The following is a 1107586-nucleotide window of genomic DNA, read 5'->3' on the forward strand; positions in this document are numbered from 1 at the left end:
GAAAAAGGACAGAGTCTTCAATAAATGTGCTGGGAAAATTGGACAGCCACGTGCAGAAGAATGAAACTAGACCACTCTCTTACACCAGACACAAAGATAAACTCAGAATGGATGAGAGATCTAAATGTGAGACAAGAATCCATCAAACTCCTAGAGGAGAACACAGGCAACACCGTTTTGGACTTGGCCACAGCAACTTCTTGCAAGATACATCTATGAAGGCAAGGGAAACAAAAGCAAAAATGAATTGTTGGGACTTAAGATAAAAAGCTTCTGCACAGAGAAAGAAACAGTCAACAAAACTAAAAGACAACCTACAGAATGGGAGAAGATATTTGCAAATGACCTATCAGATAAAGGGCTAGTTTCCAAGATCTATAAAGAACTTATTAAACACAACAGGAAAGAAACAAACAATCTAATCCTGAAATGGGCAAAAGACATGAAGAGAAATCTCACAGAGGAAGACATAGACATGGCCAACATGCACATGAGAAAATGCTCCGCATCACCGGCCATCAGGGAAATACACATCAAACCCACAATGAGATCCCACCTCACACTGGTGAGAATGGTGAAAATTAGCAAGACAGGAAATGACAAATGTTGGAGAGGATGCGGAGAAAGGGGAAGCCTCTGCACTGTTGGTGGGAATGTGAACTGGTGCAGGCACTCTGGAAAACTGTGTGGAGGTTCCTCAAGGAGTTAAAAATAGATCTGCCCTATGACCCAGCAATTGCACTGCTGGGGATCAGTGCTGCTTTTGGATTACCCCAAAGATACGATGCAGTGTGAAACTCCGGGACACCTGCACCCCGATGTTTCTAGCAGCAATGTCCACAATAGCCAAACTGTGGAAGGAGCCTCAGTGTCCATTGAAAGATGATGGATAAAGAAGATGTGGTCTATGTATACAATGGAATATTCCTCAGCCATTAGAAATGGTGAACACCCACCGTTTGCTTCGACATGGATGGACCTGGAGGGTATTATGCTGAGTGAAATAAGTCAATCGGAGAAGGACAAACATTATATGGTCTCATTCATTTGGGGAATATAAAAAATAGTGAAAGGGAATAAAGGGGAAAGGAGAGAAAATGAGTGGGAAATATCAGTGAGGGAGACAGAACATGAGAGACACCTAACTCTGGGAAACGAACAAGGGGTAGTGGGAGGTGGGCAGGGGGTTGGGGTGACTGCGTGATGGGCACTGAGGGGGGCACTTGGCGGGATGAGCACTGGGTGTTATATGTTGGCAAATTGAACTCCAATAAAAAATTTAAAAAATTATAGTCATCATATTGCCATTTTAATTTGCAGTTTGTTGATGGCTAATGATGTTGAACATCTTTTCATCTGTTTAATAGCCATCTGTATCTTCTTTGGTGAAGTGTTCAAAATTTTTTTTACCTATTTCCACTGCTTTTTGTCTTATTTTGTGTTGTAAGAGTTCTTTATATGCTCTCTATATAAGTTCCTTAGCAGACATGTGCATAGCAAATATTTTCTCCCAGTTTATAGCTTACCTTTTCATTTTTAATAGGTCTTTTAACAAAGTTTTAAGTTTTTATAAAGTCCAATTTATGATTTTTTATTTTATTTTTTAAAGAGAGCATGTGCAAGTGGTAGGGGTTGGCAGAGGAAGAGAGAGAGACAGAATCTTAAGCAGGGATCAATCTTACAACCCTGAGATCATGACCTGATCTGAAAACTGAGAGTCATGATGCTTAACTGACTGAGCCACCCAGGCACCCCAATATATGAATTTGTTAATAGTTTATTACTTTTTATGAGAAATATTTTTTTCTGGCCTAATATCATGAAAGATTTCTCCTGTGACTCATTTTTAGCTCATTGTTTAACATGATTTCATGAAGAATCAGAGCTTATCTTTTCCATATGGATATCTAATTATTTTAACACCATTTCTTGGGGGACAAAATACCCTGCCCTTTCCACTAAAGAAATAGCTTAACATATTAGTTGAAAATCAGTTAATCATATATGTGAGCCTATTTCTGTGTTCTTAATTCTTTTCTATAAATTTATCTATTTATCTATGTCTATCCTTATGTCCTTAGGTCTTGATTAGTATTGCTTTACAATAAGTCTTGAAATTACGTGATGTAAGCCCTTCTTTTTGTTCTTTCTTTTTTAAAATTGTTCTGGCCCTTTCAGGTTCTTTGCATTTCTATATTAACGTTAACATCAACTTGTCAACTTCTATGTAAAAGCTTGCTTGGATTTTAATTGATATTGCACTGATCAGTTAGGGAGGAAATGAATTCTTACCAATATTGAATCTTCTGTCCAAATATATATCTATTTTGTTCTAGTTAATTTTTCCTTATAATGTTTTGTACTTTTGAGTATATATGGTTTTCACTGATATTGAATTTATTGCCAGCTATTTCAATTTTTGAAGACATAACTATTTTCTAATTTTAATTTTTTTGCTAACAAAAATTGTAATGAATACATGTAATACAAATTAATTGAAAAAATACAATTGATTTTTAAATATTGACTTTGTATCTGTGATTCAACCTCTAGTAACTTTTCTGTCAATTCCATAGATTTTAAACATTGACTACTATATCATCTGTGAATAAAGATAATTGTTTATCTTCTTTCTAATCTGAATTATTATTTTTTCTTTCTCTTGTTTCATGGCTAAGATCTCAAGTACAATGTTGAATAGAAATGGTGAAAATGGATACTTGTCTGGTTTCAAGGGCACTACTGTAGCACTGGCTCATAATAATACAAACAACAGGGGATCCCTGGGTGGCTCAATGGTTTGGCACCTACCTTCAGCCCAGGGCATGATCCTGGAGTCCTGGGATTGAGTCCCACGTCGGGCTCCCTGCATGGAGCCTGCTTCTCCCTCTGCCTATGTCTCTGTGTCTCTCATGAATAAATAAATAAGATCTTTAAAAAAAAAAACATGTTCATGCAGGTGCAGAGATCAGTTTTTATTTCAGATCTGCCTCTTTTTCTCTGTGTCTCTCATGAATAAATAAACAAAATCTTAAAAAAAAGAAATCCACCATGATCAAATGAGATTTCTGGGATGTAAGAATGCTTCAATATTCACAAATCAATGTGATACATCACATCAATAAGTGAAAGGGTAAAAAACATATGATAATTTCAATAGATGCAGAAAAAGCATCTGACAAAGTACAACATCCACTTATGACAAAAACTCTCAATGAAGTAAGTTTAGAGGGAATGTACTTCAACACAATAAAGGCCTTATATTAAAAAAAAAACCTACAGGGAAAATCATACTCAGTGGGGGAAATCTGAGAGCTTTCCTCCTAACATCAGGAACATGAAAAGGGTGTTTGCTTTCACCACTTTTGTTCAGAAAAAGAAATAAAGGGCATCTGAATTAGAAGCAAGAAGCAAAAAGTAAAATTGTCATTTTGGCAGATAACATGATAGTATATGTAGAGAATCCTAAAGACTCCACTAAAAAACTACTAGACTGATAAATTAATTCAATAAAGTTGCAGAATACAAAATCGATGTATAGAAATCTGTTGCATTTCTAAATATTAATAATGAAGTAGGAGAAAAATAAATTAGGAAAATGATTCCATTTACAGTTATACCAAAAATACAGTACCCAGGAATAAACTTAACTAAAGAGGTGAAAGTCCTGTACTCTGAAAAATAAAGCACTAATGAAAAAAATTGAAGATGACACAAATGGAAAGACATTACATGTTCATGGGTTGGAAGAACAAATATTATTAAAATGTCTATATTACCCAAGGTAATCTACAGATTTAATGTAATTGCTATAAATACCAATAGTATTCTTTTCAGAATTGGAATAAAAACATCCTACAATTCATATGGAACCAAAAAAAACCCAAAGAAACAAAAACAAATAGCCAAAGCAATCTTGAAAAAGAAGAACAGGGATCCCTGGGTGGCGCAGCGGTTTGGCGCCTGCCTTTGGCCCAGGGCGCGATCCTGGAGACCCGGGATCGAATCCCACGTCCGGCTCCCGGTGCATGGAGCCTGCTTCTCCCTCTGCCTGTGTCTCTGCCTCTCTCTCTCTCTGTGTGACTATCATAAATAAATAAAAAAATTTATAAAAAAAAAAAAAAGAAGAACAAAACTGGAGGTATCACAATTCCAGATTTCAAGTTACACTACAAAGCTATAGTAATCAAAACAGGATGGCACTGGTACCAAAATAGACATACATATCAATAGAACAAAATCAAAACCCAGAAAGAAACCTTGCAATTATATGGTCAGTTAATCTTTAACAAAGAAGGCAAGGGTATGAATAGGAAAAGACAATCTCTTCAACAAATGGTGTTGGGAAAACTGGACAGCCACATGTAAAAGGATGAAACTGGACCACTTTCTCTTACCATACACAAAATAGATTTAAAAAATGGATTAAAAGTCTAAATGTGAGACCTGAAACCATAAAAATCCTAAAAGAGAACACAGGCAGTAATTTCTCTGACATCAGCCATAGCAACATTTCTCTAGATAGGTCTCCTGAGGCAAAGGGAGTAAAAGCAAAAATAAGCAATTGGGACTACGTCAAAACAAAAAGTTTCTACACAGAGGTGGAAACAATCAACAAAGCTAAAAGGCTACCTACTGAATGGGAGAGGATATTTGCAAATAACATATCTGATAAAGGGTAAATATCCAAAATACACAAAGAACTTACACGATTCAAACCCCAAAAACAAATAATCCAATTAAAAAATAGGCAGAAGACATGAACAGACACTTCTCCAAAGAAGACATCCAGGTGGCCAACAGACACATGAAAAGAAACTCAACATCACTATCAGGGAAATGCAAATCAAAACTACAATGAAATATTACCTCCAATCTATCAGAATGGCTAAAATCAAGAACACAAGAAACAACAAGTATTGGTGAGGATGTGGAGATAAAGGAACCCTCAAGCACTGTTGGTGGGAATGCAAACTGGTGCAGTCACTGTGGAAAACTGTATAGAGGTTTCTCAAAAAAATTAAAAATAGAGCTGCCCTATTATCCAGCAATCTCAGTACTGGGTATTTATCCCAAAAATACAAAAACGCTAATTTAAAGGGATACATGCATCCCTATGTTTCGAGCAGCATTATTTACAATAGTCAAATGTGGAAGTAGGCCAAGTGTCCATTGACTAATGAATGGATAAAGACAATGAAATATATATATTTCATACATATATAATACATATATCATATATACTATGTATATATAGAGAGAAAGCAAGAGAGGAATATCATTCAGCCATAAAAAGAATAAATCTTACCATTTGTAATGACACGGATGGAACTAGAAAGTATAATGCTACGCAAAATAAGTCAGAGAAAGACAAATACCATATGATTTCACTCATAGGCAGAGTTTAAGAAACCAAACAAAGAAGCAAAGGAAAAAAAGAGACAAACCAAGAAATAGACTCAACCATAGCAAACAAACTGGCAGTTTCCAGAGAGGAGGCGAGTGGGGGATGAAACAGGGGATGGGGATTAAGGAGGGCAGTTCTTGGGATGAGCACCCAGGGCTGTACAAAGTGCTGAGTCACTATAGTGCACACCTAAAACTAATATAACAGTGCATGTTAACGACACTGACATTGACACAAAAACTTAATAAAAGAGATCACACAGCTAATAAGTAAGGATGTCACAAATTTCAGATCAAGGATTTCGAGTGGACTCCAGAGCTGCTGTGTACCATGGCATCTCTCAAAGCCCCAGATTAATAGAGCGGGAGAAGGGAGAGCAAAGAATTTGGCAAGAGACAACTTGGATATGAAGTCTTTCTCTGCATTGGTTCACTTCAGGTCCCTCACCTTTGAAAAGGATGATAATTTCATGCTGCAGGGTTAGTAGGAATATTAAATGAGTTAACATAAGAAAGCATGTGACATCAGCACTAGGTTTTTTTCCTTTATTTATCTAAGTTTAATGCTGTTTTGTCTCCAGTTGACTAAAAACTGTGCAATGTTTTTGATTCATGTCCTTCCAGTTCTCTGTTACCCCACTGACTTATCCCCAGTCTGCATCTCCTCCCAACCCAGGTAACACCAGCGTGAGCAGAAAGCGCACACAGCAGAGGGAAAAACTAAAAAAAAAAAAAAAAAAAAAAAAAAAATCAGAGTCGCCAGTTTTGGTATGACCAAATATGCAAATAGCTCAAGTGTTTTGTATACGTTTTTTACAAGGCACTAAAGGAATTTTTGTTATTTTGGTAAAGGGTCATCTCAATGCTTGACAATAATAGTTTTAGTAATATCAGGTATAGTACATGGAAGAGAAGCCACGTAGTTAGAATGGTGGGCTCGGGAAGCAGCGTACATTGAGTTCAAGTCCTTCCCTGGCCCCACTTGTTGACTGTGGAACTTTGGAGAAGCTGTTCAGTCTCTCTATATTTTGGTTTCTTCATCAATGGGAACATTACTAACTCTTAACCCTTTTCATTTTTAAGAGAATTAATTGTGGCTTATAGTAAGTGCTCAATTAAGAGTTAGCTTTTGAAACTCTTCAAAACTCATAAAACTCTTATTTTTTTCATAAAACTCATTTTAAAAGGTTTTACTTTATGTTCCTCTTTGAAGAGTTGTTACTTAACAGCATCATAATATTTCTAACTACACAAATAATATTTACATTTATTCCCATTACTAATAGAGTATTCTCTGTTTTCAAGCATGCCTCTGTTTCGCTTGAGTCGATTCTATAATTTTGTGCAGGATTTTATAACCTTCAGGTTGTAAAGCAGCCAGGAAATCTGTTCGTGTATTAGAAGTCAAAGTAACACAAGGCCTGATGTTGTCTATAAGCCTCTGCACTGTCAAGTAAGGCGACACTATTTGGGCTGCCTACAGATTTGGGTCAGCAATGGAAAAAGAATTCATGTTGATTTCATCAAGTTGCAAATCAAGGGATTTTGGTTGGCTTTTCTTTCCTTAAAATAAGTTGACGGACTGGTGAACTGATTAGCACGGTACACACCCTACATTCTTCTTTCCTAGCTCAAAAAGTGTTAACTATAAACTTAACCTTCCTTTAAACACATTTTTTTTCTTCCTTCAATTCCCCAGTTCTCCCTTTGCATTTCTCTCTGTAAATCCTACACATTTGTTAGATCCAGGTACAATTTGATTTTTTGCAATGATTTGGCTACAACACATTAGGACAAAGAAATAGGCATCTTTCTGTACTCTGATGGTGTATCGAGTTATTTTTAGAAAACACCTTGAAAATTGGTAGAAGAAATAGGAGTGACGTTAGTATTTCCAAGGCTCAAGAACTTCAGGTGACAGGAATGTAGGAAGCTGATTTGACTGTTTTAGGGTTCACCTGGATGTTCTTGATCAATAATTTACAACTAATTTGCTTGTTTGAAAGATTAAAACTGGGTTTAAAGGGGGCATTTTCATTTAATCTGCCTGGTGTTGCTCCAAGTGGTAAAGACAATACTGAAAAATCTCTCAAAAGATTATACTCCAAAGGAGGACTTTTGGGAGCTGGCGTGAGGCCAGTTTTTTTTTTTTTTTGTCCAGGACTGTAAAAGGGTTTTTGAAACTAAGCGATCAAGTATTGCAAGTGTTCCCAATTTCCCTCTCGAGGTGTTTGGTATAAAATTGCTCTCTGTATTTTTGGCTAAAAGATGTGTGCATCTGCCTCTCGAAGATTAAAATTGTGCCTGTTGACAAGAAATAGATACTGGGGAAGCATATTTGTTGTTAAGAGGCATGTTTTCCTTACATGAGGTGTTAAGGGAATGACAATAAATTAGCGCTCCCCTTCTTTGTGTCAAGCTCTTGAGTGAATTTTTGCGTATGACACTAATCTCAGGAGATAGGATGCGTTGATTAATAGAGAAGAGCGGAAGATCAAGAGAAAACCACTCTCCTGGCCTGGTAACCAACCTGGAACTGTAAAGTCATAAAACAGTCATTATTTGATCCTAAACCGTGCACTGTCTCCAATCACTAATCTCTTACTATTGATAGGTTTCTCAAGGGATATTTCATTCTTGTCTTTCCATTCCCAACTAAGATTCCTATGTAATCTCATAGAGGGCAACACAAAATTAATCAACAAGCCATTTCAATCAATAATTCCTTTTAAATCAGGTGTGTGTGCTTTTAAAATTGTTCAAAGGACAGTTTGATTTTGTTTTGACTTTTTGTTTCCTTCCTCTTCTAATTGCAGTTGTCCTTTGAATAACGTGGGTTTGAATGCATGGGCCCCCTTAAATGCAGAGTTTGGGGGATAAATACAGTGCAGTAACCATATTTTCTCAATAACATTTTCTTTTCTTGAGCTTGCTGTACTATAAGAATACAGCATATAGGGGATCTCTGGGTGGCTCAGCGGTTTAGCACCTGCCTTTGGCCCAGGGTGCGATCCTGGAGTCCCAGGATCGAGTCCCACGTCGGGCTCCCTGCATGGAGGCTGCTTCTCCCTCTGCCTGTGTCTCTGCCTCTCTCTGTGTGTCTCTCATGAATAAATAAATCTTAAAAAAAAAAAAAAAAGAATACAGCATATAATGTATATAACATACAAAATACATGTTAATCTACAGTTTATGTTATCAGTAAGGATCTGGTCAACAGTGGGCTACTAGTAGTTGAGGTTTTGAAAAGTCAAAAGTTGTGTACAGATTTTTCAACTACCAAGAAGGTCAGTGCCCATAACCTCTGCGTGGTTCAAAGGTCAATTGCATATATTGCCTTGATTTTTTTTTCCATATTCTAAGTATGAGGGGAAAGACAAATACTGGGAGAACTATCTTGAATGTTTTATTCACATTTTAAACATAAGAATTGAGAAATAATTCATTGACTACATATAAGCATTATTAAATAAAATTTAATAATTCAATAAAATTGTCACAAAAAAGTGACTAATATCTTCCTATTGAGAAGAAGGAATAAAGGGCAAGAGATGTGTACAGATAAAAATAGAGTTACTTTTGGACAAATGTACTGAAATACTACCTAAATACTTATATTTCAGAAATATGCGTAACTCAGTGGGTTAATAGAGAATCAGGAATGCAAACTCTGAAGTGAACATGACCGAAGTTTCAAATGTGAAGGGTTTCTCAGGTAGCATCTTTTCTGTTTAAATTTACTAAGAATTATAGACATTGTGTTAAGAAATGAGTTATAGAATTCAATTAAAATCATTAAAAACTAAGTGTTAATGTATTGTTTAATTTAAAATCAATTAATAAACATATGGTGTATTATTAGTTTCAGAGGTAGAGTTTAGTGATTAATCAGTTGCATATAACACTCAGTGCTCAAAAATTGATTACCAAAGATCTAACAAATTAAATTACATAATGAAGTTTTGAGATCACAGGATAGACGGCTAGGAGAATATGTTCTGGAACATATTTTTTTTTTGTTTTTTTTTTTTTTTGGTTGGTGGGGAGATTGTTCCTTTTACGAGTATTATGTTCCCTTCTTTGGCCCTTTCAATGTTGCTCACCATGCTATTTTATGTTTATAATTTGAATGTCGCTATATCAGTTTCTTTATGTTGGTATTTATTGAAACATTTATCCGTTTTATCTATTTTTGGGTAATTCTGGAAACAGCAGATAGATGGATCTATTTTTGCTAACTCTGAGAGCCTTTCAGAAGTTTGAGACTTTATATATTTTATGGTTCTTGTGTCTGCCATATTATATTATCTATCATACTTTTTATTCTTATCTTTTCTTGTTCTTTTTTCCTATCTTCTCTTCAGCTGATCAAGATTTTGTTTCCTCTTTCCCCTCCACTCATTTGGAAACTGTGCATTCTATTTCTTTTTTTCTTCCTTTTTAAGGTTGACCCTTATAATTTATAACATGTATAAATGTATGTATATCATGTATACATGCATATTTTCTTAATAAAGTCCTAAGTTAATTAGTATCTTTTTCCTCCTTGTGAAGAAGTCTATCTTAGCACACTCTACTTTTCTTCAAACTGTTCCCCAACTCCCATATAATTTTTGCTTGAGGAGCACCTGGGTGGTTCAGTCTGTTAAGTGTCTGCCTTTGGCTCAGGTCATGATCCCAGGGTTCTGGGGTCAATCTTTGAGTCGGACTCCCTTCTTAGTGGGGAATCTGCTTCTCCCTCTGCCTCTCTCCCTGGCTTGTGCTCTAATAAAAAAGGGGAGCCCTCAAAAAAAATAATTTTGCCTAAAATTCTAGACACATCTTATTGCTAAACATAAAACATTTTTTTGTTTATAAACATTCATTCGCATTTCCCTTATAGTTTCCTGATTCTTTGCTCACTTTTAATTCTCATATAGCATTACTCCTTCTAATTCTATAAATTTACTTAGCTGAAAAATAGGCTTTTGAAGTTCTTCTAATGATGGTTTTTATTTTAGAGGTGTATATATGCTTTAAAATATCTTTATAAAAAATAAAAAAAATATCTTTATAGTGGCACCCAGGTGGCTCAATTGGTTAAGTGTCTGCCTTCGGCTTGGGCCATGATCCTGGGGTCCTGGGATGGAGCCCCACTTCAGGCTCCCTGCTCAGCGGGGAATCTGCTTCTCCCTCTCCCCCTGCTTGTACTCTCTTGCTCTCTCTCAAATAAATAAAATCTTTAAAAAAATAAAAATATCTTTATAAATTATAGTTTGGCTGTAGAATTATAGTGTGGCTCTATTTTTCCTCCAGAAACTTTATAGATACCAGTCTACTTCCATAGGTAGCTATTTTTACTGAGAAAACTCTACAGCTAATCTGATTTTTATTTTTGTTTTGTAGGATTTTCACTTTATCTTACTATTCTGCAATTTTACTGTAACGTGTCTATATGTGAATTTTTAAACTGTATTTATCCCATTTTACAAGTGGTGGAATGTATCAGCTGGAGTACTCCTGTCTTTGGTTCTGAGACATTCTAGGCATTATCCCTTAAGGTGTTACTTTGTTCCCATTTTCCTTCTTCCTCCTTTTGGGGCTCCTGTTAGATTATACCAGGCCCATCACTTCAGCTGCTTGCGACTATAGATTTCTGTTTTTGTTTTTATCATTTTTATGGTAATATCTTGGTTTCTGCAACCATATGTTCCCCCTTTGTGTTGAGTGTGGCCAAGTGCTTTTCAATTCATAAAATATCTTTTACTTGTTATTTATGTGTGATTTGAGCTGAAGATGGGAATTTTAGTATTGCTTCCATTCACCATCCTGACTTGAAAGTTACCAGAACTTTTTTAAAGATTTTATTTACCTGAGAGAAAGAGAGCCAGAGAGCACAAGTGCAGGGAATGGCAGAGGGTGAGGGAGAAGCAGGCTCCCCGCTGAGCAGGGAGCCTGAGGCAAGGCTCCGTCCCAGGACTTGGGGATCATGACCTGAACGGAAGGCAGGTGCTCAACCGATAGCCACTCAGGTGTCCTGGAAGTTACCAGAACTTATTGAAAAGAGACAATAAAGAGTGTCCAGCGATACATGAAAATATAGTATGCTAAACTTATGGAACCAGTTACTTGATCCCAATCAATATTTCTCCCTCTGCCATAAAATAAGATGAAATTTTAAATAAGTCATTCTAACAGTTACTATTGAGTTGCAGAGACAATTTCATAGGCCCCCATTATTTACTCCTAACTGAAGAAGAGGAGAACTCCTTCTTCCTAATTCTCCCCAAGCAAAATATTTTCATCACTCAAATCCTATTTCCCTTGCAGTTCATATCCCTTCTAGATCTGCCAAGGAAAAAAGAGGATTATCTGAGACCAATGGCCAGTGGAACCATGTTGCTCAGCAGAAGAAACAAAGAGCAAGAAATGGCCTTTGATGCAGCAGAAGGTGAGAAATGAGAAAGGTACGTAGACCAGAGGAGGAAAATATTTGCCACTTCATAAGTCATAGCCAGGAAAAAGACTTTTGAATTATTACCTTACATTTGTATCATTCCAGGTAGGCTAGTAATAACAGTAGCTGTTGCCATGACAACCTACAGATGATGTTAGAGTTCTCCAAATCATGAGGCACTTATATTGTAAATAACAACGCCTAAAGGAAGCAACTTTGAGGTTTTTTACTTACTTTTAAAATTTTAACATTCTACTGACATCATCCCATGGGCATTATGCTCCCAAATGATTTTTATTTGTATCTGTCATAGTTACCTGAGGCAAGCTTAAATAACTGAATAGCTCTCACACAGAAATAAAGATATTCAGATACAAAGCAGTGAGATGCCTGGCCTGAATCCCAGAGAGAAGTCAGTGACATACCTGAGAATGAGGATCCTAGCACTTAAACATTCCTAATCCCCCAATCCTGAGATAGCAGTTCTGTACACAACATTAATCATTACACCTCAATACATTTTTTTAAATGACCCCTGAAGTCAACAAAGCCAAACTCCTAAAATAGGATCTTTCTTGGCAGAAGAAAAATATATAATTTGTTATCTGGTCTTTTCTTCAGATTATTTTCCAAGTGATAACTAAATTAATGTTTCAGGCTGCATTGAATGAGGTACACATCTAAAATCCTAGTTAAATTCCAGGAAAATAATTCTTGTTAGGATGGGGGAAGTCGGGAATGAAATATAAAACCCAAGATCTGGGACACCTGCGTGACTCAGATGGTTAAGCGTCTGCCCTGGGCTGGGGTCCCGATCTTGGGGTCCTGGAATTGAGCCCTGAGTTGGGCTCCCAGCTCAGTGGGAGTCTGCTTCTCCCCCTCCCTCTCCTCTGCCCACCCCCCACCAACTTGGTGCTTGTTCTCTCTCTCTCTCTCTCTCTGCCTTCCCTTGCTCTTTTTCTCTCAAATAAATAAATCTGAAAAAAATTAAACCCAAGATCTTATTCTCATCTCATGTTATAGAGAATAGAAATTAAAGATCAGAGAGTTTAAAGGATTTATCCAAGGCCACACAATTTGTGGACAGAGCCAAGAACAGAAGATCAGTTCTCCTCCCTTCCAGAGCAGTGCTCCTTCTTTATATTACACTGAATATGATGAGTGCCTTCCTTAACACAGGTGACAGAGCCTGATGGATTATTAGGTGGGTAGGAGTGAGTAATTTGCTGTGGTAGTCACCTTCTTCCTGTTATTGTCATATGTGGAACAGAAAGCCTAATTTTTGTTATGCTAAAAGTAGCATAATACAAATGAACTTTCAGTTAACAGTCTATATGTGCCTACTCTCTTTGTGGCAAGTAATTTTTCTATCTTAAAACTCAGATCATTAGGGAAATAGAGAATCTAATACTGGAGCGAATTCGAACACCGTTACTGATAAAGCAAAGAGAAAAATCCATGATTACAGCCAAAATTACCACCTTTAAATGACCTTCAGTAGTAACAGAGTAATCAACCCCATTTGGGAAATGCTTATTTGGCTCAGAAACCCAGGCTTGCAGTAGTTCAAATCATTGGTCTGACTCAGCTCTTGGTGATGTGGCCTTACAGCTATTATTTCATTTCCTGAAGGCTTATCAACAGGTAAAAAGACACGCAGCCCACCAAAACCGTTGATCATCTTAGCTGCTATTGTTTTTTTTCCCATTGCTCACTTTCAGTAAACATTTTAAAGAAACAGATTTGGCTTTTGGCTTCCACTGTGATCACCTGATGAGTCATGGCACATTGAGAAAGGAAAGATGTCAAGAATGTTTAATCAGCAGTGATTTAAACAAGGGACATATTTGAGAGAATTAACAAAATCAGCATGCTCGTTGCTCCAGGGTGATTTTTCTTGCTGGTAAGACTAAATGAAAATCAAAACCCAAAGCAGTAGAAGCCTTTCAGGTCCAATTCATGCTGCCAAAGTTAAGAGACTGCCAGGATGGAAGGCTGAATCACTCCCTATGCCAGTTACAGCTGTGTTTTTCATATTTATAATGAAATCTTGATTCCAGTGTTAAAAAAAATTCACTCATCTTCCCAAGTTTTATTCTTATCTCTTACCCTCCATCAATTCCCTTTCCCCCATCCCCACTCCACTGCTAAGAATTGATTGCGAAGCAGTTAAAGGCATTTAGTACAACATCAGTTCAGAATGTCCTAATTTAGCCTGATGTCAATGTCCTGAGGTAAAATATTCTGAAGGAAGGCTGAATCAATGAGTGGTGATTCTTCTTCCTAGTGAAGTCATCAAAGACAAGTGGGCCAGAACAAGTGCTTAAAACTAATAAGACAAAATATATTTGGAAAAAAAAAACTATGAAGTTAAGGTGTAGGTTTAAAAAATTGTGGGAGAGGGATCCCTGGGTGACGCAGTGGTTTGGCACCTGCCTTTGGCCCGGGGCCCGATCCTGGAGACCTGGGATGGACTCCCACGTTGGGCTCCCTGCATGGAGCCTGCTTCTCCCTCTGCCTGTGTCTCTGCCTCTCTGTCTCTCTGTGTGACTATCATGAATGAATAAAATCTTAAAAAAACCAAACCTTTTTAAAAAAAAAATTGTGGGAGAACCAATAACAACAGTTCATAGAAGGCTGTGAGTTTTGATGACTACAGGTCAAACTTCTGCTGCAGTATGAGAAGCCTGGTGTCCAAAAATAGTGAGCTAAAAGAGCTAATTTCCCCTTGCAATAATCATAGGACTTCTGGATCATTGTATATAGTTCTGGTAGTCAGGCTTTTATGTCCTTGATGTTTCTGGCTGGTATTCTTGGTCACTTCTTTGTTATATTCAATTTTCAGAAGGTGTGCCTCTGTCCACCAAGAACTAGTAGTACCAAACACTCAGAGAAAAAATGCCAACATATGAAGAAGGATCTAGCCACAGAAAGTGGGCCTATGAAAATCCGATTGTGAATTACAGCTGGACAATTGTTTCATAATGAAATTTCTTCTTCAAGTAACATGAAATAAGTTTCTGATGGAAATGAAATTAATCTTCAGCATCCTGCTTAGGCCTTCAGATAGGACTTCGGATCTCATGGATGCAAAATAAGCAATATCATGTTTATTCTCCTTATTATGATGGAAATCAAATGGGAATATCAAAGTGATATAGATACAGAATAGAAACCTGATGTCTTTCAGTATGTCTGGGGAATTCTATGGCTGCATTGTGTTAAATAATTTGCCATGTCCCAAATGTTTGTCAAAACCATCATACTCGTTCTATTAAAAGGTGATCGGTTTGATTATTTGTTTCTAGATTTGAATGTTTTAGCATGGGAGAGAAGAGAAGATATCCTGTAGCAGCAGTTGAGAGCTATTTGCTTCATGTGTGCTTATTGCTTCCTTTGTATGATGCAGGTCCTCCAGGGAGAAAACAGGACAAATTAAGGTGACTTGGCAGGATCGGGAAAGTAATTCAGGGTTATACCACCATCTTTTGAGCAGATTTAGGACAAGCAGGCTTAGTCACTCCCAGTGGCAACAAAGAAAATTCCCACAGACTACAGCCAAACAAAGGAGCAGTTGTTAATGGGTGCAGGAGCACAAGCCAAGGTTACCCTCCCAGGGTTCAGCAAAGAGGGAGCAGTCAAAACCACTCATCCCCTGGTCTTTCCCTGAAAGGAGTCTATCTACCTACTTTGAAAGCTGCTGCCTGAGAGTCAGGCTTCTAATTTAGCACACATCCAGGGGCTGCCTGTGATACCCCCTGAATACTGGGGAAACATGGGTGAATCTGGAAGGTACTATAGTAAGCAAAAGAAGCCAGATGGAGCAAGACAAATTCTGCATGATACTGTTTATATATGGAATCTTTAAAAGAAACAAAGTCAAATTCATAGAAACAGTGTAGAAAAGTGGTTGCCAGAGGCTAGGGGGAAGGGGTGGGCGTTGGGAAAAGGTACAAACTTAGTTATAAGACAAATAAGGTCAGAATCTAATGTATAACACGGTGACTATAGTTGGTAACCCTGTTACTGTACAGTTTAAATTTGCTAAAAGAGCTGAATTTAAATGTTCTCACCAAAACAAAAAGGGTAAATATGTGAGGTCGTAGATGTGATAATTCACCCAACACAGGCAATCCTTTTCCAATGTACGCATATATCAAATCACCACATTACCTCAATATAGCTAAAAAACTAATAATAAATAAGTGCTATTTGTATACAGAATCAGTGATCTGAATCAGCTCGGTTCATGGCCTTCTACTGAGTTAACTTCTACTAGAGTTAACATGCTTAGATCACAAGGGAACTTAGCTTACTGGCCTTCTTCTATTAAAATTGACATTTCTCAAGGTGAACTCTTCAACTTTAGAAGGGGAGAAGTTATTTGCAACTGTACCATTCTTTTTTTTTTTTTTAAGTCTTTTTATTTTATTTTATTTATGATAGTCAGAGAGAGAGAGAGAGAGAGAGAGAGAGAGAGGGAGGCAGAGACACAGGCAGAGGGAGAAGCAGGCTCCATGCACTGGGAGCCCGACGTGGGATTTGATCCGGGTCTCCAGGATCACACCCTGGGCCAAAGGCAGGCGCCAAACCGCTGCGCCACCCAGGGATCCCGCAACTGCACCATTCTTAAATGGTACTCTCTGTAGTGAGTTAAAGGTGAAGAGAGGGGAAGTTTTTTTAAGCAGAGGAAATGGAGTCAGAGGCCAAAGAGATGGAAGAGGAAATCACACTCGGAGAATTTAAAATAGTTCAGAATGGAGGGGATAAGAAATTAAGGGCAAGCAATGAGGATGGTCAGCTGAGTAGGATAGGGGCTGTCATGAAGAGCTCATTGGCCTTGCCAAGGAAAATGGATTTTTATCCCGAAGGTTATGAAAGATATTTAGGTGCTTTAAGCAGGTGAGTATCTTGACACAGATCTATCTTTCTTCTATCTATCTATCTATCTATCTATCTATCTATCTATCTATCTATCATTTATTCATTCAGAGAGACACGGAGAGAGAGGCAGAGACATAGGCAGAGGGAGAAGCAGGCTCTATGCAGGGAGCCCAACGTGGGACTTGTTCCCGGGGCTCTGGGATCACACCCTCGACCGAAGGTGGCACTAAACTGCCCAGGCCGCCCCCGCTCCCGCCCCCCTGGGCTGCCCTCAGATCTACAATTTAGAAAGCCCACTTTCCCTCCAGCCTGGAAAATGGGATAGCACTGGGCAAGCCACATCACAGTAAGGAGACCAAAGAGAATAGACATTTGTCCCAGTAAGTTGGACACTGTCACCAAGTTGAGTGGTAGAGATGACACAAAGAAATGAAGAGCATTAAGGAACTATTTAAAAGGTAGACTCATAGGAATTAGAGTTTAGTTTGATTTTGAGATGAGGGCAAGACAGGATTAAGGGTGACTTCCTGGTGTCTTGGGCAGTGATGCAGATGGAAGCTTCTTCACAGATGAGAATACAGGAAAGAAGGGCAAGTTTGGGGACATGAAGACAAAGAGAATATATTCAGTTTTAGATACGCTGAGTTCGAAGTGTCTGTGTGACATGCATGTAAGTGGAGATGTCTACTAGCAATTGAGAATATGTAACTGGAGGTCTGAAGAGAGAATGTGTCAGAACTCCAAATGTGGAAGTTCTCAGTGTAGATGAATGTTCGTTGGAGCCCAGGGAGAAGATGAGATCAAATAGGGAGCATCTATAGGATGAAAAGAAAGTAAGGGATAGAACCCTGAAGAACATGAACTTCTAAGTGGTTGTCAGAAAAAGGAACCCGTGGAGGAATTTGAGAAGGTGTAGCTTGAGAAAAAAGAACTAGCTGAGTATATGATCACGGAAACCTAGGACAGCATTTTAAGAAGGAAGACGTGAGAAACAATGACACACTTCTGAAAGGTCAAGTAAGGTAAGGACTAAAAGGAGCACCATTATATTGGCAGCCGTTGGACACAGCAATGACCTGGCCTTCAAGTTTTCTCCAACTTACCTGGCATTGGCAGGGAAGTGGTGAAACAACTACATGAGAAGAGACCAGAAATATAAGAACATGTAAATTACGCTGTGAGCATGTATATACATAAGAATTAAAATACTCTGAGTCACATTCTGCATAATTATTATCGAAAGGCTTAAAAATAGAATTTAAACAAGGTTTTGTAGGGGGGAGACATTTGGCTTGGTAGTAGATCCTCCCACAGGAGAAATGGAAAATGAATTCTGTTTCTGTAAAGTTTTGTGGGCCTGCTCTGAATTCTCCTCACATATTTCCCGTGTTCAAGGTAAGTTTCAAAACTGTAGCAATTTTATAGCAGTGATATATCATATTTGTGACACTTTGGATTCACTGACACATAATATGCAAGAGTTTTCTCCCTGTGGTCACCAGTGGTTTCATTTTGTATGTTGTCTTCAGGCTTATGGTCTTTGTTTTGGATTTTCCCCCACTGGCACAAAATAGGAAAATAAGATTTACTGAGCTGGAAGTCTTAGTCCCATCCTACCTTCATAGGGTAGGCTTTGCTGTTCCCATTTTATAGGTGGAGAAGTTGAGCCTCGGAGAAGTTAAGGTCACGATGAAGCCTAACTTTTTGTATCATAGTTTATCATGTTGTCTCTTCCTCTTGTCATTCTTCCTATATTGAAAAGTTGTCAATAAGATGCTGGCGAGCTTCCCATTCTTTCCTCCTAATAGGTCTTTGGTAATATTTATTCATTTCAATACTATCCCAATAACTAGATCAAAAATATTTGCATGTAAATGCTGCTCTAAAAGAAAATGAAGGCCAGAGTTCTTTACCTGATGACACTCTAAGCAATTGGAATAATTATTATTGTTATCTCCACCATCGTCACTGTTATTATCACACTGGGAATTTACTCAGACACCAATAAAATTTAAAGACCTTCTGAGTGGCTTAAAAATTTTTTAAAAAGGATGATTAAGGTCATTCTTATGTAGAAGAATAAGTAGTGTTTATGTGTTACAATCTCAGTGGACCAAGAAGGCATGTTTATTTCTTAAATGTCATTCCTGCCCACATGTATAGTTGCTGGTGTTTAAGTTTCTATTAATTTTAGTGTTTAAAATTCTAGTAACAGGGAATAAAACCTTTTGTCTCACAAAAGGGAGATGAGACTTAAGGACGTATACCTTTGGAAGAGCAAAACGCAATGAATAAAATTGACTCTAGGATATAATTTACTATTATAGTTAGATCTTTATGGTAAAGAATAGGTAAGAGAACAGAAGTCAGTTTATGACTGAGATATCGGGAGTTAGAGGACGCCACAAAAGGGCGGAGAGAATGAGAGGCTAAAATGACCAAAATTTGTAATTTCATATCATCCCTTAAAAGGCCTATGATTTCCTCTCCCTACATTTTGTAAAAAAGTGAAAGTAAGGCTCTTTTTCATTCTGAACTATAGATATCACTTTCTTTAGAAGCTTGCCTCTGGCTTCTACACCTCTAGATTTATTATGCAGTTCCTTACTTGTTGACATGTGTTTCAGCATGTTTATCCTTATTGATGGCTCTAAATTATAAATGCCTTGAGGCCAGGATTTAACTACCTTGCTTACCATAGCAGAATACTATTGGTACATGTCTGTTAAACAAATAACAAATATTGCTTCATTTGGTATGTGAAAATTAGGAGTATTTGTCCTTTGATTACTTCCCAGAGATGCTTCAAAGATTGGGAATGTAATGCAACCATTTTAGGTGCCTGTGAAAAAGGGCACTATCTTAATCAAAGAAAAGAGAAACAGAAGAATGAAGAAGTCAAGAAATAGTTTAGATGATTGAGACAAGTACTTCTAAGACTCAAATTGCTTCTAAGTAGGTGCTATAGGATTAAAAAAAAACCCTTTTTAAAAATCTCTTGAACTGACAAAGGTATAGACTTTGTCTATTTAAAGATTTTTCTTTTTCTCAAATCTTTGATGCTCATACTTTGTATATTACCTTCTGAGTAGTGAACACTTTTATTTATCCTTTTGACATTCCTTTCCTAGTGATTACTTCAAAAAGTTTTATTTGAAATGTCCCTGAATGAAAGTCACCTGAATATTGCAAGGAATGATTTTTTTTGATCAGAATATATCAAACAGTGTTTTATATTTTTTTAAAGGCTAGAGACACCTTAATGGAACATTCTTAGATTTTCTGACAAAGTATTGGAGCAATCTCCATTTGTCTTGATCAGATGAAGTCAACTATCAGGGTTGATCAGCCATAGGAAGGGAGAGATTTATCTGAAAGAGCAATAAAGCAGGATGCTATTTGGTTAGGGATTTTTTCACACTCTAAATTTGTCTAAGCATATTTTTTGGTAATGATCCTGAAAGGAACTGCCAGGAGAAATTCACAGAGAATACACAGAATGTAATGAAGACCACATAGTGGCCCTGTTTCAATGTGTACTAGCAGGCTCCCATTTCTATTTCCCACCATCCTCTCACTATTCCCATTTTTCCTATCCTTGGTCTTCTTTCATGTTGGTAAAGGCGATCAGGATTGAAAATGGTCAGCATGAACACTTGATGGAGAATAAGAGGAGTGGGCACTTTACAGTTATAGAAGTGAGATATAAGAGAAAGTCTTCAAGGTCTTCAGCCAATCCAATATTGTTTGGTACACCCTCGAGGAAGAAGGGATCTCTTACAGTTTTTCAATGGCCACTTTATTATCAATGTGACATACTTTAAGTTAGTCAAATATTGTATAAGGTGGGAAGTTTTCTCTTTGTGGATTCAGATTAAATCTAATACCTGATTTTTATCTTTCTGTTTCTAGCCACATTTTAAAACCAGGAATAATTTTATTGAAGATTTCATGAGCCCAGATTATAACTTAACCTATAAAGCATCTAAGTTAAGAAAAGAATCAGAATCATATACTTTAATAAAATCCCAATTAACCTGATTGAATTTAAAGCAGCAGGTATAATCTTTGGCAAGGAGAAGGATGAAATGAAATGAACACAGGCAGGCAGCTCACAGGAATAACTGACTCTACACCAGAAGTATAATGTGCTAAGCCTAACAAGCATTTTTAATCAAGAATCAGGCTAAAATTAAAAGAGATGACAGAGAAGATAAAATACAGAAGGTCTTTGGGCCATCTAAAGATGAAATTCTTTTTGAGGAAAACATTTTATTAAGACACTGCAAAATAAATTCATGAATTGAACAGCTGTGCTTTACTTCTAAAAGATTCCATGGAGAATTTATTAGTATGCATCCCATCTAAAAAGCCTGAAGTTTAATTACACAAAATTATTAAAGAAAGAAAACTTGTGTTTTTCTTCCTTTCAGTGAGAGAGAAAAATAAATGCTTAACTGGATACCTTCGGGGTCTTCCACAAGACCTTGGGAGCATCTTCACTTTATAATCTTGGACTCTCTCATTTCAATCTCTACCTCTTAGGAGAGAAAATGCATGTGTGGGGGGGAATGTGATAAAGTATGAGGTTAGCTACAACTCCACCTCTACCCTACCCCATACATATTTTTTTCCATGTTGATGGAGCCTTAGGCCAGAAACCTACAGTGGATATGAAAGGTAGATGAAGTTCATTTTCTCTTCACATCCCCCCTCCGCACCTCAGTGAGGGGAGAGCCTCAAACTATAAAGACCATGACATTAAAATTCCACAGCTTAGAGTTAAGGCCTATGATGAGAGGGATCCATGTTTCCAAAAACGGAAACTGTCTAGCAGCAGTAGACCAAGCTTGGCGGAGCTGTCCAGGGTCCTGACACCATCCTGCACCATCCGTGGCACGCTTTCTCCTTCCCTTTCTCTGTCTTGAACACTAATCATCTTGACTTTCCACATTCCTTCAAAAATGCTGACATCTCTTGCCTACTACTTCAGAGTGCTTCAAGACTTCCCTACCCAATATTACCTTAGAAAATCTTAGTAAATGTGGATTTCTGTCCCCCTCAACCTATGAATATCCAAGATAAGGATACTTCTAGGTTAAGGGCAGGCTTTGAGGACACTGGGGAAATTTAAGACCATTCACTTTTCCCCGTACAAACAATGTAATTTACTTATATTTTAAATTTATTTCCCAAATTGGACTCCTTGGTTATAAAAATATCCAGGATTTGATGCTCTTGTGCCCCAGTGACCATCAACATAATTAGTTATAAAAGACAAGGTGAGACAACATATCCTAGAAACAAGGCCAATGTAAAAAGGCCAATACAGCCATGGTCCCTGTTCATTCCAAAAATGTTCCCATGCTAGAGCAAATGCTGCTAAAGGGGAAACATGGTCAGATATTAATATAACACAGTCCAGTTACCAGGAGATATTACTGTAATACTTTCTGTCTAAAAGGAGAAGAGAGACCTAAGAAATGTCTGAAACTCCTTGCCAGGTAAGAATAGCTAATTGTATAATATTATTTAATGTCTATGATTTATATGGGATACCTGGGTGGTGCAGTCAATTGAGCATCCAACTCGGTTTTGGCCTGGGGAGTAATCTCAGGATCATGAGATTGAGCCCTGCCTTGGGCTCTGTGCTCAGTGCAGAGTCTGCTTGAGATTCTCTCCCCGCCTCCCTACTCCTCCCACTTGTGCATGCTTTCTTTCTCTAAAATAAGAAGATATTTAGAAAAAATATCATTTACAAATTTATAAATCTTTCTCTTGAATCCATAAATACTCACAAACCCCTCATATTTGTAATAAATATAACTTATGGTTGGACAGTATACATATTTTTTACTCTGGAGATTTAGATTATCATTGAAAATATTATAAACCCACATGGCAAATTTTCCAAAAGCTGTTTTTAAAATCCAGTAAATTTATTCTTAAATAATGCAACTTCTGACCTGCTTAGTATTCAAAACCAAAAACCAAAATTCTTCCCCCCTCTTCGCAGTCTATTGATTTGAGAACTACAGCTGCTGAAATTAAACTTTATTGTTAGCATAGAGCTTTCAGCTGAGGAAGCAATTTCAAATTGGTTTCTTTTCTAGTCCAGCTTAATATTAAGTAAATATGTGCCTATAAGTGTCTCTAGCAGATTATTACCTAAAGTGGTGCATGCAACTCTGCAGGTGTAGCTCTGAAAAACTAAAATCTACTTTGGTGATGTATCTTACAGCCCAATGGATAAACATTAGTTTTGAAAATGAATACACAGTTATCTTCAGAGCTCAAAGAGTGATTTCAAGTTAGAGCTCTCTTCATTTATTGCCCCCTTTTAATTTAGTGCACTAGAATATAGACATACAACAATGAAATGGCCATAGTTCCTGTACTTGAGGAGTGTCCCATCTAGAGAAAAGACAGAAATAGATATTATGATGTAACATGGCAATAAATAGATATGCACAGCATACTTTGGAAAGGCTTCTTATTCACAGAGGGGGCAGTTTTGGGGAAATGAGGAAGATCCCCTAGAGGAAATCAAGTAGAGATTGATGAGAAGGATGTCTTTGCTTTATTTCTCTAAAATAGCAAGTTCAATTTCCTGGTTCAAGAAATAGCTTTTATTCTCTAAAAATAATAAAATAATGTTCCCTCTGCTGGCATAAACACTAACTGAAGTAGCGGAAATAATAACCCATCATTTTATAGACATTCTGAAAGACAAGGGGGGAAATGAGGAAGAGAAGAAGAATATGAAGAGCTGTGAATTTTGAATAACAAGATCAGTAATGATATCACCTATTTTGATTTCAAATATATAGACAGTGAAATTTGGGGAGTTAAAGAAAAGATACGCAATGTCTTTTCATGGATGTCATATCTTTTAAAGAATATTCTGGCTTTCAAAGTTATGCCTTGAGGTAAAATGAACAAAACACACAGAAACGTGCCTTCAGAAGTCAATAACACTTGGCTTATATTGATATTGTGCCTATTTAAACTTATATCTGAGTTCTATCAGACTTCCCTTCTTAATAGAGAAAGCCATCATTACTAGCCTAAGTAAAAATAAATCTCTACCCCCTAAAATCTCATGCCAATTTACCCGCTGTGATGCATTTTTGTATCATAAAAAGGTGTGGCTGGGTTTTGAGTGCAACTAAGTGCAACTATTTGTAAAAACAAAACAAAAACAAAAAATAAAACAAGCCACTTTTATCAACTGACTGTCAAGAACAAGGAAAGACAGTACAAGCTATGTCCTATATCTATGTAACACAAACATGAATGAAAATTTGTCACTTTGCCATATGATTTGAACAAAGGAAAAAACTAATCTAGGTAATTCAGATAGATTAGGAGGCTGTGGTTGAGTTCTAGAGTACAACACTCAGGAATGAAGAATAAGAAAGGGAAACCACTATGTTACCCACAAGCCAGAGAGAAAATTATAAATGGTGACTAAACCGAGGGATAATTTTAGGTCCTAAAAAGAGTACTTGAGCTAAGCCACACACGTTCTTCTTTTTATACAGTGTGATCATCAGCAACACACTAATATTTACTCAGCATTTGCTCTGTGCCAGCACTATTCTAAATGATATAACTTTGTCTCTGCAACAACACCATGAAGGTTGTATTTCCATATTTCGCAGAGGATCTAAGACATCAGTGAGTGTGATACATGCCATTGTTTTATAAATGCACTGTTAAGAGAGTAAAGACAACCAAACTCTGATTTTCATTTCATTTAAGCCACATTTAGATTTTAAATTGTGAAATAATGTGCACTTGGAAATAAATGAAATTCAATACTCTGGCCCTTATTTTAAAGGGGAACAAACCAAAACCAGAGAGGCTATTGTAACTTTTCCAAGGTCATATAAAGAAAGTAGAGGAACTAGGCTATGAATCTGGAAATCAGGTGCCCTAACCAGGGCCACCCTCTGTTTTTATCATCTTAAATGACCAATGCTCCTCTGTGCACAGGTTCGCGGTCTTTGGAGTGGGGTTTTAAGTTTTAACTAGATTATCTCTAAGGTCCCTTTCAGCTCTCGCATCTTGGATTCTTTATCTTTACAAACAGGCAATGGTTTGGAATTTAATGAGGAAAAAAAAAACTGTTCACACCAGCCTAATTTTATGACCATGGAAATGAGAATGGGCTCTGAGAAATAACTCAGATTTGGGGGTAGCATAACATAGTGGAAGCAGCAATAGCTTTTGAGCCAAAAAGACCCAATTTCTATAACCAATGCCAATTCTCCTTTAGCTATGGGACACTGGGCAAGATGATTGGCCTTCTTAAACTGTAGTTTCTCTATCTAAACAAACAAACAAACAAAAAAACAAGGATATGCCTGCTTCAAAGCATTGTTGTGAAGGTGAACTAGCATAATAAAAGTCAGTCTCTGGACACGGAACATTTGCCCCATAAAGGCTACTTCTCCATACTCTCAAAAAATTGGTCTAAAATAAAATTATGGTTTAGGATCTGGCGGTGGATATTTTGGGGCTATATGTATTATCTCTGTATAAATGTCATATGGCAATGGTACTGGAAAGTTGAAAAGAATGGGGAAATTGTGTAATGTATTATTTAAAAGATAGTCATTTTAGAATGTGACAGTTGTAGATGTTTGCTATCTCCCCCCCATGTACACACAGTATCCATTTCCCCTTCTTCTGGTGATAGTACCATGGAGTCATTGTCTTTTTCATTCTCAGTCCAAGTGCTTTGAATGTAGTTGACTGAACACCTAACTCCATTGAGAGGCATGAGATCCAGACTTGGAAAATCAAGTATCTCATCAGATCTGAAGAGATGGTCTGGAGAGCTTTGTTGCAACTGTTGAGAGGAAGCATGTGCTCTTCATGTGCACTGGATTTGAACCTTGACACTTGAAGCAACTGGTAGTCATCTTGTTAGCATGAGAATATAAGAAACAACACAATGTAGTTCTGGGAAACAGAATTGAGAGATGGATAAACACCATGTCCTGATGGCATCACTTTAGTCCATCCAGTGGACCCAATCACACTGAAGCCATGCATGACTCCTTGGTTCAGACAGCTATAGCAAAGTAGATTGAGTAGCTTACAAACACAGAAATGTATTTCTCATATTTTTGTAAGCTAGAATTCTGAGGTCAGAGTGCCAGCATGGTTGGGTTCTGGTAAAGACCCTCTTCTGTGTTACAGATCCTCACGTGGTAAAAAGGGATGAGAGAGCTGTCTGTAGCTTTTCTATAGGGAACTAATTCCTTTCATGAGGGTTCCACCCTTGTGACCTGATCATTTCCCAAAGGCTCCACCTCCTAATGCTATCACATTGGGGGTTAAGATTTCAACATATGAATTTGGTGGGGGGTGACAAACATTCAGTCTGTTGTAACTCTTGTGAACTAATAAGTTCCTTTTTTGCGTAAGCCTATTTGGATTAGATTGTCTATTACTTGCAACCCAGAGATATCCTCAATAACTATAAATAAGATAATATTATTAGATTGCTTGAAGGAATTTGTCTGTTGAGAAGAGAAACTACTACAATTTCCTCACCTAATTCTTCTCCCAGGACTGGACAGAACCAAGACTACTGCTATCATTTTGCAAGCAACAATGACAAGAAGTCACACACAGAAGAACCACAGCATCTCCCCAGTTCCAATGTGGAGACAATCTGTACCTATATTGTTCCTAGAGGCACCACTTGTTTGTTTTCTGACACAATCATTTAATAATCAAGAACCATATTCTAGAGATTGCTTTCAGATATTTTCCCCCTCTAAACCTTCTAGTAAAACTGGAAAACCTAATGCACAAAATGGACTGGTATTAGTCCCATTTTTCTCTCATCTGTAAAAGCTCTGATGAAGAGGCCAGTGCAAAAGAAAAGCAGCTGAAGGAGGAGAGAGGCCACAGGATCAGGAAGAGCACCAGGGTAGGGGAAATCAGTTGTACAGAACACAGTCTATGTAAATTTGGAGTTGGTCCCTTTAAATCAGGACTTTCATTGGGTGCATTCTAAATACTATATGCGATTCGGATAAAATCCAAATGTATATCCATTCCATGTTCCTTAGCCTGGCATTTAAGGCTTTCCATTATCTGACTCTAAACTACTTTGCCAGCCTTACTCCCCCTCCTTCCCCATACTAACCAACTGTCTTAGCCAGACCCACCCACTCCCATCACTTGAACACATCCAGTAGTTCTCCTGTTGCTGTGACTTTGATCTTACCCCCTAAGGAAACCTCTCATCTCCTTTTAACTCTCCTAATTTCCACAGGGATCAAACCAATGCCCTTTGGTCTCATGAAGCCAAAAGGATTTTTTCTTTCAACACTTAGGGCATTCTTCTCCTATTCTCATTTGACCTGTACTTACATGTATTGCCTTGCACCATTAGCTGTCATTTACTGTGAATGCATTTTATTTCTCCAACTAGAGGGTTTATTCCTTGAGATCAAGCATGGTTGTACCTTATGTTTCATAATAAACCTGGTACTACCTGGCACAGTGATATGTACAGAGTAAATGTTTGAAAAATAATTTCTAGGTTAAGGATTGAGGCTGAGTAAAATGCTTCCCTATGTAAGTTTTTACTCACAGTTTCTCTTGGAATGGTGTTAGTAGCTGGGTATCAGATCTGAAAGAGGCAGAAATGCAGATATTTGGGAAGGAATGACAAACAGATAAGCATTAAAGGGAAAGGGATGAAGGGAGAGACCTGGTCAGTAGAGCTGAAATTCAATATAAATGATGGCAGGTATGGTATCTGTGCAGAAGCTTAATTTCCAGGACTCCTACAAACTGAACCTACACAAAACACAACTGCAGCAAGATTGTTCCCAATGTGTATACATGCCAGAAATTGTTCAATCCAAGTTATCTGTCCTCTTAATAATACTGAGGCATCTCTTTGCAGCTGGAAAATGATAAATCCTGAGAAGCCAATAATAGTTCAATATGTATATGAGAAAGTCAAATATTATTAAATATTACTTCACAAATGCAGATCACGAATAATTGCAAACCCTCCTCTTCTACTTGTCAACTGCCCCTTCTGTTCCCTTTCTCTGTCTCTCTTTCTGCATTTGTGGACAGGTGCATGGGGGTCACAGTATCACCCACTCTGTTCTGATCAGGTTGTGGATTCACTCTTCCCCTCCTCTGTACATTTTGTTTTCTTGTTACTTTCCATACACAGGAAGTCCTTGATGACTTTGCCTACCCGGTACGTGTTCGTTTTTAAAGCTCATCTAATTTCCTTGCTCCATAGTCTCCACCCTCCATCAATGCTGCTCACAGATCTTTCCATACCTGTGCTCCTTTATCAGTTAAATACACCAAACTATTCAGCACTGAATAAGTTCCTCCTTAACTTGCCTTTTAGTTGTTTAATATGTGGAACTCTTATCCTCTGCACTCAACTGTTTATCCTTGAAAGATGAAACCCCATTTTAAAGAAATGTTCAAGTAAGATCAACATACATGATACACACAAAAAATATCATTTTCGTTGCTTTAGACTGAGCACAGTCAGGGTTGCTTCTCCCATCTTCTAATCTCTAATAGCATCTAGCACAGAACTTGGCACAGAGAAGATGCCTAATAAACACATGATTAATGGAATTGAAAACTCTTCACTTTGTTTAGGTTGTGATGCCTGAACAAAAAACAGTAAATGCTATTCAATCAAGAATTTTCATCTGAAAAAAAAAAAAAAAGAATTTTCATCTGAAAATTCAAAGTGTGTCCCAATGAGCTTGATGTACTGGAACAGACAAGTGCAATTGAAAACAGCATACATAGCTAGCCAGAGACAAAATGGAAAAATACCAGGCTAGTCAAGAACCATTTCCAAGTTCTCTGTTTCCTTCACTGACCAAATTCATTCAATCCAGTGAAATAAGTACTTCAGTTGAATACCAGTGAGCTTCTTTCTACCCGGGGGAGGCAAAGGCTGAACTTGCCATCTTAGAAAAAGCCTACATGTGCATATTGACAAATTTCTCTTAGAATATTCGGCACAGAACAATTATCATTTCTACCTATCTCTTGTTTCTCTTGTTTGGAGGAGGTATTTTCATGCTAAGTCAGAGATTAAGTATAACATTTAATTTAATTTTCAGTTTTCCATTTCCTTTACAGCTTTGAAACAGAAATTACTTTTATTAAAGTCTGAGTTGAAAGTCAAAACAAAATGTGGCGGCAGAACTTTAAATTCAAGGATATATAAAAAGAGTCAAAAGGCAAGGAATTCATTTCCACATCTGAGAACTAAAGTGATTTGCCAGTAAACTAAAATGCAACTAGTAATAATTTCATTAATATTTTTAAGGGAGTGTAGCAGTTATCCATTAATAAAGGTGGAACATGCAGAGAAACTTCTTTATTTTTGTTATACAATAAATGTATGCTGATTAGGAAAAAATAGGAAATACAGTTGAATAAAAAGAAGAGTAAAAAGAAATACTTTTAAATCATCCCTAGGAGAAAAGAGCAACTATTGACATCTGGGGGTATACCCATTAATAATATGTATGCTGCAAACAAGATTAGTTAGATCCTTCCTGTTTTTCCAGTTGAGGCTAAGGGCCCTTGAGGATAAAAGTCTCATCACCTCACAATCTAACCATCAGCCTCTAAGGACAGCCTTCCCCCTGCAGCCTTCCTGGAAGGTACCAATGCAGTACCTAGTACCAACATCACTTCCTCCCTACTGACAGATTATATTAGATGAAGAGAAAAGGCAGGAGGATCCTTCTCCTCTCTCACATGAAGAAGAGGAAGTTGTTTTCTCCTCTCTGAAATTCAATGGGGGGAACCTCCAAAAGGATCATTAAAAACAAAAAAGGATAATCACTGAACATTAGGGGTGCCTATAAGTTGACCCACTAGCATCTTATTCATCTTATTCTCCAGGGGGGAGGCATCCATCATTCCAGTTGGATGATGACTCAGGGACAGACCCTTATACATCTGCGCAGGTGATGATGAGAACATGGTGAGAGAGTTCTTGGAATTCGGGGGCTCTGAGGATCTAGGAATAGGATACTGTGATTTGGTGTGCTTGAGGGTTGGAGGTATGCTCAGTTTGGAGAGTTCTCAAAGAGAATCATTGTGGGGAGACCATTTTTGGAAGCCCATATCAGTCAGCAGTGCGTGGCTGGAAGATAGATAGAAGAATGGTCCAAGTCCTATCCCATTCTGTTTTCTAGGTGCCTTATAGAGAACACGCGCACGCGCGTGCGCACACACACACACCACCACCACCACCAAACAAAAACAAAAACAAAAAAACCCTGGCAATTTTCCTGGCTCCACATGAAGGAGCATAGGCACTTTGAGACAGGGGCCTTAAGGCTGCCCAGATGTGTATTTTGAGGGTTACAGAATGAGGTATTCAAGTTTGACAGGGCATTGGGAATATATACAGCAAGTGAGCCAATAGGAGACATTCCTGTTCTGTGAAGGAGGCTCTTGAGCAATGGGAATGTCAGGTGAAGTCTAATGTCTCCTTGAGAAAAACCACACTCACAGCCTGTAAGGAGCTCTTCACAACAGTCGAGGCCCCCCAATATCAGATCAAACCAGATTGATCCAGGGCAAAGATAAGGTCTAGTTAACATTTGGATGAGGAGGATCCCTGGGTGGCCAGCGGTTTGGCGCCTGCCTTTGGCCCAGGGCGCGATCCTGGAGACCCGGGATCGAATCCCACATCAGGCTCCCGGTGCATGGAGCCTGCTTCTCCCTCCGCCTGTGTCTCTGCCTCTCTCTCTCTCTCTGTGACTATCATAAATAAATAAAAAATTAAAAAAAAAAAACATTTGGATGAGGAGACCTCTGTATCACCAACACTGAAAGAATTCATTCCTGAGAGAGGAAGGGGAAAAAGATGTCTTACAATCTAACCACATGGTCATACTATCCATTCTCTGCTCTAAGCAAGCAGGGAAAAGGGAAGACGTTGAACTTTGAACCAAGAATTAAGACCTATTATCTTAAATACAAAAATAAGATTTTTCTAGAAATTGAAAGTGACTAAAAAGTTATAGAAGGAGCAATAATACACATTTTTATAGCCCAATAAATTTCAAATTCTCAATAAGCCTCTGTGCGCGTGCGTGTGTGTATCCTGATAATATGTAGGACAAGGTTCATGCCAATTCTCCTGTTGAAAACAACTAAGAACACTGAATATAGTTTTTTAAAGTTTTTTTTAACCTTAAGAGCAAAATGTAAATGATTATTAAAATTTAAGTACAAGAAACAACTCAAAATGGTAAGTCAAGGATGAAGTCCCCTTTTGTCTTGAGGATATTTGCTTAAAGCAGAAGAAAATAAGCATAATTTTCACCACCTGGATAGCACAGGGAAGCAGTAGTCCCCTAAAACATACCCATCCCTCTATAAAACTCAGATTTCAAACAACTATACACTGTACACTTAATGTAAAAATAAATCATAAGAAATTTTCAAAAAACCGTGCCTACCACCTTTACAGAAAAAACATGAACCTGAAGATCTGCAAGAAACAGATAACTATGAAAAGTGATTTAGCTGATTTGAGAAAATGAATCTTTTGGAAAAAAAAGTTTATTTACTTATTTAGAGAGAACGAGCACAGTGGGGAAGGCCTAAAGGAGAGAAAATCTCAAGCAGAACCCCCACTGAGCACAGAGCCTGACTTGGGGCTCAGGACCTGGCATCATGATCTGAACCAAAATCAAGAGTTGTATGTTTACCCACTAAGCTACCCAGGCAATCTAATAGCAGGTTAGATACAGTTGAAAAGAAATTAGTGAACTAGAAGAAAGGTCAAAAAAAGTCATCCAAAATGCAGAACACAGCAAAAGATGAAAAATATGGAAGAGACGTTAAAAGTCATGGGAAATAAAGAAATCGAATATATATTTAATTGGAGTTCTAGAGGAGAGAGAATAAGACAGAGGGATATTTAGACAGATTATGACTGAAATTTTTCTAGAGATGTAAGCCACCAATCAACCCATTCTAAATGCCCAGCAAATCCTGAATGGGATAAATAAAAAGAAATTCACATCTCAACACACTAGAATAAAATTGCAGAAAGCCAAGCAAAGTAAATAATAAAATAGACATTTTTAAAAGAAAAATTACTTTTATAACAGCATCAGATATACTGACAAACTTCTCAAGAGTAATACTGGAAACCAGAAGACAGGAGAATGATGCATTAAATATGTTTGGGGAAAAACTCAACAGATTCCACACACAAAATGATCTTTTGAATGTTAAGGAAGAAATAAAGATATTTTCAGTTTAACAAAAACTGAAAGAGTGTGTGACCATTAGGCGTCTCAAAGGAAAATTCTCAAAGAATACTTCAAGCAGAAAGAAAATAATCCCAGAGAAAGGTCTGGGGTGCAAAAAGAAATGAGAACAAAGTGTTAAATAGGGAGTAGATTTCAATGACCACTGAATATTATAAACAACAATAATGTGTTTGGAGGTTAATAAGATGATAGCAGTAAAATACATTAAGAAAACAAAATAAGGGGATCCCTGGATGGCGCAGCGGTTTGGCGCCTGCCTTTGGCCAGGGGCGTGATCCTGGAGACCTGGGATCAAATCCCACGTCGGGCTCCCAGTGCATGGAGCCTGCTTCTCCCTCCATCTGTGTCTCTGCCTCTCTCTCTCTCTCTCTCTCTCTCTCTCTCTATCATAAATAAGTAAAAAAATAAAATAAAATAAAAATAAAATAAAATAACAATAAAAAAGAAATAAAAAAAAAGAAAACAAAATAAGATCATATGGGGGCTAATTGAAGTTAAAGTATTTTATCATTGTAAAAAGTCAAGGTATTTATTGAAACTTTACACATAAGTGAAAAAGTATGTATGTTGTAACTCTAGAGCAACAACTAAATTAATAGAAATAAAGTAAATAATATTACAACTTGTAGAAGAAAGTCCAAATGAGGCAACAAAGAGAAAAATAAAATAGACCTAGGTAGGACAAATTCTTTTTAAGCAATAAAATAGATAAAAAGAAACTAAATTATCAGCAAATACTCTAAATAAAGGATAAATATGGCCTGAAAATTTCTAATTATATGCTATTTACTAGGAATGTGTCCAAAATACAAAAATGCAAAAATAGTAAAAAAAAAAAAAAAGGAATATATATACATATAACTACTACTACTATGCCCCCCCTACAAAAGCTGATATAACAAATTAAAATTACAAAGAATGAATTCCAAGACAAAAAAATTAGAGATTAATATATCAGAAATATTACTTTTTCAAATTGGTATGAAATATTTAATATCATGGCAAAATTTATGAATCAAAAGTATAGAAAAATAACTTTTATGATCATAGTAGGAGCCTTTATTTATTTTTAGTAGGAGCCTTTAAACACACTTCTTTTAGTTATTTTTTCAACAAATAGACAAGAGTTTAGCAAAGAAATCGAAAATTTGAACATAATTAACAAACCTAACCTAGTGGGCATTTATAGAACAAATGTTCAACATATGCTGAATATATATTATTTTTAAAGTTACAGAAACGTTTATGCAATTGATTACTGACCCATCAACTTTTAAAGAGCTAAAATTATACAGTGTATATCTGACCACATTGCATTTCAGCTAGAAATAAAAACAAGAGAACTAGAAATTTTAAAAATATCTAAAACAATTCTCTATAATATTGTTTAAAAGAAATTGTAATGCAAATTAGAAAATATTTTAAACTAAATAATAAAAATACTATATAGGATATAGATAAAGCAATACAGGAGAGAAACATATACTCTTAAGTGCAAATATTAATAAAACAGGCTGATAATGAGCTAAGCATACATCTGAAGAAATGAAGAAGACCAAAATAAACCCAGAGAAAGAAGAAAGCAGGAATAGAATGAGTAGAAATCCATGAGATTAAAAATAAACGTATGAGAATCAACAAAGCCAAAATTGATTTTCTGATTTCAAACTATAAGACTATAATAATAGAAATGGTATGTTCCTGGCATAAAAACACAGACCAATGCAACAGAATCATGAGCCCAGAAATAAACTCATACATATATAATCAATTAATAGTAGAAAAAAGGAAGCCAAGATACTTAATAGGGTGAGGATTATGTCTTTAATAAATGGTATTAAGAAAACTGAACAGTCACATGCAAAAGAATGGAATTGGACTCCCATCTTACACAACTCACAACAATGAACTCAAAATCAATTAAAGATGTGATGATCACAGGGTGTAGTACGTAAGGATTGAATCACTAAACTATACACCTGAAACTAATATTACCCTTTATTCTACCTAACTGGAATTTAAATAAAAACTTGAAGAATAAACATAAGTGTAGATGCATATTGGGGAAAAAAAGACCTACATGTAAGACCTGAAACCATAAAATTCCTAGAAGAAAAACCAGAGGTCTTGGTAATAAGTTTTTTTAATGATATGACACCAAAATACAAGCAAAAAGAGCAAAAATAAACAAATGGGACTACATGAAACTAAAAAGCTTTTGTGGAGCAAAGGAAACCACCAATAAAATAAAAAGGTGACTTACCAAATACGAGAAAATATTTGCAAATCCTACATCTAATAAGGGGTTAATATTCAAAATATAAAGAAGCTCATACAACTCAACAGCAAGAAAACAAAGAATCTAATTTAAAAATGGGCAGAGAACCTGAATAGGTATTTTTCCAAAGACTTACAAATGGCCAATAAGTACTGGAATCATCAAGGAAATGCAAGTCAAAACCACAATGAGATTTCACCCCATCTGTCAGAATGGGCTACTATCAAAAAGATAAGAGATAACAAGTGTTGGCAAGGATATGGAGGAAAGAGTATCCTTGTACACCATTGGTAGGAATATATATTGTACAGCTACTATGGGAAAAGGTATGGAAGGGCCTTAAAAAATTAAAAATAGAGGTACAACATGATCCAGCAATCCCTGGATTCAAAGAAAATGAAACAGGATAACGTATATATTCAAAGATATGAGTATACCTGGGTATATATTCAAGGGTAATGAAAACAGGATAGCAAAGAGATATGCATACCCACATGTTCACTGCAGCACTATTCACAATAGCCACCTCGTAGAAATACTCTAAGGGTCCATTAATGGATGAATAGAGAAAGAAAATATGGCACACCCACTTGCAGGAATATTATTCAGCCATAAAAAGAAGTCAAAAAAAAAAAAAAAAAAGGAAAGTCTGTCGTTTGTGACCATACAGATGGACCTTGAGGATATTATGCCAAGTGAAATAAGTGAGACAAAGAAAAACAAATACCATATGATCTTTCTTTAAAAAGTTGAACTCGTTAAAATAGAGAGTAGAATGGTGGTTGCCACAAGCTATGGGGTGGAGTGGTGGGTGGGATTGGGGAGCTGTTGCTCAAAGGGCACAAACTTCCAGTTACAAGATGAATGAAGTCTAATGTACAGCAGGGTAGGGTGAATGTAGTTAACAATACTGTAATACATACTTTGAAAAGCTAAGAGAGTAGGTCTTTAACATTCTCATCACACACAAAAAAACCCAATAGTAATTATTTGAGGATATAGATATGTTAACTACCCTTATTGTGGTAATCATCTTAGGGTACACATGTACGAAATCATGTTGTACACCTTAAACTTACACAATGTTATATATTTGTTATATCTCAGGAAAGCTGGGGAGAAAAGACGACAAAAATCCCAAATAGTCCTATAACTATTAAATAAATTGACTCCACGAGACATCTGGGTGGCTCAGTCAGTTGGGCAGTTGTCTTTGGTTCAGGTCAAGATCTTGGCGTCCTGGGATTGAGCCCCGCTACAGGCTCCTTGCTCAGTAGGGAGCCTGCTTCTCCCTCTCTTTCTTACCTGTGCGCACATGCACATGCTCTCTCTCCAATAAATGAATAAAATCTTTAAAAATAAATAAATAGACCATAATCAAAATTTTCTACCAAGAAAAATCAGGATGAAATAGCTTCAAAGTTGAGTTCTCTCAAAAACTTTAAGAATAGTCCAAACTTATATAAACTCTTAGAGGAAATTTAAAATAGAGGGAACACTCCCCAATTCATGATGCTAGCAAAACCTTGACACCAGAACCTAAAAAGAGAATATAAAAAAATCATAGACTAATTTCACTCATGAAAAAGTATGCAAAACTCCTAAACAAAATATTTGCAAACCAAATTCAGCAATATGCAAAAATATAATCCATGAAACCAAGAAGCAGAAACAGTGTTTAATAAAATTCAACATCATTTCATGATAAAAATTCTTAGCAATCTATAAATAAAAGGCTGTTTTGTTAATCCACAGAAAGTGTCTACAAAACTACCTACTGTACACATCATAGTTAATAGTAACATTTTAAAAATTTTGCTTTGATAGTAGAAATGAGTCACCAGAGATACTTCCTATTCACTACCATCCCACTTTGTAGTGAAGGCCTTCAATATCCTTTAAGGGATATTGGGAAAAATGGTGAAGAGATCAGGCAAGAAAATACAAAATGGTAATTTTCATAGATGTGAGTATATGGATAGAAAATACCAAAGGATCTACTCATAAATTATTAGGATTAATAGAGTTTACCAAGTTTGCTGTGTACACAACAATGCAAAACTAAATTGTAGTTTCACATATAGGCAATACTTATGATTGACATCAAGAACAAAACTAAAGTTTCCAAAGGCATCAAAAATGTGAAGCGCCCAGGAATAAATCCAAAAGATGTTCATGCTTCTGGAGGGAAAAGTGTAAAATTTGAGTGAGAAACATTAAAGACCTAAATAAAAATAAGAAGTATGTCCTGTCCATAGACTGGCTGAACTCAATATTATGAAGATTTCAATCTTCCCTTAAGTGATTTATAGGTTCAATGTAAATCTCATCAAAATCCCCAATAGGCGCAACCTGGGTGGCCCAGTGGTTTAGCACTGCCTTCAGCCTAGGGCGTGATCCTGAAGACCAGGGATCGAGTCCCATGTCAGGTTCCCTGCATGGAGCCTGCTTCTCCCTCCGCCTGTGTCTCTGCTTCTGTGTGTGTGTCTTTCATGAATAAATAAAATCTTTAAAAAAAGAAACAATAGAGGTTTGTGTGTATGCATATAAGAAAATTTATTAGCTAATATTACATTTATATAAAAATACAAAGGGCTGTCATGACCTCTTCAGAAAGAAAAATAAAGGGGCACTTGGTTGGCTCAGTCAGTTAAATGACTGACTCTTGGTTTTGGCTCAGGTCATGATCTCCGGGTCATGAGATTGAGCCCCCAGTTGGAAGCTGTTCTCAGCATGGAGTCTGATTGCCCCTCACCCCCTCCCACTTCCTCCATTTCTAAAATAAATAAAATCTTTTTTAAAAAATGTATGAAGATTTGTCTATTGGATAGCAATACTTAATATAAAAGGTTGGGGGGGGTTGTCTGAGTGGCTAAGTCAGTTCAGTCTCAGACTCTTGGTTTCAGCTTGGGTCATGATCTCAGGGTTGTGGGACTGAGCCCCAGAGCGGACTCTGCTTAGAATTCTCTCTCCCTCCCCCTGCATCCTCCCTTCATCTCTGCTTGTGCTCCCTTTCAAATAAATAAGTAAAAAAAAATCTTAAAAAACATACATAAAAGGGTGGGAAAGATATTTAGCTCAGTGGAACCAAATGGAGTCCATAAATACCTGCAAGTGTGTGTATAGATGCTTGCTATATGCCAAGAAGCACTGTGAATCAGTGGATATGTTTGGAATATTCAATAAATGAGGCTAAAACAATGGTTATCCATATGGGAAAAAAAGATAATTAAACCACTACTTCACATCATACACAAAATCAAAGACCTATAGTTGGAAAAAAAAAACCCTAATAATACTTTAAAGGGACAACATAGGGGAACATCTTTATTTCATGGGCTTTGGAAGAGGGAAGGAATTATTTAACTATAGACAAATAGCAATAATCCTGGAGGAAAATAATTAAATTCATTTACATTTAAATGAAGAACATCTATTTGCCAAAAACATAGAAACAGTGGAAAGATGAATGCATAGGAGGAAAATATAACACATATAACTGGCAGAGGTATAGACAAGAGTGTAGTATTCATATAAACAATCCGTTTAAAAAGTTTGAGTATCTCCTACACAGCAGGCACTGGTCTAGGAAATGGGAATATATTCTAGTAGCAAACAAAGACAATAAAGTAGATAAAATATACGTAGTGTGTTAAACAATGGTCAATGTCTAGGGGGAAAAAACCCCAGCAAAGGGGCATCAAGCAAACATACACTTACATTGTCATTCATTCATTGTTCCAAGTCTGGGAGGTGTTGGGCCATCTGTAAGATTTACTTCGGCTTGGAGAAGGTGTCCTACCTGCACCCCATACCCCCCATACAGGTACCCACACCCTCCCCTGAGTGCACACACATACATATTTCACTCCCCTGCTTGTGCTTGTACGTAACTCCTTAAAAAGAAACAAAGCTTTTGCTTTTAAAATGCAAAGATGCCTTGGAGAGGTAACACTGTATTGGATTTACATTTAATTTCAAATTACCCATCTTAGACTTTTTTTTTTCCCCCCTTGAGAATATTTAAGGAGAGAAAAGTAAGAACTAATTTCTTGTGTTGGATGAATAGGAGGGCTGCGGAAACAAATAATCACACAACTTATCTTCCAGTTCCTAGATAGTTGATAAGTGTCCACCTATCCCGTTGCCGGGAACGTGTGTAGTGTATATGCTGGGGCTGGGTTTGAGGTCGACGCTGAGGCAGGGCATCCAAGTTTAAGATCATTTGAGATGAGAATGTTAAAAGGGTGTGTGGGAAGATACTGCAGGTGGGAGGACTTACCTGTAGTCACTGAGGCATTCTGTCCATTAGTACACGTACCTGGGGGAACCACCGTCCACCGTGAGCTCAGGTATCCTCACTGTGATGATTTGGGGCTGCCAGAATCTCAATAATAAGGTGGCCATAATCCAGAGCAGGATCAGTTGAGTTTCAGACTGCTGAATCTCTGACATGAGTTGGGCATAAGTCAATTTTCAACTCTTTTATTCAACGCTTTGAGTAAAATATTGCTTTTGTCAATAAAACAGACTTTCCTGTATCTGTGTCCTTTCAATTTCCTAGCAAACCGAAGCATACAATTTTTTTGATAACAAAAAGAGGAAGAGGTCCAAAGAATGAACTGAAATACTGCCCGAGCCTGAAAGTAGGAACCAGATATCATCCAGGCAAGAAAACATTCAGTAGAGAAAGTCTAGAGGCTTGAAATAAAATTTTGCTTACTGCATATTTTTTCAATGTACAAATATAGGTCCTGGCAAAGTCCTCCATTGTCCTCGCTTAGTCACTCTTTTCCTTCTACAATATTCTCCAAGGAGCTTCAACTCATGGTTTCAAAATGGAGGTAAATATGTGACATGGGCAGCATGGAAGCTGAAATCACTGGGAACCTCCTGTGGCTCGTCCTATTGTTCTCCAAATGCCTGCGTCATTGCATTTCATTCATGGACAGGATCAAGATCTTTGAAGTAATGCTGTTGTTACCAGGGCTGACTATCTTGGATTTGGATAATTTCTCACATTAACTCTACTCTTCCCCTCAAACAAGAAAAAGAGAGACATAGCAGTCATAGCTATCAAAATTCTGAATTCCTGGGATGCCTGGGTGGCTCAGTAGTTGATCACCTGCCTTCAGCCCAGGGCGTGATCCTGGAGTCCTGGGATGCAGTCCCACATGAGACTCCCTGCATGGAGCTGGCCTCTCTGTCCGTGTGTGTGTCTCATGAATAAATAAATAAAATCTGAAAAAAGAAAAATTCTGAATTCCTGTTTAGTTCTGAAAATCAAAAAGCTTTGAAAATTTGGTATTGCTCTTTCATTAATGTAAACACACCAAGGTCAATGAGAGCCTGGCACAGCATGTCCACATCTATTCCGTGGTACCACTGAGCTGATTTTGATTTGTTTTCATCAATCTGTGAGATCATTATTGTCCTGCTGTATAATTGAATGGTTCTGTATTAGCATCAAGCTTTCTCAAAATGAGTTCGCCAAGACTGAGTGAATGTTTGGTACTAACACTCATCTGGGTATATTTCTCTTTAGCAACTTCTCCTATGGAATGTTTGACTTATGTTGAAGAGTACAGTCTCATACTGATAGCTTTCACTAAATCTTCCTTTTCAATCTCCTTGCATCTCTCCATCATACGTACCAAAAATAAAAACCCAATTTTTGGAATGGATGAGTTAGCATATGGCAGTCTTTCTCTATATGATTGGCCCAAATCTTTGATGTCTGTAGTCCTTTCATTTGGGGTTTTTATATAAAACTGTCATTGACCTTGTAAGTACCAGCTGTCCTCTTGAAATATGAGGCTGGTAATGATGACATACAGGATTGATAATAACAAATGGTAGTTCATATTTCAGCTGAGTTGGGCTTTTATGCTCAGCTATTAGACCCAAAGTATTCCATATGGATGGAAAATATTAAAATACAATTCAATTGGCTAATCTCTTCTTTTTGCTACCAAGCAGGACATCTGGAATTGAAACCTACACTGACTCTGCTCACAAATCAGATCAGACCTGGCGTTGGGGTAAGGTGATGCTTTTAAACTAAGGATTTGAAGTTCTTGTTTGGGGAGATTAGATCATTATCTGGGATGGAGATTATTTTACCATGACTCTCAGCTCTGTCATAAATTCTGTGAGGGCAAACTCACAAAAACTGGGCTCTTTCATAGTTTAGAATGAAAATTGAGCCAAATTGGGGCCTTGGGAATAGCAAACCAGCAAGTAAACAAAAAAAATATTTGAGACTCAAATTAAGTCAAATCATTTTGACTGTAAAAGAGAATGTTTCTCTATACTATCTTGAGATACTGATCTTTGGTCAAGTTTTGCCTTGTTAAGCACATTCTTATGTAGACCTTCCTTCTGGTCATTAAGAGATACTGCTAATACTGCCTTTAAAATTTTGTTATGGCATGAATATAAAGAGAAATTATAAATATTTAGTTTTTCTTTAATTTTCAAAAAAAGACTTTTAAGATTCAAAAAAGAAATTCCTAAGGAAAACAGGACAGCATGAAAACGAAAATCATTGTGGTGGACATGGGCTATGCCCCAGGCCTCCCTCCCTCCCTTGCCCTAGCATCTAGAAGCACCATCAGCAGAGAGCCTTCAGCTGTCAGGTCCTTCAGAATTGCCCAGTTGCAGAGAGCTACCTCGTCTAAGGTCACAACTTTGTGAGATGGTCCAAATCCAGGGCTAATGTGGGAGTATAGAGACCTGGTCCTTTCATCCCATTGCAGGACCGCCAGGACCAGCCATTTTAGGTCCAGATGGCAGCCTAGGCAATTGTCAAGCTGCAAAACAGCTCTACTTCTTTTTTCCCAAATCCCATCCTCTTCCCTTTTTGCCACAGGTATGGATCCCAAGAGGACCCACCTAAGAATACTCTGCAAACCAATTTAGTTTTAGTACCCAATTTGCAACAATGATAAAACCATTAGAAAATAAAAGTGAAGGGTAGATGATATTGTCTCTGAAAATCTGATTGGAGTTTCTTGGTCAGGAAAAGAGAAGAAAAGCATGGTGCGCGCATGGGTGAGTGACCGGGCAACAGTGCAGGGGATGGGAGGAGGCGGAGGTAGCTTCCTACACAACACCAAGCAATTCTAGGATTCCAGCAGGCTGTCCAAGAATTCAACTCAATTATGACACCATCTACTTGGAGATAGTATCAGATTCCACAGGTTAAGGTTTATGAGACTGTGCCTCCCACCCTGCCCCTCCTCTGAGGCCAGTCACAAGTCCAGATTGTTACCTGTTCTTTAGACCCAGTGGCTATAAGTCAGAGGTTCCTAAGATGCCCTCCTTAGGTTTCACTAATTTACTAGAGTGGCTCACACCTCTAGATTACCTGTTTATTATAAAAGGATGTAATTTAGGAACAGAAGAGATGCACAAGGCAAATTATAGAGAAAGGGCGAGGAGCTCTACATCCTCTCCAGGTACAGCACTCTTCCCAAATCTCCACGTATTTACCAATCCAGAAACTTCAAATCCTGTGATTTTATGGAGGCTTTGACTAAATCATTGGTCACTGGCAATGAACTCAATCTCCAGCCCCTCTCCTCTCCTGGTGGTGGGGGAGAGAGACTAATCACTTGGTTGGTTCTCCAGGCAACAAGCCCCTCATCACCCCTAAGTTACCAAAGGGCTATCCAAAAGTCTCATTCCCATAACAGAAGACACTTTATCACTCTTATCCCAGGAAATTGTGAGTGTTTTAGGAGCTGTGAGCCAGGAATTGTAGACAAAGACCAACTCTATATGAAAAATATATTACAGTAATTTGAAAGAACAAGTATATATATTTTTTCTTATAAATCAGAGTATCTCAGAAGTCAACATTTATAGATTCCCAAGCACCTCTGGGTCAGCACCAGCAAGTCAGGTGAGGAAGAATCAAGCCTGCAAACCATTCATTTTGTCTTCGTGCAATTCTCCTTCTCTCCTCTGTATAGGAGTCTTGTTAGCAATATTGCTACTTGCAGTTGGGAGCATCTTGTGTGCTCACCTGTAGGTACACCGTTTCCAATTGCCCGAATCTTCAATAAGTTCTATCCATCAGAAGACGTTTCTCAACAGCAGTGGTGTGAGAGGGACTCACAGGGAGGAAATTTACCCACTGTACGCTAATGCGGGTCTCTTCCTTAAGACATCTCTACCACAGAATCAGTGGTGCACTTGCTCCAAAGACAAATACTAATGTTTTCCCCAGAGGTGCTCCTAACCAGAAGAAAAAGAAAACCACATAGCCTTGGTCTGAAACAGGAAATAAAATTCTTATGCTGGTTTCTGATTCCTGCTACACGGAACAAGGAAAACTGAAAGAACAATGCATGTTTGCCCTCCTTGTATATTAGCATGCCTAGTGACCTTGAGCTAGAATATTCAAGTATTAAAAAGACAACCATCTTAGAAATGGCTTAAGAAATAGGAAGGCTTTGCAGGCTGACAAAGAGAAGACATGAACTTTTCTATCAGAAAGTCTAATTAAATTCTGGAGTTTGCATTGAAGATATGTTAGGCTATATTACACAGTGTTCCCACTAGGAGAAAATTGCTTCTGAAAGAAAGAGGAGGAAGCAAAAGAAAATTTTAGAGGAAAATCCTTTTCATTTCAGCAATCAAGTGAAACAGATGGAGAAGGAATTTGTAAAGAGAATTTTTCTTTGCAAAACTTTTATTTAGAGTTTTAGTTGTTGTGAATCCCAAATCCAAGCTAAAGTATTCTTGCTATGGCTTGAAAGCAAATAATCATCTCATGGTCTAATGCTCTGATTATGGTTGTAGTGGTGATGATGATAATGATAATAAACCTTTTTCTGATAATAAACATTTTTTAATGCACTAGGCATTATTCTAACCAGATGAGCAAGCATGCCATGGCTTTTCATACATTTATTTATGCAGTAGAAGTAGTATACAAATTGTTCTGGACACTTAACCCAGGATGTAGATAAATGAACCATCTGATTTTCTATATCAGCATGTCTACTGTGAATTTCACCAACTCCTCTGTGGTCCTATTGAGATTTGGCTTATTTGGTTGTGGTAGGGAGTGAAGGATTGCACTTAATCTTTCACAGTCTTTACTATAGAATAAATATTTAATAATTGCTCAAAAAATTCTGAACACTTTACTAAATATACCTACACTTCTTTTGGCAGCCTTTTTGTTTCAATTCAACCCAACAAGCTATCATTTGCACCTGTGATGTAAGGATGCTGTGAACAGAGAAAAGATATGGGAGATAAGGTCCTCTGCCAAGACACTTGTAGTCAGCTTTAAGGAGAAAAGGCAAACACATGGAATGGGCAGGGAATGATCCAAGACAAGGCATTACTAAATTTCACAGTGTTCTAGGAGTTTTTAAGATTTTATTTATTTATTTATTTATTTATTTATTTATTTATCTATCTATCTATCTATCTATCTATTTATCTATTTATCTATTTCTTTATTTCTTTATTTCTTTATTTGAGAGACACACAGAGAGAGGCAGAGACACAGGCAGAGGGAGAAGCAGGCTCCCTGTGGGGATCCAGATGCAGGGACTCCATCCCCAGACCCTGAGATCATGACCTGAGCCAAAGGCAGATGCTCAACCACTGAACCACCCAGGCATCCCTGTGAGTTCTGATAAGGATGGAGAACAGCAATGACTGGAGCCAGAAGGGGAGAATAAAGTGAAGAGAGTTGATCAATGACTAAGAGGGGTAGCCGGATACTCCAGCAAGAGAAATTAATCACAATGAGACCTATGTGGTTGGAGCCCAGAATTTGCCGTTTCTGCAGGGATAAAATACCTTTGCTGAGAATTCTAATCTTCACAACACAGGATGTTAGATCATTAAAAACAAAACTTGACATATTACTTATTAATAATTCAAAACAATAAGAGTAAATATAGCATGTGCGTATTGTCCCCAAAATTTAAGGGAAAAATATAAATCCAGATTAACCTTTTATGTGTTAGAATACCTCATTAAAATATTTTAATTACTGAAGATGTTGAAATAAATTTTTTAAAAGTTATTTTTGGTTTCTGTTGCTGTTTAATAAAAGGTTGAAAAGATCTATAATCATAGATAGTTGTTACCTCCTTTGGGCTTCCATAACATTTTGTACTTAAATCATTTTTACATTAATTATATTGTGCAGAAGTTTCTTTTTAAACTGACTTCTGTTTAATTAAGTTACCAAAATAGATGATGCTCTCCATTCTGTCTATAAAACATGCTGACTGATGCTTATGACATTTAGTGCTTGAAGATTCAACTCTTCAAAATGCCCTCACCTACTCACACCAGTTGAACTGTTTGCTTATCAAGAGTCAGTTGGCCTGATTTCCAAAGCTCCTTTAAAAAAAAAAAAAAATTATTCATGAGAGAGAGAGAGAGGCAGAGACACAGGCAGAGGGAAAATCAGGCTCCCTGTGGGGAGCCCAATGTGGGACTCGATCCCAGGACCCCAGGATCATGCCCTGAGCCAAAGGCAGATGCTCAACCACTGAGCCCCCCAGAGGCTCCCCCCAAAGCTCTTTAATCCAGCTATACTTGTGATCGCAATTACAGACTTTAAATATTGTATCCACTAATAAAATATAGATACAAAAGGAGCCATTTCTGTGAAAAAATGATTTTAAAACTATTGATAAAAGCAAGTTACTAAAAATCCTGTTAACACAGATGTAAATGATAACTTTAAAACCTGAGTGAAGGGATCAGACTTGATTCTGCACTCAGATTGATGGCAAGTGCCTTTAAATTCCTACTCCAAAGAATTTGAAATTAAAGGTATTTATAAACCAAGTGATAGGCCCATACTTTTGTGACTCTACATCAAAATATTGGTGAATTAACATACATGCATCTGTATTGAGAAAAAAATAATCATATGTATCAGACTTTAAGTATCCCAGTTTCAATCTATTCTTTTCTATTAACTGACCACCACTAGTCCCAATTAAACATAAGGAATCTACTATCTTGTGATGTTTAGTTTATAAGCTCCTATGTGGTTGAAGCAGCCACCCGAGGTCAAAAGTTCTGACTTGAATGAGTGATTCCACTGCCAGGACACTGGAGACAGAAGATCACGGATTCTAGTAGGCTGCAGAGGATCTAGGCAAGGAGTTCATAGCTTTGGAGTGTCATGAACTGGGAAATTTTCAGTAACATTTTGTCAAGTAAAAGCATTAAAGAAGCCTACCAGGTGTCGTCACTAAAAGTTTATAGGACAATTTTAATCATCCAAAAAAGTTGAAACATCAGCTAATGGGCATTACTTCAAATGTAAAGTATTATTTAGTAGCATTCAAAATTTACTACATTGTCCTTGTTTGCCTCCTTTGCCTCAATTACATCAAACTTTCATTTGCAGTCGATGCCAATTCAAAGACCAGGAGTTAGGTTCTGAGAATGTAGTTTACTGTAGTGTTTTCTCTTTGAAAAGGGAAAGGCAAGCTCAGACACTCCCCTCCTCATGTTGCCTTACCTTAGTTTATTATAATGTAAAATAAATAGGCACATATTTTATGGGAATGTAAAAGAAATATGTGCTCATTCCTATCCAACTAAAAAACAAAAAGCAAGCTTAGAAATTAAATACTAACAAGACCACAAAACAATTAAAATTCAAATTAACAGTACTAATTTAATATAATACATGATGTTGTCTTCCTGGAACTGCATTGCTGATGTAGGCTTTAATATATAAGGACATAACCTCAGGTCAGATTTTATATATAGTCAATTTTTATATTTTGATTTCAATAATACTAATGCAAGAAAAAAGTGTGTGTTTTCTGAAGTACGATTTTATTTCCCAGCTTAGGATACATAGTCTTTCTGTATGATCAAAACTCCTCCATGGAATAATGGTCCTAGAATAATTTTCATGATGTGTCAACTCTGTAAATTGTTTAAGATAACTTTAACATTGTGACATTAAAAAAAAAATCTGTATATGGGTATTTCATCCAGCTCTGAAAATAATGAATACTTCATAGCATATTTATTGTTAATGAAATTTTCCTAGTTAGTATCTGAACAATATACCCACTTGTAAAATAAAATAAGCAGGACACCGATGCTACAGTATGGGTTTTCTTAATTCTGCATGGCTTCACCATCATATTCCAAGCAATGACCAAATTCTCCTACCACAACTCCCTATTCTTATGACCTTGAAACCTTCAGAAAGTCAACACTGATGCCATTTGATGCAAACACGGTCATAAATACAAACACAAGCTCAGGCGCTAGAATTATAAGGCATTACTTAGTTAGGCTGCTACCATTCCGGTAAGTCGGAATATGCTTACGTTAATTTTTAAGTTTATCGATGAAACAAAAACAAAGTTAAAATCCTTTTGCCAAAACCCAAGATTCCACAGAACATATCCATGCTTTCCCAGAGTTCCAAAGGCTAGTTTTCAAAACTCTGGTGCAGGGCATAGTGAAGGGAAGAAGACCAATGAAATTAAAAGGATTTTGGGTAATCACAAACTTTCTAGAATAAATCATCAATTGTCAATCACTTTTAAATGAAAAAAATTGGGGTAAAATAAGCATGGAAAATAAACATACGGGAAAAGACAGGTTCCTAGGGCAAAAACTAAACAAAGAGGAAGTCAAAAGCTAAAGACCAATAATGTGTTCCAAAAGAAAGATCCAAAAGATGGAAAAATTAACAGATAAACCAGTAAGGTCTAGGTGCTTAGGAGTTCGGCCTGAACGCTGTCAGACAAGGAGCCAGAAGAGTTCGAAGATCTCTGTGGAAGTTTCTAGTTCAGTATTTCCATCACCAAGTATCAAAGATAGGCACTGGTCCCATGTCTGTTTCCCTCTTTAGACTGTTGGCTCCTCAAGAGCTGGAGCACAGCCTTATTTGTCTCTGTCCCTTCACTACTTCAGTTTCAAACACACAGTACAGCTCAAGCAAAACATGTGGAATGGAAGAATTTCTGCATTAGAAGAAACATCAAAGATTCCCAGGCCAGTGTTTTGCAGCTTTCAAGCTACAGATCCATTGCTAAATTTCTACCTGTCTAGCAAAAGCTTCTGCTGTGTTTGACAACATGTATTGAGCATTACTCTTCAAACTCAAGTCTTTCTGGCTTTAGAGGCAGAATTGTTAACCATTTTGATATGCTACCTCCAAACAGGTTTTAAAGTCATCAGTCAAGTTATTAACTTATAAATACCTAATTTTTAAAAATCCACAAGATGGGGCATTACGGTGGAATTGACCAGCTGTCTACCAATTCATATTCCCCTTTGCATAGTATGGAATTGCTGGAAAGTGGCAAAGTGACTGCCCAGACACAAATGACATTTCTCAGCCCCACTTACATACATGGGAGGCTATGTGAGAGTTGCCCCTGAGTGCAAGATCGCCTTGGCACTTCTGGGCCAGGGCTTTAAGAAGCATTGTACCTTCTCCCGTCTAGATTCAGATGATTATTAGATCCTAAGGTAGGCATCAGCAAACTTTTTCTCTTAAAGTCCAGATAGTAAATAGTCTAGGCTTTGCAGGCCACAATATTTCTGTTACAATTCTTCAATTCTAACATAGTAACATGAAAGCAGCCATAGACAATTTATAAAAGAGTGGGCATGGCTGTGTTCCAATAATATTTTATTTACAAAAACAGGCAGTGGTCTGGATTTGGTCCACTGGCTATAGTTTGCAAAAACTATAGGAGGATAGGAGTTAGCAAAAACTCCTATCCCGGAGGAGTTACGGAGCCACAGTATTGAAGGAATCCAAATTCCTGTATCACTACACATTTCCTAATAGGAAATCCACTTTGGATTTGAGAAATACTTGAGTGAAAAATAAACTTCTATTTAGTTTGAGCTGATATGTATTTTTTAAGGGGATATATTTGTAGCAGTACCTATCATCCTATTAAACAAACTGATAAATTGAAGTGCAGTATTACCATAACCAAAACCAAAACACAAAACCCTAAAAATGTATGGTACCAGCTTAAAGGGCAGGTGGTGGGCACCAAGGAAGCAGTTGCCTAATGCTAGAATGAATAATGGAGACATAAAGTGGCAAAACATTTGGTAAAACTGTCATTTGCAATAGGTTGGAAAGAAGATGAAGTGCCTACTGAGTCTGCAGCTCTCAGTGCGTGGGTGGATGATAGGGAGGGGAGAGGATTGGAAAAAGCCAGAATCTTAGTGTGTATTGACAGTTGCATTAGTTGCTTGATTGCTGCCTTTAGTAAGATATTGCAAGAAAATTATAAGCTCTGGCCAAGAATGTCTGATTAGAGGGCAAGAAGTAAAAGACAAAACATGAGGCTTTCTAGCGTTGAAGAATGTTTCTAGACCTTAAAAGGAATAAGTTGGAAATAGATCTTGAATGACAAAGGTCCAACAAGACTCCTCAGTCAAATGAAGTGACTCAGCTCTACAGCAAACATACCACAGAGGGTACTGCCCCTTACTTAAGACTATGGCTTCAGAGGCCTCAAGGTAATTCTCATTAGATTGAGTGAGAAAGGCTTCTGGGAAATGGAGCTAGGAAACAAAACAGAGTTGAGAGCTATATGCGGGAAAGAACTTGGGTGTATTTATACTTGGAACTAACTGGAAGCAAATAGATTGACGCTTACTAAGTTTCTGGGGGATCTGCTAGATTGTATTATTGTCCGCTCCTTCTAATAATATTATATGACTCTTCCCACTGCCTTAAGATTGGCAGTGTCTCCCTGAGGGAGGAATATATTTCCCTAACCCATCAATAGCAGACTCTGGCCATTGGAATGTAAAAAAGAAATAATGAATGTCACTATGTTCTATCACAGGCCTTAGGAGCCATTACACGGTTCTGCTAATTCCAGATAGCAGCTGATCCCCTAGCCTGGATCCCAGAATGGGGTAACATAGAATAAAACTCTGCCAAACTAGAATTGACATTTAATGTGAGCAAAAAATAAGATTTTATTGTTGAAAGCTACTGAGTTGTGCTTATTACCACAACAAAAGTTGGCAACAGCTAACTTTCACATAAAGAAATGACAGCTTTATGGCTTAGTCGGTGAAGCATCCAACTTCAGCTCAGGCCATGGTCTCAGGGTTCTGGATCGAGCCCCATGTCCAGCTTTTTGGTCAGTGAGGAGTCTGCTTTTCCCTCTCCCCCATCCCCCTGCATGTACTCTTTCTCTCTCAAATGGAAGGAAGGAAGGAAGGAAGGAAGGAAGGAAGGAAGGAAGGAAGGAAGGAAGGAAGGAAGGGAAACTTAGCCCAAAATCTAAGACCATTTGAGCTTTAAAAAAAGAATGCCAGGTCCCAAAATTGCATGGGCAGGAAGAAGACTGTGAAATCTAGACAACTTCCCAACTCCAGAGAAAGAATGGCATACCCCTCAACATTTATTGCAGATGTGGGGCCAGAGGATAAAAGGAGGAACTCCAGAAGAAAAAGAGCCAACAGTGAAGCCTCTGTTCCTTGAGAGCAGCACCAAGGTCTAATTAAGGAACTTTCCCCATTCCCGAGGGAGGAGTTCCTCAACTTACCTCCCCAGTAGGACTCCATCACGCTCCTGGTCTATGATATCTGTGTGTCTCCCATTCTTACTTCATCCAAATGAGAACTTCAGTTGTGTGTATCCCACCCCTGCTCTACCATTGCAGACTTTCTTTTCCAATGTATAGATTGCCAGGCCAGAAGACGACCATTATTAGACCTAGTGAAGACGACTATGTACCACCAAGAGATCATGGAGTTAGAGCTTGTTGCAGAAAGTACGTGGTTCTGATGCACAATTTCCTTGGGGAGGAATAAGCATGTCCTATGGATGCAGAGGAAGGGGAGCATGTTTAGTGCTAGAGGGGCAGACTGTGCCTAATGCTAGGTACACACAAGTTTGAGCTTCCCCTCTTTGGAGCATGGAGTTGTCCCTCAGAAGGGAAAGTGTTTCTCTGTTCCCCTTACATCAAAGTGTGGGTAGAGAACTCGTTCTCCCCAGAGAAAGGATTGTGAAAATGATATGTAGCATTCTGGGCCAGGATTATCAGAAGTGGATGTACCTTCTTTTCCCCTTTCATTGTCTAGATGCACAAAATAAAACTGAGGACTTAGAGGATGATAGAACCACAAGATAGGGAAAACTGCCTACTGATCAGGAACTCTGCCTTGATGCATGAGTGAGAAATTAACTTTAAGCTATTTTAAATTTTTAGTCGATTTCTTGTGATGCCTGGTATTATTTACTACAGAGATTGTAGTAATTCTAGGAGTCTATATATTGGGAGGATTAAATGAAGTAAAGCAGTCCTGGTGGATCATGATGGTCAACCTCATGTGTCAACCCAACTGGGCCACAGAGTGCCTAGATGCTTTGAAAGATGGGATTTGGGGTGTGTCTGTAAGAGTGATTTTGGATGAGATTAACATTTAAGTTGGTAGACCAAGTAAAGCAGATTGTTCTCCCTAAATGGGTTTAGGCCTCTCATCCAGTCCAGTGAAGAGCTAAATAAAAGGGCTGAACCTCCCGGGAGTAAGAGGGAACTTGATCTGCCTAAATCCTTAGCTGGGAAATTGGTCTTTTCCTGCCTTTGGACTTGAACTGAAACATTGGCCTTTCTTGGGTCTTGAGCCTGCTGGCTTTTGGACTGGAATTTATACCATCAGCTCTCCTGGTCTCAGATCTTTGGGCTCAGGCTAGAACTATACTATTGGCTCTCCTTGATCTCCAGCTTGCTGACTGCAGATCTTGAGTCTTCCCAGTCTCCATAATCGCGTGAGCCAATAAATCTCTTTGTGTGTGTTGTGTGTATGTGAACAACAACATCCTGTTGTTTGTTTCTTTGGAGAATCCTATTACACATATATTAATTATTCAATAAATATACATTCATTCTATTTCTGAGTACAGCAATTAAATCCTATTTTCTTTTCTGCTACCTCAGTTCTGCTTGCTTTTATTCCCAGTGTATATGGCAGAGAATACTTGCTCTATTCTAGCCTATTTAAAGGAATCCTCCCTGTCCATGCAATAATGCACTAAAAGCTTATAAAAGCTAATCTCGGATATTAGCTTTGGTCTCTGGAATTCATCCAGAACACATCCTGGCATATTCATTCCTATGTATAAATATTTATTGTCACATTCCCTCACTTTGCAACTCCCTCCACTGAGTACTTTGCTACCCATTCCTGATTTTTAGTTCAAATTCTGATCTTTCATGCTGGATATACATTGAGCCTGTTGGACACAGTGATATTTGCCCCCTGGCACCATTCACTTCCACTTCTTGCTCTGTCCAACACTTTAGTCCCACTCACCATATCCATATTGAACCCTTCTGGAAAAGGAGATTTTTGTGTTCCATGGATTTAAAAGTGGCTTCCTCTTACATTTAGTTGAAGACTGATAGATTCAAGGATGTTGTGCAGCTACATGAATCATATCCTTACCCAGGAAGCTAAGATGTATACTTGACTAAATGCTATTACTGTGCACTACCAAATGCCACCTCCCTGCATTGAGCTGCATGCTGGAAAGCCTGCCAAGATATCAACAAACTAATGGGGTCCTTTAGCCATTACTAAAATTCCCTTTTATTTCTATCCTCTCATATTTAAAGATGTTAGCCATTTGAGGGTAGGGACTTTGGCTTGTTTGCTGCTATATTCTAAAATCCTAGAAAAGAGCTTAGCATATACATATTTGTTAAATAAGTGACTAAAGACCTATGCTCTGTGGCCCCTTTATCCTTTTATTTACCTTGAAACTCTGCCCCCAGCACTAGTAATACATTTATTAAGTCTTAATTTCACCTTCTCCTTATTCACTAAAGTTATCTAAGTTTGCAACAAACTGAGGGCCAGGGCACGTGATCTTGAGTAGTTCAAATGTGCAATAAGATCCCAGCAAAGGAGACAGGTTTGCCCTATTGCTCAAAACCAAGGCCTTCTGCAAGTTCCAAGACACTGACTATTATAATGGCCCCTCAAGTCCAACTTCTATAAGCGCATTGGGATTTTGTTAGGGTTACTATACCTAACAACACCATTTGAGATAGTTACTCTTGCTAATCCCTATTATAGACCAGTTCCATGTATCCTTGTGCTTGACAAAGTAAGACTTTTATAGCATCTACAGGTTTGGGCGAAACAGGAAGAATAATAAGTGATGACAGTTTTGCAGGAACATCTCAACCAGTTCGTGTATTTGGGGATACTGTTGAGCTGTTATGACAGCTCTACCTTCCAATGAGTCAGAAAGGGGATTCTCCATGAGTTTCTGGGTGAGATTTCTTTATGCATAGGACTTTCAAAGAACTTTGGGTTTAGTGTTGTAGCTGGGTCATATTTGGTCTAAAGTAGATGATCCAATGGTGCCAGAGAAAGTGAATGTTATTTTAATACAGGGGTACCCTACAAAAATCAAGAACTCCAGATAACTTCAAGTTTTTTTTTTCTGGATATACATGATTTCTAGAGTTTCCTGGTTATTTAGCACTAATTTCCTTAATCCAATGGCTGTCAAAGTGTATTCCCACACTAGCATCATCATTTAGGAACCTATTGGAAGGAAGTTCACATTCTCAGGTTCCACCCATCCCAGACCTATTTAGTCAAAAACTGGTGGGCATGGCCTGCCAATCTATGTTTAGCAAGTCCTGAAGATGATCCAGATAGATGCTCAAATGTGAGAACCACTGCTCTAACCTGACTATTCTTGTAGTCACGGGCAAAGGACTTTCTTGGTACCTATATGTGGCCATGGTACATATTTACACGTGCAAAAGGACTTTCTTGGTACCTATATGTGGCCATGGTCTCACAGTTATTTTAAAATCTTATTTATCTCGGGGATCCCTGAGTGGCTCCACAGTTTAGCACCTGCCATTGGCCCAGGGTGTGATCCTGGAGACCCGGGATTGAGTCCCACATCAGGCTCCCTGCATGGAGCCTGCTTCTCCCTCTGCCTGTGTCTCTGCCTCTCTCTCATGAATAAACAAAAGTTTTAAAAAAATCTTATTTATCTTACATTTAAACCTTACCTACTCTTGTTCTTCATTAACCTTCATGATACATCAAACATTATTTGGAGGAAAGTATATTATTTCAGAAGCAGATCCAAGCTCTGCTGGTCCTTGCTTTATGATTCTTCTAGAAGTTGACCCCAGTGTAAGCCAATTACTCTGCACAGGAACAGGTGGTATTAGCTAGCGATCATGGGGACCTTTGAAATGTGTAGACCTTCTTCTAAGGGACCCTGAATGATTGATGCTCCTAGACAAACATGAATAATTGAGGCACACCTGTAAACTCAGTTCATGCCCATTGAATGGACCACTTTATGCTATCTGTATTACATGCTATACAAACAGACCTGCCTGACTTCACTACAAAAGCCAGAATATCTGGGAACAGAAGACGGACCCAACCACAGTCAACCTCCTGACACCACTGCAATTAGTGAAGGTAATGGTCCTGAGGCAGAAATCCAATTCTGTGTTGGGATGGTCCTTAAGCCACGGAGTATTGGTAAACCCCTACATCCAGACTAAATATATCTAGTGCATAGAAACCACTTAAAATTTATAATGCAGTCCATCAGGATTTTTGTGGTCCCTCACCTTACTTGAAACCCTCTAGCACTTCTCTCCCTGCCATAAGTCATGGGTCAAGGGACCACTGGACTTGCTCACAAACACTTTTGCAACATCATCATCCTTCATTTTCAACTTTAGGCTTTTTCCCTAGCCACACTCCATCCTATAGATGAGGTACTCTATCTGTAAAAATGTCATTCTTTCCCCTTATTATCTCTCCCACCTAATAACCCTGGCTTAACAGAACATTATTACCATTTTGTTTATTTTCTATCTCTTAGTGCTCAGATATCTAGGTCAAATCTGTGGCTGTCTTCTCAGTGCTATCTTGCAAATATTGGTTAGACACCTAGTATTTACTTGGCATTGAGAATAAAAAATAAAGCCGATTATGCCTTTTTCTTTCCCTACCTCAGTTTTGAATTCATTTATTGAACACTAACTATGCACCAGCACGTGGCCGATGAATTTACACATTTTCTCAAATAACAGATGAGGCATGTAAAATTACTATCTTTACAGATAGGGCAATTAATGGTCAGATGACTATAGTGATGTTCCCAAGGCCAACAGCTGGTAATTGAAGGACTTTGGATTCCAGCTGAAGTCAGGGCTCATGTATAAAATACTGTGTTGGCTACTTTTATAAAGTCATTCCACTTTTTAGTGATTTGGTGAATTAGTTCAGCTTCTCCAGAATAGTTACTCCATCCTATCATGAGCCCTTTAAATGAATTTGAGTCAGCTGTGGAAGTATTAGATGAGCAAGAAGAGCTCATTGACTAATACAGATGGAACTTTTTTTTTTTTTTTTAACTCTTAGTCTTATGTCGTCTATTTGGATCAAAAACTCAACTAATTTTATTCCCCAGCTTCTGTTTGATTCTATATCAACCCCTTTGAATAATCTGATTTGGCTAGACCAGCATTTTTCCCTCAGATCTTGGCATTTGTCCTCAGATACCTAGCATTTTGCCGGTGGCTAAGTCACATTTCTCGACCCTCAATACTGTGGAAATGACTAGCCTGGCCAACTCTGAACAATTTCCCCACCAGGGAAGTGCTGAGCAGATGAAAAACTTACATAACTTTTCACTTTAAAAAACCGAGGTATATTGGAAAACTCTGCAGTAGTTCAACTTTGCTTGCATTGAATGTGGTTAATGCAATTACCTTAAGTCGTCCTCCAAGACATGTTTTACATGACCAAGTATGGAGATGTGGGTCACTCTATTTGTAGACAACCCTAACTTATCCTGGAATCCTACTAAATCTGTCCTGTGATGTTGTTGCTGCTGTTGTTGTTAACTCCATTTAGTTGTACAAAACAAATCTATTCCTTTTTGGATAGTACTGTTACTCAGATTTTTTTTTTTTAATCATCTGTCAGGTTCCTTGTTGTGCCAAGTCCTACTCCTCCTACCTCCAAGTCTTCTCAATTTGGCTAAAGTTCCCCAGTCCATTCAATGTTTCCTTCTATCAGGGTCTCTGGTCTCATCACTATTTGAGTTATTACCTTCTAACTACTCTCTAGTTTGTCCAAATCTCTCCTTAAATGTGGCATCCAGAATAGCACCTGATTGTCTAGGACTTTAAAGCACATCTTTCAGGCAGCCCTGGTGGCTCAGCAGTTTTGCACTGCCTTCAGCCCAGGTTGTGATCCTAGAGACCCGGGATTGAGTCCCATGTCAGGCTTCCTGAATGAAGCCTGCTTCTCCCTCTGTCTGTGTCTCTGCCTCTATCTCTCTGTCTCTTGTGAATAAATAAATAAAATCTTTTAAGAAAATTTAAAAAATAAAGCACATATTTCTTTTACTTGTGATTATGAAATATTCTAGACAAAAATGCATAAAGATTATAAATAACACCTACATATATCAAGTTCAAACAGATTATTAAATAGACAAAACCTCCTGTATAACCTTCCCTTCACCCTCCTCCTATCCTCCAGAGATAATTGCTAGAGGATATCATCATTATCATAAACAGAATGATAATCACTGTTTACCAATCCAATGCATTTTTTGTGCCAAAGATCCTTTTAAATTATTCTTTCTGCTGTTCATGCCATCTCAAGCTAATAACTATCAATCTTGTTTTTATAAACTTTCCAGAAGAGAGTTAGTATAAGCAATATTCTTTATCTGTGTTCCCAGCTTTTCATTACCATTCCTCCCAATTATTTTTAATTATTATGTTTAACTTAATTTCTTACTATTATCGGGTACAACAATTAAAACTAGAACTGACAACAGCAGAAAGGGAGAACACTTGTTCTCCATCTTCTGATGTAAACTTTTCATATCCTTTGAAGACCTGTTTTAAATCTTCTGTGCAAATATCTGTTAACAAACCTGGGTAGGTACTAAAACTACTTTATGTTTTCTTCTCAGAAAGTTTGAGCCATGAAAACTGTAATCGCTTCCCATTATCAAGGGGGTATTAGTTTGGTAGTCTGAGCCTCTCTTGGGAAAATTAGATTTTCTCCTATATCTCTGTAGTCCTGTAAGTCATCAATAGGTTAATCTTCAAGCTGGATCTAGCAGATATCTGTGAGCTTTCCTGAAGGAACTTAAGCGATTGCATATATAACATATTGTCTGTTCCATAGCTAGTAGCAATTGACTAAATTTCCCCATATTTAGGGACTGTTGATTATACTGAAATCTCACATCCTTCAAAGGAGTTGATCAATAAAATAGAATAGCTAGGGAGGTGATAAACAGCTTAAGACCTGTCTTTAACACAGTAGCTGCAACTATATTCTGAATATCTATTTTCGAAGAAAATATTTTCTTCTTTCTGCTGTTTAAAATAGACTCTTCAATGAAATAATGTTTGATTTAGATGCTCTTGGAACTGAAGTAAAACTAATTCTGGAAGTATTTTTTCCACATTAAAGAAAAATGGCTTTAGTTTCTGTTACCAAATGGATTCTATCTTCATTAGCTAGAAGATAGCAGACAAATCACTTTTGGCAGATGATACAAAAAGAAAGGAGTTAAATATAGTTTATACCCTTGAGAAAGATTATATCTGAACCTTTAATATTAAATAACCTGGAAAATGTACAAATTTCTGTAGTCATCAAAGTGAAATGCTAATCAAATGAATTATATAGCTTCAGCATTACTAATAAAGTTGTGCCCTTTATTTGTCCAAAAAAGAAGCCTATGAAAGAGAATTAAAAATTTCTGGAAAAATGGATTAGATTTGTAGGACCCTAATCCCACAATAGTTAAATAACCATGATTTTCCCTTTTTGGAAAGCTATTAAAATTTGGAAAAAAATGGGAGCACCAGGGTGGCTGTCAGTTGTGTCCAGCTCTTGGTTTCAGCTGGAGTCATCATCTCAGGGTCCTTGGATTGAGCTCCTTATCAGGCTTTGCACTCAGTAGAGTCTGCTTGTCCCTCTCCCTCTACCCTTCCCCCTCCTCCCCCACTCCCACCCCTCATATTCACACCACATATTCTCTGTCTCTCTCTGGAATAAACAATTTTTTTTAAATAGGAAAAAAAACCCAACTTCTATGTATTCATTACTGAAAATTAACAGATGCTATTAACATTTTTTGCTTCAGATTTTAAAATTTAATAAAGGAAATAAAGTATTTCAAATGAAGTTAAAATTCCCTTTGTCTTTCCCTCCCTCTCCCCAAGTTCCAGTCTCCTCTTCTCCTTCCCAGAGGCAATTTCTACCTCATTGATCATCAATGTGATATGTATCCTTTAGTCCATGTTTTTATATTCACTACTTTCATGTACTCTTTTTGTTTTTAATTTACACAAATGCCCTCATATTGTATCTATCATTTTTGAAATTTTTTTTGGGGGGGGGCATCCTGTTATTGAGAATTATCCATGTTGACTAGTATTGGTCTAGGTCACTCACTTTAAATATTGTTAGTATTTCATTTTCTCACACAATTCACTTATTAATGGGAAGTTAGGACATTTCTAATATGTTGCTATTTAAAGCACTGCCACAGTTGACATCTTTTACATGCCTTCTTGTGCATGTGTGCTGGAGTGTCTCCAGGAAAATATACCGTTAGGTGGGTGCAATTACCAAAATACGCTCCGTGTCCATTGTACCAATTACAGGACCACCCCAGAGTACTTGTTTCTCTGCATACTCTTCAGCATATGGTATTGTCAATGTAGTGAACATGTGTCATGCTTTTTGGCTCCCCGGCCTCTGAACATCCTTCTATTTGGAGAATCTCCAGTCATGAGTCTCCATCTCCCACTATAGACATCAATACTCTCTTCTCCATCCTTCCTAGACTTTGCTATTCAGACTCACCCATACCATATCAGGAATGGAAAGCCAGGGGCTTAGCAGGAAATAGGTGCTCTATGGAATCCACTGTTAAAGAAAAAAGTAAATAAATTTACACTACTGAGTAAATTTAAAGATCTAATTGGCTTTATTCATGATTCATGAATCAGGCAACATCTAACAAATGGAAGGGTGTTCTGAGTTGTGCAAAGTGGGAAGCTTTTGTAGGCAGAAATGGTAGGGAGCAGGGTGAGGAAGTTAGCACACAAAAAGAAAAATTGTTTCAGACAAGATCACTTTCCCTTAGAAGGAAGGGCCAGAAGTCTTATACAGTCTCCCTCACTATGCTGACCAGGAAATTCTGGGCTGATTGGTTTGAAATCCCACTTCTGGGTAAAGCAGAAGCTGCAGTCAGGTTAGGGATTAGTCTTGCTGGGGGCTTAGCATAAGTGACTCCATTTGGACCTGTGGCTTCTTAACACCACTCTTGTTGGCAGCAGCTATATCCATTTTTCAGAGGCCTCAGAAACAGAGGTTCCAGAAGCAACATTCTGGACTCGTATTGATAACGCAAACAGTGGTCAGTATTTAGGATTTCAGAATAGTTGTGGAGTTTCAGTGGCTTAAAACAGTTTCATCTGGGACATGGCTTCTGGTCCTGCCTCAGGATTATTAGAGTTTTCTAATAAGAAATTTAATGCATCTCAAAACAGCATAGACCTTGAAAACAGGCTGCCTACGTAAAAGCCATTCTTTTTTGACAAACTAACCTTGAGTAAATTAACCTCTCAGAGTCTCTGCTTTCTGTTCCATAGCAAGTGGGAAATGATTGCACCTGCCTTAAAGAGTTGTTGTGAGGATTTAATGAGCCAATATGTGTAAGACATTTAGAATTGCGCCTGCACATGGTAAGCAATGGGTCACCGTTAGTACTGTAATATGTTCTTTTTCTTCTTTAACTGTGCTGACTTCTGTAGCTTGTAACTACAAAATCATGTGTAATCGATTCAGATGTTTTTATTTTTTCCAATTTGATAGATGAGAAATCGTATCTTATGGATTTTATAGCATTTTCCTCAGGGCTAGTGGACCTAAGCTCTTTTTTTCCCCCTCATGTTTATTGGCCATTTGAATTTCATCTTCTGTGAATCGCCCGTTAGCAGCTTTTGTGCATTTTCTATTGGGTGATTTTTCTTTTTCTTATTGAATTGTAGGCTGTCTTTATATATTCTGGATACTAAACCTTCACTTTATGTGTTGCAAATATTGTCTGCCAGGCTGTCACTTGCGTTTAACTTTGTTTATAGTGTCTTTTATCATGCTGAAGTTTTAAATTTTGATGTGATCCAATTTATTAGGCTTTCTTTTATCAGTTAGGCTTTTTGTGCCTAATTGAAATTCTTTCCTATCCTGAGATCATAAATATATTATCCTATTTTTTTCTAAGAGGTTGAAAGCATTTTTTTTACATTTCAGTGTTTATAGTATAATGACCATGATTTTTAAAAATAAATTATGAAAACGGTTATAGCAAGAATAACTTTCCACTGTTTCTCAGCTGCTAGCTTATCGAGTACAGAATTGTCCATTCAGAAATTGCAGAGCCATCTTATAAGACACAGGCAGCAACGAGGCAGACTATTAGGAAAGACTGATCATACAAGCTGATGAGGGTCTAGTTTTTGAGGGTCTTATCTTTTGAAAAGCCCTTCCAATTACATGCAAGCACACCTCACACATGTTTTAGATATATCTATCTAACTAGAGGTCAGCAAATCAGGAGATAGTGCTTATGTCATGCTAAGATTAATTTTAATTTCCCCTAAGGAGATTTGAGGCTGCAGAGCGAAGGGCACAATGAAGGAGCAACACAGAAAAATCTTTGGAGGCTAAAGCAGCCAACAGCCTTGCTCTTGCCCTGCTCATGGACAGCATGATGTCCTCTAGCCACTGCATCAGTGCTCTTGACTCAGGCTTGAAATGGATTGTGTCATTTTAAATTAATCATTTCCAAACTTCTTTCCATATCTGTTTTGGCCCAGAATGGAAGCCCAGTGTTGCAGATTCTTTCTCCCACTTAAATACGACTATCTTCATTTGCTTCCATCTCTCTCATTCGGGGGTCCACATACAGTTGAATTTTGTGCACACACTATATAAATATTCCCTTACTTAAAACTAGGTTAGTTTTGCTTAAAGTTGAAATTGGTGAGGGTACCAGAGTGTAGCTGGAAAGACACAGCTGAGACATTTGGAAACACTTGGCAATTACATTGTGCCAGTCTGCTGGACTTGAAGTCCTACCAGTAGAGATTTGAGATTCATGCTAAGGAGTTAAGGCATTCATCTTCAGACTCTAGGTTGCATAAGAAACAGCTGTAGAGCTTATAAAAGGGTCTAATTCAGTGGGTTAAGAGCCAGGCATCTGCATTTTTACCTGTACTCCTAGTTAAAATGGTCCGTGAATCTCTCTGAGAAAATGTAGTTATATTATTTCATCTCTAGGAATCTTCTGTTGAGTTCTAAACACTCCATAGTGGAGTAACACATTATACATTAAGGTCAGTCAATTATCAGCTTTGCTAGTCACTTAAGATCCTTGGTGGAAAAGGATCTGAGAAAAAGTGCCTTTTGTTGAAGTGAATGGCAAAAGTAGAAATCAGTTTAGAGTGTAAAGAGCAGGCATTGTCTGGAAGGAAGTTTTGGTGGATCAGAAAGGTAAAGGTACTAGAAAAGGCACCAAAAAACACATCAGCTCTGTACATGGGAGTAGGGATGGGTCACTGAGCATGACTCAGTTGCTGATACAGACCTACAATTATGCTTGGTCCTGGACACTCTTTTCAAATGAAATTCTCTCTGTAGTTGATCTCACTTTGAATGGGTGGATTTTATGTCATGTGAATTATAGGTAGAGTTTATTTTTTCTTGCTTGTTTTTAAGCATATCGTATACAGCAAAAGACAAAACTTATAAACTCAAAAATGGTCAGTAGAACATGTCCAAAATTAAGTATGAAGAGCAATTTTTTAAAAAAAGATAACAGAGTAAAAGAGATATCAGGAGTAGGCCAGAAGACCTAACAAAGAGAGAAGATGGCAGTAGCAATATTTGGAGAAACATTTGTGCAGTTTGTGAGACTGTTAAAAAAATATTTAATCTGCAGACTCAAGAATTTCAGCAAATCAAAGCAACACAAATACAAAGAAAACAACATCTTGGCACATCATAAACTACTAAAAACCAGATAAAAGAATACTTAAAATATTGGAATTTCTCTTACCTGAATTTCACACCTTGGTTCTAGGAGTGGAAGCCAGAAAGGAAAGTATTGGGAGAGGCTGGACCAAGTGAGAACATTCTTCTTAAGATCAGTGAAGGACCTGGTGTAAAGGAAAACCTACTGTTTTCCACCTCCTATGTAGGAAAAATTCAGTTCTTCCCTACTGTATTTCTTTATCCTGTGTGCTCCTTTACAATTCACACAGAACACTTCACTTCCAGCATCGTGGTCACCAGACGTGTGGTGTTTTGTTTTGTTTTTTGACCCACAATGACAAGCAGCTGGTTGTCCTACAATTCAACTCAAATCTGGCACAATCTATTTGGAGATGGTGTCAGATTCCACATGAAAGGGCTACAGCCTCACAAAACAGTCTTCCAATCCCCCCACCTCAGACGCCAGTTGAAAGCCCAGGTGATCACTTGCGCTTCTGACCAACTGACTATATATTGGATGTTCCAAACACCCCTCCTCAGATTTGATTAATTTGCTAGAGTTGCTGGTAGAACTCAGGGAAACATGTTTACCAGCTTATTAAGGGAGACAGATAAACAGCCAGATGAAGAGGTACATAGGGTGAAGTCTGGGAGGGTCCTGAGCACAGGAGCTTCTGTCCCCGTGGAGTTGGGGTGCATCACCTTTCCGGTGTGCCTCATGTATTCACTCACCTGGAAGCTCTCAAACCCTATACTTTTGGGATTATATGGAGGCTTTGTCACGTAGGCGTGGTCAATCATTAACTCAATTTTCAGGCCTTCTTTCTCTAGGGGAGGTGGCGGTGGAGGAGGAGAACTAAAAATTCCAAACTTCTAATCATGGCTTGGTCTTTCTGGTGACCAGTCGTCATCCAGGGGCCCTCCAGGAACCTACCCAGAGTTGCCTCTTATAAAAGACAATCCTATCATCCCAGAAATTACAGGGTTTCAGGAGCTCTGTACCAGCAACCTGGGGCAAAGATGAAATATATATTTTCTACTATCTCACACCATATTTAAATACGGTTGAGAGAAATTAGAGCAAAATGAAGAGCCTTCTGAAAAGCCAGTTTGGAACATGTCTTCTGGAATAACCCAGCCTCAAGGACCTTGCAAACATGACCCCACTCTGAGCCCACTTTGGTGACCATGTTGGAATTTATGCTCATTGGTTTAAAACAATCACAGGGCTTCTAGTAATAGGATGATGATCCACAGATTTGGAAGGGAGGAGGATTACCTCCACAGAGACCTCACCTGAAGCACGTTGATAAAATAAAGACCGTTCTGAGCAGGAGAATGCAATGTGCTTTAGAACCATGCACAGCTGGGTTTGAATTCTAGCTCTAGCATTGACTGGCTATGTGGCTCTGAGACCTCACAAGTTTTGGTTTCTTCAACTGGCAAATGGAGATAATATTTATCTTGCAAAATTCTTGCAAAATATCTTGCGATGTATATTTTTTGTAAAATATATATACTTAAAATAGATGAGAATATATATAATCCTGGCATACTGGGTTGTCTACAACATTAGTTTGCCTTCAACTAGAAAAGAGAGGATTCAAGTTCCCAGGCTCTATTTTCTGCAACCGTATCAGAGCAAAACACTTAGCATATACTATGCCAGGGTTAATAAAAATCATCATTATTTTAAAAGAGATATTTTTATTTGGTATTTATCATATTCCCTAGAGATATGGCTTTTTCCAGTTAAGTCAAATTTGTTTGCTCTACCACTATAGTCTTGCTTAACAATTTTATTTCAAGACAAAATTTTAGCTTTTGTGTATCGTAATAGAACAGAATAAATGCATTTTAAAAATTATTTCCAAGGACCTTTCTTCAAAGGTCCTTTTAAGTTTTTTTTTTTTTTTTAAGTAAAATGCTGGGGCACCTGGGTGGCTCAGATGGTTAAGCATCTTCTGTCTTTGGCACAGGTCATGATCTCTGGGTCCTGGGATGGAGCCTCGAGTCAGGCTCCTTGCTCAGCAGGGAACCTGCTTCTACCTCTCCTTCTTGCCTGCCACTCCTCCTGCTTGTGCTTTGGTGCTCTCTTTGTCTCTGTCAAATAAATTTTAAAAATCTCTTTTTAAAAAAAAAAAAAGTAAATGCTTAAAATATACAATCTATAATGGATTGGCTACCTGAGTTTTATAATAAATATAATAGAACTCGTATCCCTTATGCCACTCCTCCAGTCTGTTGCTAGATAAACCATTGCCTTTTACTTGTAAAATTAGATTTAAAGAATAAAGCTTTCTCTATTCAACAGAAATTCTAATTCGGTGCTCATGATACTTGAACTTTATTCATTATAAATAATTTTCAGGTGTTTCTTTCAGAGTTCTGAATATTTTGGCAACCATTTTCCACTTCCTTGCAAGGGAATTCGAATCTGATTTGGATTTGTCTTTAGTCTTATGAAGATGACTCAAAGACAGCTTCCAGTGAACTTATCTCTGTAACATTTTCTGTATTAGATGCAATCTCTCTCCTACAAATATATTGCTTTATTTGAGGGGATTTTCCCCGACAATGTCAATTTCCTTCTATACATTTCAGTTGGTAAGTTTCCAAAAGATTGAAAGATCACTGGGATAAAAAAATCACGAAGATAGAGGAGCGTTTGTGCTTTCTGGATTGTGGGAAGCATTGAGTCTTTAAGCTCACTCCAACAATTATTTTCTCAAATCTCTTTGGTGTAATTTCATTGGTGACAGTGTTCTCTATAGTGGATAAAACATTTAAAAACACAGTTATTAGCTGGTAATTTATAAATTCTTAATTTTGAAAGTATAATGATCCCTTTTTTCTCTTTGTGGTCAATGTTGATGATTCTGTTATATGTGATTCAGCAAGCATATTAACCATAATGATGTTTGACAGTTAATCAGTATTTTCCTCCTGGGGAAGGTTCCAATCACTCTAGAAAGTTAAGAGAAGTGATAAACAAATCTCAGAGATCACAGCATTCACTCCTGAAATGTCTCCCCTAGAGTGAAATTGCCACTGCTTAATAGTGCAGAGTGATGTTTCATGCTGTTTAGAGGAAGTAAGCAAGAAAGCAGAGGCTGAGTCCCATTTCCAGGCAACTGAATAAGAATTCCTTATATTTCAGTAATGTATTCAAAATCTCTGGAGTATTCCAGGCTATGACTTAGGTCTCTGTCCTTTGTGTCCAATAGAAATGATATGGATAGCAGAGCTCACAGAATGTCAGACCTATATTAAAGCTTCATCTAGGACATGAAAGCTCAAGTCTCTACTTTGAGCCCATTTCTAGACTGGCAGAGTCAGATGGAGAATTTAATTCATAAGATAGAAAAAAATTTGGATATTTTAGAACAAACTTCTTAAGTAAACATTATTTTCTTGTTAGTTTTAGAGAGAAAATTATCTTCCAATGAAAATGAAATTATAGTGCAATACCACACTACACTCACTGTGGCTAACAGACTCTAAGATGACCCTCAATGATCCTGACCTGGTATGTACACTTCGGTGTTACTCTTTCCCCTTGACTGCAAAGAGGATTTGTTCCAACTGATAGAACATGGCAAAGATAGTGGGATATCATTCCTGTTACTATGGCATGTTTTATAAGGCCCTGTAAAGACATGCTTTATTTTATTATTTCATTTTGTTGTACTTTGCAGATATTGCATTTTTAAAATAAATTGAACATTTGTGGCAACCCTGTGTCAAGCAGGTCTATCAGTATTATTTTTCCAATAGCATTTGCTCAATTTGTGTCTTCGTGTCACACTTTGGTAATTCTCACAATATTTCAAACTTTTTCATTATGATTATGCTTATTATGTTGAAAACTGAGGTAGGCTGAAAGCTGGGCCCCTTCTGCTGAAGAGCAGCCAAGTTATGAATGCAAAGGTCAAGTTCCTGAAGGAAATTAAAAGCGCTACTCCAGTGAACACATGAGTGATAAGCAAAACAGCCTAATTGATCATTTGGAGAAGGTTGAGCAGTCCAGCCACACATTCCCTTAAGCCAAAGCCTAATCCAGAGCAAGGCCCTAACTGTCTTCAATTCTGTGAAGGTGAGGAAACCACAGAAGAAAAGTTTGAAGCTAGCAAATATATAAAGGTTTAAGGAAAGAAGCCATCTCCATAACATGAAAGTGCAAAGTGAAGCACAAATGCTGCTGTAAAAGCTGCAGCAAGTCATCCAGAAGCTCTTGCTAAAATAATCAATGAAGGTGGCTACACTAAACAACATATTTTCAATGTAGATGAAACAGCTGCCCATTGGAACAAGATGCTGCCTAGGACTTTCATAGCTAGAGAGAAGTCAATGCCTGGCCTCACAGCTTCAAGGACTGGCTGAGTCCCTTGTTAGGGGCTAATGCAGCTACTGACTTTCAGTTGAAGCCACTGTTCATTTACCATCCTGAAGAATCTATGGTTCTTAAGAACTGTGCTAAATCTATTTTTCCTGTGATCTGCAAATCCTCAAAGACAGCACGTGTGTTTATAGCATGATTTTCGGAATATTTTAAGCCCATTGTTGAGACGTACTGCTCAGAAAAAAAAAAAAAAAGAGTTTGCTTTCAAAAGATTACTGCTCATGGGCAATGTATCTGGTCACCCAAGGGCTCTGATGAAGATGGAAACAAGATCAATGCTGTTTTCATGCTGCTAACACATCATCCATTTTGTAGCCCAGGGACCAAGGAGTAATTCAACTTGCAAGTCTTATATTGAAGAAATACATTTAGTAAGGCTATAGCTACCATCTTAGAGAGTGATTCCTCTGAGGGATCTGGGCAAATTGAGAAACTTCTGGAAAAGACTCACCACACTAGATGCCACTAGGAACATTTTTGATTCATGGGAAGAGGTAAAAAAAAAAAATCCACATTAATAGGAGTTTTGAAAAAGTTGGATAACTTTGAAGGGTTTAAGACTTCAGTGGAGGCAGTAACTGCAGATTTGGTGGAAATAACAAGAGAACTAGAATTAGAAGTGGAGCTTGAAGATGTGACTGAATTGCTACAATCTCATGATGGAACTTGAATGGATGAGGAGTTTCTTCTCCTGGATGAGCACAGAAAGTGGTTTCCTGAGATGGGATCTACTCCTGGTGAAATGCTGTGAAGATTGTTGAAATGACACCAAACGATTTAGGATATTACACAAACATAGTTGATAATGCAGAGGCAGGGTTTGAGAAGATTGACTCCAATTTTGAAAGAAGTTCTGCAGTGGGAAAAATGCTATCAAACAGCATGACATGCTACAGAGAAATTGTTTGTGGAAGAGTCAATCAGTGCAGCAAACCTCATTGTCTTCTTCTAAGAAATCGGCATAGCCACCCCAACCTTCAACAACCTGCTCAATCAGCAGCCATCAACATTAAGGGAAGACCTTCCAACAGCAAAAAGATGACTTGCTGAAAGCTCAGATGATAATTACCATTTTTAGTAACAAAGTATTTTCTAATTAATAATTTCTAATTAATATTTCTAATTAATATTGTACATTTTTGGACCTAATTTTTTACATGTTTTACATTTTTTAGACCTACTGCTATTGCACACTAGACTGCACTATAGTGTAAATATAACTTCCTATGCACTGGGAAACCATTGAACTCACTTTGTTGCAATATCCACTTTATTGGAGTGGTCTGGAATTGAACCTACAATATCTTCAAGGTATGACCATATTACAACACTGAAAGTAATATTGTGAGCTTCACAGAGTAAGTAGCTGAGTTAGAAAAACCTACATAGCAAGGAACTGAGAGGGGCATCTAGTTATTGTGAACAACTTCTAAGACCTAAAAGCAGACTCCAGACAACAGCCAACAAAAACTAGGGCTCTCAGTCACACAGGAAGGAAATTAATTCCGCCAACAAGCTTGAATAAGCTTGGAAGCAGATTCTGGTCCAGTCAAGCCTCCAGATGAGAATGCAGCTTGGCTGATGTCTTGATTGCAACCTGGTGACTCTCTGAGCATAGGACTCAGTTAAATTGTATTCCTAATGCACAGAAATTGTGATATTGTATAAATTTGTATTGTATTAAACTACTAAGTTTGTGATAATTTGTTATGCAGTTATAGAAAAGTAATATACCCGCCAAAATGGCAAAAACATAACGGGAAATACCAAGTATTGACAAGGATTCGGAACAGTTGGAATTTTCATATCCTACTGGAGAGAATGTAAATTGGTTCAGCTACTTTAGAAAACTGGCAACAACACCTAAAACTGAATATATACATATCCTGTGACTCGGCAATTTCAGTCCTAGATATATAACTAAAATAAATGCATGCATGTTTACCAAAAGACATGTCCAATGATGTCCTTAGTCACATTATTTATAACAGTCCCAAGCTGGAAACAATCCAAATATCCATGGTCAGGAAAATGAAAGAATAAATTGTGGTTTATTTTTAAATAGAATGCTATATAGCAATGAAAATAAATGAACTACAAATACACACAACATGGAAATTGCAAAAAAACAATCTGGAGAGGAAAAAAAGCTAATGGTTTCTTTTTTATTTTATTTTTTTAAAAGATCTTATTTATTTATTCATGAGAGATGCACAGAGAGAGGTAGAGATGTAGGCAGAGGGAGAAGCAGGCTCCATGCAGAGAGCCTGATGCAGGACTCGAGCCGGGGCTCCTGGATCAGGCCCTGGGCCAAAGGCAGGTGCTAAACGGCTGAGCCACCCAGGGGGCCCCAATGGTTTAAATAACGCTTGAGGACAGGCAATACTAAACTACACTACTAGAAATCAGCATAGTGATTATTCTGGTGGGGGCAGCAACTAGAAAGGAACGTGAGAGAAGCTGCTGGGAGCCAGTAATATTCTATTCCTTGACTAGATGCTACATTATATATGCTATGGGTGTGTTCACTTAGTGGTAATTCATCGGATTACACATTATGTGTGTACTTTTTTTCCATGTGAATGTTATACTTTAACTAAAAAGCTCATGTAAAGATAATATTTCCTCTATATAGCCTCTCTAAAGCTTTTTTTTTTTTTTAAGATTCATTTATTTGTTCATGAGAGACAGAGAGAGACAGAGAGAGAGAGAGAAGATGCAGAGGGAGAAAGAAGCAGGCTCCTTGTAGGGAGCCCGATGTGGGACTCGATCCTGGATCCTGGGAGCAGGACCTGAGTCAGAGTCAGGCCACCGCTGAGCCACCCAGGCATCCTCTCTCTAAAGCTTTTATGGTTAGATCCAACTCACCTGTCCTTTTGTACTTAAGGTATAAAAGAAGAAAGTGATAGGGAAAAAAAAAATTTAAAAAGATAAGTGCTAAAACCAGGAAGCAAATCCCTGTCCCATATTTGTCAAATCTGACTCCAGGCTCTTATATATAGTTCTGGACTATGAGAGTGCAGATTATACACAGTATGCTCTTCTATCACTCCCTACTGTCATGTATTTTTTCTAAGAAAATAGATTGTTATATAAACCACAGTATAGTTACCAAATTCTAGAAATTTAACATGATCACAATAATTTTATTTAGCCACAGTTTATATTTTATCTATTTCTCAATAATGGGCTTTACAATATTTCCCTTCCTTTTTCTCTATTTATTTATTTACCTATTATCAGTTTGAACTCATGAGTTTTCAGTGACTAATAATTCATTGTCATCCTTAATTATTCTGAGGCTGTTTCCCCAGATTTGGCCAACAGAAGTCCTTTGAAACGGCCTTTGTGTCTTTTTTCATGATCCTTAAATTTTGAGCACTTCTTTAACTTCTCACAAAAGATATACTCGGCTCATATTTTATTTTCCCCGCCCCAGCCCTGGAATCAGCCTTTCTCCAAGGTACTCACGTTGTTTTCAGTGGAAAATGGCATTAGAAACCAAAATTGGGGTCCTAGGTGTGGTCACTATTACTAGGGTGCCTGACTTCTGGCCCTTTTGAGGAACAGATGGAGATGTATATACAAACATGTGCACACATCCACAGACACTTGGAGGTGAGAGAGAGGAACTAAATAAACAAACAGGGCTTCCTATCAGTCCTATTGCCTCCTTACTTACGAATTCCTAACCTTGCCCCTAGTATATCCAGCCAGGTCTTTCCACCATACCTAAATGCAATTATATAGTTTTTTGTAGTTTATGAGACACCTCCATGGACATCCTCTCCTTTGGTCCTCATAACTGCCCTCTGATAGAGCCAGGGAAATATCACTATCATCAATTTAGAGATGAGACAACCAAATCTCTTCAAAGTGACTACTTCACTCACATTGTTAATAAGGGCTAAAATCCCAAGTCTAGTTTGTATACTTTGCACACCTCTTTCCACACAGGGAAGTTCACTGGTCCTTGAACAGGGCTAGACACTTCTTCAGTACAGGTAACGTACGAGGAGGTCAGGAGCTCCCTTCACATCTACATGACTAGTCAATTCCCAGCTTAAGCCACACCTTCATACATGATGTGTGAGAAAATAGCTGTTTTATCTCTAAGCTTGTATTGAATAATATAGTTTCTCCTCCTCCTTAGTTTTTGTCCCAAATAATGTAGTAAGCAAATAATATATTGAAATCCATCATTTTGAAGGCAGGCAAAGCACTCTAGAGCTAATGAAAATATAGCATAGATGGAAATGCAGACAGTCTGCATATTTACAAAATCTTATCAGAAAGATCCCATGTTGAATCATTTATGAACCTAAGCAAGCCCAGCCAAAAATCCAACTTATGAAAATGTTACTTTTTAAAAATAATCCCAGATATTTGGAAATAATAATTTTAGAGCATCATGTTATTATAGAGAGTACATGCATGTCTTGTCTAATGTCAGGATCTCTACACAAGTCATGTTGAATTAATTTGGTCCTGTATCCATATTTACTCTTGGTTTTATAAACTTGATATGTATATGAAAGAATTTTATGTGACAGTTGTGAAAAATCATTACTTCTTATACCTGCAGTACATTTCTTCTAAGAGGAGATCTCCCATGAGTGTAGAAAATTGATTTGATTTATTTAAATAAAAGGGCAACTACAAAACCCCTCAGAGCTTCTAATACAGAGTAGCTTAGCTTGCAGGAGACCCATGGGCCTCCTCTGAGGAAAAAGAACCCCACCTCATATCCTTTATAATTGAAATAGTTGTGCTCTTCTAAGATTTCCTGGTTTACAGTATTATGAGCCGTTGGCTATTATTCCCCCATTTAGACTATAGGTAGCGTGTATCACTTTTTTCCTGATTCTATGGCAGCCATTGTTAATCGATTGTTTTCTTCTGACTTTTTTCTACCATTCATCATCATCCTTTCCAAACACCCTCCCTCCCCATAGTTAGTTCATATGAGGTCTCAAAGTTTATAGATGGAATATAGTTCAATAGGAAAAGCATAGCACTGGGAGACAGAAAACCTGGATTGTGTTACCACTTTTTCTAGAAGTATCTGTGTCACTTTGTGCCAGTCACTTCTTTGAGTTTCAATTATCCTCCATTGCCCACCAGCACCACCACCATCATCATCATCATCATCATGATCTTTGAAGTTATTCAAGCCCTGAAATTCTGGCTTTTGTTTCAATTATGAAGATATATCCTAGGGTTGCCGGGGCGGCTCAATGGTTGAGTGTCTGCTTTTGGCTCTGGAGTCCCACATAAGGCTCCCTGCAAGGAGCCTTCAATCTGTCTGTCTGTCTGTCATCTCTCTCTCTCTCTCTCTCTCTCTCTCATGAATAAAATCTTTTTTTAAAAAGGCACATGCTAGTTGAACAGTAACCAGTTTAATATGAGGAATCAATCCATTGTGCCTGATTCTGATATACATCTGTATACACACAAATATGGTGCCCAAATAAAGCTGAATATTATGATTTTGATTCATCAAATATTTATTGAGATATCACTATGAGTCAGCTATTCTTTCTAGGCATTGCAGATCCAACAGTAAACAAGAATGTTCAAGGACCCTGTTCTACAGAAGTTTCCATTTTAGAATGTGTGGAGGGACAAACAATAAACACATAAAAATATTAAAGGAAAAACACAAGCTCAAATAGTGACTATTACAATGAAAAGAGAAAAATCAGAAAAATGGGATGGAAAGGAGCCAAGAAGATGAGCAGGTAAGAATGATCAAGCAAGAGTTCTCTGGGGATGTCAGAGTTAAACTAAGCCTTCTGGCCAGTCATACAAAGTTCTGGGGACAGTACTTCCAAGCAAAGAAAGTAGCATGTATAAAGAAAGGTTTTCCAAGATGGCTTAGAATGGTTGGAGGAGGAGATTGAATGCCAGAGTCATTGCAGTGTAAAGATTCATAAAGGGACTTATTGGACCTGAGGTAAGAGAGGTGAGTTGGGCAGATGAGGAGTCTACCTGGAAAGGAGGACACCTTTCCTGCATGAGGCAGGCATGCTGCCTGCAGGGCAGTGGTCTTTCTCCTTTGGAAGAGACAAGAGTGTCACAATTGTGGGATCAAGTAACACCAACTGTCACACCAACAGGGCCAATCATTGATTTAGGTCTCTCTGACAACAATCCTAAATCCAATTGGAAGTCCAAAGGTAGAAATCCATGTTTCAGTCTAAGACATTCACTCTAGTTTTCCTCTAAAAACCCACTACATTTAAGAGAGGAAACCTCAGCCTTGCTACCCTGAAGGGTAGATCCTGAGAGATGGTGAGAGAGAGAGACCAATGACAGATGATGCAGAATTTCATGTAGCTCACTTTTTGCGAGGCTGGGAAGGCACTTTACCTCTCTTGATGTCTGTTTTGACAACTGTACAATGAAAGCTTAGACAAGATATTCTTGAAGTCCTTTTCCCATTCTAAGTTGGAATTGTTTATTTGTAACTCTAAGATTTATAAAATGATTTTTTCTTGCTATTTAAATAATCTCTGCCCTATCAGATTTAAATTTGAATAAAAAACAATTTTTCTAAAGCATTTTGTAGTTTATACTCTACCCCCAGTACAAAAGTAATTTATATCATTTAGATGCTTTCTTTCCATTAGCACATACATTCTCATTAAATCTCATTATGCTCATATTCTTAATGGGATAAATTGAAGACTGAGTTCTATAGCAATTGACCAGAGACCAACATTTGGGATCAGTCATTTAATCATATGGGAATCTGCATATCTCCTTTATCACCATTATATCATGGAAATTGGAGGACACTCATTTAATGGGGTGAGAATCTACATGCCTCCTTTATCGCTAGCATATCATGAAAATTCTACCTTTTTTTTTTCCTTTTGTAAAACTCAAGACAACATTTACAAGTTTCCAGATATCCAGAAACTCTCCTATTCTGCAAGATTTCTTAAAGATTAGTACTAATCCATAGTACTAGTACTTTGGTAATTAATTCAATGAGTCTCAAAAGGTTAAACATATTTGAAAGTAAACTCTGATGATCTCGATAGGATTTAATTCTTTCCTACCAAAGTTTAATCTACATTTCTGGTCTGGGCATCAATCACCATCACAAGGAATATAAAGGAAAATCAATATATTTTTATTCTTCTCTTCAAGTTAGATCCATTAAGAATGTCCTTTACTAATTTTTATAAATTTCAATTCTTTCTAGACCTTTATCTTTCTGATAATATAATTTGGCCCATGCCATCCCTTAATGTGTCTAAAACTATGTATGCTTCTTTTCATATTTTGTTTGCATCAAAATGCTGTTTTATTTAGGAGACAAAGGTTATCACATAGGCAGTTCACAAAAGGAGAATGGATAGGGATAAAACATGCAAATACATGATGTACCTCACTAGTAAAGTAATACAAATTGAAGCAATGAAAAGACATATTTTGCTGATCAAATTGGAGAAGTTTAACAGCTACTGTAGGTAAGGGTCAGGAGATCTGAAAACGATCCTATTCTGGTGGTCAGAAAATAAACTTGTATAGTCTTATCATAAGGCAGCATTTGATGTGTACTTTTGATCTGGTTCTTTCCTTTCAAATAATTTATCTTAAGGAAACAATCAGTAATGTGCACAAGATTATGCCCAGAAGGATTTTTTATTGTAGGGCTGTTCATAATTCAGAGCAATCTAAATGTCCAACAGCAAGGATTATGAATTGGGTTAAAGTAGTTGGGCTACATTCATTCTATGGAATTCCATAAACCTATTAAATTCTAAATATCGTGGAAAAAATTTAATGGTGGAGGAAATGTTCACAGCATAATACAAACACAGATTTCAAACCTGTGTTTACACTCTGACTTAATTATAATAATATTTGTATGTATGTATAAATAATTTAACTATTTATTCAGTCATGAGACCCTGAGTTAGACAATATATAAAATTAAGTTTTGAGCAACTTAACTATGATGTGCCAAGGTATGGTTATCTTCATGTTTCCTGTGCTTGAGGTTCATTTAGCTTCTTATATTTGAGGGTTTAAAGTTTTCATCAGTTTGAAAATTTTTTGATCATTGTTTTTCCAGACATTTTTCTGTTCTTTCATATTTTTCCTCTCCTTTGGAGACCCTAGTGATATGCACATTAGGCTGCGTGAAGTTGTCCTACAGCTTTTTGGTGCTTGCCATTTTAAAAAGTTTTCTGTGTTTCCTTTTGGATAGTTTCTATTGCTTTCTGTTTAAAAGTCGTTAAACTTTTCTGCAGTGTCTGATCAATCCTTAATCCCATCCAGTATATTTTCATCTCAGCCACTATAGTTTTAATTGCTAGAGATTTTATTTGGGGCTTCTTTTTTAGACCTTTCATGTCTCTACTTAACTTTTTGAACTCATGGAATATAGTTATAATAATTTTAAATATCCTTGTTTGCTAATTCTAATATCTGCATCTGTTCTGGGTCAATTTCAATTTATTGATTTTTCTTCTGATCATGGACAACATTTTCCTGCTTTTTCATGCCTGGTAATTATTTATCATATACCCAACACTGTGAACTCTATCTTGTTGGGCACTAGATATTTTTGTATCCCTATAAATATTCTTGAGCCTAGTTCTCAGATGCAATTAAGGTACTTGGAAAGAGTTTGATCCTTTGGTTTTTGTTGTTAAAATTTGTTAGGCAGCACTGAACAGCATTTAGTCTAGGGCTGGTTATACTTCACTATGAAAGCAAACTCTTCTGAGTGCTCCACCAATGCCCTGTGAATGATGAGGTTCTCCAGTCTGGCTGATGGTCATAGGTACTATTCCCAGCCTTGTGTTGGTAACAGGTACCATTCCATCCAAGCATTACGAATGGCTCTTTCCCATGCTCAGGCAGTTGCCTCACATGGGTGTGCTGATCAGAACCTTGCTGGGTGTGAGTGGTGACTCTCTGCAGACCTCTCTAGAGTTTAATCTGTGCTGATTTCTCTTCTCTGTTACTCTGTCTTGTGAATTCCAGCCCCCTGAAGTCTACCAAATCCTCACTTCGGTCAATTCAGACTTTACCTGGGCTCTCCTTTCCTGAACTGCAACCTGGAAATGTTCTTAAGGCAGCAATCTGGAGCAAATGTAGGGCTTGGCTCATATTTTACCCATCTCTTAGGGATCACTATCTTTAGTGGCCTGATGTCCAATTGCTTAAAAACAGCTTTTTCATATATTTTGTCCATTTGGTTGCTTCAGGTGAGAGAACAACTCCAGTTCTTGTTATTCCACACTTCCTTTCATACTTTAAAAATGTTCTCTAATAACTCATCAGAGACATTTCTTTGTAGTCACATTGATTTAGATGCCTCCCACTTGTCTTCCTCATTTATGGTAAAAGATTTCTGCAAATACTCTAATATTTAAAATACCTTCTTTATAATTTCAGTATGATTCATGATACTATCTTCCATTTAAAATCATAGATGTAAAAAAATGATAAAGTCAGATATTTTGACAGACATTTACCGTTCTTGGAATTTCTATTTGTTGGCCACATATCTTTGTGGTTAGGGTGGGTCATAAGACTACTTCTATTGAATGGGGAATGAGTGGAAGTGGCTTGTGTTGTTTTAGGTCAAAGATCTCAAAAGAGTGAGTTCTCTACTCACTCTCTTCAGTGGTACAGGGAAGGCTGAAATCACAAGTTCAGATAGCGGTACCACAAGATGATGGACATTCCATTAGTCTGAGTTCTTAGAGTAGAGCTCCTTTCCAAGCTGCCAATCAACATGTAGTGGTGACCAAGAATGAATGCTTGTTTGGTCTGTAAAACCACTAGGACCTGAGAGTTAATTTGTTAACACAGTAAAGATGGCCTAATGTGAAAAACACACTCTAAAATTATATAAATCTTTTCTATAAACAAATATATTTTCTTAATATCTATGTTGTCATAACAGAATTTCAGACAGATCTCAACTACTTGGAAATAGCAACAATATGTTTTTAAGCCCCTCCAAAATAATTCTGGAGCAAAGAAAATGTTATCTCAAACTACGTAGGAAATAACCACAATGAGAACATCTAATAAAATCTATATACAAAGAAATTATTAATAGCTGATTGAGTTTAATGCTAAAAAATGCATCATGACGAAGTAAGTTTATTACAAGAATGGTTAATATTAGGAAATATAAAGCATCCACACGAAAAGGTTAAAGAAGAAAAATAATCTCAAAGATTCAAAACAGAAAACTCTAATTTGATTTTTTTAAAAAAAACCTTAGCAAATGAGGATTAGGAAGGTGGTTCTTTAAAATTATAATGAAAAAATCTATCCCAAACCAATTACCAATATCATGCTTAATGAATAATTACAGACATTTCTTATTTTGAAATTATGAACGACAAAGACTTCCTCTATCAGCACTCTTATTTACCATTTTTCTGCAAATCTTAGCCATTATAAGACAATAAAAGCAAGAAAACAAAACTGTCAGAATCTGTTACCCAGAAAACTCAAGAAAATCAACTGAAAAAATTTTAGAAGCAATGAAAAAGTGTAGCAATATGACTATAAATAAATAAAAATTGGATTTTTATATGCCAGCAAAATCCAACTTTGAACAAAGGCAGATTGCCAGCGAGCACACAACAGGCCTCTGCAACAACACTTATTGAAGAAACTCCTAGAGATGGAAGCAGTAGCATGGTCTATGAGATTACCTTGCTCTTCACATTCTAAAAAAGTGCAAAGAGATCCAACAGGGTCAGATGTCAGATACTAGGAGAGGGATCCTGGCCTTAGGGATAGGGGACTTATAAACTTCTGAACTAGGGCAACACCAGCCCCTAGACAAGCATGGCCAACATTCTGACAGAAGCTTCTTCCCCAGCAGCGCACTGCCATATTAGCAGTCACTGGTTGGGAAGCATCAGTCCTTTCCTTTGGTATTATTTGGGTACTATGGCAGATTCTGTTATCCAAAAATAGCCACAGCAATATTTCTGATTCCAGATGCTCTTCTAGAAACTTGCCATACTCCATCAAGTGTAGGGTCTATCTAGCTTCTCTTGAGCTGGAGTATAGATGTGACTTCTCTGACCAACAGGATAAGGAAGAAATGATATTATATGACTTTTAAGGCTAGCACAACAATAGGACACAGATTCCAACTGCTGCTTTCTTTCTGAGAGGCTTGCATTGGGGAAACCAGCCACCATGCTACGAGAAAGCCCAGACTAGCCTACGTGGAGAGACCACATGGAGAGGCCAATATGGAGAAGAACTGAGCCCCCTTGACCCACCCCCCCACCCCCGCCCAACCAACAGAAACATTAACTATCAGACATGGGAGTTAACAAGTCTTCAGATGATTTCAGGTCCAAACTTCAGGTGTCCTAGCGGAACCACAGCCATCAAGAGCAGAGAGAAGCTATATTCACTGTATCCTGCCCAAATTTCTGATCTATGACTGTAAAAAGTTGTTGTTTTGTGTCACTGAACATTGGGGTAATTTGTCATGCAACCATAGTAACTAGAACAGCTACAAAAGTTTAAGTCTTACATGTGTAGCTTATATGACCAGGGCCCTGATCTACCACCACGATATTATGCCAGAACATTGATTGCTTTAACTCTTGGCTTTATCCAGGTTCCATGGAGCTCTGTAGGTCAATTTTCTGGGAACCAAATTTCAGTGTATCAGTCAAGATAACTATTACCTCTGAGCCACGTAGAAAATATAATGGGAAAAGATCACATTCATAATAACAGCAACAAAATATCCAGAAAACAGCAAGATATTTTTGTAGGGCCTACATAAAGAAAAAAACTTTCTTCTGAAAAACACAGAAGAGGACTGGTTTATCTAGAAGGACACATTCAATGTTGAAAATATGTTAACCTTCACAAATGAATGTGTAGGATTAATGTAAGTATAATGGAAGATCTTAAAGTGTTTTTCCTAAATTTTACATATTAATTCTAAAATTCATCTGAAAAATAAAAAGAGGATTTATGAAATTTTTGAAAAAGAATGGTATCATTCAGGGTCCAATCAGGAGACAGAAGCAAAATAATAATTAAAATAGGGAACATTTAATATTAATAATTATTAAGTATGAGAGAGGATTGGAGTAATGAATGAGTGTTTAGCTAATAAGAAGTAAAGAAAACTAAAGAATATAGTAGAGTAGAGCTACTAAGTCCAGGGCTGCAGGAGAAAGAGCCTTTCACAAGGATGTTTTGTTGTTTTCGGTTTTATTTTTGTTTTTTACCACAAAACTACCCAAGGGGGGTTCTGGAGGCATTTATTGGTCGTTGGTTCTCTAGACTACTGTGGATTGAAGGAGGGAGGCATCAGAGAGCCCTAAACTGCTGCAGACTGCTAAGCTGCACTCCAGAACTCAGGACCACCTCTTCTTGCAACATCTTTTTACCGCCCTCCACTGAGATGAAGATTAACATCATGCCAGCCGGCAAAGGAAAACACTGAAAGGACTCAACTCAATTTCCCAGAGCATTCAATGAAGGGTGAATTTGGAGCTGAGTAGCAGTAAATTGATTACTGGCAAAAGGTGATTTGGATGACCACTAATTGATATTAAAATATGCTTTAAAACCCTAATGATGCAAACAATATGAGAATGGCACGACACTAAGAAACTGATTAATGGAAGAGACTAAGAGAATAAAAAGCTCAGAAACAGATATATGCACATACATAAATATATGAACTTAATGTATTAAAGAGGTAGCATTTCAAATCATTGAGGAAAATTAGCATTATGAAAATTAGCAAAAGGTTAGATTTCCATTTCACACCATACACAAAAATAGATTTCAGATGTGTTGAAAAATTAAAATTAGGAAAGCTTGCTCCTTTATTTACTATCTCATCAATTCTTCCTGCCACCAATGCGACACAGGCCCCAGCACCACCCCCCACTTGCTAGCATCTATGACAACAAGCTGGGCTCTGCTAGAGAGAAGAGTCCTTTTTTGAGTCCCTTAAAGGAGCTTTACATGGAAATTAAGAGCTCCACCAGAAGAAAGTTTCAACAAGACACATCCAGGTTCCCGGGAAAACAATAAAGGTACAGATAGGAAAATGCAAGAGGATAACAACAATGCTGGCCTATAATATCAGCATACCACCCCAGGAAAACAGGTGCCTTGTGGGTTATAAGAATGCTAAATATATCATATATATATAAGAATGAAAATATTATGACAATAGAAACATCATAATGCCTGTTAGGAATGGGAATTATTTACTTCCTCTCCAGGTAGCCCCACTAGATGAAGCAGGAGATTTTGCTAAAGAAAATGGTGTGTTGCTCATTGTGACATCCACTCTAAATACCACAAAGTTAGAGTTGTTTTTTACCAACAGTCATTCTGGGATATTCCATATTATTTTTCAGAAACAAATGAAATAACCTTATAAACCCAAACAATATTATAAACCTAATTATGTTTAACCAGCTACTAATAAAAGATTCAAAGAACAGGGTGCCTGGGTGGCTCAGTCGGTTAAGCATCTGTCTTTGGCTCAGGTCGTAATCCCAGGGTCCTGGAACTGATCTCTGCATCAGGCTCCCTGCTCAGAGGGACATCTGCCTCTCTTTTCTCTCTGCCTCCCCCCTCCAAACATGCCCACTCTCTCTCTCAAATAAAATAAAATAAAATCTTTTTTTAGAAAGTTCAAAGGTACAGTGAGGTCATAACATATAAGTCAATTCTTTTCTTGCCTGGACTGCTGTGTATGATTTGATTTACATGTCGTTTTACAGTTGACCCTTGAACAACCCGGAGTGTAGGGGCACTGACACCCAAGTGTAGTCGAAAATCCATGTATAACTATTGACCTCCCTAAAACCTAACTACTAATAGTCTATTGTTGATCGGAAACCTTACTGATAACATAAACAACACGTATTTTGTATGGCATATGTATTATATACTGTATTCTTACAATAAAATCAGCTAGAAAAAAGAAAATGTTATTAAGAAAATCATAAGGAAGAGAAAATACATTGAAAGTACTATATTGTATCTACCAAAAAAAAAAACAATCCGTGTAAAAGTGGACTCACATGTTCAAACTTGTGTTGTTCAAGGGTCCATAGTACTGAAATATATGTAAGATACACAAAGCTAAAAAATAAATTTTAAAAGACAGTCTTTTAACATTTGCTAAAAAATAATACTAAATATTTTTTCTGAACTCAGAGAGAACACAGTGTCTTAACATAATAGCAAATTTTTAAAAACTAATACTAATAAAATACTAATTTGTTACCTAAAAATTTAAATCTCATAAAGACACCATGAAGAGAATTTTAAGGCCAAATTTTAGAAGAAAAATTTGAAAAATTCATGATAAATTTTGACTATCATTAACATGTAAAGAGTTCTTACAAATCAATAAGAAAAATTTTAAAACCAGAAGAAATTATGCTAAAAATATTATCAGGTATTTAAAAAAATAAATCTAAGTAGCCAACAGATTTATTACCTCATTAATAATCTAAGAAATTAAATTTAAAGAAAAAATTATTTTTTGTCAAATTGACAAACATTTTTAACAATATAATGTCTTAGAATTATTGCATACTCTTTAATTCAGCAATTTCATTTCTATAACTTTAAGGCCATAAAAATAGATATTCATAAAAGTGTATGGGCCAAGTTGTTAATGACAGCATTATTTATAATAGCCTAAAAATGTAAACTCTTTAGAAATCCAACAATAGAAGATGGGGGTAAGCCAATTTTGATAAATTCCTACAATAAAAGAAATACCATAATGTAGTAGTTAAGGGCACAGACTCTGGTTTTAAATTAGTGAGATTCAAATCTGAATTTTATAGTTTTTGCCTTTAGAGCCTTTGACGAGTTATTTATTTTCCCTAAATGTCAGTATAAAAGGGAATCCTAAAGGTATTTAGCATAATGATTGAAATGAGCATTCAATGAGATAGTCCAACAATGCATCTTTTGTGTAGCGTTTAGCATATAATGCCAATGAAAATTAACTTCATATTTTCTCTTAATAGGTTATCACATAGACATTAAAATAATGTCTCCATTGGCCGTGTAATAAAATGGGAAAGCTTTTATGATGTATTGTCAATGGGAGAAAGAAGAGTATGAATTTTAATATGGACTATAATACAAATTATATAACAATAGAAGCATAATACAGGTATTTAAAAGCTGGGAATGTACATGAAAATGTTAACAGTGCTATCTCTAGGTTACTACATTATTTTTTCCCTTGGTAACTGTCTACATTTTCTGCATTTCTCTGCAATGAGCACCTATTTCATAATAAAAATAATCATAAATAAAAATGTAATCTGATACATTGCTGAATATGTCTAGCTTTCTTCTCCTTGACTATCACAAGATATTATGCAACATCATTTTATTCTTACAAAGTTCTAGCACTTATACTTTATCAAAAAATTCTTTCTTGTAGGCTATGATTAGATCCAAAGTAGCATTTTCCCTTCACAGCTTTCCTTGTCATTTGGCAGATAGAATTATCAGGAAGGCATGTCAAGAATGTATATTCCTGGTAATAGCTGATTTAATGCCAGTGTCACATTTAAACTGGTGTTTTAATTTTTTTCCCCTTTGTATCCTGATTGGATTAAAGGTATAAAGACACTGTTGATTTGCCAATATTCAGAAGACATTTTTTCCTTTGTTAGCAATAAAGTAAAAAAAAAAAAAAAGTCAATGCAGCACTTACTTGCACATTTTAATATGAACTAAGTTGCCTAAAGAACAAACATAAAACAGTGCTGATAATAATAATATAATATTTTACGTGCCAAGCACATAATATACGGTCAACAAATATTTGTTTAATAAAATAGAACCAAAAGAGGTACTAGCCACTGTGTACAGAATATTCATATTTAAACTTGTTGAATTGTTCTTAAATTTTAGAGATGGTGTATATTTCACTATTTTTTAAAGAGAAGACTTCCATGAAACTTTTGCCTAGGGGACTTGGGGACCTATATTTTAACACTGTCACTGGACTAGTGTTAGGGCATCCTTGACAATAGCAGTGAGTGACACTTTTCTCCCCTTTATAATAAATATCCCTGCACTTTCTGCTCATCCTATAAAAAAGTCCCTGTCTCCACTGCTCATTCTCTTAGGCTTGGTTCATGCTTCTTATCACTGAGAGAGGATCTGTTCTTATCACTATCTACCTACATCAGTCATGATTAGGGTTGGTCCAGTATAACAGAAAACACAACATGGAGTAGCACTGGCTATTTTTTTTTTTTAAATTGGAGTTCAATTTGCCAACATACAACATATCACCCAGTGCTCATCCCGTCAAGTGCCCTCCTCCGTGCCCATCACCCAGTCATCCCAACCCCCCCTTTTAAGGAAGTTTAAGTTAAGGCAACAAGAGATAGGCAGTTTGTGACCAGTTAGGAAATTCCACAGTGTCTTCAGAAACTTCACAAGTTTCCTCCAACTCAATCTTCTGCCCTCCCTGGAGGGTTTCTATTGGAAAGTGGAGGAAGAACAGTAAAGTATCCTCCAGACTGGGAAGACATCCTTGAGAAAGAAAAATGAAGCAAGCCACTCCATATATGTACACAGAGTTTCGTTCAGCATACCTTATTGACAGGGGGAATAGGGTGAGTGGAGGATCCAAGTACCACGCAGCTATTCTCTACCCTCCCCATCTGGACCTTAATCCACAGATTTTAGAGGGTGAGAAGGCATCATGATGAGGTCAAAGGGTGGTTATCTAATGTGGCACCATCTGTGCACCAGTCATCTCTACTAGTTACCTCAAATAGCATCTTCTGTGCACCAGTTTAGGGAAAATCAGAACAAGCTCTCCTGCATTCTGGTCAGGGCATACATTAACCTCCAAGGGGCCGTGGAGGGAGACTTGAGGGAGGCCACTGCATGGGTGTGAGCAAGATGGAGGGCCAAAGATGGAGTCCGTGTCATCAACACTTCTAGAGTATCCTTGACTCCATGATCCAACATACCTGGTGGAGCTCCAGCACAGTCATGTTCCAAACAGCATGACACATAGTGGCTGTGCTTCTTTCTTTTAGGGGACTTTCTATGCACACTTTATGGCACTTCCTTAATACCTGTGTTAGTTATCTATTGCTGTGTAACAAATTATGCCAAAATTTTGCAGCTTTAAACAACAAACATGTATTAGCTGAGTTTCTGTGGGTCAGGAATCCATGTGCAATTGAGCTCAGTACTTCTGGCTCAGGATTTCTCACAAGGCTGCAATCACAATGTTGACTGGGTCTAGGTCATCTGAAGGCTTACTTCGGATGAACATGATTCTGAGATCACTCATCAAGTTGTTGGCCAGCCTCAGATCCTCACTAGCTATTGGCTGGAGACATCAGTTTCTTGCCATGAGCCCCTCCGAAGACCAGATCACAACATGGGAACTGGCTTTCCTCAGAGCAAAAGAGTGTGAGAGGACACCACAAGATGGAAGCCATAGTATCTTTGTAACCTAATCTTGGAAGTGACATTTTTTTTTCACTTTTGTCGTACTCCATTCATTAGAAGGCCTAGTTCATTCTCAAAAGGACACAATTGCATAGGGATCTTTGGGAACCATTTTAAAAGCTGCCTACCACAAAATCTCATTAAACGACATGTGGCCACATACAGATTTTCCTTGACTTATGATGGGTTATTTCCCAGTAAACACCACAGTTTAGGGACATCTGGATAGTTCAGATGGTAGTGGATGATCTGTCTTTGGCTCAGGTTGTGAACGTGGGGTCCTGGGATTGAGTCTTGCATCAGGCTCCCTCTGAGGAGTCTGTTTCTCCCTCTGCCTATGTCTCTGCCATTCTCTCTCTCTGTCTCTCATAAATAAATAAGTAAATAAATACATACATAAAATCTTTTTTTAAATAAAGAAAAACATCATAATTTAGGCTGGTCCAATTGTCATATGTCAGAGACCATCTGTACTATAAGGGAATTTGGAAATGTAGTTTTTAGTTGTGTACTAATAAACTCAGATAAAATTCTGTCTCTAAAAAAGCAGAGAAAATTGTTTGGCAACAATCCTATTCTCTACCACCTTCACTGACATTTTGCTCTTTGCCTCATGATCTCCCTTTTTTTCTTGTGTCCTTCTTTGCCTTCTTCTATTAGTCTCCATCCTAAGCCCTTTGTTCAACATGATAATATGAGAATATTGGGTACAAAAAACCATCCTCTTGACTTATTTTTATCAGAATGCTCATGAATTAGCAGTTTCATTCATTTACTTCCTAAACTTCTCTCCTAGATCGAACCTAATGTCAAAACAAGAAGCTCTCTCTTTGTAAAAATCTTTCGGAGCCATATTTCTTTTCATTCATACAGTAACTGCCTTTACATGATCCCTCAATATATTACATCTAAAGATAATTCCCTCCTTGCTTATAACTATCTCCTCCTTAAATTCATTCTAAGTGATCCTATAAGATGAATCTTTCTAAAGAGCTGCAGAAAGGCACAACAGGAGGAGCTCTTGGGTAGGATTTTGGGAACTTGGGATCTTGCCTTAGCTTGGCTCCTTACATACTGAGTGACTTCACAAAACCTACAAACTGCCCCAAGATTGAATTTCCTTTTCTGTGATTTTAAGACCAAGTAGTGGTGGGAACATGGTGAAGTTCCCCAGTGGTGGAAGAAATGAAAGTAGCATGCTTTCTCCTGCTCTCTCAGATGCCACACTTCTTAAGTGACAACATAATTCATCAGTGGCTTAAATCCAGGTGAGATATACCCCTAACCCAGCAGCTGGGGAAGGGGTAAGAGATGCCTCAAGCTTATCCCCCCGCGTGCGCTACATGTCCCCACCCCTCCCCCCGCGTGCGCTACATGTCCCCACCCCCTAACTCTTGTAGATTGCGTGCCTACCCGGTTTAGAGGCCATCGATGGCTTCCATTTGTCCATTCATTCAATTATTTAACAAATGTGTAGTGAGCACTTCCCTGTGCCGGAGTCTTTACTGGGTGCTTAGGGGGAGGAAGATGTCTTTAGAACATTTGAGTTTATTTGTGGGGGGGGGGCGGAATCACACAGTTTAAGAAGCAGTAGCAATAGAAAGTAATATATGTTTAATAAAAGGCATCAGGTGTGTGCTTACTAGGGGCATTTAACCTAGCCTAGGAAGACTACAGAAAGATTACCAGAGGATGAAGTCCAGACTCTTTTCCCCCCCCCCAAACTCTCCATGTTCAAATTTCACTTAAATTTGTTTTTGTTTCATTTTACTATATGTGCTACTCCCTCTTGCACCCCCTCCTCTCGAAACAAAATGGATTACCCATTCTGTGCTAAATGCACTGTATATGGTCATAAAACCACTGTCTTCTTCTACAGTACAATAATACATATCTTGGGATCCCTCTCTCCTTCCTATTACAGAGCCACTGATACTTCCAAGCAATATTTCAGACATAGGGAGCTTTTCATTCCAGCCTAGCAACAATGTTTTGGGGCCATATTTTTCTGGGCTGATTTTATAACTGATTTGTCTTTTTATTTTATTTTTTTTAACTTTTATTTATTTATGATAGTCACACACACACACACACAGAGAGAGGCAGAGACACAGGCAGAGGGAGAAGCAGGCTCCATGCACGGGGAGCCTGACATGGGATTCGATCCCGGGTCTCCAGGATCGCGCCCTGGGCCAAAGGCAGGCGCCAAACCGCTGCGCCACCCAGGGATCCCCTGATTTGTCTTTTTAAAACTCATTTCAAACTTTGCTGTACAGCTACCCCTGCACAGCAGCCTATAATCTACAAAATAACTTACTGGACTTGTTGTTCTAGCATACAATCATTTGCTCCAAGGAAGTTCATCGATGGCCCCCTCAAGGATTCTGGGGATATTTGAAGCCCAATGAGAGAGAGAGAGGAGTATTCTGGAGACTTAGAAACACAGTCTAATAATAGCATCGAGGTCCCTTGTTGTAATGTCAGGCATGGGTGCATAAAACAGATTGAGTCCAACTGTGCCCATTATGTACTTGTTCACACCATTAATGATGGGCAAGAAATCAAACCAAGCATTTTCAGCACTACCCCCAACAAGCCATTCCACCAGGAAATCACTTCCTTCAGTCAATCAGGCACTGTGAAGTCATTTCAGCCAAATGTTTGAAATTCTTCCAATACTACAAGACTTTCTGAAAAAGAGTTTAAGGTACAAATTGGCATTTGAAGGATCAGACAGGGCAGTGGTTGACCTCTGTGCTTAGCTTGGGTCCTGTCAGCCATTTGCTGCATGACTGTCACAAGACACCTGACCACTCACACCTTAATGAATTAGAAATTGATGGCTTTAGGGAGGTATCGGCCTAAAAGAGTGTCTATGAAACCCATGGAATGCTTTGAAGAGACTGTTACATAATTTAAGTTCATCCCTACTGATATTAATCATCCTCTTTTCTCGATGCATTATTCATGTCAATTAATTAATATAATTAGTAGGACTCAACTTTACCGTTCACAAGGAGCATAGCACCTCTGTTGTCTTTATTCTTTTTTATTATTATTTGCATTTAGTCTTCTACTTGGCAGTAATCAACCATATTTACTTCACTCAGAGAAAAAGCAACACATTAGTCATCACCAGACATTAAATAAATTCCTTCATTTTTGAGAAAAAGTCCTCCGCCCCCTCAACCCCAAAAAACAATCTCTACTCCCTGCCATGCTTCAGTACTGTGGATGTTGATAATTGTTCTTGCCATTTCTACCCATAAAAAGCTGAGAATCTGAAAGCCAACAACATTCAGTTACCTTTTTCATGCCTTATGCAACAGCTCATTTGCCCTGAAAACATTAGGATTGGCCTCAGTGATGGACTGAAAACACTCTTCAGGGCAACACAGAGGCATAGATGTAGCCTGAGGCAGTTTCAAGTTCTGACTTGGAATCTACATCAGACATTGGCCCCACCACTTGGTTGGGGGCTAGGGCAAGATTGAGCCAAAAATCATGTAGAAGATAAAAACCTTTGAATGCTGCCCTCCTACCTTCTGTTTTTATTCTATCTCAATATTTTCATACTGTCCATGGTTCCTTGTTTCTTTCAAGCACTGTGCCCTGCTTGCTTTTTTTGCCCTTCCCCTGAGAAGGCTCTTCCAATATTACCTAGAATCTTAGAATCTCAGTGATAGAAAAGAATACAAACTTCTCTGGTTCAAAGCAGTGCATCAACCTGCCTATAACATTTGCCAGGATATTTTCCAGACATGGAAAATTGACCAGCAAATTGTTATGGGGTAAGTGTTCATACAGGGGTCTGCTACTGTCACCATTCTTTCCCTCAAGTCATCCAAGCTGGAAACCAAGCCACCTTCTTTAATTGTCATGTATCATTTGACATATGATATGAGCCTGGATGATTTTGTCTGCAACAGATGTAACAAATCTTTTTTTTTTTTTTTTTCTCAATTCCCACTGCCTCTGCCTTAGATCAGAATTTCATGATGTCTGGACTCTTGTAATAGCTTCCTTCCACCCCTATCTGTACTTAGACTTCTTATTTCACTCTATTCCCAATGCTATCTTCAGATTCTTTCTTAAACACAACTCTAATTTACTAAAAATAACTCCAATAGCACTCTATTGCTTACTGAATAAAGTTAAATTGCTTAGTGCATCAATCAAAACTCAATACGGTGACCCCAGCCAATCTCCCATTACTCCCTGCACTTTAGTCACACCACACCAAATCCTTTCAGAGCTGTCCAGGTATCACTGATTCATTTAGTGATATTTGTTTTGCTAACATATTACAATAATGTGGTTAATTTATAGTTTTCATTCTTCCTCTTGCTCCATAGACTGCCAAGTACTTTCAGCCAATGAAATCCCAGTGTACTTTCCTTTCCTAAGTTATATCTATTCTATAACGTATGGGGCTAATTTCACTGTGGGCTCTTTGTCATCTCTTTTCATGATCTAGCAGAGTTTGGATCCATGATGGCTAACAAAGGGTATGCATGTTATATTCTTGAACAGATTGTGATGGAACAAAGGCAAAATAACTACCTGAACTGAACATGCAAGATCCTTTTTTAAATGTTTCTTTCCCAGCCTTATTGAGGAATACTTGACCAATAAAAATTATATATATATAAGACGTACAATATGTTTTGATATTTGTGTACATTGTAAAGTGATTACTATACTCAAGCTAATGAACATATCCATCACCTCACATCATTATAAGTTTTGTGCTGAGAACACTTAAGATCCACTCTCTTAGAAAATTCCAGGTATATGATACAATATTCTTAAGGTGTACAATGTGATAATTTGTTATAAGTATATATTACAAAGTGATTATCACAATAAGGATAGTTAACACATCCTTCACCTCACGTAATTACTATTTTTGTTGTTGTTGTGTTGAGAGTCTTAGCAGATCTCAAGCAACATTCAAGTATACAATACAATGTTGTTAACTATAGTTACCTTGATGTATGTTAAATCACCAGAACTTACTCTTCTTATAACAAGAAGTTTGTGCCCTTTGACAAAACTCTCCCCCATCCTCTGGTCCCTGGCAACCACCAATCCACCTTCTTTCTCTGAGTTCATTCATTTATTTTAGATTCAATATGTAAGTGAGATCATATGGTATACATGCAGATTCCAAGGAGGATCAAGACACTCCTTGAAGAAAGAGAGAATGAAAAAAAAAAAAAAGTAGCAATCATCAGATAATTAGGGATGGGTGAAAGTTCTTTGACATTTCAGAAGCACTATAATATTACTGGAGACCAGAAGTATTAACCATCTATTATTTAAGTTGGAAGATGCTTACGTTGGAGACACATCATGACTCCAGGGATTTGAGGACAAAGAAAGAGAAATAGCTGGTGGATGATATTGGAAAAACATTTTCCCCAATTTATGTGATAACAACATGATTTTATCTCTAAGGAATCCATCCCATCTTCAGATACTTATTGGCAAAAGCATATTTATTTTGAAGCCAATGAATCTTAAGCATAAGGACCTCCACCAATACAGGTCTTTTCTGAGGTTCTGTGACAAGGCCATAGCTACATGTTCATGTGGCTTTATCGGTATTTTTAATAGTTTAAAAGTGAGAGGATAATTGCAAAAATAGATGCATCACTATTATCCAGAGACCCAATTTCAGTTTTGTCAATTATCCCAATAATGTGCCTTATAGCAAAATGATTCAGTTTATGATTGTATGTTGAATTAGACTCCTTCAGTCCAGAGCTCTTCCTTAGTTTTTTCTTGACATTCATGACCTTGATGCTTTTGAAAATTATAGGCCAGATATTTTGCAAAACACCTCTCAGTGTGGGTTCATCTGATGTTTTCTCATAGTTAGATTCAGCTTATCCATCTCTAGCAGGGCCATTACAAAAGTGATTCTCTATCCTCGTCACATCTCTTCGGGTGGTACAGTATTTCCATTTGTCCAGTTAGTGGTGGTGATAGCTTCAATCACGATTGAGGTGGTAGTTGCTGGGTGTCTCTAAAGTTACCTTTTCCCTTTGTAATTAATGTATTTGGGGAAGGTATTTTGAGACTTTGTGCATTTCACTCACTGGTTTTAGCATTCATTAATGACTTGAATTATAACTATAATGGTTGCCAAAAGATGACTTTCTAATTCCCTCATTCCTCCTACATTTATTACTTGGCATTCTACTATAAGTAAAAGCTTTTTCTTTTCCTCATTTATTATTTAAGAATTAACTTATAGTGGTACAAGTTCATGATTGTTATTTTATTCAATGAACAATAATCTATTATCGTCATACTTTATTTTGACCTCAAGTTGTCCATGACTTGGCCAGTGGGAATCTCTTTAAGTTGGCTTCTGTGAATTTTGACACATTGTCATCATTCTTTGAGTATCTCTTGTTTTCTAAAAGAGCAATATTTCCAAGCTTATCTTATAATTTCCCTGCTCCAAACTTGCAATAGTTTTGATAAACCAAGATCTGAGCGCTAGGGGTGCTCACTGCTTCAGGGTATTGCTTTTCCCAAGCCTTCTGAGTGGAGAAGCTAAGGAATATATACATATGGTTACATCTCTATTTATTTTTATATCTTTCTCCTTTTTTTTAGTTTTTTATTTTTATTTATTTATTTGAGAGTGAGCGAGCATAAGTTGGGGTGGAGGTAACAGGGAGAGGGAGAAGGGAGCCCAATGCAGGGCTAGATCCCAGGACCCTGGCATCATGACCTGAGCTGAAGGCAGCCACCTAGGTGCCCCTATTTTTATATCTTTCTATATATGAGTTCACACTGGTACCTCCTATTGCAATCCAACACAAGGTTCATCTCAGCCGTCTCCATATTTATAACTTTGTTCTCTGACAGTGGGAAACCTGGCTACCAAACCTCAATTTATTTGCCTATTGGACCAATTTCCCTTTTCTGTAACCAATCTTCTCTCCAATACCTGCCACATGGATGCCCCCTCATCCCACTCCATGCCACATGCCACCTGACTATGCACCGGCTTTCTCCTCACCCAAATAAGCCCTTCTCTGGGCTGCCTCTACCACCCGATCCTACCTCACCCTGAGTTCAGATTTCCTCTTTCCCACTGTTGAACTTCAAAGTCTTCCACTGGCTTCATGGACAACCTCCTCATTCTTCTGGGGCTCTGACAGCCCGCATCTACCCATTCCCTCTCCCGCAGAAGATGCCACCTTCTTACATCCCCATGTGGTCTTTGATACCTCATTCTGCCACTACCACTCCTGATAGATACCTACTTTCTTCCCAGTCAATGCTTTTTGAACTAAATTGTTCAGAAAATGAGGGTGTAAAAGAGGTAGATTTTCATGTTTTCATAAAATAAGGATATTTTATAAATAGACTTTCATAAATTTGGCAAAGTAGGATATTTTGACCACCATCAGTTAAGAACACTGTGTGTCTTCCTACCACAACTTTCCTGTCCCATGACCCCCAGTGTTGAGTGGCACTGGAGCGGGCATAAGCATTTTGGGGATCTAGTTAAGGAGAACTTGACCTGCAGTTATATTTAGTTTGGGTATAGTAGAATATATTTATGTGGAATAAATAGTATATATTTATATTGGGCTTTATTTTGCCACCTGAAAAGCATTTATGTGTGACTTTAACAATGTGAAACCAATCTGGTTGATGGTAACCTGCTACTAGGCAACACTTAGAATCATTGTGACAACACACCTGCTATAAAAGGTGAGTGAAAAGATCTCACTACTGATCATTAATAAGCTTCCAGAATATGTACTGTATGCAGCTCACACTTTAATCCTGCTGGAACAAAACAAACAAACAAACGAAAAAACTTGGCCCCACAGTTCTCAAGGCTGTTGATTACTTTGATATCTGGTAAAAGTTCCATGTTTTCTGGTTCATCTCCTAGATAGTTAAATCCACATGCCAATTTGGTTTTCTTTACTTTAGACTAGATATAACCATTTGACCTGCCTCTTACAAAGAAAGCTGTTCAAGACTTGCAACATGGACACAAATAAGATGCAAAAAGTTTAAATGTTAGTAAAACTTGGGGGAACGCTGGTAGATCAGTCAGTTGAGCTTCGACTGGATTTCGGCTCAGACCATGATCTCAGGGTTGTAGGATGAGCTCCAGCTCCGCCTCTGTCCTCAGTGGGGAGTCGGCCTGGGATTCACTCTCTCCCTCTCCTCTACCCCATCCCCTATGTTCAGACGTGCACACTCTCTCTTAAATAAAAATTCTTAAAAATAAATAAATCAAATAAATGTAAAACTCAAAAATAGTGTTTTACTGTAACTTGGTAGTCATTTTATGCACATTTCAGTAGAACAAGTAAGATTCCTGATTTAAATATATGTGAACAGTATCTCCTTTTATATTTATTTATGAAAGAAAAGATTTAGGTGAAATTAATAAAATATGAAATGTGATAAAGATGAGGGATAAAATCTATAGAAATTATTTTGATACTGAAAAGTCATTCTTAAGAAGAGATAAATTTTAAATAAAAGTAATTTTAAAAACCTCATGAATAATTGTTTGATAATCCAATTAACGAAGAAGAGTGAGGCATGTAAATAGAGTGAAAAAAATGTTAAATTTCTTGCTGATTTGACACAAAATAACTGACATCAAGGAGACAAAATAAAACCCATGATATACCACCATAATGAAAATATTAATGACAACAAGATGATAATGTCATTAATGCAAAGAGATTAAAGACAATTCACTGGGAAAAAGAAATTAAAACACCCTAAAATCTTACAGCTCATGTATAAAAGAAACTGGATAGTGTCTTCCCAAATTTGATAGTGGCTCTAGAAAGTTAACATGGTATTAACACGAAAGAGTTCTGAAACATTTTTTTCTAAGCTGGTACCGGCAAAATTCAATTTTTTCAACCATCCTAGAAAAATTAACGAATTATCTTTCCTTTTTCCATACGTACTATATTGTATTGTTGCTATAGGAAGAGCCTCTCAGGGACACCTGAGAGCGTCTGCCTTTGGCTCAGGGCATGACCCCAAGGTTCTGGGATTGAGTCCCACATGGGGCTCCCCGCAGGGAGCCTGCTTCTCCCTCTGCCTGTGTCTCTGCCTCTCTCTGTGGGTCTGTCATGAATAAATACATTTAAAAAATCTTTTTTTAGATAAAGGAAGAGCTTCTCAGAGATTATAAACACCGAACTCCCCACCAAATGACAGTGGAAAGTATTACAGATTTATGCAAATTAATTCAACATTATTTTATTTTTTCTGATTTTGTGAGGTTAGTGATATTTTCCACCTTTTACATTTGTAAGCTGTCTTACAAAGGTAAGTCATCTATCTTCTCATTCTGAATAAACCTTCATTTTAATATTTTATTTCATGTTCATAATTTTTATTATTTTTGTTAAAGAGGATTTTCCAAATATAAAATCTCCAGGCTCCACTTGGTCTGGATCTGGCCCTTATTGAATTTATCGTATGCGGGTAGGCTTCCAAGCCTTCGCTCCTGCTGTTTCTTGTGCCTGGGCCTGCCCCTATCTTCTTTGTTACTTACTATTCAAGATGGGACTCACCCATAGCCTATTCTGGGAAACACTTCAGCCTCCACTTCTAGCCATCTCCCAGGCAGAGAACTTCCAGAGAACATTTATATGTCTCACTTGTGATAAGATAGATAATTATATCTTAATAGATATAGAAATGAGCTCTTTGAAGACAAGACAGTGTCACATTGTCCCCAGCTCCCCGCCTTACACCTGTTACTCAGGAAGATTTGGTGGGTGACCAGTGATTTTATGAATGAGTTGCAGTGTCACACAATATGGTGAAATTCTAAGACAGATAGTTGCCAATAACCAGAGACAGTATGGTGCTTCCTTTTTAAAATCTTGTTACTTAGATTTCTGGGCCTTTTCCTGAGCTCTTTTGTGCCTGTAATCCAGCTTGTATGGCAGGTCTTCTGTTGGTGGAGAAACACTTTTATTTTCTTAAGCTGTTGTTAAGGTATCTTTGATGAACAAGTAACTTATTAGGAGGGGGAAAGAAGAGGATGTTGGGTTCACAGTGCTCAGGGGAACCTACCATGTCTTTGTATTGTGGACAAAGGAACAGAAGCCTCTGTAAAAAAAAAAAAAAAAAAAAATTCATTTCCTGATCTATTCAGCAATCTATTAACTTCCTTTCCCTCATACACAGTGAGCTTTTTTTCTGCTCTCCCTCCATGGCCTATTTCATTTCCTCTCTCATATTTAGTACATTAGCACTTTCTCTAAGTTTTGACTCTCTTGCACTGCTTAGTATCAATGTACTGAAATGCAGGTGTCACTTTCAGGCCCGCCTGCTGCTGTTATTCCTATTTGTTCTCATCATTGGTTCCAGGCAGACCTGCACAAAGCCATACCTGTCTTTGCCCAGGCCTTTGATGTATATTGTGTTCTGTAACGGATGTACTACTGTGCCCAGAAATTGCCTGTCTGTCACCTTTTGCCGTGCATTGCAAAATTAGCTGGGGCCTCCATCGTTCACAAACAACATGCTCCGCATATTATATAACTCTGAACATTGCTTATTAAAATGAGGGCAGCCTATTATCACCAAGTGAGCTGTTTGATTATTGCCTTGTGCTTGCACTCAATATTCACTTATGCGCTCATTTATTCAACAAACTTCTTAGGTATCAGGGGCTATTAAGATCCTGGAGGTACAATTTATAGCATTGGATCTTTCCTGACCAAGAGTTCTGTGCAAATTTTAGAGTTCCAGAAAGCAGAGGGACTCTGAGCCAGAAAAGTTGGGTTTGTAACCAACCCTGCTCTGTCTCCAACCAGCCTGGAAGGGGTTTACCTGAAGGTCTTTAGTTTCTTTCATATGTAAAATGGGGAAACAACATCTATGTTCTGCTATAGTGGTTTGGATTGAATGATACAATTTTCTTTTTTTATATATATACTTTATTTATTTTTTATGAGTGACAGAGAGAGAGAAGAGAGAGAGAGAGGCAGAGACACAGGCAGAGGGAGAAGCAGGCTCTATGCAGGGAGCCAGACATGGGACTTGATCCCGGGACTCCAGGATCCCGCCCTGGGCCAAAAGGCAGATGCTTAACCGCTGAGCCACCCAGGGATCCCAGAATGATACAATTTTCAAAGCATCACTGAACGGTCGATTAGGGAAGGGAAGGTGAGGGCATGCCAATATCCCGGGGTTTTCTCTATTTCAGTTGGAAACATACCTTCTCCCTTTGAAGGAAAGGAAAGGGGTGGGGCTACCGAGCAGCACCTAAGACAAGGGAAGTAGCCCCAATGCCAGAGCCCAGCCCAGGCCTGAAAGAGGCCAGCCCAGCACTGGGAGGAAACACAGGCCTATTGCTTCCAAATCCTTCCCAATATCGGACCCCAGGCCTGGAGCTAGTAGCCATAGTGGCTAGCACTTGACCGTGAGCATGATTGGGAGAAGCACCAAAGACAAAGAAGCAGGTGAGAGCTGCCCACAGCATCAGACAACCCCCAAGAAGTGAAGATTCTGAAGATGGAGCAGTGTTCCTCAGATGCCAACTTCAGCACTGAGTGCAGTGAGCATGAGCATGACCTTGACATCCGCCCTTGGCCGCTGCAGGTGGAACTGATGGCCTACTTCTTGATTCAGAAGCAAAGCCACCTAGGATTAGGGGTACAGGAGGATAGCCAGAGGCCAGAATGATTCTTTGGGCATTGTCAGGAACTACTGGTTTCACTAAATTCTCTCATTTCCGATAACCACCCACCACACCTTTCCCCAGTTTTGTGGTTGATGAGATGCCTGCCCCCATGTGCTGAACCATGATCCTCCTGTACTGAGCGCTCTCTTTATGCCAGACGCCTTCCTAGATTTGACATATATATTCCACCGTCACAGGTCTTTAAGGTGAGTGTGATTCCCATCTCACAGGTGAGAAACCCAAGTTCAGAGAGAAGATAGGTACCTTTTCCATGATCACACACGGGGGATGTCGCATTTCTACCCGGGAGTCGGACTCACAGGGCCAGGCTGCTTCCAGCTCCCACTTTGTAGGTGCTTGGCTTCTGTTCCATGAATTTTGAATGAATCTTGGGCCTGCCTCCCTGTTCACGGGGCCCAAGAGAGATTCAAATATGAGCACTTACAGTTTTCATGGCTATTACTTACTTCCTCATCTCCTGAGGAGGGCCACGAAACTATGGATTGTACCATGGAGAATTGTCAGAGTGCGGCTCTATGACCTTGCTCCTCCACTTCAGATAACTGTGTGTGTGTGTGTGTGTGTGTGTGCGTGCACATGCGTCCTACTGCCTGAACTAATATCACTGGGGTTTCACAATCATGAGTAGAAAGGGCAATATTCCTTGCCGATGCCTTGATCACCTCATCTCTTCCAAACAACTTTTCCTGAGTGAAGCCACCAGGCTCTTCATTTTAAGGGCTATCTGGACTGCTTTCTCTTCATTTGCTCCGCTCGTTCCATTCTGCTTCGTATCCTTGAACATATGGTGACTCCCAAACTAGATTAAACAGCTCGGAAAGTAAAAGTCGGTTTTCAGGTTTGCTGGTATCCACACTGAATTCCACAGGTGCTCATTAAATGTCATCCCCTTTGGAGCTCTGTGCACGTGTCGAGGGTGGCAGGGGGGAACGGAGGGAAGCAAGCCATGAAGGGAGCTGGGATTTTTTAACAAAAGCCACTTACATATATAACCAGTACCTCCCCAGGTCCCACCAGCCTTGGGGAAGCAAGCAAGGCGACAGGATCAAGAGAGTTTCAACCAAAGAGTAGCATCTGTGTGGTCCCTCCAGATGAATCACAGGAAGCTCTGGCCCCATCTCAGGCCTGCTGGAGAGGCGAAGGAAATCCTTAGAGGCTGGGTCACTCTGTGGACCCCCAGATTGAATCCTCCTGCCTGGGACACAGCAGTCTTTGCCCTCCTCTTGTCCAGTAGTAGTTGCTTAGGTGTCAGGTTGTTGTGCCCGTATCCAGCAACCAGGTGGCTGGGGTCCTTGCTCTTTCACTCATTCAACATGGCCAAGGGGACCCCAGGTGGCTGATCTGAAAGGCATTCCCGGTGCATAACTGCTGCCAACACATGCCACCTGCCTGCAGGCTAAATGAGGAATGTACCCCACTGGTCGCTTGGGTTAGACTCTGAGAAGTCACAGAGCCAGGCTGCCCGACCTGGATTTCCTGGGTCTTACAATGATGCTGGTGACCAGCTTCTTATCAGACACTCTTCCTCCTGGGCCTTGGGCACTGGTGTCTGGGTGCGACGAGGGCCAGAGGGAAACATGAACCACATAAACCTTGTAAACCTCAGACTGCTCCTCCCCTCTGACAATGACCCATTGTCCTTGGGCCAGGTTGCACACCTCTACCTTCTTCGGGTGAATTCCTTCCCATGAGGCTCCATGGTTTCTCTTATAAATAAGCAGCACTGCCCTGCTGATCTTCCAGACGTGTGTGGAATAGCAGGATTTGCAGTGGCCTCCCAGGCCCTGGGTCTCCCTCCGGAACCCTGTAAGACATCAGCTCCCTTTGGCCATTTGGACGGTGATTTCTAAAGCTTTCTGTGCACCTGGGGGTGCTGCTCTCTCAAAAACCACTCCTCACCCCCTTTGCCCACATGAGAATTACAAGTAGTTTGGAATTTTTTTCAGGTTCTATCATAGGACTCCTGTTCAGAAAACGATTTCATTCCTAAATTTGTATTTTATTTTTAAAAATATTTTATTATTAATTCATGAGAGACACAGAGAGACAGAGACATAGACAGGGGGAGAAGCAGGCTTCCTGCGAGGAGCCTGATATGACTTGATCCCAGGATCCCAGGATCAGGACCTGAGCCAAAGGCAGAGTTTCAACCACTGAGCCACCAGGTGCCCCTAAATTGTTATTTTAAAAAGTAGTCTTTAAATTATTTAAGCAACTAATTCTTGATATGAAATTCCTCAGACTTAAGTATTTTATCCCAAATACATGTGAAATTAGATATTAATAAGGGTTGTGCCATCTGTGAAAAAAGTTCCTGAAAACTGGAAACTTGGCAGTCACCCAGGAGGGAGCAGCACACTTCAAGCCTTTATTTTTTTCCTTTGGAATAGGGGTTAAACTCTGCAGTTCTCAAAAGCCTACTAAAAGGGATTAATGGCATTCCCATGGAGGCCAAGATGAAAATTGGAGAAGCATTATTATCTTTGAGAATTTTGAAAAAGTCTCCACGTTAGGATCACTACCAAAAGGAAAATGAAATTTCAATTGCTTCTCCTAGAACTGTAATATGCCTTCCCAAACCTCTCCCTACAAAAAAAGAAAATTTATTTAGAATTGTGTTTAATTGGGGTGGCTGGGTGGCTCAGCAGTGGAGTGTCTGCCCTCAGCTCAGGGTGTGATCCCGGGGTCCTGGGATCGAATCCCACATCAGGCTCCCCGCAGGGAGCCTGCTTCTCCCTCTGCCTGTGTCCCTGCCTCTCTCTGTGTGTCTCATGAATAAATCAACCAAATCTTTAAAAAAATAATTTTGTTTAATTAAATCACAGACACAACACACAAAACAATCACAAATACACACAGAAAAATTCTTCTTCTTCTTCTTCTTCTTCTTCTTCTTCTTCTTCTTCTCCTTCTCCTTGGGCATTTTGAGGAGTTAACTTCAATTTTTAAAAATATTTAAATTATGTAACTGGAATCTTGAATGTATAATCTCAGTTGTTATAATGTGGCTAATCTCAGTTAAGCTTGTAATGTGTTGCTTGGAAAAAGACAACTTAATCTTCTTATTTCTTATCCCCAAGGAGAAGTTTATGCATATGTAATCAGAATAATCCTGACTAATAATTAAACTAAGGGTCTTCAAGCTTCATGATATTGTGAACTTGTCCTAAATTATTTCACTGTCTCCAGCAGTTCTCTTCATTTGGATCTTGTCTGTATGAAGTGTGTAGACGTGAATCGGGATATTTTGCATAATTTTTTTTCTCTCATTGTCACTGAACTAAATGAAACAAAGAGGAAAAATATCCAGGTTATGTGTTTATTTTAGTAGCTCAGTAGAGATAATCCAGATGAACAGTAAAAAAGGGTAAATGCCACATGGCTGTAGACTTTGGTGGCTTCATAAACCCATAGAAAATGGGCAAATGAAGGTCATTCTCTCAGAGAGGCCAAGAGAAATGGAGGCACACTGATAGCAGCTGGTTGACACCACACCTGAGGCTCATAGGCAGACTGTCGTTACATTAAATAATAATTTTAAAATAATTTATGCAAATTCAAGCATGCTCACCTAAAAGAGAGCCAGGTTAAAATAGCACTTGTCTGCTGTCCCCTCAGTGATCCTCGTCCCCAGAGTGAGACGAGATGTGAACCTGCCCTGACATAGTCTACTCCGTTCCCCTCCGCTCCTCTCATGGTGTTTGAATAGTTCAGGTGGCCCTATGATGCAGAGCAATCACTTTATCTGAGGCCCAACTAAAGAAACTGAAATCTACTCGAATACCAGAAGAACACCTGGCAGTGCTGAGGTCACGAGGGATGGCCTGCTGGTCTCCAGTGGGCACTTTGCGGAGGAATTGTCAAAGATAATTTTCCACATTTTCCTTAGGTCTTGAGCTGATTTCAGAATGCCACCCCTGAGTGATTTGCACTCCAGCATGCGGTCATCTCATTCCCATTTCCCTCCATCTCCACTCCCATCACTTCTAAGAGAAAACCTGTGATTCCTCTTCTCTGTTCCATGTACACTTGTTTTAAAATGTGAGCCTAAGTTGGAGGGAGGCAGGAGGCAGTGGAATGTGACTTGTCTCCAGAACTCTCCTGAGCCAGGCCTTGGTTCAGCAATGCCACCCAGGCCTGGGCCACTGTTTACCACATCCATGCACTATACTCTTTGTGGTCCTGCTCAATCCCATCTGATGGAGACTCTGATACCAACTTCTCCAGTCTGAGACTCTGGTGTCCCTTCTGCTGTGAGGCCCACCCTGAACAAGCTATTTACAACTGGGATGTCACATGTCACCATTCCCAGCGCCTCTTGTCTTACTGTCCTTTTTCCTTTTCCTCACAGCACTATCACCCTCTCACCTTTTAATTCTAGCTGTTTCATTCTGACTTTTATCCCGACCTCTGACTCTCTTAACATCTTATTATTTGTCTCCTGCCTCCACACCCCCGCTATCGTCACCCCCCACTAAGAGACAACTCTGTAAGGCGGAGATCCTTCTCTGTCCACTGATGCATCTCAACCACATAGAACAGCGCCTGGCCCGCCGTGTTTAATGAATGTGCTGAATGAATATGTGCGGATTCTACATCTGAATTCCCTGAAATAGTTTGAGGGGTCGTTATTAGCTCAGTGCAGGTCTTACATCTGTGCTCTGCTACATTCTTTAACTTTATCACCATAAAAACAGGCCACTGGTAATTAGCAAAATTTCCAAAAGTTGCTCATCAGTTACTACATGCATGTGAAGAGAGGTACAATGTCCAAAACAATTGACTATCTTTATAATGGATCAAAATCCATTACTGCAAATATATCTGGAGCAGAAATTTGTATGACAGAAATGTCTAAATCTAGCCAGTGGCCCATTTATTTTAAATTAAGTTCTTATCCACAAAATCCTATTACAGCAAAGTGATTTAAAGAGATTCTTCATCTTCTCTTTAATGTAACTTAACCTGGGTATTAAGAAGACTTCAATTAAATAGTTTGATGAGGAATCTACATTTTATAGACCATAAGAGTAATTTAAAACAAATGGCACTAAGAGAAGGAGGCAAACCAGAGACTCTTAACTATAGAGAACAAACTGAGGGCTGCAGGGGGAGGTGGGGGGATGCCCACCACTCGATGGGTATTAAGGAGGCCATGTGCTGTGATGAGCACTGGGTATCGTAAGGAAGTGATATTGTACATCACTCTGTTGTACACCTGAAACTAATATTATACTGTATGTGTAGTATTAAATTTAATATAAATTTAAATAAAAACTTGAAACAAAAAAATTAAACTGGCACTTCTTAAACTCTGCTATTATGAAAACTCTCAATCATGTCCGTCTCTTTCTTTCTTTTTTTTTTTTTTGTGTCCGTCTCTTTCTAAAGTGTTTTTAGTAGTGACATAGGCAAGACTTGAGTGTTTGCTACTTACCTTTCACCTGCCTGTGCCCCCAAAAGGGAAAAATATTTCTGAAGGTTTTGAAGAGTTACTTAAACACCAATCCACATTTTTCTTGACAACATTAGCAACATACCACTACCTCCTCCCTTTAGGTCTAACCATGATCTATCTGATGGAATTAAATTAGTAAATCAATGAAGTGCCATTTCAGCACTGCTGGTCACCATTTTCTCTTTTATTAAAAGTCGAGTTTGCCTATACTCTCATTTTTTTCATGTTCAGCCATTATAATCTGTACAGATGATTTGAGCCACAAATGTATGGAGAGCATATTTTCTGAAACAAAAGGTCTGCTGTAGCAATTTGGGGAATAAAACACACATCGATTAGTATTCTGGAATTACCCTGACCTTAGGCATGCTCTCTTTCAGGAGACTCAGTTTCTTCATCCATCAGATAAGTCTGTTCACACCCACTCTGCAGTATTACTAAGGTTAAATTTCCAGTAGCATCTGGCACATGGAGGCTATGTGCCATGAATTATAATCATAATCATTCATTTGCCTGACTTGACCATCTATTTATTTGAGAAGTTTACAAAGGCACAAAACATAAATAAATCTCTTTTAAGTATGTTTAATCAATAGTTTTCATTGAAAACACTACATGGAGTCAGTGTTATCTTAAAACTCGAGGTCATTGAGTCACTGTCTTTATAGGTCCTGATAGGTTTAAGCGAAGTGACATACATATGAACCAGTTCCTCACTGTTATGGATTGAATTATGTCCCCCCCGCACCCCCGCAAAAAGATGTTAGAGTTCTAAACCCCAGTACATGTGAATGTGACCTTATTTGGAAATGGAGCCTTTGCAGACAATAGGGGTAAGATGAGGTCATTGGGATAGGCCTAGTTCAATATGACAGTGTCCTTATAGTAAAGGGAAATTTGGACACAGATACAGAGGCCCACAGGGAGATCCCCACACGGAAATGAAGGCAGAGATCAGGGTGATGTTTCTGCAAGCCAAGGAATGCCAAATATTGCCAACAAAATGCCAGCAGCCAGGAGAGAGGCCTGGAACGGTCTGTCACTCGCAGCCTGGAAGAGAATAACTGTGCCCGACACCCCATTCTCAGATTTCTAGCCTCCAGAACCCCGAGATACGAAATTTCTGCTTCTTTTAAGCCACAGGTTTGTGGTACTTTGTAACAGCAGCCCCAGCAAACTAATATAGTCCCCCAGATACAGGTGGCTGTTGAGGGGACGGGGGTAGCACCCATGCTTTTCTCAGCACTGTTGCTACATCAGGGTGCTGACCTGCTAGCTCAGGGAGGGTGAGCAGAGAATGAGGTGGATTTTCCACCTGACAATCTACATTTACCTTGTTGCCTGGCATCCAGGTGGAGAGGGAAAGAAGGTAGGTTGAAGACCAGCAAGTGTGTCGGAACGTTGCCAGGGAGAGGGTGGAGGTTCAGAGGTTTCCCGGCCTCAGCTTCAGGGAGAGAACTCTTGCCACCATTAAGGCAGGGATTTGGGGTTATTTTCCTCTCTCTTTATCAAAAGAAAGAAAGCTTTAAGCATTCACCCTTTCCACAGCTGCTGTGTAAACCGAGCTGCACCAGCAGCAGCTGAGCGATTGCTGCAGGGCTATCCTTTATGGGCCAGTCTTCGCCTGCAAAGGACCGGGAGGGCCAGACGGAGATTCGACACTCCCCACCTCTCCTACCCCCACTCAAGGCCCTTCTGTGGCTCATGCACCTGGCAGGACCATCAGCTGTTGGTGCTTATTCTTAACCAAGTGAAGTAGTTGAGTAGTTGAGTAGTTAAGTTGGAAAACATCCATCCCAGCACACATTTGGGATCTCTAAACAATGTGGTTTGCTAGTAGTCATTGTTTGCTAGTGTATGCCAACACTGAGCCAAGCATTGTGCACGCATATTTAGCAGACATTCATTCAACAGTGACTAAGACAGTACTATGTGCAAATCATTACACGGGTACAGGACGTAAAAGGATGAATTAGGTACAATCCCTGCCTAGGGCAGGCTCAATCTTTTGCTCCCCAGATAGACACTACACCTTTCTTCCCCGATTTAGACTATGCAAAAATCTCACTCTCCCAGACTCCCTTGCACTTGAGAGTCTAAGCACCCAGTTATGACCAAGCTCAAGAATGGAAAATTTGCTTTCCCACTAAAATAAGATGGATGGGATTATCTTCATCATGTTTCCTTTCTTCCAACCTTGATTTGAAGGTGATGGTTGGAGCTGCAACAGCCATCTTGAACCCATGGAGTGAAGATCCAAAAAGTCAGCGATGTCCTGATATTGTTGAGCCTCTGGAACACTACCAGCAGCCATTACCTATGTACTTCTTTTTAGATGAAGAAGGTAAATCCCTATTTGTTTAAGCCACTGTTAGGTTTTCTGTTACTTGCTGAGTGTACTTCAAAACAGATACAACTTCCTTGATGAAGTTTATGCTCTGAGGAGACAGACACAACCAATTTCCATCACAACAATGATTTAACTGGCGTTGTGATGAGGAAGGAGAGTCACAGGGCACTCGGAGCACGTATAACAGTTCTATCCATTTCCAGAGTCTGTTGTCTGGGAGCAGAACTAGCCACTTACCAGCCATAACGTTGGGCAAATTATTCAACCTTCCTAAACCACAGTTACTTCTGTAATCTGTGAAATGATGAATACAGGGACTCTTGGATGGCTCAGCGGGTTGAGCGTCTGCCTTTGGCTTGGGCCCTGATCCCGAGATCCTGGATCGAGTCCCGCATCGGGTTCCTTGTGGGGAGCCTGCTCTGTCTCTGCCTCTCTCTCTCTGTGTGTCTCTCATGAATAAATAAAATCTTTAAAAAAAATGATGAATATAATGTTCTCTCTCACAGGTTTGTTGTGAGGATGAAATGATAAAATGCACATAAGCTGGCTTCTAAGTTATGGCACATACTAAGCATAATTATTAGTATAACTCATCATTATTATATTATGCTATTGTATATCACAGGCATGCTGACTGATATCGCATATGTGTATTAGATATGATTGCGGTAGGAAGAATTTTTAAATGTCCCCAAGATTCCTGCTCCTTCACATATAAGCCCTATATAGTCCCCTCCCACATTTGGACAGAACTTGTGAATTTGGTGATGTATCTTTCCCGTGACTATATTATCTAATATGGCCTTGATAGTGGAGGGTTATCAGGGTGGGCCTGGCCTATGCAGGCAAGCCCTCCTGTAGTAGAGTTTTCTCCAGACGGCAAGCATCTGAGCAAGAAGTCAGAGAGCTGTGCTTCCGATGGCCTGAAAGCAGCAGCGACAATTATGCTGTGACTACCTGTGGGGGCCACGTGGCAAGGAACTGTGGACAGCCTCCAGGAACCGAGAGGGGTCGCTGGCCTACAACCAGCAAGAAAACAGGGACCTCAGTCTCTAGCAGAAAGGAAATGCATTCCGTCAACAACACATGAGCTTGGAAGAGGACGCTGGGGCTTAGATGAGCTAGCAGCCCCCGCCAACACCTTCATTTCAGCCTGGAGAGATCCTGAACAGAGACCCCACCCAAGCATGAGCTAAAGGCCTGTGACATAATACATCTCTCTTGTTTTATGGCACCAAGTTTATGGTAATTTGTTTTATGTAGCTATAGAAGATGAATATAAATATACATATATTTTCTAGAAGCATGTATTGCACAATATATTGCATCAGCATAAAGTGTAAGAGGTCTTTTCAAAGAGAGCGAAAAAAACAGAGGCTTCGAGAACATTGGAGCTTGTTGCCCTCCCCCTCGGGAATCCTGAGTGAGCAGTGCAGGTCCAGGCCGCTTTGCTCTGCACCAGCATCTTGTGTCACCCTGGAGATCCCCCAGAAAGCCCTGTCCTCATCAGCAGGGTCAAAGGTAAGAACTGGGCACCTGGAGGAGTGTGCAGGAGACAAGGCTGAGAGCACTGATGTCGTTTTAAGCAAACGATGCGGGTGCCGCACTCATCACTTCTGCTCACATTCCATTTTTGAGGATTTAGTCTTATGGCCACCCTCATCTTGGGGTTGGATGGGGATATGCTCAGAAGAGGAGAGAATATTCTGGTCAGTGATGAATAGTTTCCACCACAAATATGATAAAATAATAGCAATCTCCACACTACACTGCCAAATTCCTCTCCAGCCTTGCTCCTGCTGAGCACTTTGTTTTGATTACTTCAGAGAGAGCCAAATCTGATTGCAGAGAAGATACCTCCCGGTTTTGTAATGCTGAGTCATTCATGTGGCAACGTTGACCTCCGCCTGGAATAGCAGTGGCACTAACATTACCAATGAGCACGCTGCTTACCTCTCATTATAGCAATTCACAACCAAATGTACTCTTCTTGGTGCTTTGCAAACTGATACAGCTGTGTTCCAATCGTTTGCTTTATCCACCTACCCATCCTCACCTGTGAAATGGTGGGGGGTGGGTGGGGGGTGATTAAAGAGCAGAATGCAGACACCCCGCTGCTATAGCCTGGCATTTCCCTGACCCTCGCCTTTTCCCCCTTCAGAGGTTCTGAGGAAGAGTAATTATACAAGATTTGGGCCATTTTGCTATGATTTAGTCAACAGGCTAAGAGGGTGTGCACTACTGGACAGTTTTTTACTTGTGGCAAGAAAGATCATGAAGGAAGCTTCAGATTTTCTTTGGGGATTAGGGTGATCAAAACACCCCCTCTCATGAGGCTCCCCCAGGGACTGCAAGAGGATGGGTGCTTTGCAGGATGTGGAGAGAGTAAATTTTATTTGGTTGATTGGATAGTCACCCAATCAATGTTAATGATGGCGGTCACAGTATACATACCAGTGTCATCCACTTTAAGGGAAGGGGGAAATTGTCTCACAGGTTTTCAGAATTCCTATCACAGAATCTTATTAATGCTTGATCTTTTTTTTTCTGAAGCTGGACCTTGGCTTCAGAGTTATTTTTCAAAATATCGTGTACTTTGCTAACTGTACATAGCTCCCTGTGTTATTTCATCCATAAAACTTGTTTCTTTCTTTCTTTTTTTAAGATTTATTTATTTATTTATAAGAAAGAGACAGACAGAGAAGCAGGCTCCTTGCAGGGGGCCCGTGGTGAGACTCGATCCCAGATCCCAGGATCAGGCCCTGAGTCAAAGGCAGACAATCAACCGCTGAGCCACCCAGGCATCTCATAAAAGTTGTTTCTAATGCTTTTTTTCTCCAGGCTCTAAGTTGATGACACCACCAGGCCTCCAGGAAAAGTCAGTCTTCTGATAGGATTGTTATTGGTCTGCAAAAGTTCTAGGATTCTGATGTCATCTTTTATAAAGGAACACAAAACATCTCCCCAAATAAGCCCCTTCTCTTATCCTGTTCTCTGCTCCCACAGCAAACAGGCCATGTAGGTCTTAGCAACTTTATTTATTTAATTACTTACTTACTTATTTGACAGAGAGAGAGCGCAAGCCGGAGGAGCAGCAGAAGGAGAGGAAGAAGCAGGCTCCCCGACTGAGCAGGGAGCCTGACGCAGGACTGGATCTCAGGACCTCAGGATCCTGACCTGAGCCAAAGGCAGACACTTAATTGACTGAGCCAGCCAGTTGCCCCACCACATTTTTTTAAAAAAGATTTTTATATGTATTCTTTTGAGAGAGTGAGTGAGCGAGAGCACAAGCAGGGCAGAGGGCTAGAGGGAGAGGGAGAAGCAGACTTCCTGCTGAGCTGGGTGCTTGACGTGAGACTCGATCCCAGGACCCTGGGTTCACGACCTGAGCTGGAGGCAGACACTTAACTGATTGGGCCACCCAGGCGCCCCTTTAGCAATGTCTGAATAGTAGCATTTAGTCTTTTGTTTTCTTCCAAGAATATTTCTCAAGCGGCAGAATCCATTTCATTTCAAGTTAACTCATCCCAATTAGTGGTCCAAATCTTCATACGCTCAATTCAATCTGTGCAGAGGCAGAAAGCTGGACTTTGTAATTTCTGACTAGGGCAGTCTTATATGCAAGGGGAGATGGTGAACCCTATGGGATAACTCAAAGTATGGTAGATCTGCTGGCCAGCAAACCTAAGAAGGGGGCTGTGTATGGCTAGATAAAGAAGAAGGGAGGAAGGAGTATGACCCCTGTTCCCATCTCTTTCCCAGCATTTCTTAATTCCAAGGGCAAGGGATGGACCTGGGCTTTATTAAAATATTAGGCAAGCATCCTGGTGAGGCTATGGCCACCAGCAGTGCTAGGTCTCTACTTAACCAGATACATGGAAGGAAGAAATTACTTTCTCTTGCAAGTTCCTGCAAACACACGTTGCAGGAACTTAGCAGGACCGAGAAGGAGTACTCATTCCCATTACGGTTTGAGCTTCCACCCAGCCCTGATGGGTTGCTGAGGCAAGTCTGATGGAGAACCAACAAACTAATGATACCTTGAATTAGCCTGGCCGTTTGCAGTCTTCACTGCATTTCATGTCTTTTCTCTCAGATGCTCCTTTTAGCAGCTCGTGGGAGTAATAATACTAAAGGGAGCTCTATCGCTGAGCATTTAATGTGTGCCAAGTGTATATATCCTCGCTCATGGACTCTTCATGACACTCCTCAGAGTCAGGTTCTATCATTAGTCCCGTTTCACAGATGCGGCTTAGAGAGATTGAGATGCCCAAGTTCACCCTTTGGTAACTGAAAGGATCAGCTCTGTGAACCTAGACAGTCTGGCTCTGAAGCTCAGATGCGAAACCACTTGCGCCATCAACTCTTTGGCTTTTAGAGAACATAAGCAAGCAGTAACCAGCAGCATTGGAACTAAGACCTATTTGCCCTGCCTCCTTCTTATTTCAGCATTCTGCTGATTTGGGGGCCTCTGAGGTTTGTGCTCTAGATAATCATCGCTTAGATGCATTGTGGCTGTGTTTCCCCCCTGTGGTTGCTCAAGAATCAACCTTTTCTCTAAGGTCAACTTCAGGATTTGAAACCTTTAATTTCCTTCAAGCTGACATTTTACCATTTCATAGTCCCCAAGCCTCCTGCAGCTTGTCAAGGAGTGATTTCAGATATCCACTCCCCACAGCTCTGAGAACAATTCATTTTAATATTGGGATATTGCCCAGAATTCAAGAAAATGAGCATGATCCTTCCAGTCTGGCTTTTCATTCCACCTATTGTCTAAAACTATCTACAGGCATAAACTACTAGGTTAGAGGTGAGGAAAAAAATTTTAGTGTTCCAGATGATAGTCTTTACCTGTTTTTGTCTGTGTGTGTGTGTGTGTGTCAGGAAAACAAGAAGCCCAGATAATTGATGAGTTTCTTTATCCATTTGGATATTTTGTGATCGTGTAAACAATGGAAAAAAAATGTTCCTTAAGGTTTCATCACCAGTTGAAGGAGAATAGTATAAACCCTCCCCAATCTATCATAGTAGAAGTTGTTCAGCAGATCTAAAAGAAGTCCCTTGGGTCTAGGAAAAAGAAAAGTTTTAATTATTTGTGCCCGAGAAAGGCTTTGGAAGATTAATGTTAGAGAAGGTTCTATAATGGTCCTTTGGTAACCCAAAAGGATATATAAAATGGAGACAACAAATGCAGTGAAAATGTCTTTGGTGACTTAGCTCGAAATGAACAAAATTACAGCATTCTCCTGGAGACTTGGTCTTGATTGGATGGCAATTGATCAAAGAGGATCTTGAAAAAGTTGTTAAAGGGGCTCCTGAGTTAAACATTTATTTTCCCTGTTCCTTAAATTTCTGTATCTTTATGATGGATGCCCTTTTTGAAAATCAGTCAAAATTTAGAGTTGTCAACAGCTAACCTAGTAAGACATTTAAAATTAAATACAATAATGAAGTTCTATTCTAGGAAACATTAGTCAAATGATTCCTTTAAAAATAAGCATAAATGCTCATGACTCAAAGTCAATAACAATTCTAAAGACTGCTCTTGTGAAAAATAGGGCTATTTTTTTTTTTACAGTGTCAAAGTGGAACAGTATTTGCAAATTTAATTAAAGTTTAATTAAGGGGCACCTGGATGGCTCAGCTGGTTAAGTGTCCGACTCTTGGTTTCTGCTCACATCATGAACTCAGGCTCACGGAATCAAGCCCCACATCATGCTGAGTGCAGGGTCTGCTTGAGATTCTCTCTCACCCTCTCCTTCTGCTCCTACCCCCCACACACTCTGTCTCTGCCTTTGTCTCTCTCAAAATAAATAAATAAATCTTTAAAATTTTAAAAAATTATATGCAAAGGATTTGGTCATCTCCAACATACTTTTTTTTTAAAAAAGATTTTATTTATTCATGAAAGACACAGAGAGAGAGGCAGAGACACAGGCAGAGGGAGAAGCAGGCTCCATGCAAGGAGCCTGATGTGGGACTCGATCCCGGGACTCCAGGATCACGCCCTGGGCCAAAGGCAGGTGCTAAACCACTGAGCCACGCAGGGATTCCCTCCAACATACTTGATACAAATAATTTGGAAAGAAGAAAGGCGTTAACTCTAGTGGGCAATAGCTATACTGAGGAATAATGTGAAAAAGGATAAAGATCTTTATGATACATAAGCAAAAAACATTGCAATCTATTCTCTTCCTCCATTATCTGCCAGTATCGTCACATACCATAGCCCACACAAAGCAGAGCCTTTCCTCAACCTGGACTTCTTATTTAAGGATTACAATGTATGAGGGAAATAAACTCGTCACACATTACATTTCCCCAATCCTCTGTAATTGTTTTTAAAGATTTCATTGTGAAGTGATCTCTACATCCAACATGGGGCTTGAGCTCACGACCTTGAGATCAAGAGTTATGCACTCCACCGACTGAGCCAGCCAGTTGCCCCTAATTCTCTCTATTTTTGGATCTCTTTGAAAAGGCGTCTTAGACTTTACCTGATGCAATGCCCTAGCTAATTGCTTTAGAATGATATCCTTGCCTTGCCCAAAAGAATTGACCTTTTGATATGTATCATTTAAGTTACTTGCTTCACGGAGGTCTGATGCCCAATCTATTGGCAGTGTTGAAAATCATGAAATAGAAAGAGACGAAAGTGTTTTGGACAAGATGACATTGTCAGGAAACTCTCTTCCATCTCACTTACTTCTGTGATGATGGGATAGGCTGCTACTGGGAAGACACTGGGCAAGGTATTGTCATATTTTGACTCATAAGAATTTCACAAAAACAACTCTTTCCCAAATAAGCTTGAACAGGTTGAGTATGTGACTTTCTTGGTGTGGGGCTGCCACATCCTAATAAAACCTCCCAAGTTTCTGCTATTCTGAGGTCTGTCAGTTTCATTTATTCCAGGACCATGAGTGGTCAAAAACAATCTTCAAAGGGAAAATGGGGCTCTTGGCTACTTTAATATTGTACTTTATGGTCCATTTTAAATTTCATTTTCACAACAATCCTTCAAGATAGATAATACTCGCTCATCTTCCAGATGATAAAACAAGCACTAAAGGACAAGAAACTTGCCAGAGGCTAGTGAGCTGGAAAGAAAAAAAACCAGGATTCGATCCAGGTGGGTTTGCCTCTAGTTTCCCCATTGACTCTTTCATCTTCCTCCTTTTGTGTCCCGTTGGCTCTCCTCTACCGCTGCCAAAGCTGGAGGTTGGCATTTAACAAGGGGTTGGGAAGGATGCCAAGACAAGAACAACACCAAGGGGATAGAACAGAGCTGCTTGTTAGAGGCGTCTCCCATTTGCTCAGGCTGTTCAATGAGATTGAGAGACAGAGTGTGTAATGGGAAAACAACTGGTCTTGAACACAGACCATGGTTCAAATTCCTTCTCCACTATTACTGAATGATACCAATGCCTGGAATCAGGTACATGTGACACTAGACTCCTAGGAGACCACATAACCAATGGGCCACAGCCCCTCTACTAAATCTACTGCATCTCTGTCCCTCCCAAGGATGTGCTCTGGTCTCCAATTCAACATTAAGGTTGAGCCTCTCCTGCTTTACTCGGTTGGTTATTAGTGGGCTCCGACACCTCTTTCCTAGTCCTTCTAGGCCTGAGAAGTCTTTGTGGTGGCAACTTACACACAACCTCCTTAGTTTTCAGCCTTTAACTTTTAGTCAGAATTAGAATTGGGCTTGTTGTGGCTTGAACTTCCTGACTTGGGCTGTAGATTCCTCCCTAGGACCATCCCAGTCCCTTTGTTCTCAGTTTTTTCTAATCCTGCTACTTTAGCAGTAGCTTTCTTTCTCCTCCCAGCTATAGCAAGGAACTAGCAGCTACATGGATGGCTGTGGCTCCCCAGATCATTTCCGAGGTGGCCCCGGGACACACACTGGGTTGCACTGGGCATTTAAGGGAACTTGTACTCACCTGAGATTTGCACAATTTGCCTTCAGCCTGGATCACCACATTCCTTTCTACTGTGGTGAGGACAAAACAGAAATTCTCCAAAATTAACAGATAAACCTGCTACTTCCCCAGTGAACACCTTTCTTCCCACCCACCAGTCATTCAATGTCTACATTTTAACAGACAGTATCATATTTTCTGAAGCTTTTTGGAGGAAAAGGAGATGAAATCGGGTTGAGAGTATCATTACACTCCTACAGAATAGATTCCATTTGATAGGCTATAATTTTTAGAATAAGCTTCTCTCTTGACACTAGAGTTCCTATTGCCTCTGCAGAGAAATGTATTATTTGCTGAATCGTTTTAAACTTTTTTATTATGAAAAATTTTAAGTGTATATATACCAAAGTGTAAAAACATGTATGATGAACTACCATCACCAGCTTCAATATTTGTCAATTCATGGCCAATCTCCTTTCATCTCTACCTTATCTCTATCCTCTATCTCCTGGATTATTTTTATACAAATCCAAGAGTTTATATCACTATATCTATGAATATTTTATATTGTTTAAAGATACGGATTCTTCTGAAAAAATAACCACAATGCTATTATTAGATCTAAAAGTTAGTAATAGTTCCCTAATATTATCAACTACCCAGTCTTTGGATTTGTTTCTTTTTTTTTTTTTAAAGATTTTATTTATTGATGAGAGAGAGAGAGAGAGAGAGAGAGAGAAAGCAGACTCTCCACTGAGCAGAAAGCCTGGGGCTTAATCCCAGGACCTGGAGATCAGACTTGAGCCAAAGGGACTGAGCCACCCAGGCACCCCTGCTTGTTTCCTAAGACGTTATTTGCTTACATTTGTTTTACTTTGTTCAAATCAGAAGCCAAAGGCGTATATTACACGTTAATATGTCTCTAAAGTTTTTCGTAATATACTATACGCGTCTCCTTTCCTTTTTTGTTTTTCTTGCAATTTATTGAAGAAAGCAGATAATGTTCCCTGTAGAATTTTTCACATTCTGGATTTTGCTGATTGCCTTTGTGTGATATCCTGTCTCCTGTGTTTCCTATAAAATTGGCAGTTGGATCTAGAGGCCTTGATAAGAATCTCTCCCAATTTTTTACAAGAATACTTTGTAGTTAGTGGTATGTGTGTGTGTGTATATCTATGTTTTTTTTTACATAAACATTCTTAGTTTATTAATCCTCTTATGAAAAAATCTGCACAATCACCACAGATAAAGTCACTGTAGAACCTTTACTTCTTCTGTTCTCCAGCCTCCACTCACTTTTTGCCAGCACTAACATTGGCTCTTACAGTTCCCTGACTTGCTTCATTCTGTTCTTGTGTTCCCTTGACTGTTTTCTTGAGGTATTCTTCTCATACAGGCTATGTTTTACAAGTCTATGTTTGGATTCATTTTTCTTTACGTTGTCCAAGGAATCGTAAATCATGCCAAAGCCAGCTGTCTTGCCATCACCAAAATGGGTTCTGAATCCAAATACAAAGGCGACATCTGGTGTGGTCTTGTACGTTTTGGCTAGTTTTTCCAGAATTTCTGTCTAAGGTACTGTCGCCCTTCCAGGGTAAAGAACATCAATGACCACTTGTTTCTGCTAAAGTAGTCAGTTGGTCATGAACTTCGTGGTCCAGATAGTTACTGTGTCATTAGTGATGGTGGCCAAGCTTCAAGCAGCCAGAGAGGAAGAGAGCTGCATATATATTTTTTGTGTCATCTGACGAGGCACTGAGGGTGTGGTTGTTTCCCTTTTTGTAATGTTAACTTCCACCAGTGGGTTCCAGTATTGTCAACTTGATCCAGTCTTTAGAAAGTTCCCCATTAGTTTTTCACTTAATGATTTTTCTTTAAAAGATTTTATTTATTTATTCATGAGAGACCAGAGAGAGAGAGAGAGAGGCAGAGACACAGGCAGAGGGAGAAGCAGGCTCCATGCAGGTCTCCAGGATCAGGCCCTGGGCTGAGGGTGGCGCTAAACCACTGAGCCACCCCAGGCTGCCCATTCACTTAATGATTTAAAAGCTATTGGGCAGCTCGGGTGGCTCAGGGGTTTAATGCCATGTTTGGCCCAGGGCCTGATCCTGGGGACCTGGGATCGAGTCCCACATCAGGCTCCCTGCATGGAGCCTGCTTCTCCCTCTGCCTGTGTCTCTGCCTCTTTCTCTCTCTCCTCTCTGCTGTGTTGTTCATAAATAAATAAAATCTTTTAAAAAAGTAAAATAAAAATAAAATAAAATAAAATAAAAGCTATCGATGGTCATTGCCCAGATTCTTTATTTTATTAGGAATTGCAAAATGGTAATATTTGAATCATATGGTCTTTTTTGCCTGTATCAGCTGCAACTCAGTAAAACAAAACAAACCTTCCCTCATCAATTCTTTCCATTACAGACCATGGAAAGGCAAGGGCCATATGCTAATCTAAATTGAGAAACTCTGGAAGCATAAAAAGGGATGCTGGCAGAAATGTGATCAAAGTTTGAAAAGTGGTCAACAACAACAACAAAAAACCCTGAAAGAACTAAAGTAGAACAGACAGGGTTGTGTAGAGCTACCCAAGGCTACAAACGCAGGAAGCAGGGAGATGGGGTCATGGAGCAGTAGAAATCTGACAGGGCAGACCAGAGAGAATGGAGGGCCACTGAATCAGCACCAGTGACCACAGTGAGAGGACTCTGGAACTAGAACTAAACAGGTAGGGCTGGGAGCCAGAGAGACAATCTTGAGTAAACGTGGGATCAAAGGGAAGAATGTGAGCCAGCAAACCCTGCAGCGAACCTCGAGAGGGAGCTTTTGAATGAGAGCAAGGGGTTAAACTACAAAACCTAATTTAAGTAAAAGCTACTGTGCATCCGTACATTGACCAACCACATACAGTGCGTGAGCTAAGATGTGTTCGCTTCTGTTGTTAGGTCATCCTGCTGGGCATGTGTCCCAACACAAAGTGGAGAAAGGGACAAGGGAGGGAAAGGCTTGGATTCAAGGATACAATATTTGGAAGGGAAACTTTTCAGTGCTTTCTTTTTCTCCGGCAGCAGCCCAAAGACACTAGGAAAATTCTTTAGAGATTGTGCAGAATCTATAATAATCCCAACAGAAAGTCATGGTTGACATAAATATTTTCATATTCTGCCTTAAGCTAATGTAATAGTGAATTCTACTTAACAATTATAATAAAATTTTTTACCATTTATTTTAAGGGAAAGTATAATAAAATCATCAGAAATTGTAGTGTTGTAAGAAAGGATCTTAAAGGTCAGATAGTTGTAGTCCTAGATGAGAATATTAAGACAAAATTCTCATTCTATTAAAAAAAAAAACAGTTGACATTTAGATGAACTAATTCAACAGAGGGCCAAGCTCTTGCCTTCTGGGCATAGAGAAATAACAGCTTTATGAAAGAGTTTTAATAATAAAAAGTAACAGGAAAAACAAACATAACTCACAAATATTGCACATTTTTTGCAAGAATTATTCTCATATTTTATGAAGTTGCCTACTTGATTTCCCTTTTAGAATCAGTTCAAGCCAACCTGCAAAATATTAATAGTGAGTCAAGAATCTAGCATGAACACAGAAGTATTTTGAACTGAAATAGAAAATCAAACATGAATTTGGAGAAGATTATATATATATTTTTATTAAACATAGCTTCAATAATCTACCCTTAACTAGAAGAGAGAAACATTATGCTTTTATTTTTATTTCTTCTTCCTCTTCTTTCTTCTTTCTTCTTCTCCTTCTTTTTTAGGTAGGCTCCATACCCAATGTGGGGCTTGAAGTCACCACCCTGAGAATGAGAGTTGCATCTTCTACTGAATGAGCCAGCCCAATGTACCCCTCACTTCTTTTTTGAGAAGTTTTATGTTTTTGAAAGATTTTTTTGGCCATTTTTATCCATCTTTTTATTTTAAATATGATATTAAGTCCACTGAGAAACAAAGCTTCCCAGACATTGCATATTTTCACCTAAATATTGTGATCATTTGTAACATGTATTATGACGGAATGGCCATAGCCTTAACCTCACCCTGTTTCTTCTACTTTTTTAACTACTAAAGGAAGCAACTTTTTCAAAATCACCTCCAAAAAAATCACTTTTAATGTTTTAAAAAGCATTTGAAAGTACTTTCACTTTCTCAAAAAGGCAAATCCTTATTATTAATATTGAGTATTTAGGGCAAGTTCACACAAGAAGTTGCAGCTCACTCTTCACAAACATTCCTCCCCTAGATATACAATCTATTGTCAGGGAAAGGCCAGAGGAACATCGATAAATGCATACATAAATCAGAAAATATGCATTTAAGCATAACATGTTAATCAAAATAATGTATTTGGGACAACCATTTTAATGGATATCTCCTAAGGCACTATCATCTCTTGAAATTATGTGTGTGTGCGCATGTGTGTTTGCTCAGATGATACCAGAATAGCCATTAAAATATGGGGCATTATTTTGACTATATAAATGAATAATTCTATAACTAGCCTCAGTAAATTTAGAGTTACTCTCTTCTCCCCTACGATAGTTTTAAAACATACTTTTAATTATGCTGTGCAGACACTTGTGAGCTTAAATGAACCAAATGTTGCTCTTGCATGTGTGTCAGACTAAGCCACAAATATTGAAGGTTCTACTCCAATAGAAATAAAACAAAGGTTCCTGGGTGGCTCAGTTCGTTGAGCAACCAACTCTTGGTTTCCGCTCAGGACATGATCTCATGGGCCCTGAGATAGAGCCCTGCCTCCACATTGGGTTCCCACTCAGTAGGGAGTCAGCTTCAAGATTCTCTCTGCCCCACCCCCTGAGTGCGAAAGGGTCTCTTTCTCTTTGTCTCTCTCACAAATAAATAAATCTCTAAAAAAAAATTGAAATAAGACAAGTTCTGAATACCTCACTGTTCTTATTTTAACAGAAATCATAATATATTTTACCTACATCTTGGGGATATTAGTCAATAGCCAATAATTTTGAAGTAGTTTTCACATCTAAATATGATATGACTTATCTGGACATGAAATCTGGACATGAAATCTCTTAAATAAGATATGACATATCTATAGAAGATATGATTACAAAACAGTCACATAAGCTCCAGCCAAGCTTGAAAACATGTCTTATTATTGTAGTGGGACTTCCTCTGAAGACCTGAGTTACTGTGTAACCGCCACCACCTCAACACTGCTCTAACCAAAGAAGCTAGCACTCATTAGAAATTGTTTGCTCTTGGGAATGATTGTCACATTTTTGGTTAAAGTTTAAAAAAAAAAGGTGTGTAAAAATGGACTGACCCGATTTAGAGAAGAATTGATCATTTCAAACTGCCCACCTTCTTTACTTTTGTGGAGAGAAGCAAAATGTGTAAGAGAGTGTGTGTGTGAGTGTGTGTGTTCCTGAAAGTTTACTTTAAACTGGAGATAAGGTTAGCAATTTTACAGAAAATAGCTCTGTGTTTTTCCATGGATCAGTGATATGGTCATTTTTGACCTCTTGCAGCGCAGCTCAAATAATGAAAAAAAAATTCAAGTTAGACTTGCCATTCATTCTAAAGCAAAACTGACTTTCAGATCATTATCAGAAAAAAAGCTCGGTAAACAAACTTTTGAACCATGAAACAACTAACTCCCAGGCGGTGCCTCCTAGAGCCAGGCAATTCTAGCCTTCATTTTGGAAAAAAAGAAAACAATCCTACCGCAGCAAGGCTGGGTCAGCATCTCGGTTCTCTCACCTTTTCCCTCTTCATGATAGGAGTAGGATGCTATCTCCACGTAGTTCTAGTTGAGCCTGGAAGTTGAGCCAGTTGAGCCTGGAAGCCCCCTTTCCCAATGTCTGTTGTTGTGTGTGATGTGTTCATAATCACTCCTCAAGAGATATTGAGCATTTTCGTGTAGCAATGTTTACTCTGAGGGATGTGGAAGGAAGAGGGGTGTGGGAATTAGTTTTCTGCTGCGTACTTTATAGGAGTAGAGCATGAGGTTTGGTTCATGTTTCCATGTTTACACATTTAATATGTTCCAATTTTTCTTTTTTTTTTGTTTCAATTTTTCAACTTTAAGTTTTTCCAATAAAAAAAAAAAAAAGATGAACTGCTGTGGGAAAGGATTTCATATGGCGAAGGGGTGAAGTGGCTATCAGTTGTCCTTGATCCCTTAAATGTATCTGATCATGTTGGAGTGTTTTCCGTCTTTGTGACATCTGTACTTTAAAGGAGCCCGTGAATATAAAGCCTACTCATCGGTGACATCAGAGTGTACCAAGAAAGATTAGGTTGCAGATTTTTCAGCATGATCTGGGGCCTAGTAACTACAGGTGATTTTTATCGGATTAAAAGTCTGGCAGTCTACTGATACATCGATATCAGAATTCCGTGCAATTCCAAACTTGTAAATAGAGCTTAAAAGAAAAAAACCTAAAAAAAAAAAACCTAAAAAAAACCTAAAAAAAAAAATAAATAAATAAAAAAGAAAAAAGAAAAAGAAAAAAACCTGACAGAAATGTTGTAAAGTTGTAGCTGTTAATGTTTTATTCTTTTTGCTGTGGACTTTGAATATATTATTTAAAGAACTGATTGGAGGACACCTGGGTGGCTCAGCGGTTAAGCATCTGACTTTGGCTCGGGTCATCATCCTGGAGTCCTGGGATCGAGTCCCACATTGGGCTCCCTGCAGGGAGACTGCCTCTCCCTCTGCCTGCGTCTCTGCCTCTCTGTGTGTGTCCCTCATGAATGAATAAATAAAATCTTAAAAAAAAAAAAAAAGAACTGATTGGAAAACAGTAGCCTCAGGAGAACGGAGAGGAATGGGGTTAGTCTCTGTAGGGCCCTTTCAATACTAGCTGATCTTGCGTTCCCATGTGGGGTGGCGTCCTCCTGCTGCCTCTTCAGGGACCTTCTCCAAGCCTTCCTTGTAAGTATGCCTCCTGAAGAACAACTCCAGGTCTGGGTTCTGCTCTCTCCCAGGTCTCCTGGAAATTTTTACCTGCTCGGCTGGTTGCTGGTTGGTGAAAAATGAATAAATCAATCTCTGATTATGTCATGAGTAAGTTAATGTGTGGCACGCCCCAAGTATGTTTCAACGTGGATTTCATGAGACCGTGACTTGACCCATGATTCTCTTTCTAGGAGTAGAAAGTGTAATCTCAGTAAAAAAAAAAAAAAAAAAAACTAACATTGCAGTGATCTCATGGTCTCACGATGATATTTAGAGGCAGAAAAAAAGAATTATTGCTCAGAAAAATACACGGTTTGGCAGGGATGTCAAGCGATCGGGATCCTTGAACAGAACAGGTGGAGAAGCAGCAATTACACTTCAATCTCCTGACCCCAACTATACTTTCTTTAACAGAAAGAAAGCTCTTTTAACACGCTTTAAGCCCTCTTTAAAGCATACATGCTAGAGTGAATCTTTTGGGGAAAAAAATTCTGTTTTGGTATCTCAATTAATCTAGAAGTATGGTATAATCATGAACAAGAAAGTCTTACTCTTGGTTTAGTAGATACAGCTTAATAAATTATATTCTCATGAAGTGCCGCTCAAAGCAGGAAAAATTGCTAGTCTTCCATTCTAACCGAAAGCCTTCCTCTGAACAAGTTGTTAGAACACGTTCAGAGATGCCTATCATGGGAACATATAATAGGATAAATTGACTGTGGGAGAAGAAGGCAGGGATTAGTCACTCACAAGTTGGCAGCATGAAGACCAGGTAAAGAACTGCACATCAACCTATCGGGAGGTGAACTGGCACGCCGCCCTGGTTTGGGTGGGCACTTATTTTTTAATGAATTAATAAGTTTTCCGTAGACTTTGTTAATGAAACTGCAGGAAAAAGAAATTTAAAATACAATTTAAAAAGGAGACCTAAGAGTTTCTCTATTCATGGCATATTCTTAGGGATATTAATTGCCCCATGAAGAAAACAACGATGAACTCCTTCGAATAAAGCCTGAAATTAGAAAGTGGACAAGGACCATATCAAGTATCAAATACAGACTTGATGGGCACACCCTTGTTTCCTGATGCAACCACTTACCCAAAACACCTGGTCTAGAGTAAATTCTCACTTGACAGCCATCCCGGTTTTCAAGTTCCAGGGATGCCCAAGATAACTAGTCTGCTTCCTATAAGGCTGCTTTCTTTACTTAGTGTTTCTGAGATAAGGCTTATGCCAGCAAATAGTTGATCACTAACCCACTCCTACTGATCTGCCCATATCCTATGCTTCATGGATGTAACCGTGTAGGAGGAGGATGAATCGGAAGTGATTTTAACCACCCGAGGAAGAAAAAGGTCCTTCTGAGGCTGAAGGAGTTTGGAGGCAGCAATGAATGAATGCTCAAAAAAGGAAATTATCTCTTTCTGGAACAGAGGTGGTGGGAGTGAATAAATGCAGATGCGGCCATTCTTAAAATTCCCAATCCATTCAGTGTTTGCAAAACCTGAGCACGGCCACATCTCCCCAGGATCACTGGTGTGTACACCAGAGGGGACGTATTCAGAAGACTAAAGACAAATTGCACGGTGATCTTTCCTCTTACCAGTCCTTTCTTGTTTCCCTCTCCTTAGCCTTGTTTAATCTGATGGAATGGGCTCCTAAATCTTGCTGGTTGCCTCAGCCAGGACCCAGTTCATTGTCCATTATTTCCTCAAGGCGTGATGGTTTTCTCCAGGAGACATGTAAGCACAATACAGAACACAGAAGTTTTCCACTGCCCCTGCCATGTAAACCCAATTACAAATTTCTTGTTAAATCTCATTACGAAATATGCAAACCTATATGAATATGTTTGGTGTTTTGTTGTATGCCCTTAATATTTTTTTTTGAAATTACCAGGAAAGAATAGATTCTAAAATGCAGTGGTTCATCCCTCAGACCTCATTATTCTGTCCTCACAATGTGCATCACAATGAAATGACTGACTAAGGACTCTGAATACAAGTAAATATAGAAGCTCTATGTAAATACGCTTGTCGAATCAGGAGAAAGAAAGAAAAGGCTCGGAGGAGTTGTTTATGCTTTCTTTCATCTGAAGTGCCATTTTCTCTGTACATCAGATAGCATATTGATTTTAGTGTACTTCAATTCTCAATTTTCCATAAACCATAAAAACCTTAATGGCTTCTCCAAAGCTCAAGTGAGAAACAATCAATTAATTTTCCCAGTAGTTCAACTCTGTCAAAATTAAAGTGCTATTTTAATGAATTTTTCAGACATTTAGGATCTACACAGCAGCAGCGTAATGCCAAAAAGGCTTTCTTTAACCATGGCAAGAAAAGTTTAAATATATACCAATTAAATAGGGGGTTCAAGTGTTTTAACCTTTATTATAGACACGAAAATGCAAGTCGCTTTACACTGCATTTTTCTAGGCTTTATCCTGAGTCCCCAGCAGCTCTGAACAGAACTGTTGCAGAATCATCTATAATAAAATAATCAAATGCATCAGCTACTACTCCTGGGACACATTCCTCTATATTGTGATTTGAAGAATAACAAAAAGGGCCGTCCTATTTTCTCCCACAGGCCCATAGCTTACCTTGGAATTCCCACTGCTAACACCACCTCTATGAAATGAGGCTTTTTTTTTTTTTTTTTGGAGGCCACAGTAAAATTCCTGGAAGGACAGAGGTCAGAGAGCTAACATGCTCTCATTTGCACAAACGTAGCCAACAGTACATTAGCATGGATTCGTTTATCAGATTGGTTAACTGTCACTGAAAAAGAAAAACACAGAGATTACAGAGGTGGAGACAGGTGCAGTTGGGGGAAGCTGGAGGGGAGGTGGGCCGGTCTCTGTCTCGAAGGGACAACCTGGACAGCTCCCGGGCGAGAGATCCAAGGGTGGTGATGGAAAGAAGGATGCTAATAAGGGTCAGGACTTGAAAAGGCTGTGGGCAGCCTCAAATACAATCTCTTTCAGGCTGCTCTGAGTATGACTAAGAAGGTAAAACACTAGAGCAGTAATTGGAATTGTGAAATGAGTTAAAAATAGGACTAATTACAGGCGGATAGGACCTCCTAGCCTGTTTCCTTAGGAGAATATGGACTGACAAATATTTGCCTGACAAAATTCACTCTGTGTGGGACATGAGGAAACTTTCTGTGATCCTGAGACAATGCCATTGTGGTGTCTCACCTGGGTGCTGTTCAGGTTTTGGTTTTTTTCTTTTTTTGGTTCTGTTTTTGTATTTTCTTCTTTGTTTCTTTTCCCACTTGGGTTATAATGTAAAACTCATTTAATAACTTAGTGAACTTAGGGAAGTTGTTTTGAGGAGTCTAACTGGTTTATAATGTCCTCATTTCAGGGGACTGGATCGCTTCTAGTTCCTTCACAAGGAGGAGGAGGCACTTAACCTCACACACAAGCATTAAGCAGACTCATTTGCCATTTGGCCTACTTCCGGTTAGATTTCAGGGTGGCTGTGGAGGGTCACATTTCTCCTGGCTCCTCTAGTCCATTGTTCATTAACATTTTGAAGTAATCCCTTTGTCTACCTGTGAGTCATCCATAGGCATTTCCAGAGTACAGGGGTTCTCTGATTTCCTAGTAGGAGGGGAGCTTCCAAGTCAAGCCCTGGCCCTCCTTCCTGCTTCCAATTTACAGAAAGTGGGTTGGGTATTTCTCCCAGGAAGCTGGGAGACTTGCCTGAGGGTTTCTAGGAGGAGCGAGCTATTGTCATTGTGAAATAAGTGCATTTATTTCTCCCCCACCTTCGTTTCCAGCCACAGAGTTTCTGGAAGTTTCAGCTACTATGTGGGTGGGCACATGGAAGGTGCTGATTATTATTCAGGGCATAAATAAAAATCAGAGGCAACCCAGTCACTGAGGGCAAGAAGGAAAATCACATCATAAATCTCCTAAGTTATTCTCCATTTACATAACCAGTAGCAAATATCACCGTAGCGCTTAAATAATGTAAATATAAACCGGGAGTGACTCTATCCATGGATCTTAATGAAACATCATATATAATAAGTGTGGAATAAAAAGGCTCATTGAACAGATTTTTTTAAGTCAAAGAGAATATAAACAAATGCTCATACATGCATAATACATATGTGTCAGGCACTTTGTGTTCAATGCTGTTTCAGGCTGTAAAAATAAATAAGTTTACAAATCCTTAAGGGACCTTTTTCTTTTTTTTTATCTTTTGGTACATCAAACAGCAACTGCTCTGAGGTTGGTGTTCCTGGGATTTCAATAGATTGACTGGGCGGGCTGGGCCTCACAGCTAGTGTAGAAATGAATGCTGCTTAGTGATACGGTAAAGGGGAGATAGATTTGTCTTCACAAAATGCTTTGTTCATGCTCTTTGCAGGGACTCCCTGCAATTATGATATAATCTATTTATTTCCTCCCAGATGTTCACTCACCGTTAACTTTGAAGTAGGCGAGTGAGCACTGTTGTGTATTTCTTACATATGGGAACACGAAAATTCTAGAAAACTCACATCATTCTCAAGTAGCTAGGCTGGCGGAAGCGAGAATGAAACTCAGACTTCTCAAATTCAATTTCTTAGCCTGTTTACTTCACAATCGCTGCTAGGTATTCTAACTCCAGAGTAGTTGGGGGAAAAAGATTCTCAAGTCTTTAGCATTTGTTTCCACTACTGTTTTTAGTTTCTAAGATTTTCCAATTAAAACTGTAATACTGTTTTTTAGAAAAATTGAAAAATACAAAAATTTATGATAAAACCAGAATAAAGTTCATAGATAATGTTAATACCCAGACAGAACATATTTTGATGTATCTCTTCCCTTCAAAAAAAAAAATTGGGTTCAAAAAAAAATTGAGTTCATACCGTACGTATATATTGCTTTTCATTAGTATAGTCGGTCATCTATATTAACACCTACCATTATTTTATGTACTGTCAGGAAACAAGAAAAAGAAAACTGCCAGTATTATGACACAATGCTTCACCATTTAGAATTATTATCTTATACTTACTGAAAGAAATTCTTTAAACATAATTTTATCAAATCTCTTGATTTATATAAATAAAAACTAAGTGACGCTAATTGGTTAGGCATTCCTAAAATTTTTTCATATTCAGAATAAACCTCAGTTCTTATGATTCATTCTGTGATTCAGACTTTACGATATGTATGTTTTTCTACAGTTCTCTTCTGTCTCCACTAGGGTGTTGGTGATACAGCATTTCTTCAAAGTTTTCTGCTATTGTCTCCAGAGCTTGCCTTGAAGCTGACGTTCCCCCATCTGCAAGTTCTAATATGCATGAAACTACAAGAAATATGATTTTAGATATGTAAAAATATGAAAAAGGATGCATCTTAGACTCTATGATATATCACGAATGGACTCCTTTTGTTCCCGTGAACTCTATATCATGAGAATTTACTGTTGTCTTTTAAATTCATGATATTTAAGGGCTTTACAATAGTTGGTATAATTTATGTAAACAATTCCCTATTATGGGACATTTAGGACCTCTTCAGTTTTTTGCCATCATAAATAAAGATATGCCACGCATCTCCGAATATCTTTGGCTACGTCTTTGATAGTTTCCTTAAGAGAGAGTCCTAAAAACAGCATAACTAGGTAAAATGACATGTAGTTTGCATGCCCTATATGTTGCCAAATTGCTTTCCAAAATGGTTGTATCCATCTGTATGCTAATCAGGAGAATATGTGGGCACACTGTGTTGTCTAACCAATGGTTTTCCCTATTCACCTACTGTACGTACAGGTTAAATCTTGCCTCTTGACCAATCTACCCTTTCCTTTCATTTCTTCCTTTATTTTTATTTATCACCTGTCAACATGATAAGTAACTCCTTTCCCTTTTTAGTACTTACACCTTTACTGATCCTGTGAATCTCAACCAGAAAGCTCTCAATCATTGCTTAGCCAATCTATCCTAGAGGTAGCTAGCTACCTTAATTTTTCCCTCTGAAGTCAGCTTCCTTAATCACTTCACTGTTCTAATTTTTTAGATACTCAAGGGGCTAAACCTGAATTCATTATTAGAAACTTTTTTTTATGAAGGTAGGAACCATCTATTTAATTTCCTTGATGAAATGCTTATTTATGTCTAGAACTCTATTTAGTCATTTTTGCTCTTGTTCATAATACTAATATTGATACTACTAATAAAAATCACTGCTCTCTATCCTGACCTAAAAGGTTGCTTTCTGAACCATTGTCAAGCCTTGTTGAAATAAGCTAGGTAAAATCATCCATCACTAGCATATTTACGGGCCGTGTCTTCATGATCATTGGATATGTATTTAGGAAATGAAAACTGTTCTTAATATGGATGCCTTCAGCAAGCTTCTATTGAGCACACACTATAACAAGTAATGCTTGATGCCTGTGGCAATGTCAAGAAGCAGAAGACTCCTGGCCCTGTGATAATAATATGTAAAATCTACTAGCTTCTTCCTGTGAGCCAGGCCCCGGTCTAAGTGCTTGATGTGCATAAACACATTTAAATCCACTCAACAATGATATGCGATTTGCCTTGTTAATATCTGTATTTTATAGATAAGGAAACAAAGCAGGGATAAGCAAGTGGCTGCCCAGGATCATACAGACGGATTTGAACCTAAACGATTTTATTTCAGAATTGGCTTGTTTAGCACAGGCTTTCCCGTAAAAACTTAGTGTGTAATAGGATAGATCAGACTTACACATAAGTTGCAATTAAATACTATAAACAGGAAGATATAGTAGTGTAGGGCGGTTGAGGAGATGAGAGAAATATAGATGCAAAGGAAAGGTAGGGTATGAATAGGACTCGAAAGATGGAAACAGTATGGTTTGGGAGAGAAATAAAAGTGGATGGTTTAGCATGGAGTGGAAAGATAAACTCTGGAACCCAACGTCCCTGGATTCATATTCTGACTACGATACCTATTAGTTTCAAGGCAACGTCCCCTGGCCTCAGGCACTCAACCCATCTTGGTTTTAATGAGCAAAGTTATGAAAGTTTGGAAGCATTATGGTATGTTCAGGGGATGAAAATAGTGAAAGGTAGAGTGAGTGCAAGGGGGGTATTGGGGCAACTTAACAAGTGAGGGAGGGAAAGAAGGGCAGGCATTTGTGTGGAGCATTGTAGCTGAAGACAAATGAAGTAGGTATGAGGAATTGTTGGAAGATTTGAGATGGAAGACAGATAACTTGTCATCATTTTACTAAGATGGAAACATAACAACAAGGTTGGCAGGGGTGTGGTTTGGAGTAAGGACAGGCTGAAGAAGTGAATACGGGAGAGGCTACTGATATGGCCCAGGTGAGAGATGATACAGGCATGAATCAGGGCAGGTTTCATGGAAAGGAAGGAGAGAGATTCCAGAATACTTTCAAAGGTAGATTTGAAAGAACGTGGTAACCAATTGGAGATTTGGGATTGAGTCAAAATGTTCCTCAGATTTTCACCCCAGGGGCCTGAAATGATGATAATGCCTTTTGCAGAGAGAAACTGCAGTTAATTTAGGAATGAATCAGAGTTGAAAATTTGGGTGTCAGCAGTATAGATGACTTTGCAAAGTTTGGATGCAAAGGGAAGGAGAAAGCTGGAACTTTGTCAGTAATCTTAAAGCTAATTTAGGAAGGTAAATCTCTTGGATTACTACTTTTAGTTAGCAAAACTAGAAATTAATTATATATTATGGAACCTTCTTTTCATTCTCATCAGGGACTTTTATTCTTTTTTTTTGGATGAGGCATTCCTTTGAGAACTTAACGAAGACTGTAGACTTTCTTGTATCCCCAAGTGTGTATGTGTAGGCGTGTATGGCGAGGGAGGGCGAGTCATAAGCATACACACACAATTTTGCATACAGTTTTAGGGAGTTCTAGTATTTTTTTTTAAAGATTTTATTTATTTTTTCATGAGAGACACAGAGAGAGAGAGAGAGGCAGAGACACAGGCAGAGGGAGAAGCAGGCTTCATGTAGGGAGCCTGACGTGGGACTCGATCCCGGGTCTCCAGGGTCACGCCCTGGGCTGAAAGCAGCACTAAACCACTGAGCCACCCAGGCTGCCCAGTTCTAGTATTTTTTGAGGCCAGGCCTGTGAAACCCAAGAGTCTGCTCTGCATAACTTTTTTTTTCACACATTAATATTTTTTCCAACTATAATTAACTGCCTGCCAGGTATTGTCTAAGTACTTTACCTATATTGGCTCATATGTCTCCATATAGGTATTACATTTCAAACAGGAGGGAACACAGAATTGGGTTAAATTGCCCAGAGATAGAAAGCTAGTGTGTGGTGAAGGCAGGGTTTGGAGAGGTCTCTGTATTAGGTTTCTAGAAGATAGAGAACCAATAGGGTGTGTGTGTGTGTGTGTGTGTATGTGTGTGTGTGTAAAGAGCTTTGGTCTCCTGAAATGGCTCATGTGATTATGGAAGCTGACAAGTCCCATGATTTGCAGTCCGCAAGCTGGCAACCCAGGAGAGCTGCTGTTTTAGTTCTTTTCTGAAGCCCAAGGCCTGAGACCCAAGAGATCCAGTGGTGTGGTTCCCAGTCAAAGGCTCGCAGCCTTGAGACCCAGGATGTTTCAGTTTAAGTCCAAAGGCAGGGAAAAGCTGATGTCCTAGTTCAAAGGCAGCTAGCCGGAGGAATTCTCTCTCACTCTGAGAAGAGTCAGCCTTTTTTGTTCTATTCAGACCTTCAACTGGTTGGATGAGGGCCACCCACATTAGGGAGAGCAATCTGCTTTACTCAGGCTACTGATTTAAATGTTAGCCTCATCCAAAAACACCCTTCCAGAAATACCTAGAATAATGTTTGGCTAAAGTACCTGGGCACCTCATAGCCTAGTCAAATTGAAACGTAAAACCACTGTTGTCTTTCTGACTCCAACTTCTTTGCCCAGTACTGTCATTTTAAAACACACCCTATTTTTCTTAGATGACCTTTTTTTTTTTTGCTTTCACACATGCCTTACTTAAATTATTCATGTTAGAGATTCTTCTCCCATGTTTTCCCTTTCCCCAGTTATGTTTCCCTAACTGAAGATTTTATTTTTAAATTTTTTAAAAGATTTTTATTTTTATTTATTCATGACTGACACAGAGAGATAGAGAGGCAGAGACACAGGCAGAGGGAGAAGCAGGCTCCATGCCGGGAGCCCAACACGGGACTCGACCCTGGGACCCCAGGATCACACCCTGAGCCAAGGCAGATGCTCAACCACTGAGCCACCCTAACCGAAGATTTTAAAATAAAAAAAAAACAACACTTGGATTCATTCTGTTTGCTTTCTGCTCTTTTTCTTCCCCCAAGAAGATGAACCATCTAAGGAAACTTCTTTCATTTTAAATGTTCAAAAGGGTTTTGCAGCTAAAAGGGAGTTAACAACATCTAAAAGACTCCATGGGTATCCACTCAAGTGCATTTCAGGTGTTAAAAAGAGTTTTCAAATTCACTGCATGCAGTAGAAAAGAAGTGCTGGTTTTTGGTTAGCGGGTGTTGAAACTTTCAGGTGGCTGCTTAGTATGCCATGTGTGTGTTCGTAAAAGTCAATGCACGATTAAAAAAAATATATTGTCGATGTTTTTAGGCCCTAGAGCAAATCCAAAATAACAGCTGGGATTTTACATCTCCCAGGGGACTCCTCACACTCATGAAATTCAGTCCCAAGAAGTCATAACACTCTGTTACAGTGAAGGCCCAGGAGGCTGGGAAGCTCACTTGTCAGAGCACTAAGGAAATGAAAGGGAAGCTGCTCGTTCTGTCACACACACTTTCAATTCTTTAATGGCCTGGGTGGATCCAAATAAGCTTGAAAAGGTGATCAAATACTAAAATTAAAGCTTTGGGTTTATAGGTCTTTTTCTCTTTTCTAGCAGGTGACGGAGGTACTAGTAGTAAGAGAACACATCTTCATTTTATTTTGAAGATTGTAAACAGAAAAGTAGGCAAAGTGAGACCCAGTTTAAAAATGTGTCATGTGGCCTGTACAATCAACTGTGCACACTAACTAAAACAATTAAAGTAAAATAATTAATTAAAGTAAAATGATTAAATTAAACTGAATTCTGGGGGAGCCTGGGTAGCTCGGACGCTTGAGCTTCTGGCTCTGCTTTCAGCTCAGGTCATGATATCGGGGTCTTGGGATCAAACCCCCCCATCGGGCTCCCCACTCAGTGTGGAGTCTGCTGGGGATTTGCTCTCTCCCTCTGCCCTGCAGCAATCCCCCTTTGCTTGTGCACGTGTGCGCTCTATTTCTCTCTCAATAAATAAATTGATAAAATCTTCGGAAAAAAAATAAACTGAGTTCTGTAAACCCAGACTGTAAACCCATTCAAACTGCACTGATAACTTGGTTGGGCAGATTTATGCTCAAAAAAGGAGCACAGGGCGCCTGCATGGCTCAGTTGGGGGGGTGTCTGCCTTGGGCTCAGGTCATGATCCTGGGGTGCTGGGATCGAGCCTCACTATGGGGTTCCCTGCTCATTGGGGAGCCTGTTTCTCTCTCTTCCTGCCTCCCATTTGCTATCTGTTACTCTCAAATGAATAAATAAAAAAAATTTTTAAAAAAGGAGCACAAATTCTTTTTCTATAATAGACTCCACACCCAATGTGGGACTTGAACTCAAGACTCTGAGATTGAGGGTCACATGCTCTACCAACTGAGCCAGCCAGGCACTCCCACAAAGTCTTAATGTAAGTGAATTGATGTCTAGAAGCAGACATTGCATTGTAATTGCAGTCTTTAAGAGGCATTGATTTTCAAATTTAATGAAGGAGAAAAATACTACAGCCCATATCCTACTGGCTGGTGGGCATCTTCCTCATAAAAGTCCCACTAGCACTACAATTTCCTTGGAACGGATTTTTATATAGAACGCTTGGAATATGAGATGACTTCAGACAATGGAACTAAGTTTTAAATGATTTAGATTTTTATTTTTTCTGGTTTGATATTAGCAAGTGATCTCAGTGATGAAATGATTTATTGGGGGCATGGGGTGATGTGCTAGACGTAGCCCAAGTGAGGTTAAACACCGTCACCATCAACCATCACTGACAAGCACTTACTGTCTCTGGATCTGGGGATACAAAGGGATAAGCCGGATTTGCCCCTCATTGAGCTTAGAGCCTAACTGATGACTTACATGTACCTACAAAGAAGACACCAGACATTGGATATTGATGAACAACTGTTTGGACGATACGTACCTTGAGGCGGGGTACATAGGAAGCCATCCTTAAGAGTTTCTTCACCCCAATAAAAATAAATTTATTTAAAAAAAAGTTTCTTCACCAATCTCAGTTGTACAATCTGTAAATAATATCTGGCCCTCACACACAGTAGAATGTATTAAATTGATCTTCCATTACCAAACTGTAATTTTTGTCCTGTATCTCAAGCCTTAGCCCAGAGTCTAACGCAGAGCAGGAATTTTGTGTCTCTGAGTTAAAATACTATCATTTTAACAGTTGTGAGCGGGAATTCCTTATCTACTATAATCCGTCACTTATCCTAGAGAAATCCTAGGAGGACAACTGCACCCCTGACTGCAAGCACGACTCAATCCACACCTTCGTACAGGTCTTCTGGGTTATGTTGTTAGAACAGCTACACACCTATAATAAGATGCTCCATAAGATGCCATTAAAACAGAAAGCAAGTACAGCCAATGTTGCGGTCGTTTCCATGTTGTCAAAACCTAGATCTCTGCCATATACACATCCTGGTTGTAGCTGGCCTTGGCCGGTTCCTTTGGGGAAATCAGTGATCAACCTGGGTCACGGTACTAGATCCTGAAACAAGATTCAGTCCAAAGCAGCCGAGGGGTCTTGTTTGTTTCAGGACAGAGGACGAACCATTAAGAGCAGCAGGTGTGACGTTCGGATTGATTTTTCTGGATTTTACTTCTCCAAGAGTCTGGAATGGAGATTTGAGCAGCTCAGACTGGATTTCTATGGATGACCCCCTGGGAGGCTTGCGCCCCACTCTCCCTCCCTCCAGCCCTCAAGTCCTTTACCTTTCCAGCTCCTGGGCCTGGGCCTCTCCTTAGGAGACGCTGCCACTTGTCTTTGGCAGCTGGTCAGTTCTGGAATGACAGCTGCCCCCCGCCCCCCCCCCCCCCCTCCCCGCCAAAGGGGCAGTGGCAGGAGCAAACATTGCAGCCTGATAAGTCTGATTATGCAGGGGCAAGGGGAAAAAAAGATCCTATCTTTCTGGGCTTTCTTTTTGTTTGTTTGGAGGTGAAGATGTGGGTGTCATGCAGCCAGGCCCCCACTCCCGGGGGCGGCAGTAGGAGGTCACAGCCCCACAGGGCGGACAGTCGCCCAGTGTCATCCTGAAGGCCGTCAGGAGCCCTTCCCAGGATGTCCCGGGACATCACCAGCCCCCCCCGCCCCGGGGGGTACCTTCCAGGCTGCCGTCCACCCCCATACAGCGCCGCTGTCCTACTGTGACCACAGGCAGCGACTGACCCTAAAACCTGGTCGGGAGACCCTTGCTGTTGTTGGGGACCGCGACTGACCCCTTAGCCCGGGTCCCCTGGCTTCATCGGAGACAAAAGAGGTTCTGCGCTCACGCCCTGCCCGCTCCGCCGGGATACGGGTTTCTGGGGGTCGCGCGGCCATCCCCAAAGTTGCTCTTCCCCTTAGTTGAGGGCGAAGTTAGCGAATCGGTGGCGGCGGAGCCTCCCCTCGGGGCGGGGGTGGGGGTGGGGAGGGGGTGCGGGCCAGGACCGGGGAGGGGGCGGGGGGGTGCGGGCCAGAGAGGGGGGCGGGGGAGGGGACCGCGGGGGGGAACTGGGGAGGGGGAGGGGTGCGGGCCAGAGAGGGGGGCGGGGGAGGGGGTGGGGGCCGGCGGGGGAGGCTGCGGGGCGGGGGTGGGGTGGGGTGGGGTGGGGGGGGCCCGGGGAGGGGGAAGGGGTGCGAGCCAGAGATGAGGGCCGAGGAGGGGGTGAGCGCCAGGGAGGGGGGCCGGGGGGGGGCCGCGGGGGGGAACTGGGGAGGGGGAGGGGGTGCGGGCCACGGTTGGGGGCCGGGTAGGGTGTGCGGGGCCAGGGAGGGGGGGCCGGGGAGGGGGTGAGGGCCGGGGGGGGGACTCGAGACGGGGAGGGGGTGCGGGCCAGGGAGCGGGGCTGGGGAGGGGGAGAGGGTCGGGCCAGGGAGAGGGAGGGGGTGCGGCCGGGGAGGGGGTGCGGGCCAGGGAGGGGGTGCGGGCCGGGGAGGGCGGGGAGGGCGGCGAGGGCTCCGCACCCGCGGCTCGGTGCCAGCTCGGCGCGGTACCTGGCGGCAGGCGGGCGGCCCCGGGCGCGCAGGCAGGGAGCGCCCCCGCCCCTCCCGCCCCTCCCGCCCGCGCCCCCGCCCGCGCCCCCGCCCCCCGCAGCCCCGCGCGCGTCTCGGGGAGGCTCGGCCGCCCGGCGCCCGGGGAGCCCGCAGCCTCAGTCCTGCCGAGCTTTGTGCGGCGGCGGCGGCCCGGGTCCCACCTGCTGGTGGCGGAGAGACAAGGAAGGGGAAGGAGGCGGAGGCGGAGGCGGAGGCGGAGGCGGAGGCGGAGGCGGAGGAGGAGGGGCGAGGCGGCGGCGCGAGCCCCCAACCCCGGCCCCGCCCGCGCCCCCCGCCCGCCCCCGGGGCTCCGCCGTCCGCCGCTCGGCCTGCGCGCCGCCCCCGCCCCGCCCCGCCCCGCCCGGCCCGGCCCGGCCTCCCGCGCACGCCGCCGCCGCCGCCGCCGCCGCCGCCAGCCCGGCCTCGGAGCCGCCGCCCGGCGCCGCCTGGATGTGCCCGGGAGCCGCCTGGGCGCCCCGGCCCCGCTGAGCCCCCGAGCCCCCGAGCCCCCGAGCCCCCGAGCCCCGGCCCCGGAGCCGGGAGAGCGAGCCCGAGCGCGAGCCGGCGGGCGGACACCATGCCGGGCTGGAAGAAGAACATCCCCATCTGCCTGCAGGCGGAGGAGCAGGAGCGAGGTGAGCGGGCGGCGGGAGCGGGAGCGGGAGCGGGAGCGGGAGCCGGAGCCGGAGCCGGAGCCGGAGCCGGAGCCGGGCCGCGGCCGCCCCGCCCCTCCCCCCGCGCCCGACCCGCCCGGCCGGCGGGGGAGGGGCGCCCTCCGGGGCCGCGGGGGGGCGAGGCGCCGAGCGGCGGGGTTTGGGGCGGGGGGCGCGGGCGCGGGCGCGGGCGGAGACGGGGGCGTGGAGGGCAGCCGGCGTCCCCGGGGCGCGCTCGCACGTGGAGCCCCGCGCGCCTGCCGACGGGCGGGTGCGGGGGGGTCCTGCGGGGTTTTAAGTGACTTTCCAAACTTTCCTCCTCCCGCGGCCTCCGGCTGGGCTTCGGCGGGGCTGCTGCGCCCGAAGTTGCCGGAGACTGAGCGGGGGCGCGGGGGCGCGGGGGCGCGGGGGCGCGGCCGCGGGGGGCCCGGGGTGACTTGTGCCCTGGCGCAGTCCCCGCTGTCAAGTTGGTTCCGCAGGACTGCGGGCTTTTCGCAGTCAGTGTCGGCTCCTTGGGTGAAGGCGCTGCTGGAGGACCTCGGGTGCTCCCGGCCCCGCAGACCGGGCTGGGCGCGCCGCCGCCTCCGGGGGCCCGACGGCAGGAAAGTTGGAGGCGCCTGCACCTGCCCCGGGCGCCTCGGGCCGTCGGGTCACGCCGTGCTGCCGGGATGCTGCGGAGCTCGGCCGGGGAGCCGGGGAGTCAGCTCGGTACCCTGCGGGCGGGCGATGCGCCGAGTGCACCAGAGCCCCCCCCACGGCACCCCGGGTGGGCTGCGGGCTCGGGAGCTGTGCGCCCCGCTGCGCTGGCCTCGGGGGGCCCGGCCGGCCGGATCCAGCAGGGTTGATCACCCCCGCGCCCCCCCGCTCCTCCCACCCGAGCTGGCCCTGGCTTCGAGGAAAAATGCTTTAGAATTGGCTGTGTTTCAGGATGCTGGGTCCGCATGGGCTGTGGCAACAGTCGGTGCCGAGGTTAAACGGTGCCTGCCGAGTGGGTGCCTGGCGGGTGGGTGGGGGGGGGGGTGAGGAAAGCAGGAGGCGGCAAATCTGGTGCGTGGAGAAGGCAGGGTTGTCAAGGGGAGCTTGAATCCAGCAGCTTGATGGGTTGGTGTGGAGGGTGGTTGGGTTACTGGGCATGCCAAAAGTTTCAGGGCGTTTGAAATCCTGCTGACTACTGAAGAGCCAATGTACGATTTCCAGTTTTTCTCTAGGTGGCACAACCTGTCTTTGGTTTATGTCGTGTTTAATGACTCAGGGAATTCATCCCTTTTTAACCACTTCCTTATTAGGTACGTGCATTCATTTTCCAGCGCCCTTCCCTGGCAGGTGACCTTAGGTTTACCCACTCAAAAGGCTGCCCCTGCTTTAGAGTTGCCCTTGCTTTTCCCTTCCGTAAGTCATATCATCATCCAGGTTGCAAATAGCGGTACCAATAATTCATAACCAGGTAAAAGCACTAAATGAGAGCACTCTGTCAAACACCGAGTGTCTGTCCTGTCAACTAGATGTCACCATGGACTTGGCGCTAACTGGGCCTGTTTGCTAAAAAACCACTGCAGTACCTCCGACAAGTTTTATCCAAATGCTGAAATGGGTAGATTTTTGGATTGTGACAAAATGTACTTGTATGTCTTTTAGAAATATATGGTAACTTTGCAAGATGATCGCCTAATCTGCTTGGTGCAGAGAAGACTGAATTTCCTCCAGAACATAGAAATCTGAGGCAGAAATTGCGTATTCCACTTTATCTTCTCCCATAGGAGAAATAGGGATGTTTGTGACTTGGTGTCTTTTTTTTACACCTTAAGGATTTCTTCTTGCTCATATCATGTGATGCTTTTCTGATTAGTATTGTTTCGGATTTAATTGTGGCATTTCTTGTCGAGGTCTTGATTCGTTGGGAATGCACAAATATATGTGATTTGTTTCTTTTAAAATCTCCTACCTGGTGTTTGTGTCTCAGTTACTTGTGAGTGCACATATATCCGTACATATTTAAATTGATTGAGCTGACTACATGATTTTTAATGCATGTATCAAAGGACACTGCTTATAATTGGCTTATATTTTGGAGGGTATTATTGTAATGAGCAATGTTTTCTATTTGCATTTGTAATCAGCTTGTATTTAGTCCCCCCTCCACCTTGGAATTTATGACTTTAAAGGATTCAAATAGTATTGGATTGGTTCTCGTTAAATATAAACAAATATATTGAACCATCAGGTTGGTCAGGAAAATAATGAACATAAAGGGAACAAGTACATTTTAAATTTTGTCTGGGGATCACATTGGCCAAAATGCTGATTTCTAATATCATTAGATTCTAAGGTTGGTTGTGCTCATACAACCATTGCTTTTTCCACATCCCTCTCTCCCCGCAACTGCAATTTACAGTTAAGCATTGTAAAACCTGTTACGGAGACTACTCTAGCATAACATTTTTTCATGTAGATTTTTTTTTAATTTTTTTTAAATTTTATTTATTTATGATAGGCACACAGTGAGAGAGAGAGAAGCAGAGACATAGGCAGAGGGAGAAGCAGGCTCCATGCACCGGGAGCCCGACGTGGGATTCGATCCCGGGTCTCCAGGATCGCGCCCCGGGCCAAAGGCAGGCGCCAAACCGCTGCGCCACCCAGGGATCCCTCATGTAGATTTTGTTTAGTTAAATCTCTTCCTGAAACTTAATGCAAATTAAGTTTAATTTAATTAAGTTTAATACAGACTGCTCGCTTCTTTAAGGACCGCATATTTGAACAACTATTTCTTAGCGTTTATTCTTTTTTAAAAAATTCTAATCTCAACTCAAAGATTTAGGGAAACTGCCTTCTTAGTATTATCACATACTAAGAGAGACTTGACCAATCTATAGGATTTCATGCCATACCTACACAGCATTCATAACTTGGGTTCATCTTGAAGGCTTCTGTCAAGATGATGTTGAGTGAACTATTGCTACTGCATGCGATGCTGAGCAGAGAAACCGTAACATATGGGTTGTTGCAGTTAATGCAGTCACTTCTACAATGACATGTTAAGATGCACCCATGTACGACGACGTACTATTAAAATTCAGGACACATTTCTCTGTCTTTCCCCTCCCCCGGTTTTCTGCTTGAGCTGATACACCCAATCCATTCAGAAGTCATCTAATACACTTTTGGGTAAATGTTTTAGGAGAAGAGAAATGATACTGAAAACTATTTAATAACCCACTTGAATTAAGTAATGTATTAGTTGTTTTAATCTGCTTCTTGGTTTCTCATGTGTAATAGAAATATGACTGTTAAGGAAAGTCTTAGTAATTAATGATGTTTCCTTTGCCTTGTAGCTTCCCTTCTGATTTCTGTGGCTTTGCTTAGTAAATGTTCACATGTGTATGTGTGTGGGTGTGTCTTCACCAGGGAGGAACGTATACATTTTATATAGCTCCCTTCCTCCTTGTGTTTCTGTTCTTAAGTTTTGGAGGTATACAGGTAAACTTGAGAACTTCCTTTTGGACTTCTGTAGAAATTATCATGTCTGGGATTTGGCTTCTGTTTTGTTGACTGAGTATTTGGATCTCTTAAGATACAAAGAACTTAATTTTTACAAAATATCTATGAGAAAGCACGGGGGCTTAAGTGGTGTGCATTATTATTATATCTTTGGTCCATTTCACTTTCATACCTCAAGGAGATTTGGTGACCTTATTCTATACAACCTACTTATCAAAAATTCCAGTTTGAAATTTGACTTTTGGCTGGGGAGTGCTGTGGGGAAGAGAGAAGAAATCAAAATGCATGGAGAGAATGCTATGTGTTGGGCATGGTTTTGGACACTTAACATGCATTATTTGGTACAATCCTTACCGCATTCCTTTAAGGTAGGTATTATTATTTCCCCTGACAGATGAAGAAACTGATGCTCACAGAATGAAAAAAAAAATGCCTGAAGTTATAAAGCCAAGACTTAGGGCACCACTTTCTGAAGAGCTACTTCAAAAAAAGAAGTTAAGTTACATTTTTTGACATGAAATTTTTAGCATTATATATGTATACATACATAACACACACAGACACTTCTATAAAACATGGATTTTTTGCATCTAATAAACTGACACTAAATCTTTCATCAAGAATTTGTCAGAAGAATTTTTAGTTTAGTGGGACAAAGCTTCCAAAGTATATTTTGGACATTTGACAAACTAACCAGATAGATTTATTAAACTCTAACAAGAAGGATTGAAATGTCAACATATTTTTAAGGACAATTGTTTGACTGCACTTAAAGATAGTCATTTAAGTGAATGACTTTCCCACCAATGATTGTATATATATCTCAAATTGCATAGTTTTCATTCTTTTTCAAAGAGTATTTGCCATGAAGGCAAGAATTAACAAGAATTTGGTATTTTCCCTCACTGCAATGATCGGGGAAACCACTGTATTGTTAATAGCCATTGTGCATTTGCTCTTTTGCCAACATTTTATTTAATTAAAGCCATCCATCTGAACTCTCAGCCTAGCTATCTATTAGAAGGCCCAGTAGCCAGACAAAGGGACTTCAGATAATGCTTTCTTCTGCAGTAACCCGATTGGTTTTTTTTCCACCAAGAAAAAGAAGTATCAACTTAAACTGGTAAAAGGATATCATAGTTTTAAAGACTGTTATATTAAATGTTGCATGATGGCTGATGGTTTAGGAACTTAGGATCTGATCAGCTTATTTTTACTTAAATTATGATAATAAGTAATATAAATAAGAAAGTAATAGTAATCCAAAGTAACATATCTAACCAAACGATTATTCAAATGCAAAAGCAAGACCTCGGTTTGAATGTCTTGTTTTATCTCTTATTAAAGTGTATGGCTTCATAAATTCAAGGGTTTCCTAATAGAATTAGAAAAACCTATCAATACAAATGTCCTTATTCAAGAAACCTGCTAGTTTAGGCATGTCAGTGACCAAACAGTGCTGTCAGTTTTATGGGAAATTTATTGTTCTTTAACTATATATGCTGATTAAAATGCACCTGACCGAATTTCTTACCGCCTTTCATTTCAACAGTGATTAAACTTTAAGCAGCAAATCAGGTGTTGAAAAGAATGTGATGACGTGGTTAGTATCCTAGATGGATTCCTTAGCTCCCACCCAGCACAGTGGTGGACAAGAAGGTACTAGAAGTTGAACAACAGTGGGTTTAAATCTCTTTGGCACTTCTAGCTCTGTGGTCTTTTAAGTTCTCAGACCTCTTGTATTCTCTTCTTGAAGATGAGGGCAAATAACATCTACCTCATGGGAGGACTAAATGAATGAACAAATGTGGAATTTATGTATGACAGCACCTTTCATATAGTGCCAGGCTCAGTAATAGCAATTCATTATTTGTATGATATCTTGATACAGATCTGTCGACTTAACACTTCAAGGTGTCCTGCTAAAGAAATGATGACTTTGTATTCTTTAAAAACTTCATAAACTAATAAAAGAAAAAAGCCCATCATTTTGTGAAAATGTACTAAATGTACATTTTAGTACATTTAGTACATTTAGTACATTTAGTACATAAATGTACTAAAACAGAGAATGTTATGAAGGCGAGGTCACTGGTATATGTCCTAGTCTGGCTGACACAAAGATGAAGAAGCTCTTAAGGCCACTTTTTTCATACATTTAGCAAACTTTTATTTACCACTAACTGCTGTGATGAGAAAATCAGGGTTCCCATGTTCAAGGAGATTATTATATATCTATAGTCAGAGAGTTGCGGATCTGACAAAGAACTCAATACAGCTCCTCTTCTGGAAAGATTAGTGCTGAGGGAGCAGAGAAGAGGGATTGACTGTGCTGAGGAGGTGGTACAGAGGAAGTGTTAAAAGACTTGAAGGCAGGAGAGGAACATAGAAGTTTGGGCTGGGATGTGAGGGTAGAGATTTCATGCAATGGACATGGCATGCTCCAAAGCATCATAGAATAGAATATGTCAGGAACCACTGTTGGCTTCTTAAGGGGCTGGATTCTGGGCTTTGACCATGCACATGGAGTGTAGAATATGAATATGCCCTTCCCCATAACGTGGGGAAGCTGGGTGGAGAAGATGAGACCTAGAGGGCCAGATTTAGAAAGACTTTGTATGTCAGATTGAAGAGTTCAGATTTTCTCCATCAGGCATTGAAATTGGGTCAGTTGAAGGATTTCTGATAGAGACGTGAAGGGATCAGGTTTATATCTTGGAAAAGTCACCCTGGAGGCGAGGAGAAAACATTGGAAAAGGGAGGGACTTGAGGGGTGGGGTCACTAGGAGGCTATGCCCTGTTTCAGGCCATGCAGAGGTACTCAGGAGGGGGATTTGGTATGCAGGTGAAGGTGGGAAACACCACCAGGTGTGGGGGCCCTGTAGGTAGTGATTAGAATCAGAGCCGTGTCTTACAACCCAGTGCCTTAAACCAGAGACTGCTTTCTTTCTACCTCATATTGCCTTTCTTTATTTCCTCTTCACCAAGTTTATGTAGGGGAAAAAATGTAAACACGTTCTGATAGAACAATGTGAAAATTGAGGGCCACCAAAGTGATTGGATCATGGTGAAAGCTTAACGTGCACTGTTTTTTTTTTAATTATGTAAAATTCATATACTGTCTAATCCTAAAGGAAAAAATAATTATTATCCTGTGCATTAATCTTCTATAACTAATAGGAAATTTTAAGTCATTTTTTTTTTAATTGAAAGAAAAGAGTGATAGTTATTATGTTGTGGAAATGTCTCTTGTAGTAATAGAATTCGGTGGGTTTTTAATATTATTATCTTCTGAAAACAGCTAAATGCTCTGTAAATAAAAGTTTAAAAACACTTCTTATATGAGACTCAAAATTAGAAAACTGGGATTCGGGGCCTCTTTTAGCCATGCTCCGAATTGTTTGGCCTAGCCACAGACTCCCCTCTGAACCTTCCTTTTCTCCTGAGAAGTTAGGATGATTCTTGACATGCTGACCTCCTGGGGTTATGTTATGGGAGTGAAAACTGTTATTGTTATATTACAAAGAGGAGAAGTAAAAATCTTAATTCTCAGAGCATCTTGTTGGCTTAGTGGGTAGAGCATGTGATGCTTGATCTTAGGGTTGTAAGTTTGAGCCCCATGTGGGGTGGAGAGATAACTTAAGAATTAAAAAAGATCTTAAAGAAATCTTAATTCTGTCTTCCAAAATGAAACTGTTATGAGGTTTCTCTGTTAGGCTCCCTTTGTTACAAAAGGACTCAAATGATGCGACTAAATTACAACATCTACAAAGCTGCGCAGTCTAGACAGCCTCTTTTCTGACTGCCCTTGGAAAAATCCAACTCAGATGCCGAGTAGACCTTGCCACCTGCGCCCTGTTATTCGGTTTCTGCCTCTCTCTCCAGTCCAGGCTTCTGATCTCAACCCAATATCCAAGGGACCCTCACTTCTCAAATTGAAATCATGTACAGAACCTTTTTATGGGAGAAAAAATGTCTTGCAGGTCTCTATTGCTGACTTCATTTTTATTATGCTACTTAAATATATACTGACATAAAACTAGGTGTAAACTCCTGATGCTTATGGCTCTCGTACAACCACAGAACCAAAGCACATTTTACGGATGAAATACAAACAAAACTACTAAAAAATCAATAACTTTCAAATTAACGACATTTATTTCATGTGACTTGATATTGTTTGCCTGAAACTAAATCTGCTCTCGGAGTGTGAATATGGTACTTGCCGCTGTGGAAAGTAACATTGTCACGTGCTGCTGTGGAAAGTTCTAGCTTCACTTTTTTTTTTTTTTTTTTTTCTGGCTGAACTCCTTTGGAACCGTGGTTTTAACAATGTTGTCCCTTGTTCTTTCCTGGGCATGAACACATCATTTACATGTGAAGTCCTCCATTCTTATTGGTCTGTTTTAAATATTTAAAAATTTTTTTAAATATTTTAAAAAATATTAAGTCTTCCATTCTTATTGGTGATCCTAAATATAGTTAGTAGCAATATTAGGCTGCATGCTTATCTACTTTAGTGCTTTTTTATTTTTTTTTTAATTTATTTTTTGGGATGCCTGGGTGGCTCAGTGGTTGAGTGTCTTTGGCTCAGGGCGTGATTCCAGAGTCCCTCCTGCGTGGAGTCTACTTCTCCCTCTGCCTGTGTCTCTGTCTCTCTCTCTGTGTGTGTGTCTCTCATGAATAAATAAACAAATAAATAAATAAATAAAATCTTTAAAAAAATTACAAAGTAAACATTTATTATTTGAGAGAGGGAGAGAGAGAGAGAGCACATGTGCACAACTGGGTGGAGGGGTAGAAGGAGAGGAGGGGGAGAGAGAGAGAGAGCTCAGTCTCACAACCCTGAGATCATGACCTGAGCTGAAGCCAAGAATCAGACGCCTAACCACCTGGGCCATCCAGGTGCCTCCCTATGTTAGCGCTTCCTAAGTTATTCCTGGTGAAGGAGTTTCTTCTTTTTTTCTTTTCTTTTCTTTTTTCTTTTTTTTCCTTTTTCTTTTTTAATCCTATTCTCTTATGTGGTCCTATATAGCACAGTGAGTGTACTGTGTCTCACCTGAGTCTCACCAAACCTGTATTTGTCTATACCCTGTTCAGTAAGATGAGCTCGTTAATCCCAGACTTGGATGTTGGAGCAATGCCAGATTGCTATATGAATTTCTAAACACCTATCTTCATTTTCAGCAGTTATCTAACCATGGACAGGTAATAAACAGTTTCCTGATCGGCACTGATCGCAGACCACACACTTGGAACACTACTAGTTTAGAATATGTTTATGTAGCTGGGGTTGGGGAGGAAGGTTCAGAAGGATGGAAGAAAGGTGTGTGTGTAAAAATGTACACACTACCTTTAAGATATGTAAATGAAGCAATTTATTTTCTATAGTTGCTTGCACCTTGCCTTTGAGATCCCATCCATATGGAAGATGGAAAACACCTGATCGTATTAATTAAGAGCATATTAGTCTTCAGATTAAAAACTCTTTGGTCATTGCTCTCATTTCTCAAGGGGTTTCTCCTCCCTCATTCTCTGAAGGGGAAAGCTTAGTATCTCCATGGCCCTGGGTGAAGGGCATTTTATTCATTGTGTGACCCGCACTGTGTCCACTGCTCTAGACTTGGCATGCTCGGTGACTGGGCGTTGTGCCCTGGTCTCCGCTGAAATGAGACTGTTCCCGTTTGGTCTTTGAATGTCATCCTGGCAGCTGATTTGGACTTCCTGGACCTTGCCATTGTATCTACTTGTGAGATCCTTGTAGCCTGTGACCTTCTTGTCAAAACTAAGCCTTTTCTAGGTACCAGTCCCGTCAGCATTTCTGTATCCCTCCTGGGAGCCAGCAAGCACTTAACTCTTTCCCTTGAAACATAATGGAGTTTGTGGGATTTTGGGAAAGGTGCCCTCATCTGGACCTGTCTTACAGCACCTTGTGCAGACATCACCATTGGATTGCTCCAGTGCCATGTTGAATGTGCCAGTGCTAAATAACCATCATGCTAGGTGATGAGGGTCATTGGTCAAAATGTGCACAGTGTCCGCAAAACCACACAGGCATTAGTTTTTCTTTCCTTTTGCACCTGTCAAGGAGTTTTCAATCCTTGCAGGGTATTGGACACTTCTATCTGATCCTGTGTCCCCCTACCCTTTCCTGTTTTTTTTTTTCCCATTCTCTGCTGTACCAGATATCTGGAGTGGCTTCAGTGACTTGAAGACTTAAAACTAGAAGGGACAGGAATCAGGAGGGCGAATGAATGATCACAGGGAAGAGTCCTGTTTCTATTTTAGGTGGACATCTCTTCCTAAGATCTGAATGTCAGACAAGAAAGAAAGAACAGTCCAGGGATGATGTAGCTGGAAGCGGGTGAGTAATTTGACCGGTACCTTCTGTTGGTCTACCTTGTAAGCACACCTCTCTCACTTAATAGCTTTACTAGAAATCTGCCCTTTATATTGCATCACCCAATGTGTGAACATGAGAACTGACAGATTTCTTCTCAAGACTGGGAGTGTAATTTCAATGTGCATTAACCACTAGATGTTGATGTGTTTTAAAGGCTTACTTTATATTTCGAATAAAGATGTGTAGAAGAGATCAGTAGGTATACTTGAGACTTCTTGGATGAATTAATGTTAGAATTATTATCATGCTAAGTATTTATTTTGTCTTCACAGTTGTTGAATATAGCAGACAATATGAAAAATTGACAGCATAAATTAGTAAAGCCTATGTTTCTGTAGATATGGTTCATTATTTGAGAAAAAGTTGAGGAATATAGATTTTACTTTAGTACATTAAACAACAAAAACAAAATGGTAAGAAATCACATAGGTGAGTATTCGGGTAATAACGTAGTACTTATTTGTTCTTTTTTCCTGATATATACACTGTGAACAGTTTTCCCCCTTGATATCTTCTAATGTCAAGTATTTATAACTCCAATTACTGATATTCATAAATTCCATGACAAAGACTGAGCTGGGTGCGCTGATATGCTCATGAAGTCACACTTTGACAGTCAGACAGATTTCTATATTGCGCTCTTCAGAAGTGTCAAGATTGTTGACTAGAGGAGAATGGTATTTAAAATTAGATTTTTCAGATGAATGCAAGTGTATCTTTTTAAATGTATAATTTTCTAGTATGTGCAGGGCACATTTTCATTAAATGAAAACCTTGAACAAAGCAATATAAATTTAGTTTGTGTGTGTGTGTGTGTTACTGTTTCACTTTTTCCCCTTATAATTTGAGTTAGGAGAATGAAAATTTTCCAGGCTAGAATCAGACACCTGTAGTGCTGCTGCATCTGCTGAGAAAGCACCTCATCTGGCTTTGTTCGTGAACTTCAATGCTGATACATCATGCGTGTGTGTGTGTGTGTGTGTGTGTGTGTGTGTGTAAAAGCCCTACCAATGAAGAGTAGTCTTATTTTTCCATCAACAATGTATATTATTATTGGGTGTGATCTGGGCTCTGAATTCAATGACTTCATTTATTCAAAACCCTACCCTTTCAGCCTCTACTCATCATACTGAAAAAGGCAGGAGGACAGTGTCTTAGTCTTCTTGGGATTTCGTAACAAAATACCACAGACTGGGTGGCTTAAACAACAGAAGTCTTTGTTTTTTTTTTTCCTCGCTGTTCTGGAGGCTAGAAGTCCTTGATCCAGGTGTCTTGTGTTTCTGGTGGCAGCTCTCTCCTTGGGTTGCCAACAGTGACCTTCCCACTGTGTGTGCTCACATGGCTGTTCCGTGGAGTATGCATGAGGTAGAGTGCAAGAGGTGGAGAGAACTCTGTCCTGTGTCTTCATATAAGGACACCAATCCTGTGGGATCAGAGCCCCACCTTTATGATGTCATCTAACCTTAATTCCTTCCTTAGAGGCCCTCCTTTCCAAATACAGCCATGCTGGGGGTAAGGGCTTCAACACGGGGACACAGACATTTAGTCCATAACAGGCAGGAACAGGAAATTCGTCAATGGTTTATATAATGTTCCTATACATTTCATCTTTCGGCATCTGGAAACTGCTCCTTTGGAATAGGAGATGATGTACTTAGAAGATGGCTTTAAAATACAGTTTTTTTTTTTGGACAGTTTCCCCATTGAGTGTCTGTGTTTCCTCCACTTGACTCTGGGGCAGGCTTGTAGTTGCATTAACCAGGAGGGCCTGCTGGACCGGATGCTGTTGCCTTCTGAGGCTGGGGTCTAACAGACCATGCAGCCTCCCCCTTGTTGGCTGGAGCACTTGTGTTTGGAGCTCTGGGCCACCGCCTGGCTCTTCTGCCTCCGAGGAGGTACCACGCTGTGAGGAAGTCCGTGCAGTTGGAGAGGCCGCACTCTGGTTGGCAACCCTGGTCTTCTGTCTCCCTGGCCTAGGCACCAGACATGTGAGTGGGGGAACCTTTAGTTGATTTGAGCCCTTGGTCGTTGAGTGCGCTGGCCTTCGAGTCTTCCTCGCTGGGGCCCCCAGACCACCCTGGAACCGTCGCAAACCATTCTCTCTGTGTCATGTCTGAATTCCTGACCCTGCAGATGTTATCAGCATAATTAAATGGTTCTGAAAAGGCAGCTAAGTTTCGAGGTAGTTTGTGACATGGCAGTAGTAAGTGGAACAGATGCCGTATGGCCCCTTTTTGGATCCCTCACCTGCTGTTCTATCACACTCTCTGGAACTCTTTGTTTATCATCAGCAAAGTCCTTTCTGGCCTCAGCCTCTCGGTGCACTTCCCTCTGCACTTTCTTGATGTAACTGAAACGTGGCTTTGTGTCAGGGCGTTCCTTCTTTTGTGCCCACTTGGGGGGTGGTGGTTTTCATTCGCAGGCTCCTGGAGAAGTTTCTAGAAGGTCCTCTCTGGCCTTCTTTGCCATTTCCAGCCTGTCTTCCTTCCTCAGCTCTAAGACTTCCTGAGTTTGGATCTCCTCCACTGCACCCTACAAACCGCAGTCCCTCCCTGCTGCAGTCACCTCCCTGCGCGGGGTGACCATTTTCACTCCTGGCTTACTGCCACTTGTTCCAGTACTATTTCTGTCACGGTTCTTGTGATTTTAATATTCATTTAAATTGTCCCTCTCGTTCCCTGGTTTCTCCATTCGGTGTCCTTCTCTCTTTCGCTTGTGTGGCCACCACTGTGCCTTGGCTTCTCGCTTCTGTGGCCACATCCCAGGCCCGCTCTTCTCACCAGGTCCAGTGGCCTCTGCGGCCTCTAAGACCTTTTCAGAGGGTCTGTGAGGTCAAAACTATTTCCATAATAACACAAAGACATTATTTGCCTTTTTAATTTCCTTGTCTTGGGAGAGCCCAGTGTAGTTTTCCAGAAGCTGCGTGATGTGATGAACATCTTCATTCTGGCAGCTCATGGAACGCATGCCTGCATATTCTTGTGTTTAAAATTTTTTCTGGTTTAATATTAATATGGTAAATACTAGTAGACATAACTCTCATAACCAAGAACTTTTTTTTCTTTTTTTTTTTTTTAAGATTTTATTTGAGGGTGCCTGGGTTGCTCAGTTGGTTGAGCGTCTGCCTTTGGCTTGGGTTATGATCCCAGGGTCCTGGGATCGAGTCCCCATATCCATTGGGCTCCTTGCTCAGTGGGAATGCCTGTATCTCTCTCTCCCTCTGTCTGCCCCTCCCCCTGCTTGTGCAAGAGCTCGCTCTCTCTGACAAATAAAAAATCTTAAAAAAAAAAAAAAAAAACTCCACTTGCTGCCACTCTAGTTTATTCCTTGCAATTTAATGTGGTTGGAGAAAAACGCTCTGTCAAGCTGACTGGTTTCACTTTAATTTTGTGATCACTAATCCTCAGTGGGCCCTTGGTGCTGCCGGCTTATTAGGCTGCATGTGTCGGTCAGTTCATTCATGCCTCTGCCCTCCTAGATGGCTGATGCCTCCTACTCGTTCTCATTTCCTCGAATCTTCGACACCTCCTCTTCCATTCTCCCCCTCAGCTGAAAACTTTGCTTCCTCTTTTGCTTGAAAAATAGAAGCAAATAGAAGAGAATTTCTGACTGTGTTTTTACTCCTGTTACTATGGTTGAACTCTGTGCTGCTGTGCGAGGCCAGCGTCCTACTGTGCACAGGATCCCATTCCCTCTTGCCCGCTCCAGGACACGGCTCTCTCTTCTCTCCAGCATTCTCCCCTCTGTTCATGCTCTCAGTCTCCCTCTCTGCCGCATTATCGCCATTCCCCATACATCGGGGATGGTACGTCACCTACTTTTTCACCTCTTTTGGCTCTCAGTCCCTCCAGTTACCATTACAACTTTTTCCTCCCCTTAATACCAAATCCCTTGAGAGATGTCTCTAAACTCACTCTGTAATAGTTCTTTATTCTCTCGTGAACCCAGTCCAACCCAGTTTTGGTGCCCTGTCCTATCTTCTACTACCAAGATAACCAGTGACCTCCATTTTGTTAAATCCATTAGCCAGTTCTCAATCACATATCACTTGACCAGTCAGTAGAATCTGAGGTAACTAACTACTGCCGTCCTGGAAACACTTCATTCACGGGGTCGTTGGGCTTTCACATTGTCCTACTTTTCCTCCTGCCTCATTAGCTACTCCCTTCTTGGTCTCTTTAGGTGTTTTTTCCTCAGCTCCTTGATGCCGGAATATTGGAGTGCACCAGCGTTTGGTTCATGTACCTCCTGTTCTTTTGTGCTTTCATCCAGTCTCATTGATATGCTGGCACTTCCCCAATTTATATCTTTAGCCTACTCCTTTCTCTTAACCCCGGCCTTCCAGATTCCCTGACTTTCAGCATCTATGTTTGAATGTCGACAGGCATCTTACGCCTGAAATATCCAAAATCAAATTCCTGACTTTATTCTTCAAACCTGCTCCTCTCTGGTGTTCTTCATTTTGTAAGTGGCGGATCCATTTTACTGCTCATGACAAAGCTTCTGGTAACTTCCTGGATTCTTCTACTTCTTCAGACTTCACATCTATTGTGTTAGGAAATCCGTTGATTCCACCTTCAAAATATATCTAGAATCTGGTCATCATCACCTACCTCTACCATGTCCAAATCAGTTAGCCACCATCATTTATGTTCACCTAGATTATGGCATTTTCCTCCTAACTGGATTTCTGTTCTCCCCTTGTCCTTTATTCTCATAACAATTCTCTGCAGAATGGCCAGAGTGATACTTTAAAAATATGTCAAATCTGCTCAAAACACTTCAATGGTGCCCCATCTCACCCAGCGTAAAAACCCAAGTATAAGGCCCTACGTAGTCTCTGTTACCCACTTATCCTTATTTCCCTTTCCTAGCCCCTCATTTAATCTACTGCAGTCACACTGGCCTTAGAAACACCCAATATATTCCTGTCTCAGGGTCTTTGCACCTGCTCCTCCCTTTGCTTGTACATCTTCCTCTCTCGCCTTCTTCAAGTCTTTGCATTATGCTGCTTTCCTTCTGAGGTCATCCCTTACTACCTTGTTTGAAATTACAACCTCCTCAACACTCCTTCTCTTTCTTGGTTTAATTTTTTCCATAGGATGATATGACATACTGCTTACTTTACTTATTTACTTGTCTACTCTATATTCCCATTGTTTATTATGAATGGATGCTCCCAGCAGGCAGGGACTTCTGTTTTGTTACTGCCGTATCCCTAACACACAGAAGAGTACTTGGCTCATAGTAGGTCCCGTGAATTGAGGTTCTGAGGCAGTGTTACTAAGGTAGCAAGAGAAATGATTTTCAGATGATAGGATAGTTAGGTTCACATGTAGGTTTTGCATTGCTTTTCAGGGCTTATGTTTGAACTTAAGGATTTTGATTCTAGGGGAAGAAGAACTGGGAACCATTTTAGTACTATATCATTCCTGGTCTCCCCCTATGGGGTTGAAGATTTGGGGACCTATATAAACTACTGCTACCCCAAGAAAGATAAGTAGCAGATGAACAGGGAGTTTCTCTTCTATCATTGGCAATCTATGGACTGGCCCTTGAAAAGTGCTCTCTCTCATATCTAAGGCTACAAATATTTTCTGCTAAAGTATGCCTCTGTTGATGATATACTAGGTGTTTTAAAGCAGAAGTGATAGAGGAATGTTTTCCAGTGAAAATCTTTTTCTTGGTATTTTGAAATACAGTGATTGTATCAGCACCTGTGTGATAATCGTCTTATTTGTGTTCACACTGCATATCATGAACAAGGCACTGTGCAGATACTTAATATTTGCTGAATGAATAAAGGGAACAAAATGGGTTGGCATTATGAAAAATCATGGTGGGAAGAGATAGGCCTATCTTCTCCCCTCCGTTTAGAGGCAAAAGCTATTAAAAGTGAAGAGTAGAGAAGATTATCACTTACCAGGACATACCACCAAATTACACCTTATAATTGCTTTAAGTAAAAACAAAACAGTACAAAACAAAAACTTTTGTTTTTGTTATGTGTGGCATTTGCTGAAGTTGTGCCAAAGACGAGGTGGTTTTTAAAAATGAATATGAATAGCGTACATATTTCCTTGTCTATACCATTTTTGTTTTCATTCTTGATTCTTAAGTACTGATGGCAACATCTTTCTAACAGCCTCTTTCTGGCCCTAGATGAGTCCAATTGGTTTTACTAGTGTGTGATAACATGCCAGTAAAACGAAGATTAGTATATTTTGCCCTGTTTTTTCTAAGCCAATTCATTGCACTCTAATGGAACGAAATAAAAAACGGCCTTTAATTGAATAATTTATTATGCCATTTGTTTTTTCTTAATATCAAATACGGGAAGTAGTACTTAATCAATTTCCTTGCTTATTACTGAAACCAAAGAGCTGCATAGTTATATGGCAAACCTATTAAGGAATGCTTATATATTTTTTAGGAAAACATTTATAATATTATTACATAGCATTGTACTTTGTTCCAAGGCTGCATTTCATATACACATGCATTCTTAACTACATCATTTTTTCTTTAGATACGGTTGATTGCATGGTAGATAATCTCAAATTTCATCATAATCATGAATCATACTTAGATTAAGGCAGTTGGTTTAATGCAATAGTTTTTCCCCTGAAAGCATCTCTTTAACAACTAATTTTCCCAGGCTCCTGTTTCACATAAACTGTCATTTGACTGTTGATCAGTGCTTCTCTGTCCTCATAAGATCCGTTCTCTATTTCTTCCTAAATTCCCAGAGTATCTTCTTGGTTTCTTCCCTTCTCCTTCAACACTGGAATATCAGAATAACAATAAATTCGGATACTCCGGTATGTTTTTTGTAATGCCTGGCAGGAAAAATCTCAGGCATTCAAAAAATACTTGTTGATTGATTGATCTAAACCCCTACTCCTCCTGGGGTTTAACCTAAGGAAGATTGAATGAGTCAAAGACCCCCCCCCCCCCCCACCATGGATTCCTTATCTTGTCAGTTAGGTTTGGAATATATGCAGTAGGTGTGGGAAAAATATTCGGTGACCAAAGCAATACTTTCTATTATGGAAAAGCAACTTGGGAAACGTGGTTTTACTGCAGGATAATTAGGGATAGGAGCTTTTAGAATCAGAAATGGATTTGAATGCTCAGTCCCACCCTAATTGGCTCTGTGGCTTTAGGCAAACTATTTGACCTCCCAGTTTCTTCCTTTGTAAAAGGACCCCTAATAACACCTACCTGGCATGGTGATCGTAGATTTCAAGAGTATCTGTAAAATAGATTTTAAGAGAATCTGTCGGCTATATATAGAACTGTGATGGCAGCTATATATAGAACTGTGAAATCTAGATGAGTGTACTAATTACAAGATCATATCCAAGAGAGGTTGAGCTTTTCCGGTTGTTGTGGGAATACAGTTGCCTGAGGACTGTTTTAGAAGGTGGTCCCGGGATGTTTGGAGATCCCTGTATCTCATGAGGAGAAGAGGGATGTTCCCAAATTTCTCATGCTAAAATAAATATTTGATAATGTTAACAATTGGTTACAAATACTTGAAAAAAATAATTATGAACATAGCCTAGAAACTTACCTATGCTAATTTACATCAGATTTAAGGGCCCTGAAGCCACTGTAGAACTATACATATGTAGATAAAAGGATTGGCTATAAAATCACATGCCACCATTTATTTTGTGGCTGATATGTGGTTCAGAGACATCAGGCTCTTGCATCACAACTTTTTAGTTCTCTTCCTGTCAGTGATTTGATTTGAACACCAGCTTTGTTCAGTGTCAGGCTTTCCCATATATGTTAAACCAAAATGATAAAATAAACATACCAACCAAGCTGTTATCTTTCAGTGTAGGGAACCTACAAAGATGTGATGATTTAGATTTTGTTTAAACGTTTCAAGTAATAACTTACAGATAAATACAGAACAAAACCAAGCAAAACAACCCTGCAGAGATGCTCTCTGACCTGAGGCTGTAGCAAACCTAACCTGGGGAGTTAGGGATTCCTTTTGCCAGTTCAGACCCCTTCTGCCTCAGGAACTTTGCATTATTTGTAGCTGCTCAGAGCCTCCTGGCTTCCCACTGAGGACTAGAGGTACCTCTGATTCCACCTTGTTCATGGTCAAGCTCAGTTCAGGTCTTCCAGGGGAACCTCTGCCTGGGAGGAACTTGGTTGATTATTGAAATCAGCACTGATGGCTCCTTGGACTGGGCACTCTGTTCCAGTGACTGGAGGTACCAGGAGTTGGCTGCAGGGGTACCAGCCTAATGGAAGCCCTGTGTCACTGAAATAAACCAAGACCATGGTGCAGGTTAACTCAAACCTTCACACATAACTCCTTCTGCCATAGTAGGCAGATCCTTGAGTGGAAAGTTTGAAGAATCTCTCTGCAGAGTGCATTGGCCTCGCCCCTAGTAAATGAGTGTTGAATGACCCGACCTGCCTGGGAAGCAAATGACTGGCGTCCATAGGAATCCCACCACATGTTGTGGTCCAGGCGGGCCCTTGGTGGTTGGAACTGACATTACTGCCAAGTCCCTTCATTCCATCTTCAGGCTCTGCCGGGGTTCTTGTTGCATGGTGCTTCCTTCTTGCCCACACCACCTCATGGCCTCGGTCCTGCCAATATCACCGCCTGCTCTGTGTCTCCTCCATTCGTGGGTCTTTTCCTGCGTCCCAAAGTGTGTTCTTTGTCCAGGATCTTCCTGAATCCCAGAATACTGATTTCAGCTTTTTACTAGGTAGGAGCCAGTGTTACCCTGGTTCCCTCCTGTCTGTCTGGGCCTCCCAGACAAACTCTGACCTTAGTTTCCTCTCTGTATCCTTTGAAAACTAGTACCTGCAGAATTTCTCAGAGCTTATTTCTGCAAAAGTCCATTGTGCCTCTGGTGTGTGTGTGTGTGTGTGTAGGGGGGTGTTGAGGGGAAGGGGTAAAGCCGTGTGCAGTGGTTGAATTTGTCTGACTGCAGAACACTTGCTGTTGGAGCATCTTGGCGAGTAGTAGCTCAGAACGCACTTAGGGAAGTGGTGCCAAACACAGTAGGTCAAGATATTTGGGGCTTAAAAAATGTGAAGAGCAGGTGTTATTCCCTCACCAACAGAAGAATATCAGTGCTGTAGAATATTTGGTTGTGAACTTTCTCGATGTTTTCTGTGCAGTACTGCAGTGTCACTCTAATTAAAAGCTTTCCTCCCAATTTTGAGGTTTGGTTACCGAGTTTACCCTTCCTGATTGCTCTTTTCTCTCTAATTGAGCAAATTCACATTTGTTGAGAACCTACTATGTGTCATAGGTTGTGCTAGTTGCCAGAAGCACAGATATAAGTTAGGTCTGCCCTTAAAAAACAAATTATAGTGTAAAATGAACATTTTATAAAGCCAGTTCTACATTAAGCCAATTATTTTGTTTTTCTTTCTTTCAAGCCCAAGACTTATTTAACAGGACTTTATTCTCTTTCTACTCCAGATGATAAAGGATCCCCTTAGGGCAGAAAAGGTATTTCTGAGCATGTTACCAAAAATAAAAAGTCGAATGAGTTGCACGAAAATTTAATATTTCTGCACATCAGAACCTACCATAAACAAAATTAAGAGGCAAATGGTAAACTAGGAAGACATTTGCAACACAAAAGTTTACTGTCCTTAAAGAAATGAGCACATAATACCTTTTAATAAGTAATTGTTGAGTGAAGGGATGAATGAATGAGTTCAAAACAGTAAGAGGGGAAAAAGCACCCTAATAGAAATAGGAAAAAGATGTGAAGCGATGTCATAGCATCTCTCTCTCCCTCTCTCAGTCTCTTACTCTCATACACATGTACACACACACACACACACACACACACACATCATGTACGCATGCATATGCACACAGACAGAAGTACAAATCCAAATATCAAAAATAAAGAAATGCAAATTAAAGCAAGGGAACCTTTTAATCTATCCCTCATTAATTTGATAAATGCTTATTAAGCACCCATTATTACCATACTGTTAAATTGCTTTGTAAGTTATATTATTTCATTTAATTTAAACAACGATTCACCTGAAGGAGGAATTGTTATCCTCATTGTACCAGTGAGCAAAGGGCCTAAAGAAGCTAAGTCTTGTAACATAGTTAAGCTTTTTGGAAGCAACATTTAAACTCAATGCCTGTATGTTTTCTCAGGTCCATGCTCTTATTTACCATAGCATTCTGTTATCATTAATAATATCATGAAGGGTGTTTGATGATAGAAAGTTATTGATGAAAGAGTTAAGTAAAAAAAAATTATAAAACAGTTTGCACCTATGATCCCACATACGTTCTTTTAAAAATGGTTATAGCATAAGGCAAAACTGGGAAAGATATATACCAGCGTGTGAATAGCGCTTATCTGTGACTTTTCTTTTTGCTTATACTTTCTAATTTTTCTACAATGTGTATGTATTATAAGCAACAATATTTTAAGTCTTCACAAATTTGTGTATGTGTATCTGTGTCTGTGTGTGAACATGACAATATATTTTTGGAGTTTATAAGAAAGAGTTAATGGACTTCAGTTTTTCCCCAAAAGAAGAATAAAGAGAAAGCATACTCAGGGAACAGAAGAATATGTACACGTTCTTCATGCGTACAGAGTGAATGAGTAAATTGGTCAGTGATATATGACTAAGCAACTCGGAGAATAGGAAGTGCAAATGTCTGCTACATATTTGGAGAAATAGTCAATAATAATAATTAAAGACCTACAAGTAGAACAATCATGAGATCACTATTTTCACTGTGAGGGCAGTACGGCTTTCTCAGAAGGAGTACTGAAATAGGAACTCTAAAGGTATGGCTTTGCAGAAAGCAATTTGATGAAAGAAGTCTTAAAATTGTTTGTACCAACCTTGACCCAGTCAGTGATCAACTCCTGGACTTTGATTGTAAGCAAATAATCCTAAATACTGAAAAATCTTTGTGCACCAAGATACATGGTACTACCCAGAATAGGGGAAAATGGGAGACAACCTAAATGTGTAGTGCTACAGTCAAGGGGTAATAAATGATAGGATAAATCATTTTTTGATTAATATATTCAACAAATAACCCTGATCACCCATACTGTGCCAAACACTGTCTCAAGGACACACTGGGCTAAGGACACAGCAGTGAAGAAAATCTCTCCCCCAAATAATTTTTTTCTCCCAAATAATGTTTGAAAAGAGGATTTCCATAACATTTTTAAATGTTAGGTATAAAAAATAAGGTATTAGATTGTGAATGTATTGACCTCAATGGTGTGAAAAATAAACAGAAAAAGTCTGTGTGAAAGGAGGTGCATGAAAATATTGACAGTTACTTTGTAATTGGGTTGTGGATGAATTTTTAAAAATATATTTTTCAGTATGTCCCAATATTTCTGCAATAAAAACTTATTCTTAACTTAGCAAAATAAATATAAAACTTAATTGCCATTATTTATTATATGTTTGTGATATCCTTTTTAAATAGCAAAATAGGAGCTTGTGTCTGAGCAATGATGGGAATTTAATAGATCTAATTAAAACTACCAGAACTTGTGATTTTATTGAGCTCCTAAAACATCTTTGGTTTTACTGATATGTTTAAAGCCTTTAAGATGCTACTTTCATTAAAAACACTTCTGTAGTAAATGGTAATTGTGTATTGAATAGATAAAAACTTACATTCAACAGATCAAAAAGTCCAACCCAATGTCAATTTGATTAGGTAAATGCAAATTTAACAGCCTAGTAATTCTTTAGACTTCTTATTTTACATGCCATGAAGAGTGGGATAATATAATTAAAATTCTGAAAATGGCTGTTTAGGATAATGGTGTGTTTTTCCCTTTTCCTCTTTTAAAGTAAGATGAGGGAATTTACATTTCCACTCAAGCATTATTTCCTATAGTGAAGGATCCCACTACTGTGGCTCTAAGTAAACTTTAATTATGTTCCATACTTATGTGTAAATTTATTTTGTGTAATTGGCTTGTGTTTTGAAATGTTTTAGATAGATTCCCTTAAGTTTCCGAATTGTTTTGGACTTTGTGTTTGAAAATCAGTTTGAATTAAAAATAAAGATATTTCAGATTTAATTTAAAGTGATGAAAGAGTTTAGTAGCAGCTTAAGATTTGAGCATAGGTCAGAAAACTCTGTATTTTGGTTGTATCAGGATTTGTTATGCATTACGTAAATGTACAGTGAGATTTAAAGTTCACAGCTCGCAGTTGCAATGATGTGAATGGAACTAGAGGGTATGATGCTCAAGCAAAAGAAGTCAGAGAAAGACAAATATCATGTGATCTCACTCACATGTGGAATTTAAGAAACAAAACATGAGCGTAGGGAAGGGAAGGAAAAAGGACGAAAACAGAGAGGGAGACAAACTGTAAGAGACTCTTAATCATAAGAAACAAACTGAGGGTTCCTGGAGGGGGGTGGGGGGACGGGGTAAGTGGGTGATGGGCCTGAGACAGCCCGTCTCACAGCCCTGCGTCGCCTCCGTCCTGCCCGCCCACCCTTCTCGGATGGTGAGGCTGACCCCATCTGGGAGAGGTGGGGGTCAACGGGGGGCTCAAGTTGGTTCCCCCCCACCCCGAGTTTTCTCAGGAAACCAAAGGGCGGCTGCCCCCTCTGTCCATGTCTTCTCCGTGGACCCCTTTTCTCCGCCAAGAGCTTGGGAAGGAAGGCCTCACCACAGGAGTGCGCCTCACGCATGGGAAGGTGCAGGAGAGAAAGTTCGCTGTGTTTCGGGCAACAGGGACAGCACCTTGTAAGGAGCCCGGCCAGCGTGAGCGCGTCCCTCCTCTCAGCGGGTCGGGCCTGGCTGCTGTCCTGGCTGGGACCGAAGCGCCCAGGGCCTAGCTGCCCCCGTCAAAGCTCTCACCTGGTGGGAGGTTCACACGTGCAAGGCCGGCCTCCAGCGTGGCTCAGACCCCCCACCCCCACCCCACTGCCGCTGTAGACATCATTTGACTTAATTTTCTTAATGTAGCCACACAACTGTGCGTCCAAACTTGAGACGGGTTCCTTAGTGCGCTCAGAATCCTGGGAGGTCCACGTTGGCTCCCTCAGATGCCCACTCGAAGCGTAGGGCTTGCCATCGCTGGTGCAGACTACGTGCAGGTGACTCCCCTTCCCTTCAGGGAACTAGAACAAAAGGATGACATTCTTTTCTTTTCTTTTTTTTTTAAAGATTTCTTTTATTTATTCATGACAGAGAGAGAGAGAGAGAGGGAGAAAGACAGAGAGACAGGCAGAGGGAGAAGCAGGCTCCACGCAGGGAGCCCGATGTGGGAGTGGATTCTGGGACCCCAGGATCATGCCCTAGGCCAAAGGCGGGCGCTAAACCGCTGAGCCACCCAGGTGTCCCAAGGATGACATTCTTAAGGGCCTTCCCTGGAAAGCTGCGGGCTGCAACAGACTTGCTCTGGCTTTGGAAGAGCAACACAGCAGAAAGAAAATTTTGTCAAGAAATACAGCTTTTCCTCTTACCTCACTTGAATTCTAAGCAGTGAGTGATCAGGATTTTCCTGTTTCCTCAAAACTATGCAAAAGTTGATGTACCAGGGCGCCCGGGTGGCTCAGAGCATCTGCCTTGTCTCAGGTCCTGATCCCCGAGTCCTGGGATCTAGCCCCACATTTGCTCCCTGCTCAGAGGGGAGCCTGCTTCTCCCCTCCCTCTGCTTCCCACTCCCCCTGCTTGTACTGTCTCTCTCTCTGTGTCAAATAAATAATATCTTTGGGAAGAAAAAAAAAGTTGACATAGGTTCTCTTTCTTTTTCTGTCGTTCACTTTCTCCCTCCCCAGCCTTGCCCTTATTCCACTCTCTTTCCCCTGACACAAGATCAACAGTGTTTTGCTTGCTAATTAAAAAAAAAAAATCTGAGAATAAGATGTCCCACTCTCGCCAGTATAGTTAGACACATCTTAATTTTTGTTCCTAAAACAAGATTTTAAATCCTATCTCCTCTGTGCTGTTCGATTTTCTCCATTGCGAGAGCCAAGGTTGGGCTTGAGAGCCCAGACCCTGGAGACCGCCCTCTTCCATTCAAATCCTGGCTCTGTGATCATAGATCATTACCATTTATGATCATAGGCAAGTCATTTAAGGCCTCCATGCCTCAGTTTTACTAATGGTTAAAATGGAGATAATTATGATATCTTCCTCATCTGGTTATTATGAGGATTAAATGAACTAACGTATCTAAAACACCTAGAACATAGTAAGCACTCAGAATTATTATGGTGCTGACCAACTCAGTATCTCCTTCTGGATTAATACAATGCAACATGTGTTTAAAAATATGTCCTTAGGGCATAGATTTTGTTGTTGAATTCTTTGAGGGTTTTTTTTTTTTTCCCGTAGAATAGTATATTACATGACTCTGAATTGGAATCTGTTTAAATTCTAAAACAGAAACATTATGACAGTCACTAGAGGAGAATTAGAAGTAGCTAGTGTCAGCTTGCACACAGCAGAATGAGATAAAGAGCAGTCGTGATACATAACACATCCTGGGAATCAACGGGAATTTTACAGTCATTATGATTATGACAACAGTTTTACTAGATTTTCACAGTAGCTTTTTATTTCAAAGATTTTCAAGGGAAATGTACAGCCACGTAGAAAAAAATCTGTATGAAAAATTTTTTAATCACTTTAATTTTCTATAGAAGGTGAATTTGAGCAAGAAGATGGTTGAGCGGTTTCCCTGGGGAATAATACCAAATCGATCAGGGGTAAATCTGAGCAGCTTAATTTCTGATTTACTTCTTTAGTATCTACAAATCCTAGTTCTCTCAAGATGGGAGCAATTTGCATGTGAAATTTAGGAGAAAAATTCTTTGGATTAAATTTCTTAAAAGAATCTAACATGGTTTCCTTCAGCAGAGATATTTAACTGGTGGAAGAAATGCCCTTGCCACCTCCCCACCCCTCAAACCACAACGCCTCAGGAACAAACTGACAGGAATAGCTCTTGGGGAAATTTCCAGTTCTTTTAGAGTTGAATATTCAGAATTTATAGGCAAATCCCTCAAGATTAAAACTCATTGCTCTATTATAAAGGGTTCTCACAGGTTCAGTTTTACCCATGGGTGGAGTGGGCCCTAAATAAGTTGTTTCATTTCAGGCTGATAAATGCCTTTGAATTCCCTCCAAATAGCTTATCTACTCACTGTTTGAAATTCCACATTAGAGAGTCTTCTAGCTTTGCTGTTTTTTTTTTTTTTTCTAACTTCAAGTTTTATATCTTCTGGAAATGCAGATATTGCAGGTATATCTAAGTAATAACACGCTCAGCCTTACAGGAACATGCTTGGGATTTTAGAAACTCTTTTTGGGGGGTACCTGGGTGGCTTAGTCAGTTAAGTGACAAAGCTCTTAATTTCGGCTCCAGTCATGATCTTGGGGTCCTGAGATTGTTTGGCGCTGGGTGTGGAGGCAGCTTAAGATTCTTTCTCTCCCTTCTCCCCAGGTCACTCCCCTCTCATTCTCATAAAAAACAAAAAAAAGAACCAAAAACCCCAAACAAACCCTTTTCTGGATTCTGGAGGTTTTGTTTGGCCTTAAATAGTAGTGAGTAGAGAGAGAGAGAGAGAGAGCAACATGATTCTTGGTTGTTGGGGGAAGGGGAGGGAGAATAAGGGGGTGATGGCCCCACTGTGAAAATGGGCGATGGGGCACATCAAAGAAAAGCTGGGTGACAGAAAGCCAAATGTCACCTGCTCCCTCCTTTGGCTCCGGGCTAGGCCTTCTCTTTTGATCTTTGAGTAAACAAACAAAAATCTCTAACTTTATGTCTCAGTACTTTTTAGTTGTGTCTTTAAGAGAGGCTGATATAATTTGCTCTTGATTAAGAGCTTGGGATCGCTCTCTCTTGTTCTCTGAAAGGAAAGAAGATGTTTGGGGACTGAACAATAATGGTTTTAGGGAAAGTGGGAAGATGTTCATGTGATTTTTCCAAGGTCCCCTTGCAGCTTTTGGGACTTTCCCCAGAGGTTAGCCATTCCTCCTTTTTTGCAGACCCCAGAAGATAATAACTCTATGTAATAAAAATGAATGTGTAATTCCTGGCTTTTAAGAGGATGAAAACCCCAGGAAGAATCTGTGCTTTATCAATTTCAGCAATGGTGGTGGGACTGCAAGGGCCCCCCAGAGGACCTCCCTCGCAGCTGCAGTCATGGCACCTGCCGAACCGGCCTTGGCCTCTGTCCGGGAAAAGCACGCACCTGCTAGCCTTTATCTTCCCCACACTAGTGAGGCCATTTAAAGCCAAGACAGCAGGCAGATGGCTCTGCCCTGGGATCCTTTGTCATTCCAAATTGTGCTGTCATGTGGACAAGTCCATTTGTCCCAGCGAGGCTCTTCTCTGCCCGTTTCCTTGCAACTTGCCTAGAAGATGTATTCTGCTCCTGTCCAGGTTGTCCCTGGACACTGACCCTTTCCTTCTTCCTCATACTGAGAGTCCAAGCCTGCCTTCATTCTGTCTCAGCTCCCGGTGCTCTGACTCCACTCACTGCCATGATTCATGGCCATGAGACACCTCTGTCCATCGGAACCGTCCCTTCAGTCTTCCAACCTGGTACCATCTTAATTGTCTTCATCATTAACTTGGCCTCAGTCCTGGACTCCCGAGCACTTGCAACCTGCTCTCTCACAGAGGTGGTGTTTCTGATGATTAAAGAAGTAAAGGTATTTAAAGCCAAAAACCAAGTAGGAGACTAGAAATTTAGGACACACAGCTATGAGAAATGAACAAGTCAAGAAATAAAATGCCTGGCAGAGAAATAAAGATATTTATATCCTGTGAGTTGAGATAGAATGAAATTACAGGGTTTTGGGATATCCTCTGACCCTCTGCTAAAGAAAAAATATGAAAAGAGATTGTGAAAGATTTCATACTTCAAAGACATGAAGCCAGTTTATTTTATTACCTTTCATAGACAAAGGGGTTTCATTTTATGATAGTTTCTTGAGCAAAACCTGGGTCATGGAAGCATATGCCTACAAAATCAGTCGGCACTAAGTGAATAATCATGTTACGATTACTGTAGTTTTTTGCTAGAAAGAAACAGGCATTGTATGTGCTCTTAAGGGGCTTACAGTGTAACAAAAATACAGCAATAAAACATAAAACAATTTACTAATTGAAGATATTTTGCTGTGACTTTTCTTCTTTAAAATTTCCTGTAAAAGAGAGACAGAAATATTTAAATCGTTAAATTTAATTGGAGATGGGTTTAAAGGGATATTTTGATACCAAGATGTGCTTGTATACCAGGTGAACTACTTTGGGACACTTACTTAGAAATCTGGTTTTGCTGAGGATTTTCCCATCCTTTTTTTTTTTTTTTAAATAAAAAGATTTTATCTATTTGTGATAGAGCAAGGAGGGGGGGGAGTAAGAGGGGGAGAGAAAGAGGGAGAAGCAAACTCCCTGCTGAGAGGGGAACCCGATGTGGAATTCAGTCCTAGGACCCTGAGATTGTGATCTGAGCCTAAGGCAGGTACTTAACCCATCCCATCCTTTATTATTATTATTATTATTTTGATTTGAAGAGTTTTGAGGACATTATGCTTTTCCGTTTCCATTATTGTTGAAATTAGAGGATGTCCAGTGTATTTGGTTTAATAACATAATAATGATGATGATTACAAATGGTATAATGGCAACTCAGAGTTTTCCATATATGTATGGGGAGAGGGAGAAAGAGAGATTGATTGGGGGGGAGGGAGAGATTTTAAGGAATTGGGTCATGAGATTATGGAGGTGTAGTGAGTCCAGTGTTGTCTCGCAGGCTAGAGGGAAGAGCCACAGTTTGAGTCCAAAGGAAGCCTGCTGACTGAATTTCCTCTTGCCTGGGGGAGGTCAGTCTTTGTTCTCTTAAGATCTTCAACTGTTGGATGAGGCCCACACACATTATGGAGGGCAGTCTGCTTTATTCAAAGTCCACCAATTTATTGTTTTCTCAGCCAAAAAAACAACTTCACAGAAACATCCAGAATAGGGTTTGGCCAAAATCTGGCCAAGCCAAGCTAACACATAAAAAGCATCATCACAGTAACTAGCCTTTATTGAACACATTCTGAGTGCCATTTCTTTCCGAACATTCAAGTCTTTTATTAACTCTATCAATTTGGTGTCTCCGTTTCACAGGAAGCCTAGGGATGAAGTGGGTCAATTACCTGCCCAGGGTCACACAGGTAGTAATGATGGAGATGGAGCTCATGTTTCTCACCTCTCAGCTTAAACATGAAAATGACAGGTGGCCTGAGAACTGTTGGGGGGGGGGGCTGTGAAGGGACATCTGAACTCTTACAGAGAGCTCTCTGTTCAAATTGTTCACTTAGTGAGATTGTGACTTGTTTCTACAATAGTGATTGAAATAAGGATTTATGACTTTGTGGAATGGAGCCTAGGGCAAGCCTCAGGAAGGTCATTTGAAAATGTTATTGACAGACTAAGAGGCACAAGCTCGGGTATATTTTATGTCTGAGGTTGAGACAGGTGCTTTCTCTAGTTATATTGAATCAAGGATTATTTCAGCTTGCTGAAATAGGGACTGGCCATGCACTATTGGAGCTCATGCATGACACCTTGATGGAGAGGGACAGTTATGTGGGCTAGAGTCCACATTGGCTGTAATCACTTTGCCAAGTATCTGGAACTTGGCTAATAAGCAGAGAGCCTGTGAAAACAGCTCATAGATGCCATAAAAATCATGGATTGTAACCTGGGCCTTGAGTCAGCCTGTTTGCTCTTACCTGAAACACTGGTTTCTAAAGTTAGGGCAGTGCAAGAGCCCATTCGACACAAAGGAGGGAGGGAGGAGGGGCTTTGCAGTGGGCAAACAGCTTGTGAGCAGGAAGAAACAAATAGCTGGGGATCTCTGGGTGGCAGCAGTTTAGCGCCTTCCTTCAGCCCAGGGCATGATCCTGAGGTCCTGGGATCAAGTCCCACATTGGGCTCCCTGCATGGAGCCTGCTTCTCTCTTTGCCTCTCTCTCTCTCTCTCTCTCATAAATAAATAAAATCTTAAAAAAAAAAAAAGAAACAAATAGCTGGTTGACTAAACTGAGCAGAGGCAGAAAGCTTAATGAAAGCAAACAGGGGCATCTGGGTGGCTCAGTTGGTTAAGCCACTGACTCTTGGTTTTGGCTCAGGTCATGATCTCAGGGTCATGGACTCAAGCCCCACTTGGGCTACAAGCTCATCAGGGAGTCTACTTGAGTCTCTCCCTCTCCCTCTGCTCCTTCTCAGCCCCCCAAGCCCCCAATAAATAAAATAAACCTTAAAAAAAAAAAAAAAAAAGCAAACATAAACCTGAAAGACACCACAACCAGAGTCCTGGTAGCATAAATTAAAATATCTCTTTACACCAAAGGCCATTGTTAGTGTCATTCATAGAGAGTCACTAGGATTTCAAATGAGGTTTTCAACAGTCTAGTTTAGAAGGCCTCAAAGTGTGCAGGACATTCTAGAAGGATCCTTTGGAAAATTGGTGAGATGTTTTAGTGCTCAAAGGAACAAGCCTTCAATTATCTAGAAAGAAATTTCTTCATAATATTTCATGCTCCTAGGGCTCTGGATAGATATCTTTATGACATGATAATCATTATTATGAGACTCCTTTGAATTCCTCCTACTGGTCCAGAACCAGTGTTGCAGTGCTTTGTGGGAAATGGAGCCATCGGCCTTAATTGACTTTTGACTAGCACCCATGTTGGCTGTAGTTTAAATAGAGTTAGAGAGCCCAGCTGTGCAGAACTCTTTTCCAGTGTTAGAACTCAAATTCCTACTGTCTGTGCAGCTAGCCTGACTGTCTTTTATCCTGTCTGAAACAAATTTATTTTCATTTTATATGCTTATAATAGAAGAGTCACTATTTAGAATTTTATTTTTTTCTGCCCATGTCTGATAGAATGTGGCTTGTAAAAAAGACGCAGGGTCTGCTTCTTTTTATCTGAACGTGTTTTTTCAGATGTCTGAGAATAAGCATGGGCGTATAAGCAGTAATTGAATTGGAAAGGTGTATACCGGTTGTGCTTTGGGGGAAATTCCCAAACAGTTAAAAATATAATATCCCACCCAACTCAAATATAAATCTCATCTAACTCTTGATTTTCAGGAGGGTTGTTTATGACTTTAAGTTTTCAGGACCTCGATTTTTCATTGTAAAATTGTTTGGGGGATAAATGCCAAGAGCGTATTATGTGGATGTGGTTTGTGGCTTTTTCTTCTTACGTATTTATAGAGATTTGGGGATGGGTTTGATCACATTACTGTTGTGCATATTAAGGCCTTGCTTAGGATTTCAGGCTATGTGTGTAGTATTGACTCGTGGCAAGTACAGAGTCATGCTACATTAAAGTATTGATTGATCATATTTTTAAAAGCCAGTAGTGGATCATCTAAGGTAAAATGTGTATTTCTGGTAATTGAACTCATTCTGAGGGGGGACATGCCCTTTTGATTTGCCTTTGAGGAGATGGAGTGGACAGATGCCTGTCTTATTATTTGTATTATTTCTGGGATTTCTTCCTCAAATCTTCCTTTCACAACTATACATGAGGTTAAATTTGAAGCACCTTGGTTGAAAAAACACATTGTACAGGTTTATACTAATGGATACATCATTGTTTTTCAAAATAGTTTCCATGAGGCACTAGCTCAAAGTTTGTTAGTAGATACCAAGGAGGAAAGTTTTACTGGTATACTAAGTTTCCAAAATACCTTGGAAGTTCTCTGATGCTTTATATTAACGTACACTGTAAGATGCTAAGGAGGGAGATACTTTTTTTAATAGTTAAATATATTTATTCCAAGCTACAGATACCAACTGGAGTTAAATCTAAAAGAATTTATGATAAGGACTCAGAGATGTCTCATGGAATGTGAAGGTGGGAATGGAGCTGGACCACAGGAACGGCCTAGAAAACCCCCCAGTTGACATGGGGGAACCTCTCCCCATGTCCTTAGTTGGCTTTTCTCAGTGCCTGTTTCTTTCTTTCTTTCTTTTTTTTTTTTTAAAGATTTTATTTATTTATTCATGAGAGACACAGAGAGAGAGAGAGAGGTAGAGACACAGGCAGAGGGAGAAGCAGGCCCCATGTAGGGAGCCCAATGTGGGCCTCGATCCCGGGACTCCAGGATCACGCCCTGGGCCGAAGGCAGGTGCTAAACCCCTGAGCCACCCGGGGATCCCCATCAGTGCCTGTTTCTTTCCTTTTCACAGTGCTGGCTCTATTTCTTCCTTGTCTCCGTTATTAGCCTTCTGTAGTGACTCTCCTTAGAAGTGCTTCTGCTTTTTTTTTTTTTTTTTGCTTCTGCTTTTAAAACAATGTAGGAAGGCTTTAAAAAAGTCATTGGTTAGTCTTGCATTAGCTAGGTTAGTACTGGGTACTCAGGCAGTGGTGACAAATATGAGACGGTCAGCGTGAATTGTACTGATGAGCTTGTATTTCTCATAAACTTGAAAATTTAAAGTTGACAAAAAGCTTTTGCCAATTTCAGTATATTTAGGATAATACATAGTTTAAAGTAGTTTTAGTCATATTAAAGCCTCTCTTTGGAGAGTCATTTAAAGAAAAACCTGGGTGAAGTTGTGGATGACCTAAAGTTTAGGAATCTAGACCAAACATGCTGGAGTGTAGGTAAAAGTCCCACTACCAGGCAGAAATATAATATGAAATAAAATTTATAATTTTAACATTTTGCTCGGGCACAAAAATTTGAGTAAAATTTTCTGGTCATAACTCATGATAAGATACAATTATACTTTAATGATTTGGGACCTACATTTTGTTTTTTACGTATAAAAAATGGTAAATATTTATTTTAACTGTTTTTGTTTGAAATATAGCTCATTTTCTTTATATCTGCTTTTCTTCAGAGGAAGAGCATCATAATTCCTCCTTGTCAAAATGCTATAAAATTCCATTTATTTAGCATCCAAGAGCTCAAATAATCATATTTTCCTTCTACAGCAATGTATAGGGAGAATCGATGTTCAAAATAGTGCCCTCCAGGCACTGCAAGAATTGGCTTCCGAATCTCCGAAGGAAGATTACATTATTTGGTATAGCATCAGCATTAGGGTATTTTATTCTTATTCATAGAACATTGGGACACTATTTAACTATGTATTCATATCCTCCAAACCATACTGGCTTACACACTTGTCAAAGACTGCAGGGTTTTCATGCCTCCAGAAATAGATATAATTTTTATTTTGTGTGTTTATATCTTTGGATTCATATTTAGTGGGGTTTGGAAGAATAGGGCAAGAGGTGGTAGGGAGATAACTTGATACCTTGTTGAAAGAAGTCAAGGCTTTAGGACTTGAAATGATAAGTAGAAAAGATATTGGGAGCCTTGGACTGCGAGCCTTGGATTTGGAAGCCAGCAGCTTATGAAAAAGATTTAATTATGATGCCACAGCCAAGTACTGTGAAGGTACAAAAGTGCTCATGACATCTTTTTTTCTCTATTATTGCCGTTCTACTCATTTCATAGAATACAAGGTAAGCAGGAGAGAACACTCATCTATTCTCATGATGATTATTTCAATAGAACTATAAAGTATAAGTGCAGAGTTGGCTTCTACAGTTTTAGTCTGAGTCCAGGCTAATTAATTTTAAGCCTTTGGGCAAGTCACTCAACCAACGCAAGGCTCCAGTGCTAGTGGTGAAGTTGAATTTGATATCATACGTACCTATTTAATAGTACATGATTTTTTTAATGAAAATGTAACATGAAGAAAAGTCATTTATTCCAGTTTTTGTCAGTATACATTGTCGTTTATTTCTACCCATTTCTTTAGCAGTTACTTTATTTTTCTAATTTTTTGAATTGAAGTTGATGCAACTAAAGATACTTTTTAAAAAATTTTTTTATTTATTTATGATAGTCACAGAGAGAGAGAGAGAGGCAGAGACACAGGTAGAGGGAGAAGCAGGCTCCATGCACCGGGAGCCTGATGTGGGATTTGATCCCAGGTCTCCAGGATCGCGCCCTGGGCCAAAGGCAGGCGCTAAACTGCTGCGCCACCCAGGGATCCCTAAAGATACTTTTTGAAGATGTATGCTATGAGGAGAAAGGAGGCACTGTTCTAGTGTTGGGGATATGATGTTATCTCTGCTGTCTTAGAAAGGAAGGTTTTGTTGGCAAAGGGGGTGCAGTGCTCACAAGTTAGAAAACCTACTTGTATGTATGATATGTCACAATAAGAGAAATGAGCTATTTTATTTTCTTTTATTTTGTTAAAGATTTTATTTGTTTATTTGAGAGAGAGGCAGAGATAGTGACAGAGAGCATAAGCAGGGAGGAGAGGGAGAAGCAGGCTCCCAGCTGATCAGGGAGCTCTACGTGGGGCTTGATCCCAGGACCCTGAGATCATGACGTGAGCCCAAGGCAGACGCTTCACCGCTTCACCGACTGAACCACCCTGATCCCCAGAAGTGAGCTGTTTTAGACAAGGTGGTTAGGGAAGTTGGTTTCCAATTTTCAAGTGGAATCCAATTTATTCACTCTCTCTTGTTTTTATGATATTTTGATGTCCTCTTGGCAGCCTCACGTCATTGCTAACCTCTCCACTCCACGGGACCACATTTTCCAGCAAACACACCATGAGCACTTATTTAAATGCCTAATCACTGGCAGCAATGCAGCTGTGTTCATCATTGTCAATTCAGATTTGTATGATGTTCCCATCCAAACATACCTCAGGGTACATTTGCACATCTAATTACAACATTAAAACTAATAATAGTCTGATAAAATACTACTCAGACAAATGTCTAAGCAAACAGCTGGCTGTTTCATTGTGTCCTGAAGGACAGGCACATTCAGACTTTGTTCCCTAACTGGAGGGCCTGAATTCCAAACTGCAAGCCCTCCTTCCGAATGAACACCCTGCGGAGGAAAGGCTTAGGCAGGAACTATCTCACTCAAAGGGATGTCTTTAGATAAAAGAGCCTCCATGAAACCAGAGCTTTATGGAACTGCATGCAGAGAAAAAGTGGCTGTCTTTCATTTTACCCAGATGAGGACTGTGACCAAATTCAAATGGGACCAAAACAAAACAGAATATTGGTACAAGATGTTATTCACGTGCCCACCTTTCTGCGGACCCGGAAACTTAATGTTTGAAATCTCCAAGGAAAGAAGGCTGAGGGACAATTTAATTGTGCTTTTCAGATATTTGAGGGAGTCGTGCTGTTACCACGTAGAAACCACATTAAGCTCTATTTTCCATGAGTGATTGGGTTTATGTGTGTATTGAGAGAGAGGAAATTTGGTAATACTGGCTTCATCTTACTGGCACAGTAAACCTTCTTATTTGCCAAACCAAGTAAAGATAGAGTACTTAGGAAATAGAAATAAATCCTTCTTCCATGGTAAGTTCCAGTGCAGGAAGCAGGTTATGACCCTACCCCGTTACATCATAAGGGATTCCTCCCCCAGGGTTCATGGGTGTCCTTTGGCAGGTTCTGTTTGCCCAGGTGCATTGAAGCTAATGATGGAGCTCTTTTTTGGTTCTTGAAACATGTAGGCCTGTGGGAAAACTTTTGGATGGTAAGAGTTGTCTCTTATTGGAATGTATTGTTGAGAGAGGTCTTAAAATCTTTTTCTTAAAGCTGTTAAATAACGGTTTAAGTTTTCATCAGCCTTGATAGGTTAGGAATAATACTCCTGAAGGGTAAGAATGGATTAAAATAAATCTCCAAGTGGCTTCTTACCTTCTGATTCTATTATGTGCTGTCCTTTTCAAATTCAACAAGTATTTAGGATCGCAGGCACACTGGGCCTGCTATCTGTGCATATGTTAATTCATTTGAGGTAATTCTCACAAAAATTTGCAAGGTAGATATCATTGTTCCCTTTGTAGATATAAAGAAATCAACGGTCTAAGAGGTGAAGCCACTCACTGAAAATTGCACATCTAGGAAAGGGTGGGGGAAGGGCTTGGAACCACAGCTGTGAACTTGGGTTCTGTCTTAGACTTCCATTAATGAGCTCTGAGATCTCAAGCCAATTTCTAGGGGTCCTGTGTAGACCCTAGTTTCTTTATTTGTAGAGTGGAGGGGTTGAGATGAGAAGATTTGGAATAAGTTTCTCTCCCCCTTTCGTAATGTATGACCTGGGAGAAATGAGAGAGATCAATATTTAATGAACAGTTTTTCTTGAACACTGTGGGAGCACCCTGTGTAGGGCACATAAATATATGTTATAGAATAATAGAGATATTATTTCTGGGTTGGGAATTTGGGGTGTGGGAGGCACAATGAAACTGGCATCTCTCTAGGACCCAATGATCAGATCCTGAGCTAGTGGAGTCGAATTCTCTTGCAGCCATTTCTTGATTTTCCTTTTCTTTTTTCACATCTACTTTCCGATCCCAGGCCTCCTATCATCTATTTCCTTTGAAATTTTCTGAGTTTATGACTGATCCTGAACTATGCTATATTCAATTATAGCTATAAATAATTAGGAGGCAAGCAAAGAGAAGATTTCTTTATTCTTGAAAAATGAGTCCTCATTGTAGAGAAAACTGTCTAGATCTGAGCTAACAGAGTAGTCACTAGCCACATGTGACTGTGAAGTGAATTAAGTATAACTGGTCTGAACTAATATGTGCTGTAAGTATAAAATACATACTGCATTTTGAAGTCTAGTAAGAACATTGAATATTTTATCAATACCTTTTTTATATTGCTCACATGTTGCAGTGATAATACTTTGAATATGTTGGGTTAAGTAAAATGTATTATGAAAAATTTAATCTGTTTCTTTTTATTTTAAAAATTTTTAAATTTATTTTTTAGAGAGAGAAAGAGAGAGAGAGAGAATGAATGATGGGTAGGTGGGGGGGAGGGGAAGGAAGAAGGAGAGAGAATCTTAAGCAGTCTCCACTCCCAGAGCAGAGCCTGACATGGGCCTCAATCTCACAACCCTGAGATCATGACTTGAGTCGAAATCAAGTTGGAAGCTTAACCTACTGAGCCACCCAGGTGCCCCATTTATTTTCATTTCTATTTATTATTATTATTTTTTAAAGATTTCATTTACTTATTCATGAGACACACACAGAGAGAGGCAGAGACACAGGTAGAGGGAGAAGCAGGCTCCACGCAGGGAGCCCGATGCAGGACTCAATCCCAGGACTCTAGGATCACGCCCCAGGCCAAAGGCAGGCACCAAAATGCTGAGCCACCCAGGCATCCCTATTTTCATTTTTAATTTTTTAAAAGATTTTATTTATTTATTCATAGAGACACAGAGAGAGGGAGAGAGAGGCAGAGACACAGGCAGAGGGAGAAGCAGGCTCCATGTAGAGAGCCTGACGCGGGACTCGATCCAGGGTCTCCAGGATCACGCCCTGGGCTGCAGGCGGCGCTAAACCGCTGCGCCACCGGGGCTGCCCTCCTATTTTCATTTTTAAATGTAACTTCTAGAATATTTAAAATTGCATACATAGTTTGCATTTATAACTGATTATATTTCTATATGGTAGTCCTGGTTGAAATTGGTGATTCCCGGCCACAGAGAATCCTCTTCCACCCACACTGACATCCATTCCCATCCAAGGTATGTTTAGGAATATTTAGAGACACTAGTGGTTGTCACAAGTGGGCACTGCTACAGCCGTGGCCAGAGATGCAGCTAAATGTCCTATGGTGTAGAGGGCAGACCCTCTTCTGACTCTGCAACAAAGGATTATCTGGTCCAAAATATCAATAGTGCTGGGGTTAAAAACTTCTGGTATAGATGGTTCAGAAAGGAGAAGTCGAGAAAAAACGATTGGGAATCAAGACTGCTTTTAGGTTACTCTAATTTGAAATATTATAATGAATGAGTATTCAGCAGCATTAAAGAAGGACTGCTCCTCTAGGAAAGAGTAAAAATACTGGAGACAGAAGATAAGCAGAAAAGCAACAGGTTTTGTTAACGATTTCAACAAAAATTTCTTGAATGACTGCAAATTGTTTTGGGAACAAGAGGAGGGAAGATTACATGTGTACAAACAACACACATTGAATTCTGATCGTATCCAGAGCTTCTACAGAGAAAATGAAGTTAAATAAAGTTGTGATTCCTGCCTTTGAAAAGCCTTTAGGTTAGTGGGGGATGGCATGAGAAGTTCACTGTCTTGGAAGGCAGCATATGATGTTGGAAGAGAGCTGGGAAAAGCAACAACAACAATGCAAATCATGGGTTTCAAAGGAAAATGTACCATGTTTGGTTGGGGAAATCAGGCAAAACTTCATCGAAGAGTTCTATCCAAAGTGTACCCTCAGTGGGCAGGATAACAACCCGTGTAGAGGTGGAAAGGCATATACAACGGACGAACAGCACAATCCTCTGCAAGGGGGAAGGGACAGATGGAGTGTGTTTGGGGAGTATTCAGTTGTCAAGGTGACTCAGATTCCCAGTGGGAAGCAGTTGGAAATAAGACCAAAAAACCAAAAACTGCCAACAAAAGAAATAAACAAACACAGATGAGCCTGAAGTTGTGTGTACCAGATTGGCAAGGTGAAAAAACAGAGAGGTGAGAGAGGCAAATAGAGGCAGCTTGTATTGGAGGGGGCAGTTCACTGGGTTTAGGGAAAGGAGAGGAGAGAATCAAAGGTGATCTTGGGGTGTTAAGCTTGGGTGTCTGGGGACTTTGGTTGGAACAGAGGTCTGGAGAATGGGTTGGCTTAACAAGAATGGAATGATGATGAGTTCTGAATCGCCTGGTTGCGTTTGAGGTAACAGTACATTACTCAGATGGTGGGGAGGTCGAGGAGGCCCCTGGGAACCTGACCTGGAGGCCACGAGAGTCCTGAGAACTAGAACTAGAGATTTTAGAATCGTCTCCAGCAAAGTGATCGCTGAGGCTTTGAGGATGGATGAATCGTCAGTTTTTTAAAATTGTCCAGTCAGGTGTCCAGTGAAAAGGACACACTTTTAGGTATGACTGTCTAGGTAATGAGATGAGGGAGGGAAGTCAGTGAAGGACGTAAAAGTTGAGGCTGAAGACACAGAAGCAGGACTTTGTGCAATTTAGCATCACAGAAGTTAAGAGAAGTTTCAAATGGGGTCGTTGCACAGTACTGGATGGTACTGACAGCGCACGGAGGATGGAGCTGAAAACATTTGGGACTTGGATGGAGCTCGTCATCCAAAGACTGCCGGTGGCCTTCTGGAAACGGGGCAAGGGGCAGGAAGCAGGTGGTATGGAATGATGAGGGATGGGGCACACTGCTTCTGCCCAGGTGGTCCCAGAGCCTCTGCTTGGAGAAAGGCACAGGCTCATTTGGTGACACTTTTCTCCTGGGTCATTCATTCCTTCGGCAGATAACTCCTTGAGCGGGTATTTATTATTTTACCTAATGTGGAGAGTGAGGGTAGGCATATGTAGAGAAATCTAAGATAAAAATCCCTTATCATCTCCACTTCTGGGCTCAGGAAAGCAGAGCTAACAATTGTGGTCATTGCTTGAGAAAAATGACAGAAGGAAATTTTTAGTCATGAGGCTCTAAGCCCCAGAACTTTGGGGTTGTCCCTATCTCTTCTCTGTCAACGCTCTTGACCCAGTCTTAGGGCTGACGTCCTAAGTAAGAGACTGTGTCTAATCTCCTTACCCGTACGCAGCTTTGGCTATGGAGAACATTTCTGATAAAATAGAAATGATTAGCTGGCAGTGGACAGGGGGTGCAGGGGGCATTTGGAGATAAGTCAACTTCCCCCAGCACGGATCGTCTTTTCATAGTTAGAGGTCATTTGAATTAATTTTATCTGTTGTTCTCAGGTTCTGATGAAAATGGAGGCCTAACTGCTTCATTGTAGTATTTATTATTGAGAGGGGTAGGGGAGATAGTTGAACAGATTTTTATGAATCAGAGAAAATAATAGTATAGTTCCAAACTGGGAACTTTTCCATTTGAATATTAAAAAAAAAAAAGTTAAATGGCTAATTTTGTGCTTTTCTACATGAATGTCATTTAACGTAGTGCCAAAGAGATGGGTGTTTCTCCATCCGGGCTGGTTGGGGATGATGCATCTGTATCTTCTCTTCAGGTTTATATCCCTCTGTTCCCTTACTGATGACAGCATTACTTCCCTGCAGCACTAATCTTCTGATGTCTTAAGGAAAGCTTATAGTAAAACTTCAGGTAAGAGTTTGATTTTTTTTCTATATTATTTTTATTGGGGACAAGTGGATAAAAACGTAAGCAATTCACATTTGAAGAACTTGAATGCGTTAAAGTACGACACCGTAGAAAAATACAAAAATAAGGACATAGTTTCTAGAAACTGCCAGCAGTATAAATAGTCAAGGTTTCAGCTTGACTGGCACACGTCAGTTACTGCTTTTGAGGAACTTTTATTCTAAAAATAGATGGAAAAAGTCAAAGCATTGTTATGTGGTTGTCATAATTTCAGTGTTGTCATCAAAATATATCAGCTTTACTTCTGGATTTGCTTAAGGGTTCATCATTACACCTTGATTAAATTTTATGTAGACCTATTTAATATTTAAGGCCAAGACTCCGTGTTTATAAAGTGAGAATACCAGTGAGTCTCATTTTGAGCTCCCCAGCGATGAAGTCTCCAGCTCTATCTTAGGTACTGCAAAAAATAACAATTGTAAAAATCTGAGAAATTCTATAACCGGTGTTCTCCACCAATGGTATTGACCAATTAATTTGGAAAATTGATTTGTGAAGTCCTGGTTCTGTAAAATTTAAAAAGAAACATTTGCTAGTACTGTAGTCAACACCACCGGGATTATTCAGAGTACTTGCTCTCCGCATATGGAACATATTACTTCTTAAATTATTGGCATTAAAAACATGGTATGGAGAAAAAAAGGAAGAAGAGGGAGTCATGGCATTTATTCACAAAAGATGTGGAACAGGTGGAAATTATTGAATAAAAAGAGTTCTTAACAACTATCCATAGATGTCTGTCAGGCACACTAGCTGTTTTCTGCATGAGAGCAGATAATAGGGATATGGGTGACATTTCCTTTTTCAGCAATCTTCACAACAGTTTCTACTTCTATGAGTGCTGAAAATTGCTGATGTAATTACGACTATCCACTTGATCCAAAATACGCTTGTGAAGAGACTCCTAAAAATACATCTATTTAAAAGTGGTCCTGTTCAAACACAGTTCTTTAATTGGCATGTTGAGTTTTCAGAAGGTAATATTTGAAACCTCTGTGTTTGGGGACCTGGGTGGCTCAGTGGTTGAGCATCTGCCTTTGGCTCCGGTCATGATACCAGGGTCCTGGGATCGAGTTCCACATCAGGCTCCCTGCATGAAGCCTGCTTCTCCCTCTGCCTGTGTCTCTGCCTCTCTCTCTCTCTCTCTGTGTGTGTGTGTCTCATGAATAAATAAATAAATCTTTTTTTAAAAAAAGGAAAGAAACCTCTGTATTTGGTGACTGGCATAGGTACAGGCCCCAGGATGATGAAACAGCTATCCCCCAAATCCTAGTGAGATGGCTGAAAGATAAAGAATTAGGGAGACATCAGCATTAACAGAGGAAGCCAGTAAAGGACACAGTCCCTGTGGCAGAAAGTAAGGGGAATTTTTGTTTGTGGTTCCTCAGTGGATCTGGATCGAAGAGTATCCCAGAGCCCCTTCCCCTCACTGGGTTGAGAAGATGACCAGGGGACCTGAGTGATGCAGTGTTCAGAAGTGAGGGCAGGTTGGGGGGAAACTGGTGCACATGTGGCCACAGCATCTTGATATCAGAATTGCCTTTGCTTATCTCCCCACATCCATCTTGCCCTCTTCCAATTTCTTCTGCTCACTAGACATACGTGAGCCTTTCGAGAGGCAGGTGTGTCATGTGATCCAAGGGTTTTGACTTTTTAGGATCAAGGCAGACATCCGGAACATGGACCTCTCCTGCCACCCTGTCTCATGGCCACCATGTCTTGTGCTACACTCACACTGACCTCTTGGGCACCACTGGCTCTGGTTCTTTCCATTGACCCCTAATGGGTTCCACTGCTTTGACATCCTTTTTGCTCCTGTTTCCTAGTTAATTCCTCATCATCTTTCAGGCCTTGCTCCATTATTACTTCCTTAGAGAGAGCCTGTGCTTTCGTGGCACTTTGTGATTCTAATTGGAGGGTCATTTTCATAATCATTTACGTGGTGTTTGTCCTTCTAGACTACAAGCTCCATGAGGGCATGGATGGTATCTGGCTTCCTACACCATTGTATCTCTGGCACTTAGCTCAATACCAGCACATATTGCTCGATTCTTATGGGATGAATGGATGGATGGATGGATTGGTGGATGGCAGCGTTTGGATTTCAGCAGCTATCTAGGATACCCCTGTCCTTTGCTCCCTACCCAGACAACCGCCATGAGCAGGGGTCCAGGCATGGTGATAGGAAAGCTCTACTTACTGCTCTTTGTGTAGCTGCCATATCAGGTGGTGGTTTTGGAAAATGAGGCGCTTCCCAAGGAGTAGGGTCTATGTTGGGGTCCAGGGATGGTCACTTTGTCCGTTTGCATGGACTGCTGGATGGCCTTACTGACAAAGCCCTGCCTTCTTCCTCTTCCACCTCCTCCAGACCGTTTTCCTTCAGTCCAGACAGAGATGTATCTTTGGGAAAGATAGATGGGAATCAACAAATTTTGCCAGAACTCCTCTTGGAAGATTATTTTATCAGAAAATAAGGCTCTCTCATGGATGCTCTTAAGAGATTCTGTTATTCAAAAGAAAGTAATCACTGTTTTCCTAAGGCTTCAGAGGAATTATTTTCTGTATAATAGATTGACCACGAGATATGAGACAGTCTTAGAAAATACTTGTTTTTATTTTTTTTTTTGCTTCCCACAACACTTGAGAAGATGCTGCATGTGTGAAATGACAGCTAAGCAGGCCATTAGGTAAAGGAGGAAGAGGCAGGATTACACAGAGTTACAGCTTGTACAAGCCAGCCTCAGTAGAAATCATGACAAGCGCTACCGTTTACTGAGCACTTGCTGGGGGCCTGGCATTGTCCTGAGGACCTGCGTGTTTCATCTCATAGAACCCTTAAAACAACCATTTGAGTGACATATGGTCATTAAAATCTTTGTAGGGGAATCGGTAGAAAACAGGACACTGAGAAATACCACAGGCAGTGACGTAGAAAACAACCTTGAGAAAAAATTTTCAAAAATGAGAGAGAAGGGACAGAAATGTAGAACTGGGGGTGGGGGTGGGGTGGGGTCATCTGTAGTCGCTTTTCACCGTGTTAGCTTGGAGTGGTGAGATTAGGGATAGGTTCTTTTTTCCCCTTTATACTTTTAAATATGTTTTAGCAGAGACTTTAAAAAAAGAATAAGACACTGTTCTTTCAACAGAGAGCAGAGTTGGGAGAAAGCATCGAAGGTTTTTAATAAATAATCGTAAGTAAGTCAATGAAAATTGAACTGCATTGGACACAGTGTGGAAGGAGGTAGGCAAGAGTGCGACAGCGCAGATGGAAAGTCAACCCACCTCCTAATTGGGAAGAGAAACCAGAGAGCATCGTACTGCTGAAGAAGCACCATGACTCTGCACTCTCATCCTCCCAGATGAACCAAAGGAGGAAAAAGAACAACACTGGCTAGTTAAGAGTATTTTGAGAATTCAGAGAAGAGTGCTGAGAAAGCACTGCTGTACATGATGATCATTAGAAGCTGGTTAATAATTTATGCTTGTAATTTTAATAATTTATTTATTTTTAAAGATGGGATGTGTATAATTGCCTGGATTATGCGTTCCCTCACTTATGCGCACCTGGGGTAGAAACCTCTTGGACTGACCCTTGTCATCATGAACCATGGTACCACCTGGTGGCAGGTGTACAAATTGCAAGGTAAAGCCCTAGGGGGCTTTCACCTGGGGGGAAATCAAGCTGGGAGGGTCCAGCCTTAGAAATTCAAACCCCTGAACACTAGGTATTACAAGACTCTGACATCTACCTCTGAAACCAATAATACATTATGTGTTAATTAATTGAATTTAAATTTTAAAAAAAAGAAAAGAAAAATCCAAACCCATGAAGTGCACCTAAAGGTGACATTTGAAAGTGCTAAGGACTGTCTTTGTAATGTACATTTATTTATTCTATCCCATATTTCTGTGGAAATAGAAGGTTAAAGTGTAAGCATGCCTAAAAGAAAAAAAAATTATAACCGAAATAGCTATGGAATTTAGCATTCCTTATTTTCTGTTTCTCTTCACTGTCTTCTGTTTTTTGAATTGCAGAACTTTTTTCACAGGCCATGTGATTGATTGTTCTTTTTGCTTATTCTCATAGAGGGGATTTTTGCTTTCTGCTAGTCAAATAGAGATGGGCTCGTCAGAAATTGGCATTGGTGCTCAGTTATGTCTTTTGGAGGAATACCCTGGACTGAATTAAAGAAAAAAATGGCAGTGAGGAAAATGTCTTAATTTCCTTAAATTGAAATGAGTTTATGAGTCGTCTTGGTAGGAGAACCATTGATTAAAAATAATTATGACAAGTGTATTATTTTAAAGATCTGTTGACTAAAATACATGCGTAGCAATCCATCATTTTATTATTTGTCTCTGGAATGAAGTCAAATTAAATGGGCAGAGTAGTCCTTTGTATTTCCAATCTTCTGTAAGTTTCTAAGAGATACAGAATTTGACAGATTCGAAGGGGTTCATACACCCTGATATCCATGGCAGCATTATCAACAATAGCCAAACTGGAGAGAGCCCAAATGTGCATGACTAATGAATGAGTAAAGAAGATGTGATGTATCTATATACACTGGAATATTACTCAGCCGTTAAAAAGAATGAAATCGGGCAGCCCTGGTAGCTGAGTGGTTTAGTGCTGCCTTCAATCCAGGGCGTGATCCTGCAGACCCGGGATTGAGGGCCATGTCAGGCTCCTTGCATGGAGCCTGCTTCTCCCTCTGCCTGTGTCTCTGCCTCTCTCTCTGTGTCTCTCATGAACAAATAAATAAAATCTTAAAAAAAAAAAAAAAAAGAATGAAATCTTGCCATTTGCAATTATATGGTTGGAGCTAGAATGTATCATGCTAAGTGAGATAAGGCCATTAGAGAAAGACAAATACCATATGATTTCACTCATATGTGGAATTTAAGAAACAAAACAGATGAACATATGGGAAGAGAGAGGGAGAAAAGGAAGAGAAGGAAAAACCATAAAAGACTCTTAATGACACGGAACAGATTGAGGGTTGATGGAGGGAGGGGGTTGGGGGATGGGCTAGATGGGTGATGGTATTAAAGAGGGAAATTGTTGTGATGAGCACGGGGTGTTGTATGTAAGAGATGAATCACTGGATTTTACTCCTGAAACCAATATTGTATGTTAATTACTGAAATTCCAATAAAAAATTTAAAAAGGGATATAGAGACTTAAAAATTTTTATATGTGAAGTGGTCAGGGTCATAATACTTCCCTATAATTTATAATTCACACTTTGCACTGAAAACACAAAGTAAATAAGGTGGTGAGGTTTTCTCTCTAATGGGTGTTTTATTATAGAGGCAGCCCCTGACCTATAGATAAGTCCTGGGCTGGCCAAGGGGCCTGTAGGAATGGTGCCCCAGTAAGTCCTGTTTCAGATATACTGCTTCTGCTAGGATTTCCTCTCTTCCTCCTTCCACTTCCACTTCATATGGCTAAAAGCACTCTTCCTTGTTTTCCCCCATGGTTTTTGTTACTTTCCCCTTCTCCAGTTTCTATGGCTGTAGGCTGGCCCTCTTCCTTCTATTCTTTCTTGTATTCGACCCTGTGTTGCCCCAGCCAGAACTCCGTTGAGACAGTTTCCTCCTCAGAAATGCACATGACTCTTCAGTTCTTTGAGCCATCATGGCCATAATCCTTTGTATTCCATCTTTCTCTAGAATTGTGGAAAGTAAAGAAAGGGACAGTGATGAATGATGGGAGAAAAATCCTGTTTTTGATGATTTATTTAGAAAGGGCCCAAAGATCCCCAAATGTGGACATTCTCAAAAGAGCCATTTGCTTGCTTCAGGGACCCAGAGTTGGGAAATGTTGTGAAGCTTGTTTCCAACCCTGGCTGGAAGGTGCTGGTGTTACCACTGGGAAGGGAAGCAGGGGAGCTAATCTATGGAAGGAAGGAAGGGAGGAAATTAGGAAGGGAAGAGGAAAGGAAGGGAAAAAGAAAAAAATCACAGAAAAGAAAGCAAAGAAAAAGGAGAGAAAAGAGAGAACTAGCCTCGGGTCCCCATGGAGACATATTAGTAGGAGACACCTTACCTCTGGTTGGAACTGCATTTCTCACCCTCCACACCTAGTCCCCCAAGGATGAGAGGCTAAAAGGAGGGAAGGAGGAAAGGATGAGAGCAGAGGTTGTTCAGGATTCCACCACCTTAGATTCCTTCTTCCTAGACAGAGCTATAGATTCAATGCAATTTCAATTAAAATTCTAGTAGATATTTTTTAAAATAGAAATTGACAAACCGATTCTAAAATTCTTTTGGAAATGCAGAGGACTTGGTATAGCCCCAAATAAGCAAAACTAAAAAAGAGTAAAGTTATATGATTAGTTAACTGACCTTAGCATTTATTATAATGTTACCATAATCAAGGCAGTGTGGTATTGGTATCAAGTTAGATGAATAAGTAAGTCAGTGGAGGAGAATGGATCATCCAGAAATAGATCTACACATATATGGACAGCTTCTTTTTGATGAAGATGCAAAGGCAATTACATGGAGAAAGGAGAGTCTTCAACAAATGGTGCTGAAAAAACTGGATATCTACATGTAAAATACGTGCTTCAGCCCACATCTTATATAATATTAAAAAAAATCAACTCCAAGTGTGTCATAGTCCTAAATGCAAAGCCTAAAACTATAATACTCCTGAAAGAAAACATAGGAGAAATCAGTTATGACTTTGATAAAAAAAATTTCTTAGATATATTACCAAAAGCACAATCTGATAACAAATTGATAAATTAAACTTTATTAAAAAGTCTACTCTTTGAAAGACATTATTAGTATGTGAAAAGACAGGCTACAGACTGGGAGAACTATTTGTGAGGCATATATCTAATTTGATATCCAGAATATGTAGAACTTTTAAAACTCAATAATAAGAAAACAACCTGATTTTTAAGAATGGACCAAAGGTTTGAACTGGCACACAAAGATAGAAGGATTGCCAGTAAGCACATACAGAGATGCTCAAATTTATCACTAGAGAAATGCAGATTAAACCCACAATGCCTTATTCATATACACCTCTTAGAATTGTTAAAATGAAGAAGACTGACCATACCAAGTGTTGACAAGGGAGTAGAGGAGTTGGAACCCTCATAGACTACTGAAGGGAATGTAAAATAGTGCAGTCACTATGGAAACCAGTTTGGCAGTTTCTTAAAAAGTTAAAATTTCACCTACTAACTCAAGCCATTCCACTCCTAGGTGTTTGTACAAGAGAAATAAAAAACGTGTACAGCATACCTTGTTCTATTGTGCTTCACTTTATTATGCTTTCCAGATACTTCCTTTTTTTTTAATTAAAAAAAATTTAAGATTTGTGGCAACCCTGTATTGAGCAAGACTCTGGGCACCATTTTTCAAACAGCATTTGCCTACTTCATGTCTCTGTGTCACATTTTGGTAATTTTCTCAATATCTCAAACTTCTTATTACTACATTTGTTATGGTGATCGGTGATCACTGAACTTTGATATTACTATTGTAATTGTTTGGGGGCACCACATACCCTGCCCAGGTAAGATGGCAAACTTAATTGATATATATTGCATGTGTTCCTGTTACTCCACCGACTGGCCACTTCCCCATTTCTCTCCCTCTTCTGGGCCTTTCCTATTCCTGAGGCACGACATTATTGAAATTGGGCCAAGTGATAACTTTACAGTGGCCTCTAAGTGTTCAAGTGAAAGGAAGAGTGGCGCATCTCTCACTTCCAATCAGAAGCTAGAAATGGATAAGCTTTGTGAGGAAGGCATGTTGAAAACCGAGATAGGCTGAAAGCTGGGCCCCTTGTGCCGAAGAGTTAGCCAAGTTGTGAATGCAAAAGACAAGTTCCCGAAGGAAATTAGAAGGGCTACTCCAGTGGACACATGAGTGATATGAAAGCCAAACAGCCTTATTGATGATTTGGAGAAAGTTTGAGTGGCTCGAATAGAAGCTCAGTCCAGCCACAATGCTCCCTTAAGCCAAAGCCTAATCTAGACCAAGGCCCTACTCTTCACTTTGGTGAAGGCTGAAAAAGGTGAGGGAGCTGCAGAAGAAAAGTTAGGAGCTGGCAGAGGTTGGTTCATGAGGTTTAAGGAAAGAAACCATACGTGTAACACAGAAGTGCAAGGTGAAGCAGTAGGCGCTGCTGTAGAAGCTACAGCAAGTTATCCAGAAGCTCTTGCTAAAATAATCAATGAAGGTGGCTACACTAAATAACAGATTTTCAATGTAGATGACACAGCCTTTCATTGGAAGAAGATTCCATCTTCCATCACCTTCACTAGAGAGGAGAAGTCAGTGCCTGGCTTCAAAGCTTCAAAAGACAGGCTGAGTCTCTTGTTGGGGGCTAATGCAGCTGGTGACCTTCAGTTGAAGCCAGTGCTCATTTGCCATTGTGGTAATCCCGGGGCCCTTAAGATTGGGCTAAATCTACTCTGCCTGTGCTCTATAAACAAAACAACAAAATATGGATGACAGCACATCTGTTTACAGCACATTTTACTGAGTATTTTAAGCCCACTTTTGAGACCTGTTGCTCAGAAAAAAAGATTCTTTGCAAAAGATCACTGCTCAGTGACGATGCACCTGGTCACCCAAGAGCCCTGCCAAAGATATACAAAGAGGTTAATGGTTTTGTTTTTTTTTAAGATTTTATTTATTCATGAGAGACACAGAGAAAGAGAAAGGCAGAGACACAGAAGGAGGGAGAAGCAGGCTCCATGCAGGGAGCCCAATGTGGGACTCGATCCCAGGACTCCAGGATCACGCCCTGGGCTGAAGGCAGTGCTAAACCACTGAGCCACCCAGGCGTCCCTACAATAAGGTTAATGCTGTTTTTATGCTTGCTAACACAAAGTCCATTCTGTAGCTCATGGATCAAGGAATAATTCAACTTTCAAGTTTTAAGGTTTAAGAAATACCTTCTGTAAGGCGGTAGCTGCCAGAGGTAGCAACTCCTCTGTTGGATCTGGGCAAAGCAAATTAAAAAGATTCTGGAAAAGATTCAGCACTCTAGATGCTACTAACATTCATGAGTCATGGGAAGAAGTCCAAATATCCTCATCAACAGGAATTTGGAAGAAGTTGAGTGCAACCCTCGTGGGTGACCTTGATGGGTTCAGGACTTCAGCGGAGGAAGTAACTGCAGGTGTGGTGGAAAAAGCAAGAGATTGAATTAGAAGTGGAGCCTGAAGATGGGAGTGAATTGCAGCAAACTTGTCATAAAACTTGAATGGATGAGGAGTTGCTTCTTATGGATGAGCATAACTCTTGTTGAATATGCTGTGAAGATCGTTGAAATGACAACAAAGGATTTCAAATATTATATGTACGTAATTGATAAACAGTGGCAGGGATTGAGAGGATGATTCCAATTAAAAAAATTCTGGGGTGGGTAAATTATTACTATCAGATTGGGAGGATTAGTCAACTGGTGCAGGAAACTTCATTGTTGTCTTATTTTAAGGAATTGCCACAGAAGGGGTGCCCAACTGGCTCAGTCAGTTGAGTGATTGACTCTTGGTTTCAGCTCAGGTTATAATTTTGGGTAGTGACTTCTGGTGGTGAGGTCAAACTGCGTGGGGCTTGAGCTCAGCCCAGAGTCTGCTGGAGATTCTCTCCTTCTCCCTCTCCCCCACCCTTTGCTCCTCTCCATTGTCTTTGCTTTCTCAAAGATATGTAACTGTGGGAGCTCCTGGGTGGCTCAGATGATTAAAAGTCTGCCTTTGGCTCAGATCATAATCTCAGAGTCCCAGGATTAAGCCCATGTGAGGCTTTCTGCTCAGCGGGGAGTCTGCTTCTCCCTCTTCCTCTGCACCCCCCCTTGTATGCTTTCTTGCTCTCTCTCTCAAATAAATAAATAAAATATTTTAAAAAAGAAATTGCCATAGTCCCCTCCACTTCCAGCATCCACCACCCTGGTCAGTCAGCAGCCATCAACCCTGAAGCAAGACCCTCCACCAGCAGAAAGATCAGACTCGGTGAAAGCTCAAATGATTGTTAGTGTGTTTTAGCAATAAAGTATTTTTCAATTAGTGTGTGCATGTTGTTATTGTTGTTTTTTAATCTAATGCTATTGTGTACCTAATAAACTACAGTATAGTGTAAACGTAGCTATGACGTGCATGAGGGAAACCAAAATATTCATTTGACTCACTATATTGTGATATTTGCTTTATCGTGATTTTCTGGAACTGAGCCCAGTGTCTCTGAACTATGCCTGCACATTCAGTCACTTGTACATGGATGTTCACATCAGCGTTATTTAGAGTAGTCAAGACTACAAACTACCAGAATATCTGTCAGCACATGAATGGATAAATAAACTGTGATTGCTCCATACAACAAACACTACTCAACAACAAAAAAGGAACGCACTATTGATATGTGCTACAATATGGATGCATCTCAAAATAATTATGTTAAATAAAAGAAGCCAGACACCCTTGCCCCTTCCCCCCCCCCATATGGTAATACTGTGTGATCTCATTTGTATAAATGTAAGAAAAAAAAAGGTGCAAGCATATCATTGTCTGCCTGGGGACAGGACAAGGGACAGAAGAAGACAGGCTATAGTGGGAGAAAGGGACTAATGAGAAAATCATGAGGAACCTTTCGGGGGGGACATGATGATTGTGTTGAGAATTTCTTGGGTGTAAAAACAAGTCAAAACATACCAGATTGTGCCTTTTAAGTGTATGCATCTTCTTGTATGTCAGTTAAACTTTAGAAAAGTTGATAAAAAATAAAAGAAAACAGACTATCTTAAGTTCAACTCACTGATGTGAGTTTACTCTTATTGGTTGAAATGTGCTTTTTTTTTTAAAGTTTCTGCTCTTTGGTTAACATTCTCTGCCAGTTGAAGTTGACAGTTTCTTTAGTGCTGGTGGTATTTAAATGTTTTTAGATTTTAAATGTTATGCACAGGCTCAAAATGACAAACATGGAAGGGCCAAAATTTCATGAGAGGGTCTGTGAAATAGAGCAAGATTAATGATTTATGAAATCAACTTTCCCCATATACCATTATAGAGAGTACACTGTAATCATTCCTCACGTATTTCTCTGTTAAGTTCCTTATGTTCATTTTATACATAAGGTGCAAAAAAGGAGGTCACACACAGAAAGAGCTGAGCTGGAGGGGTTCATCCCCCTGAGAGGGGTTGCAAAGATGAGATTTAGGTACATAATCAAGTAAGCCACATTTAAGGAAGATTTTCACTGAGATCAAGAGTAGGGTGGTTGACATTTGTTTCCTCCTTTTTCAGATATTGATTGAGAGATCAGATTTCTTCTGTGGAAAATCATGACACTTTGTCATGTTTCAGGTCTTTACACTAATCTTGCATGTGTATGTATTTTATCATGAAATACCTGTCTTTATTTTGGCAATTACAGCTGAAGATTATAAGAGATTTAATTCTAACATTTATTTTCCCTTTTAATATATTTACCCAAGACCTGATATGAAGATTGTTAATGCCACTGCTGGCTTAGTCATCCTCATTGGAAATGGCAGCAGTAACATTCAGTAATACCAGCATTTTTACAGACATTACTTCACCAGATGTAATCCTCCAGAAGGATTTTCTTTATTTGATTCATGTGAGGCCTGGAAGCTGAAGGTACTTTCTGGAGAAGTACCTCGCTTTTCTGTTTTGAGTGGCTTTACCACTCAAAAAGTGGCTCTTGTTTTGAGTGGCTTTACCATGACCATTTTTTATGCTATGCATCTTGAACATCTTTCCCGTCCTTTCCTTGCATTTCACTCCCTACTACTACAGCTGCGTGTCATCAGGGTCAGAGGAGGTGCTGAGCAGCCCTGGGCGCGTCCCTGGCTCTGAGGCCAGGTGGTTGAGAAGAGTCTGTATTCACAGCTGGTCATCACTTAGTGTCTCCTGAGGTGCCAGCTATGGTTGTTTGCATTGCACAACAGCTGAGCAGATTCTTGGCCCACCTGCTTCTCCTGGGAGAGAGGGAGACAAGAGAGACAGACAGAGAGACATATGTCTGCATGCTAGCTGTGGGCAACTTTATAAAGTAGAAGATTTGCCTTTTGGGCCTGAACCAGCATTTTTGAAATCATTTCTCTGTCCCCAACTCGGGGGCCCCTTTTTACTTCTTTTCAGGCTCACAGGCTTTATTGTCCTTATTAATACCTGCTTTTAGGGGGAAAAATCCTATCATCAGCTCCATTTATTTATTTATTTATTTATTTATTTATTTATTTATTTATTTAGATTTATTTATTTATTCATGAGAGACACAGAGACAGAGAGAGAGGCAGAGGGAGAAGCAGGCTCCATGCTGGGAGCCCGACGTGGGACCCGATCCCCGGTCTCTAGGATTACGCCCTGGGCCGAGGTGGTGTCAAACCACTGAGCCACCCGGGCTGCCCATCAGCTCCATTTAATATGAATTTAACTCAACTTTCTCTTGAGGTGTTTGCATTTTAAACTTTACCTCTGAGTGTGATGTGCAGGTTTTGCTTCCCTGAGGAGCATTCCAGGCTTCGAGGAAAGAAGAGAGAAGGAGGTTTGGGGAAGGGAGTGCTTGCTTGGTGGATCTGAAATTGACTGCGTTGGTGGTTTTCCAAGTGTTTTTAGTCACCACATCCCTTTCTGCTGAGCCTCAGTATATACACTTGGTTTTTAAAGATGGAGCTGCCTGGCCATAAAAAAGAAGGAAATCTTGCCATTTTGCAAAAACATGGATGGATCGAGAGGGTATAATGCTAAGTGAAGTCAGTCAGAGAAAGACAAATACCATATGATTTCATTCATATGTGGAATTTAAGAAACAAAACAAATGAACAAAGGGACAAAAGAGGAACCCCCCCCCCCAAAAAAAAGTAAACAGACTCTTAACTCTAGAGAACAAACTGATGGTTGCCAGAGGGGAGCAGGGTGGGGCTGTGGGGGGAAATAGGTGAAGGGGATGACGAGGACACGTGTTGTGATGAACACCGAGGAATGTATAGAATCTTGAATCACTATATTGTAGACCTGAAGCTAATATAACACGGTTTGTTAACGACCCTGGAATTTAAAACAAATGGAGCTGAGTGGCTAGACAGGAGTGGAGGGTTTGGAGGCTACTTACTCACCTTCGCCTTTTGCTGGGGGCTCCTCTGTGGACTTCCCAGAGGTCACTGGATCACAGGGTAAAAAGCAAGTGTGCACTTCTTGCTTCTGCCCTGATATGTGGAAGAAAGCTGACCCAAGGAGTTAATGTCACAACTCATAACTTTCCTTGAGCCCATCAGAGAGCTGAGGTGGCAACGACCAGTATAAAATTTGAGGACAAACAGGCATCTCCCAGGAGAGACTGAACGCAGACTTGGGCCAATCTCATAAGACCTCGGGAGGGAAGAAGGCAGGTCTGCCACAGAAGCAGGGAAGCTGAATTCAGCTACAACTGTTAAATTTCGAGAAGCTGAAGTGGGAGAGCCTGTGGAAGTCTTAGCCACCAGGAGAGTTGGCACCCCTTTGCAGGCTCTCCTCCACAGGCCTCACTGGGTGCTCATAAGGAAGACTGAAGACGGGGCAGGAGACCCGAGAAGCCTCCCCGGGTGGTGTAGCCCTGGAGGAGGAGAGGAGACCAGCTTGGGCCGAAGGCTTAGAGGGGCCTTCCACTGCTGGAGGAGGATCGGCTTCACTGAGAAAGCTCATCCCTCTGAGATGTAGGGACGCAGGGCTTTCCTAAGATTGAGGCTGCACAGGACAACAGAGGACACCCACCTCACCAAGCACACCTCCGCCAGGTGTTGAGTCCTGATGTTCTGCTCGCCCAGTGTTCCTCTATCTCTTGCAGCTTAGCAAACCACCTTAGAATTTTATCGGCCTCACACAGGAGCGATTTGTTAACTCTCAAAATTCTGTGACCCAGGCAGTCTGAGCAGTTCTTCTGCTCCCTGTGGGGTCCACTGGCCCTGGAATAGCCACAGTGGCTTCCCCGTTCCTAAACCGACACCTCCGCAGGGTTGCTGGGAGGAACTGCTGCCAGGCTGCTGTGGGCACGCACTTTCCCCTGCCTCTGTCTTTGGCTTTCTTGGTGGCTCTTCTCAAGAGCACAAAGCAGAAGGGTTCCCAGTCTCCTAAAGGCTAGATCTGGAGCTGGCACCATGTTACTTCCAGGGTATTCTGGTCAGGAGAGGTTGGGGGACAGCCGAGATTCAAGGGGAAGACAGACCCTCTATTGATGGGTAGACCAGTTCGCACAAATAAGGAGGGAGAGAATCCACGGCAGCCAACTCTGTAGATGATCTACTATACTAAATTTACCTTTTTTTTTTTTTCTCTCCTGCCTTTCTGTCTTTGGCTTTCTTGTTCCCTTCTCTCTATTAATATTCTCTTCCCAGATCTCCACCTGTTAAAATAGACCCCATCCTTTAAGGCTCAATCTAAATTTCACTGCCTTCTTGAAAAGGCTGATCATATAATCTATCAAGCAAATTGGGGTACCTTTGAGAGGAAGAGGCCACTAAAAGGAGAACAGGCATACTGGGGCTTCTAATAACTATTCATGAGCCTCTCCTTGAATTTTCCATTCATGAATGATCTTTCCCTTCTGATGGATTTGTTTGTATCTCTGATGGGATACGTGTCATTCTTCCTGGTACTTTGAGTGCAAATAAGTGTCAGCGCTCTCTTAAATTGTAAATTCCTAGAACACGGAATCACCGTCTTATTTATTTGCCTCTCCCAGAGCATTTGGCCCAGTGCTGCGCATATAGTAAGTACTTGGTTGTGAACTGAAGAAGAGAGCGAAAGACAGAAAAATACCAACACCGATGTTGTTCAGTCACTAAAAGTGTCTTACGGAATTGAATAGCCAGCATCAGGTGTAAGTTCTAGTAATTCCACTCTTTTCACGAACATTTCATATGACCCTGGGTAAGTGATTTAATGTCTAGGTATCTATCGTTCTTCATCTCAGAAATGGGGGAAATTATACCTGTGATGCATACTTTATGGGCCTATTGTAAAGGAAAAGAAAATGATGTATGCGGAAGCATTTTGAAATACTCTATGTGATAGTGCCTCTGTAGACACAAGGCAATATTCATATTCTGGTTTGTTTATTTGTTTCCAGTTGAGTGGTCCAGATAACCTCTTCATCAGTTCTTTTCAGATATCAATTCCTTTCCCCCCCACAGATTCTTAACTGGTGAAAATAAGGTGAAGGGGACAGGAGGTCAGGAGTAACCAGATGCAAGTCTCAGCCCAGACATTTCCATCTGCTCTTGTGCATGTGGGCAAGTCACTCAGCTTTTTTGAGTGGAATGAAATAAAATGAAATAATACCTACTCTGTCCAAGGGGATAGTGACAGGCTCAAATTAAATGTATATGGAAATCCTTCTGAAATAAGTGTAAAGGATCGTGGTATTAGTGATCGGAAGACTATGGCTTGCTGCTTTATGTTTCAATCTATGTATCTCTCTCTCTATCGATGTATCTATCACCTATCATTCTGTCTCTCTAGTGAGCTATCTAGCTCTCTAGCTATCATTATCTATCCATCCATCCACTTATCCATTCCTCCATTCATCTGTCCATCCTTCTGTATCTGTGAATTTGGAGTTATCAGATATTTGGAACTTTTGAGTGTCTTACCTGCTTTAATATCTGAAGTGTCTTCTTCTGTCTTTTTTTAGAGAAAGGCACAATTTTAACCTAATTTCTTACATTTACACAAAGACAAACTGAAGCAAAGTGTTATTTCCTCTCTCTCTCAAGGGACAGTCTCATGTGCCTCTTAAACAAATATGTAGGCAATTAAAACTACTACGGTACAAGTTGGGTGGAGGACCTTAGACCTCCGTGTAACCCCAGAATTACATGGTTCCGGGTTTAAGTAATAAGCTATGTGCCCTCAAATCCTCACTTCAGCCTCCTCAGAGGCCCCAGAAGCAGATGACAGCAGCCCTGGTGCTGGTGGTGGGGTCAGTGGTGAACCACAGCTGGGATTCCCGGTGGCCAGAACCCATTGTGATGAACAGTCAGGGTCATTTCTACTTCGTGCTCTATGCAAATGGAACTTAATTGTGGCCTCTCATATGGGGAGGATATTGCTTCTGAGGCCCAGCAGCGAATTTTCCAGTTTTTGTGCTAAAGGTTGCATTATCAGCTGCTGAGAATTCTCCTGAAGGATATATCATGATCCCCTCTCCTGTAGAAATCAAAGGGAAATTGTTCTCTGACCATCACAACATGGTTGAAGCCCTTAAGCCAGATTGTTTACACTCAGCGTTCATGGAGGATTATTTGTTTCCCTCCTTGCACGGCTTTGGGTATTTGATGCTCCAGTCAAGCCATGCATTCTCCCTCTGTCTTCAGTCTCTCAATTTCAGACGCCCAATGTGGAATATCTGTCAGAAGTCTTTTTAGAGTGATTCTCGAAAGCTCTGAGGACTTCCTGAATTATAGGAATTCACCAGGCTCCAGTAAAAAAAAAAAAAAGAATTCACCAGGCTCAAGTTGTGGTGAAGATGCTGGTCTGTCACACTGGAAGCAAGATTTACTTTAGGGCAACTCTGAAGCTTTTTGTTTTATTCTACTCTGAGTCAAGAGAACCCCTCTTGGGGACAGTGAAATATGCCCTGGCACATTTCTCCTGAGCACATGTTTATATTTCAGCATAAAAGAGCCCCCAAAGCTTACTAAGAATTTATCTAGCAAAGGTTGCAATTTCTCAAGTCCCTTGTAAAGTCATTGTGGTTGATGTGGCCTCTGGGATAATACACATCTTGAAATGTTGGAGAATATCAGTTTATACATTTCTTGATCAGCATAGAACCTCTAGTTAGACAAAATTACTGAGGTGTATGTGTGGGTGTTTGCAAAGCTTTTTTGTCTCTCTTAGATAATAGGACCTGTAACCTTCAAAAAGTAATAGCACCTTAGGAGGTACTATTTTACTAATGAGCTAGAGATTGTTTTTACCATTCTTATTAGTCATTTAGGAGAGGTGAGGTTTTCCTATTTATTTATACTTAAGATTTTAATCACTTTGTTTTTTTTTTTTAATTTTTCTTTATTTATGATAGGCACACAGTGAGAGAGAGAGAGAGAGAGAGGCAGAGACATAGGCAGAGGGAGAAGCAGGCTCCATGCACCGGGAGCCCGGCGTGGGATTCGATCCCGGGTCTCCAGGATCGCGCCCTGGGCCAAAGGCAGGCGCCAAACTGCTGTGCCACCCAGGGATCCCCAAGATTTTAATCACTTTGAAAGGAAGTCTTTCTAGAGTATGTTAAATACTTTTCGACTTTTCAAATCAAAAACAATAAATATAATGATGAGTTTTTTTTTTGGATGACTCAGAGTCATTAATTACTGACTAGAGCTTTTCCCAAGTTGGTGTCAGCAGAAAAGATATCAATGGGTATCTTAGAAACACAATTCTCTGTGATCAGATAAATTGGGCAAATACTAGGTAAACAAAATAGGTAATATTTTTTTTTTTCCAAGAGTACTCCGAGCCCTTAGCACTTTCTCACGTATTTTAGGCCTCCAAGGGGAATTGTGGAATTGAACTTTTCCCAATAACAGTGGACCAGAGAACCACCTATGTGTTTATATTTGTTTTAGTTCCTGAAGAAAATCTTTAGAACTTTTGGGGAAAAGTGCTGTTTTAGTGTGGTAGCCTCTAAATAAGGCTATCAATATATATGGGATTATTTGACTTTACATCGAATGGCCCCAGACTGCTGCTGAATTTTTATATTTCCCTTTAAAAGACATTTATGTGCATTCTTACTTTTTACTGCTTTCAGGTGTCGCTGTGAGTGTTTTGACCTCCCCTAACTGCCTAATACTCTTCCTTCATCCCACATCAGTTATGATTTGGGTGCCATATAATTGGTCATTCAAACCAGGATACTTTTGAAAGGGAGGAGGAACTCTTAGTAGTTATATGGGGACAATTGTTGTAAACTACAAGGCAAGCAAGGATTGTTATGGCTAACACAAAGTCCAGTACAAACTACTTTAATTCAACAGTAGAGGGGTTTCATGGCTCACGTGCCTGAAAACCCTGAGGCTTGAGTTGGCTCCTGATGCAGCTTGATCTAGAGACATGGCCTCATGAACCTGGCTCCATGTGTAAGGCTTACCCTAGGGCTGACCTGTTTCGTGGTACAACATAATTGCAGCTTTTTTTAGGTTTTACGTTTTGTCATTTGCGTTGCCGTTTGCCATCAGAATAGAAGAACATCTTTGCCAAGAATTGTTAGTAGAAATTCTGAGTTTGCAGGGACAGGACACAGTCCTGAACCAATCCCCAGGGAACTTGAACTGCTTGTTGGTTTAGATGTGATGCAGCGATTAGTGTGAAAAGGAGATGGGAATATTCCGGTATTACCGTGGTTATCAGAGAATGTTCCTGGAGGAGGGACTCAGGCCCAGGCAGGTAGAAGGGCTGTTTCCCATTGGAGATCAAACAGAATGGATGCTGGGGGGAGATAACCACGTTGTCTACTACATATCCCTTTTTGTTTGTTTCCCTGACTCTGTAGGAGATTTGGCAACCAGCTATCTATGCTTATTTGAATTCTTATTATTAAAATAATGAGAAGGGCTCAAAAGGTCCACCTGTAATGAATGTGCATGAACGCTGGGGTTGTCACATCTGTTTGGGCTGTTTAGGGGTGTTTATACTCCCTCCCTCATCCTCATCCCTGGTTGTGTGCTGGGTAGAGGAGGCCAAGTACATAAGTAGTAGGTAGAGGGAGTAATTAAGAAGGATTTGGTCAATAAAATTACTGAGAAAATATTAAGCAGTACATCTCTTGGTCAGATGGTTTTTGGCCATCTAATATCACAGGTAATATGTGCTCATCATTAAAAATATAGAAAAATAGATAAGCAGTTTGAAGATGGTAAAGACCATTTGTCATCCCATTGCTCTGACTTAAAAACAAAGTTAGTTTTTGAACTCCTTCTGAAAGAAAAACGGCCTATTTTTATGCAAGCACTTGTAAATGGAAATGGAAAGTCTGTTCTGTCTTTGAAAATCAGAAAAAACGGTATTTGTTCTTTGCCGTACCTGATATTTTCCTTCCCCAACAAATGTTACCCAAATTATGTGATGCAGTAATTTCTAATATTACCTAATACTTTAGCTATCTATTTTCCCTTCTGTGAAATGCGGATTGAAAAATAATAGGTTTTTCTCACAAAGGTGGAAACATTTCCCTTAGACATAAATTATTTTCTATTTACAAAGCTGTTATATTTATTCAGCATATCTTAAAGGAAAATTGTTTTCAAAAATGACTTTTTGAGACACACATTTCTTCCTCTTTCCCTCAGAGCCCTGTCATGAATTTGATGCAGACTGCTTTTTGAAGGGCTTAGCTTTCAGTCCTAAATATATAGGGACATGTTAGGAATTACATGTCTGTAATTTAGGGGTCTAAGTGTGGTGCTTGAGAAGGGCTGGTAAGGCTGGGCAGGCCCGTGAGCTCCAAGTCCTGGTTCTACCCCTTTATTTTAACACCTTTGAGTCTCCGCTTCTCTACAGCCTGAGGATAATCCCATGTGAACTTGAGGGTTGTTTCAGGAATTACATAAATCATGGCATTATAAAGCTTTTGTCACGAAGTAGGGACCTAGTCAATACATCATTGCTCCTAATGAGCAGGTCCTAAGTGATGGCTTAGATTCTTTAAGTTGGAAGGCATCTTGGAGGTCTTCTGGTCCAGCCTCCTGTCAATGCAAAAATCTGTCCTGCAGAGTTCCTGATAAATGGGTCTTCAGGCTCTCATTAAATAGCCCAAGGACCCCGTTGCCTCAGAAGACCGCCTGCACATGTTTCTGGACATCTCTAATTATTATTGATGACAGCACACATTTTGTTTATAATTTACAGAATGCTTTCATATCCATTATTTTAGCTAATCTGTATGGCAATTCCATATAGCTGGTAGAATTTTTAGGAAGTTTTTCTTCACATTGACCCCAAATGTGCTGTCCTATAACTTGTACTTACTGATCTGTAGAGCTCCATGGAGCACATTTTATATGATAGTCTTTCATATTGTGCTCATCCAACACCCGTTTTTGCGTAGCTGCTATATGCCAGGTACTTCCTAGGCGACAGAGCTACAGCAGTAAGAATAAAACAGTCATGCCCCTGCCTCCCTGGAAGGGAGGGTTAGTGCCGGGGTGTCCAGCTCCAGCCTTTCCTTCAAATGCAGCCCAAAGCCTGGTTCTGTAAATAAAGCTCCATCGGGACACAGCCATGCTCATTCTCTTACATACCATCTATGGCTGTTTTGTGCTACAGCAGCAAAGTTGAGAAGTTGCAGCCAAGACCCTGTGGCCTGGAAAGCCTAAAGTATTTACTTTTTGGCACTTGATAGAAAGATTTTGCGGATTCCTGGCCTGGGAGAAGGTAGATAGTCAATTCTTGAATATACCAATAAGTATGCTGTTTCAATTTTTTGCAGGGCAGGGTGCTATGGAAGAGCTAACAGGGTGAACCTAATGTGGGTGGGGCAGTAAGTAATGCCTCCCTGAAGAAGTGACATTTAAGCTGGGCCCCGGAGGATAAAAGAGCTGGATAAAAGAGCTGGAAGATTCTGAGGGTGTGAGGAGCAAATAGGTGGAGGGACTTGTTGTGTCAAGTCCTGCAGAAGGAAAAGAGCTTGGCACATTTGAAGAACTGAAGGAGGCCCGGAGTGGCTGGAGACAAGTGAGGAGGGCAGGCAGGTGGCTTGAGCTCCAAACAGAGAGGTAATTAGGAGCCAAATCAGGTAGAGCCTTTAAAAAATATTGTTATTTTCCTAAGTTCACTGCGATGTTACTGAAGGGATTTATTGATTTACTGATTGAAGATTTTATTTATTTATCTATGAGAGACATAGAGACACAGGCAGAGGGAGAAGCAGGCTTCCTGTGGGGAGCCCAGTGCGGGACTCGATCCCAGGACCCCAGGATCAGGACCTGAGCCAAAGGCAGATGCTCAACCACGGAGCCACCCAGGCATTCCATTTGAAAGGTTTTAAATAAATTTGCATTTTAAAGCAATTATATGGAGATAGAGAGAAATCATCAGATTAACTATGTGGTGAGCCAGTTGCTTTGCTATGTGAGCGGGGCAAGGACTCTAGGGGTGACTCCTAGTCATCCGATTTAAGCAAGTGAGTAAAGTTGCCATTTATGGGGAGCCCTGGAGGAGAAGTAGGCTTAGTGGGAGATAATAACGATATGAATTTTGGAGATGCTTAGTTTGAGATGGCCAGTGAAATACCTAAGTAGAAAGTGAAGAAGACAGTTGGATGTGCAAACGTGGAGCTGCGAGGAAAGAGACGGGTTCTAGTTAGAACTGGGAAGTCATTGGCAGTTAGGGTTCCTTGAGGCCCTGCTGGCAGGTGAGATTGCCTAGGGAGATGGCTACAGGGAGGAGAATACCAGGTTCAAGTCCTGAGGACTCCAGCATTTATAGTTTGGGTGGAGTTGGAGAGGGAGCTTCCAAGGGATACTGAGAACAAGCAGCTAGAGAAGCAGGAAGAAATCCAGGAGAATTGGTATCCTTACAAATTCATGGGGTTCCTATGCCCCATGCTGCTGCTGATGTAAGGTAAGGATGGAGAGGACATTAGGATGGAGACCTGCGCCACACTGGTCAGCTTAACAGTTGAGTGATGAGGGCAGAGGCGAGATTAGGGCAGATTGAAAGGTCCACGAGTAGGAATTGAGGATAAAGAGACATTTTTTCAAACCATTTGGCTGGGAAGGAGAGGAGAGAAGGCAGCTGCTAGAGCAGGAGAGGAAAGGTAGAGAAGTTTTATTTGTTTTTAAGATTTTGGGCCTTGGTGGAAAGTAGGAAAGAGCAGGGTGGGAGGAGTGGAGGGAAGGACAGAGAGTTAAAGGATAACAGACAAGTCTCTGGAGTTACTAGAGGGGAGGTAGGAGGTAACCAAGGAAAGTAGAGAATATAAGGTGGTGTCTTGGTGGATTCGGTGTTGATGTTCCCCAGAAGTGGGGGGGGGGCCCTAGGACGGAAGATGATTCGTTCATCTGCAGTCTAGACTGAAGGCCCAGGAGCTGTGTATGGGGCCTTGTGTTCCCCATCTCTGCGCTCAGCTCTTGTTGACAGCCCTTGGGTTAGCTACAACGAGAAGGCAGCCACGCTACCACCGGCTTCTTCCTGAGTGTTTTCTTCTGGTTAATATCGTAATTTCCTTTCGTCCTTTTTCATATCTGGTTTTGAAACTCCTTAACATTCTTATCACTTTCTGCAGGTATTTCCAGCTTGTCAGTGGCCACTGACAAATGTAGCACCAGGGACTGAACTCATCAGTTACTGGTGTGGTTGTAGCTCTTCACTAGAGAAAAGGACTATTGTGTTTTCTTGCTCTAGGCACTATTCTTTTAAAATTTAATTTCAGGTTGCTTTAGCTTTTTGGGTAGCTGTAATGCTGTTGTCTCTTATTTGGCTTGAAGGCAACTAAAATGCCTATATCTTTCTTTTTTTTTTTTTTGAAAAAAAAAAACACCCCACAAATTGCTATTAAGTCAAATCCTATACTTGTGCCATCAATTTTTTGAAATAGGAATGGAGAATTAAATTTAATCTCTATGTTTTGGCTCATTTATTTAGTCTATTGTCACCATTTTGACCTTGTTTTTTTTTTCTTTTATATTACCTGTTAGCTTTGCATTATCCACTATTTGATAAGTATATATATTTTTTATCTTCATCTGAATCACAAATGAAAACCATGGAAAAGGAAGGTTTGGAAGTAGTCGTGTGGTATACCCATGAAGACTTTGTCTAGGTTGACCCCAAACCATTCAAAAATACCCCGTGAGGTGATGATTCATGAGCCTAGAAATGCTTCCTTGGTTCCTCACACCTCTCCCTTGAGTAAAAACTCAGTGTGGAGATGTTATTTGCCAAAATAACAGAATCAAAAGAGAAGTAACCACCACCTGAGGGTATCATGAGAATGTGTTGAAATTCTGTTCCAAGTGATGGATCCTGATATTTGTTCTTCAGCTACAGTCTCTTTAGGATGGACTCAAATGCAGACCAGAGTACTTGAGGGTAGCATTCAGGTTCCCCTCATTCGAGTCTGCCCTTTGGCTAGGTGCACGCTTCAAATGTACAGCCTTCTCAGTAGCCTTCCTTGAGTCTTGTAAGCTTTCTTGGATGATGAGGATTAATAGGTTGTAGTCCATTTCAGTTAGATGGTCAGGATGAAGGACTCAACAGCAGATTGATCAAGCTCATGTGGTTAGGCTTCACTCCACAAGCAGAACCATAATTCAACATGAATTACAAACTGTTAATGCTTCTTAAGAGTCTGGGTCATTTTTAAACCATTCTGAGAATGATAGTAGTTAAGGATATGCTCTTTGTAGATCAAATTCCAATCCTAAATAATATAAGAAGCAGAATTGTCTTTTAGCCATCTTGACTTCCAACAGCATCAACTAAGTCAATATAGCTTTTAGGTGAACGGTGTGCATGCCCTCCTGTCAAAGTTAATTGAAAGATAAGCATCTTGCTCCTTGTCATTAGCAAGGCAGGTGAATGCGATGGCTAATTACTCTCAAAAAGAAAGCTAAATAATCCTCTCTGTCGAAATCTTCAGCGATTAGATGTACAATATCAAATAAATTACTTTTTTGCTTAATTCTCGGGGGAGAAACGATTTGTAGCTTTCAGTATGGGGACACAAGAGGATGCAGTTTTTAAAAATAGAATTTGTAATTAAAGTAGCCAGCTGGTAGTTCCTGCTCTTAAAATATTCCAGACCAAAGTCACTGCTTTCTGTTTCATGATGTAAAATTCTGTGTCTCAATTGCTGGGTTCTTGAAACAAATGCAGAAATACTTCCTGCGTCACATTTTCTCTCCCATTTGCAGGTTTTCTTATTGGCTGGTTTTGTGTCAAGAGGAAATGACTTTTTTCCTGGAGGTGGGAAGGGGTCAGGTTCTGTGATTTTCATAACTACACAGCACGCACATTTGTGTTAGTGGAAGCATATGGATTTTTTTTTTCATTTCTAAAAATAGTTAATAAGGATGACCTGGCAGTTTGGCGAGTCCTAAAATGTACTTCTTAATCACAAAATTAATAGCATCTTTCGTTTTTGAACACTTATTATTTGAACACAGCACAGTGCTGCCACTTTGTTACGTTACGTATGTTGTTTTACATGGTCTCCTGAGAGGTAGGTATTATTATCATTCTTGTTTTACAGGTGAGAAAATTGAGGACTAGTGATGTAAAGTAACCTGCTCAAGGTCACACAGCTAGGAAATTGTAGTGATCCCATCCTCTCTCCCTCCACAGTCTGGGCTCATAACTACTGGGCCAACCTGCTATTTTTACCATCTCTGATGTGATGTGCCTTTTATTGTACATTAAATTGAATTCCTTTTTGAAAGTAAGCAGAATGTAAATAATAATGTATTGAGTGGCCTTATGTTAAAATGAACTTACAGCCTTCATTTGGGAAGTCTCTAAGATAAATTTTTATATGCAATATGGTGAATGTATGTGAGACTTGCTTATCTAAACTGCACATTTTTCCTCAAAGAGTAGCTACTTCTGCAGATTTTTTTTTTTACTTTTTAAATTTCATTTGCGTGTGTGTGTAAAACTGTACTTTGAGCATTAATGGGGAAGTACCCCCAACCCCGCCCCATCCCCTACCACACGTACGAAGAAGCAGTGGGTGCTATCAGCGTTCAGCCTGGCAATATCTTTTCAATGGAGATGGAAGGTTTTGATGATATTATGTCATTTGTCAAAAAGAAAAGTTTAAATACATGCATATTATCCTATGTCATAGAAGCCTTTATTATGATTGATTCTTTCTGAAGCCATATACTATGCAGATGTTTTATTCATGAATTGTTATTTCGGCAAAAACTCTGTGGGTTCCTATTCATTTTCCTTGGCTGAATGTGCCATGATTTGTTTTGTTTTGTTTCCTTTTTTTTTTTTTTTTTTTTTGTTAAATTTATCCTTATAAAGGCAGTGTTATTTTTGAGATGTTAATGCACGTTGTAGGGTTGGGACACAGCTGTTTGTAAAACTTAATGACTGTTGACTGCAGTTAAATCTCCACGAGTTTATAGTATAGAGAGCAAAGGCACTGACTGTGCAAGGAAATCTTATCTTTGATTTATGTGGCAAGACCGCTCTCACACCATGACCCTAATTTTCCTGTGGTGGCCGACATGATGGTGGGGATGGCATTGGACATAAAAGATGTCACTAGTAAGAGTGATGGGAGGAATAAGGTATGTGAGTGAGCTCATCCGTCTAATAAGCTTTTAAATATCATATATTTACATGCCTGCATCTAGAGACCAATATCATCTTTGGCCATCGTTCTTTTGGTGGCCGCCTTCTTCCTTTTATTGGTGCGTGGAGGGATACCTCTTTGCGTGGCTTTCTGCTCATATAAGAAATGGATTATGAAAAATGATGAAGAAGATAGGTTGCATCTGCTGGGCACACATATTTTGGATATTACTTTTCTGAATAAATGCTGAGTAGATTCCTTTTCTTCTCTCATATGAATCTTGTTGCCCTAAGTTTTGGCAGATAAGCATATTGAATTCTGGCACAGAGTGTTCCTTTGTATTTTTTTTTTTTTTTAAGATTCCATTCATTCATTCGTGAGAGAGAGAGAGAGAGAGAGGCAGAGACACAGGCGGAGGGAGAAGCAGGCTCCATGTAGGGAGCCCGATGTAGGACTTGATCTCAGAACTCCAGGATCATGCCCTGGGCCGAAGGCAGATGCCCAACCGCTGAGCCACCCAGGCATCCTCTGTATTTTTTTTTAAAAGTTCTTTCTTTCTTTCTTTCTTTCTTTCTTTCTTTCTTTCTTTCTTTCTTTCTTTCTTTCTTTCTTCTTTCTTTCTTTCATCTGTTTAAAGAGAAATAGAGAGCGCACGTGTGCACGCGCACACAGGCAGGAGGGGCAGAGGGCAAGGGAGAGAGAATCTCCAGCAGACTCCATGTGAAACCCAACTTGGGGCTCGATCTCATGACCCTGAGATCATGACCTGAGCCAAAACTAAGAGTTGGATGATCAGCCACTTGTGCTACCCAGGGACCCCCCTTTTGATTTCTTGTGTGTGTGTGTGTGTGTGTGTGTGTGAGAGAGAGAGAGAGAGAGAGAGAGAGAGAGAGAGACAGCAGGAATAAAATCATAATCATTGAGCAATTTAAGGCATTTCTCCCCTCTCCTTGCCTATCATCACTGTGCTCTCCCTACTAAGGGTTTTTTGTCACCCATTCTAGACATTAAGGGGAAACTCAAAAGGGGAGTAGTGCTGGCCCTAACATGACCCCAGCTCTGAATTAATTGGAACTAAAGGAAACATTCCCATTGCATGTACTTGGCTCTACGAACCAAGACAAGAGATTGCCTTTATGACATTTCTCATGGTAAATGAGAACACAACACACTCATAGAGGTCTTTGGACCAGATTGTTTCCTCTGTCCCTCCTTTTGGAGACTGCTCCTTTCTGTCTTAGGTTTGTCCCAGGCAGCAATTTCTTAGACACACCCAAGAGTCACGTCAGCTGGGGGCTGGCAGTGTGGCTTTTCTGTTTTTTTGTTTTTGTTTTTGCTTTTGGAACTGCTGGTATCTACCTGACTGGATACAGGAAGCGGCGGGAGTGATTTTTGATTTGCTTTTGGTACTTATATGTTTTTCTGCCTCGTCTATGGATGCGTCTTTCTAGTCCTTTCCTCCTATATACTTACCCCTAGAGTATCAAGTCATTAGAAGGCCTGGCACTGTTTTTCCCAGTAAAATATATTAAAAGGGATGATGCTAGCTAATCCTTACTTTTGAAGCTGAGGAACTGGCATCTGGAGATAATGCAGAGGAGTCAAGGGGGATGGATGTTGAAGGTAGTCAGCCCTCCACAGGTTGATTAGATGACTGCATTCCCTTTCTGTACCTGGTCAGAGAAAGTCTTATTAAATGCAGCATAAGTCACTGGTCTTTATTATTGGGGTACTTGTCAAGTATGCTGCCTTTTGAATTCTCTTAGCTGTGCTTGAATGCTAATCTACCTTTTACATAATCTTGTTGTGTGGCAGCTTCCTTCACTGGTTTTAATAATGGTACCTCCCTTCTGGGGAGGTTGGGAGGCATACCTTCATGTATGTGTAGGATGCCTTAGGCAGCGTCGGCCCCCAGTAGGCATTCAGGAAGCGACTGGTGCTAATGCACAGCAGCAGCAATAGGTGAGTCCCACTCTGATTTTAACTCTCTGTGTTTGAATCCTGGCTCAACTACTTTTAGTTTTGGACTCTTGACTTTATATTCCATTGCTGTAAAATTTCTGTGCAAGTGGTACCATCCTCATAACATTTTTTTGATAACTTTAAAAAAAAAAGATTTTATTTATTCATGAGAGACCCAGAGAGAGGGGCAGAGATACGGGCAGAGGGAGAAGCAGGCTCCATCTGGGAAGCCCGATGTGGGACTCGATCCCAGGACCCAGGATCACGCCCTGAGCTGAAGGCAGATAGATGCTCAACCACTGAGCCACCCAGGTGTCCCATTTTTTAGGAGAACTTAAAGAAATCATCCAAGTTAAGTGCTTAGCACAGTGCTTGGCTGGTAGCAAGCTATCACTGAATGTCAGCTAATACTATCATTGTAGTGCATTTTTTGTTAATTCCGTTACTGTGTTCTTATTTCAGGGCTGTTCATAGTTTTGAGTTGTCAACACTGTGTCTATGATGGCTGGAAGATGTTATCACCAGACTGCTTTCTCTCTAGGTTGCAGATTCATATTAGATATAGAAGATGGGATGGAAATACAGCTTTTAAAATATTTTTTGTCTTCTGAGGTATTTGAATTTTGAAGGAGGGAGAGCAGCAAGTTGTAATATAGACTTTCCAGGTGGGCTGAAGAATCTATCCCATCTTGTAGTTATGACAAGACTGCTTTGGTTAGATCTTCATAAAACTTTAAGAATTTTTACTCTTATACTTCCTGTCCAGAGCGGTGATTAAAATAAATAGATATTTTGTCTTCTTCTTCTTCTTCTTCTTTTCTTCTTCTTCCTTCTTCCTTCTTCTTCTTCTTTAGAGAAAGAGAGGGTGGGGAGGGGCAGACGAAGAGGGAGAGAGAGGATCTTAAGCAGGCTCCACGCCCAGGATGGAGCCTGATCTGGGGCTCAATCTCACGACCCTAAGATCATGACCTGAGCTGAAATGAGGAGTTGGACGCTTAACCAACTGAGCCACCCAGGTGCCTGTATTTGTTTTCTTTTATTTTTTTTATTTTTATTTATTTATTTATTTTATTTGTTTTCTTTTAAAGTTAATGCAGCAAGGTCAGCTTTTGACCTTTAAAAAATGCACTTGCAGTTTCACTTGAAGATGGCTTTCTTCCATTGCTTTTAATCCTTTGATAATAACTTAAATTCCTCTCTTTCCAGTATGCATACATTTCAAATGTCCACAGTTCTTTTCTTGTCTTAGATAAAGCTTAACAAAATTAGTCATATACTCTGTTTTTCTCAAAAATGAATTCCACTCCCAGCTCTATTATACTTTTTCATTCCTTCCCTTTAAGCTCACAATATTACTATCTGCTGTCTTGCAGTGCTCAACATTTAGCTCATGGATTTTCCTGCGGTGTCCCAGGAAGAATATTTTGTTGCTTCTCTTCTTTTTCTTCATTCCCATTCAACTACAGTTGGGTGGATCAATTTCAACGTATTATATTCTCCTCTCTATAGCCAGGTTTGTTGGTTTTGTAATAATAGAATTGTTATCCTGTTCATGGAGTGCCTTCTAAATTGAGTCTTCATCAAGTTCTGTGAGGTGTAGTTGTACCCGTTGAATAATTTCTTCATTTAATCCAAGTCACTTTGCCATCCAGGTAATTTTCCAGATTGAGAATCTTGAATCTTTCAGTTACTAAGTGCTAGGGTTGACTGCTACCGCTGGGGCCTGTTTAGTAAGAATGTAGTATTTTTAATATGCTGTATCATTGAAAGATACCATGTCTCTGGCTAATGCTTTTCAGCTCATGAAGATATTCTTTTTTTTTTTTAATTTTTATTTATTTATGATAGTCACACAGAGAGAGAGAGAGAGGCAGAGACACAGGCAGAGGGAGAAGCAGGCTCCATTCACCGGGAGCCCGACGTGGGATTCGATCCCGGGTCTCCAGGATCGTGCCCTGGGCCAAAGGCAGGCGCCAAACCGCTGCGCCACCCAGGGATCCCTCATGAAGATATTCTTCGTGTAGTACCATGTTCATCTCACAGTGGGTTGAATGGTGGCCACCCCAAGAAATCAGATCCTAACTCCTGTAATTTATAACTGTTACTCTACTTCGATAAAAGGTCTTTGTAGATGCAGTCAAGGATCTTGGGAGGGGAAGATTACCCTGGATTATCTGGGTAAACCCTAAGGACCATCACAGGTGTCCCAATAAAAGAAGGCAGAGGGAGATGCCATGGACAGAGGAGAATGCCCTGCGAATATGAAAGCAGAGAGTAGAGTGACGCAGCCGCAGCCCAGGACCGCCAGGGCAGCCCCTATGAGCTGGCAGAGATAAGGAAGGATGCTCCATGGAGACCCTGGAGGAAGCATGGCCCTGCTGGATCCAGACTTCTGGCCTCCAGAACTGTGAGAGAGTAAACATCTGTTGTTTTAAGCTGCTGATGTGTGGTAATTTGTTACAGCAGCTTCAATAAACTAATACGCATCTATCCTCTCTCTCGATAATTTCATTCTAAAATAGATGGTGAAAAGAGGAGGGGAAAAGCCAGCGGTAGGGAGACACCAAGGTGCTGGTGGGCAGGTAGAAGCATGATGGATCACTAACTCTCTTTTCCCCCACATATTTTTTCCTGATGGCAAAAAGCCAACTGTAACTCTGATTTAACACTGATGGGGACAGAGGATGTTTTGCTTTAGAGAAGTCTCTAAAGGTAAAGATGGAAAGAAGAGGAAAAGGGAGAAACGGAAGGCAAAGAAATTAATAAAGAAAAAGACAAATAGAAAAGCATGAGTCTGATAAGTTCTACCAGAAAAGGAAAAAGGCAGGTCTGAGCTCTCTTAAAAATGACTGCATGGCTAAAAAATGAGGAAAGAAAGCAGGTCTTCAATCATGAACCTTATTAACTAATTGTGTATGGTTGTTACAATAAAATCGAATTGTTTCTTTAAACTGATTAGAGAATTTTAATTTACTTTGCTGGATGCATTGCCTTGTGTTAAAAGCCAGTGTCATCCCCTGTTTAGCACATTGGATAACAGAACCCTTGTGAGGTTGCAAGTTGAGGATGTTTGCCAAGTGAATGTGAGAGAATGTACTTCCCCAGGATTCTGTGTCGCGGTCTGTTCTGTTACTGGTGTGGGGTGTTTACCAATTGTTCCCTTGGTGTAATCCATGGCAGTGTCTCACTTACAGTCTTTGTTTTATTTGGGTGGGTGAATTTAGCCACGAAGACCCCACCGATTTCAATGCTTTGCTTCGGGTTGTCTTCACTTTTTGATAGATTGTACACACAAGCACTGTGTTTTGAGTCGGAAAACGGGTTGTCTACAATTCTTCTGAATGGGGCACATTGGTTGCATTTATCATTGCTCTAATAATAGGGAAAGTACTGCATTTGTTCCAGTTGAATTCAAATCAAATTCTGTTCATTTACTGTGCAGTACTTACAGGATTTACATTTCTTTCTTGATTTATAACTTGGCACACATTTTCCTCAGGATATTTTTTTCCTCATCTCATGTGCAAAGCTGTCTATCTTGGGTTGATTTCAGTTTTATTTTACATCTAGGCCAACACACTCTTCTGTGCAGGCAGGCATTGTACAAATGACTAGTAGGGACAATGGAAGGTTGGGACCTGCTAGGTGTGACATGCCTGAGTAGCTCATGAAACCTCTGCAGCTGAAAGGTAGAAACCAGGGTGGTTGGTCATATGGACATGTGAAAAGTGAAGGGTTGGTATGAGAGAGTACCAAATGCAGCCATGTGTATCATGGGATGCAGGTGAGAGAGTAGGGAGTGGTGGGGTCTTTGGTTTGGGGGTCTTGGGCTCTTCTTCACTTCCAGTTTCTAGTTATGTAGCAAGGCAAGCTCAGAGTTGCTGGATCTTTCTTTCTCCCCTCCCCCCAAGAGAAATTACAGTAAGAATTTTTAGGTACTATCCTGATTATTAAGTCTGGTTTATTAATTGAAAATTCTAGGAAACACCATAGCATCTCAAATCTGCTGCTGTCACAGGATTCTCTGTGACTGATGATGTATCTTGATTATTTTTTTTCCCTCTCTCTGTTACTCCTAGAGCCCATGGAAGAGAATTTAGGTAGCTTATAAGCCCGCAGTATAATTTATGTTGGGAAACACTGGTGGAGACTTGGTTCTTTTAAAGCAAAGAGCTGAGCTAGAGCAAAGTCTGAAGAGATAATCAGAACTGATTTTAAAAATCTCCAGTAGGAAAAAAAAAAAAAAAAATCTCCAGTAGGAACAGAGCTAGGGTAAGCAAGTAGAGTAAAAGTGGGATAGATTGGATTAGCCAGGAAGCATTTTACAAAAATACTGATTTAGGGAATGTGACATCAATGCTGAGTGAAGATGGTTCCAGAAATACAAGAAGTCTGATTTCTGTCTTCTAGGGTAGTGTTGCCAGAAGATGAAATACAGGGCACCCAGTTTTAAATTTGAATTTCAGATAAACAACAAATACTATTTTGGTATAAATATGTCCTAGACAATATTTGAAAAGTGTAAGTATGATTCAAACACTGCAAGAGGCATCTCTGTACTAAAATATTTTTTGTCGTTTTCTATAAGATTGAAATTGACCCTAGATTCTTGTTTCTGTATGTTTGTGTTTGCTACAGCTGGCAACCCTATCCACAGGCCAGGGTAAAGTTCAGAGTCCAGGCCAGAATATCCAAAATTCACAAGCTGGAATATAGTGAAGACCCGTAAAAAATTCTTTCAACAGTATTTGGACTGATTGTCTGATGTTGGCTTTATCTTTAAAATAACCTTACTGGAACTGCTGCAGGTGAGGAGGTGGACTGAGCTGTGTGCAAGTGGAGCTAACGTGGAAGTTTATGGGAGAAAACAGCTTAAATGTTTGTCCATGACTGGTCATTGGCTCTCCAAAGAGCTGACACTTTTAAGGATGCTTTGGAGGTTGATAGAAATAATTGGTTAGGCATATTCACAGACACACAATAATGGGAGGTTATTAGCTATTAATAATATCTAATTCCTATTATTTGGCTATGAAAGAAAGATTTAGAGAAATATATCTAATTTATATACATTATATGCTCTGTAGAAACATGTATTCTTTATTTATTTATTTTGATAACACTGTCCTAGATTTTAGATAACTAAGGTCATGTACTCTCTCCTTCCACTATTTACCCAGTTTATGTATAAGATACTGGGAGAGGCTCTGAGGAAAAAAAGAGATGCAGATAACAGAGTCTTCTCCCCCCAAATTTGGTACCGGTTTAGATTTTACAAACTTGGGAGAAGATAGAGTAATACATGATATAATGTGTGCTGTTAGATAGCTTGATACCCTGTGAGTTGTAGCAAGTTTTTGAAATCAAGGAGAGAAATCTTGGAGTTCGTAAATCTGGAAAAACATAATGGGAGGGAGGCAATAAAAGCTGGGGCTTTGACGGATGCCTGGGTGGCTCAGCGGTTGAGCATCTGCCTTTGGCTCAGGTTGTGATCCTGGGGTCCTGGGATCGAGCCCCACATTGGGCTCCCTGCATGGAGCCTGCTTCTCCCTAATAATAAATAAATAATTTATAAATAAATAAATAAATAATCTTAAAAAAAAAAAGCTGGGGCCTTGAAATGAAAATGACGTGAGGATAGTTATGGGTGAAGGGAGGGATAGGACAGATGGGGTGGTGAGTGTCCATGTGTGGGTCACCTGTGATTATCAGAACAGCTCACATTACAACCAAAAATCAACAAAAACTGTGAGCAGATGGATCCATGATACACATTTTTGCCATGATTGTCTACATTTTTATTTCTTGCTCTTTTTACTACATATTCTTGTGCATTTTTTTTCCTTTTAACATGTGTTTGCTCCCATGTGTGCATTAGTTATTTAGGTAGTTCTTTATCATACTTTTCCTTATTGATGAGTAATGCCGTTTAACATTATCTTACACCTTTAGTTGGTTTCAAGGTTCACTTCCTCAGTCTCCTCTTTCATGATTTGTAACTTTGTTTTGTGATGACTTGGTCCAAAACCTCAGTCAGCAAACAAACAAAAAGTGTATTTATGTACCTACTGTACAGAGAGGCAACAAAATATAGTGATTGAGAGCATGGGCTGTGGGGAAAGCCTGCTTGGACTTCACCTTGGCTTTTCCACTTACCTGTGTGGCCATGGGCAAGTTACACAACCTTCCTGGGTCTTGGTTTTTTTGGCCTATAAAATAAGGTATTAATAGTATGTTCCTTAAAGTCATGAAAACTGAATAAGAACCCATGCTTGGACCATGGTACACTAACTATTGTTATTGTATTATGGTTATCATTTGCTCCATTAGAGATGTGGGTTATCAATCAGCAGACAAGGTCTGTAGTATTGGAGCTATTTTTTTCTTCCTGATATAAGTGTTATGAAGAAAACATCCTAATGTTATAGAGACTATGGGCCTATGAGGTGTGGGCAGCTTTGCATAGGATGTTCAGCAAAGGGTACCTTGAGAAGGGGTCATTTGAGCTGAGTCCTGAATGAGTAGAGCAGAAAAAATAAGGTTATAGCTGGAGTGTTCAAACACTGTTTTTATTTTTCTTTTTTACTTTTAAAAAAAACCCTGAGGTATACTTGACATATGACATTATATTTGTTTCAGGTGTACAACACAATGATATTTGTATATATTGCAAAATGTTCCCCACAATGTCCAGTTAATGTTCATTATCCTGTATGGCTACAGAATTTTTTTTTTCTTGTGATGAAGACTTTTAAGATTTACTCTTTGAACAACTTTCAGGTATATAGTATTTTTTTTTTTCAGGTATATAGTATTAACTGTGGTTGCCATGCTATACATTATGTCTCCAGGACTTATTTATTTTATAACTGGAAGTTTGTACCTTTTGACCACTTTTACCCATTTGACTCACCTCTGGCAACCACCCATCTGTTCTCTGAACATATGAACTTGTAAATACCATTTACAAAGAAAGAAAAGAAAGAAAGAAAGAAAGAAAGCTTTGGAGCATGGTTTAATATGGGTGGGCAAGACCCAGTAGAGAGGGAGACATCCATGCTGCTCGGGAGAGAGGAATAATGGCAGAAGAGCCATCCCTGAAATGGCTGAAGAGTCAAGGTACAGCTGAAGAAGTTGATCTCTGTTAGCAGCTGGGTCTCTTCCTTATGTGTAAAATGTACATGGACTGGGTGCAGGTGGGTTCCTATGCAGTAGCTCTATTTTCTCTTTGCAGAACGAGGAGATGTCTTTGGTTGAGAGGGACCTGTGGAAATTGGAGAAGAGAAATGAGCAAGGAAGGGGATGGAAGGGTTGAGTTTGAAAGAAGAATTTGTAAAATGAACTTTTCAGGCATACATGATGGGGTTCCAGGCAGTTCTTATTGTCCATCGGAGAGCTGTGGTCATGAATTTAACATGAGACTAGTAAAGCAGGGTTGCATGCATAAACAAGCATTTTTCTCAGAAAGGTCCAGGGATAGTATATTTCCCGAGATTTATACAGAGCTAAAAAATATATATATTTTTTCTCTAACTTTCGAACAGAAATTCCAACTTCTCCATGCAATTGTTTGGTCAACAACTTTTACTCAAAATTTGATGGTCCAGCCTGTTCAATAGAGCTTTCTGCGGTGATAAAATGGTCAGTGTCTCTGCTGTGCAATATAGTAGCCACACGTGACTCTTGAGCACTTGAAATGTGGCTAGTGCCACTGGAGGACTAAAACTTGCATTTTATTTGCTTTCCATTAATTTAAGTAGCCACATGTGGCTGGAGGTTACAGCCTCATTGTAAACATTACTCCATTACCTTCTGGCATTTATTATTGCAGAGGAGAATCCAAACTCTGTCTTTCTTTTAGAAAATTGTAATTTCATAAATGATAGATGTGGCTTTTAGATTTTTTAAAACTGTAACTTGAGCTGAGCACACAGCAATTACCAGTTCCCTCCCAGGTTTTAAAAGTTTTCTTTTAGTTTATCTTTTGGAAGTTGTGATGGACAAAACAAAGAAAAAAAGAAAAGAAAAAAACAAACCATACATTTGGGGCCATACAAACCTGGGTTGTATCCCAGCTGAGAATGCTTTAACTTTTTTTCAGAATTATTTTCCTACCAGGGAAAAATCTGCTTAAAATAGAGGAGTCATTCCTTTTCCCCATTCTGAGAAATTCACTGCTTTGGTGGTTTCTACTTCAAGAATACCTGTTCTTCACAGACAGGATTTCTGATCAGACTTTCCAGATGGTTAGCTTCAGATGCATCCTTTTCATCTTTTGATTTGCTCTTTTGAGTACTTGGTCAAATTTGTTCTTCATCCACATTCCGTTCTCTGTGTGTTGAGTCTGTTTTACATTGCTTCCAGGGTGAATTTTACTTCTGCTGTACTTTTTATTTTACTGCTTGCTTTTCTTATTTTGTCCACTCTTATTTCATGGAAACATTTTCTAGAATCTTGGTGGGAGCAGCTCTCTCTGTATAACAAGTGCTCTATGTAGTACATGCCGGATGGTACAAATACTGAAGAAGAGGCTTTCACATTAGATTCTTAAACAAATGTCACTCTTGTGCTGCAGATTCTTCCAAAGGTTCCATTTCTTAAAGTTTTTGAGTAAAGGTGAGACTTCAGTATTTGGAGAACAGTCAAGATTTAAGGGATTCCCCTTTTTTTCTCTTCAGTCTCTCTGTTCAGGGATTGCCAGTGTTCAGGTCTTCTGCTGGAAGTCATGCGGTGAACTATCGCTGCGATTCTTGGGGTATGACAAGTCAGTGCTGGTTATTCTTTTCTTCTTTTTCTGTGGGTAGGCATTAGCAGATCTTCCTGGGAGTGAAGATTTTACTCAGGTTTGGAGTGAGATGTAAGAGTGCGAGAGCCTCTTTTGGTATGTGGAGTTTCTCTCCAAGGGAGTGGGTAAGTGAGAGAAATCCATGTAGTTCCAAAATACAGAGGAGATAATAGGAACAATGAGGATATAATTTTTGGTGATTCCCTAATTTCACTCTGCTGTATCTTCCAGGGTGGGCCAATCTCTATCTCTATGTACCAGGGACCTGTTCCTCTACCTCATGCCTTTTTCCCCCCCTTGTGGTAAGGGGAAGGGAAATCAGTGAGTGTTTTTATCCACTCATGCACCACGGTTGCTATTGGTGAGGTGGAGGTAATGATGGTGTGGAGGGGATGATTCAGCAGGGCTGCTCTTGAGATTCCAAGGCCATTAGGTAACACAGGTGCCATCAGACTCTCTCTTAGCCCTACTGCCTTGGCATAGGTGGCAGCTAGAACTTTTTTTTATGTAGTCAGAGGTCTCATTTTTCCCATTTTTTTGTATTGTCAAAGAGTTTCAGATTGCTAATTCACATTTTAACAGGTTTTTGAGGCATGATTCACATACACAATTCACCAGTTCACTCATTTAGAGTGTACCGAGGTGGCCGGGTGGCTCAGTTGGTTAAGTGTCTGCCTTCACCAGGGGTCATGATCTCGGGGTCCTGGAATGGAGCTCAGTGGGGAGTCTGCTCCCTCTGCCTCTCCCCCAACCACCCTGTCCCAGCTTATGAACGCACCCTCTCTCTTGCTCTCTCAAATGAATAAAAAATCTTAAAAAAAAAAACTGTACAATTCAGCGGTGTTAAGTATATTTATAGAGTTGTCACCACAGTCAATTTCAGAACATTTTCACTTCCCCAAAAAGAAAAATCCCATCCTCATTAAATAGCCACGAGCCTCCTGCCTCCCCACCAATTACCTGCCTTAGGCCACCACTAATCTCCTCTCCATCTTTATAGATTCGCCTATTCTGGTCACTTTATATACATAGAATCACCCAATATTTCGTCTTTTGTGACCGATTTCTTTGACTCAGCATAATGTTTTCAAAGTTCATCCATGTTCTAACATGTATCAACACTTCATTTTTATTGTCAAATAAAATATTCTGTTGTGTGGATAGACCACATTTTATTTATCGACTCTTCAGTTGATGGACATTTGGCTTCTTTTTACCTTTTAGCTATTATGAATAATGCTGGCATAGACATCAGTGCACAAATATTTGTGTGCATTAACTCTTCCTTAAATGTTTGGTAAAATTTACTGGTGAAGATATTTAGGCCTGAGCTTTACTTTGGGAGGTGTGTGTGTGTGTGTGTGTGTTAAGATTTTTATTTATTAGAGAGAGAGAGAGAGAACAAGTGGGAGGAGGGGCAGAGGGAGAGGCAGACTCCTTGCAGAGCAGGGAGCCCGACACAAAATTTGATTCCAGGACCCTGAGATCACGACCCCAATTGAAGGCAGACGCTTAACCAACTGAGTTACCCAAGCACCCCTCTTTGGGAGGGTTTTATTTTTATTTTTATTTTTTTAAAAAATATTATTTATTTATTTATGCATGAGAGACACAGAGAGAGAGAGAGGCAGAGACACAGGCAGAGGGAGAAGCAGGCTCCATGTGGGGAGCCTGATGCAGGACTTGATCTCGGGACCCCAGGATCACGCCCTGGGCCAAAGGCAGATGCTCAACCATTGAGCCACCTAGGCATTCCTTTGGGAGGTTTTTAAATTATAACTCACTCTTGGTATATAGGCCTATTCAAAATTTTTAAAAATTCTTGAATCAGTTTTGGTAGTTTGTATATTTCCAACGATTGTCTGTTTTATCTAGATTTTCTCTTTTGTCTGGCATACAGGTTTTTTTGTAGCATTCCTTTTATAATCCTTTTTATTTGTGTAAAGTTGTTAAGTGATGTCTGCTTTCATTCTTGATTTTAGTAATTTGAATCTTCTCTCTTTTTTTTCTTGGTCAATCTAGCTAAAGTTTGTAAATTGTATTGACCTTTTCAAAGATCCAACTTTTAGTTTTGTTTATTTTCTTTGTCTCTCTTTTGAACTGTTTTTTATTTCATTAATTTCTGTTCAAATCTTTATTTCCTTCCTTCTGCTTGCTATTGGTTTGCTTTTCATCTTTTCAGTCTTAAAGTGGAAGGTTATGTTATTGATTGGAGATGTTTTTTTCTTTTGGATATAGATGTTTCCAGCTCTAAATATCCCTCTGTGCACTGCTTTTGCTGTGCCCTGTAAGTTTGGTGCTTATTTTCATTTTCTTTCATTTTAAAGTATTTTCTGATTTCTCTTGTGATTTTTTCTTTGATCCATTGGTTAATTGGAAGGTTTTTAAAAAATTTCCACATATTTTTGATTTTTCCTAATTTGTGTCATTGAATTTCAGTTTCATTCTGTTTTGGCCAGAAAACATAGTTTGTATAATGTCTATTCCTTTAAATATAATTTGTAGGCTGGTTTTATGGTCTATCATGGGGAATATTTCATGTATACTTGAAAAGACTATGTATTTTACCATTTATTGAGTGTTCTATAGATGTATGTTAGGTATGGTTAGTTTATAGCACATGTCTTATCTTAAATATTTGTTAAATAGATTTTCCAAGCTTGTATTTGGGACTTATTGGTATTTAAATGTCTCTTAAAGAGCCAACTGCCAGTTTGGTTGTACTTTTTCTTTGAATTGAGATATATCCAAACACACTAAAATTGAAATTGTATTAAAAAGCTAAACAAAAAGATTTAAAACAAATCTTAAAATTATTGTTCTAAGATGTAGGCATTAGGCTTTCAGTGAGGACATGGTTGCCCAGTGCTGCCTACTTCTTCATGTTCTATTACTGAATTGTCTTAAAATTAATAGAATTATTGATTCTTTAAGAATTGTACAACACACTAAGCATAAATTCACAGTTCTAGAGGAAATTCACAGATTTTGATGAACATGAATCACGTTTTAAGTTTTTGCAGTTGTCCCAGAATTGTCTGCATTAGCAGACTATATAGCCCTTAGTGTGCATGGGAGTTAAGATTCAGCTGAATTCTTGGGGCGCCGGGGTGGCTCAGTTGTTTAAACATCTGACTCGGGATCCCTGGGTGGCGCAGCGGTTTGGCGCCTGCCTTTGGCCCAGGGCGCGATCCCGGAGACCCCGGATCGAATCCCACGTCGGGCTCCCGGTGCATGGAGCCTGCTTCTCCCTCTGCCTGTGTCTCTGCCTCTCTCTCTCTCTCTCTGTGACTATAATAAATAATAATAATAATAAAAAAAAAACATCTGACTCTTGATTTTGGCTCAGGTCATGGTCTGAGAGTTGTGAGATCAAGCTCCGAGTTGGGCTCTGTTATGGGTGTGAAGCCTGTTTAAGATTCTCTCCGTCTCCCTCTGCCCCTCCCTCACTCTCTCTCTCTTAAAAAAAGATTCTAGGGCAGCCTGGGTGGCTCAGCAGTTTAGTGCCACCTTCAGCTCAGGGCCTGATCCTGGAGACCTGGGATCGAGTCTCACGTCGGGCTCCCTGCATGGAGCCTGCTTCTCCCTCTGCCTGTGTCTCTGCCTCTCTCTCTCTCTCTCTCTCTGTGTGTGTGTGTCTCTCATGAATAAATAAATAAAATCTTAAAAAAAAAAAAAGATTCAACTGAGTTTAATCTATGCCTAAGAAAACATACCCACAACATTCTTGGAAATTTGAATATGGCTAAAAGTATCTTAGTACTACCATGGGATTTCTATTTATTTCAGTCATATTTTGAGTCATGTTTGAATGTGTCCTGTTCAGTGAAAGCATTTTCTCTTTCATGAAACTGCTGAAATTGAGGCCAAGAGCTCCCATTACTATAGTTAATTTGGAATCCAAATTGAGATGGGCTCTGGCTAAATACACCCTAGAGAGTCAAAAAAGGGTTCAATTTGACAAATTCCAGTGTTCTTATTGATGTAGTTAGTATCGATTAAAATATACTTATTATTATCACTAAGTATATTTTGGGATGAGTTAAATTGCTTTGCACAGATTTTATATCACTATTAAAAATCAAACTGGCTCTATTTCAGCATTGCTATTAATATATCATTTGGCTCGAACAATATGACTGTGAATATGCTGCCCATTATTAAAAAAGTTGGTTGTGCCCAAGCTTTCTTCAAGTGTCTTCATGTTTTCCTTTATGCTTTCATTCAGAAATAGTATTTACGTACAGAAATGAATAGAGTTTTTTTAACTAATGATTCCATGGTTTACTTTGACATCTGAGGTTCTTATGGATAACTTCCTGATTTCCCCTCACTCAGCTCTGTGAGAGAAATATTTCTTTCCTCCTCTGCCTACTGTGACCAGGCCTTATTCTCCTTGATTTGGAGATGAAGACACAGCTCTAATCATTACGAATCGATTTTTGTCTATTGCAAACGTTTTGTAGAGTTCAGGTAAATGAGAAGCCCATTATTCCTGAGCATGGTTTGTCCTACAGGCAACCCTTACCTCCCAGTCTGTTGTGTTCTATTTAGAGACATTTGTTTCAGTAGTGGAAAGAACAGATACAATGGTTTTAAATCCCAGCTTAACCACATTGCTATGTGATCCTGGGCAAGATACCCAATTTTTCTGAGCTTTGGTGAGCCTGTGTAAAATGGGAATTATTCTGGGAAAATAATGTAACATGGGAATAATTGTCCAGGTTGTTATGAATGTAAAATGAGCTCATGGCCGTGAAGTGCCTATTATAATACTTGATGTACAGAATTCTCAACCCTTGTTAGCTTCCTTTTCCTTCCTGTCTCTCCTTTTCAGTAGTAGATAAACTCCATTGTGTCCGTAGGTTTATATTAATTACCTCTGCATTTTTCAAACCTGGCCCAGAGCTGGAAACTTGTGTTAAATACATTATTTTGACACCTTTAACAGCATTTCTCCAGATATTCAAAACAAATCCACATCTCCCTAGGTTTCTCACTTTTCAGAATTTGAAGCAGTATTTCCCTCATCCTTGTTAGGGGCCATGCCTTTTAATGAAATATATTTGATATATTGCTAGTTGAGTACAAGCATAATATAACAAGCTTAGAACTAGCAACATTTTTCATTTATTTTAATTCTATGAAAGTTTAGCAAAAAAAAAAAAAAAAGAAAGAAAAAGAAAAAGAAATCTAACTGTAGATTTGCCCTTTTATCATTTTCCCTGGAATTTGTAGCTTCTTTTAAAACATCTACACGTTCCTGCCTGTATCCCTCGTTGGTGCAATCAGTAGAGCTGATTGTATTTACTTCTCCACTTGTAACTAAAATTCCATGAAAGGTTTGGATGCTTCCAGCCAGATGAGGCTGGAACCAGGGATCCCATTTCTCCCTAACAAACTAATATCTCCCATTATTTTTCTTCCTTGTGTAGTGACAGTATTTATTATTATTCCAAAGCAACCTTGAAGCTTAACTTTAGAAACATTGTATTTTCATCTGACCATATTAGACCAAAAAAGTTCTCTAAGCATGAGATACAGGTTTTCTGTTTAATGATGATTAATAACCTATTTAGATGTATTCATCTGAGGAGCTGAAGATAGTTTTGCCATTAGGCCATTTATATAAGGGCACAAACAGATGGGTTTTACTCTGAACCCTGAAGGCAAACAAATCAGACACCCCTTTAATTGCTTGTTGTTTTGGGGAAGATTTCCATGGCCATGGCTCCCTCCCAAGGACACACTGATCTTCACTGTGATAACTCTAAAATTTGATAATTTTCAAACAGGCAAAAACAAACAAACAAACAAAACAAAACAAAACAAAAAACCCCAACAAAATCTGACTGCATTTATTCAGTAAAAACTTCCCATATTGTGCTACAACTGGGTACTCAAGAGTCGCAACAAAGAAGGGTCTCCAGTGAATAAGTGCATTTTAATTGTGAAGCTGCAGCAAGTTTTCATACAAGGATATCAGATGAACAGAAACTTAGTATAGAACACTGGTTGGAGATTGCTCATGACTCTTGGGAATGACAGCTTTAAAGTTAGGAATTTGTGATTCATAGTACAGTCTTCTACAGCCTCTTGTCTCTTGTGTAATCTGTTCTATGGGATGAATAATACCTCACTAAGAGGGCAGTTTTGGAGGTGGAATATAAAGCCCTGATCCATAATAAATGCTCATCCAGTAGTAGTTACAATGACAATTAGTTCATGCATATATTTATAAGTGAAGGTTCTGATCACTGATTAGCTTGCCTATCCATTGTTCTAGTTCGTAGAGTCAAGGAAATCTCAAAAACTACTACACATCTTCCATTATAAAGTAGTCAAATCAATCCTCCTTTATTGAAGGATGAATCAGTAAGCATTTAGCTTTCTAACCGTCTCATGAATAACTAGATAAGCAAACAAACCATACAGTGTATCAGAATTTGGAACAAGAATCTGAAATTCCAAAACATGGATCAAAACTCAAGCAGTAAAAACAAAACAAAACACAACCCAAAACAAAACAAAACAAAACAAAACAAAACAAAACAAAAAACTCAAGCAGCTATCATCCATAAATGCAAGTTCTGGAACATAGGGAAGTAGCATAAAACTATGTATATAGTGAGTGCCTAGTTATTTATTTGGTCAAAGAAGTAAGTGGCCTACAAGACAATTACAAGACAGAATTAACTCACACCATTATTTTACACCATCAGAAAGATTATCGTTTAGAGTGTTTTCTTAATTACTTATTGATTCAAAGAATTTGTGTCTAGAAGAGACTATTAAGTTTACCTATTCCCAACCTCTGGTTTTAGAAATGAAGCAATAGAGATCGTGGGCGTTGAATGACCTGAGCCATAGGTAGCTACCTAGGGACTGAGGCAGGTGTGGAAATCAGGGTAGATTTACCAAGGGCATAAGGGTAGAGAAAAAGCCCATCTTGTGGCCTGCCAATTTAGTGCTATTTACTGGGCATTTCTGAAAGCAATAGTGGTTCTCCAGATGGGCAGAAAAGAGGGGAGCCAAAAGAAAGAGGAATTTTCTAACAAGAGTTCATTTATTTATTTTAAAGATTTTATTTATTTATTCATGAAAGATACACAGAGAGAGAGAGAGAGAGGCAGAGACACAGGCAGAGGGAGAAGCAGGCTCCATGCAGGGAGCCCTACGCGGGACTCGATTCTGGGTCTCCAGGATCACACCCTGGGCCGAAGGTGGCGCTAAACTGCTGAGCCACCTGGGCTGCCCTATAACAAGACTTTAAATGAAGGAAAACCCTCATTCTTACTAATTATTTGGTGGGTTCAGGAATAGGGGAAGATGTGCAAGTAGCACTCTCTGGTAACCACTCTGTGACCTTTTGACCTTACAAAAGGAAAATCAGCTTAAAAGACCAAGCTCTAGGTAATGCTCCTTTCCAAAAGGTGGGTACGTTTGCACTGGGGCTGCCACGATGACCTCTTATGTTGATGTGGGCAGATTTTCTCTGGGCAGATACTTCTTTGCATTGTAACGGGGAGACACAACCCCGCACTCCAGCTCTCTGGGCAGGGGAGGAGAGTAGCGTCCTACTCTGGCTGAGACTTGTGAGGAGGGAGACAGAATGGTGAGGTTGATAAGATGGCACGAAGTCTAAAACATAGGGTCTGCTATCGAAAGACTGAAAGCCTGGATTCCCATCTCTCATTGCATTTTATTTCCAGGATTACTACAATCCAGCAATGTCATTTATTCATTCATTCAACAAACAGATTGAGCATCAGCTACTTGTCAGGTTCTCCATGCTGCAGGCATCACAGCCAACAACCGACGACCAGCCTTGTCTTCACAGAGCTTACATTCTGGTTGGGGAGACAATAAATCCCATTTCTCCTTTCCCCAAGCTGTTCACCTTGATAACCTTCCCCCTAGGTTCTTATTCCTCCCCTGTTCCTGGAAACATCCTGGAGTTCAGCAGTATTCCAGTTCATTTTATCTCCTAAAGCCCCTGTTAAGTGTCACGTTGTGAAGCCATAAGGCTCAAATACTCTTGCCAAACCCTTTATTAATTTGCCTCACACGCCCTAAATAGCGGAAGCTCTTGTATAATGCCTCCTTTGCATTTGCACGGCATCGCTGAGCTTCTTGGAATTTCTACAGGCCTCTGAATCATTTTCAGATAAGAGGTTTACTAAAACAGGCGTACCTCTTGCGTGGCTTGTGGATGCATGTGTACTCAGGAGTAGAGCAATCAAGATTTGTGATCGAATTAGGTGATGCATGAGATTTAGGTCAGTTGGGGGAAGGGCACCTCAGGTTGGAAAACAGTGTATCTCAAGGGTGAAAGTGATGATGAAGAGAAAAAGTAAGCAGCACATTTAAAAAGATGACCCTGAATTTTAGACGCAAAAAATACTGAGCACTTTCAGTCAGAATGAAATCAATAGCCGCTGCTGACTGTTGACCAGAGGCACATGAGTTACGGTGATGGAGTTGTTCTCTAGTGTCCTCAGTGAAAGATCTACAAATGACATGCCATCTTGGTAAAGCAAAGTGAGATTTTGATTTACGGTGCTTTTTTAAGGCTGGATGAAATGTCTCAGAGGTAGTAAGGTGTTACTAAAAATGACATTTTATCTTGGAAAGCCTGAGTGGCAGCGCTTATTTTTCTAGTTTAACATGATAGAAAAATCCTAATCTTTCATGATATCAGTCATTATTTCCCTAACTATTCCCATTAGAGAGGTGATTCAACCTCAAATTTGGTCCCTAGGAAGTTGAAATTGGTTCACATACAATTACATTGTAAAATGAAATGGAGCTTTATAGCAGAAGGAAATTTAAACAGTGAAGATTTTATTTTTAAAGTAGCTCATAAGGTATTTAATTAGGATGTTGTTTAGATCTCTTTTTAATTTTTTTTAAAGTTTAATTTAAATTCCGGTTAGTTAAGATACAGTGTAGTATTAGTTCCAGGTGTACTATATAGCGATTCAACACTTCCATGCCACATTCATCACAACAAGTGCCCTCCTTAACCCCCATCACCTATTAACCCATTCCTCTACCCACCTCCCCTTTGGTAACCATCAGCTTGTTCTCTGTAGTTAAGAGTCTGTTTCTTGGTTTGCCCTTCTCTTTTCCCCTTTGCTCATTTTTTTCCTTAAATATGTGGATATGACTGAAATCATATGGTATTTGTCTTTCTATGATTGACCTGTTTTGCTTAGCATAATACTCTAGCTCTGTCCATGGTGTTGCAAATGGCAAGATTTCATTCTTTTTGATGGCTGAGTAATATTCTTTTTCTATGCACACATGTTTTTCACCTCTTGTTTTTTTTTTAATATTTATTTATTATTTTAGAGAGGGGGGAGTGGCAAAGGAGAGGGAGAGAGAGAGAATCTCAAGCAGACTCCTACCGGGCACCGAGCTTGATGGGCTTGATCTCATGATGGAGCTGAAATCAAGAGTTGGATACTTAACCAACAGAACCACCAGGTGCCCTAGTTTACCACCTCTTCTTTATCCATTCGTCAGTTGATGGACACTTGGGCTCTTTCCCTAACTTGGCTATTGTAGATAATGCTGCTTTAAACATCAGGGTGTGTGTAGCCTTTCAAATTAATATTTTTTGTATTCTTTGGGAAAATAACTATAGTGCGATTGCTGGATCAGGGTAGTTCTTTTTATAACTTTTATTTATTTATTTTTGAGAGGGAGAGAGAGAGAATGGGAGAGGGACAGATGGAGAGCGAGAGAGAGAATCTTAAGCAGGCTCCACTCCCAGTGTGGAGTCTGATGCAGGGCTTGATCTCATGACCCTGTGATCATGACCTGAGCTGAAGTCAAGAGTGGGATGCTTAGCCTTAAGGCCAGATGCCAGATGCCCCCCCTCTATTTTCAGCTCTTTGAGGAACCTCCATACTGTGTTCCAGAGCGGCTGCATTAGTTTGTATTCCTACCAACAGTACAAGAGGGTTCCCCTTTCTCTGCATCCTCTCCAACACCTGTTGTTTCTTGAGTTGTTGATTTTAGCCATTCTGACAGATGTGAGGTGATATCTCCTTGTAGTTTTCATTTGCATCTCCCTGATGATGAGTGAGGTTAAGCGTCTTTTCATGTGTCTTTTGGCCATCTGTGATGTTATCACTTATTTATTTTATTTATTTTGTAGGTCCATCCTATTTAGCTTTTGAAAAACAATAATTGCCGTATTGTAACAGATTGTATTTTCCAAAGATGGCTTCCACAAAAGATCTCATATTGCAAGCTTATTGTTACATATGACTTTGACACTCTTTCCATTGAGTGGTGGGATTTATGTCTCTTCTCTTTGAACCTGAGCCAACTTTATTATTGCCTTGACCAGTAGTTGGAAGTGATACTATATGATGTCTGAAGCTAAGTCATAAAAATGCCATCTATTCCGCCTTATTCTTTAAGGATCCTTATTCTTGGAATCTAACTTTCATGCTGTGAGGAAACATATAGGTAGATACACTGGCTGACTACCCAGGTTGAGATCCTATGTGACAGCTGGCAATCAACTAAATGAGTGAGTGAGTTTTCAGATGACTCCAGCCTGCAGGCATAGAGTCATGCTCTGCCCCAGCAGCTGCGTAGCCACCTCAGTTGACACTATGTGGAGCAGAGACATGCCCAGACTGCAGATTCATGAGCAACATAAAATGATTGTTTTAAACCACTAGGTTTGGGCTAGTTTGAGATAGTCCATTTCATGGCAGCAGATAATCAGAAAACATGACTGGCCTACCCAGACTTAAATAAGTAGACTTATTAATTTTTTTTTAATTTTTTATTTATTTGTGATAGTCACACAGAGAGAGAGAGAGAGGCAGAGACACAGGCAGAGTGAGAAGCAGGCTCCATGCACCGGGAGCCCGACATGGGATTCGATCCCGGGTCTCCAGGATCGCGCCCTGGGCCAAAGGCAGGCGCCAAACCACTGCGCCACCCAGGGATCCCCAATAAGTAGACTTATTAATCAAATTTCTATCCTAGTTTGATAAATACTTAGTTTGAATACTTAGTCTACACTAGAGAACAGTATCTTGATTCTAACACCCAGACAGAGTCCATGTGATCCAGTTAACATCATCAGTGTATCCTTAGTGTGATGGCTGAGAGCAAGTCCATCTATGCAGCTGTATCACCTCCTAGTTTATGGGCAGTTACTTGATTGCTTCATCTGTTAATTTGGGATGATACTAATACACTTAATTCGCAGAGTTGTGAGGATTTAAGGAGTTTTACATGTAAAGCACTTCAAACGACACTTGGCGCTTAGCACTCAATGAACGTTTGCATCATTGTAATTGTGATAGTTTATGAAGACAGTTCGAAGATTTGTTGGGAACAGTTGAACCTACGACTCATTATGACTGTCTCCTATTTTTCTACATGTTCTTACATATGATAAATTGTATATGCCATATAATGGCTTTTGATGTTAGTCTTAGGTTTCTCCTTAGTAAAGAGTCCTGGCAAGAGCCTTTCACCAGTGGGGACATGGAAATAATTTTGGCCTAGATTAGATCCTTTCTATGCTTTTGCATCTGCCAAGATGTCTGCTTTTTGCTGTAGGCTCATTATAACTGTGTCTTTCTCTTTTCTTATGGTCTTGAAAGACAGTCTTTAAGTATAGACTAGAGGTTTGATTTATCTGTGGATTTCTTAAGTGTGGCTTTGCTTTTTCTTGAGTTTGTTCTGCAAATTGCTGGCTGTGGTCACATAATGCTGTATCTCTAACTTGAACATCCCCATCTGTGTTTTCTTTGCTGTAATCGATGTCTTCTGTGTGCTGCAAAGATAGAGGCGGGTTTTAAATCTCCCTTGGTGGGAAGCGGTGCTTCCTGCCTGGAGTCTGATTTGAAAATAGATACCCCATTGTGCAAAAACACAGACACCATGAGACTTCCTGGGTAACACCATTAAGTATACCCTTGATAGCAGCAGCCAAGGGCAGTACTGTTTAAGTACTTCATGCCCAATAACCTGTAAGTTACGTTGATGATGCTGGCTGATGAGCTGTAGGTATTGAATCTAATTTGCTACCTATTGGGCTTATAGTTCAGATTTTTGGTGAATTATTTCGAAAGCATAGACACATCCTCATCAAATCCACATATAGTATAAGGGAGGAATATACAACTTTATGTTGGCTTTTATGATGGAGTTACATTAAATGAGAAACTTTATTATGGTATAATTATTAAAATAATTACCAACAAATAATTTGCTTTAGTTTTCAAAAACTTATTAGCATATTATTTTTAAAATATTGCTAAGAGTTAAAATTAAACATTATATATTGTCAGTAATGTTATACCTGGCCTTGTCATTAAATATTAATAATAATTTGAGTCTTAAAAATAGTAATAATGCCTTATATTTTTATTGCCTTTTATATTGCCTTTACAGAGAAAACAGATCTAGCCGTATTTGGAAAAGGAGTAAGTTCGAATCACCTTTGACTCTAAAGAATAACAAGACTCAAACAAGGTTTCTTTTTCCTTTGAAACAAAATGTCAAGGGGATGGCCTCTCTATGATGCCACGAAGGACCCAGTTCTTTCCTTTTTCTTCTCTGCCTTTCTTAGCATGTAGGCTTTGTGCTCCTGGTTATAAGATGATGGCTTCAACTTCAGGCATCACATTTACAATCCAAGAAGAAATAAGAGGAAGGGAAAAATGCCAAAAACTCATGACAGCTGTTTGCCCCTTTTTATCAAGAGCACAATTTTTCTAGTAGTTCCATTCATTAGACTTCTACATACATCTCAGAGGTCATATAGTCCCTACCAACCTCAGAGGGATGGTATTATCTATTGTTGCATAACAAATTAGCTTACCTTGGAAGCTGAAACCACAAACATTTATTATCTCCTAGTTTCCAGGGCTCAGGACAGAGGCTCAGCCATTAGAATACCTGCATCAATCAAAGTAGATGCTTCCATTATCTTTGAAAAAAATACAATTTTTTGTTTGTCTTTTTAAATAGAATCTTTATCTTTTTTAATTTGTCTATGGGTTAGTAATGGTACCTTACTGCAAGGCTAAATTTTTGTCTTTTCTGCTTTTCAACCTTAAATCTAACTTACAGTTTTTATACTAGATAGGAACATGATTCTTTTTTTTTTTTTAATTTTTATTTTATTATAGTCACAGAGAGAGAGAGAGAGAGAGAGAGAGAGATAGGCAGGCAGAAACACAGGCAGAGGGAGAAGCAGGCTCCATGCACCGGGAGCCCGATGTGGGATTCGATCCCGGGTCTCCAGGATCGCGCCCTGGGCCAAAGGCAAGCGCCAAACCACTGCGCCACCCAGGGATCCCGGAACATGATTCTTTAGGTGAAATTCCTTTATATCACTTTCAGTGGATTGAATGATCAATCTATATCTAGAATTCAGCATATTATTATGGTAGGATCAGTTGCCTAATATTATGGTTGTTATATATTTATCTAGTTACTCATTCAACACATGTATTTTGAGCCCCTGCTTTATGCACAAAACATCAAGGAAATTGTTGTGGGAGAGACAAACAAAATGTAGTTTTGATGGTAAAGATTTTTTAGTGCAAAAAGGGAAGTAACACATGAACACAGTTACAATAGAAGGTAGGTTCTGATAAACATCATAAGAAGCACTAAATGTTGGGGCGCCTGGGAGGTGCAGTCAGTAAAGTATCTGACTCTTGGTTTTGGCTCAGGTCATGATCTCAGGTCATGGGATTGAGCCCCAGTGTGGAGCCTGCTTAAGATTCTCTCTCTCCCTCTTCCTCTGCCCCCTGCCCCTCCAAAAAACCTCTCTCAAATAAATAAATAAATAAAATCTTGAAAAAAAAAATGGGACACTTGGGTGGCTCAGTGGTTGAGCATCTGCCTCAGCTCATGGTGTGATCCTGGGTCCAGGGATCAAGTTCCACTTTGGGCTCCCTGCAGGGAGCCTGCTTCTCCCTCTGCCTGAGTGCCTCTGTGTGTCTCTCATGAATAAATACAATCTTTTAAAAACAGGGAGCACTAAAGGTTAAAGGTTAAGGGTATTTAAAGAGAGGAAGGGACCATTTCCAGTTTGTGGATTTGGGAAAACCACTCTAGTGTATGGCCAACTCCTGATGAGGCATTATGTACATTCAGCATTGGAAAGGAAGACTTGCTGACATTCTTACCTTCTCTGCTTAAGTGCTTGGATGACATAAATAGGAGTTTTGTTTAATTCAATTGGAATGAAGGCCTTTTAAATCAAAATACTTAACCTCTTTGCCCTAGGAAAAGTAGGAAACTGCACATTTGCAGGAAGGACTCAGCTCTGCTATGCATAGGTCCTTTATGCAGCCTCCTGGTAATTTGGCCAATGCCCAAAATGGAATCACGGAGAACAAGGCAGGAAGAATGGAGAAAGACAAAAGGCACTGAGTAGAAACAGTAACCTAGAAAAGCTAAGTGGTCCAAACTTCATCTAGTGTGAATTTGTAATGGGGACAAGTTGCAAGCTGGTCCCTGCTCTGGAGTCAGACAGACGGCTAGGGTGTCAGACTGTGTTTGTGCTGCTTTCTAATTGTGCGACTGAGGCAAAAAGCAAATGCATTGCTTTTTGCCTCAGTTTTCTCCTTTATGTAAGAAGGATAACACTGTTATCATTTCATAGGGCTGTACTAATTAAATGAGGGAATACATATGAATTCTCAGAGGAGTGCCTGGCCCTTGGTAGACACTCAATATACAGTGGCTATTTGAAGAATGGTGAATTTCTGGAATGCCAATCACTCACGTTGAAATGTAAGTATAAAATGGCTTTGCAAAAGCAAATGCATTAACTTTTCAGTATTTCATCTCATCATGGAGAACTCAAGAGTTGAGGAAATTTAGTGCATGATAGTAGATTGTGACTATTCTGGTTGGAATCTAGAGTCTTATGAAAGAAGGGACATTATATGTTTTTTTTAAAAGAGTTATTTATTTGAGAGAAAGAGTGCAGGGGGTGGGGAGGGGCAGAGGTAGAGGGTGAGGGAGAGAGAGTCCTAAGCAGACTTTACGCTGAGCTCAGAGCCTAACGTGGGCCCTCAACCTCGTGACCCTGAGACCGTGACCCTGAGGTCGTGACCTGAGCCGAAACCAAGAGTTGGATGCTTAACTGACTGTGCCACCCCCACGCCCCAAGAAAAGGGGCTAACGTTACAGAAGCCTGGCTGGTGCTGTACCTAACATGCTCATCATCGTGTCCCATCAGCTCCCAGGACTGCCACAGCCAAGCACTACAACCTGGGTGACTTAAAAACAACATAAGTGTATTCTCTTAGAGTTCTGGGGGCTAGAATTTCAAAATTAACATGACAGCAAGGCCTCTGCCTCTGAGATTCTGGGTAGGATCCTTTCTTGCCTCTCTCTAGCTTCTGATGTCCGGTGATCCACCCCTGCTGTTCCTTGGCTTGCACCAAATCACCGTATTCTCTGTCTCTGCGGTACCTGGCCATCTCTCCGTGGGTCTCACATGGCATTTTCCTGTATAAGTCATATTGGGGTAGAACTTACCCTTATGACTTCATTAGAACTTGATTTACACCTGCAGAGACCCTGTTTCCCAATGAGGTCGTATTCCCATTCATAGGGACAGGCACATCTCTTTTTGGACACAATTCAGCCCGCGACACAGTATCTCTCAAAGTTGAGATGTGGAGCCCTAGAACACAGTGGGAGACGTTTTTGTGAGCTCATGAAGACAGGAGCTGTAGAGCTCTGACTGACTTTTTAGTGCTGCCCCAGTACAGGCTCGTGCCACATAAACCAGGTTAGCAAGTCTCTTTCACTCCTGGGTCTGCTCATTGAGTTTCTTTCCACCTTCCCAAAAATGTTTGAATTCATAAAAAAGCAAAAGTAATTCCAGAATTATCTAGTAGTGATGCAAGATGACATATTTTTCTTTTGTTCTCCCCTCTCCCCCTCTTTTTTTTTTTTTTTAATAGTGGAGGAGCTTTGTGGCTTTGGGGTTTTGTGTGAATCTTCAAGTAGTGTAATGGGGATCAAAATGTTTAGGATTTATTGCTGTTTAGGGAGGGCAGTGCATTTTCTATTTAATTCCTTGGGAAGAGTCACACATGGGATCACAGTGGGTTTCGTAAATCATATATCCTGGGGCAGCAACCCAGATGGCGTAAAGCTACTGACCTAGCACAGAATAGTGGAAGCATGCTGCCCAAGGCATAGAGCTTGGCCGGCTTCTGTGGGCTGAGCTGTGGCCATGTCACGGTCTACCACTTTGCCATTTGTCCCCGTGGATCCTGAAAGCTGCAGATAAAATTTTCAAAGGCTTAGCTGCCTGTAATTTAAGAATGAACTTGGTTAGAAGTCAAATCAAGTTAAAGAAAATGAAAATGTCATTGCACAAGAGAAAAATGAGCAATCTGGTGGAGATGCAGTATTTTAAAAATAGAGGTTTTTGTTTTCCTTTAGTTGTTTTTGTTTATTTTTTATCTTAGTTTTTAAGGAAAATACTTTTTGGCTTTAATCTAGTAACGTTTAATGGTTGGGGAAAAATAGAAAACAGCTGGTCTGAGACAGATGAAAGAAAGGAATGCTGAAGTGTGATGCATGGAGCGCGGAAGCCCTTACAGAAACATTGCCTCTTTGGGAAAAATATGACCAGTTTGGGGAAGATTGGAGCTGTTAGCATAATTGCCCAGGACAGAGGCTGATGGGGGACAAGGAGTGGTTGTTTCAAATTGCATAATTAAAAATAGGTAAATCAAAATGATGTGATTTTGATACAGGTGTATGATTTGATCTGCAATTCAGAAGCTTCTACAGTTCATTTCTATAGAATTGCTTTTACTTTTATTTATTTATCCTATAAGATTTTATTTAAATTCAAGTTAGTTAATACATGGTATAGTATTATTTTTTTAACACATTGGTACAGTATTAGTTTCAGGAGTAGAATTCAGTGATTCATCACATAGAATGCTCATCCCAAATGCCCTCCTTAATGCCCATCACCCAATTACCCCATCCCCTGCTCACCTCCTGTCCAGCAACCTTCAGTTTGTTCTCTACAATCAAGAGCCTCTTATGGTTTGCCTCCCTCTCAATTTGTATCTTATTTTTCCTTTCCTTCTCTTATGTTCATCTGTTTTGTTTCTTAAATTCCACGTATGAGTGAAAACATATGGTATTTGTCTTTCTCTGACAGACTTACTTCATTTAACATACTATATTCTAGTTCCATCCGCGTTGTTGCAAATGGCAAGATTTCATTACTTTTGATGGCTGAGTAATAGTCCATTTTGTGTGTGTGTGTGTGTGTGTGTGTGTGATACACCACATCTTTTTATCCATTCATCAGTCAATGGACATTTGGGCTCTTTCCACAGTTTGGCTATTGTTGATATTGCTGCTATAAACATGGAGGTGCATGTGCTCCTTCAAATCCATATTTTTGTATCCTTTGGAAAAATACCTAGTAGTGTAATTGCTGGGTCACAGGGTAGTATAGAATTGCTTTCAAATCAAACTTTCAAAAATTTTAAAGATTTATTTATTTGAAGGGGGGAGGTAGGGGAAAGGGAGAGGGAGAGAATCTCAAGCAGACTCCCCACTGAGCCCAGAGCCAGACAACATGAGGCTCCATCCTACTACCCTGAGATCATGACCTGACTGAAACCAAGTCAGATGTTCAACTGATTGAGCCACCAAGATGCCCCAAATTTTCAAAAATTTTAGAGTATAGGGCTTTATTATTACCTTTTTTTTTAGGGCCATAAAAGGTAGTTACTTTTTTGTATGTATGAGTATGTACTTTATCAAAAAATCATCCTAGTCACTCCTCTCCCCTCCCTCCCCTGGTTGAATCTATTTATTAACTTCTGTTGAGATAGTTTCTGGATTTGGATTTAAAGTCAAAAACATAAAACTTTATTGAAAAAAGAGCCCCTTGCTGGAAATAACTATAGTGACTAAAGGAAAGAATTCTTTAGTGATGTATTACACAACTTGAGTATTTGTTTTTTTTAATTTTATTTATTTATTCATGAGAAACAGAGAGAGAGAGAGGCAGAGACACAGGCAGAAGGAGAAGCAGACTCCACGCAGGGAGCCCGATGCAGGACTCGATCCTGGGACTCCAGGATCACACCCTGAGCCGAAGGCAGACGCTCAACCGCTGAGCCACCCATGCGTCCCCAATTTGAGTATTTGTATCATTATTTGGAACAATATAATTAGGAAAATAAGGAAGCCTGATGCAAAAAAAAAAATATATATATATATATATATTGAATAATGCCCATTTATATGAAGTTCAAACATAGGCAAAAGTAAACCATAATGTTAAAAATAAGAATAGTGGTGTACTTTGGGGAGGTATAGTGATGTGGAATGGGCACAATGAGGGCTCCTCAGCTTCTTGGCTCTGTCTCATAATCTGGGGGCTGATGACCATAGAGTGCTCATTTTGTGAAAATTCATCAAGCTGTATGCTTAATCATTTGTTTACTTTCCTACTACATTTATGTTACACATAGAGTTAAAATGATATGTTATAGAACTTAATGGACTTTCAGAACTTGCCTTAAGATGTTTTTCTCCTGAAGAAATTTAAATTTTGTAGGCTTGCTGATGTATCTTGATGAAAATTTGACCCGATCCTAAGCATAGGAGATTTGGGAATGTTCATGTTTATATTTTGTTTTTTCATAATTGCATCAAAATCGAGGAATCTTTCTCTGGGAGCTGTCCATTGATGTTCCTTGTAATTAGCAACCTGCTTCTCTTTCTGAAATTATATTTCCAATCATCATCTAAGTATATTCAAAGGCCTCAGTGGGGGTCAGAATTAGCTACAATTTATGTTCAGTTCAAAACATAGAAATTTGTTTCTCAAAGTTCTCATTAGCTCGTGGTTCATAAACCATGAATGTATTTATGTGTGTGTGAGTTTTAGGATTCTGAGGACTGACAAAAAAGAAATAAGAGAATATGGAGAAGGTTTGGAAGAGTTCAAGAGGAGTGAGAGTGAGTGGAAATCATGAAGACATGAATTTTCTGATGTTCATTTAAAAGCATGACAATGGATTATTCTTTTGGCCAGACATGTGATACATCCAGTGAGACATTTGTATTTAATTCCTATTGAGTGAATGAATTTAGCTGTTCAAACTATAGAAGTGGTAGTGATAGTAATGGTGGTGGTGGTGGTGGTTGTAGTTTACGGGTTTTGACTTTCTTTTAAATACTACTCATTTGAAAAGCTTTGGTTGAAGGGGAGTGGGGTGTACAGGTTTCCAGTCATAGAATAAATAGGTCATTGGGATGAAAGTTACACCACAGGGAATATAGTCAATGGTATTGTAATGGTGTTGCATGATGACAGATGGTAGCTATGCTTTTGGTGAGCACAGCACAATGTACAGAGTTGTCAAATCACTATGTTGTGCACCTGAAACTGATGTAATATTATGTGTCAACTATACTAAAATTTAAAAAATACTTTGGTTCTGTGCTAGATAAGGGGTATAAAATAGTATATAAAACACTGCAATATGTATCTGCTCATCAAGGTCTTTCCTGCCTATATTAAGAACTTATTCTGTAGTTGGAGAAACAAGGCCTTTAGAACTAAAATGTTTAAATGAAATATATGTGCAAGATGAGCATACATACACACAGTAACAATATTTGACAGTTATCGAGCATTGGGTGCCAGTCAAATCTACTACCTTTCTAGTAGAAAAATGCAGAAAAATTGGACCTGGACCAGGTCATCTATAAGGAAAGATTTGCAAATAGGCAACACATATATGGAGATATGTTCAGCATTACCAGTAGTCAAAGAATTACAGATTAAAATTTCATCTATCAGATGGGCCAAATTTGGAAAGAATAATAACAGCTAATGTTGATGAAATTTTAAGGAAACTGGAGTGTCAATTGCTGTAATCTTTCTAGTGGGAAATTAAGCAGCCTGCATCAGAATTTAAAATGTACAGAAATCTATGAGCAAAGGCAGATGTAAGGTTTGTGGAGTCTGGGGGTGTGTGTGGTATTTTATATTGTATTTTGTTTTGGGGGGGGGATTCTTTTAAAATAGAATTCTAAAGTTATGAATACAAAACTGGGTATGAAAGTACATAGTTTTGATGAGGAAAAAAGAGTAACAGTTTTTTCTGAAATTGGTTAATACCATAAACACCATAATCTACTATGTGGCAAACTTTGAATCAATCTGGCTCTAGGGCTTGGCTCATAACAGCTTTGCTCTGATTGCCTCAGAATGCATCACTATATATGTCTGTTGGCTGCTAAAGACCAAAATGCTTTTGCAACTTTTTGCCACCTCCCCCGCTGGTGCCCTGGCCTAAACCTCTGTCTTGTGCCCCTCAAATCACTGGCATAGCCTCCCTAACTGGTGTCAGTATTTCACCCTTGAACAGAGTGTACATATTATGTTTATTAACATTTTTAGTAATTAACATTCTGACATTCTTCTGTAATATTTTATCCCTTATATATTTATTATATCCTTTGGATTACCCTTTGATTATTTTTTTCATATGACACTGATTTTGTGACATTTTCTACAAAGGCACAAGAAAGATAATTAAGTTTTTTAACATGGTAGGTGGGGATTTCGTTTTATTATTAATAGCTGGGTTTCATAAAACTTGAAAGTTCATACACACACATATTTGCTATTTGTAGTATGGGTACAAGTTTGTTGTGTTTGTAATTGAATATATTCTATTACTGAATATATTCCAGGCACAGGATTCTTTCCATTTAGTTAGACTAATGAAAGCTAAATTGAATCCTTTGCTTACAATTTTGGACACCTGATGATTGGAAGAATTGGCTACATATTAGCTCTTGGTTCTGTACATTTCAAATCTTGTTAGTCCTCTACTACCAAGGGTGAATTGGAATGATGGGCAGTAGGAATGTTCCTGACCATTTCTAGTCTGCCACTGTCTTTGGAAGAGACCTCAAGGTCCATATGTAAACTGAAGTAAACTAAAATATAAAGTAAACTAAAATAAAATTTGCCCTTGCTGGAATCCAAAAAATGTCCATGGCTACTACAGGGTCACTCAATATAAGGGAAAGCCTGATGAAAGGGAAAGTGGAGTGGAAGGCAACAGCAGTCACAACAGATGCAGTTAAAGATCTTATTTTTACGAATTTTACAAAAACCTATGGCCATGTGAATATAATTTGAGGACTCTTTCATGTTTTGGAAGAGGCTTTAGCAAATGATGGGCTCTGAAGATTATACTTTATTAGGAACTTAATATGTATGTCTCTCTCTATGACAGGTGATTGCACTTTTCAAGAATCTATGCTAATGAAAGTCTGTATTAAGAATCAATAATAAAAAACAATTGTTGAATTATTTATTTTTGTTTTTTTAAATTTTATTCATGAGAGAAAGAGAGAGAGAAAGAGAGAGACAGGCGGAGGGAGAAGCAGGCTCCGTGCAGGGAGCCCAATGTGGGACTCGATCCCCGATCTCCAGGACCATACCTCGGGCTGAAGGTGGCGCCAAACCGCTGGGCCACCGGGGCTGCCCTATTTTTGTTTTGTTTTTTGAGAGAGAGAGCATGAGTGAGTAAGGAGGGGCAAAGGGAGAGAGAGAAAATCCCAAGCCGACTCTATGTTCAGCGTAACCCAGTATGGAGCTCAATCCAGTGATCCTAAGATCACCACCTGAGTCAAAAACCAAGAGACAGATGCTTAACAGACTAACCCAGACATCCCAGTGATTTTTGAGTTCTTAACTATATATGAGATTCTTTGTTAAGGCTTCATTTTGATTTTTTATGAGCATTTTGACTACTTTATAACTAAAAATTACATTTCTATGTTTTAAAAATGCCAGAGAATATCAGTATTTAAATGAGGATTTGAATTTAGACAATGTCAAAATTATGATCATTTTTGCTTTACCTTTTCACTCATCCTGTGTATGAACCTGTTGTTTAGATTTATGCAGCAACTACTTATTGAATGCAAAACAGCATTCTAGATCTGCAAATCCCTGCCTTCATGAAGCTTATATTCTAGTTGGGGGAGATACATAAATAAGTCAACAAATAAGATGAATAAGTAATGTCTTGAATACGTTAGATAGTTTTAAGTACTGAAGAAAAACAGTACAGGGCCTCTGGGTAGCTCAGTTGGTTAAGTAGCTGCCTTCAGCTCAGGTCATGATCCCAGGTCCTGGGATCAAAATCTGTGTCAGGCTCCCTGCTCAGTGGGGAGTCTGCTTCTCTCTCCCTCTGCCCCTCCCCCTGCTTGTCCTTTCTCTCTGGCTCTTTCAAATAAATAAATAAGAATCTTAAAAAAAAAGAAAACAGTATACCAGGCAAGGAAATAAGGAATGTATGTGTGTTGGAAATAAGGGTTGAGATTTAAATGGGTCAGTGCATGGAGAAGGTGACATTTGAGTAAAGACTTGAAGGAATGAGGCATCTTTATGGGTCATAGTAAGGATCTTGGCTTCTTCCTTGAGGGCAATGGGAATAACATGACCTGATTAGTGTTTTGAAAGCATCTCTCTGGCTGCTGGGTTGAAAGTAAAAGAGGTCAAGGGCAGAGTAGGGAGATGGGATCTGATGGGGGGTCATGGAGATATGGTCCAGGGAAGCAGTATTGTAGGTGTTGAGATGAAGCCAGGTTCTGTGGTCTTTCATAGTAAAATAATCATCTGAGTGGGAGATTCTAAGGTACTCACAGCACGGTTCTTAAGAGCCAACTCCAGACTCCATTGGTCAGACTGACTCCAAGTTCTGCTACTCATGATGATTTAGAGGGACTTTTGTTCATGTCTCATGGTTATTTCTTTCTTTAGAACTGGGAAGACAAAAATAGATGTTCTAAAGTTTGCGCAGAAAGATGTAATTACAAGAAGATAGATTCAAATCTTGCATGCCTTGTAGTCAATTGTTTTTTTTTTTTTAATTTTTTTTTAAATTTTTATTTATTTATGATAGTCACAGAGAGATAGAGAGAGAGGCAGAGACACAGGCAGAGGGAGAAGCAGGCTCCATGCACCAGGAGCCTGACGTGGGATTCGATCCCGGGTCTCCAGGATCGCGCCCTGGGCCAAAGGCAGGCGCCAAACCGCTGCGCCACCCAGGGATCCCCCCTTGTAGTCAATTGTTGTATTAAAAAAACTAACCTACAGGTATGGCGTAATGTCGGGATGGGGTATTCTTTTTCGTTTGTTTAAAATGTTTATATTGTAGCCACTGCAGTTGCTTGTTTAATATTTAAATAAGAGAGGAAAAGAAGACAAAGAAAAAAGAATGCCCTCAAACCCTGGAATCTAGGAAAACTCTAGACTTGAATATTCAATATGCCATAGGGTCTTCTTACGTAATTCTGATGCGTAGATTAAGTCAGGATGAAGAGAAGCCCCAGCTGTCCAAATAGATGAAGTACTCTTCCTTGATACATACCCTGGGAAAAGGCAATATGCTATCTGTAAAATTAGTTTAGAGTTATGTTATACCAGGTCTTTTATTGAATGGCATTGGAATGAATTGCCATTTAAGGTAACAGGATGGTGTTTCCTGGAGTTCTTTGAAAGCAGGATAAACACTGGCAGACTTGTGATGTTTTGATTTTGGTCAATAGAGGTCAGATTACTTGACAGACTGTAGGCCCTTTGATTTAGTAATATGAATCCATACAGAGTTCAAAAATCTTTTAAAAACATGCTCTTCTAATCTGGAGGCAGCAAGATCTGAACCCAGGGAATTGCAGATGTCTTCAGCAGACTGCAAGAAGTGTTTGAAGTGCATTCCCCCCCCCCCTTTTTTTTTAAAGTTGTCATGTCAGTCAGAAAAATAAATAAATAAAATAAGTATCCCAAGACTCTGAATAAGCTAGAGAGTTTTTTTGGTGGTGGTGGTGGTGTTAAAGCATGCCTTAAAAAAGTACTTCCAACCGTAGTTCTCCTGAAAATAACATAGTTTTACATGACATGTAGATTTATAAAAATTACATGTTACTGTGTTTATAGAAGAAGAATGATGCTTTTTTTTTTTTTGGAAAGAAATTGAAGCAACTTTTGCGTGAAAATACATAGGTGGTGTTGAAATAGAACTAAGACTGGGCTCTGGGGGTCCTAAGGTCGGCTTTCACTCAGCCTCTTAATAGTTATGTGATGTTTCAGAGCTAACTTTAAGGCTACTATTGTGTCTCATTTTCTTTTATCTTCCCCTCTCACTGTAGTGCCCTTTTGGGGGTCAGGGATTCCTTTGAGACTCTGAGGGCAGCCATGGAAGTCTCCCATCAAAAATGCACATATGCCCATAGCAGATTTACATGTAAATTCAGGGGGTGTTTCTAGAAACCATCTGTGGACCTCAACTGAGTGTGAGTGAATTAGAATGTGCCAGTAAGAACATGGGGCTACAAAATATGCCATGTGAGCAATGGTTAGAGCATCACAGTGTGATTAACTGAAAAGAAAAGCTTAGGAGACAGGCCAACAATGAGCTATCACACATATTTGAGGAGCTGTCATGTGGAAGGAATATATTTATTCGGGTTGCTTTACAGCGAGGCAGTCCAATACTGTAGCCATTGGCCACATGTGGCGATTTAAATTAAATTAAAATAAGGCAAAAACTAAATAAAAAATTAAATAATATAAACATTTCTTTCTTTTTTTTAAATATTGTATTTATTTATTCATGAGAAACACAGCGAGAGAGGCAGAGACATAGGCATAGGGAGAAGCAGGCTCCTTGTGAGGAGCCTGATGCAGGACCCTGGGATCATGACCTGAGCCGAAGACAGATGCTCAACCACTGAGCCACCCAGGTGCCCAAAAATTTCGATTCTCTAGTCAAAGCAGCCATATTTCAAGTGAGCAGTGGCTGCATGTGGGTAGTGGGTATAGAATCGAGCAGTGCAGAAACAGAATATTTCAGCATTGCAGAAAGATGTGTTGGTGTGTTGGGCAGAGCTGCGCTCATTTTAAACTTTAAACCGAGTGGATTATGGAAAGACAGATTTCAAGTCGTTATGAACAAAAGTATTCTATCAACTTAACTGTCCAGGGTTGGTTCTGTTGAGCTGGCTGCCTCAGAGAACAGTGAGCTTCCTGTCATTTGGTGGACTCATCCAGAGACTAGATTACTACTTATCTGGAGTGACGTAGAAGAGATTCCCTCTCAGAATCTTAGGGTGTTTAGATGGGAAGATGACTCACTGATCGAACTTTTTTTTTTTTTTTTTTAACTAAAGACGAAGAAAAAGGACTCCGAGAGAAGTGATTTTTGCCCACGGACCTACAGCTGGATGGCAGAGGCTAGGTATCTTCATGAGTCCCAGTACAGTGCTTGTTTTCAATCCACTCATGGTCTGATGTTGTCGTAACAAGGTCCTCTTGTTGGATCTTGTTGAACAACACATTTCTGATTTGGGTGTTAGCCTACTTTTTTGCTGTTCTTTCATACTACTCTGCAACAAAAGCTGTGCTGCAGCCAAGCTGTAATGGAACATGCTATTGTGTTGTATTGGCTGTGCTGGAACATGTTCTCCTCATTACTGCTTTCAAGTCTTTGCCATTGCTGTGCCCTTTATCAAAGTGACATTTCTTCACAACCTTAATTCTATTCATGTTCTGACTTCTGCACAAGCCCCAGAATACTTCAACTCACACCATTCCGTTTCTTTCCTCAAATATAGATGCTTTTTATGACTATTACATTTTGTTTTGTCACTCTGATTAGCTTCTTAAAGGCTGAGGTTACTATTTTTGTGTGTACATACTTTTCCTGTCTAACAAGAATGTAAGGTCTCTGAGAGCTGGGACCATAGCTTTCTGCTATCACATATCCCTACATGGCCTACTTAGTGCTTAGTAAATATTTGTTAAATGAATGCATGTTTTTTGAAAGATTTATTTATTTATTTTAGAGAGAGAGGGAGCAGGGGAGGGGCAGCGGGAGAGGAAGAGGGAGTCTTAAGCAGACTCTGCACTGAGTGTGGAGCCTGACATAGGGCTTGATCTTGTGACCTTGAGATCATGACCTGGGTTGAAACTAAGAGTCAGAAGCCTAACTGACTCCACCATCCACGTACCCAGAGTGAATGAATTTTTATCTTCCAGTGTACCTGGTGCTATAGTATGCTTGTCATAAGTCTTCAATAAATACTTTCCAGCCAAACATTTATGTTCTCTAATAAAAAACAGTAAAATATGAGTGTGAAAAGAATGTAAGGAACTCTAACATATAAAGAGCTTGGAAGTCCTCACTCCTGTTCTTACAATCAGAAAAAGTTGAACAAACTGAGATCAGTGACTTTTCTTGGATTCGTCGGTAGTCACAGAATAAATGCCACTGAAATCTGGAGAGATGTAAATCCAGGCAGTCACAAATAATTTTTACCTGCCTGAAGCTGAAGTGGAAGGAGTCACAACCTGGGGAGGGTGGGGACAGCAGAAATCGTGATTTTGAAGAATTACTGGAGGCTGAGTGTTGTTTAGCTTAATATTGAGAAATTCCTGGTCACAACAGTTTCAGTTTCAGAAGGGGTCTCACACTTATATGGATTTTGCTTCTAGGAACCCCATCAAGTTCTCACATAAAGAGCCAAGAAAGACTTCCTCTTGACTCTGGCAAGGAGAGAGAAAAAAAATAACCATTGTGAAATCCTCCCAGAGCATTCTCTAGAATAAAGGTCTATTCTCCAGGGGACATGACTATACCAGTCTTCTACCACTTAGTGAAAGGGTATTTCTCTGACTCAAGTTCTCTCTAGCTTTTCTGTATCCCCTAAGGGGGAAGGAGAAAAGCTAAGAAACACTTGTAAGGGTCACAACACAGCAACACAAGCCCACTAAAAGACTGAGATTTAATCATAAGATTCTAGAATACTTCCCCTTCCCCACTTCTTACCATCACACCAACAGAGCTCTCTTGTAACAGTAGATTACAGCTGAAAGAGCTGCAGGATACAGACTCTATCCAAGGAAGTATTCCTGGGAAAGCTCAAAGATAATAGGAGACACCTCATAAGGACACTAGAGGAATTTTACACTTCTGGCACCTGTATTTACAGCAAACATTAAACAGTGCGTCTCCTAGCTAGGTTCACATAAAAGTCTTATTTACCTCAGGTCCTGTTGTCTAATATATCATGTCTGGCTTTCAACAAAAAATTACAAGCCATGCTAAAAGGCAAGGAAAAACACAATCTAAAGAGACAAAGCAAGCATCAGAACCACACTTAGATGTGACACAGGTTTTGGAAGATTAGACAGGGAATTTAAAATAACTATGATTCGTAGGTTTTGGACTAATTTGTCTACAAATGTTATGTTATATACCACGTGAAAGAACAGATAGGTAATATAAGCAGAGAGATGGAAAATATAAGAAAGAATCAAAAACAAATGCCAGAAATAGGAAACACAGTAGCAGAAATGAAGAATACCTTTGATGGGCTCATCTGTTTCTCATCAGACTGAGAAAGTCTCAGTGAGTTTGAAGATAGGTCAGTAGACCCTTCTCACACTGAGATACAAAAAGATAATAAAGATAACCCAGAACAGAACACTCAATACCTCTGCTACAATTTCAGAAGGTGAAGCATACATATAATTAGAATATCAGAAGAAGAAAAAAGAGAGAATGGAACAGAAGAAATCTTTGAGGTGATTATGATTGGTGATTTTCTAGAACTAATGACAGACACCTCGCCTCAAATTCAGGAAGCTCAGAAAACACCAAGCAGTATAAGTACTGGAAAATCTATACCTAGGTATATGATATTCAAACTGCAGAAAACCAAAGACAAAGAGAAAATCTTGAAAGAAACCATAGGGCCAGGGTAGGGATAGGGAGACTTTACCTTTAGAAGAACAATAACAGGGCTCTTGTGTGGCTCAGGTGGTTAAGTGTTTGCCTTGGATCAGGTCATGATCCTGGAGTCCTGGCATTGAGTCTGGCGTTGGATTCCTGCTTAGCAAGGAGTCTTCTCCCTCTGCCCCTTCCCCAGCTCATGCTCTCTCTCTTTCTCTCTCTCAAATAAGTAAATAAAATCTTAGGAAAAAAAAAAGTACAAGAATAAGACCTACAATGGATCTCTCATCAGAAACCGCATAGGTGGAGTGAAATATTTAAAATGTCAAAAGGAAAATGCCCTGCCAACCTTGAGTCTACATCTAGAGAAATGATCCTTCAAAAGTGAAGGAGAAATACTTCCTCAGATAAGTGAAGCTAAGGGCCTTCATTACCAGCAGACCTGCCCTTCATGAAATGTTGAGTAATTTTTCAAAACAAAGGAAAATGAAAGAGTTTGGAAGTTTGAATCTACATAAAGAGGGGAAGTACCCCAGAGAAGGAGTAAATGAAGGTAAAAGAAAATCTCTTGTTTTTTTAAAATTAAGAAAACTATTTGCTTAATACTATTAATGATGTATTAGATGATTACAGCCTATGGAGAAGTAAAAAGAATGACAATAGTGTCATAGAGACAGGAGGTGGGATTGACAGTACTTTATTATAGGGTCCAGGCACTGTACATGGCATGGCATAGTGTTATTTGAAGGGGGGCTTGGATTAGTCTAAAATGCATATTGCAAACTCTATGGCAACCGCTAAAAAAAATTTAGAATTATAATTGATATGCTGAGAGAGGTGAAAAGTAGTATCATGTAAAATGCTCATTAATATAATGGAAGGCAGAAGAGGGGGAATGGAACAAAGAGAAAAAAATATAATGAATAGAAAACAGACGAAAACATGGTAGAAATTAATTCAACTGTATAATCAGCTTTAAATGTGACTATAATCAACTTTAAATGGACTAAATATACCAATTAGCCGATTAAAAGAGATTATCAGAGTAGATTAAAAAAAATAGAGGGTCACCTGGGTGGCTTAGTGGTTGAGCATCTGCCTTTGGCCCAGGGCGTAGTCCTAGAGTCCTGGATGAGTCCTGCATGGGGCTCCCTGCATGGAACCTGCTTCTCCCTCTGCCTGTGTCTCTGCCTCTCTGTGTCTCTGTATCTCTCATGAATAAATAAATAAAATCTTTAAAAAAATAGACTCCACTCTCTGTTTTCTACAAGAAACAAAGATGTCTTTCAGCAGATAAATGGGTAACAATCTGTAGCACACAGCCATACAGAAAATAAAATCATGGGGCAGAAGAGACAATCTCTGCAGAATTTGAGGTATTTATCTAGATATTTTACCCTCAAGAAGGTGGAATATGACTCTCTGCTCCTTAAGTGTAGGAAGTGCATAGTGATTTTGTTCCAAAGAGTATATTATGGAAAGGAAGAAAAATTAACTTTATGGTGGTTGCAGTCATTACAAACATACCTTAGCCACATGATCAAGATGGGCAGTAACAGTGATAAGTGGTGTTGATATTATCCACTGTTGACATGTGATGAAAATGCACTTTACTCCTATGGTCCCCTCCCCAAACCCATAAGTCCAGTCTTACCAAACAAATCTTGGTTGAGGGACATTCTACAAAAACAGAGGAAGTCTAGGAAATAGTTAGAGGCAAGAGGAGCCTCAGACATTACAACTAAATGAAATGTGTTATCTTGGGTGGAATCCTGGACAGAAAAGAGTCTTAGGTAAAAACAAAGAAAATCTGAAAAAGGTAGGGACTTCAGTTAATATTATATTGGTCCATTAATTATAGCTAATACTTGTGTAGGGTGTTAATAATCTGGGGCTATAGAAACTCAGTGTCTTCATAATTTTTCTGTAAATCTAAACTGTTTTTAAGTTACATTTTAGTTAAAACAACAACAACACAACAACGATGTAAGTACACCTACACGTTTCATTTGTAGAACTCTTACTCAAGGCCATTTATTCCACTTTCAAGAGTTCTGCTGATAAAATTTATGATATTCAGCTTATTTCTGGAATGCAGCAGTTATCTTATTTCCCCAAACATTTGCAAGGACAAAATTGTCTTTGAGCTGTTAAAATCCTGTGTCTTCCAAATGTTTTCCAATGCTCATGTTATTCATTGTCACTTTACGGCTTGCTATTTAAGGCCAAAATATGTAGAGTCACAGACGAAAAATAAAGTCCCTCTCTGTCATGTCTTCCTCATTTTAACATCACGTTATGAAGTGCCAGGATGGAGAAGGTGTTGCTTTGAAAGCAGACTGCGTTGCAGAAGCTGCATTTTGCAATGGTGTCATCCAAACTCTGGGGAGCTCTGTTATTCAGAAGTCTCCCTGGTTCATTCATGCATTAAGAGGATGAGCCTTGCCGCTTTCTCATCTTGACAGAAGAGAATGTTGCCATGACAGCTGTTCGGAGAGTGGAGATGCTGTAAAGAGCATCCATAATGAAAAGAGAAAACAGCCTGGTTTCTTGGATCTCACTGAAGAGGCATGGAATAACCTGCATGGATTCTAAAAATGCACCTTGAAAATTTGTTACCTTCATTTTAGGCATAATAGTTCGTGGGCACACACATACACATATATGCGTAGTTCTTCTTTCAGTAGGCTGAAGCAGCATGTAGAAAAATTAAATCTCAACTAAAAACACCCATAGATACTTCCACCTCCATCATTAGAGTGTAGCCTGAGATCTACCGTACTGAAGATTTAAAACATTTGTTTATTTTGTAAATGATTTATTTAAAGGAGAAACTTTTCCAGCAAGAGAGAATTTTTTTGTTAAAATACTGTTGTTCCTCCCAACCTGAAAAGATGTTAGGAAATAATCAGAGAGCTAAGTAGGACTCATCTCTTTTGTCCCCATGAGAAGACTGTATATATATTGTCTATCTAAATGCATTGAAGGAATATTTACTGATTAAAAGATATGATATCTTGCATTTTTTTCAAAATAATACGGGAATGGGGATATGGCTAGGGCTAAGGCACAATAGGATTGGCCATGAGTTGATTATAGAATAGTGTTAGAGGCCGAGTTGTGTTCTCCTCAACTTTATTGTTGAAGCCCTGACCCCCATATCACTATATTTAGAGATAGGGCCTTTGAAGACGTGGATAAGTTAAAATGAGGCCATTAGGGTGAGCCCTAATCCAATTTAACTGGTGTTCTTATGAGAAGAGGTGATTTGGACACCCAAAGAAACACCAAGGATGTGCATGCAGAGGAAAGACCGGGCCCAGCAAGAAGATGCCCACCCAAACCCAAGGAGAGGCCTCTGAAGAAATCAAGCCAACTGACACTTAGATCTTGGACTTCTAGCCTCCAGAACTGTGAGAAATAAATTTCTGTTGTTTAAGCCGCCTGGTCTGTGGTATTTTTTTTTTTAATTTTTATTTATTTATGAGAGAGAGAGAGAGAGAGAGAGAGAGAGAGAGAGAAGCAGAGACACAGGCAGAGGGAGAAGCAGGCTCCTTGCACTGGAACCCGATGTGGGACTTGATCCTGGGTCTCCAGGATCGCGCCCTGGGCCAAAGGCGGGCTCCAAACTGCTGCGCCACCCAGGGATCCCTGTGGTATTTTTTTTATGGCAGCTTTGATACAAATACCTATGTCGTCATCAGAGCACACATCCTCTGCTCTCTAAGCACTTATGAAATAGAGGGAAGACGGATGAATAACTGCAATAACGGTGGAAAAGGGGAAGCAAGTGGTAAAGGGGAAGTTGAAGTTGCTTTGGGAGCTCAGTGATGGGTGACAAAACCAGAACTGGGGAGATCAGGGAAGTCTTGCTAAAGGTAGGTAGGAGTTCGCATGGTGAAAAGGGCAGGGGAGAGAATGTTAAGTAGAACAGCATGGGCAGATGCCCGGATTTGGGAACATGGCATATTTGGGAAATCAAAAGTAGCTCAAAAGGGATGAAGTCGAGGGTGTGTGTGAATGAGGGAGTGGTAAGATTCCGCACCAGAGTAGTAAGCTCTTATCTAACACTCTCACTCTCTCTCTCTTTCTCACATTTTGTTTTAGTGTCAGTTGGTCTCTCTCCCTTAGAATGTAAAGCTCCATGATGCCTTTTTTGTCCCTTGCTCACTGTTGTATTTTCACTCGCTAGAATTGTACCTGGCACATAGAAGGTGTTAACGAAACAAAACGACCAAATACGTGAATTAGTAAAAATCATGATTTGTTCTTTTAAGAAATCACTTTGGCAGCCCAATGGAGAACCCAAGGGTCTGTGGGATCCCAAGGAGGGATAACAGTTGGGAGGCTGTTGGAATGGGCCTGCCCAAGCCAATGGCAGGGGCGTGGACAGAAGATTGCCTGATGGAGGAGTTATCTGGAGGTGAATCTCGAGAATTTTTCATTGGGTAGGTCACATGTAAGGCTTGAGGGATAAGAGAGGAGTCCAGGATCACGCCCACATTTCTGCCTTAGGCATTGAGAGAAAGACTGGGACATCTCCTGGGGCAGGAGAGAGAGGAAGGAAAGTAGATTGGGGGGCAGGTTGGTTGGAGGTGTTGAGTTCAGTTTTTGTGTCTGGCTTCAGGTAGCAGAGTGACATCCACATCAGCACGTCTTCTTGCCTGTGGCTGTAGAGAAGGGCTCTCTGGGCTGGACCTAGAGTTAGAATCTTCAACTTCGAGGCAAAACTAAAGCCATGGAAATGGATGCGGTTATTCCAGAAGAGCATGTAGACGCCCAAGAAAAGAACATGGCGTGTTGAGAATGAAATGGAAATAGGAGATCAGAACATGCAGGGAGAAGCTTAGTGCTCATCCCACACTTCGTGAAATCCATGTTGCTATGTTTGTTGTCACTTTATGGAACTTTAAGAAGAGCAGATAGGCTAAATTCTGGCTCTGAACGTACAGGCTTGGTAAGTTATTTAACCACTTCGTGCCTTACTCTTCCTCTTGTGTAGAAGGAGTCCGAGTAGAATACCTCCCTCCATCATAGGTGTTGTGAGGACTAGATAAGACATATGTGTAGCCTCTAGCAAATAGTGTGTACCCAGTATTGTTAGCTCTTACAAGTACCATTGTAAATTATATTATTCTGTTTCCGGTTGGGAACATCACTGTCTACAGCTTCTAAGATTGATCACAGATTTCTCCAGGAGGACAGTAGTCTAAGTGGAGTGTGATGGAGTGCCCCTTTATGGTGTGGATATGTGTGCATGTGAGTGACTAAAATACACAGGATACCTACCAGCTACTAAGTACAAATTGTAAACTCAATGATGTAAAACTTAAAGCAACATTGAATAGCAAACTCCAGAATAAAATTGTGTTATTGATTAAACCTTATTCACCTCTGTGTAATCCGGATATTATTGTTTTCTTCTTTTTGTTTTCAGATGGACCTTTGTATTAGTGCCTTGAGTGTCTGACAGTCCTGGAACCCCACGCATTTACTGGCTCATTGAAGTGTGTGTTTGCAGTTTTTAAAAATCTGTTTTCTTCTTTAATTGATATCTTGATGGCCTGGCTTCCTACAGGGTACTTAGTTCTTCCTGCCTGTTTTCTGTAGAAAAGTGGCTTTCATTCTCCAATATCATGCTTCGGTCTAAGTGGCACTGTTTAGCCATAAGAAAAGCATGTTACAAAGGCCTCATGCTTGAGTTCACTGTAAAATGCCCACCTATGACTATCTGTTTTAATAAGAAAAGTCCTCTCCGGGGGATCCCTCTGTGGCTCAGTGGTTTAGCACCTGCCTTTGGCCCAGGGAGTGATCCTGGAGTCCCAGGATCGAGTCCCACATCAGGCTCCCTGCATGGAGCCTGCTTCTATCTCTATGTCTCTGCCTCTCTCTCTCTCTCTCTCTCTCTCTCTCTCTGTGTCTCTCATGAATAAATAAATAAAATCTTTAAATAAAACAAAAACAAAAACAAAACAAGATAAGTCCTCTCCACCTGACCCACTTTTCTTGTCTTCATTCCTTTCCTCTTTGAAGTCCACAGTGAAAGTTTCTTTGCATGAAATTGTTTATGATAATACATTAATCCCTTTAGTAGGTTTTGTACATTTCAAAAACTTGCCTCTCTGGAAGATTCCCCTTTATTATTATTAAAGGGATACACTCTTGCTCCCTAAATGTTAAAACTGTTTGTTAGCTTGAGCTGTGCTTGCAAGCATCACCACTTCCGCAGCCATGGCAAAAAGAGTTGTTTTAATATCTGAAAAGGAGGAGGAGAAATATTACTATAAATGTATAGGTACCATTTGAACAAGGCCGACCTCAAGGGTAGGCTCTCAGGCAGGACTGGCCTATTTATGGGTGACCTTTCTGCATCAAAATATCATTTTTCACACTACCAGGCTACTTTCTAAAATGTTTATATGGTAATTCTGCATAAAAATTCACCCTTCTGAAATACATTAGAGTACACAAACATCATTTTAAAAATAGAAATATATTCATTCATTGGTTCATTATACATTCATTAATCAATTATTATTTCCTGGATGCCAGGGAGTAATGGCATTTTCTTAGCCTACAGGAGAGCAGAATAGACATGGTACTTGCAGTCATGGAGCTTAGCATTTATTTAGTGGGGGACACAGACGCTCAACAAATACCTATTTCAGTTTTCAGTAAGTATTTGATGAACAGATTAATTTTTGAATATTGGGATTGAGGGTTTTCCCAAGAAAGGAAAAGACGGGAGATATTTTTCAGACCCTCCTGAACCTCCTAATAAACTCCTGGCTTTCTACAGCTTGGGTTCTCATCAGTGTTAGCAGTTAATACAGGCAAAACAGCCCTTGTAGCTACCCCTTCAACTTAGCTTTTTTGACGTTGTGACTGAGGGAAGATGCATATGAATTCCAAATAAAACTTGAAATGATCATTTGGAACACTTCATATTTTTGTAAATGGGGCTTGCTTAGAAAACCTATAGTCATTCATCCTTTCTCCTCCCAAATTCCCTGCCTTCTCCTTCCCTAATCTTGCTCCTTGTAAAACAGCAGTGGGTCCCTCCCCTGTGAGGTTAGCATCTGAGAAATAGAAGAATTCAGGAAGGTGACCCAAATTGGGGATTAATGAAAAGTGATGCAAAAATTCCATTGCTCTTTCTATAAATGTATGTCTAATCTGTGGCCTGCTGAAAAATAGTACAGCTTTGAACATACTGTAGGGGAAATTATTTTAAAAATATTTTCTGCATGACTTAGACTCTGAACTAGTACAGTACTTGATTTTGCAACAGCAGCATTTGACGCTGTTTGTTGCCTGTGTCTTTGAGAATTCTCTTGTCCTGAAGTTCCTGGTACCAGGCACTCCCAGTGTTCCTCCTTCTATGGTTGCTCCTGACCCAGGCTCTGTTCCTGACCCAACTTCATCTTTGGGCTGATTTCCTAAAAGCCCTTATTTCATCACACTGTATGTCACATTTCTCAAGCTTTGGCACTATTGACATTTTGGTTTAGGTAATAACCTTTGGTGCGGGGGCCTGTCTTGTGCATTGTAGGATGTTCAGCAGGATCACTGTCTTCTCTTCATGAGATGACCCATTTGTGACAACCAGTAATGTCTTTAGACATTTTTGAATGTCCCCTGAGGGGTAAAATAGTAATTCCCCCTAACCCTGGTTGAGAACTGTTGCTTTATATTCTTTCCTTAGGCAACCCCACCAGCACACTTGGATTCAGTTATTATCTACATGTTAGTCATGCTCATTATATAACCTCAGTTCAGACCTTGTGCCTGAGCTCCAATGACAACATGTCTTTTTGGATATTTCAAAGGGTTGCAAAGCTAAAAGTAAAACATGCTACGTAGCACACTTCCTCTCTTAATGTTTCCTATCTCATGATAAGTAGTACCATCCATCCTTCACCCTCATTTCCTTTTTCTAGTCAATCCATAAGCATTGTCCAACTCTACCTCAGATCCATTTCCTCACCTCCAATTACCACCCCACTGCTGCATATCAAGCTGCCATCACATATTGCCCAGACCATTGACGACTCAACTCCAGACTTCAGGACTTTGTACTTTCCTTCAATCCATTCTCTGTATCACTCAGAGGATAGAATAAGAGTAAGACAATAAACCTGAATAAGTCACTTATGTGTGACTTCACCTTTAGGTTGAGGACCTAAATCCCTAATAAGATTAGATGGCCTGTATGGTCTGGCCCCTGCCTACCTTCCTTCCATTTCCTGAAAATACCGTATCTTTCCACTATCGTGTCTCAGCACATGACTAGAGTGTTCTCAGCCAGCTCTACCTCAATCCCACCCTTTTAATTCCTAATATTAGAAGTATTAGGAGTGTCTGTATTTTTTCTTCCCTTTCACTAATGCCACTGAAAGGAAGATGGCTTCATCAGTTTCTTTTTCTTTCTTTTTGGTATGTGCCTGTTTCTAATATTCAGAAAATTCCAATATGACACAAATTAACATGACAGCATGAATGTCTATATTGTATCCTTTTCTGAAAATGAGAAAAATATATTTATAAAGATATGAAACTAGAATGAGAGATAAGGAAGTGGAGATAGAATTGACCTTTGAGCTACCTCGGAATTGGGGGGCTGACCCCCATGTGGTCAAAACTTAGCACGTAACTTAAGACTTCCCCAGAAGGTAACTACTAATAGCCTAGTATTGGCCAGAAGCCTTACTGATGACATAGTCAGTTAACACATATTTTGTATGACATATGTATTATATAAGGTATCCTTATATAGAGAAAAAATATTAAGAAAATAATAAGGAAGAGGAAAAAATATTCACAGTATAGATTATCTGTATATAATCTACATATACGTAGAGCTCTGCAGTCCAAGCCCATATTGTTTAAGGGTCGCCTGTATTTGGAATTGCTTTAAAAAATGATGATTCTGGGATCCCTGGGTGGCTCAGCGGTGTGGTGCCACCTTCAGCCCAGGGCGTGATCCTGGAGTCCTGGGATTGAGTCCCATGTCAGGCTCCCTGCATGAAGCCTGCTTCTCCCTCTGCCTATGTCTCTGCCTCTCTCTCTCTCTGTCTCTCATGAATAAATAAATAAAATCTTTAAAAAAATGATGATTCTTATTTATCACTTGTTAGTGTATATTTTCTGTTTTTTGCATATATTTATTTATTTTTGATAAATATTAAGATGTGTGAAAAAATGTTCTGGCAAGAAAATGTAGTATATCATAAAGATTCAAAGGGAGATAATTTGTGGCTACTGAGCCAGAAATGTGTATGAGTCATAAATTAAACCTGACAAACCTGTCATAAAATGTAAGTTTTAATAGAAGCATAATCTGTTCTTTCATGAGTGTGTCAGAATCAATAATACATCATCAGCTCTTTTTTAGATTGGCTCACATAATGCAAAAATGTGAAAGTAAACACATTTTTTATAAGTCTGTGATCAAAATTATAAAATGTAAATGTGGCTTAGGGGAAAAATCTATAAATTAGTTTAAACCATAGAATATGGAATATGGAAAGTTATTGTTTAAAAACAAATATGCCATAAACCAAGTTAGAAGACAAATGACAAACTGTGAAAGATAGTTAAATATGTATATATGTATATAGACAGAGAGTTAATTTTGTTAGTACACAAACACTGTTGCATATTAATTAAAAAAAAATTTTACCAGAATAGAAAAAAATTTTTGAAAGGGAATTCAAGTGGCAAATAATTGTTCATTTTAGTTAGGGATCAATTACCACTACAGAGTAAGTTTTATCCATTAAGAAATGATAAAAAAATAGAAAACCAATAATGATAGATACCTGATATGCAGTGGGGAAGGGGATTCATTCTCTGTAAGTAGGACTTTGGAAGCCTCATAATATGCACCAAAAGCCCCAAACTCACAATTTCCAATTTGAGGACTTTATCCTAAGGAAATAGTCATAAGCATGATGATTTTGATGGAAGAAAGTTTATTCTAGCTTTGTTTAAAATACCAAGACAGCTAGAAATAATATAAATATCCATCAATACATGATATTATGGTTTATTTTACAGTGGAATATTATGCAGTTCAAAAAATGGTAATTTAAAGTGTTTATTCACACAGAAAATACTTATGATGAATCATTAGGTCAAAAAATATAGGCTACATCTAGCTCCCTCATCGTGGTTCCTAATATCATTCTCCAACAGAAGAAACCAGGGTTCCTTGGAGAAACAGCTGCTTCTAGGACTGGGTCAGAAAATGTACAGAATGGACCTGGAACATCTTGTAGTGCCAGGAAATAAGGAAGTATTTAAAAAAGTGAACAGAAAAACTCTACCAAAATACCAAAAAAATGAACCCTTCAATGATGAGTATTCAAAAGGACACAAGAACCAGTTGAAAGAGACAGCTCCCAATAGCCAAAGTTGGGAAGATTTGAGCAAGAAAATAAAGACGAATTGGATTATAATCCAACATATAAAACAAATATTCATGAGTGTATGCTAATATAAATAAATGATAGAATAATTGGAGAAAAAAACACAAGTCTCCAATGCAGAAAAATTCCAAATAATTTACTTCACCCTCAAAGCGGTGGAGTGTAACTCTCAAATCCTCAAGTGAGGTCTACTCTACACATGGTGACTTCCTTCCAAAGAGTACAGGAAGGGGGAGAAAAGAATAGTTTACAACGTGAGAAGTGCAAACTTCCAATTGTACCGGGACAAAAGAAAACAGGGAAAAAGCTCAACTTGAAGGACATGCTACAAAATACCTGAGCAGTTTGCTTCAGAAGCGTCAAGGTCATGAAAAACCAGGCAGGACGGAGAAAGTGGCACAGACCAGAGGAGAGGAAACGGGCACTGTTGACCAAATGCAGTGGGCTCCTCCAGACTGGAACATTCGTGGAAAAGCTGTGATGTCTGAACGAAGCCTGAATGTTAGTTAATAGTACTGTATCGGTGTTAATTTGTCAGTTCTGATAAATGTTTTTGAAGATGATAGCAATAGGGAAAGCTGCTTGAATTGTATCTGGGGATTCTTTATGCTTTCTTCATGACTCTTCTGTAAACCTAAAATTATTGTAAAATTGAAAGTCAAAAAAATGTAGGCTATGTGATAGTATTCACGCAAAAGCTATTTACTAAGTACTTCATGCATGCCGGGTGCTCATCTACGTCCTAAGAACTCCACAGTGAATAAAACAGTTAATATTCCTGACCTTGTAGAGCTTTCATTTTATTATCAATTGATCTTTTTTAAAAGAAGTGCATGTTGATTTGTAAATATATAATCTCTATGATATTCATTTTGCTCTTTGGCTTTATTGAGACAGTAAATGGAAACGTTTGGAAGAAGGTGCTGTTCTTTGAAAGACGAACTAACAGAGACCAGAGTAAGTGGTTTTGGAGACAGAAATGTTTTGCAGAGATTGCCTTGTTCCTCCAAGTCACTGGTTCTCCAGGTGTGCTCTGGGAACCAGTAGCATCAGCAGGGCCTTGAGAACTTGTTAGAAGTAAAAAATTCTCAGGCTGAACCCCAGTCACACCAGATTAGAAACTTTGGTGATGAGGCTCAGTGCTCTTGGGTTTTCACACAACCTCCGGGTGATCACACTGCCCCAGATCACAGGATCCTTGTCTGTAAAATGCAAACAGTAGTACTACCAACGTCATGCCTCTCACATGTAACGGAAGTGTGTAATGCAAGACAATTAGGCACTTGGCCTGGAACATTGTAAGTGGTTCAGTAAAAAGTACCAATTAAAGCCAGATAGCACCTCCCACCTCCCTTCCAATATCTTCATGTCTAACTCCCTTTCCTCCTTTGGGGCTGCTTAAATGGCATTTTATCAAGGAGGCCTTGTTTGTTTGTCCTTTTATAATTGCAAATGCCTCTCCCTCTTGCCCCCACTACCTGGAACTCCCAATTGTCTTTTCTCCTCCCCACCTTCCCCACCCCCCCAGGAGCACTCACCTCCATCTCATAAATTATATGGTTTATACATTCATTATTCACGTTTTTAAAATATGTGTCTTTCCATGCTCAGTTGTAACTCCTCAAGAGCAGGAGACCTTTGTTCTCTCTGAGGTCATCCTTGGATGACCTCTCACATCAGTGCCTAGCACATAAGTAGGTGCTTTAATATTTGTTTCAATGGTCAATGTTATTGTTTAATGAAATTGGGTATCCAGGCACTCTTCAAGCCCTTGAGGTGCTCTGCGTGTTTGATTTGACTTACAAAAAGCTTCCATGATTAGGCCATGCTTTTGGCAGTGGTTGATGGTCTCCATACTTGGGGAGCTGCTATGGTTGGGGCAGCACTGGGGTCCAGTGCCCTTGGCTGCCCCAGACACCCACCCTTCCCCTAGGAGTCCTTGAGTAGCTGGATTCCGGGAGGGCTTTCCCTGACAAGAGGACTCTGCAGCTAAGAGTGGGAAACTCACTTCTCTAAACCACTAAGTTAGGACGAGTTTGTGTTCCCAAGTCCTGCTGAACTCTGCGGCCACTTTTATTGGTGAGAGTGGCAGTTAAGAGCTATAAAGCTGTTCCCAGCAGAAGGAGGTGAGTCGAGGTGTCACGAGGAAAGAATTAAGAGCAGGGAAGAAATGAGATGGAGGGGATTTAGGTGGACCAGGCAGATGCAGCGGTAGTGGGAAATAAAGCCAGAGAGGTAATAAAGGCAAAGCCCACATGAGGAGGAGGCTTTGAAACCCAGTAAGAGAAACGTGAACTTTGTTCAGACGAATCAGCAGAGAATTCTGAGAGAGAAGAGTTGTGACAGCTACACATAAGATGAGTTTTGACAATGTTTTTTTAACGGATTTGGGAGTCGGGAAGAAGTATTGTTATCTGTTGAGCAAGAGACCAGACTTTGAGTGTGAAGTTTTATTGTAGGAGGTGAGGAAGGCCAGATCCTCGTTATTTAGGTTGTAGAGGACGTGTGCGTGTCACACTTTCTCTTTGGTCTGTCATCTAGTAGCCGATGCAGGGCTACCCGGTGTTACTCAGTTTTGTCTACTTTTATTCTCGCTTCTCTCTTCCTTTTTTATTTTCTTCTAATCTTTTAGGGTACTGCCTCCTTAATCTGTCATGCTTGGAAAGAACAGAGGCTTCACCAGAAGCCATGGGTCCCCATGAGCACCAACACAGTAGCAAAATCATAACCATAGTTTGGTGACAGCCTCCTCTCTTATTTCACTGAGCAGAGTTTACATTTTCTTGATGTCGCAGGATAACTGTTGTGAGCATTGAAATTTATGCTAAAAACCAAAAAAAGCAAAACCAAAGCACCACTCTAAGTATTAATGTTCTAAAATGAGGGGATCCCTGGGTGGCTCAGCGGTTTGGCGCCTTCCTTCCACCTAGGGTGTGATCCTGGAGTCCTGGGATGGAGTCCCTGCATGGAGCCTGCTTCTCCCTCTGCCTGTGTCTCTGCCTCTTTCTCTCTCTCTGTGTCTCTCATGAATAAATAAATAAAAATATTTTAAAAAGTTCTAAAATGAGAATAATTATATTATTACCCAATTCAGAGATTTACTGCGAGGATCAAGTGAGATGATCCTTATGGTGTTTCCAGAGGGTTGGGTGCAATGGTAGGTCCCAAATCATGATTCTCCAGCCCCCGAGACCGAGTCAGGAAACTCCGTCTACCGTCTAGTGTTTTCTTTCATACTCTTGGCACAGTTATAGTTTTCCTCACACACGGAACATGTCTGTCTGTTCACACCTGTGGTCTAGTGCCCAACAAAAGGTAGACGCTCAATAAATATTGACAAAAGGAATCAATGAATACATGACTATTTTTGATTTTTTTTTTTTTTTTTAGATTAAAGAGCATTCTCAAGAAAAAAGTCATTTTCCGTTTGTTGTTGGCTGAATGAGTTCTTTTGAGATGTGGTATAATTTCTGTGCTTTGAAAATGTATTCCAGTAAACATTTCCTCTTCTGATTTGGGTTGCAGTTATGCTCAACCAACTTTGGAATTTAAATTTCTATGTGTGACAGAGTCGAGCTATACAGAATATTTATAAAAGTCCTCATGTAACTCTGATTGTAAACTTGAATAAGTTTGCAAGTATGCACAATAAAAATGAACTAAAAATGGCATATGTTTGCTCATCAGAATCATGTCCCTTTCAGTATTCTAGGGTCTGGATCATGTATGCAATTTATGAAATCATTCATCCAGCAGCAAATAGAGAATGTTTTTAATGAGCTGTCAAATCAGATTGAATTGTGGTCATGAAAGATGTTGAGTATATTGAGTCAGAGAAATTTGAACTCTACTGAGATGAAACATTATGCTTTGTATTCAGATGAAAAAGTCAATGTTTATCTGCCATTCATATGTTGTTTTTAAGTCCAATTTCGCCATAACTAAGGGCAAGAGGATATGATCAATCATGGAAAAAAAGATGAACAAATTTTGGCGTTGTTGTTCCTTCTTTTGTTCTAAAAGGAGACTGGTGCTTACTTACCCTTTCACTGGGTACCAATAATAGGCCATTGAGCAATAATACTGTTTGTGATTTTCATTCATAAGCTGGAGCTTTGAAACTCTCAATATTTATATTGGAGAAACTCTCTTTTGTGATCACCCGATCTCCGATGGCCTCCATGTCCAAGATCTAAAGAATATTTTTCAGTTCTCATTTTGTTTAATCTCTAAATAGCATTCCATCTGAAGGCCACTCCCTCCTTAAAATGGTCTCTTCCTTTGACTTTGGCACATGGTTTTTCTTCCTACTTTCTATGTGCTCTTTCTCCGGCTGCTTTGCTGAACCATTCATCCTGTGGGCTCATTACTACCGCACTTCATCCTTCCCCCTTTTACTCCTCTGACCTCTCTTTTTCTCCCTACCCCTCTCTTTCCCTCTCATCTCTTCTCACTTTATACTTTTCCGCCCTAAGTAATCTCACCTACGGCCCTATTGTCAATTACCTGCGACTATGCTATTGACTCAAAAATCAGAATCTTCAGCCCAGACCTTTCCTCTGAACACCAGGCCTCCTATCCACAAAACCTCCCCTTTGCCTCTAGAACATGTCCATTCCCATATAAAACCCTCTTCCACATCTCCACTGTCCCCCCAGGTCTATATAGGTAGGAGACTTAGCTTGTATCCTAACAGGGCTTCTCTTTTCCTTACCCAGGTCTACTCAGCTGACCTGTCTATCTTACCCCCTTAATAGTTTCGCTTCATCATGTGTGCACCTGGCAGACACTCTAGGCCAACCCAGCAGAATCTTCCAGGTGGACCACACTATAGATCTATAGAGATTGTTATTACAGGCTAGAATAATCTCCAGATTTATTTTCTCACGTCCATTATTGTTCCTTCCTTAGGCTTTAATCACATTGCAGCCGGACTAATTTTTTCAAAACAGAAATTTGATTATGTATTGCCCTCTTTGTTAGGATCAAAATCTTTAACAAGGCCACAAGTTCTTCATGGTCTTGCTCTTACTTACTCCTGCAACCTCACTTCACAAGATGCTTCCTGTTGTGGCCTCTGTTACAGCCATTTTGTTATTTTTTTTCAGTAACCAGAAATGTGCCCTGTTGCCTCCTGCCACAGGACCTATGTACCTACTATTTCCTCTGCCTGGAATGTTATTCTCATTCCCCACAATGCTCACTACTTCATGTAGTTAATTACTTCTCATTCTTAAGATCTCAGTTTAAATATTTCCTCAAGAAAGTTAATATCACTTAGATATTGTTAATATCAATTAAATATTATATTATTATAAGATATTATCTATGATCATTAATATCATGATATTAGTAATTTATATTATTATTTCCTCAACCACGTGAAGCTTACTCATTATCTTTGTCACATTTCATAGCATTTAACTTCTATAATTAGATCTTAATTGTGTGTTTATTTCATTAACATTTGCTACACTGTAAGCCCAATGACAGCAGCTCACGATTTTGCTCACCATTTTTCTTCCTGTGCCTATTGTGGTGCCTTTATAAATTAGTCTTCATAAGTGCAGGCCACATGGCTGAATGAAAGCGAAAGATACTCAAGTATTTGCAAATTGCTCTACCAGCAAATTGCCAAGTGTTCAGCTGGACAATTTTTAGATTCAACATTTTGTAAGCAATTTCTATAGAAGCAGCTTCCTTCATCTTGCAGGATGAGCGTAGTGGCCAACCTACCTATTGCACACGGTCTCTAAGATACAGAAATGAATGACTGTCTACTCATCAACATTCAATAAAATTTGTCAGCGTGTTTTAGAACAGTATTTTTCCAAATTTTGGGGGCATGACTCAGGGTACCTCATGATTTGGTATAGATACACATCCAAACACAAAACTGAAATAAAACTTCAGAAATCAATATTTTCTATTGCTACCAGCAATTAATAGAAAATCTATTAATATTTCTTCTTTTCTATTTATGCTAATCTATCTTATTTATTTATCAATATTAGAACTTAATTGATTTCACAGTTGGAAAAGATTTTTAGAGAATATTTTATTTTTAAAGCTGTGGCCTTGGGCAGCCTCGGTGGCTCAGTGGTTTAGCACTGCGGTCGGCCTAGGGTGTGGTCCTGGAGACCCGGGATCGAGTCCCATGTCGGGCTCCCTGCAGGGAGCCTGCTTCTCCCTCTGCCTCTCTCTCTCTCTCTCTCTCTCTCTCTTTCTCTCTCTCTGTGTTTCTCATGAACAAATAAATAAAATCTTTAAAAAATAATAAATAAAGCTGTGGCCTTTTAATGGCTATAAATGTTAAAATCGAGTGGTGAATTGATTAATATTAGGTATGCATTTTCCCATTTTCCTTTTTAGACTTTTAAAATTTTGTTTTTAAATAATCTCTATCCCTGATGTGGGGCTTGAATTTATAGTCACTTGAGATTAAGAGTTGCATGCTCTACTGACTGAGCCAGCCAAGCACCCCTAATTCAAGAAAATTATTTTGACTAAGAAAAGAAAAATGTTTTTGAGAGTTGAGGACACTATCTCATTTTAAAATATGAGAGTTAATATACCAAAATTGTTTTCCAGCTTGCACTTTGAAATATTAATTTGAGAAATATTAGCTGTTTTGGAATTCCCTTTATTTTTGTATCTAAAAACATGTAATACAATATAGACATTAAATTTGGCTTTGAGTTCAGAAATCAGAAGGGTCAGGAAGGTTTTGATAAAGTTTTTTTTTTTTTTTAAGATTTTATTTATTCATTAGAGAGTGAGCGAGCATAGAGAGCATGTGCCCAAGCACAAGCAGGGAGTGGGGGGTGCAAAGGGAGAGGAAGAAGCAGACTCCCCCCCCCTGAGCAGGGAGCCCCAACACCTGCTGATACCAGGACTATGGGATCATGACCTGAGCCCCGAGGCAGATTCTTAACCGACTGAGCCACCAAGATGCCTCTTGATGAAGTTTGAGATGGGAAAGACAAACATGAAAAAATGATAGTTTCAAGGAAATAGAATTCTTATATCTGTTATTAACAGATATAAGAATTCTTATATCTGTTATATCTGATATAAGAATTCTTGTATCTGTTATTAATTAAGTTCATGACCTTAGATTTGTAGAGCTGACTTTTGAGGAGTGCTTAAAACACCTGATTGGTGGTATGCCATGGCCAGTCAGAGAAGTAAGGACGGTTAGCGTGAATATCCTTTCATGTCCACTTTTTGGAATCAGATACCGTTTGTCACTAAGACAGTTCAATTTTAAAAAGACATTCTTTTAGAAGAATTTTTAAAAGAAAAAGATACATTTCCATTTATATTTTGTTCTTTATCAGTTCGCTGTGACCATTAGCCCTTTGGCTTGCAAAGTCCCATTTTAGCCAAAATTTGCATTCACACAAGGTAGACCGTCAGTTAATTGTATATGGAGCTCTTGTTTGACTTCTCAGTCTAGTTGCTTAGAGTAAAACTGGAGGAAAATGGTTTATGACTCCTCCCCCAATCAGAAGGATGCTTCTCCCTGTTTTTTTTGTTTGTTTGTTTTATGTTTAAGTTTCCCTTTATAGGAAAGTCTCAGGAATTTTTCTCTAGGAACCAGATACAACTAGGTTAATATGCATACTTTTTCCCCCTAAAAGCTTCTTAAGGAATCAATAATTTAAAATTATAGTATAGGGTGCCCATAATTATGTCTTAAATCATTTTCGGAGCGAGCCCAAGTCCCCATTATAAATCATTTTCAACTAAATTTAAGCACTTGCTTTTTGATTAAACTCTTTTAATCAGGTTATTTTGGTGAAAAAGGAAATAATGCCTAACTGGAGGAAAAGATCTGTTTCTTTTGTTAATTTCTTCTCCTTTCAGGTCAGTTATGTGCTTCTAGTTTATGCTTCTAGTTGTAACACATCTTTAGTAATTTATAAGAGAGATTTCCTTATAATGGCTAAAAATGGAAGGGAAAGTAGACATAAAATTCTACAATTCCAACTTTCTATGGTCGGAATTTAGGAATTTGTCCTTGATGCAAATTGAAGAAAAGATAGAATCTGTATGAATATCTTTCCTTTCTCTCCCTTTCTTTTCTTCCATTTATGGATGTAGTCTCTGCAACCTAGCTCAAAGCCTCCATTTGAAGCCTTCTTCATGTCCCTAAGAAATTTGTTTCTCCATACCTGCTGTTCTCATGTGCTGTACTTACTCATCTGTTTCCACATCCTGTTTTATAGTAGTTCATCTAGTGGCATATCTGTCTCTCCCCCCAGACTATGGGCTTCATTAGACAGGTACCATCACTTAATTGTCTTGGGTACCTCTTTGTGTGACACTGTCCTGAAGATAGGATCTGCCCAGTAAAGTTTGATGATTGAATAAGTTTTCATGTCAAGAGTTCTTTATATACTCATGCCCCAGATCATTCAGCTAAATGAAGTAGAGAAGAACGAAGAGAACAAAGAACAGATAGATATATAGCAGACCCAGTGTTTGAGAAACTGACCCAATACTACCTTAGGACAAATCTTAAAGTCTGCCCTCCCCCACAAGGATCTGTGGCAGCAATTTGACGTATTAAAATATTGCTGATAGGGATCCCTGGGTGGCGCAGCGGTTTGGCGCCTGCCTTTGGCCCAGGGCGCGATCCTGGAGACCCAGGATCGAATCCCACGTCGGGCTCCCGGTGCATGGAGCCTGCTTCTCCCTCTGCCTGTGTCTCTGCCTCTCTCTCTCTCTCTCTCTCTCTCTCTCTCTGTGACTATCATAAATAAATAAAAATTAAAAAAAATTAAAAAAAAATAAATAAAATATTGCTGATATATAGAAACATCAATTTTATAAATCATTTATTTATTTACTTAATTATTATTATTATTTTTTATAAATCAGGTTTTTAATGTAAATTCTTAAACCCGGCCTTGGGAATAAACACATGCTCAGATTTTTAGCTTTAAGCTTTCTTTGCCACAGTGAGAGTGGTTTGTGTATCTTGATGTGATCTGACGCTCCGAAGTAAACTCACCTTACAAAGGGGTTTTGTGGGCCATTCTTTTATAAACAATGAGGTCCTGCAACCTTAGCGATGAACTCTGAAAATAACTAAGTGACAAGGGGACAGGAACATGGGTTTAGGAGTAACTCCCCTGACTACAGTGAACCGTGAAGGTGGTTCTTTAATTTCAGCTGCAAATGTTGCTTAGAGAGCCTACCACTGTGTGCCTTTATGTCTTATGCTTGGTTATCGATTAGGCTGGTGAATTTAAGGAATCCTACAGAAATAGCCTATCTCAGGAGAAATCTCTTTGCTGAAAAGACGTTGAATAGTTGATGCTGAACAATGGCTAAAATTGTGGTTACTGTGCTCATTTGCAATGCTTTGTCAGTGATGTCACGGAGCAGCCACCAAATCAGACCTCAGTCCTTTCTATGCCAGAAGTCACCCATCTGTCACCTGCTCAGAAGAGTACGGAAATCATTGCCACGTCTAAAAGCTAAACATGAAGCATCGTGAACAGCGTCAACTGTTTTCATCTCCTTTAAACTTCTCACTCTTTACATATTCTCCTCCGCCAGCATTCAGGAGTAATCAGCAACAATCACGGTGATTAAGGGGAAGCTATGGTGATGGAAAATGAGCATCATCTTTTAAACACTTCCACATTTATAATGTAAGGCCCGAGCATATCTTTCCCACTACTGCAATGACAGGGGTCTGGGAGGGATGATTAATATGCAGACCACACCAGCCCTCGCACAGTAGATCTCACAGGAAATAGAATTCGTGGGAACAGGATGATTCATCACCATATGTGGGCTGAAAGGGGACAGGTGAAAGTATTCGCTACCCACACCTTCACAGCAAGCTCCAGCCATTATGTTGGTAAAAGCACCCTATCGCTCTTCCTGCCCTCCTCAGGTGGACGGGAGAAAACTGTTAAACCAGTGGTTCCTAAAGGGACACAGTATTAGTCACTCCTGGAACATGGCTGAAGTGCAAATTTCTAAACCTACTGAAACCTAAGACCTTGGAGATGGGGCCCATCTGTGGTTTACCAAGCCCTCCAGTTGATTCTGATAAATGCTAAAATTTGAGAAGAACTGTATTAAAGTATATAAGAAAAAACATACTCTTGATACCAATTTCAGAAGTCATGATACTATGACTCTTGTTTAGAATTGATGTCCATCGTTTAGAGCACATATTTGAATATATATTTGTAGTGGAAAGTGTCATTATTTAAAACCATAACTACTACCTATCAACTGCCAGTCATTTTTATGGAAAGACTGTAATCTCAGGCTCTCTTCTGGTTTGGATTCTTCAAAGGTAGGCCTGCAATTAAATTTATAAGATAGGAGCAGAGAGGATTGAATTGCTCTAAATAATAAAAGGGGATTATATAGAATTTTCTTGGACATTGTGGGAAGCAGAGAAGAGAGGAGCAAGCAAAAGCGAGGCACCTAGATAGAATGGCCCCATGAAATTCTTGTGGGGAAGAGAGTAGAAAAGTTTTTTTAGGAAAAGGTTAAGTTGTTGACTGGGCAGTTCTATGCAGTAACATCTCCCCCTGACCCCACCATCTTTCTCTAAATGTTCTGCTAAGTGCAAGAATTCTAAATAATTCCATAGCAGGAAGAAGGTTCGGATCTGGTCAGCCCGGGTGGCTCAGCGGTTTGGCGCCTGCCTTCAGCCCAGGGAGTGATCCTGGAGATCCGGGATCGAGTCCCACCTCGGGCTCCCTGCATGGAGCCTGCTTCTCTCTCTGCCTGTGTCTCTGTGCCTCTCTCTCTCATGAATAAATAAATAAAAGTAAAAAAAAAAAAAAAAAAAAAAGAAGGCTTGGACCCCAGGGACTTCCATTTCTGGGTCTGTGGAGTAGTTGGGGAAAAGAAATGGCACAGGATCTCAAGCAGTGGATGAGAATTCAGCTGAAGTAGAAAATCAATCACATAAGTCTCCAAAACTTGCTGACATATGGAGGAGAATAGGGGATTATTTCTTAGAATGATCAGAAACAATCGGTTAATTAACTCATTAATCTGATGTTTGAGCCAAACATTTTGGGATTTTAAAAGGTATCATGGTTGAAGATGACACTTGGGCTCTATTTCTAATGTCTCAATGGCAGCCTTCTGAGTGACATCTGGGGCCCTGCAATCCAGGAGAAACCAGTCACCTTTCCCCTTCTGACCCTCTGAGTCACTCTCTGGTCATCTACTCCCCCCCCCCCCCCATCAGCTCATCCCAGTTCATGGGACTTTCTTGCCCATCTTGGAGTTCTGTAACTGACGCTGCCTTGCAGAGGTGCCCCCCTCCTTCCTCTTCAATGCCTAGAGTAGATGCAGTGGCCTCTGTGCAGCAGAGTGCCCCACTGAAAATGTACAGTGCTCTCACTAAAATGAATCAGTACTTTATTGATGCCAATTTCCAGCTATATATCACATTTACTTAAAAGGACATAGCCTTTTACAGGGGAAAGATAGACTTTTTATAGTAGCCTCAGGGTCAGGCTCTCTGTCATGCTAAAACTCTATAAAGAAGAAAACCAAGTCTTTCACAATTCATAGAAGCATAGCATTTGAGGGCTTTCGAGATTATAGAGTCTAACCTCTTTATCTAACAGATCAAGAGCCTGAGGGGTAAATGAGTTGCCTGAGCTAGGGAAGGGAGTGCTCTTCCACAGCACCACAGCTTCTCTACATCCTTTCTGTCTGCTGTGGAGAAAAGCATCTGATCACCTCTGGCACTGAAGCTCCAAGTAGAAGAATCCATGGTAACATCACAGTAACCCTTGAAAGCCTGGGGGTTGGGATTATTAATCATCTCAGGGTATTAGAGAAAGATTGAAGATGATAGATTTCAACACTACTAGTTTTTTCTTTCAGATTACCTGGGTCAAAGTGAACCCTAATAAATACTTAACCTATGAGGGTGTTAGAGAGGACCCAGCTGCCTGCCTTAAATGACTACAAAGGAAACTTTAAGAATATATATTGATTTAGGTTCTCCCACTGTTTCAGTAGGTTTTTATTCTGTGTCATTTTTAGGGATCAGTGAAGATCCTTTTTAATGAAAAAAAAAAAACACACACGAAGCAGAACACCTTGTAAATGGATTATGGCCCCCAAATTAAAAAAGATGATTATGATATCTATCAAATGAAAATTCACCGACAGAATGATCTATAAATGTACTTACTGCAATGCTGCTTCCCTTTTAAAACGTCAGGGACCTGCATGCTGCTTTCCTTTTGCATCTGTCATGAACTAAGGCAATTTCACAGAAAAGGGATATAGATAACATTAAACTCCAAATGTTTGTGATGCTATCTTTGTAATAAATATGTCTCCAATGCCTATATAACACTTCATAGAGGAAATTAATTTATGGATATCAGTTATGTTTTTACATATACTGTGGTTCCTCGTGTCACTCAAAGATCCTCTCATCAGACAGTTGTTTCTTGACCATGTTCCCTCTTTCCTTCCCAACCTAGTGCTTGTTCCTGGAATTCCCCAGAACTTCCCCACCCATCTTGGGGCCTTTGTGTATGCTGTGCCTTCTCTACTCTGCCCTTCTCTTCTCCAACTCAACCCTTAGTTGGCCTTCAGATGGGGCATTAACCAGGGAAATCCAGGATTAGTTCATTTTAGATGTGACAACAGGGAAGATGGAAAGATTCTGGCTAAGATTATAGGACAAAATTATCAACAGAGGAATCTTTGAAGTTTCACATTTGTGCCCCTCTTTACCAAATCACACACTCACGAAGCACCATCTGTAAAAGAAGTCTTCGGTGTCACAGCACACCCTGCTTATTCTGATCTGCCTTTCTTACCAGGGATTGCATCAAATGAAGGATGTCAGGCATGGTTAGTGACAGATACTCTGCAATAATATATCCCCTCTTCCCCAGACTATTTAAAACATACCTCACTGTTCAGGTCAAGTGTCAGGTCAAAGTTGGAATGCCCTTCTGCTGACCTTGGTCATTTTGTGTACAGGGGAGAAGAATTGAGTAAAAACAAAACAAAACAAAAAAGCAGGAAGAGCAAAAGTAGTAGTGTTATGCTATCTACGTATCTAGTAGTATGTTATCTACAAACTAATGTAAATTTGTGACTGAAGAAAACCTCACATTACTTAGCATTAGCAAAGACATTGGGGTGGCCAGGAAGTAATAGAGAAGCTGAAAGGAAAAATAAAAAGAGAAGCCTGGGAAAAGGAAGAAAACTATTTACTTTGAAATTCTTCCCTGAGGCTCTGGTGGCAGTACTACTGGCTTGGAGACCTGGGTAAATTCCCAAGATCTCTGGGACTTGGTTTCTTCATCAAAAGATAATGATTGAAAAAACACACACACACACACACACACACACACAAAAGATAATGATTGCAATAACACCTACCTATGGTCCTTGTGAGGACTAAGTAAAAAATCCATGAAAGCATGTAGAACTGTGCTTGACACACAGTAAAGGCTCAATAAAAGTTATTCAATAATAATACTATACCCCTTTTCAGTGTAGAAAGTCTGTTTTACCGATTCTTCTGTTGGTGGGATTTGCTATAGAGCCTAGTATAGGGCATGGAGTGTAGTTGGTGCTCATTAAATACTTGTATAAGTGGTTGGATGAATTCTGTCTTTGAATGTAAAAGGTGAAGAGATTTGATAATTCTGTTGATCGTTACAGATCTAGATTCTCTAGATAAATTCTCTTACTGAGGAGTGCCAGATTATTTCGGGAAGATCATTAATTGAGGAAGGTCATGGTTTTGCGACTGGTTTTCACTTAATTTTACGTCCTTCTATTGATCAGCCTATTTTTGATTCTGTTTTAAATACCTTGGGGTGGTATAAAATGAAAATCAAAAGATGGGAAGAGATGGGAAGATAGAAATGAGCAAGGGTTCTCAGATATGGTACCTCGATGATGCCCATAGCAACACCTCATGATAAAACCATATGAGTCGAAGGGATGTTTAGCCTGGAAATCCAAAGAGCACTGGGGGGACCAGCTATTTTACGGAGGAAGAATTAGTCATGTGCTGTGTGGCTCAGGACCCAGGGATAAAAATAACTGGGGAGAAGATTTAGATTCATTGTAAAGAAGACATTTCAGAAATGGCAGTGGTGACCTTATAAAATGAGTGAGTCACTGGAACTGTTAACCAGAGACCAAATAACCATGTGTCAAGAGTGTTATTGATGGGATTCCTGTGTCACCAGAGAGACTGAGACCAAATAACCTCCATTGGGGGTTCCAAAGCTAAGATTTTAAAGGTGGGGGCCGATGAATCAGCTGATGTGCTTTCTAGTCCACTTAGGAAGTGTGACTTTGGGCAAGTCGCCCTCTCAGGGTCTCCTCATTCACAAAGTTGGCTCTACCTATCCTGAGTGGATTATTTAAAAAATCCTATGAATTCGTGTACCATCTTGTCTTAGCATGTTGTTAAGGTGCAATTGCTTTAACTGCACATTCATTAAGTGCCCTCTTCACTGAAGACTGGACTCAGCATTGTGCTTTAAGCCAGTACATTATTGTTTTCCTTAGAAACTTTTTTTGGGGCAGCCTGGGTGGCCCAGGGCATGATCCTGGGGTCCCGGGATTAAGTCCCACATCAGGCTCCCTGCATGGAGCCTGCTTCTCCCTCTGCCTCTCTCTCTTCTCTCTCTCCTCTTTGTGTCTCTCATGAATAAATAAGTAAAATCTTAAAAAAAAGAAACATTTTTGAGGGGGGGATTGTATTTATTCAAATGAAAAAGGAGACTCTGATATCATATATGGAAAGTTTTACTAAATAAAAGTAAATTTATATTTCTTTCTACGGAATATTTAAGGCAAGCAATTTTTCTGATAAAAACACACCCTTTTTAGGGTTAAGACATTATTCCTTCTGTTGAATTTTAGATGGTTGGAATTTACAGGGTGATGTTTATGAGCCTTTATTCATGTTGATAAGGAGAAGATTCTCATCACAACTCTCTATAATTTGCTTTTTAGCTTTGTAGAAACTGAATCAATAGTCTGTGATGGCCAGGATGATTTGCCTGCTTCTCAAGGACTATTCAATTAGCTTGGATTAATTTTGCTAGAAGCAGTTAATTTTTAACAGAAATTAATGACATTTTTATTCTGGAAACATGTTCTTCCATTTTAATACACAGGATGTGGTTGACTGCCTTCAAAGGTTGCACTGACATCTTTAGGACAATAGTGCTCACTATGCCAATTGATGTAATTTTGTCCTTTTGGGGATACTTGGCCACAACCAGGAGGGAAAGTGAAGAATTGGAGAACAAACACTGATTGTGCACCTACTGTGTGCCAGAATGTTTATATTATGTTCACAGTATTGAGGAGTGTGTAGCACACTGCCTCCATGAAATTGAAGTTCTGGGATGTTGATTAACATTCCAAAGATTCTAAATTCAATAAGCCATGGAGGTGAGATTTGGATCTAGATTTCTGTGATTCTTTCTTTTTTTTTTTTTTTTTAAGATTTTATTCATTTATTCATGAGAGACACACACACACACACACACAGAGGCAGAGACACAGGCAGAGGGAGAAGCAGGCTTTTTGCAAGGAGCCTGACATGGGACTCGATCCTAGGACTCCAGGATCACGCTTTGGGTGGAAGGCAGGCACTAAACTGCTGAGCCACCCAGGGATCCCAACATTTCTCTGATTCTAATGCCCAGTGCCTCTATTTTTGCCACAAGTCTGTCCTAACCAGGATGAGCTCCAGAGATGATCAGTTCTTGGCCCAAATATGAATGTGCAACACCCCTCCCCAATATACGCACACACCACACACACACACACACACACACACACACACACACACACACACACGGTACACTGGTTGTTATCCACAGTTATCTTCACCTTTACTGTGGTGCCTTTGAAAAAAAATTAGAACCAAAAAGGTATACACAGGCTGATTTTTTTCTACTAAGGAGATTTTGCTGTTTCTTATACCTTTGGAAACTGACTATATCAAACAAACTGTATTATAATCTTTGAGGGAAAACAGGAAAATGAAAGAAATATTACTCTCCTTTGTAAGCATCTGACATCCTAAGATAGTGAAAGCAGGTAGCCTTACATGCACATTTTTTTTTTCACATTTTGTTTTATATAAAGACATCTGAAAATAATATTGCAGAATATATTTTATATATATTATATATATATAAAGTATATTTTAAAGTATTTTTTTAAGATTTTATTTATTTCACACAGAGAGAGAGAGAGAGAGAGAGCACACAAGCAGGGGGAGAGGCAAAAGGAGAGGGATAAGAGACTCTCCCCTGAACAGCGAGCCAGACATGGGGCTCGATCCCAGGACCCCAAGATCATGACCTGAGTCGAAGGCAGACACCCAACCAACTGAGCTCCCCAGGCGCCCTGGTATTTTTAAAATTTCTGCATAAAGTATAGTTACATTTTAAGTGAGAGAGTGCGAAGTACATTTGTAAACTTGTAAACTATCAGTTATTTTCCCTTTATATCTGCAAAAGTCTTATTTTTCTCCCCAGACAAAAGCTTTAATGTTTTTAGGTAAAAGAAGACATGACCCTTTTGTCGCTAGAGTTAAAATTGTGCTGATGGGCTATTTCTACGTTGTGTGCCCTAGTTGAAATGGCACACAGGACTTAAACTGTGTACATCTCATTCTTGGCTCTGACCTCAAGGCCTAGTTTATACTCAATTACTGTATTTGCCAGGAAATGTATTGGAATTTATCGATTTTCATATTCCTGTCTCTCCTACTGGCCTGAGAACAATTTGAAGCCAGGGACTTATTCATTTTTTAGATCCCTAGAGCCCAGGATGTATTAAGTCCTTAATAAATGTTTGTTGATTGTTGACTGCATTATAACTGGATGACTTATTCATCCAACCCATCTCCCAAAGGAAAGTTGGTCTTGACTAAAGGAAGTGCTCTTGGCTTTGGAACCAGCACGGAGTAGTTGAACTTCAGAGTCTCTACCTCTCCTGTGATTTACACATGGAGTCTGCCACGGATACATAAATTGTACTTTTTTTTTCTTCTTTTTTTTTAAATGGAGCTATAATTGACATATAATACTGTGCAAGTTTAAGGTGAACCACATGTTGATTTGTTACATTTATATATTGCAATATGATTATGGCCATAGTGTCAGCTAACACCTTTAGCATGTCCTTTCTTTCAAATAATCAATTTATATTTTCCCTGAGATGGGGTGCCTGGGGGGCTCAGTCAGTTGAGTGGCCAACTCTTGGTTTTTGGCCCAGGTCATGATCTCGGGGTCCTGGGATCTAGCCCTGTATTGGGCTCTGAACTCAGCTCTTGAGTTTGCTTGTGGATTCTCTCTCTTCCCTACCCCAGTTTGGTCTCTCTCTCTCCCTCTCTCTCTAAAATCAATCAATCAATCAATCAATCAATCAATCAATCAATCTTTATTTCCTCCCTAAGGTTAAAACTTTGCCTTCTTTGAAGACACCACTTCTTTAGCAAACTTCTCCAATGAGGGTCATGCCTTCTTTCATTTCTCCATATCCAGAGAGGCTGATATCAAATCTACAGAATTCTTCATACACCCGTGGACTGATGCTACTAATAGAAATATACTAGCCTTCATATGTAATTTTAAATGTTCTATTAGCCACATTAAAAAAAGAGTGAAAAGAAATAGGCGAAGTTAATTTTAATTATACATTTTATTTAGTCTAATATATCCCAAAATTATTTTAACATGTAGCTAATATAAACACTTCTTCCCCTTTAAGCGGGGGGGGGGCATGAGTTGTTGGGGGAGGGCAGAGGGAGAGGGAGAGAGAGAATCCCAAGCAAGCTCCCGGCCTGGCCCAGAGCTTGATATGGGACTTGATCCCAGGACACCGAGATTACAACTTGAGCTGGAATCAAGAGTTGGATGCTTAATGGACTGAGCCACCCAGGCACCCCCAACATAAACATTTCTAATGATATGTGTTACTTTTCTTATTCACAATAAGTCTTTCAAGTCTGGCATTCATTCAACACTTTTACAACACGCCTCAGTTCAGACTAGCCACATTTCAAGTGTTTACTAGCCTCTCGTGTCTAGTGGCTACATTTTGGGCAGTTTAACCTCTTGTTCCCATGAAATTTCTCAATATTTCAGAGCCTTTCTCTTATACCGCCTGTTTTCCATAACCTTTGCTGGGACCAAGAAGATAATTTCTCACTTTTCAGAGTTATTGAGGCATCGGTTGTTTTACAGTTTCCCCATTCCTTTCCGTGTTGTCTTCTTTGTAGATTCTAGTATCTGTGATCTCTCTCTCTCTCTCTCTCTCTCTCTCTCTCTCTCTCATGTCATTTCCACTTGACCTGTCATCATCATCTCCATTCTTTGATCCTTATCATCCCTCAGATCTCTTAACCTTATCATCCCTCAGATCTCTTAACCTTCAAAGCTCCTCTCTCTGACCACAGTTCCTAGCATTCTGTTACTACCTATACCATACCTTTGCTCCTAATCATTCTCAACTGTGGGGGAGTAACTTTTACAATTATTTCAGATATGAGCAAGTGGATTACTTAATTAAGCTGCTGTGCCTACCTGACCTCAAAAAAGCTAATCCTTGATTCATTTGTGAAATATTTATTAATATTCATTTTTGAGCTATTTGTTATGGACTTATAGATGTTGAATGTAAAGCTGTGGACAAACAGCAAAGGTCCTTGCCCTCATGGAGCTTCCATTCTCTTGAAAAAATAGATGAGAAAGAAGCCTTTGTCTTCTCTCTGCCACATCTACTGCAAAAATGAAGACCATCCTCAGCAATCAGACTATCAACATTCCTGAAAATGTCGACATCACGCTGAAGGGACAGACCATTACTGTGAAGGGCCCCAGAGGAACCCTGTGAAGAGACTTCAGTCACATCAATGTAGAACTCAGTCTCCTTGCAAAGAAAAAGAAGAACCTCCGAGGTGACAAATGGTGGGAAACAGAAGAGAGCTGGCTACTGTTTGCACTCTCTGTAGTCCTGTATAGACCATGGTCAAGGGCGTTACACTGGGCATCTGTTACACAATGAATGTCTGTGTGTGCCCCATCCACGGTGTTACTCAGGAGAATGGTTCTCTTGTTGAAATCTGAAGTTTCTTGGGTGAAAAATACATCCGCAGGGTGTGGATGAGGCCAGATGTTGCTTGTTCAGTATCTCAAGCCAAGAGTTTAAGTTAATTCTTGAAGGAAATGAATTGAACTCAGCTACGTTGATTCAGCAAGTCACAACAGTTAAAAACAAGGATATCAGAAAATTTGGGGATGGTGTCTATGTTTCTGAAAAAGGAACAGTTCAGCAGGCTAATGAGTAAGGTCTAAATTGTCTAGTTACAGTTGATACAGAAACAACAATATGCCAGATGATTTTTCAGATATTTATTTATTTATTTATTTGAGAGAGAGAGAGAGAGAGAGAGAGAGAGAGAGAGGGAGAGGGAGAAGCAGGCTCCATGCAGGGAGCCCGATGTGGGACTTGATCCTGGGACCCCGGGATCACACCCTGAGACCAAGACAGATGCTCAACTGCTGAGTCACCCAGGGATCCCTATTTATGATATTTTAAAGATGCAACAAATGCTATAGTGATTTGAGGGGGAAAAAGCCATTGTCATATATAGTAAATTAGTTCATGATGAATGTCATGGAGTAAGATAAAGCAGAGAAGGGAGTGACCAAGTGTCACAAATGGGTTTTAGATTATAGGTCACCTGGGCAGTGAGGATTAACAGAACCACGACATTTGGGTGGGAAAGCCTTGGAGAAAGTTAGCGTAAGGCATGCAGATCTCTGAGAGTAGGGTGTTCCAGGTAGAGGGAACAGCAAGGGCAAAGACCTTAAACCCACCTGTAAACCATTGCTCATAAGAGAAGCCTACAGATGAAAATGATTCAGAGGAAAAATTGCTCATTGGCTTCTCCAGACTGAGGCCTCCTGGGAGCAGTGTGAAGCTGAGAAATGGAAAAGCCCCTGAGTCCAGCTCCTCTCCCTGATGGGAACATTGATACTCAGAGCAGTTATGTGGCTTGTTCAAGATCACAGGGCTATTCAATGCCAGGTTTGACTCTGGACCCAGGTTCCCTGACACCGGGCCTGGCACTTTGTATTCATGCGGAATAAAGATGGTGATTGTGTGGCTACCATAGCAGGAGAGCGTGATACTGTAGTGCAGTTGTGATGCTAACCATCCCGAGGAGATTCCACGGGTTAAGGACAAAATTCCTCAAGGCTGTCCTCACTTCAGTTGCCAGCTGCAAACTTGGGGGGGCCCCAGGCCACTGGCACTTCTGACTAACTGGCTATAAATTCAGGATATCTTCAACCGCCTCAGGTTTGATAATTCACTAGAACAACTCACAGAAAACAGGAAAGCATGACACCTACAGTTACATTTTTTATTATAAAGGAGACAAATCAGAACTGGCCAAATGAAAAGACATATAGGGCAAGGTCTGGAAGGATCTTGGACACAGAATTTTCACGTGCTCTCGCTTTGGAATCAGGACATATTGCCTTCCAGACAAATCAATGTGATCACCTACCAGGAAGCTCATCAGAGCCTTGGCTCGAGGTCCCAACCCTCTCGTCCCACCGTTGGCCTTTCTACACTGCCCGCCCCCCTCCTGCACCTGTCCTGGGGCCCCCTGGAGCCGCTTCGTTAGCATAAACCCTGGTGTGGTCAGAGGACCTACTGTGAATAACAAGGACATTCCTGCCTCTCCATTCCAAATTTAGAAACTCAGTCCCAGGAACCTGGGACAGAGACCAGACACATACTTTATTATACAACAGACAGCAATTCAAAAATAATTTGACATATGAATCTTCCTACAATATAGCCGACCCAGAGATAAGAAGGAAGCAGCTGAGGCGAGAAACCTCCTGACTCGGAGGGGCATAGCCACAATCAGAGCTGAAGTTCATCTTTGAGTTAGAGGGGCATAAAGTCCTGGTAAATGAGCACGCGTGAGCTCATCTCTTTCCTCTGGGTCTCTTCTGGAGGACAGGGCATTGGAGATGGATTTAAATTGCTCAGGATAAAGTTGATGTCACCCACTCCTGCTTGAGGGCTCTGACAATTCCCTTTTCATTACCTCATAGGAGAAGGAAGATCTTTGCTAATGAAGTTCTTTCTGGTGTCTCCTGGGCAGAGGGTAAATCTCATAACAAATATTTGTTCAGTTGCTTACTGTGTTTCCTCTATCAACTTCCATGATCCCTGTAGGATTTTTCAAGTTTAAACAAGCATTCGCTTGTGTTTCATATCTAGTTAGAACAAAAAGCTACGTACATAAGCAGCTTGTGTTGAAAAATAAGAAAAACATTATAAACTTCACTCACTGAAAGCTATGAAAATGTTGTCCCTCCCTTTCTTCTACGCTGCCCATAAAACTCTATTACAAATTATAAAAAGAAGAAGACAAACATTAGATCGAGTGGAGAAATACTCTTTGGCGGAGGGATACTTGGTAACTTGTCATTTGCTATTTTTACTCTAAAAGTCTGTCGAAGTATGTTTTTTAAATATGTTCAAGCATGTATTCAGGGAACATGCCTTTTGGTGTCTGCCGTGTGCAAGGCAGTGTGTGAGACACTGGTCCCCAGACATGACCAGGACTCTGTTGCCCCTTTCAGGTCTCCTGTGAGATGATTACAATGCACTGTAGGTTGAATTACTGGTTTTTTTTTTCTCCTGCATTGTGCGAGCACAGAAGAAGAGAACTGAAGGGCCCCCAGGGAGGAGAGATACAAAGGTCAGAGAAAGTTTCTTGGAGGAGGTAGTGCCTGAACTAAGTATGAAAGGATGAATAAGTGCTTTGCCTGGTGGAGTGTGGCCGATGCGAGGTGGTGTGTTAAGCAGGAGCCAAGACCTGGAGGTGAGATGGAGCTGCAATGGGGAAACAAAAGCAATTCTGCGAAATAGAAAGTACCTTGTTGAGAAGTGACCTGGAAAGATGAGAAGTGATCACCTTGTATGCCACAGTAAGTAGATCTTGGAGATCTTTTAGAAGATGAGCTCAAGGACAAGAAAGCACCATTCAGAGCAAGGTGCTCTTAAGGGAGAAGGCAAACCCAACAGGGGACGTGTTAGTTCACTTTGGGACAAGGAGTGGCGCTGCTGGGGGAATGGTGGTGGGGTTAGGAATGGAAAAAGAAGACATCTGTGAAAGGTAACAAGGTCTGCAAGGGAGCAAACTGCTGTAAGGAGAAAAAAAGCTCAAGGAATATTATATGAATCTGGTAAGATTTAGGTCTGGGCTGTAGTTTAATACTGTGCAGAATAGAAGTTGCTTAGTGACATGTTTGGATCCCTGATACTGTTCAAATATTTCTAAGATTTCGGAAGGGGGGGCAGATTTCACTTTGATGAATAAACATTGCCACACTATATTTGTAGGGGGAACATTGGTATATCCATTCGTTGAAACATGAGATCCAAGCGGTCAGAGATGTCACTTTCTTCATTTCGTATCAATATGGTGTCTTCAGAGCCTATAACGGTGGCTTGTACCTAGTAGGGCCTCAGTTCATTTCTGTTGAATGAACCAAACATGCGGAAACTAAGATGAGTACGCTGGTGAAAGTGCATAGGGGAAGAAGTAAATAACAGATATTATGTGTTTAATATGATAAGTGAATTTTAAAACCAACAAAATGCTAAGCTGAGCTAAGCTATCCTAAGACTAGAGTTATGTTTGGGGAAAATGTCAGCAGTCATTTCCATATAACATAAGACAGAATTTATTTTTAGTTTAATTACATACGGTGATCTCATCTTTTATTGTAGATTTCTCTGGAGAATTAACATGTTGATGATCCTGAACCCTTGTGCAGCTCCTCTGGGAAGAGCTACTATCTTGGTCATGCCTTTAAATTGGAGAAGTGGTACCTTGTATTGACTACTCAAAAAAAAAAAAAAAAGGTTAGGTCAGATCATCAAAAGTAAATTTGTTGTGGAAACTTATGGTAGGCCAACATGGATACTTCTGGATACTTCTCAGTATCCAGAAGGAAGATTAGACTAAAGGCTAAAGGATGCCACACGTAGGAAAGATTATTAATAAAAATGAAAATTGTAGCCTGTAGGAATAATATCATCCCTTGCTAGGCTCACTGCCCCTAAACCACGTGGATAATCTATGAGTCTTTTTCTCCCTCTGATTTTAGCCTTTTGAGCTAATGTCTTAGATATTGTTTCTTTAGTATACATAATCTCTATTCTTCTGCCCACTTGATTGAGAGATCAATTCAGTGTCCACCTAAGGGATGTATTTGCTTAAGTCTCGGAGCCTGGTATATAGGGGTCCTCAATAAATACTCATTTGAGTGAGTCCCTCCGCCTACTTTTTTTTTTTTTTTTGAGAGAGAGAGAAAAAGAGAGGAAGAGATGAGTTGGTGGTGGGGAGAGGGAGACAGAGAATCTTAAGTGGGCTCCATGCCCAGAGCAGAGCCTAACATGTGGCTCGATCTCACCACCCTGAGATCGTGACCTGAGCCAAAATCAAGAGTTGATGCCTAATAGCCTGAACCACACAGGTGCCCCTGAATGAATCTCTCTAAAAGTTAAAATATTTAAGCAGTTGCTGGATGATTCTGATGATTCATTTCTGGGGCGAGAATTAATTCTTAGAGTGGTAGAGTTTCCAATTTGGTACCTTTCTCAAATGACTAATGAAGTAAAAACAATTAAGTACCAGTAGGTGGTTAGACTAATGGGGTGAATGTCTGCTAGTTTGTGCTTGTGTTGCTCCTGGATGGATGGAATCCTCATGAGGCTCTCTTTGGGGTTGCAGATTTTAACGGAGGCACGCAATACTCCTAGTTCTTGGGTTCCACTGCCTTTACCAAATTTGCTTGTGTTTAAGAGCCTTTATGTTTTCATGTAGTCTTGCTGGGTTGTGGTTGAAAAGAATAGCTTTTTGATGTTTTCAGAAGGTAAGATATGAAAGGAAGTATTAAAGGATTTGTCTTCACCTATAAAAATACATATGTTTTGTTCTCCAGTAATCTTGCTATTCAGTGGGTGTGGTAATGTCTAGCTAGCAAACTATATACAAATTGACTGTTTTATTTAGTTGTAGGAAGCCTTTAGAATTTGGCATATAACCTATAGTTGATATTGGGGCTGTATGACAATTTAACAAAATATTAAAAATAGTAGTCCAACAATTCCATGGTGATTTAGCAGAATTAAGGAAGAAATTTTGGGGTGCAGTGGTAGAAAGCTCATGGAGCCCTTCTTCACTGATATTTTATCCAATATTCTCAGATTTCTAATTTCTGAAATGGAATTCTCCCCCTCATTCTTCTGGTGTCCTTTTATTTTAAAAAGGATGTGCTTAAAAAAAAAAAAAAAAGATGTGCTTACTGGTTACACTCACTATTTTCTAAACCCATGATAGTCTTCCAAAAAAAGAAAATTAGGACAATTACTTTTACTTACAGATTTAAATAGTGCTTGCAGATTTTAACATCTCTCCTAAGATATTAAAATCGATGACTACTCCCTATTTCTCCCCTGTATTTCACTGTCAGGCTTCTTCCACAATAAGCCCTGGTTTCCCTTTCTTCATCATTCTACTCATTGCTTAATCACCTGCCAGAGTGATCCTCTTTGTTATCCTTCTGAAAATCTCAAGGACATCAGGAGCCTCCTAATCATGCAGTATTCATTCTTTTTTCTAGATGAAATCATTGATTTTGATGGTCACCCCATTGCAGTATTTCAGTGCTCCCTCTGCCACAAGTCATCTCTGTGGAATGACATAGTTACTGCTTAGCCCTCCGACTGCTGCTTCTTTCTCCCTCTTTCTCCGGTCCTTCAATTTAACAGTGTTTAAGGGTTCCTGACCCCTTGCTTTTTCCTTTTGTTTGATTTCCTGTTAAGACACTTTAATTCTGGTCCATCCACTTTCAGTGTCCATTTAAAGGCAGCGAATTCAGGAAACAAGGCAGAACTTAATGGAGAGGGGCCTGGAGGGGGGTGCATTGCATTTTAGGAAATTTTTACCCCGTGCATGCTGGTGGTTGTGGTTTTTCCTAGACTTCTGAGCTCCAGAACTAGGAGAAGATTCCAATACCTAGGTCCACTAGAGCTACTCTGAATTAGCCTAGAGCCTTAGAGCCAGGTTAGATCTTGTACATCAATCCTCCCTTTGCTTTACATCTGAGATGAGACTTGCTCCCTGGCAGACAGCCCCGAGGAGGGCCAAGAGCTCTCTGAATTATCTATTTGGTCAATATAGTATCTGGATAGACCTGCCCTCCTTCTAGGTTGAAAACACAGGGACCCCTAAATTTATAGCCCACAACATAATGATGCAGGTTAAAGGAAAGAAGTCTCAAGCTGAAGAATCAGAGGAAGAGAGTACATTTGAATATGATTTATTACAGGAAATAGCATACTATTTTGAATAACAGACATCCTACCTTGGGTACAAAGAGGCAGAGAATCTCAGTGAAAGAGCATAAAGCTCAGAGGAAATAACAGTTTGAGGTGGAAAAGAGAACCTGGATGAGCAAAAAATGACAAGGGAAAAAACACAAGTGATATGACAGGATTCAGATTTGCGTTGGAGTATGTAAGGAACAGAATTGACATAAGGGAAAATAGAGCCAATTAGGAGTAGGATAACCGAACAATGGTCTTTTAGAATATAGAGAAAAAGGGCACCGAGATGAGAAGGGCAAATGAGCAGCTGGCTGAAGGCGAGGACTGAGTTTAGAGGTCCACCCTGTGTTAGGATCTGGGAATACTAATGTTTGAATAAGACAGGGTCCCTGTCCTCAGTGTCCTCACAAGCAAGTCGGGTAAATAGAGCAAGGGGAGGCTTCCTGAAAGTTGTCAGATTTGAGTTGTTCTTAGGATGGGTAATACTTGAGCAGGCAAAGGTGAAGGAGCAAAGGCATTCTAAGTATGTGGCGGTTTGGGTAGAGGTAGAGAGGTGGGAGAGTGCACGGTATTCATGTACTATCAAACAGCATCTTTCAGGCATCTTCCATGTGTGAACCCCCCAACTGTAGCAGGAGCAATGAGCAAGACAGAAAGGATCTGTTCTTCTGTGGGATTTATATTCAAGAGGGAGGAAAGCAAATGATGTACAAGGGGAGAAATATGTAAGATAATTTCATATTGTGATATAGCCTATGAATCTGATTGCCAAGGTAGAGCTTAACCCGGGGCAGGAGAACCAGTTCAGGTTAGATGGCTAGGGAAAGCCTCCTCCCTAAGGGGGTGACATTTGAGCTGAGACAGGGATGCTGGGATGAAACCATCCATGCAGAGAGTTGGAAGAGCCTTCTAGAGGAAAGACATAGCAAATGCAAAGGCACCAAAGCTAGGAAATAAATGTTATGCATTGCTAATTTTAAATGCACTTGCAATATGGTGTCTATTATAATAGAAGTATTTTTATCTGATTTTTGCTATTTATTATCCTTTCCTGCTTTTCAGGTTGAGGAGGCATTATACGTGTTCATAAGTGTTTTTCTTTCCTTCTGATATAAAATTCTTACTTTGTTCCCATCGAAGGAACTCTTTAAGAATAAGGCAAAAATTAATTAAACTATTCTTAAAATGTCAAAAAAAAAAAACAACAACAAGAACAACTTATTAAACTTGTCTTGGCCTCAGTTCTCTGATCTGTGACATGAGGGTAATGGTCAGTAACTGTATGCTTGTACATACGGCTGTACACCATCTACCCCTGGAGAGACACAGTGGCGTATCAGCAGGGTCAACCCAAAGCCACAGGATCGACACTGGGCAACTTTCTGCACTTTCAGTTTCACTAAGGGTTTGAGGAAAATTATTTGTAAATAATATGATGCACTAGAACACAAATTTCCCTTGCATTTTTAAGTTTAAAAAGTAAAATGTTAAAGATATGTTCATGCTTTTTCACAGGCCACTTTATTTCTGTACTCATGAAAATGCTTCCATTGTGCACGTCAGTAAAAAAGTTTGAAAAGCATTAATCTAGACCCCGAAGTTTTTCAGCTACAAGTCTGTGATCCACTCTTCTTTTAAAAGTTCTTCATTCTTGAGTTATTTATTGTTAACCTCTTTCCCTCTGTGACTGAATGAATAATCAAATGTCGATTGTTTCATATTGGCTTTAAGGGCGCTCCTTTCAATTCAGAGAAAGAACTTCAAACCAAAGTATTTCTAAGAGTTCTGGATAGTATTAAATATCGTTTGGAGGAGGGAAGAGCACCTTATGGATTATTTGTTGCAAATATTGTTTTACCTCAGAACCGTATACAGATGCCTCATTTTCCAACTGGGTCTCAGAAGAAATATGCTGTCCTTATGATTGGAATTTACATTAAAAATATAATGTATTCAAAAGCATATTTTCTTCTCTCCTGGTTTGGGGTTCAACCAATGGCTTCCAATGATCATATCAGGATATTTTTAATTACAAGTAACAGATAACCCCACATAAACTGGCATAAGCAATAAGCAGAGATACTATCACACATAACCAGAAGCCAGAAGTAGGGTAGTCCCCATTCCATTTTACTAGGATGTCAGCTCTGTTTCCTTCCATGTGTCACCTTTTTTCTCAAGCTGGCTTCTACCGTGGTCACAAGATAATCACCTATACTGGCAGCGGTTGTCCTTAACTGTAGTGAAAGAAAGGGCTTGTTCTCCTCCTAAGACTGAACAGTCTGATTGGTTAACTTGAGTCATATGCTCACCCTTGAGCAATTAATACAAAGGCTAACGAGATGAGCATGGGAACTGTAGGCTATCTGGACTTAGCCTTGGGTCTGGGCATGGGATGGGTTTCCCTTAAGGACTGTGGCTGCCCTAAGAGGGGGAAAAACCTGACTTAAGTCATGGCTCCATTAGGGAAGAGGAAGGAGAAGGTTAGAAGGTGCGTGACACTCCTATAAGGTAGGAGTCTTTAGGGATCCCTGGGTGGTGCAGCGGTTTGGCGCCTGCCTTTGGCCCGGGGCGCGATCCTGGAGACCCGGGATCGAGTCCCATGTCGGGCTCCCGGTGCATGGAGCCTGCTTCTCCCTCTGCCTGTGTCTGTGCCTCTCTCTCTCTCTCTCTGTGACTATCATAAATAAATAAAAAATTTAAAAAAAAAGGTAAGAGTCTTTAGAAATGACTAAAAATCTTTCAGCAAGAAGTTTGGTTTGTTCTTTACTGGTGACAATTGAGTTCTTTTTTTTTTTTTTGACAATCGAGTTCTAAGGAGCATCAGTTTCCTTCCTGTGAACAGAAAAAGAGAGGTCCTGAAATGTCTTAATTAGAAAATATTTATTGGGTTCGCACCATGTTTCAAGAACTGAAATCCATGAGGTAGTCACATAAACACTTAATACTAGTGACAGGAATGGCCAAGAGCACAGGGTCATGTCTTATTGATCTTATTCACCTTTAATCAGTATCTGCTCAATGATAAGCTCTCTGGGAGTGGGAGCTTTTCCTACTGCTTTGCTCCCAGTGAATTCTTCAGCACCTGAGGTACTGCTTGACACGCAGTGAGCATGCCACACATACTTATTGAAATAATGTTTATCAGAACCAAAATCATTAATGATTTCTGAAAGGACAGTGGAGTAGTAGAGCATGTCCAACAGAAGCTTAGTCACATGCTCAAATAGGTGGAAGATTCTCTGTAAGGTAAGAAGCCTGAGGAGGTAAATTAATTCTTTCTCACTTGGAGGGTGTCAGCGTGTAATGAAGAACTTCTGATGCCCAAAGAGCTCTGAGACCTGATGTAATGGAACAAGTTAGGTGATGTCTACGTGGAAGGAAGCATTTTACTTGACAGGAATATTTAGCACAGCACCTCACACCTAGCACATATTCAATAAATAAATAATGAATGAGAGAATGGTGAGCTTTCTAATTAGATTTGGGAAAATAGTATGACTAGATTAAATAGTTCATATCCAACTGTGCCTTCACATTTTTTTTCTTTGCTTTTTGTGGTGTGATTCATGGTAATATTAGCTTTGTTATTTTAATGGAGAGCTGTATTTCTAATGGAAAAATGTAACTTAGTGAAATGTGCTTTGATTCACTATTCCACGTCAAAAGTCTGATTCTTTGGAGCAGAGATGCATAGATTTTGTACCTAACAAAATTGCCTCCTTAGTGTCTGACAGCGAATAACCTCAAGGCCTGCCAACCAAGTATGCAAATTGATGTCTAAAATTATAGAATAGTTTGATGGCATATTTGGAAAGGACTAGAAAGACCGTCTTGGTCCAACCCGTCCCAATCTGGAGATGGAAAACCTGAGCTCGGACAAGCAGGGTGATGGCCTCCTATTTCAGGGCTGGGTCAGGGGTAGAGGTGGAAATAGAACTCAGGTTTCTCTACTGAATTGCACTAGTTTGACCACGTGAGAAATTAGGGATAATGGAGAGCAGCAGGCTTATTTTAAAAGTTTGATTTTAGGTAGTGGCAGGCTTGGAGCTACGGGGGTCTTGCAAGTCCTGAATAGACCTTTATTTTGCTAATGGGCCATTTGGAATAGGAGGGGAAAAAAATTAAAGTAGCAGTCTCCTTAGGTGGTGGAGAACATTATTCCATGTAAAAGACTGCAGTTATTATCAGAGGAACTGGTAACATTGACCGTAAAACACTGAGAAATTTCAACAAAAACTCCTCAGTGACTCCTTGAGAAGAACATTGTGAGGTAATAACTTTGCTAACATTGAGAAAGGAGGCATTCCTTTGAGAATGCTGTTTTATTTGCCTGTGCTTGAATAGAGTCTGTCAATTTGCCTCTTCTCATTATTCCTACATTAATATGTCTAATAAACCTAGTCTATTAATTTATTATAATTCATACTTTCGTGCCATTTCTCTTTATTGTTTAGAAAATTTCTCGTAACAGGTTTGACTGTAACATGTGTGGTTTTCAGGATGTCTTCCGGGTTTAGAAATCCTGACATTCTGTATTCCCTCCATCTGACTTCAGGCAAATGACAACGGACTGTACGTTCATTCACTCTTCTATATAACGTAGAGGGGTAGTGTACTATACTTCTCATACTTGAGAATGTGTTTTTACTGCCTTTTGTCTTTTGCAACAGACTTTGTGTGTCCTGGTGTGTCATCGCTGACCTGACTCCTAGAAGGTTTGAGTAGTTTGCATACTGCTGGGCCATCTGCCCTGACCCCAGTTCATTGGTTCTCGTGCATTCTGTTTCACTTGTGGTCGTTGGTGTGTATGTAGAGATCTTTACGTAGCTATTTAAACAAAATCTCTGACTTGGATCTTTAAAAATCCTTTGGCATTGTTTCTTAGACTCATCTTGTAGTCCTGTGGACTTATTTACTTACATCCTCTTCCTAGAAATTTTATCTGCCCCAAATCTCAACTACTCAAAATCTGTTAGAAAAGCAAGAGTTTCATCACTCTTTTTAAAGTGAAATGTCTCTAATAACATAATTATTTTTTTAAATTTTAAATGAAAAAGTTTCTTATCTTGCTGTATTAATTTTTATCTGGTGACTCTTAGGAACTAAGCATCTGTTTTGTGATACCTCTCAATGTTCTTGCAATTAGTTGGTCCAATTCAAGATCATTGTTCAAATCAGCCAAATTAATTTCTATTCATTCTAAATTTCAATAATTTTGTTTATTTATTTTATTTATTTATTTTTTGCCTAGAGAAGACAAAAGGAATTCAGAGTATGTGATCCTCTCTGTCTGGTAATGGCACAACTCTGGATATATTACACATTATAGATGTGCAGACACATCTATATCTCTCTACCTGCAACGTGGGCTTGATTTATTTTTGAGAGATTTTCACTAGATTTTAAATGGAATTTGTTTAAAGCTATGTGTCAGGCTTTGTGCACTGTCACATATGTGACAGATATGGGGTAGACTTAATTACAATATGAGCTAGCATTGTTTTTCAGTGACTTCTTATGTTCCAAGCATTGTGTTAAAATATGTTAAAAATTTACTTCATTTAATTAACGTTTCGAAAGCTCATGAAGTACAGATATGATAATTTTCTAGATGACGAGTTGAAACTTAGGGTCAGGGATCTGCCCAGCATTTCTCAGCAAGTGGCTGAAATTCCAGTCAGGTCTTTCTGAATCCAGATGTGAGCTTTAAACCTGTATGGACTCATAAAAACACAAGGACATTTGAGGATTGGATACAAGGAGGTGTGCTGGCCCTTACCTGAGGATTTCTACTTTTTTTTTTTCCTAAAGTAAAAAATGAGATCTGCTGAGTATTTGGTAGGGTTAGGAAGAGGATAGGGGTTTGTGGAGAGCTGGGGAGACCCGTTGAGGAGGACGTGTGATGATGGTGGATGCTGAGCTGGGGCAGCAGGTATTCCCAAGGAATCAGCTGATGCTGTGGCCCATGAATTAGTGGTGCTATCAATGTGACAAATAATGTGCAGTGTTCTAAGAAAAATTTCTTAAAAAGGAGTCAAACAACCTAATAATTATTTGTATCAATTAGGATTCATTTCAGCTGCTGATAATAGAAACCTGAAATACTAGACATTTAAGACAGATGTTCGTTTTCTTTTCATGCAAAAAAAGTCTTAAGGTAGGTAGTCAAGGGCTTGTTTGATATCTGCACAGTCATCTGTGGCTCTGCTGTTTCCATCTTTTTGTTCCACCTTCCTAGGCCAGGCTTCCTGTCTCATCTTCACAAGGTAACTGCTGGGGTGCTGGCCATCAGGCCTGTATTCCAGGTGGGAGTGGGGGCAAACGCCGCCAGCGGATTCAGCCTCTCTGTAGCATTCTCCCAGAGGCCTGTCAATGACTTCTCGAATATTTAGTTACTCTTAAATACAAGGGAGTTTGGAAATTACAGTGGCTTTTTTGTTGTTGTTCATTTGTTTGATTTCAACCCAGGCACATAGCTGCCTATAATAATGTAGGGACCCGCTTTTAAAGAAAAAATGAAACGGGGTATTGAATAGATAGTTGCAGTCCCTGCAACACCTTTCTATTCCCAAATCCTCTGTCATAACCTTCAACGTTTGGGAATCTTAGATGAAAATTAGACATTAAAAAAATAAAAAAGAGAAAATTAGACATCAGATGAGTACGTTGTGGAATTCCCTCACAAGGTTAGACTCTAAATAGACACCACTGTTTTCTACTCTAAAATGACTTAAAAACGTGGAGTCATGATTTTAAAGAGGGTGGGTGCAAAAAGGCAAAATAAAAAAAAAAAAAGAGAGAGAGACACTTCCTCATTCCCCCCCAGGGCAAGGCTTGCACCATATAAATTGTTGTGGGGTTGATGTGGTTCTAGAGGCAGGAAGCTGTGTGTGTTAAAAAAGTGTTTACTGCTGATTGCTCTGTGTACTTATTAATTGGTTTTCTCCATTCATTCCCAAAGAGCTTTCACAGTTCTTGGTTCTTCTTGTAAGCAGTTGGTTTCTAAATGAAATATAAATCAGCTACACCCTTTATAAAAAGATACAATAGAAGAAACATGTTTGAAACAAACGTAATTTGTTTCATATTAATAATTTTCTGTATTTCTGTTCTTGGACGCAGTGGTGCTTTTTTCTGATTCTCTTTCCTTTCAGTGGTAAGCAAGTGGAGAAATTAGCAGGAGCTTCTGTAGCTGCTTTATGGCAACAAAGGGAAGAAATTAAAGATGGCCCGAAATTATAAGGATCTGTAGAGGAGGACATTTCAGAGCCTAGCAAAAAAGATAATACCTTCAGATCTATAGAATTGATTCTTCCAATATTTAAGTGCCTCCAGATCAAGCTTCCAGTTTCCCTGGGTGGTTTTAAGCAGATTCAGATTAATGATTTGTGTTTTCACTTTGGTTCTTTGCTGGTTGATGTTTGAGTCAGTGTTACATCTTGCCCCCAGGGTACAAATGACTGAGGGCACAGGTGAGCTACCTGTAGGGTCCACAATGTGCTGATCAGATTAGGATGGGGATGGGATGATAAGTTCAGCTGGGAATTAGAAACAAAGAGCAAGGTGCAGGAAATTGCTCAGGAGACTGGCCGGAAGGTAGCTCAGATGCCTTCAAATGATCCAGATGGTTGTTTTTGTTATTCTGTATTGATATGTCATTACTTAGGAGCCGGGAGCAATCCTCTTTCCCAGTACTTGGCATGGAATCTTGCATAGGGCTTTAAGCAGTTGACACATCTTGGGTAGTTTTCTTGGATATTTCATTTGCCTCCCAGGATGGCATATCAAGTCGGAGGCTATCACAGCATTTTCTTTGCTGTTATAAACAGTTGTCTGGGCTGAAAGGCTTCTTGAGCACATCTATTATTTCCCTGGGGTGGGAAGTGATGTCTGATGATTGGTAACAAAGGCTCACGTATCACCTGCCTTTAACAGTAACGTCAGGGCATCTCATTTCCCAGTAGTGCAACTTTAATTTCCTGTCATCTGGATAGCTGTATTCAGAGGCCAGGTTGCCCCATCCCAAATGAAAGAGAGTGACAGGAAGCATCCTCTCCTCATGTTACAGTTTGCCAGAAGGCACTCAGAAGTCCTTTTATGCCTTATTCCAAATGAGTGGATTTCACCAATGCATTTTCATTATTTGGTGGCGAGATAGGGGTGCTAGGGAGGTAGAGACTTGTTACATTCAAAATCAGTGGGTCTCTCAGCAGCGCAGCAGATACGGTCTTCGTGGTAAGGTGAGAAGATGTGAAGAGCAGTTGAATGGGATCAGAATGTCCAGAAGTTAATGCTCAAGTAAAGAAAAGGTGAAGAAGAAGCTGAATAGAGATCCTCCAATGTCATGAAATTCTAAGGAAAGTGTTTTGTGGTCCAGGCCTGATTAAGGCTCATCATGTCCATTGGTAACTAAACTATGTATTAATTACATAATTTCTTTTTTCTGGAATCATGGGCATATAGGACTATGCGTGGTAAATGATAGGGCGGTGCCTTCTGAACGAGACGCTAAAATATCTCCCTAGTCCCTGTGTGTCTTCCATCATTTCCCTGATGATACTTTCCACTCTGGACAACTTTTCTTGGTACCTTTGAGAGTCACTGGGTGGTGCTGAGTGCTCTTTTGAGCTTTGGGGACACAAACATGATGTGTGCTTTGTCATTGTGAGTGTGGCTTTTTGTTGTTGTTTTTAAGCTACTTTCAGTTGCTTGGGGGAGATAGAAGCACATGTTTGGGTGTAATCAAGGGGTCATGCTGTTGAGGAGGAAGGACTAGGATGGATGCAAAAGAGTGACTGCAGTAGTAGCCACGGGGCATGGAGCTAAGTAAGTAGGAGGGTGACAATATGAGAAAAGTGAAAAGTAAGTTTAACATACTGTGTTGCTGTAGGTGGAAGAGACCACTGTTCAATAATGCAGGACAAAGGTGATGTTAATATCTAATACAGGTCAGTCAAACTCTGGCATGTTTCATAGATTATTTTTTTTCTTGCCTTGTCCTAATTATTGATAAGCTTTATGGGTTTTATGATTCAAAATAATTTAAATTGTTAAAAATAGATGCAATCACAACCTGTTCTATGATAAATGTTCTTGATATATCTATAAAATATCATCTCCTTTGTGTTTATATTATTGATAATTTTTCCTTTTCTAGTATTTCTTTTTAATGGATATTTTTAAAAAGATATTATTTATTTATTCATGAGAGACAGAGGGTGGGGGGCAGAGACACAGGCAGAGGGAAAAGCAGGCCCCATGCAGGGAGCCCAACGTGCGATTCGATCCTGGGTCTCCAGGATCACGCCTCGGGCTGGCTGAAGGCGGCGCTAAACCCCTGAGCCACCTGGGCTGCCCTGCTTTTCTAGTATTTCTAATTAATATGCATTTCTTGATGAATTTACATATTATATTCAATATACAAATAAATATTTCCATCTAGAAGTATTTTAGCTTTACCAAGGTAAAAATTTACCTAAGGTAAAGTTTTTGTATGTAAGATCTAAAAAAGAATCTGTAATATCTTCTTAACACACTGACAGCTCTTTTGTTTATTCAGATGTCTACTGTAGTCTATTTTAGTGGAGAGGTGAGTCAACATTATACACTGTGACACTCGTTTCTGGCTTACTTCACTTCCTTATGCCTCTCATTGCAATGGATAATTGAGGTAATTATTTGGGGGCAATTCAAGCCCCAAACCAAATTCTTGCTTCATTTCACTGGTGTCATTGAGGTGCCTCCCTTTATATCATTAGGACACAGACGACAGTCTATTATGTAAGCTAAAATAAAAGAGAATGACGTAATGATAAGTGCAAACAAGTTCCTGTGTAGTCTGGAAAAGAAAAAAGTTGTTGCAGAGAAAGAATTTACAATTTTTCTCCAGCAACTGCCTAGAGGGCAGGTGTTCTGATTGTTAATGAGTCATCTTGCTCTTTATCCAAAAGTATCCCCAAGATAGAGAAGGGTTAGCTCATTGGGCTGCACCATTCAGATTCCCTAAGGAGTATCATAATCTTTGCTCTCTTTTGTTGTCACTAAGCCAGCTGTCAATTGCTAACTTTGCATGTGAACACCCTCCCTCCTGCTACCCCAGCCTTCAGCTCCCAGGAAGGACACTTCCATACAGACATATCCCTAGTTCTTGGGTCAAATAAAATCTTCCACTTAAATAATTGATGATTTGAGACTTCAATAGGTTTCTTTTTCATTAGATTATTGTGAATCCATTATACCTGTTAACAGCCTCAGGGAACCAAATACAGCTGCTTTTCTGAAACTGCAGATAAGTCAGATTATGGTGATGACAAAGGCAGTGCCCCCCTGAGAGCCTGAAGCCCCAGTGGCCTTCTGGCCTCACCCCTTCCTGAACCATCCATGGTGGACGTTCAATATGTGCGTTATTGTTTCTTACATGTGTTAAGGTTATTCCAAAAACCTTAAAGAAAATTTAAATTAGATTCTATGACATTTGTATTAATTTATTCATGTATACTTACTTTTCATTTTACATTTTTATAAACCATCTTTACCTTATAGCATTAATGATATTTTGGGAATTTGGGGGAGAAATTGCCAAATGAAGACTGATATTTGAATCGAGGCTTAACATTTTCTTTTAGTTGATCTTGGTGATAGCACTCTTTTATTGCAAACTCTCACAATATATGAGAAAGAAAGGATCATTTTTCTGCTTGAGAAGAAAACTTATTCCTGCTGATAAGGCTTTTCTGAATAATTTAGAATTTAATTGTTGTTTGGAGACATATTAATCCTCTAAAACTCTGAAATTGGAGAGAATTAGGGGAAAAAGGGAGCACATTTTGCCAAGCATTATTCTGGATGTTTCTGTGAGGGTGTTTGGATGAGAGTAACATTTAAATCACTGAAAAGAGTAAAGCAGGTTGCTTTTCCTCTTGTGGGTGGGTCTCAATCAAATCAGTTGAAGGCCTGAATAGAACAGAAAATCTGACTCTCCCAGGAGAAAGAGGGAACTTTCTGCACTTGACTGGCTTTTTTTTTTTTTTTAAAGAGAGAGAAAGCATAGGCTTAGTTGGGGATAGGGTGGGAATAGAAGATGGGTCAGAGGGAGAAAGAATCTTAAGCATGTAGGGCATGGAGCCTGGTCAGACTTGATCCCACCACCCTGAAATCATAACCTGAACTGAAATCGAGAGTCAGATGTTTAACCAACTGAGCCACCCAGTCACCCTCCACTTGACTGCCTTTGAAATGGGACATCAGCTTTTTCCTGCCTTGGACTCAAACAGAAACTTTAGCTCTTACTAGGTCATTCATGAGCCTGCTGGTCTTTGGACTAGAACTACACTATCAGCTCTTTTGGGTCTCTGCCTTCCCGACTCACCTTGCAGATCTTGGGAATTGTCACCTTCCATACTCATGTGAGGCAATTCCTTATAATAAATATTCCTCTTTAGGGATGGACTTCTGGGGAAGATAGCAGAGTAAGAGAGGATCCTGAGCTCACTTCATCCCATGGAAACAACTAGATAACACCCATATCAATGTAAATAACCCAGAAAATGACCTGAAGACTCACAGAACAGACTTCACAGTCAATTGGAAAGAAGAGGCCATACTGAAGAGGGTGGGAAGGGCAGAGATGTGGTTGGGACCTTCAGGACTAGCCTTGGGAGGGAGGGACTAGCTGGCCTGGAGAGGAGAGAGGAGCAGATCCCTATGCCAAGCACTCCAGGCACAGGGGCCCCACACAGGAAAGATGAATCCCCATAACATTTAGCTTTGAAAACCTGAGGGGCCTAACAATCAGTGGGGCTTAACACTTGGAACCTTAAAAATCAGAGGGCTGGCCTCTGGGAGAGCCTGGAGGGTAGAGTTCTTGCCTTTGAAGAGATGGCACAACAAACAACCCCACTGAGATAAAGCATAGAAGCAGCAGTTTGAAAAACACCTGTGGTATATAGAGATTTATTTACTAATCTCAGAGCAAGTGCTGGAGGGAGGGGGGCAGGAATCTTTGAGAGATATCTCTCAGAACAAAAGAACTGGCAGGCACCGATTCCCCCCCTCTAACCCCAGCCTAGATACATGGACACCTGTGGGAACTAGCTCAGCACCAATACTCTACCCAGCCAGCTAACAGCATGCCCCTCTCCCAAGCACTTTTGTGGATTTGCCCCCTCCAACCTGGCCAGCACGGCAGTTTTCCCAGGTGTGCCTACAGGTTGCCACCCAAAGTGGACTGGCATGGACCTTGCTGGTACTGTGCACCCTGCCCCTACATTCTTTGGACCTGCCTCCTCCAATATGCCCTTGGTTAAAACCCATTCAGAGTAGTGCCACCAGCTTGACAGTGCGCAAGCATCCCAGCAAGGGCCAGTGCCACTCCAAAGTGACTCCTGCTCTGAGAAGAGGGGAAGATACCCAAACAGACCAGTCCAACTCTGGCTTTAGCAGTGTGCTAAGGGCAGACATTGGGTCTGACTGCAGGCCCTGCACATAAATGAAAGCTTCTCAGGAGAAACCCAGGGAGAGCACCCTGCAGTTCAGTGCTGCTGTATCCCTGACAAAACACATGGTCTGACTCAACTCAAGCCCAAGGTTAGTCCCAGACTGACCCACTGACAGTACAGGGACCAAACCCTGCTTATAGCAGACAAAGAGAGCCATTGAAGCTGACCAGACTGAGGGCAAACATGGCTTAGCCACAATAGTAGGGTGCATGCAACACACAGAAGATATACCCCTAAGTGCCAGGTTCTGGTGAACAGGAGACATTGCACTGCAGGTCTCTACAAGACTTCTTCTTCATAAGGCTCCTACTTTCAAGAGCAGGAGATATTGTTGACTTTCCTAACACAGAAATAGACAGAAAATTAGACAAAATGAGGAGTCAGGTGAGTATGTCCCAAATGAAAGAACAGGGTAAAAATCCCAGCAAGAGAGCTAAATGAAATGGAGATAAGTAATATACCCAATAGAGAATTTAAAGTAGTGGTCATAAAGATATTCACTGGATTTGAGAAAAAAAATGGAGGACCTCCGTGAGACCTCAACAAGGAGATAGAAAGCATAAAAAAAGAACCAATCAGGGATGAAGACCTCAATAACTGAAATTTAAAATACACAAGAGGGAATAAATAATAGGCTAGGAGAAGCAGAAGAATAGATCGGTGACATGGAAGACAGAGTAGTGCAAAGCAATCAAACCAAATGAGAGAAAAAGATAATACATGAAAATAGGCAAGGGAACTCAGCAACACCATCAAATGTAAAAACATTCACGTTATAGGGATGCCAGGAGAAGAGGGAGAAAAGAGGGCAGAAAATTTATTTGAAGAAATAATAGCTGAAAAATGTTGAAGCTAGAAAGAAAACAAATCCAGATCCAGGAGGCACAGAGAGCCCTCAACAAAATCAACAAAAGCAGATCCACATTAAGACACACAGTAATTAAAATGGCAAAAAGTAGTGATAAAGAGTATTTTAAAAGCAGCAAAAGAAAAGAAAACAGTTACATACCAGGAAACCCCATAAGGCTGTCAGCTGATTTTTCAGCAGAAACTATTCAGGCTAGGAGGAGTGACATGATATATTCAAAATGCTGAAAGAAAAAAAAAAAAACCTGCAACCAAGAATACTCTATCCAGTAAGGCTATGGTTCGGAATAGAAGGAGAGAGAAAAAGTTTCCTGACCAACAAAAGTTAAAGGATTTCATGACCACTAAACCAGCTGTACAAGAAATGTTAATGACAACTCTTTGAGTGAAAAGAAAAGACCCTAAGTAGGAGTAAGAAAAATAGGAAGCACAAAAGCAGTAAAGTTAAGGATTGACAAAATAAAAGGATGTAAAAAAATGACACCATATACCTGAAACTTGACGGAGGAGGGGGTAAAGGATGAGTTCAAACTTAAGTGACCATCAATTTTATATAGGCTGTTATATGCATAAGATATTACATATGAACCTAATAGTTACCATAAATAAAAAACCAGCAATATATATGCAAAAAATGAAGAGAAAGGAATCCAAGTATATCACTAAAGAAAGTCAGAAAAAACATTCAAGAGAGCAAGTGAAGAAAGGAATAGAGGACTACAAAAACAACCACAAAACAAGTGACAAAATGGCAAAAAGTACATATCCATCAATGATTACTTTGAATGTAAATGGGCTAAATGCTCAATCAAAAGACATAAGATGATGTAGTGGATAAAAAAGCAAGACCTAAAAGAAAAAAAAAAAGCAAGACCTATCTTTATGCTACCTACAACAGACTCATTTCAGACCTAGAGACACATGCAGATTAAAAATGAAGGGATGGAAAAGAATTTATCATGCAAATAGAAGTGAAAAGAAAGCCAAGGTAGTAATAGTTACATTGTACAAAATAGACTTTAAAACAAATACTGTAACAAGAGATAAGGAAAGACTATATAATCATGAAGGGACCAAACCAACAGGAAGATACAACAATTGTAAATATTTATGTACTCAAGATGGGAGCACCCAAATACATAAAGCAGCTGATAAAAAACAAAGGAAGCAAATGATAGTAATACAGTAATAGTTGGAGACTTTAACACACTGTTTTTATCAATGGATAGATAATCCAAACAGAAAACAAGGAAACAGTGGCTTTGAATGACACATTGGACCAGATGGATCTAACAGGTATATTCAAAACATCCCATCCTAAAACACAGAATACACATTCCTTTTAAGTGTACTTGGAGCTTTCTCCAGAATAGATCACATGTTAGGCTGCAAAACAAGTCTCAACAAATTCAAAAAGTTTGAAGTCATACGATGCATTTTTCTGACAATAATTCTTTGAAACTAGAAATCAACCAGTAGAAAAAATCTGGAAAGAACACAAGTACATGGAAATTAAATAACATGCTACTAAACAATGGGTAGGTCAACCAAGAAATCAAAAAGGAAATAAAAATATAAGGAGACAAATGACAATGAAAACACAACAGTCCAGAATCTTTCAGACGCAGTAAAAGCTGTTTTAAGATGGAAGTTTATAGCACACAGGCCTACTTCAAGGAGCAAGAATAATCTCAAACAACCTAACCTTATGCCTAAAGGAGCTAGAAAAAGAACAAAAAAAAACAAAACTAGTAGAAGGAAGGGAATAATGAAAATTAAAGCAAAAATAAATGAAACAAACAAAAACCAATAGAACAGATCAATGAAACCAGGAGCTGATTCTTTGAAAATATCAACAAAATTGATAAACTTGTCCGAGAGAGAGAGAGAGAGAGAGGACTCAAACAAAATCAGAAATGAAAGTGGAGAAATGACAACCAACACCACAGAAATACAAAGGATTATGAAATCACATGCCAACAAGTTGGACTTTATAAAAGAAATGAATAAATTCCTGGAAACATGTAAGTTCCCAAAACTGAGGAAGAAATAGAAAATTTGAACAGACCAAGTACCAGCAATGAAATTGAATCAGTCATCAAAAACTCCCAATCAACAAAAGTCTAAGGTCAGACAGCTTCACAGGTGAATTCTACCAAACATTTAAAGAAGAGTTAATACTTGTTCTTCTCAAACTATTCCAAAAAATAGAACAGGAAGGAAAGCTTCCAAATTCATCCTATGAGGCCCTGATATCAAACCCAGACAAAGATACTACAAAAAAGGGGAGTCATAGGCCAATATCTCTGATGAACAGAGATGAAAAAATCCTCAGCAAAACATTAACAAATCATATGTAATAATACATTTAAAAAATCATTCACCACGATCAAATAGGATTTATTCCTGGGATGCAAGGGCAGTTCAGTATTCACAAATCATTAACATGATACATCACATCAACAAAAGAAAGAATAAAAACCATATGATCATTTAAATAGATATAAAAAAAGGCATTTGATAAAATACAGCATCCATTCATGATAAAAACTCTCAACAAAGTAGAGGGAACACACCTCAACATCATAAAGGCCATATATGAAAAACCCACAGCTCACATCATACTCAGTTGTGAAAACCTGAGAGCTTTTCCCATTAGATCAGGAACAAGACAAGGATGTCTACTCTTACCACTATTATTCAATAGAGTATTGAAAGTCCTAGCCACAGCAATCAGATAAGAAAAAGGAAAAAAAAAAAAGGCATCCAAATTGGTAAGGAAGAAAGAAGTCAAACTTTCACTATTTGCAGATGACATAATATTATGCATAGAAATCCTAAACACTCCACCAAAAAACTACTAGAACTGATAAATGACTTCAGTAAGATTGCAGCATACAAAATCAATATACAGAAACTCATTATATTTCTATACACCAGTGATGGAGTAGCCGAAAGAGAAATTAAGAAAATGATCCCATTTACAGTTGCTTTCAAAATAGTAAAATAACCAAGAATAAACAACCAGGGAGGTGAAAGACCTGTATTTTGAGAACTAGAGAATATTAATGAAAGCAATTGAAGACACCACAATCAAATGAAAAGACATTCTATATTCATAGGTTGGAATAACAAATATTGTTATAATATCTATTCTATTCAAAGCAATCTATAGATATAAGGCAATCCCTACAAAAATATCAACAAAATTTTTCACAGAACCATAACAAATAATTGTACAATTTGCATGGAACCACAAAAGATCCCAAATAGCCAACACTAGCATGAAAAAGAAGAAGAAAACTGGAAGTGTCACTATCCCAGATATCAAGGTATACTACAAAGGTGTAGTAATCAAAACAATATGGTACTGACACAGAAACAGACACATAGATCAATGGAAAAGAATAGAGTGCAGAAATAAACCCATGATCATATGGTCAATTAATCTCCAACAAAGGAGGCAAGAATATGCAATGGGAAAAAGGCACTCTCATCAACAAATGGTGTTGGGAAAACTGGACAGCTACATGAAAAGAATGAACTGGACTACCTTATTACGCCATACACAAAAATAAATTCAAAATGGATTAACAACCTAAATGTGAGGCTTGAAACCATAAAAATCCCAGAAGAGAGCACAGGCTATAATTTCTCTGACATCAGCCAGAGTAACATCTTTCTAGCGTATGTCTTCTGAGGCTTGGGAAAAATAAACTACTGGAAGGACATCAAAATAAAAAGCTTCTGCACAGCAAAGGAAACAACCAACAAAACCAAAAGACCTCCTGAATGGGAGAAGATTTTTGCATATGAAGATTTTTGCATTTTGTATCTGATAAAGGGTTAGTATCCAAAATATATAAAGAACTTATGCAACCAACAGCCAAAACCCAAGTAGTTGAATTACAAAATGGGCAGAAGACATGAACAGATATTTTTCCAAAGAAGGCATATGGATGAAAAAAAAAAAAAAGAAGAAGGCATATGGATGGCCAACAGACACATGAAAAGGTGCTCAACATCTCTCACCATCAGGAAATGTAAATCAAAATCACAGTGAGAGATCACCTCACATCTATCAGAATGGCTAAATTCAACACCCCAAGAAACAAGTGTTGGTGAGGATGGGGAGGAAAAGGAACCTCTTTGCACTGCTGTTGGGAATGCAAACTGGTGCAGCCACTGTGAGAAACAGTTTAGAGGTTCCTCAAAACATTAGAAATAGAACTACCCTATGATTCCGTTATTACACTACCGTATGTTTACTGTATATTTACCCAAATTATGGAAACAGTGATTCAAAAAGATACCTTGCACCTTTCTATTTATTGTAGCAGTATTTATAATAGCAAATTATGGAAGCCACCTATCGGTTGGTGAATGGATAAAGAAGATGTGTGTGTGTGTGTGTGTGTGTGTGTGTATGGAACAGAATATTATTCAGCCATAAGAAAGAATGAAATCTTGCCATTTGCAACAACATGGATGGATCTAGAGGATATTATGCTAAGTGAAATAAGTCAGTCAGAGAAAGACAAATACCAAAGGACTTCACTCCTGTGTGGAATTTAAGAAACAACAAATGAATAAAGAAAAAAAGAGAGGGGGGAGGGGTGAAATAGGTAAAGGGTACACTTATCATGTGAGCACTGAGTTATGTACAGAATTGTTGAATCCCTGTATTGTACACCTGAAACCAATATAACAATGCATGTAAACTATACTGGCATTAAAATTAAAAAATATGTTTTTCTCTCTATTTAGATGTCCTGTCTATTTATCTACCTACCTATGTCTTTATCCACATTCTATTGGTTCTGTTTCTCTCGAGAACTGTGACTAATGCAGTTGGACTAAGTAGTTTTGATTCATAGATATAAACACAGAGATGATAGAATGCAATTATTTTGAAAATTACAAACACCAGAGGGAACATTACACAAAATAACTTAATTTGTCCAGTTTCATGGTTTTCTGGAATATCTGATTTAAAAAGAACGATGCTGAGAAAACGGGGGAAATTGAAATAATGTTTTAAAAGTGGCTTAGAATGTTCTTTAAAATGTCTAGGGTTTGAAATTGCTGCAGTAGTTTTCCCCTCTGGCATATTTTAGGTATGGGATAAATAATGATTAAGATGAAGCATTACATTTGGCATGTGATGAAAGGAAATCCTGTCTTTACCTTTTGATTATCAATTAATTCATGCTTTAATTATATTTTCATGAAAATATACATCTGTAAACCCCAATTTATGCTTGATATGCATCAAACCCCAATTTATGCTTGATATGCATCATAGTTTTACCATACACAATTAAGAATAGGTCCTCTTTGACAAGATGTTTTCCCTTCCTAGTTCTTCTGATACTCAGCAATGACTTTTTGGATTAAGCAAAGTGGTTTCGCCATGTTTGGAAAACAACATTTTGCTCTGCAGAATGGACTGTGTTTGAAATCATGTTTTAGGCAGGTGTAGAGATCATTGGTTACTGGGTTTTGTTGATTTTGTTGTTGACTGAGAAGCCGCATGTGAATGTGTTCAAATTAGGAGTATGATCGTAAAAATATGGAAAGGTTGAAAATAAGCATAGATCAAACATGAGATGAAGAACTTGAAAATATTCTTTAAGTGTATGGGATATAATTTTAAGATTATGGACTGAGGAAACCCTCCCCACATTAAATTTTGTAAATATTTTGAATGTGCTACCAGTTACTTCAAAATACGTCTCAAAACTTGGAGCATTTGTCAGGAAAAGCTACTTTCTAGCCTTAATAAATAAGCAAAAAAATCCATTCTGATTTATTATATAAAGAGGCATTCCTAGCACGGTGTGATGTATATGTTATACCAGTTTAACATAGCAACAGAAATACAAGTGATCTCTTCAGAATATTAGGCCTCCATGTAAAGTAGATGCCTCTTGATCCTAGGCCAAAGGGCATAGTTTAAGAAACTGTAAGTATTTTATGTTAAGGTTTTTTTTCTACCCCAAAATCTTCAGTTCCTAGATTTTTCTTGACTGTTTTTCCTGATGCAGGCTCCCTTCACATTTGCACAAAAAAGAACAAAGATCTAAAAACTTTTTTTAATCCCCTAAGAAACTTGTTGGAATGTAAGAGTTTGATGTATGTGCATTTTGCTTTTTTAAAAAACATAGTGCTTCTAATACTTTTTATTTGAAAAAAAAATTTTTTTTTTAAACATGAAAGGCCCTTTATGGTACATTGGCAGCCTCTGAAGGGGGTTGCTGGAAGGCGAAGAGCTGAGACTGGTGTCTGTACAAAATCAGGACTTCCCCGGAGAGTGGAACTGTACGTGTCTAAACCTGAAGAGTTATAAGCTGTGTGTGGGTGGAGGGGAGCGTGAACCCAAGGGTTCTCTCACTCAGATTCCCAAACAGGAGCATTTCAGCCCCTTCCGGCTCCCTGCTGAGGACTCCAGCCCCAGACAGCAGATGCTCAGACGTCTCCTAGTTACCTGTACGGGCCAGAACCTTACAGGTCATGTAGGATGCTTGGTCTTTTAATTGTGAATTTTTACCATCAGTTCACTTGCTGTTTTCCCGTTTACCAGGCTTTCTTACAAGGTTGTTTTGCATAGTGAGCAGAGGTGGGGGTACTTAGGGCTCATGAGGACCACGCTGCACTAACCTGAGTGTGCCTGTGAGTGCCTCTGTGCCGGTGCCCTGTGGTAAGCCAAAGTTCAGGGTGTCCGGAACTCACCTGCCCTTCCTGCATGGAGCTTGCTTAGGTGTCTCTGGCCCCACCCACCAGGGCCTTGCAAACAGCTCCCAGGAGGAGTGCTCTGGACCCTGCCTCTCACTTCGCTTCCAGTTTCAATGGAATGTTCACAGGTGCAGAGCCACCTGAAGGTAGAGCTGTGTTTTCTTCTTCGTCTCAACCCGGTGCCTAGTGTGGTGCCTGGCCCCCTGATTTGTCTAGGGAGCCTGATCAGGGAACGGTCCTGAGGAAAGTTCAGGCTTGAGGCCTTGCCCCATCCTAGCTCATTCCACTTGCTAACATACCCATCCTTCTCATGGGGCGAAAGCCCTCTGGGGAGAAGCTTCCCAGTTGGGAGATCCGCACCGTGCCCAGAACCTGCCTGGGTGATGCTCACAGTGACCAACCGTGGCAGGCACCGGCTGCTCTGTCCCACTGCTGGTGGACTCCCTACGCCTAAAGTATGCTGAGAACATGGGCTCAGTGTGATTTTTTTTTTTTTCAAGAGAGAGAGAACATGGGGGAGGGGGAGGAAGAGGAGCAGAAAGGGGGGGAGGGGGAGGAAGAGGAGCAGAAAGGGAGGGAGGGGAAAGAATCTCAAAACAGATTTGGCGCTGAGCAGAGAGCCCAGTGCGGGGCTCGATCTCACGACCCTGAGACCATGAGCTGAAATCAAGAGTCAGTTGCTTAACTGGCTGAGCCACCCCAGTGCCCTGGACTCTGCGTGATTCTTACTCTTTCTGTCTTATTCTTCGTTGTCACAACATACTCCTTTTCTCTTCTAAAGCTAGCTGTCTCCCTGTCTAGACATCCCACTCCCTTCCATCTGCAGATGGCTTTATGTGGGAAGCCCACGGACTTTCCACCGAGAGCTTCCCCAGGATGCATAGGTAATTAAGCCAGTCTAACTCTTGAGGTGTTACTCCTGCTAGTAGGCATTTGCCAACTACGGAAGCCTTTGCCAAAATGAAAATGACAGTATTTTTCCTCTTTTAGTGAATTGTTTGCGGTGTTTACTCTTTTCAGTGGGCAAGATTCTTTATTTGGAGCATGTCAGGACGAGCATCTCAAAAACAAGGTTCTGGTCTGCCAAGCTTCCTGTCCGATTTTCTTGTCATTTGCCTACAGGGGCCCTGGATTTTAAAATTCCCTCAAGATCAGGTAAATTGAGAGGTACAAAACCAGGCCATCCAGAGGCATGATTCATGGCTCATGAAATAGGAAATCTTATTTCTTGCTCAGCTTTCGTCTGAATTTAATTCAGCCTTCTGATGAGACCTTCTCCTGCCAAGGTGCATGCGGAGTCTTTGGTTTCCAGGTCTCTGGGTCATGATCTTTATTTCCTCTGTGACCCCTCCAAAGCTCCTATCGGGGAAAAATTGGGACAGACAGGAGTATCCCAAGGGCAGTTCTTAATACAGTCAGTTCTTACGTACCAAGACATGATACACTAGTTCATCAGTTGTGTGGCTTGCTGGATCCATTGACAAATTCCAAGATTTGATAATGATTTCCTTTTTCATGCAGTTTAAAGCTGATTCTAATTTATTACTTTAATTCTGCTCATTGCTTTATGATATCTCTTCTCAGATGGAAAGAGAACTAGAAATAGCCAGTCTGCTGTGGTCATAGTTGATGTGTTAGTAAAAGTTTTGATAATTAACAATTATATCAATATCTACATCACATCCGTTAGCGAATTAGCAGACAAGATGATGATGCAAATAAAACTTGCAACAACATGATTCACACTTATTATAGTTTGAAAATCTATAAATTCTATGTACTCTAACTTGAAACAGTGAATATATTCTTATGCTTGTTCTTCAATAATGCATGTCTTTTGCTTAATTAACATCACCTGTGGAATAGCATTTGGGAAGAGACTCATGTTTAAAAAAAATATTTGAGATGAAAGTGAGTATATTTATTCACTTTTCCCCACAAATAGAGACAAAAATTTGAGGACTTTTAAATTGTAGCTTCCTGACCCATATGCCCATGAAATACTTTGATAAACACTATGGCTTCGGGAGCCTGGGTGGCTCAGTCGGTTAAGCATCCACCTGTTAGCTTCGGCTCAGGTCATGATCTCATGGGTCATGAGATCGATCCCGGATTTAATCCCTGAGTCAGGCTTCATGCTCAGTGGGGAGTCTGCTTCAAGATTCTCCCCTCTGCCTGTCTCCTCTCTCTCTCTCTCTCTTTCTCTCAAATAAATAAATCTTAAAAAGACACTAGGGCAAAAATTCTCTCTCACTCACTCTCAGTTGATTTCATCACAATTTAGTTTTGCCAAAAACAGATTGGGTTTTACAACATGCTGTGCTGCATGTGAATCTCATCTGTCATTGGTTAAGCAGGAATGGCCATAATACCAATCTCACAGGACTGGCATGAGAATTTAATGACCTGAATATACCATGACCTACAGTACAGTAGGTGTTGGCTATTATCAGTCTCGAGCCCAAGCTAGTAATGATTCTTCAAAATCAGTATTTTTCTTCTTTTCTTGATGACAGGAATGAACAGGAATTATCTACTAACAGACTAGATCTTAATACCCAATGATAGAAGCAGTATAAAATTTGAATGTCCTTCCGGTGTAATTTATCTTACTATCACAACTTTCAGATTCATTATTTAAATGACCTTCTGACATAATTGAGTAGAAAAACATTCCTCTTTGGGCTGACAACTCTGAATTTCCCTCTCCAGCCCTAGGAACAGTTGATCTCTGTTGTCACATCATTCTCCAAAGGAGCAGCTTTACATAATCTGTGCCAGAGCTATTGTTATGTTGTTAATAATTCTCCAACAATGATAAGCATTGCCTGCCTGAAACCTGATTTGTTCAGTTGCTGGGGAGCATATTTTAAGATTCATTTTGTGTGGAAGATGTTTGAGGAGTTGCTGATGACCAAACATTTTATTGGAACAGCATTGATTTGGGGGGTGGGGAGCTGAGGTGGGGATCCCCGTTTCCTAAAATATGGCTCATGGCATTTCTGGTGGTACTTGCCGAACTACGTTCAATGGCACGTTAGTCTTACAAGATGCTCCGAGAGGTGGTCTCCCTGTAGTCAGTCAACTGCACCCACTTTGGGAGGTCCACGCTGCACGTTAGCTAATGAAAAGCTCTGAGAAGTCTTGGAACAAAGAAACACTTGGAGAAACAATCGTCTTTGGTACAGTACTTTGAACTTTCAAACAAGTGGGTTTTCCAAGTACTTGAGGGGCTCTCCAGCTGTGTCTTGAGGCCACTTTTGGTCCTAGATGCTGCTGTGGCTGACCTGTGTGGCCATGGGGTGATCCTCTACCCAGGCAAGGATTAGGAACAGCTTTCCAGCTTTGGTAATGGGATGTTAACTTTGCACTTTGAGGTTTGGTATCCTGAGTTCTTCCTCTGGGCACAAACACGCGGTACCCACCCTACAGGCCTCTTCCTCAGTTTAACCTTGAGGTAGCTTCCATCTGTAACACTCTGATGGTTGCAGCCAGGGAAGAGAAATAGAGAATATGGTAGTCCCCTCTTTTCTATTAATCCGTTTCACTCATGAATGGCTGGTCACAGTTCATGAGAGAGCTACATTCCTTGGCTTCCTCAGGAGAGTTCTCCATAAAACGCCCTTACTAAATTATGTTAACACTGTGCCTTCAAATTCTATAGAAGATCCGTGTCACGTCGGACATTGTGAGGATCGTTTTCCAGTCTTCTGTTGTGTACCTTTGTTGAAGACCTGCGGATTGCTATATGTCCTTTGTTGAAATTGCCTCGATTAGTACTTCTTGATAAATTCTGTTTTGAGTTTAGTAATTTTTATCTTATCAAATGCAACCAAATATAATGAAATACCCTTTCATGTTTTCCTTTTTGCCTAGGCTGCTAGGAAGATCAACGTCAAATTTAATACACTGTAGTAATATCTGCATATGCTTTTCTTTAGGGAAAAATCAGACTTATAAAAAACAAATAATAAAAAATATATATTGCTTCCATTCCCTTTAGAAGGAAGTGGTAGTTAAATTTTATGTTAACAATGAAACGTACCTTTTATGCAAAGCCTCTGTTCAGAAAATTTACCTTCAAATCGTTTTAACTGATAATTTTTTAGTAGAGATAAATGCTTTTTGTGTTAGGTTTCACACCGGCTTTCAAACCTCCTTAATTCATTACATAGCAAAATTCCTGTGTATAGAAATTGTGGTTCTAAAAAAAAGGGAATACTGAAGTGCTTTATAAAATTAGGTATATAAAACACTTTGGAATATTACTTAAGCACCAGAATTTTCTATAGATTTCAGTAGTTAAGTAACGAATAAGTGAAATAGTAAAATATAATGAAAAATAGATGCTGGCCATGAAATCTACAAATGTAGGTCATATTATTTTATTTCTTAAAATTAATCTTCCTCGATTATTTGTAGAGCATGCTAAAGGTGTAGGTTTAGTCAGTGAAACTCAGAGGCACTATATGTTGGGCAACATATCTTAGATGTTTGTGCGGGTATTGATGAGAACCGTTAGTACATTGTGTTCATTCCAGTTTTGAACAGTATGTGAAACTATGCATTTTACTGCTATTTTTTATTTTCTTATTTTTAATTTTTAAAGATTTATTTATTTGAGAGAGAGAGAAAAAGAGAGAGTGCACATGTGTGTGCGCCAGGGGTGGGGAGGCAGGGGGAGAAAATCCTCAAGGAAACTCCCCACTGAGTGCAGAGCCTGATGCAGGGCTCAATTCCATGACCCATGAAGTCATGACCTGAGCCAAAACCAAGAGTCAGCCACCCAACCTACTGAGTTACTCAGGTACCCCTGAACTATGCATTTTAATGAGGGACAACACATTGAGCGTATCGTGTATTATTATGTAACATCAATAGGCCATTTTCTGCATGACTTTGGCCATCCTCTAGAAAGTTTCCAATGTTAGTAATGAAGAAAAATGAGCTTTAAAGATCTGTAGTCACATTTTATTATGTCTAATTTCATTTGCATATTTTTTCTTGCTTCTGGGAGGAGCATAGGACTGTTCTTAAAATTATCCCAAATAAAAGAAAAGTTTCGCATAGAAGGAGCCATTCCTTCGATCCTCAGTTCTCAAAAAAAACCTTCTCCCTTTTTGTCTTGACACAAATTCATAATATAATTGGGATAAATAAAGGCTGTATGCCTAGGGAGTAGAAAGTCAAGGGAAGGGGATGATGATTGAACTCAAATCTTAAAATGCAATCTTTTGGAAAAGGCTAATAAATCTAGCCTCTGTAGATAGAACTAGAGCCAGTGGATTGAAGCCAGAAGAACATAGATTTCAGCCCTAAAAAGAAAAATTTTTAATGATTACAATGTTAAAAATAGAATTGGCTACCTTATAGAATTACTGGATATGTTTAAGCAGAGCTTCAAAGCCAATTTTCAAATGTTAAAACATCTGTTTCATGGAATCTTAAAGCTCCCTGCTCTTGCCCTTGTCAGCATCTGATCACACACTCTACTCTGTGTTTTGTGTCATTTATCTGTCTCCCCATCTCCCAGAAGAACTCCTTGAAGGCAACAACCATGCATTACCTATATTTGTATCTCCATCCCAAAGCACAGTTCTTGGCACATAGTAGAAGCTCAGCAAATGTTTGTTGAATGACTACAGTTTGAAATAATGATTTTTGAACTTTTTTTTAACCTATCCTTCAAATGTAAGATCGAGTGTGTGAAAAGGATTTAAAAAAAAGGGATCTGTTCCGGTTAGGTGGAGTTCTAGGGCCTGGACACTTGCTCTTAAAGCACCTCTGAAGAACACAGGTTCAGAACCACTGATGTACAAACTTGAGCCTGCAAGATTTCTCTAGTTGACCTTTAGATCTCTAGTTCTTTGATACTTAATCCCTTCATTTCAAGTTTTCTGTGTTTCATTTTTAAACATTTTCTTGTCCTCAGAATGTTTTCTGAAGCGAAGAGCCAGATGCTAAATAAAAAACGCATGTGCTTGTATTCACCTCCAGACACAATTTCATAGATTCTTAAGGTGGAGAGGCTGTACGACACGTTTCCCAGTTCTTATTTAGACATTTTTGTCATGGGTTTTTGGTTTCCATACTTTTTGGGTGGTAATATCATGCCTTCCACGTTCTGGCCCCTGGCTGTGACTATGGATGAACTGGGAGCTTGGTAAACCCATGGTCATTACATGAAATTACATTTTATAGAAGCCAAGAAAATAAAAGAAAGGGAGGCCCAACCCTGCAGATGGAAGCAGGTGTCATAATGGCCACAGCCCTGCTACCTCCTTTGCATTTAGGCAGAGAGAGGGTGAGAACTGAGACTCCTGCCAGTGATGAACTCTGTCAGCAACTGACCAAGGAAATAGAGGAAAGGGGGGTAATGAATAGCAAGGAGAGAGAGATAGGTTCGTGGCCTGGGTGTTACTTCCCAGCAGGGGTGTTACTTCCTAATCCAAGGGCTTCCCTGTGTGGAATTCCATGTACTACCTATACTAGTCGTCCTATCACAGTGCTTTTCAACCATGGGCGTCCATTAAAAGACTTTGATTAAATGGATTGACCAGAGTTAGGAGAATACTATGATTGTGTATGATTAGATTAGATGCAGTAAGACATTCAAGTGATGGGAATAAGATAGTTTTGATGTGATCAGTTTATGGAAGGTCTTTGATCCGATTTTTAGGAGATTTAACACCATTATTGGAATAACTGGGAGCCATTTTATTGTGTTTCATCAGCTAACTAGAGATGGTATTTTAGATACATTAGACGAGAACTAGTGTAGGGTGAAGAGAAAGAGAAGGTAGAGGAAGGGCTTAAGAGAAACAAAGGGAGCAGAAGATGTTTGGAAGAACATCATAAACCTTGTTCCCATGTACCCTGTAGCCACCTCCAGTATAGCAGCCTTCACATATAATTACTTGAATGGCCAAAGGAATGCATTCAGTAGGCACTCAGCAAATCCTAGTTGGGTTTAAGTAAGAAAGAAGTAAAAGACATAATGGGTTACCGGCAACAAGGTTGGGGAGGATAAGAAGCCTTTAAATGACCTTGTGAGCTGATGATGAAACATCCCTGTTGAAATGTTCTATAAGCAGGTTTTAGGTTGAAACCGGTTTTGCATATGGAACAATTTTCAAAATCCTTATCAGTACCAAACAGGTGAGTAACCTATTTGTCTGAACCATTTTTGATTTAGCATTCACTGCAGACTGTGTGCTCCACATCACCTCCCCGTCCCTCAGCAGATGACCTTCTCTCAGACTTCGTAGAGAAGAATATCGGAAGGGTATGGTGGCTGGTGTTGGAGAGGCCATTTGAGGTGGAGGATGGAAGTACCAGAAGCTAATTTATCATAACGTGCTAACAGGGCGAAACAGTAAAACAAAGAATGTGAATGATAACAAGGACAGAGAGAAGGAATGAGATAAAGAAGATTAAGAGCATTGTTAGCAAGAAAAAATTTTTAAAATAAGACACTGAACAGTATTAGAAAAATAAATAAATAAATAAATAAATAAATAGAAAATTGCAAAAATATCAAGGGCTGTGCTAAAAAGGAAGGGGGGTATTTAGTGCTAGGCTAAGTTAGCACCTCAGTTGTGGGGTATAGTCACCATGTCTGAGGCAGAGACTATTTTTGTCGTGGTGGAGGTGACACTCACAATGCCTACTATTCTTCCCATTACTATAAAAATATGTTGAATTGAACAGATGAGATATACTAAGCAATTGGCCAAGTCCCACTTCATTTTTCCAGAGCCAGTGCAGGCTTCCTTGGGTCCTCTTAAATCTGGGGTTGGTTCGGGGGCCAGAAGTCCGAGGTGACCAGTGTTTGGGCAGACATCTTACATCCATTTCTCTTAGACCCACAAGAAAGATGTTTTCAGGGCTGGAAGTTTTCTGCAGTTGTCTTCAACTAGAGGAACCCCTGCAGAGGTACAGACCCTTTCCACAAGACTCTTCCAGGTCCTTCTCTTTGGCCTAGGAGCATACTGCCCTCCATAAAAAGATCTCCTCCATCCTGCTGTCAGTGCACTCCTATCTCACTCTTTGCCTCATACACAGACTCTCTGGAGGAGTGTTGCACGACGTACACTGTGTCTTCAGGTCACATTTCACCCCTCAGCTTGTTCTCTAATACAAGGGCCCACACCATGACTGCTTGGGAAGTATTCCAACCAAGGTCGCCATGACAGCTCCTTGCTAAGGGTCAGATTACAGGAGTCCTGTCAGTGCTCCTCTGGCCTCACCTCTGTGGGAAGGCGTGCTTCCTGATGGTCCTCTCCTTCCCCGATTCCTGAAGCCTCATTTCCTCCACACCTTTCGTGGTTCTCTGGCTGGGCCTGCTTCGGATCTTGCTGGGCCTCCAGTCTGCCACTCACGCCCTGTATATGAGCCTTCCATCGCCTTCTTGCCAGCCGTGTTCTGCACTCTTCCATTTATCTTGTGTTTCAATACCAAGTGTCATCAGAATCTGTATTTTCAGCCCAAAGCAGGAATCCTAGAAGCCATCAAGCCTGGTAATTTGAAGTGAAGATACTACTGAGTATTTAAAATAAGTTTCAAAGTCTAACAGAGTTCTTACCATTTCCATGCTGATGCTTTTTTTTTTTGGAAAACAATACATCTCTTTATTTTTCAAAATTTTATTTCTTACCTTCGGTACCCTAGTTTGCTAATATCCTAACCTTCATCATCTTGAAGGGTAATCCGACATCTTTCTTGTCCTCAGGTATCTCTTGATGCTTTGTAGACGTTAACTCTTACATTGGCATGACCTTTCTCCCTTCCCTTTGCTCCAGCCTTTCTTTTCCCAAATAACCAGAAAATGAACTTATTGTTACGCATTTGTTGTGCGAATCTCATCCTATTTTACTTTTTTGCCCACGTATTCTTTCTTTGCTCTTGAAGTTTCTCATCTTGTATACGACTGGAAGTTCCTCCTTCTCCAGCTCATTTAGTCTCTCTTCTTCCCACCACCCCCTTCCATCCTTTGTTCCCATGATGCAGAGTTTGAAGTTACTGGAATCTGACAGGTGCTCTTGACCCCAGGCATCTGCAGATGCTGTTCCCCCTTTTGGAACACCTTGTCCTTCATTCACCTGACTAATCCCTGGTTGGATCTCAGTTTTCTGCCGTTTCCTCCAGGGAATCTCCCCTCACCTCAGAGATGAAGTGAGATCCATTTGCAGAATGTTACCCAGCCCTCCTTACCTCCTCTTTGTAACACCCAATGGGCTTGTCAAGACCTGTTTCGTGCCCCATAAAATGCATAAGAGCAGAGACCATTTTTGTTGTGTTGGAGGCGACATTCACAATGCCTACTGTTCTTCCCATTGCTATAAATATATGTTGAAGGGAACAGATGAGATGTAAATAATGAATTGGCAAAGTCCCACTTCATTTTTCCAGACCCAGCTCGAATGTCATTTTTCTATGAAGCCTCCCCATCCCCAGGCAAGAACATAGTTCCCTCACGGAATTTACACTTTCCATTATGACTGTTCAGAAGTCAATGTCAGTCAAATGTCAGACAAGGAAAGGCTGAGGTACTGTCAGAGAATGCAGGAGACTAACGAGCCATGATGACTCAATGCAGCGTGGGATCCTCTGGTGGATCCCGGAACAGACAGACATTAGTGGAAAGAAATACCAGTGAGACTCAAATAAAGCGTGTAGGTTAGTTAACAGTATTCTACTGGGGTCAGTGTTTTAGTTTTGGTAATGGGCATGAAGATTATGCAAGATATTAACATTAGGGCGACCTGGGTGGAAGGCGTGTAGGGACCCAGTACAATTTTTAAGACTCTTCTCAAAATAAAAATTTATCTCAAAATGACAAAGTTGAGGGAAAAGTCAACCAAGAGCTTTCGATAGACAGAAACTATGTTTTAGTATAGACATAGTTGGATTCCTAACCCCTAGCTAGCATTGCTCAGCCTAGTAGGTGCTCAGTAGACACCAAATTAATTTACTGTTTCTTGTTCCACCTTTGGTTATTTGCCGTCTGTGTCTTCTCCTTGCCCTTCCTGCTTTACCTGGCAACAGCCTGGGGCCTTGAGGGAGGACCTGGTCCCACAGTGCATGTGCTTCAGAGGCCAGAATCCTGCCTTTTGGTGGCAGTGATGCTATACTAACTACAGTCATCCTACATATTGGCAATTTGCTTCTGTCAGGACTGAGGGTAAGTCAGAAGAGTTGTGCTGGAGAAGAACCCAAATAAATATGGGGAATCTTGTCTCTTTATATCTTGATTTTATTTTTTAATTTAATTTTATTTTTTTATATCTTGATTTTAAATTGTGTAGGTGTTAGCTTTGGATTTAAGATTGTTATTCATCTTGAATACCAAGATACTCCAGTGAGATCCCCAATTGATATTTTTTTCCTTTCTTTTCTTTTCTTTTTAATGATTTGGTACATTCTTTTTTTTTTTTAATTTTTATTTATTTATGATAGTCACAGAGAGATAGAGAGAGAGGCAGAGACACAGGCAGAGGGAGAAGCAGGCTCCATGCACCGGGAGCCCGACGTGGGATTCGATCCCGGGTCTCCAGGATCGCGCCCTGGGCCAAAGGCAGGCGCCAAACCGCTGCGCCACCCAGGGATCCCGATTTGGTACATTCTTATTTTATTTTACACACTGAGGACTGACTACCTTTTCACTAATAGCATCTCATCCCAAATTTTATGAAGAAAATGTCCTTTTAAAATGTTTAAAACTTGCTAAAGAATATCTTCATGCTTACCCATGGTGATAGACATCCAAACACTATGGTTGTTGAGATAACTTGTAGACTGACATAATGGTTAACACCTCAGAAATCGTGTCAGAACATCCCTGAGCGTTCCGAAGAGCACTCTAAACTTGATCCCTTACCTTAAAATGACGATATAATAGCACGTGTAATTAATAAAAAGCTATAACAAGACCTTCTAAACAGTAGGAAATTAAGTAGGATTTTCCAAAGATTCAATCATTTATAGAAATTTAGGGTCAGCGTGTAGTTATTTTCCTCCTGCTTTATAAAACTTTGGACTTGCAGTCATTGCTGTTGAAAACACGTGCTACTCCGTTTGAGCCATAACTGAGCTGCCACTTGCTCCCATCAGCCGTGCACCACTAACGACAGAGCTAATGTCGTCCTAGCAAAGTCCCTCTTGTCTGTTTCTTGGCGTACTCCCCTAGGGCTTTCTGCTTCACACAGCTGCCTACCTGTGTCTTTCTGTGGCATCTCCCATCTCTGTATCTAGGCACTCACACCTCACAAACACAAACATCCACAGGTGGAAAGTGTAGAGCCTGGAGCAGAGGCTTCCTACGGAGAAGGAATGATTTTTAAATTATTATTATTATTATTATTATTATTATTATTATTATTATTTTACAATGCAACAAAGCAACATGCCCCACACTTGTTCCTGTTGCATAAAATACTGGTAACTGAGTACAGGGGCAATGTCAACCAGAATTCGAAAGAAAAAAAACAAAACAAAACACAGAGCCCCAGTTTTCATTTACATGGCCATTTTGGAAACATTTATGAATACCCAGATGCTACCCCCTTTGTGAGGTGTCACAGATGCTTTTGTGGGGTCAGCAGGTGTAGCGCCTCAGGGACATTTGCATTTGCAGTATCTAAGGACAGTGGTGGTGGCATTGCCATTCTTGAGTACCCTGCAGACGTGGCCCACCTTCTAAGCTCTTTCCTTTTCCATTAAAAAGATGAACAAAGGGCAATATTTTACATTTTACATCTTTATGACCTTCTACATTTTAATGAGTTTTCTGTATTTAATGGTATGGGGCTTCCTTACACAAAGGCTTAAATATATGATGACATCCTTAATAAGATATATTTTTTATGCACACTCCTAGAATTGAAATTCCCAGCATTTCGTACAGTTCCTGATTTTTGTTGTTTTGATTCACATCAGTCAGCGCTGACTGATTTGCCATCTGAGAGCCTTGCTTCCTATCATTAGGACCGATGTTTTTCATGACTTCCATTTTTCTATGCTATTTTGTATGACAGAAAAAAAAAAAAAGAAAAGAAAAAAAATATGCTGCAATACTCAAACATGCACTGCTGCTCGTGTCAAGATGGTGCCACTGTCCAAACTTACGTCTTGGCCAGCAGGCAGCACCACCGTGCAGTGGTTTGAAATATTTGTTCCATTACCGATGTGCAAAAGTCTGGGTTACAGCAAGGTTGAAGACAAATCTATTAAGATTATACCACAGTGCCCTCTAGCCTATATAGCAGGAAGAATAATGTTTCCCCTCTGCTTTTCATTCCTGGAGGTACATTATTTAGCAGCAACCTTTAGCTATAGGCAGACTAAATGTATTTGTTGTATTGAGAATATTAACCTTCTATTAAGTACCCCTAAAATATTTTAATTTTTATTTTTTTAAAGATTTTATTTGTTTATTCATGAGAGACACACACACACACAGAGGCAGAGACAGGCAGAGGGAGAAGCAGGCTCCATGCAAGAAGCCCGATGTGAGACTCGATCCTGGGATCCCAGGATCACCCCCTGGGCCGAAGGCAGATGCTCAACCCCTGAGCCACCCAGGTGTCCCTATTTTTTTTTTTTTAATACAGGCATCAAGTCACTTTCTTGAAGAGCCACTGCCTTCTTGCAGAAGTAGCCAGTATTCTAACATGTAAACAAATGCAGAAACATAGAACTATTGTGTCTTGGGGCTCTATCATTAGAGCTGTTTGCCCGATGGAGTAAAAAGTAGGGGAGAGCTTTGCTTCCCACCTTTCCTCCTGTCCCCCAAGGAAAAGCAGCAATCCATAAACTGCATCCTTAACTGTGGCAACGACAGGCATGCTTGGTGCTATCTAATCATCATTGATCCCTAAATCATTATTGTCTATTACCCACATTCTCCTCCTTCATATTATTTTGGGAAAGAAAAGAAATCTATAGATTTAAGCCTTCTTGTCTATGTTTAAGTTCAATAAATAGACTTTCAAGAGAAAATTTAGTATTTCCTAGAATCTCTCTTTGATTATTTGTTTTCTATGGTTTTCTTCCTCCCCTCCCCTTCAAGGAGGAACCTTGAAAAACCAGAACTTTAACCCCAAGAGTTTCATTAAGTGAGGCCCAGAATACATACTTTTCTTCAAACCTTTTTTTTTTTTTAAATAAAGCATCTTTACCTTTAAAATCTCTAAACTGTAGAAGTAGGTGAACAGTAGAATGTAATTTATCTGCTCTGTCACTAAATAAGCTTGGAAGTTTTCTAGAAAGGCAGTCTCTTTCCTGGTTATAGAAAACATTTAATGGGAAAAAACACTCCTGAGGTTTGCATAACATATATACTTTTTAATTTAAAGAGATAAATCGTAGCACATTTACACTCTGCCATAAAATACTATAATGAATAATTAAAATAGAGCTAGAATTGTCAAAATATATGGTAACTCTGGATTGTGGTGCTCTTAATTTTTTTTTCATGCTTTTTTGTTCGTTCATTTGCATAGCATAGTAATAGGCAACAGACTTCCCCAGTCATTAAGTGCGAATTAACAAGAAAGGCTTTTAATGGATATTTTGGTTTCATTTCAGAGTTTGGCCAGTTATTTAATTCTATACTTTTCTCTTGCATTTTCTCTGAAAAATAACTTAGTTATTTGTATAAAAAATAAGTATTTAAAGGTGAACAGATCAGAACTCCATGGCTTGAAAAAAGAAAATTTAGCAATTAGTTTTTCACATAGACAGGAAGCTTTCCCTAGTGCTCGATTGTGAGCATTGAAGAAATGAACAATTCAGACAGAACATGTATCTTTACTATTAAATAATTCAAAAGCAGTAAAAACAATATATATCTAGGGTCTTTATATTTCATTTTGATGTATAAGCTCTTGAAACACCAACACTATTTCTACGTCTGTATCCAAGTAAATTAAATGATCTCTAAATGAATTTTTCCCAGAAGACTGTCACTAGGTCAGTTTTGGTACCAAAAACTCCAGGGTACTCTCACTTTCTGCCCATGTCTCTTTTGCAACGTTCCCAAGTAGCCTTACCTGGTGACTTTAACTTTGAGCTGACAAATGGGACCTTCCTAAAGGTTAAATCCTTATACCTTCCTACAGTCCTTGTGAACACCGTTGCTCAGGTCAGCCATTTCTTGGAGGTCTGGGCCCAATGTCACATTGCGAGGGAGAAGAAGTTCCTATCCATGGCTGTACTGTCATTAGCATCCTCATTTAACCTCACAATGTATTGTTATGATCAAACTGTGATAAGTATGTGAACCTAAATCCAAAACAGTGAATTGTTGACAGTGGGTAAAAGGGATGGAATAGGGATATGGGAGGGACAGAAAAATTCTAACATTTGTTTGACTACCTAGTAAGTGTCAGGTGGGCACTTACTACGCATGATCTCATCGAATCATTGCAGCATCATTGTAAGGAGGTAAAGCACTGGTTCCCCAGTTGTGCATGTGAAAAATGCTCATTGTGTTCCTAGTGTTACTCTTGCCCAGAAATTGTAGATCTTGGATTGCCAACCGGGTATTCTTGGCTCCAAACCTCCTATTTTCCCTACATATGCACATGCTCAGGTTTATCTCTGGAAGAAATACTTATTTTTGTTGTCGAGTGCACTACAATTTACAATTTTTGAGAAGACTTTATGTATAGGCGTGATCCCCAAGCATTACAGTACAATTGTGGAACATTATATGGACCTCCGGGTCATTACTATAGCGATAAGGCATCAAGGAAATAAGAAGAGCAGGTCTTTGCCTTCTTGTGGCTCCCTGTCTCTTGTCAGAGAGACACAGGCTTTCCCTTAGGCCAGCGAGAAGGCACGGACCTGTGGTTTAGGTGTTATTAGCAGGGCAATTATTGCTCCAGAAGAGTCTCAGTTGCTGATTTTAAAGGTCAGTCCAGGTTTATGAAGTCTCGCATACATGCCAGCTGTCTTGAAGTAGCCCCAAGTTCGAGTGCTTTTCTTCTTTGCCCTAGGAGCAGTCTCTTCACTGTGCTCCATCTCACCTTCGGGAGGCTATCCCATAGCTTGGCTCCCCTGTCAACCATAAAACCTGGTTTTCCCATTGAGATTATGTTCACTGTAATCCACAGGGTCTCAGGAAGCATAAGGACAACCAAGTGAGACACTTAGGACCTCCTTTTCCACCAGATGTGTCACACACAGGGTTGAATGAAGCCCATCCTCGTGTCAGCAAGAATGACACGTCTTAGGCTCCATTTTGCTTTCACTTTTTTTTTTTTTTTTGGTCTGTTGCTTAAAATAACTGAGCCTTATATTATTTTCCCTCATCATGTGAAATTGCAGATGTTTACTGGTTTCATTCTTTCTTTTGTTGAGCTAACTCCCCCTCTAATGGGTTTTTTTTGTTTTCAAAACAAAGCTCTACATTTCAATTTGAATAGCTCCCTCTGATATGATAAAGTTTCTGTTATTTTCCTTACATAACCAAGATTTCCATTCATTTCAAAGTCGAAAATGATCTAAAAGATATGAGTGACAGATTTCCACGCAAAGATTTAAATATCCCCGGTCTGTTTTCAAGCCATGTCTCTCCCCACCGCGCTGGGAAACATGTAGGTAGGTGTCCTCGCTGCTTTTGAGAAATATTAAGGGTCTGGGAAGCAAGACCAAAAAGTATTTGGTCTCAGCTTTCAGGGTAGGAACTACCAGTTGTCTACCCAATATCCATTCTACTTTTACTCCCAGGAACCTGCCCCCCCCCCCGCCCCCCGCCCAGTTGGCGAAACACCCTCATGGCTCAGTTTCCCTTGTGTTGCCGATGAGATTGAGCAGAAGGCACTGGGTGGTTTTCAGGAAGACTGTCCAGCAGACTGGCTCCACCAGGAGAGGCACCCCTTTTTGGTTCTTTGCTTCTTCCTCCTCTTTCTGTGTGACATGAGCATCTGGAGCTCCCCAGCCACCTTGGGCCTCAGCGATGAAAGCCCTGGGGAAGGGGTGGGTTCAGAGTCTGGGTGGTCATGGAGCTGACATCATCTGAGCAGGGAAATCAGCTTCTGCCTGGAGTAAGTCACAGATTTGGGGGCTCTGCTATGCACCCTCCATCCTGGCCCTACCCAATGCTGTCTTCTTCAGCTTCTCCGGAGGTGTGATGCAGAGACACATCTGGTCACACCTCACCGACCCTTCTCTTCTCCTCACTCCCATCCCTCTGCATCTCCTTCCTGCCAGCATCCAACAGGTCATTTTCAGACGGGAAGCACCTGCCTGAGAATCCCAGGGGCGGTGCTCAGCTATCTGTGAGATGCCTTCCTTTGTTCTTCTTTGAACACGAAGATCTCAGAGCCCCAGAGCCCCCAGAGTGTGAGCAGCACTGCCTGCAGGGCTGTGGGTAGGGCGTACATCTGGGGGCAGTTGCTCCCCCTGCATCAGCCCGGAGGCTGGAACCTGCGCTGCAGCAACAGAGGAGCTGGACCGGGTTAGAGACTCACCGGGGTGGGAAACCGTTGCTTTCCAGTGGTGTCTCCAGAAAGTCCAGTGTGCCCTTGCCAGCAGCGGTGCCTGGGGGAGCGTTTCACCCAACGAGACTGCCCTGCACTTCCCTGCGGCCTCCTCCACCTGCCTCCCAGCAGCCAATCTGGATGAGAACAGAGGTCAGGTGCGGCCTGGGCTTAAGGTGCAGGAGTTACTTGGTGAAAAGAAAACCCAACCTCATGAGGAAGCAGGCTAGACGTAAGTTGGGAAAGGTGGAGGAAGGTTCTCAGGCACACACACGAAGGGAAGGACCGGGATGCAGCTCACAGACAGCAGCATGGCTCCGGGGGGGGGGGGGGGGGGGGGGGGGGGGGGCCGAGCCCCTGGGGGGTGGGGTGATGCTATCCCTGCAGCTTGCTGCCTCCTCCCGCCAGGTCAGGGCGCTTGGTGCTGAGCCTCCCGGGAACATTGCTTCTCAGCAGCCCAGTCCCTGCAGGCACAGTCTGTTACCCCTGTAGGCCCCGAAGCCCTTGGCCTGCTTGTAGAGAGGAATTTCAAGGTGGATTATGGTTGTGAGTAATAAACACACGACATTGGGCACAAGCTGGACTGGGAAAGAGTATCATAAAAAGAAATCTGTGATGATAATGGATTGTAAGTTGATTAAGATCCTAACAAGATAAAGCTTTTGTTAAAATTATGAGTCCCTCTCATATAAAAGAATGAGGCAGGGGTGAGGGGAAGGTTATATCAGCCTTACTGGGCACATAGACCTCATTATAAGAGGGGTGTGTGTGTGTGTGTGTATAATATATAATATGTATGTAATATATATATTGCATATGTATATGATATACATGTATAATATGTATATAATATTTATGCATTTGGGAGGGCAACATCAAGAGCTTGCAAGAGGTTCAGAGAAAGGCAGATGCAATTATCGAAAAATAAGGACTTTTAACAAAAGGTTGAAGGAGTCGAATGCATTTAGCCTGGAGGAGAGGTGATTTAATAATTGTTAAAGAACTGTTATTAAAGAGGTCACTGACCCACACATTCTCTCACCATAGAGAACATAAATAAAAGGAATTGTTTAACATAGAGGGGAAGAGAGGGATTTAGATCAAGTAGTGGGAAGCATTTCTTGAACGTGAGCATCATTAAAGGAAAAAACGTCACAAACTATAACCAGTTATTGAGGGACGTTGGGGAATCTGTCTCAAGATGTTAGTGTCCCGCACGAAGCACAGGCCCTGAACTCGGAACTGGTTTTGAATCTCAGTTCTCGCCTGAGCTAACATGAATAAGATGATCTTTAGAGCTCCTCCACTCTGCAGGATTTGGGGGCATTATGGGACATAGTATTTGGACACGCATTTAGGTGATAAACATGATAAATAAACATTATTTTCCCCCTTAACTTCTAAACTATTATTTCTTTGAGATTTTATAGCTCAAGGGTGAGCCAATGTGTTCTTGTCAGCTTTGATTATTTTTCTGTATTTTGCAAGGATCTGGCTTTTAGAGAAAAACAGATCCTAGCTTTTGGTGGCAGGTGATTATTATTACTTGGTTTTGCAAAGCCATAACCTAGGTATGTGTGTATGTGTTTGGATTCATACTTACACCGCGGACAAAGCAATATAAGAAAGGTGTTTTGCAATCAATGTCAAGAAGAATTAGTGTTATAAGTCTCAAAAGGAAATCACTGGTCTAAAATGAACACTACATGCCTGAGGCTCAGTATTAATTTCCCCTGCCTTGCCATCCTGGATCTGTTCACATCGCCAGGCTTATTGTCACTTAGTCAACTCCTGGTAAAAACCTCTATGTCGAGGAAGCTCTGCTCTCTTCGATCTCACATGCCATCATCACTGACTCTCTTCCGTTCATTTATATGTTGGTCTTCGAGGTGAGGGTTCCGGACCTGCTGATTCCCTGCCTTGGCTGTAGGCTCTGGGTCATAATCGGTGCACCGGAGTGTATTTTTCTTGCCTTAATGATATTTAAGTGTGTGCAGATGCAAAATTAGTGTCAGTTTTCTGTGTCACCAGAAACGAATAAAAAGTCCAGAAAAGAAAGTCCAGAAATCCAAGAAAGCTCCTTGACCCTCACCTACCTTGGCAGGATCCAAGAGTCTTAGACTGGGACCCTAATTTTTCTTGCTAAGTTGCAGAGCATGATTCCTAGCTCTGAGGGCAGAGCTTCAGAGTACGTTCCACGAGCTGTTTCCTTTATATGATAAAGAGACCAAACACCTATTGAGTGTCTTCTTGGTCCCAGGTATCATCTCAGTGCTTCACGTGTATTAATCCACATCATCTTCCCAACAGTGCTGTGAAGTCGTACTAATGGTCACTGTTCGCATCGTATAGATAAGAATATGGAGACAGAGAATGCAGGTTGCATGCCAGGGGCTCGAAGCTGCCAGCAACTGAGCCAGCATGCGGATTCAAGCAAGCCAGCTCCGGAGCCTGCGTGCCCAACCGCCATGCCACCTGCCTCTCCATTTGAGCAGCTCCCAGTTGCTGGGCAAGCAGGAGTTTGGAAGTGTTTGGAAAATGTCTTGACACATTCTAATTATTTTTGCTTTATCATGGGGGATGCTTTTGAAGTTCTGGACCCAGCAAACTGCCAGGCTACCTTCCTTAATCCTCGTTTCACAACGCTTGACTTAGAATACAGGATTTATGATGGCTGGTTAACTTGGAGTTCTCTGGGTTCTAGAAACAGCATCCAGACTTCGTCTTCAGACCACCGAAGCTGTTCTTCAAGGAATCTTTTCTCCCCTTCCTGCCTCTGTTCATGCCACCGGGCCTTCACCTTATTGCACAGCCACCCGTCCATTCACAGGCAAAAGGATATCCCAAAAGGCAGTGTTAAGAGCCCTCCCTTGCTAGGATTCCCACAACACTGACTCACTCTCTCTTTTCTCTATGTTGTGGGGAATCCAAGGCCACCAAAGACTTTTTTTCTGGCAGAGGAGCACATTCCTGAGAGGCCATGTGCTCCCAGTGACTGGGAACATAGTACCTGTCAGGAACGTGCCCCTCCACCAGAGCCACTGAAGCCTTGGCCTCCCTGGATATTTTCTTTTTCTTTTTTTAAATTTTATTTATTTATTCATGAGAGACAGAGGCAGAGAGAGAAGCAGGCTCAGTGCAGGGAGCCCGATGTGGGACTCGATCCCCGGTCTCCAGGAGCAGACCCTGGGCTGAGGGCAGGCGCTAAACCGCTGAGCCACCCAGGGATCCCCTCCCTGGATATTTTCTTCCCTCTGTTCCATGTTCACCTATACCTGGCTTTTCATCTCAGGATTTCCCTGATTCCTCATACAAGGCATTTTTTAGGTGTAACAAGCTTTATGGAATGTTTGGGGGCCACGGGAGACAGTTAGCACTTCCATCGTCACAACACAAATAGCCTAGAATCAAATTTAGACATTCTTTTCCCTAATGTCCCTCGGCCACTCCATCCCGGAGGATTTCCTCACCAGTCACCCTCGTAGGAGGCCCCAGAATCCTGCTCATGCCCACCACACTCCAGTTCTCTCCGCACTTCAGATTCGGTTTTTCTCACTTCTTGTGCAGCGTTGTCTGTAGCCACAGCCCACTCTTCAGCCCCACGCCTGTCTTTGTCTTTGTCTGTCTAAGGGGGTCGTTACCACCTCGCTAAGCAAAAAGGGCCTTTCGTCTCCATCAGTGTAGGGGAACTGGCAGTGACTGGAATTCCAGCCTGCCTCTCCCTTCTCTGTCCCACTTCTTCGCTTCTGCTCAATTTCTGAACCTGGGAAAAGATCAGAGGGGAAAACATATCTTTTTCAATGATATGAATTTTGACTTTCCCATTAGATGGCAGAAATTGAGCTAGCCAGTTTGAGTTTTAAATACATTTATTCTTCGGGCTAACCTGGTAACAAGGACTATTACCACTATAATTAAGACACAGGATGGGAACCACAGGGCACTACTCTAAGATGTGTGTAGCATCCCTTCCTTCTGATAAATGACCATTAATGTGGAAGGAAGCCAGGAGCGGCTTACATTAACCGCAGGAGTTGGTGGCAGGTCTGGCGCTACCACTGCCTTTGAGGACAAATCCTTGAATGAGGCAATGGTTGGTAATCGAATCTCATTTTCGCTTATTAATGGTGCTCGGTAGAGCATGCAGCGAGCTTGAGACATACGGTCCCAGGGAGAAGCAGGAGACAGAACGGATTCAGACCAGATGAGGCTGTGACAACTGGGAGCTGCAGGGGCCTCTGAGTGATCCGAAGGTATGTGCAAAGAATTTGTGAGGTTAGGCAATCCATGGTCCTGGAAGTCGCCCGTCTGGCCTCCAAAGGGGGGAACCCGGGGGGCACCACGGGCATAGTCTGGCGTCGCTGAGCCACCTGTGAAGACCCTGTTCCTTCACAGTAGAGTCTCAGCCACTGACTGCCTGGGAGCAGCAGGACCCTGGAGGGGAAAGGGGTTATGTAGGGTGTGACATCTATGCCCAGGGGCTGGGGCTCTGGTCCTAGGGGAAGTCTGGCTTATTGGTCAGCCTATAACCATGAGTATGGGGAAAAAAATTGTCTTAAGAAGGTAGAAAAATCGCTACTGGGAGGCTTCCTGGATGCATACTGCTTGTCCCTCGTGGGGTCTGACAGTATAATTAAATTACGAGGGCTGTCTGAGAGGCTGTCTGTGCCTTCTGATCTAAATCTCTCGCCTTTTTCAGGATTAGCTCAGGAACCAGGGCAGGCTTGGGCCTCTGAGGACCTGGGAAGGCGAAGGACAAGGAAAGGGGGCAGGGAAGTGATCACAGAAGCCCGTTCAGAACAGTAGGATACAGGAGAACCTAGCTTGCTTTCCGGCTCATAGGCTGCTGGAAAGAACACCGTTCCAGGCCTCACAGTGAAAAAAATTAAAAATCATGTTGAACGGCAGGGTCCTGTATTTCCTCGAACTCCTGCCTTGAGGGGCGGCAGAAATTGGGGGAGTACACGCTCTGTTCATGGTTTTTCCCCAGGAGCTTGGATGGGCACTCACAGAAAGGCTTGGAAAATGAAGCTTAAGAGTCTTCTCTCTGGATAAAATAAAGCAGGAATGGGAGGCACTATAATTTTAAGGACTGGGCCTTGGAAATGAGGAAGCAAGGCACAAGGACTTCTGAGGGGTAAGTATTCAGGCCGAGGGAACAGCAGATACGAAGGCCCCGAGCTGCAGAGGCTTGGTTGGTGAGTTGAACAGAGCAGAGACTGGTTTGGCCAGAGCAGAGTGAGCAAGTGGTCAAATAATGAGAGGTGAGGTTAGAGAGGTAACCGGGGGGTGTGCAGATTGTGTAAGGTCAGATGAACGGGCTTTGGCTTTTATTGCAGTGAGACAAGAGCCACCAGAGGGTTTTGAGCAAGAAGTGACATCACATGACCTTTGGTTTAAAATGATCCTCAAAATGGTTTGGCCATTCCCAGTAAAGCTCAACATACCTTAAACCACATAACCTGCATTCACACTCCTCAGTGTTTATCCTAGAGAAATGGGTGCTGATGTTTGCCCAAAGTCCCATGCAGGAACGTTTGTGGCAGCTTTACTTGTAAAAGTCAAAAATTGGCAACAGCCTAAATGCCCCTCATTGCTCGATGGGTGAATGGAAAAAAACTTTGGTACCTTGCAGACTGTGAAATATGACTCAAGATTTAAGAGAAAGGACAGTGAAACACACCTACAACAGCTTGGATGGAGCTTAAGAACATTGCTCCGAGGAAAGCTCACCTCGGAACCTTTCATACCACATAATTCCATTTATATAGTCTGTTCAAAATGGCAAAATTATGGAAATGAAGAACAGATTGGTGGTTGTCGGGGTGAGGTTTGGGGTTGGCCGTGACTGTAAACAGTAGCACGGAGTTTCTCTGTGGTGGTGGCACAGTTTTGCATCATGATTGCGAGGGCGTTTGCACACATCCATACGTGTGTGACTATTTCGTACAACTCTAGAGTAAAAAATGAAGAAAGTGGTGGGATTCTAATGAGGCTCGTAGTTGAATGAGTCTTGCACTGAAGTCAGCTTCTCTTGTTTGGTAATATACTATAGATATGTAAAATTTAGTATTGGAAGAGCTGGGTGAAGGGTACACGGAGTCTCTCTACTATTTTTGCCACTTCCTTGTGAGTCTAAAATGATCTCTAACTAAAGTTAGACAAGGGTCTCCCTGGCAATTACTTTGAGTCAACACCGGAGGGACCAGGGGGCAGCAGGAGACCATCCACATCAGAGATGATGTGGGGGGATTGGCGGTGGAGCTCCTGGCTGTCCCTTCCGGGTTGTGGAAGGGGGAGGCTTTCAGAAGTGCCAGAGCCCCAGCCTGTCACTGCTGTGTTGCCATCTCTCCTGTCATCTCTGGATCCAGTCTCCTATCCACTGCTGATCCTCACACTACTGTTTGCCATTGCGGCTGACATTTGAGCCTCAGAGCCAGAGTGAGTACCACTGCCCTGCGTGATGCTTTACCGCGCCAGAATTTCCTGGGCCTTCCCAGGGCCTTGACTTCTGTTGTCCAAGCTGTATCTTCTCTGCTCATCTACTCAGAGGGAGACCACAACCTGCCCCATGTGGCGTGAACTGGACTGCTTCCCACTGGATGTGGATCATTTCCTGCTCTTTCCACCCCTTCTTTCTGAGGAAGCTTCTGATTCTTTTTCTGTGTCCATGGGGAAGAGTTCACCTGGGGTGTATTTCCCAATGAGGGTCCTCATCTTTCAGCTCTTTCTCAAGACACATTCCCAAGTGAGAGAAGGAAGGACAACCTCTGAGTTAAAGCATTTTCCTTCTTACTGGTCTAGTTTTATGGTATGTGTCCCCCTTAGAATTAGGGCTAGCTCAGTGTTCTGAGGATTACTGCATCCCAATTTCCATCCCCTATGATGCGGAGGATGCAGTTGCCCCATTTCTATTTTTGGCAACCAATCCTTCAGACATAGTTTTCCTATCAATGCACTGCCCCAGTCCCTTCTGGTGCATTTTTCCAGTGGGAGATAAATTCCTTCTCGTTATTTCTGGCTGCAGCCTCCTAGAAGCATATGCTGAAGGTTTTGTGAGCACTCAGATATGAACACTTTTCTAGGGCTGACAGTCCTGCCATGTCCTTGATATATAAAATTTACATTAAGTCCTTGAGCGCTTCTGCACCACTGAGTCATAACTGCAACCATTTCTTAGTAAGGTTATGTGAAGCCTTACATGAATTTTGAATCCTCATTGGCATTATCTCAAAAAAAAAAAAAAAAAAGATTGGGACTTTTGACTGTTGCTTTCCAAACAGAGACTCAACCTTTATGCAGAGATATAAAAGCTTTAGCTTGCTTTGAGATCCACCAACTTTTATTCCATTTAAAAAAAAAAAAAACTTTATCAAAGCATGCATGACTTCTAGGCACCTTACGACAATCATGAAATTGCTAGAAAACCAACTATATAAAATTTTTAGAGCAACGTTAAAAGATAGCAACACTTTACTTGTTTCCCCATTTCCCCTTGAAATCCATATGTTCTCTGTGATGTTACTCGGATCTCTAAGAAACACATCATAAAGTCATTGAGCATCCACTGGTAATCCTACAAGATGAAAGACCCACAGTCTTCGTTCCAGTTCCCACACTGATGCAATTCTTTCTAAATTTTTTTTTTTTTTAACTTTTATTTATTTATGATAGTCACAGAGAGATAGAGAGAGAGGCAGAGACACAGGCAGAGGGAGAAGCAGGCTCCATGCACTGGGAGCCCGACGTGGGATTCGATCCCGGGTCTCCAGGATCGCGCCCTGGGCCAAAGGCAGGCGCCAAACCGCTGCGCCACCCAGGGATCCCAGATGCAATTCTTTCTAGACATGGCACATCTGTCACCCTGCCCTCCTGCTAAAATTTATCTTTAGTCACATAATTTATTTTTCAGATCTAAAGATGGTTGAGCCATTAACATGTATAATAAACTTATTTGTATTCCAGTTACAATCATCTGAATTATTTGCATTTAAAATTTTTTTTCTCTATGCCTGTTTTTCTAATTTTAAATTCCCTGGTGCTCACTCTCAGGTACAGAGCAGATAATAGTATTTAGTTACAGGTGTATTGCTTCTGAACTCTGTGTCATCTTTCTCTGTCACTCAGAATAATAAGGAGATTCTTTGACATTATTACATTCAGGTTTTATCAGTGTTAATCTTCATCATCATCGGTTTTTTCTCAATTAGGGCTTTCTTCAACCTCAATTATACCTAAATTCAAAATTATCCAAAAATATTAATGTAATTTTACATCCAACAAAATTGAATTTTGAATGGTCTCAAAGTAATTATTCTAAGGCAGTAAAAATTTGTAGATCAAGCATTGGCTTTCTTTTTTTTTTTTTTTTAAGCATTGGCTTTCAGACAAAGGTGGTCTGCATTGGGATCCTTACTTTGCTACCAAATGGCTGCACTTGTGAGCACTTTGAGTTCTCTAAGCCTCAGTTTATGCATCTGTGAAATTTATATAATAATCTTAAAGGCTGTATATATAAAACATGTAATATAATGCATAGTATATGATAGGCACTCAATCGGTGGCAGTCATTATTGTTACAATAATAGTTTCAATATATGTTGTCATTGTGCAAAAGTGGTTCCAGATTCAATGATATGAAATAGATGAGCACATCGTAATACATGATTGGCACTTGCCATCATTCTCTACCCAGGAACATAGCCCAGGCCCCATAGGTGTCACACATTTGTGCTTTAAATATTATACATAAAATTAAACTTGAGAAAATTAGTATAATATAACTTTTATTGAAATTTGAAAGTCAGTTCACTATATCTATTCTTATCAGAAGCAAAGGATGTATTTTGGCTTACATCACTGACCATGTAGTATAGTCCCTTTGACTTTCATAGATGTATTTTGAAATATTCAATGTATATAACATAGAACAGACAATGTTCAGTATTGGACCAGAGTTCTTCAAATTTGGGAACACTGTTAAAAAAAATTATTGTGTGCATTCTGTGTACATGAAAGGAGTAGACTTCCGATAGAAGTGTGGCAAGGTTCGAAGAGACAGGTTTGATACAAGAGTCTGCTGCTGGCTTTGTTCCCACAGACGAATCATGTTCCTTCATAGAGCTTCACTTTTCTCCAGATCAACTGTGTTTTCTAGCATTACTTCTTCATTAACATCCTACTGTGGTTATACAAGACTTGAATGCTTATTCAAATGCAATCTTCAAAGCTTTTAGGGCCCTATTCCTCAGATCAAAATATGGTTTGATTTGTTCAAATGTGGCCTTTTAAGTCTGATTGAGAACAACTGTGTTATTCAGTAGAAAAACATCACAGAAACAAGATTTTTATCCCTATTAGCAAAACAGGAGCTTGGAAATCTAATTTTGGTCCATGGTTCTCGACCCTGAGTACATATTCCTATAAACTGAATAGGCTTTAAATTTTTTCAGTTCATTTTTTTAAAAGATTTTATTTTATTTTATTTATTTTTATTTTTTTATTTTATTATTTTATTTTATTTCATTTATTTATTCATGAGAGACAGAGAGAGAGGCAGAGACACAGGCAGAGCGAGAAGCAGGCTCCATGCAGGGAGCCTGATGGGGGACTCGATCCCTGGACCCCTGGGTCACGCCCTGAGCCAAAGGCAGACACTCAACCACTGAGCCACCCAGACGTCCCAAATTTTTTTTAGTTCTTGAATCCCACCCTTGACTGATAGATTCATCAGGGGCAGGACCTGGGCTCTGAGTTTATTTAAAACCTTAGGAAATATAGTCAATAATATTGTAATAACTTTGTATGGGACAGATGGTAACGACTTATTATGGATGATCATTTTGTAATGTATATAAATGTCAAATCACAATTCATTGTACACCTGAAACTAATATAATATTGTATGTCAACCACATTTCAATTAAAAAACAAAAACTCTCCAGAACCCTGATGATTCTGATGCACACAGAGGACAGAGAACTGCTGATTTAGGCCTGTCCTTATCTAAATTAAATTTACTTTTAATTAAAGTAGCTTTTTTATTTATTTTTTTGATAGGGAAGCACTGAGGAATAAATATCTTTACACAGTCTTATTGGTAAAAATCTTTGGTTCAGGGGAAGCACTTTAACTAGGAGTCACCTCTCTGTTTCTTTTAGTAAAGTGAACTTTAAAATTTATAAGGAAATATTTGTAATTACCATCATCACATCTTAATGGTTAGTTTCTTCAAAGATTTATATCTTAGAATAACACAATATGTAAAATACAACAGTGCAAACCCACTGTCAAATGTATGTCCTAGTCCACTCAAGCTGCTGTAACAAGTATATCATATAGCCTGAGTGGCTTAAAAATGATGGAAATTTAGTTCTCACTGCTCTGGAGGCTGGGCAGTCCAAGGTCAAGGCAGTGGCAGATTTGGTGTCTTGTGAGGGCCTATTTTTCATAGATGGGAGTCTTCTCACTGTGTCCTCACATGGTGGAAGGAGCAAGGGATTTCTCTTGGGTCTCTTTTATAGGAGCACTAATCCCATGTGTGCAGGTTCCACCCTCACGGCCTAATCACCTCCCAGAGATTCGACCTCCAGGTACTATCACCTTAGTGGTAGGATAAATTTTCAGGGAACACAAGCATTCAGTCTATAGTAATGTGTATAGAATTTTCAAAGTGGTTAAAAGGCAACAAAATGTCAGATACAAATATCCTTGACACCTAGGAAAAAAATGAAAAACAAAAGACCTGGAGGAGAATCTCCATAATTCCTTATTCTATCATTAAAATGATGAGCTACTAGCTAACATTAATGGGCTCTTGGTGTCCCAGATGTATTCCAACACCTTAAGGCAGGGTCTCATTCAGTCCTCACAAAAACCTATGAAGTAGGTACCATCTTGGCACATTTTACCCACGAGAACATTGAGACCACAATGGACAATTTTACATTTAAAATTCTCTATAAATTTTATCATCAGTAATTACAATTTAAATTCTAATTCTTTCTCAAAAATTTCTATACTTTAGTAGTCCTTATTATTTCTGAGTACTGTTAGATTTGAAATGCCAAGCTTTATTAAAATATGTCATGCTCCTAAGGCAAAGTCTTCAAAGCAATTTAATCTCCTATGCCGACATAGTTAACAAAGCTGAAGAAACAAAGGGTAAGATCAATTGTGGTTCATACACCACAATTATAATTGCTTTGCGTTCTCAATTCCCCAACTTTAAAGATTTGAAATTCACCTTGTATCTAGCAAGTGGCAACTGGGTGATAGTGAAGTCAGTGGAAAGAACACAGGGAGACTTGGACTTCTTGTTCCAGCTCTCACTGAAGGGTGTTACCTTGCAAAAACTCCCTGAACCTGTTGAGACCTCATGTATATGCCGTCAAATAGAAGAGAAGTGGTGGGAACAGCAGTGATTAACAAGGACAACAATACCTGCTGTGGCTCTTCACAGTATTATTGTCACAGTCAAATGAGATTATTTATCAGAGGGTCCTCGGGGCTATATAATGATATATAGATATTAGTTTTTCTTATTTCTATTATCTTCTTATTGTTACTATTATTATCTTGTTATTTTTGCTTATTATTGCCACAAACCCAAAATGATCTCCCCTTTCTAGAGTAGATAGAGGGGAGAACGAATGAGTGCTGGGGACAGGAGCCAGGCTCAGGCGTCTGTCCTTGTAAAACCATTGAGATTTTAAGCTTAGGAATATGAACACATTTTCAGTAGGGAAATCTCTTGCACTTGCTTTCAAAAAAGAATTTTTATTGCGGGGGTGGGGAGGTTGTAATTGGGCTTGAGGAGTAAGCAGAAATTGAAAAGCCATTCAAGATATTGATCACTGTTAATTTGTCAGTCCAAATGCACAGTTTTTCACTTTTTAAAACTAGTAATTTTATTCTATGTATTATGAGCATTGTTACCTTAAAAGCCTCTACTATATGATGTAAGGATCATTTTTTCTTTCCACAATTAGTTTGTATCAAGGACCAAATTCAGCTCTGAAATTAACTCTCAGCTTAATAATTTACTTCCAAGTTGAGTATTCTCATTTGAGTTAGAAAGAACCCACGCTAAAATGTTCATAATACCTTGTGGTGCTCGTACACATGCTCAATATTTGCTTAGAGGAGGTAGCAAACAAACTCTATAAACTTTGCAAATAAAAATAATCTTATTTCCAATATTGCTTCATTAGGATTCTGAAAGTTCAGTTTTTAGGTATTTTGAGACCTCAGTCAGTGTCAGGCATGTTCGTAGTGCACACGGTGAAGCACACACCAGAATTCTGTTGCTCGGCCTCTCCCCCTCTGATTTTCATGTGTTGACATCATGAAGTTTGATTCTGCTTTCAACAAAAAGAGAGCCTGGCCTCTGGGGAGTCAGAGACAGCTGGGTTTGAATCCCAGTTTTGCCACCGTTCAGAGGTGTGACCTTGTACACATTCCTTCACCTCTGTAAACCTTGGACTTTTTCATGAAGTGGGGAGGACAGCATACATGTCACGTCAGGAGGTTGTGGGGAGGATTGCATAGAGTGTATTGCAGTAGCGGAGCTGTTGAAGGCCTTCAGTATATTTTAGCGACCCCACCCCCACCCCCACCCCCAGTGTTCTATCTCCAATTTCTCTCTTTTTCGAAAAGAGATTTTATTTATTTATTTGAGAGGGTGAGAAAGCAAGAGCATGAGCAGGGGGAGGGGCAGAGGGAGAGAGTCCTAAGCAGACTCCTGGCTGAGCCCAGAGCTCTGCCTGGGGCTTGATTTCAAGACCCTGAGATCATCACCTGAGCTGAAACCAAGAGCCAGATGCTTGACCGACTGAGCGCCCAGGCCCCCCTGTATTGGAGGATGTGAAATTTCGAGTCTCATACCATGACTTTAATTTTCTCTAACCATGGCCCTTAAGTCTCCATTCCCCACTTCTTCACAGTTTTGCCCATGCAAGAGAACAAGTTAACTCACTTTTTGTTCACTTCAAGTGATATTTAAAGTTGCAGAGTTCTTTTCCTTTTCTCTGAGGTGGCACCTGGGTGGCAGAGTGGGACGTGGATTATGCAACCTGGGAGCCGTGAGAGGTGGAGGTTGGCTCATCAACTGTCTTCTCCTTCTCCCCGCCTTCCCTGTGGTGTCTCATCCCACCTGCTCTTTGGGTACTAGCTCCTGCTAGGAATGGACAGGAGGAAAGCAAGATGGCTAGTTCTTGGTGTAGAAATCTGCTCGCTGGCATTTCTACCCAGTTGTAACCTTCTTGAGTGATGTGGGCACCATCGAGACTTTTAGTTGCAAAGGGATCCTGAGTGTCCTTTGCTTTTGGGTGCTGAGTCTCTCTGAAGAGTTCCTGGGGTTTTGATCTCAGTGGGTGAAGGTCTACCACTCATAATGGAGAGTTTTATACTCAGTTGTAAGCGAGCCTTGGTATTTACAGCACATTTTTAGAGTCCAGGGCAAACCTCTAAGCACCCAGCTCCTACAAGGGAAAATCAAGGTCTTCATGATGTGTTTTAAGACAGGTCTCTGTTAAAGTCCAAGAAGGGCAATGGCTTCTTTTTGCTACCTGACCCTACCCTCTTCTTTATGTAAAAGATGCCTCAGCTTCGAAGAGTAGAAGACTTAGAGGCAGTAAGAATTGCTACGAATGATGCATAATTTAGATGATATTTCGAAATCTTCTTCAACTACCTGCACAAGTAATATTTTACTTTTTGTTTTATTTTCTGTTTTGTATTAATTTTCCCCCCATTTCTCTCACTTTTTGGCCCAGGAAATTGTGCATCAGATATTCATTGAGTAGGTCTTGAATTTAAGACTAAGCTCAATCTATGTGATATTTGCAACTTCTCTTTTTATAATCCATTGATAATTTTTGTCTCTTAAGCTTCTGTTTCTTATACCTTTTGCATTTCATGGTTCCCCCATTTCCAATTGGTGTCAATTCTGCTGAATAATAATATGTGAATCTGCATTAACCTTTCTTCTTGTTTCTTTTCTTTTTAAAGATTTATTTATGGGCAGCCCGGGTGGCTCAGTGGTTTGGCACTGCCTTCAGCCCAGGGTGTGACCCTGGGGACCTGGGATCGAGTCCCACGTCAGGCTCCCTGCGCGGAGCCTGCTTCTCCTTCTGCTTGTGTCTCTGCCTCTCTCTCTCTCTCTGTGTCTCTCATGAATAAATAAATAAAATCTTAAAAAAAAATAAAGATTTATTTATTTGGGGGAGAGAGAAAGAGATAGAGCTCGAATGGGAGGGGCAGAGGCAGGGAGAGAGAGAATCCCAAGCAGACTCTACACTAAACATGGAGCCCAACAGGGGGCTGGATTTCAGGACCCCAAGATCACTACCTGAGCCGAAACCAAGAGATGGACACAACCCACTGCACCACTCAGGCATCCCTTTTTCTTTTTATTTCTATGTATTTTGATTCTGATTCCTCTAAGAGAAATGTATCACTTATAAGAAGATTCTAGAAAGTAGGAGTCTTATTTTCTAGTCTTAACCTTGCTTACCAATTATAGATCCTCACTGATATGCTTTATGTTATTATTAGAGGCTGGAGAGAGGCAATTTCTCAAACAGGCTCTATTCTCTTGCGGCTGACAAGAGTTCTGATATAGCAGTGGGAGGTGCGGGTCTCTGCTCCCTCTTGTAAGCGAAAGCGCTAAGTGGTCTCACTTAAATTATTAACAGAATACACAGGTCAAGCATGCAGGCTTTTGTCCTGCTTTTCCCCATTTCTCTCTTACGAGTGCAATTGTAATGTTGCACAGAAGGCACTCATATGTGGTTTGAGTTAAAAACCTGATCAATTTGTTGCCAGAATGTGTTGGAGAGTTGACATTTAGTGATTGATTGCCTTTTTTTTTGTGTCCACACAGCCGCATCAGTGATGAAGGCCAGTGATAACAGTAGTAGCTACCACCTTGGAGCAATGTGCCAGGCATTATTAGGTTCATGACTTTGCATGCTGTGTCCCATTTAATTTGCACAATCCCGTGAAGTAGACACCCTTACCTTAACTATAAGTACTCTTGGTGGGGAGCTCTTAATCATTGAGACAGGAAAGGGAGACCCTGGAGCCCTTTCCACCATCCTTCCCCTCCAAGGTGTGAAAGCCCTCAGTCTCTCATCAGGCTCAGTTTTTGTACAAAGGAGGCAATTTCCCATAAATGGGCACACTGACGCAATCCCATGTAAACGTGGTCAGGGCCGTGCCCCTGTCCCTCTGTGTCTGCATCAGAGAGTTGCAGTTTGTGGGTGCAGCATCCATTTGTTGGGCGCTTGCCATGGGTGGGGTCATTTGATGAGCACTGGGAATGTATAATCTAGGGTGGGCACTGGGAATGTATAAGCTAGGGTGGAGATGAAAGCCGACGGCTTTGCAATAGGGCGAGCAGAGCTATGAGGGGGACAGGGGAGCACACGTGGTGTGACCAAGCCTGGAGGAGTCCATTTGGGGCCGATGAGGGGAGCCCCTGAAGGACGCTGATGTGATACTCGTTTTCACGTGGAGAAGGCTGTGAAGGGCAGAGATAGGACAGGCAGGATGACCAGGAAATGGTGCTTTCCGTTATCTGAGGGACAGAGGACAAAGGCCAGGCTAGTGAGGGTGGAATGGAGAGGAGAGAAATGAAGGCCACAAAGGGCAAGAATGAAGGCTGCACATACCTTGGCGATTGGTGGGATGTAAGAGGACAGAGGGGACGGACCCTTCCTCCCGCTTCTTGTTTCTTCCCTTGCTTGTGTGTTTGTCTCCCCACCCTCTGGAGCCAGAAGCCAGTGCAGGTGCTTCTGTAGTTGTGACCCTTGCCGAGAATGGCAGAGTGGAACAAGTACTGACAACAGCCAAAGTGAGAGCGGAGCAAGGTGCTTTTGGAGCCGAAAAGCAAACTATAAAATAAGCAGAATGCTATTATGATTAGTATTAGCATTTTACTTGGCACTCAGTACGTTCCTGACACTGTTCCCAGTGCTTTAGATGTATTGACTAAGTGATTTTCACACTGACCTTACTTTACAGATAAGGAAACTGAGACTCCGAGACGTTAGGCAGTTTTTCGGGATCACATAGTCAATGACCCGACATGACTTTTGGTTCAGACTTACTGGGTCCTCTTACTTTTTTCTCCTGCGCCACGATTGTCAGACCCCAAGTGCGATGTTCCCATGTGTTGGCAGCCAGCGTTTCTCTGGTGACTTTGAGGACTCTCCCCCGCCAGCCAGCTTTCCAGGCCTAGCTGCCCTTCCACTCGGTATTAACACAGCATTAGCTCAGGCGCTCTAACGTCTGCGTTAGGGCATGGGTGGCCTTGTAAGTGTTTCCACGGGTTGTGCAGGCCATTGGGCTCAAGGTTCAGGTCTTTGGTCAGTGTTCGATGTTGAGGTTCAATACTTGTTCTTTCTGCATGCCCCCAAAGGAACTAAAGGGTGCCTGTGCGCACGGTGGAAGGCATGAGAAGAGTCAGGGAGAAAAGGGAGGAAGGGGGCATATATAGGAAAAGAAAAAAAGTAGTATACATAGGAAAAGAAAAAAAACCACATACACAGAGGAAGACAAACAAAAAGTGAATCAATAAGGACTGGAAATAGGAATTAGAGGCTCCCTGGTTGATGGCGTGGAGGAACGGATGAAAGGACCTTCTCTGAGAACCTGCTGTGTAGCAGGTACACACAGGCCTTTTCATATTAATTATCTCAGTTAATCCTGACAACCACTCTGGTCTTTGTTGAAAATGCTGGCATCTGACCATCTTGTTAGAGCTGTGTTCTTACCCGCCTTTTATTTCTGACAGCCAACCGCCACGCGTTGCAATGTCAAGTTTTTCTTCTTCTCGCGGGGTCCAACAGTTCTTGAGTAGGCAACTTTTGCTGGGCATGTTTCAAGCTGCTCCGTCTTCCACAGCTTTGTGCTTGCCCCTCTTCCCCCCCTTTGCAAGAATGTCTGGGCTTTCATTTATTTCTGCAATCCTTGGATTCTTTTTAACAAGATCTTCGAAAGCTGCAAAGCTCAATGGTGCATGTGATGGATGGATGGTGCAGGAAAGGTGGTAGGAAGAGCTCTCTATCGATACGGGCTTCCAGGGAGGGAATGAGTAAGTCACAGGGATAAAAGGCACAGCGTAGGGAACATGGTCTATGGTATGGTCATAGTGCTGTCTGGCGACAGACGGTATCTACACTTGCGGAGGGCACAGCATCACCTGTGGAGATGCTGAATCCTATGCTGTGCACCTGAAACTACTGTAACATTGTGTGTCGACTACACTCAAATTAAAAAAAAAAAGAAAAATTAAAGTGAATACAGGTGTGCTGTACACCTGAAACTAATAAAATCTTGGATGTCATCTTTAATAATTAAAAAAAAAAATACAGAGAAAAAGTTCTCCATCCTCCTCCAGGTCCTGTGAAGGAAAAAGCGAATAATGGGTTAAGTAGAGCTCTGAAGTTATAAAAGTCACAATTATATATGCATGTAATTTTTAGCATAGAGATTTATTAATTTGCATTCAGATCATTAGAGCTAATTAGCAGCTACAGCTTCTCCCTCTATGCTTTAAGAATTTTACCCTTTACTTTCCTTGTGAACCCCAGAGCACATCTTTACAGATTGAGGCTTAAAACTGTCCCCCTGGTATTAGCATTGAGAAGAAGGGAGTTCTGTGCCACTACTGTACACAAAAGCTTCTGCTTCTCTTTTTATTTCTACCCACTGTTTTTTTTTTTTTTTTTTTTAAGGAAGTCTGTTTACCATTCATCAGATAGCCCATTTGGAGTGGGAGTGAAATCTGCAGGAATTAGTAAATGAAGGGGAAAGAAGTGAAAACCCTTTTGATCTTCCTTTTCCCACTTAAGTGAGATCCCTTCATTTGCAGGAAAGGAAGAGAACAGAAGAGCAGCAGAAATTATACCTGAAAACCCAACTGCTCGTACTGAGCCACCTGTGCAAACTGGGGATGTTTTTCTCACTCATCTCACCACTTACTTGGAAATGGTGCCTTTGGCGGGGGGGGGGAGGGGGGGGCGGCACACATCGGGTGAACCTTAAGAACCATTAATGAAAAGTCTACTTAATTTTTTTAAAGATTTTATTTATTTATTCATGAGGGACGCAGAGAGAGAGAGGCAGAGACACAGGCAGGCTCCATGCAGGGAGCCCGACATGGGACTCGATCCTAGGACCCCGGGGATCATGACCTGAGCCCAAGGCAGATGCTCAACCACTGAGTCACTCAGGTGCCCCAAGTCTACTTAATTTTTAAGGGTTTGCCTATGGAATGGTTCAGATCAGTTAATCAGAACAGCATTTTTGGGGGGTTCATTTGGCTAATTTCTGGCTACTATGAATTAGTTATATGTGTCCCTCCGTGTTCCCACTACTTACTGTCCATGGCGGGCATTTTCTTCCTGTGACTTTTGCTCGATTCCAGTTACAAAATTAGCTCTTTGAGTTAGAAACAACTCATTAGTCTATGTTCCTAATGACTACTAGCCATTGAATCCTTATAGATAATGTAAAAATTAGTCCAAGAATCAATCCATCATGCACAGCCCAGTTGTCTTTATTCCCTGGTTATTCCTGCAATCTCTGCTTCCATTCCTAAATGCTTGAGAATGGATCGGGATCCCCCAACCGTGATGTTGATCGACGTGTGCGCTGACTGACAAATCCAACGTCAAGGCACTTCGCCTTCACCACGTCCTCAGTTTTGTCAGGCTGCATTTATTTTGGGTCCCCTGTTAATTTCCTGTCAGTTTAATTAACATGAATATTTCTGACCTACTCTATCCTAAAGCTTTCTCCGGGCCCCACCTCCCTCTCTCCTAGCAGATGATGGTACACCCCCAGTTCTAGAAGATGTGACGTGCTCAGGCTTCATCTGCTCCCTCTCGTGCACACTAAGTTTGCTCTCAATTTCACCAGTCCTTAGCTCCTTCCTACCTTTGCATGGCCCACCATGCCCTTGAGGAACGGGCCTCTGCTCACCGCTCCTGCTTCATCTTTTGCAAATACTTAGAGCCCCCCTCCCTCTCCTCATATGAACCATGTGCATTTCTTCAACTGAGCCTTGGTGTAAACACATCCACATACACCTCAGCCTCTGCTCAGTTGGTTTCCACCTTAGCCATCTGAAATCGTCTCTGAAGTCCGTGTTCTAGGCGGGCCCCCCAGGGGCTCCCATGCCCTCTGCACATGTCTTTATGGTGGCACTAACCATACCACCTTGCAGTTGCCCAAAGCTGCCTTATCCACCCTTATATTGCTGCCTCTAGAATAGAGCCTGGCACATAAGCTTTGAGAAATATGTGTTAAAGGCTGAACACTGAACAAAAAGGAATGAATGAATGAATGAATCTTGTAACTAGTTGCGGTTCAACCCATTTTGCCTTGACACTACCTCTTAACTCCTTTGTCATCTTGGGCAGCCTCCCCCCACTCTTCAGTGTGCTCCCGCTCAAGCTATTATTTGTTTTTGGAGAGGCTACGTAGTTCAGTGGTTTTAAGTACTACAGTCTTTGGAACTTTGCTGCCTTGGTTTGGAGACCGTGTGGACTGCTCTGCTAGCTGTGTGGCCTTGTCTGAGTTACCTAGTCTCTGTGCCGTATGTATGTTGTTACCTGTACAAGAAAGAGAATAACCAGACTCCCTTGCACAGAGTTGTGGTATGGATTAGTTGATGTGGTTGCTGGGTATCCCTTAGTGCCTGGTGAGAGTAAATGGTAATCATAGTAATGTAATCACATAGGAATTATTTTAATTACTCCTACCTTCCGCATTTACGGTTGTCTTTTTTTAAAAATTTTTGTGAGCTATCTCAGACATGCAACTAGAAATAGGGATTAATATAGCAAACGCCTAGGTAACCCCTCCCTGGTGTAAGAAAGAGAACAATAAAAAGAGTAAGAGCCCCTTGAAGACCCTTTCCTATATCACCTTCCTTCCTCTTCCTCCCTTTTCTCCCTTCCTCTGTCTCAAGGATAACCACTTTTATCATTTGTAGGCATGTTTTTATACGTTGCTGTGTAGCTGGAAATCCTGAACACTGTATGATGTACGATGCATTTCTGCTGCTTCTTTAGTTACCCACCCCCACCCCCAGTGTACTCTGCAGATCAGTGATCCATATCGTTTCTGGAGCTGTCACCCCCAAATGCAAATCTCATGCTGTAGTGTTCACAATATCTCTTTTTAAAAGACTCTTTTTAGAGAGTTTTATTTTACAACAAAATCGAGATGAAGGTACAGAGATTTCCCATATACTTCCTGTTCCCACCCATGCAGAGCCTCTCCCACAATCAACATCACTCACCAGAATGGTACTTTTTTTTTTTTTTTAACCAACCATGAACCTACTTTCAATATCATAATCACCTAAAGTCCATAGTTTTACCTTAGAGTTCACCCTCGCTTGTGGCACACTCTGTGGGCATGGGCAAATGTATGATGACATATGTCAATCAGGACAATATCATCCAGAGAGTATTTCCACTGCCCTAAAACATCCTTTGTGCTCTGCCCATGCATCTCTCTCTCCGCCCACCAGTACCCACACATCTCTTTACTGTCTCCATAGTCCTGCCTTTTCCATCATATCATGTAGTTGGAATCCTATAGCTGGTAGCCTTTCCTGATTGGCTTCTTTCACTTAGCAATACGCACGTAAGGTAACCTCATGTCTTTTCGTGGCTCAGTAGTTCGTTTCTTTTTGGTCCATTATCTGATGCATCACAGTTTATCCATTCAGATACTGAAAGGAAGATGTCTTGGCTGCTTTCAAGTTTTGGCAACCACGAATAAAGCTGCTAGAATCATCCGTGTGCTGTTTTTCATGTGGACGTAAGTTTTTACCTCCTATGGGCAAAGACCAAGGAGTGTGGTCATTGGATTCTGTGTTTAAGAGTATGTTTGGTTCTGTCAGAAACGTCCAGACTGTCTTCCAAAGAGGCTGGACCATTTTGCATCTCCCCCAGCGAACAGTTCCCATTGCTCCATGTCCTTGTCAGCATTTGATATTGTCGGTGTTCCAGATTTTGGCCATTGAGTTACGTGGTGGGCATGATCTGTTCTTGAATCCCCATTCCATGTATTCCCCTCCTAGGAGCTGCTGTTGCAATGCTGCTTTCTCAGTGTGCCTCTCCTGGACATTCTAAACTGGAGGCTTCCGAGTCCTCTTCCCTTCTTCCTTCATCTCCCTAATACTCTTCATCCTGTCACACACTGTATGTTCTTTCTTATTTATCTTGTGCATTCCTCCAACCAAATACAGAAGCTCCATGAAATTTTCATCTGCCTTGTTTTCAGCTACGTCTCTACTGCCTAAAACAGAGTCAGATACATAGCAGGTGCTTGAACAGTCTGCTTAATGAATGTTCAATTTACAGAATGTAGCCTCAGTGCTCAACCCGGATTTTAAATATTATCTTTATTTAGGCCCCCTTCCGTGTCCCTTTTCCACCCCAATGCCATCACTCCCTGCCCCTATGTCTTCTCCTCTCCCAGGGCCTGGTTCAAGCTGTTCCTTTGTCTAGGCTTCCTCCCCTTCCCTGCTCATTTCTGTTTATCAAAGCTTTTCTTCTCCTCCCTCCAGCTCAGTTTAGATCCCACCCCTGGCCAAAAAGCCTTCTCAGATTCCCCCATTGAAATGAATCTTTCCCTCTCCCACGTTCCTTTAGCACCTGGTGCCCCTCATCATCTTTTTTCAGAGTTTTCCTTACTTCAGATTTAGGTATATATGTGTCCACCCGGAATGTGGAATGTAGGAATCTCCTAATTACCGCCGTCCTCCCTCGCACCCAGCCCAGTGCTCCGCCCTGAGTGCTCAGTCCATCTTTGTTTAGTTGGCTGAACTTGAAGGTGAGAAGGGACTTCAGAGAGGCCACACACAGCCCTCTGAAAAGAGTTCTGAACTCCTGTTTAATGACTGTGTGACAAAGGGAACTTTCCAGATGGCGAGGCACGGAGGAAACTTTAAACTCTCCCTTATTTAAAATATGATACTTCATTGTAATCCTCTGCATATTTCTATTATGTTGGCCCACAGTACAGAGTCATCAGATTACTTTAACTCCACACCATTTCTCTCACGTGCCATTCATTATTTCTGTTACTCCTCTCACTCACCTTTTAATATTTTTTCATTAAAAATTATTTTATGAGCATAGTCTAATTTCATTTTCTAATCCACCTGATTCTCTGCCAGGTGTGTTTTATGTGTAGGTTAAGAGGAAGAAAATGGATATGCAGGGATGGATGTGGAATGCCGTAGATTAGATTAAGAATGATTAAGAATGGCACTTCCTATTCTACAAATTTGCAAATTAGGGAAGTTCCAGAAATATAAGTGTGTGTTTTTTGAGCAGTAGTGCTAAGTAAGCAGGAGTGTGCTATTTGCTTTTGACTATAGTCACTTTTGTAGAGAAAAATCCCTGCTTATGGCTTTATTTAATAGGATGAAGTCGAATTTTAAAGCTGGGTGAGACCCTAGATACCCTAGATACCCTTGTCCAGAATTTCTTTTTTCTTTTTTTTCAGAATTTCTTTATCCCATCACAACCAGTGCGCCCTTTTTTGACAAATATTTAGTAATAGCAATTTTGTGACTTAAAATAAATTTCACCAATAATATAATCAACAGATATATGTTAAAAAATCAATATCATACTCTGACTGAAATGTAAAGGAAAATTAAAATAAGATAATGTCTAATAAAATTAAATGTGTGTATATAAAATTACATATGTATACTTAAGTAAAATTATGTATCATTTACATATAAATTGGGACACCTGGGTGGCTCAGTGATTGAGCATCTGTCTTTGGCTCAGGTCATAATCCCGGGGTCCTGGGATCAAGTCCCACATCGGGCTCCCCGCATGGAGCCTGCTTCTCTCTCTGCCTCTGTCTCTGCCTCTCTGTGTCTCTCATGAATAAATAAATAAAATCTTAAAAAGAATTTTTTATATAAATACAAATATATTTTATATAAATATAAATTTATATATAATTTTATATAAATATGAATTTATATTTATATAAATATAAATTTATATATAATTTTATATAAATATAAATTTATATATAATTTTATATAAATATGAATTTATATATTTATATAAATAAATAATTTATATATATTTATATAAATAAATAATTTATATAAAATTTATATAAATATAAAGTTTTTAATATAAATATAAATTATATTTATAACATATAAAAGTATATATGCATTGGTATCAATATATAAATGCTTGAGTATGACTTCTCTGGAAGACATATGAAGTAGTCAGATGTTTGTACCTGTATCATTGAAGCACCAGAAATGGAAGAGCCACAAATGCTTTCAGATTCAGGTATGTTGTATTGGCAACTCAAATACCATAATTGGCAGTAAGTCAATGGTACAATTTTCCCAGGTGGTGAACTATTACTGATAAAGTTCAAAATGAAGCAGGAGTCATTCATACACACACAGCCCACCCACACATACACATACCCTATAGCTGCATTCCTAGAAAGTCATTGTGTATTAAAATAGCAAAGTACTTCGTGTTTACATGTGAAAAAAGAGTTAATGTGCAGCCTCAAATAGTTAGGAAAAGTGTTTATCTAATATCTGAATGGCTGGTGGAACATTTGGAAAATGATGCAGAACATAGGACAGTTTTTCTTTTAGTGGAATTGCCCTCTCATTACAATCTCTGTGACCTACTCTTGACCACCAAATGCCCACAAGAGTGGCCCACGATCATTGTGATCCCACCTCCTCATAAATGTCCAGATTGTTCCCCAACAGTTGGTACTGGCCAGTTGCAAATCTCTAGCGTGGTCCTGCTGCCTCCTTGAGGAATTTGGGAACCAGAAAGTTTCATTTACCCAAAACTAGTCGCCTGTTTTATTAAGCTTCACGTAGCTCATGAGCTGCCGGACAGCTTTGTTCTGTTGATAGCTACTATGTCCATCAGTCCATCAGACATAGGGTCAGAAATATCTAGACAGATGATAATTATGAGGACATGTGAAATCAGACTGCTTGGAATTGGAACCTACCACTTATACAAGGTTGAGGCAAATAATTTGTGCTGGTTAACCTGTTTGGGCCTCAGTTTTTTCAAGAGTCAAGCACAGGTAATAATAAAACTGAACTCAGAGCTGTTTTGAGGATTAAATGAGAAAATATATATAAGGTGCTTGTCATAGAGTAAACATTTGGTAAAGGATAGTTGTGGTGGTGGTGGTGATGATGATGATGATGACAATGAGGACAGTGATAAAGAATTGTCTGAAATAAAAATGTTCTTTAACCTTGATTTTCTTTATAATTTAACTAGATTTTTTTTTCTTTAAGCAGCTAGATAGGCTGTTTTTTTTTTTTAGCTCCGCTTGATCCTTATTATCATTTTTGCAGATTTCTTTGTTTTAAGTTAAATGTTCATCCTGTTCCTTTTAGCTAATACTGTAATTTAAATTGCCTAGCCATTGAAACATTTTCTTCACGTACACACTGGAGATTTGCATACGTGACTTTAAATGAAGTTATACTAATAAAATCCTTTACACTGGTAGAGAATAAATATCTAATGTTATTGCACCACTATTTTTGAAAAGATATTTCCCTTCACTTTTGCAGAGGCTATATTCCCAGAACTTAGCTGCTATAATGATTTCTTTAGTAGCACACAAATTCTATATTAATCTCTCAGCAGTTTGCTCAGTTAAGTGCATTTTTATGCTTGGCAGGATTAGGGTAGTCTAGGAAAATTAGTTTTCTTTTCTTATTACTTTTCCTGTTTAATTTGTAACCGGTTAAAACACCACAATATGATGGATGATTGAGCCTAGTAAAATTGCAAAGTTAAGGGATAATTGGCAGACTTTGGTTAAGCAATGAAGTCTTCCACTACCTTTCAACAGCCTTTAAGACAACCTCGTTATTAAAATGTACATACTAGCAAAATTCTGGATGTGCATAGAATTTAATTACTATCTAACTAACCACAATGCCAGGGTTTTATTTTTATAGTGGTTGTGTAGTGTTTATGAAAGTAGTTTGGGGAATGGGTGAGCCCTAGCAATCCTAGCAATCATAGAGGAACTCTGTGAAAATGGAATTTTGCGGCTAGATAACTACATTCTGGTCACTTCCTGTTCATTTAACGTATCAGTGCGGCACTTGCAATTGTTCAGTCCAATCAAGGACCATTCCTGGGGACCTAGTTCAATTTACATAATTTGCTGATAGAAATTAAAACCTTTCTGGGGATGGAGGCCTAAGAATTTGAGCCAATTATTTTCTAAAGAAGGCAAGGTCCTATTTTGTAATAATGTGGGTATTACCAACTTAATTTTTAGGATGAGAATGGTTCATGAGAGAATGAATGAACAAGACAGGGAGACCTAAGATCCAAACATACCATTCTTTCATTTATTTAATCAATCACTGCATCATTTCACAAATGTTTATTGAATACCTATTCTGTTTGAGGCACTATGCTAGGAGGTGCAGGAAATGTGTAAGATAGACACGGGTCCTGTCTCATGGATCTTATCACCAATTCTGATGGATTTAACTTTGTAGCATACAGATAAGGTATGTATGTGTGAAGTGTAATAGATCTTCAAATGTGAATATTAATGATCATCTCAGAGAATGCCAGACACCAGAAGTTAAAAGTGTAAAATCCTAGTTAAATATTAAAAAGTCAGTATTGTTGTACATGAACCATATATTCATAGAGGTAATGTGTAATCATACAATTCTTGCCAACAGACATTTGTTGAACAAACACTACGTAAGTGTGCTGAACTGGGCGTCAATGGGTAAGACTCAAGCTCAAACCTTAAGGAACCAATGAACACTGCATTTAAAAATGGTGGATATATTTTCTTCTGGAAGGATTTGGTACCTTAAGAGTAGTAGCTCCCAGTAGTTAGCTTAGTAATCAGACAGTCAAAGGTTTTACATCTACCAAGAGAATAACTGATGAGCCTGTATCCTGGAACAGTCTCCCCTAGAACACATACTGATGAAGAGGAGAAATGTCCTTCAAGAATCTTAAGAGACTCTACGTAACAGAACCTATTTTTGCCTAGAAGGGACTTGGGAAAGATTTCAGTGCATCCTATGGCAGTGGTGTTAAAATGTAGAGAAATATAATTGAATTTTTCAATGAAAAGCTCAGTTGCAATGATCTGCTCAGTGAATATGATATAAATTATCATGCCATTATCAACAACCTCCTCCATCTATAAAACTAGAGGAAATACATGAGCATCATAAAAATCCTTTTATCGTCAAAAGGACTTTATATTCATGACATTGCTGTGAAAGCAAAACAGGATTTTTCAAGGGATCTTTAACTATTTTGCAGAGGAACCATAGCACCAGAGACTTAGGATAAGCTGGAAGAAAACACAAACTATATGTTAATTTGGACTATTACTGAGATACTTTAGTATTCAGAATATAGGTAGTCACCAGACTCTTCCATTTGAGTGTTCTATAGTCAAATTATGTACTGATGGATGAAAATAGGAAGCAAAATTGAGAAAGTCAGCTTATCCTTTTGAGACCTATAGCAGATGCAGAGTATTATGATAATATCAAGCCTCAAAATGCCGCAGCAGTTTAAATGTCTGTGACTCCTAGACACCCTTAAATTAACACTTAGATTCTAAATCCACTTTCCTAGCATCACTGCAGCAGATTTTATTTTCCAAAAAAATAATACTATGGTTACCATAGTACATCTTATCCCGCATGCTCTTCAACTTTGCCACTTCCCCATCAGGAGGTGGAGTCCAATTCCCCTCTCCTTGATTCTGGGCAGGCCCATGACTACTTTGGCCAGTAGATTCTCCTGGAATTAACAATAGGGTATGTGTCTTCTAAGATGGGTCATGAAAGGCAATGCACTGTCCTCTTTTTACACTTTAGCTGACAAGTGACAAGCCTGATTACCCTGAGGCCACTATATTGTGAGGGAGCCAGGAAACCTATAGGTGCTCCAGTCAGTAGTCCTAGTTTTTGAGTAGCTCAGGCTAAGCAACTGGGATGATCAAGGAAAAGGGAGTCTCCAGAGGTCCCAGACTTGTGGAACAGAAAGAAGGTATCTCCTCTGAGCCCTATCCAAATCTGGACCCACTGTATCTGTGAGCATAGCAAAACTGTTGTTTTAAGTCACTAAGTTTTGGGGTAGTTTATTTATTGGCTTACTAGAAAAAATTGGCTAATTTGGCTTATTTGGCTAACTAGAAAAATCATTGATAAGGTAAACTTGACATTACAATGACAAAGTATTATTGTCAACCGCAAAGGCCTAAACTAATAAGTCTTTCCTTCTCTGTAGAAGCCGTATTTATGGATAACTTTGGAGAAAAATTTTGCACATTTAGGGTAAACATAATTGTATCAACTGTAAAGTGTCATTTTTTAAAAAAGATTTTATTTATTCATTCATGAGAGACACACACACACACACACACAGAAGCAGAGACACAGGCAGAGGGAAAAGCAGGCTCCATGCAGGGAGCCCGATGTGGGACTGGATCCTGGGACTGCCCTGGGCTTAAGGCAGGCACTAAACTGCTGAGCCACCCAGGGATCCCCAGTGTTTGTCATATTTAAATAGCAGGTCTTATAACAGGAGATCTATCTGTCTGTCTATTTATCTGTCCACCCATCCATCCATCCACACATGCAAACTTTACTCATAGATGTAGCTGGAAGCAAACTAAGTTGGGCTGATCAACCAGAAAAGGATTTTATGATAAAGATATTAGGTAGCTCATAGAGTTGTGGGGAAGGCTGGAGTCCAAACATACAACAATAGTTGAATCTAAACTTACAGGAACAGCCCTAAAGCCTGCATCAACACCAGCCTGATGGGTAAACTGTAACTGTTGCTGCCCAGTGAACACAGGAGAGAACCCCTGGGCGAGCTGCCCCTGATTACCGGCTGCCTCTGCCGCCACAAAGCCAGCGAGATGGGCTCCTTCCAAAGTTTGTTTCCTTAAGTTGCTTGTTTGCAACCGAAGATTCAGGAGTATGTGACTGGCAAGCGAAATCTAGTACAAATGCTTGTATCTTATCTGCAAGGGAGTCTGGGAATTTGATATTTCTGGATTCTGCTCTGATGAAGCCAGATTCATAAAACTACTGATCTCTCAAACATAGTGGAAGGGTTTGGCAGGTGCCGGGTAGCTTGAAAACGTGACAGTTATGCACAGATGGGATGCACTGAAAAAAGACAGAGGTCCTGCTGACCACAACTCAGAAGATTGCATCATTCTGGTGGCACCAGAAAGCAAACCTAGAAACGGCGGATGGAGGATTCAGGTGTACCAGCAGGGTAGGTGCTAAATTTTGTACCAATGTGAATAGTTCAAGAAAAATCCCCGGCCCCAGGACAACATTGTTCAATCTTATTTTAATTTCAAGTCTCTCAGCAAAAGCACTGCTTGGCATGATATGGAGATAAGGGGTCTATTATGAGAAGAGATGAAATAAATAAGCTTAACTCCGCCATCTTTACACTTCAGGCTGGGGTGGGGGGGTCCCCTGGCCTAAGGTTCCTGCCACTTGGCCTAGTGCGATCCTGAGGACAAATGATGACAATGATGATGATGATGATACCAATTCTTAGGGATACTTACTGTGTGTCAGACTCTCTTGTAAGTACCTTACAGGTATTAGTTATTTTAAAGCCTTACAACAACCCTATGAAGTAGGTAATATATTATCTCATCTTATAGAGGAGAAAACTGGCACAAAGGAACAGCTAATGAGCACAGTGCTGGCATCTGGACTCCGGTGTTCTGACCCGAGATCTGCTTTCCTAAGTACTGATAGATCGGGACTTTCCTAGGTATCTTGGTGATTGTGCTTTCTCCCTCCGCCTTTTTTTTTTTGGTCCTGAGTGAATTCCAGGAATATATAGCCCTTATGTATTAACCAGGGGAAAAAGTGAGAAGTGTTCTGTAACAATTATCACAGGTTTTCATAAGGTGGTTCTGTTTGGAAAAAAAAAAAAAAAAGAAATGGCTAAGAAACTGCAACACTGTCTAAATTTTTCAAGAGTCTGCACTCCAGGGTGATCCCAGGAAACCTTTCTTCCTCCACTTACAATTCCAGTGGTTGCTTTCCACCTGTTTCCCTTCTTTAACACTCACACCCAGGCTGGGAGATAGGTCCTTTTTACACACGAAAAAAAATGAGTCTCAGAAGGTTGTGTTGTGGTCAAGATCACAGAGACCATCGATGGTAACCACATGCGCAGTCCTGGAATTTGGCTAACGGATGCCTGTTTGCGACAACTCTCTCAAGGAATCTTGATTTCTGTCGCGTGCTTATCAGATTTCCTCTGGAGCCGGGCCGTCTCCTGATCATAGCCAGACAGGTTTCCCCCTTGGAGCCTTTGGTGATGTCAGGAGTTGTCAGAACTGGGAGCGGGCACCCAGTGGAGAGAGGTCGAGGATGATGCTTGACCTTCTGCACCCCATAGCACCCCGCAGCAAACAGTCATCCCCCTGGGCCATGCTGCTGAGACCCCTGCTTTAGCTGTTGCTCTCCTGATCCTTTTCTACCCCAGCCGTCTTCAGACAGGGTCGCAGACTCAGGTTTGGTGCAAAAGGAAAATAGGGACGCCTGGGTGGCTCAGCAGTTGAGCATCTGACTTCGGCTCAGATCATGACCCTGGGGTCCCGGGATCGAGTCTCGCATCAGCGTCCCCGCAGGGAGCCTGCTTCTCCCTCTGCCTGTATCTCTGCTTCTCTCTGTGTGTCTCTCATGAATAAATAAATAAAATCTTAAAAAAAAAAAAAGGAAAATAGTACATGTTGTTCTTCCAAAATGCTGCCTGAGAATTACTTGGAAATTTGGGTCTGTGTGTTCAGAAAAATGCCTCGGAGTTTAGGCCCTTCATTGCTTTCCTGGATGCTTACCGACGGCTCGCAGTCCATCGTGCTCTCTATAATTTAGTCGTTAGTTTGTATTTGTCTTCAGTGAAGCACATCTGTCACTTTTCATTCCGCTCAACTCTTTGCCACTTTCTTTGCCATTTATGCTCATCAGCTTGACTTCTTATCTGCAATCTGGAACATTTTCTGGCTTCCTCAGCCAGATGATTTATATTTTCTTAAGATGTTAATTCAGGTCAGCTGCAACAGACTCTTTGTTGTCTGTGCCTTTTCATTTAGAGAAATTACGCACTTATCCTTCCTTCTTTACAGCTTTGAACCCGTTTTCCTCCCTTGACAAAACATTTTCCCCGTTAGCGACGCGATTCGGTTGGAAAAGTAGGTCCACGGGTTCTTCTCAGCCACTAACCGACGGCAGTTTCTTGAAGAATTCTAGTAGACCAGTGACCTAGTATTTCCCTCAACAGAAACCGCGGTTGCTTCTCCACCCAGCAGGTGTGCTTCCTGACGTGGGCAGGGGTTGATTCAACTAAATATTGAGTGGCTATGAAGTACAGGCCCGGAGGCCAGGCTGCCCAGGCAGAGGAGATGAGCAAGAGGTAGCCCTTGCCAAGCGTCCAGAAACATCGTCAGGAGGGTGAGCCATGTGCATAAATAACTGTAGAAAGAGATGCAAGAGAGATGCACTTGTGTGGTGTCCCTGAAGCTCCAGAGGGACCGAGCCTGCCTGCTGGTGAAAGTTCGAGTTGCTGACCTCGACCTCCAGACCCCGTAGCCTGTATTAGCATCATGCTGGGAGCCTCCCAGACTCCTTGCACAAGGATCGTTTTGTAAGTTTTGTAAGTGACAAGAGGTACATTTTGGCCTACTCTTTCCCTGGTTCATCCTGCCCTGCCCTGAAGCCTCTGAGGTCTATCCCAACCACTCCTGGTGATTTATTTATGTCTTGTGTGTCAACGAGACACGGAGCAGCATGTATTCTTAGCGTTAGTCCAACCTGTCTGCTTCGAAAGATGATTTTAGCTCTCACGTCTTCCTAATAACTGCTGCAATTAAGGACTCGAAATTTTTGTTTGATGTCTGTAATTCTTTAGTTTCACCATTTGGGGGGTAGATCATGGTCCCCTCTTTCCTTCACCCCAACTATATCTTATAGCCTTTTCTATTCTTGGGATGACATGGTAGGAAAATTTTAGGCTTTGGGTTAGATATATCTGGCTGTAAGCCCTGGCTATTAACTTTGTGTCTTTTGGGGTAACTTTTCTAATTTGACAAAGGTATGATTTCCTCACATGTACAGACAGGATTAATGTCTACATTTCAGGGAGGCCTGGGTGGCTCAGTGGTTGAGCGTCTGCCTTCAGCTCAGGGCGTGACCCCAGGGTCTTAGGATCGAGTCCCATGTCGGGCTCCCCGCAGGGAGCCTGCTTCTCCCTCTGCCTGTGTCTCTGCCTCTCTCTCTCTCTGTGTCTCTCATGAATAAATAAATAAAATCTTTAAAAAAAATCTACATTTCATAGTTTGGGGAAGATTAGTTGGGGTGACATACAAAATGCTTGCCAAAAAATGCCTCAGTGAGCCCTCTCCCCACCTATTTATCTTCCTCATTTCTGTAATATTTCTAAAGGGAACCCTCTTTCCTTGTCCTTTATTTTCGTAGTGACTCCTGTTTACCAGCACAGACTTTTTTCCCCTGTCACTTCCTGATCATGCTTATCAGTAGCATAGTCAACATTACCCCCCCCGTCTTCTATTGTGAAATTCTAAGTAATTCCATATTTTACCGCTGCCATTGTCCAAATATTCCTGTCAATAACCCCACCCCCACCCCCGCCCCATTCACACGTTGAAATCCTAACTCCAAAGATAGTGGCATTGGGAGGCAGGGCCTCTAGGAGGCGCTTAAGTCATGAAGGGTGGAGCCTTTATGGATGGGATCAGTGCCCATAGAAAAGTGGTCCCGGAGAGCTCCTTGCCCCCGTCCACTGTGTGAGGACACAGCCAGAAGTGTGCAGTTTGCATCCTGGAGGAGGGCTCTACCAGACCCGAAGCACGTTGGTGCCCTGATCCTGATCTTTCAGCCTCCAGAGCTGTCAGAAATAAGTTTTTGTTTTTTTTTTAAGCTACCCTCTCTGTGGTGTTTCGTTATAGCATCTCGAATGGACTAAATTTCCTTTGGACTTAGTTTCCTTTGTTTAAGTTAAGTGAACCACAGGTTGGATTTTTAAGCAGTTTGCCTTTCTATTGCCGATATGTTGAGATTGATTATGTGATACTTATTAGTATCTGATTTTTTGCCAGTCACTTCTTCCTTTCTTCTATTCCCATATTTGTATTCAAATAAAGAACCGTAAGGCAACTGGCTAGCTTGGTTCGTAGCACGTGACTCTTTTGATCTCAGGGTTGTGAGTTTAAGGCCCATGTTGGGCATAGAGCTCACTTAAAAAAACAAAAAATAAAGAACCATATTTTTCTTGGGGTGCCTGGGTGGCTCAGTGGGTTAAGTGGCCAGACTCTTGATTTCAGCTCAGGTCATGATCTCAGGGTCCAGGGATTGGGCCCCACATTGGGCTCCTTGCTCAGCAGGGAGTCTGTTTGAGATTCTCTCTCTCCAAATGCGTCTCCCCTTCACTCTCTCTCTCTTTCTCTCTCTGGTATAAATCTTTTTAAAAAACATTCATGTTTTTCTTTTCATCTGGAGTTCCAAAATTTAGTGTTGCTTACTACCAACTTCTGCACGTGTGCCTGTAGGTTTTAGTTCATTTAGCAATCTGTATTTGACTTCAAGGACGTTCACTGAATAACTGCTGAAGCAACATGGTAGGTTCTTTTATATTCATTACCTCACAACTCTACAAAAAGTTGTGAGGCATTTCTATCCTGTTACGTATCTTTAGCACCACATGTGGTTTTCTGGTGGATTTATTTTCATTTAAAAGCGTACACCTACAGAATATAGGTGTTGTTCCTGCCTTTTTCTAAAGAGATGACATTATAATCACAATTTTTTCCCCAAAGGATAGACTTTAATAATTTCATTACATAATGAATGTAGAGAAGATAATTATAATGTATGTATAAAGAATATTATAACGTTGTGTATCCACCAACCAGTTTAGGAAACAAACATAGATACATTTGAAAGCTCTTTGCCCCTTGCCTATCTGCCTCTTCCCACCCTGTCCAAAGATAATCTCCAAATGCTTAAACTCTATATTTTATAATTTTGTAGTGAAAACAATGATAATTGAGTGCTTCACACTGTTTAGGTATGGAATTATTTCAGTCAGTGGATACCAGTATTTGTCTAGGAAGATCAGATTTTGGTCATGGCTTATTAAATGTGCAATGTGAAATAACTGCTTTTTTATTTTAAAAATGAGTTTAAAATCATTGAGAAGTGGGTCTTTCTCTTCTTTCTATTAGGTTTTTCATAGAGCTACAGGTTATTTCATACGTTTTCTCTGGGCATAGTTTTAGTACAAAAGCCACTGAGTAAGAAGTCTGTTGGGAGCAGCAAATAAAATCATAACCCCAGGAGGAGGTCCAGAGAGACTACCAGGCAAAGGAAAGCCATGGTTCTTTGTTCTTTTCTTGCTTTCCATAGATCCCTGAACAAACGTTATGGGATTCATTGAAATTTTCTTCTGCAGATTGAAAGAAAGAAATGGGGAGTTACATATAGAAGAAAAAGATTGAATTTAGGTAAAGGTGAAAAGTGGGTTGGGGAAAATGGCAAAAAACAGGAGAATTGCTGAAGAAATATGATTAACTAAGGAAATAAGAAGGTAAGCATAAAGATATGCCTAGTGCTTAATTTTAAATCTTGTGATTCTGAGGAAGAAGATGTGATGTTTCACTCTGAAGTTTACAAAGGGGAGAGAGAGAGAGATTGGTCGGTTGATAGAAAGAGATTCTGTGTGGGTGAGTGGATGGGTGGGCAGATGGATAGATCAACAGACAGGAATGTGTATCATGATGAACAGGATGGATGGATGGATGGATGGATGGATGGGTAGGTGTAGTAATGAGTAGACTATATTGCTGACTACTGTAGATTGAATGCTTGTCTTTCCAAAATTCTTAATGTTGAAACCCTAACCCCCAACAAGATGCTATTTAAAAGATGGGGCTTTTGGCAGGTGATTAGCTCATGAGGGTGGAACCCTCATGTATGGGATCAGTACCGTAAAAAATGAGGCCCCAGAGAGATCCCTCATCCCTTCTGCAATGTGTAGACACAGAGAAAAGGTGCCATTTATAATCCACTAGACTGGATCTACCTATGCCTTAAACTTGGACTTTCTAGCCTTCAAAACTGTGAGAAATAAATTTTTATTGCTTCTAAGCCACCCAGTGCATGGCATTCTGTTATAGCAGCCTGAATGGACTAAGACCTTTTAAACTATAGGTGGCAAATTAAGAAGGTCCCTTGGCAGCTAGAAGTGAATGTATTTCTGTCCATGCAAAACAGCCACAGCAAAGGGGCACCTGGGTGGCTCAGTCAGTGAACTGTCCAACTCCACTCTTGATTTCAGCTCAGGTCATGGTCTCAGGGTGCTGGGATCAAGCCCAGAGTCACGTCTGGATTGGCTCTCGGTGCAGAGCCTGCTGAAGAGTCTCTCCCTCTGCCCCCCGCCCTCCACTCAGCCCTCTCTCTCTCTTAAAAATAAATAAGTAAATAAATAAATTAATTAATAATAAATAAATAAATGAAAAATAAATAAAATAAATAAATAAATAAATAAATACTAAATAAACCTTAAAAAAAAAGCTGCGGCAAAGATCTGCTGCTCAATTTAGGTAGTTCTTCTTACAGCCTACCTGCTCTTAAGAGATTTTCCTCTTTTGTAAAGGAAAAAGTAGTAATTTTGTGAAAAAAGAATACCATTCTGTGATCAGGAAAAAAAATGTTTTGTTTTTAACCAAAAATTTCATCACCAGTCATGATTCAGTCCAAAGACACAACACTGCAGAATGTGTAGCCAAATATGTTTGTGCTAGTAAAAATAAAGTTAGACTCACCATGAACTTTTTCATGTTGGATTTTGGAGCAATAATCTTCTTGCTGTGCTTCTTTGAGCTAAAATATGGAGAGCTCAATTTTCAACTTGCTACTAGGTTTTTCTCTTACGTTTCCCTTATCCAGATATTTCATTATTCTCTTACTCATTTAACATAGCAGATCATTACTTCCAATTTGAACATTAACTGTAGGTCTAGGATATTTACAAACAGTGCTGTTTCTTGGTCACTGATTTTTTTTTTCAGGGAACCTTTGAATTCTTCACCTTTCGGGGTCAAACTTGCATTAGACCCCATTTTGTTAGGAAAGAGACCTATATAGCACCAAAATGCTCACAAGTTCCAGCCAATGGGCCATGTGTTTCAAGAAATACGCTATAGACTAAAGATTAGACCTACAAAAGTTTTATCCAGTAATAATGTTCTGGATTTGATCTATAGAGTAATAGGGAGCTTGAGAAATGTCAGCACTTACCAAAAAATGCTATAAAGAGGCCTTTAAAAACCTGTTTGTATACTCATATCATATTATTGATGACTGATCTTTATACATCTAGTTTATTTATTTATTTTTATTTTTATTTTTTTTATACATCTAGTTTAGAACTCAACTCAAGAGCATGTATTGAGTGTCAGCTTAACATATAAGTATACGATTTATGAAATGGTCTTGGATATCTAGGAGTTTACGGACTTTTTGGAGAGATGTGGCATGGACTCAAAAATCATGATATAGTATAACATGAGTGCCTTGAAGACTAGACCAAAAAAAGTGAGAAATTTTCATTGGAAGCGATTACTTTTAGTGAGCATGGAGGCGGAGCCCTGAGACCAGGCCAATTCACAAGAAGGTGAAGGGCTCAGAGGGCTCCTGGCTGAGGACTTCTCTGTAAATGGTGAATATAGTTTTCAGGTAATTGGGCGAGGCCTTGCTTCTGATGGTGAGGGAAGGACGTTTCAGTCCAAAGGAAGTTTCAGACCTTCAGAACGAAGGTCTCTCTGATGGAAACCTTCTAGCGGTGGTGCAGCACCCTCAGAACGAGATTCAAAGCCCTGACCCTGGCCTCCCTGAGCCCATCGGATATTCAGTGTGGCTCCTGGATCGCTGCTAGTCTGAGGACGGCCCTGGGTCTGTGAAGCTTTCAGAGCAGTAAATATCACCATGACATTTAAGTTGCTTTTTTTTAAAATAAAATAATTGAGCTGTGACGGATTGTGAAAAACAGAGAAGTGGGGTTTTTTTTGTATTTGTTTTTTGTTTTTTTGTTGCCCCCTCTCCCCTGCAGTGTTTGAGGAGCACCATGCTATAGGATAGCAGCGGGCCTCCCAGCTCTTCCCTGAACGGGCCAGACCACAACACCTCTCACCCTCGTTTTTCCCTCTGCTGGGATGCACCCCATGCACCCACACCTTTGTCTCCTTGCTTCCTCCGGACCTCTGCGCGGATGTTACCTTATCAGAACTGCTTTCCCTGATGACCTTAGACTTGTCACTCTGTCTCCTTGCCTCGCTGATCTTTCCTCCTGTAGGTTCCTGATCCCTCATGCATGTTTATTGGCCTATGGCCTATCTGGCCCATCCCACGAGAAGTCAAGTGCACAGGAGCAGGGACTGGTTGATCCTTGCATGGCGGTGCTCCCTCAGCTGAGGCTTCGCTGTCTGGGGTTTCAGTTACCATGTCAACCACAGTCGGGGAGCAGATGATCCTTCTTCAAACACGTTGTCAGGCCAGTGGTAGCCTGACACGATGGTGCAGTGCCCATGTCATTCATATTGTTCATGTCGCCAAGTGGGCATTGTATCATCTCACCTCATTAGAGGAAGGGGGAGCACAGTGCAATAAGATATTTTGGGGGAAAGAGAGAGAAGGCACCCACATTCACATAATCCTTATTGCAATATTGCAAAATTGTTCTATTTTATTATTTGTTGTTTTAAACATATTACTGTGTCTAATTTATATTAAACTTTATTGATATGTACATCCAGGAGGAAACACGATATATATACAGGGTTTGGTACTGTCTGCGGTTTTAGGCATCCCCTAGGGGTCTTGGAATAAAGTCCCCATGGACGAGGAGGGACTTGTACTGCCTAGGTGAAACATATTAATATTTAATACTATTTAATGTCATTAATTTAACATTAGTAAGTGTTTGCTCGTGAGTGAACGGCAGGATCCACTGCAGTAGGCTCAAAACTACAGACGTGGGATCCCTGGGTGGCGCAGCGGTTTGGCGCCTGCCTTTGGCCCAGGGCGCGATCCTGGAGATCCGGGATCGAATCCCACGTCGGGCTCCCGGTGCATGGAGCCTGCTTCTCCCTCTGCCTGTGTCTCTGCCTCTCTCTCTCACTGTGTTCCTATCATAAATAAATAAAAATTAAAAAAAAAAAAACTACAGACGTGCTTTAGGATACGGTAGGTAATTTAATTTGGCTACAAAAGGGGAGACGGGAAATAGAGTTTTTGTCAGCTCAAGCGGGTCAAGTCCTATTTTGGTTCTAGACTCCAGCACATCTAATAAGATAAGGTTCCTTTTGTCCTGAACCTTAACCAGATGCCATATTACCATCAGGGATCCTTTTCCTAACCAACTTCAGATGTGTTTGTTCTGTTCTGGCATTTCAGTCTTAGGACTTCATATTTTTAATTGTCTTTCTCTTACCATCTGAGAGTTTACACCCCAGACTCTGGTGTGAGCTCCCTGAAACTGCAGCGTAGTTGCAGTCCCCACAGGTGCAGGCAGAGGGGAGAGATGCTGCTGTCACCATTGGTTGAGATGGAGCACAGCAGGGAGCGCTCTCTCTTGGGTGCAGCTGGGCCCTGGGCCATGGCCTACAGTGCAGGGACATGGACAGTTGGGAGGCCTCCCCCGGAGAGTGATGAGGACCTGTGGTGGGGATTGGGGCGAAGCTTCACAGTTGGAAAGAAGGGTCGGTGTTCCTGGGCGGCTGAGGGGACCTCTGAGATGACATGAGATGGCCAGATAAGAAATCTCTGCCCCATCCCTGCTCTCAGCCCTTTCGGCATCGCTGCTGCTTCCTTCTAAGAGCCTTGCAGAGCACCTTGGCATCACTAAGAGGAAAGCCATCCATTTAGGACTAGCAGGGAAGCCATTTTCTGCTTTCAGAGTGGCCTGGTGTACAGACAGCATACATAATTAATATGCCCCAGAAAGCTGTTTAAATTAATTATGGGATTGTCCCCCAAGAAGCATACCATGGAAGCAGAGCTCTAGGTTTTTTTAAGCTAGGATCCAGGAGTCCCAGGTTCTTCCCCCTGCCCCCCGACCATTAGGACTTAGTGACCTCAGGCAATTCACTTAATGTTCTCTAAAGTACTATAAGGTATTTTATTGGTCCATATTTTATTCATACTTTTCACTCCTGAATCTTCGAAAACCTCAGTAGAGCCATTCTAAGGGTCATTGAGTGAAAGCCAGTACTATCCTTTGAGGTCCTCCACAGAAAATGGCTTAAAAGGACCTGGTAACATATATATTTTTTAACATCCCCAAGTAGATACTTCAGAGCATTAATTATTATTCTGTAAAATGTCCAGTTCAACCCACACATCTGCTTAATTCTTTGCATTCAAAGCCTGCCTGAGATGTAAGTGATCTGCTCTTGCACCTCAATGGAGCCCATATTCAGGTAGGAAGTTAAGTCGTTTTCAAAATTATACCTCTGCTGTGATAGAACAAGTTGCATGTTCCTCGAAGGAAGTTGGCAGGAAGGTCTTATATAAGCCCTACGTTTTCCCCACTTACTCTTCTCTTGCCATTCACGCTAAAGAGTCATGACTAATTTTAGGGTTCACGAGGAACCTGTGTTCAGAAGTTGAACCGGATTGGGAATTTGTATTTTCTGCTTAGTGATATCTTTTTTTTTTTTTTTTTGGTGAGATGGGCTGCAAAATACTGTGGCACAATATTTTATCGGTGAAGAGTCATGTAAACTCCGCTGGTGTTCAAGACACCAGGGTTTTTTGTGAGAAAGTTTCTTTTCTGCAGCCATATGGAGTTTCTGTGTTCTGCATCCATGTGCGTATCTCTGTAAAACTGTTCTACTTCTCTGAGCACAAAGGGCGTAGATGCCATACAATATTCTCAATAAATAAGCCAGCACACACCTGTAGGGAGTTGCCTAAGTTTTCATGAATCTTTGAAAAACTGCAAAAAAATTCAGGTTGTTATTCCCAGTGGTCTTGCCTTCTTCGGCTGTCCAGCAGCCGTCCAGCAGATGGCAGCCCATAGCAACCGGAGGGCTGCTTCCTTTTGCAGCTCTGTGTGCCTTTCTACCCTGTAAATATTTATAAATACTTGTTCTGTTAACATTGCAGCGGAGAGTATGATGCTTCTTTTGAAATGCAAGGTGTTAAGCATCTGTGATTTGTGAATTTGTATCTTATACCGGCCCATTATTATCATACTATTGTAGTCTGCCCTCCACAAATATAATCAAACTGTTCATTGTTCCTGAAGGAGCTTTTTATCTTTCTGCTTATGAACAATCAGAGTTCACTTAATCGCTTGTCCTAATGGAGTAGAGATATATCAGCAAATGCTCCCCACACTGACATCATCCTGGATGCCCTTGGCCCTGTGTTTGAGTTGAGGAAGGGATGTGGTTGGGCTAAGGGGAACAGCCTCCAGGAGCTGCTCACAGGAAGCTCATTTTGGGCCAAAAGGGAAGGAAATGGAAGGGAACTAGGGCCCACTGCTCTCAGTGTGCCCTGGAAGCCGGGGCCTACCCGAGTGCTTGGCGGAAGTGCAGTGTCTTGTGGCCCACCCTAGAGGCAATGGATCGGCACATGCTTTTGAACAAGACTCCCAGATGAATCACATGCACATTAAAGTTTGACAAGCGCTGACTATTGAGTGTTTCCTCTTCTTTCCGTTAAAGCAGATGTTGAGAGCTGACTCCGTGTCCAGCAGCACATCCGGGGCTTGGGCTGCAGAGATGGCCAGGTCGGGGTACCAGCCACCAGTGCGCGTCCAGTCAGAGGATAAACAGCATGTTAAACAAACAACAGTGAAGCCAATACAGCAAGTTGTGTCCAAACTGCAAGTGCGTGTTTGGTAGGCGTTGGGCTCAGGTTCACATTTCATCTTTAAAACAGTTCTGAGATTGCTGTTCTAGAAGAGGAAACTATACAGGGTCATTCACACAGCCAGTCGACAGTGAGCTAAAGCTTAAACACAATTCTGGTTCTGGCAGGCGCCAAAGCCCAAGTGTTTTCAATAAACTGCATTCTGGAAGCCCAGGCTTTTCCCCTAAATTGCCTATCTGTGTCATCTCTGTTATAGATTACAAAGGAAGGTGTTGCCTTCCAGACCAAGGATCTGAGGACCTTGGATTAAATGCATGAAAATGTAAATTTTGGAAAGTTCATAAATTAAGGCCTTAAGAATGACTTCCCAGATGAGGGCAGCAATCACTTAATACCTTGCACGTGGGTCACCTCGGTTCCTCCATCAGGTCGTCTGGAGGAGCCCTGCCATCAAGAGGAGGTAGGGGCTGGCTGCAGATGGGTGGGCTTAGGGGACATTTAGATGGAGAATTCCTAACAGAATGGGATTCTATTTACTGAGCTCAGGAGAACTAAGAATCCATGTGTTCTTTCCCACATCCCACCAGGTGCTTCTTGCGAGTGAGCACTCCTCAGGATGTTGGGTAACACTGAGCCCTGCATAGCCCACAGCACTATTTTTAGGAGTTGCCCAGATTGACACTGATCTCTTCAAAACCATTTTCAAGGGTTAACATAGTTGTAATTACCTGCACTTATATGATCCTGGTTGTTTTATCTAAGTTCATCGATGAGTCTCCCACAGAGAATGGAATTAGATATCTCAGATAAGGAAATTATATCTATTTTTTGGTCCCTGTATGTGGGAGGATTGTTGCTCAGTCTGAGAAAATTATTTCACTCGGAGCCTTTTTTCCTTTTGTACTATCATTTATTAATTTGTGCATTATATATACCTGTAAGCAAAATGGAATATTAAATTTGAGTAATGCTTTAGAAACAGAATCATACGTAGTTGGCAAAAATAAAACCTGCCTCTTGTGAGGAACCTCTGGATCATGCAATGATGCTAAAGAAACTAACTGTCCCCTATGACTTTCGATGGCTAACATTGGTATTTTTCAGAAAATACTGGGGATTTTTTTTTTAAATACTGGGGATATTTGTGCTCATCTTTTAAGCCCCATCTTGTCATCTCCAGGCAATTTGTTGCATTTAGTAACCTAGAGTCAGAAATGATTTTGCTTCTTTATTTTTTTTAATTTTAATTTTTAAAGATTTTATTTATTCATGATAGACATAGAGAGAGAGAGAGAGAGGCAGAGACACAGGTAGAGGGAGAAGTAGGCTCCATGCCGGGAGCCTGACGCAGGACTCGATCCCGGGACTCCAGGATTGCGCCCTGGGCCAAAGGCAGGCGCTAAACCGCTGAGCCACCCAGGGATCCCCATTTTGCTTCTTTATTATTTAGCTAATAGTGGTGAATGCACATTCCAAATATGGCTCATATTTCCAAGTACAAAGTGGTGTAGGATGTTGTAGAAATTGTTAGGGGAAAAAACATCTGCACCAATCCACAGGGGTTGGGGGTAGATAGTGTAGCTAGGCCAAAAAGGTCGGCCATGAGGGCCACGGTTGATAGTTTGTCATTGAGCACAGTTACCTCATTCTTGGAAAGAATAACTCCGATACACCAACATTTCTCCATAACCAGAAACACAAAAGGCACTGAGTTGATGCTAATGCTTTTTGTCCAAGAATGAGCTTTTTCTTCATTTTGTTGGTACCTCCCCTGTAAGTGCCCCTCAACACCGCTAGTTCATCTTTCACTCTTAATCTTGCTTCAGCTCTGTTTCTTCTTGGAGTTGAGGTTTTTATTTTAAATGTAAAAAAGGATAAAGGTGAGGGACAGCAACTCTGAAAGAGAAGCCTGCTCTGAACTGTGTCTGGTTATCGTCTCAAGACACGAGCTCTTGACCGTGACATCTTGCCCTCACCTTTCTCCATGAGCAAATGAAATGTTGCCTGGGAAAACAGTAGACATTGTTCCCTAGTCTTCCATCCATGGGAAAGCTATGGTAATTATGCTATGCAAAAGAGGAAAAACATGCCAAGGAAAACAAGTCAACTTGAGTGATTTTGAGTGATTTTTAAGAGTATTTTATGCTTATATTTTTAAGAGTAGTTCTGGAATATACTATAAAGTCAATTCATTCATATTTACCTTAATTTCTTAAACAGACAAAGGTAAGAGTTATGCAGCGAATCGTGGTGATAGTAAATTAGCACAAAGAAGCAATAGGAACGCCATATATATTATAAGATGTGCTGGGCTTTGTTTTAGGTAAGAGCATATGGGTCATTTTGAAAATTAGAATAAAAATGGTCTCTTGTATAGATAGCAATCCTCTACTAGCCGTATGATTTCATTGAACAGAACATCCATTCCTTTACTATGCTGAGTAACTGAACTGTATTGGAAATGAAAGAAACCCCCAAACAAACTAACATAATGAAGATTGTTGGGAGGGTTGCCCTGGAAAAATATAATCAAAGAAGAGGTGCTAAGTGTTTTTGCCATAATCCCATGGTCCAGCCACGCTATGACACCAAGAGCCCTGAGAGTGTGCTGTGCTAGTAATGGGTAGTACACATGCCTCTGTGTGCATGTGATGAACCTGCTCACACCCTCAAGACTCAGATCAAATATCTCTAATCTTTGAAGCTAGCTCCTTGGAGCGCTCTTTTCCTCCTCTTTCTGGGAGACCCTCCTATTTTTGCTCTTGTCTCACTCTGTTGAGATTATATGAGGGGATACCTCACCTCCTCCCACTCCCAGAGGAGCACCTAGAAGTCAGGAACCACATTTGGTTCATTTATATACCCCAGTGCCCAGGTCCTGCTGGAAAATGGGCAGGACAGATGCCTCCACCTGTCAGTCTGCGACGGATACCACCAGTGGATCATGGCACGTTTCCTCTCTGAGCCTAGGCCCAGCCCCAAGGTACTTCTGAATACCACACTTCAGGCTGCTACTCACTGTAGGTTTACTGTGACGGACCCACTAGTTTCAGCTTCCTTGCTACCACTGGTCTCGCAGAACACCTGGCTCAGAGAAAAGCAGTCGTTGTTATTTTCATGTGAAAAATTATATTAAATGGAAATGCTTTGACGTTTCCCTGCTGTGGCGTTGGCTTTTGGGTTGAGTATTCTGATGGAGTTGAGTCTAGAGGGGTGATAAAACTTGCTGGCATCTCAATCACAGATATTCAATCATTGTGTGGTTGCCCTTTCATTATTTTGAAATACTCTGAGTTAAATAAAGTTAAACGGCCACCTTTCTGTCACAAGTCTTACCAAATCCCTTATAGGCCAGAGCACGTCAGGAATCTGCATGAAGAGAGTAAAATATTTAGCGTTTCACAGACATACTGGAATAAAAAAGGAGTGTTTTTTTTTTTTTTGGAAGAAGTGTTCCCAAGACCCACTCTGTAGCAGATTCTAGATAGTTCTGTTCATGTCTTCCCCACCCCGTGTGATTTATGTATGTATGTTTTGTTATTATTTTGGGGAATAATGAGAACCATGGGCTTCTTTTTTTGCTATTTTTGAGTGATAACGATCTACACTATCCTTGTAGAAATAGTGGGAATGATGGCTTCCTCTCATTTCCTATGGATTCCTAAATGCTTTGACCTTTGAAAAGATTTTATTAATTTTTCTTTCTGAAGCATGAAGCTAAGGTAGTAAGTGAGATGGGTCAACAGAAATGGACTCAAAGACCCCAAGTCTGACGTTCATGGGTGCCGTGGACGTGGTGTCATTTCTCTTCATGACCTTTCGTTTTCTTGTCTTCAAAGTGGGGATACTGGGTCCCTGAAGTGTGAATACAGCACAGAACAAACAAGCAATGCAGAGCTTGTGTTTGCTTTCTGCCTGATTCCAGACGTAACGCTCTTAAGGATATTTTTTTAAAGCCAGTTTGCTTGGGGAGTAGTTTCATTTCCAGAAGGTAGAGATGACTTGAAAGCGTCTAACCACGCCTGACCGGTTAATAACACGCCCTGTGTATAGTAGCAGCGGGTAAAGCCTAATACTTCCAACTCGGTCTTGATGATTTAGTGATGTAGTTTGAGATATATGTGTGCCAGTGTCCTTTCTCCCTAGGCTCCCCTCCTGCCCTCACTCCCCCCCCCCACCAAAAAAAAGCAGATGGAAGAGAAGAATAGCCTGAAAACATCACTTCGAATAATGATGGTGTTGACAAAGGTTGATACTATGGTTGAAGAATAAGTAATTTTTCTTAATAAAGCGCTATGAGAGATAAAGCCCTCAGTGAAAGCATTTGGGGGTTTCTCCCTGTTATCTGCCTTTCTGGACACTGTGGAGAGTGGTGCTTCTCTCCTGGGCCTCACTTCACAGATTCCCCTTTTGCACCAACACTCTGACTTCTGTTAATTTATAGCAGTATCCGCGTATTGGTCATGAAACTTAGGTTGCACATAGGTTGCTCCCATTCCCTTTTGCATGTTATGCAACATGTTGGTGTCGTTGGGGAAACTGAGGATTGCGTATCGAGCAGCATTTCAGTTCCAGTCTCACCACTTACCACCTGTGTGATCTTGCCAAAGCATTTAATTTTCCATGGTCTCCCACCCTGAGCTGTGCAATGGAGATAATGCTACCTAGGATTGTCGTGAGCATTCGGTGATCACAGAAGTAAAGAACCTGGTGTGTACTGGCTGCTTCAGAAATGCTAGTTCCCACAAAGCCCTCTGAATTTGTCTGTTTGCAATGTTTCAGTAATTAGCAGTGCTCCCAGGATCAAACCAAGACTCCTCACGGAGTCATACAAGGCCCCCCCACGAGCTGGCTTATTTCCAGATCCATTTCCCATCATTCTTGCCTCCAAACTTTATGACCAGTCACCCTAAACTTCTCTGCTCCCCTGTTCCATCATTCATTACTTTTTCTCCCTAGAAGGCCTTTCCTGTGTTCCCCTGTCCCGCCTGTCTAGCCTGAGTATCTCTCTGCCTGCCCTCTTGATCTTGTTACACTTTTTCATTTTAATCAAGTCTGTGTACCTCTCTGTTCCCCCATAAGTTGTCACATGAAGAGTGCAACTTGTACCTTATTCATATTTATATTCCCAGTGTACAATGTCTGGCATACAGCAAGTGCTCAATAAATCTTTGCTTCGTGGATTCTCTCTCACCTTATTTTTCCCCCATCCCTGTCAACCCCAAGAGAGTGAAAAGATTCATCATTATTAATCCTAATAGAGTCAGATGTATTTTAGTGACTTTGTGAACCAAAAAAATCACCTTTTTAGGATCTTTTAGAAGATTCTATTTAGAATCTAGAAAAAAAAATTTTTGTATGTGTTTTTTAAAAAATTAAAAAAAAAAAAACAACAAACCTAAACCCTAATGACAGGAACCGATCATATTCGTAAATTTTCAAATTATATCCCTGCAGAATTGAGGTAATGGAACTGCAGGAATGTCAGTCTTTCTGTAGGCCCAGAATCACCCCTGCTCTCAGTAATCCGGGCGGAGTTCTGCTGGGAGGACGCACACCTGTCACTGTTGGCTCGAGCATCAGTGAAAGGAACACACTTGATTTGGGTTTTAACTTCGGTCCGTGATTTATAGACACCCGAATGGCAAAAAGACATTTCAAAATTATACCTCTTCATAGATGTGGCATTAGAGCTGCTGAAAGGAGCTCCGATTTGTTAGAATTGGGCTGACATTTATAAAGACATAAAACTTCCATGTGGCAGCAGCTTTAATTATTATTTAAGAGCAGAGTTGTTAAAATGGCTCCCCCAGATACTTGAGCTTTTGATTATGTAAGGAGAAAAAAAAAGATAAATTTCAAAAATGAAGCTCAGTCAAACAGTTTGCGCTGCCAGTTACTCTATAATTCATTTGGGGGACGACTTCTATATGTGGTCTAGGAATGGAGCCAAATATCAAATGCATCACCGGCTGCAGACAGGTGATGATAAAGTCTTAAGGAGAAAAAAACAAAACAAAACACAACTTGCCTCCCATAATAAGAAAGATTGGGGGCTATTTACAGAAGAATTTGAGTATCTTCAAAGTACATGAGGTTTATGATAACATAAAAGAGTTTTTTTTTTTTTTTTTTTTTTTTTTTTTAGCTCATCAGAATTTGTTGTTGACTTAGTGGAATGAGTTCTCTTTTCTCAGGACTCTTACAGAGCTTTGTAGAAATGTTCTTGCCTGTTAGTCTAGAACTGTTACTCTTTAATGCTTATTTATTTAATTCTGCAAGTTTGTATGCTCTTAGAAGACAGGAATTATGTTTTATTAATTTGGGGGTACACAGGAGGCATTCAAACAATGGCACTACCTCTAAAACTCGAAACAGCAGCTATAGCCAGTCTTCCATATAGGGACTAACATCAGGATTTCATATGAATTATAGTAAATCCAGAAGTATGAAAAAATACATCACATTTAATTTATAAAGTATTCCTGTGCATGTTACACAAATTAAATACAATTAGATACTCGTTTCATATTTTTAAAATAATGCCATTTGCAAAATATAAAAAATAGACCTATTTTCAAAGAACCATTTAAAAATGGTTTTGAAAACCACAATGTTTTTTATTTACAACAGACAGGTGGAAGTGCAACAGCATTCATAAAGGCTTATGATAAATAAAAATATAATTCTGGTGTCCTTTTGGGGCAGTCTTGTATAGGTATTTATATGACTCAAGTAAAAATCAATAACGGCCATTAATAGAATTCCATCTGAATATGAGCAACCAATGTATATTAATCATTTATTTGAGATCTGGACCCATATATCCGATGGCTGACTTAGGAAGTTACTCATTTCCCCACAGTTCATATAAAGAACTCTCTTGTGGTTGCTTGAGATGTCTCCCAATCAGAAGAAGAAGCCCCGTGTTTGATCCATGAGACATGACATCTAAGCAATTAGCATCATAGTTGTCTGTTACTTTTCATATTTATCAAGGGAAACTTTATCAAGGAGAGCATAGCCTGGGAGGGCGAAGACGCGTTCTGCTGGCGTGGCATGTTTAACTTACTCTTACGCTGGCAATAAATGGAGGTTCGTCTGTGTTAGAATGTGAGTCTATTCTCCGAAGACATATATGCTGATAGCACTAATGATTTGCAATATTTAACAGTAAAACTGTTTTACTTGCAGTGACTCCAGGCTTTGAATTATAAATAGGAATCATTTTATATCTTTTGGCATTAGTTGAAATACATGGGAATTGGCCCAGATTTCCCATTAATAATGTAGCAAGTAAACGTTTCAAAATCATTAGAGCTGATATCTCTATTTAATTGGTATTTGGAAAATACATTTTATTTATCAAAATATAGATTTATGAAATTTATCTAAACTCACACTGATTTGAAAAAGTACCCAAGCTTATTTTAACAGTTACGGTATTACTTGTAGATCATGTGATGTTTATCTGCGTGTATAAGCATTTTTTAAATTTGTTTATTGTTTGAGGTGATTAAAAATCCTAACTGAACTTGGGAGGCACTAAGAGATTGCTTTCTGCTGTGGCCTCACGCTGCCTGACGCTTCTTTTTATGTGACCTCAAATTTCACTCCTGGGGAGGGCTGCTATCTCATCACGGTGGGCCAGCCTTACTGATTTAAGGCCAACTGTATGCAGTTTTGGGAAGGCATCGAATCACTTTTGCAGAGAAAATTCCCTGGCGTGGCTCACGTGAGGTATGATTTTCATGACCAAAGTCGGTACAAGAAAGCATCCAAAAATGGGAGAGAAGAGGTTTGTCTGTACAGACAGCCCCTCTCTCAGTCTTGACCTCGTCTTTCTCTCCTGAATTTACTGGCTTTACTTATGGGAGACTTGAAATGCAATTGAATTTCTATTTGAAATTGCATCCCCCCTATTTTTAGATTATGACTTGAATGTATGATGATGTGATGAGGAAAAGGAATATTAACCATGGCACAGTCTGAATGGTAAATGGTGGGAACTGGCATGACAGATTGGCTTTTTTTTTTTTTTTTAAGAGATTTTATTTATTCATGAGAAACACACAGAGAGAGGCAGAGACACAGGCAGAGGGAGAAGCAGGCTCCATGCAGGGAGCCCGATGTGGGACTCGATCCCAGGACCCAGAGATCATGCCCTGGGCTGAAGGGAGGCGCTCAACCACTGAGCACCCAGGGATCCCAGATGGGCTTTTGATAGAGTTGTACGGTTACAAGTGTATCTGTAAAGATGGAGTTGACCTAGAAATTGCAAATGATTTGGCATTGGAGAAGAGTGCTCCACCTTTCAGTACTTTGCTTGTTTACAATGGAAAATTTAATAGAGAGACTAAATTTCAGAGGACAAAGGAAGAGGATCCAAGGCCTCGCTCGGCCGAGCGCTGTCAGAGGCTTGGTGAAGTTGCCCACTTTCCGTGGCTGGGAAGGTAGACTTGTGGGATTTTGGAACTGAAAAGGAACTTAAATTAGCCCATTTTACAGATGGAGAAATAGAGTCCAGGGAGGTGATGGTGCTGTGCCCAGGCACACTTGGGCATCCACTTTGGGTTTACAGCGTGCTGTATTCACTTCTGGAAAGGCCCAGCTGGTAAACCCTTACAGCAGGATGGCTTGAGGTCTGCGTGATGAAGATTTGGTAGCTGTTCACAGTGTGAAAAGGCTCCACCAGTTTTATATGTGATTATTATAACCTACAGTAGTACGATAAAGCCCTGCATCTTGGCTTTGCACTGCTGAGTCCCTGGCTGGACACCTGCTCTAGCCCAGAAACACCCTCCTGCCTGTAACTTCTTCCATAGAAAGAGGCACTTGCCTGTGGCCCTTGCTTTTCACGGACAGTCTCCTGTTCCTGTTTCCAGATGTCCTGTGCCTCGTGAAAAAGTGTCGTTCTTTCAGATGCAGAAGCTTCTTGAAAAGATCAGCTACTTCACTTACTAGTATTTTCTGTCCACAGCCTCTATTCCTAAACTCCTCTCGATTTTCAGTTAATCCTTCCCTCTCAAGAAAACCAGGGCCGATTTAAGGAGAGGAAAGAGGAGAAGAAAACTAACATTTATTCAGCACCTACTATTTGCTGAGTATTCGCCTCAAATTGCTTTTGGAATGAGGTCAGTGTGAATAAAAAAATCAATAAAAGATCCTATCATGTTAGATACCTTGCCTACATTATTAATTACTGAATAAATCAGGGCTCAGAGATGTTAAATAAGCCGGGGAGAGGAATTAAAACGCCAATAAGTCCAAAAGGAGAGACATCACCAAGAGAGAGGTCACATTTCCCTTTCCTCATTCATAAGAAGAGTGCTAAACAAAAATAAGGAAGAAAGGGAAGAAAGAGGCAAAGGAAGGAAGGAATATGGTCACCTGCTGGGTGCTACCTATCTGGAATTAATGAATACATATATCTATATAATTTTGTATGAGAAAGATGTATTTTTAAGAAAATGGGCTCTGAATCTCTCTGTTACCTCTTTGCAATACCTGTTACAGGAATGTCCCTGGTGTCCTAGGCATCCAAGTGGCATGTCTAGGTGTTCCTGACCAGGCCCCGCAGTGTCACTGAGAGCATGTTCATTTATGTTGCCTCATTTTCCTGCTCTAGGCTAGTATCACATCCAGATCTGTGATTCCAAGATGCAAAGCTTGGAATCCCTTCTTACAAAGTATTAAAACAAACAAGTGATAAACAGCATAAAACCTTTTGCAACCTGCAGCTATGGTAGGGTGATGGTTCCCCAAGTCTTACCATACAGCTTCATCCTTCGACAGGGCACCGTTCTGTGAATCCGGAGCCATTCCAAGGGCTTGAAAAGTGTGTAGCCACTTCAAGAATCCGGATCTGTGTTTGTAAAAAAGACTCCAGGAAAGAACGAAAGTCCGAACTGCTTGACGATTGACCAGGGTTGTAGCTAACTCCATAGAGCAATGATGTGTTCAGAGGCTGGACTGCTGCTTCATCCGCATGATGGTTTGGCAAATTCTTTTTGTCCATTGAATTCATTTTTTTTTAAAGATTTTATTTATTTATTCATGAGAGACACAGAGACAGAGAGGCAGAGAGACAGGCAGAGGGAGCAGGAAGCCTGATGTGGGACTCGATCCCCGGTCTCCAGGATCAGGCACTTGGCCAAAGGCAGACGCTCAACCACTGAGCCACCCAGGTGTCCCTGTCCTTTGAATTTGTAATAGAATTCATCTCGTCTCTCATCTCTGACTCCCTTATGCTGCCGAGCGCCTCCCTGTGTAACCAGGCGCCCCTCTGCTTACCTGTGTGTCTTGGGTTAGAGTGTCAATGTCTCCATCAGGCTGAGGCCAAAAAGGGACTTTAAATATTATCCAGACCAATCGCCTTCATTTCATAGGTGAGAAAACTGTGGCTCAGAGTGACTGGAAAACTAGGCCCGAATTGTCCAGCGGAGACCAGCTGAGCCAGATACTGAACTTGGGATGCTAGGCTTCTGGTCTGGTGTTTCCCCACTGGACTGCGTCTGCTAGCTGAAAGGTATCCGGTCCTTGAAAAGGAAGAAGACAGATAGAGCGAAGAGGTAGGGATGTTTTGTTTCTTATTCTAGGACTCATGCACACGCCTTTCAGGATGTGGGTAAAAAATTAGGTCTTTTATATTCATTCCATTCTGTATGTAGTATGGGCTTAACACGACCACAGCGGGTGCTAAGGAGGGGAGGTAAATAAAAGGAATTTAAGAGCTAAGAAATTTTGCAATATCATTAGGGAAATAGAAATAACACAGATTGTAGCGTTGGGTGTGAAAAGGAGATTTCAAAACCAGCGGCGTGGTAAATGTTCAGAGAGGATGGAGTCAATGCAGGCCGGAGTAACGTGGGAAGGTTTCCCAGGGAAGGCTAGAATACGTGAGATGAGCTGGCTTCCTGGGATGTATAAGAAACGAGCAGAGGGGAGAAGAGACCAAGGGCTCCTCAGCAGGGAGGGCAGCCCCGAGTGAGGGCCCAGCGTTGGGTGTGCGTTGTCACCTGTTCAAGGTGGGGGCTCATCCTGGGGAGACCAGGGAGGGCTGGTAACAGAGGTGCGATGAGGTGTTGTCTTGAGGACCACTCCAGATCCTGGGGACGGACAACGGGCATGAAGCAGTGCTGTAGGAGAAGTCCGGCTGCAGTGTGCACGATGGGTTGGAGTGGAGGGGAGCTAGGAGATAACCAACACCCAGACTAGGAAGACTCAGGGACCGAGCGTGGGAATCCTGGCCGGGAAGGGCTTTATCAAGTGCAGTCCCCTCGTTCATACATCTGGGGTGAGGCCTAGGAAGCTGAGATGACTTCCTCAGTGTGACCAAGTTTCATGGAAGGACTGGGTGCCACCAGCATACTTACAGTTAGACTTTAAGTCAGTCTATTTCCATTTAAACTGAAATGTCATTAGAATGTCCATCTGGCTAATTGGTTTATGTGATAGTTTACATGTCACTTCTTCCAGGAAGCCTTCTGCAATCCCTGGGTTCAGGTTATTCTTTTTCCTACCTGCGTTTCTAGCACCTTACGCTCACCAGCCACAGTGTCTTCCATGCTGGGTTATAATTGCCTAATGGTTGGTCACTTCTTTGGACCGCCCAGTCCAAGGACAGGACTATTTTCTCTCTTGTTCACTGATTCGTCTTTAGGGCCTGGTATTGTGTCCATCATATAGAAAGTGCTCAGTAAGTTCCTGCTGCATAACTGAATGACTGAGCAGCTGAAATAATAGACTTATGTTAGGAGAGAGGATTGAGGAGGTGAGGGAAGAGAGAAACAGAGAGAGGAAGGAAGGAAGGAAAAGGAAAAGGAAAAGGAGAAATGCTTAAAGATCTAGAAATTTAAAAAAATAATTTAGGGTTTACAAAAGAACTCTGTTTCAACTTCATGTGTCTTTCCCCCAAATCCATTAATATTGATTTAATATGATGTCGGCATCATGGCCTTTGAAAGTCATATATGATGCAACTCATAGAGCTTATGTCTGATTGCGTCGCCTAGTAAAATGAATACAGAATTTCCAGTTAGGGAAATTATGACAAATCCAAGGATCAAATAAACTTACTTGCTACCTCGAATACATTTTTTATTTCAAATGATGATAATGTATCACTAAAGAAGAAATTAAAACGTATTCTCATATCCTGTTTCTGCAATCTAAATGCTTTAGGAAAACTTTCATCCTGAAATGCTTTTTTTCTTAAACATCTTAGATGTTTAAGAGCCTGATGGAATTTATGGCTATATTAGCTCATAAAGTGCCTAGAAACAAGGATTTTCTGAAGAGAACATTTTCATTGCAAGATTCAACAACCAAATTTAAGATGTCTCCCTGAATCATTCTCTTTTATAGGGGAATAAATTCAGCCACTTTGAGTTCAGGGTTTGTATTAATGATGGAGATCAGTATGTATAGTGGATAGAGACATCTGAGTAGTTAAAGTTAAGTAACATTATGTAATTTGCCAAATAAAAATAAATCCTATACATGGTTTTAATTTGAGATATTTATCAGAGTTCTTGCAACTGGTATCTTCTCAGCAGGAAGAACCTTTTTGTGGAGCAAATGACAAAATATATATATAAGTAGACAAGAACTGAGCATGCACTTATAGGAAGCAAGGTGCAACTGGGAAGAAAGCAGGGACCAGAGTATTCAGGGGTTCCACCAACCAGGTTAGCAAACTCTGTCTTTATCCTAAGGGAATAAGAAAACTGAAGGCCTTTAGGGGAAAGAGAGAGGAGTAAGAGGTGGTAAGAGGGACTGGTGGGGAGCTTTAGGAAGCTCCTGAAGTTAAACAAGTGAGGGTGAGATGCTTGCAAAAGAGTTGTTTAAATGTTGTCTTGTGCCATTTTGAGGTCTTGGCTGGAGACCAGTCATTTCCTCTTCTGGATTAGCTGGTTAAGTCCTCGTCATCAACCACCTTCTTTACTGGGCTCTCACACTCTGGGCCGCTGTTCACCTGCTCTCAGCACTGCAGGGCCAGATACGAGGCAACCAGGGACAGGCCCCATACCCCAGAGCCCACTGAAATTATCCAAACTAGCCAATCCTAAACTGGCTTACCCGGCCTTGTCCATTCCTTCCCAGGAAAGGCTCAATGAAGACTTGCCCACAGTTTCTCCCTGGCCCTCTGCCTCGTCACAGACCCCAGAGATTCCCCGGGTGGCCCTCTATGGTGTGACATGTACTCCTTCCTTTGGGAATCGCGAGTAGAATAAACTGTCTTTTCAGTGGCGTTGTCTCCTGGTCTGTTGGCTTTACCATATCCCTAAATAACAATAAAACCCACTAAATCAGAGCTGGTCTAGGTAGATGGTAGAGACAGCAACAAGCTGGTGAATGCAGAGATATTTAAGAGATAACATTAGCAGAATTCCATGATAGGTCCATATTGAGGATGGGAGAAAAGTAGGTGATGAAGATGACTCCTAGATTTCTGGCCAGTGTAATAGGGGCCATTCCTCAAGACTGCGAAAACTGGAAAAGGCTTTGGTTGTGGGATAGTCTTGAGTTCAGTTTGGGGTATATTGGTATTGGGCTAACTCTGAGGTATTCAAGTGGAACTGTCAAGGAGACGGCAGGTCTACAGTTTAGGACTGGTGACTAGATCTCATTGAGAAAGGAGGCTACATGGACAGTCGACTTTTTAAAAATCCCAGCGAGTGACAATCACATATGGTTGCACCAAGCAAAGACTCCAAAGGCTCCAAAGGCTATTCATGAGGGGTCTCTTCCTGCAGGGAGTGAGATGTGAGCATTGCTGGGTTGAGGCAAAAGAAGAGTAAGCAGGACAAATAAACAGTGTGAGCAAAGGTTCAGAAGCAAAATGTGCGTTGCAAACCTGAGCAATGCATACATGGTCCAGCTTCACGGGAGCAGGTGATTTGTATGGGGAGGTGGGTGCAGAGTAGGAGCAGAGGTGTAGACAACCTAGATACCAAATCATTCAGCCCTTGGAGGCCTGGAAGGTAAGGATTTTATTAAGTGCCAGTAGTCCTCTGGGTACTTCATTAAGAGAATTAAACAGAGTTCCTTTTGCCAGGCCTTTCTGTCTTAAATTTAGAATAGATGGTTCTACAGGGTAGAGAATCTCTTTTTCCTGCTGATCATGCTCAGCTCAAGTAGAGAGTGTTAATGTTTAAGGCTCAAAAGAAGATTAACCAAACATTATTATGTTAATTTTATTTCAGTCAACTGCTGAAGATTATTGTAGGTCTACTGTGTACCTAAATCATGGGACCCAGCCCATGATCCTGAGGAAATTAGGCTTACGTGGGGGAGATAGAACTTATACTTTATTTCTTTATTTTTATTTTTTTTAAATTTTATTTATTTATTCATGAGAGACACAGAGAAAGAGAGAGGCAGACACACAGGCAGAGGGAGAAGCGGGCTCCCTGCGGGGAGCCCAATCCGGGACCCCCGGGGTCATGACCTGAGCAGAAGGTGGATGCCCAACCACTGAGCCACCCAGGTGTCCCCAGAACTTATACTTTAAAAAGAGAGAAGTGGAACCTAAAACCAATGTGAGAAAGAATATGTCATGAGGGGATCCCTGGGTGGCTCAGCGGTTCAGCCCCTGCCTTTGGCCCTGGGTGTGATCCTGGAGTCCCAGGATCGAGTCCCGCGTCGGGCTCCCGGCATGGAGCCTGCTTCTCCCTCTGCCTGTGTCTCCGCCTCTCTCTCTCTATCATGAATAAATAAATAAAATCTTTTAAAAGAAAAAGAATATATCATGAGACATTCCTGTATTTATCCTTAAACATTTTTATTGTGTTATTCCTTTTCGATTGCAGTAAAATACATATACTGTACATTTTACTGTCTTACCCTTTTTAAGCATACAGCTTGGTAATGTCAAGAACATTCACATTTGTTGTGCAGCCCACCTCCAGAACTCGTTTCATCTGGCAAAACTGAAATTCTACACCCATTGAACACAATTACTCCCCATTCCCCCTTCCCCCTCCAGTCCCCGGCAACCACCATTCTCCTTTCCCTCTCTGTAACTTAACTACTCTAGGTACCTCATGTAAGTGGAATCACACAGTGTTTGGGGTTTTGTGAGTGGCTTATTTCACTTAGCATAACATCCTCAGGGTTCAGAATTTCCTTTTCTTAAGGCTGAGTAATATTCCATTATATGTATGTACTGCCTTTGGCTTATCCGTTCATCGATTGATGGACACTTGGGTTGATTCCATCTTTTGGCTCTTATAAATAATGCTGCTGTGAATACGGGTGTACAGGTATCTCTTCAAGGTCCTGTTTTCAGTTCTTTTTGGGCGTATACCCAGAGTGGAATTGCTGGATCATGTGATATTTCTTAAAAATTTTAAAATAATTTTGAGGAACCAACATATTGTTTTCTGCAGTGGTTGTACCATTTTACATTTCACCAATAGTGCATAAGGGTTCCAGTTTCTCTGCATCCTAAACAACATCTGTTATCTTCGTTGCTGCTCCTGTTGTTGTTTTTATGGTAGCCATCCTAATGGGTGTGCGGTGCACTTGAACTTTTTCTTCTATAGCGGGCATGTGTTTGTATTGTTAGGAAAAGAATTTGTAAAATATGCCTCTTCTTAGCATATGCCTCTTATTAGTCCTCTAATATCAAGGCATTTGAAGTTAAACTCCATGTCGGGAGTGGCATAGCAGAGGGGCAACAAGAGAAAGCATTGCTGATCTTATTTCGGCAAAAATAACAAGGGCTGTGAAGATTATAGACAATTTTGGTCCTGTATTTATTTATTTTTTTTATTTTTTTTAAATTTTTTAAAATTTATTTATGATAGTCACAGAGAGAGAGAGAGAGAGGGGCAGAGACATAGACAGAGGGAGAAGCAGGCTCCATGCCCCGGGAGCCCAACGTGGGATTTGATCCCCGGTCTCCAGGATCGCGCCCTGGGCCAAGGCAGGCGCCAAACCGCTGCACCACCCAGGGATCCTCCTGTATTTATTTTTTAAATGAAATCTGTATGTTGAGCATGTGTATGTTTAATTATTTTGCCTACTTGGCCTTTGTAAAGTGGATTTGAGGAATAGGAAACTATGGGTCTTGGGCGTGGTATTTAGAAAGGAGAATGTTTACCCCAGATGTCCCCCAGAAGTACTAATGGCTTCTTTGGGTTGCTGGCATGATGTTCCCCAGTTCTCTGGTCTGGTTGCTGTGTTTGTTAACTAACTGTGACCACCTGTATGGCCCAGTTGAGACTGGAGAGTTGAGCCCAACTTCCAAAGTCATGGGACTGAACAGGTACCTGTAGGAAATAACTTAGGAAATTGAAGGATAAATCTCAAACATATATATTGAGGAATGTGACAAATAGTGCAAAAGCCCTGAGTAACATCCTGCTGCATGTCACGTCTTCGTGTTTTAGAAGAATTGTAAAGGGTATTCGCTTCTTAGATGTCCCAACCTCCCACCCATACCCTGAGGATTTCCCCTCTACCTTTGAATACTCATCCATGTCAGTGTTTGCAGATAAAATACAGGATGCTCAGGTAAACTTGAATTTCAGGCAAGCAGCAAATACTTTTTTTTTTAATGGAAGTAGATCTCATGCAGTGTTTGGGGATATACTTATATTAAAAAAATTTTTTTCAGTGCCCTCTGAAATTCCAATTTAAATGGCTATCCTGTAGTTCACCTGACAACTCTTTAACATTTTAAAAGCACTTAAAAATAATAATTCAGTTAGAAAAATAAAATCGCTGAATGATCAGCCAGTTAACATTTTAAGGAGGCTCATTGGGCTTTTCTGTCCACATTTGACAGTAGGATTGTTGACCAGGCCCTGGGCGTCCAGACGCTGACATTACTCCTACCCTTTCATGCCTCCTAAGTAGCCCAGGTGACCACTTAGAAGGGGCATGGGGACTCTTTTGATATCAAGTTTGGCACATAGTAGGAGATCAGTATGTTTCAGTTTAGATAGATTGTTCCCTATTCCTCAAATCCGGTTTACAAAGGCCAAGTAGGCAAAAGAATTAAACATACACATGCTCAACATACAGATTTCATTTAAAAAATATATACAAGGCCAAAATCATCTATAATCTTCACAGCCCATGTTATTTTTGCCAAAATAAGATCAGCAATGCTTTCTCTTGTCTATTTTGGAGTTTCTCTTTGTCTATTTTGGAGACAATGCTTTCTCTTGTCTCTTGTCTACTCTGCCCCAATGGTGTAAAATGACTTACTTTGCAAGGTGAGTAATAGCATCACTGGCAAGAAAAATGTCAGCCAATCAGGTCGGAAAAATGGTACGTACGCCTCATTAACAGGCAGTCCTCACGGTCATTGTCTAATGATTGTGTTTCTTCCCTGCTCTTGTCCAGGGCAAACATTTCTGCTTTCAGAGCCACCTCTTACATTGTTTCCTAGTCATTTTCCTGGCAGATTAACATGAGGAAACCATTAAGTTTTCTCAATTTCATTAGCGGTTAAAAGCTTCCACCCCAAACTTGTCGCTTATATTGTTCCTTGGTAAAATAACCTCCATTGCTTTATCCTTGAAACGACAGCCTGGAGATGAAAAGCCCCTCAAGATTTTTTTTTTTTTTAGTTGACAATCAAGACCAGGAGCCGATGATGATGATGATGATGATGATGATATTTAAATTCCTAAGCAATAGAGATTTTCCTTTAATTTCACATTGAGAGGCTGTTTTGTCCTTGTGCTCGAGGTTGCTAAAGATTGAGACATTTATTGGCTTGATTGGGAGAGAATTTGTATGCCTAGACTATGAAACAGCAGTGTGGGACCAAAGCCTGCAAAGACCAACATTAAAATTAAAATAATTTCCCTTTTTGGTCCTGGATTAAATTGGTTTGAATTTGCCGCTTTTTGGATTATATTTGCTAGCTAGAGCCTCTATTGAACACACTGTCAGCTGCAAGTGGTAATAGTACAAAGGTAAGGGAGGAAACCGGAGCTGGGGGCCATTGAATGGGAGTCCATGTGAACCTGAAGCCTTTGGCAGAGGGCCTTGCACAGAGGAAGTGAGGAGTCAACACCTGTTGAGTGTTGAACACCTGTTGAGTGTTGACCCTCACCTGTTGAACTCCACATCCCCCTCCCCGTCTGACCAGGTCGGATACCTGTTCTCCTCAGTAAGCCGTCACTTAGCTACCTATGAATGCTTGTTTTCTTTTGGGCTTTTGAAGCCCAGGCTTGTCCCTTTGCGGGTATATCCCTTCATTGTTTCTCATGTTACGCAGCTGCTGAAACTTGAGTTGAAGTTTTCAGATATTTCTTACATGACTGGGAGTCTTCACATAGCCTTGTACATACATGCATGGATGGAGGTATTAGCATGTGTGTACAAATATAGAAAGCCTACTCTCCCTGAATATGACGTGCAATAGCTTGCAGAGTTAAACGCTTTTGGAAATTCTCATCCCATAGAATTGGGTCTATTACAATTTGACTTCCTACTTCCTAAGCAAGTGACATGGGGGTGAGTCATCGGGGCCTCTGTACCTGTGCTACTTGCCCACGATGACCTCTCATAGGTTCATTAGAGACTCTACAATTGGATTTGGCAATTTGTGCCTGCTAACTTACTCCCCCTGTCCATTATTTACCAGCAGTGAATGGAAGGATTATTTCTGTTCAGTAAATGCAAGTTTTTCCATTTTTCTCTCTATTTCTTTTTGTATTTTTACCTCAGATATTGCAAAGTAAATCCAAATTAGTCCACTTTTCTCTCTAAGCCATAATCATTTTACAGTAATGCTCATTATTGCAGCGGCCGGCACTTAGTGTCTGGCTTTCGCTGCTGTTTGCCATCCAGTGTTCACGTCTGCGGTAGAGTTCTTGTAATATTTGTGACCGAGGCAGCTCATCTGTTTCTGCTTCTGCTCTGACTTGCCCTTTAAAATGTCTTATTCACTGCTAAGTTTAAAATTGGCCTTTATACATAGGAAGCTGCCCTTATCTGTGACCCCAATATTTTACTGTGACAATTCTGTTATCCTATGCCTCGTCTGTCATCCTTTCTTATTCAGTGGGTCTCTCTCTCTTTTTTTAACCTCTTCTATTTTCTCATTTACCCAATCACTGCTGTTACCAAGCCAGAAAGAATCACCTGACTCACTTATTTTTATCAGTCCAAACCAAAGTCCTCCATGCCCCCTTATCAGCTGATGCTCTGTCCTTGTGCTTCCCTTTCTTGTTAGTTTAACCCGGTCGCTGATCCCAAACCTTCCTAATCAAATTCTTTGGCTTTATAACGTCTGCGTCGATTTGTTCCCATGCATGAACGAGTGTGTCGCACTTCTGCTCTTGGCAGGATTCTTGTCCTGTGTTCCCTCTAGGCAAACAGTCCTGTCTTATTAGTGCAATTCTGATGCTCCTACCTCATCTCTCTATCTGCTGTTGCTCACTGAGCTTTCTCACTCTGAAACACTTACAGTGTTTTTTTTAAGGTTTTTAGAATTAGTGCTCTAAACTATAGGGAACAGCAAATGGTACCCTGGAACAGATTAAGGAGTGAAGGAGAATATTTCTTATACCTCATCTCTAGCTGTTGTGGATATGAACTCATCGCCCTTTCCACCCAAACCGACTGGATTCCATATCCCCTTTCTCACAGAACCAAGTTTAAAACTGCATCTTCATCCCTGATGTTTTCCTTTTTATTGTATCCCGATGTCTAAAACATTCAACTTCTCTTCTTCATCCCCCCCTACTGCCATGGTTCACACCCTCCCCTCCCCCAGCCTGGACTGTGTTAAGAGGTTCCTTTAAAAAAAAAAAGATTTTATTTATTTATTCATGAGAGATATACAGAGAGAGAGTTAGAGACACAGGCAGAGGGAGAAGCAGGCTCCATGCAGGGAGCCTGACGTGGGACTCGATCCTGGTTCTTCAGGATCAGGCCCTGGGCCGAAGGTGGCGCCAAACCGCCCAGCCACCAGGGCTGCCCCCTTAAGAGGTTCCTAACGATCTTTCTACAGCCCTTCTTCCACCCACTCTCTATATGGCAACATGATGATTTTTCTAAAAGGCAAATCAGTTTGTGGCCATTCATTGCTTGCGAGATCAAATATTATTAACTCCTTAATAATCTGTCTTTGCCAACTTCTCCATTCTCGTCTCACTTTTTCTGCACACATATCACACTGAACTAATGGCAGTAGGCCTCTGGGCATTGGTGCTCGTTGCTCTACTGCGGGAATGCTTTGCTCTTCTGAAAGTGTACTAAGTGCACATAGTGATCGGCTTACATATCTTTCTGCAGCCTTGCTTGACCCACCCAAGTAGGGTCAATCACTTCTTTCTTTGGTCGCTCTGCGTATGTTTTAGATACCTTTGTTAATGCAATTCTTCTCTGAATCTCTCTCTCCTTTACTCTAGTGTGAAATTGTTAAATTAAAAAGAATTTTTTATCGATGTGTAGTGGACACACAATATTATATTAGTTTCAGGTTACAACATCGTGGTTCAACGTTTATGTATATTATAAAGTGATCACCATGATACATATAGCTACCACCTGTCACCATATAATTATTGCATATTAACTATATTCCCTATGCTACACATTATATCCTTGTGTCTTATTTATTTTATAGCTGGAAGTTTGTACCTTTTAATCTCCTTCATTTATCTCACCGTTCCCCCCAATCCCCTTCCCTCTGCCTTCTGGCAACCACCATATTGTTTTCTATAGCTATGAGTCTATTTCTGTTTGTTTCTTTGTTTTGTTTTGTTTTTTAGCTTCCATATATAAATGAAATTATGCTATTTGCTTTCTCCATCTGACTTATTTTGCTTGGCATAACACTCTGTAGGCCCATCAATGTCGCCACAAATGGCAAAATCTCATCCCCTTTTATGGCTGAGTAATATTCCATTTAACACACACACACACACACACACACACACACACTTCCTTATCCTTTTATCTACTGATGGACAGTCAGGTTGCTTCCATATCTTGGCTAATGTAAACAATGCTACAATGAATATAGGGGTACATATATCTTTTTGAATTCGTGTTTTTATTTTCTTTGGATAAATACCCAGAAATGGAATTGCTGGATCATATGGTAGTTCTATTTTTAATTTTTTGAGGAAACTTTGTACTGCTTTCCATGGCAGCTACACTATATTCCCACCAATAGCCCAGGAGGGCTCACTTTTCTCTGCATTCTTGCCAACAGTTGTTATTTCTTGTCCTTTTCATTCTAGTTGTTCTGACAAGTGTGAGGTGGTATCTCGTTGTGGTTTTGATTTGCATTTCCTTGATGATTAGTGATGATGAGAATCTTTTCATATATCGGTTGGCTATCTGTGTCTTCTTTCAAGACATGTCTATTGAAGTCCTCTGCTCATTTTTTTTTTAAAGATTGTATTTATTTATTCATGGGAGACCCAGAGAGTGAGAGGCAGAGACATAGGCAGAAGAAAAAGCAGGCTCCACACAGGGAGCCCAATGTAGGACTTGATCCTGGAACTCCAGGATCAGACTGTGGGCCAAAGCCAGGAGCTAAACCACTGAGCCACCCAGGGATCCCTCTGCTCATTTTTATAAAAAGATTGATTGACTGATTTGAGAGACAGAGCATATGCATGAGCAGCGGGGGAGGGGCAGAGGCAGAGAGGGTTTGAAGCAAACTCCACCCCAAGCAAGGAGCTGGACATGGGGCTTGATCTCACGACCCTGAGATCATGACCTGAGCCAAAACCAGGACCCTCATGCACTACCCAGGCACGCCCCTCTTCTTCCCATTTTTAAATTTGATTGGGTTTCTTTTGATGTTGTATTATGTGAGTTCTTTATATATTTTGGATATTAACCTCTTATTGGTTATATCATTTGCAAATATTTTCTCCCATTAACTGGGTTGCTTTTTCGTTTGTTGATCGTTTCCTTCACTGTGCAAAAGCTTTTCAGTTTAGTGTAGTCCCAATTATTCAGTTTTGTTTTTGTTTCCCTTGCCTGACAAGACAGATCCAGAAAAATATTGCAAAGGCTGATGTCCAAGAGCTTCCTGCCAATGTTTTCTTCTATTTTATGGTTTCTGGTCATAAAAGTGTTTAAGTGTTGAATCCATTTTGAGTTCATTTTTTTGTAAAATCCTGTTTCATTCTTTTGCTTGTTAGTTGTCCAGTTTTCCCAACACCACTTATTAAAGAGACTGTTTTTTTTCCCCATTGTGTGTTCTTGCCTCCCTGTTGAAGATTAAATGACTGTGTAATTGTGGGCTTATTTCTGGACTCTCTGTTCTGTGCCATTGATCTATGTGTCTCTTTTTGTGCCAGTATCACAGTTTGGATTACTGTAACCTTGTACTGTAGTTTGAAATCAGGGAGCATGATACCTTCAGCTTTGTTCTTTCTCAGTATTACTTTGGCTATTTGGGATCTTTTGTGATTCCATACAAATTTTAGAATTATTTGTTCTAGTTCTATGAAAACTGCCATTCATATTTTGAAAGGGATTGCCTTGAATCTATAGATTTCTTTGAGTGGTATGGGCATTTTAACAATATTCATTCTTCCAGTCAATTTCTTTCATCGATGTCTTATACTTCTCAGTGTACAGGTCTTTCACCTTTGTGCTTAAATTTGTTTGTAGGTTGTTGTCATTGTTTTGCTTTAATTGTATATGGAATTGTTTTCTTAGTTTCTTTTTCTATAGTTTATTATTATATAGAAATGCAGTAGATTTATTAATATTAATTTGTGTCCTACAACTTTACTGAATTCATTTATTACTTCTCATAGTTTTTTTGGTGGGGTCTTTAAGGTTTCCTACATATAGTATCATGTCATCTGCAAATAGTGACAGCTTTACTTCTCCTTTTCCGGTTTGGATGCCTTTTGCTTTTTCTTGTCTGATTGCTGTGGCTAGGTTGTCCAATACTATGTTGAATAAAAGTGCTGAGAGTGGGCATTGTGGTCATATTCCTGATCTTAGAGAGAGATCTGAAGGTTTTTTTACCTAGTGTGAGATTTTAAAGATTAGAACAATTATCTTTGTATCCTGCTGGCCTGGTATGACTCTTAGTAGGTACTCAGTCAATATGTGTTAAATTAATTTGAATGTGAGAATAAAGGCATTAGTAACTTATTCTTGGAAAGAGAAAAGCCATGAGTAGTGATTCCAGGAAAATAAATGGAAGTGACAGATTCGATGATTCAGTGCACAGTGGAAATTATTTTATACTAGGTTGTTTGACAGCAATTATCATTTGGATAAAAGCATGCATTTCCTCCTCTATAACCCCCATTTGGAAGATGGACTTTGAAGAGAAAAGCAACGTGAATGCACTCTTTCTTTCTTTCTTTCTTTCTTTTTTTTTTTTTTCCAAAAGCAGTGTGCTGTTTTGATGGCTGAGCTTCCCAACTGTGAGCAATAAACATCCTCCTCTTCAAATGAACTGATCATCACTCATACTTCTGGTGGGGCAACTTGCTGCCAGCTTACAAATGAGGCTCATTAATGATATCACTAATTTCAAGTCTGTAAATGTAAGCACAAGGGAAGGAGGACCCCAAGTACTGCCTCTGGCCATTAATCCATGTTATTAATGGAGGTATTTTTTATCAATGCCAAGTCTCTCATCCTTCTAATGAAAAGGTTCTCATTATTTCATTGTTTACAAGTTAAAAGGTATGTGTGTTTTAAAATAGAGATTCACAAGCAGAAACAAAAATATTATATTTGCTGTATTTTCTCTTCATATTTAGAGAAATCAATGTGGGGGAGGGTGGTTGTGGGGATCCTTCTAACGACATTTCTATTTCAAGAGCTATGGGCTATTTTAAAAGATGTATTGAAGAGCACGCTAATGTAATTGCCACTGTGTCACTGCCTGCAAGCTCCCATTAACTGGTAGCAGGCTTATATAAAAGGGCTGTGAATAAAGGCCCAGGAAGTCTCGCATAGGGGAGGCCGGTGTCTTCTGGGACGAAGTGAGGTCGTGGGTCTCTTCCAAGCATTTAGAAACATTGAGTTTTGTGTGATTGTTGTCTATAAGAAATACTTAGCACATCCTAGGTAAGTACAGAGATCTGAGACACATGGGGATGGTAAAACAATCATTTCATGTTTGTTATTTCATTTAGGGCCTTAATCCCTTAGTAATAGTAGTAGCAGCCTTAGATAAAGGGCTCCTTTTACCTATCCATATAGTACAGCTGATCGCACGCTTCTACTAAAATGATATAAATCCTCCACAAACCTCAAGTACTTTTTTTGAGGCAAATACAATGGAGAATAAGATATAAAGAATATTGGCTGCTAATTTGACTCTTACTAATTGCTACTTAACTCAGCCTTAGTTTTTCCTTGATCCTAAGGAAGATCTTTAATTTCATTTTCCCCTTGAGAGTGTAAGCCCTTATCTTGCTTCATCTTGTATTCGTATTAATTCAGAGTCACCATGTCCTCATGCACATACTAAACTGTCAGTGAAGAGTAAAAGTCCACTGCATAATGACTTCACAGTAGCAGTGCCGTGTAAGGGTTTGAATCCTGGCGCCGCCGCCTACCGAGTCTGGAGCATCTCATTGCCTCCATGTAATCATTTTGTTAAATGCAGCTAATAAGAGTAAGACCGAATTCACTGGTATGTGTAGAGGCATAAATGGTACATAAATAAAATGATTAAAACTGTTCTTCGATGCCTGGCACACAGTAAGCCCTTGATACATTTTGTCTATTATTATCTATTAAGGCTTTTCTCTCTACTCCAGATTCTTGAGCTTGCATTTTTTTTTAATCCAGGAGATAGAAAAATAACATTGTGACTTGTTTTACTCCACCTGCATCCAGTGTCCAGCTTCAGGATGATTTTTAAATTGCGATAACGATGGCAGGAATGATAACAAGAAGGCACGGTTTAAGTTGATCATGAAGGTACAGTTTTGGGTCAGGGGTGGGGGTACAAACCTGCAGGTTCTGAGTGAACCAGAGAAGGATGGGGAGGGAGGAGAAGAGGGGAGATAGAAGAAGCTTGGGCCCAGGGCACAGGGGAGAGGCCCGTTTCCCCCAGAGAGACAGGGAGGCCACGTGGAAAGACAGAGGTTTTGTGGGTCTCACTTGGGGCCCAGGGGAGAATGTGTGACAGTATGGCGATGCTTCAGGAGAAAGAGAAAAGCGGTCCATTCTTGTGCCAGGATCAAGAGGGTGGCAGCAGTTGAATATTCCAGAAGGACTGCCATGGAGTGCACACCCTACCTCAGAGCTGCAGCTAGGGGCCCCTGTAAAAAAGACAGCCCTTGCCCCCACCCTAGACTAATCCAGGAACCCGCCCTTCACACCAGCACTCATGGCACTGTCCAGGCAAGTTGGCTGCATTGTGTAGCAGAGGACCTCAGGTTTAAGGAGGAAACTGGCTTCATGGAATTTGGAATTCCAGGGTCACATTGTGCCCCTAAGTTGACTGAGTCCCACCTCTGTGTGTCTGGAAGCACTTACCCACAGGGCCGCCAGGAGGAACGCATATCAAAGCAAACCTCACTGAGGGGCACTTGATGGGATGAGCACTGGATGTTACACTATATGTTGGCAAATCAAACCTAAATCAAGACAAAATGAAACAAAACAAAGCAAATCCATTTCTGCAGGGGTGGAAAGAACCTCCAAAGCTGGGGTGCCTGTGATCATGCTGTTAGCCTTGTGGGTCAGAGATTTGAACTTGAGTGGCATCCAAGGTCTTCCCCTGAGGAACCACCTGTTAACCACTATTTGATGGTCACTGACGCACCTTACTGAACATAGTCCTCCTTGATTGGCCCAGCACACCTGGAACATAATCAGGGTAGTTGCCGTCACACCCTTTTTATGGGTTGGCCTAAGAGCAGATAAACAATAAATGAAAGACAGTGTATGTAGATCTGTTTCCTCTTATTTCCAGTCTTGAGATTTTCTTAGACACTTCGCTACAACCAGTTAAGTGCTCCACCCCGGCCCCAGCTTGCTCTAGTAACAGAGCTCCATTTGCAGTGAATTGCTTTCTTGCTAAGTTCTGCAGCTCCACAAGGAAAATCAAAATTCTCCCTAAGCCGATGCTACCGTTTTTCAACTGAGATCTTCGTTGGTTCCAAGGCAAGATAAAGGAGGAATGCGGTGAGTGTTAATCCGGAAGCAAGGCTATCCGCTCAAGTTCAAGAAGCCTCTTTGTAAAGTAGCCCAGGTCTCTGTAGGAAATTCTAGATTAAATTTTATGTATTCCTGACCTTGAGCCCAAAGTGAAACACGGGGCACTCTGCTCATGACTTTGGGTCTGAGTCTGACATTTGAATCAATTACCACAGGAGGCTATAAAATCTCTTTCTCTGGAGGTATTTCAAACGGAGGTGAATAATTTCAGAAGGGACCCGGCCACAGCTTGAAGATGAACTCAGTGACCTCTTGGTATTTTCTAAGCTTGAAAGTGATTCGGCAGGAATGTAGAGGTCTTAAGTGTACACAAAGCAAGTCTCCGAGGTGCCTTGTCTCAATTCACAACTTGTCCTGATCTTCTGCAGAGGCTACAGTTTCTCCAAATATGACTCCGCGTAAAGCAAGGAGCAGTGCGGAATGATTGGGGAGAGTCTGACCTATCACTCAAAATTATTAATAAATAATAATGGTGAAAAAGGGGTACTTTATTTCAGAGACTTTGCCGAGCAGTTGACATGTGTTGACTCGTTTCGTTTCCACTGTGGTCAGTGTGATAGGTGCTATCACCAGGTGCTATAGCCCTGGTTTCACAGGTACGGAAACTGAGGCTCCGCGAGGTTAAGGAACTTGGCAAGTAGGAGGTAAAGATGGATTTTATAGCACACTCCTTCCAAGGGCGATCCATGCCTCCTTGATGTGAAATATAGAAAGAGCTTGTATGTCTTGGAGACGGATCAACCTGAGTGCAGACTCCAGTACTGCTGTGTGACCTCAGCAAAGTTATTTGGCTTCTCTGAATCTCAGTTTTTAAAACTGCAAATGGAGAATGAAATATCTATTTTGAAGTGTTGTCTGTAAGGACACACAAAAAAGCATAAATTCTTAGCCGCTATAATTTTGAAATATTGTTCAGGGAGCCTGATTGGGTCAACACACGACATTTTGAAAGGACCTTGAATAGTTCTGCCTTTAAGCTTGGGGTGACCGAGTCAGCTCATTCTTTCTCTTATCATTCTTGAGAGAAATTGCTAATGTAAGATATCTTAAAGTCCTTGAAAATATCAATAACATTAACATAATGCTAATGTGAATAAATCAACATGAACTAATCAGCATTCCTGGAAAAACAGAGCCAAGTGTCACCTTGTAGAGGTAAAAGAGCAACTTACTGTGCATGTGTGAACCTGATTAGGTGGCCAGCTCTCAAGTGCTTGGTGGGAATGAGATTTAGAAGTTACTTCCTTGGAGAGAGAGTTGTAGGTGTGGTTCCTGAGGCCTGTGACTGGGGACCTGGGATGGGGGTGGGAGGGCAAGTGTGCAAGCAAGCTAGACCTGCTCCCACCTGACACCCCCAATCGCTTTCCATCAGAGCAAAGTTGCTTTGATTTATTTTATATATTGATGATTCCATATCAGATTTTGAAAATAATTCTATTTTTTTTAAAGTTTAAAAATCATGCTTTGGAAAATATGCTGGCCTATATGACTTTAGAATATGATGGGGTGCCTGGGTGGCTCAGTTCGTTAACCGTATGCCTTCAGCGCAGGTCATGATCCCAGGGTTCCTGCATCGGGCCCCACATCAGGCTCCCTGCTCACCTGGGAGTCTGCTTCTCCCTCTCCCTCTGTCGCTCCCCCTGCTTGTGCTCTGTGTGTGTGTGTGTGTGTGTGTGTGTGTGTGTGTCGAATAAATAAATAAAATCTTAAAAAAAAAAAAGTACTATTAACTAGTGGTGAAAAAAAGGTCATTTTTCCAGCCTTCCACAGGGGTAGGGGGAGGTAGGAGGAAGCTCTCTCTGAAATGGTAATGATCTTTTAATTGGTGGCTAAATATCAGACCATTGGCACCTTTGCTGAATACCTCCATGGGCAAGAGCACTTTTATGAGGCATTATAGGAGCAACCCCAAACAAAAATAGTTGCAGCTGAGTTCTGAAGAAAAATGTTAATATAATTCTCATTGCAAAAGAAGGGAAAACTCATTATGTATAACAAAAGTCAGACTTTTAAAAAAGTGGTGGAGGTAAATCACACTCCATTCCTTATCTGAAATGAGATCAGAGTTATGAATATATTTTGAAAATGTAAAAGCCGTGGGGACGTAAAGTGTTGTTTATTAATAATGTCAGTAATCTCCAAATCATATTATTTAAGGCCTGCACATCCATAGGCTAGGAAGTGGATGTTGTGGCTGTACATTTTGAAGAGTAAACCCAGTGTCAAGAATTCCAAGTATCAAGCCTATTAGGTTTCTTTGTTCTTTTTTTTTTTTTTAAAAAGATTTTATTTATTCATGAGAGACGAGAGAGAGAGAGAGAGAGAGAGAGAGAGAGAGAGGCAGAGACACAGACAGAGGGAGAAGCAGGCTCCATGTAGGGAGCCCGACGTGGGACTTGATCCCGGGTCTCCAGGATCAGGCCCTGGGCTAAAGGCAGGCACCAAATTGCTGAGCCACCCGGACTGCCTGTTTTTTTTGTTCTTTAAGATTTTATTTATTCATTTGAGAGAGAGAGAGAGAGAGAGAGAGAGAGCACAAGCAGGGGTGGGGGGCAGAGAGAGAGGGAGAATCAGGCTCCCCACTGAGCAGGGAGCCCAATGTGCGGCTCAGTCCCAGGACCCAGGGGTCATGACCTGAGTTGAAGGCAGACACTTAACCGACTGAGCCACTCAGGTGTCCCTGTTTTGGTTTTTTTGTTTTGTTTTGTTTTGTTTGTGGTTGTTTTTGAAGTATAGCCTTTGGTGATCTCTTTGCCCTCATACTATCCCATATGGCGTTATCCATAATTGTGATGGTGCCGTCTACAATTCTGAAGGACTGTTTTGAATTTATTAAAGCCTATCGAAAAAGTGTTGTTGCATAGATGTTAAATAAGGTGAAATATTGTCTCATCACAATATTATGTCATCCTGGAAAAGTGGTTGGTCCAGGGGGGACCCTGGGGCATAGCAGTGCCGATTCAGGGCAAGCCAAGTGCTCCGTGGGGATACCTCTGCTTCCCGGTCCAGGCTGAAGTGTTTGTCAGCGAAAGATCCATGGGAAGTCAGCCATACTTTTTCCTTCTCAGCAGCCTCTGGCCACTAACAAGCACGGAGGAAACCAGGACTCTCAGCTCTGGGGAAACTGGACCCTGACACACTTATCCTGTACTCCGTCACATAAACAAGATACGCTTTTAAGGAAAGGAATCTTTTTTGAAGTTTAATACATCGGCAAAGGTTTGGCTAGCTTTTCATCATCATTCCAACCCAAGACATCAAAAGAGCCAGTTCTCGATATTGAAGGAGGACCAAAAAAGGAAAATGTGAGATGGAGGAGAGTGTCTTTCTCAAGCTTTGAAATTCGGTATTGTCATTCTTCCCGTGAAGATGAATCTGTGGATAGGAATTTAAATACATGAGTGTAGCAGACACTCCAGGTGGCCTCCGGGGGGCCCTTGCCTAGCATACCTTGTGAGATTCCCATCCTTCGAGTGTGGACAGGACCTATGACATGCTTCCAACCAGTAGAACAGGGCAACGGTGACGGGATTTACGTGAGGACGTGCATGTAACTATGTGATTGTGTCACAGAAGATTGCTGTGTCTGTTTTCTGGGGCCTCCCAACCCCTCTCCCTCCCCTCCTTCCTCTCCTCTGCCTGTTTTGAGGAGGCAGGCAGCCACCTAGAGGACCTCCATGTGGGAAGGAACTGAAGGTAGCGCTTCCAAGCGGAAGCCAGTCACTAGCTGACGGGCAGCCAACAAGTGACACCCCTAGTCTTACATATGCAAGGAATTTAATTTTGCCAACAACTTGCATGAGCTTGAACGGGGACCCTTCTCTGGTACGTTTTCAGATGAGAACCTAGCCATGTGCATGACGGTCTGGGAAGACCCCAAGCGGGGGAGCCAGCAAAGCCTTGCTACAACTCCTGACACTCTATGAGACAGTAAACGTGTGTTATCCTGAGCCACTAAGTTTGGGTGATGCTCTTGTTTAGCAACAGGTGCTGATACAACGAATGGAGATTTTTTTCTCTCTATCCAAAAACTTGCCTCCAGGAGGAGAGAGAGGAGTCCAGGCCATAGGCATTAAGCAAGCTGTTGATCGTTTTGGAAAATATAAAATATATTTAGACTTTATATTGTCTATATATTGATTTCCCTCTACTCATACTTTTTAATGTGTTTTCAAAAAAGAAAAAAAACAGGCCATTCCCTGTGAATATTTCGAAACGAGTCAAGCTGGTGGTGCAATCAATGTGAGAATTCTCTCCACCTTCACCCCAATTTTAATTTAGTGTAGTGGGATTTAAAGGTTTGGACTTGAAGGAAAATCATTCCTTCCTAACTTTTAAGGTTTTGTTGTTGTTGTTGTTGTTGTTGTTGTTATTGTAGCTTGATAGAATTTAATTCATTGTTGTTGTTGTTTCTTTTCAGTGGCTTTATTTTCATGGAACAGACACAGGGCAGAGATTTCGCTGGATGACGTTTTAAATCTCCAACCCCAGTAGCTTTAGAAGTGGTAGGAGTAGTAGAACCAGGGGCTTAGATCCAATTACCATAAAATAACATTTTGCTAAGTTTACATTTCAATCAGCCTCATTCTCTGCAAGTACCCTGGGATTGTAAAAGCTCTGGATATTAGTGGAAGGTTTAATTCCTTAATTCCTAATCAAGATTTTTATTCCACAGCCACAGGATGCTTTTTCACATTTTTGAAACATAGTCTTGGTCCTTGGAAAAGGGAAAAAAGGCATTTATGAGTCATCCAGAGGGCATGCTCATGACTTTATTACAACAGTAGCAGCAGAAGAGCGATGTGCTGGGTGCTGATTACTTGGCAACAATTTTCACAGGCAGCTGGGGATGTAAATGGTTGTATTTGTGCCCATTTTGCAGATGAGGAGACCGTGGGATAAAGACGGTAAAGGGCCTCCCTAAGGTCGCAGATGGAGCACTCGAAGAGTAGAATGGTAAACCAGACGGATGCCAGAACCTCAGATCTTCCTATTATGAATCCTTACAAATAAAGATGGATGGAGGCATTTCCAGCCAGCTAGTGTCCCCGGGAAAAAAAGCCACCAGTGCCCTTTGAACTCAGTAGTGTGATCATGCATGTTATATGCAGACTCTGTGTTTAGCTTCTTCTGTGTATGGAAAGCCACACGGAGAAAGGCAGTCATTTTATTATAAAAAATCTTAGTTCAGTGATTTATTGAAACAAAAATTGTTATCACGTGAGCAACATTCACTTATGAAGTGACCCCTTTAAAGTCTGTCCCAAGGAGAACATGCCTCCTGTATTTACACTCTACCCTTGTCTCTAGACCTTTGATTCAGCCTCTCTTCCTTTTTAAGAGATCCACAAATGTATGTGGTTACCGATGACTCTTCTTGACAGTGAAGAATAATGTAAACTGAAAATCTTGCCAAAAACTCCCGAGTGCATGAGGCTGCTGAGGGGATGTGGATACCGGCTCAGGTCTAAAGATAGACTTGGACTAGTTAAAAATTGAAGATGAAGAATAGACAATAGTGGTAATGTGGGCACTTCTAAAAAGAACGATTTGTATACCAAGGATTGAGAGAGGCCTTTGGGAGAATTAGTAAAGACCTTAAAAACTTTTACAAAAAAAATGACCTTTCTTCAGGGGCGCCAGGGTGGCGCAGTCGATTGAGCGTCCGACTCTTGATTTCAGCTCAGATCATGATCTCAGGGCTGTGAGCCCTGGGTGTGGAGCCTGCTTGAGATTCTCTTTCTCCTTGTCCCTGTGCCAACCACCTCCAACCCCCCAAGTCTACTCCCTGCTCAGGTGCTCTTTCTCTCTTGCTCTCTCATTCTTTCTCTCTCAAAAAAAAAAAAAAAAAAAAAAAAAAGACTCCTTTTCCAGGCTGGGCTGTGAAAGGCCAATTTGAAGTGAAGGGTGTTAAATTTTGCTCTCATATAATATTGTGCTGTCAAACAAATTTCCAGTACAGATTTTAAATTACGTACCCTCCCAAAACAATAAAAGTCAATACTTGACACTTTTTTTTTTTTTTGGTTCATTTTTCTAGCCTTCTTGCTTCTGCTCTAGACTATGAAATTTAGCTTCTGTTTTAAGTGGGCTCTCTTTGGGTGGCCTTTGCTTGGTACCAATTATCCTTGAATAATGAATCCCCTTGTGCTTCCTGTAGACAAAGCACAGTTATTTTATTCTGATGAATTGAAGGAGAAACTGGACAACCGCTTGTCCAGATTATGCAAAGGGGATTCAGTTGTGTGTGTGGGGGGGGCGGCGGGGGAGGGGAGGAGGTGGTGTCTGGACTCCATGACCTTTAAGGCCTCTTGCAATGCCAACACCTTATGAAAATCCCCTGAGGTTCATCAAAAAAGAAAGACTCAGTAAAACCCAGAGGCACGCAATAACTGCTTGCTGCCATTCATACGAGGTAGTTCTTGTGTTGTAGAGGCCTTACCTGGGCCTGGAGCTTTAACAGCTCCCATGCCGTGTCTCGATTCATCTTTCTGTTCACTATCTTGCATTCCCTTCTTGGAACCCCAAAACACCCTCTTTGAGAGCACCTTTCAACCAGTAACTCTTGCTTCTCTACTTCCCACCTTGGGAAGTGTATGTGAGTATAGCTCATCTTTTGGCTGATGATTAAAATACCTTATTCTCGAATCTCAGTGTTTTTTAGGAACTGTGCCCCACCCACTTTTTTAAAAATCCTGGCAGACTCAGGGGACCTCTGCCGTGGTTACATTATGGAAATCATTGCTAATGTTATTAACATTTGCAAACTTGTCAGGCTTGCATACAGAATGAACCATTAGGTTCTTAGGACAGCTTCCTCTACTCTCCTGGAAAGGACAGACCTGTCAGCAGAATGAGAACTGGTTATACCTGGGAATTATCAGACTCCCGGTTTCAGAGTGAAGGATGGCCTTGCATTTTTTTGTTTACATATTGTCCAACTGATGAGAAATGTAGTTCACACGTGGCTGTAAAAAGCATGAGAAGGCCAGGCAGGGAGGGAGTCTCCTGTTGTCTCCCCCAAATCCTTTTAGAGCTCTTTCCCATGATAGACTCATGAGGGCTGTAAGTAACTTAGTACCGTGATGCTCAGATATAGGGAAGCATTTGTTCAGAGAGATGGTTACCTAGTATTGAGGTGCTGCTTCCCCAGGAAATAGCCGATTTCTGCTGCTGTTGCTTCTAAACATCTTTTTTTTTTTTTTGGTGGGGGAGTCAAAGTACACAATCTTAATTTGTCTGCTGGCCAGATAGATGTATATGGTTGTTAGGTGCCAGAGTGTTTACTAAATACTGATGAAGGGGGAAAAAATGAATCTTAATGGAGGTATAATTTTCTTATAAACCAATACTTTAGCAAGAGAAGCTTTAAATGATCATTGATCATTTTTATCGTGAAAACGTTAATGTGCAAAGCACTTTACTAGACATTATTGGGTAATTAACCAAATAGAAATCAAGAGGTCTCCATCTTCAAGGAATTTTAATCACCCCAAACAAAAACAAAGGCAGCAACTTGAGAACCATTTACCAACACCTACCAAATAACACATAATTGTAAAAAAAAACAAAAACAAAAACAAGTCTTTGTGATGCTCTCTTAGTTTCCTGGGAAATTTTATATTCATGATATTTACATGTCTGAGGGTATATAATCAGATAGTTGTAGAATTTTAGAGCTACCAAACACATAAACCATTGTATCGTTCAGTCCTCTCATTTTACAGATGAGGAAACAAGTTTAGAGAGGTGAAGTCATTTGCCCAAGGTCATGCAATTGGTTGGCAGGTTCTGCTGGAACTAGTAACCAGGTCTATTTTGAAGAAGAGACCTCTTTTTTGCATGACTAGTTTTGGTTTTCTAAATGAAATGGCATGCTGACCTTTGGAACCTTTCATAGATATGCTGAAAAAGTGGAAGGTTTTATTAGCCACAAAGCATTATGGGTGAAAATAACAACACAGTTATGTTGCAGTATTGCTTCTGGGCTTTTGTTATGTCACTTACAGTCAAATTAATTTCTTCCTAGACCACCTACATGTTTCTACTGTGTGATGCTTTCTGAATACCAAGTATTTGAAAAGAAAAGGAGACACATTAATTAGATGCTGTGCACATATACATAAAAGACAGAAGTGACACAATCACTTAGTCACTGTTCTATCTCTTGTGCAAGGTAAAAAATGCTCATCATCCAGGAGTTCTTCCTGGGATGAATGTGGTTGGCCAAGGATGTGGTGGTTCACAACCCCTCTTGGGCCACAGTGGATTGCAGCAGAGCCTCCACTTTTTGTTCCTTGATGGAATGTACATGGAAGTTCCCCTCATTTTGATGGGGATCCATGTCCCATATTCCATTTTACTCATTTCCGTGAGAAGTCATCTACTTCCAGAAGACTACTTTGGAAGGGGGATGGTAGTAATCATCTCAGTGGTTTATTTGTTTTTACCATAATTACTCTGTGAAGCAAATAATCTAAGAGTTATATAGTGTAATTACTTAAAGGGAACATTTGAAAAGTTGATTACTTAATATTTAAAAATATTGATGTTTCTTACTACAATTCAACGTAATTACCACTTTATGCTATACATTGCTCTAGTTGATTTTTCTACAGACTTTCACCAGCCAGGTTCATTGACAAAGGATTACATTTGTAATCACTGAATTTAAAATTTAAATTTATATCATAATTTAAAATCACTCAAAAGCAGTTTTTTTATATACACGACAGTTTGAATATTACCTACAAAAACCAGAAGTCTAATGGAGGCAGATGTGGTGACTGAGGTAGCCAAGCCTCGGGCTTCCTCTACCAATCCATCTGGAAACAGTTTGCAGACAAAAAATTTAAAGTAAAAATTTATTCTTTCCAATGCAGTAAACTAAATCTCTGTAAAAGACATTTAACTAAATTGGTAGCATTTATATTTCTGAAATTACTAAAGCTTTAAATTACACTAAGAGTTATGAGAAACCCTTTGTGAGGACGTGGAACAAATAATAGAGGATCGAGGCTCCTGTGTGTTTTTATTCAAAAATGATTCTGTATAATAGGGTAGATAATGGTAGTAACATCTTTAATGATTTAGCTTCGAGGCAGTGGCACCAAAGTGGACTAGTTGTCATTTATATTCTTCACTACCACACACTTACAATAAAAACAAAAAACAGGAGTTAAGAGTGTCCTTTTTATTTTATTTTATTTTATTTTATTTTATTTTATTTTATTTTATTTTATTTTATTTTATTTTATTTTATTTTATTTTATTTTATTTTATTTTATTTTATTTTATTTTATTTTTTTAAAATATATTTTAAGGATCCCTGGGTGGCGCAGCGGTTTAGCACCTGCCTTTGGCCCAGGGCACGATCCTGGAGATCTGGGATCGAATCCCACGTCGGGCTCCCGGTGCATGGAGCCTGCTTCTACCTCTGCCTGTGTCTCTGCCTCTCTCTCTCTCTCTCTGTGCCTATCATAAATAAATAAAAATTAAAAAATATATATATTTCATTTATTTATTTATTCATGAGAGACACAGAGAGAGAGGCAGAGACAAGGACAGATGGAGAAGCAGGCTCCATGCAGGAAGCCTGATGTGGGACTTGATCCCGTGACTCCAGGATCACGCCCTGAGCCAAAGGGAGACGCTCAACCACTGGGCCACCCAGGTGTCCCTCTTTTTTATTTTTAAAGCTGTATTTATTTTAGAGAAAGAGAGAGCACACACGTGCACAAGTGGAGGGGAGGGGCAGGGGAAGAGGGAGAGAGAATCCCAAGCAGACTCCCCACTGAGTGCAGAGCCCCACACTGGGCTTGGTATCACGATCGTAGGGTCACGACCCCGAGATCAGGACCTGAGCTGAAGTCAAGAGTCTGTTGCTTAACCCACTGAATCACCCTGGTGCCCCTCACTTGAGAATGTCTTTGAGTAGATAGTAAACATCATTTTAATATTCTGTGTTATGAAATGAGAAGTACTTTTAGAGCCCTTCTGTTGCATACCAGAATTCTATGGTCATGCAGTTGAGAAATGTGTAATTTTAGCTTGATGTTTCTCAGACTCTTGGATAAAATCCTATTTTCTGAAGAAGGGATGTTTGAGGAATAAGATCTTGTAAATATTGCTTCAATTACTTCTTGCTTCAAAGATCTAGTGCCAAAAATAAATAAATTTAAAAAAATAAGATCTAGTGCCTTTCATAGGCTAAGATGTTATTAACCTATTGCAGAATTATTGCAGAGTTTCATTCATTTTTTTTAAATTTTTATTTATTTATGATAGTCACACAGAGAGAGAGAGAGAGAGAGGCAGAGACACAGGCAGAGGGAGAAGCAGGCTCCATGCCCCGGGAGCCCGACGTGGGATTCGATCCTGGGTCTCCAGGATCGCGCCCTGGGCCAAAGGCAGGCGCCAAACCGCTGCGCCACCCAGGGATCCCGTTTCATTCATTTTTAAGACTGAATACTATTATATTGTACATATAGATTGCATTTCCTTTTTCCATTCACCCATCAGTGGACATTTATTTATTTATTTATTTTTAAAAGATTTTATTTATTCATGAGAGACACAGAGAAAGAGGCAGAGACACAGGCAGAGGGAGAAGCAGGCTCCTTGCAGGGAGCCTGATGCAGGACTCGATCCCAGGACCCCGGGGTCACGACCTGAGCCAAAGGTGGACGCTTGGCTGCTGAGCCACCCAGGCGTCCCCATCAGTGGACATTTAGGTGGTTTCCATATCTCAGCTGCAGTGAATATATTACATCTCTTTGACATCTTCATTTCAGTTCTTTTGGATAAAGACCCAGAAGTGGAATTGATGGAAGGGATTGTAGGGTAGTTTTATTTTTAATTTTTTTGAGGAACTTCCATACTATTTTCCATAGCAGCAGCACTATTTTTCATTCCTACCAAGTTTTAGTTATGCACGATGAATAAGGTGTGGAGATTGTCTGTGTAACATTGTGCATCTAGTTAACAATACTGTATTGGGTATTTAAAAATCTATTAAGAGTGTAGATTACATGGTAAGTGCTTTTACCACAGTAAAAGAACTTTAAAAAGTTAATATAAACCCTGCAGCTGGGGCAGTCCAGTTGGCTCAGTGGTTTAGCGCCACCTTCAGCCCAGGGCGTGATCCTGAAGACATGGGATCGAGTCCCATGTCAGGCTCCCTACATGGAGCCTGCTTCTCCCTCTGCCTGTGTCTCTGCCTCTCTCTCTCTCTGTGTCTCTCATGAATAAATAAATAAAATCTTTAAAAAAAGAAGAGAGACTGATACTTTTAAAAATAAATAAATAAACTCTACAGCTTTCTAGTAGAGAATATAAAAGTGGACAACCTTAATCATGAAGCAAATGATATCACACTGTTTAATGAGTTCAAGTTGCTAAGATCTAGTTTTTGCCTTATTCCTAATGTTTCCAGGGTTCTGTAAGAAGCTCAGAGTCTTTACTATCAGAATTCTTGTTTCTTCTCATGCAGAAAATTTGCACTAATCTAGGATAAAAATAAGGCTCTTGATGTTGGAATGTTATCTGAAAATTCTAATACATGTCCAATATAAGGTTTTGAGGCTACATTTTAAAATACTAGCCTCAAGTTTTGGTGTGTACTTAAAATATACCAGCAAGATTTGTTGTAAGAGCAAGGCATTTGAGGAGTCATACAAGTTTGGTTTTGAATACTGAATCCAAAAAAAAAAAAATTAAAAAAAATACTGAATCCACAATTTATTGAGTGTTTAATTGGTAAATTTATAAATATCAGCACCTATCAACTGAAAGTATTACACCTATGTCACTAGGTTGTTGTACAAAGAAATGAAATTCCAGTAGTATAGTCAATACACAGGAACTGAGTGCCCACTAGAGGCCAAAGCTCTACGCTAGGTACCGGGGAAACAAAAATAAATAGAATACTTCTGGCTCTTTGCTGAACAGACCTTGAGATCCGCCCCAAGGGAAACCAGATTATCTCAGTTACACAGAGAATAATAATGCTGTAATTAAGTAAGTGAGGGAAGGCAAATTGGTTATTCTCCACTACTTATCCACCCATTCTTTAGTAATAGAAACATTCATGTTTTAGCTAGACTTCTGGCCACCCAACTAGGAAACCCCATTTCCCTCCCTTGATTAGTAAGGAGTGGCCATATAACAATGTTATCCAGTGGAAGTAACAGGGACAACTTACTGCTTTTGCTCTTAAAAGCAAACTATTTTTCCTCTTTCTTCAAGCTTACGCTTGGCTGTAGTGATGATGAATCACACTCATGAGTATAAGGACAACACTTCAAAGTATAACATATCAGACAGAAGGAACCCAGATCCTTGGATGACTGTATAGCAGCACCACCTACTCTCTCCCAATCTCCACCCGCCAGATTACCAGCTCAGACCTCAACGTGAGAAAGAAATATATACCTTTCATTTTGTTTAAGCACATTTACTGAATTGTTAAAGCACCTGAACCATGATCCTAACTAGTAGGGTAAGCTCACAGTGCTGTAACTCACAAGCCTAGACCCCTTGAAAGAGATGGGGGAAGCGAACATCCTCCGACAGGGCTTTCTGTAGGAGGAAGTCCCTGACCTGCATTTTGAAAAGTCATCATGATTTGGGGAAACCTCCTCCTTGGGTAATTGTGACACTGCCCTCTTAAGAACCCCTCCCCATGAGAGTCAGTGATGTGATGCCTTATAATGAGATTTGGCTTTTCCTTTGTTAGTAATCCAATAGAAGATAGAATTAAAAAAAATTAGAAAGAAGAAAGAGAAAGAAAGAAAGAAAGAGAAAGAAAGAAAGATGGAATTCAATAGTTATTGCCTCACTCTTTAGACAAATTTATATGAAACACTATCTACACATGTAAATAAAGAAAATAAGTATCCAATATAGGTCTTAGGTCCTTCTTACTGATCTTCTTTATTTACCTTTTCTATAAACTATCTCATTCCCCCTATCCAGCATATAAGCTTCATTAAGATAATTATTGTCTGCTTTTTGTTTGTTTTATGGCATCACTCGTACTTGATGCAGCCGGTCACATAGTGAGCATTCAATAAATTCTTTGTTGAGAGAAGCAATAAATAAAGGGAAAACTTCATGCTTTGACATTCAGCCTACAAGAGTAGAAAGGACAGTGTGGCCTTGTATTCCCAGTTAAGAAAGCAGATGAGAAGCCTGTTAGGGCAGCTATGATAGGGTGAAGGAATACAGTCTGCAAGTTAGACTTTGGCAATCATTATTGTACGAAAGTAACTGAATTTTATTTCCTCAATAATGCATTACAAAAAAAAAGTACTTGAGTATCCTCATCCAGAGGTGGGCTTTGAACAATTCAATTTTAACTACACACTAAAATAACTACATCGCTGCTTGAGAGTTTGAAGTCAACTGGGACACTGCTTACGGAAAGAAATTTACTCAGTGATGCACCAGTGATATAAAAGAATAAGTCAATATGGATGTGGATAATTAACTTGCATTGCTCTGTAGGATTACGTACAAATCATGACTAATGCTAACATCTTGGGCTCTACAGGATAAAGCTTCCCTACTGGTGAATAGCATATAGTACAACTTAAAGAAAGTTGACTTTAGTTCATATGTCAGTTTTAATGATTGATTAGTCAAAGAAATTTTCACCAATGAAAGACCTACATCAATAATTTGCCTTTACAAGAACTTGTAATTGGAAGTTCGTACTGTATAATAAGTTTTTAAAAGATTTATTTATTTGAGAGAAAGAGAAAGAGAGTGGGGGGGGGAGCAGTAGAAGGAGAGGTAGAGAATCTCAATCCGACTTCCTGCTGAGCATGAGCTTAACATGGGACTTGATCCCACCACCCTGAGATCGTGACCTGAGCCGAAATCAAGAGTCAGATGCTTGACCTACTGAGCCAGCCAGGTGCTCCTAAACTAATTTTTAAACTGAATAAACAAGGATTGAACAGAAGGTTCTCACATACGGGATTTTGGCATCAAAATGATGAAGTATATTATGAGGGTTTTTACCCCCTACATATTTTCGTCTTGTATCTTTATTATATTTACTGAGTAACTGATAAAGGAATTGGCAGTATTACAAAACTAAACATATTTAAGTAAAGAGGGTTTCATATATATATATATATATATATATATATATATATATATATATATATAAATGGCAGATAAATACTGATCCATAAGAAACTACCCAGCACTCTATAGCTTAGTCTTAATTGAGTTTCCCAAGTCCCCATGTAATCTGATGGTTTCTTCAATGGATGTATTTTCCTGCTTTCATTGAAATTGATGCAAGCTGTTGAAAGAAATTTGCCATTAAGAAATGAACGTGACATCAAGTCAGTAAAGAAATTTGAATGCAGAAAAAAAGATATTTGCTATTCTTAGTAGTTTTTTTTCCCTCAACAATTCCTAATTGGGCCTCTAATTTGGCTCTGTTTGATCACTAATTATTTGTGTTGTTTATTAAAAACAGTATAGAGCCACCTGCTCAAACAGTAATACATGTAGCTTAAGTTTGCTAGTCTGCAGATTCACAAATAAACTAAGCTAATTCATCCATCTGTGAAATATTTCAAGGTCGGCCATCCATTGGCTACCAGATTTTGAGTTAAAAAGACAGTGGAGGACAGTGCTTATAGTTTGATAATGTTTGCTTACTGAGCGTGAAATGAAATTTAACTGTAGCATGTCTGCATTTGTAAATTTATTGTAGTTTACACTTCTTGCAAAATGAAATGTCAGGCAGTCATTCTGAGTTCCCAAATATATCGGGCTTCAAAGGGCTTGAAGAACTGAGATGATTTTTTTCAGTTTTTAAAGATATTTTCTATTTTTCCACCATGTAAAATTAATTAATATATTCAGTCAAGACTATGTGTGGCATGAGCATATGAGAGTTAAAACTCAAAGCAAAAATTGCTTCCAATTTTGAAATGCTAAATGGACCACCTGAATATTATAGAGGTTTGAAAAACATGGAGAGTATCACAATTCATATTTTCCCTGAAGATATATCATAGATAGAAAGATCTAGATTAGAAAGTCTCTTCTAGCTACAAGCGGTTATTATTTTTGTGCAGCTAGATGCTTTCAAGCGATGGTGGAAAAAATAGTGCTGATTATGAAGTTCTTTTAGATAATTGTGAGACTTCATAGGATTTATTTAAGCTCCTTACTGGTGGTTCTGAACAATGTACTACCTCATGGTTCTATTGCCTGGGAATTCATTCATACTTCTTTGTGTCTCCCTCCCCCCCCCCCCCCCCTTGTCCTTCCAGGCTACTAGATTGCAAGAAAAATCTATTTTTAAATGGCACACACTTATTATTTGTTTATGTTTCTTTGTTGGTTGATTCATTTTACCAAAGCACTGCATTTCAAAAGCTTAGGGTTTTTAAAATTATTATTATTGATTCATTTGGCTATAGAAACATTTGCTTGGTATTTAAATTAGTTTCCTATAGTCTCACTTCTTTTTCAAGTTGTGATGACTAATCTAATTTAAATTTCTCTTCTTTTCCTTCCTCTAAGTGCTTTGCCATATGATTCATCTTACCTTCTTAACCTTTTCCTCTTAAAGCCATTTCCAAGGCCCCAGTTCTTGCTGTCACTTACGGGCACACTTGTCTCTGGTTTGCTGTCAAAGAATCTATGAGTTGTTGATTTTTTAGAAGCTCCTTATCTAATTTTGATTAAATTATATTCTTGCCTCTCTTCTTTATTACTCTTATTATTGAACTTCAACTGGTTCATCCGTTTGTGCATTTATTCACTCAATTGTTCCCCCACATACATGCTGCACGCTGGATATTCAGTAACCAGTGGGTGTGTACCAGGAGATGGGGAGACTTCCAACCCAACTTTCCACTTGATAGTAAGTTTAGTGACAAGTGTAGTGAAAAGTTTAAAACCATTAGCTTGAAAGGGCTTTGGGAATGTCTAAAGCTTTAAAGAATCATTTATTCACTCTATGAAATGTCTTTAGCACCTATGACATGCTAGCTGCTTAATCCACACCAGCTCTGACCAACCTTTAGATCTCATCTTATTTCTTGTCTTTGCTGGCAGATTCTAATGTGCAACATATATTTTAGGAAGGAAACTTTAAAGACCCTTGTGGAGTTCAAATAGTATGTTAAAATAAACCATGAAAAAAATAAAATAAAATAAAATAAACCGTGAACACTATGTGCTTACACTAAATCTGATTCATTCGTTCATTCATTCATTCATTCATTCTTCATTCACCAAGTGCTTATTATTTCTCTATATTGCCAGGCATTTTCTTGGGCCAGTTACAACAGTATGCATGAGGGTAAAGGTCCCAGCTCTCAGGGAGGTCATATTCTAGAAGAGAAGAAACAGCTAACATACAAGCAAGCACATTATCAAAGCAAGTAATTTCTGACAGTGGGACGTGACAAGGATATATGCAAAGTGGCTGTGGGGGCTGTATTATTATGGAGGCATCTGGAAAGCCCTCACCAGAAGGAGGCAAAGTTTAAGCTGAGACCTAAATAATACGACAAAGATACATCTGGGGGCAGTACATTTGGTGCAGAGTGAACAGGAAGGACAAAGTCTCTGAGCTTGACAAGGACAAGAAGAAGGTCATTGTGGGGAGTAATAGGAGAAGAAGCTAAAGAGGGAAGCAGAAACCAGCTACAGTTGGCTTTTAAAGGCCCTGATAAGGATTGTGGAACATACAGAACTCATCGCAGAGCGAAAGGCTGGGAAATGACATTACCTGAAGTAGGTTTAATACCATCCTTCTGGTTGATGTATGGAAAATAGAATGAGAGTAGAAATAGGGTGCTTAGTTAGAAGGAAAACTGGCTGGCTTTGGGGGTAGCAGTGAAGCATAAAGAAGTGGGTAGATTAGGGATTTATTTTGGAGGTATAGCCAATAAATGGGATGTGGGTAGTCTTAAAGGAAAAGAATCATGGATGGACCCTTTTTTTCTTTAATGGGACAATTGAAAGGATAATGCTATTTACTGAGATGGGAAGTATGGTGGGAGGTACAGGTTTGAGGATTGTGCTGGAGTTTCTGACCTGGTTATCCTGGAGAGGCCTGTTGTGTAATCTTAATAGGAAGCTGGATGTGGTTGTATGAACCTGGAGCTCAGTAGGGGGATCGGAGTATTGGGTGAGAATGTAAATGAAATAGCATTCTTTCACTTAAATACATAGTAACAATGATAAATTAGACTATGATACTTCTCTATGCCTGTCTACCCTCCTGTCTTCTCCAGCAATGAATACTTACAAGGCATAATGTACTACATAATGTGCAGTGTGCCCACTTGTGAAATAATAAGTGCATGAAAAACTTGTTAGAGGCAAATGTTGGATATTATGCCCATTTGTAAAACTAATCTGGATATTTTTGTTTTTTTTTTTTTTATTTATGATAGTCACAGAGAGAGAGAGAGAGGCAGAGACACAGGGGGAGGGAGAAGCAGGCTCCATGCACCGGGAGCCTGATGTGGGATTCGATCCCGGGTCTCCAGGATCACGCCCTGGGCCAAAGGCAGGCGCCAAACCGCTGCGCCACCCAGGGATCCCCTAATCTGGATATTTTGAAAGGCTTCTCAATAAACTCAATACTTCATGTCATTCTTGTTGAAAAAACAATCCAGCTGTTCATGCTCTTTTTCTCAGGTGTATTGAATCATTATACAAAGACAGAATAAGAGAGGTTAGAGTTGGTCAACTGAGGATAACTCTCCAATTTCCAGTCTTTTCCTGATAACATTTTACATTTTGTTCTCATCGTGAGACTAAATTTCCTGACATGAGACAATTCATTACAGTCAGTGAAACTTAAATTAGCTAGACCAGGGTTTCTTTCTTCGGTTTGGCCTTTGGGCTACACGGATTATTGGATTATTCTCCCATAATCCAAGATTCTGGAAACATCCAATTTCAAAAACATATACCAAAGGTTAAAAATAAATATAGCATAGGGAAAGGCAGAAATGGGGTTTTCAATGCCCAAAGAAACTAGGAGTTGGGTTTTATTCAACTTTATCCAAGAGTTAAGGACAAACCTGATTTGGATTTTCTAACAAGTAGCCATTACTCACCCTCAAACTAAACAGAATCTTTCACATCCTGATCTCAGTTTCTGGATGACCCAGCTGGAATCCTCTTCATGTGTGTCAAGTTGCACGTTTTTGGAACAACAGGAACAGTGATCCGTGCTGGCCACCTTCTGGGACTGTTTCCTAGATATTTCCTACATGGTCACTAGTCTACTTTCTGAGGCTCCCCTGGTGTGTATTTGGGCCCACTCTGTAGCTGGGGCTGGGTGCTCAAGTGGCTGCAAATAGGATTTAAATACTTAAATCTGTTTTGGCTACTGTTGTTATCACTGGTTCACTTACTGAAAAAAGAGCCTAACAGGCAAAAAAATAGCAAAAAGAGTTAAAAGTCGTAAGTATGCAAATGGAACAGAATTGCAGTTTGGATAATGCTATTTTGTATAATGCTTTTTTCTTTCTTCCATCCATCCCATCTTTAAACAGGTAACATCTACTGTGGGTTCAGTGAGACCAAAGACCTTCAAATCAATAAAATATGGCTCCCAGTCTAGTCAGAAAGATAGATTTAAAAAACAAAACAAAGCAAAACAAACCCAACCCAATCATGTGTAATCCAGCATGAGCTGCACCAGACACGTCTGCAGCTGCATTATGAGCCACTCCCCAAGTCTGCTGCTTTACAGCAACAGTCCTCTCTAGTCTCCCACAAACCAGTCTGCAGGGAGTTTGCATTTGGGCTAACCAAGGCTGGCCTCAGCCAGGCAGCTCTGCTTCAGCCTGCAAGACATATGGGTTTGGCTTCAGGCTGTCGGTTTAGCTCTGCTCCATCTGTCTCATTCAGGTCCATCTCCACTTAAAGGAACAGTGGCTTTTTGGGTGTGGTCTCTTGGAGCATCCCAGCCTCATCTTCTGTCTTCCTTGCCTCCTCTCACTCTCCTATCTTCTCTGTGACCTGTTAGCACAGTGGGACAGAGCACGGCTCTACTTCCACTGTATGATAGCTCTCCCACCCTTAGTGAGCAATCTTAAGCAAATCTTGTCTCTTCAGCCATCATTCAGTCAATTCTTCATTCACGCCTTCGTTCAGTCTTCATTCCATCTGTCCGCTCATCAGACATTGAGCGTGTAACAAGCTCTCCCAGCTAAGGCTACAAAGGTGACAAGGAACCAGCACTACATTTAGTCAGTGGTCTCAACATGTTTTGCCTTAAGGAAATTTGAAAAACAAATGCATTCCCATCTCAGATTTGTAACTTCACGTCTAAAGTTTCTCAACACACTTGTCAGTTATATATTTGCAAAATACGTAATTTCTAGCATGTTGTACATTTTAAATAAATCCCTTAGATCATTCATTTTAGTATATACAGTGAATCTAGATAGCTGCAATTTTATCTTATAATCATCATTTAAAAAATAGTAGAATAACTCTTGAGAGGCAGCATAGCATGATGATTAAGAGCATACACTCTAAACTGCCTGGTTCATTGTTAGGAGGTCATATGTATGTTAAATTATAGATATGCTGGTTATATAATCTGTGAATTTCATGTCAGACTAGTAAATGTGCCACTCTTAGCTGTATGGCTTATAGCAAGTTACTTAACTTTTTTGTGTCTCTTTTCTTCATTTACAAATGAAGATAAATGATAGTACCAACTTCATAGGATTGCCAAGAAGATTAAATGAGTACAGGAGACTCTGGAAGGCTGAGACATAGCAAGAAATATTTAAATCTGTTTTTGCTACTATTGTTATCATTGGTTCACTTACTGAAAAGAGCCTTCCAGGAAAAAAAATAGTAAAAAGAGTTAAAAGTCGTAAGTATACAAATTACATTTATATGGGGCGCCTGGGTGGCTCAGTACCTTATGCATTTATGCATACAACTCTTGATCTCCTGATTTCCCCTCAGGTCATGATCTCAGGGTTGTGAGATCAAGCCCAAGGCATCAGACTCCACTCTCAGCAGGGAGTCCACTTGTCCCTCTCCCTCTCCTCTGCCCCTCCTCCAACTTGCTTTCTCTTTCTCTAAAGTAAATAAATAAATCTTTTTTTCTAAATATACATTTATAATTTTCCCTGAAATAAAACAGAGCACATCAGATAAAATTAGGCATACTATTTACAAATCTCAAATTAATGATAATGGCTAACTGTACATTAACTAACTAGATGTCTGAGTCTAGTTGCGGGGAAAGAATTATTGTTTTAAAAGACGCAGAAGCAAAGTACCATTAACATGCAGAGGAAAAGTCTTTCCTGCTCCAGAGTAGAGCCAGGATGCATCAAGCGGAAATAGCTTAGGGCTGGGTCTTGTAGGATTGCTAGTGTGAATGTGGTGGGAATCTAGGCTTAAGAGAGGGAAATAGAGAGATGAGAGAATGATCTCTGAAATCTTTTCTAATATCAGTATTTTGTGAATCTAACTTCTTAAAAATATAGCATTAGATTTTATGCCTTATTAACTAAGATATCTCGGCATTGCTAACATAAGAATGCAAAACAAAAAAAGATTTATTGAGCACCCACTCTCTGCCAGGGACGATGAATGCGTGTCTCTATATGATTATGTTTACTTACCTACAGACATGGGTACCTGAGAAGAATTTAAAAAGATGCACTTTTACTTGAAAACATTATTAATTCAGGCTCTAATGAGCCCAGTTTGGACCATGAGCTATTACTTTACTGTTGTTGTTGTTGTTTTTAAACAAAACAAAATAAAAAAAAACAAGTGTTTTCATGACTTAAATAAATGTAAGAATTGGAGCATTTGTTGATTGCAGGGCTTTGGTGACTCTTTATCTAGAAAGACTTAATGCTAGTATATCAACAAGCAGTGTTTTCCTTCTAGTAAATCCAAGTGAAGTTACTGGCAGAGCTATAATTTAAATGCCTTGGACTTGGTGTAAAGCATTTACATTTAATTTGAAGCATTTATTTTGGAACTTAGTTTTCCTTACATTTTGCACAAATTCATGAAGAGCAAGAAGACAAAATATTAGGATTATACAATTTAGATTCTTAGGGTATGACTTGTTTTTTAACAACAGCTACTGAAATAGCTGAATAATACACTTAGTCTTCACACTACAAAGTGTGTTAAATGAAGAGAACAAAGAGGGGCAGAGAGGTATTAGAGTACAGAGGGAGAATTTCAGGGGAAGGGCAGCATTGCTTGGTTAATTTAGCTCAGGAGTCATCAGCTGGAATAACCCCAGGTGCCCCTATTAGAAATTTACTGGGGCATTTTGGATTACCACAATGTTAGGCGAGTTGGAAGGGAAAAGGGGACTTGCTCGCATTTTGTGAAAGGTGGCCTGGGATGTTAGAATTACTGAAGTGAGAGAGAAACTCTCACAAAGCTGAAGATTTATCCTGAGTTTGTACAACTTTCAAATATTTTATATGAGTAAATATTCCTATAAGTGAATACTTATTTATTTGAGCCTAGCAGCTAATACCATTATATACAGAGGCATAAAGCATTTTTTAATAGACTTCATTTTTTAGAGTAGTTTTAGGTTTACAGCAAAATTAAGCAGCATGTACAAATATTTCCCATATAGCCTGTACCCCTAACATGGGTAGACGTTATCAATATCCTCCACCAGGGATGTCTGGGTGGCTCAGTGGTTGAGCATCTGCCTTCGGCTCAGGGCGCGACCCCAGGGTCCTGGGATCAAGTCCTGCATCGGGCTCCCCGCAGGGAGCCTGCTTCTCCCTCTGCCTGTGTCTCTGCCTCTCTCTCTCTGCATCTCTCATGAATTAATAAAATCTTTAAAAAATCCTCCACCACAGTGGTCCATTTGTTATATCCATGAACCTAGGCTGACACATCATTGTTGCTCAGAATCCTTAGTGTGGATTAGGTTTCACTCTGGATGTTCTACATTCTGTAAGTTTGGACAAATGTATAATTGGCATGTATCCACCATGAGGGCATCATATGGTGTAGTTTCACTGCCCTAAAATCTCTGTGTGCTCTGCTGACTCGCCCCTCACTTCTCCCTAATGCCTTGGCAACCGTTGGTCTTTTTACTGTCACCATAGTTTTGCATTTCACAAAAGTCATGTAGTAAGAAAACTACAGTATGTATCCTCTTCAGATTGGCTTCTTTCACTTAATTATGTGAATTTAATTTCCCTCCCTGTCTTTTCAGAGCTTGATAGCTCACTTCTCTCTAGTGATAAATAATATCCCATTATCTGGATGTAGCTTATTTATCAATTCACATTCTTTTTTTTAAATATTTTATTTATTTATTTATTTATGAGAGACACAGAGAGGGAGAGGCAGAGACACAGGCAGAGGGAGAAGCAGGCTCCCTGCAGGGAGCCCCATGTAGGACTCGATCCCAGGACCCCAGAATCACAACCTGAGCCAAAGGCAGACACTCAACCACTGAGCCACCCAGGCATCCCTCAACTCACATTCTGAAGGATATCTTGGCTGCTTCTGGATTTTGGCAATTATGAATAAATTTACCATAAATATTTGAGTATAGACTTTGGTGCAGACCTAAGTTTTCAGCAACTTTGGGTAAATACCACGGAGTGTGATTGATGAATCGTATGGTAATCCTGCTTAGTTTTGTAAGAAATTGCCAAACTGTCCTCCAAAGCATCTATACCATTTTGTATTCCCACCAGCAATGAATAAAAGTTCCGGGATCCCTGGGTGGCGCAGCGGTTTGGCGCCTGCCTTTGGCCCAGGGCGCGATCCTGGAGACCCGGGATTGAATCCCACATCGGGCTCCCAGTGCATGGAGCCTGCTTCTCCCTCTGCCTATGTCTCTGCCTCTCTCTCTCTCTCTCTCTCTCTGTGTGTAACTATCATAAAAAAAAAAAAAAAGTTCCTATTGCTCAACATCCTTAACAGAAGTTTCTGTTGTCATTGATCTGGGTTTTGGCCACCCTAATGGGTGTGTAGAGGTGTCTCATTGTTGCTTTGATTTATGTTTCCCTGATGACATCTGATGTAGAACATCTTTTCATATCCTTCTTTGCTATATGTACATCTTTGGTGAAGTGGCTGTTAAAGTCTTTGGACCATTTTTTAATAAGGTAGTTTATTTTCTTATTGTTGAATTTTAAGAAATCTTCATCTATTTTGGATAATCGTCATTTATCAGATGGGTCTTTTGTAAATATTCTCTCAAGTATGTCTTTCCATTCTCTTGACATGAAGTATTTCACAGTTTTAACATACAGCCGATGTACTACGTTTTACTGCAGTGTCCACCTGTGACTCTATCCTGTTATTTTCTGTACGTTGTATGGAATGGCTTGTGATCATCCCCTAAATTTAAAATTGTTCATTAGAGGTAGTTGCAAGAAGGAAGGAAACCATAAACAAAGTGAAAAAGTAGACTACTGAATGAAAGAAGACATTTGCAAGTGATAGAACCAATAAGGGGTTAGTATCCAAAATATATAAATAACTTGTAAAACTCACCCCAGAAGAACCCAAATAATCTAGTTAAAAATGGGCAGGGAATCTGAATAGACATTTTTTCCAGAGAAGACATACAAATGACCCACAGACATGTGAAAAGATGCTGAACATCACTAATCATCAGGGAAATGCAAATTAAGACCACAATGACCTTATAGCTGTCAGAGTGACTAAAAAAAAAAGAAGGAAAAGGAAAGAAATAACAAGTGTTGACAAGGATGTGGAGAAAAAGAAACCCTTGGGAACTATTGATGGGAATGTAAGTTGGTGCAGCTACTGTGGGAAATGATATGGAGGTTCCTCTTAAAATTAGAAATAGAATTACCATTTGATCCAACATTTCCACTTCTAGGTATTCACTCAAAGAAAGCAAAAAAACTAATTAAAAAAGATTTGTATACCCCTACATTTACTGCTGCATTGTTTATAATAGCCAAGATGTGGAAGCAACTCAAGTGTCCATCAATGAGTAAATGGGTAAAGAAGATGTGAGGTACACAGCACACGTGCGTACATGCGCATGCACACGCACACACACACACAGGAATTTACTCAGCCATGAAAAAGGCTGAGATTTGTTTTTTAAATTTTATTTTAATTCCAGTGTAGTTAACGTACAGAATTCTATTAGTTTCAAGTGTGCAATACAGTGATTCAACAATTCCATATATTACTCAGAAAGGATGAGATCTTGACATTTGCAACAACATGGATGGATCTAGAGGGCATTATGGCAAGCGAAAAAGACAGAGAAAGACAAATACCAAATTATTTCATTTATATGTGAAATCTAAAAAACAAAACAAACACATAAAAAGCAGAAACAGACCTATAACTGCAGAGAACAAATGGATGCCACAGGGCAGAGGAGAGGGAGGTTGGTGAAAAGGATGAAGTAGGTGAAGGAGATTAAGAGGCACAAACCTCCAGTTATAATATAAAAAAGACACAGGGATATAATGTGGAGTGCAAGGAAAATAGTTAATAATATCTAACAACGTCATATGGCAATAGATGGTAGCCACATTTGTGGTGAGCAGAGCATAACCTGTACACTTGTGAAATCACTATGTTATACACCTGAAACTATATGACATTGTGTGTCAACTCTACCTCAGTTTAAAAAAGTTTTTAAAAAGAAGTAGGTGTAAGGATCTAACTCCATCTTCTGGTGCAACTGTACCCTCAGATTTACTAGTTCAAATACATATGATTAAATATATATGATGATGTTGTGTTTAAATTATGTATGTATGCATCATGCTATATGACTTTCATTTAGACTAGTAAAAGAGCACATTATAAATCATTTGCTACCGACATAGGGATGTTGGGTCGGATAAGGTCTGATTAAGAATACCAGGGGCCATTTCTCTTCCTCCTCTGCCATCCTCAGCATGTGGAGGGTCTTCCCTAAGGCCGCAGGGAGTCTGCCATAGTTCTTGACGTCATCTGCAAACACCATGGTGTCTAAAAAGGCCAGATTGATTTACTGTCTCAAAGATTTCTTTGAGACCAGATTTTCCATAGTGCGACTCAAAAAATACTATAACCAACACTCGATCTGAATAAACACGGATGGTCACTGCTTCATCAGTGATCTAGGGAAGGTTGTGAATTGAAGACTGAATCTCAATGGTTGGTCTATTTCTCTTTTCCTAAGAGGGGTTGGAGAATCTTATTCAAAAGTGTATGGAAGCCACGTAGCTGCTATTCAGGCAATTGCCTACTTCCCAGGGGAAAAAAAAAAAAAAAAGCATTAGCTTTTTTTTTTTTCTGACGTATTTGCTATTGTTGGCTGAAGCATATTTTGTTGAATAATTCAACCTACTTTCTTTACGCTTGTGAACAAGTTTTTTTCTGAGAATTTTTATTTTATACTTTAGTGAAAATTTAGCTCAGTTCAAACCAATTTGTGATAATAATCTGCTTTCTTTACGTGAAAATGTAGGTGAGCTGAAATTTAAAGAAATTGGTGTTTTGGAACAGTGTAGTCAGGATAATACCTCAAAATGGTTCATGAACGTAAATGCCTCTAGGGACCGGTGGTAACTGAGTGAGAGGATTGGGCCCAGGGGAGGAGACTGTGGCTAAGTGGAAAGCCCATGTTTATTTATGGGTGGCAGCCACTGCTCAGCTCTAATCAATAGTTGCCATGTTGGAATTAGGCCTCGAGTTGCCAGATTTTTTGTGTTTTCTTTTTCTTTCCTTCTTTTTTTTTTTAAGATTTATTTGTTTGTTTGTTTATTTATTTATTTATTTATTCATTCATTCATGAGAGACACACACACACAGAGGCAGAGACATAGGCAGAGAGAGAAGCAGGCTCCATGCAGGGACCCCGATGTGGGACCCTAGTTTTCAAGAAAAAAAATACTAGATTTATTTGTGAAATCCCTGCCTTTTAGATATTGGCCCAGTTTAAAAACAGAAAACAAGAAAACAAAACAAAAAATACGCATATGTGAGCCAGATGGTCCGTATTTGTGGGAGGTACTTATTCTGTGAACTGCCATTTGCAACTTCTAAACTATTCCATGTGTTTCAACTACAGAGTGCAGCAGTTGGTGAACAGCACCACTTACCACTGCTTATGCTATGGGGCAAATGGGTAATTCTCTACAGAAACAGTAGTGCTACTAACTGAGTGGACGTGAACTTCACTAATTTGTCATCGGTGGTAGGGTATTATCTTACTGTGCCATAACAAGTCCTGATAGATTTATGATTGGTCCTCCATTGCTAACCATGCAGGAGTTAGGATAGCAGATGGGAAAAATTCAGAAGTTGGACCCAGGAAGATTGAAGAAAGGATCCTGTCCATCTGTACCACCCCTCAAGCAGGGAGGCAAGTGTCTTGCCCTCCGTCTTTTGTGTTGTGACACATACACACAGGCCCCCCATCCTTCACATGGTGCACTGCCACATTCTTTCATTCTCAGTGACCCAAGTACACCGCCTTTAAATAGCAGATTCCCCATTCCTGCTTCCCAAGCACCTGGGATTGTTTTAATAGGGCTGTTCCTTCTTTTGTCTTACCCTTCCAAGAATATGGCTGAGTTATAAACTCTTCCCCAGCACCACCACACCTCATCTTCTATGAACATTTTGTTATACTCGGATACCAAAATGCTTACCTCCCAAATAAATTCTTTTGAAAGTATGAAAATAATAGAAAGGTAAAGCATAATTTCTGTTTGGCTTGTAGGTCATTTTACCTTGCATTGGTTCTTATTCAAAAACTGTTGCTGGAGCACCTGGGTGGCTCAGTTGGTTAAGTGTCTGCCTTTGGCTCGGGTAGTAATCTCAGGGTCCTGGGATCCGACTCCCTTTTCAGTGGTGAGTCTGCTTCTCGCTCTTCCTCTCCCCTGTCCCTCCCCCTGCTGGTGCTTTTGCGCTCTCTCAAATGAATAAAATGTTTTTAAAAAGGGTTGATTACCACTGCTCTAGAAAGTCTGTCTCTTTAAATACTAAAATTAGCAATCTGTAAACTGTAGTGGAGCGTTTGAAGTTGGTCTATGCAAAAAGGATAGTCTCTCTATTAAAACATCATCTGTCCTATAACATCAGTCCTTTTAGATTCAACTAGGAGCTCATAACTACAATACTTAAATAATGTGGTCTCCACCAACTTAGGAGTTGTAATAATTCAGGAGTAGTTGGGTAAAATTTGTTGCCTGAATAATCTCTGGGGGACAAGTGTACTTGACAAATTAGTCACATATACACCAGGATGTACGTTAATCTCAATTGAAAATGGAAGTCAACAACTATTTTCAATAGCAAACTTGCATAGAAAACAGTGAATTACTGTGTGCAAATAATTCTTAGATAGACAAGATAATCTCTGAATCTGTATGAAAAAATACATGGTACTAGGTGGTGCTTGGCTGTGTTACCTTTGTGGCCTTGGACAAACCACTAAAACATCTTTGAACCTTATTTCCTCACTCATGGAGGTATTGTCTCATTACCAGTGTTGTTAGGAAGATTAAATGAACCGATGATGTATTATTTTTTAAAAGATTTTATTTATTTGTTGAGAGAGTGAGGGCGTACACAGGCGAGTGGGGGGCGGGAGAGGCAGAGAGAATCTCAAGCCAATTCAGCACTGAGCTCAAAGCCCCACGCAGGGCTCAATCTCATGACCCCAAGATCATGACCTGAACCAAAATGAAGATTCAGTTGCTTAACCGACCGAGCCACCCATGTGCCACCAACAGATAAGTCATTTATTTAGTCACCTATTCAAGGTTAAGACTCTGGATCTTCAAATTTCTAGTTCAGTGCTATTTAACTGTTCTAGTTTATTTTGGTTGAGGGAGTCACAATAATAAAGAAAGGATTTGGAACCTACGGACAAGTGATTTTTTTTGTTTGAAGATGTTCATAAAACATTTTATAGTATCTTTTTGTCAGCATCATTAAGTTTGTGTTTCTCTTCACAGACTCACTCATACGGCATAAAAAGTGGGAAATCTCGAGGAATAGGGGAAATTTATGTAACCCTTGAATCTCACGTTACACATTTGAGAGGTGAACTGTTCTCGGTTGGTGAATATTTACCTCTGTGAGTGTCTCCCCACTGTGTCATTAGCAATTAATATCTGCAAATAGAGAACTGTCTGAATCTAGAGGAGAGACAAACTCCTGTGAATCTAGCTACAGATAATGCAGAGTACAATAACTTTCCTCTAGGACGGCCCTACAAACTGATAGTACATAGATATTGAACAACTTTTACATAGTAAGAAGCTTTCCCAAACAATTACATTTCTGGGAACATGGAGCTGAAGAATACTTTTAGTTTCGTAGGTGAAAGACTGACATGTTTATTAATTATAAACAAACTGAATTTTTCCCGGTGTTCAAAAAAATCACATTCACTTAAAGATCTGAAGAGGGATCCCTGGGTGGCTCAGTGGTTGAGCGTCTGCCTTTGGTCCAGGGCATGATCCGGGGATCCCGGGATCGAGTCCCACATGGGGCTCCCTGCATGGAGCCTGCTTCTCCCTCTGCCTGTGTCTCTGACCCCCTCTCTCTCTCTGTGTCTCTCATGAATAAATAAATAAAATCTTAAAAAAAGAAAAGAAAAGAAAAGAAAGACCCCGAAGAAAGAAGCTAGAGGGAGAAAGATTATCCACGATGAATGCTGACCTGTCTAGACTTTAGAGTACCTCTTACGTCTAGTCTGAAGTGTTTCTGATTGTTGCACTTAAAACAAAAAAGAAAAAAAGGGTGATTTCAGAGACAAAGAATGAACAGGGTATAAGCCTTTTAAAAAAAATACTTCTCCCCTTCTCTCCATCTTCGCCAGGCATATTTTATTGGCTCTTTGGCGCATCTTTTTTCATATGTTTTTAAAATAAGTGTAACAACTCCGCTTTATACTCTAGTTTGCAGTAAGCAGAGTGGGATTACTTGTATCCTCCCCCCCAACACAGCCAAGCCCCGCAGTTTTCCTTATTCCCCGACCATAGCTTGCCCTTACTAAGCCTGCCAGAAGCCCTCTCTGGGCAGGGCACTTTGATGCTGAGCTCAAACAGCACCGGGGGCGGGGGATGCCCAGGGGCTGAGCCTGGCATCTGCAGGCGGCCGCCCAGCCCGGTCCTGCTGCTCCGGTGACCGCGGGGCGCACCCCGGGCCGGCGAGGTCGCGAGGTCGAGGACTCTGCTCCGAGCCCCCCACCCCGCCCCCTCTGTCCGAGGAGTCCCCCCAGCAGGTGCTTTTGCCGTCGAGGGTGCCGGGGTTGGGCAGTGGGATCCGCAGGTAAGCAGGAGCCGCTTGGGTCTCCGGGTTTGGCTCAGTGCAGGAGCAAGGAGCGCAACTCCCCGCCCCTGCGCGCGGGGAGCCCCACGGGGGGCGGGGGGGGGAGATGGAGGATGGAGGATGGGGGGACATCCCGGGCAATGTGCGCGACTCCCCGTCCCTTGCAGCTCTCGCAGTGCCCGCACCCCCGCCCCTGTGCCCGGGGAAGGGGGGGAATGGAGGATGGAGGATGGGGGGACATCCCGGGGAGCCCCGGCGGGGGGGGGGGGGGATGGAGGATGGAGGGTGGAGGGTGGAGGGACATCCCGGGCAACGTGCGCGACTCCCCGCCCCTCGCAGCGCCCGCACCCCCGCCCCTGCGCCCGGGGAGCGTAGGGGGGGTGCGGGGGGGAGGGATGGAGGATGGAGGATGGGGGGACAACCTGGGGGCCCGGACTCCTGTCGCTTCCTACGCCGACTGTCTTGTTGAACTTTGTCGTTTCGTTTCGAAGCTGTTTGAAGTGCAGAGCTTTGCTGTGTTTTGTTTTTGGGTTTTTTTTTTTTTTTTCAGGTCTCCCGCGATCTCACTTTCCCTCTGTCTCTTGCCCTTTCCGTGTTCATGTAAATTGCACACCTGACGGTTGGTTGGGCCAAGAAGGCAGGTTGGAAGGCGACCCCGTCGGGCCGGGAAGCAGGGGTGTAGGGGGAGGGGGCGCGCCCCGGCCCCGCGGCTGCTCGGCTGCGGCTGCGGCTGCGGCCCGGGCGGTGCGCGCTGAGCCCGCTGAGCCCGCTGCGCCGCGCGGCAGCGATGGAGCGCTTCCTGGGCTTTGTCAGGCAGATAAGGAGATCGAGGAGAAGGAAGGGGAAAAAGTACCGACCAGAAGAGGATTACCACGAGGGCTATGAGGACGTCTACTATTACGCTTCGGAGCATTTTCGAAGTAAGCGCTTGCCTCCACCCTCCTCCTGTTCCTTCCCCAGCGCCCGGCTATCCCTAAACCTTGTCTGGAGCTGCGATCTTACATGCAAAAGGTTCCCCAGATGGTGTTGTCTGTGAGCAGTCTGTAAGTACCGAAGTGCTAACATTTTGCTCGGTCGGTTTGCAGGAACAGCGATCCCGCAGCATGTCCACAGCATAACCGGTCCAGCCAGTTCCAAGCCTGGGCAGTAGTCGAGGTGCGATTAATCCATTATGTTATCATCTTAGTGAACCATTCGGAAAAGTATCTTGCAGGGCAATGGGGTGGTTAGACTGTGTTCTGCTGTCGTTGTTTCTGATTAACAGGGTTGGTTGGTTGTTTTTTCCATCCCCAGCAGAGGAGATGAGCTTCTTGGGAACCCACAGTTGTTGCCCTTCAAGTGGATGTTGGGGATTAGTTGTTCCTGATACAGACTTCCAGACGTGTATGTGTGATTAATCCAGGCGTCAGATTGGTAGAAGGAAGTTTAAATGATTCTCTCTGATGCGTGTTCATCATTTAATTATTAAATTAAGGGAACACTTTTTCGCCGTCAGCTGGAAGCAGTGATACCTGTAGAATAAAACAATATATCCGTATTGAGACATTTGTAAATTAGCTGATAAACAGCAGAGACCCAGAATCATTCTCATACTTATCAGTGCTGTAAGTTCCTAATGAGATTTAGACTCGTCCCAATGGATTCCCAATGCCCAGAAACGCCTCAGGGTACAGAGAGAAAGCTGCTACATGCAGACATCACTGCATTCATGAAGTGCCCTAAATGTGGGAAACTAACTGACAGTTACATATACTCTATATTTACGAAATTAAAAGTTATTTTTTATCTTCTCGAATAGGGATCTTTATAAACTCATATTTCAGTTCCAATTCTTTCTGGCCTTTTGATTTGTATTCATGAATATATCCCCATTTGCAACCTCTAAGTGTTGGCTAATAAATAATTTAGATTCTGTTTCTGTGATATTGAAATCCATGAGAATTAGCTTTAATGCCAGAAATTCTGTTGTGATTGATGAAAGTTGAGGATTGAAGAGTCATGTGGTGGCAATAACATAATAATGAAAAAATATAATTCTTTGACATTTGCTGGAATGATATGGCTGTGTTGCTTTTACAGAGTAATCCCTGCGTTTTTGCGATGTTTCTCTTTTATAATGCTTTTATGTTAATATTCTGTTCTAATGTAGTGACAGTGTGTTTCCTAAACCTAGTTTCCATAATATACTTAAAAATTTAATTTATATTCATGTGATATATTCGTCAAAAAATACTATCTGCTTCCAGGCGTAATTTGAAAACTTGGAGACTGGAAAAAAAAAAAAAAAGAGAAGTTTAGGGACTTTTAATTACATTGTAGGTGTCCGTTGCACAAATTTCACACAACCAATGTATGTTGAGTCAAATTCACACCTTCTCGGTGTGTACTGGGATGTGTTTGTGCAAATAGAATCAAGTAATCTTTCTCAAATGCCTGTATCCTACTAGTTTTGGTAAGAATTTTAAAACAAAATAAATACTTTATTAGTTTACAGTATATGCCTGTAAGGAGAAATATTTATGAAGGTATCTAAGAAATACCCTCAAATTAGGGTTTGGATATATAGCTAAAGCATTAGTCTTTATACATTAAGTGCAGTAACTTTTAGAGAATCGTGTCTTAACCTGATTTGTAAAGGTCATGCTAAGAATAAGATGCTAAACGTCAAAAGTCAATTGCTTTAGATACATAACCAACATGTTTTCCCCTGTGCCTTATCTGAAAACACCCGTTATGTAATATTTAACTTTGTGGAGTTAGATGCATGTTGCTGTTCACCAGCTTCCAACTGCTACATAATAAACAGAACGTGTCTCAGTGGACTCACGCACATGGGATTTGACATTTCATCAAATGTCACAGAGCCAGGGCTTTTCAAGAAGACATGTCATATAATATAATGACCTCGCAGTGTATCTTTTGGCTTCAGTTTCAGGGGCCTGTTTGAATTGTGTAGGGAAAACATCCACTTATATTTTACAGCTGTAGAAATGTATTAAAGGCTAAAACTAATCCTTAAAACTAATCCTCTCAAATGGGCAATATGGTTGAATTCAATTACATCTACAGTGTATCTATTTTAATTAGTCTTTGGCATAATTTGCAATGCCCTGTGTTTCCCTGGATGGCTTAGAAAAACTATTTGCTTTAAGGCTCAAAACTTAGTGGAATTTACTGAGGACATTCACATTTTAGTTAATGGTGCTGTTGATAAACCAGAAGAGTCATTCTTATTTTTCTCCCTGTATCTTTTTTTTTTTTTTCTTGAAATAAACTTAACTCTCTGTCTTGTCAGTTTATCTAGTGGTTCAGATTAACACCAGGACTCTAGACATATAATAGTGGAAGATCGAGCTAGAAAAACTGTCATAGAAAACTCTCCACTAAGTCTGCTTTTTCTTTAGTACATTCTCAAGTGCTCACTGATACTTGACTTTATCCTAAATAATGTCTCTTCTGTTGTAGGTTCCAATTACAGTCCCTCCATCCTTTCCTTCATCTTAAATGTAACACAGTTTGTAGTCTCATGAAATGTCAAAGCCTTAATTAAAATGTCACTAGGGTCTGATGCTGCGGAAGAGAAATTATTCTAAAAATGGATGATTTTTCGATAACTCTATCAAAACCAAGTTTTAGCAATGATGGCAATGATGATAGACTGATTTTATATATTCCCAGATTCTATATGTACTTGATGTATATCACTGTGCATGGGATGACCATATTTGATTTTTTAAAATTCTGCTTTCATTACTCATCTATCTTTCCACAATTCTCGAGTTAGAGTTTAAATAATCAAGACAGATGCTTTGGGCAAATCCCCAAACTTTCGTGGGTTTTTGTTTCCCAAAATGTGACAAGAGGTGGCTTTATTTCTTGAGATTTTTCAAGTTTGAGAGCTATAGGATTTTAAGCTTTGTTTTAGTTCTGAAACAATTTATATGAAGGTATCGGCTGAAGGATTTAACTGGGATTTCAATGAAAAAATTCACCTGGGTGTCTGGTGGGAATTATTTTTCTGGCAGGAATTATCAGTAGGGAGATTCCTATTCCTTTAAGACAGTAATCTATCATTGAATATTAAGCAGTTTTGAAGAATGTTTATACCTATGAAATTCTGAACATATTGGTAAATCTTAGACTTCATCTTTTATCGTATCTGCCAAGAAGCACCATTTGCTCTGAAAATCTCACATGGATGACTCATTTGGTATTTTTTCCTTAAGAAAAACTTGCATCGATCCCAATACTGATTCATAAACTGAATGTAATGAAAAGCTAGAAAAGGATCCTGAAATTCAGTTTTATTGTGTTTGGTGCTTTTATTTGTTTTTCACTAAATACTGTTATAGCAATGCCCCTTTACAGGGTCTGGCATATTATATTTTGACTAATGTGTCATACGAAAAATAAACCCTCTGGCTCTATCATAATATATATTTTTTATTTAACCACACTAGGTAATATTCAAATTATAAAGCAGATAATGTACGTTTTATAAACATGCTCTTAGCACTGCTCATATCTGTGATAGAAATCCCCACCTGCCATGGCCTATGTAGGGAAGGGGAGGGTTACTGAATTACTTCGGAAGGAGAAATGTTTCTCTCATATGCATATGAAAGGTACATGAGTCACTTTTCCTTCTGGCTCGAGCACCTTTTGCATCCAGTAATGGCACTGATTTAGGCAAAGGAGCTCTTCCATGGTACCCAAGGTTTTCATCCTGACTCACTGAGGCAGGAGAAAAGCTATGTGGAGAAGCTGCTCGGGTCTACTCACCTTTCCCATGGAGGCCAGTTCAGAGAAACCCGAGAAAGGACGGAACAAGACTATGGTTTAGACCTTTTGAGAAAAGGTCATTTGTATTTACAAATTGTATTGTATTTTGTTTTGTTTTATTTTATTTTATTTTGCCTGTTCTAATAGATACTGACCAAAAGATTGTGATGTGGGTGTATAAAAACATTGTTAGCAAAGTTACTTTATTAAGCAATAAAATCCTTAGTTAGGGAGTTCAGGCTTTCAAGTGCCTAGATGTTCAACTGTATTATAAGAGGGAGGCTTTTTTTTTTTCCTTTTATTTCATTGAAAAAATGCCGTGTTGTTCTTGGAGATGAAATGCTGTTGGTAGTGCTTGCTTGTAGTGTGAGAAATTTTAGGAATTGGAGTGAATGGGTAATTAGTACAAATAATTTTTTCTCACTAGTTCCTTTGACAATATATACATATATATATCACATATGATATACATAATAGTATATATGACATTTATATATTATTATATATATTTGTAAGTTCAGTAATCACATCCACTCTACTTCCTGGAATTGACATCTAATTAGGATTCTTTTTTTTTTTTTTTTTGATAAGCGTACCAAAAGGATAGAGTGAGAACTTTTCCAGGTCCTTTGGAAAGATAGCTGATCCCTGATGTAATGCATATAAAAACTGAACACATAATGAAAAGGAAAGTCACCTTCCTCAGCCAGGGGATCGAGAGGAAAGGAACAACTGGGGAAGGAAAGGAAAGAATGCAGCATATTTCATAGGTTATCCTTACCTTCCCAAGGTTTATGAGCATAAAAGCCACTTATTTCTATGTTAAAAAGAGTGATCATCCAACTGGCAAGGGTTGGATGTGAGACACTGGATGAATCAAACCTTAGCTGTACTTAGTCTGACTCAAGAAATCCCCAATGAATCGGCAGAGACATGGATTATATAGAAACAGGGCGAACTTGCTTGTTTTATGACTCTACTGCTTATATTTCTTCTCTAAGAATTACTTTCCATCTCTAGTACAGTTGTTTTGTTGAAAATTGATTGGCTACCATGTTCCATTTGTCTGGGGTATTCCGTGTCATCAACTTTATTATCTCAAGCTGTATTGTTTCCCACATGGAATAATTTAAAGGAATAAATAAAGTTGAAAGGGACTTAATGCGCGTCCATCTTGAGTGTTTTTTTAGATGAATAAACTCGGGTGCAAACATGTTACATGACTTATGCAAGCCCCAGTGATCTTTCAGAAGTGGAACTAGGAGGCGGACCTCCTGATAGGGTCTAGCCCTGCATCCATTATTCCATGCTCACCTTTTAGTTCTCTGATGGCTCTTCTGATATGTAAGACCTGGGATCCATCTGCACATGAATTAGAAGCCTTAATTTCCTCCTCCCCCCACACACATAGGTTGATTTATTCTTTTGAGCAATGGATCACCTTATCTTAAACTAAACTCCTGAATAAAAACTATTCCTAATACAGTATTGCAAGCCAAATTAACATGATGGCGTATTTGTAGATGATGTTAATGACAGTGACTGTCAGTGATTCAAATACCAAAGAACAATATAAACTGTACCGCCTCTCATTTGCTCTGTGGCTTGCAAATACAGCCACTTTTATCCATAATTATCCCTTTGGGAGACTTAAAATGACATAACTCTATCAGAAAATATTAGAGGAATCTTGGAATTCAGTTAGGGAAGCCTATGTCCTTTCTCAGCATCCCTACTGTGTGGATATCCAGCTGTTGGTGAATTCACTCTGGTATGAACACATTTACTTCCAAAGGAGGCAAGTCACTATTCAAACCTATGTCTCTTTTAAATAAGTTCTGAATTATATGTTAAGTTGTTTGCATATTCCCACTAATATATGGTTAAATTTTTTTTCTTGACCCAGTGGGACGCCTGGGTGACTCAGTGGTTGAGCATCTGCCTGTGGCTCAGGACATGATCCCAGGGTCCCAGGATCAAGTCCTGCATCGGGCCCCCTGCATGGAGCCCGCTTCTCCCTCTGCCTCTCTCTCTGCCTCTCACTCTGTCTCTCATGAATAAATATGTAAAATCTTTAAAAAATTTTTTCCTGACCTAAATAAGTATAGATTCTATTAGATCTAATGTGCAATAAGATTTCATGCCTCCTCTTTATTCATATTAGTTTTTCATCAATGTAACATATGGTATGTGGAGGTGAGTAATTTCTTCAATGCTATTTTTGTTTTAACTATACAAACACAGAAGAGCTCTGTATTGGGCCCACATCCATGTGGTAATTTTTTTCTCCCCTCCCCCCTTTTTTTTGTTTACTTCTAAAATGTCACCAAACCTGCCCATTCCTTTAATGAAAAACACATTCTAGTGTTTTCTGTTTGCATGATGTATGGACATTATTTGTATGCTCTGAAACTCTTCTTTTTCCCTGGGAAGAACAATCCTCATATTTAATATACCTCTGTTCCACTCCAATTCAGTCGTCTCTGATTGATCAAAACTGACATATTATATCATTTTGTTGGCTGTGGTGATTGATGTGACGACAGACGTATAAACCAATGGGGCCAATCAGTGCTCCTCTGGGAGTTTGCAAATTCAAGACAATGCCCTCTACCACATAGTAAAAAACAGTCAGGAATAGGAGAGAGTCAAGTCAACATGCAAAGGAGATGGCGCTGGAAAAGGTCAAAAGACCCCCTCAGAGTTCTGTGGTTACCAATCCCAGTCCTTGAGGTCTCTCCAAAGTTTGCATAGTTAGAGAGGACCAGAACCAGCATTGAAACTCAGATGGACTAGTTTCTAGTTTGATAGTGTGGGTAATTTTTTAAATTTGGAAAATATCGTTATTTGGTTATTTTTATTTGATAGAAATAAGTGCAGAGATGAAAACTAGGCTTTTAAATTAAAGTTCCTACCCTCCAAGAACGTAATTTTCATATAAAGGAGCTATGTGACTTCAGACGAATCATTTGGAACTCTATGCTTCTTCAGTTTCTTATTTGCAAAATGAGGGCATTACACACCCAGGCCTAGTGTTAAAGACCCTGATAGAGGAATCCATGACAGGTCTAGTCAGCAGAGCTGCGTGTCTCATGCAGTGCACAGCCAAAGCGGGTGGAGGAAGGAAAGAGCCTGTGAGCAAATTTGAGCAGACTTCTTAGCAGTATAACCACAGTGTGTTTAACAGTTTCTGCCCTCGCTCTCAGTTCAGAATTTAATCTTGTTTTGGAGATTCACACGACTTCCCCATCCACATCTCACCAGAATTCTTCTACCAGTATCTACAGCTGCATAAAAGGAGATTTGGATACATACAAGACAATTATTTCTTATCAGCATGTGCCCTGAAACAAGGTGCTGTAGAGTATCAAGTACAGGACAGTGAGATGCCCCCAAAAGCTACAGGTATGTGCATGCATGTATGTGTGTGTGTGCACACACAGCACTTGTATAGGTATTTGTGAGATCCAAAATAACACCTCTTCTTTAAGGTGACATCTGTTTCTGTAGAGACAGCTATATCCTGCTGGCTAAGGATGTGGGACCTGGATGAGAATACTTTAGTTGGAATCTTGACGCTCTCTCTTAATAGATATGCGACCTTCACAAGTAAATCAGTCTGTGCCTGAGTTTCCTCATCTGTGAAATTGAGTCAATAACTACCCACCTTTTAGGGTTATTATGAATTAAATGACATAATACAGCATTTAGTGCTTGACACATAGTGGGCACTTAGTAAATGTTAGTGGAAGAAAGCCTTATTCATAAAGATATTAAGTAAAGCATGTTGGGTAGTTATGAATGGCAGGCTAAGAAGCTTAAATTCATTGTGTAGGTACTGGGACAATATTGTAGGTTTTTCCGTAGAGGTATAACCAGGAAAGAGCTGTACTTTAGGAAGATTAGTGTGGTATTAGAATATACAAGGTATTAGAGGGAAAGACATAAATAAAAGGACAGATATAGCAGTTGTGGGGAATTATCATCGGTATGAACAGAAGGAATATATTCTACATACTGAGTTTGAGTTGCCAAGAAGATATCCAAGTAGGATTCTTAGGAGGTAGCTAGAAATGTGGAGGTTGGGTTTATGGAGAGGGGATAGGGCTCAAGAGACTTGGGAGATGTGTAAGTAGATTTGATGGGTGAATCAGGGGACTAGGCAAGAGGAGTCTTTTGACTCAACTTTAAGCTGACTATTCTTGGGGCCAAACCAGGAAAACTGATAAAACATGCAGTTCTGATGAGGTAAGAGAGTTTCAACAGATAGAAGATACCTTAAGGGAATTTGTAATAAGTACTGGATGGACTGTGCATTTGACTAATTTCTTGTAATGATGATATACAAGATTAAATGAAAGGTGATTGTGCAAAGGGAAATGGAGCTCCAAATAAATGTTAGGATTCAAAGGGTGGATTTGTTACTCGTGTACATTTAGATAACACTACTTCAAAGTTTAGAAAGACAGGAGACTAATATATGTCACTACATGGAAGAACCTCAAAAATATACTCAATGGAAAAAGCTAGACTCTACAGACCATGTAATGATGCAAAAAGGCACAAGGTTTCTTTATGGGATGATGAAAATGTCCTGAAAATTAGACTGGTGATGAATGCATAACTCCATAACCTTACTTTTAAACATCATTAAATATGTTTTTTAATTTTTTTAAAAGATTTTATTTATTTATTCATGAGACACACACACACACACACAGAGAGAGAGAGAGAGAAGAAAGAAAGAGAGAAAGAGAAGAAGGCTCCATGCCGGAAGCCTGATGTGGGACTTGATCCCAGGACACCAGGATCATGCACTGGGCCTAAGGCAGGTGCTCAACCGCGGAGCCACCCAGGCATCCCAAATTTATTTTTATTTTTTTATTTTTATTTTTTAAAATTATTTATTTATTCATTCATAGAGACACAGAGAAAGAGATAGGCAGAGAAACAAGCAGGCACCATGCAGAGAGCCTGATGTGGGACTCGATCTAGGGTCTTCAGGATCACGCCCTAGGCTGCAGGTGGCGCTAAACCGCTGTGCCACCGGGGCTGCCCCCAAATTTATTTTTAATATAGAAGGATAGGTGCTTAAAATGAGTAGGTGTGGAGTTTTGTTGCTGTTTAATAGCTCCCAAACAGGTAGTCAGAGTTCTTTTCTCTACCGTGGAAAGTCTATGCATTAGCTCAGTCAAGAAGATTTAAGTACCAACTCAGAAAAAAAAAATGATAAAAAATGGAATACAGAGTGATTCACCATGATGCCAGAGGGAAATATTTCCAGTGGTATTTTAGAATACATAATAGAATTGATTATATGTTTTTTTATTTGAAGTGTTAAAGTTCTATCCCAGTATCTCAACTATTATGTAAGCTTAGAGCCAAAACACTTTTCTGAAACACTGAACCTATAGAACTGAGTTTTTTTTGAATGTGTGGATTTAAATTAAATATTAGCAATTAGGCCTATTGATACGTAGAAACTGAGTTGAATTTCAGTTAATATTCTAAACCTTCAAAGATCTCTGTTCTAGAAACTGAATGGATTCCAAAGTATTATGAGATTATGGCTAGGTAAATTATTAGTAATTAGTAATGTTTCAAATATATGATAACATTCTCAAATTTTCTTCTGTACTTTTCTACCCTGTCCTGTTTACGAAGATTCAATTTAGAATAAGCATTTCATAGGTTTTATTCATTCAGCCAATACTTGATGACACCCACCACAGGTCGGGCATCATTCTAGGTGCTGGAGAGAGAGTGGTACAGAAGACACAGATGATCTTTGCCCTATTGTAAACAGAAATCTAATAGGGAAATAGAAAATAAAAATCAGTGCTAGGTGCAATGAAGAAAATCAGATCAAAGTTACGGAAGAAAGTGTTGAAGGGCGAGTGTTTTAGCCAAAGTGATCCTTCTTTGAAAACTAGATGTTTGAGCTGACCCTTTTTTGAAGAGACAGAGCCACTGTGTGGCAATCTGGATTGAAGGCTAGGGCATGAAACCCTCTAGAGTTAGAAATGTACTTATTCTTTTTAATATAATACTTGTTGTATTGACATCTGCTGAATGGACTATTCCCTGGAAGTTTATTTGCAAAATGAGTGATTTGGAATTCCGTATGCCTTTCTTTTTAGGAAAATGTAGATTTCAAGCCAGACCTGACCGTCAAGGTCTCTGCAGTATTTCACTGACAGGTAAAATGTGGCTGTTGCCAAAGGAGAAAACTTTTGGAGAAACTTATTGGAGAAAACTTTTATCTTGCCGAAAAAGATAGAGATGCAGATGTCATTCATGTGTAGGTCTCCTGTCTTAGTCAGCTACCGCCATGGGTTGCTTGAATGGCAGTGGTATTTTGGAGGAATGAGAAAATGGTTTATTTTACCTGTATAATGGTAAAAATGTGTCATGGTCTTTTTCTTTCTTTTTTCTTTTTTATTTTTTTACACTTGGCTTCTAACTATCTATGGAACATAGCTTTTAAGCTAAAAATGTGCTTGCCATGTAATCAGAGAATACTAAAATGTGTGATTGTTTTTTGTAGCTTTTTATTCTTTTTCTGTAGGACAGAAATATACTTTAATAATACATCCATACCCTATACATTACGGAGCCTGCCAATGGCTTGTGCATGTGGGGGGAAAATTATGTCAGGGAAATTCTTTTCCAGAGAGTGAACAAAGTTGTCCGTGGTCTTTCAGGTTACAGCCCCCAGCATCGCCATTATCTGTGCTTTATAGACAAATGGACCCCTTAGTTTTCTGTTGTTTATTATTTTACTAGCAATAGATAACCAGGGAAATGTTACTTTGCTTGTTGGGATGTTAAGCTGTTTTCTCGGTCAGTTACTGTTTGTTAAATATGATTCAGAATATTAGATAAATTCAATGCGATATTAAAAATCTTTTTGTTTTCTGATAAATGAATCACTTTTCAGATGCATCTAACTAATAAACTTTTAAAATGTTCAGTGCAGTGGCCTGCATTTTGTGAAAACAGGTGCTTCTGATTACTGCTGAGTTGGTCTTAGTTTTCATGTTGCTCTTCTGCTGGTGTTGGTATGTGATTCATGAATTTGCAGGTGTGGAAAATAACATTTGATTTGTGAAGCCTCATTTTTGAGATAAAACTAGGCACATGTTAAATACAAGCAGTATAGAATATGAAGCCAAGAGTGGCCATCTTGCTGATTCTAAAAATTGAATGTAGGTTAACACAATAGCTGCAGTGGAGAGTTTTATGAACAATTACAGTTGGGTTAACACTTGTGTTTGTAAACTGTGATCGGCATGTGGAAAGAATTCATTTCTGCAAGTACTTTGAAGGCATAAACACAAACTTATACTTTGAAAATACTTTGCTCAGTACATGTTACCCTGCCTGGAATCATGATTACTTTTTAAGGGAGCAGATGTCAAATTTTCAAATACAGGTGCTCAGCAGTTGGTTATAAATGTCCACTTTATGGATTCACAGTGGCCTTTCATTTTTGACATCGAGTTGGGGGATCCCCAGCACCTAAGAACTGTTGTTGATGTCTGGTTTTATCTGTCAGTGCCAAATTTTCCTGATTTATAGGGGCAAGTACCTCTTTCATTCTTAAAAACCCCCAGCTTTTGTGTCATGGTGTTTTAGGACCATTTGGAAGATGTTCAGGCCTGAGAGGAATCTTACATCTAAGAAAACGTATTGGGATCTTCCAATCCAGCTTTCTGATTTTGCATACGATTATTATCCTTAACAGCATAGTAATTTTGCTCAGTAATTGTTTTTTTCAAGGCTCAGAGAGAGGGAAAAAAATCTAACTCAGGATTGCACTCAGCTAAGAATGCTGGCATAAGGATTAGCTCTGTGAATTTAGTGTATTCTTAATCTTACCTTCCCTCAAACCCTTCCCATCTCTTCAAAGATTGCCTCCGTGTGAAGCTTTCCACCCTACCCCAATCCCAAGGGTCAGATGTGGGTGCTTGGTGTATGGCCTCACTTACTCTCTTGTTGTGTGATTACTATTATGTGCGTCTCTCCTGTGGGTGCCACACAGGCAGCTTTATATTCCAGCACCTGGGACAGTGCCTGGCCGCCTTGATGCTCTCTGGGCAGTTCATAGACGTTTCTTGCTTGAATATTTGTGGAGACTGATTCTCATGAGCCACCCACGGAAACCGGCCTCATTTCTTTATACCACTATTCATGTATCTGAAATAAGGAGGAGGTTTAGCAAACAGCACTCTTTGGCTGTAAGACTTTGTGGGTGCCATATCCATAATTCTGATACTGTCCCTCACCCTCATGCCTCCCCAGTAGCATAAGAGAATCCAGCTCTAGCAACGGATTTTTTTTTTTTTTTTTTTTTTTTTTAGAGAATCCAAATGCAAGAAAACAGAATTGGAAGGGAAGTGTTTATATTTTATAAAATTGCATAGACCTGCCTTGTTTTTTTTTTTTTCAAAACACTTGTGAATGCAGTCTTCTGAGTTTAGTGCGTGCTGGGATCTGTGCTAAGTACTTTACAAGCATTAACTCATTTAATTCTCACAATTTTGCGAGACAGATATTATCATCCTTATTTTACATAAAACCGGGGCCAAACGAGCCTAATTAACTTTCCCAGTGTCATGCAATTATCTGAGCTGTTAGATCTTATTACCAGATATTCATTAAGCACATACTGTATGCTGAGAGCTGTAAACACATCATATCTCCCAACTGCTGTGCTGTGTTCCTTCCTTCCTTATTTTGCGATTCAAGGATACAGTCAGGATGGGAACTTGGCCCTTCTGACAGGTGGTTGAACTCCGGAGTCATCTTGGATATAATTCCTTGTCTCCAAAGGTGGAAAAAGTAGCAAAAGCAACTGCTGTTATGACTTAACCATTTTTTTGTTCTGAAATAAATTTTCTTCTCCAACCTCTTCATTCAGTTCTTTTGAACTCAAATATACTTTGAACAGGACAATTTGCTTTACGTTCTAGTATAACGTTGTGGTGTGTGTGTCTGTGTGTGTCTTTCCCTAAATTTGAAATTAGGAATTAATGCATATTCACCACATATTTAGATTGGAAGAAAATTTATTATCACCAAGATGAGCAAACAAATTAGTCTAGGGTAGAGATCTAGATTAAGCCTTGTTCACTCTCCCTCAGCAACATGGAAGTTGAGCAAGAGGAATATAGATACCTGGCCATCCGAATATTTGAATGTGAATGCATGTTGTTGTCTGTGATACCTAAAACTCAAATTATTAAAAGTTAGGGACACCTGGGTGGCTCAGTGGTTGAGCGCCTGCCTTCAGCTCAGGTTGTGACACAGGGACCCAGGATCGAGTCCTGCATCAGGTTCCTTGCAGAGAGCCTGCTTCTCCCTCTGCCCATGTCTCTGCCTCTCTCTCTGTCTCTCATGAATAAATAAATAAAATCTTTTAAAAAATTATTGAAAGTTAAACTGTACAAAACCAGCGCAGCTGAATGAACAAAAATGTGAATATGGGCATAAATCTGTCATAAAAAGCCAGAGTTCTCTTACAGGTTCCAAATAAATCCCTGAACTCATGAGAATTGGAAAAGGATATAGGAATTAATTTTATTTATGTTCTCTATTACCAAGTTGCACATGAATCATATCCCTCCTGCCAAATAAAATAATTGGCTGATGGGAAATATTTCTCGAGTGAAATTATTTACTATAAAGTATAAATTTTAAGAGTGAATATTATTCCAATTCCTGACAGCAGTGATCAAGGAACATTTAGTGTCAGGTTATATCATTTATATTATCCAGTTTGAACTTCACTTTCAAAGTGTCTTACTTGGAGTTTTGTAATTGTCTCAGACAATTAGCTATTTATTCTTCTCATTTGGAAACGTTCTGTTTTTTTATTTTATTTTTTCCTTCTTAAAGTTGCAAGTTTCCCAAATAATTAGAAATTACAGTACTTTCTTAACCCGACAAGGGTCTCTAGATCTGAAATGGAACGTCAAACTCTAGAAATGGTCTGATACTACCTGGAATTACGTAATGTTAAGAGCAAAGTGTAAATTTTAAGTTGTCTGGAGAAAAAAAACAGTGATGTGTATCACTTTTCAAAATGTAAAATCCGTTCTCTTCCTCTGTTAAGACACTTGGTAATTTTTAATTTTAGCAGGTTTTCTCTCTCTATTTTTGTATCTTTCTCTTCTCAGAAATCTCTTAAAATCCCAGCTTTCCACCTGTCTCTCACCGTCAGATCTGAATGTTAAGAATTTGAGTCTGCCATATTTCCATGGCCTTTGGTTCCCACCTGTCCTTCCGACTTGTCAGAATGTTGCTGACTTCTCATTCTTTCCTGGAGTGTCCACTTCCCTGCTTAATCTCCAGGCCCCTCAAGAGCTGGTCTCCCCAGGGCTTCTGCCTCTTGTGCCTGCCAGTGCTTGGCCTTAGTGTCACCAAACCATCTGTGGTCTATACTCCTGCTCCAAGCCTACTGACATTCCTGGAAGAAAAAGACCATGCAGCGTGGGGGTTGGCGGTGTTACGGACCGTGAGTGCCAGCCTCGGCTGGGCTTTCAACACTGGTCATCAGTCTTTGCCTTGATCCCTGTTGTTCCCTTTCACTTTCCCTGAGCAGTTGTTATTCCCAAATCTTACCTGTCTTCTGAATTCCAAACCTGCTCTTCCCCTCCTTAAATACACTTTCAACTGGGGTTACAGACTATTTCCAAGTTCTCTGCTCCCCCATCCCCTCTCAAATATCTATTAGAAAGCATTCTAGGGACACCTGGTTGGCTCAGCGGTTGAGCGTCTGCCTTGGCTCAGGTGGTAACCCCCTGGGTCCTGGGACTGAGTCCTGCATCAGGCTCCTTGCAGGGGGCCTTCATCTCCCTCTGCCTGTGTCTCTGCCTCTCTCTGTGTGTGTTTCTCATGAATAAATAAATAAAATCTTTAAAAAAGAGAAGAGAGAGAAGAGAAGAGAAGAGAAGAAGAGAAGAAAGAAGAAGAAGAAAGAAAGAAAGAAAGGAAGGAAGAAAGAAAGGAAGGAAGAGGAAGAAAGAAAGAAAGAAAGAAAGAAAGAAAGAAAGAAAGAAAGAAAGAAAGAAAGAAAGAAAGAAAAAGGATTCTGTATATATACAGGCTGCACATTCCCATCCCAAAGTACAAAGAAGGTGCTTGGTTAACAGTAGGCTGATGGAACAATATCTCGTGTCCTCCAGATTCCACACCAGCGACTCCACTAAAAGCGATGCGGTGAAGATTACCAGAAATCTCCTGAATGTAGGTCTGGTGCTCCTTAAAATGTTGTTAATATTGTTGATCTTTCTGTAACGTTGGTCATCATCTTGGCTTTTGAGTCTCTTGTGGCTTGGCTTCTATGACCCATCTTCATCCTTGTTCTTCTCTCCCTGTTTGCCCACCTTCTCCTTACTTCTTTCCCCTTTTACTCTTGAATTCCCGGAGTTCAGTCCTGGCTTTTTGCCTTCTCCATCTGTGAGCTCTTCCTGGGAAACCTGTGCCTCCTTCTTCTTTGTAGTTTCCAATTCCTGAATGAGCGCTAGATCCCTACCGCCGACTCTCATCTGGATAGTCTATCCTCTCAGGTTTCAACATTTCCTAAGCAAGAAGTCCACACCTTATCTCCCACCCCAAACAGGTTCGATCCACCTTCCTTCTCTCTTTTAAAGCCATTGTCCTCTGAAAAGTCGAAAATAGGAAGCTCAAAACCATTCCTCATTTCAGCTTGTCTGAGTTTTTCATATTTTATCTACCTCGTCCACTTCATACTTCATCTTTGTATTCCCACTCCACTTAGGCTAGCCCATAGTTGGAACTTAATAAATGTTTAATTTTATTTTATTTCACACCAAACTGTAGACAACTGGAATAGTGGATTCCAAGGGACATATCTATCTTCAACTTTGATGTATATATTAATATTTAGGCCTACTAGAAAGATCCTTGGCAGTTTATGACGCCTCGAGGCTAAAATTCTTCTGAGGTAAAATATTTTATTAGTGTCATAGTATTTTCAATTCATGATTTTGACCTTGTTCATTAAAAGCAAAGTGGGCAGCTCGAGTCCCAAGGACCTGTGTAGCTGGAAATATTAGCTTGGGGTCTAGAATTCAATAACCATTGATTGCTCAGTCCAAAGCTGTTTATTGTTGATATCTTTCTGTAAAATGGAATCAATTATTCTTGCCTATGCATTTTTATTAATGGACTGGCAATTTTGATTAGAATAATGAACTGAACATATTGAAAATACGAAAAATAAAGTGTTTTTCACTTTAAAATGTTGATTTAATAAATCACAAAGTATATCAGAGGAAGTTAGTGAAGAAAGGCAATAGAGGTAATGAGAACATTTAATTGATTCTAAATGATAGCTCCAAACATTGTTTAAATTTAACATCAAAGAGAATTCTTTTTTATAGGGCAGAAACTTTTTTGCTTACCACAGTTTTTAATGGACCAAAATGATTAGAGTTTTCATGTTCTTTGTAATTTTCATTCAAGTTTTCTTTAAACCATTACAATAACTATTTTCTCACAGAAAATAAATTAAAATGAAATTATGAGAGGTTTAAATTCAACGGAAAAGTAATTTATATTGCATGGTTTTGAAAAGAATAGAGACTGAACAACCTTTGGAGTGCAAATTTCAAATTCAAGGGCATATTTAGATGGCTAATAGAAAAGAAATGAAAAAAAAAAATAGAAAAGAAATGTCACATGCCAGTAAACAGCAAATTTATTATGAGTGGTTCTTAGCTATTTCTGTAGTACAACCTATATGCTATTAGCCTGATAATAAGCATTGCAATAATTATAGTTTTATTTTATTTTAGAATTTTACAGTGCTTTTGATACATGTTTTACTTTGTGGCCCTTCCAACAATCTTGTAAATTGATAAATCAGCTGTTATTATTGTTATTCCCCATTTTATAGGCGAGGAGAAAAAAAGTCCTGGAAAATTAAAACAGCTTGTTCATTGTCACACAAACAGCAAGAGTGGTACTCCTCTTGATTCATCTGTTTCCAATTCTTTTGGGCTTTTCTACTTTCCCGAATGGACTTGAGCCCTTTGAAACAGGCTCCCCTGTCCCCTTTATCTTCCTGTGCCTGGAACGGAGCAAGTACACAGTGTATTTGTTGACTGGCCTCTACCAGAATGGAATTTCAACTGTCAGTCCCTTAAAGAATCTTACCCTTCAGAAACAGAATTGTATCAACTTAGTAGAATTATGCTGTGCACTTGAAAATATCGGCAGTGCATTTTTAATGTCCTATAAAGTACTTTTTATAAATTGAGAGCTGTCATGGGAAACATAACAAAAAGGCAAAGGATAAGTATTTTATTGTTAATCTATCTGGGGTTAATTCCATTCTATTAGTTATAGAATTACTAATAGTAATAGAATTCCATTCTAATAGTTATCTATTGCAGCATGACAAATTACCCCAAAATATAGCAGCTTAAAACAGAAAACATTTATTATATTATAATTCCTGTGAGTTGGAAGTCTTGGTGCAGCCTAGCTCAGTACTTGGGCTCACTGTGTCCCACAAAGCTGTGATCAAGGTTTAGACCCAGGCTGTAGTCATCTCAAGGCTGGGCTGGGGGGAAGACTCCCTTTCATGCTTACTTATGTGACTGTGATCTCAGGTCCTTGCTGGCTGTTGGTTGGAGACATCAGTTTTTCCCACGTGGGTCTCTCCACTAAGTAGCTCAAACTTGGCAGCTGGTTTTCCTCAGAGCAAGTGAGCCGAAAGGGGACGAGAAAGGGCAAGCAAAAGCCACAGTCTCATGGTAACTTAATCTTGGAACTAACAACCCATCACTCTTGCTTTCTGTTCATTATAAGAGAGTCACTGGGTCAGGTCAAGCCCGAGAGGATGGGATTACAGCAGATTGTGACTACTGAGAGGTCAGAATTATTGGGGCCATTTTAGGGCTGGGTTCGACATTTATATTTAATGCTGTTGCTCAAATAGAATAAATCAGAAGAAATAAAATTCCAACAGACTGACCTCCACCTTGTCCAAGCTTTCTAAAGAAAAAGTTATAGAAACCCAACTCAAGCTGGGTTAGTCGTTCCCCCTTCATTAAAAAAAAAAGATTTTATTTATTTGAGAGGGAGAGAGAGAAAGAGAGAGAGAGCATGATCAGGGGAAAGGAGCAGAAGGAGAGGGAGAAGCAGACTCCCTGCTGAGCAGGGAGCCCAGTGAGGGGCTCGACCCCACCACCCTGAGATCCTGACCTGAACCAAAGGCAGACACTTAACTGACTGAGCCACCCAGACACTCTGTCATTCTCCCTTCAAAACAAGTATCTCAGAGTTGTTCTGAATTTAGACCCAGGAAAATTCTGTTCTGTCCTCTCTCCCAGCACTCAACTCTGCTTTCATTTTTTTTATTTTGGATTGTAGTTTCGTTTCATTTAGTTTTTATTTTAATTCTAGTAGGTTAACATACAGTGATATGTTAGCTTCAGGTGGACAATATAGTGATTCAGTCCTTCCATACATTACCCGGTGCTCATCACAGCAGTCCTCATCACCTGTCAATCCACCCCCCTCCACTCCCCTCCCTTCTGGTAACCATCAGTTTGTTCTCTATAATTAAGAGTCTGTTTCTTGACCCCCCCCCCCAACGCCTTTCTTATTGTTTTTTTCTTAAATCCCATGTGTGAATGAAATTATATGGTATTTATCTTTCTGACCGACTTAGCTCCATCCATGTCATTGCAAATGGCAAGATTTCATTCTTTTTTATGGCCAAATAATATTCCATTTTATAGATAGATAGATAGATAGATAGATAGATAGATAGATAGATAGATATAGGTATCTCACATCTTCTTTATCTATTCATTAATCTGTTGACATTGATACTTGGGCTGTTTCCATATGTAGGCTATTGTAAATAATGCTGCTCTAAACAAAGGGTGCATGTATCACTTTGGGTTAGTGTTTTTGTATTCTTTGGGTAAATACCTAGTAGTGCAATTGCTAGATCACAGTGTGGTTCTGTTTTTTAACTTTTTTGAGGAACCTCTACACTGTTTTCCAAAGTGGCTGCTCCAGTTTGCATTCCCATCAACAGTGCAAGAGGGTTCCCCTTTCTCCACATCCTTGCCAACATCTGCTATTTCTTGTGTGCTGATTTCAACCATTCTGACAGGTATGAGGTGGTATCTCATTGTAGTTTTCATTTGCCTTTCCCTGATGATGTGTGATGTTGAGCATCTTTTCATGTGTCTGTTGGTCATCTGTAGGTCTTAGGAGAAGTGTCTGTTTATGTCTTCTGCCCATTTTTAAATTGGTTTATTTGTTTTTTGGGTGTTGAGATTTACAGGTTCTTTACATATATTTTGGATTCTATCCCTTTCCTGATGTGTCATTGCAAATATCTTCTCCCACTCTGTAGGTTGCCTTTTTGTTTTGTTGACCGTTTCCTTCACTGTGCAGAAGCTTTTTATTTTGAGGTAGTTCCAATAGTTTATTTTTGCTTTTATTTCTCTTGCCTCAGGAGACATATCTAGAAAAAAATTGCTATGGCTGATGTCAAAGAAGTTAGTGTCTGTGTTGTCTTCTACGATTTTATGGTTTCAGGTTGCACATTTAGGTCTTTAATCCATTTTGAATTTATTTTTCTGTACGGTATAAGAAGGTGGCCTAGTTTGTTTCTTTTGAATGTTGCCACCCAGTTTTCCCAAGACTATTTGTTGAAGAGATTGTCTTCTTCCCATTGGATATTCTTCTCTTTTTTGTCAAAGATTAATTGACCGTATAGTTGTGAGTTCGACTCAGCCTTCTTAAATAGTTCTGAATGGATTCTTCGGTCTGTCCTTGTGCTTCATGCCCATCTCTATGGCCAGGGAAATGGAATTCTCCAATTGACTAGTTTTGGGTCACCTACCCTTCCCCTGGAGCCTGGAAAAAGTGACGGGGGCAGCAATCTAAATCACCTGAACTGAGAATAGGAGAAAGAAAAAATGTGGTGCTGTTGCTACAGTAGGAGGTACTGCCTAATGGGCAGGCAAATCACTGTTGCCTATTGTGATCATCTGTTCCCCTTATGCCTTTATCTGTTCTAAATCAAGCAGTTTATTATTTTGTGGTGGACCTAAAGATGTAGCAGGAATGAGAACTACCCTCTGGAACAAGAGTTCATGCTCAATAATTGTTTCAAACCAAGAACAGAAGGTAATCTACAGTTTTGTGGCGCGTATTTGATGGATGCAAAACATTTCCTAAACTTTTTTTGTGTGTAACCTTCAGTTGTTAATAGAACACATGCTTAGGACTGAGTCCAGTTCATCTATCTAGACTTTTAGCATGAATACAAAACCTAATTAATGTGTTGACTCATAGAAAACACAGGGGTGTGTACGCCCAGATAGTAATTGGGCTCACCTGGGGCCATTTAGGGGTCAAATACTAGGTATCCAAGGTCACTGTTATGTAAAATTAAACCTAATAAGCCGTAGTCACAGTTTTATAGCTGTTTGTTGTTTTTGTTTGTTTGGAGGTCCCCCCCCCCCATTGGTATTTTAAATATTAGACCTGAGAGGTCAATTGTAGCTCTTCTTGAGAGAGAAAATGGAATTATTAGGCTGTCATTGCAATTACTTTAAATAATATGAGTTCGATAGCAAAACCAAAGCCCATTTGTCAGACTTGGTATAGCAGTTGCCACCTGTGGTTCCATGAAAAAGGGGCTCTGCTCAGCATAAGCATGACTGTGGGCTTCACCGGTTCCTAGACTCATGAGGACCCCTGGGAGTCAGTATGTCCTGAAGACCCACCAACTGAGGTTCTCACCACTCTCCTTCCAGCAGCAACACCTTGCAGACTGGACATTTGGCGGGGAGACTGGTCCAACAACATTTATTCTTGAGTGCTCATTTCTAGATACTGTGTGAGGCGCTGGGGATGCTGAGAAAAACCAAACATGGTCCGTGTTCAGTGTGATAAGAGATAAATGACATCTGTGCTTGGGTTTGGGGGGAATAAGAAAGCAGTGATTTAACTGGTCCTGGGTTGAGAAGCCATGAGGGTGACCTTGGTTTCTGAAACCATCCATAGTCCTCCTGCTGCCTGCTGGTTCCCACATGGCTCACATGGTGATGTTTTTTCCAGGCCTGCCCATCAGTGAACTATTATGGCCTCCGTATGTCTCAGGCATTTGGCTACTGGGCCAGTTCAAAATCCTCTGACCTGATTTTTATTTTGCAAAACATGGTTATCATATCCATCCTCCAGGGTGGATTTTGGTTCCTTCCCCGACAACGCCCATTCCCAAATTCCTAGTTTTCTTCACCTTCCTCCCAACTCTCATCCCAGTCAAAAAGTTACCTCAATACCAAAACTTAGGTCATTTGCTCAACCAAATTACTTCCTTTCTAAAACTTACAAGGTGTATGCTTTTCTAATATCCCACATTATTATGGATGAGTTTTTGTTCGGTTTGGTTTTTTTGTTTGTTTTTGCTTATTAACCACAATAAGCCTTTAAATGATGGGATTTCAGGCAAAGTAGGAGAGAACACTGTGGACTGGATTGCTTTTACTAAATTTTGCGTTTAAGCATATTCTATTTAGATAAGAAGACACTTTGATATGGGTACTTGTGGCCTCTCCTATCAGAAATAGTTCCATTTCTAAACCTTCTTTTTCCACCTGTACTAACTTTCTTCTACTTTTTCTCATATGTAGCTGCTGCTTCTTTGAAGTTTAAGGAAGAATATTAAATAGTCAACATAAGTCAATAGGGATATGAAGTTGGCTTTAAAATCAGCCTTCAGGGGATCCCTGGGTGGCGCAGCGGTTTGGCGCCTGCCTTTGGCCCAGGGTGCGATCCTGGAGACCCGGGATCGAATCCCACGTCGGGCTCCCGGTGCATGGAGCCTGCTCCCTCTGCCTGTGTCTCTGCCTCTCTCTCTCTCTCTGTGTGACTATCATAAATAAAAGTTAAAAAAAAAAATCAGCCTTCAGATGTGATGGTATAGACAGCCAGAACATGGGAAGCAGAGCTAGCCCCACGGTACTCTGGGCTAGTTGGACCTTACTGGAAACATTCCGTTTGCTTTGGAGAAATGTGAGCAAACCAATGCACTGCCAGAGAAGAATGACCAGACACATGAAAGGCATGTACAGGGACACCTGGGGGGGCTCAGCGGTTGAGTGTCTACCTTTGGCTCAGGGCGTGATCCCGGGGTGCAGGGATCGAGTCTCACATGGGGCTCCTGCAGAGAGCCTGCTTCTCTCTGTCTGCCTGTGTCTCTGCCTCTCTCTGTGTGTCTCTCATGAGTAAATAAATAAAGTCTTAAAAAAAAAAGAAAGAAAGGCGTGTACAGACTGGCTATAATAATAGAATGTGATTACCTTAGTCATGAGGAAACTTCGCAGAAATATAGTAGGAAGGAGGTTGGAGGTACAGTAGTGCTACGATGTGCCATCCATGGATTTGCTTTGTGTGGCCTTTAAGTAAAAACAAGGCTTAAATCAATGAGTAGTTTCAAGGAAAGATTTTTTCCCCCCTGTGACTACTCTTAGCAATGTGATAGAAGGAATATATGCACAGGGAAGCTGGGTGGAAAACAGCTTACATATTATGTGCTAACTGCAGTCGGTAGGTGGAATATGTTTGTAATAGTGTAGTCATTTTGAGCATAGACATGGGAGTAGAATGAACCTGGCTTTGAAGGCCAGCTTCAGCCCCTTCCACAGCTGTGGCTTAACATCTGATTCTCAGTGTCCGGGTCTCTAAAAGGGGAATCATGGTAGTCCCTGTCTCACTGGGGATGTTGCGAGGCCATGAAAAGAGAGAAGGCATTTGAAGCAGTTGGTACCACACCTTACACGTGGTAAGTGATAAATGTCAGCACTGAGAAAGATTGTGAGAGCATGTTAGGTGGGCAAGCATATCTGATTAATTCATGATGTCTGTCATGGGAGTGAAAGAAAATAGGCCATGTATTTATCATCTTTGGGCTATAGTTGAATGAAATGATCATTTATACTCAGTCCTTGTATTTTATTTTTTTTATGTTACACAGTTATCTACTTACAACGTAAAAAGTAAGTTAGAGGGAGGATGAGCTTGAATCAGGGAGCTTCTGCTATGCATCTTTCTTTTCCTTCCATCTTTTCTTGTATAGCATAAGTTCAAAAATTTGACAGTTATATGTAAAGAAGATACATTCTTTTTCCTACCATTCTCTTAACCTTGCTAGGCTTCCAGTATGAATGAATTGGAAGGAAATACACTTTACAATGTACGATGAATGAGCCTGTGCTTCGCAAGTGTCTTAGTTCTACTGTAGATGAGATATTTAGAGAGAACCTGAGGAAAATCAAGTGTTAAAGCAAGCTACCTTTTACAAAACCAATTATGTCTTATCTGAATATACTTTTCTTATTTGTATTGAACTCAAAATAGTGTTTTGTTCACGCTTTGGGTTTTGAGTACAGTTTTTTGAGGGCTTTAGGGTATGAGTAGTTACTTAGATTCTACTTGGAATACCTTATCTTACATATCCATGGATACTTAAGAAGAAAACTGTAAAACTGATGCATTGGCCATGATTCTTTAACACTACCTATTGTACGTTGCCAAGAACATTACTGAAAAAAATAAAGATGTGTCATTAAAAGAGGTAATGTTTCAAGGTTATCTCCGTGGTTGTTGAATAACTCCTAGAAAGCTAAGCACAGCCACTTCATGTATAGATGGCTGCCAAGAGGAAAGTGTTATTCCTACTGAAGATAGCATTGGCCCGAGGGATGGATGTATTTTCTTAAGATATGAATAAGTGAGAATAGCTCGATTACAGCACAGAAGTAAGTCACTCACTTTTTCCCCATGACATAATGATCAAGAAACAGTGCATCTATTTACTTACTTACCCTTCACCTTAGACACATGGCAAGGTACTATTAATTCAAAGAAGTGATATTGTTCTTTGATCAAATCTTAGAGTGAGAATAATCAGAATCCTGGATCCTCTACTTAATTGATTTTTATCTTTGTCAAAGTATGTGAACTTTTCTAAGCATCTCTGGCTCTCCCCCCCGCCCTTTGTAAAAAGAGGACAAGTGTTCATACGTGTTGTCTCCTGTGGAGATTGCATTAGATCAGTAGGAATGCTGCTATCACAGAGTCTGCTGCATGGGAAGCCATAAGAGTAACTATCATTATTAATAGTTAACAATGGTTAACACGCCTGGGTTCTGAACTCGTCTTAATACCAACTAGCTGTGTAATTTGGGGAAACTTTTATCAGTTCTCTGGACCTCAGCTTCCTTAACTGTAGAGTTAAATAAATTGATTGAATTATTTTGAATATTACTTCCCCTTCCAAAATACCATCCTGGTTAGCAAAAGCACTTAAAAATTCAAAGGAAAAAAAAATTCAAAGGAAAGAAGCCTCCACTATTCCTATGTGGTATTTAATTTCCCCATCTTAAACATTTCCTCTTGTTAAGGAAAGACCTTTTGCTTTTCCCCACCTCTATTTTCCCTAGGAATTGCATTGCCTCTAGTTCAAGGGAAAGGTGTTAAAAAGAAAATTAACACCTTGTTACTGTGTGAACACTAACTGCTCTTAATTGCTCACTTTAAAATAGCTCGCTGATAATGGGCTTAGAAATCCTGTCTCGATCCAGATTCTTAATATCCTCTAGCAAACATAAACCTACCCATTTTCAAGTGAGCTTTTTATTGAAGTTTAGCATTCATATAGAAAAGTGTACCAATTACAAATGCACAGCTTGCTTTTATCTTTATGAAGTGAACACACCATGTAACCAGCACTTAGGTCAAGAAACAGAGCCTTACCAGCACCTCAAGATCTCCCTCATGTGCTCCTTCCAATCACTACCTCCTACCCAAGATTAACCACTATCCGGGTCTGTACCATTATAGAGGACTTTTGCATGATTTTTGAAGTTGATATAGATGAAATTAAGTGGCAAAGTAGTCATTTCTGTTGAGTACATCGCTTGGAGTAGAACTGCTAGGTGTCTGTATTTGTTCAGCTTTAACAGATCCTGCCAAACAGTCTTCAAAAATGGTCCCACCAAATTGTACCCTCGTCCTCTGACCCCAGGAAGAAATGAGAATTCCATTTCTGATCATCTATTTTAAAACCACATATCTTCAAGCAGGCTACTGTTTTGAATTAAGTTATACAGATTTCTTCCTAACACCTGTATAACACCCTCCACTTCAGGTTCATGAGTCACTCCGGTTTGCCCTGGACAGACCCTGGAGGCACCAGTTTATACCTGCTGTCTTTGCATACTTATTATTGGTGCTCCCTTTACTTTCAAGTTGTCTGAGGTTATGGAGGGATGAAAATGTTCTAAAATTAGTTTGTAGTGACGGCTGCAGAACCCTGTGACTAGAACTTAAAAAAATAATAATAATTGAATTTAAACTTTCAATGGATAGATTTTATAGTATGTGAATTTTATCTCAATAATAGCTGTTTTGAAAAATTGTCCCAGTTTGGATGGTAATGTATGTGGTCATCCTGCTTGACCCCATTTTTGCCATTTGCAAACAAGTTTTAAAAAGATAGAAAAAGAAAATCAAAATGAGTCTGGCTGCCTCTTTTGGAAAAAAAAACAAAATCTCCCTGGCATGGGTTTTGAAGCATTTGCTAGCAAGAGGTACCATCCAAAGCAAAGGAAAACTGAGTGTGTTACACCAATGCATTAAGGCACTCTTTTGGAAGGGGTATCCTTCCACTTGTATTGAATTTGTTTTATAATTTATCAAAAATAAGGGAGACTTTTTCAATAAACGTGCCTTGCCAGTTTTTCCATGAGATCAAAAATTTTCATTAAAACTATGGCATTGGGGCACCCGGGTGGCTCAGTGGTTGAGCGTCTGCCTTCAGCTCAGGGCATGATCCTGGGGTCCTGGGATCGAGTCCCACATCGGCTCCCTGCACGGAGCCTGCTTCTCCCTCTGCCTCTCTCTGTGTCTCTCGTGAATAAATAAATAAAATCTTTAAAAATAAATAAGTAAATCAATAAACTATGGCATCTCTGTCACTCTTGCTAATAAACCACCCTGAAGTCGGTGGTAAAAAGAGCCGTTTCACCTTGCTCTTGGATTCTGCAGGTCAGGGATTCAGAGGGAGCACAGCAGAGATGGCTCGTGTTCTCCACTTTCTGAGGCCTCAGCTCATTGTTGGCTGGGACCTCAGCTCAGCTGTCAACTAGAATGCATACACATAGCATCTCCCTGTGGGTGAATTTGGGCTTCCTCACGGTGTGGCAGCTGGGTTCCAAGAGGATGCATCCCTAGAGGGCAACGTGGAAGTGCCTGGCGTTGTATGATTTGGTCTCAGAGGTCAGCTGGAGTCATTTTTGCCATCCTCTGTTGATGAAGCTTGTCACCAAATTCTGTCCAGATTCTAGGGGGAGGGGATGAAGACCTAATCATCTGGCAGGAGGGGTGTAAAGGTCACCATGGAGTAAGAACATATAGACGGGAGATACTGTGGGATGCAACTTTGGAAAATATGCCTCCCCTTTATCTGGATCTTCTCTTCCCTTCACCGCAGTTATTCCTGTCCTGCTGAATTTTGATGTCACCCCTAGTAGTTTCTCCTCGTTATGGAGTCCTGCCCAGGAAGGGAACCCTGGCTGGATTGGATGCAGAAGTTCACAGGGGCTAGACTGTTCTAGATCGCTTAGGCCTTGCCATGCACGGGCCCCTTGCCCTCACTGGCTTTTGGATTGGGCAGTTACTAAATTGGCCTGTAGTATTCTCTAGTGAATACCTGCTTGTTGGCTCTTTGTGGGTTTTCTGGTTCTCCGAATTGTCAGAGACCTTCATGCTTATCTCCACTTCTCCTGCACGGACACTTACTGTGCCTCTCACCAGCCTGGAATCTGGAGCTTCCTCATTTCCTAAGGTATGAATATGGCCCCTAGGGTTTTGACTTAGATGTAAGTTACTCTGTCCATTTTGATGTGGAGATTTGGGAAGATCCAAAATCGTGCTGCCCTATTACCACCATTTTACCAGAGCTCATGGAGAATGATCTTTTAAAAATATGAAACTGCTGCATAAAACCCTCCAGTGGCATCCCACTGCAACCAGAATAAAACACAAATGTCTTGCCTCGTCCTCTGGTCACATCAGGCTCTCACTGGCCCCTCTGCACCCTCATCTGCCACTCCTCCTCTATCACCCGTGCCTGAGAGTGGCTAAATGAGGTGCCCTGATTACACAATCACTGCCAAAATCATCCCTGAGCTGCTTGGTCTTGTGGGCCTCAGTTTCTTAGAAAAGCCTTCCCCTCTGATAGTCTGTGATTCAGTAAACCAGTGACATTCATGAGGCACATGGCCAGGGGGCCTTCTTGTTTCCGCAAATTCACAAATATTATCATATAGAATTTCTCCCATAAAATGCAGTAAAGCGTAACTGAAAAATTTAAGTGACCTCTTAATATTTCTTTGAATATGGAACTAAAATCATTTCTAAGGCTTTTAAAATAAATTCAGCCACTAGAATAAATGCTACACTACATTACACAAGCTTTTTTATTTTCAAGAGGTCTTTATTATTCCCCTTGATGCCCTGTGGTTTGACAGATAGTCCAGCTTAATTTGAAAAGCTGCTGCACTGACCCGGGATGGGAAAGACGGACTGTCCTTGGGTACCTTAAATCTGATGGCGCTTTTTCTCTTGGAAATTCTACATTAACCAAGGCATTGCCTTCAAATATAGCACTTCACCTTTATTGAATAGGTGTTCTGTTTTCTCCCTCTTCTCCTCTCTGAATTCCTTTGTTCTGGGGAGACCTGCTTCCAAAGCAACATGGTCAGCTCATGTGCTCCCCCCTGCACCTCACCCTGGATAGAGCTTCTCCTCCCATTCCCGAAGTGACTCTTTCTAGAGATGAGGTCACTTCAGACCCTGCCCTCCTGTCTTGGGTGGTGTTGGTACACACTCTACAGCTGTCCATGGCTTCTCATCTCCTTTTCTTCTGTCAACTAAAAGTTTTCACTGATGAGCAACTTGGCACCTGCCAAAAACTGTGAAACTCCTTATAGAAATATGGTCACCACACTGCACAGAAAACTCAGCTTTTTGTTTCTTCATTTATCTCCTGCTTATGTTTTTCTGTAAAGGATGCATATCTTTATTGGGTGCCTCGACATTTTTTTCTTTTCTTAGGTAATGCAGTCTGTGCAACAATTCAGAAAAATGATATTGCCTCACTGCTGGGTGGTAGGGCTCATGGTTTCACACTGGCCTTATGAAATATTTCCTCTGGAAAAAAATTCCATCACTCTACCGTTTTAGGTACACTTTTGTGTACCAAGTACCTCGTCCACTCTCATCCTGCAGTGTAGGTGATCAGTGGAGATGATCCAAAGGAAACAAAGGCTCAGAAAAGTTAGGTAAAAACAAAACTGGTTGTATTTCAGGTCTGGTATGTGTAACTCTAAGCCTCCTTACCATTCTTGTTAGTGTGTGTGTGTGTGTGTGTGTGTGTGTGTGTGTGTGTGTGTTGGGGGGTGGTATCTATCTATCTGATTTGTTTTTGAACAGAGAACAGCACTTTCTGGTATAATATGAGCCACAAATGCAAGTCACAGGCATGATTTTATGTTTCATTGTAGTCACATTTTTAAAAGCCAAAAGAAACAGGTGAAAATAACTTTAACGATGTGTTTCATTAAACCAGCATATCCAAAGTTGTGTCATTTCAACATGCAGTCAATATAAAAATTGTTAATGAGCTCTTTTCCATTGTGTCCGGAGGGCAGTCCTTCCAAATTTAGTATGAATTTTTCACTGACAATATATTTCGATGAGGACTAGCAATACTTTAAGTGCTCCTTAGCTATCAGTGGCCAGTGGTTATGTATTCCATGGGACAGAGGGAAGGGGGCAGAAGAAAGTAATAATGTATAAAATGGTACACAGCGTGAAGCAAGACCCTCCACACTTCCAATTCTCGATGCCTCCATCCTCCTCCTCAAAGGGGAGCACAATTTCTGACGTAATTTTCAGTTTTTCTAAGTGTAACAGGTACATTTTTCCTTATTGTTTTACATAAATAGATACACACTCTCCACACTTCTATATTTTAGTGTTCTCTTTCACTAACCACTATATTTTGAAGATTTCTCCTTAATGGTTTAAGTGTGTATGGCTACATATGTGTGTGTGTGTGTGTTCAATTATATTGAACAAATATTTATTGACAACCAACTCTGTTCCACACACTTGGCTAGGCCCTTGGATTGCATCTGTGGACAATACTGATAAACACCCCTGCCCTTCGGTTTTCCATTTTAGAGGAGTGAGAGAGACAATAAATACCTACATGAACTGTATAGCGTGTTAGAAGGTAGTGGTGCTATGGAAAGAAAGAAAAGGAAAAACCGTGGGGGCAGGAGTTGCCATTTCAAGTAGGGTGCTCAGGGTACATGCACCTCATTAAGAGGTTTGTTGAGGACCTTGAAGGGGGTGGATGAATGCATGGGTGAACCTGGCAGGAAGGGTGTCCCAAGCGGGGGGAGGCCGTGTGGAGGCCCCAGAGGGAGGGAGGGTCCTGGTAGGTTTGAGGAGCTGTGAGAAGGCTGGTGGGACTGGAGCACAGTGGGAGAGGGGAGGACAGCAGTGTCCAGCTGGGAGGACCGTGGGTCTCATCTGGTCTGCAGGCCACTGTAACCACTGGGACTCTTGCTGTGCGAGGAGGTCTGCTGTGTCCTCATCAGCAGCCATAAGCGTCATGGTATGTGGGTGCACCATGATTTTTTTACCAGTGTCCCTATGGAGAGGGACCCTTAGGTGGTTTCCAGTCTGTTTGACATTCTAAACGATGACACAGTACCTATCCTTGAATCTACATATTTTGGCTCTTGCGTATGAAATTACAGAGAATAAATTCCTCATAAAGGAATTGCTAGATGAGGGAATGCTTATTTTTAATTTTCCTAGATATTGCCAAATTGCCCTCCAAAGAGGCTGTACAAATTTCTACTCCCATCACAATATGTGAGAGTGCTTGTTTTCCTATTATCACGTAGCAGTTAATCAACAGTTTTATTTTTGCCAATTCTATACGTGAAAGTGTCCTCTTACTGGCATAATTTTGGGGGATCCCTCCTCCGCTCTAAGTCATGTAATAATGTGGATTCTCTTCCACCCCTCTTTCTTTCCTCAGGGCTTCTCAGCTGCTTTGCCCTTTACACCTGTCATAACCTATATTACTTTGTCTTTTGATTGTTCACATCCTTACATCCCATTCTTTGTTATAAGCTTCCCAAGAACAGAGTGGCCCTCTTATTATTTTTTCATATTCCCCCCAGTGACTAGAACTTTGCTCAACATATAATAAGCGATTATGTCTTTGTTGGTTAATGAGTGAATGACTTAATTCTATTTGAATTGTGCTATCTAATCTTACCCTTGTGTTATCAGTGTAATAATTAAAATGACAGTAATAACTGTCACTGAAACTATTGGATTTATTGGATTATGTGTTTTTTGACTGCTAGCGGAGAACAGCTATGTACTCTATCCATTGTATTCAGGATGGAAATAGTCAATTTGTTATCTTATTTCTAATCCTTAAAGTAAGCATTTCTTTAAATATGCCAAAACCTGAGTAGTACTGAATTGGATACCCATGGAAGTGATGGTAAATACAGTTTAGCCAGGTCCCATAGCGTCATCTGCTTCTATCTGGTTTGTCATCTTGAAACTGAGCAGCAATTTCTGGCCTGTAGCCTTGGGCATCTGGCTGCTGAGGTCATTAGGCCAATGGCTACACCGTCACTTAGTTTTGAGAATCTCGGAAATGTGATTTGAAAATGGATTTGGACAGAGGAGTGTGTTCTGGGCCAGGAAGATGAGCAGCATTTCCTGTGCTGGGTTTCTCTGTACACTCGGGTCCCTGGAGAGGATGACAAACGGTCCATTTTGGAAATGTTATACTGACTCTTCCTCCTCCATGCACATCAGCCTATTAAACGTTCTGAGAAGCTCTGCAGTAAGGAAAGCTCTTTACTAGTGTTTCTCAAATTGTTTTGACCACAGAAAACTATTTCTTTCCACGCAACACCTATCACTATATCACTATATTTTGAACCCATAGAGGTGAAGTATATACATTTAGAAATCATTATTAAATATATGTATTTTAAGTTCCTAGCACGTATTTAAATGAAGAGTTGCTTATCCAGTGTTGGCTGGTTGGTAGCCAGTGGACCACAAAAACGGGCCACAGATGAACTGAACATTTTCATTTAAGGATCTGTTTTTGTTTTTGTTTTTTTAACAGACGCCATCCTGGGTTTAATTAGAAACATTAAAGCTAACCTGAGAGTTTGGGAACAAGCTTAAGTCTGAAAATTGATATATTGCAGAAAGTGAGGATTAAAAAAAAAAAAACAACCTAGCTGTTCATTTCCCCAAACTATATCCTATCTTTAGATAACCTGAAATGTTATCAGAGGAACGCTTCTGAAACCTCTGTATTGTCAAAGATACCAACCAATAATTGCTTTTGCTTGGATTTTATTTTTTTATTATTATTTTTTAAAGATTTTATTTATTGATTAATGAGAGACAGAGAGAGGGAGAGAGAGGCAGAGACACAGGCAGAGGGAGAAGCAGGCTCCAAGCTCGACATAGGACTTGATCCCAAGACTCCAGGATCACGCCCTGGGCCAAAGGCAGGCGCTTAACTGCTGAGCCACCCAGGGATCCCCTCTTGCTTGGATTTTAAATTGTGTGGAATTTTTTAACCTGCACTGGGAACTTTAATCTGTGTGTAGGAATTCCTAAATGGCCCTCCCCAGTCCTTTTGTTACAGCCTGTGTCTTCCAGTCTCCCTAATGTACTCACCTTGCTTCTCCCTCTTCCTGTTTCTCTCCCTCCCCTCTCTGTGCTCTTTACAAACATCCACAAGGCTGGCAATTAGGGGCTGAGCACAGATGCATCCTTTAATTTAATTTCGCATTCCATCATCTGAAACATGACCGAGTGTGTGCAGCTTATGGCCTTCAGAGTGCTGGGAAATCAATATGTTAATTTACCTCCATCTTTTCAAATCATCTTTGAGAGAGAGCAAGCACCTCCTGTGAAATGCGAGCTCACAGTCGGTGTTGGGGGGGTGGTTCTGTGTGCAAGACAGGGCCCCAGGTACTTGTGCCCTCACCCCCACCCGGCTTTGTGAACGACTGGTGTTCCAAAGTATATTTATTTGTAAGTTGACTGCTTGGAACTTTGAACACTTTTTTCCCTTCTATTGAAAAATATTACTTCTGGTTATTATGATCCCAGACCAGCCCTTAAAAAGCCCACTAACCCCTAATGTATCTAAGTCATGCGACAAATAGTTAAATCCTGGGGATTGCAATGGTACAAGTATATCTCCAGTTGAAGAGAAGTAACAGTCCTACTCTGGAAATAGTGATATTTCCATTAATGCAGCTTCTGGTTGCATATTCTCTTTTAGTATCCAGATCTTATATTCAGTTTATGGTAATATGAAACCTCCAAGGCTTTCTTATGTCAGATGCCTCAGGGTTGGGACTGTACCTCACCACTTTTTGTACCTGTGCAGTTAAAATGTTTTATATTAATGAAAGTATATGCCTCTTACGTTCCATTTCATTTGGTTTTGTCTCTTTGTTCATGCAAGTGGAGTGCTTTATTCTCATTCAGTCATTATTATTCAACACGTTAGTTTTAACTCAGTCATGTCGTTTTCCTATTGGGTTAGTTTTATTTCTGTACCTTTATACAAGGTGGATAGAAACGTGGGGCATCACAGCTTCAAGAGCTTCAGCTTTCAGAGGACTTTTCACAAGAAGACATTATCTCAGTTGAGGATCCTTCAAAGTGGGGACTGAGCTAATGATCTTAAAGGTTTCCATTTCTGTGGATGACAAAATAGGGCCAACAAGGTTATGAGTGAATGATGACTCTGAACCATGCTCTAAGCGTTTAGTGTTGTCCTTTGTCTACTACATGAAAATATCTCACTGAATTTATTCTCAAATATACTGTGCTTCTTTGAACCTTAACATATATTCTTTTTTACCCCCATCTGCCAGCATCATTCAAGTTTACCAAGACTGTGCAGAAATTAACCACAGTAGTTCTTGGATCAGTGACCCACTGGTTCTTGGATCACTGGTCTAGTAATTCTTGGACTCAGGAGCTACTGTGGCTTACCTCTGCACAGTCATGGTAAACTTGCATGTGAAACAAATGGGGAAAAGCAGCTCAGAACTTCGGCTTGTTTTTGGTATTTTCTTCACATTACTCCAACAAAGACATCTCACCAACAAGAACAAAAATAACGACCAAAAATGAGTTTGTCTCTTTCTTTCTTCTTTCCAAGATCAGACCTAGTATGACCAACCTCAGCTTCTGAAGGTTCTGCTGACCTGAGGATAAATGAGTAGCTATTAGAATGTCATTTCTTGGCTCTGCCTCCCACCTCAAATTCCATTGGGTGACCCTCACCGTGAACAGAGTTACAGGAATTCCTTCTCCTTTTTAATCTTTTCAATGTACCAGCTTTCCAACCTATTTTGGACATCTTTGATCACTTGGTCTAGGAAGTTCTGTTTTCCCACCCGCCATGTGTAGAGGCTCCCTCTCTTGTGGTTTTATGTGTCTTCTCCCACTTCTAATGCTCTGAGACATAGCCTCTTGCCATGTAGTGCTCAGGCCCCATTGGAGTCTCCACTGGGCTTCAGGAGTCAACCCAAATGGGAAAAGCTCTTTCCCTCTCACTCATGTAATACTTGGGCATGTGGACCTTGGAGTGGGCTGCTCTGTGCTCTCCAAAGCCTAAGGGGCTTTAAGGAGGCAGTGTTTTCCTATCTCCAGTTCCCAGGGCTCTGGCACAAGCCTAGGGGGTGGGGGTAACGTACACTAATGACTGGGAATTAGGCATCCCTTTTACTCGATGCCATTATCCTTTTAGACCAAGCTTTCATGTGGCACCAGACTTCTCATAGGATATATTATTCCCTTGGTGGTTTCTCACTTCTCTGTTAAAAGACATCCCATTAGTTCTGACTGTCCAGCTGTGGCTGAAGCTTGGCGCTAACAGGATTTGTGCTTTAATCTTAAATTCCATCAATAAAATTTGTTTTGTGTGTCATTTCCAGTAATATTCCAAAAGATCTGGCTTATTTGGGGTTTTAGCTCATCCTTTGGGATCATCCTTTAGTATTCTTTCTGACTATGTGCCAATTCTTCTATGTTGTGTAATTTTCCATTTAAGATCTAAAACCATTGAGGAGTTCTCTGCTCAATGACCCCTCAGTATTGAGAGGCAGCCTGGGGGGTAGGGTTGAGGGCTTCAGCTCTGGGGAGATCACAGGCCTAGATGTATGTCCTAGCTTTGCATATGGCTTTGAGCAACTTACTCAATGTCACTAAGCCACAGTTCCCTAAATTATAAAATGGGAATGATACAGTACCTATCTTGCCAGGTTGTTAGAGCATCAAGTAAGAATTATGTAAAATATCTATACATATCGAGAATTTATTCAGCTTTTAATAATCATTATTGTCATTTTTATTATAGTTTCCCCATGCCATTCATTTTTCTGTGTCACTTATATGTGTAGGTCCTGTTTTAGTAAGTTGAAGACTCTGCTGTCATTTGTGACATTTGTAGTCGGCCTCCATGGATTTATCTTCCAGAGTAGACTCTAGACTTGCTAGGAGCTGGACCCAAATCTGAGGATCTAGGCTCTTTGCAGAGCTAATGAAATAACTTCTTATTTACTTCAGACTTAAAGGAATTACTTTTTTTTTCAAAACCAACACAAGGAGACTCTCTGGCCTGGAGGTGCCCTTTATTCACAATAAGTCCTTCCAATGCCAGGTCAGTTGTATAACCCTCTAAGCAAATTTCACTTCTGTTCTTTGGGAATTGATGTGTTCTTTGGGAACCCTCTAGCCTGGAATTGGCTGAAAGTACATTGTATCTAAGGCTCTTTAGACTAAGTGAACCCCAAATTTAATTCAGCCTTAACATATGCTCCACATATGTGTAGCAACAGAAAAGGAGTGGGCCTTATTTTCTGATGTACTCTATGCTTTGATTATATGTTTGGATCGGAGTGGGAGCATCTATATGTGTTGCATGCGTGTAAGATCTTCTATGCCTATGGCTCAATAATACGTGTAATATAGTTGAAACTTAATGGCGCGTTGTGTTACTGGATTACTTTTGAGTATCAGGTTGGAATAATGTAATAATGGGAATAAAAGTATCATCATTAAAAATGGATTTCCTTTAAATAAAGCATCTTCTGAATTTAAGTAGGAGATTAGGGCTCCAAAAGATGAAATGGTCTGTGGTGCTGAGTCTTTGGCATGTCTCTGAATAATAAACCATGGCATGTAGGCTAACTGCTGAGTTTTTATTGTGGGCTTAACTGATAAAGTAAATTGGAGTTGCTGGTTCCGAGAGATAGAGAGCACGGCTTATTATATTTATCAATATAAATGGGAGAAAACCCATAAGACATAGTAAAATTTAAAAAGATTCCTGATCCATCCAGCTTCCCATTCCAAGCTTCCTTGCCCATATACTCCTCAGTCCCCTGCTTCTTTCTGGCCATCCGATGGCCCTCTTCCATTGCCCTGCCTCAGTTTATCACGGGCTGAGCCAGTGGGTCAGGCTCAGGGCTTTGGCTCCCGCCCTACTAGTTGTCTTCCTGTGCTGGTCAGCTGTCTGCCCCATGCCCCCTTTAGAAGGCCTGAGTCCCTCTTCTTTTTCTTGGCAAAAGTAACTTTCACAGAATCAATTTGGGTCTGACCCAGCTATAAAAAATAAATTTCATAGCTGTTCTGTTAATGAACTTCACACCGAATCGTAGTCTCTGATCAAGCACTCGGAAATTGTAGATGGCCTGAGCAATAATAGAGCCTGAGTTTGAAGTTTGACAGACCTAAAGGACGGCCTCTCTTATTGTTTCTTTGGTCAGCCACATGTTCATTCATTTATTCCATGCGTTCTGCAGCATTCAGAGTGTCCATTATGTCATCTAAAAACAAATGCTCACCTTTTCTGAGCACTTACGCTGTGCTAGGCACTGTGCTAAATACTTTATATGCTGTAGTTCATTTATATAACTCCATGAATGAAGCATTATTATTACCTCAATTTTATAGGGAAGGAACTGGAATTCTAAACGGTTAAATAGTTTCCTCCAGGGCCACCAGCTGGTGGATGCCAGATTTGAGATATAATCCGTATTTGAATGGTTCCAACATCCATCCTTCAAACAGGTTACTGAGTAGTTTTAAATTATAAACAATTAAGCTATTCAATTGTCTGGTTCCCTTATTTCTCATTAATTAAACCTAAGACTGTTAGCAAGATAGAATGGAGAAGAAAACATCCTCCTTTCCTAGTACTCTGTTATTTTTTGTGAGCTCAGGAGTGGACGCAGAGATGGGGATGAATGCAGCCAGAAAGATATAAAGAGATATTGTGAAAAAAAAAATCACTGGTTGGTACAGAGAACTTTCTGGAAAGGAGGACTTTTCCCCTCCTACATTCAGAGTGTTTATAGCAATAAAAAAATAATGAGAGTGTGTGCTCAGTATACACTTTTCTAAACTACGACACAGTTTCTCAGACAATGTGTTCCGAGAATGGCATTTGTGTCCTTGACCCCTGCCCCATAGAATAATGCAATGAAGAAGCTGCACCACTGGGAATCCACTCCATGCTTCTCAAGTCAGGGCCAGCTGGCCTTTTCATGCTGGAGTCCTTTTGGTGACTAGGGGAGAACTGTTTCAAACACAGACAGGAGGAGCAAGTAAGGAAGTGGTTCTCCAACTTGAATGAGCATAATCACAAGTGTGGGGGCAGCACAGTAAAATGGGGGCCCGTCCATAGTGATTCTGAAATAGTGCATCTGGAGTGGAGACTGAGAATCTGCATTTTCAGCGGGCACACTGGGGAATAGTGATGCCAGTGGTTTGAAAACCATAGCCTCAGAAAGGCTAATGCTAAGGAACATGTCTAGTCAGAGCATCATTCATGCACCTGAATGCATTTGATTGAGGTGGTGATCCTCAGTGTTGTCCCTGGACAACCGCAGCATCACCAGAGAACTTGGAATTAGAAATGCCAGTGTAGACATACTGAGCCAGGAACTCTGGAGGTGGGTGCCAGCAATCTGCGTTTTGACAAGGGCTTCGGGGGATTCTGAGGCACACCCAAGAGCAAGGCCAGCTGGATTGGAGGAGCAAAGCCCTGTTGTAGAACCCCATGCCATGGGTTCTCAGATGTGGCTACACATTGGGGTGACCTGGGGAGGTGTAGAAACTGGGTCACATTCCCAGAGAGTCTGACTGAGTCAGTCTGGATATGGGGAGAGAACTGAGATTTTTGTCAGTGGTCTCCAGGCTACTCCAATATGCAGCAAAGTTTAAGAACCACTCTCTTCTAGTGTTGATTACCGGAGGTTTTTTTCTCACTCTGTAACGTGAAAACTTCAATGCAAGCGTTGCCTTGGTCCCTAGTCACCAATACTGAAATGCCACCGAATCAAGGAAAGGATAAATGTTATTATGTATAAACAGTGTGTAGTTGACATGTTTGTTTTCCATAATATGCTTTGACACTATCATCTGGGCATGGAAAAGGTAAATAACGTCCTCCAAGCCATTGGGAAAACCAGAGGCAACCTTGAGATGAGAACACAGTGCTCCTGCTTTCACTCCTTTGGTCTCTTGGCCAACCACTGGGCCACACCAACTCTCACATCACTAACTTCCTTACTCCCCTCAGATATATCAGCCCCTGTGCTGGTAAATTCTCATCTTTATGGCCATGGAAGGAATTGGCGAGGTTGCAAGACCCAACCAACAAGACCTGTAGCATCCATCCCCAACCGTATGCGGGCTTGCGTTTGTAGACAAACACTTCAGTGATTGGTGACAATAAAAAATGTAATTTGGGGAAGTGGGTGCCTGCTAAACTGAGGTCATGCAGATTACTAATTCTAGGGACGTTCATCAGAAGGTGCCAGTGATTTGCAAATGGCGCCCCCTGATTCCTTACCCAACTTGCTCAGTATTGCTCCTCCAAGTACAAGTGAGTAGTATTAATGTGCCACCCTGCCTCCACCTTCAATAAAATATATAGCAAATAGAGCATTTAATCAGTGTCACTGAACGTATAGTTCTGTGACTCTAGCATTTCTCAAAGTGCTGCTTCAAGGACATAGAAGGTATTACTCATGGCTGAAGCGAATTGATTCTACCTTTTATAAGCCTGCAGGATACAAACATTTGACAGGAATTGTGTTGATTCTTATCCCTCTCTTCTTCCTGTTACAAGCTCTGTGGTGGTTTTAACGAGGAGCATCACAAATGAGTCGTTGGACCTCAACATTGCTCCAAAGAGGGAAAACTCAAGGCTATTATCTTGTTATAAGACATTACCTCACTGTGGCACCAAAACGTGTGTGATGTCTCTGGTGGGTTAAGCTGGGGAGAGGCAAACTGACATCCTGGCAGGGCTGCTCCATCTCAATTGACTCATGTATAAATTATTTGCTTGTCTTCCACTTCAGTGATTATGTAATTTTCTCTCATGTTAGCTGCAATTTTTCAGCCTACTGTGAGAAATTGTGCCTGGTAGCCTATTCATCCCATCAAAGGTCAGTTATACTGATTAAAGCTATTTTTTTTTTAACATAGAGGCAGCCACGTGCTGGAAAGGCAGAAATGATGATGTATAGCATTCTTCATTAGCTTCTACTGTTTAATTAGATATATCAGAAAGCTTGAGGGCCTTTAATCGTGTCCCAGACCTTTCAGTTGAAATAACTCCTTCAACATCTAAGGGTAGAGGTTGTAAATAATGAAAGTAGTTTTGTTTGTTTGTTTTTCCCTCTGTCCCCTATCCTTAGACGATTCTGAGAATTTCTTCCCTCCTCCCATCTTCTTCTCCTTCTCGCTCCTCCTCCCCAGAGGCTGCTTCTGATTGGGAGTGTTTCTGGAGACAGCTTGTTAATGTGAAGTGTTTTTAATGTAAAAGCAATCTAGATTTAAAGGTATCTCTAAGTAGCAAAAAGAGTATTTTAGACTGAATTGTGAAAGTAAATCAAATTAAGGCATTTATCGTCACAGGTTGTACAATGACCTTGCGAGATTTGAAGTTGATGAGATTGGTCGCAGGATTAAAGGAATCAATCTAGAAAATTATGGATCGTTTTGTAAGTGTAAGCTTCTGTTTTGTTTAACGAATATTACCTAGAAACACAATAGCGAAAGCACACTGAAAGCAGTTGCTTACCTATTTATACTTCACCTGATCATTGATTTTGTCAAAATATTCTCTATTTCATGGTTGAACAAACTTAGGTAAAGATGTGTTTTGAAACAGTGATTTCTAAGTTACGGTTTTATTCGGGACTGCTTTATTCCTTGAGGAATGTAATGTGAAGACTGACTCGTTAGCTTTGCTTTTGTAGATGCATTTCTCATGATGTCATTCCATCAAAAATCAGCATTCCTCTTGACATGACAAGTGTGTTTGCTGGAATTAGTGTACTGTATCACTGATTAATTATACAGATATATTTTGGGTTCTTACTGTCAGATAAACTATACATTTTGAGCATTATTTGCATGTTAAGTGATGGTTTTATTTTTGTCGAATTTGGGGCAAGTATTAAAAGATCTTATTCCATTTCTCCACTATTTACCTGTGCATGGACATGCTAAACTGACTTTCAGTCTTTAGTATTTGTGTATTTGCTAGTCATTTTTTGGGTAACTACCAAAGCAACTGGGTCACCTGATATACTGCTGCTGCATCATCAGGCTTACTGCCCATGTTTGGTTAATAAAATCCGGTTCACCCTGAAGTCATTTCAGTTTTTATTTAAATGCCCTAATACTAAACAATTGAACTGTAGTTTTGAGTCTTCCATCACTTAAAGATGACCAATTTAAACTATCTGTAATAGGTAGCAAATCCCAGTGGAAAAAGGAAAGTCAGAATGATTTCCTCATCCACTTACTCAGTCTCTGTTCCTTCATAGGTGATGGTAATAGTGGATGAGTCCTTCAGTAGGTATTACTCAAAACCTCAGCTGCTGAGATTATGTTTGCATAAACATTGAATTAGGAAGAGCAAGCTGGTACTCCATTAGATAAAAATCACAAGTGTGGCATTAGCAAGTTTATAATTTAATGAAAAGCTTAACGAGGCTTGGCCTTGATTCCTTTAAGTCAAGTCCTGGAGAACCTCCTTGTAAGTGCCTCTCCGTAAATATAAGACTGTCCCAGGCAGAAGTGTTCTCTGTGTGTCTGATTCCTCACAGCCCTCTGAGGGGAATGGGTGATGGTGCAGGCCTGATGGAAAATGCTGAGAATATAAAAATGACCAAGATACAGTGTCTGTCCTCAAGGAGCTCACGGTCCAGTGGAGGCAACTGACGTGTGAACTCAGAGTTAAAGTACAGTAGGGCAAATGCTTTAATGGAGGCGTGTGTGCTTGTAAAGCTTAATAGAAGGGAATGACAACACTGCCTGGAATAGGAGGCCCCTTCCCTAAAGAGGTGCCATGTGCAGAGATCTGAAAAACCTTGATGAGCCTTAGACAAACTCCAAGGGGGGGGCTCCAGATATTGGGGCTGGTCCTCGAAAGGTCCACCGACCATCCCCACCCCCTACCTCTACCCCACCAAATATCTCTGCCACTTGCTGATTGATACACTAAATTCAGGACCTAGAGCTTCAGCCTTCTAATATAAGATTTTAATTCCTGTTAACAACGTACTTTGGATGATGCTAACATCAGGTTGTCATCTGTCATTTACATCCAGTGTGGATGAGCTTCAGGTTGTCTGTTTTTCTTCTGAGCATGTTTCATAGCTTAAAGAAATCAGTGCAACAGTGTAGGGAGCCCTGGAGGAGGACAGAGAAAGGGGTTCAGAAAGATGGTTGTTGGAATCAGTATCAGAAGAGTCTTGGGTGGTCTGAAAGTCTGAAAATAACTCTCTTCCCTAAGGATGGCCTCACTCTGCCTCTATTTCCTCCTCCTCATTCAACTTCCTTGCCCACTCTTGTCTCCCCTTTGCTCCTCCTCTTCCTCAAATCTAATGTATAATTCTTTCCCTGAAATAAAGTGAACTTCCATGCCATTTACAAGAGTTTTTTTTTTAAAAAAAAAACTGCTTCAGCTTGACTTATCTAGAACTTCCCACTCACTATAATCTTTACATATTAGTAGTTTCTAACATGTTTTCATCAAGGTGATATGAAGGAGTCTTAAGATGTTCAACAGTGGAGAAGCCAGATGAAGCCAGTGGGGGTTTGAAGTAAGGAGTGTGGCCACTAGGACTGAGGACCAGATAGCCCAACATGCCCAGCCTCCTTCATTTCCTTATGTAGACGTCTCTGACATCCCACTCTTGGTGGTAGCTCATATCTATTAAAAACAAACAAGCAGTGATGTTCCTATTTCGCTCACATAGAGAAACACTGAAAAGGAAGAGGTTCTTGGTTGACTGAAAAAGAACCTTTTCAAAGACTGTCATGAGTATGAATCAAGGCAAGAGCTTTGACACCCAGATCTTTCCATCAACAGGATAGGCTGGAGGTACTCGGATGATGGCCAGAAATACACTTAGAAAGGATGCATCCTACAGTAAGTTGAACATTGCCCCTATTAATTATGATTAATTAATTATCCATATGATTCCAAGGTCTTTTTCATTTTAAGACCGCTTGAGTGAGGACGCCTGGGTGGCTCAATGGCTGAGCATCTGCCTTTGGCTCAGGGCATGACCCTCGGGTCCTGGAATCGAGTCCCACATCAGGCTTCCTGCGTGGAGCCTGCTTCTCCCTCTGCTTGTGTCTCTGCCTCTTTCTGTGTGTCTCTCATGAATAAAAAAAGACTGAGTGTATAAAATATCATTACTGGATCAGATGAACAGTGACCCCATGGCCTGGCCCATCAGGAAGGAAGACCCAATGTGCTTTCTGTGAAGGGTATTTGTTGAGCATGATAGGTTATGTTATAGTCGTACAGTCTATATTTAGTTCTATGTTCTATATTCTATTTTTGTTCTATGTTCTGTAAGATTAGTTCTAGCCATGTACTATATTGAGGTTGCAAGAGGATAACCTTTATGAGAAAATATAAAATATCTAATATATTTACTTCCGGTTCCTTATATACCAAATAAGCATGGTAATACAGCTTGCTTCATAAGGTTTTGCAGGGACTAGATCTGTTACTTCACATAAATCACTTAGAGAGCGGTGTCTGGAACATAGGAAGCACTAACTAAGATGCTATTAGTAATACTGTTGCTATTTTTCTATTTTTCAGTCTACATAAGCTGCCCTCCTTCTCACAGGTAGGGGGACATAGTGGTGGTTCTACAGACCAGGCAACAGGTGGAGGACTTTGCTCGAGTCCAAGTGACAATTTTTGTGCCCCATTATACTTTATCCCAAAAGGGCACAATATAAAGGAAAAAACAAAAACAAAAACAAAAAACCAAACAAAACAAAATACAGTCTCCTTTTCCATTCCTCATTCTTTTAGATGAGATCGGGCGCGTTCAAGGTGGTATGGCTATAGACTCCATCCCTCATTCTTTTAAACTACTGAGTGTTGATAGGCTTTCATAAATATATAAACCTTCTAGAATGTGTTCCTGACTAGATGGGGCTTTGGTAATTATAACCCTCTCCTTTGCTCTCAACTGTAGGTAGACTTCTGGTTATGAAACAAAGCAGATCCCTCAACACTTGAGCTTCAATTAAATTTTGGTCAAGGATTTCAGTATAAATAAAGTAATAACCATGAGCCAAATTGTTTTGTCATGTATTCTGTTTTCCTAAGGCGTACCCTGAGATTGCAGCGGGCTGGTGTGTGTACTGTGATGTTCTCGCCAACCGCATTAAGACCACTAATTAATAGTGAAATGACTATCGCTAGGAGCCAAGCTCAAGAAATTCCAACTCCTTTCATCTGTAATATTCAAGCTAGATCTCACATTCGTTATATTGGTCAGCCGTTGGCCTCAGATTCTTTCCCCTTTATTTTTTTTTTTGCCCTCTGCCCCATTGTTCTGTTGGCCAGAAATACAAATGGAACCTATTTTCCAAATGATTGTTTATATCCAGTTTTGATTTGGACGGCCAAATGGCCTCTCTGCATGGTCCACAGCGCTCTTGTCTTGCTCGTCCACAGCTGTACAGTCCTCTTGGCACGTTGAATAGTGTGGTGAAGCGTGCTGTCCCGTAGCTGTCCGTGGCAGGCCGCATTTGCCTCGTTAGGCAATGCAAGGGCCTGCCGCACCGCTTTGTAATTTGTGTCACTTGAAACCAAGTGGGAAGACTTTCAGAGAATTTTCAGAGAAAAATATAAAACAAACTCTTTGAAAATGCGAGCACATAATACATGCTTAGCAGATAGCATTGTCACTGGTGATTTGTGTGTAATTATTACTCAGCTTTAGGTGGTACTTAAGCCCTTTGTCCAGGATGAGAAGATTCATTTGTATACATCATCATTATCCCTCCTGACGTGTGCTTTGGTGACACTAATCTGTGTTTTATTTCCTGCAGCAGTAATGATGGGGTTGTCTTCTGTGGCTTTATTATGTTGTCATGTTTTTTTCAGTGATCGCCCTCACAGTACAAAAGAAATCTCTCATGTGGGGATAAACTCCAAAATAGCTGACATTTAACAGTCATGCTGGCAAGCATCTCGTTTTCTTCCACTTCATTCTTTTTCCTTGTCAAGCTGAGTCCTGGGGAATTGTCATCGACAGCGGTCAGACGGATAGTTGTTTGTAATTTTATGTCGGATCACATTTCTGAGGTGGAGCATGTTTCTAAAGGCCTAGAGAGCTTGGCCCCAGGGTGGGCTGGGTGGGACACCCATTTGAGCCTGCAGAGGACAAGCTGATTGGCAGGAAGCTTGGAAACCAGACTGCGTCACCAGGGTGGCTGATATGCAGGGACTCCCATAGTCCCAGTTGTCAGTGGCCTTCGTAGGTCCCAGGGGTACACTTCTGGATGCGGCGGTGGTGGCAGAGGAACAAATGCACCAGGGCCTGCTTTGAGGACAGCAGGGATTAGCTTAGCAGTCGAGATCTCACGATCCAATTTTAAAGCTACAAAATTTTTTTTTCTTAAGCATGTCGTATCACTTTTTTTTTTTTTTTTTTTGCATTTCGCAGTAACAGCAAACTATGGGGGCATGGCTTCTGTAAGCAGAATATTCAAGAAGATGATGCTAGTGACACTTCTCTGTACTTCAGCTCACTAGCCCCTGGGAACAGCCTCATACACAAAAATACATTTTTTGTATTGCTTATTAATTTGTTGGATGTTTGTTGGATGTTGGATGTTTCACTAAAGCCAGTCACCGGGGCCGAATCAATCTGTGTAACCACTACGCATGGCCTAGGCTTCCCTTAAGGCATGTGACACGTTACCCTACAGTCGTGTGTTTTTGTTCTGTCTCCTTCACATAAATGTGAGTTCCTGGAAGGCAAGGGCCTTGCCTCGCATCTCTTTGGTTCCCCAGCGTAGGCCCAATGCCCTCGCACAGAACGGTGCTGGTGGCCTTTGGAGACTGGAATTGGACCGCATATTAAATTAAACACTGCATCTATTTGCTGAAAGATTTAAGCATGTGTCTAGCCACCCGTGTTAGGTTGCACAGCCATACTCTGAAACAAGCATCGGGGAAAGAAGAGGGTGTTGACCCTGGGGCACAGGAAAGGGAAACTGGGAGAGGAAGAGTGCAGGCGGACTCCCAGCCCCCAGTCCCCAGCAGATAGCACGGCCACTGGGGATCTGGATGTAATCACCCTTGTGCGGGGCGGTGGGGTTTGCTCCAGGGCCTCCTGTGACCAGAGGGAAATGGGACTGTTGACACCCACCGTTGTGCAGCAGGAAGCTTCCCCCAGGCCAGCTAGGTTGCCAGCACGTCTCAAATCTCCTTGTTGACCGTTATGCCTGGACACTTAATGTGAAGTAAAGCTCACCCTAAGTAAATCTAAATCACCAGCAAGTGTCTCTGCAAGTCCACCAAGCCCCTCTCTCAAAACAGAAGGCGGCGGTCACGGAGAGGGGCGAAAGCGTGGAGACCCAGTTTAATGCTCTTCTTGTTCGTGATGTGTCAGGCACTGGGCGAAGTGCCACACAAATATTAACTCGTTTATTTTTCTTCACAAGCCTTGGGTTAGGCACCGTGATTACCCTCATTTTATAGGGAAAGAAACTGAGGCAGAGGGACATAAAGCAACCTGTCAAGGTCACTGGATCATCAGCATGTGGTGGAGCCAGGACTCGCCCCCCCAGGCCGTGCAGCTGTAGATCCTGCTCTCCCTGCCCTGCTCCATGACCTTGCCTCACTCTCGGCCAGTTGGGTAATGAAACCCAAAGACTTGAGGAGGCTGAGGTTTGAACCTTCTGGTTCTGGGATCCCTTCAAAACTCAGCTTGTAAACATCAATAGCGTTTCATATTGATGCCTTAAAGCTCCTGTTTCCATGAAAAACAGACTTCCTGAGCCTTGCTGCGTGCTACGCTCCAAAGGAAAAGCCAAGATACAGAGGACACACCTCTCCTTCAGAGGGACACCTGGTGGCTCCGTGGGTTCAGCATCATCAGACCCTTGGTTTGGCTCAGGTCATGATCTCCCAGTGATGAGATCAAGCCCCTGGTGGGCTCAGCACCCCCTCTGCTTCACATACTCTCTCCCTCTCCCCCACCCCCCGGCCCTTCTCCCTGTTTGCACTCTCTCTCTAAAAGAAAATTTTTGAAAAAAGCTATTATTTGAGTGGAGAGATGGTACATGACAGAGTCAGTTGGGTGACAGGTGAGGCCCAACCCCCAGTGTGGCGGGGCTCAAAGAGATGGCCTGTAGCTGAGGAGAGGAGACAGGAGGCTGGAACAAGGGATTAGTAAAGGCTTGGGGGTGAGGCTGTGGGGCGTCTCGTTTTCTGTGCAAAGAAAAGACAGAGAGATGCAGAAACAGAGCAGAAGGCACAGAGGAGGTACAGAGGAGGGTGCACCCGGCCCGGCTAGAGGCCCTGGCACGCGTGGCCTTGGGGGACAGATGAGATCGCAGGTGCTGGAGCTGCAGACAGCAGGGAGACGCTGCAGATATTGCGAGGTAGCGAGATGGCTTGTGCGTCAGGAAAAGATGTCTGGAGCCAAGCTTCCGATGCGGCAAAGGTGGGATCTATCCCGTGGTGTCGAGCAGGAGGCGAGGGGGGCGGGGGGCAACGGGAAAGAAGGGAAGGAAAGCCAGTGACGGACGGGGGTCCTGGGAGACAGAGGCAGGACAGGCTGGGTCCCTCACCAGGTCGGAGGGAAGTGGGGCTGAAGCCCTTAGAGCTGGCATGCGGCCTCCTGTTGGTCGGGGTGGTCATCTGGGGGCATTTAGAGGCTCCAAATGGTCACTGATTTATGCTTTCTAGGGGGTTCCTGAGGGACTCAGTGGTTGAGCGTGATCCTGGGGTCCTGAGATCGAGTTCCGCATGGGGCTCCCTCCAGGGAGTCTGCTTCTCCCTCTGCCTCTCTCTGTGTGTCTGTCTCATGAATAAATAAATAAAATCTTAAAAAAAAAAAAAAAGAATTATCCTTTCTATCAGGCATCCAGAGTCATGGCACCTGACAGAGGCTCCCCGGCCTACTTTTGGGGGACAAGAAAGGATGCTCACTAGCAGGATGGGGAGCCCACATCGAAACAAGTGAGCAAATGAAGGATGCGCAAAACGTTGACAGTGCGCAGTCTCCACTGTGTATGCAGTTGTATCACAAATTAATTTCCCGATATTTCTTTGTTTTCAGAAATGTTTCTTAGGTTTTGTTTTTCCAAACTAACTCAGTTTTGCAAGTACATATTAGTTTTTGCAGGTTTCATGACTTTTCTGTTATTCCGATAATGAAATATATGGGAACATTTTATTTTCTTCCTTGGTTTGTTTGGGGAAAAACAATGGAGAGGATTGTATGCCTCAGTGAGGCTGTTTCATTTCATGGAATCTTTTTGGGGATTTAACAACAAGGGAAAAAAAAATGCGTGTAAAGCATTAGTAAAGTTCCTGGCACATAAAAGGGCTCAGGTTTATTTGATGATTTGTAAGAGAGCTCACATGATTAAGGGCCAGGCTCTGAGGGCAGAAAGGCTTCATTTCAAACCGCAGGGCTGTCACTTGTTGGTCTGTGGCTCGAGACAGGTTCTCCGTTCACGCTGCTAATCTCAGTTCTTCATCTGTCATATGATGGTGAGACGATGAGACTTAGCTCAAAACAGAGAGGATTAAATGGGATGGTACCCAGCCACCCAGCCCCACCACCATGGTTGGGGCTCTCGTAGCTCGCTCAATATCTACAGTATAAATTAAGATAAGAACTGGTGGTGGGCCCCCCCTTAGCCTCGGCTGGGTTAGGGGGAACGGGGAGATTGGTGCTTTGGGATCTGGGGACATTCTTGTGAACTGGCGTTCCTGGGTTGAGGGGGATGTGTCACAAATTGGTATTTCTTCTTGACCATCCCCCAGCAAGCAGTCCTGAATCCCCTCAAGACAATGCTTACCAAAAGGGGTACTTAGGACATCAAGTGTTATTATACGATACAAGTCTTTGGACTAGTCCTCATCTGAAACCATGGACCTGTTTTCAAGAGACAGGTTTACTGTTCCTCCTAATGAGTTAATTCTTATTTATGCAAAACACTGTGTCCTAGCCAGAACTTTCTAGAGACTCTCACCGAAGGCAAGGATTGAAATACTTTATTTGGGATATACAAATCCAGGCCCGTGAGATGAAGAAAAAGGGAAGGAAGTCACCAAAAGACAAGGGGGTATCTCAAGCCGTTGCACTCCTAGAAACAGAAAGCAGAATGGTGGTTGCAGGGGTGAGAGGCGGAGGGTGAGGGGGGCAATGGAGAGTTGTTCAGTGGGTACAGTGTTTCAGATGAAAGGTGATAACGTTCTAGAGATCTCTTGGAGGAGGATGTGAATATATCTAACATTGCTGGACTGAACATGAAACTATGGTTAAGGTGGTCAGTTTTCTATCGTGGGTTTTCTACCCCAATGTTTAAAGAGCAAACTCATGTGACAGCCAACTAGATAAAAGTGTGTTAAATAAAGGCTGCCTGTGTTGTTACTTTTCTTTATTTTCATAGTTGTGTATTATCAGAGGTCCTGTGGGAGGAAGGCCTGATGTGTGTGGTGACTGTAGGAATGTCTTATATCCTGTCTTTCTTTATTGAGTGTTAGGTAATTCCTTCTGGAGAAAAATTAAAAACTGAAGTTTTCATTCCCACCTTGTCCTTTTGCCTCATTAGGAAATTTATAATGTAAAAAACAAAACAAAACAAAACAAAAAAACAGTAGAATAAAGGTTCTACTAAATCTACGAAACCTTCAGAGTGAAGGTTTAGATGATTCATTAAAACCTTCCCCCAAAAAGGTCAGAATGAGGTACCCCAACTCCAGGAGATGGGCTTCCCAAAGTGTGGAATGTAGAGGTGTTTTTAGGGGCATTTGGGCTTTTCACCCTCTACTACTTTCTTTCTTTTTTAAAAGATTTATTTATTTATTTGAGAGAGACTGCGCATGCATGCAAGTGGGGGAGGGGCAGAGGGAGAAGGAGAGCATCTGAAGTAGACTCCGTGCTAAGCATGGAGCCTGACGTGAGGCTCAATCTCAAGACCCTAAGATCATGACCTGAGCCGAAATCAAGGGTCAGTGACTTAACCAACTGACCCACCCATGCATCGCTCCACCTTCCTCTACTTTCTGTCTTCCTTTTCCCCTTACCCCTCTATGAAGATGGGGCCTCAGGCAGATAGTGGTTTGAGAATCAAGAGACTCCCATGTTAGTCTTACTTCTTCTGGAATGATGATATGATAATAATAATATAAGGACCCTGGTTTAGGAAGAATTGTGCTCTTAGACCCTGTGAGACCCTAGCCTGGGTGGGCAGGGTAGGGCCAGCTGTCTGTCCTTGCTAAGAGTACTGAGGGCCAGTAGAAGCTGCAGAGAAATGATCTTACATCTCTTCATTAATAAAATGAAGGAATCAATCCACTCGTAGTCTCTGTGTGCGTGAGTGTACATGTACGGTTGCTCCATCCCCATCTGTAATCCCCAAGATACCCTATAATGTGATAACGCAGCCTGGGGAGAGAAGCAGGCATGTAATCTTATGAACTCAGAAATATATGGGTTCTGTTCCCATTTTTGATCTTAGAGACTAGAAATCGATCCTTTGCATATGTTCAGTTTTACATTAACATTTGTGTTGCAGACCCTTTGAAATTATTCCTGGCCAGGTTATTCTTGAACGAATACCAGAGATATCCTTCTATCAGTCTGTTCTGTTGCTTTGTGGATTTGGTTTTTGTTTCTGTTTTTTTTTTTTGTCAAAACTCTTCTCAAAAATCACAACAGATCATAATTATTTACCAGCATGTTGTCACGTAAACCCTAAGGGCTAGTAAGAATCAGAGTGAGAGGAAACGCGTTTATGGTAGTTGAGTTTGATGATTCAGAGAGCTAAGCATCGTAGAGGGGAAGAATAAATGAACCGTGCTTATCCAAAGAAACGTTACTATTTAAGCATGCCATTTAAGTGCAAGTTGAATGCATTGCTTGGTCCAAAGTGTGTTTTCTCACTAACCAAAAAAGGAAAATAAAAAAAGAAAAGTGTTTTCTCTAGTGTTCTAAATCAGGTTCATGTATAAGCATTCTAGTAATTTCATAGAACTTTCTTAGATGCCATCGATCACTCAAGCACTTTCAACAAACATTCACTGACTACCTACTATGGGCTGGCTTATGGATTCCCGGAGGAAACCACTATCTACCTTCAGGGAGCATGCAAGCTAGTTGATGAATTAGGTGGCAATAAATAGTAAATATACATAATAAATGCTCTGGGAGCGTCATGCAGAGCGTGATTAATTCTGCCCGAAGAGGTGGAAAAGACTTTGCAGAGGAGGAATCTTTGATCCATGACTGGAAGAGAGGTAGGTGTATTGGTTAACGTTACTAATGCTAGCTGCTCCGACATACCAACTCCCACATCTCGCTCGTGTCTCAGGCCAGCAGCCGTGATGGAAGGGGGCTCTGCTCTGCAGGGTGATTTGGGGGCCACAGATCATTCCCACTTGCTGCTTTCCTTTCTTCCAGAACCTTGGAATAAGAGGTCTGCAGGTGGGAGTTATGGGCCAGACCAAGAAGTCACCCCCATGACTTCCATTCACATTCCCTTCTCTGGGACTCAGCCGTGTATGGCTGCATCTAACTGCAAAGAAGGTGGAAATGTACTTCAGGGATTAGTGAGTAGTAGTGATTTTGCTACTGTGAGGGTTTTGTTTTGTTTACGATTTTTTAGAAGGGAAGAAAAGAGCACGAGAAACACATAGTGACATGAAAGAGGAGGGAATATTCTATTTTGGCTTGGAGTGCGCAGCATGGTAGGCTGACTGGGCTCAGTGAGAAATAATACGAGAAAGTTAATTCAGGGCCAGATTATAAAAGATCATTAATCATTTAGTGAGAGGTTTCCACTAGTTTTAAAGTTCTCCATTTTTGTCTTAACGTAAGCAAATATTAATTGACTGATTTGCTAGGCTGAAATTTATTTTTGAAATAGATGCTTACATGTACTACATCAGATCTGAGGCATTATATTTTGATATTGTATTTTTTAATTGAAGTTTTGTTTTTCAATTATTTTTTTTTAATTTTTATTTATTTATTATAGTCACAGAGAGAGAGAGAGAGAGAGGCAGAGACATAGGCAGAGGGAGAAGCAGGCTCCATGCACCGGGAGCCCGACGTGGGATTCGATCCTGGGTCTCCAGGATCGCGCCCTGGGCCAAAGGCAGGCGCTAAACCGCTGCGCCACCCAGGGATCCCGAGTTTTTCAATTATTATACTCTTTTAGGTAAGGGCCACATTTATACTTCATATATTTCCCCATGGTTTCCCAAGACCACTGAGGTACAAAGCTACCTTTGATTAGCTTTAATTAGTTTTGATTAGTTTAATTGATTAGCTTATTGCTTAGTAACAGGCTTACAGAAATGACTTTTATTTAAAAAGGTAGAAAAAAACAATGTCACTAACCCATGGTCCTACAAATAATTCAGGAGTTCATACTTTCTAGCAACTAAGGGGCCTCAGTGTTGTATCATTAAATCACATATGTTAATCATCCATATGTATAAGGCTTCGGACGTGATAGTTAGGACTAGTCCTCGTGGTCTAGGCATTTAAGTCTTCACATGAAAAAAAATGTGATTGTCCTTGGAACATAATCTTTATGACATTTTGGGGAGTCCTCTAATCCTATATGAGAAGAGGTTTGGTTTAATTTACTGTAAAACTCAATGTCCAATTTTGTTTTAAACCAAAACACATTCCAGATAGACTTGTGCATTTGGTCTCCCTGAAAATCATGGAGCAGGGAACTCTCAGATGAAGGACTATGCAGGTATTTGGGGTTTTTTTGTTTTTGTTTTTTTTTAAATTATTTATTTATGTATTCATGAGAGACACAGAGAGGTAAAGACACAGGCAGAGGGAGAAGCAGGCTCCATGCAGGGAGCCCAATGTGGGACTCGACCCCAGACTCCAGGATCACGCCCTGAGCTGAAGGCAGACTGCTGAGCCACCCAGGCGTCCCTATGCAGGTATTTGTTAAAAATATTCTGCACTCCAACCAGTTCACTTTGTTCATTCTGTTCCACGGTCCTTAGAATCAAAGTCTCGATTGTCTCTTAAACTGAAGCTGCTAACCATTATAAACCCCAATATCAGCCTTTGTTATGGTTTTTCATATGGATAAATATTTCTTCTATATTCAGATATTTCCACTAATATTCATTAGCGATTTGTTGAAAAATTGAGGTCCTACCCGTGAGAATGATCATCTAGCATTTTCTCTCTGTGTGCCTGTTGCATTGGTCCCTTGGATTTGTGACATGCTTATGTAGGTGGTGGTGACTCATTATGGCTCTGTGCTTTGCTTTTATTTGAAATTGCAGCAGGGTCATTTAAGTCACTTTAGATTTCACTTCCCACCATGGGATCATGATGTAGACTTTCAACCGGTGACACATGTTGTCAGCACTTTTTAGATTATATGTGAAACTTAAAAGTAAATTGGCCAGGTCTGTAAGTGAGGTAAATTTGGTATGAAATCTAAATCTATTCACGTTAACTAAACAAACTGGGAGTTGTTTCTCATTGGGGTTAATGAAAGGACCACTCTTAAGCCATATACTTATATAATTCAATATTTGTGTGTGTGTGTGTGTGTGGAGCATCTGCCAAAGAGCCGGTCATGAATACTAAGACTAGCTCCTAACTCCTGCTCCTGTGGGGAGAGAAGACCTCTGGGAGGGATTGACTTTTGAGCCAGGTTAGAATTAAAGTGCATTAAACCGAACATTGAGACACTGCCCCATGGGCTCCACCCTGTTCTTAGGGAAGATAATCCTGCATATTCCTTTACCTTTGATTTCTGAAGTGTGTGGACTAGGTTGGGGGTTTGGATGGGTACAGGATGCAGAACATGGAGGGAGAGGATAGTTTTCCAGTTACGTAGTTTACGTTTTCTTTTTTTTTTTTTAATTTTTTATTTATTTATGATAGTCACACAGAGAGAGAGAGAGAGAGAGAGAGAGGCAGAGACACAGGCAGAGGGAGAAGCAGGCTCCATGCACCGGGAGCCCGACGTGGGATTCGATCCCGGGTCTCCAGGATCGCGCCCTGGGCCAAAGGCAGGTGCTAAACCGCTGCGCCACCCAGGGATCCCTAGTTTACGTTTTCTGTTCATATTCTGTTCATATGCCCTAGTTTTCTTAATCTTTCATTTTCCAGTTCTCCTTCTTGTCTCCTTTACTGCTAGAGCTGATAGAGGTAAAACTGTTCCACGAGGCAATGCGAAGTGCTGTTGGGGGCAACCATTCCAATGTTCCTACCTTGAAGTCGAATGATAAGAATTCTGGAGGTTTCCACAAGCCGCATCTATAATTCTTCCTCAATTTCTCACCTAGATGGCATTTCTATTTTAACTTAAAACCTTTTTTTAATTAATGGTATCCCCCCCCCAAAAGCAGACTACTGTAATAAATATCTGAAGATGAAAGAGAATAAAGTTACAGAACCTTAGAATATTTTAGTCTTTGTTGGTTTAAATCAATCTTCCGATTACTTTAGATGAATTACAAGTTCATTGCCTATGCTCTTTTAATGATCACATGTAAAGAATTTATTTTAAATTCTCTTTGATATCTGTAGTTAGGTGACTTAACCCCTATTTCACAAGTCTTTTGCTTATTTTATGAACCTCTATCGCTGTTAGTATGTATCATTTAAGACTGATTTTAGGATTGTAGCCCCTTTACCATCGGTAGGTATCTGGGCACTCGGATCTGATTTAACAGACTTATTTAAAGGTGTTATTCAGAAGCAGCCATCTGTCCTTAGAGTTGGACAAGGGGTGTCAGACCCAGGTTGGCCCAGTCGAGTCTGGGTTGACTGGACAATGAGCCAGCTAGGACAGTCTTCTTCTCCCAGGAGGTGAGGTTATACCTAAGCTCACTTTTCTGCAGAACCTGTGGCTTCCTCCCCTCGGTGAGTGGACTGTAGTATCCAGACGCTTGGCTTTCTCGGATTGTTCATACAGACAGCTAAGCACCCTACAGTGTGGCTGCCCAGCACTGGGCGTTCATGGGGCTCCTTCACATTCTTGCCTTACGACATGAAGACACACAGAGGAGCAGGATTCCTCCACCGGAACTCGGGCTCACAGCGGGGCCAATAGCAGCACCCTGCCCCATAATAAATAGTTTAATCTTAGCTAGTGGGCTTAGCCTGTCATCACCATCATTTCCATAACTCAGATGAGGGTAGTTTAATTTATCATAATACTATTTGGCCCATAAGTGGATTGTAATGATTTATTGTTCTGCTAGCCATAGTCTGCAGCAGGCAGGGACAGCACATTCCTGGAAACCTTCCCATCTCAAAAAGATCTCTTTCCCATAGACTACCAATTAGAAATCCATTCAGATTAACAAATACCCTTAAAATGTCAATACTTGCTGAGGATGTTAATCCAATCAGCCCTTTACACCTTAGTAAGATACTACTTTGATGAGATAATCATATTCTTTTTCTTTTAGCCATGGTAGTGTAGGCATATCGGTAACTTGGGTGTCCTGTGGTGTTCCAGGGAAAACTCAGACCTGCAGGGTTTCAAATTGAGGAGTCACAAGAGGGCCCTGAGGACCAGAGGTGGAGAAGGGCGTGTGGCTACTGAGTGCCTGAGCGGGAGTTCCCCTGCCCTCCTTGTGGCATGGACAGTTACCCCAGTTCTGTAGAAATACGCTTCTCAAACGTCAGTGTATGCTTGATTCATACAGGGATCTTAATAAATTCCAGATTCTGATTCTACAGATCCCAGGTGAAGCCCAAGAGTCTTCATCCCCTAGCAGGCTTCCAGGCCATGCAGCTGCTGCTGATCTGAGAACCACATTTTGAGTGGCAAGGCTACAGAATACCCAATGTGTCCATGGCAGTGATGCAAATCAGTGACTTTGGGGATGTTTGTCCATTTTTAAATTTCCTTCTAGCTCTTCTTACTGACATTCCTTTCTCTTCTAAGCTAAGCTCTACCTTTCAACAGCGTTATTTCTTAAGCAAGAAGATTGCCGATGTTCCCTGTCCCTTTTAGCTTTGTTTTGAATTTGGCACACACGACAGCCAGCAGATCCTGCCAACGTGGGATTGGTCTTTTCTTTCTGGCCCTGGTCTGTTTATTTTGTGAGATAGTCCAAGCTCACACATTTGAGAATTAACTTCAAGTGAATAAATTTACCCTTCTTAAATTTTAAGCATTCAGTTTAGTCGATGGCAGCAGAGTAGCAGGTGTCTCTGGCTGGGTGTGTTGGGTGATGGAGCCCAGGATCACAGTGGCCTGGCTCTGCTGCTTCTGACCCTGCTGCCCGCACTGTGATTGCTGAACATCCCTCCTCTTGGACTTCTGGGATGGGAGGCCTCTGTGTGTCCTGCTCCTAACTGGCCCTGCCCAGGGCGTTTTATTATCTCTTCCTCCTTCTTTGGACATTTTCAACCCTTCTTACAGTTTGAGATGTCCCCGTACCTCCGCAGGGCAAGTCTTCCTCCTTTTTCAGATACGTTCAAAGGTGACATCTGCTTGCTGGGTGCAGTTAGGTTTTAGTCCTTTCTCTCTACTCCATAAGGACTTGCAGAATTACTTCTATTACAGCACTTACCATCTCTTACAATGCGCTTTATTTATGTGTTCGTCTCGGCAACATGAGCTTCTTAAGAAGAAAAATACCATCTTGTCCATTTTTATTTCTGCAATTCCTAGCAAACTACCTGGGACCTCCTGGGCACAAAATAAACGTCAAATGAATGCATTTATTGATCAGCCTGTTTTTCCTTCCCATTCACTCTGTGTGATTCCTCACTTATCATTTACCCCCACATATCTTGCCTTCCCAAGGCTTTGATTTATCTACAGTCTTGGCCAAACCGGGGAGGTCTTCTGTTCTCTATATAAATCATTTGTGAGTCATTTGTATATTTTCTGCTGGGCTTTACTGACTCTGTCTGAATGCTGATTCTGGAAAACTGCAATCGTTTTTACAGACTAGCATATATATGTTCTGGTCAGACTTCCTGTAGAGGTAATTTGGTAGCTTTGCCACCTGGGAGCAATAGAAGCTTTTGATGTTCTTCACTATCTGTGCTCCTTGTGTGATGGAGCGATCCTTTCAGATACAGCTGTCAGGCGATGCATGAAATGCATTGTCCCTGACATTCAGGTGGTCCCTGCAATGCAGCACTTCCTACTTTGCCTCTTATAGGACCAAAATGACTTTGTTAGAACTGGAAGCCCAATTCATTAATCTCCTGCTGGTGATATATAGCCACACAGTACTATGCATTTAGTAATTGTCAGCAGCACTAATAGAACTGTTTATAATATAATCGGGTAGGATTTCTGCATATGCAACTAAATTATGATGGATGTGTTGCTCAAGGATGAGGGGAGATAACCTTTAGATAGTCTCAGGGTCTGGGTGGTACTGAGTTGTCTACGCAGAAGGAGGTGCTGAGGCAAAAACAGGAGATGCATGGGTGGAGGAGGGAGGGGGAGGCAGGCTTTCCCGGGGAGGGATGGTGTCTGGGAGGAAGAGTCAGCATCGAGGTCTGCAGTGAGTTTAACAACCCAGTCCCAATCAGGGACTCTCGCTCAGACAGATCTTGCAGGTCAGAATGTACAGTAGGACCCCAAGCCAGGGAGACAAATAAGACGGCAGGAATCTGCTGAGCAGTCTAGGAGCAAGAGAACCAGAAAACCAGTAAAGCAATTCTGTATAGGGCAGATGGGACCTTGTGCTCTTTATTTTCTTTCAGGCACCCTACCCCAAGAAGGGGTGAGCCATGAATGATGGAAAGAATTAAATGATTGGAGAAGGCGTGAAGAGGAAGGGGAAGGCTATTCGTTAGTAGGAATGTACTTTTTTTTTTTTTTCAGAAGTAGAGGCCCATCTTGATAAATGCATCGGTGAGAAATGAAGGGGAAAGAGGGATATAGGGTAAGAACGGAACTAAGCAATATTCACGTCATTTTTAATGTTTTTATGCATTTGTCCGCATATTAATTTCCAATGTCGGTAACTTTTCCATCTTCACACCTGGAAGAATAGGAGCTAGGTGAGTCTCCTGGGAGCGTGTTTATGAGATGAAGATAATATTTTAATATGACATAGAAAGCGACTAAAGGCACCTGAGAAAGAAAGAGCTGTTACCATAGGTAAGGGCAGGAACATCTACAAAGCTATAGTGTCTGTGTCTTTTCTACTGGAAGGTGGAGAAACTAGTAGTGAGATTTGCCTCCTTCCACTTCAACACTTTGTGGGGAAAAGGCCCTCCGTGGTGATTCTGTGTCTCCATGCCTGGTGACAATTCCCTGGGAACTGATGACTCTGAGCAGAAGACGGATTAGCTTGTTAACACACTAATGTTACCCCATGTACGTTGTCTGGTTTTGTTACAGACCTTTGACTTTCTTTCCCCTCCTGGTCCTCCCGTTCTTTGGGGTGGGGGAGCTTGCACAACACCCTAGACACTCGAGGACGGGATCCCCAAGGCCTTGGTAACGTCAAGTGCCTGATCTACCCCAGATAAGAAGTGTATGTGTTGGATAGCCTTCACCCCCCCGCCCCACTCAGGGCCGGGCCCCCTTCTACTCTGGCAGGTGCACTGGCTTCTCCCAGGCCCCAGGCTCCAGATCCCCAGATCTGCTCATACCGATCATACCTTGGCTTTTCCTCGGGTTCTTCCTTGTGACCTCTACTCTGATAAAGGCTTTTATTTTTTGGGGGGGGCGGGGGGGTCACTCCACCAGCTCAGAGCACAGCAGGACTCCTGCTGCCACCGAGTCTTCACCCCCAACCTTTGGGAGCCTCGACACTAAGCCAGGGGTTCTCTACATTGTTTTCTACACCCATGTATCTGGGGATGGAAATCGACCTCAGTAAACTGCAGCTGTAGCCATGGCCCCAAAATATTTTTGACAGGTATTGAATGAGCACCTGCTGTGTGCAGCTGAGCCCTGGGGTGCAGATAGGGTGGATAGATGCGGCCTCTGCGTTCTGGCCTTGGACCAGTTCTCGGTCTCCTCATTCCTTTCTCACATAGCGTGGTTTTGAGGCTCACTTGTTTGCCTGGAGAAGTGGACACCTCTTATTGGCCTGTTTATTTGCAAAGTCTAACGGAGGAAGCTGGTAGCGCAGTGGCGCATTGAAAAGCTCCCTTGTCACCTAGACGTTAAGTGTTCTGTTCACAGAAAGGCCTATACTGCTCTTTTCTCAATCTGAATTTAATTCTTTTTTTTTTTAAGATTTAATTTATTTATTCATGAGAGACACACACAGAGAGAGGCAGAGACACAGGCAGAGGGAGAAGCAGGCTCCCTGCAGGATCCCCATGCGGGACTCGATCCCAGGACCCCAGGGTCACAACTTGAGCCAAAGGCAGGTGCTCAACCACTGAGCCACTCAGGGGTCCTGAATTCAATTCTTAGGCTGACTAGTTTACCCCCACCTCCACCAGTCCTTAACTACCTTGAACTATTATTTTTAAATAATAGAAATAATATAGATAATAAAGTGGCGGGCGTTCCCTTTTTATTCTTTATCACCTTGTCATGTTTCCCTTGCCCTTTCCATTTCTCAGCTCTGCAGTCTCCTCCTATTATCATCTGGGGGAAAGCAGCCATTCCTTCTGATGCTCCTGATTTCCATTTCCTGTGCCTTCTCACACTTACACTCTAAGGTTTGTGTATTTTTCTGGGTCAGCTGTGTATCGTGTGAGACACCAGACATGACCACAGATCTGTTTTATCCAAATACCGCAAATCCTGTTTATTGCCTCGTTTGCAATTAACCTTTCTTCAGTATCAGCTTGGAAATAGGATGCTTGTTGTTGTTTTTTTTCTTGACTTCTAATTATCTTCCTGTAATAATCAGTCCTCCTTGCAGAGGGGTTGGTGGTTTGGTCGGGACACAGCTCCTCTAGGCAACTTCATCCCAGCGCCTTGATGATCATGAGCATACATGTCTGTCTGGTGTCCATTTGTCACTGGGACCCTGCTCTCTGGCTGTATGTCATTCTGATACCCCTTACTGCTGCAGCTTTCCTTTGGAAACTATTCCTCTTTTTTTTTTTTTAAAGATTTTATTTATTTATTTGAGAGAGCACTGGGGTGCGAGGCAGAGGGAGAAGGAGACTCCCCCCACCAAGCAAGGAGCCTGATGCGGGGCTCGATCCGGGGACCCCAGGATCATGACTCGAGCCCAAGGCAGATGCTCAACAGACTTAGCCACCCAGGGGCCCCATGGAAACTACTTCATTAGCAGTTCATTTGTAATGAACCTCTCAACTTCTCTGAAACAAAAGATGAGTTGCAGAGGCTTCTAGAAGAAAAATGCAAATGGATACAGTTATTATCAGAAACAAGAGCCACCCCTCTCACAGAAGAAACCCTTTCTGGAGTTTTCAGCAGGAAACCCATAAAAAAAACTGGCAGCCCTTATAAATCAAAGGCAAGATATCTGAAAATAAAATAATACAAGAGCAGGGAAATAACCTCGGTGCGTATAAAGCAGAGGGAAAAGGGTACAGTGGTATATAATTCCTTCTGTATTGTGATCTGTTGACAGGAAACCGTTTTTTCTAGTGTGGGTTTAGTAAAGAATTGATGGAGAGGATGGGAAGCAAGGAAAGGGGAAGGTGCCAGGGAAGAAACGGGTGAGGAGGGAGCTAGCTCTTCTCTGAAGATAGGAAGCCGTGATGTTTTAGAAACTGGAAGAAAAAAAAGAAAAGAAACTATAAGAATATTCAGCTTTGTGATGCTCTAGCTCTTTGCTGTCCGGTACCACAGCCACTGGCCACATGGGCCATAACAGTCCCCAGAATGTGCTTGGTCCAAATTCAGATGTGCTGTCATTAGAAACAACAAATACCCACCATTTGCTTTTATGTGGATGGAACTGGAAGGTACATGTTGAGTAAAATGAGTCAATCGGAGAAGGACAAACATTATATGGTCTCATTCATTTGGGGAATATAAAAAATAGTGAAAGGGAATAAAGGGGAAAAGGAGAAAAAATGAGTGGGAAATGTCAGAGAGGGAGACAGAACATGAGAGACTCCTAACTCTGGGAAACAAACTAGGGGTGGTGGAAGAGGAGGTGGGTGGGGGGTGGGGGTAACTGGGTGACGGGCACTGAGGGGGGCACTTGACGGGATGAGCACTGGGTGTTATTCTATATGTTGGCAAATTGAACACCAATAAAAAATAAATTTATATAAAAAAAAGAAAAAACAAATTGAGATGTGCTGTAAGTGAAAAATACATACCAGATTCCAAGTCTTAGCATGTGTGTGTGTATATATATTATATACACAACATAGATGTCTTATATATGTAATTTCAATGACCTTTAATAAGATATGGAATGTCTTCTGAATACCTTTTAGACTGATTGCATGTGGAGATGACTTCTCGATATTGGATTAAATAAAACGTCACTAAAATTCATTTCACTCACGTTTAGATTTTTCTATAAATGTGACTACAGAATATTTAAAATTGCACATGTGGCTCACACTTCTATTGCACACTTCTATTGCCCTGCACTGTTAGCGCGACTATCTTGTATCTTTGGCATTTCAACCCGGGTTAACTTTCTTAAGTGATTGGTTTTACTTTCTCCTCGCATTTTCCTGTGAACTTGTTAATTTTTTAGGTAGTTGTCTTATTTGTCCTGCAGATTTTTAAGGTAGGAAGTAGATACAAATAAAGAAAACGAAAAACATAATCAGAGGACTATCTTTAAGGACAGGCTCTGGAGATGTCCCTCTGAAATAAAGGATTTTTAAGTACTTCTTAAGTAAAAAAAGTCTTGTTAAGTTTTCATCATTGATAGATACACTACACAGGAAGCACCTAAGACAATAAATTGATTCAGAATAATCCTCTTTTATTCCAGATGTTGCATCTTCTTTAAAAAAGAGAACCATAAAAATAAAAAATTTAAAAAATATATAAAAAAGAGAACCATGAACAGTTTAACTGAAGAGGGGAGGCTGTTTTTCTTTGAGCATGATTCTTCATCATCAAACCTTTTTCTTACGGGTTCGACAAGCCTGGGTCAAATTTGGACGTTTTAAAAAACTAATTTCTTTACATTTCTAGCTTTAAATTTAAATCTGCATATATTTAAAACATAGGTGTCCATATCTGTGTAGTGCATCTGGCTGGCAAACATGAGCCCTTCCTTCCGCCAGGTTGGGAATGATGGCTCTGGCTGGCCCCTGAGTTCATCATGTCCCAGTTCTTGATCCCAGGCAAGTTAGCTCATCTCTCCAAACTCAATTGTTCTCGTGTAACATCAAGATAATTATAATAGCTAGTCATTGTATTGTTGTGAGAATTAAAAGAGATAATTATCCAAAGCATTTCACACAATGCCTGGCACATTAGTGCTCAATAAATATTAACGGATCTTATAGGTATAACTTTGATTGTGAAAATAGAGTCCTCTTCACCTCCCCGTATTTTGACCGTGTATTCTTATAATGGGATGAATCAACAGAAGGCTAAGTGATTCTTCCAACATCTTAAATGAGTTAAAAGCACTCTTGGCATTAGAACTCAAGTTTCAACCCTTTGTTGTTCTGGGCCAGGAGCCAGAAATTTTTGCTGGCCACAGTTCAGGTTCTGGGAGAGAAGCTGGTTGACTACAGTCCTGAAATCCCTTTGTTGAAGTCAGGAACCCTACATGGATCCTGACACTGTTGTTTGTATCACTTATGTTTCATAGGCTCTGACAGGGCTAGGGATAACCCAGTTACACTCAGATGACTAGAACAAACTGAGAGAAAGTGATCTGGGATGAGGTCTTTCCTGTTAAAGGATGCTGGGGGAATAGGAAGGGCAAGCAGAAAACACAGCAGAGATTATGGCAACAAACAGACATATTCATCATTGGGGTCCAACTGTGCCCAGCCACCAGTTCTCTTGACATGGCAATGTTTGAGGGTCTCTCAGTTCACATCTGGGACATCTGTTAGAAGAGTCTTGATAGGGGATCCCTGGGTGGCTCAGTGGTTTAGCGCCTGCCTTTGCCCAGGGTGCGATCCTGGAGTCCCGGGATCGAGTCCCACGTTGGGCTCCCTGCATGGAGCCTGCTTCTCCCTCTGCCTGTGTCTCTGCCTCTCTCTCTCTCTCTCTGTCTTCCATGAATAAATAAATAAATCTTTAAAAAAATAAAATTAAAAAAAATAATAAATCAGATAATCAACCTAAAATACCTGATGTACTTCTTAGTATTCAGTAGGTGTTAATAATAATTGTTATTATCTACTTACTAATCTTAGTTTTCCCTTTGGCAGGTGTTATAGTGGACAATGTGCTTCTTTAGTAACTTCAGTGTCGCGAGCCCTTTAGCACAGAAATTCATCGAGATCCAAGCAAATTGTAGAGCCAATGTGTGTAGTCACTAGGATGTATACCGACTTACTAATCATGACATGACATGACTTACTAATCATTGTCAATCTATAAACAAATATCTGAGGCTCTTTTGGTCAAGGATCAAAGTTGCCAAGGAACTTCTGAACAAAATAAATGAGAGAAGAACATTGAATATGTGAAGGAGGAATTGGCAGGATGGGTTTCTAGCACGAGTGGAGAAGGCAGCGTGGGAACGTAAGCTTCCATCTTGACAATTTAATGCCTTCAGGTTATTGCAATAGGAGAAACATCAAAGGCATTTATTAGTCATCTTTATTCCCATAATTAATATAACTTACTCCCACACATTTCCATTCATTCCCACTGCTACCACCCATTATCTCTCCCCTAGACTTACCACCATGGCCTCCTAGAGGTCTCCCTATGTTCCCTCTTCCTAATTCTTTTTTTAAGATTTTTTAAATTATTTGACAGATTGAGAGATTGAGAGAGACAGAAAGAGAGAGAGAGAGAGCAAGCACAAGCAGGGGGAGTGGCAGAGGATCATGGTCAACCTTTCAAAGATTAGCTTCAAAGAGGCTTAGCAGGGAGCCTGATGTGGGGCTCCATCCCAGGACCCCGGGATCATGACCTGAGCCAAAGGCAGCCGCTTAACCAACTGAGCCACCCAGATGCCCTTCCTCTTCCTAATTCTGATCCATCTTCTTCCTGTTACAGGAATGATCTTTCTCAAAATATACAGTGGACCTTTCCTTTTAGTCCTGCTTGAAATCCTATAACAGCTTCATATTGTTCTTGGAATTAAAAAAAATTTTTTTTTAAATCGAATCTTGAACTTGCAAGGCTCTCACGTTCTGACCTCTGCCTGCCTCCCAGCTCTTTTCTCCATCTCTTCCCTCTCACTTGTCTCTGTGCTTTTTTCCAGTACTCAGACACCCCTACTTGACTCTGCCATGTGCTCTTGCAGTCACGGGGCCCTTGGGCACCCGGAATGGATTTCCCCCAAAACTCTTCCCTTCTCCTTCCTGCAGCAGGTTACCTCCCATTGGTAGGTGCCGTCTTTGCAGTCTGCACTTTTCTTTTGTAGTACACTGTCACAACTTTATGAAAGAATCTCCTGTTTGTTGTCTGCTTTCTCAACTAGAATTTAAACACCATGAGGACATAAAATCAGTCGGCCTCGTTCCTGGTGATGTCCTGAACGCCACACCTGGCGTTCCTGACACATGGCGGGTGATGATTAAGTATTTGTGAGAGGATGAACAAAAGACTAACGAAATAGGTCCGAGACAGGACAAAGAGTGTGGCAATATTGTTAGCTTTTAAAAATAATCTCAAGAGGGATACCGGGTTGAAGGGAGAGGAAGAGGGAGAGAGAAATTAGGCTGGAATGACTAGCAAGATAAGGAGTAATGAGGTGGTTTTATGAAGGGAGAGTGTGTCAAAGAAACCAAGAGTATCCTGGGGATCACTAGAGGTCAAATAGAGGACAGCTTGCAGCACCTAGACCAAAAGAAGCAGTCAGACGCAGAGAACTGCCACCAAAGCAGGCAAGCACCTGTGCAGCCGAGGATGTAATGACCTAGTGACCTTCTGGTACCAAAGGGAAGGAGACAGACCTGTGTTTAGCTCTGTGCTTTATTCAAAGCACCGTGATGATGATGCACGCGTGATCATGGTCAACCTTTCAAAGATTAGTCTTCCTTGCTGCTTTGTAGCTCTACCTGAAAATTCCTGATGAATAGTTGACACTTGACAAGGCTCCATGATTGCTAGGATGTACGTGTTTTAGCAACAGCAACAAAGAACCTCACGAGGCCACCAGCCGCCAAGGGGAGCGCTGATGTATAGGCAACGTGAAGACTTCTTTCCCCAAAAACGCCACAGTGAATCTCATCTCATGTCAAGGCACCTTTATGACACCAGCCCATCTACCTAACACACCTCTTTACTGGGTCTCTTTAATTTTTTGGATAGCTTTGTTTTTCCCCCATGGAGTTTTAGCAGCAGCTAAGTATCAATTCCAAAACTTAGAATATACAATCACCTTCCCTGTCCTTTTCCTGGATGCGCATCCCATGTGTGTCCCAAGATTTCTCCTCTTACATAACTGTGTCCCATCCCCAGGGCCATCTTTGCTTCCTGAAGAGCGAGGAGTAGAAGGGGAAGCCTGTACTTCCTGTGTCATGCTGGAGCTTATTCCCTGGGGGATGGATTCATGCAGAAAACTGTAAGAAACAGGATGATGAAAGGCCTTGTCATGGTAATGGCAACTCTTGTATCTGGAAGTCCTGCCACTGAGGATGGATGGCCGCCCTCTTTCTTCAGCCTTCCTCACTTGGCCTGCTTCCTCAGACAGCTTCTTGAAGGTCTCCTTCCCCTGGCACCCTCCTCTCACCCTTCCCGCCACCTCTGTTCTTAGATTTTCTCCCCTCCTGTCACTTCTGTCCCTTTTTTTCTTTTCCTTATTCTCCTGCTGCCACTTGAACTTTTTATCTTCCTACCAAGTTTGATCAGATTTTCCCTTTTGTCATCAAGGAGTCTTAGAATGACTCCAGGCAATAGAGAATGAGTCACAAAGTACGTCTGGCTCCCCTGTCACCACCGCTGCTGGGCAACTGGAGGTTTTTATTACTGCCTCTGTGGTCTCCTTTAGGGACTTTGTTTCCATAGCTTTTCTTTTTTTTTTCTTTTTTAATTTTTTATTGGTGTTCAATTTGTCAACATATAGAATAACACCCAGTGCTCATCCCATCAAGTGCCCCCCTCAGTGTCCGTCACCCAGTCACCCCCACCCCCCGCCCACCTCCCCTTCCACCACCCCTAGTTCGTTTCCCAGAGTTAGGAGTCTCTCATGTTCTGTCTCCCTTCCTGATATTTCCCACTCATCCATAGCTTTTCTTTACTTCAGAGTTTGGTCTCCTTCCCCATCTTTTCAACTGCTCCTTGGAAAATTCCTGTTATCAGTTCATCATTACAAACATAAGCTTTTAATTGCTGTCTGAGTATCTTAAAACCTGCCTTTCTTTCTTTTGTAAAGCCACAGAAGCCCATTATTGTACAGCTTACTGCTCAATTGTTTTTGCACACCACCCAGGGCAAATCATGCTCCCTGAAATAGTCCCAAGAAGAATGCAAGAGGCTCTACGTCTTACTGCCCATTGCATCTCTTGCCATCAGTTTCCACATCTGTGAAATGGGAATAATAGAAGTACGTACCTCGTAGGATTGCCATTAGCACTAAATGAGTTCCTACGTGTTAGAATGTTATCAACAGGCATGTCCATAGTCAGTGATCAATAAATTTAATCCTCATATCAATTATATATTTGCTATTATAACTGAACCTTGCCATGATATGCAGCCTCCCATTCACTATCAATCTTATTATAAAGAGATTTCACTCTTCCTTAAGCCTCAATTCTTTCAGTGATACTCCTTTCTAATAACGAATTTTCTAATATTGCCCTTTTGCTCTGTTTTTACAACTTTCTTCCCACTAGTCACAAACTTAGGTGTTTATTCCCATCCATCATTGGGGAGTACCATATCTGAAGTAAAATCTTATTCTCATGAAAATCTGAGTTGATCTCTTTAAATCTCTTGCTTATTTTGTTCCTTGCAGATCGTTCTGTTTCTGTGCCAAGAAAATTAACGCTTCTATATCACGACTGTGGTTTCCCTCTGTAAAGTACAGTTCAGAAGGGTGATTTTCATTTTTAAGCATTAATCATTTTGAGCCTTTGTTACCGTAGAAACCACAATTCTCATCCTGAAACATGACAGCAGCGATCACCCCTGACAGTTCACAGACCTGAATTTCAGACAATCAAAGGCAAAGTAATTCGGAGGCCTGTTCATTTAGGATCTTCTCTTCCACAGTTTCAAGGGAGCACAGCTCAGGCTGTCTTCCAATTTGTCAGAAGCAAGAAAAGGCATGTGGGTGGAGAGCTGAATGCCACCTTTCAGGCCAAGGTATCAGTCCCAAACACGTTTTTATTATTCTCTGGAAAATAAGGTTGTAAAAAAGTAATTGCCGACACCACCTTAATGATAGCGCGTTAAGTATGCTGCTGTAATTAAAATAGGAATTTTATTATACTAGACCTCTGAGAGCTTTGCATATATATATACCATTCAGATCCCAGGATTTACAAAGCAAGCAACTTTGATTCCTGCTGTTTTTGCTGTGTGGGCCACACGTTTCCTTTGTGCCTCACCTAGCTGCAGCTTACGTAGACCACCTCTCTCCTGGTGAACAGCAATAAGCATCTCGTGTTGAGAGTGATGCCCTGCAGTGAGACTGCCATGACTCTCAACGTACTAACCTCAGAAATGTCATGAAAGGAATGACTCCATGTTGTGCAATGAGGTTAACTACCCTACAAGGCACTTCGGTTAAAATTGGAAAAGGGTTCTCTTCTTTCAGTCGGATGTCATTTCCATTTTATTCCTATTACTTGATAGGTTAGTTAAAAATTGTAAACACCTGCTAGTTGTAATAAAGACCCTGAGATACTGGCTTTAAAAAAATTAGTTGATTCTTTTTCTCCTGGACAAGAATTTTACAGTTTGGCCATCCACACATGGCTATGCCATGAGCCTCCAGTGGGACCCAAGCACCTTCTATTTTTTCCTTGCTCAGACATCGTTATTATGTGGTTATTGCCTGGGGGCCTCAAAACAGCTGCCGAATCTTTGTTCATCTCACTGAATTCGCAGGGAGGAAGAAGGATAAGGGAAACAAACCCCTCTTTTTTAAAGGTATCAGCCTTCTTTTTTTTTAAGGAGTTTCCCCCAGAAGTCCCATCCAAAAACTTCTACCCACAACTTATTAACCAGAACTTAGTCACTTGGAAAATATATAGTTTATCAGCTGAATATATTGCCTTCTCTCCAAAAATTGCAGTGTCCCATGTTAAGGAAAAAGGAGAGAAGGGATATTGGTTTGGCACTTAGCAGTCTTTGCCACAACTGGCAACGTATAAATAAACAGCAGATTCCCCTCTTTCCTTGTTGTTTATCCACAGAAAATACACATTTATTCGGCGTATAAATAATCAGAAAGATTTCTTTCCTGATAGAAAAATTATTCTTTATCATAATAAAATTTAATATCAGCACAATTCTTAATGATTTTTCTGAATCATCAAAATTCTATTTTTTTCAAGTATCGTTCCATGTTACTTTCATGTTTTAAATTCTTTGATAGGGGGACATTTGGATATGACACTTTGAGTCCCAGATGAAAAGAATGTTTAATTCTCATCCATATTGTATATCTTAGTCCTTTGAATTAAAGCAGGTTTCTTACACACCTAAAATGCAGCACATATTTTTAAAAAGTTCAGAAGTCGGGTCCTCAACACATTTCATGCACTAATAATATGAATAGGCCCTGCCTTTATTGCTAGCTCACCAGGGTCCATTTGATGTACTCTGACATGAATAATTCTCTCAAGACGTTTTGTGTTTTTTTTTTAATCATGGTAAAATATACACAAAACATAAACATAACATAAAATTTGCCATTTTAACCATTTTGAGTGTACAGTTCAGTGTCATTAAGTACACTGACATTGTCGTGGAGTTCCCTGTTGAGTTTTTCTTTCTTTTATTTTTTTTTAAATTTTATTTATTTATTCATGAGAGACACAGAGAGGCAGAGACATAGACAGAGGGAGAAGCAGGCTCCCTACAGGGAGCCCAATGCGGGACTGGATCCCAGGATCCCGGGATTCCGGGATCATGCCCTGAGCCAAAGGCAGACGCCCAACCACTGAGCCACCCAGGGGTCCTGTATTTTTATTTCTTTATTATAATCTGATTATTTTCTTGTCTACTATAGTATCTGGCACAAAGTAGTGTTCTCTCATTGTTTGTTCATGCAGGTAAATTATTTGGAATTCATTCTAATGATGAAATAAGGCAAGAACTTTATAGATGGACGTAAACAGGCCTACTTGGACAGGATGCTGCTTAATAGTGGACTTTTTATCCAAAACACCGCACAAGTGATTTTATGCAATATAGTATCATCCCACAGTCCCTAAAACAAAATGTAAGGCGTGTAAAGTTCCAAATGGCTAAGATAATTTTTTTGACACGAGTAAAGTCCCTGAATCCAGTGTATGACAAACAGTAACATAATGGTAGCCCAAAAATGTTTCTTATTTTTAATCTTCTTAATGACAATCATAATAAAGATCTCTTTTGCTTTAAATTCTGTTTAATTCCGTTTTGCTTTAATCTGTAGAGTTTATTCTTTTCTTCTTTGGCAATTCAGTGGTTCTCCTTAAAATGATGAAGTCCACCATTAGGGAAAATATCGAACGATAGCTCCCCAAAGATGCCAGGGGGAACTGTCCAAAGGGTTTCAGGGGAATTGCAGTATATTCCAGAGTCAGACCTAAGCTCCAGGCACTCCTGAAGATGTGTTGTGATTCTGACATCCCATTTTTTTTTTCACACATTGTGTGCATAATGCCCCACCCATCGAACACAGTTGTTCCCATTTTTCCTGTTTCCAAGAGCATTTGACATAACTCAACGCATGAGATAGCTCTATATTCTAATAGCACGCAGACATTTGAGCATTGTATTTCTTGCATCCCTTCTTGTGAGTCCTGGACTTTTTTTTTCTATTTTAGTTGGATTTTGTTATGAAACTTTGCTTCTGTATGAACACTCAGCAGAAAAGTATTTACTTCTTGCCTGTTATCTTTTAACAACAACAACAAAAAAAACAACTTTGATTTGTAGTTTTAGTGATTAGCCCTCTGGGTTCTCTTCATAACTGCGTTGACATTTTGGGTTGTTAATGTTACTGTTCTTTTTCTTTTGTGTGTGTGTGTGTGTGTGTTTCTTATTTGTTTTAACTTTTTCATTTAAGACCATCAAATTTGATTTTGCTTTGCTCAGGGGAAAAAATGGTATATGTATAGAAGATCTCATGGGCTCTTTATGACCCCACAACAAAATGGGTGGGCTTGCAGTCTCTATTATTTAACCAGCAAAAAAGATAAAAGACTTGAATATTATCATCAATAATTATGCTTTCCACACCAAATTAGTGCTTTATATTCATTCCCAAGAGTACGAGATAGTGTGTGTTGACACAACCCAAGGGACATAGAGAAATGGAAGTTACATATACATTTTTTGAAAATTTGAAATAAGCAATCACTTTCTCTGCGTACCAGCCCAGTGTGCTGTGTTCCGGCACCTTTCGCCATGCACAGTGGTGTCGGAAATACCACATATGAAGTAAGGGTTTTCCTTGTTGATGACTGTCCTGGCATCTTATTCTTGGGTTAGCATCCATGTAGGGTCTGGGTCTTGTTGTTAAGAACAAACATATTTTAGGTTATAATTTGTGTCTTCTTTGGGTAACCTACTTTCGGGAAAAGGATGTGTAATTCTCATATATTTTTAAAATTTGAGCCCCCTTTTCTTGGATGGATGGATAATTATAAGTATAAAATCAGGAGACTGCTATTGAACTTAATTTAGTAAAAGAAATTATAGGGCAACCCTGGTGGCTCAGCGGTTTAGCGCCACCTTTGGCCCAGGGCATGATCCTGGAGACCCAGGATCGAGTCCCACGTCGGGCTCCCTGCATGGAGCCTGCTCCTCTCTCTGCCTGTGTCTCTGTGCCTCTCTCTCTGTCTCTCATGAATAGATAAATAAAATCTTTTAAAAAAAGAAATTATAAATACAACTATAAGCAATAAATAATGTGTTTCCCAGTCATTGTCCCTGCTCTGGAATGTTTCAGTAAACTGTATACACATAGTTCTAATATTAAGACATTTAGAGTAAAACTTCCTATGCAATCATTTGTGGTATTCTGAAACTACTACTACCATTGCTGATAGATGACATTTTATTTATTTATTTTTAAAGATTTTATTTATTTATTCATGAGACACACACAGAGAGAGAGGCAGAGACACAGGCAGAGGGAGAAGCAGGCTCCATGCAGGGAGCCTGATGTGGGACTTGATCCCAGGGCCCTGCAATCACGACCTGAGCCAAAGGCAGTCGCTCAACCACTGAGTCACCCAAGCATCCTGATAGATGACATTTTATAACAAAAATTCAGAGTGGTGGAATTGTGCATGATTTGGGAAATGTGTATGACATTTGAAGTGTTAGGGTAAAAACAGAACCCACTAATATGGTATATTTGTACTGGAAAATGGATGAAAAGAGAACTACTAATAAGTGGAATAATTTCACATTCCATTCACTTATTCCACAACTATCAAGTGGCTGCTATATACAAGTCACTGTGCTGGACACTGGTTTTGTGATGAATCAGAGATTTTCTGAATATTCATTTACCTACAAGATGATGAGAAGACAAAGAGGAAGTATAAAACTAAAGGCAAATATGTAATTATCTAATTATTTCCAAAATATATGCCCTTTTCCTTAAGATATGGACTGCAGTAGAGCGATGGCAAGGCCTCTTTCCAGAGGGACTTAAATTTGTATCCTGGTTTCATCTTTCATCACTGAGTAACATGTGGCCATGAACTAATTACCCATTTTGAGTTTCTGTTCTGTAATTTGGTAAACATATTTGTGTCTTCTATCAGGTTTATTTTTGAAGAAGGGATTAAATGAAATGCTAATGTCAGGTGCCTAGTATGGTGCCTGGCACCTCACGAGGGTTTGCTGTATGCTCACTCTTTATATTGTCATTACAGGCAAGGCATATACTTTTAATTGGGAAAAAACATGCATGTAATATACATAAATAGTTATCCACGTTCAAAATACATATTTTGTATGCAGGAATAGATTAATGTCAACCTGGTTTATCTTAATATTAACCAAACCTTTGGGATACAGGTAAATATCAGAAGGAAAAAGACAGTGTGCCTCTTTACACCAGATTTGGGCCATTAATGTTTTGTCTAAAACAAGCTTCCTTAATCCATTTAACCCACCAGCCTTTTTGATCTGACTGGTAAGGTGTTTTGGATGACATTAAAGATGACTGAATTTTGGATTTTAATCAGCACCAAGGAAGGAAAGAAGGGAGGAAGGAAGGGAGGGAGGGAGGGAAGGAAGGAAGGAAGGAAGGAAGGAAGGAAGGAAGGAAGGAAGGAAGGAAGGAAGGAAGGAAGGAAGGAAAGAAGATTTCCCTTTAGTTTTATGTCTGCTGGGATTCTGTGGGTAAATGTTGTTAGTGTTTTGTTTAGCTCTTGAGGTGAAATGCTACTGTTTTATCTAAGTTTCTTGTCTTGCTTGCCGTAGTGATTTAGAGCAGGCTCTTGAAGGACTGCTTGTTTCTTGCTTGTATGTTATACTCTAAGCACAATAAAAATTGTGGCAGAGGCTACTCGTCTTCTGTATCTGTTATTCCCTTTATCTTTGATCATAGAACCTCCATTTTTCTCACCTGGATGCATTCCTCTAAAGCGATCTGTGAATCTAAGTTCTGGGTGGTATGATAAAAGCTGGAGTGTCACATGGGACATCTGGGAAACGTCCTACAAAGAAGGGGCACAACTTCCTTTATCTTTTCTTCTGTTCTGCTTCCTGAATAGGGACATGATGGCTGGAGGTGAGGAAAGCATCTTAGGGCTAAAAGGGGGACTGGTGTGCTAAGAACATGGAACAAGCACATAGAAATACCCTGAGCCTGCGGCATAATAATAATGAGCCGTTACAACCTGGATGTATTGCCCTGGAATGTTGTTTATGAGAGAGAAGAAATCCTACTATGTTCAAGCCACTCTTAATTTACATTATCTGTAACTCCTAGCCAGACCTATTCCTAAAAATTGAAAGTATCGTAAGGAAATTTTTACAGATTATAGAATTTGTGGTACATTAAATTCTGAATTCTCTTCTTCCATTTCCTTGGCATGACATGCTAGCCTTCAAGGTGCAACCGTTGCCTTGGCAGTGTCTCTGTTATGTTTTTCTTCCTTGACTGCCTTGTCTCCTCTATAAAATCTGTTAAGCATTAATTAGCCTTTCTGAATTCGACAACTTAACTTAGGTCAAGATTTAGCATCATCAAGGACAACAGTTTAAAAAATCGAGATTTTTCTTGCCCGTGTTCTTGTGCAAGCTGGAAATCCTTCTCTTTATATAGAATTTTTCTTCCTGCTTTCTCTGAGTATGTCAGCAGCTACTAAGAATGTATATGTGTACATCCATAACCCATTTAATCTACTTCAGCTTCTATATTATAGTTTATAGATGCTCATAGGACAACCGTCCTTAATGTCCATGGCATTTCTTTCTCTTCTTTTTCTACCTTCTTTCCAGATGCTTTGTATCTAAAGATAGGAATTTATAGAAGTAACTTTGGTAATAAATTACTTAAGATAAAGATTCCATTTCTGTGTTTTCCCCATTTGTATGAGTTAGGTTTTTCTCCCCTAATACAGCATAATAGACAACCACAGATCTCACCATTTGCGGCAACCTCCTTTTATTTATTGGGTCTATGGGATGGCAGGGTGAGCTTTGCCTCTAATGTGGATTGGGTTCAGATCTGCCCCATGTGTCTCTCACTCTACAACTGACAGCTACCCATCAAATTCCTCTCCTGGCAGGTGATAGAAGAATGGGACAACCGAGTCTCCTAAGGCATCACCTCAGAGCTATCAGATTCCATTGGCCAGAATAAGTGAGGTGGGGCTGTCTACTCTACCTTATCCTTTGAGAAGCAGGGCAAGGCTACATGGCAAAGGGTGCAAATCTATAATCCCGTTATAGGAAACTGAAATATTTGGAGCAATACTTCATTCTAGCATACCATCATGAGTGAACACATGCTTTCTCTTGATGCTCACCATCCACACATTTACACCTACGTGTGCACACACACACGTACAGAATCCTCTCATTCTGACTTTATTTTTTTAATATTTTATTTACCTATTTGAGAGAGTGAGAGAGAGCGAGCATGAGTGGAGGGGGGGATGGGCAGAGAGAGGAGAGGGAGAAGCAGGCTCTCAGCTAAGCAGGGAGCGGGATCTGATGCAGAACTTGATCCCAGGACCCCGGGATCATGACCTGAGCTGAAGGCAGACACTTAGCCAACTCAGCCACCCAGGCACCCCTAATTCTGACTTTCAGATCTAGATGGAGTAAAGTCCAAAAAGGTGAAAGGAGTTTGTGTACTCTGGGAGGCTTAAACTGTATGTTAGAGAATTCTTCATATCCATCGTCTTCAGAGAGATTTTTACATTTCATGGTGTTACAATATAAATGGGTTGGAAAGTCAACCAAAAACTGTATTGTTTGATTCTGAATGCCAGAGCTATCAGCCAGTACCGGGAAAGGCACATCGGGTCTCTCGAGGAAACTTGCTTTTGCTTCTGATAACTGGTGTCACTTCATCTTAGGATCCAGCTGATTTTACTTAATGGACAAAATGAAGATAGTGGCTAACTTTACTGCCTCAAATTCTTCAGCTCAATGATGCTTTGAGAACTGTGCTAAAAATACCCTGCTCAACAGAGTGTAGTTTCTCTATATGATTGTAATATAGTTTGGGGCCTCTGTGGACATAAAATATTATAGCTGCATGACAGGCTGCTCCATTGGTTGTTAGAGGTCGGGCCAATTATAATGGGTGCTTAAGCTTCTAAAAATTTATTGTTCATGCCCCCAGATCACAATCTGAAAAACAGAAACACTAATCATGATGATAGGTGGGATACTACAGTTTTATACTATTGAAGCTGAAAGATATGCCCTAATACAGCTCATTATGTAGTTAGTCGGTCTCTAACAGTTTTGGTCTAATTCCCTGAGGAAGGAGAGACATTTATCGCTCATGGAATATCTGTAGGCCCCTCCACATTTTCTGGCTCCCTCTGCTTGTAGGTAGGGTCGGTTGCTGGATCTAGACAAGGAGCTGTGAGTAGATATTACTGTTATGCTGCTGAGCCAGCGCATTCAAGAGCCATCGAGGCATCCTCTGGTTCTTTCTGGAAGGCAGGTGAAGATGCTGGGACCACAGGACAGAAGTAGCCATGGTCATGCAGTTATCAGCCCGCCCTGGAATTGGCAAACCAAGAAATAAAGCTTTGCGGAGTTCTATCCTACATTCTTTCAAATGAGTAGGGCAGTCATTTCCATTTTACAGTTTAAAGAAAGTACCCGAAGTTCATAAAGTCCAGGTCTTATGCCAACCCATGGGGTGATGATCTCATATACACTACGGTGCTGTGCCTTAAACTTATCCTAGCTACTGACTTGCTGCATCTGTAGTAGATTGATCTGTATCCAGTTGGCTGGACCTGCTGGCCTTAGAAAATTATAAAACCATGTGAGGAAATTAACTCATGAATCACAAATTAGCTATTATATTAATTTCATTTTTCTCACGGAAAATGTTGAGCATTTTCCTATGTATCTTGGGGTTGTGTGTACCCCCTACCCCACCCCCCAACCCCCCACACACAATCACATACTCTTCCATCTACCAGATCTGATCCTGGTCTTGACAGTACCATTCACTGTGTGATCTTAGGAACTTAGATCTTAGGATCTTAGGAACTCATACTTTCTCTGAGCCCCAGTTTTCCTTCTTTAAAGAAGAGGTTTAAGTTAGGTAAGTTTTGTTTCAAACTTTGAATCACAACCCAGTAGTGAGTTCTAAATCCACAGAAGATCTCTCCCAGCATTTGTTTTGAGACTTTATTATTTTTTTTTAGAGCAGTTTTAGGTTCCTAGCAAAATTAAGAGGAAGATACAGAGGCATCCCATATGCTCCCTTTCCCAACACATGCACGGCCTCCCCTACTATCAACATCCCACACCAGAGTGGGACATTTGTTAAAATCAACAAACCTTCGTTGACACATCATACTCATCATCCAAAGTCCATAGTTTACATCAGGGTTCACTTTCGGTGGTTATGTTCTATGGGTTTGGACAAACGTACAATGACATGCATCCATCATTATACAACCATAGGGAATACTTTTACTAATTTAAAAACCCTCTGTGCTCTGCTTTCCCACCCAGCCCCTAACAACCACTGATCTTTTTACTGTCTCCATAGCTTTGCCTTTTCCAGAATGTTTCAGTTGGAATCGTGTAGTATGTAGCCTTTTCAGGCTGGCTTCTTTCACTTAGTAAGATGCACTTAAGGATCATCCATGTTTCTTCATGGCCCAATACCCCTGTCTTTTTAGTTCTGAATAATATCCCACTGTCGGAATGTACCGTGGTTTATTTATCTCTTCACTTACTAAAGGGCATCTTAGTTACTTCCAAGTTTTTGCATTATGGATAAAGCTGCTGTGAACATCTGAGTGCAGATTTTTGTGTGGACATGTTTTTACTCCTTTGGGTAAATACCCAGGAGTGCTGGATCTAGCTAAATTACTGGATCGTATGGTAAGTTGAGTTTTGTGAGAAACTGCCAAACTATCTTCCAAAGTGGCTGTACCACGTTGCATTTCTACCAGCAATGAATGAGAGTTCCTGCTGCTGCTCCATATCCTTGCCAGCATTTGCTATTGTCAGTGGCGATTTTAAAATATAATTAAAGGAAAATAGAAATTTTTAGAGTGCTTCTTAAATAGTAAGGCTAAGTGTTGTTACATGAAACCCTTGTTTTTGGTGTGCATGTAACAAATATGAATATGTGTCCTGAATGACAATATGAAATTTATTTTTAGAGTGGGATTGGAGTCAAAGTTTGAATAGACAGTGTCTTAGATTTTTTCCAGCTATAATATTCTTTGATTCTATGAATTTTCACACATACACACACAGTTAGTACTTTTAAAGATCTTCATAATATACTAAGGGAAAAACATCCCATTTGTAAAAGTAATACATACACATATGTATTTTATGTGCACATATACAGTCTAAAATATGTATATTTTATATAATAGAAAAAAATGTAAAGTTAATGCCAAGATTAGCTCTGGATGAAGTTTAAAAATTTTTTTGCTAGTTTGCCTTTACATTATGTAATATTCACATATTTTACGTTTTTAAATATACTTGAAAAAAGATTTTCTTATTTTAAAAAGAATTGCTAATTAGTGAGATTTTCATTTGGGTGACAAAGTGGAGAGGAATAAGGTGGGCTATATGGGAACAAGTCTTTTACAGTCGGAGGCTAAACACACCTGTCACTCAGCATTTTTTTTTAATTTTTAACTTTTTATATTTTTATTTAAATTCAATTAATTAACATATATTGTATTATTAGTTTCAGAGGTAGTTTAGTGATTCATCAGTTGCATATAACACCCAGAGCTCATTCCATCACGTGCTCTCCTTACCCCAATTCCCCACCCTCTTCCCCTCCAGTGACCCTCGGTTTATTCCCTATAGTTAACAGCTTATGATTTATCTCCCTCTCTGATTTCATCTTATTTTATTTTTTCTTCCCTTCCTCTATGTTCATTTGTTTTGTTTCTTAAATTCCACACAGGAGTGAAATCATATGGTATTTGTCTTTCTCTGACTGACTTATTTCACTTAGCTCCATCCATGTCACTGCAAAGCTGAAATTTCATTCTTTTTGATGGCTCAGTAATAGTGTGTGTATATATATATATATATATATATATATATATATACACTATATATATACACTATATATATATAAACTATATATATATATATTGGCTTTTGTGGACATTGCTTTTTGTGGACATTGCTGCTATAAATATTGGGGTGCAGGTACTCCTTCAAATCACTACGTTTGTATCCTTTGAGTAAATACCTAGTAGTGCAATTGCTAGGTCACAGGGTAGCTCTATTTTTAACTTCTTGGAACCTCCACACTGTTCTCCAGAGTGGCTGCACCAGCTTGCATTCCCACCAACAGCGTAAGAGGGTTCCCCTTTCTCTACGTCCTCACCAACATCTGTTGTTTCTTGACTTGTTAATGTTAGCCATTCTGACCAGTGTGAGGTGGTATCTTATTGTGGTTTTGATTTATATTTCCCTGATGTGCAGTGATGCTGAAAATTTTTTCGTGTGTCTGTTGGCCATGAACAGACATTTCTATACAGCATTTCTGACACAGGGTCAACTCCCAGACAGTCTCTACTTTGACAACGTCCCTTCAACTTCTGCTGGCAAGGGTTCTCTGAACTCCCTAGTTTTTTCTTGGGAGCAGCAAATAGTGAAGTGAGGACCCCAGGGTAGCAGTAGCTGGATTTATCCATCCAATATAGGAAATACCTTCTAAAGGAAAAGTTCTAAGGTACAGAACACCACTCAGTCACCAATCATGGTGAGGCTATCTGTCGTTAGCTTTGTCTCTGGAGTCCATTTTGGACATCCGATGACCAAAGCCTGGCTGACTTTGCACTGAGATGTTCTATGCTTACATGGCAGGTGTGATGTTGGATAATTAAGAGATAAAGAGCTGTGAATTTCTTTTTCCTCAGTTACTTCAAACACACAGCATAATGCTCGGTGCAGCTCAGCACCTCTGAGCCTTCTGCCCAGGCTCTGAGAAAAGGTCACACTAGTGTTCTATTCTTTAGGGTAACAGAGGCACCCTATCTGCTCCTCTTTCATGAGAGTAGCGTAGAGGCAGTTTGCTAAAAGTGTTGATATGTGTCCAGGAATGATCGCCAGCACTCTGTTCAGATATGCCAGAAACTTCTCACTGCAGGAGAACCAGAACATGCTCTTTAAAAAGCTATTACCAACCTAACAGAGCTACACACAACCCATCTTCTCTCACTACTCAAGTGTGAATTCCCAGAGTCTCCTAGCTAAAAGTCCCCCTGTATGAATTCAACTCGCAGCCTCTGGTTTTGAACTAGAAGAATATCAAGGTGTTACCACCTGAGAGCTTGAGGCTTTCCTACCCTACAAGTTCTATAAGACACCATTCTGCGTTTTATTTTGTTTTCATCTCCTAACTAATATTTTTTCCTGCCACTTCATTGCTTAATCTATAACCCATTGACCTAATTAAAGAAATGCTCCTTTCCTTGAACCATTGTTTTAGTCATCACATGTGTGTTTTAAAAAGTGACACCCTCCCCACCCCTCATTTGGTAATTGTGCTTAATTTCTTTGTGTTGAGGCAACCTCAGATCATTTCTAATTCTCTATTTCTCCCCCTCTCCCCCCCCGCCTTTTGGGGAGTGATGGTGGTATGAAGCATCTCAGATTATTTTGCACATAGACACCTTGCAGTTGTATGGTTTTATCATACCTGAGGAAACCCCATGGTGAAGCCAGGTGTATGTACAGAACTCCTTGTTTGCATTCTCAAGGCAAGAAGAAAATGAGCTCTTATTTGGTGGAGGATCCCCACATATAGAAATCCAACCGATTATGTTCTTTTGCTTGTTCATTTGTTTTCTAAAAGATACTTCTTGAAAACTACCTAAGGATCTGTGACTCCGGTGGCTTGATTTAGGGTGAGTGAAGGCCTGAGGGCAAATGGGTCCTCTAAAGGTAGGGTTTCTGCTCTGTTTTTTCTTTCTCATTTGATTAAGATGCTATAGTACAATGAAAAATCAAAAATACCTTTGGTGAAACAAAAATTATAGGGGGCAGGCAAACATAATAGAAATACTACTGGATTTGTATACAAGTGATATGACTGGGGTTGCAATTCTAGTTCTTCCAACTTTAGCTGTTTGACTTTGGTCACATCATTTGCCTTCACTCCAGTAAAGTGGGAAAAATTTGAGCCTATATTAATATATATTATATAGTATATATATATATACTAATACTATAGTATATATATATTAGTATATATGTGAATATATGTGTGTATATATACATATATACTGGTCTGTATATTAGTATATAATGTATTATTATATTTGTAAGGAACATTAACATTGAAAAGATTAATTATTTCTGTATTATCCTTATTTTGAATTTCCCTTGAACTAGAAGGATTAGAGATTTACTTCATAAACCATATACATAACTACCTTTTTAAATGAAATTAGGGAACTTGGTACTTTACAATGCCTGAAAATTCATATTAATTTGCAAATATATGCTTTTTTCTTGTGTGAGAATAGATAAAATAATTTCAACCTTTTATATATGTCCTACTCAGAAATCATACCTAGATTATGATTTTAACTCTGCTTCTAACTTATTGTGTGATTTGGGACAATTTACTTTATATCCCTAGGCCTATGTTCTTATGAGGAAATGAATAAACCAAATTAGGATGAACTGCAAGGTTCTTTACTCTCTACATTTTGTTCATCTCTAAATTGTGTCTAAGTCTGAACCTCCCAATTCTTTAGTTTTAACAGCAGTGCCCCCTGGGAATTTCCAGGGCATTAATTTTTACATAAATGCAATGACCTCTTTGAGACCAAGGGCTCACAGCACAGTGTTCAGAGTGGTTTAAGTTGTGTGAAACTAAGTTACTCAAGTTTGATGATGTCTCATTCGTTCAATAGAATATTCTTCATGTGCCTTTGGGCAAATGGTTAATTGGAAAAGTTGGATTATAAGACATTTTGAGTTTTCCCTTGAAACAATCACATTTACTTGGATTGAATTGCAGTAATGTCTCAGGGCTTGGTAATAAGTTCCTGTGTGAAATCATAGAATCGTAAAAATATGAATTGTTTCTTAGAAGTCATGTAGTCCTAGCTCATCTGGCATCCCTCACTGGTCAACAGCTACCCATCTTGAGAGGGAGGGAGGAGCCACATCTTCCTAACAAAATCCATTCCCTTTCTGGACAGATCAAATTGCTAGAAATTTCCTTTTCATATTGTTTAAAAGCCTTTCTCCATGTGATTTCTCCCTCATATTGTTGTTGTTGATATTATTACTGCCTGCTAGAGCAACACAGAATAATACTCATTATTTTCTTTGTTACAGCAATCAAGTTAAGGATCGGTATTATGACTGCCCTTGTATTATCATTAGCCTTCAAAAGGTTTAGGTTTTGTTTTGTTTTATGCCTCTATGTGGGGACCATGCAACCATCCAGGAAAGTCCCCATTTATGCCCGTTTTCCCAGCATAAATAGTGACAGCATCTCTTTTCCCTCTCAAAATTTTCCTAACTGGTCAATAAAATATAGAGTCACTCTATGCCTCTATAATAGAGTCGACCAGATTTATTCTGCAGATTTCTAGATCTTAAGGGTGTTCTATGAGAAAAGAGAAAAAATGTTTAGGAAGCACTCTTCCTATAGATGCACCAAGAACATTAGTGAGAATTTCTGCAGAAAGGAAATCGCTTTACTTTATTAACTCTACTATTTCCAAAACTTATTTAATCATGAAATTGCCTATTATTCCAAGAAATACAGCTTGGAATTCCCTCTTTAGGAAAATCGCTTAGGTAAATTTTGATTTTAATTCCAATTATTTTAAGATTTTTTTCCCAAAATTGTTAGAAAGATTGCCTGAATATTAACTACAGAGCTCTTTTTTTCTGTAAAATGAGAGTCTGTAAAATGAGAGAATTAGAGTGGGCTCTGAGGCTCAAGCAATTGGAAAACAATCTTGGCAACCACCTTAGAAGAACCTCCCTCCTATTTCTACACTGTTGGCAAATCACAGTAACTTCGTATCAGCAGGGTATTAGGAGCAGTGGGGATCCTTTGGCAGTAATGAAGGCTATCACTGCAGCCTGGAAGGACTGACAAGCCACTGTGTGAATGGTAGCTGGAAGAAGCTACATCTGGAAACTCATCAGGGGATTTGAAGAAAATTGAAGCTCGATCACCGAAGTATGATGTCAGAGACAGATCTCCATGGAAACTGTGTTGTGATGATCCCACTAGCCCTTCTATCTCCAGATACATCTTCCCAGGACACAGGGTGTCATCCACCAGCTATCTCCTGCTCAGGAGAAATACAGCTATGTTTTCATCTAGTCCAAGAGGAGCTATGTTAACCAAAACACAAATGGGAAAGGAACTTTTAAAGACTGCTAACTTAATTTTGTCAACTCAGTACATTGGATTTAAGTGCAATATCATTTATATCTAAAAAAAATTGCAATTACTCTTGAATATACATCATAAGCATCAATATATGCATTATAAAGCATAGGCCATCAGAGAGAGCCAATTTTAAAATGATCTGCTGAAGATTACATTTTTAATTGTCTTTCAACTGCACTAATATAAATCACTGGGGCAGTATATTTATTGGATTTGCATAATGACAGCATGACAAGATCAGTTATCATTTTTAACTACTGAGTTTTTTGGCACGACGCTTGTTACCACATCTGTGTGTATCCTCTTCCCAAAGCCATGGTAACATCACATGCATACATTTTCTGAACCAAAGAAATAAACACCTTCCTGGGTCTTTTATACACACACACACACACACACACACACACACGAGAAAAAATGCCAGCCTACTATAAATGACTAAGCAGTATTTTGAAGTTTAAAAATACCATTACACAAAGATGCTTAAAAAGCATTTTCTGTAAAATCGGCACATGAGCCTATGCTTGTTCAGTTGGCTTGTGCATGCTGCCCTCTGTCTACAAAATGTAAGAAAAATAAATTTTTGTCACAAGTTGTCTAGTAATAAGAACAGGTTATCAGAAATATGTGTGTTCTGTAACTTTACTTTCTGGGGTAACGGAGACCGTTTCTGGTCTAAGAATGAGCTGTATCTCTAAAGATCACTTGGAACTAAGATTTTTGGAACTTGGAACATACTCTGTCATAAAAACAGAGTTATATAAGCAGTATTCAAGTTCTCATCAGTTTTATCCATTTCTTGGCCTTGGCTGTATCTGCTTTGAGAAAGGTCAGGAGAAGAGATTACTAAAATAGCTGAATTCGAATATCCAGGGCAAGCCCGAGTTTCCTATCCTGAGAGTTGAGACTGTAGAGTTTCTGAGGTTGTCACTTTCCGTTCACTCTTAAATGTTTCTCACCTGTGACATCACTCCCATCAAATTTCCATGATTACAGGGGCCAGAAGTCAGGGAGGCCTGTTTAGCATCTGGATTTTAATTGAGTCTCTCCTGGGCCCACATGTCTGCGTTCTTAACACGATTCCACTTTGAGAAACACCTTCTTAAAGAGTGTAAACCTAAAACAGTGATTTTCAACCTAGTTGATTATTGGAGTCCTCAAGGGAGCTCTTCTGAATGTGCAGATATCCAGGTTTTTCTCCTGGAGTCCCTGACTTCCCAGATCTGAGTCAGACTTGGGCGTCTGTTTATCTCCAGGAGCCTCCAGTGAACAGGCAGGCCAGGGAACCAATAGTCCAAACAGTCTGAATCCCTTCCCTCCTAATCAAAAACCCTGTTTCCACAAAGCAGGTAGCCTGAAGGAAAAAAATACAAATTAAATATATTCACAGAAGCTGAGAATAAAAAGTTAAATTTATTTGATTTTTTAAATACTTCTCAAAGTTGCACTTCATCATGTTTGAACTTCATAAAAGAGAAAAAGGGGAAATGATGATCAGTTTTTTGTAAGGCAACTTTGCCTTTATGCATCAACTACAGCAAGTCCCCCTTAGCACAAAATGGGTATAAATAAGCCTCTGAAGCATGCTCAATGAGAGGGTTATAAATGACCAAGTGAAATCTTCATATCAGCTGGGCAAGGCTTTTTCTGGTCTAGGGGCACTCGGAGATCAGCTGGGCTGTTTTGAAAGCCCCCCTCCAGGAAGGCTCTCTCTAAGCTTTTTCCAAGTAGTCACCATTTTTCTCCTTAAACTTCTAGATCAGGAGTGTTTTCATCAAAGTCCCCACAGAAGAATTTGTGAGGACAGGAGAGAGGCAGAGTGACAGTAAGAGGTGGGTGAGGGGAGCACCAGCAATGTGTGTACCTTAATTACTCTGCCTGTGTTCCCACTTATTCCATGTTTTAATATTTTCATAGTTTCTGGCACAGCTCTGAGCAGGACCGGTCTTGGTGTAGGCAAAGTAGACAACCATTTATTTGACTATGGGGCATACTTACTGGCCATTTTCCTGACTCCTCTAGTCACAGGGGTGACAAAGATGAACAAACAAACTCCTGTTCACAAAGTGTTTAATCTGGAGGGGAGACACACAGAAAAACAACCAACCGAACAAAAACCAAACTACAATCAGAAGGTTTCTGTGGAGGAATGATGCCTAAGCTCAGGTCTAATAGACAAAACGGGAGTTTGTGGGTCCAATAAGTAAGGAGAAGGTTCTAGGGACAGGGACAGCATGAGCCCTGTCCAAGGAGGAGCCAGACCACATGACAAGTTCCAGAAAGTATAAGCAGTATAGCAAGTATTGTCTGAGGGCCAAATTTGTATTTAGCCTGGAAGACAGATCATGAAAGATCCTGTGTATCTTGCTTGAGATTTCAGAGTGTTATGCCTTTTGTGGTAGAAAATAATTGAAAGCTATTCATCTGGGAAGTTATAAGGCTCATTGGCTACCCCCCTAAGAAGGGAAGAGAGCTAACAGAATCAAAGGCCTGTGCTAGAGCAGCAGAATTGGGCACAGGAAAGAGGAGGGAGTTATAAGAGACAAGTATGAAGTACAGTCTATGGGATCTTGGTTTGCCCAATGGATGAGTGGATGGATGGTTGGATGGATGGTTGGGTGAATGGATGGATGAATGGATGGATGGATAATTGCATGAATGGATGAATTGGATGGATGATGAGGGAAGAATCTAGCTGACTCCCCATTTTCTGGCTTGACCACCTGGAAGATTGGGAATGACATTTACCAAGTGTATAGAGGGGTAACAATTTTGAAGAAGTAATGTTAACAAATGCTCATCAAATAAGACTGAAAGGCATGTAATTTTTTTGAGGTATACTGAATAAGGTAATGTTCACTGTAGACCATATGTGAAAAATGCAATGATTAATCATTTTTTGATAGTTGAAAACCATAAAAGGAGTAAACATTGTATGATAATCCCCTTTGAGGAGATTTAGTATAATTACATACTTAAGATTTTGTGATATGTTTATTTTAGATAGATCCGGATACAAACTTTTATAGTAACAGAATAGAAAATGAAAGATTTAGGGCAGCCCGGGTGGCTCAGCGGTTTAGCACCGTCTTCAGCCCAGGGTGTGATCCTGGAGACCCGGGATCGGGTCCCACGACGGGCTCCCTGCGTGGAGCCTGCTTCTCCTTCTCCCTCTGTCTCTGCCAATCTCTCTCTGTGTTTCTCTCTCTTTTTTTTTTTTTTTAAGATTTTATTTATTTATTCATAGACACAGAGAGAGAGGCAGAGACACAGACAGAGGGAGAAGCAGGCTCCATGCAGGGATCCCGATGTGGGACTCGATCCCGGGTCTCCAGGATCACACCCCAGGCTGCAGGCTGCGCCAAACCACTGTGCCACCAGGGCTGCCCCTCTCTGTGTTTCTCATGAATAAATAAATCAAATCTTAAAAAAAAAAAGAAAATGAAAGATTTAGAGGATACACTGCACAATAAAACTGATGCTTAAGCCAGTTCATATTCTTTACTGATCTGTGTTTGTGCCCTTCCCTTCATTCTTATAGTCTCTTGTGTCCATAGTATTTTATAGAGTTAAATTATTATTTTCAGTGTAATATAGTGTGAATAGAAAATAGAAGACATTTATTTCAAATATTTCACATCACAAATCATCAGGTTTTTTTTATGAATTGGGTCTAAAAATTTTTTTCATTAAATAAATCAGAACAAACTGAACTGATGTGTAGATTTAGAGATTAAAACAAAGATTTTTTTTCACATTGGTTTAGAATTCTAAGTCCTGAACTTAAAAGTTGCAACTGAAGACATTTTGTAGGCAATTTTAAAATAATAATAAAATTCGATGTCTTGTCAAAACAATCCTGCAATTTCAGGAATTTGACTGTGTTGGGTCACTGAACTGGCAACAGGGTGAATTTAAATGAATTTTTCACCCCTACCTGACTAAGAACATTCTCAACTTTATCAGGGAGCTTTTAAAGTGTTTCCATTTATAATTTAGCAACTTTTCCGTGACCATCCCCTGCATACAGCCTCTGTGCCAGATACTGAGATGCAGAGGTGAACAGGGTCTAGTTTCTACTGACAGAGCCCCTAGACCAGTAAGGGAAGCTGACATAAATCAGTAAGTTACACAACAGCATATGTTTGTCATTGATAGAAATGAGTGCGAGGTAAACAAAGAGAGAAAGAAAAAATAAGTCTACAATCCCATACAATTAATTGTATGGGAGACGGGGATCCTTAGGCAAGGTTCCTACGGGAGGTAGCTTTGGTGTGGAACTTGAAGGATGAGTAGGGAGGATAGTAATGAATCAAAGATAGTTCAGACAAGCAGCAGAGCCTGGGCAATGCTGTGAGAGTGGGGGGCTCAGGAGACAAGCCTGCTTGCTGGCTTCTGGCCCTGACATCCAGAAATTCTAGTTCCATTGCTCTGAGGGAGAATCCAAGAACCTGTGTTTTTGACAAGTATGCTCAGATGAATCTCAGGCAAACTATCGTCCATCTTAGTACAGTCATTATTTTTTTAAATTTTAATTCAATATAGTTCTAATATAATACATTATTAATTCCAGAGGTAGAATTTAGTGATTCATCAGTTGCATAGAACACCCAGTGCTCATTCCATCACATGCCCTTCTTTTTTTTTTTTTTAAACTTTTTTTTTAATTTTTTTTATTTATTTATGATAGTCACAGAGAGAGAGAGAGGCAGAGACACAGGCAGAGGGAGAAGCAGGCTCCATGCACCGGGAGCCTGACGTGGGATTCGATCCGGGGTCTCCAGGATCGTGCCCTGGGCCAAAGGCAGGCGCCAAACCGCTGCACCACCCAGGGATCCCCATCACATGCCCTTCTTAATGCCCATCACCCAGTTTACCGCCTCTCACCCATCTCCCCTCCAGTGACCCTCAGTTTGTTTCCTAAAGGTAAGAGTCTCTTATGATTTGCCTCCCTGTTTTCATCTTATTTTATTTTCCTTCCCTTCCCCTATCTTCATCTGTTTTGTTTCTTAAATTCCATATATGAGTGAAATCATACAGTATTGGTATTTCTCTGATATTTTTTGCTTAGTATAATACCCTCTAGTTCCATCCATATCATTGCAAATGGTAAGATTTTATTATTTTTGATGGCTGAGTGATATTCCATTATATATATATATATAATGTGTATATATAATGTATATGTATAATGTGTGTATATATATATATAATGTGTGTGTACACACATATATACACACACACACACACCATATCTTCCTTATCCATTCATCAGTTGATGGACATCTGGGCTCTTTCCATAGTTTGGCTCTTATGGACATTCCTGCTGTGAACGTTGGGGTGCAGGTGATGTTTCAAATCACTATGTTTGTATCCTTTGGGTAAATACCTAGTAGTGCAATTGCTGGGTTGTAGGGTAGTTCTGTTTTTAACTTTTTGAGGAACCACCATACTGTCTTCCACAATAGTGTAGTCCAGTCACTCTTAAATTTTAAATTCCTTAAGTAGAGATTGGTTTATCACTATATCCTCAGTACCTAGCACACTACCTGGTATATGGTAGGTGATAAATTAATGTGTTTTGAAGAATGAGACCACCTGCTAGACATTTAAATCATAAGAAATAATTCCTGCTCAATTTCTTATGCTTTCTGCTTCAGCTGTGAGTAGAGGATTTAACTACTGTCGCATCCCACTTTGAGAAAGTAAAATGGTTGACTGTGAGGAGTGCCTGGGTAGCTAAGTTGGTTAGTGCATGACTCTTGATTTTGGCTCTGGTCATGATCTCAGGATTGTGAGATCAAGCCCTGTGTTCTGGCTCCACGCTGGGCATGGAGCCTACTTACAATCCCATCTCCCCTTCTCCCTCTGCCCCTCTCCTCTCCCTCTCTCTCCTTCAATAAATAAATAAATAAATAAATAAATAAATAAATAAATAAATAAGTTGACTGTGATAAAAACAAAAAATAGGGAAGGAAATTTCTGATAGAAGGCAGCTAAGCTGTTCAGTGGAAGAAAAAAACAGGATATATAATAAATATTTATACATATAAGTATATATTATAAACATAAAATAAAGGCTGCCGCTTTATTTTCTGCCTTTGCTGCCTCAGCAGTTTATAAAGATAAGAGGTCTATGAAAGTACTTTCAACTTTTTGAATATGCACTGATCGCACATCCATGCTTTAACTACCATTTTTTCAACTTACTGATCTCCTGATAGAGTCCTAGGAATATATAGAGATGAAAAAGACAGCATGCCCTCAGTGAGCACTGAACATTGAGGTGAAGACAAGCAAGCAAAACTCAGTTACACTACATGGCGGTGAGTGGTAGGACTATAGAATGGGAGCCAAGTACGTGGTCAAGGACTTGTCATACATTATCATCTCACTTAATCCTAAGAACTGTATCAGACAAGTATTTTACAGATGACTTGTGTTTTAGGAGTTAAGTGATTTACTCCAGCTCACATAATAGCAAGGGATGAAACTAATTTGAACTCAATATCTGTAAAAACACGTTATGATTACTCACTGCAGTCCTCAATCACTGCACGGTCCTTTTGCCTATACTCAGCTCTATTTGCTCACGCCTACATAATCATGAAGTGTAATCGAGCTGTATATATAAGATGCACTGACATCTTAAATTCCCTCAAAATTCAAGTTCAAAATGGAAAGATACCCCAGAGGAATTTGATTTATTAAATTTAATTGTATTAAATTTCAAGGCTAAAATGCACCCACTCTGAAAACAAACAAACAAACAAACAAAAACCCTAATTACTAGGGCTCCTGGATAGCTCAGTCCACTTGAGCATCAGACTCCTGATCTCCACTCAGGTCTTAATCTCAGGGTCGTGAGATTGAGCCTGGTGTGGGGCTCTGGGCTGAGCATGGGACCTGCTTGAGATTCTCTTTCCCTCTGCCCCTCCCCCACTCACTTGCACACTGTCTCTCTCTCTCTCTCTCTCAAATAAAGAAAGAAAAAAAAAACAAACACTTGTCCCTAACATAAAAAGTAAATCACAATTGTGAGATAAATGAATTCAATGGATTTTTCATTGATATGGTAGCTTTACTTGAATATTTACTTTTAAAAATGGTACTAGTCATAAACCTTTTGGGAATCTTTTTGCTCATGCCAACTAGTGGGCCAGGTTTGATGTACCCATTGGGGATCTATGACTCACTATTCTGCACAACTTGGCAAATAACTATTTGGATGTTTTCAAACTCAGCCTATAAACTAATAATGCTATTAGTCATGCGTTCTCACATATAACTCATTGTGGGAGACCTAGACAGGCCAATTCTGAGCTCCAAAAGGATATTTTTGGTAGGTGGATTTTTAGTTTATCCATTGTTTGTGTATTTGTGCCTTTGGATTTACAGTTGTTCAGTTTATAAGATGTGTAAATTTACCAGGGTTTGGATCCATGTGAACTCAATTATTCTACTAAGAAAAATCTCAATATAAATATAAATGAATATAAATATGTGAATATAAATGTGTTTTGCCTATCATACTTTTAGCCTTTTTAATATCTAAGAGTACAGTGAATTTTGTCCTATCAATATATGTCAAGACTTAGGCACAATTTAATTTTCTTGATGTCAAGATCTTTTGTTAATCTACAATGAGGTGAAATTTACCATTCTCAGAAAACTTTCTTGATGATTTAATTATGCTCATAAATTCGGAGCAATCTCTAGGTTTTTTTTGTATAAACATTTACAAAATAATATATCCCAGGCACATGTATTTAATGGCAAAGCAGCTGCATCAATTTCAAATCCATTTTTAGACCATTTACTTTTCATTCCTAAATGGAAGCTTTTAAGAATACCCTTTATTAAAATCCCGTGTTCTCATTATTTTCCTATTAAATACATATTTAACCAAACATTTTGAAAATACTTTTCCTTAAAGCAGGAATCAGAGCAAACACGCTCCAAAGCAGGTTATTCATCTGAGCCCTAAATCAATACCCAAAGCTATTTCTATATTGGTCTAGTAAATTATATCACTGTGTTTGAAGAATGAAGGAAAAGATATCCTCTATAAAGTCGCAACAGATTACTTGAAGACAAATGTCCCGTATCTGAGCTAAACACACCGTATTATCTAGTATTTTCAGAAACTCTTGTGCTTTGTGCTACTGTCATAAAACATGCTGCATTGATCCCGAAAGATAGAGACCCATGGAAGATTCTTCTGTAGATTCATTTCAGAGATATTCAGACTTATTCATATAGGCTTCCCTTCAGAAGCCTTGATCTGAATTGCAATTTGTGGTTTTATTTTTTAAAAGAATTGCATGAATATTTTAAATGCAATTTGGTGTACTATGTTATTGATCGTGAATTATTTATGTTAAGATTCTCTTTAATCATAAGGCTTTGCAAAGTATATAACAGAGGGACGGAGTTGAATTTCTTCTCTGTGTTTGGGGTCATTAACTCAGGGCTTACAGCAACAATAAATTTTCAGTGTAAGTGCATTGGTTTCTCCGCATCTTGTTTATAGATGTGAGGAAGTTCATATAAAGGTTTGGAAACCAATTGATCAGCTTTGGAAATACCACCCCCATGAACCATGGTCATATGTTTTAACAAATAAATATTAACTTCCTTCTAGAATAAGATAGATTGGCCAAAGATGAGAAAAGTATCATGGCTGACCTATGTACTTCCCATGAAAAGGAGAAATCGTAGAGTACTGCTCAGCTGGAAGAGTCTTCGACAAGGAAGCTCCACTTATTTCTTTAAGAGACTATTATTTCAAGAGTTCCCACAATTGGTTTATCATCTCCCAAAGAAGAGGTGCATTTTGTTTATCTACTTTGTTTTCTCTCTTTAGACATAATTCTACTCTCTTACTTTTAAAAACACTCTAGAGAGGCGGAACAGAACTCCCCACTCCGTAAGTGTGGTCTACATGGAGTGACTGCCTTCCAAAGGCCACAATATGGAAACGAGGGAAACGAATCAGTTCACAGGGGAGAAACCTGAAATAGCACCTCAGTCGGATGATCATGTTGCTGGTACGTGTCCTTCACGTCATATGCTGATATCACATGCTTTGATCTTCCTCCCAATAACATATAACCCCAATCTAATTGCGACAAAAACATCAGATTAATTCCAATCAAGGGACATTCTATAAAGTACCTGTCCAGTACTCCTCAAAACTTCCAAGTGTATCAGAACCAAGGGAAGCCAGAGAAACTAGCCTAGCCGAGAGAAGCCTGAGGAGACATGACAACTAAAGACAGTGTGTTATCCTGGGTAAGGTCCTGGAACAGTAAAAGGACAGTGGGTAAAGACTACAGAAATCGGAATAAAACACACACTTTGGTTAAGAATACTGCATCAGTATTTATTCACTAATTGTGACAAACATGCCACATTAATGCCAGATGTTATTAAAGGGGGAAAGTGGGTGTGGAGTATATTGGAACTCTCCCTACTATCTTCATTATTTTTTATAAATCTAAAACGATTCTAAAATTAAAATGTACAAAAAAAAACCCCTAGAATGTTGTGTACGTGAAGTATCTGCATTATAGCCATTGAATACCCAGAGGAATCGTAGTTGCGTAGGGCTTATTGGATTTTTTTCTCATTTTGAAAGAGCCATACCTGGTTCTCACTGTTTAGAGGTATAATATGACCAGCATCATCTTTAGATGGTGATGCTGTCACTTCTGAGCCCTGCATGATCTAAATTTATATATCTAGACCAAGAGGTAAAATCTGAGGGCTCAGCTGTACTTATAGTGTGGTCTCAGGTACTAGCCTTTCTGTTGTACATACAGAAATGGCATTAAGTGCACATTCTCAGGCAAGATTTTTTTTACTCAAATGCAGTATGTTCTATAGCAAGTCTGGGTAACCATAATCTGTCACTCACTTACATAGTCTCAACCCAACTGGCATTTATGGAACATCTGCTCTGAGCTAGCACTGGCCTAGATAGAGGATGAAAGAAAGAGCCCTTGGTGTAAAGAGCCCACCCTGGTGGTGGTGGACAAAGTCAAGAGCTACACACGCTCTCTGGAAGGTAGGCAAGTAACTCGTGGGAGCCATGGCTGCCCCTGGAGGCCCACCTCTGCTCATAACTCACGACTCCTCGTTTCTTTCAGCTCATCCATTCATTCCACAGATATCTATTGAATAACAGGCTGTGTTCTAGTCACTGAGGCACATTAGTGAACAACACAGACTGATACCTCTGCCCTCATGAAGCTTGCAGGCTCTGAAAATTGCAAAATGCCTCCTTATCTAGAGCCCATATCTCAATCCCTATGGCTCCCATTAGAAAAAAAAAAAAGTTTATTTTTTTCTGCAGAAAAGTCTCATGTTTGGGTGACAGCCTAGGTGGCTCAGTGGTTGAGTGGCTGCCTTCAGCTCAAGTCGTGATCCTGGGGTCCCGGGATCGAATCTCCCATTGGGCTCCCTACAGGGAGCCTGCTTCTCCCTCTGCCTGTGTCTCTGCCTCTCTCTGTGTGTCTCTCACGAATAAATAAATAAATCTTAAAAAAAAAAAAAAAAAAGGTCTCATGTTTGAGGATAGCTGTTGTGGCCCAAGATTCCACCCCCACTCCAATCCCAGTAAATATTGTTTTCTGGCAGCACTTTCTTGGTTCCTTCCAGTCTCCTCAACATGCTGTAGATTCGGGTCCCTTCCCTGTCCTGTCTTGGATGGCAGTGCAGTTGTAAAGCTGTCGCCTTCAAAGTCAGGAATAGCCGTGTCAATTCCTGGGCCTGCCCTGTGACAGCTGTGGTCTGCACATACATCATTTGGACACACTTAGCCTCAGTTTTCTTATCTGTAACATGAGAGTGATATTTTTACTTTATGCAACTGTTGTAAAATTAGAATTCATATAAAATGACTAGCAAAGGGCAAATAGTAGGTGGTCAAAAAATTGCAGTGCACTCTCAACTAGCCCATCTGCTTTTAGGAAATATGCTGTTAACAAAGTGTCTCTCCTGCATGCGTGCTGTTGAATTTTTGATTGTACGTGCATACCGGCATTTACCCCTTTTAGTTTGCCTGGGTTATATATTCACAATCTCTTATCAGAAATCCATGAGGAAGATGTGTTTTTGAACTATCAGCCTTTAGAAGGTAATGCGGAGGCCCCCATGTGACCTGTGTCTTACAAAATATGCCCACCGCCCAGGATTATCGTTGAACAGCTGCTGGTTATCAAGCAGACTAATACACACAGTGGGGCTAATAAAGATATTTATATCCTCTAGTTGACTCAGGTCTGATTTTGCCATCAAAAGCCCAAATCAGGGGCACCTGGGGGCTCAGTGGTTGAGCATCTGTCTTTGGCTCAGGTCATAATCCCGGGATCCTGGGATCGAGTCCCACATCGGGCTCCCTGCATGGAGCCTGCTTCTCCCTCTGCCTGTGTCTCTGCCTCCCCCTCTGTGTCTCTCATGAATAAATAAAGAAAATCTTTTAAAAGGGGGGGGGGGCAAAATCAGCACTTTTTAGTGCTTTTGGTTCAGGGACTGTAGATAAGTAAGTCAGTTCATGGTGCCAGCCTGTAAAGATCATTTTGAGTCCTGAGTCAGTTCACCAGTAGTATCTGAGTGTCTCCTCCTCCTTCTGAGTTATCGACAATTTTATAATATACCTGAAAAATCTTTCAAGCCATTGATTTAAAAAAAAAACAGCAAAAAATATTTTTCTCACAGATCTGACCAGATCCTGAGATGTTTTCTTTTTCATTCATTTAAAAAAGTTATTTGTCCTTTAATGTGATTACCAGATATTTGGATAAGCTCTAAAACTTGTTTCAAAAATGCCTTTTTTTTTTTTTTAAGTATTTCCCCTTATTTATGGTAAATGCCCTGGGAACTTTTTCTTATTTTTCATTCTGTTCTAATTCATTATGGTATATTAACTTTTCTTCTGTATTAACTTCCCTCAGGTTATAAAAATCATGTCACATGGTAATGTTATTAGTCAGATTCTACAAATTGTTCTTATTTCATGTGTTCATCTCGACAAAAATGGTTTCACAAAAAGTATCATTTTTAGCCAGTAGAGGGAGTCAGTTACAACTAAATGTAGTTTATGACATTCAAAGAAAAAAGACTAAAGACTTTAATTTATGGACTTTTAAAAAAGATTTTGGTCATTTATTTGACACACACACACACACACACACACACAGAGAACACAAGCTAGGCGAGAGGCAGAGGGAGAGGCAGGCTCCCCGCTGAGCCAGATATGGGACTTGATCCCAGGACCCTGGGGTCATGACCTGAGCTGAAGGCAAATGCTCAACCAACTGAGCCACCCAGGCACCCCAAGATTTGTGGATTTTAAAATGTATAATCACATACTTTTAAGTATCTGCACATAACCTAAATGTAAACATAATTTAACTTCATGTATTTTCATTGTGGACAGACCACAAATACATTTGTCTTTTCATTTCCCTAAACATCTCTGTTCTTCTTTCTTTTACTTGGTGCATTGTTTTAATCCTCTTTTAATGCAAAGTATAAAAAGGAGACCCCTATTATTTGGACACGTAGGACCTGTGTTTATACATGAGAGCTGGATAAAAACGAATTTCTCTTAATAGTCTCAGGAAGTAAAAGTATGATAGCCCTAAAGTATATCACATTACACCTTTGTACGTATGGCTTATCATTATCAAAGGGACTCTTAAAACTCATGGAATCATAAGGTGAAAAAGTATGTTCTCATCATGACCTTGAGACCCGGTGGTAGACCTGGTAGACCATGTGTGCTCCGCACAGCCTTCTGCAGGCAGCACCTGCTTACCCTCATCCGTGAGAGAAGTCAACAGCTCAGCCTCCTTCTCACTGCTCCCCGGCTACTCCCCTTAGTGCCTCATCATGTCAGAACCCTTCTCAAGATTAGTTGCTTTTACTCTATGGCGTCAATGGGGAACGTATGGGTAGCAGTTTCATTGGAAAACCTGATGATGAGGAAGGTACACATCCCTGCCCCCATGGGACACATCCCTGCCCCCATGTCAGAAGTCCAGCCGTTCCATAGGATTATACAACAGCAGCACCATTAAATGTATATTTAGTGCTCACTTTCTCCATCTCTTGATGCTTCATTGTGGTTGGGCACACCCAACCAGAGGCTGCTCTTCTCCTTGACACGCTTTTTCAATCGTGGTTGTTATCGTTGGCTTCATTTTGGGGAGAGAAGGAAGACTGAGAACGTTGCTCAGTGAGGGGGTTGGTGGGTTTTATTTTTTACTCTATATTGAAAAGAACTTATTTGACCGTCACTTGGGAACACTGGACTAACATTGATCTCTCTGATGTTGCACTAAGAAAATAGGCATTACAAGTTAAGACTTCCTAAAAGAACTTATTTATTTTATTTTTATTTGTTTACATTTGTTTTTATTGGGGTTCGATTTGCCAATATACAGTATAACACCCAGCGCTCGTCCCATCAAGTGCCCTCCTCAGTGCCCATCACCCAGTTACCCCATCCCCCCGCCCACCTCTCTTCCTAAAAGAGCTTAAAAATGAACTAACAAATCAACTCTGGTGTTGTCAACCACCAGCATCACCTTTAATTAGTCTTAAAAGACACTCCTTTCATTACAGACACCCAGCATCCAAACAAATAAAAATTTTAGCCAGGGGTTAGATTATTTCTTTCTCATTTTTTTCTTTTTAAAATTACCTTTAATTTGCCACATTCAATTCGGTTGGGGAAGCTATGCTTAATTCTGTTGATCAAGTATCGGTGTAAAAGAGCATTATGAACACAGCCGTTCCCTCCTTCCCACGGGGTGCATGTGCTGTGCGTGCTCTGTGTCCCAGGACACATCCCAGTGCTGCTGGTGGCTTCAGAGACTTTATGGACCAGTTCGCTTTAAATATTCAAAAGATAATAGTAAGGGAACTTGAATCTATGCCCTTTTAGACTATTAACAGCGTTCCTGGAATAGGGACTGTTATAAAAGTTCATATTCCTTCTCTCTGTTTCTTCTAAAAATAAAAATTGTTAGTAACCCTCTAAGGCAGGATGGACCCTCAGTTAACATTCGGTAGTACAGATAATTAGACTAGTCCTGTCTTATGTAAAAAAACAAACAAACAAACAAACAAAAACTAGCATAGTATACTTTTTCAGTTACTTTTAATGACACTGGCACTTTTTAAAAAAATTATTCAAAATCCAATCAATTAACATACAATGTAATATTAGTTTTGGGGTGTAGTTTAGTGAGTCAGCACCTTCATACAACACCTGGTGCTCATCACAGGTGCTCCCCGTAATCTTCATCACCTACTCCCCCTCACCCCAGGTCCCCGCTGGTGTCCATCAGTGTGTTCTCTGTAGTTAAGAGTCTATTCCTTGGTTCGCCTCTCTTTTCTCCCCTGTGATCATTTACTTTGTTTCTTAAATTCCACCTATGAGTGAAATCGTGTGGTATGAATCGTGTGGTTCACTTAGCATCACATGCTGTAGCGTCACATTAATCTGTAGCATGTTACAAACTGATGGAGCCCTGTTTTAGCAAAAATGCATGGGTTTGCCATAATTAGCATTACAGGGTGCTGAAGGGAATTTTAGAAGAGGTTGAATTATGGGGACATTGACCAGGTTCCAACTTTGTAGAGGAAGAATAGCAGGAAGAAGGTGGAGGGAGGAGGATGCCACCATTTTTCCTGCCACTTTCAGAAAAGCCCTCTCTTTTTAGAAGAAGTATGATTGCTCAGAGAGGGTCATTAAAGACATCATCCGAGCCTCTAAACAGACCAGTGCACTCACAACTTTTTTCCAAATCGGCGATCGGTACAGGCAGTAAAATCCCAAGGCCTGTGGCTGCTGCTCAGAGAAGAAAAATGGTGTTTACTATTTCTAATCAGACTTTAGAGACAGAGCACGAGCACGGTTTTTATCCACATTGCTTATTTACATGGTGTGTTTTAACCTGTCAAGGTAAGTGTGTCCTACTGCGGTAGCAATCAATAATCCCCTAGATCTCACAGTCGAAGAGTCACAGCCAGGAAGGTCTCAGAGCAGCAGCTGCAGCCTGGAAGCTGTGGCATCAAGGTTCTAATACTGGGCATTTGTATGAACAAGTAGACTTTGGGGACAGAACAAAGGTCACAGGGTGGACACGACGTGAACAGCTTCATTCCTGGGGAGCCAGCTCGCAAGGTGGTTCGGTTTGTTTTCATTTCTCCGCTACTAAAAAATTAAGGACAAGTCCAAAGCAGATGGTTTTATTAGTTTTAAATCTTGTGCAGCATTTCACAATTTCCTCCTATTGACTTGTGGTGTAGTGGGCGAACGGAATCAAAGGTGCTGCTTTAAATAGCTTTGACTGTCGTTAGTCTGAATTGACAAGTCACATGAGACACTTGTGGAATCTTAGAGAAAAAAAGAAAAAAAAAAACCCATCCACAACCCCCCTTAGTAATCACTCGTTCACTCATGCATTCATTCAACAGGTACTTTGTATTTCGGGCTCACTCTCATATATTTGCATTTGTCCTTTACTGTAATGTTTCTTCATATCTTTTATCCATCTTTTTTTTTTATTGGATCTTAGTGACCTTTTTACTCATTTCCATGTGTTCTTCACGGAATAATACTAACTTTTTTGGTATTCTTGTCAAATTCGTTACGATTCTGACTTATCTTTTAATTCCTCTACTGTTGAGACTTACTCACATATGAAAATGTGTTGGTATCTTTCTTCATAATTTTCTCTTACAATAGACATTTCTTTATAATTTTTTTCTTCCATTGCTTGTATGCTTCCCTGTCCACAGATCAAATATCACGTAAAATGTTTTTCTAGATATTTTATGCTCTTTACATGTTATGCTTATCAAACTAGAGGTTAGGGTTAGGGTTTATTTTGATGTCTGTGTGATGTATCTACGTTGAATTTTTCGGAAGAGTTGGCTTATTTCACCCTTTGGGGTTCCTTTGGGTTCCTTTGTCATCTGGATTCTTCTGTACCCTGGGACCTGCTTTAGGTCTACCTATTCCTTTTCATGGACATGTGTGCTCCTCACACCTTTGTTACATGGTTTTTTAGTTTTTTGATCATTCAAACCATTTTTAGGGGTACATGTTAGCGCATTGAGTATATTCACAATTTTGTGCAGCCACCACCAGTCCTAATCCAGATCTTTTTCATCGTCCTACTAGAAACTGTACCTGTTAAACAATAACTCATCATTTACTCTCCCTGCAAATGGTTTTAATGATTATAGATTTGTAATATACTTTAATGCCTGATAGGCACCAAATCACCCAACCCATTATTCTTTAAAAATGATACTTTTAATTTTGCATATGTGAATTGCACTTTTGCCTCCAGGTTAATCTCCTGTCCCGTGAGAGGCTCCCTCCTCCAGCAGACACCCAGACATGAGATCCTGGACTCTTCTTTCTTCTCAACTCACATCCACCCATCACTTGTCCTGTTGATCCTCTATTATTAATATTCCTCAGGTGCTCACTTTCTTTCTACCCCATACTGGCCCGTGCCTCATTCAGGGCCTCCTCACCTACCACAGGGCTTATTGCCTCAGCCTCCCAGCAAATCCTGCTTTCTTCTCTTTTGCCTTCTCCCGCCCATCCTCCACACTGGTGCCGCCTGATTGTCTTGTCTTGTCTTTCTTGTCTTTTCTTTTTTCTTTCTTTCTTTCTTTCTTTCTTTCTTTCTTTCTTTCTTTCTTTCTTTCTTCTTTCTTTCTTTCTTCTCTCTTTCTCTTTCTTTTTTAAAGATTTTATTTATTTATTCATAAGAGACACAGAGAGAGACACACAGGCAGAGGGAGAAGCAGGCTCCCTGTGGGGAACCCAATGCTGGACTTGATCCCAGGACCCCAGGATCACACCCTGAGCTGAAGGGAGAACCTCAACCCCTGAGCCACCCAGGGGCTCAGGGGCCCCTGATTGTCTTTCTAACGCAAATACAATCATGTCATTGTGCTGCCTTAAAGTCCTTCTGAAGTTCATGACTTGGGATCAAGTTCAGATCCTTTGAAGTCTTTAAGGATCTTGCAAGATCATAGACATCCTCCACTGTTCACCTCAGCTCTACTCTCCCTGCTGTGTGCACACACCCACACTCTTACAGGTGTGCATGGAGGTGTGCACACAGCCAGCAAGTTGAAGCCTCCTGAATTGCATTTATTCTCCAAAAAGGCCAGTCTCCGTCAAGGTTCCATAGTTTTGGTCATGCCCAGAAACCTTGCCTGCCGCTCATTCTCCCAACTTGCCACCCCTACCTCAGGCCATTAGGTCTCCCCACTGAGCTTCATGCAGTATTGCCAGCTCTACCCCTGAAGGTCGCACCCCTGTAACGTAATTAGGTGTCCAGCCCACAAAGTTTCCATGAAGACAGGACCTCTGTCTTTCACCAGCACCGTTTGTGGAACCAAAGTGAGTGTAGGACTGCGTGCCTGTGCTCACTTGCACATCATTCATCTCATGGTGTTTCTTTAAAACTGAATGAAGTTAACAGGAATTGTCTGAAATAATTTTTCGCAAGGTTCCTGAGAGCTATTTTATTCTTTGAATTCTAACTACTACTTTCTCCAGATCTCAGAAAAGACCCTCACCCTTTCCTACTCTACCTCTTATTAAATCAAATGATTTTTACCTTGTGCATGAAGGAAACTTCATGTTTCCACCACCTACCCTGTATTTAGCTTCTGAATAAGCTATTAATGTGTGCTGCATTGTGTCTCTTTTTTGCTTTGCTATGGTGACTTTTAATTGAGGTTGTCTTTATTACACTGCCTCATATGGCCACTTTGTTGTAACTCATTTCCTAGTAATTGGATATGTACCTTCTCTGAAATGCAATTTTCTTTGGGCTTGTAAAAGGCACAGAGCAAGCCATACCCATGAACTCTTTCATAGAATTTTTGCTGTCATTAAAAATAAGAATCAAAAATGACTAACCTAAAAGCCAGATCTAAACCATGACTGGAAACTGTCAAGAGAACAAAAGAAGTGAATTTAGCATAAGAGATCCTGAATTAGGGGAGGAAAGTGTAATTCTAGAGCATTATTAAATGAAAACATCATTGAATCACAGTAAAAAGAGGCAATTGGTTTTTCTTTGACAGATTATCTGAGATTCATCCCCTCGAAGAGCAGATTAAATGAGCCTGGTGGTCTCCTTTTAATGCAACCTCATGAATGTAACAGAGCCAACGTCTGAAATTTAAAATTCAGCCTTGTGTAAATGCGTAGAAATGGCTGAAATAACACCCTTTGGGGTACTGCAGGAGGAATCCGGACTCCCTCTTTCCTGGCATTTACAAACAAGACTTCTCTGAGTGGAACCGGAATTTGTGTTGTGTGACCAGCTCTATGATACTTGAATGTCTTGAGAGTTAGATTTTTAAATGACTGCGTTCACTGTAATGTCAGCATCCATAATAATGTTTTTTTTTTTTTCTGGCTACTTGTACAGTCGCAGTTCTAAAAGAGAGATTGATGACCAATTAAGTAGATAGCTGTTGCAAAAGTAACCATGTAAAGAGCCCGTGAATGGGATCTCTTTAAAGGTTTGCTTGAAATACACCATTTAAGCTAGCGTGAAGTTAATTCAAGGAGCTTTAATTAATCAGCAGCTATTTATTGAACAACTACTGTGCGTCTAACATTCTGATGTGTGTGGAACAGCCATTGCCCCCAAGGAGACAAGGCCTATATGTATGAAAACCACTTGAGGTTAATCGTGTGCTACAGTCTGGGGCCCTGCTTTATGGATAAATAGGAGACATCGTAGGAGGAAGAGAGCAGTGAGGACAGGCATCGGAGAAACCTTGCAATGGGCAGCCCAAGCTTAGAGCCCGTATCTGTTGATGGTTCTGTTGGTCTTTACATATCTTTCCAGAAGTTTTCCATGAGTTGATAACAGTGGTTGCTTCAGGAGAAGAGGACCTGGTGGAGGACTTGCTGTTTATTGTGTCCTAGTTAGATTGTCTGAATGTCTTACCTTGTGCATATATTTCCTTTTCACAAAATAAAATGTGTGTTGTTGAATAAAAGTAGGCAGCTCAAGGAGCCACTCAGTGGAAAAGCATCCGCGTAGGGAGTGCATGAGGCAGGTGGGAAAAGGAGGATCGGGTGGGGCAAGGCAGAGGAGGCCACGGGGAGCCTTTGGTACGTGGGGGACAGTGGGGGGTCTCAGCTGTCAACTAGGACAGCGTGGGGGGGGCGGTTCAGGGAGAGGGAGACTCTTGGTTCATTGCACACGTTTTGGAATTAGACTGCCGAGGTGGGAGTCCCATCAACTCACTGGGGCTTATGACACACACTCTCTGAATCTCAGTTTCCTCTTCTGCCCAAACGGAGTTACTCGTGCCCGTGAACCGGGGGTCATCTGGGGAGGAACATGAAGGTCAAGTACGTAGCTCAGGGCCTGGCACATGGCAGGACTTTACATGGCCTGTGAGCGATTCAGGATGGGGCTGGGACAAGGGGCAGGAGGGCTTGGAGGAAGGAGACTCAGGCAGCAGCGAAGTATTTCCTAAGTTCTGTCGATCATGTTTCTAGAAACATTTCTCAACTCCAGCTTCTCCTCTTGGAGCCTGACAGCATCCGAGAAGGGTCTGAATCCCCTTCCAAACGAACCGAGATTTCCCTGTCCAGCCCATGCTCAACAACCACCAGGGTGTTTCGTCTAAAACACACCCTCCTGACCTTGTCGCTGCTGGATGGGAAGCCTTCAGCAGCACCTATCGCCTGCGGTGAGGTGCACTCCCCGTGACATCGTCGTCGTCGTCGTCATCATCATCATCATCATCATCCATCGTTTGCTCTCCGTGACACTAGCCACAGGCCCCCAGCCCGGCCCTCGGCCGCCTCCCCACTGCGGCCCCCAGGCTGGCCTCCGAGCATTCGATGGACGCTTTCAGGTGCATGCCTCCCTGCTGCTCTTCCCCCCGCTGGAGCCTACCTCCTCCCTCTCCCTTCCTCCCTCTCTTGCTTCTTCTTTGAAACCCCTCCAGGAGTCCTGCTCTGGTCCCCGCTGAGCCCCACACAGCCTGGGGGGTGTTCTCAGTCCCCTGCCACTTGAGTACTCTGGGCATGACTCTGTGCATCTCTTGGGCAGCAAGTGGAGGCTTCTCCACCTGCTTGCTCCTCATTGCAGGGTCGGGGGGAGACTGATGGGTCTGGTTAGCCTGGGTCCAAAGTCCAGCACACTGTCGTAAGCTCCTCCCTTTGCCCTCTCTTGGGGAACCAGGGCTCCTTGACTTCTTCACGCCTTAGGTTGTTCAGGCACAGGCCTCTCGCAGGGGCTATGGGTCTCAGCAGTGTTTTGACATGGGTGGTGTTACCCAGTCGGACTCACAACGTGCGGACCAGCCCTTTGGATTCCCAAGCCACGTTCTCCAATATTGGGTTTATTAGTTACAACAGGGATGCTCTTCCATCTGCCTGACTCTGTTGTGCATCTCTCTGTGTCTGACCTTGGAAAGGGAGAAGGAAGTGCTAGTGATTGCACCCCTTGGGACCCAGCAGACTAACTTACTGCATTTTTGCACTTTAATCATCTGTGTCTATCTTGGGTGCTAACTAGATTTATCTTCATAAGACTAAGGACTGTTGCTTGTCTTTGTATGCACAGCACCCAGTAGTCATGACGCCAGGTGGACACAATCATTGGGTGCTTGTTGAATGCATGGGGTAATCCAGTGTGCGGTGGGCCTGCACTAGGATTGACGTTTGTGAAAATGGAGAGCAAACGATGGATGATGACGATGATGATGACGACGACAACAGTAGATATTTATTGAGCCAATCTTAGACTTCCTGAAAAACCAGATAAGTTCAACCAGATAAGTTCCTGGAAGCGAGAGGGTGGAGGACTGTCCTGGAGCCAACAAGAGGCTTGGGGAGTAGGAGGAAGACGATCATCATCTTCACTGAAAAAATGAGGAAACAAAGACTCAGTAGTTAAGTGAATTCCCTCCTAATACAAAGCTGAGTATTTTCTTACTGTGAATCTAGTGATGGCAAAGTTCCAGAGGATGGAAGCAGGAGAAGAGAAAGTGTTTATGCTTAGATTTCTTGCCTAGGAGACCAGAAGACTGCTGGTCAAGCGAGTTGAAATGGCACCATCTTGGAGAGAATTTGTTAAGTTCTGCTTTGCGTGTATAGAATTGAGGGAATCACGCAATTTTCAAGTTTTGATGTCCTGGGTTGAAGACACGACACAAGTACAAGTGCAGTCCCTACTGTTCAATAATGATTTGTGTCTTTAAAGTATCAGACATTTTCATAAAGAAGATGATGCTGTAGACAGGCAAAATTTTCGTTCTAAATCACTTGCAATTAATTGTGATCTTAATTATCTTTGCTCACTCCCACTTACGTTTTTGATTTGTCAGTTCTTTCCAGTGCCTGTTCAAGTGCGCGTGTGTACTCACAGCACGGCGATTGAGGAGAATTTTAACACAGATCACATGAGCCCGCATAACTGATGGCATTTATCCATGAGTTTTGTTTAGTGATGCGTTTCATTCTTTCTCAAGCTTCTCATCTCTGGTTATTTTAAATATTCTGGAAACCACTGCTTTTGACATTCTTTTCTCTATTTAATTTATGCACTGAAGATTTTTCCTAGTTCCAGGATCCAGATGAATCTTAGATGTATGGGCCAGATCAATAACAAGAAGATCAATAGGCTTTTAATTTTATTTTATTTCCCTTTACTGAAGCGGTCTTGATTTGCATCTGCTGATTAGATCAATTCGTCTGCAAGGTTGACATGAGAAATGTAGCTTGAATAAAGTCAGTATTTCCTATAAATTAAATTTTTTTTTAAAAAAACCCAGCAACATTTACAATACCTTCAAATCCACTGCTTTTTATCTGCTTCACACTTAACTTTCCTGGAATTGAGTTCAGAATCAGGGCTTTCAGTGGACAGAGAAAGATGCATTTGTCCTCTCCATTGCCTCCCTCCGGTCCCATCTGGGCTGAAAATACACCTGACAGCCCTTCACCATTCAACCAAAAGTAAGGGCTTAAATTTGTGATTGCCCCAAAACTGAGCCCGGTGAGAGGGAGTCCAAGGCTGAGGACCAGGTGGGTTTATTTTGTTGGCAGTTTTCCCTATTGCCCCATAGCCCAGTCCCTCCTCTAATTGAAAATATCTGAAATATCATCAAAAATGGTTTGTTTAAAGATGTGAGAGGCGTGTTTTCGCATGAAGCTCATAATAATGAAATTAATACCAGTAGCGCCCCTCTCCAGCGAACTCCGGAAGCCTTGCCCATATTAACATATTTATCTTTCCCGCATCCCTCTGAAGTAAGGGAAAGATTATTTTTTATGCTTTTCCTGATCCCAGGAGAGTAAGATATGGCAAAGGTGAAGTTTGAAGCAGGTCAGTAGAGAAGGAAACCCTCAGTCTTTATCTCCTTCATTTAGATTTTTACTCCCTTATTTCATGATTGGTAATGTTCCAACAACTCCATCCTTCTATTTATCAATGTATTTGCTTATTCCTTGATTTGTTCATGGTCAAATATTCAGAAAGCACCATTTTATGTCAGGCACTAGGTCAAACTTGTCTACAGAGCAGTTTAACCCTTTATTGCTGTACAGAAATTACTTTGGGGTTTGCAGAACCAGAGCCACCTCCAGGAGGCACAGTTTCTAAACCACTGAAGTAGAATAATTATTCAACCATTTATTTAACAAGTATTTTTTGAGCATCTGCCATCATCTATTAGTCCAGACTGCCTAACATCCCCCCCACACACACACATCTAAATCTTTATAACTGTGACTACTTTTAAGTGTTGTTTCATATTGAGTATATTCCACATTTGTCTCAATTATGTTATTTTTGTCCTCTGATCCTTATGACTGTTGGGAATAAAAAACCAGTAGAATTTCTTTTTTTTTTTTTTATTACTTCACCCGTAATAATGACTAGATTCATATTCTACTTTAGGCTTGCGTCTTACTCATCGGAAAACAGATTTGAAAAATGACAAGGAGCATGCAAAGTTAGAGCTCTATGTAGATTTAGAAGGCTGTGAAGGGGGTCACATGTGTTTCTGTATGCCCACTAGGTCGAGGGACCATCCCTGAGCATGGAAATACCCTATATTTGTACAGAGCCCCGTACGTGGGAAGTGTTGTGATGTGTTGTCCTCACAAGAAAATGGTGTTTTGAGATAATAGTAACTTTGCTCATGACTAGCTTCCCCAACATTTATTGGCCAAGTTGTAATTTGGTTTTCTCTTCCTTAGTTCTTCCCATTTCTTTCAAGCTTTCTTCCCCTCTGCCCCATGCAGCATGCTGTTTCTCCTGCCTGGAGGGCTTGCCTTCTCTTCCATGGACAAGCTTCTGCTATCCCTTCAAGATCGAGCTTCGGTGCCATCTCCTCTGGAAAACTTACCCACACCTTCCTTATTCCCTCACATATCCATTCGCCCCACTGTTTGTTCCCTCCGTTCTGCTTCCACAGCGTTCTGTGGGTAGTACTAATATAACATATACCCAGTTGAATTCTTGTTACTTGTTTAAAGTGATCCTGCAAGTGTAAAATACATTCCAGAAAAGGCATTCATTTAGTGGTATTTCCATTCCATTCTCTCATAGCCATTAACCCATGGGAAGCTCCTTAAAGACAAGCATCATCAAAAAAAAAAAAAAAAAAAAAAGACAAGCATCATGTGGCTTTTGTCCCTCCAGTACCCTACCCTATGCTTGAAATGTTCGCTTTTAGACTACTAACTGCACGTAGTAGCAGTTTTGGATAGAATAACCTCCCACGAGCCTAGCAAGGCCTTCCAGATTTATGCCCATGGATCAATCCCATTAGCAGTGGACATGGACTGGAGCCAAGAGGAGAAGCAGAGCCAACCGCTGACAAGGTGGCAGGATCTGCTGCCCACGTGTGGCCCCAAGCCCGTGCTGTGTATGCCAACCTCGGGCTAATCAGTCCATTTTTAGAACAGGTGTTCTCTGTCCTCCACACTGTTGCTGAGAGCAGAGGGGAAGAGTTTGCCACCTGGTTAGAATTTATATAAACAGATGCTGTAAAGAAAAAGCTTACACTGCACGCTGTGTCAGCAGTTTAGGAATGCTTCGAGCAAATGTCTTCACTTCTGAGAGCAAGGCTCCTCACACATGCCCTGTCCACTCACCTTCTCCGTGCCTGCAAGTCAGGGCCTATTCTCAGAACCAAGATCTTTTGTATTGTTCATTTCTTCTGTTGAAAATCTAACACACCTCCCTGCATTGCAAGCCAGTGGGTCTTACGACTTGGCGAGGGACAGAGGACTTGGAAGTGGAAAGCCTTTCTCCCCTTATTTTATTATTTTTTTAAGAGTGATTTTTTTTTAAGATTTTATTTATTCCTGAGAGACACACAGAGAGAGAGGCACAGACACAGGCAGAGGGAGAAACAGGCTCCCTCCAGGGAACCCGATGTGGGACTCGATCCTGGGTCTCCAGGATCACGCCCTGGGCTGCAGGTGGCATTAAACCGCTGAGCCACCGGGCTGCCCTCTCCCTTATTTTAAAAAGGGCTTACTTTCCTTTTATGAAATTAAAACAACAACAACAATCAGTGAGACTTCAGTTCTCCAGAAAGGAGTCAGTTCTCAGAAGAGACACAAAACTAGAAGGTGCCCACTAGTCATACTCTCATCCTGGAGCTGATTCTGCTTTAGCTCCTGGGACGCCTAGTGAGGTCATCTGGGACTTGGTCACCATCATCTACCTCCTGGGATTTGGAGGCACCTCATTAGAAGTGATTACTAGGAAACTGGGATGACAGTGTGCTAGCTCACTGGTTGAGGGACGCATCACACTACAGAAATAATAACAGTTAAATCACCACCAGTATCAGCAAAAGTTAATGTTACCCAATGTCACGTGGCATGCTTAATACTTTACACTCAGTGTGATTTTGTTATTTTTGTTTACAGTTATGGAGAGCCATGCTAGCATATGGTAGCAACGACACAGAATACGTACTGAGCATTTTCCATGTGCTGGCGCTGTGTCTGTCTGCCAAGATCCAGTCGGAATCCTCATTGAAACCCTGGTTTTTAGGGCCACAAACCCAGAACTCCTGGGAGGAGTCTGGGTAAGGGATACATAGAAACTGTTGTATTTTTGCAGCTTTGTATGAAGTCTGAGGGTAGTTCAAATAGGAAAGTTTTTAAGGACTCAAGATGACAAAGCTTGTAAGCGCTGCTGTCTGCCTGCCTCGTCTGGATAAGCCTTCTGTAGTAATGGTCAGTGCATTTCAGGGATGCTTGCACACTAAGTCATGCTGGAAACTCTGGTGCAGCTGCGTACTACTCCAGGACCCCTTGTAGGGGGCCTGGGGGTGCCATCCTCATAGACTTGACCATCAAGTGTACATAGTATGGCATTTTTCTGCCAGCAGATGGCAGTAAGAGGTCTTGAGAAAGGGCTGCCTTTCTCAGGCTCACAGTGGGCCCCCCGGGCTAGCACTGGCCCAGGCCAGGAGATGTGGGGGAAAGATGAAGGAGTCACAAAGTGTTTAGGAAGTGAAATGAGATAGCAAGCCCCTAAGATAGTGGTATCTTCAAGATGCCAAATTTCACTGAGACCAAACCAACCACCAAATTTGTCCCTTCGAAGGATTTAATGCACACAAGCCTTGTCCTTCAGTTTGTGCACCTGCATGACTTACCTTCTTTTAACCATGTCCTCGCCCTTGCAACATTGTGAGATAAAATAGTAACCTGAGGGGGGATGAAAAGCAATGGAATTTTCTTGTCCATGAATAAACCTGTCAGTCTGGGAATGATTTCTCCATGAGGGGGCTGCTGGAGGTCCATAGTCGTCCATCCACCCCCCCCCCCCCGCCCCGGATTATCATGTGTTGGAAGCATATGAATTTGTGTGTGTGTTTACCAGGAGAGTTTCCCTAACATCCATGAGAGTTTCAGTCGGGGTCAGGGCCATTCAAAACCCATTCTGTCTGAGGGCCTGTCACTCAAGGACACCTAGAATAGATCCTGGGAGAGGTGGGGGGCAGCAAACACGAGGGCCTGCACGGGCTGAGCACACAACATGGTGAATGGACTAAACCTGGTGGGCAGTGGGGTGAGCTGCCTAAGATATGCCCCAAATACCTAACCGGGCAGCCGATACCCAGCCCCTTCTGAGACTCACCATGCAGGAATGCAGGCCCAGGGTGGCATGGCCTCTGGAGTTTTCAAAAATGCCATATGGAGTTATGCCTCCAGGTCCATAACTTTTAATAAACTGCAGAATGTTCTAAAGTGTATAACTAGTTGACATTTTTCAACAACGCAGGCAAAATGGAGGTACCTGTAGTTCAGGTGTGACCCCTGCACTGCCAGTGTGACAACCTGAGTTACGACATCAGCCTGGGATTGAGAAGCTCGAGACCCGGCTCTCTTGGGATGGGACACATACCGTGTTAGGGAATCCTACTACTACCATTACTACGAACTTCTGTTATTATTGTAATAACAGCATTCATCATCGCAGTGGCTGTCACTCCAGCACCAGTCTGTGCCACGCGCTCTCCTGAATACTTATTCACAGTGGCTCCTTGGAGCAGCTCAGCAACCCTGTGAGGTAGGTTACTCCTGGTTTTGCAGGCATTAGGTAGCATTTGCTCTGTGTCACTGTTCTCGGGGTTTCTAGGCACAAGTCCTAGCTCATTCAATCTTATGACTAGCTAGGGAAACTGAGGCACAGAGCTATTTAGTGACTATCTATCCTATGTGCAAGCCCAACGGTTTGGTTCCAGAGCCTGCTCTCTCAACTGCTGTGCTATTCTGTTTTGTGGTACTCTGGGTACCGACCACTCTCCACATACCCCTGAGCCGTGGTGCTTGGTGGTCTCAGACAAACCCTCTCCACACTGGCATGTGGCATCTCTGACTGAGCGTCGTCAGCCCCAGATCTCCTGGGAAATCCATCTCATTTTCATGCATCACCAGACATGCTTTATTCAATCTTTGGTATTTTTTTTAATCTCTGCTGAAATGAGCAGATCATAAATCCTTTGCTAGATGAGATTTCCAAATAATGGTGATGGATGGCCTCGCCTCTTTTCTCTCAAGTTTGGCCCTGACGACACCACAGCGGTCTAAGGGTTCCTATTAGAATAAGATGACAGTGCTGATAAAGAAAGTGGCCGCTTGGTTCTCCAATCAAATTCCTGTTGCATCTGAGCCACCTCAAAGGAGTGAGGCTTCCCAAAGGTTGGCATGAAATAAACTCCTGAAATAAGTGAAAAATTATGGTTGTAATGACAGAGAATTGACTTTAAGTGTAGCAGCAACAGGGAATCTGTGTCTGATACACGAGGCCAGAATTACAACAGGGGAGCATGCAGTGATTTGCCGAATGCAGTTGTTTCCGAGTCTGTCTACTGGTGCTGACGCTGAAATCTAAACCTTGCTGAGAGATGCATAATGTAAAACTGAGAGAAGGAGAGAGGAAAAGGACAGGGTGTGAATTTACTCCCAAGCTGTCTCATGCCATGAATTGTGTCCAATGGTACTCTGATTTCCTATTTAGAAGATGCCCCTTATTTGAAAAAAAGAAAAGTAGATTTGTTACTTTACAGCCTTGCATTGCCATCAGCTCACCAGTTTATGAGGCCTCCTGTAAGCAGTGGGTCTTAGCAGTTGGTGCACTTCCATTAGCATTTGTCTCTGCAAAATATTTCATCCTTCGGTGACTCCCTTTTGATCAATTAAGCTCCGGTATCTCCCTCCCTAAATAAGTGCTGAGAAGATTTGTGGAAGACCTCTCTTCCTGGGGACTAGTTTTAATGTCAGTCCTGAAAATAAAACATTAGATATGAAGCTACAGGAAAGGTAGCTTTGGAATTTTAAAAAAATGCCTGTAAAAAGAACTTCTTTATTGGCCACTGGGACTCACAACCAAAAATATGGAAGAATGAGTGACCAAGGGCATTCTGGCAGCATTCTAGAATTCGGGGCTTAATAATATAGCCAACCATTAAAAAGGCACTTAAGGATCTATACAATGGGAAAGATAAAAGCTGATGGAGCTAACTACCTTTTAAAAAACTACCTTTTAATATGCTCTTTTTAGGGGCTCCTGGGTGGCTCAGTGGGTTAGGCACTGGACTCTTGCTTTCAGCTCAGGTCATGATCTCAGGGTCATGAGATAGAGCCTGAGTCAGGCTGTGTGCTGGGCATGGAGCCTGCTTAAGATTCTCTCTCCCCCTCTCCCTCTACTCCTCCCCACCATGCTTGCTCACTCTTTCTCTCTCACTCAGTCAAAAAATAAAATAAAAATATGTTCATTTTTTAATATCCTTTAAAACTTGAAAGTAAGATTTTTCTTTGTTGTATTTTTAATTAAATGTCTTGACTTCTTACTGGTACTATGAAAGAAAATTCTGGTATGTCCATTTGATAGTTTTCCATTTTGGTCCCAACATACATCACAGTATTTGCATAGATGTGATGTTTCTAACAGTTTGTGCACTTGTCCTCAGGGAGGACCGTGGGTATAAGTGACTGAAGACATACTGCTTAAAGAACATCCTTCCTGTGAGCATTGACATCATCATAATTGGTCTAGGAAGTCTGTGAATTTAGGAGCACGTGGAGGGTCGTTCTAAGGTTAGGTGAGCCAAAATCTCAAGGGTTTATCCTTGGATAAAATGCCAAGGAATTATCCTTAACTGATCCTTGTATTTCTGGGGTTGAACGAACAGCTAGCCAAAATATAGAGTCTGAGTCATATGCAAGCATAGAATCATGTGAACGTGGCAAAATGCCCATCTAATGAGAATCACCCAGGGGCACCTGGGTGGCTCAGTGGTTAAGCGTCTGCCTTCGGCTCAGGGCCTGATCCCGGGGTCCTGGGATCAAGTCCCACATCAGGTTCCCCGCAGGGAGCCTGCTTCTCCCTCTGCCTGTGTCTCTGCCTCTCTCTCTGTGTCTCATGAATAAATAAATCTTAAAAAAAAAAAAAAAAGAAGAAAGACAGGGATAATCAGCCTTTTTTTCTTTTTTAAGCAAGAGACAGAAAGATGACTCGAAGGAGTAGGAGATGAGCATAGAGAATATTAATGCAATGTTGATGGTAAGACTAATGCAAGACAGGATGTGATTTTAAAGCAAGGTAGTGGCTGCTGGGGGAGTGAGGGCCTGCTGGACAGTTGGGCATGGGAATGAAGGGGGAAGCCAGGATGACACCCAGGTGTCAAACCAGATGGATGATGTGTCTTTAGCAGGGCAGGAAATAAAGGGTAGGACAGGAAGCAGAATTTGTCCTGCAACAAAATGCTGCATCACGGTGAGAGTTCTTTTCATAATTGTTATGGAGTGTCCTAGGCCTGTGCTGTTTAATATAGGAGCTACATGTGCCTAGTGAGCCCTTGAAATGTAGCTTTTCCAAATTGAAATGTGTTATAAGTATAAAATACCAGATTTCAAGGGCTAGGTATGAGGAAAAAAATATTAAAAATTTTATTGATAATTTTTACATTGATCACATGAAAAATGATAATGTAGATATATTTAAAATGAATTATTATTAATAATATTATATATAATATTATATTTAATATATATTCTATTAATATATTATTTTATCTGGGGTTAAAAATTGTTTTTTTTTCAATGTGGCTCCTAGAAAAAAAGTAAATTATAGATGGTCTTGCCTTTGTAGCCTGTATTATATTGAATAGCAGTGCCTTAAAAATCAGTAGATAACAGATGTTTAAAAGGCTTAGGGCAGCAAGGATTTGGGAGCCGCACCACAGAATCTCCCCCTTGTGCCTCATATGTGAAGCTGGCTTCCGAGTGGCCCTCAGGACATTTTTAAGAGCTCTCTGAGACCAAAATGGCCTGGATAAATTAGGAATCCACTGACCCTGGAGGTACCTCTGCTATATATTCTGAAGCCAGGGAGTTTCTAAAACTTTCTAAAACAACTCCCAAGAGATTGGGATCATACATCCAAGACGGGTGCTTAGGGAGAAGCAGAAGATATAAGGGAGGCCTCTGGGAGCCCAGAGAGGATTCAGAAGCCCTAGGCCTGACACTGCCTACTGGAGTCTCTTAGCCAATGTCCCCCAGAAGCATCCAGACCCCTCAGGTGACCTCACGCCTGAAAGCCCCAGGCTCTTCCAGAATACTTATGCCAGACACACGTAGTGCTTACTGCCAGCCCTTGGTTCATATAATGTTTCCTAAAATGTCTACACGTTCAGCTTCCCTTCTACAAGAAGAGGCCTAAGGAAGAAATAGTCCGGAGGTAGGAAGGACCTGCTGCAAGGGAAAGCTGCTGCCAGACCCCTGCCCGGAGCTGAGCTGCCTCCATGGGGCTGCTTGCCGGGCACAGCATCTGAGGCCTGTGGCTCCCGTGTGATTGGACCCCAGCCTTTACATCGCCACACACGCTGACTGTGCACTTTGTCCTGGGACCTTCTTGTTCTCCTAGTCCTTCCCTCTTGTGCCCCCTTCATTCACTTATTCTTTCACCCAAGACAGAGAAACTCATCAAGAACCTGCTGTTCCCCAAGTTGTAGGCCCTGAGACCCTCCAAATGGAAGGGCTGCCTGTGTCCTCTGGAAGCTTTCGGCCCCCTGGAGAGGTGACTTTGCAGATCTACAATCTGGCTCCACAGTGGGGAGGGCAAATGGGAGAAGGAACTCCCTCAACTGCAAAATGGGAGTAATAATAGTTTCCCCAGAAGAGGCTTTTTGTGAGGATTCACTGAGAAAATACAGGTGTGTCAAGGCCCAGACCATGCCCAGTGCCCGGAGAGCTCCACAGAGGCGCCAGCCATGCCATTGCTGCTGCTGGCAGTGCCAGCGCTGATGGAAAACGCGGCAACAGTCCTCGTAACCCACAGTCACCATGGGTTCCCTGGATTCTCGGCAGAGGGCCAGTCCCTCTAACCTCCCCCCGACCTCTCCTTGACTTTGGCTCCCTCCTGGCTGAGCCTCACACTCCCGGTTTCCTGGTACCTCTCCACTTGTGACCCTACCCTGGGTACTCCAGTGAGTCCTTGCACTGCTGTGGACACACATGGGTCATCAGCTGCACAGGAACCCCAGGGGGCCCTCTGCAAGTTAATCCTCCCAGACGTAGTTCCCCAGCCACCTGGTCTGTTCCTGCAACCTACATGAACCCTGCACTCCCACTGGTGCTCCTTCGCTGCCCTCTAGTAGCTGTCCACCCCATTGCACAGCCAGAGTCCCAAACCCACCTCGCTCTTGCCGGAGATGAGGGGCTCACATCCCTGGATCACAAGAAGATGCCCCATGAGAGAGACCCAGTGTAGAGTAGCCGTCCCCACCAACTTGTTTCCTCCTATTCCTCACTTCTGGTCTCCTTCTGTCTTCATAGAGCCTCCCTCCCTCCTTCCCCTCCAGTAGGCATTATTAGCAGGTTTGTCCTCTTTTAGGGGAAAATGAAAGAAACACCTTGACATTTTCCCCCCTCAGAATCAGTGATTGAAAGTGTTTGCAAAACATCCCCAAGGAGCCCTTTGTGTTATTTTTATGGGGAAAAAGGTGAAAGATAATGGGCACTATTTTTTTTTTAACTGAGTGTAAAGGGCCCTTCTGGGGTGTGGTCATGAGCTTAAGAACACAGCTTAGGTAATGGTTAGTAGAAACCTTTGAGATATGATAAAATGTGAATTTCCTATGAAGGAAGCACAGAAGGAGCAAGACCTTTCTCTTGCTTGTTTTCTGAGCCTGTACATCTTATATAACTGTATTATTACCAATGCTGTGCACTCTGGAGCCTCTAAACTTTTTTTTTCAGTGCACACACACACATTTGCACATTGTATACATATATATATATTTCAATTTGAATATTAGTATTTTCATAAACCCTCCTGTTCCTTGTAGAGCACTTTAACATCAACAAAGTGCCTTCTTCTTATCTCATGTGCAGCATAATACTGATAGGACATCAGTATTATAATAGAATGACAGAACTGTAGGGGATTTTAGAGAGACAGCCTTATTTTACAGTCAAGAATCTGAAGTGTAGAAGGAGTAGTAGTCAAGCAGGGCACCGGGGTGGCACAGTCGGTTGAGCGTCTGACTCTTGGTGTCAGCTCAGGCCATGATCTCAGGGTCATGAGATTGAGCCCCGTGTCTGGCTCCGTGCTCATTGGGGCTTGAAATTCTCTCCCTCTGCCACTCCCCCTCCAAAATAAATCTTAAAGAAAGAAGAAAAACAAAAAAAGAAAGAGTAGCCAACACACTTCTGATCCCAAGTGAGAGAAACCCAACTCAAGCTGGATTCACAAATGGGAGACAATATTGATAAATACAACCAAAAAGTCCCGTCTTATTATGGCTTCAGGCACGATGGATCTAAATATCTCCAACGACATCTTCAGGAATCCATCACTTTCCATGTCTCAACTATCTTCCTCTGTCTTGGCATGAGTCAAGCGTCACTTCTCCCACAGTGGTGATAAGATGGTGGCTCCAGGCTTCTACCCTAATTCTTGCTGGAAGAAGAATAGTTCCTTTGCAGTAGTTCTAACCAAAATCCTAGGATAGCATCTCCCCTGGAAGGCTTGTAGGACTGCTTATGTCTGGACCAATCCATGTGGCTGAGTGGACCATGCGCTCACTTGGTCAGCCCTAAAGCTCGGGTGGGGGGGGAGGGTTGGAAGAAGTGTGCACCCCTACCCCCCGCCACGTGGACTGAGAGTGGGTCCTCAAAAGAAAATTTAGGTGTCATTCTTCTTTAAAGGGGAGCTGAGACTTGCTGCTGCACAGACATAGGGCGTTTATAGGGCTGTATGCCACTTTATGTAAAGTGGGTCTGTAGTTTGTTGTTGGCATCCTGGTGTATGTTGTATAATGTTCTGAGTTGAAATTCCCATGCCCCCCACACCACCACCAGGGTACTTTTTCAGCAAAAAGAGCGTGATCTTTTTTTACCTTTGTACTTGCAGGGGCCCTGGTGGTGGCCAGCATTCGAGGAGGTGCTCAGGAACTTTTACCCAAGATCAAACAGCCCATCTGTACCACATTCAAACTTTCACCTGAGACTTCTGTGTCCTTAGGACATTTTTCAGTTCTGACATCCTATTTCCCATATGTTTTCCCTTTTTCATGCTCCCCACCATCATTTCAGTGTTACTGGATTAAAATAGTACGGCGGATGGTGGCATTGGTCCTCCAGTTGCATTACACATGACTTGGAGGAGTGAAGGGGATTGTCCATTTCATTATATCAGAAATGATGATTATCTCAGCCTTACTTTTCCCTCATTGCATTCAAAGTCTTTAGATTTATCTACAGGCTACCTTAAAATATCATCAGTTCAACTTTATTTGAATGCATAAATGGTCTTAGAAACTCAGGCGGCTTTGAGGTTGTAGCTTGTTTGTTTTTAATGGGTGCGTTCTTCCCATGGGAAGTGTAACTTCTATCCCCACAAGATGAAAACTGTCAAAATAGCAGCTAAAACAGCAATAAGATTAGTTTGGAGGTTAATTGTTATAGTACAAAGCCCGGTGAAGATGGAATTATGAAGTTATTTAGCTATGTGCTACTGGATATAGAAATTCCAAAAAGAGACACATCTGTTATTTTAGAGCTACATCCTATCCTTGACAGCCCATAATTATGGGCATTAGACCAGAATCCACTATCAAGATAAGTTGCATTTGCTGCTTTCTTTTTCCTCCACCAAGCCAGAGAGAATTCTTTTTAATTTTAGCATCTTTTACTTTGGGGTTTTTCTTTGTTGCTCTTGCTGCCTCTGACTTCAGTGAAAAACTAGCTGTGTTGTGTGTTTCTTCATATTTGGAGAACAACAGGGTCCTTATGAATCATCTTGTCAGAAGGACCAGGAATAAATCTGAGGTGTGTTCTAGGAAGGAAGGTACATGGCATCTCTCTCCTTTTTTTTTTTTTTTTTTTACCCCCCTCCACAAACAGGTAGTCTTCAAGAAACATGTTATTCGGAAGATTTTGCTCTTAAAGTGGCAGAGCTTTATCTCCCCCCCCCCCCCGAAGTTATTTGTTAACTTCATCTTTTGTAGAAAAGCTTTAGAAACAGTATTGCTTATAAAAGAAGTCCACTGAAAGGGAATTCCCACCCCCAATTTATTTGTTGACCCAAAATGTTATTGAATATTGGACATGTGCTAGGTGCAGTCCTAGGCAGTGAACACATACACAAAGATCTTTAATTTGGAAAAAAGAAAAAAGGAAAAAAAAAGCATAGATGGCAAGAGGCAGACAATAAACAAATAATTAAAATAGTGTGTGTTAGTGTTTGGTGATCTGGGGAAAAAATAAATCAATAGGTGGTAATAGATTGAGTATGGAGGTGGGAATAAACACTTCATGCAGAGCTCTTCGGGAAATCCTATTTTTTCCCTTGATCTAATCTCATTTCTGTGCACATCCCACCATTCCTTATGATTGGGCTTTTGAATTAGTTCTGTTTCTTGCCTTCTTAGTAGCACTTAAACCCCTGCACACATCCTGAAGCTGAGGAAAATTAACAGTCCCTCAAGTCAGCTTTGGTACATGCTCCTACCATTAGTCCTTTTAATAATTATGGAGCCTCTCCTATTGGATTTCCCTTTTTAAAAAAAATTGAGATATAATTGACATAACATTGTATTAGTTTCACATGTACAATATAATGATTCATTATATAATTATCATATATTGCAAAATGATCACCATATACCAATAATACCAATAATTCTTGTTAACATCAGTCACCATACCTAGTAAAAAGAATTTGTATGTGTGTGATGAGAATTTTTAAGATTTACTCTCCTAGCCAAAAGAAAGGGAAAAAAAGTTTGTAAAAAATAGACTGACTCTCTTAGCAACTTTCAAATATGCAGGATAGTAGTCTCTATCCTATCTATAGTGCATTAGATCCCCAGGACTTATTTAATTTGTAACTGAAAGTTTGTAGCTGTTGACCCCTTCACCCATTTTGTTCACTCCCCATTCCTTGCCTCTGGCAACTCACCAATCTGTTCTCTATATTTATGAGCTTAGTTTTGATTTTTTTTATTCCACATTTAAGTAAAATCATACAGCATATGTCTTTCTCTGGCTGACATTTCATTTAGCATAATATCCTCAAGTTCCAGCCATGATGTCTCAAGTGGCAAGATTTCAGGTTTTTTTTTCTTAATGACTGAATAGTGTTCCATTATATGAATGTATGTATATACATTTTCTTTATCCATAGGCCCACTGACAGACACTTCAGTTGTTTCCTTCTCTTGGCTGTTGTAAATAATGCTGCATGAACCTGGAGTGCAGATTTATTTTGAAATGAGTTGTTTGGTTGTTGTTGTTGTTTTTTTTTATGAATACCCAGAAATGGAATTGCTGGATCATATGGTAGTTCTATTTTTAATTTTTTGAGGAACCTCCATGCTGTTTCCCACAATGACAGCACCAGTTTGCATTCCCACCAACAGTGTGCAAGTGTTCCCTTCTTCTCCATGTCCTCACCAACGCTTGTTATTTCTTGCCTTTTCTTTCTTTCTTTCTTTCTTTCTTTCTTTCTTTCTTTCTTTCTTTCTTTCTTTCTTTTTTTATGATACTTCTTCGGAGATTTGATTGCTGTTTTCCTGATAATTGGTGATATTGTCATGTTTTTGGTGGGCATCTTATATCTTCTTTGGAAAAATGTCTATTCAGATCCTACCCATTTTTTGTCCGTTCTTTGTTTTTTTGTTTCGTTTTGCTTTGTTTTGCCATTGAGTTGTATGAGGTCTTTATATGTTTTGTGTATTAGCCTCTTATCAGATAAATAATTTGCAAATATTTTCTCCCATTCGGTAGGTTACCTTCTCATTTTCTTTTTCTTTTTTTTTTTATTAAAGATATTATTTATTTATTCATGAGAGACACAGAGAGAGGCAGAGACACAGGCAGAGGGCGTCTGACGTGGGACTCGATCCTGGGACTCCAGGATCAGGCCCTGGGCTGAAAGCGGCACTAAACCACTAAGCCACCCGGGCTGCCCACCTTCTCGTTTTCTTGATGGTTTCTTTTGCTGTGCAGAAGCTTTTGTGTAGGACGTAGTCCACTTTTCTTCATTCTTCAAATAACATACTCCCCTCCAAGTGATCTGCAAATTATTAGTCAAAGTATTTGACATGTCCTGGGCTATCTGTTGTCGTAATGCATAAGATTATTTGTATAAGGTACCCTTTAATTTTACCCAAAAAAACTCAAAGTTTAACTAGTACTGCAAAATTTGAAGAGTAACGCTGCCCCCAAAGGACTACTGACATATTCATAAAAATGTTCAAAAGTGTTGGCCACTGATTGAGTCAGCTCAGCTACCCAGCATGGAACCCAGTGCCCCAGTGCCTAGAACGGAACAGTCAATAACTGTAAGAGGAAACTGTGTACAGCCACTACGCAGCTTTCAACAAGATGCTGGTGGTCAGAATGGGAAAGTGCTGAGAGGGCTTCTATAGGTGCTTGAAAGGAATGGACTGCTGAAGAGGGTGGTGATGTCAGCAAGTTCATGGAGGAGGAAAAGGCATCTTGTTGGGGACAAACTGAGGGACCAGATTGGGTTCCCGGCTCATCTGAGAGGCCCTGGGAGGTGACAGTGATCAAGGATCAGGGAATGTGGTTTGGAATGAGAGTGAGACTGAGTGGAAGACCAAGATTTGAGAGTCAGAGCAGAGAGGTGACCGCTGGAGCCTGGAGCAGATACAGTGCTGCAGAAGGAGGTGAGGTCCTCTGACCGCACTTGGGAAGTGCCGTCATTTGCGAAGGGAGAAAGAAGATGCATGAGGGCTGAAGACGTTTCAGGATTTGAGGGGAGATTATTTCATGCCATTGGTAATCATGGAAGACTTCATGGAAAAGAGAGCATTTCAGTTGTCAATGCTAGCCCTACCTCAAGAGTCACCAAATACCAGACGATGTGACTGTTCTCCCTACCAAATACGTAGTGACCGATGAAGTTCTTTACTTTGCTCTAGGCACTTTACACAAATAATTCAGTGAATTATAAAGCAAGCTGAGAGATGATTTTCACCATTTTACGAATGAAGAGCAGAGAGTTTCACTAACTTGCTCAAGGTCACACAGCCATTTAGTGGGACAAGCAGGATTCAGAGCCAGTCAATTTGATTCTAAAGCCTGGGCTTTTGGCCACAACCTCATCTCATCTCTCCATGGTGCTTCAGTAAACAGTTTCACCTGGTGTTTTATGGGGCTGATTTCTGGCAGGTCTCCCTGTGTACTGCATTGCCCATTTTCCACCTATTCCATTCTTTAGCATTTCCCACCAGATGCAGTTAGCTGACAAATTTCTAAGGTTCTTAGCTTCGTGGGAGCTTCCCTGGCCTTCTCATATGCAACCTTCTAGCCTCGGCCCCATGAAGAGCATGAGAGGCCTGACCAGAGAAGCAAACAGCACACGCAGTGTGCATCATACCCTCCCTTTGCTAGCACAGCTCACCCGAGGCTTGGAGCCACTAAGTGCTTTTTAATCACCCCCGATTTGCCAGAGTGTGTCCTAATGACACTTCCTAAAGGGCATCATTACTTCTACACAAATGTTTTCTCATAAAATATTTGTAAAACATGCCTAATAAATCCTGTCTTGGGCAATTACACCAGATAGCCTCACCCTTAGAACCTCTCTCCTCAAATGAAGTCTTGCTCTTCCTGCTTCTCGGCCTTCTTCAGCTGCACCGACAGGTTCTGCTCGGAGCCCAGTCCAAGTGTTTAGCCTCCCACCGACACACTCCATGAATTCAGTGGCAGACAGTGGTCACGAGAATTAGGACATGGGTGAGGATCCTAGTTACTTTCAACATCTCTGAAAAGGAAACTCAGAACCGATTGTGATGAGCTAAGGAGGAATCAATGAGATTGTCCATAAGTGGCTGAGAAGGAGGTACTGGTCATGTTTGAAACCTCCAAGAACACTGTGTTCTGAAATACCCTAAAGACTTGGGAGATGCCTAACAGTTGCCAAGTGTGACGGGGAGAAAATCAGTGTTCTGATTCAGTACTAGGCAATTCAGGACATCCTGTGTGCTATCTAACCAATAACCTAACCACGCTAAACATTTGTCATGAACTGCATTCAAGGAAAAAGAAAGGAAAGAGCCAAATACTCAAACAAGTGGGACCTATGAAGTGCATTTTGAAACAACAGATTTACAAAATCAACTGACATGAAGAAGAAAATACACATTATGTTAGGACTTTAATCAAATTGATTCTAATGATATAAAACAGTGGAATATTTGTGGAGTTGACCCCATTGTTTTGTCTTTTTTTATATTTAAATGAATTTCTCAGGGCCCGTGGGTGGCTCAGTGGTTGAGCATCTGCCTTCAGCTCAGGGCGTGATCCTGAGGTCCTGGGATCAAGTTCCGCATTGGGCTCCCTGCATGGAGCCTGCTTGTCCCGCTGCCTGAGTCTCTGCCTCTCTCTCTGGGTCTCATGAATAAATAAATAAAATCTTGGGAAAAAATAAAAGAATAGACAAACTGTCCAGTCAGAATGGACTCCTATGGTAAACACTTGGTGCATAATGGTCTGGTCCCCGGGGGAATTAGTCTTAACCACCTGCAGTATCTGGATCCTTTAGGTCATCGTGGTTGTGGATACGCCAGCTGTACCTCAGAAGGCCAGGGGTAGGGGCAGGGGAGAAAGGGAGAAGAGATGCATAGGAAGGTTCTTTGTTAGTTGGATTTACCCCCTCTTATCAGGATTGCATTTTCTATCCATGGACAAGGGACATAGTGGAAAAGTAAAGAGCATAAAGAATATTTAGTGCTTTGTAAACACACGCACACTCAGGAAAACTAATTTTGTTTTATTTAGAGGGGGACGCGGAGGGGGGACAGGGAAAGGCAGAGGGAGAGAGAGAGAGAGAATCTCAAGCAGATTCTCCACTGAGTGAGGAGCACAACTCATGGTCTGAGCCCAAATCACAAGACAGACGCTTAACCAACTGAGCCACCCAGGTGCCCCGGAACACTAAATATTTTAAAGAAACCCTGAAATAAGAATTATCATTTTAAGGGAGTAATCAGCCCTGAATCCAGCAAGCACATGTTTTCCTGTATTAAGGAGTAAACTTCATCAACTAACTCTCCTCCAGATCCCTTTGGAGCTTAATCAGATACATATTTTATACCATTTTGCCTGCTGTGTATCTCTACAGTTCCCACTTGGTGACCCTCAAAGAGCATGCTGTTAAGTTTGAGTTATTTAGACAGCGGAGCCACCATGGTTGACACAGGTGATTATAGGGTTCCAAAGACAAATACTTGCATTAAACTGCTGGCCGGGAAATGTAGGTTAGTTGGCCCAATGGTAGCTTATGTTAAGAGACTGTGGTCCAATTGCCTTGCCTTCTTGGGACCTTTTTCCTATGGGCCAGTAAATTATGAGATAGAAAAGCTTGTCTGCTGGAAGCATTACAGTCCAGGATGTGAGGCGAGGCTGGAATTAGGTGAAGGGAGGAGGGAGGGCTTTGGATGAGAAGGCCGACCTGGGAATGGCTCCCAGGGAAATCTCTGAGGGCCAGAGAGGCCAAAAATGGAAGGAGTAGAACACATGGCAGATTCCTTCATTTCCTAGAAAAGGGTCACTCCAGGATGGTTCTATTTCTGTAAGATTCCTGGAGCTGAGCCTGAGCTGGCTAATGGGATATGTATGGATTGGCAGCCGTAATTACAAAGAGAGAGAAAAAAAAAAGTCCCCTAATTTGAACATTCAGGAACCTTTCAAAGGGTTCCAGGATGGGTGTTTTTTTTTTTTCCCTACTGCCAGAAAAATAAGATGTTTTAGTAGTTCTAAGGATCTTTCTTAGGACCAGAAGACAAAGCTTTTAAAAAGAATTGAGCATCTTAGTAAAAGAGGAAATATTTGATCACTTTAGCCTTAAGGAAGAAGCAAATTAGATCTGAGTAAGCGTAATAGCAGGGGGTAAGAGATTCCTGTATAATTTTGAGTTTTATTTGAATAGACATTATTATAATAGGCTGGGGTGGTGATATTCCACGGGCAAGATTTTACTAAATGCTATTTGACAACTGCATATTCTGAGTACCTAGATTTAAAGAAAGATGTTAAATTTAGGGAAAGCTCTTCTAAAGAGCTAACTATAAATATTTATCTCACTTTAGCTAATAACCCAATTCTCTAACACTGAGGCACATTTCTATTAAAGCAAAAAAAAAAAATCAAGGAGGCTAAAAGATTACTAGGGATGACCTAATAAAGATGAAAATGAGATGGGTTGAAATGCAAAAACAGATTTATGCTAATTGGAGCAGTTATAGAAATTTGATTCTGTGATACAATCCATTTGATGTACTTTCCTATTGATTAGCGGGAGCTGACTGCTTTAGCTAGACCATCTTTGGTAAGGGAATTGTGTTCTTTCCAAAACCTTTAAAGTAGGTGCTTTCAATATTCAGCTACTTTTCATAGATGTTATTTTCCTATTGGGCCCCAAATAGACAGCATATGCGTTTCAACATCAGCAGATTGAAATTGTTTGACTTAATATGGAATTTATGAATGAAGAGGGGAAAGCTCTATCACTAAATTTGGAATATTGGACATTATTTTGGAAACCAGCTTGAAAGGATTTTTTTTTAACAGCCCTTAGAGTAGAGAATAAGACTGTATGAATAATTCATATACTCCTAGAACTATTAATCAAATAGTTTGGACAGTGATATATCTTCGTTTTGACTAATTGCTGATTTTTTTTAAGTTCCTGGCCAACTGTGATTTTTTTTTTTTTGGAGGGGATCTGAATGTTCGCATTAACTCTTGTAGGAGATTCTTGGATTTTGCTGAAAATTCCATCCCAAATGTTAGTTTGTATTGACTATATGGTGAGTGGGCTGGTGCAAGCAGATGAAGAAGTGTGCTCCGCCTTCTTGTCATTTTGTGAATGGATTGTGAAGGGTTTGTTCATCTCCTCTTCACTCCACTGGAGCAGATACTCACAAATATCTGCAATGTCGCAAGACTGTTTTATTTGCATAATGAGAAGAATGGTTTGGGGGGAGGGTTGTTTGGGAAATAGGATAATGAAGCATATTAAAAATAGAAGTACTTGGCCTTGTTTGCATTTATTCCTGGTATCTTTAGAAACAGTCTTGACTGTGTTGCTTTCCAGCCAAGTTTTTCTTTTTCTTTTCTTTTCTTTTTTTTTTTTTGGAAAGGGTAATTAAGGGGGCTGGGATTCCATCTGCCTGATGGTCTGCCTTGCCTGAGCCCTTTCCCTGAGCCCTTTTGCATTTCATCTCCAAACCTAGATTAGACTGTCTTGGCCCTCACAGACTTGCAAAGTGCCAAATAGGTCCTTCTGAGTCTGCTGTAGGGCTGTCTCCTTTCTATTTTGTACAGAACCCCAAAGACAAACTGCCTCCCCCCTCTGCCTCCAATTCTTGTTGAGGAAACATCGCATCTCTTTGTAAAGTAAGAGTGCAAGCGTTTCCCTAACCTTTCTAGTTAAATGGGACACGCAGAAAGCACCCTGACTTGATGCTGAGACGGAAGGGAGTGGGGGGAGCTGAATCGGCTGGAATACACAGCCCTTCGCCTAAACCCCAGTGCACTGCTCGGTGCTTAGTATTAGATTTATAGAATGGCTCCTCTCCCAGCCTTGTCCCTGCTTTCCACAATTTGGTGCTTTGTTGCTATCGAAACAGCCTCACTTTCTAAGCCATTGTGATGGTGCAGGGGGAGGAGGCTGAGGCGGGCAGGGGTGGTAGTAGTAGTGAATGACACAGCTCTGCCAGATGACATGTAGCGGACCTCTGCATCAGCCAAGAGGAATTAAGCTTTGTCACTCCCCACTGGGACTACCTTCCTCCTGGTATGTGCGCAAGGAATTCATATGCTGCTCCTGCAGCCACCAGAGCAGAGCCCTGACTGCACTTTGCCACAGAAGGCAGGGAGCAAGAATGATAGCTGTCTCTTTCAAATGCCGTTGTCAGATTCTGAGACGACTTACTAAAGGTACCGTGCTTTCCTTGTTTTTCCCTCTGCCAGTCCGTTGCAGGAGCCTGGGACCACAGTTGGATGGTTTTTACTTTCAAATGCGACTGCCTTTCCAACTGATTGTCGGGCAACAAAGAACTCAGTGGAATATGTATAGATGGATACGTGTACAGGTAGAGTCGACTCTGGCTCCTCGTCCTGACATCCTGGTTGTGTTCGTGTTGAAAATGGGAAGATCCTGGCTTGTGTGATCTTTTTTTTTTTCTTCTTCTTCTTCTTCCCCCTTTTCTTTTCCTAATGACTTCATTCAGGGCTGAAAAGAGAATGGGTTTGGGTCTGGTCCTGAAGTTATTATGAGAAACCATCATTTTTGCATACTGATTAACTGGTCAAGAGGAGTCCAAGTGTGTGTCCCCGTCCTTTGCATGACAACATGTACTAAATGCAGCTGGCAGCTTCAGGACTCGCACAGCTGGTGAAGCTACAGAATCATTGTTTACTCTATTAATTTCTAACATCTCATGAGCTTCCTCCAAGGACAGCTTTAGTTTGTGTGTGTGTGTGTGTGTGTGTGTGTGTATTAGAATTGCATGTTTAGAAATGTGGGCAATCCGAAACACTTTGGTCCTATGTGATATTCGAAGAAGTTCATTTGAAAGTAAAAATCATTGCTCTGTATCTTACATCGAGAGTGACTGGCTTGAGGTGGTCTCTCTGAGAACTCTAAAATATTAATTAAATCTCTCTATAAAATTCAAATTACGCTTCGCTTTGAAATCACCCTGTCTGTGCCATCTCATTTTACTGTGTGTCCATTCTGTCCCAAAGTTAGCGAATGCTTAAAAATTCTGCCTTAGTAACGTAGAGATAGGTGAGCCCTCTTGCCTTCTTTCCTGTAGATAGAAGCTTCTTTAGGGAGAATTTATTATTTAAAAAAAACTTTACTCATTTGCATACCTGCAAATGCCTTTCTCTTTTAGCCCATAATATAGAGTACTGTCAAGTAATTAATGGGTGTAATTATGCTCTAGAAGCTCTGAACCTATAAATATGTTAATGGATGCTATTTCTATCAGTTTAGCTTGACATATCAGAGTTCTTTGATCACCAGCAGTGCAGCTAAAAATGCAATTAATATTTCATTTGGCAGAAGAATGAGCACAAAGCAAATAGTGAGAAATAGATCTTGAGTCAATAACAGGAAAGAGAATAAATACTATAGCCCAACTTACCGAATGCATTTGCAAGTTATTTGGATAGCAGAGCAAGTCTTTTAAAAGGTACTTTGGGGAAAATATAGGAAATACTCTCCCTTTTAAATTAGGCTGTTAGCATGGGGGAGTAAATTCTGTTTTGACTTTATCCTCTGCAATCGGGATAAATGTACAATTTCTGTGTATGAATCACTATTAAAAGGCTATCCTTTATGTTATGGTTTTGGTTAAGACTTTTTAAGAAAGGACTCTTATTCTAAAAAGTTCTTTTCTTATCTTAGCTGATTTTAGCACTTACTTATCTTGATGTTCAGAAGATGATGCTCTTCTTACATTATAATCATGAAATAATAATTTTTACTCATGTGTATCAGAAATTCTTTTATTACTCCTCCATACTGGAATGAGAGTAGACCCAAGCAGTGTTATTACAAATATATATATTTTTAACTTTTACCAGTTTTCTGAGTCTTCTGGGAGCATTGGTCCCCTGCAGTGAAAGGAGACCTAAGTGTTTACGAAGACAGTTGCTAAACCCTGGATAAATGAAAGTATCGAAGCCTTCTTCATAGTTGCCATTTCACTTTTTTCCCCCAAATCTTTATATCTGCTGTTTTCTACTTGGTACTTAGCTTAAGACTGCCAATTGATGCCTAAAATAAAATCTATATGTGGAAACAGTCTGCCATGATCTGACTCCTCTGTGTGTCTGACAGGATGTCGTAACATTGGCAGGGAGGTGCCCGAGTGGCCCAGCACCTTACCTTGTCAAACACTCACATTTCTGTCAAACCGAGTTCAAGGCCCACCAATGCTACCTGTTGTTCATTGAGTTCTTTGAACCCCATTCCTCCGTGTGGTGCTGTTTTTCTTAGGCTGTAATAATAAAACCAAGAAATATAAGTAATTGCAATCTTAATGCTCCTTCTTTCTTTCTTTTTTTTTTTTTTTTGTTTTGTTTTTTGCTTTTTGATGAGGGGGAAGGTGCAGAGATGGCCTGTGGATTTGCACTGGGATGAAGTTCCCTATTCGCTGTCTCATCCTCCTCTACCCCACAGTTCCCACACCCTCACCTATTCAACCCCCAGAACACATAATTTCTTTTACACTCACTAAGGACTGCGACTAACACACGTTCTCCAGATACTTAGCACAGGGCCGTGAATGTAGTGGGCCCAGAGTAACCCTTTGGTAAAATGAATAGGATTTGCATAGTTGAAGTTGGTTGGACTTTTTTTTTTTAATTTTTATTTATTTATGATAGTCACACAGAGAGAGAGAGGCAGAGACACAGGCAGAGAGAGAAGCAGGCTCCATGCACCCGGAGCCCGATGTGGGATTCGATCCCAGGTCTCCAGGATCGCGCCCTGGGCCAAAGGCAGGCGCTAAACCGCTGTGCCACCCAGGGATCCCAAGTTGGTAGGACTTTTGAATTAATTATCCATGAACTCTCAGCGAATGTTTCAAGTTCTTTACTAGACCCCTGGTGGCTAGGACCTTATCCAGATCTTGGTCAGGGGGAGGTGAGATGAGCTTCATGTTTCAGAAACTACCTTGCTATTTGTGGTTGATGCCACCCACAAGTGGTATGGCAGTTGCTTTATCTTTTTAATTCTCTTAAGGAGAAAAAGGGTGCAATTCAAGGAAAACTATTTTCTACACATACTTACACGCTTCATAGTTTACTTGTTTCTTAGCTTCTTCATTCATCTGTGTATTGTCCATTTATCAAATATCTATTGTGTGTGCACCACGAGGCACTGCCATTTTTTGTACTAGGATCCTGGGCTGGGATTTTTATAGGTGGATCAAGCATTTTTTAATCAATATATATTTTTTGATCAATATATATTTTTTAAAGATTTTATTTATTGATCATGAGACACACAGAGAGAGGCAGAGACACAGGCAGAGGGAGAAGCAGGCTCCCTGCAGAGAGCCCGCCGTGGGACTCGATCCCAGGACCCCGGGATCACGCCCTGAGCCACAGGCAGATGCTCAACCACTGAGCACCCCAGATGCCCCTAATCAATATATTTTTAACAATAAATAAGTAATTCTTTATTTGAGAGTAATTTTCAAGGATCCTCCCACACAGAAGCATGGCCCACAGTTTTAGAGCAAAGCACGTTTTAGGTTACCGCTGAACACTTCTCAGATTTGGGAATCTTTTTTTTTTTTTTTTTTGTCTTATTAAGGCTTCAAGCAACTTTCAATTTGTTTGCCGTATTGGTTCCCTACAAAGGTAGAACCAGAAGAAAATCACCTTACCTCACAAGGCCTCTCCCTGCATTAGGACAGGAACTTTTGGGCCACTAATAGGCCAAAAGCATGCTTTTCCACGTAGCACTGCAATCTGGAGAAAGAATGCTGCCTTCTGCCCCTATTCAAGTCCTCGCCTTCAGAATGAGTCTGCTGGTTACCTGACCTTGGAGCCAAATTCAAAAATAATGATTTCTCAGCTTTCTAGCCACATCTGACAAAGGAATTGCCTTGCCCGGTAAAGCCAAGCTTCTGGGCGCCTACCTTCACAGCTGATACCAGAGCTCTCAGGGGTCCTGCTTTCTCCGCAGCTTCGACAGGCTTCCTTCATTCTCTCTTGCTATGGTTTCATCATTTCTTTTTCCTCGCGACAGGCTGACCTCATGGGCACAGCACCATTTTCTGTAGTGATAACTGGTGTGACTCTCAGGTGCCACTGTTTTGGGTCCACAGAGCTGAACTTTTCACGGCCCATGGGCGATGGTGTTTTCCTTTCACAGGCTTTATGAGTAAAGTCTACCAAAGTCAACATCAGCCAATAAATATTTACTGACATTCCATGGGAAGAGAGGCTCTGGTCACCTTTTGTGTTTTGTCGCCAGTTGCTTTGTCTTCCTGTTGTCTTCTCTGTAACCGGCTCAAAACTCACTCAGGTCCAACATTCTCTGCCTTCATTTGACTATAGATTCCAGAAATCAGAGCTGGCCCAAGTGTCAGTACTTCCTACCTGCCCTCCCTTCCTCTCTCTTCCCAAACACACAGGTGGCCTAGAATTAGAATTGACTGTCCTCCCATCCCCCATCCCATTAGCTTTCTAGACAGGCAGCCCTCTTGACCCAGTGGGGTATCCCAATGAGACGTTTGTCGCTGGCATCCATTTGCTCTCTGCTGTGCATCTTTTCTTTCACTCTGCCTCTTTCTCCTTCCTGATTTCTCCTCCCAGCCTCAATATTCTTTCTTCTTTTCTGCTGCCCGGGCATTCATGGGCATTGCTTTATCCACTGGCACCGGGCATGACTAGAAGGCTTTGTGCCAATCACACTCGCATCCTCTTCCTTTCCCTCTTTGCTCCTTACACTTCCCCCAATCACAGACTCATCATGCTTGAAAGGGAAGGTCAGACATTAATCTAGGCCTTGTCTCCTGAGAGAACTGAAATTCAACCATCTTAGACAGCCAGCCATCTCATTCTTAATTCTCCCCAACAAGAACAATCTTGCAACGTGTCTGACAGTCTTCCAAAGGATTATTCAGGTGACCTCTGAGGCCCTCTAAACTCTGAGATTCTTTGATACTCATCCAATGTTTAAATTTTTTCCTGTCCAGAAATTCATTTCCCATATGTAACCTCAATCAACTACAACCATACATTTAATTTTTTTTGTCTTAATGGAAGAGGAAAAATACTTCTTCCTCCTTCCCTTTCTGCTACACACTTTTAATCCGAGGAACTCACTGGGCCCGTGTCATTGTCCTGAACATGACTGCTCCGCTTCTGGTAGCCTCACATTTTCTGTTTCGGTCCCTCTGCTCTTTCCTCCCCATCTGTCTGGGTTGGGTCTCTCAGCTCCTCCAGCCTCCCTTCTCCTCTGATGGCTCCTCACCCACTCCGTGACGTGATTCAGAATTGATTATTATCTCGGCTGAGAATGCCCTCTCTCTGCTGGACCTCATTCTTCCGTCTTCCCATCCTCCTTCCTTTTGCTAACCCTGGCTGGCCTCCTCTGTCAGGCCCTGCCATCTGGAACCGTTTGACGGTATCTCTCCACCTCATTACCTTTCCATCCCTTTTCAAACCTCACCTGAAAACGTATCCTCTCTTCTTTGTCTCTACCACTTCATTCCATCCTATCAAGGCTAATTTATCATCCCAGCCTATAAACTTTCAAGAGTGCCCCATGCCCTTCAAAGTTGTCTCACAAAATAAGATTGCTTGTTTTGCTGGAGTTTGAACTATTGCTGGGGTGTGGACATACTTCAGCTGAAAGGGAGAATGCTGCAACCCCCAGGTCGCAGGTGTGTCTTGCTTTTCTCCCCCCAGTGCTACTGGTGATGACTGTGACAGAAGTCCTCCAGTGCTCCTAGTCCAGTGCTCTGGAGGGCTTACAATGAACAGCAGCTTGGACCGTGGTCTGAAGCTTCTCTTCTGTAAACTGGCCAGACTTCTCATAGTTGCAGGTTTATTTCTGGCCCCTCCCCCATCTTCTTCATAGAATCACATACTAGAAATGCACTCTCTCTTTGTAGAAGGTTCCTGTCCTACCGAGGGACTATTTGGCCATCCCTCACATAACCTCCAATGAGCAAGAAGGAGTCCATACCATTCTGATGGAATTGTGGCTGATTGGGAAGGAAAAGTTGGGTTGTTACTGGGAAATGGAAGGCCAATTTTATGATAGTCATTCTAATGTGTGAACTTGTACATTTTGGGAAAACGAGACTCGATGTTTCATTTTTGCCACCATGCTTTTCTAGATAAAGTAGGAGGAAGGGATGGGAGCCATATACCTGTCCACCTAGAACATTAGAGAGAAGCAGCTAAGGCAATGCATCTCCTATCCCTTAGCATAACATGCAGTATAGGGGAAATAGAATGGACTTGGAAGTAAGAAGATATGTGATCCCGCCCCATGGGGCTTTTCTTTGTTTACCTGTGTGGCAGGAAAAAGGACGAACCCCCTCACTGAATCTCAGTTTCCCCATCTGTAAGCTAAAAATCATATGTGAAGACTTTTATATGGCTTATGCTCATAGTTGCAATAACAAAATAATTGAATTTTAATGTACTACTGCAGTCGATTTATTCAAATTTTTTATCTTAGCAAGTTTCATCTATTCTGGCAGAAAACATATTTTTGGTAATCTCCTGCCATTTGAGAGAAGGCAAAATACACAGTATTCTGAAAATTCCTGGGACTATAAGGGAGCAGTCAATGTTTTCCTTCTCTTTTTCTCTCTTCCATTAAGTTTCTTGGCACTATTTTGCACACATACATGAGAATTATAGGGTGAGCTAAAAACTAATAATCTATGCCTTATGAATCTTCAGAAGAAAATATTCTTTGCACAGTTTCTTTTGCAATTGCTTTATTAAAGTTTCAATACCACATATATTCAAAAGGAAAGCCATGAACCAGATGTTTATTACATTTAGCTTCTCGAAGGATGTTACTTCACCTTTCAAATGGAAAGAGACACTTTGACCTTGCCATTACAAAAGCAATAAAAACAAAATGGTCTCATATTTCTTAGTCAACGGTGACCACCTAAGTTCAGACAAAGCTTTTGGGCAGTGAGAAAGCCGGGTAAAGCTTCTTATTAATAATCCACACTCAATTATTAAAAAAGCACAGTAATTAAAATTTGTACCAGGGAAATTTTCTGTCTGATTTTCAAAATAAAACCAAATCCATTTCAAAAGAAGGCAAAATCTAATGTCGCTAAAGATTGCCAGTGTTACAGTGGAAACTTGGGGCAGGGGACACGCTGATTTACAACTTATTCTGTATGCTTTTTTAGTAAGAGTTGAAGTTTTATTGTTTGTGCAATTCATACTTTTACCCTTCTGTTGTCTTCTTAAAATTTTACCCGTCTGTGCACGTTAGCACACAGTTGTGGTAAGAAAATTTACGGTCGATGGTATTCTATTATGTGGATTACCATAATTAGCATATCTCCCTAGCTTGTTTCCAAATTTTCACTCTGATAAATGATGGTGTTGAGCATCTTTAAAGAATTTCTTCTGAGTTCTAAATTGTTGCCTTAGTGTATTTTCACTTGAAAGTCTCCCGATACATATTTCCTGAGAAATGAGTTTAGGATACATATCCGTTTTCTCCAAAGATTTCTTAAGCTAACAAAGGTGGCAGAAAGAAAAACAATGAGAGAGTGAGCATTTGGATGCCATAGTATCTGAAAAAGCAAAGCAAGGACAGTATTTCAAAAAGGGGACAGTGAGCAGCCTTCGGTGAGAGAGAAAGAAACAGGCATTCGTTTCTGTAAATGGGTCATTGCTGACCTCTGAGAGAACAGTTTCAGCAGAATAGTGATGTTCACAGCCAGATTATAAGGCTGGGAGTGCAGACCACTCTTGTAGGGTGAACAGCAGAGGTGAGGCCAGTGGGGCAGTAGCCCTCAGAGTGGAGGGTGGGGCCACAGGGAAGAGGGCATTCTGGAATAGGAGAGATCTGAGCATGTTTTTTGAGGTCTCAAAGACAGAGCCAGCAGAGAGATCAACCTGAAGATACAAAGCAGAAGAGGGATGATTCCTGGAGCCAGGCAAGGCAGGGCAAGAGGGGGAGAACAGAATGCAGATAGATAGAGGATGCAGATGGATGCCAGGCTGGGCAAACAGAGCAACGTTCTGTCACAGAGGTGGGAAAGCACTGGAAGAAAGATCTTGAGGTAGGCATTAAGGAAGAATTAATTACCTCACTTTCTTAGTAAATTATAAGGAGATTCTAGAAACTCCTATTCTTAGGAACTCCTAATCCAGGGGATTCTAAATTTCTATATTCCTGCACCGGAATCACCTGAAGAGCTTAAAAAAAAAAAAAGCAACACCTGCATCAACCCCAAGGATTGTGATTTAATTGACTGAGGGTAGGTCTATGCATTGGAATTTTTAAAAAAATGTCCTGAGTTAGTGTATTGTGCAGATGAGAGTGAGAGCCAGTGACCTAACCATTTAGGCAGCTTCTTAGAGACACCAAACTGGATGTTTGGAATCAGATATGTTTTGGCCAGAGACAGCCCAGGAATTTTTTTCAGCTGCTGGGAGGGAAAAATTGAGCAGATTAGCCTTCCTCTGACTTTGAAGGCAGAGCCCATCTGAGAATGGAAATGGAGCCAAAAGAAAGAGACACCAGGTCCCAGTGTCATTACTTGAGCCTCTGGTCAAGAGGTACCTTAAGTTAGCTTGAGCTCTACACCTAAACTTCTTTAGTTACATTAGCTAATAATTTTTCCCCAAAATCTAAACTAAACTGGAGATGAGTTTCTGTCCACTGCAATCAAAAGAAGCCCGATATGGGTTATAAGATAGTTGAGCATATACATTTTGATAAGAGCTTTTAAAATATAGCTTAAAAATGACAATTGACTCAAGTAATTGCGGGCCCCTGGATCACTCATATCCCATAGACCACCATCACGGTCTCAGCAAACCCTGGTTCCCCAGCTCTGTGTTGAGTCCTGAGCACCACTGCTAACTTATCATTTTCACTGGGTCATTCTATTTAGTGAGCCATTGATAAGTGCCCCCTGCCACTTCCCTCTTGGTGGTCCACATCGTCATGAACTAGAAGGCAAGTCCCAGTAGGGATGGAAAGAAATGTTTTATATCCACGTTATTTTCCTGTCCTTACTATTCCAGGAATTGAGGGCCAACAGATGCCTCCCGTCCTCTCCCTGCTAAGCAGATGGTGATTGTTTAACCAGATCATACTTTAAAAAGCAGGGTTATAAAGTTGTGTTGCTTTGGCTACATGTGCACTGTTTTTCTGGCCGTCATCACCTCTTTTACCACTCCCTCCTTTCATTACCTTTCTCCTCCCAACTCTAATGGACACAAACCTGTTTGTGGTAAAGGGTTCCACCCTCATTTATGTCCTGCAGGATGACTGTCACCCCATCCTCCAGTCATGGGTAGTTGTTTGCTGGAGTCACCTTGTACTGGCTTAAGAACCAATAGCTAATTTTTCAAGAGTTTTGTGAGCTGGTTGTGAAGCACATCTATTACTAAATTAAGCTTACAGCTTATAAACAAAAAAATTTAACTGTAAGCTTATATAAAAGCTTATATACAGTTAAATCAATTAAATTAAAAACAAAAGTAAGAAATACAATTCATTTCTAAATGTTACCTCTTTATTACTTTACCACATTTTATTACTTGGACTCTTAAAGTGTGTGTATCAGTATATGGTAAAAATCATAAGGTTGTGCTGTTGCACATCAGCTTGAAACTGGCCATGGTTTGAGCATTTATACCACAGAAATTGGCAAAGCCGATGCCCCAGAAAGCCAGTTGTTAAACATTTACCCACACACCATTGAATGGATACCTCCGCTCTTCGTGTTCATAAAACCTGTGTAGATGCCTCTCATTGTGCTTTCTAAATGGGATAGTGATATTACTCAGCAATTAGAAACGACAAATACCCACCATTTGCTTCAACGTGGATGGAACTGGAGGGTATTATGCTGAGTGAAATAAGTCAATCGGAGAAGGACAAACAGTGTATGTTCTCATTCATTTGGGGAATATGAATAATAGTGAAAGGGAATATAAAGGAAGGGAAAAGAAATGTTGGGAAATATCAGGAAGGGAGACAGAACATAAAGACTCTTAACTCGGGGAAACGAACTAGGGGTGGTGGAAGGGGAGGAGGGCGGGTGTTGGAGGGGAATGGGTGACGGGCACTGAGGTGGACACTTGACGGGATGAGCACTGGGTGTTTTTCTGTATGTTGGTAAATTAAACACCAATAAAAGTTAATTAAAAAAAAATAAAAAATAAATGGGATAGTGATTATATATTCATCTGTATACAACCATCAGACTCTGAATTCTTTGACGTTAATATATATGCTTTACTGATCATTTTATCCCCAGCAAGTTCACAGTATTTGGTGCAAAGAAAATGCCATATTGAATGGGTAGTGTTAGTTTCTAATGATCTCCTGGGTTAATAAGTCTTACATGTTTACTTTGGCCTTGAAATATTTCAGATAACCCCTTCCTTTCACCAGAGCTCCTGATTTTTTAAAATATTTTTTTCACATTTTCATATTACATCAGGAAGTAAGCCCCAGGACTATTCCAGGGAGGTTCAGCATTCTCTCACACCTGCTAATTTCCCAATTTCCTTTTTAACAAGAGGGGTGTTCCATGCCCTCTTCCTTCCCCTCCTCCTCCTGAAGCCTGCTTACAGCAGTCTAGGGGAAGATACTGGCAGGAGTCCAGGAACAGCACCCGGAGCTGGAGGCTGAAGGACAAACTCTTGTTAAATTCTGCATGACAAAATTCCCAATTGAATTCAGTCTGGGGAATATCTAGAACCCCACAGAGTTTCTGATTAAATTGAGTCTCTCCCATTCTTCAAAGTTAGGTGACCTCACACAGATCAAAAATGAATTTCATTTATTGCCTTTGTCTTCTAAATGGCTTGTTAGTAAATTTGGTTCACAGACTGTACAAGTCTCATTATAAAATCTCAGAATCAAGATAGTTTCCATGAGGATTAATTCCTAATGATATTCTCATGTAGATGATATTTCTTGCAAGTGTTAAATTTTGTGTAAGAATTAGGGGCTTGAAGCTCAAAGACCAAAAACTCTTCCCCCAACAACATCCCCAATGTCAGCATGAAAGTAAATAGGGCAGTTCTAAAAATGGAAGGAATAATATCAAGAGATCAGGCATTTTCAGAAATTTCTGAAAGATGGAAAAATAGATAAACTAAAGCAGACATTACAGTCCAGAGCAAATATAAGAACAGTAGCTGGGGAACCCATGTTTCCCGGCAATGGCACAGACAGGTTCCAGACTTGGGTTGGTTTGGGACATTAGGAAGAAGAAGGGGTTTAGAAAATAATGTGATACTTTTGAAGGATGGAGCAGCCGGGAAAGTCAATCCCCTCCCCTTCCCCTATAGTATTATTCCCTAATGTAAAACTAGAAAAACCAATCTTTTAAGGAATTTGTGGATCTGCAGTGATGGGGACCGTTAGAAGAAAGTCCTCCCCATTTTCAGGTGCAGTTAATGAAGAATTGGCATATATAACATGCCTGTTTGCTTTGCTATCTGATTTCAGCCCCAGTCCTTCACATAAAGCCTGACAGTCATCATGCTGTCTTTCTGAGGAAAAGTTGGTTGAGAAAACATATCTATTTAACTTGTACTAGCTACTTGTACTAAGGCAACCTCGTTCTTTGTTAATAAGTGTAAATTGATAACCACTGACATTTGAGGGGTCACAAGTGCCATGAAGAAAGAAGAGCCGGGATCCCTGGGTGGCTCAGTGGTTGAGCGTCTGCCTTCAGCTCAGGGCATGATCCTGGAGACTCGGGATCGAGTCCCACGTCGGGCTCCCTGCATGGAGTCTGCTTCTCCCTCTGCTTGTGTCTCTGCCTCTCTCTCTGTGGCTCTCATGAATAAATAAATAAAATCTTAAAAAAAAAAGCAAGAAAGAAGAGCCAATTCAGGTATAAAAGATACATTTTTAAAAATTCTAATTAGTAGCCTCAGAAACATTTAAGAAGGTATTACATTTATAAAACAAGCTCAGCTCTAATGATAAGGGGACAAAAGAGAAATATATGGATGTTCTTGGAATATAAAAATAGGACTACTGAAATAAATATTCACTAAAAACAGATGTTGACAAAATAAAGGCATATATTTAAAGAAAGTAAGTACACAGAAAGAAGATCAATAAGAAAGACACAATAGCGACTTAACAAGACATGAGCAGAGGAAAAAGAGAAATTACAATGAAATTTTGATGTAAATTCTTGAAACTAAGGAATATTTTTAGATTGAAAGGGCCTATAGAACCATAAGCAAGATGATTGAAAAAAGATCTAGACAAATTCTCTTAATATTCTAGGACATTATGAAAAAGAGAAAATCTAAGTGCTTATCAAGAAAAATAAAAGTAAATTTCCTGGGGTAGCCTGGGTGGCTCAGTGGTTTAGTGCCCCCTTCAGCCCAGGGCCTGATCCTGGAGACCCAGGATAGAGTCCCACGTCGGGCTTCCTGCATGGAGCCTGCTTCTCCCTCTGCCTGTGTCTCTGCCTCTCTCTCTCTCGCTCTCTCGCTCTCTCACTCTCTCTCCCGCTCTCTCGCTCTCTCTCCCACCTCTGTGTGTCTCTCATGAATAAACAAATAAATAAAATCTATAAATAAATAAATAAATAAATTTCCTATAAAGGAATAAGAATCAACTTGGTATCAGATTTTTTTATAACACTAAATCCTAGCAAAAAAATTTGATGTTGTCAAAGTTCCAAGAAGATGTGCTTTTAAACCTTGAACTCTTAATTAAAGGTGAACATAAAATAAAGACATCTTTAGGCACTCAACAATTCAGACAATTTATATCCAACATGCACTTTTAGAAAAAACTACCTGAGGATATACTTAAGCAAAAAATATATATATATGTATATATATGAAATCTAGGGAAGAGGAAAAATGTAAAAGTCAAAAAGCAGTGGATTTAAGAGTGCAGTGGAAAGGTATCCCAGAATGGCAATTATGTAGTAAAAAGCAGTCATTCCAAATTAGAGCATATGACCAGAGTCAGGGCCTGAAGAATAATATCTTCCAAAGAACATGAATGTTTTGTAACAAATAATGAATAAATGGAGTAAAATTAATGGTGAAGTAGAGATATATCAAAAATATATATTTTTTGTTAATAGGAAAACAGAAAGGCAATTAGAAACCCTAAGAAGCATAAAAGCTGGACAAAAAAGTAAAAAAGCAATTAGAAACCCTAAAAGTAAAAGCTGGACAAAAAAGTAAAATTCTCCATTGAGTGGTACATATCTAGTGACAAAATTGCATCTCCTGCCTTAGGAATTCTATCACTTTATTTTATTTTACAATGAATATTTATATAATAATTTTGTAATTGCCATTTATTGGATTTTTTTATTTTTATAGTCTACCTGTGCAGAGAAAACATAAAACTAAATTATAATTAGAGAATGTAGGTGTTATAAACTTTTATAATATAAAGATAATTATATGCCTGATAAGCGTGAAGGCTTATGGAAGAAACTATAGGACTGCTAATGTCCTCAATTTTTGTAGACTATATTTTAAGGTACTTTGTGAAGTTGACATATTAAAAAGAAGACAAGACCCCAGTTAAAAAGACTGATACTACCAAAAGCTGGCCTGGATATTGAAACTTTTATAACACTGCTAGTATCATTTGAACAACTACTCTGGAAGATCATTACTCAATGTAACGTATACATAGCATATGACTCAGCAATTACACTGTTAGTTTTGTTTGTCTGTTTTAGGGAGAGAGATCAGGGGGAGGGGGAGAGGGAGAGGAAGAGAACCCCAAACAGACTCCCTGCTGAGCATGGAGCCCAACGTGGGGCTCAGTCCCATGACTCTGAGATCATGACCTGAGCCAAAATTAAGAGTCCTGTGGTTAGCCAACTGAGCCACCCAGGCACCCCTACCCTGCTAGTTTTATCCCCCAAAATAATGCATAATATATAACTCAAATATTTGTACAAGGACAGTCATTGCAACACTAGTCCTACTAATACAAGCCTGGAAACAACCCACCTGTCCTTTAATAGGTGAATGGATAAATACATTGTGATATTTAATGGCATACTGTATGGAATTAAAAAGAACACACCTGCTACATGCAGTGAAATGGATGAATATTAAGCATAATGTTGAGTGAAAAGAGCTAAACACAAAAAAAGTATGTGATCGATTTATTAAAAAGTTCAAAAACATTCCCAACCATCTATAGGACAGAAATCAAGATAATGGCAGAGACAGGGAGGGGACTTACGTGATGCTGGGACTGGTCTATTTCTCTGAGCTATAATTCCGTGGGTGTGTCTACTTTTGAACTTTCAGTTTGTACACTCTCCGTGTGTATGCTACATTCCAATATAAAAAGCTTATTTTTAAAAACCAAGGTGTTAAGTATGTTATTTACACTTCATAAACAGGATTTATCAAAGAACTAGGGATAAGAGAGGCAGAGAAAGGAAAGAGAAGATGGTCCAAGTGCAACAAATTTCTCTCTTTCACAGACGACAATGACAAATGCTGCTTAAAACGGACAAGTGAAGAAATGGTAACATTTATTTTGGTGTTTTCAGAAATTTGGAGACTGAAGCAGAAAAAAAATGTTTCCTATTGAGGAATGGGATCAAGGTTGAGAAATAATGGAGGAGGGAAACTTTTACTTTCCATCTTTTATTCTTTAGTATTGACATTACAAAGAGAAAAAAACTAATATTAACATTATTAATAATAACAGCTGCCATTTACTTCATGTTTGCCATTATTGAAATACTGAAGCAGATGTTCTATGTAACCTATTTCAATTAAATTGAACACTTGATATTCTTCACCACATTCATTAGAATGGAATTTATTAACCCTGGTGTGATATAAGCTACACATCAAGATACCCAATTATAATACAAAAGACATAAAACATTATTCAGAAGGAAAAATTTTAGCAACTCAAAATATGTTCTTATATTAAGGCACATGTGCATTTGAGCTCCCTAGCAGTCAAGGGGAAAAAATAAATTTTTATTGTGTCTATAAATCTTGCTGCCCATTAATAAATATGGAGAGATAATCCATACCTAAGAACAAATTCTAGCAAAAATGCACTTTATAAATGTTTAATGTATATTAGATGCCATAATTATGTTATGGCAAAATGATAGAAAAGTCTCTTTAAAAACTCCTTCCATTACTGGGACTTCTGAGTGGCTCAGCTGGTTAAGCATCAGACTTTTTGGCTCAGGTCCTGATTTCATGGCTCCAGAGATCAAGCCACACATCAGACTCCACACTCAGGGGGCATCTGCTTGGATATTGTCTTCCTCTGCCCCTTCCCCCACTCACACTCATGCTCATGCTTGTGCTCTCTCTCTCTCTCTCTCTCTCTTTCACTCGTAAATCAATCAATCAGTCTTTAAACAAACAAAAACTCTTTACTGACTTCCTGTAAAACCCAAAGCCATGATATTATATCATAATGCAGAGAAGTAATTTCTTCAGGAAATGCAGGTGGTAGAATCCAGACATTGATTTCTGGAGCATTTCCCAACCTCTGTTCTTCAGAAAACTAATTATGCAAGATGTTAATAGTCCATCAAAAATGGGTTTAAGAAATGGAAAATGCAACAAACTGCAATCTCCCTTTTGTAGATTCAAAATTATATTAGCTTATTAAAGACCCTTAGAAGTCCAGGAAGAAATGAAACTAATTAATTTTGCTTAACCCAGTATTTTCCCAATTTATTTGAGGATGGGACTTTTTTTTTCAATGAATACTAAACTGCAAAAAACAGATTTTGGGAAACATTAGTTTACCTCAATACAGATTGGAGCACACCCAACATAGAAGCCCCAGTCATTAGTAAATCCTTAGACAGTAGCTTTCAAAACTAGTTGTTTCAAATATAGCCTTGGCAAGTACTGAAAGGTGAGTTTTCTAAGAATTACTTTAAGTGCCAGTATTCTCTGGTATTGTTTATAAAATTAGACTCGTGTGATTTAGAATTTAGAAGTGTAGAAAGCGTAGTTTGTGTCCTGCTACAAAAACTTAGGAGTCTGACAAATTCTGTCCTAGACATGCACCTCCCACTTTCACACAAAAATAACTACAGGGATGTCTGCTTCTAGATTAAATTCCCTCCCCCACCGCCTACCCTCCGCAGTGCAGAGCTTCTACGTTTTGAACCTGTCAGATCATTTCAAGTCAATTCTATGTAACGTCTAAGTTCTGTGCCATGAAGCATGGAAAAAGATGATCTAAATTCATAACATTGAAAAGGTACCTATTACAAACTGGCCAACCCATACAAGGAAAGAATTAGACCTTCCTACACTGTCTAGGTTTCAATACAGCTACTTCCTGAGGATACTGGCAAGTTATGTTCTCTACAAAGTATGCACCCCCACCCCAGATAGCTGAATAAGTAAATTTTGGGTGAGGAGAGAAGAGGTTTAGTGCTTCATGTGTATGTTAGAGAATATCTGCCAAATATAAATATTTCATTGTAAGCATATATTATGCTAAATTCTTCACAACAATAATTAATCAATATCTCCTGATAATAAAATAATGGCATACAGTCATTTTTCAATTTGTTAGAGCCTATGGGCATAATTCCAAGTGAACACCAAACATTATCAAGTTATCTTGATAAAGGTTAACAAGAAAGGGAAGGCTGTACCATTTAGAATTAGAACTTGATCTGTCAAACAAGCATTCTTATCCACACTGATTCTGACAGTAGTATTATAGCATACCCTTTGAAAAAGCATTAATAGCCTGGGCTTTAATCCAAGAGTGTACAGCTTGACTTACAGATAGTTCCTGTTTATAGAATCAAAGGCAAAAAAGATCAATGAACATGACAAAAAGTCTTGCCTCGTCTTAGTGTGATAAAGCAAGAGTAGAGCAGTAATTACTAGTGGAAAACTGTCTCCTTAATGTTAGATAGAAGATGCAGAGACCCAGGCTTTCCCCGCCCCCCTTTTTTAATGAGAAAACGAGTCATAGTTTTGTGCTTTGAATGAAATCTAAGGTGGTTTCCCACTTTGAAAGGAGAGCCCACCATGAAAGAGTTATTGCCAAAGAAAGTCACTACAGTAAGTGGCCTGGCACAAAAGGCTCAGCCACATGGGATAGAAATTTAGTGATTCCTGGAGGAAGAGGGACTTTCCTTGGAATCGCTTTCAACATGTAGGGAAGTGATAGAAATTTTTAAGGAGTTTTTTCAGTTTTTTTGTTTGTTTTGATCTTGTTTTCATCAAATCCCAGGAAGAGGCAGGCCTGTAAGCCATAAAATGTGGGAAAAGCATCATGAAGTAATTCAGCCAGTCAGCTAAAGAAATGTGTGCATCTGGTCTCCCTCCTGGAGACCTTATCACTCGGATTACAGTGCACAGGAATCTCAACTGTTGTCAGCTGAAAGTTGTTTGCAGTAATTTATTAGAATCCTTCCCCTGCTCCAAAGGAATATGTTACTCTGAAAAGATTTGAAGTTCAATGGTTTACGCACGATTTCCTCCACACTCTGTTTAGCTTGTACAGATGTTTGGTGGGAGAGTAGATGGGGGAGCAGGGAGGGAGGAAGCAGGACTCCTGGCTCCAGCAGACAGTGAAATGGAAAAGAACTACAGAACCATCAAGATTCATAGGTATTAGTCAGTTAAAAGGGAAACCTCTCTAGAAAGACAGTTTGAGTGGAATAAATGCAGATCTCTCTCCACCAGGTTCCTCGTTTGAAACACAGAACAGTGAACCGGTTTGGAGTGTTTGTTTTCTTAGATCTTCCAAGGATGATACCCAATTAATGTCAGTCTACATGCATATGACTCTCTTAGAATACTAGGTCTTAAATCTCTCATTGAACCTAGAGTGAGAAAGGTAGAGCGTGATTTATGGGAAGGAAAAGATCCTTGCTTTATCTAAATCTTCCCTGGCCGAAATTTCACTGTGTAGTTGATACACATGGTGAAGTCTTAGAATAGTTAAATATTAAGTACTAAATGTTAATTTTACCCTGAATTTTATTTAAATTATCTTAAGGGCAGAGATGGAAAGAAAAATAGCTTGGTAGTTATATATAAATAGGACACTGGCCATTGTAAATGTTTGCATTGGTACATGTGTGATGCTTGAGGTAAAACTAAATAAGGGTTCAGGAAAAAATTAGCTTGGGAAAAAGAGGAGGTATGGATGCTGTCATCATTTCTATCATTTCAGTGAAAATTTTAGGCAAAACCGAGTATAAAATATATGTTATGTTCTGTGTGATACTGAAATAAAATTTGTTTGGGATTCTGATAAAGACAATGATGAATTTATTCTAGACAGGGCTGTCTCTAAGTCAAACTGAAAACAATGGTAGGGATGGTTTGTATTGATTGGTCTCTTTCCCACTTCTCTTGTTTTTTTCCGGAGGCTAAGTAGGGTTTCACTTCCGCAGGGCCTTGCTCTCAGAGCTTAGTGGGGTTTTCCGGGTGGTGGTGGTGGTGGTGGTTTTTGAGAGTAGTAGTCTCTGCTTTGAGAAATCAACTCCTAGGGACTTTTGTTGTTTCTCTGCTCCAGGACTTGACCTTTTTCATTGGGAATTCTGAATGAGTAAAATCTCCTCAAGATTCAAATCTCTGGAGGCAGAGCTTTAAACTCTCTGGCCAGCTGATACTCAGCATAGAAAGTTCAAATCAGCTACATAGGTTGCTTTTGACTCGTAAGGGCAATTCTGCTTTCAGATTATGTAAAGAAGCCATTTCCCCCCCAAATATTACTCAGTTTCTAGAAGGCCATGAATCCTTCATCATAACTGGAACCTCAAGCATATTTCTATGTTTCTAGGAAAATCACCATATACCAGCACAGTAAGCTTTTCTTTTCTTTTTAAATTTTTTTATCAAAGCTCGATTTGCCAACATATAGTATAACACCCAGTGCTCATCCCGTCAAGTGCCCCCCTCAGTGCCTGTCACCCAGTAAGCTTTGATTTTCTTAAAAATTATTACATCCACTCCAACTTCGATACTTTTGTGTGTAATATTTTTGTGTGCTCAGAGTATAACTACTGACTTAGATTAAGAGATCAGAATATATATATGTATAATCTTTATATATAATACATATGCATATTTGGGAATACACATATATGCACACACAAACATGTACATGAAAATTTATTGGATGCTCTGCCAAAATATGTTTACTTTCTCCAGACCTAAATAGCCACCGCTCTAAAGGGCATGGCCCATACCTTGCTCCTCTCAGTATCCCCAGCACCTAGCAAAATTCCTGGAAGATAGCAGGCAATCAATAAATTAAATAAATAAATAAATAAATAAATAAATAAATAAATAAATAAATTTATGTTAATAAATGATATATTTAATAATTGGTATATAATATATGAATAAATATAAATATAAATAAATAAAATTGAATTTATAATAAATTAACAACTTAGCCTCTAGTCACACATCTCGCCAGAAAATAGGAATGTGTTGGACTGCGTTACCCTATGAAATAGTAGGCTGAAAATGGCTTATGAGAATTGTATGCAAAAATGCTTTGTAAAATTTTACACAAGTATTGTATAGTGTTATGTTCTAAGAAATGTAAACGTTTGAAGCATTATAATTGCACGACATAAACATATTTTTAGTAATAGACCCTGGACTAATAATAAGCAATCGATACTGGGTCGTTAGCTAAGGAATCTGTTTTTGATTTTAAAATACCAATGAGGATAATTCATGGATTTAATTATTTTTTTCTTCCTTGCCTCAAACAGCATTAAAAGTTTATCTGTGACATGGGAACAATTTGATATATATTCCAATACTAGGATATTGCCATTCATTTAAATATGTAAGCACATCATTATAATAGGTAGTGTGGTGGGGGCACCTGGGTAGCTCAGTGGGTTAAGCGTCTGACTTTGGCTCAGGTCATGATCTCAGGGTCCTGGGAAAGAACTCCGTGCTCAGCGGGGCATCTGCTTGTCCCTCTGCTCTTCCCCCCACTCATGCTCTCTCTCTTTCAAATAAATAAATAAAATCTTAAAAAAAAAAATAGATGGCATGGAATGTTATGATACTGATCTTATTTTAGGGTGTAAATGCTAGAGATCATTTAAGTAACAGAATTAAGATTTGAAGATAGGGGATCCCTGGGTGACTCAGTGGTTTAGCGCCTGACATTGGCTCAGGGCGTGATCCTGGAGACCCGGGATCGAGTCCCACGTTGGGCTCTCTGCATGGAACCTGCTTCTCCCTCTGCTTGTGTCTCTGCTTCTCTGTGTGTGTGTGTGTCTCTCATAAATAAATAAATAAATAAATAAATAAATAAATAAACAAACAAACAAATAAATAAATACATAAATAAATAAAATCTTAAAAAAATAGATGGCATGGAATGTTATGATATTGATCTTATTTTAGGGTATAAATGCTAGAGCTAATTTAAGTAACAGAATTAAGATTTGAAGATAGATGACCATTCTAATGAGGACGCAGTATTGATTCCTTTGCTTCACAAATGGCCAACAGCTCACCAGGGGAAGGTTGGGCTGAGGCTGTTGAGTCATATGCAGGTTAGGCACCAGCATGGCAATCATAGAAAATGTTGGATAGTTTAGTTTTCTTTCTCTAGAGAAGCGTGGACATGGATTTATTTTGGTGGCTATCTTTGTACAGCAAATGGAATCATCTTAATAGACAAGCCTGTGTTTATTTCGTGTGTAGACGCTGTGTGTTAAGATATATTTGGGGTGTTTATGCTATATAAGACCATTTTCTTTTTGTCTAAACACAATATAGAACTTCTTTTTCTTTTCCACTAGAGAGATTTTACAGGAGAATTGCATGGCAACAATTCACCAAGAGTTAACAGTTGTTGAGTTTCTAGTGAGTATATGGCACAAAGCTGAGTCCTTCAAGGAATATATCTTTTAAATATCCATGTTTAGAGCACATACTGGATATACCATCAGAATGAACAACCATTTGAAAGGAGAAAGAGTTGTTTTCTTAGATTGATTTCAGTATACATATAGAGTTTATATCAAATTAGAATCTATACAGAGATTGGTACATGTGTTCTTTTTTAGTAGCCTATAAAATGGAAAACGTATATTCTCAGGCGCCTGAGTGGCTCAGTCCGTTGAGCATCCAACTCTTGATTTCAGCTCAGGTTGTGATCTCAGGGTGGTGGGATCAGGCCCTGGGTCAGGCTCTGCACTGAGCATGGAACCTGCTTGGGATTCTCTCTCTCCCTCTGCCCCTCCCTCCCTGCTCATGCATGCGTGTGCATGCTCTCTCTCTCTCTCAAATAAATAAAATAATAAAATGGAAATAGTACATTACTATTCACATCCTCCAGGATCATATGACACTGTATTACATGCATGTGGAAGTGTAGCTTTTTAAATGTTTTGTTTTAAAGGACATAAAGCCGAATTGCTTTGAAAAAGGAGTGCACAAGGACAGTTTCATTCATTCACAAATATTTATTGAGCATCTACTAAATGTGAGCTACAGCTCTGGGTGGTAGGGGTTTACACAGCAGTGAACAGCAACACAAGTGCTGTCCTATATCTGTGGAGCTTTCTTCCTAATTGGGAGAGTCAGACAATAAACAAATATACAAATGAATGCATACATGTATTATTATGCAGGAAGTTAGAGGAGGACGTGGGGCTCGAAGGTGAAGCGAAAGACACTATTTGAAGTAGGATGGTCAGAGATGACCTCTCTGATGAGATGACACTTGAAAGCCAAGACCTGAAAGCCATGTGGGTATCTCTCTAGGGGAAAAGTGTTCTACGTAGAGGGAACAGCAAATGCAAAGGCCCCTAGGTTGGAATGAGCTTGTTGTATATGTCTCATCAAGGGGACAATATGGTTAGAGCACAGTAAGCAGAGCAAAGGGTTTAGGAGCTGCCTTTTATTTATGTAGTTTTTTAAAAATTTATTTATTATTTGGAGGGGGAGGGGCAGCGGGAGAGGGAGAGAATCTCAAGCAGGCTCCCCTCTAGGCATGCAGTGACACAGGGCTCAATCCCAGGACCCTGAGATCATGACCAAAAATCAAGAGTTGGACACTTAATGGACTGAGCCCCCCAGGCGCCCCAGGAGCTGCTTTTTAAAGGAAGGATTTTAAGTTATAAGTTTATCCTATCCAAATGTAGTCACGCCCCCAAGGTGCTCAATAGAGGTGTGTATTCCAAGAACACAAGACTACACGTGAATTGAGTACCACACTGACTGGATATTTCTTCACACTTACAAGGACCGTTTCTAGTTGCACAGGGAGGCTTCATCCAGAACCACAGCCTGCATAAGCTGCATTAAGCTCTCAGAGTAATTTGCTAATTAATAGTAGCAATAATCATGTGCATTGTTTCCATTGTTCTTTGATTTCTTTTGTCTCTACCTCTCTGGGTTTTTTTTTTTTCTTTTCTGCATCAACATACCAAATAAAAATTGTTCATCATAATATTGTTTATTAACCATTGAAATAATTATGTACCGTTTATTTCATTAGTCAGTACATTCTGAAATTGAGAATTTGCCATCCCAAGAAGGAACCACCTAATTAGGGTGAGAAGAGATGGTAAACTATTGACTTATGAAATTTAAAATATCTTTTGTTTCCATAAGGACTAAAATTTAAGAGGCACCTGGGTGGTTTAGTCGATTGGGTGCTGCCTTCAGCTTAGATTGTGATCTCAGGGTCTCAGTATCCATCCATCTAGCTCCCTGCTCAGCAGAGAGTCTGCTTCTCCCTCTCCTTCTCACTCTCCTTCTGTGTGCTCTTGCTTTCTCTCTCTTTTGCAAATAAATAAATAAAATCTTAAAAAAAGGAACTAAAATTTAACTTGAATCCCCCCCAAAAAATACCTTTTTAAAAAATATTTGAGAAAACCTTAAAGTCATCTAAACTAGGGTTCCTCCTGTTATCTCAGAGACCTTATGGCTATCATGCTTTGTGTATTGTCTTTCTGTTGCCCAGCCATGATGATTTTTTACCTTTCCTAGTAGTTTGTTACATGCTAACTGTAGAAGAGGAAAATCTTCAAAATGCTGTGAAAAGAAACTGTTGAAGCTGGAAATAAAACCGCTTAAACCCATATAAATGTGGGATGAGGGTTGGTACAACTTGTAGAGCCTGCTTCCCTACCAATTCGAAGCTTGGAAAAAAGCTTCCTAATCAAACACCATTTTCCTCAATAAAAATAATCTTCTATTGATGTAAAGGACCTGAAAGACTTAATTCATTTGAGCAGAATATCAGAATAAAGCTCAAATAAAGTATCTTGTTCAGCCACTTAGAACTTTAAGGCTCTTGTTCCCACCACCTTTTCTGATGCTGTACTCTGTCCACCTGGGAGGACTGGGCACCAAAGTGACTCCCAAGCACAGAAGTGTTCTTCACTGGGAGGGTCTGAGAGTGATTTTCCTGGGCATCACACCGTCCGCTGACAGCTCATCACCTTCCTCCTTCCAGGACCCCTGCTGGTGATGAATCCTGGACTGACAAATTGCTATTAAAGAGTTGTCTTACATCGTTTAAAGATGGGGATTTGATGAGGCAAATCTGCTACAGCTAGAGTGAAAATGAACCACTCCCATATTTTCTTATTCAAATCAAAACACAGAGATTTCAATTTTTAGAAGTATGATGTGTGCCGATAACAAGATCTACCAGAGTAATGACAGCTCCTGTTGGAGCAATTTAAGAGAGAAAATAGAGATTAGGAAGGTTTCTGGGTGATTAGGGAGGATTTCCTAGTGGGATGAAAACTGTGTGAAAATAAATACTAAAAAGCTAAAGAGAAAGTTTCTTTCTTTACAGTTCAGGTAAAAATATTGTATTCTAAAAGTATTTGAGACGAGAGGGTTGGCTTGCTCACTGAAATGCCAACAGAATCCAGGTTTTTAATATTTATTTAATAAGTAAATGCCACCCCCCAGGACCTAGACTGTCTCACCTAGACACACTGTTGGTGCATATCATTGTGTGTTACACATCTAAGGATAAAGTCTTTACTTTTGCAAAGAAAGGTGTTCTCTCCAATTTTGTGTGAAGCACCAGGCCCTATCAGTCCATCTGTATTTTTCCCCCTCCTTTTCAGAGGCTAGGATACAATGAAGTACTTCTTACCATAAGAAAAACAGGGGCAGCCCCAGTGGCGCAGACCCTGGATCGAGTCCCACGTCGGGCTCTCTGCATGGAGCCTGCTTCTCCCTCTGCCTGTGTCTGCCTCTCATTCTCTCTCTGTGTCTCTATGAATAAATAAATAAAATCTTTAAAAAAAAAAACAGTGTGAGCAATAAACTGTCGTAACCGACAACGGGCCTTGGTGTCAGACCTGCGATGGGAAGTGTCCCACTGGAAGCACATGACCTATTTAAGGGTCACCTTGCTTGTTGCCAGGCAGAAGGACAAGCCAGGCATTGTTAGATATTGAGATTTTGCAATAAAAGCCAGGGATCTGGGTCTTTATTGGGAAATATCACAATTTTAAAATGTGGATTCTATTGAGAAAAAAAAAAAAAAAACCTGTGTTAGCTAATGAAGTTTACTTATAGTTCAGATTTGCCTGTGGTTGCCTGTTTCCAAGCTGTGCATTGCATATTTTACAGGGGAAAAAAAAGAGCAGGGGGAGCAAGGCTGTTTATTCATCCATTCCCTCATTTTGCAAACATTCATGGAGTATCACATCGTGATTGGTGCTGTGGGACTTTCAAAGATAAGTAATACAGGGTCGTTGCACTCCAAGAACTCAGAGTCTAGTGGATGCCTCGTTCTAGCCTGGAAAACAAAACTGCAGTCACAGTTCAATTATTCTCTATGTTTATAGCCTTCAAATCAGCACCTCCAGCTCTAATCTCTCACCTGACCTTCAATGTATCTAATTTCCTTTAAATATGATATATTAATAAACTGGGTCTACCTGCATCAACATCAATACATTGACGTTTGTTCAAAGCAAAATAGTGAGGGGGGAGAAAAGAAATAAAAATATTACAAAAAATATGCAGAATGATTTTATGTGAATTTTTAAGGCACACAAAACAATAGTATATATTATAGGAACATCCAATTATAGGAAAAGTATAAAAACCTCCACAGCTGAAGGATAACAACACCCAGTTGAGGATAGTGGTTGCCTCTGGGGGAAGAAGGAGGGAAATGAGATGGAGCTGTTGGTCTGTAGTTGTGTATGCAACACTTTATTTCTTTAAAAATATCTGATGCGATTTCATAGACATTTGTTAAATCTTGATGATGGGTGCTAAGACATCCCATGTTTTTTCTGTCTTCCTGCTTATAATATTTTAAATAGATCATAAAAATAAAATAAGAATGCAAAATACCAGTACCACGAAATTAGATTTCTTTTTTCCTTATTCCTAAGGGAGTCCCTGTTCTAATTTTCACCATTGCCGTAGTGGCACTAGGCTCCCAGACTCAAAATACTTAAAACTTCCTTCTTGTTTATCCCCAGTGGCTAACCCAATCTGTTTATAAGGCACGTCCCCCTTTCCCACAATTTCCAAGTTCTCTCCTCCACCTCCCCAGGCCTCCTGGAAAGCAAGCACCATTCCACAGTCAACTTCCATGATCATGCATGTGATGTTTCTCCTTCACAAAATGCCCCTTCTTTCCTGGCTTTCCAAAACTTCTTCCTACAAGTGTGATTCCAATGCCACCTCTTCTGTAGAACTTGACCTATTTCTCTGCTGTTGTTATATTTTTGACGTGCACTGTATCCACTTTGGTACTGTATGATGCTCTTTGTTTGCGAGTTCATCTTAGGTGGAAATTTTGCTTTGGTTGTTGTGGTTCTGGTTCTTTGGATTTTTCCTTCCGCGCCCCTCCTTCCCCAAGATCGCCTCTCCTTGTCCCAAATTCTTGTAGTTGTCATTTTCTGTCTTCCCGGGCTCAACCATTGAGAAGCAGGTTTTCATGACTGAAAGAGTCATGATTTAATCTAGAGCCTTGTTTTGGTGCCTGGTAGTTCTGCTGCTTCCCTCCTCTCCAACCAAGTAGGGATCACAGTCCTGGGCAGTGGTCACAGCATTTTTAACGTCTGTTCACTAGCGGGGGTCCTGCCCCAGCTGCCTGGCTCATGTGATCATCCTGTATCCATGGGCTTTTAGTTTCCATTCTCTCTGATTCTATGTGACATCAGGTCACTACAGTCTGTCCCGTCCTGAGCCCAGTAGGCCACTCCAATTTCCACCCAGTGGTATACATTTCAGTTCAAAGTTTGGTCCACAGACCAAACTTAATCTTATTTCTAAGGGTGGCTATGCTCCATTGGTTTTGTTTTAAATTTTCATTCCTATGTGCTTGATATGAGCAGGAGAAACAATTCTCTTAGATGGGGTTTATGGTAGATCTGCTACGTTCTTACAGCAAATAGTTTCTTCCTTTAGGTCTAGTGTAGATCAATAATTTCTTGGGTTCAGTATAGTCTCAGTGACATAAATGCTGACATGTCAAGGTGTGTAAGAAACTGAAGAAAAGGTAATGATGAGATAAAGCTTGTGGTACATCAGATTAATAAATGGAGGAACGGCTAATCCAGAGAGGATAGATTCTTCACTGATTCTACTTCCCAAATTAGTATTTGCATTAGGAAATGCAAATTAGGAAATTCGCATTAGGAAAAGCATTAGGATGCTTTTAGGAAATAGGTGGACTAGTACAGAATTGTTAAATATTCTGTAAAAATGAGAGCTGTTCAGCTTACAGGGGTGCCTAAAGTTTATAAAGTGCCCTGTTTTAGTAGCTTGGTGTTTGGCAAAGCAGATGTTTGGGAAATTATAATAGGTTAGTAGTTAAATTGATTCCACATTAATACTTGTGGGAAAGAGATTCATGGGACTTTTTCATTCCCCTTTACATTTGGGAACTCAGTGAAAATTATATATGGAAACAGAGCTTGTGATATAGAATCGCTATCAAGGAACCATAGGCCCAGCTCATTTCAAGAGCGCCAGAGCCATCACACATTCGCCAGCCACAGCTCATCTGGCACGAATAATTGTGAGCACAATAAAGCTCATTCCAGAACAGCCAAATTAAAACGTGTAAGTGTTGGAGGGTTTTCTGTGGGATTTTTGTTTTGTTTTTTGGGTTTTTTTTTTTTTTTAATATTCTTCTTTGCCTCTGGAATCTTTCAAGTAGAGCAACTGGCATTTCTACTTCACAGATCAAACAAACTAGAGATGAAAAGCTTGTAGCCTGCTTTATAATCCTCACCTTTACCTTTCTGCCATTTGTGAGGGATATGTAAGCCCTAAAGAAAATCCCATGTAGGGATGCCTGGGTGGCTCAGCGGTTGAGCGTCTGCCTTCGGCTCAGGTCGTGATCCTGGGGTCCTGGGATCGAGTCCCACACTGGGCTCCCTGCAGGGGGCCTGCTTCTCCTTCTGATTATGTGTCTGCCTCTCTCTGTGTGTCTCTCATGAATAAATAACATCTTTAAAAAAAAAGTCCTGAGTAAGAGTCTCTGAAGCAGAAATTTTTTATCAGATTTTGAGGGAAAGGCTAAACTTCTCATTAGTCAAATCAGCTTTGGTTACACGGGGCAAAAGCTCGTGGAGAGATCAGGACAGGACACATCAGCTTGCCAGTGAGATACCTTCCCCAGCATCCCCTGTGCAAAGGCTGCACTCATTGACTCTACCCATTGACACCTTTACACTAAGTGGCCAATGCCAACTGCTAAATCTCAAAATCATGTTCCTGTCTCCCACCATAGTACAATCTCCATAAAAGGCATCTCTGATATCTCTATGTCTTTCTCCATGGCCCCCATTGTAGGGCTTCCATATTGGAGTAGTGAAAGAAGAATTTGTTTCACCCTATTTGATTTCATATTAAGAATTTTTTCCCATTTTTCCCAAAAGGTGGAATACTTCTTTTCCATTAAATGTAAACATACTATGCAGAGCTCCCTTTACTTTCTAGGAGTTCGATTTTTCTCACAATCATTTCCAGATGCCACCACCATTGCTGAGACAACTCTTAGAATACGGAGCACATTATAGTAGGAAATGGATTCAGGTGGCCCCATGTGCTCCCTTCCTGATTCTAATATTTTTTTTTTCCTTAATAAAAACAATGCATCCAGAGGTGATAGATGATACTCTTTAGTTTAGAAAGCATGAATAAAAACTCCCCTTTCCTCCTCCTTACAATTATGTCCATGGAGATTTCCACTAAGCAAAGGGATTTTTTTTTCCTCATTACCCAATATAGGAAAATCCCACTTAATGTGTCGCCAGTGTGCCAGCAAATGGTTACAGGCCTACAGATATAATCCTAATGTGCTTGTTTGCTGTTTTCCCCCAATTAGTCATGGTGTATTAAAGTGAATAAAATCTTTTAAAGTCTTTTGGCAGCTATTTTTGCTGAAGCGCTCACATCTGCATTTGAAGAACAATAATTGTGAATATTCTGATTTGGAAATAAAGAGAAATTGAAAATGTTTTCTGGGGAAAAAAACCACTAAATGACAGAGAGAAAAGCAGTCCCTAGAGCAGAATACAATAACTCTTAAAGCTTAAGATTTAGGAAATAATTTAAATTTTGCTGATGCCTCTACTCCAGCCTCAGGCTTCCTGGGCTCTAGAGAAGATTCTGGGATGTGGAACGAATCAAGTATCGATCCTGCTTTAGGATAATCCTTCTATCTATGGAATGTGAATTTAAGGAGATTAATGGATACAATGAATGAAATTCTAGGTTTCTTATTTTGCTGCTTAACATTCCAAAGCTGCTACACCACTGCTTGACTAGGCAGGATAGAATCCGTTAAAATCACAAAATATATGCATCCCAATGAGAAATGGATGTTCCAGCAGAAAGACAAGACCAGCCACATATTTGGACTACATACAAGGCAGTCATCATAACAACTGCAAACTGCATTTACTGAGCACGTTCCATGTCAATGAGGCATTTTTCTAAGTGTTACCCATATTATCCCCTTTAAACCTTACATCAGGGCTGTGAGTGGGTTATTATCATGATTTTAGAGATGAGGAAGTTTTGGGACAGAGAAGTTTAGTAGTTTACCCAAAGTCATGCTGCTAGATTTGAAACTGGTGAGTGCGGTACCAGCACCAGACCCCTGTAAATGTATTACCTTTCTACATTTACAATGAATATTTATTTATTCCTTGTGTTTATATATAGGGGTTGCCAGTTGGGTTTGTAAAAGAACGTGACGCAACACTGCAATAAGCTGTTGATCTAAAATATGACGTAAAAGGGGCCCTGGGTGGCTCAGTCGGTTAAGTGCCCAACTCTTGATTTTGGCTCAGGTCATGATTGTGAGATCCAGCCCTGTGTCAGGCTCCATGCTCAGTGGGGAGTCTACTTAGACTGTCTCTCTCAAATAAATAATAAAATAAAATAAAATAAAATAAAATAATATATGACATAGCCCAAACTACAAAACCCAAGGGTAGCACCAGTTTATGTTTTTACTCATTGCATGCCATGTACCAAATTACTAGCAGACAAACCTCAAAGAGAGTATTTTTGATCTGTAAAGTCCTATGTGTTTCAAATGCTGGTTTCTTCTCTAGCCCTTTTTCAGTAATTAAGATCAGCCTGTGGTTTAACATCTGAATAGTTAGTAATAGTGACCATGTGTGTAAGCTATTCTTCAAAGAAGGTATTACAGGTACAAGGTATTGTCACAGTGTCTGGTGATTAAGGTAATGCTCCAAGTATTTCCATTAAGCCCTTTGGACTGGGAAACTTTAAGTTGCATTGCAGCAACTATATTCTACTGAAATTCAAATTCTGAAGCCTAGTGTATGTATAGCTTGATCTTTGGGGACTCAGAACTTTATCAGAATCGGACTGTATGACAGATCATCTCTCTCTAGTAAAATATGTTTTATTGGCTTACGAAATTTCTTGGACAGAGCCCGTAAGACTTTGGAATATTTCTGCCCTGATACTTCTTGTCTCCCCCGAGCATCCTGAGATGTAGTTGGCATAGATGGACTCTGACTAGTAAGGTATCCCATTGGCCAGATGACCCAAGTAGACTTTCGAAAGCATTAGTCCATTAATGACTTAAGCTGGGGTACAGATTTCTGGTTGCTGCGCAGGTGGGGTGGGATACTCTCGCTTGGATTTGGAGTTAACCACCAGGCACCGAGGGGAAGAGTGGCCAGGCAGGCCTGTGCTTGTTTACTCAGCTGTTCTGGGGGGCAGACAGGCAGACGGTGGACCTGGGGATGTAAAGAAAGAATATGAGTTTTGAAGCTTTAAGTCCCAGATCTATTACTCATTAGATCCATTCCCTGGGAGCACTCTGAAAGCTCTCTCTCTGTGGCTCAGTTTTCCTTTCTGTAAAATAGATGTAATACCTGGCCCTGAAGCTCACCACTTTAGCTGCACAGTAGAGAATATAGTATTTTCATCCTCCTCTCCCACTGACAACCCAGGAAAACCACATGCATTCCTCCATCTATAGGTGCATGTAGGTTTTTTCTAGTTCACGGTCTTTGATTATGTGGTTCTTTCTTCCTGGAATGTCTATTTCCTCATTTCTGTGTGTCTGGACTACTACCCTCTTTAGCAAGTCCTAGTTTAAATATTCTGTCTAAAACGAATCCTCCTCCAATTCTATGGAACAGGAGTAATTTCTCTCTTCTCTGTGTTCCAGCCCCCTTGGGGGTGCTTGATGGCACTGGCGTGCCCTTTCTTGGGTTGCACTCATTTATATGCTGCTTTTATCTTTCCTACTGGACTGTAAGCTTCTTGTGAGGGAAATAAAGTCTAGTCCATCACTGTATCCCTATGCAGTGCTTAGCATGGTTCCTTGCACATTGGAAATCAGTAACTGTGTGTTTAATTGAATTGAATGAGAGAGGAAAACTGAACTTTGTGCAAATCTGTGAACCTTTCTCCCTGCCCAGGATCGAGGGACTCAGCTCCTTTGACTGAGTCTGACATAACCTGAAGTGATAAGGAAGACAGAGCTGGTGATTTTCTCTAGTCCTACTGAAAATCTATCATATTCTTCAGGAATCTGTTCCCTCCTGGTAGATGGGCATATTCTGGGGTTTTATAGATTGAATACTTTTTTTAAAAAATACTATCAAAGAAAATGGAGCTGGACCAACTTCAAACATGAAATTGCCAGGGAAAAATATCCAGACAATCTGCATTTTATTTGATTTATAGTTAGGAAATTACTGATTTTTTTTTCTTCTCTTCGTTATTACACGTGGTCATCTTACTTTTAAACTACAAGAGTATCCATTCCTTTCTTTGCTTAACCTCTAGGAATAAAAAACAGGTGAAAAACCAAGAGGATGAATTTGCACATTGCAGTGTGTATGATAAAATGGAAGCCACAAAATAAATTTACGTTTATAGTGTTCACTTACCAGGACTATCAACATGTTTTATACATTGATTTTTTTCCATCTGTATTGTTTTAGAAATACGTAATTATCAAGTTTCCTTTATAGTGTTATTCATGCAACTAGGTAATACAGAAAATGCCTTTGGGGCAGCCCGGGTGGCTCAACGGTTTAGGGCCGCCTTCAGCCTAGGGTCTGATCTTGGAGACCCGGGATCAAGTCCCACGTCAGGCTCCCTGCATAGAGCCTGCTTCTCCCTCTACTGTGTCTCTGCCTCTCTCTCTCTATCTCTAATAAATAAATAAAATATTTTTTAAAAATACAGAAAATGCCTTTAAATATCCAGTTAAAACGGGACGTTGAGCTGTAGATGCACACGGGGACAGTCTGGTACTAAAGATTTGCTACAAGTGAACCTCAAAAATATTGCCACCATGGATGATAATCTCGCCAACTCCCTCATCAACTTCTTGCCCTCTGTGCATTCAGCCCTTCTCTCATTAAATCCTTGACTTAATACATTATCCTATTTGCCTATTTTGTTGCTTCTCAGCAGCTACTAATAAACCCAAAGGACTTGATCTTTCAGAAAATTTTCACAACTGCAGTAATCACACTGGAATGCTTCACAGCAAAAGGAACATTTTGTCTGAAATTCCATTCAACACACATTTATCGAGCAACTGCCATGGGCTGGAAAGCCTGGGATACCCATTCATTCCTTGTTTTGTTCGAGCTTAGAGAGCGAATTAGACACAAACCCAGCTACCATGTAGGTCAAACTATGATTAATGTGAATAGGGTGAGGCAAAGCACTTAAGGATGAGGAAAGGAAAACATTAACACTTAAACTGCAAACCATATCTTCTTGGGGATGATATTCAACACATTTAATAATCTGTAGGGCTGGGCACTGGCCGGAGAGAAGGGACATTAGCTAAAGCTGGAGCATAGTCCTAAAAAGCCAGGCAGTAGCTCTTCAGTCGTTGGATATGGGAAGGTCTGAGGGCTTCTGGGTGAAGTGGGTCAGGAATGGGGTAGCAAGCAGGCACTGGTTTGGGAAGGATAGGGGACTCATCTGAAGGGCGGCAGCCTTCACCAGCTGTTTTGAAACTATTTCAATATTTCACTCCTGGGTGACCATTTTGGTACAAAGCAGCAGAAGATCAAACACAGCCACTCTATGAGCTAAGTATTATTAAGCAGAATTTAAAATGAAGAAATCACTTATTAGAGACGAGATAGAGGCACAGAGCTAGTAAAAGATAGAACTGAGTTTAACCTGCTTCTTCCTTGGTTCTAAAGCCCATTGTCTGTATTAGTAACAAATTCATACAGACAAGTCGAGAGAAGGAGAAGGAGGAGGAAGATGACCGTGATCCTGATTTACAGAGAAAGTGCCTTTTGAGGAAAGCCTCTAAAATATCAAAAGATATCTTCTCATCATACATCCAAGAGTATGTGACGCCAGGTTAGTTTTTTTTATTCCTGGGAAGAATCTTCTTACTGTTCTTTTCCTAGGTAGCCTTCTTTCCCTTCCTGTCTTCCCACATCTATCACTCCCTTTAGATAACAAGTCTTAATCTAGGGTTCGGATGAAGAGGGACCATGAAGGAGCTTCCAAAATCTTAGAACCCATTGTATTTGCATCTGTCATTGTGCATCTTTGGGGGAAGATGATCCCTAGTTTTCTTCAGGTCCTTAGAGGCCTTTGTATAACTCCATTACATTAGAGGAAACTCAATAATATCCCACAGATGGAAATTTTAGGCATTATGATGTCATGTAATGTAACATTCTGAAAATACAACATATCCGCTCGGATTTCAATGGACTGAAAAGTGAGTACCCTCTCTTTGGCACTACTTAGATATTGTTATCAAATAGATGGCGTTTCCCCTTACACGTATCAATGAATACTCTTGAGCTTTTTAGAGAAATGAGAGACCACAGGACTCAGGCACCCAACCTTGGCAGACAATTCTGACGTGTTACCTGGGGCTGACGTTTGGAGATCCCAGGTCTGGCAATTCCAGCACACATGAGACAGTGGGGCTGGTGGCCTAGTGTGGTAGTTAAGTTCAAGCTCAGATCCAAGCACTGGAGTTCAACCTTGGCTCTCACTTCCCTATTCTGTACCTTCGAACAAGTTAATCTCCAAGTGCCACCATGTTCTTATCTTGAAAATGAGAGTACTCATAGCACCTATTTTTTATAGTTGCTATGGAGAGGAAGCGGTTGATACAAGGTGGGACTGACCACAAAGGCTCACAGCAGCTGAACTCTTGCACCAAGGTCAGTGCCAGAAGATTAGAGGATTCAGTATCCCACCCCCCCCTGCCCTGAATCTACTTCTTTCAGCGCTCACTTCATCTTGTTTCCTAGTTGGCCATCATTTCTGTGCCAGGATCCTCTATTCCTGTTTTCTTGTCTCCATACATGGCTTCCCCTGTCCCATCAATGGAGTGGGAACAGTTGTTAGGGAATAAAAACTGTGACATGATTCTGGAGGCTTGTCCTCTTTTAATGTAGAAAATAAAAATATCTCAACACTCCACAATTACTCATCCAATCCAGTAAAACTAAAACCAAAGGGAAGTAGCACCTCCATGTTATGCTTTTCCTGGCAAGGCTCATACTTCTAGTTCCCTATTTTGTTTCTAAAGTACAGCTTATATTTCAAGCCATGTCAATAAAACTGTTAATCAGTGAACATTGCTTGAGAGCTTAATATACGTAAGCATAAAAGGGGATAAAAAGCAGTTGCATTTGTAAAAAGTAAATACACGTGATGCGAAGATTGGCAAGGTTTCTGTATCATCACTCATTCCTATTAAACTGAAATCTTGTCTACCTTTTTTTGCGTTTAGAGTGTTTTGAAAGATGAATGGACATTGCAGCCCGGTTTGAGAAAGCCATGGCAAAGTCAGTTCAGAAACATCACTTTAGCGCTTCTGAACCTTCTCTTCCAGCAACTTTAGTCTTCAACAGCATCTCCTTTAATATTGATGGTTCCATCCAATATAAAGAAAAGTCTTATTTCTCTGCCTCCGAAGCCCTAGACGCTTACATTGACGATTTTTATTTAAGCTGTAAGCTGCCTGATATTAATGATACAAAGGTTAACCCGGATCAGAGCCCTCTCGAATTTCTTGCTAAACTAAACAGTGGTAAGCTTTCATTATTCTCTGAGTTCAATTTTCAATTATCTATAGAAAGCTGATGCTTTGAGAAGATCTATGATCTAAAAGACTTCTCTTATATATATATAATATATAATATATAATCTCTTATATAATTTTAAGTTCCAAAAACTTTTTTAGCAATGCATCCCTTTGAATTGAGATTAATTACAGAAAACACCCCCCAGCCTTGATTTCAGAGTGGAAAAGCTCTGGCCTTGGCTATAAAGCCTTGGACTATGTGACTAAAAGTGATCCAAAGGCACTTAAATTCTCCAAAATGAGAATAACAGTAGGAACACCTCATAGGGTTATTGTGGGAACTAAATGTATGTGGAATGCTCTGTAAATTGTCTTGGCTCTTGGGTCCTCAGGTTCTCTCTGTAGCACAATCAGCATTGTAATGGAGGGAGGTGACTTGAGGTCTGGTTCCCATTCTGCTAATGAGTTAAGATAAGAGAAAAGTCACTTACTCTCCCTGGGCTTTACTTTCTTTCTCAATAAGATCAGTAGACTGAAATTTATGAACTCTATGATTTTAAAATTCTACGCTATGTAGATTACAGAAAAAAAATTGTTCAATGCCAGTGTTTCTCATTCAAAAAGTCTTATTTGTAGAAGCTGGAAAAAAAAAATACCACCATGAAAACAAAACTGGATAAAAATCTGCATTTGTGACTAATTGACCATGAAGCCCTTGGGGATATAACCTCCTCTGATAGTAACTTCTCTTATCTGTATGAGTAGGAATAATAATATCGATACTAATAGTAAGGATGCCTATTCCTTCACTAAAAAGGGGAAGCTATACATTACAAAAGTAAAGTGGCCTGTATTGTCATGGATTTTGCATTGTTATGAGAACAACATTTGCCCTATTAACTGGGCAAGGTTAGAGTACATCCAACAGCTTGTTATTGTTTCATAAGTGAAAAAACATAAAGTGACATGAGAATTCGTGCAAACGTGACATAGTCCTACACAAGAGAAAACTATGATTCTTTAACCTAAGTCGTATTATAGAATATTTGACATCGTCTGGTCAATGGGCAAGCATGATACTGGGGATTGAGTGTGAAAGTGTGGTTCAAGCGTCTATATTATCCGAGCAATTGAAATGCAAAATATATTGTAACTGAGTCAGTAATATTGCTGGTTTTTCTGATGAGGATTTTCACCCTTTTTTTAAGGTTCAGTGCAGAAAGTCTCTGTGTCTGTTTTTCTCCTTGAATCCAGAGAAGAGACTGTATAACTGCTACTTGTTAATGATTTGTTCTTATTCTTGGCCCCCTCTGGGATATCTTAGGTATTGCACTAAAATTTGAAGGTTCCTTTAAAGAAAGTTATTGATACTCTACATTGGATTTTTTTTCACTAGCTCACTATAATGTTCTTCAGTTCTTGTTCTGTAAGGAGCTTTTCCCCCCACTGGGGTTCACAAACTCTTTCCAGGACACTATTTTGTCTGTTTTGCCTTGAAATACAAGTGATTTTTCTTGGCATGGAAAATGTGCTTTGGGAGAACCAGAGAGGAGATTCTCTTGAAAGATTATGGCAAAACCCTGTATGGCTTTTACTTGAAACATTAATCCCTTGAATACTCCTCTTTTCGTTTTTATGCTCATATGTGGAGAAAATGATCCAGCAATGCTGTAACAGCCTATTTTGTGGTTGAGAGAGTTGTTCTTCTTTTACAATAATGAAAAATCATAACTATTGATTTGGAGGTGGACTGATCTGGAAACCAAAGTAGAGTTTCAATGGACCCGAGAAAGAAAGAATTCATATTTATACCACTGCCCAAAGCAACTTTGAGAGACATTATCTGAGACTTCTATCCTACCTTGTGTGCCTTTGGGGGCATTTCGCCATGTTTTCTATTTGTAGTTTTTCAGGTAGAGAAATAAGAAATCTGTTTTTTAAGTCATCTTGTTATTCTAAGGGGGACAAATTTCTTTTTCATTTTCAGTCTATGCCTGTCTGGTGTTGTAATTAGTGAACAACATGCAATTTTCTAGTGCCAGGTATGTGCTAAGTAACATGTTTATAATTAGGAGTATAGAATCATGCACAGTCTCTGTACTGAATAACCATGGTTCCCTACCTTCAATGACTTCATAGTTTGCAAATAAATGTAACACCAGTGATTGTAGTACAGTGTGATATAGTATAATTGCTAAGATGAGACTATGGCATGAGATCTGGGAGCAAAAGGATGGATACTTAAAGCAGGTTGGAGGATTTGAGAAGGCTCCCAGAGAAAATGACCCTTCAATTAAATTTTGAAGGCCAAGTTAGAAGATAGCAGACCAAAAGGAAGAAAAAGGAAAGCATTCTAGAGAGAGGCATGGACATGTGGAAAGGCTCATCATGCATTCAAGATGTTACCAGTAGCCAAGTTGGATAGAAAGAAGAGTATCATTTTAATCCTATTTCCTTCAAGTTTGTCTCAACTTCAGTTTTCATTCTAGTAGAATAACTGTGCTTGGACTAAATTCATCCAGCTCCTTATATGTGTCTCGAGAAAATAGGTTTCACTCATTCTCACGTGTGGCAGTATTTAATAGAAACATAGCAACGAGGGCATTTGATGCAGATGTTTTCTACAACTTTTGCCTTTGAAATCTTTTCATACTAGAAAATGCAAACTTTGTAAATGAAATAAGAGTTTGATCACAGTTCCCATCGATATTTTATGCTGAATTATTTATCAGTCTTTTCTATGGCTCTTTCTAACTCCTGGAACAAAGAATGTCTTCCCAACTGAGCTGCCTAGAAGAGTCATTCCCCACGTACTGTCCAATCCCTGTGGGTCCCCCTCCGTGTGATCTCCACTCCTGTTGCTACACTGTGATCGGTCCCTTGACACTGATGGCCTACCCTACCAATCTGTCTGAACATTGTATATTTCGTGCTAGCTGATTTCACTGGCACCATTTCCTTATCCTGCAAAACCCTCCCTCCCTAGCACACATACTTTCTTCCTACATCCTGCTTACCCTTCAAAACCTACCTTAAACTCAGGCCTCTGCCAGAAGATCTTCCTAATCTTTTTCTGCCAAGATGCCTTTGCCTCTGGGCTCCTATCCCCACCCATGGCACCTGAGTATACTTAATAGTAATATGCTGGGACGCCTGGGTGGCTCAGTGGTTGAGTATCTGCCTTTGGCTCAGGGTGTGATCCTGGGGTTTCTGGGATCGAGTCCCACAGGCTCCCTGCATGGAGTCTGCTTCTCCCTCTGCCTATGTCTCTGCCCCTCTCTCTCTCTGTCTCTTATGAATAAATAAATAAAATCTTTAAAAAAATAGTAATATGCTGTGCTATTAATATAGCATAATAGTAACACTTAACGTTTATTAGTATTTGTGATGCATACATACATGTGTATGCATATTTGCTGCTAATAGTACTGCCAATATTTATTAAGCTCTTGTTATCTATCAGGAACTATTAAATACTTTATAGGCATTACATTATTTAATTCTCAAAACCATACTGTGGATATTATCCTCCTTTTACGACAATACTAAGACACAGAGAGGTTATGTAAGATGCCCAAGGGCACAGAGCTGGAGCTTTCACCTCTGGATTTATACCCAGGCACGCTCGTTCCAAAGTCCCCACTCTGGGCCAACACAGTACCACACTCACTTTACGTGTGCCATAAATAAAACTGTGGGATATCAAGCTGAGACAAAAAAGAAAAAAGAAAAAAAAAATCTTAAGCCTCATCTTAAACACAATAATCTGAATTTTAAAGAAGGGTCAAAACTGACAAACTTGGTTCCATATTTTATATCCATGGTTCCTCTTAGTAACTAATTAATGAGCAGGAATATAGCCAAAAACATAGGACAAGCCTTTAAATAGGAGGGAGAAGAGAAGCGTCTGGCTGATTAGTTCTTGACTTATATTTACTGTCATTTTTTTGCTAGTTATTTTTTATTATAGGTGACTTACAATGTTATATTAGTTTCAGGTACATGATGATCTAACAATTCTATATTTTACACAGTGCTCTACAAGGTGAGTCTAGTTGCCATCTCAGACACATACAAAGCTATTACAACACTATTGACTATATTCCCTACGGTGTGCATTTCATCCTGTGGCTTATTTATAACTGAAAGTTTGTACCTCTTAATCCTCTTCACCTATTTGCTGTCATTTTGAAAAACTATTTTTAAGAAAGTCATAAAGAAATAATATAGTGGCCAAAGTACCATACTTTGAGTTAGAACTAGGTCTGCATTCCAACACTCTCACTTACCCGCACTGTAACCCTGGGAAAATTCTTTAATCTCTTTCTCTCTCTGTCTCTCTCTTCATTTATAAAATGGGAAAAGAAATTCCTATCAAGGATGATATATTGAGGATTAAATAAAATGGTAAATGTGAATACACACCTAAAACAGTTCTATGTCACATTGTCAGTGCCCCCAGATTCATCTATCTACCTTGGTGAGATAAAATGTAAAATATAGCATTTCTTAGTGGTGTCAACATGCTTTTTTTTTAATTTTTTGCACTTATTCTTCTCATTCTTCTAACACTTCACTCCTACCTCCAGCCATAACAAAAACAAAAGCAAAACACCAGATGCTTTCATAGGGACAATGACACCTGGAATCTCACCTGGATCTCACCTGGAAGGGGGAAAGTTGCTTTTGACGATTGGTGGCTTTAGCCTATGGCATATCTCTAAGTGGCCCTTGGACTTTACATATATGATGTGGAATCTTGATTGACAACATACAGGAGACTGTATGTGCTGTTCACAGTCCATTAGATTGTGCTGCGCTTCTGGTAAAATTGTGATTTATGCAGCCAACTCTTCTAGCAGTTCAAGTAATTTGTTAAATCAGAATTTTGCTTGCTTTGTTATCTGTCCCAGTTATGCCCTGAAACTTGAAGTTTTATACTCTATTTATTTATGATCTTCCATTTCTCTCTCTCTTGCATTATCATATGATAGACACTTGTGCCGGGAAGTTGTCTAATGAGCCTAAGCAAGACCAGCAGGGCTGTGAGATCAGTAGAGGATTCTGTGGTCTTAATGGAAAATTGGGTCCCAGGATGCTCAGTTTTTTAATGGATAAAATGAAAAGCTGAGATCTTTAAATTGAGCACAATTACTTTCTTTAACTCTTTATCATCTTTTGTAAATTAAGGGGGAAAAAAAGCGTAAGAACCTAGCAAGGGAAGAGATATAAAATTACTACCAAAATTTTTGGACCAACGTGGATCAAAGGTAGTTAAGCTATATACCTTTGGTATTATATATTGCCATTAATCCCATTTATTTAAATGTTTTTTTGAAAGATTTTATGTATTTATTTGTGAGAGAGAAAGAGAGATCACAAGCAGGAAAAGGGATAAGCATATTCCCCACTCAGCAGGGAGCTCAACCCAGGGCTTGATCCCAGGACCCTGAGATCATGACCTGAGCTGAAGTCAAATGCTTAACCTACTGAGCCACCAGAGTGCTCCTCATTTATTTAATTGTTAATAAATATTCTATATATGTAAAATAAAGAGTATGCAGAAGGGATATACATGTTTTAAGGAATAGTAAGACATCCACATGCCTACCACTCATCAATATAGAATATTCATGACCAAGTGAAGCCCCTAAGCTCCCCTCAAGGATGTCATTGTTCTTTATCTCCCCAGAGGTAATACCATCCTGTGTTTTTCAGTTTATTTATTCAGCTGTTTTTCTTTGTAGTTTCTATTCTCTTCTCAATGTATATTTTGGTGGTTTGCAGATTTTGCTAATGCAAAAGCTGTCTCAGTTAACTTCCATGTACTTAGTCTTCTGTTGCATGTGTGCTAGAGTTTCTCTGGAGTGCACACCATGCAGAAGAGTTGCTGGGTTCTGAGCGTGCACTTCTTCAGGCTGGCTAGACCAGCCCAGACTGTCCTCACACACACTCCTGTCAGCAGCATGTGAGCTCCCATTTCTCCACTATTGCTTAGTCCTGCTTGGGCTTCCACGCCATTCTGGGTGACCTAAACAACAGAAATGTATTGTCTCACTGTTCCGGAGACTGTAAAGTCCATGCTCAGGGTTGGGCTTCTGGAGAGTGCTCTTTTCCTGGCTTGTAATGGGCTAGTCCTTAATAATGGAGAGGGAGGAAGCAAGCTCTCTGGGCATCTCTTCCTTTTTGTAAGTTTGATTGGATCAGGACTCTACCCTTACAACCTCATTTAACTTTAACTTGTCTCCCATACAAATCACATGGTGGTTGGGGGTTAGGGGGGAGGGTGGTTAGAGCTTCAATATATGAATCTTGTGGGGACACAATTCAGTTCATAGTAATGGTGAATACTTGTTATTGTCAGAAGTTTGGGGGTGTTGTTTTATTTTGTGTTTTGTCAATTAGTGGATATAAATATCTCATTGTGGTTACTTTTTCTATTGTGGGAAACCATATATAACATAAAATTTACCATTTTAGCCATTTTAAGTGTACGGCTCATCGATACTAAGTATGTTCTTATCCTTGTATAACCCATCACCGTAATCCATTCCCAGATTTCATCTCCCCAAAATGAAACTTCATACCCATTAAACATTGCCTCTTCATCCTTACTTCCTGCCAGCCCCTGGCAACCACCATTCTGCTTTCTGTCTCTGTGAATGTAACCACTCTTTGGAACTCATGGAAGGGAAACCATACAGTATTTGTCTTTTCATGCCTAGCTTATTTCACCTAACATAAATGCCTTTAAGTTTTATCCATGTTATAGCATCTGTCATAACTTCCTTCCTTTTAAAGTTTGGATAACATTCCCCTATAAGTATTCCACTTGTAAACAAAACACATTTTGTTTATCCGCTCGTTTGTTGATGGATACTTGGGTGGCTGCCACCTTTGGGCTATTGTGAATAATACATTGAACATGGATTTACAAATAAGCGTACAAATATCGGTGTACTGTTTGAGTCCCTGCATTCAGTTATTTTGAGTATATAACACTGTGGTTTTTAATTTTTATTTCCCTGATTACTAAAGAGGTTGAATAATTGATCTATTTTATTGGTCATTATTGGCCATTAGTAGCCATTTGTGTTTGCTTTTCTTTAAAACAGGCATGCGTATCTTTTATGATTTTTTTAATCTAATGAGTAATTGGGATTTATTTTCCTTTTTGGTTTTTAGGACTTATTTGTGGATACTAATCTTGTGCTGCTTATGTGTGTGGCAATTTTCTTCTCTTCATACAGAGACACTTATATACAGTTTCTTTAGGGTGGACTTTTGTTGAATTGGAAGCCCCTAATGTCAATGTAGCAGAATTTATTACTTTCTCCTTTTATGACTTCTTAACTTACTTAGAGATTTAACTTTTAAAATTGTAGTTAAAGCGAACATGGATATTTTAGGAAATAAAATGTAAGCGACAGGGAAATGTTTACTGTTAAATGTGAAACCTCATTTATAGGTATTTATTAAGTCCTACTATATGATACCCTTAAGAGGCCACAAATTCTGTGCCTTCATGGAGCCTATATTCTTTGGGGCAGAAAGGCAATAGTCAAAAGAATATATAATACGTGCCAGGCTGTCGTAAGTGCTACTAAGAAAGCCTGAAAGAAATTGTTGTCATTGAGATTAAAGAACCCTCCCACCTGTGTGAGCTGTGAAAAGCACAGGAAAAAGGGTACCATGGCAGCCTCTATACAGGGCTTCTGGTCCTGGCTCTTTTCACTGTAAATTGAGTGAAACTTCTTTGTCAATTAAATGCACGGATGGAATCAGATAATCCTTTCACCTGGAAAAATTCCCTAGGATTCTGGAATTCTAAAAGGTTTCTGCTTTATTAAACCTCCTTGGGGAAAACTGTTTAGAAAGAAATATGACAAGTTCAAATTTTTCTAAAGCTAAAGAATGTAGTTCATTTCCAATCCTGATTCTTAACTCTATGTCCCAGGCAGAGTAATTTTTCATCATTTCCAATAAAACCAATATGAGATTCCAGCTGAAGCACTGTAAGTGCAGAGCCATTTGTAAAGGGATTTCCCCATAATTAAGACGACTCTGCAGAGGAGGCTCTAAGAGCAAGGCTTCCAGGATCGGCTGCAAAAAGTAAAGCACTAAAATTGCTAAGTAATACTATAGATTTCAAAATTTATATGTATCTTTGGAGCTAGTCTCATAAAAGAAATGATTATTTAACAGTCTAAATTCTCGAAAATGGTTTTCCTAGTGAAAAGAAACCGTAACACGTCCCGCTGTACTTTTTTATCTGTGGACGTTAAAATGTAAATTTCACTTTGGCGCTGGTGGAAAATCTTTTCATGGAATGAATGCTAAATTAAGTGTGACAGGTGATTGTGATTAATCACTTCTTATTACCAGGAACGGAAGAAATGAAGCTTTTGTTGCCTAATGAAATATAACACAACGCAAAAGGAAAATGCAAAGATGGAACATTTTTGAAGGGACACATAAACCGTTTCATGTCTCTTTGAAAGCATGTGAACCTCATGCACATGAATCTTCCCATTTATCTGAGGCTTGCCCTAGACTCTGACTCTCTTGAACTTGAAGGTTCAGAGTTCCTTCAAGATCATACTCTCAAGTGTGCTTACAATATGTTATTTCACTGCCATGGGCACCTTCAGCTTAGGACTTTGCCAATAAAGATGGATAAAGCCAGAGCTGCTTAGGGTGTGACCAGACATCACAAGCACAGTGGCCAATAGCACGGCCTCCAGAACACAACTTCCCTCATTCAGATTCTAGTTCTGGGTCACTTATAGCTAAGAAACCTTGGGCACGTTATTTAACTTCAGGTAATGAATACTCTGTAATTTGGGGATAGTGGTAATTTAATGTCCTCGCTGAAAGCTGTGGTCATCTTTAGGTATTCAAAAGTTATAAAACACCCAGTTCCCTCTTTTTCCACTTTCTCCTTTTTGATTCTTGACATTTGAAATGGAGTCTTCACTTATATAGAGTCATCTTAAAAATTACAGACATTGTTGGGCGCCCAGCTGGTTCAGTTGGTAGAGCATGCGACTCTTGATCTTGGAGTCATGACTTCAAGCCCCATGTTGGGCCTAGAGCTTACTTTAAAAAAAAAAATAGAGACATTCTTATATCTGCTAGAGAGATAGATTTCTTATCCTACCCTTTACCATCCCTTGAGCAAGTCACTTGCCCTCCCTGAGCTTTACCTTTTCTTATTTGTTAAATGGAATTGATACCAATTCACAAGGATTATAGGCTTCCCGTAAACTCCAAGTGTTACACTTGATCAATATATAATGCTTCAGAGCAGCGATTTGTACATTTATATTAAACAATGGTTTTAAACCTTGGATTCAAGTATGGGTTTCTAGGATTCTGGAAATAACTACATGTGTGTTTGTCTGTCTGCCTTTTGGGACCAGCCCTTGGCACATAGTCAGTGTTAATACATGTTCATTCCATTTTTGATGTAGTTCTGTGACCTTAAGGCTCTTTGTGACAGTCTTCTGTATCACCGAATCACATGCTGGGACTACCATTCTCTAATTTGTCAACCATCTCCCATAATTGTGACAAGGATAGTATCATTCGCCCTTTTCCCTTTGTTACATGGAAAGTCAGATGACCACAGTGGATGGCATTATATTAAGAGAAAAAGTAAAATCTTCTTCCTAATGCTTTACTAAATGCAAAAAAAAAAAAAAAAATTACAACAAAAACAGTGTTGCACTACATAGGTCTTTAGCATTGCAAAAAAAAAAGGTTGAGGATAAGTAGTGGTTTTTTTTTTCTTGTAAGTTTTCATGTTCTATTGGAATAGCACATTTAATATTCCTTTTATCCAAACAGTAAACAAAGCCAATGAACAAATACTTATTAAGCCCTAGGATGTACAAGATACTGTGTGGGGAACAAAAAATGAATAAAAAATAGCCCCACCTCCAGTGATTTTCCTATCAAGCCCATGACCAAGGACATAGAGTTTTTCCAATTATCTTACTATCACTACAGTAATAGAAAATTTTGCTTTCCTTATCTGCTATTCCCAATTATCATAATAAACGAAGCCAACATATATGGAAATTTGGTTTAGCTGGAATGTTTTCTGGCCTTTTTTTCTCTAGATGGCAATCCCAATAAAATCCTAAGGATAGACATTTCTCCTTCAATAGTGACTTTAATCTATTGGAAAACATCTTTTACTGCACTAAAAGTGTGATGAGATGCAGAAGCAGACATGCTGTGTGATTCATAAAATGTTACTGACCCGTCCTAAAAGTCTCTGCTCCCTGCCCTCATGGGCTTTGTAGTCCAATGATAGAACAATTAAATCTTGAACATATAGCCTGAAAAGATGCAGGAAGGCATCCTCTATTTTAAGATGTTTTCAACTAATTTCTCTAAACTTTACTTTTCTCACTTGTCAAATGAGATACATTCTTTCACTCAAAAATGTCTTTTTTGCACAAATTGAGCTCTAAAGTCCACATTTTTCTGCATCACAAGAGTTTAAGCACCTTGAGGGCAGAAAGAAGAAGAAAACAAATCCAGGGAGGCTCTGAGCTGGTATTTGAAGATAAGAATTCTGGAATTTTTTTTTTTTTACATCTTCTTCAGACCAAAAAAAAAAGGGCCTTATACAGTGTAGTTGCCAAACACAAAAGCAGAAAAGGTGCCTGAAAGCCCCAAGGCCATGACCTGTGTTAGAGTGACCACCAGAGCCTTGAGATTTTTCAGGGGTAAAAAAATCCCTTTTTTAAAGTCAAAATGAAGCTTGTATTATTTGAAACTAGGATCTTGAAATGTTCTTTCCATACAGAATGTCAACAGGGAAATATAAAAGATGAATGGTTTAGCGTGCTTTCAAATGAAGGTTCTGTGTATATTTAAATAATTCACTGCCTCATGGAGAAGGTAAATATCCCTGGATAGAAATATGTCCAGTGTGCAATTTAACATACTTTTAAGGATGGTGTCCTTTATAAACTAGTTGCTTTTTATTTTTATAAAGTAGTGTACTTTAGTATATTGTTTTAGAGTCAGTTTAATAATTAACCTAGTCCTTTTCCAAATGCTTTTACATTGTAGAAATTGACTTCCAGAAATTGACTTATATATAAAAATCACATTTGAATGTTCACCTGAGTTGCAGCTTTAAAGCAAATATTATGACTCAAGATTATAATTAGAGGGTTTAGTGATCTACCTACCAGTCATTGAAGACACAGCTCAGTAGAATCCAAGTTTATTATTACTAGGTGGCAGTTATGAAGTATAGGAATCTATATTATCACTTATTTCAGGGATATTTTTATGATGCCACTCTGCTAAGTCAGTGACTTGCTGGTCATGTTGCATGTTAGGCTTCCTGCCATTGTGTCACTGAGGCTTGTCCATTCTATGTGCTGCAGAGTATGAAGCATTACTGCAGCCAGAGCCATACATTTTATACGTCTTGACAACCTTCCAAGATTTTCCTAATAGTTTAAAACAAACATTTTCATATGGGATATTTTCATTTTGGAATGGAGCCTCCCCGATTAAGCCAAAATACAGCCATGCAACCAACAACTCTTGTTTCTAGGAAATGGTAAATGGGTAGAGAGAATTTAATTTTGCATGCTAAAATACATACTTGCAATAAAGGATAAATTACTTGAATGCTATATTCTGTTTCAGAGAATAGATTTAACACTTCTTTAAAGACGATGATGTTCAACAAACGAATGAAGATTCTCCCTACTACTTGAGAGTCTTTGGGAATATAATGATGCAAAGCAGACTTTGTTTCTACCTTTTCGGAATCTAGAGTTTAGTGGGGGGAAATGCAGTAATCACCTAATGACAAAGGTAGAGCAATAGTTCTCAACTGTGGTGATTTATGTAAGCTTGTTTCTCAAGCTCCTGACATTTGGGGCCAGATAACTCTTTGTTGTGAGGAGCTGTCCTGTATTTTGTGATATGTGTAGCAGGATCCCTATCCTTTATCTGTCAAGAGCAACACCCCTCCTGGTAGTGCCAATCAAAACTGTCTCTAGCTGTCATCAGATGTCCTCAGGAAAGGGAGCAAGGGGATCCCTGGGTGGCTCAGCGGTTTGGCACCTGCCTTTGGCCCAGGGAGTGACCCTGGAGTGCTGGGATCGAGTCCCACGTTGGGCTCCCTGCATGGAGCCTGCTTCTCCCTCTGCCTGGGTCTCTGCCTTTCTCTCTATCTGTGTCTCTCATGAATAAATAAATAAAATCTTTAAAAAAGGGGGGGATGGGATCCCTGGGTGGCGCAGCGGTTTGGCGCCTGCCTTTGGCCCAGGGCTCGATCCTGGAGACCGGGATCGAATCCCACGTCAGGCTCCCGGTGCATGGAGCCTGCTTCTCCCTCTGCCTATGTCTCTGCCTCTCTCTCTCTCTCTCTCTCTCTCTGTATGACTACATAAATAAATAATTTAAAAAAATTTAAAAAAATTAAAAAAAGGGGGGGAAAGGGGAGCAAAATCACCCCCCGGGTAAGAAGAACTCCTTTATGTAAAGGAGAAATACAAAATATTTTAAGACCATGTAACAAGGTAGCTGATAAGGCTCTCTGAGAAGTGACACGGTAACATTGGTATTAAGTTCTGATGGGGAGTTAACTAGAGTATGGAGACAGCAAAGGACATGGAGAGGAGGGGGAAATGAGAAATAGAACAAGTTATTTTAGGTTTCTTTCTGAAGGCCAGTACTCTGTACATGTTAGTTATGCTGGTGAATTCCTCAAGTGCAGGGCCAGCCTTCCACTCCTTCACTTAGGGCTGGGGACATAGAGATACTCGAGGAGTTTTTGTTGAGGGCATGGTCTATATCCAGTCTAACAGTCTAACATGCAGTCTAACAGCATGCTAAGGACTAGGAGGTATAAATATGACCGAGGCAATGCTCTCTGGTGTCTGCGACCTCATAATCTGTTCAAAACGAAGTAAAATGAAGCAAGTAATCCTTCTGGGGAGAAGGAGAGAAAGTCTTCCCTGAAGAGGTGACATTTGAAGAAATAGTGAAAAATAGGTGCCAGGTGACTGCATTTCCCCAGCTGCTCCAGGTGGAACTGGTTGCTTCCTTCTCAGTGCTCATTTTGTGGTTGTTTTTTTTAAGATTTTATTTATTCATGAGAGATACAAAGAGAGGTAGAGACATGAGCAGAGGGAGAGGCAGACTCCCTGCGGGGAGCCTGATGTAGGACTCAATCTTAGGACCCCAGGATCATGCTCTGAGCTGAAGGCAGACACTCAACCACTGAGCCACCCAGGGGGGTCCCGATTTGTCGGTGTTTCTATGATTGGCCTTAGAGCTTTGGGGCACAAGTAGATCTAAATGTGGAGAGATAGATGATAGATGAGAGAGAGAGAGAGAGAGAGAGAGAGAGATGATAGATAGATGTATCCATATGTATATCTCTGTCTATCTGTGCATCAGGAGGTTCTCATAAAGGGAGAAATGGCTGCTAATTAGACAAAAACATCCCTTGTTCCCTGTAGTATCCTAACCGACTCATCCTTCTCTGACTACTACGAATCCTGACACTGTCACTTTGAAACTGGTAGGACATGCGCTTGACACATGATATTCGGTAGATATGGTGGCTATTTCTTGAACAATGAATGAATAAGCAAGTGAAGTGACATTTTCATTTGGTTTTACATTTAGAGGTCTGACAATTGAAGAAGAGTCAGGAAAACCAGTTAGGAGTCTGTTAGTCCAAGATAACAGATTTGAGAGACTTGGTGATTGTGGTTAGATTTCTCGGTTGCAGTCTTCTTCCCTGTACAGAAATATAACATCCTAAAAGAAGACGCTGATCTCTGCCACAAAGAAACCATCTAATGAAGACCAAAAGTAATACAGTGTCAGTTGTTGAGCTGTCCCCGAGTGATGACAAAGAACATCTAAGTATCCTTTATCACAGGAAAGAGTACAGCTGTCCCGATGCTCTGTGGGACAGATAATGGCTTAGCAGCCAGTGGCAGGTTGAGCAAGAGCCTGATCTGTAAGCACCTGTGGTTAGAAAATGGGAAGGCACAGTGTGCAATGACATTTGGAGCTTAATGTCCATGCAAATGAATTGCTTGGACCAGGCAGAGATGGTCAGAGAGCACAAGAGCATGAATCCTGGCAAAATAGCATCCATGCCAAGTCCCTGGGTGTCCCGGCTCAGTGCCCTTTCTTTTTTGCCACCTGCAGAGTCCCCTCCATAGAAGAAAGCAGTGCCCCATCTCATCAGGATTCTGTGCTCATTTCCAGACCTGTGAAACGTGGGTTTGTGACCCTGACTATTACCTCTTTATCATCGAGACAGTAGGCTTTCTCAGCTTCCCCAGCTCTCAGGAGAGGGGAACGGAGCATGAGGCGCTGGTAGAAAGAAGAGGCTAAGAGAACTAAGGACAAGGCAAGATATATTAGGACAAATGTCAGCGAAATGTTTTCAGGATATGGGTTAATCAGCCACTCTTACTTCTGCTGGCTCATATTTAAAACATTTGAGAAATTTGCTTTCAATTTTCTTTATTTGCATACATGTATTTGGTATACATATATGTCTATATATGTGTGTGTGTGTACATATGGATACATATATTTTATCAGTACACAATATATATATGGTCTCTGGGGATACATTAATTTGTCACTGAACTTTTGTTTGATTCTTTTAGCATTTGGTTTTAAAAATAAATATACTTTTAATGGACACTTGAGACTGATGTGTTTGCTCTTGCCTTTGCCTGGAGCCCTCCTCTGCAGAGGTGGGGCTGGCTCCTTGTCTTCATTTGAATCTCAGCACACGTTACCTTCACAGAGAGGCATTCCCTACCCCATGGTACTTCCTTCCTCCCTCTCAGAACTCCGTATCTGAAATTTTTAGCAGGCATGAAATAAATATTTGTTGAATCCTATATGGGGGACACTTGCAAATTTCTTTGTATACTCTTTATGCTATTTATATCTTTAGCAAACTTTTATCTGTATAGTCCCCAAGTCCTCAAATTTGATAGGCTATCTTAAAATTATTCTCTTATAGAAGCTCCATCTAAAATATATGTTTGCAAGATTTTTCCACCTCAGTAACACTTTCCATTACACTCTAACAGTTATAAAGCTATATATTGCCTCAGACTCCAAGGTTAATTCCATCACTTTGAATTTCTCCATTTTATGCATATTGTCAGAGGGTAATCGCTTTTTAAAAATCACTAATACCAAGTATGGTTTCTTTATATAATAGTTCAAATGAATGTATTTCAATCTAAATTTGTCAATATTTTATTATAAGCCTCTTTGAAAATTAGTGTAGTGATTTTTAACATCATAAATGCTCAGAAAGAATGTCATAAGACCTACTGGTCTTCAGTTCATGTGGGAAAGTCCATATGTGAAAATCTGTCCATTTGCAAGTAGGATGCGTGAGCCACAACAGGGTCAGTTCAGTTTGGGTAAAACATAATGAAAGTTATTCACAATGAGAAGCTTCTAGAAATAGAAACTCCAGGATCTGAACTATAGTAGTTAACAAAAAATGGAGCTAATATAATACATGTGATTTAGAGGAGATCGTCACCTATCTGGTCGTTTGAAGTTCTGTCTTCAAATGGCAGATTCCTAAATATAAGGTCATGACAGATGTTAACAATAGGTCCCTTCCTTCTTGAGACCCTCCTGACTTGTGTGTTAAAGAATGACATTACAAGCTTACCATTTAGACCAAACCCAGTTTTCTGGAAAAGCAACTGAAATATATGATCGAAAAGTAAAATATAGTCTTGCCTTGGTTTTCATTTGCATTTGGCTTTTAAACATGGCAAAAACCAATAATGGGTTTTCACTTTGAGCTATTTCTGAATGTTATGTTGGAAATTAGCTGCAAATGTTACATTCTCTGGAACAAGTTAAATTGGAAATGTTGTCCATGGTAAATGAAATATACCCCCAAGCATTCTTAACTATGAATGAGAGTCCTGAAAGAAAAATGTACTTCTCACGTAACTTTTAAAGATTTACTGCACTATATGAGAAATTTCACATGGGGAAAACCAAATAATAACCACTGTCTTTCCTTAGAGATATATTAAAAAGGGCAAGAGGTATAAAAATGAATGTATGTGCTATTAACCATCAGCCTAGTGCTTGCTGCAGAGAATAATTTTGATTCTTTACTGTATGTCCTTAGCATAAATGATTATTTTACATGCTTTATTTCTCTAGTATTCAGAGAGAATCAATAAATTATATTTATTACTCAGATGCAAGAGATGTTTTGCAGTCTACCCAATGATAAATTTCTAATATATCCATCTTGCCTTAAAATGTTTTTACCTCTAATTTTTTTCTCTCTTTAAGGAGATTAACTCTTAACTATAGCTATCTATTATATACTTAGAGTTGTAAATCATCTTGGTATATATTTTTGTACTTTCTGAAATGAGATGTTTTGTTTAATTATTCAAAACAAGATAACAGTACTGACCTCTATGCAACTGCATTCTAGCCTTTTGAGAGGAAAATATGAATACGGAAAAAGAGGAGCCATTGTAATCACTTATTTTCTTCCAAAATCGTAGAATTATTTGATTTGCATGATATTGGACAAACCTTTTTAATGGGAAAAACACTGGCTTCTTCAGGGTAAAAGTTATATTTCCATCATCTAACACAGTGCCTGGCACCTTGAAAGTGCTAAATCAGTAGTTGGACAGATGAATGAATGAGGAAGAAAGTAGGGGATGGAGGAACTCTCTTTAAAGAGATACCTGGGATCCCTGGGTGGCGCAGGGGTTTGGCGCCTGCCTTTGGCCCAGGGCGCGATCCTGGAGACCCGGGATCGAATCCCACAGCGGGCTCCCGGTGCATGGAGCCTGCTTCTCCCTCTGCCTATGTCTCTGCCTCTCTCTCTCTCTCTCTCTCTCTCTCTCTCTCTGTGACTATCATAAATAAATAAAAATTGAAAAAAAATTAGAAAAAAAAATAGATACCTTGCTGTGTAATAATAATAATAATGTGGCAGAAGATTAGTTTTACTGAAGCAACCAAAAGATAATAAATTCAAAATAAAATAGTTCAATAGTTTACCTTAAAGTGGTAAGCTGACATGCTATCAGAGCTGAGACTAAAAAAAGAATGTAAGGGTCATTGTACCTAGTTGTTTGAATACTTTGATAAAATTGAAAACAAAGAAGTACCAGAAACTAAGAAATTTTGTTTTTAATCCTGAAAATAATACGGTCCACCTCTACTTACAATGCTTCCAGCAGCTGAGCCTCCAGAAGGAATGAGGAAGTGAGCTCAGGTTCTGAGAGAGGAGGTTAAAAGAGTGAAGAGTTGACAGGTATAAGTTAGTACCGGTCAGGAAAGTTGGGGTTCCTGCAGAGTAAATCGGACCATAAATCTGAGGAGGATGTGAGCCAAGTTTACAATACCACAAATATCATGAACTTGGCCATCCTTGTAAGTCTGAAATGTTCCAGCATATATTGTTTCACATTTAGTTGGAACTTAACCAAGAGATGGTACAGGGTAACTAACTCTGAATGGACACAAGCCCAGTTAGTAGTTATGTGACCATAGGCAAGTTACTAAACATCTCTTTGCTCTTATTTAATTCCCTGGAAACGGCAGATAAAACCTACCTCATCAGGCTGTTATGAAGATGAAATGAATTAATGTTTTTAAAAGCACTTAAAGATTTATTAGATAAACTTCACAGAGAGGAAATTCTTGAAAAAATAGGGATATTTGGGTATATCTTTAAATTTTACACCTTCTTGCGAACAGATTTCTTTACTGCTAAAAACAGAACACTAGGTTGGAAAAGCTGTTGGTCTGGTTTATTCATTCATTCATCAGATATTTACTGAGCATCTACTATTTACCAGGATTACTCTAGATACTTAGAATATAGTGGTAAGAATAAGTTATCAGTGTGGGTACTACCTCATGGAACTTCTGATCTAGAGGGGATTGGAGCTAAATAAATAATAATTCTATATAGTAAATCCTGTGATAGGCACCATATGGAATGCCATAGGATCTCAAAGCTAGCACATCAACCCCCTGGCTGGATAGAAGCTGGCTGGAAATGGGGACAGATCATGGGATACTTCCTGGGAGAAGTGCTGATTGGATTAACTTGAAGGATGAGTATAAGTTAGGCAGGTAAGGGGCACCTGGGTGGCTCAGTGGTTGAGCATCTGCCTTCAGCTCAGGTCATGATCCTGGGATTGAGTCCAGCATCGTGCTCCCTGCATGGAGCTTCTCTCCATGCTTCTCTCTCTGCCTGTGTCTGCCTCTGTGTGTGTGTCCCTCATGAATGAATAAATAAATGATCTTTTTAAAAAAGTTAGGCAGGTAAGAGAACATATATAGAATATTCCAGAGCACGAGGAATTCAAGATTACTGAAGTTAGATGATAAGGGTGAGAGGAGGCTAAAGAAGTAGGCAGGGGTCAGACCATGAAGGGAAACCAAAGCCATACAGTTTGAACCTTAAGGATAATTGGGAGCCAATTTGAAGTCACCCAGCATCTTTTGCTCCTTAGCCTATCACATCATATTTCTTTAGAGTTTATTTGGGAATAAATAAATTTATTGTAGGTGGCTTGTAAAGTAATCCAAGAATGGTGCCGAAAATGGTATCAGAGACGCAACAAATGGAATTACTACACTGATTTCTTGGGTATGACATCAAAAACACAGTCATAAGAAAAACATAAAAATGAGAATCCAACAAAATTAAAAAATTTGTGGGGGATCCCTGGGTGGCTCAGCAGTTTAGCCCCTGCTTTTGGCCCAGGGTGTGATCCTGCAGACCCGGGATCAAGTCCCACATCAGGCTCCCTGCATGGAGCCTGCTTCTCCCTCTGCCTGTGTCTCCACCTCTCTCTCTATGTCTCTCATGAATAAATAAATAAAATCTTAAAAAAAAAAAACAACTTTTGTGTCAAAGGACACTGTCAACAGAGTGATAAGACAACCTAGAGAATGGGAGAAAATATTTGCAAATCATATATCTGATAAGGGATTAATATATTCCAAAATACAGAAGGAACTCCTACAACTCAAGAGCAACAAAAACAATAAAAACCAACCCAATTAAAAAATGGGCAAAGGGGGGGGGCGCGCCCGAGGGCAGGGCGCACCTTGTCCGAGTCCAGCTCCAGGTCCTCCTGGCAGCAGAGACGACACAGGAAAGACTTGGGCTCCCGGCCTAGGGTCTGTCTGGTCGTCACGAAGATCTCAAGATGGCTGGGCAAAAACTTGCTCTAAAAACCATTGACTGGGTAGCTTTTGGGGAGATCATACCCCGAAACCAGAAGGCCATTGCCAACTCCCTGAAATCCTGGAATGAGATGCTTACCTCCAGGTTGGCTACTCTTCCTGAGAAACCACCTGCTATCGACTGGGCTTACTACAAGGCCCATGTGGCAAAGGCTGGCTTGGTAGATGACTTTGAGAAGAAGTTTAATGCCCTGAAGTTTCCTGTGCCAGAGGATAAATACACTGTCCAGGTGGATGCTGAGGAAAAAGATGTGAAAAGCTGTGCTGAGTTTTTGTCCCTCTCAAAGGCCAGGATTGAAGAATATGAAAAAGAGCTGGGGAAGATGAAGAACATAATTCCATTTGATCAGATGACCATTGAGGACCTGAATGAAGTATTCCCAGAAACCAAATTAGACAAGAAGTATCCCTATTGGCCTCACAAGCCAATTGAAAATTTATAAACTTGAGTTGAGGATAAAGCCCCGGCCCTCATATTATAAACATTGGACATTAAAAATAATGATATGGTGGAAAAAAATGGGCAAAGTACTTGAATAGACATTTCTCCAAATAAAATATAAATATGGCCTTTAAGTGCAAGAAATGATACTCAACATTGCTAATCATCAAGGAAATAAAATTAAAACTGCAAAGAAATACCCCCCTAATGCCCATTAGGATGGTTATTATCCAAAATCAAAACCAAGAGCAGCTGCGTGGCTCAGTTAAGCATCTGCCTTCAGCTCAGGTCATGAACCCAGGGTCCTGGGATCAAGCCCTATGTCAGGCTCCCAACTCGGTAGGAAGCCTGCTTCTCCCTCTCCCCCCTGCTCATGCTCTCTCAATCTCTCTCTCTCTCTCATAAATAAATAAATAAAAATTTAAAAGTGTTTTTTAAAAATTCAAACAAAACATATATGTTATGCTATATGTTGGCAAATCGAACTCCAATTAAAAAAATATACCAAAAAATTTAAATTAAAAAATAAATCTCTGCATTTGCTCATCAGATGCAGTTATGTAGCTTTGTGTAAAACTCTGATAACACATGCTATTATGTGTTCATATACATAAATGTATAAACAGAATGTTATACATATATGTAAAATATGATTTTACAGTATTTCTAATTTCACTAACTTTTCACTAACTTATGTCACTAATTTCACTATGGCTATTTTGGAGGAGGGTCTTGGTGCATATGGTTGAATTCTTATTAAGTAAAATGTAAGTATGATAAAAAAATAAAATAAAAAATAAATCTCTTTTAATCTAAAAAAATTCAAACAAAACGAAAAACAATGGAAATTATAAATATCAAATATTGGCAAGGATATGGAGGAAATGGAATTTTTTTGCATTATTAGTGGGATTATAGAACAGTGCAGTCACTGTGGAAAATGGTTTGAGTTCCTTAAAAAGGTAAACGTAGAATTACTATATGATCCAGCCATTTCACTCTTAGGAATATACCCAAAAGAATTGAAAACAGGGACTTGAACCGATACTTGCATACCACCGTTCATAGCAGCGTTATTACAATAACCAAAAGGTGGCCACAGCCCAAATGCCCATCAGCGGATGCATGGATAAACCAAATGTGGTCTATCCATACAAGGAGGTATTATCCAGCCACAAAAAGGAATGGAACTATGATAATATACAAAAACACAGGTGAACCTTGAAGACCTTACACTAGGTGAAACGAGCCAGACGTAAAGGGACAAATATTGTGTGATTCCACTTCTCTGATGTCCCAGAAAAGGCAAAGTTTTGGAGAGAGAGTAGAGTAGAGGTCACCAAGGGCTGAGGGGAAGGTGCAATAGGAAGGTATTGCTTAAAGGGTGTTATGCTTTCAGTTTTGCAAGATGCAAAGCATTGTGGAGGTGAATGGTGGCTGTTAGCTGTACCACATTATAAATGTACTTAAGGCCACTAAGCTGTACGCTTAAAAATGAGGAAGGGGGTAAACTTTATGTTGTCTATATTTTACCACAGTATCAAAAAATATTAATGGAACTACCATGCCTTGCAATTCATAAAACATTTTCCCAAAGATAAAACTTTTCTAAATACAATAATCTCTTTGAATTTTTTATTTCACTCAGTATCTACTTGCTGCCTTTGGGACTTTGGGAGTGTGTAAATCTGAGCCAATTAGAGATGTTCTGAGTGAATAACCTCATGCTCCAGCTTCCAAACTTCAAAAGAACGTCTACCACCCAACTCTTAATTTCTGATGAGGCAGCAGCCCGTTTCTCCACCTTCCCCAGCTGAAGAGTCAAAGGGGCTTTGGGTGGGGGGTGGCAGGAGGGGAGGGGGGACGGGGAGGTCAGGAGAAGACCAAAATTTTTTAAAAGCACTCATCCGCAGCAGCGTGAAAGTCTTATTGCTGTTCTTGCTCTCACGAAAGGCACAGTATCCTCCGAGAGCACTTACCTGGAGTGTGAGATCAATCAGGCTGGCTCCTTAATTGTTTATTGTTCTTTGAACATCTCTAATTGTTAACATCTGTCTGATATTGAAGTAGAATGTCCAGAAGGTGAGAGCGAAGCTTCCCCGGCTTTCCAGAGCAGCCTCCTCAGGAATTTGAATTCAAAGGAAAATCAATTCCTTGCTCAACTCTTGGCTCAAAATTGTATTGGCCTTTAGGGGGGCAGGGAATGGAGGATCCTGGATGGTGACGATGAATCAATGTGTCTTTGTAACTAACGCTGAACCCATTTTTGAGAGCTCCCCCAGCACACCATTGGCACAGACTTGTCAAAATACAGCCGATCCCTGGCTGGTTCCTCTGGAGGGGAACGGAATGCCTCATTTTTGCAAAGGCTACTGGGGCACCATTAGTTGCACGTGTCCTTGAGGATCTGTGGAGCACAGAGCTCAGGATTTGAGGAGTTGTGAACTGAGTTTGAATCTGTTCCTCTACTTTCTTACTTACGTGGGCAAATTTGTGCAGGTTAGCTTAAAGCCTTTGAGCTTTGCGCTCTCTCTCTCTCTCTCTCTCTCTCCTCTCTCCCCTACAGGGAGGATAATACTGGCTCATCAAATGGAAGAATGGCTGTAAAATGGCACAAAATCTGTAAAGTGCTTTCTAACTAAGAGTCGTTTCTATTAGAGGTTCTGTAAGAGGCAGCTATGTCCACCCCAAGCAATGAATGACTTTTACTCCTCCTTCAACAATCAAAACCATATAGTAGTACTTTTTAATCTCCTGCTTTTCTCTCTTCTGTACCTATAGATTTCTCCTCAGATGTTTGCTCTTTCACTGGAGAATAAAATTAGTCACCTGCTTTTTAAGGCTATTGCTTTTTGAGAAGGCTATTGCTTGGTAATTACCCTCAACTCTTTGTTGTTGTTGCTGTTTTTAATCTTCTTCTGATTTTCTAGGACAAAGCAGGCAAAAATGGAAAAAGTCTGATGTTTTGGCCATTTTATTGTCACTATCGATTTCCCCTTCAGTGTTCATTTATTGCTCTTCTTCCCATGAGCCAATACATAGCAAATGCTAGAAGCTTCTTGCTCTGTTCTTTTTGAAGGGCGTCTTGCGTACAAACACCGTGAGCTGCTATTTTTGTCAAAGGTGCCACCAAGAAGAAAGCAAAAGATCCCTGATGTGTACTCTTGATTCAGGCAGACCAAGGAAACCACCCATGGTGGCTTCTTCTCCTTAGGTCTATTTTTCCCTACTTCACATTGGCCCATTCAATCCTGTGATCCACTACGTACTTCTCCATGTGTCATTTGAAAATTGTGAATTGTGACTGTGATGAGTCCTTTTAAGCATGCTTTATGTAATTTTTTGGTTGCTTTTTAAAAGAGAAATATGACCCTTACATATAGTACATCCCGCCCTGTGGCTCCTGAACTGTTTCTCTATTCACAGTATTTCCTTTGAATTTAATATGTGCATATTAGTCTATGTTATTTTGTCTTCTGTCTTGATATGGGTACCTTGGGTTCTTGCCGTGTTTTAATTATCCAGGCAAGACCTCAAATAACTGCAACAACAACAACTCAGAAGAAATGCCCTTTATTCTCAGATGTGAATATTTCAAAGATTATTGGTTCATAGGGGCCTGAACATGATTTTTTGAGAGTACTAGAGCTATAGGAGTTTTAACTTCCCAGAGTTAGAGACCTATAAAAAAATAAGGTTTTTAATTTATTTCGCCAAGATGACATGTGATAGCCACTGAACTGTCGTGTTTTTGTCTTTTATTCCAGATGATAGTGGTGCTTGCCTTTTTTCAGTTGGTCTCCATCCAAGAAGCTTTAGTGCCTGATTGTTTTACAAATATGACATTTAATCAATCCTAATTCTCAAGAAACTTAATTCACTAAGCATTAGTGGATCTTTAGAAGTGTTTCATTATGCACGTGCACTCCTGAAATGTCTTTAATGTTTATCTTCTGGTATTTAGAAGACTCTTCGTTGACAAAGAAAGCTGCCAGAGAAAAATTTAAGTGTATTCAGTGATATATTCGGAATGTATTTTTGGGAGACCAGAAATTGTAACATTTTAATCAATTATACTTTGTTGTTTTTTTTTAATCGGTAAATAGGTAGTTTCTGGTATAACCAGATGGCTTGAAACACACACACAAAAAAAACATATAAAAAGGCATATAGTGAAAAAATTCACTCTCTTCCATAACCCCCAGCCAACCCGGTCCCACCACAACATACACAAAATGAAAATCATGCTTATTCGTTTCTTAGAATTTCTCCAGATGTTCTTTATGCAAATATAAGCAAATATGAATTCATATTCATAACTTTCCTTTATAAAACAAAACATTGCTTTCTGTGCACACTGTTCTGTATGTTGCTTTTTTTACTGAAAAACTATATCTTGGGGACCTTTCCATATTGGCATAAGAAGTGGTTTATCATTATTTATAGCTGGACAATAGTTTTCTGTATGGGTACATTCTAATTTATTTAACTAGTCCCTCATTTGTGAACAAGTAAGTTGTTTCCAGTATTTTGCTATTATGAAGTTACTATAATGAATATCCTTTTACATATATTATTTTATACATACATAAGTATATCTGTTAAATAAATCACATTAGTAGAAATCTGGGTCAGAGGGTATATGCATTTATAATATTGATAAATAATGTCAAAATGACCTCTTCCAATGTTATACTGGATCATATTTCCACCTACCATGTGTGACAGTTTCTGTTTCCCCACAGCCTCACCAATATGTATGTTATCCACCTTGGAGGATTTTGCTAATCTGGGAAGTGAAAAAAAGGGTATTTCATATGGCTTTAATTTGCATTTCTTATGAGTAAGTTTGAACAACTTTTTTTACCTTTACTATTTCCTTTTCTGTGAATTTCTGTTAATATCGCAGTCCATTTTTTCTACTGGCCTTGGGTTATAGTGTGTTAAAATCAAATACATGTAAATATCCCAGATTTGGGCAAATCTTAGGAACTGATCTCTAACCAAAACCAGTCTCTCTGTGGCCTGTCAGACTTGAGAATATGCCCACTGTGAGCAGAAAAACGTTGGATATCCAAGTCATCCCTGGGACTTCCACTTTCTTTGGGAAATTATTCTAATTAATATTGAAAGAAATAAAAAGAGAATGTGATGAAGCATTCATATTGCTCAATTAATTCATGTGATGATTCAAGTATTCTGATATCATTAGCTTTGATTAAACATCATTCTTATAAAAACAGTTGAGAACTAAAGCTTATTAGATGGATAATTCATTAAAAAAAAAAAAAAAAAAGAGGAATAGGACCACCACTGCAGTGGTTTACAAGCATTTTTTTCCTTTGGCTAAGTGAAGGAAAGAGCCAGATCTGAGGTGGGGGTTTCTTTGAATAATTAAAGCTGGTGTATCTCCTACTCCTGCTGTAGAGCTGGTTTCTGAAGTTGGAAGACACCTCAGACTATATCTCTACCTCCCAAACACACACACACACACACACACACACACACACACACACACACACACACACACACACCTTCCTACCCATTGCTTGTCAAATTCTTCCCTAACTCTTGAGGAGACAAGTTTGGTTTCACTTCTCCTGTGACTTGCTCTTCAGAAACTTTCAAGATACCCATCTGTAACTCTAATAAGGCCTTTTGGGATTTATTTTAATAAATAGGCATTTTGCTTTAATTTCAATCCATGTCTGGAATGTGCATGTCAGGATTTGGCCAGAGCAGATTGTCCTCATTTGGGATTAGGTCACAGTGACTGTAAATCCCAAACAGCCACTCATTTTCCCCGAGAATTGGGAGAGTGGGTAGAGAGAGATGCAGACAGTCACAGCAGTTACTTTTACTTATTCTGTTGGTTTTCAAGTTCTGAGACAAAAATGTTCTGTCCTCACTTTTTTGTACACTTGATTGTAGCTGTGTTGTGTGGCTAATGTCTCCTCCATCCCCCACCATCCTCTCCCTAAACCTCTTGTTTGTGGTTAGAATGAAGATAGAAAGCAAAAAAAAAAAAAAAAAAAGAAGAAGATAGAAAGCAAAGAAAGTCAGATATACGAGCCTGTCATGGGTGCTAAAAGGGCTACTTGGCTTAGGCAGATCTCACTTTTATAAAGAACTTCAAACTTAGATGTTTTTTACTATTATTTGTATATACATGTCCCAGAGATTCATGGACAGCATTGCAAGGAGTAGGTGTTCCTTTTACAATTTTACAATGTATGTCTCTGCAGTAGATCACAGAGCTCTAAATGCATGAAAGATAAACATATTTTACAAATCCTATAACTAACTATAAGGCACTCTCTGGAGGTTAACAGGTTATTTTGTTTAATATAAATATTTCAAGTATTCCATAATTTGGGTAACTCCATTTTAATATTTCATTACAGGAAAAAATATGCCAATTATCTCAAAAATTTTAAGTAGTATAGGCCTTTCTCAATTTTATTAAATCCCTGGGCACTCAAAAGGGCTGAATTATATACATCATTGTGTCTCTTAACTAAAGCCATCCAGACAGTGAGATACAGTATGAAGATTTCAGGAAGTAATATTTATAGACATTTATGGGGAGAAAAAAAGTGTGAATTAAAACTTGCCTGGTCATATTCCTAGAGACATGTCATTCAGTGGTCCCCGAAAAAAATATTCTAAATTCTAATGTGAGCATACTTTTAATTGAAAGATTACCACTTATTATGAACACTAGCATATTCATTTAAAATAAATCAAATTTATGCTTCAAAATCATACATTTACTGGGGCACCTGGGTAGCTCAATTGGTTAAGCATCTGCCTTCAGCTCAGGTCATGATCTCAGGGTCCTGGGATCAAGCCCCACATTGGGCTCTCTGCTCAGTGGGGAATCTGCTTCTTCCTCTCTCTCTCTGTCACTCTGTGGTCTCCTCTCTCTCTCTCTCTCTGCCTCAAATAAATAAATAAATAAAATCTTTTAAAATTTTCTTTAAAATTATACTTTTACTGGTGCATAGTGGGCATGTATTTTGATGCAGAATTTGTGGTTTCTTGTGTTGTCCATGAGTTGAGTTCTATACAATTGCTCATGTGTAATATATGATAAGGACCAGCCCACTGTATTTTATGTTGCAAATATAGGGACCTGGCCAGGCCTGACTCTGCCTCTCTCCCACTTTGTACACTGTTAGTGGCTCACTGACCCTCTCTGATCCTCAGGAAATTGTAAAGTAAGAAGGTTGCCCTATAATTTCTAAGTTCCTTCCCAAGAGCGTGATTTCATTATTTTAAATTATTATAAAGGATTTTAGTTGCTATATTTGGCTTTATCATATAGTCTGTCTATACATCATTATGTATATATGTTGGTCAGGAATACATTCAAAATATTCAACAAATACCTCCTATGTGCTAAGTAAGACACGTAGACTATACTCAAAGCTCTTGCTCACAGGCAGTTCATATTCTGGTGGAGGAAATAGACACCAGACAAGTAAATAAACAGACATTGCTGATAGTTCTAAGTATTGGAAAAGAAGTAAAAATTAGCTAAGGCATAGAGCATGGCTGGGAAGAGAGCGCTAAATTGGGAAAGGATGCCCAAGGATGAAGAGATGGCATTTTACCAAGATCAGAATCCTAAGAGGCTGGTTGTACAAAGGCCTGGGAAAATAATGTTCCAGGTAGAAGAAATAGCAAAAGTAAGAGCTCTAAGGTAAGAATGACCTTACCATGTCAGGGAGCCAGAGGAAGGCCACTGTGACTGAGGTACAGTGGATGGAGAGGAGAAAGATACAGCACGAGGTAAGAGAGATGATTAGGGCCAGATTACACCTGACACCATGGTCGGGTGTCTGCATGTTAATCTAAGGATAATAGCCCCTGGAGAACTTAAAGTGAAGCAGTATTGTGATTTTTTTATTTTGTTTTGTTTAAGAGAGAAACTCTGGAAGTCATGTGGACAATAAGTGGGCATGTTTTGGGGTCTATTTCAGTAGCACAGGGAGATGATGGTGACTTAGATCAGGGTGGTGGGAGTATAGGTGGTGATAGGTGAATGGATTGGGTAAAAATCCCAAGAAGGAGCCAGCAGACTATGAGCATGAATTCAAGGTAAAATGTAAGGGCAGGAGAGAATCCAAGATAATTCAGAGGTTTGGGGTTGTAGTGACTGCTTGAATGGGGGGACCACGGACTACTGGTACGTGTGTGTGGGGGGGGATTGATCATTCTATTTTTGACATGTTAAGATTGAGATCCCTTTTCAATATTCAAGCAAAGATGACAGATAGACAGTTGTATATCTTGAGTCCAGAGTTCAGGGGGAAGCCATAGCTGCAGATACAAATATGAGGGTATTAACATTTAAAGAGATGGAACTGATGGAGATGGTGGGGGCAGGGATAGCTAAGAGAAGGAGAAGCATATCCATATTTATAGGTTTAAAGAGAGAGGAGCGAAGGGGAAGGAGGCCGAGAAAAGGTGTGGATTGGTGAGGTAAGTGGGAAGCTAGGACCATCTGGTATACCCAAACCCAGGCAGACAGAGAGATTGAACTCCTGTGATGTCGCCAAAATGTCAAGAATGAAGAGATCAAGGAACAGTTTTAAAATAACATTAATGATGAGACAACCTTCTGATGAGACAAGTCCGTGCTATCTGGACTGCATTTTAAGTGTGTACTATTTTTATAGTCTTAAACTCCAGGATACAGAAGCAATTTTTTTTTAATGCTTGCACAGAATAAACTTAAATCTGATGAAAAGTAATTGCCCCCAATAGTGATTCAGGAAAAGAGAACAAATCAGTGTGCCCTGGGCAGCCTTCCAGCAGATCTCTCTTCCTAGCTAGGAGGTGATTTATAATGCCCAAGAGTACTCGCCTTTTGTCATATTTCACTTTTTAAATAAAATTTTATTGAAAGAAATTAAAAAGTTCTTTTTTTCATAGTGGTTGCCAGACTGGGTAATGATACCACCCTGTCCTCTGTCATCATTTGTCATATAAAGCAAGGATATTAGTGCATGCTCATTATTTAAAAGCTGTGGCTGCCTTGTTATTCAGTTGTTTCTCACTTATTTAATTAAAATTCTGAACTGAACTATAACGTAAAAAACCTTCCATGTGTAGACAGCATGTACCTCCCAGAGTTGGGCTGTATACAAAACAGTGCCATTGGAGCTACTTTCATGGAATAAGTGCAAACCAGATTTGTCCAATTAGTGATAATTATACATAAAGGATCAGATGAGCAAGTCATTTTTCTCATTCTAACTTAAACTTTTATGAGGAGCATTAGTTCTAGGGCCACCAGGGCACTATAAAAGAAGTAATTTAATAAGTGATATTCTAGTACCATAAAAGAATTGGCATTGGCCCACCTGACGTGTCTGTGTTGGAGGACTGAGTTGTGCCTCTGGGAGGATTTACCATATTATTTTTTAAAGATATGTTTTATATTTAATAGGTTTCATGTGTATTTTTAGGATTATTGAACTGTGTTTTTAAGGAGCCATTTTTTGCCCTCTCAGAACTCCTGTCTAAGTAATTCAGTTATGTGTGAACAGCAGTGTCTTTGTTCTCAGTCGTCAGGGTCCTGACAATCCCTCATAATAAAATAAAAACAAACGAAAAAGAAAAAAAGTCTAGGCCCTTAAAAATCCCCATTTGCATGATTTTTATTTCTACTAAATATGATCAGTTAACATTTATCAAACGGCCAAGAGGTCCACAAAACCTTACCAGGCCAGAGTGGCACAAAGCAGCTCAGATTACTATATACCAAGGACTTTACATGCATTCTCCCAATTCATACTCACAAGCTTGAAAAATAGGTATTGTTACCCCAGTTTGAGAGATGAGAAAATTAAGGCTTAGAGGATTTACGTAGTGTGCCCAAGGTAAATGGAGAAACCAAGTTTCAAACATTTCATGATGATAAAGCCTAGGAGCCTTCCACATTACCAAGTTAACTCTCCACAAAAGAATGCCCATTTCTATGTTTGAATTGTTTGCAGTCGTATTAGCTGAGAAACACGAGGCATCGGGTGACTATGATATATAGTATGCACATGCACTCTGTTGTTGTAAGCCTTAAGAAGAAAAATTCTATAATAATAATTTTTTAAAAACCTGATTAAAAAAATGAACAGAGGACTCTAAGAAATATTTTTTCCAAAGAAGACATACAGATGCCAACAGGCACATGAATATATATTCAACATCAATAATCATTAGGAAAGTGCAAAATAAACCCACAATGAAGTATCACCTCATACCTGTCAGATGGGCTATTATCAAAAAGCCAAAAAACACATGTTGGTGAGGGTGTAGAGAAAAGGGACTCCTTGGATGCTGTTGGTAGAGATGTAAATTGGTGGAGCCGCTATAGAAAACAGCATGGAGATTCCTCAAAAAATTAAAAATGAATCTACCATATGATCCAGTAATCCCATTTCTGGATATTTATCCAAAGAAAATGAAGACACCAATCCAAAGAGATAAATGCACCCCTATGTTTACTGCAGCATTATTTACAATAGCCAAATATGGAAGCAATTGTCTATCCATAATAGAATGGATAAAGAAGATGCGTTATATTTATACAATGTAATATTACTCAGCCATAGAAAAGAATGGAATCTTACCATTTGTGACAATGTGGATGGGCCTAGAGGGGATTGTGCTAAAAGAAATAGGAAGAGAAAGATAAATACAATATAATTTCGCTTGTATGTGGAATCTAAAAAACAAAGTAAATGAACAAAGAAAACAAAACAGACTCATAGATTCAGGAAACAAATTGTTGGTTACCAGAGTGGAGGTTGAAGTAGGTCATGGAGATGTACCCATGGGGAAGGATGGTCTAACTAGACTTAGTGGAGATCATTTCATAATATATAAAAATACCAAATGACTTTATGGTACACCTACAACAAATAAGATATCGTAGGTCAATTATACTTCAATTAAAATAAAAAAGGAGAGGAGCACCCAGCTCGCTCAGTCAGTGGAACATGTGATTCCTGATCTCAGGGTTGTAGGTTCAAGCCCTACGTTGGGTGTAGAGATTACTTAAAAATAAAATCTAAAAAATAATAATAAAATTATTTTTTAAAAAAGGAGAAAAGATATAGAAGAAAAATAAAGAACTGCCTTCTTTCACCTACTTCCAATTGCTTTATCTCTGCTGATGGCAGAAAAAAGCCAACTAGGGTAAATATTTGCCTTCTTTCTCTTTATGAAACTTGTAATAACCCGATATGGGTTGCAATCTAAATGAGAAGAGATCATTTAGTGGATGGACATCCAGGTCTTAAGTTTGTGGACGTTGTTCACCAACCAGCTTGCCCTCCTCTGCTGAGCCTGGGGGCCCGTGGGATGAGGTCCAACCCCTGTGCATCATGCTGCATCTCAGTTACGTGCAAATACGCAAGGCAAGAAGTTCTGGGATCAAAGGAAAAAAGATAAAGGAAATTGAAAAAATGATTTAATTATGCAACTTGCTCGGGGCTTTCTGGTATTTCTCCACCAAATTTAACATCTTTTTTTTTTTTTTTTTTGTCAATTAAGTGTGTAGATATTTAAGAAAGGTGGTAAAGCTTTCTACTTGGTTTAACAAAGAATTTTGTGACCTAAAAGATTTTTAGCTAAAATCCCCATAATTGGAATTTGAAAAGTATCCCTTCAACTGGTTTCCTGGAGAGAAGATGCTGACAGGAGCAGTGCCAGCAGTGCTTTCATATTTCAGTTTTATGAACTCTGTTTACATAAATGTGACGTTTTTCAGATAATGCACAAACGCTTGTACTTATTTCAAGCAATACATCCCTAATTGTCAAAGAAGCAAATATCTGAGCTTTATTATACCCAGCGTAGCCATTATGTGTTGTTTACTCTTTCTATCACAATAAATAGCAAATGTTTTGTTAAGCTTGTAAGCAAAATAGAAGCCAATAAAAGCTGCAGTTATACAGTGGAGAAACATGAAAGCAGAGTATACTTAAAATCAGTACCCAGATTGCTCAGTACATCTACACATGCGTGCATAAGCTCCCTAAGCCAGTGTCTTTATGCAGCGGGCACGTAGACTGTACATGTCAAATAGTCATCATGCCCACCTCTACAATGTCTGGTGTGCTGTGTTCGAATTACTCACTTTGGACCCCAGAGATAAATTAGTTTCTCATATAACCATTCTGTTCTTCTCTAAGCTGTGGACCTGCACTACATGCCTGTGGGCTGTCTCCACGCTCAGCTGCAATTTCTCTGAAAGCATCTCTTGGGGATCCCTGGGTGGCGCAGTGGTTTGGCGCCTGCCTTTGGCCCAGGGCGCGATCCTGGAAACCCAGGATCGAATCCCACGTCGGGCTCCCTGCATGGAGCCTGCTTCTCCCTCTGCCTGTGTCTCTGCCTCTCTCTCTCTCTCTCTCTCTCTCTCTCTCTCTGTGTGACTATCATAAATAAATAAAAATTTAAAAAAAATGAAAGCATCTCTTGTTATAATGTGGCAGTCCTACACATAGAATTCCAAAGTCCATGAATTTATATAACCCACACCACAGTATGCGTGTATTTGTCGAAGAGTTGACATTTCTTGAATATTGTAGATGCTCCATCCCATCTTGACTCTTGCCATTAGCTCTAAGGTCTTGCTTATTTTACTGCAGGGCTCAAGAGGAAGTCTATGGGATCAAGGTGATGGGCTCCAACTTCTGTCCATGGCGTTTGCCCTACAAGATAGGAAAGGACGCATGGCTTGGGGTTGAAAGGTCCTTTTAGATCTCCTGTTCATATGCATACTTTTTCTTACTAGTGCTCATCGATATATAAATGTATATATATGGATAACTACATCTATCAGATATGTATGTGTGTATATTGATGTATGTATTAGATACAGGCACAGACATATAGACACAGATATATAAACATAGAGATCTTCCTGTCTCATGTGGCATTGATACACACTGATCCAGAAAATTTAAACAATGTCTACATTGAAAAAATACTTCGTGATTTACTTGCCAACATTGGATTTCATTTAAAAAAAAAATCTCATTTTGAAATACACTGTGGCTCAGACTTAAATGCTCAGAAGAACCCTTCTAGAACTTTGATGATATGATTTTAAAATACCTTGAGTCAGAAAAAGTTTTAGTTATCATAAATGAACCTCCGCTAAGGTATTATTGCTAATAGAATCCAATATAGTTTTCCTTGATTACTTTCATGATTGAAGTGTCCCAAAGCAGACCCAAATTCAGTAATGAAACTGGCAAACGGTGATGGAAGAAAAGATTTCTTTTATTCTAGATGTTTGTACTTGTCAGTAACTTGTTAATTGGAAAATTGGAAGAGTCCTACTGAGTATAATGCTACAAAATCAGTTCAAAAGTAAACATTCACATTTTTTGTGGAGTTGAATTGCATTGTCGCTTATTTATCCTAATTATAAAAGCTGAGTCTTTGTTCAGGCAAGATTTATGTGAAAAGGTAGTGAATTTGATGAAGTAGACAAAACCAAGGAGAGTCAGATAAGCAAGTAATTCGTGAGGAAATTGTACATCTGAATAATTTGTCTCAGAAGCAAATGAAGATAATTTGATCATCTTTGGGCTATTAAATCCAGGTACCTGGGTTTTAATTTTTATTTTGCCACTGACAAATTGAATCATAATAGACCTCTTAATATCAGTGAATTTCCCCAACGGAAAACTCTGCAAATGGTACCCCGTAGCTTTGAAAAAAAAAAAAAAAAAGACATGTCAAGTACTTGCCTCTTATTGTTGTAGAAAATGAAGGACAGGTTGGCCCACACTCATATTGGTTTACAATAGTCAGATAACACGCTTCCCTCTCCAATGAAGGTTGTGTGTCGTATAGACTATTTATTGAGGCAGTGAAAGCCATATTAGGAAAAAAGAGGTCTTTGGTGGCAGGCAGCCTAGATTAGAGTCATGGCATCCTCTGCCACTTAATAGCTATTTAGCCTTAGACAAACTTTTAGCTTCCCCGAGATTCAGCTTCCTCCTCTTTAACAATGGGGCTAATAATATCTGTAACTGTAAGAATAAATCCCCAAAGGAGTTCATATTATGGACAAAAACAAGTTGAGGATTACAAGATAATATGGTAAGGGCTACCGTGAAAACATATTTATTGCTGAGAGATCCCTGCTGGCTCTTGTCTGTCTCTCAGCTTTTTTATACACCAGGTAAAGGGATGGAACCACCACTTTTTCAACTCAATTCAGTCCTGGTGCTTTACTTACACTGTTTAGTCGATCCTCACAAGAATCCTAGGCGGTAGGTACAGTACGATTTCCCTTTTACAGGTGAGGAGATTGGTGCTGAGAGTATAAGCAACTCGTCCAAAGTCACACAGGAAATGATAGAGCCACGTGAACCCTAAAAGATGAATTACGGTAAAATCCTGGTGTATTAAATGGGTTTAATGTTTTGCATACAAAAAGTATTTCTGGCCTAACACTCTTGTAAGGTTTTGTCTACATCATCACTGCCTCTCACTGTAAAACCAGAGAGCATCCAAAGTAGGGCTTTAAATAACAAAAATCACAGGCTCCCTGGATTCTGACAAGCATGATAAATCCTGCTTTAATCATGCATTAAAAACACATGTCATCTGCTTGATAAGCAGTCATCTGCTATTGCTTGACCTAGCAATGAATTAATAAAGCAAAACACGTGCGACCCAAGGCATACGTATGAAGGATATTATTCCCAAGGCATCCAAATGTGATTCTCACCCTTCCCCTAATGGGCCGAAAGGTGTTGGCTTCAAATGCTATGTAATGACACTAGCTCACGCTTACAGATTGAGCTTTAAACCTGGGAAATTTTTTTAGAACTATAAGCTATCAAAAAGTGAGTTCAGAGATAGGTCCCGAAATGAGCCAAAGCCAGAAGAGATGACAGGCTCAGGAAGAATAGCTAATTGGTGTTAGTCACTGGGTTTCCTAGGCTCCCTGTAAAATTGTTAGGTCTAGCAACGAGTCTGCCCCTTGTTGTGCAGGAGCTCTGCTACACAGGCCCCTCCTGAGCCTGAGAACTGAGACTGAAGCACCCCTGCCCTGGAGCCTGGCTACTTGTAGATGGGGGGGGGGGGGGCTGGAGGCGGGCAGAGGAAGAGGAAAGACAGGCTTCAGTGAGCTCCTTTGCCAACCGCACAAGACATTCCACCTTTTCTTCATTGTATTGCTAGTGGTCGCCCAGCCCAAGATTTATTTTCCTTTTCAAGCTGCATGAACACTAATGAAAGGTTTGAAATATTGTAAGCAGCAGGCGATGAACATGGTGTCTGGAATACTAAAGGAGGAAAGAGTGTCCCACTATTTATTCATCTGAAGATGATAAACCACTTGTAGGAACCAGTTCATAAATGTTCTATCAGCAGAGGATGGTTGGCATAGGGTAGGAGTTAGAGAAATTCAGCCAGGTTTCCTCTCCTGAAATGCTTGGGGCTGCTTGCCTAAAAGGCATTCTTTCAAGTGATTTGCTTATGTGCCAGGAAAAAAAAAAAAAAAAAAACTTGAATCTTATATCATAAACTAAGCTAAGAATTCGTGGCAAGGAAGTGAGGTCTGAAAACTGGGAGAAGTTTTCTAAACTGAAAAATTCCAGGAAATCTTCAAATGCAGCCCCAAGTCCTATCCTCTGTCAGTGATATGTTCACCCAGAAGACACCCAGGAGTGACTAGTGTATGAAAATGTGCCTTTCTTTTTACGCACACAGTAATCATAAAAATAGATGTGAATCAAATTTTTGTAAATAGTATATCATTGTGGTGAAAAGCCAACCCTATAAAGACAAGTTAAAGCTTTATTTCTGCACTTTGCTCCCTGGGAGCCTATTATTTCATCTCTACAAGCCTCTTTATCCTTCTGTTTCAAGTAGTATAATTCTACCTGCACCATTATATAGTTGTGAATATTGATCATGTATATGAGGTCCTGAGTACAGTGCTTGGTGTGTAGACTACACCACAGTGTTCTCAGGGGTTTTATTCATGAGAGACACACAGAGAGAGGCAGAATCACAGGCAGAGGGAGAAGCAGGCTCTATGCAGGGAGCCTGATGCGGGACTCAATCCCAGGACCCCGGGATCACACCCTGAGCCAAAGGCAGACGCTCAACCACTGAGCCACCCAGGTGCCCTCTCAAATTCAATATAATAGTAGTTGCATTTAAATTCACCGTGGAATCTACTGTTTAGGATAAACAATGGCAAATGCTTCTATAAGACCAGAACTCCTTTAGTAACACATTTATATTTTGTGTGTGTGCGTGTGCAGTTCTAAATACTATTGAGCTGTGAGGATAAGATTATACACATAAAGGACTAAAACTCATGCTGTCATACAGTTACTGCTTAGTAATTGTTTATAGTATTATTATTTACATTTAAAAAATGTCTTATGGTTGACTCAAGTAGTTTGAACTACTTACTAGGGAAAGCACAAAGTCAGAAGTCAAGGAAAGGTCTGTAAGAAAGTATTTAGATTATTTGTAGAGGAAATCAGTGGTATTGACATATAATGACAGAAGCATCTAAAAAATCTTATATGATTACAGTCAAACCCTAATTTTTCTTCATATAACTTATATCCTTCATATATTGCCAGGGTATTCAACTGGAGGATCTCTTTTCCTTCTGTCTACTTTGCTCTCTGAAAAATTCTGGCTTAATCAGATTTCCCCCATTAACACAAATTCTCATCTCTTGTTTCACTGTTTTGATTATTAATAGAAGTAGATTCTTGGAAAAAAACTTTGGTTTTTCTTGGCATATTGGAAACATCCTTTGGAGTATTGTTTCTTTTCTTTTCTTTTCTTTTCTTTTTTTTTTTTGAGACTTCTTTATTTATTCATGAGAGACACAGAGAGAGAGGCAGAGCCACAGGCAGAGGGAGAAACAGGTTCCATGCAGGGAACCTGATGTGGGACTCGATCCCAGGACCCCAGGATCACACCCTGAGCTGAAGGCAGATGCTCAACCACTGAGTTACTCAAGTGCCCCTGGAGTATTGTTTCTAAGACCACTACACACGAGCCATGAAGGAAGGAATTGGGAGTCACGCAGTGGGTTTGGCACATATGTCCTTGTGCTTCAGTCAGATCAGTGGCCCTAGCTCTAAAATACAGTCTGTGCTCCTAGCTCTAAAATATTACTCAAGCTTATAAATTTAGACTGTTTTTCCTGTACTATTGTTCCAGGGTGCTAGATACAGAGACAGATTTTTTTTTTTCAGCTTATTTATTAGAAAGTGAGTCTGAATGGTGGTGGCAATACCTTTTCTTTCTCAGTTTCATTTAGGAATCCATCAGTAGTAGTGACTATATTATCATTTATTTGTGTAAAGTAATTTGCCAGAAATTGGCATTTGTTTTAGCTTACACTATACTTGGTTAACAGAAAAAAAAAAAAAGAAAGAAAGAAAAAGAAGAAGAAAAAATACTGAGCCACTGAACCAGATTGGAAAGTTGCCTTAGTTATAAAATTACCACCAATTGCCAGCAAAAGGTGAGGGCTTTAAAGGCCATTTTCTCAATAATCAAAGCTACACCAAACAAATCATTCTTTTATCTAATGATCTCCAGTGTTTATTCACTCACTGGCACAAGATGTAAATCTCTTAAAATGAAGTCATCATGACTCCATTTTGCTTCCTCTTGTTTTTCCATGAATTTTGACCTCATTCTTGCAACTGATGTTTCATACTGAAATGTTCTAAATGTAGAAAGCTTTGTGGTGATATCATGTAAAACAAGATTTCTTGGAGAGCCTCGATTTTACAAAAAGCTCCCTCTTTTTCTCTACAGCTTATACTAGAAATGCAAAAAGAGCCCCAAACAAAAGGGGGAGAAAAGCAGAGATCTGAATAATCAAGAGATAGGATCATTTAAATGATCCAGTTTTGAAGCTGTGACCATTGTTACTGGAATGTTCTTAAAAACCTCAATCTTTTCGATGAAGACATGTTGACTATTTTGTTGCATGTGCTATCTCTAGAAAAATCTATGTACGCTTCAAAATTTTTTCCCCAGAATTTATGCCAGTTGAAATTGTGAGCAATATGTGTCAAAGTAACTTAATTATTTTTAATTCAACATGCAGCGTTAAATGTGTTTCAGATGTACAATGTGATGATGCAACAGTCCTATACGTTGCTCTTGCTCGGTGCTCACCAAGATAAGTGCACTCTTCCTCTCCTTCACCTATTTCACTCATTCCCCACCTAGCCTCCCCCCCCCCCCCCCCGCCCCACCAAAGACCAGTTTGTTCTCTGTATTTTTCAAAGTAACTTCTTGTTTCATTTTATTTATTGGTCAAAAAAATGGAGGGAACCTTAGTTTCTCCAAATGTTTTATTTATTTCTATGGGTTCTCCCACTCAGCTCTAGTTGCTAAGAGATAAAATCTTTGATTCTTATGACCCTCCAAGAATCCTGAGATCTCTTCCAGACTGTTTATACTCATATACTTTTTCCTGAATAATGGTGCACTTTTTAAATAAGAATTAGTAAATGGGGACACCTGGGTGGCTCAGTTGTTGAGTGTCTGCCTCTGGCTCAGGTCATGATCCCGGGGTCCTGGTATCGAGTCCCACACCAGGCTCCCCATGGGGGCCTGCTTCTCCCTCTGCTGTGTCTCTGTCTTTCTCTGTGTCTCTCATGAATAAATAAAATCTTAAAAAAAAAAAAAAGAATTAGTAAATGTGGCTTTAGATAGCCAGTACTCGTTACCCTGAAGTAATTCATATTTTTCACATTATTATTCTAATGCTAAGACCTTATCTAACCTGCACATATTTCATCGTGTTAAGATACTGACAATGTCAGCTGGCATAACCTGATGGTTAAGTCAAGGAATTAAAGCATATTGTCCTCTCAACATATAGAAAGTGTAGACACTGTACTAAATTTAACTTTTTAAAGTTTTCAATTGAGATGGGATATGGTAATGAAAATAAGCCTCATGCCATAGTGTCCATCCCTTTAGAAATGCCAGTTCTTTGGCGGTGAGGACAGTCTGTAATTGCTGTGACTTTTCTTTTTTAAGATCTTATTTATTTATTCATGGAGACACAGAGAAAGAGAGAGGCAGAGACACAGGCAGAGGGAGAAGCAGGCACCATGCAGGGAGCCCGATGTGGGACTCAATCCCAGGACTCCAGGATCATGCCCTAGACCAAAGGAAGGCTCCAAACCTCTGAGCCATCCAGAGATCCTTGCTGTGACTTTTGTTCATCTGTTCCTGCTGGAAACAATACTAAGGAAGAAGCATCCGAGTTATCATTTGTGATTCAGACACATGAGCATTGGGAATGCCAGAGGCAGAAAATGTGCAATTTCATGCTCATTAATTTCAGAGAGGATTTACAAATTAACCTGGCTTGAGATACTACTCTTCCAAAAAAACCTGTAGGCATCACCAAGCAGCACAGTTACTACAGACCCTTCCACAGGGTTGACCAGATGCTCGGGGCCTCAGCAGTCCTTTGCATCAGCTCCTGAAGATCATAGGCCAGATTCTGTGCTGGAGACCTTCCCGGTTCCAGGAGAACTATATGCATCCAAGGGAGCAACGTTGTGTCTGAAGAAAAGAGTTTAGGGAGATAGTACCACAGAATATTCTTTCCCCCATGTTCCTGCCATGAGGCAGGAGATAATTTTTCACTTGGTTGTCTTTTACTGGCTAGGAGGTAGTAACACCATACTATGTCCTGTCTCCACCTTAATCAATCAACTGCTGTAGGTAATCCGACCTTAGGTGTATCCAGTTACCACCATAAACGAGCCATTTTAGGATTGTCAGAGGCTTTAGGGTGAATCAAGAGAAGATGGAATTCACTCAGAATCATAACATCATCACAGTTCATTTTCATTTGAGGAAACTGTTTCATAAGTAATTTGATAATTATAGTATTTGAGAACTAGCAAGAAGCTATTCGGCCTTCTTTGTAGGCTGCCATTGACACAATCAGGTGACAATCAGGACTGATGCATCCTCACCACCTGTGCTGTTGTTCTTGGTCAAATCAATTGGAACAGGGATTCCCAGATGTTACTGTGCAGACAGATCACCCGGAGATTTTGTTAAATCCTATCCATAGGTCTGGGGTGGGGCCAGAGATCCCACAGTTCTGACAAGCTCCCAGGTGATGCCCATGCTGCTTGTCTATGGACCACATTTTGAGTAGCAAGGAGTTGGCTAATGGGGCGGTGACAGACAAAGATGGCCTTGTAAGGCAGGCCTACAGCAATATGAGCTCTATTGCTGGCATTGTTTTTAGCTATAATATGTGATCCCCGAAATGGTTATGTGATTGTGAGCAATATAATTTTACAGGACATTCTATCATTGTGAAGAAACCACCGTTACGCTTGTTTTTTTGTTTTGTTTTGTTTTGTTTTTGTTTTTTTATTTATGATAGTCACAGAGAGAGAGAGAGAGAGGCAGAGACACAGGCGGAGGAAGAAGCACGCTCCATGCACCGGGAGCCTGATGTGGGATTCGATCCGGGGTCTCCAGGATCGCGCCCTGGGCCAAAGGCAGGCGCCAAACCGCTGCGCCACCCAGGGATCCCTACACTTGTTTTTAAAATGAAGTCACTCTGTTTGGATGGGTCTTTTTTAATTGAATATTCAAAAGCAAAAGACCTGGTCCACTTTAAGAATATAAAGTACATCTGTGTCTGATTTATAAAACTGTACAGAAACCTGCAGAGTCAAGGATAGACAATAATGTCATGCAGATGCAAAACAAATAACACAAGACAGGAGGGTTAGTTGGAGAGGGAAACCATCTCTTCACAGGAAGAAGACGAGACAGGAGGAGCACATTGCCTCTGCCTTCTACCATCAAGCTCAGATCAATCCTGCTCCCTCTGGTTTAAACCTAGTTGGTGGACTACTTCATCCGTTGGGCAAGGAGATTAAACTGATTCATTCTCAAGTCAGATGTAAGCAGTTAACCATATGGTAGCTTCAACACACCAAAGCAATAGAATGGAAGCCCACGTATGACTCAGTAGCATCTGACTCTTGGAAAGATTGAGGGTGCATTTTTTGATTGGCCCTGCGAGGGATAAAGGTTATTTTATCAGACATTAAGAACTACTTGGGATCGAAGAGGAGTACTGAGCCATATCTTTGAGTGTGTTTTTCTTTCAATTGTGTGAGGGCATGGTGCTTGTATATATACGTTATTTTAATAAGTGTAAGTTATAAGGAAGTCTATTGTCAAAACCCTTGGACAGCTACCCTTCAGGAAATCTTGCTTACATTTTAGGATGTGCCATCAAACCACCAAGGCAGCCGACTGAACTGGAGGTCTAGTGTCTAAAAAAGAGACAAAAAGAGACACACAATATACAGCCCTTATGACAGCTGTCTTGCAGTACATTCATACTGGGCTGGGATAAAATGTTCACAGGACCCAAGTCCTGAAAAGATTATGGTCCCACATCACACAAAACTCCCATGTTAGCCAAAAATTAAAATGGCCTGTTTCTTGATTTTTCTGATTGCGGAATTCTGGGTATGTTCTTGAAGTTGGAACTCCCTTCCTCTTCCCATGCATGCCCCCCACCAGTACCCTAAGCCCATGCTCCTTTTCCCCCTCAGCTACTGAAGCACATGTTGCAGTCTCAAACCCACGAGGCAATAAGGATTCCTCAATCACCATTCCACGTAAAATTTTATTATCTTTTCTCCACTTTGATTCTTAGTTTGCACATAGTAGGCACTAAACTTTGTGGAATGTAATTGAATTCAAGGGACAGATTATTCCCTCCACAATGGATTTCATTTTGTTCATGCATGAAAAACAGAGTTTTCTTCTGAGTTTGTAATGACACGCATGAACATTGTGGCATGAGCTGCCTATCTCCCTGCTGCTAGGAAATGGTCATAATGTTTAATTGCACAAAATGCCTTTTTTTCCCTAATCAAGAAGTTAAGGGATCCACTGGCTTAGCAGGTGCCTCAATTGTGCATAATTAGTTGCTAAGAATTGTTTAGCATTGGCTGATTAGTCTCAGCCAGAGGAAATTAATTTTTTTTCTTGAACAAAGCTATGAACATAGCTAGAGATTCTTGAAACCACAGTCATATCCGCTCCTTCTGGGAAGCCAAGACACACTGGAATGGGGGAGGCAGGAGATGGAGAGACAAGCAGCCTGATTACACACTGATGCTATTTGACATCAGGCAACCATTCTAGGTAATGAGAACATGAGGGGACCTGAGTCCACTCCTCAAAGTGTGGTTCTCTTAGCTCCAGCTTGGGCTTCCATCGTGATGCAGAATGAAGCAGTACTCCTTAGACACCTGCTACCTACCTTCCAGGCTTATAAACACCAGCTTCACTTGGAATATGTAATCAAAACAAATGATCTGTGTTTGCCTCTCCTGTGTTTGGCACATGAGGAGGAGATTGACCAAACTTGGGGGAATGAGAGGGACAGATGGTCCTCTCCATTGTTCCACTTCAGTTTTAAGTACATGGTTGACTAAGCCCTTTCTGTGCCTGTGTCACAGTGTCATTCTCCATTTAATGGAGGGCATTTTCCCTAGTCTCATGGGATGTCACTGTAAAGGGAAGCTGTGCTCTTCCTTCTTAAAACCAATATACAGCTCTTATGACAGTGAACGGCCATCAAGTGTGACAGTGATTATTTACCTGCTCAGATGTCATTAGGAAAGGTTGACAGTTCTGACACCCTGTGATGCCCTTAATGATTACTTACAGCATTCCCTTCTGTGAGCAGTAGGCCACCAGTTGAATGTCTGCTTTGCCCCTGTGGTGACTTTCAATAAGGATCCCTTTTTAAATGATCCACCATCAAAGTCAAGGCTGGAAGTCCTGCATGAAAATCAGAATTCTTTTGCTTAAAGGCATTATTTTAAAGATTGTTTGATATATCTTTCTGTGGTCTAGATGAAAATTAAAGGAAATACATTTTATTTTTTTAAGATTTATTTATTTATGAGAGAGAGAGAGAGAGGCAGAGACACAGGCAGAGGGAGAAGCAGGCTCCATGCCGGGAGCCCAATGCGGGACTCGAACCCGGGACTCCAGGATCACGCCCCGGGCTAAAGGCAAGCGCCAAACCGCTGAGCCACCCAGGGATCCCCAGGAAATATATTTTAATATATTTTAGTTAATATAACAAAGAGTCACAAATTTTTAAGGTGCGTGTTAATTCAATACTTAATATCTGTTGGGTGATGATGTGACAGTAAAGGAATAGGCTATAAATAAACCTAGAAAAAGAAAAATCAGAGTTAGGAAGGAGAATAGCGCATAACAAATGCTTGGCTTTCTTCAGGTTGCTTATTTATAATAAATGCTCTAGTTCGAAAGTTGACTATAGTTCACTCATCTATCAGCAAATGTTTAATGAATGCATGTTATATGTCAGGCACTGTTCTAGAGATGTTATCTACTGATTTCCTTTCCTTAATATTTGACATATTTTTTAATTCATTTATGCAATTGGATGGAACTTGAAAATCTACTTAGTGTCTCCCTGATAAGATAATGAAGTATTAACATGGATCTTATATTCACTGAAAATTTAAGCCCTTACTGAGGAACAGTGCATTGTATTGACATTTATTTTAAATTTGTATGTTCCAAAAAGTAAACTTAAAACTATAGATTGGTTCTGTGGTACAATTTAAGTACACTTCATTTTAGAAGGGGGAATGAGATTTATATAGACACAAAAGGAATTAGCTATGATTACACATTTTCATAGCCTTCATAGTACAATTTTTAAAAGATTTTTATTTATTCATGAGAGACACAGAGGGGGCGGGGGGCAGAGAGACAGGCAGAGGGCGAAGCAGGCTCCATGCAGGGAGCCTGACGTGGGACTCGATCCCAGGTCTCCAGGATCAGGCCTGTGCTGAAGGCAGCACTAAACCACTGAGCTACCTGGGCTGCCCCATTGTAGAAATTAACTTACAATTATGCAAGCTCTCTGCTGAAGTGGTGTGTCCAGACGCTTACCTGTGTGACACAGAAGCATGCGACTAAGAGCCTATCAAAGCTCATTATTCATCCAAGAGGAAATACTGTCAGGAGGAAAGAACATGGGAAAAAAATTAAAGAAATTCAGTCCAGACTTACTTTAGATGTGTGTACTATAAATTTACCTCTTTGGACTTCAAGTCCTGACTATAATATGAAAGAATGGTCTAAATCATCCCTTGTCACCATGAAATTCTAATGATATGGGACAGCTCAGTGGTTGAGCACCTGCCTTGGGCTCAGGTCGTGATCCTGGGTCCAGGGATCGAGTCTCACATCAGGCTCCTTGCGGGGAGTCTACTTCTCCTTCTGCCTGTGTCTCTGCCTCTCTCTGTGTGTCTCTCATGAAAAAATAAATAAAATCTTTAAAAAAAATAAATTCTAATGATGTGTCAACCAATCTCCATTAAGGAACACATGAGAAAACCACAATAGCTCTCCATGACTTTATGCTCAAGGATTAAAACGTACCCTAGACATTCTTATCCTTTAGTATCCTACGATGGAGCCATCAGCCATTGATTTATCCAGTGTCTTTTCTCCACTTCTACTTTCAACCAAAGTTTGAATCAAGAGTTGACTTTGAATAAATCACATCAAGAGTTGATATCTATTCTATGATGGGTAGCTTTTTATAAAAGGCCTGTATTACCTCCTAGAAGTTTAAAATAAACATATATTCTTAGGAAACATTTCTTTAAAAACAAATGTTAGCCATCTGTATGTCTTCTTTGGAGACATACAAATTGCCAGCAGACACATGAAAAAATGCTCAGCAGCACTCGGCATCAGGGAACTACAAATTAAAACCACAATAAGATACTGCCTCATACCAATCAGAAGAGCTATAATTAACAACTCAGGAAACAACGATTGTTGGTGAGGATGCGGAGAAAGGGGAACCCTCGTAAACTGTTGGTGGGAAGGCAGGCTGGTGCAGCCACTTTGGAAGACAGTGTGGAGATTCCTCAAGAAGTTACCAGTAGAGCTACCCTATGACCCAGCAATTGCATTTATCCAAATGATACAAACATAGTGATCCTAAGGGGCACATGCATCCCAGTGTTTGTAGCAGCGATATCCACAATAGCCAAACTATGGAAAGAGCCCAGATGTCCACAGGTGAATGGGTAGAGATATATGCACAATGGAATATTACTCAGCCATCAAAAAGAATGAAATCTTGCCATTTGCAACAATGTGGATAGAACAAGAGGGTATTATGCTAAGTGAAATAAGTCAGTCAGAGATAAATACCATATGATCTCGCCCATATGTGGAATTTAAGAAGCAAAGCAAAACAAAACAAAACAAAAAAAGAAACAAAACAGATGAACATGGGGGAAGGGAAGGAAAAAAAAATAAGATGAAAATTGAGAGGGAGACAATCCATAAGAGATTCTGAACTCTAGGAAACAAATTGAGGGTTTCTGGAAGAGTGGTGGGTGGGGGGATGAGGTAACTGAGTGATGGACATTTCAAGGGCCATGATGTGATGAGCACTGGGTGTTACATGAAACTGATGAATCCCTAAATTCTACCTCTGACACGAATTTAAAAAACACACAAATGTTAAATGGTACCACGCTGCTGTGTTGCTGTGTTCGCCTTAACTCTCATGATAAATGTTACCAGGATTCTGACTCACTGACATTAGGAATTATTGTTTTCACTCTGATTGACCTTGGCAAGCTATTCTTAGATAATATCAAACTTACTTCAGTCTGGAACTTTGGCCAATACAACTTCGGGCTTCTAGAGAATTGTTTACTTTTGTTTATGCTTAGTAAGGACACTCTTAATACTGGGAGTTGGACTGGGGGCTGGGGAATGGATATGTAGGAGCTGGCCAGGTAATCATTTGTAATGTGGTTTCAGCCTTATAAGGATATGCTTAACTAGACTATCTCCACTCTAAATCAAGAAAACTGTTTTCAAATATAAATGAAAAATTAATTTTACAAAGGTTGACTATTTCTATAGTGCAAAGTGGTAAATTTCTAAAAAATAAAATAAAATAAAAATAGCTCCTTAGAGTATTGACTGCAAAAACCCCCAGAGTCTCCTGGGCAAATCTCTTATTGCCCTTTAAGAAAATCCAATGCTGGATTCAACCCAAGACTTTAATTGGCTGGACTCTTGACAAATTGAAACCTGAAGAAAGCCTGTAGGCTTCCAAGATGCTGTCCCTAAAACTAGTTGTTATGATTTACATCTCCTTGGCTCAGTGCTCTGTACTCATTAAGTATACAGTTTCAAAGTTTTGGATTATGACAGAAAATATATTTTAATTGGTTTTATAAAGAATCCTGATTTTCATAATAGTAGGTTTAACAGGTGCTGTATAAAGCATATTGTCTGGTCATTAAATCAGTACTGTGCGAAAAGCACTCAAATTCCACTCAGGTGGAAATGGTGGGGCAAATAGAGACTTTTGTAGTGCAATGCTTACATTTTTGGTTGTGGTTTCTGATTATTGCATTTTCAAGGAGAAGAGTCAAAAATCTAGGATACTGTATCATAAGCACAAATGATGCCGTTGATTGTATTGGTATCTGAAAGTTAATAGATTACATGTATGGTTGGAAGAACATAAAGAATTGTGTGACAAATGGAATATAAACACAAAACAGCGTGATTTCCATTTTTTAAGTTGATTGCAGATTACAGCACTGTTAATCTTTCCTTTTTGTCTTTGCTTATAAAAGCCTTGTTAGTTTTATGAAGAAATCGTGAATTATTTCAAACCAAAAGTACATCCTACAAAGGAATCGAGTTCCTCAGTTTTGAAACACAGACCACTCAGTTGGGAGAATTCATGTTTTCAGATGATAAAGCCTATTTGCTGAATTAAATCCTTGTTATGTTTAATAGTTTACGATGTACAATATGGTTCTTTTTAATCATTTAATGATTTCCTATTACAAAAATAACCACAACAAACCTACCTAACAGTGTGACCGGAGGTACCATTTGGCTCATCTGCCTTGACTACATATGCTCGTTAATTATTTTTCATTGTGTCTACTCAGGACATTTATATCTTATTCTTGAAAGTGTTTACGGTTGTCACGCAGACGTCTCTTACTTGATACAAATGCCCCATGCGAACTGGAAAGAATTCTTCCTTTCTTTTTTAACCCTAATATTTGCCATCCTAGAGCTTTACTCCTGTATTCCAAGCCAGATTACACCTTTTTCAATATTTAAATAAAAATCACTTTCCTGAGAATTTCATGGACCCACCCCCTCCATGATCTTGCCACCTAGTGTGTTGCTCATTCAGCTTCTTTCCTAACTGTCCCTGGTATGCTGAGCTTTAGACCTTCTGGCTTTTCAGTTCTCTCAATGATTCTGCAGGTTATTTTTATCTCTTTCTAAAAGAGGGTGAATCAGTCCATTGCAATATACGTCTTCTTTTGCCAAATCATCATTCCTTCCCTGTTCCCAACATAGCTTCTCTGGTCTTCCTCTAAATGTCCCTGTCCCTCCATTTTGCTCTGGATGCCATTTCGCACTTCCAAGAGGAACCTACTAACTCTGTGTTGTCTTTATTTTCCTGCAATACTAATGCTCTGTCATCTGCTTATAATGCTCTGTCATCTGAAATATAATATTTCTTTTCATTTCCTTTGGTCTTCTATCTGATTGTTCATAGTGCCCACTGAGCCATTTTATTCCTTCTTTGTCTTCCTCTTACTGATGTTCACCGATGCTTATTGATCAATGAATGTAGGTGACAGGCAAATAATTTTGTATGCTGTATTTGCATAGTTCTTATCATTTTATGCCTTCACGTACATGATAGCTTGATCCTGACAATCCTAAGAGGTAGATGAGAAAGTATCTCCCTCTTTTGTAGGTGAGAAAACAAGTGTTCAGAGCATTTGCAATGACTCATCCCATGGCTAAGTCAAAGTTAAGACTCAGATCTCCCAACTCTTTCTCCCATCCCATCCCATATCACCTCTCTCTCTCTCTGGCAGAAGGATTGCAATCCATTAAAAGATCTTCACTGCGTTAGAAACTGGATGGAAATTAACCAAACGCTTCATTGTACCTTTGCAGATGAGAGCCCCTACACTAAATCCGCCAGCCAGACAAAGCCGCCTGATGGAGCGTTGGCTGTGAGGAGACAGAGCATCCCAGGTTAGACCAGACTGTTGGATTTTTCAGCTGTTTTACTTTTGAACCCTGTTATTTGCTGATCCTGAATAGTTCCACCTTGGTAATAAAAATCAATGCTATTTCATAGGGTGTAGACCACACTCTACACGACTCGTTCGAAGGATGTTCATAAACGCTAGACTTTGGGAAAGCTTGCCAACTTGTGAGAATTCATCTTATGTGCAAATCCTTTGTAAAATGACTTGAAGTTATGGCAGCTCTCACTCATTTACCAACTCTCTTCTCTGTTTCCAGGGGGTGACTTTCACAGCAGCATCTATTTCTTTACTGAGCCATACAAGGCAGGACAAAGGGGTTCGAAATTGCTGGGGCAGACATATATTTGCTGAATAACAAATTGCTCCTTTCTTCTTAGCTCTTTGAACCTGGATTTACTTGCACTGGGCAACTCTTGTAAAATTCTGGGGCTTTGTCTCCTTAGGAAGCTGGTTTTGGGATTCTCGTAATATGATAAGTGATACCTGTTTTTTTCAACACAACATTTTGGACAAAAAGAATGCCTTTGCTCCAAAACTTCAATATTTTGAGAATGGCACAAAAGTTCTGAAGGAGGAAAAAAATTCAAAATACTACTCAAGCTTGGTGTGAACTAATTAAGTCATGGAAAACCTCTCATGGAAGCAACAGTACTTAAGCGAAGGGTGAAAACCATTAATACATTTGGACATTTATCAAAACTAACGTCTTTATATGTTTTATACAAGTAAATTGAGTACAGCTAAACCTTAGCTATGGGATTTTAGAGCATAGTAGTTTAACAATTCAGGAGAAATAAAGCAGTGTTTCCAACGTGAAATCGAATTGTTTGGCAAAGTCCGTCAGTGACAAGGGGAATTTTTTTCCATTTGAATAAGAGCTCAATTTGAGTCCAGTTTCTGAGCACCCCTGCTCATGATTATTATTTACTTTGATAAGAATGACATTTGGCTATTTTTATTCTGATTCTGAAGGCTTGGGTTCATTATGAAAGTACGTGGCTTATAAAGAGGCGTATTATGAACGTGTTATACATCCTGGTTTGTGTGCTTTGAAGATTCTAAAGTAATTTGAATTCTATAATTAGATGGCATCACCCAGTGCCAAGATTTCTTCCATTCCATCCTATAAAACATCGTACTGAATTCTGGTCACATTTAGAAAAACTACTGTAGTCAGCTATGGGCTGTGTTCTCCACTTTCTCTTTGTCAGCAGTAAAGAAGTGCCCAAAGTTTGAAGTTCAAGGATGCCAGTTCCCCATCAGTCCCTTCTTGGCTTCTCTGCATTAGCTAGTAGGCACTACTCCTCTGTTGGGAAGAGTGAAGAGACTTTCTAGCGTCCTTACCACTTCATGTGATATTGAACAAAAGCACTGTCTATGATCATGTTTTCCTTTCATGGTTACTAAGTTATAACACATGTTTGAGGGCCAAACTTTCCCCCAAAGTCATTAAGTCATTTTGTAAGTTACATGCTATGTGTACAGAAGTCGTTCATCATAATCTTTAGTTCATGACACACGATGATTCTTCTTTACAGAGCTTTTTCCTTTGGTCCTCCTTATATCATTTTAATTAGAATCACGAACCTTTTTTTTTTAAGGCTTCCTGGGTTATTTTCTTAGGGTTTAAACATGGACAAACACCTTTTTTTGTTCATCTCCAATGAGGTAGCAGCCAGAAGGGTGGTGGGTCTTGAGAATCCTCTTATTTAGGACAGTCCAAGAAAAAAAGACTTCACCAGCCAGAGGGCTGAGATACCAAAATGGTTAATAGCTGATCATTAAATACTATTATCATAAGGAGAAAATTAAGGAACTTCTTAGAAACTGCTTCCTGACTGACTTCTAACACATGGAGCTCTGAACTTTAAGTTACTTGACTTTACTGTCTTATTTAAAAGTACCTATTAATTTTTGTTCTGACCAAAAAAAAAAAAAACAAACAAAAAAAGGAGAGGAGTCCTCCCTTGATCTATGGCCAAGAAGTCGCTTAAGGAGAGCTCTAACCCAGTATCCACGAGTCTTAACCAGTTACCTACTATGTTTACTACCTTTAGTCTTAATGAAGTCCATGAGAAAGAAATGCACAAAGGAAGAACCTAGGAAAATGCACACTCTTTGTTAATTGCCGAAATGTTAGCTGAAAAGTCCTGAAATGTTCTCCTGTTGAACTCCATTGGGTCACATAGAGCCAGAAGAGCAAAATGCAAGTTTACAGCCTCTGTTCCTTCCTTCCTTCTGTGCTGACTCCCCAATCTTACTTTCCTCAAAGGTGTTTTACCACCTTGGTAGCAAGGAAAGTTATATCTAGAGAAAAAGGCAGCAAGGAATTGAAAGAAGGCCTAATCAGGTCTTTCTTGGCTAATCTAACAAACCCTGGATCTTCTCAGTGGGAGGGAGCTCTCAGGGCAGATGCAGCTCTATGGCTATTTGGTTGCCCCAGATACTATAAGCAAACACAAGGAAGCTGGAACCTTAAGGGAGCTCTGGTTTTCCTCACATCTACCCCCATACTCCATTCTCAACAACCCAAGGATGATGACTGAATATGATCCTTCGTGTTAGCACTTTCTCTGATGGAAAGGGTGAGAGTGTAGTGGAGGAAAGGTGTAGGGTAGTGGAAGGCATATTAAACTTCTCTATCCAAGTTTTTTTAGTTCTTTGAAACTTATTCTACAAATGTAGACCTGACGCTTCCTGGTATAAATATCTATACACATATACATAGGCAAGATTTCTTAACGTGGGCTCCCCTATTTTCATGGCATGAGAAAGAGCAACTTGTAATAATTCTGTCCTAAAGAGGTAATCTTGAATGTTTAACAGAAATAAAATTTGCTTTTCATTCACACCAAGACCCACTACCTCTGTCTAAACTCACAATTGCTGCAGCAATTATTTTATACTCACAAGTCAAATATGTGTCTTTTATTAAGTGGCAATTCCAACTCTAAGTCCTTTCATCCTCCTCCCTTTCTCTTTTCAACAAAGGGAATGAATTAAACATCTCTTAGGAGCAAAATACATTTGCTTTTGATAAAGGAGAAATGCATAATTCATGCTATTTGGAAATTTGTCATTTTAATCATGTCTCTTACAACGCTAAATGTGCAGGAAAAAAGATTTTTTTTTAGCCTTTCATAAAGTTTTGTAAAATTTTAATAATGATGATAGTAAAAAAAAAATAACACGAGTGTCTCTATGACACTGAAGTTTAAATTTAGATTAAAGGCCTGTTAAGTCTGTTAAAAAATATATTAAGGTGTCACATTTTCAATCTCATTTCTGCCCATTTTTTTAATCAAAGAGGAAGAGGTGATTTCCAAGTACATTTTGAAGTAACAGATCCTGCCACACATCTATGTTTATTAAAAAGAATCTCTTGATCTGTTCCCATTTATTTGACAGATTATTGGTGAACTGAAATCTTGACCACTCGAAGGGTTTGTCCAAATTATTAGAGGAAATCTGTACTGACTCTTAGTTTAGCACATTTTGCAATAATCTGTGGCTTTACCAACTTAGAGATGAAGCATTCACTTATGTCTGTCTAATATCAATGAAGGGAAAAGATAGGATACTACTATAGACCTCAGGGCCTGGAGTTAGTGTATTATTTATTTGACATGCTTCTTCTTTCCAAGTTGGATAGCTTTCTTTGACTATGCTAGTCTTGACAAAGATTTCTGGGCAATTCACAAAGGCAAGAAGATATCAAGCATTCACATCAATAGTATCTCCGAACTTTCATGCCCCAGGAAAATTATCTTAACTCTGGAGCCAAAATGAGCTATAGAAGTTTGCATGGGATTTTTTTTCTTCCTAGAATATAAAAAATGACACTTCTCAATTTGGCCATAATGGAATGAAGTGTATATCAGTTATTCTTGCTTCTCACATTTGGGTATTTGCTGGGGGAGTAAAACTATGGAGCCGAGTCTGACATGGCTATTAGCCCAAGATGTATACACCCAGGCCGTTTAGAATACATCCAGGGAGACTCAACACCTACTGAAAAAATCAGTCTGGAAAATACTACAGGGCCCTTGGCACCACAGAGAAGCTGGCGACCTTGAATTATGGAAGAAAGGACGGGAACTTTGAAGGCTTTGCCATCTCTGTCCAGCATCCTTCCCGTCTTTGTTAGCACACAATTTGACGCTTCATTGGTCAAAGTTTTCATTATTACAGCACATATAGTGTGACATTTACACTAGGATTTTATAGCTGTAACATTGTTCGGATGTATGAAGGGCATGTGCTCTGGTTTGGGGCTGGTTCTCCTTTCTTCTGTTTGGTTCCACCATTGAGTTCCCCCAAAAAATGGGCAAGTCTCACAGGTGGCAACCTAAAACCAGCCAACTTGAGCACGGAGGAAATGTACAAAGGAAGGTGCTGCACAACGTCTATGTTTATCAAATCATCACATTGTTCCCTTAAAGAATCTTACCGTCTTGACAACTACATCTCAATAAAGCTGGGGTTTAAAAAAGAGGTAAAGGACCAGTACATTTCCATTGTATGCATAAATGACTTAGAAAAGAAAATTTGATGTGTGTGTGTGTGTGTGTGTGTGTGTGTGTGTGTGTGTGTGAAGGAGTGGTTCATAGTGGTCCTGCAACTCTTATAATTTTCAAATTCTTTCAAAGATAAAAAGTCAAATAAAAAAAAGAGGAATGATGTTACACAAATGCTGCTCAAAGATACTGCAGCAAACTCTGCTGTGAGGGAGAGAGTGGCCCACACAGGACAATAGCAAAAGACGAGCACCTCTGCTACTCAGTCAGGCTGTCCCTGCAACCTCAAACACATGCAGCGGGCCAAGGTCAGGACAAGGGGACTAAGGTCCAGGATGTGCCCTACCAGAGCCCCTCACAGTCAGCATTAAGAACACAAAACAGGGGCACCTGGAGGGCTCAGTCGGTTAAGCATCTGGCTTCAGCTCAGGTCATGATCTCAGGGTCCCGGGATCAAGCCTCTCATCGGGCTCCTTGCTCCATGGGGAGTCTGCTTCTTCCTCTCTCTCTTTCTCTGTCAAATAAATAAATAAAATCTTAAAAAGAAAAGAACGCAAAACAGCAGTGTTTACCAGCTTTCTAATTATTGAATATTTAAGAAATTAGCAAAACGATAAAGGATCTTTAGTGATAAATTTCTAAGATGATAGATCGAGACTATTGGGGGCTGCACAGATGTCTGAGAGTCTGTCCACACCTCTACCTATTTGTTTTGTCCAGAGTACTAGATCTATCACTCTATAGTGTGATCAAGTACTAACTAACTAGATCTATCACTCTATAGAGTGATCAAGTACTAACCAGATCTATCACTCTATAGAGTGTCAAGTACTAGATCTATCACTCTATAGAGTGATCAATTTATTGTTTTTTTTCTTTGTCATTCCCTCCAAGGTAAGCTACTGGAGGGCAGTCACAGCCTATGTCTTGTTCAGGCGCGTGTGTACAGAGCACAGAGGAGTGCCAGGCAAACGGTAGGTCCTCAGGCCTTGCTTGGGGGATGGACGAGCTGCGGGTTTGCTCTGTGCAGAGTCTGTCCCCTTAGGTCTAAAGTACTTGGCTACAAAACAAGTGTTCACAGTCTCTGTTTACCGTATATTCTCCGACTGGTGAAATGCTGCGCAGCAGCTGTTCACCCGAGCCTTGAGGCCACCCCGAGTGTGACATTTCCAAGGAAATCATCTGCTGCCCAAGACTAATGAGTGAAATAAATATAAGTCAGCTAGAAGCTAGGGAATTTTAAAGGCCAGAGGTCTCCCTCCAGCCTTATCTGTTTCCGTGTGAGCAGAAAATGTGCAGTCCTAGAACCCTGCAAAACCCTGCAAGTCGGGACAGAATTTAACAATAAAGTTGACAAGATGAGAATGAGTCATCCAGGTGTTCTGCTGTAGGAAATAAAAGGCTAAAAATATATATATGGGAAAATAGCCAGAGTCTATAAATAGACTGATGCAAAGCACAACTTATTACTTATTATGGCAGGTACACATTAAAGATTTCCCCTGGAGCACTGATCCACTTTGCTGCGTGGCTGCTTGTACGCACCGAGCTCTCAAATAACACCAGGCAAAACGAGAGCCAGCTTGATTTGTGTGTTCAGTGCTGCTGCTTTCATTAGCGATTCGGAAAAATGACAGTCTATTATGTTTGAACTTCTCTCACCCCTCGGTAAACGTGGGTGAAATATAATAAAGTGGTACATATGCAGCAAACAATTTTTAAGCCATAACTCTCCGAGCATGCAATTTAGGGGGGAAATTATTTGTAGTGAATTAGTGCTGTGCCTTGATATTCCCCAAGCCCCCCTGTGCTTACAGGAGTGGTGGCATTTGGTCAACGTCATGCTCTAGATACACATAGTAATCAGACGGAGTGACTGTGGTGGCCAGCACAGCCTCCCAGGGTCTGAAGATCATTTTACAAGGAGGCTCAAGGATATGTGCACAACAGCTATAAGGAGAAAGCCCTTTCCCTCTACTACTTTTGCACTGAAGAGAAATTAATTCTCCCAGTTTCCAAGTGAGGGAGATCTTCAATCAGGGTTTTTAAATCAAGTGACTTTAGAGAATTAGGCTGGGTGAAAGTTGTATTGATTGACTGGCGCTAGGGAAAGTGAAGAACCTTACACAATTTACTGTAGAACAGAGCAGTTGGGCCCGTCGATATTCTCTTACGACATGGCTTGGAATAGCTTCCCAGATCTGTCACTCACATGTCATCCTTATAATGTTGGTTATGTGTCCGTGTTCTATTCATACTATAATTAATGTGGATTTCAATACATTTCTATTGATCCCCCTTTTTCTTAGCTTTACCCAAGCCTTTGTTATCTGGCTTTGATATACTATTTATATTCTCTGACATAAATTTTTAAAATCTCTAACTCTGAAATTTTTGTAAAGACTATGTGTCTTCTCAAATACATCCACTAGTGGTTATGTACCCCCATACTTCAGGAAGCACCAGCCTGGAATGAGATTCTTCTCAGAAGAAAGCACGTCAAGAACCCCAAAGCTGTGTACTTTGTTTGTTTGTTGATAAGTTGGTGTAGATTCACAGTGCAAAAATGGGTCATTTGAATGGGAATAGAAGGCATTAGGACTTTTGCTATAAAATAAGAAATACTAGAAGAGAAACAGGAGGTTGAACAATATTAATCCAAAGCTCAGGGATAGACAAGAATGCATTGATCATAAGAGTAACCTAATCTAGAAAGAAAAAGTGAGAGAAGCTATAGATAATTATAAAAATACGAATTGCCATTCATTTCATGCTACGCTTCAAGTATTGGACTAACCATGTTAATAAATATTGATTTTTTTTTCTTCCTCACAATTCCTTCAGGAAGTAAGTTTTATTTCTTCTTCTCTAATAGATGAGCAAACTCAAGTTTGGGGAGCTAAAATATCTTGCCCATGGTCACAGGGCCTAGAAAATAGTGGAGCTTAGGCAAACCCTGGATAAAAATCAAGTTCAACCAAAATCCTGAGCAGTGCATAAAACAAGAAGGCGGTGGAGACGATCTTTAATGAGTAAGAGATGTAAAGACTTTGGCTTCTACAGGCCAACTGAACCTCTACTCAGAAGTATCCAGAAAATGTAAGGTATCCATCTCATTTACAACCAACTGGCGCCCTTCACTGGGGTGGGTCAGTGAGTGAAGGCCGAAGTCATGGAGATTGTACTGTTATCTCTCTAAGTAACAAAGACCTAAGAGAACCTGGGGAGGAAAACTGGTGGTGCTTCAGGCTGTGCTGTAATTTCTTCTATACAGTTGTGATTTTCAGGGCTTCCAATTCAAGGGAAAAGATTAAAATTGGCCAAGTGGGCTTGTAAATACTTGTTCTTAAACTGGTAACACTATAGCTCTATACTTCATGTTTCCCTTTTAAAATTTTGGAAGAATACAGAGCTTTAAGATAACACTGAATAAATCAATCTCTTTGTTCTGTGGCAGAGCATTTAACCTTTCAAAGATGTTTCTAAAATCAGTTCATGTATATCCCCCATTATCGGATTAAATGAGTAAAGACTGACCCCAGGCAATGTGCTCACTGTTTCTCTATATATATAATATATTTTATATACACACATTTTATATTCTTTTACACGTTCCTAAAGTGTATTACTGAATTACATGTTAAACTGGTGTTACAGGATTTCTGCTTCATAATTGGAGGAAAATACTTTATAGAGCCTGCCAAATCTCTTTTTCTCTTTAGGAGTTTGATTGCACCTCTGGTCCTTTCCCGTATTCTGCATAGAATGTAAACAGTTTGCGCATCCATCCCATGTCTTTAACCCTTGCATTCTTGGCTGCATTGCTTTTATTTTTTCTCCAGCCAGGCTTTTATTTGCTCCCTAAATCCATTATAATTAACATGATCTCTCTTTTTTTTTTTTAATTCTGAGTTTTTATCGAAACTGACCCTTATGCAGTCATTCAACATTTAATCATTCAACAACTTATTGGGCACCTACTATGTGCCTTTTACTATCCCAGGTACTAGGAATATCCTACAAGCCTCTGTCTTCCTGGAGTTGGCCCACTAGTGGAGGAGACATACATTCAACAAGCGCCTAACATAAGGTCAGACTGTGCTAAGTACAATAAAATGGAATAAACTAGTATATGGGGTAGAAAGGACAGAAGGACATGGGCTCTTGGTTTGCAAGGAAAGTCAAAGATGGGCTCGGGGAGGAAATAACATTTGAGGGATCCTAAGATGAGGGTGAACCACATAATGCTCTGGAAGAAGTAGAGTGTAGACCAAAAGAATAGCAAGTGCAAAGGCCCTGAGGTCAGAACAAGTTTGCCTTGTTAAAGAAACTGAGAGAAAGCCAGCATGGGCAGAAAGGGAGAAGTAAGACTGAGAGTGGTAAGAAATGAGGTCAGGGGATGCCTAGCTGGCTCGGTCACTAAAGAATGCAACTCTTGATCTTGGAGTTGTAGGTTCAAGCCCCACATTGTAGAGATTACTTAAAAGTGTTAAGATTACTTAAAAATAAAACCAAGGAAGGAAGGAAAGAAGGAAGGAAGGAAGATAGATAGATAGATAGATAGATAGATAGATAGATAGATAGATAGATAGATAGATAGATGTGGTTGGAGAGAGAGAGAAACAATGATGGGTTCTGTAGAGCTTGTAGCCAAGGTAAGGGTAAGAGTTTGGAACTTACTCTGAGTGTGACCCAAAGCTACTGCCGGGGTTGAACAGTTGAGGTACGATACAATTCTTTTTAAAATCTCTCTGGATTTTATATGGAAAATAGACTTGAAGGGCACAAAGGTGGAAACAGGAAGATCAGTTGCCATTGCAGTATTTCAGACAAGAAATGATGGTGGGTCAGGCAAAGATGATGAAGGCGCAGGTCGTGAAAAGTGGTCAAATTTTGAAGAAAGACTCCCCAGAACCTAATGAAAAGTGAGATGTGGAATGGGAGAAGAAAAGAAGAATCTAGAAGGAGTCCAAGGCCTTTGCTCTTCACTGGATGAACAGAGGTGCCATTTATTGAGACAGAGAGCCACCGAGGAAGACCAAGATTGGCAGAAGGGTGCATAGGGAACTCAAAGGAGAGGCCCTTGGAGATACAAATTTTGGAGGCATCAGCCATATGTACACCCGTGGCGATGGGTGAGATCATTTAGGCGGTGCAGATAAGGGTGGGGTCTGAGGCCTGAGGTTGGAGCACACCAGGCTTCAGAGGTCAGCAGTGAAGAAATAGAGGCAGTTGAAGGAGAACCAGGAGAATGGAATCCAAGCTAAGAACCACATGTCACTGAGGTGGGAGAAACAAATTGCATCAAATATTGATGATAAGATGAACAAGATGAGGCCTGAGAATTGACCATCAGATGGTCTAGGAAGTTATTAGTGGCTGGTTCCAATTACAGGGTATGAGCAAAAGCCTGATTTGAGTGGGTTGAGGTAAGAATAGGACAGAGAAGACAGAGAAGGTAAACAGAGACAGAGAAGGTAGGCAGTTTTTTCAACCTCTCAGATAAACTATCAAGAGAAATAGAAAAATGGGACAGTAGCTGGAGAGGACATGTGATCCTGGGAGAGAGGAACTCTTTAAAAAAAACGAAAAAACAAAAAAACAAAATATGGGAGAGGTAACTGTGCTTGTGTACTAATAGGGTTGATTCCAGTGGGGTGGGAGGAGGAAGAGGGGATAAAAGTAAACCCAAAGTCTTTGAAGCAGCTAGAGGGAGACCACCCAGCATTCAGTGGGCATATCAGCAAGAGGCAAGGCAAACAGTCCAAGGGCACGATAGCAGGAGGGTGGTAGGTTTCCTGCTGAGTGTGTGTGTGTGTGTGTGTGTGTGTGTGTGTGTGTGTCTTCCTTCTGATTACTTGGTGGAATAAGAGGTGAGATCATCACAGAGAGTAAGGTGGTGAAGGGAATGGTTTAGGCTAGTAGAGAGGAGGTGTCATTCCAAAGGCTGGGAGAGTGGGCAATTTGCAAGGATTCGCATGCAGCCCTGCGGCTCTCTAAGTAATAGGACCCTTTCCTCTCTTGCACACCCTACCTCTTCAAATTAAAAAAAAAAAAAAAAGTTAAAATAAACTTACCCACCTAATGCTGATAGCCCACATTGCCACCTTACCTTCCATTTCCCCTGGGAGCTCTCCTCCAATTTCTCACTTCCATGATCATGTCTTTCTATGAACACCCAGAATATTATGTGTTTTTATTGAGCCTTTTTTTTTTTCGTCAGGTTACCTCATCCTGTCTCAAGATGCTCTGCAATTATTTTTCTTGAATCTAGACTTATCCCTAATTTGTGGTTAGAGTCGCTTAAATTCAAGACAGTATTTCTTTATTAAAATTTCCCCCTCACAGGGTTCATAGCTCAGGGAAGGCCATGTTGGTTGTGTTAAAAGATCTGATCACTGTTGTACATCCAGCATTACAAAATAAAGAGATGGGGGCAGATGGATTGGGTGCCTGGGTGGCTCAGTGTTTGAGCACGTGCCTTTGGCTCAGGTCATGATCCCCAGGGTCCTGGGATCGAGTCCCACATCGGGCTCCCCGCAAGGAGCCTGCTTCTCCTTCTGCCTGTGTCTCTGCCTCTCTCTGTGTCTCTCGTGAATAAATAAATAAAATATTAAAAACACACACACACATCAAATAATGAGGTGGAATGTGTACAACTTAATACTCTTAATACTCATAATACTCTTACTGCTTTTCCTCTAAAAAACACTTAAACCTAACACACTTTCATGCGCACACATGCACACGCACACACACCTTTCTCTTTCTTCTTTCCTTCTTCCTTTCTTTTTCTTTCTTTCTTTCTTTCTTTCTTTCTTTCTTTCTTTCTTTCTTTTTTCTTTCTTTCTTTCTTTCTTTCTTTCTTTCTTTCTTTCTTTCTTCCTTCCTTCCTTCCTTCCTTCCTTCCTTCCTTCCTTCTTTCTTTCTTTCTTTATTTCTGTTTTTCTGTTTCCTCTTCCAATATAGGAAACTCCACATCCAACTTCTGCTTCAATATTTTTAGAGACGGGAAATTTCCTACCTTACTTAGCCACCACTTATTTTTTATATCATTACTTGTTAGGCACTATTCTTCATGCCAATGGCCTAAAGTTTCCTACCTTGTACTTGTACCTACTGGCTCTTCTAATTCTCCTGAACTTCCCCAAAGTACATTTTTCTAGTCCTTTCATGCCCCGATCATCTCTTCCCTGAGCTGTTGTCATGGTTGTAGTTGTTTAACCAGGTAAAGCAGGTCCGTTCCTTCCACCTTGTTCTGCGACATGCTCTCCACACCCAGGTAGTCTTTCTCGAGTTTGTTAATGCTATTTACCCTGTGGCAGCCAAAAGGGAAGAGCTCCTCTCACTGAAGAGAACACAGTGTGAGAAAACCATCTCTTTCCCTGATCGGGATGCTCTATGGGATTAATGCAGATTACAATCGTATTTTTAAATGAAATAGTGAGGTTTGTTTATCCTGAGCTGGCACTCAGTGGGTGTTGTTTTCATGAATTGTCCCTAAGAGTCAGTCTTTCTCCCTTGAGCAGCAGCTCTCTGGATAATGCTGGGCCTTCATTCACTTGTCCTCACATTTACTTCTGTATTCAGCGAGTAAAATCTGAGAAGAGGGAAGGGTACTAATAATTGTGGGGCATCTATCATGCATCAGTCTTATTTATTCAAAAGAGATAGTTAATTATCTCAATTTTACGGAGGAAGAAATTAAGGCTTATGGAGGCTTAAGGGACTTGCCCAAGTTTACGCAACAACAAAACCGGTATTTGAGTTTAGCATCCCCTTAATCCAGAGCTCCTCGTCTTTCAGCTACATACTCAGCTCTCAAATGATTCGGCTCACCTTTGCAACATGGTGGAAATAGTTTCTATTCCTGCTCATCACATATATTTACCATTCTTTTTTTTAAGATTTTATTTATTTATTCATGAGAGACACAGAAAGAGAGGCAGAGACATAGGCAGAGGGAGAAGCTGGCTCCATGCAAGGAGCCTGATGTGGGACTCGATCCCGGGTCTCCAGGACCACGCCCTGGGCCAAAGGCAGGCACTAAACCTCTGAGCCACCCAGGGATCCCCATTTACCACTCTTCTTAGTAGCGAATTAACCACAAATTTGACAAACATCTAAGAGTGTTAAGAATTTGGGGCATAAGCAGTACCAAGGACAGAGCTCGGAAGTACCCCACCAGGAACCTTGACCCTCCTCATGTTGATCCTCATTCGCAGACTTTGGTTATCATCCTCAGTGAGCTCTAAAACCACAGGCTTTGAGTTCGGAGTACTCTGTCCACAGGTTATCATGAGAGATCTTTCTCAAAGCCCACTGAAAGACTCAAGTATGTATTTACATTATGTTGTTTTTATATATAATGTTGATTTGTATGCCTTATTCTTCAGTGGTGTAATAATCCTTTCTAAAATTTTGCCAGGACATGCCCTTAATCCTAGAGATCTGTGATTTCCAGGGCCCTTCATGATAGAAATTAAGATGCTTACTCATTCCTATTCCTTTGGCATATCTTTCATTTTCATCTTCATTTTATGATCACATCTGTACATTCTTTTAATGCCAGGGTGGTGTGGGGCGGGGAGTAATTTATCTGACTCTAGAAAGCTGCATAAAATATATTTTAAACAGCCAAAACAGTGTTTTAATATCACTTTACCTACCTTTGGCATGTTTTTTCTCATACATTAATGTAAAATTCTCTCTTTTCTAGTTTAAGATCATTCTTAGACACCACTGGAGATGTGCATCATTGGAATTGAGTAGCTCAGCATTTCATCATGCTAACAGTAACATTATCCCAGCTTCTACCAGCAGTAGGCTTCTACTCCATGCTCTTGTTCTGGCCTGGAGAGCTTGGAAAAATCCTTCTAGTTGTCCTTTATATCTCTTATAGTTCTCAAGTGAAAAAATTGTCCATATTCTAATAAAGCATACCAAGAACTATTCTTTCCAGAAGCCCACTTGAAGGTAGCAGTAACTATGGTGGCAAGAATTCACCCTCTGCTCTCAGGAGCAAGAAATAAAGGGAAGAAAATATTAGGAATTTGCAAAAAAAAAAAAATGAGATGGCAAATATTTAAATTATCTCCAGTGCCATCAAGGATACAGGAAAATAGAAACATATATTGTTGGTAGGAATATAAATCTCTTAGAAGACACATTGGTAGCTCAATCAAAATGTTTAGAAATATAGCCACTATCCCCACCATTTCGGGGAATATTTCCTACAGCAGTCCTCATCCTTGAGCACAAATACATAACCATAGTTGCCTACTAAGAAGATGTGGTAGTTTTTGAGAATCATCCCAATCCTTTAAAGAAATGCTCTGAGAAAAATGTCGGTAGCCCCCCAAAAAACAACCACTCCATCATCAGTCGCTGCCTTTGAGATAGAGCATAATATTAGCATCGGAGGAAGGTGGCTCTGGGGATAGGAAGATATCTCTCCCAACTCTGGTGCCTCGCTGTTGAAAAGTGGGAACTAAGAGTCCCTGCAGTCAGCCATGAGTGGACAGGTGGGGTGTGGTTGAAAATGGGCAGGACTGGGAACAAAATGTGTCAGCAAATCCATATCTACAGAGATGATCACTGAAACATGGCTCATTAGTGAAATATCGGAAACAACCTAAAGTATTTATCAAATGGGGGACGGTCAAACAAATCATTTTAAGAAAGATTAGAAAACTTTTGAAAAGTGTGAAGCAGACCTATAGTCCACGTCGTGAAAAGACTTCTAAGACATATACGTTATATTGAAAACAGCAAGTTATCATTGTGTTACAAATCCAATTTAGCTTAAATATTAGTGTCTGAAAAGTGAGTGGAAGTTTAGAAACAAATTTTGACAGTGGTTTCCCCTTGAGATGAGAAGAGGAATAGAGGGAGAGGGTGGAAGGGCATCCTCAACTCAGGCTTTGCTCCATATGCTTATGTGTCATTTGAATCTTATGCTAAAATGTGTATCTGGGTAATTTTTTTTAAGTACCATAATAACAAAAGGGGAAATTAATGGATTAGAACTTCCTGGAAGAACTGTATCTTGGTGAGCATGCCAGGCCCAACCCTACAGGTGGAAACAAGAAGGAAGCATATCTGCCAACTGACACTGCAGAGTCAACTGCCTTATAAATCCTTATACATGTGTCTAGAAGCTGATCTGCAGGGAGAACAATACAAATGTGACGTTGTCACCGTTCATATAAGTAGGAGAAAATAGAAGATTTGAGACAAAAATGATCACCGGTTTCAAACTATTTTAAGTCCTATAGAAAGGGGCTCAGTGTGTTCTCCATGATCGCAGAGGTATAACTGGAACCTGCACGTCAGATGTCATCATCCAGTATCATCCCATTAGCTCAGGGAGGCCTATAGATGCGTTTCCTTGGCCAGCAAATACCATGAGACAGTGACTGTTGCTCTTCATTCTATTTCATGCCCACACCCATCCCACTGATCAGGTGATACACAGCCTGTTTTATCCCTTTATTACCTCTAATTAGTACCTGCATTTGGATTCTTGACCCCTGCTATGAGGAAATCAGATTTGGAAACAACTGAAGGTAAAACTTTGTAAGAAGTACAGAAAAGCAACATACTGCACTGGTTAGGAACACAGGCTCTGGAGTTAGCCTGCCCTGTTGGAATTCCAGCCCTGCCACCTACTGCTATGTGGACTTTGGCTGGTTATTTAACTTCCATGCTTTGTGTGTCAATTTTCCCATTGTGTGAAATGGGAGAGTAATGAAGCCTAAAGAAGTTAATGCATAGAGAGCATCTATATTGTTTTTCTATTGCTATGTAATATTACCCAGACTTAATAGCTTAAAAACATCTGTGGGTCAGTAATCTAGGCATAGCTTCTCTACTCTTCTGTTTCGGGTCTCACAAAGCTACAGTCAAGGTGTCAGCGGGCTGCGGTCTCATAAAAGACTTGATTGGGGAAGGATCTGCTTCCAAGCTCACACAGGGTGTTGGCTGGATTCAGTTCAGAGTTTCAGTTTCTTGCTGGCTGTCACCTAGATGCTGCCTGCAGCCCCAACACAGCTGCCTGCCTCCTCAAAGCCCACAAAGGTGGGAAAGTCTCCAGCGAGAGGAGCACTATAGCCTTCTGGGCAAAATCATGTGCAAGTAATCACATACATCTGGGAACCTTTGCCATATTCTCTTGGCTAGGTAGAAGCACAGTCCAGAAAAGGAGCCACACAAGGGCTCGTGATCGGGAGTTAGGGATCATAGAGGACCACCTGGGAGTCTGTCTGCCACAGCATACTAAGCCAGGCTTAGTCCATAGGAGGTGTTTAATAAATGTAGATACTCCTCGTTGAAACTGTCTGAAGAAGACATAGGTAGCTCCCAAGAAGATCGGTTTCTCAAACTGGGGTATTCAGATAGGTGCTGGATGGTGTCTATAGGCACATAGTGGAGAAAACCAAATGAAAGTAGGTCTTGAGCTCTAAGATCATCTGTGATATCATTCAGTCACTAGGCAAGGGGAAGAATGCCCTCCTCCTTCAGAGTCTCCTCCAGCATTCTTCCTTGTTTCATTGCTGCTTTTCTTCTGGCATGCTATCTTTTTCATTTTTACCTGACTTCACCTGTTTAAAAAAAAAAAAAAGGAAGAACTAAAGCATCCTATATAATTTTCCCTGGGACTTCTGAGTGGCTTTGGTCCCTCTTCAATAGTCAAGCTTTGGGGATGGGGTGGGGAGGAAAGAAAGAAATAGATTTTACCTTCACTAAGATTTGTAGACTCCCAGGCCCTATTTTCAGCTTCTCACAAAACCCTAAGCAGATTTGTGTACCTGTGCTGCACACTAAAGGCCATATAACATTACTGGGTGTTCCCCCAGAAGAGGGAAAGATGATGGATTGGATTTCTAGGTTCTCTGTAGATCTTGGTGCTGACACACAAGGGTTTTTACCTGTGTGACTCACTCCACAGCTCAGTCACATGCCTCTGCCATCTGTACCAAAGGCTGGGGAAACATGACCTTCCCGTGCAGTAGCCCAGCTTTGGAAGAGAAGGAATAAAGCAATTCCATTGTGGTAGCACACGATTCAGAAATGTGTTTTTTTTATGTCTGAGAAGTTACTGATTTAAGACATATATTGCCTTGGATGTTAATTTCCCGAGTGCATCTACCAGCCCTACTTCGTCACATAGTCTCTGAAAAATGAAGTGACTAAACCGTATGTGCCACCCATGCAAACATCCAGATACACCCCGAGTCGTGCACACAGTGGCTCCTGACCCTGTTGCACTGGGGAGAGTAGTTGGCAATGACATAGGCACTCGACAGCCATGCTAGTAACTAAATATTACAAATACAATAACCATAAAGCATCCCTGTTATTTCCTTAATTTAAGCAATTTCCCAGTAGAGTGTTGAGGTGTTAATTGCTTCTGCACTTCTTTAGTTGACAGATACGTCCTTTTTCACCTGGGTAAGGGAAGCAATTATTGTAATGCTCTCCTGGGCTTGGTGAGATATTCTTTAATGGATTTTAAAGGCGTTGGTGGGGCATTGTGCTTTTAAAAAGAAACTGTCCTTTGCTCTGTTCATACTTGATAACATGGGTGGGTGTTGTATTCAGACCACATGATGAATCTGTAAAAGGAAAGTATATAATGGGGGGAAAAAAGAGAGTAGTAATATTTTGGGGGGGCGGGGGGATGTATCCAGATTTCAGATATGAGAAAAATTGTTCGTATGTATGTATAGTGTGTATATATATCACTGAGTTGAGCAAAAATTAAAACAACAAAAAAAGAGTAAGCCTTTTCTTTGAATATTCAGCAGGGCATATTTCTCATGAATTTCAGCACAAAAATGTTACTTTCTGGAACTGGTGTGGCCTTCTAAATGAGAATTTGGCAGGTCGCTAACAAATCGGTAAATATTCTTTTACCTATTGTGTGAAAGGGACTTTCACAATCCTTTTGAATGAACTACAATTATGTTAATGTTTCCTTCAAGGGGGAAAAAAGAAAAATAGTCTTAGAATTGTTTTTATTAGAATTTGGAACTTTTTTTTGGATAAGTATCACTTTGGCAACTTGTCAAGCCAAGACAGCCCACGTGAAGCAAAGTGACATAGTGGAAAGAAGGTTGAATTTAGGATTAGAGCACTTGGTTTTAAGTTCTAGAAAATGATTTGCCTGATATGGTGTCCTTAGGCAAGTCATCTAACCTTGGCAAGTGTCAATGTTTTCATCTTTACAGTCCTGGATTTCCATGAGAATCAAATGAGAAAATGTATGTGACCCTATGAGGCAACTCCTTAAGCTCTATTCAAATTTGTTATGACTTTTTTAACTGTTTAGGATCTGTATTGCTTCCTAGAATGTAAAGTCTTCGAGGGCAGGGACTGAGCCTGTCTTGTTTATTGCTGGATAGCAAGGTGCCTAGCATTTAGCAAATTATCAAGAAATATTCACTGGAAAGATGCAGAGAGGCTGAAAGGCAACGGACCGCAAGGATAAAACATTTCATATTCAGAGTGAAGCTACAAGATAGCTGGGGGAGGTTGCGTTCCCTACAGTGATTGAGGTACTAATACAGAGGACTGAACAGAGAGGAAGTGGCAATGACTTCGGTTCGTCTGTTCATTCCCTGCTGCTCATCCTAATGGGAAACCTTTCCTTGGGGACAAGAATACAGTTGTTTCCCATGTGGAGCAGAAGAAAAGAGACCAGGAGAGGGGCGAGGAGAGAAGTTTACTGTCCTTGTCAGGGTGGGGGAGTCAGAGGTAGGAAGGTAAGCTGACCTTCATGTGGGCCATACAGCCTCCTTCTGTTCTGAATTGCAGTGAGGTCTCAAGAGGGTTCCATTAAAACTCAAATTCACTGCAGCCCTGCTGCTGGCTTCTCCTTGGAGAGTCTACAGGGCTCCCCTGACGCCTTGCCTCTGGGTTGTCTGCAGTGAGTGCACTATTAGTTTTCCATCTGTTCCTTTATCCGAAATGGATCAAGTCTCGTAAAATAAGAGAAAGTCAAGGAAATGCCTGTGACATCTGTAACAAAATGAGAGGGACTCATTCACTGGCTTACTGTTACTCTGGTGGCTTGGAGTCTGCCTGGGGATGGCTTTATTTTTCAGCTCTTTTCTCAGTAGCATTTCATTACATTCTTGTGTCCATTGTTTAGCAATTGCTTAATGATGAATGTGAACGTTCAAAGCTATATGAGGCTGCGAATTTCGTGTACCTAAAACAGGTACCGAGTTCTGCATAACAAACTAATTTTCAAATCTCCGTTTTCTAATATATAAAATGGGATAGTTACCCTTTTCACAGAGTTGTTCTAAAGGTTAAATTAGATCATGTATTGGGAACATTTTGAAGAGTATTAGCAGCTTTAAAAGGATAGGTAATCCTGAAAGGTATCAGAATATTTCCTTATTTTAATTTCTCTATTCAGTCAGGTTGTCTACCACATGCTGGACTCATGGGTACTTAGGTATCCATGGAAGGAGGAAGCCAAGCAAGCATACCTCTCAGACCCACTTTGCCCTAATTATTTAAGAAGTCTGATTTCTTGTTGAGGTTGATCATCCATCCATTTCCTTTTTCAGGCAGGATAAGACCCCAAGCATTGTCCTTTCAGTTATCTCTGAAGAAGCAACAGTGCCTAAACTAGCAGCTAGCCCTCCATCCAGAGCACTAGCTACACTCCTTAACTCCTTGATGACTAGCTCTCACTACCTGCCTGTGCAGCCTCATCTGACCTCTGTCTGCCTCTGTGTCTTCCTTCCCTCCCAGAGTGCTTCTTTCTTCTCACCCTTCAGCTGAACGAGACCTTTCTCTCATCCCTTTTGTTCAGCTGGACTCCCAGACCAGATCATCTGATCATTTTAATCCAGCCCTACAGAGGAACTCTGGCTTTTTATATTTAAATAGTTATTCACCATAAAACATTGGCCAAAAGGATATCCAGAAAGACTGGCAAAAACCCCACAATATCTCATTAATCTGCTAAACAATTTTTGATACCTCTATTTCTCCAGTTATAGATGGAAATGATAGTAATACCACAAGCAAATCACCTAAAGGATGAACTTAAAGTTCTAATGACACATCTATAGCCTGCAGGAGGCATTCCCAGGACCACAGGTTGAACTATTATCCTTCAGGCTCCCAGGCCCTGTTGTGGACCAAATACTTAATTGAAACTATTAGTATAAACATTCATCCCTTAGAGATGTGGGATGTGAGCTGCAGAAAAGTAGAGGCAGTAATAATTGGTCTTAGAAATGCTAGAGCTCCAAAATATTTTTGAACCAAAATGGCCCGCAGGTAGCTGTAAGAATGCAGTTAACTTATCTAAGAGACCATTGAAGGTCAAAGTAATTTCAAAATTAGCTGTGCCAATTGCTTAAGATTAACTTGCAGAATCCAGTTTTCAATTGCGTCAACAACTTAAAAAATGTGATTATAACCACCTACAAGTAAAAAATCACAGATGGAGAGTCTTCCCAAAGAAAAATTGCCTGGGGCTCTTAAGACAAGTGCAATCGCTGGATCTTCTGCACAGTGCCTTTTGCTGGTCCTTATGGATTCTCAGATATAAATGTCCACCACGCAGGCCATCCTACTCAGGAAGAGGGGCAGTTTCACTGAGGTGAGTCACTTCCTGTTTCTGAGATCTTGGATATGGTTTCATTTTATTAAATGACTACATAGGAACTGAATGGTAGGTCTGGGCATTATTTGCTATTTCATGACACCCACCTGATATGTGCACAGATTATAAAATATCAACCTAGCAGAGGATGTTCTTTGATTTTTCACATTGCTCAAATCTGATGTAAATTAAGATCCTCCTGGTTTCTTGAGTACAGGGATGTGGTCGAGAGCTCTCATGCATTCCCCTGAAACTGTATACAGAATTTCTCTGGGGAGGGAGCCCATGGCTTTCATTAGATTCTCAAAAGAACATATGACTCAACAAATGGTGAAATACCACTGCTAATTGTTTTGTCCTATTCATAACAATCAAAATAAAGAAGATTGGTGCTCTGCGTACCTGCAATTTTTTAATATCCTAGTAATAATAATAATAATACGATTAACATATATATGGAATACTTAATACGTGGCAGGTACTATAATACAGATAATAATTAATTTATATTAATATAATAAATATATATTATACCATGTACCACCAACTATATATGTGGCAGGTACTATAATATGGTAATTTAATAAATTCCTTCCAAGAATATTACCACTTCATTTTCACAACACCCTAAGGTTAGGTTACTCTTATTACCTCTGTTTTAGAGATAAGGAAACTAAGACCCAGAACCATTAAATAAATTTGTTAATAATTTGTGACACTGGGAAGCTTAACACCAACTTTTAACAATTAAATCATTGATTTTGAAAAAAGTGGGAAACAAAGAATCCTACTTTTGCCGTATTTTAAAATCAGTGATATTTTTTTCTGGATGCTTTAGGAGATATATCGTAGCTGAATCAGTTTCACTAGAATCCACATCTCAGCTTTATCTATTTTTAAATCCTGATCTATTTATCACATCCTTTCAGGGGGCTCAGGTTCTTATATTCGGTACTGCATATTATGTATTCTGTTTCTCTTGAGGTGCCCTAAGAAACATACGGATATTAATCCAACCATCCCCATCATTGTGTAAGATAAATACCAATCATAATTTTGTTTCACATGAATATTTGTGCTGGGTAATATTTATGTGCTCTACATCCCTGCTACTAATCTAACTGATGCTCAGATTCCCAAGGGATGAGAGAAATTCTGGTACATCCTTCATGTCACTACACAGAGGTGGAAAGCGCCAGAAGACCTTTCTCTGCAAGTCTAGGTGGCAAAGAACTGAGACTGAAAATGCAGCCATTCAACACAGAAACCCAGCTTTGATCCCAGCAGCTTTGCTGAACCAGGGGTTGTTAGGAGGAACTTGAAATGAGTATTGGAAAAAGCATCTGCTTATTTCCTGAGGGGGATAAACTTCCTAGTGGCACCACTAAAAGTAATATATAGATAAAACTGTACTGTGAACAATAATATTCTCTCCAAAAGTAATACACAGATACAGCTATAGTATTCTGGTGCAGGTCTCAATCCCCCTCACTAAAGAAATGGTAAAAATCATAATCATAATACTGATCAACCAAGTAAGCTTAGGGAAATAACCCTGACTACTCCTATTCAAATCCTTCTTTTTCATCATTTTTGCCTCTGTACAATCCAACAATAATTCTGGTTTCTGCAACCCAATGCTCATTGCCTGGTCATAATTCCATCTTTGGGGATGGATATGTTCATTCATTCAGCACTTACCAGGAATACCTACTAATATGCCAGGCACCATTCTAGGCACTAGAGATGCAGAGGGGAAAAAACACTATCCCCATCACTAGCATTTAGAAATTCGTGGCTTTTAAAAAATATATTTATTTAAGAGAGAGGAGAGAGAGAGTGAGAGAGAAGGAGTAGGGGCAGAAGGGTGGAGGGAGGAGCAGACTCCCCGCTACGCGGGAAGCCTGATGTGGGGCTCCACCCCAGGACCTTGGGATCCTGACCTGAGCCGAAGGCAGACCTTAACCAACTGAGCCACTCAGGGGCCCCTATGTGATTTTTTGCATTGAGTTTTCATCAATAGTATTTCCATTTCACTATTTATAATATCTTTTAAAATTTTTATGTAGTTAACGGAACCTGAAGAAGTAAAGAGTTTCACCCATGCTTATTTTGCTGAATGTGCCTAGGGTGGTTGCTTTTAAAATCCATTTTCTCTTTTCATGTTACAGCTATAGGGTGAGGGTCTTACAGACCACCCACTTTGTTTAAGGTATGATGAAAACCATCCTAGCACTAGGTTTTTCCCCTGGTATTTAAATCACATTTTGCTTCTCTCTGTATGACATTATATCATGTGACGGCCCCCTCTCCAATGAGGCACAGCAACCCAAACTTCCTCATTTTCCAGATTCCCTTTCTTAGTGACAGACATCAGTATCCCCCAATCAAACGAATTGGAATCCTTGAGGTCCTCTTGCCCCCCTCACAGTTCCTCACTCCCCACACACTGATTTGTCTCTGACTCAGGGCAGTTCTTAATCTATCTGGAATCCATACCATCCATATAGCTACTGATGGATTTCAGCCTCTCACATGTTGCTTCCCTGTCCCTAAAAACCCACCCTACCCTTATTGCTTCTGCATCTGTCTACATTCCAATTCCTCACGTCCCTTACAGTTAGGTATGGACATAGAATTCCTTGTCATTGGAATGTGAACAGAAGCAACCCAGTGTGGCTTTTAAGAAAGTTCTTTCTCTCCTTCCATCAGGTAATGAAGACAGGTTGAAGTCCTGGGGCAGAAATTTCCAGACTTCCTCAGTTGATAGGGCCCTTAGTGTCTCAGTCATTTTTTTTTTTTGAACAGGAGCTCTGGGTCAAATGAAATTCAATAGTTCCACTCATTAGGTAGTTAAGTCCAAACAGTATAGTACATATTGCATCCTAACCACTCACTTGCCATTTGAAAAAAATAATAATACATATAAATTGAAAGAACCTGAAGTACTTAGTATTGGTATATGTGTGTGTTTGGTGGGCACTGCACAACTTCTCAAAATTTCAGGTCAAATTAAACTTTGACAGCTTCATTTCCTGTTCCACATTGATTTTCACATGAATTCCCTTTTTTTATAAAACTCAAAACTTGACTTGGGAAGATAGGACATCAACAAAAGCAATTATTATTCAATGTTGAGCAAAACTACTTCCAGCTAGTAGGTGGTATTGTGTCCAACAGATAGCAAAAATGGTTCTATGTTCTTCAAAAAAATGTAATAGTCCATGGTGGTCCTGTGAGTTCACTAGGGAACCTTAAGGCATCTGAATGCATAGTTTGGAAATCAGAGCCCTAGAAGATGACAGTCATAAAACAGAAAAGAGCATAGATCCCTGAACATGAGAGGAGATGGCTGTTGATCAGAAACACCCACCTTAGACTTGTATATGAGCAGAATAAACTTCTGTTGTGGTTAAGCAGTTATTCATTCTTTGGTTGACACAGCAAAGTCTAACTTAATATATTATTTTACTGCACTAGCTTGTAATGGTTCTCCTTGACCCAAATCTAATACCCTTCTCCCCAACACTTCATGCCATCAATACCAAGTCCACTGCTTTGCACTAATAACAAGCTTACCTTTCCTAAAACTTAAATCTGAGCACTTCTTTTGTTGATTTCCCAATCTGTTTTCAACCAGTCTTTCCTCACACACCAAATCTTAAATCAGTATCTCTCAATCTTGACGACATGTTAGAATCACCTGGGGACCTTTTTTTTAAGATTTTATTTATTCATTCATTCTTTCATTCATTCATTCATTCAAGACACTGAGATAGAGGCAGAGACATAGGCAGAGGGAAAAGCAGGCTCCCTGTGGGGAGCCCGATGTGGGACTCGATCCCAAGACCCTGGGATTACCATCTGAGCTGAAGGCAGACGCTCAACCACTAAGCCATCCAGGTGCCCCTCACCTGGGGAGCTTCAAAAAAAATACATATGCCTAGTCCCCATCTGCAAGAATTTTCATCCAATTGAAATGGACTAGTTCCTTAAAAGTCGGGAACTACCACAACTCACCATAATATGACATAATTAATTTAAGCAGTCCTATAACTATTAAGGAAATTGAATTTGTAATCTAAAACCTCCAAAAGAGAAAAAGTTCCAATCCAAATGGCTTCATTGAAAATTACACCAAATGTTTAAAAAGAATAAACAATTCTGTACAATCTCTTCCAGAAAATAGAAAAGAAAGGAATGTATTCTCCAATTCATTTTATGCAGCTAGTGTTATTAGCCTGACACCAAAACCAAGATAGTAGAAAATGAAAAACTGCACATTATATCCCTCATGAATATAGATGCAAAGAAAATCCTTACCAAAATATTAGCAATAGAATCCATCGATGTATAAAAAGAATTGCATATAATGAGCAAGTGGGATTTATTTCAGTGTTGCAAGATCGGTTTGTTAGAAAATCAGTGTAAGCCACTACATCATCACAGAGAAGAAGAAAAGTCACATGATCATATCAACTAATCAATACAAAAAATTGACAATATTTATATATATCATGAGAAAAACTCAGAAAAATAGGAATACAGGGGACTTCCTCAGCTTGATGAAGGGTATCTATAAAAACCTACAGCTAACATACAACTTAATGGTGAAACACTTAATGTCTTTCCCCTAAGAGAGGATATCCACTCTTACCACTCATCCAACATTGTGCTAGAAGTTCTAGCTCATGCTTTAGGGAAGACAGGAAAATTAAAGGCATACAGATTGGAAACAAATAAAACTGTCCTTTTTTGCGGACATTATGATCTACATAGAAACCCTAAGGAATCCATAAAAAACAAAACAACAACAAAACCTCCTTGAACTACCAAGGGAGTTCAGCAAGGCCACAAAATAAAAGATGAATATACAAAAATCAATTGTATATTTATATACTAGCAATGAATATATGTACATCAAAATTAATAATACCATTTGCAGTTGTTGCCCCAAAAATGAAATACTTAGGTGTTAAACTAATAAAGCATGTATAGGACTCATATGCTGAAAACCACACAATGCTGACGAATGAATCAAAGACGTTCTATTAACTGGAGAGATATAACATGTTCATGAATTCAAAGAGTCATCATAGTAAAGATGTCTATTCTTTCCAAATCGACATACAGTCTTAATGCAAGTCCTATCAAAACCCGAGGAAACATTTTTGTAGGTATAGATAAGAATATTCCAATATTTATATGGAAAAGCAATGGAATTAGAATAGCTGAAATCATTTTTTAAAAGAACAATAAAGTAGGAGGAATCAGCCCACCCAATTTCAAGACTTACTTTATAGATACAGTAATAAAGATTGTGTGGTATCTGTGGAGGAATATATACATCAGTGGAATGAAATAAAGACTCTGGGATTTGACTGATTTGGGGGAAAGTGCAAAAACGATTCAGTGGGGGAAAGATAATTTATTCAACAAATAGTATTGGAGCAATTGGTCATCCATAGCCCTTTGCCCTAAAAAATACGTGAATCTTTGATTAAGTCTTACACTTTATATAAAACTTAACTCAAAATGAATCATAGACTTAAATGTAAGCCATGATAGTAACAGAACTTTTAGAAACTATAGAATAAATATAGGAGAAAATTTTCAGAATCTTGGGCTCAGCAAAGTGTTCTTAGACTTGACAACAGCATGATCCATAAAAAGAAAAATTTTTAAATTAACTAATTGGACGTCATAAAAGTTAAAAGTATTTGTTCTGCAGAAGATCTTGGATGAAGGATGAAAGGAAAATCTACAGAGGAAGAGAAAATATTTGCAACCCTCATAATCAATAAGGGATTAGTATCTCAAATATATAAGCAACTCTCAGAATTCAACAGTAAAAGAAGCAAACAATCTAATTTAAAAATAGGCAAAAGACATGAGGAGACATTTTGTCTTTGGTGAAATGGCAAATAGGTACCCACACACACAAAAAAAAGTTCAACATTTCCCATTGGGGAAATGGCTCAACTTATGCAAAAATTAAAACCATAATTAGATATTACTGACACACTTGTCAGTGTGGCTAAAATAAAAAATAGTGACATTGAGTACGGACAGGATGCAGAGAATCCAAATCACTCATACACTGCTGATGGGGATATAAAATGGTAATGACTACCTTGGAAAACAATTTAGCAATCTATTAGAAAAGTAAATATGGACCTACCATATGACCCAGCAATTGTACTCCTGGACATTTATTCCAGAGAAATGAATAATTCACACAAAAACCTGTGCATGAATGTTTATAGTCGTTTTATTGGGATCCCTGGGTGGCGCAGCGGATTGGCGCCTGCCTTTGGCCCAGGGCGCGATCCTGGAGACCCGGGATCGAATCCCACGTCAGGCTCCCGGTGCATGGAGCCTGCTTCTCCCTCTGCCTGTGTCTCTGCCTCTCTCTCTCTCTCTCTGTGACTATCATAAATAAATAAAAAAATAAATAAATAAAAATATAGTCGTTTTATTCATGATAGTCCCAAACTAGAAACAACCAACACATCTTTCAACAGGTAAAAGATTAAACAGACTGTGGTATATCTATGCCATGGACTACTACGCAGCAATAAAAAGGAACAAACTATTGCTACAGTACAGAAAATCATATGGAATATAAAAAGTCAATCACAAAGTTTTCACACTGTATGATTCGATTTATTTAGCATTCTTTAAGTAACAAAGTTATAAGCAAAAAGAATCAGTTAGGGTTTGCCAAGAGCTAAGGAAAGTGTCTGGGGAGGAGAAAAGTGGAGGTGGCAATAAAGGATGATATGAGGGAACTTGTTATATTGTCTCTTGACTGCACCAGTGTCTGTATCCTGCTTGTGATATTGTATGACAGTTTTGCATGATGTTACCACAGGGGGGAAACAAGATAAAGGCCATATGGGATTTCTCTACAGTATTTCTTAGAACTGCATGAGAATCTATAGTTAATCTCAAAAGTAAAAGTTTAATTTTAAAAATTCCCCCTAGGAAGTATTCTGATGGTTTGTTCTGGGTTGGGCCCAGGCATTGGTATTTGAACAGCTCCCCAGGTGATTCTAACATGCAGCCAGATGGAGAAAATGCAAATTCAACTGATGGATATCCTCTCCCCAGAACCCAAGTAATCACCCACCATTTACTATTTCTGTGCCTCCAAAGCACCCCCTTCTCCACTCACTGAACGGAGGCTGTCTTCAAGATAGCTCAGGGATGGCTCTTCCAAGGGGCCGTTCCGAGCACTCCTTGCCCAGCCTCTGGTTAGGGGTCCGCCCTGGCTGCTCCATGACAGCCCTTTATTTATTTTTTGTCATAGTCCTTATTCCTCTTTGTTATCATCACTTTTTGTCTCTCTCCCCACTTTCAGCAACTGTTGGAATTGTGCACTCTGGGATTCCCTGTCCATTCAGTCCCTGAATTTTAGGGACTTGCCAAAAATTGGAATTAACTCTCTTTTTCTGGCCTAAGCCTAATTCTGTTTTTGTTTGTTTGTTTGTTTGTTTTTAATAAGCAATGAACCAAGAATGTCCGGACGCCAAAAGTTTTACAAAACAATATATGATTCTTATGTCATACGTTTATTTTATGCAAACCAGTATTACAAAACACGAAGATGGTCTAATAATGGGTTCCGAATGCCCTGTGTCTGTGCTACTTCATTTCTTTTTTCTTCTCTCTTTCTTCCTTCCTTTCTTTCTATTTCTTTCTCTTTTTCTCCTTTGTAAAGCCAAGCAGATCCAGACTCTGACCAATGTCTGGAAGGCAGACGCAGAGGCTTTGTCAGCCTTCCCGCTCTAGGCTCAAACTTCGGGTTAACTAGGGAGATATAACTAGTAGTGTAACATCCGGTCATGACTCCAATACATTCATTCGGGTTTGCAGCATGGACAGTCTCCTCTATGTTCTCTCATCGCAACATTAACCAGGTCTACTTTGGGATCACAGTTTTTCACAGAATCTTTGCAGGGATGCATGTTCCATTTTTGCAATAATATTGAATATATCTTGTGTCCCAAAAAATCTTATTGGCATTTTTATTGATATTGTGAACTTCATAGATTGACGTTAGATTGTGCAACCCACTGGAATATTAATTCTTAGATGGCAAGGATTTTCTTCATTTTGTTCAGTTTTATATCTCCAAAGCCTAGAACAATGCCTGGCACATATGGTAAGTGCTCAGTTTTTTATTGAATAAATGAATGGAGTGCTTTTACATTTGTTCTGATCTTATGTTCCTCAGAAGTGTTTTTGACATTTTCTTCATGTAAATCTTGTACATTTTCATTAAGTTTTTTCCTAGGAATTTTATTGTTGGCTACTGTAAATGGTCTTTTCTTTTATGGTAACTTCTAACCAGCTATTTGTTTATATAAAGGATATGGCTTGGGGGATCCCTGGGTGGCTCGGCGGTTTGGCGCCTGCCTTTGGCCCAGGGCGTGATCCTGGGGTCCCGGGGTTGAGTCCCGCGTCAGGCTCCCGGCGTGGAGCCTGCTTCTCTCTCCTCCTGTGTCTCTGCTTCTCTCTCTCTGTCTGTCATAAATAAATAAATCTTTGGAAAAAAAAAAAAAGGATATGGCTTTCGGCATATTTTTTGTGATCATCTATGTTATTGAGTTTTCTTATTTGCAAGAACTTTTCATAATTCTCTTCCTTTCACCAGGCATCACTGCTACATTCCTTAAAACTTTCTGGAGTTCAGTAATTAAGAGGATTGAATTACAAAAACCAAGGAAGAGCAGCAAAAAACTAAATCCCATTCTATCAGTGTGATTCTTGTTGGTTATGTTGAGTGAGTACAGATACAGATGTAAACCTGCAACTTACTTGCTAAGATAATTAAATATGGTGATAAAGGAAAACGTCAAATCGAAAACCATCTCATTCCTTGCCAATTGGGCATCATCTGTTCCCTGTGCTGCTTGCTAATTTGGGGATGCTACAGTCTTCTCTACATGGTCTTCTTAATTTGGGGAGGGATGTTTGCAATTTAAGTCACAAAGAAATAAATTGTCACTACATATTGACTCGCTTAAGTTCCAGTGTTTTACTGCAGAGTTTTGTTCAGTAAGCTTGGATATATAAGTGAACTCATGCAATTGAATGCATCTGTCATCATTTCTTTGCCATGAGATCATTATGCAAACACTAAACACCAAAAAATACATAAAATGATTGATTCGTCTAACAGAGAGTACAGATTAGCAGAAAGTATACTCCAGAAGCATGTTCCTCCCTCTCCTGACTGCTGCTTTTCTCCTGTTCCTTCAAAACACCCATAAAAGATTTAGTCAATCCTTCAGGGTCTAGAGATACTTACTGGCAGTTAACATTCTCATGATTCAGCGTATTTTCTTGCAACAATATTCCATCTTTACCCCTGAGTTTTGCCTAATTTAGATTCCTCCTTAAGTCTGTTCTGCTCAGCTAATCCAGATCGATAAATACAGATGGATTAGACAAGAGACAAAATTGTGAAATAGATGTTGCATTTGGAACAGCGAGCCTTCACTTTACATTATAGCCAGAACTGTCTCCTGTGTGGCCACCTTATCCCAAACCACCCTCTGGCATGGGGGTCTGTGACTCATTTGCCTCTGTGACTAGGCTGTAAGCATCTCTGCCTTTCTTCATCTTTGAATTTCACTCTCTGGCTCATAGTAGGCGCTCAATAAACGCTTGAATCCATGAAGGCACAAATTACTCAATTCACTGGTGCATCAATATTTTCTCGCTTTCATGTTATTACAACTAGCTCTTGGGGAAAGATTTGAAACATTTTAAAATAAGAGGGTAATTGACTATTACCAGTTTTTAAAAAAGCCCAGATAGATTTATATTTTGACAGAGACCAAACTAAGCTAAAGTAATTAAGCTTTTTTGAGATTTCCAAGACTCAGCCAGAAGCCTGGTAAGGACCGGAGTCCCTTCTGGAGAAAACTGCATTGTCCACATCCCATAAGGCTGCATCTATGTGCTGGTGTCCCATTTGATGCAGGAAATATGTTTTTGAAAACCTAGTAGGAGTGAAGGTCTTATTAGTTAAAACTTATTTCTCCCTAACCCTTACCGATTATTACTGTTTCATAGTTGCCTCTTTGTACATTTCTGATTGACTTTTCAGATGGGCCCTTAAAAAACTATGCTTCCAATTCTTCAAGTAAAGATCTATGACCAAATGCTTAAATATACAGGAGCATCTATGTATTTTAAGAAAATGCAAAGAATTCTTTTGTTGGGCAAGATCATTGAGCACATTATGTCTCTGTATTATGAATAGTCATCATTTGTTATGTAATTCTCATTATTTAACCTAATTTTTAAAGTAATTTATACTTAGCCTTCTGCCAAGAAGGACTTTAGGAGTTTTTTGTTAGGTTGACCTCGTTAAGTACCAGTTGGACCTATCTGTTTTTATGGGAGGTAGAAGGGGTTGTTTTATTCTGATTTAAGGTGATACAGGTTAAATGCACACAGTGATGGAATTTTGTTTCAAATCCTTCTGGTAAATCATGTAAAAGGCCCTGCGCTTTTATGCACATGACAAGAATTTTGATCCCTGGATTTCAATCATTATTTGATCTTTCATACAAAATGTACTGAATGAAGCTGACATCATTCACACTCATAGACTCTTCCTTGGCTTCTACTTTAAAAAGCAACACAGCTTGCATATGCACATATGCAAGAGGTCACAGGCTCTGGCAATCTTGAAAGCCTTGCCTGAAATGATATTCAATACGTTGGTGAGGAAATCAGTGGCCTATTCCCGTGCCTTCCTTCCTGGAATACTGTTTTCCTTACTAGATCAGATGAGTGATAATTTCCTTCCCTAACTTGATTTTATTTTTTTCATTGGTTGGTGGGATAATATACCAGCAGCACCAATTTAAAAACTTTTATGATAAGGATTCATATACATTTTTGATATGATAATTAACTGTCACATGTAATTAAGGAAGGGGAAGAGGTATGCCAATAACCTTTTTGGTTTCTTAACTTTGAAGAAGAAAGTCCATTCTTTCATTTTGGTGAGTGTCTTTGACATCCTCGAAGGTCATAACTCCTGAAATTCATAATGTGATTCAGGAAGAATTGGAAAACTTGAGTTTCCCCATCCCTCCCTAGAAAGTGTGTATGCAGAAGGGAAATAACATAACGGAGAATTTGAAAACAGTTTATCATGGTTAATCTCTGGATAGGTCGATGTTGACTACTTTTATTTCTGAAAGAAAAGGATATTCTCAAAGTTTTCTCACTTTCTGTTGTGCCTAAAATCAGAAGATTCGGGTCCCCTCTCGGTGTATAGGCATTGTCAGATCTGTGGGATCTGAAAATTTTGAAAGTAGAGAATGAAGGATGTGTGGCAATTACCTGGAGATTCTGAGTACCAACCCCACCTTACCATATTGTGACACATCCTGTAAGAAGTAATGTGAACTGTTTTGTGAAGCCATTGTACTTTGTTTTCTGAAAGACAAAGAAAAAATAAAACAGAGTCAGTAATATTTTTCTTGACCTTGTAGAAAGCTCTCTTCTCTTGTGTTGTTGGCTTATTTAGCTAAAAGTGTAACAGCAACTTGGAGCTTGCTGCTGCATGATCGATATTATTATTTAAAATTATTGTTGTTGTATTATTGCTTAAAACTCTGTGCTAGGCCCTTGTCTTACAACTCTCAGCTGTCCCCTTTGGAGTTACAAGGAGAGGAACCAGAGAAAGTCGCAAAACAAAGGGCGAATATTGTCATTTGTACATAAGCCACGTCAGACTCTGTTGTTGAGCCTAGAGTAGACTAACCCACTGGGGCCCATTTCAATGACCTGCGATAGGAGTATCTGCCTCAGCTTGGTCCACATGCACGTCGTTATGAGATGCTCTGCAAAGCGCCGTGGATAAGAGGCTGCAGATTCTTTCTCATAAGGGAAGAAGTGGGAAGAGCTGATGGCAGGAGTCCCTTCACCACGCACAGCAGTATCCTGTGCTTCGACCCTCATCTAATGAGGCAAATGCTTTCCTTCCCACAGAGGAATTCAAGGGCTCCACCGTGGTTGAACTGATGAAGAAGGAGGGCACCACCCTGGGGCTGACAGTGTCGGGCGGAGTTGACAAGGACGGCAAGCCACGGGTCTCGAACCTGCGCCAAGGAGGAATCGCTGCCAGGTAACATGGGGGGGGGGGGATGTAGGAAAAGGAGCACAGTGGGGGGGGTGACTAATGCAAAAAATCAAGCTCCCTTGGTAAAGGTCACTGATAAATAAATGACAGTTGCCATCTGCCGGGCAGCCGCACGCTGGGGTGTGTCTGGGAAGCTGTCCTGGCCTGTGCCAAGCCGCCAGGGAGCCCCCAGGCCTCTCAGAAGACTTCGGCTTTAAAATGCCTGCATGGCTTGAGTCCCCAGATATGCCACCGAGCAGCGGCCAAGGCTGATCAAGCAAACGGGCCCGATGACCTTACATCGTGTGCGCGGGCAGCTAGCGTGGAGGGGGCGGCCAGCCAAGGCGTCAGGAGGCCCGGCTCCGAGCTCCTGAGTCACGATCTGCCTGACCCACGCCTTCTCTGTTTTTCTACTTACGAGATCTTCCTTTTCATGGGGACAAGGATGAGGTTTCCAAGAACAGGGGAGAGGAGCTGGGGAGGTCTCGTTGTGTCCCCCTCCTGATGAGTTGCACGCTGCCCTGGCCGCTGTCAGGGGGGTACAGGCGGGCTTGCCTCATGGACCGGTTGAGATGTGCTTTAGATGGGACCGTCAGGTTTCATTGAAAGCGAGGTTAATGCATCTTACCTCCTGCACATCAAGAGTCTTGCCCACAGAATCACAAATTACATTTTAGGGTTCTTCCCTTACCAGGTATCCCTGAAAATCATGCCTGCTTTGGATGATGGACCTGTCTGTACAATACAGAGGCCTCGTGCAACTGACTGTCCATAATCTGAGGTGCTGTTGGTGAAATAGGCTAATGTCAGCACAAGCACCCTCATCTCCTTTTTTTTTTTTCCAGAAGGAAAGAGACTTCTTTCCACACCCACAGCCCCCTTTATTTTATAACCGTCATGGCCAGTCTGTGATGCTAGGGCTTCCCATGTCTCCAGAGCTTTTTCATGTGTCGCCCTGAAGCAAGAGTAAATGGGGGGGGGGGGGGGAAGTGCCATGTCCAGTTGTAGTGATGCTGTCATTAAAAGTTGTGCTGTGCAGGTCACACTGTCAATTACCAACAATTCACGTTGTCACCTACCAACTGTTCTTTGTTGAAGGTACGACTGTTTTACAAGTAGTAAACTAAAATGATCAAAGGTAAGATCCCTGCCCTACGGGGCTTATAATTTGCTGGAGGAGGTAGGGATAAAGAGCACAAAGAGCTTGAGAGCAATAACAGCATTGCATGATAGTAAAAGGCAACAAGGTGAGTGTTGTCACAGAGCATTAGGTGGTTAAGTTGTCCAGGGAGAGTTAGTGAACCAGAGGGAAGGGGGCAGCATGGACTGCAGGCTGCAGCAGATGAGGAAAGCTTTCTGAAGAGGAATGATTGGAGCTGGACTTAAATAAATGCATTAGGTGTTTCTGTGTGGGGACAGAGTGTTCCTGAAAGTCCTCATCCGTGATGCAGATTTTAAGTACCATCTATGGTCTCACTGCCTGCCTTTGCCTTAGACGTGAAGTCTGCCTAAAACTCCCAAAATAGCCACAGTTCTTTTTTTAAAAATTTTTTTAAAGATCTCATTTATTTATTCATAGAGACACACACACAGAGAGAGACAGAGAGACAGAGACACAGGCAGAGGGAGAAGCAGGCTCCACGCAAGGAGCCTGACGTGGGACTCAATCCTGGGTCTCCAGGATCACACCCCAGGCTGCCGGCAGCGCCAAACCACTGCGCCACCGGGGCTGCCCAGTAGCCACTGTTCGATTTTTGTGTTGGAAAGAGGTGAGAATTGTCCTGAAACCCTATGCTTTCACTGTAATTTGTTCTCTCTCTCTCTCTCTCTCTCTCTCTCTCTCATTACTGCTGTAAGCAATAAATAGCAATATAAACTGGCCCTTTCCTTAGCCCTCAACAAACTCCCAGTGAAGATATTGAGAGCTAGGAAATGTCCAGGAGGCCAGCAGCAAAATGACAGAGAATAAGAAGAAAGAAAAGATCCTGGCAATGCCAGGATCTGGATACTCTGTTCCTAGAGAACCGACTCGGGGCAGAGCAACCAAACAACAACAACAATCTATTTTGTTTCATGGTGCTCTTTATTTTTTTTTTAATTTTTATTTATTTATTTATTTATGATAGTCACAGAGAGAGAGAGAGAGAGAGGCGGAGACACAGGCGGAGGGAGAAGCAGGCTCCATGCACCGGGAGCCTGACGTGGGATTCGATCCCGGGTCTCCAGGATCGCGCCCTGGGCCAAAGGCAGGCGCCCAACCGCTGCGCCACCCAGGGATCCCTCATGGTGCTCTTTAAAAGAGGCAAAGGGTTAGGGAAAATATCAGAGTCCATAGCAGATCCGGTAAAGGGCTTTCAGGGTGAGCCGGTCAGCAGGGATGAGAGGATTGCTGGATCTCTCAGCCACCTTCAGCTGTACTCCAGGCCCGGGGCCAGGGGCTCCTGCCACGCAGGCCTTCGGGGCTTGCGTGCATTTTTCCAAAGGACAAGTGAAAACGTAGGCCTGTAGAGAGGAGGGGGCCACTGAAGCAACATGCCCTGTCTTGCAGAAGTGATCAGCTGGATGTGGGGGACTACATCAAAGCGGTGAATGGGATCAACCTGGCCAAATTCCGCCATGATGAGATCATCAGCTTGCTGAAGAATGTTGGGGAAAGAGTGGTTCTCGAAGTCGAGTATGAGCTGCCGCCAGTCTGTAAGTTATCACAGCACAGGTGCAGAACAGCTGTGCCACTTTTTTGCCTTAAACAATTGGTTCTCCGTCGTTGCCCCCTTTTGCCATCACTGTCTCATTACAGGAATGACAGGGCATGGTTTCTTGATACTTAGAAATTATTTGAATTGATAAGCCTCCAGCCCACTCCAGAAGAATTAAAAAGAGTGCAGATAACAAGAAAATGGCATAGGACTTGTGTTCCTTTAAGGGGATGTAGGTACATCATATTTGCCACTTTAACTATTTTATTTATTTTATTCTTTTAAAGATTTTATTTATTCATGAGAGACACACAGAGAGAGAGAGGCAGAGACACAGGCAGAGGGAGAAGCAGGCTCCCTGCAGGAAGCCAATGCGGGACTCGATCCCAAGACCCCAGGATCACGCCCTGAGCCCAAGGCAGACGCTCAACCACTGAGCCCCCCCAGATGCCCCACCCCTTAAGCTATTTTACTAAACAGTCAACATATGTGTAAGTTCTGTGCGTTCACTTGCATCCAGGCTTTGTACTTAGTGACTAGGGTTAGGAAAAGCATGTTTAGTGTGTTTTATGTTGATTCTTGTGTAGTTCTGTTAATTTCTGAAGCATGAAAATAGATTCAAAACATGTTATTATCAAGTAACAGTAATAATAACATAACCACACATTTTCAGAGTGTACTCCATGTCGAGTGTTATAAGGAACCTGATTTGCACGGACACACCTAATCCTCACCATGGGGACAATGAGCAGAGCAGAGCTGAGCTTTGGTGTCTAACAGCCAGGTTCCGATCCCAGCTTCACCTACAACTAACGGCATGCCTTTGAGAAAGCTACTTAAGCTTTCTGTGTCACAGTTTCCATATCTCGGGAATGGGCATAATATTAGCTCCTACCCATAGATCTGTTGTGAGGATTAAATGAATTTGTGTTTGTAAAGCAGTGCCTAGCATGATAAACATTTGTTATAAATAATAGATCTACAAATCAATCAGCACTACAGGACAGGCATTATTATCATTATTATCCTCATTTTACAGAGACTTCACTTACGTATCTTTCCCAAATAAGTAGGCAGCAAAGTCAGAATGTGAACCCAGGCTCCCTGACTCCAGAGTCCACGGGCTTGTTCATTGTGACATATCCATATGCTCTGCGTTACTGCTGTCCTGCATTTAAGCTATGTTGTTCTAGCACCACCTCTCCTGTTAATAAGCTGTTCATGTGGATGCTACCCTGAGAAAGCTCTTTGCGTTTCTCTACCAGTGAGAACTCAGATTGAATATTAATGATCGATAGTAACCTATTTGTTCAGCAATGGCTTACTGAGCATTTGCTACATTCCCGCCACCACTCTGTACATCCTGACAGGGGAAGAGGGATAACAGAACAAGACCACAGCAGGGAAGTAAAGTAGCCAATATGAATGCTAGGAGTCATGAATGCTATGGGGAAAAGAAGGAGCCCTGCAGGAGAGGGACTGGGAGTACTGGGGGCGGGGGCGGGGGGGGGGAATTGCAGTTTTGAATAAGGTGGTAGGAACAGCTTTACGGAGAGGGTGACACAGCCAATAACTTGCAGGAGGTGAGAAAGGCAAGCTGTGTGGATTTCTGGGGAAGAGGACTGCAGGAAGAGACACAGCCAGTACCGAGATCAAAGGCAGGAATATCCTGGGGTTGTTGTAGAAACATTAAGGGCAATTTGGCTGGAGCAGAGTGAGCATAAAGAAAAGTAGGAGAGGAAGTCAGAAATGTAAAGGATGTGAGGTACATTTGTAGGCCACTGGAAGAACCTTGAGTTTTGCTCTGAATGACAGAGGATGGCACTGTATGACTTGGGGGCAAAGGAGGGACATGATCTAAAGCCTATTTTCAAAGTCTCCCTTTTGGCCGCTCTGTTGACAGTGCAGCAGAGCTGGGAGACCAGTTGGGGGACTAGTGCAGGGATCCAGGTGAGAGACGGCAGTGGAGATGGTGAAAAGCAGTTACATTCTTGATCACTTTGAAGGTAGAGCCAACAGGATTTCCTGATAGATTTGATGGGGATTGTGTAGAAAAAGAGGAGTCAAGGACTACCTGAGATTTTGAGCGTGAGCAACTAGAAGGATAGGCTTGCCATTAGTGGGGGGTGGGCAAGAACGTGGGCAGAGCTGATTTGTGAGCGAAGATCAGAAGTTCATCGTTCGCAGTGCTGCAGTGGAGGTGTCTGTGTGCCGTGCAGAAAGGCAATGTCAAGAAAAGAACTAGAGGTGGGGTTAGGAGTTTGGGAGAAAGATCCGAGCTGGAAATATACATTTAGAGTAATGAGACCATAGAAGGTGTTTGAAGCTTTGGGACCAGATGCAAGCACTTGGGGAGTGAACATATATGGCCAATCATGAGTTCTTATTCTTAACATAAAATCCAACAACGAAAATATAACGTGTTTTTATAACAAAATCCAATGATGTCTGTGTTTGAAAACCTTGCTATAACATTTTTCATTTTCAGCAAGAGTAGGAAATAGAATCGAGTGTTGAAAGCTTAGACTCTGTCACTGGTGAAATGTCCGTTTCCCCCTTTCTTGCTTTGTGACCTCGGGTACATTATTTAAGTTCTCTGAGCCTTAGGTGTCTCATCTGTAAAATGGCTTGAGTAGGTGTAGAATGTAAGAATTTAAAGCTATAATCACGTATTTAGATCATCATCATGGACTTAGTAAATCGTAGTGCTTGTTAGCCATGATCACCGTGTTTTCTTGAACTTAAAAGGAGTCCATTTGTTTTGAAATCACTCTTAAACCATCACCAAGGAGGGAAGAGAATCCAGATATCTAGAGCTAATGCTCTTTGATTAACCATTTTTATTCCACTGGGGATATAAATATCAATAAAACACAACCTCTTCCTGAAAGGAACTCTTTCCCAGGGTAAGGCCAGTAGTGGAGATTTAGGGGTTATCTAGAGCTAGAGGTTGCAGAAGATTGGAAGGAGGTTATGCAAGTCCACTAAGAAGAGGAGCATTTTAGGGAGCGGGTATGGCAAGGAAGTAAGAACATAGCCCAGTGCACATGTCTGAACCACAAACAAAGCACAAAGAGAAAGAGAAGACCTGGAGGGGGATTAGGCCAGTGAGGTGAATAGGAACAAAATGATGGAGAGCCTTGGAAGCCATATTGGTAGAGCTTGGATACTATCAGGTGGGCAAGAAGGAGGTTTTCATGGCTTTTATTTTTTTTTTTTTTTCATTTTTTTTTCATGGCTTTTAAAGCCAAGGAACGTCATCATCATCATCAGATTTGAGTTTTTAAGAGTTATCATTTTAGGAAGCCAAATGGAGAGTAGATAAGAGGCTGTTGTAAGCCTGAAGGCTGTGATTATTTTCCAAAACAGAGGTGACATCCTGACCAAATATAGCTTTAGTAAGATTAAAGAGGAGAGAGTGAGTATCAGACGTATTCAGGGGTTAAAACCTATCACGACTTGGTAATTATACCAGCTTTTCCTTCCTCAGGCATTAAAGCTGATGGGAAAAGGGAGTAAAATATTTTTAAAAACAGGAGCGTGAACCTGATGGTAGAAATCAGATAGAAGAGATCTATTCTCCATGGATTATCCCTGTCTCTATTATGTTTAGATAAATTAATAAGATCTTTGAGTTCAGGGAGGTAGAAGGGATTAATAAGCATCCCAAGCTCAGACAACGAGAGCAGGAGCGAGCCACTGCGGGGAGGCCCTGGGGAGAGAGCTGATTGCTGAAAGATAAGCCACCAAGGCCGAGACTGGTAACTCTCAAGAATCACAGCAATTTGAGGCTCAGCCACCCTCAGAGTCCAGAAGGAAGTGGAGGAAGGACATGTGTCTGCATGTGTCTGGCTGTGTGTATATGTGATCGGATAGAGAAGAACTAGGACTTGGACCTTGTGCGAACCACTTGCCTTTCATAAGATTCCAATTCTTTATGAAAATGGAATGGTTGACCTACATGAGCTCTAAAGCTCTTCTGGACTTTAAAATGATGTTGTGTTTCAAAATTGTATTTAGAGAAACGTTACCAAACCCTAAAGGGTTTGGAAATATTACATAATCCTCATTCATTTTTTAGTTATCACTTAACTTCTTTATCATAAGCTTAAATAGGTGGAGAGGATGTAGTTTCTGGCATAACGTTTCTATGTCTTTAAACGGTGTTTCCATTCAGACCTTGGAGCTACAATATTTGCTTCACTTCTTTTATGAAAAACGTCTCCCACATCATCTGATTGGCAAAGGCAGTCCTCACTGTTACACCATCAGCTAAGTCAGACTAGATTTCTGTCAGAAAGAGTCCTTTTTAAATTCAAATAAATGTGTTAAAACAAGTCCCTGTGATGGCCTTCTTACTTTTCCTTTTTTTTTTTTTTTTTACTTTTCAATTCTAAGAGAGACAGGTGATAGATGATGATGATGATGATGATGATGATGATGATGATGATGGAAAGTGGGGAGCGGTCTCAGTTCTCCTCCATGTAGTTCATTCTGGGATTCAGTCTGAAGGAGTAGAAGCTACCAGGGAAAGCTCTTCCTATGACAATGGCAGAGGAAAAACAGGATAAACCCAACTACCTGAGCACATTTCCACCTCTCAACATCCCATTGGCCAAAGTGAGTCACCTGAGGAAGCCCAACATGATGAGATAATGAGGAGGGAAAGAATACAACTCCTATTCTGCTATTGAGGTAGAAGTTGGGGGGGGGCAGGGAAGTAGTATATAAGCTAGAAAAATCTAATCTACCATAGCAAAATTATACAAATATGCATGTATAGTAGGACATGCATATTCACATATGGAAACAAGGGACAACAGGACAACAATTTTTGCATCACAAAATTCATTTCAACCTAACATTTTTGTGTACTGGATTTGATTCTTTGGGGAAGCCCCTTACTTGGATAGTTATGTCCACATATGCAAATGTGAAGTGATGAATAAAATTCACATGGCAATAGAAAGAGTCCAGCTAGTGAATATGAGAACCCAGTCATCGAGATCCAGTCATGCAAATAACAATGATGAAGACCAGATCTATTTCATTAAGTATATCAAAATGTAGTCAATGTTCACATTTATTTTTGTAAATGATAAACAGCAGGAGTGTGGATAATCTAAAGCTGTAGATAATCCTAAAAGTCTTTAGATTGACTCTAGATTTGATTAAGATTTTGTGGTCAGCAAGATTTACCTCAAGCAAAATTAAAATTACACTGCCTTTCATTACCAGAACAGACACCCAGCCAACTAGGACAGGTGGCCCAGAATAAGAATTTGTATATAATTGAAAGTTGATTTAATGATTAAATGAAATAATATTTATAAACCACTTTGCAGATTTCCTGGCACACAAGTAGATGCTCATTAATAATTTCTCCCCATATCTTTTCCTTTCCTTTCTATTTGTTCCAGTAGAACAAAAATATTATGTTCTTAACCAATTAATTCAAGTGGTTTGTTGGGTCATGGAAAAAGAAAACATTTGGTTTGAACTCAATTTTTTTTTCATTTAATTAAAACTGTACCTCAACACTTTCAGCTATTTGTATGTACTGTTCCTGGCTGATTAAAATGAACCAAAATTCCCCTGATAGCAAGAATATGACATTTAATTAAATCAGCAATATACCAAAACATTTGTTCAGCTGTAGGTTTATGTTGTTTTTCAGCAGATCCAAGTTCATGTTGTACTTTATATCCCAGCCGGATATGTGCAGTATTGTGAATTTAACTGTGTACTTTTCATAATCATGTCAATTCCTTTGAGGATTCAAAACTTCGGATAATTAAAAATAATTGTAATTAATGCTAAATTAAAATTACTTCCTATTTCTGTAAATGATAAAAAATGTTCTTTTAAAAGATGCAATTATTTTTTTTTTAAAAAAAGATTTTATTTATTTATTCATGAGAGACACAGAGAGAGAGAGGCAAAGACACAGGCAGGGGGAGAAGCAGGCTCCCTGCAGGGAACCCGATGTGGGACTTGATCCCGGGACCGCAGAATCATGCCCTGAGCCCAAAGGCAGATGCCCAACTGCTGAGCCACCCAGGGATCCCTTAAAAGATGCAATTAAATTCTATCTATAGAATCTATACATATATCTATTCTATCTCTATATTTCTTGGTAGTTTTATCTTTTTAAAAATATTTATCTATTTAAGGGAGAGAGAACACATGTGAGTGGGAGGAGGGGCAGAGGGAGAAAAACTCAAGGAGACTCCAGGCTGAGAGCACCCAGCTCAATGTGGGCCCCAATCCCATGGCCCATGAGATCATGACCTGAGCTAAAACCAAGAGTTGGAGGCCTAACCAGCTGAGCCATCCAGGACGTCCCTCTTGTTGATAGTTCTATGAAATCAGCTTTTCAAGATCTAATAGCAATGTGTTAAAAGTGTGCTATTGATAATAAACATAGCATTAGATAATTAGCTATCATTGTAAAATTCAAGATAAGGATCTAAGACCATCAGATTCTGCTGTTTGCAAATTCTTTTGTCTCTGTGAATAAAAACATCCCTGTATCCATTATGATGAAATATTAATTTGTGGAAATTTGTTTTTTAATTCAGAAATAATGTACTATATAACCAGAATTACTTATCACTTTCCTGAAAACAATCTCACAGAAGAATTTAGTTACTATACCTTCATACAACTTATACCTTGTATTATGCACATATACTGTGCATAATATTAATTAGAGATATCAACTTAATCATGCAATTTTATTTTGTGAAATAAGAATAATAAGCAGGCAAATAAAACATACACAGTTGATATCAAATAAAATTAAGTAAATATTTATTTTATTAGAAGTAATATTTTGAATGTACATAGAATTTTTTTGCCCTCCAACTTTGATTTGGGTTGTCTTTCTTAATTGCTCTACATCATGTCAGAAAATCTATCTGCATCTGCCTAATATGTTACAAAGGGGAAATAATTCTATTGATTATATGAAGATTATCTCTCTTGTTATACAGAGTTTTAACAATGTGATTATTATGCTCTCCCTGTAAGCTGGCTACATAAGAAGAAAGGAAGTACCTATGATTTTGATTCCACGTGGGCCTAAGCCTTAAGTCACTTATGCAGACAATTTATTATTTGTATGGTATTTGTATGGTATTGAGTGTATTGACATTCTAAGTGCTTTTTCTAACATTGTCTTTGAAAATAAATTATCACCCTTTTATTACTCATAACAAGAATTATTGGCAACAGGGATCTGTAATGTCTTATACCACATCAGAAAAATTGGAAATGTTCTTATGACTTAAGACTTATATTTCTCTTTCCTCTGCATTCAGCTGTTCAAGGATCCAGTGTTATTTTCCGAACAGTGGAGGTCACATTACATAAAGAAGGCAATACCTTTGGTTTTGTAATACGAGGTAGGTGGTGGCTAGAAAATATGAACCATCAGATATTCTTGGAGAATTTATCAATGAAATATTAGGAGTGAACTAGAAAGTCATCCTAAAAACAACAGATGTTTCTAATGCATAAAGTCACCTTATAATACTCGCACCCATTCTTTTAAAAAATAAAGCAATGAGTGGGAGGAATCAAAGTGGAATCATGACCTAGATTTGTTTTCAGCCCATTAATACAGAACAAGAAGTCACTATAAACCTTGTCAATTCATTCATTCTATGGATTTACCACTTTTCAACATGTGTTTTGTTTTCCCTTCATATTTTTCTATATCTCTGAGTCAAAAATGTAGATGAATATGGCTTGATTTGATTTAATACACTAGGATTATGCAACTTTTTAAAATTATTTTCTCCTGAAATACATTTTGTTATTGTAGCTTTCCAAAAATTGAAGATAATCTAATCTCTTGGGAACCTGTATACATCAGCTTAACTTACTTTATTATGGGATGACATTAATAATAAAGATTTCAGATGACTCCAGCTTGTCCATAAAACCATTAGTTCTGAGCTTTAATTCTGGCTTTTAGTATTTTATTTTTCTTATAGGCAGTTCTACACCTTGAAGACTACAGATAAACAACTCATAATTCCTAGTGTGACAGTAAAGTTCAATAAGGAACTATGTAGGCATCAAAGATTTTTTTAACATTTTGCTTATCTTGATTTTTTTTGTTTTTATCTATTATATTTTATACTTTGCCAGGGTCAAAATTTTATCCAAATTATTAAAACATTAATTAAAGCTAACTAAGCATCTTAATAAACATACATGCATCAAGAAATAAATGTGTTCATTTAGATTAAAAATGTAGATTTGTCTTAAATGACTAAGCTTTAAACATTATGTTCCATTCTGTGCCAACCATTTAGCAAATCAATCAGATATTTATTAAGGACATGTCAACATGTCAGTATAGGGCCAAGTACTGGGGAGTCATAAGACAGGCCCCTCTATCTGCAGGGAGTTACAATCCAGTGAATTTAAGACCTAAGTTGATAAAGTACCCAAGTGAGCAGTAGAGAAAATGGAAAATGCAGAACTCACTGAGTGATTTAGTCCAACAGTTACTACCTTTTCCTGACCAGCTCCTATTTTTAGGTGGAGCAACAAGAACATTTTACCTTAATCATTCCCAAATTTCTGTGTAAAAGAACTAGGTGAATATAATAAAAAGTCAATATAAAGTAATTTTGGCTCAGAAGGTGGTATATACAAATCTGTTTTTTTGCAATATCAGTCTGACACAGAGGCACACTTGAATCACATGCCTACAAGCCTAATTATTGAAAAGCTGCCATCGAAAATACTGCTGATGCAAATATTCATTATTTGTTGCTCTATGGTTAATCAATAACAAATCAAATTGCTAACGAAAGAGCTAAAACAACAGTAATTTATCATTAGCAACAAAAAAGAATGGAAGCATTTGAAACCACCTCAAGACAACTGGTGATATAATATCAACAAAATGCCTGTACCACCATTTGCAGGAATTTCAAATATCTGCATGTGCATGCAGAGGAAGAATTTTCTCCTATGAGCCTAGGATATCACCTGGTACATCGTAGGTGCTTAATAAATAAATGAATAAAGAATTGAATGCTGCCTAGATTTGTGGACATAGACTTCTTAGCGTTATACTGATTTTAAAACCTTAGTAATAATGAACCAATTTTAGTTTATGAGTACCACCTTTTTGTAGGCTTTAAAAACTCCCTTAGTACATTAGTTGAACATAAACGTTTGTGGAATTTTGCACAAGTTTTCGTGAGAATCAAATTAAGAATTTCTATTTTTAGATGAGTTTAAGGCCCACCTGAAGGGTCTTCCATGCTCAAAAGGTGGCCCCCTCCCTTCGGAATCTCGATTAGTCACAAAAAGAGTTGCAGAATGCGAAAGTACTGTGGGTAAATGTTATCACGGCAGAGAAGACATCGTGGCATAGATGGAATGTGAGCTAAACTTCATTTCAGTGAGAACACCGGGACTTTGAGGAAGGAGGACAATATCACAGATGGAGCATATTCATTTCGTGTTGCTGAATTTCTTCTTAACCGGTTAGAATGAGTGTCGGTATAATAAAACAGGCTTTTACCTGCTGAATGCAATTGCATTTCTAATGCTATATGCCATAGGTTCTAAAACCTTGACTCCCCCAAACAGTAGAACCTGGCACCTATAGAAGGGAAAATGACATTCTAGCCTAAATCTTGCAGAGTTAAATTTCAGTTAATTCCCTGCCACCAGCCTAAGGATGATGACTTGGAATAAAAGGGAAAGCTCTCTGTCACTAAGTTCCTTTTCACTTTGGGCAGGAAACTTGCCCTGTCAGTCATTCTCAACTAAAATTGTAGACAGGTCTACTCATCTAATACATGGAGCCTAGTATTCAGATTTGGTTTGCATTGTGGCCCTGGCACTGATATTTTTTAAAGGCATTCCAGGTGAGTGACCCTCACGTGAGAATACTCTCTCTGTTTTGCTTTGCAGCTCTAAAAGTCTAGAACCTAAGTGAATCACAAGCTAAATTTGGTTCATTATTTCAAATACTGGTAAAACGTCACATATGAAGAAACGGAGAGCTCACTCATGCTTTGCCATGCATTTACTGTTACAGATTTAAATTTAGACCAAATCAAAATTGTGGGAAGTTGTGTACTGTCTTCAGCCCCCATCCTTTTCTAAATCAACATCCCATCAGGAACAAACAGACCTGTCTTTTTTATGATCACCTTGCAAAAGAGGAATTACATAATTGTTTTTATATAAATATGGGTAAACGTGCTGTAATTTATTGTCATCATTTTCATTTTAAAATTCTTTTCTGAGGAAGTTGTGAATTTCGCATTGCAAGTAAGGAGGAACTTTGAAAGAAGCCATCAAACTGAGGGAAAGAGTGAGATACTGGAGATTTATCCATCAGCCAGACTGAATAAATCATTTTTAATAGAAGTGAACAGAAAGGAAGCATTTGCCTTCATCAGAAACAGTGAATGCCTTTTGAGTTTTCTTTGAGGCTAGGTTCCTTATGTTGACCTCTCTACCTGTTCCCAGTTTGGGAAATGCCAGTCGGCTCTACCAAGCAGATACTGGGGAAGATACTGGCAAACTAGGGACCAGCAGGTGGGCAGCCAGGAGGATGATGATGTATAAAGGAATCAAATCAGATGCAGAAAAGTTCAGAAAGTGAAGATGTCCAGCCTGAAGAATATGAAACTTAGCAGGTGTATCATCACTGTTTTCAGCTCCTAGAAAACGTTCCTTGCAGTAGAGAGCATACATTTTTGTTTCACTGCTCTAAATAATAGAACAAGGACCAGAAGATGAAAGTTGGAGGAAGAGAGATATCAGATAAATAATTAGAAAGAAGCTTCGAACACCCTATGTGTCCAAATGTGAAATGGGCTGCCTCAAGTCGAGTAAGTAGGCCATCTGGTGGGTCTCAAGAAGAGTGGGGAAGCACAGATTATAGGAGGTTCACAAAGGGGTCCTGGATTTAGAAGAGAATTTATAATGCATTACCATCCATCTTGAAGTTTCTATGTTTCCAAGAATTCTTGAGAAGAAATTGTCTTTATGCAGGATTAAAGTCTCCATTTAAGACTGCAACTGTTTTTGAAATAGTCTGTCAAGATTTGCCTAGAATTTTTTGAACAGCCCACCATTAATGGAACGCACTTCAGCCCCTTGAATTTTTTTCTTCTTGTTTTGATATACCTTTTCCTTCTTCAGTTGTTGCTTCCTTTACATCAGCTTGTAGACCGACTCACCTGTATTATAGCCCAGGTTAATTGACACCAGGTATACCCGCCTGCTGGCTGTTGTTCTAATAGGCTGGTATTTGTAAATAGTTCATGCTCTTATGACACTCGCTGTTAAATATTTTGTATATCACCCCCAAATACAATCATATTGTATGATTTGTATTGAGGTAGAGACATGGTGACCACAAAAGCATATTCTACATAAAATGAATAAGATTTTTGGAAAAAAATTTACATGTGTTCTTCTATACCTGGACAAAACAGTTTCATTTCTCGGCTGGCATTTTGTAAGTGATTCTTTTTAATGAATGAAAGCATTGTTGAGCTGGTTTTCTTTTTTTGTTTGTTTTGTGTGTGTGTGTGTGTGTTTTTTGTTTTTTTGTTTTGTTTTGTTTTTTGTTTTTTTTTGCTAGGAGGAGCACATGACGATCGAAATAAATCTCGTCCAGTTGTAATAACATGTGTTCGCCCTGGAGGACCTGCTGACAGGTAAACTTCATCCCTCTGTGTCGCTGTCCAGATAGATTGAACAAAGCTGGGGACATTGACAGAGATGAATTCGAAATTTCACCTTAAAAGACAGATATATGCAAATAGGTTGGAATGTGAAAACTGAAATTGTTTGGGCTGTGGAAGCAGGAGAATGAAGGTCTGACTCCAGACTCCACACGTAACTACCAACTACCCTATGTGTTCAGCAAGTGACTCAAGAGTTCTGAGCTCGTTTTCCTCCACTGTAAAATGTAGATCACAATACCTACCTTTCAAGGTTGCCAATGTTATCAAAAAGACCGGCTAGGGCCTTACAGGGGACCTATCATGCAATAGAGACTTCATCAAAGGTGGCTGGCTTTTATAAGGCAGGCACTTGACATGCATCATCTCCAGTTGCTAATCTCCTCACCTGGAAAGATAAGTGGTGCTGTTTTGATTGTTACTATTATCAACATTCTTATGATTATTACCTTCTGATAATGATTATGTATGTCAGATGGAAGTGACTTGTACTAAAAGAGAAGGAACATTGTCAGTGTCTAGAGCCCTCTCTTCCTTACTAATTTGAGTGTCCGAAGGGGCAGCTCCTTCAGCTTTCATATCATAAACATGGTTGGGGAGAGGGACTCCGAAGTAAACACACAACTTAGCTGTCTCAGGAGATACTTCTCTTTGTATTAATTTCCCACAGCAAAAGTTGACTCCATCAAGGCAGGAGACCACAACTCCTGGCTTTCGGTGTTGAAGTCTAGGAGAAAAATGCTCTGATTACCCCTGAGTCTGCACAATGTTTCAAACAAGGATACAATTTTTATTTTTTTTTATTTTCTTAAAGATTTTATTTATTTATTCATGAGAGATAGAGAGAGAGATCCAGAGACACAGGCAGAAGGAGAAGCAGGCTCCATGCAGGGAGCCCGACGTGGGACTCGATCCTGGGACTCCAGGATCATGCCCCGGGCCAAAGGCAGACGCTCAACCGCTGAGCCACCCAGGCATCCCAAGGATACAATTTTTAAATCTTCACTTATGCAATAGAAATAGTAATAATACATATTATTTACTGAGCACTTAACCAGGTGTCAGGACACATGCTAAGTGCTTGGCAGACATTTTATTTTATCCTCTCTACTGCCTACTAAATGAAGTACTTTTTATCCACACTCACAGGTGACAAAACTGAGGTACAGTATGTTTAAGTGACTTGCCAGTTAGCTAATACATGGAAGAACTAGGATAGGAATTCAGGTTTATTTTCCTTCAAAACTCATGCTGTTACTTACTTTTCTAAAAAGTTTGTGTTTAATAGAAAATAAGAGAATATGAAGATACTGTTTTCTCACCTATGTTCTAGTACGTTTGCCTTTGCAGAGGATAAGACGAACTCAAAATTTTCATAAACATCTTGACTTTTTCCTTTCTCGTGCTTCTCCTGTGTTTTTTTTTCTTCCAGAAGTAAATGAGAATATTTCTGTTCCTTGTTAACTTTTAGGTTGAGGTTAACAAAAATGTCAGAAGCAAGCTACTGGTTTGTGAGCAACATACAAACAAATTAATTTAGGATGAAATGGGATCTATTGAGTCAAAATTCCTAGAGAGTTGTCAAGGTGAAAGATATTTCAGAGATGTTTATCCTTTCAAATTCTAAACTTGTAATCCCCCCATTTGATTTTCTCATATCCATGACCCTCCCTGAAGCAGGAAGGTTATGATCTGGGAGGCTCCCTGGCTATGTTTTAGTGGCGTCCCTAATGTCCTGAGGCATCTTCTTCTACTGCCTTGAGTATCTGTGGTTACAGCAGAAGGAATAGTATTTCCCTGTCTCTTCCAGGGAATATGAGACTGAATCAATCTAATGATTGCCAAAATGGCCTGATAAATCAATAGGGAAATTTATAGACTAGGGAAATTTTTCACCAGTGCTCCCTATCGCATTTGGGTTCACTGGTAATAAATTGAATGGAATTAGCAGGCTTTTCTGCTCACCTGGCTTTGGAAAAATAGGTAAATGCTATTTCCTGGGCTCTAATTAATCAATTTTAGATATTTAAGTGAGAACCTAAAAAGGGAAAACACGCATTTAGTACTTTTGCACCCCAAGACTTAACCGTGGGTAACTTCGTAATTGACTAATATGCAGTTATTTCCTTATTACTGACTTTCATATTGCAGCAATTTTCTTTTCAGTGTTACCTCTTACATCTCTTACTCTCACCCTTGATGCTTAAAAGGAAATACATATAGGATGGATGGTAGAAAGTGTGAAAGAACCACTTTGGCTAAGTGACTGTTAATGTGAAACCCCGTTATGTTACACTAATGAAGACTGTTTCTTTGTTCTCCCTTCAGAGAGGGCACCATCAAACCTGGCGACAGGTTGCTTAGTGTGGATGGAATTCGGCTTCTCGGGACCACACATGCTGAAGCCATGAGTATTCTTAAACAATGTGGACAAGAAGCAACACTGCTGATAGAATATGATGTCTCAGTGATGGGTATGTCAGAGACCTGAGATGGTGCTCTCTAAGCCCTAGGTCATGTCATTGTCCATCCCTGATAAACCACTTTGGATTAAGAATGGACTGTTATGTCCTCTGGCAGCAGACACAGTTTCATCAATACTATATCATTACTCTGTTGGGTTCAGGGAGAGGTGAGTGGTACTTCTCAGCGATTTAGAGTTCTTGTGTCAATAGCTTCTATAATAAGGTCCTCATCTGTCAGAGTGTTTCACCTAGCTCTCAGTTCTTCTATGAGGATTACCCTTTGGCAGCAAAGTATTTTCCCCTCCAAATCACAAAAATAGTGTTATTGACTTAAGGGCTGGTACTTTGTCTTTTACTACACAGAGACGGAGGAAAATAGGAGATTTCTTTCCTTCTTGTAACTTCACAGTAGGAAGCTTGCTAATCAGAATCAATGGAAATTACCAATCATTTTATCATTAGGTTTAGAAACAAAGAAAGAAAAGGGGACATGTAGAAACATTGATTAAAATCAATGAGAATCATTGATTAAAATAAAAATACTGTTGAGTGCAGTGTCCTTTTTTAAAAAATATAGTTGATACATGTTACATTAGTTTCAGTTGTACAACATGGTGATTGGACAAGCTTATATGTAACGCTATGCTCGCCACAAGTGCAGCTACCATCTGTCACCCTGCAGCACTGTTATAATACCTTTGACTGTATTCCTTTTGCCGTGCCTTTCATTCCCATTACTTATTCATTCCATACCTGGAAACCTGTATCTCCCACCCTCCTTCACCCATTTTGCCCATCCTCCCACCCTTTTTCCTTCTGGCATCATCAGTTTGTTCGCTGTATTTATGGGCCTGATTGTGCTTTTTGTCTGTTTATTCATTGTTCGATTTCTTTAGATTCTACATATGAGTGAAATCATATGGTATTTGTCTTTCTCAGCGTGACTTATTTCACTTAGCATAATACCCCCAGGTCCATCCATGTTGTCTCAAATGGCACTATTTCATCCTTTTTTATGGCTGCATTTTATATATATATAAATATAAATATTTTTATATATATAAAATTTTATATATTTTATATATGTTTATGTATATATAAAACACACTGTCCTTATCTATTCATCTATCAGTGGACACTTAGATTGCTTCCATATCTTAGCTACTGTAAATAATGCTGCAATAAACATAAAAGTGCATATATCTTTTCAAATTAGTATTTTCATTTTCTGTGGGTAAATATTCAATAGTGAAATTACTGGACCATATAGTATTTCTAATTTTAATTTTATTTTTTATTTTTTATTTACTTTTATTTTTTTAAATTTTTAAAAAATTTTTAAATTTTTTAAATTTTTTTTAATTTTAATTTTTTGAAGAACTTCTATATTGAAGCACCAATTTATATTCCCACCCTCAGTGCATAAGGGTTCCTTTTTTTACACATCCTCACCAACACTGGTTATTTCTTGTCTTTTTTATTTTAGCCATTCTGACAGATGTGAGGTGATATCTCATTGTGGTTTTGATTTGTATTTCCCTGGTGATTAGTGATGTTGAGCATCTGTTCATGTATCTGTTTTTCATCTAAATGTCTTCTGTGGAAAAATTTTCAGTTCTTCTGCCCGTTTTTAATTGGACTATGTGGTTTTTCAGTGTTGAATTAAATAAGTTCTTCATACCTTTTGGATATTAACCCTTCATGAGATACATCATTTACAAATCTTCTCCCATCTAGTAGGAAACCTTTTTGTTTTGTTGATCATTTCCTTTGCTGTGCAAAAGTTTTTTATTTTTATGTAGTCCCAATAGCTTATTTTTGCTTTTGTTTCCCTTGCCTTAGGAGTCATATCTAGGAAAATGTAGTGTAGTATTCCTTCTTTCAAAAATGATTCCAATAGAAATTAATTCTATTTCTACCCTCACAATTATGGCAAAGCTTGGAAGATATTCTCATCTGGCTTTTAGATGTTAAGAGAGAGCCAAAGTTTTGTGTAATGTTGACTAAGGCAGAAGAATTATGAGATAATGAATTGGAACTTGAAATTGAAACTAAATCATGTTAGAAGTACTTCTTACAATGATCAGACATGATTATCTGACTGGATTTTACCAGAGAGTTTTATACTGGTGAGACATAGCAGAGAAAAAGAGGCTTATTCAAAACTGCAAACTCTGTGTGATTCATGTAGAACAGTGTTGCTTGCAAGTGTTAATATGTCTACGGGCCTGAAATGTTTTAATGAGCTATGAGGTTTCTTTTTTTTTTCTTTCTTTCTTTTTTTTTTAGCTATGAGGTTTCTTAAAATATTTAAAGTATGAGATTTAAGGAGTTCTTAGCAGAATAAATGGTATGATATGCTCTTGACATGGAAAATACAGAAATAAATGAACTTTCCTCCCTCATGTATCTTTCTCTTCCATTCTCTCCTTCCTTCTTTGCTTTTTCTTTCTCTTTTGCTATATAGTTTTGAATTAGATTTGGAGGTCGGTGATTTGGGCTCTGTTTTCACTCCACTGACTTCTGTTATTCTGGACCATGTTACTTATTTCCCTGTGCCGTGGTCACTTCAGTTGTCAAATGGGGACTAACAATGCCTATTTTTAGAGGTAGTTGTGAGTTAAAATTATACAGTAAAATCTATTTTAAATGATGATGCAGTGTATTATTAATATTAAAAATTGAAGAAGATGTTTAACATATTTAATTCAGTCCACAAATATTTATTGAGCTAAGTGGCAGGTATCAAAAACCCAAGAGTACTATAAACAAAACAGACTTGGTCCCTGCCCTTATGAAGCTTGCAGTAGATGGAGAGGACAGATAGAACTCGATCAAGCATTCATGAAGTGTGATCATTACCTACTATAAAGGGCATGAACTGGATTATGTGATAGGGAATAAAGGCAGGTACAGGTGAGAGTTAGCAGATGCCAATATAGGGTAATTAGTGAAAAAGTGACATGTGGGCTAACACCTGAAGACTTAAAGGGAACCAGCTCCCAAAAGGAAGACAACACTAGTCTAGAAGCCCTGAGCACTTTACCTCAAAGAGACAAGGGATCTCCTATGAGAACGAACACCATTTCAGAGGAAATTCCTCCATGTTTCATTATTGCCAGAGTCAGGAGGGGACCGGGTGACCCATCTGTCTGCCTTCACCCCAAATCACACATCCTGAATGATGTTTGACAGTTTCCACACCTCAGAGGTCTCAAATATCCCCCCAATATAGGATATTTCCCTAATATAGGGAAAAGTGGGCCATCAGGAAGGAAACACATTAAAAAGCCTCTAAGTTGCTAGATATAAGATCAGTATACAACAATCAGTTGCACTTCTTTATACCAGCCAAAAACAGAAGCTAAAATTTTAAGATACCATTTATAATAGCAATAAAAAGGAGTCAATATTACAAAAGTTGTGTATAGCTATATCTGTGCCCATTACACAGATATAGCTATATAGATATAGATATAGGCATATACACTAAAAATACTTTAGTGAAGATCTATGTCACATTATTGAATGGGAAGTCTTAATATCTAAGAAATGTCATTTCTCTCAAATGCATCCACAAATTCAATTCTACTCAAAATCTTAAAAGGACCTTTGGGGGGAACTTAATAAGCTATTTTTAAAAAGTATGTGGAGTAAGAAAGGTGGGAGGGGAAAAACAGCCCAAAATGTTTTTGAAACGATAGGAAAGCAAGAAAAACTTGTTCTATCCAATATCAAGACTCTTTCTAAAATCATGCCACTAAGTCTATGTAATGTTAGCCATGGGATAATAAAGAGATCAATGGAAGAGAATCGAATACCTAGAAACAAACCACTGTGGATATGGAAAGAGAAGTGTAGTCTTATATAAGTGGGGAAAGGTTGACTTAGTCAGTATGTGATGCTTGGTCAGTTAGTTAGCCACCTGGGGAAAATTCGATGAAATTCCTACTTCATGCTCTGCTCAAAAATAAATGCTGTGTTTGCATAACCATTTCCCAATAAACTGCTATTACAAATAACTGGAATGAATATCCTTTTACCCAAATCTTTGACTGTATGTAGTTCTTAATTAAACATGTGGCACATCATTCTAACTTGTCCTCCAGAAAGGTTATACTATTTTATATTGCTACCAGCAATGTTTTAAGTGTACCTATCCCACCAGAGCTTGTCAACTTTGGATATTATCATTTTTGATCTTTCTGATTTGTTAAGTGAAGATTGCATTTATATTTTAATTTGCTGTTAAAAAATTTATAGTGCAAGTGAATATTTTTTCATGTGGACAGTAGCCAATTTTATTTTGTATTGTATGCTTATATCTTTTATTCATTTTTCTGTTGCTCTTAATTTTTTTATTGGTTTGTATAAACTATATATTAAGGACATTCATCCCTATCAGTTTTTTGAAAAACTTTGTCAGTAGTTTATTTCCTTTTTGATATATTGAAGGTTTTTTTTCCTTCTTGTTTTGATTTAGCACTTTTCTTAGACTTTAAATATTTTTTTTCTAAACAGTTACCTAATACCCTATTTAACAAAGAATCACATATCTGCTGATTTTTAATTTTTTTAATCATACTTTAAATCATTAAATATACTAACCTCAACATCTGCGGCTTTCAATTTCTCACTTGCCAATACTTCTCTATTTAATTGTCTTACTTGGATATTTTTCCAATATCCCCTATAGTCATTCTCTTCTTTCTGTTTGTCTTTCTTGCTTTTTTTCCATTTCTGTTCTTCTAATTTGGGTTAAGATAGGATAATGGTATCCATAAAGTCAAATAATTAAGAATGACAATTTGAAGAAAGGAAAGGAAAAATAGTGCCTTAGAATATAGGATACTTTCAATTAGAATTATTCATCAAATATTAACTGAACCTTTATAACAAAAGAAATCCTTTTTTGTAATACTTTTGCTTTTGCAACTTTTGGAGCTTTTCTTCCTCAAAAGGAATAAAATGAGTTCTTGCACAACACAGCCTGTTTACTCTAAGAGACCCAATTAACATTTCAAACTCTTTATAAGTCAAATTCCCATTAAAAAATAGTTTACCACTCTGTTTTTTGTGAAAAAATTCTAACATTTGTAGAATTAATATTTGATAAACCCCCAAAATTAACTTTATCAAATTTTTAACAAGATCAGAGCAAAAAAAGGATTTTTTAAATTTAAATTCAATTTGCAAACATAAAGTATAAACACTCAGTGCTCATCCCCTCAAGTGCCTGCCTCAAAAAAGGCATTTTAATGGGAAATTATTTAGTCAACCAGAACTTTGGTACCAAAGACATTGATATTTTCCTTGTTGAATGTAAGAATTAATCATATTCTATATCTCCTAAGAATGTAGGTCAAGTACTAGTCTAAAGATTATCAATTATTTTTATACATAATATTTTCATCAAATCCTAATGGAAAATGTGTTGAGATAGGCATTAGATTATATTGATTCCTATTTTGTACCTTTTATCAATCTCCCTTGATGTTATACTCAATGATTCCATTTCTTTGTATTATCTTTTCCTTCTATCAAATAAAAATAATGATATTTAGCCTATACAGCTCATTAAAACAAAGACATTCATTTCTAAAGGAAACTAGGAGATATTTAGAAATACAAAGGAAATAAATTTTTGAAAGCATGTATAAAGCTCAAAGTTTATGGGCCTCCATTCAGATACCTTCCTATCACTCTTAGGTAAAGCTAAATAGATGCAAAAATTGCAGTAGAAAACTTAAGAATTAGAAAAATTAAGAAAATGAGGAGCAATAGCTTAACAGTATATGAGGACACCATCAAGTACAAATAGCAGAAACCCAATGTAACCAAAGGTCAGAAGGGAATTTATTAACCTCCAAAAGTCAGGAGTTCAAGATGTCTCCTGGCTTACAAGTTCCGTAATATCATAGGCGTCCTGTCTCTCCTTGCCTAGAAAAGGCTTTCCTTATCTTATGATAAGATGGCCCCAGCAGCCACAAGTCTATATTATCTTGAAAGGTTATGATGCCAGAGAAAGAAATGAGACTGAATCACCCCTAAAAGATTCCTAGTAACTTAGCTTGAAGCAAATGCTAACCATTACACTAATCACTATGTCCAGCGATATAATATACTCTTTGCTCTTTTGGTAGGGGAGGCAGGAATGTATGATGAACAGTCCCAACAGAATACGGCGCTTCCCCACAGCAAATGGTGTTGACTTGATGAAAGTAATAGATGACCTTTTGAGGACATATTTTAATGTTAAATAATATATTCCCACTAACATGAGTTATATTCCCTCTAACATGAGAGTTTCCCTTGCTTCATATCCTCACCAGCACTTGGTTTTCTCAGTCTGTTTCATGCTAACTCTTTTGATGTATGTATAGTGATATCCCACTTTAAGTTTAGTGTACTTTGCCTCAATAAATAGCCATGTGGAGCACCTTTTCATTTGCCCGTGGGACATACTTGTTGCAATGATTTTACTTTTAGTACTTTTATTTATATACCATTAAATGTATGATGCACTATATCTTAGAAGAGTGTATGTATCTATAATCAGATATAAATATTGATTTTATGTATTTATATACAATTAAAAGTACATAATTTCTAAGTGTGTGTGTGTGTGTGTGTGTGTGTGTGTGTGTGTGTGCACATGAGGCACTGTAGTGGAGTGAGACAGAGGAGAGAGGACTGAGCTCTGGGGTTCTCCAAAAGTGGCAAGTCACAGGTTAGGAAGGTGAAGAGGAATCTGTAATATAAGTAGGGAAGGTGCATCCAGCGATGGAGGTGGAGAATCAAGGTAGAGTGTTGAGTCACAGAGGACAGATTTTTCCTTTGCAAAATGGTAGTAATTATACTACCACACCCACAAGTTGCTGCGAGAAGCAAAAGAATTAATACATATGCAGTGTTTGGCACAGAATATGTGGCCAGTAAATATGCACTATTTAAAATGTTTATAGGAAAAAGCACCCCACTTTGTTATTGTTGAAATGTATTACCAAACAACTGGGTCTGAGAGTTCTGCTGTTGGAAATCATGTAACATAAAATACATGGAGAGCATGAACATCTGAAAACAATGACTTCATTAAATGTAGTGTCTTTTGAAGTCAAACAAAGTTGGTGGAATCTTGGCTCTCTGTTGACCTTGGACAAGTTTTTGAGCCTCTCCAAGTTTCAACCTTCCTTTCTCTAAAGTAGGGATGATAGTGCCACTTCTACAAAGGTTTGATGGATTGAATGAATGTATATAAAGTGCTTATCATAACTAAACTAAACTGTATTGAATACTGGGAAATTAAAGTTGACTATTTCCATGCTCAACATGCCTAAAATGAACCTCAGGCCTCCCATTAATAGCTGGGATTAAGAAGCAGCTGAAGCTTTATTCTGTGACAATACTGAGTCATTAATAGAAAGAATATTTGAGAAATAATGTGTTGTAGATCATTTTATTTTCTAAAATTCATCAAAACACTTACTTTACTTAAAACTTTGCTGAAAATATTTCAAAAATATGTTTCTGATAATGTATTTAAAATTAAAGATACTTGAGTCTTTGGGAGAGGAGCACACAGGTATCTCAAGGACATTGTTCTGAACATCAATCTTTAGATCAGTGTTACAGAGTCAAGAGGTTTCAAAGATTACGCCAAATATGTACTTATATAACTTATTCAGGATTTTTTAAAATTATAAGATCCTCTAATAATTATTTATTTCATCATTTTCCTTTTTCTTCCATGGGAAGAGCTGTGGAGAGCCATCAGTTAGTATGGATTTCTTGTTGGCTGTATTAAACAAGTCTCACTGTAGTATAATTTAAATTAGATTTCTTTCTAAGAAGCAGTAATCATTATCATTTTAGTAGATGTCAAGTGTAACCAACAAATTATCATAGTTGATCATAAAGATGGAAAGATACTAAAATGTTTTCTCAAATACTGTGAATTTTTCCACTGTTGTGCCTAATATTTACTATTCCCATACATAGACCTTTCAAAAATAATCCACCTCCTTCCCTGATCCTATTATTTACTTCACTCAGTTTCTCTCATTTTATTTCCCTTTTGAACCCCACTAGCACTTTCTTGGCAACTTGTGAGGGATTTACATTTTGTCTTGGTTATCTGTGAGTTTTTCTATTGTGCCTCTAGGTTTCATAGACTCCTTGGGGACACTAACTGAATCATCTCCTTTGCTTCTTTCTATTGCATTCCACGTGGAGTCTCCAGACATACATAGGATGCTCTTAATGATCATTGTGGATTGAATAATGCAGTCACCTATGGATTAGCTATTCTTGTGGCTAAGCATCTAATGATGTGTACAGAATATAGCAAAACATCAGTGTTTATGTGGTAGGTTTAAAATGAAGTTACTTCATGAGATCACCTTACATTGCAGAATGACATTATGAATTTTTAAATCACAAAACCTCTTAATCTACCTTTCCTCTGTTCCTGTAAGCCTCTGACTCTCCTTTTAACTATTTCTCTGCTCAGCTTCAAGGCTTTCCTTTTATTAACCTGGACTAAGCCAGCTTGCAAAACCAAGAATGCTGGGAAAAAATTGTTATCCTTTCCTTGGAAATGCTCAACTGTATTCTATGTTTGCCCAGATGTGTGGATAGTCCTTATTTATATTCAATCCTTGGTAGTCTTCAAGTACTGTTTTATTAGGGATCGATTTGAATGTTATGAGTCTTTGGGAAAAAATTACTAACTCCTTTGCGATCAAAAGTATAGGTTTATTGGTGTTAACACAACTGGATCATGGTTATGCTTTGCATGTCATTTTTTCAGAATACCAAGATTAAGATATAACACTCCACCATTGATTTCTGAGTCACAGGTACCAAGAGTAAATTGGCCACTATTTGTACGTTCTAATCAGTTTCTTCCAGATGATATCAATGTACTAGAAACGTAATTTTTCAAGGGCTCCCAGAACTATTTATGACACATGTGCTTTCTTTGTGGGTCACCAGCGTAACCTCCACTTCATAGAAAATTTCACAAATGGAAGACCAGAGAGATTTCTATATAAAAAAATCTAATTTTCAAATGGCAACGGCCATTTATTTGGAATGTTATTTTTCCAAGATAAAAGGTAGATTTCCTTATAATTTTTTTTATCTAAAAAACGAATTTTTGCAAAATCCTCTCATTCCCATTCATCTAGTTCTCCCATATGTATTCAGACTCAGAGCCACTTATCATATGTTATGGGCACAAAAGAAGTGGATGAGGAGAGTTACCTTAAATGAGAAAATGGATGTTTTTTATTTTATATTACTAGATTATCATAGATGTGCTTTTAACTTTACTTTTTTATTATAGTACAAGATGCAAACAGGAAAGTGCTGAAACTGTATTTGTCCACCTTGTTGAATTTTCACTCATGTATTCTCCACCCAGTCACTGCTCCATCTCTCTCCTCAGTACAACCCCATCTTCCTAAACCACAAATTTCTTTTCTTGATTTGTGAACTGCATATAAATGGAATCATATAATATATTTCTTTGGTATTGGGCTTTTCTTGTCCAAGAGTATGTTTGTGAGATGCACTCCTCCTGTTACCTGTAATAGTAATTCATTCTTTTTTATTGTCAGTATAGTATTCCATTATAGCCCTAGATCACAATTTAGCCCTTCTCCTTGATCATTTGGGTTTTTTCCAGTTTAGACTTTTATAAATAATGCCACTGTGAACATTCTGTCATGTCTTTTGGTGAATATATATATATATGCATTTCTGTAATGTTATGCCTAGGAGTGGAAATATTAGGCCATAAATTACATTTATGCCCACCTTTAGCAGATAGTGCTAAACAGTGTCTCAGAGTGGTTGTACTAATTTTCATTTCCACTAATCATTTTGCTTCCCTCACACCTTCACCAGCAACTGGCATTGTCAACCCTTTCCATTTTAACCATTCTGAGGGTGTGTGATTATATCTCTTTGTGGCTTTAACGTCTATTTCCAGGTGAATAAGGATGTTGGGCACCTTTTCATTATTGGCCATCTGGATGTCCTCCTTTTTGATGTGCTTGTTCAAGTCTTTTGATTCACTTATTTTTTTCTATTAGGCAACTCTAGGATTATAAATTTATGTGAATCCTTTGTACATTATATGTACAAACCCTATTTTAGTTACGTATGTTATAAACTAATCCTAAATGCTACATGGAAAATAAATGCCAAAACTGGTAGATTTAAGCCATAGCATTCCAATAAACTGCTTGGGGTTTTCTTGGTTGTCTTGTTTTGTTTTGTTTTGTTTTGTTTTGTTTTGTTTTGTTTTGTTTTGGAAATGCCCTAAGATTTAGGCATACAGAAGCCTAGAAGATGATGTCAAATTCCATCTAGTTCATCCTATCACATTCACGTAGATATTGTCATTGGATTTTAGCACTATATTAGTATTAGCCATTGCTGTGTGGAAAATATTAGTATTAACTAGTGCTAGAGAGCAAAATATCACAAACTAGTGGCTTAAAACTACAACTCTTTTATCATCCCACATGTTTGGCAGAGTAGTAGAGATGAGAGCTGAGCTGCTCAGCCTAACTCAGCATGGCCTACTCTCAGTCCCTCTCATATGAGCCACTGTTGGTTCTCCGTTCTGCTCACTACTGGGCCTGCTTCCTCATGCTTATTACATCCTGATTCTTTTCTTGGGTTCGGCAGAAGATATGTCCTTTGAAAGCTCATCCTAAGTAAGTTACTTTTTAGTTTCTGGGTCTCTAAAGTAATGTGGATAGACAGATTTTTTTTTTAAATTTTTATTTATTTATGATAGTCACACAGAGAGAAAGAGAGAGAGAGAGGCAGAGTGTGTCACAGGCAGAGGGAGAAGCAGGCTCCATGTACCGGGAGCCCGACGTGGGATTCAATCCCGGGTCTCCAGGATCGCGCCCTGGGCCAAAGGCAGGCGCCAAACCGCTGTGCCACCCAGGGATCCCGGATAGACAGATTTTAGTGCAAGAGGTACTCATTAACATTTTAGTGCAAGAGGTACTCAATAACATTAACAAGTCATTTTGGAATGACTCAGTAACACTAATGTAAGAATATAAAATACAGTAGAACATCAATCACGAACCCGTTCCTTCTAGGTGTTTAGTGTTATATTAGGTACTAAGGAGATGGGTATTGTTATCAGAGAAGGAGTAATATAGGCTCGCAATTTAATATCCACCTTTTAAGAGTCCCTTTTACTTTATTTTAGGGGATATCCCTTGTGATAGAATCAGAAGGGTCATTTAAGTCTTTTGGACACTGTTCCTCACTTGTGACATGAGGAGACTAGACCACATCATCTCAAAGTTTCTTCCAGCTGTAAAAGTCTGTGTCTTTGAATTTAGTAACTTCTCACAAAAGATTTAAGAAGTTGTACCATTCTTTTCTCAATAATGTAACACCAAACTAAAATACTCTAAAATAGTTTAAGGTAACATTTAGCTGTAGTTCAAATTGAACTAAAATGGTTACAGCTAAAACACTATCTAAAAAGGAAAGTTGGTCTTTTCCCTTGCTAATCAAAACAAACCCAGCAATCTCATTGACAATTACAATTTCTTTGAGATTTCTTCCCAGCATTTCTGTAATAGGCATAAGGCTAAGTTGCTGCTCTGAAGCCATTATCTGCAAGAATCTTGATCTTGGCATTCTGAGACATTAACAAATTAATGGAAAATGGGTTAAAATTCCCTCAATTTCAAATTGAATATTATGCTTCTAAAATTAAGCATGTCCCCTAAGGGGAAAATTAGCCTGTTAATTTTACTGTATTTTAGAAAAATGAAAAACTGACTGAATTCTGTCAGTAGATCTCTTTGCATGCTAAGTTTCTCTAAGGTCACGTACATGTATTAGGTAGACGAGAATTGCACTTCCTATGAAGCAGGGTAGTAGATAAGTACTTTGGTCGATCATAAGGTCAGTTCTTGGCCATTTTTTTAGAGTTCTACCCAAGTACCAATCAAGGTTACTTTTCTCTGTGATTGGATACTAGTTTTATAATTCCTTGCTGTCAGATGAGCACCAAACAATCTTTTACTGGGGAAAAATCCTTTTTCTTTGTGTCTTTTCATATCTTTATACCTTCCACTAACCACTGTGTATAACTGTAAGCTATAGCTTCCAAAGAAACAGATGATCATAAACTCCCTGTGAGACACGAAGCTCTTCTACTTTTTTTCTCCATATTTTAGTTATTTTTGCTCAACAGCATCCACTTTAGGGCCTGATATATAGTAAAATTATTATTTTTTAGCATTATTTGTGGTATACTAATAGGTGTTAAAGTATCCGGTTGACTCCCAACCATCATAAATACGAAGGGGGTAAGCTACATTTCTACTTGTCTCTGAGGCTATGATACTGAATTTGGCTACCAGATGCCACTGTCATTATCACTCATCAGGGTGCATTTGCTTGATATGTTAGCACCCACTCTCGTACCCTACCCCCTGGATCTTCTATATGATCCACAATCATAGTGAGCGAAACTGCCCTGAATCTGTCTTCATGAAGTCCGGAGATCAGAACATTTTTGTAAGGACCCTCTGGTTTCCTTTAAAGATGAATGAAGAATTTTCCACTGTGAATACTCAGAAGCAGACTGAGATCAAACTTTTCATACAGATTTCCTTTAGGACACACCAATACCCAGTCTCTTCTTTCTGTAGATTCTAGTTCTCATCACCTGAAGGCATTGTGTTGGTAGTAAAATAGGAAACAGAAAAGCCAGCAGGTTTTCACCTGATACCTATGAGGGCACTACTCATAGATAGATAGATACTTTCGAGCAGTAATCCCACTCAAAATCACTAGAGCATCTAATGGAGTAATTCACAATAACTTCTGAATGAAGTAATAGTAGTAATAGTAATAGTAATGAAGTAAGTAAGTAATTCAGAATGACTGCTGAACAGACCATACCTCCTACAGAATTATTTTATTTTAAAGCAAGTATAATGCAAAGAGCCAATCCTAAAGTTTTCCCTCAACCTCTTTACATTTCTTGTCTCTGAACATACTCTCTCACAATGTTATCATCTATTGGGACAACTACCACCATCCTCATTTGGACATCTCCCTACTCATTAGCTATAAAGTAAAGTTCAAACTCTTTATTCTGAGACTCAGGCTGTACCCAAACTTTCCCTGACCTACCTTTCTAGCTTCGTTTTTTGTTGTATCTCCGGAAAATCCCATGCTTCATTCAGCCCCACTGGACATTTAATCATTTGTGAACGATGTTTTACCATTTTTGTGTGTTTCCTCATGGCTTTCATCCCACCTGTACCATGTAGTGATTAAAAGGACTCAGGTTTGATTCCTGGCACTGCAACTTACTAGGTGTGTCACCTTTCTAAGCCTCAGTTTCCCCATCTGTAAAATGGGGTTTCATCACAGCAGCGCCTTCCTATGATTACCGTGGTGATTAAAGTTGTTAATACATTTAAAGCATTTGGCATATTCCTTGCCCATATAGAAATAAAAATCTGTTTTTATCATTATTTTTGTTGTTCGTGAGCTTTCTCACTCTATTTCAGCCTTTCAACTTCTATTTCTTGAAGCTACATCTAGCGAGTCCAGCTGGGAGCAACCTCTCTGTCATTCTAACTTCTATGATGTCTTCTTTTATACACCTCTTTTTTTGTTTTAAAGATTTTACATACTTATTTGAGAGAGAGAGTGAGAGAGCACAAGCAGAGGGAGCAGCAGAGGGAGAGGGAGTAGCAGGCTCCCTTAGAGCAGGGAACCCAAGGATGGCTCTATCCCAGGACACCGAGATCATGACCTAAGCCTAAAGCAGATGCTTAATGGGCCGAGCCACCCAGGCGCCCCATACATCTCTTTATAGTCTTTACCCCCACTGAGTTTAGTGGTTTATGTGCGTGACTCTCTCTCTTCTAGGAGATTATAAACTCCTTGAGGGCAGGGACTATTTCATACCCATATTGTATCCTCTGCTGTGCCCTATACCTGGAAGATACTATTTGTCTCTTGGTTGACTGAACAAATGGATGAACAAATAAATAAGGAGTAATTCACGTTAAGTCTACCTTTCCCTAAATGTAATAATATTCAAAATACCTTCTCATGTGCTTAGAACACGTTTAGCCTACAGGGCACTTCACCATCACTATCCTAGGTTATCCTTCTATTACCTCTATTACACCATGCTTCCTCTTGTTGTTTGAGAAAGCCTGAAAGGATGATGTTGACCATGCGAGTGTGAGGCTTTCTGATTACCAGAATCTACAGGACTTCTACAACAGTAGGTCGGTTCATAAGCTGGTAAATTCATTTGCCCTTTAAGTGAACAAATCAAAACATGTGCTTCATGATCATCACACATTTAATGTTTAATGCTGAAGAAATATTTACATTTCTAGAATATTAGGTAAGAGCTTTGTAGTTAATGTTTACGTATGTTGGGCAACTCTTTGTTCCCTCTCAGGAGACCAACCTTAAATAAAGTCTTTGCCCTAAGGTACAGTTCTCTTCATGGTGCTGGGTTTTGGGGGTTTTTTTAAAGGCTTATTTATTTATTTGACAGAGAAAGAGAGAGAGAGATCACAAACAGGGATGGGGGTGGAGGAAGATGGAGAAGCCGGCTCCCCACTGAGCAGGGCTCCATCCCAGGACCCCAAGATCATGACCTGAGCTGAAGGCAGACGCTTAACCCACTGAGCCCCCCCAGGTACCCCCACCCCCAGTGCTGTTTTTCACAGAGCTCCCGCAGCCACAGACTAAATATTCCTAATTTTCCTTGTGGTACACAGAACCTTTCATTTCGGTTAGAGGTTCAAGGCTAAATCAAGGATGTTAGAGTTATTATTACTGTTTTTATATACCTTGTGTTGAAGGAAAGAAAGGATTTTGGCTGTTTGAAAAATGAGAAATCTAACGTACATGATTTGCCTGGATGACACAGTTATTATAAGTGTCAAAGTCAAATTTCAGCTTTTTCTCTACCATGCTATGCCGCTATTAGCAAATTATAGTGATAGTAACTGCCATTTTCCAAGTACCTGTTCTGTTCAAAACATTTTATAAACATTATCTCACTGCAGTCTCACCTTCAGAGGTAAGGGCGTATGTATCCCCATTGCAGGAAACAGAGAAAATAAAATAATTTGCCTACAGAGAGTATAACAGAGCCAGAATTCAAACTGTTATGTCTGATTCCAGAAGCTTTACTTAAAGCGATTTAACCACCAGAGCAGTCTTAATGGCACATTTATAGGATAATCCCTGGAGCTAACTGTTGAGAACTGAACTTGAATCCTCCCCTTGGCCCATTCTCCCATCTTCCCCATCTCAGGTGGTGGTACCTCCATCTGGTCCCCAGCCAGGCCCCTGGGCCAGGCTTTCATTTTCCCTCCCCCTGTTCACACCCAGCCCATGCTTCTCCTGCAGTTTCCCAGCTCAGTCCACTTTGGCTCTCAACGCACTTGTCCTTGCCTCTCACTCACAGATGCAGTGGGTCCTCTGCGCCTTATCCTTTCTCTCCCAGTCACCTCCTGGCTGGCCTGTCTCCTCTTCACCAGCTCCCACTCCCGGGCAAATCTGTGCTCCTGCAGAAGCCACAGCCACCTTTCCATGCACGCACCACACCAGGCCCTCCTTAACCCAGTGTGGCCCCACTGCACTTCCAATAAATGTAGACTCTGGCTTATGAATCCCTGCATGTTCGGACCCAGAGCTGTCCCCACCTCTACCCTCCATGGTTTCCCAGAAGCTCTCTTCTCCTGGAGTCCCAGGGCTCCTTTTTCTTAAAGTCCCTCCCCCATCACAGGCTCCCATCCTCAGGGACTTTGCCAGTTCTGTTCCCCCTGCCTCAGCCGTAATTCTCCAGCCCTTGCACATGAACACTCTTCATGCAGCTATTTTGAACATGATTTTTAATGTCTCAGCTTCCCTGTCCTACTTCCTCTGAGAAAACATCCCCTGCACCTTCCCTGTTTCAGTTAGGCCTCCCTATTTTACTTGCCCCAGGGAAACCTTACTTTTCCTTCACAGTAATTATCACCATTATAATACTAATTTGTTGGTGAGCTCATCCAGGTCTCCTCCACCACTCTCTAGGCACCAAAAGGGCGGGGACAGGGACACCATATATTTTTCACCACTGTATGCACAGTATCTGTGTGATGAATGAATGAAATACAAACAGCTGAAGGACGGTGCATCTACTTTACTTCACTAAATTGGGAATAAATATTTAATCATCTTGGAAAAACTCCAAAGGTAATATAGTAAAAGGTGCAAAAAAAAAAAAAAAAGGTGCAATAAAGTCTTAAGTAACCACCTCATGTTCCTATTCTGATATCCTTACTCATTCTTCTCTTCCTTTCCCTCTCCTCCCCTTTCCCTTACCTCTTTCTTTTTCTCCTCCCCCCTCCTCTCTACTCTCCCCTTCCCTGGCCACCACCCTGCCTCTCCTTCCTTTCCCTTCCCTTCCAGAAGCATTTCCTCCAGGTAATAGACAAAAGCATCAGGGTGCCTGAATCCCAGAGAGCTCCTTAGAAGGGTTTCTGGTGACTCCCTGGCCCCTGCCTGCAGTGGATATCCTGCCCAAATTTTCATTAGCTATTTTCAGTGATTCTGGAACACCACAACTCTAGAGTCAAACAGTAAACAGTAGTCTGCAGATAGAGACTTTTAGGGAATGTATCCGCCTCCCCCCTAATTAGGTACACTAGGGTACAAGCAACAAATGATTTCTCTACAGTTCTTCGAAGATTGGGAAGTGCTGGGATTAGAGTACAAAGTGGCCTGTATCACCCTGCGTCCAGCCCTCCTCTTCTAGAAGACCCTTGTTTTAACAAAGTAGCAAATGTGAGTCTTTATGATTAAAGTTCCTAAATCCATAGCTTCTGCAAGTTGACCTGCTATGGAGTCTTGGCTGATTGAAAGCTCAGTCTGCAGTTGAGGTCATTTGAAGATCCTATTGTTATTAATTGGGAATGTAAATCTGTTGTGCTCCCTGTCCAACCTCTGTCATATTCCATACCTTTCACAGAGACCTGAGCCTTGCAGACACTGGTAAGAGGAAGATTCTCTTAGACACTCCTAGATGTGATTCCAGATAAGCATCACATATTTGAACAAACAAGTTCTTGAGACCTGACATGTTGGGCTCATTGGAGACTTTGTTCCTGGCATTATGTTTAAGTTTGTGGCTTTCAAGAGGCTTTAAAAATAAATACTATTAAGCTACATACATTCTCTCTCTCAGAGAGGAGGGAGGGATGGTTCTCATTAATTCACAAGAACAAGGTCGGGTACTTCAGCAATATTTCAGCAGCACACATGGAAAATCTCACCAGCCTTCTTGCCTTATGCACTTGAGTTCCTGGCTGTTGGTTGCCTGCTTCTTAAGACCTCTTTGCAATTTTGCCTCATACTCCATCTGAGATGTCTCACACTGTGGAGACATGCTTTGGGATGCTCTAGGACCTCTTACTTCTCAAGAGATGAATGATTTCCTTACTTGAATGCATCTGGTTGAGTCCCTTAAAGGATAGGTTTGTGCCAAGTGGGACATTTACCTTGCAGACTCTGCCTCATTTGAGCCCTCCTATCCAAACAGAATAGTAGTAGAATTTGGCAGTCTTACCCTCAGAATTCTCATATTCAGGAGGGCATATTGGGACCCAGAGGTAGGTTTTAGTGTGGTCATTCCAGCTGAAGATCTCATTTGGCAGATATACTAAATATCCCATCTGTGAAAAAAATGAAAATTAATTTAATTTTCAAAACCGTACAGTTCAGAGGTTCCCATGTAGGTGTTTCTTGAGTATCTTGTCTGAGATATGGACTCATTAGTTATAGATTATAAAACCAAATCCATAGCAGTGTAATCTGAAATTGCAGAGAGAGGAATACTGAAATAACTTACAGTATTTAAAGCTAAGTAAGTGGAAAGACACATGGAAATCGAACTGATGATATACTAGAATACTGTCCAGCTCTGTCATCCTGCTTCTCCTTTCTCTTCTGTTAGAATTTTCTCTTAATGACAACATCACTGCATCGTACATTCGAAAAACACTTAAACACTTCTTTAAACTCACTTGAAAAATAAACATATAAGTAATAAATTAATTCACTGTTATAAGAATTTTTTATCTTTCTGTAGCTAAGTAAAAAAAGTAATTCTTCACATTAATTAGGAAGTTAATTAAGCAGCATAGGTGACATCGGCATATCCTAGGTTTATCCCAGGAAGTAGCAAAGAAGGAGAGAACGAATGATTTGTGTAGGGTTCATTTCTGCCAAGCACTGTGCAAAGTACTTTACCTATTTTATCAATTCTAATTGTCATAGCAGTCTTGTGACATACGAATCATTATCCTTATTTTTAATAAATGAAGTAATTGTCTTGAAGAGGTTACACTTACTGCCCAGATTCACACAGATAATATTGTGTTAAACCTAGGATTCAGATTGACCTCACAAATCTGATCATGTGCCCACAGAAGACTGACAGTCATTACAACCAATGTATGAAACAGTAGATATTTTAAGTGTGGACGAAAGCTTTGAAAGCAGCAGAAAAAGTAATGAAATACAACTTTATATATTCTAAACCAAAAATCTTGAAATTGAAATGTAAGACTCAGTTAACATTCTTTCAAAAATAAAAGACCTCCAGGGAATATTTAAAAATAAAAATGAAATCTGATTATTTAAAATATAATCATTTGAGGGGCACCTGAGTGGCTCCATCGGTTAAGCCTGTGACTCTTGGTTTTGGTTCAGGTCATGATCACAGGGTCCTGAAATCGAGCTCCACGTCAGGCTGTGTATTCAGCATGGAGTCTGCTTGTGATTCTCTGCCTCACCCTCAGCTCCTCTTCATGCTCATGCACACACACTCTCTCTCTTTCTAAAAGAAATAAATAAAATACTTCAAAAAAATAGTAAAATGTAATCATTTTAGGCTTAGGTGCATTATTGAGCAAGAAAAAAAAATCCCAGAACATCAAATATTTAATATTAAGCACCTAACAGTTCTGAGTAAGAGGAAGAAAGTAGACAGTGAATTAATTATCTACTACTGTTTAATCACTCAAGCATTTTTATTGATACAAATTATTGTAAAGCTACTCAGACTAAGAGAGTGAGACCTAGGAATCCAGAAATCCTTTCACCTAATTGTCTTTGGCCTCTTAAAATCTCGTGCCTACCCAGAAACATCTTCACAGATTCCCCAGCACTGCATCTACAGCCCGAATCTCCATAGCCAACCAGAGGTGTTAGGTTCTAGCTATCTCCAAAGACAGAAGAATAGATAGTTCAGGAAAAGGAAGACAAGTATACTCGCAAGGTAGGGTCTCGGCTCACTTCCTAACATAATAAAGACATCATGAGTGATATCATGGCACCATCATCTGAGTCAGGGTTCCACAATGAAGGACTTCGAATCGAACAGTTTGTTAGCTCTTGACCTTTCGCAAAGGCTCTCGCCTCCTTAATTCGACAGTCATGCACAAAATGTGCTTGGACTCCACAGATTCTCAAGTTCACCACAGAACTTCTTGGCTCTTCTTTCTGCTGTGTGCACTGGTTTAGAGAAGTTCTCTACTTTCATCTTTTGAAATATTTCAGGAGTCGTTCCAGTTTCTCTTATGGTAGCATAAAAGGCCATTTGTCACCTTCAAACACCCTCTCTGGCCAAGAAACAGATGCCTATAGAAGACCTATCTAACTGTATAAGTGAAAAGAGGAGGTTCAAAACATGCTTCTGAAGACATAGAAGGCTCCCAGGACATGGTATTCTCTAAAGTTAACACACCACAATGAATCTCAGCATCATCTGCTTGGACCACTATCCAACGCTGGAATCCCTTCAGGACCTTCCTTACCAAGCTCTATTTGAACACTTCTAATAGCAGACTGCTTCCTGTCAACCAAGCCCTCAGCCTCAAGTAGGAGTCCTCCACCCTTAATGCACAATAGAATTACCTGGAGAGCATTTAAAATGACCATCCCATCCCAGAGGGTTGTTGTGACAAAGAGAACATGATGATATATAGGAAGGCACTTTGTAAACTATAGCTCACAGTGAAGATGGAAGGCATATCATCACTTAGGCTAGTAAATAATTTCTAAGTATTTACCCATCATTATAACCTGTCTAAACTTTTTTTAGATCTGACATCCAAATTATTTTCTATCTTTTCCAGCTATGTCAAACTTTTCTAATTAGAAATTTTACTTATTTATGATTAAGAAGTCAGTATTTATCGAGGACCCACCAGATTCAAAACACTAGACTCTGTGCTTATTATTCCTATTCAGTGGTCACCATTGTCCCGAGCTGAAGGGGGCAGGGGGTGCTTTTAGCGCCTCTGCACTGTTGATATCCTGGTGAGACTTCCTTTGCTTCTTCATTGGCAAGGCATTATGCTTTCTTCTTTTTTTAAGTTTTTATTTATTTATTCATGAGAGACACAGAGAGATAGAGAAGCAGAGACACAAGCAGAGGGGGAAGCAGGCTCCACACAGGGAGCCTGAGGCTGGACTCCATCCCGGGACCCCAGGATCACGCCCTGGGCTGAAGTCAGATGCTCAACTGCTGAGCCACCCAGGTGCCCCCCGCATTATGGTTTTAATACATGATGGTCACTTTATTTTTCCTTGTGTTTTATCTAGCCATGTCTTTGGGTCTATACATTTGCCCAGTGTTGCTTTCTTTAAGTGCTGTCTTTACCTCCTATAAACACTCAAGGTGAGTCAAATACATAGATGCTTTAAATTTTTCTAAGCACATTTTGACAACGTACAAGTAAATCGGCTTTTAGGATGTTTGTGTGGTTGGTATTCATTTGTCTTATTTCAGATCTGGTTCCTAGGGAACTAGGATCCCTTTTCTTAACTGTATACATAAGGCCAAATCTAGCACAGGAGGCCAGAGAGAATCCGTATCTTGCTATTGAGCCCTTTCCTCTTACTGACCGACTCTAATTCTTAGTCTTAGGAGGTTAAGAATCCTGAGTAGTAGGAATTCTTTTTCAGGCTGGCAGACACTTATTCCTACTTAGCAGTTTCTCTGCCTCAGCAGAATCTGATGGAGATTCATCCCATTTTTTTGTGTGGATCACTTATACAGCTCAGAAAACCTGACACTGACTATTTTTAGACTGAGGAGGAATCAGACTTTTGGAGAGTGATGATAAGGAATATGATGATTACACCGTAGCCCTGTGTAAATGCCAAATCTTTTTAACATTCAGGGCAAAGAATTTTTCACTTTGTGGCAAATATTTCTACTTTCCTTTTGGCTCTGGTCACTTAAATGCCAGGTTCATTTGACTGTGTACGTTTTTTAAAGCAAATAGGACACAAATTTTGTGAGTTTCCCAAAAGCTTGCTCCTGGTAGATAGAATTATGCTCATTTTTAAAAAGTCATCACATTAGTACTGACAGTGGAAATGGAAGCTTCTGGAGCTTATGCAGTAAGAGACATGGCATTGTCTACAAAGTGTGCCCTGACTCACTATGCCTGAGCTCATAAATTTCTTTTTTTTTAAGACTTTATTTATTCATGAGAGACCCAGAGAGAGGCAGAGACACAGGCAGAGGGAGAAGCAGGTTCCCTGCGGGGAGTCCAATGGGGCACTTGATCCCAGGACCCCGGGGTCACCACATTAGCTGAAGGCAGACGCTCAACCACTGAGCCACCCAGGCGTCCCTGAGCTCATAAATTTCTTTAAGAAATCTTGTGATCTTATTTTACTTGTCCTCTGTTTTAAAAGTTTAAAAACTATTATCTATATAAATAGGATAAGATTAGAGCTTGAGATTGAAGTTGGAAGACTCGTTAGTATCCTATAAAACAAGTTTAAATATCTGTACCATGTCAGTCTATAAAATTTAATACTGAAACCTCCATGTAAATCCTAACATGATTATTTCAATTATTATTATTCCATCAGCCGGGGGCCTAAATGCCTCCATTTATTTAGTTACTGGGTTCTAGTTTCCCCTGAACTAAATCCATGGTGAAACATCACTCTACAAAGGGCCAAGAAAAGCCAGGGCTATCTAGAAGAAGAAAAACAAAATCAGAATACTTACACTACTGTATTTCAAGATCTATTAAAAAGCTAGAGTAGGGGCCCCTGGGGGTGACTCAGACTGTTAAGCATCTGTCTTCTGCTGAGATCGTGATCGCAGAGTCCTGGGGTCGAGCCCCACATGGGGCTCCTTGCTCAGCAGGGAGCCTGCTTCTCCCTCTCCCTCTGCCCCTCCCCTTCCATGCTCTCTCTTGCTCTCCCTCAAATAAATAAATACAATCTTTTTTTAAAAAGCGCTAAATGATTAAGACAAATGTGGTACTGGCATAAGAAGGACAAATTGACCCATGTGACAGAAGAGTCAGAGCTATACATATATAGTCATCTAGTTTTTGACACAGGTGACATTGCAGTGCAGTGAGGAAAGAAAGGGTTTTTGTTTTGTTTTGTTTTGTTTTTTCAAATAATGACGATGGGGCAGATATATCCAAGTGCAAAAAACTATATCATGGCCCTGCCCCAGGCCATATATAGAAATCAGTTCAGATGGCTTACTTATCTAAATGTGAAAATTAAAGCCCGAAGAAAAAGTATGGGATAACATCATCACAACTTGATAGTAAGCAGAGGTTTCCTATAGAAAGCACAGACAGTACCATAAAAGAAAAAAAAAAGAACAATTAAGAACATCTCTTCATTAAAAGACACCATTAAAAGTCTAAAATGGTAAGCCATAGAGGGGAAAAATATATTTGCAGACTATGTATTCAATAAAGGATTCATATCAGAAGATGTTATTTTTGAATTCCCACAAGTCAATAAGCCAGAGAGCTTAATGGAAAGTCGGGAGGAAAGACTTGAGCAGACACTTCATTAAAAAAAAAAAAAAAAAAAAAAGTTCTCCAAGTGACCAGTAAGCCAGGAAAGATTTCTTAACAAATGCAAATGGAAATCACACTCCCATACCACTCCCATACCTACCTAATGGCTACAGCGGCAAAGACTGACCAGGGCAAGAGGTGACAAGCATGGGAAACAACTGGAACTTTCATTCCCTGCTGGTTAGAAGATAAACTACTACAATGCTCTGGAAAACTCTGACAGTGTCTGCTTGAGTTGACATATTCCTACCCTACAGCCCAGCAATTCACTCCTAGTTACGACTCCCACAGAACCCATTCCTGTGTTCACCAGGAGACATAGGATTTTCATGGCAGCAATATTTGTAACAGCCCCGAACCGGAAAATACCTAAATGGTAGAATGGATTAAACTATGGCATATCCACCTAATGGAATATTATTTGGCAATGACCATGAATGGCCTGAAATTACTCCCAACAATAAGTATGAATCTCGCTAACCTAACATTGAGCAGAAAAAGCCAGAATCAGAAGAGTAAAAACAGTCTGTTTTTAAAAAGTACAAAAATAAGCAATACCAACCTGTGCTGACGGGATCGAGGTAGTGGTTACCTGTGGGACAAGGGAGTGATTTAAAGGAATGTATACCGGGTGGATTCTTTGATGCTGGTACTGTTCTATTTCTGGATCTGGGTATAGGTACACAGATGTGTTCTGTGTATGAAAATTTATCAAGCAGCTAATTAATGATTTATGGATTTTTCTGGATGTTTGTTATACCTCAATGAATAGTTTAAAAACACTAGAAGCCAATAAGCAGGGTACAAAAAAATGTCAGTCATGTAAAATGCAGGGAGGGAGGCCAAGATATCCTTTTTTCTTTTTTTTTTTCAGGGTAAAAATCTTGGCTTTAGGCCAAGATATTCTGAAGGTAATACAATTACCAGGGCGAGCTGCTGCAGAGAACAGAAGTCAGTCATCAACCATGCTTGAACCAAACTCAAGTTAGCATGGGACATATTATTGAGTTTCACTTACTTTGGACTCTTCTTACAATAGAGTTAACTATGCAAATTGTCTCCTTTAACTCCCTAGGAAAAACTTAGGATTTAAGATAAAGCTCATTTGAACATGAAAGGTACGCCCTGTTGTATTGGGACTATTTCCCAAGCAGTGTATTTCAATAAAGCAAAAATAAATTGGCAGTATTTTTGAAAGCGAAAAAAAAATTTTTTATATGAGTTTAGCTCATCTGAAAGAGATTGAAATTATTCGTAGCATTATTGGAATAGGCTATCACTAATAAAAATACTTTTAACTAATGGGTAAATTGAAAAGCACCCCAAAGGTACTTTTTATCAGAATGAATGTAAGGCAGGCAAAGCTAATAATACCACGCAGTCTTTCTGCCACCCCGGGAGGTTCTAATCAAGCCTTGTGCTCTGATTGAAATGCAGGGCTCAGAGTGGGAAAACTGATTAACAAAATAAAAAATCCAGAGTGTTTCCCATGCAAACAGTCATCAGCGTATCTTATGTAATTATGCAGCCCATAAATCAACACAGCGTGCAAGGGCTTCAGCCTTAGTGTAAATATCTTAATGACTGAGCTGTCTTTAACCATGAATAATTTATATCTGCGTGATCCCTTTTTCTCAACCATGCTTTACTTAGGCAGGACAAACTAATCTTCTGTCAGGGGATGGGCTCTTGATTATTTCTTCCTGCTTTTTCTTCTGTTTATTTTTCTCCTTTTGACACACTCCATTTTTCCCCCTTGCACTTTCTTAAATAAGGGTGCCTCATCCATCCAGCCTGTCTGCTTGCTTTTACTTTTGCTATACATCTTATTAGACATCTTGGAATAAAGCCAGGGCTTTTGGACTCCCACTTTTCATAGGGCCTCCTGTAAATGGAATTAGGTGGCGACTAGGGAAATAGGCTTAATACCACGAGGCAGTATTCGCTCCTTGATGTTGTTGTGGGGAAACATTTATTACGGAAAGCAATTGCCAGAAAAGGCTAACGATCAATTAAGCGTTAGCATTTGTAGATCCCCTCCTGTGATGCAGAAAGTAACTGCCACATGGGTAATGCTAGAAAGCTTACTTGCTAAAATAGTTTTGTTGTTTTCTTAGAGCCCATTAAAATAAAGGCAGCTGAGAAACATTCAGATCAAATTCTATGTTGTCTATTTTTTTAAAGATTTTTATTTATTTCTTTCAGAGAGAAAGAGCATGAGTGGGGAGACAGACAGAGGGAGAAGCAGACTCCCCACTGATCAGGGAGCCCGATGTGGGGCTTGATCCCAGGACCTCAGGATCATGACATGAGCCAAAGGCAGATGCTTAACTGACTGAGCCACCCAGGTGCCCCTCTCTGTCATCTAAAAAGCTTATCTCTGGGTTGCCTCCTTCCTGTGCTTCTAGCAGGGAGCTCTAATAGATATTTCTCCCATGGGATTTTACATACATGGTGCTAACTGGTATAATGGGGACTATCCTCAACATATTTTAATGATAGGACACAGATGTTTGATCGAGGAACAGCCATTGGAAACCTCCCCCTTTGCAATGGTGATAATTGCATAATTGACCCGGTTTCCTTTATTATCCCAGTTTCCAGAAAGCTCAGTCATATATTTTTTACTAAAGCAAAATTCACAAAATATATAATTAACCACTTTAATGTGTAGAATTTAATAGTAGCGTTTAGCACATGCACAACATTGTGCAGTCATCAGCTCTGTCTAGATGCAAAACTGAAGCCGTCATCCCTTATTCCCCTCTGCCCCCAAGACCTGGCAACTACCAATCTACTTTCTGTCCCCTTCAATTTACCTGTAGTTCTGAGTCATTTTTGCAGTTCAGAGCATCTCTATTAACCCTTGTGGGCAAGGCATTTGCAGGCTCCTAGTTTTCTTGCTGATTATTTCTTTATGTTATAGATTTAGTTTAAAGCAAGCAGCCTCCAGAGTTTGTGAAATGAAATTGAGTGGAAATATATGCAAACTAGGATAGCATCCTTTTTACCTCTAGAGCCACTCGCCACTCTTCTCCATGCTACCGTGTGCCCTGACCTTCATGGCCTGCATAATGGACTCTCATGTCCTCAGCTCCAGTTGGGCTGAGCTAGTAGGGATCATGGCAGGAGATGAGAGGGAGAGAGGACAGTGATGGAGAGTGTTATTTCCTGGCTTCCTTGCTATGGGTTCACTGAGGCTGGCTACATCCTTTGACTTCAGGTGCCAGCTCCATCAGGTAGCCCATTCCACATAGTCCTTTCTCACTAACAGCTCTATCCTTTGCTTCTTCAGGACAGTGTAGTAAGGTGCTTTTTGCTTCTGGCCTCAGAGCATATTGCATTATCCCTGTGGTTCCCTTCTAACCTTCTCACATCTTTCCAAATAGTTTTTTATTAAACTCTCATCAAAGTATCTTAATTTGAGTGTATCATCTGTTTCTTGTGAGGATCCTGATTCAAATAAGCATATTCTCCTCTGTGGTTCTTTTTAGCCGTAAGTCAACATGATTTGCTTAGGGACCTCTGCAGATAAGCTGGTCTGACAGATCCTTCTGGGACCAGACAATGTCCTCCCCAGATACCCAGAGCATTCACATCTCTTCATGGTTTTAAGGCACAGGACCTTTGTGTCAATCCTTAAAAGACAGCAGTCTTTTTAAGAGCTTATAATCCTGGAGATGGCTTTTTTAAAAAAGATTTTATTTATTTATTCATGAGAGACACAGAGAGAGGCAGAGACACAGGCAGAGGGAGAAGCAGGCTCCATGCAGGGAGCCCGATGTGGGACTCGATCCAGGACCCCAGAATCATATCCTGAGCCGAAGGCAGGCACTCACCCACTGAACCACCAAGGCATCCCTCGAGGTGGCTTATTTACTTGACCATTTTCAGCTACCATAATACCCACTTTAGAGGTGGAATGACCAGTGAGCTCAAGTTCCATTTGGAAGAAGGTGGGTTGCCTTTCTGCCACTGGATTGTTCCCTAATTCTTTCACTGCTAGATAAAGTCACATACTTCTCAGTCTGATACTGTGAGGCATTTAATGGAATTCATTTTGCAGTCTTAGAATTTAGACACAAGAAGAACACTCTTCATCATCAACATTATTTATATATGTATACACAGCCGGTGACAAGAATAGCCATTGAAAGGATTTAAGCATAGAGTTAACGTGATCCCAAATACACTTGGAACTACTTCAAGCAAGACAATATAAATTAACTTTCTGCATCATCAGTATATTTAGCATAGCACCTTAAATAAAATAATAGGTGTTCATGCTTCCGCTTGTTTCATCAACAAATATCACTGATCACCTACTATGTACATAGATATCATAGACTGTGGAGAACCATGGTCATGAGGAGGACATACACAATCCCTGCTGCATGGAGCTGACATTTTTATCAAAGAACAATTAACTAAATAGCCAATTAGACAACTGATTGTTGAATTGCATTTATTAGAAGTGCTGTGAAGGAAAAGCACAGGATTCTATTAATGCATTTCTCAGGAAGGTAGACATGGTTTGCAGGTCAAGTCAGAAATCTCTGAGGAAGTGACATTTGAGCAAAGAAGTGGTGAAGAAGTGGGTGAAGGAGAAATGAGAGAGAGTTGGAGCATTCCAGGTAGACAGAAGGGACCAGAGACAAGAAGGCACGTGGCATTTTTAAAGAAATGAAAGAAAAGTAGGGGGCTGGAGCAGAGAGAACAAGAGCAGAATGGTGGGAAATAGACCTGGTGAGGTAAGCAGGCCAGATGTAGGTCCTTGTAGATGGTGTTGAAATGCGCTACCTCATAGGAACAGCCACTGAAAGGATTTAAGCATGGTGTTAACACGATGTGAGGCGCACTTTTAAAATGATCACTGGTTTGGGAAGGTGGAGGCCATGAGAGAATAAGGGGGTACCAGATGATGGTAACTTGGGCTGAAAGAGTGATTGTGGAGACAGAAAGAAAGGATGAAGTTGAGAGCTGTTAGGAATTAGAGTGAAAGAGAAATTTGTGAGGATGAGGGAGAGGATGGACTTGAGATGACTCCTAGGTTTCTGGTTTGCACGGTGGAGTGTAATGGCAGTCATTCACTGGGAGAAGAGCCAGCGGAGTGTGGTGGGCTCACTACCAGTTCTGCACATGCTGTCTTTGTTGTGTTCATGAAACACCCAAGAATTGTTTAAGGTGGCAGTGGTAGCAGTGGGAGCTCAGGGGAACGGTATGTACTAGATGCATAAATCTAAGAGTGATCATGGGTAAGTGAAACTAGGCTACTAAGGAGAAAGAATAGAAAGCTAAGCTCATATTCAGTAAACTGTTATCAACAATCCCCACACATCCTTGTGTGCGCACACACACACACACATACACACACACACAATGGGATATTACTCAACCATCAAAAGAATGAAATCTTGCCATTTGCGATGACAGGAATGGAACTAGAGGGTACTATGCTAAGTGAAATAGTCAGAGGAAGGCAAATACTGTATGATTTCACTCCTATGTGGAATTTAAGAAACAGAACAGATGAACATAGGGGAAGAGAAGGAAAAATAAAAATATAAAAACAGAGAAACAAATTCTGAGAGACTCTTAACTATAGGAAACAAACTGAGGGTTGGTGGGCGGGGAGATGGGGAAATTGGGTGTCAGGCATTAAGGAAGGCACTTCACGTAATGAGCACTGTCTATTATATGCAACTGATGAATCACTAAATTCTACCCCTGAAACTAATAATACAATACATGTTTGCTAAATTGAATTTAAATTAAAAATAAATTTTAAATCCCTGGTCATCTTAACATAAGATCCTTGACATCTTTATTTTTTCTCTGCGTAAGTTAGGACTTCACTGTGACACAGTCTTGTTAGAAAGTTAACGTTGTAAAAAAAAAAGAAAGTTAACGTTGTGCCCTAGAAATTTCTTAATGTGAAATCTTTATATTACATAATGGATATGTAAAGATGGGAGACCATCCCTTAAACTCACTCTTTAAAGGATGTTATTGTTGTTATCAAAATACTTAAAAGTGTGAGGTCTTACAACCCATCTCCGTAAACATGGGTTGTCTAGAATCATTTTTATATCTAGCAGTTCACCTCTTCTACTCACTAGTAGGGTATTGGAATTTAAATTGAGCTACTGCATACTTTTATAAGGTTTATTAACCTTCTCGAATTTTCTGATTCCCTAGGCTTTTCCTTACCTGGCATTGCTATTTCTCTGTAGAGTCGTAGATAATCAGGGCTAGAGAGCTTTTATGGAAGTCCAGTTATTTTACAAATGCAGGAAATGAGGTCTAAAGGAAATGATGGCTTGAGCCACATGGTAAGTTGGTGGCATAGCGAGGCATCTCCCTCCAGCTTCCAGCCCCGGGCCCAGCTTAGAAGCACACCGCTTCTTCCCTTAACCATGACTTTAAATTTCTCTTCTCAGAGTTCTGAAGCATTCCATTTTAGTTTTAAAGAAACTCATTCATTGCCCATCTGGCTCCCCCAAATGGAAATATTGCACTTGTTGATCCTCTGAAGCCTTATGGGGGAAAGTACTACTTAAAGAGAAACTTACTCTGGAGGTGAAGCAGAGCAGCTGGGGGTATGAGCTCTCTTCTCTTCTAAATTAATGGTGGCAGAAGAAGACCCGGTACATTTTTTTTTTCATGCTTCTTCCCCACCCCCACCCCCCATAAGCCACTTTAACTGTGTATGCTCATCCTTCACTTTAAGAAAAGCTGACGCTTGTTCTAGACTCAGCCCATTCTCCTCAGTCTAACCCCAAGAACCTCCTCCAAATGGGAGGATCCATAATTCAGTGATAGTTGGACACTAACAGGCACGTGAAGCTGAAGGAATGAGGGGAGCAAAGGTCTCCCACGACCTCCTTAAACCATTTTTGTTAGCTACTCATGTGCGTTTAATATGTAGCACGTCCTTTGTGACCTTCTGTCTGCCTCCAATTTCTCCAGATTGTTCCATTCTTCTAGAACACTACAGCCTGATAAATGAGCTTTGCCTTCATCTCAAAAGCGTTCTTAACAACTAATTAGATCCTTAAAGAACAGAAAGTAAAAAGCTTCTTGCGAGTAATCAATTCCCTGCAGGTTTGCTCATATTTTTCTATGTTTCTTGAAACATAGAAACATAGTCGGGAGAGGCTTCATTTCTTTCCACGGGAAAAAGTTTAATGTTCATTCTTTGCCATAACTGGAACGTTAGAACCATGCAAGAATATAACTTTTAGGACCTTAACAAATATAGGCCAGGAGAAAAAAAGCAATGTAAGAGTTTATATTTCAACAATATCCATATATGCTGATAACCTCTTTAAAAGCTCTGATCTTTAATCATGATGCAATGCTTTTAAGAAAAATGAATACGTCGTGTGTACTAAGTAATGGTTGATTGTGGTTTTATAAAAAAAACTTACATCTGCAAATACCGAGTTATAAATACCTGCCTCTTAAAATAACAATTCAAGAAAGATACATTGGAGGGGTAGACTCAAGCGAAAAGGCCTACCAGGATATAGATTTAGTTTTTAACAAAGACCCAAACTTAAAATACTAGCTTAAATATGATAGAAGTTTATTTGTTGGAAGAGCTCCAATCTCCAGGAAGAGAGGGTTTCAGCAACCTAAGCTTCTCTACGTGGCTCCCTGCTTTTGTCTACATGGCTGAAGATGGGTCACCAATTAAGAGCCTGCACTGCAACAGCAACAAGGAAGAAATGAGATCGAGGAGAGCACATCCATCACTTTTTTTTAAAGATTTTATTTATTCATTCATGAGAGACACAGGGAGAGAGAGAGAGAAAGGCAGAGACACAGGCAGAGGGAGAAGCAGGCTCCATGCAGGGAGCCCAACGTGGGACTCGATCCTGGGACTCCAGGATCACGCCCTGGGCTGAAGGCAGGGGCCAAACCGCTGAGCCACCCAGGGATTCCCCACACATCCGTCATTTTTAAGAGCACATCCAGAACAGCTCACTCCCCACTGGCTGGAACTTGGTCACATAGATACACCTCACTGCAAATGTCCTTAGCTGGGCCGCTTATTCCTGAAGAAAGAAGGGAAGATGGGATACCAAGGAACAACTACCAATTTCTGCCATTAAGTAAGAGATTAAGTTATAAGTAGCAGAAAAACTTTATTACTTCCATCTGTTAAACCAAAGAAGTTTATCTTTCTTTCCACATGAGAAAACCAAGTGGAAGATTATATGTGATTATCACCTTGCAAAGCTATCTGTTGAGATCCAGCCAGTCTTGGGAAGTGATTTTGGATATTAGTCCTTCTAAAATTATTCCTTCTATTATTGTGGTGATCGTTTCACAGTGTGTGTGACTATCAGAGCATCACATTACCTGAAACCACGGTAATGTGTCCATTATATCTTGAATCATTAAGTTCTAAAGTTCTATAAAGATAATATGAGAAAAGGCCCTCCTGGGCCAGAGCTGACATGAGGGTCAGCCTAAGCAAGAAGGGATCTTGCCAGGTTGCATGCTCATGTAGGGGAGGACAACAGACTTCACCGGATTGGTGGGGGGGGGGGGGAAGCTCAAGGCACCAGATTTTGTGCACTTGGCTTAGTCACAGAACTTGGGCTGTGAGAGTTGAGAGGTCTGCAGAATCAACTACCCTAGTGAAGAAAGGACCACTAAAACAGAGGTTACAAGGACTGGCCAGTGAGCCCCAACTGAGGCAGGTGCAAACCACTGTTGCACATAGCCAAGGGGCCCGCTCACAATAGATCACCAGGTGGAAGTAGAGTAGGACCCAGAGCAGCACCATGACCAAGCAAGGCACTGGAGAGAAACAGCAGGTAGTGAGGGAGAAGGAAGAGAAGCCACATGTTGTCAGTGGACCTAGGTCAGGTGCTAATACAGCAAGGTGAGAAAGACCAGAGAGAGCCACAGCTGCAAGAGTTAGGTTCATGGGAAAATTATAGTCCTAACACCCCAGAATCAAAAAGCCCTGTTAGTAGACTCAGAGTGTTGGGTCCTCCCAGCTATTCTTACTGAGCTTTTGCCCTGGAATTGACAGGAAGGGATACCGGTTCTAATGGTCACTTAACTCTTTTTTTTTTTTTTTTTTTGGACTAAATTACTGCGATATCACCAATCATTTGAGAAACATAGTGCATACAAGAATCTTTAGCACCAGAATACGAATGTCATTGGCATGAACGTTCTCATCTTTACCTTATTTAAGAAATACCTTGTTTCATAACAAGCTAAAAATGGTTCTTTCCTATAGAATGTCCAGCGTCATGAGTCAGTCCATACAGCGACAGGAATACTGATGTCCTAGCTCACCGCATCCGAGTGTCACTTCCATGATAAAGATGGACTTGCAGAAAGACAAAGTCGTACTAATGAAGAGCAGTCGAAAATAAAAAAAAACTAAAAAAAAAAAAAATCCAAAAAACTATTACAGAGTTTTGTAATATGTGTCTTATAAAATGTTTGAGGTCATAATATAGCAATAATAATAATAGTCTTTATGTATAGCACTTTGTGAAGTACAGAATGCTCTAACAAAACATTGATTTCATCAAAATAAACTCTGAGAGAAAGATACCATTTTGTAGGCAAGCAAGCTGACTTGGAAAGTTTTGGCAACTGTCCATGATCAAAATATTGTGGAAAAAAAAAAAAGAATGAAATGTGGGTGTTTTAATTCCATGTCCAAGGCTCTCACCTGCCTCTTCTGAACTTTAAGCAACTTCATGAGTTTTCTCGTTTATTTGTGCATTCACTCAACAACTGTTCATTGCTCACGTCCTGTGTGCCGATCATTATGCCAGGCACTGAGGATGTCATGATCAACTAGGCGTCATCTCTGCCTTCGCAGCCAGCTTGCAGTCTGGCAAGGGACAGAAGCCTGTGATGTACACTGGCCACAGGGAAGCAGTGAGCTGTGCACCACAACAGAGGGAGAACAGCAGGTTGTAGGAGCACATGAGACAGGGATCTCACCAAATCATGAGTCGGGAGAGGCTTCTCAGAGGGAATTGATGTTTACGCTGAGTCCCCCAGGGTAAGTGGGAGTTGAAGGGATATGGAGTGTTCCAAGCCACAAATAAAGCATGTGTGGTGTGAAGTCACTCCTGAGGGTGAAGTGACCCTAGATCAGGTCCAGAATAGGGAAAGACCCAAAGGATTTACAAATTCAACTTACTGTATGCATTCCTCATGTTTGGCTAATAAGAGATTTCCTCTCTTCATCCATCCACCCATCCACCCACCCATCCATCCACCCATCCATCCATCCACCCATCCACCCATCCATCCACCCATCCACCCATCCATCCATCCACCCACCCACCTATCCATCCATCCACCCATCCACCCATCCATCCATCCATCCACCCATCCATCCACCCATCCACCCATCCATCTACCCATCCACCCATCCATTCATCCACCCACCCACCTATCCATCCATCCATCCATCCACCCACCCACCCACCCATCCATCCACCCGCCCATCCATCCATCCATTCATCCATCCATTCACCCACAGTAGGTGCTAAATATTTGAAAAACTTTTATTGAGAAACCCAGTATTTCTAGGGACTGTGCCAAGTGATAAAGAGGGCATAAAGATACACAAAACATGATCCCAACTAATGTGAAGCTTACATTTTAATTGAAAAGATAAGCCTGTGCACATATTACTGAATATGCAAACTGGATACAGCAGGGGTCCTAAGAGGTGCCCTAGGGAGTTGTCACTAGCTTGGGGGGATGTTACCTGGAGGGAAATGTACATTTTGATGAAAACAGTAACAGACCAACATCAGATTGAACATTCTCCACATTTTTTCGTGTGTCTCTTTGCTTATTGGGTTTATTTTGTTTTGTTTTCTGAAATGTGTTCTTCCGTAGATTCTGTGGCAACAGCGTCCGGGCCACTGCTAGTTGAAGTTGCCAAAACTCCTGGTGCCAGCCTTGGGGTTGCCCTAACTACCTCGATGTGCTGTAACAAACAGGTCATTGTCATAGACAAAATCAAATCTGCAAGTATTGCAGACAGGTGGGTGTTGTAGAAAGTGCCTACTTTTCAAAACTGCATGAGTGTTAAAATATATATATGTATAAATGTATTTCTATATGTATATACACACAGATATGTAATATTACACAGGTACACATGCATTCACACACCTACATATATGATTCTAAAACAGCTCTCCTGCCCGTTTATACAGGTTTCATCAAGAAAACAAGTTATGGTTCTAGGGCTTAAAAATTCACCCACCTTATCAGCCACCCCGTAACATAATGTTGCCTCATCCAGATGTTTGGTGTGGTCTTTAGAGATAGGAAAAAATGAAAGTCAAGCAACTGAACGAGTTTTCCTAGAGTGTTCTGGGGTGATAAATTGTTTTTGGCTTAGGGTGGCCAAGCATACCTTCAGTATGCTCCTTTTAGGTTTTCCCGAACTGTTAACAGGTGAAGTCTTGCCACCGTGAAAAATCTGATTCCTCTTTTCTTAAATAAGTAAAACAATATTTTTGAAATAATACAGTCTTTAAAGAAAGGTCTTACACTGTCATAGAATGTTAATCTTAGGCTTTCACCATCTTCAAGGGCCCCCGCAAACATCATTCATTCCTATGACACCATAAACACAAAAGTCCTTTTTCCTGAATTCTTTTTCCTAATGAATAGTTTAGACTTACAAGGTAAGAAAGGCGGCAGGGAGAAGACTACCCCGCCACCTAATAAATTATTTCACAGCTCCTGGTCAGAAAACCCCCATTTCCAAAGCTGAAGCTCTCCAAGAGCATCCACACGGAACTTTCTTTTTGGATGGAAGGGATGACTTGAAATGCTTTTTTGTCTTGAGAAGGAGGGGCAAATTGAACTCCAATAAAAAAAATTTTTTTTTTTTTAAAGAGAAGGAGGCTACTCTCCCTGTGGAAGGTGCTCAATAAACTCCAAGAGGCCCAGCCTCCCCTGCATGTCCACGAGGCCTCTTTCCCATACACCCTCACCGTAACTTGGTAAACCTCGCACTCTGATGCAGTAGAACCTGCAGCAACCCCTGTAGTGGTCAGTCTACAGCTGTGCTCTTACCCTCTGTTCAGTCCTTGACCAGTGATGGCCATTAATCGAGAGGTGTTCTCCAGCTCAATGGTGCAGGATGCTTTAATTTTCTCCCTCTGTTTTTTTTTCCCCCATTCCGCAGGGGGTAACCAGTTTAAGGAGCTGTCCACTTGACTGGTACGTCGGGATACTGACTGCCGTGTTTGCTTTTCTCAACTCATTAGCCAGTCTCTTGAGTTCAGCAAGACATAGCAGCTAGCCCCTCTCTCCCCGCAGCCTTCCCCTTCACTCACCAACCGCAGGCCTCCTTTTTGACTCTTCTGACTCCTGCATAATTGCCATCGCCATCACCATCGAGAGCTTTTGTACTAATCGACACTTAACCCCACAATAACAAAATAAAATAAAATCTAGTCATAGAGAACTGGTGATTCGGTGGCTCACGTGAGAGCTCCTGAACAAGCCATTAGCTGAGTCTCCCCCAGCCTTTCCCATTCACACATGAGATAGTTGGAAGTGCTCCCACTCCAATTATGTGAGTCATATCTTGACGTGCTGAGTATTTACCAGCTCACGTTTCATGGAAAAACCAACAAGGAAAAACAAACAAACAAACAAAAAGAAAAACACAGAAATTAAAAAAAAAAAAAAAAAGCCAAGGGGAAAAATTTTCCTGTTCTTCTCTTCCCTCCCACTCACTTCCTTCAACTTTTGGCACCACCACCCTGAAATAATATCTATCTATATATTTATTTAAAGAAGCACAAGAGAAAGCATTTCCTTCAGGTTTTCTGTTATTTTCTACATTCCTATGCAGACGCAAGGGACTTAGCATTTGACAGATGGGGTTTCCTATAACACTCCAACTTTTCCTTTTTAAAAAAAAAATTTTTTTTAAAGATTTATTTATTTATGATAGACATAGAGAGAGAGAGAGGCAGAGGGAGGGAGAAGCAGGCTCCATGCAGGGAGCCCGACGTGGGACTTAATCCCGGGGCTCCAGGATCACGCCCTGGGCCAAAGGCAGGTGCCAAACCACTGAGCCACCCAGGGATCCCCCCAACTTTTCCTTTTTTAAGTAAATTGAAACCATGTGAACTGTTAACTTGGAAGGCCATGAAAGTCCCATGCCAAAGAGCAAGGCACTCATCCCACTGGTGTTTCTCCTTTCCCTCGCCGTAGATGCGGTGCCCTGCACGTGGGGGATCATATCCTGTCCATTGACGGAACCAGCATGGAGTACTGTACGCTGGCCGAGGCCACCCAGTTCCTGGCCAACACCACCGACCAGGTCAAGCTTGAGATCCTTCCCCATCATCAGACCCGCCTGGCCCTGAAGGGACCTGACCATGGTGAGAGGATCCATCTAGATAAATCTCTTTATCTTCCCCTTGCAGTTACTGCTTCTCCAGCCGAGGCAGACAGGCACAGCATCTACTTCTGGCTTTATCATTTCTTTCAAAGCAGCAGGTTATCTTTGTTTGCTTTTCTTCATCTTCCAGATCCTTCCTCCCCCATCCCCGAGCCAAACGTAATTTATTTGAAACCTCAAAATTGAGGGAAGAAACGTTGTTTGAAAGAGAATTTTCAGGCTTATACTATGGGATATTAAAAAAAAAAAAAAAAAGGACTGTTGAGGACTGTTGCCAATTGAGTGTGGAGAGAAGGGAGATAATGTGACTTCCTGTTATACATATTGAATTTCCACTCTACCTGAAGGACAGTGAAGGCAACTGGTAAAACTCTCGCTTTTTAAAAATCATTATGAGGTAGGTATTGATGGCAGGCCCTTCAAATATTGGGAGAGGGATAAAACAGTTGCACGAAAGGTGGATTCGCTCTATATTTTGTGTATTTGCCAGAGTAGCTTTGTCCTCAGGGTGGAGAACAACCCCGATGGACCAGACTGTTTGACTGCATTTATTCAGTAACAGCGGCCAGCTGAGGGAACCCACATTTTCACAGTCTTGAAGCTCACAGATATGTCTGCTTAAGTGCTTATATACCCTCTACTTAAGCCTCTTTAAACAGAACCTGATACAAGATAAAGGATTTGTCCCCAAACCCCATGAAGAAAGACTCTCTCTAGAGGAGTCTTTGTTCCAACTCTTCTCTCCTTTCCTTTGAGCCAAGTGCCTTCCTTTTTTAATCCTTGAAATGGATTCCTTGAAGCTCTCCTAGTGCTGTCAGGAGACCCGAGGGAAGAGGAACACTTTTGGTATTTTTAGAGAATGAGAACAATTTTCTCTGAAATCAAAATCTGGCTTGTGTGGAGCTCGCTTGTATTAGGTGTCTCCCACCTTCTGAAACACACTGCACTTTTTTCCCACAGTTTGGGGGGAAAAAGAGAGAGAGAGAGGGACCAGAAAATTTTCATACTGAATGAGTCAGCTGGATGCAACCTTTTTTAATTAAATGGAGCTTAGACAGTCCTGGAGCTAATGAAAATCTCTAGGACAGCATTATCTTTATCAGATTTTAATTTGACACAATGGAGCAGAGATGTGATGCAGTATAGGCAGGTTAGGGAAAGAAACTCTGCCTCCTTTCACTAGAAACAGTAAAGGGCTCCAGAAGGCACATTTCATGGAAATGTGCCCTGTTCCAGTCAGGAGACCCCATGGAGCACAGAGGCAGAGGGGAGAGATTTCCAAAACTAAGTTTCTTCTAAATTAACCTGAAGTCATCGCTGGATCTGGAGTGCAGTAGGTCTAAGAATGCACACTGCGTAGTGCTTTCTCAGCGTGAGATTCAGCTTGGAAAATTCTGCTACTGGTGAGTCGGAAATACGGAGCGGACCCTTGCAAAATGGCATTATCTTTAGCAGCCCCACATTCCTCTTTTCATTGGCCCTGTGTACAAATCATAAGTAGTACAAATAGTTCCCAACTCATGAAATATTAAATAGTTTTATCTGTCAAGACAATTTGAGAAGGCAAATTTATACACTAAAATGCATGCAGACCAAGAACAATTTTTTTTTTTCCACTGTGGAAAACCTGATGCCATTGTGATTTTTCACAATGAAGGATGGGGGTGGAAGATGGGGGCTGGTTATTTAAGTAATTCTAGTTTCCACTTCCCACCCTTTCATCTGCTTTGGGTGAAAGTTGCTCACCATCTTCATTATCTCTCTACATTTTACATTAAAATCCGACTTGCATTTCCAAGAGGACAAAAGTATGGGCTCAGACATAATTAAATCACAGTTAAGAAGGGGAAAAAAATACCAAAAAAATTTTATGGTGGTTTATAATTCTCAAACTTCTGGGTTTTCTTTTTTTTTTTTTTTTATGTGGTAGCGTTGTTTTACATAGTTCTACTCTTTTTCCACAAGAAAGCTCTGGTTATTTTTTTTTTCAGGAATTCTGGGGCCTGAACAGTATGTCTCTCATCCCAAGGTGGATGGAGATATATTTCCCAAATTTTGCTTCACAACAAAACATTTCACCACAGTGTTTTCAGAGAAATAGGGAAATGAGCCCATCAACTAGGAATGAGATTTACTGTGCCTTTTGTTGATAAATGGCATTAAAAATATCAACAAGAATGAGTTTCCAATAAGCTTAGAAATTGTTCCCACTGAGGGTGTTTGGGAGACATAATCATGACTGAAGTTCATGAGGCTTTGGAAGAGAACATGGGAGCGAGTCACAAGGTTCAGTATGTTTGGTGCCTGGAGGGCCTTCCATTTTTGAGCTCTAGGAGCAACCACAAAAGCAGCTGTTGCCTGTGCCCTTAGTCATCCTGGACAGGGCAAGAAGGTACAGTTAGAGAGGATAGCAAACAAAACTACCCTCCGTGTCAGATACATCTTAAGACTCCGGGCAGTGACGTCATCATGGAAGATGTAAGAAGCATTCTATTTTAACTTGGTATTTATGAATCTCTATCAAATCCAGTAGCACCTGCAGGAAGAGGCAATGTGTGGTGGCTGAAGGCAGGGACTCTTGAATCAGACTTCCAGACTTAATTCTGGCTCCACCACTTGGGACTTTAAGCAAGCTACCCAACTTTTCTATTCCTCAGATTCTTCATCTGTAAGATGGGTGTAGTAACAACAGCAATACCTGCCTCATAAGTATATTGAGAGAATTATCTAAGATAATCCACGAAAAAGCACCTAGCACAGTACCTGATATATACCAAGTGCTCGGTAGAAGTTGGCTCTTATTAGTGGACCATTAAATGGGAGAATGTATAGAAATGTGTTTTGCAAAATGTAACATCTTATTTTTAAACTCGTGAAGTACTTGCCTAACAAGTATGTGAGTATCAAGTACATCACCGTAAAATGGAACTGATTTGGAGTGTACGTTCAAAGTAGGCAGGAGCTGTGCTCCTGGGCCTACAGTATTTGTTGAACACCTTTTGCATTCATTATGCGTGGCCTATAATTTCGTGCATTATTTTGTGTCATTTTTGTCCTTTATTATCTCATATGTATGAAGATTTAGCCCTTACCAGCAGCTCAAAGTCAAGGTAAAAGTTGTGACCTACACTTAATTGGCACAGCACACAATGGTGGTCAAGAATATCTTTCTTATTGATTTGTTCATTGGGTGCTACAGTCATTTAAAAAAAAAATGCCCAATAATTTTCAAAGTCCTCCTTAAAGAACTGGGTCAAAAAGTGAGTGTAGAATTCTCAAGTCCACTCACTGTGCTCTGGCTTCATTTGAAACACAGACAATAAATACTGTGTAAGAAGTTCAGTCAAGTGGCTGCTGCTGCTGTGCATTGGCCAGACCCAGCAAGGCCTGCATCTTGCTAAGAAGTCTCCTTGCACTCCTCAAAATAGAATGAGGATGGGGAAATAGAATCCACTATGAACTCCCCCCACCCCCCGCAACGCTCTTTATCACCCGGAAAATGCTGCTGCGGTGTGGACGGGTACCTCCCTGCTGATTCCTATCCACTTATGCACGTCTTTTCTCATCCGTCATTATGCACCAGGCACTCTGCGAGTTGCTACAGGATGTCTAGTGAGCAAGACAAGCAGAGTAGGTTCCTCTCCTCACAGATGTTCAGTATGGAGAGACAAATATTTAAAATGTGTTAAATAAGTAAAGCCATTTCAGACTGTAGTAAGTGCCACAAGGAATATAGAGACAGAGGGGGACAGCATGGGACAGGCAGCCCTTTAGCCCGGGAGGTCAGAACAACTTCTCTGAGTAGGTGACACCTTAGTTGAGACCTGAATGATCACAAGGAGCCAACCATGCTCCTTGGGCCCCTGGGAGGACAATACGAGGCAAGAAGAATAGCAAGGGCAAATGCCCTGAGGCAGGAAGCAGCCTGGCTGGGTCTAAGAATAGCTGTGTGACCAAGGTAATGGAGAGAGGGATGGGGATAAAGCTGGAGAGAGAAATAGGAGGGGTCACATTTGATTCTCCTCGTCTTTGTAACCCATTGGAGCAGCTTAAGTGGGAGTGACATGATCTACCTTACATAGATGTACCTTAAAAGATTGTCTTGTAGATCCTGGGAGGGAGGTCTACAGTAGACAAATCGGGGAGCCAAGTCCCCAGGTCTTGCAGGGGCCAGGTAGGTGATGGCTTGAGACTAGAACAGGGACAGGGAGCTGGAACCCAAACCTGAAACCACAACAGGACAGAATCAGTCTGTGCAGCATCCTCTTCATTGTCCTGCAGGGGAGATGCCTTCGTGATCTCCACCTGACATGTGAGGAAACTGAGGCTCAGGGAGGCTGAGTGCCTGGCCAGGCTCCTGGATCTCTCCAGACTGAAGCCCAGGTGGGCCGCAGCCCGCAGTGCTCTTCCACACTCGCACTTTGGTTCCAGGGCTGTCCCCCTGCATCAGCTCAGGTGGCCAATCATGCCACCGTCACAGATGGTACAACTTAAGCTCTTATCTAAACGAGCCTCCTTTAAATACTCACAGGGCATTTGACTCTTTACGTGAGTAAATGTTCAATAATTCACACATTAGGCATCTTACTTTAGACTCATGACACTCAAAGGAGACAGGTCAGGTGTTACTTTTAAGTCTTTTAAGATTGTTCAGTGAAAAATCTCACACCAGGCATAGTGACAAACATAACATTGCTCCTCTTTCAGAACACTGGGCAGAAAAGAAAATCTAAATAATGCTGAACTTAAAACTTAGAAAAACAGTATACGAGTTTTTTTTTTTTTCGATAAAGGGGACAGGAAAATTTTGAAATAAGCTTTATTAAAACGTTGTGGCAAAAAAAAAGAAAAATAAAAAAAAAACGTTGTGGCATCTTAAGAAAATATAAGAATGTGTGGAATCTTTTGAGAATTAACTTTCTTTCAAATGTAAACATGTTTTTCAAAAATACAAAAAAAGTATAAAGTATATTGAGACTTTTATTTTCTCCTTATGAGGACAGAAGCTAGCTCCTGGTATTGATAGATGATTGAGAATGGGGTTTTTTGGTGTTTTTGTGGTGGGTTTTGTGTGTGTGTGGGGGGGGGGGTTAGAAAAATCAAGTCCAAGTGATGTATCAGAGTATAATTAAAATGTCAGAACAGTAAATTATGATGTGTGACTGGTAAACTACTTCAATCATGAGCCAGTGTGATTTATTGTTCCTTCTTTTCTTTTTCTCAAAACAAGTGCTACTAACTGGCCAAGATGTGCAAATCTTTAATTACTAATCACGTGCCATAGATCTTTAGGGGGTTGACTTCAAGTTTTAAAAAAAATGTTTTTAATCTCTGCTGCAAAGCACACGGGGAGATTAGAAATTGATTCAATAGTCATTTTAAAAGAAGAAAAAAATGGGCTGGGGAAAGACGTGCATTATTCTTGGAAAGATGAAAAGCTTCCATCCCTGATGTTAATCATCTGTTTTGCTGACCACTGAGAAAGGGCAAAGCCAGTAGTTTGTTGTTGTTGTTGTTTTTTTTTTTTTTTTGAAAGCAGCTTTCATTTTTTGTTACACTTTTAATTTGTACAATTCAGTTATTTTTTTTCCTTTTTTTTTTTTTTTTTTTTGGTTCTCTGTTTTTCTTATTTCTCATCATCACTTCATGTGGGCAGTGAAAATTCAGAGGAGCGACAGGCAACTTACGTGGGATTCATGGGCCAGCAGCCACTGCAGCCTGCACACCTGCCATCACCCTAATACGTACCACCCTGACCATTGCAGAGTGCCAGCCCTGCCAGGCCCGAAAGCACCTCCTCCAAACAGCCCTCGTAATGTTCCAGACTTTCTCCTCCTGCTCTTTTATTGAAATTATATTCTTCTTCTTCCTCATACCTAACTCATACCATATTTGGCTTCCTGCGTGTTATGTTCCTTTTTTTTTTTTTTTTTTTACTGTAGTAGCAACTTATCATTTCTGACATCTGAGTCCTTATTCTCCACCCCTATCAGAAAGCATTTGTCATTAGGGAAGGATGTAACTGTTCAGGATGCTTTATATGTGTTCAGGAAATAACAATTCTAGATATTATATAGCATACAATGCTCTCAGCTCTTCCCTGTGTCTTTGGAACCACTTATGAGATTCACGTCAGAATATATCTATGAAAATGAGATTATGACCCTGATGCGTTGAGTTGTCATTCATGGGGAAGCTCATTTAAAGGCTTATTGTTGTGTGTGTCTAAAGCAACACTCATAGAGCCTCTGTGTGTTCCATTGTGCTCACGAGGATCATGATGCTCCTCAGGCACTTGTGGCTCTTGTAACTCTCAGATCCTAAAGTGCTGTCTCCATGGTTTCTGAGACCTGGTCTCTGTCCAGTTGGGGTACTTCCTAGCCAATGCTCTGTGTCCCATGTGTCTTGCTGGACTGTTGCTGGTTGGCAAGGGTAGCAGGCTCACACCCCACCTGGGAATGCTCTGTGCCAAGTGTCTACTCTCTTACAGCAGCTTTGGTGTCATCCTTCTCTCCTACTTCCATGAGTGCATACAGCCTGAGTTCCCTGAACATGGGGACCTTACCTCGAAGCCTCTATTCTACTAGCCCTCGTGGAACCATGATGAGGAGGAGACTGAAAAAGAAAGACTTCAAAAGCTCACGTAAGTGAAATGGTAACCGTTGTCTTTTGGCTCGGAGAAAACGTATGGGCCACCTGGAGTCTGTGGCGAGCGTGTTTTACGATGCCTGAGGGATAAGGAGCTCACAGCTCCGTGCCAAAGTTGATGAAATTATATCTGTTATCTATAGGGTAGTGATTGGGCCAATACAATTTCGGGCTGGATTCGTTAGGTTCATTCTACCTTTGCCTACAACTATGTCTTCAATTGTTTTTTTCTTGCTCTTTCGATCTGAGAAAATAACCAAAGAGGTAAATTTTTTTCCATTGGAGACTCCTTCCTTCTATTCTGGGTAGCTTTGGACAGGAAACATTTGTTGTCAATTTCTTATTCCCTCTAAAGCAATTTGTTGAAAACTCTGTCCCCCTTCCGATAAGTCTAAGAACCCCATGCATTTTTTTTAATATGATTATACATTTGCTCACTTATCTTTCCAAGCAGATCTAATCATAGTCTAGAGAGGTGTATTCCTTGTTCTCTATGTCCCCTTTGGTGGCTGTAATTATGATTCCCGTGGAGAACCTCAAAGAAGATAAGCCCTCTTCCTGCGCTTACCATAAAAATAAAAATTTTTATTACCTTAAGTTACCTAAATAAAATGAAACCAACCCAGATACTTCAAGACTGGAAGTGAAGAAAGAATGTTTTTGTGAGAAGGGATATGTGGGCCTATTGGCTCTTCAGCTTGTTTGCCAGAGATTCATCTTCACAAGTGGACTCACCATGCCACCCTCAGTGTAGGACGCCAGCCGTCACTCACACCGGGCAATGGACTCTTCATGTTGTAGGAAGCTGTTTCCTTACAAAGAAAACCATTGCAAAAGATAGAGTCACCACTGTGATATATTCGTGATTTTGACTTGCATACATATCCCTTCAAACATAAGGGATATCTTGTCATCTTTAATATAGGTGCATGACAGTAAATTTGAAATTAGGAAAACAGAAGGTAGATTGAGTTTAGTTAAAATGAGAATAAACAGCTTCTAAAGTCTCATATGTTTCTTAGCTGACACTAAACTAAATTATTCACTCTTGGAAGAAACTAGTTGAAGGCAGTAGAGTAAACTAGTGATGAGCATAGACTTGGGAACCAGGCTGCCTGTGTTCTCATTTCAGCATCACTACTGTAGGACCTTGAGCAGGTCACCTAAGTTCTCTGTGCCACGGCTTCCTTAGCTACACAAGGGGGATTAATTATAGTGCTTCCCTGGGTAATTGTGAAAATTATATGAAAGAATATATATATGTATTCTCACCACCAAAAGGGACCCATGGGACAAAAAATATACTCTAGGCTATGATGAGAATATATACATATTATATATTATTAAATACATCACTTGACAGGATGAGCACTGGGTGTTATACTATATATTGGCAAATCGAACTCCAATAACTAAATACATGCATACATACATACATACAAAATATGCATAGTATAATAAAATTATATGTCAGCTGCACATACATACATGTATATATTGTATATATATCATTTTCCTAATTACCCAATGAAATATATTCCATATTAACATATATATACTAGAACTCCTGGTAATGGTAAACACTATTGAACTGTTAGCCATTTAAAGAGTTTATTAGTTATTATGCCTTGAATCTAAATAGTCATGTGTGAAAATCTGTTGACAGTGTTCTTACAGGGACGCATTTTTCACAGTGGTTACTTTGGCTTCCATATAGGTTTTGAGGCTTCCATATAAACCTGCAGGGTTTGTGGTGGATTTTTGTATATGAAATTGCTGCTCTCTGAGGCCTCTGTGTGCAGCCTCCCACTGACAGCAACAGGCTCAGAAGAGCAATTAAAATGAATTCATTAATGTTTGTACTTCTGCTTCAACGGCTAAATATTTGTTTGTGTTAGGTCAGACTCGCTACATTGATTAAAGACATTAGTGACTACAAATGAGTGATAATATGTTTGGCTATCTCAGGTTGATATTTACATGGCTTGAATTTTCTAGAAGGAAACAAAGCTGAGGCCACTGATACCCATAACCAACGCTGTCACTGATACCCATAACCAACTCATAAATTCTGTTTTGAACCAGGAAGTGACTCTCTGACACAGTAGAAATGTAAACAGAAACCTGGCTGAAGAAATGTCAAGCTATTTGTGTTTGCTGTAGACATTGACCACCAGAGAATCACTGACCATATACCTCCCAGAATGTGTATGTCTCTCGAGAGATCAGACATTTTATATTGTAATCAAAGAATAAAGTCCAAAACTTTTATTCTTACTCCAAAAAGACCTACAAAAATAATGATAGCATTCCAAAGTCAGAAAAAAAGGAATGAGGTTTTGGGGGATTTTTGTTTTGGGGTTTTTTTGTTTGTTTCTCTCTCTCTCTCTCTCTCTCTCTCTTCTTGCTTCTTTGTATGGTCACATTAGATGTAAAGGTTCTCCCAAATAACTTATAATAAAAGTTTTATTACACTCTCACTATACCATGGTTTACTTCCACCACTTTATTTATGTCTTTATTCTATGCCACCATTTGCTGCCCCTTTTCTAATACTTACGTTTCTATGGCAACCAGGCCATTTGTATGGATGGTGAATCATGGCAAAGTCACAACAAATATAATAAAAAGTCTCTATGCTGTGTTGGTGATGAAGTGAGGCCAGAGCTTGCAAAACAAGAAAAAAAAAACTCTCACATATGTTTATAGTAGAAAAGGACACGCCAGAAAAGAATTAAGTCTTCTCACATAAGTAGTAAAACATTCTGTATCATTGACCAAAGGGGAAAATACAGGAAGTCTGTAGCAACACGTTACAAGAATTAAACCAGGAAAGTGCCATGTTTGTTTCCCAGGGAGAAGGATGAGTGTCCCCAGCACTCCTCCTTGAGCACTAGGCTGAGAGGAGTGTCACAGAGCCCCGGGAGGGTTGCAGAGCCGTGTCACAGAGGGAACCCTCTTGTCACCCCTTTTGGAATCTTACTGAGCTTTGCCCCACACCCTGGACTGTCCCTTTTTCTGCCTCAGAGGTCAAGGCTTTTTCCAGAGCCCTATCATCCGCCCATGATGGCAGCATGACTGGGCGGTGGACCAGGTTCATACCCCCTGCTTCCTGCTGCTGCACACAGAGCCAGTGTAGACTCTGCTTGTTCACAGTCCTCCTGAATTGCAGCCAACTTAGAAGCCAGATCACATTCCCAGTATAGTCTTTGCCTCTTTTGCCATCACCACTTGCTAGCAGGGAGGCCAACATTGGAAAGAGCTGAAAGAAGGAGAATGAAGAAACCTGACAACTTTTGTCCCTGCCACCGACCCCTGAGAAAAGGACGCAAGCCAAAGGCAGCTTATGGTAAGCTTTTATAAGTGAGCATGCAGGGAGCCCTCCCCGGGGTCAGCTTATGAGCTCAGGCCCACCCTCATTTGCAGAAGGGAGCGGCTGGACACCCACACTGTGCTCCTGAACGGGATCACGTGCTACACACCCAGTGTGTGGGTCCGCAGCAGGCCGTCCCCACTGGGAACACTACAGTGAGGCAGAGGTCTTGAGTGACAGGATCAAATAGTGACAAACACAGAATATTAATAAATCTTTGCAGTCCGCTGCTCAGCATACTTTTGAAATGCTCTTCCTGTCTGCTAGTAAACCTCACAAACTTCTGAATTAAGAAGACATTTGGCAGATTTTTAAACTCGGGAAGCTAACGAGTTATCTTCAGTTTTCCTCCCCTACTTACATCAGGAAAGACAAGAGCCTACAAACACACAGGGTCATGTCCTGCACACCCGAAGGGCTGTGCAAGGACCCTCCAAATGTGAACAGGCACAGGCCAGAGCAGAGGCAAATCCCGAACACAACCTTGGTTATGGCCAGAGCCAGTACCCTGCAAGAGTAGCTGCTACTGGACAGAGAATTCATCATACAAATGTTTAAACTACAGGGTTATAATTCATGATAAATCACCTTTATTTTCTTTTGCCGGTTGGCCACATTAAAGAAGCAGGATAATCAAGCTCATCTTTTTTTTCCTCCAAGTAATATTGGTTGTTTTTTTTTTTTCTTCTGGCTCATCATCTTTAGATCTGCAATTTATCTTTTTCATATCTGGTAATAATTTGCAAGACTTTAATATGTGTGAGTAATCGGTACATACTATTTCAAATGAAATGTTACCGTTTCAAAGAAGAGATTTCAGTATATCGAAAGACGTTCAGAGTTAATTATAAAAGCCTACATTATTTAATCCTATATTTATTAGATAAATTATAAATTTATATAATTATAGAACCACCATTTAACATATTTTTAATCCTAAATTAAATGTCCTAATAATTTCTATTTGCCTTGACTTGCCTCCAGATGAAGCTTACAGATTTAATGATGCCCATAATGAGCACTTATTTCCATTTTCAAAACCTTCTAGAGACTTCAGTTTCTCAACTATCTTTAATAACTGTTCCAAAAATGTGGAAGCTCTCGCCTTTGAATAGGTCTTTACTATACCCCGCCTAATCCCTCCTATTATGACTGACCTATTTCTTCTTAATTCTTTCTTAGTGGAAATGCCAATCAGTTGTCTTAAATGGTGTTCTAAATGGTTTTTAACTCTAATTAAGTAATCCAAAAATCTATACCAAACTGAGATCTCAAATGGAAAAAAATACATATTAATGTGAACCTATAGAAAAATTCACAGAGAGTAAAGTCTTCCTGTCGAGGTCCAAAAATCACCACCTAGAGAATAGAATGTAAGTAATCTGCCAAAGAGGTGATGTTCTATTACTATGTTCCTGCCTTCAATGAGAACAGACTGGAAAGAAACACAGCCCTCCATCGTGACTAACTACTTGTAGTGGTTGTGTGCCTCCAGTAAGAAAATGTATGATCTGAAGAACAAAGTATGATTGACATCAACAAAGGCACACTAGGAAGTGTGATCTGAATTAATATGTGACAGTCCATGTGTCAGATCTTGGAATTGTAGGCCACCACCTGTAAAAAGCTCAGGGTTGGAAGCTCCCCTTTACTCCCTACTAACCTGCAGGCTGCCTTAATCTCATCGCTTTGGTTGCAAGAGCAATGTTGGTGCTTCTTAAGAAGAAGGTAATTTTCCTTCCTCTTTCTAGACAAAGATCTGCCTCCCCATCCTCTGCTCTGACAGCTGCAATGCTGGAATGAACCACATAGTAGAAAAATTGGGGTCCTGAGGAAAAACTTTTAGCTCCCTAAGTCAGCAGAACCTATAGAAAATGTTGGTTCTGAAAAGGAAAATGTGGATAGCATCATAAAATTCAATTTGTTCTTCATTTATTTAGTGTTCTTTGAATGTTCCAGGCATTGGGATTTCAAAGGGGAAAAAGATCTGGGTCCCAGTTTTTAAAGAACTCAGGGTCAAGGGGAGAGAAAGGCAGGCAAATAAAAAAGTGATAAATGCTGAAATTGGACCATGTATTAAAATGTGGAAATGTAAAAAAAGTGAGGACTTAACTCTGCCTGGATAAGGCAGGGAAGGGGACATTGAAAACCCAGGGGAAGGACCAGAGGGACCTTCAGAGTATGAAAGCAGGACTGCAGCATATGGCACGTGGAGGGAGCACAGAGGAGCATGAGACTGGATAGGCAGGAGAACATGAACTTGGGAAGGGTGCTGTGAGCTCTGCTAGCATTGAAGATTTTGTTCTACAGAAACAGGGAGGCATTGAAAGGTTATAAATTGGGGGATGACCTTCACATACTAGAAAAGCCACTCTGGCAGCAATTTGGAGGCTGTTAGTACAAGACAAGGGGCAAGGACACTGGTTGTAAGTCTCTATAGTGATCTGTGTTAGCAATGGTGAGGCCCTCCTCTAGATGGTAGATAAATTAGGGGCCTCATCATGAAGAGAAAGTTAATCTGGCGATAATATGCAGAAATTGTTGGGCACAGAAGGACCAGAAACATGTGTGTGCAAATTTTTGAAATAAAAATGGAAGCCTGATTTGAAGTATTCACAGCAAGAAGGAAAAAGAGGATTTGTAGAAGTTATATTTCAGTAGTCGTCTTGAAAGCACTTAGCAATTGATGGAATTTGAGACAATGGGGATGTTGTAAGTCAAAGTCTACTTTGAGATTTCAAGCCCGGTGGACTAGAAGCATGATAGTCCCATTCATAGAAACTGTAGTGGAAATGAGAAAGAGGAGACGATTAACTCAATTTTTAAGAGGTTGAGTTTGAGGAGTCAATGAGACATCCTTATGGATGGGATATCCAAGTCAGGAAATTCATCCCCGGAGCTTGAGAGAAACTGGAGAGTTAGATTTGAGAAATACATGCAGAGGTCATATTACAGAAGCAGGAGAAGTGAAAGAGGGAAAAGAGAGAAGACTAAGAAGAGAGAACCAGGGGCAACTCTACATTTACAGTGCAGAAGAGGCAAAGGAACTGGAAAGGGCTGAAAAAAAGTCAGAAACTAAAAACAAAGCTTCATTGAAACCAAGAGAGCAATTCCAGAAAGAAAAGAATGGTTCCCAAAGCCAGTTGTTGCAGGGTAGTTAGAGTGGATGAGGCCATTGATTTTGGCAATCAGGAAGTCATCACTGAGAGTGGATTCAGTAAAGGGTGAAGGGAGAGGCCAAGTTTTAAACAGTTTCAGAATCAGTACAGACCTAGAGGGAGAGGTCAGAAAGCTAGGAGGCTGAGCAGGAAAGTTGGAAAAAGCAAGAGAAAAGTTTTTGTGGCACAAAAATCACAGGGAGTGGAAATAGATCGTATTAGAAAGGGGGCCTAGCCTTGAAATGGAAGGAAGGATATATCCTCCTGAAGCAGGAAGAAAAAGGAAGTGAGAGCAGATCATGTTAGAGAAATCGAGGTTGAAAAGAATGTTTTTAAAGAACTCTTGTCAGTGAAGGAAGTGAAGTAGGGAGTAAAGTTTGATCCTTAAAATGGTAGAAATGTTTGAGACAGATCCTATGAGAAATCAAATATTACATAACAGAAGATCCCAGGGCCCCACAGAGAATTGTGGGAATTTGTAGAGACTTTCTCTCGCACTCTTCAGTGAACTTAGTAAGAGCATTGGAGTCAAGCAGGCATTATAAGAGAGGATAGCATATTAGAGTAGGGAACATGTCATGAGGTCTGTGCATCTCTCATACCAGCAATGCATCATTGAAGTGGCCACCAGGGGTCCAAGTAGAGCATGGAAGGAAATGATCTAGTAAAAGGCAATGGGTAAAGATGACAACTTCTAAAGTAGGTTCCCCAGATTCACCCATGAGGGATGGGAAGGTCTCCCCTAGGGTCTCTTGTACCTTCAGTAGCTCTGTTTTTATCTGGAATACAAAGGTATCCCTTACATACTTTCATCTGAAGGAGGGGAAATCTGTTGCTAACAAAATCATTTGAAAACCACTCAACTAGAAGACAAATGAGAGGGAGTAGGGCCAAAAGTCATCAAGAAGGAAAGTTAGTATCTAAGGACTGGGAGAGATGGCTAATAAGGTTGTGTGATCAACAAGGAGGATTCAAATATGAAGATCCTGGAACTCTCTCCAGTTTGAAGGACACGGGTTCAGCACAGTGAGCTGAATTTGGGGGGATTGCCAATAATCAGCACTGAGAGAGCTAAAGAACCATTACAGTAAAGAAGCCATATAATCACAATTACAGGAGGTTTCAATTGGAGGAAGTGACAGTCCAGCATTGGACCCTGTAGAGAGCTTGCTCACAGAGAGTGAAGGAGGCAGGGGTTCCAATGGGGAATGCTGAGAGAAAGGCTTCTAGGAATTGAGTGGCCTTTCCATGACCCAGGCTGGGGTTAGGAACAAGACAGAGATGGACATCTGGGGGCTTAGATGAGGACCAGAGGAAAGATGAAATAGATGACAAAGTAGGATGGAGAACCAGTGAGAAAGAACAAAGGCTAAAGAGCCCAAACTTGGGGATAGGAGAAATGTAAGTTTAAATGACTCCATCATGCCAATCTGGTGCGAAATTAAGGTTGGTGATTAGCATATCTTCACCATTCCAGGAGCCAGTCTTTCTCTTCAAAGCTGAAGATCAGATTATTTATAAAAACTTTAAGGCTTAGACAACAAATGGATAGAGTGGAAAACGTAGTGGACCAGTTAGCCCAACCCTTTATTTTCAGAGAGGAAAGAAATGAATGCTTTCCCCCAAGGTCACACAGCTGGTTGCCTGCTGGCGGAGCCAGGGCCAAAAGCCAGGTACCCAATCCCAAGGCCATTCTCTTCCTACAGCTCCCACAACTATCCCTGCTACAGGGTCTGAGTACGGGGAGGAGGCCACACTGGTGTTGTGACTAAAATGTGACAAATATTGGGAGATTCCTTTATCTAGTTCAGTTATGACTAAGTTTTTATCTAGAAGACCAAAATATAATCTCCCACCATTGCCAGTGAGCTTTTTTTTTCCCCCAGAGACATGATCTGTGTCAGAAATGCTGGCATTCTGGGGCACATGGGTGGCTCAGTTGATGAAGCATCTGACTCTTGGTTTCAGCTCAGGTCATGATCTCAGGGTCGTAAGACCAAGCCCCTCATCAGGCGCCACGCTGGGTGTGGAGCCTCCTTGAGATTCTCTCCCTCTCCTCTTGCTCTCTAATACTAAAGAAAGAGAGAAAGAGAAAGAAAGAAATGCTGGTATCCTTCCTCCAACCTAAAGTCATAGTTTTTTGTGTTTGTTCCTCTAGTGTCATTAGCCTCAAGCACAGTGGGTTTGGCCGGGCAGGTCGTTCACACAGAAACCACAGAAGTTGTGCTGACAGCAGATCCTGTGACAGGATTTGGGATCCAACTGCAGGGCAGTGTGTTTGCCACGGAGACTCTCTCTTCTCCACCTCTGATTTCCTATATTGAAGCTGACAGCCCAGCAGAGAGGTAAGACATTCTTTCACAGCGTCTTTTTGTGTGTGTGTGTGCATTTCTTGTGGCAGCTATCTTTGAATAGCTGATAAATTATGGAACAGTGCTCAATGCAGGAAATGCAGGATGTAATGAACTCTCTGTGCTGACAATAAAATTTTATGTTCTTGATAAGGTTTGAGAAGAATAACAAGCATGGATGCCTTTATCTAGCAGATTTTTGTCCATCAGGGATTGGAAGCCATAGTAATGAAAAAGGAGAATCTCTCTGAAGTTCAAACTTTATTATAATAATTTCTCTGCAGCAGGGGGGGGGGACTGTACATTCACCATTACTCTATGTTGGTCCAGATCAGATTATAAGAACACCATAGTGCTAAATTATTAATCACTTCTCTGGGATATATCAAGATTCCCTCGCTCACATTTGTAGCCATGAAATGCAAGAGTGCCAGACCTTGCAGTTGACTCGATATATGCCCACATCATTGAATAAACAAGAGCAAATAGGTATGCTATTTCACAGGGATAAAACAAAATAGATTTGGCAACTTCAACTTGATAATTATTTGCTCTGTCTACATCCTCTAATATATGGTTCTAAATATAGATGTGGGGTGCTACAGATTGGAGACAGAGTGATGGCTATTAATGGGATTCCAACTGAAGACAGCACCTTCGAGGAAGCCAACCAGCTCCTCCGAGACTCTTCAATCACGAGCAAGGTCACCCTGGAAATCGAGTTTGATGTTGCAGGTATGATCATATAATTGCAAATCAGCTGCAGAGTCGGGAGTGGACCACATGTGAATTATATGAATTATATGGCAGAGGTGGAACTATTTTTTTCACATGCTGAACACGTTTTTGTTTAGGAGATTTGGGGTGTCATTTTGTTTTGATCATTGTTTTTGTGCTATCCATTAAAGTGTCACCATAAGAACAGTTGAAAATAAATGTGACAAAATGAATAAGTAAGAGCCACTATAAAGGTGATAAAAAAAATCATGTAGCATTTATTCTTCCTGATTTGCCCCTAGATGGTGGGCAAATCATATTCTTCTGTCACACAGACAAGAAAAGCCTCTCTGACCCTTCCCACTGCAAAGAATGTATGAAAGATTGGTAGGGAACAATGAAAATTCATTAGGTGGATTTATACAAGCCCAGCAAGCAAATATTCAGTCTCTAGTGTTAAAAACAAATTGTACCAGACACTTGTTAAAAGCAAGGAAGACTTTCTTCAAGACTATTTAATAGAGATCAAGACTTGGAATAGGAAAGAGAAATTAAACTCAAGTCCAAAACCAGTAAGGGCAACCAGGAATGAAATTTATGGCCCCCAGCGAGGTAAGGGTGAGGAAGTCATAGGATGGAAAATGATTAACAGGAACTTGATGAGATACCCAGGGTGTGGGGATGAGGAATTTGATTATATATTCAAGGAGGGATTCTCAATAAATTGATTTAGCATTTATTCTCACTAAAATTGGGCTCAGCAGGTCAAGGGCTAGGCCAAAAACAAGGCCTAGTTGAGAAGAGGAGCCTGACTTATGTTTGGTCAGGAAGGGAACCCTTGTTAGTAGCTAACAGGTGTGTGGGTTGTAGAGGTTGGTGCTGGTTTCCATTTAATAAAAGTGTCTTCACACAGTGAAATACTATCTCACAGAGCCAATGATCTTTACCAATCATTAAAGATGTGCCTTTGGACATAGAGATTGCATTATCCCAACAGATACTTGTTGAGTGTCCATGGGAGATGCAACAGTAGACATGGAAGGAAAAAAATTCCTTTCTTCATGAAGCTTGTGGTGTTACAGAAAGTTGATTTAAGTTAGCATATATAAATGTAGGCAGCAATAAGTACCCCAAGGAAAGTAAGGCAGGATGCGGATTAGAGAATAGCTATGAGGGGAGCTAATTGCGTGGGATGACTCTTGGAGGAAGTGACATTTGAGCAGAGACTTGAAGGTCAGGAAGGAGCCAGCTCTATGGGAATCTGGGAGGAGAGTATTCCAGGTAGAAGGAGCAGCCAGTGTAAAAGAGGTGAACCAGAATAATAATCTGGATGGGTTTGAGAAATAGCAAAAAAGGCTCTTACTAGGGTGCCTGGGTGGCTCAATCAATTAAGCTTCTAACTCTAGATTTCAGCTCAGGTCATGATCTCATAGGATCAAGCCCCAGGTTGGGCTCCACACTCAGTGGGGAGTTTGCTTGAATTCTCTCTCTCTCTCTCTCTTTCTCTCTCTCTTTCTCTCTCCTCCCCCTTTTGCCCTTCCCCCCACTAGCATGGGCACTCAATCTCTCTCTCAACTAAATCAGTAAATCTTTAAAAGTTGGGGCTCTTACTGCAGCATAAGGATGTTGGGGTGGGGATTAGATTTGGAATCGGAGATGAGGTGAGAGAGATTGGAAGGGACCAGCTAATGCAGTCCCTTGGTATAAAGAATTTATATTCCAAGTGTAATGAGGTCATGGAGCATTTTAGGGACAGCGGTGAGCTATCTTGGTTAATGTGTTAAAGATCCTTCTGAAATGAGAAGGGACAATAGCAGAAACAGAAAACCTAGTTAGGAAGTTGCAGTGGTTGGATAGGTCAAAAATAATGATGGCTTGGGCAAGGTGGTAGAACTAGATTTGGTGAAAATACTGAAATTTAGGACATGGCTTGAAGGAGGGCTGACAGATCTTGCTTCTGGAATGGATATGGAAGATGAGAGAAAGGGAAGATCGTGGATGACTCTTGACATGGAAGGGTCAGCCATTGAGTAAATAGTGATGATTTCCAGGAGAGGAAGACTTGAAGAATGGAAATTTGAGGATAACAACAAATCTATTTTAGGCCTGGATAGGCCAATCCATTGCCAATTCTAGGGAAAAGGATAAGCACATTCATTCCTTCATTCAAAAGTCAATAATCGAGCACCAGTCACTAAATGTTAGGCACTGAGCTATATTTAGATCATTTAAAGAGAAAACAGGAAGGATTAATATCCTCAAAGTAGGGCACCTGGGTAGCTCAGTGGTTGAGCGTCTGCCTTTGGCTCAAGTCATGATCCCAGAGTCCAGGGATTGAGCCCTGCTTTGGGTTCCCCATAGGGAGCCTGTGTCTCTCTCTGTGTCTCTCATGAATAAATAAATAAAATATTATATATATATCCTCAAAGTGCTCAGAACCAATTAGACAAGAGCCAGAACTGCTGCAAGACAAGAACAGACTTACCTTATATGTGTTGCCACTGGAATGTTAAAGGAAGAGCCCAGGAGACCACCGGAGCCTAGGATGAGAGGTGCGGACTGGAGGGCAGCCCTGCGGAGGGACCACCATGGCAAGTGATTGGTAGTCACTGGAATACAGGAGAGCACTAGGGAACGAGTGGCAGGAAAGAGGGAACTCTGTCTGAGGAATACTAAAACTGAAAGGGGAAGGAGATAATGAAGATGCAGCATGAGAAGTGGGAAGAGAACCAAAAGAAGGTGGCATTTTGGAAGCCAAAGCAAGAATTTCCAGGTCATGGTCAAAAGCATAAAGGTGCTTCAGAGAATTCAAGTGATAAAAGGCAGGAAAGGTCCACTGCATTTGGCAATTAGGGAAAAAAAAAAAAACACATTGCAGCCGAGTTTCAAGGAACTGCGGGCAGAAGTCAGGCTGTGGAAAGCTGAGGGTTGAGGGGGGAGATGTACGGGTAAGTTCGGCTTGCCTTCTGCCGTGGGCCTGGGTTTTGGCACAGGGGACGGCTGGAAAACTGCAGTGAATGGGTAAAGATGGAGGCCTCTGTGGCGTTCCCTTTTCAGAACTGCTCCAGCATTTAGTTACCTCCTGGACATTATTTTTGTATTGCTTTATCCTCTAATCAGTGGTTCTCAATCCAAATCACATTTGCCCTCGGGAACATGTGGCAATGTTAAGAAGCGTAGCTGTGGCTGAAAAAAAGATGGGATGAAAGATAGAGGGGAGCCCAGAGGGGAGATGATGTTCTGTCTTGTTGATATTAGAGAGATCAGAGCATATTTGGGGCCTAAAGTGAATGAGGAAGAAAAAAGAGAATTGATGGATAGAAGTCCCTAAAGGGATGAGAGGGGAAGTTACCTAGAACATAGGTAGGTAACTAGTCCAAGACAGAAGGTTGGCAGCTGCCTCTTGTGAGTTTGTAGAGAAGGATGTGAGACTATCAGCACATTTTTATCTGTGTCTTTAGGATCTCATGTATGAACTGTCAAGCAAAGGTAAAAGGATCAGCATCTTGGGGAGTTGAAAAGAAAGATTGTTTAGAATAGCTGATGGGGAAATGAGTGAGAAAACTAACCAGACTCTTGTAAAGGGATTTTCAGGCTGGGTAGTGGACCAGGCAGGGTCTGGAGGCTCTAAGTTTATAGCACAGTCAACCTGCATGAGCAAGTAGTTTTTTGTCAGGTGACCTCCACTCCTGAGGAATAACAGCAGAGGCAGGAGGTAATTAGATTGAGCCAGAGATTAAGATTTCTGGAGAAGGTTTGACAGAAAGAAAACTAAAGTCATAGCAAGTCAAATTGTTGCAGGAAGAGCAAATGAATAATTTTGGTGATAACCTAAAACTCACGATGATATTTATCAAATGCTTACTCCACGGCATGCCAGTCTTCTAAGCACTGTGTGTGTTTTAGCTCATAACAGCAATGGAGGTCACTAGGATTATGTCCCCAGAAAACTGAGGCCCACAGAAGTTAATGGTAGGGCTGGGATTTTCACCCAGGCAGACTGGCTCCAAAGGCCATGCTCTTACCACTACACATGATACCTTGGAGGAATCTAGGTTGCAGAGGGATGGACATCAATAATGGATCAGCGTGGTAGACTGGAAAGAAAGAGAAGACTAAGGATCTAGTAGTATTCAGGAAGAAAAATGGGCATAGGAAGAGAAAATTGAGGAGGGAGCTGATGGTAGGAGACTGAGGTCCAAGTGGCATATTAGAGCTTAGGATTTCAGAGAAGGTCAAGTAAGGCTCAGGGTAGCGAGCTACAGAAGTGATGTGGAGTGGAGGCGAGTATTATTCAGCCAGAGGTCCGGGAATTGGACATGCAGCATGATGGAAACACCAGGCACACAGTGGAGTCCCTCAGGAGGAGGGCAGGACTTGGAATGAGGACGGGAGTGTGAACTGGCTGCTTTTGACATGCCCAACACAATCCTATCGAAGGATCTCTGCACTTTGCCCCCACCTGGGTAGCTCTGTCCTCCTACGGTCTGGGGGTTCGCTCACTTCATTCAGGTCTTTGCTCACATATCACTTGTTCAGAGAATCCTTCCCTCATCTATCACTCTGTCCCCTTGCCCAGATTTATGGTTCTTCTCAGTCTTTCTCATGCCCTGGTGTTATGTTGTGGATTTATTTACTGTCTTGTCTTCTCCAGTGGGAAAAAAATCTATGATGTCAGAGACTTGTGCCTTTTGTTCACGAATGTATCCCAGCACCCACAGTAGCCCTTGGAATGGGGGAGACTCTCAGCCAATATGAATGAATGAAGTGTGGTTGTCTCTCCTGAGGGACTGGAACAAGGAACTTCAGTTTCTGCATCAAGAACTGATGCTGTACCCACTGTTTCTCTGGGGTTCCTGGCCTCTCCGTGCTGCTCGTTTCTGCATATCTGCTCTATTTGTCTCTGTACAAGTTCTTTCTTGATTGTATTTGTTTGCCCCAACTTTGCCAAAGTCCCCAACCAGTACAAGTTGTTGTGTGTGTGTTTTTTTTTTAAGATTTTATTTATTTATTTGAGAGAAGAGAAACAGGTAGAGGGAAAGGAAGAGAAGCAGTGCAGAGCCCACCACAAGACTTGATCTCATGACCCCGAGCTCATGACCTGAGCTGAAACCAAGAATCAGACAATTATCCCACTGGGCCACCCAGGCATCCTCAGTTCACGTTTCTAATTCTTAGGTTTGGTAGCTGCGGCCAAGCAGGAATCTGATAGAAGGACCCTGTAAGAATAAGTCAGGTGCCAGTGAGGGTATGGTTTTCAAAGAAGGCTGTCCAGAAGTTCCAGAATGTACTTACTACAAGCACACAACATTCGTGGTGAAGTGATTTGTATGATTCACTATCTCCATTTATTTATAAATGGGAAAACTGAAGTTTGGGTGGGGAAACCCAAGGTCATATTACAAAGTGAAGAGTAGGTCCCAGGTCTGCTGACTTGCACCTGTCTTTTCCACGTCATATCACACTGCCTCTTTGAAAGAGATGTCAGAGTTGTCAGCATGACAGAGCAGGATTTCTGAACCTCTGCCCTACTGTCCTTGGTTGTTGAGGGGAGGTGAATATCCTGGGAGCTGTAGGATGTTGAGCAGCATTTACTTGAGGCACTCCCGTAGGGAATGGCCAGCAGAATCTGACCTCTTCCATCAGCAGTATCTAAGTATTTATTTGTGCTGTAAATGCATTTTTATGTGTATCATCAATATTTGCTCATCGTGTAATCCACATTTAATGTATATATACACTTTAATATTTGTTGACTAGATACTTGAATATCCTTGGCTTGAGCTCCTAAGATATAGAAACTATGTCTATTAAACTCACTTTATTCAGTACCAAGCTTGCTTGAATAAGAGACAGAAAAAAAGGGACCTACGTGCTTCTACTCTGCCCTGGTTATTCCATAATACAACCCATTTCAAATGGATAGATATGATGCAGAATAGGGCCAGAAAAAAATATGCTCCAATCCTATCGTGCTCTCCTCCCATGGCTGACATTGATTTCTAACTGATTTCAGTATCCTCCTCCTAAGCCTAGGGACAACATCAGGATCTCCAATAAGACACTCTAGCTACTAGCTAGCCATTACCAATCTACTGGAATCTGTTGGAAACTACTGGAATCAGAAAGTTCTTTTTTAGCCATTTGAGAACTTGGAACATTGGTAGGAAATCTCCAGACATGAGCTATTTCAAGACTGCCCTTATCCTTCTGGATGTATTCCTAATTATCCGGCTGTGGGCCATCTATTTCCAAAATTCTTCCTCAAAAATATGTGATGCCCAGATATTAATTCCCAAGTTATTGGTCTCAGAGGTAAGCCATCTCTACTTTATAAATATTTCAAGTGACATAGAGAGTGTTTAAAAAGCTGGACTGTGAGTATACTCTTGCCTAAATATATCTCTTTAGATGGGTACCTCTGTACAAACAACATTGTAGTAACATTTATGGGATTCCTTTTGAAGCTGGAATGATTCATAGCCTCATCACTCTAAAAGACAAAAGTTTAATTTTTTTCTATTTCTTTACCAATTTTTTTACCATACGTATAATTTTACAAAGCTATATTCATAATATATGTACAATTTACATTTTGCCTTTAATACTGTCTTTTCTTTTTTTAAAATTTTGTTTTATTTATTCATGAGAGACACAGAGAGAGGCAGAGACATAGGCAGAGAGAGAAGCAGGCTCCATGCAGAGAGCCCAACTGAGACTCGATCCCGAGACCCTTTGGCCCTGGGCCAAAGACAGGAGCTTAACTGCTAAGCCACCCAGACATCCCAATACTGTCTTCCATACCAGTCTTAAAAAAATGTGAATACTTAAAGATTCTGCTTTAACTCCGAGGTTATTTTGTTGGAAGAGATGCAGCTTTGTTCTGAAAAGAAGAAGTCCCAGGGAAAACCCTATCAAATGATATTTGCCATCATTACTAGAGCCCCCAGTGCTTTCCTCTGAGTGGGTGGAAGTTAAGCATTTACATTTACCACCACCCACCCCGTTAGAATCTCTTAATTTTTCAAATCTCACAAGGGTGTCCAGGTTAATGAATTATGATGCGGTGATTATCTTACAGTGCCAATGACTAATGCTTCAGGCAGAAAAAGCAGGCCAATTGGAAAGCAGGGAGCCTCTGTTTACCCAAATGTGTTTTTAATTATAGTATTAACAAAGATAAAGCAAAAGAAGGGAAGCACAAAATAATCACATGGGAGTCTAACAAAATAAACATCTTATTTATTTTAAACCTATTATTTTTCCAAGTATCTTTTTCCTCTTTACTAGTATTTCTTTAAGAAACACCAAATTAAATATGCCTTTGCTTTAACCACCAAATAACTGTGTAGGAAAAAAAAAAAAAAAACCCCAAATATAAAATAAATCATGTTGACATTTAAAGGTTAAAGTGAAGCCACAGCTGATCATCATTTGTTGATATTTGTTCATCATTATGAATATTTCAAATCTTATGTAGTCAAACATGATTCATTACTGTTTTCCAGGAAGTGATAATATCTCCTCCAGTGTCATTAACAGTGTTAATCTTGGTCAAGGTTCCCTGCATCAAAAATTTATAAAAGCAAAATGTTGCTATGGTAACTATTCTAGATCAATGATTCCTGGCCCTTAGGATTCCAAGACCTCATCTATATAGCTTCGTGGACAAGCTGTTACATATCTCCATGAATACATACATGCAAGTGTACCATATTTTCCCCTCCCCTTTCACAGAGAATTTTGGCAAAAAAAAATAACACTAAAAAAAAAAAAGAAACATGAAACAAGTTCCCTAAGTAGTGAAGCTATTTGTGCCTTTAAAGCTTCTTATGCACTTGCATATGGACCACTTGGTGTTTTATCTGGGTAATCAGATTCCTACTACACCCACGAACATTTTTGTGGATGCTTTCTGCTTAGCGGCGGTCCCATGTCTGCTACTAGATCAACATGTTCATCAGAGATCGTTCAGTTGCAAGCAACAGTCATGCACTTGAGCTAATTCAGGCAGACAAGGAGCATTTACTGGAAGCACACAGGAGTTTCACAGCCCTGGAGGACAGGATATGCAGGCAGGCCCAGCACAGCCTAGAACCAGAGGGGAGAGCTGTCAACGCCAAGCACAGGCACTCTCCAAGACATACATGCTCCAATACATGCTCCTCAGGTAGGCTTGCTGGTTTCTCCCTTCTCTCTGCAGACTGGCTGTTGGTGCCGGTGGGCAAAATGTGGACACTTCAAACGCCCTCTCTGCCCCCACTCTGCATGCTCATTCTCTACTCTTAAACTGTCACGTTGAGGGTAGGAAGAAGGGTGGCAGTTAGCCTTCCATTAATGGAAGGGAGAACGTAGAGGACTCAGGGGTGAAATGGAAGGCACAGATCTGAGGAATATTTTGGAAGTAATATGTATGACACCTGAGGCCTCTGAACCAAGGAAATAAGCACACCCACATGTTGTTCCTGACCCTGTTTGTTTTTCTACCCCAAAGTATCAAAACTATTCAGTCGTTTTGAAGTCAGGGGAAATAACTTCATCTACCTCAAGTACTGTTGAGAAATGGGACATTTCACATGAATTCTTTTTTTTTTAAAGATTTTATTTATTCATGAGAGACACAGAGAGAGAGGCAGAGAGAGAAGCAAGCTCCCTGTGGGGATTCGATCCCAGGACCCCGGGATCATGACCTGAGCCAAAGACAGATGCTCAACCACTAAGCCACCCAGGTGCCCCTCATATGAATTCTTAGAGAAGAAACAAATATATACGGGTCCTTTCTGGTATGTCAGAATGTTCGCTGAGGACAACAGCAAAGCCAAAGACATCCACTCACATGGTCTGTGACCCTCACGACAGAGTTAAGAAGAGTGGGAGGGTACTAAGCAAAATAAGTCAGAGAGAGACCTCACTTATGTGGAATTTAAGAAACAAAACAAATGAACAAAGGAGAAAAAAGAGAGAGACAAACCAAGAAACAGACTCTTAACTGTAGGGAGCACACCATCAGGTCACAGGATGGGGGGAGGTGGGCAGAGGGATGGGGTAAGTGATGGGGACTAAGGGGGGGCACTGTGATGAGCACAGGATGATGTATGAAGTGTTGAACCACAAAACTGTACGCCCAAAACTAACGTTATGCTGTACATTAACTAACTGGAATTTAAATAAAAACTTTTCAAAAAAGGGGGGGGGGGAGTGGGAGGGGGTTAGAGAAGCAGCAGCCTCCCCAGCTTCCCTGGGAAATGTGCAAAGCACTGGAAGGAAAGAAAAGACCCAAAAGGGAAGACTTGCCTTTACTTGGCACAACGGTGGGATCTGTGAGGGGCAGCTTGCAGATCCTTTTTTACAGGTGGTATTCTAGAAGCCTGGAGGGCCCAGAGAAATCAAATGTTTATTGTGCTTTCCAGTTTAACAGTTGGTGGCAAATCTTCTGAGTTGGAAGATCAGCTTCTGGTCTTGTAAAAGGTTTACTGCCTGCATTTCTCCTGGGAAAGCATAACAGGCCTGGAAGAGCAAGTTACGGCCCAAGAAGGGAATAGCCCGGCTCTGCCTCCACAAGGCCCTCCCAACTTTCACCTGAGCTTTGCAGAGACAGAAAAGGCGTTAAACACTTGATGAACAGATTGAGCCAAGAGCTAGTTGTAACCACGGTGTGGCTCCGCCATCCGACAGGGCCCCCACCCTTTTGCTGATGTTTCCCTTCATCCACCCCCTTGCACCCCTTTCCAAAACCTGCAAGAAAGGACTACAGTCAGCTGAGTATGAATAGATGTTATCTCCTCAGTGGATATTTTCTTTTTAACCTTCTGTCTCATTGAAGGTTTCCCAGAATGTCCTAACAAAGGAATTTTAGGAATTTTAGTCTATCTAAATCTATGTAGCAGTTCTTTTCTCAAATACTAATCAGGCCCTGGTAAACTCAATTTCGTTCTATCCACAGTTGAGATCCCGGTTCTCTTTCTGTTAGCTCCCCTCTGTAGGGCTCGGCCAGTACTGAGCCCACCTTCACTCTGCTCCAGCACCCCCTGCCCTCCTGCTCCTCCCTGGGGCCTCCTGGAGCTCCCCAGGATCCAGAAATCAAAGGGCAGCCCTCTGTGCAGTGGGGGCCTCCTGGCGCCCTGTGTCTCAACCCCGCAGGCAGCGTCCAAGCTGAGGGGTTGTGGCCAATACCATTCTGGTTGTGAAATATTTCAAGTATCACTCTTGTCTCCACCTTCTTGGGGTATATTTTTCACTCTTTATATTACAAATGAAGGCACCTCGCTGCCCCCCAGATCGACAACCATCTCATCAAGCTGAAATTTCTCCTGAAAACCGATTCCTCCAGCTACCTTCTAACAAAGGTTGAAAAAGAGAAAGTATCGCTGAATAGGTAACTCTGGGAAACATGGTTGAAGAGGAAAAAAAGAATATAATCAGACCCATGGTTCTTAAACTCTGGTGTGCCTGGGAATCACCTGGAGAACATGCTTAACACACAGATTGCCAGGCTTTATTTTCAGAAATTCTGATCCTGTCGATCTGGGGTGATTCAGGAAGCTGTATTTGTATTTGCATTTTCACCCAGTCCAGGTGAATGGGATGCAAAGGTTGCCCAGATGACACTTCTGGATACTGAGCTCAGGTGTTGCTGTGAATCACGCACGGCTGCCTTCGGGCGCAACAGGTGTGCTTCACCAGGAGCAGAGTTCATCAGGATCCTATGGGCCTTCTCCTTGCTTCACTTCCCACAACTTTAACTTCAGACGCTTATGACACAATAATTCCTGATGCATCTTCATTGATTGGTGCTTCCAGGTCACGTACAAACATCTCTTCTTTGTTTTGAAATTACAGAGTCCGTCATCCCGAGTAGTGGCACGTTTCACGTGAAGCTCCCCAAGAAACACAGTGTGGAACTTGGAATAACCATAAGTTGTAAGTAAAAGTGACCCTTTTTTTTTAAATGTAGGATTTGAAAAAGACATTAGAAAATTGTACTGTCAGATGTCTTGCAGGTGTGACAAGTGTTTTTTAAGTGTTACTGCCACATTTCTATGTCCTGTTACAAACAGGCAGAGCCAGTAGCACCTCCAGCCCTTGTGTCAGGGGCAAGTTACCTAAACTCTTTCCGATTGTAGGTTTCTTCATCTGTAAAATGGGAATAAGGATATCTAAAAAATAAAGGATTATTTGAAGTATTTAATAAAAGAACATATTTTTTATACCTAGTAGAGTTCCTGGCAAGTAGTAAGTATTCAATAAATGCATCTCACCCCCACCACGAATAACTAGATGAGCATAGAAACGCTTATAGGCTCTCTAAATTCTCCTATATTGTGGATTGTTTTCACAATAATCTGTTTAAAAACAAAAATCACATTTATTTCCTTTTAAGATTATGCTCCTGTCGGTCCACTATGTATGCACCAATAAGCCGTTTGGCAAGACTAATAATATAATGATTCTTAATTTAGTAACTTTTAGAATTCCTGCATGGTCCAAGGTATCTGGCTAATAACCAAACCAAAAAAAGGAAAGCAGAGCATATAAATGTGCTTAATTCCCTCCTTTCCTCGGGCTCTGGCTTTATAACTGCTTTGGTAAAAACAGCTTTGAAAATTTCAGTCCCCATTTATAGAATGTGAATTGAAGTTTTTGTGCTTTTAATATCCATCAACTAGTTTCATCCATAAATGCCCCCAAGAAAACAAAGCAAATGATTAACGCAAAAAGACCAAAGAGGTGATGTCTGTGACCAAGGAGTGGTCTGTTCAAGAAGAGCGATAAGGTTACATGAAGTGCCTCACTACACTCTGCTGGACCGCATTTATTTCAGTGGCTAAGGCAAAAATAGTTCTCAAGTGGGCTGTACGAAACGGGGCCTGTCCACTTCAACTTCGACAATATAAATGGAACAATGAAAATGAAATTTTAGGTATAAAGAATACATCAGACAGATCTAGTGCAACACTAAAAAAAAAATAGTGGAACCATAATACAGAATAAATGTTAAGAACAAGCAGCTCTGTGTATGAGAGAGCACTTGCACCCACCTCTTGAACCCCCGTGTGTGGCGTACTGGGAAGAGAGTAGGGATGATGTGTCTACATGCCTCTCTATGAGAAGTAGAAAGATGAGATGGGATTTTGGAAACTCCAGACCTATTCTAGGTACTACTGAAGTCGTTTATGCCTTTAATTGGATGACTTAGCTTCTCAGTTTGTTCATTATGAAACAAAGCAAGTGTGCCGTCATTCTGTCAACAGTGGTGATTACTGAAATTAGGGGAGAGCTCATCAGACCTTAATTATTCAAAAAATATTTGGGGCTCAAGGTAGCTGCTGCAACCCCCATGTAACGTTAAACCTGCTCTCATTTATTCTATTAATTCCATTCCATTGATTTGTGTCATCAGAATTGGCTGTGAAAGCCATCTCTCTCGGAGAAGTGCATAACCTGCCCGCTGCTCTCAGAGGCCCTGCTTTCCACTCCATTCTTTCTTCCTTTTGCCTTCATTAGATAAATGCATTCTGAATGCTTAGCATGCCTAGGCCCTATGCGAAGTTTTGGAATTTAACAGATTTTAAAGTGGGGAAAATGGTCTTTGTGTTTTTTATGTACAATAGATTTATTCTTAAAAAGTGATATATGTAAGGGGAGGAGAGTAAGGAGATGGACAAAATGGGTGAAGAGGAGAGGGAGATAGAGCTTCAGTTATGGAATGAATAAGTCACAGGGAGAAAAGGGACAGCATAGAGAAGAACATAGTCAATGGTCTTGTAATTGCAGCTCATGGTGACAGGTGGTAGCTACACTTGTGAGCACAGCATTAACAAATCAACTTGTCTCAAATCACTGTTGCACACCTGAAACTAATGTAACATCCTGCGTCCACTATAATTTTTTAAGAATGTAAAGAAAAAAATTGATATATATAAAATATAACTGTGGAGTATCCATTTAAAAAACTAATCCTGCGATATATTCCTTTTTTAAGTCAATACTTAGATGCTCAATTTGTTTGAAGTGTATTCATGTATACACAATTACAACATATTTTATTCATGTGAAGAATCCTTTAAAATTATGCGTTATGATGGTTTTATGTATGTACTATTACACTTAATACCAATAATAGAAACTTCCCCCAAGCCCCCACAAGAATGGTCTAACTTTTAGCCACGTGAGCTAAAGCTCTTCACGGAAGCTAGAAGTGTACGCCATTCCTGGATGGAGGTATGATACATAAGCTTGTCAAACACGCTTGTCAGCCCATCTAGAGCTACAGCTCCATATATATACAACCTATCATCACTGTACTGAATTTGTGTCTCCTCATGGAAAATACTCATATTTTCCCAATTGAGAAAACAGAATTTACTTTTTTTAAAAAAAGGCCAGAATCCATTTTTATTGTTATGAAATAGTAAACTCCTGAGGCCTAGCGTGGCTCCTGGCATTTTGTACAAGGTGCTTTTTTTCATCCCTGTCTTTGTGGAGCGAATGAATAAGGAATCTCTCAGAAACAATCTTCTGCTAACAATCCTCTTCTAACCACTGTGAGCTCCAGAAATGAGCCTTTGAAGGAGATGATGAAATGCAGATGTTTATGCAAAGGGCCTGGTGTGAACCAAAGCAGCACCTACTTGAAAAGTGATTAAGAGCAAGGCCTCAGAGCCCACACTCCTCCACTCCTTGACTCTCTTGACTTCTCTGTACCATTTCCTTGTCCTTCTATAAATTGGTGCACTCGTAGAAATCTTGAGAAGATTAAATGAGTTAGTAAAGTGCCTCGAACCAATTATGAGCCCTAACAGTATTAGTGATTATGATGATTATTGCTATTTATTTTGCATATAGACCTTCATGAAATAGCTCAACCCAAGCTCTACCCCACAAAATTTCATGCCAACTACAATTATAGCACTTAGGTAGGAAACCAAGGGACCCTCTTCTCAAACACAAAGGTCCTATTAGCAAAACTGAGGCAATGCAAGAGTTTATTGATGTTTCTTACTATATACAAAGTCCTCCTCTGTCTCCTTCACCCCGTGAGAACCTGAGGAGCAAGAAGCGGGCCTTCATCTCAGGAAGCTTTCCACCAGAGCCTTTCACACTTGGCTGAAGCCTCACTCACTCTTCATACCTAATTGACTGAGAAATGAGTCTCTCTGATTTTGGATGTGGTGAGCAGTTTTAGGCTAATTTTCTTAAGTTCCTGATGAGACGTTCATAGCACATTAGCACCGGGCATTACTTTTATTGATGTGATTGCTATAATGTGGAGCGATTTATTATAGCAAATAAAGTGGAACAGTCTCACGCTGGAAGTAGCATCCCGAAGGTCTGATGCCTCAGCCTATAGGGAAGCAGAGCGCATACGCTGCCACGCAGCCCACCGGCCTTTCAAGTCAGAGAACCCTGGTGGCCACTGTCACCTGCAGTAGTCAGTAAAGTTATTTTGATACTGATGTTTTCCTCTGCAGATTCACTACCAGAATTTTTATCTACTTTGTACCAGGCATGGCAAGAAGCAATTTCTATGTGTGCTTCTCGCTTAATCCTCAAAGGGGCCCTGTGGCATCTATGCCCATTTTTTAGAAAAGAAAGACTCAGCTGGGTACCCTGCCCAAGACCCAGAGCTCATGAGGGCTACACAGGATTCAAACCCATTCTGTCTGACTTGGCATGGGCTTTGCTGTCACACCAGCACTCCTCACTGCCTCTGCATGATTGATGACCCTTCCCACATCCTATATCAGAGAAGCAAAAGACAGCACTTTGTGGAGTTAATTTGTTGACTTTCCTTTTTAGTTGTGACTGGATTTTTTTCAGGAACAAAGGCTTGCTTTTTATATATATATATATACATAAAATCGTAAAACAGCCTTTATGACAAGCACAACAAATCTGTCATTTTCCTCTTAAGTCTTAAGCGTATTTAGGAGAGAATGGCTCAAGTTTTTTTGCCAACTTTGCAATAAAAATTCTACTCACTGCTCCATTTCAAATCAAATAACTTGTTTTACTTGCCAGGTATCATATATATGGTTGCAAGTAAAGTCAAACTGAATGATTGTGTGTGTGTGTGTGTGTGTGTGTGTGTGTGTGTGTCTCCAGTGTAGTTTGGACACAGTATCAGGCCCTTTGAGCAAAGTACCTCGACTAGCAGAGTAAGACCCATAAATGCCGCGATATTATCAAATGTTCTTGGGATACTTTATTAATTCATGTTTAATTAGCTCCAAAGTTCAGAAGATTTTATCTGTCTTCTAATACAGAGGATTTTGTTTTTTATTTTTTTTAAGATTTTATTTATTTACTCATGACGCAGAGAGGCAGAGACACAGGCAGAGGGAGAAGCAGGCTCCCTGCAGGGACCCTGATGTGGGACTCAATCCCAGGACCCCAGGGTCATGCCCTGAGCCAAAGGTGGACCCTCATCCACTAAGCCACACAAACGCCCCTAATACAAAATGTTTTAAGCAAAAGGTCAAGAATGTCATTTTCTACCTTTCAACAACTATTTGAGAAGCAAAGAATGTTCACTTTAAGACTCAGTTCCTGATAGTGAGAAAGGACTAGTGATTTTTAAATCCTCAGGATCAAAAGATAATAGCTTGAACACTAGCATGTAGCGCTATTACCACCCCATATGGTTTTTAAATAAATGACAGTTTAAGATTTTTCGAAAGGCACAAGCCATACGGAGAAAAAGAAAAGGAAAATAGATAGCAGCAACCAAATTTGGAAGTGGCAGAGAAGATGGAGAAAGATGAATTTAAAGAAGCAGAAAGGAAAACTGACAAGGAACCTGATTTGCATCCTAAGCTCCCAACAAGCACAAGCTGTGGGGCGGGAACTTCTGGAAGTGACACCGGTGGTAGTTGAGACACGAGGAATGGTTGAAAGCCTGTGAAGAAGGAATCAATCCCTTAGATGCCTTCCCACAGCTAGTACAGCCAGGAACCCCTCCCCTCCTGGCAGAACCGAGTTTCCTTCTCTGGAAAGCATGAAGTCGAGGGCCTCTGGACTGGGAGTGCACAGAAGAGCGTAGGAGTGCTGCTCTACAAAAGCAGATGCGGGCAAAGTGTACACACTGAATGTGGAGACTGCTAGTCTTCTTCCCCTCCACAGGCTCAGAGAGGCCAGCTAGCCAGGCTAATGCCCTCCAAGTGGGAGGAAGGATCAGAGTCATCTGACCCAAAGAAACAGCCTGGCCTGAACTAAACAGGGATCCCATAGTCCACAAACCCCTCTCAGGTGCACCAGGCTTCCTAACAGTTTTGTAGGACTGCTTCTTTAATGTGAACAGACAGCCAAGAAAAAGCAGACACCAGAGGGAAAAACTGAATGTGCAAGTCTATCATCAAAAACAAAGAAGAGGATTCCTGGGGCGGCTCAGTGGTTTAGCTCCCGCCTTCAGCCGAGGGCATGATCCTGGGGTCCTGGGATTGAGTCCCACATCAGGCTCCCTGCATGAAGCCTGCTTCTCCCTCTGCCTGTGTCTCTGCCTCTCTCTCTCTTCGTGTCTCTCATAAATAAATAAAATCTTTAAAAAAAAAAAAAAAAAAGGAAGAAAGACCGAAGCAGCATGTTCAGGAAAAAGAAAACCTTAAAAAGGAACAAGGTTTCATTAACATCAGTAACAACCTTGGATAATGTGTGGATGGGAGGCAGGAAGTGAATACTCTTCTAAGACAACATACCAAGCGGGGGCGGGTGGGGGGAGGGGGGACAAAGAGCTCTTGGAACTTAAGAACATGGCAGCAATTAAAATATTAGAAGATTGGGCAGCCCCGGTGGCGCAGCGGTTTGGCACCGCCTGCAGCCTGGGGTGTGATCCTGGAGACCCAGAATCAAGTCCCACATCGGGCTCCTTGCATGGAACCTGCTTCTCTCTCTGCCTGTGTCTCTGCCTCTCTCTCTCTCTGTATGTGTCTCTCATGAATAAATAAAATCTTTTTAAAAAATAAAAAAAAATTAGAAGATAGAGGTGAGGGAAAATTCCAGAAACTAGAAGAAAATAACAACGAAATGAGGAATCTACAGATATAAAATTAGACAAGCTGAATCCAAAGGACACAATATCCAAATGATAGCCATTACAATATGAGGGAGTAGAGAAAAGTGTGAAGGCTCCAAGGATGCAAGAGAGCAGGGTTAACAGATAAATGGAGGCATATTAAAACAGATAAATGGAGGCATAATTAAAATTTTAATTTAATACTGTGAATACACTTAATTTTAAGTCTTAAAATTTTTAAGACTTTATTGAAGCAAAAATAGATTCAAATCAGGCAGTGCCAAACTGGAAGTAGTTAGGAGTGCTCTACCCACTGGAGCCTGGGGGAAGACATGTAGATAAAGTGCAGACACAGACAAAGGAAATTATTCGTTGGCTGTAGCTTAAAGCCTAGTTGGCTGTTTGTGATTGGTTTCCCTTAGCATTTAATTTTGCAACTTTGAGGCATTGACAGGCTTAGATCTTGGTTTACTTCTATAGGCCATCACCCCATTAGAGCCACCTCAGTGTAATGACCTTCTTGCTTAATGAATATAACAAAAGTCAAGAGAACATCTTCCAGCGTCTGTGGGAAGGAAGTTCCCAAGATCTATGTAGCAACCCCGGAAAGCAAAGCTTCTCTGCAAGAAGCCCTGATATGATTAATCATACTCAGAGAAGATTTATATAACCTGGGATCTGAGGAGTTGAATTCACGACAAACACAAGAAAACTAAGCAAAGACACCAAGACAATAGACAGCTACAGGGAAAACAGAGCCTGTGAAAAGCAAGTAATCATGCTACATAACTTGTCTGTGAATACTGTTTATGTAGTCATAAAGGAGAGTGCCAAATATTGATCTTATAAAAAATTAAGACAAAACTACGTTGGAAGAATGGAGAAAGCCCACAGGACAAAAAATATATGTGAATTTGGTTCAGATATAGAGTGAGAGAGAGCTAACTCCTCATCTTTCATAGCAGAAAGTAAAAAATTAGCACTGAAAAATAATAACACTGTGTGTTATTTAGCAATATAGCAATAGCCAAAAATTGCATCTAGGGAAGTAAGAAATAAAGAGGTGTTCCTGGAGAACTTTGACTCTTCAAATTGTATGCATGTGTAATTTTGATATAAATAAATAGTTTTTAAAAAGTAAATTTTAAAAACAATATAGTAGATAGTTTTCTTGTGAGGATCAAGAATGTACATCTATGGGCAGCACGAAAAAAATCAATCATTGTGATGTTATATAAGTGGGTTCTGGTGATTTAGGATAATTTTTCTAGGAACATCGTCTTGTTGACTTGCAAAATAGCTGTAAAAGGCATGAAAATGATGAGTTTTGAAAAAACTTGCAGATGACTCAAAAATGTAGCACTTGTAACAACAAAAACAACTAACAGAGATGGAAGAGTTTGAATTAAAATTATTTTAGGAACTATGACTAAGGAAAAGGCAGTATTTTAAATTTAATATATATGATATGACACGGGATTTGTGTCATTGTTCTCTCTCTTTTGTCTGACTTTCAGTTCTGTACATGTTTATATTGAGATTTCAAGCATTGTGAAACTGTTTTGTCCTTCTCGGAACTCAATAACCACGTGCAATCCTTCTTGGTAGGCCACACCCATATAGTGGGACCTCCCCACGATATGATGGTTCATATGGCTTTCTCACCTGGAATCACTTTGCAGAAGAGAGAATTTCATGGCTAATAACTTCATGAGATTTAACCATCCCTGTCCCCCACCTCTGTTATACACCTTCTCTAGGGGTTCATGGCCTCTGCCCAGAGCAGAGCTGCCTAGTTTATAGTTAGTGTCAATAAATATCTATTAAACAAATGACTCTGTGGATAACTTCAGTCAAATTCACAGCATTAAGCGCTAGGGTATTCTCGTTAAAAGGGTCGCAAATTCAGAAGCCCTCAGGAGTGAGGCAAGTCAGTGAATGAGATCCATCCAGGGAGGACAGTGGCAAGTGGGAAATTGAAGGCTGCTCCCAAGAGGGCAGTTGAGAAGTATCTAACATTACTAAATAATCATAATAGTAGCATGTGCACTGGTCCGGTCTACTTCAATGTAAAACTCAGTCCTTATAAAAAAAAAAAAATCTCTGAGATAAGCATTATTATTATTATTCATCATCATCATCTGTAGGTGAAAAAACTCAGGTGCCTAAAGAGTCAGGGTTTTGGACCAAGCATTCTGGCTGCCAAGTCCCAGCTCTTGATTCCTCTACCATATTACACCCCCCCACCCACAAATTTTAAAAGAAGCTATCCACGTGCATGAAATCTACTAATTTTTAAATGTTGGCAACTAATCTAATTTTTTAAAGTACTACAAGTCAAGCAAAGCATGCTTGGTTTGTGACTCCTTCTCAAGTAGCGGAGAATTAAAACATAGGTACTTGGATATGCAAACAATGTCTGAGCCCCCAGAGCCACGTTTAATATGCTGGTAGGCACGGTAGCAACAGTGCCAGGAGCTTATATGGATTTGGACACACTTCCTGGGTCAACTTCATCACTCCAGTGGGCATCTACCCTGATTTCAGGCCTCAGGTATGGTCTTGGTTAAAGAAAAAAAGAGAAGAATCTAGTAAATATAAGAATAGCCACCATATGTGTCTATGTGCCATGATAACTTTCAAACCTCTGTGCAAAGCTGTGTGGGTTGGTCCAAGAGGCCTCGGTGCTATTTTCCTCTGTTACAAAGATGACAGAGACAGGTTTGATGTATTTTGTTGCCTCTACTATTGTTTCATTTCAGACCATTTCAGTGGAACATGGATTTCATTAAAAACCAAGGGAAGCATTGAGTGCTCTGTGATGGTTACTACAGCTTGGCAAAATAGAGTATAAATTCATGGGCAGATGCTAAAAAAGTTGCATTTTCTGGTCATAACAAAGTTTTTGTCTTTGAGCCCTATGCCCAAAACAATTTGCAGTTGTAAACTATGACGTGTATAAAAATGCTAAATGCTTATATTTATCTGGAGGAATTTTATCAAATCATTGAGTGGAGGTTTAAATTATGAATTAATTGTAGTGAATAGAATGTTTTACATACTTTGCTAGAAGCTAAGAATAATGATTGAATGAAGTCCCCTTAACATTTACTATGGGCTAATTTAGACAGTGGGTAAGGTATTGGTATATGTATTTGCTTTTTCTTTCAATGTTGTGTTGAGATATTAAACCATCTGTTCTTATGCATAAACATTTTCCTGGGATTCAGATGGGATTATGGGATATGATATGGTTCTATGATTATTATGGGGTGATCAGCCTGTTTATAATAAAATCTTACTTTAGGGGCCTTTTAATGATCCTTAAAAGGAAATCACTACAGACTTCAAACTAGCAAAATATCTCCTCTCAGAGGCAAATTGTTTTTTTCTTTTTTTATAAATGTCAGTATGGGTTCTTTTAATTATTAAACACCTAAATTAAATGTAAACTTTCTAGATGAAGATGATATTTTTGTACTTATTTGAACTATAGCTCATTTTTAGGATTAATTCTAAGGTAGACTCAAAACTAATTGCTTTTCATTCTCATCAAATGGAAATATCCCTGAGAGAAGCTATAAAGCCAAAAACTGACCACTGTGCAGGATAGCAAGATAATTTGTAAACTCAATAAAAGTTATAGGTGCATATTTATAATATGAATATGTATAAAAATATAATTAAGTCAAATACTACTATAAAATATTTCACATTCTAGAACATTTCAGAGCATTCTAGGTTTGAATGTGTGAGCAAAATTTCAAGAGTTACAGTCTGTCCAGCAAAAGATTTCCTTCTGGGGGAAAAAAAAAGAGCTTTAAATCAGTAAATCTCACCCACTTTGCAATCCTGTCCACTAGTATAGTAAAGCACAGTCCCACAAAAAGTGGTGTCTCCTCACCAAAAAGAAGTAAAGGAAGAAGTAGGCAAAGGGAGCACATATAAATACCAAGAAGGGGAGCACCTAGTTGCTTCTCATAGTCTCCTATTGGGGTATTCACCTTTCACCTTTCTCTTGGGAATCACAGGTTGAAATAGATTTAAACCTAATGGGCAGCTCTGCAATTGCCTTCTCCAATTGCAAATCTAAAATGACTTTTAGTTTTTAAGTTTGTAAATACTTTATTAACACAAACATTTTTATATCAAGAAGATAGAATGTGCACATTTTCTAATTTGCTTGCTGAGCATCTTTGCTTTGCCTACAGACTGTAGTTGCGTTAACCGTTGCTATAAAACGGGAACTGTATGGTGTGGGTGAACCATGGATATAAAGATGTGACTATTCCAACTTCATTATTACAGCACCGTCTAGCAGAAAGCCAGGAGACCCCCTTGTCATATCAGATATCAAGAAAGGAAGTGTGGCACACAGGTAAGGAAAATGAATTTTCTGGTTTATTCCAAGGCATTTCTGTTTCTTTAAGTAACTCTACCCCCAATATGGGCCTCGAACTCAGGACCTGAAGATCAGGAGTTGCATGTTCTACCAACCGAGCCAGCCAGATGCGAGGCATTCCTTAATTAAAGTAGAAATGACCCTTTCCATACCTAAGGTAGACCTTGCTGATAGATCATGGTATCCTCAGTCTTTCCCAGACAGCAACTATTAGTCAATCATATTCAACATTCCTCATGCAATGACTGGGTAGCTAGCTCTCCCACCTCATGTCACCTTATTTCTGTACCCACTGCAGACAACAGTCACCTGAAAATATTTCTTAGGGTCCTTCCTGAGTCCATCACCGGCTCTCCTTCCCTGATCATCTTCTGTCCTTCATTTTCCAGCTAAAAATCTGGAAGTGGCTCCAGTTATGCCCTACATGGAGACAATAGCTTGTGGAAGAGCTTTGCTAAATGCCAGAATGTCCTCCCTAGCCAAGCCAGATCCTTCCTTGAGCCTTGAACAGTGTTAGTCTCCTATTTGGTCCATGTAATGTCAAAATCAGAGAGTCTCAAACTTTTGATTTCACACATCAAAAATATTTATTTTAAAGATTTATTCATTTATTTGAGAGAGAGAGAGAGAACATGAGCGGGAGGGGCAGAGGGAGAAAGAGAGAATCTCCAGCAGGCTCCATGCCAAGCACAGAGCCAGACTTGGGGCTGGATCTCACAACCCTGAGATCATGACCTGAGCCTAAACCAAGAGTCAGACCTTTAACTGGTTGTACCCCCCAGGCACCCCTAGATCAAAAATATTTTTAAATGTTTGGGACTTTCTATTGTCCAAATAAGGACTTTAAAAAAAAAATCCCATCTATTATCACAGTCATTTCATTAAAGTAGTATTTTAATGCTCAAAAAGTAGGAAGGACATCGTATGAGTTTAGATATACAAGTATAGGGCCAGATGCCGTGGCAGGGAGATATAAATAGGCTGCGACCAACAAGACTACACTGTGTCTCTCATGCAACAGTTGGAAGGGAGGCAGGCACTGTGGGGCTGGGGAAGCAACTCTGCCATCCTCACCAGTTTTCTCAAATTGTTGCAATTTTCTAGCCATAGAAGGCAAGTGGAAATGGTGCTAAGAGAGCCTGGGGTGTGCATCTTCAGGGAATGGCCCAGAAGAGGTCAGAAGAGAGGAGAATAGAAGCTGAAACCAATTACTAATCCCTGTCACAGAAGTAATATGTAAAAGATCGTTCTTACCAAAACACAACTTTCCTTACAAATATGTACGTGTATACATATATGCACCTACAAACACATACACGTTCTCATTATTTTTCTCATTTCGTGATGGACCTTAAAATTTGCCAACAGACCTGCAGATGTCCACTTTCAGTTTTAGGCTTTCAATGGCCACATTGCAGACAAGTAGCATCAGATTCACCCTTTTCCCCTACCTCAGCCACGATGGGTTTCCCCGCGCAAGTGGAAGTGGCAGGGACACCAAGATTCAGACCTTCACTAAATCCAACCCTCCCTGATTTCCCTCACTCTCTCAACCCTCTCCTAGTACCTGGATTGCCAAGGATGAAATGTAGTGCAATTGCATGCAGAAGCATGAGGACACCCAATGTCCATAAACCCTGTGCCATTACCTTCCTTCCTAGGAAACTTAGAATTCCCAAGTGAAGCTTAGATGGTTGTCCTGGACTAATTCAAGAAACTAGGATTCAAAAAAAAATGTCTTTAATATTCTTGAAATGTCATGTCATGGCAGCCATCCAAAATAAGACTAGGGGAAAAAAGGGATTTGTTAATAAAATGTATTTTAAAAATAGTTGAAGAACCTCTCTTCCTCTAGAGACTGTCATCATGCTACATTATTCTTGATGCCTCCTAAGTGACCCGGGTAGGTGCTCATTAATCATGTGTGGCCATGCATTTACTAACAGGACTGGAACCCTGGAACTGGGGGATAAATTACTTGCAATAGATAACATCCGGCTGGACAACTGTTCTATGGAAGATGCAGTTCAGATCCTCCAGCAGTGTGAAGAGCTGGTGAAGCTCAAAATCCGCAAAGACGAAGATAATTCAGGTATTGATGGCTTCCTTAGTTAAGACTGATTTCTCTAACTGCCCAGCTGTCACAAAAGATATTAGATCTTGATGTTTTACATACAACAGCTGGCTAGTGACATTGCAACAGCGTTTTACATAGTTAAAAGGGTCTTTAAGTTGGGTGTTGAGAGTGTAGCATGAATTTTAAAGGTGCTTTTTATGATATAATTAAGATTTTTTTGTTAAAAAACATGATCACAACTGTATCAAAATAACATTCAAAAACAAAAACTAAATCATCACCTAGTACTACCCTAATATAATGGACTCAGCCATTTTCTAGTTGATACTTATATTACATAATTATAGCCATAATGCATGTTATAACTCCATAAGCGTATTACCACTTTTCAAACACTTAATACCTATCATTTTTTTAATTTACTGCCTGTAATTAATTTATCATTCTTCTCTTCTTACTTAGATTGCTCCCAGTTGTTTCACTATCACAGGTAGTACAATCACAGACATATTTACGTAAGGATATCTTTACTCAACTTTTCTCCTTCTGAATTATTTCCTTAGGAAATCTTTTTTAGAAGGAGAACTGCTGAGTAAGAATAAAAAGGACCTTCTCAGGATTCCTGACAAGTCTTGTACCATGCTTTCTGCAAGGGCCATTCCATTTGTTGGGTTTCCAATAACAGACGAACACAGTGGGGCTAGTACTTCTCAAACTTTCTTATGCCTCAAAATTACCTGAAAAGCTTGTTAAAACACCGTTCCTGGCCATAACTCCCAGGGGAGGCCTGGAATTCTGCATTTCTAACAAACTCCCCGATGATACTACTGTGGTCCAAGAAACACAATCCAAGCAGCCTGGCAGTTGGCAAAGTTCTTTTATCTGATTATGATAAGAACCTAGAGCTCATTGATAAAAGCCCATAATTGAAAGGTGCAGCTAATGTGGGGAATTACAGAAATTGATAGATGTGGATAGCATAAACATTTGAGGTAAAATTTTGCCAATCTTATGGGTAAAGCCAACTTCTTTGCTATGAATATCATTCTGCTGATTGTAGCTAAAAATCTTTTTACTGTTTGTTTGCCTAAACCTTATACATAATATATAGTTTATGATACATATACACATATATATAGTTTTGTTTTTGTTTTAATACAGTGAGAATTTAAAGTAATCTGAATGTTTACTCCATTTAGATTTTTATTTGCCCAATGTTTTCAAGTTTTTTTCTCTACAAAATTAAGAGATTTTTGCCTAACGACTCTCCTTATTGAATCTTCCCAAAGCCTTTGATTTTGTTTTCATAGAACCACTATACTCACATTTCATAAGTTATGTAAGATTCATTAAATCACATAGTTACAAAAACTAGTAAAATTGATGTAAACAGGCTTGGGAATAAACAAAATTGACTTTAACTTTTTAAGCTTATAACTCAATTGTTAGCAGGCACAGAAGTGCACAGAGGTACTAGAAAGAGAGATCTATTACTCTAGGGCATTCAGTGGCATTGGTAGGTATATTTTACAAAGAGGATGGAAAATCACCATTAATCCAGTAATGGCCAAAGAGAGATTGGTTAAGAGAGCTTCTGTAGTACATAATTCAGTTTCAACCAATGATGAGTTATTGTCAGTGTTCGGGAATCTTCTAATTAAGCCATCTAGATCTAGAGTTTGTGGTCATATCAGGCCATGCGTTTTTGATTCCTGTTCAAAGTCAAAACAAGTTGGTAGTCGCATCCATCAGTACAGCTGGTAAGGCTGATTGTATTCAAATACATTTTTATAACCGACGCTTAAAAATTTCCACTCATTATTTCCCAAGCAACTGATTTTCCGTACCAACATTTGCATTCTTCTCCTTACAAGCATGCTTCAATTGCACTTTCTTTTGGGGATTTATTTCAAAAAAGGATAAAGCCTCAAGCATCAGTCCGGGTTCTGTCCTAGTGAAGAGGCAAAGCTCTGTGGAGAAACCCATTTTGCATGATTTGCCAAACTAAGCAGATCTCAGCTACCTTCCTTGCAGAGTAAAAAAGCCAAGCCAGAGATGAATATGTATAGTGCTCACAATTGGCGATTTTCCCAGTTCCGAAGGCAGGCTGTGCAGATATGTTAGGCAGAAGGAGTTGCAGAAACAATAACTGAGCACTTGGAGAACCGTTCTTACTTTCATTTGCTTCTTTCCCTCAGCTTATTTTTTCTCCTTTAGACCTTTCCCCCTGTGCCTAATACGGTGGCAGTTCTTCTGCTTATTAAGTTTTGTATTATTATATTTTTTAGGCGGTCCTATTTTTAAAATCCTAAATCCTTCCATTGAAAACCATAGACCTACCCAAAAGAAGACTGTAAATATAGGTGTGAGATACGTATTTAGCCAAAACAGATTTCTTCCACTTGGTATGTGGAAATAATATACTTATTCAGACATGTTTTTATAACAGGCCACTATTTGAAAGGTATCATCTGATCATTGATTTGGAAGAATTTAAGTGTTTCTATATCCTCTCCCAACATGAGAATATTAAGTATAATGTGAGTAACTGAATTCTCTTTTATTTAGAGCAGAGCAAGGGGTAGGGGAGGAAATTGTTCAAAATGAATTCACTCAAGGCAGACGAGGTGGTCATAAGGAGCACATGCTTGAAAGTGAGACCTGAATTTAAAGTCTGGCTCTACCACACTTGAGTTGTGCGAGTTTGGACAAGTTACTTAACTAGTCTGAGATTTGGCTCCATTTCCAGTAGTGTACACATAGTAAAACCACCTGAGGAAGCAGTCCTAACTTATTAATAGGAATGTTTACCAGCACAGTTGGTAGGGGACTATTTTTATTACTTATTAATAAGTAAAATAAATTTCCCCACCTTGGTCCTTATCCGTCACCAAGATTTAAATGAATGGGAAATAACCATTGATCCTTACAACAGTCACTGATTTTAGAAGTTTGATGCCATGTTTAATCTGAAATTAAACTGGTGATTTGAATTACTACCATCCTTTGTCTTAGTATTTTTATTTTATTTTTTTATTATTTTTTAAATATTTTACTTTTTTATTCATGAGACACAGAGAGGCGGGGGGCAGAGACACAGGCAGAGGGAGAAGCAGGCTCCCTGCGGGGAGCCCAATGTGGGACTTGATCCCAGGACCCGAGGATCACACCCTGGGCCGAAGGCAGATGCTCAACCACTGAGCCACCAAGGCTGTCCCTGTCTTAGTATTTAAAATGGCAATATGCATCTATATTCTTCACTGCTTAAAATGTTGTTCATACTAAGGTCAGACTTTCTGTCCTCCCAGAGTCTTCTAGTTCTTTCCTTAGCTATCTGTTCCTCTCAATCTTGCCTCTCTCATCAGCTGTAGAAAGTTTGTAACCGTACTGGATATTCCTTGGTTTCCTCAGCCAGCAGTACCGCAGTTGGGTTAATAGATATTGCTTCAAAATGTGAGCAAATCTTCCAGTTACACTAATGGTTCTGTAGTGCCTCGTCCCTTACCCACAGAGATGGTAGAAATATTCTCCGAAGTTGTTAAAGTCTTTGTTTCTCATTCAGTCATGCCATCTCAGCACTTATTTGGTAGCTATGAGGTGTTAGGGTCAGCCAGTTAGTTCTTAGATTAAAAAAGATGCGATCCCCACCCCCCAAGTCAGTCACCTTATATGAGATACAGAAGAAAATAAATAGGTAATAATAGGATGAATGTTCTAGGTGTAAGTGCAAAGTGTTAAGAGAGTGTGGAGGCCTCCATTTGAGCCTGGGGAGCTCAAGGAAATGCTTCTAACAACCTTGGTCTTGAAAGTGTTTGGGAGGCATTGTTAGAATTAACCAGAAGAGAATGGGCCAAAGCGGGAGGTCAGAAAGCATGGCACGTCCTTGTAGCAGATGTAGCTGAAGCAAAGATTATGTGTAAGGACTTTTGGTAGTAGATGAGGAGAAAGATATGGTTACGATCCTAAAGCATATGAAGAAATTTGAACTTTACTCCAGAAGCCATTGGGAGCCATTAGAAGACTTAAAGCAGGGGAGTGAGGCCATAGAATTGGGTCAGTGATAATTGGTTGCAACTGGTTACTGAAGAATGACGCATTCAAGAGTCCCAATCAACTCTGTTTCTAGCCCAGGCTCGGGGAGCAGCAGAATGAAATGACTAACAACGCTAGGCTAGCTTCACAACTGACAAGCTCAGAAATGGGGAAATGAAATTATCTGAGCATCAGTTTCCTCATCTATAAATATCCACTTAATGCCTACTTCACATGACTGTTTAAGGATCAAAGGAGGGAATATATTTAAGCACTCACCAATGCTGATTGGCACCTAGTAAGACCCAGTGAATCCTAACTACTACCAGCCATTATTAGGATGCTTTTAAAATTAATTTTAGCTTTATTTTGCAATATCTAAGTCTTTTATAGGGAATTATAGGGATTTGCCTCACCCCCACTCCCCAAAATTTAGTGACCATTCTGCCTTCAGGAGCTTTTGTATTTCTTATCTTTCATTACCATAGTCTAGTAGATAAGTCTAGTAGAGCCAAGTCTTCTTCCCTGGGTCCAAGGCTCCAAAACAAGGGCTCTTCCCCAACCCTTAGGTCCCCAAAGATGCAAATAACCTCCTTGAAATAAAACCTTTTCTTTTTCTTTGATTGCATCTAGATCCAATGTAAATGAAGAGGGAGAGATTGGATAGCTGAGAAACAGCCCTGAAGCAAAACACTTGAGAATTTGGAGAGTTGTAGGAAGAAGTAGATGGAGCCTTCCAAACCTGTCCCAAATAATTCCTAAGGGTCTGTGTCTGCTTTGTATTAATGCCTTTGTGCCAATCAAATGTAGACCTGCTAATGATTTTCCTCACTTCTAATATAGAGCATGTTTTTTAGAGACTATAAATTCAGTATTTTGCCTTCGTGGGCTCTAATTTGTGTAGAGAAACATTTCCAGACTAATTTGTCCCATCCAAAGCAAATTACCTTTACACATTTCCAAATAGAGTCTTTTTTTTTTTTAAAGATTTATTTATTTATTTATTTATTTATTTATTTATTTATTTATTCAGAGAGAGCGAAAGAGAGGCAGAGACACAGGCAGAGAGAGAAGTAGGCTCCATGCAGGGAGTCCGACGTGGAACTCGATCCCGGGTCTCCAGGATCACACCCCAGGCTGCAGGTGGCACTAAACCACTGCGCCACTGGGGCTGCCCTCCAAATAGAGTCTTATGCACATGTAGCTTTAGTACCAGTTAAATCTGCCCTTCAAAGATTTGAACTTTCCTATTTTTTTTTCAGTTCATCATTGCTAGGCCAGCTTAATAATTTGCCCCAGCTTTTTCCCCCCCTCAAATCTAGAACAAAGTAACAGAAAGGCCCCATTACAAGCAAGCAAGAATGATCCTAGCTGTGCTAGGAGCAGTCATAGGGGTGGTTTTAGCAAAAAGCTGACTCCAAAAAAAGAACCTACGATAGATTAAAAAAAAATTATCAAAAAAATTTTATTTTTTTCCTTTTTTCCATGCTTGATCTCAAAGTAATGGCTTTCAGACTCTATAGTCAGAATCATCCAGAAGGCTTGTTAAAACACAGGTGACTGGGCCCCTCTCCCAGAATGTGGGATTCCTATAGGTCCGAGCTGAGGCTGAGAATGTGTATTTCCAGCAAATACTTAGATAATGCTGAAGTTCCTGGTCCCAAGACTATACTTTGAGAAGCACTGCCCCAAAGCAGCCTGACTTGGAGACTTGTACATGATCACAAACATAAAGAAATTCACATTGTACTCTTAGACACTCAACAATCCTTGGAAGTCTGTTAGCGCACTGTTTTGACATGCTCAAATAAAATGACCACACAACAGCAGGAAGCTGTAAGGGTGGTGTTCTAAACGGTTTATTTTCTCAGGCCCTGTCCTCCAAGAAATGTAGCCATGCTGCATAAGATGGATTCCATCACTTTTAGAGATCAAAGTGAACTTTGATTGACCTGTCCATGTATGCATTCCAAAGGCTCTCTCCCAAATCCAAGCCTCCTATTTGGTCCGCACAGGCAGCTGCCATTATGGATTCAAGCCAGATAGCGTTCATTTTGTTAAACAGGCAGCACTCAAGAAGCCCGAAAATAACATTGTAGATAAGTAATGCTGCAATTTTGCATCTGTTCTGTGGTCCCATTAATTTTCTTAACTAGAGCTGAGCAGAAAAAACAAGTAGGCTGGCCCCTTTGCATGTCTTTCACTAATAGTGGTAAACCTTCTGTTGTGATATAAAAGCTTCTTATAATATCATTAACATCTGTTTGGGCTCACTTTGGAACTTAGTGGTGATCCTGCATTTTTCCTTCTCAGAAAGTTTTTGTTCTGGTTAAACACTCCAGTCGCTCCTTTCTAAGCTGGAACAGCCTCAAGGGGAGAGGGTCTTGGAGTGCTTCCACCTCCAAAATGGTCTGAGCGTAAATGGCAGTTATCACCCTCCTAGGCTGTAGGGCCTTACAACTGCCAGTTGGGCTAACGGCCCGAGAAGGCAGATGGAGTTGGAAGTGCAGCCTGAAGCTGACTCACACACTCTTGGCACTGTGGAGGGAGGATGCTCTAGGTTTGCTGGTTCCCACGATGGCAGCCCAGGTCTTATTATCTCTCTTGGAGTGAGCCATATTGGGTTTGCAGAAGGAAACTAGACTTCAGAGTAGCAAGGAGGGTGACTCCCAAAGCTGTCTTAGAGACCTCTTCCCTTGGAACTATGATTCAGGCTAACGACATCCATTCATCCTCTCGTTCATTTGTCCAGGCATTTACCAAAGTCTCCTTGGTGCCAGATATGGTTCTGGGGATATGAAAATAAAAACATTTCCAGGTGATCCTATTCGAATGGAGGAGACAAGTAGAGAAAGCATTCAGACATAGAGTGAAACGTATGTACAAGAGCAGGCGTTTTGATGTGGGCAGAGATTGCTTCTCAGGGAGCAAAGAATCCTAGACATTACATGACAATGGTTTGTGGCCCTTCACAGCTGAGACCTACTTGACTGGATCCAGTCCTTCATATTTAATTTCTCTTGTTAGGGAGAATTTAATTTTAATTTAATTTTTCTCCTTGGAGAGGGAAACAAGAATTAAGAGAAGTTGAGAACACTGGAAGAACACACGGAGCCGTGAGATCTCACAGAAAAGTCTCTAGCTCTAGGCTAGTAACCAGGAAAACTTCTAAAAGACAAGACGCATGATCCAGGTCTCCAAGCAAGAGCAGAAATTCTCTAGGGGAAGAAAAGTATCTGTGCATAGGGAGCAACGCATACAAGGTTAGCAATGTTAGGAAAGTGCAGTGGTTCAGTGAGGAGAGAAGGTAGGAGATTGGACTGGGCTGTGGCCCTCCGGAGACCTAGAGGCTCCAGCTCAGCTCGTGCAAAGAGGCTGTATTTTATTCTTAAAGAATTGGGAACTACTGAAAAGCTGCAAGTAAGAGAGTAACGTATTCAGATGGATGCTTCCAAAATATTCTGGGAAGAAAAGAGAAGGAATCGTATATTGGCAGCACTGGTGAAAATAGATGTGGGGGACGGGCAAAGGCTGGAGCCCAACCAGGAAAACAATTTAGGAATAAACTGTCGCTGTGAAAAACAGAGCAGAGCCAAGGTGGGGGCCTCCTCGAGAGCAAGTGGCAGTGGGAAGCTCTGGGAACCTTGCCTGGTTGGTGGGCAGATGGGTCAGAAGAATCTGGATGAGACGGTATATATGCAGCCACCACCATCATCTCTGAAAGTAAGGAAGCCAGGCTAATTAAATAATCTGTTTACTCAAAGCACCCACTAGGGTTTTCTAAGGGAATTAATATCTTTAATTTTCTTGAGGTTTGTTTGTTTAATTAATCTCTACACCCAAGGCAGGGCTTGAACTCAGGACCCCAAGATCAAGAGTTGCATGCTCCCTCCAACTGAGCCAGCCAGGCGCCCCAATGTTTTCTCTTTAAAAAATGTATTATGAAAACTTCAAATATGTTTTTAAAATAGAGAAAAATGATGTAACGAGCCAGCATAACTTACCTAGCATCGACAATTATTAACTTAGGATCAGTCTTGCGTCAGCTCTGTTCCCATCCTAATTGTCCCCCCCCCACCCACACACTGAGTTATATTGAAGAAACTCTAGACATATCATTCCATCTTGTAAATATTATGGCTGTATTCCTAAATAATGCTCTTTTAAGGGATTTCTAAGATACATACCTCCATATTATCACAAAATATGATCAGTAATTCTTAAATCATCCTATATTCACTCAATGTGCCATTTCCCTGATTTTCTTGTACCTATATAGTTAGATAAGCAGATGGGTAGATAGATAGGTGATAGATAGATAGATTTTTATCAAGTTGATTTTAATTTGGGTCCAAACAGATCTATTTATTGCTTTTGGTTGTAATGCCTCTTAAATTTTCCCTTTCTGGTTTTTGTTTCTGACAATTTGATCATTGAAGAAATCAGAGATCAGCCTGTATTTCTGTCATAATTTAAATACACCATCACTTCTTCCTGTTTCCATTGCAACGTTGTGACAGGAACATGTCCTTCCTCACTAAGATACTGCCACTTGTTTTTATTTTTATTTATTTATTTGCTATTTGCAACCCCAACACTATTTACACTCATGGAGTGCCTTAGGAATTGCCTTCTTGTTATTGTAACACCTCAGCTGCCTGAGTTAAAACATCTCCTCCTGGGGCACCTGGGTGGCTCAGGGAGTGACCCCAGGGTCCTGGGATCAAGTCCCACATCGAGCTCCCTGCAGGGAGCCTGCTTCTCCCTCTGCCTGTGTCTCTGCCTCTCTCTCTATCTCTCATGAATAAAGTCTTTTTAAAAATAAAAATAAAACCTTACTACCTAAAGCGGTCTTAATCCCATTCATTCACTCCAGTCTGGTGTTAGTTTGTCATCTTTATGACACAAGTTGCAGAATGGTCAAAAAAATAATCCAGCGCCCTCACTCAGGGTAGCCTGAAGAGTGAGCAAACTAGAACCAGTTTCTCCACCTTCTCCCAGTACGTGGGACTGTGCCTCAGATCAGCTTCTTGCAGACCAGGGTTTATTTTCATCTGGATGGAAGTTTCCATTGAAACTTCCCACAGGTTCCTGGGGTGCTGGGCAGCTGTCATTTCCCACAACTCCCATGAAGAGCTGATGGCCAAATCCAGAAAGCTTGTGGCCCATTGACAGGGCAGGGCTTCTGCTTGCCCTACAAGGGAGAACAACAAAGGGTCAGTATCTTCCTACCAGCAGAAACACCCACCCTGAATGGCCTGCAGAGTGCCCGGTGGCGACTCATATTTAACTATGCCAAGTTCCGCTAATCAAATGACTTGCCTAGAATTTTATCCAGAATATAGTTGGTGGCACAGTCTACAAAGTACATGTAATCTGTCCAATAATAACCTATTCACGTATGTTGAAGCTAGCTCTGAAGGGTGATGATGTATTGTAGGGTAGGGAAATTTAGACTCTTGACCTCTGCCTCCATACGGCACCATGTCCTTGTGCTTCTCTCGGCAGCTCCTTAGCAGACTGTCACCACCTTAGTGGCCACCACTTAAGTAGAAACCTGTAAGAAGTTTGTGAACCATCCAATGGAGCTCTTGAAGCTTGATGTGGAGGTTTCTCAGCTGTCAATATAAATTTGCATGTAAGGGCGCCTGGGTGGCTCAGTTGGTTGGGTGTCTGATTCTTGGTTTCAGGTAGCATCATGGTCTCCGGGTCATGAGATCAGGCCCTGTGTCGGGGGTGAGGAGTGCTTCCCCCACCCCTTGTCTCTCTCTCTCTCTCTCTCAAATAAATAAATAAAATTATATATATGTGTGTGTGTATATACATATATACACACACACACATATATATAGATTTGAGTATAATTTTGGATATTTTTATATTGTAGGAGGTCGAGCATAATAGTGTATAGTAGATGATCTTTAATTCTCTATGTCTGAAGCTTATTAGGAGTAGATCGTTGCGGAAGGAAAGGGGATGGGTACATTCCAGGAGTCCCGATCCATGGCAGAAATGAAGTAAATGCTGCTGGGAGGGGACCCATTGCTCCCTACATTACTCTATAGACCTTTCATTTTATGTTCATCGTAATTGTTCACTGTACAGCCACATAATTGAATTGTTAATTCAAGCTTTTCTTCTCCTCCTTATTTCAGGGCTTCGTGTCATAAACGAATAGCTGCTTGTTGCAGAAATGTGCCTGTGTAAATGTTTAACTATGATACGGTCTGACTTGTAAAAGCTGACTATTTTGCTAAAGTAGCTACTGGACCATTTCATTGTGTCCTTAGGTACAGAAATGAAACAGCTCCCTAACCATTCACAGCTCCCGGGCTCAAGGAGTAAAACAAGAAATGCTCGAGAACTTTCAGCATGTCATAAGCAAATAAAACACTTTGAAATCTGAGGCTGCATATTTGCAATCCCGACACAGTCAAAACACCCAGGCGTGCCAAAGGTTTCCCAGGACACCTTGCAGGCCCGTGCTTTAGGCAGGCCGTTCACCGACGATCTCCTTCGTGCAAATGTTAAGTAGTGAAAATTAGTTCGTGACAGTGTGGCAGCCTGGTATAGTCTCCTGAAACGTGATTCACACGGCTCTTAATCTCTAGAACAGACAAGAGGGAACAGTTCAAACCTGTCCTTTTTAATACCTGTGAATTCATCAATAGGATCGACGTTTTCCTATACAATCAGTGGAATAGTGTGTAAGGGATTTTAGATCTCCAAGCCAACTTCTCCAAGCCCCACCTAACCATGTATATGTCAAAGTTTACTTTCAACCCTGAGTGTAACCTTCTCTATATTGAAAGTTAGCTCGCTTGTAAAAGACTGGAGATAGGAATGGCCTGGCCTGGGTCTGTCACTGTGTGACTCTCTCCTCCCACACGGTCTCCTCAGCCATGTGCTCATCCCACAGGTGTATATCTATTTATGGCACACTTACAAAGTGCTGGGCAAGCACTGTGCTAGGCGTGGACACAGGCTAAAGGGCCTGTGGTGCCAGCTGGGTGGGTCACGCAGTGGTTTAGAACATAGGCCATTAGGCAGTGATCCCCTGCCCCGACACTAATGATGACCACATCCCTGTATCAGAATGTAATGTCTTACTACCGAGATTCTACACCCAAAATCATTATTTCCTGAGACATAATGCTTTGATGATGTTGGAGTTTTGAGTTTCATATTTCAAATGTGAATATATGTGTCTTATTATTTCGCTTTTTCCAAAGAACCCAATTATGACTCCTTGGCATTTATTGCAGATGAGCAAGAAAGTTCTGGAGCAATTATTTACACTGTGGAGCTTAAGCGCTACGGGGGGCCCCTTGGCATCACAATTTCGGGAACTGAAGAGCCGTTTGATCCTATAATCATTTCAAGCCTCACTAAAGGGGGATTAGCTGAAAGGTAAAATTTCAAGCAACTGCTTCAATTACCTGTGTCTGAGATGGGTTCCCTTCCTCACAGCGGCAGAGAAACATGCTCTCCTCTCCTGCTGGGTTATCTGTTAACTTTTTCACATCTGCACAAAGGATTGATTCTAGAGCTTGAGAACTCTCAGGCAGGGCTCCGACTTGACTTTGGGGGCATCTTCCAGGCGGTGAGAGATGTCACGGGCTGAGCAGTGATTTTACTCTCGAGAAATGTATACACTTGACCACAGTCGACTGGAGGTGGATTTATATTATGTCCATTGTGAGAGGAGGAGACTGAAGTCCAGGGAGGTTAAAAGGCTTGTCCAGTCCAGCTCAATTCAGCAAGCATTTACTGAGCCTGTTTTACCTGACAGGTACTGGGCTTGGCTGCTGTGTTTTCCAAAAAGGATGACACAGGCTCTGCCTTCAAAGATTCTGGGAAGCATAGTGACCCATCTTCGTAATGTCTTGTAATTTAGAATGTCTGCTTGTTCTCTTGGCAGTGACGCACACCCACCCCCCACCCCGGGTAAATTGCATTTCTTTCTGAAACACGTTATGGTAGGTATTCGAAACCTTTCCTCCAATAATCTAGCCCAGGGATGCACACACATCGCTCAGGCTGACACAGATAATGGTCTGCAAAATAGAGATGTAGCACTGCAGAATTTTGGATCTGAAAGGCACCTTGGAAATCAGCTCATCCAAGATCTTCATCTGGTGGATGAGGGCACGGGGGCAGCTCAGAAAGGGGTTACCCTGTTGGAATGCCACACTGTGATGCTAACAGAGACACCTGGGTTGTGTTTTTCTTCAGCTACTCTCTTTTCCCAGTTTCCTCTGCTAGAGAGACAGTCCTAGGTGTCTCTGTTAGGAAGACAACAAGAAAAGATTATTATGGATCTGATTCAGCGACCTGCTGGTCAGGTGTTCTGTGGCTTACAACATAAACTAGAGATCCTTTATGAAAGAATGAAGTCATCTCCACCCCTCAAAGAAAAAATTTTCTTTGAGAGTGGATGCACAGGGAGGCTCATTAAGCAGTCCCTCATGACATGTGTGACCCCATGTCACCTCTGCTACCCCAGCGGCCACTGCCCACTACCCCAGAAGCAAGCTGGGCCCACCCCTTCACTCACTGTGCTTCAGGGAGCCAGGACGGCAGGAGGCCAGCACCTAGGACTCCCATTCCACAGCCTGCACCCCAGATCGGAGGGATCGGAGTTTTTATACCGTCCCTGGATTTGAACACTTACGAATCTCCTACCTCCCCACCCAGAGCTTCCAAAGATGGACATATGGTGAACATCAGAATTCAAATTTCCAGAGTTGGGTGAGGATGGAGAGAGAAAAGGCCAATGGTTTAGTCGTTAATTAACCAGTAAATTTTCTTTTTCCACATTTCAAGCAGCGGGCTGAGCCCTTTACACACGTTTTTCCGGTTCATCCTCAGCCCCCACCCCACCCCACTCCACCACACCCAGAGATGGTTTTCCCCATCGTAGTGATGAGGAAAGTGATACCCAGAGAGGTTAAAGCTAAGGTAACCAAGTCACACAACTGGAAAACGGAAAATAGAGCACGGATTGATTCTCGAATTCAGCCTCTTTGATCCTTAGAAGTACCAACGTGGGGACCCTGCCACAGCAGGCTCGATGGAGGTCCCTATCTCTGGGAGCCACGCTCCTGCTGAGCTGGGATAATTATTACATCCCACCTTTTAAATCTGCAAAAAGCAGGAACACTCCATACCGACCGTGGCTGCATTTTTGCACGACGTTACTTCCTCGGGATTTTTAAAAGGGTCACCAAACGACTCGGCCTTCTTAGAATTTAAAAAGCGCACACAAGTCCATTTTACACACTAATTAAAACGATTTTTCTAATTTCATTTGAAACCAGAAGTCCTTCACAGCAGATGCGGTTATCTGGTAACATTGCCCAGGAGAAGGCTGGCGGTGGCTTCCAGAGACCCTTGCCAAGCCTTTATTATTACGAATACGTAAAGTCTGTCAGGGAACTTCCATCCAGTGGAGCACAGGGATTATTTCTACCTCTCCTGTTACTATTTGGTGTTTCAGGACGGGCGCGATCCACATCGGAGACCGGATCCTGGCCATAAACAGCAGCAGCTTGAAGGGAAAGCCTCTGAGTGAAGCCATCCACTTGTTACAGATGGCAGGAGAGACGGTCACCTTGAAAATTAAGAAACAGACAGATGGTGAGTGGGTCAAGAACCACGGGTAAGGCTTTGTGGGGCGTTCCTATCCCTGGGTGTGCATTTCTAGGGAAGGACTCCCCAGGGGGCTATGTGAATATCTTTTTTTTTTTAAATGTGCTCTCAGACTCAGACTCCTCCTGTATCTTTAAAGCCCAATCAGCATCAAGCCCCAAGAAGTTCCCCGTTTCTAGCCACCTGAGTGACCTGGGAGACGTGGAGGAGGACCCCTCTCCAGCGCAGAAGCCGGGCAAGCTCACGGACACCTACCCCTCCACTGTGCACAGCGTGGACAGCGCGGTAGACTCGTGGGACAGCTCCGGGGTAGAGAGCAGCTATGGGAACCAAGGTATGTCCTGGCCTCTGTCCCTCAAAGATCCACCCTCTGCTCTTTAGGCCACAAACGAACAAACAAAAACCTTCATTTATTTTACTCACGTCTGCTTGGGGGCAACCAGATGGAACATCCTGACTCCGGGGGCCTCGCATTTTCTCCTCTTTAATTCTGATAAGTCATGAGCGTTTAGCAAACAGGAGCACAGGCCCCATCAGGTCTCCTAATGTCTAAGTGTTCAGTTCACAGCGTGCATGAGGCAAACCGTCCAATAAAGCGGCTTGCTGAAAAAAATTAAAAATTTTAAAAATTTAAAAAATAAAATAAAGCAGCTCACTGAAGACAGGCCCCATTCTGGCTTTTTGGAATTAAGCGGGCTTCCCACAAAGACGGATTGGGGGGTTGCTAGAGCTGTGCCTTAAGACATGTGCCGGTGACGTGTGACCTCATTATTCCTGCCTCCTCCTGACTTTTTTTTTTTTAAGATTTATTTATTTATTTATTCGTGATAGACAGAGAGAGAGAGAGAAAGGCAGAGACACAGGAGGAGGGAGAAGCAGGCTCCATGCCAGGAGCCCGACGTGGGACTCGATCCCGGGACTCCAGGATCGCGCCCTGGGCCAAAGGCAGGCGCTAAACTGCTGCACCACCCAGGGATCCCCTCCTCCTAACTTTTAAGAGAAACTCAGACAGGCTTCCTGAATATTCAGGAAAGATTTGTGACCATGTATATAAAAAGTATATAGTATATATATATATAAAGTATAAAAAGTGTATAGCAGACTGTCCTTCACAGGCGTCAGCCTCGTGTGAAGAAGTCTGACCTACATGAAAAGTCAAACCTCACTAACAGAACGTAAACACACAAAACGTGTTAGACTGAGTACAGGCTATAAACTAAAAGCTTCCTGAAAACATCTGTTGCCTTCCGATGATGCACAGCATCAAAAGAGAAGTGTGTCCCAAGTCTTGGTATTTCTCCTGTGTGGGACTGAGATGCGATTGCCCCCATCTGGTCTCTGGTGACACCATCCCTCAGGAAAAGGATGTCCCAGATTGCCCCCCGCGGTACCTAGAGACTATTGGAGTTCCAGGTCAGGCCATAGCTGCTTAACTACCTGCGAGTGGAGAGACGGGGCAGGAGTGTTGACTGGGGCATCCTGGCCATCCTCATGTGTGCTGAAGCTGTGGGGATGGGGGGGCACCAGCTACATAGAGGAATGGGTTTGGGAGCGAGATACAGCAGATCCACCCTCAAGACGATGGCATAAAGCCTCACAAATGCTCATCGTCTCATAGACCCCACAATTCCACTTCTAGGACTTCATCCTCAGGAAATAATTAAATCAGAGACAGAGGTACCAAGGTACAAAGATGTCATTTTAGGCACTGTTTACCATATCTAAATAGCAGTGAAATAAAAATATCAGGTGACAAGGAATTAAAATAAATTTGGGGCATCTATACCCAAAAAAACCCAAAACCAAAAAACTTTACCTTCTCTCTCTCTCTCTCTCTTTTTTTTTTTTTTCCCTGTACAAATTCCAGCCTCCCAGCCCCTCTTCTCCTCTGATTTAAGTCACTCAGACAGAAATAAAATACGCAAACCAAGAGCTTGGAGATCACGTGCTTGAGTGCAGGGGTCGCTTTGTAGCTAAGTTAACTACGTTTTAGGAGGGTCTGTAACCAGCTTGCTCTCTACCTGGTTTTGCTAGTTTTCTTCCCTCAGCTTGCCTCTGCCTATGTCACTCTTTGCCAAGTCCCAGGCAGAGGGGACGACAGGGGAAAGGAATGATATTTCAAAGCCATCAAGTAGTTACTTGTTAGCGATGAGACTGGAGTTTGGTGGAGGAAATATTTTGAAGACCCAGATTAGAACTGGAGCTTTTGTTTACCTGGCAATTTGCTTTTCCAAGTCCTGATACCGTGTGACAAGTCAACTGTGCCACCCAGTAACTCGTATGCTAACTTCTCATCGATCAAATTCTTGATTGCTGGTTGCCTGTGACCTGATGAGCCACCAGAGGCCTCTGATAAAGGACAGAAGTCAAATTCTATCAGAGTGGACCCCGAGGTTTGTCCATTAATGTCCTTGCTTATTTATTATTAGTGTGAAGACTTTCTTGTTACACACATTTTTTGGTAAGGATGCTGCTGGTTTGAATGAGTTCTGCCCATAAGGTAATGTGTAAGGACTTAGCTACTCTGAGGGCCGCCTGACTGGTGCAGTGGGTGGAAGAAGCTACGCTTGATCTTGGGTGGGGGTCATGAGTTTGAGCCCCACGTTGGGTATAGAGAACACTTAAAATGAATGAATAAATTCTAAAACTTAAAAAAATAATAATTAAAAAAAAAAAGAACTTGGCTACCCTGTCCTTTTACACTGTAAGATGAGGCCCGTGATTAGCATACTAAACAGACGGCCTTTCCCACATTAATGAAAAATGACAAACTATTTGTTAGTCGTGAAGCTTTTGAAACTCAGAATTCCTAGACAGAGAACAGTGGTCCTAAGAATATGACATCTGGGGGATCCCCGGGTGGCTCAGGGGTTTAGCACCACCTTCAGCCCAGGGTGTGATCCTGGAGTCCCGGGATCGAGTCCCGCATTGGGCTCCCTGCGTGGAACCTGCTTCTCCCTCTGCTTGTGTCACTACCTCTCTGTCTCTCTGTGTCTCTAATGAATAAATAAATACAATCTTTAAAAATAAAAATAAAAAAAAGAATATGACATCTGGCATCAGTAAGTTAGAAATGCTCATGGGGCCCGAGAGAGAGGAGAGGGCAACTGGGGGAGAATTGAATTCCCCCCAGACGGTGAGAACATGGGGACGGCCCTCCGACTTGTAAAACAGCGATTCCCAAGCACTCATCTGGGTTCTCCTAGGGAGTGGAAGAGCCGGTTGGTCACAGGATCTCAGGGTTGAGAGGGACCTTAGAAGGCGGCTCACCTGCCAGCCCACACAGCCCGGACACCGCGGGGTCATGCTCAGGGCCACCCAGTCACTGGGTGCGGGGACTGAGCTCCGACGGCCCTGGGGTCCTGTCTCGTATCCAGTGGAACCCTGTGGGCTCCTGCCTGTGGGTCTCCGTCCTGCCCTCAAGGTCACTCATGCTAGGCTAAGGCCCCTTGCGCTCGGGGGCCCTGTGGATCCTGCCTCTGTGAGGCCTCTCCTCCTCCTCCTCTGAGCGCAGCTGCCAGAAGCCTTACCTTTGAGTATCTCTATGGTCCCCAGGGCCTCTCTCCTGAGTGTGCTCCAAGCCAATTCTGGGCCAGTGTAGCACTCAGAAAGCAAGGGTCTGCAACAGCGCAGAGCAATTCTAGCCTGTCACCTTCATCCCTGAAAATTTTGGAACCCAGGCACCTGAGGGGCTCAGGTCATGACCCCAGAGTCCTGGGATCGAGCCCTGCATCAGGCTCCCTGCTCAGTGCGGAGCCTGCTTCTGCCTCTCCCCCTGCTTGCGCTCTCTCTCTCTCTCTCTCTCTCTCTCTCTCTCTCTCAAATAAATAAAAATCTACAAAAAGAAAGTTTTAGATCTTAGGAAAACAGGCTGTCTACCTTGACATAGGATTTCGGTGGTCAAATCCCGTCTGTCACTCACTTTGTGCTTATTGTTTACTAAGGTCCCAAAGTTTGGCTTTTTTTTTCTCCTTCTTTGTGCCGTTAGATTAAACCAAGTCTTTGCACGTTGTGCTTGTGACGTTGACTTTTTAAAAATAAGGCACAGAGGGCGCCTGCCTTGGGCTCAGGCCGTGATCCTGGGGTCCTGGGATCGAGTCCCCCATCGCCTCCCTGCAGGGAGCCTGCTTCTCCCTCTGCCTGTGTCTCTGCCTCTCTCTCTCTCTCTCTCTCTGTCTCATGAATAAATAAATAAAATCTTTGTAAATAAATAAATAAATAAAAGCAAGGCACAGACCCACACTTCTTTCCCCCCCTGTTAAACGCTATGTGGTGAGATGTAGATGGTCTCTTCATTCTGTCCCTCCAGCTGCTCGGCAGCCTCTCGACCACACCCCAGGAAGACCTTGCACATTCTTCCTGTCCCCTGCGGCCCCCAAGAGCTGTCCCATTCCCAGTAAGATGTTGCACCTCCATGATGCACATCTTCCTCCTCAGGCCCAGTGCCTCTGCACTACGGTCCTTATTGTTCTCTACTGCTTCTCCAAAATGTCAAATTTGCCCAATTCACTCATTCAACAGATACGTCATGGCTGGCACAACACAAAGCCAGGATACAATGGATATACAATGATGGACAAAAGAGCAGTGGTCCCTGTTCTCATGGAAGACGTAACCCAGCTGAAGGGCCAATGAACAAATTCCTACAGTACAGAGTATTACTTAGTACAGAGTACTGCAGAGAGGAACAGGATGGAGTGATCAGAGCTGGGGGGGAAGGGGTGTGTTTAAGGAAGTCTCACAGCGGGCTGGCTCTTCATTCTACTGTGAGACTCTAGGATGCACTCCTTTTCTAGTCTGCCTCTGGGTCAGCTTCTTCCACTTCCCATTCTCCTGACCCTTATACTCCTGCCCTCCCACCTCATCAACATCTGCTGCTTGGGCCCCCTTGTGTCTTATTTATTCTTCTTTCTAACCCCAAAAGCCCTTTCCTTGGATTTAGCAGAAGTCAATCATACAAGAGGAGACTGACAAACTGCTAGTACCTGGACTCTCTCATTCCCATGGATGGTGTGGCTCTTTTGGTGTCTGTCATTATTGACCCTCAACTCAAGTAGCTATGTTTTCTGTCATATCCCACCATAATCTTGAGATATTTCTCTCTTTTGAGTTCACTTTTTTTCAGCTTTGTTGAGGTATAAATGACAAAATTGTATATATCTAAAGTGTACAAGGTGATGATTTTGCGATGCACACACATTGTGAAATGATTACCACCATCAAGTTGATTAACACACCCGTCCACTTACATAGTTACTGTTCGTATGGGTGGGTGGTGAGAATGCTCAAGATCTACTTTCTTAGCACGTTTCAAGTATGTAATATGACATATTCTTAACTACAGTCATCATGCTGTACTTTAGATTCCCAGAACTCATTCATCTTATAAAAGAAACTTTATGCCCATAGACCAACATCTCTCCATTTCTCCTACCCCCTGGCCCCTGGCAAGCACCTTCTACTTTCTGTTTCTAGGAGTTGAGTTTGACATTTTTTTGATTTGGGTTTTACATATAAGTGAGCTAATATAGTATTTGTCTTTCACTTCGTATAATATTCTCCAGGATCATCCATGTCATTGCAAATAGGATTTCCTTCATTTTTATGGCTGAATAATTTTCTGTTGTGTATATATACTACATTTCTTTCTTCATTCATCTGTCAATGGACTCTTAGGTTGTTTCCCTATCTTGACTATTGCGAATAATACCACAGTTATATCTCTTCAAGATACCTGCTATATTTCCTTTGGATATATACCCAGAAGTAGGATTGCTGGATCCATTTTGAGGTCATTTCTATATCATTCGTATTTTCTCAGGAAAAAAGAAATGTGTTTCATACAGGTGTTCAAATATATTCGTACATCAGTTAAGGAATTTGCTTCTTTTTGTTTTCTTGGCTTCTATAATTATATCCCCAATATCCCATATTTGGCATATTTGTGTTTTTATTCTTTTTTCCCATACTGGTAATGGTTTATTTTTATTTAGCATTTTTCCAAAGAACTGACCCTTGCATGTACTTATCAGTTCTGTTCTTGTTTTTTAAAATAGATTTTTCCTTTTAATTTGATTAACTTTATTCTTAGATTTTCTGTCTATGACTAGAATTGGATGCATAATTCACCTATTTCCATGCTTCCTTGTAGTTTTCATAACGATAATGATGACTGAGAAGAGACCAACATTATGGAAGCGTTGAATCACTATTTGTATACCTGAAACTAATATTACAACTAGAATGTATTTATTTTTATTTTTTTTAATTTTCTTATTTATTTATTTATGATAGTCACACACAGAGAGAGAGACGCAGAGACACAGGCAGAGGGAGAAGCAGGCTCCATGCACCGGGAGCCCGACGTGGGATTCGATCCCAGGTCTCCAGGATTGCGCCCTGGGCCAAAGGCAGGCGCCAAACCGCTGCACCACCCAGGGATCCCATTACACTAGATGGGTGTAAATCTACACTAATTTAAATAAAAACTTAAAAAGAAAAGACACCAACATGTACAGTCAAAGAGCACAATTTCCCTTTAATATAATCAGGGAACACAACGTAGTCCATAAAGAGAGTAGCACAGAGCAGGACACTGAGCAGTATTCTCCCCATTGGTGGTTGGCGGGGGGGGGGGGGGGGCTTTTAATTTTCTCTTTAATATCTCTTCTGATCTCTACAAGCTCATGTTTCGTCTCCTTCTATCATGTTACCTTGCCCAGTTTTCTGTGAGTTCCTATATCTCTACTTTGATCTCTTGCTTTATAGAGATGATGGTTTCAGTGTGTATTTTTAAAAATTTGTGATGATCTGTTTGGTCATATTTATCACTTGCTCCATAGCAATCTTTTACTCATCAGTATCCTTCATCTGCTATTGCTTTGTTTTTCTGTTCCTTCTGTTCTTTTTTTTTTTTTTTAAATATTAACTTGGTATACATCTCATACCAGTTCCTTTTAATTATTGCTCTTTGAATGGGATGACTTCTTCCTAAATTGGAAGTTTGAAAGAGGGTCTGAGATAGCAGAGCCCAGGTTGTGCTCCAGACTAGCAAAAATTACCCACCCCTTGCCCCAAGTTCACAGTAACTTATAATGAGTACATTCTTCCTCAAGCCCATAGAGATTGGCTACCATGGGCCACCAACAATACAGAGTTCCTCTCTGCTGGCCTGCCTCACTGAGACATTGCTTGGTGATATCATCTGTAAGTGTCATCTTTCAGCCCACCTCCCTGGCTTTACCCTGGTGCACTGGTTTGGGGGAACTTCCTGCCACCAGCCTGTGCAATCCATTCTAGTGTTCCAAACAAAGCATTGTTGTTTTGCTTTATGCCACGGCCCCTACTTTGGAAGACTGGGCCCTCTCTGAAATCACTGGCCATAGGTGTCTCCTCTTGGCTTCTTATCACCGCCTCCCACCCTGTTTGTCTTATGGAATTTGTATGTAAAATTACCAAATACACACACACACACACACACTTATGGTTTGAGATTCTAGTTTCACTGAAGATGAAGTTTATGTTATTTGTCATCCCTTTTTGTTTTGAGGTGATTTCTAGGACAGGGAGAGAACTATTTTGCTCTGCCATTTTAAGCCACATCCTCGTCTAAACACTTTGAGTATTTCTTGGCTAGAACAATTACAAATAGTTACACAAATGTATGATTTGATTTTCCCATTCTTAACAAAGCTAGATTTTTAGGAAACAAATTTGGCAGGGAGTTATCTGGCTCCCTTTCCTACACTAAAATTGCCTTCCAAAAGTAATGACAGGAGCTACAGCCCCCAAATTGTAGAGTTGAGTCTGAATTCCAAAACCACTCTATGATTTCAAATTTTATGAATATGAAACAACATTGTTTAGTTTGTTTTAAAAATTAATACTGAGTGTGAATAAAGAACTACAAATGTAAGATATTAATCTGCACAATATTGTGGTACTAAAAACCAAATAATACAATGTTGGATTATCAGAATTTTACAAGTATCTGAAGTATGGTTACCCTCGAAATAGAAATCATTATAACAAGATTTCATACACTAGTAGACGTGACAACATTTGTGAAGAACTATTTTCCACAAGGCTAATGAACAAAACCAAACATTACTCTCAGTGAAAGGAATCTAGACTGAATTTTATACCTTGTATCAGTTTGCTTCAGCTGCTATAACAAAATGCCACAGATTGGGTGGCCTGAACAATAGAAATTCATTTTCTACTGCTCCGAAGGCCAGGAATCCAAGATCAGGGTATAAGGTGTGGTTTCTCCTAAGGTCTCTTTCCTTGGTTTGCAAATGATTGCCTTCTCCCTGTGTCCTCACATGGCCTTTCTTCTGTGTGTGTCCATCCTGGGTATCTCCTGTGTGTGTGTGTGTGTGTGTGTGTGTGTGTGTCCAAATTTTCTCTTCTTGTAAGGACACCAATCAGATTAAACCCCACCTTACGACTTCATTTAACCCTAATTTCCTCCTTAAAGGCTCTATCTATAAATACAGTCACATTGATGGCCAGGGCATCAACATAGGAATGTAAGAGCAGATACAATTTAGTCTATAACACACCTCACATTATGATACAAAAGATAAGACCAGATATTGAAACCTAGATGTGAAAGGAGGGAAGGAGGGAGGAAAAAAAAAGAAAGAAGGGTTTCCAATTCTAAATAAAAGAGAATAATTACTTAGAAAATACATTTTTTTATTATATCTATCAGTGTGTTTCTTTTGTCAATTTTGAGTTTAAAATCTAGTTTCCAGTATCATCCCTGCATTTCAATTCTTTGTGCCCACACCATCACTTAGTAAAAACAAAGTCTATTTCTATTTCTGGCAGTTGATTTTTCTTACACGTGGGCTGCCTCCCTGATGCCATTCCTCCCATGGCTTTTAAGTTTGACTCCCTGTGTAAAGGGATATTCCTCAGTGCTGTTAATGTCTCAACTGTGGCAAGCAGCTTGTCTTCACTTAATTTCCGTCAGACATTCCCTATTTTAAATTATGCAGTCATCCTCCTCCTACATCAGTTAGGAGTTCACTTACATATGAAAGAAAATACAAATGATGGTGTTTAAACACGCTAGTTATTTTTCTCCCACTGCAGTAAAGAGCCAGATGAGGCAGTTGGCCCCACAGTGTCATCAGGACCCAGCATCTTCCCCCTCCAGCTTCGCATCTCTCCTGCTATCCCTTCACTGCCACTGCCTGTTATAGAGGCCGCTTTTAGGCACCCAGGCTTGAGTGATGGATTGCAGAGAGGGCTGCAGGGCCCCCCTGGCTGGATACAGACAGGCCCATCAGGAGACCCTCCTCAGACATCCAGAAGCCCTAACTGACCAATGGGCTACTTACAACCAGGCACAGTTACCAGAAAAAGGAAGATTCCTTATGTTCTCATACCTCCTCACCTTCCCCTTGAAATACAGCCCCTACCCACTGGCTCCTGGCAGACAGCCTCTGCCTCCAGGTCCTACCAGCAGCTCCCTTGGAGTTTATTCAGTCAACTTCAATCTCCTTTGTTCTGCCTTGGGTGAATCCTTCCACTGTCCATGCCACCGGCTTCCACCCAGTCGTCAACCCACATTTGGGGGCTCTCCCACCTGATCGGGAGAGAGACCACATTTAGACACCACACGTCTGTTATAAAACCTTCATCAGGCCTGAAATATTTACTTCCTCACCATCTCCTTATTTTGAGTATATTACCATCAATGATCTTTAAAAAAATAAATAAATAAATCTAATCTCGCCACTCCCTTAAAAACCAACAAACAAAAAACCCTCTTGATGGTTCTCTGTTGTTTTAGGATTGCACCTGAGGTGCTGAGTTTAAACCAGAGTTCTTTGTAATCTCGTTCCCAACTGCTTTATCAGTCTCATCTCCCGACAGTTCCTTACAGTACCTTTTACTCTATACATCCTGAATTTCTCACTATTCGCCCAAGCAAGCTTTGCTCTTTGCTACTGTACAGCTATAGGTATTTTGGTATGTTCATCAGTCCCTCCTTTATCCATTCTTAATCAGTGGAGGAGTAGAAATGGAGTTGAGCTATGGATTAAAATATCAACTACTTTTGTTTTTTGGACAGGAGGGTTTTGTTTTGTTTTGTTTTTCTAGAAAAGTCAAGTGGGACATGGCAGCCAGAATCAAGATTTTTTTTCCCTACTCCTAACCCAAGCCTCGATGTTGTGACTTAAATGAGGGAGAAGTCAGATCTGCAAAGCTAAGTGCAACTCAGCATGTCAGTTGGATTCGATTTAGCTGAATAGAACTGAATACCCTAGTATCACAGAGACTTAAATCATTAAAAAGGTAGGCATTTCGGAGCTGGCACAGAACTATAGTGTCATCAAGGACCCATGCTCTTAAATATTTCTTCTTTATTATGCTTCACAGTTGGCTTCCATCTTTGGGCTTACCACATGATCCAGGATGGATACCAGGGCTCCAGCTCTTTCATCTACATTCCGGGCACCAGGAAAGAGTGTTGGAAAGAGCCTTTCCAGAAGTTCCAGTGACATGTCACTGGCCAGACCTTTTTACATAGTTAGCATTTAATATCAAGGGAGGCTAGGAAGTACAGTCTTATTCTGAGCCCTAATATGCCCACCCCCAAACCTGGTCTTCTGGTGAAAGGATAAAGAGAAGAATGGATGTTTCGATGGGCAGCTTGCAGTCTGCCCCAGTCGGCTCACTGCACAGTCTTGGCATTGCTGCCCCCCATCTGGGGCAGTGGGCCGCAGCTGTGCCTGCCTTACAGCGCCTGGGCAGAGGGAAAGAATGAGTCCGGAGAGAGCCAAGAAGAGACTGCGGGTCTTGACATTCCCCTGCTGTCTCCCAGGACTCGACAGTTAGGTAAATCATTGCTCTTCCTACAGGGAGGCAGAAGCCCAGATGGTAGGAGGGACCAGAATATTTCTGGAATCCTGCTCCTATCTTGAGAACGAAGCAGAAACCCGTTGATGGCACATGGAAAACAGGGCTCACCGTGACTGCACATTTACCAGCCTCTCCTGCTCGGCTCCACCGTCTCACCCACCACTTCTACAAGGAACTACCAACTCACCCCCGAATCTTGGCCACCCCTCCTGGCCGCGTTCCCACCCCCACGCACGTCTCGTTCTTCTATATCTGAGTGTTCAGACTAAATGTTCTCGGAGGCAATTACAACTGTCACCTTCTCTGCCTGCTTCTCCTCCCCTCTGTTCCAGACGAATACCAAACTGTGCGGTTTTGGAAGACAGGAAGCTGTTATCTTTGCATTTCAGCTCCTCATGGGGTACCTGACACTTAAGTGCTGGAAGGTTCACCAGATCAGTAGGGCTGAGGTTTTCCTCCTTCGCGGCCCTCCCAGGTTTATAATCAGGAAACTGAGATCTTAAGAAGTCGAATGGCTTAGCACATAATAAAAGTCATGGGCATCTGTATTTATCAAAACTTCATTATGGTGAGAGTTTGTGTATGTTATTGTCAATCCTCCTGTCACCCTGGCGAGGCACATGTGGATCATTGTCCCTGTCTTAACACTGAGATGAGTCAGCCAAGGCTGCGGGGCAAGGACGTTGCAAAGCTGGGATTTGGCCTGACGCCTCTTACTCACTCCCTTTGCCCTCACAGCCTCGTCCAGACCGAGGCCGTTTGAGTCTAGATCTAACCCAAGGGGATTTGAATTGTACCCCGTCCTCAGGTCCTGCTTTGTTGTAATGCAATAATCAGATACTGCTTATTAACGCACGGCCCACTGGTGTAGACAGACCTGCTCTTCGAGAGGGGCATTTCCCTGGTAAGCAACAGTGCTGCCCATCTGCTCAAGGCCATCCTTACACACTTGCCCAATCACCAAGAACTGCTCATGAACAACAGTTGGAAAATAAATCAAAAGTCCAGCTGTCCAGTTTAAAACATGTTGGAATTTCCCCAGGGAAGTGACCGATCAAATGGGTTATCAGAAAAAAATACCGAGTGGAGGACACCACCATTTAGCATTGGCTCTTTGGAAGGTGAAAGCTAGTTATGGCAAGGCAGGTGCAGGCTTCCCCTAACTCTGCTTGTATCACAGAAAGTGAGACTTCACTTAGGTTGGGGTGGGGGTCGGTTCCTCCGGTTGGGAAGGAGAAAATGTATAGCCCGTCGGAGGGAGTCAGGAGAAATGCAGTGATGTGCGGTTACTCCCGTTCAAGAAGAGACCCGTGCGTTTCTTTAATTCAACACTTTTGACAGAAAACAACACATTGATCACACAAAATTTCTTCCCAAATGGCTAGCCATACTTCTGTAGTTACCCGGGAAGAAAATGAGATATCAAACTGTAAATATTTTCTCTGCGCCAAGCACTCCTAATGCTCGGAATCCTAAAACAGAAGGTTCATAGAAGGTTCTTGCAGCCGTAGGTATTCCCCTGCATTCTTGAGATCAGGTCTTTTTTTTTTTTTTTTAAGAGATCAGGTCTTTTTGATCGGAGCATTATCCTGTAGGCATCCTGCTCCCTCTGCGCTCTGTTAGTAAGGATGGTGTTGTAGGTTCTAACGAGGGGAAGGAAAGTGAGTGAGTGACGGTCATCTTATGTGATCCAGTCATTTCGTTGTATGGGAAAATGGGGGCCGAGACCTGTTTGCTGTATTAACCATTTGGGGTTGTTTGTGGGGTTTTTTTTTGTTTTTGTCTAAGTGGTTTTTAAACACATCGTGCAACCTGATAACATACACGCACGCACTCCACGTAGTGGGTCACAACCTGAAATAGTGGATGGAGCCATGTATCGTGGTTACGGCACAAGCCCCCGCTCTCCTCTTTAAATCTCCCAAAAGAATTTTGAAAGACCACATACCCCATTCACACATTTAAAGTTGTCATCTCACTTTTCTCTCTCCAAATTTAAACACTTGCAAAGACTATAATTTCCAGTTTGTCATTAATATGCCTTAAGTATATTTTTGTCAAAATCTGGAACCACGGATTTTGCTCAAGTTTGTGAAAAATGTCCATTGTATACCCCAGTTGCCCAAAGCCATTCCTCACTGCCTCGCCTATCAAGCTAATCAGACTTGCCGTCCTGTCCTGCGGGAGAGGACGTCGGTCTTCATTTTGCAAATCAGATACACCTAACGATGTGCCCACCGACTGCGGTTTTGAAGTCTGCGTCCAGGATGCAGAGAAGCAGGTGGATGACGGAGGGAGAAAGCCTTGCCAAGAGTCTGTGCCTGCTTGAAATCAGGCACTGCTCCCGAGAGACCTGCTCACAGGAGCAAAGCTTTCCAAGTTACCCCTTGATTTGATGACTGGAGGGTTTTGCATCCCAGGGCCAAGCTCCTTCAGAAGGTTTGAGGTGGATAAGAAATGTGTCTTTCGTTTGCAAAGTGACAGGAAGCCAGCCGAAGGGGTGGGAAGGGAGAAGCAACAGGTCTCAGACCCCTGGTTCTTTATGGTGGGGTTGATTTTGGGGAGATGTGCTTAAGGAACATGAGAGTCTTAAGAACTGATTCTCCTAAGGTGATGACCCCCGGGAGCGTTTGCAGACACCCCTACATCTTCGAACCGCTGTGCTAAGCCTTTACATGCTCATATGTAAAATGCAAATAATAATAGTACCTACCTTTGAAGACAGTTAGGAGGAATAAATAAGGTGACGCAAATAAAGCACTTAATGAAGTTCCAGGTGCATAAGTACCCACTGTGTGATCCCTGTTGTTATTGCTGTCGCCCTTCCTATCCCACCCCTCCTCTTGCTGACACTGTCATTTCTCCGTGGAGTAAGTCATCCTCGGGCGCATCCCAATCTTGCAGAACCAAGCTCTATCCACACCCCTGCAGCCAGCAGCCCCTTAGCCACTCCTTGGGCCTGGAACCTACATCTGGTGGCAAATTCCATTCTCAAAGGGAGAGACTGGGGTAAGAAGCCCTCATGCATCCTGTAGGTGGACACAGGTATCTGGGCAGGAAGCTCAGGCTTCTGACTTTCCAGAACTTGCTCTAGTTCGAGAGAGTTTGCATTTATCACATCAAGGGTTGGATACAGGTCTTGTGGGCACCTCCCCCTGGTCCAGCAGATTCCTTGCCCAGAGAGAGCAGGGCAAGGGCCCTAATAAAAACAGGTCCGAGACAGTGGGCTCTCCTGCTTAGGTCTAAAGGTCTTACCTCCGGACTGTCGTTGGCATCAGTTGACATGTCTTGAGTGACTGTGTTTTGAATATAAGACTTGAATATTATCTTGACAGCCTTTCTGATCCCAAGTTCAGTTCACATCAGCGGCCTTGAATCAATGGATGGAAACCACAGGAAAAGACACGTTACCAAAAAGACCTCTCCAGTCCTTCTCAGAAACAGAAGGTGACACCTGATTTTTGTTCCAGGCTCTGGCTTTCAGGCCTCAGGCTACAACTTCAACACTTATGAGTGGAGGGGTCCGAAGCAGAGAGGCAGCCTGTCCCCGGTCACTAAGCCGCGAAGCCAGACTTACCCAGATGTGGGGCTGAGTAATGAAGACTGGGACCGGTCCACAGTCAGTGGGTAAGGTTTTCATCAACTGCTGCCTGGCCATCGGCCCAGATCTGACCCTCTCTACTCCCCATGACACGAGTTGCTGGCATGACACTGGCCCAGTGGCAGGGTTCAGAGATGTGGGCCACCCAGCAGGAGCCTGGGCACCACCCCGTAGCAGGGCAAGAGCTGTTTCCCCTCATGAAAACCAGAGTTTTCATGTCCTCACTCTCTGACTGGTGTCTTCTCTTTTCCTTTCAAAGGTTGCATTGTGTTAACTTGTATTTTAAAAAAAGAAAAAGGATATGTCAAAGAGCCCCCCATTTTGCATTGAGATATATTTTAGCAATTTTGTTCCCTAACGAAAATATTTTAAGGAAACTCATAAAAACCAATAGCCCTTACGTGACGCATACCAGTATTTATAGGGGAGACAACATTTTCTCTTGGAGGCCTGACTTGTCTTTCAGGAGGCGGAGTAGCCGAGAGGTGTTCCCACCCAGCACCGTGGTGATGCGCCCCATTCCACGGGCTCATGGATGCCCAAGTCTAGTCAGGAAGGCCACGGTCCTTCCCTCCACTCTTTGAAATACTTTGCACTTCCAAAAGCATCCCCACTTGGAGGGGAAGAAAGGCCTTGGAGTTGGAAGGCCCAAGTCCTTGCACTTGGAGTTGGAAGAAAGCCAGACCCCAAAAAGAATGTCCCATTGTGTGTGTGTGTGTGTGTGTGTGTGTGAGAGAGAGAGAGAGAGAGAGAGAGAGAGAGAGAGAGAGAGATTGATTCTGGATCCCATCTGGCAAGTTCTCAACGCAGACTGTGCTTTTTGGACAACAGTTTTACAGGGGCTCCCGACAGTACGGAGGCCGAACAGGAGGAGAACTTCTGGTCCCAAGCGCTGGAGGACTTGGAAACCTGTGGACAGTCGGGAATTCTGAGAGAACTCGAGGTAGCCTCGGCCCTGCTGCTGACTTGTATCGTTTCTACACTCATTTTTTTTTTTTTTTTGGTCCTTTTGAGTTTGCACTTATCACATCAGTTCATTTAAAAGCTTTAACCCCTTTCCACAGGAGAAAGCTGACAGGCGTGTGTCTTTGAGAAACATGACTCTCTTGGTAGCTACCCTTTATGTTTATATTTTTTGCTTGTGAAGCTGCCTTCCCTGCCCCCCTTGCCTTCTGGACAGCAATTTTGATTTGATTCAGTGCAGTTGAAAGTATTTCTTTCCCCATCTCCACCCCCCACCCCGAGCTTACTGACTTGTGGCCTTTGCCATGGCTCCCTGCTAACCCTGACTGTACCTGTTTGCCACCGAGTCGCCGGGGAGGGAGCTAAAGCCTCCCGGCCGTGGCGCAGCTCATCCTCTTAGTTGCTTTAGAAAGGTTTCTTTGGCATGTTTTCATTTGTACCTGGTACAGCAGTTAATTTGATCGTGAAGCGGAACATAAGAGGAAATTTTATTTTATTTTGGTTGGGTTTGTTGCCCTCAACGTAGACAACAACGCAGCTGGTGAAAAAGGGCCGGTCTGTGTGAAAAGCAGCCAAAATATTACACAGTACTCTGCTGTTCATTTGCAAATCCTGATTCCACATTAACTTAGTGTGGATTCTAGGAGTTGTGGCAACATGGAACATAATAGCTGGACTCCTGGTGAGTTCTTTAATCAAAGCCATGAATTTGCTGACGATATTCGCACTGTGGTCTAGGAGGTCCTGGGCTGTTTCCTTTTATGTTCTTTTAAATTTTCTGAGCTGTAAAAAAATAAAGCGGCAAAAGTCTCATTTTTTTATTTTGATGTCATATGAGGTCCCCAAGTCACCATAAGGAATGTGAATGGCATAAGTGGGTGAAATTGCGATTCTAAAACAAGTACTCATCTTTATATTATTTTGCTTCTCAATTGCATGTGTGGATATTTGATGTGATTCTAATGTCTGTGAATCTGCAAAGAGAATTATAAAGGAAAATATTAGTGTGAACTTACAAAGACCATAGTACTACCTGGCATGAATTGAAACTTCAGAGCACGGTTAAAGGGCCTGGAGATGGATAATACTATAAAACTTAAATAAATGAGGACATTAACAATTGGTTCCTTTTTAGGCAACTTTCAAAAAGAGTAAAATGCTTAAGTATCAGCTGGCTTATTTAAACTTTTACCACTCCCTGTGTATAGAATGATCAGCAGAAGGGGCCCAAATTGGATAATGAGCTCAATTCACAATTCTTGAACATACTCCTGCTTTTCAAAGCATAGTTGGCTCATATGCCTTCTTCACTTTGCATTTTGATACTTCTCTTTCAAAGAATCAGCTGTTCTTCTAATATCTTGTTTTACAGCAGGTCAAACAAGGGTAATGTAAAAAGTAACACAGTGAGGTTGGGTCTTCACCCAGAGAGTGAGTTACCTAACGAACACGACATCTATGAGCATGGATGTTGTGTTGCAATAGCCTATAAACCTTTTCTAACATTGCTTCAGGCAGGTAGGACCCTTGAAATTATAAATCCAGAAATGGGTTGGGCTTATAAGCCAAAAGCAGATCAAAGCCCTATAACAAGGAAGAATGATTGGCAAATCTATAAATTAGAGTTTTATTTATACTTGTATTATAACGAGTATAATGAACTCTGATTGCTTATTGTAAATGTTACGGTGCAAAAAAAAATATTATTAGAGCTAGTTTCTTGCACATGAAATTTACATCCAGTATTAAAATTTATAGCATACTGTAACTATAATAAATGTAGAAGATTAGCTAAAACAAAAAATGATTACAATTGAAATGGAAGTGAAAATTATACTAGGCATTCTCCCCATTAGCTAGCAATTATTTAGGTTCAACTTTAGCCCTGAAAAATGTATAGTTTTAACAAAAGAAAAAAATTCACACTAACATTTTAGACAAGTTACTTAATCTGTCTTATCAGATAGTTATTCTTCTGTAAAATAAGGGGATTATAATGATTAATGCTTATATGGCACTTCACACAGACCATAGCATTTAATAATTATTCAATAGAAATTATTTTTGCCATTTTTATTAATGAACATTGCCTTAATTGCGGTTTTTTTGTTTAATATAGGAAGAACATTTAACTAAATATCAAATAGAAAACCCTTGCACATATCCCTCTAAGCTTTATGTATATCAGTTATCTTACTGATAATTTGGGGGAGGGGATTATAACTATAAATTATAAATTGTGCAAAATGGAACTAGGCAATAGAGAATCTCTAAGTAAAAGCAAATCTTAGATGATTCAAAATAATTATTTTTAAGCTTTATTTTATATTTTATATATTATGTTTTAATTATTTTTAAGCTTTATTTTATATTTTATATATTATGTTTTAATTTTCATATTCCTCCATAGTAAGACCATTTTTTTGTTGCTGTTGTTTAAAGCTCACTTTAAACAAAGCAGTCGGGATCCCTGGGTGGCGCAGTGGTTTGGCGCCTGCCTTTGGCCCAGGGCGCGATCTTGGAGACCCGGGATCGAATCCCACATCAGGCTCCCGGTGCATGGAGCCTGCTTCTCCCTCCACCTGTGTCTCTGCCTCTCTCCCTCTCTCTCTGTGACTATCATAAATAAATAAAAATTTTAAAAAAAAATTAAAAAAAAAATAAATAAATAAAAATAAACAAAGCAGTCAAGCCATGCTTTGAAACCTTGCTTCCAGCAGAACTCTTCCTAGATCAGTTTGGGATTTCTGTTGTGGCCAAGGCTCATCAAAGCAGATCTGTTATCTCCCTGTTGTAGAGATTAAGTATTTTATCTCCAACGTGTTTCCGACTGGTCCCATGAAAAATGAAAATAAAAAATAGATATTAACAAAGCAAATAACTTGTCTTAGTAGGTAAAAACAGTAGATGGATGGTCACCACTGCAAGAACAATAATCACTGGGTGCTTGTCACTTAACAGTGGAGACACAGAGAAGGATGTCCCATGACACCGACAGAGCTAGTAGTCAAAAGCTTTCGATTTTAAAAATAGATTTAACTGAAAAAAAAAAAATACTATGGATAATCCACATTGGTTTAAATATTAGGGTTTGTTTTTTTCTTTTAAAAGCTCCTAAAAAGTCAGTTCAAAAAAAAAAAAAAATCAACCGAATACTTGACTGGGAAGCAATACAGCCTGGTAGTCAAGAATAAGTGTTCTAGAATCAGAGTGCAAGGACTACAATCCCAGACTCTTGGGCAACTTGCTCGACCTAACCGGGCATCCTTTTCTGTGACTGAAATGGGGATGTATGATAACTCCAATACCTATCATACAGACTTATCTTAAGTATTAAATGACAACCTACAGACATGTATGTGTGGTACTTAGCACATGTTAACGGTCAGTGACCAGTAAGGTTTTTCCTACAATTAAATTTTTCTTTTTCAAAATTATCAATAATTGACGAATCTAGTCAAGATATTGATAACTGGTTTTGTTCCTTTTTCGACAGAGTTGTAGATACACATACATGTGCGCCAATACTTGGCTTCAGTTCAAAGATCTTGTTACTGGTGTGTGTATAGCCGAACACCAGGTGGCTCTTGGAATTACAAAATCTTAGAAAGATAACAAATGAAAAGTCTGTCACTTTGCAGGGTTCCCTCCTAATCAATAATTTTAGATGGTGCCCTTGGCTCATGTACTACCTGTGTCACCTTGGGGAGGTCAACCTCTGTGTGCCTCAGTTTCTGCACCTACAAATTAGGAGTGTGTGTTTCATTAAGTTGTTGTGAGGCTCAAGTGGGAGAACACAAGGACTCAACAAATGACACCCCACTGCTTTTAGCATCCTTATGAATGTGAACCATGAGATCGCAGTGTGGCCAGCAACACAGCATGTAGAGTTTGTTTTCTGTTGCCATGACATCAAGCGGGTTCACCAATCCTGGTGTACCAACGTTCGACCATCCTACCGAGGAAGATGTTGCTGGCTGCAGTTTTGTTTTCAGAATTTTAGCATTCCCATGGTACCATGAGAAATGAACATCCTCAACATGACATTGGTTCCAGATGCTTTTTCAGTTTCACGTCTAAGATTCAGTCATATTTGGGATCTAACCTTGCCTTTCCCTTGCATATGAACATACTTAGAAATGGAACAAGCTTCCCAGTTCACTGGTAAAATCCAATCCAAGTGTCCCAGCTTTTGAGCAAAGGGTTGAATCCAGTAGCACAATAAATGATTACTCTTGGCCTTTCTGAGGATCTCCCACGAAGGCCATTTCTAAGAAACAGTGACCTACGCCAAGTGGTGTGGAGACTTAGCTGGTCTACAGAATTCTGGGGCAGGTCAGAAGGCCAGACAGTGTACCAGTGGTAGGTAGGTAGCGTTGGGTAATTGCCTTTCATCAATAGCCCTGTTTCCGCCCCTTGTTACCTCCAGGTGGGGCTAGAGGCAGCCAGGGGAGGCCGCCTGGTTCCACTGTGAAAAGTTCTTTGTCCATTGCTGGAAGATATATTGAAGTGGCTTCATGAATCCCATCTTTAGAGCCCACTCGGTGGAAAGTTAATGCTTAGAATGTAGTTTGCAGGAAGCAAATGTTATAGCTTTTCAATTTGCCTCCAAACTGCCAGGGGTGGTATTTGATTAAATAAACTCAATGGCTTAAGTACTTAAATTGGATTTGAGATGTGCATTATAAATGTCATTTGCGAAGCATGTTCCCAGACTTTCATAGTTCAATTAGTATGTCCATTCTCCAGCCTTTGGTTGTGCCCCGAAGAGACTGTATTTTGACTGGGCAGAAGGAAAAATGTGCTTAATGTTGAGCGACCGAACCCTTTCCTTAGTCCAGGGCTTAACTGTTTCTGAAAATTGTCAATGCCACAGGCGACAATCATGTCGGGGAGCACGATGAGTTTGAATCATGAGGCCCCAACACCTCGCAGTCAGCTGGGGCGACAGGCCAGCTTCCAGGAACGGAGCAGCTCGCGGCCACATTACAGCCAAACGACTCGGAGCAACACCCTGCCCTCAGATGTGGGCAGAAAGTCTGTCACCCTGAGAAAAATGAAACAAGAAATCAAGGAGATCATGTCCCCAACTCCCGTGGAGCTGCACAAGGTCAGGATGCTTTCTTCTCTTTCCTCTGTCACCCTTAGTAGCCACTCTGCTTAGCGTGAGCACTGCGGTAATGACACGCAGTGCCCGGCGTGGTAATGACACGCTCCTGCGGGCTCAGCTGGCGACAGAAGCCAGCGGCCAAAGGCAGATCGTCAGGGACTCTGTGCTCAGATTGTGACCTTTGGGATGTTATCCTGTAAAATGGGGGAAATTCGCTTTGGAGCAGTGAATTTACTAAAAACCTATTTGTGGCCAAAATCTTCGCACAAAGGCTGGAGGCTCCAGCGTCCCATGGAGCTTAGATGAATTGGTCTGTCGTTCTTTGGAAGTGGGACAAAGATTTTCTGATTGTCATATGATTGTAGCTTCATTGAAAATGAGTTTCAGGCATAATGTTGGAATGCTTGCTCTTTAATGGCAGGCTTAGCAGACGGTTATGTTATGCAGAAGATGTGATATGGATGTCTCGGGTCAGGACAGGGCACGTCCTGGTGTGTCCCATCTCAGCCTGTGATGGTTGCCTCACTTGACTTCATGGAAGAAAGTCCCCTGTGGCACACAGAGCTGAATTGGGGTTGCTGGCCGAGTTTCAACAAGGCATGTGCAAGTGACAGTGTTTGCAGAAGCCCGGGGCAAGGAGAGCAGTGATAAGGAGGTGCCTCTGATTTTCTTCCATGGAACTAATGCTTTATTTTTAGTTAATACATAAAGATGCATAAACAGTAGTGATCTCACCCTTCTTGAGATCTTTGGTCTTGAGAACCAAGACCCTCTCTGGAGTTAATGACCTATTTGCTAGAAATTGGTTATTTGTCTTACCCAGAAAAGCAAGTAAATGTTGGATTGAGAGGAGGAAACAAGCCCTACACCCCCTTTTTTCCTCTGAAGACTTCAGTTTGCCTAAGCACCCGTATAAAAGATATTTTATAATTTTTTGCGGCTATTGGCTTTGCCAGCTGACAAAGGATGTGGTCAAAGAAAGACCAGAATGGGAGGTTGAGTTCTAAACCTTGTGTCCCTATGCTGGGTTAATTCTTACCACTCACTCACCCACTCATGTGGTACATGTGCCAGTGTGTTGTGAACCCCCACGGGGCACGTAGTCTCATGGTGAGCTAGGGTGGGAAAGCGTGGGAAGATGGGGAGGAGGGTACAGTAAGAGAGGCAGGACAGGGCTGACTGGGGGCGGGGGACAGAGGGTGGACCCTCACCCTCTACAGAGGAGACAGGCAAGGCTTCTTAGGAGCTGGTGTGGGCTCTGCAGGAAGGTGGGGGACAGGAGGGCATTCCAAGTGCAGCAGGAAGCTTGTGCAAAGGGATGTCGGGGATGGTGGCACGTTGGGGAATGCCAACATCCCAAAGTGAACAAAGCCTGCAATCGGAGCCTGTGCGTTAGGAGGAATCACAATAAAGAAGTGTCTGGTGTTGGAGGGTGGGGACGCAGGGAGTCCGCTTGTTCATCCAGCTTCCCTGAATTGGGGCATCTGTTTGGTACTGCCTGTCAAAGGCCCTAATATGCTAATTGGCAAATCCCATGAGGAGGCTGTAAGGTCCCCTCTGGTGGTTACATAGGGGAAGCTGTGGGGTCCGTGCCAATCCAGCTGTACCAGGAGCATGTGAGCCTCACCTGACTCCCTCAGGTGTCTGAGAATACTGGCCGTCCCTCTTCTCAAACATTCTCCTGCCCAGGCCGAGAAGAGCACGCTTCCTAACCCACCCTCCTTCAGCCCCTAAGGGAAAGGACACCAGCATGTATTGAGTTCCTATTCTGTACACTTTATATTTTTCGCCCTTACAATAATAGCCCTTCTTAGCATATATTTATTACCTCCATCCACGGGATAGGGAAATAGCAGGTGTAAAATAGAGTCATTTTTCCTTGGAGAGCGAGGCACTTGCCTCAGAGGAAGATTATTGATAGGCCACCGGTACAAAGGCCTGTCGGCCCATCCCTGCTGCACCATAAGCATTTAGCAAAGATAATGATGAGGAATTTGCTGTGCAGGTTGTTATCACTGAGGTTTAAAAAGAAGAAAGAAAGAAAGAAAGAAAGAAAGAAAGAAAGAAAGAAAGAAAGAAAGAAAGAAAGAAAGAAAGAAAGAAAGAAAGAAAGAAAGAAAGAGAAAGAAAGAAAGAAAGAAAGAAAGAAAGAAAGAAAGAAAGAAAGAAAGAGAAAGAAAGAAAGAAAGAAAGAAAGAAAGAAAGAAGGAAGGAAGGAAGGAAGGAAGGAAAGAAAGAAAGAAAGAAAGAAAGAAAGAAAGAAAGAAAGAAAGAAAGAAAGAAAGAAAGAAATCTTCTTTCTTAAAGAGGCAAACCGTACCTGCCAGCACCATGAGTGGCAGTGTGGCAGTGGGGCCACAGGGTCCCCCACACGGAGGGGCCACTTCGACCTAATCAGCGGGATGCTGCTTTTTGCTTTCGCTCCAGGCATTTCCCCTCAGCGGTGGCAATGGGGGCATCTCCCATGAAGCTTCACTTTCCTTCTGAGTCAGTCCCAAATGAGCGAGAACGCTCAAAAGTAGGTGGTGGTGTGCTGGGCGTCAAATGGCACACACACAAAGGATCTAGCTAAGGGGGAAAGGTAGCCAGGGAGTGTGCAGCCTGACAACCCGGAATCCTGGGCGTGCTGTATGGCCTGGTGTATGGCCTGGTGTAGGCCACATCCCGGCTCTCTTTTCCTTTCGAGAGCGAGTTCAGGTATTCTATTGGGCCACCCACATGTTGGTTGTTAAATGCGTGGCGTGCACAACAACACAGTCCCTCGGACTCGAGGTCATGCTGGCAAGGCCCGTGGGCGTCTCTTGACCCCTGCGAAGTTGCCTGACACCGTGAGGAAAAAGCACAGTGACTTGTTGGTGGGATTGAGTTGTTCTCCCAGCGGGGTGCCACTAGCCTATCGTGGTTTTTAGCCTAATTTTTCTTTTGGTAAAAATGAGGAAAAGGCACTGTTGTGGGTGGTGGAGTGGAGAAGGGCCAGAGCATCAGAAAAACATTCCTTGTTCGAGTTGGAGATAATCCCAAGCTGGACACACAGCTTGACAAGTGGGATGCGGGCTGGTGTGCAGTGCCCTGTGCCCCGCTGGTGGGCTCCTCCAAGTGGACCTGGTGGAGGAAGTCCCAAGGGGCTGCAATGACCAGAGCAGAGAGGCCGGAGGAGGTGAGTGGCGCGCCAGGCTTGGTGTCGTTTCCCATTGCCATTTGCTCCTTGGAGAGATCTGTCGCCTGGAGGACAGGTCGCAGATCTGCTCCTGTCCAAGCCAGCGCCCATAGACTCATTCCGGGTTCAGGAGCAGCTGGATCAAGGGGGTGTGAACCAATGGGCAAGTAGCCGTTCTCACTGCTGGGGCAAGAAAACAAGCAAATACAGCTCCATCTCCGGGTGACGGGTGGCTGACATCACCTTCCAATGTGAAGAATACAGGGTGGGCCAGGTTCTTGCAGGTTCTTGGGTCTCAGCTTCTTTCCATTGGTTGCCCAGTGACTTTCCACCCAGTCGTCCTTGCCCTTCCTTCTTTTCCCTCAGACCTGCAGAGAGTCCCAAGCTCGGGTCAGGGGCTACACGGTTTTCTTTCATTTCACGTCATCTGCTGCATCTGAGGCTCTTCTGAGTCTGGGCAAGCCTTCCTTCAAGTTGTGTACGTTCAGTCCTGAACCCCCAGAGCTAGTCGTCCTGTCCTGCATGACACTTGGACCTCACATAGACCCGCAGGCCCACTCCCTTTTCTGGCTGCGTGGATGGAGGAGGACGTTAGAGCTGGGGAGATGGCTGGATATTTAGCAGGGTGTAAGGGGACGGTGCAGGGGGGTGTCACAGGGACGTGACACTCAAGTCCCCTGAGGCCACTGCCTCTCCGATTGAGACGATCCGAAACACAACCTTGCGACTCAGGACATGCAAACATCCACACTCTCGTGTGACCGAATACAAAACCTGACTGCGCCGTTCATGCTAACGTTTCCTATTTTCTGTCCTTTTTTTCCAAATACCATTGTAGTAAGCTGATTTCAAAATGTATTAATGGGTGTTGACCAAACATTCGCAGACTCCTGCCTTAGACAGTAGTTTGGCATAAAAACCTCTGATGATCCCTTCCACGCTTATTAAAATTCAGTTTCCTAAACCCCACGCAGACTGGCCTGGTCAGCATTTTCTGGGGGTGCAGGCCAAGAAGCTACATTTTAGCAACCCCTTCGGGGGATTGTCTTGCACCCTAAAGACTGCGGATCGCTACTTGAGGTCTTGCTAATGGAGGTGATGATTCTGTTTCAGCAAAATCATTGGCAAGAGCTGGGTTGGCAGTGGAAGAAAGGAAATGAGGTTGCGTCTCCGGCCCTGCAGCTTCTGGGTTTTATCTTTAAAATGAATTCTGGTTTGTACTATAGCTTATCACAGATTCTTTCTCTTTACAGATAAGGAGCCTGTGATCTTAGCTACAGCTCATTGATAACCCTACTTTCCCTTCTGATGCTTAAATATCCTTTATGGCCACTTAATCTATTTCTGAGATGAAGGCTAGCTTCCCTTCTTTGCATACTTTAAAGCAAAAAAGATTTTTTTTTCCCTGTAGAGTAGAAAGTTGCCCCACATTCAGAACATTCGGACTTTTTTTTTTCCTAGTCATATTGACATTTGCCTTGGCCCTGCCATTTGTGGTTTTAAGTAAAATTATATTCCTTAACTGTATGCAGCTATTGGTGTTTACCATCATACAGAAAGGTCTAAAAAATCCTTTTTCAGCAACCAACTTTTATTTAGGGGTGCAGATGACACGACCCTGGAACATTTGAGTTGTCTGCTAGGACCCCCGTGATTTCTTATACCTGCTTTGGCTACCAGCACTTTTTCCCCAGCCAAGTTGACTTTCCATTTCCAATGTATCTGGATGTTTAGAGAGGGGAGCTTTGTTTTTCCCAAGAGGACACAGTTGCTTTTGTCCTTGTAAGAGGTGTCACTGGCAGTGCCTCACGGCAGTCTCTCCCGCAATAGTCTCCCCGAGTCAGGCGTCAAGAAGAGAGGCTCAGCCCTAGGAGGAAATAGGAACTGGAAAAATGTATCTTATTCAGACACATGCCTCCTTCTTCGCCAGATATTTGGAGTCAGTGCTCGAGATGAAACAAGTCCCCATGGCCCGCCTCGACCTATTCTCCAAATAGCTCCTATAGATTTGTCTTACGGTGGAAGCCACGAGAAGCTAAAAATGACAAACTGAATATATGCACCTTCTGCTTTTGCCTACCCCTCTTTGCTAGCTCCAGTTCCTTTTCCTCCAGGTGGGCCGGGGGGAGGCGGTAGTGAGGGGGTAAATCAGAAAGAGCACAGACTTTGTCATCAGGCCCCACCAAGGTTTGGTCACAGTCTGACAGGCATTAGCCATGTCACTTCTCAGAACCTTGCTTTTGTCCTTTAGCAAAGGTGGGGGCAGGATCCTGCTCAGGAGGGGAGCCTTCACAAGTAGCATTACCCCCCCTGGGGAAGTCGCCTCAGCCATGCAGTGTTGGAAACCCAGAAAATTCGGTCTCCACGGCCTCCCAGCCTGAAAAGCAGACTCAGCCTTGGGGCCCTCGAGATGGGGGTGTCAAGCAGGATGGGCATCTGTTTGCAAAGACCAATGGATGCGTGTCCAGTTACTAGTCGCTACCGTTAGCCTAGGCGAGCAGATCCTCTCCCTGTGAAACCCGGGCCAGTGATAATCAGAAGGTTGTTGGGGGACATGGGATTGCAGAATAAGGGCTGGAGGGTGTGTTGTAGGATTGATTGATTGATTGATTGATTGATTTTTTGCATTGTAGTTTTTAAATGAGTCATGACATTCAGCCCTGACAGTCCCCAAAATGGATCATTCCCTCAGCTTCCTTGGTCTATGATTCTGTTAAAACATACTTTTTAAAATGTAAAAGATATAATTCTTTTCTTTTAAAGATTTATTTATTGGGACCCCTGAGTGGCTCAGTGGTTGAGCATCTGTCTTTGTCTCAGATCCTGGGATCGAGTCCTGCATCAGGCCCCCCCGTAGGGAGCCTGCTTCTCCCTCTGCCTGTGTCTCTGCCTCTCTCTGTGTGTCTCTCATGAATAAATGAAAGCTTTTAAAAAATTAAAGTTAAAAAAATAAAGATTTATCTATGTATTAGGGGGAGGAGCAGAGGGAGAGAATCTTAAGCAGAGTCCCTGCTGAGCGTGGGGCCCATTTGCAGGGCTCCATCCCAGCACGCTGCGATCATGACCTGAGCCAAAATCAAGAGTCAGTGGCTTAACCATTTGAGCCGTCCAGGTGCCCCGATATAATTCTTATAAAAATGATTGGCTGGTGTCAAAATTTTTTGTTTGTTTCACTCTTTACAGGAAATGACAGTGGGATGACAAAGCCTGTTCAAAAGGGGATGAAGAAACTTTCTATATGTCTCAGTCAGTGAGGGGGGAAAAAAGCAAGAATGCAAGAATAAGATTTCCAAGTTAGGATTAAAGCTGCCCAATGACTTACAGGGAAATAAAAGCAAAGCCTTTGAGGTCATCTTTTCACTTGCAGCTGTACCTCTGCCTTCCAGCAAGCTTGCCGTCCACTTTGTAGGGCCTGAGCTCTGAGCACTAGAAATGCCCCAACAAAGCTGCAGTCCCCCAGACTCAGATGACCCACAGGCCATGTCAGTGCTCCCATGTGCCTTACTTCTTAGTCTTTGATCTTCAGGTCACCTCAGGTCTTTGATCTTCATCTTGTCCCTTGGTCAGCAGTCCCCCATCACACCTCTTCAGAAGTGTTAATAGCCTCCCTTAAGTCTAGCTCTGGCCGGGGAATCATTCATCTCTTCCTGTTTATGTCTCTCTGTTGTGATCAAGTATGTTCATTTATAGGTCGTGGGATACTGTATTATCTGTAGGATGTACACTTACAGGTGCCAGAGCTTTCTGAGGGTCACTCTGTTCCCCTAACACCCTGGTCCTTGGAGACTAGCCTGCGGACTTCTTCCTTCACCACTGTCCTGTCATCTTACTTGTCTGGCTATAGCAAGGATTACGCTATAATGGTCTTGCCCGGGCTAGTCTCTTTCTTTCCCTTAGATTGATGGAGAGCTGTCTCCTTGGTCTGAGAATCTTTGCAGTGTGTGACCTCAGCGACACCTGGAATGAGGAAATAACACCGAGGAGACCGTTAGCGCTCCGTGTAGCAGGGGTTTGGTCAGTTGTGTGTAACTTGTCATCGTTCCTGAATGGCAGCGAGCCTGGCCCTGAACTCCCACAGGCCCAAGGGGTGAGCGGAGGGCATGCCCCCCCCCCCCAGAGATGCAGGTGGACCCTAGAGCGAGGAGACCCACATAGACCTAAAGAGAATGGAGGTCAGTAGGTTGCACAGGGAATCGGAAAGGGTCAAGAACTGGAGGAGAGCCAGGCCAGGGCAGGCTGGGAGCCTGAAAGCAGAGACGGGAGCAGAGGGAGCAGGTGCTGAGTAACCGGAGGGCAGTCCTGAGGAAAACCCTGGAGCAGAGACTCTGCCGACTGGCTGACTTGGTGGTGGCCGCGGCAAGAGCAAAGGGACAGTGGCAGGGTTGCCGGGTGAACCAGGGAGAGGGACTCTGGGCCCAGGGGCCTCAACTCAGTTCAACCTACAGATGTTGCCAAAGGTCCTTGGTCTCCTATACAAGGAAGAATTCAAGGACAGACACAACACAGTGGGCAAGTGATGCAAGCATTAGGGTTTATTAAAGTAAACTCTGGAGACGTGAGATTGGGCAAGCTTGAGAGAGAGCTGTGTGCCCTAGAGTGTGGGTTTCTATCTTTGACTGTTGTGAACAAGGGGGAGGAAGCTTCATTACTTGGGGTGGAGACACAGGGTTTCGTGCTCCTTCCTTCCTTGCTTGGTCAGGGATTTCCTGTCACAGCACCTGCCATCTTGGGCCTGTCTGGTTCAATCTGGCCTCTGGTGGCGTGCTACCAAGACGGGCTCTGACGTTCCTGAGAGCTGGCCGTGACTCCTTGCTGGCCTCCTGGCATCCTGTTGGGGCCTAGCTACCTGCCTTTCTGACAGCCCAGCCGGCAACCACCCAGTGACCGAGGGGCCCGTGCCTTCGGTTGATCTCCGGGAGGATTGGGAGGCTGATCTAGCCCCTTCTCTTTGACGTGATGTGAAATGAGAGAGTGAGGCTGCTCTGGCATGAATCGGGAGAGCAGCACCTAAACCTACCGCAGGTCTGTACAGCTCAGCTCCCCGAGGGCCAAGTTGGTCCCGACTCGCTCCTACTTAGAGCCAGAGTCCAAGAGATTTCGGGGGACTCTCTCCTTGTTGAGCCCCTACTTTGCGAGCCCACGGTGCCACACGCTTGCCAGGAAGCAGCAGGAGGCAGTGCTTGAAGCAGCTGTTCCTTTCCCTCCGCCAAGGAGGCTCCCCAGACAGGAGGGCAGCAGCTGCCTTTTCTGACCCAGTTTGTCTTGAAGCCTAGTTTGAATGGCACGAACTGAAATCACTCCCTCTTGGCCTGGAAGGTGCATTTGGGAAGGCGAGACCTTTATTTTTTTCCTTCCAGCCCCAGAAGGAGTATAGGATTATCCTCAGAACCAACGTTTCTTGAATTATCAGGTTGAAAGGAAAAGAGCGACTCTGGTGGTGTCTGTAAGAATAAATCCAAGTGCCTGGTGATTTATAGGAAAAGTACTACCATCTCTGAGAAATAGAGGTGTTGGTTTGGCCCCTAAAACCATCAGGCAAGGGGCTGAACGATAGGAAGGCTGCCAGGGCTTAGAAGCTGCTGCTGGGATAGCTGTCACTTGCCATGATCTGCCCAAGATGGTAGACACAATGGCCTTTAAAATCTAAGTGGTGGGGGAGGTCCCTGGGTGGCTCAGCGGTTTAGCACCTGCCTTCGGCCTAGGGTGCAATCCTGGAGTCCCGGGATCGAGTTCAGTATCAGGCTCCCTGCATGGAGCCTGCTTCTCCATCTGCCTGTGTCTCTGTCTGTCTCTCTCTCTGTGTCTCATGAATAAAAAATAAAATCTTAAAAAAAAAAAATCCAAGTGGGGAGAACTGCCTTGGCTGCCTAAAAATATTCGTGTGTCAAAACTGAAAACAGAAATATTAGGTCTCTCAGCTTTGCCTTGAGGACGTTGTTCAGACACATGAACAGACTTGCCCAGAAATAGAAGACAAGGCTCGACTTGAATTGTGGTGAACTCTTCTGCCTCTTGGTAAAGCTTCTGTTCCTGGGAGGGTTAGAAGCAATTGCAGCATGTGCTGGCGAAGAGTTAAAATTGAACCGAGCTTTGTAGAACCATATTCTTGCCCGGAGTTGTGTTTCACGAGGCTCATTGGCCCTTTTAGGACAGAAAAAATCTAGCCTTCTGTTCATAGTCCAGGTCCCCAGGCTGCGGCCTTTGGTGAGCACAGAAGAGAGACGCCCACAAGCGAAATCTTGATTCACGTGAGCCAGAGTGCAACACAAAGAGCTCTGGGAGCAGGAGTTTATGCAGATGTTCATGGAAAGCCACAGAGGGGCTCTGATCAGAAGAAATACAGCAGACATGATAAATTAGTCATCTTTAGTTTGTTGGGCAGTTGGAAATGGATAAAGGCTGCCTGACCAGCTAGGAGATTATATGTCCAGGAAAAAAAAAAATCATGATTTAGTGGAAAGAACACAGTAAATGAGGTCAGCTACTCAAGTACTGCATCCTAGAGCCTGTACATTCAAACTAGACAAATACGTCCATCGACTTCTTTAAGAGTCACTGTTCTCATTAGCAAGAAGGGAATAATTCTGCTGCGCAGAGTTGCCTGGAGTTCAAAAGCAATCATATGTAAGAAAGTGCCTGGGTAAGGAATTAATCGGTGGACCCCCCCCCCCCAAAAAAAAGTGACTTAAACTTTGGAAACCTGAAATTCTTTTTGGACAGGAAATAAATCAGAGGTAACGACCCCCAATCTCCATGCAAGCAGGAGGGCGGCAGCGACATGGCACGATTTATTGTTGCTGCTTTGAGAGCAGCCAGCTGTACTCCCCATTTTTGTGAATTATTGATTCCTGGAATCTTATCTTTTGTGTCACTACTAAATAATTTCTTTTTGGTTATTGGCTACCACCAGGAGAACCACAGAGTTGGCTATAAAAAATCCCGTGTCCTCTAACCTTATAACTACAGTTTCTCTTTCCAGAGAAACAGATTCATTTCCAATTTAAACCATTGATTAGCCTCTCCTCTTGAAGAGTTTGCCATCCAAGCCTCTTGGCCAGCAACTCTGACCTTAAATGAGCTAATCTGTTAACCGGCTCTGGTTGACGTCCAACTCGAATATTTTGGTTAATGTATTACCACTGACTGACGTTGACATTATTTGGGGCCCCTCCTGGGTTCTGGCCATGGAGCTGACATCCAGGAATCACAGGCCAGTGAGCAATGAAGAAGTTCACTGTTATTCTAGGCCCACACCAAATGTTCCCCCAGTGCAAGGATACTGGTTCACCGTGTTAGAAAACCTATCTCAGATCTAAGAACGAAATGGGCAGATGCGTAATGCCTATTGCAAGCACAGACATTCACATTCGGGGACACCTAAAGAGGGTGGCTGGCTCGGCAGAGCAGATGCCCATCCACTTACCCATCCAGCCCTTAGCACAGGGTCCCTAGGACCTTCCCCTGTACCCGGCTGCGAGTGGAACAGAGCAAACCATGAGGCACCAGCCTCTAGGAGTAGTGGTGATGGCCCCTGCCCCAGGTGTGCTACTTGTCACACGGTGAGAACATGGCTCCAAGCAAAGACACCAAGGGGAGCAGAAGGACAAGAAATCCCACAGTCAAGGCCCAGACAAAGCCAAAGAGGGGCATAGAAGCAGGAAACTTTAGCAAAGAGATTTCATCTACTAATATAGAGGGCCCAAAAATGGCAGGCCCTCACCAGTCCTGTTAGCCATTTGCTTCCTCCCCTTCCTCCTCCACCCTTCTTCTCCAGCTTGGCCTATTCCTCCTCTTCCTTCCTTTGAGAAAGGAGCGTGACGATGGGAAGAGAGGAACTAGAATACAACCTAAAAGACGTTTCCTCCAATGAAGGCACCTTGGAGGAATGGCTGCTTCCAAACTGGGAGCAGGAAATATTCATGATGAGTCATGATATCTTGGAGCCGGAAAGCAAAGACGCTAGCAAAACAAATGAGTCCTCTCAAAAAGGTCATGGAAGTTCACGTAGAAGACTCCCCTTGGTCAAAGATGAGGAAATTGGAGCACCCGAAAGAACAATGATGCAATTACTTGAAATGCAACATCTGTATGTAAACCCAGGTGTTCATAGTGATGCTTTACAAAACTCATCCCCCCTCCCAACAAAAATGTGTTTGGGCCGCCATTGGAAGTCTTTAGTGCAGTAATTCCCTTTACTGGAAATGCAAAGAAAGAATTAGCATTCATTGTGCCTTTCTGGTACAACTTGCCCATCAAGGTAGCCCAATGGCACTATTTGAAGAAAGAAAAGGCCTTCTTTATGAAAGAATCGTAGCTAGCAAACATGGAAGATATTACAGGATTGGAAAAAGACCATCACTCTGCCGTCCTGAGGAAATTATTCAGACATTGATCATCAATGGTCAAAAACATTTAGGTGAGGGATCCCTGGGTGGCGCAGCGGCTTGGCGCCTGCCTTTGGCCCAGGGCGCGATCCTGGAGACCCGGGATCGAATCCCACATCAGGCTCCCGGTGCATGGAGCCTGCTTCTCCCTCTGCCTGTGTCTCTGCCTCTCTCTCTCTCTGTGACTATAAAAAAAAAAAAAAAAAATATTTAGGTGAAAAAAAAAATTAGGTGAGAGGTTGAGGGGGAGCCTTACAATGAAGGAATTAAGCTGTCCTCCCCTGGACCCACCCAAAGGGGGACAACCAGACATCAAAGGATGTGACGTCGTAGGAAGCCCCTGAGATCTATTCTCACCCCTCCTCAGAAAGCTGACTCTGACTCCAGTCAAGGATGCAGGGGGAACTTCCCCTGGGAGGGAAATGAAGGCCAGAAGAAGACATGGTACAGTTCCCATAATGAGCCAGCAGCCTGGGGCCACGCTCTAGACAAGAGGACCTCACACTCACCTGCTGACCTTCTTGAGATCCTGATTTGGAAAAAAACAAAAAAACAAAAAACTGTAGAAACCAGTGTTGAGACAACCAGGGAAATTGTGTTCTGGACTAGGTGTTGGAGGATATCAGGGAATAAGGTGAGTTGGTGAATGAATTAGTGACACCCAGGTTAGAGGAAAAACACGATCTTTTTTTTTTTTTTTTTTTTTTTTTTTTTTTAGAGATTTATCCTGAGGTATGTAAGCATGAAAGGACGTAGAAACTGGCATCCACCTTAAAATAATAACCCAAAGAAGAAAAAAGAAGGGTGGATGAAGGATGTGGTATAAGGTCTTGATGGTTGTTAGATGTGAGCGATGAGTAACAAGGATTTGTTCTTCTAGCCTATTCTTGAATATGTTTGGATTTTTTTATTTCATCAAAATACAGCTCTCTCTGAAATTCTGGCCCCTGGGACCCCTGGGGGGCTCAGCAGTTGAGCACCTGCCTTTGGCTCAGGTCATGGGGGATTGAGTCCCACATCGGACTCCCTGCAGGGAGCCTGCTTCTCCCTCTGCCTGTCTCTGCCTCTCTCTCTGCGTCTCTCGTGAATAAATAAATAAGATCTTTAAAAAAAAAAATCTGGCCCCTCTCCTAGTGCACTTGTAGGAAAGAGGCAGGTGGTGGTAGGATGTTCATATGTCTTAATTCATAGGATCTAAGATGCCATGGATGACAAAATGCACCTGATTTCAGAGATTTTAAAATGTGAAAAATAAAGCATATCTTAAAAAAAAAAATAAAGCATATCTTAGAACCCATGAAACAAGGCATTTTGAGTGGCAGAAGCATGTAGCAGTTAAATGTTTCATGTCTGGAATCAGACAGGGCCTCACTACTCGTTACCTTGGTGACCTTGGGCGAATTACTTAACCTCTATAAAATTGAATTTCCTCACCTCTAATACGGCAATAACCACGAGGGCTGCCTGGTGAATTGTATAGACTCGGCCAGCTTGATATTTGAGCTCTCTGCCTAGTAAAATAAAAAACCACAAACACCACTTTTTGTTGTTCCTTCAATAGTCCCTACTTCTCTGAAATAAAATAACTGGGCATAAAAAAAAATAGACCTGTCTTATCTTTACCTTTTGCCCTGCATAGCTCTGACATTTTTACTATTTTACAAGAACAGATTCGTGCACTGCTTGTCTGAAAGTAAAATCTAATACAAATAAAAATAAAGTGTTTAAAAAACACACAGAGTAAAACAATAAGCCCAGATCACTGAAGAGTGCATCAGTTTGTACAGAGGGCGTCGGGCAAAATTTAGTAATATCAGCGGCCAGCTTAGAACATGGTAGGGACTGGGTGCCCGGCTGGTGAATGGATGAACCGCTAGATGACTGCCTGGACCTCAGGCTAACTCTTGCAAGTGGTCAGACTGGAGGCATGAGGATGGGGTGAGGGTGAGCATGAACACTGGGGTGAGGTTGAGCATGAGCACTGGGGTGGGGGTTGAGCATGATTTGGGGTGGGGGTGAGCATGAGTGTTGGGGTGGGGGTGACCATGAGCGTTGGGGTTGGGGTGAGCATGAGCATGAGTTGGGGTGAGCATGAGCGTTGGGTTGGGGTGAGCATGAGCGTTAGGTGGGGGTGACCATGAGCATTGGGGTGGGGATGAGCATGAGCGCTGGGGTGGGGTGAGCATGAGCAATGGGGTGGGGGTGAGCATGAGCACTAGGGTGGGGATAGAGCATGAGTTGGGGTGGGGGTGAGCATGAGTTGGGGTGGGGGTGATCATGAGCGCTGGGGTGAGGGTGAGCATGAGCGCTGGGGCAGGGGTGAGCCTGAGCGCTGGGTGGGGGTGAGCCTGAGCACTGGGGTGGGGGTGAGCCTGAGTGCTGGGGTGGAGGTGAGCATGAGCGTTGGGTAGGGGTGAGCATGGGCGCTGGGATGGGGGTGAGCATGAGCGCTGGGGTGGGGGTGAGCATGGGCGTTAGCTGGCAGGTGGCCCACTGCTGAGAAGGGTCAATGACTTGAGTCGCTGAACCAAAGGGGCTGCTATCGGCGCCAGCCCCCAGAGCACGGTGCTGCTCACACGAACACCTTCAGGTCTTTTAACTCGTGTTGCTGTCAGTATGGACATGCCCACTGGGCTATAGCAGAGCAGTGGACTCCAGGCTGGCACCTGACTCCAGGCTGGCACTTGCTCAGAGGAAGACGACATGCTGAGCGCCGCTCTGGCACAGCAGCAGGCACGTGGGCAGGCAGCGAGCCCGGCTCCATCCTGACATCCAGGGGCCGCTGCCGCCGCTCCCCATGCCCACACACCTGCCGGGGGCAGAGCCTCACCTGTGTCCACGTGACGACTGCCAGGAGCCACAGCAGGAAAGGCCTGGGCCCTCCAGCCCTTCGCCTCCTCCTTCCTTTTCCGTTCTGCGTGGCCCTTTACACGTTGCACGGATGTTCTCGGGGAGGGGGAGAAGTGCAGGGGTGTGGGAGCTGCCTAACAAGACCCTGGAGCGGTACAGAGTCAGTGAGTGTGAAAAGAAAGCTGGACAGGAAGTCTCGCCAACAACAGCCTGCAGCCACGCTGAACGCCCCTTCCCGTTTTGTCACTTTGCAGGTCACCTTGTACAAGAGCTCTGACATGGAGGACTTTGGGTTCAGCGTAGCCGATGGCTTGCTGGAGAAAGGAGTGTATGTCAAAAATATCCGCCCAGCTGGGCCAGGAGATCTCGGTGGCTTAAAGCCCTACGATAGGCTCTTACAGGTAAGACCGCAGGTGAAGCCTTGGTTGGTGTAACTTGGCCACGTCTTGCTCGACCGGTGCCTACCCATCTTCCTTTCGTTGCCTCGACACTCGATTAGGGGCCCCTCCTCTATGGGGCGGACACTCCTGCCCTCGGCAGGATTCACCAGCTACTGAAATTGCCTGGTTCCCTGTACCTATTGCCCAGCAGATGATAAACTTCTTGAGAACAGGTGCCAGCACAGTATTATCCCACTTCCCCTCATAGCCGTGACGTATCTCAGGATCTCTCACCATGATCTGGAAGCAAAAAGCCAAAACTTGTGTAGCGAGCAGAGTAGGGTGACAGGTAGGGTTTCAGGGAGCAAAGCAAATGCCTGATTTTCCATACGGTTTTTAGGAATCATGTTTTGTAGGAAAAAGAGAGGGTGGATGTCAGTCTTGAGAGCGTGTTTAGCTGGAATGCGTCTGGCACCCAGGACCTGACTTTGGAAGCGTGAGGCCAACCCGATGGGGTGGCTTTTGGACACACATTCACCAAAGCAAGTCATCATTGGGGAATTAGGTTGTTTTAAAGTCACATTCTGGTGATCTTGGGACTCTGGGTCCCATCCTGGTGTTCTGGGATGCTTTCCTTCTCCATAGACACACTAATATTTGCTCAATGAAGAACTACGGTGGCCCTTACCAAGCTCTGCATGGGCGCCGTGCTGTGGCTGCTTCCACAGAAGCTGAGGCTATACCAGGTAGACTGGATTCAGGCGTGAGGGCCTTGAACGCTTGGCCAAAACTCCTGGACATTGCTCTCCAGCGTATGAATTTCTTACGCAGAATAATGGCGTGATTTGCAATTTAGAAAGACAGGAGACTGGAGGTGGGTTGGAGCGGAATGAGGAAGGGTGGCTCCACACAGTGAAGGGGACCAGGTCAGTACCAGGTAGGGACGGGGAGTCCTTTCTACCCTCGGGGCATCCTGGGACAGCAGTCTGGGGCAAGTGGCAGTTTGGGTCCCTTGCTCAGAAGAGATATTGGATCCAGATTGAGGAGATTCGGGATGCTGAAGGTGTGTGTTGGGTCACAGTTACCTACGGTGGGCTTATAGCGAGGGAGAGAGGACAACCAAGGCTGGAAGCCTGGGGAAAACAAATTTCCGAGACGGGAAGAGATATAAGAGGCAGGAAAGAACTGGAAGCAAATTGACATGATAAGAGGATCGAACAAGTTGGTGTCGGAGAGAAGAAAGCCAAGGAAGGAGAGGGTGTCTCAAGGCTGAGTGGGTGTCTCAAGTGTGGCCAGTGCGACAGGCCAGAGTGGATGAGACCCAGAGACCCCACTCCAGACATCGGGTTGGACATTGGGGTCCATCGTACACTCTAAGTGTGGGGTTCCAGACGTGAGAAGATTGAGAAGGGAAGGTCGCAGCGCAGGAGCAGCACGTAGCTGGTGAAGAGTAAGGAGACACGAAAGAAGACGAGCGCAGGTGTCAGCTGAGGTGGGGACGGGCCCCTTCGGAGAGGCGTCAGTCAGGGGCACAGCTTGGGGGGCAGCAGACGGCAGGGAGCACATCTTAGCAGGGCCATGTCCAGCTGCTGCTCTGACGCAGATCCCTTAACCACTCTGTGCCCCGCTTCCCTCATCTGGAAATGGGGGACAAGCCTCGGCGCTCGGAGCACCTGCCTGAGCCAGGATGCAGTCAGGTGTCCCCGTCCCCCGCTCCCCAGGGCCTTGCGATTTAGTGGCAGGGAGTAAGTGAGCCAGGGACTCCTCAGCGAGGCTGCTCCTGGGGCACCCCCAGGACACCTGTTACACCAGAAGCGTGACTCTGCGCCCAGAGTGTTGTGAAGACAATTACAAACGACTCTTCTTGATTTTTCAGGTGAATCATGTCCGAACAAGAGACTTTGACTGCTGCCTTGTTGTGCCCCTCATAGCAGAATCTGGTAATAAGCTGGACTTGGTTATTAGTAGAAACCCACTGGCTTCACAGAAATCTATAGAACAGACTCTACCAGGAGGAGAATGGAGTGAACAGAACAGTGCTTTTTTCCAACAGCCTAGTCATGGTGGTAATTTGGAGATACGAGAACCCACTAACACATTATAGCAATGCTTTTCATAAAGCAGGACAAAAGACAATATCTACATGGTGCTAAAAAAAAATCCCTTTGAGATTTCTGTGGCATTTAAAGCACAGATAATCACGTGGCATTAACTGCAAGCACAGGGGTCTTTTAAATCTCTCTCATGGCTCATGTTCACTTCCCCTTTCAAGCTGAAGAGGTTTCTTTCTTGGTGACCACTAGGGTATATGGCGGGCAATTCCCTGCCAAGCCCCATGGTAGAGAAAAAGAAGCTATAGGCCACCCCTCCCCCCCAATTAACATCAGAGGAAATTTTTTACAAGTTCATCTTCCAACCACTTTTTAAAAAGAGAAAACGTCTGTTTGAAAAGATGCTCTATGACAATTTCCTTCATTCACTTTGAAATCAGTTTCTTACTGTGAAGTCGTCAATGTTGAGGACTTGACCAACAAGGCTTGTCACAAAGCTGGCTCTCCTAGGGGAACTGGAGCTTGGGATGTGGCTGGGACTGCTGCCATGGGAGGAGGGGTCCAGGCGTAACATTACGTTATCTTAAAATGTTTCAGCGATGATGCACGTAGGAGACCATATTAGGTGGTGGTAAATGTTTTGCCCCAATATAGGAATGATTTTAACTAAGATGTATGCTATTCCCTATGCAACAAATTAACAAACAGGATATGTCTTGTGACCTGTTTTTTTTTTTTTTAAGGACACATTTTTAATAGCTGCAAATCTCTGATAATGAATTAGAGTGCTTAGTAACACTGAGAATTAGTTATCTTATTTTTAAAATTCAAGACTAAGAATTGAAGGGAGAATGAAGAGTCTATTCAAATGAGGCTTATCCTAATGATAGGTGAATCCAACTCATCTTGCTTGACATGTTTTGAAAAACTGGCTATAGAGGGGTGTACAGCCCATGTACTTTAAAATGACACTGGACTATCTTTTGTTCTGAGCCATGCTACTTACTGAAATTGTAAATACATCTTTCACAAAATGCATTGCCAATTATTACCATCCCTCAAAGCAATAAATTGTGACAGTTGCTTTTAAGATGTTTGTCAGCAACTGTTCTCATTTGTTCAGATATTTTGAATAGTTACACTAATAACTGTTATTGGTGAATATTAAAAAAAATAGGTCTGTATATTGATTGTAGAATCTCCATATTGAACTGATTATTTTCCAAACATTTTCATTTTGGTCGATAGTTCCAACAACTGCTTACGTAAAGCATTTGAACACTGTGTCCTTTGTTTAAGGGAAAAGCTCACCTTTCTTTTTGTGCAGAGAAATATATTATTTCAACCATATTTCACAACCCGCCAGGGCAAGAGAGTATAAAGCAGAATCATGTTAAGAGAAAAAAAAGATCATGAGTCACTTAAATATGTATTTTTATTTGTAACAAACAAGTATTAAGCTGTAAAGTATTTTTGTACAAATTTAATACTTTAATAGCATGGTATTTATCGTCTATGTATGGTTTTGGGGAATTCAAAATTGTTGCAAATATTTGTATGGAAAAAAAAAACCCTCTACCAAATGGAATAAACAGTGATTTTAAAAAGCCAAAAATTATGACATGCGGGTTTTTTGGTGCTTTGATTATATTTCAGTATTCTAGATGAGCCCCACATAACACTTATTGGTAACAGAGTTTTCTAAAGGGGAAAGCTTTTGCCATAAACTTGAAAAACAGCATGGAAGAATGAGAAGAACATGGGTTTGTTTGTTTTTTTTTTAGTTCTCGGGTTTTTATTTATTTATTTTTTTAGATTTTATTGGGGCAGCCCGGGTGGCGCAGCGGTTTAGCGCCGCCTGCAGCCCAGGGCGTGATCCTGGAGACCCGGGATCGAGTCCCACTTCGGGCTCCCTGCATGGAGCCTGCTTCTCCCTCTGCCTGTGTCTCTGCCTCTCTCTGTGTGTGTGTGTCTCTATGAATAAATAAACAACAAAAAAATCTTAAAAAAAAAAAGATTTTATTTATTTATGCATGAGAGACATGGGGGGGGGGGGCAGAGACACAGGCAGAGGGAGAAGCAGGCTCCATGCAGGGAGCCCGAAGTGGGACTCAATCCCGGGTCTCCAGGATCACGCCCTGGGCTGCAGGCGGCGCTAAACCGCTGCGCCACCCGGGCTGCCCAGAACATGGGTTTTAAATCAGATCTGGGTTTGAATTCCAGGTCTGGTACCCACCAATGCTATAAAACTTAGTTACTGCGAGTCTGTTTGCCCACCTGTGATACTGAAGGTCAAATCTGCAGTCCAGGGCTGTTGTAAGGACAAAATATAAAAGATGTTTAAGTCCTAAAACAGCCTGCAGACAGAAATACCCCCACTATATATTTATTTTAGGTAACAAAGGTAGATTTTCACTCAAGGATCATAACATCTACCCCCAGAGAACATTACATGTATTTTATGAGATATGTGTATACAAATTATCAAAATGTATAAATTTTAATGTATGCTATTAAAAAAAACTACACCACAGTCCCAACATTTTCATTTTTGCAGACTATCTTCCAGGCCTTGTAAGTTAACAGGAACAAGGCAAGGATGTCCATTCTCACCACTTCTATTTAACAATTTATTAAAGGTTCTAGCCAGAGCATTAAGACAAGAAAATCCAATAAAAGGCACTTGGATTAGAAAGAAGTAAAACTATCTCTATTTGGGTATCTCTATTTGCATTTGTAGGAAATCCCAAGGAATCCACTAAAAACCTATTGAAACTAATAAATGGGTTTAGCAAGCTTGAAAGATACAAGATCAATTGTATTTCTATACAGTAGCAATGAACAAAAATGTAAACATTTCATTGACATTAGGATCAAAAATAAAATACCTAGAAATAAATTTAATTTAAAAAATGCAAAACAAAGCATTATTGAAAGAAATGAGAGAAGACATAAATAGAAAGACATCACATGTTCATGGATCAGAAGACTCAATATTAAGATGGCAAGACCCCAACTGGCTGTTTTGCAGAAATTGACAAGCTGCTCCTAAAATGCACGTGGAAGCGCAGGGGACTCAAGTAGTCCAAAAGTCATGAAAGAGAAGAACAAATTGGAGGACTCGCTTTTCTTGATTTTAAATTAAAGGTAACTGGGACAGCATGGTGCCAGCATAACAATAGATGTGTACATCAACAGGTTAGAATCAGGACCCAGAATCCAGAAATAAACCTTCACCTCTATGATCAGTTGATTTTTGATAAGGGTGTCAAGACAAGTGAATGAAGAAAGAATAGTTAAAGAAATGGAGCTGAGAACAAGTGAAACTGGATATCCACATGCAACAGAATGACGTGGGACCCTTACTTCACCATACACAAAAATTACCTCAAAATGAATCAAAGTACTAAATGTAAGACCTAAAACTATTTAAATTCTTAGAAGAAAAACAGGAGTAGGGGCAGCCTGGGTGGCTCAGCAGTTTAGCACCACCTTCAACCCAGGGCGTGATCCTGGAGTCCCGGGATCGAGTCCCCACATCGGGCTCCCTGCGTGGAGCCTGCTTCTCCCTCTGCCTGTGTTTCTGTGTCTCTCTCTCTGACTCTCATGAATAAATAAATAAAATCTTTAAAAAAAAAAAAAAAGAAAAGAAAAAACAGGAGTAAATCTTCATGACTTTTATTCCTTAGATATAACACGAAAGCATAGACAGCAAAAACAAATGAGCTACGTCAGACATCATCAAAATGGAAAATTTGTGCTTCAAAGGACACCATGAAAAAAGTGAAAATAAAATCCACAGAGTGGGAACCTTTGTTTCTTTTTCTTTCTTTCTTTCTTTTTTTTTTTTTTTGCAAATAATGTTTCTGATAAAGGGCCTGTATGTAGAACATATAAACAACTTCTATATCTCAATAAAAAGAAAAGTAATCCAATTTAAAAATGGGTAAAAGATCTGAATAATTTCGTCAAAGAGGTCATACAAATGACCAAGTGCATGAAAAGATAATTCATATCATTAGCCATATGGGAAATGCAAATCAAAACCACACTGAGGGGTGCCTGGCTGGTTCAGTCAGTAGAACCTGACTCTTGATCTTGGGGTGGCGAGTTCAAAGCCCCACACTGGGTGCACAGATTTTTAGAAAATAAAATCTTTAATAAAAAAAAAAAACACTTTGAAATATCACTTCACACCTACTAAATGGCTATAATCAAAAAGGTCAGATAATGGGATCCCTGGGTGGCGCAGCAGTTTGGCGCCTGCCTTTGGCCCAGGGCTCGATCCTGGAGACCCGAGATCGAATCCCACGTCGGGCTCCCGGTGCATGGAGCCTGCCTTCTCCCTCTGCTCTGTGCTCTGCCTCTCTCTCTCTCTCGTCCTCTCTATCTCTCTCGTTGACTATCATAAATATTAAATTTAAACAGATCTGGGTTTGAATTCCAGGTCTGGTACCCACCAATGCTATAAAACTTAGTTACTGCGAGTCTGTTTGCCCACCTGTGATACTGAAGGTCAAATCTGCAGTCCAGGGCTGTTGTAAGGACAAAATATAAAAGATGTTTAAGTCCTAAAACAGCCTGCAGACAGAAATACCCCCACTATATATTTATTTTAGGTAACAAAGGTAGATTTTCACTCAAGGATCATAACATCTACCCCCAGAGAACATTACATGTATTTTATGAGATATGTGTATACAAATTATCAAAATGTATAAATTTTAATGTATGCTATTAAAAAAAACTACACCACAGTCCCAACATTTTCATTTTTGCAGACTATCTTCCAGGCCTTGTAAGTTAACAGGAACAAGGCAAGGATGTCCATTCTCACCACTTCTATTTAACAATTTATTAAAGGTTCTAGCCAGAGCATTAAGACAAGAAAATCCAATAAAAGGCACTTGGATTAGAAAGAAGTAAAACTATCTCTATTTGGGTATCTCTATTTGCATTTGTAGGAAATCCCAAGGAATCCACTAAAAACCTATTGAAACTAATAAATGGGTTTAGCAAGCTTGAAAGATACAAGATCAATTGTATTTCTATACAGTAGCAATGAACAAAAATGTAAACATTTCATTGACATTAGGATCAAAAATAAAAATACCTAGAAATAAATTTAATTTAAAAAATGCAAAACAAAGCATTATTGAAAGAAATGAGAGAAGACATAAATAGAAAGACATCACATGTTCATGGATCAGAAGACTCAATATTAAGATGGCAAGACCCCAACTGGCTGTTTTGCAGAAATTGACAAGCTGCTCCTAAAATGCACGTGGAAGCGCAGGGGACTCAAGTAGTCCAAAAGTCATGAAAGAGAAGAACAAATTGGAGGACTCGCTTTTCTTGATTTTAAATTAAAGGTAACTGGGACAGCATGGTGCCAGCATAACAATAGATGTGTACATCAACAGGTTAGAATCAGAACCCAGAATCCAGAAATAAACCTTCACCTCTATGATCAGTTGATTTTTGATAAGGGTGTCAAGACAAGTGAATGAAGAAAGAATAGTTAAAGAAATGGAGCTGAGAACAAGTGAAACTGGATATCCACATGCAACAGAATGACGTGGGACCCTTACTTCACCATACACAAAAATTACCTCAAAATGAATCAAAGTACTAAATGTAAGACCTAAAACTATTTAAATTCTTAGAAGAAAAACAGGAGTAGGGGCAGCCTGGGTGGCTCAGCAGTTTAGCACCACCTTCAACCCAGGGCGTGATCCTGGAGTCCCGGGATCGAGTCCCCACATCGGGCTCCCTGCGTGGAGCCTGCTTCTCCCTCTGCCTGTGTTTCTGTGTCTCTCTCTCTGACTCTCATGAATAAATAAATAAAATCTTTAAAAAAAAAAAAAAAAGAAAAGAAAAAACAGGAGTAAATCTTCATGACTTTTATTCCTTAGATATAACACGAAAGCATAGACAGCAAAAACAAATGAGCTACGTCAGACATCATCAAAATGGAAAATTTGTGCTTCAAAGGACACCATGAAAAAAGTGAAAATAAAATCCACAGAGTGGGAACCTTTGTTTCTTTTTCTTTCTTTCTTTCTTTTTTTTTTTTTTTTTGCAAATAATGTTTCTGATAAAGGGCCTGTATGTAGAACATATAAACAACTTCTATATCTCAATAAAAAGAAAAGTAATCCAATTTAAAAATGGGTAAAAGATCTGAATAATTTCGTCAAAGAGGTCATACAAATGACCAAGTGCATGAAAAGATAATTCATATCATTAGCCATATGGGAAATGCAAATCAAAACCACACTGAGGGGTGCCTGGCTGGTTCAGTCAGTAGAACCTGACTCTTGATCTTGGGGTGGCGAGTTCAAGCCCCACACTGGGTGCACAGATTTTTAGAAAATAAAATCTTTAATAAAAAAAAAAAACACTTTGAAATATCACTTCACACCTACTAAATGGCTATAATCAAAAAGTCAGATAATGGGATCCCTGGGTGGCGCAGCAGTTTGGCGCCTGCCTTTGGCCCAGGGCGCGATCCTGGAGACCCGGGATCGAATCCCACGTCGGGCTCCCGGTGCATGGAGCCTGCTTCTCCCTCTGCCTGTGTCTCTGCCTCTCTCTCTCTCTCTCTCTCTCTCTGTGACTATCATAAATAAATTTAAAAAAAATTTTTAAAAAAAAAAAAAGTCAGATAATGACAAGTGTTTGAATGTGGGGTAACTGGAACCCTCACATTCCAATTATAAATAACAAACAGTGCAGCTGCTTTGGAAAACAATCTGGCAGTTCCTCAAAAGGTTAAATTTAGTTACCACATGACCAAACAATTCCACTCCTATGTATATAATTAAATTAAAATATATGCCCACAGAAAAACTTGTACATGGATGTTCATTGTAGCATTTTATAATAGCCAAAAAGTGGAAACAACCCACATGTCCTTCAACTGATGAACAGAGAAAGTCAGCGTGCTATATCCATACAACGGAATATTTATTTGATAATAAAAGATGAAGGTCTGTTGCCTCACTGCACTAATGAAACCATGATAGGTCAGTTGCAGCTCTGCTGGAGCTTCCTGCAAAACTTCGGCCAGGGTTCCTGATTTTTGCCCCATCAGCTAAAACCAACATGGTCTGCTCCAGAAATACAGCTTCCATAATATGCTACCAGTTTTTCCATCAGTCCACAAAGGATATAGGCTTCATCAGATTAGACTGCATGACCTTCCTTGCCTAGATTATCCAAGACATCTACCCAATAAAGAAGTCAGTCACAAAGGACCACGTATTGTATGATTCCATTTCTATGAAATGTCTGGAACAGACAAATCAATAGGGACAAAATAAATTAGTAGTTACCTGGGGCTGGAGGAGTTGAGGGGATCCAAGCATACCAAACATACCGTGTTTCTTGGGGGGGGAGGGGGGATAAAAATGTTCAAAAATCCATTGTGGTGGTTGTAGCTCAACTCTGTGAATAGACTAAGAGCCACTCAGTTGTACACTTCAAAGGGGTGAATTGTGTGTAAATTATATCTCACTGAGGCCATTTTTCAAAGGTTGGAATAACAGGATTTTCTCTTAACTTTTTCTTTTACCATTTAATAATAAAACTCTAAAAAAATAAAAATAGAAATCACTCTCCGAGAAAATAATTTTCGAAAGTGGAGTATCTTCAAAACAATGTATTCCTAAAAGAAATGACAATTACGGGACATGATGGACAGTAGTAATCACATTGACTATAAAAATGTATCAAGTCGACATGTTGCATAAATTCCATTTACACAGTGTTCTATATCAATTATATCTCCAACTAAGAAAAAAAAAAGTACACCCAACTCAGAAGGTAATTTCCAGGAATACAGTCTCAGGTGACATGGGTCTGGCCAGTAGGGATGGAGCAAGCAGCAACCTGGCAAGATGAGCAATTGGCAAAAGACCAACACCCTGAAATGGGTGTCAATAATACAAGAGGTATAATTACAGTTTCTCTTATCATGGCTTCAAATCGTTGGCAGAGATCACCCACAATGATCATGGAAGTTAATAAAGGCATTGTCGTAAAAATAAAAAATCACTTTCAAAAGTACAGTTTAAAAAAAAAAAAAAAAAACACACATCATAACTTTTTCTTGCATTTATGCCCAAGGCTACCAGTTTTCATGATAACAGATGTTGAAATCATTACAGTTTTCTAGTTAAAAATCTCTGCTAGCACAAACACCTTAAAATAAAACTCCAGTTGGGGCTGCCTGGGTGGCTCAGTGGTTGAGCGTCTGTCTGCCTTCAGCTCAGGGCTTGATCCCGGGGTCCTGAGATCAAGTCCCGCATCGGGCTCCCCATAGGGAGCCTGCTTCTCCCTCTGCCTCTCTGTGTCTTGTGAATACATAAAATCTTTAGAAAAACAATTTAAAAATAAAAAAATAAAACTCCACTTACAGACATCCTGTTTTAGATCTCGATTCTCTGATGTTCGATTCTCTGATGTTCATTTTGTGTTGAGTAGGGAAAAAAAAAAGATAATTACTTCAAGCAATCTCAAATAAAATTAAGTTTCTTGATTATGTTTGGATATGAAAAGTTGCCTGGGGGTTAACCTATTCAGTCTCAAATTCTGAAATCTGGAAGACACTTGTGGAGATGATTCTTCTACCTGTTAGGACAACAATAAGGATAAAGTTAATCTGGTGAAAATATTGTCAGTCTCCCCCGTGTACTTGGACTCCCTCTGGCCGCTGCTATGGCAGACCCAGTACATTTCCCCCACCCCGTGGAAGACGGGAGGGCCCCGCGCAATCAGCTGCTAGCTCCTTGTGGGATTGCATCTACTTCTGCTCCCGGTGGCTCTCCCAGCACCCAGCTCTGGGACCGGCGTCAAGAGGGGACACTGCTGAACGAGTACACACACAACATCCAACGACGTGGCCACGGCTTACTTGGGCAGCCCACTTCCAAATTAAAACGTGGGCCCCCAAAAAATAAATAAAAATGATAATAATAAATAAAACGTGGGCCCTTTGTTCAAAGATAAGAATTTCAAGATGGCAAGTGCACAACCGTAAAAGAAGTATAGACCAGTTTCAAGCACAAAGCCCTGTGTGACGGACAGCTTAATCAGGGTGCACGTCCGTGATGCCAGCCCTGGGTGTGGTAGGATGCCACCTGCACTGCCAGGATCAATGGTACCCTTAGTGATTCCTGAGCAGCAGGCAGTGGACCAGTATGGCCATGAGAACGGCGACTCAACCCTTCACGATGCTGTGTTCAATTTAGAGCACTGTACTGGCTAGCGTTAGCTGCCAACTTGGCTAAGCTGTGGTACCCAGATTTTTGGCCCAATAGTATTCCAGATGTTCCTGTGAACACATTGTTTAGAAGAGATAACCATTTAAGTCAGTAGACAATGAATATAGCAGGTCACCCTCCATAATGCAGGTGGGCCTCATTCCATCGACCGAAGGCCTTCACAGAGAAGAGACTGCCCTCCTCCCAGAGAGAGAATCCTCCCTGCCTTTGGACCCATACTGCAATACCAAGTCTCTGGGTCCCCCACCTGCCAGCCCACCCCGCACACTGGGGACTTATCAGCCTCCATGATCGTGAGCCGATTCCTTACATCAATCTAAACGGATGACAGATGACAGGTAGGCAGGTAAATAATAGGGTTATAGACACAGCCTACTGGTTTGTTTTACTGGAGAACCCTGATAAATACAAGAACTATCTTTATTCAGGGATTTTTGTGATTACATCCGAGATTTTTTTTTTTTTAATAATTAAATGTCATTTTCTTTCAAAATATTCTGGAAATCACTGCTTTATATGATAAATTTTAGAACATTTATACATATGCTTTTGTTTAAAGGGACATTTCTGTTTTTCCCTTTTGGTGGTGGGACGCTAGGCAAAACAAAACAAAAAAACAAAAAACAAAAACAAAATCAGGACATTTTCTTTTAAAGCTTTTTTTTCAAAACTCAAAGCTATGAATCCACAGAAAAGCCAAAGCTTTCCTCTGGGAGTGGCTCTGGCATTAGGACCTGCAGAATTTAAATGCTGACCTGGCTCTGAGGTAGCCCTGTGGGTATGAAAGAAAGGAATGGGACAGCCCTGGTCACTGAATTTTGAGCATTCAGAAATCACACAACTCAATGCACTAGAAAGTCTAGAATTATGGAAATACAGAATTTATTCCTAATTCATCAGTCCTGAGGCTCTGAATTCTTAGTTTCCTCATTTCTAGGGAGTTTCAGAGGTGTCACGCACTTTGGCAAGCCTCGTGAGAGCCCTTATCCTCTCCAGTTAGAGAGCTTTGCTTGCACTGAAGGCACGGTGCAGGTGACGTCAGCCAGCGCTGGCCATCTGGGGTTCACAGACCTTCTGCAGTGTTGGAGTTGGCCAGAGCTTCAAAGCTTTGGCAAAGCTCAGCAGTGAAGATGGTAATGCTGTCACTGTCTCTTTGTGCCATCAGAGCAACCACAACCCGCCCATGACCCATGCTGTGTGAAGAAATAAAAAGGAAGAAACTTTTAGAAAAAGACTCTGTATTTTTCTGCTCCAGGCCGAAAAGCCCTTAATATCCCAGGGTCTTTGTAAGAGGTAACACATTCAATTTCAGAACGAGATGTTTGCTGAGATGGAAATTCCACATCAAAGAGTCGAATCTGGAGTCACAGAATGAAGCTTAGAATCGGCAGGGATCCTACTACTTCCAAGAAGGAAAAAAAAACTTACTCTTTTTCATTATGCCAACTTTTATCAATTTCCCTTACAAAACGCTGTACCATCAGCCTCTTCCTTCCAATCCTGATTAATGGTAACTGGATCCGGGGCACCTGGGTGGCTCAGTGGTTGAGAGCGTCTGTCCTGCCCTTCAGCTCAGGGTCCTTTGATCCCGGGGTCCTGAGATCAAGTCCCGCATCGGGCTCCCCATAGGGAGCCTGCTTCTCCCTCTGCCTCTCTGTGTCTTGTGAATACATAAAATCTTTAGAAAAACAATTTAAAAATAAAAAAATAAAACTCCACTTACAGACATCCTGTTTTAGATCTCGATTCTCTGATGTTCGATTCTCTGATGTTCATTTTGTGTTGAGTAGGGAAAAAAAAAAGATAATTACTTCAAGCAATCTCAAATAAAATTAAGTTTCTTGATTATGTTTGGATATGAAAAGTTGCCTGGGGGTTAACCTATTCAGTCTCAAATTCTGAAATCTGGAAGACACTTGTGGAGATGATTCTTCTACCTGTTAGGACAACAATAAGGATAAAGTTAATCTGGTGAAAATATTGTCAGTCTCCCCCGTGTACTTGGACTCCCTCTGGCCGCTGCTATGGCAGACCCAGTACATTTCCCCCACCCCGTGGAAGACGGGAGGGCCCCGCGCAATCAGCTGCTAGCTCCTTGTGGGATTGCATCTACTTCTGCTCCCGGTGGCTCTCCCAGCACCCAGCTCTGGGACCGGCGTCAAGAGGGGACACTGCTGAACGAGTACACACACAACATCCAACGACGTGGCCACGGCTTACTTGGGCAGCCCACTTCCAAATTAAAACGTGGGCCCCCAAAAAATAAATAAAAATGATAATAATAAATAAAACGTGGGCCCTTTGTTCAAAGATAAGAATTTCAAGATGGCAAGTGCACAACCGTAAAAGAAGTATAGACCAGTTTCAAGCACAAAGCCCTGTGTGACGGACAGCTTAATCAGGGTGCACGTCCGTGATGCCAGCCCTGGGTGTGGTAGGATGCCACCTGCACTGCCAGGATCAATGGTACCCTTAGTGATTCCTGAGCAGCAGGCAGTGGATCAGTATGGCCATGAGAACGGCGACTCAACCCTTCACGATGCTGTGTTCAATTTAGAGCACTGTACTGGCTAGCGTTAGCTGCCAACTTGGCTAAGCTGTGGTACCCATATTTTTGGCCCAATAGTATTCCAGATGTTCCTGTGAACACATTGTTTAGAAGAGATAACCATTTAAGTCAGTAGACAATGAATATAGCAGGTCACCCTCCATAATGCAGGTGGGCCTCATTCCATCGACCGAAGGCCTTCACAGAGAAGAGACTGCCCTCCTCCCAGAGAGAGAATCCTCCCTGCCTTTGGACCCATACTGCAATACCAAGTCTCTGGGTCCCCCACCTGCCAGCCCACCCCGCACACTGGGGACTTATCAGCCTCCATGATCGTGAGCCGATTCCTTACATCAATCTAAACGGATGACAGATGACAGGTAGGCAGGTAAATAATAGGGTTATAGACACAGCCTACTGGTTTGTTTTACTGGAGAACCCTGATAAATACAAGAACTATCTTTATTCAGGGATTTTTGTGATTACATCCGAGATTTTTTTTTTTTTTAATAATTAAATGTCATTTTCTTTCAAAATATTCTGGAAATCACTGCTTTATATGATAAATTTTAGAACATTTATACATATGCTTTTGTTTAAAGGGACATTTCTGTTTTTCCCTTTTGGTGGTGGGACGCTAGGCAAAACAAAACAAAAAAACAAAAAACAAAAACAAAATCAGGACATTTTCTTTTAAAGCTTTTTTTTCAAAACTCAAAGCTATGAATCCACAGAAAAGCCAAAGCTTTCCTCTGGGAGTGGCTCTGGCATTAGGACCTGCAGAATTTAAATGCTGACCTGGCTCTGAGGTAGCCCTGTGGGTATGAAAGAAAGGAATGGGACAGCCCTGGTCACTGAATTTTGAGCATTCAGAAATCACACAACTCAATGCACTAGAAAGTCTAGAATTATGGAAATACAGAATTTATTCCTAATTCATCAGTCCTGAGGCTCTGAATTCTTAGTTTCCTCATTTCTAGGGAGTTTCAGAGGTGTCACGCACTTTTGGCAAGCCTCGTGAGAGCCCTTATCCTCTCCAGTTAGAAAGCTTTGCTTGCACTGAAGGCACGGTGCAGTGACGTCAGCCAGCGCTGGCCATCTGGGGTTCACAGACCTTCTGCAGTGTTGGAGTTGGCCAGAGCTTCAAAGCTTTGGCAAGCTCAGCAGTGAAGATGGGTAATGCTGTCACTGTCTCTTTGTGCCATCAGAGAAACCACAACCCGCCCATCCCATGCTGGTGTGAAGAAATAAAAAGGAAGAAACTTTTAGAAAAAGACTCTGGAATTTTCTGCTCCAGGCCAAAAGCCTTATTATATCCCAGGGTCTTTGTAAGAGGTAACACATTCAATTTCAGAACGAGATGTTTTGCTGAGATGGAAATTCCACATCAAAGAGTCGATCTGGAGCACAGAATGAAGCTTAGAATCGGCAGGGATCCTACTACTTCCAAGAAGGAAAAAAAAACTTACTCTTTTTCATTATGCCAACTTTTATCACTTTCCTTACAAAACCTGTCCATCAGCCTCTTTCTCCAATCCTGATTAATGGTAACTGGATCCGGGGCACCTGGGTGGCTCAGTGGTTGCACATCTGCCTTTGGCTCAGGTCTTGACCCCGAGGTCCAGGATCGAGTCCCACATCCGGCTCCCTGTGTGGAGCCTGCTTCTCCCTCTGCCTGTGTCTCTGCCTCTCTCTTATCTCTCATAAATAAATAAATAAAATCTTAAAAAAATAAAAATGGTACCTGGATCCTCCCTGGAGGCCAAGGCGGGAAGCCTAAGACTCATGCCCCGCGTCCCTATATATAACTGACCACTAAGTCCCTAAGCATCTCTTCTCCAACCCCATCGCTACTACCTGACTTCAGAGTCTAATCATTCTGTTCAAGCTACCGAAATAATCTTCTTGCAAGGAACTCGTCCCCTACAGCCTCCCAAACATAATCTACTAAACTCCAAAGCGACCTTCACAAGTTTCAATTCACAGAGCTCTTAAAATGCATCTAGTGTTCTCCATCACATTCAGGAGAACATTCAATCCCCTCTGTGTCCTCCCAACCCTTCCAGGGTCCTCAACTCAACCTCCATGTGCACGCTGTGCTCCAGCCACACTACTCCATACTTGTGACTGCTTAACACGCCAAGATGTCACACGCTGCGCCTGCCAGGCACGCTTAGAGACCTGTTGCACTGTCTCCGTTCCACGTGGGGTGGGAGGCTAACTATAATTCTCCCTTTAGAACTGTGCTTGGTCTTGGCAGGTTACAGGAGCACTTTCTCCTCTGGGATCCCTCCCTGGCCCCTTCTTTGTCACAGCCTTGAAAGCCTAAGGACACGGTATAACAAGTCTACCTGCTGGCACCCATAGCAATTCTTAAGCTTCTTTTGGAACTTCATTTGGAGATCATTGATCAGAAATTCACCGGCCGCTTGGGTGGAGAGCGGGTATTAAAGTGAGGCTGTGGCGCAAAAAAGGGGTGGTGGGTGGGTGATAAGGAAGATAAGCAGAAAGGAGGTGCAGATGACAAGTTCCACCCCACACAACACCTCACATCCAGAGACTGAGTTCGCCTAGAGGGCTGGCCTCAAGCCCAGTGACGCACAGTGCTAGGCTCGACAGGGCCCAGGAGAAAGGACAGTGATAGAGGTTAGAGAAGACATGTCTGAAAGTGCCACGGCACACTGTAGCACTGATGGAAAGTACACAGCTTGTTCTAGGTGCACTGGAGTTCGCGATACTCAAACCCGGGGCAGGCAAGAACGTGGCTCCTACCATCCGGATCTTGCTGGGACTTTCGGCATCACTCAGGCCACAACCTCTCTTGGACACACGAAGTACTGATGGGTCTTCCTCTGTATCCGCTTCATCAAATGCCGACGACTTCCATTCTCCTGGAAAGGCCAACGTCCTGTCTTCCGCCACAGAGGCCTGGCTTCCAGGGACACCGTGTGCCACGCTGTTGGTGAGGACAGGAGGCAGTGGTTTGGCCGATGGCTGCAGGCTCGGTTCTTGGTTCTCTCCAGAGCCCTTTGACAGGGGTGCAAACTCTGCTGGAGACGCACAGCTCATGGAGAGCTTGTTTTGCAAAAAATGTTTTAAACGAGTTTTCCTGGGAACATTGTTTTTCAGAATTGCGCTCCGGAGGTGACACTCTTCGGCAATGATGTACACTCTGCAACGGCCCCTGGTCACAGCAGTATAAACGTGCTGCCAGTGCTGGCGGCCCGCCTTCCCGACCACGTACACGACTGTCTTCTCCTCAGACCCCTGGGAGGAAACAATGCATTAACGAGAGTTAGTACTGCCGAGTGGGTTCATGTCCTCAGTCTCCCAAGGTAGAAAAGAGAGAAGTCCTCAACGCGCCACCTGGCCAGAGTGTTCACATAAATCCACCTTACAGCCCCACTCTATTCATTATCCAAGAACTCGTACTTCCTAATTGTGCGGTTAAGTTCAAGTCTTATAAATCCACAACTAGTGGGCCCCTGAGGGGCTCAGCCATTGAGCATCTGCCTTTGGCTCAGGTTGTGACCCCAGGGTCCCAGGATCGAGTCCCACGTCAGGCTCCCTCCATGAAGCCTGCCTCTCCCTCTGCCTCTCTCGATGTCTCTCATGAATAAATAAATATTTTTTAAAATAAAAATAAAAGGGATCCCTGGGTGGCACAGTGGTTTGGCGCCTGCCTTTGGCCCAGGGCGCAATCCTGGAGACCCGGGATCGAATCCCACATCGGGCTCCCTGCATGGAGCCTACTTCTCCCTCTGCCTGTGTCTCTGCCTCTCTCTCTCTCTCTCTGTGACTATCATAAATTAAAAAAAAAAAAAAAAATTAAAATTAAAATAAAATAAATAAATCCAGAACTAGCATGTAGATACCCAGCAATAAACTTGAAATACTGCATGCAGTATCAGACTATCCCTAATAAAAGAATTTTCAATGATCATATGGGCTCCATATATATGGGCTATTTATACAGCAAAAAACAGACACCTTAGGTATTCAAAAATAAGAAAATACATACATTTATTTGTTTACCTTTATATCGAGTATCATCCATATAGAGACATTTGATATACTATTCTGCAAACATCAAAGATGCTTTAGGGGCGCCTGGGTGGTTCAGTCAGTTAAGTGTCTGCCTTCGGCTCAGGTCATGATCTGAAGGTCATGGGATCAAGCCCCACATCGGGCTCCCTCCCTGCTCAGCAGGGAGTCTGCTTTTCCTTCTCTCTCTGCCCCTTCCCCTGCTCATCCTCCCTCTCTCGCTTACTTTCTCTCTCAAATAAATAAAATCTTAAAAAAAAAAAAAAAGATCCTTTGAAGTCTAACAAAATTTCAAAAACTGGATACTTTCATGTAAAGACTGAAGCAACTATGTATACAAAATAAAATTACTCTGATCCAAAAAGTACATACAAAACAAACATAAATATTTAACCAAACAAAGTAAGTCACAAAAAAGGAAAAATTCTATCAAAAATTTGTCTCCAAAATGGAGGGCCCTATGATTTTTTTTTCTTCTACTTTTCTGTATTCTCCCATTGCTGAACCATCTATTACTTTCATCACGATAAAGCAAAAGAGAACAATGAACCTCTGCTTAAGTTTAGCAAGCCAAGAATTATATAGGCAAGAAAAATGCCCAATGTCACCATGTAACTGTGAGAAAACAATTTCAAGTTTGGGGCTATTCTTAATCCCTGTATTTTCAGTGCCAACATAAACTAAGAAGTGGTTTGAACCATTATCTCAATGTCCCCAGTCCCCCACCCAAAAGAATTGTGGGAAGATGAATGACAAGTTGGGGTATATAGAAAACACAGATCCACAATTAAAACCGTCTTCCGAAAAAAAATAAAAATAAAAATAATAAAATAAAATAAAATAAAATAAAATAAAATAAATAAAATAAAATAAATAAAAATAAAATAAAATAAATAAAATAAAATAAATAAAATAAAATAAAATAAAATAAAATAAAATAAAATAAAATAAAATAAAACCGTCTTCCGAGGCACCTGGGTGGCTCAGTGGTTGAGCATCTGCCCTCAGCTCAGAGCGTCCCAGGATCCCAGGATCAAGTCCCACATCAGGTTCCCTGCATGGAGCCTGCTTCTCCCTCTGCCTGTGTGTGTGTGTGTGTGTGTGTGTGTGTGTGTGTGTGTGTGTGTGTTTGTGTGTGTGTCTCTTTCTCTCTGTCTCTCATGAATAAATAAAATCTTTTAAAAAATAAAACCCTCTTCCACAGCAAATAACACCCTCTTCCAATCTCTCTACACACAGAATTGGAACCAACTCTTCAGATTATAAAAGTGTGACAAACCCTTCCTCCAGGTGCTGCTGAGTCTCAGAAATTCACTTAAATGACACTTGATCTCACAAATGCTAAGTACATCTTACAGATACACACAGCACCGTTTCTCCCCTTGGATTTCGGTTAGGTAAATGCCTAAACCTAAACTAAGTTCACGGAGCTCCTAATCATCAAGGAACACAGAGAAACTTGACAGCTTCAGAGTCAGTCTCCCTCATACTCACACTTTGCTGCAACCCACTGTCCTCACATCTACATCTACAGCTATACTTGTAAAAACCAAATCCAATCACATCAGACTCTGCTTAGAGCCCATAAATATCTTCTGAGCTCTCAAAACAAAGTCCTAACTCTTTAATATGGCTCATCTGGTCCTTCATAAGCCAATCTTGACCCTGCTGCTCCCTTCTCTCCCCATTTTTTTTCGTGATAAACACAGTACAACACTACAAATGTATTCTCTTCTTTATGATTTTCTTAATGACATTTTCTTTTCTGCAGCTTATTTTTTTAGATTATATATATATATATATATTTTTTTTTTTTTTTTTTAAGATTTTATTTATTTATTCATGAGAAACACAGACAACGAGCGAGGCAGAGACACAGGCAGAGGCAGAAGCAGGCTCCATGCAGGGAGCCCGACGTGGGACTCGATTCCGGGTCTCCAGGATCACGCCCCGGGCTGACGGCAGCACTAAACCACTAACCCACCAGGGCTGCCCTTTAAATTATATTTCTAAGTAATCCCTATACCCAACGTGGGGCTCAAACTTACCACCCCAAGACCAAAAGTCACATGCTCTATTGATTGAGCCAGCCAGGTGCCCCTCACTTACTTTATTTAAGAATTCAGTACGTAATACGGAGAACATACAAGGTATATGCTATTCAAGTGTTTACATTATTGGTAAGGCTTCTGGTCAACAGTAGGCATTATTAAGTGTTTGGGAAATCAAAAATGATACATGGATTTCTGACTGCATCGAAGGGTTAGTGCCCCAAACTCCCACTGTGTTCTAGGGTCAACTGTAGTTTACTTATTGTTTTACAACTGTGTCTGTCTCCTTGCTCCACAGCACCAAATATAATCTTCAGAGTGACAGGTATCTTTGTTTGTTTCATGGACTGACCTAAACTAAGCACCAAGAACAATCTGACTCAATAAATATTTGTTGAATTGAACTGAACTTGGAAGAAACAAACTATACTGATACAAGATAACAATCACAAATGTTCTTAGAGGTAAGAGACGCTATTTCAACCACAAAATAAGAGCCAGATTCGATAAAAGGAACATTTAGAGATATTTACTACAATCTTAATTGAGTAATAAAAAGACCCTTCATACTTCATTTGTCCAGAAATGTGAAAAAAGACTGGATTATAAATTTGAGGAAATGTCTCAGAAAATAGAGTAGAATGCTAAGACAGAAAACAGGAGAGAGAGAGAAGAAATTTGGATAATCAGTTCTGGAGGTCGAATATAATAGAGATTCTAGAAAGACAAAACTGAGGACAAGAAATCTTAATGAAATTATTCAAGAAAATGCCCCAAAATTAAATGATAAAAGTTTCCAGAATTACAGAGAGCCCATCATAAAGATTCCCAGGAGAAATTTTGCCAGGACCTAGCAGCAAGGAATATTTGTACTTAACAACTGGCTGTTTCATTTCGGTTTCTTATCCAATAGACACAGTCCACTGACTGCTTCTCTCTTGTTTTGAAAATTTAAAGCCAAACCTGCAGTCTACATGAGCAAGCAAATAGTTGAGTGCACATATCAGCATTTCATCCCACTCTTAGAATCCTTTTACCAACCTTACCTTTATTTTCCATTTGACATCATTTCTTTATCCTTAAAAAAAAAAATCAGGCTGAATTGTGGGCATTTTTTTTCGTAAGTCATTTCAAATTCTTTTTTTGGAACTGAGATGGAGTAGGTTAACAAACAAAATACGATCTACTTTAAAAAAAAAAAAAAACATACAAAAAACAAACACCCTATTTTAATTAATGTTTGCCTACCAGTAGAGGATAGAGGCTAACCTAAATCTTTCCACATGCAACTGCAGACTGATGCAGCTTCATGATTAAAGTAACATACTAACATCAAAGAGGGGTGCTCAAAACAATGAGTTAAATAACAGAACCACAAATAGCTTACGAGAATGCAATGGTATTAAAATAGAGCTAAGGGGCACCTGGGTGGCTCAGTCAGTTAAGAATCCAACTCTTGATTTCGGCTCAGGTCATGATCTCAGGATTCTGAGATCAAGCCCCCTAGCAGGCTCCCCAGTGGGCATGGAACCAGCTTAAGATTCTCTATCTCCCGGGATGCCTGGGTGGCTCAGTGGTTGAGCATCTGCCTTTAGCTCAGGGCATGATCCTGGAGTCCCAGAATTGAGCCCTTCATCAAGCTCCCTGCATGGAGCTGCTTCTCTCTGTGTGTGTGTGTGTGTGTGTGTGTGTGTGTGTGTCTAATGAATAAACAAATAAAATCTTAAAAAAAAAAAAAAAAAAGATTCTCTATCTCCCTCCTCTTCTACACCTCCTCCCAAAAAAAACTCAGAGTTTAAATGCAAATTGCACTAAATGCAATGTTGTTGATTAAATCCTGGAACAGAAAAAGGGTATTAATGAAAAAACTGTGAAATGCAGATAAAGTGTGTAGCCTAGTTAATAGTATCTTTCCAATGGTAAGTTCTTAGTTTTGACAAAAACACCATAGTTGTGTAAGATGTTACATTAGGGAAAATTGGATGAAGGGTATGTGGCAAGAGTCTGTGCTCCCTTTCCAGCTCTTGTATAAAACTAAAATTATTCCCAAATAGAAAGCAGTTGCCTCACAAGAACAAAGGAAGGGGATACATTTGTCAAAACCCATCCAGCTTTATAAATATAAATGCCTATGCAAATTATACCCCAATAAAGCTGATTATAAGACAGTAAAAAAGTAAGCTGCAAAAATAAACATCACAATGCCATTTAGGTAAACCTTGGTAACCTTGTTTCTAACTAAAAAAAATAAAGGCAACGAAATTAAAAAGAAAATCATCAAAGGTACTCAATGGCTCTGAAACCTGCTCAAATAGCTTTATAAATGTCCACTGTTACCTGAAAAGTGTGAATAGTTCTTGCCCATGCATGTTTTATGTGACAATATTTCATCAGTTTTTCAAAGTCCACAGTTATTTCCAAGCCGGCCGCATTATTAATGGTCAAAAATCTTCTCTTTCCAAAAGTTACATCGGTGACATCCTATTACCAAAAGAAAGAACTATTTTATATGTTTTCAAATATGCACACTGGAGAGATATTTTATTTTTGTGTTGAACACAAAATGCAAACACAGGTCAAACAGCACGTGGGTTCACAATAGTTAACTTTCAAAAGGCTTAAAACCTATGCTTGAGCACAACTGAATACATGAGAGACAGAGAGAGAGAGAGAGACACAGGCTGAGGGAGAAGCAGGCCCCATGCAGGGAGCCCAACATGGGACTCGATCCCAGGTCTCCAGGATCACATCCTGGGCTGACAGCGGCGCTAAACCGCTGAGCCACCTGGGCTGCCCATCAAACACAAATTTTAATCAGCTTGACACTTGACCTTAATTTAATTTGACTGTGTGGAGAATAATCTATGTTGTCTGACTTATTCTGAAACCTATATATTTCACTCCTTACACTATGTAAGTCTGCGTATACTCTTTGCAAAAAGTTTAATTTTCCTCAAACTTGTAAAGAATAAGCTTCTGAGTTTAAGAGGGCATTTATACAATGACAACAAATTCAAGGAAACTTCTCATTTCTATAGTTAAGCAGCAACCAACCACTGAAATGATGCTCTGCAAAATACAATTGTGTCACTTGTCCCTTATTTTTGTTAGCCAAGCTCTCTGAACTTATTAAAAAAGATGTTTCTTGTGGGCACCTGGGTGGCTCAGTGGTTGCTCATCTGCCTTTGGCTCAGGGCATGACCCCGGAGTCCTGGGATCGAGTCCCGCATCGGGTTCCCCTCAGGGAGCCTGCTTCTCTCTCTGCCTCTGTCTCTGCCTCTCATTCTGTGTCTCTGATGGATGAATAAATAAAAACATTTTAAAAACAAAGATGTTTCTTCACAAAGTCTTCCAGAAAATATAAGAGAAGGGAACATGCCCCAACTCATTTTATGAGCCAGCATTACTCTGACACCAAAACCATACATTACTAGATAATTATAAACCAGTATCCCTCATAAACATGAATGCAAAAATCCTGAGGAAAAAACTACGGAAGAATGTCAACTCTGAGATGATTAGATTTTGACTCAAACCTTGGCCAATTAAAAAAAAAAAAAAACTATTAAATAAAAAGGTACTATTTTTCTGTCACCACTTACCTGTGTTATAAAAAATATTTCTCCATTGCAGAGTCGAATATCACTTTCAAAGTCATGCTTATTTTTAGCAAAACCTTGAGGAGTGCCATTAAAGTCTTCACCACTGGCCTCTCGGTCATTACCTTCCTGACTGTGAGAGGTATTTTGGGGGAGTAACTCCGAGAGATATGCATTCCTGGTACAACAAATCTTATCGCCAACTCCAAACTGAAGTCTATTCCGATGGTCTCTGGGTTGGGAAATGACAATACGTCATCAAGGTTTGAAAAACCTCAATTTCATTTTGTTCAAGCATTAACCCCCACCCAGATCTGATCCAATTTTCAAAATGATTTCCACACTCTCTTTACTACACTTTTGTTCTCCAAATGTCGATGAGGAATCAAGTTCCCACAGTCACGGTCTGATTACTTCTCCTCTCTGTGGCACCTCAAACTCTGTGACACTTCCCAGCCAAATCTTTTCAAATTAGAAATCGTGGCATAAATGCTGATGTCTCTTTCCCTCTGTATTCTAAAAGTTACCCAAAATCTTATTGAGTCTACTTTTTAAATCCATCCTCTCTTCTCCAATCTCTCCTATCGCTACCCTATACACATCTTACCCCACGTCTACATCTTTCTAGCCTAATAATTATGACCTCAGAATAACAGCAAACTGAACAAACATCGGTGATACACGAGTTACTGTGCTAAGTGCTTTAGAGATATTTCATTTCAACCTCACTACCACGCCATGAGGGAAATGCTGCATTGGTACTCGCTTTTTATGCATACGGAAAAATGAAACTGTCCGCCACGATCAGTCACTGGAACACAGACCGGGTGACTTCCCGTTGGCACTTTCTAGCCCTCTGTGAGGCCACCAAATGTGGTTCCGAGTGTGTCTTCCCTCAGCAGACAGGGAGCTCCTCCTGGAAGTTCCACATCTCTATGTTCTCTGCACTTAATAAATAGCAGGTGTTGATAAATGCAAGAGGAGCAAGTTAACTCTTCCTGTGTATAAACAGAGCGACCTTTCCACACTCGTATTTCTCTGATAGAGGTCCACCAAGGGGCCTTCTGCAGGCATCCTGTTGCTAAGGTTCTTGAACACACCTATGCACATATTACATTTGGAACAAATTCTGAACTCCCCACACTCATCTTGGAGAAGCTGGAGGGGCCAACTTGAAAACCACAAGGAAAACTGTATGCCTTATTTTTATTATTATGCTGATGATCACAACAGTCAGTTCCTAAGCATATATATTATACTCAATTGAAGAGATAATTTTACTTCACAAATGAGATTTAAAAAAAAGATTTTTAAATGTGTGGCTACAGTGATACATGTGAAAACAAATAAAAGAGGGGATCCCCAGGGTGGCGCAGCGGTTTAGTGCTGCCTTCGGCCCAGGGCGTGATCCTGGGGACCCGTGATCGAGTCCCACATCGGGCTCCCTGCAGGGAGCCTGCTTCTCCCTCTGCCTGTGTCTCTGCCTCTCTCTCTCTCTCTCTCTTTCTCTGTATGTCTCTCATTAACAAATAAATAAATTCTTTTAAAAAAACATAAAAAATAAAAGAATGGTGAATAAATGGAAGGACTGTCCCAGAGCTTCTGGATCTTTACTGCTCACTTGAACAGGTGGCCCGTGTAGTGCTTGCAACAGCAGGCGTTGATGACATCACAGTCTTGCCTGAAACAATGAACAAGCAAGGGTTACCTTAACGGTCTCTGTCGTACGCTCACTCCTGTTACCAACAATGACAACGTACTGTATGCTATAAAAAGCTTCCAGGTGGTGCCTGGGGGGCTCAGTCAGTTGAGCATCTGCCTTCCACTCAGGTCAGGATCCCAGGGCCCTGGAATCAAGCCCCGCATCGAGCTCCCGGCTCAGTGGAGAGTCTGCTTCTCCCTCTCCCTCTGCCCCTCCCCTGCTCAGGCTCTCACTCTCTCGTTCTATTTTATTTAAAGAAATAAAATCTTAAACAAAAAAAGAATCTCCAGGAATTTCTCCAGGAAAAAGCATTTTGTGATTTTTATCTTTTTTTTAAAGATTTTATTTGTTCATGAGAGACAGAGAGAGAGGCAGAGATACAGGCAGAGAGAGAAGCAGGCTCCCTGTGGGGAGCCCGACGTGGGACTCGATCCCAGGTCTCCAGGATCACACCTTGGGCTAACGGCAGCACTAAACCACTGAGCCATCCAGGCTGCCCATCTTTTATTTTTTAAAAGATTTTATTTTTAAGGAACCTCTACACTCAACATGGAGCCTAAACTCATAACCCTGAGATCAAGAGCTTCATGCTCCACTGACTGAGCCAGCCAGGTGCCTCTGTAATTTTTATCTAAATGTAAATCTTGAGTGTCTGGGTGGCTCAGTCGTTGAGCACCTGCCTTGGGCTCAGGTCGTGATCCCGGGTCCTGGGATCAAGTCCCGCATAGGGCTCCCTGCATGGAGCCTGCTTCTCCCTCTGCCTATGTCTCTGACCCTCTCTCTGTGCTTCTCATGAATAAATAAATAAAATCTTTTTAAAAAATAAATAAATGTAAATCCTGGTTCCACTCATATTTCATGGGAGTTGCCAAATATAATTATTTAGTAGAAAGAGCCCTGTTTATTTATTTTCTTAAAGATGTATTTATTTTGAGCCGGAGAAAGATAGTGCAAGTGGGGAGAAGGGCAGAGAGCCAGGGAGAGAGAAACCCAAGCAGGCTCTGCACTTAGCACTTAGCTCAGAGCCTGATACAGGCTTGATCTCACAACCTCGAGATCACGACCTGAGTCAAAATCAAGAGTAAGAGTCAGACACTTAGCTGACTGAGCCACCCAGGTGCCCTGAAAGAGCCCTTTTTATAAACTGCCCTCTGCCACACCTAACAAAAAAATACCTCAAAATTAGAAGAGAATTAGCAGTGATGAATGAGGAGAATCTCCCATTTAAACAGTATCTATATAAATTATGAGATTTAAAAGCTAGACTAAGAATGCTGAAATACTGTAAAGGCTTTACCTTCTAAATGCAATAAACTGTGATGTTTGTGCATCTTGTAGGTCATTTTCTTTGAGTAAGGTTCTCACTGCAGAATATAAATCTGGTAATCGAAGAGAAAAAAGTTAACACAGAAAAACACAAAATTACACATTGTTTCAATGGAGAAACTAACTCAGAATTCCTGCTAAGGGGGAATGGAATACCAGTTGGCCATGGGAACATCAATTCCATTTGCCACAGCAGCCAGAGGACCAGAAGAGGAATGGTGATGAGGGTTCCAGATGCCCTAACCTCAACAGACGTCAGCCACTAGCTGATACAGCCCCTAATCTGCAATACAACCTCTCAGCACTGATGGTTTGTGAATGCTGAATGTAAAAGATGAGCAAGAGGACAAAACATGTAACAGAATTACTGTAAGGTAAGACTTCTGTTTTAAGTTCTGGTGGCACAGAGTTATCATCTGAGGAGCTTTATACTTGGCACACGTTATTTCACTTAATCTTCACAACATTTGCAGGAGGCAGGCCTTCAATCCAAGGTTGACATTTAGTATAAAATATTGAGATACTTCCATAAAGGATGGAAAACAGCTACTCCCCAAACACCACAATGCCTGATCTCCACCCCCACATCCTGTGTTTGCTTCCCTAAGGACCCCTCAGGATCCAGCAACTAAAAAGTTAACCCTGGCACAGCAGAGACATCCATACCTTACTAGCTATTATATAGTTTGGCCACAAACACCAATTGCATTCTAGATATAAATGTAAAGCTGAGGCTCTTGGAAGTAAAACTAATTTTCCAAATGGTGGAGGGTGGCTGGCCTCCCTCTTTTAGACCCCAGATCACTGACAATTATGACATCCACTTACATTCTCCCTCAAAGCGCTGAGAAGTAGACTTCCTCTAATCTGTCTTACCAATAGTATAAAACAGTGAACATTTCTCATGAGAGAGAGATGATATAAAAATTAAGTAAGAACATTCTAGGCTCCTGTGTCCTCCCCCTCATAGCAGATAAATCACAGGGGAATGAAAAAGCCCAGGCCTCAGGATGCCCTGCTCTAGGAAGACTAAATAAGTTGCTTACTGAGCCCTTTATTGTTGAGATGAGAAGATTCTCCCTAAAAAATGGCAACTGCTCAGCTCACCCCGGTCAGCCGGGGTGAGCTTACGCCAGAGGAGGAATTTTCAAAGGTCTCACAGGATATTGTTTTCCTTCACACATACGATCGTGCTGTTCTGCTCCTTGCTTTCTTCATTCTCCCGACATCTTACAGATCAATACGTACACTGTATTTTCATTGATTCTAAAATATACATTTTTCTCACACTTCAACATCTCTGGAGTTCCAGCCCAGCTATGAAGCCCGTCTTTGGTCCCTGTACTTTGTAATAATGGGAATAATGTACTCAGTAACTTAATTATCAATGGAAAAGTACTCTCTCTCTCTCTCCCTCTCTCTCAGGAATATTTATTCAGTGCTTTTATTTTTTTTTTTAATTTTTATTTATTTATGATAGTCACAGAGAGAGAGAGAGAGAGGCAGAGACATAGGCAGAGGGAGAAGCAGGCTCCATGCACCGGGAGCCTGACGTGGGATTCGATCCTGGGTCTCCAGGATCGCGCCCTGGGCCAAAGGCAGGCGCCAAACCGCTGTGCCACCCAGGGATCCCTATTCAGTGCTTCTAAAGAAGGGATTAATTTTCTAGCTGAAATTTGTAATTGAGAAAGAAAAATAGCATCAGTTGAGCTCTACTGTCCTTCTGAAACAGACCACTTTTTTTCCTTAATGTACATTCTCAGTAATGGAAAGAAGGGGAGCCAGAAATAAAACTAACCATATTTCAGGTAGATCGGAATGGAGGGGCAAGGAGGGCACGTTCCTTAATGGGCTAAGTAAGTTTCATCTTTTTCATCCGTATTAGTATCTACTCTTAGCTAAGCTGTTGTGAGAATAAATATCACCTATTAATTATTCACAATATATTTAATAAAAAAATCATAAAGCAATGTGCAGCTTATAATTTCATTTATGTAAGACAAAAATAAATAATATATGCTTGTGTATGGATATTACAAGGTTTAAAAGGATCAACACCAAGCTCTTACTACATAGTAAGAGTAGCAGATGAGTAACAGTAATAGCATGTGACCTTTTGGGGGCTGCCTTGGGGGAAATGGAGAGGAGGATTACAGGGCAATATTCATTTTTACTTCAAACACTTCTAAATTATTTGACCATTTTTAAGGAATATAAATTATTTCTATAATCAAAAAAAACTAAAAGGGTATTTATAGAATACAATGTATTATATGGTCCCATTTCAAAAGAAAAAAAATTATTGTAACATGTAAATGGACCCCAACCCAAGGGAACTGCCAACTATGACCCACAAAGCAGGAGAGGCTTATACATGAAGCACTACATCACTCAATTTCACAAAGGAGTGAAAGTAGCTAAGGAGTTAGGATATACCCCTAAGAACAACGGCAACTACAATAAATTCTCAATAATAATCATATAAATCTTCACTAATTCAGTTTTGAGCAAACCATTATGCTATTAAAAAGTTTGCTAAGTTTATAATACAAGTAAAGATCAAAAAGTTTAATCGATTTGTAATAGATCACTAAATATCCATTCTTCACAAAAAACTAACAGTTATGGAGCTAATAGCCTCATCTCGAGCCTGTATATAGCCTCTCAAAACAGATGAATGCCCTCAACCCCCACAACAGCTCCATGGTCAGTGTCACTATGATTCCCATTTACAAATGGCTATGTGACGTGACATGGGTCATACACATAAGGGAGAAGACTCTGCATCCTGTGCTCTTTTTGTTTTTTTTTTTTTTTTTCCTGTGCTCTTTTTGATCCTGTGATGTTGTTATCCTAACATCCATAATTAGAAGCAATGCTTGTCATTTTATAAGCAACAGAAAGAACTAGTAGGAACTCAACTTGGCAACAGTTTGACAACCATTATTTTTGGTTCACAAATGTAGCAAATGTAATTCCATTTCCAATTGCTACAAAAGAAAATCTTCATTAATTAGGATATGCTTTCTTCTGAATGAACTTGGATTCCTGGGGCTTTCCTTCATTTTAAACTAATCATCTACATCCATTTATTCACTCAACAAATATTTACTGAGCCCTTCGTGTATGTGTCAAGAGCTTATTTCTTGTGTGTGTGTGTCTTAATGAATAAACAAATAAAATCTTAAAAAAAAAAAAAAAAAGATTCTCTATCTCCCTCCTCTTCTACACCTCCTCCCAAAAAAAACTCAGAGTTTAAATGCAAATTGCACTAAATGCAATGTTGTTGATTAAATCCTGGAACAGAAAAAGGGTATTAATGAAAAAACTGTGAAATGCAGATAAAGTGTGTAGCCTAGTTAATAGTATCTTTCCAATGGTAAGTTCTTAGTTTTGACAAAAACACCATAGTTGTGTAAGATGTTACATTAGGGAAAATTGGATGAAGGGTATGTGGCAAGAGTCTGTGCTCCCTTTCCAGCTCTTGTATAAAACTAAAATTATTCCCAAATAGAAAGCAGTTGCCTCACAAGAACAAAGGAAGGGGATACATTTGTCAAAACCCATCCAGCTTTATAAATATAAATGCCTATGCAAATTATACCCCAATAAAGCTGATTATAAGACAGTAAAAAAGTAAGCTGCAAAAATAAACATCACAATGCCATTTAGGTAAACCTTGGTAACCTTGTTTCTAACTAAAAAAAATAAAGGCAACGAAATTAAAAAGAAAATCATCAAAGGTACTCAATGGCTCTGAAACCTGCTCAAATAGCTTTATAAATGTCCACTGTTACCTGAAAAGTGTGAATAGTTCTTGCCCATGCATGTTTTATGTGACAATATTTCATCAGTTTTTCAAAGTCCACAGTTATTTCCAAGCCGGCCGCATTATTAATGGTCAAAAATCTTCTCTTTCCAAAAGTTACATCGGTGACATCCTATTACCAAAAGAAAGAACTATTTTATATGTTTTCAAATATGCACACTGGAGAGATATTTTATTTTTGTGTTGAACACAAAATGCAAACACAGGTCAAACATCACGTGGGTTCACAATAGTTAACTTTCAAAAGGCTTAAAACCTATGCTTGAGCACAACTGAATACATGAGAGACAGAGAGAGAGAGAGAGACACAGGCTGAGGGAGAAGCAGGCCCCATGCAGGGAGCCCAACATGGGACTCGATCCCAGGTCTCCAGGATCACATCCTGGGCTGACAGCGGCGCTAAACCGCTGAGCCACCTGGGCTGCCCATCAAACACAAATTTTAATCAGCTTGACACTTGACCTTAATTTAATTTGACTGTGTGGAGAATAATCTATGTTGTCTGACTTATTCTGAAACCTATATATTTCACTCCTTACACTATGTAAGTCTGCGTATACTCTTTGCAAAAAGTTTAATTTTCCTCAAACTTGTAAAGAATAAGCTTCTGAGTTTAAGAGGGCATTTATACAATGACAACAAATTCAAGGAAACTTCTCATTTCTATAGTTAAGCAGCAACCAACCACTGAAATGATGCTCTGCAAAATACAATTGTGTCACTTGTCCCTTATTTTTGTTAGCCAAGCTCTCTGAACTTATTAAAAAAGATGTTTCTTGTGGGCACCTGGGTGGCTCAGTGGTTGCTCATCTGCCTTTGGCTCAGGGCATGACCCCGGAGTCCTGGGATCGAGTCCCGCATCGGGTTCCCCTCAGGGAGCCTGCTTCTCTCTCTGCCTCTGTCTCTGCCTCTCATTCTGTGTCTCTGATGGATGAATAAATAAAAACATTTTAAAAACAAAGATGTTTCTTCACAAAGTCTTCCAGAAAATATAAGAGAAGGGAACATGCCCCAACTCATTTTATGAGCCAGCATTACTCTGACACCAAAACCATACATTACTAGATAATTATAAACCAGTATCCCTCATAAACATGAATGCAAAAATCCTGAGGAAAAAACTACGGAAGAATGTCAACTCTGAGATGATTAGATTTTGACTCAAACCTTGGCCAATTAAAAAAAAAAAAAAACTATTAAATAAAAAGGTACTATTTTTCTGTCACCACTTACCTGTGTTATAAAAAATATTTCTCCATTGCAGAGTCGAATATCACTTTCAAAGTCATGCTTATTTTTAGCAAAACCTTGAGGAGTGCCATTAAAGTCTTCACCACTGGCCTCTCGGTCATTACCTTCCTGACTGTGAGAGGTATTTTGGGGGAGTAACTCCGAGAGATATGCATTCCTGGTACAACAAATCTTATCGCCAACTCCAAACTGAAGTCTATTCCGATGGTCTCTGGGTTGGGAAATGACAATACGTCATCAAGGTTTGAAAAACCTCAATTTCATTTTGTTCAAGCATTAACCCCCACCCAGATCTGATCCAATTTTCAAAATGATTTCCACACTCTCTTTACTACACTTTTGTTCTCCAAATGTCGATGAGGAATCAAGTTCCCACAGTCACGGTCTGATTACTTCTCTCTGTGGCACCTCAAACTCTGTGACACTTCCCAGCCAAATCTTTTCAAATTAGAAATCGTGGCATAAATGCTGATGTCTCTTTCCCTCTGTATTCTAAAAGTTACCCAAAATCTTATTGAGTCTACTTTTTAAATCCATCCTCTCTTCTCCAATCTCTCCTATCGCTACCCTATACACATCTTACCCCACGTCTACATCTTTCTAGCCTAATAATTATGACCTCAGAATAACAGCAAACTGAACAAACATCGGTGATACACGAGTTACTGTGCTAAGTGCTTTAGAGATATTTCATTTCAACCTCACTACCACGCCATGAGGGAAATGCTGCATTGGTACTCGCTTTTTATGCATACGGAAAAATGAAACTGTCCGCCACGATCAGTCACTGGAACACAGACCGGGTGACTTCCCGTTGGCACTTTCTAGCCCTCTGTGAGGCCACCAAATGTGGTTCCGAGTGTGTCTTCCCTCAGCAGACAGGGAGCTCCTCCTGGAAGTTCCACATCTCTATGTTCTCTGCACTTAATAAATAGCAGGTGTTGATAAATGCAAGAGGAGCAAGTTAACTCTTCCTGTGTATAAACAGAGCGACCTTTCCACACTCGTATTTCTCTGATAGAGGTCCACCAAGGGGCCTTCTGCAGGCATCCTGTTGCTAAGGTTCTTGAACACACCTATGCACATATTACATTTGGAACAAATTCTGAACTCCCCACACTCATCTTGGAGAAGCTGGAGGGGCCAACTTGAAAACCACAAGGAAAACTGTATGCCTTATTTTTATTATTATGCTGATGATCACAACAGTCAGTTCCTAAGCATATATATTATACTCAATTGAAGAGATAATTTTACTTCACAAATGAGATTTAAAAAAAAGATTTTTAAATGTGTGGCTACAGTGATACATGTGAAAACAAATAAAAGAGGGGATCCCCAGGGTGGCGCAGCGGTTTAGTGCCGCCTTCGGCCCAGGGCGTGATCCTGGGGACCCGTGATCGAGTCCCACATCGGGCTCCCTGCAGGGAGCCTGCTTCTCCCTCTGCCTGTGTCTCTGCCTCTCTCTCTCTCTCTCTTTCTCTGTATGTCTCTCATTAACAAATAAATAAATTCTTTTAAAAAAACATAAAAAATAAAAGAATGGTGAATAAATGGAAGGACTGTCCCAGAGCTTCTGGATCTTTACTGCTCACTTGAACAGGTGGCCCGTGTAGTGCTTGCAACAGCAGGCGTTGATGACATCACAGTCTTGCCTGAAACAATGAACAAGCAAGGGTTACCTTAACGGTCTCTGTCGTACGCTCACTCCTGTTACCAACAATGACAACGTACTGTATGCTATAAAAAGCTTCCAGGTGGTGCCTGGGGGGCTCAGTCAGTTGAGCATCTGCCTTCCACTCAGGTCAGGATCCCAGGGCCCTGGAATCAAGCCCCGCATCGAGCTCCCGGCTCAGTGGAGAGTCTGCTTCTCCCTCTCCCTCTGCCCCTCCCCTGCTCAGGCTCTCACTCTCTCGTTCTATTTTATTTAAAGAAATAAAATCTTAAACAAAAAAAGAATCTCCAGGAATTTCTCCAGGAAAAAGCATTTTGTGATTTTTATCTTTTTTTTAAAGATTTTATTTATTCATGAGAGACAGAGAGAGAGGCAGAGATACAGGCAGAGAGAGAAGCAGGCTCCCTGTGGGGAGCCCGACGTGGGACTCGATCCCAGGTCTCCAGGATCACACCTTGGGCTAACGGCAGCACTAAACCACTGAGCCATCCAGGCTGCCCATCTTTTATTTTTTAAAAGATTTTATTTTTAAGGAACCTCTACACTCAACATGGAGCCTAAACTCATAACCCTGAGATCAAGAGCTTCATGCTCCACTGACTGAGCCAGCCAGGTGCCTCTGTAATTTTTATCTAAATGTAAATCTTGAGTGTCTGGGTGGCTCAGTCGTTGAGCACCTGCCTTGGGCTCAGGTCGTGATCCCGGGTCCTGGGATCAAGTCCCGCATAGGGCTCCCTGCATGGAGCCTGCTTCTCCCTCTGCCTATGTCTCTGACCCTCTCTCTGTGCTTCTCATGAATAAATAAATAAAATCTTTTTAAAAAATAAATAAATGTAAATCCTGGTTCCACTCATATTTCATGGGAGTTGCCAAATATAATTATTTAGTAGAAAGAGCCCTGTTTATTTATTTTCTTAAAGATGTATTTATTTTGAGCCGGAGAAAGATAGTGCAAGTGGGGAGAAGGGCAGAGAGCCAGGGAGAGAGAAACCCAAGCAGGCTCTGCACTTAACACTTAGCTCAGAGCCTGATACAGGCTTGATCTCACAACCTCGAGATCACGACCTGAGTCAAAATCAAGAGTAAGAGTCAGACACTTAGCTGACTGAGCCACCCAGGTGCCCTGAAAGAGCCCTTTTTATAAACTGCCCTCTGCCACACCTAACAAAAAAATACCTCAAAATTAGAAGAGAATTAGCAGTGATGAATGAGGAGAATCTCCCATTTAAACAGTATCTATATAAATTATGAGATTTAAAAGCTAGACTAAGAATGCTGAAATACTGTAAAGGCTTTACCTTCTAAATGCAATAAACTGTGATGTTTGTGCATCTTGTAGGTCATTTTCTTTGAGTAAGGTTCTCACTGCAGAATATAAATCTGGTAATCGAAGAGAAAAAAGTTAACACAGAAAAACACAAAATTACACATTGTTTCAATGGAGAAACTAACTCAGAATTCCTGCTAAGGGGGAATGGAATACCAGTTGGCCATGGGAACATCAATTCCATTTGCCACAGCAGCCAGAGGACCAGAAGAGGAATGGTGATGAGGGTTCCAGATGCCCTAACCTCAACAGACGTCAGCCACTAGCTGATACAGCCCCTAATCTGCAATACAACCTCTCAGCACTGATGGTTTGTGAATGCTGAATGTAAAAGATGAGCAAGAGGACAAAACATGTAACAGAATTACTGTAAGGTAAGACTTCTGTTTTAAGTTCTGGTGGCACAGAGTTATCATCTGAGGAGCTTTATACTTGGCACACGTTATTTCACTTAATCTTCACAACATTTGCAGGAGGCAGGCCTTCAATCCAAGGTTGACATTTAGTATAAAATATTGAGATACTTCCATAAAGGATGGAAAACAGCTACTCCCCAAACACCACAATGCCTGATCTCCACCCCCACATCCTGTGTTTGCTTCCCTAAGGACCCCTCAGGATCCAGCAACTAAAAAGTTAACCCTGGCACAGCAGAGACATCCACACCTTACTAGCTATTATATAGTTTGGCCACAAACACCAATTGCATTCTAGATATAAATGTAAAGCTGAGGCTCTTGGAAGTAAAACTAATTTTCCAAATGGTGGAGGGTGGCTGGCCTCCCTCTTTTAGACCCCAGATCACTGACAATTATGACATCCACTTACATTCTCCCTCAAAGCGCTGAGAAGTAGACTTCCTCTAATCTGTCTTACCAATAGTATAAAACAGTGAACATTTCTCATGAGAGAGAGATGATATAAAAATTAAGTAAGGGGATCCCTGGGTGGCGCAGCGGTTTGGCGCCTGCCTTTGGCCCAGGGCGCGATCCTGGAGACCCGGGATCGAATCCCACGTCGGGCTCCCGGTGCATGGAGCCTGCTTCTCCCTCTGCCTGTGTCTCTGCCTCTCTCTCTCTGTGTGACTATCAAAAATAAATAAAAAAAAAATTAAAAAAAAAAAAAAAAAAATTAAGTAAGAACATTCTAGGCTCCTGTGTCCTCCCCCTCATAGCAGATAAATCACAGGGGAATGAAAAAGCCCAGGCCTCAGGATGCCCTGCTCTAGGAAGACTAAATAAGTTGCTTACTGAGCCCTTTATTGTTGAGATGAGAAGATTCTCCCTAAAAAATGGCAACTGCTCAGCTCACCCCGGTCAGCCGGGGTGAGCTTACGCCAGAGGAGGAATTTTCAAAGGTCTCACAGGATATTGTTTTCCTTCACACATACGATCGTGCTGTTCTGCTCCTTGCTTTCTTCATTCTCCCGACATCTTACAGATCAATACGTACACTGTATTTTCATTGATTCTAAAATATACATTTTTCTCACACTTCAACATCTCTGGAGTTCCAGCCCAGCTATGAAGCCCGTCTTTGGTCCCTGTACTTTGTAATAATGGGAATAATGTACTCAGTAACTTAATTATCAATGGAAAAGTACTCTCTCTCTCTCTCCCTCTCTCTCAGGAATATTTATTCAGTGCTTTTATTTTTTTTTTTAATTTTTATTTATTTATGATAGTCACAGAGAGAGAGAGAGAGAGGCAGAGACATAGGCAGAGGGAGAAGCAGGCTCCATGCACCGGGAGCCTGACGTGGGATTCGATCCTGGGTCTCCAGGATCGCGCCCTGGGCCAAAGGCAGGCGCCAAACCGCTGTGCCACCCAGGGATCCCTATTCAGTGCTTCTAAAGAAGGGATTAATTTTCTAGCTGAAATTTGTAATTGAGAAAGAAAAATAGCATCAGTTGAGCTCTACTGTCCTTCTGAAACAGACCACTTTTTTTCCTTAATGTACATTCTCAGTAATGGAAAGAAGGGGAGCCAGAAATAAAACTAACCATATTTCAGGTAGATCGGAATGGAGGGGCAAGGAGGGCACGTTCCTTAATGGGCTAAGTAAGTTTCATCTTTTTCATCCGTATTAGTATCTACTCTTAGCTAAGCTGTTGTGAGAATAAATATCACCTATTAATTATTCACAATATATTTAATAAAAAAATCATAAAGCAAAAAAAAATAAAAATAAAAATAAAAAATAAAAAAAAATCATAAAGCAATGTGCAGCTTATAATTTCATTTATGTAAGACAAAAATAAATAATATATGCTTGTGTATGGATATTACAAGGTTTAAAAGGATCAACACCAAGCTCTTACTACATAGTAAGAGTAGCAGATGAGTAACAGTAATAGCATGTGACCTTTTGGGGGCTGCCTTGGGGGAAATGGAGAGGAGGATTACAGGGCAATATTCATTTTTACTTCAAACACTTCTAAATTATTTGACCATTTTTAAGGAATATAAATTATTTCTATAATCAAAAAAAACTAAAAGGGTATTTATAGAATACAATGTATTATATGGTCCCATTTCAAAAGAAAAAAAATTATTGTAACATGTAAATGGACCCCAACCCAAGGGAACTGCCAACTATGACCCACAAAGCAGGAGAGGCTTATACATGAAGCACTACATCACTCAATTTCACAAAGGAGTGAAAGTAGCTAAGGAGTTAGGATATACCCCTAAGAACAACGGCAACTACAATAAATTCTCAATAATAATCATATAAATCTTCACTAATTCAGTTTTGAGCAAACCATTATGCTATTAAAAAGTTTGCTAAGTTTATAATACAAGTAAAGATCAAAAAGTTTAATCGATTTGTAATAGATCACTAAATATCCATTCTTCACAAAAAACTAACAGTTATGGAGCTAATAGCCTCATCTCGAGCCTGTATATAGCCTCTCAAAACAGATGAATGCCCTCAACCCCCACAACAGCTCCATGGTCAGTGTCACTATGATTCCCATTTACAAATGGCTATGTGACGTGACATGGGTCATACACATAAGGGAGAAGACTCTGCATCCTGTGCTCTTTTTGATCCTGTGATGTTGTTATCCTAACATCCATAATTAGAAGCAATGCTTGTCATTTTATAAGCAACAGAAAGAACTAGTAGGAACTCAACTTGGCAACAGTTTGACAACCATTATTTTTGGTTCACAAATGTAGCAAATGTAATTCCATTTCCAATTGCTACAAAAGAAAATCTTCATTAATTAGGATATGCTTTCTTCTGAATGAACTTGGATTCCTGGGGCTTTCCTTCATTTTAAACTAATCATCTACATCCATTTATTCACTCAACAAATATTTACTGAGCCCTTCGTGTATGTGTCAAGAGCTTATTTCTTGTGTGTGTGTGTCTATGTGTGTATCACGAGTCCTTCCAAATCCCTTCCAGTATGAGATGTTATAGACAAGATCTGTTAAGGCAGATTGGATTACGTATATCGGCCTGGGAGAGCTTATTTCTTTACGAACTTCGAAGGTGAACAAAGTAGTTTTGATGACGAACAAAGTAGTTTATTTTCAGTGCCTAAATTTTTTACTAGCAATATTTCACTTTACTATCAAATAAAATTATAACTGGGCATTTCATAAGTATATTACAAAACTGAAATAGTAATCCTGCATAATTGAAAAGTTTATACTTACGAGAGTGAGGATCATTTTTTGATAACTGAGAGTTGGCATCCTCTTCTGGGAGTCTGATAAAAATAAATGTTTTATCTTGTATTGAGATAGGCAATGTTGGATTATCAGAGATATTCAGTTCTGCATCAAATACTGGAAATTGGCGTCTTGAGATTCTTAGGTGAAGATAAAATAACACAGCACAGCAAGAACATCAGTATCCAAAAATGGGTCTTCATGTATCATCAGATATGTCATTATAATAACTACTATCTGCTAATAGAGAGTAAGTAAGATGAAAAGGCTATCCACATAGGCATTACAAATTGTAAATGGGTTTTAAAATGGAATTAGCAAGACCATAATGTTACACTAATCAATCAGTCCTCTACCTCTAACAAAAGCATTAGGAAAAACTGTCAAGGAATTTCCTAGTCTAACAACTTGACCTACTTTCCTTCAGACCACACAAGAACTATACAAGGTAGGGATTATCCTCATTTCACAGGTGAACAGCACGAGGCTTCTGCAACTGCAGTGGGTTGCCCATGGCCACAGAGGTAGAAAGGAAAGCAGAGGAGCTAGGAGGTAATTCTGGGCCCTTCTGGCTCCATGGCCTTTTCTACTTCAGTTAATCTGGACTCTTTGGGGCCTTTTCCATACGCTTACATCACACTCTTTTTCTCCTTTCTTCTCTGTATATCATACATATGGCCTCATTTTCTCAGGTGAACCAAGTATCCACATCTTCTCTTTGCTTCCAATCCTTCATCCTTCTTTTGTTCTTGTGTTTCTCAAGACTAGCCAATCATATCAGAACACAGAGTATGACAGAGTATGTAAGGGGCAGATGCCTTGTCATAACAGAGTCTCTCCTTGGTTATATGGAAAAAGATCGACTCCCTAAAAAGACCTAACAGCAACCTGACTATCAAAGCTAATGTTTCCCTAGTGCCATCTTCAACCCTTCCCCAAAGGGCTGAAAGGGAAGAAAAGGAAGGTTGTTCTTGCTGGAATATCCCAGATTTAATTTGGGGGGTGTTGAGAATCACCACGGATTTCCTGTTTGGCTTCTGATCCAGAACATGAAACACACTTCCATCTTTAGGAGTCAGTCCCTGCTATCACTGGGATCCTTGTGACATTAAGTATTTGGTGATGACAATTAAGAAGGAATGATAAAAGCAGCAGAGTTCAAATGACATCAAAAGGGCTAATAAGAGGAATTCCTAAGTTTCAGATAAAACTGACTCTAAGAAATCTAAAGTGCTTTAGATTTGTTCAAGATTGTCAGACTTTTCAGACCAATCATCTATGAAACTCCCCCAAATGAGGTGGCCTTTAGGTAGAAGCAGAAGTTAGACCAAAGGTATCACACATCCAACTGCATTCTTTTGCTTAATGTCTTCATATGAACCTACAACATCCTACCCTATTCCTGTCAATCCTTCCCATACTCCCACAATCCTCTCCAAGTCAGACAAGGGCATAGAGAAGGAGGTTCTGAATGTTCATATTTCTGCTGTACCCAAACAAGAAAATGTTCAAGCAACGAAAACAACATTTTGTAAAAGAGTGTCAAAAACCAAAGATAAATTTTAGTCCAATGAATAAAACAGTCTCTTAGTATTCCGAGATCCCATTATGTCTATTACAGGGGAATCACCCTGAAAGCTTACGCAAAGACAGAGGGAAGAGAAGGATTCTTTTCTACACTAAAGGGAGTGATATGCCATTGATGCCATCAGGATTCATCAAGGAGTAAAATACCATATTCCTTTTTTTTTCTTTTTTTTCTTTTTTTTTTTTTTTTTTTTTGGTGTAGGGCTCCCCTTACAAAAATTAGGGGATAATTCTTCCCCATTCTCCCTTGAACTTTAATGAGCTCATTTCCAAGTCTCTTTTCCCCTTGGGTTTATTCTAGAGTCTAGGCTTGATGCAACTTTAATTCACATATACACTTTAAATCAGGAAAACACATTCATTCTTAAATTTCAATAGTAATTCATGCTAGACCAATAATGAAAAATATTACGTTTGTTTTTCTAACTGTGGGACAATATATATACCTGAAGAATAGAATAAGTTCGTTAGAAGGGCACAGTAAACGTACTGCACTGAGCTGTCCTAATTCAAAAGCTAATAGGTATTATTTTTACTTTTTATTTCTAATGCAATGGCGAGAAAATGTAAAATTTTCATTATACTATACCTTGTGGCATTGTTCACAATTAGCTCAGATTCTGTTCTGTGGTTTGTCTTCAGTTCAATAGCACAATTTCTTGACTTAAGAGTCTCAAAAAGATCTATCAGCAAGTTACCGGGTTCAATGCTGGGTAACTGTCTAATATCACCTAAAAGGAGAGTAAGATACAGTAGGTTTTTGGTAACAGGGTTCCTGAAATCTAGAAGCTGTTTTTATCTCTCCCAACTGATATATGCTATAATTTATTTATTCTAAGAAAAAAAGCCCCCCAAAATCTTTGTTTAAAATTACTTAAGGGGCACCTGGGTGGCTCAGCAGTTGAGCATCTGCCTTTGGCTCAGGGTGTGATCCCAGAGTCCCGGGATCGAGTCCCACATCAGGCTCCCTGCATGGAACCTGCTTCTCCCTCTGCCTGTGTCTGTCTCTCTCTCTGTCTCTCATGAATAAATAAATTTAAAAATCTTTTAAAAAATAAAATTACTTAAGAACATTAACTCTTTAAAAATATTTAACAGCAGCAAAGCATTCAAAGTAAACAGTATGAGATATAAAAAACAGTGATAACACAGTAAGGTAAAATCTGAATTGAACTTCCTTCATACCTATAACCGCAGGCAAACTGTGTAGGGGCATATATGTTAGCCATTTTCTCATGGGAAGAGAAAAACAGGCCTAGAATGCCACTCAGTCACCAACTCAATCTTGCTCAATGTCTTAGTAGACCCTGAAAAATCTATGGCCTCAAATAAATAAAACAAATATATAAAATACAAAATAGACAAACCCAACCTATTTGCTCATAGATAAATTCCTGTAATATGATGATAACGTTTGGCTCTACTAAAAATCTCTTTAAACAAACCAACCCTGGAGTTAAGAAAAACAACTATTCTCTCAGTGGAGACTGGGCGAGTGCTTAAGCCATTAACAAAGCAACTGCTTATAGCATATTCCCAAAGACCTAAAAGAATTATTTGTAGACAGTTTGATTCTCACCATATGATTCTCCATGAAATCATACAGGCTACAGGCCAGCGGTACCCAATAGAATCTAACTTTCACCAGAATGGAAAAGGATTTAGGAGGCTAGTGACGTCTACCTTGAGTTATTAGCTGAAAATCATAAATTCACTCCTAAGTGGTCTATAATTCAGACTTTTTATTATTTCTAAATGATCCACATCATTATTTACTCTGAGCGTGTGACATTTTTACTATTTTAACAGTCATCATTTAGGTGATTAGCAGTAACCCCTCACAACTCTATTTCATCTCGCAGCCTAGTCTGCTAATATCCTGGCCCAAATGAGGAACCACCCAAGCCGACAGAGGGATGGAACCCAGCGGGGCTGGAGTGTGGGCTCTGAGAAATGGCTTCGCACCTGGAGGACAGGGACACTGAAACTGTGAAATGCTGTAAGCACCCCACCAACTGCAAAGCTTTGAACAAAACAATGAGGATTCCAACAATATTTAACTTACCAAGGATAATGAGCTTCGAAAGTTTGGAGTGCTCACACAATAACTTTAAAACCGATTTGAAGATTCTGACAGATACCAAACTCCCTTCATCCACAACCAGAACTCTCACCGAAGAAAACTTCCATGGACCATTCTTGGCCGAGCTTTTTTTCTCCCATAAATAGAAGCTATAATTGACCTACAAGCAAATTATGGCATTTCTAAATTCAGGGTATAAATTTTACAAGTCAACATCTTAACAACATGTTATTTTGAAACAAGACTCTTGAATGGGCCTGTGGGGGTGGAGGGGGCGGTGGTGTGGGTAAAGCCACATAGAGAAACAGGCTAAAGAAATAAAGAACACAAAAGTTAAAACTTTTTAAAACCCTAAAGGGATGGATACAGAGAAAAGATAGATCAAATAAATCTAAAAACAAAAACAACAAAAAAGATCAAATAGTTTAAAAAAAAAATGCTTCCTACATGTATTTAAACAACATCACACATAGCATTACTCTACTGCCAAAATCTTAACCCTCCTCTTTTCGCTCTTGACCACACAGAGCTCCCTAATCTTTTCCATTCCCAAATGAACCTTCTCTTGGCTTTCTGAGATGGCCAGTCACTTCAGCCCTCCTCTCCTCTCAACTGCACCACTCCATTCTGGAAATAAAAGGCTGCCTTCTCAACTGAACTATGAACATACTATTTTTCTTCTAACATTCTAAGCTCCCTTACTTTCCCAACATTTAAAAACCCACAACCAACAACAACAAAGCAAGTTAAAAAACTATCTATTAAAGATGCAATAATATTTACTATTTTAAAAAAAAATACAGACAAGGAGAAAACTTTGGAAAATAAAATCTGAGAACATTAAATATTTTGGTATATACATCATTCCTGAAATGTGTCTACGTTGGAATCATGCATGTATACACTATATACCTACGCCGATTTCTTAAATTGTATCATATCTTTAATTTTTCTGCTGAAGCTTAAATTCACTTCAGCATGTCTATTAAGTAAAAGCCTTCAGGGATCCCTGGGTGGCGCAGCGGTTTGGCGCCTGCCTTTGGCCCAGGGCGCGATCCTGGAGACCCGGGATCGAATCCCATATCAGGCTTCTGGTGCATGGAGCCTGCTTCTCCCTCCGCCTGTGTCTCTGCCTCTCTCTCTCTCTGTGACTATCATAAATAAATAAAAAAAATTTTTAAAAAAGCCTTCATATTTTCCACCCAAATTCATCAATTCCCTTCAGCAAAACCCCCATTCTCTCAGTGGCCTTGTCTCAACAGAACATCTGAATCACTGCGGCTTGTTTTGATTTTATAAACTCAATCAGTTCTCTTAGAAATGTCTAGGAACTGGAGGGTATTATGCTGAGTGAAGTAAGTCAATCGGAGAAGGACAAAGTGTATGTTCTCATTCATTTGGGGAATATAAATAATAGTGAAAGGGAATATAAAGGAAGGGAAAAGAAATGTTGGGAAATATCAGGAAGGGAGACAGAACATAAAGACTCCTACCTCTGGGAAACGAACTAGGGGTGGTGGAAGGGGAGGAGGGCGGGTGTTGGAGGGGAATGGGTGACGGGCACTGAGGCGGACACTTGACGGGATGAGCACTGGGTGTTTTTCTGTATGTTGGTAAATTGAACACCAATAAAAATTAATTTAAAAAAAAATTTAAATTTAACAAATTAAAAAAAAAAAAAAGAAGAAATGTCTAGGTGAGACTTTCCCCTATATTTTTAGTGCTACCAACCAAACACAGGCCCCATCTGGGAGGCTAAATTACTACCGCAGCCTTACAACCGGGTTCCCCTGCACATTGATCCACAATGGGATTGCCAGATAAAATATATGAATTTCAGATACACAGTAAATGACATTTTAGCACAAGTATGTTTGATGCAGTGTTTAGTACATGCTTACACTAAAAGAATAATTTTATTTTTATCTGTCCCACCTGGTAAACTGGTAACCCTAGCCCAAGGATGGTAAATAAATGGTGTAAGTGCCGCATGAATGCCTTTCTGATGGCCCTATCTATACGCTCTCCTGACCCTACACGTGGCTTCCAAAATATTCTCCCAGCATTCCAAGCAGATATTAAGATACTTCCATTGATCAGAGTCAGAACATAAGATGAAATTTAGTAATAATGCCTCTCTAGCTCTTCTCTTCTAAGCCAACCCTTCAGACTAATCAGATGGGAAAAATCATAAGCTGATCAGAAGACTCTGCCATCAGTGAGCTATCCTGAGCTTCTACACTGAACACAAACGTAATGTATAATGTCATTTCTGAGGTGGCTCATGGCGCTGGGATTCTGGGTAATCTTTCTTAAAACTGCTTTCTTCAGCATTTCACTCTCTTGCTGAGGATCCTAAATGGCTCCCCAGTAACCAAGTCCAAGCTTCTTTGTTGGATATGCAAGGTCTGGAGTAAAGGAGGAAATTATGGCACCATGGAAAGAGCAACAAGCAGGGAGGTCACACATCTGAATCTAAGTGCTAGTTCTGCACCTGGTTATGATCTTGGGCAACTTGTTCGATACCCTCAAATTTCAACTGGCTCCTCTATAAAATGGAGATAATATCGCTTACTCACTTCACTAGTTTATCAAGGATTTAATGGGATACTTTGCAAACATTAAAGCTCAAGTTCCCAGTCTACACCAAACTCAATTTCCATTATTTTACAATACACAGAATTCACTCTAATCAATGCAGTCACCTCAAGACCATCTCCACACACTACGATCACTTCTTCAATGCCTATGGAAAGGCCTTCCCCCCCAAATAAAATGTCCTCCTCACCTGAGCCTCTCTGTCTTTTGCAGTCCAAGTCAATGATTATATCCTTTAGGAATCTTCCAACAATGGAGTTCCTTGATCTATAAAATGGCAGGTCAGGCTATTACAAGTTTAAAATTCCAAGACTTCTAACTAGTGCCAAAACTGTTTCTCAAGAATATTAATTCATTTGAAAATTCTATTACATGACTGTTTACCAGGCATTGCTATGGGGGAAGGAGACAAAGAACTAAAAACAGGGGCACCTGGGTGGCTCAGTGGTTCAGCATCTGCCTTCCCCTCCGTCATGATCCTGGGGTTCCGGGATCGAGTCCCCAACGGGCTCCCCACAGGGAGCCTGCTTCTCCCTCTGCCTGTGTCTCTGCCTCTCTCTCTCTCTCTGTCTCTCATGGATAAATAAATAAAATCTTTAAAGAAGAAAAGAACTGGGCAGCCCCGGGGGCTCGGTGGTTTACCACCGCCTTCTGCCCAGGGCCTGATCCTGGGGTCCCGGGATCGAGTCCCCATCGGGCTCCCTACATGGACCTGCTTCTCCCTCTGCCTGTGTCTCTGCCTCTATGTGTGTGTCTCTCATGAATAAATAAGTAAAATCTTTAAAAAAAAAAAAAAGAAGAAGAAGAAAAAAAGAACTAAAACCAGACGACCAAAGTCTTCACTTTTATGCGGCTTTCCATCTATCAAATACAACACAGCCTTTTCCTTCCAACACAAGCGCTTCTCCGACTAGGGGTGCGGACTCTAACAGGTGTGTAACCAGTGCCCCTGGGACGGGATCCCGCACCGGACCCCACGACGTCACGCAGCGCACCCCCGGGCTAGCTGGCTCCCTTCCACGCAGGACCGGCTCCACGAAAGCCACGGAGTACTGAGTGACTGGCCAGCGCCGGCCCTGAAGCAGGATCCTCGGAGAGCCCGGCTTTGGGCCAATGGTTTTATCTGCATGGAAAACAAAAACAACAAAAAACAAAATGCGGAAAAGTCTTCCCACCTGACACAGCGTGTAGGCGCTCAGGCCAGTCCTCTGCCGCAGCAGGCCGGCGGCCTTGCCAGTGGGCGCGGTGAGCAGCACCTCCACGGCCCGCTCCGGCCTTGGGAGCCCCTGCTCCGCGGAGCTGACCCACTCGGGCGGCACATCCTGGTCTCGTTCAAAATCCTCGCAAGCCCGCTCGACCTCACTTTCCTCCAGCTGCTCCAGGTGCTTAAAGAGGTGGCTGATGATGCTGGTCTTGCCGCTGCCCCCCTTGCCGCTCACCACGGTCACGGCGTTGGAGCACACCATTTCCAGGGCGGCCACCTGGGCCGGATCCAGCCCAGCCAGGCCTGTGTCTGCGTGCCCGTCCTGGCCCCCCGGGATGGCCACAGAATGCTCTGCACTCACTGTGCCAGGCGTACTTCCATGCAACGCTTCCCCGCTCCTCCTCGAGCCCTCGGGGCCTGTGGCCTGAAGGGCTGCCAGCACCCTTTTGACATCTACCTGCAAATGCCACGGGGGCCTGGTCATCAGGTCGCATATGGAAGAGGCAATTCCCTGCTCTGCCCGGTAAAGATCATCAAGAAAGACACAGCCCCTCTCATATGTCACCACGCCGATGTCCTTCAGAAACTTCAGAGACTGCCAAGCGTCGTGGAAAGACATGTCATCTGACAAGCTGTAAGTTAGGTCGGCTTCCTCGACACACGTGTGCCCTTGCTCCCTACATACGTGTCTCAGTTTGGAGTAGATTATCAACGCATGCTTCTCCAAATCAGCCATCGACTGGAGGAGGGACTGGCACTGGCAAAATGAGGCCCAGCTGGCCTCGCACTGCAAGAGCTTCAGCTCCGTGTAGGTTATCTTCAAAGAAACAGAGATCGAGTTGCTTATGAAAATTGCAAGTGCTGGCGGGTGTTATCAGGACTACAGGACTACATAAAAACTGGGTTACTCGTTGGTAGTTGCTTAGGTCTCCAAAAAGAAATAAAATAAGCAAAATTGCTTACGTCTCAGATGACATGTATAGCAACGAAACCTGGAGGAAAAACTGGGTAGCCACGACATCACCAAGTTTCTACTAGACTGTCATTAAAGATCTATCTAAGTGTTTAATTAAAATTATATTTTCTCAGAACAATACACATACAGTTTTAAAAGCCAATTAACACTAGCAAGCAAATTGTGAGAGAGGAATCCCCTGACTTACCCTTTCCCATGCCTCATAAGGTCAACACTGTTCTAAGTACTGTTTATACCACTCTCTGATTTTTTTTATTTTAATTTTTTTTTTTTTTTTTTTTTTTTTTTTTTTAGAGGCAGTAACCTCCTCTCCTATGGGAAGTCTTTCTCTACGGAAACTCCCCCTCTTTTATGCCAACACTTCCCCACATGCTTCTCTTCCCATCTTTGAAAAAAAGCTATGGTATACATGCTGTTAATCAAATTATTTTGGTTAAATCGGTGCTAAACAGGATTCGCAGCTGAGCGACACGATATATTATAATTAGATTAACTTTTGCGTCAAAGGCTTGTATATATAGTGAAGTTGATGACTGTCTCAGCTGGTTGAGGTTTCTCTGTGTCTCTCAACAATTCTGCCCAAACTCTACTGAAGAGGCACAGAACTTCCTTCACCATGATCCACTCAGTAAATTCTCTACAGCTTCATTTTTTTTTTCCTACGGAGCATCCTTTCTGGAGGCTTCCATACATTTTATGGGCTGAAATGTGTCCCCTAAAAATTCATTTGTTGAAATCCTAACCTGCTACTACGCCAAAATGTGGCCATATTTGGAGATACGGTCTTTCAACAGGTAATTAAGTTAAAATGAGGTCACTGGGGTGGAACCTAATCCAACAGGACTGGAGTCCTTATAAGAAGAGAGGTGATGACAGACACACGAAGGAAGACTATGGAAGACCCAGAGAGAAGTGTCTTCTCACAACCATGTACAAGCTAAGGAGAGGGGACTCAGAAGAAACCAATCAGCTATCACCTTGATTTTGGACTCAGAGCCTCCTAAATCGTGAGAAAATAAATACTGTTTGAGCCACGCAGAATATGGTGTGAAGCACAGATTTAGGGGGTTGGCAGCCCCAGCCATCTAACATGTCAGTAACGGTCTTTATTTGGGACGGTGGTTTCCAAACTGGACAGTGGGACTTCATGTCTCCTGTTCCCACTTGAGTCCCATAATGTGCTTTGCTCTGCCTCTCTTCTCTACTGAATATATATAATAATCCAGTGTTCCAGAATTTCATTTTGCAAAACATGCTGAAATCATCATCATGTCATGTAGGAGATAAATTCATTATTCTGGTATATCTCAAATTGGTTGGGGGAGGGGGCTCATAAACATTCTTGGGGATCCAAGAATTATCTCAGAAATTCTTAAATTGTATTTTCATTTGGAAAACCACCCATAACCAAGTACTGCCAACATTTAAGTGCTACACTTCGTCTCCAACTCCACTGAAGCCTCATAGTTCCATTCCTACTCTTGGTCTCTAATAATGAGAACATAAGGGGATTCATCTATAAGTGATATCATTGTATCAAAAACTCAAATAATATAATGATGTACCACATGAATAATGAGTTTTCAAAAGCTCAAATAGGAAAGTGAGGGATTAACACGGACTTGCCAAATTCCTAAGAATTTGTGTCTTCAATGAGATCATAGTCACATTGCAAATGGTCATTTGGTTATCAAAAAAATGTTTCCTATTAAAGTAAATTATATACATTGACAATGTCAATGTCATCAATTTTGTTATTTTGTTTTCCTTCACAAATTTTCTGCATATGAGCTACAGGTATAAGAAATTTATAGTTGGTTCTCACACTTAAAAGAAAAATCAACATTGAGGTCCATACAAATTTTTTTCCTTTGAAAGAGATGTAAAAATTGTCACGTTTGAGAAATCCTCCCTTACTCAAAATTATTAAATGGCGAGTAAACATCTTACTTACTTTACTAAACCCAAGTTTCCATGGATGCGTACCTAACATCTCTTCTATGTTTTCCAAAAGCTCCTTAGAACCTGAGCTTATGAGCCATTTAAAGTGTCGAGGCAGAAGAATTGGAAGGAATTCCATTATTTTTGGAAACTGCAAAGCGGTCATTACAGTTATAAATGGAACTACAGGGTCAGAGAGAAGAACAAAACAAAACATACAAATGAGCTCACAGAACAACTGATGTGATGGACTTTCCCCCCGTAGCACAACCAGCTCAAAAAATGGAAATTTAAGAGAGAGAAAGAAATTTACTGTAACCGGCAGGAAAACTGAGCGGTTTATACAACTGATTTTGTACTGAGGTGGTAAAAACTGTTTAACTGTTTAACTGTTTAAACTGTTTAACTCCAAAATGTATGTTCTTCAAATGCTTAGACAGCCACTTCTTAGCCTTTTCTTTCCTTTTGCGTACAATATAATCAGAGTAAAATTTGTGACTCTGTGATATAATAATAAATTTGAAGCTAAGCATAACAAAGAAATCATTTACATATTAACCTTTAGAACCATTTTCCTGACTGTCATCGTGATTCTTTGGTCACTGAAGTCATCCGGTGATGCCCTTGCATATCAATTATTTGATATAATTAAGAAATGAAATACTCTATTCATGTGAGTGGCCAGATAACAAACCATACTAAGAAATTATTTCATACCATTTTGGACTGCAATCTCCAAAATATCCTTATCTTTCTCCTCTGCCTTCTTAAGCAGAATAATAATTGGAAGTGAAGAGCTGACAACTCAACTTTCCCTTAATGACTCCAGGTAATCCCATGGACACAAAAGTTAGAGAGAAACACAGTTTTAAAGCTGGGGAGGGGATCCCTGGGTGGCTCAGCGGTTTAGCGCCTGCCTTCCATCCAGGGCGTCATCCTGGAGATCTGGGACCAAGTCCCACGTCGGGCTTCCTGCATGAAGCCTGCTCCTCCCTCTGCCTGTGTCTCTGCGTCTCTCTCTCTTGTAAATAAATAAAATCTTTAAAAAATAAATAAATAAAATAATAAAGCTGGGAAGGAACTAGAAGAAGCTTAAAGATCATGTCACCCAACCTCCCCACCTTATCCATAAGGAACCTGGAAATTACAATGACGCGCCCTAAATGAAACAGAAACAGAGTTGCAAGAGCAGATTTTAAAAAAGAACAGTATGCCAAGATACTAAAGTGGTAATATCTCTAAACACACTAGTTCGTTAAGTATCTCATTTATAATAAAACTGGATGATAAAATCACACCTACCTTTGCTTTCCAGAGGAAGGCACATCTCATTTTCTGGTAGAGACTCTTCCTGTCCATCCTGCGTAGACTGTTTTTGACCTTTCCTTTCAGTTTCCTTTCGGAAAATTCTCAGCATTTCCCTAAGATTTTCAAAGTTGAGGTTTTTATAGCTTGAGACAGCATTTACCCACGCTAAAAATTTATCTATCTTGTCACTGGAGAAATTACAGTCTCTAAGAAACAGAGAACAGATACTTTTTTGATTTGGTGGTGACATATCAGACTGTAAAAAGTAAGATGGGAATCCCTGAACTTGATAGCTCCTCAATCCCATAGGTCTCACTTGCACCTTCACTCGCCACCAAGGACCCGTTATCGGAAAACGTCCAAACACGTTACATTGCTCTTGAGTATTTTCATCAGAAATTATGACTTTAAAAAAAAGAAAAGAAAAAGTTAATGTAAGATATTTTACAACCACTTTTTCAGTGTTTTACCAAATCTACCACTGTCTTTAATCCCCCCACAGCACCCTGTACGGATGTTTATTAGGGTATCTCACATTCCACTTACCTGTTTCTCTGTTTCCCTTTACTGAGCTGTGAGCTCTCTAGAATGAAAACAATATTTCACTTGTTCTTGTATTCCAAGAGGTAAGTATGGTACCTGGCAAAAGTCTGTTGTTTCTCTTCTATTTTTTTTTTAAGACTTTATTTATTTATTCATGAGAGATACAGAGAGAGAGAGAGGCAGAGACACAGGCACAGAGAGAAGCAGTCTCCATGCAGGGACCCCGACACAGGACTCGATCCCGGGTCTCCAGGATCACGCTCGGGGCCCAAGGCAGACGCTCAACCGCTGAGCCCCCTAGGGATCCCCTGTTGTTTCTCTTCTAAAAACAGTCATCTCTCTGCTACTCTGACCTACGCCAAAAGTCACAGTTTCTAAAAAATGCCATGGTCCCTCCCACCACAGGGCCTTTGCATATGCTGTTCCACACACCTCACATGTTCTCTTCCTTGCTATTTAACCCCCTTTTACTACAGATCCTAATTTAATTGTCACTTCCTCAGGAAAGTCTTCCCTGAAGCTCAAGATTCTAACTTCTCATAGCACTGCTTATTATTCCTTCTATCAACTAAGTATTATGGTCACTTCTGTAATTGTTTAAAGAATGCCTGTTTAATTCGCAAAAGAATAAGCTCCATTAAGACAGAAGCTTCATTATCTCATCTCCCTGGGCATCTCGGCAACAAACGGCAGTCACTTGCTTGGAACTTGGTAGCCAGTCACTAATACTTTAGGATAAATGAGTAACCCTGCACAAATACTTGACAACTGTCTGTATTTGAGCACCCAGGGGGCTCAGCGGGGGAGTGTCTGCCTTCAGCTCAGGGTGTGACCCTGTATTTGAGCACCCAGGGGGCTCAGCGGGGGAGTGTCTGCCTTCAGCTCAGGGTGTGACCCTGGAGTCCCAGGATCGAGTCCCACATCGGGCTCCCTGCATGGAGCCTGCTTCTCCCTCTGCCTGTGTCTCATGGATAAATACATAAAATATTTTAAAAAAAAAGAAAAAGAAAACTTTCTAAATTTGTGCTGCCCACTCTCATGTGACTATTTAAACTCTAATTAAAACTAGACAAAACTTAAAATTCAGCTGCTCGGTTGCAGTAGCTGCATTTCACCGTCCCAATAGACGCGGGCGGCTTGCGGCCACGGGAGCAGGCGCCGCAAGCACAGAGCGAGGCCTGCGGCACAGAGCAGTCCGGGCGTGGGGAGAGGGTGACCACTCAACGACCCTTAAACACCAGTCAGTGCGCTCGTCACCGGGACTCTCCACAGCACAGCAACTGCACAAGATAAACGCACATCAGGACGCTAACGAATCCACCACGCCTGGAGCGCTTCCTGTGTGCGTGCTGTCCAGGTAGCTGAAAAATAAATATTTGACTCCAGGCAGGACAGGAAAACAATTTTATTTTACTATTATTATTATTATTTTGGAAAACGGCCTAAGACACTACTTCTGGGATGCCTGGGTGGCTCAGTGGTTGAGCATCCATCTGCCTTGGGCCCAGGGCGTGACCCCGGGGTCACGGGATCGAGTCCCGCATGGGGCTCCCTGCATGGAGCCTGCCCCTCTCTCTCTCTCTCATGAATAAATAAATATTAATTTAAAACACAAGTCTCCTTCTGGGCGTGAACACAGGCTTGACGTCCCGCTGTTTCCTCGAGGACGTACACAACCCCCCCCCCCAAGAGCCTGGATCGTGGGGCGCCCACCCCGACCCGCCGACCCGGAAGCGCTCCCTCCGGCAGTCCCACTCCGTCGGGCCACGGCTCCCTCACCGCGGACGCGCCCGGGGAGCGTGCCGGCCTTGACGCCCCCGCCGCACAGCTCCTCCGCGTCCACGAACTCCAGGTCTTCATCGTCCTCCGCGTCCTCCCTCACACAGTCCTCGTCCTCGTCCTCCAGGTTCTTGGGTGGCAGCAGAGGTCCCTGCAGCTCGCGCAAGGGCTGCCTCACCAGAGCCATGGCGGCCCCCTCGCGGGTCTCCTCAGATCCCGGAAACCCCGGGCACCGTACGGCTACCATCAGCCAATCAGCTCCGCGGGTTAAGAGGTTCCGGAAACGCCCCCCACGGCGGCTTGAGCGTGCGGAAGGGCGGGGCGGCGGCGAAGCTCCAGCCCAAGTCCCCGCGGGTAGCTCCGCCCTAACTGTACCGCGGGGGCGGGGCTAAGACGCAGCAGCGGCAGTATGGGGGCGGGGCATCGGTGTAGCTCCGCCCTAAATGTACCGCGGGGGCGGGGCTAAGACGCAGCAGAGGCAGGGTGAGGGCATAGCTCCGCCCTGAATGTACTGTGGGGGCGGGGCTAAGACGCAGCAGGGCGGTGTGGGGGCGGGGCATCGGTGTAGCTCCGCCCTAAACGTACCTCGGGGGCGGGGCTAAGACGCAGCCGGGGCCGGGCGAGGGTCCCAGCTGTGCGGGGCCGTAGCCCGCCCTCCGGGCAGCGTCCAATATGGCCCCTGCGGAACCCCTAGCACGTCCAGAGAGAAACATGAGGGAAGGCCACCTCCAGGGAGTCTAAGGAGCCCGGAAAAGCAAGCCCCCCCCAACACCCTGAAACGAAAACAAACCCCCATGCTCCTCCGGAAATGGGCCACCGCCCAAAGCAGCGGATCTGCAGTCGGGAGACCCGCTTAGGCCCCACTGCTTTGCTCTTCCCTTTCCTTAAACCTTTGAGTTTACGACATCGGAGGCTCCTGCGTTCAAGGCCGGGTCTCCGGGCCCGGGTCCACGCGCAGTGTGTGGGGGTCTTTACTGCACGTCCCAGGCTGTCTCCTGTGATGCTCAGCCAGGCTTGCGAACTGCCGGACCGCACGACGTGCAGAGGCTTTTCCGTCCTGTCCTCTGTGACCCCAAGCTGGTCTCCCAAGCTCCCCCAAGCTGGACCACGCCGGCCCCCAGCGGGGCAAAAAACGCATCTGCTTACAGCTGAGAGTATAGACGGAGACTGGGGAAGGGAGGTAGAAGAGAAAGGACCGTGGCTTTAAAAAGTATTCTGGGGGGACACCCGCGTGGCTCAGTGTCTGCCTTCGGCCCAGGGCGTGACCCCGGGGTCCTGGGATCGAGTCCCGCACTGGCCTCCCTGCAGGGAGCCTGCTTCTCCCTCTGCCTGGGTCTCTGCCTCTCTGTGTGTGTCTCTTGTGAATAAAGAAATAAAATTTAAAAAGAAAAAAGTTTTTTTTTTAAGTTACTCTGGAGCCATGGTTCCCATACGTGATGAGGTTACTATGTGAAAGCTTTGTTTCTTTGAGGAACACCGTAAACTATATTACTTCTTCACTATGTGTATACTATGTATTGGACATCCACCAGCCACATTTAAGGAAATTGGAGTATCAAAAAGAGTCATTACACTTCATCGTAACACACTGAATACATAAAAAGTGATGTGGGGCACCTGGGTGGTTCCATCAGTTAAGAGGTTAAGTGTCTGACTCTTTGTTTGGGCTCAGGTCATGATCTCCAGATCCAGAGATGGAGCACACTACCCACTCTCCATGCTCTTCCAGGAGTCTGCTTCTCCTCTCCCTCTGCCCCTACGTCCCTACTTCCCCCATACTCTCGCTCTCTGTCTCTCTCTGAAATAAAAAAATCTTTTTTTTAAAAAAAAGTGATGTGCCCACTAAAAAAGACAAACAAAAACAAAAAATATATATTTTTAAGGGAAAAAATTAAGGAAAAAAAGGGAAAGTAAGAAAAGAATGCCAGGTAAGAAATTTAAAAAGAAATTCTAAAAATATAAAACACCAGGGACACCTGGGTGGCTCAGTGGTTGAGCGTCTCCCTTTGGCTCAGGATGTGATCCTGAGGTCCTGGGATCAGGCCCCAAATCGGGCTCCCCACAGGGAGCCTGGTTCTCCCTTGCCTATGTCTCTGCCTCTCCCTCTCTCTCTCTCTGTGTCTCTCATTAATGAATGAATAAATAAAATCTTTAAAAAACACACACCCACGGACCATTTTGCAATCCCTGGCTCCATAACTGATTCAAGCAAGGGCCACCAAAAGATACTAAAACCATTAAGTGAAAAGTCAATGGGAAACTCTGGCTCAATAGTCTCATAGCTATACCCGATTACAAATAGCAAAGGGGAAAAATGTACTTTTACAATGAAGATATTTGTCAGTCACCCCTCAATCAAGTTATCATTAATGAGACCAACTGATGTTATGTGTCTCATAGTATGATGTACAGAAAATGAACTATGACGTATTCTTGCCAAGAACATTTAACCTGATTTTAATTAAGGCTCTACACCAGCATTGTCCAATAAAAATATAGTATGAACTACATATGTAATTTAAAAATTTCTAGTAGCCACATTACAGAAAGAAACAGGTACCAGTAATTTTAATGATGCATTTTCTTTCATCCAAAATATGATTATATCAACATGATAATCAACATAAAAATCACTAATGAAATATTATACACTTCTTTCCATGCTAAATCTTTAAAATCTGGGGTGTATTTTATCCTGACAGCACATCTTAACTTGCACTAGCCACATTTCAAGTGCCTGCCTGACTACCATATTGGATGGCACATTTCCAGAGCTAATTTCCAACTTGCCAAAAAATCCAAGAAACTGAGGTACGAACTAAATAATACCATGAGAAAAGAGAAAGATCTAGAACAGAAGTCAGAAAACTGTTTTGTAAAGGGCCAGGTAGTAAATATTTTAGGTTTTTGCAGGTCATATGGTCTTTATCACATAATTATCCTACCACTACCTCCTTCTCTTCCTCCTCCCTTTCCTTATTTCTCTTTTTTACAACCCCTTAAAAATATAAAAACTGTTCTTAGCTCCAGTGATGCACAAAAACAGCCCATAATATGTGCAACTTGACCTGGCATGGGTGTCATTCTATAAGACAGCTGACCTGGATTTTCCAGAAAGTCAGTGCCACGGGGGAAAAGGTAGGAAAGAGCAAGAGGGATTCCGGGATGGACATAAGGCCAGTAGCTGAAGTCAAGAGCATAAAGAATAGCTCCAAGATGGGCAAGAGCACTGTACTGAAGCCAGAACCCTCCGGGCTTGGTGAAGCCACAGTAAGGTTAGGGAGAAGCCACAGAAGGTTATAAAAGGCTTAATTAACCATTTTTTTTCCTGAAACCATGGCTATTCATCTCATACTAATCAAGCCCTCATTTCAATGCCCCCTTGAAATCTATCCTAGGGAGTGCTTGTTAAATAAATCAATCTAAATCTTGAAGCAAAGGTTTTTTCAGTATCTCCTTCATATTGCTTCCTGTGTGGAAGTTTTCTTTTTCCCATGTTATACATAAATGTGTCATCTGGTTATTTTGGAAATATGTTTATCTTAGGATGCTTGGATCGTATCAAGGCAGGTAACTGTGAAGTTATCATTGGTAAAGCCTAAGCATTTAATCTGAAGAGCAAGGAGGGCATAAGGTTTAGTGACTTGTTTAATTAACGTGATGAAGGAAAGCATGCAGTTAATGTGAAGTCATGATAATGATGGTTTCGCAATTATACGAAAGCACTTCAGTTTCATCTATCTAGATGAGTGCTTTAAATTAGCATTTTGTCTCTTTCGTCTGCTAAAGTAATGTCTTATCAGGAATGGTAGAGTCAAAACAAGAAATTAGATAAATGATAGGATAACCGAAAAGACTGGTAATTGCATCCGGAGCAGAATGTTCAATTTCATTCAGTCAATGGGCAGGCATGTGTGCGACACCTAGTACTACTGTCATCGGATAACTGGTTCCCCTCTCATGCTAGGCACACAGTAGGACTGTGCTTCCCTACCAAGCTGAAGTTAGTCATGGTCATCTAACCTGCTTTGGCCAATGAAATAAGAGCAACATATCCCTTCAAGGTGGAAGTATTTAATTGCAGGTGCTCAACTCTGTGTCCCTAATTATTCCTTACCTTGATGATTGTGGGAGTGTGAGGAGCAGCAATGAGCCACCATATAACAGACAACTGCCCTGGAGAGTTCTGTAGGCCTACAGTAAACTCTGAGTAAACGAGAATAAATCTTGGTTGTGTTAGTCCACTAAGATTATGGGGTTGTTTGTCTTATCAGCAGAACCTAGCCTATGCTTCCTGACTGATCGTATACTAGATGGTTGTGCTGGTGGGTATAGTGAGAGACATGAGGAGACAATTATAGCCTCTGCCAAAGGGTTCCTGTAAATTATAATTAAGGTATGTAGATTGCGAGTTAATGGGCCAAGGGGCTGGAAAACTGTGCTGGGGGCATGATTCAGAGCAGTTTGGAATGCTGAAACACTGAGATAGCATTGTGCAGTAGGAAAATGGATTTAAGGAAGTATAGAATCCCACCCACAGAGGACTGATACCTAGTTTCATAAAAGTCTTCAACCAGGAATCAGAACTCGGAGTAGTTAAGGAGTGATATACCAAAAAAGGAACAAAAAGGCTGAAGATAAAAGGCTTTGGGGAATGTGTCTAGTTGACTCATATTAATTAATACATAACATATGTCTTAACAATTTTTTAATGATATAAAAATGGGTATCTTAGTGGCTCAGGTCATGATCTCAGGGACTTAGGTTCAAGCCCTGCATTGAGCTCCACACTCAGTAGGGAGTCTGCTTGAGTTTCTGTCTCAAGCAGAAACTTGAGTTTCTCTCCCTCTGTGCCTCCCCCTGCTTGCAAGCTCACACACACACTCTCTCTCTCAAATAAATAAATAAATCTTTTTAAAATGATATATAAAATAAAGAGCTGACATGAAGTTTTAAGATAAAAGATAAAAATAATTCCCCTCTGAGGAGACTGGTTGGGTAATAGTACAAGATCCCATGAAGCCTTCAGGCCCTCTTCTTTGACATGGGTGACTCAAATTCAAATATTGATGTAATTAATTGCCATTGATGTTAAGCCCCTCTCTCTAAATGTCGCAAAGTAATGGCCCCAGTTACCTCAACCACGATTCAATTTCATCTACATTATTATGTAAGTTTTTACTCAAGCTAAAATAATTGGAGGGCTAAATCCATGCCCTTATGTTTCTATTTCAAAATATAAGTTTATAAATTATAGGAGAATATATTGATTTTAAAAAGTATCACTTTCTTAAATATATTTTCTAGAGCTTCCTTTCCTAACAAATATGCCACAATCCAGGTAATCACCAAAGCGAAAGCACATCGACTCTGGTGCCACAGAAGTATGGCTGCAGATTGATCCCTCACTGGCCATCTTGGTCTCTATTTGTTAGGCATTTCATGAAAATTATTGATCGCATTCTGTATAATAAGTGAACAAAAAGCAGCAAAATCTTGGAAAGTACTAGTGATAGGAGCAAATGGTTACAACTCGTATTCAGTCAATACATATTGGAGGACAGTTACTGTTCTGGGCACTAGAGAAGAATAGTGAACAGAACAAGTCCTTGCATATCCTAGTGGACAGAGATAGTCAAAGAGCAAGTAAATATAAATATCAAGTGATGATGAGTATGGGGGGCCAAAATAAGAGATTAAGTGGAAAGAAGATGACCGGACCAGAGATTTGTTATTTCAGAAAATGGGGATTGATGGACATAGAGGCAGAGATATTAAACTGACATTGAGGGCAGCCCCGGTGGCTCAGCGGTTTAGCATCGCCTGCAGCTCAGGGCGTGATCCTGGAGACCGGGGATCGAGTCCCACGTCAGGCTCCCTGCATGGAGCCTGCTTCTCCCTCTGCCTGTGTCTCTGCCTCTCTCTCTCTCTCTCCTCTCTGTGTATTCTCATGAATAAATAAATAAAATCTTTAAAAAAAATAAAATAAAAATAAACTGACATTGATGAGGTAGTGTGTTATATTGGCTCTGGGATGAATTCTTGAACAGAAGAAATGCACACTGAGAAACAAGTGAAAAATGTAATGCTCACGCAATCCAAAGCCAGCAATGAGTGGGGAAGACTGACTTCATGGAAGAGGAATCTGTTTGAGCATTCCACAGGATCAGCCTGATTGCAGAAATCAGACTGCCTTCAGAGTAGCAGGTGTGTTTTCCTAGGCTCATTTTAAATGGCTGGAAAAATCCCCTGCATTTGTGAGCAGATTCTACAAATGACGCATACTTCTGACCAAAGACAGGGGGGAAAAATCATCCAGCTTATGAAGCGTTAGAGAAAAAATAAGATCCAAAGAACTAGGTTGGAATGATAAGAAGCGAAAAGGGAAGGAATGAGTGAAAGAGATAAGTAGCATGTGGGAAGAGAAGTACATTGAAGATAAAGCAATCATAATAAAAAAGAATTTGAAAGTTCTCCTGAAAAAGAAAGAAAAAGCCATAATGCTCTGCCGACAGCTCATTTTACCCAATGGCTTATTTCATTCAGGAATATAAAATCCGTGAAATTCCATTTTTAAGAGAAGAAAACAAATTTGGAGAGGACACAGAAAACGTTTTCATACTCAGAAAAGTAGAACATTTATGTTGTTTTCTTCTCTTTTTATTTATGAACAAGAATAGTAGCTAATTTTGAGTGCTTACGATGTGTCAAGCATGAAGTGCTTTTAATGAATGAACACATCGACTCTTCCCAATAGTCCTATGAAGTACGTACCAATAAAATGTCCATTTTCCTTCTGAGAAGGGTAAATAACTGGCTTAAGGTTGGAAGTGGCCCAGCCAGGGTTCGCACCCAGGGAGTCTGGCTCCCCTGGCCTGTGTTCTTCGCTGCTATGCATTCAGGCACAGCCAGGGCACACTTGGGGGTGCGTGGAGACACATGTTGCTGCAAAATAAAGCTCCTTCTCTGATTTGTTTGAGATTTGTAGAACACACACACATTTCTTTGAGATCCTACAATAGATTTAAAACAATTACAAAGATAAGCACATGACAAAGTCATCAGTAAGTGATAAATAACTCAAATTGTACAGAGGTTTCTTATTTTTCACACAGCTGCTGGATCAACCTGTAAGAACTCCGTACTCAGTGGTTTAGGATTAATAGTCCATGTGGGAGAAATGAGTGTTCTTTACCTCTTTCCTGGCTAGCTCTGTTTTGGAAAGATTATTGTTGGCTGACACCTTCCCCATAATATTTGACCACTACTTCATATTTTGAGAAAAACCTCTTCCTTACAGCTCCCACACTGCTCTTTAAAAAGCTTCACCCTATTATCTCTTTGTTAAATCGTACCATTGTCAAATGATGGGGGTAAGCATAGGGTCTGAGCCGTTTCTGTAGTGAGGAAAAGGGGATTCACCTAAAAAGATGACACTCAGATATCAGAACATCTAATTAATCCCTAAGTTGTGTCTCTTCTTCCTCTTCCTTTAAAATGTCTCTTTGATTGCCCCTTCATTACCACTACGTCACACTCAGGGCCATCCCTAGGGTGTATGGAGCCACGTGCAGATCCTGTCAACAGGGCCCCATCAATGGAAACAATTTTAGCCACCCCAGATCAGCATGCCAGTGCCATTCCGGCTGTCCAATCTCATGTTCACACAATCCCAGAAACAAAAACAAAAGCCAAAAAACCTGCCCTGCCCAGTAGGTTGTTTGGCTTGTCCGGTCACCCTTCTAGAACCGAGACCTAGCCACAGAACCCCAGGATGGCCACATAAGCATGACTCATGGAGCGACTGGGGAGATCTGGCCAAGTCCGCTTATTGGACAGGAAGTGGGAGATGATCCCCCAAAAGAGAACCTGGTACTGACCGAGCCCACGTGGGGCCTCACTTCTGTCTTGATGGGCCCCACCCAGATGGACCCCAATCCCATCTCAGCGGGTCCCAGGTACCAGAAAGGGTCTAAGAGACGTAAGAAAGTCCTTTCAAAGAGTGAGCTCCACTGAGGCCTGGGGCCTTCGTTAGGGGCTCTGGGTTACGAGTCTAAGAGCTACAGCAGCACCTTTTCTGTCCCTTCTCACCCAACTTACTACAACCCCCACTTTCTCTCCTTTTCTGTTCATTATCCTCATTGTGCAAACATACCACACGTCCTCTTGTGTGCCATGTTCCTTCTTGTTGGTTTTTATGAAGCCCTCAGTGGTGGTCCTCATCCGGATTCTGGCCTAGATCCCACCCCCTCTCGTCCACTCAGGAGCAGCGCTCCAGCAATCCTCCCGTCTCTCCCATATCATTCATTTCTCTCTCTCTGATGAGTGATTTCCGTCATCACACAAACATGCCACCTTAAAAACCCTTTCTGCGTCCTCACTTCCCCCACCAGCCACCGACGCATTTACCCATTTCGCAGCTCTCCTGCAGCAAGACCACCTGAAAGGAACCCTTGATTCCTCTGCGCCACTGCTAACTTGTGCTCTGCACAAAGGCATTTGGTAGAGGAGGCAAGCATAGAGGCGGAAATCTAGTTCATTCTTTGTTTACCAAGCAAATGCTTGACACAGGACTTTGTCATTTTTGAGGAACAACATTTGAAATTGATCTGCCTTGAGGCATCATTATTTCCAGTTGGCCAGCCTGAAGATATATATATATATATATATATATATATATATATATATATATATTTTTTTTTTTTTTTTTACTGATTTTGCACAAAGATCCTGCAGGTCCCCTTGGTCTTTGTTAGCCCACTTCAGTCAGACTTTCCCCATTGTCCCCCTGAAACTCCTCTGGCCCAAGGTCACCGTGTGACAGTCACATGGGTAAATCCAATGGTCGGTCTATTTGTCTCCTCTTGCTGCTGTAACAAAGAACCACAGACTTCGTGGCTTCAAACAACCCAGATTGCTTATCGAACGGTTCTGGAGGTCGGAAATTCAAAGCGGGTCAGTGGGACTGCCTTCCTTCTGGAGGCTCTAGGGGACAATGCATCCTTGTCACATCACTCTGCCCTCTGCTTCCACTGCCCCATCTGCTGCTCTGTCTCTGATTCCAAACCTCTTGCCACCACCCCCCTTCTAAGGACACTTGTGATTACATTGATCCCACCCAGACAATCCAGAATAATCTCCCCATTTCCAGATCGTTAGCACAATCACATCTACCAAGCCCCCTTTGCCACGGAAGGGCAAATATGCAGGGGGCACCTGCATATTCACAGGTTCTGGGGACTAGGCCATGAGCATGGTCGAGGGGCCCTGACTCAGCCAGCCAGTTCTCTCTTACGTGACCTGTCAGCTGTATTTGACACACTTGATCTCTCCTTGCGCCTTGATATTTTTTGGGCTCCTGGTTTCTGGGACATCGCAGTATCTTGATTGTCTTGGCCTCTTGTGGCTGCTCCTCCTGAGAAGTCTCCCTTGCTGGTCTCTTGTTCTTCGTCACCACACTCGGTCTTTGGTCTTCTCTCTACACTCTCTTCATTTGGCCTCGTGTCTGTAAATAGCATGGATGTGCCACGATGTGTAAATCTACATAGTACTTGTCTGTTCCTCTCTTTTGAACTACAAACTTGTATTTCCAACTGCCCGCCCAACACCTCTATTTAGATCACTAATACGCATTTAACACTTAATATGGCCACGTATGACTTCCTGACCCTTCCCCCGCAAATCTGCTCCACCTAGAGTCTTCTGCATCAGGATGGACGGCAACGCCACCCTCTTGGTTGCTCTAGCCAAACTCTGGATCCATCCCTGACTCCTCTCTGTCTCCTATATCCCATCACCAATCCATCAGCAGATTCCTCTGACTCTACCTTCAAAATATGGCCCAGAATCCAACAAATCTTACCATCCCCCCCCTGCTTTCCCATAGTCTCATCTCTGTCTGCCTTCCTTTCTGTGCTAGCTTTTTCCAATAGCCTCCTAACTGGTCTCCTGCTTCCAGTGCTCTCCCTACAGAGCATTTCTCAGTGTAAGAACCATAGCGATCCTCTTAAAACAGGTCTTAGTAATACTCCTTTGCTCAAAACTCAGCAAAGATGCCCCATCACACTCATGGTAAAAGCAAAGCCTACATGCTCCGCCCTGCCATCAATCTCACTGACTTTACCTCTTCCTATTCTCTCTTTGTTCGTTCTGCTTTGGCTACCCTGGCCTCTTTCTAATATTCCTTGAATATATCAGTCTCTGGGCCCTCACACCACTTGTTCCCTCTGTCTGGAAAATATCTTGCCCAGGGATCTGGGTGGCTAGCTCCCTCACCATCTCTGAGTCTTCGTTCATCTATTATTTTCTCAGCGGGACCTTCCCTGTTCACTCTGCCAAAGGCCTGGATGGGAATGTGAATTGCTACAACCTTTTGAAAGCAATTGCACAAGGTCTTTGAAAACATATTAACACATCCTTCAATACAGTGATTCCATTTTGGCCAATCTCTCCCAAAGAAATAGAAAGCATAGAAGCACCCTGTGTAAGTTTATAGGGTTATTTATTGTACAGCCTTCTTAAACCGAAAAGACGTAAGCAACAATCTGATTGTTAATCAACACAAAAGTGGTTGAATTAATAATGGCAAATCATATTAAAGAGCATTATGCAGCTATTGGAAAGAATGAAGTTAGATATAGTATAGTTACTAAGGCAAAGAGGATGGTGATGCTGGATACTTAAAGTAGCATGCTGCAGAGTAATGTGCAAAGTATTATTACATTTTTGAAAACCAGAACAAAAATTCACATAATTGTTTTAAGGCCATGAAAAAAGTGCTACTGGATAAACACTAAACTGTTAACTGTTTAGTGTGACTTTTTCTTGAAATATTTCTGTATTGTTTCATTCACTAAAATGTACACATAATGGAGATCCCTGGGTGGCTCAGTAGTTTAGTGCCAGCCTTCAGCCCAGGGTGTGATCCTGGAGACCCAAATCAAGTCCCACATCAGTCTCCCTGCATGGAGCCTGCTTCTCCCCCTGCCTGTGTCTCTGCCTCTCTCTCTCTCTCTCTCTCTCTCTCTCTTTGTGTCTCTCATGAACAAATAAATAAAATCTTTAAAAAAAAATGTACACATAATGATTCAGTAATTACAATTAAAATTTAAGTTTAAACTACAAACATGCCAATAATAGCTTGCTTCCTACACCCTCAATGTTCATTTTCATCCACTTAAGCATTTTGCTGATCACCTACTGTGTTTCAGGCCCTGGACTAGATGCAGAGAAATAGGATGGGGCAAGTATGGCAATGGTGGTGGCAGTGGGGAGACAGCAGGGAGGGTATGGTTATTTTCCACCCAATATGTGGGTTTTTTAGAAGTTATATTATTTGCCCCATTTAAAAATCAGAATATTTTATTTTAAAATTTTAGGCTTCTAAACTTAGAATATGTGGCAACACTGGGCTGCATTCCCTCATAGAAAGAGTCATTTAAATTACATGCTTTGTGCTCCCTTTACGTGAGGCCCGTTGTCTCTAATTGGTCACAGTCCTCAGTGCCCCTTGTTAATGGCCTGTGTCCCATCTCACTTGTTTACCTCCCGTATGCATTTGACTCTCTAACTCCCGACCCTAACCTGCTAAGGCAGGTTTGGGTGGATGCAGAAGGAACAAGGAGTAAAGAGGTGTTAAGGAGATTGATGTGGAGGGCTTGGTGACCAGTGTGCATGTGTGGGAAAGGGATAGGGACAAGGGGACTTGGATGGATAATGACGTCACTATCTAAGACATGGAACACAAGAACCCAGTTTGTAGGAGGCTAATGGAAAAGATAAGTGTCCACTTCGGACTGTTTGAAATGTCTGTGGAGCATCTGGCAAAAGATATCTAGGTAATAGTCGAATATGCGGATCCTACGGAAATGGTCAGAACAAAAGAGAAGGATTTGGGAGGGGAAGAGGTAGTTTTTATAGTGACTAAATCAATGATAGCTGATGAAACTGTGCAAGGCATGGTGGGGCATGAACTCTAAAGAACATTCCTTTTAGACTAGAGAAAGGCACTAGCAAAGGAGGCAGAGGATGGTTATCTGGGAGAGGGAGGAGACCACCCAGGGTGAAGAGCATAGAAGCCAAGGACCTAAGAAAGTCTCCCAGGAGAAAGAGGTCAGTAGCTACACATCACCAGAGCACCATATCTAGTGCTTCGGAACCTAATCTTAGACACAGATGGGAGTCTCAGGTTCGTGTCCGAGTTTGATGTTGGACCTAACGCAAGTCTCTAAAAAAAAAAGGGAGGGGGGCCTCAGAGACCACATCTGTAAGTAAGGAAGTTGGACCAGGTGATGGATCCCTAAGGTCTTTGAAGTCCTAACATCCCAGGATTCTCAGAAGCCTCCTCCTCCAGCCAGTTATCACTGCCACCTATTCATCCCGAAGCCATGCAGCTCTGTGTGTGTGTGTGTGTGTGCGTGTGTGTCTGTGTGTATTTCAGTTGCTTCTATACAGAGAATGATGCCTGAGGCTAGATTTTTTCAGTTCTGCCTGCCTAGAAAGAGGAAGCCAGCATCTGCTCCTTGAGAAAGAATTTCAAGAAACCTCTACTGATAACTTCCCTAATTCCATAGATCAGTTATAACCTAAACATACTCATGAATGTCATTACTCAGAAGTTACTTCTGAAAGTAAATTTTAAAAAAAAATGAAAGTAAAGTCATAGGAATATGAGAACAATGATTTATTCTTTTTTAAGATTTTATTTATTTATTCATGAGACACAGAGAGAGAGACAGAGACATAGGCAGAGGGAGAAGCAGGCTCCCTGCGGGGACCCGATGCAGGCCCTGAAGCAGGACTCGGGGACCCCGGGGTCATGACCTGAGCCCAAGGCAGATGCTCCACCGCTGAGCCCTCCAGGCGTCCCGAGAACAATGATTTATAAAGGAACCAGTTGTTCTCCCTGACCTGGAACAATCACTTCTTATGGGGGTGGGGGAGGTTCCCCTCTGGTTTCTAATGTGCTATTAGCTGCGCTACCACGAGTCCCATAAAGGTGAAGGCTTCCTCCCACCTAGTAGGCCCTCCACGAATGTGCATTGCAACAAACGTGTCTCACATTATTCCACAGTTATGTCTAGCAACTGGATTAAGGATGGACGTCTCTGGGGGATCCCTGGGTGGCGCAGCGGTTTGGCGCCTGCCTTTGGCCCAGGGCGAGATCCTGGAGACCTGGGATCGGGTCCCACGTCGGGCTCCCGATGCATGGAGCCTGCTTCTCCCTCTGCCTGTGTCTCTGCCTCTCTCTCTCTCTGTGTGTGACTATCATAAATAAATAAAAATTTCAAAAAAAAAGGATGGACGTCTCTGCTTAATGAGAGAAAGGCACATGGAAGAAGCATAATTTCAGGAGGTCTCTAAAAAAAATGAGCCTGGGGGAAAGAAACGTCATAGGAAAAATAGGTGGAAAATAGCAGATTCTGGAATGAGAGACCTGGTTGTCACCTGACTTGAAAGATGCCAAAATCAAGGAGGGGGATCACACGTCACAGCTGCCACTGTGTGCAGTTCAACAGCGGTTGCTCAACCTCTGTGCACACAGGATGTCGCCCATGTCCTTTCAGCCGTTCCCATCCGTTGCCTTGGTGGCACAGGCAGTCGTGTCTCCCGCAGCAAGGGGGAGAGGAAGGATCTGTCACCCGCAGGGCCTCCGGTTCCGTCACAGCTCCCTGCTGCAGGGTAGACTGGCGCATCGGCTCAGCTGACCTGTCAGCTAATCCCCTGGGGACATGTGTCCAAGACGATTTCTGTGACTCACCGTCCACTTTCCCCCTTACATTCCTTCTGACAGGTTCCCGATGAGGCCCGGAGCCACTTCTGGAGCATGAGGCTCCGGCGCACAGGCACTTGTTAGAGTTGCCAAGGCAAGCACAGGACACCCAGATCATTCGGCTTCCAGATAAACTATGCAACTTTCTTTTTCTTTCTTTCTTTTTTTTTCCTTTTTTTTTTTAAGATTTTATTCACTTATTCATGAGAGACACAGAGAGAGGCAGAGACACAGGCAGAGGGAGAAGCAGGCTCCTTGCAGGGAGCCTGATGTAGCACTCGAATCCAGGACCCTGGGATCACACCCAGGTAGATGCTCAACATGAGCCACCAGCTGTCCCCAAAACAACTTTCTAATGAAAGTATTCCCAGAGTTTCCTGTGTCTTGTTTTTTTATGTTTATTTATTCTTTTTTTTAATTTTTTGTTTGTTTGTTTGTTTTTTGCCTAACCCTGACAGCCCTGCGCTTTGGATTCCAGGATGTTTCTGTTGGAGAGGTTTCTGATGCGCCCGCCACCCCCCCCTCCCCCCCCCCCCCCCCCCCCCCCCCCCCCCCCCCCCCCCCCCCCCGCCCGCCGCCACCTCCAGGGTGCGCTTGTGCCTCTGCTGCTCTCTAATGGTCACAGCGGGCACTGGCACCCACAGGCGGATCCTGGGGGCCTAAAGAATTCTCAAGGCCTGGGGAGGAAGCCCCTTCAGCAAACATTCAGCGGAATTGCTAGCTAGCAATGCCACATCCTCAAGTCCCAGGCTAAAGGACAAGAGAGATTTGTCCAGAAAGCATACTGGGTTCCAGGTCAGATGTCTCAGAAAAAAAGACATTCTGCTGTAAACATCTATCCCTGACAGGCTCTGTGATAGATTTGGGGTGGGGGGGAGGCTTCTGTTTGTCTCTTTAAAACAGAGTACAGACAGAGGGGAGGAAATAATTACTATGTGAGAAAATGCAGCAGAGTTCATCTAGAGATAAGAGCTTTGGGAAACTCTCGGCCAGGCAAAGCCAAGACCCAGAGTCGAGCAAGGATGAGAAAAATTAAACACAAGTAAATAAAATTGATAAAACTGCTATAGATAAAATGGGAGAGGGCGTCATCCTTAGAGGACTTCTTTGGGTGATTGCTGATTTGGGAAAGGGGCTGGAGATGAGGGATTGGAGTCTTAAAAGATAGAGAAGAGAGGAGCCAGGTGAAGACCCCTAATATAAATGAGAGCATGTCTACAGCGTGGCCACTGGCCAGGCCAAGGAGGCCGGCCCACCGGCCCAGTAGGAATAAGGAAGAGTCTGATATCTGAGCCTAAAGGTCCTTAATTTGTTTAGGAGTCCTACTTTTATAATGCAAGTTACAGACAACAGTGCAGACTTCATAGGTCCTAGAAATAAGTCTGGGACTAGATAGCCAAATTAGAGTGAAGGGATTGAGGGGGTGCCAGGACATGAGGGGAGGCAAGGAAGTGGCAGTCAGAGAGGATGAGGGACAGGCAGGGGCACTGGTGGTTCTGGATGACAAGGGGCCCTGGAAACATCCTCCTAGATCTAGAAAAACCCAAAAATAGTTGGGTGTTCCCTATATTTCCTACAGTTCACTGAATAGACCCCCGAGATATTTTACTTGTATAGGATCACAGAAGGCTGAAGAATTTTGTGACTCTCAAAGCTCATATAAAATGAGGTTGTTGCTGGGGCGCCTGGGTGGCTCAGTTAGTTGAGCATCTGACTCTTGGTGTCAGCTCAGGTTGTGATCTCAGGGTCATGGGATCAAGCCCAGGGTTCCGCTCCATGCTCAGCAGGGAGTCCACTTCTCCCTCTCCCTCTGGTCCTCTCCCCCCCTCCCCCACAGGCTCATGCTCTCTCTTTCTCTCTCTCAAATAAGTAGATAAATAAAATCTTTTTTTAAAAAATGACATTATTGCTAATCTGTGAGATCCTGTACCGCTCCAGTAGTCTGTGGTTCTTACATGTATTCCAACCAAAAGACAAATGATATACTAAACGAGCACAGAGCAATGGGTGGTGCGTATCAGCTGCTGGGATCACGCAGAGACATCATAATGTGTGTATCGCACCTGGCCTTCCTTCTCTAGCTCCTTCAATGCTACTCTCCTACACCCGAATTGCCCAGGCTAGAACCCGGTATCCTCAACTCCTGGCTCTCTCCACCCTACCTACCCCTGCAATTCCTCATGAAGTCGTATAAATTTTATCCCCTAAAAAAAAAATTATCCCCTAAAACTATGCTTACTGTATCCACTTCTCTGGACCAACCCCGTCCAGGCCACCATTATGTCTGCCTGAACAGCCTCCCAAAAGGACTTGCTGACTCCCTACTTGGGCTTCTCTGATCCATTCTCCACCACATAACCAGAGTCATCCTAGAATGAACCCCATCAATGGCTTCTTGATGCTCATAGCATGAAACATGATTAAAAGGGTCTTTCTGAGCTGGCTTGTGCCCGCTAACTACTGAGATCACTCAGGGGTCCCCTGACTGTACCTTCTCCTCCACCACTGCCCTCTTTCATCCTAAGCTTCAGCCACACTGAATTTTGTGCAGTTCATCCATAGGCTGGGCTCTCTCTTGCTTCAGATCCTTGTAAAAGTCTAGAGACTAGTTTCTAATTCTGTGTGGCCACTTCTCCTAAAGATAATAATGATGATGATAAAGATGATAGTGCCCACTGCCAGCCAGGTGGATCAGGATGATGGCTAGGGCCACACCATTAATTCTGCGACTGGGCTTAAATAAGAATAAAGAAATAAAGCTTTAGAAGATTAGGTCTTTGGCATAAACATATTTGAAGTGAACTAATTAAATACAAATATCCCTCTCAAAAGACATTAAGCTAAAAACGCAGAAGAAACTTTCATATAAATTCAGTGCTCGGAGTTCTTAACATGCAAAATTAAACGCCACATTCTATTGTGCCTTTTGCCCAAACATGAATTTTGACATTACCCATAAAACCAGAAGGAGCTGCAGATCGTAGTAGAGCGCTCCGAGGCTGGTACGACACGGCAAATTTTCAGTTTCCATTAAATAAAACAATAAATGACTTTAAAAATGAAACACAAAGTTACATTTTTCATAAAGAATTGATTCGCACTGTTTTTCTTCAAAAAAAAAATGTAAAGAAAGTGACCCCTAGTGGAATTCCGACGAAGCATTTCTCTGGTGCTTCGTGCTTCTCTATCCGACCTACTGTAGAAGGGCCAAGGGTCTGCGTGCCAGGCCTTGCGCTGGGCTCTGGAGACAAAGACAAGGCCCACGGGAGGTGCAGTGTGCTGGAGAGGCAGCCGTTCATAGGGAAAGCTGATCCGGGCTGTAAGTAATAAGATACTATTCATTATTTATTATTATTAGGGTGGAAGCAGCCAATTTGGCAAGGAGCCGGGGTGGTGGGGGGAGACGGTCAGGGGGAGTTGTGCAGAGGAGGGTAGCCACGGAGACAGGCTATTTGGAACAGGGAGGCTGGAGCAGCATGGTACCTGCTGGAAATTGCCAGTGGTTTCATGCGGTGTGTGCGCACTTAGGGGAGAGTGTATAAGGTAGAAAAGTAGGGGATCCCTGGGTGGCTCAGCGGTTTAACACCTGTCAGGGCGTGATCCCAGAGTCCCAGGATCGAGTCCCACGTCAGGCTCCCTGCAAGGAGGCTGCTTCTCTCCCTCTGCCTGTGTCCTGCCTCTCTCTCTGTCTCTCATGAATAAATAAATCTTAAAAAAAAAGTAGAAAGGTAGGCAGGGACCTGGCCTTTGTCCTATTGCATTGTGTCCTTCACACTGTCCGGAGATGTAACAAATTCTGTAAGTGGAATAGCACTTCAGGAAATTAACAACACGTGAAATACATAAAAGCAGTTTTCTTACACAGAAAACGAAATCATGAAAATGGTGATGTATCATTGCATATGATTTCTATTGTTTGTTTAAATCCCACCAAATAAGACTACAAAAATAATTTTAAGACTTCTTAAATAATGGCAATTATTTTTAAAATTAAAGTAATCCATGTTCATTGCAGGAAAACATTAAAATATAGATAAGGGGATTCCCAGGTGGCTCAGCTGTTTGGCACCTGCCTTTGGCCCAGGGTATGATCCTGGAGTCCAGAGATCGAGACCTGCGTCAGGCTCCCTGCATGGAGCCTGCTTCTCCCTCTGCCTGTGTCTCTGCTTCTCTCTCTCTCTCTCTCTCTCTCTCTCTCTGTGTGTGTGTGTGTGTGTGTGTGTGTCTATCATGAATAAATAAATAAAATATTTTAAATAAAATAAAATATAGATAAGCAGAAAGGAAAGGGGGCATCATTATAATCCCAACTCCCACTTACTTTTAGATATTTTTTATTTTTTCTAGTCCCTTTTTCTACAACTTTGTGTCCAAACACTTTTGCAAGAAGTAGGATCCTGTTTTACATAGTGTTTAGTAACCTGCCTTTTACCGCTAACAACAAGGTAAGACATTCTTGCATAATGTTACTTTAATGACTACATTTAGCTACCATTTTTTTAAAATTTCTGATTGTTGGACATTTAAATTAATTTCAGCTGTCTGTTACTATAAACCATGTAGAAACATACATCCTTCCAGCTATAATTTTTTGCATCTCTCTGATTATTTCCATAGGATAGATTTGTAGATGTCAGTAATGTCTCAAAGTGGGATGCAGAGAAAGGGGAACCCTCTTACGGTTTTGGTGGAGAATGCAAACTGGGGCAGCCACTCTGGAAAACAGTGTGGAGGTTCCTCAAAAGTTAAAAATAGAGCTACCTTATGATTCAGCAATTGCAAACAAAACTAGGTTTTGTTTTAAGATTTTATTTTTAAGTAATCTCTACACCTAACATGGGGCTTGAGCTTACAGCCCCAAGATCACATGCTCCACCGACTGAGCCAGCCAGGCGCCTCTGCACTACTAGCTATTTAACCAAAGAATACAAAATTAGTAGTTCAAAGGGATGCATGCACCCTGATGTTGATAGCAGCATTATCTACAATAGCCAAATTATGGAAAGAACTTAAATGTCCCATAGAGTGATGGATGGATAAAGAAGATGTGGTATATATATATATATATATATATATATATATATATACACACACACACATTGGAATATCACTCAGTCATAAAAAAAGAATGAAACCTTGCCATTTGCAATGATGTGAATGGAGCTACAGAGCATAATGCTAAGTGTAATGAGTCAGTCAGAAAAAGATAAATACCATATGATCTCACTCATGTATGGAATTTAAGAAACAAAACAAACAATCATGGGCGGGGGGGAAGTGAGACAAACTGAGAAACAGACTTAACTACAGAGAAGAAACTGATGGTTCCCAGAGGGGTTGGGGGTGGGGCACTGGGGGACATAGGTGATAGGGATTAAGGGGAGCACTTGTGATGAGCCCTGGGTATTGTGATTAAGTGTTGAATCACTTTATTGTACACCTGAAATTAGTATTACACTGACTGGAATTTTTTTTTTTTATTTTTTATTTTATTTATGACAGTCACACACACAGAGAGAGAGAGAGAAGCAGAGACACAGGCAGAGGGAGAAGCAGGCTCCATGCACCGGGAGCCCGATGTGGGATTCGATCCCGGGTCTCCAGGATCGCGCCCTGGGCCAAAGACAGGCTCTAAACCGCTGCACCACCCAGGGATCCCACACTGACTGGAATTTAAATAAAAACTTAAAAAGAATAATGTCTCAAAGATTACTTTTAAGCCTTTTGAAAAAAATGCTTTTGATCAGGAAAAAAAGGTTAAGGACTAGTCTGCTCATACAACGATTAGCTATTTCCACGTAGAAAAGTATCATAAAAGCACACCAGATTAAAGCAGTAAGACTGAGGTTGGCTCTCTGCCTTGTCCGCCGAGGAATTATAAGACCTCGACTGGTCACTCAACCCTTTCAGGTCTTGTTGGCATTCAAGTTGACAATGGGGTGGCAATACATCAGAGTTTCCTTGGAGAGACTATGTCTCTAATGCAAGAGATGGTTTCAAGCTTCCTTCATTGAGAAATACTTAAGATCAACTAATTGCACTGCACCACATCAGAGTGCCTCGTCTAGAACTTGCCTATAAGGAGATGAAACACTAAGAGGTTGACTTGAGAATTCAATTCTCTGGATAGTTATGCTTTTCATTATAAAATAGAAAATCAGCATGCTTATTTTTATCAACTTCATGAGCTTGATCGCTGCGGATCTGCCATTGAGAGGTACGTCCATTCCAAGGAAACTGCAGATTTCTAGTCCCTAAGGTGGCAAACCTAAGATGAATTCCCAAAAACTTACTGAGGTCAGTGCCACGTTGGAGGAGGTCAGTCTGGGGTATTAGTCAGTTCTACCCCAGACAAGTATGACTCACTTTCTTCAAACTCCAACAAGCAACTAGCCAAATATTAAGTTTTTCATTCATTCAATAGACATCAATGAGTATCCAATTCCATACCCTGGAGGAGATCATAGTCTTAACTCCGAAAAGAGACACAAATAATATGGTCATGATTACAAACAATAAGCAAAATGTAAAAGCGAAATTAGTGAGAGAGAACGGAGGAGAGGAAGTTTGGGAAGGATTCATGGAGGAAGTGATATTTATGCTAGATTATGAATGGTATATAAGGTTGTACCTAGCTGAAGGGGGGGGTGGGGAGAGGAGGGCATTCCAGGCAGTTGGAGCAGCTTGTGCTAAGGCATGGGAATGAGAAAGGACACGGTACGCTTTATTAGGAATCATAACAAATTTAGTGGGACTAGAACAAAAGATACAAAGTCAATGGAAAAAGAGCAGGAAGGAAGTAGTGATGGGATTTAAGGGTAGATAGATAGTTTGGAACCAGTTTATGAAAGTCATTTTGTGCTACTTAAATTGGATTGTATCTTGTATTCAAGATAGAGAAACATATGTTTGAAAATGAGATAAAATCAGTTGATTGGATTTATTCCTAAAGACTTTTTATTTACTGGAAAGACATTAACCTGAAAGAAGATACGTGGTGAAGTGCCTCATGGTTCTAAAGTTGACTTTATCTTGCACTTTTTATCAACAATTTTGTGGATAGATAAAGTAACTTCATCAAACTGACCAATAATGCAAGCCTGGGAAAAAAAAGCTGAAAATTTGGAGACCGAATCAAAAATTTGAAAGACTAGCTAATTCAACTATTCTAAAGATGTTTATTGAACATCTATTATGTTTCAGGTCATTATCTAAGTGCTGGGGATCCAGCAATGAGCATGTCAAAGTCCTTGGTTTCGTGGAGTTTATATTCTAGGGAAGAAGATTGATGATAAACAAATAGGTAAGTGTAACATATAGTGTCATTCGCTGACAAGTGAATTGAAGGAAACTGAAAGATTGCAAAGAGCGAGCGGGAGTAACAGCAGAGAGAGAAATTCTGGGGGGAGTGAGCTCCAGGCAGGGGAAGGGCAGGTGCAAAAGTCCTGAGGTGGGAACCAGGTTGGCACCAAGAGGCCTGGCATGGCTGCAGCTGACGAATGACGGGGAGAGTGATAAGAAATGGAGTTAGACAGGGGCTACCCCAAAATGTAGGATCAGTGATTCAAAACAAACAAGGTGGCCTGGAACCACAGTGTGTATTAAGTCACTTGAAAATAGCTGGACAAAAATAAATAAATAAATAACTGGACAATGTTAGGACAATGATGATATAATAAGCTCTGGGTTTTATTTTGTAATAATCAGTCACACAAGGAAAAGGTGAAGGAGATAGATGCTTCTCAGAAGTTTATGTGAAAAAGATCTCAAGGCCTCGGGTAGATCCTTTAGGTCTGTAAGGGCTGGTAGGAAGCCCTGCCTTTGACACACACACGTACCCACACTTGGGACAAACTTAGACTAAATTAACAGAAATATAATATATCCAAATGAAATAACAGAATAAATTAATCTTCTTTTTACATACAATAAAGTATTACATTTGATTCAGTATGATAAATTTTAAGAGAGCTATTGGTGATTTAAAATCTTTCCCATTATCCAATGGCAAGGATGCTGAGAAAAATTAAAATACCCACTCATATATTTTTTTCAGCTTCTCATCTCATCAGTTCTGAGCTCTGCTTATGTCTGTCTGTCTGTCTGTACTCACTCTGTGTCTAGTGTGGGACTCAAACTCACAACCCCGAGATCGAGAGTCGTAGGCCACACCAGCTGAGCCAGTCCACTCTGCCCCACGAGCTCTGCTCATTTAAAACTCATAGGTCTCAAGTGAGACGTGATCCCACGTGGACACAGGGGTATTACAAACCGGGGCGTCGAGACTGTCAGTTTGGGCTCGTGGTGCCACTGGGCCAAGAAGAAAGACGTAGCTTGCGGTGGTGTGTGGTGGTTCTGGGTATCGATGGCAGCTACAAAGGGGAGAATCAGACTGGGGAGCACAAGGAGGACGGGAAGGTTTGAGACTGGAATCCGGGGAGCTGTGCCCCCTAACAGTTCCACAGCCAGTGATGAAAGCTAGTGTGGGGGCGCCTGGGGGCCTCAGGGGTTGAGCATCTCCCTTGGGCTCAGGGTGTGCCTGGGGTCCTGGGATCAAGTCCTGCAGGGAGCCTGCTTCTCCCTCTGTCTGTGTTTCTGCCTCCCTCTCTGTGTCTCTCATAAACAAATAAATAAAATCTTAAAAAAAAAAAAAAAAAAAAAAGAAAGAAAGAAAAGAAAAAAAACAAGCTAGTGTGCAGTGAGCACTGATGCAGACCGCTGCCGGCTCGCACCCTATAGGGACGGAGGCCTGGCGGGGAGCCTGCACCCTAAATGTGCCAGCCTGGGCCCAGGGCACGTGGAAGGAGAGTGACTTGCAGCAGGCAACAAATTACAGAAACTAAGACTAGCGCCGCCACGCAGATTTCCCGTTTTGTATGTACTTATGTATGTTCACCAATTACTTATTTTCCCCTCTCTCTTCTCCCATGGTATGGAAAGAATATTGGTGATAATTACCTTTATTCTTAGAAAATCTTAGATAGATTAAAATCACCTGGACACAGAGATCGTGACTGATGAGACCCTGTGCCTCCCCTTCTGAAACAGCGACTGCATCTTCAATTATTTAAGGAATATGGTGCCACGTTGTTACTGTCACTGGAAGTTTACGCATGAGGTGCAAAGGTGAGGACAACCGCTGAATGGCCAGAGGGCGGGATTTGTCCATCCTTGCCCTTCGGTGCTTTCCTGTGCAGTTTGGAGAAAACTGTGTCTCCTGGATGCCCCGACAGCTAAGTCCTCACTTCGGAACATAGAAGGGGTGAAGACTTTTGGGGCCCTGGCAGTAAGGTAGGAGCTGCACAGGTGGTGGTCTGGCCCCCATTCCCGCTTTCCTCTGGGGCAGCACTGTTTCCAGAAGCACCAGCAGTGAGCCCTCCGCAGCCTCAGCAGGAAACTGCTCATGGGCATTTACTTGCACGTTTTCTCTTTTTTTCTCCTTTATCCATAACAGTGACAATGGCTTCTTGTAATTGCTCATCTCTGGATAACTTCACATTTTCCTTTTTTCTTCTTCTTTTTTTTTTTTTTTTTCCTCTTGTAGCCTTCACAACCTTTTGATAAGCAATTCCCAACATGAAATTCCATCTGTTTAAAAGAACTGGTATAGGGGTTCTATTTCTCCATGAGGACCAACACTGATACAGGCGAACCCACGGCTCAACCTACGCCAAGAAAAACGTGGAGTGGATGAGGAGGAGAAGCATGGCCATGGACAAGCCAGGAAAAACTGGAGAGATCAGATAATTGGATGTCTTTGGCAAGTGCAGGATGGCCTACAACGATTTCTGATGTGTAGCAGTTTCGAGTAGGAATGGGGTCCAGAGTGTGCCTTGGAAACAGTGGCTGAAGAAAAGTGGGCTGTAGTTTCACTGTGATTGATGAGATCGTTTGACTGTGATGCAGGGATGCTACTTGGTTCACTCAGATGGCCACTGACACAAGGACCAATGATGCTGGGATATGAGGACATGTCAGACTGTGTCTTCTACAACATGGCAATGCATTTTTATTAGAGAAATGCCTTTTTAAAATTTATTTATTTATTTATTTATTTATTTATTTATTTATTTATTTATTTTCAGAAAGAGAGAGAGAGAGCATGTGTTTATGTGTTTGTGTGTGTGTAAAGAAGGAAGGGCAGAGGCAAAGGGAGAGAGATCCTCAAGCAGACTCTCTGGTGAGCGCTGAGCCCAACTCGAGGCTGGATCCCAGGACCCCGAGATCATGACCTGAGCCGAAATCAAGAGTCAGATGCTTAGCTGGCTGAGTTCCCCCAGAACCCCGCCTTAACCTCTGTTGCTGAAATCTTCGCAGTGATGGGGCAGTGGTATTACCTGCCATTTCTCTTCCAGGAAACACAAAAACAGCAGCAACTCATTAATTTGGTATCAAGAGAACAAAACGTGTGGCAGTGTTATGCTCTTAAGAAGCCAGCACTGGGACCCCCGGTGGCTCAGCAGTTGAGCATCTGCCTTCAGCCCAGGGCGTGATCCTGGGGTCCCAGGATCGAGTCCCACATCGGGCTTCCTGCAGAGAGCCTGCTTCTCTCTCTGCCTGTGTCTCTGCCTCTGTGTCTCTCATGAATAAATAAATAAAATCTTTAAAAAAAATTTTTTAAAAGCCTGCACTAATTTATCTTTTAGCTGGATTTGCCTGGGAAGTGTTTTTATCATATTTACGCCCTCCGTAACTTATGCCAACAAACAGTCCCTCCAGATAGAACTCGTTAGAACTGGTATTTCACCCTGGAGTACACTTTTGCTATTTCCCTTTATAATCAATGTATTGTGGGCCCCATTAGCCTAGTTACATAGGCTCCATCTCCACCTGCTAGAGAACAACACTGTATTCGGTCCCATGTTCTCTGCATTGTGACAAGTTGTATTTTCAACTGATAACTACAGCCCCGAGTCTGCTAACGTCAGCAAGTTAAAAATTCTATGTAGGCTAAAAGGGATAGAGGGACACAAGTCTGAGGAATAGATACTTTATGGTTAAAAATCTCTCTCTCCAAAGATCTTGTGATTTTTGTGTGTGTGTGTGTGTGTGTGTGTGTGATTTTTTTTTTAATTTAACTGTAGGCTACCCCTTGAAGTACTGATTTGTAAGTATAAAGTTCAAGGGTAATTTTTAAAGATTTTACCAAAACCAACTAATATTTAATTGTAAGGCATTCTCAACTGTGCACTGTGATCTGTTCTCCACTCTTCTGTATTTCAGCTTGTCTCGTTTTTGCATCTTGGATTGCTTTGCTGTAAGTCCTCTCAAAACTTGTTTTTCAGGGGATACCCGACAGATCCACATGGGAGCTTCCAACCTTCCAACCGCTAAGGTTGGAAGACAAATAATAAAGGGCAATGGAATAGAAGATTACTGGTAGTTGCCAGTTGCTATCAGGGGTGGAAGTATGCAAAAAGCCAGGCCAATGTCGAAATGCATAGGATATTTTTCCAACATAAAAATAGTTTTATTATTTTCTGGTAACAAAAATGATACATACTCATTATAAAATTTCAAATACATAAAAGTCTAAAGTAAAGATCATCTGAATACCATGGCCAGGAAAAAGACGCCTCTCTTGGCAAAGATCTCTGTATGAAACATACAGTATTTTAAAATATCCAGTATTATAAATGGGCCCACATTGAACATATTATTCTATAGCCTGCTTTTTCATTTGATAGTATTTCACGGACAAATTTCCATAGCAATGAATAAGACCTAAATGATTTTTAATGACAGTCGCATATGATTTAATGGTATATATGTGCTGGAATTTATTTAACCCATTTTTTATTAAAGGATATTTAGGCTATTTCCAAAGGCTTTTGTTGTTGTTGTTTTTAAAGATTTATTTATTTATGTGAGGGAGAGAGAGAGAGAAAGAATACAAGCAGGAGTGGCAGAGCCAGAGGGAGAGAGTATCTCAAGCAGATTCCCTAGGATCATGACCTGAGCCAAAATCAAGAGTCTAACACTTAACCAACTGAGCCACCCAGGCACCTCCCAAAGTTTTATAACATAAACACCATCAAGTACTTCTTTGTCCTCATGTTTACATACTTGTGTGAGTTTCTTTCACTGGGATAAATTCTAAACAAATTGCTGGGTAAAAAGTGTATCGTGAATTTTTGACACATATTGCCAAATTTAATACATACCGTCTTCTGGAAAAGCTGCACCAATTTTCACTCTTGCCAAGAGGACCAAGAATACCCCTTTGCTCATATTCTTGTCAATTACTTGAATATTTGCCCATCTGGGTGCATACAATTAATACCAATAAAGTAGGGGCACCTGGGTGGTTCAGTTGGTTGAGCATCTGCCTTTGGCTCAAGTCATGATCCCATGGTCCTGGGATCGAGCCCCACATCATTGGGCTCCTTGCTCTGCAGGGAGCCTGCTTCTCCCTCTCCCTCTGCCTGTTGCTCCCCCTGCTTGTGTTCTCCCCCTCTCTCTGTCAAATAAATAAATAAAATATGTTAAAATAATACAAATGAAATAATAAACACACATATATTTACTTTTTAAAAAATTCTCAAATAGAGGATGCCTTTATTTTTAAAGTTCCCCTTTTTCAGAGCAGGTATTTCCTGATTTGAATGAAGAGTTTTCAGTTTGCATCCCCACTTCAATATTGGTGTGACTCCAGATAAGAGTCAACTTTCCCAGCTCAGTAGGCATTCAAAGCCTAAGTGATGAAGGCATCTACCACATATTAGATACTTCCATGTTAACCAAGTCTGAATCACCCACAAGTAAGCTTTCTACCTGCTTACCCTCCATTGCAATTAATGTTGCTCTGTAAGAAATTTTAAAATTAAGGAGCCAATAAAGAGCTTTGGAACTATCCCCTTGCTCTTTGTAGAGATAACCACAAAGCTTTCAATGAGGCAGATGACATCAGTAAGAAGGCACTGAAGTGAAAGTTTGGTAGGCAATGTAGATCTTTGGAGCAAAAATGTCTCCCAAGAAAATGTCATGTTCAATAGACCATCAAATATATATAAATAATTTGATAGAAAGATGGAAACAAACTATCACAAGTATCAGTTTATCTTCTATCAAGATGTTGGTCTGTGATTACTTAGAAATGGTTTGGGAATATTTTCCACCATGAAGCAAATTTATAAGCAATGTACACAATGTCTAATTCCTCTTTTCAAAGATATCTCAGATATTAATATTTGACATTAATAACTTTTTATCCACAAATAGCAGTATGCAACCATCTAGGCAAATGAATGCCATTAGTATGGATCTTAGAAAGATGGCACTTTGGGAACAATGTAGATGACAATGCTGATATAGTAGGTACCAATGATTTGAAGATGTTTTAAAGGACTATTTGGTTCGTTCACTTTACAAATATGTATTGGGCCACATTACATGCCAGATACCATGCTAGTTGTTAGAGATACAAAAATGAGCAGGATATAGGCCCTGCTCTCAAGGAATTTTCAGTTTTGTAGAGGAGAAGTCAATAACTACATTTTGGAGCGATAGGGAGGTGAGGCATGTGTAGGTGCTTCGGGTCCTTAGAAGAAGCCAGTTGAAGTTGCCATGAGTAGCCAAATAAATATCCTGAAGAAATCATAGGTCAATGGAAGAAGAAGGTCTGTTACGGTGGCCACAAACCATGTCATCCTGCCTAGTGCACACTAATAGCAAAGCAACAAGCCACTGTAGAGACATTAGCTGTACAACAGGATAAGGAGAAGTCTCTGTGAATCCCTAGAAAGAGCTGGTGAAGAAGCCAGAGTCTAAGTCCAGACAACACTCTCTGCGAGATGGCTCAGGGAGGCTGGTCTCCTGGAGAGCCACCAGTGAGCATTAGAATTGAGATGAAAGGGGGTCGGTGAAGGATCTCAAGATGGCTGGGCGAAAACTTGCTCTAAAAACCATTGACTGGGTAGCTTTTGGGGAGATCATACCCCAAAACCAAAAGGCCATTGCCAACTCCCTGAAATCCTGGAATGAGATGCTTACCTCCAGGTTGGCTACTCTTACTGAGAAACCACCTGCTATCGACTGGGCTTACTACAAGGCCCATGTGGCAAAGGCTGGCTTGGTAGATGACTTTGAGAAGAAGTTTAATGCCCTGAAGTTTCCTGTGCCAGAGGATAAATACACTGTCCAGGTGGATGCTGAGGGAAAAAGAAGATGTGAAAAGCTGTGCTGAGTTTTTGTCCCTCTCAACGGCCAGGATTGAAGAATATGAAAAAGAGCTGGAGAAGATGAAGAACATAATTCCATTTGATCAGATGACCATTGAGGACCTGAATGAAGTCTTCCCAGAAACCAAATTAGACAAGAAGAAGTATCCCTATTGGCTTCACAAGCCAATTAAAAATTTATAAACTTGAGTTGAGGAGAAAGCCCCAGCTCTCATATTATAAACATTGGACATTAAAAATGATATGGAAAAAAAAAAAAGAATTGAGACTAAAGGAATGGTGTTTCCTTTCATCCATTCATTCATTCCTTTGAACATAAGCTCCATGAGATCAGGGATCTTTGTTGGGTGTGATCTTCACTGCGTCCCCAGCTCCCCAGAACAGTGCCTGACACAAATGTTGATAAATGTTCATTCAATGAATGAATGGTTGGATCAGTGGATATATTTAACTCACATCTAATGACAATCAAAGTGGATAACTCTTAACAGAGAAGCAGGATAGTGAAAAAAGGCGGAAGACATGTCAAGCCTTGTGTCCTCACTGAAACCTTGTGGATTCAACAAATGACATCTATGCCTTTTCATAAGAGCTTGAATCTGCGGGGGCTTCTCTGTAATGTGCAGTACGAGAAAGGGTGTGGGCCTTGAAACCAGAGAGATGTGCATTCAAATCCGGGCTCTCCCAGATATGGGAGGGCCTCAGGCATGTTCCTTACCCCCCGTAAATAAGTCTTCTCAACTCTAAAATGGGATTCAGACCTTTAGGGTGGCTGCGAAGGCTAAACGGGGAAAAAACACAGAAACCTCTGGACCCAGCTCCCTTGGCCCTTGCCCATCCTTCCAGCCCCAGGGCCTGTGTTGTGTGGAGTTCTGCGAGAGCTCCTGGCCCCCAAACCTCTGGATGTCCATCCTGGGCCCCCTTTTCTATTTCTCTTCCTCCCTCTCTCTCTCCAGCAAGCTTCTCCAAGAAGCCTTCCTTCCTCTCTCATAAGTACACAGTAACCTCCTTACCCTTTTATTTTTAGTTCCATTGGTTTGTGGTTCAAATACCAGATGTTACCAAACTGTTGAGTTGGCTAGTTGCCTTTCCTCCTTCCTCGGTGTCCTAGGAGCCAACACAGTGCTTGATAAATGCTACTCAGGCTAACCCTCATTTCCTAGACTCACCACATCTCAAGTCATAGAAGCTGTTTTACACTGGCTAACATACCATCCCATGAGGCTACACGATAATGCAGCAAGTTTCGGATCATTATAACAATTCTCAAGAAGTCAATAAAAATGATTATGCCAAAGTCCCATACCTGTTTTCAAAGACCACGAAATATTTTCCCTGTGCTTTGGGACGTTATAAAGTGAGACCAAAAAACCTAACAAATAAATAAGATCAGCCTATAAACTAACAAGTAAATAAGATCGGCCTATAAAGTGAGACCAAAAAAACCTAACAAGTAAATAAGATTGCCATGGTGCATTACATAGGTGAAAATGAGTGAAATTCTTTACTAATTGATCTTTGCTGATCAAAGGGAACACTTGGAGGCTCATTCTTGGTTTCTTCATGTACCTGAGTCCCCACATCATGAAGCCATGGAGGTCCTCTCTTATTGACCAGAGCAGTGTGCAAGATTTAATTCCTATGACCTTGTGTTAATGACCCTGTATTAACACACCAGAAGGCAAATCAAGGAGGACTAGATTACTCAATAGAAGATTCTTTTAATTTCCAGCCACAGTGGCATCTGCCTGCCATATCATTGATCAGGTTATTGCCAGATAATCTGACTTGTTCTTTAAGATGTCCAAAGTAGTCATACCCTAGCAAGGTGACCGCATCAGAAAAGATGACTGATTAACAATATTTCTAGAGCTCAAAAAAAAAATATTTCTAGAGCTCCTACTCCAATTAACTAAAATCTTAAGTAAGATGGTAAATATAAAAGAACTTTTAAAAATGATTACTCTCTCAAAAACCATGCACCTAGATGGAAAGGTAGTAGATGGAAAGGTACTGATCTATGACTATTTGAGAACACTCTAAGGCAGAGGTTCTCAAAGAGTGGTCTGAACAGCAGCAGCATGAGCAGCACCTGGGAACTCGCTAGAAAGCCAAATTCCTAACCCCAGAACTACCGCATCAGAAACCGGGTGGGGTCCAGCAATTTGTTTTGTTTTGTTTTGCTTTTTTTCAGTAATTTGTTTTTAACAAGACTTCCGCATCATTTGGATGCACACTGAAATTTGAGAAACACTGCTAAGCAAATTCAAATCAACGTAATCCCAACAGACTACACACGTGCCGAGTAATGGCTCAGGATTGGTGTTCATCACAGCTTCCTTTATGACCTCTCACCCAGGGTACTGGGAGGTCCAGATTCAAGGTGAAAAACAGTTCAACATAAAGTCAATTCTTGATCATCTTGATTACCTCTTTTGAATTACTCGTGGCAACTTCACACAATGCCAGGCTAATTTCCCCAATTCGGCCAAAATAGTTTCAGATTATGTTTCTAAGATAAGCTAAACCCTGATGGTTTACAATATATAAAGCCAAATACCAAAGGCTTTTATGCTTCTTTTCATTAACATGTATAATCAAGAGCTGCCAAACTAGGACAGGTCACAAGAAATCATATAAAGTCTGGTCCAACTGTTTGTCCCTGCTAATTTTGACACATGGGCGATTTGGGAGCATTGTCAACACATGCCATGAACATATGGGCAAGACAGCGAAGGGCAGTCAGGGGACGTGAGGGCCAGCCTGAGCATGACTTCTCTCAACTGTTTACCGGGACCTTTATGTGGACTGCCAATCAGACTAAGGCATATTCTATTTGAACCTCATCATGAGATCCTTTTTCCCAGAATTATAGCTTCATGTTTCTGACCTTGGTCTCTTAACCTGACCCTGATTCCTGATGACTTTCTTCTTTAATCATTTGTTCTTAAATCTGAAATCTGGCCTCCAATCTCACTATGATTAACCTAACTGTACTAACTCACCAAAAATAATAATAATAAAATAAAGGAAGAAAGAAAAGAAGGAAGGAAGGAAGGAAGGAAAGAAAAGAAAAAAATGTGTGAGTCTATAGAAGGCTAGAGGTCTACCCTTTTATTATAAATGTGCTAGAGAAGGAAATTCCATTAATCCTATGGAAATGGTTTTTGTGGAGTATTTCTATCTATCATCATGAAGACAGTCCTTATCCCCACTTTATTCAGCAATGTTTACCATAGCTGAATTTCTTATTATGTGGGTTCTTAGAGATAATTTAATTCAACTTCACTTGTAAGGAAACAACAGCTCTATACAGGCTAATGTGGGCCTTGAAGAGATGACTCCTACACACTCAGGGAATGTGACAGAGTAATGTGTCCTCCCCTCTCCTCCAGCAGGATATCCATGTCCTAATCCCAGAAACCTGTGAATGACTTTACAGGAGAAAAGAGACATTGCAGATGTGATTAAATTAAGGGTCCTGAGATGCAGACATTTCTGTGGATTATCTGAGTGGGTCCAACACAAACACAAGGATCCTTATGAGAAACAGGAGGCCCAAAGTAAGAGAAAGAGGTGATGAAGAAAAGATCAAAGAGAGAAAGAAAGAGAAATCTTCAAAGATGCCACATACTGGCTCTGAGAATGGAGAAAGAGGCCACGAGTCAATGAATGCAGGTAGTCTCTAGAAGCTAGAAAAGGCAAGGGAACAAATTCTCCCCTAGAGTCTCCAGAAAGAATATCAAGGACCTCTGACCTTCAGCACTGTAAAATAACTAAATTATATTGTTTGTTTTTTTTATTTTTTTTTTGTTTTTTTGTTTTTTTAAGTAATCTCTATACCCATTGTAGAGCTCAAACTCACAACCCTAAGATCAGGAGTCAGATGCTCTACCAACTGAGCCAGCCAGGCACCCCAACTTCACTGTTTTAACCCAGTAAGTTTGTTATAATTTGTTATAGCAACAAAAGGAAATTAATACAGGTAGTTTACAAACCAGTCAGAGAGACTGGATGGCACAGGCAACTTTGATATAATTCAGAAAGTAACAAATATAAAATAGAAACACAAAAACAAAGCTGTGGCAATGCTGATGAAGTGAGTACTTCTGGGTGGAGAGATTTAGGAAGCTTCCTGGAAGAGGCACTTCTGCTGAGCCTTGAAGGATGGGTAGGATTTCCACAGGGGGAGATCCAGTAAACAGGAGGTAGAGGCACAGAGTTGGCTGGTACAGAATCAAACAAAAAGCTGACATCGGCCCTTGTGACCAGCGATTTTCTCAGAAATAAAAATTACCTGATTGAAATTTCATACATTCTACTCAAGATATAATAGTTTGCAAAAAAAAAATTGTAACAATAGCCAACAACTATATGATACATGATAAACTATCCTAAGAGTTAAAATACAGAAATACAGATCTTGGGCAAGAATCCCCTCTTTCCACAGAACATGTCATAGTCGGGAGTGAATCTGGCTCATTTTCAGACAGGCAGGCTTGACAGGGATGGACAGAAAAAATACTAAGGGTTAACTGAAGTAAACAAAAGGGCAATTATTTATAAAGGCATCTGCTAACATTTACAAATTAGACACTTGCTACAACCATCTCAAGCAAGCTAACCAGAACAATGGAATCTAACTGAACTGACCGTACATAGCTGACTCGAGGCTCTGAGGGCTCATGTTGATGATGACGAAGACAACAGAATCCAGTCCCTTTTTGGTAGGTTTTGTTTGTCTGAAGTCAAAGGTCATGATCTTAAGTAATTTTGAATGGCTCTAACTTAGCCTAGGTTTAAGCCACTCTGTTTTGGGAATTGGGAAGGAAGGAATAACATCGTCCAGATTGTTGACCTGCATCACCCAAACTCACCATCGATAGTCCTCTTAGCATCACTTAATGGTGACAATGTTTTCCCAAGATGATACCTGTCCTCGGGTGCCTTAGCAATTACTTACTTTCTTCTTTATCTTCTGGTGAAATCGATTCCCTTTTATACTGTTCACATTCATTCCAGGAAAATTCACAGGAACAGCTGGTCTCTACTGGCCTGCTCCTGTAAGAATGGCCTGGAGCTTCTACAGAAGGGTCCACATCCGTACCATAGGCCCCTGGGTCCTGGGATAGAGCTACATGCTTTGGAGACCCACTTTCTTTACAAGAAGAACTGGGCCTGTCGCAGGTATCCTCCTTCCTCTCACTGCCTGTCTTTCGGTCAAAGCCCAGAAACGTAACCTCAGACTGGCTGCATTCGAATGGAACTTTCTGAGTCACTCCAACTTTTCTCAAAGCTTTATCATGAGGCAGTGAATGGTTATTCTGGCTTTCATCATCTTCCACTGGAATACTTGGTACGTTCTCCAAGAAGAGAGGAGAAGGACACCTGAAGGACTTGAGGGAGGTGGGAGGATCTTCAGCAAAATATAAGCTGGCTTGAGTACTTTCAAGAGTAGTTAGGACCTGGTTAACCAAGAAGCACACAAACATGGAGTTAAGCTTGAATAACCTCTCCTTTTACCTTATTTCCATCTACCTGCTAAGCAATGTTCTCGTATTTTCACGAAATAAGTTCAACTATAGAGTTTTGAATGAGAAGGTATTGAAGATTAGCTTAAACCCCTTCAGTTTAATGAGTAAATTAAGAGACTTGAAACCAAATATAAAAGAAACTGCAATGAGGTAAATATCAAGGGACCTGAGTTAAGGCTTAGATTTGCCCCCAACTGCTGTGGGACCTTGGCTGAATCTCTGTCCATTTTTCACTTCAACCTTAATATGTGGAGTACCAGAAAGTGTCAGAGGACGGGGGACCCAATCCGTAGTTCTCAAATGCCAGAGTTAAAGCTGAGGCTCAAAAAAAGATCACTAGCCAGGAAGGAGCAGATCTGTAGCTTGACCTCAGATCTGGCTCCCAACTCCAGGTTTCTTCCAATATATCTCACAGCTCTTTTTGGGCCCAAGATACCAGGCCACATAGCTCTCACTGGTGGTGCCAGGCCTAAAATATAGCTCTCCTGACTCCCAGGCCAGTGCTCTTCATATTCTGATTGTGCTGATCTCTTGTTGAAAACCCTTTCATGGCTCTGCCATAGATTCAGGATAAACCCCAAATCCCAGAATGGAATTCACGTCCCTCTATCACCTGGAACTTTCTATGATTTTAAGCACTCCAGCTTTTGCCTCACCACCTCCCACTTCCATGAACTACCTGCAGTATCAGTGCTGGAAAATCCGTTATCTCTGAGCTTTGCAGGTATAGATTCTCTTCGACTAAAATGCCTTTCTATTCTGACTCTATGCTCCCATGTTGACTTGGGCTTCCACCTACCATTATGCTTATCTCTCTGTACTGAAAAGCCACTTGAACTAATCTCTCATTTGAGGCTGAGGGCAACAACTGTATCTTGATTACTGTTGCATCCTCCGTATCCAATACCAAGTCTGGCACATGCAAAGTAAGCACCGGCTACATATTTGTTGAACAAATAAACAACTAAATCAATAGATGATGAAATTGAAGAGTAAATTTTAAAAATCAATAGAGGAAATATGAAATGCATTTTTAATGGACCAAATCTCTTAATGAAGGTCAAATAAAATTCTCTCCAAACTGCTCACTTCAGTCTTTTCATTAAATTTCTTGTGGTGCCCTATTCCCACCCAGCAACAACCTCTACCAGAGTACCAAATAATGTGACTTGTCGACTTGGAAGAACCATTAGGTTAGAACTCTGTGTGAGGAGCTGGATTTGCCTAATTGATAAATAATTCACTTAGACACACAATTTATCCAATTTAGATTTTTCCATGGTTCTGTGGGCTTGGTTTTGAGTAAAACCATGTGTACGCACTTCATCCATTGATGGTCTTAACTTTGCCCGCGAGGTAGCACACTGCCCTGCCAAAGAGAAGAGCTTGGCAGAGAAGTTCCGAGGACAGGGATGCACTTTCTTATCTAGAAATGAAAGACATGAATCGAGGCCTCTCTTCTCCATCAATTCCATAAGGAGATCCCTCTAGAAAGAGAAGAAGACAATTTTATCTTTTAGAACTCTACCCCAAAAATGACCGAGAGATAGGAACACAGATGAAGACAATTCTCACCAGCTGGATATGCTTTGGATTGTCTAACACCACTTTACAGCCTGTTAGAACCTCCATTATTACCTATAAAGAATACAGAGAAAGTCAACTACAAACATATGTAAGATATATACGCAGAATTAGTTGCAGTGATTAACTTTAACAATAGATATCATTCATTCTAATTAATGACTTTATATTTTACTCTTTGATAACACAAAATTAACGTAGAAGACGATGAGTAACAGTCAAAAGCCCTTAAAAAGTTCTTAGAATTTAGAGCATTCCTGGGAATAAGCTTTCCTTCTTTGTTGACTGGTACTTGGTACTTACAATTCCAAAGCTATAGACATCCGTTTTAACGGAAAGTTTGCCCTGTCTGATGTACTCTTCAGGCATGTACCACAGATGTTTACTGCTGCTGCTGGCCACACTTATGGTACAGCTCTGGTGTTCCAGGTGGGGTCGGAAGTGCGCCATGCCAAAATCAGTTAGCTTGGGTTGAAACTGATCATCCAAAAGTATGTTTGCACTAAAATCATGATCGAGGACAAACAAGACAAAAACATCACAATGACATTCCGGTGGGAAAAAAACGACAAACTCACCTTCATATCTGGGTAATGCCAAACACTGACAAAACAAAGCCATGCACGGTTTTCCATGAACTAGAGGGTATTTTCTTATTCTTCTTAAAATATAAATACAAGTAGTATGTAAAACTCTAAAATGAAAACCTGGGTGCCTGGGTGGCTCAGTAAGTTGAGCGACTGACTGTTGATTTCAGCTCAGGTCATGGTCTCAGGGTCCTGAGGTCTCAGCCCCTGTTGGGGCTCCATGCTCAGCAGGCAGTCTGCTTGGGATTCTCTTTCTCCCTCTCTTCTCCCTCTATCTCTCCCCCCATTCATGTGCACACTCCCTAGCTCCCGTGCTGCCTCTCTCTCCCTCAAATAAATAAATCCCTTAAAAAAATGAAATAAAATGGAGACCTGACCTAGGAATAGTGCGCTTTTCAAGTGTATAGATACATATAGGGCGTTGGCAGATAAAGCTGATGCTTTGTCAACAGGAAAAACTAAAGTTAACCAAAGCCACTTTCCTTGCGCCCTTCTGATACGCAGTAAGACCACTAACTGGGTTTTAATCAGCTAACAATCAAGTACCTGTGATGTGCACAGAGCTCAGGAGCTTATCAGCTTATCAGCCTATCAGCAGCGAGCCTTTGGCAGCCCTGTCTTAAGGATAACCCTGGTCTACTGTCCCAGCTCTATGGACTTTCTAGGGACTAATGACAAAAATGTCTTTGAGTCTTTAATTATTTATTTATTTACTTACTTACTTATTATTTTTTAAAGATTTTATTTATTTAGTCATAGAGACACACACACACACACACAGAGAGAGAGAGAGAGAGAGAGAGAGAGAGAGAGAGGCAGAGACACAGGCTCCATGCAGAGTTCCTGATGCAGGACTCGATCCAGGGTCTCCAGGATCACGCCCTGGGGCTTCAGGCAGCGCTAAACCACTGCGCAACTGGGGCTGCCCTTGAGTCTTATTTAAAACATGAAAGGGCACCTGGGTGGCTCAGTAGGTTGGGCATCTGCCTTTGGTTCGGGTCAGGATCCCAGGGTCCTGGGATTGCCTGGCATTGGGCTCCCTGCTCAGCAGGGAGCCTGCTTCTCCCTCTCCATCTGCCATTCCCCTTTCTTGTGCTCTCTGGTTCTATCTCTCTGTCAGATAAATAAAAATATATTTTTTTCAAAAAATTAAAAAAAAAAAACAAGTATCTACAGAGGTAAAGGCAAGGTGCTTAGAGTCAGTTTTGTCTCCTTGTCACAGAAAAATCTTAATAATCACTCAATATCTTGGCTGACAGTAAGGTAAGCATAAGCTTACTTTTACCTTCAAAGCGCCGCCACAGCAGGGATGGGAAAGGTTAAACCCATGCATTTCACATGGCTCACAGCCGGCTTGAGTCCCAGCCTGCCTTTCTCTGGCAATGTGACCACTGGGGGTTACTGTACCCCATACGCCTCAATGTTGTCCTCACATGTGAAATGGGGCAAACAACAGAATTCACAGAACTGAATATAAGCAGCCTACTATCCGGCATAGGATAATGCTCAATAAATGAGAGGGAAGATGAAAATCAGTAACTCATGGTAAGAGAGCAGATGGATATTGATAAAAGAGGTGGGGGGGGGAGCCAAGAGAGGGTGATCTATTTCTCAGTTTTGCTTGGGGCTATTCAGAGCTTGCTTTTTTATTCTCTGAAACCAAAGCTGCTAATACTAGGCCTGCCCATCCAAAATGCCAAGTGGTATATTTGTAGTACTACATATTGTTATCAAAGGTGGTTAAGAGCAAGGTGCCTGGATGGCACCATTGGTCAAGCATCCAACTCTTGATTTCAGGTCAGATCATGATCTCAGGGTCATGAGATTGAGCCCTGCATTGGACTCCACACTCAATGCAAAGTCTGCTTGAGATTCTCTCTCCTTCTCCCTCTGTCCCTCCCACTCATGTCTCTCTCTCTCTCTCTTTTCTCTCTGTAAAATAAATAAATAATTTTTTAATGCAGTAATAGCTACAGGATAAGAATAAGAAATTCTTAATCCTGAACAAATACTGGACCTTACAAAAGTTCCAGAAGTCCTTGCTGTCCCTGTACATGTAGGCTGACAGGAAGAACCTGGCTTCGCGGTCTGAGTTGCAGGTGTTCTAACCATCCAGAGTATTCAGAGTCCTAGTTCTATTTTGAGGATTCAGAGTTGAGGCCATTAAGAATTCTAGTCCGGGCTTTGTCTACAACAAAGTTGACAACAGCATGAAGACATTCCCCAGGACCCTTTACGAAGAACACATTCTAAACTTGATGTCACTCTCTGTCCTTTAAGTGTGGCCAAGAGAATTGCAAAATCCAAAGAGTTCACCTCATTTATCAGTCCTAGGACCTTTATCTATTGTGTGACCCTTGCATTTATGAGAACGTCAGTGAGGGCCTAACCCTTCAGTCTCATATCAGTAATCACAATTCTCAGTCTTCTCCCTCCCTTGTCTTTTCTTCATATATTTGAAACACGGCAGCTTCTAAGGCCAGCCTGGTTCCAACTCATCTATGTCACTCATCATCCATCTCACTTGGAAAATAGTGTTTTGTTTTGTTTTTTTAAAGATTTTATTTATTTACTCATGAGAGACACACAGAGAGAGGCAGAGATACGGGCAGAGGGAGAATCAGGCTTCTTGCAAGAAGGCTGATGGGGGTCTCGATCCTGGTCTAGGACCCCGGGATCATGCCCTGAGCCAAAGGCAGACACTCAACTGCTGGGCCACCCAGGCGTCCGGGAAAATACTGTTGACTATCCTGACAAACCTCTGAACATGAGGAGTCCACTAGAGCCAGCCCCTGCCTTCTCTCCAGCTCCAGATAAGAACATTTAGTTCATAATTACTTCTTCCATAGGTATGTGTGCACTTCAGCTGTTCCCACCAAGGTGGGCCTTCTGGAGACCCCTTGATCATTTTGGAGGGCTGGGGGCTCTAATCCAGGAGCTTGCCAGCTGTGCCAGGAGGTGAGATAGGCAGAGAGGTCCCATTCCCAGGACCCCACCCTCTCCCCCTCCACTTCTGCTGCACTGACCGCCCAGCTCTCTTCTGCATACACCCCCACCCTCTGCATGCACATGCTTGATTTCAGCAGAGAAGGACAGGAAAACCCTGAATGCCAGAGTTTCAGTGTCAAACATCTCGCCCTCTTCTTCCTCAACTCCAGCTCTAAAAAGCTTAGACCCATGAGGATGCAAAAGCTGACTTTGTAAAACACTTAGAATTCCTGAAGAATATATCTTTCCTGGGCACAAAAGAAAAAAAAAAAAAGGCAAGCGTCAAAAACAAAATCCACAATCCGATTCTTTTATTTGACCCTCAGCAAAGCTGGTGGGGAGCTTTGAGCAACTGTTGACTCACGCTTCGGACACACTTAAGGAAAGTGGGGTAACCACAAGGGGTGATGCAATAAAACCCACAGAGGACTGTGGGCCAGTGAGAGGCCATCAGTAAGAATCTAGGGCACTGCATTTACACTTTTAATGAAGATAGTTGGTGAAAAGACAAGTTGTTCACCAGCAGGCTTTAGTGCATAACACGAATTTTGAGTGCAGTGTTCTAAATAAAAGTTCTAAATAAAAGTCAACAGTGGCTGAGGAAGAAGAATGTTCTGTTTAAAGAAAGTAGGAACTGCAAAAGCCCCGTCAACTACGAGCTCTGCCCGGATTCCTTCCCTCGCTGCAGCCCTAAATAGAGCATTCATACACCGCCTTCAGCCATCACACAGGTCAATGGAATACGTTTGTCCCATGGGGGTAAAGACAGACCAGTAAAATAAAGACAACATAAAATAACTACAATCATATAACGATATAGTTGAACAAAAGGGCAGCTCTCTAGCTACCGTGCTTACCAAGGAGAGAGACAAGAAACACGTAATGGCCTACACTGTCAATTTAGGATTTTTACAACCTATTTCTTCTATTCTTTCCCACAAAGCTACTTGCTGAAACACAGACCATCACCTTTCTAGATAATTCTTTTTTTTTTTTAAGATTTTATGTATTTATTCATGAGAGACACACAGAGAGAGAGGCAGAGACACAGGCAGAGGGAGAAGCAGGCTCCCTGTGAGGAGCCCAATGTGGGACTCGATCCCGGGACCCTGGGGTCGCGCCCTGAGCCAAAGGCAGATGCTCAACATCTGAGCCACTCAGGTGTCCCTCTAAATAATTCTTCTAGTAGAAGGATCGGGTGGTACACGGAGGAGACGGGGAAAATCCTACACAAGGTGGTCAGTTTGTATCCTGACTCTGGAGAGTAACATATTTCATCTCTCTCTTGCCAAGGGCCTCCACCACAATTCTCTCTGGGGACTTGAACCTCCCACAGGGTACAAGAATTGCTTTCTTTGCTCTCCAGTCTTTCTCCCGATTTAGCCAAAGCCCAGGGGCCTAAAATGTACATATAAACCATGATGATGCATCTAGATTATAGCGCAGAATTGGAATCTAAATGCATTTTATGCAATTAGATTCCAATTTTATGCAAATCTAAATTACATTTGACATGTAAGCACATGACTGGTTTTTAAAAATATGAATTTTTAAAGGATTTTAGGGGGAGTTATTGGTGCAAAGCAGCCTAGTCCTTGAGTGCCTGGAAAACTCTCTGGAAAAGTCTGGACTCCAACAAATTGGACTCAGAGATAAAGAGGACCCGCTGGCCTCTTCATGACAACCTGAGGCAACAGGACATCTTGCCGTCTGTGTCACTGCTGTTACAACACCAAGACACCCCTCTCCAGATGAGGCAAGATCCAGTGTCTCAAGGAACCTATAGGTGACTGAAAAAGGGCATACACTCCCCACCCCAACCTTCAGCATGCAATATATCTGATGAAGCTGAAGCCTTTTATTCCCCCTTTGGATTGTACAACCTTCTCCCTCTCTTCCATTGAACCCAGACAGGACTCAGGGACAGTAGTAAAGGCTGCTGTTGCTTTACTGATGACTTATGAGACCTACGCTCAGCCATTAAATGGGTATTCCTGCATTAAATGTGAAATTTGGTCTCTAACCAAACTAGCATGACTTCCTTAAGGCTCAGTTTCCTCGTGGGTAAAAAGATCTGAGAATGCTTACCTCTCTGGGTTGTTACGAGGATTAAATGAAAAAAATGTAATCAGAGTTCCTGATACACAGGGAGGGCCTTAGAATATACTCTGAAGGATGTAGGCTGGCCTTTGTCCATCCTACACCTGCCTTAAAATCCCAAGAAAGTTGGTTGGGTATCTGTAGAAGTTCAAGGCACCAATGTGAAGTGACAAAGGTACAAGGGGTTGCAACAATGACCCTGGAGATCTAAGGATCCTTGGGTTAATTAGTTTCAGGGCATCTGCTGAGTTTCAAAATAGTTCCAGAGTTCTGGAAGAACCTGATTTAAAGTATCATTTCCAGATACTCTAAGATCATGGAGAGAAAAAAGGGGTGTTTGGCACATATGCGTGCATGCGTGTATGCATGACTGTGCATAAATAAATGAATGTTGGGGTTTAGAGACACTGATGATAAACAAAAATCAAAGGAAAAATTTAAGTTTATGTACGATTTAACTGCGCTGGCATCTCTTCGGAAAAAATAGACATATTTGGAAATTTAATAAGAAGGGAGACACTTGAGGAAAATAGGAAAATCTGAGGGAAAAGAATTTTTACATCTAAAATGTTTCTGAAAAACAAAAGTGGGTGTTTTTTGGGAGGTGGGGGGAGATGGGAAAGGAGAAGGAGGAGACTCGTAGATTAAACAATGAACCAATCAAACCAACAGACTTTGCATTCCCTGCAGATTTTGCATCCCTACTAGACACGGAGCTGCTTCTTTGCCACACCATCAGGTCTGGGGGGAAAGGCGGAGGGGCAAGGGTGTCACGGTCCTAGGAAGGGGCCACCGCCCTGTGGCCTCCCCGCCTCCCTCCCAGCCACCAGGGTTCTCGTCCCTCACGAAGAAATCCCCTACTTACCCTACTACCACCGGGCGTCTCTGATCAAATTCCCTTTTTAAAAAATTCATTTGTGAGCACATGGCTTTCCCCCTCTTCCCTTTCCTAGACCACCTCCCTCATACGAAAGGCTGTTTCACTTGGCAGGAGACACATGGCAATACGGCTGGAGAACATGATCTTATAGGAAACATTAGAAATGTTCACCGAGATTATCTCGGCTTTGGAAACATTAACAGGAATGAATGCCTGGGCTGAAAAATGCCGAGGATAAAATGCATTTCAATTTAAAATCGTTCATAAATGTGAAAACAATTAAGCTGGCTAAGGGATAGGCTGGAAATAACAAGGAGGTTTACTGCTTTCAGATGCTTTTATGTGATCCTGTAATTCAAAAACATCTTCGTTTCCCAAATAACAGAGACTTTGCCAAGAACAGAGACTTCAACTCTTCAAGATTCTTTTCTTCAAATCCTTTTTCCTCCTTAAATTCCACCATCTGGAAATGAATTTTGTTTTTATAACATTCTCTTTGAAGAGTTCAAATTACTAAGACATTTTTGGGCTAACTAAACCACCAGACTTCTTGAAAATACCTTTGAAATGTGGGCTTGGCTTCCTCCTTGGGTGTTCTGCAGCTGTGTCCTTGACAGTGTCTCCTTAGAAGATATTTATTCTCGCTGCTTGAATGAGACGAAGATTCCGAATGCAGACTTTCAGGCCTACTCTCCCTCTCAAAGCCTCCTGCCTACCACTGCCATTTTCGCTAGGAATCCGACGTCAGCATTTCCAAACTTGCACATCCTAGTTACGGTCTCTTCCCCATCCAATCTCCCGGTCTCTGCCCATGAAACCAGCACGCTCCCAGGAATCCTGGCCAGGAACACTGCATTGCCTCAAAAGACCATGATTGTTGGACCCACACAAACATGGAACTCCGCCTCCTTCCCCATCTACAGACACGGGACAGAGGCAGATGACAAACCTCTGTGACTCTGAGATAAGGCCAATGACGTGCACACTCAGGGCTGCTGGGAGGAGTGAGTTATTCAGTGGGCTTTCAGGTCAGGTGTGAAGTCAGGCTGGCTTTCACAGAGTTCCCTAAGCTGTCTGCAGCCCATCGGCTGCCCCGACTGCAGGAGCACGTACCAGTGCAGGTGGGATAGACGGTGCTTATCACTGTCTGGGCACTTTCCCTTCACCTGCAGAGTACTCTTCTTCCCTCCCTTATTTTCATTCAAATCCCCTATTGCTGCCTACACACCCCTTCCTCCATGAAGTCTGCGCCCCACCACTCTGAATTCCAGTGGCACCCCCTTTCTCAAAGTTCCCACGGTACAGCCTGCACTATACCATGTGGTGCTTGCTCAGAGACCAGCTTCTGTTGTTTACGTAAGCTTAAAGTCGAGCCTACAGAAGACACCAAGCAAACATCTGTCGATATAATCAGTTTGTTAATTAAGAGAATTTGAAACCATAAGTGGACCCAGACCACTCTGCACATGGCAGATTTATGGCCCAAATGCTGCCAAAGCATCTCTTCCTATTTTCTTGGCAGACATCACTAACTGAGTTCAGAATGCACCCACCCCCAGGTTCCCTTTCAACCTTGCAGGTGGGAAGTCAGTACCAATCAATCAGCGGTGGAATGTGAGATGAAACAGATTTGTCATCACTACTAGAGTGTAATCATTTCCTTTTCAGATGAGGTAAATGAGCCCACATGCTCAAAATGACTTGTTTTTTGCAAAATAGCTTGCTAATGGCAGAGCCAGGACTGAAGCCTAACCCTCCTTTCTCTGTTTGCTACTCTTTCAATTTACCACAATGAACTGAAAAAAACACCCTTTTATTCAGCTACTCATAAAAGACTAAGAAACTGTTGATGATTACCAAGCAAAAGTGAAATGAAATTTATCTCTTCTTTTCCTCAGGTACGTACAGATCATTGCAGTGGCAAAATAATGGTTAATGGGTGAGTCACAGGAAGACAGATTTTTAGCTCAAAATAAATGAAGTTGCAATCGTTAGGGTTGCACCCCAATGGAGCATGAACAACACACTGTGCAAGGGTCCAAGGACAGGCTGGATGAGACATGTAGAGACGGTCTCCATGAAGTAGGAGGGATTACAGTTACTGCCAAGCCTTGGCCTGGGCTTTGCATTCATTATCTCACTTCATCCCCACAACTCTGGGAGGAGGTGCAGTAGTCACCAGCCCATTTCCAGACAAACCCTTAAATAAAAATTTTTTAAAAACATGATATCCAAGTAAAAAATAAACCATTATTAAAAAGCCATAGTCTCTCCATCTAAATAAAAACTTGTTATATTTTGATAGGTTTGCATCTTCTGTTTTAAAGTAGGCTCCGTGCCCAGCACAGAGCCCAGTGCAGGGCTTGAACTCATGACCCTGAGATCAAGCCCTGAGCTGAGAGCAAGAGCTGGTGGCTTACCCGGCTGAGCACCTAGGCGCCCCTTAATCTTGTTAAAAAATTCATGAGTTTGTAGTTCTATAATGTTACAACTGTATACTATATACTAGTTCAATTTGGCTTTTTTCACTTAATCTTATTTTATGCACATTGTTCCATGTCATTCCATACTATTAAAAACATTGTTTAGTAAAGTCAAATAATGTATGACAAACTCTCCTGCAATTCATCAGTTTGAGATCCAAATGCAGAAAATAAAGGTAACAGTATCTTCCATTTCATACTCCATCAAAAAAAAAAAAAAAAGGGGGGGCACTGATTTCGTCGTCCTAGAGAAGGTCACTGTTAAACACATTTTGAGATGTCCTTTATCGAGCCAACTATCAGGGCTGTGCAACGGAATGACATTGCTTCTAGAAGCTGCCCTTCCTTACAAAGAATGAGAAAATTGATAGGACACAGGCAGGAGAACAGGAACCTCAGATTTTCCTCAAAGCACCAAGCTGTACAAACAGGGACCAAGAGCCAGGAAGGCCCAAGTTTAGAGCAGAGTGAAGAGCTCATTTAAAAGATTTGGGAGGGTAATCTGGGTCAGCCAATTCACATTTGGTCAAGACGGCTGGAGGCTGAATGTCATTACCGTCAGATGTTCGGTGCCCTGAATGAAATGAATTGGTCTCATTCCAGGGTCTAGAGAACAGGTGCACACAAGGAAGGGGTGGGGAATCTACTGTTAGAGTTGGTACTAATTAACATCCTTGCTGGCAGGCTCAGCGGAGAGGCCAAGAGTTCACTGGCTGGAGAAGGGGCTGCTTTGTTCTGGAACAGACAGGGACACACCGATGAGTCCTCTGAAACCAAAATCTCAGAGAAATGCCCAGAGTCCAGGAACTCCACATCCTGACATGTTCCCCGGGGTGGACATAGTCTACAGATGGTTATGTTTGAGTCCTCGAACCCTTTGGAAGATCCCGAAAGGCAACAATCATCCCCCCTTCACCAACTACAAAAATGAAATACATTGTTAGCACATTTCCAGTTTAAATCCTGCCTCTTCCATGAAATTCTCCATCTCGGACACTCTCTTGGGTCTCATTGGGACCCATTCTCAATCTCTCTTGGTGTTGCGTACCTGTAAAGCTGCTGGGCACTCTGTCCGGCAGGGTTACTGGAATTATTTTATAGTTGGCCACATCCAGACAAGCCCCTGAGATCTAGCCTGGAAGAAATAGCCTCCTTCTAAGTATGAGACACTGTAAGAGACTCCACAATCATTCTGTTCCCACCTATAGTCCCAGAAATGCTCCAGAGTCCCTCATAAGAGCATAGCTTATCCTACCAAGGTCCTCAGGCTGGCTCACCCCTGCCCCCCAACATTCCTCATCCCTCCCAGAAGCCCCTTCCTCATTCTTGTCCCTTTCTCTCCATTCAACCCATCTGTCTCCCTTTCATTATACTCTTGGCAACTCTACTCGACTCTTCCCCTTGAACAAATGATTGCCTCCGCTAGGAATATTCTCTCCTGTTCTTTCAACCAACCTACTGCCTTGGCCCATCCCCATCTGGGCTCGGAACTCTGTCATTAGAACGAGGCTTCTCAGCCCAGGCAGGCATTGGGCATCTTTAGTGGTGCCCTATATATTTTTCTGTGTTTGTATTATTGCTCTGATAACCAGGTTGAACCTTCAAGGACAAGACGATGATCACTGACATCTACCCCATGTGGTCTAATACGATGCTCTGCATACAACAGATGTTCCATAAGTATTTGTAAATTAAAATAAACATGATTTTCAAAATGTTCAATAAACATGTTGATATAGAAGTGATTTTTCTTAAAACAGAGCTTAGTTTGTGGGTCTACTTCTCTCTCTCCTTTTAAAGATTTTATTTATTTGTTTATTTATTTATTTATGTGAGGCACAGAGAGAAAGGTAGAGACACAGGCAGAGAGAGAAGCAGGTTCCCTGTGGGGAGCCCCATGTGGGACTCTATTCCAGTCCCTGTTTGGCCTTGAGCTGAAGGCAGATTCTCCACCACTGAGCCATCCAGGTGCCCCATGTGGGTCTACTTTTCAAACACAATAGATAGATGATAGAGGTAAGTACCATGTATAGAATGTTTGTGTCCCCCTCCAAATTCATATACTGAAACCCTAACCCCCAGGAGGATGGTATGTAGAGGTGAGACCTTTGGGAGGTGATTGGGTCAAGAGGGCAGGGCCCTCACAATTGGCATTAGTACCCATATAAAAGAAGGCCCAGAGAGACCCCTTGCCCCTTCCATCCTATGAGGACACAGAGAAAAGATGGGCATCTATGAATCAGAAAGTGGATCCTCACTAGACACAGAATCAGCTGGTGCCATGGTCTTGGACGTCCAGCCTTCAGAACCATGAGAAATGAAAGCGTGTTGTTTATAAGCCACCCGTTTTCTAGTATTTTGGTTATAGTGTCCCGAATGGAATCAGACAGTGGGTAGAAGAGGGGTAAGTAAAAAAACAGATTGGCCATCATATCTCTTAGCCTTTACCACTGCTATTCCTACCACGTCTTCACTAATTATAAGAGAAGCTACCATTTGATGAGTGCGTGATGAGTGCATACTCTTTGCCAAGCACCATATGTATTTTATTTCATTTAATCCTAAGAGATAGATGCTATTACTCTTATTAGCATCATGCAGGGGGAAAAACTGAGGCTTCCAGAAATTTGCTGAGAACCACGTTAAGCGGAGAGTCAGCTTCTTAAATCAGATGTCTCGGAGACACCAGGAGATAGTGAGCTAAGAGAAAGGGGTGAGAAGAAGGTGGGGAGGAAAGTAGATGAAAAAGAAAAATGATTTGGTCCCGTTTTGCAGAGCACACGGCAGTCAATCTGTCCCTGGGAGGGCAGTGGCCGCAGGGGTGTGGCTCAGATCCCTCTTTCAGGACCCAGGGACACCACAGGTCCCCAGCCAGGGAGGGGTGGCTGTTGACAGCGCACTAACCCCTACCTGGAACCTGTCCTTGGTAGGAGGGAGCTGCCTCGTTCAAGTCATAGTCACAGCCCCACACGCAGGGCTAGTCAGACGCAGGGGTGCAGAAGCCCAAGCGCCTTGCTGCACTTCAGCAAGTCCTCGAAGGGTCACCCAGCACCAGTGCTCCCCATGGCATTGATTAGGCCTCCACTCCAAGACCCCAGCGCAGCTTCTCCAGTTGTCCCAGTCCACCTTGCTCCATCCCTCCCTTACTTCTGTGGTTCCTGGGAGCACTCTAAAAAACCTCCTGCCGGCCAATCTGTCCTCTGAGCCTACTTCTTGGGAACCTGGCCGAAGACACCTATCCACACTAAGAAGGCGGGTATCAGGGCCAGGGCCTGAGCTCTCACCTGATCCCTGGAGAGAGATGCTGCTGGGCAGGCCCACAGCGGTGACGCTGGCTCAGCCACAGGCTGAAGCCGGGTCTGGACCCCTCCACCCTGACGCTCCCTTTGTGCCAGTGGGTGCCATTCTCTGCCCCCATCAAGTACCAGAATCTTGATCTATCATTTCTCACCCCTCTCCCATCAAGCTCTCCTTTCGGGAAAGGATTTGATGAACTCAGTTACCCAAAAGAAAAATGAATAATATTAATGTATTACCGCCTGCGGCTGAAAATAAGCAAGGCTCATTTTAAGTATAAACCAAAGGAAGGACAGGCATACAGGAAAATGCTGGATATTTATTTACGCAGATACGACATACATGAGCATCCACTATGCTGAGCTGGTGGTGAGGTAGGGGGATTGCCTCTGCCCTTTGGAACTGACCCCCCGACACCGTGGCTGTGCATCTGGGTCCCAGATCCCGAGAGGGAGCACCCACTGTGTGCTGATTCTATGGGGCCACCAGAGCTGATGAACTGTCACACCGCCATGGGAGCAGATGGCCCTGGCTTGTTTCTGCACACCCCCAGGACTCAGGAAAAATCTAGAGTCTTTTTATATAGAGTTCATTTCACCAGAAACACAAAGAAGTAAGCAACCAGTCCCTCTTTTGCTCAACTCAAAAGCACACTAAAAGCTTTTTTTCAAGATCCCAGGGGATGGTTCAGAAGAGACAGAAGCCTTTTAAATTCAGTTATCCCTGCTAGGCAGCAAAGGTGTATTTATCTACTTTTGGACTGATTCGAGATGAAGGGCACACCGGAAAAATTCACCAGGGGGATTTTGCTACAGAGTATCTACTCTCTGTCTGAATGATTCTTTAGGTCTAACTGGAGAAAAAAAAAAAAAGAAAGAAAGAAAGAAAAGAAAGAAAAGAAAAGAAAAGAAAAGAAAAGAAAAGAAAAGAAAAGAAAAGAAAAGAAAAGAAAAGAAAAGAAAAGAAAAGAAAGATGGAAGACGTTGCTTCTAATTTTCTCATGTCTCAAAAATGAACAGCAGAGTCCCGGCTTGGCTTGTCACACATGAATAGGTAAAGCTATGAGGCTGCAGGCTCCGTGGAATCAGCAAGGCCCTGGGGACTCAGTGACAAAGAATTTTAATTACCGTCTACTGTCTACTGTTGTTATCTTGCTGGGAATCTCCATAGAAGTCACTTAGCCTTCCCTTAAAACTCACTTATGAAGAAAAAAGGGAGATTAATACAGGTTCATTTCAAAGTTTAGTGTCAGGTATAATTAATAAAATACACAAAACTGTCTATCCTACGTTGTTCGTTAATAATTCCCAAAGATAATATAAACTCTCCCTTTGGCCATATAAATGTAGCTTTTTACATTGGGTAGATACAATTTTCATTAATAAAAAAAACTGACTCTCTATAATGTACACCTGAAACTAATTAGGAGTCATATGCCATTATACTTCACTAAGAAAAAAGTCAGATTTTAAATACTTAGATGAGAATTTTTTTTTCTTTTTAAATTTTATTTATCTTGAGAAAGAGAGAGCGAGCACATACACAGCAGGCGCGGGGGGTGCACGGGGAGAGGGAGAGAGAGAATCCCAAGCAGACTCCACACTGAGCACTCGGAGCCCCACACAGGCTGATCCGTGACCCTGAGACCATCACCTGGAGACCATGACCCAAGCCAAAACCAAGAGTTGGATGCTTAATTGACTGAGTCATCCAGGCACCCCCTCTTAGATGAGAATTCTTAATCTTTATACACACATACCAGGGAAACTGCAGGTAGAAGAAAATAGTGTGAAGTCTGACTCACCTGTGCTGATGAAAGGGGCTTTTGGGTGCAACCTCAAGCTTTGGGATAATTTACCTTGATACACTGCCACAGATGACTGAGCACGGCTCCGTGTTGTGCAAGTACTGAATGGCTCTGGCTGTTCCCAATAAAACACTGATTCGAATGTGCCAAGAGAGTGGGGCCGTGTGACCCTAAAAAGACAACAGTAGTTGGTTTAGGAGTGGAAGGTGTGTACCCACACCTAGAGGTATGCCAAAAGAGAAGCAGATGGTGAGGTGGGGTGAGGTAGGGGAATGAACATTTTGGTTTGCCATAACCTATTTGTAATTTGAGATAACGTTTTCCTCTACTACCAACAGTTCTAGGCCTTTTCGTAGCCAATGGGGATATCCAATAATTTTAATATTAGTTTAATCAAAATATGGCTCGTAAGGTAACTAGGTTTAAATGTTCACTAAATAAGGGGCCGCTAGGCGGCCCAGTTGGGTAAGCATTTGACTCTTGATGTCAGTTCAGGTCTTGATCTCAGGGTCATAAGTTCAAGCTCAACAATGGGATCCACCCTGGGTATGGAGGCTACTTATAATTTTTTTTTTCATTAAATAAGATTTAAAAATTACTTGTGGCATCATAGTGTGGGTAACTGAGAATACTGTTTTTACACTTACCCAACTAAAATTTGACCTATTGAGAATGAATTTTTAAGCTTCTCTTTCAAAAACACGAGAAATCAAGGCATTATTCAACCTTTCTCTTTAAGGAGGCTCTGTCACTTTTATGTCTACCCTTTGTACTGAACGCTACTTGTGCGAAGCTATGTGAGTAAGAAATAAGGGTAGTTAATGTAAACTCATTTGAGATATGGAATCAATCAATAAGGAGTAAGGACTCAGCAAGTCGTTTGGCCACCGTGCTGCACAGCACACAGTCACTCAGGTATTTAGGCAGGCTTTTTTTTTTTTTTTTAGAGTAAAATATTAAATCATGGAAAGTCCTCTACTTCTTTGGGAAACACATTGTTGGCTATCCCTTCATGTGAATCCATAGTGGCCTGCTGGATCCTTCAGGAGGTTTCAGCAGCTTCTCCAGGGCTTCAGGGGGTCAGAGCATCAAGGGGGGGTCAAGGTGTGACTTACTACACACTGCAATCTGTCAGAAAGGGATCCGTTTCTCATATATGGATATACCAAGCAGAACTTCTCATTCTCTGTAAAATAAGCAGCCAACTCCAGTATGTTTGGATGATGAAACCTTGAGAAAAAAGATGTTTAAATCCATCAGATTATTTATTCAAATAGGAAACGAACCACACTGTCATCTGGGGGCGATAGGGTGGGCTGGGGAATGGGTGTAAAGCAGAATATAGATTTGGCCCAGGGGGAAGTAATCTCATTGGACACATGGCACAGATTTATTCCCCAAATTGGTCTAAAGAGTGTAGCTCCGCTGAGCAGAGAGTCTGATACAGGCCTCGATCTCACGATTCTAAGGTCATAACCTAGGCAGAAACCAAGAGTTGGACGCTTGGCCAACTGACCCACACAGACGCCCCAAAACTATTTCTTGAATGGCTGTATCATCACAGTGGAACGCAGGTAACAACTGTGAAATATAAAACGTGAACTTCACCTGTACCACAAACTCAGTTCAATTTAATTATTTATCGAATGCCTACTATGTTCTAGGCATGCTTGGGGATATTAAAATAAAGCTTTTTTTTAAAAAAGATTCTATTTATAAAACCTTATTATTAGTTTCTTCAATGGCAAAACTTTCCTATAAAACACACATATGCACGTCTTCAGATTTCTTTCCTTCCTCCTTCCTTAAAGAAGTATGTCTTGTACGTGTGTGTATGGACCTGCACAGAGACATATTTTACTTTTAAACAGGTCAAAAATGCCTATGGCATAAGACCTCTTATACCTCGTATAATGCAGACTCTCACTACGAAATGAAAAGCAGTGGACTGAAAAAGAATTGAGCTGGCGTATTTGGCTCCCTAAACAACTGATCTATACCACTGCCTGGTCCGTCTTGCACCTTAAAATAATTCAGAGACAGAAATCTTTTTTGGAAAGCAGATAGCAGACCTCATATAGACACAGCCATGGCCTGGTGCTCTGCTCTCCTGCTCACAGAGCAGAAATGACCATTTGCTTATTTTTATTTTTTATTTTTTATTTATTTATTTATTTTTTCATTTGCTTATTTTTAGATATGACCAATCTAGCAGAAAAACGGACATGGTACAAGTCAAGGAGGTGTGGAACGTGGAGCAGCCATAGAGAAAGACTGCTGACTTTGTATCTATGGACCCTTCTCACCTATCCTTTCACTACAAATTTTGAAGTCAACGGGATTTTAGATTATATAGAGCTGAATGTATGCAGATACAGTAATTTTAAAATCAATTCAACAAGTATTTGTTGAGTGCCAGCTGCAGACAAAACTTGCCAGGAACCATGTTGTAGTACATCAACAGACTTGAACGACAGACAAACCTGGTTTGAATCTCTGGTCTTCTTTTTAGCAGCTGTGTGAACTTGGGCAAGTGATTTAATTAATCTCCGTGAGCCTGTTAATCTTTGCTATGGTCTGAATTGTGTCTCTCCCCGACACACCTTCCCCCTCCCTCCACCCAGTTCCCATTTAAAGCCCAAACTCCAATGTAAACGTGTTTGGAGAGGCCTTTGAGAGCCAGTCAGGGTCAGGATTAGATCCCTCACGATGGTATCAGTGCACTTATAAGAAGAAAAACTGGAGAATCTGCTCCTTCTCTCTCTACCACGTCTGGACAGAATTAGAAGACTGTTGTCTGCAAGCCATAAAGAGCACCCTCACCAAGAACCAAATCTGCCCTGATTGTGGACTTCTCAGCCTCCAGAACCACAAGAAAGTAAATTCTGTTGAAGTCACCCTGTCTCTTTTGTGATGGCAGCCCTAACAGATGAATATTCTTCAACTCTAAACAATAATTAAAACATCACTTCCCAGGACGCCTGGGTAGCTCAGTGGTTGAGTATCTGCCTTTGGCTCAGGTGGTAGTCCCAGGGCCCTGGGATCGAATCCTGCATCAGGCTCCCCGCAGGGAACCTGCTTCTCCGTCTGCCCATGTCTTTGCCTCTTTCTGTGTGTCTCTCATGAATAAATAAGTGAAATTTTTAAAATTTTTTAAAAAATAAAACACCACTTCCCAAGTTTCTTATGAAAATTAAATGAAAAGTTAACTACTTAGCCAAATGTCAGGTCCTTAAAAATTATTAGCTCCCTTCCCACCCCTTGGAAAAGGAGAGGAAAAAAAGGAATCAGATGCCACATACCAACAAGTTTACAATCCTGTCTAAGGGACAAGGGTTAAGAAACTCCCTTAATATTGAACTAAAAAAACCTCATCTTCAGGTCTCAGCTTAGACGTGACTTTCTCTTGAGCTCCCCTCTCTCAGTGCTCTATACTTCATCTCACCACTTCACTTACTGAAATTGCCTGTTTACTTATGTACTTCTCTCCTAACCCCACTCCAGGCAGCATGTTCTGGGAGGAGAGGGCTATATCTGATTTATTCATTAATAAATATCTGAGAAGGAGACTGAAGATGATTTAGGAAAGGAGTTGGAGCTTCTCAAAAAGGTAGGATCTGCTTCTGTTTCTGCATCTTCAAAATGAGGATAAGAGTATTTACTTCACAGGACTGTTGTAAGGATTAAAGAATACATGTAAAGTACTTAGAATAAAGCCTAAAACTAAATAAATATTAGCAATATAAATAATAATAGCACACCAAGAATATTCAAGATCATAGAGTGGTTAATTCTCTCTAAAGTCATATACAAATACCTTCCAGAACAAATCTAACTGGATCAAATATATAAATATAGAAAATGAAACCATAAAAGTACTTGAAAAAAACCATGGTAGAATTATTTTATAACTTTTCACTAGAGAAGGTCTTTGAAACTGTGATATAAAATCCACAATCCATAAAAGAAAATATAGATTAAATTCAACTACATTAAAACCATTTCCACAGAGCAAAAACTAGAATAGGCAAAGACAAATGTCAATCTGGTAAAAAAAAAAATATATATATATATATATACATATATATATGTATATATATATTTGTATCTCATAAGATTAAGACTAATTTTCTCTAATATATAAAATGCTCAGGGATCCCTGGGTGGCTCAGTGGTTTAATGCCTGCCTTCAGCCCAGGGCGTGATCCTGGAGTCCCGGGATCGAGTTCTGCATTAGGTTCCTGCACGAGCCTGCTACTCCCTCTGTCTGTGTCTCTGCCTCTCTCTCTCTGTTTCTCTCATGAATAAATAAATAAAATCTTTAAAAAAATAAAATAAAATGCTCCTACAGATCATTAAGAAAAATACCAATAGACTAATATTTTTTTAAGTGGGTAAAGAATAGCATCAGATATTTCACAGAAAAGGAAATATGTCTCCTAATATGTGAAGATTCACTCATAATAGACGAAGAAATTTAAACCATACTGAGAAACCATTTTCACCTAGCACACTGGCAAAAATTAAAAGTTAAGAATAAAGGTTATATTGGCAAAAATATGGGAGCCAGGCACTCGTATGTATGCCTGCTGTAAGTGTAAATTGGTACTTCTTTTGGAGGAGAATTTGGTGTTATGCAACGCATATAACCATTTGACCCTGTAATTATATTTATGGGACCTTAGATATACTCAAACAGGTACAAAATAACATACATACAAGCTTTCCTTGTTGCAGCATCATGACTTTCTAATATTAAAAGATTAGGAAAAAAACCTAAAACTCCATCAATATGAGAATGGGTAATTAAATTACAGGACAGAATACAATGGAATATCAAAATAAGCAAAGTGAACAATGTTATCTCTGCTAACCCTGGTGTGAAAGTAAGAAAACTAAATACATACATGCTCATGCATAAAGTTATCTCTGGGAAGACATACAGAAAACTGGTAACCGTTGCCCTTGGGGAAATCAACTGGGTGGTTACAGATAATAGTGGGGAAAAACAGTCTGTTTTTGGTTTACCCTTTGGCACTTTTGGAATTTTGAAATATTCCGACTTATTATATATGCATTAGCAAATAAATAAAGCTTAAATACAGAAAGCTTCTACTATTATGATTTGGGTTTTAGTTATTTGTTGACTAAATGATATGCAGTAAGTTTTTTATGATTAGACTTCTAATGTTTTGATTTCTGGTCTGGGGCCTAAAAAAAGGATGTAGTACAATGCCTCCCCCACCACCACCCACTTCACATATTGCTTTAGAAAACATCTGAAAAGAACATTTTCTTTTCATAAAGGGTGATGAGTGAGCTCTATAGGGTTAAGGGCCTTCGATGAGCAAGGCTGCACAGCTGCAGATATGAATATATATGAAAATGAAGTCATTTTAGTTTGTCTCTGAGGACTCCCAGGCTCATGAATGAATTTCCAGAAAATAATATGCACATCAAAAGCACTTGATTTCTTTGTCTAAACTCTCTTCCTGAAGAGGGTTATACTGATGAAACAGTTTCTTGACTAAAATGTCTCTAAGGAAGGGGGAAATGGTAAAATATATACAACTCTAATGTTCTAGGAGTTATTTTACATTCAGCCATGTTAGTCGCACATGATTTAACCCACTTCCTGGTGACGGTTTCTTGTTAAAAATGTGTTCAAGTGAATTATGTGAATGGTCTATTTTAAAATATATTCTCAGGAATATGCGAAAGCAGATGTCAAAAACATACCCAATGTTCAAATATCCAACCCACATTTATTGCATGCCAGCCATGCCAAGCACTGTGCTGTAGAATCAAAGATGCAAAAAGATGAAAACCAGGCACAGAGGGAAAACTTGTAGACGAAATATACTCACAGTAGTAAAACTTCAAGCTCAGATAAAAACTGCTTCCATTGTTTCTTACATTGCATTTTTTTCTCCTAAATATCACACAGAAAAATAAGGAAAGAAAAATTAAGCAAAGGATCTGGAATTCTGGAATTCTTAACCCAGGCTCTACAGTCTTCCTGAAACACAGCTGATGTTTTTGATGTAAATGCATATAAACATTTTTCTGGGGAAAGGATCCTTAGCTGTCATCAGATTTGCAAAAATCCATCAACTCCCCAGCCGATTGAGAACCACTGCTCTTGAGTTCGAAGTCTTTCATGCAACGTGTCACGTTGCTATAGTTTACATTCAAACCCTTTTACCATATTCTGTACGCATTTTCATAAATTCAAAAGTTTTATATATGTATTTAAATAAAATCCCATGCTAGAACCTGCCCACTTGATCTCACAGAGAATCCAGTTTGTCTTGGCTGCATTCTGGTTAGAAGTGATTTTACTAATTTGGCATTTACCATTTGGGTCATTTGGATATGACAATTCCAGTTTACCTTCGTATTAATTTTGAAAAAAAAATGGGCTTACTACAACATTGAAAAATGTAACTCCTTACTTCAAAGGAGTTTCAGAAGCTAGCCCAGTGCCTGACACGTAATTTAATAAATATGAATTATTTATTAGTTTATTGAATAAATTAATGAATTCGATGATATTGTATGAGCACCTACTCTCTACCTGGTATTGTTCTTGATGGCTTGCTAACCCTTATGTCCCGGCAGGTCTCTGCATCTCCAGGTCCTAACTTCTACTAAGAAAGAGTTAAATATTCTTAGGCTTCATCAGCTGTAAGTTTCTATCATTTGTAAATTGAAAGACAGGGCATGGTTTTTAGAGCTCTGTTCTCAGGAAGAAAGGGAGAGAAATCCAACAGGAATTCTGGAAGCTATTTTCCAAGTTAATCCAGGAAGTCAGAAACAATAAACTAGGCTAACAAATCATTTTCAAGGACCGTTTTATGAGAATTTATATTTTAAAAACCCATTGTCCTGGGAGCCAGGTGGATTGGGTCTCAGTCCTATTTCTAACACTCAATATTTGTGACTTTGTGTCACTTTATATCCGTGAGGTCATTGTTTTCTTAATCTGAAAAATGAAGGGGTTAGTTTTTGTGTTCATGCTAACCTAGTACTCTTAATGCTCAAGGTTTGGTCTGTGAATGAGGAATCATTTCACTGGGAGCTGGCGAGGAATGCTGAATCTCAGGTCCCTACTAGGTGTGCTGAATCAGAATCAACACTGTAGGAGCTCCAGGTGATCTGTACGCACCTAACTCACGCATCTTGTACATTCCCCCACTTCAGTCCCTTGAAGAAAGGTTACTGGAGTTAATGACCCAATATTACAAAACCACATTTCTTTAAAAAACAAATGCTCTGTGGCTAAGTCTTCATTAAATTATCCCATCTTTCCTGATGAGTGTGTGTGTGTGCACACATGCGTGCACTCAGGACTTTGTACGGTCTCTAAGTCTTTGGTAACTTTGTCAGCTCTTGTCTTTTTACTCCTAGAGATTAGCAACTAAATTCATCAAAAGGACGTACATGCGTCATTCAGTTCACCTAATGAACACTTATTGAGCAACTTCCATGGGCCAGGCTCTGTAAGAAGGCTCTGGGATACAAAGACAAATAAGACTATTCAAAGAAAACCATCTAGTCCATTGGGAGAGGTGGATGAAGAAATCAGTATTAGGAGATAATGCTATAATGCTGTGGCTGCACATTGGAGGGTCACCAAAACCATACCGGAAGGCAATCAAGCAAACGATCATTGTGGGACAGGAATTCTGGGACAGGAAACAAAGGAGATCTAAAGGCAATGACATTCCATTCTGAAACCAGACCCCTGGAAGGAAAAAAACTGAAAACCAAAAATCTCCCCAAAGGGAGTCTGAGTTGGTGGCAGCCATGGAGAGAAGAGGAAAGTAGAAGGCTGGAGCCTTTGGGGAGGGAGCCCTGGGGTTCAACCCTGAAAGAACATACATATGGGGCTGGGACACATGGCCCTAGGAAAGGCTTCAGTTAGACCACCTCCAGAGTAACCACCTTCTTTTTGTTGAATGGTTTTACCAGTAAAAAGTTTCATTTCTTTTTTCTTCTTAATTTTTTTTAAAGTAGGCTTCATGCCCAACACAGGGGCCTGAACTCATGATCCCAAGATCATGACCTGAGCTGAAATCAAGAGTTGGATGCTCGACCAACTGAACCACCGAGGTGCCCAACGGTCTCATCTCTTGTGTCCTCAGGAATCTTGAAGCACCCATATAGAATCAGTGGGGTAAAATGCAATTTAGGGAACTGGAATAATCAGATTAATAATTAAAGAAAAAGGGCAAAAAAAAGAAAGAAAGAAAGAAAGAAAGAAAGAAACAAAAAGGGCAGCCCCGGTGGCACAGCAGTTTAGTGCCGCCTGCAGCCCAGGGTGTGATCCTGGGGTCCCGGGATCGAGTACCACATCCGGTTCCCTGCATGGAGCCTGATTCTCCCTCTGCCTGTGTCTCTGCCTCTCTCTTTCTGTGTCTCTCATGAATAAATAAATAAAATATTAAAAAAATAAAAGAAAATAAAATAATTAAAGAAAAAAAGAGGGGCCCTGTAATCAAAGCCATAGAGAAGGGATGGCTTAGCTCCATCCTCTTCCCTACCTCCCCAGTCCTATCTAACTAACAGTGAGATTTGGTCCATTTCACCTCATTTCTTAGACACACCTTCTCTTGGCCTCTGTCCTGGCTCACAGCAGTGGGTCTCAACACTGGCTGCACACCTGAACCACTTGGGGAGCTTTTTAGAAATGCAGATGCCTGCCACCACCACCACTACTCTGACCTAACCTGATGCTGATGGGAGCATTTCAGAAAAGGTCCCAAGGTGACTCTAACATTAGGGTTGAGGACATTAGTTTAAGCCCCATCCATGTCTTTATCACACATCTTGAAAAATCCCTCTTTTCATCTCCAGTCTGGCCCTTGCCATCTCTCCTCCAATGCCTCTGCCGGCTTCCAGCCCATCATCTAACCTGTAATCAAAGTTCTTCTTCAAAAACACAAGGCTCTCTTTCACTCTCCCACTTAGAAACCAGCCACAGGCATGACCCGTCATTCCAGTATCATCTGCCACTACCTTCCCACCCGCACCCCCACACTCAGCTCTCCTCCACCGAATGATCTGTTACTCTAAAGACCTATGCTATCACACACATACCTCGAGACTGCTGGGCCGGCTATTACTTCCCCCCAGAAAGCACTTCCTGTCCCTCGCTGCCTGCCAAAATTCTACTCATCTTTCAAAATCCAGCTGACAGGTGACTTCCTTTCACCCACTTTTCCATTCGTGTGTTGCAGAAATGTTTATCGGGTAGTCCTTCTGTGCCAGGCACTCTTCTGGGTGCTGGATGTGCCCCTGCTCTGGCTGTCTTGTTTATGCTCCTGTGGCCTCCTTTTACACAAATCTCTGCTCAAGGACTTCTCAGTCTGCAGGTTAATCTTTTCTTTACTTGATTGTTTGCTCCCTAAGACTGAGCTCTCTGAGGACAGAATTCCGCCCTATACATCCTTGCTCAGCACCCAGCCCAGAGAGAGTTTAATAAATGTTTACTGACTGTTGACTAACAATGCAGAACATGAAGAGCAGCTCTTTTGGGTGTTATGTGTGCAACCCGGTCTCCTCCTGACTCCTGAGTTTGACTCCTCAATACCTTTCTGCTTTATTGGCTGCAGCCACTCAGCTTTCTCAGAAACTCCTACTCTGCTCATTTCCTTGCTCTTCCTACTTGATGCCTCCTCTTTCTAGCCCCCCTGAACTGTGATAAATGACAATTTATAAAGTAGCACTTAATATCAGCCTGTGGCTTAGCCGGTAAAGCTGCATGGGGCTGACCTGGGGCTGACCCTGCCCATCCTAAAAAGAGCAAGAAAACTGGAGCAGACTAGCACAAGCAAAGTGCCAAAGGTCCTACAAGGCTTTTCAGAAAAAGTCCTCCTCCTTCGACACATCTGGGGATGGGAAGAATTTCACTTCCACATTCCTGCAAGACAGGCATTCATTTCACAGTCTTTTCTCCCGTCACCTGAGCTCATATATCTTATTTCCATTATGAAACTTTATTTTCAAATATACCTCCTTTCAATGTTGATGAAAAATGACACATTCTAGTATGAAATATGAGCAAATAAATGGAATTGATATCCTGTGATAGTAATTCTTTCCATACCTGTTTAAATAATTTAATAGCATATGTTCGGTTTTGGATCTCCGCTCTGTATACCTCAAAAATCTCCCCTTCTCCAATTAGGAAGTCTTTGTGGAAATTTTTGGTTCCATCTCTGATGTTTTGAAAGCTGATGGAGGATTTAAACAATATTCCTTAGGAAGGAAAGTGGGGAGAAGATAAGTTACTCTTTCTCTTTTTAAGAATCAATGACACCATTATAAAGAACCAGGGCTTCCATATTAGAAATACATCAGAGCTCAGCAGAAAGCCAGCCGTGCAAGACCCAGGAACCAAAACCAAAAGCCCACCATATGCTCTCTGCACTTTTACTTGGGTCTGGCACCCACCATTCCACAGAGCAAATGGCTTTTTAGATTTCTGAACAATAGCCGTGTGGTTCTATCATCCTTCCAAAAGAACGTAGTTAGGGAAACTTTTCCAAGATTCTATTTCTTCATCATTAGATCAATAGGTTGCTTTTAACTCACCAGGAACCTAAAACCATTAAAAACAAAAAACCTCTAAAACTATAGAAGTGGAAATTTTGTTATGACTAAACAATATTCTCCAAGCATGACTGATAGTAACATTTTTCATGAGCCAAATCCTCTAAATTCTGAACTTACTTCCTCAGAGTAAATTAGGAAGATGCTTCAGCTTTTCAAAAAATCATCTAAAGCAGAGATTGGGAGAAAACATTTAAAAAGGTAATCACATACATATCCAAAGGGAAAAGTGTAGCAAAATCCTTCAGAGCCAAATTTTGGCTGTATTTCCACATTTGGTGTTTAATGTAGATCTTATTGTTAAATCTTAAAGGACCAAAACCTTACCCAACTTTTCTAATTCCCTTTTTGAACCAAAAAACATGCAGATCTAGTGGTAAAGCTGAGGCAAAGCAGCCTTAACTAGCCATTAAAGTTTATCAGAATGATTCCCAGGTAGAACTAAATTATTCTCCCTGCTAATAAAGTAATAAAGCAGATATGGAAAATAATAGGATTTTCATAGTGACCTTCAGCATTGCTCTACAGACATCTCTAAAGATCTCCGCAAGGGCTATGAAAATTTCTAAAACTATATAAAACCCAATGTAATTTTTAAATGTTTTCCTATGACACATAAAAATGCAAATTTCACTAATGGAAAATATGAAACCCCTTGGGGAAAAGACCACTATGTTCCATTGGACAATGGGATTTTTTAATATAACCATAATATATCATCCATCAGAGCTCTGTGTCAGTCAAAACTGCCGGTATTTCAATATCCATGAAAATTTGACCCTAAACCTGCATATTTTTTAAACCTGCATATTAATGAACAGCTAATAGGTTTCTTGGATATTCCTCCCTGTAAGTTAACTTAAAGCAAAGCATGATTTAAAGTAAAAAAAAAAGTTTTTTACCTTTTTCATTATGTTTAGGAGTAAGAACATTATCTGTCGTGACATTGGCTGTTTCCTAAGAGAGGAAATACACACTGAAGTAATTCCATTTCATAAGTCTAGAAAGAACAGAACCTTAACAGAAACCCAAAGCTCCCCCTGGACTATACAGTGCAATAGAGTAGAATTTAATTTAGAAGAAAGCTAGTAGAAAGCAAAGTTACTTTATTTAATTCAATAGTATTCATTGTCATATACAGTTAAGTCTTCCATACCACTGCAAAAACTCAATGTCACGGTTATATTCAATTTTAAATGACTTCTACTGCTATAAAAAAATGATCACTGCCAATTTATTTGCTCCAATAAAATCCAACAGTAACATGCAAAATGCCAACTAGAACAGGAAAATTAAAAGCTGAATTAAGACAAATGCATAGCTCACAGCGCTCTTAATAGTTCTAAGCCTCATCTATGACAGATCACTGCGAGGAGAAAGCTCTTCACTCTTTCAAACACTCACAAATCTCTAATTTCCTGAATCCTCAACTAAACAAAGAGTAATGAGAGAGCTAAGGTTTCTCTGGTTTTAGAAAAAGTGCCTGCAAATTCAGCATTTTTCTGTCTGACAATTTCATTCCCCATGCTCAATTATATATGCAACAGAGTTCAAGGTTCATTATCTATGCACATACACTCTACCTTGGGTAATATGTTTGGGAATCCATCTCTCTGATGACTCTGCTCTGAAGGATTCAAGGCTGCTCCTGCAAGAGAAATAGGGGAGTTAGATACAGAAAAATGTTATGTCTTTATTAAGCACGTTTTTTTCTTCCTTAGACTGTGAAAAAAACTACTTTGCTAGGAATGTTAATTTCTAAATCTCAGTTTCATTCTCTGAATGGTTATAAATTTGCGTATGTGAATAGCTTTCTAAGCATCAGGCATTATGCAAACATGCTTAACACACAAATACCTATCTTAAATTACTGTTAGACATCGTTAAAAATATTAAAGTATAAAGCAGAAAATTGAAAGAAAAAAAAGCTTTTTGCCCATATGTTTTAAAGTTTTACAGTCATGGGATTATATCTCCATAAGTTAGTTTTTATTTTTTGTATTTTATTTTTTATCCAATTCTGTGCCATTAGGTATTAGAGGTGTGTATGTGTGTACGTGCAAGTGTTGTCAACCATAAACACCTACTACCCCTTTCTGAATGTACACTGTAACTTCTGTCCTATTTGAATCGAAGTAGTCTATGTAGGTTCCTACAAAAGATGAAAATCCTGAAATATTTTGCTGTCACATCTGACATTTTCATTCAGACCACAGAAATTTAATTTCATCTTCTAGTTTTTCTTAGATTGTATTCTGTTTTTAAAATTATTTTGTTTAGAAAACTGGCAACAAAACATTATCAATTAATAACAGACCTCCTTGAACAAACTATAAACCAAATAGACCTAGCAGACATTCTACAGAACATTCTACCCCAAAACAGAACAATATACACATATTTCACAAGTGTACATTGAATAAGCTCCAGGATAGACCATATCTTGTGCAATAAAATGAGCCTCAATAAATTAGGAAAGATTGAAATCATATAAAGCATATTCTCTGATCACAATGGAACTAAAATAGAAATCAGTAACAGAAGGAAATTTGGGAAATTCACCAATACATGAAAATTAAACAACAAATCCAAAAATAACCAGTGGGTCCAAGAAGAAATCACAAGGGAAATTAGAAAATACTTTGAGATGAAGGAAAACAAAAACACAACATACCAAAACTACAGGACTCAGGAAGAGCAGCGCTGAAAGGGAAATTTATAACTGTAAATGTCTACCTCAAAGAAGAAGAAAGATCTTAAATCAATAACCTGAATTTTCACTTTAAGGAACTACAAAAGAAAGAGTAAACCAAAGGAAGCAGAAGGAAGGAAAGAATTAAGATTATGGAAATAAATCAACTAGATAATATAAAAACAAAAGAGAAAACCAACGCAACCAAAATGGGTTCTTTGAAATAATCACAAAATTGACACTCCCTTAGTTAGACTAGCCAAGAAAGAAAGGAGACTCAAATCACTAAAACCAAAAACAAAAGAGGAGACATAACTACCAACCTTATAGAAATAAAAAGAACTATAAGAGAATATGATGAACATCTGTATGTAAAAAATTAGATAACTGAAATGACATAGACAGATTCCTAGAAAGACACAAACTGCCAAAACTAACTCAAGAAGAAATAATTTGAATGGATGTATTGCAAAGGAAAGAGATTGAATTAATAATCTATGATTTCCCACAAACAAAAGCCCAGGTGAATCCTACCAAACATTTAAACAAGATTTAACATCAGTTCTTTAGAAATTCTTCCAAAATAGAGAAGAGGAAGTAACAACTCCCAAATTGGTCAATGAGACCAATCATATTATCCTAATACCAGTGCCAGATAAAACAACACACGAAAACTAGAGCCCAATATCTCTTATGAATATAGATGCAAAAATATTCCACAACAATAAGAAAAACAACAAATTCCAACAAAATATTAGCAGACTAATATAAGAAGATTATATGATGTGATCAAGCAGGATTCATTCAGGAATCCAAAACTGGCTTGCTACACGAAAATCAATGTAATATAGCACATTGTTCAAATGAAGAACTAAACCCATGAAACCCAGTAACCTGTCATAGAGATCTAAGGGATAGAAGAGAATTTCCTCAATTTGGTTAATGGTATCTGTGAAAAGCCGATAAATAATATCACATATAATTGTGAAAAACTGAATGTTTTGCCCTTTACATCAGGAACAAGAAAAAAAATGCTCTTGCCACTTCTATTCAACATCATACTAGAGGTTCTAGCCAGAGCAATTAGGCAAGAAGAAGAAAAAACGTCACAGATAAGTATTGTGTAGAACAAAATTTGAAGTACAGGCACTAAAAGTCATTGTCCTTTTGTTGCTCATTAAAAGGGAGATGATACTTCATTGTCATGTAAAATAGATGATTCAAAATGGCTTTCCTAAAAAAAAAAAAAAAAAAAAATGGCTTTCCTAAGAAGCCAGCAGAAAGCTATGGATTTCATGTCAAAACTAGAAAATAATTGCTGATCATTGACATTTAAACGCCCCTACCCCTCCACCTGTTCATGCTCTCTCTCTCTCTCAAATAAATAAATAAAATCTTAAAAAAAAAAAAAAAAACTAGAATGTGTTGCTTACTCAGGCAATAAGGAAAGAAAGTGTCCTCAAAAAAGAAAGTAATGAAAGTCTTCAGATAAAGCCTCAGGTCAGGAATCAATGACACAGCATGGCCAGTCAATGTCTCGAATAAAATACAATATTTACATTTATAAGTTATATTGTGAATAAAATGAACTGAGAGCCACATCGTAAGAATCATAAATGTTTACCATAGTTCACAATTAAATGGATAGCTCGATGATGCCCCATCTCCTGGAGAATCTGTAAAAGGTCACCGATGGTCTTGTTTTTCTGTGCCCAGGACCAAAGTAATTCTCTTGTTCCACTTTTACCTTGGTCTACATACTTTTCAATGTGACGAACATCCAGCCAGCTGCTTGAGAGTCTCTCCGCTGTGGAAATTGCAACAGGAAGAACCAAAAAATAATTTACTTTTATTGGAATACTTGTTCGGGGGTGTATGTTTTATTTCATATTATTTATCATTTTTATTTTGAACTAATTTTAGCAATATACTAAAATGTTACCTAGTGTTAACATCTTATGTTAACCTGCCCCCAGTGTTAACATCTTATGTTACCTAGTACAATGACCAGGACCAGTGATGACTAAATGGCAGACCTTATTCTACTTTCACCAGTTTTTCTACAAATGCCCTTTTTTTGGCCTATGATCCTACCCAGTTTTCCACAGTGTGATTGTTGCCACTTTTTAACCTCCAATCTCATGGTCTTCAGTCTTTCCACATCTTTAAGGACAGTGAAATGCTATTGTGTCCTCCTCACTACATAGTATGAAGAGGTTCAAGTATCACTAATGATACTGATTTTGACTGCTTCGTGATGGTGGCATATGCCACCTTAGTAGGTTCCTCTACTATGAAATTACCTTTCCCTGTAAAATAACTGTGTTGGGGGAGATACTTTGAGACTATGGAAATATCCTGCTTTTCCTTAGATTTTGCCCATAAACATTTGCATCCACCAGTGGATTTTGTCTATCAGAACTATGATCGTGGTCTTTGCTTCGTGGTGATCTTCTATTTCCCCTTTCTCCTTCTACATTCATTAACTGTAATTCTTCTGTAAGAAAGTACTATCCATTCTTCCCCATTTAATTAACTTACTTATATCAGTATGGACTCAGGAGTGTTTATCTTATTCTATAGATTAAAATCCAAAATTATTAATCTCTACTTTGTTGCTACAATTATTCCAGCTCTGTCCATCCAGGTGGGTTTCTGTGCTCTTCTGACAAGCCCTATCAGTTTTGGAACATTTCCTTATTTTCTGACCCTATAAGATGCTATGCTCTGGGCTCATTATGTATTTCCTCCCATCCCAGCCCTGGAATCAATTACTTTTCCCAGGAGTCCTGGTTCATTTTATGAGATAATGTATTTAGAAGAGAAGATGTAGGTGCTACACGCACTCATTACCACAGGGCTCCATTGCTTCCAGGCCTTCCGTGCAGACAGAGCTAGGAAATACATATGCATTAACCCACACACCTATAATTTCTCTGTCTGTATACATATTAAAAACCATGTTTTGGGGGGCATCTGGGTGGCTCAGTGATCGAGCATCTGCCTTCCGCTCAGGGCGTGATCCCGGGGTCCTGGGATCAAGTCCTGCATCAGGCTCCCCACAGGGAGCCTGCTTCTCCCTCTGCCTGTGTCTCTGCCTCTCTCTGTGTGTCTGTCATGAATAATTTAAAAAACAAAACAAAATCAAAACCATGTTTTTATATTGATACCTCTGATTCTAAGTCAACACTACATGGTATATTTTAGCCCTTCCTCATTTGTAAATGTATTCCCAAACAGCAAGAAACTTGGTTCTCATTATCTACACTATCTTTACTGTTTTATTCAATAACTACTTTCGGAACTGCTAACCTATACCCCTAGGAGAAACACTTTAACCAAATACCGCATTTATGTACACTTCTTTTTGCCCTCAGCCCAAGAGTATTTAGGTTAGAGCCTATTTCCCAAAGTTCCTAGGTTAGTTCTTCTTCTCCTCTCCCTTCAGTGTGACTACTCATTTGCAATAGTTAGGTTCAGTTGTTGCAGTTTTAATGGAATGCTGTTTTAAATTTTTGTTCAATACTCTCTTGCTGCTGAACATTTTTGAGCAATTAGAAGCTACTATCTGGATAGGATCGGGGAAATATTCTACTGGGATAGTAGGATTTAATTGCTCAAAAACAGTGTATATGGCTAAGTGAAATGAGTCAATTGGAGGAGGACAAACATTATATGTTCTCATTCATTTGGGGAATATAAATAATAGTGAAAGGGAATATAAGGGAAGGGAGAAGAAATGTGTGGGAAATATCAGAAAGGGAGAAAAAACATAAAGACTCCTAACTCTGGGAAATGAACTGGGGGTGGTGGAAGGGGAGGAGGGCGGGGGGTGGGGGTGAATGGGTGACGGGCACTGGGGGGGGCGCTTGACGGGATGAGCACTGGGTTTTATTCTGTATGTTGGCAAATTGAACACCAATAAAAAATAAATTTATTATTTAAAAAAAACAGTGTATATGGCTTATTTAAGCCTGGTATAAATACCTTAAGAGCTGTACTTACTGAAAGTATATGAGTTTTTATGACACCCCAAGCTAATGGGATTCCTTAGGTTAAAAAAAAAAAAGATACTGTCTTTCTGCACAACTTCCAGTTTTTAAGGTATATTTTAAGGCCAGGGAGAGAGAAAGAGACCAAATGACGATCAAAAAGGTGCCTTTCTTGCTCCTGGGACAACACTCCCAGATTAGCCCAGTCATCTTGAACACTAAAATTAGCAATGTGGTTTGGAGTCAGCGATGATGATCGTGGCATCCCCTCATAACTTTATCCGCTGGAAAATCTAAAAAATTCTGGAAGCCAGATACACATCGATAGATAAAATCCAATTATTATCTGAGTGTGGTCATGGGGACCCTCAACATATCACCATAACTGCTTATGGAAAACAGCCTTCTCTTCCTCTGCCACACGTGCATTTGGAAGCTCCTCTCCAGCAGTAACCAAGGTTACCTCTCTCAAGGACTCAATGATATTCTCCAAAGGTCGATGTCCTTTTAAAAGACAAATAGGGGCTCAGATCAGAGAAGTGCAATAGGTCCTCTGTGGAACTATCTGTGGTCAGTCTACTTCAGACTCCAACGTTTTAAAAAATTTTGAAGGGAGCTACTACGCCAGTGATAGTATTTCAATGAAGACATCAGAGAGGCAAACATCTTCTGATCTAATCTGGCATTCCCTTCTCCCCACGTTTTCAGTCCTTCAAGGGTTTGCTGGGCTATTCAATTTCCTTTAACTTTATGTTTTTGCTGAGAGTATAAGTAAATCCTGATAGTTGATGGAGATCACAATATGAAACCAGAACTCTTTCTGTAAACCAAAAATTGACTTAGTAGCTACCAGTGCCTACCAATATAAAATCTTAAAAAAAAAAAAAAAAAGATGAGGGCATCATGGAAGGCTTCCTAAAGGAGTGGTTTCTGGAGCCTGAGCCAAGTTTAAAACTTTAAGTATTTCTAAAGAGAGGCCAATTCTCAAGGAATTATTGATACTATACTGGGGAGGGAAAAAAAATCACTGAAATTTCAGCTGGAAAACAAGATAAAACAATGAACTCTGGGGACGCCTGGGTGGCTCAGCCGCTGAGTGTCTGCCTTTGGCTCAGGGCAGGATCCTGGGTCCTGGGATGGAGTCCCACATTGGGCTCCCTGCGGGGAGCCTGCTTCTCTCTCTGCCTGTGTCTCTGTGTCTCTCATGAATAAATAAAATCTTAAAAAAAAAAAAAAGAAGAAAAGAATGAACTCTGAGCCCCATAGGCTATATTGTCTTCAAAAGAGAAGTCACCAGTCAAGACAGAGGGCCCTTGTGACTCCCTGGACATACGCATGAATATATGAGTTTAGCGGTAGCTCTCTCATTTGACCTATGGTGCAACTCGAGGCAAGCCACTGAGCAGTTTCAAAATTCTCATTAATAAATGTCCTTTGAGGGACACCTGGGTGGCTCAGCAGTTGGATGCCTTTGGCTCAGGGCAGGATTCTGGGATCCAGGATCCAGGATCCAGGATCAAGTCCCACATCAGGCTCCTTGCAGGGAGCCTGCTTCTCCCTCTGCCCGTGTCTCTGCCTCTCTCTGTGTGTCTCTCATGAACAAATAAATAAAAATCTTAAAAAAGGGGCAGCCCGGGTGGCGCAGCGGTTTAGTGCCGCCTTCAGTCCAGGGCCTGATCCTGGAGTCCCAGGATCGAGTCCCGTGTCAGGCTCCCTGCATGGAGACTGCTTTTCCCTCTGCCTGTGTCTCTGCCTCTCTCTCTGTGTCTCTCATGAATGAATAGAAAAAATCTTTTTAAAAAAAATCTTAAAAAAAAAAAAAGCTTGCATATCAACCAATCAATCAAACAGCTCTCTCTCAGGAGCACCTGGATAGCTTGGTCAGAAGAGCGGGCCACTCTTGATCTCAGGGTCATGAGATCAAGCCCCACATTGGGTGTAGAGAGTACTAAAAAAAATAAATAAATAAACTTAAAAAGAAATCAGTTCCCTCTCCACTTTGAATCTTTGAGGTAAGACATGACATGATTCTGGGATAATGTGAAGAGAGAGGATACTCTTGTGGGCTACCACAGTCACAGAGGAGCATGAGGGTGTGATGCTGCCACCATGCAGACCCCAAGACCTGGCCTCCAATGCCCACCTGCTTGTATACTTTGTCTTACATCTTTTCCTAAGCTCTTCTTTCCGGCTTTTCCCTTACTCAGACAAGGGAAGCCCCAAAACCAACCCCAGGTGATGGCTTCTGCCCTAATAAGACCTCCTGCTGCCCCAGACCACACAGACCACTTGAGCTAAACCTGACTTGGGCCCGTGCAGATGGACCATGGAGTGACATCTGGACTGACCTACAATTACTTTTACCTAATTGTAATACTAAAATCTCTGCCCAAGGAGGAGCCTCAGCCTCATTCACATAGCACACAAGGCACGCACAGGCATGTGGCCATAGGCATGTGGCCTCTTGCCCACCTCTCCCTAGGATGGCAAGGTTTCCCTATCTAAATATTCATCCTAACCCTAAACAAAAGGAACCTATTCACTCTTTCTCTGGGAGTCATTCCCCATGATCTCCTTATTTGCTGCAAATATAAGTTTTCTTTGTGGGACAACTGAACCTGGTGGTGTTTCTGACTCATCAAGGCAGGAACTCATTGGTTCAGTTACATTGTCAGCTCACTCTACAGTGGGGGTGGATTGGGACAAGGATTAAGGGCTGAGAGAAAAGTCTGTCAGATGAGGAAGTGCTCCAGAAATGAAGGAAAGGACTGACAGGGCAAAGAGGAGGCCAGTATGCTTAAAACAGAGGATTCATGTTAAAGAAAAGGAGAACAGGCCCCATGGAGTCTCTGTGTTACCTCCGTAGGAATGTACTTGGCACCTGCTAGATGTTCACTACATATCTGCTGAGTGACAGACAGGCCCTGAGCCTTAGCATACAAATTTAAACTCTCTTCTGAAAGTAAATGAGGCCAATGAGGCCAATGGAAGATCTCTGAGAAGGGGATGCAAACACGGAAGCTTTAGTTTTTGGAGGATCCACCTGGTGGCGATGGCAGCAGGAGAGTCCCACAAACAATATTTGTACCTAAAAAGGTAAAAAAACGCTTTAGGGCTCACAATTCTCACAGCAGAGAAGCAATGGTTTATAACTGCAAGGGAGATCTGGAATTAATTTGTCAAGTCAGACTTCCCACCTAATTCTTTTCCCCATTTTCCTTTTCCTTTTTTAAATTTCTGAATTTCCCTCTTAAAAGTGCAACAGACCATGATTCTGTGCTCTTTCATCCTGTGACTTGAGACACCACAGATGCAAAAAGAGCTGAGGTTTTAGTTTCCTAACACTGATCAGGGTCAAGGGGTTCTGAGTTTGCACCAGGCCTACGTAAAGCAAAGGCATTTTGCTAATAGTAATAGTTCACAGAGTAAGACTGACCGGGGCTCCGTTGAAATGGATACTGCGTGCATGGGCTGCTTCCAGGATGAGAAGCCAAATAGGTTTTCTCTTTCTCTAACTGGTGATTCACGGTGTAACCTTAACAGCTTTCCTTCAGTGATGATGCATTTGGCATAGAAACACCACTAAAGAGTATTATTAGCATCCATAAAGTGTGTAATACATTTGCAACAGATTCTAGAAAACAAGAGCTTCATTGTGATGGGACGGGAATGCAGACTCTTGACATGTGAGTCATATCCTTCAATATTCAGAGTTTTCTCTACCCCTTCCCTTGTTTTCTTCCGGAACATAGAACTTTGTTTATCGTAGTACTAAACAAAGAGTAAATTTCTCAGTGACTGTGTTGCTAAGCTTGACCAATCCCCATAAAAAGATAAAGAAAAATATGCCATAGGTAAGCATTGTTTAAAACATTGTTTTTTAGAAGGCAAATCTTTTGTTTGAAAGGCATCTTGGCATTAAGTAAAAGAAGCCAAAACGTCCAGCTGGCAAGTTCAGAGATTTGTCTATCTGAAGATACTGATTGCTTAATAATCATTTGACCGTTCAAAGTTCCTTTTCGGCTTTGTTTTGAGAGCCCAGAACTATCTAGGTAATGCTAACCACTGGGGAATTCAACCGGGGAGATCACTCTTCATATGCAAATATGTCTCTGAAGGGGTTTTTTAGAATATCATAACACACCCCAGTTTGGAATCTTTGTATTTGCATATAACCACATGCCAAAACCCTTAGTAAATGTGTTCTTGCACGGTTTGTTTTGAGATAATATGATGGGAAAAGGAAAAGATGCCTCCCTCCTTTCTTCCTACACAGGATGCAATCAGGCCTTCTTATAAAAGAACATTTAACTGAAGATCTGTTTCATTCCCAGGGAAGTCAAATAAAAAGCCAAACGTGTAAGTTGTTGGCTCAACTCCTCTTACCAGATGATTGCATTAACACCCACCAGCTAATAAATTTTACCAAGAAGTAGTTCTTGTCTATACTTCAGCTTATGTTTACTTTTGCCCATACGGGAGCAGCACTCCTACTCCGTGGCAGGGCAGGGCATGATTTTTGGGGGCACATCCTTCCATGTGCCCTGCTCCCACAATCCCAGACTCTGGTAAGGACATAACATTAACTACCTCTGGGAGAAAACTTAAGAACAGTTCATCCTCAACACCAGCATTTCAGTCTGAAGCTCAGAAGCTGGGTGATTCCATATCCAGGTAATGATTGATGTGGGACACAAAAGGCAGAAGAAAAATTATTAAATTCCCTTACTGCCTACAGCTCATTGATAAATCCTTGAAACAGAGTGACTTTCCTCTAGGGACTCTACTGCCTCGATGTTAATACTTTGCTGAGGACAAAGGCAATCTTAGCCCGACCCCAGGATGCTGTAAGTCTACTTTAACATAAAAAAATTCCTTCAGAAATTTCCTCCATCTCTGAACCCCCCAAGATGCATGTTGGCAATCACTCCTCCCCACCAAGCATATGATCATCAATACACATCTGAAGGTTCTCATGACTAAGGTTTTATTAGATGATAATAAATGACATTTTCCAAACAATAGCTAGCCCCCCTCAAGGTCCTGGAGACCTTGCTTCCAAATTCCTTAGAGACTTATACTATCCCTAACCCCATCCCAACTTGAAAGTATATAATGGGCTGCTCGCTCCTCATCACCCCGGTGCAGCTCTTTCTGCCCAAGGGTCCTGTCCTTCCGCCCCCCCCCCCCCCCCCCCCGCCACCGTGCTTTCATAAAAACCATCTTTTTGCACCAAAGATGTCTCACGAATTCTGTCTTGGCTGTTGGCTCAAACCCTAAGTTCTTTTCTTACATCAATGATCAGTACTATCTCCCCATACTTTCTTCCTTTGTCAAACTTCAATAGGCCTATACAAATTGGCAAAATTAAATTGGGAAATCCCCAGAAGCAGGAACCATCACTTGAATCCAGTACATCGCTTTGTTTAATATCCTGCCTCAAAAGTTTTTGGATGTTTAACGGACCCCTGTTCATTATTCATTCAATCACAGATATTTACTGAACGTCTGCTCTGTACTAGGTGCAATTTTAGATGCTAAAGGAGTAAGCAGGAAACAAGGCAAACAAAACATCTCCTGCCCCCCTGAAGCTTATTTCTAGATGGGCAAAACACAAATAAACAACGATATTTAAAGTGTTGTAAGGGATAATCAGTGACTTGGAGAAAAATAAAGCAGGAAAGGGGCATAAGGAGCACGGCGGTGTCAATTTTATTTTATTTTATTTCATTTTTTGGCAGCGTCAATTTTAAAAGAGTGGTCAGAGTAGATAATAGTTAAAAACACAAAGGAAGTGAAGAAGTAAGCCCTCAGGGTTACCTGCAGGAAAAATGTTCCTTGTGTGTCCAAGGAGGCCAATGCAGCTGGAGTGGAACAAACAAGAAGGAAGTGAGAAAAGCCAGGTAGAACTTTGGGAGGCCACTGAGGGGTTCTGAATGGGGCAATGATACTAGCATCCTTTGCATGTATACTTTAACTCACTGGCCGCTATGCTCAAAAGTGACTTGACAGGGCAAGAGCAGTAGCAGGGAGACCAGTTAGGAGGCTGCTGAAATTATCCAGTGGGATCTGCTGGTGGTTTGGACCAGGATGACTGTGGTAGTGGTGCTAAGAAGCGGTCAGATTATTAGATAGAGCCTGAAGGCAGAGTCAACAATATATACTGAGAGACAGGATGTGGTTTGTGAGAGAAAGCAAGAAGTCACAGAAGACTACTATTTTCAGCCTGAATGAATGAAGGATGATGGGGTTGCCACCAGCCAAGATGCGGAAAAACTCTGGTGGAGGGAAGCATTTCTGGACTGTTACGTCGGAGACATCCATCAAGCAGACAAACAGAAATGGTGCTGATGTTGGGGAGAGAGAGAGAGAGACCCAGGCTAGAAAGGTGCAATTATTAACAGATAGATGGAACTGACAAGATAGTGGGAATAGGAGATAAACAGAAGAGAAGAGGTTTTGCGGACTAATCCCAGGGGTACTCGAGGAGGTCAGAGAGATAAAGACAAACCTGCAAGAAGGGAAGAAAATAAAGAGTGTAAGTTCTAGAAGTAAAGAAAGTGCTTCAAGGAGGAAGGAGTGATCAACCGTATCAAGTAAGAGGAAACTAAAGGGGTGTCTGGGTGGCTCAGTTGGTTAAACATCTGCCTTCGGCTCAGATCATAGTCTCAGGATCCTGGAACTGAGTCCCACATCGGGCTCCCTACTCAGCAGCAAGTTGGCTTCTTCCTCTGTGATCTCTCTCTCACTCTCTCAAATAAATAGGAAAATATATATATATATTTATTTTAAATATATATATTTACTTTAAATATATAAATATATTTAATATAATACATTTAATATATATTTAATATAATATATATTTAATATTTAATATATACTTTATATAAGTAAATATATTTACTTTAAATATATATTTACTTTAAATATATATATTTTAAATATATATAAATTTTAAATATATTTACTTTATTTTTTTTAAAGATTTTATTTATTTATTCATGATAGACACAGAGAGAGAGAGAAAGGAAGAGACACAGGCAGAGGGAGAAGCAGGCTCCATGCAGGGAGCCCGATGTGGCATTCAATTCCAGGACTCCAGCATCACGCCCTGGGCCAAAGGCAGGCGCTAAACCGCTGAGCCACCCAGGGATCCCTATATTTACTTTATATACTTATTTTAAATATATATTTTAAATATATATATTTTATATATATATACACACACACACACACCACACACACATACACACACACACACACACATATCATAGAAGAAATTGAGAACTGATGATTGTATTTAGCCACCTTGACCGTGGATGAGAGGTATTTTAATGGAGTAGTGGGGACTGAGAAAGAGCCTGATTGGAGCAGGTTCAAGGGAGAATGGAGTGATTGTAATATAAATAGCTCCTTTACAGAACTTTATCCTAAGGGGAACAGAGAAATGGGGGGGTGGTAACTTAGATCTAGAGAGAGAACACTGTAAGATGGAGGAAAGTCCATGGTCCTCAAAAGAACAAGAGGCTCTGCTCCACTTTCAGGGAGGGGGAAGCATCACTCTCCATTCCTTAAGTGTGAGCTGCACATAGTGACTTTCTTCCAAAGAGTATGCAGAGAGGGGAGAAGAAAGAAAGAGTATGGGTGTAGAAAACTGACAGACACTACCTCAGCTCTGGTTAACATCAACAGCACTAAGTCAGGTAAATAGGGTGTGCCCTAATATGATGTCATGAGAATGGCACTTTACCTCCGCTGCTGGCCTCTCAAAAATCCATAACCTCACTCTAATCGAGAGTAAAACACCAACCAAATCTCAGTCAAGAGACATTCTACAAAATGGTAGACCAGTACTGACCAGTACTCCTCAAAACTGTCAAGGTCATCAAAAACGAGAACTGTCTGAGAAACTAAAACAGCAAAAAGGGTCCCTAAGAATACAGGATGACTCAGTGTAATCCCTGGATGGGATCCTGGGAGAGAGAAGGGGGGCTTAGGACAAAATGATGGAAATCTTAATAACATATGGACTTTAATAATCATAATAATATATCGATATATCGATATTGTAACAATAATATATCGATATATCGATACTGTAACAAATATACCACACTCATGTAAGACATGAATAACAGGGAAACTGAGTGCAGAGTGTATGTGAAAGGTATAAGAAATGGGAATTTTTTGTACAAGCTTCTCAAGCTTTCTGTAAATTTAAAACTGTTCTAAACAATAGCCTATTTAAACTTTTTTTTAAAAAAAAAGACCATAGGCTCTGGAGTCTGACCATCTGATGAGAATCCTAGTCTGCGCTTCACTAGACTATGACTACAGGTAAGTTACTTAAATTCTCTGAGACTCAGTTTCCCTTCCTATAAAGTGGGACTAGAAAAAGTACCTACCTCACAGAATTTTTGTGATAAATGGCATAATCCACGTGAAGTGCTTAGCACAGTGTCTGGCAAATAGTAAGCACTCGAGAGGTGGCAGCTATTATTATCATTACTATTATTCTGATCCTTTATTGAATATGCAAATATACAGTGAATGTGATTTTATAGTTAGTTTGCTTTAAAGTGATTAATGATAATTTCTATGACAAACTTATCTCATTTTTTGAGAGGAAGCCCAGATGCAGACTCTGTAGAAGTGTTTCTTTCTCAGCGTATCATGACTGTGAAAGGTGTCACAGTGTGAACTGCTCCAAACTTCAATTATTTTTTTTTAAGATTTTACTTATTTATTCATGAGAGACACTGAGAGAGAGAGAGAGACAGAGAGAGAGAGAGAGAGAGAGAGAGAGAGAGAAGCAGGCTCCATGCAAGGAGCCTGATGTGGGACTTGATCCCAGGTCTCCAGGATCATGCCCTGGGCCAAAGGCAGGCGCTAAACTGCTGAGCCACCCAGGGATCCCCAAACTTCAATTCAAATACCACCCCACGGTAATGTAATGAGATGACTTGTCACCAGAGGCTCTGTTAACATCGGTAAGGATATCAAGGTCATCAAAAACGAAAACTGTCTGGGAAACTATAACAGCAAAAAGGGTCCCTAAGAATACAGGATGACTCAGTGTAATCCCCAGATGGGATCCTGGGAGAGAGAAGGGGGGCTTAGGACAAAATGATGGAAATCTTAATAACATATGGACTTTAATAATCATAATATCTTCAGTCTGGGCTCCTCCTTTCATTACAGAGCCATCCAATCATCATCAACCAGAGAGTGTATTACCTTGTGATTATATTACTCTTAACAACAATACGTGATAAAAGTGATTTGAAGAATTTAGACATAGAATATGTATAAAGATTTTTTAAAAATTAAGTGGAGAAGTGAGAGTGTGGTAAAATAACTGGTATATTAAGATGCTACTCCCCCTTTCACCTTCTTTTTTTAAATTTTTTAATTTTTTTAAAAAATTTTTTCCCCCTTTCACCTTCTAAAGTCAAGTGTTCCCTCCATGCACCTCTTCCCATCTTTCTCCTTTCACTGTGCCAACAGGGAAACTCAGCGTATTTAAAATGAGAAGTTGCCCTCAACCAGCCTGAACTGAGCCCGGCTTGCCTTCTGGCCGAGCCAGTAATTCATGAAGCAGCTAGGCTGTCCTCGGTCTCCTTTCAGAGCTATGTAGTCTTGCTATGTGCACAGCAAACTACAGCTGGGGAATCAAGGACTAGAAATTTTAGATTCTTCCCCTATGAAAGGATATACAAAAGAACAATGGCCAGACTATATATAAAAATAGAAATGTGACCCACACCATGCATCAATCCATCCAGGATGCCAATCCACTACATACAGCAACTAGTCCGGAAAGTCATATTAGCATCTGTAGCAACTAGTCCAGGAAGCCAAACAAAAATCCCTGTAGCAATCAGTCCCACATAGTTAGGACTTAATTAACAACTGCCAGCTTCCTTAATTTTTGCCCCTGCTTCCCATTTAGGAGCATCTGGAAAAAGCCAACTCTGCACCCTAAACAATTACACGGAATGCCCCCCTACTAGTTGGCCTGTCCATAGTTTCTTTGCCAACTGCCTCCAATAATGGAAGACCTGAAGCCTTCTCTTTTTTCTACTATAAAGCTTTTCCACTCCTCTGCTTGCCTTTGGGGCTCTGTCAAATGCAAGTGACGGTGGCTGACTCACTTGCTTTGAATAAAAAGCCTTTGCTTGTTCTCATTTCGGGGGTCTTAATTTATTTCCACAGCTAGAAAAAATGGGGCTGCATGTTTGAAACAGCTCATTGAATTGCTCTTTCATTGGCTGAAATGAATGTACTATAGGCTGGGTGATGTAGCAGAAAGAGAAGAATGGTATTTGTGAACTTGAGGAAGTCATGGTCAGGAAGTGTAGAGTGGCTGCGGGTAAGGGCACAGGCCGTGGACCCAACTGCCATGGTTCAAATTCTGGCTCTGCTATTCCTGAGCTGTGTCCATTTGGGCCAGTATGAATTAATGCACACCACAATTCCCTCATCTGTTAAAATAGTGGTGATGATAACAGCACCCACCCCACAGGGTGGCTGTAGAGGACACAACCCCTGTAAAGCATGAGTATCTGGATTTCCATGCTGAGAGAGACAGAGAGAGTCCAGCAATACTGGACTGGACTTGCTGAATAACAGCAGTGACATGGGACGATGACTAACTGTCCCTTTCAGATGGGACATATGTTCTTCCGTTGTCAGTCTTCAAAACGCTTTAACTCATTTATGAAGCTACCTAGACCCATTCACTACCTGTAATTGTACTGAAAACCTTTTTCTCTTGCGAATGTAGTAATTCCAGGAAACCAATGGATGCTAAAACTGCCTATGTTATCCATTTGAAAAAGACCTGGTGTGGGAGGATCTTAACGCTCAAATGCATCCTGCGAATCTCTATGCTTTCTAGAAGTCAGAGAGTCAAGTATTCTTCTCTGACATTTTTACATAAGGGTCACACTTTAAAATTAGAGTTAAAAAATAAAATAAAATAAAATTAGAGTTTAAAACACATAAACCATCTTTATATAACTAGAAGCCCGATGCCACATTCCAGAAAGTGTGACCATACCGTTCACCAAAAGTAAAACCTTTTTTCTCATAGGTCTTTTGACAGTCTTGTTTAAAAAAAAGGGGGGGGGGCTCTTTCATTAAATTAAGGCTAAGTTGTTTGGACACAATTGTGTTTATTTTCAACTAATATTAAACGTGGCATCATGGAAGATCACATTTAACAAAAAAGTGCCCATACTTAACAAAACAAAGATTTTTTTCCCCCTGAATTACGTCCGGGGATCACACTCAAGACTTCCGAAAGGCAGCTGCTCAACCTCCCAGTGGCTGCCTGCAATGGTTTTAAAGCCAACTTTCTAGATTCAAATAAAAAGACATGCATGCATCGAGCCATCGAGCATCAACCTCCACGCCAGAAACTGTGTCAATAAGCCAGAGACATTTAATTAAGAAACCCGGGAGCCGCATTATTATAAATAAAATAGTGCTTTACGCTAGCCTGTCACCTGAACTGTGATGACGATGGGCACCTGGAGGTGCCCTGCCGGCCCCAAAGCCTGACCGCAGAGACGCGCTGCGCTGCAGCAGGAGCTCTGACCCGGGCCAGTGGGGCCCTGAGGAGGCTTCGAGCGTCCGAACCGCGCGAGGCACAGGGTCGGGGAGCCCAGGTGGCTTCCCCGCAGCGCGGCCCAGGGTCTCCGCGACGGAACCGGGAGCCCCGCCTCGGGGCGCAGGGGGCGGCTGCGGGCTCGCCTCCAGGGCGCGGCGGGGCGGGACTGCGCATGCGCGCCGCGGCCCCCGCCCCAGCCCCCGCCCCGCCCCCGCCCGGGGTCCCCGCGCCCCCGCGCCCCGTGTCCCCGCCGCCGCCGCACTCACCGAGGCCGCGCCAGCCCAGCGCGCCGTCGCAGCTGTCGAGCACCGCGCACAGCTCGCCCAGCAGCGCGGGCGGCAGGTCGAACAGGAGCGTGTGCGCCGACAGCGCGCCGCGGGCCCCGCCGCCCGCCGCCCAGGCCATGGCTCGGCCGCGGGGACGCGGAGCTCCGGCCTCTCGGCGCCCCAGCAGCGCTTACACAACCGCGGAAATCCTGCCCCCCGACGGCGCCCGGGCTGCACGGCTCGCCGAGCCCCACGAGGGGCGGGCCCGCATGACGCACTGCGCCGCCCGGCGAGGTGCCCGGGCCTCGGCCTGCAGCGCCCCGGCTCCCCCGGGCCTCGGTCTGCGGGGCCCCGGCTCCCCCGGGCCTCGGCCTGCAGCGCCCCCGGCTCCCCCGGCCTCTCGCCGAGCCCCACGAGGGGCGGGCCCGCATGACGCACTGCGCCGCCCGGCGAGGTGCCCGGGCCTCGGCCTGCAGCGCCCCGGCTCCCCCGGGCCTCGGTCTGCGGGGCCCCGGCTCCCCCGGGCCTCGGCCTGCAGCGCCCCGGCTCCCCCGGGCCTCTGTCTGCGGGACCCCGGCTCCCCCGGGCCTCGGTCTGCGGGACCCCGGCTCCCCCGGGCCTCGGTCTGCGGGACCCCGGCTCCCCCGGGCCTCGGTCTGCGGGGCCCCGGCTCCCCCGGGCCTCGGCCTGCGGGGCCCCGGCTCCCCCGGGCCTCGGCCTGCAGCGCCCCCGGCTCCCCCGGGCCTCGGCCTGCAGCGCCCCCGGCTCCCCCGGGCCTCGGCCTGCAGCGCCCCCGGCTCCCCCCGGCCTCCGTCTGCAGCGCCCCCGGCTCCCCCGGGCCTCGGTCTGCAGCGCCCCCGGCTCCCCCGGGCCTCGGTCTGCAGCGCCCCGGCTCCCCCGGGCCTCCGTCTGCAGCGCCCCCGGCTCCCCCAGGCCTCAGTCTGCGGGACCCCGGCTCCCCCGGGCCTGGAGCGCGGCTGCAGAGACCTCGCGGAGAGCGGGAGCTGCCGGAGGGCCGGACGGTGGAGGCCAGGCTCCCCTCGGCACGACGACAGGCCATCCTGCAAAATGCATCCGGCTCTACCTTTCTTTTTTTTTTTTTTTTTTTGCCAGAAAGCAGCGCATCTTTACTGAGGAACACTTGGAAAGCCCAGGAAAACTGGAAGAAAACATAATCACTCGGCCAAAGACGACCATACGAAAGGTGTCGGCACCTTTTCCTGCAACTTGTACCGAAGTCGAACAAATGTGCATATATGAAGTGACTGTTGGGAGACGCAAAAAAAAAAAAAAAAAAAGAAAAAGAAAAAACAAAAAACCAGCGACAGGAACACAAAAGAGAGAACAAAGCAGAAGAAAATTGTGCTCATTTTCTCCATAAGGCTGCCCATTCTCCATATGGTTCCTTGGCTTTACTACATTCTTTTCTTCTGTGGGCTTTCTTTCTTTCTTTTTTTCATATTTTATTTATTTATTCCTGAGAGACACAGAGATAGAAAGGTAGACAGTAGGCAGAGGGAGAAGCAGGCCTCATGCAGGGAACCCCATGTGGGCCTGGATCCTGATGCTGCGGATCAGGCCCTGAGCCAGGGGCAGGTGCTCAACTGCTGAGCCACCCAGGCTGCCCCGGGCTTTCTTGGTAAGACGTTGTGTCACTACTTTTAACCTTCAAAGCTTCAAAGCGTTGGACAGAATCGTTTGCTTTCAACATGGAGTTTAAGTACAATTGACGATTGTCTTTACCTATTCTTTGGAGTACGCTGTAAAGCCCACCACGGGCATGATGCAAATGCTACTGACAAAAACAGGAGATGCTTTGAAAGTGGTGAGAAAAGTCCCGACTAGAGGGAAAACAGCCATCGACTAGAGGGAAAACAGCCATCGACTGGAAAATAGCTACCCAATTTGAAAGCCATCAGATTTGTACCCTTTGGCAATGGTGCCCCCTAGAGACCAATATTTGATGATAGCGATCACTTTGTACTCCTACCCTTGTCTGAATTGCCAAGTCGTTCTCTGCACAAAATATACTTGAAAATTGATAAAGACTACACGATTTGGGCAAAGGTTTCTACATCCCTTTGTTCAAATAGCTAAGCTTTATATCGTCCATCTGAAGACCATTAAGAAGCCCTATACCTCTCAAAGGAACCACCTGAATAAACTGAGCAACAGAGGCAGGATACAAGTGTTTGTTAGCTACGGAGTTGCTGAGGTCCTGATCAGGGGATCCAAACTTAAACTCTCCTAGGCACGAGTCACTGTCACTGAGTGAAGCAGTCAACAAGGCCTGCTTTTCCAGATCTTCTGGTTTACAGAGAAGCAAGAATTTTATGGGAAATCCCAGATGATGTGAAATCTATATGGACTACGTGAAATTTCTGGTATTTTTCAATGTTGGCAGTATCAGACCATGCTCCCTCCCAACTCCTTTTTTTTTTTTTAGATTTTATTTATTCATTCATGAGAGACACACACACACACACACACAGAGAAGCAGAGACACAGGCAGAGGGAGAAGCAGGCTCCATGCAGGGAGCCCAACGTGGGCCTCGATCCCGGGTCTCCAGGATCACATCCTGGGCTGAAGGTGGCACTAAACCGCTGAGCCACCCGGGCTGCCCTCCCTCCCAACTCCTTAAAACTGCCTTTGACTTTTGGATTTTAGGTTATCGTGTTATATCACTCATGGCTCTTCACTGGTGCTGTCATTCACTGCTCTCCCCCACCTTAATTCTCTCTCGGTTTTAGACTCTACAGCTCCCACTCACTGCAATTATCTCTAGTACTAATCCTATCTTAATCTTTGGAGGTCTGAAATACTTGCTGAGCAAATTATCTTTCCAAAATCCTGTCTGCCCAGTTCTTTGACTCATTCTCTCCTCTAATAATCATATCTTCCACTCCATTTCAGCCAGTCACTCGCATGATCATTCCCTAGAACTTGTCATTATCAATAACCACCACTTATGTAATTTCTAGTTCATGAATCTACTGTCTGACCACACCACCTGTCTTTGTAGTGCATTCCCTCTGGGTACTCTGACCCCAACAATCCTTCCTCCTCACCAGGATACCAGATCCAAAATCTTGGGGTCTTCTCTGACCCCACCCTCTTGATGTCCTTACTTTTCTCTTGATCCGTAAAGTCCGCACTCAATTTATATAATCCCTCTCTTGGAAAGCATATGCTTTCCATTCTCTTGCTCCTCTCTGCCTTTGTTGAGCTCTCTTAACAAATCTACCATCCTGATTAGATGTAATTTTCTAATTTGGGGCTCTGCATCCATGTACCAGAATGTAGCTGGAAGTGAGGTGGGGAATAAAAACTTGTTGATTGGACTCAATTTAAAATCAAAGCTATGACTCTCAAATGGGTCCTTTATGCTGCCATGCTGCCAGGCTATGTGCCTGGAGTCTACTTTTCTGGTCCCCTTGACAACTGTTTTATGCCTACTCTTTTCTCAATTCCCATTGTCTTTTCCTCCATCCTTATGCTCAGCCGATGATCTTGAGAGTATTTATTAAGAGTACTGGGTGGCTCAGTGGTTGAACATCTGACTTTGGCTCAGGTTGTGATCCTGGGGTCCTGGGATCGAGTCCCTCTGCCTGTGTCTCTGCCTCTCTTTGAGTCTCTCAGGAAAAAATAAATAAAATCTTTTTTTTAAAAAAAGTACTGATGTATCCGAAAAAAAAAAAAATTCCATAGAATCTCAGCATCATCTCAGCATCAATCTACCCACCAGCACCTGAACAAACGTACAGACCTCTCTCTTTTTCCACAGGCCAATTTTGTAGGTTAATCCTTTCCCTTGTGCACTAGATCTGATTGTCTTCCCCTCTCCTACTCAAAGACATCAGGAGCAGTTGTTTTCACTCTCAGCTGCATCTATTTCTCTTTACTGTATCAGTTCCATTGGCAGACAAACACGAGTTTATTTTTTTCCACCTTAAACCAAAAAACTACTACTTGCCATTTACCCCCTTTGATGTCATAATTACTCCTATTTCTTCGTTCCTTTTCATAGTAAAGGGTTGACTATTCTCACGGTCTCCCAACTTTTTTCCTGTTATCTCTTCTTAAATCAACTCTAGAGCCACCCCTCCTACCTTACTCCCCTGAAACAGCTCCCAGGATCATCTATGTCCACATCCATTGCTGAATATAACAGTCAATTTTCAGATCTCATCTAACTTGACCTATCAGTAAGTTTTTGACACAGGTCATCACCACTTCCTTCTTGGACACTTTCTTTGTCTTCCAAATTCTCTTACATTTTAGCTTACTTCACTGGTCAGTCTTCAGCTTCTCTTGCTGTCCCTTCTCTTTTCCCTTAACTTAATGTTGGTGTGCCCCAGGGTTTGGCTCATTGTTCTATGTACACCCATTCCCTTGGTGATCTCAACCAGTTTCGAGGTTTTAAATACCATCTGCCTAGCAGGGACGCCAAATGTATATGGTTAGCCCAGACCTTTCCCTTGAACTTTAAACTCATGTCCAAAACTGAACCCTTAATCATGCCTCCTGAACCTGCTCTTCGACATTCTTTGCCATCCAGGTCACTCTATCCTTCTAGTTGCTTGAACCGAAAACTATAGAGTCATTCTTGATTCTACTATTTCTTCACAGCCCATGTTCAATCCACCAGCAAACCCTGTCCACTCTATCCAAAATATATTCAGAATCATTCTTTTCTCCACTTCCACTACTGCCACCCAGGTTTGAGCCATCATCATATCTTGTCTGGTTTATTATAGTTGGCTTCTAACTAAAGTAGCTTCCACTGTTGCTTTCTATAGACTTCCCTCAACACCACAGCCAGATTCATCCTTTTATTTATTTTTTTAATAAATTAATTTTTATTGGTGTTCAATTTACCAACATACAGAAAAACACCCAGTGCTCATCCCGTCAAGTGTCCCCCTCAGTGCCCGTCACCCATTCCCCCCCACCCCCCGCCCTCCTCCCCTTCCACCACCCCTAGTTCGTTTCCCAGAGTTAGGTTCATCCTTTTAAATCAAATCTGATTATGTCTGTCACCTGTGTAGAAGCCAACAATGGCTTCTAATTTCAGTCAGAATAAAAGTCAAACCCTTTGTATGGTCTGCATTCTCCCCCTCGTCTCCCACTCGAATGTTACCCCTGATTACACTGCCTCCTTTCTGGTCCTTGAACACACCAGGAGGAGTCCCTTGAAGCCTTTGCACTTGCTATTTCCTTGCCTGGTATGCTCTTCCCATCTAGCTATAGTCTACCTTGACCTCCCCATTTAAAATTGCAGTTGTCCAGGCACTCAGACTCAGGCTGGCACATGACTAGAACTGGCAATAAATATGGGTTAGGGGAATCAAATCTCATTCAAATTTCTCCTTCTCTCTGAATCTGAGTAGGAACATGTAGCAGCTCTGGCCATCTCTGGAACCATTTTTGCGACCACATGGATGTATATATTAGAATGAAGTGAGCCCTGGGGATAGTCTCATGAGAAAAAAACAGATCCTTCATAATGGCATTAAGCAGTTCTTTTGTTCTTACCTGGAGAATGTCCTATTTATGGACTGATATCACGCAAATTCCTTACTGAATCAGTTTTTAAACTGGGAATCTTGAAATTTGCAGCCATGTGCATCCTAACGGATACACCGAACAGACATTTGGTGATAGTTCCTGGTTTGTTGATGGCGCATAAACTATGGGAAGGAACCTAACCTCTATCCAAAGCTGGAGTTCAAATGTATGTATACAGCTATATCTCTGAAATGTCAGGCGGTCATGGAAACTGCATTATAGAGAGACAACTGGGCCTTTGGGAGAAGAAAACAAGTGTTAGTAGAAAATGGTTCTGGTAGCATGGATGGAAGCAGTATGAAGTTCTAGATGTGCTTGAGACTGCACTGAAATCCATGCAGACCCAGACCCTGCACCACACCCTACCCACCCTACCTACCTGTACATGCCTCTGGCAAAGACACAGCTGTCCTTAAACCTAAAACTATTTCCCTGTTTTATGCCATGAGATACTCTCTAACTCCACTCTCCCCTACCCTCCCACCCATACACACACACCACACATTTCAGACACTAGGAGAAGAAATAGTTTCCATCCCAGCTGGAAGTAAGAGAGTAATGACCTGCAAAGATTAGTAAATGGAGATGCCAAGGGAACCCTGAAGGCTACAGCACAGATGACACAATGGCACAGATAGACTATCTATCTATCTGTCAGATAGACTATCTACTATCACTGGCAAAGTCCCAGCTAAGCACAGGCATTGAAGCCCCAGAAAAAAATCAGGTGAGTCAGACAACAGCTCTTTGTATACGTGAAAAACTATCTTGGTGGCAACTATTTATTCAGCATCCCTAAGGATGGATGTGCAAAGACACCCAGCCTGTGGGACATATATTTTCTGGTATAGGAAATAGTTTTCAAAACAAAGATCACTAACCTATCCCATCTTTGAGCCTTAGCCCATCTCTGGGCCTTAGAGGGTCCTAGGTACACTCGTGTTCAGGGATGAGGTAAAAATCCGTAATGGGGTGAGAACATTTGCGGTCATATTACTTGATAATTTTAAGAAGTAAAAGTTGGATAGTTTCAGGCTTTCATTAAAATGACCTAATAATATTATTGGTGGGAATGCAAACTGGTACAGCCACTCTGGAGAACAGTGTGGAGGTTCCTCAGAAAGTTAAAATTAGAGCTACCCTACAACCCAGCAATTGCAGTACTAGGTATTTATCCAGACGATACAGACATAATGATTCAAAGGGGCACTTGCGCCCCCAATGTTTATAGCGGCAATATCCACAATAGCCAAAATATGGAAAGAACTCAGATGTCCATTGACAGGTGACTGGATAAAGTTGTGGCATACACATACATGTACACACACGCAAAGGAATACTACTCAGCCATCAAAAAAGAATGAACTCTTGCCATTTGCAATGATGTGGATGGAACTAAAGGGTACTATGCTAAGCGAAATGGCAGAGAAAGACAAATACCGTATGGTTTCACTCATAGGTGGTATTTAAGAAACAAAATAGATGAACATTGGGGAAAGGAAGGAAAATTAGATAAGACAAAAGAGAGAGGGAGGAAAAACATACAAGACTTTTAATTATAGGGATTAAACTGAGGGTTGCTGGAGGGGAGGGGGATGGGGGCATGGGGTAGCTGGGTGATGGGCATTAAGGAGGGCACCTGAAGTAATGAGCACTGGGTGTTGTGGCAACTGATGAATCATGAAATTCTATCTCTGAAACTAATAATGCAGTATATGTTAGTTAATTTTTTTTTCCTGCTTCCAACATATTTATTACTATTTTTTACAGACTCTTAAGTTCACTAATAACCCTGCCACACATACTGGTGTAATACAACAGGCCTGGGTTCCCGCCTCTAGCCAGGCTGAGTACCACTGCCCGGAGGCACTGGTCTCAGGTGAGGCAGCTTTTTAAGGGGTTCCCAGGTGCAGCATCTCAAGACGCCAGAGAGGAGGGGGGTGTGAGGAACACCTGTGTGCACAAGCCCGTGCTGTGCAAGGGATGGGCTGCCACCTTGTAATGGCTTCACACCCTGACTCCGATTTGGAGTCTTAATTAAAAGAAAAAATGATCTAATAATAATAGCATGCAATAATTATTTCTCCAGTTCAGTGTATGTGTATTTTTAAAGATTTATTGATTTGGAGGGGAAGGGCAGAGGGAGAGACTCTCAAGCCGACTCCTTACTGAGCACAGAGCCCAACTCAGTGCTTAATCCCAGGACCCATGAGATCACAATTGGGCCAAAACCAAGAGTTGGATGCTCAACTGAATGAACCACCCAGGTCCCCCTGATGTGTGTCTATTTTTAAAGAACATTAGGCTTGCATATATTATAATTATATTATATTCTAATTCAACCTTTCCCCACTTAAGATATTAAAAACATTGTTTTTGGGATGCCTGGGTGGCTCAGTGGTTGAGCGTCTGCCTTTGGCTCAGGGTGTGATCCTGGAGTCCCGGGATCGAGTCCCACATCAGGTTTCCCTGTGGGGAGCCTGCTTCTCCCTCTGCCTGTCTCTGCCTCTCTCTCTTTGTGACTATCATAAAAATAAATAAATAAATAATAAAAATTAAAAAAAATTAAAGTTAGCATGTTATTGTCTTTATTTGAAAACCATCAGGTGCTTGGGTGGCTCAGTCGGTTAAGCAATGGCCTTTGGCTCAAGTCACGATCTCAGAATTCCAGGATCGAGCCTTGCGTCGGGGTCCCTGCTCAGCAGAGAGCCTACTTCTCCCTCTGCCCCTCGCCTTGCTTGTACTCCCTCTCTCTCTCTCAAATAAATAAAACCTTTAAAAATAATATCCTCACCTATAGAAAATAATTTCTTTCAACATGTTCATGCTTTGTCCTATTTTACTATTTTACTATGTTCTTTTTTTTTTAAGATTTTATTTTCTTTTAAAATCATTTTCATAGTGTTTTTCACCCCAGAGTGTGTTGCTATAATAACTTTTGCCTGGTCACCACTGACTTCTAAAATCTGATTTTTATAATTGAATAGTTTTCAGTCAAGGGCTTTTCATGATCACTTTGATATTAGCTAAGCTTCTATTTTTGAAGCAAATGTTTATTTATCTCTAGAAGCACCCCAAACATGTGAAATAAATCTGAGATTATGGCAGCATTTTTTCTTTTGCAGTCAAGTGTCTACTCAGGCTGTTTGCAATTTGATAATGGAAAATGGTTTAGAGATCCTAATCCAACTACTGCCTTTTATAGATGGCAAAACTGCTGCTGGCTATAAGAACTCTGGATGATGTGTTTGTTGGAGAAATACACACAAAAAAGTCTCATTCAAGGTTTCCAAATTCCCTTGTCAAGTTATAAGCACAAATCTTGTGCATTCTCCCTCTCAAAGATTTGGCTCTCTTTTCTTCATCATTTAGTAAATCCTATATTAGTCTATTCAGGCTGGTATTAAAAATACCACAGACGGCATGGTTGAAGTAAGAGAAATTTATTTATTCACAGCTCAGGTTACAAATCCCAAGATCAAGGTGTCCAAAGGTTTAGTTTCTGGCAAAAGTTCCCCTTCTGGCTTGTGGATGGCCTTTCCTGGGTGTGAGCACACACATATCCAAAGAGAGAATAGAATGAAAGAGAGCAAGCCGTGCACCAACATTCTGGTCTCTTCTAATTAGGACACCGATCCTATCTGATCAGGGCCCCACCCTATGACCTCATTTAACCTTGATTAACTCCTTAGAAGCCCCTTCTCCAAATTCAGGAGTTAAAATGGGAATTAGGGCTTCAGCATATAAATGAGGGACCCACGTTAAGTCCATAACAAACCCTCTGCACAGAAGTTCAGAAAATAATGTCACATCATTAGTGTTCAGAGTGTACCCATTCTAACAACACTTGGTAATTAGTTACTCGCATCTTCTAGTCTTTCATAGTGGTCATAGTTCCTCTGGTTTCATACTGAATTTGTTTCATTGTTCTGATCTTTTTTTTTAAAGATTTTATTTATTTATTCATGAGAGACAGAGAGAGAGAGAGAGAGGCAGAGACACAGACAGAGGGAGAAGCAGGCTCCATGCAGGGAGCCTGATGTGGGACTTGATCCCGGGACTCCAGGATCACGCACTGGACCGAAGGCAGGCACTAAACTGCTGAGCCACCCAGGGATCCCCTGTTCTGATCTTTTGAAAGAAAAGTAAAAGCTTGGATTTCTAATCTGGTGCCTTGGTAATGAAGGCGATAACAAGTTTGTGTATGAAAATATCCAGCAGGGATCCCCGGGTGGCGCAGCGGTTTAGCGCCTGCCTTTGGCCCAGGGCGTGATCCTGGAGACCCGTGATTGAATCCCACGTTGGGCTCCCGGTGCATGGAGCCTGCTTCTCCCTCTGCCTGTGTCTCTGCCTGTCTCTCTCTCTCTGTGTGTGTGACTATCATAAATAAATAAAAATTAAAAAAAAAGGAAATATCCAGCATATTTGGATCTAAAAATATTAGTAACTTCATATCAAATGGCCTTTCCTTAGAGCTCATTCTGGAAGTTTCATAGCATTAGTCCACCATCTTTTGTGAATTTTTGCCTTTTTTGGTCTTTTCTGACGATACTCAGTGTTTTCTACCTCCATTACTGATTGTTTCTTCTGTTTTCCCAACTGACTCTTCCTTTGGCTTGTACTGTGCACCCACAGGCTGAATTCTATTGATCTTTTTATTCCATGTCTTGAAAATTTCATATCCTCTCATTCTTCATCTATTCTGTATGTGGACTGCTCTCATGTTTGTGTCCTCAGCCCTAACCTGACCCACGGGTGCCCTTCGCACTCTCGCCTCCAGTGTTCATTTCTATTTCTATTTCTTCCTTGCATCTCAATTCAGCATGCCCCAAACTGATCATTTCCTAGAAAATCAGCTTCTTTGTGCCAAAAGAATTCTTAGTAATTTTGATTGACTGATTGACAGAGTCAGAAGGAGTCAGAAGGATTTAGTGAGCACCTGCCCATGTCAGGCATTATGCTTGGTGGTGCTTATATCCAATTGTTATTCTTTGGTAATGTCGGTCGTAAGTGTCTGGGTCTTTTCCAATTTTTCTGAACTAGTTATTTCATATTTGGATTTTTTCAGCATCTCCAAACTGATGAATCCCTAATTATCTTTCAAGATCCCATTGAAAAGTCACCACCTAGTGTGATGTAGGTTGACTCGTGGGCACCCATAATATACATTTAAGTCTTAACCACTGATACCTTTGAATGTGACCTCGATTGGAAATATAGGCATACACAGAACATATTACAGATTCGGTTCCCGACGACAGCAATAAAGCGAATATCAAAATAAAGTGAGTCAAATGGATTTTTTGGTTTCCAAAGCATGTAAAGGTTTACACTATGCTTTATTACACAACACTGTACTACACTATACTGTTGTGTAATATCATTAAGTGTGTAATAGCATTATGTCTAGAAAAGAAGTATATCCTTTAAAAAATTGCTAAGAAATGCTATCATCTAAAGCCTTCAGAGGGTTGTACTCACTAATCAGATCACCATAAAAAACACCATAATAATGAAAAAGCTTGAAATATTGTGAAAATTACCAAAATGTGACAGACACATGAGAAGTGAGCAAATGCTGTTGGAAAAATGATGCCAACAGACTTGCCCAATGCAGGGCTGCTATAAACCTTCTATGTGTAAAAAACACAATATCTTCAAAGTGTAATAAAGTGAAGTGCAATAATATGAGGTATGTCTGGAAAGTCTTTGCAGAGGTAATCAAGTTAAGATGAGGCCATGCTGGATTAGGACTGGTGTCTTTTTTTTTTTTTAAGACTTTATTTATTCATGAGAGACACACAGAGACAGAGAGAGAGGGGCAGAGACACAGGCAGCGGGAGAAGGAGGCTCCATGCAGGGAGATGGACCTGGGACTCGATTCCGGGTTTCCAGGATCACACCCTGGGCTGAAGGTGGCGCTAAACCACTGAGCCACCTGGGCTGCCCTAGGACTGGTGTCCTTATAAGAAGAGGGACGTTTGGACACAGAAACACAGGGGAAAGAAGGGGAAAGAAGGCCATGATGATGATGGCAGAGATTGGAGCGATGCAGCCACAAGTCAAGGAAATCCAAGGACTGCCAACCCTAGAAGCCTCTTAGAGAGGCATGGAACAGATTATCCCCAAGAACCTCTAGAAGGAACTAACCCTGCTGACAACTTCATTTCAGACTTGTGGCCTTCAGAACTGTGAATGAAGAAACTTCTGTTGTTTTAAGACATTAGTTTGTGCTAATTTATTACAGCAGTCCCAGCAAACTAAAACACTCTGTGAAACCATTTATAATCTTCCAAAGCCCTTTCTTTTGCAGTCTCTTTACCTGCCATGATTTTTAAAGTTTGCTATTTAATCTCCTTTATGTAGTGGAAAAATATCACTTACCATTATCAGCACGAATTTTTTCATTGATCTTTATTTTGTGCAATGCCACTTTTAAATGCAAACTCATATGTGGATCACCAAAATCACAGAGTTTGTATTTCAGACCCTGTATATGCATATGCATTTCATTCTTAATAGAACTGTGGAAAAGCTGCATACAACGAACTCAAAATATTTTCATTTCATTTCTTGAGATGTGCACATTCTACTAACACTCTTTAGCTTTAGCTTACTGATAAGGATGGACAGGAGAAGAAACTCCGGCTGCCCCTCTTCCCCTTTCCTTCAATTGCTTCATTTTTAGTGCTAGTGGTTGGTTAATCCTGGGAACTGACGCAAGTGAAAAAGGATAGGATTCCTTGGACATTCATGCTTCTTAGAACACCACTGTCTCAAGGGATCCCCAGGTGGCTCAGCGGTTTAGTGTCTGCCTTCGGCCCAGGGTGTGATCCTGGAGTCCCGGGATCTAGTCCCACATTGAGCTCCCTACATGGAGCCTGCTTCTCTCTCTGTGTGTGTCTCTCATGAATAAATAAATAAAATTAAAAAAAAAAAAAGAAAAAGAACACCACTGCCTCATTTCTGCATTCATAGTAAGTTCTGATTGGTAAGGAAAGATTGGTAAAACAGCCCTTGGCACTGTCTGTGCCCTCCCACCCCTTTCCTTTACTAAGTTGTAGGTGTAACACACTTGCCGTGTAATGGTTTTGAGTCTATTCTAACTCCCATGTGTTGTAGGTCCAATAGAATTCTGTGCTCATGGGACACCTTGAATGCTAAATTCCAATGGTTGGCAAAGAAGAATGGACGTTCATATATTGTGTACACCTCTGCTGCTCATGCTCCATTGTGCTTTGACTTATAAAACACAAGTTGGGGGATCTCTGGGTAGCTCGGTGGTTTAGCGCCTGCCTTCGGCCCATGGAGTGATCCTGGAGACCTGGGATCCAGTCCCACATCAGGCTCCTTGCATGGAGCCTGCTTCTCCCTCTGCCTCTGTCTGGGCCTTTCTCTCTCTCTCTCTCTCTCTGTGTCTCTCATGAATAAATAAAGAAAATCTTAAAAAAAAAAAACACAAGTTGAAAGGCAAAATTCTTAAAACACTTCAAAATGGTGACAACTGAGCATTAAACCAAGGGCAAGTTCCTTCTGAGAACAGGGCCCTGTGCAATTGCACAGGTTGCATGTCGATGAATCCAGCTCTAGTTTAAGAGTCCCAGTTAATCCACAATTTTTTTTTTAATATTTGGAATTGTCAACCTCTTAATTTTAGCCATCTACACACTCCTTTTATGATTTTATATTACAATGAGTAATAGGCTTATAAAATGAAAAATCCTAAAAGGTAAGCATTTTTTGGCTCATCTTCATGCAAACGAGTTTAGTCTTTTTTTTTTTTTTTTAAGATTTTATTTATTTATTTATTTATTTATTCATGAAAGGCAGAGACACAGGCAGAGGGAGAAGCAGGCTCCCTGCAAGGAACCCGACACGGGACTAGAACCCGGGACCCCGGGGTCACGCCCTGGGCTGAAGGCAGGTGCTCAACCACTGAGCCCCCGAGGTGTCCCCAGTTTAGTCCTTTGGGCAAAAGCTTCCAATAACATCAAGCTTAAGGATCTAGTTTCAGAATAGACAGTTCCACGGCTATTCTGAGGTCCACTTAGTCTTTTGAACATTATGGTTAAAGCGGGGACCAGGCAACTGTGCGGGGGGGGGGGCGGGGGGTGTCAAAGTGAACTCCTCAGAACCACTCCGAGGGGCCCCGGGATGACATTACTCGGGGCCCATCTCCAGCTCCTCCGAGCCCTGGGCTGGCAGCAGCGCCGCGAGTGTGCGCCCTGACCCCTGGGGCCTGCCAGCGGCGCTTCAGTTAAGTGAAACCGATACTGGGGCGCGGGGGGGGGGGGGGGGGGCTGCACGGTGGGGCGTCTGCCTGGGGCTCAGGGCGTGACCCCGGGGTTGCGGGATCGAGTCCCGCGTTGGGCTCCCTGCGTGGGGCCTGCTTCTCCCTCTGCCTGGGTCTCTGCCTCTCTCTCTAGGTCTCATGCATAAATCAGTAAAATCTTTAAAAAAAAATCATACATATATATATATATATATATCAGTAAAAGTGCCTTTGCAATGTGATTGCTGGAGGACCCTGAAGGAGACGGGCGTGTGCTGAAGGCCGGGCGGATGCGACTGGCTGCACCCTCGAGGGCAGCGGCCCTGCACAGCTCGCCCAGGGCCCAGCGGAGACCCCGCCCCCTCCCCCCGCCCGACGGCGGCGGCGCGGGGAGCGCATCGATGAGCGCGGCCTGCGCTCGGCGGCTCGGCGGCTCGGCGGCTCGGCTAGTGGGGGCTGGAGCGCCCATCCCGGAAGTGCGCTGGCGGCCGTTGCGGCCGCGTCGTTGCCCCCGCCCGGCGGGGTCGCTGGGCTTCTGCCGCCGCCATGGCCGACCCCGACCCCCGCTACCCCTGCGCCTCCATCGAGGACGACTTCAACTATGGCAGCTGCGTGGCCTCCGCCAGTGTGCACATCCGAATGGGTACGCGCCCCGCCCCCGGGCCCCCGCCGGCCTGCCGCGCCGTCCTCCTCCCCGGGCGGCCTGGGCCTCGGGAGCGCCTCCGGGGGCCGCAGGCTTCGGGGGCCGCCCTCCCCCCCCCGCGCCCGCCGCCCCCCCCCCCGCGCCCGCCGCCCCTCCCCCTGCCCCGCGCCTCCCCCGGGACGGCGGCGGACGTGCCCCCGCGGCGCGGCTCGGGACCGCCCGGAGCTCGTCCCACGGCGCCGCCGCCCGCGTCCGGGGCGGAGGAAAACCTCGCCGGCCTTGTTTTGGCACCTGCGTTATTATTATTATTATTATTGTTATTATTATTATTATTATTACCACAGGGATTTTATTTATTTACTCATGAGAGACACCGAAGAGAGGGAGAAGCAGGCCCCACGCAGGGAGCCCGACGCGGGACTCGATCCCGCAACCCCGGGGTCACGCCCTGAGCCCCAGGCAGACGCCCCACCGTGCAGCCCCCCCACCCCGCGCCCCAGTATCGGTTTCACTTAACTGAAGCGCCGCTGGCAGGCCCCAGGGGTCAGGGCGCACACTCGCGGCGCTGCTGCCAGCCCAGGGCTCGGAGGAGCTGGAGATGGGCCCCGAGTAATGTCATCCCGGGGCCCCTCGGAGTGGTTCTGAGGAGTTCACTTTGACACCCCCCGCCCCCCCCCCCCCCGCACAGTTGCCTGGTCCCCGCTTTAACCATAATGTTCAAAAGACTAAGTGGACCTCAGAATAGCCGTGGAACTGTCTATTCTGAAACTAGATCCTTAAGCTTGATGTTATTGGAAGCTTTTGCCCAAAGGACTAAACTGGGGACACCTCGGGGGCTCAGTGGTTGAGCACCTGCCTTCAGCCCAGGGCGTGACCCCGCGCCTCCTGACGTCATTGTGACATACGCCTACATGCAGTTGTGTGCTTGCGCGGTTTTCTTTCTTTTTTTTTCTCCCTTCCCCTTCCCTTCCCTTTCCCCTTCCCTTCCCCTTTCCTTCCCTTCCTTCCTTCCCCTTCCTTCCTTCCTTCCTTCCTTCCCTCCTTCCCTCCTTCCTTCCCTCCCTTTCTTTCTCCCCTCCCCTTCCCCCTCCCCCTCCCCCTTCCCCTTCCCCTTCCCCTTCCCCTGGTGGGATCATTGCTGGATGGTAGGATCTGTGAGGCCAGAGGGACCGCATCTGTTCTTGTTTCACTCTTCAGTGTCTGCAAGACCTGGAACTTAGCACAAGTTTGAGTATTAATTGAGGCAGTTCCTGGAAATGGAGGCTTTAGAGGTCGATCAATATGCAATATTAGTTTTAAGTTCTTTTTTTAAAGATTTTATTCATGAGAGACACAGAGAGAGAGAGAGAGAGGCAGAGACACAGGCAGAGGGAGAAGCAGGCTCCATGCAGGGAGCCGGACGTGGGACTCGATCCTGGGATTCCAGGATCAGGCCCTGGGCCGAAGGCAGGCGCTAAACCGCTGGGCCACTCAGGGTGCCCTAGTTTTAAATTCTTATGCAGTATTTATGGGGCAGAAATAAATTTGAATCTAAAATGCTTAAAAAATTAAAATAGTTCGTTTCACGTTAGTGGAATTCACCGTCTGTTACAGTTCAGCCAATTGCTTACAGAAGTTGCCCCATAGTTTCATCCTGTCCCCGTGGCTGGAACTTGTCCTGGAAAAGGGATTACCAAGATCTGATGGCACTAAGACTCTTTATTTTATTTTTTTTTAAGATTTTATTTATTCATGAGAGACACGGAGAGAGAGAGAGAGGCAGAGTCACAGGTAAAGGGAGAAGCAGGCTCCATGCAGGGAGCCCCACGTGGGACTCGATCCCGGGACCCCAGGATCACACATGGGCTGAAGGCGGCATTAAACCGCTGAGCCACCCGGGCTGCCCAGGCGCTAAGAATCTTGATCCCTAACATCTCTATTTCTGGAATTGGATTTTGGAATGATTTTGACAAAGGAGCATAGTTTTTTAAATTTTTAATCGTGGCAAAACACACGTTAAAAATGTCCCTTATAGGGCATTTAAAATGTCCCACCGTGGCCATCTTAAAGTGTATGTAGAGTTCAGGAGTGTTAAGGTTATTCGCATTGTTGTGCAACCGATCTCCAGGACTTTTTAGTCTTGCAAAACTGAAAGTTTGTACCATTAAAGAACTCCCTGTTTTCCCCTCTTCCAGTGCCTGGCAAAGGCAATTCTACTTTATGAACTTGGCTTCACTAGGATTTGTCATATAAGTGGAATCATACAGTATGTACCTCCTTGTGACTAGTTTATTCCAGTTAGCATGTTTTTTGGTTGTGTCCATTTTTTCTTTCTTAGGGAGGCGGGAGAGGGACAGAGGGAGAAAGAGACTCCATGCCCTCGATCTCACAACCCTGAGATTATGACCTGAGCCAAAAGCAAGAGTCTGACACCTAAGGGACTAGGCCACCCAGGCACCCCAAGGTGTATCTATTTTATAGCATGTGTCAGACTTTCCTTTTTAAGGCCGGACAATTTTCCATTGTGTGACAAAATCACATTTTGTTGATATATTTGTCTACTTGACGCCTGCGTAGCTTTGACTTGGCTGTGAATCATGTCGCTGTAAACGTGTATACAGTACCCCCATGGGATGCAGCTTTCACTTGTTCCATCTGTCTACCCAGAAGTGGCATCGCTGGATCCAGGGTGTTTTAGTGAAAAACTTATTTCTCCCTCCTTACTAGGGAAAAAAAGTTTTTCCTCCTCTGTTTTTCCTTTACTAGTCACACAGAACACTTCAGTTCTGACCCTTCTAGTCCCCCAAAGTGTGGGTTTTTCCCACCGCACCAAGCAGTTCTCCACGACACCAGCTCTGTGTCCTACAATTTAGCTCCATTCTGACACTGTCTCCTAGTGGATAGTACCAGACCCCAAAGGTGAAGGGCTCAGTCCCATAAGACTGCTCCCACTCCACTTCAGATGCCAGTTGCAAGTAACAGGTCCACAGTTACTCATAACTTGTCAGACTCGGCTCTAAATTGAAGGTTCCCATGACTCCCTTCTTGGATTGACCAGAGCAGCGCAAAGAACTCCAGGATACCACGTTCGCCAGTTTATTAAAAAGTAAACGGGGCAGCCCTGGTGGTCCAGCGATTTAGTGCTGCCTTCCGCCCAGGGTGTGATCTTGGAGACCCCGGATCGAGTCCCGTGTCGGGCTCCCTGGGTGGAGCCTGCTTCTCCCTCTGCCTGTGTGTGTCTCTGCCTCTCTCTCGTCTGTCTGTCATGAATAAATAAATAAAATCTTAAAAAAATAAATAAACAGCCGGATGAAAGCAGAGTGGGAGGTCTGGGAGGGTACCAGGCACAGGAGCTTCTGCCCCAGTGGAATTGAGGTGCGTGACCCTTCCAGGATGTGGATATGTTCACCATCCTGGAAGCTCTCCAAACTCCTACTCATCATTTTTATGCATGCTTCCTCACTCAGGCATGATCAATTATTAACTCTATTTTCAGCCTTTTTTGTTCTCTCCACTTTAGCAGGGCTGAAAATTCCAGACTTGTTTATTGCTTGTTCTTTCTCGTGACCAGCCCTCATCTAAGAGATTTACCTCAGTAGAGCAAAAGACATGTCTATCACCCAGGAAATTACAAGGGTTTCAAGAACCTTGTATCAGGAACTGGGGTGAAAGATCAAATATTAGAACAAAAGATGCTCCTAGTGCTCTTATCAGGTAGGAAATTACAATTTCAAGAGCTCTGTGCCAGGAACCTAGGACAAAGGCCAATATGTTTTTTCTATCATCTCACAATACGGTAATTGTATTTTTAGTGTTTTGGAAAACCACCATACTGTTTTACACAGTGACAGCACCATTTTATATTCTAACCAACATTAGGTGTTCCAGTTTTTCTACATTCTCATGCTTGTTTTTCCCCTGTTTCTCTGAAAGTAGCCATCCAGATGGGTATGAGATGGTATCTCATTGTGGTTCTGCTTTGCTTTTCCCTAGTAATTGGTGATATTCAGCATCTTTTCATATACTTGTGGGCCTTTTGTATCTTCTCTGAAGAAATGTTATTTAAATCCTTTTTAAAAAATGGACTTTATTTTTTTTGAAGCAGTTTTAAGGGCAGCCCCGGTGGCTCGGCGGTTTAGCGCCGCCTTTGGCCCGGGGCGTGATCCTGGAGACCTGGGATCGAGTCCCATGTGCTTCTCTCTCTGCCTGTGTCTCTGCCTCTCTCATGAATAAATAAATAAAATCTTTAAAAAAATAAAATAAAATAAAATAAAGCAGTTTTAAGTTCACAGCAAACTGAGTGGGAAGTACAGAGTTACTACGTAACCTGTCCCTACACATACATAAGCTTTCCTACATTAGCATCCTGCACCAGAGTGGTACATTTGTTATAACCTGTGAGTCGAAGTTGACACATCATTATTACCTAAAGTCCATACTTTATATTAGAGTTCACTCTTGGTGTTCTACATCCTGTGGATTTTGACAAATATGTAATGACATAGACCCACTATTGTAGTATCACATGGAATAATTCCATTGCCTTAAAACCCCCCTGGTAACCAGCGATCTTTTTTACGGTCTCCAGAGTTTTACCTTTTCCAGAATGCCATATAGTTGGAATCATACAGTATATAGCCTTTTCAGATTGATTTCTTTTTTTTTTTTTTTTTAATTTTTATTTATTTATGATAGTCACAGAGAGAGAAAGAGAGAGAGGCAGAGAAATAGGCAGAGGGAGAAGCAGGCTCCATGCACCGGGAGCCTGATGTGGGATTCGATCCTGGGTCTCCAGGATCACGCCCTGGGCCAAAGGCAGGCGCCAAACCGCTGCGCCACCCAGGGATCCCCAGATTGATTTCTTTACTTAGTAACGTACGTTTAAGATTCCATCATATTTTTTCATGACTTGATAGCTTCTTTTTAGCACTGAATAATGTTCCATTGTCTGCATTGTACTTCAGTTTACTCATTTGCCTGCTGAAGGACATCTTGGTTGCTTCCAAGTTTTGGTATTTGTGGTTTAAATTACTATATAAACATCCATGTATAGATTTTTTTTTTTTAATTTTTTTTTTTTTAATTTATTTATGATAGGCACACAGTGAGAGAGAGAGAGAGAGAGGCAGAGACATAGGCAGAGGGAGAAGCAGACTCCATGCACCGGGAGCCCGACGTGGGATTCGATCCCGGGTCTCCAGGATCGCGCCCTGGGCTAAAGGCAGGCGCCAAACCGCTGCGCCACCCAGGGATCCCCATGTATAGATTTTTTTGATTTTTTTTTTAAAACTTTATTTTTTAAAGATTTTTATTTATTTATTCATAGAGACACACAGAGAGAGAGAGAGGCAGAGACACAGGCAGAGGGAGAAGCAGGCTCCACGCAGGGAACCCGACGTGGGTCTTGATCCCGGGCCTCCAGGATCACACCCCACGCTGCAGGCCGCGCTAAACCGCTGCGCCTCAGGGGCTGCCCCATGTATAGATTTTCTGTAGTCATAAGTTTTCAGCTCATTTGGATAGATGCCAAGGGGTATAGTTGCTAGATTGTATGGTGAGAGTATGTTTAGTTTTGTAAGACAGTGCTAGAGCACAGTTGCTAGATCATATGATAAGAGTTTGGTTTTGTAAGAAACTGTCTTCCAAAGCGGCTCTACCGGTTTTGCATTCCATCAGCAGTGAATGAGAGTTCCTGTTGCTCGACCTTCTTGTCAGCATTTGGTGGTGTCAGGTTTTGGATTCTGGCCATTCCAATAGGTGTGTAGTGGTATCTCAGTTTCAATTTGCATTTCCCTGATGACATATGACACTGAGCATCTTTCATATGTTAATTTGCTCTATGTTTTGTTCAGTGAGGTGTCTTTGCCTCCTTTTTAATTGAGTTGTTCATTTTCTTTCTGTTGAATTTGAAGAGTTATTTGTGTATTTTGGATAACAGTACTTTTATCAGATGCATCTTTGCAGATATTTTCTGTTAGTCTGTGGCTTCTCGTTCCCTTGACTTTATCCATATTTTAATTGGGTTGTTTATTTTTTTTATTGAATTGTAGGAGTTCCTTATATACTCTAGATATTAACCATATATAGATAAATATGTACATATGTATTTACAAATTTTCTACCATTCTGTAGGTTGTCTTCTCACTATGTTGATTGTGCTCTTTGATGCACAATTTTAAGTTTGGGTGTAGGACAGTTTATCTATTTTTAATTTTGTTGCCTGTGCTTTTAGTTCATATTCGAGAAATCATTGCCAAACTCTGTCTTGCAGCTCTTCCCCTGTGTTTTTTTCCCCCCTGTGTTTTTTTTTTTTTCTAGGAGTTTTTAGAGTTTTAGGTCTTTTTTTCTTTTTTTCTTTCTTTCTTTTTCTTTTCTTTTTTTTTTTTTTTTTTTTTTTTTTGAGTTTTAGGTCTTATGTTTAACCATGAAGTTATTTTGAGTTATTTTTTGTATATGATGTAAGGATTCAACTTCATTCTTTTACATGTGGATATCCAGTTTTCCTAGCAGTATTTGTTGAAGAAACAGTCCTTTCCTTCATTGAATGATGTTGGCATCCTTGTTGAAAATTATTTGATCATATATGCAAGGGTTTACTTCTGGTCTTCTATTCCACTGTTCTGTCTGTGTGTCTTTATGTTAGTAGCACACTATTTAGATTACTCTAGCTTTGTAATAACTTTTTGTTTTTTTGTTTTTTTTTTTTTTTTTGTAATAACTTTTTGAAATCAGAAAGTGTGAGACCCCACTTTGTTGTTCTTTTAAAGTATTTTATTTTTTTTTACTTTTAAAGTATTTTGGCTGTTCAGGGTCCCTTGAAATTCTAAATGAATTTTAGCATGCATTTTTCTATTTCTGCAAAAAAGGCCATTGGGATTTTTTTTTTTTTTTTTTTTTTTTTAACAATCCTGAGGTCTTTTATTTCTTTACAGTTATCATGCCATGAATTCATAGGGAATGGGTTCCAGCAGTTCAGGCTCCTTTCCATTGGTTCTCACAAAGTGTGCTTCTCTGGGTGGGGCAGGCTGGCGCTTCAGTTGGACCCAAGTACGTTTCTCTTTGGCTTCCTTCTTTTTCTGATCATTTTCCTTCACACGCTTCAGGAAGCTATCTCGGCTCTTTGAGTGTTTAATATGCTCAATGCGGACATTAATTCTCTTGGCAAGAATCTTGCCCTTAACTTGTTTGTTTACAACAATGCCAACAGCATGCTGAGTAACATTGTAGACCCTTCCAGTTTTGCCATGGTAACATTTGTGGGGCATTCCTTTTTGAACAGTGCCCATTCCCTTGATGTCCACAATATCACCTTTCTTATAGATTCGCATGTATGTGGCCAAAGGAACAACTCCATGTTTTCTAAAAGGCCTAGAGAACATATAGCGGGTACCTCTCCTCTTTCCCTTTGTGTTGGTCATTTTGGCGAATTACTGGAAGATGGCGGTTCCGGCCGAAAGGAAGCCATTGGGATTTTGATAGTGATTGATGTGGGGTCAGGAATGAATGGTCAAGAAAGAATTCTTGAGATGTTTTCAGTGCAAAGAGTTGCTTTTATTATAGTACAGTGGACAGGATTGGTAGGCAGAAAGAGCTGCACTTTTGTTGTATGAAGCTGGTAGTTATATGTTTACAATTCAAGGGGGAGGGACATGCAGGGAGTATTAGATCATAAATGTCTTATTTGAATTTCTACTTGTAAAACTGCTTTCTCAAGGTTTCCTAGTGATTGTCATTCAGCTCGATATTAACTATCAGTGAGATGTGCAAGCAGTCATGATACCCTTAAAGAATGTAGTAACTAGCACATATCAAAACTATGCAGGCTACAGGTCAGCTTTCTGGGCTAAAGGTGAACATTTTTCTGTTTCTATCCCTCATCAGGGATTGCATTAGATCAGTAGCTCTTTTTGTGTGTAGTAGGGACATTTTAACAATATTAAATCTTTTAATTTGTGGACATCAGATGTCACTTATTTGTGTCTTTCAGCAGTGTCTTGTAGTTTCAGAGTACAAGTCTTTTGCTCTCTTGATTAGATTTATTTCTAAGTATTTCATTCTTTTTGATGCTATTGTAAGTGGAATTTTTTTTCTTAATTGTTTTTCCCTTCTGGCTTGCTCATTGTTGGTGTATTAAAAAATGCATCTGATTTTTTGATTATATAACTTGCAACTTTGTTGAATTCATTTGTTCTTAGAGTTTGTGGAATCTTTATGGTCTTGTATGTGTAAGATCATGTAATGTGTATACAAGTAATTTCACTTTTTTTCCCCTTTCCAATTTGGATTTCTTTTTCTTGCCCACTTGCTCAGGCTAGGACTTGCAGTACCATGTTGAATAGAAGTGGCACAAGCATACATCCTTAACTTGTTCCTGATCTTAGAGGAAAAGGAGTGACGATTTCCTCAAGCTTCTCAGAAGCCCTGTTATTTGAATGGTTTTACCATGGTGCAAAATTGGAAATTTGTGAGGTTTTAACAAAGGATTTTACAATCACATTCTCTCTCTCCTCTTGCATTTTAGTATAAACAGCAAGAGGCCAGCAAGTACCTTTATTACTTTCTGGAAGTCTCCTCAGTCTAATCACCCACTTCATTAGGTACATTTTCTACTTCTGTATTTCCATAGGTGACAGTGTTGCTACATTTTTTCGCCAATACAAAATAAGAATTTTCTTACTTACCTCCAGTTTCCATAAGGTTTTCCTCTCTTCTAGGTTATGACCTACAGCCTCCTCAAAGGCATCATCATTCTAGAAACAGTTTCAGGGCTTTTTGAGCTTTTACCTCAGAGACCCGCTATCTTCCAGCCACTGCCTGGGTCCAAAGCCTTGCTCATATTTCAGGGTTTTGGTACGGCAGCTCCCCACTTTCAGATACCAAAGTCTAAATTCGTTTTCTATCGCTGTGTAACAAATTACCATAAAATGCAGTGGCTTGAATAAACGTTTTTTTCTTTTAATCAGTTTCTCAGAGCCAAGCATCTTACGGATTCTAGATCAGGATTTGTCATAGGTTGTAGTCTAAACGTTGGCTGGGACTGTAGTCATCTGAAGGGCCAACTGGTGCTGAAGGCTATACTTCCAGGAAGGCTCACTCACATCACTATTAGCAAAAGACCTTTTTCTCACTGGCTGCTGGTGAAATAATGTGCATCTTTCCATAGGACCACTCGAATTTCCTCACAACATTGGCAGCTGGCTTCTCCTGTAGCATTTGTTCTCAGTGGGGACAGTACCCTCCCAAGAGGGTAAAAATTGGTTCTTGATGTGGATGGCAAAAAAAAGTCTCAGATTTTACAATGGTTTGTAGCTTTCCAGAAACCCATGATACAAAAACAGATGTATAATATGTTTGTGGCTTTAACAGTTTATTGGAGGACTATTAGGAAAATAATGTCCAGAAAGCTCCTTAGGTGTACAACAATGGAAAAAGGTTGAGAAACAATGCCCTAGAGTGAGTCCTCTAAGCAAGTAGGTAGCTCTGTTACTTTGTATTCTTTAACTGATGTATAAAAAATTGCCTTTTATGATTAGTGTTAGAAATAACACATATTGTCACTTCTGCATATTCTTTTTGTTGAAAGTGAGTCTCTTGAAGGAAGTGTCAAAAGTGTGGATGTTTTATTATTTATTTATTTATTTTTAATATTTTATTTATTCATGAGAGACACACACAGAGAGAGGGAGGCAGAGACACAGGCAGAGGGAGAAGCAGGCTCCACGCAGGGAGCCTGACGTGGGACTCCACCGTGGGTCTCCAGGATCACGCCCTGGGCTGAAGGCGGCGCTAAACCGCTGAGCCGCCCAGGTTGCCCAAGTGTGGATGTTTTAGACCACCATTCCATGAAAAGAAAGATAAAGGCATTCCAGGCAGAGGAAACAGCAAGGGCAAAGACCCAGACGTAGGAAGGAGTTAGTATGCTTGGGGAACAGAGAGGTAGCTAGTGTGGGTAAAGCTAGTGAGAAAAAGAAGAGTGGCGTGAGATGAGACTGGAAAAGTACATCAGTTAGGGCCTTGTAGGCCCCATAGAATCTTTTAATTTAATTATAAGTGTTTAAACAGGGAGTCACATGACATAGTTCAGGTTATAAAAGATCACTTCAGTGACAGCTGTGTGGAGGATGGATTGTGACAATAGGTGGGACCAGAGTGTAAGCATGGAGACCAATAAGAGGACCACTATAGTAGTAGGTGAGCGATCATACAGGCTTTGTTTGACTAGAGAGGTAGTAGAGGAGACCAAAAAGGTGGACGTGCTGTACTTGGTGAGCAGAAGCTTCAGTACTTGTGGGTAGATTGGGAGAAGGGAAGCATTGCCCACATTTTTGTTGTGGGGAATGTTGGTGCTGGTCACTGATGAGAAGACTGGGAGAAGGACAGATCTGAGTAGAAATGAAGAGTTGCTGTTTCGGCCATATTAAGTTTGAGTAGAAAGGGAGGAAATAAAAGCAGAAGGGGGAGAAATCAAGATTCAAAAAAAATTGAAAGATACTGCTCTTTAGCTTATATTCTTTTCCCATCAGCTCTTTTATTTTTCTCTGTGAGCTAAGTATACATAGCCTTTGCCACGTTTATATTAGTTACTCAAAATGGGTGTCAACTGTTGCTTTTTCTTTGAATTTATTTAAGCTTTTATTAATTTCAATTTTTTAAAGATTTACTTATTTATTTTAGAGAGTATATGCCCATGCACAAGCGGGGGGAGTATATGCCCATGGCAGAGGGAGAGGAAGACTCTCAAGCAGATTCCACCCTGTGTGCAGAGCCTGACGTGGGGCTTGATCTCACAACTCTGAGATGATGACCTGAGCTGAAATCAAGAGTCAGAAGCTTAACCAACTGAGCCACTCAGGTGCCCATAAGGTCTTTTTTTAAAAGGGTCTAGAAAAGTTATAATCTAGAATATAGGTATAAGGATTATTTTTATGATGAATTTATTGGGTTAGCACAGGTTTCTTTATTTTTTTTTTGAAAAAAGATTTTATTTGTAAGTAATCTCTACACCTAACGTGGGACTCAGACTTACAACCCCGAGATCAAGAATCACATTCTCTAGTGATGGAGCCAGCCAGGCGCCCCCCAACCCCCAGCTTAGCACGTTTCTTTAGAATGGTTTTCCTTTTTACAAAAGTAATAAAGATTTACTGATAATCTATAAAAAACAGATTAGCAAGGAACTGAACATGAGAATCATCCTCAGTCATGTTACTTAGAGAAAACCATCATTAACCCCTTAGTGTATATTCTCCAGTCTTTTATTACATAAGCACTTGTGCGCACACACACACACATATACAAATGAACATGAACTACACTATTTTGAACTATGGAGCAGTTTCACAAAATGGTAAAGATTAATATTAACTTTTCACTGCTTAGTTGAGAAAACAGATGGAATGAGTTTGAGTTATGTGAGGTATATAATAGGATATCAAAATTTAAGAATATGATTTTTTTTGCAGTCTGGAAAATCCCTCGAGGGAATAATAGTTTGGCTTTTAGTTTAGTAATTAAATCTGCAGAAAGATAGCCCAAATAATACTGTCCATGACAGTAATACATGCTTTTCTCTGCTTTTGTGAAAAAGGTGGAAATGACCTTCCACAGCATGCAGACAGACATCAGGGCCATGTTAAGAAAGTACATTATATTGTAGATCAGTTGTGGGGATTAGCATTATTTATCTCCTTTCTGTTTAAGATACATACCTACATTGTAGGCCAGAATACAACTGTTAATCAGTGTCACCGTGAGTCATCTGTTAAATTATAAGTTCAGTAAAATCTGTTCAGGAAAAACTCACTATATATTTTGGAAAAGATACCAACATTAATTAAGATTTAATTTGGGGTCATTTTTAAGGATTAAATCTTTGGTATTTATGAAAATTCCTTTATTCTTAAAGAATATTTATTACTTGATATTTGGCTGACATGCCATCAAAGCACTTCACCCTCACTTAGGAAGCCAGGTCTTTAGTTGGAATCCTTTTCAGAGAGAACACTTCTTGTATGAGCATTGTCATAAGAAGGAAGAGATGATGTTTCATCTTGTTTGTTGGGTAAAAGTCATTCAGCAGTGTTTTTACTGGCTGCCTAAGCACAGTGAGTGCTCTACAAAAGTTATGTGGCTCTGCTGTTGTTTTAGAATAACACAACTGAGTGACAAAATTCACCTTTCATAAATTCCATATAAATTATTTAAAAGCAAATAAAATGTAATGAGTATCATAATAGTGCCATTCACTTGGCTGGGTGTTTGGGGTATAAAAATGAGGGAGATGTGTTCCCTATTATTAGGGAGATTTTTTTAGTCTTTATAGTTTAATGGAAGTGAAGGGCCAGGAAGTGAAGGGCCAGGGCTTATTAATTAGAAAATGAAGTGATTGGAAATACATTTGTATTCCCCTTGGGAACAGAAGGAGTGTTTAATTCACACTGGGGAAATGAGAAATGCTGAATGTTGAAAGATGGTTAGCAGCTAAGAGGGTCAGGAGAGAAGGATGTTATCAGTATGTGTACATAGAGGAGGTGGAAACTCAGAGTTTTTTTTCTGAAACCGGTGGTGAGTTGGGTGTTCACTGTATTTATATCATCTGTATGTCAGATGACTTTACTAATAAGTTTTTTAATCATTAGGCCTTGGAGTTGATTTATGGTTGTTAATGTGCTGAAAGTAAGAATTTCTTACTGTATAGAAACTAGAGGCAGAGGTAGTATAAGTGAGAAATAAAAGCAGGTGAGTAAGTTTATGTATTATTAGCCTTTTAGGGAAAAGTTTTAATTTTGAGGAAACATTTGTACCGCTTGGAAATTAAGATTTCTTTAAAAAACTGTATCTAACCATATGCTTTCTCTTTCTGCTTTTCAGTTTCAAGAAAGATTTGTTGTTTAGAAATACACAATTTTTAATCTTTTGTTGTATGCTGCTGTATACAAATATGTTTCATCCTTTTTATTTTGATGAAAGCATTTTCTTTTCTTCTTTTTTCTTTCTTTCTTTTTTTTTTTTAAATAAGCTCTACATCCAATGTGGTGCTTCAACTCAACTCAACGACCCTGAGATCAAGAATCACTGAGCCAGCCAGGGACCCCATTGCTGAAAACATTTTCATTCTGGGCTATTAATTTTTTTTTAAACTAATGCTTCTTGAAGGATAGTTATCATTTACAATTTGTGTTTCTTTGGGAGTTTTTTTTTGTTTGTTTAAGTTACAGACTGCATTATTTGGACTAAGATCTAAAAATTATACATAAAAAGTCCATGTTTCTAAGTACAGATTTGATTGTGCTGTTCTATGTTAAATGCTTAAGAAAATAATCATATGGAATTATTTTTCTTTTTCAGCCTTTCTAAGAAAAGTCTACAGCATCCTTTCTCTGCAAGTTCTCTTAACTTCAGTGACAGCTTCTTTTTTTTTATACTTTGAGTCTGTACGGACATTTGTACATGAAAGGTAAGGTAAATAGATAGATAGATAGATAGATAGATAGATAAATAAATAAATAAATGTAAGTGCTTAATAAATGTGTGTGTAATTTATCTTAGTGTTGGCTCATGACTAGGGTAATTTCACTGAGAAATTACCCTGAGAAAAGGAGCTTCATATGGTTCATCACATTTGTTTAAGAGCTGACCTCCAAAAAAAAAAACAAAAAAAAACAAAAAAAAAAATAAGAGCTGACCTCCAAAATAATTATTTCCTTGGCAAAAAGTTTTTTAGAGTTTTATATTAAAGGAAAAATAAGGAATGGATATTTTCTTGGAAGTAGACAATTTCTATCATCCCTCCCCCTCCAAAAAAAAAAAAAAAGTTTGTTATTTAGGTAAAGTTCTTTAATTTAAATTACAGTTAATAGTAAATGTATATAAAATTTGTTTGTTGTTTAATAGCTGTTCTTTACTGTATTTCTGTCAAAAACAGTATGCTAATTGTAAAAATTATTCAAATACATAGAAGTTCATGAAAAAGGAAAAGTCTCCCACATTTATTGTGGGCTCTTTTCTTTGTCTTGCTGCTCCTCCCCAGTTCACATTCCTCAAATTCCTTGAATGGAAAAGTAATTTCTTTTGACAGTTTGGTGTAGTTACTTCCAGATTGCCTTTTCTTACTTTCACAAATAAAACATACAAATTTTATTAAATGGGTTAATACTATTTACACTGTTTTTAAACTTAAAAATGCTTTTAATTTTTTTCTTTCAGTCCTGCCTTAATTTTGGTGTTTGCCCTTGGATCTTTGGGTTTGATTTTTGCATTGACTGTAAACAGACATAAGCATCCCCTTAACCTGTACCTGCTTTTTGGATTTGTGAGTATTTTGACAATTTCTGTTACTTTAACATTTATTCCCGTGTTTTAACTTTATTTAATTGAATGCAAATAACATATAATAGTAGCAGAACAAAATTAATGTTTTTAATAAATTAAAATATTTTAGGAAATTACTTGAAATGTTCTAATCTTTTAGAATTTTTAACCTTTGTCAGTTTCAGGGTTTTTTCCTGTGAATATTATGGTACAGCAGAAAAAAAATCATGAATTGGAATCTCATGACCTGGCTTTGCCACTTTCTGGTTATGTGACATTTGGCAGGGTGGTTAATTAACTTTTTGTACCTAAGTCTGCTCATATGTAAGATGAACATATTAAAGTGGATTATCTCTGTGATACTTTGAACATCTAATATTCTGTGATTTTCTTGGGAAAAAATTATAGCTTTAATTTCATAGACCTTAAATTGAAATCTTTCTGATTAACTTCTGTGTTTTGTTTTTTTTTTATCTTAGTACTCTGTTCTTTTAAAGGACCACTTTGCTCAATAGATGTGCTCTACTAACTTGTTTTAAAATGATAAGTAGGGAACTTAACTTTAGGTCATGTTTGTTTGGATGTTTGTGAAAATGAAAACCCAAACTACTACCTATAAAAACCAAGCCTATAGTATGACCAGAGTGAGTTGGCAAGGCTCAAGATAGATATTTTTTTAATTATTTTTCTTGTTCTCTTATCCAGTATGATTTTGGGTTCTAACCTAAAAATTTACTTTAAAACATTTCAAACTAATATTAATAATATTTGTAGTCCAATAAGAGTGAAAATGCTATTTATCAGATTCACTTGCTTTAACCTAAAGTTTGTATTCTGGTAACAAGTTTATATTAATATTATGAAAGAAAACTCACGACTTCAGAAATTTCAATTATAGAAAAGGTTATTCATTTAAATCATAGGTTCTTTTGTTTCCAGGTATCAGTATCCTCACCTAAGTTCTCTCGAGCATGGAGTTTATATAAAAGCTTGGGAACTCACCAAGAAGGGGCCTTAAGAAGACAAGGAACTAGAGGAAGGTTCTAGAAAAATGCCGTTGTAGGATATTTAGTACTCATTTTTGCAGCACATACACTAAAATTGTAGGAAATTCAAAGCAAGCATTGGGGGTCTCCTCTCCCTTCTTCCATTACATTTCTTCTCTGTCTTACAGCTGTCCTTATATATAGTTTTCCTCTTTCATAGCTTTTAGTTTTTAGATGGTTTACTGTGGGCCTTCATATGGTTCATTAACATTTAGCTTCAGCTCCTGCTACCATTGCTTCATTCTTTAAGTTTAGATGCCTAAGTGAGAAAGAATCTGATTGGCATAGTTTATTATTGGCATGGGTCACATTGTGGATTGTTAGCCAATATAAAGCCAAGGGCTGCCAACTCCTACTCCAGTCATCTGTGACCTAGGAGAGAGGTGAGGTGGGGGATTAGGGAGGGGCACAAAAAAGAAAAAACAGCGTCATATTCAGTTCCTCTTAAACTCTGCAAAAAGCTTGCCACCTTTCAGAAAGGCTATGATTGATTTCTATGTGTATGGATTAACTTTTGCCCAGCAGGGAGAGGACCTCCTAGAAAAGTATCCACCAAATGCATATGAACAAGGGGGTCACTTACAGCTACAACTACTGATCATACCCATAGGTAAAAATGGTTTAACATATAAGGAAGCATGGAAAATACATTTCAGATTATTCAGAAACCTCTGATACTAGATTACTTTGTCCTGCTCTACCAAAGTAAGAAAGGAGATGGCTCTAACCGTGTTTTAGGTGTGTGTGTGTGTGTGTGTGTGTGTGTGTGTGTGTGTTCATATACTTAAAAGAGGGTATTATATTAGGGTGGTGTTATATTTTCCTAGTCTTACCTGTTCTCTGTTCATATTATCATGTTTCCTTTGGATGCTTTGAGTATGGGGTAGGATTTCTTAACCTAAAATTATGTCACAAATATCAAGAATGAGGTTTAATCATATTTTTCCAGAAAAAAAATGTCATCTTTTCTACCACTTCTCCAACACTTCCAACAACATTATAACAAAATGTGGCAGTGCCTTTCTTGCCTCTAGATCTATGTACAATTTTAAGGCCATTTTTGCTCTAGTTCTTATAGGTTTCTTGATTTCAGGTGGGGAGAGTTACAGGGAGTGCTTCTACCAAGAGTATGAATATATAGCTACTGACGTTACTTCTCGCTTTACTGTTGTGATGTGGTCTCTGAGGTAGTTGGTAAAATCTAACTCTAGAGTAAGCATTTATTTATTTATTTTTAAAGATCTATTTATTCATTTGACACCCATACACACACACACACACACACACACAAACACACACACAAACACACACACACAGCAAGCAGGGGGAGGTGCAGAGGGAGAGAATCTCAAACGGACTCCATGCTCACTGTGGAGCTCAAAGCAGGGCTGGATCTGCGGACCCTAAGATCACACCTTGAACTGAAATTGAGAGTCAGATACATAACTGACTGAGCCACCCAGGCATCCCTAGAATAAGCATTTAAAATAAAACAAAGGTATGTAGTTAAGGAGAAAGAGAAGCTAGAGGGTAAAACTCAATATCCCTAAATCTTTAATTTAGGATAGGAGTTCAGCTACAGGTGACATGGGTGAAATGAGATGGTTTACTTCTCTTTCATGTAAAAATCTGTGCACTGTTTAGTTAAGTTTTCAGGGACCCAGGTTCCTGCTATGGTTCAAGGACTCCTAAAGTCTTGTATTGGCATGAAATAGCTCCCACCATATCAACATTCCATCCAGTTATTTACAAAAATGAGAAGAGAAAAGGGAGAGCAAGCCCCTTTGCTTTTAGTAGTTGTATACCTGTCTACTCACATTCTGTTGGCTAGAATAAAGCCCCATGACCAGATCTAGCTACAGGGGAGGCTGAGAAATATGTTTAATCTGAACAGCTATGTGTCCAGGTAGAAATTCTGTTACTAGGGAAGAAAGAGAGACTAAATATTGGGAGACAGTTTCAGGACTGCCACAGTAAAGCGCTATGTAAATATTTTATTCTTCCTATGTTTGTGTGTGATGTTGAAGTTTTATGAATATAGATATCATTTGCAATTTCATTTTTACTTTCAGAAGGTGAGAGAAATAGAATCTCCAATATTATTTCTGTATCTTCCTGTTACAGGTATAAAAAAGTCTAGTCAGGGTTTAAAGAGTGATAGGATCACTATTAGAATATAAATATTCTCAGTACGTTGAGGTCTCATTTTCATTATGGTAGGCTTATTATATGTCCCATGTAATTCATGAGGCTGCTCTGAAGCTAAAATGGGATCATATATGGGAAGTCACGTGGAACTCTTAGAAATTAGTACATGTACATGACAATAGTGTAAATTTTATGTGCATTTATGTAATTTTAGTTTCTTTTTTTAGACACTATTCGAAGCTCTGACTGTGGCCTTTGTTGGTAAGCCATAATTGTGCTTCTGTATGTTACAGTAACTTTTAATGTAGATAAATCTTTTGAGTTAAAAGGTGCTTGAGACTAAATTTTAACATCATGAGATGTCATAGTTCAACTATATAGCATAGGATGAGGAATTCCATCACATGAGCTGAACCTCTCAAATTGCTGCACTGAACTGTGCTTTATTATTATATCCTCATACTTTATCAAATGACCCTACAAGAAACTTGTTAATTTCTGTTTTATATTTGGTGTTAAGTATGTGTCTGAAAGGAAGTGTCTGTTAAAATTATTTGATGTACTGTATGTAATGCCTTAAGTAAAAAATTTCGTGATTTATTAACAATAAAAATTCAGATTGTCTCAAAATGATTAACCTGGGGTACAAAATAAGTTGGAATGAACTATTACTGTCAATAATAGTAAATTGTTACTCATTATGTTTAAAATATTTATCTTTTCCTATTTTGTCATTACTGCTTTTAACCTTTCTATGACAGTTTTATTTAATCTATATATTGTTCAGTAATTCACTTCTTCCTTTTGTAAAGGAATCACAATGTAAGTAATAATAACTACTAAAATAAATAGAATTGAAATTTTTAACATAGAGCGGAAGGATTATTATTAATATTTACTTATTAATGTTATATCTATTAATGTTATTATCAAGTCTATCTCTGTCCTCCCTGGCTCCCTCCATTTGTAACAGATTTAGGGAGAGCTCTATTTCATGGTTATTAGAAATACATAGGATGGGGTAATCTGAGAACATTCTTTTCCTCATTGATTGTAATATCCTTTCCACCTAATCTTACGCCAAAGTTGTTGACAAGAAGCACAATAATCTCATATTTTTTCATGTTTGCATTTGCTTTCCTAATCCTATAGTGATAGAGAAACTCCAATAATGTAGTGTTTAGGAATAGATATTAATCCTTGAAAAATAAAAAATGACTTAATGGTTTGGGTTCAAAGCACTTCCTTTAAAGGGGATAAAATTTAGCATTCTGTTAAAATGCTAAGCAACTGTATTACAATTATAATAGTCATAGTCAATCTAGGTGTTCATTCTAAAATTTCAGAAGAGAATTTGGTATGTATTCAGGAAACCCCCAATTATGTATTCGTTGTATACATTTTTGGATATAAAGCAATTAGCGGTTGGTTCCTGGTCTCTGCAGGGTTGGTGAATGGTAGACAGCCCTGGTAGTCTTCTTGCCTCATTTCTTTGTTCGGGCTGATGAACTGGGTATACAGTTAACCAAGCGATTGCTGGAATTGCTGCTACTGCCCAGGAATTCCCAGCCAACCACAGGACCCAGGGTCATCCGTATTGATATTTCAGTTATATAGCACAATCACCACAGATGGTGATAAAACTAAGCTGGGACAGAGATAAGCAAGAGTAATTCTATCATATCAACCAAACTCTAAGCTAGCTAGCTGTGTCCTAGCTCTCTGGTCATTTCTTTGACTTCATAATGATGTGACCACCTTATTTGGTATGAATGACTGTTTATTGCAGTATGGGTGTGGTTTTATTGTACCAATGTTAAAGGCTGAATAAAGAATCTTTTCATAATTATTTTTATTGGCAAGTAGTACAGGAGAAAAATACAGTATTTCTGTTAAATGCCAGGAAAAAAACGGTTTTATATTGAATATGTCTAAATTCATTTTTAATGTGTTTTTTAATTTTACAGTTACTTTCTATGATGTCTATATTATCCTGCAAGCGTTTATACTGACTACTGCTGTATTTCTTGGTTTGACTGTATATACTCTACAATCTAAGAGAGATTTCAGCAAATTCGGAGCAGGGTAAGTTATATATTCATGGCTATGATAGATAAATATCTTTAACATTAGAGATCACCTTAAGAGAAGTGCTATACTGTTAGCTTTGGATATTACCTTTTAATATGAAGGGTGATGAAGGACACTTACGTGGCTCAGTCAGTTAAGGGTGTAAACTCGTGATTTCAGCTCAGGTCATGATCCCTGAGTGAGGCTCTGTGCTCAGCAGTGTCTTTGGGATTCTCTCTCTCTCCCGCACTATCCCTTGTGCACGTGCTCTCTCGCTTGCTCGCTCTTGTACGCACATTCTCTCTTCCAAATAAACAAATAGATCTTTAAAAAAATAAATAAAAATAAAATGGACATCTTTCTGAGTAGTAAAGCCAGGCCTTAACACTTCCAGAACATACAAGGAGACAGAAATCATTTGTTTCCGTTCTATGTTAAAAGGGAAGAGATTGCCAAAAAAAACAAAACAAAACAAAACAAAACAAAACAAAACCCAGTTTGCTAGAGAGGCTCGGCTTGTATGCTCTATGAATGCTATGGAACTTACCTAAATTATTTAGGTCTTTGTCTTAACATACATGTTAACCAAAGCCATCCACTTCTTTGTGGCAGAAACAAGGTAATTGACCCAGGTGTTGGTGATAATCAACATGAACTTCAAAAAATTTTTGACCTATCTTGATAAACCGGTATCCTTCTTCAAACTAATAAATACATGGAATGATATTTTTTATATTAGGATAATGGTACAGTGTTGCCCTCACCTGGTAAGAATGTATATACTCTTTTCTAAGCTCACAATGGCTTCCTGTTGACACATCATCAGCATCTTCTGTTCCTTTTCCTGTTGCAACACTAAAAATTTACAAAAGTCTACTCTTGCAAAACATTCTTTCATCCCCCCTTTTCCCGTGGTAATCCAAATTACTAGAAATTTCTACTGGAATAAAATACAGTTGGTCAGCCAACACTGACAATTGTGCAATATGCTTAACTACTTGTTTTAGAATGGAGTGTGGTTTAGGGAGAGGCAACATTTTTTTCGTTTTCTGCTTTTTGTGTTTTGGAGGGGATACATAAAGATTTGAAAGATTTGCTGTCTGCTTCTTCCCATCCCATCCAACTGTGCCCCTCCCTCCCATCCATTCTAGTGTAATCTCTGGAAGTCCCATTCTGGTAAACATTCTTACCTGTATTTGGCCTCTTCATGATATATTCTTTTTCCTTCCTTATTTCAGTGAAACTTGATTCCTCCTTGAGAACACTGCTCTCTAGCATTTTGTTCTCCCACACCCTATGTAGTTTCAGGTGGGGGAGGGGGAGTTAGTATCGAAAACTGCTTTAGTCCCCTGCTGCTACTTTATTATTTCCTTTGCATGCTGGAAATTCATTGTTTTAAGGTTGTGTTATCTGGCTATACATTTCCTAATCTTCCTCATTATTCCCACTGATTCCCTTTGTTCAAACCTTCCCTTTTTTTTTTTTATAAATTTTAAATACTGTTGGGGTACCTGGATGGCTCAGTCAGTTAGGCTGAGTCAATTAAGCGTCTGCTTTCAGCTCAGATCATGCCCACAGTCCTGGGATTGAACCCCATGTATCAAGCTCCCTGCTCAGTGGGTAGTCTGCTTCTCCCTCTGCCCCTGCTTCTCCCCCCGGCTCATGCTCACTCGCTCTCTGTTTCTCTTTCAAATAAATAAGTAAAATCTTAAAAAAAAAAAAAATTCAAGTAGCTTTTACACTCAAGGTGGGGCTCAAACTCACAGCCCCAAGATAGAGTTGCATGCTCTATTGACTGAGCAAGCCAAGCACCCCAAGCCTTCCTCATTCTTGAAAGACTTCATTCAGCATCGAACTGCATGGTAGGCCCATCTATCACTTTAACTTCTCAGTGTCTCCGGACGGCTTCTTCAGCAACTTTTCATTTCCTTGCCACAGCTACAGTATGGATCTTGTTGCCACCAGAGATTGCTCCCCTGCAGAAATCTTAAATGCCAGTGTCAGACTTTCTTTCTTAAGTCTTCTACTAGCTCTCTCATTTCTTTGTGCCCCCAATACCTATCTGTTGTGCTTGTTCTTTAACAACTGCTGTTGCTGTAATAAACTTCTTTTTCTCAGACCTAGGGGTCTCATGTCTTCTACAGGCATCCATGAAACCATGCTAGACTAATTTATGAGCTTGTGTGTGGGGTAAAATCTCAGATGCTTTATATTCTTAATACCACCTTCCTTACACTCCTTGATGCAGAAGCTTTGTAGTTTTCTTAAGGTTTAAGTATGAAATGTAAGTCCTGAGTCCATTTTAGTTCTGAAGAATCTTATACTCTGGTGGCATGATACTTCATTCTAACTTAGGTATTCCACATGTATCCAGAAAAATTCTGTGGCCATCCCAGCAAGAGAATTGAGAGCTGGAATCTCATCATGCCCTTAGTTCATCGGATTATAATACTATGTATACTTAATTTCGAATTTTATTTTTATTTTTTTGTTGTTATATAGAATATTTTCCATGATTTCAGTCCATAGTGAGATTCATGTTATGATACTTAGTAAATGATCTTTGTGTACTGGAAGAGAATGTATATTTTGCTGCTGTTGGATAAGTCTTTGGTGAATGTCAGTTATGTCAAGTTGGTTGATAGTATTGTTTAAGTGTTATGCACAATTTGTAATATCCGCATGCTCGTTCTATCAAATAATGTCAAAGTTGTATTGAAATCTCCAACTACAATTATGGCTTAGAGTATGATTCTCTTATCATTTCTGTAAGTTTTACTTCATGTTATTTTGAAATTCTATTTTTAGATGCATAAACATTTAGGATTGTTATGTCCTCTTGATGACTCCTTAATCGTTCTGAAGTTGTTATCTCTGGTAATATTTTTGTTCTAAAACCTACTTTATTAATACAGCTACCCTAGCTGTCTTTTGATTGTGTTAACATGGCACATCATTTTCCATCCTTTTATTTTTAGCTTCCTTGTAGCTTTATAGTTAAAATAGTTTTCTTATAGGCAGCATATGGTTGTCTTTTGCTTTTTGTTTTATCCAATCTGACCATCTCTGCCAGTAATTGGAGTGTTTAGTCAATGTGATTATTCATCTGGTTGGGTTTAAGCTTACTACCTTGCCATTTGTTTTCTTTCTGTTTGTCCTGTCTGTTGTTTGTACCTTTTTTCTCTCTTCCTTCCTTTGGATTATTTGATTTATCTCCTTTATTAGTTATTAGCTATAGCTCTTTTAAATAGGGGTTGCTCTAGGTTTTACAATATATATCTTTCTTTCCTTCTTCTTACTCCAGAATTTTTATAAGTTTATGTATTTAAATAATCTCTACAACATAGGGCTCGAACCCATGACCCTGATATCGAGTTGCATGCTCAAAAAAGAAAAAAAAAAAAAAGAATTGCATGCTTTATGGACTGAGCCAACCAGGTGCCCCTACAGTATACATCTTTCAATCATCATAATCTACCTCTAAATAATATACCATTTCCTGGGGCACCTGGGTGGCTCAGTAGTTGAGCATCTGCCTTTGGCTCAGGTTGTGATTCTGGGGTCCTAAGATCGAGTCCCACATTGGGCTCCCTGTAGGGAGCCTGCATTCCCTCTGCCTGTGTCTCTGCCTCCCTCTGTGCGTCTCTCATGAGTAAATAAATTAAATCTAAAATAATAATAATAGTAATATGCCATTTCCTATATAGCATATTACATCTCTTCTCCTCTACCTTTGTGCTATTGTTGCTGTAACTTTTAGTTCCACATGTTATACACCTCATAATTATATTATTATTTTTGTTGTAAATTTTACCCTTCAAAAAAGATTTAAACATAGGTGAAGTGAAGCCTTTTATGTTTACCCACATATTTGTCATTTCTATTCTCCATTTCTTTGTGTCAATCCAAATTTCCATCTTATACTTCCTTCTGAGGAGATATATTGAGAGAGTATATGCCTGCCTGAGAGATTTCCTTTTAATATTTCTTATTTTTAAAAGAATTTATTTATTTATTTATTTATTTATTTATTTATGAGAGAGAAGTGGGGGAGCGTGCATGCGTGCTAACAGGGTGGGGGGGTGGGGAAGCAGAGGAAGAGGGAGACAGAGAACGTTAAGCAGGCTCCATGCCCAGTAAGGAACCTGATGGGGAGCTTGGTCTCACCACCCTGAGATCATCACCTCAGCCAAAATGAAGAGTCAGATGCTTAACTGACTGAACCACCCAGGTGCCCCCTTCCGATATTTCTTATATAGTGCCAGTCTCTTAATCTCCGCTTTTGCATATCTGAAAAGAATCTTTATTTCACCTTTAATATTGAATGTTATTTTTGCTGGATGTAGGATTCTAGATTTGTTGAGGTTTTTTTGTTTTGTTTTTTTCTGTTTTTAGTATTTTAAAGATGCCATTCCATAGTATTCTGGTTTATGTATTTTCTGACAAAAAGTCTTCTGTCTTTATCTTCGTTCATGGGTATATAATGTCTTTTATCCTCCAGCTACCCTTAATATTTTCTCAGGAATTTTCAGTAATTTGATGAACATTTTCAATAATTTGATTATGATATTCCTTGGTGTGTTTTTTTTCATGTTTCTTCAGCTCCTTGGATTGGCAGTTTAAAGTTTTCATCAAGTTTGGAACATTTTCAGTAATTATTTCTTCAATTATTTTTATGTATTCCTGTCTTTCTCTTTATTGAGACTTCAACATATATGTTAGGCTTCTTGATGTTGTCTGACAGTTCATGGATACTCATTTTATTTTTTTCCTCCAATTTTCTCTTTGTGATTCATTTTGGTTAGTTGCTATTGCTGTTTTCATTTTGATAATCTTTTCTTCTTCAGTGTCTATAATCTGCTATAAATTCCAACCAGAATATTTTTTAATTTGACATAAAGTATTTTTTTATTTTTGGAAATGCAGCTTAATTTGTGTCTTTTAAAAATATATATCTTCCATTTCTCATGGTGATGGCTTTCCTTTAAAACCTCCTTGAATATATGGAACATATTGTTTGTAATGCATTGTTTCCTAATTCTCGCATGTCATTTTTTAATTTGTTCGTATTGATTAATTTTTCTCATTGTTATAGGTCATATTTCCTGGTTCTTTTGCAGGTCTTTATAACTTTTTATTAAGATGCTGATCATTGTAAATTTTATATTGTTGGGCGGTGAATCTTTTTGTTTTTCTTTAAATATTTGGTTTCATTCTTCTAGTAAGCTGTTAAGTTCTTTGGCAACTCTCTGAACCTTTTGATGTTTGCTTTTTTAAGTACCTGTTATGTAGGCCCAGAACAGTGGTTAGGTTAGGGCTAATTTGGCCCCACTCTTGAGACAGTACCTTTATAAGAATTCTTCAGAGCCCCATGTCTTAGGAGGTCTTTCCACTTTGGCTGGGGAGAATGTGCAGTATTCCTGGCCCTGTGTGGATTTTGAGGATTGTTTTGGCTGCTTCTCTATTGTGTTTCTTCCTCCGGCCTTTGTCGCTTCTTCACATGTATGCATGATCTGTGCTCAGCTAAAGACTTGAAGGGAATTGTCTGCATATCCCCGGAGCTAGCCAGCTCTCTTCTTGATAGCTCTCTTCTTTCTGGAACTTTGCTCTGCAAATTCTAGCCTCTATGGCCTTTCTGACCATTCAGTTCTCACCACCTCAACTCAGGGAGACCAGAGGGCTCCATATGGATTCTTGTCTCCATGCTGCAGTCTAGAAACACTTTCTTGCTGGGTCAGTTACAAAGCTTACCTCCTTTGTTTCCTTTATCTGGGGTATTACTGTGCCGTGCTGCTTGCTGTTCATTCATATGTTTTGTGTGGTTTTTATTTAAGGAGGGAGGGTAAATTTGACCCCAGTACTTTCTTGTGGCCTGAAACACCAGATATGTATTTAGGTTTTTAAGTTTCATATTTGATAAAAAAGGACTGACTGCTTAGATGTCCTTTGCCATATATTTATACTTTTTAAAATATATTTATACTTTATATTATAATGCATAATTATACATTATATATAATATGTAGGAATGGTAACTCATAAAAGTATAGCAGTGGCAAATTTATTATGTGCATAAATTTCTGTAACACATTAGAATAAAAGAGGGAGTACATTGGGAACTTTAATAGATATGCATGTTCACAGACTAATATGATATTGTTATTTGGTTAAAAAGGCAGTTTTGTTTCATTTGTTCATGTATATATTTTCTAGAAGTTTTATAGGTCTCTGTCCTAAAATCCTTCTAATGATATTTCTGCTTATATCAGTATTTTCTTTGTGTTCCAACTGAACACTTCAGAAGTGATACTTTCAACTAGTTTTGTTCGCTATAAAAACAAATGGTGAATGATGGCTGTTTTTTTCAATTTCTGAGTATTCTACATTATTCATTGTGTATTTATGAACTCTTAAATTTCATTTATTCTTTGGCAAATATCAGGATGGATTTCTTCAGAAAATGTTGCAACAATTTACGTAGTGTTTGGTAAGGAACAATATTCTAATTTACCAATATTTTGTTTTTATAGACTGTTTGCTGTTCTGTGGATTTTGTGCTTGTCAGGAATCTTGAAAGTAAGTTGTTTTAAAATGGTAACTTGAAATATAATTCTGGCCATGTTAATATAAATAATCTCAAGGCTATGAGAGGTACTTTTTATGATAGGACACTTAGTTATAATCTGGAACATTTGTATATAGAAAGATTAAAAAATTATCTTTTAAAAAATCAAGGTCTTATGTTAATATCAATTGAAAGAAAGATGAACATATGACTTAAAGTACATAGAAAGAGGTCCTTACTTGTAATTGCTAAGCTCCCAGTGGCACATATAATTCTGAAAAAGAAATATATTTTTAAATAATTGATATTTAGGATGCTACTATTTGAAGTCAAGTGGGTAGTTTACTAGAAAGGAGGATATCCATTGACTCATCCATTCATCCTTTCATCCAACAGAAAGGAGGATGAACCTTGCCTTTTTCTGCTTTTAACATTTGCATTCCAAGTTGTAAAACATTATTAAATATGTATATAGCATATGTAACTCAAGAGCAAGTAACTTAAGTATTCTTCATACAGTTCTTAAATATAAACTTACTAATTTCTTGCCTATAGTTATTTTTCTATAGTCAAACATTGGAGTTGGTCTTGGCTGCTGTGGGGGCCCTCCTTTTCTGTGGATTCATCATCTATGATACACATTCATTGATGCATAGACTGTCACCTGAAGAATATGTATTAGCTGCCATCAGCCTTTATTTGGATGTCATCAACCTGTTCCTGCACCTGTTGCGGTTTTTGGAAGCAGTTAATAAAAAGTGATTGAAAGCAGTATATGGAAATGGATTCATTAAGTAATAAAGTTTGAGATATAATTATTAAAATTTTTTGTGAGTTTCTTCATATACTGTCTAGACAATATTTCTGAGACGTATCTAGTATAATCTAGTATAATAGTAATATCTGTATTACTGTTGTATAAAAGTGATTATAATAATTGAAATCTGTTTATATGTAATTATTGGGTTATATACTAATAATATAAATCTTATTCCTTATGGTATCTCATTTCTAAGTCCTTAATTTAGAATCTCAGGTAGGAGATATTAAAATTCTGTTTTTCAATTTTTTCAATCCTAAATTTACCATATATAGATTGTTCATCTGCAATTCAAAAGTAATTTCATGACTAGACTATCAGTTTATCTGTGTCTACTGATTTTATCTAAATTTTCCCTTAACTACTCAGTTTATCTGAATCCACGTCCTTATGATTTCCTTCGGCTCTAATTTCTCCTTTCCTTAATGTTAGATTTGATTTTGATTTTACGGTACTTGTGTCCTTACCATTATAAATTTTCTTTCACCAGGAGATTTTAATCTTAATTTAGAAAGGAAAAAATATAAAAGATAAATTCCACAGAATTACTCAGCAGTAATATTAAAATTACATTAAAATGTTAATGAAATTCATTATAAAATTTTAAAAAATGAGATGTCTTCTTGAAAGTCAGATATATTGACATAAAATTTGACATTATTTTTTTAAAGTACAGATCCCATTTAAAAATTCTGGCAGTGTACCTGTGTCCAAGCAAACTTTCATAAATTCCTTCACTGTATTAGTTTGCTGGGGTGTCATAACAAAGTACTACAGACTGGGTGGCTTAAATAGAAATTTACTTCCTTACAGTTCCAGAGGCTAGAAGTCTGAGATCATAGATTGGTTTCTTTTGATATCTCTCTAGGCTGGTAGGTGGTCATCTCCTTGTGGTTTTACACGGTTGTCTCTCTGTACTTGTCTGTGTCCAAATTTCCTCTACAAGGACACAAGTCATATTGGATTGGAGCCTACCCTCATTTTACCTTAATTACCTCTTTAAGTACTCTGTCTCCAAATACGGTCACATTCTGTGGTACTAGGGGTTAGGACCTTGTAATAATCTGAATATTTGAATAATCTGAATATTTGTCGTCCCCCCCCAACCCCCCAGTTCACATGTTGAAACTTTAATGCCTAATGTGATGGTATGAGGAGGTGGGGCTTCCAGGTCATGCTTAGGTCATGAGGACAGAGCTTTCATGAATGGGATTAGTGCTTTTAAGAGGTAACCCCACAGAAATCCCTCACCCTTTGTCGCATGTGAAAGGACACAATCTTTGAACCAGGGAAAGATTGCCTTTAACTAGACACTGAATCTGCCAGCACCTTGATCTTGGACTTTCCAGTCTCTAGTATTTTGTTATGGCAGCCCAAATTGACTACTGCAGACTTCATCATATGAATTTGGGGGGGGGGGGCACAACTCCACCAATAACACTTGCTAAGCATCATTCCCCCTGCTCTTAATTTGAAATAAATAAGATCGCTTTAACCTCTGGTGAGTTTTATATATAAATGTGACTCCATCATTATCAATTAATTGATGAATACTCAATTGAGTGATGCTATATTCAGGTTTAACATAGCACAGTAGGTAAGAGCATTTAAATGGGAATCCTTGCTGTGCAACCGATTATGTGACTTTTGGCAAGTTACTTATCCCTTCCTAATTAGGTCTTTTGCCTCATCTTTATATTGAGAGTCATAATACCTACCGTATTGGACTTTGATAGGATTTAATGAGATGGATATGTCATATAAACTACATGCTTGGTTAATGTCAGCTACTATTATTAATTCTTACTAGCAGTCCAAAGGCAGAATGTGCTGAGTTGTGACTAAAAGATACTAAATAAGCAAGAACAGATTTGATGTTGTTTTTTTTTTAATTTATTTATTCATGAGAGACACAGAGACCTAGACAGGAGGAGAAGCAGGCTCCCTGCGGGAATCCCAATGCGGGACTTTATCCCAGGACCCCAGGATCCTGACCTAAAGCCAAGGCAGATGCTCAACCACTGAGCCACCCAGACGTCCCAGATTTAAAAAATGTAAAACAGTGCCATTCTTTTCAGTAAATTATTTTTTGGTTTGGAAAATAGTTTCTTAATAAAAAATAATGCAGACAGGTAATTCATTTATCTTTTTTAAAGGACTAAAATAAATTTTTAAAAGTTGTTTTAATTTCTGATATGACAAATATAATTTCTGAGAGCGTGAAGAGATCACAAGACCAAGAAGTTTGAAAACCACTGATGCAGACTGTCCTATTTTATCAGTGAACCATAATTATTCATACATTGTTCTGTCGAAGAATTTTATATGGTTCCTTTTTTACTGGCAAAATCAGTGCTGCTATGTATGTCCCAGTGTTCATAGATAGGAGTTTGCCTACATAGGGGAATATACCTAGAAGCAGAATTGCTGGATACAGACAACTTCAGTTTTTTTATAATAAGGTGAAAATATGCAGACTCGAGAAATATTTTAAAAAGTGAAATTATCAGGACTTGGGTAGAGTGGCAACTCCACATGCAAGGTACAAAGTATAGTCAGAGGTAGGAGGAAAACAGGAGTATCTGGGAACTTTATGGCATGTAATTTTGGGAAAGGTTCAGTGGGCTCTATCTGCCTGCCTACATTTTTTTTTTCTGCAGGCCTCCTCACACCTGGCTTTGATCCACTTGATGCACTTTGGCGGCTTGGTGATGTCAGCAGCCAGCTGTGGGCTTTTTTTTTTTTTTTTAAGATTTCATTTATTCATGAGAGACAGAGAGGCAAAGACACAGGCAGAGGGAGAAGCAGGCTTCACACAGGATGCTGTGGGCTTTTCTCGAACAGGTGGGAACTTAGGCTCTTTTTCTTGTTCGTCCTTGTAGAGCTTTGCCTTCAAGTCCCTACCACCTAGGGTCTGGACAACATGGGGTCACCATCTGAATCCCAGAAGCCTTGGTAAAAGCCCTGAGTGAGTATTCAGATTGGGAATTGCATGGGCAAGGCCTGACTGCAGAGGCCGTTGTGGCTGGTGCTTGTTGCATAGCTTGCCTTGCAGGTGGGGAACCAGCCCACTTCCAGGCAGGTATTCAGTCCTGCCCACTGTGCCTCTAGTCCCAGGGGCTTCTTCCAGCTTGGTGAGGGAGCTGAAGCAATGTTCGCTGTGACTTTTGAGCCTCATCCCTCCATCAGGGGCTAACGTGTCCTGGAGCCTGTAGTTCAGTCATCATAGAGCCTATCACAGAGTGCACACTCGAATGTATGAATGAAGAAATGAATTAAGGATTTTTAAATACACTAAGGCCATTTATTTTTAGAACTCCTTTTATACAAATTGATGAACATAAGTATTTTTTATTTTTTTTTAAGATTTTATTCATGAGAGAGAGAGAGAGAGAGAGGCAGAAACACAGGCAGAGGGAGAAGCAGGCTCCATGCAGGGAGCCCGACGTGGGACTCGATCCCGGGAGCTGAAGGCAGGTGCTCAACCGCTGAGCCACCCAGGGTTCCCTGAGGAACATAAGTTTAAAAGTTTTTTTTTTTTTTTTCCAAAATGCAGTTTATGATTCAGTGTTTTCAAGTCTTAGTAATGCAGAATTTTGGCATATATTTAACGCCATGACATTTTCATAATAAGTTTTTTCTGGTGCCAAGTGTCTATTCAAGTCTTGGCCTGGTATGTTAAATGAGATGCAGTTCATTAGGACTATTAGTGAGCTTTCTCTAAAATGCAATGTGAACATTTTTGGGAGGAGCAGCTAAGATCTAATATATGGCTAATTAACACATGGACATTCACTTGCTTTATAAAGGGTTAATCTTAAAGAAAGCAGGTTTCTCATGCATGCTTCTTTTTTATATACCACATTATGAGCTCTTTTTTCGGGTGCTAAAAAACCCCGATGTATTTTGAGTATAGTAATTTCCGTATGACGCAAGGTTTCTTCAAGGACTCAAATTTAAAGAAAAGTACACACAAATTATCTCAGAAGGAACTTTTCCTTTACCAGCAACCAGACAGGAATTTACTGGGCATCATTAAAAAAAAATTTACTGTGTTTTGGTGTGTGTTGTAAATCTCTGGAAAATGCAGCTTAGCAAACAGTAGGGCGCATGTTTGAAATTCTGTAAAAATGAGGAAAGCGACCCCTTGCCGAGTCCTTCTCACGTACCTACGGATGAGGAATCCCGGCTCACCCCGGCTCCGAGATACTTAGGAAGATGCCCCAGGACACCTGCCTGCTCCAAGGCCCACGCTGCCGGCCGGGGGTCGTAGGCAGCTCATGAATCGCTAAATCCTTCCCCGCAAACATAATGCACTGTATGTTAATCGAATTTAAAGAAAACACATTTTAAGACCACAACAAAGCCTACGCAATCAGGGGCATATGTAAAATAATACTAAGAACTGGTGTTTGTGGCCCACGTGCCCACCGCCGGGGACAACGGCCCAGGCTCGGCCTCAGGTCTGCTCTCCCCTGGGTGGCTATCAGGTGCGCGCGGGCCCAGCAGAAGCAGCCTGGCCCTGACTTGGTCTCCGGGTTGGTAAAGGCTTGCTTTCGGGGACAGATGTGAAAGAAGCGTGCGTGCCGGTCGGTCGTGCCTCTTACGGCGCCGCTGGGGAGTTCGGGCGACCAGCACCGGCGTCCGCCGCGGAAGGGGACGTGCCGGTCAGCTCTGAGCCCCCGCCTGCAGCAGCGGGCGGCGTCCAGACCGCCGGGACCCCACGGCGCACGCGCCCAGCGGAAGGAGGAAGTGCGTCAGCGCCAGCCTCCGGGAGACCCCGCCCCTCGGCGCGCCCCGGGGCATCTTGGCTCCCGGCGTGCCCTGCGCCGCCCGGGGCTCCCGGGAGCGTGCGCAGAGAGGCGGCCCGGAAGGCGGAAGTGCGGCGGCTTCCGGTCGGCGTGGCCGTGCGCGCGGTGACCGGCCTCCGAGTGTCCCGGTGAGTCCTGTGCTGCCCGCGCCCGATGGGCTTGGGCCGTGTGGGGGCGTGGCGGGGACCGGCGCCTCCTGCGCTCTCGGTGGTGGCCCTCGGGCTCCGTGCGACGTGGGGGCCCTCATGTGTCGGGCGTCTCGCCCAGGCGAGCCCGGGGCCGCGGCGTGGTTTGCCGCAGCCGTCCCGGCCCTGCCCCGTCGAAGCGCTGCGTCGTTGCCGACGGGGGAGCACACTGAGGGGTCAGCTGGCGTCCCTCGCCTCCCTCCCGGTCCCTCGGTCCAGCGCATGCGCACTGCGTCGGGCGCCTCGCTCCGCGCCTTCAGCTCGTAACGCCTACTTAGAAGGGAGCGGGAGGGTAAGGGTGATGGGGCGGCGGGGCGGGGGCCAGGGAAACCCTCTCCCAGAAGGGAAGGGAGGAGCAGGCGCGACGGACACCGCCGGGCACAGGAGCCTAAGTGCGCAGGCTGTACACTCGTCAATTTTTTTTTCTTTTCTTTTTTTTTTCCAAAATCGCGCCTTAATGTTTTATGTAAGTGCTCGGTTGTGTGTAATGTATTGCATTTTATTTATTTACTTATTTATTTTTAAATGTTTTTGATCCCTCAGAGGGGGAAGAGTTCAGTCTTGATTTGCCTTTCTGAGGAAAAAAAAACTTTGACCATGGCAAGAGCATTCCTGATAATATAAAAAGCCACACTGAGAAAAGCTGAAAGTTCATCTTTGCTTTGTCTTCCAGTTTTGTCCACAGTGAGTGATGCCGTTATGAACTTTACTTTGCCCACCACAACCTCTTCCATGAAACTTTTAAGATTTTATTAAAAAAAAAAAAAAAAAAGATTTTATTTATTTATTCATGAGAGTCACAGAGAGAGGCAGAGACACAGGCAGAGGGAGAAGCAGGCCCCGTGCAAGGAGCCGGATGTGGGACTCCATCCTGGGACTCCAGGATCACCCCTGGGCCGAAGGCAGGCACCAAACCACTGAGCCACTCAGGGATCCCCAAAAGTTCTGATTACATAATTTTTACCCTAACCCTCGAGACAGAGACAGGCAGAGGGAGAAGCAGGCTCCCTGCAGGGAGCCTGACATCGATCTCGGGACCCCAGGATCATACCCTGGGCTGAAGGCAGATGCTAAACCGCTGAGCCACCCAGGCTGCCCCGTAATGTAGTTTTTGACATATGTATACAAAGATCCATCAGCACAATCAAGATAATGTGAATCTCTCCCAAAAGCCTTCCTCCAAACTCTTTATAATCCCTGTAATCCCCTCTTCTCAAATCCCCACTCTGTCCCTAGGTTGTCACTGATTGAACTTTTTTCAGATGTAAATGGTACTTGGGGATGAGATGGAGCTTGGAGCATGTGGTGAGACCGAGTTGAAGAAAGCAGGGCTAGGGCACAGATACCCATAATCATGACTATGAGGTGGGATGTCATTAAAGAATTCCACGAAAGAATGGAAAGTTCTTAAGTTTTTAAAAGTTCACACTAAGGGCACCTGGGTGGCCTAGTTGGTTAAGCATCCGACTCTTGATTTCAGCTCAGGTCATGATCTCAGTATGGAGCCTGTTAAGATTCTCTCTCTCCCTGTGCCCCTCCCCCTGCTGGCGCGCTCAGTCTCTCTTTAAAATATATATATTTTTTAAAGATGTTACTTATTTAATAGAGAAAAAGTAAAAGCAGAAGGGGCAAACAGGCAGGGGGAGAAGCAGACTCCCTGCTGAGGGAGGAAGCCCGATGGGGGCTCGATTCCAAGACGATGGGATCATGACCTGAGCCGAAGGCAGATGCTTAATTGACTAAGCCACCCAGGTGCCCCAGCACAAAAAAATTTTTTTTATAGCTTGGGCTAACCGCCTTTGGAGGATTTAGGGCTGGAGCTAACAGGTGAGGAACAGCAGGATGGAAATAAGACAAGTTTAAAGTAACTAGATTGAACTGAGGGAAGGATAATGAGGAAGATGGGTGGGATGTCCTACAGGCTTGGAGGAAATCGAGTTTAAAAATATTTATTAAAAATACATATATATATGTTTTTAAAAACATGTTGGGGGAGCCTGGGTGGCTCAGTCAGCTAAGTCAGACTCTTGATCTTAGCTCAGGTCTTGATCTCAGAGTCTTGAACTCGAGCCCCCGTGGAGCCTACCTAAAAAAATACAAATAGAACCATTTTGTGATTTGTAAGTTGTTGCATGAATGTAAGGTGATGATGCTCTTTGCATCTGGGGGTAAGTCAGATTCCTTCATCTTGTGTGGAAACCCCAGGAGCTTTCAGAGTTGGCTTGACTTAGAGTTTGCCAGTGACCACAGGGAGTTTGATTTTGTGCTCTCATTATTTACTGGCTGTATAGGCCATGTTGATCCTCACATACTTTGTTCATTATACCATCGTAAATCATAAACAGAGTGAACAGTTTGCCCTTCCATCGGTTTGTGTTTTGTACAGATAACTTTTGACCTGGTTGTCCAAGGATTTGCCCCTTTTTTTTTAATAGTAAATTTTTTGCTTTTGTATATGTATTTCTGCTAGCTTTCCAGGTAACATGGCTAAAAGCTTACGGAGTAAGTGGAAAAGGAAGATGCGTGCGGAAAAGAGAAAAAAGAATGCCCCAAAGGAACTCAGCAGACTAAAGAGTATTCTTAAAATGGATAGTGATGTTTTAATGAAAGATGTTCAAGAGATAGCCACCGTGGTGGTACCCAAACATTGTCAAGAGCAAACTCAGTGTGTAGTACAAGATGAAAAAGGTGAGTTTATGTGCTTCGTTTTAAAAATAATAATTCTATTCATTTCCTTTTGTGACTCTTTTTCCCTTTTTTGACTATCCTCCGTTCTTTCCTGCACATACTTCCTTATGAACCTCCTGCCATGTCCATATAATTCTTTGAAGGCTTAGAGTGCTGCTAGAGATTATGTGCTAAACTATTTATTTACTTATTTATTTAATTTTTTATTTTAAAGATTTCATTTATTTATTCATGAGGGACACAGAGAAGCAGAGACACAGGCAGAGGGAAAAGCAGGCTTCCTGCAGGGAGACCGATGCGGGACTCAATCCCAGGACTCCAGGATGACACCCGGGGTAGAAGGCAAACAGACGCTCAACCACTGAGTCCCCCAGGTGTCCCTGTGCTAAACTATTTTAAAGCGGTTCATGTGAATAGGCATATTCTGGGCTACTCAGAGTGTGCCTTTGGTGCTTATACAATATCCTGAGTGCCTCAGAAATAGATAGTACAACAGGAGTAGACAAATGTAGATGTATCCTCATTGGGAAGGTACACTATTCAGTTAGGGACTAGGCAAGATAGATCTCTCTTCATTGTATCCTTCACAAGATCTAGTTCCCATTCAAAGAATCCTTATATGCCACTAAATTATTTTCCTGAAAAATCAAGGTTTTCCTGAATGTGATTTTGAAAGATTCTAGCTATCTCTGCCATAATCACAGTCTAAAGTTGGAGGCCTGTATGTTACTAGCTTCAGCACAGGAAAAGACTCATTGGTTTTCACATCCTCATAGAACAGTTTGGCAGCAAACTGAAATAAGCATGCGTAAGAATCAGGCTCTTAAAATAAAAGTATATTTGTATGGTGATCAGTGCAAGGAAGAGAGTGGTGATCCTCAGTCTCGCAATCCTAGACACTTTCCCTCTTGCTGATATTCCCTCAAAGGTCAGTTCCTCCCCTTGTGTTCTGAACCTTCTCCATTCCCAGGGGCTGTACTCACGCATCCTGCTTATCGGTCTCTCTTCTCCACTGGGTCATTCAAACAGGATAAATGTGTTCTGGAGTGTCCATTCTCAAAACAAAACAAAAAAAACAACAAAAAAAACCCATGTCTACATGTTTCCCCTTATTTCGTTTCTTTCATGACTACCCAGTTTCTTAAGCTTCAAACCTAGTAGTTACTTTGATCTCTCTTATCTCCCACTTCTAAGCCATTAGCACATCTTGAATATCTCCAAAATACAGCAGGAATCTGTCCATTTTCCTCCTCCTTTCATGTTTTCACTTTTGTTTTCATGTTTTCACTTTAAAATGACCATTATCTCTTGCTCAAACCAAGGTAGTAGCCTTTTTTTTTTTTTTTTTTAAATTTTTATTTACTTATGATAGTCACACAGAGAGAGAGAGAGGCAGAGACACAGGCAGAGGGAGAAGCAGGCTCCATGCACCGGGAGCCCGATGTGGGATTCGATCCTGGGTCTTCAGGATCGCACCCTGGGCCAAAGGCAGGCGCCAAACCGCTGCGCCACCCAGGGATCCCGGTAGTAGCCTTTTTATTTCTCTCTTCCGCTCTTGCTCCCTTTCAGTTAATTTTTGACATACCAACTGGTACAATGTCTTTGGAATATTTGGCAAATTATGTTATTCTCTTACTTAAAACATCTCATTGTCTTTCCGTGTTCTCATCAGAGCCTACCTACCAGGTCCTACTTAACCTGGTTCCATACTTCTTTAAAAAAAGCCACTTAACACAGGCTGCGGGTGTTATGCACCTTTGTTATGCTCCCTTCAACAGAACATTGTAAGCTCCGTGACAGCAAGGAGCACACTTGGACCACTATATCCCCAGAACCTACAACAGTATCTAAAATAATCATTCAGGGATGTCTGGGTGGCTCAGTTGTTGAGCGTCTGCCTTTGGCTCAGGTTGTGATCTCAGGGTCCTGGGATCGAGTCCCACATTGGGCTCCCCACAGGGAGCCTGCTTCTCCCTCTGCCTGTGTCTCTGCCTTTCTCTCTATGTCTCTCATGGATAAATAAATAAAATAAAATATATTTAAAAAAATAAAAATAATCATTCAACAACTAGTTATTCAATGGCTAGTACATAGCAGGCACTATCCTACGTGCTGAGGAAACAATGGTAAATATCAGAGAAATGGCCTCCATGTTGATGGGATTTACATCATATCAGAGGAGACCAAAAGTAACCAGATAAACGAATTAATATAATGTCAAGTCAGGTAGTAGAGATCATGGAAGACTTCTTATACCCTTGTGAGTTACCTGGGAGAGACATTCTGGGCATATCCTTCATAGCCCGGTTGACCGAGCTTCCTTCCAGGTCTTCTATTTAGTGGAGATGGATCTTTGTTATATGGATAATCCAGTGTTACCTGGATAAAGAGTGGCAGCTCAGTGTATATCCGGGTTTTTCTTTCTTTTTAATATATTTCTGTTTTTAAGTAAACTACACCCCCAACGTGGGGTTCAAACCCACGACCCCGAGGTGAAGAATCCCATGATCTACCACCTGAACCAGCCAGGAGCCCCTATATCCAGGTTTTCTTTTCTTTTTCTTTTTTTTTAGTTTTGATTTAAGTAATCTCTACCCCCAGCATGGGGCTTGAACTCAGGATCCTGAGATCAAGAGTCACATGCTTCTCCCACTGAGCCAGCCCAGCACCTCTGTCCAGGTTTTTCTTTCTTTTTTTTTTTTTTTTTTTTTAACTTTAAAGGACCAGATAGTATTTTAGGGTTTGTAGCCCATATGGTCTCTTTTTTTTTTTTTTTTTTTATTTTATTTATTTATGATAGGCACACAGTGAGAGAGAGAGAGAGAGAGGCAGAGACACAGGCAGAGGGAGAAGCAGGCTCCATGCACCGGGAGCCCGACGTGGGATTCGATCCCGGGTCTCCAGGATCGCGCCCTGGGCCAAAGGCAGGCGCTAAACCGCTGCGCCACCCAGGGATCCCTCTGACCAGGTTTTTCATTGTCATCTGCCCATCTCTGCTATCACAAGCTTGTTGCTTACTACTGCACTTCATTAGACGTGGCCAGCCGTTCCTAATAGTTGATTTGCTTCTACGGCCTATCCATTAAAAGTGTGGTTGCACTTAATAGGCTCACCTGTCTTATTTAGCTTAAGAAAACACTTAATCTGAGAAATGTTCTTATAACTCACATGTGCTCACAGCTATACACTCATTCTTCATGCAGTAGCTCGAACCCGTATATCCTAGATGTTTTCTGTTTAACTTTTATTATTCCAAAGATGGACACTCGTGACATTCTTCAGAAAGTTTCTAAGTGGGACACCCAGGTGGCTCAGTGGTTGAGCATCTGCCTTTGGCCCAGGGCGTGATCCTGGGGTCCTGGGATGAGTCCCACATCAGGCTCCCTGTGTGGAGCCTGCTTCTCCCTCTGCCTGTGTCTCTGCCTCTCTCTATGTGTCTCTCAGGAATAAATGAATAAAAATAAAGTTTCTTAGTGACCAAATAGATGACATCTCTAGTTCCTCACAAAACTTCTTATATCTTTCATGGTTTAGGAATACCTGGGAGCGTGTCCATTGAATGTGCTGTGAGTTTTCAGTGTTAGTCAAAGAACATTCTACAGGAAAAGGATTTGTTCCTTTTGTAGTTTCAGACGACTTTCAGTTCTGATGTTCTCATTGCATTAACACGCTTTTTCACAAGATTGTTTCTTCATTCATGAACATTAATAGTTTTCCATCTTTTATTCAGATGACATGAAAATGGAGACTGAAATTAAGAGAAACAAAAAGAGCCTTCTAGACCAGCATGGACAGTACCCCATATGGATGAACCAGAGGCAAAGGAAAAGGCTAAAGGCAAAGCGAGAAAAAGGGAAGGGGAAAAGCAAAGCCAAAGCAGCAAAGGCAGCAAAGGGTTTGGCTTGGTAGACTCTTAAACACCTGAAAAATCCTACGCGGGATTGGTCTTTGATTAGAATGTATACACGGATTTCAACTTCACCAAATGAAAACTTGGTTTCCGTATTTAACTTGGCCTTGCTCTTCAATTCAAACCCAACTTAACTCCTCAAATTTGTTTTGGGAGCTTGAATAAAATATTTTTTTGGTGAATGAAAGCTACACTGATATTTTAACTGGATGCTGTCCATTGTGCAGGGATTCTCAGACATCACTATTCTATCAAGTGCTATTGTGGTTGTAACTGGTCTTAGTCAAGATTTCTTGACATGTTTGAGGTAATTCTGGTTTAGAGAAAACTTTTACACAATTTAAAGTATAAAGTCAGTGGATCTTTTAAACACTACTTGTTTGGAGTTTTGATTTTGTTTAATTGAGAATAAAAGATATTTTGTCTAGATCTTGAAGAGCTTTTTCTTTTATCTATCCTTAAGGCTTTCTAGTAGTAGAGAAGACCACCTTCCTCAATTAAATTGTTAAAAAAAAAATCTTAAGGTTTTTGGTAGAATATTAACGTCTACAAATTAGTATGCTCCATCTTTTTAGGAGTTAGAACATCCTGGGAACTAGTTCAGTGTTCTTTAGTTTTTATCTGATGTAGCCTAACATAACACAGTATTCCCCAGAGTATGTTTCTCAGAATCCGTTTTTCTGAATGCAGGGTGAGAAATACATTTCATACATCAATTTGGGAAATGGTGCATGCTTGAAGATCCACAAAAAGTATTAGCTCAGCATAGTGTTCTAGAGATCTAACAGTTAAAAAACCTATTCAACTTTGACTCTTTCAAACTAGTGTTCTGAAGAACAGAATATACTGTTGGAACTGCTGGTAAGATGCAATGCTTTTCGTTAAGTCCATCTTGCTACAGTTCACTAATTTCACTTTTACTTAAATTTATTTATTTAAAATACTTTATTTATTTGAAAGATAGTGACAAAGCACAATTGGGCAGGAAAGGGAGAAGAAGCAGGCTCCCCACTGAGCAGGGAGCCCAACACAGGGCTCTATCCCAGGACCCCAAGATCATGATGTGAGCCCAAGGCAGATTGATGCTAAGCCAACTGAGCTCCCCTACATTTATTTTTGTTAAGCAATTTAAACTTTGTATTCCCTCTGCAATTCCCTCTGCAATCTCTAGTTCTGTTCTGTTACATGTTCGTCTGTTAACTATCCTTATATGTTCACTGGTCTACATCGGGTCCCTATCGTGTGCTAGGAACTTTTAGTGCACAGGACCTAAGGAAGGAGACTGAGGAGGTTTTGACCTTACGGGCATCTACTCACAAGAGGCTGTTAGCTTCAGAGGAAAATCAAGTTAAAAGTGAAAATCTATTTGAATAAGGTCACTTAGTCATCAAGTCACAGATTTATGGCAGGCACAGTGCTAGGCTGTGACACCATACAGAGAGAAGTAGGAGGACATGACCTCTAAGTCTTTAAGGAGATGTGATTCTGTAAAATTTCATACCAATAAAATATTAAAATTATGTAATAGACTTGTCAGTTTACTCAGTGATTAGTTCACCAAAAGCCTGGTGGATAATTTTTAAATACTTAAAATTGTTTTCTCAAAAGAACCTGACAGAAAATAGTTGGAAAATAAATGTTATCCATGGCCTTTTTTTGCTTTCTGGTCTAGTTATGAACTACAGATAGTTTGTGAGGAAAAAGCAAATACATAAATGTGTATCCGTGAAACAAAGTTGCTAACATGAAGCCAGTGACCATATCAGCCTAAATGTACTAGGTTACTTACTTTTTACTCCATCATAGGAATTGACTGCATTAGTGATGTTGCATAGTTGGTGCTTACCTAAAATGTAGCAGCACTGGCTGGTATTTGGTAGCTGGATTTTCTTTGAGATCAGAGGCCAGTGCCAGGGATATGGTCATGTTCTCTGTGGCTGATAACTTCTAATTTGACACCAATGATGAGCTTTGAGCTTTCATCCAAGGCCTCCATGTTAGGATGCTCATGTAACGTATATCCAGTTATGATACTGGTCTATTCAGGATTTTGCTTAACAAAACACTGTTGAAATGCTTACTTGGGAAACATGCTCTCAAATGTCCGATGGCCTCTCAAAAAGATGGCTTTTTTTTTTTTTTTAAGATTTTATTTATTCATGAGAGACAGAGAGAGAGGCAGAGACACAGGCAGAGGGAGAAGCAGGCTCCATGCAGGAAACCCAACATGGGACTCGATCCCGGGACTCCAGGATCACACCCTGGGCTGAAGGCAGATGCTCAACTGCTGAGCTACCCAGGGATCCCAAAAAAGATGGCTATTAAAGAGAAATTGCCTTGCACTGGTGTAACAGGTCTCTGAGGCCTCCTGAACTATACAGCCAGCAAGATCTTCCCACCTCCAAAGTTTGGCAGGGAATTTAGACTGACATTCCAAAATGAATGCAGGGGTACAGTCACTTCTTTGTTGCTTTATTCTTTAAGGTCATACATTTAGTGTAGCATAGCCTTTTAATCTTTTAAGTGATTCGCTTATCTTTTTGAAATTTGTCATTTACTTAACTCATGTTTCCCAGAGAATCGTAAAACCACCAGATGGAGCTCACGCTAAGCACCAGATCATTTTTGGGATTAAGAGTGGGCTAAAAACAGTAGGAATTGAATATGACATTCTATTTTTGTTTTTTAAGAAATTAAATTTTAAAATAAGGACAATCAAGATCATTTTCATTTATTTGTTATTAAATAGGCCTTGGTCTATATTATTTAATCCTAAACTCTCCAAAGTATAACTCATTTACTCCTTCCAACAATACCTATTTTTGGTTCAATCCATTGTGCAGGCTCAGGATTTATGGACCTTTTCTCAAATTTCAGCCTAACGCAGACATGGAGCTCCGTAGGTGGTTCTCCCGTAGAATGGGCCGACCTAGTTCTAAAGGTGTGGCCCACAGTCCATGGTGCCAGAGCTCCCAACCAGAGAAGTCATGGGAACTGCAACTGAAACTCTAAGGCAGAGTCAAGTTAGTGGTTTTGAGCACATCTTTTTTTTTTTTTTTTCCTGGTGTCACACTGATGTAGATACTCTTTTTTCCTCCACTAGTTCATGTGCTACCTAGAATAAATACGCAGCAGAATATATTTGCTTCTTAGGAAATTTGGGTGTTTTGAACGTGTAGATTTATATGTCTGGGGTATGATTTCCGGGAGTTGGAGAATGAATAACTGGCTCTATATAAACCATTTCTTGGTTTATATATCTGAAACGGGTGGTTTGTGACCATGAGGGTTAGGGATGTATAGGTTAGATCAGTGAAGTGCTGGCCACAAAATAAATGGGAGGAATCCAAAGAGATATCAAGGAATTCTCAAATGTATAAATACTGCAATTGAGAAGCCAATGTTGGGCTGTTGGCTAAGCTTACTAGCTAAGTGACAGGCGTCTAGATACCACATGGCAGAGCGATGGAAATTCGTGCTGGCCACAAGATAGAAACCCTTTTCCCTGGAAGGCCATTGCAGCAGACACATACTAATCTTACAAGGAAATGTTGGTGGGGAGGGGTGTATGTGGAGCGCTGCTAAGCGCTCATGCCAGGTCAAAGGCCACTCTGCTGTTCCAGGGCCCTGTGAGCTAGCAGGAGAACCAGGGCCAGATTTTGTGTCTATTTATTAAAAAGAACCCTAAATTTTGTGGTTCAATGCCAAGTATTGTCACCTGCTTTATTTTTTTAAAGCTCTTATTAATTTATTCATGAGACAGAGAGGCAGAGACACAGGCAGAGGGAGAAGCAGGCTCCATGCAGGGAGCCTGACGTTAGACTAGATCCCCGGACTCCAGGATCAGGCCCTGGGCCGAAGGCAGACGCTCAAACGCTGAGCCACCTGGGTGTCCCATGTTGTCACCTACTTTATTTAGAACGGGAGAAAAACGTGATGTCAAGTAAGACTGATTTGGCAAAGTGATGGTAATGTTAACAGCCAACATTGAGGGAATGTCATGTTAAATGCTTCATTCATATTATTTAATCCTTGATGCTGTGGGATCAATACTCTTCTCCCAAATTTCAGATGAGGAAGGAGCTCTGAAGAGGTGAGGGTGGTTGCTCAAAGCTAGCGCACCTTTGAAGCTGGAGCCAGGCCACCCTCGACTGCAGAACGAGTGCCCCCGATGGGACGCTTCAGAGAGCCGTACCTTGGCTCAATCTAAGGAAGAACCTTCTCACCGAAATGGAACACGGAGCCCCGAGTAGCCTTTGAGGTAACCATCCCGACCAATGGTGACCAGCCACGTGGTTGGAACAGAGCAGAACAGATTCAAACACTGTACCTGGAAATTGAGTTGAAAGCTGCTAAAGTCCTTTTTAGGTAAGCAATGCCTTGCAGGAAGTTGTGTCTGAAATGTGTTGTGCTTATTTCACTCTTTTTGTACTCTTCTGGTGCTACGCGATTACAGACTTACGCCTCTTCTTTGGTGGAAATAACAAAATCTGAAATCTTAAATTTGTTAATGTTGTTAAGTCTGGTATTTATTCCTCTGCGTTCCACTTTAAAGTACGGAAGAACTTTATAAACATTTGCTTTAAACCATGAATGGGGTAAAGTTCTTTGCATTTTAATTTCAAGAATGGCATAGTTTTACAATACATTGTTTATAATATGCAGAATGTATTCAGTTTCCCCGAGCGATGACTTGCCCTGGCATTGTGCTATCTTATGAAACACTTTCTCACTCTCACATTGTGTCTCTATAGTTTTCAATATGAGTGAAACCTTTAAATAGTCTTAGTTGGGTGTTGTGTATCACTGTACAGTAACTGCTAGTACATATGGTATTTCTGATCCGTGTAATAAAGTACATTTGTCATGTATCTTGTGATCTGCATACCTTTCAGCTGTTACTTCATAAATCTGTTCCATCGGAGAACTGCTTTGTACAGCAATGGTTGAAGCTGCTTTTAATAAACTAATATTTTGTGTCTTTTATATGTAATCAACGGGGAGTATTATAGACTTGTGCCTCTGTGGAGAAACATTCCACTAAACTTCTTTTCTCTTGACAATAATGGGGGAAAAAAATAGCTTGGGAAAAGCACAGATGTTCAAGAACACATGTGGTTTGCTCCTAAGAGTCAACTGGAGATCTTCTGTATTGCTCCAAGTTTTTGTTTGTTTGTTTGCTTTGGTTCTTAATGCTGTGGAGAAGAAAGAGTTTGAGATACGTGGTGGCGGCATGGCGGGGCAGCTACACATCTGAGTGAGAGACCAACATGGGGTGCTATTTGTCAAAATCCTAAAATGCCCACACCTCACACAAAGAGGCGATATTCTTGAGCGGAGCTATAGGCAGTTGGCCAGAGATTGGTCATTCCCGCGTGCTTCCCTGCTCAGACATAAACATTTCTGCCCTAGTTTTTGTCTTTGTTCTGCCCCAAACTTCCAACTGACGGTGTCTTCATCAAAGCAGAGGTGTTTAATAATTCAGGTAATCCCCTGGGTACTTGGATAGGCGCTATTGTGTTTCCTTAGCCCTAGAAATTTGCTCAGGGAGTCGGCTCTCCACACCCTAAGCAACGGGTTATCGGTGACTGTATGGGAACATATTCTTGCAGAATGCTAGAGAGAGGGAAGCTACATGCCTTAGGTCAAGTTGGTATGGAGGTTCTGCGTGGAGCCTATGAATCTTTACGAAGAGTTGCCATAAAGAGAATGGGAACCAGCTGTTCCAAATCTCCACTGACGAAACGGGTTTTAACTGTAGCAGAAGGGATTTGGGTTAAATGGAAAGAAGAACTTCCTGAATGTGAGTGTTATTTAAAGCCAAGTATGGATTGCAAAGAAGCTGTTGAGTTGTCTCTGGAGGAGAGAGAGCATGCTAGGGAAAGGAATGGAAGGGGGCTGAGAGTGGGAGCCCTCCCCACCCCTTACTCGAGATGGTTTAAATGTAACTCTGCCCAGTACCTAAGGTATGAGGGCTTTATTCTCTTTTCTCACGCTCACATCTCAGGTTATGAGGCTTAGAAGGTCTGATCTGAAGAACACACTTTAGTCATTGGAACTTAAGATGCCAGAGGACCCCGAGGTCTGGGTGTCCTTTAGGTATAATTCTTAATTGGAAGGAAATGCTAAGGTGTGACCAATGGATGAGGAAGTTGACCCATGGTTAATTTTCCACCCTTGTCATTAAAGACCAGTGTACACACTGAGTTCACGGCGTGCCAGGGAGGAATTTGACACTAAGAAATTCCCAGAAGGACAAGTGGTTGGTAGGCTGAGACCACTGGGCTTGGGATGGGTTGGAGGCCTGGGGAGCAGATACGGCCACCATGTCATGACAGGGCCTGTGCCGGCAGATTTTTTAAGATAGAAGTCTCCAGCAAGACCAGAGCTTTAGACCTAACCTGGCACTTTGACTTCCAGAAAATAGAGACTAAGTTCAGGGAAAATGGGCCTTTTCTTCTTTCCCGCTGGCTGCTACCACCTGCCCCTGCACAGCCCCCCGTTGGCTCCTCCCTTTTCTTTGCATATCCTTGCTTTTAACCTTTTCCTTCAGTCTGTTTTTTTTTTGCAAATGACTTTTTTTAAAAAATGGTTTCATTTAATAAAAGTTTAAAGCTGTGAGTCTGTTTATTTACCTCTTAGGGAACAAAATTCTAAGTTTCATTATAAGTGATTTTTGTTTATAAATGACTCCTGGTATTTTCCTCTGTGGCCCAGTGACAATAGGAGAAATAGATTTCCGGCTTTTGTGCTGTTTCTCTCCATCTCTTGGTCTTTCTCTTTTCCTCTGTTTGCTCTCTCTCTCTCTCTTTTTTTCTTTTTTCTTTCCTATTTCTACACTGTCCTTTTTTGTGTGGGTATTATTCAATCCCTCCTCAGGCTCTAATCACTGTCCTCAGGCTCAAACCACCATCCCTGCTTGGTTCTTTCCTTTCATCCCCATCTTCTTCTTCCTTATGTTTTTCTTCCTCTTTCGTTTCACCCTCCTCTCCTAACCTTAACTGGAGGCATGAATAGAAAATATGCTTTACAAGGCGGGCAAGCAAATGAGCTGCCCATTTGTTTTTATAAATAAAGTTTTATTGGAACATAGCTACTCTGATTCATATATTGTCTATGATGGCTTTCGTGCTACAGAGGCAGAGCTGAATAGTCATGAGACCCTCTTCTGGCCTGCAAAGCCTAAAATATTTACCATCTAGCCTTTCGAGAAGTTAACGGAGTCCTGCTTTCAAATATTTTTGTGTTGGGGATCCCTGGGTGGCGCAGTGGTTTGGCGCCTGCCTTTGGCCCAGGACGTGATCCTGGAGACCTGGGATCGAATCCCACGTCGGGCTCCCAGTGCATGGAGCCTGCTTCTCCCTCTGCCTGTGTCTCTGCCTCTCTCTCTCTCTCTCTCTCTCTCTCTCTCTCTCTGTGTGTGTGACTATCATAAATAAATTTTAAAAATATTTAAAAAAATATTTTTGTGTTAAGTGAACAACAGTTCACAACTCAACAGTTAAGGTTAGGAGAGGAGGGTGAAACGAAAGAGGAAGAAAAACATAAGGAAGAAGAAGACGGGGATGAAAGGAAAGAACCAAGCAGGGATGGTGGTTTGAGCCTGAGGAGAGCCTGAAGAGATGGAGAGAAACAGCACAGAAGGTTTTTGTACTTTATCTGGAAATTCAAGTAATTTGGATTGGTTTTTAGATCTCCCATCCCTACTTAATGAAACTAAATCACCTTTTATATTTGCGTGTTTCCTTAAATTTCTTACTTGAAGGCAATGTATCCAAAGGGGGAAAAAAAAGCTCCTCCTGACTATCAAACAAGGTGGGTAACATCAACGGGTTACTGTTTGTGCTGTGTTTGTGTTGAGATGTGTTTCCTACCTTCCACCTCTGATTGGTCTCCTTTTAGTCTTTGGGGGGAAAAATTCCATTGTAAATATTCTTTAAAAATCTAACAGCTAACTTTTAAGTCTGCACACTGTTTTCGGAAGCATTAGATGCTAGAGAAAAGACTCTGTTTTAATTGAACGTGGTCCCTGGAATACTGGTCCATGGAAAAGCATTCCAACTTGGCTTGATTTGGTGGGTCGTCTGGTTTTTTACACAAATATACTTATAGGTTGGTTTCATTTACCTGAAATCAGTACAGATTAAAATAGCCATAGGATTTAAGGTTGGAAAATGTTTTAGAGATCACCTATTTTAACCCTAAGCTTTTCAACAGGAAATCTGAGGTTCTGATTTTCCCAAGATATCAGGAATTCGCCACAGAGTCCAGGAGCCCAAGTCTCTTCATTTTCAGGTCAGGCTTTTTCTAAACCAGAATGCAGCGACAAGGAGCTGTACAAATGCAACCTTCTGGCTAATGTCAAGCTTAACTCGCTTCCTTTGCCCTTTAAATGAAGCGAAGGTGTGTGACTGGTGGTCTTTTCCACAGGTCTACGTCTGCTGTGGTTGAGAGCCAAGCCCTTCCCATCAGTGGCCACATCTCTTCGCCTCTCAGGCGGTGCCCCATCTTTTAGTTCAAACAAAACCACAACAAACCATCCTCTTCCCCTCTGCCCTCCATAAAAGGCTGTATTTTTAAAAATTTTTTGGTCTCTACTCTTGTCATCCAACCTGTGCGGTCATCAATATTATTTTCTTTTTAGGACTTTCATTATTTTTTAATAACTTCTATGGTTTATTATAAATTTTATTATTTTTCATATACATGAAAGTAACATGTCTCTGTTGTAGAAAATTAGGAAACCCAGGAAAGTCTCGATGAAATACAATCGTTCATAATCCAAACACTCCAATATACATCTGTGTGTCTATTCTCATAATGGTCTTAACTGTATAATTTGATAAGCTGCTTTATTCATATCATGAGGATTTTTCCCGTGCCACTGAAAATTCTTGAAATGTATTCTTCGAAACATTCCCTATTATGTTCTATCTTGTGGGTAAATTGTACATTTTCTTGTTTGCCTGTTTTGGGCGCTAAAATTTTTTTTCAAAAGAAATATTTTGTGATGAAAATATTTCCCAGTAACGTTAATGGTCTTACTAATCCTTCTCTGATTATATTCTTGTAGAAGAATTCTAGAAGAGAGGGGACTTTCTTTTCTTTTCTTTCTTTCATGAATTTTCTTAACAAGACTCTCAATCTATTTTGCCAGACCTAGACCACTCTCCCAAAGGGCTGAAACGTTGAATTCTTCTGGGAGTGTGTGGCTGCCTGTCTGAGGCACCCGTGAAGAGCTGTAAATCAAGCCTTTTAAAACATTCCTTTCAATATGTCACTCTCCAGCTAGGAAACTTCCCATGGCTCCAAGGTCAAATCGAAACTTCTTAGTGAAACTCTTCCATTTCTTCACTTGCAATTGATTTCTCAACCACTGCAATCTGGCCTCAGTCTCCATCTGTCTCCCTGGAGGCATCAAAGAAACAGCCCTGGGCTGGACAAAGTGTCAGGAAATTAGGGTTCAAACCCCAGCCCTGCCACTTCGTAGTATGTGACCTTGGGCAAATAACTTGATTTCTTCGAGCCCTCTTCCTCAGCGTTAAAATGGAAATAATAAAACAGGCCTTTGATTTGGGGGGCTTCTATGAGATAATATAGGCAAGAAGTGGTTTTCATCTGCCAATGATGAAATTGTGGGGGGTAGTGTTGTGGAGACTACTCTTAGGGGTAATGTGGTAGTTATTGGTGCTGTTCACCAAATATTTCGGATTTCATTTAGGCTTACGGTAGAATTTCACTTCCCCGGCCCGCCTTAATTGGAAGGTGGCCACGTGACTGACTGGCCAACACCCATATAGGTGGAAGTGCCGTGCATGATGTGCATGATGTGCAAACCCTCTCAAGAGCTAGCCCTTAGCCAGTCCCTCTCCCCACCTCTGTCCCATGGCAAAGGGCCACTCTGCAGGTAGTTGCTCCTGAACCTGGACCCTGAACAGATAATGTCAGTGTGGAGAGGAACCCCCAGCCAACCAGCCACGGACATGCATCTTGAGCAAGCTGAGGTTGGGGGTTGCTTGTGATTGTGCTCTCATCAGGTAGGATGAGTCTACTGTTGATCCCTCTTCCTCTGTAGAAGTTGATATTACTGAGGTTCTTTTATTATTGTTATTATTAAAAATTTTATTCACTAATTCATGAGAGACACAGAGAGGCAGAGACACAGTCAGAGGGAGAAGCGGGCTCCATGCAAGGAGCCCAATGTGGGACTTGATCCCAGGACCCCGGGATCACGCCCTGAGGCAAAGGCAGGCACTCAACCACTGAGCCACCCAGGCGCCCCAGATATTACTGAGGATCTTGAAGCACTTTTTTCTTTTGTCTCGGTGCCATTACCTCTCTTGGGGTTTTCCTCTGTCTCTATCATACCCTTGGGCTCCAGTTCATTTTCTTCCTTCATTTTCCACTTAAACATGGATTCATCTCCTTTTGGTATATGCTTACCCCTGCCAACTTTATTTACCCTCACAGCTTTCAATATTATGTCTCTTTTAACCTTGTATGCTTGAAAAAGTTTTTCAGTATGAGGATCACTTGGCCTACTCTTTTTTTTTTTTTAAATGCCTTGAGGGCTGGGACTGTAGACTGGAAACAGATGGCCAGCTGGCTCTTCCACTTAGCTACCTGGGAGAGACTTAACCTCTCTGTGCCTCTGTTTCTGCAGTTATCACAGAGGGATAATTGTAGTTCCTACCTCACGGGTGGTTGTGTGGATTAAATAAAATACATGTAAAACACTTCCGGTGCTTGCCTAGTACAGAGTAAGCTTAGTAAACATGCTGGTGGTTGTTTTGTTGCCCTATCTTATCTCCCCCCTTCACACCTCAAGTCCTACCTCTAGTTTCTGGTGAGATGTCTTTAGAAGTCGAAGCCCTGTAACAAATACCTGTTGCAGGTCTAACATCACATTGATGTCTAACATCCAGAGTGAAAAATGGGCACCCTCGCCCTAAAGATACTTTGCCCAGAGTTTGCTTTGCCTTTTTAGTTGAATTATTGCCTTTAGGTGGGTCAGGCACTTCTAAGTTGTGTTTTGTTTTGTTTTGTTTTTAGGATTTTGTTTATTTACTTGAGACAGCATGAGAGAGAGCACAGAGAGGGGAGAGGCAGACGGAGAGAATCTCAAGTAGACTCCCCACTGAGCAGGGAGACCAATGAGGAGCTTGATCTCAGGACCCTGAGATCATGACCTGAGCTGAAACCAAGAGTCAGAGGCTCAACCACCTGAGCCCCCCAGGCACTGTTAATTTCTTACAGTAATCTTTATTCCCTACTGTTTTATACAGGTAACTGACTGATCTCGGGAGGAAATCTGCCTTCAGCAAACCTGCTCCACTAATACTCACTAATCTTTGCCTTGCATATTCCAGCTCTATCACTGCCAGGGCACCTTGGTTCCCAATGGTTTTTCTCTTGACTATGTATTTAATTTTTTTTTTTTTACTGTGGCAAAATATACATAACATTTAACCATTGTCAAGTGTACAATTCAGTGGTGTTAAGTACATTCACAATGTTCTGCAACCAACACACACTATCAGTTTCCAGAAATTTTTCACCATCTCAAGCAGAAACTTTGTCCCATTAAACAATAACTCCCCATTCGATCCTCCTCTCAGCCTCCAGCAACCATTATTCTGTTTTCTTCCTATGATTTTGCGTGTTCTGAGCATCCCTCACACATGTGGAATTATACCGTATTTGACCTCCTGTGTCTGGCTTCTTTCACTTTGCGTAATGCTTTCAAGGTCCATCCATATTGTGACATGTATCAGAGTATCATTCATTTTAGTGGCTGAATAATATTCTCTTGTATGGATATACCACATCCACATATTGTTTTTGCACTAAGATGTCAGTGGATAGTCCAGTTATTCTACTATCTTGAAGCGCAGTACGGTGCTGGCTCATTCAAGTTCTCCATCTCAGCCAACCTTCCCTTCTTGAAACTCCTTTGTTCGAACCCCTTCGTCTGCCTCAGAGTCATATACTGAGTGATGAAAATAATGGGGAAGGAGATCAGGAAGGAGCAGAGAGTTCACACACTATATAAATGTATTAGTGATAGATTTTTAGTTCTCTTTACAAAAAAAAAGTATGATATTTAAAAAACTACTTGTGGTTAATGATGACAATCCTGCTGTAAGTTTCACATTTTGGGTAGCTGAATATGTAGTTTTTTTCAATCCTTTTTGACTGCTACAGATAGCTTTTTTTGTTGTTTAGAAAGTTGGTGGTGGGAGATACACGAGCCCCTCCAGGCTGTACTTCTACTGACTTGTGATATTTATTTATTTTGCCTGGTGATTTAACTTCTGAATATGGGGGGTTGGATATCTCATGTCTCTGGCACTATGTTTTAAGTTTCTCCAGGGAGGAGGCCATTCTACAGTTTGGCATAGCCAGATAAAGAACATACATCTCTTAAACGACTTGATGCATATTTGGCTCTCCTTAAAACATTTCCTTTTATTTTCTGTTTCTTCCAGCAACATCCAAAACAATAGTACGCAGCTAGTAGGCATGCTCTAGTATACAATTTAACAAATTGGCTAGTCTATTGATTCCAGCTTTTCAGAGTACCTGTTTTTCTTTTTATTTGACACTAGAATATTTGAAATATTCATTCTCCCTGGGGCACCTGGGTGGCTCAGTCAGTTAAGCAGCTGCCTTCTGCTCAGGTCATGATCCCAGGGTTTTGAGATGGAGCCTTGCATCGGGCTCCCTGCTTGGAGAGTTTGCTTCTCCTTCTTCCTCTACTGCTCCTTCTGCTTGTGTGTGTGCGCGCTCTCTCTCTCTGTCAAATAAATAAATACAAAAATCTTTATAAAACATATTCATCCTCCCTTAATGACCACTGACATTCTTATTAGGATACATCCGTACTGATCCTGAGCTGTAATACAAAGTTATCAGTTTATGTCGGTCCTACCAATGGAAAAAAAAAACAAAATTTCAGGGGCAGAGGATGAAGTTTCTCCTTGCTAAATTTTATCTTTCTCTGTGTTAGTTAGCATCCCTGGTTCATGTACTAAAATATTTTAGTGCTTATCAGAGTATCTTAACTCCCTGAGATTTACCAAGGACAAATGTGATGTTAGTATTATATTGTATTTCATTTCACAGGTTTGTTTCATAACCTCAGTAGTTATTTCTATTTGCAATTCTGTTTCCTTTCTAAATGTGTTAATAAAATGCTTGCATTAAGATTGGCTTGACTCCAGAATCTGATACGGTCATTCTTCAAGTAAGTGATAAAACTTGTGACAGTATAGCACTTGGAGATCTTTGGATGCATCCTAACTATACAAGTGGGGAAACGCTTAGTTCCTTACAGAGTTAAATTAAGGTCAGACCTGGTTTCCGACACGAAGTTCAGATGTATTGGCAGATCCCCATGCTTGCATTTATTATACTGTAATTTGGGGCTTAAAGAGTTATATCCAGTCCATCCCCAACATCTGGATAGTGTTTATAACGATCACATTTGATCCTAATGTAATTTTGTTGGGGAATTCACTAGAATTCCTCTGTTGGCTACGTTACAACTGAACATGAGATCTGCTAAAATATTACCAAAAACTAGTGAATATCCACAGAGAATACAAAAATAGATAGATTTCACTCCCTATCCCCTTTCCCCCCCTTCCCCCCTGCATCACGCTCATGTATCTGGGCTTCCTTGTCTCCATTGATAAAAATAGGGGTGACGCTTTAACAGCAGCCAACATTTGTCAAGGGTTTTGAACCTTGAGAAACGGAACAGGCACAAAAATCTTTCAGGGATGATTATTGTACACGTGCAACCACAATGGCAGCATCATAGACTCAACAGATATGGATGACATGAGCTTGATGGGGATTTTTCCTTTCATTTTCATTTTGATTTAGATGCTATTCCTTAGGGTTGGGAAAGCATCACTTGGAAAGTAGAGCCAGAGGATTGGTTTTAACCACCCGGCCCTCCTCCCCCACCCCCATCAATGGAAGGAAGCCCCAAATGAATCAAGCTGGGCCTTGTAAGGGCTGCAAAGGGAGCCTTCAATGATGTGAGGGGGACCTGGGGGAGGGCACGTGGGAAGTTGGGCCCTGCAGTTTCAGGACCTCCCAGCCCTGCCAGCAGGAAGATTATTAGCACATTTCATGTATTTTGTGCATAGCTGTGTACCCTTCCCATGAAATAATTTTAACATTAAAAAAGAGACAGATGGGAAAAGAAAAAGACAGGGAAGGACAGAAACTGTAGCAGTCTTTAGAGAGGGAAGATTATTTCATTACATCCAAACAGCATATGCTTTTCTGATGTATAGCATATGCAAGTCTATGCAAATTATTTAATAGCAGTGCGCTCAGAGTAATTTCCATTTCCTCCCTCGCTTGTGACGGGAATATTCCTTTTAATCAGATTAGATGACATCCTCTGCAAACTTTTGGGGGTTTCAACTTAATTTACCATGCTAAGTAGTTAGGGTAATTTGAAATAAAGCAATCAGTGGGCTGAAATGAAGCCAAACCTCATTTGTGACTTTGAGATGAGGAGCTGGCCGGCTGCGGGAGCCCCACAGGACTTGGTGGGCCCTGCTTTCCTCCCGGGCTCCCCAGCACCCGGGACCCGGCTGAATTTCCAACGGCCGGTTGCCTGGTTTGGATGGCACCCGGGCAGACGCGTTTCTCCCCCGCAGAGCTTCCTCCTCCGGGCGGCCGCGGGTCACGGGGCTGCGGGAGCCGCGATGCAAAGGCGAGCTCGGGCGCCCCAGGCCGCCTGGCCCGCGGAGGTCACGGCCCCTGCAGCCCGCAGCTGGGCTGGAGCACGCGTCCCGCGCAGGGGGCTCTGCGGAGGGGGAGCGCGGCCCGGGGCGCATTCAGGCTCCCTGCATGGAGCCTGCTTCTCCCTCTGCCCGGGTCTCTGCCTCTCTCTCTGTGTGCGTCTCTCAGGAATAAAAAATAGAATCTTAAAAAATAAATAAATAAATAAATAAATAAATAAATAAATAAATAAATAAAAGGCAGATCCTTTAAAAAAAAAAAAAAAAAGGACAGGGCAGCCTGGGTGGCTCAGCGGTTGGGCATCTGCCTTCAGCTCAGGGCGTGACCCCGGGGTTGCAGGATGGAGTCCCCATGGGGCTCCCTGCCGGGAGCCTGCTTCTCCCTCTGCCTGTGTCTCTCTTTATGTGTGTGTGTGTGTCTCTCATGAATAAATCAATAAAATCTTTAAAAAGGAAATATCAAAGGCTGCTGGAGATTTACCAGCTACCAGGACATAACAGGGGGACATTTGATGGCGAAGTTTCCTGCACCAAGACGACTGGTGAAGTTTCCTCCGAACCCACCTTTCCCTCAAGGCAACGGGGTCTTGGTTTTGAGGCTGGGAGCTCCTGGGGCAGAGCCGGTGCTTCTTACTCAAGCTGGGGGCCTCCTTTTGGGTGTGACAGATGGAAGAGAACGGGCTGCAATCCATGAACTCTTGAAAACTTTTATTTTATTTTTTTATTTATTGATTCATGACAGACACACACACACAGAGAGAGAGAGAGAGACAGAGACACAGGCAGAGGGAGAAGCAGGCTCCATGCAGGGAGCCCAACGCGGGACTCGATCCCGGGTCTCCAGGGTCACACTCTGAGCCCAAGGCAGATGCTCAACCCCTGAGCCCTCCAGGTGCCCCAAGTCTTGAAGACTTATGAACGGGGTACCTGGGTGACTCCATCGGTTGGGCGACCGGCTCCTGTAGGAATCCCATGGGGCCTGGGGTAGAGGTCCCACCCCAGGAGGAGTGGGGCTCCTCACTCCGTGGGAGGTCTGCTTGAACATTCTCCCCTTCTTCCCCCCAAATACATAAATCTTAAAAAAAAAAAATTAAAGAACTTGGGAAGGACATCATGTCCCCAAAGCAGGCCCCATCCTAGCCACAGACAGAAAATCGGGGCTGTGGGTCCTGAGCACCTACCGCGTTTGCCCCTCTCAGCTCCCCTTAACCCGAGGCCATCCTTCCCAATAACCATTTGCCCCGCTGGGCAGAGAAGAGGACCTCAGGCAAGTGCAGCAAGTCTCACAGTTAGCAGGTGGATTCGAATCTTAACCTCCGGGGATCCCCGGGTGGCCCAGCGGTCTAGCGCGCCTGCCTTTGACCCAGGGTGTGACCCCGGGGTCCTGGGATCGAGTCCCACCTCGGGCTCCCTGCAGGGAGCCTGCTTCTCCCTATGCCTGTGTCTCTCTCTGAGTGTCTCTCATGAATAAATAAATTAAATCTTTAAACAAACAAACAAAAAACAAATCTTAACTTCCCTGACCCCAGGGCCCAGCCTCATGTCACCAGAGCACCTTAACACATTGACTCCTAAAACTTGGGCCAAAGAGGACTTCTTCCTATGATTGTGCTTTTTTTGTTGAATAGATAAAATATACGCATGATGAATTCGAGTGCACAGCCACAAATAGGTCTCTGTCCTTCCTGCCTCCTCCCACGGCCACACTCCTAGGAGCAAGCACACTGAAGGGGTCCTGTATAGTCTTTCAGACATTTCTTGAGCTTTTATAAACACATCCGTATATATTCTTTCCTCCCCTTACATGGACGTAGTGCACCCTGCACATTGTTACATTGTTTCATCTTTTTTTTTTTTTTTCACTTCATAATGAATCCTGGAGGTAAGCTAAATAATTATTTTTACCAGCTGCAGAGGGAAATACTTCCTCTTGTAGGTACCCACCATAACTTTTATTTAGTGAGAACTGAGCTTGATGGACCTAACAGAAATTGTATTGTCAGATGACGATGCCCCTGTCAAGGTAGCCAGCCTTAGGAAGGTCTTGAGGAACACATGCGTCAAGACAACAAGCATGTGGCCTCCCAGAGTCACTACGCAGCAGGTACATCTGCAAAGAAAGGCTTTCTTTGCATTTTAAAAATATAGCATCTCCTTTGACGGGTGTATCTACGCGCATGCACGCACACACAGACGCACCTCTGGAAGCAGAATGAAAGATTCTCAAAGAAAGATACTCAAGATGTGCAAGAAAGTTATCAGTGCTTGCAGATTCTCATGCCTCTTTCACTGTAGTTGAGCCACAAAACGTAGTCTGTGGTGTCCCACCCTCAATTCTTTCTTTGAGATAGGATGGGCTGGATCAGTAAGGAAAGTGTAGGAATAGATCACCCTCCAGGACAGAAAGAGAAGGAAATAACAAAAGAAGGAATTCTAAAATCTCTAAAGATTAAAGAGGGACATTCCTTTCTAATCCAGGTTAAAAAAAACTTCAATGTCTTTGGCTAGAAAAAAATTCTTTGGGGGCTGATGTAAAATACTGGCCTGCTTTCTATGTTGACACCTTATGAAGATAAATTACGACTTTAAAAGTGCCTGAGGGTTCCCCAAAAGATGGGATTTATCTCCCATTAAATTTGTATGCTCTCTAGAAGTTACAGGGAGCTTATTTTAAAAAAGAAAGAGGGGGGCGCACCTGGGGGGCTCAGGGGTTGAGCATCTGTCTTTGGCTCAGGTCGTGATCCCGGGGTCCTGGGATTGAGTCCTGCATCAGTCTCCCCATAGGGAGCCTGCTTCTCCCTCTGCCAATAAATAAATACAATCTTTAAAAAAATAAAATAAAATAAAAAAGAGAACGAGGGAGAATGAAAAAGAGAGAGATAAAAAACACAGTAGTTTTTTTCTCCAATATCCACCTACGTTCAAGGTCAGGCCCTGTCTGGGAATTTCCAGTGTATCAATGGAATATCTGTGACTGTGAGACTTGCAAATATTCTACATAGTTTCATTCCTCTTCTTAGGGTTTCTGTTCAAATGGCAAATCTACTAAGAATCTGGTAAGTGTTAATACTGATCCAGTGTTTCTGGTGTGGTGCTTTTATCTCCACGTTTGTGCTATTCAAGGAGATTTGCCCTGTTTCCAGGACCCGGTCCAGTCTACTGCAAGCAGCCACTTGCTGCGGAGGTACAGGCATCTGGAGGCTGCTAACGTGGAGACTGACTGACCTCCACGGCTCCTCTCCACACCACCTCCGACCCCATCTCCACATTCAGCTCCCTCATGTCCAGGCTGTGCATTTGCTGGTGGCAAAGGGCCTCAGAAGTAACAGTGCCAAAACGTGACCAACATTGGGCTTAGAGCAGAAGCTGCCAGAATGAAGGAGCCACGTGTGACACAGTGAAGAAATGGAGGAAGGTGGAACATGTAAAATCATGAAGTTTTAGATTTGGAAGAAATCTTAGAGGTCACCTAGTCTAGTGGTTTCTGAGGCTGGTTGTAAGCATCAGCTGAGAGATATTACACACACACACACACACACACACACACACACGCACATACTGGCAGGAGTGAATTTTCACCACATCATGTAGGTGCAAGAAATGTCACACCATTTATCTAAACCAAATGAAGGCAGTTGTGACCAAGGAAGGGAGACTCCCTTTCTCTTTGGGTTGAGTAAACGTTCCCGGGGACGTCGTGTGATTATATTAGTCAGCTATTGCTGCAGTCATGTAGCACAAGCTCAGTGGCTTAGAACAACACGGTGTGTTATGCTCCCGGGGCTGTGAGTTAGATGGGGGCAGAACTGCTAAGGCCGCAGCTCGGGTTCAGGTGGAGAGCAGACCAAGCCTCTGCTGTATTCACACCCACCCGAGTGAGTCGGGCGCCCACGCACAGTGGGAGAGGGGAAGTATCCCCTCCACGGTGGGATGGCGCTACAGGGTCGCATGGCACATGGCTGGCATGTGTGGTCCTATGACAGGGGGTGAAGAGCTGGCCCCAGGATTCCTATCTTCTTTTTTTTTTTTAAGATTTTATTTATTCATGAGAAACACACACACACACACACACACACACACAGGCAGAGGGAGAAGCAGGCTCCATGCAGGGAGCCTGACGTGGGACTCGATCCTGGGACTCCAGGATCATGCCCTGGGCTGAAGGCAGCACTAAACCGCTGAGCCACCCAGGCTGCCCCAGATTCCTATCTTCATCTGGTTGCCAAGACATCGTACTCATGGGTTGTTTTTTGGTTTGGTTTGGTTTGGTGTTTTTTTTGTGTGTGTGTGTGTGTGTTTTTTTGCCTGCTCCACTGGATATTCCTGCTGAGTTTCTTTTGTGGATCCTTCCCTCCCCAAGTATTCAGCACTGCAGATTCCCAGGGCTCATTCCTTTGCCTTCCTTTCTACTTCCTTGTATTCCCTTGTTCATCACACTGTCGGCTCGTGGCTATAAATACCGAGGACATCCACAGTTCCATCGCCACCAACTCCGAGGCCCAAGACACATACATCCTTTTGGATGCCTAACACACGTCTCAAGCTCAGTATGTATGTCCCACTGCTCTACCTACAGCCTTCTCTCTTTCAGCGGTTGGACAGTCCACCTCCCAATCACCCAACCCGACAACGTGGGGTTCATCATTGGGTCTTATCTTTCTCTCACACCATTATCTGACCTCTAGGCATATGCAGTTGGTTCTACCTTCAAAACAGAATCAGGGTCTTATTTCTTACCACCTTCACTGACCGTGCTCTGTCTGAACCAGTCATTTCTCACATGGCCTAACTAAGATAGCCTCCTGACCCACCTCCCTGCTTCTACTTTTTGCCACCTACAATTTATTCATAGTAATCCTTTCCAAATGTAATTCCCATCAAGTTACTCTTCTGCTCCAAATGCCATCGCACCCAAACCAAAAGCCAAATCCTTGCAATGCCCTAGAGTACCCTACATCATCTGCTCCCCACCCTCGTTCCCTCTCCACCCATTCCCTTCCTCTTCAATGTTCCTTGAATGTACCAAGCATACTCCTGCCTTATTAGGGACTTGACTTTCTCTTTCTCAAATACTCCTCCTTCAGATAGCTGCTTTTCTCAGACATCAGCCTCAGACATCTCCCTTACCTCCGTTTAGTCTTTGCTTAAATGTTACATTTCGACGGAACCAACTCTCGTCAATATATTTAATACTGAACCTGATGCCTCTCCCCAATCCTGACTCAGTGCTCCTGATTACTCTTAACTTGGTCTACTTTTTCTTTCTCCATAACTTCTATCACCTTCTAATGGTATTTCATTGATTAATTTGTTATGCTTATTATTTATAGTAGGATAATTTGTCTGACAGATGGAGGTAAGATGTCTTGAGGACAGGACATCTTTTTTGTATTAACACAAGGTTTCCATATTCGCTAGTGGTAATCTTCACTTGGTACAAATTCGTAAATTACTTATAGGATCCACTTCTTTTTCTCATTAGTCCATGATAATAAAAGTAGGACTATTTGGTTTCCAAGCAATTATAAACACTATTGTAAATTTGGACTCCGAAATTTCAAAAACAATTGCTACTATGGACACTCAGTCACTGAATTAAATATGATTATGCTGTAAGATTATATTAATTTTTATTTTAGCTTAAATGAAAACACACAAAACTTGCTTCCGAAAACTCTCTGGGCCTCCCGGAATAGATCTATGGAGCCCTATTTTTGGAATCGCTGCCCTGTGGAATGATAATTTCTTAGCCGATTTTAAGGTCACTCAAAGGAAAGCACTGAGCTTGGAGCTCCTGGGATGTTTCCTACAATGTTACACGTTCACCTTGTGAAGCAAAGTATAAATCATGGTGTTCCTTCCAACCCCCTCTCTCCACCAATAGATCAAGTTGAAAGATTTAGTAAGCAGGTTGAAAAGGAAAAGGAACCAGTATTTACTGAACCCCTAATAAATGCCAAGTGTTTTCATATGTACCATCTTATTTATTGTCCCACTAAAACTACTGAATTATTTCCCCACTTTTACAGAACAAAATACAAACTCAGGGAAGTTTGAAGCCTTGCCCAATGTCACATAGAAAGCGGTTGAATTCTTTTAAAAAATATTCTTTATTTGAAAAATTTCAGGCTTAAAGAGAAGTTGTAAAAACAGTACAAAGAAATCTACATTCTTCACCCAGACACCTCATTTAAAATTTGCCAATTCTCCCAGTTATGACCTTTACAGCAAAGAATCTAATCCAAGGACACATGTTGCACTCAGGTGTGTTTCCAATCTCTTTATTCTGGAACAGATCCTCAGTCTTTTCATGACCTTGACATTGTTGAAGATTATACACCTGTGATTTGTAGAATGTCCCTCAGGTTTTTTTTCTTTCTTTCTGATGCTTCTTCACGATCTTTTTTGTTGCATCTTATCGGGCAGAATGTGTCTATTGGTCCTGTTATTGGTAGTGTTAACTCTGACCTCTTGATTAAGATTGTGGTCTCTGCCTTGTGTCTCTACCATAATGGTATTCTCTCCCTTGTTTTTTTTTTTTTTTTTTTAAGATTTTATTTATTTATTCATGAGAGACACAGAGAGGCAGAGACATAGGCAGAGGGAGAAGCAGGCTCCTTGCAGGGAGCCTACTGCGGACTCGATCCTGGAACTCCGGGATCACACCCTGAACCTCTCTCCCTTGTTATTAACAAATATTTTGGGGGGAGATACTTGGAGACTATAAAATCTCATTCCCTATTCCATGTTCACTCACTACTTTTGCAAGAGTTAATTATTATTACTATGGTAACTGCCACTATGGTGGCCTACAATTCCATCATTCTTTTTGTACTTATTGTCTGGCTTTCTCTTTAAGGAAGAGCTTTCTCTTCATTTCCTTCCTTCCTTCCTTCCTTCCTGCCTTCCTGCCTTCCTGCCTTCCTGCCTTCCTTCCTGTCACATGAATTCCTACTTACCAAGTGGATTAAAATCCATTACTGTCATTATTTTGATGCTCAAATTGTCCCAGATTTGGACAGTGGGAGCCCCTTCAAATTGGTTTCACATCCATGTCTTCTAGATCTGGAGTTTCTTTCATTATGCTCTTTATGTTCTATTAAATAGAGATAGAAAAAAAAAATAAATGCAAAACCAGAAAAGCAATGAAGTAGGAATGGTGCATGGCCCAGGTTAAAATCTTGGTAAAAATCCTAGCCTCGTCTTGTCTTAGTTGAGATACTGTTCTTTGCCTTGCCATGCCCTCATTTACTTATTTGTAAAGTGGAGATGCTAAGATGTGTGTTACCAAGTTACTAGGTTGTAAGAATTACTAAAGATAATGTGTTGTATTAGGAGCTATGACAGTGTTTTTTTTTCTTTTTAAGATTTTTATCTATTCATGAGGGACACACAGAGAGGCAGAGACATAGGCAGAGGGAGAAGCAGGCTCCCTGTGGGGAGCCTGATTTAGGACTCGATCCCAGGACCCTGAGATCACAACCTGAGCCAAAGGCAGATGCTCAACCACTGAGCCACCCAGGTGCCCTTATGACCGTGTTTGATACACAACTGGTATGCAATAAATGGTAATTATAAATAATAATGAGTTATGCTCTTCTCCCCTTTAAAAAATGGGATGGGCCAAAAATCTATCTCACAGAATCATTAAAAAGATACGAAGCATCATACGCAAAACCATCCAGCACATGTAAGTATTAAACCATGTAACCATTAGGATTGATATGATCATTTTCTGAGCTTCCATTTCCTCTTCTTTAAGAGGACAACACTATCCACGTCGCAGAATTTGTTGTAAAGACGACGTGAAGCTACATGCATCAAACTCCCAGACCCAGTGCTGGATCCTCAGAGTACACACCATAAATAAGAAGGGTGGTTATTGCAGAGCAGATTTAAGAACATCTGGAGAAGTGGTAGAAAAGGAAAATACACTTCACCGGAGGAAAATCAAGCATGCTCTTGTGCGTGTGTGCATGTGTGTGTGTGAGAGAGAGAGAGAGAGAGAGAGAGAGGAGGGAGGGAGAGAGAGGGGCAGGGAGGCGGGGAGAGGGGGCAGGGAGGGGGAGAGGGAGGGAGGGATAGGGAGAGAGAGGGGCAGGGAGGGGCAGGGGGGAGAGGGGGAGGGAGAGGGGGAGAAAGGGGGAGAGAGGGGGAGAGAGGGGGAGGGAGAGGGAGGGAGGAGGAGGGAAGGGAGGGAGGGAGGAGAGGGCGAGGGAGGGACAAAGCCAAGCCAGTGGCTACTGCTTAACCACCCTCAGAACCTGGGTCTCTCTTCCCCGCCCCCTCACTCCTCTGGACTGAAGGGGGAGGCACCCCTAGATGCAGTTGGTGGGGTCAAGGGCCGGATCTAGAGATGCACTCACTTCCCTAATCTCATCTTGACTCCTGGCCTATAGTGGGATCCTCATCAGCCTCCCCAGGCCTTGCCTCGCCTCCGCAGGGGAGCAAGGCCCGCCTCAGTTTCCATTTTCCCGTTTCCCTCTGCAGCAGACAGCCAGCAAACCACGTGCAGGCCTGAGGCTGGGTGCAGGACAGGTGGGCCACCTCGGGGGTGGGGGGGGGGGGGGCTGCCCCGCGCACGGACGCGCTACCCACTCCCTCCTGCAAAGACACCCCAAAGGCATTTCGGAATCAAGTATTTTGCACCCACGAAAGTAGTCGGTTCGATGCTTTAGACACAGCCGGCTGCGCTGGAGCTCCAAACAGCTCAACGGTCCAAAGACCGTAGGTGTTCGGTTTTTTTTTTTTTTTTTTTTTTTATTTTTATTTTTTAAATTTATTTATGATAGTCACACACACACACAGAGAGAGGGGCAGAGACACAGGCAGAGGGAGAAGCAGGCTCCATGCACCAGGAGCCCGATGTGGGATTCGATCCCTGGTCTCCAGGATCACGCCCTGGGCCAAAGGCAGGCGCCAAACCGCTGCGCCACCCAGGGATCCCTGTTTTTTTTTTTTTAATGAAAAAATATGGGCAGCCCGGGTGGCTCAGTGGTTTAGCACCGCCTTCGGCCCTGGGCCTGACCCTGGAGACCTGGGATCGAGTCCCACATCGGGCTCCCTGCATGGAGCCTGCTTCTCCCTCTGCCTGTGTCTCTGCCTCTATGTCTCTCATGCAAAAATAAAATGTTTTTAAAAAAATATTACTTTATTGCAAAAAAATAAAAAGTCCCCGCAGCGCAGTGCACGCGTGACCCGGACGCGTCTCACGCTCCGGCAGGTACGGCCTCGGAGACCGAGGTGAAGACGCTGCCCTGAGCTCCCTCCCGGGGCCGCGGCGGGGCGGGTCTCCACGCGGCGGCTCAGCGGTCGGGAGGCCTCGGGGCCCCTGGAGCCGCCCCCGCCTCCGTCCCCGTCCCCCGACGGCCGCGGCCCGGCTCGGACTGCGCCTGCGCGCCCTGCGGGGGCGGGGCCTGCGGCCCACGGCCCCGCCCACCCGCCACCTGCCGGCCCGGCTGCGCGCGCACCTCGCGGCCCCGCCCCGGCCTCCTTGGTCCCGCCGCCGCGACCTGGGGTCGCTGGTGCCCCCAGCTCGGGGCGCGGCCGGGGCAGCTACGTGCAGTCGCCCAGCCTTGCGGAGCCGCGCTTCTGGGGCAGCGGGTGACGACCGCGTAGGTCGCTGCCTGCCCGGGGCTCCGGCCCTTCCGCGGCTTTTCATGCCCCTTGTAACCTGTCCCCGCCCGTCCTCTAGCCTCCTTCCCCTCCTGCTGCCCCTCCGGCGCTCTGCCTCTGTGCTCCCCTCGCCCCTTCCTTCCTCTGCTCCCGCCCTCCCTTCCTATCTCCTGCTCACCACCCCCTGGTCGCTAACCCCCACCCCCTCTCTTTTTGCAGCTCTCTTTTCTGCAAATAGTCTCTTCTCTCTTGCTCTTTCTTTCTTTCTTTCTTTTTTTTTTTTTTAAGATTTTATCTATTTATTCATGAGAGACACACATAGAGAGAGATACATAGACAGAGGCAGAAGGAGAAGCAGGCTCCATGGAGTGGAGGGAGCCGGACGTGGGACTCGATCCTGGGTCTCCAGGATCACACTCCGGGCTGCAGGCGGCGCTAAACTGCTGCGGCACCGGGGCTGCCCTCTCTTGCTCTTTCTTACACTTTTGTCCTTTTAAATTTTATTTATTCATGAGAGAGAGAAAGACAGAGGCAGAAGACAGAGGGAGAAGCAGGCTCCATGCAGGAGCCCGACCTGGGCCTGGATCCCGTGACCCCGGGGTCATGCCCTGGGCCAAAGGCGGGCGCTACACCGCTGAGCCACCCCGGCTGCCTTTTCTTTTTCTCTTTCAACCCATCTTGTTTCCCCTTTGCTACGCAGTTTTGATACAAGTAGTTCCTTGGAAAATACCAGAAGGATTGCTCCGAAGAAACGCAGATGGGGTGATACATACCTTTCAAAAAAGAGGAATGAACGCAGGGTAGTTGGGAGTTTGGGCCCTGCAAATAGTGATCTCAGTTTCTCCGGCTGGTCATCTCCTCATTGTCCTTGCAAATATGATTGAGGCTTTAATTGAACAGGAGCGTGTGTGTTGTGTTGTGGGTGCCTTCCTGGAACAGCCTGGGTTCCTTCCCAGAGTAAAAATGCCATTCACAAATTGATAGGGTCCTGTAGGAAGTTTGACATAGAAGAATGATCCTCAAAAGACCCAGATGGAAACTTGAACCTCTTTTAGGTGGCACATCCAAAATTCGCACATTACACCGGCTGAAGGGATGCAGGCAGTGATGTGTGTATCTTATCTTGTATTCTTTCTCTGTGCTTCACAAACCCATTTTGTGACCCTTTATGTTTATTTAAATTATTAAGGGATTACCCTTTTTTTTTTTTTTTAAAGATTTTATGTATTTATTTGAGAGTGAATGAGAGACAGAGAGAGAGAGCAGAGGTAGGGAGAGGAACTGAGGGAGAGGGAGAAGCAGGCTCCCCGCTGAGCCGGGGGCCCCATGTGGAGCCCACGCAGAGCCTGAGTGTCCTGGGATCACGACCTTAGCGGAAGGCAGACCCTTAACCGCGCGGTACCCAGTGAGCCATCCAGGAGCCCAGGACTTACCCTTTTCTAGAAGACTTCTTATATCGCCCAGATATCTTAGGTAGAAAAACTACTGTTGTGTTTCTTGTCATGGATCCTCCATTGACCCCACTGACATACAAACATCAGTTGGATTTTTAGCAATGTCTTTAGAGTTGAATCATCTTTAAGGAAACAACTGGGTTTTTTTTTCTAGGCCTCTTTTCTGTGCCAACTGAATTGAGACAGGCTTTTTAAAAATAAAACAATGTTTAGGCACAACCTTTATTTTAAAAATCACTCATGCTTCTAAAACCTGTTGTTTACAATATTCGTTGTGGGACAGGACTTTATGCTGTTTGCTGTTGTAAACCCTTAGATCCTTTCAAGGTTTCCGATTCTTATTTCTCAGGAGGCGAAGATAACTGCTAAAATCATCAATAGGCTTCCAATATTATTGCATAAATCGTGCCAGTATTTTTAAAGACATGCAGATAGACCTGTGTTTGATGTGAAGGGATGAAGGAATTGTCTTTGATTCCTAATTTCTGTGAAATTTTTCACCTATGAGCACCTAGGTGGCTCAGCAGTTGAACATCTGCCTTTGGCTCAGATAGTGACCCCAGGGTCCTGGGATAGAGTCCCGCATCGGGCTCCTCACGGGGAACCTGCTTCTCCCTCTGCCTATGTGTCTGCCTCTGTGTGTGTGTGTGTCTTTCATGAATAAATAAACAAAATCTTTAAAAAAAAGAGGGAAATTTTTCACCTAATCTTTTCTTAGAGACCTCAGATAATCATAGCATTTTGAAGAGGCTAGGTTGATATTTGGTTCAAGAGGGACTCTATCCTCCTCTCAGAATCTTGGATTCTAGCCTCAAAATATACATCAGGTTTGGAATTTAATTTAAGTCTTAGAAAATAGTTTCTTCATAGATTTTTTAATAAAAAGGAGATTTCAGAGGTCTGATCAGGTGGTCTCCACACGAGACCCACAGACCACTTCCTGATTTGTACGTGACCTCTGGTGTGCGAGGACCGTGGCTGCGTCACCCGGCTCAACCCACAGCTGGGGTAGCTCTGAAGCCCTCCTGCTGGGGCTCACGTGGGCTCACATTCGAAAGCGTCCGGGCCCACGGGAGCTCCTCACTTAGAGTAGCTCCTCAGGAGGCCGGGCAGGATAATCAATGCGCTCATTAGTGATGTGTAGGATACCCATAGAGGCCTTTTGCACTGAGACAGAGAAAATATCCAAGAGGAGAGCAAGCTTAGCTCTTGGAGGACAGTGGAAGTAGAAAGATACCACAAAAAGAGCATGCATGGGGGGGTGGGGGCGAGGCAACGAAGGAAGAAGACGTTGGGTCTGCTCTCTAGGAATGGCCCTCAGGAGAGAGCTTGCTCAGAAAGTTGGCTGGTGAAGGCGAGCCCTCTCCTGCAGCCTGCTGTAATCTCATGACTTCCGAGGGGGACTGGGCAGGACAGGGGCTGTCAACTCCTGTCTTTGACAGAGGACAGATGACTGGAGCACCAACACCCAATACCTCCATTCGTTCCCTTCCGGGAACATTCTATGCTCCTAAGATGGTATCTCCATAGAGACATAGTTGGCCATGGGTGCCCCCCCCCCCGCACCATCCTGATGCTTAAGCAGAGCAAGACATCTCACTCAGGTGGTTGGCTGTGCTTCCTACTGCACCACGTAGCTTAGGCTTGTTACTATCAGAAGCATCGCTGTTCAAAACGGAGCTGCCTTGTCATTCTGATAACACTCAGCAATCTGGATAAACTTCTATAAAAAAAAAAGAAAATCAACACGAGTGACATATCTTAAAATTGGGTTACCATTGGAGCTATCCATACGTGGTAACATGGAGTTGCTTTGGGCTGAAAACAACTTTCCAAATGCCCCCCTCTTAATCAAGAAGGGTCATGTAACGAACAGCCAGTAGATGGCACCACGAGCATCTGCTATCAATTCCAAGGCTGAGACCATTTATCTTCTCAAAACTCTTCTCAAAATATTAAGCAAAACTTTGACTGAAACGCAACCGTATTTGGACAAGCAGGTTTATTTTACTTTAGTGCTTTGTTATTAGAAACATACATATGTGTGTGTATATATTTTACTATCAAACCCTAAAGTTATGGAAAGTATCCTTGATGGTTAGGATGGACTGTAAACTTTTACAGTATTATTTGCAGGCAGATTTTTCAATTTCTTATTTAAGCTAACTTTTTCCTAATATGAGGTTTAGTGGTTATGTGTCATGCCATTCCCCAGTAAAACTCAGGAGAATATTTTTCGTGATCCAAGCACCCCTGTAAAAGAGCTCATTCATATCGGAAGAAGCAGAAATGCAGTGTAATGCATCGTGTGTGTGTGTGTGTGTGTGTGTGTGTGTCTGTGTGTGTGTGAGTGTGTGTTTAAAGAACCACATAAATAAATGTCTTTATTGCAACAAGCGCCTCTATTTGGAGATGTGTACACAAACACATAACACAGACAGTAGCTCCTGATCAAGATGAACAGATAAGTGACATGGTTATTAGAGTATGCTATCCCTGTTCCATACTCCACTTCCAAACCTGAAGATTTCAGAGTAGGAAACGACTCTTAGAATTCCAGTGTATGTAGAGCATCTGGAAGAGAAGCTATCCCTTAACCAAACAAGCCATGGCCTTGGGTGCAAGTCTGAACAGAACCTTCAACTATCTCTTTGCTGACATTCTTTCTGCTGCGTAAGCAGTCAAACAAGACTTGGTAGAGATTGAGCAAAAAGTATAAGGCAGATTGGAAGGTGAAAGACTGAAGTCTAATGCCACGTCTGTATCTGGAATAGAAACAAAGTCGGGGGTAGCCTGGGTGGCTCAGCGGTTTAGCGCTCCAGGATCTCCAGGGTCTCCAGGATCAAGTCTCATGTCAGGCTCCTTGCATGGAGCCTGCTTCTCCCTCTGCCTGTGTCTCTGCCTCTCTCTCTCTGTGTCTTCCATGAATAAATAAATAAAATCTTAAAAAAAAAGAAACCAAGTCGGGTCAATTATCAGAAGGACATTGATGAGAGACACCAAAGTTCCAGAGGTACATATAGAAGGAGAAGCTGTGGGAACACTCAAGACTCCAAATGAGGGGCCCCTGGGTGGCTCAGTCGGTTAAGCATCTGCCTTTGGCTCAGGTCATGCATGATCCCTGGGGGTCCTGGGATAAAGCCCCGAGTGGGGCTCCCTGTTCAGCAGGGAACCTACTTCTCCCTCTCCCTCTGCCTGCCACTCCCCCTGCTTGTGCTCTCTCTCTCTCTTTCTCTCTCTGTCAAATAAATAAATAAAATCCCCCCCCCCCAAAAAAAGGACTCCAAATGAAAAATGTACATATGTGAGGACTAGCACTTTTTTTTTGAGGACTAGCACTTGTAAGCAGGAGTACAGAGTTAGTTTCCTGGGATGAATGTTGTTTGATTTTAATTTTATTTCATTTGAAGATGCAGGATCTGCCTTCAGGATGCCTCTTTGCCCTTCTTGAGGGCACTCTTTTTTTTGTATGCAGTCATTAGTCAGACTTACTGATCTCTTTTTAATCCCAAATATTGGCTTCTATCATTAATTCCAAGTTTATTCATTTTCTAGCTTTGAATTATGTGTTGTAGAAAATAAAATAATGATTCTTTGAGGTAACCTGGTAGCAAAGGGGAGATGGAGTCTGAGGAATGTCCAGGGAGAGTGAGCTGGTGTTGGGTTCCTGTGGGACTTTCAATCATTTGGGCAGCAACTTGGAGGAAATCCCTCAGGACGTTGGGTGGGAGAAGAGGGTGCAAGAACCACAGGAAGAAATCCAGGTCAATAGTACCCATGCCCAAAGCCTGATTTTAGTGGTCATGAAGTCTCAAGTGTCCCCAGGAGTGCTGCTCTGCCGGGGGGGGGGGGGGGGGGGGGGGGGGGGGAGAATGCTTGTGCACGTGGCATATGGAAGCAGATTCAAATGCAGTCAACTCTGAGGGTCTTCATATTACCCTTCCCTGAGGCAAGTACATTTATGAGCTCGTTGACCTTGACGCACAGGATGAAAATAGTAAAAGAGAGGCCAAGAGCAAAGCCATGTTGACTTCAGTTGAATTCGAAACATGCCGAGAGAGAAATAATGAGAGTTCACCAAATGGAAACAGAGACTAGTCTGTGGGAAAGGCAGTTTTACTTTCAGTCTTCCAAGTAGATATTTCAAGTGGCAAACCATAAAAAGTAATATGAAGACTACTGAGGAATTGCCTGGAACATCCAAAAAGGGACGGGGCCATTGTCCCAGCAAACAGGTAATCACAAGAGCAAAATTGTGATTACGGGAATGTTTCTGACTTTCAAGGGGAGAGAGCACAGATAGCAAATAGACCTAATTGCTTCTAAATGGCCCAAACAAGCTAAGTCTGATGCTTTCTACTTCACAGGGGAGCTAGCGATGTTGGCAAGTCTGGGAGTTTATTCAGTCCATTCAACTAAGGAGTATTATCGTACGGCCTGTACAGTTCCAGTCTTGGTATCAGGTCTCATTTTGAGTCGATGCTCTAGCATGTTCTAATGTGTGATTATCAGCAAGTTTCTTAACTTCTCAGAGTTAAGACAGTCATATCTACTTCAAAGACTAAATGAAAACGTCTTATAATGAATATAGAAATATCATCATTCATGCTGATAAATATTTACTGAATACCTACTATATTCTAAACACAGATGCTCAATAAAAATTTTTCTTTCTTAATTATTAATGCCCTATCTAGGGTTTAGGTTTAGGACTGGTTTAGGACTTTGTATCATGGGGGAGAAGCTGTTTCCACTGAAGACGGAGGGAGTAAGAATGAATCTGCAAGGCCTTCTGAAGACAGAGTTTATTCTTCTCTTAACAAAAATGTGGGAAAGAAAAGGATTACTTCTGTCGTTTTATTTTTTTTTTAAGATTTTATTTATTTATTCTTGAGAGACACAGAGAAAGAGGCAGAGACACAGGCAGAGGGAGAAGTAAGCTCCCTGTGGGGAGCCCAATGAGGTACTTGATTCCGGGATCCCGGGGTCATGCCCTGAGCCCAAGTTCAACCACTGAGCCACTCAGGTGTCCCAATTTCTGTCATTTTAAAGAGAAAGAAACAAAGATGTATTATCCAATTTTCCTGGTGTTCTCTTTGTTATTTTAAGTTTTCTTCTGAACCAATTTCTGCTACATTCTGAAATAAAATGCCTTATAGACACAAAAAGTGGGGACTTTGGCCCAACATCTTACAATAGACCTGCTTCTTTTTTTTTTCTAAAGGATTTTATTTATTTATTTGACAGAGAGAGAGAAAGAGAGGGAGAACACACAGAGGGTGTGGCAGGCAGAGGGGGAGGGAGAAGTAGGTTCCTCGTGGAGTGAGAACCCTGATGCCGGATCCCAGGACAGTGAGATCATGACCTGAGCTGAAGGCAGACAATTTCTTTTTTTTTTTTTTTTTAATTTTTATTTATTTATGATAGTCACACACACAGAGAGAGAGGCAGAGACACAGGCAGAGGGAGAAGCAGGCTCCATGCACTGGGAGCCCGACATGGGATTCGATCCCGGGTCTCCAGTCTCCCGCCCTGGGCCAAAGGCAGGCGCTAAACCGCTGGGCCACCCAGGGATCCCAGAAGGCAGACAATTTCTTCCCATTGTCATGCATAACTGACTGAGCCACCCAGGCGCCCTGATAAATCTGCTTCTTAAAAGCGACTGTGTATTTGGAGGTTTTACATTTGCCAGCTGCTACCTCAAATCACAGGCCAGATCAATATTGTGGGCTTGGCTTTCCACCCTAGTCAACAGAAATAATTCAGTCTTTAAATGAGAGAGAGAGAGAAAGAGAAAGAGAGAGAGAGAGAGAGAGAGAGAGAGAGAGAGAGAAATGCACACTAAAGCAAGCTAAAGTGCTCCTGCTCAACAGAATACATTCCGTATTTGCACATTGGCAGTTCTTCTCTCGTGGACTTGGCTGTGCACCAATTACTAGTGATAGCTAGAGAAATTAAATGAACTCTCCTAACTGCAAGAATTATTGCTGCAGAAGTTGTTGTTTTTAAGACTTTATTTATTTATTAATGAGAGAAACAGAGAGAGGCAGACACAGGCAGAGGGAGAGGCAAGCTCCATGCAGGGAGCCGGACGTGGGACTCCATCCCAGGACCCCAGGATCACGCCCTGAGCTGAAGGCAGACTCTCAACCAATGGGCCCCCCAGGCATTCTGCTGCAGAAATTTGTTAATCCGGAGGAAGCGCAGTACCCTAATCTGTCCTGCATCTGATACAGACAGTTCCTTAGATTTGTCTAACATCTTGATTTTGTGTATTGTTACTATTGGATTCCAGATTTGTAAGGATTTTTATTTGGTTCATTTTCCATCTGCTCTGTCACTTTTTTCTTTTTTTATAGTTTCCAGTTCTCCAATGAAATTTTCAGGCTTTACTTTTCTTCATAAAATGTAAGCATATTTGTTTTGTAGTCTTCATCTGATCATTTCAGTCTCTCCAATGTTCACATGTCTGCTGTTATTTCTCCCCATTGTCACTTGAAGTGTCTTGCTTTCTTGTGTGCCTGATTATTTTTGTCTATGTGTTGGACACTGCATTTAGGACTACTCTGAGGCCTCGAAACCTATCTTCTAAAGCATGTTATTTTGCTTCAACCAGGAGCCCGGGAACACTACCAATCTGGGAATATCTTAATCTCCTTTTAAGGCTTAAAGTTTCCTGAACAAGCCAGATGATGCTAGATGTAAATCCATGTGAAGACTGGGTTATTTTCATTTCATCCTTCTCCTGATCATAAGAACGAATTTACCAGAGTCTTTGCCTTTGGCAAGCCCTAGGCTTTTACCTTCATCCTTTTGATCCTTTGAAGCCCACTCAAAGTACAGCTAAGTTTCAAAATTGTTTCTTACACATCAGCAAATGCCCAATGGGCGGAGTAGCCTTGAATTCTGGGCTTACCTCTCTGGGGTCTTGTCTTCACCTGGATTTTGGCCCAGCAACTCTTTGCGATTTTGTTAGTTCTTTGATGCTTTTAAGAAGATACTTCTGTTAGTTTCCTTCACTGGGAAGCCAATTAGACTTGGTTCCACCATGTTTGAAGGATTGCTAATGCTCTGGTTTATAAATAATGGAGTTCTGAAATGGGCATGAATATGTGCTCCATTCAGAAAATAATATCTGTAAAATGAAAACTAAATACAAATGAAAAGTGATCTAAGTATCACTGCAGAAGGGAGTGTGAAGCCTCATTCTTCTCTTGTATATAGCTTCTCAACAGTAGAGAATTTTAGGTTTATTTTTTAAATAGAATTTAGAAGGACTGTATTTAAAAAATCTAGAAGTCTATCATTTTACTGGGCAATAACCAGTCACAGTACATCAGCAGCTTACAGTGATACGCATGTAACTCTTGCATGGGTCTATGTGTTGTCTAGGGTATAGGTGGAATTCGTGTCTTATTCTAGCATCAGGCTGGAGGAACAGCAGGTAACCGCGGCATGTTCTTCCTATGGAAGAAGTCAGAAGGTCCCAGAGGGAAGAGGATACGAGTGACAACTTTTAAGGCCGATGCTAGGAATCGTTGCCCTGTCACTTCAGCCCACATTCCGCTGACCAAGGCAAATTTTATATCCTAGCCCAACACTGGTGAGATGAAGAAGGAACCCACAAAGTAATCTAATCTAATCTAATCTGCCATAAGTAGATGTTCCAATGAACTGCCAGATGCTATGAAGAAGTGATGCTTACAAATTAGTTAAGTATTTGGTACAGATTTGGTGATGTGAAGTGGTGCTTACAAGTACTAAAGTTCAATGAACTTGGTTCTGTAAGTTCTCTTAAAGCCCTCAATAGTAGGGATCCCTGGGTGGGGGGGGTTAGCGCCTGCCTTGGGCCTAGGGCGTGATCCTGGAGACCCGGGATCGAGTCCCGCATCAGGCTCCCAGCATGGAGCCTGCTTCTCCCTCTGCCTATGTCTCTGCCCCCCACCCCTGTGTCTCTCATGAATAAATAAATAAAATCTTAAAAAAAAGGCCCTTCATAGTAATTTGACATGTAGAGCTTTTCCACATTCTCAACCTACATGCTAACGAGTATCTAAAGATGACTAGATAATTAATAGATATTGTCAATGTATTTCATATTCTAATAGACGTGGCAAACAGTTAACATGATCTTAATGATGTTGAAACATTTTTAAAATGTAACTTGATTCTTTCAATTTAGTTTTTATTTCTGCCATCATATATCTTAATACGCAAGATCTCTTTTTTAGTCTCTGAATATCCTATTCTTTATTAAAAAAGCAAATTCCTACTCCTGTGTCACAAAGGCTTTATCTTAGATATCAGTGACTATCTTTGACATTTCTATCCTGCAGCATAGTCATTTACTCTATTGTTTTTTCCTCTTTGTTGAATTAGACCCTTCTCTTGTACAGGAGAAGATTTCTTCAAATGCCTGGTGATCCTTATTGTTTGCTCATATTTAATGTTTGAGCAGTAAAAAGACGATAGGAACTTTGTGCCAATGGTTGGGGCTTGGAGTATGTGGATTGTGAGCTGGCCAGGTGGTTTCTTTGAGGATTTTCCTCCTAGGCTAATCACATGACCTAGAGAAGACTCTTCCAATTTTCTGCCTGGATATCAGGATTCTGGAAGCTCCATGGGGAAAAAGGCTCAGTGGTCTCAACATAATGAATGTCGTTTCTCATTTAATCATTATGTTTTCAGCATGATACCTTTGTCTTCAACTGAGCCTGGTATCCTCCAGTCGGCATACCCTCTGTTTCCCTCTCTGCGGAGACTGAGCCTCCTGTCTTCTGCTGGGATGGAAGAGGAGTAGTTGAGCAACCACATGGAGTCGGACAGAGGGATCTGGTGAGGAGTTAATTATTTCTCAAGCAGACTTCCAACAGATCCTTCTGTTTCGAGTCCATCTTCACCCTCACAACCAGAGATATTGTACCACAAATATTTGAACCTTTGTGGATTCCCAGTGTGATTCAGGTTGCTTGTCACCCTTTATTATTGGCATAGGATTCAGCTCTTAAGTCTGCTAAATGCATTTCTGTTTGCCCATTAGCTTTTTAGCTTTCAGAGTGTTGTTGTGTTCTCTCTCTTTCTCTTTATACTTGTGAGTATGTGCTTTTAAAATTTTTGTTGCTTTAATTGGGTTTTGGGAGAAAGCAGAGGCTATTGCCATCTTTAACCAGAAGCCTACTTTACTTTTCTAGATGAAGTTTGTTCTACTTCAACCCATTACTTGTTTGATTGGCCATGGATTTGTTCTCATTTAGGAAGCTCCTTTCAAGTTATGTTATTGGGCCGGAATCTTGGTTTTAAGTAAAAACAAAGGGCAGGAATTGGCAGCAGTCTGGGAGCACTCCATCTTTACTGTCACCCTCTGTGGTGCTCAATGCAGTTGTTTTGTATTCATCTCTGCCTCTGTCTTGTTAGCCCAATGCTCTGGCCAGGCTTAGAGATGCTTCTCCCAGTAGAAGGGGGGGGGGGGTCAACCCTCCCCTGACCACAGAATCAGCATCTCTGAGCTATCTCTCTACATAAAGGGATGCTTCCTCTGCTACTTTGTCCTCTGTTCCCCAGTCTCAGGGAAACTCAAACTCCCCTAATGGTTCAACTCCATCACTTTCACCTCAAAAAGGCTACTCAGATTAATCTTCAGTGTGCATAATGTACACAAACTACTACTTATTCCCCATCCTGAGTGAGGGCTGGTGGTAGTAATGATGGGGATGGGTATCAGTGTTCTAAGGTTTATTGATTAGCTTAGAGACTCAATATAGATTTGTCTTTCTAGGATGAGGATGGGCAAAGAGGATGCTCAGGCTACCTATTTTTTTCTTAATTTTTTCCTGTTATACTTTGTTTAGAAACCCTCTGCCTCCCTCTTCCCAGGGACTTCTCCCACTTCTTGCTTATTCCACTGAGTTTTTAATTTACTAAATCCTCTCCTCTGTCTTATCTGGGTTCGAAACACTAACTCTAAGTGAGGAGAGGCCCTCTGAGATTGGGGCCATCCATGGTCCTGTGTGGTTGTAGTCCATTTCTTTCACTGGGTCAGGGAAGAAATGGGAAAATCAATCAATCTGTCGCCAAATGTTAATGAGCTTTCAGTCTCTCACTGCACCACATCACCATCCTCTCCATCACTGTGGTACCGAATCACTTGCTGGCTTTCACTGCAGCTCTGGGGGTTGGGTGTAGGATTAAGCCTCTCTATACTGATGAGAGTTAGAGCAAGTGTGTTGTTGAGGTTCCATTTGAGGGGGCCCTATTCTGCTCATACCCCTACCTCATAGCCTGTTTCTCAGTCCTCCAACCTTGTTGTAGACAGTGCAATCTCATACTCACAGGAGAAAAACAAGGCTGATGACGGTTGTGGGTATTAGTATATTGAACCTTTAATACAATTAAATGTATATGTTTCTTTACATTGGTGATTCTTAATTGGATGAGATAAATCACCTGAGAGACTTATTCAAACCATCTCTTTTCTAATTCTAGCATAACTTCCAAGGGATATAGTCTCCAGATGGAAAAACTGCAATAAAATGTCACTGTTATTGATGAAGTATGTTATATCCCTTAGGTATCTTAGGTTGGAAAAATCTTGAGAACCACTAATTGTAATTGACTCACTTATTGAGATTTGAGGTGATAGTGCCCTTTTAGTCGGGAACAACTTGGTTTTATAAATACATGGAGAAACTTTATTTACTTAAGTTATCATCAAACTTCCAATTAAAATAGCCTTGTAGTACCAATTTAAATTGGTGAGCTATAGAATTTACAAATATGGTATGCAAGTGTATTACAACTGGATAAATTTCTGTGGGGAGTACTAAGTGTTTTTAGGAAACAATATGACGCTGTATCATCAAGAAACTTAGGACGTATTTTCAATATCTGCTGTAATTTTGGAGGTGTTTACTGTGTGCCATATATTATGCTAAATATTTTACATAAATTATTCCATATGATCCTCTCAACAACCCTAAAACAATAGTCATTTTCATCTCCACTCAACAGATAAGAAAGGGAAATTCAGAAAGCCTGGGGGGTATGTATCACATACTAAGTGAGAGAGCTGGCATTTAAACTCAAAGATATCTGATTTCAAATCCCACGTTTTTAACCCTCTTTGCAGAGTTAAACTCTTTGTCCCAGTAATGTTACTCTAGGATATGTAACTCAAGGAAGCAATTCCTAAAAAAAAAAAAAAAAAAAAGAAAAAGAAAAAGAAAAAGAAAAAAACCCAAAGAAACCCCACTACATATGCACAGATGTTTGTTGTAGTGGATTGTACAACAACAAATATTGGAAACCACCTACATTTCTCACAACCACAAGAATGGTTAAGGAAACCATAAGAGATTTACTCCATGGAATACTAGATCATTAGGTTATTTTGTAGAAAGACAGAAAAATATTTATAATTATAGAACTTTAAAAATGAATGCAAAATATTGTTTCCCACCAAGATTTCAACTATGAAAATATATGCATTAGAAACAAGGACCTAGAGTTACAAAAAGAGAGAAGAGTTTTCAGGCCTGGGATTATGTGTATTCCCCCCTCCCCAATCTCTTATTATTGAATTGGAGACAAACCAGTTTTAGTTTTTCTGCCTCAAACAGCAGCAATTCATAAAAATGGAAATGAAGTAAAATAAACTCTTTTTTAGGAAAAATATTTTATTGATTTATTCATAACAGACATACAGAAAGAGGCAGAGACATAGGCAGAGGGAGAAGCAGGCTCCCTGCTAGGAGCCAGATGAGGGACTCGATCCCAGGACCCCGGGATCACGCCCTGAGCTGAAGGCAGATGCTCAACCACTGAGCCACCCAGGTGCCCCTAAATAAACTCTTGTTGATAATTATTGCACAGATGTATTTCTTTGGGAAATATTAAGGCCTGCAAGATTTCACAAGATTGGTAATGGTCTCTTCATATGTATCGCGCCCTCACAAGATCTTGGCTTTTTGTGCAAGGAAAATCGACCTGTGTGGGGGACATCTGTTTCTGTTTCACACCCTCAATGTGTATACCCCCCCTTTCTCGATAACAGCGCCTCCATTCTTACTCCGTGGAGATTGTGGGGAGCTGACTTCATGCCATCAGGGAAGGGCAAGTGGCCCAGGCCTAACCAATCAGAATATTGCATTACTTGGCTCATAGTGATACTGTGATGGGGGGCATGGAACCCAATCAGATCTATACACCTTAGTTTTTAGAATTTTTAGCAAAGCAGCTAAAGAGAAAAATCTCTTAAAGCTGAGAAAAGATGGGGCTGGAGCATTAACAGCCATCCTGCCACCTTAGGGCAGAGTTTGCATGAGACTGAGATAACTGGGGTGGCGTAGGGAGTGCTGGGTGGCTCGGTTGACTCTTGGTTTCAGCTCAGGTCATGATCTCCCCATCAGGAGATTGAGCCCCCACTGTCCATCATGTGGAGTCTGCTTCCCCTCTGCCCCCCAGCCCCTATCCCCACTCATGCTCTCTCTTTCTCTGTCTCTCATAAATAAATAAATCTTCAAAGAAATAGAGATAATCCTGAGGAAAACAGAGTCAAAAGATAGAACAAATCCTAACGATAGTATCAGAGTCCCTCGACTCACGTGTGTCTGGTAACAGAACACTTGACTTTGATGAACCATTTGAATGTCTTGTCTTTTTCTTAAGTTAATTTGAATGAGTTTCTGCCTCTTGCACCTCAGAGTATACCTACAGTATTCTTCACCACATTTTCTTGCAGAAAACGGGGACAGTGCAGGATGAGGAAAGGTGGAGGTTTGAGGTTAGGCTGTAATCCCGAGGTTGGCAAGGTATACTGGGGCCACACTCTGGAGTGGTCTGGGGGTCAAGCTGTGGCTAATGTATCTGGCTTCAAAGGGACAAAGTGATGTCTCAAAGCCTTAGCCTTTGAATCACGTTCACTTGCAAACTAACCCCGGGGGCTATTCTTAGCAAAGCTGTTAAACTAGGAGAGCTCTCTTAGAACTGAAGTTTAATAGGGTGCCAATAGTTTTGGTTCTTTTTGAACTTGCCCTACATTTGAATTAAATGATTAATTAATTAACCACTAATACGATGCCTTCAAAGTCATCCTTACAAGATTCGTAGCTTCATCCGTTTCGCACAGACAGGACAAGCACTGCAACCCATTGCAGCCCAACGTCATCAGAAGCAAAGCAGGAGCATCTGTGGCGCAAAGGCAAGTGTGGAAGAGAATTTCTCCAGGCAGAGAAATTGAAGGTGAAAACTTTCCCCATTCGGGGTACATCCTGTTATACCATTTCCTCAACATTTAGAGAAGTTTCTTTTTCTCTAAGGCAAGGTAGTTTTCCCCTTCTACTCTGTGAAGTTCGTCCTTTTTTGGGATGCAGTGACTGGTTACTACTGGCAACACAGATGCTTAGGTAACAATGGCTCAAGTATTTTATTTTTTATTATTATTATTTTTAAAGATTTTATTTATTCATGAGAGACACACACACACACACACACACAGAGAGAGAGAGAGAGAGAGAGAGAGTCAGAGACACAGGCAGAGGGAAAAGCAGGCTCCATGCAGGAAGCCCGACGTGGGACTCGACCCAGGGTCTCCAGGATCAGGCCCTGAGCCGAAGGCAGGCACCAAACTACTGAGCCATCCCCCCCCCCCCCCCCCCCGCCTTTTTTTGGCTCAAGTATTTTAGAAGGAACTTGAATGCATTCAACATTGTAAGGTAAACCCAAGATTTATTAAATATTTGCCTCAACTCATCTGTAAGGCATGTTCCTTCCTCTGCTCTAACCCCCCAAATCGTATTTCACATGTGTGCCCTATCTGCGGAGTAAAATCCTGGAAGTGAAATTGTTATGTCCAAAAAGAGGTGTAGCAATTCCAGGAGCCGTGGTTTATTTTTACTTTAGTCCTTTAGAAACCTATCTCTCTGATGGGATAAATGAATAATCTGAATTTCACTTTCTCTGTCAGAAACCTTCCTTTTCTAAGAAAGATGTCATTTATATGCAAGGCAGTAATAATAATAATAGCGTGAACACAGACTTTGAAATCCCTTTTCTCTCTAGAGGACCCAAATGGAAACATTACGAAAATATTTTTGGTATTGAAAAAATGGATATTGTTTAAGGACAGTTGATTGGGATTTCAGTGAAATAAATCAGAGAGAATTCTGTTACCATATGTTAGCAGGGAAACAAAGAGGTCGCGAGGGGAGACCTTCCTGCTTTATGCCTCCCCTCTGCAATGCCAGGACTAGGGGGAGGACCCTGTTTATATTAGTGGCCGGATATATGCTTGTGTGGGAAGCAAGAAATGCTTGGGGCATTATTACCAATTTCAGAAGTTTTGTGTTGTTGTTCCTTGCAACTAGAGCATCAATACATGTAGATTCCATAATAAAATCTGTCTTTTCTTCTTTTTTTTTATTTTTAAAAATTTTTTTATTTATTTATGATAGTTACACACAGAGAGAGACAGAGAGGCAGAGACACAGGCAGGGGGAGAAGCAGGCCCCCTGCAGGGAGCCCGACGGGGGACTCAATCCCGGGTCTCCAAGATCACACCCTGGGCTGCAGGCCGCGCTAAACCGCTGCGTCACTAGAGCTGCCGCCTCCTCCTCCTCCTCCTCCTCCTCCTCCTCCTCCTCCTCCTCCTTCTCTTCCTCCCCCTCCTCCTCCTATTTCTTTCTTTCTTTCTTTCTTTCTTTCTTTCTTTCTTTCTTTCTCTTCTTTCTTCTTCTCTTCTCTTCTTCTCTTCTTTCTTTTTCTTCTCTCTCCTTCTTCTTCTCTCTTCTCTTCTCTCCTCCTCTTCTTTCTTCTCTTCTCTTTCTTCTTCTCTCTTCTTTCTTTCTTTCTTTCTTCTTTTCTTTCTTCTTCTTTCTCTCCTCCTTCTTTCTTTCTTCTTCTTCTTCTTCTCTTTCTTCTTTCTTTCTTTCTTTCTTCTTTCTTCTCTCTTCTTCTTCTTCTTCCTCTTCTCTTCTCCCTCCTCTTCTTTCTTTTTTCCTCTCTCTTTTCTTTCTTTCTTTCTTTTCTTTCTTTCTTCTTTCTTTCTTTCTTTCTCTTCTTCTTCTTTTCTTCTTCTCTTTCTTCTTTCTTTCTTTTCTTCTTCTTCTTTCTTTCTTCTTTCTTTCTTCTTTCTTCTTTTCTTTCTTTCTTCTTCTTCTTCTTCTTCTTCTTCTTCTTCTCTCTCTTCTTTCTTCTTTCTTTCCTTTTTCTCTTCTTCTTCTCTTCTTCTTCTTCTTCTTCTTCTTCTTCTTCTTCTTCTTCTTCTTCTTCTTCTTCTTCTTCTTCTTCTTCTTCTTCTTCTTCTTCTTCTTCTTCTTCTTCTTCTTCTTCTTCTTCTTCTTCTTCTTCTTCTTCTTCTTCTTCTTCTTCTTCTTCTTCTTCTTCTTCTTCTTCTTCTTCTTCTTCTTCTTCTTCTTCTTCTTCTTCTTCTTCTTCTTCTTCTTCTTCTTCTTCTTCTTCTTCTTCTTCTTCTTCTTCTTCTTCTTCTTCTTCTTCTTCTTCTTCTTCCTTTCTCCTCCTCCTCCTTCTCCTCCTCTCTCTCTTTCTTTCTTTCTTTCTTTCTTTCTTTCATTTTCTTTTCTCCTCCTCCTCCTCCTCCTCCTCCTTCTATGGAAAGGCTAATTAATGGTTCACATCACTAGATGGAAACAAACCTTAATGATAGGATCGTATTTCTAGTTAGGGAGGCAAGGTTTCCTAAATCTTTGTTTATTTCAGATCTCAATTATGAGGCTAAATTGCAAGTTCGATAATGTCTAATAATTAGTACTCAAGAAGTATTTGTTACAAGAATGAATGGGTATATTAATTACAGAGTGCATTGCAACATATCTTTTCATTAGAAACAATTTGTATCACTTTGAAGAAAATATTCCTTGTCATTGCCTTTGTGTTCTCAATTAGAAAGAGAGTCTACATGAACAAGTGTAGGAAAACATAGAATTTCTGGGCTCAACTTCTTTTTAAAAAAATTAGCAGAAGATACCTCAGCTGCTTTTTGAATGAAATGTTGCTGCTCACCTTCATTTTCAAGCCAGACAAAATATCTTTGGCTTGGCCAAATAAGTGAAGGAAAAGCCCTGATCCAGCAAGGGGAAATTGGGGTGGAATGGATTCCCCCTCCGTCTACCTTTTCCTCATCCTTGGAGCTGATTTGTGGGTCACTTTATTTGCAGAATGGTTTCTTCTTCCTCTTCATTTTTTTTTTTTTACTTCACTTGACTTTTTTCTTTGAGCCCTTTCTACAAATGGAATTTTAACATGTAAACTCAGAGATCAATGTAGGAAAAAAAATGTGACCAAACAACAGAACAACAAACAACTGGGCGTGGAAGCCAGATATGTCTGAGCTTCTTTCATAAGTTGTGTGACTTCAGGCAAATAGGTTTCCTCATCCTAGCAAGGTGTTAATACCAGCTTCACAGGGATGTTAAGAAACTGAAATAAGACTGTTTGCAACAAATAAATCTAATCTTCTCTTTTCATGATCATTGAAGACCTTTGCATGGATCTAGGAAAGGAATGGATTTTCTGTAGTGACACCTCTTGCATTAGAATTTGTAGTTAGCAGATCAACAAAATATAGGTTCAATGAACCAACCCACAGGACTACAGAGTTTGCCTTGTAGCTAGTCTGTTCCTCCACATTTATTTCTTAAACTGGGACTTCAGAAAAATTCTCTTTCAATTTTAATGTTTCTCACCTGTAAAGTGAAGGTGTTGGCCTGAGAGGGGACCTTAAGCTGACCAGTGACTGTCTAAGAGGGAGCTGACAGCTGGCCACGTTTGAACGTTGGTGCAAAACAGATCACAACTTTGGGTCATTTTTCCTCCTGATATTGACCCCTCTTTGGACGACCCTTATTCTATATCTCACCATCTCTTCTCTTGATAAGGCATTCAGTCCGTTGTGTCTTTGGACTATCTATGATCTGGAAGCAGGGGAGCTGCAGAAACGCATCCCTAGAATTTAGAGCTAGTAATTTGCCAAATCATCGGAGAAAGTCACAATATATGCTCCCCGCCAAAAAAAAAAAAAAAAAAAGAAAGAAAAAGAAAAAGAAAAACTAATTGATTTCATTCAATTTTTAAAAATTGAATTCATCCTTCCCCCTCCTTTTACCTTGGTATAGGAAATGAAATATCAAGACTGCAAGGCTGGGAAAACATTGGGACTTATTTTTAAGGTAAAATACACTGTGGTCTCCTCAAAGGGCAACAAGGAGCTAAAGTCTTCCCCACTGGATGTATAGATGGCACTACTGACAAAGGGAAAGTCTTTGGGCCGAGACAAGCCTAGAGCACAGGGATGGAGATTCCCCACCATGCACCGATTCCTTCCTTCTTCTCTATACCTCGGCTACAGCTGTCTCTAACCAGTTGGCTACTTAACATTCTTTCTTCACCAAATTCCCTGAGGAAGGGATCCTGGGAAATGACTTGTAGCTAAGGTGTTCCCCCGAGAAAAAAGAACCCTGGAAGACAGGCCCAACTGAAGAGTGAATCCTCTTTCCTCAGTCTCCACCCCATGCCTATTTGGGTACAGTCCCTCCTCCACTACTAATCTGAGCTGCTGTGGGGTATGAGGATGGAGAGATCAAGTGCTGGAAACTTCACCTGGACTTGGTAGGATTGAGACTCATGATCCTTCACTATTCCCCTGAGGGGTCGCAACAACACTGTGGGCCTGTGGAGGAGAAAGTAATCAGGGCAGGTCACTCACAGAAGGTGAGCGACACCACACGGAAGGGATAGGTTAGAAGGCTACGGACTGGAATAGGTTAACGAGAACATGGCAACATGGGCAGATCCATTTACCAGATGCTTACCTTGAGACGAGGGCATTTGCTTTAATTCTTATCACAAACCCTGTGAGTAGGTTGCTCCACCCATCTTGCAGAATAAGAAACCGAGCTTTGGAGGTTGGGGATGACCTCGCTAGTAAGTGGTGGAGTCTGGGATGGGTCATCACCCCCTTATGTCATCATCCACACGAGTGCTCCCCCTCTGAACACTCCCTCAGAGATACACGTATCTCCATCTCCATCCCCCTAACACCCCTCATGGTGCCTGGCAGGTGTCGATGAGTGTGTCCACCACTCCCTCCTTCTTAGTTCTACTTGACCATGCAGCCAGCTTCACCACCAGCCTCACCAGATTCTATCTGGAGAGTCGATTTCATGTTGCGCTTGCCGTGGACCTGTCCTCCCTGGCGCCTTCACAATAAATCCCCATCCAGACCCTCCCTCCAAACCCTCACCTGCTGTCTTCTCAGCACACCTGCTAAGATAAACCATAAGCCAGCATCACTGCTCCTGTTTTGTTTTGGTGTTTTGCTGTGTACGATGTATTTCTGGTCACTCACTATTGTTCAGCCCTCCCAAATCCATCTCTTGATGATTCTTTTATCAGATGCTTTATGGAGGCTTTGCTAAATCTCCTCAAACTCAAGTATTTATTATGTTCAGTCCCATTCCTACTTTCCTCTGAGATGTTGCACTTTCAATTTTCTACTGAACCCTTGAAGGTCACCAGTGATAGTCACATGTCATTTTGTTATGTCCAGCCTCGCAGCAGATGGTCTGGTAAATGACCTCTTTTTTTTTTTTTTTTTTTGAGAATTTGACTTTTGCAAACACTCTATACCTTGTCGTTGGTGGCAACAGATCCATCACTGTGTGCATTTTTTTTCCCTCAGGGGCGGTATTGCATTTCCAACTGTAGGCTAGGACTCTTCACCTGGATTCGATGCAAGTCCCTGAACTTAACGTATAAAAACTCATCATTTTCCCATGGAAACCAAGTCCGTCTCCTAATTTCTTTATTTCTGGGGTTTTGTTTATTTGTTTGTTTTGAAATCTAGTTTCCAACCTAGAGATCTCCTTTCATAACCCCATTGAACTTGAAGTTTTGTGCAAAGAGTCTTCTCCATTTCCTCCGACCCCACCTCCCAGCACACCCTATGCACCCTGGTTAGGCCTACATTTACCTTAACCTGGACTCCAGCCTTGAGCCGTATCGTACCGACGTCCTAGCACATCTGTCTCACCTTAATATCTTCCTCACTGAACACAAAGATAAAATCTTTTACTGCCAGCTGTTAGTCACTGGATTAAGTACTATTTTCTCAGGGCTCTCCAAAATAGATTTTTGACCAGCCCTTTCTTTCATTTCCTATTCTTCCCTTACTTATTCCTCTAATTCAAGCAACATCTCTTCATAGTTCCCAGGAATTACTCTATGTTTCCCCACTTAGGAGCCTTTGCTTCCAAGATTCCTTCCCTGTAAAATGTCTCCCACTGACACCTTGACGTATTAGAAAGCTCTTCTTTCTTCAAGGATCACCACAGATATCATTTCTTTATGAAAATCTCTCCTGAACCTTCCAATTTGAGGTGGGTTTTTTTCCCTCTATTTATTTACTTTAAAAATAACCTATGGCCTACAGTGGGAGTCCACCCTTGAGGGTGGGTTTCTCTTATTCATTTTTGTGTACCAGCACATAGGTCATAGTCCCTTAATAAATAGCTCTTGTGAAGAAATGAGTCGGATGGGATGCCTGGGGGGCTCAGCAGGTGAGCATCTGCCTTCGACTCAGGTGGTGATCCCGGGGTCCCGGGATCGAGTCTCGCACTGGGTCCCGCAGGGAACCTGCTTCTCCCTCTGCCTGTGTCTCTGCCTCTGTCTCTGTGTCTCTCATGAATAAATAAAATCTTTAAAAAAAGAAGAACCGAGTTGGATGTACTCTGCTTACCACTACTGCAGGTATGGAGAGGTATCAATCTTAGAGACCTACCGATGAGAAAGGGTATACCCGCTGAGAGCCTGTGATGGGGCCGCATTAGTGCTGCGCCCCGGGGGCACCGAGTACTTAAATCCAGCGACTAACAGCTGGCAGTGAACGATTTTATCTTTGTGTTCAGTGGGGGAAGATACTAAGGAGAGACAGATGCTCTAGGACGTCGGTACGATGCGGCTTAAGGCTGGAGTCCAGGTTAAGGTAAGGGTAGGCCTAACCAGGGTGATCCTTGGTTCAAGATCAGTGTGGGCGGAACGAGTGTTCCTGCTGATAGACTCAGAGGGGGACGTTTCTAGATCTCTCATCTTTACAGTATGTCTCTGAAGACCTACTATACCTAGATGACGTGCCTCTTCTATTTATTTATTTATTTTTAAGATTTTATTGATTTATTCACAGAGAGAGAGGCAGAGACACAGGCAGAGAGAGAAGCAGGCTCCCCGCAGGGACTCGATCCCAGGACCCCGGGGTCCCGCCCTGAGCCCGAGGCAGACGCTCCACCGCTGGGCCCCCCAGGCGCCCTAAGGTGCCTCTTCTAGGCGCATCCCCAGAACCGGATGCACGGCCCCGACGTGCCGTCTCCAGCTCCGGGAGCAGCGCGGCTCTGGTCCTGAGCCGGCGCGCGGCGGGAGCAGCCCGGTAGCAGCGCGTCGCACCCCGGCTCCCAGGACGCTCCTGCCCCTTGCACAGCGTGAGCATCGAACCGAACCCGGGGTCCTCCGCCTGCCTGACGCTCTGGGCGGGGGGCGTGGCCAGAGCGGGGCGTGGCCGAGCTGGGGGCGTGGCCTCCCCCCCCTCGCAGGGCGCGCTGCTTAGAGACGAGGCCAGGTTGAAGCCGCGTGGGGCGGTGGGGGGAGGTTAGGGAGGTGCGGGCCACGTGGCCTGGGCGTGGGGGCGTGGCCTGGGCGTGGGCGTGGCCTGGGCGTGGGGGCGTGGCCTGCCGACCGCGGGGCTTGCAGCTTAGAGACGCGGCAGGGGGAAGCCGCGTGGGGAGGGGGGCAGGTGGGGAGGCCGAGCGCGATCACTCCAGCTGGCCTCCCGCCAGGAGTCCGGAGCCGAACACAACCGCTCTTAGAAAGTCTGCCGTCAGATCTCCGGTGACCACAAATGGTTCGGGCTGCGGTTTTAGGTTTCATGCAAAAGGTAAACAGCGCAGTGCAGCGCGGTGCCCCCAACACCACGCGGGGCACCGATTCACACGGACCCGGAGAGGAGAGGCCACCTACGGACCGAGAAACACCATTTCCTGAAGGACCTTCTTGCTCCTGGGAGGTCCTCATCCTCGCAGGAAGGGCATCCGAGCAGCCCTTCCCGAGCCAGGAGGAACGCACAGGCCCCCGGCACCCAAATTAGGGGCCTGTCAGCTTTCCCGTGTTGTCCAAGATTCCAGCACCAACACAGTAGGGAACTCCCCATACACTTTTTTTTTTTTTTTTTGTGCAAAACATACTCGTTTCTCCTCTCTGTAAAGTTCCTGGATCCCACAGTCCAAGTTAAACACAACTGGAATTTCCCTATAAGTCAAAAACAATATTAATTCAGAGCCCACATATTTTTCTTCTTGTAGGGTATGTACACATTTAAACACGGCACATGTTGCAGACAATCTGCCAGTGGTCCAAGGCTCTGGAGGAAAAAACAAAAGGGAAGAAATGCAAGGGAACATATTTTCACCGAGAGAGCCGGGGAGGAGAGCTGGTGGGGTGTCTGACCCGGCAATGAGAATTTTCCTCTGTGGTCTGTTGAAAGAAGAGCAGAGTCTGGCATCAGGCCGGGTGGGCAGACGGTTGGAGGTTTCTCTCCAATGAGGGTTGCTTGTCGGTGGGAAGCAAAGAGATTCTTGGGGAAGAGGAGTGTGGCACCCAGCTGACCTGTACCGAGTCCCCAACTCGAGCTGTGCAGGAGACACCCAAGTGCCTGTTTATCTGAAGCCTCCAGATCCTCCCCCCCCCGGGGGGGCATCTTTTTCAAATTAAAATGGCAATGTAAAGTTTTGTAAATGTTAGTTCTTCTAATTGACAGTGGTTTGTATAATTAAAATAAAGTCACTAATATTTTCTCTTGTTTTCTTTTTTATCACTGCAAGTTCATTTTTCACCAACTCAGACAAGGTCTTCATTTTTATGAAGACCCACGCTGACCCCTAAAAATCAGATTTTTTTTTTCAGTTAATGTTTGTGCCCATCTGGTTTGAATTTAGCATTCTTATGAGTCATTTCACTGTGATAGGAACACTCTGCTATAGAAAACTTCTGTTAATATTTTAACATTTTAAATCAAACACCACAGAGAGCATTACCTAAGCCCCCTTGCAATTATGGAAAACCATGCCCTCTATTTGTTCACGGTTCCTGCCTTCACGTTTATTTTCTTTAAATTGAACATAGTACATGGTAAATAAGTGCATACCCCATATGTGCGTTCAAATACTTTACCATCTTGGGCCAACATATCCTCTTGCAGCTTAAGACCCTTTTGGAGGCAGCCTTTGCCCGAGGAAGGATGAATAATTTCATAGGAAGTCCGATGGTCTTTGCTTCTCACGGCTGACACTTAACCCATTTAAAAGAGCTTGGTTTATTTTCCGATCAACATTGACTTTATAACTTACATTTTTACTACCCAAATTTCCTGATTTTGAAGCTTGCACTCATTTTCCTTTTACTGCTGGGCAACATTTCTCAAGGTAGTCTTTAAGGCGAAACGAAGGAGGAAAAAAATGCCAGGAATCTCTTTAAGAAAATACAGCAGTGTCTCCTCCACCTTCTTAGGCAAATGGATGGTTCCCAGGGAAGCTAGATTTGGTTGTGTACTTAGTCAGTAAATTGAATCTGCACATGGGGTGGACATAATTTAACTTAAAAAAATAAGAAGAGGATTTTGAAGTATTATTTGTCTATATTAAAAGTGAAGTAAGCATGCCCTAACAAGCCAGGCCATTTTGTCCTTTATTTGTGATATTTAAAATATTTCATTTTAATTCTGGAAGGAAAAAAAACCCCACACACCAGTGGTTTAAATCAAGTGCTTAGTAAGGAACAGGCTGTTTTTTTTAAGGTACGTATGGGTTCCACACTTCAACAAAGATACAAATGAACTCCAGCTCTGAATGAAGAATAGGGTTTCACTCCCCTGTTCCCCCATTAAAGTTTCTCCAGTTTACCTCCTAATCTGCAGGACTAAAGCTTAACAAAACAAAGCGCCTTACCTGGGCTCTGAGCACCCATTTCTTAAGATAACTTCATTCTAATTCTTGTTACATTTTAGCTCACTGAGGGCGCTTGGAGAGGTTTAAATCAAAATAGGAAAAATAATAACCGTTGACTCACAGAGGTGGGGCCCAGTTACTTTGTCTTTGTTCAGGCAAAACATGTGTTGGAGGCTATGAAAGCTTTGCAAAAATCCAAATCTGGGGATTTTAGCAGCCACATGCCATAACTGCAGATCCCAGGCTAGGCATGACGAATACGTTTGTACTTCCCATTAGCCATATTGTTGTGACTGAATAAAAAAATGTAGTCTTTTTCACACAATTTAATTAGAAGTACCAGATGTGGTGTTGTATGACTGATGTCAAAATACGACACTTTTATGTAAACACTTTAACTTAATCAATCAAGTAAATAGCTTTCACGATTCTAAAGTATTTCAAATCTGCTTGGTACAAATACATTATTTTTGGTGTTATGCTAAATAGATCATGGCCAGCTGCAGCATCATTAAGAGATTAGGGGAATAAAGTTAGATTTTACTATATTATTTTTCAAGGGCCGGCCTTTACAATTTCCTCCTCAGGGAAGGACAAAAAGAAGACAGGGGTTAGAAAATCCTTTAATTTTGTGGTGCCAAAGAAAGTTCTCCTTGGAAAAAACAAGCTCTTTCTCCACCCCCATCAGATATTACCATTGAGTGTTGCTGTGCCTTTCCAAGGCTGGTGGGGGCAGAGTGTTTCTTTCTGGTTCCTTCCAAGGTGAACAGCCCATTGCTGGGGCTCTGGGCCTTTACCAGCATAGTGGGTGTCCTCAAAGTTTCGATACTCCTAGGTGGACAGGGTGGGAACTGGGCATTTAAAAGCCACGCCGGGGACACCTGGGTGGCTCAGTGGTTGAGCGTCTGCCTTCGGTTCAGGTCGTGATCCTGGGGTCCCCCTGCAGGGAACCTGCTCCCTCTGCCTACATCTCTCATGAATAAATCAATGAAATCTTAAAAAAAAAAAAAAATCCAAGCCATTAGCTGCCAGGCACCTTCCCTTAGCCTGCCTGGTTTGAAATCTTTGTTAAATTCAAACAGCCTCGATGGCAAAGGCCAGCTGGACTTCATCCGTAAGAGTGGTGCTGCTGGGTGACAAGCACTGAGGGGGGCACTTGATGGGATGAGCACTGGGTGTTATTCTATATGTTGGCAAATTGAACACCAATAAAAAATAAATTTATAAAAAAAAAAAAAGAAAAAGAGTGGTGCTGCCCAGACATGTCCCTCTTGGAAGAGCGAAAGGTCAGGGGACATCAGAAACAGAGGGAGGTGCTCTGGGTCCCAGTCTCGGGGTGAACTGGAGGTACAGGCTTGGACAGTTGTGCGAATCCTTGTGCCACCTTCACAAAGGGTGTGGGGGAGGTGGCTGACACGGCCCTGGGGGAAAGGCCTTGGTCTTAAGAAGATGCACAGAAGGAACGGACTGTAGGCTTCTGCGAGGGCAGCAGTGGCTCAGCAGGTGACATCGTGCATTTCCTAGAGACTTGTTTCTGGCTCTGGCCTGCGTCCCCCGTTCTCTGCCTCCTCCCGTGCACGGGACACTCGTGGCTAAAGGAAGCCTCGCTCTGGAGAGCGGTTGGGAGAAGCCAGGTGCAGATGAAGAGGCCGATAGCCTTCTCGCCAGGGTTCTAGAACATTCTGCGGGCAGAACGTTCTGTGGAACAGCTCTTCGGCCTTGTGCCATTGACACTGTGGTTTACAAAAATTCGGTGCCCCCTGTGGGTGGCCTGCACCGTGCCTTGGCTTTCTGTCTAGTGCAAACTGAGGGGAACCAAAGGAAAATGAGAGCATTACCCTGCAGGTTCTAGCTTCCCCTGCCTTGAGAACTACTGACTTTTTCAGCTCCTCCAGAAAAGAGAGAACTTGACCTCTGTCTTCATCTACAATTTATATATATTCATATGTCTTTGCTTACATACAATACGCATTTTTTACCTTCTTTCAGGTAACACTTATTTCGCTCCCGTCCAAGCTTGTTGTGTGTGGTCAGAACAGTGAGATGGTTCTAGAACTCAAAACAGAGCTAAAGATAAACTCACCCAGGACCTGGGTTGTCCGAAATCACTTTGAAGAAGTCACTCATGAACTGTGGATGACTCTGTGCGCAGAGGTGGGCAGGATTCAACGCCAGCCTGGCCTCCTGAAAAAGGTCTGAGATTGCTGAAAAGGCCAGGTGGGCCGGGAGGCACTGACTCAGTTTCCACAACACGTTGGAGCTGTTTTAGTCCGAGTGGTCTCCAGGGCTTCAAAATTAGGAAAATGCTGAGTAACCCGTGATGCAGCTTTATATTAATTTGGAAACAAACATCAAGTAACGTTGAGCTCTCTGCTACGCTCCCCACACCTCGAGAGTACACTGAAGCACCTGCAGTCTCCGATCCCACTTTTCCTTGGGTCCCAGGAGAAGGGAGGCTCCTCCCCCCACTCTCCGCCCCCGGGGCCCTCCTTCTACCCTCCCTCCCTCCCTCCCGCCGGGCTTCCTGTACTTTATCAAGGGCTCCTTACTTTACTCATCTTACTTGGGTTGCAGGCATTACCCCGAGAAAACACTAAGTGAAAAGACCGAATGAACTTGCAAAGAAGAGGTGTGGGCTTTGTCCTCCTCCTGGATTGATTTTCTGGACCACACACCATGAATGCAATCAGTTGGTGGGTCTGCTTTTTATGCCACCTAAGCTGGGTGACCGGGTTGTTGTGTACTTTGAAAAGCTCCAGGAGTCAGGTTGGCATTCTTTGCTGTCCAATCCCGAAGAGCAAGAAGTCCTAAAGGGATTTATTTTCTTCATTCTCTCCTTTTTCCCCCTTTCTTTCTTTCTTTCTTTCTTTCTTTCTTTCTTTCTTTCTTTCTTCTTTCTTTCTTCTTTTTTTCTTTTTCTTTCTTTCTTTCTTCTTTCTTTCTTCTTTCTAAAGCAGCTTTGTTTACTTTGGCAGATGAATAAGTCTAAGTTAAAGGTGGGTGGAGGCATTCAGGGAAGGAAGTGTGTGGGGGAAGAGGATGGAAATGCGGTGGGGCCAGCTGCCACCCTGTTTTGCTTTGCTTTGCTGGAAGACCTGAATAAGCATTGGATGAATGTTTTGGAAGACTTCTTCTGTAGGAATCTCTCTCTCTCTCTCTCCTGTGCGGATCCCTCATGGTGGGAGATGGGACATGCAGAGCCTGAGAGAGGCCATAGGATCTCCTTGTAGGCTCACGAACGCTTCAGAGGTTGCTCTCAGAGCAGACAGTTTCCAAGAATTTCTTACATCAAGGCCAATGGTGTGTGATTGTTTGGGGTTCGAATACTTTTCTTGGTCTGTCTTGTGATATCCTATTTTCTACTGCTCAATTGACATAGCAGGTTCTAGAAAATACTGCTCTGTGGGCAACCAATGACGTGTTGATTATCTGATGATAAAAATGAATATCCATCCTGCATCCAGCTCTTTCCTGCTCCAAGGTCTCTATATATGCTGTCACAGGCTGTTCTCTCTGCTTGGGGCATTTTTTTTTAACCTATTACTCAATCCCAGCAAGCTTCCATTCATTTTCTGTATTTCCTATGTGTGTCTCAGCTTACATGTCAGTGCTGGGCACTGTCTCCTTCAGGCTGGCAGGTACCACCACTACATCCCTCACGTGTGATGTATCTGTCCCTGATAGCAGGTATCCTGGTTGTGATTTGCTAACTCTTTGGGCAATTATTTGATTAACATTAGGCTCCCCTGCTAGACTTTAAGGTTCTGGGAGGAGGACTGTGTCCGGTTTACCACCATATCCCCAGAGCCCGACGTACGATAGATGATCCGTGCCTATTTGTAGAATGGATGAACAGTGGATGATGCCTCTCGCAGCCCCTCCGTCAGCTCCAATAATAATCACAGTGACTTAGAACAATTAAAAGCCAATTTAAGCATATTCAGAAGAAATTTGATTAAAAAAAAGATAACAAGGGGGAAGGTGTATCATGATCACTGTATGTCCCTGCAGTGTACAATAATACTTCTTCCCAGTTGTGCTCAGCAATCCTAGTGATTTTTAGAGTTTCTCACCCGTTTTTTGGTGTCTTTTCCCTTCAGTTCTAGTTACATATGCATATTTAGTGAGTGTGTGTTGGGAAACTCGACTTCCACTTTGAAATGTTTCACTTCACTGGTCCATTCAAGTGCATACTGGGTATTGATTCCATGAGTCACAATTGCCAGTGGGTGACATTGGGTAAAATACTTAACCTCTGTGCCTCAGGCTAAATAAATAAAATAGGGTTTTTTAGGATTTAATGAGATAATACTCATAGTAAAACTTTGAGCACAAGGCCTGGCATGTGATAAGTTTTTGATGGACGTCAGTGATCATCACTAACAACATTAGTGATTATCATTATTATCATTATTTTGCTATGCAAAATATTTGCTATTTTGCTATGGCGGAAACTGTGTGAAACTGGCCATCCAAGCCTAAAAAAGAGTTCACAGCTTAGGAATAATTGGCACAGAAACACTGGAGAGGATCTTTCCCTTTCTTTCTACGACCAGCCGGGTTGACAAGATGACCACCAAGGGGAGTTTCTCATCGCAGCTCACTGTGTGATGGCCCACAGCTCTTCACAGGTCTTGGCGAAGCTATAGGACGTTGATGGTGCCCCACTGACAGGATCATTCCTACACCCTGCTCCCCACCCCTGTGGGCAAGTGTCCCATGGAGCCCTCTCTTCCATACCCCAGGACTTTTGAGGGGCAGGGAGCATGTTGCGTTGGCCCCTTGCTTGGATTCTATTGAGCCTGGGTGCTGCTGGATACATGGTTGAAGGTTTAGAGAAAATTGTTCACAATCTGTGAAGCATGTGAATTATATTCCTGTGACATTTAAAAAATTCTTGGCAGAGGGAGAAGTGTTGAGTGAAAGGTAATAATCCACTGTTACCTTCCCCTTCATTTGACTGCTGTAATAGCTGTTGGAAAGGCCTTTGAGAAATCTGTTGAGTTAGACTCGTCATTATGCTTCCCGTTCGTTAGATAGCCTCCTCATTCTTCCGTACTATTTCCCACTGGTGAGGTGCAATTAAAAATACTTTTTACGTCGACATGCAACCGATGTTCAGTCCTCAAGAGATTCACTCCTTAACACAAAGTGTTCTAAGTGAAATTGAGAACAAGCTTTGGCCATTACTTTCACAGGTGAAAATGTTTCACAAGTGACTGTTGTTGCTTTAAAAATGCTATCTCAGCCTTGTGGGAAATTGGTGTTTGTTTATGGCGAAGTTTGGACGATAACATAGAAGTTTCCAGTCATATTTCCTGGAGACTTTCACCTGGATGGAAGAGAAAAGAAAAGAAAATTCTCAAACTGAGTGACTTAAAAGCATGAATGCATTTGCACATAATTTCTCCTTTTTCTAAAACAATATTCTCAATGCTCTTTGGCAACTCTTCCTCCTTCTCGATTCGTCCCTCATTTGTAGCTTCACACTGACTGTATTTATGCATTCATAAGTAGTTAATACTTATGGACCATTTACCCTGTGCTAGGTATTGGTCTAAGAACTTTACGTGAATTAACTTTATTGGCACCTTACGACAACCTATGATAGAGTGATGGTATCATCTGCATCCACAGGCAAGGAAACAGAGGCAGAAGGACTAAAATGAGTCACCCAAGGTTAAGCTGGTCAGCAGTCTGGCCCCAGAGTAATGCTAGCCCTTGACTCCTATGCTCCAGTGCTGTTTAAGCCCTGGTCTATGCAGAGGGAACCACTGGGAAGGCCTGCGTAGCTCAAACCCAACCCAACAGCTGTGGAAGTTATGGAAGAAACTTGCAAGGCAACCAGTAGCCTCTGGGTCTCACTGTTGGAGAACCATCAGCCCATGTGCCCCTTTCCTAGAGGCCATTCATCACTTCGCTGCTTCAAGTATGAAACCTCCAAGGATCAATTCAATTTTTATGACAAAAGTTGTTTACAGGATAAAATAATAGGAAAACTTCCTTTTCGGTGATGGTTCCATTGAAGAAAATGATCCTTGGTGGTTTTTAAAACATATAATCTCTTTTTGGGCTTACAAATATGGACCCTGTAAATTAAACCAGACACATGTGTGCTTCTTTCTCCTTTTTTCTGCTTGGTGTTATTTTAAAATAGTATATGTCTTAAAATTTGTTTTTAACATGAAATAGTACCTCTAAGGGGAAACACGAGAATAAAAGTGATTTCTGTGATGAGTCTTAGTCATGCTGAGCCTAGAATTAGCCAGGTCTATCATTTGCCTTTTCCTGTTTGTTTGCCTTCTCATGTTTGTTTTAATGAATTCAATTTCTTATACCTCTGTTTAGTCCAGTGGGATCAAGTGTTAGACACAGACTGAGTTTATTGACTTCAACATCTGTTTTCAGAAATCTCAGCACTTCTCACCTTAAGTTGGAAGCTGCTGAGTTCTACCCCAAGAACGAGGTACACTTTGAGCAGTTAGGGTGAAGAGTTTACCAGGCCCTCTTAAACGTTCATACCTTTTATGCTTTCCTGAACAGAGCTCTGGGGATAGAGCAATGTGGTCTCGGCTATTAAAGATAGTGGCCAGGAACACCTGGTCACAATAAATATAGGCTCCTTCTTTCAGCCTTCTCTGTGGTCTTAAAATGAATCTACAAATTTTAAAATTTGTCATTTCCAGGATTATGATAATCCTAGGTAATGAGACATTTTCACAAGCCCCACATTGTAAATCTGATGCTTACTTATTTAAAAGGCCATATCCAAAGGAGATTGAATTTTGTTAATTGTAAAGTTTCCTGGGTTCAACTCATACCAACACCAGATAGACTTAAAAATCGAGAATATTTACAAGATAGCTAATTATAAAATCATTAAAGCGGATGAATTCATGGAGTGCTATTTTAAGAAACTGTCTACCATGCTCATAGTAGTTGGGCAGATTCCTGTAGCGTAGAAATAAATTTGGGCACAGCCTAAATATCTGTGGGCTTCAGCGAGTCTAAAATCTTTTTTCAAATAATAACATTTATTGGTATGTTTCTAATTATAAAAGTTATTCATGCTTATTTTAGAAAACTTAAAGGGAAAAAAGAAGAAAACAAAGCCATTTTCGATCTTAGTCGTGCCCGAAATCTTGACATCCAAGAAAAAAGCAATTGTGTATTCTACTGAGGATCCTTTTTCAAAGCAATGACATTTTGAACTTACTATGCACTTGAATTTAAAATACCAAAAAATAAAAAATTAAAAAAATAAAATAAAATACCAATAAGAATAAACCTGGTAATAGCTCTGATTATAGTAGCTGTGTACACTATTTTCTAATGGTAGGACACCCCAACTTAAGATACAATTTTCCTCATTTTTTCCAAGATTTTATTTATTTTTTCATGAGAGACAGAGAGAGAGGCAGAGACATAGGAAGAGGGAGAAGCAGGCTCTATGCAGAGAGCCCGATGTGGGACTCGATCCCAAGACCCCAGGATCATGCCCTGAGCCAAAGGCAGATGCTCAACTGCTGAGCCACCCAGGTGTCCCTCCTCATTGTTTTTCCTAAGTTACTTTATCAAATCATGCAAATAGCACATTAATTATGGAAAATTTGGAAGACATAAAAAATATCACTCTGAATTATCCCTCTTTCTTCTCAAAGTAAGCACTGCCATGATATATTTTCACCCCATCCCCAAGCTGTCCTTTCTCAGTTCAGCAGGTGGTTTTTAGGGTGTTTTAGGGATGGATTGGCACAGGCTGTCTTAGAAGACAGGCAAATTTGACCGCGTCAGGCCGCGAACTAGGGTCAGGCAGCCAAGAACTGTGTAAGGGAGGAGTTTCCAACAACTGTGTTCTCTGGGCAGGAATTTGTGGGTGGGGTGTCTAGGAAGGGAAATGAAAATGATCTGTTCCATGCAAGCAAATTCAAATGTATTGGGTGCCGAATGATCTGTCTATCCACAGCTCAGATCTGCTAACAGCGCTTCTTTGGTAGAGAGAAGTGGAGCCAAGTCTTTATTCCAACGTTATGTTCCACAACGACGTGGTTTTTATTTCCCCATCAACTTGTGCGAATAACCAACCCAGCAAATAGAATCGAGCACGTAGTGGGTCCTACAGAAATGCTTATGGAGCACAAGTGATGAAACTGCAACTTATCATCTGGGCTGCAGCCTCAATTACGAATACCAAATTGTTTTCGTGAATGACCTGTGACTGAACTTATTTAAAGGATCTATCTTTTCGGCGAATGTGGACATAATTCAATATGCACCGAATGAGGTGATGATGATGCCAGTGGAAAAGGAGGAAACGTGAAGGCCAAGAAGAATTATCCATTCAGCAAAGCATTATTCTTATCTCAGTGAATATCTATAAATACATATCTCTAAGTGCATACGTACAAATAAAATTTTCTACAAAAATGTCTTGGGAAAAAATGTCTTGGGCTGTGGTGCTGATGGTCCCATTTTTAGAAAAAAAAAAAAAGCAAGAGGAACTGAAAATGTGGGTGAAAATAGACAATGTCAGCTAAGAAGAAATATGCTCAAGAACTAGAAAACCCAAATGAGAAAGATGCTGCATTGATACATTAGCAGGAACCTTAGGTTTTTCTTTCATGAATTTTTTTTTTTGTTTTTCTTTCATGAATTTTAAAGTTGTGTTGGTTTGACTCAATCGATTTCATTAGCTTCTCACTTCGGCTGAAGACTTTAAATGATATGCAAATAATCCATCTGAAATACAGACCAGTAACCCACATGTTTGGAGAATTTTTTTTTTTTTATTCCTTGGAAAATTCCTTTAATGTTGGGAAAGTATCAATTGTGGATACTATCTACTTAGTAGAGAAAATAGAATCAGTGAGGGTTTCTCTGCACGAATAGATGCTCATTATAATCTCTGAGGTCCTGAGACTCAGAGGGTCTGTGCTTCTGAAAGGGTGGCCCAGACACCACCTAGGTCACAATCACCTAGGCGCTGATTAACATGCAGATTCTCGGGCCCCACTCCAGATCTGGTGAAAGAGAATATTTAGCTACAGAGTCCCAGAAATCCAAGTGGTGTTTATGCACACCAAAGTTTGAAAACCTGGGATAGGGCAAATGGTAAAACGCATTTGTTTACAGATATAGGCAAGTCCAGGGAGAAGGGATGGAGTATGCTAGGTTCTTTCACCAACAGGGGTCACTCACTCTTTAATCTTGAATTTGGTTCTAAAGTCTAAGACATAGATGGCCAAGCCCACATGAGAAAGGCCAGCTGGTGTTCAACAGAGAGAACTGGAGGTCTCTTGTCCAATGGATGAATCGATTTTGGGGGCCCTGTAATAGTAATTAATGATGAATGCCATCTTTTGATGATTTCTTTGTGTTCAGCACTTCCACATGCAACTACAGGGGCTCCCATTTGATTCTCCTAGTAACTCCGTGAGATTGGCACATCTTTATTTTATTGCCATGGTCTCCGAGGCTCAGAGAGATTACATTTCTTGGATGGGGTCTTCTTTCTAGTAAGTTGTGGAGATGGTATCTCTGATTCCAGAGATGGGGGGCTTAGCCTCCCAAACCACAGTGTTTCCACAACTTTTATAAGCCTCAGCTTGGACGGCACCTCCCAGGGAGAGAGCTTTAATGGAAGCATTCTCCTCTTCTTTTATGCCTTCCTTGGATCCAGCTTGAGCAGCTGGTGTCACATGTGCCATGTTGGGACCCAGAAGCCCAACAAAAACTACAAGTGGAGAAAACTCAGCACTCCTGCATTCCCTCCTGCTTTCCAGGATCGAGGGCTTACTATTTTTTCAAATCACGATACAGAGTGAGATCTCAATGGCCACTGTGGGTGAAGATATGTTGCCAAGTTAAAACATATCTGCAGGAGGGTCAAGAATGTCCTATTTCTTGATCTGGGTACTTGTTACATGGACAAATCCATTTTGCAGCAAAATGCAGCAAACTCTACACTCATGAACTGCGCCCTTCCCTATTTGTACCTTATACATTGTTAAAAAAATAAAATAAAGCTGTAATCTTCATTGAATTATGTAACCTAACTGCTGAAACTCATCTCCTCTCTGCCATCTTCCACGGGTCCCCCTTCCTTCTTGATTTCCGAATCAACACACCGTTTGTGGGGAGAAAATGGTAAGATAATTGTTCCAACAACTGCATATAGAATTATTTGTTAGACCAAAGACTCGGAGTAGGAGTCCACCCTGGTGAGGGAAATGGTCTGTTTCCTTGTTGAATCCTTTTCATCTCTTGGCTCCAGTAATCTTAAAAGTTTAGCACATTTTCCTATTATGTTAACACGTTGTGCACTGAACAGCAGACCCAAAGCCTCTTGAATGTGCCTTAAAATTTTTGCTTGAGTAACCTCACAAGACTCCCACATTCTTGGGTTCGGCCTGTATGGAGAATCAGCAGTCACTTTTAAGTTTTAATAAGTTTCACATGTCTTGTAGTGAAACTGTGTTTGGTTAATTCCAACCTTTAATTAGTAGCCTCTGGATTGGTGTACACCAGACACGGGGATGTTATTAGTGTGAACTGAAAGCGATGTGTGTTACTCTATAACAGATCAAAACAAACCTTGTGTGCTCTGACAGCATTAAACCCCACTGAGGCCTGACCAGGATATGGTTTTCAGTTGTAAAAGAAAATTGTAATTCACAAGTCCTTGCCAGATGTCGTACCCCAATACCTCAGCTTCATTACATCTGCCCGGGGTAGGTGGTCATAGGAGGTTCAGCCAAAGGGACTTGGTATGGGTATTTTTTTTCCATCGTTTAAAAGTTAGATTTATTCAAAATATGTAAATGGACATATTGGTGCATCTTGGTGTTTTTTTTTTTGGTTTTTTGTTTTTGTTTTTTTTTTGTGTCTAGCTTTTTCGTTTTTAAAGAAACATTCAGGATGTAAATAATACTTTCCAATTTAGGGGGCAGCTTTGACCTCGTCACACGTCACAGAAGTCTGAGTTCTTGGCAATGTTAAATCAAGGAGGAAACTTTCATCTGCGAAATGTAAAAAGATGCTGAGATAAAATCACTGAAGATGAGCACACTTGAATGAAACCACGGATTTAGGAGCTGCTAACTGTTTTCAGGAGTAAACAAATGAGTTCTAAGATTTGCCTTATTATAGATCCCTACAACACGGCGATGCGAACCAAGTGCAAAATCACAAAAAACTTCACTAGGTGGACCAAGAGAGAAAGAGCCAATGTATTTTTTAAAACCAGCTTGATGGGCAGTGGCTTCTGAAGTGTGGAAAGGTGTTAGAGAAAGATCAAACACTGATGCACACGGTATGTTTACAAGTGACTCACATGGTTACACCAGGACAGAGACTCTTCCCATCTCAGAGCTCAACACAGGACTCTGAATTCCTGGACTTTTGGGCAGTTTGCACTCTTTCCCTGATCACTGTGTTATTCGACTTTATCAAAATCCACATTTTGCAACTTAACATCCCTCGTATCCTTTTTTAAACTGTTAGACTTATGAATGTTTTCTTTGGTTAGACAATTGGTCTTATTCTAATACTTACTCAATATAACTTCAATATCATTTCACAGTAATATATAATGCAGATGGTAGGGTATAGTAGTAGCTTTCACCCTACAAGCAAATCATATTTTATCTGGCTATAACTATAAAAAGTTATTCTTGATGGAAGGTTGTAGCAAGATTATTATTTTTTTCAATGAGATTTTACTGTAGGGAAAGGTCACTCTTAAGTTCCGATGATTTAAATTGTAAATTATAATATATAAATATATACATATATATATTTTTTTCTTACAAAGGAATAATGACAGAAAGCAACTTCAAGGTATTCTGGTTATAGACATAATTTGACACTAAGTTCCCTGTTGACCAATTTGGAAGATACCATTATGTTTCTTTGCTTTTAGAAGCCCCTTATTGCCTATCATTGAGGAAAGAGCAACATTTTAAATTGTGGTAGAAGGAAGTTCTTTTAAAGAAATTCCCCTCTCTCTTTTCACACATCTTGAACTTGTGAGGAGCCAAATAATCACATTTTTGAGAAAGAGTGTTTTCTTTCATCAACACCAGGAGCAAAAGATTTTTTTTTTTTTTTTTAAAGCTGGCTTTTAGGATCTCCAGTGCTAATTTGTGTGTGTGAACTAAGCAATAAAACCACACAGGCAAACCTGAACTAGGCTCTGAGGTTGGAGAATAAATTTGAACCTTCTATGGAATTTTTTCCTTTTGGCTTATTTGCCTCTCCAGATACAAACCACAGAAGCGGAATTTGTTGCTCTTCATGCTGTGTATAAATTGTTGTTGGCAGTGACTTTTTGAATGATATTATCCTCTAAACATCCTTCGGAGGGCTAAAGTTCTACTCTTTCCTCTCCATTTTAAAGGTAAAAATTTCAACTCCAAGAACTAACAAGATCCAAAGGTCTCTTGGGTCATCTTTTCAGAGTTTTCATTAACAATTCATTTTGGAAAAATTTCCCCTTTTTCGTGTTAAAACAGATAGATGATGAGTTATTCCTTCTTTTTCTTTTTCTTTCTTTCTTTCTTTCTTTCTTTCTTTCTTTCTTTCTTTCTTTCTTTCTTTCTTTTTTCTTTGGCCTACCACCAAAAGGCTTTACTCATTGTTTCTAATTTTAATAGGTCTCGTCTTTGAAAGGTTGTTAAGTAGATGACCTAAGAAAAATATATCTCATAATTGATAAAACTTTATTTCATGAAGATTGAAAAATATCTGATTCTCTTGACTTGTTTTTTAAAGATTTTAATTTATTTATTTGAGAGAGAGAAAGAGCCTGCATGAGCAGGGAAAGGGCAGAGGGAGAAGTAGGCTCCCGGACAAGCAGGGAGTCCGATGTGGGGCTCGATCCCAGGACCCTGAGATCACGACCTGAGCCCAAGGCAGACATTTAACCGACTGAGCCACCCAGGCACCACCTGATTCTCTTGACCTTTATTATTAGGATTGTTAAAAGTTTTATTGCTACTAAATTTTTGTAAAAAGAATGAACATTGATGTGTTGTAATTTGAATTATCACTTTATTCATACAAAATCATATAAGGAATGCCTCCTTACTTGTTGAGTGTATGTGCATATATGTTTGCACAGAACAAACTTTCTATGCTCTTTCTACCTATTTGGAATGAAAACGGCCATCATACTTATAGCAGAGGACTTAAAGTGGTTTCCATCTTCATTCTGCCTCATACTAGTTGTAAGACTTTAGGTAAGTTCCTTAATTTCATTTTTTAAATTAATTAATTAATTAATTAATTAATTTATGAGAAAGAGTGAGTGCCTGAGAGAGAGGGAGAGAGAGAGAGAGAGCAGGCACATAAGCAGGGGCCGGGCAGAGGGAGAGGGAGAAAGAGAATCTCAAGCAGACACCCCACCAAGTGCAGAGTCCAACTTGAGGTCGGATCACGAGATACCAAGATCAAGACCTGAGCCAAAATCAAGAGTCAGATGCTCAACCAATTGAGCCACCCAGGCGCCTCAAGTTCCTTGATTTCTTTCTTTTTTTTTTTTTTTTAAGATTTTATTTATTTATTCATGAGAGACACACAGAGAGAGGCAGAGACATTGGCAGAGGGAGAAACAAGATTCGATCCTGGGACTCCAGGATCACGCCCTGAGCCGAAGGCAGATGCTCAACTGCTGAGCCACCCAGGCGTCGCCCTTAATTTCTTTGAGCCTCAATTATTCAGCTCTGAAAAGGAGGAATTAATAATACCTGAGTCAAAGACTGTTGTTAGAGAATGTTACCGTATTACCAACCAGGGGTAAGTATCTACTATGAGCAGCTCTCCTAGGAGGAAGTAAATTACCTAAGACAATGAAGAGATCATGGTTAAGAGAGAAGTCTTTGGAGTTCCATAATTCCAGAGTTCAAAACTTAGCTCTATGTGTTATCAGTAGCTTTGACAAACTTTGACCAATTTCTTTATCTTTCTGGCCCTCAGATTCCTCACCTATAAAAAAGGGGTGAGGAAAGGGTTCTTCAAGGGGTTACCAACGGGATTAAATGAGGTGATATATACACTGAGTGCTTAGCATAGTGCCTGGTACTTAGTAATTGCTCAGTACATAGTAATAGAATATCATTATATTTTTGAAATAATATAATTTGTCTTTGCCCATGGTAATCACTCTAAGTTCTCTTTGGATAATTATAATCATTGCTCCTTTTAAAAAAAGATTTATTTATTTATTTTAGAGAGAGAGAAAGAGAGAGAGTACGAGTGGGAGGGTCAGAGGGTGAGGGAGAGAGAGTCCCAAGCAGACTCCCCACTGAGCAGAGCCGGGGCTTGATCTCATGGCCCTGAGGTCATGACCTGAGTGGAAATCAAGAGTCCACCGCTTAACCGACTGCACCACCCAGGCGTCCCTAATTATTACTTCTTTTTTTTTAAAGATGGCATGTCAAGCTTTCAAATCTGAGAGTATCTATACAGATGAAGTAACTCAGTAAAGATTTGCTGAGTGAATATACATGACCTTTGCCAATGTGGAATTTTAAAAACGTAATTAGTATTACCTAGCAAATGCTGAGCCTTTTAACAATATTTTCATAGGATAGTTATCAATCAAGGCCTATCTACATAAGCTTCCAATTATCATCTCACCATAAAACTTCAAACACAGATATCTGTAACTGTTCTTTGTTCAAGGACGTTAGCTTAAGATAGGTCTTTAGCCACAACATAATTATCTTTATACAGTGTTTTCCCTTGCTATCAATGTCAAAACCCTATGCTTGCTATAGGGACTTCTCTTAGGACTCAAGAAATTCAGCAGAAGTTTAGCAGTCCGACGACTTTGGAGACCAGCTAAAAATGTTTTTCACCAAAAAACACTGTAAAAGGACATTTTGACAGTCATGTTGATTTTCTACACATAAAAACAATCTCGATTTTTCTGTGAAATAGATGGAATGGCAAACAGTCCATAGATCAGTCCCAAATCTTACTGCCCATCTTTGTCACCCTAAGACATCACAGTAGCTGTGTGCAGAAGTGTTAACAGAGAGATAGCCCAACGGTAAACAGCTGAAGGCAGAGGTCTTGGAGGCCTGGCTAATGCACATATTAATAAGTGATTATGCCTTGGACTTGGTCTCTATAGGATCCTATTGGGGGAAGAAGCTCTTTTCCTAAAAACTGACAAGTGACACCATGGCCAAGGAGGACCGATGGCTGCTTCCCTGGGATTCCCACTGGTGGAGCTCAAGGCCTTTTCCCACATGCTTGGGAAGTCAGGAGCAGACACTTCCCTTAATTGATGGAGGGAGAAGGGGAGAGGCGAGCCAAGGTAGGGGTGCTGAGACTGTGGGTGTGGGGAGCAGATGCCTGCAGACTTCCTCAGCCAGGCAGCCTGGTGTCTGACTCAGCTCCCCGTGCAAAGCCCCCTGCAGACACTGCCCCACTTCTCAGCCTTCTCGGGAGGTTTTCTTATGATCGCCAGACCCCCCGGGAGACTCCCAAATCATGCCGTTTTGCCTTTGCACATGCTTCTCCTTTTGCCTGGAAAAGTCCTCATCCCCCCTCTTGGGGGACCTGCTGTTGTTTCAGGACGGCTCAAACATCACCTCCCCCATAAAGCAAGCCTGCCTCCCCTCGGCACCCCCAGGCACCCCCCGTGGTGGCTGGGCCCCTCTCTGGGCCGCTCCTCGTATATCGTAGGGATGTCAACCAGCGTCCACCTTCCTGGATTGCAATCACCGCTTTGTGTCCTTCTCCGCCTGTGCCCCTGAGCAGGGCTTCCGTCTGATTCCTTCGTGCTCAGCATACAGCCCAGCACCCGGCAGAAGGAAGGCCCCGACTTCACCTAAAAGCAGGGAGTACAACCGTGACTTAAGCGGCCTCTGTTTGCATTGGAATTATTAATTGCTTTGTAGGGGAGCTTAAGTACAACGCCCTGTTAGGAAGTTCTAAACCTGAGTATTGGCTGGGAGATGAAAAAAAATAATTTTCAAATGTAAAGACTAATTGTAGGGATATTATTAGGTGCCCTGGGAACAACAAAACCTTTCAGGATTCAGCAAGCGAGAGGAATGTGGGATTCAGCAAAATTTAAAATAACTTTTCTTTAAACTCCAAGTTTTATCAGAACCTAGTGTATTGTGTTTTGTTCCCTTACCTAACTTTCACATTCCTTAGGGGAAGCGAGAATATTTTTGTGTCTATTTCCCATAAGGAGCACAGTGCTTGATAGGTAGTTGATGCTCGGGAGACGAACACACACACTCACACACACACTTGATAGGTAGTTGATGCTTGGGAGATGAGCACACACACTCACACACACACTTGATAGGTAGTTGATACTTGGGAGACGAGCACACACTCACACACACACTTGATAGGTAGTTGATGCTCAGGAGATGAGCACAGACACTCACACACACAGACTTGATAGGTAGTTGATGCTCGGGAGATGAGCACAGACACTCACACACACAGACTTGATAGGTAGTTGATGCTCGGGAGATGAGCGCACACACACACACACACACACACATACACACACACACAGACATGAATGCTCTGCATCTTGAAAACAAACGGAAGGCCTGGCACTACATTTGGTTAAGACACATGTACAAAAGACATCAGCTCTTCCCTGGATGCCATCAGATACATAGCTCATTCATGAGTACTACCGTGTCACAGTCTGTGAACCCTTAGGATCCTCCCAAACTCCTGGTGGCCCAGTGGCTACGATTCGAGAAACACAACCTCAAGGGTGTTTTTCCACTATGGAGCTTGCATTTGTTTTTATTTTGCATTTTAGAAATCCTCTAGCTACTACCGTGCCCCAAAGCTGGCGTGAGGTGCATGTGCTTCTGGTTGCAGGAAGGATTTCGGCTGTGAGAACTTCTCCAGACAACCTGTTTTCTCTATCTGCGTGAGGGAGAGAGAGAGAGCAAATACAAGAATTTCTCTTGTGCAGGACTGACTTCCTCTGAGGCCCCAGAGAAGCCATTCGGACACTCTTCCTTAGTCCCTCCAGCTGTAAAATGGAACTAATAATGACTAATAATGTATTTCACAAGGTAACTGTGAGGATTAAGTAGTCAGTGTTTCCTGGTGGTACACCCCGAGTATGAAATACTTCTGTAATGTGAAGCTCTGCTGAACCTATTTTTTTTCCCTGACTTAACATCAATATTTTCTATTAGATTGGTTTTTCAGAGCCCCCGAGTTCATTTAAATGCCCAAATCAAGCGACTTGCAAGCAAGACGGTTTAATTCTATATTAAGAATTCCATTCTGTGGCCAAGACGTTTCTAGAGAACAATGACACTTACCATTAAGATAACCGATGTGAATTCCTATCCCGCTATGATGCAACTCTGGGCAGGTTCTGAAATTTCTTTGCTCCTCTGCTTCCTTTCAGGTCCTAAAGCAAAGTATCTGTGCCTGACTTGCAGGATTGTGAGGAGACGGGGCAACATATGGTGAAATGGTTTAAGGCCTGTGGCAAAGGTGCCAGAGACCATTATTCTACATGTGAAAACTAAGTCCCAGAGATGCAACTAAGCTTGCCTGAAATCATGTCACAAGTGAGCGTCAGGACCAATACTCCATGCCCTGGATGACAAACGCGTCTTCTGGCCTCATCGCTTTCTGAGGAATCAAGTGCCTGTGGATGGAGAGTTTTCTCTCAGAGGAGCCACTCTTCCCATTTGGATGATGGTTGGCTTTCTTTTACCTGTTGATCTAGCTTTAGCCTCATTCTAAAAATGGAGCACATGATTTGTTGTTGTTGTTGCTTTGTTTTGTTTTGCAGACTTGTCTCTCTTCACCAGCAGGAGAGAAGAAGAGGCTGCTAGAAGCTTGTTGCTAAGGAAAAGAGCCTCGTCAGAACATCCAATTGAAGACTTCTTATTGGCTGCAGCGAACACTGTTATATGGCTTGTAGAAATCAAATAAAGTCTTGAGAGGAGGCCAGAAAGTCAGAGAAATGCTGTTAAATCTCTAGTCCTGTATGATGCAGAATAAGTAAAGTAAAGGGAAAATATAGAGTGTAAATTGAGTTGTAATTCCAACCAAGTCAATGCAGTCAGTTGTGATGGCCAAACAACAGATGCATGAAAGCTAAAGGACCCCAAATGTTACAGACTCTGGCTGCTACCCAAACACCCTTGCAGCTGAAATAAAAGAGTCCTGTATTCTTGCAGACACAAAGCTTTAAAGACAAAGCAGCAGACCCTCTTGACTAAAGGGGTTTGCAATGGATATACTGCTAGTAATCTTAAACCCACTCAGCAGCGACTAGGCAGGCTTGGGAAGCAAACGGGTTTTGTAGAATGACGGGTTTTGTAGAAAGCCTACCATGTTCTTGGCACCCAATGGCCTCATTGTTACTCCTGTGTGTGTTAGTTGCATAGCACAATGGTATATAGACAGAGGGCTACCTGGGTGGGGAAGAAAAGAGACTAGCATGGTGTCTTCAAGTCCTCCCTGCCAGTTCTGCCTCTTTGGGTCTGGGCTGAAAGGAGATGGAAGGAAAGGCCAAAAGTCATAGCTGCCCATTTTTTGATTGCCTCTTAGGCTCCGGGCCCTGTGCTAAGTGTATGCACCATATCTCATTTCACTGACACGATAAATCTGTGAGGTTTATAACCCTCCTTCGTTATGAAGAGAAGACTGGTACAGGTGAAAGGTAGTCATTAGGAACTTGTGCTCTGGAGCCAGAGCACTTGGATCCGAATCCCAGGTCCTCCACCTCCAAGCTGCCTGACCTTGGGCATTGCTGTCTCAACTATTAGGTGGTGTGAAAACCATACCTGCTACCATTGTGATGATCACCTAAATGAATAGACACAAAACATTAAGGGGAGTACTGGGCAGGTAACAGGCACTCCATAAAGTCACTTATTTTTACGACTGCCCAGGGCAATAAGCACAACCATAAACAGGCTTGTGGCGGAGCCAAGCCCAGAACTCAGGTCTTTCTGAAGCTTGGGGTGACTTTTCCCTTAACCCTATCACTCTATGCCAAGATAAGTAGAGAGGATGCAGCCAGAAAAGGCAGAAGCGATGTCCTGAAGCAGTTTCTAGCTGCTTAGCAATTGGAAAGCACCAGAAAGACTTCCTTCCACACTCTACCCCCAGCCACGCTCTTCACCACCAAATGTATTTATTTTTGTCGTTTCCAGTTGCTACCACTGAACAACCAAAAATAAGAGGAACCCGGCAGCTCACGTTTACTTTTGTGGTGTCTCATTAGCATCGTCTACGAGTAGGCCGCCCTCCTCTACGGACTCCTGCATGGCCCTTGCAGCCAGCGCTTCTTGCAAGCGAGCAAAGAGAGATGGTTTTCCCCGAGTTCCTTGTGAACTTAGAATAGCTTTGGGGGAAAATAATCATCAATTCTATTCAGTGTTTAGATGTTGAAAGGGCACTGTCTAACCCGATTTCCTTGACATAACCCTTTGGACTTGGCTTCAATTTTGATGAACCGCACAGGAAAGCTCTCGTCATTGGCTGGACACTCGCTGCTCCCTCCCGGGGCTGCAGGGTTGGCTGCACGAGCAGAGGAGGATGCGTGGCCTTCTCTTGCACTCGCCGCTGCCAGCCCAGCTCCGTGGCAGCCAAGTCCCAGGCACTTGGCTGGTCTCAGCTGGATTTCAAGTCAGGTTCAGACACCTTGGTTGTGACTGAGTGAGTTGCGTAACTCAGGCTAGCCGTTTAGAAGAAGAAGGGGGGAAAAGCAGTTATTAGGGGTTTTATTTTAATAATGATTTTATTTATTTTTTTAAACTGAGAACTGGAAGAAAATGTCCACATGACTGTATGCAGAGGGTTTTCATGTTTCAATCTGGAAAAGTGGAAGCAGTTTGGTCTCGCTGGGAGGCCTTTCTGATCCTCCAATAGGTGAGAAAGAGTGTGGGAGTGCAGCTCCCACAATGGTGTGGGCAAGGGGTGCTCAGCAGCCCCTGGGACGCCCTCTCTGGGGCCTGCATCATCGCCATGTTCTGCTGTAGGTGGGCCTTGCTTTGCCTCGGCCTCCATACAGTAGAGTCCCAGCCGAGATCTCCCCATCATTGGGTGGAACCCAGAGCTTAAGGGGTTGAGTCAATGGGTGCACTGATGCCTCTGTGGGGAGGAACTTGGCCCTGGCCAGCGGACCACAGAGAGCACAAAGAGAAGCTGCAGCATAGCCTCTGGGGGTGTGTAGACACCTTGACCCACCAGCCTGCCGCATAGCAAATGTCCCCTCGAGCTATCACAGAGGAACCTTGTTGAAGTCCTTTTGCGGTGGCTCTAGGTCAGGTGTAGACTCCCCTCTATTCTGGATGGATTTGTTCATTAACAAAGTCAGCGTGTGCTATCCAACATCCAGGGTCCTTCAGCCCAGACTCCTGCCCCACAGGGAACTCCCTTCTATAAACCTGACACTGAATAGGCCCTGGGATATCCTGATTGCAGGGTTTGGCTCAATAGAGGATCCTTAGCCTCCATCAAAAGCTTCTTAAACGAAAAATGATAGACATGTAAGGTTGACCAGCTGTTACTCTGTACTAATATCTGCTTTGCTGTTATGTTGGCTCTGGCTCCTCTTTCTGTTGTTTTTTGTTAGCTCCTCCATGTGGGAGATGGGGGTATGAGAGAATGATGTGTTAATGCTCAGATTTTGTAGTGAGCTTGATCAAAGAAGTTTGCTTGTTTGTTGGAGGGAACTCAAACCTAAATGAAATAATAGAGGCATCTGCGCTTTCGCTGCCCATCTTGCCACGGAGGGGGTGGAGATTGAGGTTACTAGGAAAGCAACTTCTTCCCTTCTCTTTTTTTCTTCTAGAAGTGTGGAAAATCACTTCGTGTGGAGGAAAAATGCCTATTTTTGGCCCCCTGGAGAAGTTCACCAAAGCCTGTTACCTGCTGGATAATCAAGACTTGTCACAGGTAGAGTGGCTTTCTGTACAACATTTTGCTTCATATCAGAGACCTGCGTGCAGACACACTTGTACTCGCTGCCTTCTTACCTCCCTAGGCCTTTTAAGTACTCATCTCAGAGTTAAATATTGTTGATTCCCATGCTGAAAGCAAATGTTTTGAAATGGTTTTTCTTATCAAGTGGTAAGATACATCATGCAGCCCTTTCAGCGGTGGAAACAATGCTGCTAGTCAGAGTTTCTCTTTGTTCCAGGTTTTTCACGTTAACGTGGTTGGTGTAGTAAAATCCTTGCCAGTGGAGGGAGAGCCAGATTTGTGGCACGGCCCATAACACACGTACATTACTGAGACCACACACAGATTAAAAAGATAAAGGCACACATTGCTTTTGAGCAATGACCCGTGTGCCAAAAATGAGGTTTCACCCACAATAGACCCGAAGAATGTAAGAGTTTGGTCTCAGGGTATCAAGAGTTTCCTTTTCTGTTGTAGTCTACCTTTTAAAAGGGTGGTAAGACAACATTTTAAAATTCTTTTGATTATTCTAGTTCCACTATTTATAGCTGAAAAGAAATAAAGACCATGTCCCTTCTACCAGGAACCACTGCAAGGGGAGGAGCAGCACAATGTGGGGTTCAGACCTTTGGCTCTAGAGCCAGACTACTCGGCTTCATTTTAGGATGACCCACTGTGTAACTTTGGGCCTTGGTTTCCTGTAAAACAGAAATAATTACTGTATTGTCATGTGAGTTAGTTGAGATAATACAGGTAGGGTGCTCCGCTAGACCCTGGTAAGTTTTCAGTTGTTTGCTAGGAGGACAGTGAAATCTAGCCCTAATGCCATCAATGTGCTCCAAAAGTCAAGTTCCATAAAATGCAGGTCGATTTACTCCAACATGATCAAATAATGTATTTTCGGTCAATCTATACCATCGCAAAAAGCACAGAGAGGACACGCTAGTACAGCTGACCGCTCATTGAACTGGGAAGGTCCATGAAAAGGACACCTCTTGGATGGATGCATCCTCTTTCAGGAAATTAAAGCTTTTCGTATCCACCTGCCTCTCAGTCCCTTATAGTGTTGGGGTCTAGTACAGGTGTAATCACAGTTTGTGTGAATTGGTGTCACGGGGGAAGGGAAACATTATTGGAGATGTTACATGTTATTATTAGGTTAGCTGTCTGAACTTGCTTTTAGCGTTTTCAATGGATGGTTGTTTGCCTTGAGGCCCACAAGAATCACCTAAGCAGATTTAACAACATACGGATTCCTGGTTCCAGGACAGAGGCAGCAAAATACAGGCTCCCAGACTTCAGATCCTGTGTTCATTATTTTAGCCTATATGACCTTTGACAAGCTATCAGCCTCTCTTTTTCCTAATTTGTGAGATGGGGTTGTCGTAAGAATTACAGATACTGTATTTAAAACTGAGCATAAATCTTGGTGTGTAGCTGGTGATAAATCAATACTATTTGTTAATGACCTATTTTCTCTAAAAATCCCAGGCTGAAGTGTCCTCTATCTTCACTGAACTCAATTAGAGAAATTTTGCCTTGACAAATATAGTCTCGAATAAAAACTGGTGAAGACCTCTCATCTTACAAATGAGAAAACAAAAGCGCAAAAAGCTGCTCAAAGTTACACAGCTATTCATAGGCTAGAACTCAAACCAAGGCTCCTATTTGTCCATGCTTTTTTCCCTATTCCACAGCTCTGAATCACGTGATCTCTGAGGTCTCAAGTTCTAACCTTAGACATCAACTCCAGAGTCACATTTTCCTAGTCCTCGCCTGCCTTTGCTTTGTGGTGCAGCAACACCAAATTGTTACTTCCTGATACTCACGATTGCTGTTTCTCACCTATTTCCTTTGGCTTATGTGATCCTTCTTGCCTGAAACGCTTTTCTTGTCTTCATTTTCTACTAACTACACTAACTCCTGCTTCTGCTGATGAATGATTAACCACCACAGCAATAGCCATCTCACTGTAAACAATTAGAAGTCAGACAAAAGATCAGATATTAGACAAAAAGGCATATCGCCAGGAGTAGGAAAGCAAATGAGGTGAGCCCTGTGACTGCCACAGCTTCCTGCTTGGAGAGAGTTTCCAGGCCACTTGCCATGGTGGGGAACCTGAACAGGGTCTGGTGGTCTCACAGAGTTGAAGAGACCGATATCAAAGTCTGGAAAAGAAGGAGGCTAGCCATTTGCAAGGCATATTGCCAGGAAGGAAGGAGATAAATGAAAAGGGAGCTCTGGAGATCTGCAGAATGTTTGGCTGAGTATTATCATCTGCACATGCATGTGAAGAAACTACCAAGACTGGAGAAAGAACTAACAGAATGCACTGGACTGAATAATACCCAAAGCTCACGCAAGACTGGTGAGAGTTTGCATTTCCACCAGCCTGAATGAAGAAATTTCAAAAATACTTCAGGCGTTGGATAGAGTCCTTAGAAAGGTCATGCCTTAGTAAGCGATTACATTACTTCTAGAATAAAAGCCACTGTAGACCTACCATAAAAAGCTTAGGGGCAAGCCTCTCGTGGATCAAACTGAACTGCCATAAAATCCAATGTTCTTTAAAGGAAGACAATAAAATCCAGAATCCAATGAAATAAAATTCACAATATGTGAAATTCCAAAAGTAATTACTAGACATACGAAGAAGTGTGAAGATATGATTTATAACAAAAGAAAAATTAATCTCTTAGAAATGGATTCAGAAATGACAGAGATAATTAGTAGACCAGTACCTTGATAGTACCATTAAAAGCTTATTCTTATGCTTAAGGATATAAACAAAAACACAAACATGATGAAAGGGGAATGAGAGATGTATATATAAAAAAAGACCCAACTATAACTTGCAGGGATGAAAATTCGAGAAAAAATAGAATAGTTAAGATTACCAGCATATTGAGTGATGCAGAAAAAAGATCACTATGTCTGAAGACACAGTAACAGAAACTATTGAAAATGAAGTGTAGTTTAAAAAAAGACTAAAAACAGATGTACATGAACAGATCCTCAGTAAACTCTAGGATCATATTAAGCCACGTGTGTGATTGGAGTCCTAGAAATGTGTTTCAGGGAAATGAAAATCCTATTTGAAGACATAGTGGCTAAGAGTACCCACATTTTTACGAAAAAATATAAACCCACAGAGCCAAGGAGCTCAACAAACTACACTGAGGAGTAACATAAAGAAAACCACACCAAGACACATCATAATTACACTTCAAAACCAATGCCAAACAGAAAATTTAAATAGCAGCTGGAGGGAAAAAAAGATACATTTTGTATCTTCCTCATGCAGGTCTAAAGACAACACAATGCTATCTTTTAAGTGCTGAAAGAAAAAAAGCAACCTAGAATTCTATACCCAGCAAAGATATTTTTCAAAACAAAAGGCGATATAAAAAACCTTTCATGTCAATAAAAGGTAAGAGAACTTCACTGTAAGAAATGTTAAAAGAAGTTCTTTCAGCAGAAGGAAAATGATACAAAGTAGGGATTTGGATCTACAGAAAAAAGTGCTCTCCAAATGGTAAATATATGGGCTAATATATATTTTTTTTAAATGAGAGGTTTTCTTTCTTTCTTTCTTTCTTTCTTTCTTTTTTTTTTTTTTTTTGGTCGTTTTTCATCTCTTTCACATATATCCATTTCCTGTTTTCCTTTTTTTTTTTTTTTTTTGAGAGAATGAGGCTGAGGGAGAGAGAGAGCGAGAGAGCATGGAGCCTGACATGGGGCTGATGTTAAGACCCTGAGATCATGATCTGAGCTGAATTCAAGAGTTGGACGCTTGGCCAACTGAGCTGCCCAGGTGCCCTGGCACATGTATCCTTTTCTCTAGTAAGAAATTCTATACTTCTTCACCATCCTTCATTGGGCCAAACTCAACCCCCCATACAGTCCAGATTGGTAAGGCAAATGAGTGAAGCCTCTGTGTGATTAGGTCAATAGTGAGGACAGTGGTAAACTTGACCATGACTATTTCATCCAAAAGGAACAGCTATTTCTCAGCTACAGTTAATTGGTTCTGGAAAGAAATTGAGCACAACTCTTCCTTTATTTTAACGTTGTCAATTAATTGGTTAAATCCAAACCAAAAGTCCCTATGTGTATTTTATATCCATGAGCTATATTTGGCTTTTGGGTCATCAGGCTACAACTACTGTTTTAGATATTCTTCACTTGTGCTCCTATAACACTCACTGGGTATCTCTGTTATACTAACTTAAGTGTACTCCAATTTTTTTTGTTCCCAACTAGATTAAAACTAGTGGGGGAGAACTATGTGTTATTTAATTTTATATTCCAAGTAGTTAGTACATAGCCTGACATAGCAAATGCTTCACATATGGTTGTTAGATTGGGGGTCACTGTAAGATATTATTTATGCCAAAGAGCTCATCCTGTGTGCAGGTCAGAGAACTGGGGGAAAGTTTAGGAGTTAAGAACTCGACTAAAATTTTGGTAGAGTACTCTGGGAATGTATCACAGTAACTTAATTTACTTTTTTTTATTCAGTTGATAAATCTATGCTATCCCTATGGTGGAGATGTCTGTAAGAATCGCAAGTATGAGGAGTAAAGCGATGTGGTATCTTGGTAGCTGGAGTTTTACTTTTATGCCTTTGCTTTGGGGGGAAAAAAGAGAAACCACAAAGCTTGTCTTTTATCTTCTCCTGCTACTTGCTCATACTTCTCCAAATGTAATTTCACAGTGATGCATTTGTTCCTGGGCTAGTTTCTACCTAAGCATAATGGAAGTATAGGTGGGATGTCTCCTTTTATTCATCCAGGTTTTCTTTTTTTAGCCTTCCTTCTCTACCTACCCAGCACACCCTTCTACATACATAGATTTCACCTTATTATGCACACCTTGGTCTCACTATTATAAAATGAGGTTGATCATGGGCCTCATTTTTGGGGAAGCTGCTCCAATGTCAGAGCAGTCAAAATACGATATTGAGGGTAGTCAGTGCATTGAGGTCTTATTACATGTTGGGTCAATGAAATCATGTCATTTAATGCTCACAGTAATCCTACGTGGTAGTACTTGATCTCTATTTCTCAGGTCAGAAAACCGAAGCCCAAGATTTCACAGCTCACATATTCAGAAATTAGATTTTTGTGTTCTCACTTTCTGTACCTTGGTTCTTCAAAGCATCATCACATCAATATCTGTTAGAAAGGCAGTCCCACTCCAGACCTACTGAGTCAGAACTTGCATTTTAGCATGATCCCAAGTGATTCATATGCATACTAATGTTTGAGAAACACTGGTCAACGTGATACTACTTTCTGTTGGGGACACACTCTCTGTGGCTGGAAACCCCAGTACACTTCCTAGTGTGTGCAACTGTCTCCTTAGGAGTGATTTAAGCAGCAAAAATGTTGCTAGTCGAATTCCATTGTGCTGACATGAATACTCACCCCAAGATCTCTCCCTTCCTCTCATCCATCATCATATTGCACTTTGCACTTTTGGACACAGCTCAAAGATGTGAACAAGGAGAGCTGGGAGTTTCGAAGAGGAATGTATGAACCATGGGGCTTCTTGTGACACTGGTACCCTAAACAATGTATGGTCCTAACTTCTGATTGACTCTGGAGGGGCACCTGAATAATAATTTCTCCCAGTGGCTGCTTGTGTCACTATACAGTCCACTGGGGAGTCCTCTGGATTAGTAGGGCAGGGAAATCTTCACAGGAAACACCCATCAAACAAGAATCTTGGCAGAAGTGAAGGCATGGAACTGTTGTGGGCACAGAGGTACATGGATTGTAATAACTTTATGAAAGTGTATTTTTACATTGCTACCATCCACAAGCAAATGTCTAACCACTACATACATATTTTAGGGGACCCAAGAGACTGTAGCACTGATTTATTGTAAGTGGGCTCGCAAAATACTGCATGAGGTCAAAGTTGTTGGATTGTCAATGAAAAATAATTTTTCCAGTTAAAGTATCTCATACACATTTGCTTTGACATGGCAGTGATGACAAAGGATGCTTTTTGTGACATTCTTCTAAGGACCATTGTGATGTTAATAAATAAATTATTTATTTCCTTCTCAAGAGCTAGGGTGTCTCCAGGCTTTTTGTTTGCCAGTTCTGTCTTTGGAAATCTTTTGTCTTCATCACCACACATCTGTGGGGGTCTGAGTTGAGCAGAATGGGCTGCTGTGGAGTGACGGGAGGAATTCTTTCCCCCCTGAGATGTGGTTGGGGCACAAAGCGGGACACAGGCCAACTTTCCTGCCAACAGTGTATAGCATGAAACTGTGGCATACTCCTTCATGTTGTGGTAACTTTGTTTTCCACATTAAATGAACAGAAACACACTTTATTGAAATAATGTCGCTCTGCAGAGGTAGCGTGACACTGCTGACCAGAGCCCTATCTCTGGGCATCTCATCCACGTGGGTAGCAAAGGGACATTTTTCACAGGGTTCCAGCATTCACAAGACTAGAAAGGTATGGGAATAACTTTATCACAGAATCAAATTGCTGAATGGGGGTACTGTAAGATCATTTCATATGTTTTCTTTTTCAAAGATAGGCAGACATCCAAATTTTTAGAGATGAGAGGCAGTGAGGTACAGTGAAAAGAATGAGGGTGTAGGCTGATGCAAATGTTGGAAGGAATCTTAATTCTATTATTTATTAACATGACTTTGAGCGAATTGTTCAACCTCTCTGATTTTTAATTTCCCCATATTCAAAAAGGAGGAAATAGGCACTTTTGTACTTTTGATCCTTAAGACATGACTGCAAATTGATTGTAAGATAGTGGAACAATGGATTCAATGGGGAGAGATCCTGTTTCCATGTAAGTTTTGCTTTGTAGACTTTTGAAAACTTTTGAAAACTTCTAGCATCTCACCAATGTTCTTTAATTTTATTTTTCTTTGCACTTAAACCTAGAGTTAGCTTGCTTTTTTTGAGTTTTTAAAAATTTATTATTATTATTTTTTTTGGTGTTAGCTTGCTTAAGTGAGAATCCCACTGAAGTTAAAGACTCATGCACAAATATTGAACTTTGTTTGGGTTGCTTTATCTATGGAAGTTATTATTGGGGTAACTATTATTAGCTGTTGAACTCAGGGGCTTAGTTTATTTCCTTGCTCACACAGAGTCCAAAGGAGCTGATTTTGCCTGGACAGCTCTTCTCCAAGATGGAACTCAGGGGTCCTGGCATCCTTCCTGGTGTCTTTGCCACCCATTAGGGCCTCCCCGGGAGGCCTCTCATGAATCCACTAGCTCCTTGATGAGCAGAGAGAAAGGATGAAGAGAATCTCATGGGTCTTTTTAAGGGCCAGGCCTATAAGTGCATACATCACTTCTGCTCATATTCCATTGGCCATAAATTGGTACAAAATCCCATCTAGATGCAAGAAAACTGAGAGATGTGGTTTTCCTGTTTGCCCAGGAAAGAAACAAAATGGTTTGGTGAACCTATCATATTGCCTTCGCCTGACAGCTTTGCTGACCAAACTGAATTGTAACTGTCAGGCAGCTACCAGGGGGTCTCTCAGAAAATTTGCTCGTCAACTGATGTACAAAAATGTGGTTTGGGTATATAGAAAGCAGTTTATAGCTGTCCACACATGATATATGAAATGTGTGAAAGTTGTATATCTATCTCTCAGAGTTCCATCTACTTCTGAATTGTTACAGAAAGTCAGTAACAATGTGTAGCACACAGTATTGACCAATGGTTCTCCAACTGTGACAACCAGACCAACATCACTGACATCACCTTGGAACTTGTCAGAAATACAAATTCTTGGATTTCACTCCTGATCGACTGAATCGGAAACTTTCGGGGTGGGGCCAACAATCTGTCTTTTAACAAACCCTTCCAGGTGATTCTGACGTAATGAATGATTAGAACTACCAACATAGTCCTTGATTTTCTCCTTTTCTTTCAAGGAAGGGGAACATTCCCTTACAAGAAAATATATTCTTCCACAGTTTCCTTTCGTAAGCTTTCGTAGTGATGAATGGGCTCCAGCTAGTCTGAAATTTCTTACATGTTGACAGAGTTGATTCTTCTACAGTTTCATCATATTCATTTTGAATTGTCCTCATTGAAATAGTAAAACATCTCATCATCACTCTTCCTGTGTTTCTCCATCAATGTCAAGACCATTTGGCCATCTGCAAGTCTTTTTCTTCCGGCTCACTTAAAACTTTATTAATATGTCTACCAGGTTTTACACATGACAACACAGATCAACTGCTATTTTCTTTTATCTTTTTTTCTTAAAAGATTTTATTTATATTTATTTATTTATTTATTTATTTATTTATTTATTTGAAGGGAGAAGAGAGAGTGCAAGTGAGTCAGGGGAACGGCAAGGGGAAGAGAGAAGAAGGGGGTAAGAATCCCAAGCTGTCTCTATGCTGAACACGGAGCCTGATGTGAAGCTTGGCCTCAGGACCCTGAGATCACGACCCGAGCAGAAAACACAAGTCAGACGCTTAAGTGACTGGGCCACCCAGGTGCTCCTCAACTGCTATTTTCTTGTGACACTTTTGTTTGTGAAAAACGGAGCATTATAATCGTTTCATACCTGAGGAAGCTCCCACTGACTTTTATTTCCCATTCAAAAATGGACGTTCAGGAGCACCTGGGTGGCCCAGTCAGGTAAGCATCTGCCTTCAGCCCAGGTCATGATCCCAGGGTCCTGGGATTGAGCCTTGCATCAGGTTCCCTGCTCAGCGGGGAGCCTGCTTCTCCTTCTCCCTCTCCCTCTGCCTCTTCCCCTCATGCCCGCTTGTGCTCTTTCACTACTTCTCATTCTCTCTCAATAAACAAACAAACAAACACACAAATAAATAATAAAAACCTTTTAAAAAATGGAAGTTCATTTCTCCAGTGCTTTTTGTCAAATAAGCATTGTGTATTACATGAGAATACCTTAAGAAAACAAGGATTTTTTTTTACAAAAAATATTAGAATATTAATTGATCTCCATGGCCTACTATTATTTGAAAATTATCAGCCATGCTATGACAACCTTTATTTTCTATAAGAATGTATAAGTAACACTTGCTTTTATGATCATTATTTATATCAGTAAAATTTAAAAAGAAGTGGATGCTAATGAGTTTATAACTTGAAAGGTATTGGATTTGAGTGACAAATAGTAAGTCATACAACAGACCACAGTTATTTAACCAGCTTGAAGACTAGTAGCTTTTCATCTGGACTGACAGTGAGATCTTCTTCCCTTTCTACGTGTGGTGGAGAGAAAAGGAAGAGACAATGATTTCATGGGTGCATCTATAAAAAGGCATTTTAAAAAAAAGGGTAGAATGGAAATGTAATCACAAAAAGATGGCTTGGAACTCTGGTTTGGGTGTTGGGCAGCCTCTCTGAGAAGATCCTACCAAGATGTTTATCTTATCCTTTCCTTTAATTTTGTCTGCATCTCCCACGCAGAACTTTCCAAAACCTACCATCTTCTGAGAACAAGTCAGAATTTGTGCTGGGCCTTCCTACCTGAGGTGCCTGGAAGGATTCAGATCCTTACAAATGTGTAGCCAGCATATTCTGTGGACACTCAAAAATGCAGCAGGAATCATGTTCCCCTGATCTGATTTGAATTTAGAAGGACTGACTTGCTCAATTTTAGACGTATGGTGACCCAGAGACCTGGGGCCATGTTTCCCTGCTTCCTTACTGATCCACTTATCAGTTCACTGCCAGACTGCCTTCTTTTGCTTAGTGGGTTACTGGTTTATTTTCATTTATGAATGTTAAGAATGCCTTTCAGATGAATTACTCACTTACACATTCAAATTAGGATTTCCATTTTCCAGTTTTATCACAGCTGGCATAATTAAGGATGTCAAGTTTTTAAAACTATATTGTGACAACATTTAAACTTGTTATGCTTTTGCCTGTGGATGTAATTAAGACAGTGTGTTTGGTATCAGTTTATTCTTAAAAAGCAAAGTAAAAGCAGATGAGGTGTATTTATAGACTCATCAGCCAATGAATGGATGAAAGAGAAAAAGAAATTAATGGGGCAACGTCAGCCAGGATGGAGGAGGGACCCACTGCGAAGTTCATTTCCAGACCAACTATTTAGAATTTATTCCAAAGACAGCTGTCTCTTGAATTACAGTAGGGAGAAAAAAATGACGTCGTAAGACTATCCAGCTTCAAGTTAAGAAGCAGGCAAAGAGTAACACACTTCAAATAAAACTCTGCAGTTGGGATGGGAGTCCAGGCACAATACTTACAGTCAGAGCCCTACCTTGAGTCGCCCTCCTGCAAAGACTGGGGGGAGGGGGACTTAGGAAAATCTGGGAAAGAAGGAAAATCTCTAGGAAACATAGGGGCTTTGGAACTTGGTCTTGGCCACTTGAAAACTGTTTTGATTTGGAGCCAAAGACCCCATAGGGGAGGGATGGAGTAGATAAAAGGGCAGAAGACAAAACTGAAGTATAAAACTCCAACCCGGGGAGTTCATTTTTCAAAACAGACAAAGAAGAAAAATGAATTGTGAGGCTTAAGGGATACAGATTAATTTCTCTGTTTTCTTGTGAGCCTGGGCAGTACATTCCCTTGATTGTGAAATGAAACGCCAAAGCTGTCAGAGATTCTTGGGCATGTGTCTAACATGAGACACAGGTGAGGCATAACAAATTTGCATTGTCTTGAGCACATAGAAAGAGGCAGCGCAGTGGGAGGAAATATGGTCGTTTTGGTGTCCTATTTTTCACCATCCATATTTCAGAGAAGAGAAGAAATAACCTGGACCTAATGCAAGTCCTATGGTCTGCAGTGTGGAGCTGGGGGTGAGGGGCCAGCAGCAGGGGAAATGGCTTCACCAGTTCTCTGGCCAAAAGAGTCTAAAGGAATGTTCATTAATTTTTTGGCTGTTCACCGGAAACAACCAAGAAGGGGTCTTCAAAAATTCAAATATAAAAAGAAAATCACTTTTCTAGACAATTAAAATACACTAATAAAAAGTGACTTAATTCGGGGAAAAAGCCCTCCAGGGGTTCATGAAGAAATACTTCTTTTGTTGTGGACTCTTCTCTCTGGATTCTACTGTAACTGCATTTCCCATCTGCAGTATCGTTTCTGCATATATCCCTATACTCTTTTTCCTCCTTCCCCACCTCAGGGAATTTTATTGATGTATTTTATTGACATGTGTGACAGGGGCTCTTGGTTTCACCTTTTAAAGAGGGAGAAGAAAATGATACTATCTCTACACAGAAAAGAAGGGAAGGAGGGAGGAAGGAGGGAAGGAAAGAAAAGAATCAAGACATAGCAAATCCTATTGTTTCAATCATTTATTTATTTTTAATTTTAAAAATTTTTTTTTAATTTTATTTATTTATGATAGGCACACAGTGAGAGAGAGAGAGAGAGAGAGGCAGAGACATAGGCAGAGGGAGAAGCAGGCTCCATGCACCGGGAGCCCGACGTGGGATTCGATCCCGGGTCTCCAGGATCGCGCCCTGGGCCAAAGGCAGGCGCCAAACCGCTGCGCCACCCAGGGATCCCTATTTATTTTTAATTTTTAAAAAAGATTTTATTTATTTGAGTGTGAGAGAGACAGGGATAGCAACTGGGAGAGCACAGTGTGGGGGAGAGGGAGAAGCAGGCTCCCCACTGAGCAGGGAGCCCAATGCAGGACTCGATCCCAGAACTCCTGGATCATGAGCTGAGCTGAAGATGACTGAGCCACCCAGGTGCCCCTGTTTCAACCATTTAATCAAACCGTTTCTATTTCTGAATAATCTCTTCAGCTGCAATGTATCTGGAGAGACAGAGGGAATGAGTTCACTGGGTTTCACCCTTTGTTTTTGCCAAGTTATTGTTCTGTTGCATGGATAAGGCCTGAGTCTGTGTTCTAAAAATTATAAATATGTACGAGCACACAGAAATGTATATATTCAATGTCATACTTGTAGCTCCAAAGACCGTTATCCAACTATGCCCATCACGTGGTAGTTGATACTGATGCTTCTCAAACTATGGTGACAAAGGCCTAGTTTTAAAATTTCCAATCAGTCATGACTGATATTTTTGTAAAATAGAACAATAATGAGTTACAAGAAAAATTAAATTTAAAAATACCCTAAATTGTGCAGAAGATAAGCCTTCAATGTTTAAAATTAGATTTCACAGGAAAAAATTGCCTGTGGAATTGCTGTAAAAAGTTTCTAGTGCTTGTTCTCGGTTTCCATACTTAACTCAAGGCAGTGTATGACCGTGCCCTTCCTTTCAAATACCATTTGAGTGGTGCCAGTTTAGATGGTCTCAGTGCTGAGGATCAAAAGGAAAAGGATTATTAAGCTCAGAGCCATTAAAGCACTATGGAAATAGAGACAGTGAGATAAATTCTGGTATTTTTTCAAATAACTTGATTTCATTATATAACTATGTATCATTTTCTTTTGAAAGAAAATATATAATTGCCCGGGCACTGTGGATTTATAAAAAAATCACTAAAGTGTTTGCTTACATAAAATAAACTATATACACAGGATATCTCTGGTATCACATGGGCCCTGCTTGTCCCCAAACACTGGAAGAATGAATCTATTTTAACACTGAAATCGTCTTTAGAATGAAACAATTTCTAAAATGTAAACAAGGGTATGGTATTCTGGAATCCATATACAGCTAACTGACATGACATACACATTCACGTACGCCATGGTATTTTTTTTCAATTGATCTTTCTTTACCCAAGTATAATGAATGAATGTTGACCATTGCCTAATCCACCGTTGACTGAAGTAGTATTAATTCTCACGCTGGGTTGAAATGGCCAGGAAGATGGTGGAGAGCTACAAAGATTCTAAAGTGAATTGTATGTTTTCCTTTTAAACTACGAGGCATTGACCAATTCCCACCGGGCCCAGGTCACCCTAACAAACTTTCCACACATAGGCTAATAGAATTTATGTCCAGAAAAGCAGTAAGTTAAAGAAATGGAGACTTGAGTCACAAAGACCTTCTCTTGCTATAAATTTATTATTTGTGAGGAAGAATTTCTTATTGAACAAAAAATGCAGAGCAGAGCTATTGCTTATCATCCCCACATGGAACAAGTGCTGAAAGGGCTGTGGTGTTGTGGAAGTCATATTTATTGTTAGCGTATGTTTTCTGTAGCTGTGGCTATCAGAGGGAACCTTCTGGGGAGGGTATCATTTACAGTACCCTATTGTTTGACATCCAACTTTATGATTCTGTTTCAGTGGTAGTTTATTACCATCACATCTTTTTTTTTCTTTGTAGATTTAACTTGAGATAAATGTCTCACTCTAGTAATGAGATTTTAAGAATTACTCAGTATTCAAACCATGTGAACTCAGTGGTTTATAAGCTTGGGATCTTAAAAAAAATCACTAAGTAAATTTTGGGTGGTGAGCATGAGAAGCGTTCATACAAATATGAAGTTTAAAAGTGGAACTAAAATCCAATGAGTGGCAACAAACTGACACGAACTGGCTTTGTTGTGGCTCAGAGGAGCTGGCTCTTTTAATGTTGAATTAGAGGGAGGACAGAATGGTGGAGCTTGGGTGGGAGTTTTTGTGGATCCGGGTGCATTAAAGGGGTAGGTGTGACTTTTGATTGTACTTTGAGTGCCTTAGGCTCCTAAAACCTCTTTTTTTTCTCTCTCTCTCTCTATTTAAATTGTAGGGGATCCTTCCAGTGTTCCTGGGTGGCAGGAACCATCTGGAAATCTGAGACATTCTGTGTTCTGAGAAGGGATGCTTCCTGGGCAAATTCTCTTGGTCCCTTGGTTGGATTCATTTTTTATCTCAGCGTGTCATTTGCCATCTTTTTGCCACTTCTGGGTCCCTGTCTTCTGTTTCTGCTCTCACCCTTGTGCTTGTTAAGATACAGCCCTGGCTGGTTGTTCTCTTAGTGACAGTCATGACTGCCATTTCCACAGTGATGACGTTGGCTGCTTTGGTTTTAGAAACTGTCCGAAAGAGCCTCTAACCAAAAGAAAGAGCATAAGGACCAGTCGTGAGTAATTGGTTAAGTGGTGCAGGTTTTGTTGGCTTCATTTTTCTTTGCCCCCTGGGAAACACAGATCAGATGTAGGGAGTGAGTGCTGGGAGTAGGTTGGTGCTCCACCGTAGTGAGAACCGGAAGGACAGTTGTGAATTCCCTTGCTCTGGCACCTTTCTCTTCAGGTGTGTTTTTGGAGGCTTGGGATCAGATTACATACTCTGACTCTGGTCTGTTCTTCAAATGGACAAACAGGGAGACACTGGGGCCCATTATATGTCTTCATAACTTTCTTATAAGGTACAAAGTAACATCGTTTTGGATCATTTTGAAGAATATGGGAAAATTCATTTTTGAAGGCCAGTAGGGTTGGTTACTGTGAGCAGACCTATGTCAGCACATCAGATCTTGCTCTGCCTCTCTGTGCTCTGTGAAGTGTCTGAATGAAAACTTTTCCATAATCAGAGGATAGTTGCCGAGGGAAGAAGGGTCACTAGATCAAGGATCGGATGGTGATGGCAACAATGACCCATCTGTTCATAAAATATTTATAGAACCTCTACCTTGTGATAGGCCCTCTGCCAGGTGCTGGCCAGTGGTACCTCTTTGTTGCATTCTCAGCTTTTTAAGATATTTTTTGTTATTTTACTTTATTACCATTTATAAGTTGAAGTTTAGGGAACTTGCTTAATGAACTCAATAAACCTCGATCTCATGATTCAGTACGTGTGTCCATCTGTCTATCTCTCAATGTTTTTTCTCTCTCTCTCACACTTCCCACACACTCCTCATTCTAAATACTTATTAAGGCTGTGGTGACGGGGACACTGTAATGGCTATCCTATTACTTGAGTGAATTTCAAATGATTATTTGAGAGGCCTCCTCTTCCATTCATGTCCAGATAAGCAGAAATGGTTTCACCCAGATGTGGTTGAAGTAATGTTTCAAGGTGGGAAATAGTGGTTATTCATTTCAGAAGGGGTAATAAGTAACACATTGTGTTTTATTGCTGAGGTGTGTGAGATATAAAATTATAGAAATCCAAAGAAGGAAATATCTTTATGGTAAGCTCTCCATGGAAGCCTATCAAGCTATGAATTTGAAGAGTGCTAAGTGGCTTCTGGTAAAGCCACATCATTGGAAAGGTTTATCACTTAACAACGTTAGCACATGGAATGCTCTAATTCTGTGGTAACTGCAGCCAACAACTCCTAGCTTTTCTGGACAACTACACAAATGTTTTCTTTTAGTGCAGTATTTAATGTATTCTGTCTTAATTCTGAAGGTTTTTCTCATGCCTCCACATCTGAAACAATTCAATGCTGTCTCTATTTGAAGTCCCTCCTGGTTAGTGAGCTGCTGTTGGTGATGTATCACGTACAGTGGTTTCTGTGATGTGGTTTGCAAGATGAATGAAGATCACAGTCACATTAAGTTAAGGACTATGGTCAGACTTAAGCCATTATCCTTGAGGTGTACGGCTGTTGATTTATCAATGTCCTCATTTTTAAGAATGAAATCTTCTCGAGGTTGCCATGCACTCTGTGGATGTATATCAAATGAAGTATAATGTTATATTCTCTCGTAACTTCATAAATAAGAATGTCTTGCTTTGAGGATGGAATGAGAAGTCAAGCTCTATTTGGCATCTACATAGTAGAGAGGTCATAAAGAGATTAATGATTGTTGGCAACTGGTCAAATTTCTTTGATGTCCACTATTGTTTTTTTACTAAAATACTGCATTTGTCACTCCTTGAACAAGTTGCCCACACATTTACGTACATAAATTATGGTGCCTTTATTACATCACTTCCAACCTATCTGGATAAAAGCATGATGGAATTTTTTCCTTGTGTGCAATTTCCATTTTGGTGGCATTTCTGCTTCCTAATAAATTCCAGACAAAATATACACCCAAAGCCTGTTTTTTATGTATTTCAGCTTTCTGTGTTCAGCCACACTTTGTTTGGGAGATGTTCTGCAGGAATTTCCTTAGATTTGTGAATATTTGGAGAGTAATTTGCAGAAATGGGGGTCTGGAGATTCATGTAATCCCATTGTGTATCATATCTTTTTTTAAACCCTATACTTCAATTTTGGATAATTTGGATGTGATACTTAATGTGGTGACTTAATTCAATTGTTTTCTTATAGTTTCAACTTTGATCTGTTTCTAAACTATTATCAGGAAGATGTGAAAAATTCCGAAGTGAACTCTGACACAGATATAGAAGGCACCTCCTTTATTCCTATGGCTTTCTGTCTCCAAAGATAGGTCAACTTCTTAACTTCTACTACTTCACTAGCATGAGATGTAAAGGTGCCTAAATGCTCTCAAGTGGTCTCAGGCTGCACTCACATTCCTGTTCTCGTCCTCATTTCTCTGCCCTCTAGATGTAGAAGTTGGCTTTTTCTGCTGCCTAACCAATGTTTAAAGGACAACAGTTTATATATATTTATTTTGGTTTTCTAATGTTTTGATATCAGCACCACTGAGTAAATGTTTACTGGGAAAAAAATTCAAACACATACTAAATTGATAACATCAATTTATTGGTTTTTCTTAAACAACAAACAGGAAGAGAAACACATTAGAATCTAAAGCTGCAATCTGTGAAGGTAAAAAACATAAACTCGTTAGATTCTTCACATTGATAAGATAGTAATACATTCTATTAGATTTACTGAGAAATCACTCTATCCTTTGCAAAGATGTATGTAACCATATGGTTCAGTTATCCAGCTCAATGGGTCAGGGCCCCAGGTTCATGGGAATCTACAGGAAAATATGACAGCATGATATTTCTGACAATACTTTTTTTAAATGCATATCTATAAATGGTACGGCTGGGGAAGAATTGCTGATTTATTTTTATTTTTATTTTATTTTATTTTATTTTTTTAAAATTTTTATTTATTTATGATAGTCACACACAGAGAGAGAGAGAGAGGCAGAGACACAGGCAGAGGGAGAAGCAGGCTCCATGCACCGGGAGCCCGACGTGGGACACGATCCTGGGTCTCCAGGATCGCGCCCTGGGCCAAAGGCAGGCGCCAAACCAGTGCGCCACCCAGGGATCCCTCTGACAATACTTTTGACTGTCAACCCAGTTTACTCTTTACTTGCCTGAAATTGAGTTGACCGTTGCATTGCTTTCTGGTGGAGATGCTCAGAAGCATAGACAGAGGCTGGGAGTGGGTGGGGTTTGGAGGTGGGTAAGAGTGCAAAAGCCCTAAAATGAACAGGCAATTATCTGAAAACTATGATATATGCAACCAAGTTATTTCCAATGTTAAACTTTCTACTCTAAGAACAATCATTTGACATATTATCTCACACCGTTAGAAAGCCTAGTATCAAAAAGATAAAAGATAGCAAGTGTTGACAAGGATGTGGAGAACAGAGAACACTTATGCATTGTCGGTGGGAATGCAAATTGGTGTGACCACATTGTAGAAAACAATAGAGTCCTCAAAAAACTCAAAATAAAGCTACCATAAGATCCAGCAATTCTACTTCTGGGTGTTTATCTGAAGGAAATGAAATCACTAACTCAAAAAGGTATCTTCACCCCTACATTCATTGCAGCATTTTTACAAAAACTAAGTTGTGGTAACAGCATCAATGTCCATCAGTAGACAAATGGATAAGCAAAATGTAGTATATATATTCAATGGTATATTAGTCAGCCATAAAAAATAAGCAAATCCTGCCATTTGTGATGACATGGATGGATCCTGAGGGCATGATGCCTAGTGAAATAAGTCAGACAGGAAAAAACAAATACTGTGTGGAATTTTTTAAAATGTAGAATTTAAAAATTCCCCCAACCTCATAGATACAGAGAACAGGTTGGTGGTTGCCAGAGATGGGGGATGGAAGGTGGGCAAAGTGAGTGATCACCTGGTCAAAAGATACAAACTTCCACTTCAAGATAAATAACTCCTGGGGGATATAATACACAGTAAGATGACTGTAGTTAACAGTACTCTATTTTATATTTGGAAGTTGCTAAGAGAGTAGATCTTAAAGCTCTCATCATACACATGCACAAATTCGTAGCTATGGTGTGGTGATGGCTGGTAACTAAATTTATTGGATAGCTCATTTTATGATAAATACAGACAGATATCAACTCGTTGTACAGCTAAAACTAATACATTGTATGTCAATTTTATCTCAATTAAAAGAAAAAGAAAATAACTTAATAAAACAACCGCAACAACAAAATAAGCCAGCAACTTAATCCTCAGGATTAAGCAAGAGATGATTATTTGCAGATAGATTTTTTTACATGAAACTCTTTCTCAATTTTTTGTTATTTAAATCAGCAATCTCTATTGCATTGAAAAATAGTTCACTCTCCAAAATATAAAAAGAACTTATACAACTCAAAACCAAAACAACAGAGTCCTATTAAAAAGTGAGCTGAAGACACGAACAGACATTTCTCCAAAGAAGACATCTAGATGGCCAACAGACACATGAAAAGATGCTCAACATCACTTATCACCAGGGAAATGCAAACAAAAACCATACTGAGATATTGCCTCACACTTGTCAGAATGGCTAAAATCCAAAACACAAGAAACAACAAGTGTTGGAGAGGATGTGGAGAAAAGGGAACCCTCTTGTCCTGCTGGGGATGCTGACTAGTGCAGCCACTCTGGAAAACAGTATGGAGGTTCCTCTAACAGTTAAAAATAGAATTACTGTATGATCCAGTAATTCCATGACTGGGTATTTACCCAATGAATATGAAAATACTAACTTGAAATAACGTATGCACCCTTATGTTTACTGCAGATTATTTACAATAGCCAAATTATGGAAACAACCCAAGTGCCCATCAATAGATGAATGGATAAAGAAGATATGGTACACACACACACACACACACACACACACACACACACACACATACACACTGGAAGATTACTTAGCTATAAAAAAGAATGAAATCCATTGGGGGAATGGGGGTGCCTGGGTGACGAGCACTGAGGGGGGCACTTGATGGGATGAGCACTGGGTGTTATTCATATGTTGGCAAATTGAACACCAATAAAAAATAAATTTATAAAAAAAAAAACCAGTACGCCAATAGAATTAAAAAAAAAAAAGAATGAAATCTTGCCATTTGCAACAACATGTTTGGAGCTAGAGAGTATTATGCTAAGTGAAATAAGTCAGTCAGAGAAAGACAAATACCATAGGACTTCACAAATATCTGGAATTTAAGAAACAAAACAAATGAACAAAGTAACAAGGACACAGACCAAAAAACAGACTCTTAACTATAGAGAAGAAAGGGGACGGGGTGGAGGGATGGGTGAATTAGGTAAAGCAGATTAAGAGTACGCTTATCATGATGAGCCCTGAGTAAAGCATAGAATTGCTGAATCACTATATCGTACATCAGAAACTAATATAACACTGTATGTTAACTGTACTGGAGTTAAAATTTTTTAAAATAGTTCACTCAGTAAAGCTGGGGGGAAAAAAAGAAAAGCCAAAAAATAAAATAAAACGAAAAATGAAAAATCTAAAAAATATATATATAGTTCACTTAAAAAGTTAAGTTTTAGAGCAAAGGTTTGCTGGACACACTTTGTGTGTCTCACACAACTCGTGAAATACATACTATAAAATGCTGTTACTACATTTTATAGTAACGTTTTCCCATCCTACCAAGGAAGACACTCTGAGTTTTCTTAGTCCCAAAGATAAAAACAGAGCGTCTTTGGCATGTGGATTGATTTGAACACTGTGCTCGGAGGCAGGAGGAATAAAGAAAGTTTAGCTGCTGAAAGGAATAGTAAGGCGTTTTATAATGGGCTCCACGGAAGGGTTTTTTAGCTTTTCTACTGTGTTGAAATTCATTCAATTAATTCCACAGATATTTCCTGGGTGTCCACTACAAGCCAGGCACTGTTCTAACCACTGTAAGCTCATATGATGAAAAAAAATTTTCCATAATCAGACAATAGTCGTTGGCGGGGGGTGTCACTAGATTATGCGGATGATGGGTGTGATAACAACGACTGTTCAGTTCAAAAAGTAATCACTGAAGGTCTGTTTTGTTAACAGGCTCTCTGCCAAGTGCTGGGCAATAAGTACTACCTTTTCATTGCATTTTGAACTCTTTAAATTATTTTTTATTATTTTATTTTAATAACATTTACAATTGAATATCTAGGGAACTTGGTCAAAAACTCAATAGAGGAGTGCCTGGGAGGCTCGCTCGGTCTGACTCCTGATTTCATCTCAGATCATGATCTCAGGGTGGTGAGATTGAGCCCTGTTTTGGGCTCCATGCCCAGCTTAAGATTCTCTCTCTCCCTGTCCCTCTCTGCCCCTTCCCTCCCCTAAAAAATAAAAAAAGAGAATTCAACAGAACTTTCCCAATGGACATAATCTTGAGCTGACGGATGATCTTTTCTCTCTCTGCTCCCCTCTGTCTTCCCATCTCTCTCTTTTTCTCCCTCTGTCTCTCTCTTCTTTCTCATGCCCACATACTTTCCATTCCATCTGCATTTGGCAGAGTGCAAAACAGCTCATCATCCCTACCCTTGGGGAGCTTACATAACAATGTCAAGATAGACTATACACCAATATAGATATGTCAGATTTCTATTATATTGGTAAGTGATAAGGCTCTGAGGAAAAATCAAGCAGGGAAATGCAATGAGCCATTGGGGAGTTATAATTTTAAAAAGAGGTGGTCCGAGAAAGTCTCACTATGAAGGGACATCTGAGTAGAACCCTGCAGGAGAAAGGGGAGGGAGCTGTGTGGATATCTGGAGAGGGGCACTTCAGGGGCAAGGAGGACACCCCCATGGCTGGGATAAAGTGGGAGCAGAGAGGCAGCAGGAGATGAGTGAGAGGGGAGAGGGAGGTGGGCAGGTGATGGATATCCGTGGAGCCCTGTGCTCAGGCTAATAGCAGAGGCTGGGGGCTGAAAGCGCTTTTCTCACAGTTCCAGAGGCTGGCAGTCCAAGGTCAACATGTTGTCAGGGTTGGTTTCTGGTGAGACTTCTCTGTCTGGTTTGCAGATGGTGGCCTTCCCACTGTAACTTCACATAGCCTTGGGGGGTAAGTGGGAAGGGACAGAGAGAGGGAGAGAGGGAGAGATCTGGTGTCTGTGTCTCTTATAAGGACATCAGTCCTATTGGATCAGAGTCCCCCCCTCCCCACACCTCATTTACCCATAGTTATCTCCTTTAAGGTCCTATCTCCTACTATAGTCACCTCGGGGGCCAGAGCTTCAATATGTGAGTTTGGGTGGTGGGAACGATTCAGTCCACAACCATTTACAACTGCAGACAGTTAGTTGTAAGTCAGAGACAGGTGAGCAGTGGAGAGACATGCTCAGACTTTCTTTCTATAAAAATCACCCTCGTTGCTGAGAAGCTGGGAGGCCAGTTAGGAGGCTGCTACAATAAAATGGAGGAGGGAGATGCTTGGGTGGCTCAGTGGTTGAGCATCTGCCTTTGGCTCAGGGCGTGATCCTGGGGTCCTGGGATCGAGTCCCACAACAGGTTCCCTGCAGGGAGCCTGCTTCTCCCTCTGCCTGTGTCTCTGCCTCTCTCTCTGGGTCTCTCATGAATCAATAAATGAAACCTTAAAAAATAAATACATAAAATGGGGGAGAGATGATGATAATAATCATGAATCACAGAGAGTGTAGGATCTGCTGTGTGAATGAATGTGAGGACAATCTGGATGTGACATTTGTCATGCCACTGAGTTCTATGAATATCTCGATTCCCTTGTATATATCAACCTCTCTGATCTAAGACACTACTGTGACTTCATCTCTTGTGAAATGTGTAGGGAATTCTATATTAATACAAAATAATATTAATATTAATCAAAATATGAAAGCTTACTAGCCAAAGTTTGAAAATCAGAATAAAATATCTTGCTTTTTTCCTAGTAGGATGACACTCTCACTCACTTGCAATTTTGTAAGTGGCCTTGGGTCCACAAGAGAAAGAAGGGTAGAAGAGAAAAACAGGTTAAAGAAAGCAAACTGGGAAAATCTACAGGAGTGTGTTTGGGCTAAATGTTGGCAAATTGAACTCCAATAAAAAAATTTTAAAAAAAAGTGTGTTTGGGTTGAAAAATCTGCTTTCCTCCGATCTTCACTTGGCTGGCTTTTCTTTGGCATTTACATGTCACCTCAAAAGTCTTCTCTGAGAGGCCTTCCTTGACGGCTCAGTCAAAGGTGTTCCCTGCAGTTACTTTCCATCTTAGCATGCTGCTTTATTTTCCACATGGCACCTTTACTCTATGATATTTTCCTATTTGGTTGTTCATTGTGTACTGTCTGTCAGCCCCTCCTAAATTCGGCACTCCAGGGGAACAAGGTCTTTGTCCTGTTCGCCACAGATTCCCAGCATCTAGAACTGTACCCAACGCACAGCAAACACTCAACAAATACTTGCCAAGTGAACGAAAAGACAAAAAGAGAAAGTGTGGAGGTCCGGTCATGTAGCTTCCTAAGACTCACAAACTGTGTGAGGGGAAATAATCCCTTCTGCGTAGTGCAATGTTGAGGTTGACAGGGGACCACACAGTAGACAAAGGGCTGGGCAGATTTCAGGGCTAGAAGCTCTATCTTTTTGAAGGTTTATGTGCAGATCTGGGAGTCAAGAGATTGGGAGTTCACATCTGCTCTATCTCCAACCCACTGTGTGACTACGGGACAAATCATTACCTTCCGCAAGCATTAGTTTCTCCATCTGTGTGGTGTTACTGGCTAGTTTAAACATTTAGAAACCTTCATTGGCATAAATGACTCTATTTATGCTGTTGCTTTCAGGAGGTTGAGTGCTTTGTGGAATGGAGCCCTGTTTTTCCTTTTGGCTTCTGAACTGCACTTCCTTGGCAGGCAAGGTGATTCATTGCCTTGAATTCCTCTTCTCCATTTCCCAGCTTCTCCCAAATAGTGTCCTCATTCAGTGAGGCTGCATGATTGTGGTGGGAAGGACAAGGCCTTGATCACCTTAAGATATGCCTTGGGTTGTCATTCCTTCCCTTGATTCCTCTCTCTTGGCCTACTCTATCTAGATGAATCCTCCAACTTCCCACCACACAGACGTGCATTCCTGGCTCAGCACCCGAGTGATAACATAGCTTTTACTCATCTCCCACCAGATAGAGCACTGAAATTAAGTCTTGTGCTCAGACCCCAAAGGCCATCATGCCTGCATCTCCCATTTACTCTCCCCTGGCAACCAGACATACTGTGCCAAGAGGAGGCCTCGGTTCTATAAACAGCCATTGGGTGACTTCCTTCTTGACTTCACTGCATTTTCAGCTCTGAAGAATCAAGAGCTGATTCTCTCTTATGTTTGGCTCTAGCTTCTATCCTCCGGCCATACCTAACCCCAAAGCAGGTGAGGTACTGGCACAGCAGTAAAGGACATAGCTTTGGATTCAGCCAGACTAGGGTTACAACGCAGCAACACTACTAATTTTGTGAGCTTGGGAAAGTTACCCAATCTCTCCCGGACTCAATTTCTTCATCTGAAAAATGAAGATGAGAAGGGGTATTAAGAATTAAGTGATATGACGTGAGCCAAGAATTGAGCGCAGTGCCTGGCATGTGAGCACATTTGGTAGTTGCTATTCTCAATTGCTGGTGCCCTAGTCACCAAGTCCAGGGAACTGACCTGATGATGTTATGCTCACTCTTCTTTCTTAGTTCCAAGGGTTGTTACTGAGGATTTAAAAGTTTTGGTTTAAAAAAGTTAATCTCCACCTTTTTGAGACCTCTAATTTGAACAATTAGATAAATGATTCTCACTTTTGGTATGATCTACTCACCAGCTTGTCCCTGATAGCTGGGGTTGCTGGGGCTCAGAAATGTCTCACTTCATCTTTTAAGTAGTGATCCTGTAAAAAAGAAAGTGCTCTACCTAACATCTAATGTCTACACAGACAAAACCAGACACAAGTTCATGTAATTTCCTGGAGAACAGGAGCCTACACATGGCTAATGTAGATGATTCCAATTAGGTTGTAACATGTGAATACTTTATGGACTGCTTAACTTTGCTTCAAATGTTTGGTATTAGCAATATTTCTTTTTTTTTGTTTATATTTTTGTTTTTCCAATATTTCTTAAATATCATTTTATTCTGAAAGCAACTTGATCTAATCTTTCGCATGCAGCGGATGGCCTCTTGGCTTCGCATACAGCCCAGGTTGATGACATATTTGCTTGGTGTCATGGATAAGAATTTGTTTCCTCTAGAAAAGGAAATATCTCAATAGGGGCATTTAATATACATTCGCCAACTTATCAAGTGGTGGAGCAGGTTTTCTTGAGTGGCATGTAATGTTACTTTCTGGTTTGAAGTTCTAACTTACACTATAGGGTAGAGAGGTGAAGTGCGGAGCGATCTATTGGTGTTGAGAAGTCTCAGTGCTAGGAGAAAGAAAGAAAGAAAGAAAGAAAGAAAGAAAGAAAGAAAGAAAGAAAGAAAGACAAAGGAAGCATTGTAAGAAATATTTATAAGTCAAATGTTACAGAGGAAAGACTCCAAACCAAAACTTATTTCAAAAAATGTTGGAGGAAATGGTATATCTTTTTATGTGCTCAAGAAAACAGTTAAAAAGAACTTCACAGCATTGGGTTGATTAAGTACATTTATTCCAGTGATTTCCCAGATATTTCCAAGTTCCATTTAAAACAGAAGTCTCCTATCAAGCAATCCTTTGAAATTATTTACCCTTTTATGGTTGTAAAGTATGGAAACATAATACTTTTAATGGAAACCCTAATAAACGGCATATGCTACAAAGTGTCTACTGATGTGCTTTAAAGGTTAGTATTCTTACATCACAGGGGCTTGCCCGTCTACACTGCTGATCCCAGGAAATGCCCCAGGGATGTGGGCAAGTATAGCTGGAGGGGCAAGGCCAGGCAAGAAGGCCATGGCTCATTCATGCTCCCCGGGAAGGTACGGCTGCCAGAGTCCCACCGGAAAGCAAACTCCACCAGCAGGCAGAAACAGAGTCGTCTGTATTCAGGACTTTGTTCTGCTCCAGGCCTGGTGATTTGGTGGTCACCATAACCTGAAAAAGGTTTTTTTTTTTTTTTCTTTTCCTTATAGTCGATAGGAAGGAATGTTCTGTATAGACCTGGTTGTGAATCCCCAGGATAAAATAGTATGTAATATTTTTAGCACGTATTTAATTGGCAACAGAAAAATTAAAACCACTTGACTCATAATGTTAAAACGGTATTCTGGTTAAAATCAACTCTCAATCAAGAAAATTTAATGTGCTTCGCCGAAAGCGTATTTTCATACAAAGCGAATATATTTTAAAGTTATAGATCCTTAATTTTATGCTGAAATAGTACTAGCAGCTCACAGATGGATTCCCCTCCACCCCCTCCCAGCAAATTATTTTTCATCGAAATGTGTTCAAAGCATTCTCACTTGTGTATGCTTCAAATTAACAATTCGGTACTCTACATTAGATAGTAATTGATTTATTGACATTTGATGGATTCATACTTGCGTTCCTTGTTTTTTTTTTTAAATTTTTATTTATTTATGATAGTCACACACAGAAAGAGAGAGAGAGAGAGAGAGAGAGAGAGGCAGAGACACAGGCAGAGGGAGAAGCAGGCTCCATGCACCGGGAGCCCAACGTGGGATTCGATCCCGGGTCTCCAGGATCGTGCCCTGGGCCAAAGGCAGGTGCTAAACCGCTGCGCCACCCAGGGATCCCCGTTCCTTGGTTTCAAAATATTGTTAAAATGTTGTTAATAATCTGTGGACATACATTTTAAACAACTGTCATTAAATTTAGAATAACTGTCATTAAATAAGGAAAATTAAATTTAATAGACAGTTGCTATATATTTAAATACCAGTGGATGATTAGAAGCAGATTTATTGAGGGTTGGTTTAATCATGGCTGGATAGATTCATGCCTTTCCAGCAAATATATTCATTGTATTTCTTTTGTTTTCTTTTTCTTTTTTTTTTTTACAGTGAATTGTAGGCATGTCAGTTGGTGTCCTATCAACAGCTGAAGCATCAAATAGTTAGTATTCAAAATATAGGATGCACTCTACTCAAGACGCGCTCAAGAGAACTCAAGACTGTATATTAATCCTTGGTGAACCTGGAAAAGTCTTTGCTGAAAGACACAGAGAAGCCCAGAGAACAGCTGTTAAGAATAGAGAATAAATTCACCTGATTTTGTTCCTATTTGCCACTTGGTAAAACAGTTGTCTAACCTCTTTTAAAATGCCTTTGATACTATGGGTAAAATATCAAAGACTGATGCTTTTAACAACGTTGTTCAAAAATGTCAGTTTGATACACTGAGACTATCATGTTTTAGTTTCCTTTTATTTTGAAAGAACAAGACATATCTTCCAAACTATCTGGAGAGGTTGGTTTCTTTTCGCCAGGCTTCAGCCCACCCTATCCCGAGTCTGAAGCATTTTGTTACATGTCTTTGATCTTCTGTTTGACTTCTGCTTCATGGAAAAATGCTCATAAACCTTTAGAGAATGGCTTTCTGTGCTTTTAGATTTATTCAAGAATTATAAACAGTGGACAGATCTATAGCAAAACGATTTTAAGAGCACTTAAGACTCACATGCTAATTTATTTGCTCACCACCAAAAAGGCTTGTTTGGTAAAAAGAAGTTTAAAAAGTTCAACTTTGCTTAGTGAAAAAAAAAAAAACCCTCCACTTTTAAGTGGCTAAAAGTATTGCATTTCAGGTTTCTTCTTCTTCTTCTCCTTCTCCTTCTTCTTCTTCTTTTTTTTTTTTTAATATTAAGACCTCTAAAGCAACAATCCTTTTAAAGATGTTATGCACGAGGATTGGCATGACATTTGAAATGGCTTCAAGGGTCCTGTTACTCTTGACATGCTGGCAAACACTTCACAGATGTGCTTTTTCACTGCAGCCATGTCAAGAGAGAATACAAAATCTGCGACTACAAACAAGTCCCCGCATGTCTTACTACTAGGGCAAGAGGAGGCTCGAAGACGTCAGGGCGAGAGCATTCTATTTCCTCTAATCCATCATTACTCTAACCTAATTGTAGCCTTTCCACAACTTATGGGATCCACCGTTGAGCTCTACATTCTTAGATGTTGACTAACAATTGTGGCTTTAGATGAAACAAACAAACAAACAAAATTAGAAATCTTTGCCATTTGGTATTTTGCAATTTAAAAACATCTTTCAGTATAAAATGTGAAAAAAGATTAAAGATCGTTTATGCTCTTGCTTTTTATTTTTTTTTTTTTAATTTTTAAAAGTCTTTATTTATCCATTCATGAGAGACAGAGAGAGAGAGGCAGAGACACAGGCAGAGGGAGAAGCAGGCTCCATGCAAGGAGCGCTATGCAGGACTCGATCCCGGGACTCCAGGATCACACCCTGACCCCAAGGCAGACGCTCAATTGCTGATCCACCCAGGCATCCCTATGCTCTTGCTTTTAAAAAATGGACTCTTCTAGAGCTCTCCAGGAGTTGCAAACTCATGTCTCCTATGCTGAATCAGTACTATAAGGGGTTTTATTTGGAAAATCACTTAATTTCATGTAAAAATAGAGATTTCGGCTTCTATTGAAAAATCAGTTCTGGCAACTTGCTTTTTCTCCAGCAACACCAACTGGAAACAGTAGTGGCTGCATATTTTTTAGAGACAGTTTAATTTTTTAAATATTTGCTATTCTTCAACCATGACATGGGCTTCCTGACTCATTTACCTATGGCCTTTGCTTGGCATTTGGGCCTGTGACTCCTGTAGTAAGAGTACTCCGAAATACCAACAGTATTACTGGTGTATCCACATGAGGAAGTTTGCAAAATTTAAGCTCTTTTCTCAATAGATGTCCATTGTGCCGAATGAAACCCTTTTCTTCAGCAGGACCCTATGTTGATGCAGAGGTTCTTTGGGAAACCTACACACCATTCTCTCAGGAGATCTAATCCAGTGGCCTTAGTCATTGCTGGCCAAGCTTCAATGGGAGTTCTACTCTGGGCTCAGTGTGAGAAGCATCTCCTGCTATGCAGGTGGCAGGTAATACACAACTCCCCAATAGCATGCCAGTTCCGGGAGGACAGAGATTTTCTTTTCCTTGTTGTCAAAGTCTATGTATCTAGAAGAGTGTTTGGCATATGTCAGGTGCTCAGTAAATATTTCTTGAATGAACTAGATGGGTTATTTATGAAATGCACATGCTTTAGTTTAAGCAGGAAATATTTTTTAAATGGCAATTATTATTACTGTTCATTGAATGTCTTCTGTAGGTTAGGTACTTTACAAATGCCATTTTAGGCACTTCTCACAGGAATTCCCATGGGATAGGTACTATTTACCTGTTATATATAGGGACACTGAGATTCAGAGATTTTTAATTATCTGAAGTCAGATACCTAGAAACAGTAATGATTTTTTACTCAAATCTGCTTCCCTTCCAAAAGATATGTTCTTTCTGCTACTCTCTGTTTCCTTTTAAACATAAGACCATATTTTGAAACATTAAGCAAAGTGATGATGAAAGAGTTCTGTCCAAAAGACACCAAAACATCTGACAAATTGCTGATATTGCCAATTTAGTCAACTGGCTTGGTTTTTTATTCCACAAAATCAGCTGTTTGGATGTTTTCTGGACCTTGCAGGAAAGCTCGGTCAACTGAGCATGCAAGAGTTAATCTGTGGCCCTGGATCAGAAGGGTTACAAAACTGCCCACATTGAATTGGTTATTCAACCTCAGACTCTCTCCTTTCACCTGGCAATGGGTCTCCCTAGCCCAATTGTTTTTCAGCCGGAGAATCTAAAGGGTTGAATTTTCTCAGAGTGTCCCCCTTACCTCTAGTTTATCCCACTGTGGCTTCAAAGGTTGGTCAAACTCCCCAAACTTTTGGCCTTCCTTGCTTCCTTTTGACTGTATCTGCTTTATCTCAGATCTCCATCTTTGTATGTCTACCTCTGGCCTGGTAATCTTGCTCCAAGTCTGATTTCTCCCCTAGCCTGGCAGTTTTGGGTTATGTATTTTTGACTTTGAACAGTAGCCAGATTCAGTTAAGAAACCATAGATGTGTTGCACACAAGACTCAAGGCACTTGACTTTAGTTGGACTGATCTGAACTGGTCAATGTAGCTTGAGTCTGGGAAAGTTTTCTAATTTCTGTGTCTCATGATTACATTTCCCTTGCTTCTTTTTTTTTTTTTTTTTTATGATAGTCACAGAGAGAGAGAGAGAGAGAGGCAGAGACACAGGCAGAGGGAGAAGCAGGCTCCATGCACCGGGAGCCTGATGTGGGATTCGATCCTGGGTCTCCAGGATCGCGCCCTGGGCCAAAGGCAGGCGCCAAACTGCTGCGCCACCCAGGGATCCCTCCCTTGCTTCTTCATAGAATTGTGGGAACAGCTTTAATGGTTCTTATAAAGTTGTTAATTGAAAATGCTCATAAATTCAAGGCAATATATTAATAACATTTTAAACCAAATTTCTGTTAATTTATATCTAAAAATAATTATATAGGGACGCCCAGGTGGCTCAGCACATGAGTGTCTACCTTTGGCTCAGGGCATGATCCCAGGACCCTGCAGGGAGCCTGCTTTCTCCCTCTGCCTCTCTCTCTGTGTCTTTCATGAATAAATAAAACCTTAAAAAATAAAAAAAATAAATAAAAGTAATTATGTAGGTGTAACAAGGAACAGTCTTTACATACAAAAAAATCAAATAATTGTGAAAACCAAAATAGAGAATAAAAATTAAAGCAGATGTAGAAAATGATGACCATTAAGGTGAAATAATTGAACAATTTCTGAAAGTAGGATTCATATTTTTTTTAGATAACACATTTATCTGTATATGTCTCCATATTTTTTGATTAAAAAAGTAGTGTAGTTTAGATATAGTAAAATTTACCCTTTTTAGTATAAAGTTCTATAGTCACAAAACTACCATCATATTAAAAATATAGAACAGGGATGCCTGGATGGCTCAGCAGTTTGGAGCCTGCCTTTGGCCCACAGTGTGATCCTAGAGTCCTGGGATTGAGACCCATGCCAGGCTCCCTGCGCGGAGCCTGCTTCTCCCTCTGCCTGTGTCTCTGCTGCGCTCTCTCTCTCTCTGTCTCTCATGAATAAATAAATAAATAAATCTTAAAAAAATATAGAACAGTTCCATAAAATATTTTCTGTCCTCTTTGTAGTCAAATTCTACACCTGACCCCAGTATCTGACAATTAGTGACAACCAGTATAGAACATTTGGAATGCCTAATCATTTGCAATATTTTCTGGCCCTCTTCATGCTTCCCTGTGGGAACTGGAGTTAGAGTTACCAGCACAAGCAGATACTGATATTCCAGTGATTGTTATTGCTATAAGTAACAACATCCTTTTCTATGACTCAGGGATCTTGTACACTATGCTAACCAGGGCAGCTTACCTTGTTTATTTGCATGTAGGGTAAAATTTCAGACCCCATTTATGATTCTTGACTAGGTTATTCATTCCTTTCCAATCTGTATACATCTTTTTTTTTCTTGCCTTATTGCATTGGCTAGGAATTCTAGTATGATGTTGAAAAGGAGCTATAGGAGGGACATCTTTGACTTGTTCCCAATCTTGGGTGCTGGAGGTGGGGAGGGATATTGAGTTTCTCACCATTAAGTATGACATAAGGTATTAATTTTTGATAGATGCCCTCTGTTGGTTTTAGATGTTCCCTTTTATTCCTAGTTTGCTCAGTTTTTGCTAAAAGATTTATTCATCTTTGTTCAAGATAGATATTAATTTGTACTTTCTTTTTTTTTTTTTTTAATTTGTACTTTTCTTATAACATTTTTTATTTCAGCATCAGAGAAATGCCGACATCATTAAATGAATTGAGAATTTCCCCCCATATTTTATATATACAAACTCTGGAAGAGTTTGTACAAGGTTGTTATTTCTTTCTCAAACATTTGGTAGAACTTGCCATGATGTAATCTGGGCCTGGAATTTTCTTTTTTGAAAGGTTTTTAATGAGAAATTCAATATCTTTAGGATGCCTGGGTGGCTCAGCGGTTGAGTATCTGCCTTCAGCTCAGGGTATGATCCTGGGATCCTGAGGTTGAGTCCCACATCAAGCTCCCTGCATGGAGCTTCTCCTTCTGCCTGTGTCTCTGCCTCTTTCTCTGAGTCTGAGTCTCTCACGAATAAATAAATAAAATCTAAAAAAAAAGAAAAAAGAAATTCAATATATTTAAAAGGTATAGGACTAGTCAGATGATTTATTTCTTCTTGAAGGAGGTTTTTTACAACTTAATGTCACTGGTTGATAGTTCCAACATCTCTGTCTTATTTGATTGTGATTCTGTTGATTACTTTGTCTCTTAATAATGTATTTTTTAATAATGTATTATTTTTATGTGCTGCTTTGTGTGTCTTGCAATTTTTGGATGAAAGCTGTGCGTCTTATGTAGAACAGTACATACTGAGGTAAATAATATTCATGCCTGATAATGGGCATGCCTTTTATTTTTGCTAGGCCTTTAGTGTGTGGGATTGTCAACCCAGACAGTAGGGCGGGGTTTGAGTTATTTTCTTGCTGTGGTTACAATCACTATGCCACAAGCTTCAACCTCTAGCATTATCTTGTGTTTAAGGTAGGGAGACGGTTGCCAGATTTTTCTCAATGTCTGCTTCACTTTAATATTTAGGTTGTCCCACATGGGTTGTGCCTCAGTAAGGACTCTCACCATACTTTTTAAAAAAAATATTTTATTTATTTATTCATGAGAGACATAGACAAAGAGAGAGAGAGAGAGAGAGAGAGACAGAGAGACAGAGAGACAGAGACACAGGCAGAGGAAGAAGCAGGCTCCATGCAGGAAGCCCAATTTGGGACTCGATCCTGGGACTCCAGGATCACACCCTGGGCTGAAGGCAGGTACTAAACTGCTGAGCCACCCAGGGATACTTTTGAAGACCACTGTTTCTTGTTGCTGGTGTTTGCTAGCCTGGTGTTGAGAGTGTATTTTGTTGTCCTGCTTCAGTGCCAATCTTAGATAAGTGCTCCATCCCTGTGTCTTGGAGGTGGAGCCTTCTCAGTGATTCTTCTCATCCACAAGCTGGCAACCTCTAATGATCTGGGCCTAAGTGTATTCCTGCCCTTCCCCAGAGGGTATTTCTGTTCCTTTTCTCATCTGCAAGTGTCTTCACCTGTACCTTGAGGGTACCAGGGTATGATGCCCTTCCTCCAGTGGGATAAGGCTTTTACTCTGTAGGAGACATAGGAGAGACAGATACAGGCAGATCTTCATGCCTTCACCTCAGTGGCTGCTCTTTCCTTCTCCAAGGCTGAACCACAAGTGATGCTTCTCTAGATCATTCTGTCTCTAGTTTTCCCATGCATACTCAGTGAGGTCTGTGAGAAGGGCCTGCAAATGGGTGTGAGTTCCTCTATTTCTGTGGCTCTCAGTAGTTCCATGCTTTCACTTTAAACTCTGTTCCCTATACTCTCACACTGGACCTTTAAGCATTCTTTAACAATTTTAGTCAGTTTTTTTGTTTTGTTTTCTGGCGCCATCATGGCACCTGCTTTTGCTACAACAGGGACCAAAAGATTTGGTGCAAGGACCCCAAGATCCAGGACTCCTACCTGAGACTGTTGGTTAAGCTCTATGGGTTTCTGGCCAAACAAACCAATTCCACCTTCACCCAAGTTCTGTTGAAGAGGTCATTCATGAGTCACACCAACCAGCTGCCTCTATTCCTCTCCAGGATGATCTAGAAGATGAAGCTGCTTGGCCAGAAAGAGAAAACAGCACTGGTTGTAGGGACTATATGTCCCTACAATAATGTGTGTGGTAGGAGATGCCCAAACTGAAGGTGTGTGAGCTGTGTGTGAGCAGCCATGCCTGTAGCCACATCCTCAAAGCTGAGGGCAAGATCCTCATCTTTGACCAGCTGGCTTGGAGTCTCCCAAGGGCTGTGGCACCATCTTCCTCTCTGGTTCATGCAAGAGCTGAGAGGTACAGGTATTTTGGCAAGGCCCTAGGAACCCCACACAGCCACATCAAGCCCTAAGTGCAGTCCAAGGGCTGGACGTTGGAGCAGACGTCCACAAGGTCATCACAAGGCCACAAGGTCATCTTTGGCTACACAAACTAACCCCAGATCCTGCCTTGTTATTAAAAAGATTTTGGTGCTGAGGAAAAACAACAAACAAACAAACAAACAATTGTAGCCATTTTTTTTTTTTTAACCAGATTGTATAGCATCTGGTGTTTGCTGCAGCTAAGCAAGTGCTCTCCTTGGAGGCATCGTTGTTTGCATTTCTTAAGTTAATTGTTTACCCTATGACCACAGCTCTGTAACTGATCCAAGAAAAGTTGTAATTTTATAAATTATCTAGCTCTTTTTTTTTTTTTTTTGGTCGTCAGTATGGAGTGATGTTCTTTCCTGTTTTCTACATCCCATAATGAAGCCAGAAACCCTATTTCTTGACTTATAAGAAAATTTATTTCTAGGTGTTCAAACCATCCACAAGAAAATCTTATTTCATAAACCAAATGTCAGGTAATTTTGGACCTCAAGTAAAAGAAAACCTAATCCCAAATATGTAAACCAAAAGTTTTTACTGCCTTATTTGAAAAGAAAAATGGAAGTATAGGTTTAAATCAAGTTATCAATTTTGTTAGGGTTCTGGGTTCTTTCTCTTTCCCACTCTGCTATCCTCAGGTCATCGTTGTGTCCTTTAGAGTAACTCCCTCCAGTGTCCCAAGGTGGCTGCCAAAGTTCTGGACATCACATCACAGAGGTGAAAACAAACAAGCCACACATAAAAATATAAATTAAATTAATGGCCTTTTGGTGTCATTATTTTTTTAAGAGAAAGAAAAAAATCTCTGAAGGCTTCCCATCAGACTTGCCACATGTCTTATGCAACAGGATTGGGTCACGTGTCCATGGCTCAGTTGTTGACCTGAATAAGAATGGAACTCCCCTATTTGATTTAACATCACGATTCGTTGCTGGCCTGGAAAGGGGACAAATTCCTCTGAAGCACGTGGCCACCTAACAGCTGAGAAAAATCAAGATTTTACTATTGGCAAAGAATATGGGGAATGGCTGTTAAGTGAGCGACTAGTGGTTTCTGGTAGAGTTCATGAGGCATACAGAGGACCAGCTTCACAGTCAGGTGTATCTAGGTTCAAATGCTGGCCCTTTGTGTTTCGGAAAGTACAAAGGGAATAATATTTGATAAATTTTAAATATTTGCTATTTATCTCTTTCCCTCATTAAATCATGTTCCTTGGCATTCATTTTGATATTATAGCTCAGGAAGGGGCCACGAATGCCACCTCCTGTTGGTAGAGATGATTTTAGATACGGTAAATGCTAGGAATATGGTAGCTATTGTTATCATACAAATAAATACATTTAGCTAAATATATATATTCATAATATATATACATTTATACTTTTTAAAAGTTTTATATATATTTTTATATAAAATGCGTTTAGCTAATACTGGCTTTTTTTTCTAAGTAAAGCCCCTTATCATAGCTGCATATTTTGAGAGAAGATAGTGTTTTCTAGCTCATTAGCAGAGTGAGAGGCCTTTAGCTGACCTCACTGTGGCGACAGGACCTTCTATGACCCAGAGCCCATTCTGTGCCCCTGTTATATGCCTGCCTAGCTGAATACATGTATCATTGGCTTTACTCTGAGGACTTGGACACTGAAGCCTAGGCATACGTCTATGTTACAAGAGCACAGAAGCCACAGTTTGAGAAATTCTTCCTGATGTGAGCAGAAAAAGGAAAGGTGATTCAGAGAGGGGAGGATGTTGACTTGGGAGTTAATAGGATCTTTGGGGAGATGCATCTTACCGTGTTAGAATTATGAATCTGAGTTTCTAGAGGGATATTCAAGTTTGGGAGGTAGATGTGGGAGTTATCCCTGCATAGATGGTTGTAAAGACATGGTCAGAAATAAAGAGAACCTCAGTGTCAAAAAAAAATCCCCTGATTCAGGGGAACCCTAGCTGTGGGGTACAGAGGGCCAAAGAGGTACCACTGAAGTAAGAGAAGGCTTCAGGGAATGATGTTGGTCTTCTTGTTCACAGCTATGGGACTCTGCAATGAGTAAGAAAAGAGCAAGCACTGGATAAGAAATGAATAGTTTAAATAAATTTAGAAAGACTCTTACTTGTATTTCACCAGAATGTAAAGAGAAGACACTGTTCAGGTTCAAGAGTAGTGCATTTAGAAGAGAACTAAAAAACAAATGAGCCTTTTTGTATATCACTCACCAAAGAAGTTGTTTTGCTTGAGTTTTTTCTAGAATCTATGCCTAGTATTCTTAATCTCTCAATATATTTATTTCCCCGTGGCCCTCGAACATTTTAATTCCTATGAATCCTAGAATCATCTTTAAATTAAAAGGGTTATAGCCATTCTGTAAAAATAGGACGGACCCCTACCCGTAATTTGGTTTCAGTGTAAGAAACATGCCAAGAGCCTATGAAAATACAGGGTTAGATTCCCGTGAGCCTCTGGTCGCAGCCTATCCGCACATAACCTTGTTTTTTGTGTGTGTCTGTTTAAAGACATCTTATTTATTTATTTAATTATTTTTTTATTATTTATTTTTTTTTAAGAAGACATCTTATTTAATGCATGTTGTTGATTCACTGACAATGAACTCACGGCAACACTGCTATAACTCATGCTCTAACCCATGTGTGGTCAGACTTCTTAAGTTTTGCCCAAAAACGTCATATGGAGTGCTATTTTGCTTCTGTTTCATTTTCATTTTCCTAATTACCAGGGAAGGGGAAAATCTTACTGTGTGGCTATTTGCCATTGGGTTTCCTTTTGCTGTGAATTGCCTGTTCAGATCATTTACTAATTTTTTTTTATGGCCTTTGTTCTATTAATTTACAGATTCTTAAAATGTGCAACCTGTTTACCAGCATTTTCTGGAATGTCCCTCTACGTTCATATATGGTCAGCAGGGGTATTTTTGTTTGTTTGTTTGTTTTTTGCTGTGAGGATAGTCAGTTTTCTCCACCTCACTTATTTGATAGACCTTTCTTTCTCCACTATTTACTCTGCCCCTGCTAAGCCCCCCACCTCCCAGGTACAGAAGTACAACATATACCAAGTTCTCTGGATGTGTATGCCTATGTTACGTTTTTTTTTTTTTTTCTTCTTCCATCAGTTCATCTATAGACCTTCAAACTAATATCACATTGTTTCAGGACCACAGCTTTGCAATAAATCCTGATATTTGGGAGGGCAAGTGTTCCCCTCCTTATTCTTATTTTTCAAAATTGCTCTTGAACCTTTATTCTTCCTATGAATTTTAAGATCAGTTTGTCAACTACAGTCAAAAGCCTTGTTAAAATTTGAATTAGAATGGCAATAAATTTATGGACCAATTTGGGAGAAATTCTCATTCTCACAACATTGAGTATTTATATCTATGAACAGTCTATACTTCTCCATTTATTTGTTTTATGTCCTGAAATACATTTTAATATTTTCAAGTAAGATATTGTACATGAAATTCTCATTCTCACAACATTGAGTATTTATATCTATGAACAGTCTATACTTCTCCATTTATTTGTTTTATGTCCTGAAATACATTTTAATATTTTCAAGTAAGATATTGTACATCTTTTTCTATATTTATTACCTGCCTTAAAACTTTTTGCTGCCATTGTGAATGAGATCTTTTCTTTAATTACATTTTCCGACTGGCTCTTTATTAGGTATAGTGAAGCTACTATTTTATATATTGTTTCTCTACCCAGGAACTTCGATGAGCTCTCATTAATTTTACTAAGTCACTTATGGATTATTTTCAATTATATGTAAATAATCATATCATTGGCTAATATTGACCATACTGTTTTGCTCATTTTTTGAGGTCTCTCTTTTTTTCTGTTTCTGGATATCTCCTGAATAGAAGCAGTACTAGTGAGTATCTTTGCCTTGTCCCTGACTTTCAAGGTAAAACAAACACAGTGTTACATGTCAATTATACCTCAATAAAAAAGGTGATGCTTCAGGCAGCCTGGTGGCTCAGTGGTTTAGCGCCGCCTTCAGCCCAGGGCGTGATCTTGGAGTCCCGAGATCAAGTCTCACCTCGAGCTCCCTGCATGAAGCCTGCTTCTATCTCTGCCTGTGTCTCTGCCTCTCTCTGTGTGTGTCCCTCATGAATAAATAGAATCTTAAAAGGCGATGCTTCTAATGCTTCATGTTTAGTAAGATATTTGCTTTAGGTTGTTGGCAGGTACCTACATCAGTTGAAGAAAATTTCTTTTTGTTCCAATTTACTGCATCTTTCTTTCCTCATTTCATCTTCCTCCCTTCCTCTCTACTCTCTCTGTCTCACTTGCTTTGGTAAAAGATTAATAAATAAACGTTAATTTTACCAAAATTTTGTGCATCTATGTTTGTAACTGTGTTTATCATATAGTTTTTCTCATACTATACTGCCCTTGTGCAATTTTATTTTATTTTATTTTTTGTGGCTTGTGGAATTTTAACATGAAGGCTTTGCTAACTTCACAAAAGGAATTGAGGAGCTACTTCCTTTTTTTAATCTCTAAAACTCTTGTGTAATATAGGAGTTAAATGTTCTTTGAAGATTGGATGGTATCTGATCCAAGACCTTTTATATATGTTAAATCGAACACATATCTAATAAATCTAATATTAATAGTTGTAATTACATTAATAGCATATCATATGACTAATGTTTAATATAATGACTAAATTAATACATTGATAATATAACAATATATAAATTATTAAGTTAATATATTTCATATGTTAGTGAATATAATTTAATATTTAATATTATCTTCTCATCTTACAGTTGAGGCAGCAACTGTATTTCAGCTACTCCAGTAATTGCCCTAGTTATCCATTTTTGGAACCTTTTGAGCTTATCCTCTTTCTCTTGGAATTAAAAAACTCCCAGGTGATCTCAGTGTGTTGAGAAACACAGGCCTAACCTTCTGACTGATTCTCTGAGGAGCTTTCTCCTTGGCATCTCCTGTCTCTCCAACGCTCACTGAGCTGAACTGCAAATTGCCTTCCTGTGGGGTTAAGGCCTTACTACAAATACTGAGAGCAATGGGGCTTTATGTGAAAACAAGCTTTTTAAATTTTAATCCAACCCATTCTCAGTGGTCTCTGAATAAACCTTTTCCATATATAAGATTCAAGGGAAGTTTGTTCTGGTTTTAATAAAGCACTGTCAAGCAATATCATGAGCCATTAATCCATGTTGAAATAAGAAAGTAGAGGAGCTGTCATAGGGTCACTCATGTATCATTTGAGGGCTCCTCCTGGTGTTTGTAGGACACCATAGGCTTCCAATAGAAAAGGCTGCATGGACAAGACACCAGCTTTTCCCTTCCCTTTGTGAGATCTGGAACTAACTATGATATTGCTATGATTCTTGTGTCCCCTTTCCTTCAGCATGGGACTTGAGAACTCCTTTACCCTCTAGGTATGAAGCCAGCATGGACAACACAAGCTCATAATCCTGACATCGGATCTTCTTGCCATCAGTTGGGGAATAATGGGTTTAATCAGGCCATTGAAAAGGTAGGTCACTTGATCCTTCGTTTTCATTTCTGAGTTTCATTTCCCCTTTATTTTCACCTTTACTCCCTGAAATCAGTATTGCCTAGAAATTCTTCCTACCACAATTATGTTGCTTTCCCAGAAACTCTGGAGCCTTCCCAGCCCACACCCAGGCCCCTGCATGCCACCATTCTTACTCACAGCTCCTGCGGGTTTTTCCAAGACAGAGAAGATTCAAAACACACTCTTTGAGGCAAAATGGCCCCAGGAGGGGATTCATGCTAACATAACAGAGTCTGACAAGGAGGATAGCTTATTCCGACCCCTCTCCCATATCAGGATACATATTTGGGAAGAAATGCCAAATATTAAATAAAAAAAGCACACAACTTCATTCTTGTGGTTTTTGTACCCCATTTCAGACAGGCTTGGACAAATTCTACTAATTCTATTGTAAGTGATGGCTCTGAAAGCATTTCCAGCAACTTGAGGGAGAAAGGAGACAGGCAAGGCGGGGGAGAGAGAGGGTGGCTAAGATAAGCCTGATGGGCTCCAGTGGGGCCACCCAATCTGCTGTGGAAAGCTGTTACCACTCACCCTTCAAACTTTTTGAAAATTTGCTCCTATGGAGGTAGAGGTTGGTGGGGGAGAGGAGGCACAAAAGTGAAGAAGGTGTATCTCCCTTCTGGAAAGTGAGGTTGGCTTGGTTCTGCAATCCTGTGTGAAACATGTTGTTCATAGGGATGAGCAATGCCTCCCTGCTGGTTGAACCAAAGGACAAGACTCTGGCTTTGGTGGTTGTCCAGGTACCAGGATTGATCAAAATAGACCTAAGATTGTTAAGTTTCTGGCATTCAAGGCAAAGTCTGGGGCTGGAAACAGGGATGGATCTAAATCATTAGGTCCAAAGCAGATCACAAAGAGTAAAACCAAGTGCTGGAAGAAAAGTGAGTAAGTGGGCCCAGAACAGGTATAGGAGGTGAGGCCTGGAAAAATCCTTCAGAGAATGCCATTTAAGGAGGCATCACAGTAACCCTATGGTGCAGAGAAAGCTGTACAAGGCCCAGCCTGATCAGGGAATTGAATCACAGTTTCATCCACAAGGAATGGACGTACTGCAAGAGGAGACAGCCACCTAGACAGATAAACGGACACTGTATCATAGCTGTAATTGTGTTTGCAATCTCTGTGATGCTAAGTTAAGAGATAGAGGACGCTTAGTGGTTCTGGTTGTGGGGTCAGTGCCATGGAAAATTTGCAGAAGAGACCATGATTAAGTGGGGTTAGGAGTGAGGCTGGCAGATAAGGATGTGGGACATACCAAGAGAACAGCACCTGCAAAGATACAGAGACATGACACAACATGATGCAGAGGGCACCACAGCAGTGAGATCATTCTGGAGGGGAGGAGGCAGGGGTAAGAGTGACAGTCAAGACTGCCAAAGAGGATCTATGGGCTGGTATGATGATGAAGGGCCTCAAATTCCATAATGAGGAACTGGGTTTGTTTGGTTTTCATAATGGGGTGGAGCCACTGATGTGTTAGGACCCAGGCTCAGTCCTGTGTTAGGCAGTTCCAGAACTCCCAAAATCACGGGGATTAATTGAGTAGATTTCTTAAGATAAATAATACTTTTTCCCTGCCTTTTATTCTGACCCACTCCCTGTACCTCCCCTCCCCCAAAGACTTCGGCACATAGTTTAACTCTCCTTTCTGATTTCAGCCAGACAAGTATAAAACTTAGAAAGTTGCATGATTCTCTGAGATTAGATGTGATTAGTGGATAGTGATCCTTTTTTTAAATCCTTTTTTTAAATTGCTACTTTGTCAGTTGGTTTTGAGTTTATCAATTAGTTTTTTTATAGTGGAAAAACTGTGGTTGCGGCCTTCCAGGGACAAGCCAGTGTGGGAAACTGAACCAGATGAATCACCATGAGGCATGTGAGGTTGTGGTTGAGAAACAAATGATATTCGTGATGCAGGCAATTGACTCAGGTTATGACTTGTTGGTCCCAGGATATCTGGTGTCAACCCCTCCGAAACATGGAAGGAGTAGACAAAGTCTCGTTGAGAAGTTGAGCATTTATATTAACACACCTGTCCTAGCTTTCCAATTTGTGAATAAAAACATTGTAAATGTACCCACAAAGAAACACATCTGGACCAAGATATAAGGATCTTTGGGGCCTTTCAAAAGTGGAAATTATGAACATGCCCTCCTAACTTTACCTGCTCAAGAAAAGCTGGATACAGACATAGCAGTGAGTATGACGGTTGCAGAAGAGTTGGATTTTGTTTGTTGCTAGTCCCCTGAAAGAGGAAGAAAAACAGTATATTTATGGTACAATGAATAGGGCTGATGCAAACACATATCCTAGAAGTAGAGACCCCAGTGAAGAGAACAGACCGCATTTTGGCCCCAAGGACCTTGTTATCTGGGTGCTGTGCTCCAGCTCAGGCCCAGACAACTCCAGCAAGAATGGTTCCTTGGTGCTAGCAGGTTTCTTGGAAACAAAGGCAGGATTTCTGAAAAGTGAAAATGATGATCAAAGGCAAGGTCCTTTGCAAGGTTTTTTTCTCTGGCTAAAGGCTATGGCTTGATTCTGGCCTGAAACGTCACCCTGTGTTTTGGAAGTTAAGAATACCCACCTGCTTCAGGAATGCTTCAGCGTCAGAATTAACACTGTGAGGTTATAAGCTCATTTTTATTATTATTACTTAAAATTTGAGTATAGCTGACACACAATGATACATTAGTTTCAGGTGTACAACATGGCGATTCAATACGTTTATACCTTATGCTGTGTTCACCACACATGTAGCTTCCCTCTGTCCCCATTAATTGCCCTGCAATCTCATTGACTGTATTCCCTATGCTGTGCCTTTTATTCCCATGACTTACTCATTCCATAACTGGATATCTGTGTCAGCCACTCCCCTTCACCCATTTTGCTCTTCCTCCCCACACTCTTCCCCTCTGGCAACCATCAGTTTGTTCTCTGGATTTATGAGTCTGATTCTGCTTTTTGTTTGATGAATTCATTTTTATATGAAAAAAGTGATCAAAGAACTTGCCCAAAGAAGTAGGAATGGGAAGTGGATAGGAGGGTAGTTGAGTCTTTTCTCGCTGACTCTACAACAGCCCCGTCTAACGGAAATATAATGCAGGCCGCATATGTTATTTTATTATTTTGTTTTATTTATTGAGGTAAGATTGGTATATAACATTCTATCAGTTCCAGGTGCACAACATTATCATTTGATATTTGCATAGACTACAAAGTGATCATCATAATAAGTCTAGTTACCATCCTCACTATTCAATTGACCCTCTTTACCTTTTTGTCCCATCTCCAAATTTCTTTCCCTCTGATAACCACTAATCTGTTCTCATTATCTATGATTTTGTTTTGTTTGTTCATTTGTTTTGTTTTTTAGATTCTACATAAAAGTGAAATCATATGGTATTTGTCTTTCTCTGGATGATTTCATTTAGCATAATACCCTAAAGGCCCATCCATGGTGTCACAAATGGCAAGGTTTCCTTCTTTTAATGGCTGAGTAGTATTCCGTTCATTGTTTATGTATATACATGTCTATAGATGCACATGTATGTATCACATCGATATCCATTCATCATCGATAGACACTTAGGTTGTTTCTGTATCTTGACTATTGTAACTAAAGCTATGACAAACATAAGGGCACATAAATCTTTTCTAATTAGTGTTTTTGTATTCTTTAGATAAAATACCCACTAATGGAATTCTGGATCATATGGTAATTCTATTTTTGATTCTTTGAGGAATCCCCATACCGTTTTTCTGTGATGGCTGCATCAGCTTACATTCCCATCAACAGTGCATAAAGGTTCTTTTTTTCTGCAACCTTTTTTAACATTTGTTATTACGTATCTCTTTCATTGTAGCCATTCTGACAGGTGTAAGGTGATAGCTCATCGTGGGTTTGATTTCCCTGAGGATGAGTGATATTGAGCATCTTTTCATGTGCCTGTTGGCCATCCTTATGTTTTCTTTAGAAAAAATGTCTATTCAGATCTTCTGCCCATTTTTAATCTAATTGTTTGATTTCTTGTTCTTTGTATATTTGGGTATTAGCCCTTTATCAGATATATGATTTGCAACTATCTTCTTCCATTTAGAAGATTATATTTTTATTTTGTTGATAGTTTCCTTCAGTGTGAGGAAGATTTTAGCTTGATGTAGCTCCATTGTTTTCTTTTTTTTTTTTTTTTTTTTTTGAATTTTTTTGAAGCTCCATTGTTTTCTTTTTGCTTTTATTCACTTTGTCTTTGTAGTCAGATTCAATATATATATATATAAAATATATATATTTATATATATTATATTATATTTTATATATTTATATTTTATATTATATTATATATTATATATATAATTATATTATATATTGATGAATGGATATATATTTTATATATATATACATATATATATAAAATGATGTCAGGGAACTTACCATCTTTGTTTTCTTCCGGAAGTTTTGTAATTTCTGGTCTCACATTCAACTCTGTAAATTATTCCAACTCAATTTCTGTGTATAGGGTAGGATAGTGGTTCAATGTCATTCTTTTGCAGTGGCTATGCATGTCCAGTTTTCACAGTACCATTTATTGAATGGTCTGTCCTTTTCCCATTGCATATTCTTGCCTCCTTTGCCATAAATTAATTGGCCATATATGCATGGGTTTATTTCTTGGCTTTTTATTCTGTTCTATTGATCTATGTGTCTGTTTGTATGCCAATACCATACTGTTTTGGTTAGCATAGCTTTGTAGTACAATTTGAAATCAGAAAGTGTGATACTTTCAGCTTTCTTTTTTTTCTTTCTCAAGATTTCTTTGGTTATTAGAGGTCTTTTGTGGTTGCACATAAATTTTAATATTGTTCTAATTCCATGAATAATGCCATTGGTATTTTGATAGGGATTGCATTGAATTTCTAAATTGCTTTGGGTAGTATGGACATTTTAACAATATTAATTCTTCTGATCCATGAGCACAGAATGTCATTCCATTGTGTTTTCTTTAATTTCTTTCAGTAGTTTTCAGTGTATGGATCTTTCACCTCCTTGGTTAAGTTTATTCCCAGGTGGCAGGGAAAAAAATTATTCCCAAGTATTTTATTCTTGTTGATGTCATTGTAAATAAGATTGTTTTTTTCAATTTCTCTTTGTCTTAATAGAAACATCACAAATTTCTGTATATTGAGTTTGTATCCTGTAACTTTACTGTATTAATTTATTAGTTCTAAGTGCTTTTAGTGGAATCTTTAGGGTATTCTATATGTTGAATTTTATCATCTATAAATAGTGACAGTTTTACTTCTTCCTTTCCTATTCAGATGCCTTTTATTTCTTTTTCTTGCCTAATTGCTTTGGCTACTGCTTCCAGTATTATGACAAATTAAAGTGTTAAGAGTGGGCATCCTTTTCTTGTTCCTGATCTTAGAGGAAAAAGCTTTTAGCTTTTCATAATTGAGTATAGTGTTAACAGTGGGTCTGTCATATATGGCCTTTATTATGTTGAGGTATGTTCCCTTTCTCCCTACTTGGTTAAGAGATTTTTATCATAAATTGATGTTGAATTTTGTCAAATGCTTTTTCTGTGTCTGTTGAGATAATCATATAATTTTTATCCTTCATTTTGTTAATGTGGTATATCATGTTGATTGATTTGTGGATATTGATCATTCTTGAATTAAGTTCACTTTTATCATGGTGTATGATCCTTTAAATATATTGTTGAATTCACTTTTTAATATTTTGTTGAGGATTTTTGCATTGATGTTGCTCAGATATAATTTTCTTTTTCTGGTAGTGTCCTTGTCTGGTTTTGGTATCAGGGTAATGTTGGCCTTGTCAAATCAGTTTGGAAGGGTTCCTTCCTCTCCAATTTTCTGAAGGGATAGGTATTAATTTTTTTTTTTAATGTTTGGTGGAGTTTATCATTGCATCCATCTGGTCCTGGACTTTTGTTTTTTGGGGAGTTTTTGATTGCAGATTGGATCTTTCTACTAGAAATTGGCCTATTCAGATTTTCTATTTCTTCATAACTCAGTCTTGAAAGGAATTTCTTGAAATTCCTTTCAAGGAATTTATCAATTTCTTCTATGGTGTCCAGGTTGTTGGCATATAATTGTTTATAGTAATCTCCTATGATCTTTTTTTTTCTTATGATCTTTTATATAAATTTCTGTGGTGTCAATTGTAAATTCTCTTTCATTTCTGATTTTATTTATTTGAACATTCTCTCTTTTTTTCTTCGCGAGTCTAGGTAAAGTTTTGTTAATTTTGTTTATTCTCTCAAAGAATGAGCTCTTAGTTTTATTGATCCAAGCAATCGAAGGGCGTTCCCTCTGTGGACTGAGGTCGTCCACTGGCTCTAGCTGCTGGAGAGTGTTGAGGAGGGAGAGTGCGTGACTGGTTTGAGCAAGGCCAGCAAACAGTACTGGCCCATGCTTTAGTGACGTTGGAGGAGAGTGTCGGGAGTGGGGCATGCCTTTGGCTCTAATGAGGTTGTGTCCATATGTGCCTGCCTGTGCCAGCAAGGCAGTGAGGGAATGCAAAATTGGCACTCACCCGCAGCTCCACTACTGAGGAGGAGCCCAACTAATTTCTGCCCCCCTAGCAGACAGTTTAAGATTTGCAAATGTGGGCCTCCTGGGTGGCTCAGTGATTGCACATCTGCCTTTGGCTCAGGGCGGGGTTCCCAGTCTGGAGCTCCAGTCCCCCGCATGGGGCTCCCTGCAGGGAGCCTGCTTCTCCCTCTGCCTGTGTCTCTGCCTCTCTGTGTGTCTCTCATGAATAAATAAATTAAATCTTTAAAAAAAGATTAGCAAATGCATCACCTTCACATAGACTCCCCTTCTCTCTTAAACTGCTGCCTTTGCGCTGGTTCCCAGGATGGTCGAGTCCACATGCATGCCTCTCGCAAGAAGTATCTCAGAGCCCCATGGTTCCTAGTTCCCCTGGATGTAAGCTCTGTTGGTTTCCAAAGACAGATGTTTTGAGGGCCTTGTTTGTCTGCTTTGGTTCTAAGGCTTGGGGTAACTGATGTGGAACAAAACCCCTTTACTTCTCAGGGAGAGGCTCTGGGCCTGTGAGAACTCTCCCTATTACAGGTTGCTATACCAGCGGTGGGGTGGGGTGGGGGTTTTGGTAACACTACATCTTTGCCTCTCCTGTCCATCTCGTGTGGCCCTATTATCCCTTGTGGAGGAAACTGTTGAGCTACTTTTCTGTTCTTTCTCAGAGGGAATTATTTCATATGTAGTTATAGATTTGAGGTGTCCATGGGACGAGGTGAGGGCCTACACCACCGTCTGGGATCACCCCTCACCCCAAATATATAATTTTAAAATTTCTTAGAGCCATATTTATTTTTTTAATCTTTTATTTATTTATTCATGACAGACAGAGAGCCAGAGACACAGACAGAGGGAAAAGCAGGCTCCCTGCGGGGAGCCTGATGTGGCCCTCGATCCCGGGACTCCAGGATCACGCCCTGGGTCGGAGGCTGGCACTAAACCATTGAGCCACCCAGGGATTCCTAGAGCCACATTTAAAACGTAAAAAGAAACCAGTGAAGTTAGTTTAATAATATATGATTTCTAACTCAATATTTTAAATTATTGTGATTTTAACATGTTAATCAATATAAAAATCATTAAAGAATATTTTACATTCTTTTTCTTACAAAGTCTTCAAAATATGAGGGGTGTTTTCCCTTTACAAAATGTGTCAGTTTGTACCAGCCACATCCCAGGCGCTCAAGAGTGCCAGGCGACTAAGGGCTACGGAACCAGGTAGGCAGCCCAGAGCTAGAGTCTACCGAACCTTCTAGTTTCTCAGATGCTTCAGATTGTGCGAGGGATTAGGGGGAGTGGAGATGAACACCTGGTGTCACCGCTAACACCCTTAAAATGGAAGAAAGCTAAGGCAAGGCTGCTGCTAGAACGTTTGGTAAATATACACAGATTCGACAAAGTTCTTCTCCCGAGCAGATGTAGCCTGCACCAGCGTGCTTGATTTGGCAAGCAGAGTGCTCGCTAAATTTTAGTTTCCCTTGCCACCTCTGACAGGAACCCTTGTGCAGTGACCAACCTGCAGAGCCGCACATGGCAGTCCAGCTCCTTATCGTTCTTCAGCAAACTCCCTCATCTTCTGGCCCTTAGTGACTAAGATTCATCTGTAGAGCTTCATCAAGCTTTTGTATCCTGAGACACAGCATTTAATATTTACATTCGTCTAAACATTTTTGATAGAAGAAAATGCTTCTAATTAAAAAAAAAAGTCTCTCAACTGATTCCTTGATGAGGCAACAGATTCTCATGAACAGGACTTAGGAACCCTGCAAATGAAACCCTTGTCTCTTAGCTCTATCAACTGAGTAACTGTGTTCCCACATTGGCTAGAGAATCTTTTCACTCACCACAGAAACCCCAGGACCAATCCATTGAGATGAGCATGTTTTAGAGATGGGCCAGATGGAAAGAGTCCATACTCCATCTGTTTATCATATAGATGTGGCCATTGTCCAAATCTTATAAAATCACCAGGAGAGGAAAACAAACACAAGGCGGTGCATTTTGAGGGTGATCACAGCTCTTTGGACTATTTTAAAAGCACTGTCTGTTCCATGTATACGTGTGTGTGTGTGTGTGTGTGTGTGTGTGTGTGTGTGTGTTAAGGGACACCTTCCAAGTCTCTCCATGTACAGGCCGATGTGGGTTTGAACTTCTGGTCTGTTGCTTATCACTCGTATCAGGGCAGGTTAATTCATTTTGCTGTCCGTCAGTGTCTCCATCTATGTTGTTGGTTGGTGTAAGAATGAAGAAGTCCTAGAGGTCATTCATGGGGATCACTTAACACAGAGAGCAGCATATACTAAGTGACTGATAAATGGCAGCTATTATTATTGGCAATAACAATGTGTTATTATTTTAACGTTTATAATATTTCATCGTTTGTAAATCTTCGACTTGCTCACAGCATTTCTCATCAGCTAATGGATTCCAAACATCCCTCATACTTGAGACCCTGGGAAAGAGTTCACAATTTGTTCAACTATTGTGAACAATGGTTCACAAACGTGCTTCTTGCAATATAGCCTTAAGAATAAATTCAAATATTCCAGCCGGAATTTTTTCACTTCAATTCAGCAAATATTCACGGAGTCTTTATTTGGTTTCAGATCCTGGGCTGGGTTGAGTTGCAAAGTTACCTGTGCCAGGATCCCTTACTTAAGGTGCTTTCTAATACAAAGCTTTCTATGTGCACAGTGACTTATATCACACCTTTCTCCACTAGATTCCCAGTGCCTAACCTTCCAGAGAGCCAAAATGATGCCTGGTTTGTAGTTGTACCTCCAGCATCTAGCCTAGTGCCTGATGCAGAATAAGTGCTCAGAAAGATATTTCTCAATGAATAAAAGCAGTAGATGAGGGGCACCTGTGTGGCTCAGTCAGTTAAGCATCTGCCTTCGGCTCAGGTCATGATCTCAGGGTCCTGGGATTGAGGCCTTTGTCAAGGTCCCGCTCAGTGGGAGTCTGCTTCTCTCCCTCCTTCTCCCTCTGCTCTTCCTCTCTGCTTGTGCTTTCTCTTTCTTTCAAACTAAATAAATAAAATCTAAAAAAAAAAAATAATAATAAAACAAAAGCAGCAGAAGATGAGTGCCAATATGAGATATGTGTATCAGTTCTAGATGTCTTTCTCTGAGTCCTACTCTAGCTCTACGTCCATTCCCTTATCATCACATAGCTTTGTGTTCAATGACGTCAAGCTACGTGCATATCACAGTACATGATCACGCTGCTTTGCATGCACTGTTCTCAATCTCTGAATGGCCTTCTTCCTTGTTTGATGAGCTCCTAACTATCCCTGATGGATATCTCCTCAGTGGAACCTTCCTTGGCCTTCGGAAGTTAGTCACACTATTCTTAGTGTTCTCTTGGTGTTTTGAACAAGGCTGCCCCTGACATTTATAGGACCCAGGCAAGAGCCTGAGTGGAGGCCTGCATACCACATGACCAAGTGTTTAAGAACTTATAAATCAAGCTAATCAGTAAGATAAAAATATGCTCTATCTTCCTCCTTTGTCAAATATACCATCGTAATAACAGAATAAAAAATATGAGAAAATATTTTTATTAGGCTGAAAGTTGACAAAATATTGAAGATGACTGAATTTAATGTATCAATTATTATTAAACATTCTTTAATTTATAGGCTGGAAATATTTGGATGAGCAATAACAAAGATATACAGAATTCACACGTTATTAATTATTATGTATATTTTATATAGTTATTCTACAAAATAGATTTTTCTTGACTTCAGCAAAGTCATTTGTTATGTTATGATAAAGATTTCCATTTCACTTGGGAGTTATGATCTAAGGGATTAAACAATAAAATGTAGTATTCAGTGGATATGAAATTGAATATATCTCTTAAGTGTCTATATTACATTAAAAATCAAAATTATTTTTGTGCTTTCAAGAGAGTTATTTCTTCCAAATATTTTTAGTTGTCTGCAAAATTAGAAGGCAAAATGCATATGAAAATGAAGACATATCAAAACATTTTTTAAAAGATTTCATTTATTTATTCATGAGAGACATAGAGAGAGAGAGAGACAGAGAGAGAGAGAGAGAGAGAGGCAGAGACACAGGCAGAGGGAGAAGCAGGCTCCCTGCAGGGAGATCAGTGTAGGACTTGAGCTCAGTACCCTGGGATCATGCCCTGAGCCAAAGGCACACGCTCAGCCGCTGAGCCAACTGCCCAAATGCCCCAAGACATATCAAAACCTTAAATCAAAATTATTAGAATAAAACCAGTCCATCTCCCAAAAATGTTCATACCAACATATTGGTGCTGGGATACCCATGATGGGTTGGCCATGGATAAAGAAATGAAACTGATGACTCTAAAGTTCAAGGCTTGCCTTTGCAGGGTTCTTGCCTTCTCCTCCTAACTTTCATATATTTAAATTTATTATTTTGAAAAGTTAATTAAATAGTATTAAATATTTTTATAAAAGTCAAAGTAGCGAAAAATCTAGTGCTCAATAGGCTTCTAATTACCAGTGTAAATAATCAGTATTCTATTGCATGCACTAATGAGATCTAGGTCCCCATATAGAAACTAAAGAGTGATCTGAATTTTTGAGATGTTGCAAATTGTTTTCTTCAGAAGCAATGCATGACGGCTTTGAATAATGAGCAAATTGAAGACTATCTCCCAGGCCACAAATGAGAGTATCAAGAGAAGTGGGGAAAGTGATAGTACCAGTGGGAAATGATGCTTTTTGTGCAACAGGGAAGACATGACAGCTTCATTTGTCTCTCCCTCCTACCCAAGCACTTGCACTGCTCACATCCTCTTCTCAATGTTTCACAGATGAAAGCAGTGCTTCCTCTCCTGCCCGGGCAGTGGCACACTCTGGATACCTTCAGGACACTCATATGCTTATAGTTCAAGGATATGGAGCCCAGGAGGTGGAGAGAAGGGTGTCCCTGGGAGCCTGCAGGATGTTAGTCTTAAGGGCGATGTTCACAATTACAGACCTGTGCAGGCACTGAGCGCCAGCCCCTAAGTAACAGAGGCCTGAACTTTTTAATAAAATGTGTGTGTGTGTGTGTGTGTGTGTGTGAATATGTGTTGTGATGTGCTGCCATGATTTTTTAAATTTTTTTTTATTTATTTGAGAGAGAGAGAGGGAGAGAGAGAGAGAGCGCGAGCATGAGCAGGAGGAGGGGCAGAGGGAGAGGGAGAGAGAATCTCAAGCAGGCTCCCCACTGAGCACAGAGCACAGAGCCTGGAGCCAGGCAGGGGGCTCCATCTCACCACCTGAGATCACCCCCTGAGCCAGAACCAAGAGTCAGGCACTCAGCCGACTGACTCCCCGGGGGCTCAGGGGGGCCATTAGATTTTACATATCATTACCTAAATGGAACCCTTAGTTCCTCTAGCATGAAGTGTTCAAATCACCCTGGGCTTCTCTCTTTCTCTCACATTTTATATTAAATCCATCTCCTAATCCTATTGGCATTAACCTCAAAGATTATTCTTGAATTTGGCCGTGTAACCAGCTTCCATCACCACCACTGCAGCCCAACCATGGTCACCCTTCTTCCCTGGTTGGTGCACCATGCCTCCTAACTCTTCTGTTTTCCCTTTCTCTCCTTTCTCTCCCCCTAAAGTCCATAACAGTAGGCAGTCATCCTCCAGGAATATAAGAAACATCATGTCAATCCTGTGCTCTTCTTTGTCACATTTAGAATCAACTCTATCTTCGCCACAGTCTACCAAGCTGTTCCTAATTTATGTCCTGTCTCCCCCTCTGTCTTCACCTTCTACCATTGCCTCCTTGCTTTCTGTTCTCCAGTTGCATGGGCCCTTTTGTCTGTCAGGTTCTCTCAGCACCAGCCACCCTCGGAGCTTTAGCATTTGTTATTCCCCATATCCAGAACATTCCTGAGCCCCATTCCCTGCTGGCCTTTTCTAAAAAGCAAACCGTGTCCCCCTCTGTTCCTTTACTTTGCTATGCTTTTATTCAGAAGATTTATCAAGACTTGATATGATTTTACATGTCGATTTTTTTTAACACTATGTGTCTGTCATCTGGATTTGTCACTTCTGAATTGATCTATGTATCAGTAAGAACTGACCTACCCTCCTGGATTTGGAGGTGGACATTTTACCCAGATGTGGGCATTCTTGGCCACAGCAATTGCTTTGGAGTCAGACCAGCAAAGCAAGCAAGTATCTGCCTCACACTGTTACTGAAACATTTTGTAAGTAGAAGTTCTGATTTTGGTGGAGTTGCTAAATTGGAGCCATGAGTGGCCATTCCACCAATCTATGGGAGAGACTGTTTAAAAATAAAGACAACACAGAGAAAAATAGCATTAGAGGAAGAAAAGAGAGATTCTTGAATACATCATTTGAATCCTTGGATTCATTTGAATCCAATGATCCTGTGAATTCATTTTTTCACTCAGGCCAATTTGATTTTCAGTAACCAAAAGACTCTGATGAATATTTTTATACTGCATTACTGCTATATTACTGTATATCTACATTCCACAGGATATACAGGTAAGTCAGATTTTACTGAAGGTTTGGTCCATCTGAAGAGAATTACCAAATGGGGGTGTTGTAGTAATAACATGAAATGATTTATTAATATTATTAGGTTAATAATATAACATACTAATTATATAATAAAGTTATAAAAATCTAAAATTATACATTATGACATTTCCCATAGTCTAAGAGAAACTAATCCAAGAAATTGAGCAACTCACCGGGTGTTCCCTTGTGGATATTCCACACTCAACCTCACACTCCTGTCCTCAGATAGGTGCCTCTCTAAAAAAAGTGCCTCCTCTTTCTAAACTCCCATGAGAAAAGCCCCACCCACCTTATGGAAAATCCTACTGAAGGTGAACATGAAGTGGGGAAGAGTGGTGGGGACCTGTAGCTCTAGCAGGCCAATCTGAGGTGGCCTCTGGCATTCCAAGTGCCTCGGAAGTAGTCCAACATGAGTATGTATATTCCAAATCCAGACTGTTTTTTAATTTTTTTTGGGGGGGTCTTCCAACTAAGATGGCTTGCAGACACCCAGTCCAACAAGTGTTTCCCCTCATCCAGCAATCCATTGATGGATTATTGATGAAGGAATAAATTAGTAAATTAATTCATTAATTAGTAAATTAATTCATTAGTAATTAATTCATTAATTCATTAATTCATTCATTAATTAATTCTACATTGTAGGATCACATACATATCAGCACTAATGATTCTCAAAGACAATGTCATCTAAGCTTATAAGATGGAAATGTTTCCTAAACAAACTCCTGGAGTCTTGCAGCATACTATCAGTTCTTTTCCTTGATCCTACCTCTAACTTTTATCATAAATTATACTCTCTTAGGCATGATCAAATATGAGAGGATCTTAGTATGGTGCCATAATGTAGTTGCTGATTAAATTTATAGCCCAGGGATCATCCTCCTTCTGTGACTTGGACTGGGGAAGTTGAGATGGGGAGTTATATACCAAGGCAAGAGTTTCATTGTCCTACAATATTTTTCTTCCCTACTGGATCTGGAGTGTCTTGAAAAATCTTAGGTCTCTCAACCAAAGTAGTCAATAAATAGATGCTGAATTAACAAATGAAGATTGCCATGGTTGTATTTATGGGCTCATCACTCAAGAGTTTGGTAGTTGACTTGATTTATACTCATTACTAAACAGAAATGGATTTGGGGTCTTTATTTTGGGGCAAGCTCTTTGTCCAGGAGTTGCTGATTAAGACAAAAATTCTGAGATGGGAAAATAAATTAGTCCTTATGGATCCATTAAAAGAGAATTGGTTCCCATATTGGCCAGAAGAGGGCAGGATCCCTGTGGGAATGTGACAGGATAGAAGTATTTCGTCGGAGCATATGGCACTGCCTAGGAAAGGTCGGAGTTGGAGGCCTAGATAGTCTGAAGGGGGTAGGATAAGAGATATTTAAAAACTCCATTTACTTTATCCAAATTCGTCGTTAATTTACTAATTTATTCCTTCATCAAACATTACTAAGTACCTACTATGTGTCAGGCATTGTGCATGGGACTAATAATATAGAGGTGAACACAACAGATGTGGTCTCTGCCCCAGGGAGCTTACAGATTAGTAAGGGTTACAGAAATTAACAAATAAATAGGTGTATAATTAGAGATTTGGGTAAGAACAATGAAAGAAAATAACAGGGTGTTAAGAGGGGAGTTGGAGAGATTTCTCTGATAAGGCAGAAACTGAAGGATGAAGAGTCACATGAAAAGTTAGGAGAAACATGTTATAGGAATAGTCTTATGAAGACCCCCAAATCAGAAGGAGGTTGGAATATTCAAGGAATTATAAGAAGGTCGATGAGGCCACATAGTTTTCCAGAAGCAGTTAAGGGAGTATTTGGTATGAATGGATTTGAAGAAATGCAGGAGGATGATGCAAGGCTTTTAAAGCCATGCTCAAGGGTCTTGATTTTCTTGTCTTGCAAACAAGGGGGAAGCCATTAAAGATTTTTTTTTAAGCAGAAGTGATATTGTCTTGTTCATGTTTTAAAAGATTACTCTGGCTGCTGGGTAGAGAATTAATTGCAGGGGTTCCAGAGGAAGCCAGACAAGAGGAAGCTGCCCCAGTAGTCTAGAGGAGGGATGGTGTTAGCTTGGACTAGATGGTGCCAAAAGATGGAGATAATTGGGTAAACTTGAGTTGCATTTGAAGAGAGACTTGGTAATTGGAAGTTGAGGAAAGGTGTCATGTGTTTTGACTAGTTTCTGCCATGAATAACTGGAGAAGTCTAGGGAAAGGCAGGCTGGTGATGCGAGCATGGAAGGTGAGGAGTAGAAAATCAAGAGTTCAGCGTTGTACATTAAGCTTGAGATAGCCAAAAGGAAATGGTCTGGAGTGGAACTCTGAAGGGAGGGTACGTGAGAGATACAAACTTGTGAATCATCCACCTATGCAAACAGCGTCCAGAGACATGAGTGTGGATGACAATACAAGGGCAAGGAAGAACGAGAGATGAGATGTCCCGGGACTAAATCCTAAGGAGCTGTAACAAAGGCAGGAATCACAATAATTTAATATGAGGCCGTTGTGGGTTGACAGAAAGAAAGCCTTTCAGACATTAATCTAGTTAATGGCCATGCAGTCTTTCCTCTTGTAAGATACTCTTATGTATCATTTTCCTATTGGCACTATAACAAATTGCCATTAACTCAGTGCCTTAAAACAACACAAATTTATTTTCTTCAGTTTCTGGAGCTCAGAAATCCAAAATGGGTCCCACTGGACTAACATCAAGGCACTGACAAGGCTCTGTTCCTTCTGAAGGCTTAGGGGAGAACCTGTTTCCTTGCACTTATCTGGCTTCTAGAAGCTGTCCACATTCCTTGCCTTGTGATCTGTTTCCATCTTCAAAGCCAGAAAAGGACAAGTAAGACTTTCTCATGCTGTCACTCTGACACTGACTCTCCTCTCTCCATCTTTTATTTTTAGAGACCTTTCACGATTACATTGGGCCCACCTACCTAATTGAGAAAACTCTCCCTATCTGAAGATATACAGAGTATACATATAGATATAGATAGATATATATAGATATATAGAGTATAGACATATAGAGTAGCAACCTTAATTCCATCTGCAACCTTAATTCTCCCTTGGCATGGAATACAATATAGTCATAAATTTAGTGGATTAGGATGTGAACATCTTTGTGTGTGGGGATCATTATTCCATCTACTGAATCTTACAAATCTTGCTTATTACCATTTAGAAAAGTATAAAAGAGTGCACACCACACCTCAAGTCCTAGAAAGAAGTCCTCTATGATAGCCCAAAAGAGTGGCACTTGGCATAAGTAGTGAGACTTATGTGTCTGTTCGCGCACTCGCACCCAGTCGGACAAGGAAAAGAAGCCACTAGAGAAGTTTTGGTTTAGGGATTGTTTACACTTCCCCTGTCAACAAGAATAGCTGTTTATTTGAACAGGGATTCCTAGGTTGTCATCATCACTAATGTCTCTGGGTTGGTCCATTTGTTCTGCTATAGCGCAATACGATAGACTGGGAAGCTTATAAATAACACTAATTTATTTCGTACAATTATGCAGGTTGGGAAGTGCAAGATCAAGGTGCTGAAAGCGTTTGTGGTGTCTGATGAGAGCCCACTTTCGGGTTAATGGATGGCCATCTTCTGGCCATGAACTCACACAGTGCATGGGGTGAAGGATCTCTTTGAGATCTCCTTTGTAAGAGCACTCATCCATCCATCCATGAGGGCATCACCTTTGTGACCTAATTATTCCCGAAGGCCCCAACTCCAAATATCATCACACTGGGCTTTAGTATTTCCACATATGAATGTGAGAGGGGACAGAAACATTCCATCTATAGTAGTCTCTTAGTAAAAAAATAATGTCGCTTAACACCTATTATAATGAGGAAAAAAATCCTGAATCAAACCGTAAGATTCCCCACCCCAACAATACCAAGTGCTCGAAGATTTAGAGCAACTGGAACTCTCATGCATTGCTGGTCGGAATGCAAATGGTGCAGCCATTCTGGAAAACAGTCAGACAGCTCCTCCGGAGATTAAACACAGAGCAATCCTTCTTCTAGGTATTTACCCAAGAGAAATGAGGACTCACATGCCCAAAAACCCACATGTGAATGTTACATCGGCTTTCTTTGTAATCATCAAAATCTAGACCAAACCAAATGTCCCTTACCTGGAGAATGGACAAACAAATGGTGGTGCTTTCATAAGGTGGAACAGTACCCAGGAATAAAAAGGAAGGGAGCACAGACACGTGGAACAACATGGATGAATTTCTCATCCACCATGCTGAGAGAAGGAAGCCAGACTCCAAAGGCTTGATACTGTGTGTCACTTTGTGATATTCTGAAAAAAGATGCAGTTACAGTGGGGGGGTGGGGGGGCGGGGAATAGATCAGCAGTTACCAAGGACTGGGAGTAGGGGAAGGCATTGACTGCAAAATGACCCCGGGGCATTTTTTGGGCAGTGGAACTGGTCGAGATCTTGATTGCAGTGATGGTTACATGACTGTAGGTGTTTGTCAAGACTCACAAAGCTACACTAGAAAGAGTAAATTTTTACTCTCTGTGAATTATATATTAATTTTTTTTAAAAAGGATGTGTACAAATTCTACAGGTCTTTTTGATCCCCCCAAAAGGCCCCATCCTCGGTCTATATTTTTATCGGGTATTAGTTCTACTGTCAGAAGACATAGATAAGTGAACGTGCGTCCCACTTAAGCTAATAAAATCAAAGTTCCTTTGGAAGAGGTCTCCAAATGGCATCCCTGTTGAAATACATCATGGGAAAGACGGCCAACAAGGAAGTTGGGAAATCAAGGTTCCAGGAAGACCACATAGCCTCTACCTAGTTTTGTGATTAGACAAAGCACTTAAGCTCTCTAGAGCTTGGCTGCCCCATCTGTAAAATGGGAATGAAGCCTGATCAAAACCACTTAAGGGGGCATTATGGATATCAAAAGACAAATGACTTTTGTTTTATTAGCTTAAGGAGGACACAGGTTCACTTTCTGTACACAGAAGTGCTCGTCAAGATTGAACTTGTAATCATCACAACAATCGTCTGTAGCTGGGACCAGTGTTATGGCAGGTGGCACGGCAGGTGTCATGCCCAGAGTAGGGGACTGAGGTGCTCAGAGGTTGCACACCTGTGCTGAAGTCAGCTAATACCGGGTGAAGTGGAGACACAAATCAGGTCAGCCTGACTGCAGGTCCATGGTCTTTTTCATCCCTTCGTAGAAGGGATGTACTTTCTGGAAGTAAATGCTTATTCACTTCAATACTCTTTTAAAGAAATATTTGAGGCTATACATTTATTTCTAAGAACCATTTTAACTGTCCCCCATAATTCTGATAGGTTGTGCTTTTATGGTTGTTCAGGTTAAAATATTTTGCGATTTCCATTGTCACTTCCTCTTTAGTTCATGAATCGTTTGGAGATGCACTTCGTCAAAATGTGCCATTCTCCCTCTCTGTGCTGTTGATGATAACTCATTTAGTGACAATGTGGTTCAAGTAAAATAATCCCTATGACATCCAATTTTTGAAAACTTTTGAATTATTCTTTGCAAGCCAGTATGCGGTCATTTATGGTAATAAATGTTTTATGTGTGCTTGGATAGGATGTGTATCTTCAATTTGGGGAGTGCAGAGTTTCATACAGCTATAATTAGCATACTGAATCCATGATGCATGGCCTGAAACAAAAATGCAATTTTAAATTTATTCGGTGAGAGTAAACCTCCTCTGTCACTGGATGTAAATTCTGGAAAAAATGTTTTCTGTGAACTCCCAACTAATAGTCCTGTTTTCACTTTGGTCCCCAAATCCCCATCTCTGGGCAGCGTCCTGCAGGAGATGTCAATCAGTGCTCCAGTCTGTGTTCAGATGTGTTGCTTCTCCTTCCAGGCTCAGGTCTGCAGTTGGTGATGCCCAACTGCAGGAGGGAAGCCTCTGGATCCTCTTCCCTCTCCATTCTCCGGCTTCTTCTTCACCTGCTATTCCTTCTTTGGCAGCATGCACCTGCCTAGGTCAGAACCGGGAATTATCCTGGACTCCTCTTCCTACGTCTACTCCTATTTCTAACAAACACCAAGACTCATCAACTCTACTTCCCAAAATATTTCTCACTTTGGTCCGCTTCTATCAACCTCCACTGTCACTGCCTCTGTTCAGGCCACTGTTATCTCTTGCTTGCATCACTGCAATCGCAGGCCGACTGATCCTTATCTGTTTTACCCTCTACTAGCTTCTTTCCACTGTTGTCAGTGATTTTTCTGCAATATAAGTCTGATGACATCATTCACTGTTCAACTCATTCAGTGGCTTTCTATAGATCAAAAAAACAAACTTCAAGCCTCCTAACTTTGCTTACATGACCCTTCAGGATCTAAACCTATTTTTTGAAATTTCTCTCTAGTATCTTCTGTGACTACTTCTCTCTTCCCAAAATGAATCAGCACTCTAGTCATTCTTGCAGGATCTAAAATAGGCTAGGCCCTGTCACCCTGAAACATACTGTGTCGAGCTTTATGTCTCTGAGATTGATGATATTTCTTGAGTTTACATATCTTAACTCCCAAAGAATGGAAGAATGGAAAAAAGATTATACACATGTACTCACACACACACATATATTCATACAAATACATATATGTGTATTTGTATACACACATATTTACATGTTTACATATACTCATGTACAATAAATGCTTGAGATAAATACATGGAAAATGTACATAAATGTATATTATATGATGGAAAGTATGACAATCAACAAATGATTTTAAAAATTATACATGGATGTCCAATTATAGATGATAGATCAACCAACACATTAACTTCCTCCTCTTCTCTAAACCCCATTAGAGTCTTAGTAAGGCCATATAAAAGATATGGATCCATGAGGATTAAAAAGAATGGAATTAGAATCAGTGGCAAATGAGAGATTGCTATACATTTCTGGAGTACAGATTTAGTAAATTTGGCAAAACAGGGGAGGCTGCCTTTTTGACTGCACAGGGAGAGAGAGAGACAGTGAGATAAAAAGAAATTAGATTTTCCCAGAGGACTCTTAGAAGGACCAAGCATTCTGGAATGCCAGGCAAAGTAGCAGGTGATATTCAGACATAGGGCTGAAACAGGGAGATAATATGAGTCAGTTGACTGCCATCCATTTCTTTGGACATAAGATATCAATAGCCTCCTTTCTGTCCTGAGCTGAGAAGTCAGAGGTGACTTCCCAGGAGACCTTAAGAATCTCAAAAAAATATATAATAACCTCCATATACCTGGTATATGAAGAGTTAAAAAGATAAAAATCAAGATATCCCAGATGACACAACAGAATGATAAAGACAGAAAAATATATAAAAGAAAATCCTAGCAGTGTAAAGGATTAATCCAGCAGGATCAGCATCTGACCAGTGAGGTATCAAAAAAAAAAAAAAAAAAGAGAGAAAAATGAAGGTGAAGAAAGTAACAGACGAAGAGGAAATCTGGTAAGATTCGAGTCTTTTCAAATAATCAACTTCTCAGTGAGCTGTTTCCTCACCAACCTCTTTAAACTGCAGCCCCTCTGCCCAGCACTCTTGTGTTCTTCCTTCCTCTTCAGGTCTTCTTCGTTCAACTGTAACCACCTGACATACTACATACTGTACTTCCTTATCTAACCTCTCTCTCTCTTCCCCACTGGAATGTCAGCCTCCCCCAAGGCAAGGAGCTTTGTCAGATTTATTCACGGTGGCTTCCTGTGTGCCCAGCTAGCGCTTGGCCCGGGAGGTCTTCAGCAAGTATTTGTTGAGTGAATACATAGGTCAATGATGCATGAGATCTAGAACCTCACCTGCCATGGAAAGAAGTCAGTGGATAATGCCTCAAATTGGTTCATTCATAAAAAGAGATAGAGCCTATAATTTACAAATATGAGGCAACCACCTGCAGGCACAACTAATGGAGTTAAAGGCATCGAGCTGCATCTGAGGGATGGGACCCATGAGCAGGAGCGGGAGCAGGCCATCACTGTTGGTTTTCATAAGTTGCTGCGAACCATTTGCTTTTTTCATTATGAGCCTGAACTGTTTGTTTTATTTTATTTTTTTTTAAAAGAGTGTATGTCTTAAAAAATTGTTTTTATTTACTGTAAATATGTCATATCAAAGATAATAATAGCTAAAATTTATTGAGCACTTATTACATGCCAGGTATTGTGCTAAGCTTTAAAGGTGGATTACTGGAGAATGTAGTATGTATCTATTGTCATTTTGCAGGATTGAAAACATCTGGATTTGACCTAAAAATAGAAAAAAAAAAACCCCTCAGTCCAAAAATATAAATATTTAGGAACCTAACCTCCGTTGAATGAATTTTGCTTATCAATCCTCATAACAAAGCTATAAATTTGATATGCCTCCTCATGTCCTTAAAATGCAAGACACAAGCATCCCACAAATAGTTTTTAAATAAAGTTTTGATTTCCCGGGAAATCCTTGTAGAACTGCAAATATGCCTGCCAACGGGATCTGCTGCAATGGGAACTGCAGAAAGTGAAGGGAAAATTGTGTGTAAGCTCTTCTGGAAACATCTGTCAATGTCATCTGCTTACTTTCCTGCCACTCTTCTTTCCACTCCATGTTTCTCTTTCGGTCTGTTCATCTGGAGGGTAAGTGACCTTTGTTTCAGGAAATTTATGAGATTTTTCACAACATGAAATGACTTCTGACAGAGACAATATTGGGCCTCAGCAGATCTGCTTCCTCCAGTCCAGGCCTGGAATTTTCTGCTCTGCTGTCATCCACCGGTTGTTCGGGAACACATGGAGCCAGTCACAACTGCAAATCATTCTTCAGTCATTCCAGAGGCGAAATTTAACATCGACAGTTGTTAAAAAAAATTTTTTTTTAGCACAATCCTCTTATTTAGATGCTGTGGATCTGTTGGGAGCTCCCCATCTTTTGCTTTTCCTTTTTGCTTGGCTAAACTCCTTCCGATCTCTCAGGCTTCAGATTCGATGTGTCCCCCCTGCAGGAGCCTTTCTTGACAATGACACAACCTGAATGGGAATCCTGTGCTCCCACAAAGCTTCTGGAGCATCCCTCTGACATTTCACTTTCTATACTGCATTGTCACTACCATTTACTTTTCGTCTCCTCTGCTGGACCTGATGTTCCCCGGGTGCAGAGATTGAACTATTTGTCTTGAGGGCTCCAGTACATGACATTGTGCCCTGGTACAGAGTAGGGGTTCAATAAACATTCACTGGATGGATAAATGGTGGAGTGAACAACTGAGCAAATGAATGAATGAAAGCAACTGTCACTGTAGAGAGTTCCAGCATAGTCTGCATAGACTTGAGTATGGGTCAAAACTAGCAGCCGAAACAACTGCGCGGCTGAGCTTAACAATGACTAAGTCAAAGGCTAATGAGTTAAAAATACTGGCTTCAATCCCAAAGTTAAAGGAAAAAGAGATACAAGGCTGTGCATATTTCCTGTGCTTGGGAGGAAATGAGTATTTCCTGAAACCTTTTTCTCCAGCACTTTCCTAAGGAGATTGAGAATGCACCACATACTTTTATGGTCCCATGAAAGACAAAAGTAAATACTTTCAGAATGCTTTGCTCCTCATGCTGTAACCTGGCCTCTTCTTTACGGTTTGACGAGTAGGTGAGGGAAAGTTGTTATTCCTTTGGAGTCTTTCAATAGTAGTTAATGAAGACCAAGTGGAAAACTGAACTCGCCTCACCACTCACGAGATGGGGTCCTGGGTTATGTGAAGTGAAATGTTTCCAGGGCAGCCCCCTCCCCTGCCCACTCCCCACCCCCTCAGCTGGGACGTGAGATGCCCTGGAAGCTTCATGACTACTTCATGCTGTTTCACTTGCCCTTCATCGGACCAGAGCTAATGTGCACCGAAGGCCCTCACGAATGATGTGAAGATGTTGAAAGAGAACTTTAAAGGTGGTTTTAAAATTTGATCTAAGGCTAGTTGGAAGGATGACTGTTTAAGGGGATGGAGTCTGTGATTACTGCGAAGTCGGGCAGTTTTTTTGTTTTTTACGATTTTATTTATATGACAGAGAGAGAGAATAAGAGAGAGAGAGAGAGAGAAAAAAAACAAGCAGGGGGGAGCTGCAGGCAGAGGAAGAGGGGAAAGGGGAAAGCAGACTCTCTGCTGAGCAGGGAGCCAGATATGGGCCAATCCCAGGACCCTGGGATCATGACCTGAGTCATAGGGAGACGCTTAACCAACTGAGTCACCCAGACACCGGCAAGATTTCTTTCTTTAGTGCAGGTTATGGGACAGGCTAAGGAATAACAAATCAAAGGGAAAACATTTTTTTGAAACTGCCCTCTGGACATGCAAATGAGCAGCAAGAAGAAAGGGAATTATTCTACTTGGCGTATGTGTTGGCTTATGTGTTTTATTTTATTATTTCATTTTTAATCTTTTAAATTTTATTTATTTTATATCTATATCTATCTATCTATCTATCTATCTATCTATCTATCTATCTATCTATATATCTATATCTATATATATATCATCTCCAGCAGCTGTGAAGTAGATAGTCTTTCTCATGAAACTCTAATGCTGACTCTGGGTTGCTATTTTGCTGTTTGTTGGCTTCAAACTCCAGTAGGTTCTATTATCAGTCCAGGAAGTTCCTTGTTTCTCTAACCCGGAAATATAATAGGAAGTTGTGCACACGTGAGATGTGGGAGATCCAAGAAGGCTTCCCTCTATTGAGTACTAGTTCCTGTAGAGGCTTTCTTCCAGATTCTCTCCACTTGGAACTAATCTCTTTGTGTTAGGCTTTGTGGACACCTTCGTATCCACAGAGAATCCACAGGATCTTCGTATCCACAGAATCCTAGACTTTAAACCTAGAAGGAATATTAATGATTGATCCAACCCCTATCCTCAGTCTGTAGGTAAGGAAACGGAAACTCAGAGCTCTGTCCAAGGTCTCTGAGAGCTGTAGAACCAAGATGAGAATGAAGGCCTTCTGAGGGCCAATTCCTGTCTTTTACTATGTTCATTCATCTACTTGTTCTCTAATTTATGGCCTAGTTGGGATTCCTCTGGGTGCAAGTCAGAAAAACCCAACTCTGACACACTTCAAGAAAAGAAGAAACTTTATGAGCCTTTGGGCACAACAGAATCCAGTGGGTCAAGTAATGTCAACACTTGGTCTGTCTCCCAAACTGGTCTCCAGTTTCTTCCATGCTGGCTTCATGGATGGATGACAACATGCCTCCCCCCTTACCACTCTTCCCTCAGAAGTCATAGGCATGGATTCTACTGGCCTTAGTTCTGTCAGAGTGAGAAAGGCTCACTTTCCTAGTTGGTCCCAGAAAAGTGCCAACATTAGGTCTCATGGGTTTACGATGGATTATGTGCCTGTGCCTGGACCAAATAGAAGGTCAAGTGCACTGTTATGTTAGCAAAGGAAAGTAAAATCTATGCTGAGTAGTTTGATGCAACCACAGTTTGCTTCAAGTACCTACTATATCTGAGACACTGTGCTGAGTGACTGTGTAACATCTGTTGTGAATCCATTTTTATTTATTCAGTTGGTTCTTCAAAATGAGCATGTGGGCAGAAAGTTGAACCAACAAAATGGGGCAGAAGAAAGATTATATTCGATGTGTTGAGGGAGGGATGAGGAGGCAACAGGGAGAGAGGTTTGGGGTACAGAGCCCTGTGCAGGAGAGGAAAATTGAGGCCTGAATGAAGGTCTGGGGGGTGCCAGAGACTGGAGATATCTGGACAAAGGCCATGTGATGAGCTGCTGGGAAGAATGTATCCGCTCAGCTCAGGGGTGACTGAGCATGGTTTATTCATTCACATACTTCTGGAGGGGCTACTGTGGCCAGCCACTGTGCCAGGTGCCAGGGATACAGAGATGGCAAGGCAATCCTCACATTGTACCGGGGGTACATTATGCAAAGATCAATGCAGTAATTGCCAGAAGGGAGAAGTCCAGAGTGTTCCAAGGGAAATAAACCCTGGAGGAGCTGGCTGTGTGGAGGTGAGAATACAGCAGTGAGGCAGGCAGAGAAGGTACCGTAGAGAAACATTTAAAAGGAGACTGGAAGGACGAGGAGGAGATTTGGTAGGGTGTGAGAGGGCCAGGACAAGGGAAAGCACTCCGGGCAGAGGGTAGCAGAGCCCCTGGGCAAGTGCTCAGGTTATAGAGAAGAGATTGGTGCATTCCGAGCTCTCCTAGGAAGGTCGGCCAGTGGCAGAGCACAGGGGGAGGAAGGTTGCTAAGAGCTCAGCCTGGAAGAGGAAGGGGGAGCCAGCCCAGGCTACACTATTGGGGCCGCAGGAGAGATGTTGAATTTTATCTGACAGCATTAGATTTGTGTTTTCAGAAAGTCCTCACTTGCAGTGAGTAGAGGAAGAGTTAAATGGGGTGAGACTACCCAGTCAGAGCACCCAAGAATGGCGGTGGCCTGGCTTGCAGGAGTGACAATGGAAATGAAGAGAAAACAGTCACACTCAAGGGGTATTTGGAAATCTTGGTTTTGTAAAGATGACTTCGGCAGTCATTGGACAGGCAGTACGATAGGACTGCGGATTTGCAAAACTTCCACATTTTCATTAGCTGGTTGAATTGTGGGTTTTATTTTCCATGACAGTATTAAATCAGCTGGGGATACGCTGAACATAATTGTTTTATGGCTAAATGTATCCCATTGTAATAAATAACGGCCATATATCAGCCTGCCACGTGCCTGATTTAAGAGTACAAGACCACAGGGAACTTGGTTGAGTCTACAGATTTGGTGACTAAACTAAAGATAAAGGAATGGGACTTTAAACTCTGGTGGCCCCCAAGAATGTTCTGGGTTCTACAGCCAGCTTGCTTGCTGCAGTTTAGATAATCCCTTAAATCTGTTCGAGCTCACATTTTCCTGCAGCATAGTCTTGGGTTGATAAATGAGACAAGTAGCCACGTTCAGATGCTCCACGGTGGAAGGAAAGAACTCTGGTGGGTGGGGGTGAAGGCTCGGAGACCGCACGTGCTGTAATTACGATGACCCCCTGGGAAGCCGATTTTGCTAAGTCACACTGGAGTCTGGGGAGCCAGAATTAAGTAATGTTCAGGATGTGCACCCAAGAGGTTTACACCAAGGAGCGACTGTGTGATCGCGTAGGGTATTCAAGGGGTATGCATGAGTTCAGAGGAGGGAGCGTGGATCTAGGCAGGTTGGCCTCAGTTTACGTAACCACTCTGCCATTTGCTAGCTCTGTCTCCCCAGGCTGGTCATTTATGCTCTCTGAGCACTGTGGGGGGCATCGGGGGTTCCTAAGACCAGCACTGTAATGGAGGCAACTTGCATTTTGCTGGATTTTCAGGGGTGATTCTTTAGTAAGCAAATCCATTGAGGTCAAATACAGCGCAAACCCCAATGGGAGAAAGGAGTCTGTATTCACATACGGTTTCCGTGCATGGAATGTGCAACCAAAACGGGGCTTGAAAACCCTGAAACCTTTTTGCCTACGAGGTCTAGATATTCCTGTGTGCCAAAGATCCAATAATGATAGACACCAGAGGGAAAAAATGTTAGCTTTAAGAGGCCCCAGAAGCAGGATAAAAGACGTAAACAGCCAACACTATGTAGCATCTTCTATAGGCCAAGTGCTTTTATCATTTCATATGTACAGACTTACTCAATCCTCTAAACAACCCTTTTAGGCAGAGGTTATTATTTCTACTTAAAAATGAACTTACAGACCCCAGGATGGTTGCATGGTTTGCGCCAGGCCCCCCAGCTAGCTAGAGGCAGAGCCAGGATTCACACCTAGGTACTCCGGTTCCACAGTTCACATTTTTTTTTTTTGTATCTACGGTGCATGGGATGCCTTGTCCAGTGTCCCAGGACATCAGTCATCACACGCTTTTGAAAGGTGATTGAACCACCTGAATTTCAGTATTAACTAAAGTTAACTGCCTAACTTGGCGTGTTGTTGCTTAAATGAGAACTCCCTTTCCTTAGGTTCCTCTAAGGTGTGGCTGACATGCCCAGCAGAAGCAAACAACATCCAGTGACACGGCTTGAGAGGACCCCAGAGACCTTCTGAGACCTCAAGTACTCAGGGGAAAGTTGTGGCCATGCTTTACGGAGCTCCCTTCTCCTCCCATCTCTCTAGGGGAGCAGAGGACAGGGCTAGATCTGCGTCTACCATTCCTCTCCCCCGGCACCCCACCCCAGCAAGTTTCTTCCAAAGTTGGCACCCCACCATCCAGGTCCTGGCAAAGGAGCATTTTCAAATGCTGTTCTCACGTATTTCCAGGAATGTATGCCTCAACTACGGTAGGGTAGCCACAGAACAGGTGAAATCCAAACATGAGAAAATAGGTAATGAGATGAGAGGAGAAGAGGACAGGAGACTAGCAGGTCACAGGGGGTCAGTCCCAGTGTTGGCAGAAGTCAAAGGAAGGGGGTAGGGCCCTGGGAAGGCTGCTGGGAGGAAGGCGAGGGCCTAGCCTTCCCAGGGCCCTACCCCCTTCCTTGGACATGGGCCAACACTGGACGAATGGGGTGGAGGTGAGTTATCAAGGTTGTGAATCAGGCTCACAGGCCAAAGGTGAGAACCCAACTACTGTAAACCGGATGCACAGTGGGGCAGTGGTCACTGACCTGAAGTATGTCCCACGGGCTGTACCTGGTATGAGGGCAGAGGCGTGGCTGGCTTAGCATGAGTGGAGTCCCGAATGAAGAGGACGAGGCCACAGGAGCAGAGAGCCAGGCAGAGGGTCATATCCCATACTTCGGGCAGAGCGCAGACCGCCCAGTTTCACAGATGGCTAACCTCAGACTACGGGTGTGGACCTCTGTTGTTGCCTTGGACTGTCTGGACGTTACCCATATGCATTCCATATTTCACAAGTAATTTTGATTCTTTTCAACCTCCCTTCCCCCTTGAGGCCAGGTTTCCTAGATCTGAGGAGTAATCGCTCAAGGGTGACCCTACCTAACTGAGAATCAGTCTCATTCAGTAAGGAGTCATCTGATGTAAATAAAACTTGATTAAGAAGCACGTCCATTTGTCTGCTTCTCCACTCTTGGGCTTCTTATTGCTTTACCTTGCTGAAGTTTCATACACTAATCTGTGGTGTGAGCTTGCATCAACTCGCACCGACTACAGTCATTCATTCTTTAGTTGTTTTTATTACTGCCCATACTTCTAAACCACTTCCCATTCCCGAATTCACCAAAGAGTTGAGTACTCCTAGCCCTGTTGAACCGACCCCGCTCCCCGCATAAGAAATGCTACACTGGCTAAGACTCCGGGATCCCTCTCTGTTGGTGACGCAAGAGCTATTTTGTGAAAGCACCTGCAATTTGTCCCTAGTACTGCCAGAAAGTTCAGGATGCTTCCAGCCACCTTCAGGGTAACTCAGTAAGGTTCTATTTACACAGCTTCCCTTGGGTCCAGCTCCCTTGTGAGGTCTGGATCTTGATGGGCAGGGGTGAAATCTCATTTACCTTTATTACCCCAAACAGTATCTGGTACATACTAGGGGCTCCACTGTGATTCGAATGCATTGGCTGATCTTTTTGGACACCCTCCTTGAACTTAGGTTTAAACTTCAAGTGCTGCTTCACATGGTAACTTTTATATTACTTATTGTGTGTAAGCAATAGTTTTAATTTTTCTAAAGTGAAAAAGAAAACCTAATTCAGAGATCATTTAGTGAGTCCTAACTCTACAGTATGGCAAAAATTTTATCCTCTTCATCTACTTGTTCTATTCTGGACTTAGCACGCCTTTTCTGTTTCTTTTTTTAAGCCAAAGATTCTCCGTTGGTGTATTTTCATTTTCCAGAAGTAATTCCTTCTTGTGTGCTTTTCTATATTAATAAAAATGAAGACTTAATATGGGTTATATTAACTATATTTAGTCTATTAGTAGGCTGAACTAATGATCCACTCCAGCAGGAAATGGCTTTCCCTCCCCTGAATTCTTGCAATTTGTTGCCTAAGCAATATATTTGGTTCTTTGCACACGCTGCCTGGATTTCTGCACCTGCATAATTTTCTCCAAGGAGATGATCTTTTGAAGGACCTCTTGGTCTGGGGCTTTAGCACAAAGTAGGCACTCACAGAATATTGGCTGTGAGAATAAATGAAGGAAGGAGTCAAGTAATAAATTTGACAATAAATTCCCCGACAGGAGATGTTTTAATATGGGTGAGTCCTTCTGAAGAAGCTAAATGAGGAGTTTTAGTGACAGTGGTGAAAGCACAAAGCAGATTGTAGCCTGGGAAAGATCCTGGATTCATTCATAATCAGCAGTTGAGATGTACAGGCGATCTGGAACTTGGTGGAATAGTGTTGACCCTTCCTATGGTTCTTATAAAATAAGGAGACTCCTACCCAGAGAAACTCCGCATCTTTTAATTTCTTACTCTCTTCACCAAACTTCTGGTTGTCTCTGCAAATGCCACTTGAATGGTAACTAGCAGGTCATCAGCTACTTCCCTTAACCAGCATTGTAGATGCCCAGCCTTCAGTGGAAATCCCCTGGCAAAATTTCAGTAGAAATTTTGAACTACAGCCTGCTCTTCCTTTACATTTGTTCTAAGGCCATCTTTGTAGGATTAAATGGCAGACCGTGGAAGGCGGATCTAGGGCAGCTGATTTAAGAAGCACGATACTTTAAAACGGTTATGTCAGTGTACGCAGAGGCGTGGGCACACAACATGCAGGGGGTGCGACAAAATGACTTGCGAATGTCTCGCTCCATGACCTGTTTTGACCAAACTTTATTACTCATTTAGTGGAGTTATGACAAAGAGTAGGAATCAAAACACATGGGGATCACAGAGGCTGTTATGTTTATTGTGTAGAACAGACAGTGATAATCCACTAAAGAAATATTTTCAACAAGCAAGCGATTCAAAGTACAATCATAGACAGCAACTCTACATGAAGAACAAAGAATAAAGTTAGAAGACACTCGGAGGAACAGGGAGAAAGTCAACTGCAGTTCAACGTCTTGATACTTTTCTCCTGCAAACATACCTAACTTGCAGAATGGTAGAAAAGTTAAATGTCCAGTCTTACTTAGCTGAGACCAACAACAGCAAAGAACAGTCCTATAAAATTTATCTCCCACAAAAATAAACTATATATATAAAAATTTTATGATGTTCTTACTGTTCCATTGGCCACAAGCTTTTTTTTTTTTCAGTATGAAAAATGAGGTATACTGGGGCGTAAGAGGTAGTAGTGTGTTTTGATTGTACAACGTATAGGAAATAAGAGAGTAACTTCATCAGAGATGGAAATCGCTCGGTGCTCCGAGTTTGGCCAACATGAGCAACTTTAGTTTTTATGAGCTGGCCAATGAGGTTTCAAAAAGGCCCAACCGAGGATATGGAATGGGACTTTTATTTTTATGAGCCACTGTTTATTTGCTTATTTAATGCACAGTTAACAGTAAGGTTGAGTTTTAATTCTCTCCGTAGCTCCTTTGGTGATTCGCAACAGTGAGCCATCTGCCAGTCTCAGAGAGGTATGTGGCCTCTGAAATGACCTCCCTGAAGTGGCTGGAAGAGAGATGGTTTTGAGTTTCATTTGGCTTCAGTACTGAAAGCCATACTGACACAAGCCGTCATGAGAAACTACCTCCTGGCCCAGTTGATAATACCATGTTAAAAAGTCAGCACACTCACTAGGAGAGAAAGCAATAAAAACTCTACTACATAAGAAGCGCTTAAAATAAATCTGGTTGAGACATATTACAAAAATCACATTTGTGTAAAATACATGAAAATATCTGTCAAGCATTTTCTCATATTCAACTAATCTTAAAGACACATATTGTTGATTGCATCATGCAAAAGCTGAGCTTGTTGCATCACACCTACAAAGCTTCAAGTTTCTTTGAAGGTTGGCTTTTATTTATTTCTTTGCAGAAAGTATGTAAAAATGTGTTCCTTTCTACCAAACGTCTCTTACAAAAATAGGTGGGACTAGGGATAGGGACAGTTTGAACAGTTTCAAACATTGACAAAAATGAATGCTGCAAGTCACAAGTTCATTCCTTTTGAAGTCTGGAGGTAGGTCTTTGCAAGTCAATTAGTCCATTGCCTTAAACAAGTCATTTGAGGTACACACTTGGAGGGTAAGATTTAAACATTACAGTCAAATTTTGTGTGCTGTGTAGTGTGGACTGAGGAAAATTATCCTTAAGAACCTAGGAGCGACTTGGGTAAAAAAAAAAAATTCAAGTTAACGTAGAAATCTAGCAGAGAAGCTGAAACAAGTATTTGTAAAATTTTAATTACAAAAAATAGAAAAATACATAGCCATGCTGAAACACAGTAAGGAGACTGCTTCTTTAACTGTAATGAAGTGTACAAAAAGAACCGCAGATGATCAGCATCACCTACACCCATTACGGTTTTCTTTTTCTTGCATTGCTTGTGTATAGCAGCATGTAATAAGTACTAGACTGTAAATTAATTGTAACATTCAGAGGTAGTATTGAGTAGTGGGGATATATTATTGCATCTCTGGCTAAAAGTGCAGTTTGAATGAAGAGACGGTGAACTGAAGCCAAAGTCAAGCACCTCAGGCAACCATCCTATGTCAAAAAAACGTATTACTTGAAGTAATACATACACTTAATTTGAGGTAAGTGGTATTTAGGTCTTTCACGGAAACTGATACATAATGAAGAGAGGAGAGAGACAGAGAGAGACAGAGAGAAATAGAGATCGCTTTTTTTTTTTGTTTTTTTAAACTGTAGTATAACTATAGCAAAAGAAATTTAGATTTCGCTCCTCTCACCTAATTCAGGTGAGCTCATCATGCATTATTCTGCTGTACCCTCTCATTAAATCACCGAGAGGATCATTTTGCTTGTCTAGGCGCCTTACATGCTTTGAAGGTAACAAGTGTGATTTACTGCGAAATGGCATTTGGCTCTAGAGGAAGTAGGTTCTAAACCCGGATGAGTGTTTTCCAGAAAACGAGGGCCTGTGAGTCCATCGCTTACTCCTGCGGACAGGTGCGACGGCCACAAACACAGGAGTGGGCAATCTCTGTTCGCTTCCTTCCCTTTTACTGACAAGTGAACATAACCTGATCTGGTGTGTGAGCTGGATGAAAGGATACATCAGCATTTCGTCTCATTTAGAAATACAGGTTACCAAAAACAAAACCAAAAACCAAAAAAACCCCCCAAAAAACCAAAAACCAAAAAAAAAAAAAATCAAGTAAGTGTCTACGAGATTATA

The 1107586-nt window shown here is 40.9% G+C and overlaps 6 protein-coding genes, 1 long non-coding RNA gene and 2 pseudogenes across 13 annotated transcripts; 6 read left to right on the plus strand and 3 right to left on the minus strand.

Annotated features, from left to right (window-relative positions):
* Window positions 1–131625: 131625 nt before the first annotated feature.
* GRIP1 (glutamate receptor interacting protein 1) lies at window positions 131626–786650 on the plus strand. 5 transcript variants are annotated; one of them, XM_041754753.1, is made up of 25 exons: window positions 131626–131736; window positions 608591–608671; window positions 640858–640993; window positions 643536–643681; window positions 651006–651089; window positions 655316–655391; window positions 657747–657892; window positions 691714–691861; window positions 694060–694229; window positions 699906–700061; window positions 700740–700892; window positions 709587–709773; window positions 710369–710514; window positions 721336–721416; window positions 731816–731885; window positions 733856–734001; window positions 745284–745428; window positions 747518–747657; window positions 747809–748003; window positions 762018–762174; window positions 762980–763091; window positions 763213–763257; window positions 767988–768221; window positions 782867–783013; window positions 784869–786650. In XM_041754753.1, the coding sequence occupies exons 1-25, from the start codon at window positions 131679–131681 to the stop codon at window positions 785094–785096; spliced, it is 3387 nt and encodes a 1128-aa protein (XP_041610687.1). In that variant the 5' UTR covers window positions 131626–131678; the 3' UTR covers window positions 785097–786650. The 5 variants fall into 5 exon arrangements, with proteins under 5 accessions (XP_041610687.1, XP_041610682.1, XP_041610683.1 ...); XM_041754748.1 differs by lacking the exon at window positions 763213–763257; XM_041754749.1 differs by lacking the exon at window positions 763213–763257 and having other exon boundaries at window positions 700743–700892.
* On the plus strand, window positions 232002–240596 carry LOC121490768. Its single transcript, XR_005987767.1, has 3 exons — window positions 232002–232211; window positions 239335–239664; window positions 240145–240596. It is a non-coding gene; the product is annotated as an uncharacterized LOC121490768 (long non-coding RNA).
* Window positions 263939–264499, plus strand: LOC121490767 (annotated as a pseudogene).
* Window positions 786651–795924: 9274 nt separating the features above from the next.
* Window positions 795925–835627, minus strand: HELB (DNA helicase B). The gene is made up of 13 exons (XM_041756376.1): window positions 835388–835627; window positions 833060–833470; window positions 831771–831940; window positions 828812–829657; window positions 825021–825198; window positions 823545–823686; window positions 821354–821508; window positions 817654–817735; window positions 816276–816335; window positions 814663–814891; window positions 813398–813541; window positions 799651–800145; window positions 795925–796267 (listed from the first exon to the last, which is right to left on the minus strand). Exons 1-13 carry the CDS (start codon window positions 835572–835574, stop codon window positions 796163–796165), a joined length of 3204 nt encoding a protein of 1067 aa, XP_041612310.1. The 5' UTR covers window positions 835575–835627; the 3' UTR covers window positions 795925–796162.
* A 27731-nt stretch (window positions 835628–863358) lies between these two features.
* On the minus strand, window positions 863359–914025 carry IRAK3 (interleukin 1 receptor associated kinase 3). Of its 2 annotated transcripts, none has more exons than XM_041756709.1 (12): window positions 913783–914025; window positions 899655–899714; window positions 896799–896863; window positions 896118–896172; window positions 894710–894861; window positions 890466–890530; window positions 885714–885828; window positions 884650–884768; window positions 870760–870958; window positions 870448–870510; window positions 870195–870359; window positions 863359–868803 (listed from the first exon to the last, which is right to left on the minus strand). In XM_041756709.1, exons 1-12 carry the CDS (start codon window positions 913919–913921, stop codon window positions 868294–868296), a joined length of 1707 nt encoding a protein of 568 aa, XP_041612643.1. In that variant the 5' UTR covers window positions 913922–914025; the 3' UTR covers window positions 863359–868293. The 2 variants fall into 2 exon arrangements, with proteins under 2 accessions (XP_041612643.1, XP_041612642.1); XM_041756708.1 differs by having other exon boundaries at window positions 899532–899714.
* Window positions 914026–928056: 14031 nt separating this feature from the next.
* On the plus strand, window positions 928057–955208 carry TMBIM4 (transmembrane BAX inhibitor motif containing 4). Its single transcript, XM_041756326.1, has 7 exons — window positions 928057–928266; window positions 941593–941701; window positions 942451–942556; window positions 945977–946010; window positions 947717–947834; window positions 954350–954395; window positions 954940–955208. The coding sequence occupies exons 1-7, from the start codon at window positions 928170–928172 to the stop codon at window positions 955144–955146; spliced, it is 717 nt and encodes a 238-aa protein (XP_041612260.1). The 5' UTR covers window positions 928057–928169; the 3' UTR covers window positions 955147–955208.
* Window positions 935154–935717, minus strand: LOC121491432 (60S ribosomal protein L21-like). Its single transcript, XM_041756327.1, has one exon. It carries the CDS (start codon window positions 935661–935663, stop codon window positions 935181–935183), a length of 483 nt encoding a protein of 160 aa, XP_041612261.1. The 5' UTR covers window positions 935664–935717; the 3' UTR covers window positions 935154–935180.
* A 4793-nt stretch (window positions 955209–960001) lies between the features above and the next one.
* LLPH (LLP homolog, long-term synaptic facilitation factor) lies at window positions 960002–966985 on the plus strand. Of its 2 annotated transcripts, XM_041757312.1 has the most exons (4): window positions 960007–960143; window positions 960744–960884; window positions 962671–962888; window positions 966619–966985. In XM_041757312.1, the coding sequence occupies exons 3-4, from the start codon at window positions 962684–962686 to the stop codon at window positions 966795–966797; spliced, it is 384 nt and encodes a 127-aa protein (XP_041613246.1). In that variant the 5' UTR covers window positions 960007–960143; window positions 960744–960884; window positions 962671–962683; the 3' UTR covers window positions 966798–966985. The 2 variants fall into 2 exon arrangements, with proteins under 2 accessions (XP_041613247.1, XP_041613246.1); XM_041757313.1 differs by lacking the exon at window positions 960744–960884 and having other exon boundaries at window positions 960002–960143.
* A 94521-nt stretch (window positions 966986–1061506) lies between these two features.
* On the plus strand, window positions 1061507–1069724 carry LOC121491786 (annotated as a pseudogene).
* Window positions 1069725–1107586: the final 37862 nt, after the last annotated feature.

Source organism: Vulpes lagopus, chromosome 5 (assembly GCF_018345385.1).
Source record: "Vulpes lagopus strain Blue_001 chromosome 5, ASM1834538v1, whole genome shotgun sequence".
NCBI classification, from domain to species: domain Eukaryota; kingdom Metazoa; phylum Chordata; class Mammalia; order Carnivora; family Canidae; genus Vulpes; species Vulpes lagopus.

Bases quoted from the DNA above. Each gene is read 5' to 3' on its own strand.
- GRIP1 (XM_041754753.1), top strand. From the start codon at position 131,679: ATGCCGGGCTGGAAGAAGAACATCCCCATCTGCCTGCAGGCGGAGGAG. The intron at 657,893-691,713 runs GTATGTCAGAGA...GTTCTTCCGTAG, and splicing joins ATATGATGTCTCAGTGATGG to ATTCTGTGGCAACAGCGTCC. The intron at 783,014-784,868 runs GTAAGACCGCAG...TTGATTTTTCAG, and splicing joins CCTACGATAGGCTCTTACAG to GTGAATCATGTCCGAACAAG.
- HELB (XM_041756376.1), bottom strand. From the start codon at position 835,574: ATGGCTCTGGTGAGGCAGCCCTTGCGCGAGCTGCAGGGACCTCTGCTG. The intron at 813,542-814,662 runs GTAAGTGGTGAC...TTTTGGTAATAG, and splicing joins AAATATTTTTTATAACACAG to GATGTCACCGATGTAACTTT. The intron at 796,268-799,650 runs GTAGGAGCCACG...TTGTCCTAACAG, and splicing joins GTCCCAGCAAGATCCGGATG to GTAGAAGAATCATCTCCACA.
- IRAK3 (XM_041756708.1), bottom strand. From the start codon at position 913,921: ATGGCCTGGGCGGCGGGCGGCGGGGCCCGCGGCGCGCTGTCGGCGCAC. The intron at 890,531-894,709 runs GTATGGAAAGAA...TGTGATATTTAG, and splicing joins CTATTAAATTATTTAAACAG to GAGAAAAAAATGCAATGTAA. The intron at 870,959-884,649 runs GTAAATTATCCC...TCATGATTTTAG, and splicing joins ATCTGTGGCAGTGTATCAAG to TGCAAACATACTTTTGGATG.
- TMBIM4 (XM_041756326.1), top strand. From the start codon at position 928,170: ATGGCCGACCCCGACCCCCGCTACCCCTGCGCCTCCATCGAGGACGAC. The intron at 928,267-941,592 runs GTACGCGCCCCG...TTTCTTTTTCAG, and splicing joins CAGTGTGCACATCCGAATGG to CCTTTCTAAGAAAAGTCTAC. The intron at 947,835-954,349 runs GTAAGTTATATA...TTGTTTTTATAG, and splicing joins TTCAGCAAATTCGGAGCAGG to ACTGTTTGCTGTTCTGTGGA.
- LOC121491432 (XM_041756327.1), bottom strand. From the start codon at position 935,663: ATGACCAACACAAAGGGAAAGAGGAGAGGTACCCGCTATATGTTCTCT.
- LLPH (XM_041757313.1), top strand. From the start codon at position 962,684: ATGGCTAAAAGCTTACGGAGTAAGTGGAAAAGGAAGATGCGTGCGGAA. The intron at 962,889-966,618 runs GTGAGTTTATGT...TCTTTTATTCAG, and splicing joins TGTAGTACAAGATGAAAAAG to ATGACATGAAAATGGAGACT.